Source organism: Athene noctua, chromosome 2, assembly GCF_965140245.1.
Source record: "Athene noctua chromosome 2, bAthNoc1.hap1.1, whole genome shotgun sequence".
Classification (NCBI taxonomy): domain Eukaryota; kingdom Metazoa; phylum Chordata; class Aves; order Strigiformes; family Strigidae; genus Athene; species Athene noctua.
In genome coordinates this window covers 136,040,023-137,170,754 of record NC_134038.1, presented here as the reverse complement: position 1 = coordinate 137,170,754, position 1,130,732 = coordinate 136,040,023, and the positions used below count along the sequence as shown (strand labels likewise).

The window sequence follows — 1,130,732 nt, the reverse complement described above, 5'->3', positions numbered from 1 at the left end:
GTAATCTCCACTTACTGCTGAGAGCCAATTTAGGTGCTAATCAAGTGACTGTGTTACACCTCATTTTTTTTCATTTTCTTCCTCAAAATTTAGTTTTCCCTCTTTTATTCATTGAAGACTGTTACTCCCATTCTGTCTTCCTCCTCACCTGTATTAAAATTACTTTTTTACTCTTTCTTCTCATGTTTTGTTTTGTTTTGTTTTGTTTTCCCCCAGTCACTTTGGATGGATAGTCAGCTACTTTACAGGCCTCTTGCTTTCCCTATCTTCCCCCCCTCTCTGCTTCTCTCACTTCCCTAATGGAGTCCCAAGGTCACAACTGCTGCTGCTGCAGCTATCTCAAGCAGCATTGCAATTTCTCCCTCATCCTCCTTCCATGATGATTTCACCCCTTCTCTGTCCCCAGGATCTAAGATATTGGGTTACCAAAGGGCGAGAGAAAATATTCCATAGTATTACAGCAGACCTGACAACGTTTTGGAAAGTTTTCAGAGAAAATTCCCAGGTAAGCCCCTGTCACCATTAGCTCACTCATATTTCCCAGAGGTTTCCTATGTAATGTTTTACAAGGAACTGGTAGAAAGAAAAAGGTAGAATATAGTGGAGAAATAGCAGGAAATATTTCTCGGGACTTCTGAAAGATTGAAGTTCCTCCTGAGAAACTATTGAGGAAATTAAGTGTTAGAGGTTGAAAGGGAAAGTTAAGTTGTGGTTTAGAAACAGCACTATTATTGTTTAACAGAAATTAAAGTTATTTTTTATCACAGTGTAGCCTCTATAAATCTGATTCAAAAGTATACCTGCAGTTAGAACACAGAAGTTTGTAACTGGGTGATTGATGGGTACAAATAATTTCTCCTGTCCATAGCTAAACTGCTCAATGTGGTGCATTGAGCAGTGGCCAGTGAGTGGAAAAATCCCACAGGCAAACTCTGTACGTGCATGGCAGAGGGGGGAAGTGAGAGGGGTGGGGAACAGGGACAGGGAGTGTGCATGTTTTCCAGAATTATCAAAGGTTTTGAGCCTCTCCTATAGGATTTCATCTGTTGTTGTCCTCAGTCTTGAAATGTGGTGTGCACATTAAAGCCAGAATGCTTTCTGTGGGCTATTTATCTGCATACTCCCTCCCCTCTCTCGCCAGATTGCTGCTCAAGACTCACTGCTGGTGTGACAACTAAAATAAATCAGGAAGTGTTTAATGGCAAAATCAAGAAAGGATGGAGGAAGATGGGCACATTTAGAAATACTAAAAAAACCTGTTACTTACTGATTTTTGTAATTGTTTCAAATATGTGTCTGTATATATGTCTTTTCACCTCTCGCATCCTGCTTATCTTTAGATTGTTATCATTCTGGCATAGGAGCATGTATGTTTGGGCAGCACCTCGTACAAGTTCATCCCTACTTCCGAAAGATATCCCTACTTATGAAATGTTTTTAGTCATATAAATAAATCTTCTCCTGTCTAATTCCAGCATCCAGTAGAGGTGTAGTTATTGGTTTTACTGTTTTTCCCTTATGCTGTAATAAATCTAAGATTCTTTAAAAAATAATATATAATTAACTTCTGAAATTCATTGGCTCCACATAAGAACTTTGTAGGATTTAAAAATAGATTAGATATTTATTATATGAATTTTATGTGACAGGATTTTACTAGCCAGGATAAAAGTTCATAACGAAGGAAAGCTTTCACGCTTCAGAACAAGAACCAACCACTGTCTGGGGCTGCAGAGAAATTTCCCCTGCAGCCATATAAGTGATGTGGTCCTTTAAAGATGATTTCTACCTTTGCTGAAGCATCTGGTACTGACTGTTACTGAAGTCAGGAAAAGGCATGAGAGGGACTATGGGATTCATGTATTGCTAAGGAACAGACACCACTTTGTTTGGAACAGACACTTCGAGCCCGAGTTCAGGCAGTCTAGGAGTAATTAAATTGTTCAACAATATTTAAAGAGTCAGTATAAACTGAGGATCAAAATTAAGGTCTTGCTGTTAGCATATACTTGATAAAAGTACACAGCTACCTTAGGATTTGCCAGACCTTACCTTTTTATCTCAAATGGAAAATATTTTACGTAATTAAGTTACAGCCAAAGTAGTAATTTGTTCCTTTAGAATTTAGTTAATGTGATACTGTACCAGCAAAGAATCCTCACGTGACATGAAACTAATGAACGCTGGAAAGTGAGGGGAAATAGAGGTTGCAACATAATTTAGTAAGACTAACTGTTTGAAGAAAAATATTTCTGATTAGACTTCTTTGGCACCATTTTCTATCATGGGTGGTCTTTAATTCAAGACCCAATGGTTGTACAAGAGGCAGACTATAGATCAAACGAAATGTTAAGTTTAATGGAGAAATTGCTAGATGAAGCTGTATAGCCTATATAATGTAGGAGGTGAGAAAATATGATCACTGTAATTCTTTCTCAATCTAAATTCTATCAGTCTTCTAAGTGTTTTCTACAGGTAATTAACAAAACCAGGTAATTAACAAAACTGCATGACTTGGACTTGGAAGAAAAGGGAACACAAAATGTTAACTTAAAGAAGATATGTCCTGACTCTGAAACAAGTAAGGTTTACATTACATCAAACTAAACTAAAATTTCACCACACTCAACAGAAAAATACAGGTGCAAAATTGAAGTAAAAAACAGCCAGCACCACAAACAGGCAAATACCAGTGACATGCAGCTTAACTATGCACAAACTATCATCATAATAACTGCCATGTAAGGTTATGATCTCAAGAGATGTGATCAAGATAGTAAACTCAAATATAACTGTGTGCCACAGAAGACATAGACACATGGACCACTCAAAAGGGCAGAAGAAAATTCCTAGATCTTTTGCTTTTAGCCATTAACTGTCTCCCAGGGAAGACACTATGATCACAGCTTGAAAATGTAGCTATGAATTTACTGATTATTTGTGGGTTTTCGTTTTTATAATGGGGGCCAAAATGATGCTGTCACTAAGCTTCTTCCCACGTGTGGGTGGAAACCACTAGTTCTCTGTAGACTCCTGGTTTATTTTTTAGTGCATCATTGTCAGTTGGTCAGTCCACTTCCCTATAAGAACATGAGAGGTGTCATTCCTGTAGGAGGAGAGGGTAGATGGAAAAAAACCCAGATCAGATCCTGTGGGGAGTCAAAATGGAGTTGGATGTGTAAATCAGGATTAAACTTCAAAATGAAAACTGGCAGAAATACAGTTTTTGTTGCCCAGAAATTCTTTGAGCCTATGATAGTATAGTGTGGGGTTTTTTTCTCTCTTGAAATATCTTCTACTTAATTTATTCTTTTGTTTGCTGTTTGTGCTCTAGGATATAAGACATATATGATGAACAAATCACAGATATTATAAAATAATGTGCATTAGTATTAATTACTCTAACACTAAAAAGTTGAGTACAACTTCATTTCAAACTATAGGTTGATTCTCTGGCAATTTTACATTTATACTGTGTGGTCACATTACTTCAGCCCCTCTTTCTCCTTATTGAGATCCTCTATATTTTGCATTCTGCCAAAAAGTTTTGATGAGATCCACTTACATAAGGAGCAAAACACTTCATTCACTGTATAATGTTATGAATCCTAGATACATAGATACATTAGAAAAAGGTTTCCTAACAGATGATTTCATTATGTAAAATTGATAGTTCACTGAAAATTTTGCCCACCTAGTACAGACACTGTGACTAAGAAACAATGATTTTCAGATAACTGATGAAAATTATAGGTGGTTTTGGCTAGACAGAGAGTTGAGGCAAGTTCTGCCAGTTGGTCAAAAAAGGACTCAGTGGCCAGCGTTTTCTTTTCCACCTAAGCTTCTGCTATTTTCAAGTGTCTTGAATTTCTAAAGACTCCCTAGAGAGAGAAATTTCTCCTCTGTGGAGGACATAAGACCTACACAACCTGCCTGTGGCCCCGATTGCGGTACCCAAATGGTGGCTAGTCACACTACTCCCTTTTGCTCTTGAGACATCAGTTGCTCAGTAGTTTATGCTTTCTTTTATATTGTTTCTTTGTTCTGGCTTTCTTCTTTTACCAAAACCAAATAATGTATACTTATTTTTTCCTCCTGATTTTTAGATTGGCTTTCAAATCCAAATAAGAAGAAATCATGCAGAGAGAAGAAATCATTCTTTCTGGAGCACTGTTGGACTAAGTTTTTTTTCTTGCTTTAGCTTTTTTTGTTGGTTTGTTTTTCATTTTTTCTTCCAGAGTAATTTTTTTTCCCCTTTACTCTCTTTCAGCAATAGCGACTGTAGAGACTGCCTGTAACAACAGTAGTCAAGCATTTTTCCATTTCAAACACAGGAATGGAATCTGATGGTATTCCTCTAAAGGAGTATATGAAACCTTTAGGTGGCAGCCAAGGGCTACAGTTTGAATCCCTATTTATTGGTTGTGTGGTTTATGGTCTCTGCTTCAGGTGGCAAAGAGGATATGATGAAGAATGAATTTCTAATCAATCCAAAAATAAAGCAGAAGAAATTTCACAGAGGTGAAAGAGTTTTCAAAAAGCTGGATATGTCTGCATATACAGGAATGCACCTGGGAGCTCCCTCTGGTCTATTGCCCTTCCACCATCCTCTGTCTCCTTCAAAATATTCTTAAAAGCACACCCTAAAGCCTAACATCTTACTGCTATTTTTAAGCTTGTTATAAAAATATCATTCAATGTAGTGCTTTTGTATTGTATTCATAACATGAATTGTAACGTGTCTGGACCTGGGAGGAGGTTGGAAGCACTTGGTGGTCCCCTGGCATGCACCTCCTCTGCCCCATGGCCCATCACAGCAGGGCGGTAGGGGCTGCCGGTCCCCTTGCCTCTCTGGCACAGTAGTGGCTCTGCAAGTCTCTCGGGCAATCTGGGGCATGCCTTGGGAAACGTCATCTCCAAAGGTGGTCATTCAAATGTTATCTTCGGGAATTATAATTCAGGCTTATTATCCCCATGCACTCTAAAACAGAGCTTTGTGAAAATGTTTGTTTTCATAAAAATGGACTTGTCAAAACCCTGAGGTTAGTTTGCTGCAGTTATGCAGTCGATGTGTTGAAATTCTGCTGAAATGTATTGTTATTAAGTCATTTAGAGATGTCAAAATGTTAATGAAGATAAAGCTTTTTGAAAGAAACTGTAGACTCCAGAGACTTTCTCTTAGGGAAGAAAATACATCTTTTTTTTTTTTTTTTTTTTATAAATAACTGCCCAATGATATGTTTTGATACAGAAATTATGTTTTTTTTTTTTAATTTAGTGTCATTGTCATGGAAGAAACCATGGCCATATTTGTATTATATATTTTGAGAGTTAAAACCCCCAAACAGAAACTGTTACCAACAGAAAATGAGAGATTTACAAATAACCTTATCTGTTGTACTGTTCCCAGAGTTTTTCTTTGTGTAATTAACAGTCACAAGCAGCTACAAATCACATTGTTTATCTCCGCAGTCTAATGCAGCACACATCATCTTACCATCCCACAGAGAGGCTGAAGTATTCAACATTGCAGTGCCAGAAACCTATATACGTGCAGAACAAATATCCAAATTCAGCAGTGAGACAAGTAATTGTACCCTGATTGCAAAGCAAATGTTAAAATCCAAGTAGTTTAACTAAAATGACTAGTGATTCAGTGACTAACAAGATTGGTTTACATCATGATTCGCATTAGAATATATAACTTTCTTTTAAACAGTCTGTGAATGTGTAAGGTCTGTCTGAGTATGCAGGTATTTATTAGGTAAGAAGATGTGGTTTTTCTCCCCTTTCCCTTCTCTCTTTTCTTCCCCCCCCCCCCCCCCCCAGCATTCTCTATTTTATGTCAACCCATATGAATGACTGGGGACATTTTTAAGCCTCATTTTCAGTATTTCTGAATCTTCAGGCACAAGCAAGGGTCTCCAGAAGACTTTCAGCTGTTTTAGCACATACCTGGACTGGGGCTGATACGTCTGCTTTCCTGCAGAGCCTGTTCACTGGTTTCTTTTTAGTTAGCTCTGAGTGGAAGCAGAGTGGAAGGAAAGAGGCAAGCGAGCTCGGCCTTCCCACCTCTGGAGAGGCACCATGCTTTTCTTATTATGGCTGTTAGGCCCTTACTCCCCTGTGTTGCTGCATACCACTTCACCTCCCATTGCATAAAAAGGGCAGGCATCAAGTTTTACAAATTCTTTGCAGTTTAATTGTTCACTCCCATTATCTGGCCAAAACTTCCTGTCATTCAAGTCCCTGCTTGACTGGCTACAAGATGTCTGCATTCACATCCATGAAGCAAAGAATAAATAAGGTGTCTAATTCACGTGGCTGAAATTATGTAGTAAACAGAATGGTCTGAGCTGATGTGGAATACAGCCAAGATACTAAAAAAGATGCCCTTGTTATTCAAGAGGCACCAATAGATGTTTACATGATAAAAAAAAGATACAGACAAAAGTTTTCCACCCAAAAAGACACCCACTCCTCTTGTGTGTATATTCCTTATTACTGGCATTTTATTTGGTCATATAACAAAACATTGGAGGCTGACTTACTAGAAGTAGAATTACTAAATGTACCACTTTTTAGTTAAATAATTTATTGCTGCGTAAATATTTTCTTCAATTAAAAAATGGCCATCCACCTCCTATTCAGCCATGCAGTCTCTCTTGGCATAAAATTTCTTTGGAGGCTCTGCCTCATAATAATGGTTTTCTAAGTGACAGCGTGAGCAGCTGGGTATTTATGCTCTGTCTCGTGTTGAGCTACACTACGACGTTTTGTGACACATTTGTCTGCCCAGGTAATATTTGGATTATGGGGGTGGTTTAAAATGTTTGTTTGGATGAGATGAAAAATGATCTCACAAGACACGGAAAAGAAGAGGCTTGGTGCAATGGGAGGTAAGAGAGGACGTGTCCAGTATGGTGAAGAAGGAATTACACATTAGCTCATATAAATAATAATAGCAGGTGTGGGTAATTGCACTTCAGTAAAACTGAATTTGAAAGCAGTTAAGTTGTAGTTTCTTAGCAACTGCTGCTGACAGCCACATTTTAAGTGGCCAAGGCTTTCAAATTAGGCAACACCCATAGCCTGCTATACAATAGCATTAAATGGAGAGAAACACTAATGTAGAAGTGTTTCTGCTCTCTAAACAGAAATACAACAGAGAGCCAGAGCCACAGAGGAGGTGACAAAGTAGAAAAAGCAGAAATTACATCTACATTTCTAGGTAAACCTTTTCAGGAAGAATTGCTTTGGAAGAACTGATACAGAAAAAAGCATGATCCATAGCCTACTCAAGGCAGTGGGTAGACTTCAGGGAATGTTGGCAGGGGAATAATTTGTATTTAGGTAACTTTGTTGTTTTGATAACACATTTTGTTATGTCTTTTTATGTATTTATCATGTAAAATCTATGTGTGCATATATAAGGGTGCATATAAAGGACTATTTTATGTGAATGAGCATATCTGTTTAGTGTGAAATGTAAATGTTGTAAGTAATGTTCATCACTTAAGCCCGTGCTGCCAACAAGATGATTTTGGATGCTGGATAAGAACATTTCATGGAAGATGACTGTGCTAAAGCCAGCCAAGAAGAGATGAAGGAACATTAAAGAGAAGAAGTCAGAAAGGTTAATCTTTTTGGTTAGTTGATGCAAATTTACTTTTGGCTAATTTGTCCTGCAGTGTCTGAGCTGTTTTCAGCTCCTTATGGATGCTCCATAGAAAGTACTATTTCTGATGGTTAATATTATTCTGAACTAGCTAGGTCCTATCCTAGCAGTCAATAACATGGTCTTAATTCATTATCTGTAGAGCCAGCAAAAAGGTCTTAACTATAATTATTTTTTCCTCTTTTGAAACCAGAATATTTTCCAGTAATACATAGGCTTGGACACACTGTCCTGGGGAAAAGTTCTCCAACCCAACATGGAAAAGCTAATGTATTAGTTAAAGCACTCCCTGGATTAACAAGCTTCAAATTCTGGGCAAGTGCCCTAACTTCTGGTTTACTGGTTTGGTGAGTGGGAATGTCAATCTGTCTTTTACATGAATATATTATGCCCTTATTCCAGCTCTGTAAAACTTTTCTTACTTTTTAAAAGTAAAAATTATGTATGCAAAAGAACAGTGACATTGCCTTCTACAGGTTTTAAACCACCTCAGATATTTCCATATTTTCTTCCAAGTGCAAAGCGTATTTCTCTGGCCTGCCTTTCTTTAACATAGATATATTGAAAAGACGTTTCTGGAAAGAACCTGTTCTAACATGACATGCCGCTGTGAACTTCATGAGAACAACGTAGTGTTCATTTAGAACAAGATGAGACTATATAAAATATACACAGTACCAAAGACTGGTAAATAGTACTATGGTTCATTTTGTTCAGTTCACTAGTTGTTTAACTTCTATCCTATGTATCCTCATACAACCTCTATTGTGACACAGATTCCAGTATAACCACAGTTAAAAGTCATTTAGTTGTTATGTGATCCAAAACACATACAGTATTCCCAGGGGCTTCCTATGATGTCTCCACACATTTAAAGACAGTCCTTGGATTTGAAGAGAAGAATTTATTTACCCGTGACTGTTTGCTATTAGATGGTGAAGTCTCCAAATATTCCTTTGTCGGGAAAAAACTTTTAGCCTTTTAATAACATCTTATTGAAGTATCTACCCACCAGCTTTTAAAAAACTGCACATGAGACTTTCTGATAATTTTAATTTATTGAAATGAGTCCGATGGTCTTTTTTCTTCTCATATTTCAGTGTTTTATTCCTGACTGCTCGTTAATTCTCCTATTTCTTCATGAGACATAAAAAACATCTTTCAGTACTTCACTGTCTTGTTTTTTGAATTTATATTCCACAGAGTTGATGAATGCCCATGATTTTCACTGTGGGATGGTACACAGATGTTACACTGCAGGGTATATTTATCAGCTTGAATTTTAGGACAGAAAATACTAAAACTGCAGGAACCTAAGTAATAATTTAAGTTGTCTTCAGTACCTTTAATTCTGATAAACATGGTCCTCTTTCTTTCTGCAGGTGTTCATAGATTTTTCAAGCAGAAGTACTGAATTACAAATATGAGTGGACTTTGCAAGTGAATATAGTCTGCTATACATTGAACCCAAATTTTGAAAAATGGCCTGGGATTCAAAGTACCTCAGAACCGAGCAACACAATTTGGATATGTCATTTAGGCAGGAGCTGATTTTCCCTCCAGTTTCCACCGAAATCAAGTGGATTGCCATTTGAAGTCTGAAGATGTTGACTACTTCAGTGTACACATTGCAATAATAAAAGCCACATGTGCCACATGGGACTTTTTCTTACAGAAATCTAATCTTGGTTCCAAAAAAAGCTGCCACCCTTTTCTATGTTCTTTTTTTTTTTTTCCTAGCTGAATTAGGAAAGGTTGGCTTAAATGATTATCAGCAAGTCATCACAAATACTGCCTAATTTTTTTTTTTTTTTTAAACTTTGTGTGATAGGAATGTATTTCTTTCAATACTTTTATTCAAAATGAGTGATACTTTATTTCTTTACTCAGTAGCCATTTCTCAGTTATTTTTGTAACATTCAAGTATATTGTTCTATGTGATATTCAGAAGCCACTTCCATAATTGTATGTCCTGTTTACTTACACCATGTAGATTTTTAAAGCTGTCTTCATTGGCTGACAGCAGGGCACCTATCCTGTAAATGAACATGGTTTTGTAGTTTAAAAGAGATAATGCTGTCTCTATACAGCCTTTCTCTACTCCTGCCAATTAAACCACTGACACTTATTTTCTCTTTTATTGTCTGTAGTCTATGATTGAAATGCAGCAGTGACTCACTATTACATAAAACAGGTCCATATTTTGCTTCTTAACTTTATGCTTCTTTTCAAAGTATGGGTGTGCCAGCTCTAATGTGTATGTGGCATCACTGGGAAAGAATTTGGAGGCAGAATAAAAGTATTCATTCCTTTCACCAGAATATTCCACCTATTTAAAGATCTTAAAGCAGGCAGATGGGAAATGCCTAAAAAAATACAAACCCAAGGGAAGCAGGAAAAGAACAGGTTGGAATGAACCATCTGTGAAAACTTTTTGAGTATCAAATACAAGACTTGAATAGCTGGCATAGAGAATGAAAGCCTCATTACCTCCAGATGATGTAGATGCTGGGTCTGCCTTAAAGTATTGCAGAATTGTTCAAACTTCACAGCAATAATTATGGTAAGTTGAATGAATGGCACTATCTGAGCTGGATTCAATAGGCTGACACCACCTAAGCAATTAAACAAAACAAGGGTCCTTCCTTTTATGCCAGTTTATATACAGGATTTTCAGTCCAGCTATATTGTGCAATGCAGGAAAGCTGACTTTGGTCAGACAAATTTGGCAATTCCATGAGAATTCCTGAAATTATTTGAGTGAAAATCTAGATGGATCATTTTACTATTAGACTTAGAAGACCTACTGGTCTATGAAAATTCATCATTAAAAATGTACTATATAATTAGGGATAATATTTTCTTCTTTTTTTCCTCTGATTTTTTAAGAATTTATTTTGTTTTCCAGTAGGTTCTGATGGAAATATCGTCCCTTTTTTTTAGATTTCTCTGGGTACATACATTTGAAGAAAAGAAGAAACAATCCTTTCATTAGCATTAAGGCTAAGGAACAGTAATCCTTTTCTTAAAACTACTTTTTAACACTGTTATAATTTAGCAATAAATAGTTCTCAGCCATAGAATCTCCCTGAGATGAAAGAGAACAGCTGCAAATATGAGCAGGAAGTGTTACTGACTATAATTTAAAGACCACCTCTAAAATTACTTATATTATTTTGAAAGTAATTTTAAAGTCATGTTACCCTGTTCTCTTCCCCTCCCCCCTCATGAGATTTTTGTTTGTTGGGTTTTTTTTTAAGTGAGGATCTCAGTTTCTGAGTAAAAACTTGGAATGTGTGTATATAACAACATAATTAGTGAATACAGTAAGTGAGCCATTCAAATTGGAATGAAAAATTCCCCACCAGACTTTCTAACAGCTGCTGAAGTCATGTGGATAAGCCTGCTCCCAGTCTGAACATCACGGGAAAGAAAGATCAAAGGATTGTTCAGAGCCAACCATGTCTAGAATAGGGTAAAAGAAACAAGGGCAAAATTATGTTTATTTTTTGAGGTTTTTAAAAATTGCTTTTGTCCGTAATTATTTTACAGAGAACAGAAACCTTGTCTTAAAAATTTCAGGCTCAATTTGAAATTATTCGCCCTGATTCTCCATAGGAACAAACATGTTGCTATGGAGATGGACCAGAGCAGAGACAAAATATAGATACAGATAGATTCCCCAGGGGAATGTAATTTGAGGCATAAGTACACTGCTTAAACAGTATAAACACTGTCCTGGTATGCCTTGTTTTCTCCATCAGAAGTACAATAAAATATCCCTAATCCTAAATGATCTGTTGTTGTTTTAGGAATAGCTTTTAAAAGATTAGTCATTCTTCTAATATTTCTTTTACTTTTTTTTTTTTTTTCCCATAAAGGACAATACAGAAACTTTTTTGTTATTGCCTAAGTGCTATTAAAAGAAAAGGGGAAATCAGCAATAAATGGATAAAGCTTTGCAGAAAAAGCAGTGGTGATGACTTTGCTGATGTAAAGAGATCTTGCTTGCTGTGAGTTCAGTATTCATAACAAATGTGTAAAAATGTATTCCTTCTTCTTCATTGCTATAAAATATGCTGAGCCCATGTAGAACTGAGAGGGAAAGGACGAGCGCTTCTGCTCTGAAACCCATGCATCTGCCACTTGGCATAAGCAAAAAAATTTTCTTTAAGTTTCTGGATAAGAGGACCTCTAAGCAGTAATTCACCAAAGTATCTCTAACCAGTAATTCACCAAAGGAAAAATGCATGCCAAGGTCAGCACTACATTTATTGAAGTGCACTATTTTACCTGCATATGCTGTCTCATCATAGCTTCTCTTTCAGATTAAATATCTCATTGTATTATCACTTTCTTCTAGCTCTCTGTGAAAACTGTAAGAATCCTAGCACATCATGTCAAAAAGGATAGGTTAAAACTGCTCTTGTATTTTCTTCTTATAAGCATTATTTTCATAGGTCTCTCATTTTCTGCAAGTAGCTTGTGGAATTCAATATACATGGCCTTTTATAGCATTGCATCACTGTGTAGTACCACAGCATGAAGAAGCAAATATTCAAGCTATAAATTAGATAGACCTCCTTCATGGATACCCCATTCTTAACATTACATCTGGAAGCTACAAAAGCAAGTGGACTTCTCTTCAGTCATATTTTAGAGACAATAAAGCACAGATTTTTAAATATTTCTCTACAGCTGTGACCACCAGCCAGGTTTTTGAGTGAATGTGACTGTGTTTTAGTGTAAGTCCTCTATATCATATGTATTACCTAATATAGATGTGTATCTATGCTCAGAATTCATCTCATTAGAGAACTAAAATATTTCCAAATAACTGCTAGATCAATGGGAAGTTGGCACCAAATTCTCTCCTCTAGAGTGCTTCTGTATATATGCAAATACCTCTTTTTTCACGAGTTCTAGTTCCTTGAAAACTTAATAGCTGAATGTGAGTTTTCTGGATCTCTTGCATTTTCCTTTCTAAAAATAAATTTTTGGAACACACATTTTTTTCAAAAATGGTCACTAATGTTTGATTAAGATAGACTGTCACTTTCTCATTCAGTTCTGGAGGTAGTTCATTAAAATAATGGTCTTAGAAGTTCAGAAATATTATTTGAGACTATTCTTGACCTAAACACTAGCTGGGCTATTATGGGCTCACTCTTAGTAACTGTCTCACTAGTAAGGTCAGGTTTAAAAGAAATACATGTATGCTTCTGCAGGTTAGCCATAGGGAAAGCTTAATTTCCAAGAACTGCAAGTGAAAGCTTAATTTCCAAGAACTTCCCAGTGCTGTCTGAAATAGGATAATTTATATGTGAAATAAATGGTTTTGTCCTTGGAAACAGAGGAGGAATTGACTGAAGTTTTTGTGAAGTTTAAAGGGCAACCAAGTTTCTGTAACCAGGGTATAAGTAAGAGCTTAAACAGGAAGGGAAAACGTGTAAAAGATAATTAGTTTGAAAGTTCTGCTTTTATTGAAAAAGGTACATATATGCCACAGACAGACAGGAGTAACAGACATCAAAAAGAAACATGGCCAATCTAACCTCTGGAAACTAGTAAGAGTCACAGCTATATTAAAATCCCACCAAGCAAAGAATGCATGCTCCACAGTATATAGATAACAAATCAGTGGACAGTAACAAGGTTCTTAGGGCAGAAGCAATGCATTAAAATTATTACACTCAGGCAAGCTGAGCTACTGTATTCAGAACAAATGCATTTCCAGTGTTAGCAAGAGAGACATTAAAACCAGATGCTTATTTCTGAATCAGCTGTGGCACCACCATGTATATTCTGGCTCATGCCAAATTTTTAGGTGGTGGTAGAGAAGTGCATGGAAGTGAGATATTTGGATACTGACAACATAGATGAATATAACTGGAAGCCCAAGAGCCAGGAATGGGGAGGTAAGAGGTAATGCTGGAACTTCTCTTGCATCCCACGGAGTGAGTTCCTCTTTTGGTTACTCTGCTGTCACTGGTGGCACTGGTCTCCCAGTCAGAGGTGAAGTCTTCAGGGCTGATCCTGGGTGCTGCCAAGGTGCATGAAGAGCCTGCCAGGTGTTTGTATAGTGGCACAGCTGGAATTCTTGGGCTGTTTCAGCAGGGCCCAGGATAGTTCCTTACCTTCCCTGGGCAGACTCAAGGTAGGGGCTTTTTGGAATATATAGCCCTCTGTGTCTCTTAGGCAGAGTGTAGAGACAACTGTAAGCTGGTGTACTGCCTTCAAAGCTAACTTCAGAACCCAATCTGGCTTTTGTTGAAAACTAGAACATGAGAAGCCTGCCTTCCTGCTCTTGCATATTCATTTTCTGTTGCTTCTAAAAAGTTTCAGCAAAATACGTAGTTTGGTACATATGAGACCTAAAAAAAGTTTCCTGGAAAGGCAGGTATGAATAGTCTCTTTACATATTCTCAACAAAGAGAGAGTTTTTAGTACTTTAGTTTAAAAAAGCACTTTAAGCTACCATAAATGGAGGTTCTTATGCTACTTGGAGTATGTGAAAACAGAATACTTTATAAAACCAAACCGACATGAAGGTTTTACCTGCCCCCACCCACAGTTACACGCAATGACCAGAAAATCTCCCCCGCACTGAAGCATACAGCACAATGGTTTGCACACAACGTAGGTGATAAGCAAAGCAACTGTAGAAGATGAAGTCCTATCTGCAGATGAAATCTAAACTAATTAAATATAAATATCTTACCAAATGGAAAACAATCAAGGTGAATCTTTGAAAAGGAAATGACGGTTTAGTGACATCTAGTGATATTCATGCTTGTCTAGATTTTTCCGTCAAAATATGACATCAAATATTGGTTTGGGGGAATCCATATTATGCTTTAAAGAAAAAGTTATTTTGTGCAGTTGTTCATATTTCCACTGGGAAAATCCAAATAATATATATAATTTTGGGGTCTGGCACTTCAAAACTTACTTAAAATTAGAAGAGAACTACGAGCAAATTTTGGTTCAGCTTGGAATAATGGAATTGAATAAAACTGAGCGAAGCAAGATGTAGGCAAATATAAAAAATGAAAAATGTAACTGGAGCATGATTTTACCATGAAATAAATCCCAAGGGGAACTTTCTACTCTTAAGCTTCTCGAAATTTGATTACTTTATCTGTTCAAATATTTTGTAAAAGCAAGTACACATGCTCTCTATTTTCTAGATGTAAATATGGAAGCCCTGAACTGACTATGGCACATTTTTATGTTAGTGACAGTCATGAAGCAAATACTAAGTATTTTTATTCTCTGTCTCCAGAGCCCCAAGGACTAAAGGCTATAATGAAAATTCTGAAGAAATTAAGTGGTATCAATTTTCTTTAAGACCAAGCTTTTGTTAGAGTCATAAAAATGATACAAGATGATTTAATCAAATTTTAAGAACCCCAGAACATTTTAAAAATATTGCTAAATAATTAAATTAGAAGACATTGTTTTCCTACAACCGCACTTTCACTTGCATGGTTTTCCTACAACTGCACTTCCTTTTGCATGGGAGCACTAGTGAAAAAAACCCACTGTAAAATATATGAAGCCATATAATGAAGTATTATTTCAAGGCAGGGGTCCAGTGTCAGAACAGATTTGACTCAAATCAAGCAGTATAACTTCCTATGTCATAAAAAGGGCATGAGTCTGAAGCCACTGAGAATATTGTTCCAGCCATATCACTACTAATCAAAGGACAATAAATATATTAACATGTATTTCACAATTAGAAGTCCTATATGCAAATGTCAGATTGGAGTGTAAAAATACAAGAATTAAGAGCAATAAAGTAGACTCTTTTCACATTATGCACACTTCTGACAGCATATGACTACTCATGAATAACCAGCTGGTCTCCTTAGAACTTTCACATCTCTCCCCCATCTTTGTATTCAGCTTTTTGATTCCCTGTCTACTTCAGTTATAACCCTTCCTTCTTGTCTCTTTTAGGTTTTAATGGTTTGATATGTTATGGTGTCCTTATCAGCCAAGTTCAGTACCATCTTGAAACTTTGACATCAACAAAAATCTTTTATTTTTTGCTAAAACAAGGGGAAAAACACAGTTCTTTAATATGAGGCCATAACTTCTCTATTCCAAGAGAAGACTCATTATTCTACTGCTGAGGAACAAACATATGATAACTACACAAGAAAACTGAACAATCCTTTTATAGTTCTTAAACTGCACTTTTTTGCTGTGTGTGGGGTAGTTATTGGGGTTTTTTGTCTTTCATTTTATCGAATACAAAACTGTCACCAAGTACCACTGGGCATGATATATTTGATGTGATATATAACATGAGCTAATGATGTCCTGCACAAAGAATTTTGGGAACAGCAAGCTGTCAATGTGATTACTGAATGACTGCTTCACAATGTTTTGACAGGGAAAATCTCGTGTTTTCTTACATTAGCACAAAACCCAAAGCATCTAGATCTAGGCCTATTGCAGAAATTGCAAGGGTTCAGATGTGCTACAATAAAATAGGCTTCCTAACTGTCTAGAAAGGTAAATGCAGATTTGGCATCGGCAAGAGGTCAGTGTATAATCACTGAAGTTGGAAGTTGGAGCCGTGATGAAATGCTGTATTTTGTATATAGAGGCCCATTGTGCAGAAATGAAAATAAGGTGAGAATGACAGCTGAACATTTTCTGGTGTGAAGTTTTTCCACTGGATAAAACTAATTTGCTGAAAATGGAGATATTCTGGGGGATATTGATCTCTGTACACACTTGTTTGGCTTCTTTACAAAGTGGTCTTTATACCTTGGCAGCCGACTTAGGGACCAGGATCATGGAGTTTTCATCAGCTGGTTCTTCAGAAGCTTGCTTCTTCCTGAGTCCCAAGAGCTGAGTCCTTCCAGGCCACTGCAGTGCAGCCTCTGAAAGGGCTGGGAAGCTCAGAGCCCCTGGGAACTTGCTGCCCAATTAAGGAGCCCAGGCAACATAGCTGGCTTCAGCAACATGGACTCAGCCCTTAGAAAGTTTTGCTTTTTTAAAAATCATAGCTTCTAGACTCCCATTAAAACAAAACAAAACAAAACAAAACAACCTTTCAGAATTTCATCTTGATTTGTGATTCTTAATAAGTAATAATCTTTTTTTTGTGTGTGGAAGCAGAACCATGCTTCCTGATCAGTTTCAAAGAGAAAAGTTGCCTTAAAAATGACCAGAGATGAATGATGGAAACACAAAATGGAAAAAAAAGCACCCAAATATATGAAGCAATATCTAAGAGAAAAGATGGGAAAGCTAAGTGGAGATGGAAGAGATGGAAATTATTATTACAATTGATCAGCTGTATATTAAATGTAAGAAAATGTATTAGTACTAGCATGACAATGCAACACTTCTGAAATACTTATAATAGCAGGTAAAATGGAGCAATTTCATATCTGTGTTTTCTCTTTGTCTTTTCCCTTTGTATCATCATCTCTTGCATTTGGCCTAGAGCTGCATGTTCACATAGCATTTATAACACCAAGGGCAGGACTACTCACAAAAGATAGTCCTCCTAGGGTGCATCTCAAGATTATCAGCTTTTTGGAACAAAAATCAGGGGTGAAATTATGGCTTGATTTATATCAGTAATGATTATTTTTAATAAGACTATTATTGCATTCTATTTTCTTTTTTCAAGTGTTATGCGGATCTATGAAATTTACTAGTCTTATTATCCTTTTTTTGGAGTCAGCAGATCTCATTCATTACCTTCAAGCTGACCACAGATTCTTTCAGCTCTTTCTGTTCTTCCCTGTATTTCTTTAAACTTTTATAAGTTTTTTTTTTTGGCCATGATGCAATTTTTTTATTCAACACAGCTTTTCTGCAAGAGGGGTTCCCTGACTGTGATTATAATTTCTCTGCACATCTGCCCTTTTATGCAGAACTCTTCCGAGAAATCGCATTTTCATTCTATGCCATAGTCATTCTTCTGCCCTCTTTGCTGGCCACCAATTTGATGTGTGCTTTGTGACTTGCTTAATTGTTGTCTAGTTCACTTGACATTGAAGTTTATTTAGCATATTCCTGTTGCAGGGATTTTCCAGCTTCTCATTCTATTAATCCTGACCACTAACACTTAAACTAACATTGTTATTCACAGTCATTACCATCAACTGAGATATTTCAATTTTTCTGTAATCTTTATACATCATCTGAGGTATCTGAACGCTTGTATGATCTTTATATAATTGAATTTCACTGGGCTTTTTTTGTTTGTCTCATCATAAGATATAATTCTTTTTCTGCCAATCAATTTTTAAATCATTTTTTTCTCATGTTGATTTCTGTCAGTCTAAATAATGTTTCAGTTATTTACTTTCACGGTATAATATAATCATAGATTCACAGAAAATTCTGCTGGAAAGAAACCTCAGGAGGCATCTAGTCCAACTTACTGCTCACAGCAGCTATGAGGGCAGACCAGATTGCTCTGGGCTTTATTGTGGTCTTGAAAACAAAGGATGAATACAGCACACCCTCCTCATAACCAGGCAACCTGCTTCAACTGTCCATCTGTCCTCGTGGTGAAAGTTTTTCCTTACACCTAGTCTGAACTTTTCTTGTTTCAATTTACACCCATTGTCTCTCATGCCCCCCCCCCCCCTTGCTATGAAGAGTCTGGCTCCACCTTCTCAATTATGCTATCTTCTCGTAGGTAGTCTCTTTGCCATCCTCTCAGCAGGATACTGTCCTTTTATTTAGCCACAAATGGCCACTGAACTGAAATCTTTGTGCTGTTTGGTCACTGACCATATTCTTAAAAACCTAAACTACTGCCACCATGTGTGATTTTTCTGCTTTACCCTATGCTGAAGTCACATTTTGTTCTTTGCTAGCCTTTTCACACAGAAGTTGATTAATTTACTCCAGTCAGCTCTCACAGGATTGCTTTGCCATGTTTTAGACCATTTTCTCTTATCAGGAGGTAGTTAGATTGGGAAATGATGGCATTGTTGCATTTAATTAAGTGATCACCTTCACCTTTCCAGTGTGTATTTTGGCAATAGTCAGGTACTGGACCCTGACTGACTTTCTCTGGGCAGCCTCCTTTCTGGTTCTGAAGCCAAGACATTCACTACAGACCTTGCTATGTTTTCCTGGGCAGCCAATTGAGATCTATCATCAGGTGCCGAACCTCTGGGATTTTATCACTCTTTTAGTCAGCTCTGTCTTCAGTTCTTACTCTTACTTTTTAATATTACATATTTTTGGCATTTTGTTTTGATTTTTCCCCCCAAATAACTGCAGATAAAGATTGAGTTATCATGTGTAATGTGAACTTCATCAACTAACCAAGCATAATATTTTTGTTTGGAAATCATAGTTCTTCTTTTAGGTAGATGATGTGCAGTACCTGATGTGTCACAGCTGCCCGAATCTGGTTATAGAGAACCACATTTTTATAGCTTCATCTTAGTTTAGAACATGTCCTATAACATGGAAAGTCATAGAAATATAGTTTCTATATGCAGTTTGCAACATTTTCTAGACATAAAATTATTCCTTGAACCTCCTTAGGCCAGCTTTTCGAGGCATTTCTAAGACACTAAATAGCCAAGAAAACTTAAAGCAATTTATAAAATTAATCTTCTCTGATGTGCCCAGCCAAGACAAAAGCCTGCCTTTCTTGGCCTGTGCTGTGAATCTCCCCACTTTAGGAATCCTGGAGTCAGCACTAGTGGAGTGGTAAGTGTGCACATTTAAAACACACTACTTGGAAAATTTTGATCCATCTCATCCATTGGCTATTCATAGTTATACGGTGAACCACAGAAAATTCTTTTAGGATGTTCAGGAGGACTCAGAAAATTTTGTTATTGACTCTGATATGTGTAGGTATAAGACCTTGTCAAGAGTGGATGGACAGTTCGTTCTTTTCCTTCGTGTATAAAGACAATGGTATTGCACCTTAGAATCAAACCCTAAGATCTGTGAGAGGTTTAGCAAGCAGGTAGGTTCTGCATGCTGGCTGTTGAAAAGCTTCATTACACATAAAGAGGCCAAGTTATGACCAGCTCTACAGATTTTTGACCAGTATGCCAGAATAAGATTACTAAAAGCAGTAGCAAGCTGGTCATGAAACTGTAGGGGAGCTACTTTAAGTGCAATTTGTCCTTCTCACTGAGTCTGATTAGTCGTTCCATTAATTTTAGGCCCTTGCTGTGTTTTTGCTCTGTAGAAATTCCTATTACAATTATCTTAAATCATAAACTAATGACTTAATTTCAAAAGGTCACCCAGTAGGTGGCACTGCCCATCTGACTTAAAACTGAACCAGGAGCCAAGAAGGGACAACCGATGGCACATACAGAACAGGGCAGACCTGTCAGGCCTGACATCCTGGCTGATACACCCGTGCATTCATCTCCGTCCCTACTTTCCCACACGTACAACATAAAGGCATCTTTAGTGCCCTTTCTGTTACCCCACTTGCAGAGGAATCTTTCCAGACTTCACACCCCTCTCTAGCAGTTTTACGCTGTTGTTTCTTCCTTATTGTACGGCCTGCTGTGTAGTCTAGAAAAAGGCTGAAAAGTCAGACTGGCACAAAGGAAACTGGAAGTAGCAATGACCAGAAAAGAGCCGGAGAACTTAGCTGAAGGGTGACGTGGAAGTCTGTAAAGTGCTTGCCTAAAGAAGGCTAAGATAAGCTTGGCATTTGAGTGAATGCAGACAGATTGGCTTGCATACATGTCTGTCCCAAGATGTATAATTTACATTTCACTCTTCTGTAGGTTGTTTGACCTTTTCAATATTTCAAGTTTTGCATAATTAACATATTTCTTCTGGTTAGAGAGGTTGAAAGGTGACAAAGGTTTAAATCAGAGATAAATGGATCTCTCCATTGAGTCAACTGATTAAAAAGGCACAGTGTGACACAAATTAAAATTATAATTAATGGAAAATATGAGACAGAAAAAAAGCATCAAATATGAAACAAAATGTCAAGTACGTAGAAAAGTTGACTCTGAGGTGGCTTCTGCTTAGCCCCAGAGTTTCTCTGTATTTTGGTGACTTTCCTCCTTCCACCTTTCATTTTTCCTATTGGGAAACACCTCAGATGTCTTTTACATTCTTACTCTCACTACAACTTCTATTCTCTCTGCATCTCCAACAGCTTTACTATTCTCAGGTTCCCAAATAAATTGTTGTGATGGAAGAATATGATGTCTGGCCAAGGTGACAAAAAGTTGTCTGACGTGGGAAAATGAAGTTCTGGCTTTTGGGAGACAGTAGCATGCAGTATACAATTAATATAATATAAAATTTCTATGTCAAGGCATATTTGAAGAAACAAGAAGTGATGCTTCAGTACAAGCTCCCATTTCTTCACAGCAAAACCCATCACAATAAGCTTGTCCTCAGCTCCCATGTACATGTTGTCCGAAGCCTCATCTGCTCTTTTCTTGCTTAATCTTACTGCCCTACTTCCTCCCACTATTTACCGTTCTGTAGTAATTTGCAGATGATCCCTGGAGAAATCATACTGGAGTTTTAAATTTAAGCTAGACTTTTAGATATTTATCTTGTACATCAGAACACACTAGGGGAAATTCTCTTTGATATACTGGAGTGAATATTTCTTACAGCCTAAATAGAAATACTATTTTGTTTTCCTAATTGAAGATATACTTCAGAATAAAAGGATATTATTCTTCATTCCTGAAGACGTATTTTAAACTCTGGTGACTAATTATGCAGCTGAATGTTCATATCATGATAGGTCATTCTACTGCTGTTTTTATTTTTTACATTGTTCTAGATAGTCTTCTTCCTCACCTGCATCTGTTCAATAAATTGGTGCCTGCCATTTTATTTTGCAGTTTATTTCATGCATAGAAAACCAGGCTTATGAAATAAATCCTCTATTTGATAAAGATGCATCAGAGATTGCCATATTAGAGACTTAGAACCACTCTCTAGAGTTAAAGGATTGACAATTTGAGGGGTACAACAGGATTTTATTTTCTTGTATAATGCTGGTGAAGTGCTGAAGTGGCGTGTGTATATGTAAGAGTATGTGTGTTGTGTTACTAGACTCAGAAATCCTTATTTTTACCCTTTTATCATCCAGGGGTGGGCTTTTAGAGCAAGATCATGTGTGTCCTTTATCACAGTCATGAAGAAAAATGAATAAACAATCTGCATTATGGCTCATAGCTGTTAAGTGGGAGATATTGCAGCACAGCTTCCAGTTGCTAAGTATTACATATATACATATGTCATATGTTTGTGCGTATGTACTGGCCCTGTTCTTTCAGTGTGTAAACTCTAAATGAATTCTAAATTTATGCTTAATAAAAATGAGAAAATGCTGCCACAAACTGTGGATTCCAGAATTATTCTGTCCTAGGCAATATTCAAAGAAACACAGAACTACTGATGTTATTTCTATTACAGAGTCATTACTGTCAAACTCAAGCCCTCAGAATAATAAGCTATAGCTCATTTTCCCAGAATTGTGAAATTATATCTTTTTTATTTGCCTGTCATTTTTTAATCTTTTACAGTTTGTTTTTTTTGTTTATTTGTTTTTGTTTTGTTTTGTATTGTTTTGGGGTTTTTTTAGCTTTTCTTAATCTATATAAGCTGGATACACATACCTACACGTACTTTTCTATATTCACATCTAAGTATGTGAAAGTCTGTGCATAGTTCTTACTTTTCCATATATATATTAATTCCAGAGGAAAATCACTCCCAGTTGCACACACCCAAAATGTCTGTTTTCCATAGCCTGTCTGGCAGAAAGACTTTATTCTGTTGGGACCATGATAACAAGGAACTACGTGAACTCTTTCATGTCTGCATGTATATTCTCAATCTTCCATTTACAATGACCTACAATGCATTTTAGATCTTTCAAAATGATCTGATTAAACAGGTTTGTCGTGACAATTAGAAGAAGCCTAATTTTTTAGTGCTTATCATATATTAAATTCCAAGTTACTATCTTAACTCAATTTATGGGCAGTGTCTTGCTTTCAAAGAGAGACAGACAAGTCTGTAATTATAGTTTGTATAATTTTGTCATTTTTCCCAGCAAGAACAAATATGCAGAGTACATGTATAATGCTTTATTAACAGTCTTATTAAAAAAACCCTTCAGTATCTGAGTACATTAAATTTTTAATTTTATTTTTTCTTACGGTCTGTAAGATAGAGAAGTGTTGTTATTTCCACTTTACATGGCAAAAAATGGTAGAGAAGATAGAGAGGATAGATTAAGGTTTGACCTTCAAAAGTTTTAGTTTCTTAAAAAAAATTTTAAAAAATCTGACTTGTTCAAGGTCATATGGGAAATCTGGAGAAAAGTAAGTAAGGTCTCAGATTCCAGGCTAGTGTCCTCCACACATTGTAGAATATGCTAGGTAATAACTGCTAGAAGAGATTATTGAAATCCCCTTAGGGAAGGGAAAAAAAAGAAAAAGGAATCATATCCTTTAGAAAAAAGTTGTTAGTTGTATAAAGGTTCAAACATGCATTCAGTTCCCACTAATTTTTTTTGAGAATTGAAAGCAGAGAGTATTTTGCAGGACTGTTCACCTGCAAGTGTTCTTCAATGTTTCACTCCTTGTGCTGGTCCTCAGAAATGTGTGAGTGCTTTTTATTCTGCCAAATAAATGCATGCTGCAGGGTGCAATCACTCTTCCAAGCATTCTTTATTGTAGGTTGTCACTCATGTTTTTGAATTGCACCTTTTCTTCTGAATAAACTGAGTTCTCTACCCAGATTTTTTCTAACCCCTTTCTGAGAATTTGACAAGTCACTTAAGATCAGTTTTTCAAAGCATTCCCATCTCAAAGCTTCCTCAGGTCTTAGACCCACCGTTTTTTCATATGTATGGGTTTGAATCTGTTCCCAACAAAGAAAAACAGACTTTGCATTTTTTTTCTTTCTGAAATTCAAATCAAACATGGGAAATAACAAATACAAATGCTGAATTCAAGGTTTTGCAAATACAAAAGCTTAAACCTAAAACTGCAGTAGAAGAAATTTTACAATAATCTTATGAACTATTCAGTAGGTTGCATTATTCCAGGGAATAAAGATCATCAAAACAAAAATTAAGTGTGTAAATCCTGTACATTCTTACTAGGAAGCTGGCTAAATGAGAAATATGCAGAACTACCACCAGACATTTATTTGACAAAGTTTCCTTCTCAGGACCATGACAACACTATTATTTGCTGTCTTTGTTTTTCTCTACTTGTTAAGAGAAATCAAAGCTTTCCATTACCCCCCCCCCCCCCAAAAAAAAAAAAAATAGTCTATCATTCCATTTCTTGCATGAGATGCTGATATACTGATAATGGGCAAAAGTACAAAATTTAATGTGCAGAGAGCCTGTAGTCTCTTGGTTGTTACTATTTCTAGGGATAAAAATTACACAACAGAGTGATATTCTGCACTTTACCTATATGGCAAACATAATTCACCGGGTGAATAGCACATTCACTTTCTATTCTGCTCTAAACTACTAAAATTCCCAATATATAAGATTATATTTCTAAGTGTATAGCTGTGGTTTTGTTATAAAACATGCTCCTTTAAATCCTGTGAGAGGTTATCACTTCTGAACCTGCTGAGCTCAGGGAGTAGTAGTGGTTGTATAATGTGCTCTGCAGTGTACAAATGACTGTGGCAGCTTTCACTTTCATTTTCTAGCTAGGCAGCTCTTTGGAGGGGCAGCCTATGACTTATACATTGCACTGACAGACACTCATTAGGTAGGCATGACTGTAAACTATTATTCCTATGTGTTCTTATGATTATAATGCAGTTTTCTCTTTGCCCTGTGTTGCAGGCTGAGTAGCCAGCAGGTGGCTGGGAATGGCTGCTCCTCTATGCCAGGGAGCATGAGCAGCAAAAATTTATTCCCAAGGTAAAGCTGCTCTGGATTATTTTGCACCCCTATGACATAAGTAAGATGGAATTTAATTTATTTTTAAAAACACCTTTTATATATTACTTACTTTGATGGAGTCTTGAAAAGGAAAATAAGAAACATTCAAAGTGGTTTTATAGCATGTGTACTTTATCCATGTTATGATCCTTTAACAGTAAGGAGCATAACAAAGAGTCCCTCTCATACAAAACAGTAGCAGTATACTTCAATGAGAGATCTGCCTTCAAAACCTGTAGCAACTCTAACTGACAACTGTGACTTTTTTTTTGGCACTGAGACCTCGAAAAAACGCGAGACAGTAGGATGAAAGACTGCAAAAGAAGACTAGGAGTGAAATCATTTTCCTGTGAACGGAGAAGTTTCCAAGTGCTAATCGTGCTGAAAAAGGGACATTTTAATGGAAAACCGATCTTGTTACAATCGGCTCTCAACACCAATACTTCCCATTTCTAAGTGACAAACGGTCCCTACTAAGCACACAGTAACGTGTTTTTTTTTTTTTTTTTTAAACACGTGTGGTTTTTTTACTGTCAATAATGGTTAGAGGCATTCCAAACATTTACAGTTCTGTTTAATTTAGCCAGTATTTTAAAGCACAGATTCTAGAACTGTGGTCTGCAGACCACTGGTGCTCAATGGCCAGTCATACTGAACACTGAAATATATACAGGAGTCAAAATTTGGTGCTAAGAGTGCTGTTTTTTCATGAGAAACTTGGAAGACTGATAATGGACACTTGTTCTGAGTGTCACGAGAGAGTCTTAGTCACCCAGAGTTACTGCATAAACAGGAACCAAACACACATAAGGCCACCTTAAGCATTTTCCGGAGCATTTACTTGTAGCCTAAAAGTGATAATTTCCTCCCAGCAGTCATTAGCACAAGGAAAAGGTGTTACAATTAACATTCCACAGAGGCCTGGCAAATATCCCATTAACCATGAGAAAATTGTGTTCCCTCCACAGTGTTCTCCCACACAATGGGGTCTGCGTGCCCACTCCTCTACCATTCCCTGCAACATTGAAAATGTGTGTTGCAGAATCAAGGGCTTAGAAATTAGGAAATATTGCAGCTAAGATTCTTTCTGTGCACAGTTATACGATTTCAGAATATTGTTACCTCTGTTCCAGGAGGCCATCTCTTTCCAGATCTTGATGACCCATGAGATTAACAGGTCTCAAATTCCTTCAAGATCCTGTTACCACTCCTCCAGTGAGAGGCATTTCAGTCAATCCCCAAAGTGTCCTAATTCTCCCCCTCTTTTCTGTGGGTTTCTTCTGGAGCATTATAATTACTAGACTGCAGAGCAGAAGCAGATCTGAAACAGGTATCCCCCGACTATTTGTAGGCTTTCTGGAACAACAATAGCACCTCTTTGCAGTGTATCTGGCAATGATCAAGTATGAACCCTTGAATTTTATCTCCAGTCAGTATTACAAAAAGAAAACACAAAAAAGCTGCTCTGGAACAAGAAGAAAGATTTTTTTCTCCCTTAAGACAACATGTGCAGTCTGAACATCAAACATGATGACTGAAAAAGAAGAAAAAGGATGCACAAACTCTTCTAACTTAAAAATGTTTAGCAACATTTCAGTTGGATAATTGGGCAATGTCATTTACGAAACCCACATGATCATTTCCAATTAATGAGAAGGGGGTACCATGGCAACGAAGACTTTGCTCTTGTCATCCTTGGCTCCCAAAGCTGGTGAGGTTACTTCAGCCAGCCAGTGCTGCTGCAAGCTCCTGGAGCATGCCGCTTTGCCCATGGCAATGTCACAACCTGTGCAGAAAGCTTCTCGTGTGCTTTCTGCATTCTCCCTGGTTTGTAAAGAATGATACTACAGGGAAGCTAGTGATAAATTATGCTCAACACAATACTGATGCAAAAAAATCACCCTTCAAGTATTTGTAAGAGTTGTGTATTGTTCTCTTCAGCCCAATGGGATTTAAAGTGGGTCCTGAGGTCTTAAAAAGGAAAAAAAATAATTAAAAGAATTCTCTTACTGTTAAGCGTAGCATGAAAATCGTGTTGTCAAGAGAAGTCTCCATAACAAACATTTTCTTGATGCATCTCACTCAAAGTTATCACATGGCCCTACCAAGCCGTTAGACATCTTTTAATCTTTTATCCCATTAAAATTCCTGAGTATTTATTTCAGTCCTTTCCTCAAACCCTTCATCTGTGTTAGCACAGTGTTCTCTGTACAAACCATCCCTGCCTGCTCTTTGTTGCTGTAGTGTATTAGACTAGCCTTGGCTCTATAAATTCTCTTCTTTACAGGCTTGGCTGTATCTTTGTCTCAGATACACTCTACTGGAGTTTATTGGATCCTTCATTTTTTACAGATCATAAAGGTAGAGGGGACTGTTGTGATGATCTGTTTTGTCCTCCCAGATAAAACACTCCACATAATTTCCCTGAAACAGATTGCACTTCAATAGATCTGCCCTAGGCCTCTCTCATAGCTCTTGGTACTCTTTCCATCCAGGAATGCCAGGCAAATATTTTGATATCATACTTTCCTCAATTTCTGGACTCCTGTCTGTTGGCACTGTTTCTGATAGAACCTCAGTAGTAAAGATCTGCATAGCAAGTTCTATGACTTATCAACGGTGGCAGGGTGCCAGGCCCCTTGAGTACTTTGAAGGTCATCACCTGTAAGCAATTGTAGTGTGCGGCACTCTCTGCTCTCTCTAAAAAGCTCTGTTCCTGGAAGAAATGCTGCAAGGTACAAACACACCTGATTTACATCTGCTCACTTAATTTTGTGTCTAGTTGGAATATGTAAGCAGTGAGACATTGACTCAATTTTTTTTAATATACTAATTAGTGATCTAGAATGTAAGTTTTTGAAGAATTTTATGTAAACTAAAACAAATCTTCATTATGTTTTGAAAATTCTGTTTTTAGAAAATGATTTGTAGAGTTCTTTTTCACTTCTGTTTTCCTCATCGATAATATTTAATTCTACATCTGATGATAAACATAAATTCTTCATTTAAATGTGAGTTCATTGACTGAAATATAAATAAAAGCAAAATATGCTTTTATTTTATCCTGTTACAAGGAGGGTCTATGAAAATGCACATGCTTTTCTGGTGATTGAGTACACTGTGTTTCCAGCCTTGTATTTCATGGGGAAAGATCTGCTGTTTCCATAGGAAAAAAAAGTTGGCAAAAAACCATGGTCTGGAATAGAATTATTCCACTATCAAACTAATGTGAGTTTCCAACCTTTTTTGTGTGTGCGTGTGGAATAGAGCCCTATTATAACAGCTTTTTTATTGCAAAGCTTTTAAAATATGACTCATGGGTGTTTCGTCAGTGGAAACGTTTGTAAAAGATGTTAGAGTATTTTTTGTTTTCAAGATGTCTGTTAACCCTGATTTCAAATGTTTATATACAGATCAGCTGCAATAATCTCATGATTCAAATCATCTGAAAGTAAGTTGGTGTGGTTAAAAATCACTTAATTACATTTTTTGTTCATCTTTCCATATGACGTGTTATAGAATAGTCCATTTTTTAAAATAATGCATGTTACTGTAGAAACTGAATTTGATGCACTTTTTTGTTTAAATATCTGACATCAGAAAAGCATGTAAATACACACTTCAATTAAATACAAACATTTCAAGTGAAATATATAACTAAAACCTTTTATGTCCCAGAGGTTAAATTAATAATAAAAATTATCAGTATCACTGTGAATTCAGTGACCAATGACTAATTGGGATAAAGTCTTCATAGCAAAAGTAGTAACAACAAAAGAAGATCATAATATTAAGAAAATGTTAACATATACATGAAGTATGCATGCTGAAATGACCATTCATTTTATTAAGAAACATGTCAGTAACATCCAAATACTCAAAATCAAAACCTAAAGCTCTATTAACTCCTAAACATATAGAACAATGTAAAGTTTTCTAACCTTTTATAAATGGGCTACTGCTGGCCTTCATGGTGAACACTGGTAGTTTAAAAAGAAATCAAAAGGGGAAGAAAAGGGACAGGGAGAAAAATACATCATGTTTCATGTACATACTTAATGTATCTGAAATGTAGCCAGATTTTCTATTTAGACCAAAAGATGTGAGATGAGATGAGGTGAGGTGAGATGAGATGAGATGTGGCTCCTGGCTTTTTACTTTTTAGACCCACAGTGTTCCTGGTGATGGAATGAAGAAAGGACGGTTCATTTCCGTTTGTTTAACAGAAACCTTTTCTCAGCCCTCCAATTTGGTAAAATAGTGCTTTATCTCCAACAAACTATTCAGTTAAAGAAATAAAAAAATATTCTGTTGAAATTATGATTTGGCAGCGTATGTCAGTATTTTGATGATGTTTAGAGCCATGAAGACATATTTCACTTCTGGTAATGTTGGTCTTTCTCATGAAAATGAACCTGAAGCATTTGGCAGGACATCTCCGGAAATAAATAAATAATAAGGTCTTTTCTTTTACCAGACATAACTCTTTTCCTGGTTTCCTGCTTTTCAAAAAAACAAAAAGCGAGAGCAAGTGGCAATTACATCAGGGCTGATACTTAGTGAAAGTTTTGCCTATGTTATTTGGGAACTTCACATGAGGCACTGAGATAAAGGTGGATCTTGTGGTGAGGTTAGACTATGGTTAAAAAATCTGCATTACTCTTTTGCAAAATTTATGTATGACTTTGGGATGATTCTTAAATAGGAGAAGAAATCAAAAGTTTTTAGTCAAAACCTCTGCTTAATTACTTTTTGCTATTGGAAGTATTTTAAAATAAAGAGTATTTTTATGAAGTTCCCAGACCTTTTTATGAAAAAAAAAGTCTGCAGGAAAAGTTTTAGACCTTTTTTTCACCTTCTTTTTCTTTTTAATTTTTCTTCTTTCCCTGAAATTCTATTTTAACAAACTCATTACTAGTTATCTAAGAATCAGGAAAATGTACTTCTTCTGTAGACAAGTATGAACCTAACTTTCTACATTTCCCTTCATCATTCTCCTCTATTTCAGATTACTTTATAAAGAACTGGTAACAAGTAAACTCAAATTCAACTAAACAGTTTCATTTGACAGGAGTCATATATATTTTAAGAAATGTAATAAGTAGTGATTGAACAAAACAATGAGAAAATGTAAATTTTTTTAAAGATAAAATATATTTTAAATTAAATACATTTTAAAAACTTTAATTAAAAAATTGAATTTTATTTCTAACAAAAAGTGAACCTTTTTTCTCAGTGTAGTAATGGCCTATACTTATAACACCTGAAACAAGAACAAACAGTGCTTTATCCCAGGAAAACAGTTAAAACATTTCATCAGAGGCCACTGAAAGCCTTTCCTTCTGTGCAGCTCTGAGAAATTAAACCCTTCCTCTTCTCACTGTAAATTGAAGATTTTCAGGATTTCTATTTTGAAGTCTGTGACAATGCACTCAATTTCTGTGGTCACGCAGCTTTTAATTGTGAGTAACTTCTGATTAACTACTCAGAAAAATAATTTACTTAGCCTGGGTCCCCTAATCAGAAAAGAAGTTTGAGGCATCAAAGCTCTTACTCTTGAAGCAATCACAAAGAATGCCAGTGACTTGTTAAGTTTTCAGTATTCACAGGAGAAGGAAGGAAAAAGGCAAATAAGAAAATTCTAAATTGTATTCATCATCTTGCAAGACAAAGATTTTCACCACAAGATCACTGTACTGAATAAGCTGAAGACGTGCCTGCCTCTCGGAAGTCGAGTGCAACTTGATTCAACAAGTTTTTGCAAGCAGATGTGATCCTGGTACTTTACAACAACTGGAAAAGGGTCAAAACAAATGCACAATTCCAGTTACTGAAAATGAGATAGCAGAAATCATGGATCTTAAGTCTGAGGGCTTTTTTCGCAATGGTTTCTTGTAAACAGTATCCAATTATGGTTGATGAAACAGCAAACTTCCCCATGAAAAAGCAACTGACTTTATGCAAGCGTACGTGGATAATGACAGAAGGTTCATATAGAGTCCACAAGATTACTCAATGTGGAGAAATAGTTGTAATGGTAAAGTTACAATATTTTATTTGGTCCTGAGGCTTAACAACTGTCATGGAAACTTCTGCAAGGATTTCAATACTATGGAAAGCTTAGTACCATATGTAGCAAAATGGAGTTGGCAAGGGCTCCCTTTACTCGTTACAATGCTTGGAATTTGGCATGACTTCAGACTGTAAAAATACTACTATTTTATGTGATATCTATATAGCTGTTTACAAAACTATTGAATTTAATTTACATGACACAAATGAGATGTTATTTTTCAGGCCAAATGAAGAGTCATGATGACATCATAAGGAATTTGACCAAAAGGATAGCATATGTGTGAAGAAGCACTGGTTTTAATTTCTGAACTGACTAGAACATGTTGCAATAGGAAAACTGAGAGACACGCAAAGAAAGAATTTTAAATGATCATTTGAATTGATTACAAAATATTGTGATTTTTAAAAATCACCCTCTTTCATACTAGTTAGCTGGAAAAATGTAGACCTATCCAATACAACTTGAAGCAAAAGAAGGTAAATCTCATTTCTGTCTACTCACATTGCTGATATCTAGAAATAAGATATCAAGCAAAGATTAGCACCTTGTAATTCAAATGACACAGCGGGGCTGCAGTAAGAGGTTTTTCATGGTACGGTTTCAGATTATGTATGCAATGTGAAGCGCTCACCTGATACGTTATGCTAGAAGAGCTCTAGCTACGGTATCCTTGGCAGAGAAGAAAGAATAAAAATCTGTGAAGGGTGTAATTTCTGAACTGCCACAGACATTTTGGCAGGAATGATTTGCCAAGAGTTATATTCTAGGACAAATCCACCAAAAAGATGTGAAATTAGAAATTCTTGGAGGTGCCTGAGATTCCAAGGAAGAGAAAAGTTCCAGAGAAAGTGTGGCTGACAAATAAAACTAGACACTCATGTTGATCAAAGTATTTTATGACTTTTTCATTGGCTCATAGGTACATCTCCTGATGTCCAGCACTCAATCACACTTTGAACAGAAGAGTCACCAATTACATAAGATCTGGATATTCATAATGATAGCAATCTTAATAGAAACATACATGCTTTGGATGAATGGCTCTAATTGCAACTATGATTGACTGATTTTCCAACTTTATTAGTATGTTTACTTTCAAGATTCGTCTGCTTCAATGCATGAGGGAGATGTTGGATGATGGAAAGGGGGATGTGAGGTTGAGACCTGAGTTGAAGGGGCTGGCATGGAAGTAGCACTGTTTAAACCAGAGAAATCAGTCCTGGAAGAAGTCCTTTCATGTGGGGCAACTATTAACTACCACTTGTCTTCTCATCATCTTTAGCACTCACCCAGCATACTCCCATACTCTGTAATTGAATGCTCCAGGTGCAGCTGGTCAGATAAACAGCAGTAAAGGATCCAGGGTGAAGGGGCTGTGTGGCCGGTGCATGAGATATGGCCCAAGATACAGAGGAGCAGGAGACCGGAGCCACACGCGTGAGCCTCCCTCTCAGTGTGTGAGACCTGACAGGTCATATCTATTGCAAGACAGTGTCAGCTCAAATAAGATTGGTCAAGTCAGATCAGAAATATGTTTATTTCTTCAACCAAACACCAATACTGTCTGTTTTCTAAAGCAGTGAACACAGTAACAACAGGCCCAGGGGCACTGATAATGAATGATGTTTGTGGATGTATTTAAGTACTCTCTTCATTATAATGAACTGTGGCTTTTATCCACAATTTAACAATCATTACTGAACTTGTATATGATTTCACGTGTTTATGAGGGGAAAAAAAGCATGACTTACAGCTTGCAGATGTTGCTGAAGAATTCATTTCAAGACAGTCATTGGAAATACCACTCTGGACTTTTTTCGGATTCAAAGTTGTTCTTTCCCCTCATATTTAAAAGATTAATGTTTTAATGAATAGTATTTTACTATGACTAAATTTGTCCACTATTAATAAAGTGAGATAATGAGCCCTATTCCAAAAAGTATTTCTTTATGTAGAAACAAAGTCCAAAATGCCAGTAAACTAAGCCAGTGAGAAGAGTAGCTAATAATATGGAAGCAAAAATACAGATTTTCATATGGGCAAGTATTTATGAGCCCTTCTTGTATGTTTTTGCATTTGCAGTACTACAGTCTAGAAGTTTTACTGTCCAATTTATGTATTTGAAGTTGGCTTGCAGCAAGAAATGCATGCAAAGGGAATCCTCACGAATCCTCTGCAATCCAAACTGTTATTCGAAACCATCTTACTCCATAGACCGATTAACTTTTTTGTGTGCGTTTACTGAAATGTATCTGGGTTTTTTTTGTTACATTTTGAGATGGCTTTACAGCCCTTTTAATTTGCAGTTCCTACTTGAACTTCCACCCCCAGGGCAGTGTCACTGCTGGTCTAAACCCAAAGTTGTCTGAAGTCAGCGAAGTCACAGCTGTTTTAACACCACAATCAGCTTTGGTGGAGAACTGCAATTTTGTGACCCCTGAATAATCCCAGCTTCCTCACTGCATTTGTTTTAAAAGCTGAAGAGAATTGTGTACAACACTTGAAGATGCCAGGTTAAATGCTGGTTGTATTATTTTGCTGGTAAATGTTTCCTGAAACCACCCATGGCATTTATGAAGTTTAAAGCAGTTTTTTATTTGATCTTATCCTGCTCCTGTAGGTGTCAACAAAGATAAATCATTAAATTCAAAATGAAGGCAACAGGAACAAACCTTGCAAGATTTCTGAGGGAGCACTCCCTTGAGCCAGTCAGCACTGAAGATATTCAGTGCATTGCAGGAACCTGCCTTCCAGAACAGGTCCCATAAAGGCCTTGAAAGCAAATAAGATCCTATTTCCACAGCTTTCAGTTAACAGGGTCATAGAGTGCTAAAGCGATGTTCCGTGTTTAACAGCTTTGGTGGTGAACATAGGAATCAGATCCTGAGAGGATGTAAACTGGAATTACTCCCTTCACTTCAGCAGAGTAATTCTGATTAACAGCAGCTGAAGATGTGGCATTATTTCTTTTTTATAACTGCATTCTCAGCATACGCTGTACTTAAATCATACTATTTATTACACCTTGCAGGTTTTCTCTAAGCTGGCAAATCATTTTTAGTTGGAATCTCAGAAAGCCTTAAAAGACAAAACTGAAAACAAAGAGAAACATGATATTAACGGAAAATGAGGTCAGAATATTGTTTTATACTGCTATTATTGCCTGATTACTAGCCACAATGCAAAAAATGCTGGCACATGCGGGAAGTGCTCAACTGCTGCTGCCTCGTACACTGCAGGGAACGGCCGGAGGTGCTGGCAGAGGGTGGAGGGCTGCTGTACAGTCGCACATTTGCTCTGGTAGCACAGGCATTAATTACACTCATTGCAGCAATCAGAGGCAATTGGTGGTATTACTGAATAAGAGGATCTCTTTTAAGTGCCATGGGCCTAGAGCTGACAGCAGCTGTTCCCAGAGCTGGCCAGGTCTGGGAGTGGTGCTTCAGCTGAAATGCTCTTGGGTTCCAGCCCTACTGCTCCTAAGGCAGACAGAAATGATCTTCCCGTTTGGTAGGCAACGTTAAAGACCATCTAAGAAGGTCTCAGGGCCACTATGTGTGCTTCAGATTGGCCATGTGAGGTCCTCTGGGAATTAAAGCCAGGTCCTGTGTTTCCTTTGCAAGGATGATAATGCCAGGCCTTTACTGAAAGAGTGGGACTGGTCTGCATATTAGGGGGAAGTGTGATGTGCTTATAGTGCACCAAAAATTTCTTGTTATAGAAAAAATATTTCAGTTCCGGAAAAAGTGTTTTGCAGATCAAGCGGTTGTTTGTAGAGCTTTTGGAAAAGTACATTTCGCTTATTATTAGGATGGTGACAGTGTCTAGTTAGTTACTTGTGGAGCTGAGAGATACGTACTCCAGAGCTTAGATTCCAGCTCAGAAAAAAACATATACATATGCAATGTAAGTATTATAATACTGTTCCTAAAGAGCAAAGCACCAAAATACAGAGTTAAATATGCATCTGAATTACACCAACAACAAGACTAACTGATGTTTTGCTTTCTCAGAAACCTAATTGAACACCTGAGTGATTACATAGCTGAATAGTTTCTTTATCAGTGGTGTGGTGTTTTTTCTTGGCATTGTTATAAGATAAGATGTTTCCCTTGCTTGATGTACTGGCAGTGAGAAACAGGGTGCCTTTTTCCCGGTAATGAGTACACAGAAAGTGAGAGTTCAAATCTACCGTTTTGTATGTCAAATCTGTGACAAAGGCATAGTAGAATTTAACTGATTAGAGTGGCTATAAAAATAAATATGATCAAAGTATCTAAGGGAAATAGATGAAAAATGCAACCAAAACCCATACCTTTTTAATCTACAAAAATTATGTACTAGTAATTGATGAATAAAATCTCATCAATCCAGGTCTCATACAATTCCATGGTAGTTTTACAGATAAATTGTTTTTCATGCTATAGACATTATCCAAACAATAACTCCTATTTCTAGTTGTACGCAACATTTGAGAGGAAATCTTTACTCTTTTTTATCTGATACACCACACAGTAAATATGACTAATGAATACTTAAGGTATTAGACAAGAAGTACGAGGTGTGATAGGTCAAAAATGCAGCAGACTATTGCTTCAGTTATTGAAGAAATATGCAGTCATCTGGTTTATTGAAATAGACTGCATTTCAAGGAAATGTCCCAGGGAGCAAAACCATGTTGTGATAAAGGATGCCATGTGATTGCGAGAAGGGACTAGAAGCCACCCTTTAGCTCCATTCACAGATTTGCTGCTGACTTGCTGTTTGGATACATTTTAGACCACAGTTCAGCAAATCAGTTATATTTGGGTTTATCATTAAATACAGGCTAAAGCATTATTAATATAGGAAGAATGTTTTCTACTAAACTGAGGAAATGTTCTCAACTGGAGGGAAAAAAACCAAACCCTCACTTTACAAAGAAGAAAACGCTGAATTTGTGGCCCTAGGTTTTCAGGGCTTATTAGGTCCTATGTTAAAGGAGATACAATCTGTGTTAAAGGAATGAACAGTTGCTTTATAGGTAAAAAGTTATAATTATGCTGTAATTGATGGATATTCAGCAAATAATTATTCGAGTTGGTAAGAAGGTATAACAAAAAATGTAACTTGTTTGAACCTTTCCAAAATTGCATTTTTATCAATCTGAAGTAAAAGGAAGAAACCACAGCTAGTAAATAGTTTCAGCTTTAAATGGCATAACATGAAACTCCTATTATTTATGCCAGTATTCAACCCCTATCTAACATGGAGACAAACAGTTTTAAGTTTGTAATGGTATTAGAATATATTTTTCAGGTCTTACCCTGGCAGCTCAGATCTGATTTTCAGAAGCACCTGCTTTCCATATAGGCACCCAAACAAAGACTTGACTTTCAAAAGTGTCTGTATCTCCTGACTCCCAGTGAGGCACCCATGGCCAGATTTTCAAGTTCTTAACATACTCATTGCAGAAAAACTGGTCCGTGTAGTCAACTTATATGGTCAAAGCTAGCCACCTACTACTTAATTCAGCAGAGCTTCTTGGGATCTACAATGAGATCAGATTCTGATTCGTAATGTCTATGTTGTATAAATGCACATAAAGTTTGGTTTTTTTTCATGTATGGAGATTGACTAACTAATAGAAAAATAAAAATGTATTCCTATGAGGAAGAGGAGATTCTGGAGCTGAATTTTTCATTAATTTATGTTTTGAACTGGATTTTTAACTGTCAAAAGAGGAAACCTTCTCTGGATTTTGTGCTTGGATAGCAGTTCCTCTTTCATTTGTTATTTCCTGTGTGATTCTCTGGGGTCTAATAATACAGTAACCTTTCCTCCACAGAGATCATTTGCTTTCTCTTTTACTTGGATGAGCCTTTTAATGAAACTTGCAGCATTCTACTGAATCTGAGATTTCTGTCCCTGCATTAAACTGAACTGGCTAGTGGTGAGGAGGATCTGTTGGAGTCTTAGACAGACACAGCATGATTGTATAGACGTTTCTTGAGGAAATCAGGCTAACAACAACATCAAAAAAACCTTATTTGCTTCATCTATATTAATCAATTATTTTCTACCCAAGTGTGTCTGAGTACAGTGTGTTAATAATTTCTGGAAAAACAATGTAAGAACATCTTCTGAGATGGATCAGTATTTTCCTTGCCTTGATGCTCATTACTCTTTAAGACACGAACTTTTTGGCCTGGACTCTGTTCTTTTGCATTGTTGCTCTTGCCTGTGAATTTTCTTTTAATGTCACGTGGAACATTTTCCTTAGTGACATGCAATGTAAGTGAAGTGATCCATCTTTAATGAGTTCATGGGATTTAATGGGGAACTAAGACGAAAATAGGGTTTTCCTAACCTGACAGATGTTATTCTTTTGCCCAGTCTATGCTGCAAAATAAAGTGCTGTGTGGTCCTGTTTGCTGCTGCTTCTGCCTCGTATCTGGAGGCATCCACTGCAATCACTTCTCTAGGATGGGTCTCTGCAAAACACTGCTTGGGCCATGGGCATCTTTGTCTGTCTCTTACTGACCAAGAGGGTAGGCTTGCATGCTCAAGCCAAGTTTGTTTTTCTTCTTTTGAGGTCACCTGGTGCCTTTTCTCTGTGGGAATGGAGTAAGCAAACCTTCCCTGTGGAGCGCAGTGGATTCAGCTGTGGGAGAGGTTTGCTAGCAACAGAGTGAAAATGGTGTAAACATAAAAAGAAAGTGTTTGTTTAATGAACACACTCTGCATAAAGTAATCTAGCAACTAATCAAGATAAACAGCTTTAGTTACAGAGAGGAAACAAATGCTTTCATGGCACAAAAGACATCTTGTGAGTTCTTCCCTAGGGCACAAGTTCCAACCTACTTGCTATTTCAAGGGAGAAAGACACCTTTACCACTTTCAGAGCTCTTCCTCCAAGTCCCTTTTGGCAACCGTATGTTCATCATTCATCATATGTTCTTGCCCTGATATTCTTCAGTCTAATTTGCTGCCTCCCTTTTGATATTAACATTTCAACTGAATAATTCTTTTTTTAAAGTTTTCTCTTCATTAAAAATAAAAAATTTCGGTTCTTGGTCCAGCTCACCATGGAGAACTGATTGTAATTTATTTTTTTCAGAGTTCAAGCAGATATACTAAATACAGATATAGCTTCTGCTGTTCAATGTAACATCTTCCTTACCAATTTTCATGCTGCACAGTGTGTATCACTTTGGTCTATTGCCTTCTGCAGTTTCAGTACATATTTTTGCTGCAGAATTTGGCTGTAGTTTCCCATAATGTGGTACTGTTGCCAGAAGTTCTATGTGTTCATTAAAATGCAGTGCCACAGATATTTTTTTAAACCAAGTCTTCACCTTGACTAAAGTCTAAGAGATAGCCTGCTGAGGATAAATATACTTTGAGAGTAGTTTTTCTGATGTTTAACATTGCCCAGAACTGTATCCTGCCATTCAGAAAGCAGGTAAAAACTTTCTGATTGCTTTGGTTCAGTATTTATTAAGAAAGGTGTTTTTGCCTGCCTGGCTGTAGTATTCATTAGTGTTTGTAAAGCCTGCTTTGTCTTAGAAATTTTTGTTAGCATAAGTAATGTCCCATAGGAATGTGATTTTTGGCGATGTTTGATACTGGCAACAGCCCTAATATGGACACAGAACTGGCAAAAGAAGTGCTTTTGCTGGTATAGCTTATACTCAGGGCTCTGAAATCAATAAATCCAGCCAAAACTGCTTTTGCCAGCATAACTATACTATTAAACATTTTCTAGTATAGACCTGACAGAAACCCAATTTTCACCCCCCCCAATTCTCTTGGTTATTAAATGTTATTTCATTGGGAGGTATATTCAGGATGCTACCCTATGTGTAAAAATCTTTGGCCAGAATATTCTTAGCCATGGAATTTTTTTTCCACTGTTGGGGAGTGAAGAGAAAAAAAATAAAATTGACCATGTCTGAGTGGCTTTTTATATCCAGAATGGCCTGACATTGTACCTTGGTTTCCCCTCGCACATGCATGCATAAACCATGGTGTAGTAGCCACAGCTAATTTTAATTGGAAATAATTGTACATGTAGCCTAGGGTTTATGGTGTCCTTCCACTAATGGTTTGATGGCCAGGGGTGTCATATGTGTTTTCTCATGAGCTTTAGGAACAACTGAACAAATAGGATGAAACAATATGTAATGTACAGTGAAGCCTTGGTGTTTTGTCATTCTTCTGATGAGAACTGCAGCAAAACTGAGATTGGGTCCAAAAAGATATACTACTTTGTGCCCCAGTTATTCAATCTGTTGCAGGCAAATAAAATATCTTTACAGACACAACCTAAGTGAGCCCTTTGACCCTGCAATCATAGCTAGGTTTAGCTGTCAAAATATGTAGTTATTTAAACAAACAAACAAAAAGGAAAAAAATCGGTGAAGTGGAAAACACATACTGTAATCAAATGAAAAGTGAAGAAGTGGCTGCCATTTCCTATATATTATGTTATGTCAAGCCAGAATGTGACTGTTTACACTCCCAAGATTTCCAGGATCTTGCTAACCACTACCAGTAAGGTTGAAAAAGCCAAAGGATGTGGCTTGGCAGCATTCACCCACTTCCAAAGTGAGGTTAGTATCCCATGATGTTGCTTGCGCCCTGGAGCTGGCAGCTCCGATTGCTACAGACCAGCTCTTCTGCTCTCACTACACCAGTTGCTGCATTCACGTGAACTGACCCATCATGTCCAGCTTTCACCTAGGGCTTCGTACATACACGTGGTCCCAGCTTCCAAAGTTGCCATCTCAAAATTTAACCTCATAGATCCTGCTTCTGTCCTCCCCAGATTCCATTGATTTCAAGGACAGAAATATATCTGAGAAGTGTATTGAGTTTAGCAAAAAATAATGTGAAAAAAATATTGCCAAATGAGCCTGTGAGCATCTGCTATTGCTTTTGTCTGTGTGTACAGTATGTGGGTTAACAGCGCAGTTAATTAAACACACAAAATTGCTTATTAACTGTCCACATACTACTTAGCATTTGTAAGGCCTAACAGTCTAAATTTGCTTTCTGGAAGACTCTGTTTTGAAAATTATTCAAACTGCAGAAAACCACAGTGTCTCATCAAATGATGTTCAAAGAAAAGTTGTTGCAGAGGATGGGTTTCAGCAGAGTCTGGATATAGGATCTCACTGATCGGATCTGTTTTTGTAGAGGTAGCAGAGTATGCAGCACTGTCTTTTAAACACCTGTTTTAGATGCCTTCAAGGTAAACTCCATTATGCAACAAGACAGAAGTGGCAGACTTTAATAAAAATGTGGGAAGTAATAATTGGTCACCCTTGTACAGAAACCCCAGACAGATTATGTTAATACTCAAGTCCTTTTCTGAGGCCCAGAGTTGAACCGAAAGCCTGTAGATGCTTTACGTGGGTCAGCAGGGTCCCACCTGCAGGGTCCCACAAAGCTATACGTACAAACATTCTCTATAGTGATTTGCTATCTGAGAAATAGTTGAGAAACATATTAGATTGATTGAGGTTTGATTCATCCCTATAAAAGAGGATGCTAAAAATCATCAGCCTATACTTAGTCTTTCTGCTTAAGGTAAAACACCACTACTATTTTTAAAAATTATTTGAATCTAAAGAATGGACTGTGAAAAACATCTGTCTCTGAAAATACTTCTACTGGGAATCAACATTTCTGCTATGAAGTAATGGTCCATTCAGAGAAATGAAGTCTGGGATTTTAATGGAAATTTTAAGTAGTCTGAGATAACAGAAAAAGGGGTTGATATTTAGAGTTTAAGATACCAAGTTCTTAGTTATTATTAAATTATATTAGTATAACAGTGAGTTTCAACTGGTTTAGGGTATCAACATTAGTATTAGAGACACATGATAGACTGTAACTACTTAAAAAAGAAAAGGAAAATGAAATATATAATGAAAATTAAATATTTACTTTCTTAATAGCTCCAAGTAAGTCACCATGTGTCTCTGGAAATGTTTCCTTTCTCCTCCTGGTATCTGTGATAGGGCTTTATCTATCCTACATTTTCTATTTCCAGATCTTTAATTTCTAAACTACACCTTTAGAGAGGCAGTGGGAGTAGAAGTTACTTAATTTTCCTCTGACAGGTAGTTTTGGTACAAAGTGAATAACCATGCTGTGTTACTCGAACCTCCTGCTTCTGACAGCAGGACTGAGGTCTCTCAACAATGTATCTGGTTGATTAAAGCATTTGTGGATGAGGCATCTCTTTTTTCATCTTTGTCACAGCCAGTGCCTTACTTTATTATATAAAATAGAAGAGATTCCCACCCCTGTGATCAAGTGGGAATGGCTGGGCTGTTTTCTGGATTATGGAAGGGGAGGGAAAGCATTCAGTTCTCTGAAGGAACTGAATGGTGATGCAATGGATTGACCATTTAGTTGAAATGGCATCGGCACCATTTCAACTTCATTTTTTGTCCATATGAAACTATTTGCCGTGTTTCACCCCATTTTACTACCAGCCCTGGTCAAACAAAACCACTTATTTTGGCAGATAGATTATTGGGGGGAAATTGCCCACCAATATTTTATACTATCTCCTCCATAAACAACCTGGATCCTGCTTTCCTCCCTTTTTTTAATCCTGTTTGATTTATACTTCACCCTTTTGGAGGAAGGCTTAGAAAGCCTGTGAAGCCTCTTTTCATCAAAGGGGAGCTTCAGCTATGAGTTTTAAATGCCACAAAACCACAGGTAGCAAATAACAACAGGACAGGCAAATCATCTCCAACTCCCCATGACATTCATGGTGTCAAGACCGTTTATCTTATCTCTCTGTGACTATAATCTTTGTCTCTCTAATCTTTATCAAGTTTATGCTACAAAATGCTGAAATCACTGAGAAAAACGCCTACAATATAACATCTGGGGAAACGTGCTATTTCCTCAGTCTCATCGGGCCAAAAAGGAACTCTTTCCCTGCCACCTTCCCAAATGTCTCTGCTTTCCCTCATCTGTAAACGTCTTCTCAGGCTGTTGCCACCCCTCCTTCACTTGCTTCCTCATACCCAGTTGTCTGATTCTCTCACTTGCACAGAGATGCCCAAACCGGTCATACAGGTTCATGAGATTCTTGTTGCTGTATTCGTTGGCTGTAAATCTAATTATTTCTAACCTTGACCTTTATCAGAAGGCCATCCTTTGTTCCCCTTCCAGGAATTCAATATATCTGCAACATGACGTGTGAAAGTAGAAAACCCTAACTCTTCCAGTGGTACACAAGGAGCACACACTTCTTTCTCTCCTCTGCATGCCTGTCTCTCCTCCCTAAGGCGAAACTCCTACACCACCTCTCCTGGTTTCAGGTGTAATCATAAACCAGCTGAAGTCAATTATGGGTAATGTAGTTCTCTCGCTCCCTCCTGTCTGTTTGAACAAGTGGTGCCAGGTACCTGCTAGACTGCACATTCCAGCAGGCATTGCTCAGCACCCCTCAGAGAGAGGCGCACCAGGTGTGCTCCCAGCACCTACCCGAATCCTAAGCACACTGAAGTTTTTCAAAGCTGGAGCAAGAATAAGGGCTTCTTCAGCAGTGCTGATGTTTCAAGCAACGATATAAGTTGGATCTAGGATAAAGTTCTCAGTTTCCAGAATGGTGAGTTTGCTTTTTTCTTTCAAGTATCTTTTGCTGATTTTGTTTAAAATACTTTGGAAAGGCTGAAATATGAGAGTAGTTTTTTACCTAGCACTAATGCTGCAGGCAGATGCTCTCTTTTTGGCCATAGCTAGTGCCAGGTGCCTCTGGAGAAAGTGCATGTACAATTTGAATTTCATGATATTGTACCCGAGAGTGGTTTGGCATGTGTGGAGAAAGGCACAGCGCTTGCTAAGTGCTGGTGATTGCCTTTCCTGAGAGCATAAATAATGAACCTCTTACAATTTTAAACCAACAACTTTTTTTTTTTTTTTTCTTTTGTGAAATAAGCCAATGTAGCTGTGTGTGTGCACACATTTGTGGAGTTTGGGGGGTTTTGTTGTTTGGTTGGCTTGGTTTTACTGAAGCACTATATGAATTGAAATGCTCCATGCGTACAGAAGTTGGACTGGCCCCTAGCTTTGTGAGCTGGGGATCAGGAGCATGCAATAGAATGCTGAACACTGCATAACAGTCCTCCCTAGTAACAAAGCAGCTATTAGAAGTTCAGAAATACAGAGTTTAAAAAGCAGATATACTCCTGAACTTTAAAATATTCATTCTCTATTAAAAGAATCCTTGAAAGGTATTATCTCTAGGCTAAATGGAGGTAAGACCTCTGTGGAGGCAAGACCCATCATGCTGACTGACCAGGAAGCACTTCCCTTTTTGGTTTAAAAATAGAAACATTTAAGTGAAAGACAAGAAAGAAACAGTTCTTGTTCTCTTCTCACCTGTTATTACCACTCAGCTAATAACACATCTTCTTTGATATAGATTTATTTTTTTAAGGAGAGAGGTCAACATCTTAACAGCTTGGAAAGAGTCTTTGACTGGCTTTACCATGGAATGGCAATAGGCATCCTCTTGAGTGAGAGAGAGAGAGGGAAGGAGGGAGGGGATCACTCGTACTAGGTACATCTTGGGAGGTGCAAATCTCCACACTGGCAACACTTTTCCTAGCCCAAAACCATGTATTTGACCATGGTTAATATGAAATACTCCCATGCTGAACTTACACATTGAAACCAGTTGCACAGTGTCTCTGTTGGGTGGGAGATATACAACAGGATTTACAACACAAGTGCAAGCTGGTTATTGTCATGCTAGAAGCCATAGAGTTTACCTTCGGTACATTAAAACCAAGGAATACCTACAGTCGTATTCACTAAACTATATAGTACAACAATATCCTGTGGGAATGTGTTCAACAGGCTAATTATATGTTGCAACAGAAGACTTATTGAGCTTCTAAATGTTTGGTTTAAAATATGTTGTCTCTCTTCCCCCTCTTTCTCCCCTTATTATGAGAATGGCTAATTGGGTTCAATTGCACATTTCTTTGTTATTCAACTTCCTTTTAACTCTTTACTGTAGTGATTTTCAGCCTGTGGCCAGGAATATTCGTGTTTGGTGGACAGTGTCTGAGAGATTTCTATGAAGGGTATCCAAGGGATCTAAAAACTTTGAAATTTGCTACTTCTGAAGTTGGATACCTTTTTTCTCTATTTTCCACAACAGATAAAATCAAGCTCCTTGAGAAACCACATATGTTTATGTTACTGTAAACTTTGGCATAAGTCCCTGCAGGGAAGTCCACCCTTGAAATATGAACATACAATGCAGAACGGTTGCAGAAATGCAGAACAGTTGACAAGAAGCTCAATATGACCTGGAAATGTGCATTTGCAGCCCAGAAAGCCAACTGTATCCTGTGCTGCATCAAAAGAATCATGATCAGCAGGTCAAAGGAGGTGATTCTCCCCCTCTACTCCATTCTTGTGAGACCCCACTGGAGTCCTGCATCCAGCTCTGGAAACATCAGCACAGGAAAGACATGGACTTACTGGAGCAGGTCCAGAGGAAGGCCACAAAAATGAACAGAAGGGTTGAACACCTCTCCTATGAGGAAAGGCTGAGTTGGGGTTGTTTAGTCTGGAGAAGAGAAGGCTCTGGGGAGACCTTATAGTGGCCTTCCAGTACTTAAAGGGGGGCTGCAGAGGAAAGATGGGGAGGGACTCTGCATCAGGGGGTGTGGTGATAGGATGAGGGGTAATGGTTTTAAACTGAAAGAGGGAAGATTTAGATTAGATGAAAGGAAGAAATTATTTACTGTGAGGGTGGTGAGACACTGGAACAGCTTGCCCAGAGGTTGTGGATGACTTGTCTGAAAGTGTTTAAGGCCAGGTTGGACAGGGCTTTGAGCAACCTGGGCTAGTGGAAGGTGTCCCTGCCCATGGCAGGGGGGCTGGAACTAGATGATCTTTAAGGCCCCTTCCAACCCAAACCATTCTGTGATATAAATCATGTTCCTGTAAAAGCCAAAAGACTGTATTTTTGGATAGACCAGCCAGTCTGTCAACCTAATCTGATGGTCTCTAAAGAATGTCCTCTTGTCTAAAGAGCTGACCTCTGTGGTGATGCCAACTGCAGTACATCAAACTTCTGCACCACAAAATATGGTGCGTACTTGCAAAAAAATTTGTAAAAGAATAAGCATGGGTCTGTCTGAACTATAGGCTCTCCCATCCCTTCTCCTACAAAATACTGCATAGGATTGTAAGTTATCTTACATGATTGAAGAGCTATTTCAATACTGTTACTTTCCTGACATTCCCATACTCTGCTGCTACCACAAAAAGTTTAGTCTAATTTGACCTTCTATCTTTTTAATCTCTTCTTCTATGGAAACCTTTTCCTCTCATCTCTTTTTCTCTTGAATTCTTTTCAGTTCATCTCCATCAACTGTGTATTTTCAGGAAGAGATAGGGTTTTCTTTCAGCAACTGAATTCCAGAATAAAGGTGAGGTCATATACTAATGGAAAATGTATATATGTATTGGCTCTGCAATATTTTACCATATTTTCATCTGCTTCTCAGTACAGACCGGTATCTTATTTACATTTCATCAGATTGAGCAAACATCCTTGTTAAACTGCTGATCATGCTTAAACATTTTCTAAGAAGCTACAACTAGCTTAGAAATCAATGTGTATGAGTAATTGTAAATTGCTCCTCTAAAAGCACCTCTTCATGTCCTTATCTACAGCAAACTTAATCTTATGCTGTCCATTTTATTAGGCTTTCTAGTAGTTCTTCACAGTCTGCCCTAGTGTTAATAACCTCAGTAATTTTGGTTTACGAGCAAAGACTGTCATACCACTTTCCACTGACCTTATTTTCCCACCCTCCAGAATTTACTCAAAGTGTCTATTCTATACTTCAATAAGCAGAGTCACTGGTGTACTTCGCTACCAAGGAGTAGTGGTGAAGTTGAATCAGGGCTTTGAATGACTGACAGCTTCAGAAAACTAAAACAAAATTTCATAGCTTGAAGCAAGTTTGGGCCTCTGGTTTGGTATCCTTGTGGAGATGAAAAGCTTTTAGGTATGGATGTATCCAGACATCCTTTTCAAGGGATTTTACAGGACGCATATACTGCTTAATTTCTGGTAACAGTAGGAGTCCTTTTCTTGTGTAGCTGAACTTCACCTTGGAAGCCAGTCTGCTCAGGAATAAGTTGGCCGATTATTTATCTGAAAGCTGTGTTATAAACCCCCAAAAGTTGCCTCCCCTTTGCTGTGTGGGTGACTCTGCAGGCTGAAATACTCTGGAAACGTAGTGAGTATTCTGGCAGCCCAGAATAGAGTCTTCTAGGTCTTATGCTTGGGATATGTATTTACAAAAGACTGATGACAATTTGAGTCCAAAATGTAAATAGTTGAATCACTTCGGCATTTTCTTCAACTTTCTCAATGGGGAAAAGATCTTTTTGAATTATTAGAGGGAGTCCGCCTTCACTAAAGACTCAGAGTATTTAATAATCTTTGTGTTCCATTTTACAGCATACCTGTGAGATGGGGAACTGCCATTCAACTTTGAGCAAGTTCTCACACTCCATTTAAGCTGCTGTAATGGCTACCTGATGCTGAACGGGGTAGTCCCATTTCTCATACATTGCCATTACTTCCCATAGGCCAGCACAGGTGAACACTGACTCATCGTGTCTGGGCCAGCTCCCTGTGAGACCAGATAAGCACCAGTGTTGATGCAAAGGAGAGGTAGGACTGCTGCTTTCTGGAGCAGCCAGCCAGCCACCCAGTCAGGTGGCATCCCAAAGAGCTGGCTTAGCTGCAAGCACAATGCCAGATGATCTTGTCTCTTGTCTAATATCTTAAAAACTTGGGGTGTTTGACCCTGATTGTATCCTAGGCTTGCTCTGAATTAATCCTTTAATCTCTGTCTCTCTTCATGGAGGCATATAATACATCCCTGCATTAAATGCAAGTTCATAAGTATTTAAATTCATTCTAAAATATATCGGTTCATACTTTAATCTGCACTGACCTCTAGTTAGATATGATGGTATTAATTCAGGTTGCATCTTTACTTAAAAAGGCAAACTGCCAGCAGCCTCTATTGTGCCAGTCATCTTGCAGTCATGCCAAAGGAAGCAGCTCCCTTCCTGCTGGTTGCAACAGGCTGTATCACAAAACAGTCGTGCAACAACTCGGCAAGGAGTTGAGTTCCCACCCAAGCCTAGGTCTGTAAAAAAAGCCAAAAGTTTTGCCAGTAGATTCATAAGCTCATGATACATCAGTGGCAAATCCTACAGCCTAATTTTTGTCCTATGATCTAATTGGGACCAAACTTTTGGTATGTATTTACATGGAGAATAAGCTGTATTTCTACATGTACTAAGCTGTGTAATTAAAAGGAAATGACTTTGAAATAACTGGGGGGAGGGGAGGGGCAGCTGGCAAGACTTTTACGTGGTTTGTTTTTATTCATACATGATCTCATGCAATACCAACCCTGAGCCCTGAAGAAAAGCCTATGATGTGATGATAACCTTTTTATTAGTTCACTCCCTCTGATCCCTTAGCCTTAATTTAACAGGATCTGTGTAAAGGTGGGAGGGGTGTGACGCAGCAGAGACAAGAATTCTCAATTTATTCATAGTACTGCCCTAATTCCTGCGGCACAAATTGTCACCTGTTCCTCCATGTGAAATTATAGTGCTACGAATATGAGTAATTCCAGTTTGTTCTTCTGCTCAGTGATTAAGTTGTTTTTTTTTTTCTTGCTTTGTTCTATTCAAAATTTGGTCTGTGGACAGTAGTTTTTCAGCTCTGGACTGAGACTGTTAATTTGCTTCCAGTAAGTTGTATACAACCATCAAGTGAAATGAATAACGTCACAGATATATTTGTAAAATCTCATTAGTTTACAAGGAAACATCTAACAGTTCTCAGCAGAAGCAGGTTCTGACTGAAGTCTTTATAATATCTGTCTTAAGGGGTGAGAAGAGGAAAGCTAAACTCAAACCTGTCTCCTCACTTTCCATATATAAGACAAACTGGCAAGGAGCAAAGTTGTCTAGTTGTACAGCTAGATGGTACAGAGGACATGGGTTACACTAATTCAACCAAGCTTAAAAGCCTCCAAGCTAAACTCCATATAAGTTTGAGGAGAGTGTAGGAAGCTAGCATGTCTTCCCCTGTGAGATACTTTTTTTTTTGAGCACTCAGAAGTGTTTGGACTCTGAGATGTGTGTGATTCTAGTATGTGCTTAATGCATGCATCATCCTAACATAAATAACTTAATTTCTTTATCTCATCAGTGGAGAGCAAGAGGTGCATTTAATGGCTCTCAGGGTTACCTTTTTGTTTGCCACAGCACAGGTACTTATGCTCTGCCACCTGTATCCCACCCACAGTTACTTGCCTGGTTTGCACTCTCAGGTGGATACTAATATGATTGAGCAGAAAAGTACTACTAATCTGGAAAAAATGTAAGAGCCCTTTGCACCTTGGAATTCCCCAGTGTATTTTTACCGATGATGATTGTACTCCAGTCACAAAACACACAGGCAGGAGGTACTGTATGCACTATTGACATGCTCCCCAGCAAAGTAAGAATTTCCCATGACTTTTCCTCACCTCATGTAGTATATGGTAGCAGAAACAGAAAGACAATTTGCTTGAAGTCTGAACTTAATCAAAGTTGCATTCACCATCACTAATTTTTTTTAAAAAGCAATAAATTATCTCAGACTTCTAAATTTGGCTACTGGCCAATTGTTTTACCAGATATATGTATTCATGTTTTCATGTATCTCAATTTCCTGATACCTGTTATACATAGCTACACTTTACTTGTACCCGATTTTGATATGTAATTTCTGCCCATAGCTGGAAAGTGAGGCCAAACCTAGCAATGCCAAAGGCAGTCAGGAGGTGTTATGAATACCTGCCTTGCTCTCTAGTTAATTGCTTTTTCAGGGTGTGAACACTTTGTGACAGAGAAGGGCTCTTGTGATATTTATGCAGTTACTTTCAGAGCCCTGGTCTTGGTGGCAGTTTTATTCCCATGGCACTCACATGTCCTATGCTTTGTAACTGGTTTCCTGAGTGGTCTGGGACAAGTTGTTTGGAGGCAGATTTTTAAGGGGTTACCACATGTTTACATGGTTCTTCCGGCATGGCTGGAAGATGCTGGAATGTTGTTATCAGTCTCTTTGTGGTTTCGTCTTTCCATCTGTAAATTTGTCTAGCTCCATTTTCCCCCCATCCCCACCCTTCCTTGTCTTGTGCAGTAAACAATCAGTTCCTTGTGACCAGGCTGTGCTTGCTATGTATTTGTACAAAGCTTAGCAAAGAGATGCTATTCCAGCTAGTTCTACCAGGATATAAATGAAAAAGTAAAAGAAAACCCTGATTTGGCTCCAAATGGAATACAAACATCAGCTTGGGCTCAAACCTGGAAATATATATATTTTTAAATGGTTTCAGTTCAATTAAAAGTATTCAATCTGGCACAAGAACAGCTACATAAAAGTTTGTGGCCTTGATTCTGCATAGAAAGAGTAAAGATGATTTCTTTGTTTCTTTTGGCTTTGAAATATGTGAATAAATCAAATTCAGCGATTCTGAAATGGTCTGACAACTATAAGAGCTGCCAGGTTTTGCACTTTTATGCCTGTGGTGCCAAAATCTGTGTGCCTCAAGCCCTGTTCCTCTTGAGAGGCAGATTGGGGAGGCTGAAAAACCTACACATTTCTTAGGAGGCAAATCATCTCTTTCCTAATATGGAGAAAGTGGAGCAAAAGCTCATTCTCTTTTCCTCCCGACAAAAAATTCACATATGGATTACGGGTTAAACCTCAGGGTTTTTTTAATGCAAATTTCTAAAAAAGCTTTAAACTAAATTACCTGTGTGGATGCTAGGGATTCAGCATAATGAATGATGCCATACATTGATTTACTATTGTAAAATCTTGATAAAATCAGCAATGTTAGATGAATTTTCACTGTAAAATAAAATGATCTGAACTAACTTTCACAACAGAACAAACTGTTTAGCTACATTTTTCAAGACTGTCTGGGCATACTGTCATTTCTGCTTGGTGTGAAGTTGAGTGAAATCTCCTGAAATTCTGAAGATCAGAACTTGCACCAAGTTAGACAGATATCTTTATATGTTCTTACTGATGATCTGCTGACTGATACTTCTCATTTCTGGTGGATGAGACATAGCTATACAATACCAAACAGAAAAACACTAAGTTATAGAAGATTTTTTTAGATCACGATGATTCAAGTTTTGAGCAAAGTTGTACACATTTCTGTTTATTACAGACAAAGCAATCTATACAAATATAACCCTGGACTGTGATCTGTCAGGAGTTGACCTAAACTAACTTCATGCTGAACATTTGGACCATGCACCTCTAAGAATACTTGCCAAATTAAAGTTTGGATGAGGCTTTGGAAGCAGAACATATTTGAGTTTTAATTTTTATATGTTATGCTTTTCTTTCCCTTTCTGTACTAGACAGCTCTTTGTTGGAAATCCCATGTTCTGCAAATGTCTGCTTGTCAGCATCAATGACCTGAAATGTAGAAGAATTATTGCCATAGAAGGGAGACTGAAAATCTTATGCAATAAATTGCACAGCCAGGATTACATGTGTCTGTAGCAAACAGATATAACAGGAGTCTCCTGTCTCACTACAGCCAAGGAAAAATGTCTTAAGCAAAGTAACTTGCCATCACACATCAAGGTATGTGTTTGATTTGACATTTTTAAGTTAGATGTTAAAATTATATCTACACATTATTACACTTGTATACTTCAGTCAAGTAAACCCTGACAGTGATGGCAAGTATACATGTGTAACAGTAGGAGTGAGCTGCTTGATCTAAACAGTCTTTCAGCTGTGCTGTAAACATGTATTTGTTTTGCCAATTATTAGGCCTAGCATAAAGATGAACCAATAAACAAATTGTATTAGATACAAAAGGGTCAGTACATGGGTGAATGCTGGGGGTACAAACAAATCAGATTATACATAATTGACATCAATCCCACTGACCTCAACAATGACACCACACAACCAACAATGGGTGGAATAAATGGTGAAATGCAGTCTCCCATAGAAGGGACAGGAGACAATCAAGTCAACAAACCAAATACATAAGACCAAGGAAGCCACATACTGGATCTCTACACAACCCACATTTACAAAAGCCAGACCTGACTGGAGCCCAGTCCCAGGGAGGCGGGAGGTCCTTCCCCAACAGGAAACTCTGCAGAGTGCATCCACCTCACAGACAGACACTGCCCCTTCCTGCAAGTGGTCCCAGCTTTTATCCCTCAGTGGGACACCTGACCCTTGTTTACTTAATGTGGGACACGTGGGGCTCATTTACCCAATGGCTCTCCCTGCCAGGCCGCTGCACCCTGGAGGGAAGCCTAAAGGCAAACTCACCCCCCCCTTTGTGAAGGGCTGTGGGAATCACCCATATGTCAACCTTAATTTGGGGCTTGGGGTTGAAACCCCAGCATTTCAGTATTGTATGATGGTCTCTACAGAAAACCCATAAAATAACGAATTTGGTTAGGAAAAACCCAAACAATATAGTTTTACATGTATGGTTCTGCAGTATTTCACGCCAACACAACACACATTTTGAACCCTTATTATCTCGAGAAGTAGGAGCTAATTAAATATGCAAAACTTGAGACTTGTGGCCAAGGACATGAGATGGGTAGGGAAATGCTTTGATCATCAAAGTCTGTGACCTTTTGGAAAGGCTGTGAATACTTCCTCCCACGTTTCATTACAAATGGAGCAAGGGCAGTAAACTTACGAAGATGAAACCCAAAATGTGTCTTCAGGGTTGGCATTTAGAAAGTGTTGCAGAATAGGCTAAATTCTCTGAGCTAACACATGGCAGGTGATTTCAGGTTCCTAACTAGGAAAGTCAAAGTACTAAGAAGCTGTTATAAGTGCGGTCTGGATTTCAGCTTATTTCACTTGTAACCGTGTACTTGGTTTCCTTCTGTCTGAAGCAAAGGTTACTCTGCTATTACTGATCAGATTGAACCTGGCCAGCTAGAGGAACTCCAGCTTCATAGAAGAAGTAATCCCAAATTAAATGGCCTATCCTGGTACCTGTAGGAACTTTGTGCCCTGGGCTATTTAGTGATATTTGAGATGGTTGTCTGTTCCTTTTGATCTGCTGTAGCCAGTGTATGGGACACTGCTGGTAGTTCCCTTCAGCAAGGAGAGATTAGCCTCCCCTCTTGCAAGACTGGCTGTCAGATAAACCTCAACTCTAGGCAGTGCATGAAAATTTCCTTCCAAAGAAATAGTTGTGAAATTAATGTGGTTTTCCATGGTGTTTAAATATCATAGTGGTCTCAAATCAATTTTCTGTAACTTACTTCTGTAGTCTGACAATAGCTAATACAGCAGTTTCACTTCATGTACCAGGAGATTATTTCTAGTGAAAAGAGCATCATATGGCCACAGAGGTGGTTTTGGATGATAAATGATACCCAGTGTTTTTCTGTGCATGATGCCAGTGAGGTCAAAGAACTGCAGCCTTTTTGGAGACTTAATAGTATAAAATACTGAGCTTGCTCAGTCTATATGAAATTGGAAGGTAGGCATGCTCAGTGTCTGTGAAGGATGAGGCAAAACAAATGATTTGCACCAGGATCTTCACAAGGCTGGACAGTGTCCAGGTCTTGTAGAGACTGCCATATCAGTGAAAATGAATTTACTGTATAAAAGTTCTTGAAGGAGTGTAGGAATGACGGGTTGTGGTGGCTTTTTTTTGGTGTGTGTGGGAGAGACAGGGACAGACAAAGGGAAAGCTGGAGATAACATATTGAAATGCTGTGATTATATCTAAGAGTTACTGATCTTCAGCCCTCCACTTCTGCTTGAAAGGCAATAACTTCAGCTGTGGTGAAAAATAGTAAAGCTTGCTGAGGCAGAATAAATGAAATAAGAAACTGGGCACACATTTTGAACTGATGGAGTACAATCCACAGATTTTCTGAATAGTTTTCTTGAAGATTTTCTGCAGGGTTATCTGAGAATCGCTGTTTGAGAATTTGATGAGTTTGGGTTTAGTCCAACTTTCTGAACAATTTGTAACTGCATCACTCCAGCCATTATTTTTATTTGAGGGTATTAGCCAGATTTGTTGGAGCTGTTAAAAATTTTTCTTCAACTAAACTATTTTTTGAGTAAAAAAGGATGAAATTTATGATAATTTAGGAGTTGGTTTTGGGTTTTTTTCCCCCTTTGAAATGTGACTGGCATGGAGAGTCTTCTCTATTATAGAGTTTGAGCCACTGACCACCTAATTTTCTGTCCTATGCTACTTCCCTCCACATCTCTAACACAGTGTCGTAGTCAGTGCACCTGTGTCGTGTTAGGGAAGGAAATAAGATGGGAGGAAACAACCCATTTATGCCTTCTTTATTTTCTTGCCACTGTCACATTAAATACAAAGAAGAAATAACATTAAGTGATTTCTTTATGGCAAATGGCATGAGAAGATTTCTTGAATGCGTAGGCACTCATCTGTGTTTAGTGCCTGCTCATGCTATTCCTGTGCAATTGCAGCTGTCTCAGCTGCTTCATCAAATTTTGCCCTCAAAAGTCAGTGATGTTGGCTCAGAAGGCAGAGCTGGAACCAGTGTGCAGACGGGGTACCTGTGGCAGCCTGAGGGGTAGGGCTGTTAGGAAGAGCAAGGTGGAGCTGCACTGTTGCTTTTGAAGGTGAACAGAGACAGTGGGAGATTAAAGTCAGCATACGCTGGGCTAACACAGGGGCTTCTCTGATTTGTTGTACAAGCAGTTCATTGATCGATTTTGGAGGTCAGCCAACTGCCTGGTGAGAACCTCAGGAATGGGTTCTGTCTCTGAGCCCTCCAGGGAGACAGGACAAGGGAATACACAGCCTTAAAATCACAACATAATAATAGTGTGGTTTTCCTGGATGGGAAAACTAGATTATCACTGAGGTGTTGCATCCAGGCTAATGTTATGCATCACCAGAGGGAGAACTGCTGCTGGAAAGACAGTTGGACACTGTGGTGCAATGGAAAGAACAAAGAGAGTTAAAGAATATAGGGACTGGAGCAAGAGGAGACCTGGAACAACTATCTCACACAATTCTTCCTTTCATTTCTGGAAAAAAAAAGAAGAGAAAAGAAAATCTTTGAAGAGTGACTTTGTCACTGCTGCATAAAAATGGATGTGATTGGACATGTTATTCTGCTTATTGTACCAAACAGTAAGGAACAAAAGTATAGATGCCCTCTTCTTGACAGGTAGGAATAGACAGCTCGATCAATGAGCCTGTAAGACGGCTAGATTTAAGAATTAAATTTAGACACATAAGGTCATAAAATTTGTTGGAAACCTATTGCCTCAAATTTTCTTGAACTTGGCTATTTGTTTGGAAGACGATCCACGGTGATACTGTAGACTGACGTATTTAATTTTTTTCAAAAAGACAGAAACACTCTTATTTCAGTTATAAAACTACCAGCAATACTGGAAACAGCTCTTCCTTGTTTTTATAAGTAAGACTTCTCACTTCTTCCTCTGCAGTTACGTAGTCTTCTGTGATCAGAGATGGATTATTAAATGGGATCTGATATTGCATGGTAGTTTATCTTCTTCTGACTTCATTTTTGTAGCTAGATCATTACCATTTCAGAGTCAATCTGGCAGTCATATTATTTCAGTAAAAGTATTCTGTTAATGATGCTATTAATAAGCAGAGTACAATTCAGAGATTCAAATGTCCTTCATTAGTAGAGAAACTATCCATTTAAACATGAATCCCATTTGAAAGAAATAAGAGTTTTTTGCTTGTCAAGAGCATGTGTAATTGCTATGTGAAGGTAGGGTCTGCAGTACAATGAGAGGTACTGGGTTTGGCTTTTAGAGAACAAAATACATTTTTATGAATTCCCCTCCCTTCTTCCCTTCAAAATTACAGTCTCAAAAATAACTTTAAGATATTAGCAGGTGTAGCTTAATGGACAGCTCAGCCTATTATTAACAACACAGGCACAAATGTTTTAAATGTGATGACATCTCACTGCTGGAGAAGAGTTCCGACCAAACTTTGGGGACTATAATTGCCATAAGAAGTGCACTTTCTGCAGTATACATTGGAAAGTGTGCCTGTGATTAAGGCTCCCTTTTTGATGCTCTCTTCACTGTGTTCCTAAATTGCCAAAGGCTATTAAACAAGTTCTTCAGTTAAAACAGATCAATACACACAAAAAAAGGTATCAGTCTTTCCTTGTAAATATTATCACAATCTATCAAACATACTATTTTGTGCTGTTATGTATTCCCTGTGTCTGTTATGTGGTCAGTCAAGCAGAACAAAATGTAATTTGTGGATGCACTGAAAAATGATTATGCTTACAGTTACTAACTCTCTAAACTAACCTCTAGTGACAACCAGAGGAGTCCTTGCCAAATGGATTTACTTTCTTCTATCATATTTAGTGGAATTATTTTCCCAACACAGGTGTTGAGCTGGTCACGTGTCCATTGTTTCTGCCCTCTCAGTGTTGATCTCCTTTTATATTTCCCAAGAGAAATGGAAGAAGTGACTGATGTGAGTCCTCCCTCTCCATTCCGCCACTCATGCCCTATACAGCTGGGATTTTGTCTTGGCTAGTTTATACATTTTGAATGCTTGCCTGACATAGTTTAAACATCACAAAGTAAACTCCCTGAATGTGTTGTCATTGTAACTTATTTTTTGTGGTGTGTGTGTTTTGTGGGTTTGTTGAGGATTTTTTTGTCTCCTCCAAGTTAACCAACACCAAATCAAAGTGGTTCCATATAAAAAGGTCCACCTGACAGGGCGGGCTTTCTGATGTGTTTTTCCTTTTTAATGGAGCAGAAGTCTGTCATGCTTATGGAAAGAGCCCTTTCTAGTCCCCTATCTCATCAAAAGCACAACACACTGCAGTGTCCCCCAGTATGGATATCAGGTTCAATTTTCTTCAAGGTTCTTATTGCATGTTTTGCCAATACATCTTCAGTCTACATCTGTACAAAGTAAAGTGTTGGTATCCAGGCAGCATACTGACAGGCAATTTAGTTCCACAGTTGGATGTTCAATACTGGGTCCTGAAGTAGTGTCAACCACATCATTTTGTTTTTTAGCCTGGAATAGCAGAAAAAACATCCTACATATTTGCATATTCAGTTGATACAGGTGCTTAAAATCTGTTGTTAATATTAATTACAATTTTAAGAACTTTAAGAGCCGTGAGCAAATAAAACACTATCCCTTCTCTGTAGATGTGTTCCTCGGTGTGTTCTGCTTTGCCCTGATGCTGTGAAGAAAGCACAGCTCTTGTAGGATTTTTGTTATCACATCACTGGACCAGATGAGACATTTAAATGTTGAAAGTCAAGAGAGGTTTTCCCTCTGCCTGTGCTCAGCCCTTAAATTTAAAAGTAATTCTTTCTGTGAAACATACAACTCATAAGGGCCTGATTGTCAGTTCCTAATGAAGAACTACTTCACCTGGGTTTGAATGTCTGGAAACTGTATCATTTACTTGCTTTCTGGGTGGATAGTAGATGTGAAATTTTCTATATATAACTGGAAGAGTGCTATACGGTAAGATGTTGCCAAAATGAAGTCTTTGGGACAGAGGAAGCCTCTTCTCTTCTTGGTTGGTTTTTTGGTGTTTGGTTTTTTTTTTTTTTTTTTTTTTTTTTTGTGGTCATGCCCCTGTGACTCTGTGGCATGCAAAGGATTTCTGGTTTTTAAGAAAAGAAATTTCTTTTATTATCCTTAAAGTTAGCTCTAGATTGTAAATCATTCACTACTGTTAATACTACTGCTACTTCAGTCCCCCACCACTGCTTCCTTTACAAAACTACAAAGTTGGATCCTTTCATTCGTCAGTGACATCTTTACTTTCCATTTCCTGTTCTTTAAAAAGTTACTTAGTAATGTAAGTAGAAGGCAAAATATTTTTTCCTGAGGCCAAAGAGAAACCATGGAGTATTTCAGAGTGGTAGCTGAAACCCAAAAGACAACATCAAAACTTAACTGCACATTCTTGAGGCTTCTGGAAAGCAATATTCCCAAATGCAGAGTTTCTAATTGAAGATAAATGCTCTAGCCCTTATGCTTACAACAAGTAATTTTAGAAGCATAGATGTGTGGGATGGAAGGAAGGATACTTGCCTTGTAGAGGGAGTCTATGGTATAGTCATTTTTTCTTGCACACTGTTCCACAACCAGTCTGTAAAGCAGTCAGTTCTGGGTCATGCAGAGCTGAGCAGAGGCTGTAAAACCCCACTTGTGAGCTTGTGGAAATCTACTGAGAGGATGACCCACTAGCTGTACCCTTTAGTGCTGCCTCAGATGAAGTATTATGAGCAGCAATCACGTCAGTTACAAGCAGTAGTGTAGACATATGTTGGGTCTGCAGAAAGCTTAAAAGCTGGGTTCAGGAAGGAGTGTGAGTGGCTCTGCAGTGCCCATGGTGTGATAAATCTTCAGAACTTTGAAAAACTTGGCAACTATTTAACCACGGAGTAAACTACTAGATATATCAACTGAAAATGCTTTTCCATCATTTTAGGCAAAGTGCTAAGTAACAGGGTCATACTAAAGCATTAAGATTGATGCCAGCTGTTAGTAAAGTAGGTAATATAGGGTTGAGTGCTCATGAGGTTAAACATTAAAAAACATTTCTGTCTATGTTCAAAATGAGATACAGCTGCATTTTCTTGTTGCTTCACATGCACCAGGCTAAAAGAATAAGTCAAAGAGTACAACTGAAGGTTTTGTTTGCTATCCTGTACTACCATTAGCTACAGTACCACAGTTCAGCCCTGTAATCAAAGATTGGTAAATTTGGGTCTAACTGCCTCTCACCAAACTGAGCAACGTAAAGCTGTTCCAGGCCACAAGTACTGAGAGACTGTTAAAATATGACCTATTACTGTAACTAATGTTTAGCTAGAAACATGTTAATCTGTTGAGAACAGGCAGTGTTTTAGATTTGACAGTGATGTGTAGTGCCTTCTGAAAACGTTTCTCTTCTTCATAGTGCTTTCTCGTTAGAATTTCTTCTCTTTATTTAATAGAGTTTAAATAATTCAGTATACTCAGTATTTGGTCAGATCAGGGACACTGTATTTAACATTCTGATGAATATACCTTGCTCCTTTTTCAGAAATAAAACCCAACCTATATAACTAGCAAGTCATTTTTCCCTATGACAGCTAAAAGTGAGCCCAAGGAATAAGGCACATCTCCACCTCTGGCTTGTGTTGCTTGTCCTGTCTTTGCAAATGCATAAATTTAATCCTCTGGATACAAAAGCCATGAATCACTGTGAAAAATGGTATGGCTGAGTAGCACTATCTGTGTAAGGGGCATGTAGGAGTCTGTGGGGAGACATTGCCACAGGAGAGCTCTGCTTTTAATACAACCTGCTTTTGAAGAAGGCTGAACAGGGTTAAGGTTGAATGAAAGGCAAATTGCTAGTGTTTTGCTCTGGGATGTTGATACTTTAAAAACACAAAGGAATGCATCCTCTCTCATTTTTGAGGGCAAAGGCAGTGGGGAAGTGTTTGCTTTTGGGCTTTTTTAATTTTCTTCCTTACCACTATTTTAAGCGCAGCAGGACATGTTTTCTTTGGTAGAGAGACTGGAAAGAAAAAAAAAAAAGTGCACTTGGATTTTAAAAGACCTGGAAGAGATTTCTAGAGGCATCACATGCAGCAAAAATGCTGTTTGCAGCAAATCTGTCTCCTGACTTCTGTGAAACTAAACTTTCTACCTGAGACTTTCTTCTAATACATGTTTTTTTCCCTCTGTAACAGTGCTGCAATGTGCCTGCCAGCAGCACTCTGGGTCCTGAGTCCCCTGCTCTTACGGGTCAAGCAGTGCAGTCCAGGCTTGAAGAGCAGAGTGCAGCTGGAAAACTGTTTCTTGCCCTCATACAGAAAAATGCCACATCTCTCAGCAGTCACACATGTTCACGCACTGGTCACCTCCATAGCTGATGTCTTCACAAACTCTTTTTCATTCACACGTTCACACTTCACACTGTGAGCTGACATACCATCAGTCACTTCTTTGCACCATTAAGCACTTGTAAGTTTACATCTTTCTTACTAAGTAGTACAGCAAATGAAAAGCTTAGCTTCTGATTCTCCCTATACATAATTCCCTCTTTTTGCAGCAAAAGGGTTTCATACCTTTCCCCTTTGCCACTGATCAGGATGGCTTTATATCGCACATGCATTGATCTCTCTTCTCTTGCGGATGATCATTCTTCTGGATTTGTCCAGGTAAATTCCTAATTAATAGGGCTGTCCTATCAGAAACTTCGTTTGGGATGCTGTTTCATCACAGAATGTACCTATGGAAAAGGGGGAGCATTAGGTTTTCTTATATTCCTAGTCTCATAGAAAGGCACTGGGGATTTATGCATTCCCAACACTAAGGCTAGAGCACAGGAGAGATGAGACCAAACCCTGGTGTCAGATCATGCAACTGTTCAAGAGGCACACTGCCTGGTATCCGATGGTGTGTGTACAGCTTGTCCCCAGCGTTTCCCACATCCCTTGACATGCTGACCAAAGGTGGTCATCTTTTTCCCAGGAATGTTTATATCTCCCCCCTTCTCTCTTCTTGGCTGGCCTGAAGACATGCCTAAGTCACAAGGGCTCCCTCATCATGCTTTCATACCAAGTAATGCTTTTGGGGGTTGGGGGGCAGGACTTATTTTTGAAAGTGGTTTTCCTTTTCAGTATATGCCTTTTTTGTCTTTGTGCCAGAGTAGTGTTGAAGGTTTTAAGGAGTTCCCAGAGGGAACTTTTAGGAAATGGCTTATTCTGTTTGCAGAGATTCTTAGCCTTTATATGACTTCTATATGCGGTCTTGTTGTCATGTCTCTGTCAATATGCTCCCACAGTGTCGAGAAATTGTTTCTCTTTCTCTCTGCCTCTCCCTTCTCCCAGGCTTTCATATTTCAGTTCCTGTGCATCAACTTGCACTCCTGTACTCTTTCCTCATCCTTACTTACTGCCTTCCACTTTATACAGCTACTGAAATTGTGGGGTTTTTTTAACTGTTTAAAGAACTGTTCTTAGATTAATATGTCACTTGATCAATAAGTCATCAGAAATTAGTGCTGGTAACAAATACACAGGTATTGTAAAAAGTAGACTTTATTTTTGTACATTTATTGGAATTTTAGACTATGGATGGATGCCTTACACTGGTGATAAACCTCCCCAATCCCTGAAGTAGAAGCCCAAGATAAAAATTTTGCATGTTTACACAGTGTGTTCAGTTTTTCAACATTTTGAGATGCAGCATGAAAGAAAAAACTTGTTTCCTTTGAGGCAGTCAGTACACATTATCAAAGATACTGTCTCTTATTAGAGATGGGAGGAACAGTGATATTTTTATACAGGTGTGGGATGTCAGATCTTGGAACTACAGTGTTGGGATTAAGTATGTGTTTTACTTTTCTATATTGATTCTGGAGGGGCATTAATAGTAGAAACCACAAAGTGTGGGTCTTGGAGGCTAGCTTTCACTGCCATCTGAAATCAAGACTTCTACATCCAACACCAGAGATTTCTGGTAACAGAGGAACCTGAAAGTCTGTCCCGTCCTGTAACAGCAGCGCAGCTGGGTGGCTGTCAGGCTTAGCCTGACCTCAGCCTTCCGTCCTGCCTGAGTGCAAATCAGCAGCTGAACAGATTGCCATTAGCTGAAGGCTCTTGTGGGAAGAACAAAAAGTACCAATTTACATTTGCAGTGGAAAAAAAGATGTCTTAAACCATTGCATTGTGCAATGTCAGATGACTTCCAGTTTCTATTCTGTAATGCTTTGATACAAGGTATGCTTCCTTTTTCCCATAACTCACCTACCAGAACTGTAACTGAAAATTCCTTTTTCTTCCAGCCACAGAAAAAAACAGGCCCCAGGTATCTTTTTTTCCCTGCATTTTAAACATCATAAAATGAGATCTGCTTAGGCTGCAATATTTCATATTCCTGGACAATTGTATCCTGTGGATGGACCCAAAAAAACTCCTGGCGTTCTTACGTTTTCTGTTCACTCCCCCTTTTTTTTGAGTGTGTGTATGTTTGTTTTATTTTCTTTTTAACCATATGTCTTGATGCATCTATTGTCTATCAGCATTTATACCCCACTACATGTAGGATCAGTGAGAGGATTCTGGAAAACTCACCAAACGATCTCTTGGTTTATAGCATTAATTTAATGAGCTCTCCTGCAGAAAAATATCTAGAATATTTTATTTCCTTCAGCTTATGTTTCTGGGATGCAGTAACTTCAGCATGTAAGACACCAGACATTCCTTTGAAGGCCTGCAACTCCTCTTTCTGAGCAGCTGAAAACGGCATTCGGCAATGGTACCTTGCCCATCCTGCTCTTCCCTTGCGATAGGTTTGCTGTTGACTGTCTCTCTTTCAACCACAGGATCTAGTTTACAGCTTTTGTGTGGCACAATCCATGTTCAAACTGCATCAAAACCAAACAGAACTTCTTGTAGCCAGGACAAGGAAGAGGAGAGACCTGAATGTCCTCTCTTGGGCTGTTGCTGTGCTGGTGTGGGCTCCCAAGGAAGGGTACTTTAAACCATTCTTGTAGATACTAAAAGGAAAGTCTGACCTGATGTTTTCTCAGGGAAGAGCAATGCCGAAAATGTTGGAAATACTTTAGATTAATTGTTAAAGGAAGGAACAGATCTAGCTCTTACCCTTTAATGATTCTAGTCAAACTTGTCTGAAAACAGGCTTTTTTTTTTTTAAAAAAAGTTTTTATTCCAGACCTTCTGAATGGAACTTACTGTACAATTGGCTCAGTTCCAACTGCAAGACATTTAATTATGTGAGTTATTGGATTTCACTATGGTCTGGGGCACTGTATTTTACTGCAACTGTAGCATCTGGTGGTTTTCCTGCAAATCAGATAGTAAGACTCACTCAGGATTGTGATGATCTTGGCAGACTCCATAAATTTACTCATAAACCATAGCTTCACTTTTTTTTTTTAATTTGTGCCACATCACAGGAGAAAATTATTAATCAATTATTCTTCAATGTTTGCCTTTTTTCAAACTGCATACTTGCTGATGTTTCATATGTTTAACTGTTTCCTAGGAGGGAAACACTTCCAGTAGTGGAACAGATTCCCTAACCAGCAGAGAGATTCCACGGAGCAGGTCAGAGGGGACTTTGATTGATGTGGATGAGCAGACACCTTCAGCCAGCTACAGTATGTCTCTTTTGTTGTTTTCTATACTAAGGCTCCGCACCTACAGTCTTTATTTCTGCAAAACTCTCAATAGTGTCAAGAGCTATAGCTACTCTGTAAACCCCTGTACACCATTTATTTTTACTTATTTTCTTATTGTTTGTGTTTTGCACTACTCTCAGGTCATCATAGATATCCCTGGAATCAGAACACAAGGGGTTGTCACAAGGTGCCCTGGGACAAACTTGCTGGCATATAAGAGAAGCCCTCTGTCCCTTGCCATAGCAAATGTGGGTCAGGCAGGTTGGAAGAGCTGGAATCATTAACCTTGCATGAATAAATACTACTGAATGTTTACTGGGTGTTGAGATGGGCAAGAGAAGAGACAAACTACATTAGCAGATGTGAGTAACAGTGAGCCTGGTGCTTGCTGTGTGAGGTGGGGAGCAGGAATTGTTTCCTTGGTAACCTCCAGCACCCCAGTAATATGTGCTATTACCTTGGCATGAGAAAGTGTCCAGCCTAATGATTCAGGCTCTGTCAGAGTTTTCTGCTCAGACTCTTCCTGTAGAAACATGAGGAAAAAAACAAACAAAAGCCCTAACATTCCTTTTGGGATCAGTTAATTTATTTTTTAATAGATGATAACAATCTGACTGTCATAGTGTCACAGTGCAAGGAAAGCTTCTGGCCTGTGGGCAAAACCAAAAGGACTTTCCAGCTGGAGCTTGAGCAGCCCAGCCCCATCTGGTGCCTCTGACCGAGGCTGGGTGGCTGCGGGGGAGGGGACTGCCCTGGGCTCACTGCCCTCAGCAGGTCACCTGGAAGGCTCTTGTCAAGACAATGCAAGAGCCTTGCAGATGGGTGCCTGGGAAGCAGGTAAATTCCACTTTGGTTCTTCCAAACTGGAACTTTTCTGGAATTGTGGAAAAACTTCATGGTTTTGGCTTTTTATCACATTTCATGACAAATGAAACAAAAAGAAAAGTAGTAGCAATTAATTTTTTTTTTTTTTTCTTTTGGGGGTGAATGCACTGTCATTCTTAAAACTGGTCAATAATTAGTAACCCTGGAGACGGAAGGTACCATGGAAAGTGTAATAATTAAGGATATATATATGCTGAAAGGATGGAAATGCTGAATTTTCCCTCTAAAATTGTCATGCATTACAAGGGTGTACAATGAAGGATGATGTCACGTCTGCATATAGAAAAATAATGGCAAACAAGTAATAGAAACCGTTAGCACAAAAAGTTGCAGATACTCTATTCGTTGCCAGAAGCCTAAGTCTTAACCACACTCTAAAACAGCTTCTGTGAACAGTTATTAATATAAAATATAAGGACATCTTGTCTTCAGAACAAATAGACATCACTGTTAATAATGAGTATTTTTATTAAAAAGCATATTTAAATATCACTTATACAGCCCTATTTGTCTATTTAAGTGCAGTCTCAGAAAAATTAGTAGCCACAAAAACATTTCTCTCCAAATTTCAAATTGTGCAAGACCTCATAAATTATACAAATGAACTTTTTAAATGGAAAGCTAGTATAACAAATTCCACACACACTGAGATAAATTGTAAAAGCGTGCTGTTATCAGTTAAATGCATGTGCACTAGCATGAAAAGGAATCCTGAATAATACATTTATCCGTACTGTCTACAGTGTTTGAAAAATGAAACAGTAGTTGTTTAATCCTTACAGCGAGGTAGACACAAAGGAAAGAAATCCATGGCATTTTATAAGAGGCCAAAGATTACCGGAATATCGGGGTTTAAATTCTACAGGATCTCGGCATACTCAATGCCAATTAGTTGTCATATGAATTGATAATGATCAGCACCTTGCAGAGTACGCTTTATATTCCTCAGTACTAATTTGTTACCACTCTTTCTATTAACAAAGATTCTTAATGCTACTTAGAAATCAATATTGATACTCTTTAAAAACCTGCAGAAGAAATATACAAATGATCTCTATGTATTTTAGGAGGATAGATTTAGTCACCTGTTATCTTAACAGACTGCCAGTTGGAAATGAATGGAATGTCTCAAGTCTCTGTGTTTTAGGAAATGCTTCTGTTTTTTCTTTTAAACAGATGTCAAGGAAAGTAAACTGCGTTTGGATATTGACTGGTCTGATGTATTCAAACACGCCCATGCTGCTTCCAGGACTAATCCTTTCTGGAATGAACTGTCAGCCTCCAACCCTTTTGTACATGACATAGCTGCTTCAAATAGAAATGAAAATAACAGATACCTTTCAAACTTGAAAGAAAAACCCCATTTGTTCTCTAAAGTTTCTAGCAACAGGGATTCTCTGGCTTCCTCAGGCGATGAGCTAGATATTGATTGTCTTCTAAGAAAGACTTCATCAAGAAGATCTGGACGATCCAGGAGTGTCTCTGACTTCCTGGACATTGTTGATAACCAAAGATTACATCCTCGCAAGACGATGCCTCAAAAACCTATAGTTTCAGACATGACACAGCTTCAAAATGACCGTGAAGCCTACAAGATGGCTTGGTTGAGTCAACGGCAACTCACTCGATCTTGTCTAGATTTAGAAGCCATGAGCCATAGTCCTGGATGGGCACAAACGCAAGCTACAGACATTCATGTAGTTTGTAAACTGAATTATGAAGGGGGTTCGGTACAGCTACCTGACTCAGATATCAACATTCATGTCCCTGTGGGTCATGTGCTGCCTGGGGAATTCCAAGAAGTTGGTTTAAAGGCTATCCTTAATCCTCCATCATCATTTAACAATGAGCTGTCTAGCACCCTAAGTCCTCTGATAGAACTTACGCTGAGCAACCTCAACACGAGGGAAGCCATTTTCCTAGAGGTGAAAGTTGCAGCTAAAGTGAAGAATGACCCACTTAGTCAAGTTATGAGTGATATTGTGTGTTTTTATAGTTTCAGTAAAGAAGGGCCTTTTAAGAAGCTAGAAAATTGCTACACTTATCAAGATACCATACAAGTGAAGCTAACGGACCTCAGTCACGTGATGTATGCAGTGATTGCTGTACAAGCTAACAAAATCCAGCCTCCAGCAACTAATGTCTGGGATTATGTTCATAGAATGGTCTCAGTTGGAATTTATGGCCCCAAGTATATTCATCCATCTTTTACAGCAGTTTTTACAGTCTTTGGTCATAACTACATTCCAGGAAAACTCACAATTTGTGATATAAAAAAGGGGGGAAAAAATATGCCTCCCGTTGTGTTTCAGCTGTGGGGAAAACATACATTTCTGCTTGAAAAGCCACAAGATCTAAACATTTCTTTGGTATCCTGTGATCCAGATTTTGAAGTGAAGATAGAAGACCAAAGCAAAAATATTAAAGAGGAGGATCTGAAAACTGGTGAAATGGTCCGCCAACAGTTCCTGTTTTCCATGCTTGGATGCAGGGAGATGCATTTCTTTGTTTTCCTTGTTCAGATTAAAGTCTTAAAAAGTAACCAAGTAACACAGTTCCATGTTACAACTCCTGATCCAGCTCCAAAATTATGTGGAATTATCAGTAGGCCAAAGCGCTTACAAAACCGCAAAGAAATCAAGTCTGCACCTTTGCTTTTAATACCAACAGTTAAATATCCAAAGTTTCAAGATAACACTTTGAGTGTTAATACTTACGGAGTGGCTTTGAAAACTGTGTTACGTCAAAATAAGATTGACTATTTGCTAGAATATTTTAAAGGGGACACAATAGCACTTCTTGGTGAAGATAAAGTAAAAGCCATTGGGCAAACTAAAATAAAAGAGTGGTATGTAGGCATTCTCAGAAAAAAGATCGGTCTCGTACGTTGCAAAAACATAAAAGTGATTTCCAAAGAACAAGCTATGGACACTGCAGACAGTGAACTAACAACCAGGAATCTTGCTGAACAAATTGCATTGCCATTCAAAAAACTGACTTACATCTACTCGGTTGTTCTGTCTGCAGTATCAGAGAGTGTTTGTGACTGGAGAGCTTTGGCTGAGGTGCTAGGATATTCACATATGTCTTTGGATGACTTTAATGAGGCACATGCTGATAAAGAATCAGAGAGAGTTGCGCACGTTGTGAAGAGGATGAAGGAAGACTGCCATGCTAACAGAAAAAAAAGGCTATTTCTTTATGAGCTCATTGTTGTAAGTATTGCAAGAATTAACTTGGTTATTGGGAATGCATTGCCAAGAAACTACTCAATAGTAATGTGTGAATAAGAAAACATGGTCCTGCACCCTGTGAGAATCTTTACAAACCTGAACATATAACTAAAACCGTAGACATCTGTAGATGCAAAATACATCCAGACTCTCATGAAGAATAATACTTTGATGAAACAACTCTAAACAGCATTCTGTAAATGTTCCAAGAGCTTTCTCATTTAGTAGGTTGACTCAGCTGACTTTTTTTTTTTTTTTGTTTTCAAACAGCCATGACTGAAATAGTTTTGTCTTCTGTCATGCAAGTCATCATGGTAAATTGCATTCATATTCCCACTGTGAAGTATTTAGTAACCTTACAGTGTGGAAACTTAATTATTTATATGTATTTGTGTACTCTAAGGTGCATGACTAAGTTAGCTTGATATATTTAAAGTAAGGAAATCCTGACCCACATGTTGAAGACAAGACTTTCTATCCACACATGACAACTTCACAGTCAATACTGTTGAGACCCAAGGACAATCTTGAAAGTATTTCAGTGCATAATTTCATGGGCCTTATTTGTAAGCCACTGGACAGCTTCAAAGTGATTCAATACTGCTACATGTGAATCAAAAGTGGGTTTATTCTAAATGCTTCCAGGTAATTGGTTGCATTGTTAATCATCTTAATTTACTTATAGATCTGTGTGCAAAATAATTTGGAATTAATGATTACTCAATGCTGTCTGTGGCACTGACTGAAAAGTCTACCAGCTCATTTAGGGACAGAAGAGAATTAAATTTCTGATATGAAAATAAAGTACTATAAAAATGGGTGTATAAAAATTCACATTGTAGCCTTTCATCTAAAGCCTTTTTACTATCCTTAATTGTAAACCTTAACAGGATTTACTTCTCAGAACTTGTCTATCCGCTTTGAAGTGCTGACAGCAATTTCAGCAGGATTCAGAAATTTTTGGTAGCAGTGGCCACTTCCAGCCCTTAAGACAGCATTAAATTCTATGGAATAAAACTGTGCAAGTATGAAGTACAGTTTAGTCTGCCATGTCTCTGTACAAAAAGGGGAGGGGATAGTTAAAGTGAAAATGATCCAAACTTTTAATTGAATACAGTGAAACAGAGTTCATTACAGAACAGGCAAAAGGTGGGGCATAATTAGATTAACAAGATGTCCCGTTTTGTTGAGACGTATATGATTTTGAGCTATGAAGTGCCGATGCAGGTCCCTGTCTTTGTAAAGCTAGACTTAAAGCTAGATATCACCCATGTCACTTTTGGGTAGAATTTATGGGATTTTTCCTTTAATTAATCTCCTATTTTTATGTTAATAGGGTTCTCGATTACCAGAGCGAAGGCAAACCGAACTTTGTCTCCAGTTTACCAAAGTATAGGAAGATTTGCTACTGTACACTATAGTCTGTTTCTCACTACTGTGCCTATCAAAAGTTCTACTGTTTGCAGTGAGAGTTTTTATGGAAAAATGTTTTACAATTAAATCACACTAATGTCTGATTTATGCAGAAATGCTTGATATTTTATTAAAAATCAGTATCTAAGACCCAAGGAAAATATGGATTTTATTCTTGATTTTTTTCACTGGAAAAGTCAACGTTTTCAGTGGAACATTTTGCTGTTAATTTGACGAGAAGAAAAAACCACCACCTATTTTTCTCATTAAATCTTATCCAAACAAACACAGAAAGGAGAAAGCAACATACTTACATTTCAGGGTTTCACTTCTGGAACCATTTTAATTTGTTTGTTATTAAAAGCTCATTTGGCATGGGGAAGGGAAGAGTTTTATGCTTGCACTTCTGCTTAATGGTCAGCAAACTATCAGTTCTGTGGGAGGAGTAAATCAAAAGGTGCTGGCCAATGTAATCACTGATTTTCCAGAAAAGCAGGAGACAAATGACCACACCTTAGTATAATAGTGCTCTAACTTAAAAATTAAGTTTAATGTCATACTTTTAAGAGGCTAAATTTGATGTCCCAAATATTTTTGTTGGAGAAGCATATTTTTTCTTCAGGATCTGTAAGCTTGGCAGGATCAATTTGATACTGGAATGCTGAAGCAGCTGAATGCCAGCTTAATTTTTCCTTAAGCTCGTGGGCAGTTTTCCTGTGAAACTGTTGGCAATACCTTTTTGTAGGAAAAAAAGTTACATATTTGTAAGAACACAGACAAAAAGCCTTCCTGTCTGCTAAGAAATACAGACTAGTGTTATAAAAACAAATTATAATGCTCTGTAATTAATGGTGAAGGCACACTAATGAAAATTATTGTTGCAGGCACTTTTGAAAATAGATTGCCAGGGTTTAGTGGCGCGTCTTACCCAGGACACCATCATTTTGACTTCAGCTGTCAAGCTTGGCAAATACTGGCGGGAGCTTGCGGAGAAGCTAGCCCGACTCACGAAGCAGCAAATTGAGGCTTATGAAATACCTCACCAAGGGAAAAATGGAGCAGTAGCGCTGGAGGTAAGGCTCTGCTATAATGCTATGTGAATACTGGCTCCTCTGCACAAACACAGCCAGGGATCCTTCTTCCTTGCTTTGTATGCTTCTTTATTTTTGCCGTTCGGCCTCCTTATTTCATTTGTCAGCCCTTCAAATTCTCACCAGCTTTTGTTTTCAGTCATCTAGATGTTCCTTTGAGGCCAGTTTTTCGGTGTTATTGTGCCAAATTAATTTGCTGCGGAGGTCCTGATCTCTGTCTTGAGTTTCAGCTCTTTACTCTCACTTCAAGGGCTGCTTCAGTCCCTTCTCTTTGTCCCGTCCAGTTGTTAATCTTACCCATTCCTCTGCCCATCTCTTTCATAACTGCTGTTATTTTAGACACAGGGAGGTTGACTGACCATCCAGTCCTTGCAAGAGCCACTTCAAATCACCTTCAGTGCAGCTTTTGCTCTTTGTGCTGAAAGAAAGCTCACCTCCACCACTAACACTTTTCACTTCTGCGCCTGTGTCAGATTTGTTATCATTTATCTTAAGTGGTATGACAAGAGTTTAGAAACTCTGACACCAATTCCCCTCTGTCTTATTGTATGAACATGGCAAATCCATGTTTTAATTTCATAGTTTTTCATTATATTTATCCTCCTTTGTAAAGCATTCTGCTTATGCATAAGTATTGAGTTCTAAATAAAGGTCAGGTTGTCCCCTCACATGTGTTTTAGTGTGTACACATCTAAGGAGTAATTTAGGTACCTAATCTCTAGGGCCATTTGAGGTGCCCAGAGGTACCCATGGCATTCATGCAATGTGATATGTGTCACAAGACTTAGGGTAGGTCCTTGTCCATGTCTCCAAGCTCCTCGCACACCTTTGCCTGGGCAGCCAAGTTGCTTCCTGTGTTTCTCAGTTCTTTAACACCAAAGCATGCCTAGAACCGCTGTTCCCCACAGTTATGTGCCGATGGCTTCTAGGTCCCAGGCTGGATTTTACCCTGAGCATCCTCTTTTATGATGCTCAGGCTGACCTTTCTGCCTTGCGTGCTTACGTTCAGGCACGACTCTCCCTCTGCCTGTATTATCCATCCCTTGCTTATTTCAGGTAATGCACATGGTCTAGCTTGAATTCCTCCCCTCTCCCCTCTCAGTACCAAAGGAATTTTTATTTCCCATTCAGAAGTTCACAACTACTCAAGATAAATTTTTTTCTTTCTTTTTCTTTCCCTGTTGCTGATTCTTCCTGTTCCCTGCCAAACGCATGCTTCATTCCACAGTCTGAATCTAGGGAGTGAGTCTTTCACCTCAGTTTTATCTCACTTGTGATGACTATCAGGAGATTTCTGCTCTTATTGTGAACGACCACCTCTTACTGTGTTTGAATGCTATCCCCTCCCCCCTGCCCTGATCAATATTTGACCAAAACTCCACACATTCACTTACAAAGTTCTGAACTTTCCTGCAAAATTATCTCGTTGCTGTTTGCAAACACTCCCTCTTCCTCTGATCTTGCTTTTCTCTTTGAGCTATTTTGTGGTTTGTTTTTTTTTTTTTTTTGAGTTGTTCTGGACACATGTGCCTGGATGTACCTTCCTCCTTAAATTTCTTTCTCATCAAACTCTAAGCTCTACCAATCCATGTTATACTACTCTCTTTTCAGTGAAGAAAAAAAAATAAAATCCCCCTGTTACTGGCTCTGGTTTTGCGCTAGCTTATTCTAAAATACTAAAATCAAACAGAACGTGAGTGCTTTCTGGTTTTTATTTTCCCTCTTATGTATTGCTTTGTCTAACTTCCTAGACTTTTGTTTTACTTACTAAGCTTTCTGTGTTTGTCTGACAAAACCCCAGCTTTCTACAGAAGGAATTATAAACCTAATTATAGCTGAACAATGTGCAACTCTACTGGTCTCCATGGTATTTGGAAATGTTTTCTCCTTAGCTAACAGGCAGCAGAACCAAAACAATCTCAAGCTCTTTTTCCTGCACTATACCTATTTATTTTTATATTAAATATATATATAAATATATACTTGTTGTGTTTTAAATGGGTGTCTATTTCCATGTAATCCATCTTCTGCCTCATACATCTTATTTTTTTTGCTTTCCAGTGTTTTTTACATTATTTCTATGATAAACCATGTACAAGATTCTCCGCCTTTCAGTTACAGTGTCTGCTGCCAGAAGATAGTACAGTCAAATTCGTCACAAAAGCCAATAATAAAGCATGTTCTATTTTTCAAGAGAATATTCAACAAGCAAAGAAAGATCAAAATTCAACTTTATTTTTATGTTGTTTCTCAAGTTTTAGGATGGGCCCATGGGGAATTTATTGGTTTAGTGTGAGTCTTATAACAGTGCTCGTCAATACAGGTGTGAATTCAAAGCACACCAGGATTCTCGCACTGGTATCTCATGTGAACACTCAGCATCCTTTAACCTTAAATTTCAGTACTTTCTACTGAATTTCAGTGCTTCCTTCTGACCTTTGAACTTCTCACTGCTCTGGTGAGTTGAACCTCTACATACAGAAAGCAATATTCTGTTTATAAATTTTTGTGTGTATCGTTCAGCAGGGATGTAAAACTAATGTAGCTAATGCAGTGTAAATTCATGACTGTGTGTAGATGCCCCCAGCATTGCTACAAGGTTAGCATTAGTCTGACTGATTTCAGAATGATTGCTGATGATCACATTTACTTAGCAGGCATAAAAGAACTCTGATTAAAGCCATTTTATCCCATCCTGGAGTTTTCTGATGGAAAAACTTTCACATTGATAGAAGTGTGAAAACAGGAAACCAAGAAAAGATGGGGGTAATAGGTTTTGACTAATTATTGATGATCTGAAAACATTAACCAATTTGTTACCCATCAAGGACTGTTCTACTGTCAAGAGGATTGACTGATTGAAATATGTTTCTGCTTTTAAACTTAATATTTTTCTCCCCAGATGATCACAGAGACGACCTGAGGTACATACAATTGGTGCCTAGATTCTGAAGTGCTTTTCATCAGTAAATTCCAAAGCACTTTACAGAGGATGTAGGTATAATTATTACATACTCAGCAGAGGCAATGGGAGCAGAGGGAAAACTTATGCATGCAGCTGAGATGAGACTTGCCCAGGATGTTGCAGTGATTTAATATTTTGCCTGAAAATCTGCTTTGATATAATTCAGGAATGTCAAATACAATTCAATTCACTCATTGCATTAGAGTATGTGGATGTGGAGAAAGGCCTTCCTTAGAAGCCTGGTTTGTGGTGTTACTTCAGTGCGCTGAGTGTGTAGGTTATTGATGAATTAATCAAGCATCACTGATGACCAGTTTATAAAGCTTTTCATCTCCTCATCCCCCCTCCCCCTCTTTTTCTTTCCTTTGTCCTAGGGGAAAAAACAAAAACAACAAACCAGTCATGACAGAGTAGAGGAAAACAGGGTTTGTATTTTAGGCATATTTCAGCCAGTTCTCTGATTGCACAGTGTCAGACTGACCTTCAGCATGTCAAAGCATAGCGTCTTTTCATACTCACTGTCTTTTCCCATTCTTGTGAAGACAGAAGGCTGTACTCCAACTCTTCAAGTATCTTGGTCTAACAGCAATATAAGTAAAGGAAGCAGGAGACAGAGAAAAGGCATAGCCAGCAGCAGAATATCAAGAAATCCCAGCTTGTCTTTTGGCTACCTTGGTTATCAAGCTAAAATTAGGAATAGAGAAAATTTTGGTCTCAGCATAAATACAGCCATGGACAACTGCTTTAGTTCATTAAAATTTGTAATATCTAAGCTTTACATAGTACATTAAAAACTTCTTTTGCAACATAGCCTGTCTAATAAAAGGAAAGAATTCATCACTCTCCTTCCCACCTACCACCAAGTTCCTTTTCTTTCCTCCTTTTATAACCTTAATGTTATGTCTTAAGACAGACATGCTTAAAGCGAGAAGTAGGCACCATTCATTATGGGTAAATGATGATACCCTTGCCTGCTATAGACCTGAAATGAGAAACTTCACTGAAAACACAGGCACTTTTTTAATGGCTTAAACTGAAGGCAGAAGCCAGGCTAGTCAGACTGTGAGACACATCACTGAGAATATGAGTATGACTGGTTTTCCCCTTTGAATATGGGGGAGTAAGGCAACAGAAGTTGAGGGAGATGTTTACAGATACTACAATAGGATAAATCTTGGGGTAAATTGAAGTTCTTAGCCCAAATATAGAGAAAAGCTCAGAATTATGAGGAAAGAAATTCTCCTACTACTCAGTTCTTAAAGGGATCAAGTAAATAAAGCTTAAATCAAGGAAATAGAGCTTTATGGTGTGTATTATTTGTAAATTAATAGGATTATATTGAGGAAATAACCAATTTCCTCCTGAATTATGCTCTGGAACCATGAAAACTGCTTTTCCACTAAAAGAGAAAAAGTTGTTAAAAAAATCTGGACTTCCTGATCACTTCTGTGTATATATATATACATAAATATGCACGTATCAGTCCATATGCTTTTATTACTATGCATAAGTATCTTTGATTTAAAACAGCAAATGCCAGAAGCATTTAGGAAAGTGATGGGTTTCTTTGTGGCTTTGTTTAGCATCCCTGCAATTGCTAACTCAATTTCTGTTTGCAAAACCTTTATTGCCAATGAGATGTGGGAAACTGGGAAGTGGATAACCCAGGTTAAATTTGGAAAATCAGCAGCTGGGAAAATGATCAGTTTGTAAACTGAGAAAACTTCTTCTGGACATCAGCACTTTCAGAGATATAGCTTGGTATCTGAATTATGCTGTCATACTTTAATTAATGTTACTAGACCAATGACAAATTACACCTGCTAAGGATATATTTGTTTGGCATAAAATAAACACACCCTAGTTTGAAATAAGGAGCACTGGTAACCTATCTTTTAATTTCCTTTGCTTTTTGCAGGACACTTTTTAAATTGCATGTCCTGATTTAAAAGATTTAACTATAAAAGCTTTTGACTCTCCTGCTTTTGGAGTGTTTGGTTCTATTTTCTTTTTTTTAAACAGATATTTTATAGATTTTATATCTTCATGCTGCTGTTATTAGAAAATATATTTGCAAAGATAAGAAGCATGTTTAATAGTTCCAGGCTAAGTAGAAGGACAGTAGGATGTTGATTAATGAGACAAAGGGAGTCATTAACCATCAAAACCACAGCCAAACTCCAAATAGGGAAACTGCCGCGGGGTGTATGCATTGCAAAAATGATGACGGGGAAAAAGTGTTTTCCTTCCACCCCTGTTCTTTGAATTATACTTTCAGACAGGGATGTATTTTGACTTAGTGATAATCATATGAATGAAGAATTTATCTTTCCATTATTTACCCCTCTAAGAATTTGAGAATTTCATATAAATGAAATACATAAGGTTACTGGAATTTTTCATACCAACACGCATGGCTAGGGATCAAACACTTTTTTTCTCTTTTGATTACTTTTCTACCACTGGAAAGATTTAGCTATTTTTTTTTCTCAATAATTCTGTTTCTAAAACTAAAGGGTTTTATTTTTTTCCCTTTATTTTCAGATGATGTGGAAACCTGCATATGACTTTCTCTACACGTGGGCTGCCCATTATGGAGACAGTTACAGGGATGTCTTACAAGACCTGCAATCAGCCTTGGATAAAATGAAAAACCCAGTAACAAAACATTGGCGAGAGTTAACTGGAACGTTGATTCTTGTGAACTGCATGGATGTGTTAAGGGCAAGTGCCTTCTCCAAAATGGAGGAGGGAGAATAGACCACCAAGATATGTTGTTGGAAAAATCTCTTTGGAAACTACTGCTGATACTTGTATTTCAATGATGCTTGCAGAACAGGACAGAATGCAGTTTGTTTTACCTGCATTGAAGTTGTGTCTAGCCCCACAGTTCTCAGCTATAGATTGCCAGAGATTCTTAATGGCTACTGAGTAAATAAGAAAAGAGTGGGGGATTAAACTACCGAGGTCAGCAAAAATGACTTGAATTCTATAGGGTCGTTTCTAAAACGTTTCTATTTCTGACTGCACTGACTTCTAGGTGGAGAACAGAACTATGCATGGATGAGTTCACCCTGTGGGGCCTAGGTTTACATGGTTTTCAGTGAGGTATTAAAATATAAATATTTAATACATTATTTTAATTGGTACCCAAAACACTCAACTCTAAGTCAGTGGGTGCAGGTTAGCCTAGAGAAAAACTTTAGGATTCTTTTCTCCTCAACTGGGATAAAATTAATCTAATCTTATCACAAAATAGGAATTCAACTGTTATTTGCACCTGGAAAAATAGGTGTATGCTGCTCAGCTCAGTACTTCCAAAAGAACTTCTGGTGTCTTTTTTGAAGACTGGAAGAGAGACACCCAATTTAATGGTCAAAGGTGATTGATTGATTTGTTGATGTAACTCAAGAGGGTTTGTGTCTCTTTCTTTCTTTCTTTCTTTCTTTCTTTCTTTCTTTCTTTCTTTCTTTCTTTCTTTCTTTCTTTCTTTCTTTCTTTCTTTCTTTCTTTCTTTCTTTCTTTCTTTCTTTCTTTCTTTCTTTCTTTCTTTCTTTCTTTCTTTCTTTCTTTCTTTTTCTTTTTTTTAAATTCCAGAAAATTTGTCTAGATTCTGCTGAGTGGAAATTCAGAAAGCCTTCTTGGTGTGCACTGTCCATGCCTCCATTCCTATGCTGCTGTTATGAAATAGGTAAATAGGGAAGACTGGCTTTGTAGGTACAAGGGCAGTAGACAGTTGATACACGCTTCTGTTGATCATTGTCTTCTCCCTTACTGTATGAAGAATATGGGTGATGGCTATTATTTTCTCAAAAAAGAAAAAGTTAACAGTGGGGTGTGCTTTAGATTAATTTATTTATGGAGCAGTTAAATATCATTAGTCAAATGTTCTAAAAAGACCCCTGCTTAAATGCTACCAATAAAAATCTTCCAATTACTGAGTAGCTTAATATAAATACAGAAAATACAGGCTGAATAATAGCTACAGGCTAACTAGCTTCACTTTTTAAACATAAGATGTTAAATATGTTTCTAGTTAAGAGGTAGATCTAAAAGGTTAAAGCCATTTGGAGCACCTTTGATCAATATTCAGTCAGAATCAACATACACTCATGACAACTAGTTGAAAAGAAAATTGGCATTCTGCCATCACCTGCTGTTGACAAGACAAAGCCAAATTCTTACAGGAGTACCACAAAGGAGTAGCATTTCAGTCCAGAACCTGTGATTCCACTGCTGTCTTAGCTGATCTCTACTAATAAGGGAGGTTTTGTGATTCTAAATCAAACCAGTATATTTAAACTTTATTCTTCCCTTCCCCTTTCTTCGAACCTGCTTTCTTCTTTCATTAAGCTTTTCCAAAGCATGCATAGCTCAGGAAGGAGGCTGAGGAAAGAGCACTGGTTCCAGTGATAGGAAAGCTCACTCGCCAAAAGAACCTTTAGCATCAGGGCATAACCGAATTAACATGCATACAAGTTATCTAGCTTCAGTGGACTTGCTCCTGATTTGCAACAGAATGAGTAATTCAGCTCACAGAACAGGAATTGTTTTTGCTGATCAAGGAAAGGTGGAGAAAAAGGAGTCATTATCAGAGTTTCCTGTTGTTTCAGGTGCTAGCACCTATTTTATATCTCGCCCCATGCAGTTTTAAAAAAGAGTTGCAGAGATACATAACATTCTCTTGTTATCTGTATGCAGTGTGCAGACCAGCTGTTCCTTCCTTCTTGCAGGTAGTGAAGCACCTAAAAAGGGAGAAAGTATCTGTTGTCTTTCTCTTTTGGGTTGCTGGGTAAGGAAAAGGTGCATACTGGTTCTTTTTAAAATAGGCTTCTTAAAAGGTAAAATGATAAAATCAAATATTAAAATTATAAACAATAAAAATAGACATTAAATTAAATTCTTTAAAATCTTACTTACATGTACCACTGCATACTCCCAGGGAAAATTCTTGGTAGGTTTCCCAGACTGCTGCTGCTTTCACCTTAGACTCTGCTCATAGCAGAGACTGTGAAACCTGAACAGGATTTTGCAGGGATGCAAAAGGTCACACAACATCTCCCTGCTTAAAACTGCAGGGAAATACTTCTTTTGCTCCCTAAGAGATGAAATACCAGAGGAGGTGACAGAGCAAATCTTTCAGCTTCACTATGTTCTCTAAACAGATAATCTTCATGCATCCCAGCAGGCCATGCTTCCTTACTTAAAGCTGTTAAGATAGATCTTTCTTGCTTTCTTGCTTTCTTGCTTTCTTGCTTTCTTGCTTTCTTGCTTTCTTGCTTTCTTGCTTTCTTTGCTTTCTTTGCTTTCTTTGCTTTCTTTCCTCAGCTTACTCCTGCTTTTGAAGACAGGTCCCTGTTTTCATCCTGTCTTTGCACATCTTAATTTCTTACCTTCAGTAAATGTGTGTTTACTACATGCCCTATTGAAAAAAAAAAAAAAAAAAAAAAAGTCTTCGTTCAGGCCTATATTCTCCTTTTATTACTGCTAGTCAGAAAAGGGGGAAAAGCTACCAGATGCACCCATAGTTGTGTGATTCTACCAAACATTAAGGATAAGCTGCCCAAAGCTTTCAAGGCAGAAAGACAATCCATCTTGAGAAGGTGGTCAGTGATCAGGCACTTAGGAAAAGAAGTGCTCAGGGAGCAGAGGCAGCTGCCTGTTATTCTCACGAGCAGGCCCCTTCATTGCTGTGAAACAACAGCAAAGTTGTTTCTGTCTTGAACGAGAGTTGAATTTGGCCCAACAGATTTAGCAAATATTGACTTAGTGAGTCAGTGTTCTCCTTAGCTTGTAGAATTATGCAACTGGTCCTCCAAGTATATTTCTTTAAAAGGGAATTTTTAGCTGTCTGTAGTTGTGCCGTACTCCAGGGCCTTTGACTGTGGTCTTTGGTTGATAATTGCACTCCCTGTTTTTGCTTTAAGCTTCTGTTCATATAAATGAAATGTGCACTCGTGCAATATTCTGTTTACTTTAGCAGCCTACACTGACTATATTAAAAGAAAAGGTATTAACCCCCCATATTTTATTTAGTGCTCTAGTATTCAAAGCCACAAAATGCCAGCTGAGAGTGGAAGCAGCTGCACTCAGAAGCAACACAAAGCTAGGAGCACATGGCTTTGGTAAACACACTGTTTTTGACCTTTTCTCCTTTCTTCCCACCCTGTCAAGAGAGAACAGCTTTCCCATGAGCCAGCACACATACCTTCTTGGGTTTCTTCAAAGTGGGATGTGATTAACAACTCCTTGGGAGGAGACAAGGAAAAATACCAGCCTGTGGTCCTTGCCTTAAATGACCCTCTGTTTCCAGGTTTCCCAATTTCTTTGTGTAGCCCGGGGAAAAGAGCTCTGTCAGCCAGTTCCATTTCCCTTTGTATGTGTAGGCAGAAAAAAAATAACCAACCTTTCATTATCTTTCTAACCTCTGAATAGGTATGTTTCTTAAGCAAACGAAAAACTTGTGAGCGCACTGATTGCTTTATGATTCCACCTACCCATGAAGGCTGGAAAAATGGTCCCCTGGGGTGTAGCAGCAACTGAATGGGGCAGACACCTTCCACAGTGGATTGCAGTAAAGAAAATCTAGCTGTCACTCATGCTAGAAATGCTGTTTTTTAAATGAAGCCATTCCTGTTGTGACAGTGCAGAGGCATCTGAGCTCCATGCCATTTAATGGCACAGTTCAATGACATATTTCTGAATTAATCAGAGTCAAGACAGGCGAGAAGAGGCAAATTATTCCCCACATAAGTTCCAGTCCTCCAGCTGGGTTTGGGGAATGAATCAATTCCTTAAATTTCACTTGCTTTTTTTGGAAAGCAGAGGTTTAGAGAAGGAAAAGGAAGTTTCTTTTAAAATGTAAGTGAAGGGCTACTCCCTGAACCATTCTCCAGGCAGCAGGTGGGATGCCAAGAACAAGCTGCAGGTTGAGGGGCATTCTCTGGGGAATTGTCCAAGGAAGAAAAGAATGGGAGACATCAGCCATTCTTCTTCCTACTGAGGCCAGAAAAATTAGGAGGAGTGGGCAAGTGTCTCTTAAGTTTTTTGTTTGTTTGTTTGTTTGTTTTTTTGTGAAAATGACTGATTTTTGAAATTCTTGCTGTAAACTTAAACTGTGTGAAAAGCAAGCACTAAGCAGCTCCAAAGGAGCAACTCTGTTTTCTTGTGTTGAGTTGACTCTAAAGACTTATTCCTAAAGTATTTCTGGACTCAGTAAATGATCCAGCTGACAATGACCTACTAAATAATAAAGGCTATTGTTTAGAACTGCAGACGGCAATACCATGTTCCCAGCTAAACCCAGTGATCCTGCTTTTTCATCAGCTAATAGCTTGTTCAGCTATGGATAGCTGAACCAAATAAGAATATAAAGCTTTGCTGTTTTGTTTTGTTTGTGTCATAGCTATGAAAATTGACTGTGAAAAGACCATTAAATGGAGAGTAAGGGTGTTGGATTTTGTGCCCCTTCTGGAAGAGGATGTAGCAAATGGTATTCTGCACATTAGTGTGAGACTCTGACCAGTCCATTAAATTCCTCTGCGTTGGTCCTAGTACAATTGGAGCTATGTAAAGAAAATGTTAATCCGGTGTGAGTGATAACCATTGTTCTTGATAGTTCTGCTACCAATAAATGTCTGCAGACAGTATGGGATATAGTTCTTCAAATAACCTGTGATTATTCTTAGTACAGAAAGTGCCATTTTATATTTGTTGCCAATGTATATATATATATTATCTATTTTTTTTAACTTACAGTATATATTTTTAAACAAAATAAACAAAAGAAAATGATATAGTCCGCTGGAATTTTACATGGATTTTATTTTGCTTTTGTAAGACAAAAAGAGAAGAGGAAGATGGCCACAGGGTGAAAAACTGTGGTTCTGTTAATACCAGGGAAATGAACAATGCATTTATGCACATTTTTCTTCATTTAAAAATTCTGTGTGTTAAAAAGATGAATGTACACTCCTTTTAGTATGTTCATAAGCAAAAGTAATCTGCTTGCATTGCTTCCAGAAACAGAATTAACTCTCTTGAGAAGAAGGCTGTGTGTGGAAGCTAGACCTCCTCAAAAGAATATGCTCTTGAATTTTCTCTTTTGTTGGAGAATCATGAAAGTAAGTTTGAAAAGGTGAATCTTTGAAGGTCAGTCAAAACTAACACAAGCTTCTGAACTTTCAGTAGAAAGAAATAACATCATTAATTGGTTTTAATTGAACATTTATTTCAGTTTTCTCAAATCAAATTTTTACATATAAACCTTTCAGTACAAATTGGTCAGGAATACAGCCTATATCTTAAATCCTAGATTTATGATTAGGATTTTAAATTAAAACTAAGTAGCAGGAGCTACTCTACCAACCGGAAGGTCAATTTACATATCCATTCTAAATCCCAGGGTTTAAAATGTAAATGAACTGGCCTGCCAGGAATAGGGATGGCAGCACAATACTCCCAAGAGAGCAGAAAAAGACAAAGTGCATTTGGCTCCACTCCACAACTTCAGAGCTTTAAACATTACGTTTGTGGTAAATTCAGAACAAGATCTAAAATACAGCCTTGTCAAATACAATACCCTGAGAACAAAGGAAATCAGGAGTGAAAGGAGGAAGTGAATAAGCAATGACTGCTCAGTATGTCTCATAACAATGAAGTTATCAGGCAATGGGTTTAAATATTAAGTGAAAATACTTTTTCATACAGTGAGGAATTGGGGAATGTGTTGCTACAGGATATGGTCAAAGACAAAAGTGTAAATGGGTGCAAAAGTCAATTAGTCAAATTTATGGAAAAAAACACCTTGTGGATGTGATGGTTTGTGTATAGCCACCAGCTTCGTACAACACAGAGTTGGATACTGAAAATGCAGCAGGGACAAATCTTATCCTGTGCTCACTCTGTTTCTCACACTATTCTGGAGATGCGGGGCTGGGGTGGGCAGGTGCCTGCTCTTACCCTGACTTTCCCAGCACTTTTATAAACAAGAGACTTGCCCAATCTTCACACATCATGGTAGGCTCCCTTCTAGCACCCCGCCTCCGTTCTGCCCCAGCCAAGGCGGTAGCTCGTCAATTTATTCAGCAACAACCATAGCCTCTCTCCTGGTCCGTGGCCTCAAGTGCTAAGAGTAGCTGGTTGGTCTGAGCCATGATCCTCCAACTGGCTTGCTCTGGCAGTGGGGTCACTGATGGGGGAGCATTTCAGGCAGGGGGACAGCAACCTAGATAGACTCCTCAGGACTGGCCCTGCCCCATGATATTTCTTCCTTCTCAGGATTCAGCATAGCCCTATTGAGTGCATCTGAGGGGAAAATAGGAAGGGGAGGAAGGATGAGGAAGGAAAGGAGTGGCCGATTTTAAACAAAATCTCAGACATGAAAGCTACTTTCTTAATTCTACTCACAAGCAGGAAATGTTATTATTAGAATCTGAAACGATTTCATATATTGCTACCTTCTATTCTTCATACAAAAGCCTCTATTGCTATTAATAAAGGAGTTTTTTAAAAAAATAGCTAATGGATGGTTTAATAATACTGCTTATAAAACTAATTGTGTGTAACTGAAAAGCTCTCCCTGGGGTCCCATTTGCAGGAGGGTTAAATAGGATTATCAAGTCTAAAAAAAGAATAAAAAATCCCAAAGCCCTGAAGCCCCAGCAAGAAGACGTCACAAAGCAAGAAGGAGTTGGGACATTTTGATGAATAAATTACAGACCTTAGTCATTAGTGCCAGGGGATTATCTCGCAGAAACGGAAATCTGAATTGTCTCCATATGCCTGCAAGCATCATTAAAGATTTTAGGTCAGAAGCTCCATTTTCATACACACAAACAAGTCTCTTTACCTGTAGGCCTCCAGCCAGCAAGATTACTTCAGTGGCAGAGCATATACCCTGCACATCAGGGTATCAAACATCAAACTACTGTAGAAAAACTAAATGGACCTTGCCCTTTCCTCATTTTTTATTTGGCTGTAAAAGGCCTATATTGCTCCATAAAGCAAAAATAATGGTGAGCTGAGATGGGGAGAATGAGAGTGAGCTGTGAAGACTTGTGTGGGAGCTGTCTCGTGCACATTTCCTACTGCAGATACTGGTTAGAAGAATTCACATCAGCGCCTTGGTTGCACAAATCCCTTTGCCACCCATTCTGCCAGCCTGTCTTCTCAGGCTTGCTCACCCCTTCAAAACCTCTTGCCCTCTTCCCAGAGGTGTCCTCTCCTTGACCTGGCTGGCAGCCATTCAGCATGGACTCTCACTGCACCTCATATCTCAGATGCCCTCTCTTGCCCACCACTCTGGGTCCTGGTATTTTCTGAGACCCTCATTTCCTCTGCCACCCAACCCTCTGCATTTTCTCCCTCCTCCAAAACTCCTTCTAAACTGGACCCTCACCTCCAACATCCTTGGCTCCCCAGGATTTCTATCACCTTCTGTCCAGCTCTCAACTGCCCCATGCCCAGCGCCTCACAGCCCATGGGGTCCTTGCTGAGTTTTTATAAACCCTGGTGTTATCTCTTGCTAGCCCCCTGGTCAGCCATGTGTGATGCTCTCCCTTTAGCACCACAGTGGCTGAGCCCAGCCCTTCATTTGGCTCTCTACTCAGGAATAGATTCCAGGATCTGGCCACTGATGAGATTGAAAACAACCTGGACACAGGCTGCCCCAGCCAAAAAATCTGCCCACACATAACTTTGAAGGCAGGAGAGAAAAATATATCCAGATAAAGATCAAAAGAAAACACAGAAACGCGATAGTTCTGTCTGTTAATAGACAGGAGTCCAAGATGCAGGATCATTTCTGACCCTAGACAAAAGATGTATTCTCACAGGTTCCTGGTTTCTTGCTATTTTATACATTCTTTTAATGAACTACGCTAAAAAATTTCACAGCAGCACAGAAGTTGAGGCCAGTCTCCTGTTTTTAACACTGCTTTTAACCTCACATGGCTTTTGTTCTTTTGAAAGACTTTTTACAAGTAAGATTATGCTTTGGAGATTGGGTTGCATAAAAGTAAGCACTGCTGGCACAGAAACTTGGCGTGTTAGAATCTAGGAGAAATGTTGATGGATATTATATGGGTCTATTGCACTCCTACTGAAATTCATATCATGATACTTCACCAGGGAAGGAAAATATAACATAATACAGTATGTGGAAGATACAGTAATTAAAACCACTACAAGATATTAACAGCCAATCAACACATTTCAAGCCCTCTTCACAGTTTATTTTTGTCTACTCTAAAGTACGTCTGGAGAGGAGGAGAAAGTAAAAGAGGAGAGAGGAGAAAAAAAGAGGTTATTATTACCTGAATGATTATTACTTGGACGGTTATTATTGTTATCTATTTCTACTATATCAATGGCTTGTTTGATACTGAAGTTCTATTGTGCAGTGATCTCCAATAATGAAAAGTGAGGAAAAGCACAAGAAGCAAAGCGAAGGTAGGTAACCTTTTTTTCAAGATCACCCCAAGATTACCTCCAGGATTTTTCCATACTCTAGTTCAGGCCTTATCCATTAGTCATTGCTTATCATGAAGCAGTATGTTAAGAAATACTGGTATTTTGGCTACAGCAAGGTTCACAGCTTTTTCACAAGAAGCATTTACAGGCTGTATACAGTGAACACTTTTTCTGTCATGTAACCGGACATACTCATCACCTAATCAAACTGTGGGCACCCTACATACATGGGATCTATGCATCTCACTGGACACAGAGAAAGTCCACATGGGAATGTGTGAGCAACTGACGTCATCTGCCTGGACTTGTGCAAAGAATTTGACACTGTCCCACATGACATCATTGTCTCTAAGTTGGAAAGACCACTCAGGGGCTAAGAAATTGACTGGATGATTGCTCTCAAAGAGTTGCCGTCAACAGCTCGATATCCAAGTGAAGAGCAGTGATGAATGGAATTCCTTAGGTGTTGGGATTGTCACTGTCTAATGTCTTTGTTGGCAACATGAACAGTGGGATTGAGTGCACCCTCAGCGAGTTTGCTGACAACACCAAGCTGTGTGGTGCGGTCGACACGCTGGAGGGAAGGGATGTGCCATCCAGAGGGACCTGGACAGGCTGGAGAGGTGGGACCGTGTGAACCTCATGAAGTTCAACAAGGCCAAGTGCAAGGTCCTGCACATGGGTCAGGGCAATCCCATACACAAATACAGGCTGGGTGGTGAGTGGATTGGGAGCAGCCCTGCGGAGAAGGACTTGGAGTTATTAATGGATGGAAAACTATGAGCCACCAATGTGCACTCACAGCCCAGAAAGCCAACTGTATCCTGGCTGCATCAAGAGAAGTGTGGCCAGCAGGTTGAAGGAGGTGATTCTCTCCCTCTACACCCTTGTGAGACTCCACCTGGAGTCCTGTGCCAGCTTTGGGCTCCCAGTGTCACCAAAACAGGATAAAAGAATTTATCGACACCAATTTGATGTAGATAAGCAGACACTCCTTTATTAACAGCCGGGTGTGCATGGGAGTCTCACCAACAACGCACACCTAACTCATGTAACATGCTGGTTATATAGGATACAGTAATATATATTAATCGAGTTGTCATGCATAAAGATGATAATTCCTGTAACTCATTTTCTTATTCCCACCTCTTTACTGTCATACACACTTGAGTCCTGAAACGAGTCAGGGAGCTACTTTTGCGACCACCACAGACTACTGACTCAAAAGAAAGACCCCCCCCAATGTCCTTGACTCAAAGACTTTGGCTCACATTGCAGTTTTAACATGCTTTGAGGCCTTTTCACAATACAACTTTTAAAGCACCTGGTCTACAGGTCTAGAAACGATCCTTATGAAACCGTCTAACAATGGTACCTCATCTAGCAGCACAACTAGTTGTATGGTTACTTTAAACTATATACAACATCTCTATGACTGCTTAAAACATTACACCACTATCTTTTATAAAACCTGATATTTCTGTGAGATTCCATTTAATTGATTAGTCCTAATAATTTCTTATCAAAATCACCAAAAATCATCAACTCAAATTAATAACAAATCAGTAACAATCAGTAACACCAGCATAAGAATGACATGGACCTACTCTAGTGGGTCCAGATGAGGCCACGAAGATGATGAGGGGGCTGGAGCACCTCCCTTACGAGGACAGGCTGAGAGAGTTGGGGTTGTTCAGCATGGAGAAGGGAAGGCTTTGGGGAAGCTTGACAGGAGCTTTCCAGTACTTAAAGATGCCCCACAGGAAAGAAGGGGAGGGACTCTTTATCAGGGAGTGTAGTGATAGGATGAGGGGTAATGGTTTTAAACTGAAAGAGGGAAGATTTAGATTAGATATAAGGAAGAAATTATTTCCTGTGAGGGTGGTGAGACACTGGAACAGGTTGCCCAGAGAGGTTCTGGGTGGCCCCTCCCTGGCAGTGTTCAAGGCCAGGTTGGACGGGGCTTTGAGCAACCTGGGCTAGCGGAAGGTGTCTCTGCCCAGGGCAGGGGGGCTGGAACTGGATGGTCTTTAAGGTCCCTTCTGACCCAAACCATTCTGTGATTCTATGAAAGTACACTCCTCACTGGTGGTGCACTCATGTGAGGAGTTGGTGATACCCTCACCACATGTGCAGTTATGGGATGGAACTTAACGAGAGAAGAGCCATAGGCCATAAGCATAAGGAGCTACAAGATCAGCTATGTATGATTTTATTCAATTACCAGTGCACCTCTGAGACAGGATGTTTTTGTAGAAAACCTGACTGCTGTAATTCTTTCATTTCAGCCTTGGCAATGTACATATAGACAATAAATATAAAAGCTTGGAAATATCTTTAGCAGACAAAGACATTGATACAGGAGTCCCTCTGCCTTTCTACGTAATATCCAACTGCAAGTAAGACCCAAGACTGTGTAACTTGTGATAAAAAAATTTGTCTTGACAAAAGACAACATTTAAATCATCCAAGAGTCTTTTCTAGGTAATGTCAAGTGCATTCCAGAATGTACAGCAATGAGAATTTTGATCACTTTTCATTAATTGAAATATTATTTCATATTTCACTATCTAACTGGATCATTCCCAAAGTGAACAGTTTTCTTGTAACTGTATAATTTCAGATTAACTCTAGCAATCTTGTTCGGTTCTTTCAAAATGGATATCACGGAGTATAGGAAAATAGCATTCCAGGCTAGTTAATCTAAATGAGAAATCTTGAACCTGGGCCCACCTACAAGCTTCCATATAAGGTACTGACTTTGCATACATTTTTTACCCTCAAGTCCAATTATTCTTGTGCTCAGAGATGCCCATTAACTTAGAATAGTGCTGCTGCTAGCTCTCTCTTTTTCTCATTAAGGCAGAAGGGACTTATTAAAAGGTGTGTATAAGCTGAGGATGCTCTGGCCCTTCATTATGTGAGTAATAATAGTTTCCACTGTACCTAGTAAAATATCTTAGTTATGTAGCCACATTCACCTGTATTCTACTGCTTTTGTGTCACCATGTGTTACACTTTTAGGAAGGTAGTCTTGCAAATGCTGACAAAATACACCCCCAAACCCCACACAATTTCCCTATATTTACCTATACTAAATTGCCTATACCATTTTTTTTTTCTTTTTCTCTTTTTTAGAAAAGGAACTTAAAATTCCAGATAGCGTCTCCTCCTTTTCTGTGATCCGGAAGGATGCAGCATTTGGTATATGGTACACAGGAACATTTTTGTAGGAGGTACTTATTGAAATACTGGCAGCACGTGTCTAAGATTACAATGAGCACAAAAGTGCTTGCACAAGTTCTAAGAGGAAGCCAGCACAGTACAGAGTAACATGAAGAAGATTATTGCTGACCTTAATTATAGAGTTCCTGTATGATGTTATTAGTTATGGCCCACCAAAATTTTGCAAAACAACTTGACTTAAAAAAAATAAACACTAATGTCAGACATTGTATCAAGTTACAGACTAATAAAAACCAGAATGATTCTTCATCATTCTGAAGTTATTTCTTTTTCCTGTGTTTCATTTAGTGAAAGATGCCTCACAGTTTCCATGCATGAATGCAATAATAAGAAAATATGGATTTCTTTTTCTAGCCTTGTTTGTTTCATATACAATTCTGGAAAATATTCCTCTGTGGCTCGTACTCCCCTCAAGAAAATCAATCATTTCTGAACACAATACAGTAATCAAAGTCTAGCTTGCATAAACTTGCCTGTGGTCCTATTTGTAATTAGCTTAATTAGTGAAGGAGAGGATCATTGGAAAGTTTAAAAGATTTAAGTACCTACAAATTACCTACAGACACTGAAGTGATGGCATCCAAAAATCTCAGTCTTCAAAACTCTTTCCTTTTTTTCTGTTCCAATCATTGGGTGTTTTGGCTTTGTTTTGGTTTTTACTTTTTTGAAGACTGGTTAACTGTTTCCCCCTTTACTGTCACATTAACATCAAGACACATTAAGATTACTTTAAAAGCAACACGTAACACTATAACCCTGTCTTTGTCTTTCATTACTCTTCTATTACACCTGCAACTCCTTCCACCTCTTTGCACATCTTGGATATTGATGTAAACAGTGAAAAAGCTGTACTGTGGAGATTTTTATTCTGATGCAGCTGAAGGTCAGGAGATAATTTAGGTCAATATATGTAAAGGGATTTATTACTGTGCTATTTGTAGTAACTGATCCAGAAACAGGCAGCATCAGTACTGTTGTGCTAAGCGTTGCATAAAGTCAGAGCAAAAACCAGTTGTCAAGATCTCCTTGAAGAAACTACAGAATTCCACTGTAAAGGGCACAGAGATACTTTTCATCTATGCAGAAAGGTCACAGACATCCACTAATTTATGACTGTCATAGTCTCTTTGATCATTACTATTTTAATACTATTAGCCGTCTGATTCTGCAACAGCAGTTTGAATACCATGGACCTAGTTCTCCCTCAAACAAGGGCTGTACACACATGAATAATCATGATCCACTGTAGAGGTCAAGTCAAAGTGATTGGCATGAAGTAAGAAACAGAAATTAATGTGTTCTAGTTCCAGTCATTGTCCCAGCCATTTCTTACATTGTCTCCTCCTGTGATGTTGAACACACAATGGTCAATATTTTCCTAAGCTGAGGGTTCAGACTGACCCAACTACCTGGTTTTGAGCACTATCAGTTTGTCTGCTCCCATTACTCACTTGTCAGAGCTCACATAACTGTCAGTATAAATTATCAGGAACAACAAATGTAAACTCTTTCCAGAACTGTCTGCTTCACTAATTACTGTGAGATACTTCAGAGGAAACCTGGAGTCTAAACATGCATCTCACTATCTTGCTACAAGTTGAATTATTTCATGGTCACCACCTTCTATTGGAAGAAACTTCTTTCAGACAACTGTGATACCAGATCTTTAACTGGTCCATGCAGCTGGAATAGTGCTCTCACTTTACCGATCCTCTGGAGGGACCCAGAGTGCTCCAGCACAGAGATTTGTCACACTGTTATATAAGTAATGCCCTCCTGCTGTTTACTTACCATGAAGTTGCACTTCATTCAAGGCAAGTCAAGGTAAAATTCAAATGAAAGCACATGTTCACATTCATTTAACTCCAAAGCAGGAAACACAGTTGTGTGTATTTATACAAGACAACTGCAAATTTGAAACAAAACCCCAGTGTGCTTAACAAATCAGAAATGTTTCTCTTTCTATACCCCTCATAAAACTGCTCTGCTGTCATATTTTACCATGGTGATGTAGCCCCAACTTACTACTATTAGGGAGTTGATTACTAGATCGATCTCATCAGAAAGGACACCTGGGTCAGTGGGGCATGTTGACTTTTATAGACAGTGTCCTCTTCAATGCCTTTCAATGGATTTGGATAGATTTAACTTTACTCTTTAAAACTCAAGGAGGAGATTACCAGCTAACCAGCTAAATGAGTCATTCCTCCTTAAAGGGTCAGTGCTCACAAGGTATATGGCCCTTCTTTCTCCTTTGCAATTCTCTGACAAGTATCTGAAGTTTACTAACCTGAAAGAAAACCAAACCCTTGTTTTCCTAAATTAGATTTCTACTGATTGAGGGAGTTGAACTGGCTGCCTTGAGTGTCAGAGCACAGCTCAGCTGTCTTGTGAAATCCCACCTTGAATTATTTTCTTGGCCAGGAGATGTCTGACCATTCTGGATTAAAATAAGCATGGTGTCTTTTTCTTGGAGAAAATGACAAGAAAATAAGAAGAGGGGCTAGGGTGGTCTACAGTCTCTTTCAAGGATGGCACAACAAATGTTAATACAGGTATTGTGGCATGTCATAATAAGCACTCAACTGGAAAACCTTAGTTTGGCTGCCTACAGCTGAGCACCCTGCCACTGTTTCAGGGTTTGAAGCAGTAGCTGCCCAGACAAAACAGGAGAAGCAATGCTACACCCAGCACCTCATCATCGCAAGACACAAAGTGAGCACACCAAATTGGGAAGGTTAAGGAAGGAGCTACAGCCCTTCTAGAACAGTGCCATAAATCTGTGGCTTATTCATTCGATACCAGAGGCTACCTTCAAAATTTTCCACTTCAACTTTCTGCCTATAAACCACATATAAAGGTCTGATTATCAAACTCAAATGACTAGCAATTATATGTTAGATGCACAGCATCTGTGTATATCAGCCCAGCATCACTGATTTTAACATACACTAAATGACGCTTGGATCCAATGTTTTTAAAGTGGTAATAAATATATGCATATATATACAGATGCATATATATCATTACCCCCCCCCCCCCCCCCCACTTTTAAAGTCTTGTTGCAGGTGTGCTTCAGTTTTACATCAGCGACAAAAAAGGAGCTAGAGTTACACATCCCCTTCACCATCCAAAACAGAAGCAGGCTCTGCAGCACTCTGGAAGCTGTGGTGACTGCCATTGGAATTTTATTGCAAAAGCCAGCAGGTATTTGGAGACACATTATAAACGACTTGCTGGTTTTGCTAAGCTGCTTTTATATGGTTAGCTTCCTCTGGGACACATACATCTATGACACAGACTAGGTAACTAACTGCAAAATGTTCATTTGATGTCAGCAGCAGAATGCCAAGAGCAGGGTAAACTGGATAAGATTTAAAAGCAATGCCCCTGAGGGCAAAGCACACTAATTATTTTCAGTATTTGTTTGACTATGAGTTCTGCGCTTTCCAAAATATTCACTGGTCATAAACTTAAAGTGCTGGGATCTTTTTCACTCCTCTTACTTTTATATTGTAAAATTAGCTGAAAATATGTTTAAAATGGTAATGAAAAAATTTACTCAGCTGCCTGAACTGTATACAGTATGGTTCTCATGAAGGATAAAACAAAGTCCAGTGTGGAGTATGTGCAGAAAATATTGGCACCACTTGTTGTGCCCTTGACACCTGGGCCTCAGACAGAGCCTTGTGCATACAGCTGGATTATACCTTGGATGCTCACCATCTTTAGACGTTTAATTCACTTTTTGTGATGGCATTTGCGAGGCACTGAATAAAAGGAAGAAATGCTTCTCTCTCTCTTAAAACAGGTGCCTTTGCAGAGGTAAAAACCCTTAGGAAATACAGAACAGTTTTCAGACATGTCCAGTTTGGCATAATTTTAACATTCTGGTTTAGGAAGAGATATCGCCTACGCCTTTATGGACTTTGAATGATAGTTTAGTTTTACACCTTAACAGTAACAGTTCATTCTCAAGTCAACTGAGGGATGCCCAACTGTGCACACACCAGATGGCCCCAGTAAGATTTCCAGCCTAATTAAAATGGAAAGCAGGAGATAACATATTTTTTGTATACTCTTTATTCTAAATATGGATGTAAAGTTTAGACACAGATTAGAAATTTTCAAGGCACTGGAGGCTATGTTGTTTTATGTTGTAACTAAGCCAGATGACCTCACTAGAGTTTTCAGTGTTCATACCTGCAATGAGTTTGACTCTCTCAGGCAAATATAATTTTCATTCTTTTAATGCAAACCACAAGTAACCTGAGTCAAATGACCGAGCCAGATTCCACCTCTTAGAGTGCTGATTTATAATTTACTGGTGTTAACTGAGAAACACAGATACAAAATGCTACAAGCTCATAATATTAGTATTTTGTGCTCAGAGACTATTCTACAAGTTTTAAGACACCTAAAACTACACCTACATCACCTGTGGTGGTTAAACCTTCCAGATACCTCCTGTTTAGTTCTCAGTAGCAGCTCAGCACAACCTCAGCCCTTTAAGCTTTGCCATGTTAAAAGTGTCTCCATCATTCTTCTGTTTCTAAAAATAATTCTGCTTTGCTCTATAAGCAAAGTAGGGCAGGAAACCTCTCCTGTACTATGAAGATCTTCATACCCACCTTCAAAACACATGATGAGAAATGCTTAATTAAGAAGATGAATACCACAGACTTCTATAGTGAGGAGGCAGAACCATAGCAGGAGATCTAGATTCAGTTGAAACAATTCAGAATTCCAGTAACAATTACTCAGTTGAACATGTTGTTGTCTTTTTCAGAAAGAACCATGGGCCATGCATTTACTTATGGACAAGTTTATTTTTCTTTTCTTTCCATGCAAAAAAGGTGGTCATCCCAAGTATCATGAACTTGTTTAGAGGGGGGTGAAGTATAAAACTATCCAACACTTCAAAATAGCCACAGATCTTTTGAATACTGCTGTTAACTCTCTTAAGCTTTTTAATTTAGACTGCTTAGGTCAAATATACATCTCATTGTCACGTTACTGTCTGACAATTTATTTCCTTACATAAAGAACTATTTACTCCATTATAATTTTTTTAAATAACTTTTACAGTTTTTCTTAATTTTAACAAGGGTTTTCATTATATTTCACTTATACTGATGTATTTATTATACAAACCAAGGTGACAAATAACTTTTTATTTACATGACTAAGCGTAAATGATGCTTTGGTAAAAACAGGATCTGAAAAAAATTGATGAACTGGTTGAATGTGCATTATTTGTAAGAAATACATAGTTTTAGTAATGATCAATACACTCTTTAATCTCAACTTTTACACATTATGGGGAAGAAAGTAAAGAAACTGAAATTCAAGGTGATTAAGGGATGATGGAATTATGATGGAAATTTTTCTGTCTTGTATTGTCTGTTAGTCTAATTTAATAAGATGACTAAAAAATCCTTATCAACAACATATAGCTGGATTTTTTTTGTACCTCTAGTGAATGAAACATGTCACATCAAATTAAATTCTGTGAAAGGTGTTAATACAATAATACTAGCTAGGAGTCATTGCAGCTACATTGTTACTAAAATAGTCTCGCTATTTTAGTCAGATTGCTTTTAGATCTAACTTGTAGTCATTAAACATAAATAGAAAAGTAAGTCTCTTTCTGCACTTTCTCTTTTGAAAAATGTAGTACCAGATCTGAGAAACATCACAAAACTTGAACCAAACTTAGAATGACCAGAAGTGCCTGAATATATGTTCAGTGGTTTTAAAATATGGTTGGTAGTCTCTGGTCAGATGAAATGAGAGCAGCAGAGGCAACTGAAATACATTTCAGAACTGACGGACTTGATTAGCATGTTTTTCAATGGTAGTTCATTCAGTATCTTTCTTATTCTTTTAGGATTTTTGCATTGTGTTGTCATGGAGTCTTTGGCTGCAAGTACAGGTTACAAGATACATGATTTGTAGATGTACAGCACTTTATCAGACTCAGTGAATGGAAGAGTCACTATTAGTATGTTAAGTGATAACGCAAACTTGGTACTGATATTCTGCTGCATCTGGAAGCAAAGCCTAGCCTTTTACTGTGTGGTAAATTCCTCAGTTGCTAGGAGCCTCGTCTTCTTTCTGTGATATAAAATACGTCCAAACTACAGTTGTATCCTCCTAAGTGCTCTGAGCCACAAATGTTTTATGGGACCTCTCAAAGAGGAGACAGTATGAGAATATATTTTATTTATTCATGTTGAAATGAAAACATACACTTCTGGCACCATCAGAGACAAAATGCCAAGTCCTGCTGCTCAGTGCGTCCACTTTGTGCTGCACTCCTCATCACCTTCTTATTTCAGAGGAATTAATAAACACAGCTTAGGCATTAAAACATTAGGCATACTTAACACCTTATTTCTTATATACAATTCTACACAACTAAATTCACTCCAGAATCTTTTAGTTTTGATAGGAAAAAATCTATAATTTCAAATATAACAGTACTTCAGAGGAAACTACTTTGAAAGCTTTCTATGTATCTATTGCAACATAGCTTGCAACATCTGTTATGATTGAGAAGTCTGGAAGACGAATGTGATTTTTAGAGGGCTAATCAATGCCTCATATTCAATGTACATATATATGCGTATGTGTGTGTATATAATTTGAATGTTACTGGATAAATAATCCAAAACAGGTATTGAAAAAGTACTTATAGTTTGGATCAGACTCATTGGGACCATCACCAGGAAAACTTTTTATATGCTTCCACAACAACAACCTGCTTCTAAAGACATGGAGAAATACTTTCTATAACAAAAGCAAATGAAAAGAAGACATTCCCAGTGTGTAAGAAACAGCTGCCCTAAGTCCTTAACAAAATCCAGAATTTAAGGTAGTTATAGTGCTGCTACAAACAATGGATCAACCATTCCGATTTCAAAGAATTTATGTTGACTCTCAACAAGTGAAACTTAGATTTGCTTCTCCATAGGAATTTTTCCTTTTCTTTCCTTCTTTAAGAAATCCCAATGTTTTTTTATAATTCTCAACAAGGAGGCCATGGCTTTGGAGCAACCTTGTCCCCAGGCTACTATGGAAATGCAAAGCCATAAGGTCTTGCTTTGTTTTATACTGCAAGTGAGCTCAGACTAACAGGGGCTCTTGAACTCTAACCAGTGTGATGAATTCTGCTGCCTCCTCCATCAGCTTTGGTGCCGTGTCTAAAGAGAGATACTGGAAGAAGAGGCAGGAGGAGAGGGACAGAGGTGACCCCCCTATACTGTACGTGATTTGCCTGACACCACATGTATGTGTGGCAGGAATCAGAGTGGCCATGTGCCAGCAAGAAACCACAGTCATTAATCTTTATTTTCACAAATGTGTGATGCAAACATGTTTGGTTTTGGATTTCTTTTTTTTTTTTTTTTTTTTTTTTTCTGTCCCACACTGACTTTGAGCCGTATCATTCTTTTTTTGGCTAACAGTTGGCAAAGGGCAGAGACTTAAACAAGATGTTGCACAGAGGTAACAACGTTATCATATCATCTGCTGGACGACAGCACTGACTAAGTTTCTGACAGTGCTACGATCTGAGTACCCTCACTCTCAAACCTGCTCTTTTTGCTGAAGGAAAACAAACAGATGACTAATGAGACTTATTGCACTGTGTGTTAAATAATGTAATAAAATTATTGCGACCCTGCTGGAACGTGAGGTCACACAACAATGAGCTAAGGTGTCTGATGGGAACTAGAAGGACCATGCAAACTATTCAATAGCAAAGATACTGTGTGAGCACAAAAACATATTATTCAGTTGCTCTAATATACAAACTGTAAGTGCATAAGAAACAAAACCGCATGTGCTTCATTAGAGTTATATATGGGAGTCAATGCTAAAGTAGAATTACAACATCTAGAGAGCAGAACAGGTAAATTAAGTCTAACAATCATGAACAGAGTAATTGGGAAGTAGTTTTAGGATGCACCTGGGTAATTGCATCAGTAATAGCAGAATAGGCTGAGTTTGCCTAAGTAAACGTGTTGGAAACACTGTATTTAGGTGTGCATGTAGCAGAACTGGGACTAATGAGGAAAATATATCTAGCAGAAAGATGGTAGGTAGGGTGATGAAAAAAGATAATAAAGAATAAGTTGTAGTTTTGAGTAGAAAATAGAAAGGTGTTGTATCTTCTGAGAGTGGGAGAGCAGACGACTCTGGTGGTGGTCAAGATGACCTGCACACTCAAGTCCCATGGGATGCTAGGGAGAACCCCCCAGACAACCTACTCAGCTCCTCATCAAGAGTATGCCCAAAAGACCTGGCACGACAGGGAGGAGTAAGCAGGAACAAACTTACACCCTAATACTAAATGGAGAAGGGAAAAGACTAGTGCTTGTGTGCGTTTTGAAAGGATTCTCCTTAGCAGTGCAATTGTAACTTAACAGTCCTAGTAATATAGGTGTGTTTTGCAGATAGTGAAAGAATTAGCAGTTTCTTGGTGGTGTATTAAAAGCATTATAACCATCTAAATCGGTTACCTCTCAAATCTCCAGTCTAAAGTGTTATAGTCAGATCTTGGCAGTAACAGTTGCTTTCCATATTAATTGGGGAGAGTCTAAGGCGCAGTTATCAACTCTCACAATCTTAATGTTCTTTAAACCTCCAGTTTATAGAAGTTTATGATTAAGAAAATCTCAGTTTACATTCTTTGTTCCAAAATTTCTGTTCAAGTGGTTGCAAAGGAAAGGGTACAAAATATATCTGAGAAGCCAGAGGGTAAATATAAAGCATTTAAAATGTATTTTACAACTTGTTTTTTTTTCCAGATAACCTCAGTTATGAAACTCTTGTGATAGAAATGTGTTAGTACAGAAAATACTTGACACTTCTGATATAATCTTAAATATGTTTCTGCTGCATGCTGAGAAAAGATAATGAAAAAGACACATAATTGTTAAGTAATTTTGGTGAACTTTCAGATCCCTGTTTAGAATCGGTGAAGCAACATGGGTGACACTCGCCTAGAAGTAACTGAAAATAATTTCTCAAGTGGAGAATATTAATCACTACAAGAAATGAAAAAAAAGAGTTGTAAGACACAAGAACGATATCTGATAAATCAGAATATAATTGCAAATGAGAGATTTGTATCTAACAAAAAAAAAGCCACCATGGCAGCTATGTAGAAAGATAGATTTGAATTCAGCATTGAATTACTGGAGTGGATCAGTTCAAGCAGCAGAAGTGAATGTGTAAGCAGAGAGACGAAGAGTTTTAATAAACTAATCCTTATAATAACAGGGAAATTTTCTTTAATAAGATTAAAGACAGAAGAGAGAATGATACATGTGGTCAAAAATAGAAATTTAATTTTAGAATCCTAAATCCATATTAAAGGTTCCCATGGGTGGAATTCTCAAAAATGACAATAAAATTTTTAAAAAAAAGCAACATCTACTGAAGTTTATTACTTTTGTTTTCTTCTAAGGTTACAGTGATTTAAAATAGGGCTTCTTAATTTTTACTGATACTGTTTTATTAGATCAATACTATTTCCTTAATAATATTTTAAAATATTTGGTTACAGTATATTAAGCTTTTAGTTACCTTTAGAAAAATAATTCTGACTGGGTGAACTGGAAATCAGCATAATGATTTCCATAGTTCTCAGAGTTTTGATTCAAATCTTTAAAAAAATGGATCATCTTATATAGTCTCATTATGACAATTAAAATCACCAGGTTGCCATGTAATACATGTCTATGTTTTAATGAAATTAAATGGAAAATAACACAGTAGGCTCATGTGACAAAAGAAAAAGCTCTTCTTTAGCATCCTTCATCCTCTGCAGTCTCCTTCTGATGAGCTAAACTTTACAGATGAGAAAGGAGCCCATTCCAAATGCCTAATTAGCCCCACAGTCCACTCAGTCTTTGAGCTGTTCAGCAAAAGTACCAATAATGGAATCAGTTTTGACAGTGATTTTTTGCTTAACAGTGATGTTGAGCTGATTATAATGCTAAAGACTGGACTGAGCACACACATGCATTTTAAACAGACCGTTGAGTAGAGCTAGGCACAGCTTTTTTATTTAATAAAACCTCTTTTATATAGAAATCTTCCCCTCTTCCAATTACTTAAAATTTTGTAATGTAATTAGAAAAAAATTAGGAGAAGTTTAAGAAAAACAATAATTGTGGGTAAGAAAACACCTCCTGAAGTATCAGAATATTTTTTGACAGTTTCTAAACAGAAATGAATTAGCTAATTTAGACTTTCATTAGAGAAATATGACTTGCAAAAGTAGAAAATAAGTGAAAATGGAATGCAGGGGTTTGGGTGTGGTGTGGTTTTTTTTTGTTTTTTTTTTTTTTTAGGGGAGAAGTTATTAGTTTTAGCTAGAAAAAAAATAATTTTTGAGTCTACCCGATGATTCTATTTGATCAGTCACTGAACCACAATAAACCAGCCACAGAATGATTTGTACAACTTCACTGGAAAAATTCTGGGATCACAGAGCCAGAAGGCACTCTTATTGCACTGTGAATCAAGGATGCAGGTCTGGTCCTACTTCATGGCTTTTAAACTTGCCAGGAGATTGCAAAAGTGAGTTTTACCAGTACAGTCTCAGAATATAGCTTGCATAGCTAATGCAAGATATTTCTCTCACACAATGCATTTAGAAGGAAAGGATAAGATTTTTCTCTAATGTCTGTCACATCCTCCCTTTCCAAAAATGAGCCCCAAGATAACCACTACACCTCATTTCTATTTTTAAATCATTTCCTGTAATTGTAAAGGAAGCATTTACACAATGCACTGCAGCATGCAGTAAGTAGGGGTGATCAGGAAGGGTGATGCTGTCTCAGCTCGAGGGTCTGTATTACAGTATTGATTTAACTGCACAAGGTTAACAGAGCCAGCCCTTCTGTTCTGTACTCATTTTTCAGATCTTTAACTGTACCAGAATTTGTGTCTAAGCTGAAACCTATCCCCATCACTTATGCTGTAAAAATTGCTTACATTAACTATCATGCTCCACACTTCCGAAGGAGAGTTTATAAAGAACAATCTGAATGCAAGGGATTCATCAAAATATAGTGATCCGTTACAAATTGAAGATCAAAATTTTCAAGATGGAGTAATGACTTGAACTAGACAGTTTTGAATCACCAATGAGACAAATTTAAAGGATTGTGTTTTTGAAAGTGGTCTTTTAAAATTAGGCAATTTAAGTTTTCAGTCTGCTAAAAAGCTTGATCAGGATCAGCAATTTGGGCCACACTGAATTTTATATTGGTGACATGAAGTCATTTACTGTTCTTCAGTGGCTTAAGCTACAATGAAAATCTAACTACTCTTCTTTCAAGTTTTAACATATTCCTTCCCTTAAAAATCTAACCAATAAAGAGTTTTAATAATGTTTTCAAGATAGGTTAAATTATCACCCTGTTTAAGTTTCTAGAAGGTATCATACTGACCATCTTTTGAAACCACTAGTATCCTTGTTCTTGAGTATCTGATACATAATACATCTTTTCACAACACTTCAAGGAATGGGGAGTTAGATTTACCCTTATTTTACAGTTGGAGAACTGACTTACTTGAGGCTGACAGGAAGCCTGGAGCAGAGGAGTGCATGGAAGTTGTCTCTCCTATTTGTCAGCCTAAAGCCTGGGATAGCCTTCATTTCACTATTCTGCTCTTACAGTACTAGAAAGAGAACGGCACTGTCTGTTTCATTATTTCAGCAGTTATCACATATACAGACTGAATAGCTAGTGTTTGACAGTTAGGGTGTAGTGGATTTTTTCTCCCTTTGGCAGATTTTTCTTTTATTGTAGGAAAATAGCATGGTAATGGTAGAAATATGCAGGAGAAAAATTATTTACCTCTGCTCTTGACAAACTCTGTGAGTTAGGTGGCAGTTTTTATTTTCCTCACTGCAAAATGGGTATTAACTAATTTACAGAAGATTTAAGAAGATTCAGATTTCAATTCAGCCTAACTTCCAGTGAAGTAGATTTTATGCTCATCCTTAAAGTGCTTTGCTAAATTGACCCTTTACCATCACATCTGTAGTATTCACTACAATGGTGGAGTATTTATATAGTACTGTATATCAACCTCATATTGTCATGTTTTTAAGTATGTACTTTAACGTAAAATTAATTTGTAACACCAAAATAGACATGTAAATAACCAACTCTTGCAGATGCATTTATATTTGGTTCAGAAAAAGAATCACAAATGAAATATTTGGGCATTATATAAAAGCCTTTTTTGCCTGATAAAATCACTAGCTGTCAAACTAGTATGTTCCATTAAGTTTCTTAGCCTTCACTCTACACAAAATTCTGTAGAGTGGTTGTCAACTATATGAAAAAACAAATCTGTCTAGTTTGATTTGATGTGATTCTAATTGGATAAGTATACATTAAAGCTACTGTTTTTAGGGAAGATATGACCACTGCCAATTACAATTATTTTGGAAAACTTTGCTTCTGCTTGATTACTTTAAAAGAATGCAATTAGAGTATTGCAATTATCCTAGGCATCACAGTAACAACAGAAACCATTAAGTACTACATTTTCTTTTTCCCTGATCTATTTTAATTATTCTGTTGCAACTCAATTAAAAAAATATCTTAATTTAAAGGATAGTCAGTCTCCTCACTTTCTACTTGCATCAGTGTTCCTACCATCAAAATACTCAACTGTGTTAAAAGGAACATAATTAAAAAGCTGAGGAATCTCCTACTGATAATTGCACATTTTTAATGTAATACAGTGTGTTGGAATATATTGCCATGGCAGGTGCATTCAGAACCCCTCGGTGAACTTGACTTGCAGGAGAAAATGTGCAGGTTGGTTGTCAGGAACAACCTACCAGTAAGCATGACCCCACTGCTGAGGAGGCTGTGCGATCTCCGCTTCTAAAATGCCACAGATCTGATTGGTCCCACCGTTGAGCAGGAGAAAGGGATAGATGACATTTTCAGATCTCTTCCAATCCTGTTTTTCCATAAGCCTATCATTTCTTGACATAGGAATCTATAAAATGTATTGACTGGCCTTTTAGATTTTAAGACAAGCAAAACCACTCTGGAGTAAACATCCACTTGCCTCTAATCCAAGAAATAAATTTTTGTTTTCCAAAACTATCCAATAGGTATTCACACAATTAGAGTGGTTTGGAAAAGGCTGAAGTCCAAAGCATTTTCACAGCTAACTCAAGAGACACAGTAGTTTAGACAAGGGAGCTGAAAGATGGTTTCTGTAACATCATTTCAAAATAACTTTATGGCAGTTTGTTCTTCTGGTTTTCCAGAATAGATATGAAGAAAAAGGAGTCAGGTGCTCTCTTTTTCTTGCACATTGGCTGGTACTTTTGAAGTGTGAGGGGTTACATCTAACTGTTCCCTTGGACTACTCTCTCTATACCTTAACATCTGCTGTCTCTTAGATGTCTAACTACTACATTGCTAGCTCCTCTGGGACAGGAATATATTTCTGTTATAAATATGAAATATCTAGTACAGTATTTGATTGCCTTGATAAATTCATAACTGGATTTCCTAGATGCTACAGTAACACAAAGAACAGCAACAATAAGATAAAAGGAAGACTAGTTCCTTAGTAATGCAGCTGATAATTAAGTGAAGTTTGTACATTTTAAGAAAGCTCTTTGATCATTTTATTACACATCATTCTTCATCTTATTATAGATAAAATAATCTTTATGTAGTGAAACTCCTTTAACAGTGCTAGCACGTCATGGTATGGTTACAAGGTGGGTTGTGATTAGAACGCGGAGGCGTGGACATGAGCATGGACTAGAATATGGACAAACAAGCATGAAGAACTTTAAAAGCTCTATTGATTTCTTTACTGATATTTTTTTCTCGTGTTAGATTTCTTATATATGAAGCTTCCTACCATTTCTAATCAGTTAGTTGGCTTCTTCTCACTGGAAGATGACGAGATAGTCTCAATTATACATGCATAATGGCAGTCCATAGACATGCAATGAGTACAGAAAGTTGCATTGCATTCCCCAGGAACACAGGTTCCTGCAGACACATTATACTCATTCTCCATACTGGTCTGAACAGTCTACCAGTAAGTTCTGGAAGACAGATCAAAGCTGAGGTCTCAGAACCATAGTAAACCGCTTGTTTCTCCAACATGATGGACACCTGTACAACAATGGAAGAGCCCATCTGTTCAAGAAACACAGATTTATGGGATAGTTCTATCTTTTCCATAATGCCTATGCATAAGACCAAAAATAAAATAAAATAAAAACTGAATCTAAAACTCAAAAGAAACCCCACTCCTTCAATGCCCCTAAAATAAATACAGAAAACAAATCCACCAAAACCTAACTGTATAGCATTTGAGTCTTTCTATGCAGAAAATGAAACAGAAGAACAAACTGCAGATATGTTACTTAATACTAAAGACTTCATGTACCAACCTCAGTGCAACTTTCCTTAGGAAATGTTTATCAAGTTGCAGAAAACTTTTTTGTTCAAAACAACTGATCTATCACAGAAAGACACTATTTGGCTTGAAGCTTGGACATTTGGGTGAGAAGCAAGAAACCCTGGGTTCAAAGCCAGAGGTGTCATAATTCAGACCAGGAAATCTGATTCATATTGGCTGTTCCATGCTTTCATGACCCATGTATAACACAAGTTTCCTTACAACCAAAGTCTTTTGTACTCTGGGTTAGATTTCATAATCCAGTATTTCAGAAGTGGGAGAGAATCCTTAGGAAGGTTTTGGTTTCATCTTGTTGCTGATTGATACATTTTTTTGTAGTTCTACAAGGCAGAAATGGTATTTTACTAGTAGCAGCAGTAAAAGCAAGGATGGGAACATGAACAAATCAGCAGTGCAAGATTTAGATCTGGGTGATGTACCCGCCCATCACGTGTGTGTGATATAGAAGAGCCTGAACAAAAGTTTTTAATGAAAACCCTAACTGCAACGTTTGCCTCTGGCGTATCACATAAAAACCCTAACTGCAGCATGGCCTCTGGCATACCATATAATAACAATTCTGCTTTTTTGTGCAAAATGCCAAATTCATCCCTGTTTTTCAGGTTTGCTGCTTGTGGCACATTTTCTTTCCAGTTAGATTACCAAAGATGCTGCACAAAGCAATATATCTTTTTAATGGATTCTGCAACACATTAGTGATAGCTCTTAGCTACATATAGAAGTTACTCTGCCCATGCTCTACTTTTTTAAATTTGTCATTTTATAACCATAATAAACCACAAAGGCATTCTTTTTATTTTCATCCTTTCAGATGCTTGTGTAACCAGGTACTATGTTACCCGGAGTAAATTGCTTCCAGCATAGTGTTTTTGCAGTGGTGAAATTAAAGCCCTCACTGTTTTTAGCATGTAGCTTGGTTTCTGAGAGTACCAGCAATGACTGCAGACTCCAGATGAAATACTTCAGTAATTCAAAGTCATGTTGCTATGTTGCATCTCATGCTCAGAAAGAAGATGAATGCTTTGAAGCCAATGTTTTGCCTTGGAAATCACACTGACATAGCTTATCTCAAATTTTCATGGCTTTCTAGCCATTAGACCAAAAAAGAAAATTGATACAGAGAAAATAATTCCCCCTTTTCCATCTACATTTAAATGTTAGAACATAAGCCCATAATCATAGGTCACCCAGCAGTGAAAAATCAATACAGTGCTAACTAAGCAAAATTTGAACACCTAAACTCTGAAAAACAAATCAGAATAAACTACACTATTCCCAGCATCCTAACATCATTGAATCTGTGGGAAATCAGGACCTTCTCCGTGCTTGAAATTCAATGATGTGGTACGTTAACTTGAACAATAGCATAGAATCAACTTGAAAGAAATGTCAGTAATATAAAGAGACAGTTATTAATTATTTCTACCACTCAGGTGAATAAATCCTAACAAATTTCTATGGTGAAGTATTCAGAAATATATATTGCCGCGATAAAAGACATCAGACTGATCACAAGTGACTGTAAGTGTGCAAGGTGAAGAAACAGTGGATTTTATTTCCTCATTTTGCTTCCTTGGCTTTTTCAGCAAAACTGGAAAAGTTTATCTCTTCAGGAATGATAAGAAACCAGATAAACAACAAGGTGACCCTGTATGAACACTCTTTTCATCTACTTAGTGCTACAATGAAAGACATCCTTTGACAGGACAGTCTTTCTGTCAATAGCCAGGAACTGACTCAAAGCATAGCAAACACTTCACAGAAGTCTAAATAGATATAAGGTTATATTACACTCCTAGAGAAAGAAATTATTATCTTACATAATTAAGTGGAGCATTTTGGTACTGATTTAAAGAAAAAAATTCTGAAATTAATAAAACAATGGTTCTGCTAAAACAGTGGAAACTTTTGTGTAGGGAATTCTGTTCTGACTCTAAACTCTTCTCTAGATTCAGGTATTTTGAATCCCCATATTTGATAAAGTAGTAACAGCAAAAATAAACTTTACCAAAGATAAGTAGATGAAAAAAATCTCACCAGAAAACCCATCCATGCAAGTTTTTTTAGAAAGACTGCAGGGAAACTTGTAAATGAAGCCTTACAATAAGAATTCGTCAGAGTTGGGGTTATTTCTCATTTTATATAGGTATTAGCAAAAACCTCTGAAACCAAGTCTAAAATCTTGAACGCAACTTGAATTGATGTTAATATGATTTTTTCCTGTAGCTAGTGAACAATACAGTAACTGTGTTTAGTTTGGCCATAAACTGGGTATGTTAGGTGTTTCATTGATCCTATCATTGAACAGCATATCTTGCACTGCATCTCAAAAATTCGCCATTGTAGATGAGAATAAACCTTAGAATTTATAATTCCCATTAGAAATTGTTTTAGAGGGACACCCCCTTTGTACCTACCATTCTGCCTGAATTACTCCATATTTATCCACACAACTGCTCATTAGTACATCATGAACACAAAAGCAAGTTGCCCTTTATGAGCATGGAACATAAACCACATTGAATCTCCTTTTTCTTTTGCTGCTTTTTGATTTGCATCTCTTTTATTATTATTTCATTATTTTATCATGGCAATGAAATGCAATAAAATCTCCCCAAAGCATTCCTTATGACTTGTTTTCACCACCACCTGCTTGTTAATGGCATGTGAGGAAGAGAAACTAAACTTTCACCTTCTCAGTGTTACATAGTGACTCTAAATACTATCATGAAACCCCTGGAGGATTAACAGCAAGTGTCTATTGCTGCTCTTAAAGTTTCAGTTAAAGACAATCAATTCTGTTCATACAAGTCCTTGAGACTTAAAGAAGGGACTGTGCTCAGAGGCTTGTTTTCCCTCCCATCAAATGCATGTCTGAAAATATCTAGACATTTTGCCCTTGGTAAACCAATTAGTTCCTAGATTAATCTCAATTTATTTTGAGCACTACATTTCTTGCTGTACATTCTGAGAGACAGCCAGTTAGCTGCATATCACAATTTCCCTGCTTGCAAAATAAGCCTGATATAACCTGCCTGATGGAGGTGTTCCAAGGCTGGTACAGTGGCCACAAGTTACAAGGCACTGTAGAAGAACTACAGGTCCGTGCTTTGCAGGAGACCAAAATCATTATTCCTCTTGACTTAAAAGCAATTCCATGAATCAAAGTGCTTTGTGCAATCCTGAAATGAAAAATGCTATATAAAAAAAGTTATTATTATGAGTTTCGCCTCAAAGCTGTTAAAAGCTCATATTTCTTTTGGATAGGGGTGGTTATGAGATTTTAGCTGTAATGCAAAAGAAAGTGCCTTGCACTCTGTTGAAGTTAATATGTGTTGGGTGGAATTGGTATAGCTTCCTCATAAAGCACTTACCTCCAGAAAAGTTATTTGGTCAGTGAAAAATTTGGAAGATATGTGTAATGACATAAGTGGACCCATATATACCACACTGGGACTTCAGCAACATATACCAACGTTTTCCATAGAAAACAAGATGGAATAGGGGCATATAAGAGTTTGACCTTTACCAATACTTCTGAAATATTATTTCAAGTACTGGTCATTAATCACATGCATTTTTATATTACCAAGTTTATCTATAGGCTCCAAAACCATGTAACTTGACAAGGCTCCATATCCTATAAATGTCTGCCAGTGTACAGACCCAAAGGAAAACAAGCAACCATCACACTGATATTAAGCACGCATTGATTTTGACATGTTATTTTAGTCCCATTAATTTTGGCCACAAAATTTATTGGAACAGGCTTTTTTTGTTTAGACAAAACAATAATGTGCACATTTTCCTTCTGGGCCAATTGATATATGAAGGCTCTGAAGTGCTGCTGAGCAAAGTAAAGGTATATTTTCTAGAAGGCTATAAAACTGTCAGTTCTGGCCGAGATGTTTCTGAAACAGTCTCACTACCTGATGTTAACCTTTCACATACCATCACTATATTCTGTATGATCTGACTTGCTTTAATTATCTCACTCTCCAAAGAGTGTTTTGGTTAAGCATTACCAATCAAGGTCTAAATAGTCAATTCTTTGCTTTTTTAATGCAGCACCTCCACATACGTCAATACTTCACCTAGAAAACATCTGTGAACCTTTATGAATAATTTATGGTGAATAACTCCAGTAGCTGCAGTTTTAAATTTCAGAGTTACAGAAATAAATTTAATCCCACACCCTGGCTCTGAAGGGTTACTGCGAGATGCCCAAGTGCCTGGGCATGAGCTGGGATCCAGGCACCATGGATCACCGAGCCCTTGCTTTGCCATCACACTGGCCTCCCAGACCAGCTGCTGTGGAGCCAAAGGGCTTGTGACCCACACCATTAGCCCTCTTCTATCAAGGTAAACATAAAGCCACTTTTTTTTCAAAAAAATGAAAACACAAGCTTGAAAAGGTACCTATTTTTCTTCTAGCAGCTACCCGAAAGCCTGGCTATTCTGCAAAGGGATTTCACTACAAGAAGGAGGTTAAGTTCTTGATAACAAGTTGTGTACTCATATTGCAACTTTCCTGCTCCAAAACCTGCTTTATTTCACAAGAGCTCTTCCTGCAAACATTAGTTCAAAGATAGTCAGACAGACTGCATGCTACGTTAATATCAGCATAGCAGACTAAGCTCCATGAGTCAAGACATGCAGAAATTGCTGCCCCATTCCTCAGACACTGTCTCACTGATAAATGGACAACCAGCATGCTCCAGCATTAATCCATGAAGAAAAAAACTCTGGAGGTAGGGGGAACCTGGAAGTCCTGCAGAAAAAGCACTTCTCGTATTGTTTGTGAAATGTCAAAAATAAGCAAATGTGTCACTTGCTGATATCATCCTGGGCTAACTGAAATCAATGACAGGGTTCTTGTGTAAGCACCACATGGCTTGGCACTGGTCCCTCATTCCTGTGTAATGGCCTTTGCCTTAAGCAGAGCTTTCACAGACCATTCAGAGCATCAGAAAGCATCAGTCACAAAGAAATACCACTAATTAAAAACCTGTCCTAGAGCGCTAATTCATGTGGAAATGTTCTTTTCTGAGGGGAGCTCCAGGCTGGGTGACATGGTGCCAGTGTAGGCCACCCCAGGGTGGTCCTGGGCAGCAGCAGGTTGTGGGCACTGGGAAGGACCAGCCACTGCCTTGGTGGAAAGTGGGGAGCAACCTAAAAACTATTGCCAGCCTGGGACCCCCCGTGCCAAATCATCCTCCGGTTATTGTTTCTGCTGCAGCATGTTTGGATTATCTAAAAATGAGGGGGTTGAAATTATGTTCTCAAAACCAGTAATACCACAGTCAATGTAACCAGAAGCCTTTTGGAGCATTTCTGTGTGCCTACTTTATTCATGTCAAGCTAGAGCACTATGATCTATAGGCTATAAACTTCCCCTACCCTTCCTGTGCCACTGCTTCTGCAGTAAGCTAGGCTTTCTGAGGACTCAATTTATATGTAAGATAAGGTAGCAGCTGAGACTGAAATTTCACTTATGTTTTATTATTCAAAAAATTCCATAATTGATCTCTTAGGGGGTTGGGAAAGCATAGAGTACCTATTTCTGAGGCGATGCAGGCTCTGCTGAAGTCCTAGAAATCTCTCCCTGCTGTAGCTTTGTTTTGCTACTTCTTTATAAGGTGGTGCAAAGCTTTTGGATACCAGTCCCTGCATAATGATCTCCCTGGTGACAGTGTCTCTCCCAGGTTACAAAGACAATGCTGGCACTGCTGCAGGGTCTTCTGCAGGCTGTTCTCTTTTCCACTCCTTGTCAACACTTTGTATTTTAGTCACCTTTGCTCCTCACTTCCTCCCAGAGTTTTAAAAATTATCTCACAATGAAGATTTACACAGATTCAGCACCAGGTCTAAGTAACACACAGCAACCGCCTCTGTGAAGGAAAATAGCACCTTTCGGTACCAATGTGTTTTTGCAAATAGTAAGACTAGTGGCTGCTTGCTGCAGAATTTAGTATTTATAACTTTTCTTGGATAAACACTTAATTTTCCTATAGCACTCATCCATTCATGCAAAGCACATTAAGATCTCTTTTGAAAATAAAGGAGTAAATAAACCAAACATTTATAATACACTAAAAATACTCTTTTCTGGTTATAGTGCAGGGATCATTCGAGACAAAGTTGATCACAGGGATCACTCAAGACACAGAAAGTAGGACACTTTCTCCACTTACCAAAGCCACCCTCTTTTTTATGCAAATGGTGAAACAAGACTTCATTGTATGTGTGGCAGGATTAGCAGCGTATTTTAAAGGTAGGTGTAGTTTCACACATATCAGTCAATTTCCATCTGTAAAAGTGACTTTTAAAAAAATAGCTGTCTTAAACCTCAACTGTTGGTCACTATTCATTAACAATAAGGAATGCTGATTTTCCTATCCCTTTTGCATCTCACTTCCTTTTGTATCACCATCTTCTCTTTTCTTTTCCTCCCTCACAAGTTTCCCTTGAATTTCGGCTCAACCTCTTGTTCTGTCATGATGAGCATGTTTTACTTCTTATTTCTCCACGATACTACACTGAATGTCATCCAGACTGAGCAAGGAAAAGGTGACTAAGGGAAAGAGGATGAAAGTGGGATGTTGGTAAGATGCTCCAAGTGCAGACAAGCAGGCCTGCCTGTGAGCACCAACTGACCTGGCAAGAGTGGAAAGTGACAGATGTGTCTTTCTCTCAATGGAAATTTGAGTTTTTTTCCTGAAGCATGACAACATTCTCTCTTCTCCCCCTCCTTACATTTCCACCAATATAATCCTTAAATTTACTTTTTAATTCATAAAATATTTCCTTTCCCCTGGTCAATGTTTCTTGAAAGTTAACATTTCAATATTGTCTTAGCTGTGCAGTGAGAGATTTCCTTAGACATGGTCTTTTAGCACCCCCTGCAAGGATACTCTGGAGTGTCCTGTCTCCAGAGTTACATCTATTACCATTTAAATTATTTTCTGGTCACAGGTACTGTCCATGTTTCCTGGCCATTCTCTATTTCTGAGCCATGAGCAAACCTCTTTCTTCAATTCCATCTTAACTCCACTTTCAGGATAAGTTTTATTAGATAATCAAATCTTGAACTGCCCAGGAAAAGGTGAAAAAACCCCAAGGTGAATAGATGAAGGGGAAAAACACTCAGGAAGTAAGAGGAAAAAAAGTTATGAAATAAAAAAATGAGAAAAAGTATGAAATGGAAAGGTGAAAATCTCTATTACCTTTTGATTTTTAATGGAATAAGAATATAAGGTCTGACCTACAAAGCCTACTGACACATCCCATCCAAATGTCAGACCCTCTACACTCCAAAACAGGAGGCATGTGGAAAACCCATTTCTAAGTGATTTGCTAGTACGTGACAAATGCTGTTACAGTTATGCTACAAAATCAGTCTGCAGGTACTTCTGCTGCTTCAACAAACAACTACTAACCAGAGTTCAAGAGTGGTGATTGGGCAGTCAATGAAGATTTAAACTTCATGAGGAAGAAATGTTTAGATTATATTGTATTGCATCGTATACTTCCTTAACGATTGTTAAAAAAATATAATGTCTGGCAAGATGAAAGATTGAACTATGAAGCATTAAGTCCCGTTGTCTCTTCTTCATTAACATAGCTTGGTTACTGTTCAGCTACTGGCTAGCTGTAATTGCATACTGGTTTTGTACTTGCTGACCATACTGTTTGAACATCCTCTTGATATTGTGAAATGTCAGCCAGCTACTGGTGCGGCTGAGAAACTCTGCTGTTCCTAGTGCCTGCAGAAATTTGGGGGAAGCTTAGGATAACAGTGGTTGAAACAGAATAGTCCCCTTGCTACCCTTTAGTGGTGTGGACTTGTTGCCAATACAAGGAAAGTTTTGCCATGACATTCTGACTAGAGCTGGGACAAGACAGTGAAGGAGATAAAGCCTCAGCTTTGGTTTTAAACACAAGGAGTATTATAAATTCAAATGTAAGGTTCTGACACAAGAAAATCTGAGTTATATTCTAAAAATGCAATGGTCAGAAGCCTAGAAAGACACCAGAGAAGAAATACCCCAGCCTTATAGCCTAGGAACTAAGGAACTCATATGAGAAGGAAAAACCTACTTGTGTTTGTTTTGGTGGTTTTAATTTCTTTTTTTTTAAATTCAGTGATGGCATCATACATTCATGTATCCCCATGAGGCAGGCATCTTAAACAAGGGCTTTTCCCTACTAGGTAAGTGCCCTAAGGGTCAGCCTGTAGAGTCAAACACACAGGCATTCTCCAACACTAACTTCATGCTGGTTTATAATTGTGATAGAGAAGATCCCCTTCAAACTTGGGCTGTTCCCTCTCTGACCTCTTTAAAGCAGGCTGGGGCCCTTTCACCACCCAGGAGGCTGTTGCCAGCTACTTGCAGCATTCAAAGTTTGGTGATTAGGAAGAGGGAAAGTGTAGCAAATTATTATTATGTATCTGTCAGAATTTAGTATAACCAGAGACTGTATATATAGTGCAGCATCCTGCATAACCCACTGCTTTATTTCTGTGAAGCAGTAAAACACCTCCAGCTACAAAAAAAAAAAAAAAAAAAAATCAGTTTTTCTTGGAGCATAAAACTATTTTATTACAATGTGGCAGCCTCTATTTGTGTCAGGGTAGGGTGCCAGCACCAAGAGTTCCGGTTTCTCAGTGCTAATCAGCCCCTCTGAAATTGATACTGCTTGAAAAAAACTACTCAGATTTTCTCAGTTTTCCTTTCCTTCTAACACCTTGCTGTGTTTTTTCCTGTCAGGCATCTGTACTCTAGTTTCTTTATGCTTAAAACTACTTACATTATTCTAGATAGGATATCTTTGGTCAAGAGTAAAGAGCTCATTTGACAAACCCAATACATTTTCATTTCGTTCCATTTCTGAAAAATCTAATGGCATTGATTTTCACATAGGGATCCCTGGGTCAGCTGGCTAATCAATACATTCTGTTAACTGATCATTTACAGCTGACTTAAGTAGTAATCTGAAAGATCTTCAAAACAATTTTCAAGAGTTAATAACCAACAAAAATGACTGAGGCTGTTTTGCCAAGTGCAAAAGAGTTAAGAAAATGTGGTACATTCCAAAATGATAATAAGAAATCCATAACCTCAAGAGACCCCTGAACTCCACAAGACAGAAAGCAATCCTATTTAAAAAAGAAAAATTCTAAATTTTTTTTAATTGAAAGGATTCTGTCTTTGTTTCTGAAAATGTAAGATGAACTCAGAGTAAGTTTTCAAACTTTTCATGCAGTTACAGGCCTAGAGATTTTACCTAAATGAAAGCAGACAGTCTTACAATCACCAGTCTTCAAGAGACAGGTCATTAACTTAAACAGCAAATGTCAGGAGACTTCAGCTTAAAATCACAAAGTTGGCAGTGCAGAAAGGCATGTTCCTTGCAAATCAAACCTATAGAGTTCAGGCACATTTGGGTTCAATGGTCCTTATTTTTAGCACAAATCCATCTCAAGAAATAGCTTTAAGTGTATTGGGATAAAAGTCACACATCAAAAGGATAAGAGTGGTGTAGAGAAACCCTTAAAGGCCTCTGGTAAGCTTCAAAACTTCACTCGCTATCAGTCTTGGGTAGCAGCATGGAACAAAGCTACAGCTGTGTCATTGGAGGTTATCACTGCAGCTCCTCATGTGGGGTGATGGTGGGAGGGACAGGATGTCTCACTAGTACACAGAACTTTTGGAGAGTGCTGAAGAAGCAGTTTTGTTTTTTTCAAAACTTTAAAATTGTTGAAGAGCTCTCCAAACACTGTAACTGTCTGAGACTGGAAATTCCCTAAGAGTGAGTTGAAGGTAGGCAGTAATGATTACATAATGAATAATCTTGAGCATGACTGGGAGAATGTCAGTGAACTTAGTGTTCAAAAGGAGGTACTAAACCAGAAAAGAGCAGAAAAAAATATTAATGCTCAATCGTGTAATAAATTTCCCAGACATTAGATTTCCCTAAATCAAATTGCATAGAAAATTACTACTATATTACTTCAGTTACAGTAGCCATTCCAGTTTTACAAGTGCATAAAACACAATAAAAAGCTACAGTCATTTGTAAATTCCAACCAAGTCCCTTGCATGCAATTTATAGTACTGCACACTGGGAAGAAATAAAAATCTTTACAGAAGGAAAATCTATTTTCCCTTGAGAGAAAAATGAGCTTATTAACTGACAGCCAATACTTACTGCAGAAATGTCCACTTTTTCATGATCTTACAGTATTTGGCAGATTCCTTTGTACTGCAGCTCCCAAATTTCTGTAGTAGGGTACAATCACAAACAACAGTTTATGCTTCCATTGCACCTTGTCTTCTGTTGCAATTTGTCTATGATTTGCATTAATTAAAATGCCAGAGCTTTGCCATGAGGTATGCAAGCACTGTGGTCTGGATTCAAAAACTCACTAAATGCCAAAACAAAAGGCCTTACTGGTTTACTTTATTAGAGCTTTTTATATCTGTGCCATAGACAGCAAGGATGATTCTCCAGGTTGGTCTGTACATCTCAGGCCTGGTAAACATGAAATTTAGGCACAGTAACTTATATTTTTTTGTACTTTGGAAAAAGTATATTCTCTTCAGGGTTTATTTATTTATTTATTTTAAAGCAGGATATACCAATACAAGTCAGTCATTTTTCTGTGAAGACTACATCTTGGAGAATCAGCAACTTCTCCTAGAACCTATGTGTGCTATCTTGATATCTGCTAGAAACTAGCCAATGAGTTTCTACAGGTGACATGAGTTACCCAGCTGGCTTAATGTTAAAAGAAATGTCCTTGTTCCTTTAGCATATAATCATAGTACTACTCCCACAAAATTAAGACAAATTAATAACTATTTGGACACTTTGCACTTGTTAGAATGCTGCTGATGTCGCTTTACTCCTGATGAATGAATATGGGTTTAGTTTAGTGCCTCTAGTGTGGTAACAACATATGTTGTTCTAATTAGTATTTACTAGGTTTTGGTGTCTGTTCAGACTTCTTAATAAGTTTCTTGCCAGAACGATGCTAGATACTACAGTCTTTTGTAACAGTAGTGTTCAAGACAAATAAATACTCAGAATCTGGAAGACACAATATATTCGCTTGCATGTAGCAGAGATGGAAGATTATGTGGAGCATCAGTCTTTTGTAAATGTCACTTTTACTTCATGAACTGGAAGGACCTCTGCTCTAGAGAGTTGATTAGAAAAGATATAACCACTGTTTCTTCCATTGCTTTAGCAGTTATTCTGAAAAGGTCTTGAAAGATTTCAAAGCCATCCATCATAAAGCATACTGGTGATATGCAGTCAAAGAATAAGAAACGTAAGGGACTTTATGCCACTGTTTGATAAATACCTTTTTGCCTACATTAGATGCTGGCTCCAGGGTGCTCCAGGTGCCCTTGTGATCAAGACTCTTAAGTTTATGCTGGTTATTTTACTGTTGATTGCCAATCGTTTCTATTCTTTCAAAACTTTGCTGTGGTAGGATCAGGATGTCCATTATAGCAAGTCTTGGAAGCAACAGTGAGAGTCTAACATGTCAGAGAGCAGAAGGAACACTCGGCTTGCCAATCCTGGCCATAAGGTGACTTGCTTTCCATTGTACATTATTCCCAGGACACTGGCTAAAAGAATTAAACCTAGAGTGTTTGGTCAGAGTCCAACATCCTCTATATGGATCCCGAAATGTCAGGGTTTTGAGGAACACCTATCCTCATCCTAATCTGGTTAGAAAGTTTAGTAATTCTCCATACTGTTAAGGGTTTAGGAGCTTTGGGGAAAAAAATAAAATAAAAAGTAAAAAATTAAATAGTCAGTCAGCAGCAACAGCAAACACTCCAAACTAAACTGCCAACCAAGTTTTCTTTGAAAGTTAGGGTCTGAGTTAAACAAGCTGCCCTAGAATTTTCATTGAATAGTGCAGATCACAGGTTTTATTTTCTTCACATTATCTTGTAACACAATACTGTTCCTGGAATTCCAAAACTGTCAAACCTAAAAGTAAAAATTGCTCTGAGATGATTGGGACACACTGATAGTACTCTGTTGAAATTAGCAGTTTCTTATTCTTCTCACTGTCTGACTCTAAGAGCCATCATAATTTCATCCAGATGCTTGTATTTACTAAAGTACACCACTATTCTCAGCTCACAAAAGGACAAATTAAAAGCCTAAAATCTGGAGAAAACGTACCATTTTCCTCGTGAATATATGTGGGTGTCTCCTCTCCTTTCTTGACACATCTGCTTCCCTCCAAGAGGGTGATGCTCCCACCAGGGAGGTTTGCTCACCCAGCTGAGCAGCACCCTTGCCCAGCCAGAGATGACTCATCATGTGCCCTGAACAAGCCCCAGCTCAACACCTCCATGCAGATGTCCGAGCAAGCAAACATTAGTGTTTCACACTCTTTGCAGCTCTTGAAGTTGACACCCAAGCTAAAAAACCCCTTTTGTGATCATGCTTACCGTCAAGTGCATACATACTGAATTCTCCTAATTAGAGGATGAATGGGTAGAAATCAGCTAGTGACCTTTTGTAGTCTTCTGGGGGCATTGCTACAGCAAAAGGTACTATATAAACCTAGAAATATATTTCTATTCTAAATATATATTGTTTCTCTGACCTCTCCTAAACCTGCTTTCCAGATAAAATAAAAAGCTGTCAACTATTTTTACTTAATTTCCCTGGAAGGGTTAGATTTGACATCATACAGAGAAGGAATTTGAAGTGCTCTCAAATTCTGAATAAGATTTAAATCATTGCAGCAGAGGCAGATTATTGCTCATATCCTTTTATGAACAGGCAGAGCATGAAAAGACATTTCTATACAGCAAATCCACATAATAAACTATTCCTTTTGACAACTCACACGGCTTCAGCCGCTTGGATTACTTGCTTGTGTGACCTCAGCCACACACACATACGACAGAGCCCAAAATAGATCTGGAAGATGAGTCATGATGTTCAGGAAAGATTTCAAAACAAATGGACCTATTTACTCTTGCAGCTGTCTCCTGAAGCTTATACTATTTTACAATGGTGTTATTGATTTGTTCTCATTATCTGCATCTGAGAAGTTCATTTGGCTTTGTTTTGGGTTGGAGGGGGTTGTATCAGATAATTAAAACAGAAGTTTAGTTCTTCAGAGAAAACATCTCAGGAATAAACACGCCACATGCATTCTGGATGATCTAAAATGGGAACGTCAAAACTAAGATCCCTGACATAGCAGGGTTTTTAGTTCTTGCTTGCCAAACACCATGCAGTTGCACAGCCATTTACTTCATCACTGGGGAAGATATTAAATATAATGTTCTTCTGTCACTGCAGTAGTAATGCTCCATGCTTTCACCCAATCTCCTACGCAATATGCATGCTAACATGTTATTATCATTGTTTATATCTACTTAATATGGTGGTAGTACTGCATGACTAAAAGAAAAGTTCCAGTCACAAAGTGTGACTATAAGAGTCTGTATAGAAGTGTTTTTCAGGTAGACACAGCTCTGTTTCAGCACAAATCCCAATGCCTTACTAAAGGTAACAAAAATTTAAGTTAGCAAAACTCTTAACTTGATCTTTTGGCCTAACACTATTTTGACTAACAACAATCCTTTTAAATAGAATTCTCATGCTAAAACGGTTCTCACATTTGACCGCCAAACTCAAAGTTTCAGCAAGTATAATTACCTCCTTAATATCATACCACTTTAATCCAAAAGATAATTCTTAATTTTTTAAAATTATTATTATTTTTAATAATTTCCCCCCTAAAGGCCTAAGCCAACTGCTATTGGCATGATAAAATATACATTATCTTCAGTGAAAGCTAGATCAGACCCTAACAACAAAAGATAATTACTACATAAGTCTTAGGACCTCATATACTTCCAGTGTAGCTAACATAAATGGCAAAATCTCTGCAAGAAGATTATGGACCTAATTATTTACTATGGTTTCATTTTAGCATGGCTCTGTATTAAAAAACTCACCATTTATATCATGGAAAGTGAGAGGCAAATAAACCCCTAGCTGGTAAAGCAGTAAGTGTTAACACTTATGACTGAAATGATGATGTTTATCACATGTGATGCTTGTTGCCAATCAGCAGGTTGAAATGAAAATAGAGCATAAATGATTTGCTTTACTTCAGTAATGCAAAGAAGGGGTGAGGGAAGTCTTATCCTGGTCTTGCTTGTACCAGGGATTACCTGTTTGCTTCACAGACAAAGACATGAGAGAAGGGCCATTTCACACAAAATTTCATGATGAGGCCTTCATTCAATAAGGCACATAAGATGAATTTACCTTTAAGGTGTAACAATGCCACAAAAAATACTGGCCAGCAGGTTACAGAGGTGACTTAAGGACTGTGATTCACTGAAATGAAACTGAATTTTATTAATCACCTCCTATAGCTTATTCTTATAGAATTTAGCATTTGGATTAATTCTGTTTAATTTACTAAAAAGAATTTATATTTCTGAATGCTGCTTACTAAGAATGAAGTCTTGTACAATGTCTGCATGAGCTAATTCCCTTAAGGTATTTCAGACTCCAGGCAGGCATTAAAAATAGCATCATAAATAATATAAAAGCATGAATTCACACTCAGTAAAAAAAAAATCAATAAATGAATGTTGATGTTAAATATGCAAGCAAATATATCACTGATTATAACAAAATAATAAAAACTTTTGTTTATTTTTTCAAGAAGCAATTCTATCCTTTACTAAAGATCAGTTGTTTCCACTCTTGAATTGGGTTTTCCTATTTTTTAAACAAAACCAAGTATTACTGGTATAAATGAAGATTAATAAACAAAGTGTTAAAAGCATCATTCATATTTGTAGATGTACTCAAAAATCATCATCTGTTTTTGGCTTTTGTCAGGCTAGATAATGTTTTGGTTTAACCAGTGAAGTCATAGATGAGCTCGCAGAATACAGTGATCATTATCGGAGTAAATCCTATTTTCAGAAAGACAGCTTTGTCTCACTCAGGAGACTGCGTCTGTTACTAAGCAAAATTATTAACAGGTATAATTTTGAACTCCTCCCTTGCTTTCTTTGCCTCTAGAAATTTATACTGCTTATCTTTATAGTTGCAGCATTTAAAAATTGCTATTGCATTTTATTGATTTTTTTTATAGCCGACTAGGTGACTTTATGATGTTTTTAAGAATATTTTACTGCCTTATATATGGAACAACTGCTTACTTTCCCTTTTCCTTTGAGTAAATTTCCATGGAAACTGAACACGTTGTGTTCTCCTTCTAGCTTCATTTCTTGTCTACCTGAGATAGCACTTTGATTAAATGTACCTTCATAGTTAAGTAATTAAAACCATTATGAGGGTTCTCCAAAGTCTCTGCTAATGTTTTAATGTTTTAAATTTAGTTTAGCATACTTGCAAGAAAAACACGAAATAGTATTTTCTGATTTAGCTAGATGCTGATACTGCTCAACTGTTTCAGTGTAATCACAGAACTTCAACAATATGTGATGAACTGAGTTCTATCATCAGCTCTCGATTCATGACTGGCTATAGACCCTTCAGTATGCCATTAGTTCTCCACTTCACTGACTGTGCCTTTTTTAGTGCCAGCTGTTTCCACAGCATAATTTCCCAGTCCCCATTCTCTAAGTCATTGTCCTCTAACTTGTAGGCATCACAAAAAAACACAGTACACAGTAGTTCTTCCAAATCATAACGGGCTGTGACATTTTCCTAGAAATGTTCCCTTTTAGCATATACAGGTCCTGCTAAGGAAGGAGTAACAGTTCTGGTGACTCACTGCAAAGACCATTTCATTGTATCTACCCATTTTAGGAAAGATAAAAATGGTTTGGGAATGGAACCTGTGTTATGGGATGAGTAGACTTATGATAAGAACCCCAGGAACTAAATTTAATGCTGATAGCTCTTTATTTTCTTTGCAAATGAAGCCAATCACCTTTCTCCAAAAAGGTAAATTGATTATATTCCCAGACAGCAGTTTTTAAAGAAATCTGTGACAGGTATCTCACACAATACATTTCTGCCTGTGAGGAGGTAGACTAGGATGAAAAAGAACTTTAATTGTAGACTTCCCTGGAGAATTGGGGCATGGGGGTGTCGTAAGGATTGAGGAAGCAACAACTTGTTCTTATGCATGACTGTGGAATGAAACACAATAAAGTATCTCTTACAAGTACTAAGCAACCATATAAAGGGACTGAAAGTAAGCCAAAAATATGTATATGAGAAGGCAAAAGAACTGAACTGTTATAAGCCACACATATTTAGGACTTCAGCAGTGATAAACTGCAGAAAGTTCAGTGTTTCATTTGACCTGCAAGAGCACATACCACAAGTACAGGGAAGAAAATAAGGACACTGTCTTGCAAATGCAAATAATACCTGATTCTGACACATGAGAACTAATATTCAACTGTTTTGATTTAACTCAGGCTTGACAGATTAATGACAAAACTTCAGGATGACACCCAAAGGGAATAGTGTTTTGGTAGATAAAAAAACATGTCTTGATGTTCTCTTAATTAAATTGTATAGTGAGAAGAAGGAACTAGAGAAAACTTTGCAAGTGGTCTGCACGAAAACCAAATCTAATGATTTCAAATTCTGGGTTGAGTAAAAGAAGAACCAAATTCAGTCAGGAGATTACAGATGATTAAGTGAATCTGGAATAGTTGCAGAGACAATAGTAAGACTCAGAACAATGAGAATTTTCCAAGCCAAAGAAGTCACCTTGCTCAGACTAAATCAGGGTATGTTTTTTAATAGACATATTAGAGGGTTTTTCACACTCCTATGGGCCAAATAATGTGGACAGGTGTTCCTCTGTATTGTTAAAGCCTCCATTTTGCTTGAATCAGGGAGGTCACGGCCATGCTGCACGTTGGCAGGAGCATATGGCAACAGAACTACCTTGTCACATTACATACCTCAGCAATACTTGTAACATCCTGACTTCATGTGTGCTCCTTGAGCATGTCATGTCATGCCATGAATCAACAAGATTCAGGAAAGGGACTATGCACTTCATTTCCACTCAGCTTCTTCCCACTTGCTGCTCAGCTATGCTGCCTCTTGCTACTGAATGGGCAAAGGACCAGAGAAAATGACCCAGGGTCATCCATGGCCTACTAGAAACAATCAGAAAAATCTCAGAGAGCAGAGCTTTCCATCGTAGTCTTCTCCCTAGTTTTTAAACCTGCAGTAAGAATGAGGCCCTTCCAGTTTGGATACTACTCAGTGAAGCTGGGATATTTAGCAAGAAGCATGAACTTCAAGATAAAAAAAGCTGCATTAAATGTCCTGGTGAGGAGCTGGTACCTGCACTATAGCATGAGCTCTCCCACCACACACTTATGGTTTCACTCTCCAGTGCAGTGGCAGTGCCTGCATGAAGCCTGGCTCCCCTAATGCTATGGAACCAGTTTGGAGTTACAAATCTGCTGTTGGATTTGTCATGTAGAAGGCAGATGATGCCATTTTACAGGCTATCTATCCTTTCATGCTACTCATTACTAGCATATGTGTGGCTTTCAGACATTCTGCTTCGTAGGCATTTTACTACTGTGTAGTCAATGTACATTCACATATGCTACATGCTACAGCAAACCCTCAGTTATATGAATGGGAAATCTTGATCCTGCAGATCACTGTCAGCCACTGGAGATGAATAATAGAGACTATGAGGAGCAATAAAGGCCAGTAAACTATGTCTGAATTTTTACAACCTACATGTCCCCTCTGGGTACACAGGGACAGTCTTTCTCCCTAACTGTCAAGGAGCATCAAGGGAAGGTGCTGCTCCATGACTGGAGGGAGCAGGGATCGAGGAACAGCTCCACAGTGCCTGAGCAAGGAGATCAGATCTGGAACGATAAACAAGGTCATCCAAGAGTCAAGTCATCACCCAGAAAATCCACAGTGATGAAGCAGGTCTGAGGTCAAGCCAGGAAGTCAAGTCAGTGAATGAGAGTCAGAGCAAGGGAGATAAGAGAATAGCCACAGATAAGGCTGCAACATAGCTTAAAAGCAGTTCCTGAGGCACACTGGGTCGTGGGTGATAGCAGGGAGAAAAAACTCCCATTAAGGCTTCTTGGCAGAGTGATCTCAAGGAGTTCAAGGCTGGACACCAGCACCATTACCTACATGCATGCTGAGTCCAGGCAGCCAAACCCCAGAGGTAACCTGATGCTCTTAGTACTCTGACGTTAGTGACAGACATTAACTGAGCAAGACTTCTGTATTTATTTTAAGGATGGTGGAAAAGGACAGCTAGACACTTGGTGATTATCATCTCAAAGATGTTTCAGATTCTGGAAGCTATAGGAACTAGCCTCTGAATAAAAGCTTTTGTCCTAGACTTCAGATTCATACATTCCAGTTTTTGAAATTTGGTTTTTCCTAGAAACCAGCCTGTCCCTGCCTTGTTAACTGTCTCCTCAAATTCCAGTAGTAAGTCTTCCTGCAGCAAAGCCACAAGTACAGGCCTGATACAGAAATATATGTTTCTGCACTGTCCCTCTAAGACTATAACAATTTGTGCAATGTTATATGGATCTATGAAGGGGATGTCTTACATTAAATAGAGGAGAAGCATGCAATCACTCGAGTCCATACAAACCTGCGAGGTCCGTTACTGCCCTAGTATAGCGAGGGGTGGGACCTCGAGGAGCACTAACCTCTTGGCCAGGCTTCTTCAGAAAAGGAGCTGTTTGGTTCATCCCTGGGTGAATCCCAAGTATGCATTAACATCCACTGAGCAGATAATCTGGGCCCTAGAATCTCAGTGCAAAACATGCATAGAAGCTTGGATAAACACATCCTATATAGTAAGTGGGCAGTGCTCTGGTAGAGAATGAAAGTGACAGAAGAATAGAAATCTTAAATAGAAAGAATGCAGAGTCAGAGTCTGATCCATATTTAGCATGATTTTATTAGAAAATAACACTTATTGTTTCCTGTTTAAAAGAAATCTGCTGTAAGGATCTCTGAGCTGTTAAAATAGTCATGCTCTTGGTTAGTAAGGATAAAGAGAATAAAAAGACAAAAAAGGCAAGACAAAGACAATTTGCTATGATTTGATGTCCTAAAAGCATGAAACTCATACTATGCTTCTCTTGGAAACAACCCAAAAACATGCAAAACAAAAACCCCCACATTTGCAAACAGGAGTGAGTCACAATGGGTTGTCCCATGGTCCCGCAGGGTTGTCACTCCAAACAAACAATGTTACCAGAAATAAATTACATAGTCTTCAAATCTGACACACCATAGAGAGAATAGAGCCTGTGTCTTTGCTCAAGAGAGTTCCTGATAGCAACAGGCAGAGGCACCAGACCAGAGCAGAAATATGTGAACTTTTCGTCTCCTAATGGAGACGCTGAATGCCTAACATATGGTCCCTCAGAAGATAATTGAATATTATAGACAATTGTGGTAAGAACTAAAATTAATTAAATATAATTTCTAAAGCTGGGGTTTGAGTCATAATACAATGCCCTCGAAGGAAATGTATAGCATCAGAGTTTGCACCAACATGGTATAAAGTGCTCCTGTACCAAGTGTGGTGCAGCACTTGTTTTTATGGACAGTCAGGAGCAATATAAAGCAACTTTCTTTTAAATGCTGATATAATAAATGATCATTAATCAATTCCCATTAAACTACACATCCCACTGTCTTCCACCAACAATTAACCTTCCAAGTGCTTAAGTCACTTTTATGAAAATCTAACAGTAACTGTAATTATTTCAGGTTACGCTAGAAAACTGTGTCTGGATGATGGTAAAAGATAATCTTCAGACTTTGTGTCTGGGCAATGTTTGGTCTCTCTCAACTGGAAAAGTGCCAGCAGGAAAGGCAAGTGTCTTTTAAAAGATATACTTTTCTTAAGGGCTGACACTGGTCACATTAGACATTTACATCCCCTAACTCCTGTTATTCTTCATCATTTTCACTCACGAGGAATCTGAACCCTACGAAGGGTCCAATACGCTACCAAGTCTTTCACATGTGCTATATAAAATCTTTAGTCTAGTTTTCATACTTGTGGTGTGTTTTTTTCTTAAAAGTTCATGTGCAGGCACCACCCAGTGGAGCCCAGCATTTGTTTCATGCATATTTTTATATCATTTCTACTTGTCCTGCAAAATTTGATAAATGAGTTGTGGAGTAGCCTTGGGAAAATGAGTATGCAGAATTAAATTGTCAGGCTCATTAATTATTCCAACTGAACACACAAAGCCAAACAAAGGGATTTTTGTGCCCCCTACAATGAATTGCACACCGGCAATCTGCAGGCATTTACATTTTCATAAACACATCTTAAAATGTAAACGTAATCACTCACAGAAACTGAGCTGAAGTTCGGCTCACAAGGGGGATGCATGTAGAAACCTCTCCCATTGCAATACTGATATTTGCATTGGTTTTTGACTTAGCCTAGCAAGTCCACAAGCCACCCTAATGTGCGTATGGAGCCCTGTGCACTGCTGTGATTGCTTTCCCTTCACATTCAGTCTGTCTTTATTTATACTTCATTATGGAAATATGCAAATAATTTTTTTACCATTATGAACAATTAACTTACAAGGGATGATTGAAAAAATATTTTGTCTTGTGTTCATCCATAATTATTCTGGCATGTTAAAGGGAACTGGTGAGAGGAGGAGCCTGCAATTTAATTCTAACAAAAATACCTATCACACAAATAAGAAGCATTCTATCAGCTATGTTTTCTTCTGAAGACACTGACACATTTGCCATTTTTTAATTGCAAATCTTACATTGTGGGCAGCCACTAAAAATGAAACCATGAGTTAATAATAATTAGGTAACAACAGTATAGCAATAATGATTACAACCAAAAGGCTGTCACTCTGTCAGATGTCCAGAGAAGATAGAAGATTCTTCCTTTGTAGTTGAGAAAATGACTGATACATGAAGGAACCAAATTAACCGTCTGATGGACTCTCATTACCATTGCTATTTGCCAACAACCACCCCAGTAAGGGGGGAAATAAAAGAATCATAAAGTGTTGGGGAAACTGCTCTACATTTTTGCTTCCATAACAAAGAGGCTGAATCTTTCCTTGAGGAACAAACTCTTCCTTGTCTGAACTTTGAAACTGCCAGATGTACTCCCCCAGTAATGTCAAAAGAAGGTCCAGGAAGAGAAAGAAAACAAACCAAGCAGCTCAGAAATACTACAGATGACAAGAAATACAGTCCTGAGTTGAATATTAAAAGTTTCTTAAACTTCTGGTAAGAAGTTTTCTTTAGCACTGTATTCATAACTTTCCCTGAAGGTCAGTCTAATAGCTTGATAAATAATACTGGGAAGAAACAAATCTTTCAGATCTGACTTTCCACCAAGCAGTATGTCACTTAAGTATATTTAGCTATCTAAGATATAGAACTTCCCCTACTTTGTCACCTGAAGAGACTTCAGTTATTTGTTTCTACTATTATTTCCTTACTTTTCATACTCCAGTTCTATAAAGGAGTTAGACTACTTTGTTTACGCATCCGCATATAAAGAGGACTGCAAAAAAGTCATACTCAGGTTTTGTGCTGAGCCCTGACATTTCTAATAATTTTCACCTCTATTATTTAAATCAGTAAATCCCAACCCTTTTGGTTAATGGACAATGATAAACTCTCAGAATTTTCTGTGGACTAGCATATACCTTTACCCAATTTCTGACTTAGAAATGCTGCTAAAACTATCAATCAGACCTATTTATCTGGTTGCCGAAAGGAGGTTTTAAAGCTCCCCAGAGCCTGTGCCCATGTCAGAAAGGTCTGAGAGGAGGGACAAAAGAAAAGGGTGATAAGTTCTTTCATTCAGAACAAATATAAAAAGTGGTTTTGAAACAGCAGAAATCCTGACTTGGACTCTATAAGCAAGAAGGAAACCAAACCAGAGAGAGGTCCAGGCTCATGTGTTAGCTTAGAGCTCTTTCAGTCCACAGAACTCAGTTTTACATTGGTATTTAACAGCAAGGGGAACAAGCACCATTGGAATTCACCAAGAGAAATCCCAGCTCAAGTTTAAGCTTCTTATTTCAGAGTTTTGACAACTGGTAAGAAACGTGGCTCAATTCTACATTGCAGCTGAGCTTGAACATTTTGGGAAATGTTTATATATGGCCTCTGCAGTTCTCTTGACCCTGTATCCATAAAGTAGAATAACCTAATTTCTTCCAAGAATACAAATGCTGGTCATCTTCAAAGAACCTTTCTATCTCACCATTTTATAAGGCTCTCTGGCATGGAGTTACTTGCTGCAGTTTCAGTCTGGTTGGAAAGCTCTGCATAGGAATCTCCTGAGATCCTGGCTCTCCTAATGCAGGGTAATACATGTCTCTAACTCTGTCCATCTTCCTCTGGGAGAAATCCTCCACCTGATTACTTCAAAAAATGCCTGGGGACTTTTTCAGTTCTCACTGGTGCTTTTGACAGTAACTGGAATCAAAATAAGGACTCTTGCCAGAAAGGCTTTAAAGGAGTTTTTGTTTGAGCGTCACTGTCTGCACTCTGACTGCTGACATGAGCCCTTCACTAGCCTGCGGGGAGAAGTGATTAAGACTCACCAACAGATAAATCCCACAAGGATTACACTCATCTTCCTGTCACTAACAATGACATGAACACAGCCTTATTGTAAGGATGAATCAAAGGTTATGCAAGAAGGCTTTTTCCAAATCCCATTTACCCATTTGCCCAGTGCTGCCTCCTCTTACTTAACACTTGCTAGATACAAAACCAAAACCTGGAAGTCTGAGAGCCCACCACATACACTTCTCATAGCAGTGTTTGGGCTGGCTTCCATATATATTTTTCTTTCAAGTAGTGCTGGTATCTACACTGAATAAAGTGTTAAAATCAATTCACCATTTCTGTGCTATTGCCTAGGGCCAGGTTGGTAATGCAGGACTGGTCCCCTGTAGCAAAGCTTTAGCTACCAGTTCAGAAGTGATGACTTCCAAGGGTCCGATTCTCCCCAGGTGCTCAGTGTAGTTTCTTTGGACTCAAACATCAGGGCCCTTTACACCAAGCAAAGATCTGTGCAATGCAGTACAATTGGAAGGATGGCATAACGATCTGAAATTAAGATTCCTGATGTTGAGTGTAGTAAAACTACCCCCCTCCATTAAATCTCTTAACTGCAAAAGAGAAACATATTTTAACTCTTTCTGTTTACTATCTTACAAGCCAATGTTCACATTTATTTTACATGCACTCACTTTCATGCTTCATATCCATTAAAAATGAATATGTAGCAGTATGTGTTTTCTTTCCCTCCTATATCATTTATACTTTGTTGCTTCCCATTTCAAAGTATATATTGAGCAGACCAGATGATGAATTTTTGATGAATTTTTGAAACAGAAGCCAGACACAGAAGCACTGGTTAAGTAAATTGCGCCTATAAATAACTTCATAACAAGTCCAAATATACAGTAAAATCAAGTCTGCATAAATAGCTCTTGATCCAATGCCTGTGTTTCCTCCCACTAACATAAATCTCATTAGTCGACTCACTGGGTATGGTATTTTCAAAGTCTTTGCTGCTTGGGCAGTAAATGTTTCCCACATGGTTGTGATATTTCTTGTACAAACAGAGGATTAATGTCAATTGTTACACGTGTGAAGTGTTCCAGGACTTTTTAAAGGGCAAGACTGTTGCTGGCCTTCATCCATGCGCTAGCTCTGTGAAAAGGGATGGTGGTCTCCAATGACACATACCTTCTGAGAAGTTACAGGTAATCACAGGTCCTTAGTTATGAATTTATAAATTTCAGTGTTTATATTTCAAGAAATTCTGTGTAACCCTAGGTAGGCAGGGAAGAGGTGAACAGTTCCCCATTTCCTATAAAATCTCTGACCATCAATGCTTTTAGAGAGAGAAACTCAGAACTGAGAGAAGTGATGGATCCTTTAAGTTTCCCTATATATTAAAATCTGGTTGGAAAAAGAGAACTGATTTTTTCTTTTCTTTTTGCTATGTCTTCCCTGTTTTTATAGCTTGAATATACATAAAAATCTCTGAAAGAGCTGGTTTAGCTCTCCAGCTTCAAATAAATCTTACAGTTCTAGGGTTTGCTCAGAGTGCCAATTTCTTTAAGAAAAAGCTGAAAATACATCTGGCAGAAATAGAAAGAACAAAAAAAAATATCTGAAGGAATCAGTTCAGTTGAACTCTTATTTTCCTTCTGTTTAATTTTGTCTAATTTTAAATCCAACCTTTTGGTAAGTGGAGATTTGCCTGAGTAAGTTTCCTCACAGTATAAAGCTTGACCAGAATGATGCACATAATACCTAGAACTTGCTGCTGTAAGTGATCTTTGCATTCTCATCATGTTGCTGTTTAATTGTTTGTTTTGTTTTCAAGAGTCAACAATGCAGTCTGCAAAAGTGGCAGGAAATTGTTTAGCTCTGTGATGGTTTGATATGTCGCAATTCATGGTACTCCATAGAGTTCACAAAAAGAAAACAGTATTTGTGCAGTATGCGTCTTTCTTACCCTATACATGTTCCTTTCCCTCAAATTCTTAATCCTGCATGAAAGGAAAAGCATGAAAAAATACTAAAAGGAAACACTGGTAATAAATTGCATTAGATTTAATGATTTAGGCCATTTTATGACCTTCAAATTCTTGTTCCCCTTTCAGAAAGATATCTGCTGCTTTGAGGCTTATGGTGTCAAAAGAGATGTTGCTCTGTTGCTCTCTCTGTTCTGAGTTCTCCTCTGTCACCATGATTTTCTTTATCATCTTCTTTCAATATGATTTTCAAACATAATTCATATATTTTCCTGTGTGAATGAAAAAGCATCCCAGAATTATCCCAAGTTCCTTACTGGATATATTAAAATCCTCCAGTTTTTTTTCCATTTTGGTGTCTGCACCTAAAATTCAGAATCTTAGCAGTTCTTATGGTCATAATTTGAAATACATTGATTTCCCTGAAAGTCATTAACTTTGTTCTTAATTGTTCACTAACTTGAAGGGGTTCCTGATCTTCATGCAGATTGTATGGTCCTTCCTGTAGAGGGACTATTGGCAGATTAACAATATTTATGTTAACTGTCTCTCCTGTGTTTGGGTTGTCCTGTTCTGCACATCTATAAATAAAGACATTCAGTGGCATATGAGACATCTGCCACCTCAAAGGTGCTGACTACATGTGGTGAGAAAGCACATTAAGGAAAATACATTTTTCAGCTCCTCAGTTTTTTTTTTTCTTTTTCTTATTTTATAGAACATAATTGGGATGCACAATCCATGTTCCCCATTCTGTGTGCATCATCTGTGTTCATTTAAACTTTGTGGTTATCAGGGGACTGAGACAAGGACAGCTGGACCATTTATGGGATAAGATGCAGAACTTACATGAACATGTAAAATCTAGAACAAGTGTTTCAGTAGCTATTCTTGCTGCAATTTCTTCACCAGTCTCACTATACCATTCAAACCTTTTACCTTTTGCGCACACTGTTGCTAAGCTTTTAGGAAAACCATAACATAATGGTCCCACTGGAGGGTGAGGTTATCAAAAAGGCTCTAAAAAAATTGAGCTAAAATCTTGGTGTTGCATTTAGCTAATGGTGATAAGTACCCTGTTTTAATTTGCAAGCATATGAACAAAAGCCTGAATTCCAATCAAATTAGAAGAAAAAACGAATGAGTTTAATACTCTGATATTTTTAAAATCACAGAATCACTAGGTTGGAAAAGACCTTGAAGATCATCCAGTCCAACCATTAACATAACATTAACAGTTCCCAACTACACCATATTCCTCAGTGCTATGTCAGCCCGACTCAAACACCTCCAGGGATGGGGACTCCACCACCTCCCTGGGCAGCCCATTCCAATGCCTAACAACCCATTCTGTAAGGAAATGCTTCCTAATATCCAGTCTAAACCTTCCCTGGGGCAACTTAAGGCCATTCCCTCTTGTCCTATCACTTATTACTTGGTTAAAGAGGCTCATCCCCAGCTCTCTGCACCCTCCTTTCAGGGAGCTGTAGAGGGTGATGAGGTCTCCCCTCAGCCTCCTCTTCTCCAGACTAAACCCCCCCCAGTTCCCTCAGCCACTCCCCGTACGACCTGTGCTCCAGACCCTGCATCAGCTCCGTTGCCCTTCTCTGGACACGCTCGAGTCATTCAATGTCCTTTTTGTAGTGAGGGGCCCAAAACTGAACACAGGAATCGAGGTGCGGCCTCACCAGTGCCGAGTACAGGGGTAAGATCCCTTCCCTGTCCCTGCTGGCCACAAGCCAGGATGACATTGGCCTTCTTGGCCCCCTGGGCACACTGCTGGCTCCTGTTCAGCCGGCTGTCAATCAACACCCCCAGGTCCCTCTCTGACTGGCAGCTCTCCAGCCACTCCTCCCCAAGCCTGTAGCGCTGCTGGGGGTTGTTGTGGCCCAAGGCAGCCCCCGGCATTTGACCTTATGGAAACTCCTCCAGTTGGCCTCAGCCCATGGCTCCAGCCTGTCCAGGTCTCTCTGCAGAGCCTCCCCACCCCCGAGCAGATCAACACTCCCTCCCAACTTGGGGTCATCTGCAAACTGACTGAGGGTGCACTCGATCCCCTCGTCTAGATGATCAATAAAGATGTTAAACAGGAGTGGCCCCAACACCGAGCCCTGGGGGACACCACTCATGACCGGCCTCCAGCTGGATTTAACTCTGTTCACCACAACTCTCTGGGCCCGACCATCCAGACAGTTTTTTACCCAGCAAAGCGTGTGCCCATCCAAGCTGCCAGCCGCCAATTTTGCCAGGAGAATGCTGTGGGAAACAGTGTCAAAGGCCTTACTAAAGTCAAGGTAGACAACATCCACAGCCTTTCCCTCATACAATGTTTTCATATTCAAATTGGAAAAATAGAAGGCACAAGAACAGAAAGAATACTGCAAGTCAATTGGAAATTATTTTTTTCATTCTTAAGCATCAAAAGTTAAAAAAAGAGAGGATTTCTTAAACTGTCCAAAGCCACATGTTTCTTGATCAATTAAAAACAAATTAAATCTATTTTTTCTTCCAGATTTGCCTGAATTTTACAAAAGATATACATATATGTTTCATTTCAACAGCACTCTGTAATTCTGTCACTTTAACTGGAGAGCACCACTACGTAAACTGTTAAATGTATGCTGAAATCCTTGTACAGGTGTCTATAAATAGGCTCCCTTGGACAAGAAAGACTTTACTTGAGAGTAATTGAATGTTTACAGAGAACTACTGTGTCTCATATCATTTATGAAAATCGATGTTCACTAGCTATTGCCTCTTTCCCAAAAAACCTTAGCATTTGCAGATACTCCGATTAGGAAATGACTTCTGTCACAGACCTCACAGTGAAGTAACAACTAGTAAAAATTTCTTTCAAATGCTGACCTTTCAATTTGTCTATACAGACATAGCCGGGATGTTATGAACTCCAGCTAGAAATTAATGAAAGGGTATTGACAACAATCTTTATCTTATTTCTTATCCAAGAGTTCAGGCCTTGATCCAGAATCCATTTGAATCAACAGAATAAAATTCTATAACTTCAGCTGCCTACAGATTGTACTCTAACTGAAAATGACACCCATATTGTTAAGTATATTGAGTATATAATCTCTATAGTTACTAGAAATCCTAAATTGTCTTAGAATATTTTAGCTTACAATACTAGAACACAGAATATATGTTACCAGGGGGAAAAGAAAAAAAAAACAAAAAACAATCTGTATCAATTTAAGTGGAGTAAAATATAAATATTGTAAGAAGATTGATTTTCTAACAAAAAAGCACTTATTTGGTTCAGTAGTATAAGAAAATAACAGGCTGCATGGGATAAGTGCTACAAGCTACTTTTTGGTTTTCACATTCGTAATTCTGTTGCCACGCTATACCTTTTAAGTACCATAGGCTTAAATATGCTCTCACTGAATTTACAGATGTAATTTCTACTGATGCCAAAGGGATGGATATGGTGTGAAATAGATCACAGTAACATTAATAACTCAGGAAAAAAAAAAAAGTAGTGTAGTCAATTTTGGGGTATGCTAAAGAAATCACAAGTTTTAGGTCAAATCCCTCTTCTTTATGAGGTTTTGTAAGGCATGTAACATTAATGTTGGAATTCATGTGAAACACATGGATCAATGAAATATTAAATACCCAGATATAATCTGTGTCTGGATAGGCAGATAGTTGCCTGCACACATGAACCCACACAAAATATGAGCAATATACAATGTAGGGTGAAGATATTTGGGAGATGCTTTAAACACCAAGCATTTTCTCATCAGGGAATCAGTTTCTACTAATTGAAGAACATGCTTGGCATTGTATTCCTTCAAAGTTACAATAAAATCCAGAATTAAGGTGGGCATTACTGTTATAATTAAAAAGTAACACTTTTATTTAAGCTTGTATTATTTTTAAATAACTCATGTTAAGAAAATATAAGCCTATAGCACTTTGAATATTTACTACAATACTTCTTTTAATATATGAGTAGGCAAGATTATGGCCAAAGCTGTCAGTGATCTGTTTCTCTTCCATCTACTCCTTTCAGTATGATTTTTCCTTATCAATTGATTGCACCTGTTTCCTCAAAAGTTAGATATTCCTGAGTTTGGAACAAGGGATGCAAAGAAAAACAAGAGATGGTTTCTTGTATTCTGTTGAATTTCCTGTGCATTTATGTACCAAGCATTGATTGTGGAGTTTGATAAAATTTTAGTAAGAAAATCACAACCAAAAATGGCAGGGATTTCTATTAGCTGAACGAAAGAGAACAGCCCTAGAAAACAATGGAGGTTTCTGATCCAGGACAAAAAACCCCACCCAAACTAAACAAACAACAACAAAATAATCTATTGGCATTTTAAGTATGTTATTGAACCATAAATAAATTAAGTGAATGCTAAACACTGCTGCTGCCCATTGGTTCATTTTCCCATCAGCAACAAATTTATTTTTCCAAACGCAATCTCAGAAATGCTAAGCAATAATTACCTTTGACTGCATGGCCTAAAAAACTGTAGAACTCCCTCCAATCCCCAGAAAACCCAAAACAAAACAAAACCAAACCAGATTTGACTGGAGAAACTACAAATGTAGCACCTGTAATATTGTGAGTATTCCACTGTGAAAGTCAAATTTTTACTCTGAGACAATTGAAGTAATTCATTTTCCAGACCCTCATCTCTACTTCTTTCCCATCCCATTTCATCTAGAAATGGGAAAATAGAAGCAGAAATTTTCATTTATAGTAGGTCCCTTCTCATGGTGTCCGATAGGTAGACTAAAATAGAGAATTAATTATATTTTGGCCTGTTTTAAAAATCTTGTAGTGGTTAGATCAAACAGTACAGACACTGTAATTTAAACAGAAGCTGAACAATTAAACTACCTAAGATTCCACAAACAGCCATATCTTGAGCAAGAAATATATTCAAGACTTCCTAATCTTGTCTTTGAAACCATCTTCCTTATAAAATATTATCTCTGAAGGTTTCTTTTCTTTTCACACAGTATCCAAGACTTCCCCCCCCCCCCCCGGCTTGCTTGGCATTCTGCTGGAGTTATAAATCACCTAACATACTCAAATGAGACAGTAAAATATGTCCTCTCTCTAACTTTATCTAGCTTCTTTACAGCACAGTTTAATGTTCTTTTAAGTTCAGAGAGAGACAATTTATATCACAGCCACATGTTCAGTCACAGCAAAGGCAAAAGCCATGAAGAATGCCATAAAACTAGTACAATTGATTTCTAGGGATAATTAGTTCAAATTAAAATCAATTATGCATTTTCTGGAAGGCTCTGAATTCTGATTTTATTGTTTTCTTTTTATTACATGCTATCCAGAGAAACAGTTTTCCTCAAGATAGCTCTTACTGTACAGAGAGACATAAGAAATAAGTGATAATGAGCAATCTGCTTTAGCTTTGAGAGTACAAAAGGTTGAGGGAGAGATATTTTCAATAGATACAGGAAACTGATTAAATGAAGTTAGAGTCAAACCTCCATATATGAATCTAATTTTAGATCCTACAAGAAACATTGAGTTTTTCCAGGCATATATTTCAGGAAAGCTTGCCATATGTGTGGTCTACTTCATACAAATAATAGTAAATGCTGTATTTAAATGCCCAGTTCTTTAGATACTAAAATCTAGGTTTTAGAAAATCAAGGACTATATTAAAATATAGAAGAGCATAGAAATAGCATATCAAGGTAATTTATGCTCATTAGTAACAGCTAGTGAAACTAATCAAGGTAAAACTGCTTTGACTAGGGGAATTTAGAAGTCCAGTAAAATAGACATCTAAAAAGAAGGACACCATACCCACCCCAGTTTCTAAATACACATGCATAACACCAAGTTGTATTAGATACCTAGAACAAGAGAGGTTTCCCAGGAAAACATTGTTCAGAGCTGTCGTGAGGGCAGCCAAGAGAGACCCAGCCCTTTTCTGCTATGCGAGCAGCCTTCCTCTGTGGGGAGAAAAAGTTCCCCATCTGGCAACAATCTGCCAGATTATGATTCTATCTAACCTGTGGGCAAGGGGGAGACCCATTGACTAGTTTTAGCCATGCAGATAGACGCTGGGCAGCTTGTTTCCTCTGGGAGGAGACAGCAGTTCTGTTCCTGTATGGCTTCTCAGAAAAGAGAATGAGCGTGTTAGCAGAAGTGCTGCTTCATCAACTGACTACAGTTCTCAACCAAAGGACAGCCACTTTGGAGCTCTTGCTAATGTAGCAAAAGAACTCCATCTGACCTAACATCCACATAGCTCATTCTACACTTGTATTGATTATGTCATACAGATTATCAAATGGACGTAGTTAAAATAATAGACATTAATACAAAACATGCCAAGCAAAGTATAGGAATTGTTCTCTTCTAAATACCAAACTGGAGCTTTTAGTTAGCACTTAGATTTGGTTTTTTCTTCAGAATGGGCTGAAAGCTACGTTGTGAAATATTTACATTTTACACAAGCTGATCTTTAATCAGCTTTGAGCTGAGCACTTGCAATCCCAACTGCCTTCCGCAAGAGCTGTGATTGCCAACACATCTGAAAGTCATTTTAGGACCATAAAAGAAAACAAAGAGAACTGTAGCTTGATAGTCTATAGAGTTCACTTGCGGTTCACAGCAGCGCTACAGCTGATGTGGTCCAGTGGGCTGTAATTCCCGGGCACCCTTGCCCTATGGTGGCACGCTGAGCAATGTGGCCAGCCTCCAGCCAACTGCTTGGGCACAGCTCTGGGGCGCAAGCTGGTACACCTCCACGCCACAGGATTTAAAATTAGTGAAAAGCCTTTTCTTCTGCTGTGGACATGCCAGCACCACTGAGCAGGCAGCCATCAGCCTAAGTTAACTGTGCAAGACCTCTCAGTGTTTGGTTTGACCCAAAGGGCACAGTTTAAATCCCTGCCCCAAGAGTTTAATTGCTGAGCTCCAATATGGGTTGAAGAGGTCTGTGAGGCATATGCAGCAGTAGCATATACACAACACATCCTCATCAGAAGATGTATATGTTGCAGGAATAATGATGACTTCTAGGAATTTGAGAACTTGGAAAACAAATATCATTCAGAAAGTCATGAAGGCAAAATACAACAGTTTAATAAAAGAATCATCTTTAGTGTTGAAGTGTAAATATTTTTATAGACATGCAGGTTACATGTACTAAAGATATTAACTGAATTATTTTATTAATTTCATCCTGTGCTTTTATTTATTCAATGCATTTCATTAATTTAGATGTAAAGACAGTACTATAAGAACCTGCATACATTCACTAAAATTCTGATTTCTATAACAAAAAAAAAAAAATTTTTGTGGAAATGCTTTACCCCTTTATGCCCCTTGTGAAAGAAGATTATTTTCTTTTTAAAAAACAGTTGGTTTACTTACATCAAACAATAAATCAGGAAATAAATGTTTTGAATACAAAAGTGAAACATAAAATAAAGAGGAATACTTTTCATTGATGATGCAAAACAGGGTGCAACCTTTATGTGACATGTGCTGGTTTGACTCAAAGCAGAGCTAGAAATCTTCTGAGGGCTGAGAGTCAGACACTGGGACATGCAGTCAGTCAGCCCTGCAGTGGGAATTCCCCTTTTGCACCATGCCAGGAACACTGAGTTATGAATCTCAGGGGTATACCACAAATAAATACCACTAAGAGAAAGCCTACTAGCCAGTAAAACATTCCACATGGTAGACATCCATGGTAGACAGGTAAATGTATACTTTATATAGCATTTGCTTAATCAATCTGAGGGTGTAGGTAGCTAGTCAAGTAGACCTGAAACAAACCTCACATGAGGCTGTTGAGCTCTGTCCCAAATAAAATTGATTGGGTGGATCAGCTCAAGAGATAAAGGAAATCGAGAAAGTTGGCAGTGGACCAAATAATAGGGGACAGGTCTTTAGGTTAATGTTTTGTTTAGGGAAAACATTTTGGGGTTTGTTGTTTTTTGGTGGTGTGGGTTGTTTTTGGGTTTTTTTTCTCTCTCTGTTTTCTCCCCTTAAATGGACACTTGGATGTAGCTTGATGCAAGATTGTGAACAAATAGGTCTGGAGTATAAACACTTATATCACTGGTGGTGCACATGGATATAACCCAGATTCTCATTGCACAGCTGTGCTGGGTAAAGATCATGCTACTGACAGATCTCTCTTTTATAGGAGGAATTTGTAGAACTCTGGGGAAAAAAAAAAAAAAAAAAAAAAGAAAAAAGAAATGGTAAGTTCAGGATGACTTAAGAGGAAAAGTTAATGAAAAAGAATTATTGGTGTTCAGCGTAGCCAAAAAGTCAATAAAACAGAATGATGTATATTAAATTACAATGTTTTATTCTGCCAGAGTCGAGTGGCCTAGACACTTTCTACACTTCTCTCTAAGTCCCCAACTTCTTTAAAAAACATACCCTAACATCTCTTTGTTTGGGTCATCTTCTTGTTTACAATTTTTCAAACATAAAGTTTCTTTGTATATGAAGAAATGGGTGTCAGATAAGAGTAAAATAACATTTAATAATGAAAGAGCTTATGCAAACTGGCATTTTTATGTAGATCTGAAAACTAAAGGTCTACATTTACCAGGATTATAAATTGCGTCTTCTTCCTAGTAGGTCTCCATAGAAACACATTTAGAAATTTTTGTCTAACAGTTAGTAAACCAGGGCTTTAAACTGTGGAGTCTGAATATTACTATTCTGCAAAGAACCTGTCTTAGTGAAAACATTTCTACATTTCTAATTCTGTGGAATAATGAAGTAGTATTGCTTGATTAAAAGCAATGTTAAGATTTCAGTCCCTCGAGAAATAGCAGGCTTCAGGGGACAGTTCAGAAATTAAAAGTGATAATGAACTCAAGGGATGTCAATAACGTCATTTCCAAACTATTTGTTGTCTTAATACATTTGGTGTAGGATATGTATGAATACATGCATATTCACATGAATACATGTGAAAGACTCTAAATTGTGGTGAGAGGGGAATCAAGTAAGGTTGTGGTGCTGTAGCACACAGGAAGATCCAAGTAACTATTTAATGTTACTGTTACTAATATTAATATTATGACATTGCCAGAGGTTGCAACTTTGCATGCAGAGCTACCACATTTTCCCTACCACCTCCCTGGCAGGTACAGCAGTGGAGGAAGCAGTGGCTGTCTTTACTTGTAAAGGCAGAATAAATTTGAAACAAGGATGGTACCACTCTGACGGTTACATAGAAGAAACAGTCTGGGTGAAAAATTTTCAAGTTCCAACTGACCACTCCCCCAAATTAATGGATATAAGTATAACATAAGTTTGTGCCCTTGCATGAGGTATAAACAATATAATATTCTGGGTATACCAAAGGAGTATACAGATTGAAAATCCTCAGAAATTTAAGCTTCTGCCCCTGCCAGTAGATGCAGTGTGTTTAACAACTTCTGATCCTGCACACTTCATATAGGCACTGCATCATGGGTTAACACACCCATACAGGTTTGGAGGCTTATTAAGATCTCCAAGACAATAAGCTTCCAAATCCCCAACCCTCTTTAAGGAGTCTGTGGTATTTGATGCTGAAAAAATACAGAAGTCAGTGAATTCTGGATGTACCATAGTGGTGTACTGGGTTTAGGAGAAGCATTAAGCTTCTGGAATCATTAGCTATCTTATAGTGTGTAAACAGTAAACTGCACCTCTCTTTTAGCTGCAGAAAGACAATTTTCTTTCTTTCATTCTGCTTTTAAATTCATCCATAAAATGCAGCACCATGGATGTGCTGCACAGTTACATTAATACACAGAAATTTCATTTTTGTGCAGACATATTTTTTTTTATATATATATACAGCATTCTTCAGTACCTTATCCCTGATTTTCTCTATTACCTTACTATTTTAAGAGCAATTTAGGTGAAAAGTGGACTAAGATTAAAGTGTTTAATGTGAGAATTTTGCCATTAAAATCCAAGGTTACAAGCAAGATGAATGTAATAATAGATGAGGACTAAGCTTAATAAAACTCTGGTTTCACATCTAAAATAAACTGTTATGTCACAAGGCACTATACCTGTAATGTAGCAAGTTGCACTTGATTCTGTAGAGGCCAGATCCAGCACTTACTGAATGCATCTCCACTGGCTTCAATGAACTCCACAATAGTTCCTGACTTTCAAATTCTATTTGGGTGGTATAATAGTACTTCTAAAGGTGGCTGAAATAATACCTAAATATGAGTTCTCTAAGTTTTTTCCTTCTAAAATCAACATCCTTTATGTAAGCTGACCATTGTGTCCCATCTGCTAAAATTAAAAGAATTAAACTACCACAATCACAGTACAACTGAAAGATAGGTGTATAAGACATACATATGACTCACTGATATCTCATAGCAGTGATTTTATTGCAGTATTGCTATACGAAGCATTTTTCTTGAAAACTGACTTTGGAACATTTTACTTTAAGCCTCAGTTCAGTGTGATCGTTATCACAGTGTACCTCTTGGGGCCATATATTTCAGTGGACGTTGGGCAGATCATCATCTAAATTTTTCTGAAATTTACAGTCTTAAAACTAAATATAACTTTCCTTGTCCAACCTTTGCCAGATGTAAATGGCACATTATGCCTTCAACCTTATGGCACTTGCCTATCCATTCTCTGATCCTTCTTTCTTTCTCTTTAACCATGCATGGTGGTGTATTTTGGAAGCAATTTTGCATAATGAAAAATGGAAACTGTAGCTCCAGGCACTCCTTTAGAACAGAAATGTTGGGAAAGCATGAGAAATAGTTCGTTCATGTGTTAAGTAGGGAGCATGTCCTGCAACACAGTGTTTACCCTAGAGTCTGAGCTTGCAACTGGAATTTGCCTGATGCTGGGTGGCCGTAACAGGTGAGGGAGTGCTACAGTAATATATGGTATAAATTCTCCCTTGCTGGAAAAAGGCAGATTGTGGGCTTGGTTTTAAGTGATTTGCCTCAAAAGAGAGCAGGAGGGGAAAGCTTCCAGATATCAACAGAAAAAAAATGTGGGAATTCCTTTCTCCATATTTACTTACAATGACACTGGTGTACTACAATTAAGGTGGTCAGACAAGGATGTGTGTTTTGCTTAGTGTTTTATATTGATCTAGTTATAAAAATGTGTAAAATAAGACTTTAGCATCAGTGCTTCAAGTAAAAAAAAAGTGGCAAGTAAAAGATGACAGTATCAACCATTTAATTTCTCTGTTCCCTCAGGACTCCGGGATACTTACTCTCTGGGCCAAAGTCACAGTGATGGTGAGTACAGTTCCAGTAATATCCATCCAGTAACATGATTGCTCCAAGCAAGCCAACATTTAGTCTACAAACAGGGTTTCCTTTCAGAGTTTATCCTGATTATTTATACCTTTTATTGCTACATGTACTCTGTTCAACTTTTATTTTAAACTATACATTCTTTTTTCTGTTCTGTTTTGTTCTGTAGTCATTAAAGGGGGCTGTAAATGGACACATTACTGGGAAAATATGCCAACAGAAAAGAAATAGGAACAAGTCTGTGCATTCAGTCATGTTACGGATATGGTCTTATTACCAAAAAGTGTCACTAGGAAGCACTGGGAAAGGTGCATCATGCTTCACAAATTCTGAGCTGCAACACAGCTTTTGAGCTTAATTTTTGTTTCTGATGCACAGTAAGTGATCTGAGCTGACTGCTGACTACCTGCAATGTGCTATACTTCCTCTGCACTGATTATATTACAGGTTTTATTCACTAAGAAGTAGGCTGAGCAATCAGCATGACTGCAGCAAAAGATATTATCAGGTACTGGGGACTACTGAGAACAGCTGAGAAGAACCAGTCAGAAATCAACTGTGTGAAAGTATGTGCAGGATATCCATTGGTTCAATTACACACACATAGCTATATTAGAATAACACTACTATAACTATAGGGTCAAACATTTGCCAGTGTCATAATTAAGGATGCCTCATCACCCATAATTAATTTCCTTTCACATATACATTAGGACATGTTCACATGCTGGTTTTTCCCCAGAACACCTGCTTCCTCCTGTGTGCAAAATTAGTAATGCTCATTTAATGACCAGTTATGAAATATTTTTACATTCACCACATCATTTCTAGAGCTTACATATTTTTCATTGTATTTTGAAGACATAATTATAAATTGAACTGTGTTTGTCCTTAGCAAACATCACTTAAGGATCATGGTGTGCAAACCTCAGGAGCTGTGGAGATCAGAGCCTGCTCTGAAGACCTTCAGTTTAGTTGAAGTCAGCATGTCAGTAGTAGTTAGGAATGGATCTTATTCATAAGCTCTTACCTGGGCCTCACTCACTCCAGGCACTACCAGGTATGTATTAGTAAATGAATCTTTTCAGAATCCTTCTGAGATGATAGAGTGTTGTTACTGTTCTACATGTAGATGGAAGATAGTTAAACTACAGAAGTCAAAATTATCTTGGATAATTTTGAAACATAATTGACCCAAATATTTTCCCTTTAAATAAGCAGGAAGAATCCATACTTTCAAAATATGAAGCACAGCTTCCATTGGCATGAATGGGAAGTCACACATGCTAAGCAATTCTGCAGTTCAGACTCCAGGCAGAAGAATTTTAAAGTGCAATTTTTCCATTTGTAACTGGTACAGTATAGAGATCACTTACAGCATCTGCAAGAAATGAAATATGAATATGATATGAGATTATAATTATAATCACCTTAATTATAAAACTCCAATTTAACCCCAGAACAGATATTTCACATATACTGAATAAGATGAACATTCTATGGGTTATTCTTTTATATATTTTCCTTGAAGAGCTCTTTGCAAAGCCTTTGTACAAGTAGATTCAGCTGTGATTGGAGAGGGGTTAAATACTCAAGGTAGGTGTGCTTTCACCTGGTGTTTCATCTGCCTGCATCACTCTGCTTTTCTACTTTACCCATTTCCCTGAAGAGATATATTTCTTCTGGCTTAAATTTTCTCTGTAGACAAACTCGCTTCTGGTGATTCCTAAGCAGACTGTAAAAATAAAAGTGTCGTCTTATGTTAATTCTGAATGTCACGTATTTTATCGGCAGAGTTGTAGTCTTTAGATTCATTTAAATTTCTGCCACTTGAGAAATTGAAGTAACTGATAAAAACAGTAGTTTATCACCAAAAGACCAAATTGGTGTTTAATGGCAGACAAAATAGTGACAATTAGGAATCATGGTTTCCATATCAAACTCCAGAGAGTATGCACTCTGGTAGGTACAAATTATTTGCTTCTTTCTGTTAGCATTGATAAATGATACCTTTACATTCTCTATCCTCTTGTGTCCTTTGTCCAGTCTCATTTCTACCTGCTTATCCTGTCCAATTCTTCTCAAGCTTTCTAGTTCAGTCCCAATTTCAGGATGTTGCAGAAATCAAAATGCAAGATGATGAATTACTGGATGAACGTTTGCATCTTGGTAGATGTGTCTTTACTAATATTAGTTGAAAGGTATCAGGAAGACTTAATTATAAACTTCTGTAAGGCTTCACAGGCATACTAAATCAAAGTCAATACCTAACTATAAACTGGTATAGAAAACAGCATAGTGCTTATCAAAAAGCAAAGTAGCAGAGAAAACTTAGAAAATAAAACATAAACCATCTGCTTTGGATGTGTTGAACTGGCAGAAATGGGGATAGAAAACAAAAGAGATTGACATTTTTATTTGGATAGAAGGATTCTACATAGGGTGTATCAGCATCAGGATTTGTATTCATAGAATTGGGTCTAGAGGGAAAATAAAACGTGTCAAAGACCTTTGGACATATTGAAGGCCTGACAGAAGGAGAACAGATGAAAATTATGGAGAAGGAGAGCAGAAAAAGATCAGCTGGAGCCAGGGAAGCCACGTGCCAGATGTGGGGGAGTTCAAAGTATGGCCAGTAGTCCTTTCAGAGTGGGCAGTTCTGCATTTTGCCTGTGAAGAAGCCATAACAGATGTTGCCAATTTGAAGGTGGGCAAGAAAGTCAACAGTGAAGTTGACTTTGCTCTGAAGAGTCAGATCTCTGTAGGTTGATGAACAGGAGTTACCAGGAGAGGGGCTGCCAGAAACTTGAGAAGAGAGAAGAAAGCAGTATTGTTGGGTGCTGTTCAGAAGACATTAGGGAAGTAGAATAGAAACAAATATATTCAGTGTCCTCCCAGCTGGTGAGCTGGGATCAGAGGGAATGGAGAAAATTTTCTGTAAGAGAAGGAAGTTGTAATGTTTCTTTTTTGAAATGGCTGCTCTGTATTGCCTAAAGGTTACTCCAATGTGAAGAGTACTGAATTGTCCCATTTTGACATTTATGGGAGTTTTGATTTGTTTACTTCCAAACTCAATTTTAAAATAGCTTCTATTTTAATATAGATCATATTTTTAATGTTTTAATACTAAAATGTTTACACTTTATTGTTAGAAAAGAATATGATTCCCCCAAATGTTTTTAATGAAGTTTTTGAAAGGGTGTTTTATAGGTCATTTTAATTCCATTTCATAATGGAAAAAAAAAATCCAAATTTCAGCATTTCCTGAAGAATGGAATTATTCCCGCCTGACTTATTTCTTTGCTACTTCAAAAGGCATTGTGCAACTTGGACTGGAAAGAGGAACACTGAACTAATTAAAGATAAAATGAGAACAGCAAGAATTAAACAAACAAAACCAAAGCAAATGCATATAGAAAACAGTCCAGGAAAAGCCCAAAGGAATTATTAATGCCATCATTCATTCAAGCACTCAAGATAAATGACGTCAAGGTTTCAGAGTGCTGCTTGGGAAAAACAGCAAATGTAAAATACAAATGTCATGTTCCACCCAATACAGAAACAACTGTATTTATAGTTCTCTCAAAACTAACAATAATATTTCCACCTCTTCTATCCCTCTGCTTTCTATATATTTCCTTACTGTATCCTCATTACTATTTCAGTCACAACCATTCTGATTACATAATATTGGTAGAAAAGCAAATTATAAAATGCTGTTGCTATTTAGTGATAAATACCAATAACTTCAGAAATAAAATAATCCCACACTTTTGAGTGTTGTTTCTGAAAGTTACTTCTGAAATAGTAATTTCTGAGTGAAATGAGAGAAGGCTTAGGGAGAACTAAAAAAATGTAGAATGTTTTAGTTAATTGTGCTACAGATGCCATATTCACTCATCTCAAGAAAGGAACTTGGTAAATAACTTCAACCACAGATGGACCAGTTTCAGTAAATATATCCCATAAAAAGGTATAGAAGTTGCCAAAAACAATGGGATTTAAACGACTAAACCATCTTTGTTAGACTCTTTATGAAGAACACATACAAAGAAAAGCATAGTTTAATGTGAAAAGGCAACACAAAACATCAGGCATAAATCCATTAAGGCAGAAAGAAATGTGAAGTACAGATTGATATATTTTTACTGTATTCTATACATTTTTCATGTAATTCTTCGTACAGTGCCTATGAACATCCCAGAAAAATGGATCAAGGAAAAGTATTACTAAAGTCATTATTTTGACTACATGTCTTTAGGACTAATACACAGAGGTACCACTAATTACAGTGTGTCTAAGAGGAAGAGGGCACAGAGATGGGAAAGAAGACATGGCATGTTACAAGCAGGAAATACAGAAAGGAACAGCTGCAAAAGAGAAGTTAAACTGGTGAAGGGCAGAGCTTAGAAATTTTAATGCAAAGATCAAGGATGGCAATTTTACCCTGGAGTTAGTGTAGAGCTAGTGAGGATTTAATTAAGGACACTAGCACTGAAGGAAATGATTCAGGAGGGACCACAAAACCATTCCAGAAGTTTACCATTGAATTTTCTTTTCTCATTTAATCTTCCAAAATTGTAAGATTGTCTATTCAGTATTATTTCTGTTTATTTCCTATAACTCTATAGGGTATGTGAGCAAAGGATGAATGTTGCTAACATTTCCACAATGAGACTGCAGATATCTGGAGTGCTAACTTGGCAACTCAGCATCTATCAGGTGCCAATTCATTTATCTCAGCTTCTATAGCAGTATGTATTTGATGTAATGTATTTTCTACATAGCAATTTAGAGATTTAGAGAGGAAGGAAATTAAGCTGTGTGAAGAGAAAATGAAATACGTATCTCAGGCCAAATATCAGAAAAGCAGAAACTGAGTAATTATGATAAAACAAAACACTGATAGATGGATAGCACACATAGATGAAGGAAGCAGGGATAAAAAATGGTTGCAAAATAAACAGTGAGCAGCATAATTAGAAAAATACTAGCAAAATAAAATATTAGAACTGAAGGTTACCACTGTGGCAGGCTCCAGTGTAGCCTTGATGTGCTCATCCTGGGAGGTTGTATTCAGGGAATTACTTTATTTTTCTAATCCATACTTTTTAGCTCCAATACAATGATTTGGGCACGTACAGCTCAGCTCTAGAGCAGCACATGGTGTTGCTGACCAAGAACCAAAGCCACAACATGATCCTTCACTTCCACTCACCTCTGGCTGTAAAATAACCACATAGCTGTGGAAAAAGTGGGCTCGGGGGTCTGTTCTCTTCCCTACCTCTGGAAGGAAGTAAGTGGAGGCTAGCAAGTAGATTCAAGTAGAGACTAGCAGCCATTCAGAAGTTCCTTTTTCATTCTTCATCTCTTATTCTGTCAGTCAAGGGACAGACACTCTACTAAGGCTTTTGCAAAGACTATTATTTTCATGAGTAAGTGTAAAGCCAAAGCCCTTCTCTCCCAGGGCTTTGATCTACATCAAATGAACTTCACCTATAGCTACCATGAGGATTGTTAAGGGTTTTTTTAGCATTCTGGTATTCTCCTCAAAGACCCTTGGTGCGATACAGACATTTTTGTTATCAACTCCTCAGTTCTAGCTTCAGGGATGGGATTTCTGCCAGAGCAGGATGCCACAATATGAGAAGTTCTTGTCTGAGGGATCTTACCCCATTGATTTACATCCTGGCAAAGAGCTGTCCAGTTCTCCTATTATCTGCTGTTCAGTGAGACATCCTTCAGCACCTGGGATTGGATTCACTCTTTTCTCTCTTCCCTGAGCAATAAAGGCTCCTCTTCTTTGCCCAGCCATGGTTTCTCTTCTGCCTTTGGTCTGAGATGCTCTGCTGCTTTAGGAGAAGATGCTGAAGGACCTTATGATGCAGTTTGGCTGGGAGATTAATTGCTGATTTAGGGACTGATATATGTGGATGGCAAGTTTCTGCAGAACTAGGGACCTAAAATCATCTTGCTCCAATTGCTTCCAGAAATGGACTCTTATTAAATGCAACTCACTGTGGCAATTAGTAAGGGAAAACTAAATACTAGCTGAGAGATTATAATGCCATAATCTTAATTTGAAATATCTAATGATTTGGAAATCAGAGGTAATCCTGCACTTCTGTTTGCTTTTTTTTTCCTCTTTCATAGTCTGACTCATACTAGTTTGCTTATTGAGACTGGAAAGATGAAGATGCATAAAATAAAAAAGACATGATGATATTTAAAAGGGCTGATCTCCTTAGCACACAATTCATTTACAGTGAATGGAGAGAGAAGGAATTTGTCCTTCATAGACTGACTCAGAGGACGCGCTTTAGAGGAGTATCTCTCTCTGTTCCCAAAAGAACAATCAATCTATATAAAAACTTAGAAAATGTAAATGAAGAAGGTAGTGTATAGGCACAAAATAACAGATAGAAAAGAAAAACAGTTATGAGAGTCTTGTGTATTCCAGTATAATTTTTGATGCAAATAGCAACTTCTGGATTGAGGAAAAGTAAAAAGCAGGTAAAATCCTGCTAGACTCCACCCTTTTAGGAAATATCTTTTTATAAATGTGCTCTAGTGACTACAACAACCTAACAGTAAAACTGCCTGCTAAAACTCAACATCAAGAATTTGCCACACAGTGAGAATATTATTTTGTCTCACGTTTTTCTACTTATCAAAATAATATTATTTTAGAAAAAAAAAGTAACAAAAAATTTACTTCTGTAATAAAGCTGTTCTTAAGAAACACTACAGCTGCAAAAAACAATTTAGAGGAAAGAATGAACAGGTTATTAAGATAATTAATAAATCTGAGAAAGCCTGTCTGCCTGAGTCCTGTACAAAACTAAATGCCGTACTAACCTGATCTGCACATCTAGCTCTCATCAAAAGGGGTAATTCTGTGAGCAGAATATAAATTCAGATATATCAGATTGTATTTGTTAATTTAATTAGTAAGTTAGTTCTAGACATCTGTACTCACTGAAATTATACTGAGTGATGAACAAGGTATCTGAACTCGTGACAGAACATGTGGTGCAACAGATAGGAAAAGACACAATCTGTGACTGGATATTCTGTGTGAACTCCATGTGAATGCCACATGTCCCTGCCAAGATGATACCACAGAAAGCTGCATAGAAATTTTGTTTTGGGACTTTATGTACTGTATTTCCCTTCACACTATTCCACATGGGAGGATGGAGCTTCTAAGTAGCTCTAGGAGTGTTCAAATAGCAAAGTGAAGAGTGAATCTTACACCTTTTCTGGCCAGGTAGGTTGGACTGTGGTGTAGCCCTTAGTAAACATTACACTTTACAGTCATTAAGCTATAAAGACTATTTGTATACAGTCTACATAAAGCATCAGTTTCTTGATTCACAGCAGAGCTGAGTCAGACCAGAAATCACTGTGCTTCCTTGCAGACCTCAGCACTGTGAGTTGCCTGAACGTCAGCTCCACTGGATACACCAGAGCAGGAAGCAAAACCAGGTTAATGCTTTTATTGAAATCAAGCTGACCTGAAACTAAATTATAGCTCTTGTTCTGCTTATAGAATATATTCTGGCAAAATGTGAAGCCTGTTTTATTTTTAAAAGGAGCTGAAAAATTTTGGCTAATCCTCCTTAGTTATGAATAACAAACAGGATTATCTTAAGGAAAACATTTTTCCTATTTAATTTGTTCGCTCTCTCTGTTTAAATTTTTATATAATTGCTCTCACTATGTCTCTTGATAAATTTGTCTGATCGCAGTTATTGAGTGAAGCAGTAATACTTATGCTACATCATTTATAGTCCTTATATGAGTAAAATAAAGCATGTGCCAGGCAGAGGTCATAATTTCTCCCTTGAAGTGGAAACTTTTCTAAATAAGTAGAGGAGAAGGGAAAAAAATACCCTTCAGGGGAACTACAGCTCTACAACATCCCAGTTAAGGGGCTTTGAATCATAGGCCAATCCTATTTCTTTCAGAACTGAGTAGCAGCCACAGAACTTCTTTTTCCTATCATTCATACATTCATTTTATTTATTAGAAGCAATTTGGAGGAAAATGTGGTAAATATCTGGAGCCAAAGATCTATGGATTAGTTTCCCTAGAATTTGTTTTCCATGCATTACCCCATCCTTCATAAGATTTAGGACACCATTTTGTTAAGAGACAGCTTTTAAAGCTCTGCTAACTTTAGCTACTCTGACAGCTGTATTATTAAACTCTTAGTTCAGCATGATGGAAACTCATACATAAAACCTGATGTAGGTAGACTTTAACTGGCAGTACTTCATAAATTACCCTGTTTGCATTAATAATTCATTTAAAAAAGAGAATGCAACTTTTCTAAAACACCACCACTGACAAAAAAACCCCACTGTACTCATCCAGTGATATTTTGTAGTGTTTTGGAAACTGAGGTGCATTGGGATATGTTGCTTTCTTGTTAAACTTGCAGGCTGAGAAACACCTGCTGTGGTGGGATAGCAGAGTCTGAAACAATAGTCATGAAGGTGGGTTAAAAGAAAATGGTGAGTTAAAAGAATTGGGGGTTTTGAGAGCTCTGTCTTCACTTCCTTGCTTTTTCTTATCATGTGAAGTCATTTCACTGACTGCTACCAAACAATTGCCCTCTGCACTGGTCGTCTCAGGGTTGAGCTCATAAATTATCCTGTTTGCAAACTCTTTGTGATACATGGAGTCTGGCCGTGTGAAAGTATGAAGAGATTCAGATCTTCTTCCTGAACAGAAACGCTGTCAAGTGATTACTTATGCTGGAATGAAAATGTTGTATACAGCAGAGTGTCTTCCAGTAAATCATCTAATGTGCATCTTCTGCTTTCAAGTAGGTCTACTTCTGTATCCACTAGCATATAGTAGTATGGAACAACATAGAGTCAGTTAGCTCTAAGAGACCAGTTTCCTTTTAATAGAAAAAAAGAGCAGAAAAGAAAATATATATTGAAACTTTGTATTGTGTGATTTCAGAAAACTTTGTACAGGAGTCAATAACAGATTATTTTATTGTCTGGTTCTTTACATGTCTTCTAAGACTGTACTCAAATTGCAGCTCTGTTGATTTTAAATAGTCATGTTCTAGCATACTATATTAATGTCAATTATCATCAGCATTTTATTTATTTCAATTATTTGTCTCCCTTTATTTCTTATACATAGTCAGTCTTGTACTCATGGGAATAATTCTACTGTCTTTAAGAATGTGTTTTGTATTAAAAAGACCTGTAAAAATGATTGTAATATTCACAGGATGTCAAAAAATGGTCTTAATGTACTCTCATTTGTGATAGTATGACTCTAGCAGAGTCAGTGGGTTCGTCACAAGTGTGGTAGAAACGTTCTGGAATATCAGGCTACTGTTTTATCTCCTCTGGGGAATTTGTACCCACATTTAATTTATTTTAACTCTGTCTTATAGAGTTATATCCTTGAAACACTAGCATATCACAGAGTAGGAAAAAAGAAGGCTCCAAATCAGCTGAGATCACTTATAATTTAAATAAAAAGTAGCAAATTTGAGGGATAAGAAAATTTACTGAGTGTGAAGAAGGATTTTTGTGTCACATACAGGCTGCAGGAAAATTAAGTACTGAATCAAGAGTGGGAAGAAGGCACAACAATGAAGGAAAGCACGGTGTATGGCAGTCAGTCAGAGTCAAGGTGCCCAGCATATCTATTTGTTTCTGTCTCAGTTCTTTTGTTTCACATACAACTCCTAGCAAGTGAATGCTGAAATATTTATCTTTTATCCTGATATGTGTGCCTGTAAGATGCAACAGGACCTCCTGTTCTTGCAAACACGGGAACCCATATAATGATCATTTAGTCTTCAGTGGTCTACAGAAAGAGGTCCACAAGACTTGACTGACCCACCCTGTAAAACAATTTCTAAAAACCTTCTAATAAACACTACAAACAAGGATTAAAAATTGCACCAAAAGGTATCAGAGGAAAAGGAGTTGGGGGTGAGAAGGAAGGGAAAAAAAATATCAAGGGCACTACTGTAAATTAGTTAGTAGTAACCCAGATCCCTTAATATGCTCCAGAGCATCTGGGTTGTTCTTTGGGGCTGAAAACAGTGGACTGATAAGGCCCTGCCAGCTTTCTGTATCGTTTGAAAAAAAAAAAAAATTAATTTCTTTCCTACATTTTGATAGTTCTTTCCAGTTAGTCTCACTAAAGTCAATAGAAACTAATGATTTCTGACAAGTTCTCATTTAATTTATTCCCAGTTTGGGAATTATGAAAAAGGTTTGGGGAGGGATTGGGTTTTTTGTTGTTGTTTTTTAATAGATTGACTTCACCCTTAGTTGTTCCAGTTTTCAATTGCAGGAATTTGGGAGATGAGAGCCTTCTGGATAAAATAATCTTTAAGAAATATATTGCCTTTTACTGTCAAGATTACTTCCAGTAGTTGATGCTAGATTTTACATCCCTCACACCTTCCAAGCTCTTGTTAGTATGATGGCATTTTTTGCTTTGCTAATAATGCCAAACTGTAACTTTATTGCGTATTTTTCCCCTTGCTAAATGCCCTCCTCCAACCCTTACAAGTGAAAATGCAAGATTTAGTAGGCTACTTCCTAGTAAGAGAAAATAGGGTCTCCGGGGGTGGCAGGTCAGGGAGAAGGTTATTTTAATTGTTTTCCAAGACTTCTCCTATAAAGGTGGAGGTGGAGGTCTTTGTAAGAGGTGTATTGGTCATTGTCTCATCTATTTATTCCAGCTCTTTGATATCCTTCTTAATATTAGGTTTTATTAATTAAAAAAATATGCCATGATGATAACCTTAGTATGCAAGAGGAGAGGAAAAATTAACTTCTTTATTTTACTTTTATTCAAAGTAAAGCTTGAACTTGACTGTATTAGCTAACTTTCTAGAAAAAATTACCAATGTTTTTACCAGTACAGTTCCTGACACTAATCCTGTCTCTTAGTCTCAAATTTAGAGAAGGTGGGACTTCAAAAACTGTAAAGATGAGATTGTTTAAAATATGAAATGTGTCCTTCTTCTAAACGATTGAGCTGCCTTTGTGGTTGGTGACTACATAAAGCTACAAACACAGTGCCACCCACAAATACAGAAGCTATATACTGTACCTTTCCATATTCTAGTAATTTGGCCAGAGGGAATAACATCAGGGAGATACAGAGTAGAGATGTCCTTCTAATAAGATATCAATTCTTCTTGGAGACTAATAGCCAGCTAATGGAATTTTATCAGGGAAATGAAATAAGAGTATGACTAAGGAATCTTGTCAGGGTTTTGAAGTCCTGCCATAGATTAACATTTTTCTGGGCTGTCTCTACAGAGACTGAAGTGAAATGAGTAGTAATATAGAAGATCCTTTTATTTTCAGACTTGCTGTAAGGAGCAAATATTGACAATGAAGAAAAATCTGTACTGCCTTTAATTTTTTTTTTTCACTTCTGAAGTGACTTCAGTTTTCTAGACAATGCTGTTAATTCAGCAACTTTGGCAAGTGCTAAATTTGCCATTAAAGCTAAATAGAAAATCAATGGCTAACAGTCAACAACAATACGATCTACTGTGACTAATTATGTACTTTCAGCTAATCTGTGAATGCTGAAGGTCTCAGGGCCCTTACTGATGTCAACAGGAATTGGTGGTGGTGTTTGTACTGGGGCAAGTATTTCTGTTTCTTGTTTGTCAGGCAAAAGTCACTCAATGGGATGGCACATTAGCAAAATTCTGTGCCCTCGTGAAATGTCAGTGTTATCTGAGAAACTATTTGCAAGTTTTTTGTTGCTAACTGCAGGAGATGCACTAAGTTGGGTCTTGCTGTCAAGCCTGCTTCTGACGTGGTGAAATGAAATATATGCTCTGTGTTCCCAGACAGAGCTTTTATGACAAATGGCAGAATAACAGCCCTTGCTAATTTGTATTGAGGTATACACGCTGCTGGCTTGGTGGCATCACTGCAGCAAACTGTGAATCATGTACAAAATGGAAAAATCCCTGGGTTTTCTGTACTGGGAGTGAATACAGAAGAGGCTGTTGTCTGCTCCAGATTTTGGGCACTGATGCTCCAGCTTTGGCTTTTCTTTTCTAATAAAAGAATGTAAGAAACCAAAACTGCCTTGAAGAATAAGAATAAAAGTAAAAGAAAATCTGTTCCAAATACTGTTCTTTATCTGTTACTATATTAATATATTCAAATACTGTCCTTATTTTTCCAAGTTTAAAAATCAATTATTCCAATTTCAAGCACCTTAGATGTTTTAAATAAATGTTCAATATGTGGATTCAGCTTTTTGTCTGCTCCTCTCTTCCTTTCCCATCCAGGTTTATGAAGTGTGAGTTCATAATTCATAAACCTGTTATGGAGGATCAACTGTGTGACTGTAACTTTCAGAAACTTTCTTCAGTAACTTTCAGAAACTTTCACAGTAACTTTCAGAAACTTTCTTCAGCTTTCTCCAGTACCCGTAAGCCCTTTAACCACTTTCCTGGCATATAAATCTTCTGTAACTTTTAATATAAGAATATTTATTTCCAGATCAATATAGAAGTTCAGTGCATTTTGTGTCCTTCAGGCGCTGGCCATTGGACAAGCTGAAAGGCTCTTGAATAACTTGAATGAAGCACTATGCAAAAGCACCCTACTTTGCAGCAAGGACATTTGCTGCACAGGGCTGTGCATGTTTCTTAAGTGAGATCAACAGTTTGGCTCATGAAAAGCAGGCCTGGAATAGTCAGCATGAGATGGACTGCACAGGCACTAAGTGTTTGTGGGACATTGTTTCCATAAGATCAGCACAATTAGAGTCAGGCCTGGAATGTTCCAGCAATTTTCCTCTCAAATTGTATTCTTGTTTTGACATGAAAGCATTAGGTATGTAATATGCAAATTCTGGGGAATAGCTGTTTTGATGCCAGCTTGGTTAGGTGAAAAAAAAAGCTGCTGCATTTAAGCTTGGCATATGAGGAAAAGGAAAATTATGTGGGAGTTGTGAGTAGTGATGTATTTTTTCAAGAAAGGGGTTTCACACTGCTGAAGGAGTACTTCTCTAGAGTAGGCTTCATCCCTGGCCAATTCACAGCATTGCGAAAGCAGTTCCTGTGAGTAAATCTATCGTGTTCCCTTTGACTGGTAGGAGGGAAGCAAGTGAGATGGAACCATGGTTTCCACTAAAACCCTAGTATGAATTACAAGGAGAGTCTGTGGCTTTTAAGTATAATATCTTCTGATTTCATGTTGGCACTCATTTTTTGTTGTAGGAGGAGAAGAAAGTCGGGATGTCATTAAATGTTACAGATACTGTGAATGTAACTTCTTTTTTTTTCTTTTTTTTAAAGTTCTCCTTAGAAGTTAGAGGATCACCTTGGGACTTTCAGCTTTCTTTTTTTTTTTCAAAATTACATTTACTATTTTGTGGTTACTCAACAAAAAGCTTCAAAATGTGATCTGAGTGCTCCTTAAAGAATTTATTTCTAAATAAGATTGTCACAAATATTAGATGTCTTTCAAAAAATCTTGACATGGTTTTAAAATAGTACTATTTTTACATCTCTAGTTAATATTTTTTTCTGTAAACCATGTAGAATAGACACATGAATTTATTGCAATTCATCTTTTTCTGTAATAGCTTTCTTTGATAGCTTCTTCAGCCTTTCATTTGGACTCATTTTTCGTGAAATTTCTTTCCTAAAGCATTTTCCTCCTCCAAATTCCCCAAAGGAGAAAGAATATAAATTATCTTTTCTATAGTATGTCTAAATACTACATTCATAGGTATACAAAATGCTGCCTTTCTAAAATGTGAGTAAAAAATTATCTTTTCCCCATTACATTTATGGAGAATTCCTAGGCAAAAAATCAAATAAAGAGCAAATCTATGGTTATTTCTTCCTCATCAGCCTGTTACTGGGCACAGTTTTATAAGTATATTGAGTATCTCCATCTTTTGGTTTGATCAATACCGGCTATCCTGTTATCTTTTCTATCTTTCATTTTGTTTCCAACAGGAATAAAAGAAAAAGTAGTCAAATACAAATTTTCAGGTTGCTTGAAGGTATCTCCTCTTTAAAAGACCCATTTTTTCAGTTGATGTGCATGGGAGCATATTTCTGATCGTTAGAACGGAAATTCTACAGATACAGTCCAGTGTATTCTCCTCATCAGTTTATGGATTTTTTTTTCTTACTTTAGTATTTACATACTCAAGGCAAGTTTCTGCTGCACATCTTAGACATAAGCCTGGTAAGTTCAAGAATTTGACTCTAGTCTAGAGGACTATAGAACTTTACAGAGAGAATTCATAGAATTTAATTTATAAAAAGATCTTGCTACAGGATGAAAATATGAAGTAATTAAAGAACATATTTGCTTCATTTATACTATTTTTTAATACTAAAATTATAATAAAATAATTAATGAACACTATTGTTTTAAATTTACTAGGTTGGTCTGAGAAGGAAAAGATTTGGGAATTGTGCATACACACACAGCTGAGAAATGGTCAGCCACTATTAGGAAAATATTTTTCGCAGTCCACTGTAAAACATTTCTTTCCTGGTAAAATTATTCATGATGTTTAGGAGTACCTGTGTTCTGTACCTTGAAAGAGGAACAAAATTTTCTGAAAAGATAGACAATACTTGGGCAGAATATATATTTTTATAGCTATTCCTCCGTTCCCTTTTCTTTTTTCAGGTTGTTCTTTAATTTTTGCATAGAACTACTAAAAATGTTCATCCACTGTGCCTCACTGAAGAAGTTATTTAGTAGGGTCCTTGCCAAGGTGCTACAGAATCATTCTTTGTGGGCAGAATACTTAAAGAGTTTCCTGGTGGCCTTTTGTAAACTACTTTTTTTTTTTTTTTTTTCCCCCCGTTCTTACATGAGGACACTGCTTATCTTCAGAGTTTCTCTCTGTGTCAGTGGTTGACTCATACCCTGTGTACTAGCTGGTGTAACAGCTCTTTGACCTGAACTAACCCTTTTCCAACTATTATTCACTTGCATCTTGGCTACTCTGACTCCTCATCCAAGTGATGATTGTTCTTCTTTATGTTCCATGTAGTGAAATATGATGCAGTGCCAGTGTGCTGTATTTTAAATGATTTACAGAGGAGCCTGTAAATGAAACAAGAATCATATGAGAGCTGCACTCTGAACTCAGCTTGTCTAACCATAGACTGACCAAAGTCTTGTTTAAAACTTAAAACTTGCTGCTTATTGCAAATAGTGTATATGTTGTTTCCCATGGATTTGCGTTTTGAATCTAAAGCTCAAATAAATGGAATGGGGGAAAAAAAATAGTGTTGTCAAATATCTTTACAGGCACAAGATAACATGCCAAAAAGCCAAAAAGGGATGTCAGCTGACTGGGGAGCAGAGACAGCACAGCTGGAGTTATTTTCTAAATTAACTGCTGCTTGCTAGGCATAGAGAAATTTTTTTTCCTTGAAGGTGGTATTAAGTATTTTGCCTTTTCAGCACAGAGGGAAGATTTTTTTTTCATAATAAAAAGACTGCACAGTATTATCACATCTTACTTAAAGCAGAAACATTTGCATTAACTCAATGAATGTTTTGTCATGGGCTTTGTGGGAGCTAAACAAATTGCTGATTCCATAGCTTAATGACTACAGCCCATTTCCACATCCATCCCACTCCATTACATACCCAAAAGGCTGGTTGCAAGTCAGAAAATGAATCTCCTTTTGTTTATCCTTTCCTTGTCTCATTGTGCTATGTGCTATAAAAACAGGTGCTATAAAAACAGTACAAAGGATAAGCTCATTAGGAGGGTTGGCCTGCGCATTGCCTGGTTAAGATGATAGTCTGAGGCATTAAAAAACAGAGGTCCTTTCTCTGCCACAATAGTAGCTGCATCTGTAGAGCCACATCCACAAGAGGAATTTGGTCTCATGGTATCCAAAGCCCTCAGTTAGATACATAGGCTCTGTAAACTGGTATACATAGGTATATCTGATCTGAACTCCTAAAACTCACCAAAGTGGCTGCCAAGATTTGATAGCTCACAGTGAGAAATCCTGAGGAGAATGTGTATTTTCAGCATATGTCCTGACTCCATGGAGTCCACCCACTGCCTTTTATTCCACAAAACATCCCACCATGTGGGACGGTAGAAGCTATCCAGTGTCCAGGTAAATTGAGCCTGTATATCATTTGGCTCTGATGACTTTGTTAACAAGCATGCCTGGAGGTGTTAAAGGCCATCATGGCTTCTCCTGCTGAAGATGTTCTCCTTGTGAAAACTGAAGCTCATTGGAGACTTGTCTTAGGGGTTATGTCACTTACCCCAACTTCAGGGGAGGCTTTAATTTCATCCCCTCCTACAGTCAATGCCTGAAGTAAAACATTTCATTACTTAAAACTGATTCCCAGGTGAACATGCTAGTTATAAGGCAGCAACATCATGCTTCTGCCTGACTGAATGGATATTTAACTAGTCTGAGGGGATTAGTTTTAACAGGAGGTAGTCAGGCAACATACTCTAGAGTGAGGTATAACCGAGTATGTAGAACATTCCCCAGGGAAATGCGAGTTCACATGTCTTCAAAGGGGAAGAAAAATATATGTGCATTACCAATACCTTGATACAAATACCTCAAAACACTATGCTTCTGGATAGGAGGATAAAAGTGTATGATATCTTAGTTTTGGTTGTTTGTTTTGTTTTAATGTGGGGTTCAACTCTCCTGGTAAGCTCTTAGGGTGCCAGTTTGATTGAAATCTGAAAAGCATAAGGGCAGAAAAAAATATTTCCTTTACCCAGACTTTAAGATGTCTGTCAAGAATGAGGTGATCTTTCTCCATGTGTTATTCTTACTCTGATAAAAGAACTGAGGCATATGGTCTTGGCTGCTAAGCAATAATCCAGCAGGGTTTTTGAAGATGTTATTCATAGGACCAGGTGGACTCCAGGCACCGTGCATGTGTGGTTTAACACAACTGCAAGACTGGAGTCAGATTCTAAGCTGGGACATGCATGTTGCACTGGTAATATTAAGAGTTGTAATGTCTTTGGCCACCCTGTCCCCCTAGAACTGTACCTGGGAAAGTCTGAAGATGACTATTGCTTTCTTTAGGAGGCCCAGGTAAAATGAAAAGTAAGACACATGAAAATAGGAGAGGAGAAAAAATGAGATATTTATTATGTACAGAAAAAAACCACAAAGATGTTAACCACTGCATCTTTAGAAAAAATGAATATTTTAGAAAATTATTTTATCTGTATTGAATTGATGTGTTATTCTCTTTTACCTTTAAACTTCTGCAATTTGGACAACTAGTTAAAATCAACAGTTTCACCTGGACCTGGATTTTAATCTGTATATATAGGTGCAACAAAAATACAAAAAACCTGTCCCATACAAGTGCAAGGGAAATGAGGGGTTCCAGCCTATGTGTTCCAATTTTGCTTTACTTGCATTTCCAGGTGGATAGTGGTATCTGCTAGTAATTGGGAACCCATTTCCAGTAAGGTTAGCAGCTGCGGTTGGAACAAGGCTGCTTTCCTTGTAAGCATCTGCCCAGACCATTATTTCCCAAGACATTTTGAAAGGATTTTGGCTTTTCTAGGTTTAGATAAGATCTAAGCAGCTCTGGAATAATGCTGATACCATGTATGCAAATACACAAATGTCCTGAAACAATTTTCCTCCATTGTTCTGATGTTTATTGAAAAAATCCTTTTCTTCCACCCTTCTTTTTTTTTTTTTTTTCCTGGAACTAACAAGTACCTATTGTTCTCTGTGACTGAGAACAGAGAGGAGTAGAGTACTCTGCCTTCTATTATTTTGTTCATGTGGCTAAAATTTGATATTAGATTTTACTCATACAGAAGTACAGAAGCAAGTGGCAATGTAAATGTTTCTTGTAATGATTCCAGGCAGATGGCTTGTCCCCCCAAAGTAGATATCCACTAAAATTCCCTCCAAAAATAAGCTTTTTGTCTGTAAAGAGGGAAGTCATTGGTTCAAACTTTTCTTCTGCTATGGAACTTTGAAATCAGTTGCAGCAGAGATAAGAGCTGTACCCATTAATTTGCTAGCTCTGTTAGGATAGACTAGGTATAACTATACTTAAAATGTGTTTCCAAAAAGCAAGAATTTTTTTGGTGTTTTTTTTTTTTATTAACACACTGCAGTATTAGAAAGTGTTAGTCCAATGTAAGATACACAATACTCCAGGTTTTGAGATCGTCATCCTGGTATGGATGGAATGCCATTTAATTCAGTAGTTCCCAGCACTCACTTCCAAAATCAGACGACTGTCTAATGCAAAATAAATATTTATTTTCTGTAATACCAATATCAACACAGTTACCAAATTTAGAAACAGATAATTTATAAAGGATCAGTACCACTTTTTAACTTCCTGAGTTCTGGATACTGCTCACAGTTTTAAGTGACTTGGATCTGGAGACAAACCTCTCTGTATATTCATGTTTTCCTTCAGATTGCATTACATTCACATCTTCTCTGCAAGATGTCTCATCATTTATAACTTAATGATAATATAACATTGCACTTAAGATATGCTGGTGTCCCTTGGGTATGGCTAGCTGGAGCCATCTCCTGTTCAGACAGTAAACAGACTGTGTTTAATGACCATCCTTTCTAACTTAAACTTGGGGTTTATTTGTTGCTTTGGAGTTGTTACCTTCTAGCTTTCCAGGTGGGGATCTAAACCTGAATGTATAGTCTTTTGTATAGTCTTTTGTATATGAAACTGTTACTAAATTAGTGAATAAGACCTTTTTTACACTTATGAGAGTGAAGAAATACTTCACAAATCTGAGCTAAGTAAACGTTGATTCAAAGAAAGTGACAGAGAGAAGAAGTATAGATGTTGTCATGGAATCCTGATGCAAAAAATGAACTTCAAGTTCATTATTTAACACTGAGAATAAGAAAATTCCCTCTGTCCAGAATCCTTGTCCTTCTAGGTTGTTTCTTAACCACCTAACCTTACCTTGGAGCAAAAAGAGGTTTTTTATTGCTTATAAGTGATAAAATTTCTTAGGTAGATAGGAAGTCCATGCAAGCCAGAAGTACAGAAAATGCAACAAACCACATATTTGCACAAAGGTGGAAGAAAAGAAAATCAAAATAGAAAAAAATACATGTTTATTGGGAAACCTTAAAGTAATTTAAAAGCTAACTTTATATAACACAGGATTTGGTGACTTCAGCTGTATTTTAGGGATCCATTCTGTCATACACAAAATCAATCTCTAAGCACTGGGAATAGTTTTAAGGAATTAGATTTTTATATTGGATTTGAATTGCTTATGTTTACCAGCTAACAATACAGTGGGTATAATAGCTATGCAAATAAGTTTGATGGATCCAAACCTCTTTAAATCATAAAATTTTTAGTAGAAATGTCACATCATCACTGCAAATAACATTCTGACTTGAGACTCGCTAGGAAACAGCGCTCCTACACCGCATACAGCTAGGGACAACTGGAGGAATAGAATACACAATGATCCTTCTGATTATATTATTTATGAATTGTGTTTATGAATGAATCTTCAACTTGGATCAAGACAGCTGGAGTTCAGAATTTTAATACTTTTGTATGGTTCTGGCTTCCATCCCTTAATGCAAATAACTATTTTAAATTCACACTTTCATCTTCCTCCTTGGCTGTGAGAGTTAAGTAATCGTGACTCCAACAGCATATACAGGGGGCACATAGCTGACATTTGAGGGGAAAGTTACTGTTTAAGGACCAGCCACCTATGAAGTATACTCTTAGAAGTATAAAGGAAACCCTACACATGGCAGATTTTTTTTTTTTTTTCCATTTTGCTTGAATGGTCAGATATCCATTGAATTTTTCATTTTAAAATGTGATTTGGGGGTTGAGTCCATGTGTGTAAAGTTTGATACTAAATATATTTTTGTTCATAGTAAAATGTGATGGAGATCTTGCACCTCTATAAAGCACCTACTGTTAGAAATAATACATGCACACATTCGAAAGATTCACTGCTAGTAATTGACAAAAAATTACATTAATTTGTGAGATCATGGAAAAAATTACTTTAAAGCTTTCTTACTATAAGTCATTTCAGTTACATTCTTGTGAAAAGTGCCTTGTCTGTATTTCTTTATTGCACTCTTAATATAAGGGAAGTTGAAATCCAGAATGTCTAATTGGATCAGTAGGATATCCTTGTGTATGAAATAAGCAGTGCACCTAACTGATAGATACAAATGGTGTACAAAGGATGTACCCTCCTGAAACAGATTCCTGGCTGTCTTCCTGGTGTCAAGAACAAGGTAGCCCTTGTAGTAGCTCTGTCCATACTGCTGCAGGGATCTAAAATTAGCTATGTAGGATCTCTTTCTGGAAAATAGTTGTTGTGGACTAGTTAAGGAATTTTTCTGCTAATATTTGGGGGACTGGTTCACTAGATGCCTGAAACAATAGACACCAGTTGGATTGCATCTCCACATCTTTATATAACCCAGGGAGGCCACATCAAAGCAGCCTAAGCCTCGCACTTTATGGATCAGCATCTGAACACTTTCTTATTAACTCCCTGTTTTCCTGTCCTCTCCTTGCATTGTGCAGCATATTTTTGCTCTGCTTTTTGAAGGCATTATTGATACTGATTTTCATTTTCTCCTTGAAGAGGCTGCAAAATACATGGTTCCATCTGAGGAGGATTGCTCCTGGGTTGAAATGAGACCTGGACCCTATCTTTCTTTCAAGAAGAGACAAGTAGAGATGATGATAACACAGGATTTTCGTAAACAAGATCCTGTGTCTGGTTTAACTTTTGTCTGGTGGCTGTTGGTGAAAACATCCCAAGCGCCACCCTGCTAACCACCCTGTAATGAAAGCCCGTGCTCATTGAGAGGTGAAAAAGAAAAGAAATTTTAAAAATTATGCTGAGGATTTGCATAGCATTTTCACAGGAATGTTACAAGGGAGCACATAAGCCATTTTGACTCTCTCACATGGCCACCCTTGCATCTGCACAGCTATATATTTGCTAGAAAATGAAGTGCAGTTAAGAGACTACCGGCACTTTGCAGCTCTTCTATTTTGCTCAAATATTTATGCATTGTTAATTTGGAAACAAAGCTATTATACTTCAGATGGTGTTATGCATTTGATAAAGGAAGCAACATGATAGATTCAAATACCCTCCTTTCAGGCACTGCAAATTGCCAAAGCAGTTGCATTTAGGCTCAGTGGGTCATTTATCTTCAAAACTACACAGCTGACTCGGCACTTGGGTGGGTTGAGAAGTAAGTGATTCTGACATTTAGCAGCCCAAGGCTTCTTTTCTCCTTGAGAGACTTGCATGTCAGCTATGTTAGGTTTTGTCTGCTGCTACTCTTTTGAAGCAGATGGTAAAACTTCACCTCAGCTGGGTGGTTGGGACCCTTGCAGCATTTAGCAAGGCTAACCAGTTGAATTATAACTGATTGTGTCTGCGGGTGTCAAGTAGAATACGATTTATGATTATGGTGTTTTAAATATAGTCTGTGGAAGGTACCAGAACGTAGCACTGAATATATTTTGAAAAATCCAGAGAAAAACCACTCACTCAGAGAAAACCAAACAGAATAGTTTAGAATGAGATAAGGTCCCTTCTGCTGCGAACAGCTCCACCATAAGCATTTTGTCTATTGTAGATGTGCTCCTGCATATTGTTAGTCTGCATGTTTAGCCTTCGTTATATCTTGAAGTTATTTAAACATAAAATTTGCACAGAATGTAGCTCTTTGCTGTAATACATGCAGTTTAGGAAATGCAGATTTCAAAGCTGGAGTCTGTATAGATGTTGAAGCGATAAGCCCGAAATAGCAGAGTACATTCAATGAGGTTATTGCATCGGCACCTCAGCAAGCACTTCTGTTCAGTTAGGCATAAAGCCTGAGGGTAAAGTAACGACCATTGTGGGATCAGCAGTTCTATTTTTAGACAGCTCTTTTCCAAACCCTATCCTCTTACAACACAGTATTTGCTAAACTGGAAATAATACATCCCAAACAATCTGAATAACTAGAGATCATGAGTATTTATGCTGCAGTGTAACAATATATATGCATCTTTCTTAAAATTAAGCTAAAATGTGTTTATTCATAATGAATTTCTCCAGATAAACGTCTAGCACGGGATATCTTATTTTCAGCTGTTTAGTAATCCTGCTTAATTATGCCCCTGCTGAAACTAGGAAATGTTGTAGAGAAAAGTGATTAGGAGAAGCTGAACATTTGCTGCAAGATACTATTGTGAATACAGTAAAAAAGCTGCCAGTCCTTCAATCAAGCCTGTTTAGTAATATACAAAGTCTAAACAAGGGTGTACCTTGCGAATGACATTTTTAGTTGCATGATCTACATTTCCTTTGCACTGGCAGAAGACAGATGAGGTCTGCAACCTTACAAGAAGAATATAGTGAATGTTATACTGAAAATAACAGAGAGGACAAGTGTAGCCATTTTTAGTTCAGAAAGCTTCGGTGAATGTGTTGAAATATGTGTTCACTTTTTCTGAACACTCTGATGAAATGTTCTTGTTAGGTAGTGAACTGCTCAGGAGGGGAGAAAGCTCTACATGCTCACATAGCCTACCTACAATGGGCATTACGAGGAGGTAAAAATTTGTTTGCAATCCAGTACGTACTATATGTTATTCATGACCATTCACTATTGGCACCATGGGTTTAATCATGTATGTTATCTTATTGTTTCCTTCTGGGATAACCGAAGCTTCATACCTCTGAAACTCCTCAGAATGTTTTGGGAACACAGAGTTCTTTAACTGTATTTCATGAAGTCTGCTATCAATTTAGATTAATTCTTGAATATTTTATCACATTAACATTTGTGAGTAAGCATGCAACCAAGTGTTAAGAAAACTGTATGGTTTGCAGGTGTAACTAAAGCAAATGGAATAAAATATCAGCGGTATTTTTGGCAATACTTTCCCTTATTTCCTACATGTATTCAGCTTTGACAACCTGCTCGAATGTGTTTTGTTTTCCTGAGGGTAAAGAAGGCAGGCAAATACACATACCTTGCTCAGCATGCTATTCACACTCTCTGAACACATATACATACATTATGGGGGCACTTATATTTCTTTTCGTGGAACAGCAAAATTGTCACTTTTGAAAATGAGGTCTCAAAAACTGTAATGTACCACGAGCAGAGCAGAACAAAGGAGAGAACAGAAAGGCAGCCTTTGCTCCCCCATCACTCTTTTCAAAATTCTGTCCATCTGACCAAGCAAAAACTCCTTTCTGACCACAGCTTAGCACTCAGTTTGACTCTCAATGTGTGAGGAACATGCTCCACCAGGCAACCAATTTCTTCCACCTATACTGGAAGAAGTATAGGTGCCTCTGTCCAAAATCTCATCTGTGCCTATGTCCTGCCCACAGTGCTTTGCATCAGGAGCTGACCTGAAATGCATATACAGGCCTGGAGCGCTCATAACGGTGATCGCAGTTCAGTTTTTGGTTTTGATTTTCCAGGAATGTTAGAGAAAACTCAGACAGAAAGATTCCCAAAGACTATGATGCACTAGAGCATCTTACTACTTATGCTAAAGCTTAAATCACACTGTATAAACAAAAGTCAGTTATTTACAGTGATCAACGAAACACATTTTGTGGTTGCATATAACCAAATGTTTTCTCTAAAAGGCAAGCAGTTTGACTGTTAAAGGACATAATCAGAGACTATTTAAATGAATCAGAACATGCTCATGTTTCTAGAGTGCTAAACAGCTTTTCATGTGAACTGTGAAGTGCCATTTGAGAACTGAGATATTGAACTGTTATTATTTCTCCAAGTTGTTGGTTTCAGAGCAACGTTACAAATGCCATGGCAAGGGATAATTTTAAAAATAAAAAATTATGAGGCAGCCCCACATCAGTATTTTAGAGAAGCTAAAGAACCACTGAAACTCAGAATTTGCCTGAGTTTTCACCTCATGGGGACATACAAGACTTCAGAGGTCCTTAGGTAGAATCCAACAGTGACACATCTTACAAGAGAATCACAGAATATTCTGAATTTAAGAAGGGGTCTTAAAGAGATAGATTTATGCAGGTGACAAGTCATGGGTGTTATGGGCCTCTGGAAGACAGAGAATTTGTTATGTTGTGCCCCTGTACTCTTCATCAAGGATGACATTACACTACGGTAATGCTAGAAAGGTAAATTTTAATTACTACTTCTTGGCATTTCTGATTTTTTTGTTTTTTTACTCAGTTAAGTAAATCTGAATTTAGTGCCAACTTCCACAGGCATTAAAAAGAACTACCGGGAATGCACAGAGGCTATAGGTACACTGCCCTTTGTAGGGTCTTGTCTGTGATGTCAAACCCTCAAGCTGTTTGAGGTACACAAGTCATGTTTTTCCTGCAGGTGGTGGTGAAGGTGTCTGCTGTATGGTGTGTCCATTGTCCCATAACTATCTTCACCTTGACCCATAACAATATTATATCCTACATGCAACCCTTCTGCCTCCCTGCTAGTGGGTGCCCACAACAGCATACTGTAAGGTCCAAGCCTGAGCTAAGCCCTCTTGCAGCCATGCTGCTCATGGCTCTGATGGAAGATTAGAACAAATAAACTCTCATGGCCATCATCACCCCATGGGATGGGGCAAGGCTGGGCAGATCTTGAGCTCCACATCACCCTCAGGGATGGAGAGGGAGGGGATGTCCTCCTGTGACCTGCTGCTTTTAACCTCTTGCAAATGTAACTGAAAATTTGACTCATTGCAGTCTCTCTTTCACTGAACTGTGGTTTTGACAGGGTGAGAAGACTACCTGCTGCATCCATGGAGAGCAAAATAGGGTGGCTGTGACATTTATAGGAGATGTCCAGAAAGGTTATTGAACAATGATTGACACCTCTTCTAGTGCTAGATGAGGGTCTGCAGGAAAAAACAAACAACAACTGAAAACCCCTATTCATTTCAGAAGGGAGAGAAGCATGTCTCAAGATAACAGGGAAAATGGTTCTTGCAAGCAGAATTTGACCATTGAAACTAAAACCAGATCATTTAGGAAATTATTCCTGCTAACTGTTCTTTCCTATGTACATTACACCAGAGTACAGCCTACAAGAAAGAAATAACACTTCTATTAATTTCAAGAAAGTGTGCAATCAGGTAATGCTTTATGTAATAGTTATAATGTTAAGTGCTAAAGCACATAATTTCTTATAAATCATCTAGAGATTTACATTTTTTTTTCTCCTTCAGCTCCTAAAATACCTTTTAAACTATCTGTGTTTTGTAACTCTTTCTTCTGTGTTACTCTCTTCTATCATGTTTATCCACATTTTACTGGTACATGTTCATGCTGTTTGCCACTCCTGATCAGATGCTGGGTTTGACAAAACAGACTTGCTTATGTGTAACTTAAAGGGCTTGACTGGGGTCTGTAAAATTTTCTGAAGTATACTGTGACCAAAGTGTCATTTTAGTGTGACAATAGAATAATAAAGATATTTGTATTTTAATTGAAACACACATTTCTCATTTAAAGAATGTGAACAAATAGATGTGAATATCCTTAAGAATAGAAGTGCATCAGAGTTGTTATGCTAGTGGTGGTACAGATTTTGTCCCTTTAAAGCAATTAGTAATTTGAGCCTGACTGGTATCTAATTAAGGCAAGGCATAGACTCAAAATCAAGATGCAGTGAAGAAATATCAGAATCATTTTGTTCTTGATACTTAAAAAGAAACAGCGCTACTTACTGCAGGAGAACAGAGATGGCCTCCTCCTCAGTCTTGTAGGGAAGACAGGTTTATGTTTAGCTATAGTAGTCCTCTCTTGTATTACCTATGTCATGTAGAAACAAATCACAGGAAACAAAGTTAAGAGGGACTATGAGACCTCCTCTTCATGAGCAAGACCATGTCTATTGTTTTCCTGCATAGCCTCTTGCCACTTTTTTCCTCCACCAGTAAAAGAGAGACAAGAGCATCATCCCAAGAATCTGTGTCGGTAATTAGCTGTTCAAACCAATGAAAAGTTTTTACAGTGTCTAACCTAAAGCTTCCTTGCTACACTTGAATCCAGTGATTATTTGTTTTATTTGTAGCTTATTGCTTTTGTTTGTGGGTTTTTTTTTTTTCTTTTTACAGCTCCCTTCTATTCTTTGGAAAACTGTTACCTTGCTAATAGAGACGTGGCAGATAAGGGAGGTAAAGTAAGGTATTCTCCACATGCAGACAGGATAAGAGAGAGAAAGGACAAACAGAATACAAGGGGGAGCTCCTGTGATACATGTAGCCAGTTTATATCTTTAAACCTTTTCTTGATAGAAGTGGTATATGCTAGTACATGACAGCTGCTCTCATTTCGCAGCAGGGTTATCTGAAGGGTCTGGACAGGTACTGCTAGGAGCTAGCACATTATACTTAGCATTCTGCTTGAAGGAATATCTTGCTAAAAGCAAGCCTCTTCTCTTTACTTGAGTTTGTTGGTAGAGATAAACATAACTTTTTTATGTTTATCTCTACCAACATTTAGGATTAGGGTTAGGTCTAGAATTAGGGTTTGCCTTGGAATACCCGGAAATATGAGCTGCAGTTACTGCTAGTTTTCCGTCAGTTTTCTTCCCTAATATTACTGCTGGTTCAGCAAGGGAACAGGCAGACCTGACACATTTTGTTTGGGAAAGACCAAGAGCTCTTGGTTAGGAATAAAGTAGTGTTTGAAAGTAAAGGGAGGGTTAAACTATAGTGTAGTTAGGTTTGCTAACCTGTCTTAAAGGACCTAAAACTTGATGGATTTGATTTATTTCTCTAGAATTAAGTCAAATACTATCATTATAATCCTAGATTAGGATATAAATGACCAGCATACTGCTTTGAAAGTTAATGATGTGCAGCAATCTTTTACTCTAGAGTTAGTTATTTCCAGTTAAGGGCTAGAAAGAAAGTTTAAATAAAGGTAACAAAAATCAAAGAGGTGCTGAGCTGCAATTATTGCTGTGTTTGGAAAGGTTTGGAAGGTAGTGACAGTCTTTGGCCACTGGTATTTCAAAAAATAGAGCCTATTCTTGAATGTAAAGCCTTGACTTTACATGAGAAAAGCTCACTATCAGAGACCACAACATGGTATGTTCCCCAGTGTCCTGAAGCAATCAGACAGGGCCAATCTAAAGATCAGTTAACTTAGCTAAAGCTAGCATTAATTAGTTAGGCCTTCCTGCATTTCTGAGTCCTAACCCTGACTTTAGCCATGAATTTATACTAGGACAAGTGATGGCCATTGCATGAAACTCAGTATAGAATCCTAGCTCTTTACATATGTGTACATTATTCTGAAAATGGAATCTGAGCAGCTCCTATTATTGTGGGACATGTTAACTGACCTAAGTTTTTGACTTAGTTTCTTTAGGATCTAGAGGACTGTAATAAATTCTGGATATTTCCAGGGTACTTGGAATTGGATTCCAACATGTATCCAAGATAAGGTTTCTAATGGTGGTGTAGTTGTAAGGGTTAGAATTTGGTTAGGATTCTGAAATGTAGAATATTCTGAGCTGTAGTCAATTCTGGGTTTAGAAATGTTCACTAACATAACCTTTAGGGCTTGTACATGAAAGGAAGTAATATGCTAAGTGACTTTCCATCACTTCCATTATATTGCACCTGAATTGAATCTGGAGTTTGGAATAAAGAATGCTAAGATATCAGGATTCATTTTAGTATTTGGGTTAGAAAACATATCTGGGCTAAATTTTGGGCAGTATTATTTGGGCCTAAGAGATTTTGTGGAGTCTTTGAGCTACCTTGCAGTCCTTGGCATGAGTGAGGATTGGATATAAGAAAATGTCATATTGGTTACATGCTGTCAATTTGGAACCACTGCTTTTGAGAGAGACTAAGTGGATAGTCCATATAAATTATTTGAGGTGGGACTGAGTTTGAGATTAAAGTGCTTAAATTTAGGCATTTAAGTGTACATGACTAATTGTCAGTAAGATGCATAACCTCCTTTTGTAGTCAGTAGAGATCCAGTTAAGAAGTGATTAATCTGAGACTGAATCCACAGTGAGTAGTCTCAGAAGTGACTATAAATCCTAGGAGCAAGAGACCCCTTGGTTCCGTTAGGTTTAGTATTTGATTTGGGTATGACTAGGGATGGGGTCCAACCATGCAGTAAGTAGTTTAATCTGTTTGTTCCCCTAGTTCAAAATTGAGCTGCTGCTTTAGTTGATCACCAGAATTTTTTTTTTTTTTTTTTTGCATTTTCTAAACCTATAACGTATGCTCAAAGTTAAGATGAAATTCAGTGTGTTCCTCAGTGTCATGGTTTGAGCTCAGAGGGCAACTGATCACCATGCAGCTGCTCAATGAACCCTCCCACCCCAGCACTGGGAAGGAGCAAAGCAAAAGATCCAGGAAATTGAGATAAAGACAGGGAGGGTTGAGCTCATCCTTTAAGGCACAGGCAAAAACCATACTCATTAGGGGAAGAAAAAAAAGAACATAAATTTAATACAGACACAAACAAGAACACCACCTAACAGAGTAGGACAGTGAAAGGCATTATGACATCTTATAAACACCTTCCCCTATCCCTCCCTTCTTCCTGGGCTCAGCTTTACTCCTGATATCTCTACCTCCTCCCCACCAGCAGTGCAGAGGGCAGGGAACAGGAGTGTGTGGTCAGTCCTGATGCTTCTTTCACTTCAGAGGGGGAACTTCTGGCATTCCTGCCCTGTTCCAGCGCAGTCCCCCTCTCACAGGAGACCGTCCTCCACAAACCAGCTCCAACATGAATCCCTGCTACAGGTGTGTGGATCCCCCCTGCATGTTGCATCCTCCCAGTGCTGAACTACAACAGTGGGGGCTTCTTCCCATGGGGTCCTGGCCTTCTTCAGGTGCAGGCACCTGTCCCGGTGTGGGGCCCCCCATAGGCCCCAAATTGGTATCTGCTCCACCATGGCTCCCCATGGGTGGCAGGGTGGGGCGGCCCTGCCATCTCACCACAGGGTACAGTGGAGCCGTGTGACTTTTTCCCCTCTCCTCTTTTCTTCCACTGACCTCGGTGTTCACACAGATGTTCTCCTCGCAACTTCTCTTCACAACTCCCTCTCCTCCTCCTAGGTTCCCCTTCTTAAATACATTATCGCAGAGGTGCAGTGAATTAGCCCGGCCTCAGTGCAAAGGTGGGTCCAACTTGGAGCCGGGGGAGCTTTGAGAAGCTTCTCACAGGGACCACCGCTGTAGCCTCCTCCCCTGATAACAAAAGACTCCCACCACTCACTCAAACCATGACAATTGGGCACCTAATGCAAATAGCACAAGAACTAGGAATATTAGCAATATTTTTCAAATCACAGGCTGACTACTCTTCATCTTTTCTTGTATGTATGAACCAATTCCAGTAATTAACATTGGGTTGCAAGAGGTAGACATTCATTATGTTTTTATAGACCCTAACAGAGGCAATGCTAAAAATAGGTTGACAAACTTATTTACACTAAGAATTAATCTCAGCTTTGTCCTCTCTGAAATTCTAATCCTGAGACTCCGATCCCAGTCCTCTGGTTGACAGCGATAGACTATCACTACTGAATCTTCCCATGCTCTCCTAGATCCTAACAGGACCACTCCTAAAAATAACAGAGCAGGTGAGCCCTCCATTGACTCCCAAAGCTTAATTCTTATCTCCAAGTTTGCCTCTTAAGCGTTATTGATTGTTAATATAGGATCTTGAGAGTATATGAATCTTTGCAGTCTAAACCAGTAGACTTTTACAGCAGAAAATATAACATAATGTAACATAATTCCAAGGTTATGATCAGAGAGTCTGTAACACGAGGTTGGCCAAAATTTCATGAGTTTATATACCCTAAACTTAACAGAAGCTGAAACTCTGAGACATCAGTCTGTTAGAGACCAAAGTTCAATCTATTCACTTAAACCCCAGTGGAACCAAACACATGTCAAGTTACCATAGCCCTTCTGATCTCAGTATTGCCCACAAGTCCTAACTCATTATTTCCAAGCACCCACCTATCCCTAGTTTGTACCTTAAAGAATATAACACTGACTAAAACTCAGCATTTTCCTCTAGTTCTGTAAGGAATTGGGTTTGACTCTGGACTGGTAAATCTGCTTAAAATTAGCTTCTTTATTAACTTTATTTCACAAGCCTGTTTCAAACTCAAACCTTAACCTTCATATTAACCTCAACCCCAATCTTATGTTTAACTGTGGAGCACTGACTCAGCATGTTCCTTATAAATTTAGGTCAGCTAACTTTTCCCAAATCACTACTAAGCATCATCCCTCTATTCAAACTCTGACAACATTTATAACCCTACTTTCCACTATACACTCCAGCCAAAAGTCTTTCTTTTCTAAAAAATGTTAGTTTCAGAACCCAAAAATAAATGCTGTACATAAAAACCTTATTCTGTTTCCAGTCCTATACACGTGCTCTTCACACACTTCATGATCAAGATATTCCTCTGGTCCCTTGTAAAGCTAGGCTACACTTTGTGGATCACTATTTGGACTTGTGCCTATTTGCATAAGTACTGTTTCAGATCTGAAGGAATTGTGTTTCCCATTAAGAAGAGAGGAGGAGCATCAGTCCCAGTCAGACAGTGGGAGCTGCAGATCTTTGTGCCCTTTGACTGCATCCCATGCTTGAGTTCCACTGCACTGGCCAATGGTCAAAGTGGAAAAAATGTCAGATTGACATTTTTATTTCTGCTAGTAAATTTGCACCTGGGGGCTTACCCTTAACTGTATGGAGCATTTCTGCATGCATAGCAAGGGAGATAATAATAAGCCTGTGCTAGAAAATAGTTGCATTTATAATGAACAGGGAGTCCCTCTTTCTCTCCATGCTCAAAACAGACCATGTTCAAAAACAGAACCATAAGATAATAAAAGTTTAAACCATGCTATAGTTCTCTGTATAGAACACAATTGACAAACCAGTAAATAAAGGCTTCTTCCAAAACCATACTGATTTCTCTCTGATTGTGGTTCTTAATAGAAAAAAAAGGTAACCTGTATGTGTACTGGCAAAGATAGAGTTGATTTTCTTCATAGCAGCCCACATGGTGCTATGTTTTGGAGTTGTGGCTAAAATTATATTAATAACACAGCAATATTTTGGCTGCTGCTCAACAGTGCTTGCATGGCATCAAGGCTGACTTTTTTTATGGCTTTATGCTCCTTTCCTCCCTCACTCCAAGCAAGTAGGCTGGGGTGGGCAAGATGGTGAGAGGGAACATAACCAGGACAGCTTACCCAAATTGGCCAAAGGGTTAATCTATATCATATAGCATCATGAACAGCCATAAAACTGAGGTAGAGGAAGAAAGGAGGCCGTTGCCTTCCAGCATGGTCATTGCTCATGGCTGGATATCAGTCTGACTGTGAAAGATGGTGATTGCTTTTGCAGACCTCTTCCCCCCCAACCTCCCTCTGCTTTCCTTCACCTATTGAACTTTCTTTATCTTAACCCACATGTTTTCTTTTGGGTTTCTTATTTTCTCCCCTGTCCTGTTGGAGGAGGGAGGAATGAATGAATGGGCACTTGGCTGATGGCCGTGAACAACTCACCACAGTATGGTCAGGGGAGACTGATAATATGATCAGCTGAGCATGAAATAATGACTCCTTATATCAGCAATTGAAAGTATTGTCATTTCAGATTACCCTGGTACACCTACACTGTGGCTTGCTTGTATTTCACAAACCTCTTAATGAATGCAGGGGTAGCCTGTCTCTGGCATTATCATCTTTTGCAAAACATATATCCTAGCATGAATATTTCTATCAAACATCATATGGCAGCTGGATAACTCTTGCAGTCTAGGAGACTAAGCCATGTAGAGCATGAAGTATAACTAGTTTTCATAGTAGTATTTGGTATGGATTCTTACTCACTGGATCTGTTTATCATATGTATTTAATTATATATGCTTATTTTAGAGCTGCAGATGAAGTTTTACTGGTTAACCTTCAGAGCTATGCAAAAACCAAACGTGTATTATATATGCATAAAACATGTGGGTATTATATGTATATATAGCTCAGGATCTCAGATGGAAGAGTTTAGAATTAGACTCATTCCACAATGTTTCGATGACATTCATTCCTAATGACAGTGAAACTGAGAAACAGGTGGATAGTAACCATAAGGATCAAAAATATTGTTAATGCTTTATTAATTTTCATTTCAGCATTCAGTGCTTTATCACTAAGCCTCCCCTTTTCTTCCTTCACTCCTCTTAGGTTACTTGATAAAAAAAGATGAGGAATATTAATGGCATCTACCATGTCTTATTATTCCAGTCAAACCATGGTTTCTGTTAAGTCATTAATACAATAGGTATATGATGGATTTCATAACTTTACATAAGGGGAATATCATAATAACCTAAGAATGATTTTGGAATAAACTCTACAGAATGAGTTATTAGTACATTAATGACTCAATTTTGACATTTAACATTATTGCTTGTTAAAGAATGAATGATTCTGAGGTTTTGGTTTTTGTTTTTTTTTTTTTTTTTTTAATTTCTTAGGAATAGATGGCTGGGCTATAGTCTCACACTGAATCCTATGAAATTGTTCAGCAATTATGGTCATAGGATTGCAGCTCTGAACTCACTTTCTGAATGGTAGTTAATGCTCCATAAAATTTGCAAAAATGCCAACCTTGTAATTACGAACATTTCAGCACAGAAACAAAAGGTAGCATTTACAGATAGCTTCACTGCATCACTGAAAAGTGCAGAAGGAGTTGCAGTTCTAACAGCTTTTCTTTTATCTTTAAATGCAACTAATCCTTTAAATTATGCTTTCAGGAAAGGAAGTTTGCAAACTGTTAAAGACAGGGTAACATCATCATAGATACAATAAGACATAATCAGGTAGTGAAGGGACAGTGCTGTTCCTGAAAATACAAATACTTGGTAATGAAAAGCCTGTTGCATGATTTCAAGCTGAGTAGACATACTGTAAAATTAACTTGCCCTCATAATGAAAGAACTGCAATCATGAAAGCATTATAGGTGTATCTTTGATTCATCATTTGTCAGGGTGAAACAACATACTCTTCTCTGAGCTTTGGGTGAAAGATATTCCTGTGCTATGACATTGCTATCAAAGTCACATCTAAGAGCCAGCTGCAGTTTTAACTACTGTGCAGCTCTGCATTTAAACATGCAGTCAACACTGAGGCATGCTTTCATGGCTCAGTCTTTCCACCTGCATAGTTAGACTACTTAGATGAGCTTTTGTACAAACTAGAAATTGATGTCCTCATTGCTGTAAAAGACTTCCCTAATACATAGCAAAGCATCAACATGCTTCAATTTGAAACACTGATTATGGAAGGGCCAATTCCACTCAAAACACAGATTACCAGCAGATGAAATGAAATGAAGTGTGACAACCACATACAACATCTTGGTTTGGTTCTGGGTCACTGCCCCAGATACCTACCACACCTGATGTCAGTAAGATGAAAGTTAGGAACAATAATAGTTCAAAATGAAGCTGAGGCAGGTGCTCTCTCTTTGTGGGTAGTAGCTACCATGACCCTCATTTTCTCAACAGTTCCGTACAGCACATGAGCATGGGCGGGTAATATGTATACAGAATGTATCAACACTCATTTGGCCAGGGGTACAAAAATAGTTTCAGGAGCACTGAAGTTAGCGCCAAATGTCTGGCTTCCAGTCTTCATACATCACACCATCATCTCTGCTTAGAAAAGCTGCAATGTTGTGAAAATACAAGCATGTGGTAATTTTTTGCATGCATCAAGATTTCCAAAATCTATTGAGAGGCCAACTCTGAGGCAATATGAACTATTTAGGGAGAGCATGCGAGCCTAAAGAGATCATCACAGACCTGACAATATAAACCTTGAAAGATTAAGCCACTGTGATTTATGAATTGCCCTAAATTGTATGAAAACATGACATAGGCACTGCAGTCACGTCCTACGTAAAGCAGAATGAAAGACAACTTCAAAACAACACTGATATGAAAGACTGTGTAAGTAAACCAAAGCTCCTAAACCCAGTTGTGCGTAATTGTATCAAACAGTAAATTGCAAACCCACTTTTTTGCCACATTTCTCTTAAGAAGCATATCCTTTAATTTTTGTTATTCTTCTACTCTTAGCTCCTTTATTAAATGAGGATCAGGAAGAAAATTACAATGTTTCATCGCACTGCTGACTGTGTGCTCTTGTCCAGTTCATCTATTCATGCCTGCATATAAAAGAGAGCAAAACAACAGACAAGTAGGTATTAACAAAACCAGAAAAAGTACTCAGTTGATATCTCCTCAAATGTCTGTAAAGAGAATTTGCATGCAAGGTAATTTGATGACTATCTCTTCTAAAAGGCAAGAGAATTCCGTGTTTACAGAAGTGAAATCTGTCTTTCAAAAGGCTGACCGTGAACTCAGATCCAGAGAAAGTAAGTAACCTGTGAGATCATATGTCTATTGGTCCTAAGATACCTGCTCTCTAATCTTTTATTTCTGACCTTATCTTGTATAGACACTATGATCCATCCCAGGTTGTCTTATTTTTAAGTTGCATGCACAGGAACTGGAACACTATCAGTCTCATGAAAATTTAAAATTTGAAATAGATTTTACAGAAGATACTGGAAAAGTGTACCCAAAGTTGCAACATGCAGATCATCACACATATTCAAAGTGATTGACCATGAAGTTTTCTGATGTTTTGGCACAAATGAGTGAATTTTTTCTGGAGCATTTTTCTGCAAGTGCATACATTTCTTGGGGCAGACCCTGGTTCAAGTTGCTCTCAGAAATCCGTATCACCTGCTTTCAGCCAGTTTATTTCCCTCTTTTTCTGAGACAAGTCCATGGGCTTTGTGAATTATGTGGAGAAGTAACCTCTGCTATTGCCCTTACAGAATGCTGGCAAACATTTCTATGAAAGGTTTGTTTTGACATATGGAAAGAGCTCTTCATTAGATATTCATCATTAATCATCTTCTCTCTTTGTGTGAAATTTCTTGCTAGGCTCAAAGCAAGTATATACTCAAAATATGTCTGTTGCACTGACTTAATTTTTATATATTCTGTAGTAAAGTTCAAGTGCCCAAGATATATAGTCTTCTTTTAAATTTTAACAAATTCTCTTTGTGTTTGCTCCCTTTTTTCCTCCACAGATTTACAGACTTTTGTCACTTTTAACTGGCAAATTGAAGAAATCATGAAGTTCCTAATTTTTTTTTTTTTAAATAAGTCAAGCTTCTCATGAAAGCTGTGAGGCAAAAATACACTTACATTTGAATCCTGGCTTCACAAGAGCAAGTAGTGAAACTGATACAAATCCAAAACCACAGGTATTCAAATACTTCATTGGAATTGCATGTCTCATGCTTGTCTTCAATTTTTTTTTTTTTTCCTTTTTTTTTTTTTTTCGGTATCATAGCATTATAGATGGAATAATTCATAGTGATAGTATTCCTGTCAGAGCTGTAACCTGTTTGCAAATGCTTATAGTTATGCTGGGCTCATTGTGATGAAATGTCAAACAAATCTCAGTGATAGTTCTCACAATGGAGAAGCATCTCTCACCCAAGCTTTTAGGCAAATATTCTCTCAGTATTTCCTGAATCTTCATTGCTTAAGAGCCTGTGTCATTTTGAAGCTTGCTCTGCAATGTGTCACTTTGTTTTAAAGAGTTTATTCTTTGAGATATGCATTGGGTGAAAACTTGCTTGCATCTGTGGAAATGTAAAACCAAAGTAACCAACCTTTTTTATTCACAGTTTTCACTGAATTTAATTGGAAAATCATGTCATTTTCTCAATTGGAAATGGTAATATAAAACTTATAGAGGCAATCCAAAGGAATTAGGCACAAAATCACCACATTAAAATGCTAGCTTGTAGGTGTACTGTTAGCTGCCCTACTACCATGGAAATTAATGTAGTAGACCTAAATACAAAGATAGCTAACTTTCTACCTTGTATAATTTAGAATTTAAATAAATTCTATTGGCCAAAATCCATTATCGCATAAGCCATTTTATATGAAGATAGAGGGAAAATTTCAATTGCACACCACACATTTAGCAGGTCAACATCTAGCTGTGTTGATTCCTAAACATCTTGCCACAGACAGCTTATTTAAAACTTAGAATATCTTCCCTTGTCTTCTCTCTTTTTCACCTTTCATATCCTCTCCATCACTCAGCACAGTGTCACACATTTACCTTTTCGGTGCCTCTTTCTTGAAAGAACTTCTTTTTTATCACATGTTTCTCACATGACTCTTTTTCCAGACTTGAATTTGCAATTTGCTTCACCGGCTCTCAAAGTTCCCTTAATTTGGTTGAATCAAGAATTTAGGACAAAAATGAAATACAAAAGGGAAAAGGACTTAAAAAATTTTCAAGGTCAAATGGCAGCTTGTGCTGCTTCGCAGGAAGTTTTTCTTCTGAATGGCTAAGAGCGATTCTGGTGGAACTGCAGATTAATTTTTGAAATGTGATGTCACTTTTATATTTTATATTTCTTTTGGTTTTCCACTTCTACTGTCATGTAATTTTAATGAAATTGCTGATAGAACTGCTTGAAAGCTAGTTCTTTTGCCACTTCTCTGCAAGCCTACACATATGCTTCTGTAACTCAGTATTTCTATCACAATATCAGACTAATACATTAAACTCCATCCTGCATAATTCCTAGGTATATGAAGCAAATTTCTGGGGGGTCAGTAATAGAGGTGTTGATAGAAAGTTTCTGTTTTTCCATTCTTTTATGTATACAGAGAACCAAATTCCACTGGAGTTCATTAGTGAACTGTTAATGTAAGTGATTATGCAGAGTAACAGAAGAAATATCTGCTCCTCATTGAACAGAAAAACTAACTACATCCTAGATAGGAGACCCAAGTATGCAATTATTTACCACCCCAATATGTACATTCGTTAAGAAAATAACAATATAAAATTGGGTTTTTTGTGCTATGCTGAAGGCTTTAGTCACTCACAAATCCTTGCTTAGCAGGAGGTCCTTCTCTAGAGGCCCATATCTGTTGGCTGCAAGCAGCAATCTGGCTGCCTCCAAAATTTTGCTAGTCTCAAATAAAAGCATTTAAAGAAAATCTACACTTTGGCGTTAAATAAGTAGAGCTAGGCAGATATCTCAGGATGAAGGTATTAGTTGAACAGAAGAAAAATGGGCATGTCTACATGGCATTTAAAATAAACAACAGAAGGTTTTGGCAATTGTCTAACTACAATACTAGCCAGACCTAAAAACACAATAGTGAGAGAATATTAGCTGTAGATTATAATTTAATTCAGAACCTCAGTAATTTTCCAGAAACCTTCCACAAATCAGAAGCTGGATAACTGTTTACATCATTACAGGAGTTGTATTTATTTCAAGAATACTTTTTTTTGCGTAAAAAGAATAAATCTGGGCAAAGCTGGAGCCTATTTTCCTTTAATGGTGCAAGCCACTGAGAAATCAAATGTTTCCAATTGTAGTCTGAAAATGAAAGTTCCCCATAAGTCCAAAATAATTACTGAGAGGGTAGTGTAGTTACACAATGAGGAGTATGGGGTAAGGAAAACAGTTTACTGTAATCCACATGGCTGATTCTACTGCAGGTACAAAAGATGTAGTAACGTATAAGATATTTAAGAAGAAATATAATTAATTATTCTACCTGAAGGTTGGGTTATCCATAAATTCTGCTCTCTGTAGCTATTTGTCCCCATGAAGAGGGATTGTCTGATGGAATTTGTGATGACAGAGGACAGCAGATGTTAATTTAATTACATTTTGCATTTACTGTGCATAGGAAACACATATTTACTGACAATTCAGTGAAGTTGTTCTTGATTTCTGTCCAAAAATCAAGACATCATGATGGCAATTGTTCTTGTTTTTTTCAGGATTTTATTTCTGACTTTCCCTAGTAAAGGCTGGGGACTGGGTTTTCATTCTGTTTTAGGAGCGGACAAGAAAGTAGGACTCAACTTTCATCTTAAAATGATTCCCTGCTTTCCTGAGAAAAAGCCAAAATTATCAGGCTCTTTTGAACTGCCTTGTCATATTGATCCAATTATCACTTCCTGGGCCATGCTGTGAGCTGAACAATGGGGCTATACAGTTTTGATTTTCACCAGCTCAGCTGGCTGAATGTTTTCGGTCACTTTAGCACTGGGATGAACAAGCCCCCAAGTAAATTGAAGTGTTGTTCTAGCTCTCCTAGGAATGTTCTTCTGCCCAGAACTATTGCAGTATGTTGTGCAAAAGCTTTGTCCTTTCTTATGCCATCTGGGGATTCCCAAATGCTAACTAAACTGGCAGCTGCCTACATGCAGCAGACATAAAATCTTCCTATATCAGTCTAGGAGGAAAAGGGAATTTAACTGGAACCAAGATTTTATGGTTTTTATTTGTTTGTTCTTGCAAATATTGACTGAATGGTTCAGCTAAGGTCGTGCTTTGGACAAACAGACCAAACTTCCTGGGTTATATGCAGGTCACATTTGTACTTTGGATATTTTGAACTGCTGTTTTTCTGTTTCTTGGGCCAGATTGTCTGACCACTTCCCAACAAAACAGCCAATTTGCACTGGCCCTGTTGATATGGACATTAGCCCAGAAAAGTTTGTTTTCTTTCCTTTGGCTGAGTACAACTAGTTAAACTATACTTATAGCTGACAAAGATGTAAAGCAGAAGGGAGCTCTAATACACTATATTAGGGTCTTGAGAAATCATTTTATATTAGAGTAGCCCTAAGGCTGCCCTCAGTTATGTTCAGGCCAGCTTTAAGCAGCAAACTAAACTACATGTAATATAACACTTACACCCTTCACTTTCACTTATCATTGATTTCTTCTGCAACAACTGGATTTACACTGAGGACAGAATCTGACTCAGTGTATTGTACGTTATAGGAGCCAACCATGGAATGAATTCTGCTGGGTAGCAACAGCACTTCAAGCCCTTTACCTTTCGTGTCTTTGATGTCTGACTTTTATATTGAATTGCGGCAATGTCGGTGGGTTGCATTTCCTCACTCTGACAGATCTGATTTTGCAGTCAAATGCTTTGTCCTCATTTTGTTCCTTTTAAAAATGAGAAACTGTTTTTCTTAATTTGTGGACAGTAATCAGTTTCTAAACAGCCCCACCACACTATAAAAATCTGCTGAGGATTTGGCATCTGGGTCAAGTGTCAATGAAGATGCAGAATTAGCAGTTGAGGACTCGGTCAGTAACCATGCTGATCTGTCCCTGACCGACTTGTTCCTCTGATCCTTCCCTATCTTTTTATATACTTAGTAAACTCATTACGCCACTTCTGCCATATTTTAACTCCTCTTTCTCTCCCCTCCATGTCTCCTCTTTTATTTTATAGTTGGAACATCTGTTTTCATGTTTCCTGTTCTTTTCAGATCATCTTCTGTGTTTTGAGTGTAATGGCAAACAGGTTACTGGCAAGAGGAAAGCCCCCAAACCCTGGAACTTCCACAGCTGGGCACAGGAAAGAGTGACTTTGACACTGGTAATTTAGGCTAACTGAAGCTTTATAAATGGTATATGAATCTTTTACAACTGTAGCCTTAAATCTCCACTTTGAAATATTCATTGCAATGGATTACTTTCTTCCATATGAAATTCTCTGGAGTAGCCCCTCACATTTTCGAGGTATACTTAAATTACACTACTTTGAAATTAGTAATACTTTTATTTCCCTGTGGTAACAGTTTCTAGATATTCAATAACCTTAAGAGGAAATGATTATAGGAAAATTACATAAGCATATACCCTTGAGAGCTTAAAAAGACTGGGATGATTATAACGGAGAGAAGGATATATAAGAAACCTGAAAAGAATAGCTGATACTTATAAGGGGTTTCTACATAAATTATTTGAATTTAATCTTATCCAGAGATGTTTTTAACAGTTAACATAGTTAAAAGACTAAGCCATTTATGATGAGTTCTGTGTTTGTTTTTCTTCTGATGAGATATATATATATATATAGTTATAAGGCAAATAAAAGTAGGCTACTACTATATTTGTCTTCATAGTTCCCTCCTTGTCTGTACCATGATTTTCAGAGCTAGATGAGCAATGAGCTTTCACTCTCCTGCCATGTGTACCAGTTAGCAGTCATTGAAAAATAGATAGGACTTTAAGAAACATTCCAACTACAGTGTTTACATTTGTGTCACTTTTTTGCAAGTGTTCTCATAAATGAATCCAGTTTCAGGAAAATTTGCCAGAACAGTGACTTCTAAGAAAGACTCAGAAAATATTTTTTAAAAGGAAGTTTATCCTTCATTACTCTAAATATTCATGCCTGACTAAGATGAATATACTCATCCAGGAATGGGGCAGAATCATACCATGTGATCTTTTTATTGAATCTTCTCAGATTTGACCATTCCATGGTGAATATTTGTATAATCATATAAGATATTGACTCAGGTCCATTTAAAATACTAAATGAATAATTTCTAATGCAGTCTGAGGAACTCATGAAGTATGCTTGAGTTTGCCAGTTTTATTACTTTGGTTTGCTTCCTGAATGGCAGACGTTCCTCAGGAAAAATGCATCAGGACAGACCAGGAGCCAAGCAAGAGTCTGGAAAGAGAAATATTGGCTTACTCATATTCCCATGAACACATGGTGAGCACTGTCCTAGAATCATAGGGCAATACAGCTGGGACGAGACTTCAGGAGGTCTCTTGTCCAGCCTCCTAGTCAGAGATGGCCCAGCTCAGAGACAAGATCATGTTGTTCCAGGGCTTTGTCCAGCCTGGTATTGAAATATTCCAGGGGCATACACAGCACAATCTCTCTAGGCACTCACTCAACTGTTTTCATGATCAATCTTTTTTTGTGTGCGTTATATCCAGTCTGAATATCTCTCCGAAGTCTCACATTTTATGTCCTTTGCCTCTCAGCCTTCCACCATACACAACTGTATGCACAACTGTGAAGAGCCCTATTCTGTCTTCTCAATAACTTCTCTGTAGGCCCTATCAGGCTGCTGCCAGGCCCTCTGGAGCCATCTTGTCTCCAAGTTGTACAAGGCCCGTTCTGTCAGTCTCTCCTCACAGGACAAATGCTGCAGCCCGCAAGCATCTTGGTGGCCCTCCATTGACCTCACTCCAATTTATCAACATCTTTCTTGTAGTGAGGACCCCAACACTGGATGCAATATCTAAATGTGGTCTAATGAGTGCCAAGTAAAGGGGAATAATCACTTCCCTCCATCCACTGACTCTGCTCCTGTTAATACAGCCCTGGATGCTGCTGAATTTCTTTGCTGCCAAGGGAAAACTCCTGGCTCATGTTCACTGTCTACCAATTTCCCTGGAGTTGCTCTGCAGCCTGGCAGTCCCCAGCCATGATTGGTGCAAGGGGCTAATCCAACCCAGTACAGGACTTGGCATTTGCCCTTGCTGAATTTCATGATATTCATGTCAGCCTGTTCTTCCAGTCCATGTAGATCCCTCTGGATGGCAGTCCGGCCCTCCAGCATGCCAATTGCATCCCTCAACCTGGTCTCATCTGCAAACCTCATCAGCATGTAGCACCCTGTCACCTTCTCCAGGTCACTAATAGGGATGTTAAACCAGACTAGTTTCAGTACAGATGGCTGCAATACTCCACTTAACAGCCTCCAGGTAGTGTGTGGCTCATTAACCGCTGTGTTGGGAGCCCAGCTATGCAACCAGTTTTTCACCCACTTAGTTTCCACCCATCTGTACTGAAGTGTCCTCACTTGGATACGGGAATATTGTATCCAAGAGTCAATGCTCTTGTATTGAGAGACAGTGACAAAAGCCTTGCTGAAGTTGAGGTAAGAGACATCCATTGCTCTTCCTTCAACCACAGATCCAGTCATATGTGCTCAAAGATGTACATTTTACTTCAGTTCTGTGACATGCCTTAATAAAGACCAGAGCAGAATCAATCTTATACACTTAAATTAGAAATAAATCTGTCGAAATATTCTTGAACATCAGTGATAAATAAAAATGCAGGTCCTTATGTGGTGTAAATTGATACTTATGTCAGCTGAAGCATGAGTTCAAAATATTTAGCATTCCGTTGCTAGCTATAGGCATTTATAGGATATTGGTTTCGTCTTCTCTTTCTCTATTAGTCTGTTTTAATTAGATACATACACGTTTAACATATCTGCACATTTTGTTCTTAGGCTCTCAGTGAATTAGACATTGTGTTGTATTAATCTCTCCTGTAACTAAATTGAGATAAATATCACAAAGTGGTATAATTTAAGAAAATAATGGAGTTATATTAACTCTGAATTTGATGCATGTTTTTTCCCTCACCTCATTTTACTATGTTAGATATAATTCTTGTCAGTATTTTTATGTGTGCTACATGTAAAAGACTTACTGTGCACAAATATATGTATGTGCACATACATACAAGGAACACCTCTCCAGAGAGAAGCTATATTGTAGAACTTGATCTGGAGTTCAGCCTTGGGTCAGATGAAGCTACTACATATACAAGACTGCAGAAAAATGTATGTAATGGTTTTGGGTTGTGACCTTTGGAAAGATGCTTTATGAAGTGTTCTCTGCTGTAGGTCAGGATTGATGCATTTAAATATTATTTTACTAGATAGTATTTTCTTCATAGACTTGTTCTCCTCTTCAGACTTTTGCATTCATCAGTAAATTCCTTATGCTACCAGGAATTCTGCTAGAGACCACAACCTCCTTCTTTCTCCCTCTCTTGTAAAATTAGGAGCTTTCCATTGTTTTATTTTTCTTCCCCAAACTGTAAAGTCCTGTGTTTTGTAGCTTTGTTGACAGATTTATTGAGCTGAAGGACATCCTTGGTGATCAAAGTAATGCTGCAAGTTTTTCACTTTAACAATTATTTTATAGTTTTGGAAATCATAACACAGCTCATACTGTATATCCAGTGATCTTCACCTGGGTTATCTATTGATTCTTTTGTGGTACCAACCAAAGTAAAAATGAAGATGATGTTGACTGCTCTAGGCTGAACATTTATTATTATTATTAATCTTGAAATGGAAAGATTTCTTAATTCTTTTTTTCTTCTTAGATATGTTACTCCTTCTCTTTAGGAGATTATGCTACTAACAAATATTTTCTCCCCATTTTTAAACTTGATTAGGACTTCTCAAGACAAAGACTTTAAAAACAGAGGTTGGTATGTTCCATGACATGGTCATATGGCCTTGTCCACACCATCTAAAGAATCTTCCTAGCCAGGATGTGTTTGAGAGAGAGAAGTTGAGGAAATTCCCATCAGTCAGCATTTTATTCTTTCTTCATCATCAAGAAAATGTGCTGACTTTAAAAGATCATTCAAAATCCATCCTTTTGCAAGTCTGTTGTGGTGGGTGGAATTGCCCAGCTGGATTGATGTGGTAGGATATTAAGAATGAAAATTCAAATATTTTCTTAAGGATTGGATTTTAGGAGGTATCTACTATTAATTTTTTAGGAGCTGATGTGACTATTAGAGTTATTCTTTCTGTATAGACAGTTATTAACTTGTAGTGCTACTTTGGCTCATAATAGATGACCATTATTTTGACCATAATATATTATGACCTCACTGAGGATTTGTTGCAGACCTCACAGTAGATTCTCATTGTGTTTTGCTTAAGCTGCACCTCTGCTTTACATAGTCACTCCTGGGATATCAATAAATACCATGATGATCCGCAAAGGAAGAAGGAGCTAGTAGGAAAGTTCCAGCAAAGTAGCTTTATTTCTCTAGCATTTGAGAGAGCTGTCTACTTCAGAATAAGAAAAGGTTTACAGAATAAATTTTGTTAGCTTTCTTTGAACCATCACAGAGAACTGATGGTTTCTCAGGCCAGCCTACAATAGCCAATCCTTCTGGCTTGTCTCCAATATTATCTAGAAAAATTTCTTCCTCAGGCAAGAAGACTTCCCAATGTGATTTACAGCCCAATCTGGCTATCCAGACAGATATTCAGTCTCCTGAGTAATACAGAAAAAAAAACCCAAACCTGTCTCGTTTATTCAACCTAACTTCCTTTTTTGCAGAAGGAACTTTTGTAGGAGTACTATGAGACTCTGTCTAAAACTTTTTAGCTGGCTTCCTCAGCTGGGGATGCCAAAACACTCAGCATTGATTCAGTTCTCCCACCAAGGCCAAGAGGATCACAGTGAGCCTCTGAAAGAAGAGCTCCTGAAAAATCACATATCCTGTTAGACATCTGAGCGCTCTGGGCTATAACAGCAGGTACTGTAGACAGCTATCAATGTTTATTATTGGCATTCTGATAGCATCCAAAACATGTACTGCTGTGTCCACACCCCCATATAGTCAGGGCTGAAGTACTTCTTTCCCATTTTGACATTGTCTTATTGCCATCAGAATTCACACTGAGTCCTTGACTCAAAGCTTTTACTTATGCTACAACAGTAGATTTGCTTGTGCTCAGTATCTATAAAAAAACCTATCTTGGGTTGACATCTTCTATTGTGAATGTCATTTGTCCCTTTTTTTTTTAATAATCATTTTATAGTCTGACAAAGTTGTTAAAGCTCTATTGTTTGTGAATTGTAATGAATGAAGAACTGGAAGTCTGACAATAAACCTCCATTATTAAGAGGTAGAGATACCATCTACCCCCACAACCACATTGGACTAACACTGTGAATGTTTTTCTTCTTGGATAAAAGTAAACAGAAGAAAGGTCTACAAAATTATGTGGCCAGACAAACAAAGAAGTGATTTACTGTATTTGTTCTTGCTGATTTCATTTATTTTTAATGTGCATTTAGTAGAAAATATTTCATGAACAATTCCCAACTATTCCCAAACCTATTGTATGACAAGGATGGTAATAAATGCAATTAGTTAAGTGGACTTGTATTTAAATTAAAAATTGACCATGTGAAAATACTTTTTTTTCTTATTCTGTCACCTGGTAGAAAAATGAATTTCACCATTGATATTGTTCATTAACCTAGAAAAAGTAAGCAGGTAATGGGAGGTTGGTGTTTAGCAACTTCAGCAAAATAAACAGTGAAGAAGATAGTCAGAGCAACTTGCAAAGCCAAGCAAATATCTAGAGAAGAACAGAGGATGAGCTTTCCTGAAGAGGAGAGCATGAAAGTGCTCATACCTCAGCACAGCACCAAGTGACCACTTTATTACTTGATGACATCAAGACTTAATATGTTGCACCCTATTTGAATCAGCAGAAAACATCCCACCTTCTCTTACTATGCACACTTTGGATGCTTTGAGCTGAAACACCCTGTCCTAAGACACTGAGGAGAAAAAAATTACTGAAGTACTCATTCTTGGTGTGCTTAACCTTATGTAGTTTTTAACCTTATGAACTGTATGTAGTTTCTAATTTACTTGGAGTTTATTTAAGGTTTTCCAATAGTAACATTGTGAAATACCAGTGCAGGATGTTTCATTACACATAAAGCAAACCACTTTATCATCATCATCATCATCATCATCACCATCATCATCATCATGATAAGGTGCCTGAAGCCATTTTGTATTAAGACAGATTTAATTATGATAAGGAAGAACTAGTTACTAACAGAAACAAACAAAACTTTAAACTCTTCAGGTACTTTTCCCTTTTTAACAAAGGTAAGGCAAAGTAATTTCTTACTGTCTCCAAACCTCTCTTTTTGTCATGTACTTTTTAGGTTTAACACTCTTTTCAGCAGAGATTTTTATAGTGGGATGGCTCTTCCCTCTATTTTTAGATTTGTCGCCCACCAGCTCATCTGTATGGGTTCTTGCTGATGTGGAACATTCTCTGAAATACATGTAGGGCTTTATTTTTAAAGGTACTTCTTTGTACTTCAGAGCATGGCAATGTCTCCAGTTGGACAATCACTCATGGAAGACTCATATTCTTGTGCTTACTTCTGTAAAAAAAGAAAATTGAAACTGAAAATTAAAAACTGAAGTGAGTCTTCTTAAACAAGTTGTAAAGGACATGACATCACAATTGTAAGTTCCATTATTTTTGCTCAACACTCCTCTGGTCAGCCTTTATTTTTGGTGAGGTCAGTAACTATTATACTTGTATTTAGCAAACAATTGTATTTAATAATATTGCCATTATTACCTTCAGAAAACCTCTCCCTAAATGATAAAGATGCCATGAAAAAGGAATCTTCAGAATAAGCAAAGTGCAATTAAAGAGTGAAATAACTAAAAGGTGGGGATGCAGAGGGCACACTAGAGAGAAAAGAAAGAACATTTCTAATCATATCTGAAATGGGACAAAGAAGTAGAGAAATATAAAACATTCATCTGGATGACCGAGCAGATGAGCTGCAGCAGTTTTGTCTATGCTGAATTTTGTCTGAGCTGACATAGAAAGAGGCTACCTACTGCATATACTTGGGCATGTGCAGTGTTCAGATAAAAATGACCAATATCTCACAACTTGTGTTTGGAGGAATTCAGCTAATAATTTTTAATGGAGAAGAGGAAGGTATGGACACATTTAGACATGGACTGAAACATGAATATTTGATCCTGACATTGATAGCTGTCTTCCTGCACATTTGCATGTCTAGTAATGTCTTCTTCAACACTTGGAAGAAACTAACCCCACTAGGTAACTGTGAACTGAAATGAAAACTATATGTAACCTGTAAAAGCTCAAATATATGAAAACAGATAAAGAAACATATGAATATTGCTATCAGGCAAATAATATTTATGCTACTGTCAGTAAACCTTATCTGTATGGATGCATCATTAAATGGTTAAATTTTCTCTCAGAGTTTAAGGACCCCATATACATCTTCATAACTTGTATGATGCCTGTCATTAAGTCCACCCATACACCTGGTGGTATTTAGAGCTAGCAAACTATTTTCCCTCTCCCTGTTTCAGTCATGAATTGCTGTCAGGTCTAGTTTCTTGTATTTTAAAATGAGTTAAAATACACACAAAGTAGAGGAAATATTTAGGAGAAAAACAGTCCTTAGAAAAAAAATGAGCATTACATGGTGGGTTGGTCCTCAGTAGCAGCCAAGCACCCACACAACCAGTCACTCACTCCCCACCTTCCAGCAGAACAGAGGAGAAAATAAGAAGAACAAGAGAAAACTCATAGGTCAAAACAAAGACAGGGAAATCACTCAGCAGTTACCATCATGGGCAAAACAGACTTGACTTGGGGGATTTAACTTAATTTACAGTATTTAATTACTGGTTCGGGTATTGGGAAACAAAAATTACAAACATGTAAAAACAATAGGCTGAAGTTCCTTTGTGGGTGTCTCTGCTCCAGCATGGAGCATCTCCTGCTCCTCTGGCCTTTTCCTTTTCTCTAATTTCTGAAATATGTTTTCACTGAGTCACCACAAACTCCTCTGACTGGGTCAGAGGCAACACCAACTCCACTGTTGGGCTCAGCTGTGTCCTGTGGTGGGTCCATCGTGGAAGTGAGAGGAACTGGCTGTGTCTGGCCCAGGGCAGTCCCTGACCCCCTCCCATAGAGGCTGGTCATTAGGGCCCAACCTTGCCATTTATACCCACACATTAGCAACATTACTGCAGAACATGAGTTCTGTTGCTATGAATGAAGTCATGCTTTTGGAAACCAATTTACCTGCTTGTGAAAAGTGCATGGCAGCAGTTGCCCAACTGATGTTCTCCTCAGGAATAAAGCTCAACATACAGGGCACATCTTGCCAGAACGTGAGTCCTGGCTGATTTGGTATCTAACCAGGCTTTATGCAGGGTACTAATCTTCAGCGTTGGCCCTATAGTCCATGAGGGCCTGAACTTGACCAGTGGAGCTGAGTGTTAATGAAACTGGAGACACAACATGCTCTGCAGAGGTCAAGAGCTGACTCACCTGCCAGACAGACCTGGTTAGCCTGACTGGCACCAGTGGTAGATGGCTTTTGTTCCCCTCTAGTATTAAAACAATCTACAGCAGTGTTAAATCTGCCATTGATCTGAAGGCTGCAAAGTTCAGTGCCTAAGCTGTAGGTAGAGTTTGAAGAGTGTTACTGACCACAATCAAATATTCACTCAAGCCTTGAGAATCCACCAAGTCAGTGTAGCTAAGGCAGAGCAGACTGTGTAATGAGCAACTCATGGGGAGCTGGGTCAGCCACTTCTTGCTCCTGGACTCAGAAGGATCAGTGGAGTAATGGTGAGCAGCCTTTTGGTATGGGTTCAGACCAGTGTGTGCTATTGACAGACACTTTTGCTTCTCTGTCCCACAGGTTAATGCAGAAAAGACTAAGAAGCAGTTCCTTGGAAAATTATCTTCAGAGTAGCTAAATTTAGGGAAATTAATTTCATGGAAGTGATGAGAAGGAAACAACTTGCTGCTTTTTTTTTTTTTTTTTTTTTTTTCTTAGAATGGGTTTCTTTCTTAAGTTCCAGCTACTCAGTTTGTTAGAGGAGATGAGGTCTCACCCTAACAGCCAGTGCATGGAGCAGCAAAGTGCTGCTGAACTCAGAGGCCTCCACAAGTTGAAGGAAACTGGAGTGACCTGTCTGCATCACTGTGATGGAGAGCAGAACTGGCCTCTGCGCTTTCTTTCCTTTTCTGAAAGATGTTTTATATTCTAAGAGATAAAAAGAAAACTGCAGCCAGCAAGACATCTCCCAGTACCAAGTAGTCCTGTGGTGGCATCAAGAAAAAAAAAAAGTTGAATGTGAAATTAAACTAACCTTGTTTGTGAAAGATTCTTCCTTCCAAAGGTATATTAAAAATAAGGATCGAAAAGTACTCTGATTCCATCACAATGCAAATTTTTAAGTAGTTGTTTCTGGATCTGTGTTGAACTTTATTATCTTTCTGTGAAGCTTTAGATCAAGGGATTCTCCACCTAAATCTTCCCCCTCAAAATAAATGAAAAGTCTCCTCTACTGTGCAGAATCAACATAAAACAGTTTAAAAAAGGAGGTGACATGTTGATAAATAAATGTATGTGAGCCAAATTCTACACATACTTCGCTAAAGTTTTTCTTAATAAATACTTTTCTATAGAATGGAAACCTTTAGACAAAGAATAATCAGGAAGACTGTGGAATAAAAATTGATTATATTGGTCTAAATCATTTATTACAGTGAGGAAAAACCTGGCTTAAGATTTAGAGGATCAATACAGATTTACCTTGCATTTACCTTGCATATGATGTCTCCTATTATTACTTGTCATGTCTCCTATTATTACCTGTCATAAAGAATCCACTATTAGGGTTTAGCTGGCAATTCTGTTGCTGATATACAAGGCAGATGAAAATCCAGATTGTTCTTCCAAATCTGTTTTAGCTGTATGTTGCTGATATAAAAGAATAAATAGAAAATAGGAATAACAATACTATGTATCAGAAAGCAGAATTTGGTCCACAGCACCCCTTCCTGTTAGCTTGTTTTGTCCATGACACGTATTCTTGAGGTGAGAGGACTTTATTCCTATTTTGTGACATTTTAGAATCACTTCATACTTTCTCTGAGCATGAGCTTGGTGGGTGCAAAGCAGGAAAGAATGAGCTCAAAGACCTATTCTCTACTGCCAGGCATGAGACTTTGCAAGAGACACCAGACTTAGCAATGTCAGATGTCTATCTAAATAATTGACAACTACAATGAAGTGAGGGCAAAAGTCATTCCCAACCAGACTATATTTAAAACTGCTAACCTGAGCAGGCTTCATATTCTAGGAAACGTGTCTGAGATTCATCTTAAAATCTCTGCTGTGTGTTTCCAAGTTCAGTCACATAGCTCCAGTACATTTTTAAATGAGAGATTTACTGAGTTAGTTACTGCACAAAACTAGCTATAGGGAAAGTTACATGTACTGATGAAAACAAAATATCCTATGCTACATTACAGCAAAGTTAACTTGGAACCGTCGGCTGTCTCAAAACTTCGAGCTGGGCTTAATGCATTGAAAATAATTGGTTTCATTTTTGATCTGAGGTTGTGCCTTGCTCAGAGACGTTTCAAGAGCTCAGAGACATATCAAGATTAGCTGTGGATGTAATGTTAAATTCCAGTCAATGCACAGACAGAAGTAACAAGACCACTATCCAAAGGGTCTGGTGGATGCATGCCAAACCACTGAGCAGGCACCAAGACCAGGGGCCAAATTCTTCACCACATGAGTATGCCCCTCTCCTGCCAAAGTCAGTGGGAGCAGCATGCCTACATTGCAAGGCAGAGCATTTGACAAAGAAACAAAAATCTATTTCTGCAGAAAAATCTTTCTTGTGTTCTTTGCGAGTATTGTTTGGGGTTTTATTTTATAAGCCTGCAAAGCTGCAGGATATTGAGAAAATAGATATTGGATGAAATCCCGGTTCCACTAAAGTCATTGGGAAAATTCGTACTGACTTCCCCAGGGTCAGCTTCCATCTACCGTACAGTCCCTTGTGTATTCTTTCTTGGTGACACCCAAATAAAATGTGCTTTGCTTACAAATCAAAACATGGTGGTTTTGTTGGGTTTCGTTTGTTTTGTTTTGTTTTTTAAAGTTGCTAGCTCTTTCAGCTCAGCATGGTAGCTGAAATACAAGCTGTGCTCTTCTCTGCATCTCCTATTATTACCTGTCATAAAGAATCCACTCTTAGGGTTTAGTTGGCAATTCTGTTGCTGATACACAAAGCAGATGAAAATCCAGATTGTTCTTCCAAACCTGTTTTAGCTGTATGTTGCTGATATAATAGCTTTTGTGTTGGTGTTGGAATAGTAAGCAAATATCTACCTCCATCAACACTGCCCGATCAGAAGCCCAATGAAATTAGTGGGATGGACTCCCACCTAGTAGAAAAATTAATATACTCCATGTTGCTATAATTTAATTTCTACATTCCTACAGCTGAGATTACCGCAGCAGCTATTCCAGTGTACCTGATCTCTGCTGGAGTTTTTTGAATGACTTCAGTGACAGCAGGACCAAGCCTTTAACAGTTGACACCAGTATCTGCAGACACACACAGGAAGAAGCTTGAAAATATTTTTTCAAACAAATGTGACTTTAAAGAAGTCAAAGTAGAAGACAAATATTCATGGATATGAGCATTTCTACAATACCACAGTAATTGAGAGAATTCTGTTTTACCTACTGGGAGTGAGAAATAGAAGATGAGAGAGGATGGGTAGGGAACAAGACAGGTTTTTCTGAGTATGAAGAGAAACTATTTTTCTTTTGCAGATTGACTAGTGGAGCAGAAAATGTCTCATATCTGACTGAAGAGTTTAACTCAGGCAATTTCTTTATACATGGAAAACATTAGTTTTCAAGTTATATGCAGGGCAGACAAACGACCTACATCTAAATCTTTATAGCTGTTGAAGAGGACCAGTACAATAGCTTGTGGAGGGTGTCAGAAACCTTACATTTCTTTCTGTGAGAAATGCTTCTAACTTGATTTCTGTCCTGCTGGAACATAGTCAAGCTAAAATATTTTCTTTTGCCACAAAATGTCAACATCAAGTTATTAGTTGTTATTATTATATATAAAATAATTTCACCTCAATCCACAAAAATTTGAAAACAAAATGACTAAGAGGAAATAAAGCAATTCTTTCACATTTTTTTAAATTAAAAATGTTACTGAAATCAAGTCATTCCCATGTAATTTATATTTTCTTGAAAGCACTGTTCTCTTAAAATTGTTTGACCCTATCTATTTATAGATATGGTTTGTTCTGCTCTTATTTGTTTCTTTTTGCATTACTGCTCAAATCATTTCAAATAGTGATTTATGCTTATATGGCAACACAAAGGATTGAAGACAGTGACATCTATTAAAATAGCCTGTGTCAGAGATTATGCTGTATTTACCTCATCCTGAGGCATTTTCCTGTGATCTCTTTGAATTGATCTAATTTGAAAAATGTTGTTCTGGAGTTAAAGTACACTGAATAATAGTCAGTTGTTTTGGAAACTGAATAACAAGAAATAGCTTCAGCCCTTTTTGTCAAGCTACTAATTGTTTTGTTTATTTAAATTAAGAAAATTGTATGCCTACAGACATGTTATGAATTCTCAAGACGATACAGCATTCTCTCTGCAGCAGCAAGGATTTTTTAAAAAAAGTTCTGTAATTAATGTTTCTTTTCATCTACTTTTGTAAATGGAAAGCTAAAAAAATTAAACCAAAAATCACTCATTATTTCAAAAAAAGGAAAGGCTGGTTTAGTGGCTCTCAATTAATTGGAGGCCTTTATCCTGCCTGAAACAAGAGTGGAAGTCAGGGACATGGCTTGTCCTCAGGAGCTGGGGTGGTTATCATGAACCACCTCACAAGGAAACCTTAAACAGTTGAGGACTTTCCTTTTAATGAGGATACTCTCTTGCTGACAGGCTCTGACTTGGAGCATCATCATGTCTGTCCAAAACCACAGAATATTATGCCTTGAGCTGGCATCACAACAAACCGCTGCTGATTCAGACCTGGAGTGACAACACTTACTGCTTTCTTCTATGTGAACAAATGATACTGGAGTAGGCGCAGTGCTGGCATGTAACAAGAACCAGCTGCTGAGAAGGGCATGCTCTAAATTGAATCAGACAAAAAGGAAAGCACAAAGAATATTTCTATTTTACAAATACAGAAGGTAAATAAGAGCCTTGTGAGAAGACTCACATGGTCTCAATGAGCATGAATACCTGAAGGGAGGATGCAAAGACGAGAGAGCCAGACCTTTACAGTGGTGCCCAGTGGCAAGACAAGAGGTGATGGACACAAACTGAAACATAGACAGCTTTGTCTAAACACCAGGAAACACTTTTTTACACAGGGTGACTGACCACTGGCACAGGTTGCCCAGGGAGGTTGTGGACTCCCCATCCTTGGAGATATTCAAAAGCTGTTTGGACATGGTCCTGGGCAACTGTCTCTAGGTGTCCCTGCTTGAGTAGAATGGTTGGACAAAATGATCTCCAGAGGTACATTCCAACCTCAGCCATCCTGTCATTTTGTGATTCTGTCCATCAACAAATCTGGAAACTGACCCTGCCGCTACTCACCCTCAATCCAATAGTGCAGGAATCTCTGACTCTGATCTTAAGTTATTTGTAGAATAGTTTATTTGCTCATTTTTATGTTATTTTCAGGGAACAACAGGTTCTTATTTAATAGACTCCATGACTTAATGAGAAGCAAATATTCTGATTCTTATATATATACTTAGATCTCTTTATGCTACTCTGGAAATGCAGGGGTTTTACAGGAGCATGTGGTATAGAAACAACTTACCTTGTCGTGGAAGTGTTCCCTCTTATTTTTACATCTTCTGATGGCACACTAGTTTCAGTTGTGTATTCCTGGTTTATAGTGGTACAAGAGAATAGAGATGGTATATATAGATGGGCTTTTTTAAATTGAAATTTAAATGTGACTGTGAATTTGACTTAGTAAATTTGTGTTGTATTTCACTAGCTTTGCAGATTTTACTCTGGTGAATGTTTTCTGTTGGTTTTTTTTTTTTTTTTTCAAGTTGTGATGTCCTGTTTTCTTCTTCATCAATGTTATTTACATAGAGCCATATACAAATATGTGTCTGTCTTTGCATTCTAGGAAAATTTCACAAAAGGCTTTGTTTAGATCCTAAACAAGTAAGAATATCTTTTGGTTGACATATTTAAATTATTTGAATGCTTAACTGGGGCAATTGCATTCTTTGAAAGTGAAAATATTCCTTCTAAATCAATAACCAGAAGGAGGAACATTAAATAATTTGAAGCAATTCTAAAACAGATATAATATGAAAATATAGTCTCCTGTAAAAAACATGGGTTTTTTTCTATATTCTTCAAATTCCATATAATGTATTTCTACAGTGAGGGAAGCCATAAATGAATTATAAACGACAAGACAATCTTCCAGAGTGATGGTCTTCCCTGAGGTACTACAGCTCTGAGAAATAGCTGATGAAAAAAAAAGGTGTATGTGATGTTGTAGGAGTAGGCAAAGTTAAAACCCATAATTATTCTGTAGTTAAATATGGGTGCAGGAGGCTTTTATTCATATCCATTCCCACAGGGTAGATTCCTGTGTGATAGATAACTCATTGGTTCAGCTCTATCAGATTTAAAATAGATTAATGCACTCAATGCTTAATTTTAAGTATATTGAAGTCTGTAAATGACAGAAATGTATTTGTATGATCTATGTTGAATTGCATTTGACCACATTAGATAGGAACCAATTAAAATATTATTTCAGTGATTTTTTTTTTCCCAATTCCCAAATATCATTGAACAGTAAGCAGAAATCTATGCTGTTATTTCTAGAGTGCTGTTGAAGGGAGATGAGGTACCATGGCCAGAAGGAAAATTTTCTGTTTGTTATGTTTAAGTGACCTCTCTTTTTCTCTCCAAAATATTTTTTTTTTTAAATAAAAGTATCTATTTCTAAACTGTCACAATTTTTCACGTAAGCATCTTGCAAGCATGATACAATTTACCTTATATTTTAATTTCATTTAAAAAATAAATTTAAATTATTTTTTTTAATTATATGTACATTTAGCATTTCATTTTTCAAAAGGAAAATACTGTTTTGGTGGCATTTAATTTAGATTAAAAGTTACTTTTTTGGGAAAATATACAGTTCAACTGCATTAACAATTATTCCTAATACACTTGGGAGAAAGGCTCATATTAAATGTACTAGAAGGGAAGCATCCTGAAATGGCTAGCTGGCCATAAAAATAGTTTCCACGTATTTTTTTTTGTTCATGGTAGTGTTAAAGTAGTCAAAGGATGCAAAGCATAATCAGTGACTGTGTGTATGGTTTAAATCGAGAGCTTGGAACAATGGTGAGGGAAAACAGACTCAGTGAAACAAGAAATATCAAAAGGAAATGGAAATGAAGCCTCCTAGAGATGGCTGCTCTGTCTCCCCTACCAAAGGTCTGGTGAAGGCTCTCTCACTTGCTCTCAGAGTGGCACAGTCCCAGCTCTGAAAAAAAATGTCAGTCCCATGAAGACAACCTTCTCCATTCCATCAGAGGCTGCAGTGCTTGCAGATGTATTTTAAGGAAGGCATGAGAGAGTCTATGAAAGCTTTTAAAATACGCATTTCTTAGACTACTATTGTTTTATTTTAAGATGCTTTGATTTTCTCTCTACTCACAAAACAACCTCCAACCCTCAAAATAGTTATGCAGTAATAAGCAGTTTTTAAAGTAATTTAATGTAATTACCATATCGAGATATAACAAACAATGTCAAAAAATGTATCAGGGACGCATGTTGGGGAATGAGCTTTGAAACAAAGCCCAAAACACAGCTCTGTGATCACCTTTTCAAGATGGAAAACTCTAAGCAGAAGTGAAAATACCATTGGAATATGACTGTTAGAAATTATTACAAAATCAGTCTTTGCTATTAGCTAGTACTCACTGTTCTGCTTGTTGGGAAGGTATGGGATTTTTTTGGATGGCTCAACTACAGTAATTGCTGCCAGATGGATGCAATTTTAAGATCATTATTTGTAATCCTTCCTGTGCCCTCAGTATTTTATCTTGAAACAATTGCAATTAAGATGTTCCTCAGCAGTTTTTTGCTGAGACACATTGTTTTCTTGCGCACCCAGGTTAAAACGCTACTAAATTAATCATTGTACAATTTAGCTAAGGAATACAGCTTTGTTGATACACTGTTATTTTTAACGTTTAATTAGAAGGAGTCAGAGAGCTGATTAGCAGTGCAGTATGATGGCACAGATCATTAAAACTCAGACGCAAACCTGAGTGCGCTGTCTTGTTCCACTAAGTGCAGGTGGCAATTACCTGAGTAAGCAGAGCTGGTCTGGCACAAAACACGGCAGTACCTAAGTGAGGGAAGATTTTGACAATGGGACCTGGTTTCTTTGTCAGATGTGTGTAAACTGATTTCACTGAAACCCATGGGAACCACAAGCTCCAAGGGCAACCAGAAGTCCAGAGGACTCAAGGTGTGTCTCTAGGGATGGTTGTTTCAGATACACTTGCTCTTCAGAGCTGTAAGGCCAGAATTCTAACTTATAATATTACATCTATAGCATATATTCATATAAAGTCCAGATGTGATTTTATTAGGTGAAAAATGAGCCAGGGTATCTTTGGCTTCCTTCTGCTGTTAATACCGGCCATTTTTACATAAACTCCCTAGTCCCATGACAGTGATGTTACTGGACAACTTTCCCAGCCCGACAGCAGATCTAGCTGCTACTGCTAAACTGTCATCAATATACAGAAATTACTGACCAAAAATTATTTCCATTTTATAGATGGATGTACTAGAATTTTAGTCTAGCAATATACCCTGTGTTGTTTCAGCTGTAAAAACTAATTGTAAATGTTGACCAACTAACAGCCATTACACAGCTATACTAAATTCAACTTACATTTCATTCAGTAGAAAGATTTCTACCAACTATACAAGGAATTGGATCAGACTATAGATCTTTAATAAAATTGTGTTACAGAAACTAACAATTTGCTGGATGTAGTCCAAGAAAAACTATTATTTCCAGGCATGTTGACAAATCACTCCATGCCCCCTGAGCTTTCCATTTTGGACTTCTTTCTTACTTTCTCCATACAGTGTGTTTCTTATAAAAGTGATTATTATAGTTTGGCAGAGAAAAGGAGTTGATGGAGGCACATTCAGTTGAAGGAAAACCTTTTTTGTTAACCATTTTCCCTAACATTGAAAAAATGGGAATAATTAAAGTTTAGTCCCAAAATACTTACATTTTTGTTTTGAAATGTTTATGATTTTTTTCTGTACTCTACCTTGGGCATAAAAGTTTAACAATTGTCTTGCAAAAGTATAATGTAACAAAAGAAAACCCATTTCTAAATCTTCTCAAGTAACAGTCCAGAAGCCCCATGCTAAAGACTTTGCTAGACACAGTGCATGTCCTCAGTGGAAAAAACTATTCAGTGGGAGATGGATTCTGATCTAATTAAAAGAGCTGGTAAATGGGAAATAACCATGCTCCTTATTCATCTGCAAAACTATCCTAACAGGATTCAGGTTAGGGCTTTTAACAGGGTTCAGCCCCGCTGTTTTCTCTTTCATGAGTCATCCAAAGAATAGGAGCGGGCAACATCTGGAGCCTGGACTCTACCTACAGTACAGTGTATCAGATGCCAAAAATGGGAGCAGATACTAGTCCTGAGGTTCTTGAGTACTATTTTCTGGGTTGACACTATTCCTAGTTAGTGTAGAAGCATAAATCCCTATCATGCATGAGTTATACAGTCTGTCAGGCCACTTAACATGTGCCAGTTTGTTCTAAACCCTGTTCAGGCCATGCTCCCTTTTAGGAAAATGTGAGCATTGTGAATCTACATGTTGGAGGCTGTAATGACTCTGTTTCAGAAAAAGCCCTTTACCGCATACTTACAGTATATGTAACAGTACATTTAACCTGTACATGTGTTAGGTTCATTCTCATTCAGAAGGGTGTTATTCATAAGGTGAAATTTGAACATGCACTTGAGTGCTGTACTGTACGAACACTGATATTACTAAGACACCTTCTAACCTTTATTACTTGAATGTGCTGCAAGATTCTAAAATTTATGGCAGATCTATAACATACTGATGCATTTTAGGTTTGAGAATGCTTGAGAATGCCTGTACTGTAAGAAAATATTTTGACTGCATTCAGGTTGGAAGGGTTTAATTGAATCTTGATGTAATAGACTTCTGTGGAATATGAAACTTACCCTACAATGAGAAGGCCAGAGACTGAAAGATGGCAGAATGTCAGATAGGTTATGTAAGTCATGCAATTCAAAGAGCACTTTAATTTACTATCCTGCAGAGACTGTTTATACATTCTGTTTATATAGTAAGACAGTAATGATGTTATCTCACTTTTGCTTTGTTTTGAACATCCAAGGTTAATGTATTAAACCAAAAAAGGTGACTAAGTCGGGATTTTTCCTGAGCATTACATTGAATGAATTATTGGAATAGAGATTCATGTTCCTCTTTTTTTTTTTTTTTTTTTTTGATCAGTATGCTTAGTGTTCATCCCAACCAGCAGAGTAAATCGGTGGAGACTTCTTGCAATCAGAAACAACATAAATGTCATTTGAAAACTGCTTAGTTTATTGAAGAGGACAAGATGAAAATGAGATGTGTTCAGAAGATGTCAGTGAGATCCTTGTGGCATAGCTGGTGCTAGGAACTGTATCTGGTAACTTCTGCGTGCTCACACCTAGTATGGTAGTCCGTTATTTAAGTGCAATAGCTTCAAGACAATAGGTAGGTTTTGGAAATGCCCAAACAAAATGCTCACTGTCTCATTAGGTTTAAGGATTACTGGGCATAAGAAAGCACTGAATAGATTTTTTTTTTTTAATTTGTAGAGCTTCTGTAAGCATGCTATATACCTCTATAACACATCTCCATAACTTCACAGCTTCAGAAGTGGAGCTATGAGATGTATTATAGAGCTATGGCATAAATTCTCTCCTGGTTCAAAATGAGAGTGAAAAATTCAAAGTGCATCTATTTAGTGTATTACTGCAGATCATCTTCTTGGAAGTCATCTAGGCAAAGGTACTAGATAGAGCCTTTCTTTCTGACTGAGATCCAGAGGTGCTGTGAAAATCCTCCTTTCCTGTCCCGATTTTTTCAGAGCATCCTCTCCTACTAAGAAACCTGAAGAGATGCTAAGATATGAGGTTGTAATACACACATCAGGCAGAAAGAAGCTAGAGAGTTTAGCAGGAACTCACTTCTTCAGCATAAGATCCTGTTCCTGCCTCAGTTTCTCATAAACAACATACACAATAATTTAAGTAATCAGGTTGCTGGGGGGAACACATTATTTGGTCAGACATAAGTCAGATGAAACAGGGACTTAATGGATCAACACAGATCTCTGTTTCTGCTGATGCAGAGGTTAGAGTACATAAGGCAGTGTTTGCCCCAACACTTTTTAACTCACAGACCTTTGGCATCAAAATGAAAAGATCTCAGCAAGGTTTTTCTGAGTTTTCTATACCACGCTATTTCTTCTTTTCCCTTCTTTTGGAAAGGATGGTGTTATGTGATCCTTCTCGTCCCCTCACATATTCAAAATATTCACGTGTTAAGGGCTTTAGTTTGTAGCAAGTCCATGCATATTTGCAAGGATAAGCAAGAGACAAAAAGACCCTGCATTACTTTCCAAACTCTCTCATTTGCCATCCCCTTCATGCCTTACTGAACTGTCCCATCTTCTCACAGCCCCAGCCCACCAAAATAAGCACTGATTCCTCCTAAACGCCTTTAACCGCATGAGCACTTCTGACGCTTCCCAGCCCTGTCAGTCCCCAGAAATCCCTCTCTGGTCTCCTATTCACCCTTTTCCAACAAGTTATGCTGTCATCATCAGAAAATTACATTTGCATTAGGACAAAAGTGGGTAGAAAAATGTAACACTTGTGTACATTGTTAAGAAGACTAGTATTGGTTTTGTTTTCCTTCCTCATGGAAACAAATACAACAGGTTCCATTAAAATGTTCCCACTCTCTGGCTTTTAACATAAAACAATATCTTAGCCCAGAATGATAAGTTGTTGGCCTCCAGCCTTGTCAGTCCCCAGCCCTCTTTGTTTCCGCCCTCCAAAAGCAGATAGCTCCAAGCCTTTTTTTCTCCATGGTAAGGAGAACTTCATTCTTCTTTAATCCTGAATCCCATGGAAACCCCATGTCAAGATCATTTTCCTTATGTCTAGATCTTACTCAGCAGGGTACAGTCCTAGACAGATACCATCTCCAGAAAACCCTCCTTTAACAGCTTAAATTACTTCCTTCTCCTAAGCAGGGAGAGCTCCTTCTCAAAGGAAACTTTGCTGACAGGCCACCACTCCCCTCAAACACTTTGGAAAGTGTGTACAGCTGAACTCTCTTATGTCCCTAGTAAAGACCCTGTCCATCCTGTGAAAGGAGGTAAACATTTTAATGACTGTCTGATACACATATAATTACTGCTTACACACAGTGTTTGACCATACAATTCAAAACGGTTCCTACAGTAACCAGTTTTCCATTCTTCCCCAGATTCCCCAGTGGTTGACATCTCCTTTTAGTGAATCAGGGGTGATGGATCTCCAAAATTCAACCTCTGTTTCCCAATGTCATTTCATCTGATTTATGTTCCCCAGATCTCTATGACAGCCCGTTTAGCACAGTGCTACTACACCAAGGAATGCAAAGAATCTGTTTTAAAACTATTAAATTCATGTGTAACAGAAGAGTACTTGTTTTAGTCAGGCATTTCAGTGCTGTATATTATACTCATGAACAGAGCTGCTGGGAGAATATGGGTCTGCAGATGTGTCCAAGGGTTTTCACTGGCAGGGAATTATCTGCTGCAGAGCCAGGGCATCACAGTTCCTGGGAAAACTTAGCCTTTTCTGATGATTATCTTTTCCTGCAATTTCCACAGAAACCATATTTAATGCAGAAAGAATGATTATATTAAAGGACATTGATGTTGGATTAAAGAGAGAATCTTGGTTCAGTTACAGAGTGTATGTACAATGTCAGGCAAGTCACATTAAAGATCCTGTGACTCATATCCTTGTATGTAACATGGAGGTAAGTAGTTTCACATGCACTCTTAATCAATGTTTTGGTGAGTAGTAGAAGCCTTCGAATTTGTGCACAGATTTCTGATTTCTTCTACAGAAGAAGAATCTTTCTTCCATCTAATCAAGCTAGTAAAATGTGCCTTGAGGGGAACAGACTTTCTTACAGTTGTAGACAGAGAGGGTAGTTAAGAATAAATCCAAGAAAAAGTATTTTACACCCACTTTTAATTTGGGCTATATGGAGTTAATTCAATTTTCATTACCCAAACAAAATCTGAAAAGTGAAATTTGCCACCCAACATCAATGACCATCACAAATCCTCTATCTTCTCTTGAATGAAAACATGTGCCAAAAAGTTTTAGAATATGTCATCAGATTTTTTGTGTGTTATAAACCAGTACCTTAATGACTTGACCCAAGAAAAGCAACTGTGACCTAACAACCTTAACAGCCACATAAGTGCCACAGATACTAGCTTTGCTGGGGCTGAGCTACCCATTCAGCAGAAAGTTTGTCTGAGTATTGAATTTTAAACAGACAAAATCAATGACAGTCCCTTATCTTCTCCCATACAAGATTCTGATGGGTTTTGCTTCCCATTTTAGAACATCAGTGCTTGCTAATTTAGAGTATGAACAAACTAAGGAGTAAAATGTACTGAGTTATTTTGCACAGAAAAGAGGGAATGTTCTAAAGGCTGTTTTGTACACATTTCTATAGACAGGATGCAATTGATACAGCTGGTTTTAGAATGAAATCAATGGTCATCTCTTTGTAGAACCCATGGCACTGTATCACCTCGAACACTTAAAAGGCATTTGTTAGAGTGCTGCTCTCCATTGCTTTTGCTTCAGTCAAACTTAATTGAAGAGAGCCAGGTGACAAAACAGAGATGGAATCCACAAAGTCAGGTGAAAGCAGAAGGTGTCTGGGAAAAGGAGAGGATTTGCAAGCTGCCTTTGAGGCTGAATTTTCCCAGTTCCTAAAGGATGTCCTGGTAGAAGACATTTACTCTATGTCATTTATTCCAAGACAGCTCAACAGATATTCCTTGGGACTGGCTAGAAAATAAATCCACAATGTACGAGTAATCCATTTTCCAAAATCATTCAAACTTCTGTTTATTTACCCAAGACTGCTACCTTATACCTGCATATTAGTAACACCAATGTTTAGGGAGTTAGTACCTCCCCTCCTGGAACTGCACCAACTTATTTCTCATCTTCTGAGCAGACATAGGATGGCTGTACAGTTTCAGGTTTATTCACTAGTTTTATTACCTAGGCTGAATTAGATTTAATGGCCTGAATTCTGATTTAATGCTATAGGTCCAGTTCTTATTCACAATAAAGCTCTTCGAAGAATTGTTTTAGAGACACGTGCTAATTTGCTAAACAAATTCAACCACTTTAACAGTATGTATCCAGCTATGAATACATGCTTCAAAGAGTTACATAAAACTGGTCATTTCCAGTGGGGAAGACATAACAATATTAGTGTCTATCCTTTAGGTCATCAGAGCCGTATGAAAGGGACTTAGCACAGACAAATCTTTGTAGAATTTATATTTCTTCGTTGCTAGTACTATGTCATCCAATTACCCTTCATCCTGCTGTGTGACTAGAATTTTTTTGTCATGAACCATTTTTAAAGTCTCTGATGATAAGAAAGAGGAAAAAAAAAAAGTTTTCCTTCAAAGAAGTCAAGAAGAATAAGATTGATGACTTTTTTTATGAATCCAACAGTTTAAATTAAAAAGTCCAAAGCCCTCATGATTCTAATTAATTGTATTTGGAGATGGGATTTCAGTACTTAACTTTCTGCAGTTATAATGAAAATTTGCCTGCACATTGAATTATTTTCAATTTTTTTCCCTAGGATTTCATCATAATCTTTTTATTATGGGAATCACAAATACAGAAAATATTTCAAAACCAGCCAGTTGAGACAGCAAGCAGTTAAATTACTCTGGAAAAGAGTGCCTTAATGCTGCAAAGATGTAAGCATGTGCTAAATGTATGCATGAATAATCCCATGTGTAAAGTTAATTGCCTAGATCAGCACGTAATGATGATGCAGCACCATAGTACAAATAAACTAAAGTGATTAAATGGACAAAGACTGTATCTTTTCATTTTAAAAAGATAATGATTAGAATATTACATTTCCTTCCTGTCTTCGTTTGAAAGGGTGCAAAACAGAGATAACTCACGCAGCTCCTCCTGGGCAGTCTTATTAACTCTGACTGAGGTCTTGCTTACCTCTTCACCTCTGCTGTCTGCAGATTAGAAAGCAGGCACCCAGAGCACTTCCCCTCCTGCCATTGGACTCCAGTTTTATACCCCTGTTTTAATAACTGTCGCATGAAACGATCTCCATCTAGGACACAGTTTTCACAAGGTCTCCCCCCCCCCCCCCCCCCCCCCCCATCTTTCTGACAGCTTATTATGACTGAAGTGGAAATGTTACATAAAACAAGCTGTTTATGGAAATCTTATTTCTGTCACATGAGCTCTAGCCTGATATGGGCAGACACTATCTGGATGCAGGCATTAAACATATTAATTATATCCGTTATTATGCAATTCCCTTCTTATCACCACTGGTTTTTATAGTCCTGGTAAAATATACTCTGAGCGGTAAAATCATTGCACCTTAGCACACTTTAACGTTTATAACAATCTGACATAATAAGGATACTGTCATTGCAGAAACACCTTCCTACACCCATGTGGGTACTTGAAAATCTGTGCTTTCTCCATCCTCCTACATAAAGATAGTAGCTTAGGAACTTTTATGCTGTGCCTTGATTTTTAATGATAAGAGATGTCAGGTACCATTTAAAACATGAGATGAAAAGGGGACCATTCAGCTTTAACTGTAATGCAGCTTTCCTTTAGATGTAGTCTCTTGTTCTGCTTCTGTGAACTGGGAAAAGTGTGAGAAAACATGAAACAGCTGAAGTTTTAAACTAGAAAGCATTAAGATACTATCTTAGGACCCCTTTCTCTCACTCTCAGATACCTAAAGAACATGAACAGCTTAAGGTGACAGACTTTGATGCCAGTCTCACTCCACTCACAGCAATTAAGTATGCAAGAATTCTACAAATGAGAACTAAACTCTGGCCTGTAATGGTGGATCTAATCTTCTCAAGTGTATATAATTCCTATATATAGCTTGTTCTCTTGCACTTTAGCAAATGTTCATTACAGTGCTTCAGTGGCAGTCTTCACAAAAACACAGGAGACAGGTTTTGGAACCCAAAGAAATGAGTTCAATCCGGACCTTGCTAACCTTTTGCACTTGCCTCCAAATTGCACCACCAAAATAACGGATAAGTCTAGACTGACTCCCTGGATTCTGACGCCTGAGTGTAGGATTTCCAGACAGGCGCAGGATTCTAGATTTTTGCATACAAGGAAAAATTCCATATATGTTTTGTTTATAATAAAATAATAGCACGTATATAGAGAAAATTAGCTAAATCCTGCAGGATGCTGATGGTTTTGAATCTTGATCTAGATTTGGGGGATGTAATAGTTTAAGTAGCACTTTTGCCCTGTTGTTGTTGGTATCCAAAGGTTGGTGATCCATATTTAGGAGAGTCGAGGTGCTAGATTCAGTGTTTATGTGCTACCATGCTGTGCAGCACATCTGGACAGTAAAACTGCAGTCAGAGTGGTGAGGCATTTTGAGTTGACATAGCGCTGAGGAAAATGGTGTATTTGAGAACTGTCAATGTTAGGTTAAGGGTTGGACTGGATGATCTTCAAGGTCTATTCCAACCTAGATGATTCTTCTGCATTCCCTTTATCTGAGCCAGAGGAACAAAGATCGGTACCAAGCAGGCAATCCAGTATGGCTCAAGCAGCAGCTCTGGATCTCCTGTTACATTTTGCTTTGTCGCTCCTTTGCTTTAGGACTGACACAGTTCTGGCCGTTGTCAGAGTGACAAGAATGGCTACAGCAGCTGCCAATTTTGGCAAGGGCGTTTTGGAAGAGACGGGAGAGTTTTGCAGTGGTGAGACATGACAGACTCCAGCCCTTTTACTAATACAAGAGGATGATGGACTTCCTCCTGGGTTTTGACAGCAGCACCTGGGAGGAGGGAGGCCTGCGCGCACCCCACCAAGGAAGGGGTCTCGCCTTCCAGGGAGGCGTTTCGCGGCGGCAGCCCGCCGCGGGCATGGCCACGGCTCTGGGCGCCCTGCCGCCAGCCCCGCCGGCCGCGGGACGGAGGAGGTGTGCGAGCCGGGGTGCCGGGGGGGCGGAGGACGGTGCCGCGCCTTGTGGCCCCGGGGCGGGGCTGCCGTAGCGCCTCGCCGTGCATTGGGTCTCGATGCATACAAATACAGCCGGGGTGGGCTCGACACACTCCTCTCCCCCCCACCCCCAACCCAGGAAGAGAAGGGGGGGAGAGAAATAGATGGGGGGTGGGGGGGAGAATAACCGAGCCCCCCCCAGTGAGGTCATTTCAATGAGAGCGCAGGAGGCGATCACACAAGGTCGACTTCGGCAGAGGAGCCGCAGCCCCTGAGGAGCGTGGTGCTGCATACCGACGGCCGCGCTGCCCGCGCCGCCCGGCCCCGGCCCGGCCCCGGCCCCGGCCCGGCCCCGGCCCCTGCCCCGCCGCAGCCGCCGCGCCGGCACCTTGGAGAGCGCCGCGGCGCCGGGGCCGCGCTCGCTGCCGGCGCGGCGCTGCGCGGCGCTACGCGGCTCTGCGCGGGGCCCGGGGCCGCCCCGCCGCCCCTCGGCAGCGCCCGCCGGCCGCGGATGCGCCGCTCCGCCCCGGCTGCCGGCGAAGGAAGAAAAGTTTGGGGGCGACTTAGGGCGGCGGGAGCGGCGGCGGCGGCGAAGGAGGATGCGCGGTTTCCCCGGCTGAGCGGGAAGGAAGGATGACCGAGGGAGGATGTGCACCAGCAGCCAGATCATCGGGAGCCTCCTGGTGCTCTCCGTGCTGGAGATAGGGTTAGGGGTGTCCAGCGTGGCCGTGGGGGCGGTCAGTTTCAGCCTGGTCCTCACAGAGCATAAACCTCAGCTGGGAGACTCTTCTCCGGTATGGAGCGGGGTGTGTGTACGTTAGCCATTTCACTCTCTCTTTAACTCTTTATGGTGATGATCAGACCGTGCGAAGGCATCCCCCTCCCTTCCCACCCCTTCCCTTCCTTTCCCTTCCCCTCCGCGTGTGCATGCTGCGCCGAGAGCCCCGCCGGGTCCATTTCCGATGTGCATGGGGTACGGTCTGCATACGCGTGGGGCGAGGGGGGAGGCGGGGGTAGAGATGTGTATGTGTGTGTTGCGGGGGGGGGAAGAGACCCCTTCTTTCTCGCTCCTTTTCATTTTTCGATTTTGCTCTGAACAATTGAACTTTCTGTGAACCCATTCTCACACCTGGGAAAGCCCGATGCCTCGAGTGTAACACGGAGCATGGCTTACAATCTTTAAATTGACTGTGAGTTTTGCTTTTTTGAAAAGAACAGCCCTGTCCCTTACGACAAGACTGTCAAAAGGTGTTTGAAAATCATGTCAAGGGTATGTCAGATGAGTTCTGAGCTTTTGGAGGAGAAAGAGGAAACGGGAAGGAAAAGAAAAGATGCCCATGATCTGGGTACCTTGAGCTTCTTGTAAAAGTCAAACACCAATAATGGGTTAATAGAAGCAGCATGTTCATACCACAAAGCATTTCCCACTTCTCCAAAACGTTTCTTTTTCTTTTTTTTTTTTTTTTTTTTTTTCAGTTTGAGATATGCATGTTTCTAGGAAAAATTTTCCTCCAAATGGTTATTTATATTTATGAAACAAAGAGTAGGAAACATTGAGCATTCAGCCTAAACATGAGTGGGCATTTTTGAACTCCAAAGCTGGTTTTGGCCAGCTTGGATTGTACAGCAGTATTTCTAAAAGGATTGTTTGCTTTGCTTGACATAAGATGATAAATGCAAAACACTCTTGGTTATTTATCAGCATAACCTCCTGAAATTTATAGGTTCATTCTGACAAAGTGCTTCATGTAATATTCTCACTGTCAATGATTATTAATTATTGACAACAGTCATAAATATTTTTGGCAGTATATAAACACACACGTAATTCTGCACTGCAGAACGGGTAGGTGAGAAGTGAGAATGAAGACCAGATAAGATGAGACAGTGGCCAACAGGTAATGATATTATCAAAATCACTTCAAAGAAGGAGGTTTCTGATCATTGCTGATGAAGAAAAAAGATTACTCAAAAACATGTGTCTCTCTGAAGATTTAATGACAGAGGGCAATATCCTGGGTTTTATTGAAGTCAAAGAGTTTTCACCAGTCAGAGAGATCAGTATTTTATGCAGTGATTGCATTTTGTGATAACACTATCACAGCTCATACCATTTCATGACAATGCACATTTCCTGCTCAACTGTCTCATTCATTTTTATGGTTTCTGTTACCCCAGAGTTTGTACTAGCCATATTACATTAGATGTTGTCTATGAGGACCTTAAAATCAAAGCAAGAGACAGATGTAGGATAAAAAATTCTAAGCGTGTATAAAGAAACAACAAACCAAAGCTGACTGGTATAACAGGTGGTTGCATGAACACAACAGCAGTCTGCTGATTTCAAGCTCTTCATCGGTAGAGTTTTAGAGAGGAATTAGATAGAGGACAATGAAGTGATTTTGCAGATGTTTACGTGAAATTCTCCCCATATGTGGGTGCAGCAGCATGGAAGAGAACCCAAAGGGACTTGTTTGAAAATGTAACAAGTGGGTGAAGGATGCCCCACAACCACAGTCAGCAGAGGCAGGCATCAACTGCTAGGAACTGAGCAAACAGCTGCAGGCTGGGCAGGCAGAGAGAGGCCACAAAAAAATTGTGAAGCTTATGCTTCATGTAGAAGAAATGAGAAATCACAGAGGTTTGCAGAGTTGGGTGACATGGTTATAAAGGCTTACTTACTTTGCCTTGAACTAAAGATCTTTGGCGTGCATTGTCACCATTATGGCACTGTCTTTGTACCACACCAGCAATTCGTCCTCTAGGTTGTGTTCTTCTGACTGGAGTAGTAGCAAGAGAGACAGGACAAGAAAGGGGCCAGAGATCTACTGTTCTCCAGGGACGTGTAGGGCCATGAATAACTAGGTCCAAATTGAAACAACTGGGGAAAGGTTTGTTTGCACAATCCTCAGAATTGTCCTGCTGCAGAAATGACATAAGCTGCCTTTCTGCTCAATGGATTGGGTTTATGTTGCCTGTATTAAAGAATGTCTTGCATAAAAGCTGTTCTATTTTTCCAATTCACACTTCAGAATCAAAGTTTTCCTTTGCACCATGAACATTAAGGTAAAGAAAGGGACATTAAAGGGAAAACTAATCATTTGACATGTTAGGATGCAAAACACTGGAGTTACGTTGAACAGTGTCATCTCTCCTATTGTAACTACCTGGAAATACACTGAAAACTTTTGACCCTGTTCTATCCTTCTGTGTGCGTGGCAGTCATCAGAGGACCAAGTTCATAAGAAAGTAGATGAAGATAGCATCACCATGGAAACCTTAACATGAATTCCTAAAATTTGGGCATCTTAAAATCATACACGTTCTATCTCCCATACTTGCCTCCCTATGATGCTTTGCATTTGATGCACATTAGCTTTCTTCTTAAAGGAGTTGTTCTTATTGTTCATTGTCTTCATTCAGCCAAATAATTTACTAATGTACCTAACTTTAACATGTGAATACCACCCATAGGATTATCCCACCCATAGATACAAGTGAGGGTAAGCACGGGCTCAAGTGCTCTGATCACTGCATGTCCTGTGCTATGCATAAGCAAGCCAGAGAAAGTAGACAAGAATGGAGTAGACAAGAAGGAAGAAATGGAAAGCCTAGACAATGTCTACATCAAAAATGCTTGAAAATGGGAAAGCAGTTTCTAAATTTGTTGTTTTCATTGGAGTTCAGATGGATTAAGATAGCAAGAGTTGCTTAAAAAGTAGCCAAAAGGAAACAACTGAAGGTGTGACTGACTTATCACATTATTTGAAGCATGTGGAGATGACTATCCAAGTAATATTACAACCTATCCAATCTGGTTTTTTTTTTTTTATTTTTTTAAGAATAGGCCATGGTTGCTAATTTAAAAAACAAAACAAAAAAAAAAAAAAACCCCAAACAACAAAACAATCCAACATAACCTAAGGTGAATGTGTTGTTAGTTTCTGGATTTTCTTCCTGTTTGTTCTGATTGTATTGGTATAATCTACTCCACAGGCTGTACTCAGTGCCTCCCAGATTTCTTTTTTCCAGAAACTGAGGTATAGTTCTGAAATCCACCATTCCAATTCAGTTATATCACATACTATAGAAATGATCCAACCAATGAGCATTCTGAACCGCTAACATTAACATATCAAGAATGACAGCATCCGTAGCAAAGGATTTTGCACCAACAACCCCCCCCCCAGAATATAATAATTCAAAAAGTATTCACAGGCATTTTTTAAATGATCACATACTTTACCATCTATATTTAGAACATAATGTTTGTATCAGTATCACAATGAGTACTGACTATATAACCACACACACACTCATATGTATATGGCACTAATTCTCATTCTGCAGTGGTGAAAACATTCTTGCCATAAATGAGATTCTTTCACAAAGAAAGAGAGATAATGAGAGATGAAAGCCACATATTTAGTCAAATATGCCATCCATCTTTATATGCAAGAGAGATACCTGATGATTCACTTATGGCTATGCTCCTCAAGTGTAATAGTTTTTTCCCTTATAAAGACAAATATCTAAATGTATTTGAGAGATATGCATTCTCTGGATGTTGATCAGTCTCTTTGTCTGTCTGTAGGAGCAGAGATATTGTTTCTATGATTTGTGATTTTAGCACAGTGGAAGTCTGCCTGCCCATTAAAAATCTGCATTTATAGTTTGGCTGCAGAAATTTGCTCCAAACTGGCACTTGAAACATTTGATGGCAATGACTGGTTTTTACTTAGAATCTGAAGGAAAAGAAAAAGGGTCAGACGGTATGAAACTCTCACAGAGCAAGAACATCATTTTAGACTTAAATCAATGTTGGTGGCCTAAAATTTTAAAACATTAAATGTTGCATCTAGTTTTTACTGCTGCCAAGTTTCCTTTGGAAAGAACAGTCAAACTACTATTTTTTTTTTCTTTTTTCAAAAGAACGCTAAAAGATTCACATTATTGTTTAGCATGCAGACAAAATGCAGATGTGATCCTACTTTATTTTAACATGTGCATTGCATTTTCATCAAACTGACCATATTTCTGGCTGGCTCCTGCTCCTGATGAAATGAATTTCAGTACTGTCAGTGAGCTCAAGTGGAAGATGGGGAGAGTTCTGTATCTATAGATGAGGGAGGATGTACCAGCGGTGGGAGCTTCTTGCCTTGTATGGAACCAGGACAATTCACTCCAGCTGAGAAGTCTTTCAATAGGTTTTCTTTATCACCCAGATACTCCAGAAACAGAAACCAATCTGGAAGACAGTCTGTCCAAGGGGACTTGTAGTTCCTGGGTTGTATTTAAGAGGATCTGTTGAATATATTATAGACTGACATAAGAATATACTTAAATGTTTTTCTGAGATAAGACTTTAGTTCACCTGCAAGGAATCATCTTTAATTTATTACTTTTTGAGACAAAAGCAGTCATACTCTGAAATAAATATTTGATGCAAAAAACAACAAAAAGCATGATTTACTATTTGTTAGTCTGTTAGGACCTAAACAAGTAAATAAGTATTATTTTGTGCTGTGAATGTGAGTGTTTTTCCAGATGACCAGAGGTTCTTTGAATTACTGATGGCAGGTAGAGTTTCATGTTCAAGTGCAAGGAGCTGCACATGGGTCAGGGCAGTCCCAAGCACAAATACAGGCTGGGCAATGAGTGGATTGGGAGCAGCCCTGCAGAGAAGGACTTGGGAGTATTAGTGGATGGAAAACTGACTATGAGCCAGAAATGTGCGCTTGTAGCCCAGAAAGCCAACTGTATCCTGGGCTGCATCAAGAGAAGTGTGGCCAGCAGGTCAAGGGAGGGGATTCTCCGGCTTTGCTCCTCTCTTGTGAGACCCCACCTGGAGTGCTGTGTCCAGCTCTGGGGCTTCCAACATAAGAAGGTCATGGACCTATTAGAGCAAGTCCAGAGGAGGCCACGAAGATGATCAGGGGGCTGGAGCACCTCCCCTGTGAGGACAGGCTGAGAGAGTTGGGGTTGTTCAGCCTGGAGAAGAGAAAGGTCCAGAGAGACCATAGAGCAGCCTTCCAGTACTTCAAGGGGGCTACAAGAAAGATGGGGAGGGACTCTGTATCAGGGATAATGTAGTAATAGGACGAGGAGTAATGGTTTTAAGCTGAAAGAGGGTAGATTTAGATTAGCTATAAAGTAGAAATTCTTCACTATGTGGGTGGTGAGATGGTGGAACAAGTTGCCCAGAGAAGCTGTGGCTGCCCCCTCCCTGGCAGTGCTCAAGGCCAGGCTGGACGGGGATTTGAGCAACCTGGGCTAGTGGAAGGTGTCCCTGGCGATGGCAGGGGGCTGGAACTGGATGATCTTTAAGGTCCCTTCCAACCCAAACCATTCCATGATTCTACGATTCAGAGACCTTCTTCTAAATTCTCTTGAGTGTTTCTACAAACTATTTCCCATTTTCAAAGAATCTCTGCAGGCCTAGAACTAGATGAATGGAAACACTAATCACAGGGACTGGGATGGAATTTAAACTGCTTGAATATGTCTTGAATCAGTGGGAATTGTAGCACCACCTGAGCTGATATGACCAAACAGCACACTGTCAGGTCAAGGTGTTAGCTCAGATTAGACATGTTTTAACACTGCTTCACTTCAAATAGCAGAGCCCCCCATCTCAGCATGACAGATTTGGTGGGACACAGGGTTGGGTTGTGGCAATGCTGTTGCTTATGTGTCTGGGCCTGGATGACTTGCAGCCAGCTAGACATACCCGTCGCCACAACCCCTTGCATGGGACACCACCACCATTAGAAATTTCCATCCTGCTTTTGCAAAGATTATTGTGTTTGTCTATGGAGGTAACAGGCAAGCCTACCACCCATGCTTGCTCTTTTTGACCGCTGCCATTTTTATCTGGTTTGATGCCTTTGTTTTCATGAGTGGATTCTGTGCCCTTTATGCCTTCACTAAGAAAACTTAATCCTGTTCTGAAATACTGCTTTGAAAAAGAGTTACAATTAGAGATACCTTCTCTGCTCAATTTATCCATTAGGGATTTCAGCTTTTTTTTTCTCATTTGGATGGAGTTGAAACAACAAAATTGTTAAATAGAATGGTCCTTTCTAGACACTACTAATTTCAGTTTTCTGGGTATTTTCATGGCAATCATATGTTTATACAGTTTTAGTGTAAAACACAGATTTTCTAGTTTACCACCTGACAAGAGTAGATAGAAGTGGAGCTGTTGATTCTGTCTTGATGGTTTATTCTTCCCAAGTAGGGGATTATTTGAATAGGTATGATGTGCTTGCATTTTTACTGTTATATTCAAATTTGGAATAATTTCCCTTCCTCTGTTTCATCAGATACATATGGATGACCCAGAACGCTGGAGGGCTTTTCACAGAGTGTATGTAGTTTGGGCTGCTTCTTTGTCATGAACAATAACTAGGGATCAAGCAGTCCTTATATTCAACAGATTTTCTCTACTATTTTCTTCAGCCTCTCTCTAGAAATATTTTCCATAGACAGTCTTCATTTTCTCAGGGGAATTACACTCACCATTGTTTTTGCCTCCTCAAAACCGAAGGTTTCTTCGCTTCAATATATAAAATAAAAATAGTTCCTTTTCTTCTGCATGATGGAAACCAACAAATCTTTGGCTCTCTGCAGGTATAATTAAAACTGAATCTTTTTTTTTCAGACTACCAGTAAAATAGCCTCCTTTTTCCAGGAGAAAGTGAAAGAGGCCAAGTCTTTTGTTCCACAAAATATGAAATAGGGATGGCTCCAAACCACAGAACTTGAATCTAAATTGAGAATTGAAATTTCTGAGTATTGGTTGTGAGGTTTCGTTTCAAGCCCATATTTAATATAAAGTAAATTAAAGCAGGCTCAAAATAAACATTTTCCTTTTCTGGGAGGTCTTTGGTTCTTTATTCCAAAGTTCAACAGACCCAAAGAGAGATTTTCAAATATGCACCTTGAACATAAACAGGGACAGCTGTAGTGCGAATGGCAAAGACTCCACAGACAAACAGACACTACTGCATCTCCTCACAATCACACTAGCGCTATCAGAGGGATCCTGACTCTGCTAGGTCTCTGGCAACTAGCAAAACTTCACTGAAAAGGGGGACTGAGGCACTCACAGCTCACTGAGTGAGTAGCTTTTGTGCTTTGTTCTTTGGATTTTTTAGCAATCACCCAAAAGTGGTTCTGCCTTTATCTATTATTAGATGATGTATTCAATCCCTGCCTCCTCTGCCAGTCTTGACATGAACATCATGTATCATAGGAGGTATGAGTAAGTCTGCAACCAAAAGTAATCCCAGAGCAATGGGAAATGGTTGTAAATAGTGAACTATGTAGGTTTTTAAGTGAGATTTTGGATCTTTTAGCCTTTTATGATTTTTCTGACAAATAATAATTAAAACAAAAGTACAACAGTAAAACATCTATCTCAACAAGTCCCAGCTGAAGGTCCCTCTCTGGCTCACAGGGCATTTTGGAGGAGTTATTATTTTAGCTTATCTTTCATGAAATGTTTTAGCCTTATTCTCAGCATGAGTTGTGAACACTTCAACAATTGTTTATTCTTTATAAGGAGGTTATCTTCAGTGATATATTTCTTTTCCACTCCTGATTTACTGTATTTTCAGCAGAAGTGTGTTTGCCTTAACTTACTTCAGGTTTGACATGGTTATAAAATGTAACTACATTTAATGAGTCCAAGAGGTTGGTAAAAATTGACTAAGGAAAATCAGTGATCAAGTAGAAAGGAGCAAGTTTTCACCATGACAGTATTAGTTAGTCATGGGTAAACTGTAGTCCAGAGTAGCTCAACAGTTACATGCCAAGTTTAACTGGTATGATACATGACATCAAAATGAAGTATTTAAAGAGTAGCCAAGAACAAACAGAGAGTGGCAAGATAACAGAGCTCCTGGTGTCTATATTCCAGTTGTCAATATTATAAAATAGAAGAGTTCAAAATTAAAAGACAAACAGGAACAAACATAGGAAATTCATTTTGAGTCTGATTTGTACTCGCATCCTTTTTCTGGTACAAAGAGCTAGCATAGTTTCTCCTATCTGCTTTTCACTACTGCTGATCACAATACTGAAACATCAAAAATTTTACAGAAAATTACTACAGCATCTACAAAACAATTTCAAAGTCCCTAGCTGTTCTGTCAAAAAGCAATGACGAGTCAATCACATATGTCCTACTGACTTCCTAACCTTTCTAGACGTCTTCATATTGAGAAGCCTGGCCAAGGTAACTGCATGAGACCTGGGTATTGCTAATATTCTCTCTGTAAATCAGGTTTCCACTGCTTCCAGTGAATCAGATACCTCTGCAGCCTCAGAGGAGAGTGGTAAACTGGGCTCATCATTTTCAAAGCTTTACATGAGGTTTAACTGCCTGACATTGTGGCTCAAATTCATCCATCGGTTTTAACAGCAAAATGCCTGCTGTCATAAATAAATAACCATATTGATTTTTGAGCGAGCCTGTTCTCTGTGAATCTAACACACTATCATCTAAAAAACCTCAAATAATATTAATCCTTTGCTACTGCCTAAGTGCTTTTCTTCAAAGGTTTTTAACATGTTCAGGCACACTAGTGCAGTTTCACAACTTACTCATCTTGTAGTCATACAGATTATTAAACTTTGGCATGATCTTCTCTAGCTCACACAGAAGAACGTGGAAGAACCAGAAATACCCAACTCCTCGAGTAGAATAGAATAGAATAGAATAGAATAGAATAGAATAGAATAGAATAGAATAATTTCATCCGGTTTTCTGTTGAGTTCTTTAACTACAGGAGACCTTATTCCTTGTGTATATGTATAAATAATATACAGAAAGAAAATACAGAGTATACATAAAGACCCTGACACAATAAAATATCATGGGATCATAGAATATCTCAAGTTGCAAGGGAACCATAAGGATCATTGAGTCCAACTCCCTGCCCATGACAGCACTACCTAAAACTTATTCATATGACTAAAAGCATCATCCAGATGCTCCTTGAACTCTGACAGGCTTGGTGCCATTACCACTTGCCTGGGGAGCCTGTTCCAGTGACCGAACGCTCTGTCAGAACCCTTTCCTAATGTCCAGTCTGAACTTCCCCTGATGCGGCTTCATTCTATTTCTTTGTGTGTTATTGCTGGTCACCAGAGAAAGGAGATCAGCACCTCCCCCTTCACTACCCACCTTGAGGAAGGTGTAGACTGTGGTGAGGTCACCCCTCAGCCTTCTCTACACCAAGCTGAACAAATGAAGTGACCGCAGCCACTACTTGCAAGTCTTGTCCCCAAAGCTCTTCACCAGCTTGGTTGCCCTCCTGATTTCTATGTCCTTCTTATACTGAGGCACCCAAAAAGTACTTGAGGTGGGGGCGCACTGGTGCAGTGTAGAACGGGACAATAGCCTCCCTTGACTGGCTAGCTGTGCTGTGCTGGATGCACCCCTGGACACAGTTGGCCCTTTTGGCTGCCAGAGCACACTGTTGGCTCATATTCAACTTGCCATCAGCCCAAACTCCAGATCTCTTTTTGTGGTCCCAGGGCTCTGGGAATCTCCAGCCTCTTGTCCCCCAGCATTTATGTATAATCAGGATTAACCCATCCTAGGTGTAGAATTCGGCACTTGCTCTCGTTAAACTTCATGTGGCTGGTGATTTCCCAGCTCTCTAGTCTATCCAGATCACTCTGCAAGGCCTCTCTACCCTCGAGGGAGTCCACAGCTCCTCCTAACTAGTATCACTGACAAACTTCATGTACATTCAGCTCCTGCAGTCAGATCTTTACTCCAGGTACCCTCAGATACTTTAACAGCTATGGAATACAGTAATCACCCTTTAGTTTTGAGAAGCAAATACCTTAGGGCTTGCAGATTAGGTCATGCACTATTCTTTGGGTTTCAACTAGGAAATACCTTAGGTAATATATATGTATATGGCACTGCGTAAAGGTGATTTGGAAGGACGAGTGTCCTGTCCTTGAAAACAGTAAAGAATAGAAGAACTGCCCAAACTGGTGGGTTTTAATGCTGAAGGAATCTGTCGTTTGCTTGTTGCTTCTATGCAAGGCTAATATAACTTGTTCATTGCATTCCCTTCTGGCTAGGAAAGACTGCACAGTGGAAAGAGAAAGTCTTCTTCAATTGAAGTCAATGGTAAAAAAATCCATTGACCCTAATAGGAGCAGAATTAGAGCATTCTTGAAAAAATGGGTGATCTATTCTTCCAGCTTTGAAGGTAAATTACGAACCTCCCAGCTTTTAAACTAGTTCTCATACACTTGTTACAAGTTGAAACTAACTCTGATGATATCTTCCAGATCCTTTCTGTAAGCTTTCCAGAACTCACTGAAATTTTCCCTTCAGTCCCATTCAATCACTACAGAAAAAAAAAAAAAAAAAAAAAAAAAATTATTAATCCACTTTATCAAGTCTGACTGAATAGAACTTAATTACAGTGATGTCTTCAACATTTTTTTTTTTTTAGGTTTCTGCATTAATGTTGAGAAATACAAAACTCTACATATGAAAACCTGAAGCATGCCTTCAACTGAAGGCAAGATGCAATAACAGAACTGGGTGTGAAACTCCAAAACTTCACAGAAAGCCTGAGTTAAAATTTTCAAGGCAGGTGTGTCAGGTTTCTGAGTTGAAATCTCCTCTGCCTATGGGAAAGGGACAGAGGGAGACCTACCCATCAGTTTTTCAAATGTTATTTCAATGGGTGAGCTCTAGTAACAATTATCAGGTCCTGGCATGTCCTGAGCCATTCAAACCCATGGTCTACAAGACCCAGCCCACTTCATAATCAGATTGGTATTAAGTCCACATCCTATTCTTAATGTAGAGGTAAATAATATACAAAATTTAACCGTATTCATTGTGGGGAATGGATTCAGTGGGCCTAACTCAGAGTAAAAATACATCTCAAGGCTTATGCTTAGCTATATGCATGAACGGCTTTAGTTGGAGGGAGGTATACTATATATTAAAGCATCTCCTCAACTTAGATGCTGAAGTTGCAAAATTTTGGAGGGTAAATGAGATGTACATGCAATATATTACATGGACCCTGAATGCTGTATAGAAACTGCTTTTTTTTTTTTTTTTTTTTTTCATTTCTTATGTTACAGCCAGGTCTTTTCTGTGTTTTAATCTTAAATCAAGGTCAAGCAGAGCCTTTTGGTGGAAATACCATCTCAGTGCAAAAAGGATGTGGAAAAAGCTAGTTTTAAAACTATAAAATTACTTCCCAATAGGGGTGCAGAGTTTGCTTTACTGAAAATAAGTAGCATAGATTTCTTAATAAATGAGTTTATGAGGTATCAAAGAAACTTTTTGACAGTATTGCAAGTACCTGGAGAAGGCCTTATTGCTTTCATACAACTACTGTAGTTCCTACCAAGACTGCTCCCTCAGGGACTATTCACTGTTTCCCTCAATAAACTTTTTTGTGGGAGGAAAAAGAGACATCAGAAAACATCATCAGTCTTTGGTGGAGGTCACTAAAAAGCATTAATATCTATTCATATCAGCTGGTAGGGGGTGTTTCAGGTTTTGTGAATTAGTTTTTGCCTAATGCTTGAAGCAACAATTAGTAGATCAATGCGTGAAAGGGAACTACATGAAAAAAGTAAATACCTTCAAGCCATCTCTTGCAAAGTGGGCTATCTAGAGTCTGAAACAGATTCTCCTGCATGGTAAGTGTAGGCACACCAACAGATGTACTCTTATTTACACCTGCACCCACGGAGGTGACTGAATTGCATTCTTGCCCAGTGTTCCCCTGTCTTGGGGACAACAGTCCATGTATGATGCCTCAGTGGTTCAGATGGCAGGAACAGGGCATTAAGTACCTCAGCTATGCTTGAAAGTACATGATTTGGATCACTGACTATTACCTTGCTAAACCTTTCTGAGAAAAAAATAGAGTAAAAAGACATCTTTTCCTTGCAACATTGTGTTTGGTGGGTTTTTTGTGTTTTGTTTACCCAAGCAGTTTAAAAGTAGGATTTTTTTTTTCCTGTTTTACGAGTAATCATCCTCAGTCTGACTTCTCATTCCATTTTTTTTCTCCTTGTATAAGTGTGTTTATGGTTGAGTTATAACTTCCTGAAACATAAAGTTTGTGACAAAAATGCTGACAACTGTAACCATCGCCTTACCTACGGTTGTGGCCACCACTACAGCAACACAGCAGGATTTAAACTTGAGACCTTAAATGATGAAATAATTGTTGTTTTATTTTTTCTTTGCAGTTTCTTCTTTGTGGAATATGTGGAATATTGTGCGCTAAAAAAAAATCTGGACTTGTTGTAAGTTTTTCTGCCGCATATATAATGCATAAGTATTTGAAAGGCATACTTATCTAACTTGAACTCCTTACCGGGGGCTTTCTGTGTCCAAGTCAGTAAAAACTGCAAGTCAGCAGTCCAAAAAAGCAATCAGCACTTTGGGTTAATCAAGCAAAACAAAGCAGTTCTGAAATGGCCTATTTAGGTCATGCCTATTTAAGCCATGCATCCCTATTTATCCCTGTCTAGATAAATTTGGACAAAAAACCTCCTGACACAAATTTATGCCAAGTCAATAAAACGTTCCCCAATAATGTCATTGGATTGTATCTTCTCTCCTTCAAAAACCAACACTGGGTTGCCACCTCAGTGAGGCTGCTGATCAAGTTTGATTCTAGATATTGTAGCTGTTCACTGTTTAAATAAGTTCTTTTTGCAATCAGAATAATGTATAAGCCAGTTTCAAAGTGATGGCGGATGTTTTCCATCTCTTCTAAGAATCAGAAGTACAGTAATTTTTCTGACTGCAGAAAAATGGTGTTATTACTACACAAGGCACAGCAGAAGCACATGTTAAAGACATGATCCTATTGTAAGTGATAATGTCTGGGTTAATTTCCTGTCAGCCTGATTATTCTGCCGTATATGGATGGAAGTCACATAAAAGCAGCTTAAGTGTGAAGGGAATCAAGATCTCTTTCAAATTATTTTTGAGTATCAATGCATTATCCTAAACCCTGTTACAATGACAGCCTCATTTCTTAAAGCATGCAGACCGTAAACAGTTTCTAAAAACTGTCTGTTCTGGTGGTCTCTCATGGAACAGTCACTTCCCAGTGGGCTGCAGCATACAGCTGAATGCCACATTCCTGACGAAATTCTCATCCCAGTTGTGTACAGAAGTGGTCTGTAAAGGTCCATAAATTGTTTCTATCACAGTAGATAAATACATATACAAAGCCATATTGGGCAACATGAAAGGCCCATCTAGATCAACATCTGACAGGCCAGCAGTATCAAGGGAAGTGAAAAAGACATTAAATTAGCAGTGTCTCCATAATAAGGTCTTTTGCCCTCGAGTCATTTGTGGATCAAGAACATCCTGAATCACGGTGGCATCTTTGTGATTAAAGTGATAGGAGGTCTTCAAACATGTCTCATTAATCGTAGACTGTTTCACATCTTTCTGAAGTTCCCAGAAACGTTCTAAGCAAGTTGAAAACAAACACATAGGCACCACACTGACCTTCTGTAGAGCTACAACACAGGTTTCTTTGTTGTTTCTCTTGCTTCTTTGTCCAGCACATTTACCTTGAACACTTCTGAAGTCCCCACAGAAGCTGTAGAAAACCTCCAAACTGCTGTCTGACTGAACAAATTAGGATTGAACAGGAGGCAGAGTCAGATGGCACAGAAAGCAAGAGAGATTCACAGCAAATACATAAGGCATTCACTCCTGAGGAGTGGTGAGAAACTGCACAATAGAAAATTATGACACATTCTGTCATGTTACCATTTTGAATGAAACACTGGAAATCAGAAGATTTGTGTCCTAGTAGACCTTCTATTGAGTAGCTTTTAACACGATCAACTCATTCTACCCAACTTTATCTTACATGCAACATCAATCTTAACTATTTTACAGCAGAAAGTATTGTATTCCCTTGGAGCTTTGTAGGAGCTGAGGGAGTTAGAAATGAGTCTGTGCAGTGTTTTGCAGTCCGTGATGCTATTGAAGCACTGAATTATGGTTAGTCTCATTTTTTATATGAATGAATCTGTCTCTGAAAATGTTACTGTGACATAACTCTCTTGTCTTTCCTGACAGATGATACTTTTTTCTGCCTGTTGCATCTGTGGACTAATCGGAGGAATCTTAAATTTTCAATTTCTTCGTGCTCTGACAAAGAAGTCGTCTGCTCTCTATTCTTTGCATCTTGCCTCCATGTCTCTTGCATGCATTGGAATTGGGGGTTGCACCCTTTCTTCATGGCTCACTTGTCGGCTAGCCAGCTATGAACAAAGGCGAATGTTCTCAGAAAGAGAACATTCATTGCATCACTCCCATGAAATGGCAGAAAAAGTGAGTTGGGTGTCCTGCCTTATTTGTTCTGCTTCTCCTAAAATGCTACTGTATGTGTTAACGTTTACAATTGGCAATAGATGTATTCAGTTTTCAGTTTTATATGAGAAAGAGCTTCTGGGAAATGAAATGCTGCCATTCTGTCTAAGCTTTCTTATGTTGCATTATATGGAGCTATTTTTAGGTACTGTATATTTGCAGTACATCCATTTCAATGAAGTACATCCATTTTCAACATAATTCCATTTTATAGCTATTCAAGGGCTTAGTTGCTAAATATAGCACTTCATAAATAATTGGAAGCCTTATTAATATGGATTATCATGTATTGTACTGTGAACAAGCACAGAATGCTTTCTGTAACCACATCATTGCATGCTTCCAGGATTTAATCAATTTCTTCCTCTCCCAAGTACTCAGCTTATAAAGTAGGTTATTTAAACACAAAAGCCACAGTTCACAGACCTAGATGACTAAACCTAAGCACCTAAGGGCATATTTAGACACCTAAATGAAACTGCGCTGATGTGCAGCAGCACTAAGCATTTACTGCCCTTTGCTGTCAAAAGAAAGTTTACCAGGGTGTCTAGGTCTATGTTTAGGTGCTGAAACTTAAGCTCCCAAATTTGAGCACGTAGGGCCAAAATTTACATATCTGATTAATATTTGAGGACTAAAATGTTCACTGACACTCCGTGCTTTATGTTTGGACTTTGTATCCAATGCCTTTCATTTAAGAAATGAGTAGGAAGGAACAAAAGAAATGAGTAGTTAGTGGACCACCCATCTAGACCTCCACAGTCAAGTTTGCATTACAGTTAAGTTCAACAGTCTGTAATCATATCTACTGAGACCTCTGAAGAGCAGAGCGAGGATTAATTCACTCAGACTGTAGAATGTTTTCTGATTCCCTGACAAAACATGATATAGCAGTTAATTGTGTATTGAGTAAAAATTATTTGTTACTATTCTTTGTTTTCTGAACTGAAATGAGACTCCAAGTAGAAATATGGACTGAATTCACCTTAGGTGTTTTAAGCATGTATTAAAAGGTTAAATAGTACAAGTTTCAACAGTAACATAAATCAGGGTGATAAAATCAAGAGAAGAGATACATTTCTTCCTCTCATTTTAAAATGAAGCAGAATTCTGATAAGCTATGTAGACAAGTATGACCATGGTCTTGCAGATGGTAGACTAGATCTTGCCTCAACAGGGACAAAGGTTAAGCCCATTTGAGAGAAAAAGAGAGGGAAAGAAAAAAGAAATGGCCTGAGAAGAAAAACCTTTCAAGATACAAACATCTGACAACCCCATCAATTTGGGCTGAAGATAACCACGTATAGCAATAGATCACTGCCTCCCTTCCTGGCCTGTTGACCCACTGAGCTTTTAGACACTTTAGCAGTGAGGACTGCCAGGTACCCACTTATCTTGGGTGAATGGCCATGATGCATGTGCAGAGCAACCCCACTGCACATGCTCAGTGAACGTGCAACGTGACCCACTGATGGTGGACACCCTGCATGTGTGTTGTAGAATGAAGTAAGCATGTGTAGATGGTCTGATCTGGGACTTAGACCTACAGCCTGGGGGCTACCTGCTGCCAGCAGGTTTGAGTACATTAGCTCAAGGTACCGCCCTAAAAAATAATGAAAGCTGCTTAAAAACTTACATTAAATTAGGCCCTGATTTAGAAAACAGCTTTAAAGTGTTTTATCTGTAAGACTATTTTGCATATTTATACTGATATACAGTAATATAGACATGTACTGCATGTGCATTTGTTTTTGCTATATTTATTGTATGATTGTTATATTTATATTAGAGATTGAGGGGTATTGAAATAACCGACCTGCCCAGCTGCCCGGTGGTTCCCCCGACACCAGAGTTACCTCCAAGGTACGCTGAACATTAGGGAGCTACCATGTTGTTATGTCACTTCAGGAAGGGCCACCTCTAAGAGGAAGTCATAGTTTCAGCTAAAAGTTGGCTGAGGCTGTGATGTCACTCTAAGTCAGGAATGGTGCTTCCAGGTAGTGACATAACTCTACGTGGTGAATGCTGCAATCTGGAAGTAAGTTGAGTATTTATTCACCCTAGTTATAGACATCCAAATGCTCCTATTTGGATGTTGCCACCATTGACTCACTCTGCTTCTAATCTGTGTGCTCCTTCATTTCTTGAATTCAGCACTGTTTTTTAATTTATTAATACTTTTATTTCTGACAACAGAAATATTGGGGAAAATAAATGGTTTTCAGTATTTTCTGAAATTATGATGATATTCTAACAGCTGATGTCTGCACAGGATTCAAGTGATAAAGCTGACAAAAGGAAACTTACACTCATCCATGAGTAGCCTTCTGACAGATCACTACTATCAGCCTGCAGCTGACTGATAGTTAAATGGCTTTGGCATTCTTGGTCCCTTTCCCAGCTGACTAATATCCTCAGTGTAGATCCAACAGAGGGTTTAGGCACCTAAAACCAGGCAAAATGTAGTGCCTTGTTTCAGAGCAGACAACCCCCAAGCTGGGATCCAGAGTCCAGTATTAGGCATGCCCGATCCTCTTCAGTATATCAGGACAATAAGGCACCATACAAAACCATCCAACACCATCACCTACTGAATGGAGAGATGGGTGTTAGAAAATGTTCAGAATTCACTAAGTTTACATACCTTATTTTCTCTGAAGGTTACACTTCATTCAGGAGTATTAATTGGCAAGGCTACTTGGTTTGATGGCCCTAAATTTACTTTGTAGAGAGGAATGGATCATCCTTTCAAAAACTGTTCAGGGAACAATTAAGTCTTGTGATCTACACTAAAATTTAGCTGATAACACCAGAGAGAGGAGGCATCAGTGCTTCCACTTTATTTTAAACTCCTGAGTTCTGGTCTCTGCTTCTCAAACTATTTATAAAACAATATTATGGATTAAAAGAAGAAAGAGAAATAGTCAGACCAGGAATAAAGACCAGATCCCAGAATTTTCTTCTCTTTACAAGAATCTCAGCTACTATGCTATAGAGTCAGACTCACTCAGTCTGTTTGTCTGTCTCTCTGTTTAGCCCAATGAAACTTGCTTGACATTCTTCAGAGAAACTTCCACAAGAAGGGGGACAAACAAACCACTTCTCTTCCACATTTTCTTCAAGAGTACCTAGGAGGTAGAAGAGGTGAATTTAATCTTTCCATGCAGAGAAGAGCTTCTGGTTCTCAGGCAAATATTTTAGAATTAGCCCAATGGTGGCACCTCCGCCTCATCTACCTGAATTTTAAAAAGAATAACCCAAATTGCATTTTTATGTGTGCCTGTTCCTCTTGGCATAGTTGAATATTCTCTAGCATAAACTCTATGTGGCTTTGCAGACTTGAAGGTCAGAGAACTGCTTAATTAATGTAGTCATCTCCAGGCTTAGACAGCTAATAAGTAGGTATTGTTTGGATTGCAATTTGAGAAATAGAAAATCTAACTCCAAACAAATCTTGGTTCAGGTGCTTTAGGATTCTGACTCATGATCAGGTCAGTTTACTCCAGGATGACTCATCTGCCACTTGAGCAGCAATTGCTGAACTGCTAAAAATTGTCTGGCATATTAAGGGAAAACAAAAATCAGCCCCATCCCAAGTCAAGCAGTCAAAACCCTTAGACCCTGTTTGGATCTAGACCTACTTCCAAAATGTCTATCCCAGGTAGCATTGAATAGCATCTCTTTGTAGCATGTCAGCACAGAAAAAGGTTTGAATGGAAATGAAGACTTAATTACCATCTTGCTCCTTTGTAGATTACCACACACACTTGAATTGATGCACTTTCAAAGGACAACGTCACAAAACTTCCATGGATGCCATCAATGCTGTACATGTGGTCTGAGAGTAATGTTCAATTCAATTAGTATCAATGAGTCTATCAGCTTTCAAATGTACTTGATTTATGTAGGAAGAAATGTGATTTCTTTTTTTTACAGTGAGGTTTATCAGATCAAATAAAAAATGTAAATTTTTTCTGAACGAAATTCAGAGTTTGTTAAATTTTTATTACAACCTTAGCTAACAGAATTTCAACCATATACCAATTGTAATTTTAATCAGTGTTTTCTATTCTTGTTCCAGGAAATGACAGACAACCTAAGTAATGGTGGCCCACATCTGATTTATAATGGAAGCGTATATTAAGAGATTTTAAAAAGTTCCATGGAAAGAAGTGGTTTTAGAATTTTCTTCAGGAAAAAAATAGACTCCAAGAAATTGAGAAAATGGAACTATCTTAGCTTTTATGGCTCAAATATCACAACTGCAGAACAGCACAGTTGCATTTCTCTTTTAGAAACATGTTCAAAATTTGTCTCCTTAACATTTTGCGGATATACAATATTTATTCACTTCCTAGCTACTCTCTTTTGGTTTTTTGTCTGAATAACTTTTCAGAATTGTGATAGTATTTGAAATAGACTTCTCAAGACTCTTCTTCTCATGAAATCTCAAAAACCAGAAAAAATAATTAAACTGGACCACATTTAGCCTGGTCACAGGATTCCTAAAGAGAAGAGAAGAGGGCAGAAGAAGGATGGCTCAGGGGAATCTTTTCTCCTCTCCACTTAGGAGCATCTGGTGTGATATGATGGCTTCAGATCATGTGGCATGGTAACCAGCAACGCATCTGCACAGTCCCCCTTCCCACACTGCAAATGCATTCAGCCTCAGTTTTCCCAGTAGATCATATCAAAAGAGAGTGCAAATTACTCTTCCAAAAGGCTCCCATTTCACATTCAGAGTGTAAATGAACAGTGTGCTGAAAAAACCACCGATGTCTTTGTTTTGAAAGACAGAATGCTCTAAGAACGCCATAAATCAAAACCTCAACAATGCCTTGTTGTAAAGAAATTGTAAATATTTCCAATTTGTGAATGAAGTATATTTCGTAATTTGTTCATAAAAGATGACAAATAAAATGAAATTGAAACCAGAGATTTTAGAGATCTTTTCTGTTTGTTTGTTTTTTTTTTTTTTTCTTGTTAGAATAATCTTGCAAAGCTGAACTGTCATGCTTGCAGTTTTGCACAACACACTGAAAGGTTCCTAAAGGGGGGAAGCAAGCTCAGAAAGGAGAAAAACAAAGGCTGAACAGAGGCATGGTCAAGGTTAGAACACACTGGCAATTCTGCACACCCACAATAGAGTTTGAGGTCTGTTAAAGCAGTGTATATGCTAAGGCAGCAGCTTTAACTGACCCCAAACTTTATTGTAGGACCTACTAGCTCATATAGCCATGAAAAATGGAAGATGCAATCTGTAAGAGAACATATACGGCATAATATTAATATAAAATCAATCATGTTACATAGTGAGTCTATGACTGTGGTGTAAAGCCAAGCACTAAGAAACCTCTAGAAATTATATTAAAATATTTTGTGAATCTATATGGTATAAAATAATCTTTATTTCAATTATTTTTGGATTTTCTAAGTCTCTAAGGGAGTTTCCAATCTAATTACAACATAGGAAACACCTTCACTGTGATTTAAATCTCTCACTTAGACTTCACGCATATTAGTTGATGCCTAAGCTTGTGAGTCAAAAACTGACCCACCTCATAAGGCTTCTCTTCACTTACCTACTGTCTTAAAGGGCTTTTGAATCTTCTTGAAGTCCCTGATATACTACTATGTATTATGTACATTAGTAATTGCTAATGAGATAGTTCAAGTTGATGAAGAATATAGATATTGTCATAGCAAAAGAATTAAATGTTAAGGTATCTCTGCTCAAGGAAAGCGCTCCCCTTACCAAGTCCTACCAGCCTTTAGACTGTCTCCCCTACTGCATTCCAGCTTGTTTGGACTCTTTGTAGGTGTCATTGCCTCTTCAGCTTGATGATCCTCCTCCTCCTCAGCAGCAGGAAACATGGGGTATTATCTGTTGCCAGTATGTGCCCCTTCTAGGAGCAATTTTGCTGTACCTCTGGACACAACCTGTAAAGGCAGGACTACTGTCAAAGTGGACTGCAGAGTTTCATACAGGTTGAAGAAATCCACACAGGACATAGAACAAGAGGAAGTGGTTCTGTAAGATCCCATTCCTCATTGCATCAGTACAAAGTCTGTAAAACGGCTTTATCAAAGAAAAGCAAGAGTAAAATAAAAAATTACTCAAAAACGCACCTCAGAACAACCTGGATGACGTTCATCACTAGCTCTGTAGGTTAACTGCAAAATCACAGTTCATACACATATCTTGCAACACCTCAGGACTGAATGTAACTTCAGATCCTAGAGAGTGGTTTGGAATTGCAGTTCAGAATCTGCTCAGGAATGACATGAAAGAACAGATCGTAATACCACCCATTCACAAACACTTCATTACCCAGCATGGTAATAAGAGTATGGGATGGTACAGGAGAATAGGTAATATCCAACACAGTAGTCCAGTGCAACAGTCACTTTCTCATGCTTTGGAAAGGGAAAGAGGATATGTTCTCCAAGCTCACAATGTTTGAAGCCTTACTGTAATTTATGAAACACAACCACAGCACTTCTGCTGCTTTTCAGGAGGTGCTCAAAGGAGACAGAAGAAAGAGGTCTGGGCCCCACAGAACAAAAGATTCAAATGTTCAGGGTTTTTTTTTACTTCTTTTGCTGCCAAGCCTGTAGAATGCGGAAAAACTGGCTGGTCTCTGCATTAATAAAAGCCTTGAAAATGCAAAGCTGGAATTAAAAAGACTTAGGAACAAATGTGACAAAGAAGATGGCTCCTACCTGAGGCGTACAAAGAGGATCAGAATTCTTAAATTCGAAGTAAATTACCATAATACATGGATGTGGTAGGGGAATTCTAGGAAATTTTTCACTTTGTTTAATGAAGTTTTGTTCCATAACTGTATACAGAGTTCAATGTAATGGAAACATTTTCTGTGTGTTTTCACTACTGGTACAGTTGAAAGGACACACATACCACTTATGCAACTGTTTGGAAAACAAAACTTTCAGTTTTCATAATGTGACCAGCCAACATATCTATATCAATAGCTTGAAGGCCGGGCACCAAAATCCATGTTAATCTAAATAAGATGAAACATGTATTGTCCTTGATGCAGTTATTTCTGATTAATGCTGCTGTAAAAGCAGATGCTGGCTCAGATTCTTTCAGAGATATTCAGCTGTTATTTACTAGGTCAAGCAACACTTCCTGAAGGGGCTTACTTATTGAACTTTGTGCATAGGACTTAGCTGGTAAGTCCTTAATGTATGCTTTAATATTTTAGGTTATAATTTAGGCTATGCTTGCCATTTCATAGAACCCCAGCCTAAGAGAAACACACACATGCTTTGAATTTACAACAACCAACACTTCTTATTTCAAACTGTGCAGAGAAGTTCATATAATATGTTTTAAATCTTTGTTTTGCACAATCTTCAATATATATTTGTTCCATTAGGACATAAAAATTGCCCTTCAGATGGTCTGGGGAGGTATGAAGGACAGCAGAGCAGGTCAGATTCAGTAAGAAATTTATATGCAGTAAGCCATAATCACACATAGTCATATTTATACCAAAATGTTCCTTGAGAGTATGGTTTTGAAGATTGAGAGAAAAGAGAGCACAACGGTTTAAGACTTTTTTAATCCTTTCAGATCCCAGTCCCAGGCAGGTTAAGGAGCTAAAATGAGCCTATTATAATTAAAAGCTTAGAAATATCTAAAAGCAGACTGGTATTAGACTACCATATCATTGTAGATATTACTCCATAATTCCACGTAAAACCATCCTAGCTACCTTTCACTTCCTGTATCAAAGTGACGTCTTTAGCTCCACTATAAGCCTCCAACAAGTTCCACAGGGTTGTTGTACATGCATCTGGAGAGAGATTTTGAAGAATATTTTTAGAACTTGTACAAGGGCTAGGCAGACAGACTCACAATCTCCAAAGGAAAAAAAAAAAAAAAAAAAAAAAAAAGGGCGGGGGGGGGCAAAATAAAGAGCAAAAAAAGAATTTTTTGGTAAAACATAATTTTATTGGAATGAAGATACTAAACTCACCTAATTTAATATCATCAGTCTGAGGAACTCTGAATGAACTTGGGAAGCTTGTTCAGATAGGCCATTTTACCCCTAATTATAGTGTTATGAAAATGTGATTCAGTGTTTTGAAGAGTGAATGGGGTGGGAGGAATCACTAGCTGGAATTTCAGTAGGAGGTTATGTGCCTGGAGAGATTTGTTTGGCTGTGGTACTGTTGTTCTGCTTCAGAAAGAAGCAGCTTTGATTTGGAGCAAAAAGTCCAGAGGGCTGCACCAAGGTCTCTCTTATCATCTCTCTGCAAAGCAGTCAAAGAAACATGGAAGACACATCTACCTCTGCCAGGGAACTAACAATAAACTGTGCAGAGCAGCCTCACAATTCCTCTGTGGTTCCCTCAAATGAGCCCTGAGCATATACAGAAGTGGCAGTTTGGTTTTTCCCCCTTGCATTACATTTGATTTTCTGTAAGGTACCTTTTATGTCCTTTAACCACCGAGTCACAGCAGGCTGCTTTAATGATTTCCACATCAGTGTAATTTTGCTTTGCAATCGGTAGAAGGTTTTTTTTCCCAGAGATCCTTTCTGAAATCCAGTTTTAATCCTCCCATAACCTGCAAAATGTGTCTTTCTAAAAATATATGCATGTTGAACAGGTTGACCACGTACATTAATTAAAAATAAAATAGCCATTTTGATGAACTGGCATAATGTGCAATGAGAACATGCCCTAAGGAAGGGAGACAGCAAGAGGGACCACAAGCACAACTGATAGTGCTTTGCATGCAAACTGTCACTACAGTGCTGCATACAATTCCATGGATATAAACCAGGTATATAAGTCAACACAACTTCTCTTCGTACCCTTGAGAAAGCAGACACAGATTTATAGGGAGCTCAGCACCGTTAAGATTTCCTGCCCTCTTTCTCACATCCTGTTACTAGTAGCTAGTGTGAGACAAATCAAATTATGTAACTAGGACCACAAACTTGTGGAGCTCCTCTCCCACATCACTAGGTGATCACTTTTTTCTCTCCCTCCCACTTCTTACTGGTTCAAGCTAGGTTATGTCTTATATCTTCCCTTACACTTTTCTTCTGATAAAATACAGCTGTATCCTTTAAAGTGTTAAGTATTGAATAAATTCTACCTTCCCTGCCTAGAGAAAGCAAATACAGATCATTGCCTTCATTTTACAGAGAGACTGCAAACAAGGCAAATCTAAATCTAAACCATCAAGTCCAAACACCCAGACTGACAGTATTAAATTCCTGTGGTTTGCTGCACTTACTGATATCATTGCTGTCTTCTTCCCTAAATTCAGGCATAAACTCCAGGAATGCTGACAGCTAATATTTTTCTGAGGACTATTTATGAACTGTGTAGCACCCTGGAAAAATATATGTGTCAGAGCTCCTTTGGTAACCATTACACATAAAGGACAGTATGTTAATATTGATACCCACACTGGTGGCAGCAGCAGAGATCTTGAAATGGCCCAAGAGATCTGGATCTAAATGCTACAAAAGGCATGGGATTCTGTAAGATTGTATTTATGCAAGGGATTGTTTTGTTTATATTTTATGCTTGCTAAAAATATTGTATAAAACCAAAACCATGAAACTGTTACATTTGTGAATGACATTCAATCATGAAGAAACACCTGAATGGATTTTAAGACTGGATAGCACCTTATGATCAGCTAGTTTTTCCTTCTGTATAGCACCAGACATGATACTTCACCTGACAACTCTTGTATCAATCACATAACATCTGGGCAAGAAATATATATTTTTAGAATTAAATCTGATCTATATTTAAAGACTTCAAAAGATGTAATCGAACACTTCCCTTATTCCGAAACTTTCCCGCTTTAAAGTGATTTGTTTCTATGCAGACTTTTTTGCTTTATTTCCCTGACACTGGCTCTAACTATGCTATTATCTGCTAAACCAAGGAGCCTTAGAGAAACTGGGATTGTCATGTCTTAACCTTCTCTTGGGTGAGCTTCTTAAATTCCCTCACTGTGGAGCAGATTTCCAGACTTCAAATCTCTCTCTATATATATTACTTCTTTCCTAAACACTTTCCAATTTTTCCATGTAAATTTATTCTTTCTTTCCTGTGCATAGGAATTATGACACTGTCATTAACTACTTATCCCATTCATCCCTGCCTTACCAAAGTTACATTGGACTGACAGCCAGCAAGCTAAGAGTTCTCATCTCATGTCTTCCCCTGATTGCTTTGAACTAATCTTTAAGGATTTTAAAATTGAATAAAATTTTATACTCTCCCTGATTTCTTTCTCCAGTTTCTTTTCAGACAAACGGCCTCTTTTACCCCTAGGAGTAATAAGGAAAATAAGGAATTCTTTTTTTTAGAATCTGTCTCCTTCCCTGGTTTCCATTAAAGGATAGCCAGATCTTTAGTGTGAATTTATTTCAGGCTGGTAAATTTACTTTAACACTGACACCTATACACCAAGGATCTTAAAATTTTTACACCACACAATAAGAAATTCTACAGCACCCCCATAATCCTCAGACACAGATCTAGTTACAAGTGTAACTGTACTAATGAGACACTCCTAACCTGATCTAATTAGACATGCTGAGATGTAGAACTGACTAACCTGAACAGAGAACCACACACATACGAAAACATTGCTTCTGCACATTACAGATCATGTACTGTAATGCACTGTGTAGCACAGGTGCACCTATACTGCTTCAAACCCATGCCTAGCGCTGCACAGAGAGAGCTCTGCTCTTGCTAGCTTTCAAAGCCAACTGTCAAACAAAGCTGAAAGACTGCATGGAGATTACATTTCCATCAGTCAAAAGAAAGACGTTTGCCTTATGTTAAATGGCTTGCTCAAGAGGGAATGACCTTTCTTCCCCCCCCTCTTATGATATACATTAGCTTTTTCAGAGTCTATGCTATGGACTTGGGTCATAACAGTCTCTTGGCAAGTAATGCAGCCAGAATGAGCATCCAACAAAACAGCTTCAAGGATATATAAGTACTAATTTGTTGCAATTTGCTATTCAAGAAAGTGTTGCAACATTCTTAACTCTGTAGTAATTCTATAGCTGCAGAGATGAGCTTGTGTAGGCACAAAGGAAACAATTGTGTCCCTGTTGCAAGACTGGAATATTTGGAAAAAAAAAAACCAATTCTGAGGAATAAGGTTTAATGATGTATTGGCATATCATAGATCTAATGACAGTTAAAAAAAAAAAAAGAAAAAAGAAAAACAAGGTTTGTTCAATGTATCTGTAAATTCTTCATTTTCATTTTATCAATTTTGTTTGTGCTCAATTTATTCTTTTATGTCATTTTGGGACTCCCCTATGCTGTATAGTATTATATTCAATATTTGGTTTGAAAATAATAACACATGAAAAATATTTAAAATTAATTGTTCATGCTTTATGTACAAGGGGTAGTATGTATGTGTACCACAGTGCCCAACTTCTCAAATAATTAATGTCCCTTTCCAGGAATATATGTAAATATGTGCTTAATGAACTGCTTCCACTGAGAGCATTGGGACTAAGATTTATGTTTAGAGTTAAACCTGGACAACTGCCTCAAACAAGGATTCTTTTGTGAATGACAGCCTAACACTGAAATGAGTCCAATGACTAGTAACTACTCTTGGTTTGCAGTGGTGTCAATATGAGAATCAGGCCCTTAATCTGCATCACCCTGAACTCTGCAAAAATAGCAACTGGATGTGCAGACCAAAGGCACAGAACTGATCAATCAGAATAGATTAATTTTCTAAGTACAGATTTGCTGGAGGGGAAAAAAAAAAAAAAAAAAAAGGAAAGGGAAAAACAAAGGGATTTATTTTGCTTTCTCCCTACCTTTCCATTAGCACCCAACAGTGATAAATACCCATTTCTATAAGTGCCTTGCCTGCACAGTACCCTGAGGGAGACTGCACCATCCTTCACTCTTCACAGTACCAACATTTCTAGTCTGCAACACTTGCAAGACTTTAAAATGACTCTTTAATGCTTCCCCCAAAATGCACTAGTCTTAACCCCCACAAAGGGTTCATGCTTGAACTCTGAAGGTTTGTTTGGAAGGATTTACTTTTGATTCCAAATAAATGTACATTCTGGGGACTTCCAGGATATTCACTGGGTCTGTCAAGGAACAGAAACATAACAGATGCCCACCAGCTTACTGGCAAAGAGAAGAGGCTCTGCCAAAACAGCATATTTATTTGGAATTAAGAATCTGATTTTAAATCTCCTTCTTTGGCAACACTCATATCTTTGGCTTTTACATTTCCAATGTTTATACTACGGTCTTAAGAACACTTAAGTAGAACCTTTATTTCCAAATAAAGTTTCATAACTTGGCAGGCTCATGTTAACTTTAGATATATAAGAATTTTAAATCCTTTTCCATATAAACATGTGTAATATTTCCTACCAAAAGTGTATGGCAGCCAAAAAGTTCAATTATTCTCAATTTATAAATCTGTGCAAGACAGTTCATCCAAAAGAAAGCATCAGCCCAGGCACAATTACAAATATACACATCCAGTAGCAGCGACCTGCCAGGAAAATTATACTGTATGTTAGATTATCCCATAGGTTCACTGGAATACATTTGTGAAAAATGACAGGAAACTTTTTCCTCCTAAGAGTGTTCACAGTTCTCTGCTGAGTTTGAAATTAGCAAAAAGTGAGGAAGAGAAAGACACCCCAAGCTGTCCTCTTCACTGGTATGCTCGCTTCCTAGCAGGGAGAAGACTTCCAGGGAGAGCTGCTTAGTTCCTCCTATCAGCAAGCATCTGTGGAGATGGCTTAAAGATGCACAACACTAATGTAGGCACTGGCCTTCTGCTCCGAGACACAGAATGAAAACAGAATGAAAAAAGTGTATTTTTCCAACTGACACCCTCAATACACAGTACCACGTGAGCAGTCCCACTGATTGCACGGGGGGTGATTACAGAAGCAGACACTACTCACTGAGAATGAGCATAGTGCTGTTTTAACCCAGATTGTTTACATTTTCGGTTAGGTCAGCAACAAGAGATTAGGAGCAGTCCTGAGCATGGGTTCAAGCTCTGTGCCCTTCACTATTGCTAGCTCCCACTAGCTGTCAGCCTAGCTGCTGCAGTCACGCTGAGTTGGAAGATGACCCTTGGCTGCCTGTGGGCAAACCGGCTGCATGCACTCCACCGCACTTGACTCATCTTCCTATGAAGAAGTTGTGAGTATACTAAAGCATGCAATGTCTTCTCACCACTCTTCTCTGGAGTTTGGCTTAAGACTGGCTGTGATGGTGAACCTGAGTTTCAGGACAGGTCTGGATTTTCTTAGAAAGCCTCCAATGGAAATGGAATGTAACATGGACTCAAACCGAGTCTAGCATAATTTAGGACCATGTACGGTTAAATTCCATTGATGAGTCTAGTACAGCGCTAAAAGGCATTAGATTCTGTTAAACGTTTTGGGTAGGTTCAAGCTAGGCCTTGCAAGCCTGATATTTTATGTACCTCACTCTCGCAGTGGAATATCCGAAGTGTCTTTAGATCTTTGGCCAATCAGGGAGAAGGGGGTGAGCTGTGCCTCTCATAAGGCAATATTTTCTGCTCTTAGGATCCAGAGCTCTGACTCTTTACCGTACAGGGACCTGTGAAGGAATTGGGCACTTAAAAACTCAGGCTGCCTTGAGAAGACTTAATGGTTCTACCTCTTAAATCACATCTGAACAGCAAGAGTCTTTTGCTCAGCCTGAATGTACTCAAGCTCCTATCCCCATTTCTCAGGAGTATTCACCAAATGTCTTGCTAAAGGTTAAGCTGGGAGGCCCTCTTCTGTCGAAATGAAGCATGCATGATTTACTGCAAAAAGAACACACAAAGCAGCACAGCTCTGGGAATTACTGGTTAGGACAGCCAGCTACAACTCTGAATTTTGCTGTCAGCTTGTCGCAGCATTTCTTTCAGGGTTGGGTGTTGGGGGTGGTCGTTGAAGTGATTCTTTCCTCCACGACTACCTAAGCAAACATGAAAGCAGAAGCAGACTGCCGAAAAAATCCAGCGTTACCCAATACCACCTCCATCTCCAGCAGCTGCAGGACAGCTGTCTTAACCCTGCTCTTTTTTTCTGTTCTCTCTCAGCCGTACATTTGGGTTGTTAAAGCACTCCCTGATACTGAAGGTCTGCACCTCCTCCAGCTGGGAAGGGAATCAAAGCCACGTTCTGGCTCACTCTTCTAGCCACTGCATAAAATAAGGGCTTGTCATCCGCCTTCATTTGAAGAAAAAGACTACAAATGGGGGTCGGGGGGGGAGCAGACAGTTGATGCTATCCATGTATTTTACAAGTATTCTCTTCATGTCACAGATTAGGGCTCTACAGACATCTTCTGCTTAGAGGTTGACTCCTGCAAGCTTTAGGATGGAGTTGGAGAAGGAGCTTTTTGAAGTGTGGCAGGTCAGCCCAGTGCACCACAATGAGCTTCAGGCGACACAGAACAACTCATGCTGAGTTTTGTCCCAGGATAAAAATAGAATTTCTGAATTGGCACCTGAAATCCACCTCAGTCCCATTTTAGCTGCTGAAGTATTTAATAGGATATGATTCTTTCTGTACAACAGTTCAGATACTTATTCCATCAACACAATGCAGCCTAACAACATTTCCCACACTGGTATATCCATGTATGAACCTGTAGAACATCACTGATCCTTTCTCCTTGCTATAAGCAATGCAGTTAAAAAAAAAAAAAAAAAAAAAGGAAAAAAACCCACATTAGGTGAAACTTTCATTTGAGACTTAATTAGCACACTTTTTTTTTTCACTCTCAGAAGTAAAGATTTAAACCAAAACACTCAGATTTTTTATTTCCTCTTCCTTACCCTGGCTGAAAATCATCATTACCTCCATTTAAGTCAGCAAGGTTAAAAGCAGATATGGGAGAAGAATCAGTTCTGACCAGCTAACACTGAAACCTTTTCAAAACCATCCAAACCTATAGTACATGAATAAAATTAACTAGTGAGGTGTAGAAGCTGCAACTGAAGGCATGAATAACTTGTGCAAGTCAGTGTTTTTGAGGTTGTTCCTTCCTACTATTTTCTAAAACAACTGTGTCCAATATTTCTGTATTCCTTTCTTCATTATAGCATTGCCCAAAGGAATGATGATAACCCACTAGCATGATCAGATCACCTGAGAGACTTTTTCTCTACAAACAATTTTTCATTGGAATTATTTTAAAGATGACAAATAGCTGCTTCTTCTACATGTGATAAAAATAAAACAATTTAAAAATACTTTACATGAAAGAAAATACTTTGATTTTTGACAATGTATTGCTATAAACCTGAGGTACATCACTAACCTAAAGCTTTTGTACAAAGTTGTTCTTCATGGAAAGCAATTCAAGGTTCAAAGGCTTCATTTATTTATTTTTATCCTTCCTTGCTGAAAAGGGACCAGATAGATATTTTTACCCCATTGTTGTAGTGATAAGCTAGTTTTCCCCAAGATTTTGTGTCCTATTATTGCGTGGAACTATCTGATTCTTTGTATGCTGACAAAAGTATGAATCCTTATACTGACTATAGTAGGCAGTTTTAAGTCTGAGGTTCTCCTTAGCTATATGTAATTGTGTCCCATGGTTTGAACTACTCATTGTATAGACTTAAAAACAGCACAGATACTGTGACATGGCAAAGTATGACTATTTTGGTTACTCATATGATCTTTTCATTGTGAGATAAACTACCTTTGTTTAATAAAAATAATACAGCTGTAGTTCAGTCTGATGAGTACATGTGTAATCACCTGCAAATGATGCAAAGGAAGCCATGACTGCACAAAATCATTGCTTCTCTGTGAAGAACACTGAAAGATGGTGTTTAAATTCTATTTAAAGAATTAAATATACCTGCCATATTACTTGCTGAAATAACACCATGTAAAAATAATAATAAGTCCAAATAAGTAAAAAACCATAATTCATCTAATAAAGTCAAAGTACTTAATGAGCATGAATTAAGACTTACATCATCTTTGTGAGGTTGATATTATTGTACTAAGTGGATAAGTAGTCTGAAGTCAAGATAAATACCGTCAAGATGATAGGCCCAAAGTCTCAAACTTAATCATTGTCAGGGCCCTGAGCACATTCCCTCCCTCCTGGGGATTTGGCTGCTTGGGCTAAGACCCAAGCTTGACAAGCAGCTGTCAGGCCTTGAAACAGTTATGAAGAAAGAGCTGCTCTCTGTAAAAAAAAGACGGAAGAAGCCTCAGCACTAGCTCTCCCCTTTTCTTCAGAAATGCCTTTAAGTGAAGGATCAGCCTTAGTCCCTGTTGCAGGTCCACATGTGCTTGGTCTCGAATCTCTCTGATTCTGAACCTGACTCTGACCCAGCGACTTGACTTGAAGACTTGACCTCAGACTTGCCTCCTCTCTAAACACCTGTTGGGCTTGTGGTTGACCCCAGCTGACCCCAGTTACCATCAGGACATGTTCTGCTCTTTTAGCTCAGGTCCTGTGGGACAGTGCCCTTACTGCACTCTGGCAGTTGCTAGCAGGGCCAACTGAATTAACCAAAAATCTAATTATAACTGTTACGCAACATGTCTTACAGACATATGTACAGACATTTCAATATAAACACAAAGTTAGACTTACAAAAATGGTATAGGAAACCACCAATCACATGATCATAATTTTAAAAGAAAAATGTGTTCTATTTCCAGTGTTAGGTGTCTGAGAAACTCTTTTATGTCAACAGCAGAAAGAACTGTTTTAACAGCAGCAATATATGGTTTCTTGTCACTACCAGTAAGAACTTCCAGTGTGCTTTGCCTCACCAGTTCAACAGTGCTATTATACCTGTTAGCTACTTATTAACCTAACCAGTAGTGACAAAAAAAAAAAAAAGAAATTGCACACCATGAACCTCTTATTAATTTCAAATAATGCCATAATAATAGTAGCCAGCCCCAAGAGGAATGCTTTTTAGATGATTTTTCAGATAGAATACTCAAACAGCTAAGCTGCATGTTTAACTGATGCATTTCAGGAAATCGGATCATTTTCTTTCAGCATATTTGAGTTCCTTTATTGATGGGAACACTTGCAAGCACCACAAAGAGCTGGAGATATTTATAATAAATTAATTTAATTAAAGAAAACAAAAGCAAATATTTTTAAAGCCATGGAAAACACTCTAATATAAATGTTTACAGAGTATAAATCATGAATAATGTCTGCGTGGTAAGTGCAAATTATTCTAATTGCACGATTCAATCAAGCTGTCCGTAGATTCAAATTCCTCCTTAAAACATATATGTATTCTTTAAATTCTTTCACTATTAGCTCATTAAGCTCCATATATAAACTTCTATAAATAAACATACTTAGCATTTCAGCTTCCCACTCACGTCTCTCATCTTTCACGTCTATCTAATATGCACAGTCCTTATCCTTGCAATAATGCAAGCAATGAAGAAATACCCTGTGGGAAGTTACTCTGATTTCAATAAAAGTTCCAATTTATATGTCTTCAAAGACTTATAAGAATATATAAGGGGAATACAGGGTGTGTATATAGATTATATGCAAGATCAGCATTACGTAGTTAAAATGACTGCTCTGTGCCCTGCTGTCCTGGTCTAGATTCCTCTCCTCCCAACACGCTCCACAGTAACTGCTGTTACAGGGAGACTGTAGAGTGCTGGATGAACCAAGGAGACTGGTTCACTAGTGTGAGAACAATTTAACCTCTTAATTCAAAATCTTTCTGGATTGCCCTCTTTGTCAAAGGCCAGTTTAGCCCAGGCAGTTACATCGCCTGTGGAAATACCTAAGACTCCAGCACTTGCCAGCCCTTTGACATATGATAATGTGTTAGCATAGGCAGTTTCACTGAAGCCCATTTTCAGAGAAAAGTGATCTGTTGAACAGCTGAGATTTAAAATGTTGTGCAACCGGGGGCTGGCAATGTGACATTTCCGAATTTCCTTCAGCACCTGATCATTAGCAAATATCAGCAATGTCACAATACTAAACAGCGCTGAGAGTTGCAGTTGGAGGCTCACATTATTTCTGGAGCAGAGAGTGCTTTGAAAAAGCCTATTTCAGTTTGCGAAGTACGCTGATGCAATACACTGTTGTTGTGCTGAGTAAGCATGTTGGTTACGCTTTGCCTCATCCACCATATACTACGCAATCTGAAATATCTGCTGAGCAGCAGTACAACAAACGTCATTAATTAAATGTCAGTGAACCAACAGTAACCACACAGTGGCATCTAGGACACTTATTTCATGATTCAAGTTGAGATGAATACTGCAGAACTCAGCAACTGAAGTGCTGTAATTTTTCTGAAAGGTGATTGCTATTTTATGGATAACAATGACAATGGCACTACTGCTTAACATCTGTTTAATGGAACAGTGGCTGACATGCCAGAGGGTTGTGCTGCCATCCAGAGGGACCTTGACAATCTGGAGAAATGGGCTGACAGGAATCTCATGAAGTTTAGCACAGAGAAGTGCAAAGTCCTGCATCTGTGGAGAAACAATCCCATGCGCCAGTATGTGCTGGGGGCAACCCAGCTGGAAAGCAGCTTGGCACAAAGTGACCTGGTGGTCCTGGTGGACAAGTTGAACATGAGCTAGCAATGTTCCCATGCACCAAGAAGGCAAATAGTATCCTTGGCTACATTAGATAACATACTGTTAGCAGGTTGAGAGAGGTGATCCATCTCTTCTACTCACCCCTGGTGAGGCCACAGCTGAAGTACAGCTAACAACCACCAGGGTCTCTGGAGAAGTCTCTGTCCATGACAAATTGACACAATGGAGCTATGGCCTCTATTTGTTCCCGGAGCGGGACGAGTATAGGGATGTATATCGTATACTATCACATCTTGCAACTAGAGAGTACTTTCTAAGCATTTCCTGAGACATCTAGAACGCTTTTGCTGATGTCTGCCTTGTAGATGTCTAAATAAAGAGTTTCACAGACCACAGGACAGATTGAGGGCTGCTGCAGGGCACAGCCATATCTGTTCCGCTTCCTCAGCTTTTGCTAGTATCAACTTTGATTTAAAAGACTGGCATGGCCCTGTTTGAGTCACTGCAAAATATTTATTTTTCTATAATGAAGATGTAATTTAATCTAGAATCATAGAATAATTTAAGTCAGATGGACTTTGGAGGCCACCTGGTCCAAAGCATTCTTTTAGTATTTCAAAGAACCGGGATCCCACAGCTTCTTCAGGCAACCTGTTCCAGTGTTTGATCACCCTAACTGTAAAGAATCCTTTCCTTGTACTTAGTAAGAATTTCCCCTGCTATGACTTGCACCCGTTGCTTCTCATGCTTTCACTGTGCTCTGTCAGGAAGACTATGGGTCCATCTCGTCCATAGCTAATCATTAGGTTGTTGAAGACAGAAAATTAATTCCCCTGCTGGCCTTCTCTTCTCCAGACCAAACCAGCCCAACTCTCTCAGCCTCTCTGTTATATAGTCATTGTGCTATTGTTTCCCTGTGTCAGATATGGCACAGCAGTCTATGTCCTTTACTCATTGAAGATATTAGTAATATTTAATTAACCATATTTACTGATGACGTAAACCTGGCTAAGTGGGACTGAACTGTCTGTGTCTTGCGTAGCCAGAGTGCTTAAGGATGGCTACCTTAATGTTAATCCTGTGTAGCAGAGACAGAAATAATTTCTAAATGCTCAATCCAGAATGTACTGAAATCAAAGTAAAAACCCGGTCAAGACACTTCAGTTTTCAGACCCTTTACATCTCTTTTCACAGAAAAAGAAGAGCTCTCTCCACTCAGTTGTCTTGGTATTTTTGAACAGGTCCAGCAAAAACTTGAAGAGTCCCACTGCATTATGCAAAAATGAGAATTAGAGACAAAGTAGGTTATTCCTCGTATACATAACAGATGAACTTTTACAACGTATTCTTCAGTCTTCAGACCCCTCTGTAGATTTCTAAGGCCCAAACAGAAGCCAATCCACTACATCATTATATTTCATTACTCTACATGATGCTAATAACTACACCCATTTTCCTGATTGCCATTGTTTCATGAATATGCCACTCATATTTCCTGCCTTTTGTGCATTTTAAAATGACAGCAATAATTGCTGACTATACGCATTAATATAGGTCAACTCATTGGGTCCACCTCTAGAGCAAACGGAAGCGCGGCAGGCATTACACCCTTCCTCCATCACACAAATGGGACATTCTCTCCAGCTACTTGGTGCATAAATAACTGTCAACCCTGTGTGCAAGGTAGTGCTGGCAGAACTGGCCCAGTACTACCTGTTGGACCAGAGGAGAAACGCAGAGCACTGCATTGTCCAGATGGCAACCAATGGCTACACTTCTATCAAACAGACCTTGGAGAATGAGTGTCATGTTGAAGGCCGTACTGGGGTACCTGTCCAATGGAGCAAGCACGCCATGCTGGTCTTCACTCAGACAAATTCCTTCGGCTTCAGTAGTAATTTGCTTGAGTGAAGACTAACAAATACCTTGGGATCTGACTATTGCATTTCATTTGCTTCCAGGAAGATGGTGATAGTAAAAATAATGAAGAGAACCTTGTGATTAATGTCACATTTAAATTTACATAAAGGACAATGCTGCACTTGAGAAATTTCTCATGCTCTTAAGGGATTTGAGTAAGTGAAAAGAGAATCTGAAACAAGAGCAGGATTTTGCCTACACTGCATTATTTTTTTTTACTACTTTCACCAGTCTAGGGAACATTAAAATTGTACATTTGTCATGACTCTCACAGAAGAGACCCTGATTCTCATGTTTTGTTTTGGTTGATGTGTGATTTTTTGTTTTGTTTTGGTTTTTTTTTACTATAACCATGACTTCCGTCATCTTGGGATTTTTGCATGTGGGTGGATGGATGTGATGGTAAGCAGTTGAATCAGTTCAATGAGAACTCTGTGAGCTGCCAAACTAAACCATGAACTCAGCAGGAAGTTAAGCGAGAACAGAAAATTTCCTCTTTGAACTAGGACAATCTGGCAATTGCATAAAAATTATGCTAGGTCTGTTCTTAAGCCCTACCATTCAGAGATATCATGCACACATCAAGCGATACCTAGCACTGAATCACTCAGAGGTGACACTCAAATAGTTTTCAAGATAAGCTACTACAGGCACAGTACATTGGACATTATCTAAACTACTGCAGGTGCATTTGCTTCAGCACCTAGAGCTGCAGTATTCAAACGCAAATGGTGATATCGAGCTCTTCAGTATCCACTCAGAATAATTACTACTACCCTTTATTTACCTGAAGGTAGATAATGCTGCTATTGATAGTCAAAGGCTCAGCTCTCCTAAGAAAATCAATTACATTAAAGATTTTCTGAAGTAGTATACACTGCCTGAGAAGGGCAGCAGAAAAATAATAAATCTGCAATTTACACTGATGTCATTATGCTCATCTTCAAGCAGGGATTGAGGAAGAATTTCTTGATCATTTAGACAGATTTTTATATACCATACAGTGATTAAAAATAATTAAAAGCTTATCTTTGAGTTAACAAAGGATATTCCTGGAAAAGGTATCCCAGCATTTCCTGAGAAAAAAACAGAACAGCCAAATGTTATGATGCTTACTCAGCCTCTTTGGTCTACAATATGAGAACAGAATTCCCATCAGATTTGAGGGTTTGTTTTGGTGTTTTTTTTTTTTTTTTTCATTCTTGTAGACTGGAAATATAACAAGAGCAACCTTTTGATGATATTCAAACAAGTCCATATTTGATCCAAACCAAAACCATACAGTCACAACACAAAAACTAATCACATTTTTGAACTTCAGAATAGAATTGTCTCTCATTTCCATTACATTTGGGGTAAAGGCTTCAATTTTCTGGTCTTTCAATAGAAAAGTATATATCTTTAACCGCAGAAGAAAATACAGATAAAAGAAAATAGAATAATTTGTTACCAAAAATACAGGTGATAATCTACCTGTTAAAATCTGTAGATGAAAAGAAAAAAAAAAATCCACATAACTGAATTCCTCATCCTCGTTTTTAATACTTCTCAAGTGTCAACCCTTCTGAAACTCCCTTGCAAAAATCAGATTGCAGGACTGGGGCTTTCATTTGAAAGCAGCCTAGAAGATATAGTCAAGTATTTTTCATTCAAATGTGTGGTAACTTTGGATCTCTCTTAAATGGCAAACTCTTCAGATTAGGGACCTGGTCTCCAGGCCAGCAGGATTGACAGTTTCCCATTTAATAAAATAAATATGGTAAGAGATTTAAAATTGGGAATAGCACTGTAAATTAAAAATTTCTGTGACTCAGCAAAGACTATATAATTATTATAATAATTGTCTGAGCAAGGATTTAGGTCTAAATGTCTGCATGTTCTTAATTTCTTTGTGTTCACAATTCTAAAGAATGATTTAACAGGATATGAACATTAAAAAGCCAAAGAATTAGTAGAATCAGAAGATTATTTTGTCTTCTGTAGTATCTTGAAGAAGTACAGGAGTCAAAAAGCAGCATGGCAAAAAGACATTTTCTATTCTTAAAATTAATAGCAGCAGGCGTTTCTGGAGGCAGTCCCCTGTGGATCCTTAATTCCTATCTTTCCTCACAATTTTAAAAAAAGCTGGAGTAAAGGGTTGATTGAAGTTTCTCAGAGTATGAACTGCAAAATAACACAGCCAGATTGTTAAGTGACACCTCCTTTACCCCACTTCCAACCTGTGCATCCATCTCATTTGTTAGCACAATTCATCAGAAGCATTTATAATGCTGTAGAAAAGCCTTACTGTTCTTTATGTTGGCATAGGCTGCTTCCCTTCCTTGTTTCTGTGGCAACATCGACTCTTGTATACATGGAAAATGTCACGTTCTCACATATTTGCTGTACTTTCAGCTAGTATCTGAACACACTTCACTTACTGGATGGAAACGTGGAGGACACTTGGCATCAGATCTGCAGCTAGATCTCCACAGGTCAGGATGGCTCTACCATTGAATCCACACCCTCAAACACCAGCAAAGCTGGAGAGGGGCACCACAGCCAGCACCAGCCATCCTACAGCAGGTTCTCTTATTTCCACAGATGTAAGGCCAGGGAGCTACTTGGATACAGTTCTTTCAGTAATATATTTATAGACGAGATGTTTTAACTCCAGAAGAGCGATTCACAGTGTAGGCAATACTGATCGCCAGCCATATCAGCCATTTCCTGGCAGGCAACAACCTACTTGGAGAATCAAGGGTCCAAAGGCAAATGTAGCCAGTCCCCAGCTGTTAGGAGATGTCCATCCCAGACATCATAAATGTCACTACAAATCAAGACAAATTATCAGCTGAAAAAAGAAATAACATAATTGCTGTCTTATCCCATTTCTTTCCCTTAATGTTTCTCTAAGTAATTTCCTAGCTATTAAAGATTGTTCTAGTAATTGCTCACAAAACAAAGCACAGTCTGCATATTGTAACACGGATTAAATTTTCAGCCTGACATGCAGTTACTATCGTCCTCTTGGATGACCGCACTTTTCAGTATCAAGGCTTTAGTGTGCCATCTGGTGGATTTTCAGCATTTCATGCACTTTGTTTAAGTACAAACCCAATGATACAGAGATGCCTGGCACACTGACAGGAATATCTACCTTCTTTGGCCAATGACAGTATTCATCTTACCATCCTGTATTTGCTCAAATGAGATTTTTGCCAGAAGTAATCATTTCTCTCACATTTCCCATCAAATGAATTTTTACAACTGTAAATATTATAACTGTAGCTAATCCCTTACACTGATTGTGGTCCTCTCAAAGAAACTTCCACAAATCTATCCTAATACAATTCCATATTCAGGGCCACAAGTTGAGAACCTCAGTGACATTTAGATGTTTAATTCTCACTGACCAAACATTCTAGGATAATCTCTATTTGGAATGAGGGTCAGAGATATCGAAGCAAACCTATTACCATACAACTTCAAACAAAACTGAGATTTTGAGTACTGATTCTTCATTCCAAGTACCACAGCAACAACTGCCATTAAAAATACAGTAGGTTTTTATGATACTACATAAAAAATGTGAAGCCAGCTAAAATATTTGACAAAAAATTCTGAGCATGAGTTTTCTACTGTATCCACCCTTTCTTTGTAACTCTGAGGCATTTCTTCATTTCTCTTTTTTATAAAGCATGAGTTGTGTGATGAGGAACCTGGGATGGATTCACTTTCAAAACACACCGAGTCCTTTGAGCACACAGCCCTAAGAGGGAGTGTATCTTCTACTCTAGCCACAGACACTTCCACTCTGCATGAGACGCAGTATATTCCATCACAGCTAAGATTAGCAGGATTTTAATGCTAGATGGAGGCTGCCCTCTGAATGAATGAGCTGCAGCTGCCACAAAAGAGCATGAATGGGCAGTTGGAGGGGGCTTCTACCCAACATATGATGTCAATCCAGAAACCTGGATTGAAGATGGCAATGACTGTACGAGAAAAAAAGACAAGACAGCTGAGAGGTACTGGATATGTGGCTGTTAATGAATATCCTTACTGGAGGCTGGCCTTCTTTCCATAAAGAGAAAACAAGACAAACACAGAAAGGAAAAGAACAGCAGTGATTGAAAATGCAGCTTTTGTTTTTGGTCCTGATTGTTACTGGCAACCTGAATACTAAAGAAAAACAGGCTCAGCACAGTTTTATCAGCCACTGCAAGACTTGGCAAACATATCAACACCGTGCTGTTTTAAACATTGATTTTAGCTGCCTTTTTGGACACAGGCTCACTGCAGTGCTGCTAAAAGGTCAGCTGAGACAGACTGTTTTTAAACTGAAAGCTAATGTCATGAAGTGAAGATATATAGCTAGGGAAGGAAAAGAAGATGAGAAGTGAATGTGGGGGATATCAGGATTTAAGTGGTTAATGTCATGAAGTGAAAAGAAGATATACAACTAAGGAAGAAAAAGAAGACAAGAAATGAACATGGAGATATCGGGATTTAAGTGGCCCACATGGTTTTCTGAACCGTGACTGGGGGAGGTGACAGTAGCATTGAGATTCCTTCCTCTCTTTGGTCGGGACATCCTTTACAATCAGGTAATGAAAGCTGAAGTCATGTGATGAGTCTGAAGTCTCTAGGAGACTGCAAGACAACACTGCTTTTGGTCCAGATATGCTATGTTGCATCAGCAAGCAGCATGACCTGACACGTGTGGGTTTGCAGAGAAAAACAGCTGGTGCCAGGACCAGGTATCTGTACTAAAAGTTTCAAGGAGGTTATTTTGAATTAGCTCCAGCCTGACCCCATAGACTTAATGACTGTTAGGATTTAGAGTTCACCATCCAGATTACTTTAGCCTGAAAGGAAATCTGGAGGTCCCAAGAGCATTTTGCAATGAAAACCAAAGCACAGTAGCAGGGGTAAATGAAGATTCAATTAGAAGGTGCAGACCTGATCTCTGTAGGAATTTTCTGGGCACAGAAGTCCACAGGAATAACCCTGGATCGCTGCAGGAGCAGAGAGAGGAAGCCCTTCTGGCACCATCTTGTCCAGTCTGACTCCAGGGACAAATACAAAAATCCACATTTTTGTTCATATTGCCTTTCCATCTTATTCTGAATTTCTATTTAAGGAGCAGAGTTAGGTTTTTATTATCCCGGATAAAGTCGAGTGTAGCCCTCAGTGTATTACATGTTCTCACTGCAAACTAAATCCACTCATAAATAAGAGTTATAAAACATATATTTCATTTAGGAATAGAAGTGCATACAGTTATTGTATAAAGTCTTTAACCAAGATTGAAAGCACATTGCAAGGTTTAAATATGATCTGAATAGATGAAATAAAAAAATACAGATATTTCTTCCAGAAAGCTGAAAGCATATAACATACAATTAATTTCAACAGACATTAAATACCTCTGAGGATTAAAGCCACGAGAGAATACAGATTTCAGTAGTTCAAGACTTTTTCTCTTTCAATTTTCAAGTTCAGTACCACATCTGAAAGCCATTTTTATGTCAGTTCTTTCACAGTAATCCAACTTTACTCGCAGTAAAGTACTGCAAATTATACCATTTGTTTTACCTGTGAAATCAACAATGTCCTGTCTTCACAGTATATTCAGTTAAAGAAAACCTTCTGGCGATGTAGTATTTGAGTAGTTTCAAAGGCTTCTGCAACACTTAACATTTTACTGGGAGTTCAAGGATTTCTGATACCTGACGTAAGGCTGCTTTTACAGAACAACAGTTCTGAGGCCTCCACAGTGTAAAAGGAATTTTAACACCTTTAATAAAATTGATATAACAAAAATTTGAAACTCCCCATGCAGATTCAATCAGTGTAGAAGTGTACATTAAAACAAGTTAAGTTGATATAAATTAGATTTAAATCAAAGAAAGAATACCTTTTCAAGGTTTTGCACTAGTTCAGTTAAAACAATTTGAAACAAAATCTAAGGCAATGCTGTGCAACTTTGCCTCATACAATGACTGACTTCTCTGGACAAAGTCTTGACTAATCAGCCACAAGTTCCATCAGTTACCACCGTACAAGCTTTGTTTTTGCTGTTACCGTGGCTCACTTTGCCTGTCATTGCAGTGTACAGCACACCAGCATCCCTCTCTGTGACTTTTGTAAGCTTTTTCCTATCTTCTAGCATGTGGTTAATAAAAGTGTTACAGAAGTCCTCATTATAGGCACAAACTAGATCCAGGTCCTAACAGAAAACAAAGCCTGTATTCTTAAAATTGCCATATACGAAGAACATCATTTAACAACAACATTGACATCATGTCTTTTGTCTAAATTACCAAATGTCCGATTTAAATTTAACAGTCTTCTGTCTAAACTACCAGATAACTTGGTTTAGGTTCATGGGGCAATTGGATGCGAGGGGGTGGTGGTGGTGGTGTGTGTGTCAGGAGATGCAAACTTAGTTGAAGAGAGAATTAAAAGCTGCTGACCACGGAGTCACAGTCTGAAGAGGCCCGAAGCGGTGTGTCCCAGAGCGCAGAGGCGGAGATAAGGGAGGTAACGGAGATACACCCCTGTTTCGAGGCGTCACCACGGAGCACCCCACCTGCTCGGGACGGCGGCACGGCGAGGGGAGCCGGGGGCCGCAACCCGGCACGGCCACACGCCCCCGAGTACCCCCATATTGAAACAACCACTGGGACGAGCCTCCCAGCCCGCCTGCCGCGCCCGGCCCGCACCGCGGGACCGCTCCGCTCCCCGCCGACCGCGCTCGGAAGCGCGTCACTCCCCGCGGCCGGGACCCCGCCGCACCGGATGGTGCCGTGACGCCATCGCGGCGCGCCGTGGCGTGTCCCGCCGCCTGCGCAGCCCCGCTGGCGGCCGCCCGCAGCATGGCCGTGGCGGGGAGGCCGCTGCCCGCCGCCGCCGCCGCCATCCCGTCCATCCCCTCCTTCGCCGCGGCCCGCGGCCTGGTGGGGCGCCGCTACTCGTGCCTGGTGGTGGCGCCGCGCCGCAGGCACGTCGCGCTGGCGCCGCGCTACCTGAGCCGCAAGCGCACCGGCATCCGCGCCGAGCTCGATGCCGAGCTCCTGCGCTACTCGGAGAGGTGCGGCCGGGGAGGGGGCTCGGCTCGGGCCCCGCCGGGCGGGGAGAGGGCTCCGCGCCCCCGTGGTGGCTGGCTGCGGCCTAACAGCTAACGGTGCCCCCTCCCTTCTCCTTCCAGCCTTCAGGGCGTGCCGGTGGCTTACGACAACGTCAGAGTGGTGGGGGAGCTCGGGGACATTTACGACGACCAAGGATTCATCCACCTGAACATCGAGGCCGACTTCATCATCTTCAGCCCCAAGAAAGGGAAAAAACTGGTGGTAGGTAAACGCGTTGACATCCTACGGGGCATTTTTTTATTAAGCAACCGAAGCTTGGCTTATCCCCATCATCATGATCAGAGGTCTTGTGTTGTAGTTTAAATTAGTAGCTAATTCGTGTACGAATAGTTTACAGTTGTTTATTAACAGTTTGTAGTAGTTTTTATTATCATCTGCCTGTACTGTCAGTTCCTATAGTTTTTAAATTTATATACAATTAAAATATTGTCTCAGATTTCATATTATTAAATACTATATCATAATTTCATATATCATTTATATGGATGCTTCTTTCTGAAGAGCAGGTACTTCTCAAACAGATGTGTTTGTTCTTATTTAATAGTGGCAGGAATGTTTAGGATGTTCTCACGAGTTTTCTTTCAAGTGCGAGAGCAGTACGTCGGGTTGAAGCCTGCCTTTCAGTAAAAGGAAATGTATAGCTCACAGAATAGCTTTAAGTTTTTTAGCACCCTTGCTACAGTACTTGTGGGAAAAGTAAGTTGAGAGTTGGCTTACACTAGTTGTTGTGCCACACCTTCTGCAGCATAGCTTTGTGTCTTTCTGAATGTGGTAAGAAATATATGTATCCTTTTGCTAGGAAGATAATGAAAAAACTCATTGTGGGGAAACAAAGGTGAATAATGTTTGACATGCAAATGTGACGGAAACCCACTGAATGGAGACTTGAAAGCTTTTTATGTGTTGTCTGTGTCTTTACCTGTTAAGTAGTGCTGTGTCAGCATGAAGGCCGTTTTTAGGCAAGCAAATCAAACTTGAAATGGCTTTAAAGCAAAGCTGATGGCTGTAGTGTGAGGAAGGAGTTACCTGTTCTATTCAAGTACTCACTGTGGCTAAACCCCATGGTTTGACTTTCTTTCTTTTGCAGATACAGGTTCAGTCCCGGAGAGCGTATAGGAATAGCTTTGATTTTGGTGAGGAAGAGTTAGCTTCTTTGCTAGATAAATTGGCTTCATAACTTGTGCATGAAGTTGAAAAGTGGCCATATAGGAAGCTAAATATATATTGTGTGCATTTAAAGGGTTGATCTTTCTGTAACTTCATAGGACATTTTTCTTTTTTAGGGTGTAATTAATAAAGTGGCCCCTAGTCACATTGGCTGCCTGATACATGGATGCTTCAATGCTTCTATCCCTAAACCTGAACAAATGTCGATTGTACAGTGGCAAGAGCTGGGGTTAAAAATAGGGGATGAACTGAAATTTCAAGTGTTGCACTTGGATTCTGATGCAGCTGGGGTGTTCTTCATTCGAGGAGGACTCACCAAAAGCAGGTAATTGTGCCCTACTAGAGAATATTTTTAACTGTTTTAATGGCTTTGTTAAAAGCTAAATTATTTGACTTAACATCTTACTCTTTAAAGCTTTCTTATTTTGTCCCAAACCCATGTCTGTACGTAGTCCTTGTTAGTTCTCTTCAACTAAACTTCCTGTTGTTGAGGACTTGCATGGAAGTTTTCTCTGGAGAAATGGATTGGGGTTTTTTTGGGCTTTAAAAGTTTGAGTGTGCTGACCTGTGAACTGTCAATTGCATAAATAATACATGTTCAGAATAGCACACCCAAATGTCTAGAGCAGCTGTGTTTATGAATGTGCATAGTCTTTTCAGGTGAACAAGTGTCCAGTTCCTGAACACAGTGTGTGTTTACACACACATGCACACATAACCACAAATAGTTATATGTGGATGGCTTAAATGCTTGCTGAAACATAACTATCAAAGATGATAGAAAAAAAGGCATCGCCGTTCTCCTTTCACTTAAGCCTCTGTGAATTTTTAGAGCAGCTTGCTAAAAATCTTAATAGTGGTGTCTTTAAAAGAGTTCAGATTTTTTCTTTTCAGATGGTCATTTGCTGAGCAGATTTTTTTTACCAGCATGGTTATGGTTTTAATTAAATGTATAATATGACTACTACTGACAAAATCATAACATTTTTTTGTTTGGTTTTTCTTTTTTAATCTGGAAGGATGCTCTGAATTGTATTCTGTGAAATTACAGTGAAAACTTCACAGTTTTCCTCTGAGACTCAGAGCCTCTGGGGACATCTCCTCCTCCATGGTTTTTAAATGCATTCTTTCCATATTTGTCTTTATAGGCATTTTCTCCAGTGTTCTCAGTTGCAAGGTACCTGTTGGGTTTTTTAATTTTGTTTCAGTTTTTTTTTTTCTTTTTTTGACTTGTCTGGCATCACCTTTGTTTTAAGTGTATAGCCTTCAGCAAGGTAATCACTTGGTAAAACTGGCAGCGTGTCTTGTATGATTGAACAGGCTATTGGCTGTGCGTGTTCGTGAATAACTTAAAGCTTTACTACACAATATATAATTATGAATTAGCAGAAAGAGTACAAGAAAAGAGGGAATATCAAGATGGTCTGTACAGCATTTTAGAGAAGAAATTTAGGCTAAGATTTGAAAGAGAATATTGATTGTGTGGTAGGAGGGAAGCTAGTTGGGTATTATCCTGAAAGTATTATGCTGGCTTTATAATTTTCTGTAACTAGAGTATCGTGTTCTCCATTTGTTGTTTTTAGCAAATGCTTCTTTTATCTACTTGGTGTAAATACCATGTTTTAGCAATTTTTGACATTTCATTGTGTGAGGTGCACTTAGATGTCTCTACTTCACCTTATTTTGTATGTTTCTTTACAGCATGAAGCCCAAACAATCTAAGACTGTCACTGACAGTACAAATGGAGATGAAATTCAAAAGCTTGACCACCAGGAAAATGGCTTGAATGACTCTGGGGGAGATAATGTCACAGAGGAGCCTCTAGGTGAGATGGGTAACACTGGGACAGAAGATGCAGAAGAGCAAAGTGTTGATGCTGTGGATGGATTATGTGATGATAAAAACAAAAAGAAGAAGAAAAAGAAAAAGCAGAAGCAAGAAGAACAGGAACATATATTGCCTACCAGTGACTCCAGTGGTTACCAAAGTGACCATAAAAAGTCAAAGAAAAAGAAAAGAAAGCATTGCGATGGAGCTGAGGAAAGTGAATTATCTCAGCTGTCACAAGAACCCAAAGCTAAAAAGAAAAGGGACTAAATTCTGAAGTGCCTTTCCTGAATAAGATTTCAGATGTCTTTCATGAGCTTTCAATAAAATCCTGTTTTAAAAATGCATATGTATATTTCTTTACTAAACAATCTACTCTGCTAGGTGGGATGTTTGTGTTCATATGTGCACCAAGAGGTTTAAAGGCAGGAGCTTTTAAAGAAGTGATAGAAGAAATGGGATAGAAACAATATCTGCCTGCTTTATTTACTGGAAAGGCACAGAACAGTGGAACATAATTTCAAGAACACATGCATCACCTCTGTGTCTGCTTCCCAGTTCCATGCATTAACCGGTAGCTAGTTACAATCTTTGCTATTCTAATGCTGCTCTTTGTCTTGATTTTTTGAGAGTGGATTAGGTTTATCTTTGTGGTTCTGGAAAATACACCTGAATTTCCAGGGGCTGAGATTTTTTTTTTAATTGTAGTAAGGGGCCATCGATGCCTGTGAATGCTTAACATTTAAGTCAGGCTGCAGAGTTTCAAACTCGAGTGTCTTGGTTCTTTCAAAACACCTATGGCAGTAGTCTAGGAAAATAGTGTGGTCACTTGAGTCAGAGCCAGTAGGGAAGACAGGAGATTAATGTGATTAGTGTACTGAAGTACACCTTATGGGTTAGAATACCACTGAGATATATGCTGATAAAGCGGTTGGCAATGGAGCATACTTTGATAAAGCTCATTTCTATGCATCAAGTTCATTGTCTTCACAGTCTTCTTTTAAAAAAAAACAAACCCACACTAATGTGCTACTCACAACTTTTTGTACTAGCTGTAACTTTCAAACACTGCTGTCTAGAATAGCAGGTACCTACTGTCAGTATTTTCCAAACTGTTGGAATTAGTGAAAATTTTGACAATGGGAGTATGACAGTCAAACATTAACAAATGTGCCTTTATTAAGAACTAATTTTCCTGGTGTACCTCTATGATAAGTTTTTGAATATCAATACTTGTGGTTGCAGCTCTTTTCTGTTGTGAAAAGTTATGGGGAGAACTGTGGTGTAATATGGTCTAGGGTCAGTCTTTAATAGGTAGGGGACAATGATTACTTTGGTATTGATTTACATATTGCAAGATGACCAGGTCTTTGGAAACCTTGTAAGTAAACAGCATGTATGTGGAAACTTGCTGTTCATCTGTCCTTAGGTGACAAAAACATTTTGCTCTAGTAATTAGGCTGATGCTATTAGCTCACTTTACTAGATTTATATCCATTTACACTGAACATGTTCTGAGTTTAAAGTGCGATAATACTTGTTTTAGGACTCACCTCGTGCTAGTTTTTTGTGTATCTAAAGCTCTAAACTTAACCAAGACAAATCTCGGTTTTGGTCTCCCAGACTTGATGGCATGGCAGTATATTACAGGCATATTAAAGTTATAATACCACAAGGAACTAAGTTAAGAGTTGTTGAAGACCTATAAGGTGAGCTTAAATAGCTGTTTAAGGGCAGCAGAACCTTCAGTATATTGTCTTCTGCTTGCTCTTAAGCGTACTTGATCTTGAAACCAGTTTCTGGACAGTCCTGAAATGAATATGAATTGTTCCCGTTTTGTTTTGTGTGCTGGTTTTGGCTGATATGTAGTTAATTTTCTTCATAGTAGCCAGTATGGGGCTATGCTTTGGATATGTACTGAAAACAGTGTTGATAATACAGAGATGTTTTCATTGTTGCTGAGCAGTGCTGTCACAGAGCCCAGGCCTTTTCTGCTCCTCACACCACCCCATCAGTGAGAAGGCTGGGAGGGCACAAGAAGTTGGGAGGGGACACAGGACAGCTGACCCCACCTGACCAAAGGGACATCCCATACCATATGACATCATGCTCAGCAATAAAAAGCTGGGGGAAGAAGGAGGAAGCAGAGGGGGACATTTGGAGTGATGGCGTTTGTTTTCCAAAGTGTCACTGTTGCCCGTGATGGAGCCCTGCTCTCCTGGAGATGGCTGAGCACCTGCCTACCCATGAGGAGTGGTGAATGAATTCCTTGTTTTGCTTTGCTTGCATGTGCAGCTTTTGCTTTGCTTATTAAACTGTCATTATCTCAACCCATGAATTTTCTCACTTTTACCCTTCCAATTCTCTCCTCCGTCCCAGGGCGGGTGGGGGAAAGTGAGCAAGCAGCTGTAGGTGACTCAGTTACTGGCTGGAGTTAAACCATGATGTTCTACATGTAACAGTGCTGAAACCTGAAGTACATGCAATGTCATGAATACTGTCTTGTCTGTCTATTCTTCCTGTACTGTGACAAAACCTGAGAAGTCAGATAATCTTTGTAATGTGTTTGTTACAGCACACTACAAGGTCAGCTGAGAGCAGTATCTGGTATGTTAATTGTTGCAGAGAGTAAAACAAAAAGTCCTACTCTAACTTGCTTACAATTTAAATGCATGGGACAGGTGGAAAGTTGGGACAATTTACAATCAGAAATTCTCTCTCCCCCCCCCCTTTTATTTTAAATGGATTTGATATACAGGGAAGAAGTTAGATGGATAGGTATAGAGGATGTATCAGAGAGGAGGACTGCAAGTGCAGATATTTTTTTTGTTGATGCCTACGGGAAGAGAAGGATGGAGGCAGTAGCTATTGCAAATGAACCAAGGAGTCATGTTACTTCATCTATTAGTCCTTAATAATCATTATAGCTCACTTTCCCTTTTAGGAAAGGGAAAAAATCTGCAGCAGACCCAGTGCTGGTGACTGTGGCATGAGCCAAGCCCCACCAGTTCACAGAAGCAGCCTATAGCACTAAGAGTTTGTCTTGATTTGTTCCAGCTTTTCATCAGCCTGGAGAGAAGGGAGACTGGGGGAGGAGGAGAACAATCAATCAAGTAACATAGCACAAATACTTTCAGCACTTTAAATGCTATTTTTCCATTTTTGTTTCATTGCCATTCTCTTACTGAAAGAGAATTGCCTACTGTAATTTAACAAACAGCAAACTCGCTTTTTGAGGGTATTAAGCAACTTTTGTGAAAGCTTAATATAATCTGTCTGTTTTGGGCCTTATTTAAAAGCAGGAATTTTTTGGCACACAACTGTGGCCAGCACCCTCTTGTATCATGTTTTGGTTTTCTTTCTTGGCTTTACAGCAGAAGAAAGCATTAAAAATTAAATTAAATGCAGGAGCTGGCAATTCACAATTGTTGAACAAATTGTGGCTCCAATGTTGCAAATACCATAGCATGTTGCACTAAATTCTTGATAGGTTAATATGCAAATAGCAGCTGTGCTACAAAATAAAATTGTAGATTCCTTTGTCTGACAAATCCTTTGTCTGACAGTTGTACAAAGCAGTTGGCTGTTTTCTGATGTTTTGTGTCTTTGGAAGGGAAGAAGTGAAGAAAATACTTAAAAAAAGTACTTTCCACAGTTGGAGCGAATATTGGCAGCCTCACAGCTGCACTGTTGATGTTGCTGTAGACACTGTTTCGGCATTAGCTAAATATGGCAAGAAAACTTGGATTTTCAAACGTGAATTGCCACTCTATTCATGACTTTAAATCACTTCTCTTTGGTTTTTTTCCCCTTAAAAAAAAATAAAAATAAAAAAATTCCAATGCTTGAAATTAACAAAGGAAAGAAGCTAAACTTGACACTTTCCATAAAAGTTTCTATGAAGTTTGATCATTATAAATGTTTAGCTTTCTGTGTTCCCCTGGACTACAAATGAAGAGTTGTACTGAATTTTGAGTTGAGCTGAGATTTTTGAGTGTAGAGAACAAACAAAGCCTCCAGTGAGGCCACGTGACATCATACTTCCTTGAACGGCCCTTCTGGTTTTTTTTTCAGAGTGCGTTCTAGTATAACTCACTTCTGTCACATAGCAAAGATAAGGTTAGAAAGTAAAAATGTGTTTTGTCCTATAACTATATAGATAGTTACAACAAGGGAACTATCAGGTGATCTAGAGAAAATGTATGCTGGGTTTTTTTCCTATTTTAACATTAAGTAGGCAACAAAGCCAATATTCGCTTCTGTCTGTGGTTGACAATCCTTTGTCTGTGTTATGAAAAATGTAGTTCCAACTTAACCAGCTATAATAAGTTTCTAAAGCAGGGACTGCTTCTTAGTAGTATTATAAATATTTTGATTCTGCGAACATGTTTCTCAGTGTATGCATGCCTTTGGCAGAAGAGCAAGTGCTCTTAGAGGAAAGTATTTTTAGCTCTCATTAAAACAATTGTTTTGTACTCTCTGAAGCTTACAGTGATCTGCAATGTTAACTTTTGCTCTCATCTTTTCCTTAATTCTCTTAAAAAGAACTTGTTTGCTTTTGAATTGGCGCTTTTTTTTTCTGATTAAAATATGCAGCTCAAACAGCCCAGTGGATGAGCTCTAGGGAAAGGATTCTTTAAAGGCCCTTAGGTAGCTGTCTTGAAAAACATGAGCCTTGACCAAATCTTCCTCTGAATAAGCAGTTTGCCTTTGGAAGTATCCCAATCTTTGATAGCCCTCAGACAGTACAGAGCTTTTCTGTAAAAAGGATGGGGGGGGGGGTGTGTGTAACTGTTGGAGTTGTATTTTTTTCCATATACCTATGAAGAGATTATGTATCGTGTGATGCTTTCAGGATTGTTAAGGCTGGCTATGAAAGGACTGAAATAGTTTAATTCAAATAAGGCATATATTTTTCTTACTATAATGTTGATTCTCTTCTGCTATTTACATTTCAGAAATTCTGTCATTTCAATAAAGCCTGAAGGACTTCAGTATCCAGTAGACTTAGTTTATTGATAGGGAGAAGATACTTTGTCTTCTGGATTCATGTAAACAAAAATAAGACTCTGAAAATCAAACTTCACGATTCTCCAATATTGCCAGTAAATAAGTCTTTTACAGACACAGGTCATGATTTTTATGTCCTTCATCATGACTTTACACATAACTAAGTTGGAGCTGGGTTAAATTCGGCTGTATCAAGGTATTCAATTGACCCGATGTTAAGCAATTAGGAGCAACTGCAGCCTGACAATGGATTCAAGTTCCTTTGGAGCCAACTGTCCCAGGTAAAGATGGGTAAGGAGGAATGAGCTTTAGTTTTCCAACTTTACCCTGTCCTCAAGAACTAAAGGACCCTTGCTCTGAGATACTGAACACATAGATGATCTCCTCCCATATCCCAGACTGATCTATCTACAGTGTATTATTGCTGCTGGAACATTTCTGTTTCGGCCAGAGACACTTCAACTCTACAAAGACTTCTTTAGGAAATCTATCTACAGAAACAGCTAAAATGAAATTTCTGTAGAGGTGAGTGAACTGTAGAAGTTCTTAATAGAGGAAAGAATTTTGGTACAAAACTCATTATCAATACCTTCCTCTTCTATGGGTTATTTTAGTGTATTTCATATGACTAGAAGGTTGAGCTGTGACCTTTGGTGTCTAAAGCTGTATGATGCTTAGTAATAAGTGCAGATACCAAGATATGTCTGACTTGCTCCTTATCCTCTGTGTTCTTTCTTCCCTTATCCTTTCTTTCACTGGTGCCTTTGGTGTATGGGGACTTATCTAGGAATATTCTTACTACACCTGAAACATGGGGCCTTTGTGGTGCACAAATAGATTGAGGAGAACTGTGTGGTTAAGAAGCTCTGGTAAGAGCCAGTCTGTCAGTGTGTTGTTTAGAAGCTCACATTTGCTCACATTTGGCATGGTTGATCCACTAGAAGTTTAGACACTGACAGAAGCGGTTCTTTGTCAAATACCTTGACTGAGTTGCAATTAAGGTTGCATTCAGAAATAATATTGCAGTTCTATCTGGAAAGCCATGATGTGCAGGCTTGGCCTCATTGCAATATGTATTTGAACAGCACACACAATTTCTGCTGAAGACTCAGGAGCACAGTAGTTAGTGGAATTCAGGCTGTGCAAGTACAGTCCCAGATCTGATTGAAAGCATTTTGTCAAAACGAGTGTGGAATAGCTCATTCATGAAGCTGGCTGAAGCCAGAGTTGTCTTGTTTTCAAGGACAGTTGGACTGGGCTACAGTTGGCCTTGATAAAGTTGACAGTTTAGGCTTGTTTGTTACAGTGCATAATGACACAGTCTGTGCTTTTATTTCTCGTAATAAAAGTGGATCTGTCAAACTAACGTTTAAAAGCTGGACTAAAAAGAAAGGCTATATTTGTGCTGCATCAGTAATCATTAATATTAACATAAGGAGAAATAAGATGTGGTATAGGAGCACTATTAAATTTTTGCATCACTTCATTTTTTGTTTCAGATAAACCAGTGAAATCTGACCCTTTTTCATGGGATAATGCTGGTTTATTAAAGTCGTGCTTGAAGACTCATTTTTTTTTCTCCAGAGATTTGGTCAGCTCTCCATGGACTCAAAAATGACTTCTGTGTTCTGAAGCACTTCCCTAGAAGGACAGCTATTTTTCTCCCTGCTGAAAAAAATGCCAACTCCCAAACCCCCAAAACAAAGAGATGGTGTAGGTATTTGTAGTTTCTTTATGGAGCCTGCCGATATTAGCTTGTGTCTTTGTGAAGAGGGGCACACCTCTGGTGTATCTGCATCCTACACAGAGAAGCAGTTGAGGACCTCTGCCTTTCAAAGAAATTCCATATACTGTGGCTAAAAATAAGTACATGGAATAGCCTGCACTAATGATGAACGGGATACACTGACAACTTGTTTTGATACGGTTTTCTTGATGTTAAACTGAATTTAGAATAAGCAACCTACTTTGTCTGTTATTACTAAATTCCATGTTTTTCTAGTTTCCTCAGAGAGAGGATAATTCCTGTTCCATATGTATGATTTAAAAATTCATCTTTTCATTTAGGATAGACATTAGTTAAACTTGAACTCTTAGTTTCCTTGGGCCAAGTGAGTGACACGAGTAGTTGTAAGGTTTGTGAAATAGCAAAAAGTGTGCATGTGTTAGAGATTCAAGGGTATTCGCAAATTTGTATTTTTACCTGGGTCGTCTTTATAAAGTACTTACCAAAATATGTAGATGCTCATAGATCAATTCTGTAGTAATTTCTATTGTGGTTATTTGCATCTCGCTTCAATGCCTGGTTTGCAAAAACACTGTCAGAAGTGATCCCAGAATAGAGCCCAGCATCATCTTACTCATTCCTGATTTATATTTATCCTGTAAATCTGTGGTTGTACAATATTATGATGACGAATGTGAGGACAAGCTGTTGCAAATAACTTTATATCTTCCTGTTAATTAAGTGCAGCAAATGTCTTTACTCGGGCAAAACAAATTCCCCAAAGGCTGTTTTCTCATTTCATGAACAAGTCTTAGAAATAGAAGGGTAATTACTGTATTTGTGAGACAGGCATTTGAATTTCTGGATTACACTTGAAAGAAAAGATAGTTGAATGATGTTGACTAAATGGATAGAATTCAAATACCAATAACAGCAATAATAGAGAGCTCTTTCATGAAGGAAGTATAAAAAGATTGCCAATTTTTAGCTAAATAGTAGTTGTGGTGGTAAAGTGGAAAAAAAAAAAAAAAGAGTATCTCTGCCTTGCTATGAGAGTTCTCACTAGGCCTGAGGTAGGTTGCAGTCTTAAACACTTTCAGGTTGCAATGCAATAAGGCACTTCAACATCACCAGCGAGGGACTGTAAGAAGCAAGCATCACTTCATATCATAAAGATTATGTGAAAATTTGGCGAAGAATTCTTTGTCTCAACATTTTTCTGTTTAACTCTTTTAATTCTATAATGATAAATGTAACAAAGGAAGAAGCATATATTTTCATTTTCTGCAGCATTTTTAGTTTGGGTTTTTGTTCTTTTCTTGCCTCTGAGCAAAAGCTATCCTGTAAATAATATTTCTAATAGTTAGGAAAACTTGAGTACAGACATCCTGATACTTCAGGTTTTGGTGGGATTTTTTGTTTTTATTATTGCAATTATTTATGGTTAGACTTTCTTTGTTTCTTTACTGGAGCACGCTTTGGAAAAAGGTCTAAGAAAATTCAATGAATTTATGGAAAACTGACTAGGAGAGAGTAATTTAAAAAAAAAAAAAAACCAGAAAGAGGTGGGGAGTTCTTCATAAACACAGAGTACAAAGGGTAAAATGATGGTTTAAGGAAGTTTTTGAAATTTCAAAATGTTTCCTGAGAATAGACTTGAAGACATTTCTTTAAAGGCATTTCTCTCTTCTCTTCACTAAGCATTCTTCAGTCCATTCAGAATGCTTCTCTAGGTTTTTGGAAGTGTGAAATAACATATTTAAAATGTGCAAATAATAATTTTGAAAAGAGAATTATTCCATCCTGGATATCTCAATTACATTGTTAGGTAAGGAATGTAAAGGGTTTTTTACTCCCAATTCATGTTCTGGTGAAATTGACTGATTTTGTATTGTGGGGTGGTTTTTTTTTGTTTTTGTTTTGGTTTAGTGTTTTTTTTGTTGTTGTTGTTTTGTTTTTGTTTTTTTTAATTTATTTTTTATTTAAGTGTCAGAATATGATGCCAAGAAAAACTACTCTGGTCCACAATGAATTTGCACTTTATATGTCAAATCACTGTAGGACTTGGAAAAGCCTGGCTTGCAAAAAGGTTTTGCCTGTTCTCATATGATGCCACATGGTGGAGTATTGCTTTTTCCGTCAGGCTTTTTCTGCAGATCTGTCATCTAAAAGAACTCAAAACTTGTGTGAACTGTTATTTGATGAGAGGAAGTTTCTGGTAAGCATAAGGATTTCAGCTCCAGAGCATTACTTTCTATTAGCGCTGTGCTACTGGAGCAGTTACAAAGTCCCTTGTCAAAACCACAAAAGGTTTGGAGTGACAAAGGACACTTCTGCACTTTGTTGTACTTTTTGATTGCTGCAGTACTGCTCTTGGACTACATTCATAAAGACTCTTTTAAATTAATAAAGTCATTGAGAAGCTGCAGACTTATTTCATTCCTTCCTTTACAGTATAGCAGGGTACTTCTTGGCGGTACTTCTATACAGCTGAGTATAAAGAAAATTTGTTTATTCAGGTGGAAAATGAAATAATATGCAAAGCTACATTTAAAAAATCTAAGTAATATTTTAGCAGGGTGAAGTATTATACAGCCAAAAATGAGAGGGCTGGACAGATAACTGAAATAAGATTGGAAGAGACAAACAGAATGATATGTGCTCTGTATTTCAGCATCAAAACTTTTGTATCTACCCTAGCTGCTGCGACTATTTTATTTTAGTTTATTTTCTAGTTTTCATATATCTCAATGTGCAGTTAATACATGTGTTCATCCAGTTTTTCACTGTTCGTATTTCAAATACAAATTTGGTTGTATAGGAAAAGAGATTTATGGGGCCATGATGTGAATACAAGCTCATGCTAATGCTGTGATGTGCAGGTGCATTTGTTTGTCCTTCCTTGGCAAATTTTTAGTTATTGGCCAGTTTGTGGACTTCTGTATGCTTAACTGAAATACTGAAATTCTATAAGTTTCATAGAAATGAGTCACTGGGCAGAGGAGAGAAATTATGTTAGTTCCTCTGGTTGAAGAAAAAGTCACCCAAGTTCAGCTGTGGTGAGCACCAATTCTGTGGGCTTCATGGCAGTGGGAAAAGCTTCAGGCAGAACTTTGCACCTTATTAGGCCTGAGGGGATGGGAAGGGAGTCATCCTTAGATCTGGTGCTAAGGGAACAACTTGGTTTTGTCTTTACTGCACATGGGGGGTTTTTACGATGTGTAATTATTCTGTGTTTATTTACATCTCTGTTTTTTCTGCATTTGCTGTATACTAATCTGTCCTTTGCTTACATGGGACAAAGAGGCTGTAAAGTCCGTGTTAGTCTTCAGCTCAACAAGGCATTTTAGTTTTCACATAAGGCCACTTTCACATAAGGCCATCAGCTCGATATTGATCATGTCAAGTCTCAACAGTTGATGTAAGACCTGGAATTAGAATTTTAAGGAGCAAATCGAAGGTGGGAGAATTTATCTGAGAACAGCCAACCTGCATAGGCTGCTGTGCTATAACAACACCACCCGTAGACACATTTGAATTATTTTAATGTAAAACGGGTAACATCAGATTACACTTTTAGCCCTCTGCACTATATCAGGCACAAAGTAGAATACAGAAACTATCCTAGCAGTTGAGACTGTAATCCACCTGACTGCATTGAACTACAGTCATGTGCTCAATTATGCTTGTCCTTGTCCTGGATAAGGGTGCCTTAAGTGCTTGTCTGTAGATCTGCAATGGAAAGGTTAAAAGGTGTCTTAATCTTACTTAGCATGTTGAGTGTGTTCTCACCTGAACATAAATCCATGTGTTATACATATAAGCAATGTAACCATTAGAATCTCGAAGAAAAGGTGAATAACAAAATCTTTACTTCTAGTAATGAGCTACATTCTGAGAACAAACTGAGCTCTGCTTATGGAATGGTTGTGGGGATTTGTCTTTAAGAGTGATTTCAGGCTTGTGTGTGGGGGGGCTCAAACATCAGTAAGACTGCTGTGTGTGTGAATATTGGTGACAGAATATGCAACTATGCTTGTGGTATGTCTGTTCTCAGGAGTGGGTGTGGATTTGGCTCAGATTATTGCTTCAGGCTTAGTCATGAAAGTACCCATTGACTTTGTTTAGTAATTGCATGATTTTTTAAGGTTAACTAGAGAGTGCAATTAAGGCGATTCTCTGAAATCTCAAATATAAAAAGAATAACTCATAACTTTAGAGGCAACATTGAATAAATCTGCTATGAAAGAGAGCTAATGGGGATATAATGGAACTGTGCACTAAATGTAGAAGATGTTCACGCTGCTTTCTAGTGGGATGCGATATTAAAATGAGTGTAGGACCCTATAAAAAAAAAAAAAACAGTCTATGTGGGACTAGTGTTCATGCAACTCTGGTTATTAAAGCTCTAGAAACGGAAGTTTCTCTTTGGCAGATACAATCCATGCTTAAAGACTTTTATTCTGTCAGTCTTACACCACTGAGCTGTTTCATCTGCTCTTAGCCTTGAAACACCAACAATATGTTTTGAAAAATAACTTTTAAAAATGTATTTTTGTAAAAAGTCTTTAGCATATTGACAGTGTTTATTTGTGTTCAAGTACAAAATTTTTCCCTCAGAGTTGGCAGATTTTGTAATTGAAAAAGCTTTGCACGTGAATTATAAGGAGCGTAGTATTCTCACTAGTTCAATATAAAACTAACAGACTGTGAGATCACTACTAAAATATTGTTTAAGTGACAAATAAAGTACATTCTTAGTTTTACGTGTCTGTGCAATTTATGTAGCATGATTCACAGTACTATGCAGCAAGGCCAAGATAGGGAGTAGCAGGACTTCTGCTGAAGGCCTGAAGCTAAGACAGTTTAGGAGGGTATGGTTAGGAGGTTACAGGAGAGTAAAACTTTGATCTCAGTCTGCTTCTCATAACACAACATATCAATCTGATCAGTATCAGAAGAAAAAGAAATGGTGTTATCTTAATATTTTATGCTAATTTAGACTGAACGTCTTACAGTATTATTTTGGCACTGTGATAGTGGTGTGTCAACTGTCTCCAGGGGCCCCCGTCAAAAGCAGAGGAAAGTCTCCTGCTGTGCCAATACTGTAAAATAAATAACATTCTCAGAAGATTAATACAGAGCTGGAGCACAGAGTGTTACTAGTTGTCATAAAACAGAGAGAAAAAGGTTGCATTCTAGAAGGCAAGACTTAGGAAATGACTGATCCCAGGGAAGGATAAGTCTGTTGATCTGGAAACATCATTTGAGAAAGAAATGATGAGCAAGTGTCCAGCAATTTGGAAGTTATGAAGGAACACGTGTACAAAATGCAGATCTATAGCTGAACTTCTTCCAAGCACATTTAACCTTGTTTGGTCTGGAAATCTCATGAATCTGAGTTGTGTCTTGAACTTTTTTGCTTAGGCTGTATAGTAAATAAATGCGATGTGGAGAGCTTTTTTCCCTCTATATTGATGCTCTCATTTCTAGCTGAAACTAGTAAGAGAAATAGTGCATTAATTACTTTAAAAAATGTATATAAATAAAAGGCAAGACCCAAATGTATGTACTGTGGGGTGAAAACTAAATTCCTGTCTAGTTTCTCTATGACTTAAATTTTGCTACCCATTTCTGAACTGCAGTGAGAGTAACAAGACTCTTGTCTCTCTTCATCCCTGTCTACCACCCCTCGTAAATCAGAGTGCAATTAGCAATTCCAAACTGCTTACTGTGTGCCTACAGATATTGTAAGCGTTGCTTAACAAGAAGTCAAACAGCTAATCATAGTCACACATGGTGTATGTAATTTATGGCTATGCCAGGGGCTCTGCCACGTGCTCCACCAGCTGGATCCTGTTGTGGAGGATCAGGGGACTGTTGGGGAGTGCTGCTGCCCCCATTCAGCTTGAACCTCAGCTTTCCTCTCCATGGGCTAGATGTATGCATGTAAGCCCCATCACAATGCAAAGCATGGTTGTAGCTGGAGGAATGTACACTACCCAAGAACTGACTATATTCCTGATTAATTAAAATTCTGGAATAATTAAAAAAAACAAAGAAAGAAAAACTTAGAACTGTCATGAATTGGGAGGAGAGCTGGCCCTTTGATGTCCTCCTTCATATCACCCTAAACATGTATGTCTCAGTAACATAAATGGTATTTCATCATGTTTCAGTCATTAGCAGTTATTCCTGAGACAGCATTGGACTGTTGGATGAGATTAAAATAATTTTTAAGAATTTTTAGAATTGTAAGGAAGGTTATTATCTAGACCAGGCCAAGGGTAGGTTTCAGGGCAAGTCAGAGGGTAGCACACATGCAAACATACTGTGTGTAAGGAGACTACACCTTGGACACTGCCCCACTTTTGTGAGTCTCATGCAGGTTTTGGTCAGTGAGTGTTACCTGTATCAGGATTTGACAGTGACAACAGCGCTATACTTTTTTCATACTCTTATTCAGTTTCAAAAATGTTTAGAGCACGCTATATTATAACTGATTTATTTTATTAGTATAATGGCTTTCTTCTAGAACTGTTTCTCCACTTTCTATTTATTGGTTCATCTGTGCTTCAGGAGTCAGCACCATCCCCAACTCTCGTTTCTGGTCCCATTCACTAGGTGCTCTTTCTGTCACTCTATTTTTCTCAACATGACCCCAACAAATTAATTCTATTCCTTGCAGTCTTCAAAGAATCACAGATTTACTTTACTATTCTAATCACGAACGCCTGGTTTCTGCAGCTGAAGCAGAAGTTAAATGGGAATCCCCATCTGTATTTAATGTGCACTTGGCACAATGCCTCTGTTATTTCTTTAAAATTATTTCTCCCTTTTAAAAGCCAAGGTTGAAAGTCTAGCCTTGATCAGGTCAATAGGATTTTTGCCACAGAGTAGTGGGGCTGCTGAAATCAACCCCAGAAGCTCAGCAGGTACATTCTTATTGTTTATTTTTATCTGTGAACATCAGGTTGTCTCTTCTTAAATCCTTCATTACTGTCTCCTTAACAGTACTGAATTTCAATATTAGAAAACAGGCTTAAGGTGTTCAGTCAGTTACCAGAGGTGGAAATAAAGCTCATGGAATCCAGCTTATTTTCATTTATTCTTTTTAGGTTTAAGGAATTTTTTATCTTTTTTCATAACTGAGAAATGTCTCTTCTAAATCCTCCAAGTTTTTTCTCTGGTCTAAGTACCAACTTTTTTGTAAGAAGAGAAGCCTTTCCAATTTTCTCTATTTACAGTGTAAGTCTACCAATCTCTTTCTTTGCATGTTTTGCCGTTCCTTTTCATAATTAACAGAAGTATTTACATAAGAAAACTGTTTTTACATTCTTCAATGCTTCTAACTGATCGTGCGTGAATAACAGTGGTGCTGTCTGAGATCAAGAGAACCTAAATAGCAAAGCCTGAGGTCAAGAACCAGATTATGTACCTGAGGATACAGCAAATAGGGAAAACCATCCATGATCTTCACTAGAAAGTACCAATAGATTCAACTGCCCTGTGACAGGGAGTGTAATTCTTATTGTGGCCAGATAAGAGATAGTAAAAGGTCAGTTTGTTATAGTTTGTTGTTTGAAGATGTTGGCTGGGTAGCAGAATGAAATCAACTCTTTTCTTTTTCCTGAATACTAGAAAATATCTCTGTTCCCCTTTATGAACATGTAATAAGTAGCATCAAGGCATTAAAAGAAGCTCAGCACAAAAAAGTCTTTGCAGTCCCTGTTCTGATGTTACATGATGTCCTTTATTCCTACACAGTAACAGGTGGCATATTACTTTTCTTTTGCTGAAATGCTTACTCTTAGAGAAAGTTGGACATTGGTAACGGGAACTTTCTTTCCATAAAATGATGTAATTTTTTAGAAAAATTACTTCAAGTAAACACCAGAAAAAAGATGCATGGTTTTCCTGTCTGTGTCACCAAGTGGTACTCTTTGACAGACATTTCTGATGCTTGGCTTTCTCTCAGAATGACTTTCTGATTATTTGCATGTACTGAGTGCAAAGGAAGTTATGGTTTAATCTCTGGCTGACTTCTCAACATCATGTCTTGTACAGCTTTCCCATTTCCAGGGATCTGTCTTAACCAGAACGTAATTGCTCTAATTAAAACAAAGCTTTCCCTTCCTCCTTGTTCTGGTTTCGATTTTTCATTCATATTTAAGTTGGGTGTTATTTTGACCCTCCAGGATCAAGCCAGGTTTTTTGTGCATCATGCAATAAAACCCACTGAGCTCTGCATCTTTGTTTAACACTAGCTGCTATGAAGGAAGGACTAACAATGGAAATAATCCATATTGGATGTCAGCTCAGTTCAAAGAGGGCAGGTGCCAGCAATGGTGACTGTGAAGGTGAGAGGCTATAGCAGACTCCTGTGCTATAGCCTTGTCTGTAAGGCAGTCTGAGCATCTTGGAAAGTTTGCTGAGAAACCTGCCAGTCCTGCTGTGAGGTTAACAAGAAGGTCAAAGTGAAGACACCAGTTCTGTTTTATAAAAAACTAAGTCAAATGCCCAAGAGCTCAGTTGCACAAGTTAGAGGAGCATGGGATAAGACAAGAAAAACAGAAGAATGTAAAGAGCTCAACCTACAAAAAAACCCTGACACTGAACTCTTTCACCTTCAATATTTTTTCCTTACAGTTTGATTAGTTATATTTTTCTTTTATCAGATTGCTCTTTTAATTCCATTTTCCCCTACATATTTTGAGGTTTGTTCCTTATTTTCGATAATATTTTTCCTTTCTTTTTTCCTTTTTTTTTTTTTTTAATTCTAATTTTCTGTCTTTCTTGAGACTTGTACAAAGTAAGTTGTGAATACCTACAGGGCTCCTAGGTATGATGGTGACTTAAATTAGTACTGAGTTGAGGAGGAAGCTTAACAACACTTGTGGGATGCCAGCTACTGTAGCAGAGAGGGGTTCATATGGTGTACTGGCCTCTCTCTTATATCAGCCTCTGTTTTGCCCATACATGTTGTTTAGGAGGCCACTGCAATATCAAAAGTTCTTTTAAGTGTGACGTTTTATGTCTCAAACAAAAAAGCTTCTGGAAGCAAAATGTAGTAGAGGAAGAAGTAAGAGAAAAAGGATTTCATTGCAGACATCTTTACGCGTAACATTTCCATTCCATGTTCCTAAAGAACAGGTAAATAACAATATCTGCAAGCTTTATGTGAAAACTTTATGTAGAAATACTGTGAGCTTTGACCAGCTCTTGAATTTGTTCCACAGCAGATATTTGGTACCCATATACTGGTAAAATGCTAGTGTTTTTTAACCCTCCTTCAGGCTGCCTCTTGTACCTGCACAGCCTTTGTGTTTGAATTTGACCCAGAAAACCAGCATCTTCTTGTCACCGAGTTCTCCAAAATGTAAAGCAAAGAGAGGAATTCCCAAGTGATTATGACTGAAATATTTTTTACTAAATGTCAGCATGATCTCCCACGAAACCAACAATTTTATGTGTTTTATTATACTTTCAGGCTTCAGCCATTTGGTGTTGTAATAAACATCCCCAAATCTTATGTCATTGATTGCTTGGCTTCAGGGATGATGAAATATGGAAAAAAAAAAAAGAAAGAGCATAAACCTTGTCTGAGATTTATTTGGAGACCATGTGTGAAGAATACCTGTCTTTTCATACTTATCATAGCACCTGACAGAAGGGACACATTCAGCCTTAGACATGTCTAGTCTATCTTGTCAGTGTCTGAAACAGACAGGGGAAACCTTTCAATGCTGTACTTCATAAAATTGTAACCAGACTGATAAGTCTGTTTATTTTTCCTTTAAATGTGCCCTGGTTTCTGTAACAGAGGCAGCTTGCATGTATGCTGATGAATGGTTACTCTCCCATCACAGACCTTTATGGACACTTTTCCAAGAAACTTGTTTTGTGAATTCCTCAGCTTCTTTTTTTTTTTTTTCTCTAACACCCCCCCCCCCCCCCCCCCCCCCCCCCCAGCTTCCACCACCTGAAAACTTGCAACTGGCTTGGCTTGAAAGCTGCCTTGGCAATTTTACTAAAGCACTTACTTTGATAGCTAAAAATGACCTTGAAGAATGATTAATACTGTGTGTGGGTTGATGACATAAATCTGTTAAAATGTGCCTGATGTACAGCTTCACATGCAAGAATGTTATAGCCATATTTCTGTACTAACACAGTGACATTGAACAGACTGTAGCATATATAAAATCTACCAAAAAAACAAAAAAAAAGGAACTCTCCAAAAGGGTTTTAATTATTTTTATGAATTTGTTACCAACCAAATTCTTCTGGTAAGAGAATACAAATTTAATGAAAAATAACAGTTGTCTTGAGGTACATTGGGATGTATTCTCTAACTCACATAATTCTAGTGGTTGATACTGAGACTTCAGGTACTTGCCCCAGGAATGATAGAGTGAACTCTTTCTGTACTGTACTGTTTGTAATGCAAACCAGCAACAAGATACAGTTATAAATGGAATAAAAGCCCAATTCAGCAGCCCAAGAAATATGTCCATCCTTTGCCTTCAATATGTCTGTGCAAATCTGTCAGTTGCTAGTCATTTTGGACGTAAATATTTAGAAGACAGGTTAATTCCTTCTTACCCTGGAAAAAAAATTAATTAAAATCATAAGGAGATAGAAAGAGGAAGGATGAACTTTGTACTAGATTGACAAAAAATGAACTGAAGCAGCTATCCCTAAACAGAGAAATGCATGTCTTACTATTTTGCCTTTGTGACTATGGGAAATTAGGTGAATAATTAGATTTGCAGAAGAGCAACCGGGGACAGTTTCTAGCTAAGGGGTCTCAACAGTAGCTTGCACTGTGCTTAATCATGGGAAATTACGTTGATAATCCTTTTGCTGTGTATTGGCAATGAGGCTCTATCAAACACTGTTTTATGCCAGTATGATTTCCTTTGCCTCCAGTAAAATTTTGGATAGGCTGGAGAGGAGGAGATGAGTATCCTAGAAGCACTTAAAATACAGTGCTTTGTGCCAGGTCATCTTCTCTGTTGCATAGATCAACGAGCACATTTCCATTTACAGCCTCATCCCTTTCACCAGCTCCTGTGTCTGCCAGTGTTACAGGTCTTCATGGCTGCACAAAGCTGGAGAAGCCTCCAACTGCAATTTTAACAATAAAATAAAATAAACATTCTCAGCACAAATAGACTATTTTAGTTTCCATGTCTGACAGTTTGGCACCTTTCACAGCACTAAATTAACTTAAAGCATTCATCACTACACATGCTTTGAGAGAAGCAAAACAAGTTCTAAGTAGGATTTGAGACTTGGTAAACTTTCTGTTTAAGATGAAACAATCATTTAAACTGACAAGAAAAGGCTGTGAAAACAACTCAGAAGAATAACATTTCTATTTAAGACTCAGCAAATATTAAGAGAACAAGAAATGGTACTAAAACGGGTGTTGCACTCTTCTGTAAAAATAATAAAAAAATGACAAGACTGATTTACATGAAACTCTGTAAAATCATTCTGCATCCCAGCCTTTCCCAAACTAGAGCTTTGTATGCCAAGTTTCACCTTGAACGATTTTTTAAGGAAATCGTTCCTTAAAGTATGAGAATTATATAATGAAGTAGTCATATCTTAATCCTAAGTACAGTTTCATATGTGTCATTTTTTAATATTATACTTATTTTATAAGTATAATATAAAAAACATTTGAGTGCAGAAAGAATGTACACATTCTATTAAAATTGCAGTGTGTGCAGAAACTTAGAGAACCCTAATATGGTGAAGCTTTAAATCATGCTACTGTATCTATATCCCAGGAGATAGATTCCTACAATACAAAACTAACATTAACGTTTTTGCTAATGCTTTCTAGCCTGGCAAAAAGCTTTGTATGGTTTTATTGGAGGAGAAGGTAAAAAGCCATTTGTCATATGTTTTTGTGAGAAGTAATAGTTCATAAATTAAAAGGAAACTTAGCAATTGCTCTTAAAAGATGAATTTGCATGGCTCATGACAATCCACACACATTTTGTCCCTGTTTAAGATTTTCCAAGCGATTCAGACTAGGTGGAGATGCTCCAATAATTTTGGTTTTAGTCCATCAATATCAATTCTTTGAAACCTTGTTGGCTTTTCATGACCTGAGAGTCTCTGCTCAGTTACACCTTGCTGAAACTGTGTAATGGTTTTCCTCTGCAGGATAGACAAATATCATAACTTGTCTGACTATAAAGCAAAAAAACAAAAAAATATACCCCCAAACCAGAACACCTTTTATTTGTTTTATAACACAGGAGGGTTTGCAAAGGGGAAACTTCTAATGATCCCATCTATATATCACAGAAGTTAGTACTCTGAAGTTTGAAAACAATTTGTCATATTTATGTTCATGAAAAGACAGAAGTTGGTTGCTACGACTTTTTCTTTTTTCTGTCTTCTTGATCTCTATGCTTTATTAGAAAATAACATGAAGGTAACTAGAAATACTTTTATTTAGCCTAGAATTCTTTAGAGCTACATTACAATGAGCAGTGGGTTTGGATCTTATTCTAAACTCTGGAATGTGACAAACACACTTGGAAGAAAGAGCTAAAAATCTGCTGTAAAAATGTCTGGTTTGATTTTCCAAGTTTAGATATGAAAGAAGCAGGCAAACAGGATGAACAGGGAAAAATGTAGCTGACCGAATTGTTTCTTCAGCATTAGTAATTTAATGTGTTACAAACAGTTCAGACAAAGTAGCCTTCTCTTCAACAATATAAATGTCTTTTATACTGTCAGTTGCACAGAAATATGTGGAATGGCCCTGTTTTTATGACATGACCTTTGCTTTTGACATCTCTGAATCCTTACTTGCCTTTCCTATTATTCATGTTTTAGCCATCGTAAAATAGCCAAATATGTGGATGATCTGGTTCATCCATGCCAGAATATAAAAATCAATTCAAGGACCAGATAGAAAACCATCTCAGATTTTTTTCCAAACTGTGTCTAAAGAATCTGACAGACTCACTCATTTAAAGCACCACATTCTCACAGTAGCTTTAATTCCACCTTGGAGTAATGTTGAATAGAGGATTTAGGTGGGGTTATATTCTTTTTTATCTGATGCTTCTGTCTGACCTTGTTGTAATCCCCTTCTTCCTTAATCATTGCAAAAGAAGAGATAATTTATTATAATCATAAAAAGAGAGAAATAAAAATAAACAGCAACATCTGTTGTTAAGTTTTCCCTTTCTCTGAATTTCTCTAAATTTCTCTATTACTTCACTTTCCTGTGTGTTTCAGACTAAAAGAAATACAAGACTCCTTTTTCCTCTTTCTATATAATTTTTTATTTTTGGAACCAAGAAACAGAAATATATGTTGGTACTATTTTTTCAAGAAAATAAAGTAATAAAACTGTGTGGTGCTTATGCAAGATAGACTGACCACCCGTTGTTTTTTGATTACATCACTGCAACTTCTTGTGTGTTTATAACATCTACCTAAAATGCTGTGCAATCTCAATTTTGTGTCATTTCTTTCAATATCACCTCTCTTTAGGCTCCCTGGGAAATAAGTATTCAGTTTATCTTGCCAAATTTATGCTAAATGAGTGCTCTTAGATACTTTGTGAGGTCATCAAGATTATCCAGATCCAAATAGGATACGTGAGTCAAAAAAATCTATCTTTAAAGCCACACTTATTTTGAATCAGAGTTTTGGGTCTGATCCTCTCACTTTCGGCTGTGTATCCTCATGATGTTACATTTAGTAATGTCATCTACAAACCGAAGATCCTCTGCAGCCTTTGCATTCTTTGGTGTTAACTGTTGGGAAGCCTGCTTGAGCACAAAACCTCTACTTTGTAGAAATATTTGTGTTTCCCACCTGTCAGTACACTGTGTTGTGCCACTATGATCTAGGCCACTCTTGACCTAGACTTCGACCCCATCAAAAAGTGTCTTTCGTCCACTGTAGATCAGTAAGAGAAAGCAATAGCTGGTAGGAGCCAAACAACAACAAACCCCATCCCTCAGCTGAGAGTAGATTCTGCTCTCGGTAGGAGACAGCACTAATACCAGTATAATATAAATTAACCATAAAGAACTATTCTATAGTTTTGCCAAATGTGTTAAACAGGCCCTTATAAATCAAAAACAATGATAAAAAACCAGCCTGGAGTGGGACTTCTGAACGATTTTGTACAAGGCATCTCTTATCACAGTGGCAGAATAAGAGAACGGGCACCACCTGAGAGCTATTTTTAATTATAAAGGCTCGGTTTTGTGAGCACTTGGAGAGATGGGGTTAACAACACAGGTTGGGAAGAAGACTCCAGCAGCAGAGATTTTTAAATTATAATCTTGTTATGTAAACGTCATGTTCAAAGTGATTGTCGTGCAGTGAGTGTCTACTGCACACTGTTCAATCAAATTAATTGTATCAAACTGGGACATTAACTTCTACCAGCACTCTTAGGAACAGCGGGAGCCTTTCAGTATTGTCCTTTTTATGGCTTTACATTGGTAATCATCTTGTCAAAGTTTGGTTTGCTCTGGAGTTTCCATCTTTTTTAATACTGTTAAACTCTACTGCACCCCAGTATGTGTTTCAGCACCACAGCTGTGAAATTAGAGAAGGACTTCCAGATGCAGGTTTAAATAGTTAGGGAGCAAAAATGGACTAAGTCAATTACAACTATCCTGTCAGTCCATCTTGGAGGCCTACTACTGTTATCCACACAAGTAGCATTCGGCAAACTAGACACTTAACTGGCTATAATTTTAAAATCTCCTTCCCTGTGAGACTAGCTGTAAAATCAACATGTCCCAAAGCACCAGGATTTAGTTCCAAAAGTACATGAGAACGTCAATGAAAATATTACCTCTAAGCTTGATTTTGAATAGAAATATCAAGAACTTCTGCTTCATCATTATCACAATGCCTTGGTAGTGATTAGTTTTGTACATTATGTGCGATCTGGAAGCATGGCTGTATTCACATACCATGAACAAGCGACTGTAGACCTAAATTCCACACCTTGTCCCTGGGCAGCGTAGCAGCAGCCAGCTTTGCATGTCCTTCCATGCCAGGCACTTGTAGATGTAGCAGACAGAGTTTTCTCATTGCTCTCTTTTCCATTCCTATTTTTTAAAGAAAAACTATTGCTTTAGTAAAGCAAAGTTGCCATTTTTCTGGACAATACTGGCTTCCTAATTGCTTAAACACATGCAGTCCTGCAGGTCTCTGACCAATATAACTGACAAGCAACTTTACGCATATATATAACAAACTCACCAGGTTTTAAGTTAAAGTAAAGTGAGAAAAACTAATTGGCTGAAGGGTAAGCATAATAAATTCTGGGGAAAAAGTGTAGCTGATCCCATCATAAAACAACCAGAATGAGAATGTGCTACATAATAAACTAAGTGTTACTGTTTTCTACAATCACTCAAGCCCTGCATTTTGATTAATTGCAGATTCTGAATTACTGGGAAAATGGCAGTTAATTACCCCTAACACCTTTGCAGGAACAGCTTGGAGGGGACTATGAAATTAGCACTCTGAAGTCGGAGTTAAATATATCATTTTAGCTTAATGGAATTTAATAATATCGAAATTCAAACGTATGTTGCACAAAATTAATAGTTTTTAATACTGAAATACCTTTATTTGATCTGTCCCATATTTTATGCACACTGACATTTATTGATTTCTTCTGAAATAACCATCACTTCCAGAAACTGGAGGAGAAACAGGAGTACATATTTCAGGTGGGGTATTATTCCGAAGCCAGCAGTCATGACAGAGGTTTGATGTGCTTATCCTGATAGCTTGGTTGACTTTTTCTGCCCTGTCTTTAAACTCTTCCAGGTTGATTGTATCCAGTTACGAATCCAAAGGGCTGAGCTGTGGTTTTCCATCAGAGCCCTTGGTGGAGGGCACACAGTGGGACCCCAGCAGGAGGCCTGAGCCAGCCGGCTGCTCAGCTAGAGTTCTGCCACAGCCACACCAGTTCCCATTAGCTTTGCTGGTAGAGCAGGCAGTGCAACCATCTCATCTCATGATGCCACAAGCAGCCTGAGAGTTGCTACATAATTCAAAATGGTGAGCTGTTTAGACAGTAAATAGAAATCCTCCAGAGATTAAGAGAAGGAGGCTGTGGTAATCCCACTCATTCCACAGCTGTATCTGTGATGGTCTTGGAATCACAGCTGGCCATGGGAAGTTTTATGGAGGTTTTTGGAAATGTGGGATGTGCTGAAATTTCATCTTTTTAATAAAACCCACTGGGTGGCGCTAGCCCATGTTTACCGCAGCTGTAAAATCTGATCTTCAGTTCTTCTCCGGTCAGATTAAAACCCGCACTTTATTCATTAAATTATAATTTGTTTGGATTTATGGGAATAGAAAAATAATACATGATGTCTATTTACAGTTTGATAGACTCTATGAAAATTAGAAATGAGTAACTATGCTAATAGAAAACATATGCCCAAGAATTATCAAATATGTCAATTTAAATAACAAAAACTCTGAAGGTAGTCAGGTTGTCTGAAAAATATTGAACTAGATTTTACACTTAGAAAAATCCATTTACATACTAAGGACAAAAATAGCAAACTGTGCTACAGTACATGCCCACATCCAAATCAGAATCACATTCACACAGTATTGGATGCTTTTCAAATTCAGAAGATACATGATTCCTGCTTACATCATGGCAGCAGAACCTTTGCAGTCATCTCAAACCCAGATCCACATCATTTATGAGTCCTATGTTGTCCTTTCAGTTCTGAATTCAAGAACAATTTTCAAGTCTTTAAACCAAAATCTCTTCCATGTCTGAAATATCCAAACATATAAAATATTGGATGAAGCCTGGAAGTACAGAAATAAATCTGTAGTATGTAATCCATTCAAGGAAATAAAGGATTATTGATTAATTTAGAAATAAATAAAACAGTGTGTTCACAGTGCAAAATCGGTCTACAACTTTCAGCAGGGACAATGGGACAGTATGAGCAATCATCTAAGCCCAAACTGGAGGTAGTAAAAAAAATCACTGAAGGCTGAAAGAGGACCAAGGAGTGTTTAGGAATATTTTATAGCTGAAAGCAAGCACATACACAGAAATATGAAAAAGTTTAAGATTACTTGTCAGGAGTTAGAGGGTCTCAGAAAGGTATTAAAAAAGATAATTGCACAAAGGATATCAGATACAGAGGCTGTATGTTACAGATTTTGACATTTACAGAAAAATGTGAAGACAAAACATGGGGATGACCAAATATATTCATTTTCATTTCCTATGCAGAATTGTGTTAATGGAAGAAAACTTACCATCTGTGTGCCCGAACTCACAGGACCACATCAGACTCCCTTGATTTCATAATTATCTTAGGTTTGGTCAACAATAATAGTCTTGTCTACAAATAAGTGAAAACTTCCCAAGGGAAAACCCACTCCCTGAATAGAAGACTTGAATAAATCTTATCAACACTTTCTTCTTGCATTGACACCTGACTATGCTATTGTTTTGTCTTCAAATTGAACTGGGTGGTTTACACAGTATTACATGAAAGGCAGAACAAACGTAAGACAAGTAAACCCAATTTATATTGTAGTGTCATAAAACATTAAAGGTCCACTATTTGGGAATCTGTAATATCTACTGCAGATGACAACCATTTTTCACTGACATTTTTTTATATGCATTGCATTGTGACATAATTTGCACAACTGGGACATGATGCTTTCCAAATTCTTACTAAGTGCAACAAAAGTTATTGTTTAAAATACAGTATGCATGATTACCCAGACCTGCCTGCAATTCAGTGGGAGAGATTCACATATTGCTACATCTCTGATCACCTGAGGGAATTTCTGTGCTCCAGCCCTGATCAGAGGAATGGTCCCATCCAGGTCGGTGATGCTAACACAGAGACGGACATCTGTCCTGAGGACTGATCCTGCCCTGGGCCTGGCTATGGTCTCTCTCCTCCTGCTTTTCCAGTGCCATTTATCAGTTCAAGCCAATAACATTTTGATCCACTATTTATCTATTGCTCTGTTTTGCTGAGCTGCTCTCTCAACAGAAACTGTTCTTGAAAATTTTGTCCAAGTTTTTACTTTCCTCTCAAAAAATTAATCCATAATGCTCCCTGTAAGAATGGGAATTGTGCCCAGCTGGAACAGAAACCTTAAAAGAAAAACACCAAAGAAATACATGTTTTTCTATTGATTATGCTGAATCTTTGCTGTGCACTTTATCCTTTGCAAGTACTTTTCCTGAATTGTTTTATGTTTCTGAATTTGTACATATTATATTCAAGCTAGATGCTACCTTACATGTCAGGTAAGGATACAAATGAAAATCTTGGACCAAGAAACAGAGTATGCCTTAGCAAGTTATAAAAACAACATCAATGAGCAGTTGGTAAAGCAATCAGGGTCCCAAGATGAAGTGTACAGCAAACACAGTGACCTTAGACTTTCTCTTTTGATTTACAGCAGTGTTAGAAAGTAACTTAACTAGGTGCCATGGGGCTCCAAGAACAGTTGAGTCAATGTATTGTTTAAAATGTTACGGATGTTAATTAGATTAGCAATTTGATGTTGAGACCTGCAGAGAGAAATGGGTATGCTCTTTGAAACTCATTCTTCAGGTCTGAAAATTCAGGAAAGACGAAGCCCTACACTGGAGAAATTGGTGAGGTCCTACCGAGTCCCAGAATCCTTTATCACAACAGCTTTGAAACAGCAAAGGAATTATCTGGTTTTAGAGGTAACAGGCATGATCATTAATGAACTGATCAGTATAGGCACAACAACTGGAGTATGAATGTCATACACAGTGGTGTATTCCAGTATCAGGTCTCTTATCAGGTGCTAATCATTTTCTACTGATGGAATGGTATCAAATTAGAATGCTCATTAGAAAAATGGAGTTGCTATTACATTCCTATCTACCTACTGTTCATTACCATAGTAGCTGAGCATCTTCCATATAAATTAGGACAATTAGTGACAGCTTTAGAAGATTTCAATGAGTCCCTGACATCCTGACATATTCTAGGATGAAAAGCAAGAAAATAAGCACAAAAAATCATGTAAGAAGTTTTTTTAAATCCTGTGGAACCACAGTTCTCTTGTGTTTTGGGGAAACAATACAACTGACTAATAATATAATGGTGAGGTATTAGGCTTTCTCTTTGTAATCCAGTTTATATATATATTTTTTAAAAATCAAAGCAATTATACTCCTAAAATCTTCCATCAAATCTATAATTTTGTCGTTCATTATCCACAAATTACTGTTTGAAATGCTCATATATACAGTTATTTTGCTGAACTAGAGATACAGAAAGGAGAGAGAGATCTGCTGAATCTGCTCTTCTTATTGCCACATGGGTTTCTGCAAAGGTCTGGCAAGCCTGATCTTGTTAAATCTTCCAGAGGACGGAGTAGGTTTCCTACATGACACTACTGCAATCATAAAACAGGCCATCAAATCAAGCTGAATCTTTAAACCTATTCAGCAGCTGGTACTTCAGACTTGCTATTTTTTTTAATGGAAAAAATAAATGGAATTCTAAATTATGGAGGACCTTAGTGAAACCTCCCTGAGTTCACAGCAGAGAAAAGCATTGTGAATCCCCTGATATCACTGCACCAGTGTCCTCTCAGGCCAGCCAAGTGTCTGGTAGGAAATTCCCTGGTGTCAAAAAACTCAACTTTTGAAGAAAGGAGGATGATATGGTAAATTCTGGTTCCAGATAAATTCTGCTTCCAGAAGAGCCTTGCTAATAAGCTATTCAGACACTTCTGTTTCTTACTTATGCATCCCAGATGAGTTCCCTGACTTTGAGACTCACAGCTGTTTTGGAAGTAAAAGGGTTTTGTTCTGGTTTTTAGCAGGGGTGGGAACCAAAAAACCCCACAACTGTTAGAAGTTTCTATTCTTCAAATAGAGCAGAACAGGAAAGCTTCTTTCCCCATTCCTGTGCTCCCGTGTGCTCACAATGCACTATGGATCCCCCATGTTTATATGGGTGTTACAAAAGTTTGTAATTTTATCCCAGTGACTTCCATCAAACAGGTGAAAACGATACATTTACATCTCATTCCCGCTTCTCATCCACAGGCTCTTTCATGCACATCTCTGACTCTCATTACCATCCTGAATGTCCTGAGCTATCTGTATCTGTAGAAGGCTCATGGACATTTTTTAATATGTGCCCCGCTTAGGAAACTCTGCTGAAAAAAAACCCCAATGCCCTAAACTGTTTTCTGAGAAGATTAGCAAGTGCAAAATACTGAAATGAGAAACAGTCACATCAATACCATCAGGATTAGTCCCAAGAGCAAAAAAATAGTGTTACTGCATGTGTGCCAGATTTAATTGCTATGAAGACTGCGAATGGCTTAGCTTTGGCATTCTCTCATCAAACCAGAATAGAGAAGGCTCTATCCATGGCATCTCAGTCTGCCTCTGTATCTGTGAAAAAATATTCCTACAATTAAAAATTAACACATTTCAGGGAACCCGTTTTAATGCATTGAGAATACAAAGGTCAGTTACAGTTAGTACTGCCAAAAAATGTGGTGGCCCATTATAGCTCCTATATCCGCACAGCCTTCAGTGTGGTGGACATAATGCCAAATGTACATATAGAGGGAAAGGCAACGTGTGGCATTTTTTTGTAACTGCATTTATAAGCTTTAGGACAAATTCTGCGCTTCCTGAACCTCAATCCTATTGAAGTTCTTGGAGTTTTGGGCTATATCTGAGGCAAAGTTACATTTTTAGAGATTATTCACACAAAATTTGCAATTTAGAAGATCTTCTGTTCTGAAACATAACCCAGAACATGAAGGATGAACCGTCAGCCACCCAGGCACTGAGGAACTGCAAATGCCACAGTGACATACATCACTGTTTAATATTATTTCCTTTGAAACAACTGGTGGCTGTTTCTCCTCCTCCCAAACAGTCTGCTAGCTAATGATTACATGACAGAATAACTGCCTCACACACATACAGATGTATAATGTCATTAATCTACCTAAGAGCTTCTACACCTGGTATGGTTAGGAATCCTTATTTTCTTTGACTATTTCCATCTTCCTATTTTGTACTTTTACTACTTTTACCTCCTTGTTCTCAACTCCTGTACATACACACCCCTTTATAATAACTGCTGATTAAAGAATAGTTAGTGTAATCTCAAGATTCTTTTCCTGAGAGCCTCACATCTCATGAACAGTGTTTCTGGTACATGTGGGTAATGTTGCTATGTAGGTACATATGGGTAATGTCACAATGTAACCAGTAAAAGGTGTAAGAATGTGTGCGAACGTGTCCATGACTGCATACGGTTAGCACTAAATCCTGACTGGTGTCTCTCTTACCACAGAGTAATTATTGTAGTTTACACCAGCCAGAAATCTCTCTTTTATGCACTGCTCATTTTAACACTTCTCAAAGCAGCTGGACTAGCATTCACATTTTAATATATCTTTTCTGTCCAGGCAGCACTCAAAAACAATAAAAAAACAGCCCTGGTTTGAAAAAAGAGACATTATGACCACTGTAAAAAAAAAAGTTCCATTAATATAATTCCTATATTTATAAATTTATACACTGATACCTATTAATGGAAAGCCATTTTTGAAATGTTAAGCAACAGTGATTGTAGATCATATATATATTAAGTACTTTGTGTTACTGTCTGCTGAGACCTGTGGTGCCTAGAAGGCAAAGAGAATCTCAAGGATTAGTTACCAATAGTTAAAAATAGGTTTTGCTTTGAATTTTTATGTTGTGTGCAAGGACACGTTCAACAGAGGTTTACTTCATTAATGTTTTACTTGGTAGCAATCACTCCTACATGTAATTATTTCTTAAATGCAAAAATTGAATTTCTTGTCATCAGGAAACTACATCATTTTGATGGGCTGTACATCAAAATTGACAATCTGAGTGAGTGTTACGAAGTGAGCATCCAGGAGCTCCACAACATCCCCCCAGGGCAAGCTGAGCCTTAAAGCTAGCTCATGGACAGGGAAGTATCCAGGAGGAGATACTGAGTGTCCAGGAGGAGACAGTCAGTGACCTGTTGCATCACAGACACAGACAAGTCTGTGGGGCCGGATGGGATACACCCGAGGGTGCTGAAGGAGCTGGCTGGGGTGCTCACCAAGCCGCTTTCCGTCATTTACCAGCAGTCCTGGCTGACGGGGGAGGTCCCGACAGACTGGAGATTGGCCAATGTGACACCCATACAAAAGAAGAGTCAGAAGGATGATCCGGGAAATTACAGGCCTGTCAGCTTGACTTCATTGCCTGGGAAGCTGATGGAGGAGTTCATCCTGAGTGCCATCACACAACTCATGGGGGACAACCAGATGCTCAGGCCCAGTCAGCATGGGTTTATGAAAGGCAGGTCCTGCTTCACTAACCTGATCTCCTTCTGCAAAAGGGCGACCTGCTTATTGGATGAGGGAGAGGCTGTGGATGTTGTTTACCTGTTGTTTACCTTTAGCAAGGCCTTTGACACCATTTCCCACAGCATTCTCCTGGCGAAACTGGCTGCTCACAGCTTGGATGGGCACACGCTTTTCTGGGTGAAAACTGTCTGGATGGCCGGGCCCGAAGGGTTGTGGTGAATGGAGTTAAATCCAGTTGGCGGCCGGTCACGAGTGGTGTCCCCCAGGGCTGGGTTTTGGGGCCACTCCTGTTTAACATCTTTATTGATGATCTAGACGAGGGGATCGAGTGCACCCTCAGTCAGTTTGCAGATGACACCAGGTTGGGTGGGAGTGTTGATGTGCTCGAGGGTAGGGAGGCTCTGCAGAGAGACCTGGACAGGCTGGAGCCATGGGCTGAGGCCAACTGGAGGAGTTTCCATGAGGCCAAATGCCGGGGGCTGCCCTTGGGCCACAACAACCCCCAGCAGCGCTACAGGCTTGGGGAGGAGTGGCTGGAGAGCTGCCAGTCAGAGAGGGACCTGGGGGTGCTGATTGACAGCTGGCTGAACAGGAGCCAGCAGTGTGCCCAGGTGGCCAAGAAGGCCAATGGCATCCTGGCTTGTGTCAGCAACAGCGTGGCCAGCAGGGACAGGGAAGGGATCTTACCCCTGTACTCGGCACTGGTGAGGCCGCCCCTCGATTCCTGTGCTCAGTTTTGGGCCCCTCACTACAAAAAGGACATTGAATGACTCAAGCGTGTCCAGAGAAGGGCAACGAAGCTGGTGCAGGGTCTGGAGCACAGGTCGTACGGAGAGCGGCTGAGGGAACTGGGGGTGTTTAGTCTGGAGAAGAGGAGGCTGAGGGAAGACCTCATCGCCCTCTACAGCTCCCTGAAAGGAGGGTGCAGAGAGCTGGGGATGAGTCTCTTTAACCAAGTAACAAGCGATAGGACAAGAGGGAATGACCTCAGGTTGCCCCAGGGAAGGTTTAGACCAGATATTAGGAAGTATTTCTTTACAGAACGGGTTGTTAGATGTTGGAATGGGCTGCCCAGGGAGGTGGTGGAGTCCCCATCCCTGGAGGTGTTTAAGAGTAGAGTCGACATAGCGCTGAGGGATATGGTGTAGTTGAGAATCGTCAGTGTTAAGTTAATGGTTGGACTGGATGATCTTCAAGGTCTTTTCCAACCTAGATGATTCTGTGATTCTGTCGAGTATCCGAGATTTAAAATTGGTTCTCTGTTTGAACTGTGAATAAAGTTTGAAAATTCTTACATGATATTGCACCACTAGAAAAATCATGAATAATGTAATTACCTAAGGCACATCCAGAACCTATCAGCTCCTTAATGTGGAGAGAAGTTACCTGCCTGGGGGCTAGGGAGCACAGAACGTTCTGGTGCACAACCCCAGCAGGGAGCTAAGGGTTGACAACCCACAGTCTAAGGAAAAGTGGACTGAGAGGGTGATGCATGCTTACTACCCCACAACTTTGGCTGGGGAAGATAAGGTGGGTGCAATGGCATTGGTCAGATGGGGATTTTTCCTTTCCTTTGCCTGGTTTTAGATTTTTAAATATGCCTTGGCTAGGCTTTTCTCCTCACTTTCTGTGACTGCCCAGTAGAAGAAGAAGTGATTTAGTGACAGGGAAAAAGCACTCATTTCCTACCACAGGACTTATACCTCCTGCACATTATTCCATGTATACCAGGCAGGCACAAGACCATAATCCTGAAAGAGTGCCAAGTGCATGGTGTTTTGAAGGCTGCTTGCCACAAAGAAAGCTGAAGCCTCTGAAGCCTTACCCAAGTGGATGAAGAGGGTAAGAGGGGTGTATAGGGAGTTAAACCTCTTTCACAGAGTTGTTTAACATTTCAGAATACAGTACTGGATTTGCAATCAGTTTGGCAGTGGAGTCTAACAACCAAACAGACGTCTCTTTTAAGAAAACCTTTGTATGCCTGAACAGAAAGAGGTTTGTCCTCAAACAGGAAGCCTAACGCAGAGCTTACACAGCGATATATTTTCAGTCATGTGGCCAAGACAATAAACATGCATCTTTTGATCTGTGTGGCAACAGCGTACAAGTCGTAGTTTATGCTGGTATAGAATGAGACGCCAATCTGCCAGGAGTGAGTCAGTGCTCTGGCGTGTTTCTGCACATCCTAAATTTCACCAGGCTGAGACTAGGGGACTTTAGATAAATGTCTAAAGAACTCATAAAAGTATTCCAGTAAGCGTGATGGTTTAAGCCCTAGTGTCAAAACACCAGAACGTATGGTCTATTTTGTGTAAAATATTTTTAGGTATTCTAACTGTAAATTAAATCTCTTTAAAATGTGTGCTTTTCTAGACATACATTTACCAGCAGTCTTTTCCTCTTTATATGATGCAAAGAGGGGCAGTGATATCTCTCCTGGGACGACAGAAGGCATGGGTAGAATTTTAAACTACTATTAAAAATTATCTCTTATTAATTGCTGTCACGTTCAAATTTGAGCAATATCCTCTGACCATTTAATAGCAGCACTGCCATTAAACCTTGTTGTCTTTCGACGTTATATGGCTAACCACACTGGTACATTATTTCCTAGACCGCCTCTGTTTACAAATCAAAGTGCCTCGCTTAAGCACAGCCTGCTGAAATGCAGTGCTGTTATTAGGAAATGTGAGTGGGCTGAAGTGGGGATCCCTGTAGAGTTAACTTGGCAGCCTTCGAGATCCTGGCTCAACCTGATATTAAAAGTGAGTCATCAGTTTACCCACACAGCAGGCCCTCACTTTGTACTTTTCACTGCGAGCAGCTCAGCAGAGGGCCAGGAGATCCAGTGTTTGCTTCTCCAATTAATAACCAGCTGAAAGGAACTCCTTGTTTAAGGAAGACTTGGAGGGGGTTTTTGTTGTTTGGTTAGTTTGTTTTGTTTTGGTTTTTGTTCTTCAGTGTTAAACGCTGATAAATAACAAAAGCACAACTCAGGTCTACCATCTGAAAGGCTAGTGGGCAGTGTGTGTTAGTTGCCCAATACAGGCTGCTTTGTTTCTGCTTCAGGTCTAGGGCTCTGCAACTGCCTCAGCTCCCTCAAAGCTATTTTTGCATCTGCTAGGAACTATTTGCAGCTCAAATCTTTTGTTCACATTAATTTGGGACTAGACTCTTTTCTCAAGAAGATCCACAAACTTGTTTTCTCAAGAAGATCCAAGGCTCCCTGAGGGCCTCGGGCAGACAGTATGCCAGTGCTCACACCTCTTTAAGAGGCAGAGGAATCACAGTAACATGAAGGCTGCAGGGTGAACATGCCTTCCAAGTTAATTGATTAAGGTCAGATTTTTCATCTGGTATACATGTTACATATCTAACTGGTCTTTCATGCAGTGTTTTCTTGTTCTAGCAGTTTTGTAGCAGCACCAGCTGGCATGAAAATGTTGCATGAGGAGTTAGGATGGGCAGACTGTTTCCCGCACTCTGAAGCTGTCTTGATAACAGATCTTACTTTTCTCTTGCCTTTACTCCAGCTATCAATCACTTTTGTATTCTTCTCTGTAACTGAGGTAACTTCTGTCTCTCTTACACCCTAAACTAAAAGTTCATGATTTACAAGTCCACTTCCCTGATTTATAGGTACATTTTACTAAAAGGTGTCTCCTTCAGATTGTACTTTTTGTTCTTCTTTTTGCCCCCAACTTGAGGCAACATCTATATGAGCTGAAGTTAAAGCATATGGATTTCGGTGGAACTTGGGCATCTGAATATAGATGCTTTCCTGAAGCAGAGCCAGTGTTCTTTTTTGCCAGTTTTTTCTGGTTCTGAAGAGAACAGAAATCAGTATAATATTTCACTAGGGGTCCTAGTATAGTTTCACAGTCATGTGGGGAAAAAAAGATGTAACAAGTAAAAAAAACCCAAAAAACAGTCAATACCACAGTTATTTTGACTGCGGAATTTACATTTACCAAATTTTATGTTCCCTAAATACACATTTTTCCAGTGCCTCTTTATTTTCTTTTGATTTAATTCAAGATACACTAGTTTTATGTACTTTTCTCAGTCTGGCCTCTTCCCATTTAAGCCTGTAACAGACAGAATCATTATTATTAATTTCATGATATAAATTTCATGACAATGCTACAGTTGTATTATGCAACTGCAGACTCACTAAATGCAAAAGTATTCTTTATTTTTGCTGCTATTCAGTTTTGCTGATACTCAGACCAAATTTATTTTACTATTTGTTTAGACCCTCCCAAAAGCAAGGCGCTAGAATATGAGGAAAATATAAATTATGTTATATATGAAACTGGTAGAAGGGAAGGAAAAAGTCTGATGAAATGTAAATCTTCCTAAACAACCAAATACTCTGGATTATGAAAATGAGAGTGTCTTATGTCAAGTGCCTCTTCACCCTCTAAGTGTGCTATGAAATATGATCACTTGTCCTGAATACACTCTGTCCTAAGAGCAACATTCTTGAACTTATAAACACTATTAATTGTGTCAAACTTGGAATATGAATCCTGCAAACCCTTCCGATGTTAAACTGAATGAGCCTCATTCATAGCTGGGGTAGGTTTGAATGAGGTCAGCATGGTTATGCTAGGCAGGAAATTTTTTTCATGAAAACTTCAGCAATCTTTTCTCAACAAATCTTTGACTTAGATACTCTGAAATAGTCTGGATGGCAACAGGACTCCTTTATTATATACCACAGTTAGGCTGAGAAAGTCACGTATCATTAGAGATCACCAATGATACTGAATTTTCCAAAAAGAAGAGCAATAAGTTATGTGAAGTTAGAATCCTTTCCAGGCACCATTCTCCATTTGCACTTCAGGTAGAGCCTCTGTTGTTAGGTGAGATATAGCTTTTATTCTTGAAGATTATATCAGTATCTCTTTTACATCTTCATTTAAGTATATTTAAAATATGGTTGGTTTACATGAAATTTTAATTATAGGAATAGGAGGAATACAGTGAAAATGGCTTTCCTCTGAGTTTGCTTTCAATGAACAAGATAACATATAAATAGCAGTCAAACCAGAACAAAAGGGCCGTTCCACACTGCAGTACAGGTACTGCTTCTTAAACTGGTCACTCAGCTTTGCTGGCTCAGATATCCCACACCACAGTTGTCCATAGCAGCACACTGACAGTGTGAATTTTGGTTCAGCCTGAGACAAAGGGGGACAGCCTGGGAAATGACCAGGATGGACAGCTAAGAATGAAACAAATTTTAGACAGAGTTTTATGTTGCATTTTATACTTTTATTTTTGTTTCTGGAGTTTTAATAAATTACTTAACCTTTTGAATTCATGTCAGTGTCTGTAAAATTTTTCTGGTTCCGGTAGCCTGGTTTCCATAGGCAGAAAGATGCTACACAAAGGCACAGACTGACATTCCTCAGAGATGCCATTATTCAGGACCTCATTTGGGGTTTGGATGGATAACAGCGTAATGGCCTGATAAAGCTACATGTTATACAAGAAGGAAATGTTTCCTTTATCTGGTGAACAGTGCTGTGTTTGAAAATATACCTGCTTTTTTTTCCCCTTAAATATACAAATGGACATTGACCACCCAGACTGAGTCATTCAGTATATGATGCCAAGAAATCCTACTTAAGTTGCGATGTGAGTCTATGTGTGATGTATGTGTGAGGGCAGTGAAGCTTGTAAGGAGATGCCAAACCCACCTTGCTGTTTTGCTCAGGAGGAGAGGAAACATAATGGGAAAGCATTTACTGAGATCCTGGATCGTGAAGAGCAGAGAGGGTGGGCTGAAGGTGCACCAGGGCTCTCCCTAAGGAGAGTGGGGAAGAGGGAAAGGCTGTCCTCTGCAGTAACACACTGCGTTCGTGTGTCCTCTGAGTAAGAGGGCCCCAGGGACTGCTAAGATCTCTGTCCAAGCAGCAGAAGGTTTGTGCCATCATTAGTCAGCTCTCTTCTTCTTCCTTTGGGCTATGAAGTCCCTGCCCACGGACTTGCCAAGAACACAGTACAGTCAGTACTGTCTCCAGAAAGCTCTGCAACAAACCTCACCAGGATGATCAATAACAGCACATCTCAGAAAAACTATAAATCGGTATTTATGTACTGCTTTACATTTGTAAAGTGCTTCTCAAGCATGTATTAATGAATACACAAAACCATTTCTATCAGAGTAGGTGGTTCACAGTCTGTAATGATGATGAACAGGAATGTTTAATCCAAACCACATTGTTCAAAATCAGCACTTGGTGCAAGATTACTTCTAAAACTCAAGGGTAAATCAGCGCTCAGCCGAAAGCAGATAAATAATGCTAAATGGTGAGTTAAGAGGAATTTCCTAGACTTTGGGTGGCAAACAAAAGGCTGCAGAACACACAGGAGAAGTCTGGCTCTCCAGTCACTTTTAGCAGTCACTTTCATCCAGGCATCTTAAAGTAGTATCACTGACACAACAAGGTGTTAATAAATTAGCACAATTTCCTCCCTTTGCTCTTAGGACATGGTATATAAGGTCTCCTTTATATGGGACAACAAGGACTCAAAGTTCATTACAGAAAGTAAGATGGAGTAAAACTTCTAGAAAATGGGAAGAATGTGAACATGTGGCACTAAATGGGAAAAGGATCACTCCAGGCACTTGCCTAGCACAAAAGATAAGAAGAGGAAAAGATGAAACTAAGTGAAGCTCTGCCAGAACCACAGAGCAGCCAGAGGAAAAGTGATCCCTGGATCCAGGAGTAGGAGAGGCTTTGGCCAGTTTTGGCCCTGATTGTGTCCAGATTCAGTAAGTGCACTTTCTGCAGGACAGGACCATTAAAGCTTATTCCTAAAGTTTAATGTTTAAATGCTAAGTGGATTGTTGCGTTGCAGCCATCTAAGGGAACTGCAAGGAGTGTGAGTCAGGACTGCTGTATCAAAAGCCTGGCTAAAGAATAGCAGCATTGGAGTAGGTGAAATAAAGTGCTGAAGTAGTTTAATAGACTAACCTGAACACCAGGCTGTGACAGAACAAAAACCAGATCACTTTGATATTTCTGAATTAGCAATTCTGTTTCACATAAGAAGGAATATTCAATCATCATTTTTCTTGAAAAGTATAACCAGATGGGCAGCCACCCTAACAGCCAAAAAACATGTCTTTTGAGAGTCATTCTGGGGCATTCCATAGAATAAAACACCCTTTTCTGTTTGTTTCTAGCAGCTTTAGTTTCAGGTTCTGACAAAGGCATACAGGACTAACTGTTACACATGGAAAATGGTGCAACGGGAATACTAGCATAGTGAACCAGCTCCTGTAAGCAGCTGGGTTACTCTGTTCTTACTCAGGCACAGATCCTGTTAACAGGGTTTTGACCCAAGTAAGGATTTTAGAATCAGGGAATCAATATCATTAGGGGGAAATAATATTTTCTGGGTTTTTTCCTCCACTCACAGTGTAGTTTAGGGCAAAGAACAGTTCTACTATCAGGGAAAAAACAGAGGATATAATTCTTCCTCCCTCCACTTGTTCTTCCCCTCAGGCTACCCTGTACATGTTTTTTCAGGTGATACTGGTGTTTAAATGTATGAAGTCTGTTTCAGAGAGGTGGAATAGATCACTCTTACCTCCCTGTTCTCAGTCCTTGCGTTGAGTTTAGAACATGCCCTCCATTTCATGAGCCTCAGACATCCCTAGCCCTGCCCTGGACAAGTTTGTATAAATTTTTCATGGAGATGTAGGAATTGTTCTGTTTCACCATCACTGAATCTCTCCTGTTTCAAGTCCTGCAGGATTAGGGGAATGACATGCAAATGAATGCAAATGATATGAAGAACCAAAGTGCTTGTCCTTCATGAGGCACGGTTTTATCAAGGCAGGTCCAATCCTAAAGTTTACTCTAAGTACTAAGTAATTATTCTTAAGAAATATACAGCTACTGGAGAGGTAAATCACTTCTAGAGAGACATTTTCCAGATTTTAATAGAACACTGAGAAAAGAAAGCAACAGAAAAGCTTTATAAAATGAAAGCAAATTCTCACATAAAAATCACAAAATGACAGGACAGACGCAGAAGTGTCTTTGAGAAGGCAGGTAGTCTCTATTTGTACAGTTAGAGAAACAGTAAAAATACTTGTCTTCTTTCCTTTATTCCTGTAGCGTAACAGTGAAAAGAATTTATTCCTATGACCGTAACAATCACTCTGGGGAAACCCCTGACAAAGGGAACAGATCAATAGTAGAAATATTTACTAGTAAACTGTACAGTGAAAAAATTGTTCTAATCATGGCAAAACCTGAGATATCTGCAACTTAGAAAGTTGTGCTAAAACTAGCACTCTGATATTCACTGACAGAAAATTATATGTTATGTCTCTCTAATATACATTTATTCACACACATTCATGAATACATATTGCACAACAAATACTGCATGCATATGTGTGCTGGACAGTTAATGAGAAAAGCTTTTCTGGTGCAGTGCCTGACACAATATTTTGGGATGTTTTTGATGAAGAAAATGATTGAAGGAGCACCAACCCCCTGTGTGGATCTCTTGGAATTCCCCAGCTGCATGTTAAGAGGGTGGGTTTGCCTAGGACAGCATTTATATGACACAATTATTTATATAATTTAACTGTCACTTTACTCATTATGAAAGAGTGCCTCTAACTCTAGATAGCAGATGCAAGTCTGTAAGTTAAAATTGAGGATTTGCTTTTAAATAATCTGAAATGCATAAAAGAAAAATATCTCAGGAGTGCATGTGTTCACACTCCTGTGTATGTTTGGGGAGGGATAGATGTAGATGCTATATGTAATAAGGAATCCTTTTCTATACAAGAGCAATTCTGTAATGGATAAGCCACCATCTGTCCCTGCATCAATGAGAATCTACACGTCATGAGCACATTTCCTACTCTGTTGGATGATTTCTTCCTGAAGTCTTGTGTGTAGAAGACAATGCTACATTATTTTCCTTCCACTTTCCAGGTTCAACACATAGTAAAATCCTTGTCTGCAGATTTCAGGCTTTTTTTTTTTTTTTTTTTCATGGTTAAGTTATCAGCTTTCTGTCAGGGTTGCATTATGTTTTTTGAAGGAGGTGGAGGAGGTGGGGGAGAAGGTTTGTTTTACAAGCTGCCAGTTAAGATGTGTCCTAATGAATCAAATCTGGCTAACTCTCTGTCCTCTATCAAGCTTTCCAGACTTGCAAAGCTTTGAACCTTGCACATGAAAGGGGGAGGTATTTATTGGAATCTGCTATGACTGAATCTTTGCCGCTCATCTGAAGGTATCATTTGTATTTCACTTCATAAAATAATGAACACTGGAGCTGTCCCTTGTGAACTAGACCAGTGGTCTTGTCCAATTTTAGTGGTAAAGGTCATAAAAGTTAAGTGTTCCATCAGTGAGACCAGCTCTATGGTAGTCTTCAAAAGATATGCTTCTGTCCTGGCTAGAAACTAGGGTATAAACATATCAAAGACCTAATATCTAAGAAGTTCTAATTTTAACTGCATTTTCATGTTATAGATGTCAGCTGAATCTTTATCCAGTATTTAGAGTGACATTATCGTAATAGGAATGAAAGGGTATGAAAATAGTTTGTCAAACAGATTTAGACAACTTTTTTTTTTTTTTTTTTTTTTTTTTTCATTTTAACAATTTAACTTCCTGCATTTTCATTTTGGGTGAGTTTTTCCTTTCTTTAATGAAACCAATCTGACTTCATCTGCAAACTATACAATGTTTAAAATGCATTTGATGAAACCATTTAAAATAAATGTCACAGAAAAGGTCTATGCTCAAATCAAGTAGCATTTTTATATTGACTGCTGGTTCAAATAGGAGAGCCAGGTGTTTTCTCCCATGAACTACTTTCCTCTCATTTAGTTTTTGCTGTTGTTCTTTCAGCATCCTGCCCCAATCTTAGCAGCTCTCACAAAATGAACGGTCTGCTATGTATTTCAAACAAGGAAAATTCTCCAAAAAGAAATCCATATCCACGGATGAAGTAGAGCTGGTCTTTCATTTGGTAGCAAGCCTGTGCCACAAGAAGATTTAATGAATATTTAGTTTACATCTACAAAGTGTTTTTTTGAGAAGACAGTGGTATTAACTCCACTGCCAGACCTGATACAAATTTCAGTAACAATCAATGATACATAAATGGTTTGCATTAAATGGTTTGTTTTCATTATTGTTTTCTTCTTTACGCTGCACACATATTTATCAACTTTTTAAAATCTGATTTTTAAAAACAGTTGAAAATTTATCATCTACTTGTAGGCCATTTCTCAAAATATATATTTGACTGAAGTAACCTGTGATTGGTTATTTGGTTGTTTCTAAAGGACATACATGTATTAATATGTCTGACACATAAAAATCCATTTTAAGGCAAGTTGTTTAATACTCAGTGCAAAATACTTGTGCCACTTGAACAAATTTGTTCAAAAAGCTTTAAAGTATAAAAACTGCCATATTAACTGAAGCCTGAAATAGCTCCATATGTTGGAAGAAATCAAATAGTACATGATCCTGCAGCAGGTGTATCACCCTAGCATCCAGCAATTAACAGTTCAGGGTTTTCTTCAGTAAAGAAACAGGTTTTGTGAACACTGATATAGATAATTTTAAAGAGAATTCAGGCAATACTTGCTGCACTTATCGTTCCTGGTCTCTTTGCCAGTAGATACAGTAATGCATAGTGGCTGTGCAGACCTGCTGTGGATGGTTAAAAACATGCCAAGTCCCACCCCAAAACTGCCTGTATCTCACCAGCAGAAGGGATTTCTCCCCCATTTGCCCTGAGAGACCAGGCAATGGAGGAACTGGTGGGGATGCTGTGACACTGCTCAGCACTTTCTGTGTCAATTCCCCCTTTGACTAACAAGTCACTGTTAAATAAAACCCAAAATTCTAAAAGAAATAAGTTAATGAAACACCATCAACTATATGGTCTCTGTTAGAGTTGCCAGGACCTTACAAGCTGGGCATTGGAGTCTGGGGAGAGTGTTGGAGCCCAGGGAGAGTGTTGGAGCCCAACAAGAGATCTGATAGAGACATTTGATGCAAATCTGAGCACCATGAAGTTCCTAGCAGAGATTAAAAGCTGATGTGGAATTTTTGTTACTCTAATAACAATCTAGTTCCTATGGAAAATGAATATTAGACCAATATGATGACAAATACTGATGCACATTTTCCACTGTCCTGAGAGTTAATTCTCGTTTCTCACATTCACTTTGGTTTAATCATATGATTTAAGAAAATAGTAGTTAACTTTCAAAAACATCAGGCAAATATTCAAAGCAGTATGCAACCCACAGCACAGCATATCTTTCCATAGTTTCAATAAGTCCTATGCAATCCTACAATTAATGTCAGATTTGATTTCTCTTGTGCTTTCCTGTCCTTATTACAGCAATCATTTATTTTTTTGCTCTCTCTAGCCTTTTCTCAGGCTTTCACAGTGGTATTTTTCATGATCACTTCACTTTTGTATATTATTCTAGTTTTCACTTCACTTTGGTATTATTGTTTCAATATTACATTAAATTGATTTTTTTCCTCTGTTCTACCTCCCACACTCCCATATTGATATCACTTATTCCACCCTCATTTCCTCAATATTCTTGGATAGTGGTTTATGGATAGAGTCTTCAGCTGAGTGGTGTTTGAACATGGTCATTGGTTTGTTTGTGAGGTGTCTACACCATGTCTGCTTCAACCACTTGATAGAGATTTTTTATAGCCATGTTGGTTTGGCAGAACCCCTACATATTTCAGCATCATTTTTACATGGAATGTTGATCTGCTTTTTCTAGTTTGTTCCTAATACTCAAAGTGGACTAAAGAGTTCATTGATCATTGAATAATCCTGAGAAAGGTGATTTTAAGCAAGTCTTAACACCAAAAGTTAGTACCTTGGGATACATATAAAACAAATAGAAATGAAATAAAAATATTTTCAGTTCCTGAGTCTATTTGGGGTACTGAAATGAAGATTCTTTGAATTCTGTTATAAGCTAATTATTTCTTGTTCTGATCTCAGGATATTTTTTTTCCCAGACCTTTTTGGCTATATTGGCTTTTCCCCAAAAACTAGAAAATATTTTTGAATGAGCATTTTATCCTAAATTATTCCAAATATTTTCAGTTTATTATTATGGCCAATATTTTTTTTCTCACGTTGGCATTCTCTCTCTCCCCAGATACATTTGTTTTTTCTTCCCACTGAAAAACCAATATAATAATTTAAGAGCTTAATAACTGTTCAGTAGACTTGTCACTGATGTTCAGATTACAGTTTTACTGCTACGTAAACATAAACCCGCATTTAAAGTGCTGCGTGGAGGCAGCGTAGGTGCTGTTACAAAAGCTGGTGGCTAGAGGGAACTCTTTTTCCTTGTTGGAGAGAGGGGCTCTAACAAGGCAATGAATTTTTTGCTGCAGCAAAGCAGTCCATTAAAAAGAAAAGATAGGAAAATCCTTGAAACAAAAACATTAGCCTGAATTGAGCAGTGCTCCCAGTCGAGCATAGGAATCAGGAGATGTGTCAATGAAATTTATCGTTTCTACAGCAAGAAAGAGAGCCTTTAGATGCCCCGCTCCAGGGACAGTCGTAGGTTGTGCATAGTTAAATGCCCTCCCGGTAGCCAGCTCCTTGGAAGCTGTTAAACTAGTTATGGTAGCCTGGGTTACCTTGGCTGCAGGGGTGGATGTTTTGGTTTCATGCATGGGGGAAGAGAAGACCCAGACCACAAAAAAGAGCAGGGAGTTCAGAGAGCAGCAGTAGGTAGGGCTTTTAGGTAACGACTACTGTACTTTTAGGCCTCTAGCCAGCAAATTAATTAAGCACATGCTTAACTTTAAACATGTAAGTCATAGCTGTAGCTGAGCTATTTGGACTTTTAAAGTTGAGCAGCTTTAAAGCATACAGGCATCAGGTTGCTTAAGCTTTGGTGTGTTGGCTCCAGCTATACCCCTGGGTACTGCCTGTGAGGGGGGCATAGGCTGGGTGGGGAGAACTTTTGTTTGGAGAGCGTGTTGGGGTGGTGCTTGGCAAAAGCTGAGGCGTGGGGAAGCCTGACATGTGCACAGCCTCACTCTCGTATGAAACTGGGCTTTGGCCAGTTTGTGTACCTTACCTAGGAATTTGGAAGCACTCCTGTCACTGTAGTGTGGTCTCAAAGATATATTTTTCTCTTGCCTGTTATTCACAACCTCAGATAACTGCCTGAAAGACCATGTAGTAAAGCAAATCATGTGAAGGGGAGAAAAGTAAGGATGGAAGATTTGGAGAGAGATTCTATTGATTAATGCTGATCATTAGCATAACCTCAACATCTGGCTTAATGCTATCTTACTCAGTTCTGTTTGATTCCACTGAGATCAATGAGGATAGTAAAAAAAGTGGTATAAATCTTAGCATAGTCCTCCTTGTTAATTGAGTAAATCTGAAGTCCTGGATACCCCACAAGCCTCAACTATCCTTATATGGACTAGCTACTAGAAGCCAAAGCCCACAGCCTTTTTATGGGGTCACTGTTACAAACACAGTAGGACCCAGGTGTAAGTGTTTCAGCAAATGTTCTTACAGATGCGCTCCAAATGTTCTCAGCTGTGCTCCAACAGCACAATTTGCCAAGAGCTGTTGAATGTCTCTTGCATTTGGCAGCTGTGGCTATATTGCTCAAAAAACATTGTATTTGACAGCTCCTGCTTGCCCTCTGTCTACATAGCCAGTTGGCCTGGGCATACTTGGCCCTGAGATAATGTGCAGCATGTATTCAGGCAGGTGTGGTCCAAGACCTCTGTCCTGTGTGATTGTGCCAGGGCTGTGTCTGCTGACTGCACAGCATGGAGAGCTGATCCTGACTGTGATCTCTGTTCTGTCCATGGCATGCTATTTAAGTACTGAATAGCTCAGAACTCTTCAGTTGCATCAAATCAGACCAAAAGTCCATCTAAACCCAGCATCTTGCCTCTGGCAAAGGCAAGTAGAAGTTGGTAGTGGAGAGTATAGTACTTCTTCCCAAAAATACTTTCACATCCTGCAGCAATTCATGCTTCGCAACTTAGCCAGATGTGATTTCTTTTCATTGAAAGTATTTGTCCTGTCATATCCACATCACCCTGCAGCAGGAAGCTCCACAACATCCATCTTGTACTTTTCAAAACTGCTGCTGGTTGGTTCCTTTTGATGTCCTTTGGTCCATTCGCAGAGACCACATGTTCCCTGTGTGACCACTCTGCCCTGTGCATGATTTTGTAGATCTCTGTAAAGTATCTGTCCTCAGATATCTCTCTAGAAGTTAGAGTCCTAGTGCAGTTAATTATTCTTCACCTGGAAGTTGTTCCATACCTTTGATCAGCCCCGTCACTCCCCTCTCTACCTTTTTTTCAGTTCTACTATGTCTTTTTTAAGATGTGTGTGCCTGGGGAGGGAGCCATAACTTCTGAACTAGGTCACATAAAACCTTGGACAAATTCCTGGGTTTCTATTTTAATGTCTCCAAAGCCTTGGCAAAGGTTCAGAACTGTTCAGTTTTCTTCCTCTCTCTTTTCAGTAGAGTTACTCCTATGATTAAGGCAAACCTCCCAACCTCCCAGCTCACCAGTGCAAAGCTGGAAGAGAGCGGTGCAGCTAGAAACACATTGCTGGAAGGATCACTACATTTGGTCCTCTTCAATCTTGGGCATCCTTACCATATAATCTCACTCACAAACTGATCAAATCCCATTGAAAATAAGCTAGTGTTTTTGCCCCCGCTACTGCTACCAGAAGGCTGTTCCAGAATCTCACACTCTTGACCATAGGAAACCTCATTTCTCCGTGGTTGCTTTATACACATTTATTTTTATTCCTCTTCTCTCTTTCATTAATGTTTATTTTCCTGATACATTTATGGACGGCAGCCATGCTCAGGATCATTATGTCAGGGTATCCAAACCAGATCCTTCCAGTATCTTCTTGCATGATAGAGCTTCTATTTCTTTCTTCTAACTTTTGCCTGCATCTGCCCTAGTTTAACATTGGCTTTTCTGAACACTCACAGCCAAAGCTGCACACAATCTTCTGGATGAGGACTCACCAGTGCCTTGTCTAACTGCATGCTCCTGGAAATACTGCACTTGATTAATCCTAACATGACATCTGCATTTTTCATATTGGTAATTGCCATGGTCCTGATGTGATCAGTTAATGAATCCAAATACTTCACCTTGTCTGTAGATATTCTTCAGTTTATGCAAAGATTCCTGTTAATAATTCCCATGTACATGGCCTTTCATTTATGCTGTTGAAAATTATCCCACTTCTATTGCTCCAACTCTCTGTTCTGCCTCTATGATGCTCTGAATTTCCTCTGTGCTGATGGAAATATTGATGACTGGTCCCGAGGCTAGTCCTTGAGGAATTCAACTAGGAGTCTCTCGCCAGCACACCACCTCCCCTTTGAGAGCAATCTGACCTCATTTCTCTTTCTGCCAGTCCTTTATCTATACCATGCTTCTTCAGTGTTTATCCCCCCTTCTCCAGGTGAATTAACACTTTAGTGGTGTAGTACAAAGTACTTGACTGAAATTGAATTATTCTTGTTTGTAAAATGTGGTAATTATATAAAATACTGTTATCAGATTAGACTGATATGATTACCCTAACTGAAGCTATATTGCCTTTTATACCACTTTTTGAGTATGTCCATGAATTTAAATATTTTGTCCTTTAAACTGTTCTACAGCTCTCCATGCCTCTTGAGCTCCAACTGATAGGTCTAGCCAGATTTTCCTCTTTCTTCAATCCTGGTCAAAGAAGAGAATGTAAGCACCTAACTGCCACTGCCAAATGACATATACTGTTAAAAGTCCTTGCCGCAGGATTTATATTTTCATGCATGAGTTCTTTCACTATTCTGAGACAGATATCTACATTTTAAGTTCATTTGAATGTGATCATTTCTATTTATATCCCCCCAACTCTCTTCAGCTCTTCTGCCTTATGCCCTCAATCCCAAAGAATTTAGAATTGTTTAATTTGAGGGTAACCCTGGAATACTTTTTATGTTGCCCTTTCTTCACTGTATCCTTGCATCTTTCTTTGTTCTTTATTTTTATGGCCAATAGAGTGTTTATTGTGTAAATTCTTTTGCAAGCCCTAATTCAAGTTGTCTTTCACCAAAATGTGAGTCAAATAATGGAAATGTTGAACATCAGTGCTTTGTGGGACTTGTTGCCATAATGGTCACATTATTTAGACTTTCTGATTACAAAATTACTCTGAGGACGTGTTATTAGTTAAGCAAGCTAACTTTTTGTTCTGATTTTGTTTTCTCTCTTGATTTGAACTTGATCTCTGCTGATTCCCAGTGCAGATAATGATCATTGAGTGAAAAGAAAATCCAGCTCTTCTTACAGTGTTTTATAGTGTCATAGCTGCAAGATGGAGAAAAGTGACACATGCATTTCTACTGATGTCTTTAACAAACCTTACAGCAGAGAGACCATTGGAGGTGGCAATACCTTTGCCTTCTGCATACTGGACAGTAGGGTAGAGTAACATTAGAGCAGCCCTGGGGTTTAAAATAGGATTTGTGCCAAATATTGGCATGAATATTCTGAGTAGCAAGGCAACCCAGTAAAGGTGTCTTACTTCTGTTTAAATAACAACCTTACCTTCATCCCTGGGTTTGCAGAACTTCTGCATTAAGACATTTTTAAAACATGGGCATGCAGAAATGCCTCTTGGCTTCAGCAAAGAGCCTGTGTTCACTGAGGGCTTTGAGGCACCCAGATTTATAGACAGGAGAGTTGAAGACAGATTTAATAATAACCTGAATCCTACCCTAGAGCACAGAGGCAGGAGTCTCTGTTTCATTCACAACTAGAGCAATGTTAATTTGGAGCATTTGGTGGAACAGAATTGGTCATCATGAAGCGGAGGCCGAGGCTGTAAAATCTGACACGGTTGAGACCTCTGGCTTACAAGGTTTTAGGTTAAGCACATGTGTCAGTATTTGCATGCTCTGCACCTAAATTCTGTAGCTGCTTTTAGAGCTCATGAATTACAAAAGCTAAGTTATCAAAGTGCTGAGTTGCTGGGACAAGTCCTACCATCAGCTTTTTTTTTTTTTACAGCATTTAGCTCCATCACCCTAGCTTATTCCTGAGTTTATTAGTACAACACAGCCTTGCTTGAGATAAATACCAAAATAGATCTTTCTTTATTAACACTAAATATGTCATTTTCATTTAATATGCATCATTTTCTTTTATTCTCCATTGTGGCTACCTTAAAGATGCCTAGACATTTGCTTAAACTATGTTTCAGACAATAAGAAAGCAATCAAATTTAGCTGTGTGCATAGACCAGTCTCTATCCCCAGGAACCAAGTGACATTTACAACTTCTTGCCTTCCAAGGAGTGATCTTTGGGTATTTTTATACTCCATAAAATTCTTTTAAATATTTTTAGTTTCAGGATTGTAGAAGGGGATTTAAATATTTCATGCCAAGTTTTTCAGAAGGTGTATTGACAAAAATGTGTAGGAAGAGGAGCAAGTACTTAAAATATAAAGATATTCAGTTCTTTTAACACAAATTTCAACTCTTACATGCACACTCTCCTTCATTCACAGAAAAAAAGTCACGTACCAACACACACACTTTGTAATTTTCCTGATCCAGATACTTTTCCAAATAGATGGCTGTTGACAGTAAAAATTTAGAGAGAACTCTTACCAAATCTGCTTTTTCTCTACTTGCTTTTCCTTTATACTCTTTTTTTCCCATTGAAAACTATGACAGGCATTTATAGAGGTGTATTTCAGAAAATAATTTCCCAAACTTTCTCACCTCTTAGCCTTCTCATCACCTGCAATTATTCAAAACGATAAAACCATGGATTCCTTTTCTCAGGAAAAAAAAAAAAAAAAAAAGCTACATTAAGTGAAATATTTGTGACTATGATTGATTACAGACTACAGAAGAACAGGATTATTCTGAAGGAAAAGTCTTACAGATAAAGGGATTATAGTTACTTAAACTTGCTGACATGGGATTGAAATATTCCATTTCTGCTTTTGTGACCACTGGATTCACTTGTGAGAGCTGAGTGAAGCTGGGTAGAAATGGATTAGAAACACAGATTTTCCATTTTCCACTGTCCAAAGAGTACATGTACAACACAAAAGGAAAAATTAAATGAGATATTAAAATATCTTTCTGGTTTTGAACTTGACCCTTCATTCCCTTATTCCGTTACACTGGTGTTAATGGGGCTACTCTACTCCCACAAGGACAGTTTAAGCTATTATTAGTAAGAAACAGTTCTTTTCCTTACATGCTGTTCATCTGAGGAGTGCAGAGAAAGGCACGCAGAGGAAAACTCCTGAGGACTGTGCAGCTGGGCTCGGCGTGCCCGCAGCACCGGCGTGATGCTGGAGCCCCTCGCTGTGCCCTGGGCACACCCTGCACACCTCACCCCAGGGCCACGCTGGTGTGGGCAGCTGGAAGTGCACACTGCCTTTGTGGGAAGGAGGATACAAGACGGCTCTTCCCAGCAGAATCGTGCTTCCAGGTCATGCACTTGGATGCCCCCAGGGAAGGGTTCAGAGTTGACCCACTGAAGTCTCTTGCCTGAAGGATAACCATTCCTCACTTTCCAGGGTTGGGAGAGATATGACTTTGCTAGAAATCGGCAGCTCTAATGTTTAATGTTTTTTTAGTTTCAGAGCTTTTCTTATTTTTCTAAGCCTTTCCCCTTTCCCTCTGCAATAAAGTGGGCGTTATATTTACTCGTGCTGTGCTGGAATGTTTTTTTATTTATAATGAAATACACATTATGCTAAACCTTTCAATGTTAGTTTATTACCTTTATTTTCCACCACTTTTTGTTTGTTTGCTTTTGTGCACCTAATATTTGGTTTTGTTCTGTTCTAATTTGTTTGCAGTCATTCTGCAGAAAAACATCTGATGTAGTCTGGACCACACATGGCTCACAGGTCACAGTCTGAGTAACAAACTTTTAGTGATGCTCATACTCTTTTGGTAGATTTTTACTTCTTCTGTATTTCACTTAAGACTTACACTGGGCATCTGCACATCTTGAAGAAAAGGCAAAGATAAAAGAGCCTCTATTTTGATTTACATTATTTAGCATTTGTTCTCACAAAGAAAAAAAATTGAGAAAGAAAAAATCCTACTTCATTAATATAGGGATTTTAAAAATTATACCACTTATTTCAGGTCCCACTTCAACTGAAGATGTGAGTAATTAAATCTTGGTGAACTTTTTTATATTCAAATAGGTGGATAGTCAGTCTGCTGTTAACATGGTGTGTGTGTGAGAGGATGTATGTGTGAACTGATCTTCAATGTAACTGAACAGCTAGAAAACACAGATTCCAATAGCTAAAGAGCTTAGGACTCAACTCCCAAACAGCCATACTCTATTCCTAAAGATTGGGGTGAAAAAAAACAATTATTTAGAAAATATACCTCATTGGAGAAAGAGATTTATATTGCATCAGTGACTTATTTTTAAATTAAATGGCAGGCATCTTTAAACTGTAATTTACTGGCACAGCTGAATTCCCCAAGGTAGCAAAACAAACTCCAGGGCTGCACTGAGGAATGCTCAGTAACCCTCCACCACCGGACAGCAACAAGCCTGCAGTGTCTGCAGCATGGGCAGGCGCGGGAGCTCAGACCAGCAGCAAATTGCTTGTTGGAGCTGCCGACCGAGAGATAATAAAACCCCCTTTTCTCCTCAGCTTACTGATATTTGGAGAAGGTCACTCCTGACATACACTGAGTTTTCATGACATTGTGATATCTTTTCTCCTCATGAAGCTGATAGAGAAAAAAAATAACACTGTAATTTAAAGCCCTGGAAGAGCTGGGCAGGGGAGGCCATGAAATCTTCAGCTTTTGTTTGGCCTCTGCAATAAATTTGGTTGCACCAAAGGGCAGGTGGTTCTGTGGTTTTTCCTTCCATTTCTGATGGTGCTGGGCTCTTTGCAGGAACTTTTACCTTTCTGCAGAAATGTTTGCTTTTATTAAGGCCCTGGTTTAGCAAGGTACCTGGGAACACTTTTAATTTCAGATCAACAGTAATGTCATTGATCAGAAGTTTAGTATCTGCTCTACTGAGTCAAAGATGCAGCTACCCGATTCACTTAAGCACTGTGAGGAAAATAGATCAGCATTTTTCCCTCCATTTTAAAATGTATGAACCTGCTATATTTTCCACATGCTATCAATGTCCCTTTCAGTAAATCTGAAATATTCCTACCACATTAATGAAAATTTATCTTTTTTGTATAATCTCATTTTCTCTTTAAGTCTCATTAAGTGCTTCATCCCCACCCCTACCTCAAGTCAAAGCTTTTCTTGTCTTCAGGGCTCCCTGCTGCTCCTGACAGTACCTTGCTCTCAGTTCTTCATCATTACTGTTAATGATCTGTGGACAATACCACCAGGTTTTTGCAGCAGACTCGCATACTGTGGTGAAGATACCAGATTTGGCATATGAGGTTTGACGAGGTGAATCCTCACTCTTCTTGTCCTCCCATCCCTGATTACAGTTACTATTTCTCCAGGAACAATAGAGAAATAATTTTCCTTCTATCATCGATTACTATCATTATTTCTCTAGGAGTTTCATTAATTTGATGAGACTGCCTCCTAAGCCATGTACAGTTGTTGCTTCTCCTTTGGCTGACCTAGGATTTTTAGGCACTATGGGGTAGCTTATGTGATTATAAACTGCATTTCTTTCAGCATTTATATGACTCTACGCTGTAAAATCCAGAGTTTGCTTTTGCATATACCTGTGAGAAAACTGAATGAAATGGGAGCATGTGCACAAATTAGGTTTAGAAGTCACAAAAAAGATTTTTCTTCACTATTCATTCTGTCCTAAAAAAATGGTAAGATGACTTCAAGACAATGAGAAAGTGTGAGGGCCAAATTCAACACTTGCTTAAGAGACTACTGAGCCTATATATGAAGGGTGATAAAAAATAAAGGTGGGATATTTATCACATGGACAACATGTGATTCTCATTTTCATGCTTAGAAAGCTCATTATACCCACTCAGAGTCTGTTTGCACTGCCAAAGCATTATTAAGAGACTGAAATGCAGACGAAAAGTGGCCCCAAATTAAGGCAAGACAGAGCAGCAAGGAGCTCTACAGCTTTGTGCTATACTTTATTTCAAGCATCTCCAGATAAAAAGTTCAGGGACAGAAGGCTGGTGCAAAGCATGGACTAACATATTCATAATGAAAACCTCAGAACCACAAATAACTTATTATTTCATAATTTGATTTCTTTGAGTGCTGTTAGCCCCAAAAGGCCAGCTCTTAACTGCTCAATTTTCTCCATTGACTTTAATTAAGGTTTTCCTTGGCTCATGATCCTAGTGAACTTGGAGAACTTTAATTATTTTATTATTTTAAATCTGCTTTTCTCACCAGGTGGAGCGTTCCCTACAAACCCTGAAACTTACGAACCTTCCAGTATATTTTACAAGATACTTCTGTCTACACATTTGACTGAAGATGGAGGCATTCCGCAAATCCCCAAGTGGAAATAATTTTATTAGCCAGTTTGTGCACTGTATGCAGGAGAATATGGGATTATTTTTTAAGGAATTTATTGCCAAAAAATTTATGGCAGTAATATAAACTCACAAGTGTCCCTTTCTGCTGAGGGGGAGTTGACTTCAGTAGCTGTATGACTGATGATGTGACAAAGTGTGATAGGGAATGCAGCTGCTGGACCAGAAAAAAATAGTTCCTAAAAACCAGAGATAGAACAGAGAAATGCCTTTAAAAGGAAATAATTTATTATTATTATTGTACTAATTAACAATCCCTTCAAAATGCCTGAAGATGGCTTGTTTTTCTTGTCTATAGTAATTTAGAACAGATAAAACCATGGAAGTGTTTTTAACTATTGTTTTAATTATCTCTACCTCTGAAAATTATTTTTACAAAATATTATTTCTTTTTACACTGTGGCTATATTTAATTAATTTAACTGGTCCTTAATTAAAAATCATACCCTCCTATGCATTTTCCAAGGCACTGGCATGATGCTTTTGTGTTTGAAATTCTGTGTTTGACAATATAAATTTTATCAGTGATTTCTACTATCCACATAAGGTAATGTTAAGGAAATTCTGTGCTGATATGTTTCTCCTTTAAATCAGACTGGTTATTTTTGGCTTTTACTCTTTGTCATTTTTAGTTTTTTCCAGCACCTTCTCTCCCCCTTGCTTCCTCCTGTCTTCTCTTCCCCTACTCCCCAAAGCATGGAGAATTTCCAGTTTGGATTTGAACTCTGCAGCTGGCTGTTCTGTCCAAAACCAGCTGAACCAAAACTCCAGATTAAGGTTGAGTGAATAGTTAATGGATGTTTCTTTTCTTTTTTGATCTGAAAAGCCAGCCCCCGCTCCCAGAACTTTATCTGAAGTCAAATGAACCTTTCCATTCAGTCTCAAAAAAAATGTTTTAGTTTAGAGTCTGTTAATTTTGTTTTGTTTTTGTTGTATTTTTGTATTCAATTTAGGCAACTTTGATCTCAAATCACTGTTTTGAAACAAAACATTCTGTTCTGAAATAAACTGAAATGAAGTATTGTAACATAAAAAGAAAAATCCTACACCTTTTTTGGCCAAAACTATTCACTGCACTTGGCAAAAGTTCGTGAATAGTTTTGGTCAGCCGAGAACCAATTTTCTCTGGGAAATAAACAAAACCAAGAAATATCCCTATGCACTCCATATATAATATGCAAATATTAGAATATTTGAATAATGGTTATCTCTTAAGTGTAAGCCTACCACAATGTAATTCCCTTTGAATTCAATTATTCTAGTCCAACTGCCACCCATAAGATACAAATGCTCCTGTTTCCCTGTTTAATGAAGAGAACACTCAAGGATCAGAGTGGTGCAAGCAGAACTGAACATGCGTGCATATCTGCCTGATCCTCCCTGTCCCTGGAGGAAAGGAGACTCAAGTTAACTGCTAATGGTGGGGCAGGTTTCTTCTTCCCCAGTACCTCTCCTGAGACCAAAAACCAGCCCGGTTTTTGACAGCTTAAGCAAAGCAGGCAGGTGGGGCATTTTTGCTTCCTCCATCATTTTGCTGAGCGGAGGCAGCTGCCTGTCCTTGCCAGGAGTGGAGCGGGTCCAAAGTGTGACCGCGGAAGTGTGACCTGACCGCATGCTCAGGAGAAGGTGGCTGTGCGAGGGGCACTCAGCTCCCCCAGCTGCGGCAACCTACCATCAGCGGCCAGCCCAAGCTCTCCTCGATGCCACTGAAGAGAAACAGACCCTGTTATGGAGCCAGTCGGGGGACAAATTTCAAAAGGCTTTTGGATGAGATGACCTCCTTCTCCACTGACTATAAAGGGTTGAACTAGTCTTTGAGTGCTATAAAATGACCTACTTTTTGTCTGTGAAAAAGGAAGCCAAGAATCTACCATTCACCTTTCTTCTTCTAATAGCTGTGCTAAAGTAAACTCTCCCTAGTTGTGACTGATAGCACAGAAATGCTTCAGTTTAAACTGGGCAATGCTCTAAGGAGCTGGGGTGATGGCTGGGTTTGCAATACACCAACAGCCTGTTCGTCACCCGACACACTCTAAGGCAGCTCTCCTAACATCTGTACAAAGAAAAATACCACTTATCGTATCTTTCAGCATTTATATTTCTTCTCAAAGGTAAATTAAGATGTTGCTTTTAGAGTTAGTTCTGTTTAATGTTATTCAGATTTCAGTTTCAGCTATTTCACACCTTTCAAATTCATAAACATGCGAACATTTTGAAGGATGTTGTTTGACTTCCTTTTGGCTTTGTGGTATCTGGCTCTGTTTTTGTTTATGGCTTAGGTTCTATGTTTTTGAATTTGACTCCTGATTTCTTTTATAATATTTGCCTTTATTTTTACCCTCCATATTCTCTAGCTGAAAACCAGGTGCATCAGAAACACTTTGTAAAGGATATATGCCATTCTGTAGCTGTGGTTGGGAGTTATGCAAGCTTGAAGATAAAAAAAAGAAAACACAGAGGATTTTATATAAGCATGCATATAAACCAAAAAAAATTTCTTTGATTTCGTTCTATATTGCAGAGAAGAAAAAGATTTCCTGCAAACTACTGTGGAGTAAATTACTCCATAGTAATAATGGTTTGAGTTTCCAGTCACTGAAGTTTGTATCAAATAAAGCAGGGTATTGGCTCTGTGTTTCCTCATCCAGGTCGTCTTCTCACAGGACACTGGAAAGAGAGAAGCCATGTTATTTTTTTTTTGTGAGAAATCTCATTTTTGACATCAAATCTCTTTTAGGATGTGAGGTTCTCATCCAAGCTGCTGCTGTTACTATCCTTGCTGCTGTGGCTCCATTGTGACTATGTTGAATGCCAGGCCATTTTTTTTGAGAAGAGGAAGTTTAGACCACAATCTTTAGACCAGATTTGCTTATGACTTAACGAGTAAATACCATCAATAGTTAACATTTGGAATTCACAGATGGAGAAGATAAAAGCGCAGAAAAATTAAATGGCTTGCTAAAAGATGAAGAGTGAGCCAATGGCAGAGCCAAGAAAGGCACCTTATACTCTCATTTTAGTGTATAACTCTGGCCAAGGCAATTCAGCCTTCAAAAGGGAAAACTGTAAAGCTGATTATTATTTTGAAGATTGTGGCTAAAGTATGATGCTCTTTTTGTCAAATTTTGGAATAACCTGTAGTTCCTTATCAAGACAGCCCTGTTTTGAATCACCTCTGGGGACTGATATATTTCAACCCTGGGGATAAAAATGTTACAGACTTTGGAAGTACGTGCCAGACATAGAATCACAAAAATGTGAAAGCTGGGTCCTGTTTCCAGTCAGAAAGGCTAGATATGGGAAGTCTTTGCTTGTCTACTCTTGAAAAAGAGAAGTATGTTTTTATTGGAATCCAGTGGCCCCTTTACATTTGGTTTAAACTCTTTCCACTATCTGCATGTCAACTGTAAAATATAGTACTCACATTTCAGGGATTCAACATGGTAAATACTCATGTAAGTAGAAAGACAGAGGGCTATGGCTCCCAAACTTTCTCAATATACATCTCCACTTAGCAATATTCCTGCAAAGGTACAGACACCAGTATAGAGACTTTTGGCTTACTGACAAAAGTCTTTCTTTTCATGGTCACTTCACCTCTTCAGATGTACCTCTGTGACCGCTGGTTGTCTGCATACCACAGGCTAAAGGCACAGGGCTAAGGCAGGTAAAGTTTACACACTGGTAGCAATGTTATTTCTAGGACAGGATTTCTTTCCTTATCACAGAGAAATCGGATCCAAAAGAAGGTGGACTGAGATGCAGATTTTTTGGTGAGATTATATCTAATTAACCATTGCCTAAATTAGTCCATTACTATTTGGTGCCTTTAAATCACATGGGGTGCCCTTGTCCTAAACCAACTTTTTTTAGAAAATTTCTCATTAAAACACAGAAGACGTTTAGTTGAACCCAAATAACATTCACTGAAATTAAAGAGGAAAATCATCTTTTCAGCAGGAGGAACAGCAGATGAGGCCAGGCCAGTGGCCAGAGAGCTTCATTGTAGTCTGGGGGACATAGGCATCTCTGCATGAGTTGGGCTTATGCGGCACCTCAGACCTGCTGCAGCACACCCTTCCATGGCTAAAGTGGAGATACCATCTCCCAGTTCTTGTTTCAGTCTCCATAGATAGCTCTGGGAGAATTCTTCCAGGTTTGTTAGTCTCACAAGCAACATGAGAAATAATTGTCCATGCCTTTGTTTTTAAAGTGGAGTACTTTATCAAGTGCTCACTGATAAGAAACTGCAGCTGTCCTGCAAACAGTGCTGTGTTAGGGGTGCTGTGTGACTTCAGTGCTAGCACAAATGGACACTCACAGCAACCTCTACACATCTCACAGGAGTAGTCGTACACTGGGATGGCTGCCAAAGAAGGAGAGAACAGGGTGTAAAGAGAAATTTAATGCAAAGCAACAGCAGAAATAGGTACAAGACTCAGAAAATAGAACAGAAAGCAAGATAGCTGATGAGTTGCTTTTATTTTTATTTTAAGAAAATGTTTATACATTTAAATCCTTCAACAATTTCTCTAATGTTATTTCTCCAAATGAGTGTAGTTTCTTTGGCTTTGTATACAAAAATAAATTAAATAGTCCTAGCATCATAATGGATTCCCAACTATGTTTCACAGGGCTTGATAGTTCTTCAGAATATCATGGTAATCAGTGAGGGAAGAAGGGCTCCTCCAAGAAAAAGACTGAGATCATCCAGATTCATCTCTTTGGGACTTTGTGAGAAGAACTTTTTCTCACCAAAAGCAAAGACTGGCCTTAAAAGTAAGTAACCAAGTTCCTGAAGTTAAGCAGTGTAAATATCCCCCTAACCGAATGCAAACATGGCATTTCTACTTCCACTCAGAAGCTGCTTTGACTGACTTCTTGTGGCTTTACAGCACTGAAGAACAGTGAACCCTGGTAGAAGAATTACATTAGCTTGGCCCTAGATCCAATATGAAACTGTTGTGCAGATGTCAGAAAAGCACTCTTTGGTCACAAATGAACACAAAAACAGTAGAGGGTTTATTTCTTTATTAAAAAACAAACTACAATGTTTTTACAGTTAGAGAGCCTGCTTTGTATAACGCATAATTAAGTATAATACTGACAGTTCCTTTTGCCATATAGAGCACTCTAAACATATTGCACTTTTGTTTTTCTGTGTCACCCCTGCTCATTCTTGCATGGATAAGTATGACCAGATATGTCAACCCACACTTGAGGTACTTAAGGTATTGCCCTGTCTTTTTTAGGAACTCTCCTTCCTAAGCCACCAGTAACATGGCAGGTTGTATTGTTTGTTCTGCAGTTGCACTGAAGACATGAGATGAATCATTTGCTACTGGCCTGACCAATACCATCCTGTAGGCATGCAGCACCTGATTTTGGCATAATGAAGATGTTCCTGTAGGTGTTTTGTTGGTGCACTGGAGCCTCCTGCTCCTCAGCCTTGAATCTCAGAAAGTGTCACCAGAGCGCCATGCCACAGGTATGTCCCAGACAAATCACACTTTCCACTTTGTCCATAGCCCTCAAAAATCTTTGCTTCCTTCACCATTCGGGTCCTTTTGCTCTGTGACCTCCTAATTAACCATTACCTTTTGGGAGATTGATTCATTAGGTGCGAAGCAAAACAGCGATCATGAGTCTGCTAGGGAGAAGGTGGATTTGGTTTTGGCAAATATGATTTTTTTTTATTTTCTCTTGGTTTATGTTTATCTGTGTCTGATGGGGCTCTTAGTTGCCTTCAATGTGAGCTATACTGAGAGAAGTCCTGCTGCAGGCATTCAGGTTTTTCACATTGAGCAAGAGGAAGCATAGTTTTGGGGATGATTTCTGTACACTGCAGAAAGGGAGTGCCTTTCTGTAACTACAGAACAAGCTCTTGCCTTCACTATGGCATTGCTGTGCCTTGACTGTGTTCCTACACTCTATACAATTTATCATTCACTATGCCACGCATTAACACACATACTGCTCTTTTACATTTCCAGTTCTGTCCATCTCTAAGCAGGGTCCTTGCTACAGCTGATGTTATCAGACAAACCCACTTTTAGGGCAGCTAAGGTGCTTGGCAGTTAGTTGTGCACTTGGTGTAGTTTCTGCTTTTTTCTGTTATTTTCTCTTTTTTTCTTTTTTTTTTTTTTTTTTTTTTTTAACAAGAATCGTTTAAGGATTACTTTATGTATAGAACCATTGCCAATATTTTCTATAACCATCATCTAAGAGCAAGTATTTTCCACATGCCTAGAACTGAAGCCTTTTTTTTTTTTTTTTTAGGAACTAAAGAGTCACTGGAGTGAAATTTAAGAACATTATCTATGACTTGGAAGCTCATTTAAAAATTCATTTTCAAGGCAGCATTAAAGAGAAATCTCTGTGGATATATTCACATTTTCATTAAGCATGCTCCCTTGCTACACTGTTGGTTAACAGTTATTACACTGTCAAGTTGTTATTTTAAGAATCCATTCAGGGATCTTGAGCTCCAGTACAAAACCATATGGTCTATCAACACATGGTTTTACACTCCTCCACAAACTATGTCTTTACCAGCAAAGCACCTCAAAATATAACAACTATACGTTGGTGCAAGCCATACCTCCAGTCCTTGAGTATTACTGAATGTTGTTGATGGTATAAGAGGGTACTTGGGTGGCATGAGTGAACAATTAATTCAGTAGCAGTTATGGTGCCCTGATTGTTTTGTCTTTCCACTGAGATAGAAAAAAGATCTTTTGAACATTTTACAAGAACAAACCTGTGTATGTTTATGCTGTAGCTGAGGGGGTAGGTCACCAGTTTAGGTTGTGGGGCACAGATATTCAAGTATCTGCTCTATGTTATTTAAGGCACAGCTTTTTGGGTCCCTTCTTCCTCCTTCAGGAAATGGAAGGCTTTTTTTTTTTTTTTTTTTTTTATGGTTACACTGCAAACAGCAATTCTGCATAGCTCTTAAGCTTTACAGTGTGTGTGTAAGTGGCTGCAGTGTGCTTTTTTATCTTCTGGTTCATAACCAGCCAGCATTTCTGACAAAGGCTTTCTCCAAACACAAAATATTTAAAAAAAAATAAAAATTCTACTAAACATATTTTGCCAAAGCTAGATCTCATTAAAGCTAGTCTGACTGATCTTATTTAGCACTGTAAAGCAGTGACCATCTTACAGGGTCCACTCCAGGTTTTCACTGTTTACACAGTATACGGATCCCTGGAAGAAGTGGGCAAATATTTCTTTGGAATCTCTGTTTTCAAACACAGGAAGTCCATAAAGTGAATGAGTCCAATTTTTGTTAATTTGATGTGTGGAAACTATGGTTCAATATTTTACTGCGCAACACTTTCACATCAGCTTGGCTTTGAGCAGGATAGTTAATGTAAGGTTTTTATGAGTGAATACTAATGTTTGATTCTATGTTTAGAGAATAAAACTACAGTAAGATCTATTTTCTGATCTGAGTGGAAGAAACTTGCTCCATCCTTATTTCTCAAAATGGATGGGTAAATTAAAATTTGTTTTGTGTGATCTGTACCTATTGGATCAGCCAACTATTACATTTTTTAATATGAGAAGAATTTTACATTGCTATTCACGTGGCCCCATGTCTCTTCATCTGTCTTGAAATACACACTTCAAATCCTAATTCTTCAAAAGCTTATGTGTGTGAATAGTTCCACAGAGGTTGATTCATATGATGTTAGTAAAGTACATAGAATTCTTTGCAGAGTCATTACTTTAGTTGATGCTGCATGGCAAACATAATTCTTAAGTAATAAGGGACTAAAGCAAAATCTAGTGCAATCTAGACACATATTAAAATACTTGTAGGGCCTTTGAATGAAAGAATACTATTCCTGTCCGTGTTTTCACAATATTTTCATAATGGAACTTTGCATAGTTAGCCCACTGGAAACACCTGTGAATTGTATCTGACCACCATGGCTGCTTTTTTAAAAAACAGATATTGGAGAACTGACTAGCCCTGAAGTGCAGGTGGAATAGTAATAGAAGTGGGGAAAAAAAGAGAATAAAAATGGCTAGAAATGCTCAGAAATCTATGGGCTATTTTTCTGGACATGCTTAAGCATAATATTACAATGCATTTCACAGCCAGCCAGTGATTGCCTGCACTATTTGTAGTCTCTAGGCAGAGATTACTCATTTCATACATCATTTAGAATTAATTGTAGTGATTCTGCAAAGTCAGTACATACCCTGGATGCAAGATTAAGGGAAACTGTTTTTGTTTCAAAGCCTTTTAAGTTTCTGTTTTGAAGTATTTTATTTTTCCTTAGACAGCACACAGACCGGCCAATGATATGCAATACACTCTCTTTAAGAAAATAGAACTTTGTCAAATGAAACTAAATCTTTGACAGTCTCATGACAATACAGACACATGCCTATCCACTTCATACTGGAAGGCTAAGTAAAGTTCAGGTTTTGTAGGCACCATTAAATCAGACTTGCAGAGGAGGGCAACCATATACATTTGAAGTGTGAGTATTCAGAACTCTCAGAGATACAACAGCCATTTATGTTTGGAGAGGGTTACATATATGTGTGTGTATCCTCACAGAGAAGTTTTCCTCATCTCCTGGCTAGTGAGAAACTTTGTATGATCCCTGAGTAGAAAGCGGTAACTAAAAGTCTCTCATGTGTCCCTCTCAGGTGGGCATCCAAACTGCCACATAAGGCACGAGCACAGCAGTAAGGTCTGGTTTCTTACACACTCTGAATGAAGCTAAAACTTGTTATTTGAAGAACATTTACAATATTTTGGAGGAGTCTAAGACAGGCTTGTAACAGGAGTTTGACAATTATAGGGAAATTTGCACATAGGTCAATTTCGACTAACTGCTTATGACTTTTCAAAATATTTATGAGCAATTAAATGTTATTTTCAATAAAAATATCAGTATTATTTTCGGAATCATTGTTTAAGACTTTATAATTACATATTACATAGTAATGGTTTTTTAGTACCGGGGAAAAGTCTTTAAATTGCTTTATCAGTGTTTAATTGAACTAAAGTAATCTTATGCTTTCCATTTGCCTCTCAACACTTTTCAGACTTAAGGTAATTTCATATCACATTAAACTGTTCATTAAAGTCTAACACAATTTTGAAGGATCTGATTACAATAACTTTCCATTTGTTTCTGGCATGTTCTGGTAGCATAATTGGAAATACTAACATATGGATTGTCCCCAAAATATAGTCCGTGATTTATAGTTCATGATTTATTAAGTGAGCCAATCAGAATATTTTGATAACACTCATTATGTCAATGAAATATGTCATTATTATTTTCAATGGAAAATAACTGTATAAAACTTTGAAATTTAGAGAGAAAAATAATTAATATGCACGGAATTTTCTCTGAGCATAGATTTTTTGGTTTTTTGTTTGTATCTCTGACATGCATTTAAGTAGTCCATCAGTTAATCCTGTTATTGTTTCAAACCACATTATTTCAGTCTTTCGTGCAATATTTAGTTCATTAAAGCCAAACATGTATGTAGCCTTTAGAGTATCTTCTTTTATGACTGTGTCTAAGGAACTTTTCAAATGATATATTACTCTCCTCATGAAGGAACTTTTCCAACGATATGTTACTCTCCTCATGTTAGAAATGGGAAAACTAAGAGAAATGAAATGGCTTGTTCAGAGACACCCATCAGGACCAGGGCAGAACTAAGACTGGACATCAGGCCTCCTGCATTTCATCACATCAGTGCTGCAGCACTAGAGAAAAGTCTCTGTGCTTCCATATGCATTCCTGGGCAGCAGATGAGTAAAGGGAGACTCAAACACAAGTAGAATTTCATTAGCAAACTCCCCCTCCCTTGCATATCTTAGCAAAGTTTTTGTCAAAATAAAGTCCAGTTCCTGCATTTTCACTGGGTTGTCATGAGCCAGGACATACACACCCAAAGATACAGTATGTACTCTGTCATGCATCAGGTTAAGGGAGTTTGCCTACACACTCCTCTAGTTACATTTAAAGCTGCTCTACCTTTATCAATTCAGGTATCAATGAAGCTGGCACTTAGAAATATGAGAGAAATATCAGTACTTTAATTTTTAACCCCTTGCTCCCTCTTTCTCCTCACCTTTAGATATGTGATAGGAAATAGTCTTCTAAGGCACGATAATTCCTTTTGCTTTACAACCATTCTTTTTGAGTTACAGATGATGAATGATGTTCAGGAAACCAGTCATGGGTTTTATGGTTAGTACAGATGTTTGCAAGACCTTCCTTTCAGACAGTTAAAGTTGCAAGTGAAGGAGCTGATTAAAAGTAGATACACACAACAGCAGTCCAATGTGTCTCTTAGTAGCTGCAAGGGTATTTTGGAGGGAAGGAAGGATCCTTTGGCTCTGCATCTGAAAGAGATGATATGTGTGGGTTGTTGACAGATTTTGAGAAGGCTACTGGGTGCCAGGGAGTGTTGAGCAATTTGAGCATAGCCCAAGGACACTAGAGATTTCCAGTGCTCAGAACTCAGACCAGCCTAGCATCTTGTGGCAATCTCAGCCCTAGCAAAATGCAGGCTGCAGCCCCAGACTCAGCTCTGCCAAGTTTCAAAGACTAGTTGCCGGTTACTGAAACATGGGAAATACTTAAATCATTGGCCATATCCTTCCTCATTACCTATCTCCATTTAGTGATCAGCTACAACCTTACTGCTTTTAAAGCAATCCTAATGTGTAGTCCAAGGTACTGACTTATGAACTGTATTTAGTTCATGCGTTTGCACTCTCACTGCCTATGCTATTGAAGATACAGAACTTCTTTTTTTGTTATGGCTACCATATTTCCATTGTGATTGCAATAACATGTATTTCTGTAGGGTTTTTCTACATTTAATTCTCTTAGACTCTCAGACTTCAGCTTTTTCTATTAATAGGAGGGAGAGAGAGTTTTGAAAGGTTAGAATTTGTGTTTGTGTGTTTGTGTGTATATGGGCAGGGAACATGAGTTAAAATTTACAGGTAGTTAACAGGGAAAGGGTTTGTAACAATCTGTACTAACCAACTTCTGGTTGTACTCTGCACTTACGGCTTAACACTACATATATCATTCTCTTTCTTATACTTTACTGTGCACTTTCATATGTGGTAACTGCAGGATGGTCTGTATAAAAATGCTAAGTATGTTTTGTATGATTCCTAAAGTAGCTGTCACCCATCAGGACATGTACCTGAGCCACAAACTGTTGGAAGCTGTGAACAGGTCCTGGTGAATAGGTTTTCTTTCCTCTTACATGCTTTATTAATTATACACTTCTAGATACTGTGAAAGACTGGCCACTGAACTAAATGGACCCATAGCCTGATCAAATATGGCTGGTCTTATATTCTTAGGAATACATGTCAGAAGAACTTGAAGTTTTCGTTTAAAGGGTTTGAAATGTACTGCCCAGAAAGGACAAACAGCCCAACAATTGTGTAAATTGCTCAGAAAAAAGCTCCCAACAACCCCATTAGGATATCTATGATCTGCTCACACGGACAAGTTGTGGGAATTAAAATAAAATGTTATGCCACATAGAAATTATTCATTATAAATTATTCACTTATGCTAAGAGTGCATTTTCTACCTTGAGAAGAATACAGCAAATTGCTGAGCTCCTTCAAAACCAAGGATTCTCTAAAGAGCAAAGAAATTTTTTTTCCCTCTTTTGTTGTGGTATGTTTCCTGGAGGTGATGAAATCCATCTTCCTTCTTGTTAATAATTCTAATAATTGTAAAATGAACAGCAAAAATAAATTAATGGAACGGGAAAAATACTAATTACAATTGTCTTAATTACAGATATTATCCAATAGATGATCACCAGACTCTTGAAGAGTGGAGAGATAATATTAATTTCATTTTATCGAGGTAAAATTATTTTCCAAGACCACACAGCAAGTTAGTGGCAGATATGAGACAATATCTGTGAGTGTTGGCTCCTAGCTGTGTTCAGACTAAGATGTTTGACTTGCCTTTACCTTAACAGTGGCAGGACATTACTGTTCCAGCCACAGAGAACTATTGCATCTTCTCTACAGGATCCCAGTATATTTTTCTCACCTTTGGCACTACAGTAACAAACAGATTTGTTAAACTGAACACAGCAAAGTTCAACAGTGACCAGAGTTACTGGCAGGAGATCACAATGTAAGCATCTGATTTATAAATAGCTGAGAAAGTTTATCTCTTTGGATTTACAAAAACATGCTGTCATAAAAACAGATTGCTGCTATTGTAAATACCATGGAGCACAACATACATGAAGTTAAAGCTGAATTCATCTTGTGATTATCTATCTACTTGCAGGCTCCCCTTTCCAAAGCCTATGTGTCTGAACAGCACCCAGGATTTATAAAACAAAATAACAAAAGGTCCTGAGAACAATTGTGCAGAGATATACTGTAGGCTTTCACTAGACCCAGTGGAGTAACAAATGTCTCTGCATCCTGCTTTATTGTCATGAATCCTTTCGTATCTATTTTCCTTCCCCTCTGGCTGTTGCATGCAATTAGTTCATCTGAAATTGCATGCCAAAAGGCCTTGTTTAATGGCTTGCAGTATATAATCTTATATTGTTCTGGCTTTGAAATTTCTCCTTCACATATGAAGCATAGGGTAATGGAGATTGTATTATTCTTTGTCATCTGATAAGCCTCAGAATCTGTATATAAGGATTTTTAAGTCATAGACATAATTCTATCTAGAGAAACGCAACCACAAAGCTGTCTTTCTTTTTTCCTATGCACAAAAGATGCATTTTGCTTTAGGAATCACTTGTTACAACATAACAGAGAGGTTGTTTTCCTGCTATCCAACCTTTCACCTTTAATTAACAGGACAAAGATGATTGGGAACCTGCAATTCCAATTCCAGTAAACTTTCAGCTCTTATAACCAATAAAATCTAGAAACATAGAGATTATTAAATCCAGTGCTTTGAATGTTTTTTACAAACACTCCAGGCAAAATGAGGATGTGAAAAAAATTAAAACATTAAATGGCACAGGAATAGAGAATGGTGGTCCTTTACCTTGCTCTCTTTGCTCTGCTTCAAGTCATTTCCTTCCCTGAAAATTTGCAGTCTTAAATTCTGATCAGTCTTGGCTGAAATATAAAGTAAGAACTTCATGCTATATTTTGAAAATCAGACTTCTTTATTCTTTTAGGACTCAGGAAAACTGAGTAATATCTTCCTTCTTTGATCACAGCCATGTCCAGGAAAAAGACAAGACCAGAAGGTTTCCTCTTCCTCCTAAGCCCGAGGCAAGAACAAATAGTTCTGCTTTGCTAGTAACCGATATTCTGATTGGAGCGCAATTTCAGGACTTCATGTCTTTTTGATAGTTTTTTCATTGATTAAAGAGGTTTAGAATGTGGTTTTAGTCTCTTCTGTTATCTAACAGGTGCTGGCTAGAATTCAAATTAAAAAAAAAAAAAAAAAAAAAAAAAAAAATTACTGAAAGCCTTTGGCCAAAATCAGAGCTTAATTAGAAACAGAATCCCTTCTGACTCCGCCACTGCTGACTCATACAGTAGTAAAGGATACTGCCTTCAATTAGCTGCAATCATCATTTATATCATATAATTTACAATTGACTTAACTCATTAGAAGTAATGGATTACAGCACAAACTTCACAACAGGATAAATACCTCATCTCATATAAAAATGCAGAGGTGAAGTCAAAGCCTTTGGTTCAACAATGCAGATGCCAAACAGCTAACTGTGTGAAGGAGACGTGCACTGCACATACCCATTCATGGTCTCCATGAAACGTGTTTCTCTAAGAGCAATCAAAGCATGGGGATGTCCTAGGGGATGTCTTTTCACAACCACAGCACCTTGTGTGGCTCTGCTCAACATTGCCCAACATCATCTCAGGAAAGGAAATTGCCTGAACTTTTTTGAGTCTGTTGATTGAGCTGTTTATTTCCTAAACATTATCAGATTTTGAAAGATTTGTTTTGGCAAATAATGACTTTTCCTGTTTTCCTGCTGAGTAAAGTTATGCTGGCTCAAATTACTTGTCAAAGATTTATTTTTCAGTAGATGTTAACTATCAAGTCTTTTTTTCCTTTTTCTTTCACTATGCATTCAACAAAATCAGCTGACACTGAAGGTTTACACTGGCTCTGCAGTATCATGTTTCTAATTTATTTTCAAAACTCCTTTGTGTAGGTCTTATTGAAGAATAGAGGCAGTCTTCTTTGGAATTAGTTCCCTGCTACAAGCGTCCTGGCAGGCAGCACTAAATCCCCTTCCCTGGAGTAAGTCCACCCAATACCTTGATTCAGCATCCATCTGGTCTGTTAGCTGCCTCCTTCCCATCCCTTTCCTACAGCATATACCTTCCAGAGGCAAAGCCGGCAAGGGCATCTGTGTCTCATATGGGTCAAGTAGGGTGTAAAATCACCAGCTGTGGTAATACCACTAACTTCAGATGAACATAGAGAACACAAGAATTTCAGGACACATGCAAAACTAACTGCTTCCTCATAAATTTGAGCTATGGGCTCTTCGCACTGCCCTGCAATAATAAATTGAGAGGTCCAACAAGACCGAGCCAGTAAATTACTTAACTGAGTCACCTCAGCAGTTAGAAGATAGGTAACTCTAGAAGCTACAGTATTTCTGAAGTGGTGGCCAAATGGAGCTGTAGTGTAGTTGCTCTCCCACCATGCTTTCTGGAGGGTGACAATCATGACCACAATTGCAATAATTCAAATATGTTTCACCTCGCCACTAATGTTAGGGGTGGGAAGAAGCTCTTTAATCTTTGTTTGCTTGCATCATATAGTGTGATCTTGTTTGAACTGCACCTTTTTCCCATGGGAAACATTGTGTTGATCTTCATTATCTTGGTATGTTACTTCTTAGAAATTCTTTCCACACCCTTGTCATTCTAAGGACTATGGAGCTTGCTTCCATGCTTCCATGCTTCCATGAAGTACTGGAAGTACATACTCGTTTCTACCTGAGACTGGGAGATGTCAGGAACTCAGAAGCAAACTCCTCAACTACTATGAGCTGATATAGCACACTTAGAGACACTTTGATCCTATTTTCTACTTCCAGTTTTTGTCTGAATGAAGTATCAAAATCTTCATTCTCACTAGTCTCCAAACCATTTGGATCACAGAAGAGGGACATGAAATCTTGAGTTTTCTTATGTCATAATTGTTATTCACTTCTAATCTGTGTAACTGGATAAACATCCAGAGGATGGATTCTCTAACTGCACCTTGTGTCCAGTGATGACAGTAGAGCAAGAAACACTCTTCCAAAGTCCAAGCAGTTGTAGTTCAAAAAGACCAGATAGGAAATGAAAAAAAAAGTATAGCTGACATCTTTTTCCCATGAGGATGAAGTTAAATTTGTCCAGTTACAGGAAGAAGAAACAAGAGTGTATTTACATGAAGAGATAACAAAATCTGTGATTAACATTTGTTTGTGTGTGTGCATTCGAGTAAAGTATGAACATGTCCATAATTGTACAACACTAAAAAGTAGAGACCAACTCCTTAGTCTGTTGCTTTAGATGTACTGTTCTCTCTATGGCCACTGCTATGGTACAATCTTATCTGGAGCACATGTCAAGTGGTCTCCAGTTCATTAATCTGACCAAATTAGGCAGTGTGTTCCACTGACTGTGTATGGTTGGCATGTCAGTCGTCTCTTCAATTCAGCATACCTTTCTGAAAAGGCATTTCCTAATCCCCAGGCTATAATGTCATTAGAACTGCCCATTTCTAACCAAATAAATAGAAGTAAAGACTGATTGCCTGGTCAAAGCACTGCAGCTCAACTCATGATCTAAGGATTTCAATTATTAATTTACCTCAGTGGAACGTTTTACATCGGCTGGAAACAGGTCACAGAAATTTTTATAATCTAAGGTCTATACCACATTACACCAGATCTGGCTCAAGTATTAGTAGCAGTGGAACACTGCATGGGTTATTTTATGCAGGAAAAGCCAAGTCTGATAACTAAGGGACACCAAGTTCTGTTTGTGTACCCAAGTAAGCTCATTAAAATTGAGCTTCTGTGTTTTGGTGCAACATTGCAGTGTAGTCCAATTTTGCTTTGGTAAGTGTGAATATAGTTCTCTTGAAAGTAAGAAGTTAATCACACTGGCAGGAAAACCATGCAATACCCAACCTCCCTAATGTCTAGACCTCCACTCTGAATCTCAAGTACACTGAAGTACCTTTGTGCTTCTCTATCCTTCCAGAGCTATGCTAATTCCTGCTTGGCAAGTCACTGGAGGAGTGAGTAGAGGAATCCTTAATTTTTTAAACCATTATGGAAGAAACCGTTCCAAATGCTACAGTGCTACTGTATTCATGATGTAATAGAGTGGTTTTAAAGCTACCTCTTGCAACTGAAGGATAGAGTGTGCCTCGGGTTTTCTCAAGCACAATTCATCCTTGGGCTATGGCTTGTCTTCCTAGGGCTGTTGACCCCACAGAGTATTTTAAATTATACCAAGTGGGAAATTTAGAGAGGGGTCTCCTAAGTATTAGTGGAGGGGGAGTGCAGACCTGGCTTAAAAGTGCCTTTGTGCCCTGCAGATAGAATGGCACTGAGTGGTCCTGAGCTACAGCCAATGATCTGGCCCTCGAATCATTACTGATATGCAATATGCCTGACAGTCTCAAAAGCAGAACAGCACATTTTGTTGAGCTGTATAGTGGTTTCATGGTAAATTCCCCCCTCCTTTTTTTTTTTTTTTTTCCCTTCCAAGATTGTGTTGGGGCCACCAGACTCATTTATATTTTTAGTCTACTCAGGACTGGGGTTTGTGTCATCAAAATGGGTAGTTTTTTACATATGCTTGCTGCATGATGAAATTGTAGACAAACAGTCAAAGAAAATAGGTGAAGATCAGGAAAATGAGTTAATTTCTTTTGTAAAGAATACATACTGCAGTACATCTTGGACTGAATCCTCATTCATGGCTCATCCCTTTAAACCACTCTAGCAACATAAAACAATCCTTATGCAGTTTAACTGCCAGTACAGTTGTATTTGCCTTCACCACGGGTTTCTGTTACAAGGTTTTCCATTGAGCTGAAAAACGTAACCACAATTTTTACCACATCACTTCTTCAATTGATCTATCTTCTCCCAAAGTTTACCATCTGAAGCTGTTACCAGTTCCAGTACAATGCCTCAGCATAAGTAGAGGGAATATTTGCAAAAAACAAATCTTTCTATTAATAAGAAGTTAAAATAAAAAGACAAAATTGTTTCCTTATACTTGCTTTTGATAAGGACATTCTAAAACCCACCAGCATACAATGTTTTAGTAATAATTGCTTAAAATAAGAAGCAGTTAAATGAAAGTAATCCACCTCTTCCAGTTAACATTATACCATTTCATTTATTAAACAGACCAGGTTTGTTATATTTATTCTCCACTACTACATGGAAGTTGTGGTTTTAACATTTACACATTTCAGAATATTACTTTTTAATGTTTAAACATGTCAAGTGACTTTGACCAGACCAAAATTCTGAATCCTGTAACAGGTTCATATTTGCATTTTCTGGGCGCTGCAAGGAAGTGTTGAAAAGATCAGGTAATCAATGGTGCAGAATACTGATGGTTTATTCTACCTTTTTATTACAGAATTAGGTAATAAATCTCTCAAGAGTGGGTATTTCCATTACTTAAAGCTAAAATAAGGCAAACCAAGACCTTCATTTAACAGGAGAATAATCTCTGAAAGAATGGTAGGAAATGTCTATCAGTCATCAGTCCGTTCTCCATCTAACACTGCATTTCTTCTAGAAGTACCTATGCGTCCTCCATCACTTCCTCTGGCTCTGTTTCTAAACAAAGATGACAGATGGGATTTCTAAAACGTTTGCTAGAAAGAGCTCAATACAGTAGAAGTTAATTGCCATACAAAGAGGCTGTACTGCCTTTCATGCAGGTATAATTGAGAAGAAACTGCACTGTAGCTAGTAGATGGTAAAGGAGGTAAAAGAGAGGTTAATCAGATCCTCAGTCTACATATTTGGTCCCAAAGGGGTGAAGATTAGAACATGAAAGTATAGATCATTCTCCTACACCAGGGCACAGAAGCATGAATATCTGGTGGATGTCTTTTTCCTTCCTGCTCTCCCTCCTTGCCCCTTTCCTTCATTCCTCCTTTCCTAGTGATTCTGTGACATCTAACTGCCAGTTTTTTAAGTGCAATCTTTCTTAGCATCTGCATTTCTATTAGAAATGTTTACTTCCTTTTATATTTATTTTTTTCTTTAAACATATGAAACATTTGATCTATCAATTAATAAGTCTTTAACCAAACACGGTAAAGAAGGAAACAATTGGACAAGTCCTTGTATTTGGCAGGAATCTTTAAGACTTGCTTTGAACAGCTGGACTCTTTACAATCCTTGTGATGCAGATTAAATGGAAATAATACATGGCAGAAAACAGCTAAATCATTTGAACTTCGCAAGTTATAGCCTAGAGCCATTTCACTACAGCTCATTAGGGAGTTTATGTTTATAATGTAATGCCTTTAAATAGATTTGATTTTTCTAAACAGGGTTTTGTAAATTAGAACTTTCCCAGGGGACTAACCCAGCGCAAGCTGTTCCAGTTGTGGAGCACATCCTGATTGAAGAGGCAGGACAGGACTACAGAAGAAAGAGTTTGCTTAAAAATGTAGAGTCCTGTGTATTGTAATTACTTGATGGTTTAGGACTATCACAGTCATGTGATCTATGAATGGTACCCAACAGTCCTGGGATGCATCACAGGGTTGCCAGCCTCTCGTATCTGGAAACAAGCGTGGTCCCCTCCCTGCCTACCAATATTGAGATAGCTTTAAAAATCACGAGTCATTAGTGGTGTTAGCTTGTTTTTCAGCTATTCATTCTCTAGCTGTTATGCTTCTTAGTCTTCTAATTTTGCTTCTGTAATAAGGAAATCTTGTAGCTCTTTTCCTCATAAGAAACAGTGATTTCCTTGTACTCTTCTGATTCTAATTAGCAGGGCCCAAAGAAACTCTATGCTCATTTTGATACACAGACTTTTCTAGTGTTACTTTTCAGAATTCCTTCCTTCCTTCCTTCCTTCCTTCCTTCCTTCCTTCCTTCCTTCCTTCCTTCCTTCCTTCCTTCCTTCCTTCCTTCCTTCCTTCCTTCCTTCCTTCCTTCCTTCCTTCCTTCCTTCCTTCCTCATATATGCTTCCAGCTATGACCAAAAAACGGGTCTGGTACTGTTCCCCTTGCTATCATTCAAAGCTGAAGACTATGCAACAGTTTTGGAATATTTTCACAGTACTTGAAGAACATAGTTCAGGATTCCCTATGCAAGGGAACTTCATCTGCTGCATCAACATCTGAAGATTTAGAAAGGGCAAATCTTAGACTCATGTGGCATGCACTTTTTACATAGCATCCCAAATCATACTTATTTTCTGAGATCTGTTTGCGGAAAACAGATGGATGCTACCTGAAGGCCTTGACAAATGTATCATATTTAGAGATGCAGTGAAGAGGATGTACTCAGCTGTGAAAATCTCCACAGGCAGATTGCTAAACTGATAACTTTAAAAATGCATTTACTGAAGAAGTCCAAGGGTCTCTTATGTCACTGGGGTTTTATTTCTTCTTTCTTTCTCTTTTGCATCCACTACTCCTTTTAAGTGCAGTCAGTGGGGAGTCTGCCAAAGCACAGAATATGGAATACATACGTGGCAACTTACTCCACGTATCTCACCACTGCCCAAGATGCTGCTGACAAGCCCTCGGACTAAGTTAAAGTTAGAAGTATTATACACTATCATTCTAAATTGTTTAGACTTTTTCTTTTGATTCATGCCGTTGCTGTATTTTGTACATCCTCCTGACCACTCTTAGCAGCTGTAACAACACTTGTGGTATTACCAGTAATTTGCAACTTATCAAACATGATTGAACCTTGTTCTTTTGTGTAAACGAAACAGAACTCTCTGGTTAGCTTTCTTTATACTTTGGAAATAGTGCAAAGGAAACCAAGTCTATATTTGCATGCCAGACAATGAAACATAACACACAGTGTATACATGCCTTTGACACTGTAATTACTAGCTGTTGTTTAGATTCCATGTATGGTCACTGGCTTTGGCTGTGTTGGAATCAGCTGTATCAACATTTAATCAAAGTCTTATAGATTTTGGTTGTATATTTTTCTAATGTCAAAATGGAAATGCTGAGACTAAAAAATAAGTTCTTGGGTAAGAAAATGCATGCCCACTGCACTGCAAAAATAATGAACCTTTGTGGTATAATGAACAAAACCCATTGGAGGTTTTGTCTGTAATGAAGCACAACAGGACAGGCAATTTTTAATTTGATTTACTTTTTCAGGATTTGAGCAACATTTGATGAATGCTTCTCGAAATTGTACTTGAAACTGTGTTAAAGTTGTCTTGTTTATCAGACAGTTAGGCTTAGCTTTCCTAACTTATCTTAGAAATGAATCTTGCTAGGAGCTATTAAGCCTCTGTCATACCTTGGTCTGAACCGTATCTGATCTCTGAAAAAATCTGCTGGTAAAGCAAACTCAGTGTCCACTACCTCAGATTGCCATACAGAGCCCCAGTAAAGGGCACAGAGCACAAGTGTAAGCTCGTAAAACTATTGCCTGTGCTGCAGAGTACCCACAGACAACATAGCTGAGCTCTGGTTGCTGAGCACACAGCAGTGAACCCCCAGAGAGTATTCCCTGTGTGGTCCATGCAGCTTTGTACCATGCTCAATAAGGTGAAAGAACATACTGAGCACTTTGGGGGAAGAGTTAAAGTGAGAATCATAAAACAGAATGTGCATTTTGAGTCAGTCTCTGTTGCTCTTTTAGTCTTACAGTCCAGCTCACTTTTAAAAAAGTTTGAATAAAAGGAAGCAGTCAATGCTTTGCCAAACACCTTACAGCTAAATTCATGGTCCCACTGAAATGCTCCTCCTGCTATGAAACAAACCCTTTAAAGGTGTCCGTGTCCTCTCTGGTATTTATATAGGAATAATTGCTTTTGAAGTCTCATTTTTCTGTTGCTTGTCTCTTGTAGGACTGGGGAACCAGTGGGATTAGTGCATCTCAGGAACATGATGGAAACAAGGCTTTATTTCTTAAGTAAATACTTACTTAATTTAAATCCAAATGAGTAGAGATGAAGTCTTTTTTTCTGAATGTTTCAATACATTCAAGCCCGCAGCAGAAAAATCTTGCAGTTGTTAGCCATTAGACAAGTTCTTTAGCATTCCCAAGGAAAGGAGATCACAGAGTCATGAGACAGCAAAGATGAAAAAGCAAGCTGAAAATGTTTAATGAAAAAGTGGGGGTGCTGGTAGAAATGAAATAATGAGTAAATACAAACTGTTCCAGACCTTCAGGCCATATAAGTTAGTAAACTTCATTGCTCACAGCAGAAGTGGTAAACTCTTAACCTGCCTTTCCCCTTGAATCTATGACCAGGAAAGAAACCTCAGTCATTTTTCTGCTTTGGAAAGAAAAAGAAGGAAGGGAAGGGAAGGGAAGGGAAGGGAAGGGAAGGGAAGGGAAGGGAAGGGAAGGGAAGGGAAGGGAAGGGAAGGGAAGGGAAGGGAAGGGAAGGGAAGGGAAGGGAAGGGAAGGGAAGGGAAGGGAAGGGAAGGGAAGGGAAGGGAAGGGAAGGGAAGGGAAGGGAAGGGAAGGGAAGGGGAGGGGAGGGGAGGGGAGGGGAGGGGAGGGGAAGGGAGGAAGGGAGGGAGGGAGGGAGGGAGGGAGGGAGGGAGGAAGGGAGGAAGGGAGGGAGGGAGGAAGGGAGGAAGGGAGGAAGGGAGGAAGGGAGGAAGGGAGGAAGGGAGGAAGGGAGGAAGGGAGGAAGGGAGGAAGGGAGGAAGGGAGGAAGGGAGGAAGGGAGGAAGGGAGGAAGGGAGGAAGGGAGGAAGGGAGGAAGGGAGGAAGGGAGGAAGGGAGGAAGGGAGGAAGGGAGGAAGGGAGGAAGGGAGGAAGGGAGGAAGGGAGGAAGGGAGGAAGGGAGGAAGGGAGGAAGGGAGGAAGGGAGGAAGGGAGGAAGGGAGGAAGGGAGGAAGGGAGGAAGGAAGGAAGGAAGGAAGGAAGGAAGGAAGGAAGGAAGGAAGGAAGGAAGGAAGGAAGGAAGGAAGGAAGGAAGGAAGGAAGGAAGGAAGGAAGGAAGGAAGGAAGGAAGGAAGGAAGGAAGGAAGGAAGGAAGGAAGGAAGGAAGGAAGGAAGGAAGGAAGGAAGGAAGGAAGGAAGGAAGGAAGGAAGGATTGGATTGCTCCAGCTAATTAATGTGTTTTCTACATTCTAACAAGCTACAAATGAAAGTTAGCTACCTACTTTTACATCTGGAAAGTCTCATGAGTGACAGATTACCTTTTCTTTTTCATGTTTTTTTTTTTTCACTAGGATCATAAAAAAGTGTAAGTCTTGATAATTTCATTCACAGGACCAAGAGTGAAATTTCCAGAGTAATTAATAATATTACTGGTAAAAATATTAACTTCATGATTATAGCATTATGATACTCACTGGTCAGAGAAGATGACAGTGCAGAAGAGTTAGAGAGCTACTGAGAAATATAGAAATGGATTAAATGACGCCAGCTACACACTTCTTTAAAGTTTCTTTTAGGAATATTTATTTAGTTAGTTAACTTTCAGTGTTTCATCCTTATGTCATTTATCTCAAGAATAATTTAAAAATCCTTGGAGAATTTAAATTCACTCTTTTTCTACATGGAGTTTTAGATATGTCTTTAGTTCAGATGAACCTACAGGTGGGGCTGTGGCTTCTGTTGAATGAGATGACTTGCTGTGAGAAAATAGGGTAAGAAAATTTGCTGCAACAAAATCATAGAAGGGCTTTGGATAAAGGGGAGAAATTTTATCAGTATGAAAACACTGCAATATGATTAAAGGAACAGTGAATACTGACAATGTAATAATGGTAGTAAATCTGTTCATAAATGACTAAACAATAACAAGAAAAACAACTCTTCTTGAGGAATGGTGTTAAATGTCAAAACAGCCTTCACCTAGTCCTCTTGGAGAGACATCTCTAGTCTCTGGAGTTGGCCTTCATGTGGCTGACATTAACACAGTAATTCTGGATTCAAACCTTCATGACTGAGAGCAGCATTTGGCCTGATAGCATGTAGAGAAAACACATGAAAATGTAAAAAGTTTAAATAAACAGCCAAAAACACTTCTAAGACATTTCCTTGTGGATAGATTTAATTATACAAAACCAGTTGGGGGTAAAAGGAATCTCAATAAAACAAGGTTGTTTTTTTTCTTGGCTGAAACATTTTCATGTTTGAACATGGTTAATTACTCCTAAAGGATTTTATTATTAGGGGAGCAACATAAGTAACAGCTGCTGTTGTTGTTACTTACAAAATTATTTCCATTATAAACCCCAATTTTCCCATGGACAAAATTTGCTAGAAATTCACTTTTTGGGCTATAGAGTTCCACTCTGACTTTCTGAAAGTCTGAATGTAAATGATTAGGACAGTTTTGTATACAAGAAATCTGTATTATTTTTGTAATTACACTTGTGCAATTTTTTCCCCCTCCAGACTGACCAACCACTGAATGGCTGTAGATTGTGTTTTGAACTGGAATTACTTTTCACTGAGAGGCACTGTACAGCTTTGCTCTGGATAAAGCAGATTTTGGGTTGAGCAAATGTTAAGCAAAAATTTGAAATTTGAGTAGATGGTACAGAAGAAAAGACTCTTCCTCAGACCATTAAGCAGCTAGTCAAAAAACCATTAGAAGAAATGCAAAGTCTTTAGCTGTTTTTGGTGGGCACTGGCTTGAGGTTTAAATGTTCCACTCAGAAATAATAAGTAGTCTGTGAGTTTAGCAAGGACCAAGGTAACCCTTAGAAAAACCTCCAAATTATTATATGCAACTGAGGCACGGGAGAGAAAAGACAGTCTTTTCCTGGCTCCAATGACTTTCTTTCCAAAACAATCAATTCCTGAAACCAAAACATAATGCAAGAAATCCTAAGGTCCTAATTTTTCTGCATAAGTTTTCCACTGATTGTCCTTACCTGCTTTCTCATAGTGCTTAAGTAGCTGAAATAGTTGAGTTGGAAACCTGTAATATAAGGTATTTGTTAATGGCCAAACCCATTCCCATAAAGGGTTTTCTTGCACAAAAATTAATGGTCTGTTGAATGAAAGGGAAGTCCAGGATTTAGAGAAGAGCACCATTTTGTGGGGGTTCCTCACATACCAGAAGGCAGGACGTAATTAGGGCAATGTTCTTGTGGGAGGATCAGCCACCCACAGAACCTCTGCATTTTGTCTGAGAAAAAGATGTGCTAAAAATTGGTTGAAAGAAGCAACTGCCTGGAACAACTATGCAACTGGGCTCAGGAGATTTCTCCTACACTGCTCCCATCTCAATATGTCTGTCCAATGCCCTGCCCCGCTTCTCATTTTGGACAGTATTTACCTGAAATAGGCTGTATTGCATACGGGCATGTAAGTGTTTATAGGCATGGCAACCTTCCCAGTGCCCCCAGCTGGCAGATATATTTGGAAATATTTTGAAACATTTTTGAAATATTTGGAGAGCTTAAGGATATGGTAAAATGCCACTTCTGCTCTGAAAACCATAGGATTACAGCAGCTTCTACCAGGGAACAGGACCTCCAGATGGTGTCTGGACAATTAGTTCCAGATTGTGGAACTTGCACGTTTTTATCTGGAAGAGGGCCGGTGGGTTGTTTCAGTCCAAAAGAGCTTCAGAGACTGAGTTTCAAAATAAAATAAGACAATTACATGCAAAAATGTTCACTAATGCGCTCAAGCCCTCAAAAGTGGAGGAATAACCTGATTACAGTTAACATATAATTTAATAGACATATACCTGATTTTGAGCTAAATTGCAAAGAGTAACTTGCAGCTATAAATGATTCCCTTGGTCTTTAGGCACGTGTATCATATTTAGGGCCAAAAAAGACAGATTCCATAAGTGTCATTGATATGAGTAAAGGCAACAAAAGCTCTACTTAGCATGCTGTAGCTCAGACAGAGAAAGCAGAAATAGTGAAAATATGTTGGCTTGGACAGCAATAAAAACAACTTTTTATCAATAATTATTGATGTATCACTTATGTCTTATTACTCTATTTTTATTCAGAATATCCTTCACTAATTAATACAGTTGAAATTCTCACACTTGTATGTGTACATCAGCATATGGAAAATACCGATTTTCAATATATTCCTGTTGTGAAAAATTAGAAAATTATTGACACTATGTTATTAAATTACCTTATTACACAGAAGAAAACTTCTATAAACCCCATAAAGTAAATAAAATATGTCTATCACTATCCAATCACCCCCAAAGTATATTAAAATAGAAAGGAAAAATATGAAACATTATAATGTATGTTTCTCTTTTGTCCTCCCCAACAGGCCCATATGTTACATGGGTGTGTTTTGCATCTGTATATTTAGTTATATAAAATAAGAATTCAAGATGCTGGCAAAAAAGATCCTGGAAAAAGTAATTAAACACTTGAGTGGCATGTTTGAATTAAAGATGTATATTTTTAAACAGTTTTGGCCATAATTTTCAATAGTTCAAGCCAAATTATTCAACACTTTGTGCAATCCAAACTTTACTGAGCAAAACTACATCACACATATATTTTTTGGATTTTATTCTGAATCGTCCTTTTTTTCCCCCTAGCATTTGCATTCAAACACCTCTCTGGAATGTGCACAATTTAATTCTTCCAGAAAAACATAGCTGTTGGTGGGAAGTCCTGTTCTCAAGGGAAGTGTTGATTCGTCATCTAACTGTAGCCAGATTCATACTGGGCTTTGAGTATCGAAATAGTAACATTGATCTGGACATTCTATGCTGTAGAAGGGAATTCAGTGTGGGGGTAAGCCACCTGTGTTGCTAAGCTCTTGGCGTGCTGAATTTTGAAATGTGTAGAGCTTTTTCAGTGTGATTGACTTTCTCAATATTTTGAGCAGCTGCAGGTAAAAAAATAAGTACCTATGAATGAATGAAGATGCCCACAACAGATTCATATTCATTAAAATAAGATGCAGTATTCTGATTCATCATAGAAAGAAATTACGATTTTTATCCCAAGTTTACTTAGGCTGAAGAGACACCAAAGTTACAGTTGCTCTTAAAATGTCCCCCACAGTAGCAGTACGTTAGGTGGTGAAGATCACACTGGAAAGTATTGCAATCTTTCTGCTGTCCACATTCATCTTTGTTCATGTACGCTTCTTCTAAGTGATGGGTTGATGATCTGCACTGGACACGAAGTCTAGACTAAGGTATGTGAATGCTACTGTCTATTCAGCTTAAGCTTGTTCAACAGTTTGCCCAAGATACATATGGCCTAAAAGTTGTGAAGCTATTGTAGATTTTTTTTAAAAGATCTACAATACTTCTTTTTATTCTAGATGGATATTTGAAATCTAGGAATGCAAGATATATAACTGTCACTGTAGAGATGGACAAAGCAACATATACCCTGGTTGCCAGCAAATGAAGCTGAATGTCTGTGGCATTTGTTAATTAGCAAATAATTTAGGAAGTAGCTCGTGTAAAATTAAAGAGAAGAGGGTACAGAGTGTGTTTACTTTGCTGGCCTTCCATCTCTGCCTGTTACTCCAGTGTCTGTTAAGAGATGAAGACCAAAAGTTCCTAGAAAATGAAATATTAAAAAATTTGTGCATAATGATGGTTTCGTTTCAGATTAGAACTGGCTGAAAACTAGACAAAAATATTTTATATCTACCACTATTGAAAAGAAATATATTTAATAGGCTTTATTTCTTCCCCCCAAATAAATCAAGAGTAACTCAAGTAAAATCTGAGCTTTAGTAGTCACAGCTAGTATAAACATGAGGAGAACTGCTTCCTCGGAATGAAAAAGAGAAGTGAATGTAGTGTATCTGGCTTAATCATTGAGTCTGGTATGGAAATTATATTGTCAGTGCCAATGATCACAGAGAACTGTGTTTCTCTGAAATGTTTGTAAATGATCCATTGAAAAATCTAGCTGTGGAAGGATAGTAAAATACCTGTACATCAAATATTCATAGCTGTGTGTGAGGCATGTTAGACTTCCATATGACTGAATGATAGGACAACTCATCTGTATGATGTCAGTAAAACAATAAAACATTTTCTCTTTTTTGTCTGCTTTTATTATTTTTTGTCTTCTTATTTTGTTCCACCTCTCCCAATTTCCTATTGAATTAAATTAAAATTCAGAAGCGTGCCAAACCTGGGTAGATTTTTTTTCTTTTAATAAACAAGTTTGCTGGCCTGGCAGCTCTTCCCAGACTTTCACTGTATTTTTGATTCCTTCTTTCAGCAAATCAAACAGTTGACATGAAAGGACATCAATCATAGCTATTTCTTGGGATGTATAAAATATGTACATTCCAAGCCTCTTAAACAGTATTAAGCAGCTGTGGTTAACATTCAAACTACAAATATGTTAAATATATTTCGAATTTTGCAACATTTGCTATTCCAGTCGTTAAATGAACTTTGCAGGTGTTCAAATACACTGTTAATCCCAGGATTTTTACTAAGACTGTTAACAATATTAAACTGAAACTCTGAAACCCAGGCACACTAAATAAGCTAAAAAAAATGTGTTGATAAGTGAGTTGAGTTATGCTACAACGAGAATGTTTGCTGAAGAGGAAAAAATAAAGTCACTTAAAAATCTCAGCAGCCTAATTTTAAGTGTAGTACCAGATTCAACCACTTTATGGGTCTTCCCCTTTCCCTTTCATGTAGACACATTTCTTAAAGAAATACAAATCCCTGAATATGTTTCTCATCGTTATGTTTTTTACTGAAGCTCTTTTGTTAGTGCTAAACTCTAATATTTTCATTGTCATAATCCATATGCAATGCAAAAGTGACAGGGAAAAGCAGAGGTTCCCATCAAGGGAAATGCCAGGGTTTCATTTGCTTTAGGAGTATGCTACAGAGTTATTCTCAATGTTAAAAACATTCTGCACTTACACAGCCTTTACTTTGTAGCCTCTCGCCCTAAAAAAAAAGGCAATCCATAAACAGCAACAAAAACTTCCTTAAACAGAATCATGTGCTCATTTAAGTAGGGACAATTAATTTTGTAGACTGGGACTCCTAAGCAACAGGTAAATCCTAAGGGGATAGTTTAGTAATTTTGAAATGCAGCCATTTCTGGTAGGAAACATAACAGGAGCAGCATTCTAATGAACACAGAAAAAATTCTTTTGGTAGGCAAGTTTTTACGGTACAGGAGATAAAGAGTGAAAGGTGTCTGTTGTTATTCCCCTGAGGTATAGCAAACTGCAGCGCAAGCACCAGTCAGGGAGCCAAGGTCTTAAGTATAATTTTTCTTCTCCCACGGAATTCCCTCGTTTCTGGTCTGTCTTCCCTATCTTATGCTGTAGTCTCTGTGCAGTGGGAAGAGAAGAGGTGACAGGACAGAGGGGTTGCACCTGGCTAAGTGAGGCACAGACACCCCACAGTGGGCAGCAGAAGCTGGGGGAGAGCATTAGCATCCAGACGGATGAGAAGTCTCACTTCCCACCTCGCACCAGGCCAGCCCTGCCAAGCAACCATTGCCACCGTAACAGCCAGACTCCTGCTTCCTTGTCCAGTTAGATGGCAAAATCCCCCTTCCTGGGTTTATTTTTCATATTACGTGAGTTGCCAAATCTTTACTAGAGCTGTTTACCAACTGCAGCACAAATGGGCACTAGATGACAGGTGAGTATGAGAGTTTTATGGAGAACAATGCTTAGGACCACTTCAGGCACAATTTTTCTCCTGAAAGAGAAGACAGTGTTGCTCGAGGAATACTCCTCCTTACTATAGGGTTTTGCTCCTTCACATTTGCTGGCTCAAGTTCTGATGTGACCTGACATTGCTTAGGTTGTGAATGCATGTAATTTTAAGTCATTTGAAGAAAAAGTTAGAGGACTGAAAACACATGGAACTATATCTTTTTAAACCAATTGATTACTAAAGACATAACTTCATACCCAGAATAGCCTTCCCAGTTTTTTGTCTTTTTAGCACAAATAACAAAACAGTACTACAATAAATTTAGGATTTATTGCTGCTGCTTTATAGTCAGCCTTTAAGTACCAGTTTTGTTTATGGTTTTAATAAGGTCATTTAGTTGAAAAAGAAGTTCAAACTTGTATGCAGTAGCCATGTGACTTGTTTAGTCAATCACAGCACAGGATATTTTAAACCCATTTTACAATGGTGTATAAAAGCTTGTCTCAATAACCATCTGGAGAATATTGGGTTTCATAACTGGTAGGAATTATTCAATATCCTCCTCCCCATAGGAATAACAATTTCAAAATCTTCAAAGACTGATATCTAACTGGAGAAAAGGTATTTAATGTGTTAAAACTGGAAATTGTGTAGAACAAAATAACTCTTTTTGATCTACCTGAAAAACGACTTTGTAGGCCAGGGAAATAGTTTCCCCAACTGTCAAGTTTTATATATAATCAACATTTCTTTCTCTTTTCATCATTGAATTATTTATTCTTCAGCAACCCCAAAAATGTCCTTTTCTGACTGGTGCTTAGGATACCAAGTTGATTAAATTAATGGGAAAGCTTTTGTTTTCCTTTTCAAAACTCGTAAAAAGAACTTTTGTTCTCCCATTTGGGACTAGCTTGCTGGCAGTCTTGTGCATATTCGCAGGATCATGATGGTAAAAAGGAAACTTTCCTCCTAATGCTAAGGACCACTTCTGAGTGAGGAAGCAGAATTGTGCTTTTCAAGGCAGGAGGTGCAGCTGTGCTGAGGTCAGCAGAGACATCTGGATCCTACTGAAGAACACTGTGGGCAGCTGGAGGTCAAGGGCGGCAGCCACTGACACCCTGGTGCTGGTGGGTGTCTCCTCTGCCAGCATGGGGGAGGGCTATAAACTTCAGACTGCTGAATCCCACCCTGTTCCTCAAAGACTACTGAAATCACTATTTGTATATATGAGGTATGCCTTTTCTAGATACCAGTGCATACATGGCATGTCCCACATCCAAACCTGCCCATACTCTTATTCCTTTGCAAGCTTGCTTGGTGCTTACCAGCTACAAAGTCCTGTCCTGCTGAACTCAGCCAGCAAAGTGTCACGTAGTAATCTGTATTTCTGAAGCAAAAAACCTCCCATAATACACAATGCATTAGAGAGGTAAGTTACATTTTTCCCATTTATGCGGAGGAAATGGAACACTCCAAATTTGAAAAGGATAACCACCCCTTAAAAAATCAGACTCCTGAAGAACAATATCATGTAAAGATTACACCTTGTAGAGGGGTTTAAAAATGAAATGACATGTTAATAACTGGGCCACACACAAAAACTGCTTAAGATTTTCACCTCTCAGTGTAATCCCTTCTCTTCCCCAAATGAATTACCAATGCTCTCTTGGAGTCCAGAGCAAAAGCCATCTCTCTGAAAACACGCTAGTGCATGAACTTTTTTTTCCTTTTTTAATTTGAGTGAAGACTTTTTATCAATATGAAAGGATGGTAACCCCCAGAGTAAACACTTATCTGTAAAATAGAGATTATGCGCTTAATAACATTTAATATTTTGGCATCTCAAACCTCCTGTGTAGATCAGTCTGGGAGAATGGTGTTTATTTTCTTGCTACATGTGAAAGTTCATTCTCAGTATCAAGTTTGTTTGGTCCACTAACTTTGTTAACCTTTGCATTTACTTCTGTATTTGATGGCCTTTCATGAGCAGCCACTTTAGTAGCTAGGATAGAAACAGTTACATCAGGGTTAGAGGTCATAGCCATTATGGGATTTCAACTTAAAACAGTCACTGCTTTAGGGGGATCACAGTATGCTTATGATTAATTATTTTCTTTGTGAGAGTTTCTATGAACAAGATTATTATAGTAATATATAAACCATCTGGGTAACCTTTAATATCTACCTACTTACTTGATGAAATAATAATCAAGACTTTGTGAAAAATCGCTCCCTAACAAGACGCTACAAGAGCAACAGTGCTTTCCTCTGCCTCTCCCAAGAAATTCCAAGGAAGGATAAGTGGGAAAAATCTACGCCAAGTGCAAGTACGTTTTTAACAGAACACAATTCTTTGCAATTTGATGCGATTTTAAGAGCTATATAGTTTTTTAATGACATATTTCTAGCTTTTTACATATTTTAAAAAACACACGTGCAGATGACATTCTTTGTGTAAGTTGATTTTTAAACACCAGTCCAGAATGTAATTTATTGAAGTCAAAACACCAAATAACATTTTAAAAAAACTAATAAAATTATATTTATATCTTTAAGAAATACATTCCCAGTTGCTCGGTTCAGATTCACAGTGCTCAAGAGACACTGAAATCATTGCTTAGAAACAGTATTTGCTGACTTCACCAGGGTAACAGTTTAATCCTTAAAGTAATCAACTTTCACCCTCTTCTTGGGTCTTTTGACTTTTAAGTTCTCACTAGTCTTTTTGAGAAAAACAGCTCTAGGAGACAGCTATTATTCTCCTCCATGGGATAGTCCACTTCATTCAGACAAGTAATATCATCTTCTGTTTACACTCATCAGAAACAAGTGCACAGGGTCACCCTCTAGACTCTGATGTTTTACCAAAGCAAAAGGAAAGACTCTGCAGCAGGACACAGCAGAGCTCCGAGACCTGAATAACCTGGAAAGCAGACTTTGCATGCCTATTTATCTCTTGCACTTGATCCTCTTGAACAAAAAAAAAAAAAAATCCCAATATCATGTCCTCAAAGCATTTCACATAGGCTGAAGCACTGTAATAGAGAAGTCAGATTTGGAGGGTATTTCCTTTTGTCTGTTTTTAAGTCAGGGGCCAGATCCTCAGCTGGTGCAAACTCCACTGACCACATCTTGTCCTTTGACTTAAGGAGCTGAACACCATATTTAGTAAGTACATATTAACGTTTTCAGGAGGAAAAAATATTGAAGCAGTTTAGAAGAAAAAAACAAAACAAAACTAAACCCACAACGGTTTTCTTAGCATAGTCCTAGCAGGATTGCAACCAAATTATAGGAATAAACCACAATACGGATGCAAAACAAAAGTCCTCCACAATTAAATCACTAGCCCTAAAATCTACTGGCTAAACAGTAAGGAAGTCGAGAGCTACACAAATTACCCTGACCATGAGTCTGAAGTAATGATTCTTTCTGCAGCCTGCAACTCAGAAAAACCTACAAAAACTCTGCATTATATTCTGCTGCTTTCCAAAGCGTGACTTTGGCTCCTGTGAAAAAGTATCTATGCAAAGAATTTCTTGAGCTCCAATAACTTGTCAGGCTCAAAATAACAGTTGCAAACCACCATTTTGGAACAACTAAAATTCTTTGCCTTCGAGGAAGAAATGTACATTTTGACTCCTTGTGACCCACTCATTGACTGACTTGTCTGCTCTGTTCAGCCTCTGTTGAGTGATGTGGCCATCCGAAATAAGCAGGGAGCTGGCTGCCCATGCCAGCAGCCTGTAATGAGACCTCTGAAAGCAAGAAAGAGAATCACAGTTTGGTTACAAACCCCTCGGCACATGGCTAGCCCTGAAAGATATATTGAGGAGCACATACTTCAAAACAAAAGCCCTCAGTAATTTAATCACTGGCCCTAAATCTGCTGGCTGCATGGTAGTTGACCAAAAAGTTTCCAAAGTATGTGTCCAGAGGATCATCTTACCAGTCACTCACCCCAGCTACAACCAATGAGGCTGTCAAAAGAAGATTTTAGCTGTACACTATCACATCATCTGACACCTTCCCCTTTTACTAATGCTGTACAGAAAGCCTTGAACATACATGTAGAGAGTGTTTCTTTTTGATAACTGTAAATCCCTGTTGGACAGAAATATAGCAGTTTTGGAGAATATTTCCACCACAGAATAGCTACTCAGGTGCTTCTCTATGCTGAAGAAACAACATAACTTCTTCACCCAGATAGACAGGTGACCTTTGCTACCTGACCTAAATATCTCCTCTCCTTGGCTAAATAACACAGAGTGCAGAATATACTTGTATAACTGTTTTCTGACTCATACATGGGGTATGTCTGACAGCTCCAGGGATCACTCTGCAGTTTCTAGGACCACACCCAGAAGGAAAACCCTTTTTTTTATTTTATTTTTTTTTTCTACAGGCATGTTTGAATTAGAATTGCAGTTTATCACTCTTTCTCTAAACTGCTTTTAGGTATTTGAATTCAAATTGGCATCAAATCCCCATGTGCCTGTTTTCTCTATGGGATGTAACAGTATTTTCCTAAATCCTTTTGATATTGCAATGACACTTTAACTGTAGGAACTCTCTGCCTATTGAAGTAACACACTGAAGTCCAGCTACTCAGTCAGAACTGTACTATACTTTGATAGCTTGGAGTTTCTGAAAGCACTTGGTAGGGGTGTATACTACATCACTGATTAAACATTCTTGTTCAGTCTCTCTTTTTTCCTCTAAGATTGTCTTTTAATGAATTTATAGCTAATAAAGTTTCATGTGGGACTGCAGTGTTAGGAACAGGCTATCCATCCTGAGCTAGCTCATTACGATCTCAACCCATACACTGACACACTCCTGTTGATCACAGCAAATACATTTTGAAAGAAAAGAGTGGGATTCTTCTCATGGGGACAGGTGTTACCACTTTATTTTTATTTCTGTTGGGTAAATTGCTACAATTTAGCTGGAATCACTGGGAGTTTGACTAAGTCCACCAGCTGAGGATTTGTCTTAGCTTGTGAGGCTGCTCCAGCCCATTTCTCTATTTGGTTCTAAACTAAAGGATGAAACCAGCAAATCCCTTTTTTTTTTTTCCTATGTTTCTATGGAGGGAGTGTTGCTCCATCCCAGGAATTGTCCTTCCTCTCGCAGAAAGACCTGGTACAGGGGAGGTAGAAAGCTGCATGCAGGACTCATATCCACCCCTGTGTGTGGTGAGTAGCTATGCCACCCTTACGAGCATATCTTAAAACCATGATGCAACTTGCTGTTTGGCGCAGGAGCCAAATTTGCTTCTTTGTGTTAGTCGGGATTGGGCTTGTTACAGGGAGTTAAAACATAATCTATTACTGTGGTAGTACACTAATACACAACCAGCAGCTGCCCCATCAGACTTCATAAACCACAAACGCCCCTCAAAGTGGTACTGTAAACGCTCTGCTCTGTACCAAGCACTCATGGCTTTTCTCTTCCCACTCCTCCTCAGGGTTTTCAATCACACAGTCGTGCCCCTCTCTGATCATATCCACCCTCTTGCTCATATCCTGGTTGTGAGGCACTCTACCTTCTGCAAAGCTTGTTTTAGAAATCCTGTCACATCCTGCCCACTCTATTTTTTATCTGGCAGAGGAAGACTTGACACTTCAGTTTCTAGTAAAGCAGCGGGGGAGACCATTTGTTTCTTACCACTATATTTATTATGTTCAGTCTGCTGAGGGACGTAAAAGGAGCGAGCAAAAGCAATGCTTGCTCCTGTTCCCAAGCGATGGCAACTGCTCCTACTTGGCAGCTGCTAAGCCATCCTCTCACTGGATATTAAAAGATCCTGCCACTTTTCTGCTGTCTTAGAAACCCTGACAAGGACTTAAAAGGTGAATATGTGTTCCTACCCTGAAGTCAGAAACAGTTTCTCATGGTGGCAGCATTAATATGAACCTCTAAGAAACTTTCCCAAAACTAGAAGGAGAGCTGTGCTCAGAGATCTCTCTCCAGCAGTTGAGACAGTCACCTCCTAACACAAAGCAGGCCCGACCGTGAGGGGCTGTCACTGGAGAAACAGCTTCTCAGGTGGTGCAAATTTGACAGATCTCTGCTGACTGGACTGCAGCAAGGCTGACAATTTACACCAGATGGGGGCCTGCCCTAGAGCCTCCAAGAGCGTATCCTGGAAAACCTCGGCTGCTGTGAGAGCTCTCCCCTTGCTGGCTGATGATGAGGTAACTGCCTTCCTACACTGTCAACTGAAAGCAGCTTAGTAAATCTGTGAGCCCAAAGGCAGCAAAGCCCCAGGAGCACACAGGGAGGGCTGGAGGTCCCTGCACCTGGGAACAGGTAGGAAGGATCAGTGCATGCTGCAGCAGCACCCATCTGGGGAGCTGCGCTTCCGAGAGATGAGGAACCCCCTCCTGCTGCCACCCCATCAGCTTGGCTCACATTGGGCACATGCTATTTTGTCAAGTGTGGCATGAGGTGTGGTGCCATCACACCGGTTTTCCAGCCTTCGTGCAACCGGGGAAGGAGCTGCTGCTTTTTTGGCTCAGGTGACCAAAGACCATTTAAGGCCTTGCTGGGCTGTGTTTGTTCAGAGAACAAACTGACAAGGTGAGCCATTTATTTATTTGGTGCCTTTCTCTCCTGCCATGAAAAATGGATAATATTCTATTTCTCTGCACTCTGCAGAAGCTAATAGGAGCAACAAGCTTTCTTGCGCAGAAATCTACCTCTGACTTGACAACAAATGCAGTGCCCAAAAGAAGTTATTTTTCTTGACTTCATTCCAATGAAATGCTCACTGCTGCTTCCCTTGCCTTCATCCACCTTTCTGCACCTTGCAGTCAGGCACATATCTGCTTAATGACGTGCAGTTTACACCAGGCTTAGGGCTGCAGTGTGCCTTAACTTCTGGTTAGCCTTGCCTTTGGGCCCAGTGCTTTGGTGGCAACTTCTCTTGCTTTTGTCTAAAACTGGAGAAAACTAGAAGAGGCTGCTTTTGCTTATTTCTCATCATAGCAGCTTAGTGCAAATTAAATACAGCCATCAAGAAAGAGAAAGAATGGGTGAGGAGAAGGAAATATCCCAAATCTTCACTGACCATGGAGGGGAGGTTGATTTGAATGTTGAAACTGATTTGATAGTATTTTCACAACAGAAATATAAGACTTGCATTTTTCAGTTTTAATCAATATACTTCCTAGGTACTGGAAGATATCTATTTTAATTTTGTAATCCATCAGTCACTCTTCAATAACTGCCATTATAAAAGGAGGATTTGTTATGTTTCATATTTTCAAGGTGGCATGTCTGGCTCACAGTGATAAGTGATGCTCATTTATTGTGAATGTGAACATCCTGAACTTTTTTCTGTTATGATTTCTTGCACTATAATTTTTTTCATCGCAGTAAAAGTGATCAAAATTACTTCACAACTGCTTGTCTGATTTTTTCATTCTATGTTTTCACTTATTTCTCTATTTAAATAAGAATTAATGTAGAGCCTAGGAATACATTCGATTCAAGTTCAGCAAAAGCTTTCTGGTTAGTCACTATGAGGTCAGACAGTTTTACTGTTTGTACTCTGAATTGTTTAAGGGGACTCCATGGCCTGAGATGGTGTAGTGCCAGCCTCGAGACAGACTAGACACCTGTATCATAAAGAGCTGATGCTCCAGACAGAAAATCCATGCATGTGCACCATGGATTAAATAATAATATAAATTAGTAAAAGATCATCAATTAATTTTAAAACTGAAGTTTTTTTTTTCAAAAAAAGTTCTTAAACTTATAGATGCATATTATGCTATGAAACCTGCAAATTGAAAAGTAGGCTCAGTTCTTCAAAGGCTGTGAGCTAAGACATATTCAAGATATATTAACTAACGTTATACTCAGCTGCCTGATAACTTTATTCTCACTTAGGCTCATAACCACAGCAGCAACCAGCAGGGAATGGCAGCTTTCCAGGCACTGACTAGAGGCAGCTTAAGTACCCAGCAGCAATGTTGGGTTTCAAGAACTAAGAAACTTCATAAAGGATGCATTCATTCTACTAAACCACAGTTTACAGTCATTTGCCTGTCAAAATTTGTGGCATCTATCACTTGAATAAATAGGAAAGAAAACATGACAAAAATTCAAAAAGAAATAAATTATGAGAAATACCCCTTCTAAGAATTTCTAAGGTTACTCTTTCAGTTTAGCTTTGTACTGTGCTAAAAAAAACCCAAAACAAAAACCAACTAACCAAAAAAGACAAAATAACTTAAAATCTAAAAATAGAAGAGCATGGGGAGGATAAGAAGACCTGTCAACTCAGTCATTATTGAATGCTCACAGTAACAAAACAACCTACCTGATGATTTTCTTATGTTCCTCTAGATCTAAGGCTTTTCAGAATCTACTTACAGCTTTGCCAGACTTCAGCCCATTAGGATGAAATTCTCTGTGTTGGGACTCTGCCTCAGGTTGAACTTATTTTGAAAGTTTCAGCTGAAATGGGTTGGTGATTTGTTTGAACAACCTGATTGAAAGTATAACCTAGTCAGGAGGCAGGGTAATGATCCAGCTCCCTCCTCTCCCTGCCTACAGAGGCTAACAAATGGTGAGCAGGAGCTGGTGGAAGGGCTTTCACTGCAGCTTAATAGTACTCCAGCTTCCTCAGGACAGTGCAGTGCTGCACTGGTCCTTCCAAAAGGGGAAAAACAAAATTACCATCATTAATACATCATAAAGTACACATCTATACCTCTGTATGTTTATTTATAACAAAATACACTTGGAATCCCACCTGGAAACAAGTCAATTCTAATGGTCATTCTAGAGCAAGGTCTGTTCACAGGCTTTATAAAAAGCAAGAAGTATCTTAGATTTCTGGATTAGGAAAGCAATAGCTTATGAAAAATGTGCAGTTATAGTAGCTGTGGAGTCAGAATGGTTGGAATAAGACACCAAAGTTTGTTAGCTTCAATCTCGGCAGACAGAGAATAGGACAAAATCTGACAAGATAATGAAAATGTAGATATTAACATAGATTTCTAAGACTTTTTGAATTATCTTGTTCACATTCTGGTTTTATACCTTTACTGTGTGGATCTATGTAAGCACATTTTACAAACTCAAGCATTTGTAATCTGGCATTTACAAGATATAAAATCTAAAATTTACAGAATGTAAAAGATTCTAAAAGATTACATTAAACTGATTCAAGATGTAACTTTTATGATCATTCATATTAGTGAACTAATAAAAGGTCTGTTTTTTTAATGTAAGGGTAGGAAATGGATCATGGAGACAATACCAGAGCAAGCTATAGAATGTCAAACAAAAACATATAGTGAAAGAAATCTACAAAATCCTTGGTGGAAAAACACACCAAAAAATCTTTTTATAGTAGATATGCCGTAAAAGAAAATTGTATCTTATTATTAAACTGTTATAATGCAATTACAGATTAATATTAGGCATGTTAATTAGAACCATTATTTTCTTATAACAAGTCACAGTAAGCTTCTTAATTAATATGCTCTATGTCTACCTATGCCAGTCAAACATGACAAATAACATAAACAATGAGTGGAAAGAAGCAGTCACCATTTATAAAACTGTAACTATTGTAGTACAGCAATTTTTGTTTCTTACTCAGAAGTGTCTGACACTTAACATGAGAAGTATTAACTAAAAGACTTTTGCTTTGAAAATTCCAAATATATAAGCAGTATCACACTAGTCATGATCTATTTAAAGCAAAATAACAATGTGATTATTGTGGTATGGCCAAAATTTACAAAGTGAAATCATGACATTTCTCCAGACTTCTCTGTGAATCAATTTAGGATCTTGTATTTACCCAGTATAACCTTTCAGCCCATTAGTTCAGCTGCAAAAGTCACACGAGAGCTAATTGAATTCCAGCACAGTCTCTAACAGGTGCATTTTATAACATGTCAGATCCCACAGTTAAATGATTAAAGGACAGCTCTCTACTGAGTTTCTAAGTAATAAACACCTATTTTTGATACAGAAAGCATAGAGAGGCAATACCAGCTGAAATAACCTACAAACCAGCTCTACTTGTGCTTATGTATCTCGATGGAAAGCCCACAAACCAAGCAGTTCAATCTCTTCCTACTAGTAGAAATTCAGTGGAGACCAAAAGTCTCATTTCTAAGATGTTACATCCAAAACATGAAAGAATGATCTGCTAATCAGGTTAGTCTATCGGCAAGACAAAAGCCGTTTGTGCACAGTCTTACCTTTGAAACGTTTTCTCTCACCACCTTGCAGCTAAACTGTTGTGATCTGTTGTGGACAAAGCTCTGATCAAGATATATTTGACCCTCTTATTTCCATGTCTGTTGCGTGCACTTTCTTAAAAGCAAAATAGATGTTGGTACAAGCTCTTTCACGATCTCATCAGATCTCACAATCCCAGAAATGCTTGTTGAATGCTATATGGAAAAATTACATCATGAAAACCCATTAATATACTCTGTGTGAAATTATGATGATTCTTCATGGATTAAGAAAACTTTGGGGGAAAAAATTCAGTTTTGCAAAAAGTAAACAAACATTTTTTTACCTGTTCTCTTGTTTGTCTGTTTGCCTGAAACCTTGCTCATTTTATGACCATCTCTGATCTGGCCTGCCTTTACTAGCAATGCTGAGTCTGCATCCTCATTACATGCTTGGGTTGGGAAAAGCACTCTAATTTTTCACATAAATACATTTTGCTGGCCTAAAGTTTTCATTATTTACTTTTTCTGCCTCGTTTTGTTGTCACTCTGAGGATGAATAACATATCAGTACCCTTATTTGCTCCATTTTTTCCAATGACATTGCATACAAACAGATTCATACTTACATGAACTCTTTCTCTTCTGTGAAGTAACTATATGTCTATATTGTCTTATCCTATTGTGGAAAAAAAAAAAAAAAAAAGAAAAAGGAGAATTACATTAGAACTCTAGTTTAATTATGCCAGCTTAAACAAATTCTAGTTTAATTATGCCCCTTTTTCCCAATGGTCAACCCAGTAGCATACCTAAAAGCACACACATATAGCTGTGCCTCAGCTGCTTCTAGCTCCTTAATCTTAACTGTCAGTGAAGGTGGAGTTACTCAAAGAAACCAGACTGAACGGGAACAACAGAGTTCCAGCTGTGTCCACCCAGCAGCTGTCCCATACTACCACAGAGCCGTGACCTCTGGTAGAAGGGCAAAATAGATAGATGGATGAGAGAGGTAACATCTTGAATGGAACAGCAGCATTTACCAGACAAGCTTATAAATTCTGTGAAGGTGGAAGAAGTGATTGCACTGTCTTGGCTTCAGTATCACCTGAAAAAAGTCTTATGCAATAATAGTCAAGAAGAGAAAGGTGTCTTAAAAAAGAAGGTCTCTTAAAGAAAAGCACTTCACCAAAGCATACAGATGGGAAACACAGTTAAGAACCAGATAATTATGAAGCGCACAGGATAATCTGACTGTTTTCAGGATAGACTGCGCACCCAGATTTAAATGAGATCTTACAGGATTGCTGGAATTCCCAGGTATTTTCTTCTAGTGCACCTGCTGATTACATTCTGGCCATCTTCAGATGTGTAACATAGCACAGCCACGGTCAATTCACAGTTGCATTTTCAGTTTCACGTTTCTAACTAGATACATACCTTTATATCCATGTTTTACTGACGTTTCTTCTCTGAATTTAGTAGGTGCCATCTGTAGACTTTATAAAGGCACCTATAGCTTAAAAGAACGAGTAAAAAATTTGCTGTGTGTGGGCAGTATGACCCAGGCTCTGCTATATAAATGCCATGGATGGATGATATATGGTCTCGGAATATCTAACAGGTTATATGGCTGTACATACCCACAACTAGAATTCACTAGCTGTGCTAAGGGGGTCCTGTCAGGAGAATTCTCCCACATCCCTTGCGGAACAGTGATCCAATGTTCACATTTGTCTCCTACAACATTCAGGACAGGCATTTGGACTGGTGAAATGAAGGTAGGATCTAATTATTTTTCACAGTGAAATTGATTTCTACTAAGATGAGTTGCTGTATAAAGCTGTTTCAAACTCCTGTCTGTCCTTCAGCGAAAGCAATGTTTCTTCACCCTTCACTTGACTCTGATGGCTCATGTCCATGTTTCTCTCATGCACCTACCTCTGTACCTCATCTCATGTTTGAATAAAGAATATGTACCTAACCAATCCAGTATGCCCAAGGAGTTATAAACCAAAACCAAATACCCTAAAAGTATATTCCAGTCATTCCTGGGCTGATCAGATTCTGCAAAACTGTTAATTATCAGAGGTGTACTCTCTGCATTAATTTTTACAGCTCCTGACCTTGCAGTATGTCATAGAGGCTCCTTGTGTGGCAGGCTTTTGGTGTGAATCATAGCCTCCACAGTCCTTCTGATTTGCAATAAAAATCACACTTTTTAGTGGAAAAAAAAAAAAATAACCTCCTCTCCGCATTGACAGTGCTGTATACAATGAGTTCCTTTGAAGAAAAAGAAAGAATTTTCTTCACTGAATTTTTGGGGTTTTGATGCAGTGGTTAGGATATCAAATAATGAAGGTTATGTTGGGTGCTGCCAGAAATTTAAAAACCCTATTTTTTTTTTATATATATACTGGAAAAATCAGCTTTTTGTATGAGAGAATGGGAAAGCCTATTTTTCTTTGTCAAGCAGGGCAGTCTTTTTTCTTTTTCCCTCTCCCTCCACCCCCTTTGAGGTTCTTCCAGCCAGTTTGCTGTTATCCTTCACACAAAACAGCATCAAAAGTAGAATTCAAAGAAAGGAAGCAGCAAAAGATAAATTGCTGGAAAAAAAGCCTGCTACTGGAAAATGTGCTTTCAAAGTTTCTGCAAGACTGTAAAGTCTATTTTTCCCCAGTGATGCTAGGTTGTGAGAAAAACAGTATGGACAAACCTGTATAGAGATTAAACTTTTTCAAAGCTATTGCATACAAAGGTATTTTTACGTAAATGTCATTCATGCTTAAAAAGGTAATCCTTTTAGGATCGCTATGTAGATGAGAGTGGTATTTTCTTAATTAAGATCTAATTGCAATTTATGTTTATATGTATATACACACAAATATTACTTCAAATAATTGTCTAATTAGCAAATAGTCCCAATTTTGTTTATTTCCTTAAAAAAAAGAGTATTTATTCCACAGGAATAGCAATACCCCTTGAACTTCTTTCTTTTTTTGTCTTTTGTATGGTACAGTATCCTTGAATTTCATTCTGATGTTAATTTATTTCTTTATGAATACTGAAATTGCACTGCCACCCTAGAGCTCTTTGTATACACCCTGTCACTACTAATAAGGTACATCTGGGAATACTATTGTATTCTAGCAGAATTACACTGTCATTTAAGGTGGATGGTAACACAATTTGTGTTGCAAGCACAGTCTGTGGATATGAAGGAATGCTAATCTCAGCCTGGTATTTTCAGCAGACAAAACTGAATTGACAAAAGATTTTCAAACAGCCATAGTTCATATTTTCTCTTTGAGTGGGAATGTGCATTTTTTAAATGAAAGAAAGGATAAAAAGACTGAAAATAAACTTCCTTCTCATGTCAGTTAACATGTCTGCATTTTTTACTCTATGTTACACGGTTGAATGGAAGGAAAAATGAATTGCTTCTTTCAGAGGTTTTCTCCCAGCGCTTCGTCTTGCGTGGTGCTAATTGTACTATCTGGGGTGTTGCATTTGCAGGGCTGGGCTCTTGGTGGCCTTGCTGCATTTGTGTTTTCATCTCTCCTGTGACCGGTCAGAGGCCTGAGCCAGGGCATTTCAGCTCCTTTCAAAACCAGTCCTGGTGGAGTTTAACCAAACCCTGCGTCACTGAGATCGGTTACTCCCAGGAGTCGATCCTGCTCAATTTCTACCTTCCACTGACATTTTGACATAAATAGGCAAGCAGCCCTTCACTGGTCTGGAGATAGGAGGGCTGAAAAAAGTGTGAATTCAAATGGCTGTTGATAAATTGCTGTACAAGGCCTTCACTATTAATTTCTGTCAGTAGACAGTAAAATGGCAATGGCTGCTCAACATTGTTCCAAAAACAACACTTCCTGCAACAGGGCAGACCACACTATGCTGACAGATTGGAATCGGTCTTGCTCAATTGGCTATTGAGTGCTATCTAAAATTATACAGCTGGTGTTGAACGGGGGTATTGTTCTCACTCTACGTTATGAAGCTAAGCCCCACATAAATAACAAAGAGGGGATCATGCCCACATATCTGCTCACCAGAGCAGATGGGCTTTTGTAGCCTCCCTCTGGTAGGATTTGTCTTTTGTGAAAGAATTTCCATACATTTCCTTCTCTGAGCTCTTCCCATTGGTTTCAGCTCTTGGAGTGGGTGACACGACCTATAGATCTGATTTTGTACATGAGATTGACTTGGAAGCTGACAAATGGAGATGACTGGAAGTACTTTTGGGATAGTAGTGCCAAATTATTTTTATCATTTTCTGCAGACTTTGGATTTGCAAAAAGAACATGTATGAAGTAGGGCCTGAGGACAGAAAATAGCTTGGTTTAAAAAGTGATAGACAAACAAGGGCCATTCACATAGCTGGTAGATGCAGACATAGCTGTCATCCTCCCCATCACAGATTTTAAACAGAAATCAAGATAATGAAGACAAGATTGTCCAAGTTTTATGTAGAGAGAAGACCCACCTTGCAAACTGACAGGCAGACAACTGGCAGTGGGTTTAGGATGTATATCGAAATGTGCAAGACTAATGCTGCATAGTAACAAGAAGTACTAATTCACTAAACTATTAAAGTAGTGCTTATCATCAAAGCGCTTATTAAATAGACAGGATTACAGAAGTTAAGAATCAAAGTACACGTGATCAAAAGTTCACTTGATAAGTCCAAGGATGATCATTAGACAAAATGGCTACTTTATGTGCAGCAAGGCACTTACCTTGGGATCATGAAGGAATCCATGAAGCACCCCAATTAACCTACCTGTACATTAATTATAGTAAAGTACTGTAATCCATCATTAGTGTTTGCAAAATGAGCCTTCAGATTGAATATGTAAGATACTAGTATCAAATGTAGCATTAATACGCATTCACTGTGGTCGCTTAACTTCTGCTAATAAGAGCTGAGATGTCTGTGAAGCCCTTGGAGGCAGGCACAGCCCCACAACACAAGTGCTGTACTGTGACTCAGGAAATCCACTCTGATGAGGAGTCATGTGTTAGAAAAACATCTCAGCAGGATTAATCCCTCAGATAACTTGGGAGCAGCAGTGCTGTGTTACTTGTTTGGGTCTATAATGCAGTGTGTCTATAGGTTTACTCACTTGTGTGGCACTACCTTGAGAAGCTCTCTCTTGTGCTGCACCAGATTGTGTAGACAGGATCTTAATGATCTTCTTCTAAGGCTAGGTTAGCATCGTGCATCATTTTCAAGCAACAGGCTTTGAATTAGATCATAATTTTGGACATGTGCCCATCCAGACCATGAAAACGGGTGTTTTATAGAGGATTTGTTCTCTCTAAAATTCCAGCAGTCAGTAGGTTGCTAATTATAAAGGAAGCAAATGACCTTCCCTCTTAGCGTAGGATTGCTTTGTGGGAGTGTAAGAGGAAAAAAGAACTTGTGCCAGGTGGTGAAAGTACAGTCAGTCAATTAAACAGGCCCATTCTCAACTCTTTCTGTGGAGAAGTTGGCTTACCCTTGGAGAAGGCCAAAGCCAGGTGATGCAAGTGGAGAAATACAATGGCTGGAAATGTTTGTTAGATTGAAGCATTAGATTAATAGTTGCAAACTGGAACTGACATTCACATGACTTGTCTTTAATATCTATGGGTTTTTAGCAGACTTGCCCGTAAGGGCTCTTTCATACTGATTCCTGCAGCAATGCCATTTGGCAATTGCTGTTTAAAAATGTTGTGACACGTGAAAATCTTCCAATAATATTCTTGGGAGACATGATTTTGTTTCTTTTCCACATACCTCTCCCAACTTGTTTCAGGGTTAGAGACATTTGTATGGAAATTCTTTAGGGCTCTATTTTCTTAAATGTTTTGCCCCACAATGAATTCCCTAATTTGAAAATGCAGAGGCCACTGTCACACATGCAAATGAGGTGACTTCACAGGCAAATAGCTACAGCAATTACCAGCATGTACAATTACATAATTTTCACCTACAATTGCTGTGATTATACAGCTCAGCTGGGCATGTAATTGTTCACATATAGTGAATATGCAATTACGTTCTTGAGTGATATAGGATTCTCCCTTTGGAGTTAATCTTTTCCTGCTGCTTATTCTGCATATAAATTAATACATGTATATATTCCTGGTGACAAAAGAATGTAGTGAGTGCTTATACTCTCACGGTTAGTTCCTATAAAAATTATGAAGTGGTTGAAAATCACATAATATGGGCCAAATGTATCATATCCTGGATCAATTAAGTTCTGTGATTTCAGGTGAAAACCAGCTAGTGGTAACTTAGAATCTCAAACAATAATTGCCTTAACTTCATATATGTACTTCAAAAATAAAAAATATTAAAAATGACAAAGGTAGATACAGAAAATATACCAATGGGTTTCATGTGTTTTAAATAATACAGTACAGCAAACTAAAACTTTGGGAACCGTAGTTAGAAAATGTTATTTATATGAAATAGAAATGTCTGTCACAGCAGCAGTTATTTAAAAAATAAGGTGATAGCAATGAATTGTACCTTTTTAAAAGGCACATGAGAGTTCTGTTGAAGCTTCCAGTGCCCAAATATCAGCCCTGCATTTTACATTTTCAGTTATAATTGCAAAGGTTTTTTGCAGTTATAGGATGATGCAAAAGAATCATATGTCCAGAAAGCATAGCAAGGATATAATGTTTGATTTTATAAGATATCTCCCTTTTGCTCCTGGAAAACAGGAAACGTGGAGCAGGCTCTTACTGCTAAGCTACTGTTCCCTATTGCATTACTTAAATGTACTAACTAGTGAGGACAACAAAGACTCTTTTGTTACAAATTGACTAGACAGAATATGAATTAGATATAAGAAAATGAAAAGAGCTTAGTTTGAAGACATAAAGAGATTCAGTCTTGCTGTTTATTCCAGCTTCTGAAAAATAAAGGAACCAGATAGCATTGCATTTCTCATGCTGTCTATAGATAGAAGTATGATGTTACCTTTGGATATAAGAATTAGAGAGTGGATATGCTTACAGATCCTTAAATATCCAGTCTGAATTTATACCTCTGTGACATATAAGTATATCCAGGTGAGCAGCTGATATTTGCTACAAACTTCTGTAAGAAAATGAAATTTTAAATGTTCATTGTGGCCATGATCATGGCAAGTTTATTGAAAGAAGAAACTATGGCTAATATCGCTAAATCACCAGTTAAAAGGTGTTGTCTAGTCTCGACTGACAGGCATTCACATTGTTTATTCAGATGCTTAGTCCTAACTTTGAGCACTTGGTTTAAAAATTCTTGACTTTAACTGACTTTCAGGAAGACAGCTGTCTTGCTGGACCTGGAGAATGACATCATATTCTGCTTATCTTGCAAGCTTTGTCATTACACCAGGTCTCTCAGCCCTCTTGGAGGATGGAAGAACATTCCTCAGCTTTGGTGAGCCCTGCTCTTTGTTATGCAGTAGTCTGCATGAAACACAATGAGATAAATAGTTACTATCCTAAAAAGCAGTCTTGTAAGAGAAAGGAAGACTCCGTGTGGAGAGCCAACAAGACCATGAGTTCTCAGTTCAATTTTTTAATTTCTGTGCTCCTCCTAATTCCTTATGGTAAAGCAAATCTCCATCAGTTTTTCCCTCCAGTGCACCCTTACTCATTGTGAAATTTGCCTGAGAATGCACTGGATCAGCTCTCACTTTTGATACAACTCAGACCAAAATCAATTGTCAGAGGAACTGAACAGTTATTTTTTAACAACTATTTCAGGATTTAATCTCTCTGTATAGAAAAAAAGAGGCACAGAAATCGTAATTTCTAACATCCTATTTCATGACCCCCAGCAAAATATGTGATGCTTTTTGGCGTGAATTGTAACAGCAAAGAGTCTGGTGGGAAGAGGTTCATCGCTTCATATCATTCATAACCGTCTATGCTCTTCCCCACTCCCAAAATATAAAACAACCCAGGAGTCATTTCAGTCCTTAGAACTAATCTGAACTAGATCCAAATAAGCAAACAGAGGTCTTGGATATTACATGCTGTAAAAAAGCCATCAGGTTTGCCACCATTTTTAGAGCTGAAAGTTCAGTTTCTGCAATGAGATGTTACTGTGAGTAAGAAAACCATAATGGGCATATTGGCACAACTCTGCTACTGCTGTAATTAGGCCAATCACAATAAATACTTGCCGAGTGTTTATCTGTTTAAAAAAATGTCATTACACTGAACCTTCTACTGGCTTTTAGGCTTTTCATCATGCTGAAAGAAGGTTAGACTGGAAACAGGCTACTTAGGCTAACAGTGGTGCTGCTTTCAAGGATGCAGAGGATGAGGAGGAAGGAAGTCACCTGTGCACCTACAGAACCGGCTGAATGACAAATCCTCCTTGAACCATTTCATACATTGCAATCCTGATGAAAATGAAAGGAAAGCTAACTCATGCTGCTTTTAAAGAATATTTGAATGTACTATTCTACATAACCTTCTATAAATCCATATACATGTATATACACCCCTTAAATATAAATATATACAATAGAAAATGTTCAATTATAATTTAGTGTCTTGTATTCTGTTTCAGGTTCACAAGTGAAAATAGTTTCAATAAGCCTTCATAGAAAATAACTATGCTTTACACAGTTCAATTCTATAGAACTTTCTAATTGTTTATGATATACTTACAAATTCTAACTTTGCAGCTTTTAAAATGAAAGCTGAGGAATAAAAACCTGATTGAATTTTACAGGAGTCTGGCAAGGACAAAGATTGCCCCTTATGACTAGTTCTTCAGCTGAAGAAATGAAAGTTACTGCACAGTATTATTCAATATGAGATGCAGTTTTCTGTGTTAGAGACAATGATCAAAAAACCCACAAACCAATCTTGCATTAAGAGATTTTGAACACTGCATTGTTGTGCATAAACATCTATGCTTTATTTTCAACTTTATTTTATTATTGTACCTAAAGCGATGCTCACCTTTGCTATTTTTATGTTTGTAGGATTCTACAAGTATATTCACAAGCACAGTGCTGAGATGAAAGACTGTCATTCATAAGACCCAAACATGGGAAATGATATCCAGTTTATCTCCCACATGCAATGGACAAACTTCCCCTTCAACAGACCTTGCTGGGAGCTACCGAGTTGCCCACTCCAGTGGTGATAGCTGTGTAGAGCAAAGTGAGGTTTGGTGAGCCCTTGAGCCATTAAAATCACAACCTGAACTCTTGGTGCATTTAATTTCTTTCCTGTCCTTTTCCTCTCTACAGATTTCCACTGAATTCTTCCCCTCTTCTCCTCCTCCCCTCTTTCCTTCTGTCATCTGTTCATCTGAACACCAATAGCTGTTTCTGGAAAATGTGTTTTCAGTACCTATAGGGAGAAACCTCTGGTGTCCCAGAGGGAATCTCTATTACATTACAGAGTCTCCTGTAAGAATTTGCCTCTGTGTTTTTCAATACCAGCTTCTTCTCTCTATGCTTCTCTTGCTTCTCTTTGATTAGGTTTTCCAATATTCCTAAATCCTTCCTGCCCAGCAACCCATCATACTCACCAGCAAGCTATATTTTCTGCAGTATTTCCAGGTCAAGGTTTAAATGGCAATGGATTAGCAGGAGTAGGCTTAAATGCCACAATGTCAGTGAGAACCACAGAAGGAAACAGGGTGAAAGAGCACTAAGTGAAGCACTATCCTTCTTGAAAAAAAGAAAGATTAAACACAATTTTTATCTAAATGCTGCCAGCATGATAATGTTGTCACTAATTATAAAATTTCTCCAGAGTGCTCTACAAATCTTCAGACCTCACAAAGGCTAGGTATAAGCCTTAAAGCTTGTTAGTCCTTGGTTTCTCTGCCAGGATTGATATCAACCATTGTGTCCATTGTAATGTGCCCCTCTACTTAGAAAAATGTGGGCTGATACCATCCAATTGCATTATACAGATCTACTAAATAATGAATACTTGCATCACCTAAAGGCAGAAATTTTATCCCAAGATAGCAGTATGACAAAAGGATTATCATTCAGTCACATCAGATTTTCTCTTTGGAAGTTGCATATCTCTAATCATACTAGAAGCCTGTAATTGGTGATGACCTATGGAGTTGGGATTGTATGCATAACACCTTAGAAGTGTAAGGAAAACATGCAGATTGTTATTAAGACTCTCCATTGTACTCTGAAAGCTATTAACATGTTGTGTGTAGGTTTTTATTTATTGTGTGTAGTATTTGATTTATTATCTGTTGCAAGCAGACAAAATGGGGTACTTGTCATAGTCAGTATAAACAAGCATTTGGCATGAAGTGGTGAAAAAAATACCACATACTTGGATTTTCCTCTAATTTTAGGCTCAGTGAGGACAAAGGAGGTAAGGAAGTGGCAGCGGCATATTTACTTTGTTCTAATTCCTTTGTTTATAATGGTTTTATCTTTATTATTTAGGTGAGGTATGTCTAAAATTCACTGTTACCTGGAAAATTAATAAAAGCAAATGAAAGTTTCCTGGCCTAAGTTATGGACTAATCTCCTATAGTTCTTCAGAAATATGTGTAGCTTTTAGGTTAATAGTCTTGAGGATAACTTTTCTTACTTGGATGCACAGCACATCATGAATTTTGCATGTATGGCAAGAGGAGGCTTCAAACATGTTCATCCACTCCCAGATAGATTTGTGTTTCATCCCTGTTCACTGCATAGTTCCATTCCAGATTTTTGCAATAATCTCTCCTTGCCATATTGTACAAATTCTTGCAGTTAAATACCTATCTTCACTTGTTTTGATTAATATGGGAGGTGAATCTTCCGTAACACTGGAGAGATTTGTATTATACCCACGTCCTTTTTCTGTTTTGCAGTATAACAAACCAAACAAACGGAAAGTCAAACAAAAACTCCTTCAGCTCTCCCACAGATCTTTTCCAAATGTATCTCAGGGGAAGGGCTTGAGTCTTTCAGTCCCTCACCCCCTTCCTGCTTATAATCTAACTTTCTTCATTAGCTGGAAAAGAAAATTATCTGCTTCTTCAGCTATTCATACTTTCAGAAGTGAACACAGTTTATCTTACTTCCTTAGTGAAAATGTACAGAATTTGTCAATCTGTACTGTTATTTGAATACTATTCCCCTCTCAATTTATCCTGAGCTTTGACAATGGAAGTCCTATTGTCTTATCTCTGCAATGCCTCAGCAGTTATTTCCACAGAGTCAAGAGGCAGGATTGTGAAAAACAGAGATCTCTTGAAGGTCTCTTGTGCATATGACAGTGGAAGGAAACAAAGTGTGTAGGCACCTGCTAAGACCTTTCATTCAGTGTGGCTTGGAGCTCTTCCTTCCAGTCCTCCAATATCCTAAAGCCAGGACTCTGTGCGATGACAAAATCATTTCAGATCTTAATTAAAAAACAACAACAACAACAAAAATGTTTCGACCACCGAAACTGGACAGAAATCATGAAAATATGAGCCTGAAAAGGTGTCAAAATCCAAAAGGCAACTCCTCTCTTCTCCCCCAAAAAACCTTCAATGTGTCTTATCTAACCTCAGGCTTTTAAGCCAATTGCAAGATTTTTGAAAGCTTTGGTATAGCAGTAGTATGGGTAATTGTCTGGAAGAATACTGTGTTTGAAGATTTCTTACCCTTAATTACATTTCTTAGTGCAGTGTTTATGATACTTCCCTGGGGCATCTCACTGAGATTGGCCATGCAAAGCTTTAAAATGGTCATTCTGTAAGTGACAGTTTCTTGCATATCCATACACTTCCTCCTCTTTTCACTTCATTTCAACTAGTGAGAAACTTACCTGATATGTAAAGTGTGGGTTAGTCTGTGAAAAACAAACTAAAACAGAATGAGATTAGAACACCCCAGAAAAAGATACAGCAACTGGGATCTTTTATTTCACATTTTCATACATGTCAGATTTTCCCATACAATTCTGAGCGCTGCAACAGAACCTGCAGCCTGACTTTTTTTGTCTTTAAATCAGAAATACCAGTGATTTTTCAAAGAGGGACATGATCTTTAGTCCTCAACCAGTGCCTGAATCCTCTTTACGAGTGACGAGTTCTCTTTCTAAACAGGTGTCAATGGAAACAACATTTGAGGTTCTCTCCTCTTTCCTTTCTGTGTCTACATAATTATAAAATGGGAAAAAGGAGGGGGTATCAAAACAGTGAAGAACTGAAATGTCACTTTGCTTTGTCTCCACAAGCTGTCCATGTCAGAGTTTCTCCACCTTCTGCCCCACTCCCTCTGTTCAAATTTCTGCCTTTCAAGTCAGTCTGAATGTGGACGTGAGCCTTCCCTTAGCTCACTGCAGAACAGAGGCCCAAACGCCTGAGAGAGAAAAGGAAAAATCTTGGCAGATTGCTAACATATCAAGTGTTAATGAATACAGTTCTCTAATTAGAAATGTCTGCAAGAACTGAGTAACAGGATCCTTTGAAAATGTGACAGTTTTTAATTTCTTTTGTTAGTACAGTTTATACTTTTCTGAATTAGAGCTTTTATCAAACTGGCATCAGACTTCAGGAATGACAATAATACTTGAAACACAAATAGAGTTTCTTTTGAAATCACTAGCTAAGCTAATATTTTATTGAAATTCTGAGTTTCTGGACTTTATTAGGTTAATAGATATAATTTAAGAATCTTTTTTTTTCCCTCCTTGTTTTCTTTCGCTGTTTAAAAAAAATCCTAATGAATGTAGGATTGGCTGGAATTTGCTAGCTAATTTTCAGAAACATCTTGACTTTTTTTTATTTAATTTCAAATGTAATACCTCCCCAGATGTCAGACTTTGTAATTCATGGCACCAGTTCAAAAAGGTATATTAACTGCCTCTAAACTGCTCAGCATCAAGCTTTTACTGGACTTAATCGTGAATTGGCTTAACATTAATTAAAATAAGTCCCTTCCTCAGTATGAAGTTTCAGGAGATGCAGATGGTTTTACTTCTCTATGCCCACCTCCATTTTATACCAACACCCCCCCTCTAAAATCAGAACAAAACACTGAAGGCCCAGAGCAGCACATAAACACTGTATGTCCCTTGAAGTCCTCTAAAGGAGCCTAAAAGGGACGGTTTCTTTCATTCTTGGCCAAACAGTGATAGACAAACAGGTAAAAAGGCAAGGAGAAAAATACCATTTACTCACTGCAGCAGCAGGAAATCAAGCAAAGAAAATAAACAGGGTTTGAATTCTGGGCCTTTAACCTGCTAGTCGACAGTTTTCTACAGTTTCATTCTGTGCACATTTGTGTGCTGGTAAATGATGAAGGGGAGGTAGAGGAACTGAAGGCTTGTGGGATCCCTGGGACTCCCACAGCTACGAGCACAGCTGTACAAACACATGCAAGCTTTGTTAAGGTAGGGTGGGCAATAGGCTGAAACTGCTGAGCCGATCTGACCTATAAATCCCTTGCAAAAGCTCTGCCTGAGAGAAAGCCAGAAGTTATGTGTAAATGTTTTACCCAGCCAATTGTTTTTGGTCCTCTTCCGTATATACATAAAGCCTCTAACATCCTCCTTGCTAGATAATTTTGTAAGTAGGTGCTTTGAATGTCCTGCTGAATTGCTGATTACCTGGGGTGGGAGGAGGGAAGGGGAGGGATCAGTGGGTGGATGGAGGAACTAATAACTCAGAAACTCGTTCAAATGAATGTAGAGTTTTGAAGGATACATGATATATCACATATGCTGACGTAGGGCTAATGGCTACAGGAAGTCTATAAAAAAGAGAATACGACATCCAGCAGTTTGTTTTGAGGGGAAGGATGATATGAATTGGTCAGATTAGTAGTAGGAAGATTAATTATTTTGAACTGGACTGATACAGACTCTCTCCCCTTCCTCCCCTCAGCCTCCCCCAGTAGATCTCCTGTTGCTCATTTGCAGATACAACCTCATGCAAGGACGCGGCATTGCAACCCTGCACTGTCCTGAGTGCATATGGACAAGCCATACCAGAGCTAGTCCCCAGTAACACTTACCATGCAAATCACAAAGGCATCAACACCCTTCACGAAGAAAAGAAAAATAGGGGATCTTTCTCAGACCTTTTTGTTCCCTTTCCAAACATATCTGAACTCTGTGTGACCTCCTTTTCAACTGAATCTAGGCACCTTTAAATACGTAGCAAATTTAGACAGTAGAAAGCAGGATAACACATCGCAAACTGAAGGAAGCTAAGGGAAGTAATGAGAAGTGAAACAAACAAAGATGAAGAAGAAAATTAGGCAGCCAAAACCAGAGAAAGTTGAAATAAAACATATGCATATACCCCCCATTTTCTTCCCCTTTGCCATCCTTCCCACCACCTAAAAAGCAGTTAAACTACAGGGGAATAATATCACACTTGGGATTTATGAAACAAAATCAATGAGCGCAATGGGAGTAACGTCACTCCTGTAAATGATCAAAATCCACCAATTACAGGGAGGTGTTAATCCTCATCAGACCTGTTTGTTGCTGTGGTGGCATTTGAAGTAAAGCTGCTCTGGAAGTGTTAGGGGACCAGGTATTCTCACAGCATTTGGAAGAGTAAAGGTATTTCCACCCAGACTTCTTTAAAAGAAGTTTGAAGTGTAGGAGAGAAAGAATAGACTAGGAGTGAAGAAGGGGTCAAGCATCATATATTGCTTCATTTGTTGGGTGGGAACAGAAAAAATCTAGCAAATAGTGGGTGACGGGCCCAAAATTCCCGGCATAAGTGCTGCTGCTAGAGCTTTTCTCCCATGCCTTTTAACACCTCTAGACCTCCTCAGTGATCTGATAACTCAGTAATTGGAATTGACTGCCTTTTATGCTGCATATTTTTATGTTTTATATCAGACGAAATCAGAGCTAAAATGTTGCTGCATCCATACTTGCTTTAGCTTGTAACTGCACTGTGTTACTAGATGAGTAGAGGTCCACATCGTCTAAGCTGATGCTGCCAGGAAGGATCACAAGTGCTTGCAGGATCAAGGCCTAGAACACAAAAAATCAGTAGCAAGTCAACAGCGCAGGTGTTTTAGAGTTGCTTTGTTTTACCCTTTATCTTTTCTATAGAAATATAATTTGTGCTGCTAAATATGGGTAAATGACTTATGGTTTAATGTGGCATTTCTCCTTGAGGTGAAACTAGTTAGGCTAGTTATGCAGCGATTTATAGATACGGATTATGCATTGAACGGGCATTGAACAGGCATTTTCATTGAATCATAGCATCATAGAATGGTTTGCGCTGGAAGGGACCTTAACTAGTTCAAACCCCCCTGCTCTGGGCAGGGACACCTTCCACTGAGAAAAGACAGAGGCAAGAGATGGGACACAACAGGGGCTGACCCTGTCAGGGCTGCCAGCAGAACTTGGACCAGCTGCATGGGCTCTTGCTTAGCCAAAGAAGGCAGCAAGGCTGTGGTCATTTTACCATCACACCCTGTCTCTGGCTAAAGGCTAGAACCTGTGCCCTGGGTTAGTCCTGCAGAGATCACTGTCCTCTAGAACCGTCTACAGTTAAACAGAAAGTGAAAGGCAGCATTGTCTCTGCAGAAACTGCTGAAAGGTGCCTTTTGGAGTTTCTGCAAAGAAAAAGGACTCTTGGGTTTTGCACGTACAATGTACAAATTAACAACAGGCTGCTCAGAGAGGCTGTGGAGTTCCATGCTTGGACATATTCAAAACACACCTGGATGCAGACCCGAGCAGGCTGCTGTAGCTGGCCTTGCTTTGTGCAGGGGGCTGGACGAGGCCATCTCCAGAGGTACCAGCCAGCATCAGCACTGCTGTGAGCCTGTCACTCTGTGAACAGCAAACTCTATTTGCTTGGGCTTGACATCCTGCGGCATGAGTGACTGAGCTTCAAAAGAAAAAAAGAGTACAAAAATAGGGCCACTCTTTCTCACTACAATGGCAAGGTTTCTTTTCTGCACCTGAAGATGGTTCTGCCCAGCATTGCTGTTTGCCTGGGGCCAGCAGGAGTTGTGGGGTCAGTCCAAACAGGCAACACCAAGGAAGCCTGAGACATCACCAGCTATGGCATGGCCTTTTGTTTGCTTGTTTGTTTTGCTGTAGAATGGTCATGATATGGTCATAAAGAACAGCAAAATGATAGCAATATCTAAATATTCATAGGTTTTAAAATTATTTTTCTTTTTGGTCACACAGAAAGTGTCCTTTTCGGGAGAACAAAAAATGGAAATTTCTGTAGCATGGAGAGCAAATCATGAGGTGCCAACTGCCCTCAGATCCTGATTGTACAAGGAATTTTGTTTTATTGAAATACCTTCCTGACTCTGGGCTCTGACCTGTGAGCACTGTAGCAGATGGCATCTGGGCAATTACAGCTGAAACTCTCCAACAATACTAGTAAATATTGTACTGCTAATTCCTTTCAAAATGTGCCAGGGCACAGGAGGCAAGAAATTAATGACATATTGCAAATTTCCAGTATAATCTCTTTATGCTGTGTATAATGTTTTAGTGAAGTCTTAGCTTTCTGCTGTACTAGCAAAGTGAAAACATGTGAGGAGGTGTAACATCATGATAACATTAGAATATAGGACCAGTATAAAATTGTCAGCTGAAATTTCAGTTTCAGCCCTATAATGATGCTTATACTACCATGACTTCCATTCATCTCTGAAAAGTGTTACCAAATGCTGCCTGACAAAGACATGTTACTTACTGATGGCCATCAGTACTTATTCCTAATCTGAAAAAACATAAGCCAAATTAAAGTGGATTATATTCTTTCCCCATTTACCTTTCTCTGTTTCACTAGAGGTTCAAAAAGTCTGTTTATAATACAAAATAATTTACAGCTGGAAAATCTGAACTTGCATTTCATACCCAAGCCAATGAACTTCCAGAAGATAAATCTGCTTTCTCAGTCAGAGAAAACAAAGGGTGAAATTTCGGTCCACCAAAAGCTAATGCAAAAGTCAAATTGACTTCTCTGGAGCTAGGTTTTCATCTAGTATATAGCTGTAGCTCTGTTTTAAACTATGATCAGTAGAGATGCAATGGTCTTACTTGTAGCCACTGAATATCCTCACAACATGGGAAATAGATTAGTTGCATATTTCATAGTCTTGGTACAGAATATTTAGCTTACAATTTGTGGTGCATAGTTCATGCCTAGTGGAAACTACTCTAGGTTGAGGAATCAGAGCCTTCCTACAGAAAAAAAATCACATATTGGTTCCAAATATGGACCCTGAGATCTTAAGTGGAAAAATTTTGTTTTGTAGCCATGAATAGTCTTGTGCCTTGATCAGTTCTTGTCATTTGGGAGCTTCCTTGTGGAGGAAAAAGCACTCATATGAATATTCGTAGCAAACCTAACTGAAACAGATTGTAGATCCCATCAAATGAAAAATTTTATTTTTTATCCCAAATGAAAACCTGAAAATATGTTTTTTGTCAGATTTTATTCAGTTGTTGTGGAAAGACAGCTTTTTCTTTTTTTATCTCTTTTTTTTTTTTTTTTTTAGCCTCAAGCTATCTATAGCACTATAAATCCTACTGATAAGGAATTTAAAATAGAGATTCTTCTTTCTAAATCCTGAAAGGATTTCTTACAAATGAACAACTGAAAATCATCACTGTCTTGTAGCATGTCTTTGAGTGAGGATTTTCTCCTGTTCCTTAATGCTCTTCCTCTGCTACTCTGCTACAATCCGATCTATCAGCTGGCATGCTTCATTCTTCTTAAGCAAATTGACTGAAGACAGGAAGTCACTTTGTTTATAGAAATGATGAGTTAGACCTCTGGAAATGCTATAAAACAACAGATAGTGAGGTGATCATGTTAAAAATATTTTACCATTTTGCAAGGGTCAAGTTTCATATAAGAACTGTGGTGTTTTCCTTGGGGAACTTTAGCTGAACCAAATCACTCAAATTGTTTGAAGTTCTTTCTGAGATCCTTGTGCTTGTCTATACTGTTAATCTCCTGTCTACTTTGATGTTTTACCATGACTAAGCTATATGAGGTCCCCAAGCATTTTTTAGATGAGTCTGAATACTAGTAAAAGATGGGAATGTAAAATGATGCTTTCAACTGGTAACTTGTTCAGAAAATGTGCTGAGAGTATAAGTGATCACAGTATAGGGTATTGGTGTATTTACACAAGTCTTACCTAAGACTGCCTTTTTCCAAGTCAGAGGCACGAGTAGCCTGTGTGGCTCTCCTGTAGGTCCCCATGTTGTTTTGTCCATATTATTTTATAAATATTTTTCCAGGACATTAAAAAAAAGAAAATCAGAATGTTTCAGTTTAACTGTTAAAGCTTATAAACTGTGTAATGCATGTCAAAATTCATGTCAAATTCTGCATCTGACTAGAAATGGAAGGGATGTGAATATGCTTATTTAATGCTTCTGCTCAGAGATTAACCAGGACCTGTTTTTGGAGCACACTACTGCCGACTGAGATGAAAGATAGAGAAAGCTCTATTGCAGACATCTCTTTACCAGCTTATCACACCTATACCTCAAAGGGAAAAAAGCAGAGAAAAACAACACGTGAAGCATTAGACACTTCATTCCCCCTCACTGGGACATGTGAAGTCAAACAAACTCCACTGATTTAATACTGTGAAGAGATGAGGGAGAGGTTGAGGTCTCCCAGTTCCACACAAAGGAACGACTGACCACCTTTTCATAGATCTGACTGGTTGGAAACATGGCACTAATGCAGGCTTAGCACCAAACCCTGCTACCGGCACTGTACCTGCTTGATACTTAACTCATTTTGAGACCTGCAGCTCTGAAGAAGCATCTGCAAGAAAGTTGGTTTTCTGGACTGTGAAAATAGGGAGTCTTCCTTAAAGTTTGACTTCCAGGAGTATGTGTTAAAAGATGGTGCACTTATTCATCAGAAGGCAAAAATGGCAGTTAAAGTTACCACTCACCCAAGATAGCCAAAATGTGTTGTTATGAACTCTAAATATTCTAAGTTTATATTTGGAATAGAACAAATACTTCCTGAAAGATAACACAGATGTTATGAATTATCACTTATATCATTTTAGCACTGAGTGATTCCAGTCATCAGTTGGGACCTCACTGCTCCACATGTGTGCACTGACAAGGCGGATTCCCTGTCCCAGGCTCCAGATAGCTTGTAATCCATAGTTTAAAGAAATGTAATGAAGAAAATGAATAGAATAAATTTATGAAAGCATTTCACAATTAGCTCCCATTTTGTCTCTGAAGACTGAAGTTCTGGGCTGACACTCATGTCAAAGGGATGGAATTAGTTTGAGTATCCTTGGTTATGACACTAGCGTTAGTCCAAAGTAAAATAAGGATATGCCAGTTGATTTCTGATTGACTGTTAGTGGTAAAATTAGTAAGCTCAGAATTATTTCAGAAAGAAACCTTTGACCAACTGGCTCACAGTATTTCCAATTGCTGCTCCAAGATATTTTTAATTGGCTTTTCCACTGTGTTTCAAAGTGTTAAGCTATCTGTTACGATTTATTGGCAGCTTTTAAAAGTGCTCCACATACATAGGCAAAGCTTACAGCATAAATTAATATTTCTTATGTATTTACTCTTCTGTTTAAATGGTACAAGCTTTATGTCAGCCAGACTATTTATGAAGTACTTTGCTCAGAATGTTTTAGGGATAATAGCTTATATTACTATGTCATGAGTTAAGGACTTAAAAACTGACAGAAACGGCAACTAGTCTCTTCAGTTCTTTAGACTGTAGACATGGTGATCTCACGGTCTTCCCCGTGAAGCAGAAGGTTTTGAATATCTGGATAAGAGATAAAATATTTGAAAAGTTGAACTAAGCATAGGGGAAGAAATCAGGAAGATAAAGTATAAATTTAACATCTGGACTCCTCGTTTGGAATAATGCTTTCTGATGCAGCAGTGGATAGAGTAATCTTTCCTGGAACTGCTGGTAGCATGAGTGCCAAGAAGCAATTCCCCTGTGTTTAATTTTTTAGTACAGTCATTCATTATTAAAAAACACACGCTGATCAATTGCCTAAAATTAAGTGTGAAGACTCAAATCCAGAGCATCTAAGCAGGAGCAGTCGTTTCACATCAAATAGGAGACGTGCAAAACGGCTGATGGGGCAGTGGGGTCCTCCTGGAGCCCAGCATCAGTGCGGTTTTGCAGCACAGACCTCACGGGGCTGAGCCTTGCTCTGGGCTGCCCTGGTTGGAGCTGCAGTGGCTTGCTCTCACCGTTAGAGTTCACCTGAGAGTAAGGATGGCTCCAGATGCAGATACATGCATGAGTTACAAGATTTAACATTTCTTTGCCCAAATTCTCACCTGGTTTTGGGGCAGAGGTTGGCTCTATTTGTTGTTTGGGTTTTTTTTCTCCTTGGGAAGGGGAAGGGGTGGTCCCTCTTGATGGGATGAAATGGATTTTACAGAATTTAAGCAAAACTCTTTCAGTATAGTCAAAAATCTGGCCAGTCTTGCCCAAGTGTAGGTATCTCTGAGCCAAAACTCCACTGAGCAGACACAAGGAGGAGTGCAAGTCGTTGTTTCCAATGCTTGTTCCAGAAAGGATGGGATAATTGCATGTTCTTTCTAAACTGCAGCAAGATATTTTTCAACTCTAGTATTTTGATTTATTCTACAGCATTCAGAATGGTTATGTTGCAGCACTCTTGCTGCAGTGCCCGGCTACTCTGTCATCACTTAAGGGTCAGTAATTCAGTTGCATTCATTCATTTACACTTGTTTCACTTGTCTGTTTAAACACAGTCAGAACTGTACCTATGACCCAAGGATATTAGTAAACAAAATATTATGGGCAATTCGTTTCATTGCCATTTATCTATATACACAGCTCAAAGATTTTACAAGTGAAAGTGCAAGTTTTCATGAGTTTTGATTCTGCAAAGTACAAGTTCTTGAAAAAGAGTGGAATTGCATGTTCTTGCATTTTCAGCAAAACATGTAGGACACATTTATTCCAGGACAAACTTTTAGTTTACTTTTATTTTGTGTACTTCTGCACCTCTGCCTGCCTAATCCCCACCTTGTATTTCCAGCACTCTAAGAAATATAAGAATTTTGTTACAAAAAATCAAAAGGTTCAATATCTGCACTATGCTACAGAACAGCAAGAAAAATCTAAGTCACCATCATTAGCATGCCAGACTTGTAAAATAGCAGGGCATAAGTGCTCAGAGGATGGGATGAAATAGCTATGTGCTGCATCAAAGAGGAAGAACAAGGCTTTTAGCTAATTGTGTTTTCCTTGGTGGAGTTAGTCATGTCATACACCCACTCCTGGAGATACTCACCCACACCTTGCCTACGTGCTGAGCTCTGCTCCTGCCCTGGAGTGCTGTTTCAGCCGCTGGAGTGTGAACGGCAGGACTGGTACCAAAGATCTGCTTGACCCAGGAGTGGGTATCCACTCAGGGACCATAAAGAGTCAACGAGGGAAGAGAAACTCTTCCAGATCAGAACTATTTTCAGCTCAGGGGATTTTCTGAGGACAATTCAGTTTGTCTTTTTGGAATCCTCCTGTGCATGCAAGTGATCTAAACCTTACAAAGACATCTTGTTGGTTGTGGATACAGCAGTAAAATACACTTCAAATTCCAATATCAATGTTAAGACAATGTCTCCCTTGGAAATTCTGCTGAGTTAAAATCAAGAAAAGACAACTCTAGAAAACACAGTTTAAAGGTACCTTTGAAGGTCATGTACTCCACTCTCTTATTTTACAGCAACTGTCTGGAATCCAGTGCTCATTCTGACAGCAGTCTGTAGCCATAGATCTACTGAAACACCAGATGAGCATGGTTTCTGAATGATATTGGGTTAAATAATAAATCTAAAACTCTACCAAAACTCAGGAATAATTGTGATGTGAAAGAAAAGAATGTTCAAAAAAATGGAACAAGTTCTTCATTTTCCATATCTGAGACCAGTAATACTGGAACATCATCTAAAATGACACCTGTGGATGTTGGCCATTGTTGGGATTCTTGCAAAAGAATCTGATCCTATAACACCATAAATAAAAAGTAATCATAACGGTGGTAACATGAACAGGGATTTACTGTGGGAAGGAACAACTAAACTGGCTACTGGCATTCCCTTATAGCATCTGGCTTTCCAGGCCCACACTTAGGCCAGCTATATGGATATATGTCTGCAATGTTTCTAGGTATTCATCTTCAAACTCCGAGATTCATCCAGTTTGGTTTTTCATTTTAATTATAGTGGATCAAATTTCTCTCAATCAAAATAGTTGGTTCCTTAATAACAGTAGTTAATCTAACTATTTGGGGTGACACGCTGCATCATAGCTCTGACAGCTTTTGTGCCCTCTTCACTGAGCTGCTGAAGACTACAGCATAACCTTGGCCTATCTCCAGTACAGTAATGTTTCTAAGGCATTGTGATGCTTTGCGTGGCAAGATCATAGGACCTCCACAAAGGTTAATAGGCTCACTCCTTGAAAAACATCCTCTTGTCTTATTTCCTGTGGCAGTGAGTTTGTGGACCAGTCTAAAACAAGCTTTATTTTAATAAGGCTGAAGAGAAGGCAAGGGCTCATCTTCTTGGCTGATGTAATCTGTCCATCATCTGAGGGGTTTGTAACAAAGTGTGTGGATTCATCTTTTCAAGAATATTTTCAATTTATAATTGCAATTTATAATTGCTTAATGATGTTATCACCTAGGAAGAATGGAATCTCTCACATAGGTGTTAGATGATCAAGATATTAAAAGGAAGGTATATACAGTGGTTTTCTGCTTTCCACCACTGATATTTTGATTGCATACAGTGTACCTATATATCAAGATTGCTTTTCTACTACATTAAATTCAAAGTAATTAATATTTATTGGAATAAAAAAATCAGCATAGTGTGTGTTTTTAAATTAGACATGCTTCCAACCTACCTTCCATGCTTCATCATGGTGCTGATAAATGTTTTAAGACAAATATTACTAACAGTTTGATTTCGGTTACACAAACACTTCACTTGTTTAGATTTTACAACATTTTATAAAGTGTTTGCCTGCCTAAAATATTGAACTCTTTCATTATTCCAGCTTGTGGCCATCTCTGATGTCTTTTAAACAAATTACATTTCTGAATGAAGCTTCATTTGTTTTGCCATTGCACTATTCTGCCTGAACCTTAAACTAAGCAAAGGGATCTCTGCTTTTCCATGCACATTTTACCTCTGACTCTTCCGGTCATGTCGAGATTTTCTGGAAGTATTCCATAATTACAGTTTCAAAATATGCCAAGTGTAGTAACAAACTGTCTGTAGGCTGTTGAAACACCTCTTAAACTCTTTGAAACTGGTACATTTGTGATTCTTCATCACTGTTCATTGGGAAGGAAGAAATAATGAAGGAAATTCCGATTCAGTGGAATGGGCTTCCTTAATGTCATCGTGGATGCATCTGCCCACAACATGACAGGCTCATGAATGTGGATGACCTGTGCCTACTTTTGAATTCCTGCAAAGTTATGTTGGCTGCATTGACGAAGATTTAAAAATAGTCAACAGTGCATATGTAAAATCGCTATGGCACTTCACACAAGGTAAAGCAAAGCAGGATAAAATAGGGATGAGGTGGATAAATATGATGGTAAAATGTCTGCTACCACAGAGAAAAGCAGTAATACTTTTTGTCTGATGTAACTACATAGTGAATTTAACATATCTATGCTGCCAAGAAGAACAGCCTTACTGACAGAACAGACTGCAGCACCAGCTTGTAGAGCATCTCAGTGTCCCTCACATAACGGGACCATAGCATGAGCCAGCAGGGCTCAGTCACGGAGCCCTGTGCTTCCTTAATCTAATCAGTGCCAAGACTGAAGCTGATGATGTTGAAAATACACTTAGTAATCATAATAATAATTTTTATTTATGTGTGTTTCTACAGTCCACACAAACCTTCTACTTCTTAAAGAAAAAAAGACCTCAATCATATTATATGACCATATCCATCAGCCTTTTTTTTTTCCCTTTTTTTTGAGATAGATCATTTCCTTCAGATCCAATTGCCAAAAAAAATCTGTAGGCATACAACAGAACTGTTGCTGGTTTAAATCTCCTATATTTTTTCAACTGCTAAATGTAAGAATTTATGCCTTAGATTTTCATACTGAAAATATACAAGAGCTTTGTGGAAAATGTGTTGGGCATGCAGTAAAGTATGCTATGCCAAAAGTATGATATGTTTCTTCAGATAGTCTTCCTCAGCGATTTTATTTGTGTTGGTTCTGGGCTCTATTAACATTGCTTTGTTAAAATATTTCCTTTTCCACTGTCACTTGGCCATTTGTAGAAATGCTTCTTATTGGCTATCATCTTTTTTTATTATCACCTTCACTTGAAGGTCCTGTTCCAGCTAACATAGTAATAGCATATAGTGTCAAGAGATTCATAAACCATAAGACCACTAATTCTAACACACTGCAGGTAAGTTATATATATGCAACATAAACCAGAGTGACATGCAGTATTGCAAAAGATGTCATAGAACAGGGGAATGTGTATATCATGCTACTCACTAATTGTCCAGATATGACAAAAATCATCCTGGGAGATGTATATGAAGCATGAAAAAACGGCTTAAAGCACCTTCAGAAATAAATCCTGGCCTCAGTGCAATTGTTTAATTTAACATTCTGAAGATGTGATATCATTTTTACCTAACTGTAAAAGAGTGAGCTTTGAAGTAAGACTTCAGAAAATACTGAGTCATTTCCTGATTCAAATATAAATTGACTTCCAAAGTTGTCATTGCCTAAATCAGCTCTGGGTGCCACTAATCTGCAAGAGAAACTCCTTATTTTAATAGATTCACAGTGGAAACAGATACAGCTATAGGGTCAAAGTATTTATTTTCCATCATAATATTTTTCAAGATCTTTGACATCAAAGCAAGAAACTGTTAATGCGTTTTTGGTTGAGTTGCCTTGACACAGTGCAAATTTCTTTACACCAACTTAATCATTTGGAGCAACATGTACAATTTTTTACTTCACAATAATAATAATACTTCGCCATTTTATAATAACTTTTGCTTAATGAACACAAGTCACTATACACACAATATATATACAATCACAGAACACACTTTGAAGGACAATGCTTTTGTCTTACAGCTTAGGCTCTTTTCCATTTTAAAGAATGAAAAAGCAAACACGAAAGAACAGCTCTACAACACTATCTCCTCCTACAGAAGTGTGATGCTACTTGCTGAATAGGTATTAATTTTTAACAGAAGACAAAGATTAAAACTGGTTAATGTTAACAGAAGGCATTAAGAAGAAAGTGTTAAGGTTGTGATTGTCCGGGCAAATATACTTGAATACAGTTATTAATAAAATGTTTTTGTGGCTGCAATGTCTGCACACAAATTCTACCAAGCTTAGGATGCCTTAGCGAAAGCAAGCACTTGTCTTATTTCATCAGCATTCTTTATGCAGTCTAATAAATACAACAGTCCCTATTGTCTTATTGTCAGCCCCTCTCTGTCCTTATTTTTTTATTTTTACTTTTCTGAAATATCCTTTGAATTAACTAGCTCAGGCCTAGGTCCCCAAAACAGCCAGAGGAGTATGCCAGGGAAGAAGCACAACAGCTGTGTTGCCCTTACAGCCTTCCCCATATTTCTGCCCTTGGCTGCTGTCAGAAGCAGGACACTGGTTGGAATGGACTTTTGCTCTGCCCCCAAATGGCTATTTTTAAGAAGTGCTCTGCTACTAAATGCAGTATTCTTAATTCACTGAGCCTATCTCTGCACTATTTACTATCTGAAGGTAAACATACATATAATTATTTTCAGAAAAGTGGGGACAACTTCCATAACTTTTTCTTCAGTCTCATAAAATATGGTGCTTACACTAACCCCAATATCTTGAGTCAGATTATGTGACAGTTTTGGCTGGAATTTAAAAAAAAAAAAGAAAAGAAAACTTTTTGCTCACAAGACTATGAAGGAAAGTTTGAAAGTAGGTATCCCCCGGGTTCAAAAAGGAAAGTCGAGTCACAAGAAGAGCCTGCATTTCTTAGTATTTTCAAATTCTTCTGTAGTTTTTTTAGTCACTTATGATTTTGGCAATCTCATTTATCGCACTAATTTTAAATACAGAAAAACCAAAACACTGTCTGGAGCTCCAGATGGCAGATTTTCATTGACCCAGTTGGTATTTGACCAATTCTGGGAGGACCTCTGGATCAAGGGTTCCCAAACTGTAGAGGTTTATGAGGCCACAGTAAGTGATCTGGTGTTCATTCTCAGCAACAACTGCGGCAGAGCTTTCAATGAAATTCTTGACAGTAGATGTGTTTAGTGTGACACGACAAACCAGGCACTTTGAGAACTAGCTCTTTAGATATTTTAAGCCAGTCTTTATGTTTGCTGTTGACAACAACTGGCAGAAGGCTTACAATATTATCGTAAAACAGTGCTACATTCTATGCTATAATCTCTTTTAAGGGTTTGCTCTAACATCTTTCATCATAGTAAAATCCCTGATTCCTGCCTCTTGCAGTTTGCCGGGTTATATATAAATAGCATCTTCCCATAGAGATCAGGAACTTACAGCATTATGCTTCGTCTTATCTCTTAGGATAGCAAAAAGAAAAGTGGAAAAAGGCAGGAAATAAAACCCCAATTATATGCTGATTTGCTAATGTTATTTTTCAGATTAAATGCCACTTTCTGTTACAAAAACTGCAGCACTTCAAGCTGTCAGTTTTCTGAATGCTTTCACATGAAGCCTTGTCATAGCAAACAGAACGCTGGATAGTCAGGATCCTTAGGGGGCCAGAAAAACTTTGACAGAGGTTTAACAGCCCTTGAAATTATATCCCCAAACCTTGGAAAGCCTGCTGGTTCAGTGGGAAAAGACATAAGCTGACTAAGTTATAAATAAACTCTTTTATCACAGGCAATGGTGTCTTGGTGACTTCAAAGGCCAAGTAAGAAGACTGATTTCTCTGAAGTCCCGTAGACAGTAAGAACTTTATTGTGCTGGACAGGCAAATCCTGGTCCAGAGCTGCAATTTGATAATACAAAACTTTTTTCTTTATTTCCCCTTTCTTGTCCTGTTTTGATATCATCATCTGAATTTCTGGTAAACTGAGATCAGAAAACTTTCACTCTACATTTGATGTCATATCAAAAGGTGTATATTTAACGCTTTGATTTCCTGTGCAGACTTTCTCTAATCTTGGAGCCAACACTGTAAGATTTTAAATGTAATGGAAAACAAATCTACAATTACATACAGAGCTACTCACTGTCACCACTCCTTCTGCAGGTGAAAATGAAAGGATGTTCCTGAGTGTACAGTAAAGGTTGTCTTTTTCCATCTGTTCCAATGTAGATCAGTGTTACATATTAAAACAAAAAAATGAAAGGCTGGAGTATATTTTAACACAAGGTTTATAAAAAAATATTACAATTCTGCAAACATAAGATAGTGTTTGAAACTATCATGGACCCCTTATTTTAAATATTACCTAATATGTGATCCAAGCAGGATGCAACCTGAAGTGCTTCGGAGTGACAAAATATCAGAGGCCCCAAAATCACATAATTTTCTGTAAATCTTATCTCTACTGACAGTGGATTGCTCATGCTAAAAAATATGACAATGTGGACATTTGCCTTTTAAAGACCTAAAGATACAGTTGCTTTTTCTTTCCAGAAAGATTCCACTAGTCATAAGCAATGCATTCATGAGACAACAGTAAGAATGGGAAAAGTCAATCCAGTTTCAATGTGCATATACATTGCCTTGTTTCGCGGAGGAACTGGTGTTTGGTAACTAGATGGGGAGGGGAGACACAGATAGATAGAGTAGGACAAATAGGGCAGAATCAGCATTTGAAGTTATTTGCATTGTGGTTTTACATAAGCATCTAAACAGAATGGGACCATATCAGCCTTCTTCCTCCCTTTTTCCCCCAGAACCAAAATTCCAGCTACTGGGATAAGGAAAGACCCATATTTTTATGAGCCCATTTCAAAGCAAATTTTATATTTAGGTTTATTTGTGGACTTCTCACCATTACCCATTGCAAAATTAGTTTGTGTAAAGTCTGCAGGCAACTTGTTTTACTTACACTACTGAAACCAAAATACTGTATGCTTCTCTCTGTATGCAAGGAAAATCATGTCAGACACAGATACACAAAGGAAACACTGAAGCACAGAATATTGTCATTGGCAAAGCCAAGGAAAGAAGTTGACTAGCTGCCAATATTTGAGGGGAACCAGCGGAAGGGGCATTACTCCAAAGGACACATGCCTTAAAGTTCAGAGATGCAACAATCTTTCATGCTGGACAAAGACAAAGAAGAAATGTTCCACCTGTTTCATGTGCCAAAGAAGCAGCCTCAGTTTTGTTTTTGTTTTGTATCTTGATGGTAGATAAGTATTAAAGGGGCTAGACTGTATGATATTTTCTTTAGAAAACACTCCTGCCAGTTGAGAAAAACCTAGAACAGAAGTCTTCCAGCAGAAGGTATCTCAGTGACAGACTTCCATGTAATATGTAAAATTACACAATAACTTCTATACTTTTTTATTTAAAAGACATGTTGCTTTTACTACCTGATCACTTCTTTCTGGTCCTGATGTTTGAAATTTCTGTATATAGCACCACAAAGTGTCACAGGGAAGGACTGCATTAAACTCAAATATCACAGCTGAGTTGTGTCATTGGTACCGTAGAACTGTGCAGGAGAATTTGTTTAAAAACAAATCTGTCAAACTCTTATAAAGCAACTAATGGATTTAATTTTTTTTCTGAGACACATTAGAACGTAATGATTTTCTGAAACTCTGCCCTCTCATATTGCATACCCAGAAGCACCAATTACTTCTGAAAATCATAATGAAATGGATTGAACCAGGAAAATGGTGTTCAGATAATATCTCATTAATGGTAAAATGCATACTTGAGTTGTATGATGTATTAGTGACAAGTTTATTCACAATATAAAACATCTGACTGCAAAATTCTGTGTATTAACATTTTCAGAACAGATTCTTCTTTAATTTTGTGTGCAGCTTTTCAGGAGCAGAAAAGAAATACATCAAGAATTTCTTTGAACAATTCTTTCTTCTTGTTCTTCTCTTGACAAGGATATCCCATGATCATCCTTTTGTCATTCCATCACCATCTTGACAGTTCCTGAGCCACAGTGCATCTTTGCTCCTTTCATCACCCTGCTAACTTTGTGTTTTCCTTCCAGATACAGTGAGTTATTTTTCCTCACACCCCCTCAAAGATCACACAAGCCAAAGTCTGTTTGGGATCAGTTTATTACATTTCTCAGCCACATTGCTGTAGATGAACATAGCTGATCTGTGTGTGACCATGTTCAGGATATGGACTCTGACCATGCATCATCCATCATGTGTTCCTGCTGCTGAACATGATATTCCCTTGCTAGACCACAGACATTAAATTACTCAAAGATAGCTCAGGGACGGTCCATAACACATTATTTCATGGAGTCAGTCAACAAATGGTGGTATCCTAAACATGATCACTAGGCAGTCACAATGAAAATGTATTTAGAGGGTATTACAGGAATATTTCTTTTTATTCAGAGGTTATTGTGCTGAACTCCAGTTCTGGATACTCACCTCCTACTCTGCAGTATACTAAGTCCTTCTCATATGCTTAATAAGTACTTTATATGCTCTGGAGCTTGCTTTGGTCACCATGGTACTTATTATTTTACAACTTTAATATTGTTATAACCCTCAGCCTACCCTTCTGCAGTGACCCTTCCTTACCTTTCAAAACTGACCTGCTTGATATACATGTGTATTTATACAAATATATAAACATATTTTATTTCCAATAAATTAATATTTTCTTTTAAAATATAGTCATGACAATCACATTTCATTATTCTGTTTGTATTCCTTAATTTTATACTAATTTAATCTCAAGATAAGCAAGAATCTGTAATAAAATACAAAAAAAAGCCTACCCTGCCTCTCCCCAAAATATCCTGAATTACCATGCTAATGTTTCAAATTCTTCTTCTCAGATTATAAATCCTCCTTCAGCACTAAAAAAGTAGCTTAAGTACAAAGACATTTTTTTTGCTATTTCAAGCCCTTATGCTGAACTCCTGCTGACTACCTCCTGGCCCTATGTATTCAATGTATATTAAGGGAGAAGAAAAAAATTTCAGCTGCCCACTTTCTTACTTGTTGTTCAGTCAAAACAGTACTTCACTGTCTTATCACTTTTCAACCCAATTCTGTATCCTGGACAACAGTCCCATATCAGCCTACCACCTATTATTCTAGCTTTTTATGTGTTTGTCTTGAATTTGGAAGATAACATATGATATCTTTAAGTCTATTAATGCCATTAATGTCTCCTCATATCATCCTGCAAAGATCTGCAAATATAATCAAATTTAATCACTACTAATTTAAAAAAGCCTGCCCTGAATTATCTATGCAAGCAGCTATCTGCAAATAAGAAAAATACTTTAGTGGGAGATTATCATAGTCTTCACATCATCCTATTTCAATGATTGAATTTCCTACTCTTAAACTTACTCTTCTGAGACTTTTATTTGAGAATCATTAGTTCAGCGTTGGACAGTCGAACTGGAAATGTTATCAAAAGTGGTAATGAAAGAACTGCCCGAAGAGTACTATGAAAGTGCTTCAGTGTTTTTTTTATTAGTTGGGAGTTCCAAAAAAAAAAAAAAAAAAAAAAAAAGGAAGCAAATGTACTTACTTAACCCATGAATGTACATTTGTCTTGTGTACTCTGATGGCCACCTTAATCACTATGTCATTGTGAATGGTAACAAATAGTATTTATTCTAAATGCTATTAGTACATTATCTAACACAAACTAATTTTTTAGATTGGTATCTGGTCCTAAACCAAAGGCTTCCATGAGATTTCATCATGTCATTTAGTGAAAGTGGTGCTGTGACTCACAAACTGAAACTATAATTAGATCCTGGTCCAGACCCTGGAGGTCTTTGACTTCTACAGACTCTGAAACAGACAGTTGATTGCATTAGTGTTAAGCTGTATTGGAACTGGAATTTTCCTGCTACAAGTACCTTTTGCCTGCAGATTTACCTTTAGTTAAGCTATTGCTAAATAATGTCACATTATAAAAAATAATTACATTATAATAAATCACCGTGAAGCCTAGCAAAAAAAAGAAGGACCACAGAGGAGCCCACAGTCAGGTTTCTGACACAGTAATAGATTCCTTCCTTCCTCTTTCAGCCCACCATCAGCACTGTAGCTGCCAGTTCTTTGTCACCAAGATGGTCACCAAGGGGGAGGTGTTTCCAGACATAGGAGATTCAGAACTCAAAATAAACTCGGGGTAAATTCCAAATGCATCATTCCCCCTTGTACGTCTTTTGGTAACTACTTGTTTTGCAGCACCAAGTGCCTGGAGGTTGTTTGCACTGTCTGTTGGGAATGGTCCCAGGCCCATACTAACTTCCAGACTGGAACCTAGAACATGTTCAAGTTGGGTCTCAGGTAATATGCACCTTCCCAAAGTAGAAGACTTCAACCTGTCATACAGGGATACTGCTTTATCCTTCTAGCTTGAGCCAGAATGTGTACAGCTTGGCTCTGTCATAACCCATTGACAAATCAATAGTGAAAAATAGCATACATCTTGAGAGGAGGTCTTCTGGCCTTGGAGAAACCTTGGAGAAACAGAAAGCATACTTGCCTCTGATCTGCTGAGTGACCATGGGCAAGTCACTTTGCTGCTATGTGCATCAGTTTCTTGTCTTTCAACTAAGTATAGTAATGATGTCTACAGCACCCTGCTTAGAAAGTGCTTTAAGATTTATTCTGTGTTATTCGTAATCCCTGTTTCATTATTAAATTGTGCTACGTTAAATTTATGGATATATTATTTTATTATCTTCCCAGTACTAAAGAGATCTATCAAAGCGGAGAATAAAATACTAATGTATTTTTATACAACTCATGAACCTTTGGTCCATGCACAGAAAGACAGGAAGTAAAGGCAGAAGTCCTAAAACTAAGCTGACATGGATATGTAGCAAGATCTCACTTCATGGGCTGCCACCCTGTCTCGAGAGCCATGAAGAGATGAGGGATCAAGTGCAGGGCTGGTGCTCCACAGGTTCCTGGCAGCAATTGGTTTCCAGGCTTTGCTGGCCCACTGTACAAAGGAATGAATATGCTGGAGGAATCATCATATTTCACTCCCTGACAGTCTTACTTAGACAATGTCCCTCTGCTGTGAACTGGAAATAGAGTCTAGTATGCAGCATTATCTTTCAAGCCATGGGTTGTTAAAGGCAGTGGGGTTGCTTTTTCATGGCACAGTTTCTATCACGTATACCTTTAAGATCTGTACCTTTCACAGGCTTCAACATTTTTGTCCTCACAGTGCGGTAGCTATCGCTATCATCCTATAAAGGGGTGGAGGAGAAGAGGGAGGCTCTAGGCCCAGAGAGTGTAAACAACTTGTTGAAAGCCACAAAATAGGTGTGGCAGAATGAGATCTGAATGTAAGTCTCCTAAGGGTGAAGCAAGGGCATTAATCATCAGCTTTCCTAACCTCACCCACCCCTCTTGTGTGTCGAATTATCTTTTGCTTCCTCACCGTTCCTGTTTTCACTTAAATTGTGAGCGTGCTTGGACCTTGCTTGTTTGTTTCTAGAAAGCTACTTTTCTGTTAGGGAAGTTCTTAAAAGGCTTCACAGCACACTTTCCCCCAACCCTCCCAAATTCTGCAGGGCTGTTTTGTCTCTCAGTTCTTTTGGGAGATGGGGTGCACTGGCTGGAAAAGGGCCGAGGGCTGAGGCGGGGGCGCTCCTGGGCACGCATGCAACTCTGCTTCAGGGAACACTCTGCTTCTCAGGCAATTCCTTTGATGTTTGACGATATATTTTATTCAGGGAGTCACATTTCAGCTCTAATATATTTAAGTTTTGTCTGTGGTTCAAGAATCACCATTAGAGTTGTTGCTTTTTCTGTGTTTTGGTCTTGGAGACCTAACAAAGCTGCAGCCAATAAAAACTCATTTTTTCTGTTGTATGCCCAAAAAATATCATCATGTAACTTACAAATATCATATTTTGGTTACAATATCAGATGGGCAGAGCTTGTTACCTCCCAGCAGATTAACCTTTGAATCTTTACCGATTCATTAACTGTTCACATCAGTCACCAGATTTCAGTAAAATTTATTGCAATTAAGTATTGCAGTGCTGTGGAGGCTGAATAGGATTCTCCGTTATCAGTACCATTAATGGCTTTCTGAACTGTTGCCAGTTCATTCACCCCACCCAGCTTTCAATAATAAAATAATTTTGACAGAGAGCCCATGTTTCAACATTTTTAATAAAAACAAAATAAAAAAACCATCAGTAACAGAGCAGTAAAGTTTTCCCTCTCTTTCCTCTTTGCCAAAACTAACAGAAAGGAAAATGTCAGCCTGGCTTGGGTCCAAAGAAGGAGGAAATTGAATGGTCTTAGTTCTTATTCTTAGACTAGTAGCATTGTGTACATAGAAGACTTGACTCTTGGGCTCATTTTGACGGATCTGAAACACAGATAAGAATGTAGAAGACTAGATTCTGTAATTTATAGCCAATGATTCTGTTTAAGATCTTTCAGTACCACATAACAAATCAATGTGATTTAGAAAATAACATGGTTTCTGCCATTGACATAAGCCATATGTGAACTGCTAAGCTACTATGTAAGCCACAGCTATAAATTTTAGTCAGTAGGAGGAGATTCTTTATGCTTTTCTACTCAAAACTATTTAATCCATTATCAACATTTTGAATGAGTCCTTGCTAAATTGCAGTCTGATAATGTGCTGGAATGTCTCTCATGCCAAGGGAAGATAGAAGGCTGTCTTCTATGCAGTTTTCTATGTAACTCACTCTCTTGAACAGTTTAAAATAGGACAAAATTATATCTTACAGTCTTTTTAATATGCTGCAGTCATGTACTGATAGCAGATTAAAACGTCACTGATTATATTGCATATGATCTGTCCAAATAATAATGAATAGTCAGCAATGCAAACCCCAGTGACTAGAAGAGCTAAGCAGCTGTAACAAGACTGAAACAGCAAATAAATGGCCAGAGTCTTCCCCAAAAAATGTTTGAGGTTTCAAATTCAGTCTGAACCTCCTTGTGAACTTCATACTTGCTTGTGCTTCCCTTGTACATCTGAGACTTGTGACATTTTGATAACATAACGTGGAAGATTAAACATTTGTATAACAAAAGTGTATACTATCTCTAAGATAGGCTTCTTTGGGCCAGAACAGTCCCATCTGACATGTGTGAGGCCAAATGTTCAAGTATGTCATTACCCACCAAGAGACAAAATCCTGCACTTCCACAAGTGCTTGTTTGCTCATGCAGGGTTTCAGCTGATATATGCAAACATTACAGGCTAGTGGGGTTTTTCTCTCACTGAGACCAGAGTATGAGGGAGCTTTGTGAGATTTCCCAGCAGAAGGACAAAATGTGGGATGGGCTTCTCCCAATGTTAGACACTGTTCTGGGTTGCTCTACCCAGCCTCTGCAGTTATTGATGAGAAACAGGGCTCTTGGAGAGTGATTCAGGTCTCAGTTTGCTCAATTACTACCTAGAAGCATGTCTCAGGGCAAAGAATTCTCTGTTAAAGCTGCCTCAGGTAACTTCTGTAGAGTGGGAGAAATCTGTGCCTGCAAATCTCCATACTGCTCCCCCAAACTGCAAGCATTTAAAACAGCATAACTAGTCAGAGTGGGAAGGAGAGAATAGGATTTATCTCCCCTAAATTTATAAACATATGTTGTGGGATGAGTCCCTCCTGAGGGATACTCCTCACTCCCTACTGTCTAGACACAATGGCAGGTAAATCCTACCCAAGGCTTTGGAGCCCAGTACTCACTGGATCCACATCCTTAAAGTGGTGCTTGATGGGAAGTGGGTGGAATAATCAGTTTCTTTGTCCCAGAAGCACTGAGTTCCTGGAGCTGTGATTGCTCTTTACCTCCTGCATCTTGGTGCACCTCCTCATTGCACTGTGGTTTCATGCCAAAGAAAAATGAGGCAAATCTATTCTCCTTTCTGCCATGCCTAATTTCGAAGGAAAAAAAAATCCAGGGTCATGAGGTGAAGGGAGCTATGACACACTCTGCCCTGGTCTCCTGCCTGGATGAATGGTGTTCTCCAGCTCTGCCATTTAAAAGCAATCCATGCACTTTAAACTCAAAGTTGATTGCCTTATCAGGGTCATGTGTTGCTTCTGGTGCAGAATTACCATAGCACCCTGTCTTGAAATAGGAGAGCCCAAGGGAATTGTGGTACAAGTTCAGCCACGATTTCTTGAATCCTAGTTCAGCAGTCACTCAGCCTGGTTTCAGCATCCCTGGTGCAGAAATCCAGCTGCATGCAGCTTTGAAAAGGTGCGCTGCAAATCTCTTTGTGATGTGAATAAAATAAATAGCTAGCACAAACTCAGAGTGTTTCTGGTGTGTACATTTATTTTGTTTATTAAAAAATCCTGTGCTCTTGTAACAAAGCACAGTGTTTGGAAGCAGATCTGGTGTAAGGAAATGAGAACAGATTTCTGAAGGTGAAGGGATGCTAGGAGAGGACCTGTTATAACTCTTAAACAAACAATACCAGAGGTCAAACATTTCTTTCTCATCACTGGTCCATGAAAAAGTTTTAGGAAATGTACTGATTTGGAAAGTATTTGGTCTGGCCCTGTAAAAGTGTTACTGACCCTGGCCGTTAGCAGAAAACTGGCTCTTACAGTGTGGATGTCACTTTAGCTATTAAAATATTGGTATGAGCTATTGAGTGTTAATACTGTACAACTTCAATAGCTTGTGAAGATTAAAGGAAAATTAACATTTGTGTCATTTCCATAGGCCAGGCTTTCATGAGAAGTCATTCCAGTCACATGGCATAATCAGCTCCTGGTTTTGTACACCCAAAAAAAAGGAGGAGAGAGATTTCAATAGATTAATTAAGTGAAGAAAATATTAGTCTCTCAAAGCAATTAATTTTAGAATATCTAATGCCCTGCAAAAATGACTTTCACATTTAGGAAAAGATATCAGGAGGCTTAAAGTTGCAAATAGACCTGTAGAGAGATTTTATAAAATGGCTAACCTGCCTAAGAACTTCTGAAAATCTTACTAGCTGCTAGTTTATGTAGGTCTAAATCCCATTCATTTCAGCAGAATTGGCACTGACCAGAAGCTGAAGCCACAATAGATTATTGGAATTATACCTGGAGGAAGAGGAAGAAAAAGAAAAAAAAAAAAAAATAAAGAGAAAAATAATTTTGTGCATTCCAGGGCTTATACATGAGTTTTTACAGTACAGCACAGACATAAAGAAAAGAAAAGAAAATTTCTGATGTTGATACTTTTTTTTTTCTAATTTACCCTAATGTGTCTTTGCAGCTCCTGCTCAGAATGAACACAGGAACTGCTCATGAAGACAGCAGTACTCTAAATAGTATCTCAGCCTTGGCTGAGAAATCAGGGGACAAAGAAAAACACTCTTTCTTGTAAAAAAAAATTGTAAAATTTCCAATTTAAAACAGTAAGGGATATAAGTTTTCTATAATAGTTCAATAGATTTTTCTTAAATAAAATTTACCCTGCTGGAGCAAACACAGAACAGCCCCCTGTAATAAGAGCTAAATATTCAAGAACAAACCAGTTCATATCTCAAATCTCCAGGTCCTCTGAACTGCTTGAATCTTTGCCCTCTACATGGTATTTACTACAAGTTTTGGTTCAGAGCAAAGAAGATAAATGGTTCCTCTTATTGAGTATTCCATGGTCTTTTTGTGATGTAACACCTGTCAGAAAGTTATAGATTGATGTTTCATTTTTATGCAGTACTGTGGTCTTTGGCCTCAGAACTAAAACCAAAATAAATGTGAGCATTTTTGGACCTTTTGCTAAAACTACGCTATGCATTCCTTTAATCTTTCTTTCTAGAGACACTGTACAATAGTTTCCTTGTTTTAGACCTTCAGCATTGCTGACATTAATGCAATTATTTTTGACAAGTTGAAAATCTTCCTGTAATTGAGTTTCTATTTGACTTTAATGTGTGCCCCATTTGGAAGGCCCTGTTAACAGATTTCAAGCTGTGATAATAATATTTCCTTCCTCTATTATCAAACGTTCTAATCTGTTTTCTTTCCAGATCACCATTGCTCAAAACAGCCATAAGATATTTTTCAAAAGGTGGAAAAGGTCCTCTTTTCAAAAGCTTAAGGTTTGGGGATTTTTTTTTAATTTTTTTTTTAAACATATATCCAAATGACACAGTGAGTCTCAAACAAAACAATTCAGAGACACTGGAAGCACTAAGTTAGAATTTAACATAACAATGTTTACTTAGCACCTTTGACAAAACAGTAATATTTTTTAAAAATAACCTCTCTAATTAATGTGTCATGTATTAACTGATATAGATACAATGAAATATAGGTTTGTTGAAAGTATTTTTCTCAGCTGAGGTGCTATAAAAGCCATATAACAGTTAAATTTAAAATAACTTTCCCCCCTAAGTTCTCTTCCTTGAAATATTTTCCTTTGCTTGTACGATGTTTCTCATTTCTACACTCAAGGACACATTAAAGAATGCAAAACTTAAAGACTTCAGTCTTTACCAGTACAAATTTCCTGAACTGTCACTCACAGAAGTTATTGCCACAGACTTTCTCTTTTAAAGCACACTGACAATGAAGTTATCATTTTGGTTTCAACATAATTTTCCTTTTTTCCTGGCAGGGTTGCTTCAAGTAATTTATTGTGAGTTATCCATGCCAGCTTATAGCCATGTTGCTCTAACAAATAGACTCTGGGGCCTTTGTGACTATCTGATAGTTTGAGTTTAAAAGAAAAATGTCAGCCTTCAATTCCGGCTGTAACCCTCTGCTTTTGGAAAGTGCCGCTAGGGAAACAGCGTATAGATATTAGAGGCAAATTTGGCTTTCCCTCTGCTCACTAGTCCAACTGATATTTAAGGGATAAAAGATAAAGCAAGTTGTTAGTAGAAATCTCTGCCAAATCAGCCAAACAACGGGCTGTTCAATAGACAAGGAAGATCCTTTTTAAGTACTGTCTACTCCAGATCTTTGTTCTTGGGCTACATCAACTGGTGGTAACCTAGACCAGCAGGTTTGGCAAGGATGTATAGTACAATTCAAGTATCGCCCAAAATGTGCATATCAGCACTCATTTAAAGTATTAGATTTATTATGCACTTCTAAGGGTGTATGGAAGTTGGAATCAGATGAGAGAGGCGGTAACGTATGATCTCAGATATTCTTTCATTGATGTAATTATTGGAAATGGCTCTGATGCCCCTTCTTCGTAAAATTCAAAAGTGAATCTCTTCATCGCCAATGTAGAAAGCCATAGACATAACTGTAAGGACACAATAATTATGTTCACACTCTATGGGAGAATGGCTACACTATACTTTGCCCCTGTATGTTTTCTTTGCTTTGTATACACAGCTTTTATTAAGAAGGGGAAAGATCCTCTTGGAATAGAGCTGGCCCATATTTCTGCCATGGATATATAGCAGTGATGAAGAATATTAAAACCTAAGGCCACAATAATAATTGGGAACTGCTCTCATGCTGCTTCTGAGGACTGTGCATAAACAGTCCTCTTTCCCATCTCTCAGTTTCCCTTGGTTCCTCAACATGTTGCACTGGGCTGAAGCCATACACCAGAGAGGATGGTTGCCTTTGCAGAGTTATAGTCAATATTACAGAAAAGCCATCAACTTTCCCCATGTTGGAGAGAAATGTAGCCGTGAGACTTTGGATGAAAGGTGGAATTAATGGTACATCACAAACCTCTTAAGCAAATGACAAAATAGTAATGTACTGTGTTTCATTGCCATCTGGGTTTCATTAATTGATTATGTTATAGATCATGTTTCCATTAACAAATAAAGAAATGCTTGCTTGTTACATCTCATCAGCCATCATAAAAACAGATTTGCAAATACATGCACAACTAAATGACTCAAATTCAGTTTGGCATTATTCATGGATTCATGATCCTGCTTATCACCAGATAATCTATTTCATGCTGGTATTCATGAAAATGCCCACCAACCACCCCAGATTTTCGAGTGTATGTTAGAAATGTGCTGTTATTCATTCCTTGTTCCTTCGCTCTCATTAAAGAGGGCAATTCTTCTGATGGGGGAGCAGGAAGCATGACCCATTCCATGCTGCGACTGGAGAGCTTGAGACTTTTCAGGTCTGAAACCTGAGCAGGGAAGAGAAGGTGCAAACCCGCTCACAGCAAAATGAACCCTGTGTGACACAAGAATGTTGAGTTTCACACAGGGCTGGTACTAGTATTTTAAGTGTGTGATGAATGTAGGGGAAAAAACACAACTTGCAATGTTGGTGTGAAAGATCTTGTAGTTGGTATTTTGTCCCGCAAATCTACAGCTTATACCTTTGCTCTAACTGGTGTCTCAGCGCCACATTTATGCAAAAAAAATCTGATGTTGAAGCTTTCTTTACCACTGAACCCCAGAAATCTCAACTTATTTTTAAACATTAAAATTGTTTCTAAATATCATATCCATTTCCAGGAGGTTCTGCTACGTAACCAGAAATGTGCAGAAACAGCTTTTCACGGAAGAAAAGCAACTGGCAGAACCGATAGCCCCACAGACAGCTATGCTCCCCATTACCTGCTTTTCCTATTAATGGAGCAATGCTGCCTATAATAGCACCAGATAAAGCGGAATGTATCTTGAGTAAATAAGCATATACATGAAGACTATCTGGGTACAAAGTTTTCAAACACCTAGTAATTTCTGGGCTGTGTTGTTAATGTATGCAGTAAGCTGCTGAAATGTTTACTATACTGCTCTTTGTAACATGGCATTGTGAAGCAATTAACACTTTTTCACATTATTGCTTTTTATTTTTCTATTTATACATTTGACAATGCAGATTTCAGTTAATGAAGGCATTCTGTACATGTTTTTTTTAACCTTACACATTTAACAATGCAGATTTCTGTTAATGAAGGCATTCTGTACTTGATTTTTTTAAACCTGCTGTTACTATATAAATTGCCCCTCAATGTCATTAGCTTTCATTGGCACCTTCTAAAATACCCAGGCTTGAAATTTTTGTAATTTAGGATTCCCTGGAGAAGAGTCTGTCTCTGAAGAACATTTATTTTAGCATTAGGAAAGATGAAAGCTACAAAGTTATTACAAGGCCTTAGCAATAGGAAATATAACTTGTTGATTTTAAAAGACGGAATAGGAAGCTGAAATACCAAAAATGGTTGGGGAAATCTGTTTAATGCACCATCAAGCCAAAGAGAGAGCAACTCATCAAGCAGACTGTTGAGCAAATCTGGCCACCAAAAATGGCATGATATGGAAATGACCTTGTCTGAACAAATTTATATGCTGTTTTAGCTGAATGAATGAGTATAACATGAATCTAAACAGTGCTGTTATTGCTAAATAATGCAGATATTTCTGCACATTCTGTTGCATTACATGTTAGGCAACACTGCACTGGATAGAGGTTATAGAGATAATATAAAGTTTATCATTTGTATTATACTACTCTCCATTCCCTTATTCTCCTGCAAGAGTGTGCAAGACAATCTTGTCTATAGTTGCCTTGTGGGTTTTTTTGATTCCAGTGCCCTCATATTAGCTAACTGATCTGTGATTTGAAATCTTGATTGCACATGAATGATCAGTAGGGTTACAACCATTATATCATTCAGAAAACAGGATAACAGATAACATAGAAAGCTTCATAAATGGAGATTTTCTGTAGATGAAAGTGGTTTGTCATTTTTGCCAGACTAGCACATTTTATTCTGGGTTCCTTTGTTTTTTCTTTCTTTTCTTTTCACATGACAGCATAGGTTTAATGTTTGTGGGTAGGGATGGAACTGCTCCTATTACTGAGTTTTGCCACTGTATTGTGACTCATACCTGCATGTGCTGCTTTCCCTGTATAAATAGATATTTCAGTCTCTGTCTTAATCATGTTTCATCCTCTGTGAACTGAACATGCTGAATATGCAGACCTATAAATATGCTTGTGATAGCCTTAAACATACTATTATGTTATGTTAGCTGTGCAAAAGCTGTACTTTTTTACACAGTTACCTACAAAAGATCTTCAGATTCGTATCAAGGACTTGGGATCTAATTCAAGAAATTTTGTCCCCAGTAGCAAGGTATCTTCTCTAAAGTAATTGCCTAGGCTCCGTCTATAGCCGGTGGAGAGGGATAGCCACATCTAGGAGGTGATCTATCTACATAGATGTCTTAGGTTATAGCTAGGTTTCAGACAGCATATTTTGTTATGTCCATAGACAGCGTTTAAGGGTCCTGTGACACAGCAGAGATTAGAAGGTTAGGAAAGTACAAAATCAGTGGAGTCAGCATTTCACTCTTCATTAAAGCCATGTGATTGTTTAACTGAAATGATTACTGGAGTTTTAAATATTCTTTATTATCCCTCTCTTATTCTATTGGTGTGACTGTCAGCAGCCAGATTTTCTACATGATATCTAAGACAGATGAGCAAAACTTAGCTCACAAAAGATAATGCCTCAGAAGAAATGATTCTGTTTGCTTCTTCCATGAAGCTCACAAATGAAAGCAGTGACTGACTGACGAATGTAATTTGTGGACTTGTCTCTCTCATCTTGGCTGGCTTGCTGGTGAACAGCTGTTGTCTCTACAAATACCAGTAATTTTTCCTCCATATTTTCACATCTTCTTTCTTTTTAAAAACTTTTCCTCAAAAAAGTAAGATTTCATCTGATCTTATTTTATTTCATTTTAAACTACCCAAGTAGGAGTGACATACAAGATGCAGGTCCAGTTATATCAGAAAGTCATGCACAAATTATTTGGGCTGCAATGTTCATGACATGAAAACATAAAGCAAAATGGAAATCAAACAATTATTCTCTCAGATGTTGTCTTTAATAAATGCATTGGCAGTTGTTTGGAGATACTAGATTAACCAGAACCAGGATCTGACTGCCTAAATCCATGTAACTGCGGTTCATCTACTGATCCGGACTGCTTGCTCACCAGCCTACCTTATCGCTGGTCTAAGAGTTCACCAAGGACTTTAAGTCAAGCATTACATACCTCATCCTGAAGGGTAAAAGGAGAATATGATACCTACCTTTTACAGGACATTTTAGTGGTTACATTCTTTACCTACAAGGTCTGAGATCTAGGTGTTAGCTCTCATCCAATTGCTCAGGCTTGAAAGCACAACTGTGTTCACTCAGCATGGAAGGATAACACTCTCCATGTCTTCTGTTAAAGCTGTGTCCCAGTGAAGCAAGGAGAGGGAGAGCCATAGGGCTGGAGGAGAATAAAACAAAAGGAAAATTCCAGTAGCTCACTGAACAGAGGATGAACTACTCCTGACTTATTGTCACTGTTGTTTTGCTTTGCTTTCGTCCCAGGACACTCTAATGTAAATTACATTAATACTTGAAAGACAAGGGCTCGTGGACTCCAGACTAGCTTCTCTCTAAAGTACTGTCTTCACTCTAGTATGGTCACCACGAGGCTCAAGTTGTGCATCTGCTGCTGGCTCATTTCCTGGTGTTGTATACCCTGATGCAATAGTATACAAAGTTTAAATAATAAAGGAACATGGTCAAAGGAAGGGAGGGAAGGAAGGAAGGAAGGAAGGAAGGAAGGAAGGAAGGAAGGAAGGAAGGAAGGAAGGAAGGAAGGGAAATTCACTACACAACTTCATATCCTTTTAATATTTACAAAAGTTCAGTGTGTTATGCCTCTAAAGCCTCTGATGCTGCCTTTTGAATGCCTCTTCAGTAGCACATTCTTTAAATCTGAGACAGATGATCAAGTGCAATAAGTGAAACGGCCATTTTGTCTCTAGCTCTGATGCCCATTTCAGAGCTCTCTTTTCCATAGTTTTACTATGTTGAACAGCCATCTCTAGTTGCTAGACTGCAGCAGTCAGGCAAAGTTGAAATAACACTCTGGTGAAATGAGTAAGGCCCAGGTTAGCTGACACAGGCATTTTGGTTTAGGGCTATGAGATGATTATGTCTGTGAAGCATCTTTAGGAGTCTCTGAGAAATGCAGTCTCCTATTAACTGTTAAATGTAAATGTGTTAAGTTTGGCTCTGTTGTTTGTCTCTGGCATGAGATATTTCATAACAATATAATTCTTTGTAGCACAACTATTTTGTAACAACCCGGATGTGTGTAATTCCAAGTGTGAATTTCTCAAAGTATTAATGATAATACAAATGTAATAAACATCTATATCCTGAGAGTAGACAAAGGTAATGCTCTAAAGACCTTCCTGCCCTTTAGTCTGTACTTCTTTGTCTTAGTGCCTAGAAAATCAATGCAGTTATTTCGATTTATATGCACTGTCTCTGACCTAAAATATTTTAAGTGTGGATGGGAATGAACTTGATCCTTGCAATTAATTATATACAGATTTATTAGACAGAAATGCAAGGATTTCAAATGTTGATTTCTATGACAATGGTAACTTTTAACTTCAAAAATCAAAAAGGGAGGGGTGCTTTCAGAGTCAAGGTTCCCTCTTTGTTTGAAAGACCAAACATGACTCAGAACAATTAATTTATTTTTGTTTATGAGGTGACCAAGAACACATGGAGGGGGTAATGGGGATGTCTCATGTTAGACAGTGGAATGCACACTGTGAAACTGTAGCATTAAAGATTAATTTACATGAAATACGTTTTAAATATGCAGTTCTTATGCTGTCTCTAGTCATCTCATCACATCACCATCATGACTACAAGTCCAAGCAGTGCTAAGGGATTATTTTTAGCAAGCAGCTGACAATGACTCACAGACTCAGAGGGAATTCTAGCAGTGAAGCACAAAGGAGGACATTGCTAATCTTCATGTGTTCCCACAGATAAACTCAACATCTTGCACAGTGATAGACTGCATACGAGGATGCCTCATAGACGGGTGCTGAGGTGGTTTTCCTGCAAAACAAAGACTGGTTAAAACACTACGCAGATCCTTAAAAATCAAAGGCCTCTGACTTTATAAGTCCACTTTACAGCCTGATTTTGAAGTTTTTGTTTTCAAGGCCAGACAGGTTCAAAAAGAATGTCTGTTTTCATTTCAGCTGGGCTAATCCATACACAACATCCTTTCCCACTATTTACTAGACTGCAGCTATCAAATGAAGATATGATGTCTGTGTTTGGGTTAGTTGGTTTAAATTCTAATGACCATGATGTAACCACTATAATCAAGCAAAGCTTGTCTGTCTTTGGATTTGGGTCTCTTTGCCATAGGTCCAGTGTTTCTAGCCTTGCCATTAAAGTAACCACAACACTGCCTAATTTTCAATTAGCAGCAAGCTTGCTATACAGAGTTGTGTGGCCCTAATTTAAAGCTTGCTTCACAAGGTTCTTTGTTCTTTTTTAACAGTTTACTAATATTTAGATAAGCAACCTCAATTGGCAGTAGATGCTTTATTAGACTGAACTTTCCCTGGATTTTTTTGGTGGTTGTCATGAGGTTTTTTTCCAAAAGCACTCATTAACTCTCTTCACATCCAGTGCAGGCAAGACTTTTAGGGAAGGTTACTCAGAAAGAGCTTAATTTAAATCAGTGCTGAAAATATCTAAGAAAAAATAAATGAAATTAAGTTCTTTCAATGTCCTTATTCCTCTGTGTATTTCCCTGTGTTCAGGGAAAATTTTAGATTCTATATGTCATGCTTTTATTAGGAGAAAAGATGGGCCTCTGGATAAATTTCAGTTTGGAAGTAATGAAGGGAAGAAAAAGAAACAGGATTCAGACTATTGTTTTGTTTAGTTTCTTTTGCCATCATCTACTCTCTGTCTGAATGTTTGGTTCCTTGCCTTTGAAAGTAGAATGTCTGCATTTTTTACATCATTTCTCTGTGGCTGGTCAAATTGAAAACAAGAAAAAGCTCACTCAACACAACTTTTACATCATTCCTGCAAAGTTCACTAGGTTTTAGTGCAAAAAACTGATCTAAGAATAGTGACAGAAATGTTCACTATGTGAAGACTTAATCTAAGAAAATATTAACAACTAAATGCATGTACTTCAACAGAACTGCACTTACAAGAAGAGCTTAAAGATAACTGAAGATGAAAAGAATGAGGAAGGAAAGTGTCCCATTTGCAATGCATATAGACAAAATAAGCACTAATTAGGTAGGACTAAGATATGAATTTATGCTAAGTATCAGAAATAAATTCCTGCCAATGAGATATTTTCAAAGAATAATCATCTCAAGGAACCATTTATTTGGGAATTTAAGACTCCACAGAAAATAAATTCCACAGAACAATTCTTCACTGGCATCAGATGGGCTGATGCACTATGTGACTCTCATTGAAAACCTCAGATGCATTTTATTCTCTTACTATTAGCGCATAGGACTTCTGTATTAGCTTATCCCCAAGGTATGTCTAGCCCTGTACCCTATTTTTGACAGGAAGCCATTGTGGGTGCCCAGGAGACTATGTAAAAAGAAAGCATGTTTAAAAAAATAGATTGAGTTAACAAAATTAAATAAATATAAATAGTGAGAAAATTAAATGTGATTTCTTTTTATTGCCACTTGTTTAGGAAATCCTGACTGAAGTGTTAACACAATCATTAAATATTCTTCATTTCATCTTAATGCAGCATGGATTCGTTTTTTGAAATAGAGGCTATTTTTTCTGACTCAAATCAGACAAGCTGCTGCTCAGTCTGTAGAGGGATTATTTGCTTAGGACCATCCTCGACAAAAGGCTTACTGCAGGTTTGATTGTTACATTGTCTGAGTGTTCTACAACTGCTTGCAGGCATGTAATGGTCTTTCCTGGTATTGTAAGATTGCTCAGCCTCTGATACTCACTTGATATTTATAATTTTAGTAAAGTCTATCTCATTTCTTACTACAAACGTTCTACTAGGCCTTGCCTAGCAAGTTACAGCCAAAATTAAATTTCTGAACAACTATACTGAAATTTTAGTTCCATACAAATGTATGCAGCGAACATAATATCACTTATATCAGAAATTGCTTATTTCTGATTCTGTTACTTTGTGGACCACTGCTCAAAAAGGATCACCATTAGTCTAAGACTGGGCCAAGATACGTTGAATTGAAGTGTGAAGAGCTCTGCTTGTTGCACTTCTGTGGTGAAAGAGTTTTCTGATTTTGAGACTACTTAAACATCAAGGCCCATTCTGCAGAGCCAAATAAAATCTTTGCACAGACAGGCAGGAACTTACCCAGCTCTGCATATATAGTGATGGAAAAGGGCAGAAGAAACTAAACTGAAAGAAATAAAAAAGGAGAAGGCACTCGCCCAGTCAAGTTCTGCTCATTGACACGGTGCAGCCATGCCTCACTGAGCTGCACACACTTAACTGCAACTCCCAATGAACAGAGGCTTTGTAATGTCCCCAAGGGTCACACTGAACTTGTCACTGACTTCTCTATTTCCAGGCCCAGAGCAAAGTGTGAAGCTACCAGTCAGCCAGCCAACAAAGAAAGCCTGCCTTCCAAATTTCCTCATGCCCAGATCACACTGAAAATGCCAGCCCAGCCAGCAGTAAATCCCTCTTTCCTGGTCCTCCCATCTGGAAAGCAGTGAACATAGATGCTTTGCAGGCCAGCCAAATTTGAAGTGGCTGCACTAGCTGAAAAATAACTTTCCAAGCTGTTCAAACCCCTCTGAAATCATCAGGCTAACTTCTCTGACTATCTTAATCCTAATTTTCTAGAGTTTCCAGAGACCCGGGGGATGATCACAGATATTTATGATCTCCCCTGTGTAACGCAGGAGCAGAGCTGGCTGCGCACCAGCTAAGTCCTCAGTTTGACTGTTGCTTCCCGTATACTGGCTTATGTTAAATTCTGTCCTGCTGGCACATTTCCAAAAACTCTTCCCTCATGGCATGTGGCAATGTTTTATTTTTAACCTCCCATCATGCCTTTGTTGCTGGACCAGCCTGGAACTGATCACACCTCATTTTAGGCACCAAAAAGTTAGCTGTCAAATCAGATGGTCTCTCAGCTCCCTTCTTCATCCATGAGAGTAAGTAGACACATGAATGGGAATTTACCCCACCTGTCTTCAAACAACTTTCTTAAAATGGGACAAATTGTTTTCAGGAGGTGCTTATGACTCTCTACCAACTGTGAGAGAAGCTTAGATGACTGATTTAGACTAGCTGCCAAAATTTATCTGACAAAATTAGAAGATAAGAATCCAGCTCTGATCAAGAGTTGAGGAGCAAACAGCAGAACAGCTGAAACAGTGTGTTCTCTGTCATGTAAACAGACTTAACCAGCTGACAACTTCTGGCCCCAAAAGCTGCCAGTTGGTGGTTGTTGCAGTTTTAGAGGAAGAGAAATAATGCACAATGGCCAAGTGCCTGAGACAAGAGTAACAGGCAGCAAGAGTAACAGAAGGAAATGGGAATTTGTTTTGCTTACCATGAGGATGGTAGCAATTGCAAGAGTTACTACTTGACAGAGTTTAGAGGTTCAGGAAGTATTTGGAACATTAGCAGACTACTCTGCTGTGTAAATCTTCAAATGTGGCTGAAATACAGCCCCTGACATTTTTCAGATAAGGATATCTTTATGAATTAATTTAATGTTTTGTAAAATACATATATGTGTACATGTATATAAAGACACATAAATATCTAGAGCATATCCCTCTCTTTTTAAATTTACTTTACTGATTATCTACGTACCTGCCCTAAGAGGCTATGATAGCTTGGTTGCACTGCCTCTGAGGACATAGGCATGCCCCTTTTAAAACAGAGCGGTGTTTGGCACAATCCCAGACTCAAGTAACCAGTCCCAGTCACCTCCCAGGGAGGCAGGAGGAATCTTGCTCTAGGCAGGTATGGAACCACTGGCCTATAAAGGATGATGAGGTGTTTTTCATTTCTTACCTTAACACCTGTTAATTAGAGCTGAACTTATCTCTGTTGCAGTCTCACTGTTTTCCCTCTGCCAGCCCTCATGAGACATGACCTTTTGCTGCTGCTGCAGCTTTTAGAGATTCATAAATGTTTTTATTCTTCCAGCTCCATGAGTCGGAGTGCTAACCTGAGTAGCCTTCCAAGAAAATGAAATAATTTAACAGGAATGATGTAATGCTTTATAAGTGTGTTCAGGCACTTACATGCCAGTGTCCTGCAAAAGCCTTTCCTCCTAAAGAATAAATTAGAGATGATGAAGTCTGCTGCAAACCACCCACCCACACTCAGCTTTTCTATCCTCTCCCACACCTACTTGTCAACAAAATGGATCAGAAAATAGCCCATGTTTTCATTGCTTCAGTCAACAACAGTGTCTGCTTTATTACTACGCATCTGAAAAGTAGGGGACATTGCAAGCAGAAAAACATAGAACTTCTAAGACCAAATATTTGTGCATTGCTTTAGGGTTACTTTTACCTATAAAATGACATGCTAAATGTGGTTTACTTAATGTGTTTTACTCAAACTTCATTCACCTATAAACATCTGTGTTATATGGCACAGTATAACTGTAAGCAAAATCAAGATGAGGAAGTGGAACATACTCATTCAAGTAAGTCTTTCTTTTTCTTTTTGGAAGAAGCAAGGAAATACTTACAATTTTTCTCAGTATTAAAGCCAACAGTTTAAAAACCCCAAACATACAGATGTTGAAACAAAAACTGTGATGTTTATGAAGAATAGTAACTATTGAATGAAGGTAAAAATAGAAGAGAACAACGTTTAAAACTTTTTCTGGTTCTTATTTTAGAAGATGACTACACAAAGCAAACCTAAAGAGTGGGATAGGATTTCACGTTTTATTGGCATTTGGGGAAACTTTATACTCTGTCTCTGGAAAATCAGAAAGGGAAGTGGTTGCAAGGAATCCACATAATAATGTATGGGAAAGCCAGCTAGAATTTACAAGGGAGTGGACGGTGCTGGTAAATCAAAAGGTTGCCAGATCACATGGTTCACAATTAATAATAGTGGGGTGTTCCACCAGCAAGCAGTTTCTCCATTTTCTTTTTCTTTATTACCATTTTATTCCCACTAAGCCACTAAATTATTTTTCTTAAATACTGGTGCAAAATACATGTTATTAGTAAAAACATATCAGGTATATAATGAGAAGAAAATAAGCCTATTGCAGTTTCATAAAAACCCAGGAAAGTTCCAAACTCTAGGGTGTTTTGTTTTTTTCTTGCTGAGAAATAAGATTTTATGACCAAATGTTATGAGAACCAAGTATTCACAAGAACCAGAGTTTCAGTGCTCAGTTTGGAGGCTCATTTTTAGCTACATATTACAATTTCGCAGTCTGTGCTCTTGACTTAATGCCTGTTCTCCAGCTATAGTCCCAGAAAAGGATGTTTAGGGACAGCTACTGAGAGGATCTTACTAAAATTTTGAAATATTTTTGGTTCTATTCCACAACACCAAATATCACAAATGTCACCCTTATGTCCCACTACATGATTCTCAAGGAACTAACCAAGCAGTATCATTAAATAAAACACATTGCCTTATAAAGTGAAAAGGAATGCCAGCTTCCTATGTGATCCTAGTTCCCCAAACAGTTTTGGCCTAAAACTAAACTGTTTTGCGGTATTAATTCCATCTCATATTTATTTACAGTATCAATATCCAGAGGATTTTTTAAGCAGACAACAATGTGAAGAGCACTTTGCAAAGATTGCTCTGGAGTACAGGAGAAGGAAACACTCACAAGAAACTGGGTATCCCAGGAATCATCCTTAGAAACAGAAATCCTCCCCACAACTGGAATTTTTCTGTCACAGGACTGAGTTTTACATGGTTCAAAGTGCCTTCTTATTGATCACAGGTAGTGGCTGTTTTGCCTTAATTTTAGGAAGTGAGCTCTAATGAAGCTGTTAGATTCTGGTTCCAGAGTTCCTGATATAAAGGACCAACAAATATTCCTGGCAATACTAGCAATAAAAACTTCAAAGCGTGCATCAGCAGCAATAGCATTTTGTCTGTGCTGGACTCTGTGTTCCCAGCTCAGCTCTACAATGGTTTGATTGTTTGCTCTCAGAAAGAAAATTATAATTTGTCAAAACTCATCCCGGTTTTACCAAAAGAAAAGGTCCTTAAAGTTTAAGAAGTGCAATAGGCCAAATTAATTCTGAATATATTTCTAGTCAAAACTGAGCTAAATCATTCTTAGAGTTTGAGGAGAGAAGTATTTCCCCAAAGCTCTCAGGTCTGCCCATAAAGACAAAACTCCCATTGAATTCAGTGGAGGGGAGGTTGACACTAGACATTTCTGTAAAGATTTATACATACCTTCATTTCTCTAAAACTTGTTATATGTTGTATGAAAATGCAGCATGACATATGGCATAAGTAATTTCAGTGTACATTTTCAGTGAGACATGGCAGTGGTGCTTTATACATAATTCAAAACCACCAACAAGATTTATTAAAAGACCTCTCCCCGAAGTCCTTATAGCTCTAGAACCAACCCTGCTGTCTTCCTTTCCACATAATTCCAGTCCTCCCTACTATGCATGTTTTTAGCAAGCTCAGTCATAGCAAACTTCAGTAAGAGAAGAGGTAAGGTAAATACTAATGATTATATGGACAAAGATTTGGTTTGAAAGTGGGAAATGTACACAAGAACTTTTAAGTTAACTTTTAAGAGAAGGTTTATTGATATCCTGATTAATATTTCTGGATAAAGAAGAAACTCAACACTGTTTCATCAAAGACAGTGTGGTCCAAAGAATGAACTTGCATGTTCAGACCAGAAGAGAGAGACAGATAATTCCTCATATAACTTTATAGGTGGGTGTTGTTTATAATCCAAAACCAAATATGCTAGTACCTTTTAAACCTACAGCACCTTTTTTTTCCACGGAATTTTAATGTGCTTTTTCCACTCATTAATTTTATTCTTTCTGGAAGGCTGCTTCATTAAGCATAGCATACAAGACATGGTTAACACCGTGTACAACATGTACAAGAAACTTTGTTACTTCTGTTGCTCTAAAGCATACCAGATATGCTTGGACATCTCACAATTTATATGCAAGAATATTTAAGAGTTACCTTTAATTTTCACTTAGAGTTCAATGGGATTTGCATATGTAAGAATAAATGAAAGAAACCGTATTGTACAAATTTAATTATATGTCAGTGCACTGTGGAGAAAAAATAAAAATATTTTAATACGGATCACAAGCTCACCATGCGTATACACAAAGAATAATTGACTGAAACTGGTATGGAGAAGTTAATACTAACATGTTTAAAGAAAACTTCAAAATTTAGGGGCAGAAGCTTAATATGTTAGGAGTCAAGGAAGGCTTGGAACAGAAATATTCAAATAAGACTAAACTTATGGAATATGTTGGAAATCATGAAGAAATTTGAGACAGCTAGATGCTTTTATGGAGAGAGAGATAAGAATGAAGGGTTCAGTGACAAAGTAGAAAGTTAAAGATAATATTCAGTAAAAAGATACAAGGTTCTTATACATCTCCCTTCCTACTGAAATCTCCAAACTGTAGTGTAATTATGGTATTCAGTTTTGAGAATCTAATCTAAGAAATTATAGTATCTGTAATGACACAGGAATATTTCTGACTGTATGTGAAGTGTCTTGTCAAAATATGTTAAGGGCGGGATTTGCAAAAGAGCTCAGTAATGAACTATGTTCTTACTGATGATAGTGAAGCAGAGTTAAGTTGATGCTTTGTTCAATCCTAAATCTAATGCTCATACTGTATCACTGCAACCTCTTCCTATTCGCCAGAAAACTAACCCTTACCTCTGTTAGCATCACATCTAAACCTAGACAAAGGGTCCTCAGGTCATCAAGCAGAAAACCAGTTTGTCATCCTGTTCCAGACCCAGCCTTAGCCACTAGACATTGACAATAAAAACACGATCCTTACTCTAACCTTGATCTTGGCCATTTTTCACACCTCTGTTCATTAAACATCTGTGGTGGATCCCATAAATCGAGCTTGAGAACCAAATCTGATCCAAACTCAAAACTAATTGTCTTTCAAGGTCAAAGATCTGTAACACAGTCTTTCATAGGTCTCAGGCCTCCACCTTAGTCCAGCAGAGAGTTGCTTCCCAGCTCCAGATCCAAACTGAAGCAGCTTCTCCCTGCTAGCACCCTTTGCCATTGGTGTCTTTTTACTAGACCTGGAGCTTTAATCTTGGTATTGACTGTAGCCACATCCCTTAGCTTAAGGACTGTAGGCAAGTCTAACCAAGTGACTTCTGACAAGACTAGACCAAAAGTTAATAACGTCTCTCCCTAGCCCCATCTCCAGTAATAATTTAACACCCATTTCTCTTCCAACAGTTGCTAAACCTGGCAGTATAACTCCTCCACAAACTCACTGAGTCCATAACCCCAACTCCTCAGTCCTAGTATTGGTGCTAACCTAATACATATTGACAGCTTCAAAACTAACTCAAACAGACTAATGCCTGCCAGTATGGTCACTAAACTCAGATTTTGATGGATAATTAAGCCCTAGATTTTGGAATTAAATTATAGTTGTGCCAACTACTCTTGATCTTACATATATTATGTTTACAGCTAGAGTTGGGTGGAATGTACTGAGCTGATGTGAAGGCTCGGTTTGGGCTTCAGCATGGATCAATGAGGTATCTTGCTTCATAGAGAGCTGCTAGATTTGTTTTGAAATTAGCACTGGAAAGAAAGAAGGAACTAAGTTTTGATCTGCCAGGACTGAGGAGAGACTAAAATCTGCAGTTTGAGATGATTTTCTGGTTTTAGCCAGAAAGTCTGTTCAGCTAAATTTTTATCCAGTTAACACCTGAACAGGCACTTGTAACCCACCTGCATAGACACAGGCCTGAGATGTCCAGAATTGCCATGGGGTAAAGCAGGTTAAGGATTAAGGCATAAACCACATTAGGGGATATGGCATTTGACTTTGTAAGAATACTTCTTGTCACATCATGGAAATATTTAATGAGGGCAAGCAGATTTCTCAGAGAGATAGCTGCAGAGAGAGGGACAACCTGTGTTCATTACTTCTCTTTGAGCCTTTCAAAACTTCCTCCAAGACAAGATAGGCTCTTAATCTTTTCTCTCCAGGCAGAGGTGATAACAACTTTAATTCACCAAAACAGGAGATAAAACTGGAACACTTCGTATTTCTCCTCCTGACAGATACATCTCAGTTGTCTGCAGTGGAAATGACAATGGCAACATTCATTTAAAACAAGTGCAAGAAAAGGAAGCCCAAATTCAGAAGCTTTTCAGAAACCAAAGGGAACCAAATATAGCCTTTCATTCCTAGGCTAGCCAGAAGTTGGCTTTTTCTAAGCAAATATATTTTGTGATTGCATCATCACTTCTTCCATAATAGGCTTTTGATTGACAGATGATTGCGGGAATATCCAAGAATATGATTGCTAACACACAGCTTCGTAATAGCAGGCTGTAATCAGAGCCTGAGCTCAGCTTGAGTCATTATTGTTTATGAATGTAAACCAGAAACACTGGAATCCTTATTTAAGAAGAGCTGAAGATTTTGCGGCATCCTTCTGGCAACAATAGCACACCAGAGGTATATCTTCAAAACCATGTTGGCAAACATGTTGTAACATTTGTGGTAGCCACTTGACAATGGAAAACCTTAGGACGAATTTTCAGCTCATAAATAAAACAAGAAGGGCTCATGCTTACACGATCATGACTGTTGAACCTGGCCATCTGTATAATGTTCCCACTTGCAATGACATTCCTTAGGATGAGCAGTCCATCATTATAGAGCAAACACATAATTATGGTTACAGACTTGTTTTGACAGTATTTCCAACATTACTGCAACCTGCTCCAGAATTTCTTTGTATCAGCTGATCACAGGCATTTCACAAGTGACATGTTTTCTAAACACATTCAGTAGCTACCTTATCTCAAAAATAATGGTGGTCCATTTACCAGAGTTACTAGAAATGGATTTAAAACTGATTTTGTTGTACGCTATCAGCAATGTTAGTGGCTGACTTCTAGTGGAGAGATTTCCAGTCTCAGTCATTTTGTGAATATAGACAAATCAATGAAAGACATCAATATTCTAATACAGTCACTCAGCATTATACCCTGTTATTCAGGGTACTCAGTTCACTACTTGCCCTAGAAAGAGACCATGCATAATTTAGTTCAATATATATAGAAAGACACCCTTTTGAAGTGCAATGTTTTGTTGCCTTGTAGGAATAGAAATAAACCTTTAAATTGGTATGAGGGGAAAATTCTCATTCCCCATAAAATGCAGTACATACTTCAGTTCTGGAATGAAAAAATGCATTTTAAAACCTTATGAAGACCTTTATAAATTTGTATGACATCATAAAATTTCTTTATAATGTCTTACAGTAATTAAGACACATTTCAGTAGAAAAATAGCCCCAAGTACGTTTTAAGAGATGCTTACATATTTGCAAAGTATTTTTTCTCTAGTGCAAGTGACATGTAGAGAGTATTTCACAATGTGTTATGGTTTAAAGATATTGTTGGTATTTACTAAGGGTGAGTCAGTCCTGATTTTATTACCCATGAAACCATTCCAGATTTACTCAGCCATTCCAAACTCTATTATTTAAATTAATAATATTTTTCTGCCATCTATTACAATATGTATTTCGTATACTATTTTCTCATTGGTAGTCTCTTGCTCTTTTCATTATGTCTGTGAACATCTATGTACAAGACAGGTGTGCCTGAGAGATATACATACTTTATATAAATATGTATATGTCTGTAATCCCTTTCTTGTATCTGAAGATCTGTTTATTTAACAATTTTACTCTTTTTTAAAGTTAGCTTTTAATATCGAAAATTGCAGGCCCAGGGCATTAAATATTTAAGACAATCTAAAAGACCAATACTTGAAGGTAATACACATGAATACAGTCCAGGTAATTTAAATGTCAGTGTGGTAACCATTAGTAAGTATTGGCTTTCTTATAGTAATCAGAAATGTATCTGTTTTATTTGTAGTTGTTCCTGTTGTAATCTTACAGCTTCCATCCATGAACTTCTGGATTGTAACACTTTAAGTCATTTCCTTATCGTACACTGGGCCTCCAAACTTATTTCCTGACATAAAATTCTTGGTGTATTCTTATTATTTTTTGATTAAGTAGCCTTAGCAGTCACCAAAGTTTTGGACAACAGTCCAGGGAGTGTGAAATTCCAAATTTAAGCACCTCCTGGGTAGAACCAGGAACCATTTGCCAATTGTAATGGCATTTTTCATAACGGGATCCTTTTTTTTCCAGCAGAAAGTAAAGCTGCCAACTCTGTTTAGACCTGATTGTAGCTCACAGACAGTGATGTGGTTATATCAACTTGCCAAGCCATCACTTGACCTTCTGTCTGTTTCCAAGTTAAATTCCAGCTTTTATTGTTAACAAGCTACTCTCCTTTAATTAAAGATGGCCTCGCAAGCAGCCTTTATGAAAGAGAGGGTTATCCATTTGGCTGGCTGAAGTTTCTGCTAGCAAAATATTCTTACTTTTTGGCCTCTTTCCTGAGGAGTCTCACACTACTATTAAACTGACATAAGCAGAGCTGCTAGGAATGTTATTGTTGAGGAAACACCACAATTTTAAATATCATATAGTTTTGAACATGATTTTGTTCAAATCAGACAATGTTGAATACTGGCCACCTGGAGTTTCTTTATTCTTAATCTTTCAACTAGTCACTTCATCAGAAGCAGTGATCTGGGGTAAGTCAAGGTCTTGGAATGGATCTTCCACACAAGTAGAAATTTATTTATTAACTTATTGCATACTCCCTTGAAAAATCCATTATTTTAAAAGTAACTCAATAGAATGCCTCTATCATGAACTGATGAGTAAGCCTATGACTGGTGCATTAAAACGTGTCATTCAGATCATGACATGTGGGAATCCATGGGCCCTTCTAATAGAAAATATAAAGTATTTTAAGGACATTTAATTTTTAAAAAAGATTCATTTACAACTCAAGACATTTTAAGACATTGCAGATACTTTTAAGTAGAAAATAATACTGTTTTCATGCAGCATTTCCTGAGCTAGACATATCTCTTCCATATCTTTGCCAAAGCGATTTGCTAGTTTATTGTTTGACACACAAGAATACAGTCATACGAAGCTTTCAGTCATGATATGGCTTCAGTCATGCCACCTGAGCTTATTGCTTCGGTACCAAAGCTGGAAACTATATAGTTATTACTTTGTACTTATCTTGGGAGAGCTTTGTGAAGATCTGTGTACTGTCTGTTGAGTTTTAAGAACATACAATCCCATTATGATTTCACCTAAGTGGCCGATAATTTGTTATTGTTGCTAATATAGAGTTGGTCATTTATCAACTGTTTTGATGACAGTCTTGCTTCTACGTGCTCTGAATGATGTAGCACAGCTTTCCATGCTCATTAAAATGTTATAAGAGGTTATATACTATATAGAGGCATAGCTCTTCTCTACGGCAAGACCACATAAAGAACTTTCTATTTTTCACCTTCTCTTGGCCATTTACTCAATCCCCTTTTGACAGTTTGCTACTCCTCCGCACCTATGCTATGTTTTTAGATGTAAACTGGATTGTAAACTGCATCAGTTTATACTCCTGCTTTTTTAAACCTGGGTCATGTCCTATCCACCTTACAGTGCAGCTCCACAAGACACTGAATTAGCAGAGTCAAATGGGCAGTAAACCAAGGGTGTGAGAGAAGGGTATGGGAGAGGATCAGGGAAGAAGCCTCTTAAACTGACTTATGTGCAAGAGAAAAAGCTAGCAGAGCTAAATCACAAGATTTTAAATTTTCCTTGTCAACCTGCAGGGAAACTGTTGTAATAGGATAACTGTTTGTACTTAACTTGGTTAGAAGGTTTTGCATTCACTTTTAAATACAGATTTTAGAGATAAACCCTCAAAAAATATCTGAAGAACTTCAGCTTTCCAAAAGTATCTTTAAAATCAAGAAAATGTTAAACGACATCAAGGAACAGTCCTGGGGGTGGGTGGGGGTGGGGGTGTGATTTTTTGAGGTCTGATTTCTGAGGTACTATATTAGTAACTTGCAGAGCTCTTTTGCAGAGTAGGACTTCAGTTCAAAGTCAGAAAGGAACCTTACAAGATAACACGAATAAAAGGCAAGCTTGCCGTCGGACTGATGTCCTGTGCAGGAGAGAGAAAAACATCGAAATAGGAATCTCACTTAAGGTTTGGATCCCAGACTATGGGTGACAGCCTACCAGTTTTTTAACTGAATGAAACTGAGTGTTTCCTTGGAACTCATGAACAGGTGTGGCTCAAGTTTGGCTTTTCAGGTATTTGTTTCAGAATGTAAGAACAATGTTTACACTTTGCAGGTTATAAAATTTTTTTTTTTCCTTCTTTCTGTGCTCCTGCCCATTATGTCTTCCATTTCATATTATTTTTTATTCACTGTACTACTTGAAGGTCACCCAAGGTGAAAAGAATTGAATGTGCAAGTTTAGGAGTATGTTGGATCGTTGAAGGAAAAGATGCAGAACAGCACATGTTGCACTGAAAGTTACAATGGAGATGGTGAGAAAATATATACTATGAATGCCACCCATTAATCAGGAGAAGGTGTACGAATATTTTAAGGGACAGATAGGAAGGAATATAAATAAGAAAAGGAAATGGTGAGGCAGTTGTAAAGTGGCATGTTGAGGTTCAGTGAACATGCGCCTGGCCGAAACAGATGGCAGAGTAGTAATTTCTGAAGTGTTTCCTTAACATGTGGTATTTTTCTGACTAGGACATTATCAGAAGCATGACATAACATAATGCAGTCCTGTATAGTCCTGGGGAGGAAAAGGAGCTTGCTCAGCCTTGGTACCATTACGCTCTGCCTCACAGTGTTCCATTACAAGAAAGAGTGGAAATTCATTAAAATACATGGTGGTCCAAAATGTGCACAGAAGGCAGTCACAGAAGGAGTTACTTTTATTAGGAGTAAAATTTTCTGTGTAATATAATATTTCCCAGGCTCACTACCAAAAGGGCAAGAAGAATCTAAATGGAAAATGTAACTGCATTCAGTGTGCCACATTTGTGTGCACATGCACACACACTCACTCATTACATACACAGAAAATGGAGGAAAGAGGTTAACATATGGGAAATATACCGTATAAAAAGTTTATTAGCAAGGGCTAGTCAACATCTGTGGAAAAGTTGACAAATTCTCTAATAATGGTTCTATTTTATTAAAAGATTGTTTGTTTTTTGGTTGTTTGTTTGTGGTTTTTTTTTTTTTTTTAATTTGCACACAGCTCCTTGGGATTATTTAACAGCATAAAGAGCCATTGCATTGGAGAGTATAAATATTTCAAATCAGGGACTATAATAGAAGATAAAGGATATAAAGGGTTACATCCTGGTGCTACTCATTTTAGTATACACATTCTTACTAGTTTCAGCAACAGGAGTTTTGACTCACAGACATCCATTCCTCACACTGAATCAGTAAGTCCTTTTCCGTCTCTAGTTCCTTTTACCTCCATGTTGACAAAAACAGATCAGGAATGTCAGGTTATGGGACTACAGCCATGGTAAACTCCATACAGTTCCCTGCTGTTGCCTACAATGTTTCATCTGCAGCATTGTTTAAAATGTCCATAAACTCCTGCTTGCCCATCACAACCCATTTTTACCATTTCTGTATCACTTTTCTAAGTTCAGCAGCTGCATCATTCCACCAGAGATTCTCTGAGCTCTGGAAATAACTCATCCATCTTTTTAGTTAATAGGGTGTATATTGCATGAAAATAATTTGGATGGAAAAGTGACAGTGGAATTTGTGATAATCAGAGCTTATAAGGACGTGGAAGAGACTGTTAATCATGTTTTTCAGTACGTGCTTGCTTCTTTTTATCTTTTTGTTTTACAAGTGAGTAGTACATATACTGACAATTAAAAATCCTGTGTAGTTAGATTGCTTGGCATTCATTTGCTTTCCAATATAACCCACAACCTCAAAGGCAAATAAATACCCTGAGCAGCAAACCACATAGTTTTAACGCAACTCTGGCATTGCTGGAAAGCAAATTTGGCAGTGAACTGATTTACTGTTCATAAAGTCCCAGAAGATTCCCAGGTATATGTGTGCTTCATTATTCAGAGAATTTTTCCTTTGACAGATTTGAATGGTAATGCAGTTTTCTGTAGGTTCAGGGTTGCTTTTGAGTTCATGTTTGCAAATCTGCAGTCTGGCCTTTGTTAGTAGATTTATGATAAGCTTTTTGTCCAGAATAAATATGATATTTGGTGTGCACATTTTTATATACCAATAACTGTACTATTTTAGCAGATATATTTTCTTTAGATTTTCTCTCTCATTCACCCATGTACCTCATAACGCTCTACTTTCCACCAAAACCATGTTTAATGTTTCATTGAGATACCTCTATGGGTTTAAATTTTTGTTGCACAGGGAATTTTCAGACCAGTCATTAATTAAAACCCTGCAGAAATATTGCCTGTGTGTAGGGCATGTTTCAAGTTCCTTATCTATAGTGATCTGTTAGTGAAAGTGATCCTATCTCCTCATGGTTATGTTCCTGTTTTGCTATCTTCCTGAGGAAGGGATTAACTTATTTTATATTTGCTGGTGGCAAAGACAGTGAAGAGGTTGAATGACTGCAAAATATATTAGTTCAATTTTCATCAATACAGAGATGTGGTGTTTCTGAATTAGCAGAGGGCAGAAGCCTGAAATCTTATCTTTCAGGGTCCACTGCAGTAGCTGGAAGAAAACTAAAATGTGTGTTTTCCCTCATCAAAGTCAAAAGACCATTTACTTGTAAAGCTCTTTGTTATAAGACCGTTATCCCATCTGACTGTTTACCCTAAGACAGTGAAATAGAGACTCTCCTGTCAAGAGTATTTGAAATACGAATAGACCTCCTGGCTGTCTTTACAAATAAAGGAAGTAATTTTTGTGTGCTAGCAGAAGTAATACTGTGACCATCAAAAATTGTAGGATGAACTCTAGACAGGGGTGTCAAACTTCTCTCTATTCAAGATGAGATCTTTGCAATCCAGTTCAGGGGGACAGGCAATTACTTTTCAGCCATTGAGATTATTATTTCACAGACTCTATCATTTTCATAAAACAATATTAAAAAAAAAAAAAAAAAGGCTTTAATCTAGCAGAGAACTTCAGTTTATGTTTTTGAAGTGTCTTGTTGATTTGAAGACAGTGGATGAAATAGATACCAGTGATGTCAATAACAAATATTGTCTCATGCTAGAAGTGTTGGACTGAGCCTTCTGTTGGTGAGGTGTTTGCCAAGAACAATTGAAGCAATTGATACCAAAAAGCTTTTTTGACGTACTAGATAGTCTTCCTGAATTGATGATATTTTTAAACTTTCTTCCAGGATTCAGTTTTCAAGCTACAGGGCATATAAAACATCTAAATGCACAATTAATCAGCAAATGACATATTCATTCCCCACCCACTACCAGAGGAACTTTTATTGATATATTCATTAGTAGCATTTCTTTGTTGCATTTCTTTGCCATCAGTTAGCTTCCCTAACTTCAAAGACAGAGGGGTAGAAGGGTTTTCATCATTCTTTTCTCAGAACTGTGCACAAGAAATGGGGGATCTGTGCATTTTATCAACTTGGTGTCTGTGTCCCTATGGCACTGTGGGAGGAAAAAATGTCATGATATCTAAAACTGAAAGTCCTAAACAAATAGATGAGCCAAGAAAGGATAACTAAGAATTCATCCTAAAATGAAAGTTTTCTCTTCATTATGATTGAGTTGGGGAGAGGGGAAGAACTGAAGTTTGGTATGAAACTTCAGGCTAAAAACTTTTACAGGTGTGTCTCTGATTCAGCTCCCACTGAAAACAGTGAAAGGAGTCTTGACATTGGCTTTACTGGGCACATGTTCTTCATGTTCCTCATTGATAATGTCTATCCCACTAAACCCACTAATCCTGCTTGAATTAATTAATTAAAACTATAAGGGATGATGAGACTAATTTAGCTTTTGTGATTTTACTATGTTTCTGAATCATAATATATATATATATATGATCATATTGCATTCACACCATTTGGTTCTTGATACCAACATTCTCTAAAGTACTGCTATTTTTTAGAAGCCCATATCCCATCTTCTTGTCTAAGACTGTAGGTACTTAGACAAGTACCTAACTATGAAAAATTAAGTCAAGATACCTCCATTATTTGAGTGACTCAGAGCATACTTCTGTAATTTTTACTCTCTTAGTTGCTATCAGTCTCATCTCACCACGCTTCATTTTGTTTTTTTAGTCTAAACCAAAATTAATTGTCTAGTGTCCCACAGTAGTAAATGAAGAAAGACAAGAAAATCCATGGGCATAAAATAGGCATTTAATATCAGAGAGGAAAATCTTCTTCTGGAAAGAGCTATCTTTCTCTTCTAATGACTGAGGAGGATCTGATGACTACCTTCAACCAGACAGTTAACCTCTAGACAGCTAAAATTAGAGGACATGAAACTAAACCTTAGTATATATGAGATGACATAATTCAGAGTTGAGTTTACCCATTTCCTGTTTTTCAAGTGATTTATATCACCTGCCTAATGCACCTTCAGCTGTGTTTGACTAGAGCAATATATTTGCCTAAAGAGGCAAGCAAGAATATTACAAAATATATCCTGAATAGTGTTTTGCACAAAGTCCTTATTTCCTACTGTAAAATCCTATATTTCTATATGAATTCTAAATTTGATTAGCTCTGTTTCAATACCTTTATTCTTGTAAGACATTTATTAAGTCAATTTATTACCTTAAAATTTTACAAAACTTGTTTGTAGATTTTTTTTAGATACTTAAGGGATGAAATGAAGTAAGAGGAATCTACTTTTTTCTTTAGGTCACACCTCAGCAGGGGGATAAAAGCAGGTATGGCTAATGCACATATAATAGTTTTTGCTTTCTTATAAACACTTTTTGTCAGATTCCTCTACACATTCCTGAAAGAAATACAAAGAACTCCTTTCATATTTAAATTCAGTTTGCAGATTAATAGAGGTCAATTTTTAGCTAACCATTCATTTAATGAAAAATATATAAATATCCTGAGACAGTCATCTGATATACCATCTTTTACATTGGATTGCTTATATTCTTTTCTTCACCTGAGACACTCCAAATATGAATGTCTAATTTCCATAAATAATTTCCTTCTTTTTCATGTACTCTTCAATAATTTATTTCATCATATATATTAGGCCAAGACTTTTTAACGACACTCAGTTTTTCCACCCTCAATACTGCCCTCCAACATTGCATTTCCAAGAATCTTTCTACCAGTAATTTTTTATAGATAAACTTATGAACTTTTCATTCTTTGGACTTATGATTCTCAACATCATCCCTCAGAGACTCTTTAAAAGGTCTGACTATTACATATAAATCTAAATAAGTAATTTGCTTAATATTAAGGTTCCATAGTCAAATGTTAGATTTTGGTCAGAAAATAGATTTCTTATTGTGATGAATTTTGCTATTGTTCAAGTTTGTTCTGAAGAATTATGAAAATTTGAAGAAATTCTCCATGAAAGATGATGTCATCTCAGTTAAGGGTGGTCTGTCTGCACACTGCTCCAGAGCTACACACTCGTTGCTCCTTAAAGTCGACCTAATATAATGAACTGAGTAAGAGTGAAAACACAAACAAGAAGAGTATCGTTATGCCTGGTCATCAAAGATATTTAAAGACTGGTGGAGAGAGAAATGTTAGAAGAAACCACCCTTCTCCAGTGAAGTTTGTTACTTCAAATTATTTGTATTTAAGAATGAGATGTCTGTTCATATTCTAGTTTATGTGGGCTTAAGCCCGAAGAGATTCAAACACATATTTCACACTTAACTATCAGGGTCCTGCGAGCAGGGTTGATCAGCCACCCTTCCTACAGGAAGTATTCCGTTATAGAATTCAAGTCAGGATCCACAGGACCACTGGGAAGGAGTGTGACTGAGTAGTTGAATTTTTAAGGTTATTTTCTGGTAGGCAGTCTTAGGCTTGGTGCTTTCTCTCAGCATTATATATATTGTGCAATGATCATTTCATGTAAAAAACAACGGCATCTCTCCTATTACCACTCAGATACAACTGCATTTTCCCAGGCAATGGATGAGAAGGGTAATGCTAAGCTCTGGCTTCTTGATTCCACTATGGAAATTGCCTAGTTATGAGCATCAGCCTCTACCATATAATGCCAAAGGCCTTTAACTGGATTTAACCCTGGATTAGGTATTAGCCACCCCACAGAAATCATCTCAGAGTGATGATAAATGATGAATTCCATGAATGTTCAAGAAGTGTTTTGACATGAAGGGTGGGCTGGATCTCACACTGCTGTAGGAGACAACACATAGTGCCATATCCACAGCGACTGAATCCACTTGTCCCTCAGCAGTGCAAGGTTGGATGGGAAGGGGCAAGGCAGCCTCCTCTCTCCCCTTTTGGACAACCTCATTCAGAGGTGGGGTGAACTAGCAGGGGGAGGATGCCGCCACAAAAGGAGCACCAGCTCCTCTCCTCCCCAGCATCCCCAGGGGATCTTGGGGTTCTGAGGCTCCCACAGTTGGGTTAGTCCTGCTCTCCCTTGTGCAGGCTGTGTCTTCCCTGCTGGCCCTAGCCTTAATTCTTTGACTCTGGACAGAAACTTCAATGTAGAAAGGTCAGGACTAAGCCAATTTGAACATGAAACCAAGTATTTAAATCCTGAGGGGATGCGGGGGGGGGGGGGGGGGGGGGGGGGGGGGGGGGGGGCAGGGGGTTGAAATGACTGCTGTCATATAAATACATGAAACCCCATAAAAATATTTACAAGACACAGCTAATCTCAAGATAACATTTTTTGGCCATTGTAAAACTGGCTCATCAATATAATGGAGTATATTTTTGGTTACTTTATTTTAACTTTCTATTTTACAGTTAACATTTACCAAGTCTCTGGGGCCTAAATTACCTCACCCTTTTGCTTCAGGTCTACAGCTGCAGTTTCTTGCCTCACCATAGAAACGCCTGGAATGCAGCATTGTGTTTCCTTTTCTGTTAGGAAAATAAGGGAAGCTGAAGTAGCAACTACCACCAAGAGACAGATAAATGCCTTTATAAATGACTAATTAAAAACTTAAACCTACGTTACTGGATGGAATGTAGGTGACTTTTAGAAACTCTGATACTCCAGCAGGCAATAAGTCAGCTTGTGTATCTTTTTTGTGTCTTCAGAATACATGTGCATTTGGGTTTATTAGATCAACAGCTAAAATTCATTTTTCATAGTTAGTCTGGAGAACTGTTTGGCTTTTCAAGGAGGCCAGTGATTATAGGGTTTTCTTTATTTGAAAGTTCAACATAAAACCTACAGGAGATATGAATTTTAACTAGTCAAGTTGAGCCCCCAGATACTAAGGCTCTGAAAATCTTGAGTTCTGTTAGAAAATCTTGGCCTTTTTTTATTTAAAGAATTCTTAAGCAGAGCGAAAGCTGCATCTCTCTGAGCCAAGAATTATATCTTTTGAGCCACGCCAAGAAATGAGGTAGAAACAGATGAAAAACCTTGTACTCCCAGAGTTGATAGGACTTGGCTTTGAAATGGCTTCTGTGATCCTTCCTATTACAGTGCCATATGACTGGAAGGAACTATAAATACTGATATCTTTCAATAGCACACAATGACATCTTTTTGTTGCTTCTGTTACCATACATGAAAATCACAGTAACCGTAATGTCATATTCTGTATTTCTGGGAGAGAAATTATTTTTATACTTTTCATCTGAATGCACAAGTGTTACTAACTGCTATTTGTCTTTTGGCAACGTTGTTATAATTTAAGCCTGACAAAGTTATTACTCAGTTATGAAGACAAGACTTGGAAACATAGTGAGTGCTGATATCAGAGCATAGTACCATGGAAAATGAGTTTCCTAGGAACATAAACCACTGCTCATTATTAACCTAGTCTCAGCGTTTAATATAGGGCCATGGCATATATTACCATATTAGATTATCTGTAACTGTTATAATAGATTATTCTTATGAGGGTTGTTTGAAGAAAAAGATGGTAAAATAATACTTTCTACCTGTGACATTATTTCACCCTAGTTAGAACTGGGTCTATGCTTCTCTCCTAAGCATAAAACCTACAGCCCTCAAAGCTAGAAAGGGTCAGTGTCAGATTGAAGAAGCGCTGCCAATGACATATGCATTTAGAGCTGTATAGCTTTAATCATAGCGGGGTCAACTCCTTCAGTGTGCAATGTGACAAAGTGAAGTCATGCAGCTAAAATTCTCCTGCTGTTTTCCTTACCTGTTGGATGGACATTGCTGTCAATGAACAAAAAACATATGCTCTTCTTGTAATTCCACTTTTGAACCGTTGGAAATTTCCAAATCAGTATATAAACTAAAACTGAAGTCAGACTGAGCTGAAAATTGCAGGAGTCCAAGAGCTGATTCTCATTTTTGTCTCAGAAGGAGCAACATTTGTCAAAGGAGCAAGACAGACAGCTGCAGGCAGCAAAAGATTCTAAATTTAATCTCCTATCTCATGCCTGTTAGAGTTTTTTCCTTCTTTTTTTTTTTTTTTTTTTTTTTCTGGACAGAGTCTGTCTTTGGCTTTGCCTTTGGTTTGTCTTAATTAAACTCAATTCCAAAATTGCAAATTCCTCTTTGTTATAGTGACAGCAACTGTGGAGTAGTGGAGAAATGCATAATGGCTTGTTATGAAAACTCTGCACGCTGGAAACATTCAAGGTCAGGTTGGACGAGTCTCTGAGCAACCTCATCTAGTTGAAGATGTCCCTGCTCATTGCAGGGGCAGTGGGACTAGATGACCTTTAGAGGTCCCTTCCAACCCAAACTAGTCTATGTTTCTATGAATATTAGAAAAGCTCTTTTCAATAAATATGGAACCCTGAGCCATGAATGTCAATGGAAGAATACTATTGGTCATCTTCATTTTTACTCACCACGAAAGCTAGCATGGGACAGACATTTCACAGGACAGTTGTCTAGATCTCAACAATTAATTGACAGTAAGAATGAAAAAGGAGTTACTTTAACACATCACTTTACTTAACATGTTATAACTTTATTCAGGTGGCTGGGCATGTAGGAGAGGAAGGAAAAACCAAGGCTAATATACTTACGCTACCAAACCAGGACCTCACACATAATCCCAATAGAGTAGCTTTAGGCTTGCAAAACAGATCAGAAGAGAGGGGGAGTGTGTGTGTGTGTGTGTGTGTGTGTGTAATTAATAATTTAATGATAAGAAATGTCTCATTTCATAAAGGCAATATTAAAAAAATATAGAATCAACAAGATGGAAGATAATTTACTGTCCCTACTGCTCAAAGCATCAAAGATTTACATACACATGCCAACAAATAAAGAGGTGAAGCAAGCACTGGTATCAACTTCTAAGTCATCTGGATCAGATCACTGTTTTCACTCTCTAACAAACATCTCATATTGAACATAATTACCTATGATGCCTACAGTACTGCCAGCTACACTGTAACTCAAGTCAATCCATAGCTTGCTTGCCAAAACTGTTAAAGCATTTCTTTTGTAATGTACCATATTTTAGCCCAGGGGAGGGGGTAAAGAAATAACATTATATGAAATAATGTATCTTATTTTAACACAGTCCTGGACTGGAACATTATTTTGGACATAAAGCATATGATCTTATTTCCACTGGAGCTGAAAGCAAAAACAAAACAAACCCATTCTGATTTAAATTCAAGCAGAACCTAGTTCATACTTAGTGGACATGTCTATAAATAGGTATCAGCAGACTGAAGATCTGCCACATGTTATTATTCACCAGCTAATCTTCATCTTCAAAATTCCATGCAATCATTTATCCCCATCACACATCTCTGTGGGGTTTTTTGTCTAATTACTTTAGATAAAACACAAGGCAGATAAGAAAAAAGTATCCAAATAACTCAGAGGAAACAGAAAAAACAAACACTGGAATAATATGGAAGTGGGTGAAGCCACCATGTTTCTTGAGACTTGCACTGGACTGTGGTTTCTTCTCATCACCAGACACAAAGTGAAAGCATCACCTGTTTCTTAACTCCTGTGTTGCTGTTTGGAAAGCTCAACACTAACTAATCTTAGACAAGATCCTAGAATACATCCTCAATCCCAGAATGGATTCTTACATGTATTTTGGTTTGCTTACTAATAATTGATAGATAGGCAACTCCTTCCTTGTGCAGACCCTTCTTTTTACTGACATGCTTAGCTCATAAAAATGCACTGGTGGAATAGGTCTGTGATGCAAAAAGACTAACCCTGTTTCTCTCTCTGGTCTATTTTACATTGGACCCTTATCTTTGTCCCTTGTGTCTAAGAATTATGATAGAGGCTTTGATTACATGACCATTTTGCACTGGGCAATGGCCAATATTTATCTTACAGATATGAGTTAATTAGGCCAGGAGCACAGACAGTTTTCCTACACTGATTTCAGTAAATTATCAGATTGCACAGGTAAATTGACATCCAGGAATTTCCCTATCAGAAAGTCCTATCTTAATTCATTTTCACAAGGGACCCAAGATAAGGGTATTATGGGAAAAAAGGTGCGAGAACACTGTTGAGAGGAGATCAAGGAAGGGGCCCAAGACTGAAGAAATCTTATCTCTGAATTTCTTAACCTCTTTTGGCTTAGATTCCATTCTGAATATTTCAGATTTGTAGCATCTGAGGCTCAACTTCCTCCTTTGTGCTTTCTTTTCAAGAAAGTAAAATAAAATTTTTAGAGGAAAAAGGAAAGGAGACAAGTTAAGCAAGGAAGAGGAAGTAGAAAGGTTGTAACTTTCTCCAGGTCCATCTCTAATAGAACTATGAGTTTCCTATTTAACTTTCAGTCTCTTTTTTTTCTTTTCTCCTCTTCAAGAGTTATTAAGTACATATGTAGATAGTTGCATAATCAGGATAAAGGAATAAATGTAAGTCCTGCTGGACAGGATGGCCAAGCTGTAACTGATTTGAATAAGTGCAGCAATGAATTTATCTAACATGACACTAAACAAGCCATCCTTTAAAAGTGCAAGTTTCATGCATTTGTCTAGCTACCATTTCAAAAACAATACATCAAACACATAACAACGTGAAAAACTACATTATTATAAAATCACTGAGGTGAATTATAATAGTCTGTAGAAGACACAGGACCATGCTGGTTGGTCCTTTCCCTGGGACTGGCTGGCAGGTCTCCTGCAGGTGAAGCTTAGATGCTGTAGCTTCACCTCTACCCACGCTCCTTTGCTACAGTTTCAGAGAAGCTCATTCCAAAAGCTGACACAAGTAAACATCAAATCCAGGGTTATGCTTCATAGTCAGATCAGTATTGTTATGTCTGCAACTACCAAACATGAGATTCTTCATGGTCCTTGTGTCACCTGGTGTCTTGAGACCAAGGAACACCACCAAGTAACAGCCAGCAAGCAGTATCAGGGCACACTGTCAGTTCCCCTTGTGGATCTTTTTCTAGAGAATTCCACAGATCTACAACATTTCTACTGTTAGCCGTGTGGCCAATATAACTATAACCTAGTGTACTCATTAGCTTTGGGAAGATGAGGGTTATAATCTGAAATGCTTTGATACAGCACAAGGAAATCTTTAATGTGAATACAGTCAATAGCTGGCTGCCAACAGTCAAGCATGAGACTTTATAAAGTAATATTTTATCAGGAAGTAGGAAACATATAGCTCTTTCGGCCTTATTGAAGTTTGTAGGAGCATCTCAAACCCATGAAACAAGTGAATGAAAAATCTTTATAGAGATCTTATGTATTTTTTGAGTTACTGAGTTGCTTTGTGATCCAGTGCCCACTTTATCTCTGCCTGTTGAGCTAAAGGATAAGCTTGTAGTTTTTTAACAATCGTGACCTGCAGGCCAAAGGTTTTAGCCTTGTGCCTTAAAAATAGAAAGCTAAAATTTTGCTGAACACAGCTTAAGATAACACAGAAAGCAGTAAAGCTAATTTAACACAGCAAAGCATCCTTCCTCAAGAGAAGTAGAAAAGGGTTTAAAACTTTTGTGATACAAAGGAATTCAAGGGTAACTAATTACTTTATATCAGTAGAGAATATGGTCCTGTTAAAGTCAACCAGACAGAACCTGATATGGAGAAAAAACACTATACTCACATACAGTTGATTGTCCAAGAAAAAGCTATTACAGAAAAGGCAGTAAAAGTCCAGCTGATGCAACAAGCAAGAAACACTGGGTAGCAGAAGGTTGATTAAGTCCATGCCAACTGGAAGACCTTTCCTCAGGCATTCAATCACACAAAGAATCCTGGGGAAAGTCCAGAACAAGAGCTCTTCATGTGAACTGTCAGAAAAGGGGAAAACGTACCCCTTCCTGGAAGGCATACTGTTGAAGAGGGGCAAAAGTACTAGAAAAAGTAATAAAAAGGAGAAAGATAAAGAAGGAGCGGAAAAAAACTCCACCAAACAAACATAAAAAAACCCAAACAAATAAATTATAGAGCATTTTGAATGACTAGGTATATAGAACAGTTGAAGAATGATACAGGTGTAGCAGGCCTTTACAAACCATTTATAAAGAGACAAATAAATAGGGCCAGGAAAGTTCATCTGAGTGTGAAATGACATAAGGTACACTATTTCTACACTGGTGTTTAATTCAAATTAAACAATCCACTCGAATGAAATATGAATTTAAGCTAGCGTTCTTTAAAGGTGTTATGGGGGCAAGCCCTAACATAAGCACACCAAAAAAAAGCCATGAGGAGACCGACAGCATTAGTGTAGTGAAAGACACTATTGAGTCAGTTGGTTGCAGGCCAGAAATTTGTATTACAGAAGGCCAATCCTGAAATAGTGAAAAAGTAGTAGTTCGTAGACAGCAGTTCTGGAAGTGACGGGATCCCGTTGCTTAATGAGCACAAACATCGCATGTATCATTCACCAATCAGAGCAAATGGGATCTCCACGTATGCTTTTTGCTGTCTGTGAAGTGCAAGTACATGACAGCTTACAGGCATGCACAGCAATCAGACAGCACACAGCTGCCACAGAGATGTTGAAAGAACAGCTACTTTCCATAAAGCAGAGAGTATCTGATTTCCATATTGTGCACTTCAGCACTGTGCATTTCAGTCAAAAGTAGATGATCTAGTACATATGTCAGTGGATATCTATTTATTTTGCATCCTCTACAGTGCTAATCATCAAGGGGCACATTCACTACTAATACTTTCTGCTAATGTATTAGGCATTCAAATTCTTTAAGACTGTCTTAACTAAGAAGGCATAACCTGGATTTCCTGGTTAAATCAGCTAACCACTGAGATTGTCTCTTGGGTCTCAAAATGTGTACTAGTTTTGTACTGGCAATACATGAGAAAGTGAGAATTTCAGTCTGCTCGTTTGTGGATCTAAAAAAAAAAAGTTGAGTATCAGACACAAATAAGTTGTGAAGAGTCCGGTATACAGAGGCAAATTAAGGAAAACCCAAAATGCACTACAATACTTCAAGTCTCAGAATTGTGAGGGGCTGATATGGAAACCAGTAACAAGCTTGTCATCTCCAGAAAAGTAAACAAAAGTGTACTGAGGCAAAACAGAATTAAAAGCTTGTGGATTTTACTGACAACCTATAATTTATCTTGGGAAAAATAAGTTTCACACTACTTCTACTTATGATTTAGATAAAAGATTTTATAACTTTATTAACAGGAAGCTGTGAATATTCAGGCAAGTATTTGGTCTTTTTAGGTGCCTCTTTCCACCTATGTTATTGACATTATTATCTATTCCTTAGAACAGCCCAGTTTTGGGGACTTTACCTCTCATATTTATGATGAAGAAGAAAACACTCTTAAGCTGTGAAACAGGCAAAGCAACAATTATCATCCTTAATAATTTCCTGTCCTTTCCCTCAGACTCCTGACTAGTAGGTTCACACTTAGAACCTTCTAAAGAATTCAATGAAAGCTTTCAGTGTTGATATGAAAATAATAATGATGATTCATTAATAATAATGATTAAAGGTGAATGGATTGACATTTTTCTATTACATGTTATTGTCAAGCAGTGGCTGAATATTTGGAGATTGTTCCTATACCTCTCAATTTTGCAAAAACCTTGTCATGAATGACTTTGAAAAAAAGAAATGTGCCCCTACATAGATAATTTATACTTTCCTTTCTGAAAGCATACTGCTCAAAATATTTCAGTCATCTATTCAGAGAGTAGCGACTGCTATTAACCCATCCAGCTTGTCAAATATGTAGTACACTGTATGTAAAGATGTCCCATTATCGATTAGTCCATTATTACCCCAAATATCTGTTCTGATATGTAGTCTACCTGAAATTATATTAGTTATTGATTTTTTTTTTTCCTTCTGGTAAAGAATGGAGTAAAAAAGAAGGGAATCAAAGAAATAGTGTCTGTGCTTCAGTGTCACAAAGAAGAGATTCTGTGTAAGAACTGATTGTAGATGGCGAATTGGCATCTACCTGGGCCTAGAGTCAGACCTAACAGAAATGGCAAAATGAGAAGTTGTATCATCAGTTCTTGAGTTCCATTTCCAATTTGTTAATGATTTTTTAAATTGTATCAGTGTTTTTCATTTTAGTAAAAAGAATAAAATGTTGAGTAAGTGCTAACTTGAGAGAAAGAAGATTGTGAGGCAGGAAGAATATACGTAAGGAAGAACAGATAATAAAATAGATATCTTATTTTTCAGAATAAAGCAAAATGTAAGGCATCAAAATTTTGTGGGGGATGGCAGAATTCCTGTCTTCAATGAGCATGCAGTCTAGAAGAACCTGGTGCCACCAACATTCCCATGGATTTCTGGTCAAATCACACTATTCATAAATGTAAGCCCCACACTAATTTTACAATCCACTCTAATTAGAATAGTCTTAATTTACAAGGGCACTTCAAAAATTTAGGACCAAATTAACTTGAGACAAAGTAAGTGCCATTCCCTGAAGTCACTGGAAGTGTGCCTGGTCCTAATAATGGTGAATATGATTCACCATGTTTAAACCTTTATAAATGACAGTCTAGTGAATCTGTCCTTAAGCCATGACTCAGCAAACACTGGCCTTCATATATACTAAAAGCCAGGCATCACTTCATCAATAATGACAATGGATGAGTTAAATATTCCACAGCTTGTTCATGCTGAAGGAAAGCCTCAAAGGATTTAGTACAAATTATAGCTACAGATTCCCATGGCTCACTCTCTCCTAGTGCTTACCAACAAAAATATGGTACTCTGCATAGTTGCAGGGCCACTGTGCCAACATACATAAAGAATAAGGGGTGGGAGGGTTAAAGGAAGGATGTCAGTCATATTTTGGGGAAAAAATGACAGCAGTGGCTGACCAGAAAGTGTTATGGTTGACAGTCTCCATCATTATCTTATTTCTTAGTATCATAGTCTGTAATTAGAGCGCAGCTGATGTGCTGAGAAATATCTTTTTCACTATTTACAGAAAAGAGGGAAGCACTCAAAACCTAGTCAGGTTTCCAAATGGTGTAAGTCCCAATGCTAATTTCCCCAGATATTTTATATTAAGAAAGATGGATAGGCTTCTACACCAATATTGTTTCTATGTCAAGAACACATTTCTGTTTCCATTTATCAGTCTGAAAAAAATCATATAGGTGTCACTTGACGAGAAATATCATGCTTGTCTTCTGAAATCCTGAAACTGTCGAGGTATAACAATAAATTTATTTTATGTTGTACACTATTAAAAATTACTTTACTTAGAATTATAAACATATATTTTATGTTACAGATAGCTAGATTACGTCTTAGTTGTGGTCTTTCTTCATCCATTTGCAGACATCAGTTTTGCTAGCGAACAGTTTTTATGTATATGGATATAATGTCACAACTGAAGCAGCAGAAAAAGCTAGCCCAAAACACCTCAAAACCTCCTCCATTACAAGAGATGAGATTTATAGTTCCAGGCTGAGCTCACATAAACACAATTACCATATGAACTCTCTGAGACGTAGATAGCATTGCCTAGGGCAATTATCAAGGGCCTCCTTACCTTTTTTTTGTCATGTCCCATACTGTATCATGTCTCACAAATAATGAGACCGCAGCAATCCCTGCAGAGCCATTGAGACAAGAAAATAATAGAAGCAGAAAGGATTGGTTAATCCTTTCTGTAAGTTAAAAGTTTTGCAATTTGGCACAGACTTTACAGGCAATGATATAATGAATTTTGTACTTACATGATACATGATCTAAAAGGAAGTCCAAAAGTTAAGAGCATACATCTTTTGGGGGTCAGGTTTAAATTCCCAGGACTTTCAAGACATGAGGAGTGAGCAGCCTGACTACTGAAATATGAAACTTAGCATTATCATCATACATATCCATCACTTCTGTTTGTTAACCTATCTGGAATTAGAGAAATTAGAGGAAGAGCCATGGTGAGCATCTGGCATGTACTAGAGCAGCCAAGGCATCTTCAAAAGGACCATATTTTAAATAGTTGATAGCAACAAAGATGAACTAGAATGAACTCCTTTAAAATATAATTCAATCATTAAGTGACTAATTTAACAAAACATGTGAGTCTGTTTATGCCCTTAAGAAGAACGGATTTTATTATTCTAGGATTTACACATAGAACTGAGCCATGAGGACTCAATATATCAGACCAACCATTCAACAGCTGGAAGTTGGTACATGCAAATTTTTACCAGCTGGAGTTTTTCTAGCAGATTTAGGCTTAGATCCACAAGTTGCTCTTCATCTCTCAAGTGACAGTTAATGATCACAGAAGTCACTAGAGACAGAGAACACACATACCATGCAGGACCTCACTACTGCTCAGTAACTCACCATCCCAGTGATACTGTTCATATACACAACAATACTGTTTGAACATCTGCATAAGTCGTTTAATCAACAGGGTGGAAATCACTTTATATTGTAAAGGATCATCTTACAGATGAGTTCAGCCCCAATTAAACAAAGCCCACAGAGTTCAACTGCCCAGATGATCTTCTCAATAAATGGCCAAAGTCCACATTTTTAAACTGGACTAAATAGCTGCATAGGAAAAAGGGAAACTTTGACATAGAACAGTCTCATGCCTTCAGCCCCCAGGGTTTCAGACCTGCCATTCAATTAGAGAGATGTCATGTTGCACATGTCTGCTCAGTATATGGCTCTCCTCTTGGGGTCAGCCTTTGAGTAGCATGAGAGCTCATGGAGCCATCCACACAGGAGCCATTTTTAGAGATTTTTCTATGTCCTTTTCCACAAAGATATCATGAAATGTTCAAACAGCCATGTCAGCAATTCACATGTCAAAACTCTTCTCATAGTCTCTTGGAATAAATCTCCCGAAGGCACTATCCATGGATTATGTATACTGCTGTTATTAGTGAACTTTCATAAACTGCTTATTCCAGATGACACAATTTGTGTGTAGTCTTTTATAAATAACAGTTTTTCTTCTTTAGCCTGCAGTCTAGGGACCCACAAAAAATTAGTATGGGGGATTTAAGTTAACTCCAAACCAAAATTTTGCAACATTTTGTGTCTGATCAGACAAATGAAAATATTTAATATGGGGTTAAAAAAAAAAACAACCACTAAATCATATGGCCAAGTTCAGCTCAACCCCAAATTCTCGTTGAATCCAAACCTCTTTAAATAAAAATGTCTGATTGGATTCATTTTTAGCACTAAGGAAGTCATTGCTGTTCTGCTTACTCAGTGAAACAGTAATAATGTGATACCACACTCTTGGAAGACTCACCACCTGTGCAATTAATAGGAAGGGACACAACACAGATGAGAACATCTGCTGTTTCTGAATTCTTCAAGTTGGTAAAAAATAACTGGAGCTGCTAACATTTAAAATTATAAATACTTCAGGTATGAACATACTTAACTCTATTCACTTTTAAGGCAAGTAATATCAAATTGAGGTTTTAATATTTTACATTCTCCAAATACAACATTTTATTAGTGCCATCAATATTATTAGGCAAAACCAGCTGCTTGCCAGTGCCTGCTGATCAGACTGATAAGGAATGTCACTGCATCTGAATCTGACAACAAATTAAAATCTAAAATAAAAAGAAATCTTGCAGAATACATTAGTGAGCGTTCATAAATGGTCACTTGGACAAAAGTATACAGTAAATCATTGTCCGTGTGCCCATGAGGGGTGAATGAAATCACTGATACTGAAGGAAAAGCACCCCCAGGGCAAGGAGTAGTGTGCAAATACAGTAACAAACAGAACCAGAGGGAAAGGGTAGAGACGCCAAGTACACCTGAACAAGGTTGGCTGGTGCTACTTTAGGGCATATAGGGAATATATGGGAGCAGGTGTCAGCTGTAGAGAACTTAAAGAAAGGAGGGATGCCTACAAGTTAGGGGGTGGGGGGAGTGCTGCAGGTGTTTAAGTGCTACGGCTCTTCTGGGGATGCTACAGGGTGATAGAAACATTTGGCTGTTAATCCTAAAATAATACTTCTCTTATTCACTGCAGTGGGGCAAATATGATATAATTTTTAATGTAACATTTTTATTTTAACAATGCCTGAAGGCAGAACTTGAGCCGGACTGCATAGAGGCACTGAAAAAAACGCATTAAAAATGGCCGCATATCAGGAAACATAAAGCCTCTTAAAGCTTCCTGTTCTCCATGGATAATATTCTGAGGAATGACAAATAGCAATGTGATCAAAATGTTGTTTATTTAAAAGTCTGTATGTCCTTTCTGAGTCCAGCCAAAATTTTTACAAAATTCTAGTCTACCACAATTATAACCCCGTTTTCAAAGAATCCTCACAGAACCACAACCCTTTCAGCAGATACACAACTGATCCAAATACATGCAAACAGAGATGTGTACTGGAACAGAATAAATCCCTCAGTAAAGCTCCCTGTATTAACACTGGGACAAGAACTTATTCAAATGCTAGGAGATTGTAATCCTACCTCTACAATTTTCTTAACTAAATTACATATCAAAGTCTCTAGCTTCTCTCTAACAGTTATGTGGTAGCAATGAAAGGAAAATCCCAGCCCCTACTTAAGCTAAAATTCATCTTCAAAAGCCTGCTAAAATTAAGCTTTTGTTCGTAGGCTTCCTCTTTGGCTGCTCCTTGTATTCAGCCCTGAAAGTTTCTAGAGCCCTGGTTGTCTTTCCTGGGTTTAATCCAATCCTGATGGAGGCTGAGGGGAGCCTTTGTCCCCTTCCTCCCCTCCCCTCCTCTCTCAAGAGACTCTTCTAACCCAGACTTGAGCTAAACTACACAAAATGCAAACCATAGACAAAATTCCTTTTATACCTGATATAAATTACCTGTTCTGCATAGTGCATCATGATGGGCACCTTGCAAATATGTTAAGGGACCACAGACACAGCAATTCCCAGTCTAAAAATGTTAATTATATTGTCTCAGATGGATTAACTGTACAGAGGAGGATATAGCTGTCTCTCTCTTGCATACCAGTCTTGTTTTCTTTCTTCTCTGAGTGTATGTGACTATAAAATGATGGTGTCATGGTTTGAGCTTAGAGGGGAACTAAGCACCACGCAGTTGCTCACTCTCCTCTTGCCCCTCAGTGATGGGAAGGATAAAACAAAGCAAAAGACTCTGGAATCAAGTTAGGAACAGGGAGGGATGACTCATCCATTACAGTCATGGACAAAAGACAGGCTTATTAGGGGAAGAAAAAAAAGAACATAAATTTGATTCAGACACTAACAACAACATCTAACAGACATAGTAGGACAGTGAGAAGCATTGCTTCATCTTAAAAACACCTTCCCCCAGCCCTCCCTTCTTCCTAGGTTCATTTTTCCTCACGACCTCTCTACGTCCTCTCCCCCAGTGGCACGAGGACAGAGAATGGGGGTGTGGTCAGTCCCGCCGCTTCTTCCTTCTTGGATGAGTGGAAAACTCCTCGCATTTTTTTCCTACTCCAGTGTGGTTCCCTTCTCACTGGAGACAGTCCTCCATGAAATTTCTCCGATGTGAGTCCTTCCCACGGGCTGCAGCCATTGCCATGCTGCTCCAGTGTGGGTCACCCCCACATGCTGCAGTCCTCCCAGCACCGAACTACAACAGGGGCTTCTTCCCGTAGAGTCCTGGCCTTCTCTGGGGGCAGCTGCCTGCTGCAGTGTGGGGTTCTCCACAGGCCAGCATCTGCTCCAGCGGGGACCCCCATGGGTAGCAGGGGGGGGGTTGGCCCTGCCATCTCACCATGGGATACAGGGGGACTCTGCACTAGCACACCTCCCCCCCTTCACCTCCTTACTTCCACTGACCACGGTGTTCGCACAGGCGTCCTCCTCACGACTCCTCCACAAACTTCCACAACTCCTCCCAGGTTCCCCTTCTTAAATACATTATCGCAGATGCACAGCTAATTGGCCTGGCCTCGGTGCAAAGGCAGGTCCAACTTGGAGCCAGGGGAGCTTTGAGAAGCTTCTCACAGGGGCCACTGCTGTAACCCCATCCGCTGCTACCAAAACCTCCTGTCACATAAACAAACCCAGCACAGCTGTCTACAAATAAGAACTGATGTGCAGGTTGTCCTTCATGCTGGTAGCAGGGATATATTAGTATGGTATATGTTTACCCTTCTTCTCACATCCTTGTCCAAGACCAGCAGAATTTTTTAAAAACTATTTATATAAAATAAAGCTCCATGCTTATCAGCAAAAAGAATGATATAATTGAGCTCCAGTGGTTATACACAGCCATGCAATTTAGAATTTTGCACTGAAATATCTGAAAGATTAAAATCTTGGTAAAAAGTCAAGTGTTTGTTCCTGTTTATTGAATAATTTTTGCCTGGAGGTTTATCTTGAACAATAATTCTGTATTCAAGGTCTGATGTGACTGTTCCACAAGTAATCTCATTATCTTCCTAACAGAGAGAATAGGAATGTAAATATAAAAGAACTATGTTTTTTCCTTAGAAACCATGCATTTTGTTGCTTGTGTTTCTGAACTGTTTTGAAGCTAACCCAGCCTGTTGTGAATGCTAGAATAGAAATCCATGTGGGCAAAACATTTTTGGACAGTAACATGAGATCCGGTTCCCAGAAACTCAGTGCCTCTAGTCAGTAGGCTACTTTTGAAAGGGTGGTAATGTGTCTTTCAAAGATAATGATTTATAAGTCTATTTCGTCTCGGAACAGGCTCTGTAGAGAGCTGGTACTTCATGTAGCTGTTCTCCCTGGCAGGAGCCTCCTTGATATTTGGTATTTCTACCTACCTTGCTTACTTGAAGGCAATCCCTTATATCCTGTTTTTCTTAGGTGGATAGTGGATGAAACTATATTTGCTTATATTCTTGTTTGTGCACAGAAAAACCTTATGTGTCCCTGTTGATAAATTTCTTGACTAGATCAATTTACATCGTTTGTGCTTTCTAAATTCTCTGGCTGAGATTTGGCATGTGTGCCAGCAGCATGCAATGCCCAGCATCAGTATGACTGGCTTCTGTGGTGTCACCCTGCTGCAAATCATGGAAATAATAGAAAGCATTTCTGAATTACACCCTTAGCCAATACTAGAAATTTGGTCTACTGTTTTTGATAAACTCTAATATGAAAAATTATTCCTTCTGTGAAGAATTCATTTCATTCTTGATTCGTCTCACTTTTCCCCAGAATATTCTTATTAAATTCATATAAGCATCCCTCTGTAACGGGCTGATTGCAAGGGAAGAAGTGTATTTCATCCTGAACTCATGTGCAAATATTTCCTCAGTTAACACATCTCTCCATTCCCAGTAGAATTAGATTATTACACCTCTAATATTTCACAAGAATTTGCTTCTGGTTTGATAAATTGAAAAGATGGCATCTTTGCTACCACAAAGTCCTTTACCCCACAGAAAAAGCCATACTGTAATAAATAATAAATATACAGTACAGCTTCCTTAGACAGATTCCAAGAATTTTATATGCTGTAATTTAATCCTTGGAAAACCAGAGGATATTAAATGAACTAAACTGTCTTAGCCAGAAATCTCTGATTTGGGCTGCTCTTTGATGTTTATATCTGAAAGTCTTTGATGTCTTAAAATTGTTGCAGAAATTAGAAAAAAATCTTGACTTTGTAAATCATTTTGTGATTACATAAATGACAATATGATGATGAATGGCACAGAGTTTACAAAAATGAATCATTTCTCTGAATATTAAGTTAATCAAAAAGCCAAGACTGTCTAGTATGAGCTCCTAGTGCCTTAAAGATCCTTTGGCATTCCAGATGCACAATGAAACAAAAATAGTGTAGCCTTATTATGAGCACCTTTCCACATCTGCAATCCTGTTATACAATAAACTCTTGTTCTTTTGTAGCAAGATTGCACTGGTTCTTTTTTCCTTTCTTTTTTATTATTAATTTGAAACATGTGGGGAAAGGGTAATCCAGTAAGCCAGAGGCATTTCATATCAGAGCTTTCATGCAATCACATGTAACGTCAACCATCTGGGTGGATGGGTGGATAGAACTTGTTTTATATCAGTAGACTGTGAATGATAGCAAGGAGCAGAAACAGTGGAGCTCAGATGAATATTATATATATTCACATCTATGAATATAATATTAGTAGTATTCACTTGAACATAGGCCCACTGATGGAGTAAACTGGTTTTGCTACTAAGTAACAAGCACTATACAATAAGAATGTTTGTTTTATTTATAACACTTTGAATCTGTAGCATTGTTTGTAAGTGGATGCAAATGATGCATGTGAACCGTAAAAGAGAACAAGTTGGATGCATATGCACGTGCAAAAAGAGAGATCTCTGTCAGCAACATATTTTTCTGATTGGTAAATAAATGCCATTTTGAAATTCCACATAACTAGTGATTAGGTAGACAATTAAAAGATAATAATTTAGAAACCAGATGTCTCGTTTTATTTTGAGCAAAAAGAAAGCATTAACTCTGAAAACACATTCATTTATTGTTTATTTTCAAAGTGAACTTTAAAATTAAATTACAGTGTTTGGAAGTAAAAAAAGTAAAGTAGACATCTGAAAGAAATAGAATCCATTTATAATTTTACGTTTTTGATGTCAAAAGATACCCTAGAGGAAAGCCTTAGGGATATAAATTTTTCTCAGACTTACAGTAAGGGCATGCAATTTTTTTAAGATGCATAATCCTGTATCAAAGTTTTGTGAAAACCTGATAAAAATTCAAGAGAGCATGCATCTAAAAGATTAGAACCAACAACCAATGCAAGGACTTAAAGTTATTTACAGTCCTGTGAAATCCAAACTGCATGCATGTGGGCTACTCTGTGTATTGTAAAAACTGCAGTTCAGTCTGGAATCCTGTACAATAGAAGCAGGGGGGAAAATATGTGACACAGTATCTTCACCTGTACAGTACAAATTAGTGAGTTTCCAGTTTATGTTTAGCTCACATATCACTTAATCATTAAGACATTCTATCCTGATGCTTTCTTTATATTCCCGATGTTCTCTATAAGTGACCAAATAGTAGCAAATTGCAAGGTGAGAATCTGAACACTAAAATTATGTTCTAGTTGGTTGAATAGTTTTGTAAATAAGCCATTAAAAGAGGTGCTATCTTCCAGGTTAGTTTTTTAGATAGTTAATAGTTTGACTGATTGGTTAGGGGATTTTTTTGTTGCTTGCTTGTGAGTAGTGAGCATTCTACACAGTCCCCTGCCTTTTACATTCATTATTTCATTTTAAAGAAGAATCAAAACCACAAGCCAGCAAATCACTTAAGCACTTGCTAACCAAGCTCTCATCACACTTGAAATGGATGGATCTACTTCCGTATGGATGTCTATGAACAAAAATAAGTGTTTTGCCTTTTTGGGGCCTAATCATTGACTTAAAAATCTCAGACCTTTTGAATCAAAATATTCTACTGTATTTCACATATATTTTCTCAGATGCCATAACCATAAATACAATCAAGAGCTTTTATTGGCCAACTATCCTAAATAAACTCTCGGTGGAAACTTTTTCAGAACCTGGGGACAAGGGGACATGCTTTCCCTCCTGTTGGGAGGAAAAATGCTCTTTCAAAGGAAGAAAGCCCAAGATTCCAAGAGGATAGTAGAAATGCCGTTTATACCAGACTTTGGGAGGTCTCTCCCACAGAGTTTACTTTTGCTGTCACTAGATAAAGTCAGACATAGTGCTGCTCTGTCTAGAAAACTTTCAAGGACAAGGATTCCCCATCCTCTCTGGGCAGCCTCTTCCAGTGCTTCTTAACCTTTCTGCCACAGTTAAGACGGTTTTGTCATCTTTGTATCTCCCCTTCTAGTAGTTGCAGGTTGCTAGGTTGCTAATAGATCATTCCTTAGCCTCGTCTTTGTCAGACTAAACAAGCCAGCTCCCTCAATCTCTCTTCATGATCATCTTCAGAGTTCATCACTGCAATCTCTCATTTCTCAGTATCTCTCAGGTACTAGGGGGATCCAAATTAGGGTTTGTTTTCATTATACAGCTTCATCACTGCCAAGCAGAGGACAATAATAACTTCATTTAATCTGCTCCCATGGTCCCCCACATAGTCTAATATAGGATTTACTTTATTTGCAGTTCACACTGCTGGTTTATATTCTACCTGTCATCCGTCACAACCCTGTTCTTTTAGGTAACTTTAGTTATTTCCCAGTCTGTACATGAGGTTGTTCTGTCCCAAGGTCAGGATTCTCATGAGGCTTATGTTGGCCCAGTTCTCAAGAACCCTCTGAATTAAAGTTTTCCCATTCTTCATTCCTCTGAATTAGTATTATCTGCAGATTTGCCTAAAGACATATTCTGTATCACCATCTAAGTTGTTGCTGGAAATACTGAACAAGACCCAGTACCAAACCATAGGGCACTTTGCTCATTACCAACTGGAATACAAATATTTGATTTTACCACATTTTACTGTTTTGGTAAAGTAAACTTTAAATGCATCTGAGAAACTATTCTTCTAGTCCATACTTCCTCAGCTTCCAGAGGGAATCTTTTGGGGACAGTGTCAAAAGACATTCTGAAGACCAGGTATCCATTGCTTTCCTCCTGCCTACTCAACAGGCTATCTCACAGTAGCAGGCAATCAAGCTGCCTTAAGCATGATTCCAAAGCCAGTGCTGGCTATTCCTGATTGTTTTCATGTGTTTGGAGATTAATTCCAAGGGGACATGCTTTATGGTCTTTACAGAGATTAATATGGCCTATGATTCCCCAAATCTTCCTATCACTTTTCTTAAAGATAGGCGTAGTGTTACCCTTTTTTGATTGTAAGGGATCTTCCCTGATAACCAGTTTTCTTCAGAGACAGCAACCTCACAATCACTGCAACCAGCTCTTTCAGCGGTCTTGGGGGAATTCCATCCAGCTCCAGCATTCTTAAACTTCCCTCAGTAAACTTACCCGGTTTCTACTGCAGTATTGACTTTCCCTCTTTACCAAACTGCACTGGTCCACACAGAGGTGTGAAATCAGGTTTTGCCTGTTAAAAAAAAAAAAAAAAAAAAAAAAGAGAGACAAAAAAGGTGAAGCCTACTTTATCTTTTCTATATCATGACTCACTAATCTACTGCACCAAGCTCACATTTTTCCTGAACATTAATTTGCAACTAAGATATCTGCAGAGTCTTCTCTCATAACCCTTTATTTCCCTAACTACTACTATCTCTCACTAGATATTGGTCTTCAAATTCTTGCCCCTAAATACCAAAGAAAAGGACTATAACCATGCTTTTTCAACTGTTTTCTTTCCATTTCCTGCATGTCCCCTTTGTGGTTTAATTCATCAGGTAGGTTCCTGTTTAGCCAAAAGGAGAGCTAGTGAGAGGTGTTAGACTGGTTGAGTGGATGCATAAGGTTACACTGGTCCTTGATATTCCAGTCATCACTTTCTGACTTGTGAAGCTGAAATGAGGAAGGATTTCCATAGGCTGATTGAACAAAAAGTGTTCCGTTGGCTTCATGTTGTTTTTTTATAAGCGGTCTGCTTAGGAAACATGAAAAATAAAATGTGAAAGAGTGGCAGATAAAACCTGAAATGTCCAAGTTCTGGAAAGGACCCAGTGGACCTTCTTGTCATCTTTTCTGAGTGACCATTTGAGAAATTTTCACTACTGGGAAAAAAGAATATTTATTTTAAAATTTTTGATTCTTGCCCTCTTAAATTCCTTTATTTTTCCCATATTTTGCTGTCAAGCTTAAGATTGGCCATGTATCAATGTTATGTCAACTGAAAATGTAACCCCTGTGGTTTTAGCTGCAGAATGGTATTGTAAGTTTTTCCTTCATTTTCACCCCTCTGAGCAAAACTGTTTTGTAAAAGGCCTAATACGCATAACATATGGCCAGTGGGAAATTTTCCTGAATCCATCGTAATTGGAAAGAGCATTGGATTAAATATTCCTTTTAGTAACTTTATGCAACTACTAGAGCTACAGTTGTTTTTATTCAATAATTAATTTTAGTTTAATTATTGATAAGATAATGATTTTGAATGTTAAAGGGCTAAATATTAGCTAGAACTTCCTGTTCCCCCAGCTTCTATAAAACATCCTTATATGTTTGTTGAATAATAAATCCAACAACATTAATACTTTCAAAAATACATGATGCAGTTAAAACAGATGTGTTTTAAAATATTCTGAAGAAATTAACTCTAGTATTAAACAGTAAGGGAAAAAAGAAATTACAAATGATGTGACTGCTTCAGAATGCATTAAGAAACTCCCTTTCAACACAGGCTTAGAGGAATGAGTCAAGAAATCCTGGAAAAAAACCTCTCATAGCAATAAAGACTAAACCAAAACCACCATGGCTAATCTTTGACATCCTAGGACATTCACTCTGAATGAATACTGTGTACTACTGTATATCAAAGTTTTAATTCACAATTCTGATTTTCTACCAGAGTTAAGTAAAATTAGATTTATATATGTCCTTTGTTCTTTCTGAAAAGTAGAAAAGAAAATAGATTTGCCCAAGTATTCAGTCTTTCTGGAGCTAAAGTTAAAATGGATTGTTCCATTCCTAACTTATTTTCTCTGGATCTGGTCTGACAAATGAGATAATCCCAGAGAGGTTTAGCTTTGAAAGCAAAAGTGAGTGATTTGAATTTCCCTGAGTTTGTGAGCAAGGATTATCTAGCAATTAAAGAATTAAACTAGTAGACCAGAGATAATGGTTTGTTCCTAGCTTTGCAACTAATATATTTTGGTAATTCAATGCAAATAATTGAACCTACTTCTTTTCAGTTTACCGCTTGACAAGGTGATACACGTTTTGCAGGTGCATAATCTACATACCTCTACTTGCAGTTTAGACCATTCTATGTGATGTTTGAATGGAAGTCAATATGAAAAGACAGAGTAACAGAACAATATTACTCTCTACGACTCACTTATTCTAGTGTTAGCAAAACATGCCATAGCCAGAACCCTGTATCTACGTGCATAGCAGTAAATAATTGCAGGTCCTTTTTTAAGTGCTTACATAATTACATCTGAGGTCTCGGGTTATTTTAAATTCAAGGATGAAGTTGCCTGTGATTCACGATGTCCTTTGTGCAAATGAACTGAAACTGTTGTTTCTCATTGCTAGCCTGTGGAAAATCCCTAAAGGGGGATGAGACTGTGTTCTTCAGAAATTCTCTGAAGTTGGGCAAATCTGGAGCAAAGATAACCTGGAGTAGAGGACATGAAGAAACTCTGTTAAGAGCAGTGAGTTTACAGGATAGATGAAGTATGTGTCCTCATTCCTCACTCCCTAGCCTTGACCATTCACTTGGGTGCATATTTTTATTTACTATTTACTTTTAAAATTTACTATTTAAATATGGGTTTATAGTGCCCTCAAACCACTGTGTCCATGAGTAGCACAATAGTTGGTACAACTTTAAGGTTCAGCCTATGTTATATTTTCCCTACACTGGACAGAATTTGGAATTTGAAGAATTAAAACCATTTTCAATCCCAAGAGATCTGGGATTCACCTGTGTGTGATAACCTTCCCAGAACTTGCTCTAGCTCCCTTCTAAATCTCCAGCCCTACTGGTGCAGCAGAAAAGGGTTTACCTTCCTTTCACACCAGCACCACCATCAAGGCAGTGTGTACTCACAGCTTCTGCTGCCCCTTCTCTATCTAGGCTATAACTGTATTTAACTCTTCCTCCCTTTAAAATAGACTTTTTTGTTATGAACAGCATGAAGGACAATCTTTGCTTCATATTCTGGTAATGCTTAAAGAGCCCAGTAAAGTCTGGGCATCCCTCCCTTACGAGTCACAGCAGAAATATAAATGAAAAATCAGTCTCTACCTGGAAGGCCTTCTAATCTAATCTGTGATCTGTAGCAACATGCTTGGGATAAATCAGAAGGCATAACAGGAGAAAGTCTCCCATTCTTCTTGTTGGGGAGGGGATGGGATAAACACTTCACGTCCATAGGAGTAATGTCTGGCCACCTTCTTTGATAGTCAGGACCTGGCCAGCACTTCCCAGCTATTAGCATACTCAACTGCTCCTTATTTAGTTCTAAACACCTTCTACACATTCATGATAATTTCTACATTATAACTACTACTAAGCACCAAACTCTGCAGTATATCAAGATTTCAGTGTTGTCACAACCTAAGATACATAGAAAATAGGAGGAAGTATAACAAGCAATGCAATGAGCTGCCTACAAGTGAGGAGGAGAAACTGCTTTCTTGTGGCTGTCAAAAAAAAAAAAAAAAAGTCAAGAATTCTGAATCATTGTTTGTTTCTAATAACCTAGAAAGATTAATATGTTATTTTATTTTTACCCAAAACAAATAAAATTAGTGTCATATAAGCTATGTTGTACAAGCTAGCATCTATGACACAAATGCATGTGAGTTATTTTGTTGAATGAACAACATGACCAGGTATCTGAAAACATTATATTTTCTTGAATTTTAAGTGAAATAAACTAGGGGAGCCTATATGTAAATTCTCCAGTATGTAGGGAATCCTGCAATTGGAAAAGACAATCTTATACAAGATTTTGAAATGCTTTCCTTCTCCAAGTTTTTTCTAACAGAAAGACAAATTCTGTCATCTAAATTGGCAGTGAGCTAAACCTTCCATCATCTTTGAAAGAGTTTCTAAAGAAAATGCAGATTCAGGAGCATTTAAAACATTCAATCTCATACTTACCAAAATTATGAAAAGGAAAAACAAGACAGATGGCTGTTATTGATGGCACAAATGATTAGAGATATATTACACTGGCAATGTTTCTCCTGGGAGTTTAGCATGAAACATATTATAAAAATTCTCAGGTTAGTCTTCTTCCCTGAACACATACACATATGAATCAAATAAATGGGTTTAAAAACTTCGCACTGGTGAGGCCACACCTCGATTCCTGTGTTCAGTTTTGGGCCCCTCACTACAAAAAGGACATTGAATGACTCGAGCGTGTCCAGAGAAGGGCAACGGAGCTGGTGCAGGGTCTGGAGCACAGGTCGTACGGGGAGCGGCTGAGGGAACTGGGGGTGTTTAGTCTGGAGAAGAGGAGGCTGAGGGGAGACCTCATCGCCCTCTACAGCTCCCTGAAAGGAGGGTGCAGAGAGCTGGGGATGAGTCTCTTTATCCTAGTAGAAAGCGACAGGACAAGAGGGAATGGCCTCAAGTTGCGCCCAGGAAAGTTTAGACTAGATATTAGGAAGCATTTCTTTACAGAAGGAGGTGGAGGAGTCCCCATCCCTGCAGGTGTTCAAGAGTCGGGTCGATTTAGAGCTTAAGGATATGCTGTAGGTGGGAACTGTGCTAGGTGAACGGTTGGACTAGATGATCTCCAGGGTCCTTTCCAACCTAGATGATTCTGTGATTCTGTAGTACATAATTACATAATAATAAAATTAATTAATTGTAATAAAGACTTAGGAAAAACTCTAGACTACTAGGTAAACAATACACATTTTTACTGCATTCCATTTTCTACAAACAATATTTATATAACAAAATCAAGATGAAAGAAACTATTTTAAAATAACATTACATTTTTTCATGAACACTGATAAAAAGCCAGGAAATTCAAAGTTAACTTTGACATTCCAACCTTAATACATGTCCTGCCTGTTCTCAATCCCTCCCACCCCTAAGGTTATGATTAAGGGAAAAAAAAAGTATCATTCATAAAACTTTGCAAGCATGATGAATCACATCACACTCTAACCACAGCTATTCATTTCATTTGTCCATGATTTACCCAAAACTGTACTTTCAAACTTTTTCTTTGTCATTTGGTCCTGTATAGGAAAATATCAACAGTTACTTCTTTAAACTCTACAAATGGTGTGTAATAGAGCTGTAAATAGAAATGAATTGCACTTTACTGGCAGAACATACCTAGTTTTACTAGGTTTTGCCCAAATTCCTGAGTTTTGCTAATGATTTCCTGTGTTAGGGAACAATGATATTACTGAATGTTACATTTTTGTCAGGGAGAATCACATTGTGAAACCTGATCTTTGTAAGTAGCTGTTTATATTCAAATTGAAGTCTATTAAAGACAGACTGTGACACCAGGATGCGTTTGCAGTCAGATGCACATAAGATCCATGCCTGGAATTACTTCTGGGACCAGCCTGTAATGCTCTGGCTTCATTGGATATAATCTAGTTTTAAGAATAGAACTGATGCCAACACCAGGCTGGTATGCTGGACTTCACCTGCTTTGTTAGCAGAGGGTACTCACATTATCATCAACATAAGGAACAAAGTTAATTTTTATACTGCCTATACAGGTAAAGTCTTTGGGGAAAAAGAAAGGTTGCAGAGAATTCTTACAGACTCAGATTCCAGCCACTGCACCCAAATATATCCAGTGATTTCTACCCACATACTCTGGCCATATAACTTACTGGATCTTTTTTAGTGTTTATTCATAAATTGCTAATTCTAGAACCAAGATTCATCCCACAGGATTGGAGTTACCTGAATTAGAAGCCAGTATCCCCAAGTTCCTTAAATAGTCTGTCAGGGAAGACAGACTTCAAGTGGACTGCAGAGTCCACTACAGGTGCTCACATCTCTGCAGGACTCGGAGTATCTCCATGATAACTTGATACTTGGAAAAGAGCCAGTGGTTAGATAATATGAACCCATTTCTGGTATCCATTTTATTTTTGCTAACTGATGGAGTCAATCAATTCTTTCAGCACACGAGACCTGCAGAAGTCAAAGTGAAATTACCTTGTCCTCATCTCCATACACTTCTCCTATCTTCCAACATACCAAAGGCTTTCCCAGCTGTTTCAGCCAGCAAAAAACTGCTTTCTCTGGTCTACATTAGCTTTGAATTTAAATTCAACAGTGTCCTCCTTTCTGGTTTCACTGCAAGCCACTTGTAACGGTACTGACCAGTTCATCTAATATTTTTATTTTGGCCTCCTTCAGCTTCACAAATGACTCAGACATAAACTCTTTGAATGGAACTCACGGTTCAATGTTCCCTGCCTATATGATCTCATAATGCATTGAGACATCAGAGGTCTCCGTTACCATTCCCGTGATACCACATTCTATCACATTTTGCTCTGCTTTCATCTGAAAACACCTACACTCTTCTAGTATCAAAATCACGAACCTTCAGCTAGCTTTGCTTAAATACTTCATTTTTATATTGTTTCATCAGTGGTGCCCATAGTCCCTTCCTCTCCACCACTGATTGAGCAACTGTCAAGCTAAGATATTGTCCAAACTCTGTCCGATCCCTTGCCAGCTCACCCTATCTCCACATATATACTGCACTGATCTGATCCAGTCTGTCAGGAATGGAAACTGCAAGCTCAGTAGGGCAGTAGGAGCTGCTCTGTGTTTTGAGGTAATGAGGTCCTGACCCATGGACATTACTGTAATTTTAAGGTTTAACAAGAAGATCAGACAGCTGCAATGTCAGTAAGTTGAGAGAGACAGCATTAGTCTGCTACACACTACATCTGTTTTTGTTATTCATGCCAGAGTTTGAGAATGAAGTGACCCTCTAGTTGTTCATGAATCAACTGAAGGAGAGAAGATTTTCCTATTTTACAAGAAAAGTGTGTAATTTTTTTTTCAGTTGCCTATTTAACTTTTTATGGTTTCTAGAATAGACAGCAACTTTCAACTCCTTGCTTACAGTCATGATTGATAGACAGTGCCCCCTTATTTCAGCATCCCAGGATCACCACCGACTTCCAGCGAATTTTTCAGTAAAGTACAGGTCCCTGTTAAAATCTATAACTTCTCAATCAGTAATGCTAAGTCATCGGAGTGGCTGCCTTTTGCTGTGTGGTAATGTAGAAAATTACCAGCACAGGGACTCAGGACACCAGATTATAAAAGGAGTAAAACTATTTCCACAGAAATACAGTGAATTAAAATGTATATTCTCCTCGTACCTACTAGCACAAAGGACATTGGATTTGTTAAGAGACATTGACTTTCAAAACTATCAAGAATCATATCATAGAAATTTCTGAAAAAAAAATAATATGCAAATAGTTGCAGAATAGCTTGGAGATGTAGCCATCAGTACTCAGCATCTGTAAGCATCTTGTGAGAAAACTTTTTGTGGTAAGCAAGTGAAATGAACAGGTAGGATAAGAAGTGGGTGAAGGAAGGTAAACAACCATAGAGAAAACTGAACAGTATTTGTAGCTAAAACAAATCTAGAGCACACTTAGTTTGAGCACCTAATCTAGTCTGAGAAGATTTCAGAGTATAAAGCAGCCTCTCATGAGAGTTGTTCCTGCTTTCCCCGCATCGTTGCATTTTCTGTGCACTGAGAACTTGTCCCCTGCAGCATGGGTATTCATTATGCACTTCCTCCGCTCCACACTTTCCCCAATGTGATAAAAATCACCAAATAAGAAAAAAGTGTTCAAAAGCATACCTCAGATCACAGTTCATCGAACTTATTATATACAATTTAAAATAATTATTATAAGAGAAAAATCAGTATTTTAGCAAAAATAAGAGGGGGGGGAGAAAAACAAACAAACAAACCAAACCAAACAAACAAACAAAAAAACCCACCACAAACACAAAACCAACCACAGGAAACAAAGCAGCAATAAAAAAAATAAAATTAAAAAAAAAAAAATCAGTTTAACAGGAAGATTCACCTTGGCTACAAGTCTTAATTTTCTGCTAGGACCTCCCAGTTCTGGCTTAGTCCTGGCTTTGATGCTTCCTTTAAGGATTCAGTGACTGGCACACCTGCATTAATCTTTTATGTTGCATGCTATCTTGCTTTGTGGTGCAATACTGACTCAACAGCCTTCTCCCTTTACATTCTTGCAATACAAAACGCTTCTGCTTCCGGTTGTCTTTGTAGTTTGTGTCCTGCAAAAATCTGAAACTAGAGATGTGAGCAAGAGTTTCTTTCTGAAGAGCCCGTGGTGAAGGGCTGGCTCTATCCCCTTCTAAACGCCGGTTTCCCCCACGACGGGAAATCCGCGTAAAGACTGACACTGAACTGAGGAATTTACATTTTTCCACTCGTTTCCTTCATTACCTGAAGTATTTGTATTTCCACGATAATTTCGCACCCTGGGGTGACACATCTTTGCTGACATTTGTCCTTAATTTATACCTCCACGACTTTAAACGAAATACTTGCCACTTGGCCTAAAAGGAGCTCAAATAAGCTGCGTTCCTTTGCGGATCGATCATAGTTATCTGATCTTTCGTCCACCGAGCGTTTTTATGTAACATTTGACATTTAGAGCTCTTCAACTTACTGTTACTTTTGGAGGGTCTCTGGTCAGCACTTCTCTTAACGGATGTTTTACACTCCTCTTTGCCTTATTAGTTCATTCCCCGGGCGTTTTAATGAACCATACTGTCATAAATAAGCACGTCTCTGAGCGATGCTCTCCCTGTTCGCTAAGAAACTTGTTCGCTAAGGCGGAATGAAAGCCGCCTCCCCGCTCCCTGCTCTTTCTTTGGCCTCGGGCGTGACATTAAATCGCTAGGGCGGGCACAGCCCCGCCGGGCACAGCTCCGCCGATGCCGCAGCCGCGGCCGCGGCCGGTCGGGCCCGGTGGTGGTGGGCGCGGAGGGGAGGTGGGGAGGGAAGGTGCCCCCGGCTGCGGAGCTGTCCAATGTAGCTCCGCGCCCGCTCACCTTCCGCCACCCGCCGCGCAGGCAGCGCCCTGCCCTGCGCTGCGCTGCCCTGCCCTGCCCGCCGCCTCTGCCAGCCGCGAGGGGCAGGGGGGGCAGCTGGGAGGGAAAGTGTCTCTCCCGAGGCGTCTCTCCCAGGAAAAGGGGATGCCTGGCTCGCTCGCTGTGTTGGAAACGACGGCAGATCCCGGGTTTGCTGTCCTGGCGGCACACAGGAAGGATTTTCGCGGAGAGGGGTCTTTCCCGCCTCCCCCTCCCCCCCGCCTCCTTTGATCCCCTTAGAAATTAGAGACTAATTAGCCCCAAAGCGAGAGTGACAACAACGCATGACAAAGGCGAAGATTAGGCTTTAAGGAAGCGGCGCAAGAGTAATGGGCAGCCGCTCCTAAACTAGCCGTGGTCGCAAATCAGGTGCCAAAGAAAAACGATCCCGTTCAACCCGGGCGTGTCTGCCACGGCCACGGGCTGCCTGGCCCAGTTTACAGAGAGACGGTCTGTAGTGTGGGAGGGTGAAGACACAACCCCTAAACCCTTCCAGTCCCCCAAGACAAAAGCAAAACAATCCCTAACGCCCGTCCCCAAGGAAACCTTGATCAAAGAAAGGTATTCAGCGGTGTCGGGTGTGCGGGTGTGTTTACACGCATTTCACGGTATTTTGCTCTATGTATCCAGCGTTATCGGTGCGTGCAGTCGGGTTGATTCCCCTGTGCACCGCCGGTGACCGGGGCGTCTCTACCAAAGGTGTAAGAGCAACCACTGCCCTGATTAGCACCGGTTTATCCTCGTATCACAGGCAGGAGGAAGGAGTTTCGAAGCAAAGTGCTTTGAGATTGCCTGGACCGAAGCGAGCTTTACGAAGCAGCCTTTTGCTGCAAAGATGTTTGAATTCTAGTCGAAGGCGATTTAGGGGGAACGGAGAGACGATTCCAACAGTTACTACTGGGAATGCAATATCGGGTCCCCTGCAATGCTTACTTAGGCTAATGGAGGTCCTGTCATTCAGCTCTCATTGCGCTGGGATACAGGGTAAACATTCCTCGGTGACCCTCGGCGTGCAGGTCCCCTCTTCAGGACATCATTAAAAGCATACATGCACTTGCCTGACATCAATTGTCAGGCTGGCTCTCAGGGTTCAGAGATCCCGAAAGAAAGCAGGAAAGCAAGCCCAGTGGAGACCCGGCTCTGCGGTTGCGGGCTTAAAAGGGGCTGAAAATCGTTTGGTTGCGGGTGTGTAAGAAGAGACAAAAGTGCTCAGCAGGTAAGAGCGGAGGGTTTTGCCAAGAAGGAACTGTCCTTGATCGCTGTGACAGGATTGACTCGCTGGGGACTCCTCTCTCGGGAGCATCCACGCGTCCCCGAGGGGGCTGCCTGTCTCCTCTCATCAGCATCACGACGCGAAATTTTACGGCCGCTCTTTCTAGTCCTGCTAATCCTGTTATCCGGGGGGTTATAAATATTAACGCCGCTGGGGCTGGGGATGGGGGACCAGATTAAGCCCTCTCTGAAGTAAGATGTCAGCCAGCCTCTTCTCAGCCCACCAGTTCCCGGGGCTGCTGGATGAGCTGCACGGCAGAGCCCCGCAAGTGCCCTGCCCAGAGGGGCTGCTGGGCGCCTCGGTGCTGGATTTCGTGGCCGACCTCTCCCTGGGCGCCCCCCAGGGCTCCCCCCACTGCGGGCCGAGCCTGGGGCTCTGCGAGGTCACCTCCGGGCCTCCCTTCGGGGACAGAGCCCTGTCGCTGCGGGAAGGGATGGCCCGGGGACTGCCCCTGGCTACCTTGGGAGATGGAGATCCCGAGGAAGAGGAGGAGGAGGAGGAGGAGGAGGAAGAGGAGGAAGAGGAGAGGATGCGCAGCGCTTCTCTCCTGGACAGACCCAGGAGAAAGCGGGTTATCACCTACGCCCAGCGCCAGGCTGCCAACATCCGGGAGAGGAAGAGGATGTTCAACCTCAACGAGGCGTTCGACCAGCTGAGGAAGAAAGTGCCCACCTTCGCCTACGAGAAGAGGCTCTCCCGAATAGAGACGCTGCGCCTGGCCATAGTGTACATCTCCTTCATGACCGAGCTCCTGGACGGCTGCGGCAGGCGGGAGGCGAGCTAGGGGGGCCCGGGGCCCGGCGGGACGGGGCTGGGGGCCGGCCACCACCAACGGCACCACGGCGCAGGTGGCCTCCCCGGGGCGCTGAGCCCTGGCTCCGGCCTTGGGCTTCTCACGCCGCAGCCAGGAGCGTGGGGGTGCGGGACGCGAAACGAGGAGCGCTTCGGGAATCGTGTGCGGGGGGCGGAGAGGGGCGCGGAGGGGTGGAGAGGCTCAGTACGTGTCGATTTGCTAATATATATCATTTCTGTAAAGGGAACGGGGGGAAATGAAGGTCTGAGGCCCCTTGCTTGGTGTTCCGTCGCCTGCTTGCTTTACACTCGGCGATTTGCTGCTTCCGAGAAAGGCTCGGCCGGGCAGCAGAGCCGTTCCAGCTCGCGGGGTGGCTTTCCAGCCGAGGCAGTCGCCGGCCCAGCTGCCTGCCAGGGACTAGTAAAATCTCGGCGTGTGCATTTTAACCTAGCGCTTTCTGCTTCTTTACAAAACCCAAACAACAACTCCCTTTCCTTTGAAATCCAGCCTGCCAAGTCCACGCCGCGTGTCACGGAGCCAGTAAAGCGGAACATCTGGACACAACCGTTTGTTGTCACGATTCTCTTTCCGGGACCAGCTCTGGACTTGCGTGGGGGCGGCCAGCTCCGTCGCTCGCACGGGCAGGGCCTGGCCGAGGGGGGGCCGGCGCTGCCGGGGCCGTGCGGAGCGCTGCGGAGCGGAGCGGCGGGGGCCAGGAGCGGCCGCTGGCCCGATCGCCCCGCAGCCTCCCCGGCACCGGCGGGGCCAGGCTGGGAAGCCGTCTGCGCCCTTCTGAGAGAGAAAACTTCTCCGCTTGCGAGCTTCGATTTTGGGGAGGTCACGGAAAGCCCTTTTCTCTCTCGCCGGTTTTGGGGGCGTTTTTCGTCTCCCGCCCTGTATGTTTTACTGTTGCAAGGAAAGAAAATAAATAAATAAACTCTGGAAAGCCGGAGCGGGAGGGCAGGGGAAAGCCCGGGTCGGCCGTACCCTGGGGATGAGACCGGGCCGGGCTGAGAGCGGGGCAAGGGGCAGTGGCTCTCCCCTAGAAGCCTCTCCGGCCCTTCCTGACATGTCTCTGACCTCCCACTCCCCCCTGGCTCTCCCTGCTGCTGGCACCTTCCCTCGCCGCTGCCCGGGAAAGACCTGGATTCCTCCCCGTATTTGCGGCGGGCCGGCAGCACCCAGTCTGTGCAGGGCCCGGGCCAGCTGCCTTCAACTCAGGGGCAAATGTCCCACCCGGGGCAGTGGTTCTGCATCACTTCACAGGACAGCTTTTATTGCCACTACATAAAACTGTCGTAATATTAGTGAAATCAAGATTTACCCCGGATTTAGGCTAGTATGGCTGGATCTAAATCCCACCCTAATATCTCTTTGATTTCTTTCTCATGTTTTGTCATCTCCTGCGGTGATTCTTTTTTTTTTTTTTTTTTCTCATTCCATTCACTTTAATATTATCATGAGTGATCTAATATCCTGTGTTAATACTCTGATATTCTTTCTCTTTTCACTTGTTTCCTTGGTTTCTTTTTCCACTTGTTTTTGTTGACCTCCCTGACTCCACACATTGCATCTGCTCTCCAGTTGTCAGAATGCTTTTTTTTCCAAAAGGCGGTTGGATAGTTAATGCAGCTGGATCATCTCTAGAAACTGGGGTGTTTCACCTCTTCAGATGGTTTTGTGTTGGGTTTTTTTTGTTTGTTTTTTTTGGTTTTGTGTGTGTTTGTTGGGTTTTTTTTGTTGGTTTGTTTTTTTTTTTTTTTTTCTAAAAATAAAATGAGAAAAGGAACTAAGAATGACCAAGGTTCCAAAACCAACAACTGTTCACATGACCCAGATGCATTTTGCTGTTACCACTGTCTCAAGAAAAAGGATGAAGACAAATTCTTTAAGGATAATGAAATAGACAATTCAATATTCACTTCTTAGCACTATTTCTCTATGATTGCTATACAACTATGCTTTCCACAGCGTGATTATATATCTTTTCCTATTTTCTCTTGTTCACGTCAATGGATAAAATTAGAACTCTATAGCACATAGAGTCTTAAGAGATTCATAATGTAAACATGTCTGTAACAGATAATTCAAAAATTATTGGTTTTCTCTTCTTGTTTTAATAACAAAACATTGGAATTTGTTCAAGGACCAAGGTTTGTCCATATTTGTGTTATAGACGAAAGAAAAGCAGAAAGAAAATGTTGCATTTTGTATTTAAATACAAATCTGGATCTTGCATTATGATTTTAAATGGATCACTGGAAATTTTGCAGCAGCAATACAGAATAGTGGTAACATTTTTATATGAACTGCTGATTCTAAAAATAACATTAGAAATTAAAAATGAAGTTGCAGTATAAGCCAATAAACACAATATGCTAACAGCACAGGTAGAGTATCGAGATGTATCTTGTGTTGATTCAAAGAATTTGGAGGAGCCTCTCAGCCGCACACTGATTTATATGAGCTGAGAACCTGATGAAGGGAGCTTTATTTTTTTATGTTGCATGCTTTTCCGAAACTGGCAAACATTTGCCAGAATAGTTAGTCTACATGCAATCTTTTCTTAGACACCTCTGTTAAAACTAAAGCATGCTCTTACGCCCATGAAGAGCTCAGGGAAACAGCGAGATCCCATATTGATCCACCACTTGGCCCATGTGGATGTGCTGAAGTCCTGGAAGCTCAGTCTGCTAAGAATATAAACAAATTATGGAAACATTGCAGACAAGCTTCTTGCTGGAGTGCAAACACATCTCCCTGAAATAACAAGACTGTGGGGTCCCTTCTCAATCCAAGATAGCTGCATCCTAGTCTGTGGAGTCTCAGCGCAATAAAACATCATGTCAGGCTTGGGAAGCCAATGAAACCCTGGCCCTAATGTGTGCAAAACTGCTGCTAACTTCGGTAAGGCTAGGATTTCACCCGCAGTAGGGAAAGGCCTTCTCCTTGTGCAGAAACCCTGCTGCCTGCCGCCAAGGCTGAGGCCAGTCCCCATCCCTGGGCTCCCCAAAGCACCATGCCATTATCACCGCATTAAGAACAAAAACTGACAGTGTCAATTACTTCTGGGAAAAGATAATAAGGGGGTTTTTAAAGCCTTAGAGCTGTTTGATCATAGCCCATTTTTAGATCCTGGTCTGAGGCGGGTTTGTTTATATTCTCTTTGCCCACTGAAGGCTGCCTTTTGGTAGAAAGTTGAGTTCCCTTGAAGCTATCATGTTACAATTAGTATTCAGACATGTAAACCAAAGAATAAGTCTAAATGAATTCATATTTGAGAGACATTTCCAAGCTTTCTAAGAGAAGTATAAATAATCAAATGATTTTGCAATCTATAGTCAGGCTGATCTTGTTTTACAGCTGCTCAATCTGAAAGCAGGTTTAAGCAAATTAGTGCTGGAAACAGAACAAAATATTATGATAGCACTGCAAACTCCTGCATCCACATTCTGACCAGCTACTACGGCCCCATGATTGGTGTTTATTATCGCATTTGTCAGCGTTTCCATTATAAACACTCTAGTGTGGAGGGTTTATAACTCAGCTATAAAAATTCCCTCCAGGATGAAACTTGATAAGTGAAGTCTTAGTCCAACAACACTTTTTTTTTTTTTTCTTTTACAAACTTTAAAATAAATTAGTTTTTGAAGTCATGGGGGTACTAAGCAAAAGTGATGGAAAAGAGTTTTGATTTATTTTTATTCTCCTTCAGATCAGCGGTGCTTCTCAAAGAGATTTTCTGCGTAGCCTTTTTGGTCCGTTCAATGAACTTGGACCTTTTGGGGGGGTTTAAAATTAAAAAATAGCCAAAATACTGAGGCTTAAAATGTGACTGCTGTGCATGCTGAGTCCCCGTTTTCATAAGAATTTGGGTTTTTTGCTAGGCTTGAATACTATCAATCTGCAACAATGACAGCCAAGCTTTTACTACAACTTATACAACCGAACAGTTGACAAGGACAGTTAGGCATGCTGGTTATAGTCTTTTTGTAGCACAGTAAAAATTGTCTTTTCTAAAAAATTGCTCAATATAATCAGTTCAGATTATTTTCTCTTAAACTTTACTTCAAAAAGCATACTTGTTTCAGATATTGAAATGAAGATTCATCACAGTGCTATACCCAGAATAAAAGAATTGAATAAAAATATTCAGTTGCAATTACCTTAAAAATTTTGGTTTTTAAGAACTGCAGCTCAGATGTTATTTTAAAATTTGCCTGTATTTCATCCAGATTTTACTTTTTTCCTCCTCTATCTTAGTTTCAAGGGTAACCTTTGGTCTGATTGGCACTAAATTGTAAGCCCCTGAAATTGTTCACAGACACCACTCCACTGATCACCAGTCACGGTCCAGTTCAGAGGTCCTTACACACCTGAAATCCCTATTCCTTCAAAGAAGTCAAAGTAAGAGAACAATCCTGTAATCTCTATTTTTGTATCATCAATTTTCACATGAATATATACTTGTAAGGACTCTAATGTATTCAAATTGTTCCATGCATTATATTATCTTAGTGTGGCTTACGCTGCTCTCAAAGGCTTCAGTGCTGTAACTGTGACTCAGACCATCTCCTCCTACACTGAGGGATTTTGAATGGTTCCCACACAGAGTTATTGTAGCGCAAAAGGACAGGCTTCACAATTGTCACACGGAGCTTTATTTCAAACCAAAGTAATCAGGCACCCTGAGATGCTAGGTCTATTTGTGCTTTTGTCATACCTCTGCCATAATTTCAGAAAGAGAGATAAAGAGCCTCCTGTTGGCTTAACTGTCTCTCTTTAGCTCCAAAACCAGAAGAAAGATAATAATAGTCCATGTTACTTCCAGTTCCATCTTGTCTTGCTCCAAGTCTTACAGGGATTCAAGGGAAATTTTATGATATTCATAAATTCAAGGCATTTTATGATATTGACACAACAAAGAGGAAATCTCTGCATGGAGAGTCTTCACCATAAATAAATGAACGGAGAGAAAGAGGAGAAGTTAATTCAGATGTTGATATTTCTTTTTTTTTTTTTTTCCTAGCATTGTTTACTTACTACACAGTCTAACTTTGTTAATGAATTCTGACCTTTGAAACTTGCCGTTATCAGAGGAAAGAGTGGTGACTATAGCACAAAGAACACAGCAATAAATATACCACAGCAAATACCATCAGTGCTTGAACATTTCCAGATCATGTGGCATAGATGATGTCTCTGATCTGGATAAAAGGTAGCTTAGCAAAGACTTTCAAAACAACCAGTGCTTTAGGATCATTCACTTTTTGTGTGACCAAGATGAGATGTTATATAAAGATCCTGATTTTTTGGAGGTCACTGCTGAAACAAATGACACTGAAAAGTTGGGGCCTGAAGCCACAGCCATTATTTTGACCTTTGATGGTGAAATGAACGTGTGCAGCTTCACTAGCCTTTTTCTCTTCAGTTGTGAGTAGTGATTACAGTGCACTTGCTGCTGATATCCAGTATTGCTGGAAAACTATATTGCATTTTACTGTGTCCTGGGATTCCTACTCAAGCTCTTAGGTGCTTGGGAGGGCTGCTTCTCTGTGAAAATCTGGGTGCAGAGGAGGCACTGGGCCTTGCTCCCAGAGCCCTGCAGCAGGAAGGGGCCATGCTGTCTCCACAGGGTGTTTCTGCATAAAAATCCAGTTGCAGAAAGCACCCACCCTAATAAATATGAGAGATTAAAAATACAAAGAACAGTCGCAATACACAAAAAATACACAGAAACTTTTGCAAGTGTAAGAGAAGACCCAACAAAGCCTTGACACCCCACTCCAACCCCTAGAGCTGGTGGCTCTTCAAATTCTCCTTTTATGCCTCCACTGCTCTGCTCCTCTCTCTCCTGATGAACAGAGGGCCCTTGCAATAGAAAGAATGTCTCCTTTAAAACACATACGTTTGAAAAATGAATGCAAAACCCGGTAGAGCTAGATCCAGCCACAGCACATCAGATTTCATGTTGCAACAGTGTGCTACATTTTCTATTAAAGCTGGCGCCAGTGATCACATTCTGCCATTCAGTCCACTTTGTGTGGTTGTATATTTTCTTAATGAGGATCTGAAATCAGCCCCCTTCACTTAACTGACAGTCTGCCAGAATTATGCCATCTTTCCAAATGCAGAGATCATATGATCCATCTGTTGTCTGCAGCCATGCAGGGGGAACATTTTCCAAAGAGAAATGTGGGTTGGCCCCAAAAGTATGTAATTATCCAAATGCTGAAGTGTTTCAGATGTTTCAAGGTGCTCTTGGACCTGATCTTGGCCATCTAAGCTCCTATGAAGTCTTTCAGAATAATGTACATAACTAAGCTATTGAGTTGGCAGGAAATTTTTAAGTACAGGAATAATTTAAAAATTATTCTTAAATAACTTTGAGCTGAATCAGAGATTTAGGACTCAGCACTATCATCTGGGACATTTGGGGGTGCTTCCACTTTTAAGTAGTTCACATTTTTGTTGTTAATACTATCACATATAAAAACAAAACAAAACAAAAACTAAAGAGGATTAAGTGAATATTCAGAAAGATGTTTTAATCTATTTTAAATCCTATTTTAGCAATATGCTAGAGCACTGCAGTAACTGCAGCATCTTTGGCTCTCATAAATCTGCAAACTACCAGATGCAAGAGAAGTTGTAGGATGATGAATAATAGTCATGGAAGGAAGAAGAAAAAAAAAAAAAAAAAAAGGAAAAGAAAAAGGAAAAAGATGATTGAGAGACTGTGAAATGAAGGGCTATCTCAGATCTTTCCCTGTCTTACTTGAAGACGCGTGGAATTCATTTCATATTACATCTGAGCCAGTTTAAATTTTCTTTGCAGATATCTTGAATGTTGCCAAATATGATTAAACTGATAGTTTAGGTCCTCATCAGGTGTCACCTCCTTGACATACAGAACCTAAATTTTAATCATGAGCAAATGGAGCTTTCACTGAAGTACTGATAACTGTGCTTGAACTACTAAACCAAGCCTTGGTAAGATGGAGTTCAAGTCCTATTGCTGAAAACACCTTTACCATCCCCAGTGCATTGGAGCCATACACATGTCCATTACTTTATCCTGACAACCACATGTGGGTTGACAACAGCATAAGTCAATTCTCACAGTTACATGTTCCACACATCCAGGAACTGGATGACTGCAATATCCCCTCTCAGATCACAACTGCCATACCTATAGACTGAACCACGTTATATTGAGGAAGTTCTGTGATGTTAATATCATGGGGTTTGCCCTTGGAGAGAAATGAGTTCTACAAAAGCTATGATGAGAACATATGGTACTTGTCATATCTAAAATATACAAGAACATTTCCAGGGGAAAAAAACCAAACCAAACCAAAACAAAACAAAACAAAAAAAAAAACCAAACAAACAAAAAAAAACAACTCCCAAACAAACAAACAAAAACAAAACCACCAAACCCAGAGATTTGTCATATTCTCTTTGAGAGAAGTAAAAGCATGAATCTTCAGTGTCCCATTGGCCAAATCTTTTGGAGGATCCAGTGCATAAGCCAAGTCTTTGACTGGAGAGGATTTTGGATTAAGGTCAGTGTTTTTTGCCGCTAAGCTTAAAAGACGTACTAGGTAGCTGAGAATGGCATAGAAAAGTGAAAAGGTCTAATGATGCCTCCTTCAACTCTGCTTCCCTGCTTCCTCTCCCAAAACACAGTCCCCGTGAAGCTATGGCATTAGCATTATTTATTGGGAGGGTTTCTGAATCACTCACATACCATAAAAACACTCAATATCACCCCAAAGATGCAGTGTGACCTCAGAAGTGAAAAGGCTTTATGCCCAAAGTCATCTTCTGCTGAAAACATCCAATGACACATTGTCAAATGACAGGAAGTCCGCGTGGAGACTGGTAATCTTTGCCTTGCAGCAGCATGGTGGCATCATGGAGGTTTCCTAGTCAGTGAAAATCTAGGGAAAACACAAGCCACATCTGCTGTGGTTTCTTTTCAGTCTATGTACAGTTCCTGTACCTGTACCTGTACTGTTCTCCCACATCTGCACTGCAAACAGGGTGATGTTACCTGCATCATTTGTGGTGTCACAGCTGTTACTGGGGAGCTGCTAATCCATTCCCTTCAGTTTTGGTGTCCTTGCAGTAGTACCCATTCCAGCGTGGATTTCAGATACCATTTTCAAATACTCTTGAGCAAAGTTCAACAGCAACTTTTTGTCATGTAATATTTTGCTAACCTCTATGACTTAAGGAGCAGTGGAAATCAATTTTTTGCCTCAATGAACAGTTTGGGAGGGGTATGTGTGAAGAAATGCTATGGCTCCTATGACCACAAGGAATGAAAAAGCATCTTTTATCTCTTTGTATCAGTATAGCTTGCTCACTAGGTCTGTGAGAATAGGAAGGGCTGTTTCTTGTAGTGATACCTGAGTGACAGTATCTCTTTTTTCCCTCCTGTCTATAAGCCTTTGGCTTGGCCCCTTACTCTTGATGTGAGCAATTATGATGTACCTCCTATTACACATCTGATTTAGCATTAAGAACTTAATTTCCCAGCAGTGCATCTAATCTTTAAACATAGTTATTTTTCTTCTTTTTTTGGATGAAATTTACTACCCGCAGTGAATTCTGTGCGGAACTGGTAAGACTTAGACAGTTAACCTGCCAGCTGCACTAACAAATCAGATAGTTTGACATCTAGTCCAGACTATTAGTTCCTGCAATGAACTGACAACATGAAACCACAGATGGAAGGATTTGGTGTTGAAAAATTTTACCTGCCAAATTGGAGGCTATGTTGTCCTCTCAGAAGAGACAGCCCGTTCTGGGATGCCTCTTTGAGAAGCAGAATGTGGCAGCTGTTTCACTTTGTACAGCAACATGACACAGTGTTATAGGAAAGAAAATACAGAAAATTATCTTAGTTGATTGAAATTAAGCCAGATGACAGTGTGCCATACCACAGCCACTCAATTACATACATTGAATGTAGATAAAGTTGTAGTTACCCATAATGGAATCTGGCCAGAAGACAACATCATGAGTTTTTCCAAGACACTAAAGGATTTCCACTGACCAAAAGTTTAACATGTTGGCAGATAATAGCTAGGTTGAAGGCCGTTTGGGGATAATGAAAATAGATCATAAATGTCACTGTAGATAGCATATGGCAGTAAGCCACTGCAATATAATTGATCAAACTTCTATCTCTTTGAAAGGAATGACGACCATTTCACTGTCAAATAATCCCCATTCAGCAAAAATTCCTGCAGACATACGTCATTCAAATTACCCAAACCTCTGATACGATGACTACAAGGAAGCTGTGCAGTGAACTTTGTGAGGCTGTAGTTTGTTTTTATATTGCCTTCTTTTTTATTAAAAGGTATGCTCTTAAATACTATGCATTGTTGTAGAGAAAATGATTACCAACTGAAGGTGTAAACTTCACTGGTTTGTAATAAAGCCCTTGCTATATTCCACCCCACATCCTCTGCCTTTAAATCAATTACATCTGCTGTCAAGAGCTGCATTAGCCCTTTTGCAAACTGTGTAACAGCAAAGAATAACATTCAATCAGACGTTAGAAAATTTCATAAACTTCTCAAATATTGAGACATGAACCTGAACATATTCTAGAGTCAAGAGAGTATTCTGAAGTGAAGACTGTGCTCTGACTTTGAAAATCTGGGCCATATCTTACTGCTTAGGGTCCAGCCCATATACGTACCACTGAGCTAAAAATTGTCTTTGCACTTACTAGGTCAACAACAACATTTTTACTGTGCAGCAAAATATGGATGTTTTGGAGACTGAAAGCAAATTAAAACCTTCATGCAAAGGATTATTTTTAATCATGGAAAATTTCACAAATTCAGCTAAATATTAAGGAACAGTGACTGACCCTTTATTCCAAAGGCAGCCTCTCTTAAATATTTCTTTTTATTCAACAATACTCTCAGGCTGGACCTGTTTTCATTTTTATTTTATTTAAGGTTTAATTGACCCTCTTTAGGGCTTGATCCAAAGCCCACTGAAACACTCCCCTTGACATCAAAGGATTTTGGACCAAGTCCTTAATGAATGCAAGCACAAATGTTCTAAAATGAGAAACGAATATTTCTCTGCTTCTGACATGAACTATTTTTAGCGCTGCGAGGTCAGATAGTGGATTTTGGCATAAGAATAAGTTTGATATAGATACTTCTCTAGGCAGAAGCAGAAGCAGTATTGTATTTTACAATACAGCATAAATACAAATACAGATGCTTGTCTGGGGATCAGAGTACATAGACAGACACATACATGCATAGATCCATTAATAGTGAATGTGTGTTAATTTACTTTAACATATTAATAAACCACTGCTTCTTCTTGAAAATTGTCTTTGGAGTTTGGTAACCAAGATTTGTGCTCTAGATCAGCTTCATTGTGTGACCTACTATATGACCTTTGATCAGAATTTAAAACCGGGGTGTGCACCTATGGACAGATCAATATCTAGTGAGCAAGGTGCCCTGACAAATCACTTTCCTGTATTCTAGAGGCTGGTAAATGAGATTGGGGCTGTAAAATGTGGGGTAATGGTATACAGTAGATTTTTAGGCATCATAGCTGATAGCCCATAGCACAAAATAATGATAACCTCCCCACTTGGAAAGAAATACGTAAGCTTTGATCCCACTCTGACTGCCTTTTCTGAAAGGAAATATAATCTGGCAGATACAGAAATAAACTCTTGCTTCCCGAAAAGGTCTTCTAGGTGTCCTTAGAAGTATGATAACTGTGGAAAGAATGAGATGGGTTCTCATTTCTGTGAACCTTTCACCTCCAGGCTCCCCTCTTCTGCATGGCTACAGTCAGCCTCTGTGTGGTCTCAGGGTGGGAGGAGGAGGAGGTGGATGGGTTCCAACTTGCAAACCTGGCATTCAATCAGACTACCAATCAAAAAAACATTTCCATTTGCTTAGGAGAGCGTATGTGTATGTTAGAACGACCTTCCAGGCCCTTTCCCTCACGCAAGGCTTTGCTGCCTGCCTCAGAGGTAAGAAGAGAGCCTATTACCCTGTCTAATGAACTCCTATGGGGCTCTTGTGAGTCATGGTTGTTTCTTCCACGACCCTTTTTTTCATCTGCATCTGTGAGATCCCAGTAGTCTAAAGGAGACCACACTGAGTAGGAAGTACAGGGGGTTTTTCCCCAGGGTAGAGACATGTCTATCGAGGGAAAAGCCCACTTCCATGCTGAAATTCTGGCTCTAGGACTCTGACTCGAATTGCATGAGCTGTGGAGACAGTTTGAGTTCACCCCGAAGAAGAAGGTTTTGTGGAATGCTTTATCCATCATCTGTGCCCGAAATGCACCCTCCCCCACCTTGGAAGAAAAAGCAGAATTTGTGGCTAAAAAGGCCTGAAGTTTTATGGAGTTTCCATGGGCCAAGTGTACTGAAAGATTGAATATATAGATTTGAGTAATGTGTGGGAGCAGGAAGAATACAAAAAAAGATATATTTACATAGTTCAGGAAAGATGGAAGAGATGGAAAAGCAAAAAAAAAAAAAAAAAAATCAAAAGAGCTGAAATAGCAAATAAGCTCCATTATTAATATAAGCAACTACTATCCCCTGGAGTGTAGATAAGCTTGTTGTACTAAGCAGTCTTTTCAGATTTAGACACGAAACCACATAAACAAAACCCAGAGCCATAATTAGGGGCAGAGCTCCACCACAGCATTAGATATGTTGATCTCTTGGAATGGGAAGGACTGGTCTTCTCTGGGGTAGAGGATACCACTCAGGCTTCCCCCAAGGTAGTCGTGCTCTGCTTAAAAAGCCCCATCCACTGCCACGAATTATTTCTGGAGCTGAATAAAACATATGTAAGTAAAATACGTTATATGAAAACACGTGTTGCAAATCATTTCAGACCTTAGTTTATTAGGGCACCTGCCTCCTCTGTGGGATCGTTAGTTTGATAATGGGACGTAGGTATTTCTTGGCCTTGCACTGAGGCAAAAATTGGGAAGAAGGGAGGCTGCGGCCCCAGGCAAAGGTCAGAGCCCCGCGCAGGGCGGCGGAGCGCTCCCAGCCGCCGGCGGAACCCGCGCCCGGGCGGGCGGAGGAGGGGGCCGGGGCGCGGGGCGGGGCGGGCACCAGGGGCGCTGGCAGCACTGGGAGCACTGGAGGAGGCCGCCCTCCAGGGAAAATTAAAAAAAGCCACTGTTACATCGTCCGGTGCCAGCGAGCCGTTAGGACTTTTAGACAGCCACCACATCGCAACGAGCTTAGAAAACAAAATAAAAATCACTGTAGTCATTTTGACAGTGGGACGGATTCCTTGAAGGGCTCCCGTGTTATCCTTGTGTTTCCCAGAGCTTCCAAACGAAGCCAGTGGCGAAGCGCCGTGGGCTAGAGGCGCACCAGCGGGAAGCGTCCGCGTGTCCGCGGAGGATCCGTGTGCCGGTGTCCCCCCGGCCCCGGCCCCGCTGCCCCGCGGCGAGAAAAAAAAACACTCGAGGGCGAGAAAAAACCACTGAGACACGGCGCCTTTGAAGGAATCCCTGCAAGCAGAGCCGGGAGCGGGCGGGCAGCGCCTCAGGCCCGTGAAACCCGGGTGGCGCAGCCTGAAGAAGGCAGCGCGGCAGGCGCAGAAGCGCGGCGGATGCCCGCTCCCAGGTGAGGCGCTCCCCCCCGCCGCCGCCGCCGGCCGGAGCGGAGCGGGGACCGGCGGGGAATCGTGCCCTCCGGTGGCCGCCGGCCGCACAGCCCGCCGGGCGCGCTCCCCCGCAGGCGCGGCCCCGCCGGGCGCGCTGCCCCGCGGCCCCGGCCCCGCCAGCCGCACGGAGCCAGGCTCCGCTCCCCCGGGTGCTCGGCAGCTCCTCCGCGGCCTGGGGTGTATGAGCTGCCGCAGTGAACAGGGGGAACGGAAAAAGGAGAAAGAAACCGAAAACGGGTCCCCGCTCTCAGAGCCCCGATAGGTTTCTTTCCGCGCGTGTGCTGTGGCGCAAGTCTGGAGCAGGGCGCAGGCACAGTTCTCATCCCGTCTCCCGGTGTGCTTCGAATAATTACAGCATAAATGTCTGTGTGGGAAGTTGCTGGGTCATTTCTTGCCCCTTTTGAAGGGATCTGGGGCTCGGCCAAGCTTTCACCTGGCATCTGTCAGAATTAGAATACCTGGCCATGGAAATTAGTGAGGAAACTTCAAGTGATTCCAGTTGAAACAGATCTTAAAGGTACAGCCTCTGAGGAAACTCCATGCTGAAGGCTTCTACCTCGAAAATACTCGGGCAGCCTGTCTCCAAGCGTGCACATACGTAATAGTTACAGTGCTGAATAACCCAAGAAAATCCCACCAGTGAGGCAGTTTGGTATTTTACCGCAGTGAATAGTCTTTGAGAAGCTAAATTACAATGTGTGTGTGTGTGAGAGAGAGATCTTTTGCACATTAGTTCTTAAATTGCACTGATTTATAAACAGGCAGACAAAATCAGACCTTTCATTCTTAAAGAAAAATCAAAGAAAGAATCAAACTGCAGGCCTACTCCCCTCACAAGCTGATGTTTCTGCCTGGCTTGTCCCAGCCTAAGTGTCTCTGCGGCTGACGGGTGCCTGCATGAGGACCAACATATAGCTGGGGGGATCCCTTCTGGTTGTTTCCCTGTGATCAGCCCTGACCACAGTGATCATCACAGCCCAGTTTGTTCTGTCATTCTAGTAAGCTTATTCCTCTTTTCGTCTTCAGAGGAGCTTGTCTTTTATTTACCTCCATGTTCACACCCACACCTGTAATCTAGGTGGTGACTTTACCAGTGTTATACATTACTGCACAGATGACAAAATGTTGGGGTTCTCCATGTCCTGACAGTGCCCCATGTAAGGGCTGATCCCACAGCATGCATTTTCCTGAGCTGGGGACCAGGAAAGCCTGTAGGAATAGACCTGGAAATATCCCCGGAAAGGCCCTGGAGCTGCTTGTAGCTTTGCTTGCCACCTCCAAGGAGCAAAGCAGGGTTGAAAGCCTGCCCAAGGAGCCAGGGGAATCTTCACCCAAGCCATGCCTCTGCACAGAAGAGAATGGGACATGGCATCCTTCATCCTGTGCTCTGGAGTGGTCTTTGGGTCCACGTTACTGGCTTTTGGAGGTTCAAAACAGATGGTTTAACACTCTATGAACTACATGCTGATAACTGTTTTAGTGTGGAATGCAAAGCCTCCACCTCCATCCCCACTAGAACTCTGTATTTCAAAATAAACGAGAGTTGAACTGATTTTCTTTAAACTCTGCAGTCCCTGCTCCCCTTCCCTCCCAACACACACATATGCATACACACTGCAAAAGACCAACTGTACATCCGCCCCACACACACACACGGAAACACACCTCACACATAACCACACTCATGTGTCTTTCTCTCTCACACAGAGGCCCAGACATGACTCTTTGACACATCCACCCTCCTCCACACACATACCTCTACACCCCAGCACAAGGCAGGGTTGCTGCCCACCATCAGGCCTGGGAGATCCAGGCGGGCTCCCACAGCCAGCCCAGTAACAGTTCTCCCGGGCCGGACTGCTCCCACCACAGCTCACCTGGCCCCTGCACTGCTGTGATGGGTCTTGGCAGTAACAACATGGGCTTACTGTCCTTTGCACCAGAGAACATGAGTTATGAGTTGAAAATAAATCAAAGAACAAAACAAAAATGATGGGTTTTTCTGCATAGTCATGGCTCATAGAGCAGCGTGCAGGTCCCAGGTAGCACTACATGTGTCTGCTAGCTACTGCTGGTTGCTTTTGCTGCAGTTTCCGTGAAGCATAACTGATGCTAAACCCAGCCCTCTATCATGGACAACCCCTCTCCTCTCTCCTCAGGGTCAACCCCTCCCTACATTTCTCTGTGTTTTCTGGTTTTCCAGACCACGTATCACTCCCTCAACACCTATGTACTTACCTTTCTCACACACCCTCCCCTGCACACCCTCCTCCTGCCTCATGGCAAGCAGAAGATGTCTTGTGTCCCACTCAAAGTTCAGCTGACCCAGACAAGCTGTGCCACCTGCTGAAGCACTTCGGAAGACACTGTCCCTCCCTCCTTTCAGGCAGTGGATCCCTTCCAGTGAGTTTGCTAATGCAGTGCTCCACTGTCTGGGCATGGCCCCAGCATCCTGTTCCCAGCAAGGTAATGATTACCCAGGTTTGGTTTTGCACTTTGATTTTTTTTTTCTATAAGAATGGGAGAGAGAGGAAAAAGGGGAAGGAGGGAAGGAAGGAAGGAAGGAAGGAAGGAAGGAAGGAAGGAAGGAAGGAAGGAAGGAAGGAAGGAAGGCCCTCAGATCTGCCTACAGATGCTCACCACTCCTGTTTCCAACCTTTACTTTGTAATGACACTGCTCAACACTCCAGAGAAGCACCAGGGTCTGGGCAAAATTATTGATGAGAGGGAGATGGAAGGAGAGCCAGCTCTTCTTACCTTGGGGACAGCAGTTGCTGCCACACAGGGGAACCCCCGAAGCTCCCCAGACGAGCCATGGTATCAAGGTGAGTGGAGAGGCCTGTGGGTCGCAGCACACCCAGCAGGGACAAGCCAAAAGCCGGGGCAGCCAAGCTCGCTCGCCGTGGGTCGGTGTGCCTTCCCTTGGCGGGTAAGCGCCCCTGTTTCCTCCCCTGGTCCTGCTCCTGGCTGCTTCCCGAAAGCGAGGGTTTAGGGCGAAGCTTTAGGGCAGGCTGCTGTTTGCTCGCATCGCGGCGTGGAAGACCCAGGGAGGAAAGCTCACCCAGGGGGCAGCGGGGGAGCGGCGGGGCAGCTCTGCCCGCGGCCGTGCCCGACGGCGCTGCGGCGGGGAGCGGGGCCACTGCCCGCGCCAGGCCGGGCCCGCTGCCCCTCGGCGGCGGCTGCGCCGGGGTCCCGGCCCCTGGCAGCGCCCGGGACGGGAGGCCTCTACCCGGAGGCCAGGGAGCCCCCAGGCAGAGGGGAGAGACGGCGCTTTCCGCCGGAGCAGATGACAGCGCTCTTCCAGAAGCCTCGCCTTTTTCGTCCCTGGGATTTATCGCTCCTCTGGTATTCCGTCGGCCCTCTCCGCCCTCCCACCTCAGACCCAGCTGGGGGGGCGCGGCGCTGCCCCGGCGCTGCCCGCTCTGCCCCCAGCCCGGGGTGCCCCGTCTAAGCGGTCTCCCCGAGGCCGGCAGCGGCGGCGTGCGGTCCCCTCGCTGGGAGCAGCAAAAGTGCATCGCCCCAGTTTATTTGACGGGTGGCAATTTCTCGCTTTCCCTCCCCGTTTGAATCTGAACTGTTGTTAAAAAGACACACCACCTGCTCTGTGCTGCCAGCGAGCGGGGAAGGAGGCACAAAGGCGGGGGATGGGGAGAAATAGCTTTGGCTGCAAGCATGAAACAGAATTTAAAATAAATAAGCTCGGCTCCCAGGAAGTGCCGGACTCGGGCGCCTTCGGGGAGGGCGAACTGAAGCGAGCGCTCAGCAGGCACAAGAGCGCGGGCAGGGAGGGGCTGCACTCCCTCCCGCCTCCCGCTATGCCAGGTTGGGGGCTGCAGGGGCGCGGATCCTCCCGGGTTTCTCTTAAAACGAGCTGGAGGACCGGTGCTTATTTACCGAGCCAGTGCTTAGTTTCCCCGCCGCTTCCACCTCTGAAGATGGCTTTCTCCGAGCGCGGTCCTCCAGCCTGACGGGACAAGGCTGTGTCATCCCCCCTCCCCAGCCCAGAAATGCGCGGCTCCCTCGGAAAGACAGACCCCGGGGGCGCTCGGTGATGGGAGCGCGGTGCCTGCGGGAGCGGGACACGAGTAGGATGTGCCTGGATGCTGCCCCGCGGGTAATTTCCCCTTCCTCTCTGTCGCTGCAAGCCGTGCCCGCCGCGGCGGGGGAAGCCCGAGAGATGCGGGCTGACCCCCGGCTGCTCCGAGGCAGCCGCCCCCCAGTGCAGGCACGCAGCGGCCCGCTGTCCCCTCCGCAGCAGCGCAGGGGGTGCACGGGCACCCCCATAACTTTCCGCCCCGGCCCCCCAGCACCACCCCAAAGCCGAGTGCGAACCGAAGGAGCCTGAGGGAGAAACCGCACAGAGGGAAGCCGAGAAAGGGGTTGGGGTAAGGATGTATGTGTGTGCGTGGGGGGGAGGCCAGATCACTTGTGAATGGCCTGAAAAAAATAATTGGGGGAGGGCGTGGAGGGGGGGAAGCGGAAACTTTCCTATAAAACTCAGCAAAAGTCCCTCCTCTCCACGTCAGGCCAATGACACTGCTGCCCCCAAACTTTCCGCCAGCAGGAGCTATAAGAACCTCCAAGTCTTCAACTTTCTCCCAATCCCAGACACCTCGAAGGGGCTCCAAGGAGGGATCGGGAGGGAGGTTTTTTTTTTTTGGTTGGCTTTTTTTTTTTTTTTCCTCTTGGATCCTGATGCCATCCCCCCTCCCCCCAAAGTGAGGTCCTCCCTCCCTCCCTCCCTCCTCCTCCTCCTTCTCCTCGCAGGCCAGCGAAGCAGCCGATCAAGGGGGGAGCTGGCGGGTTAGGTGCCCCCCTCTTCTCCCTGCCCTCCCCCCCCTTCCCGGCCCGCTTCTCGCGTCTCCCCCCAGAGATGATGCAGCAGGACGAGTCAAACTCGCCAGTCTCCCCCGCCGACGACAGCTTGAGCAACAGCGAAGAGGAGCCGGACCGGCAGCAGCTGCCCAACAACAAGAGAGGGGGGCGCAAGCGCCGCTCCAGCCGCCGCAGCGCCGGCGGCGCCGTCGGGGCGGCGGACGAGCCCTGCAGCCCGGCCCAGGGCAAGCGGGGCAAGAAGTGCGGGGCGGGGGGGGGCGGCGGGGGCGGCGGCAGCAGCAGCGGCGGCGGCAGCCCCCAGTCCTACGAGGAGCTGCAGACCCAGCGGGTCATGGCCAACGTGCGGGAGCGGCAGCGCACGCAGTCGCTGAACGAAGCCTTCGCCGCCCTGCGGAAGATCATCCCCACGCTGCCCTCGGACAAGCTGAGCAAGATCCAGACCCTCAAGCTGGCGGCCAGGTACATCGACTTCCTCTACCAGGTCTTACAGAGCGACGAGCTGGACTCCAAGATGGCAAGCTGCAGCTATGTGGCCCACGAGCGGCTCAGCTACGCCTTCTCGGTCTGGAGAATGGAGGGCGCCTGGTCCATGTCCGCATCCCACTAGCAGGCGGCGTCCCCCACCCGCATCCCCCCGGCAGGAGCCCTAGGTAAGGCAGGGACCCCGAAACCGGCGCGGGGAGGGAGGGAGGGAGGGAGGGAGGGAGGGACGGGGGGGGAAGCTGAGGGGCCGCCGGCTGCGCCGTGGGCCGGGCACGCGTGGCCCTGGGGCGAGAGGGGCCCTCCCGGCCCGGCGGGGCCTGGCTTCCAGGGCCGGCCGGAGAGCAGGGCGGCCGGAGGTGTCCCCCCCCGCTGCCCCCCCCCCCCCCCCGCTGCGTCCCTCCCCCTGCGCGGCCCGAGGTGCGCCCCCGGCCCCGCGGGGCCCACGCGTGGCGGGGGTGGGCTGCGGGCGGGGAGGCGGCGGCGGCGCGGGTGTGCCCCGGCCAGACGGGGCCGGCCCGAGATCCCTTTTTCACCGAGCGCTGCGAAGCCAGCGGGGCTGCTGGGATGGCCCCTGCCGCCGCCGCCGGTGGTGTTTTGAAGATAAGTCGTGACCGCCCGTGTGCTTCCCGATGAGCCTTTCCCACCGCCCCAGTAGCCCCCGTCCCTCGGCCGCCGGGCCGGGGCGTCACACGGCCACCGCACGGCCACCGCACGGCAAGGACACGCGTCTGTCCCGCCTCTGTTCGTGCCCCACGTGTGCGTTTGCAGAGACAGGGAGGTGTAGGGAGGTGTATGTATACCTTGCATTTCAGTAACGAGTTTTCCGCCCTCTCTGGGTTTTTGCAGATGACATTGTTCCCACAGAAGGAGAAAATGGACAATCTAGAGACTCTGAAGTTGGATACGATTTTTTTGGTCTTGTCTTAAAAAAACAAAACAAAACAAAACTACCAAGGATTTCTTGGAAATTAGAAGAGCAATATCCAAATTCAAAGCAGGGCGTGGGGAGCACTTAAGGAAAGAGAAAGAGACAAGGGCTTTGGACAGTGACTACCCTTTGGGCGTCGGTACAATCCACACATCTCTGCATTCTGATAGAAGTCTGAATCGTTCGATTTTTTTTTTTTTTAATTTTGACGAAGAATGTTGGAATTTAACTCTTTTTTTTTTTTTTTTTGATTTGCGCTTTTTTTTTTTTTTTTTTTTTTTTGCATGCATTCCCAAGAGGTCGTGCCTATGAGCCACTGATGAAAGGAAATACGTTATTGTGGACTTTCTTCATTCTTGAATGAAACCAACCAACCAACCAAAAAATATCCCTGTAGAGATGAAAACTTTTTTTTTTTTTTTTTTTTTTTTTAGGGGGGAATAAGCTGGGCTCAAGCCGTTATATACCCGGTTCCTAACTTTTTTATTATTATTATTTTTCCTCTGAGAAAAAAATAAACATTTTATTTATTTATTGATGACCCATGTTAAAATGCAAATAGATCCGGTGTCTAAATGCATTCCTATTTTTATGATTGTTTTGTAAATATCATTGTATATTATTTTTCTGCAATAAATAAATATGATTGAAATTTTAATAACCTTAAAGTTTGGTCTCTCTGAGAACTCAGGTTTTGAACGGGAGATAAATACCTGCTTGTTGAGCTGTAAAGACACCCAAGAGAGAGGGGGCACTAGTATAAACAAACCAGGCGAAAAACGCAAATAAACTAGCTACTGACAGACACAGGCACGTTATTTATTGAGACAGCTTTATTATTCTGAGCTGAAGCTCAGTGCATTGGGGGGCGGGGGGAAGATATTCTCTCTTCTCCCTTTCTCTCCCTCTCTCCTTTTAATCTTAACGCCAAGCGCCGCAGAGTTGCGCGGGGAGCAGAGTTTTCGCCTCAGAGTTCCGGCGCTGCCTCTGCACTTTACCCCCCCCCCCCCCCCCATATATAAGGCAGGAGGAGCAGGGCCCGTTCTCTAGCCCCTGGCTCAGGTATTTTTGCTGATATCCCTGAAGGAAGAGGCATCGGTTTTAAACAGGGATTCCTCCATCTGCAGGCAAAGTGAGCGAAAGTGAGACTGAAATAGGGAAGTGTCTAGCGAGTGGGGTTTTCCGGTGGAAGTGATGTTTGACTGCTCTGCTCTCTGGGGTTTTATATAATATATAGAGTAGCGATCACATTTGCGTTGTACGAAGCCCGGAGGGACATGCTAATCCGCCCTCTTCTCCTTTTCTACGTGTAGGGCGCATGTTGCCTGTTTCTCCTCACCGTACCCTCCGCGGGGTCCCAAGTATGCAGCGAGACCCCAGTTGTAAGAGAGAGGAAACCTCCAGATCTGAGGGCTCAGAAGGAAGGAAGGTGAAAAGGGAAGTTGTTCCAGCCCCCCCCAAAAACCCTCGAACCCAACCCAAACCCCAACGCCAACCCTTCTAACCGGACAGCTGATTCCACCTCTGCTGTCATTTGGTCATCGCCCCACGCGTCGCAGCCTGTCCGCGGCTGCGGAGAGTGCACGGGTGAGCAGGGGCGGCCGCCGCGGAGCGCCCGCCCCGGCCCTGGGAGCCGAGCAGTGTCCCCCGCGGAGACAGGGACTCTGCCGCCGGGATTCAGCCAGTGCCTAGGGTAAATAGGATGGGGTGTTTTTTCAAAACAGAGTCTGTTTGCATAGCCCAGGTTGAGTTGACTTTATTGCCTGAATGTTTTTGTTTCCATATCCACATATTACCGTCTGTTATGCTGACATAACAACATTATGAATTTAATATCGTGCATATTTTAGGCCAGTGCGCAATGTTTACAGTAGAGAGCCCGCAGTGCTTGTTTGCACTGCCGGATTAGCGAGGACTTGGAAATTGGATGGGGGCTCTGGTGGTCGCGGCCCTCCGTGTTGGAGAGGAGGAGAGGCCGCTGCGAGCTCCCGGGGGGCCGCTGCCTCCTCCCGGCACCCCTAGCTTCCCGCTCAGCGACTGGTACCTCTCGAAAAACCCCGCTCCGATGCGACCCGGCTACCGCGGCGGAGGTAATGGCTCTCCCGCGTAACTTCGGCTGCAGCTCAAGTCAGGGGCGGGGGGAGCCGGCGCGGGGCTTTGGCCGTGGGGCGGGGGGGACTTGAGGGCTTGGGAGCCGTGTCGGTTCTGCCTCTTGGGGGAGAAATCACGCAGGGGAAAGGGGGGGAAAGGCCCCACGCTTAGGAAGAGAACAGGTTGGGAAAAAAACCGAGATGAGCTGCTGGGTGCTGAGGGGAAGGCGCGTTTCGAGGACGGGGATACCTGCGAATTATAAACAAGGAATCAAGTGCATTTTAAAAAACACGGGCCAAGCTGTGCTCGCCCTCAGAGCAACGCCGCGTGATGGACTTAAACCCGGTTGACTCCGTCGCAAACAGCGACAGGCCTCTGGCCCAGGCTGTGCGAGCCCTTCCCAGCAAAGCTGGAGCACTCGGGGGAGAAAAATCCCCAATTCCTGTCCGTGGGGCTCATGCCACCGTCGGGTCTCCCCACCTCACCCCTGGGTCCCTCCAGCCGGGTCCCTGTGGCCACCGCAGCCCTCCCCAAGCACTCGGGTGCGCAGCCGCTGCTCTTTCCCGGCTTTGCTTCATTTTTTTTCTTTTTTTTTTAAAAAAAGCATAAAGAGGACATAATCCCGATTTAAAAATACAAACGCGCCCTTTCCTGGGTTGGAATTGGGGGCTGCAGAGGCCTGGCTCTCCTAGAGTCAGAGCCAAAAGCGATTAAGTCAGACTCAGGCTTACTGAAGGGATTAAAAAAAAAAAAAAAAAAAAAAAAAGATGTATATTAGTTTGTCTTGTGGGAATTTTAAACACTCTTGCAATCAGAAAATGAACTCTGCCTTGGGAAGTCCTGACTGATTTTGCTTCTTTCTCCGAGGCATCGGTATGTCCCGTTTACTCGCAGACAAGCAAACCCGAGCGGAGAAGAGGTCCGGCTCCCCGCAGCTGCCCCGTCTCGTCGCCACGGACCGGCTGCGCCGCCGGGCCCCGCGGAGCGCGGAGCCGGAGGGCGCGGAGGCGGCGGGTGTCGGCGCTGCGCGGGCGCGGCGGGTGCGCGGCGCTGCGCCTCCTGCGGGGCGGCGGGCGGGGGGCGCCGGCCGCGGGCCCTCGCACATTCCTGGGTTTGGCAGGGGCCGCCCCGCTGCTCTCTCCAGGCCGGTGTCGGATTCCTCCCAGGCGTATGATTTCACTTGAAGTCCTGCCCAGGAGCCCTTCAAAGTGCGCGCTGGTCCCGCTCCCATGATGTCAGGCGGTTTTCCCTGCATCTGTAATTTTAAGCAAAACAAACAAACGCGCGGTGGGGGGGGAGAAAGTCGCGGGGGCGGGGGTGGACCGGGACGAGACACAGAAGTCACAGGGGGGAGAGAGGCTCACCTGCGGTGCCGGCGGCGCGGGCACCTGCCGCCCGGGGATGCCACGGCGGGGCTCGGCGGCTCCGGGAGCGACTCCCGGGAAGGGGCTCAGCTCCCGGCGCCGGTACACCCCTCCTTTGCCCCCGGCCCCCCCCGCCCCCTCCCTCGGCCCGCCGCTGCTCCCAGCCGCCCTCGGTGCCTGCTGCCGCCCGGTTCACACGGCGCTGCCTCCACCTGCCCCGCTCCGGCAGGCAGCGGGCCCGCCGCGGGGAGCGGGAGCGCCCCACCGTGAATTAGCGCCTTCGGGAAGAGGGTGGTGGTGGTGACGGAGGGTTCGGTCCACCCCGTAGAGGGATGCGGGAGGCTAAGGCGGGAAAAACGAGGCGCACACATCCACATCCCACCAGGATTTGTTTTATTTGCTGCACACATAACCTGCCCGCAGTAAACATGGCACAGGATGTATTTTACATTAACTTCTGCACCAGCTTCTTTCGACTTCAGTCCACTTAATGTTCTTGGCAAATCAAAGCACGTTGTCCTTTGAAGAAGGTGTGTAATTGGAGTTTAAGGCATGTATGGAATTCCCAGATGTCTATAAAGTAAGAAGGAGCATTTGGCAGGTCACTTGAAGGTGGAGCAGGTTAAAATCACTTGTACAAAAGTCCCCCTTTTCTTTTTTAAAAGCAAACAGCCGGCCATTTATAAGGACCAAGTGATCGAGATTGCGGGAGGCTCAGAGTGGTTTTACAGAGCAGGAACAATAAAGCTCCGGAAACATAATGATGATGATAACACCCGCCTAAAAATCTGAAATAAAACGCAAAACAAAACCAAATATTCAGATCGGGGGAAAAGCTGTCCGTTCTTCCAGTAATTAATTCCCTGTCTCCTTCGTCCGCTCAGGAGCACTTGCACCCCTCTTATTTAGCTAGTCTTCTCGTCTTGGGTAGCCGACACTTCCCCACTCTGTTCATAAAGAGGTGGCTTGAAATTTGCAGGCACTTTACGAAAATTCCCTTGTTCACTGCGTGGACACGGGCAAAAGAGGACGCGTCTCGCCCCAAAATAATCCCGACGAACCACACTGAAATAGACACGGCTACAGTGTTAACAGCAACACTTAATAATAGCTTAAATAATAACGCAATCGGTTTGGGACAATTAGGTGCTCATCATCTGGCTTTGGGAGCTTTACCAGTGTTCGTCCAAAAGAACAGCCCGAGCAGGAGTGCGACTTTGCTGGAGGGGTGCAGGAATCCCGCCGCGCAATAATGCGGCGGGACGGGGACCCGCTCTGCTCTCCTAATGCGGCGAAATCTGGAGGTGGGAGGGGGCGCGGGGGGGGCGCCGAGGATGCTCTTGGGAAGGGTCGGGATCGCCCCCTCATGTTTAGGGTTGCTTTGTTCTGTTTGGGACGAGGCAGAGTCGTTAAACAAGCGGTCAAAAAAAGGAGCAAATACACAAGGCTGCAGCCGTGGGGGAAAGGGGAGCTTCAGAGGAGAAGGGATTTTGACATGTGAAAAGTTAAGCAGGTACCTGAAGGAGGTTTATTTTGACCAGATGTTAGAGCTTTTATGAAAATGTCACGTGAAGCGAACAGATGTACAACTTGCAAATGGAGCCCCGCCTTGTAAATACTGGGAAGAGAAAGGCTCACAGAAAATTAAGTGTAAATCATTCCCGCTATTTTCTATATGTGTGTATTTGTACGTAGATACACAGTGTGTAGATTCTACTTAAATACCGCTTTTTGTTTGTTTGTTTGTTCGTTTGCTTGCGAAAAAGAAAACGCAGCTGTTCGGTCCAAACTTGCTATCCTCTTCCAGTGTGCCGAGCCAAAGTCACTTTTTCTCTTCCTCCTTTTTCTTTTTCCTTTCCTTTCCTTTCCTTTCCTTTCCTTTCCTTTCCTTTCCTTTCCTTTCCTTTCCTTTCCTTTCCTTTCCTTTCCTTTCCTTTCCTTTCCTTTCCTTTCCTTTCCTTTCCTTTCCTTTCCTTTCCTTTCCTTTCCTTTCCTTTCCTTTCCTTTCCTTTCCTTTCCTTTCCTTTCTCTCTCCTTTCTTCCTTCCTTTTTTCTTTATTTTTTTCTTAGTTTTTACCTCCCTTTCCTTTCTCCCTCTCACCCCTCGTCTCTTGCTCTCGTTCTTGTTTTCGCCCTCTTTCTCTCCCGTTTTCTCTCGCTCTCTCTCCTTCACTCTGCCTCTCTCCCTTTTCTTTCTTTTTTCTCTTCTTTCTTTCCTGTCCGTCGACCCCCTCCTTTAGTCTCGGGTCCGTTTGATCCCAAGGAAAGTATCGGATCTCTGCTGGGAGGAGAAACTGAGACTAATCAATTGCCTTCTGTTTGAAGGTGGGTAGAGACTGCTAAGAGGAGCGAAGGAGCGCCTGGGCTGGCAGCCCCGAGCCCTCCGGCCGCCGTGAAAGCAGCCGGCCCTGCCCGGCCCTGCCCGGCCCTGCCCGGCGCTGCGCGGCCCCGCGCCTGCCGCCGCGGAGCGGGGCGGGGGGCGGAGGGCCCCCCTGCCCGGCGCTGCCCGGGCGGCGGGGCTTGGGGCAGCGCGGCGGCTCTCGGGGAACGGCGAAGCTGCCCCGGTTTGACGTCCTGAGAAGGGCGCAGGCAGTGCCCCGCTCGCTGCGAGCCCCGCGGTCTCCTCGCCCGGTCGCTGGCGTGCGTGTGCGTGCGTGTATTCTTTTTTTGTGCCGTTATTGCTATTTTCCAGGACGTCCTCTGGTATTTTAAAACTGCGGCTCGCGTCACGTCCGCGATGCCCGTGGTGGTCACCGGGGGGGGGGGGGGGGGGGATGTGCGGGAGGTGGCCCCTCGCAAAGCCCACCCGCCCGGAGTCACACCGCGGGGCAGCGGGACGCGGCCATCGCCAAGGAAAAGACCCACGCTGGAGCCGGGGGAGGGCTGGGGGGGTGGGTGGTGTCGGACTTGTGCAGACACCTGCCTGCCTTCTGGAGGTTTCGTTCACGAACCATTTCGATGAGCTGTAAATGTACCTCGCTTATTTCTGCAGATCTGCTTACGCAAGGGGGTTTGATATATTAATTTGGAACGGTGGTGGAGGCTTTTATAATGGGTAGTCAGTAATAAAAGAGTTTCTCGCTGAACTTCGCCAGACAAAAATTAATTCAGTCTTTATTTTTCTTTTTAGGCAAATGTTTTCAAAGACAAAAAGGCTGGTGTTAAGCACATCAGCTTTGAGAATGACAATGCAGGCGTATATAATACAGATAAATAGACGGAGGTGCTACCCATAATCTATAGCATCAGTCTAAAAATCCCTAGGGATTCTTAATCTAGATTTATTGCCTTTGAGTCCCAATCACATCATCTTGTAAAAACGTTTAAAGTGATTGCAAATGGAAGGGGTTTTTTAAAAAAATAAGACTAACTGAAGTCCTTTTTTTCCTTTCTTATCCATTGATGCTATAAAATACTGACTCGGAATATTCAGCTGATATAATAATTTTCAGGAAAAGACGATTTGTCTTGTATTCTTTAATGCAATTTAGAAAACAACAGAAGAATGTTTTTCACATTTGTCTCAGAATTTGAAAAGGAGTAAAGCTTTCCTTGGCGTGTGAAAGTGTGCATGTTCCGGACACACAGGCACAAACACACACATAGGCACACTCGTTTCTGAACCCTGGAGCTATCAAACATGTTTAGTGACTGAGTGAGATGCTGTCTACGAAGAGGTTGTTGATGTAGGAGCCAAATTAGTGTTAATTTCAAACAGGCGGCTAATTCCTCCACGGAACCTCAGCACTTTCAAAGTGCTTTGCTGTGCTTCATATTTAATTACTTGCGATGGAAAATGTATCCATTTCCCACGTAGAAAGATTAGCTAATTAATTAGGTCTTTCTTTCTTTCTTTCTTTCTTTCTTTCTTTCTTTCTTTCTTTCTTTCTTTCTTTCTTTCTTTCTTTCTTTCTTTTCCTTCCTTCCTTCCTTCCTTCCTTCCTTCCTTCCTTCCTTCCTTCCTTCCTTCCTTCCTTCCTTCCTTCCTTCCTTCCTTCCTTCCTTCCTTCCTTCCTTCCTTCCTTCCCTTTCTTTCCTTTCTTTTCTTCCTTTCTCCTTCTCCAAGCACCCTGGAACACCTTTCAACTTCAAGGTTTTTACACCAATATAAACCAGATCCAGAACAGACTCCCTTCCCCCTTCCCCTCGGTCCTCAGATCTGAACTTAAAACATATATCATAGATCAGTTTTCATCCAGCGAATTTAGGCATAGTCCTCGACCTGTACTTTCAAAGAGATTCTGGGCTGGAGTCTGCAATATTTAATCCAGTCAGCTATTAAATGTCCTCCGGCTTGAATCAAGAATTTAAACAGGCATCTGTGTTGGGGATAATGACAGTTAAAGCAGTTTGGGGTATAGTGTGTGTGGCAGAGAGGGGGGGAAACGGACAGAAGGACAACGATTATGTCTTTGATTTGGAAAATTCCTGAGCTTTAGGAGTTCTGTCAGAGTATTGGTGGGGGAGAACATGAAAGAAACCCCTTTGCTCAAAGGCATGGCTTTAATGGGGAGAAATAGTCCCGTTAATACCTGACAGTGCCTGACACTCGCCTTTCTTCTGCCTGCCCAGCAGTAACGTGATACCGCCCCCCCCGCCCCGTGATGGCCGGGCCGGTGCGGACAGCCCGCTCCCCGCGGACGGGGCGCTCCGCCGGCGGGAGGGGATCCCCGGAGCCTGTCCCCACGGGGAGGGGTCCCCCGGGGCCTGTCCCCACGGGGAGGGGTCCCCTGCCCTTTCCCTTGCCGGGGCCTCTTCTTGAGCCCTCGGGGCGGAGGGACTGAGGAACCCGATGGTGTTACAGGCACAGAAGTGTTTGTTTTGGTTTGGTTTGGTTTGTTTTCTACGTTCTTTCTTTTTTCCTCTGTCAACCGTTGAGCCGATGGCTAGTTATACCGAAAGACGGGGTTAGGGACTGGGTGGATTCCTAAAATCCTACAGAACTTGAATCCAAAGAAGAGAAAAGAAGAGCAGGGCGCGGGGAAGACGCTCGGCTTTTGACTTGATGAAGCACGTGTCAGATTCTGCAGTTCAGGCAATTAAAATTCGCTTCTGATCAAAGGGCTTCATAAATCATCAGGAGAAGTGAACCGGTCAGAGACAGCTGTCTGTGTGAGCAAGCAGGGGGGCAGCTGCCTATCTCCACCTTTCGGACACTGTCATCCACTCCCACTGCCTCAGAGGAGTCTCGCCGGGAGTGGATTTTTCCTGCTGTTTTATGAAGGCTGTTTTATTTATGGAGGCATTTCAGCAGAAAAAAAAAAAAAAAAACATATATGAAGGGAGTTCACGACCATTGGTGACTATCCCAAGGGCAGAGGTGCCACAGTATTTTCTTATCTGTTCAGAGAAAAGATGCTGGATGCTGAGGAAATAGTGACAAAATAATTTCCTTTATGCTTAAGAATGAAGAGGGAGATGTCTGATTTTCTGTGATGGGCTCAGCCCCAAGACATCCCTGAGCACAGAGAAGGGGAGTCATGCCCAAGAGCATCTGGCTTTGCCCTCAGCTGGCTCCATTGCTAGGACCTGGGCAAGGGATTGTGCAGCTAAGTGAAGGCAAAGCCTCTTCATTCCTGGAGTAGGGCACCAAAGCCAAGGAGTTCATGCACCTCTGTGTGTGCCAGCCCCTGCCTATGAATTCTGGGGTGTCAGCAATAGTTCCACCATTCAACTCACCAGTAATGCATCTTCTCATGTCGGACCTGGTGTATTATAGGGGTTTACAGCTCGAGAGGCTGCTCTTTGATATTGGAATTTAGGGGTGAACCTGTAAGTGGTCTCAAGGCGCTTGTCAAATTTGAGGGCTTTTTGGTGTGATTTATGGCAAAAGGCTCCTTTCTGACACTTCCAGATGCCAAACCTTTCACCTTGCAGAAAACGTGCTTGCAATAGCCAGGGTGAGTTTATGCCTGCTCTTAAAAAACAGCTGCTCTGGGCTAATAAGATGGCATGCAAACCCAGTAAGAAACCTTTTTATAAGAGTTGTCAATAGTTTCACATGGTTTCTACCTCCTTCCAACATCCAGGCTATTCTCGGACATGCACATTGAACCTGTTTTGCCCATCCAGAGGAATGCAGGGCACCCTTTCTCCTCTCATATCCTTCCTCCAGATTGACTTCTTTAATTACAGTTCAGTCAGCTCGTCAAATTTTTCTCTGCCCTGTTTGTCATTTGGCCAGCTGAGTCATCAGTAGTCTCTGGAGATCCTTTTAAATACAAGACTTTTCAGAGATTTCTGTGGACAGAGGGCAACTATGGAGTGAGAATTTGAGACAGGAAAACAAGGGGCATTCATTTTCAGAGCACATCAATCAACATGAACTCTCCCAGGCTACTCCAACAAGCTTGGGATTCCCTTGCCAGAGATGAATCACAGATGAATTACCAATGGCCCACAGAGAACAAAAGGTTTGGCCAAAAACTGCAAGGGGATGGGTGTTCTCCAAGAAGTAGCGGAAGTCTTGCTAACACATGCCTCTCTATGGATGGTGGAGCCTGGTCTGCATTCCTTGTTCTCATGAACAGCAGGAAATAAAAACAAAAATAGATCAAAATTCACTATGTGGTGACTTCTTCCTTGCATTTCTTGGCAGGTGGACTCAGATGTTTGATCTTGCTAAGAGACAGTTTTCCATCTGAAATTGAAATAGCCCCTCCTCCCAAACTGAATACACCAGCAAAACCAATTAACATTGAGCTTGGGTAATACTAGGTGGGGGAAGGACTATCACCACATTAGAGTTATCATTGCAACAGCAGTTAACTGTCATCAGATCACTTCTTCTATGGAATGTCAGTATGATCCAGTAAGGCAGATTTTCTAAGATTCTTCATTGCCAGATGGAATAAAAAATACAAAAGAGGAATAGAGAGATAAAAGGGGAGGGGGGAGAGAGGGGAAAGAAAGGAAAGAAAGGAAAGAAAGGAAAGGGAAGGAAGGAAGGAAGGAAGGAAGGAAGGAAGGAAGGAAGGAAGGAAGGAAGGAAGGAAGGAAGGAAGGGAGGAAGGGGAAAAGGAGAGAGAAAGAAAGACAGAAAGGAAGAGAAAGAAGGAAAGAGAAAACAAGCAAGCAAACTTCTAAGAGATTTTCCTGAATATACAATTAGCAGTGTCTGGTGCACGGTTGTCAGCATTTATCGGAAAATTCCCAGATAATACTTGTTGCTTATGTGTAAGGTCAATGGGAAGGAGAAAATAGACCTGTCTGCTTGTGTCCACATTATTTCAATTTACCAGTGTATCTGTTTCCTGTGGATGATAAATGGGTCAAACTTATTTTTCATTGTTTTGTGGAGAACTGATTCTGTTTCTTTGAACCTTAATCATACTCCCAACGAAAAAAGTTAATATATATAAGACTGGCAGTTTGACAATCTACTCTTTTAATGAAAGACAACCTTGCTCCTCTCCCTTATCCTCCGTTGGCCAACCATATCGAAAGACTTAAGATTGCCTTCGTCCTGCTGCATACATAGTTTCCATGGAATGAAAAGAAACTTCCCCAAACTTCAAACCTATCAAATGTTTAGCATCTGAAGGATATTCATCTTCAGGAGCCAGGCCAAAAAGTCAATAAAAATTTAATTATTTCTGTAACATATGGGAGCACTTACAAGACCAAAAATGTGATACTGTGTATTGGTATTGGGAAGAAACTCAAAAATGTACTTTCATATTTGCTGGTCAACACAGTGTCCCCATCAAGAGGCAACATAAGCCCCTGAAGCTACAATTAATCCTGACAGAGTTTCTAAAACTAGTATATAACAGGTTAATGATCAAGGAAGTGATTACCTGCACCCCACTTAATGATAGAATGGTGCTGAACATCTATATGCAGGGAAAAACATGTGTTTATAATTTATTGATATGGTCAAAAGGAAAAAGAATATTTGTATTGGTAAGATTCTTGTCTGTCTGAAATGACTTATCTTCCCTTGTGAATGTGGGTATGGGAAGAGAGAAAAAAAATCCCAAATATTTTCCTGAAGAAACAGAAGGGAAATCCCCAATTCTAAAGTTAAAAATAGCTTCAATAAATCAATTATTACCAATATCAGGCAGAGGAATGCTCCTTGTAGGGCCTGATCTAATGGGATGAATTCTGTGGGGGACTTACAATTCAATTCTTGGGGAAATGAAGCAGGCTACTACAGAGTTATTTTAGCATATCTCAAACTAACTGTTAGATAAAGGGAAATTCAATCTGACAGAGGTAGGGGACTGACATGGATCAGCCTGAAAAGGCCTTTTTGTTATTGTCACACGTGACTCCTTTAGCAAGACTTGTCGTCAATCCAGATCTAGGCAGTGACAATTTTAAATATAAGAACCACTGTTTCAGGTGATACATACCAGAATCTACTGAAATAAAACCACACATCCATGAGATCACTTTCATTATTTTAATTAAGAAGAATAACTATATAAGGTAGCTAAATCATTATACATTTAAGTTACAGCCTACTTGTCTATCTAACCTGGAAACATTAATATATTCAAGCACTCAGCCTTTGTTCATTTCCTTTGTTGGGCTTGGCAACTCTTTCGTCACCAATCTATTTCCTCTAGGATGCCTTCATATGTGAAATAAATTTCTTCTGCCTTCCCTTTGTCTTCTATCTCAACACAGAACAGGACATGAAGCAAAGTTCTAAAAAAATAATTCTGCAACAGAGCTAGGTTTAGGTCAGATGAGAGTAAAAAATAGTTTTCCATTTTTTGTCCAAATACACCACCTACTTCTAGTATTCACAGGTCCTGAACAGCAGGTGTTTGAACAGTGATATCTATCTGGAAAGAACATTGACTACTGTCTGGTTACTAAGTGGTCGTCAACTTTCCATTCCATGGATACTTGTGCAATTGGAGGTAGGGCAACTAGAATATTTTGGCTTTATACGGGCTTTGTTAGTTTCTTAGGTTTAAAAAAATAAACTCCAAACCCCCACCCCCCACCCTCCCCACCCCCCCACACTGTTAATCCCTTCCTTTCCTCCACCTCAAATTTTCTTGGTGGCAGAATGTAGTGTAAAGGATTTATTGGTATTAATCTGTGACCTTTTAGCTTGTTAATTCACAATTTCACCATTGCTGAGTAATGCAGATATCCCAGATGAATGCCAGTACCATCACTATACCATAAGTTCATGTGTGTTTTATGCCCTATAATGGCAGAGAAAACAATTAACATCAGCCAGGAAAATGAGGCAGCCCAACCTCTTTCGAAGTTGTGTCCTATACATCCTGCAGAATACAAGCAAGTTCTTACACATTAATAATACTTGCCTACTTCACAGGATTGTGGGAGGCTCACTTCATTAACATCTAAATATTCTGAGTATATTAAATGGAAGGTGTTACCTACATACAATGTATTTAATTCTTTATTTCTATGTATAGCATTATATATACCATATAGTTTAACTGAATGTAATTGCAGCTCTATAGAATACAAGTACACCTACACTATTGGCTATATTCCCTCTGGTGTGGTATATGAAGATGACTTAAACCAGGCAGTTTTAATAGATGGTCATAGCAGACCATGGACAAGAGCATGACTGCCATTCTGAATATTTGCTTCTAATTCCCCATCATTATAACTAGACACCTAGAGGTATACTAGGCACCTCTATATTAATGTTACATTAAACATAAATGACATTACATTAATTACAAGTAAACATGTTGCCCACTTAAAATCTGTGATATTTAATTCTTTATTTTCTCTCAAAACAAAATGAAAGCTAGTTCAGTCTGAACCAAGTGAAGTCTGTTAAGGTTACCTTTATCTATATTGCTTGTAAGCTAAATTTAACTTAATGCTCCCAAGAACGTATGGACTATTATGACTAGATTTTATGGGAACAGTCGAGCTGCATGCTACACTTACTGGGTCAAGCACTGACCCTTTTACTCACATCAAGTAGCATTTCACTCTATAAACAGTCCACCGAAGCCAATGGAGCCATTAATGAAGTAAGGAGTTACTCACTGTGATCAGAAATGCCCATAGTAATTCTTGTTCTAAAAAAAGGTATTAATATCTGCAAGTAATGGTAGGCTTTAGACAAGGAAGAATAGAATTTCAATTTCACTGAGGAAAAAGGATTCACAAAGTAGAATGTGGTTTGTTGAATGAATTTTGTACCACATGCTGTCAGTAATAATCTGTCTTCCAGTCATAGCATGAAATGAATAATTTTTGCAAACCATGATGTAGCAAGGGAGACTGTGACCTTTTTAACTTATTTCCAGCAAAAGAAGAATATAGTCAGTCAGTTAGCAACATTGAAGCTAATTGTCCATGAAATTAATTTTAAATTAAGTGTTAATTTTTAATGAATTTCGTAATTTCTCTTGGGAAATATTCAATAATTCATTGAAGTAACATTTATGTAGCTTTCTAGACTGGACATTTTGCAGTCTCATCAAATATAGTGATTTTGCCTTTTCCAATGCAGATTATAGATCTCATAGCTGTATTATCAGAAGAAGATCGCTCTCAAAAGCTGTAGCTGAGAGATATAAGCTAGTATTTATTTGAGACTCCATCCACGTTTTTTCTATTTTAAACCTCTTCTTCCCATTGCTACTGTTAGGGCCAAGAATAGTTCTATTTTGAAAAGAAGGATCACAATCTCAAGGCACTGTGCTGTTTTCTTATTTTTTTTATACACAGCACATCTTTATTTTGTTCAGCTCCAGCAGAATGCTTGGGAGAACAGCACAATTTCTTGCTCCATTCTTATATCTCCTTTAATTTATAGTAACATTTCTGGAATGGGTAGCCTACAGAATTGCTCCTGAAGATGTCATTGAACTAGTAGCGTTCCCTCCTGTACTATCCCAGGAGCTACCTTGAAAATGTTATGAGAAAACCAAGCAAATTAATTTTCAGTCCTGCAGTTTGATGCTAGTGCACTTGGTCCCTCTGGGCATCAGACAAGGCAACATGCCAACAGAAATCCTCTCTTTCCCAAGATAGAAGCAAACAATTGCTTCTGGAAATCTGCTCTGTGGGTGATGCAACCAGAGCTTTAAAATGGTACTGAGAACAAAGCTCGTATGATCAAACCTCAATATATCTGTTGATAGCCTCAAAAGATCTTGCCTTCCAAAAATAGTCTTCTTTTCTCAACACATACTCTTTTTTACCCAAATGTTCACAAGTAAGGAAACAGAGACTTTGCAAAATATGCTCTTCCCTGGCACTGTGATGAACAAATGATAATTTCTTTTCGTTGCACGAGCCTGGCTTAGAGACATGGGCAGGAGGTTTGCCAAGGCCACTTGCCCCAAGTCAGCTAGCCAAGCTTTGGGGACCTGCAGAGGAATGACCTGCTGTCTGTGTGTGGGGCTCACACTAGGCATCAGTGGGCACACTACAGCTGTAGGAGGGACTCCACAGGTCCAGTAGTCCTAATGCCCGTGTGGTCGTCTGTCCCACAGGGTCTGTAAGTGATGCTTTCAAGTCATGTAGACAAAACAGTTACTTGAGGAGACTGGTCTGGGATAACGAAGCTAGCTATTGTCCAGCCACACAGACTGTGACTTCCTAAGCTTTATGGGTTTTATCAGTATCAGTCTGCTCTTCACAACCACTCTCCACTCAACTGTAGTAACAACTCTACTGCTATTTCAGGCATCAGCTCACCTCTCTTTCCACTCCATGGGAAAGAGTTAAGTAAGTTAAGTAAGAATAATAATTCACTAGTGGAAACAAACTATTCTTTGATGCAGCATTTTCTTCAGTGCTTGCCAGTTTGGGACCTCTCCTCACAAGTTGGGATACATTTATTAGTCAGCAGCTCATTTTTACAGGATGCATATAAGGGAGCAGGGGCATTGTTTCGAAGTATTTGCTCATGCAGCAGACAAAAAGTTTTTTGTACTGATACATAGAGATGATGGACACAGGTTGCATTTATTTGCTACTATGCTTTGTAAAGGTATTAATCATCAGCCTTGTACTGAACTTTCTTTTCCGTGTGTAACATCAAAAGGGAGGTTTAAAGCTCTATAACCTTTTCTCGAGAACCCTACTCTTGAGTATTTCTGTTTCTTGTTTTGCTTTGTGGTCACTAACCACAGGAGAAATTTGTCTTTTTTACATATGCTGGAAATAATTTACTGCCCTTAGAAATATTAAACCACAAGAAACCCCCTACATTAAAGTAACATTAAGGGTCTGCCTAAACCCCACAAAAAGCCAGGAAATTGAGAGTTAAAGCTGAAATTCCTGATACTCCAGCCTTAATTTACCTCATAGGGTATAGGTACGGCTGGTGTCTCCACTGAGGGAGTGAATGTCACTGGGTGGAATATGAAACATTTTCTGTAGCACCTAGCTGCAATAGCCTAAGTGAAATACAAATGTGCTAAGGCTGAATTTGCTAAGGGTGACCCCTTTTTATACTATGGTTAATTTAGTAGGATGAATGGCCACATGGAGCCTCTCCACTGCTAACTTTGCCTCCATAGTTTGTTGGCTAAATCTGCTCCTTTAGCCTGACACAAACAGCTTTTGGTCAGGCCATTCTCCTAACTTTAGACATGTTTTGCTGGGCAAATGATGAGCTACTCCTCAGGTTTGCTTTGTTGCTTGCAAGAAGATCTCAGCAATCATTCAGTTAGGTTTGCTTGTACCCCTCTTTCCTCTACTGGTTCCACTGTACTTTGTATGTTCCACAAGACTTTACCTGCCTGAAACACTGTTCCATCAACAAATGCAATAGAATCTTCTGGACCAACAACAAAAGACTGAAAGAAAAGGATGCCGAAAACACCCAGAACATCTATCCACACATTGTATATGCAGATTTAATAGGAATAATCAAAGCATAGAGCTGTAAACCATAAGATTAGGGTCTAGGGAACTGTTGGAGTGACACATGGTGAAATTGTGGAAGTTAATGCAGGGCAGTGAGTACCAGTGAGTACCAGGTGGTATTTTTAGGCACATCCTTAACTTTCTAGCAGGACAGATGATTATTGTTAAAAAGGAGGGAAAAAGCTCAAGGTCATTTCTCACTTGAGAATTTTTCAACCTCATAAAGGGTTTTTTGTCCCTACAGCCTAACTTGCCTTCTGAAGTTTCCTGGCACAGGAGGCTCTGGAAGCAGACAGTATCAGTAAGTTCAAAAGGATTAGACAAATTCATGAACAATATGTCGTTAAACCTCTAAGATCTCTAATAACAGCTGAGGATGCTGAAGATGTACAAGGCATATGTATACCAGACTCAGTTCTGTTGTCTCTGACATCAAAAGTGGGCTGAATGGACCACTGCTCTGACACAACAGGGCTTAACTCATGTTCTTATTATTTAACTGTCCAAAATGGTAACAAATGACAGTTTCATCCTTAACATTCATTTATTCTTCTAATTTCCCTTTGTGAAAGACTTTTTCTTTTTGATAGATCAAACCTCAGGCAAAACTATTGAGTAAGAGCTGTCATAGCACTTCTCTGCCTCAGCAGTTGTGCCATGAGGAAAAGAGCAAATGGTCTGTTCTTCTCTTATTTTGCTGAAGAAACACTACTCTGATCAATCTATTTTGTATTAAGATCTAGGTATAATACGGTCCTGTCCTGCTACATACACCAGCTTTTCTTCTGTACCAGAAAGTAGATAAGGAGAGGGGAGAGGCAGTGATAAAGCGGAGCTTTTCTTCTTCTCTTTCTTTGACAGTCAGCCAGAGGAAAACTGAACTAATCTGGGAACCACTATGGACTACTTGAGACAGCTGTTTTAGAAAAACAGCTTGTCTGGACCTGATAATAAGATAATGCTGCTCATATTCCTTTTTTTCAAGATTAAAACCACCATTTCAATAGGTGATTCAAATGAGTTGGGTAGGTTCATCTAAAGATGATGAGATGGTTAGGGGTGTCTTGAATGGATATCGAACTGTAGCTTCCTTTCCTTATCTGTGTTGCTAACTGAGAGTAAAGTTTCAACTAGATAGAAAGCTTCTTCTAAGAAATATGGATATATGAAAGGAAATGTCGCTGTGAAGCCAACTGACACTCGCTGCATTTTTTTTTTAGTATCAACAAAAGCTGTTAAATGACATATGTATCTATTTAGACCTATAGCCCCCTATTAAGTCGGGGACAAAAGTTATGCTGTGAACATAGCCTGTATCCGTGGAATTATTATAACTGTAGTATTCTACCCGTGGCTCAATTTGCAGTGAAGGATGATTTTATTAGTGAAGTGAGAAGTGTGGGAGAATTAGTAGAGAGCTGAAAATTACTAACAAAAATTCCAGTATTTTACAGCATTTATCTTCTATAATACATTTGTCATTATGTCTCAGCAATTTATCTGTGCAAATTGACTTGCATGAAGCTTTTTCACCATAATAGTGTAAATTTGCCAGATGTTTGACAATAATTGGCTTGTGCTTGAAGACTGCAAATATTCCAGGGCTGAGATGATTTAGGTGCCGAGATCAGATGAGATTGGTGCATAGTATGTAGCCAGGCCGGCAGAATTTGTAATATCTTATGCTATCCATGATATAACCTCTGTGCTCTCTCAGACTAGCAGGCTACCTAGGGTAAAGGTATTCACATCATTAATTTGAGGCTTACACATTTTGCCATGCACTGATAATGGAGAACATGGTCGTACCAGTGCTTTAACTCTTCTTCTTGGCATTATCTTCAGCTGGGTTTTTTTTAAGGCTTTCAAGAGTCAATAATCCTAAATACCGTGCATGGAAATGATAAACGGCTTGTTGTGACTTTACTTTGAACAAGTTCTCCTGCAGAGTATCATATTTAAGTAAATTGCCATCAAGTACAACGAGCAACAAAATCATTCACATTCAGAGTCTTTTGATCATATTCTACAATGCAATCAAGAATCACATGAGAATTCAAATACGCACCGACCTCATTCAATGCTAACTAGGTGAGAGAGAAAGGAGGATTAATTGTGGATGTCGACTAATTGGCTGATCCATTAACATATAGAATCTTGCACTAGTTATATATAATAACTGTATATAATTGTAAAAGTCTCATGTTCACAGTGTTCTGCAAATGTATGTTTGGTTGCAGCTGAAGGATTATTAGCATTGTTTCATGTGGATACATGCCCCCCCCCATTTTTCTCAGATCAGAAAAAGATTTGGAGCTTTTTATCCACAAGGCACATTAGGGTCACCAATTGGGAACTGCTAACTGACGGGTTAATTGGGGAAACTTATAGACTCTGTTGAACCTCAGTCAATAATTTAGCTGATAGATTTAAGCAGGGCAACAGTTATGGAGGTGGAACCTCTGAAGGAACGTACGGCACTGGCAGAGCACTATCTCTGTCCCTATTTAAATTACAAGTGGAAGAGCAATATGACAAGGAGGTGAGAACTGACACTGCCTGAAAATACCTCTCGGTTGGAAAAAAAAAGGTGCACACTGGAAAATAAATTTTTCTCAGAGAGAATATTCATCCTGAATTCACACAGACAAGAGAACAGAATGCACTGTTAGGGCCACTCATTAGTTAATAGCTTTGTACACTCTTCCACGATGTTCTTTCTTCAAGTCTTTTCTCTGAACTCCCCTGGAAGGTAATTCTGTCTTTCCTTCCAAACCCAATATCCAACTTGTCTTTTTCAAGTTTGGTTGTTGGAGATTAGCCACTTAATTCTGATTTGTCAAAGTGCATTTCAAAAAACCAGTTGTGTCTAATGTTTAAAGTAAATTCTTTGTGACTATGTGGTTTTATTTTCCTCACTTTTTACTTGACATCTCAATTTCTACAGACATGGATAAAATTCTGAACTAATGAGACTCACTACTAGGACTCCCATCAACTCCCACAGCTGGTAGAGTTTGGACAGAATGAAGCATTAATGAATATTCTAGCGCAAGGAAATATTATTGCTGGGTTCTTTTCTCCCATCTTTTTCTTACTCTTTGATATTGTTTGTGCCAGTTTGGGAACACTTGTTTTGAGCTTCATCCTTCGAGAGAGGAAAACAGTTTCTGCCACCCTGAATCCTGACTTAAAATGAAGTGAGGAATATATTTCACAAAGTACTCTCCTTCTACTGGGCAGTGAAATAAAGTTTGTAAAGGAAACTGTTCGTCTAAGAAGTCTGGGCTGAACTGTATCATCCCCTGAAATCTGCTGGAACAGCCAGTTGCTATGATTTAGTGTGTTACCTGAAAGAGACACATATCCACCAGTGCTCTCCTCGCTAGTTCTTTGTTTGTTGATGTACTAGTTCTGTTTAAAAATCCTTACAGTGTAATATGTCTAGAGGGACAAGTAATCATTGCCTGAAAACACCACAAACTTTATTTGTTACTTCCCACTCTTGCTGAGAGAAGGAGAAATTGAGGTGGCGTGAACCTCCCCTACTAGCCTGGCTCTTGTTTTCCATCCCTAAATAAGATTGGCCACAGTGAGTCTGGGCATAAAGGGGATGGCTTCTTAAAAGTGATTCCAGGACTCCCTCCCAGCAATGTATAATTAGCTCTAGCTGTGGGGACAGCAATGTCTCTGCTTTTGCAGAATCCATATATAATAATTTTTTAGGATCAGCATATATCCCCTTACCATTTAAGGATGAGAAGCATGGTGTGGAAAGATTTTCCACTTTTCCAGTAGTTTAAATCTCTAGCTCAGCTTGGGGTTCTTCTTGGCTTTACTTTGTTATGTTTGATACAGGCATTTTTGGGTAGGCAAGGAATGAAGGGACCTGTATTCAGGCTGCAGTCAGATAGGCAGTTCTAACTGCAGCTGAGCTCGGTCATAGGCTGCCTCTTTGTGTTCATCTTTGTCCACTTCCCTCTATCCTTATGCTATTCTCCTTTGTTTCTTTACACTCACTGTGATTGGAGAAGGAAAAAAATGTCTGGGGTTAAGAAAATAAATGGATCAATGTGTCTACGTGAATAAATATTTTTTTATAGCTACATCAGAAAGACTATATACATAGTTGTGCAGGTAGATTTTAAGGATCAGTAACTTCTGAGGAAGGGGAGGAAGAGAAGCTGGGCATAGGGTCAGGAACAGTTGTAGTAGCACACTTGACTATGGCTTCCTTTCCATCCTCTGGTTCAATGGGTGGTAGAAGGCACATCACATCTACATGCTGGCACTTCATATTAAACCATGTTCTTGAAAGCTAGGGCAAACCATCTGTTTTCATGGAAATAAATGCAAATGTGAATTTGTCTGAGATTTCAAAACTGATCAGTGATGAGAACTTGTGAACCAACAAAATGTCATGTTTCACATCAGAACTGAAGTGTATGAGTGTATATAACAGCTTAAGGAAAAGGAGGCATAATTGTGCCTATTGGATGTTGCAGAAGGAGAAAAATATCTTGATTGTTCTGTTATTTTTTGGCAATTTTAAATGTTGCCACCCCTGATGTGTCCTTGGCTCCCACTCTTCACACTTACATTTGATTTTGAGATTAGATACATTTGAAATTTTAATCACCTTTCCTTGGTTGTGCTTAGAAGTTTTTAACAATTTTTGAACATTTTGTTCCTTCTTTCCAAGAGAAACACCATTTTCTTTTTAACTGCTACTTAATTTTTAAAATTTCAACTCTATTCTTTCTGTTCTGATGCAAAAGTTTTTTTATTTATCCTGAACTGAATGTCACTTAAAGCAGACCAGTTATGAATAGTCTATGTATTCTGCTCCTGTTATTGGTGAGCATCCCAAATCCTTTCTGGTTTTGATGCCTGCTTTTCCTTATGAGGAAATTGTATCAGAAAAGCTATTAGACATCAAAAGAGATACCTAGAAAGATCTGTAAAACACCTCATATCCAGAGTCTGTCATCTGCAGGTAAGAGCAGTGACCTGGCTTTAGAGATTTAACCATAAGATACCTGTCTAAACAGTAGCAAATCTGTGACAGAGAAAGAAGTGAAACACAGCTCAGTGCAGTGCTTGAGACACTCACTGTCTGAAGGCAAGATGGTGTAACTTTGACTCCACTTTGCAAATAGTGGTTTGGATGCAAACTCTTGCATGCAGATGCTCTTTAGGTACACAATAGGTATCCTTTGTATCGGTGGCCAATCTGTGGCACCATCACTGGCTTTTCACTGCCTATAGAAGGGGAGTAAATTCTGGGTATGCCAGAGCCAGGGTAGAGGACTGGGTATATTTTAAAGTGGTAGAACGAGCTGCTGAAAATACTAGAAATACCTGTTACCTGTCTTTCTCCAGCCTGGCTGATAAAGGGTTCAACATCCCAGATATCAAGTATTAGACTTCTGTCTTTCTTAGAACTTACTTTTTCAAGAATCCCATGTTCAGTTGTGTTTCCCCAAAGGGTAGCACTAGCTATGCAAGAGCCAGCATTTAGTTGCCTGGATCTATAAAAAAGAAACTTCAAGAAATGAATGAGATTTCTTGACTTCCCTTGGTTTTGATTGGTTTGGTTTCATTTGGTTTTGAGAATGTTTTCCTGAAGAGTTGTATTTGCATTACTGTGGCTTAAATGCTGGCACATTTTGATCATTAACCCTATTCTGAACCCCTGTAAGCATCTTGGATATCAAAGAAACCTGCCCAAAATATACTTAATTTAAACATATAGAAGAGTCACACTTTCAATAAAAAAGAAAAATTACATAGACAAGAAAGAGATTATTCATTCTAGTGGGTGTTTGAATTCCTTGGCACTAGCACCAATACTTTAGAGTATCTACCATGTACTGAGGATGCTTTTCCTCATTTTCTTTCGTAGAAGGAATACGTTATAACCTAGCTCTAGTGAGTGGTTAAAGACTATGAATAGTTTCTCCCTGCAGTTGCTTTCTCCCTGCAGTCTCAGTCCTAGCTTCAGAGGCAGACAGAGGCATAGAAAGAATGATTAAACTCCTCTTCAGGTCTAAGAGACTACATGAGATGGCAGAAACAAAGAACACTTTGCTGAGCAGGGCCCTAGAACTCATATGAGATGGAGTACATAGAGCATCCTAAATAGCCACTGGAACAGGGGCTTCCCTTCCCTTCCCTTCCCTTCCCTTCCCTTCCCTTCCCTTCCCTTCCCTTCCCTTCCCTTCCCTTCCCTTCCCTTCCCTTCCCTTCCCTTCCCTTCCCTTCCCTTCCCTTCCCTTCCCTTCCCTTCCCTTCCCTTCCCTTCCCTTCCCTTCCCTTCCCTTCCCTTCCCTTCCCCACTTAAGGAGCAGGGGAGCAAGAAGTGGAGCATGGACCTTTCACACTTTCCGTAACCAGATGGAGCAGAGCATGAAAGAGATTAAGTGCCCTTAGGAAGGGAAGAATGTAGGGCTGACAGCTATCAGACCTCATAAATCCCTTCTTCATTGACTGTTGAACCCTGACATCCTCCAAGTTTTCTCTCACATGTCCTTCACCCTTAATTCTCTCTGCCATGCCTTCGGTTGTCACAAGTCCTCTTCATGTCCCATTTATCCTGCTTGCTCTGTGTTGCAAGTCCTTCTCCTTTCAACTTTGAACTTGCTGAAGAGCAGACACGTGCATAATTTTTCTTTTCATTCTCTGAGATTTTGTTGAGTTTAGATTATTTTACTATCGTAACTAATGCCTTCTTTTGTTCAGATTTCTCCCAATACTCAAAGAGACCCTGAAGAGGTAGCATCTGTAAGCACTGTGTATTAGCTAACTCTCTGTGATGCACAGGACCTATGGATGCACAAAGACAACAGCTTGTTGCTTACTCAGTTTATACAGGCACAAAGTAAGCCTCCCAACTCACTCCACAGTAAGACCCATTTTTTCTGGAATATATTTTCTATTTCTTTCCCCAAGTAGACTACAAGACCATGGCATTAAATAACATAAGCAGTGGCTGACCCCAGATATTTTCAGGGTAGTCCATGTGACTCTCTTCTCTCACTCACCTTAGCCTAAGAAATCGAGAGGTGATTTGGTGTAAGAGCTTCCTGTTACTATTTTTTTTCCTTAAATGTCTGCAGACCCCACCTAAGAACTCTTTGGGTTCACACTAGATGTCACAGTGATCAGAGATGGATGTAAAAACTGTAAGGGAAATAGAAATAATTTCCTAACTCTGGAACACTGCTGTAATATCCCTAGTCAATGTTCTGCATTGTTTTCTTTGTGGTATGGAAAATTTCTTGGAGAGGAAAAAGCCAAGCATGCGCTGAAGTGTTCACTCGAAATATTTATGTTCCAAATCCAGGATATCACTGGTGGTCAGCTGTGATATTATACGTAAATCTACTGCAGATGAAACTGAGAAAAGCCTCTTCAATATTATTTTCAGCTAAAGCGGTGACAGAAAACATGATGAATGCAATGAACAGAAAGAGAGGGAAATGCAAGCTTATACAGTGAGGCAGATTTACATTTTCTCTAGCTCTTCACCAGCAAACAAAAGTATATCTCTGACTCTGGGGTCCATCTTTATTTGAGGTTGCTGGAGCAACGTCACTCATACATCTGGCTAAATTTGGAGGTTGCAATAAACTTCCTTTCCCCCTTGATATTAGAGATGCTAGAAACATTCTGGAGGCTTACTTTAAGCAAAGGAATCCTTCAAATGAAACAGGTGTTGAAGATGAATCATTTTACTTGACAGCTTGTATCCCTGTAGCTCTGACTGGAAAAGCTGTATTCAACTGAAGAATAATAAAATTTTACATTCTTTTTATCATATTATTTTATTGATCACTGTCTTGTAGGATTATTAGTTAGTAAATCTTAGTGTTCCCCTATCAAATGAGGATGCTGTGAGAAAACATTTTCTGTTTATTTTTAGGTACTGGAAATCCTGATTCAAACTCTGTTCTTTAAAGTTCTCATCTCTTCATGTCTGACCTTTCTCAAGTACCCATCTCCTTGGTCTGCTCAGAGCTGCTGCCAATGCTTTAATCTCCTCTCACTACTGTAAATACATACCCAGAGTAGAAGGTTGCAATTTCCCTTGACTTTAAAGTCACATTCTAGCATTTTACCAAAAGCAGCTTAGTGGCTTTAAGGCAGACCAGCCAAGGAAAGATCATGGTCTTACCCTGTGAGGCTATCCAGTAATGAAGGACAAGTGTGCTTCTGAACAACTGAACAGCTCTCACCCCAGCATGTGAGCAGTCCAGGCACTGAGCTGGGAATAAAGGGAAAGTCAAGATGGGTTCTGATGAAGAAGTTAGTTAGGAGCATCATTACTACTGCTGATCCCCCTCCATCTCTGCATCATGTAACTGATGTGAGGGAGTGTAGACCAAAGCACAAAAATATGACACACAGAAGCTGTGTTCAGTCATAGGGAACAGCTTGATGAAGCAGCCACCATGATCTAACTCCTAAATGTGAGCTAGGCATATGTGTGTTTAGGAGGGTTGCAAACTTCTCACAGTATTTCCTTCCACAGTTCTTCTGAAGAAGCCAATGCTTTTCTAACTAGCCAAGGGCTGTGACCTTCTGTGAGATTCCACCCAAAATTGCTTTCATTTGGCCTGTGTCATGAGCCTGATGACTCTGTGTAGTGCGGCAGAGCAGCAAAAGCTTTGATCCATGGCTTGCATGGGAAAGAATTTGAATGCATTGAACTCTTTGTAGAAATGAAGTTTTCTTGGACCAGCCTGAAGGTTTGCTGGGCATAGCTCCTTCCCAGGGGGTTTTCTCTGATGTGAACCAGAACCATCCCAGCTCTAGCGCTAATAACTTAGTATATTTGACTTCCTTCTGCACTTTGACTTTTCACACAATCACCTTTTTAGGTCTCAAAGCTGCAGTTGTACCACTGCTTACTAACCATGGAGCATCTTCAGTAGATGAGGTACCCTTGAGGAAGAGCAGATCATACTATTGTCCCCTGGGGTATTTCTAATCTGGAAAAACTTTACATACCAGTTCTGAAGTTCTTTTGCTTGGTTAGCTTTGTAGGGTGCTGAGACCATCTCACAGATAACTGCTGCTACAAGTATTCATGCCAATTTTGACCTATTGTCATCTACAGTGTCCTAGAAAGAAAAAAAAAAAAAAAAAAAAAAAAGTACTTTTCATACAAGAGAACACAAAAGAAATACATAAACCAGATTTGTGTAAGTGGGATAGATATAGTATGGAAACTACAGACTTTATCAACTCTTCATCATTGTGGTTTTAGGTGTCTTATATAACAAATATAACTCATGGAATGGACTCAGGATATTATGGCTGATTTTAAAACTTTATTTTTCAAATTCAATGTTAATCTTTTTAAAGATTAAAGGCTACTTTCAGTTTGTGCTTTCTTTCTTTTGAAGGGTTTGAGGGATGTCCAGGGATTCTTCTAAAAGTAAAGAAGTACAGAGAGCATGAGAATGACTAAATTAAGGCTACTTCTGCTACGGTGAAGTACAAGAAGGAAAGATTGTTCCAGCTTCTGCAATAAGTAAGGGGTTTTCTGTGAGATGTAGGATAGAGTTTCTCTAAAGTTCTTGCATTTGGAACTAAACTTTGACTGGAGAAGAAATCAAAGAATTAATCAACATTTTTTTTCCTGTACCAAAGGTAGTCCAAAAATTTGAGATGTCTGTGTCAATGTTTAACCTAACAATAACAATATTTTATTATTTTCAGAGGGGCCGGGGATGGCTGGAGGCAGATGGGGAAAGAAGTGGGTTTGGCTCTTAGGTTTTCACGTGATTCAGATGAAAAAGAACCTGGACCATTTCTCTGTATGAAGTAAAACCTATTTCTTCCTTTTACTGTGCGGCACACATCCCGAGCTGCTTAGAAGGCATGGCAGATAGTGTAGAGAGGTCAGGAAAGGCCTCTAAAGGGATGGAAGCTGTCAAGTGAACAAATGGCATGTATTTTCCTGTATGCATTATGTGCATAGGCTAAGAAACCAAGAAAAGAAAGAAAATCTTCCAGCATTGCTTTGTTTCTCATATCTGGCTTCAAAGCCAGATTCAAATGTTGGCCAAACAAAGTATATAAATTCTGGGGCCTGTTCAATGGGAGGTAGTGATCCTTTTCAAATTCATAACTTCATAACAGAAAACCATCACTCATGGAATGCACTCCATTTGGTGAAAAACATTCTTTCCAGCTCTACTGAAAAAAAGAAGACACAAAGAGAGCGAGCTAAACCACATTGTACTAACATGCAGATGAAGCCATACCAGAAGTGAAACTAACAGGAGCTTCATAGCTAAGGGGTAACATAGTAACTAAGGTTATCTTGATTTGGGTTATTGCTTGGCTAGCATGCCCTGATGGATCCACATAAGTAAATTTAAAATATTGTGTTATATTTATTTTGGAAACCGATGTTGAAGAGAATTAATTTCTTTAAAAGGAGTGCATTTTGGGAACTATTGTTTTCATCAGATAAGATTTTTCTTGGCTAAACCAATGTAACACAATAAGTCACAATGGTCACAATGGTCACAATGACTATGACTACCTAACCAGGTTAGCACCACTGTCTCTCTGTATTTATTTAATTATTATTGCTACATTATGGACTTTTCATTAATGTTAGCAGTAAGAAAAATCACCACCCTGTTGCTGGGGTCAACAGACATTTATGAGAATCTGGTCATCTTCCATGAGCTAATGTTTTGCACACATTTAAGAGTGTTTTCCCCCTTTAGTTTTCTCTCTTTTTTTTGACAATTTTATTGCAATTTTCTTCTAACCACTCCCCCTCACACCCCCCCCCCCCCCTTTCTCACATATCAGAAAATAGCCTGAAATGGAAAGTTTTAAAGAGCTGTGTGAAATGCAGGTTAGTCAACTGTGCTGTGAAGATGGACCAGAAGTTAACTATAAGAAAAGGTATGAAGAATTAACAAGTCTTTACAGCCAGTTCACACATGTTCAAGAAACATAAATCCCTTTGTAATTTTGGAATGTTTCACTTCATAGAACAAGGGGATTAGAGACTGAAATAAAAAATGAAATGCTGAAGTGTGAAGTCATGGCCTCTGTGCTGATGCCTATTTGCTGAAAAGTCTGTAGGGACCATAAGACTGCCATTCTTCCCACCTGCTTGCTTCTGAATGGTCTCACGTGTACTTGGTGACCATGCTAAACTGCTGGGAGCACTTGAGCAAAGACATTTCTTTATGGTCTAGACACATCACGGTCGCCCTTCAGCTGAAGCTTGCTGCATCTAGCTGCATACCCAAAGAGTGTGGCTAGACTCTCCTAGGGCTGGTGCATGCAATTGCTGAAGCCTAACTTCAGGGAGGCCAGGATTTTCCCTGGAGGAAAATCATCATCAGACTTTACATTCAGTGGAGCTAAAATACTATATACAGCTAAGAATCAGCTCCCCTATTGTTTCAGTTCCATGATGGTACATAGATTCATAGCCGTGGTATGTGCAGAGCTAGAGATAGACATATATGGTGCATTATAGTACTCTATGCTCATATAATTTGGCATCTGGATGGGTAGCTAACCTAAATACAGCCATGGTAGTTTGGCAGATATCCATCTAATCTAATTTATCTCAAAATGCAGTTCTGCTTCTTAAAATTACTTCATTAATGTAGCATCCTCTGACTCAACAAGCTCATCTTCTGTGGGTATTCGGTTGCTTAGCTGTTTACTGTAACAACTGAAGTTCATTTCTGTCAATCATGCTCTTGACACTCCTGCACTCAGAGGAAGAAATGGTTTTGTAGAAGTAGCATTCTGGGAAGATCTCTGCAGCTCAGTAATTCCCAGGTTAATTCACAAGTGATTGGAAACCCCTCCACACACCTTATTACCCCTGCAGGTTCAGCTTTTTAATACGAAAACTAAAGATGTTGTTTCTTGTGCATGGATCATATGTAGGAGAAAAGTCAATTCAGAACAAAAAATGTTGCAATAAATTACTCACACAAGCAGATTACTCACACTCTTACTCTCTTCAATAAAATCTTTTATTTGAGAAACTACTCCCTGGCAGGAATGGCGTGATCATAGTCTATCCTTTGGCTAAAACACCTATAGGGCTGCATTCTGCTCTGCTCTGAGCACCATGAACAACATTTTAAACAATGCTCAAAGGAGTGGAGAATGCTGCTCTGTAAGTCATAGTTGTGCTTGTCACAAGTGACAGTAAATAACTTAGTAAAATTCTGCTTCAAACCCAATTACCAATCACCATGTGCCTGCAGAACTGTATAAATTGGTTCAATGATTAGAAAGGACAAAGACAATAATCTGTCTTCTTTTAAAGCACAGGACATTTTCCAGAACATCTCTGTGAGTTACCATTCTATTATACCTGAACTCTCCCCTGACCTGACAGTATGCTTTTAATTCCTGCCTTTATTTTACATGTTCAAAACAATTTCAATTGAAAAAGAACATTGGATCAAAATTTAAAGTGGCTGAAGTCTACTCTTCACATTTACTGCAATAAAATGCTGAAGACATCCTAAATACATTTTTCGGAAAAATTATGTACAGAGATATAAACAAGCAAAACCACAGGTCTAGCTTATATTGGAATATTTTTTCATGAAGGGCACACTCTAATTAGATCAGATGAAGAAAGCAGACAGAAAAGTGGACCAATAATGATCCTAATAATGCAACTGAGTGTATAGTTCAAGTGATAGCGTGACAGAAATGGACCAAGAGACAGATACGTATATAGAAATACAAGCAGCACTGTTGCTTAGCCAGGTTTGTTACATTCCCGTGGAGACTTGTGTTTCACATGCCAAGAGTCACTATTCACTCCTCTCCTACACACATTAAAACCAGTTATTGCAGACACATATACAAACTGCAAAACTAACACCTTTGGAAATAAGTCAAGCATATTAACATGTCAGTGATACCTGTCTTCAGTAGTGCATTTTTGTTTCAATAATAAATCCCTGTGGGAGAGACAGGCATCCTCAGAGTTTGGACATTCAAAGTCTGAGTCCTCTGGAAGCCTTACAGCTGACTGTCATAGCTAGAGTATTATTCTATCTCAGTAGGTTTTGGTCAGGCTTATGACACATTGCATACATGAACAATAATTCTAACTAAAACTAATGGACATTAATTCTAACTAAAGCTTTGCTCCTTTATAACGTATTTTCAGGCAAGCTACACTATGGAATGTAACGGAGCTGTTTGGGTAGGAACCTCCCAAACCTTATAGAAGAGCTAAGGGAATTTTGTTGATCATTGTAAAAGCACTCAAGAACTGGATGTATGCAGAGAGGATGGGATTCTGTGCTCTACCAGTACTGCAGAAAGGAGCAGTTTGAATAAGATCCTTTTCCAGATGCTTTCATTCTGCTCTGCTTGATTGACTTCTCTTGTCTGTGTGTTGCCACACACCATTTTGAAGATGAGTTTGCAGAGCTGCTTTCTTCCTGTTCCCTATTATTGCTCACCCTATTTTTCATGAGCTTTGAGGTAACTGTCTTTCCTCCTTGGCATTAATTGATTAATTAGAGTTCTTTAAGGATCTATTTCCCTATCCAAACTTGGAACAAACTATGAGTTGGGAGACAGAATAAATAGCACCTTCTGCAATTACAGAAACGGTAGCAATGGACAAAGCTGACCTGATAGAAACAGAGATTATGGACTCAGGTTCTTTTAACTGCTATTTCATGGTCTAAGCAAATGTTTGATTCTCTCCTTTTCTGATGTATATCAAAACAGAATAGAGGTATGAAAAACTAATTTGTTCCAGGACTGTTTAAGTTGACAGAAGATCTTTCTACAAGCAGATTGTTTTTGTAGGTAAAATACAGATAAGCTCTTCAACTTATATTCACAAGATCTGCTTATTGCTTTAAGCCTCAATTTGCATTAGGTACCATGGGTGCAAGGTGTCTAGAGAGAAAATGCAACTTTCCCCTCATGATTCTTATAGGGGCAGGATGACAGACTAGGAACAAACCACTCCACCTCTCTTCCCACAGATTCTGGGTTTTTGGAGGAATAACTTCGGAGCAGCTAACATACTCATCTACAGTGGAAAAAGAAACATACTCATAAACCCAAAAAAACACTGCAGCTCTCCTAGTCTCAATGGGTGGTAGCAAGAGGTGGCTCTAAAAGGAAGTCAAATACTTTAGTTTATTGCAAGAAGTCCTTTTAATTTCATGCTAAACTGGGATGGAGGCATATACCTATCTGAAGCTGCAGGGCTGTACATTTAGAACAATCTTTGATGAAAGGAAACCAAATCCCAAGCTCGTTGAAGTCAATGGCACCATTCCCACTGACTTCAATGGGAACAGGAGGTAGCCCACAGTCGTTACAAGAAGCTAAGTTTGTTTTAATCCAGATATGACAAACTTCTGTTTGTGATGGCTTCTCATAGAAGAGATTCTGGTAGTAGTAAGAGCTGACTTTGGTATTTCCATTCTAGCAAAAGTATTAGACTAGTCTACTTAGCTTAAAATGTGCTTTAGTCATTAAAAAAACCCAGGATACCACACCCACTTTATGAAGCATAGATTCTTAATGAAGGCACTCTTGAAAGAACTTGAACAGATTTTCACAGAGAGTACTGTTTGCTAGAAAGCACAGGCATAAATCTAGAGTGGTTTTTGTTGCAAAATGTATAATATTTAAGAACGTCAACACAGTAGTTTGTTGTTGCTATTTTCACACAACTTTGTTGCTGCTTTGTTGTTGCTGCTGGCTTTGAAAAAGGCATGTAAACAATGGGAAAAGATTCACAAATTCTATTTAAGAGACTTTTGCTAAGATTAAAAGCAGCAAAAGTTCAGCATTCAATGTGCCTGAAAGGATGGACACCCTAGTCCCCCTTACTTTGCACAGGCAGTAAAAGGCACAGTATGTGATGTAGCTTGCCTAGAGCACCCATTTCTAGTTTGACACATAAGCAGCCTAGTGGCAAACCACCCCCAGTGATGATATGATAAAGAGTCCATAACAAGCTCAGAAGATAAGCTCTTGAAAAATTGTGACTCCTTTCTGAAAAGATGTCATGAGGACTTCTGTGCAACCTATAGAAACATCTCCTTTCTGGGTTTCCATTTTTTTTTCTGTGAGCTTTTAAATTTCTTGTACATTTCCCCAGCCAAAGTATAGATTAAAGTAATTTCAGTACTGCAATTTGAGGGATGCCATAACATTAAATTACACCCACTTAAATAATTACATCTCTTTAGGTACAAATGATAAAATAAACGTATCATGTTTAGTGTGTGTACTTTTCATGCAGTCATATAGCAGTTTACATGCAGAGCCTTTCCCAAAGCAACAGAGGGAAAAAGTCCTTCTGGAAATCTTTACCATTACACTAACATATTTGATTGTGGGAAACAACAATTCAAATGAGGCAAAGGTTATGGTAGAAAAATATATGAAATAAATGAAAACAAATGGGAATAAAAGCTATAGCTAGAAGGACAAGTTTCAATCAGTGTACTTTATTCTCATTCTTAACCTCGATTAATTGTTAGAGGAACATGATTGTTAAATTATATCTTCTCTTGGCTTGTTGAACTTCTCTTGCATGCTTGCCCTTGGAGCATATACAGCTAATGGAGCTTTATTTTTAGTATCTTTATTTGAGTGGGCTATAACATACACAGAAAATGTGTGAGATAAGGGGGAAGAAGATGCTGTAGCAGGGGACAAGGAAGAGAATAATTCTGCAGACACAAATTCCCAACCCTACAACAGGCAGTGAGGACTTTTCATCACATTTTATTATTTGGCCCAGGGAAAGTAAAGAATGTCTTTAGTCTTTTAAGATTTAACCAAAACACCACCAGGAACTCCACCTGTTTTAATCCACAGCACAGGGTATATTTGTCCCTGGCCTTCCAGGGTGTCCAGTTCATGGGAGATACCAGCTGTATTTGCCTTTACCTCAGAAACCAGGGTTCTGTCCAGCTTGCTGTTGCTCATGCTTTGTGAGTTGCAGCCTGCCCAGAAGGTTGTTACGCACATCTTCACAAATAACTCTCCTGTTCCTCTCTGGATGCTTCATGCCTGGTTGTTTTGTAAAATGTATTTGAAGATGTATTGGAAAAGAAAAGAAAGAGACCACTGGAATGGTGGTAATTGTTTGGTCCTTGGGGGCAGTTCACTCCCCTTGCATATAGCAGTGTTAGAGATACATTATAGTCTAATAGCAGCTCTGAATTTGGATCTGAATTCTAATAAGGCCAAAATCTATTTTACATAAATATTTGTGCTTGGCTCATTTCAGAGATAGACCTTGCTGCTGAAACCTAGGAAGAAAATGAGTCTATTTCCTCAAAACTGCCTTTGGCTTTTGCCATTTCAGTCTGGGACAACACCCTCTTTTAGGAACCACAGACCAGGAAGCTCACCCAAATCTATGCCATCCACAGGGCCCATTCTGTCAAGCACACCTCCAGGATTAGGCCATGCATTAAACCAGATGGGACGACATGCTTCTGCCTTTTCTCCCATGTTTAGATCAGCAAGGCTTTGAGAAAGACACGGCTTTGGTCCTTGCCCAGAAGGGGATGACAACTCAAAGCAGCCACAAGGGAAATGAAACTGGGGACACTGAAGGCAGCTTCAACTTATGTGTTAGTTAAATGCATGCTAGTTAAATATCCATTGGGAGAATGAGAGAGAGAGCAGGCATGACTGTGTAGCTTGACGGTTAGAAACTGCCCTGGGAGGTTGGGATGCAGTCCCACAGCAAGCAGGGTATGGCTATTAACAGCATCTGTGAAGCTGACAGGACTATCAGACGTAGTCAGCAGCTGACAGGGTACTGGGGAACATATTTCATCCTGGAAATAACCACATGGTCATGCTTCCAAAACTGACTGAAAAATCATTAACAACAGAAAAAGGCTGAATATTTCTCTTTGTTCCCTTTCCCCAAGGTTTTGATCTCATGGGATTATAAAAGAAAAGATAAAGTGATTTGTTCTGAAGACAAATGAAAACAGCATTTGAAAAGCTGGCTTATCCTGTCTCATGAAGTCTTCCCAGTTCTGCTCTATGTCCCAGACACTAGGGTTCTCTGCAGGAATGGGAGTGACTGGGCAGGAGAAGAATGGACACATCTACCAAATCAAGCAGACTGGTGATGAACATGTCTAAAATTGCCAGTGGCGTGTCTTCCCTGGAAAATGGTGGAATGCTTAAACTGTGGGTGCAGAGGGGAGGGAAGGTGCCTCATCACAAATGCCTCCCTACGTGGGGCATGAGCAAGGTGACATCCTCTGATAATACCTACCCTGAGGATCGTAACAGAGCTTGGACAGGAAAGGATGCCAGGAGCTGGCAGCCAGAAGGGCTCAGGCAATGCCCGTGCTCACAGCACTGACAAGAAGCCCAGCAGCAGCTCTGGGGATGCCAGTGGACACTACCCTCTGGATTGAAGAAGTCAGGAATTTGAAAGCCTAGCACTGATGTTTTGTGACCAATGAAAACATCAACTAAGAGAATGATCTTAAAGAAAATGTTGCAAATATCTGTAGTATAGTTAATTTAAGATTTTAAAGAAGGCAGTGTTGTGGATATAAAACCCTATTTTTTTTCACAGAATTCAGTGTCTTTTGTCTGGTGTCCTCAGTGCACTTCACAGGGTCATTGTCTGCTTCACAGCATATCTACATACAGGTTAATGATTACTATATTTTTTGACTGGTGAATTAAGGAGCAGAGAAATGCTCATCACAAAATTTTTGCCGCTCAGCACCAGCATCAGGACATACTGATCCCTTATTTTAACAATAGTCTGACTTTGCTTCTACAGGTAGCATTCCTCAATAATCATAATTAGCAACATTTTTAGGATTGTGACTTCAGACAGCCTCATACCATTATATTGTAAAAAAGTATCTTGGATTTGTATGATTTACATAGGCACACACCAGACTTCACACTAGATTGTTCCTGCTATAAGCCAGGGATATAGATACTAGATGCAGATACCATAGGCATGGACACAAATAAATGTTGAAGCCTGGAGAAATATAATCAGAAAACATACTGCATGTGTCTCAAATCTCATCTTTCTTGGGCAGTCAGTTCAGTATCCCTCATGTACACATCAAATTTGGTCTAAAAGCCTGCAAAGCAAACAGATGTGCTCTTGCCAGCACTCCTGCCAGGGTCCCAGCCACATCAGGATTGCCTGACTCCACCACATACAATAACTCTCCCAGGTTACTGCCAGGAAGCTCGGCATTAGCATACCACTATGGAGAATTTATATGGTTATTACTCTGTGGAGAAGAAATGGGAGATCCAATGTGATCAATGTGTGTTCCCCTCTGACATGTTTGTGTGACCTATCACACTCCATTTAGCAAAGCTTGTGCCACTTGTGAGTTTAATCATGGAATTACATAACATACAGTGTAGTCTCTCCCTGGAGTATATTTTCCTTTCAATTTCTAGACATAGTTCACCCTGTCCTTAAAATTTCTTTCATAAAGACAAGTAGATAACATGAGGAGGTGATAAATATTACATAGTTGGGATAATTCCTCCTATATCAGGCCTTGCTTCTTCACTCTTTTTGAACCAAAGATAGGTACATGAGATTGGAAGTCAGCAGACACTTTTTACTGTGATCTCATTGTAACTTTCTTCTGAGCTGCTCAGATACCAGTTGGTGTCCCTATCACAGTTAATGATTTGTTTACAGGTGCAACTGTGGAGGTTTCTCATCCTTTTCCATTCACCTCTGTGATTCACAGTGTGCGAAGCAGGGTTTAGACCTTCTGTGGGCTCCCACTGGGTTCTCTCCAGAAGCTTATTCCAATTCTGCAATGCGATGAAGGACGTCCCAGACCTTTTGAATCATGTTGTTGTGCTCTACACTGTGAACGTCCCATCACCATGGATACTGTGGGTACATAGTGCATAGTACCCACACAGGTCTCACTCATTATGCTTGAAATATGCACATACTTGACTCCAGCTTCTTGGTTGCCTATAGTCAAGAGCAGCCTAAGAGAGTCTTACAAGAAGATGCCCTCCAAAGGTACATCTTAACAAGTGTTTTCCCATGACATGTACCATCCTGCTTCCTTCATTCAAGAAGATGCTTAGACAACTGTGTATAGGAAGATCTGACAAAATGTGTCTTGAAAAGCCATTAACATTGTTCAAATGAAGTCTAAATAGGCAGGAAAAAGAAGCAGATTTAAGAAATTACCTGTTCAGCAAGAAGCAGATTTTTCCAAAATTCCTGCCTCAACTTGCAATGTGAGTTAGGGTTTTGCTTTACATTCATTTGTGAGGGCTTGGTGCATTCAGCCTATGACTGTTCTACCTGTCTATTCATTGACCCCTAAGGTTAATACGGGCATAAGGACTGGGCTGATGTTTCTTTTCTTGGTAATAAGAACCACAACCTTATTCTTATAAGCAGTGAGAGTCTTGAGATAACTTCCTTCCAAATACCATAAAGCCTCATCTGAAATGGTTCAGTTGTTATCCTTTACACAAGTGCAGTATTTATTGATATTTTTGTGTTCTTTTCAACCTATATTCAAATCACAGCAGCCAACACATCTACCAGGGTAAAGGAAGGGACTAGTTTCTGTGCATGGATTTTTACACAAGCCAAACAGTTCTTTGTTTTGTGAAGGTCATTGAAAAACAAGGAGCGAGTAAGAAAAAAGAAAGAAAGAAAACTACAGGATATGATTCATAAAAATCCCACGTCTCCTCTATATGCTCATACAGTCCTCTTTGAAAAAATAAATAAAAGTTTTTGTTCTTTAGCAATGTTCCAGTAAGTAAGACACATGCCAGAGAACAAGCAAGCTCAAAACAATGAGCTAAAATTAGAAGAGGCAGATTCAACATCTAAAGTCACAAATACACATACACTTACTTTATAGTGTGAAGGCATCTGGAAGAAATATAGTCACATGGACTGTCTGGATGCTGGCATTAGGACTGTAGCTCAGGATATTCTTCTGTTAGCTACAAGCTCTTTGGATCCTAGAACAACTTTTTTAATCCTACCTGTGAAAAGAGGCAACAACTGGCCTGTTTTTGTGGCTGTTGTGAGGATGAAACCCTGGGTGTTTACAAGGATCTTGGATTTTCATGTTGAGTGCCATTGAAACAAAATTATTTCCTCGATTCATTCAGTTTTAAAAAGTGCTAGAAAAGTAATTCAGTTTGAGCCATTTTGCTATTCAGACCAAGTCCACTTCTTACTGAAATAGAAGAGAAAGAAAGACATGGTGTGCACTAGTACTGACCGTTAATCAGCACTTCAGTATTAATACCAATAAAATTTTTTCTGGCATATTTTTCTCCTACCCAAAAAAAAAAAAAAGTTCCGATACTTGCTGCCCATGATCAGTTCTCGGTAGCCCTAATCAGCTCAACCAATAAACCACTTACATTCCCATGGGGGACGTGTTCAGTAACAGCAAGAAGCAGCAAGATCTACATAAGGGCCTGGGGAATCATGACTTGTGACCAGGACCACTCTTTCCATATTGTGCCATCAACCAGTAATCAAAGAAAGAGTTACTTACACCTACAGAGGAGAAAAGGACAGCAATCATGAGTACATGCAAACTTTAACATTACAAAGAGGATTCAGGAGGACCTATATAATACCCCTCTAGGTTTACATCCCCAGTGTAGATACAGGCTCTAAAGGAGACAACATGAGCTATTGTAGGTCAGTGAAGATTAAGAGATTTTTCAGCATTCAGTATTCCTAAAAATATCAGAGATCTCTTTGCAAGACAACACTACACTGTGATGATGCTTCTCATGAAACATTATTTTTGGACATTTTGAAGGATAACTGGAGTCCACATATTAATTTTTAAAGTTTTTCTGTTCTTTTTGCTGTTTACAGATGTTGTCGCAGCTGCTCTTAGACTATGTACACAACCTTCAGTATGAGCCCAAACACACACTGCAGGCAGTAGCTCAGGAGAGGGGATGGGTTCCTTCTGGCTAAGGTGGCAGAGACAGAACAGCTACACATCAGATCTAGTGACAGACAATACACATTTTATGTTGGCTAACATCATGCATATTTATATAAGATGATTTTGAAGGGAGAAGGAGAGGTGGCTGAAAATGAGAGAAATAAATCACAGAATTAATTTTGGTTTTGTTTCCTAAGAATCAGATGTTATTTTTCCTGCTGCATTTGGTAGATAGAACAAGGAATCATCTAATTTATCCCTGCTCATAGACAAAATTAAGTATAACAAGACTAGATTAGAGTCTATACTAGATTAAATATAGATGGTCCAATAAGATTTTCAAGAGTAGATTATCTAAAATACTGAGAAAAATGTTAGACATTTACTGGTTGTGTTTCCTGACATAGCCAAAGTTGAAGAGCAGAACTTAGACAATGAAAGGCAAGAAAAGCTAAGAAGAAATTATTAACCCCAGTTCTGTTCATACCCTTTGTTACTGTGTAGAGTCTGGTAGAATTGTATGTAGTTAGGCTGGGCCTCTGTCACGACTAAGATCAGGTACTGTGAATATAGAAAATAAGCCTGTACTGATTTGCGGGAACATAAATAATTGTAATGCATGTTTTTACTTTGATGGATTGATTGATGGATATTTTGCTTTCATAACACAATAACTGTAGTACAGATTAATATTTAATTAGATTAGACAGTTAAGGAACAATGCATTCAAATAATAAGAATGTTGTAAAATGATGTTGTTTGTACATAAAATATACCACAAAAGATGTAATTTGGGATTTTACCACCAATGCTCTATTTAGTTATTAATAATCTATGAAGACATTAGTGTGGCAGTCATAACAGGCTGGGTATTTTTCAGTGATATGTGGACAGAGAAGTTCAGCCTAAAGCAGCATACAAGCTAAGAGTAGTAAATAAGCTAAAGTTTGCACAAAATCCTCAGGTTCTAGTAAAGTACAGAACTTCATTTTGGGCTTTCACTGAACCTGCTCCCTTTTATAGGCAAGCCCAGAAAAGGATGTGACAAGAATTCTGAAACTCTCTTTTCCAAGTCTCCAGGAGGCCTCTGAATGAATGAAGTACTGTACCTGGGCCACTGTGATAACAAAGGGAAAAATAAAACCCTTCCCTTAAAAAAAAAAAAAAAAAAAAAAGAAAAAACGTATCTCAATAACATGTTGACATGGTAATTTTAACATCATCTTCCTCTCATTTGGCAGGGAAAAGAGGCAGAAATGAAGAAGCAGAGCAATGGTTCAACACATATTTGTTCAGCTTTTATCTTGTTATTTACTCTTTCTGGGGTAAACTTTTGCTACTCCTTCCAAAGCTGCCAGTGGAAAGAAACATTTTTCCTGGAGAGGAGGATCGCCAAGGGAAGCAGTGAAAAAGCAAAAAAGCATGAGAGAAAGAGTCTGGAAGAATTCACTCCCACCCACCTACAGGAGATTCCTAGAAGTATTGTTAGCCTGAAGGTTTCCAAAACTCCACTCCACTTCTCAAAAGCAGGGTCAATTCTGTGGCAGGTTGATTTTAAAGCAGCAAGAGTGTCTAGCTGGAACCTCTCACAAGGTTGGAATGATAGAAGTAGTCCCAGGAGAGAGGGTTTTATGTACAAAATGCAGGTGAGGCAGCCAGAAAGACATGATGAATGCAATTTATCACAGGGCTCTGCAATTTATCACAATGGAATCACAGGAAACAAGCAAAGCAGAGAAGCAGATAGATAGACTGGATAGATTAAGCTCCTCTGGGCATGGAACTTCTTTGAAATATGCCAAGGAAATTGCATGTCACACGTCCAAATTTTCAAACAATATTTTATTGATTGGAATGGAGCTCTGTGTTTCTGGGGCTGGGGTCCTTTTCCCCAGAAAGGAAAAAGATGTGTTATTCTGAAGAATGAAATAAAGCTAAAATTATAGGATGCTGTTCTGCTTCATTTTGGTTTTAATCCAGCTCTGGAGACACTCTGGATATGTGCCAAGAGGTAAGGATTTGCATGTGCAAATCAAGTGCCTGTACCTCCCAGCTACCCTTTTGCCCCCTCAGTTTTCAAGTTTAGGTGCATGAAGCTCCACACGCAGGAGCAATTTCAATCTGTGAGCTACTTTTGATGATGTGTAAGTGATCAAAGTGTGTTCATAGCAAACACACTCCTTCCTCATATCACTGCTTTTGTGGGGTGCCATTCTCAAGACAGGTCTGTTCTATCAGTGTAACAACTCTTGAGTTTTACAGCAGCAGGGCTGGCGCAATGCTGTGGTACAGAGTATTGCTGCAGCATGCTGGATATTCCCCACCTCCCACCAAGTAAGGGTCTTACAGCCTTCAAAACAGTGCATGCACTATTTAAATTGTTTCACTGGGAGGAGAATTATGTGTTCTGCAATGCCTCAGGACAATGAGCCAAAGGAACTATAGAATATGAGCTTGGTGTTAAAGCCGGAGCTCTGCAATGCTCTGCTTTGTGTGCATTTTAGCCTGCTATGTAACATTATTTTTACAGTAACATTTGTGGTTCCTTTTTTATGCACTCCAGCTTCACCATGCTCCACCCTTTATATTTTAACAGTCAGATTCCTATGATCCAACCAGGGTGGCATGTTCAAAGCTCCACTTCTTTTTAGCACCAATTTAAAAAAAAAAAAAAAAGCTCAGAGTATCGAACATGTTTACTTCAAATAGCTTTTATTCACGCTAGGACAAGACTATAGCCAAAGAATTATACAAAACACGAAACAAAAGGGATTTTAACAACTTGGTTGAAGACTATTTCACGCCAATCCAATGCTTGTATACCTATAATCAACAAAGTTTTGGAGCACAATATTACTTAACATCACTCATTGGATGCTTTCAGATACAAAAATGTATCAGGAATAATAACAATAATCCACAGGTTCCTTTTACTCTTATGGAAATATTACTATTGACCTTTAAAAATGTTGCCCTTTGGGTCAGTCCCACTGATGCTTTATCCCTTAGAATCTGATCTTCCTGGAAAGACAAATTACAGATAAACTTTTAGTGTTCTGAGCAAAAGGACTGTTTTTTATCATAGAAACAGATAGCAACATCAATTTCCCAAGAAAAAAATAGACATTTCAGCTGTGCATCCCTAGACCAAAAAGTCAGTGTTGTAAAAACCCACGGCAATAAGTTTGCTTTGAAAGCTTTAGTTATGACTTCAACAGGTATTGCTTTATGCTTTCCTACTGCATCCTAGCTCGGAATATTAAGCCAATCAAGAAATTTAAAAGAGCAGTAAACTAAGCAGCAAGAGACATGAATATGAACCTGTTCCTGTTACACATGACATATACACCCTCCTGAAGCCAATAGGATATATCCACTACTGTCAATGCTCTTTCAGACAGACTTTTCTAGAAGCAGAACTGGCACTTCATATCAGAAACCGGAATGTGTGGCCAAGTTCAGATCTTTATCTGAGTTTTTTTTACAGTTTGTATGTGGCTGAGTGCAAAGTTAAGGTTTCTTCTCTAGTTGCATCACAGATCTTACCCAAGGCCTGCTATAGAAGGGATTTCAGTGGTCTTTGAATCAGGGCATCCTATGGCTCTGCTATTGCAAATGTGTCTCTGGCTATGCAGGAGTACCATTGGGAAGGGAATAATGCATGGAGATCTTAGCACAGAATCACTCTTACTGTACAGTGCCATTGCTTTCACGTGTCACTTGCCTTTAGACCATCCACACAGGAGTATGTCTTCCTTATACTTTACAGCCCAACTCATGGTGTGATAATTAACATCCAAGTGGTAGTATCTTTGATGGCAAAGAACAACTTATATTTTGCTATAAACTGTTCTAATATGCTGAATACCAAGCATGGGATTAGAGCAGGATGAAGGACTGTGCAGAAGAGTTATAATTAACAGTTGCTGGAATGTCCTTTTTGGTCTTCACTCTCTGTGGTGTGTTATTTGCTAGAGACTAAAACTGAGTTAGTAACAAGATGTCATGGGACAAAAACCTTTTGGATCAAGTGAAAATATTACATTGTTAAAATCAAAATGGGTCCCTTTTGAGGTTAGAGAGGAATGTGAGTTTCACAATTTCTTTTTTTAACAACCAGCAGACAGCCAGCTAAATCGTACTCATAAAATACCACTCCAGTTTGGATCTGTCACAAAAATGAAGCATTTAATTGGTGCTAGAAGTGGCAAAGATAAGCTATTCTCATTCCCACACCAAAGGCAGAGGCATCTGTCAGAAAAAGCACTTTTTTGATGGTTTTCTATGTGCTACAAGGGTGAATTCAATTATAGGTAAAAAGACAAAGCAAATGACATGACAAAAGCTTAAAAGCTTAAATGATAATTAAAAACCCAAACTCCTCTAAATCCAGCATGAAAAGCAGGTAGCAGAAGCTTGATCTAAGAGAAATTCTTTCCCATCAGGTTTCCCCCCCATGGATATATTCTATTTTACTTCCATACGGAGTCTGTAAAAAAAAAAAAAAAAAGTACAATTCTTCACAAAACTCTATTGTGACCTTTTAAAATAAAACAACCATGCACTGCTACACTTCTGGAAAGGCAACTATTGGAAAAAAAAAAAAAATAGAAAAATCTCCCCTATCAGTCACGTTATGAAGTGTCTGATGGGGACTGATAGTTTCTCGGGCAAATGCACAGCATACACGTCAGGGCAGCACACCTGGGTGCTGCTGCTTAGGACACAAAATTGTACAGCAAGGTTCATGTCTGCATGCTGTGAGCATGCTTGTGGAACAGAGGGGACATTTCCCAAAGAATAAATGCTCCTTGCCCCTGCAAACTAATAGAAGTTAGTTGCCTCACAGCCATCAGTGCCTTTGGAAAAGTTCCCTCTCATTCTTCGTCCCAGACACATTGCCCTAAAAGTGTCCTGCTGTCTGTCTACACAAATTAGTCAGTCTCTACATTCTTGTTCTCTACAGGACCTCTGGTGTTGGCTGCAGCAAAATCTTTCTAATATTTCATCTCTGGTTATGACTCTCAGCTTTTTAGGGAGGCTGCATTTAGATAAGACACCAACTCAAATACCCCATACTCTAGAGAGGGATCCATTTTGCCACTTTCTTGCAGCTGGCAGCATGTTGTTGACTTTTTTGCAAAGTAAAGAAATAGCCATCTTTGTTTGCATAATAGCTGTTTATATTTTCTTTTTCTTTTATGATGTTTATTTAAGATAGCTTAATAATTTTACTTTCCCCAGATTCACTTGCCTGGAATTAGTTACTTCATTTTTACTGAAAGTAAAATTAAAAAGGTACATAATTAAAAAAGGGACTAATTCTGTCATCTTTACACTGGCAAAATTCCCATGAACTTTGATTACTCGCTAGGAATTTTGCCTGAGAAAACATCATATAATCAATCACTTCATTGCTGCAGATTACATTAAAGAAAAAATGAGCACATACAGAATTCCTGAACACAGAGTCCAAAAATGAAGTGCAAGACACTTTTAGGTTTTAGCAGTTCTGGGATTTAATGTTCATCATTTTTCCCACTCCAGCCCAGGTAAAAGCATTAAGCTGGATAAAAATAATTATTTTCTTGATATCCTAGTCATATCTCTTCTTAGTTTTCATTTTCTACTATGAATTTAAGGACCTAAGAATATGACAAAAGTATTCAATGACCCAAGAACACAAGAAAAATACAAGAAAAGCCCCACTGACCTTTTATTTGGTCCCTAACACTAGGACAGAGTATGAACTGGAGCAAGCATTTTACTGGCACTTGCTACTGAGGCATCTCTCATTCTGGAGGTTGTGGCTTAGGGACATGTGGATCCAGAGGCAGAGTGCAAATTCCTGCATGCTTCCCTTGCAAGACAAAGATTTACTGCCAACAGCACTGGCAGCCTGGGGTGGCGGTGCTGTGGGATGCCCTCCCGCCTGTATGCAGAGCTTGTGCCACCAGCACCAGGCAGAGCGACACCCTGGCTCCAAGGGCTCTCTGCCACATCCTCAGCTTCACCTTCTTCATGGAATCACTCAGAGAAACCACCACTAACCCCTTGCATTTATGCATTTCAGCTCATTTTTAGAAGTAATCTAAGCTCGATGTAGATAGTTTTGGCAGCCAGCTTGAAATATCTGGGACTTAATTTTCAGAAGTGTCAATCTCCCTAGCCTAAGCTGAGGTCCATGGGAGATGTTAGACTGTGACATCTCTTCAAAAACAGCTCCCAAGCCTCTGAATTTGGACATTAGAAATGGAGAAACATACAATTCATGCATCTTTCTGAAATTCTTGGAATTTGTTGTTGAATCCAGCTAAAACCGGGCATTTTTAAGAGCATCTATGTGAATATTTCCCTGGAAGTATGTCTAAAATTGCTGGGAGATATTTTAACTATAACCCATGGGGAGCTATTGATGGTAATAAAAAATACTGTGAGAAGAAAACAGCAGCAAGTGAAACTGCCCTCTCAGAAAGCCCAGGTCTGCTTTGAAGGAAGTGTTGATATTCACCATAAGCCTCAATCATTTCCCAGAGGGCTGTACGGTGCCTTGTAATGACATAATCAAAAAGTAATGGTGTTTTGGACTTAGAGGGAAAAAGAAAGCAGGGCCCGATCCATCTCTCATTGAAATCAAAGCAGACTTTGCTCTTGACTTCAGTGAGAACAGAGTTCTGGACATAATCTGTGTGCATTTTATTTGCACATTTGCTTATCCAGATGATCTTAACTTAACCAATAGCATGTCTAGATGTCTGTCTGGGAGTATGCCTGTAGAAATGCCTAAGTGTGAGTTTATAATGTGGTTTAATTCAAATTATTCTGGCATTTTAAAAACATTTCCAGCTACAAAGGACAGCTTTAGCTGATTTCCACCCCAGAACATACACTTAATTGGTAAAGTTTGTAACTCACATTTCAGGCTGCAATTCATATTCAATTTCATGCAAGCTAGGGACACAGCAGATTTTGCATTTGGGGGGTTAATTTTAAAATGATCTTACTATGCACTCAATTAAAATTTTGCAGCCTTTATTTCAAAATGTGAAAAGCTCTACAAATTACCCAACTCACCAGCTATGGTCCTTGGTTTCCTTGAAGGGAAATTTCTTTGATGACCACAAGAAAATTGCAGTAAATGGCAGGTAAGATTGCCACCACAAGTCTGCTGAAAATACAGGATGAACTCCTGATTGCTTTCGTCATGTGAACAACCCCTTCAGAACAGCCCAAAGTCAGGCAAGGTGGCTTACACCAGGAGTTAATTTAGCCTGCTGGGACTCTTTGCATTACTAAAATGAGCATGATTTTGGCTTGTAAATGGGGGGTAGAATTTTATTTCACTTTCTGAGGGGCATACATCCATTTTAGAGTAAGCCTTTCAGAATAAAAGTTTTCTTCACGTTATAGGAAATGACATTCCTCTTTTAGATTTCCCCTTTCAAAGCATGCCTCAGATTTCTAACTTGTAGCAGAGAGCTTTTGTATAAGTAATAAAAGTCTTTAAAATTAAAATGCTAATCGTAAACAAACCCAAATGCATGAAAGATATAGTCTGACTGCATAACAAAAGAGAATTATATAATTCTATTTGAGTGAAATCTTTCATCTTTGATTTACAGGTTTGAGTCTGCCTATAACTGAAACCATATTGTTCCATATCTTTCATATCATAGCCTTCCCCAAAATCTTGTTTTAATTAAGGTTCCTTTCAGATTTCAGAATAAAAAGCATGACAGTCTTCACTTATGGCTTTAATATATCTTTTGAGTTTGGAAAATATATAAAAATGAACATCACTCACTTTTAAAAGCTGAGCGAGCTATCTAATACTGTAAGTTGAATACTTCAAGGTATCTCCCAGGGTTCATTAGGTGAGAAAGTTGTAAACAAAATAAAAGTTGCTGTAGCAGAGTTTTGTTCATTTGAAGTAGTCTTACATACATGCCCTATCTCTTTCTCTGATGGTAAGGCAACACGTGTAACAGTTTAAGCGTTCATTATCAGCTAAAGGCACAACTCTATGTTACGTTCTCAAACATGGAATTAAACAGCTAAAGTCACATTGCAGGGAGATCTTGCTGCACTTTGGGGATCTAAAATAAAGCCTAAACCCTTTGAAGCTTCTTAAGCAACATCAGTTCTCTTGGTGCAGGACTACATAAAAGAATCAGTTCATATTCACATGACGACCTGTAAAAAACACCTCCAACACAACCTCCACAGAAACACCTGAGCTTCAAATGAGCTGCACACAGTTACTGAAGATCGCTGCTCTTAGAGTCAGGACGCAGAAACATTTCAGAACAAACTAAAAACACGTTTGAAAAGCCATCCATTTTTCAGAGACTACTTGATCTCTGCTGCACATATGGTGAGAGCTACTGTCAGCTACGGAGGGTACAGCACTTTTTTTTAAAGGCAGAGGATCGCTCGTTTTAGAGAATTGTGAATGTGTTTTTATGATAGAAAAGATTACATGAAATGGGGAGGGATGGCCAGGAAAAGGGAAAAGAAAATAAAGCACCACCAAGCACAGTACTTCAGGGATTTATAGTACAAGAAGAAGTGCTTTCCCTTTAGCTAAAATCCCTCATTGTAATTTACACACCTTTCACTTATTCAGCTAAGAACTCGTTACAGGGAGTTAAAAAACGGCATGTAAAGTAAAGGTGGTGTTTTGTTTTTTTCCATTACACAGAGCAAAGAAAACAAATTCTGTTAACAATTTAACACAGTATGAAAAAAAATTACCCAGTAAAAAGTGTCAGAAAGTGATTCATGGAGTTTACCGAGTATTCTGCTGGCTGTTGCAATTCTCATATCTATAATCTATCATGTAGAATTTTGTAATACTCTACTTCACAATTTATGTTGGTGAGTGGGTCAAACAGCATATGAAAAGCATGCTCTAGGCTCTTTCTCCCAAGCCCATTTTACTGTAACTCTAGAATTGTAGCGGTTACATTTAAGAAATCTTTAGGGCTCTTTCAAGTCCATCCAAAGAACAAGTGAAGCTGCTATTCAGAGTTTTGTGCCCAGTGTTTATGTTCCATCTGATCTGTGCCACCCAAGCAGCAGACAAGACATGTCTGAGGGTGCTTTGGGGGGATACACAATGATGTCACCCACAGGAAATATCAGGGAGGACTTGGCACTTCACAAGGCTGGCTCTTCTTCCATGGGCTCGCCAGCAGCTCTGTAAAAATAAACAGGCAATCAGAATACAGCACAAGAGTACACAATGACATTGTAGATTTTCATGCATAATCAAAGCTGATTTTTCAGCTCTCTGATGTTTATTTGTGTTATTCAGCTATCCACAAATAGAGTTTCTTTCCTAGGAAGTATAAACAAATGTCAAGTGGAAAAACATTTTAGATCCAAGCAATCACTGAAAATGTTCCTGTTTATATTAGAATATGTCAGAATATTTTATAACTTTTTGTCCAGAAATGTACATGCTTTGTGTCAACAGTCAAATAATTTCATGAAAAAAATAGCTGTGATACTTTTATTTTACAAGCTTTTGCAACAAAAAATACATGCATTTATTTTTTTAAGTGGGCCCATACCATTAAAACAAAATAGTTCACCAGTAGCCAAGTAGTTAGCAGTGTTTCTTCTGGGGTTCTTCAGTGCTCTGATTTTTGATTCTGTGCTTTCACAAATGCATTGCCTGTCTGCCTGCCTGGGAATTCTCAGAACAAATTCTGGACATGGTCAGCAGATCATCATCATAGAGAAGGTATCAGTAATACCAAAACAGATTATACACATATTTTTTATTTGAAAGCCTCCGGAAAATATGCGGCTTAGGCAGGATGAGCTCTTTAAAACAACCAATAAGAAAATAATCAGGACATATGCTGAGCTGGTGTAAAGTGTCATAATTTCTTGTATCTGACAAGTTACTGCACCTGAGGATTACGCTGGCAATTATAAAATGGGAAGCTTCTGAGATCATGGTGAGACCTCAATATTGAAGGGCATAAAATTTGGACATAAACCATTTTTCACCTCAGTCTGTCAGAATGCCATATGACAAATGAGCTTAAGAACATAAAAATAGTCACTTCAAGCAATTTTGAAATGACGGGATAGTAAAAAGTAAATGCAAATTAATAAATAAGACATTTACCAGTTAAATCTTGTAAGCCAGAATAATAACTGGCTTCAGTAAAACATCCCTCAGAAAGTACAAACTCATGAGATCCCATGGAAAAAAACCGTAATTAATGGGGGCTTGCATGGGCTTTAGTAGTTTATTCAGCAAGGAAGCCAGAGAATTTTAAATGAATCTGGAGTTTATTAAAGTCTTTCCCGATGAGAAATTCAGCAGTGTGTCTTTAAATTATTTTATACAGGTTACTCCTTTATGATTTGGAATGATCACAGAGAGTATGTTGAAAAATATGTCAGATGAATGATATATGAAAAAGAAGATGCTTTTCAGACTAATCATTTCCAAAAGAGTTATTGACCCTAAAAGATTATTAATCTATAAATCTCAAATCTTTTGTTCCTCACCACATGGTGGAGAATGTTTCCCATGTACAGCAACCACTGCAGCTCCCTTGTTCCTGAGAAATTAGATGAAGCCATTTACACTCCCTCCTTTTCCCCTCTTGCATTGTTCTGGCTTGCAGCAGAGACTGCACAGTGGCAGTCAGGGTGGGATGGAGCCCAGTCTGCTGCTGAGATCCTCAAGTGTGATAAAGGATCATGTACCATGTGAGGAATTCATACTGATGGTGTATGATGCTGATGAGCCGACCACAAGCTTCAACTTTCTCCAGCCACTTTCGGAAGACCTGCATGTCCTCTGGCATGACACAAAAGTGCAATAAACCATTGTTAAACATCCAGGACCTTATGGGGCTCTCTGGAAAGAGGATCATTTGGAAGCAGATAACAGTTCAGTTTTTAAGTTCTGCTCTGAGTAAGCAAATGAGGAGATAGTTGTCAATAGATTCCAAATGGATATTGGCAGAGCAGGAAGGAGTGGAGCTCTGGAAGACCTCTGGAAGTTGGGATCTGGGTTATTTATAAGAATCTAGGGAAGCAGTAGGTGCAACAGTCTGTTCACATGTATTTGGCTTCTGGGACTGACTTCTCATGACCATAGCACAACTGAGAGATGATCTCATTCAGGGTTTTAGTCCTGGGCAACTTTTCCCTGACAAGGATGCTTTTGAGTGCCAGGACTGGCCTTGAGTGCTCTATTCTAACATACTCCAATATATTGCTACAATATGCCATTACTGTGCATCAGCCAGAGCCTAAGCACCAATTGAATTTTTTGTATGCAGGTGCCAGACACAAGGTCCTGTTTGGCAAAGGAGAGGAGGTTGGGGTGTCCTGGCAAATCCAGCTGTTTTCTCTCAGTGTGGGTACTCTCACAGCCTTCTTGTCTCCTTTGGAAGACTTATGTGTATGCTTTAACTTAATTTTATTATTGTCAGAGAAGTCACTGGATCTAGCCAACGGCTTATCATTAAAAACATATATTTTTAAGGGGTAATGGCTTAGGCCAGAGTTTTGTGTGAGAGCTAGTAAAGTTTTAAGGCCCTCAGTACATAGAGAAAAATGCTATAGTCCCATAACACTGAGCGGTGAATCAGTATATACCCGTTCTGCTGAAATCAAAAGTTCTCCAACAAAAATCAAGGGGGCAGAGTCTGACAAGCCACATTTATGTTCCTTCAGTTATGTCACTGTTAGTTACATCAGCTCAGTCATTCTTCCTGTAGCTGTCAAGAAGCTGGCATAAAAACATAAAACAGGCAAAAACCCCTTTCCTGTACTGTATGCACTGACTGGTTCCTCAGAGATGCAGCTGTGAGCTTGGGTCTGATCTGGACTGATTCCATGCAGTCAGCAGATTCAGAAAGACACCAGTTGGGACTGTAATGATTGTAGAACTACAACTGTGATTTTTCATTAAGGCTTCGATGTGGCTTGCTTAAACTGCAAGTTCCTAGGAACAGAGCCCTTGTGCATTAACTCTGCTTTGGTGTGCTGGAAAGAGTGCTCACCTATAGCTCTCGATATGTGCAATTCACACTATGGCAGAATGAAATAGTCTCTCTGCAGTTAATGCTAAACAAAACGATTCCCTTTAAGCCTTAAAACAAAAGAAATAGATGAGGCAAAAATCCTAACATATGGATAGAATCTGGCAAAATGGGTGACATCTTAAGTATTGTTCTGTGGCAGTTGAGAATCAATAGCAAACATATTATTTATGGGAATATTATTTAAAATAGTTCATATCTACAGTTTAAAAAAACTTAATATTTAGGAATATAGATAAACCCTGTACAACATCCAAAAAAAAAAAATAGTTTCTCTTACCTTATTTTTTGAATTAGAATTACAGAGATTCCTCATAGCTACATCATCACACACATAAAAATAAAAATTCAAGGTATGTTTCCAAGTCACAGAAACTGCTGAACAAAAGATAGATTTTCTGGCATGGTATGGCTGTTTTATGCCATAATCTGTTCCTAATTTAACTCAGCTGTCTCAGAGAAGATCATTGTAATTGAAAAGTGATCCTCTGGTAGCAGAGAGCTGGGGAAAAAGAGGTACATTTCTATACCATGGAGATGATTCAGAGAGTGTCTAAAGACATCATATAAGAGATCCTGAGTAAGTATATATCCTAGTAAAAATAGACTTTGTATGGATTAAAGAAAAAGGAACTAAAAGTAAAAATCATCATAGTTTAAGAGCAGAATAACTAACAATGCGTATACTCTCAACAGAGGATGTAATGTCCAAATAAGGCAAATTAATAAAGTATTAACTCTGGAAAGTTAAATATAAACCCTCAATGAGGCAGGTCAAAGGAAAGTCTAAAGAGCAACATGTTAAAGGCATGAAAACTAATAATAGAAAGGTCTTTCAAAATACATCAGAAGAAATGATCAAAGCATAAACAGAGCATCAAGGAAGGTAGACCGCAAAAGCAAAATTAACTATTTATAACTGTGTTCACTAGAGAAGTGTCAGGGAGATTTTATTATTTGCAGATGAACTATCTTAAACTGAATCAGCACTAGAACAAACTGATATATCAAACATTGTCAAATTGCTAAAAGCAGAAGATATTTGTCCACTGAGTTCTAGGGGAATGCAATTCTGATGTTGCTAAAGAAGTAATTATTGAGCATATTCTACTGCTTAATTCAGCATCCATGCAAGAGGTAGAGATGATAAGAAATGCAATTACCCTTTTGGAAACTACAGGAGATACAGTAAGCCTGCATGGGGAAATTGAAAGCAGCTACAATTACTGATAGAATTAGTAGGCATTTAGGTAATAGTAATGTGGGTAGGAGTTATGCTTTAACACTTACAGAGAAAGCAAGTCTTACAAATTTATTAGAAGTTTCTGAAGGAAACAAAGAAGAGGAATCAAGAGATATTCCTGTGCAAAGAAAGTCTTCCAACAATTTTATCCATCAAAAGTAGGAAACGGATAATAATACTTGTGAATTTTCACCATGGGGGGATTCTCCAGAGCATCTCAAAAAGACTTGACAGGCTACCAGTAGATTTAGGTGATAATGTTTGTTGATGATGTCCAGTTATCCATACTAGTCAGTTCTAAAGCCCATACCACCATTTCTGAGTGAAAAAGCAGGTAAACAAACACAAATTACACAAAAGAGGGGGGATGACAGATTTAACTGTTTATACATAGTGATGACTATGACTGAGAACCTGGAGTTAATGGTAGAGGAGCAGAGAGCAACAGAAACAAGAAAAAAGTCCCCATCATTAAGCTACTGTGCAAATCCACAGTGTACCCAACACCTGGAGTTATGCATGCTGTTCTTATTCCACCTTAAAGAAAACTATAAAAGGCACAGACAGGGGCAAGAATCATCAGAGCTAAGAAATTATTTTCATACCGGAAGGAATACAGAGTCTTGAGACAGCTGAAGCCTATAAAGACAGAAACAGGCCAGAGACTATAAAAAGAGCTGCTTTTATTTCTCACAGTGCAAGAACTAGGGGTTCCCCGGTGATTTTACCAGTTTATTAACCTATTAGAGCAAAAATAAAGATGTACAATGCCTGATGAGTCTGTGGGATTCACCACCTGAGTGCCAAAGGAGTAACATGGTTCAAAAAAAGCTTGGAAAAGTTTATGCCTGGGTTGCTATCGTGGAGGCTTTTACACAGGATGGGTCAGATACATCTGTTGAGATCTACTGACTCACCAGGGTAAGGCTGGGTCTCAAACTCCTCTGCTCCTCATTCTCTTCCTTATGTGCCCACCACTGGGGGATGAGAGGAAGGTGGGCAAGATAAGGCTGCAGCCTGACCTGGGAAAGCTGTTCTTCAGCTCATGAGCCTGGTTATGACTGCAGATTCTGTGGAGTATGGCCAGGTAGGTTCAGGTTACTCAGCAAAGCTGAGGTGGATACCCAAATAGTGAAGCTTTATGAGCTGATACAGAAACACAGCAAGTCATCCTAGATGGCAGCTAGTTGTACTCTATGATCCAACCAGTTGCTCTAGTATATAATATGATGTATGTAATATAATGTGACATGACTAAAACAGCAACTGGTAGTGCTGTAACGCTAAGAGTAATATCTAAAAATTGCACTTTGTTTTCATTTCCATTTGAATAAAACCTATGCTCAGCTGACTGAGGGCCATAAAGTCAAATTCTGATAAATGTCATTCTCAAGATTTGCTGTTTACTGTAAAAATAGTAAGTGCAAAAGATATCCCCCCACACCCTTTCATTTTTCCATTTTAAGAAGAAACATACAGAAGCTCCAATGTATCAGGGACAGCACTGTACTGAATATTTTCGTAGCACAATTTCTGAAACAGATGTCTGGCCAAAGCAAAATTCTAATCAGCTAAATGTGTATCTCACATAGGGAATAAGTGGTTATCAACACACAAAAGTTATGGTAGTTAGAAATGTTTTATAGGGCATGCTTGTTCCTTTAATTGCATCTGTATTTAAATCTGTGTTAGAGTCATGCATGTTTTCTTTCCTATCCACAAACTCTTTTTCTATATCTGTTCTCTTCTGAAGTCTATAATCAAGTTTCAATTGGATCTTAAAATGCGGAGTTGTGCTTTGGTAAAATAAAACACCAAAAGCATAGCAGCTTTTCACGGTTTTTTCAATTGGACTGCCAGAGAAAATCAAATAAAAAAATAATCAGCACTGTCATTTGAAGAAAAGAAAGAACAAGAGAAGAAAGAAAGAGAAATACTTAAGATGGGCCTTAGCCAGGAGCATTTTATCCTTTATTCATCAGTGGTAAATGAGTCAGATATGAGTTGGCCAGGAAAAGAGCTGCTTTACCCAAAATCTGAGTTTAAAGTGAGTCATCTCGCTCCAAACACCAGTATATCCGCCAACATAACTGGCAAGAATTTCCTGCAAAGAGACTCTTGCTGCTGCTCTCTTAATCTGGAGGCCTGACCATCCAAAGCTGAAGTCAACAGGACCTCTACCATCAATTCAGTGAGAGGCTGAGAGATTCAGGCCAGAATTATCAGACTGGCTGACCATGGTGGGAGCTAAGAGAAACTAAAATCAGCTCCTGACATAATGAAGACACTCTCCAGGCTGCCCTGTCAGCCAGGGCACTTTCTGCTCTGATCCCACCCTACCTGTCACAACTTAAATTTCCCAGACAAATATTCAATGAAAAAAGGCTTGCAACAGGTCTTCAGAAGGTGGCTCCTATCTACAATGCGGGGAGGAGGGACACATCTACAGTGGCCTTATCAAGACAGCTTGAGAGCCCAAACGACTCCTCATGTCCCTGCAGCTCTGTCAAGTGCCACAGAAAGGGTCTGGAGAAGGAGCATTGAATATTTGGTCCTTGATTACAACAAATGTAACAAGTTGGACTCCTCGCTACATTACTGCAGTTTGTGTTGGCATGTATCTGCGAAATGAACGGCATGTTTTCATGAAATAAATGAAATGATACTGGCATGAAACCAGAGTGTGCAGTGTCTAATCAGTCCCTGGATTTATGATCCTGTGCTGGACTTCCATTCATTCTCAAAATGCAGCCAGGTCCTCTCAGGTGTCCCTTCAGCTCAGAGGACCCTCAAAATCAGACCTTTGGGGTGACCATTTTTGATTCCATATTCCTCCTTATATTCTGCAGGAAGAAAACAAAGTAAATGATGTCCCAAAGCTTCAGAAAACCTAACTATCAATTTTCGCCTGGTGGGACAGCACTTATATTGTCCTGTCACTCTTTGATGGCAATCTGGTTTCTGATGACTTCTTTGTGGGTTATGAATGTGGAAAGAGACTTAGGAGCGCACGCGTGCAGATGTTTTTTTTCTGCGCTGCTGAAAAATCTCTGCAGCACCACAGAAGATATTTCAAACGAAGCCGTTTTTTCCACAGAACAATTCATCACAATGGATTTGTCCCTATAAGAGTCCAGAACTGATGAAGTGTAATGAATCTGGCAGCCACATGAATTCCACTTGTGTACATTTCAGCACATCCATTTTTTTTCCAATTCTCTCAGCTCCGCCCTGAAATTCTGTTTTCAAAATGGGTAGAAACTGTCACAGGTTATCAGTAAGTAGGTAATAAATACAATAATTAAGTGCAGCGTTAGTCAAAGGGTTATTTTGTACAAATCACGTAGGATCAGCAATTGCTCTCACTGGTTGTAGTTTGAGTGGAGGAGCATAGCAAACACAATTCTTGGTTATTCTAAGCAATGTAAAAATACACAAAATTAACCACACCCTTTTTCAGACAATTTAAAGCTTTGCTTTGTTTGACTGCATTAGTTCCAATATTGTAGCTACATTTCTTTATATTTCAGAGCTATACACACACGAGCAGGCATGATTCTGTCCCTGGATAGCAGAAGTGTGTCATAACTGTCACAAATTTATATGACAAACCTTACATTATTCTTTAGCTGAGCACTGATTAGCACTCTCACAAACCTCAGATATGTCTCCTGTACATCATGGACTCTTCCCTAAGCTTTTACGGATTTGTTTGCAATAATACTAGCACAAGAATACCCATAGCATATTAAAATATAATTACAATCAGAAAGGTAATTATGTAAATACTGTGAACTTTACTAGCTAGCTCTGCTCCCTGTGTGTCTCTGAGCCATGTCTGTTAACTCATTGACAGATGAGCGCTCCCACTGTTGTGAGAGACGTTCACTCCCAATTGCATCCACAACTTTTATCACTGTGCTATTCCCCCACAGGGCTATCAGTTTAGTTCTGATTAAAAGAGCCAATGCAGGAGGCAAGAACCAAATCAGACAAGTAGCTGTCATGACATTGGAGCCATGGATCCTTCTGGCTTCACTCCCACCACCGCTCTGCCTACCCACAGCTCCCTCCTTTCTCTCCTGTTGTTACACAGCTCTGCTCCACAGCTTGCAGGGAGCTGATGAGTCTCCTTATAAGGCTTTTTTCTCCTTTCCTCTTTCCTCCCCTGTTTTCTCTGTGTGATGGAAACTGAATGGTTCCACTGCATTTTGGGTCTTCCTCTAGTGGTGAAGGCCAGGAAAATTTGTCCCTAAAATGAGTAAATAGGAAACTCCAAGAACTTCTGCAGTGGCTTTTCTGATTCCTAACAACTCTTTGAAGAAATAGATGACAGGGTATTCAGTGACTATCAATTGTTTTCATCTCTAATTGCCAAAAAAACACAACAGCAGTTACTGTATCATTTCCTCAATTTGTGAAATTGAAAGCAATCTTTATTAACGTAAAAAGTAGCTGACAAGCTGGAAAAAACAGTGTTCTCATTCTTTACTGGTATACCTTCATCCTGGTACACAGAAAATGTTGGCCCTAATCCTGGTCAGGATTTCTTTAAGTTTTATGCTGGCACCGTTCCATTGCTTCCAGGGAAGTAACTTTTAATGCCTGTCTAATATCATTTAATAATGATCTAAGTCCATCCTTATTAAATTTCTCTGACTGTGTGTTAAATGCCTTCTAAACTAAAACTACAGCAAGTTTGAGTAGCTTCCAATGAGAAGAATATGGTTGATTACACTCGATCACGTCTATTTTCCTCATATGGATATTGCACTTTTTGTGTAGTAAAGAAGAATTAGACATGAGGAAAAAACAAGGTTCTTTACTAATTGTGAACTTACATCCACCAAAAAAATACCTGCTGGCATAGAATAGCTCAGCTTCCACTGGTCAAGTGAGAGAATTCACATCCAGGTATGAAAAATTCTAGGTACCTCAATTAGCAGATAATTTTGAAACAACCCTCAGGCTAGCTGTCTTTTTCATCTCACTTGACTGGAGCAAAAGCCTTCTTCTCTATAATAATTGCATACACTTACCTGCTACCTTCCTGAGGGATACACTGCTCAACATCCACTGAAAGAGAGGCCATAGCAGATACTGTTTCTGTCTCCTCCCTCTCTTGTTTCTGAGACTCGGCCAGAGCACAATCCACTGGCACAGAATATGGCTCCACTGATTTCCAGTACTTGCCTAAGGAAAACACACATAATAATTTATGGGAATTTTAGCTAGCACGGTGGTACAAGCATAGTAATCACTTAGTTCAACACTGAATGATTATAATTTAAAATCACTGTGGTGTAAGCAGCACAGTTGAAATTTCAGACTGCAGTGAAGAGGTATATTTCTGAATCTAAGAATGCCAAGTTGGAAAGTGCTTTCATTCCAAGGGCTGTGACACACCCTTCCCCAGAAGGTAATAAACTGGAGGAGTAACGCACAGACTAATGAACGCATACTGTCAGACAGTAAAGCTATTGGCTTTATCTGTGCAAGGTGAAGGGAGTTCAGGGCAGAGTTAATACCTAGAAGCTCCAGTATGGTGGACTGTTGATGCATATACAGCAAATAAGGACTAGAAATATGAACATTGTTGTACAAAGTGCTCACACAGCACTGTCTTGAAAAGGAAAAATGTCAGAAATGCCAGCTCGGACTAAAGTGATGTTGCCAGAACAATCAGGTTTGTTAGTCCTGGATGTTCTTTCCCCTCCAACCTCAGGGCGTATACTAGAACAATAATTTATTTAAAACTTTCATATATGAACTGGCTGTTGCTGGAAAGCTGCCAGATACCATAAGGAATAGAGCTTTCTGGTCTGCTGTATAAAAAAAAAAAAAAAAAAAAAAAAAAAAAAGCAGTGGATTAAAAGCATGAGTATTCTCAGCTTTCTGCCTGCAACAGAAGAGACAATAAGAAGCTTCTCAAGCAATGCACGCAATAATGGCAGGTGGCTCATCATCAACGTATAAAATGGTCTGCTACTGCAGTGCTATTGAGAAACAGAGGTAGCTTAGTGGTAACCAGGTGAACAAGTAAGAATTTACATATGTATTTCTTACAGTTCAGTAATCCACCGAGCACTCACTAATTGCCAGGTGGATGACACCTGGAAATTAGGAGCTTTGGGAAGGCTGGGAGTTCTGGACCAGAGCTTACTCAGTGTTTAGCAAGAAGCTTCCAGCAGCTGCTGCAGAGGTTGGATCAGGGTACTTATATGGGAATTAGATGGAGGGTTTCAACAGCTGTGAAAGAGAAGGGATCAAGTAGGGGACTTTTCCAAGGGCTAAAAGGAGGATTTTGGCAGCTGGGCAGTGGGTTGAGCTGAGGTGCTTATCCAGAGGGTAGCTGGAGGCTTTGACAGCTGGGAGGCCAGGCCAGCGGTGGTAATGCCTGTGCTACACAAAGGCTGCTGAAACCTCCCTCTTTGGTAACACAGCTTTCAACATAGTTTCAGGCTTTTCGAAAGATGAACTTTTCCCTCCAGTGAGAAAGCAGCTGTCAATAAAGCCTGAAAATGTCTTTATTCAAAAACATCATTGCAAGATGAAAGCCCAAGTCAATCTGCAAGAACAACCAGCGAGCATGGCCAGCGTGTTTCTTTGAACTCTAATAGTGTGCACGTTTGAGTAGTTAGCAGAATCTTTAAATAACAGGGACCTTCTGGGGATAAAATGTAAAGTGTATTAAGTATCCTACAAAGTTGAGATTAAGTGTTAGGAGGCTGGCTTTGCTCCAAAAGCATGAAAGACACAGCTAAAAAGTTATGTACATAGCAGTAGGCTCAATGATTGGAGCCTGGCAAATTTTATAAAAACAAGACAAAAATATTCTCTATTATTACTGTGCTAAGAGACCATATTCTCTATTCATTAAAAAATACACTAAAAACAAACAAAAAAGTTATATGAGCATTCCACAATGTTCTCACAGATCATATGTGCAAAAGTCAGTCTTTGCAATATACACCCAATTCAAACCCTATAATTTATGAGCTAAATGTTCACAGAGTGGGTGGGGTTTTCTTTTTCAGTAACAGATGTGCAAGAAAATCAAATCTGTTGGCATGGGAATAATACCCCCTCTTGCCTATAAAAGAAATGAACCCATGTTCACTGCTGGAGTTTTCAAGGGCTCTTATTCATAAAATAAAATATTAGTACCCAGCTACCACTGTGTTGCTCTCCTGCAGCAACAATAAAACAGCATCAGTGAGGATTGCTACATCGCATTCATTCATTCACACACAGGCTCGCACACCAGCTGCCCCCTGAATTCTGACTTTCTTGTAACACTAAAACTCAGGGCCAATTCAAGCGTATTAGTGGGCTCTCTGTGCCCATTTAACTGCCCTTCGCTCCCAGGTGATCCGTGATTTTCCTTGTTTCTCTGCACTGAGAATTGTATTATAAGAGGGGCTTCAGTGATAAAGAGGGAGAGTAGAGTCAGGCCAGGAAGCAGGTGGCAGCACCTATGCTGCAGTGGAGGGTCCTGGAGAAGGGGAGTGCATGGCAAGGTGTTTGTGATTTGTGGGAGGAAATTTTAAGGCAGTTCCAATTAGGAAGAGCATCCAGGCAGCAGTGGGTACATCATGCAAAGAGGGCTTTCTGATGCTTGTGAAAAAGCAGTGGTAGTTTTTTCTTTAAAATCAGAAGGCTGTGCCTTGCAAACACCTATGGTAAGCAGAAAAGCTTTGCAAGCTTCCTTTTATAAAAAACACCATTTCTATGTTGTGCAGAAAACATACAGGGATTGCTTATATTCTCAACCAAAAGATTTGCAGGCAAGGTCTTGTGGAATGGAGAGGCAATCACAGCATGCAGCTGAAAAGGAGCTTTGTTAGAAACCCTAGGTATGCTGTGGATTGACAATTAAATGAGCTCAAAAAGCATCTGTCTCAAACTGCTTACACCTCTGAAAATGTCATTTCTACCGTGCTATACTGGAATGTGAAATTCTACCAGTCCTGTTACATTCATTGAGAAGAACTTGGTGAAGCTCAGGGGAAAGAATGAAGCATACTGCTGGTTTCATTCATACAAAACTTGAAGAGCAATCGTGGCTTGCAAGAACAAACAATGAAACCAAATCAGTCTTCTAGGTATGCTTTGGCTTTCACCATGAAAATATGCGTAAGTCTTCCTTAAAGATTTGTGGGAGCACTGATTATTACCAGGAAATAATAAAAATAAATGTTTTTGTCACTGTTACAGGCCTTTCACAACTAGATTTGGACATGCTGTACCATGGCATGCTTGAAAAAAACATTTTGGGGGTGGTATTCCAGCCAGTGAACAGGATTGTTTAGAAATTGCATATTACATGGGTGTGGGAACTACTACTTCCAAATGTATTACATTTCCAAAGGAGCTTTGGATCACTGTCACAAACAAAACATTTATACAAATTCCATTCTAGTTAGAAAAAAGTTGTTTCCTCTTATTGTCTAACTAAATATTGTATCTTCAGTTTTTTGCAACAAACACAGAGGAGGGACTTTTTTTGTCTAAAATATTGCTAATATTCTTTATCAAAGTTGGATCACAGAAACACAGACTCAATGTACACGCAAGCAATCACCCAAACAAATCAGGCTTTCTCAGTATCTCTTGAGGTGCTACGCCACAGCCTAATGCTTTTCAGCCTATATAACGCCCTATAATATTCAACAGGTACTTGCTTCTTTTAATTCCATTTAAATACGCGTTCTCTGTAAAGCTGCACTAAGCTTCCTCAATGCTCCTTTACTTGGTCTCTCTCCAGACAAAATTATGTCTGCTTTGCCTTTCAGGTAATAGCTGCAAGAAAAGACAGAATATTGTGCATAAAAAACTCCACACCCTAAGCAGCCTGACTTTGGTTTCAGAACAGCCCACTGGACTGCCGTGACTACCAGCTCAGCTCAAACCTAAGCTTGTTCTTAACAAGCAAAGTCAAATCACGCTACAGGGCTCTGAACCATGTTTTTAGACACGCACTATGTATTTGTTCCTAAATCCATTCCTTCTTTCTGAACTGCCATCACTTGTGTTTATTTCTAGTAAGACACTATGCCTTTCTCGAGACAGTATTATTTTTTTCTAATTCACCCTTTTTTTGTTTCAGATCCATTTTCATTAAATAATGTGTCTTATTTCAAATAGAATTGCATATCTTCATGCCTGTGGCCTGTGTGCAACTTTCCGTCCTTATTATAACTTACAAACCTGCTCTATCTTGCATAGTACATGAATCTCCTTAATTTACTGATTCCTTCTAGATTATTAACAGGGAATTTTAAGGAAGATACTAACTCATGAGCTACCCTAGGACATACCACCCAGCAAAAATGACTTGCTGGAATTTATCATATACAGCTGATCTACTTAGAGCATTTGCATATCTGGGTGACTGGACATGAGGGACGAATTATATACCTACAATGAATTTTAATTGTCACTTTAAAATTAAAATCACATTGATAATTACTGCATGATCAATGGATAATGCATGGAGTCCCTTTTAAAAACTGCATTTATTTTATGCAGATGGATCCTAATTATTTGTGATTCATCTAACATGAAGCAAAACATTTGTTATCCATTTGTTATTGTTAAAGAGCCAGCAAACAGTACAAGTCAGGAAGCTCTCACTGCCTTGGCAAAATGGCAGAGAGCAGAAGATTAAAGAATTTAGGTGTAGTTTGCTCAGTTAGATTAAGGCAACTGATGGCAAAGAGAAAATTTTTCAGTGAGACCAGAGCAAATGCCCTAAAGCATCTGGGTAATAAAGGATAAGGTTCAGGGCACAAAAGTGAAACAATCAAGTACCCTCTACACCAGAAACAGATTCAGATCATGTATTTGTTAGCATTTTTCCATGGACCAATGTCCATTTTGAGCTTTTAAACTTTATCTCAAACTCCTATACATCTCAAAGTGAGTAACTTGTAAAGGGCTGCACAAACAGAATCTGAAGAAACTATTTGTTAGAGCTCTAATTTAGGTGTCTGTTCCTGTTCTCACTGACAACCATCTATTTCAGCCAAAGTGCTATGGAATAGAAAGATTTGGGAACATCCAGGAATCAGTAAGCTCTAAATAATTTCAATGGATTAGTTTTTCAGGGCTAAATACATAGCAGAAACAAAGAGATGTCAAAAAACCCACAAAAAATAAAACCATATATATATATATATATATATTAGACACAACATGTTGGTTAATACATAAAACATTTGTGTGTTCTTTTCTCTGAAACAATATTTTAATGCCTATGACATTAATTAATAATAAAAAAATACCCCAAACCCACGATCCCAAACTGAGAAACATACTTTGAATTTCAGTGGTCTTTTTTAAAGAAGCTATTGCATTCATATTGGGGATTTGGTGCACAATATCTTCTGGGAGAGGCTCCAGCTGCAAGAATAGAATAGAATAATATAAATTTTCAATAAGCCACAGGGAAGTAAAACAAACTGAAACAATCTAATCCTCAGGAAAAGCTCTGCCCAAGAACTGGTTAACATTTTGCTGGTATCAGTTCTAAAAGTATAGCCATGATTTTGTTTTCTGTTTTCCAGCCATGTAATTGAATTCCAAGGGGCTTTTCTATTGGCTGCAAGACTAATCTATGGACTATCTGAAGCAGGTGCATGTCTGTGTATTATTCATTAAAAAAATGCTAGTTATTTGTGTAATTTTTGTAGGTTCCTCACAAACCAAATTCCACTGCGTCTGTATATGCAGCTGGACACTCCAAACAAAACCTTGCTGAAGCCACACTGGAACTGAAGTGTGCACTCTATTATCTTTATTTTTCTGGTGTTATTGCATCTAACCATCTTACACATTTTAAGATTTATGAGGGAAAACCAGAAAACACAGATGTTTTTACTAGCTTTGCATTAATTTCAGATAAAATAGTAGATAAGAAATAGTTATGCAGATCAGCAGTAAGAGTTCTCTTAAGTTTTTTATAGTTAGCTGTATTTTAGTGAGCCAGTTTTAACTGTATATTCTTTGAGTAGGACTGCATCCTAGTAAATTAGCAGACGGAAACATTCAGTTACTGGACAGTTACTTTTGCCCTGATATGGATACATATACCAAGCAAACTGTATTTTGAAATTCATCCACATGAGCTTTTTTGTCCACACATTTTCTCCTATAAAAAGGGTAAAAGATTGTTTGGGCTAAATGTGTCTTCTTGTACTGAAATAACTATAGTCTTCTTGAACTATGCTTAGAGTCCAGCCAGTTTTTCTGCTGCCCATGTAGGCTGCTAAGGCTGGGTGTGGAGGCGTGCTTCCTGCGGAGCCAGGAGCAGCAACCCTGGCAAGGGGGACGAGGAAGAGCGATATCAGTACCAGTCTTCCCTCTCTAAAGCTAAAGAAGTTTGACCACCGTTGACAGGAGACATCTGTACTGCAGACAAAACTCTTTCTTAATCATGTCTGGGTCTACTTTAAACTAGGTCAAGTGAAGCCCGCCCAAGGAGCTTCCTCTGTGAAGTTAACAGTTCAGTAGCCATCATATATTGTCCTCTGGGTTGCTACCACTGCATTGCTACCCACCAACTAGATAAAATCAGCTTTGATCCAAGTACAGAAACTGGGAAGTAACTGCAGTGTAGATACTCCCTTAGTAGTGCTATTGTAAGCAAGCTCAGATACAAATACGAGAACTTCTGGGATCCTACCATTACAATCAGCAGTCCTTTCGAGTTTTGGTAACTAAATGAATAGGGCTGTTCATGTCATTATTTCCCTAGAATCCCATATGGGATCGCATCTGGAAGATTTCGTTGTGGCTAGAAACAATAGCACTATGTTTTATTTTGAAATCACTCTATTCTGTGCAGTGAGCAAGTGTGCAGGGAAGCGCTGGCAGGACCTGACTGGGTCCCAACTCTACTTGGTTACTGAGGAGACCAAACTGCAAAAGAGGACTGTAGCTATCTAATACGTATCATGGTTTAGAACAAAGAGAGCAATTACAATAAAAATAATATTTACAGATACATTTTCAATTCTTAAACCACATTTACTTCATGATCTTCATAGGTTATTCTATTTGGTAAGTCTTGCAGGTACCTGGGGGAAAACTGTGTGTTTATGAAAATGCCCACCAATAGATCAAGCTTTGCAGATTTTAGAACAATAGTCTATATAATAAGATTAATTATTGGGGTTATGTAGATAAATAGCACTTGCCCTTATCATGTGTTATTTTCCATTTGGCCAGGAAGAGGACAAATCCTGAAGTTCTGTTTGGTCATACTGGGTGCAGGAACACAGAACGGGAAGCAAACAGCAGTGTAAGGATTCTGTTTTGACAATTTCCTAATTCCTAAGGTTTTGACGACCAATTCACTCCCTGAAGTAGGACAAAATAGCTCCAGTATATGACAGTAGGAGTAATATTATCAGGTATGGAATTGCCAGACTGTAAGATGTGAGAGCTGTGTCTTGCTTTGTCCTCTTATTACCTTGAGATTCTTTCTGCAGACCTCTTGTACTAATTATTAAGGTGGAAACAACTAATGTAGAGATAGATAGAGTTCCTATTAAAAGCTGAATATTTTGTTGCCTTCTTCAGAGCTGAATTTTTGCAAGTACAGAAATATTTTTTTAAGTAGGCTGCATTTGAATATCTAGACATAACAGATTAATATTTGGAAATGGTAGCTGTGTTTTTAGAAATCAGGATAAGTTGATGAATCACTAAAGATGAAAGAGGGTCAAACATCCAACAATTATCCCAATCATTACTCCGTTAGCTCTACTAACAGATTTGTAGGTGATGTGAATATAGTAGTCATGTTTGATCGTTTCCTTAACTCTTTTTTTCCACAAAACTTGCATTTCATATCTCAAGCTTAGCTTCTGCTCTGGAGCTATTTTGCCTCCTCACTCTTCAGGATAGCCAGACAGACCTTGGATCCTCTTCCATATCAGGGAAACCTTATCAGGCTCCAGAATTCATTACATCATATACCCTGCTCAGCCCAAAATTCAGTACCATTACAAAAACCCTGTAGAAATAGTCAGTGGGTTATAGCAGCTATTTCTATACACTTTGAAATGAGACTGTCTGCCTTTGAAAGAATGATTTCTGTTGGCAGCTATCCACTGGTTGGATACAACTATACAGATGTAGGGGTGTCCCTGGAAAATATCAGCAGTTAGACCCAAAAGTGAACAAAAGAAATTACTCTACACCTGGCATATATGGCATCATCACCTTCCCTCCTACACTTATTGGCACTCAGATCATGATGTCTATTAAAGCTAGAGGCTAACAGAAAGGAAGCTGAAAAGAGCACTGGAAATACACTGTCAGGAAAGAAATCTTACAACGAAGAACAGCTCAAGTTTGCAGAAATAACCAAACCACTGGAGAGACAGTTTGGACCAGACACAAAGGGTCATATTTTCAAAGTTTTTACATGGCTGAATTGGACTTTTGTGCAATATAGTAGAAGATGAAAGTAGAAACTGCATCCACTAATCATTTTTAAAGTAGGAAAACCAATGTAAATGGACAAAAATCACTTGGGCTGCCAACGTCTGCCAGAGGTATATCAACAAATATTTGAAGAAGGAATTAATGATGGAAATTTCATGTGCCCAGAAAGTGATCTGAATTGATCCTTGAGAATGTGGAGAGAATCTGAAACTACGGGAGCTCTTTACTGAGCTGGGAATTCTAGCAATATTTTGCATTGTCCTTAGCAATGTCATGTTTTAAAACACCAAGTTTAGCTTCAGTGAAGATTATTGTGGAGTGTAGCTAGAGATAACTGACAAGTGAAACTATTGCTAGCATAAGGTAAGGAGCATGAAGTGTCCTGACAGAAGGAGGGAAAAGGGAGGAGGCAGGCAGGCACCTCAGGGATACCTAGGCTGTAGGGGAAAGCATTACAAACTCCCTTTCTTGGATACACAGTGCAAGAAGCATATTAGCACCAAGACTGGGCTTTGTTGCTCTTAGGGTTGCCTATGGTTACAGAGAACTAAGTTTGAATATCTCACAGGTCCTCTGCGTTTGTATATTAACAATCTCAAAGATTCTGCAGTTTCTGTTTATATACAAGTACTTTTGGCAGGTGTTTTTGTGATCCACTGATAAATGAGTCATTTTTCAGTAAGGAATAGGTTCAAAGGCACAAAGGGTCATTAGCACCTACCAGTCCCCGAAAACCAAGGGATGCCTTGGAATTATGTAACATTTATGTAATTTATGTAACAATTATGTAATATTCACTGTTTCCTTGTTCAAATCACTTCCTGACTAGCACTGCCCACTTTGGGGACTTCAGTAAGTAACATGAGCACATACTTTGCTCCAGTTTCCTAGCCTATCTGATTCTCTATTTCTGGGCCAGTTTCTGGATTCTGGATTTATGCAAGCAGCAGTTGACAGGTGGTTTAGACTCAGTGTTAATTATTTTATAATTATTAGACTCAGTTTAACAAAGAGGATGTGAGATTGTGACCAAGTTTACCATGCAATTTAAAATTGATCTCATGCCATATTCACTTCCACGAGTATTTCCATTTTGGAGAGAGAAATGCTTACCTGTTCTGGTAAATAACCCCTTTTAATGCAGTCCAGGCCTTCTTGGCAGAGCTCATTGCCTAGCTGGCAAGCAGCCCCAGATTCACACTGAATTCCACAAAGGAGAAAATGCCAACTTTTCATCATCAGCAGGAAAGCTGCAGAGTATGAGCTTTCCACTTAAATTACCATCCCCTCCTAAATGCCAGCTCAACAGATTGCAAGAAAGAAGCACATACTTCACACTCTGCAAGAAAATTGTCCAGTATAAGTTTTCAAGCATGCTTGGGAGCCAACCAATCACAATGTTTTGTCAAATTCTGCTTCAGACTGAAATTCAAGCCAGAAGAATATTTACTAGAAGATGTTAAATTTAGTCACTTGAAAATGTTTTTGCACTTAGGGCCAAACTCAGCCTTGGCTGACACAGTCAATGGGAGCAGGCATGCATTCTCTTTGTGCCTTTGTTGCAGGGTCCCGCTGGGCAGAGCACACTGTGGACTGCACTACTCTGTTTCCTCTACTCAAAGAAGAGCATGACCCTGTCTGTGACTAATTATCACTTGTTATAGACCATGGCAAACTGCTGTACCATGTAGAACTAAGAGACATGGCCCTAACCTGTAAACAGATCAAAGGGACCATGATGTCAGACTGACTTCTATGTCCCATAGAAATATCCCACCTGGCTGCTTGAAAAGGGATGGGATGAAGGAAGAACTAAATCCTTAGTTTTTCACTCATAGAGTTTTGTGCTTGAAGGAATCCTTCCTTACTCTCTGTGGCTGCAGAAGAACCCCTAACTGAATGCAGTTATGCTGGAAATAAGATGCAGGATTTAGGAAACTGAAGTCAAGGAAAGCTTATCCCTGAGGGCTTTTTAAATCTAGGTAGTGATTCTTCAGAATTAATGTGGAGGAAAGAAACCAGAACCTACCCTTGCATGTATAGATCAGCCTTACTCACCACCACCTGGCACCAAAAGGCATAGCATAGGTCTTTATAGTACTGAAGCTAGGACAGACAAAATAGTGTGGAATTTCCATCCTGCATGACAAAGATTTTGTGGAAAAATCTCAATATTCAACCCAATTTTCACACACTTCTTGAAATAACATAAAGATCTTACCATTTAATGCTTTCTTAATTGAAGTATTATGTCTATCTATCTGCGCTTTAAAAATAAGTATTTGAAACTATACAACCAATCTGTGAAAAACTGTAGAATCATTTAAAGGGTATCACAATAAATGAAATAATTGAATTTTAAGCACAAAAGTATATCAGTATCTCAGAAATGCTTAGGTTTAAATGCAATGTCTCTTTTCTAATTATCCGAATCCATCATTTCCTTTGTTTTTACAGATGCTCTTTTAATGGACAAGCTCTCAAATCAAGTTGAGAAAATTCATAGATATTTTAAATCAACTGATGTTCATCCTGCCTTTTTGCCTTCCTGAAGGATTTCCATGTTTTCCTTTTGGATTTCAAGGGAGTCCAGCTGCTTAATCTCTTCTCACCTCTTAGGAAGATTTCCTTCCAAAGAGATAACCTACAGGGTTCCTAATTAGCTCTGCAAATGGTCAAATGGATTCTTCTCAAAGTGACATGGAAAATTTCTGCATGTACACATAAGCATGAACAAGAAAACCTAAGACCCTGAAATATTTTGTAAAGTATTTTTACATGTAAACTTCCTAATTAATGATTTTATCTTTATAACATTCATCCTTACCTTTATTTCTATAGTTTCAGTTTTAGTTTTCTCATCATTTAAGGAGGGATTCACACAACCAAAGCAGACTGAGCCATTTCGGATACTATAGGGTGTCTTGCCTGATTTTCAGTTGCCTCTCAGAAAGGATGTGGATCTCCTCTGTGTTAGGTCTGCCAACCCTGTATTGATGTCCTGGATATCTAAGGTATCTAAAAAGGCACGGGGCACCTCTGTTTAGGGAATTGGGTCTTGGCAATTAATAAGTACCTCCAATCAGAGAAAACCAACAATTATTATGCCATTTGCGTTTCTGTCAAAGTGTGAAATTATTGTTCAAAAGTAATTCTGCCGAGAATTTCAGAAGTATCGACCACATGTAGGTGGGGCTGATAGCTCATTTAAATATTGAGCTCTTCTAAGAAAAAGAAACCTTTTTAATAGTTTTTTGGTTAGTCTTTAAATCCACAACTGTATGCAGGAATTTCCTGTGCTGTGCTCAAATTATTTAAAGATTAACTTGATAGTGTATTCTTTTCCTAGTGGCTCCACTTGCATCTATTAAGAGTAAAAAGTTATCTTGCTAAACAGATCACTGTGCTACAAGTCATATGTAACTAAACGCAAAATATATCCATTTTGGATAGCAACCTGTTTTCCTTCTTGGTGTTCAGAGACAAATTAAGAAAAGCATTTTTTACTTATAAGTTTGATGTTACCTCTACATATCAGACCAACTCTCCGTGTAAGTTGGAAGTTGTGGCTAGTTTTACAATTCCTCTTTTTTTAAAATGTTATTCTGCTGGTAATAGAACATATGAAACAGTGAATTTCTGTATTGACAAGTCCTGGCCAAAAACAACAAAAGAAAATAAAAAGTTTTCACAAAACTGCGCAAAATGTTTATGAATTCTAATCCTCAGCACATGAATAAATACATCTGACAAACTGCAGAGTATTTTACAAAGGCCTTTCCCAACCTTTCTAATTTGAGTTCAATTATATGTGTAGTGTTTAGAAACTGAAGTTCACCTTGCCAATATTTTTAAACTACGGTTGCACTGCATACGATTATTTGTAAAAGTGAAGGGCAGATAATAAGTTGTAATTATCCTATTAATCACCTGTAAAGAATTGCATTCAAGGAAGAATGCATCCTCAAATTACAATAATTGGTTGTTTGAAGAGAAACATTTTTTTCTGTGCCTGGCAGGAACACACTTGGAGTTTGCTGTGCAAGTTCATGAATATTATGATGAAATCAAGCGATGTATATGCTATGGGCCATGTGGTGTAGATTGACATAAATCTATAGATGTCAACAAATGTGATGATTTCTAACTGCTAACTAGGTATCAGACTTCCTCATTAGTGTCTACTCCTCAGCAACACCTTTACTTAGTCTTTTAAGGAAACATCAGTTTCTTATAGTAGTGTTGGTAACAACATGCTCTCTGGAGTATTTTTCTCTTCTTAGGAAGAACAGCGTATTTTCTCTTTGAAATTCTGCTGCACCAGACCATTTAATGCACATCCCTGAAGACAAAGCTGTAAGAGCATGTGAAAATAATGCTTATTGCATGAGATGTTTCAGGTTATTACTGTTCATATATTTTTACAAGTTAATTAAAAATGCCTGCATGGTTATGTTTTTCTTCATTCCCAGTTACTCAATTTTTGTGTCTCCTGAAATTTGCTTTGATATATTTTGAAACAGATAGACTCACAATTTATCTAATTTCCTGGCTTCTAGTTACGCTAAAATAAAATGGAAGAAAATCTCTACTCCAGTACGCTTATTCCATTCCTTTTTCTCACAGTTGGTATTTTTTCTCAGCTAATGCCTAGTCAGTGACAGCAGAAATAGTAGTTGGGTGTGATATAGTGTTAAAACAATACAAGACTGTTTTCATAAATGGGTAGCACCACCAAATGGTCATAACTGGATAGAGGGACCCAGGCACCTACACAGAGGAAGACACATCACATCATCAGCATTGTACCATTTGCATTAGTCCCACAAGGGTGCAAATTTCAGAGAATGGGTTTAGAAGGGCAATGAAAAGCCACTGATGCCATAAGATACTACCACAGGGAAGATGATATCAGAAGTGGCCTGGAATGGCAGTTGATCAGGAAGGCAATACTTCATTCACTAAGATTGTCAAATGACTTAAGATAGGTTTTATAATCTATATTTCAGCACATAAATAAAAGGACCAACACTGAGCTGAGCATCTTTTTCAATAGTGCATGAGACCATGCTGGAAAAGTCTCCTTATGGGACTTGTAGAAGGTGATAGTAGATAAAACCCAGTGATAGCTTTTTGTGGACATGTCTATTTCTTTACATTTCTGGGCATATTTTTTGAAAGAGCTATTGCTTTATTTATTGCATGTATAATGTAAAAAAAAAAAAGCATAAAAATATGTTTCTTGATGGGTCATAAAGATAAAAAAAAAGATTTAAAAGAACAGTTAGAAAATTCTTCTAATCAGTATCTATCAGAAGACACATTGCTTTACATTATTCACATAGGTATGAAGTCTTGAAGTGTAAGGGAACTGGCAGACTAGTTTGCAGTTTGGCACTAATACATTTGATTGGAGAGATTATATAGCGGTTGCCACTTCCCCTGGGGGAAAAAAAAAAAGTAACACACTGCACTTTATAACAAGATCTTGCAAAATTCACAATTTATGGTAAAGGCTTTTGTGTTTTCATAAATTATTTTGGCTGCACCTTCAGTAAGCTTATTTTCCTTCTCACCATATTTATAGGAGAAAAAGATATTTTCTAGTGGACAACAGAACAATTTTCACTAATTTGAATGTTTATCTTGTGTTTGTGTACATAAATAGCACATACTCATATTTACTTAGTCTGATAGCCCACTCTCAAAAGTTTTAAAATGATATATACAGCGTTTGATAAATCTTGGACAGTCCATTTAAATTACATACAGATCAACCTGAATCTTCATTTATCCATTTAAAAAAAAAAAAATTTTGAAGTCTTGGACACATTTTTATTAATGTTCAATTTCAAAAGCCTCTGAAATATGTTCTTTCACATGACAGTTGAAGTGTCAAAATACTGCAAAAAATGTGTCCTTGCAATATCCACATCCTAAGATTACTAGATACCTTGTAAAAGCCTTTTTTTTTTTTTTTTTTCCATGATAGTTGGCCGGAAGGTCTGATCCTTATAGATGATATGCACACCAATGACTAACAATGATGTCGTCTGTATTTCACAAAACATCACCAAAAGCAATTTTGAGGTATTAAACCTTATTCAGAACTGAGAAACCCTAAAGGATTTATATAGTCATCTAATTTAGATGTATTTATCCAAACCAGCTCATCCAAGGTCTGATCATTTCTAAGATATATTCAAATTACATGGTTTTTATACCAAATGAAAAAAGGACTGGTGCCATTGTTACTGAAAGAAAATCAAAGATAGAAGTTTCATCAAACTCGGATCATTCTCTCCACCTATTATGATTTATGTTTTACCTCATTTCCTAAAAGGGCGTTTATACAGGCTTCAGATGCATCACAGATGGCAGTAAGGTCATGTCCTCCCTCCAGTGCCAGCACAACACGGCCATCCGCTAGCTTCAGCAATTGCTTGGTTAGGTGACCAAAACCTAGTGTTCAAATACAGTAGTGCAAATAATTAAAGCAGAACAGATATTACTGGCATATTTCACATCTGCTGCAAGAGAATGTAGAAAGCTCATGGATATATTTAGTCCAGTGTCCTGTTTCTGACTATGGCCCACACCAGATGCTTTGGAGTTAGGTCTCTGGAATTTTGTATGAGGCAGATGTGAGACAATGTCTCTCATACTGATCCCAAATAGCTGGAGATTAGTTGAAACATGACGTTGTCTCTCTTCTTACCTCTGTTAAGCATTATCACCCTGGATTCTCTTCCTATTTGCACATCAATGTGACATATATCCATGTTATTTAGAGCGATGTTACATAATCCTGGTCACTTATGGCATTGATACGACAAATAATATTTGTAGTTAAACTATGATACTATAATTAAAAATATTTGTATTTTTCAAATGAGATTATGATTTTTTTATTTACAAATTGGTGCTTCTTTTGTATTTGGTGTTTGAGTGTAATATACAACCATGGACTGAAAAATAGTAGAAACATATGTTACCTCTTAGATACATTTTGAAGTGTTTTTGGAAGCAGCACTAACAACTACACCAGTTATTTTGATTCAGTGTTTTGGTATAAGTTTAAACTGTCCAGAACCTCATAGAGATCTCTACTAGTATGGCTCACTTCTGACCAACGATGTTCTAAGAAATTCTGTACCACAGCCAAAAATGATGGTGATTCACTTTATGTAGTGATCTATAACTACATAAACACTACAACAAAGATTTCACCTGTGATTAAAGTAAAATTAATTTATTTCTTTTTTTAACAGTAAGAAAAATTGCATGAAAAATGTTAATTTGGAGAGAAGATTTTGGAGAGAAATTTTGTGGTAGTTTCCTAGGACAGCTATTGTTTTTGGTTAATCTCCTTTAAGTGAGTAATGATAAGTAAAGCTTTGAAACTATTGAAGTTAAATACCCATCACATCTTGTTCTTAACTTTTCCAGTTGGTCTATTCTAGTTGCTCTACTGATGGTCACCACTACTCATTCCAGTGCATTTAATAGCCTTAAATAAAGCATTTAGAAGGTACCTGCTAAAGCCTGGAGCTCTATAAAGACAGGAAGATATTTTTATTATGTGAAGAAAGTAATAAAAAATTAAAAACTACAAAAATTAAAAAATTAAAAGCATATTTTCTAGAGAAATTTTCCAACACACAGACTCAAGGCTTGATCTGGCAAACAAGCAATCTCACAGTTCTGTTTACATCTTAGGACTTTTCAAAGCACATGGCCAACTGTTTGTAGAACAGGGACTTTAATGATACTGGATTTGGTTTAGCTGCGCAGACAAAAAAAAAATCCAACAAAAAAAAGACCCTCTACTTCCCACTTAATCTATAGATGATCACAGAACACTTGAAGTGAAATATTGTTTCCTTAAGCCACTCCACAATCTTCTGTACCCTCTGAGAACTGCAGTTTTGATTCTAGCAAATTAACTACATTGTGGTTCAAATTACATAAAGGGTTGAAAAACAAATAAAACCTTAAACTCTCATTTAAGCACAACCTTTCCTCATGAAAAAAAAAAAAAAAAACAAAAAACAAACAAAAACCACCCAATCCTCTCTACAAAAGTTCAAATTTAGACAGGATAATAAAAATGAAGGAAGGAGTGGAATGAGGATAACCTTTGATCTTTAGCCAATTTCTACTTTCTTTTACCTACAGGATTTATTTCTGTCTGCATGTTACACGTGCAGTCTTTGGATTCATAAGAAGAGAGTGCCAACAGCATAAACTGAGTTATACATATAGCATTTAAAGGAAATGAAGAAGAATGAACAGGCGCAGACTCCCCACATCTACAACTCACCCTTTGGGTCTGTGAGAAATTCAACAGCACTTTTAAGACACCATTTTCCTTTGTGTTATACAGCTTCTGTGAAGAAGGGAAAGCTCTATCATGTTTCCCCACATTTTGAAAATTTTGGATGACCACAAATATTGTTACTGCTACATCATAATTTTCTGAGGTGTGCATGGCAATAAATGTAAAGACTGGCAACGCCTTTCTCTTCTTTTAGGCAACCATCCATAATATAACTCGTAGACGTTGTTACAATGTTAGTTTGCCTGCTAGGTTTCCTAATGATTTTCCTAGTATCAATGTTATAATAATCATCCCTGTCTGAGTCAGGATGCAATGAGCCATACAGAAAGCATCTTTCCCAACAGAGATCACGGTAACAAGATAAAGTGTGCCAAACAAAATCAACATGATGGGGACTTTTCTTCAGAGTAATTACCCTGAGAAAGTAAAGGTGACTTGCTAGAAAGGGAGGAAATAACTTTAGCCAACAATACCAACATTGCCAGTGACTGAGTGAGTTATGGAAATTCTTAACAAAGAAACTTGGATCCTGTCACTGCAGCAAGCTAGGAAAGATATTAGCTTCCTCTAGGAAATCCCCTGGAGTGCTGAAGTAACAAAATGGAAAGAAAGGAGTCCCAGTCAAGTAATGGTTTTAAGATGGGCTGTAGTTCATGCCAAATAATTAAGAAAAAACAAGAAGAAAATAGTAACGAGCACCATTAAAAGATTCAGTCATCTCTCCTGATATAAGGAGATCAAGCATATATTTAATGTTCTCCTGACTAACTCTAAGGTGAGAAAGGAGTCAGACAGCATTTTGAATCCTGAATCTTCCAATTCATATGAATCTCTAGAAATCAGCAGCAGTTCTTGGCCCTTCTACTGTGCCTGCTGTCATACAGCGATTCTAAAACTGTGTGCTTTCTCGGTGGTATATAACCATTATAGATTAATGGCATTTCATAGAAAAATTTCAGTGATAAAACATAAAGTCATGTCAAAACATCAGTGCTGGATTTGCAGTCCAGCCTTAAATGAGCATTACTTCTTTGAGGGTGCAGGTGCCTTCAGGCCATTGAGAGTTTGAGGACCTGACTCAATGACAGGCATCTATTAATCAGGGCTTGAAATAGTCTTGGCAATATCCACATTTGTGTCCATAAACATGAGCAAAAATGTCACATATTAATAATAATAGAAAAGAAATATTATTTCAAAATCCAATCATTTTAGTCAATAAGTGAGAAAAGATTATACATACAGGGGTATTTCTTAGATCTTCTAAATGTACTCGGTGAATTTATACTTCAGAGAAGTAGTAGTATTTTTAAAAAATAGGTTCAATGCAGTGTGATAGGAAAATCTGAGCGTGGTTTTGTGCCAACTATTATTTTCATAATTTCTGTAATTTAAATGTTAAAAGTACCTCTTTCCTTTACAGATCCAATATTTAGACACCCGTTAGAATTTACAAGAGCACTAAATATTCATTTGCTATAAACCTATTACAGACAATGATAAACCTTTGATTTACACAAGAAACAACATTAAAACACTACTAAGTAGTTCTGAAAATCCTGCTCACCAATTGGTTTACATTGTCCTGACAAAAAAACTGTGGCTGATCGATTGTACATCTAAACAAAGAAGACTAGATTAAACTTGAAACCATAATAAACCATGTTATGTATTGGAGAAATATATAGTATATGAGTTGTTATTTGCCAACCTTTGAAGTAAAAATAACTTCTAAAATTAAACCATAACATGTACTTTTTAATTATACCCTTTCCCCTCCTACAGTGCTAGGAGTGGAGGAGATACAATATTCAGCTTTATGTAAGAAAATATCCTATTGTGGGAAGGCAGAAAGAGAGAAAGTTAATACTGTATTATACTAATGAGTAAGCTGCCAGGCTGTTATTGAAGGACGCAGTGTGCTGATCACTTGAATTACCATCTAAGCAACTAATTCACCTTTTAGTGGACTGATGTCCCAGTAAGGGCACTGTTGGTTTTTCATTTAATTTGTTGTGTTTTGTTTTCTTTTGTAACAGACAAGCTCCTCATGCACTTCTCTTAGTTCTGCCAAACATCAAGGAATGACATAGGTGAGGCTTCTGCCTCATTTGACCAAAGTTTGCTGGAGCAACTATACTCTACCTGGACTTACTGAAAACGAAGAAAAAACTGTTAAACCCTATAACAAAGAGAATCCAGAGTTATTTCAGTTTTCTATTTTTGTTTTTGAGGTATCCTTACTCTGACAACCTGAAATGGAAAGTGGCAAACAGAGAGCAGGTAAAACACCTCTTAACCAGGCCAGTTCCCCTCCAATGGACTCATCACACAACTGTGTTGTGTATTATGGCTAGACAAAGTAAAACTAACAAGTCAGTTTGTGTGTACAGCCTCCCATTTTGAGAAAGAAATATTTTAGAACAAAGACAATTTGTGGATGTTATTCTTTTCACATCCTTTCCTCAGCAGACAGGGAAGGGAACCTCATGGATGGGATATACTCCCAGACAGCGCTGCAGCACTCCTTGTTTGCATAAACACTCATATATGCAACCCAATTTCCTTGCCAGCAAATGTGCAAACACGCAGTTAGTGGGGACTAAACCTGCCTCAGAAGAAGACAGACTCCTTTCCTCTCCCCCACTGTGCATAAGGAGAGCAGATGTCTCCTGCACAGTGAATTTTTGGGTTGAGAGCAGGCTGAACAGAGCTGTGGCGCTGGCCCTTGCTCAGGGGAGGCAGCTGGTGGAGGAACAAGGACACATTAACAACTGAAAGGCTGGCGAAACTTTGGAGTTATGGAGAAAGCCTCCACTTTCTCAGGTTCAGCAGTGGGGCCCCAACAGCTCTTTCGGCTTCAGCGTCTTAAAAGCAACAATCCTACCCTAAATTAAAGGCAGAGTTCTGGTGAGCTCCTCTGGCTACTCAGAGCAGCCTGGAGAGGAATACACGCAAAACAGAAAATCTCCACAGTCTCTGTCATGGACCTCCAAGCATGTACTTAACTATTATTTACCATTTAATCATGTCATTACTCTCTAATTTACTTGAGAATGTGTTTTCCTCTCATTAAAACTGTTGCAATGATTGCTGCCAAAAGTCTACCCACCAGTGTTCTGTACTCCTTCCCTGTGGTTCTTTCGTGACTATTTGATTAATTTTCATTGATATTCTTCCAACAATAGCATCTAAAATTAACTGGGTCAGTTTTTACATAACTTCCTGAGTCACCAGGCTATGTGTCCTAAATAAATATGTCCATAAAGGAGTCAAATGATAGTTTACCCTCCCAGCACTGACAGGAGTTAGAACATTTTGTATAGCTTGTGTTCTATGATAAGAGAACACATTTTCTTCTTGGGTCTTAATTCAGGACCTTTCATTTGGATTAAGTCAGAAGCAAAACTTCATTTGGATTAAGTCAGAAGTTTGACTCAGTTGGCAGGATGTGGCCCTGAGTGAGGGGGAAAGGGAGATCTTAATGCCAAATACATTCTTATGAAAAACATTTTCCAAATGGCTGAAATTACAAAAGTTAGTGTTGAGGTACCTGAATTTAAATGGTAGAGAGCTGGCCTCCAGGCATTAGCTGCTGATTTCTTGCTTTTAATACCAGAGAAGGAAGCTCAATAACACTTCAAATTACATGTCTCAAGCAGGCATTTAATTTAGATTAAATTAGACAGTAATTGGATGTTAAATAAATACCAACGGTCTCAGGAACACATTTTTTATAGATTAACAATTTATGTAATAGATGTTTTTATTATATGCCTGTTAGTTCTACAGTAATATGTTTTTCATAATTAGCTGCTCTTTAGCCGCTACACTGAACAAAACTTATTAAATCTCTATCAAGTACATATTCAACAATACATAGGATACCTCTTCAAAAGCCAAATAATACAAACATATCTCACTACAGGAAAAGGCCACCTTGACAATGCTCAGTAGGACGGTCTGGGCATCTTCACCTCTCTTGAGATATATACGGATGCAAGCGGGTCATATAGTCCGTTGCATTTGCTTAGTCATGTGGGAAGGAGGAAATTGTACACCTCCACCACACGACAGCACCATTGACCACCTGACAAAATGTTCCTCAGAGAAAACATGTGGAGGAAGAAGACTCCCCCAAACTCTCTTCCCAACTAATTTATACTAAAAAAAAAGGAAGGGACTTCTTTTGTACCTTGTATTATCAAGCAGTAGAGATTCTGCATTCTCCATGAAAGGTCACAGAGATGTACAAAATAACATTGATTATTTTAGAGCTGTTACAGTGCTGTCACGTGGATTCAGAGGGAAAATATTCAACCACAGATTTCAGCTGCCAGAGTCAAAGCAGGAACCTTTGGATATTTCCAAAACAGGCTGGATAGTTTTAGCCCTGTTTTTACGAGCTATCTGCTCTGTGCCTTCCTTTCTCCTTGGTTTCCTCACATTCTCTTCATCTCTACCTCATCTCACACCTCGTCCAAATAATAAGTTCTCCACTGTCCTGCCATCCTCCCCCTCTTTTTTATTTTTCTTCCTATTTAGTAAATCTGCTACCAAGTAAAGCTGGCCAGGAAGAAAGATTATCCATCCCACAGAGTTCTTAAATGTTTTTTTTTAAGAAATGTAGCTGTTCTGCATCAGATAGCAGAAGATAAGAGAGGAAATGTAGAACTGTAAACAGCAAGGTGACATTTCAGAATCTTGGATCCAGATCTCTCTAAAAAAGGCTGTTGCTTCATCTGGGTGGTGAGGAGATTCTCCATGGAGTTTGAGGGGCTTTTTTTTTTTTTTTTCATTTTCTTTCTTTCTTTTCCCCCCATCTCCCTGGAGATTAAAAATCCCTCTGAAGAGATTCTTTGGGGATAGTCTAATCAGACTGGTAATTATCTACTGAAAATCTGTCCCATGTATTGTGTAATCTGCCAACCTGATAGTACAAGTGGTAGTACTGTTATGATAACTTCTTCCAAATATGATCAAGTTGCCTGTTTTAAACTGATATGCAATATATGCATCTGATGTTACAAATTACAGATGATTTTATCTCCAGATCTGAGTCTAGACTCAGTAAGGGGTTGGCTAGAAAACAAGACATCTGATTAAAAAAAAATAATTCAAAGTATGAGGAATTTGTTTCTAATCCACGCTGGAATGAAAATCAGATACTACTATTGACTATCCAAATAAATCAGTAAGCTTGATTAAGTTTGGAGAAGTTTATTATAATGCTACTGCCTATAAAATCAACTTGACACATTTTTAAAATATGTGGGGCAAAGTTTCTGCTGTTATAAATGAGTATAGCTGAAGTGTGGGCACTGAGTTATGACTGAAAACAATCTGATCGGAAGATCAAGCCTTATTTCTTTTTTTAACTGATGAAAAGCCACGTCAGTTAATTTTGAATTGACCCAAGAGACTAACAAAAGGATCTGATTTAAAGCCCATCACTCAGAAGCTGAGAACTGACTGCCATTTTCTGAAGATGGTCCACAAAATTCTGCCAAGAAAAGCAGCACGGACTAAATGATCTTTCCAACATATACAGTTTCTCAGTCTACAAATTAAGGCTCTCACTTTATTTGCAGTCATTTATTGACCCTGCCACATCAACATATCACGTTAAATTAAGGGCTAGTTCCTTAGCCAGTGTTAATCAGCATGTACCATTATCTAAAGAGCTGGCCTCCAGATGTGGATCATTCATCATTCCAAGACTAGAGACACAGATACAATAAGCATATCAGGGATGGGTTCTTGTAGGTGGATAGACTTGAGGTATATACTCTATTTCCTGACCAATTTGGCATCAAGTCTCCTGGTGAACTCAGTATTAGTATCAGAGGTCTAGTGCCCCTTAGGATTTGGATCACGTTGTTTAATAAACATAATTTTATAATATCAGGAGGGAATAAGGCAGTGCATTTCTAAGGGATTACTGTACATCTCAAGGAGTTACTCACTTTCCCTCTGGCCTTGTGCCCGTTAACCCCACCTGACATATGCTATAATCACCCAGAAATGCACTGCCTGTCACCACTTATTGAAAAGGTAATGTGTAAAACTCACTAAAGGAAATGGTATTGAAACTAGGTTTGGGGTCTGACTCCTTACAGTCTTCTGATTAATTCCAATTTCCAAGTAAAATACATTGAGCAACTTTCTATTATGCTGTTCTATTACAAAAACGTGTAAGAATTAAGGATGTGATTTCAACCCATACAACAGCCCCTTTGTCCCTTTTCATACTATTAAAAGGACACACAGATGTCTTGGAATGGCAGGTAAAACCCCACAGAGTAAAAGAAACTGTAGCTACCATTTGAATGACATAGGTGACTCTATCCAACCTTCTTCCCAAACAGAGAAGTCATGTCAGAACCTTGTCACTAGTGTTATTACACAGCAGGATTTGCAAAAGCCTTAACCTGCTGGGAGCACAGAAAAAGGTGGCAGGGATTTTCATGGGCCTCTGGTGAAGGCAGGACTGATGCCACTTTGTTCTCATGCACAAGAGGTGGAAATATGTAGAACATTTTTATTTGCTGTTCCCCAGAATGAAACATATGACTCATCCTCATCACAGATATGTAAATTTTTTAATAAATGAGAATAGAGATGTTCCATCTTTGTTTTCTTTTTGTAGACATTAGGGTCAGGTTCGGCTGCTGGGTGAATGTGAGGGTTTCATGTGCAACACAACTTGTGATCTGGAACAAGTTAACTGGAATAGGAATGGCCTCTTTTTTTCCCCAGAAATTCTTCCCCCTGGAAACATGTATGAGAATAAAATGTTTTCTTAGAATATAGAACATCTCATCTCTGTCTTTCCAGTCTTCTGACATACATCCAGTCTTCTGACATACAGTTCTCAGAAAGAGCCCTTCAATGAGCATCTGCAGCCACGTGGCAACCCACTAACTACCACTTGAGAACTAGTGTTCCAAAAACCCTCATGGAATTCTTCACCCACTGTTTTGCTACCTTTTCTTAGAGAAACTTAAACCAATTATGATAACAAGGCTTTTGTGAAAAATGCCTTCAGATGGCTGAGCAGCCATGGAGTACTTCTTTCTGGATTTTCTGAGAGTGAGGAGCGGAGTCACTCAAGAATGACCTGATTCTGCAGGATCTGTAAGTAAGCAGACTGCTATCTGCTATCTCTACTGTTACCATAGCATGACTGCAGTATTCAGGGAAGCTGACAGACCTAAAATAATTGGTAATCTTCATTGAATAATAGAAACATCAAGACAAACAATGACATTTCTGTGCTACATTCAGACCTAAATCCAGCTAACTAGTGTCAAGGTAATTTGAGGACTCCAGATGTTGTTGCAGCTGCATTACCACAGTCATCTTAGTCATTCTCCTTAAAAGTGGAAAGTTCATAACAGGGCAAAAATCATTCATTCATTGTTAAGATACTGTTTCTTGAGCAACATCAGTAATTTCTTCTTCAAGTGAAAACAGTACATTGACTTTTCTAGATGGATACACTGAAAATCTACTACCAGAAGAGCTACTGTTTCTCCCTCCAGAGCTTTAACAGCTAAAAGTAAAATAACCTGTGGCCAGAGCTCAAAGGTCCCTAGCCACTCCAAAAACCTAGCAAACAACATATACCAAACTGCAACATCAGGATTGCATTTATTCGTCCTTCTGACAAAGCTAAAGAGCCACAGCAGCTGAAAGCTTGGGCAAAAATTATCCAAACTGCGTAGCAAAGCCACTTAGAAACCCTTCACAACCAAGGTGTTTGACTGTCTCACTACGGATAAGTAGAGAAGATCAACAGGGAAAAACATCAAATTCAGAATAGCTCCCTTCATCAGAGCATGCATTGGTCTCTCCAGCCAAGAAGGATGCACTTTTTAGTCATTCTCAGTTTTGGACAAAATGCTGATTTTATTTCATAAAATAAATGGTCATTGATCAAAATTGTAGCATCTCCTCACTGGTTTTGCCTAAATTTTGTAGCTGGACACTATGTTGGAGGGAAATGATTAATTAATTAATATTAACTACACATGAGAGAGAAAGATGAAAGGAAACAAAAATGAGATATGACAGAATGTGGAAAAGGATAAAAGTGTGTGTCAGTTTAATAAAAGAGACTGCTATTAATAAGATGACAAATACATTTGTGACTGAAAGACAATAAAGACATGTAAGTGAAATTACTGGATGACTGAGTGGATAAGCAAGAACAAAAATGAATGTGAATATGAAACAATATTTTCAAGGAATTAGATTTTCTTATAACCATCAGGAATAGTCAGAAAGTTAAGAGAGCAGTGAAGACTTATGATCTCATTTCTGCAAAGGGATGCAGAGCATTTCTGAATTCTTCACCAGGGATATACTTTTGTATCCTTTACATACAGAGAAAGGTGAGGCAGTCCCACAGCTATACTGACAAGAAAATTATTCAGATTTTGTCTGCAGTGAACTCTGGTTTCCTCAGTGACCAGTTACTAATTCAAACAAAGTCTAAACATAGGCAGTTGTCACTGAATTGAAAATACATTGTGTTTCAGATGACAGGTTTTTATGTGTAGGCTAAAATGTTAGTGATAACACTCAAAGCAAATAAGGTATTTAAATAAGCAGGTACTTGACAATAAGCCTGTCTCCCTGGGAGCGATCACATCACTTGCCACTTATTCAGAATTACTACCATATTGTCACAGAGACAAAATCTGAAGTAATCCCATATCTGCAGTGGGTTTATACCTCTGGAACTGTGAGCTAAATTTGGCCAAGTGCAAACATTTTTCTTATTTTAACCATAGTAAAATAACTTCAGAAACTGTGAATGAACTCCACATTAAAGTTCAAATGCATATTTGGAGATCCACATTTTATCAACCAGAACAGAAATTTTACAGTGAATGCAGAAGTTTCCTGAACTCATCTGGATGTAGGTTGCCAACAGCAGTTGCTCCTTCTAACCGTTTAGCTACTCATATGTCTTAGCAGACCATGCCTTATTCTAACGGGTCATCACAAATAAACTCAAACTACATTTTCATATATACAAATCCTTAGTGGCAGTGGAAAAGGCAGCTTCTGTCTCCCTCCCAGGTGATATGTGACTCCATCTCAAGCTCATGAGCCCTGGCATACACCTGGCCCAAGCTGGAACAGCTCAAAGAGTGCCTGGAAGTCTTTTTAACAAAGACCACAAACTAAAAGCTTTCATTTTCTTCTCCTCATACCCTTTGTGAACTCAAACAGTAAATCTATGTATTTACTATAACACTTGCAAGGACTGAGTGCTCATATCCAAGTAGAAAACATGTCTGAGGACAAGGCCTTGCAGGTAACTAAAGAAAAAAGTAATTTCCAAACTGTAGATTATTTTTGCTGGTGGTAGCTATTAATAAAATGCATTTCTTTAGTGCTAAAATCCATACAAATCAGAGTAAGACGTGGATGTTGTTGCCTATTCAAGAGGTGTGAAATCCAGCATATGCAGCTGGCAGTGCTGATATGAGTGGGTGTAGGTGTCTAGTTACAGGCAGAGGGCGTGGTAAAAAAACAGGTTGGTTTTTTTCCTCCTATCCTGTTTCAGTTGCCCAAGAAACAGGCAGGAGTAGTCTTTGTGACCCCTTCAGACTAGGATATTTTTACTTCTTGTACATGCTGTCCTGGGTCTTCCTGCATCCTCACTGTGTCTGAAAATGCTCAAGAGAAATTTGTTTCAACATGATTACTATCTGTTCTATGGGACTGCTATACAGTGCATGCAATTTAATGTTTGGATCAGAGGTCTGTCTGAATTTCTGACTGTGGCTTTTTATGGCCAGTTGTAACGCATAAGTGATCTGCTGGTTGACGTTACAAATTGGACAATTAGAAAAATAAAACATTTCTATTTTATCTGAATTTAAGATTAAAGAAACAAGAAATCTAGGGCTCCATGGTGCCATTTTTCTATCACCCACTTTAACCAACAGAGCTTGTGGTGTTTAAGCTTGCTTTTCATTAGAGAAAAGAGGATAACAGAAAAATCTGATATACAGAAGAAAGGTAGAGGAAAATTTATTTCCTCAATTTTTTAGATTTAGGCAGAAACTTTGAAGTTAGCATTTATTGATGGTTTGCAGTTGCCATCTGAACCTGGAACTCTCTACACTGAGAAAAGCAAAGGTCCAGAATAGTAGATGTTCATTTAATTAACAACTCTATCTTAAAGCATATGCAAAAGGGGGGTTCATTGTGCAAGCAAGCATAAATCTCACTTGGCATAAATTCAGAGCAATTGACCTTACAACCCAAGTAATGTTCTTTTGTGCACAGTTTTTATAAGCAATTTCTAGATTTACTGTTTCAAAGAAAGAGCGTGTAAACAATTTCAGCTGAGCCTCAAGTGAGGAACTCATTCATCCTACAGCTGGGTGAAAGTTTGTGCCAAACTGGAAAACTTGTTCTGGAAAGAGTCTCTATTGATACTACTTTCAGTGGATCCAGATTCAAATTTTTCATTGATTTATTTTCACATGCTGCTGATATCTTAATTAGGGACGAAATTAGAAGAGAAATGACAAGTTTTAGCAGTTTGTTGGACATCAGAGAATATAAGAGGAAAAGGTAATGACATTTTGCCAGCCCAACAATGTTCCCTTGTCAGTCATTAAAGGACAGGTACAAATGATGAGGCCTTCTCCAAGAAAAAGCCAGAAGAGAAAACATAGGCAACATAAATATAACTTCTACTTGCTCCCAGTCTAACTATCCAGCATCTTAAAGTTTTATTTCTTTTTTCTATAAACAAAATTTCAGGCCATATTTTAAAAGGTTCAATATGCAAAGCACACATATCACTTCCATACGTGTGTTCTAGGTGACATCTATATGGAAACAGTGACAAACCCTTTCCTTGATTAAACACTGAAAAGCCTTTATTAGAAAATCTACCAAAAATGAAAATGTCAGTAATGCACATTAAAAATCTCAAAGTAACCGGCTCCAAGATGAATCTTGGCAGACTAAAGTCCATACGTGAGAGAGGCAACTTTAGCACTTAGCAAATATCCAAAAATCTGCAATTAACCCTGAGAGATTCTTCAAATCTCTTGTGGTCTGACCAGCTTTTTTGGTTGGCCAGTTCCAGAAAGCTCTGGTTCTCTTGAGTCAGCCTCTGGGGGCTCCACTGGCCATCTAAAGGGTCAGACACCAAGGTTGGGTGGTTAAATTGGGGCAGACCAGAATATCTCAAACTCACTAGGAAGTTATCCTTATCCTTATATTATATGTAAGTATGACTTATATATCTTTTATACATTATCAGAACTAATTAAAGAATTAATTACAAATAAATAATTCAGACAATGTAGCCCTTCTTCATGTTCATAACATTTATAAATATATGTTAGTAATTGCCAAATGTTATGTTCAGCTTTGAGGCTCCCTGCACACTGTTTTCTTTGTCTTCCTAACCTTAATTATCCATTTATTACTAGTACTCATAAAATGACATTCGATAGTATCTGCTCTCTTAGTGTGTAATTGAAACTTTACATAGAACAGAATAAGGATTAATTAAGATAAAGTGATAACTAGTAAATAACCAGTTCGCTTGATCACACAAATATCCAGCAATATTTGCAATGAAATACCACTCCTCAGACTTAAATGAGAACATAAATTAGAGCCTGTGACTATTTCATAATAGGAAATGAAAAAGGAACACAAGCAGGGATAGGACAAATGAGTTTTAAAAGTCAAAGAAATGTTTACTAAAAAGAACAGCATGCATATGCATTCCTATTTGACTGGGCCACTTGTCCCTTTTGCAACCTGATAAAACAAATGAGGCAATACAAATCAAGACGAATTAGCAGAACAGCAAATGGCCATTGTAAAAGTAAAGACCAGAGGAAAATGGATGCCACAAAGGCTCCAGTACTGCAAGTTTTTTTGCAAGCAGATTTAACTGGTGTACTGTGGCCAGACACCTTTAGTCAGACATGCTATTTCACTTAAGGAGAGAAAACAGCAAGATCATGTCCAAAGACAGTAAAGTAAAATGGAATAATAACTTGACCCATTACAAAGTTCATATTTTGGAAAGAAAATAGTAGAAAACTTGCACAAACAATTTTTCATGAGAATCTGTCCATTCTTCAACCATTTTTTGTGATAAACCAGGAATGTTATTCTTTCCTTCAAAGACATACTGCCTTGTTTTCACCGATTTACCAACTGTCAAGGAGCCTTCCAGAAAACAGTGGATAAGCTGAGAATTTATGCAGTCCATATCCACTATCAGACAAATCACTGCAAAGTTTCATTTTCCCCCTTGCCTGTCTGACAAAACTGCAAGACAGCCAAATACAGGTGTTCAGATATATTCAGACAACACTCTTTTTTCTTTCTTTTTAATATAATATTTTGTCATTTACTCTGGTGAAAACATTATGGTTGGTAAAGTAAGATCAAGCAATAATTCTAATTTTTTAAAGCCTTTAAAGCAATTTTTTGAGAAATATGGGAGTTTAGACAGCACATTTATTTAGTTTTAATTTTTGTGCTGTCATACATCAGCGCTGAAGTCCTGATTTAGAACACATGCAGTTTGCCTTTGAAGTTTTGGCTGTTTTTTAACAATGGCAAAAAAAGATATAAAGAAATTAAACAGCACTAAAAAATCATAAAAGAGGGCTTTTGTGCTCTTGATTTATATATTGTTTTTATGTTTGTTTAAAAAAAAGCTTTATTCTCAATAATCTTTCATGGGAAGCTTTGCTCTGACATACCTTTATTCATCTAAGCCTTTTTTTCTGCGTTGACCTTTCTTTTCTCCTTCCTATCCACCCAAGTCTCTGAACAGTGCTTTCTAATATTGTTCCCATTCAGTAGCAAGATGAGTTTATTGGAATTCGTCTGAAAATTGAGAGTGGAAAATGCGCAGTGATATGTTAAACTGAAATTTTTTTGGATTAAAGCAATAAATATTCCAAATAAACAGGACCTCAGCATGAAACTGCTTTTTTCTCATAGTGCTTGCTGGACTCCTGGGTTGCGCATGTGCAGTGGCATATGTGGTCCTTTTGGTCAAGTTACACAACACTGGCATTTTCCAAGGAAGTTCATGAAAGCTGATAGTTGCTGTTCATTTTTGTCTAATGTGTTGTAATGAATATAAGCTAATGTCATATTTATTTGTTCTGTGGCCAGCTTTTTCCTTATTCTCTCCCCCTTTCAGCTCAAGGACTAAATTGTTGAAACAAAAACAAAACCACTACAACTGGCTTTATAGTTTTTCTCCTCCTTAGGGTCTTCCATTCCCCAGAAAATTTTAGTGCATACTAGTGTATCTAAAGGTACTAACACCATGTGTTGCTAAGACCTTTCTTAATTGCAGTCTACCTTCAAAACATATTGAAAGTAATTTCTAGACAGACCAAGTCCTGAAAGTGTCCAGATGTTTCAAGCGGAACATTAAAAAACCCCATAATTCTTAATTGTCAGGCCAAATATATACGTATACAGTACCACTGTGTATGTGTAGGAGGATATGTGCAGGGCATTTATGATAGCTGAGGGAGCTGGAGAAGCAGGAGCTGACAAGGGAGCTGGACTTTGAGGCATTGCAGGAAGGTTAACAGCTGTGTATCGGGAATTTACTGGGGACCTCCTCACTTGCTGTATCTCTTCCCTTGCCTTCATCATCTCATATCCATATGATTCTATGCACCCCTTCTAAAATACTGCTTACTCTTCTTAACAGTGAAATAATGACAGCTGCATCTGAGGAGAAAGTGCTTTTTGTATTCCAGCTCATTCATGGGTTAGTGCAAATTAACAGAACCAATAGAATCACCGACACCTGGATTTATGTCAAAATAGGTTTTCCCAGTGAAGATTAGTAGTAAGCTTGTTGCAAAGGTACCTCCTCGTTCCACAATACATACATCTCTTAAAATCCATATGAAGAAATTGTGTAACATTTTGACTCAACATAGAAGATTCTGCAGTTTATTTTATTTTTATGGAATTTAACTATCGATTATGGCAACTCAGTCTGTGTTAAGAGAAAACCTTCTTACAGGCTAATTTAATTTCATGTTTAAGCCATGACCTTTCTACATCTTGAAGCAAATACTGCTGGATGGAAAAAAATGCTTTGATTTTGGCATTCATCAGGATTCTTCTCCCCTACCTTTACCCAATGAAAAGTTAGCTGTCTTGCCTCTGCTACTCCAGAAGAAATCCACCCAGGAAGATCTCTTGCACCAATTTTTGGAATTAAAACACCTCTTTATATTGACTGACTGTCAGGGACAAATCTGAACTGATTAAGATGTACAATGTTCAGAAAGCCAGACTTAGAGAGGAGAAGCGTATCTATGGCTCTGAAGGCCAGGTAAATCAAGGCAGGTAAAATTTGCTTTCATCTACCAAGGTCATGCTTGGTATTGTAAACACAGCATGTTCAGTGAGAAGATTCTTAGGTAAATATGAAATTAGAGATGAATGCATTTAGATTAAGTAGGCTATGCCTCTGAAAATACCGCAATAAAAATTACTCTTGCTAGAGATTTTGTAGGTTACAGACCCCTGCTTTCAAATTCCTATTTGAGAATTTTCAAATTATTATTTAGGAAGTTATAATACTAATATAATCATACAATATTAGTATATTAATTATACAGTAACTAGAAACTATTTATAAAAATATTTTCTATATAATAATACTATCCAGTGTATTTATAATAATAATTCAAATCTCAAGTTAGCAGCGGTATTTTTGTACAGAAATCACGGAAATGATGTAGAAATTACAGTTGTTCTACTTGTAACATGGAAGAAATCATATTAGCATGTCATAATAATAATCTTTTTAGCTATGAATATCTTGTAGAATATTTCCAGATTCATAAACTTTGAAAATAATTATATGCAGACAGAGGATTTCTATGCCAAAGTTGTTCCTTTAGTCCTAGTAATAATTCTTCAGACTACACTTCTGACTCAAAATATTTTTTATCCTATCAAGCCACTTTGCACTTTGCTTTCTTTGGCTAAGACATACATCATCAGATCTTTTAAGCTATTCTCAGTATTTAGCTCAATCTCTCTTAACACATTTTTATTCCACTGTTCTTTTCCCTTGAATATACTGGCACTTCTCTGCTAATAATGTCATAAAAACTTGGTAAGTGGTATGCATTCACCAGGGGGGATTTTAGATATCCCAGAAAAACAGTAACAACTATTTGTTGTGGTGTTCTGGAAGTTAAGCAACCCAGTCAAAAGAACGGTTCCAGGTTGGACGTCTGATGTCCAGCCTCGCCACCCTCACACCTGGGATTTCCCAGGCTGAAACACAGGAAAATGTCCATCATTAATTAATTTGCTACTCTCAAGCCCTTTCTTTCAGATTAGCAGTTGATGTAACTCTAAACAGTGCCACCATAAATAGCTATTTCACTTCAAAAAGGAGACATTTGAAAGAGGGGAATGATTGCTTACTTTAGAAAGATAAAGTGAAGGGAATGAAAACTGAATCTCTAGGGACACGCTCCAGGAGTGAAATCTACACAGATCAATCTCCCAAAGGTAGTAAGTAGTACAAGTAATTGATCTGAAACTAACACAGAAGGTACAGTTCAGTAATATAGTGATATAATAATAATAATAATAATAAAATAAAATAGACTAGGGAATATTCCTGTAGTAGTGAGAGGCCTTTTCTCTGATCTTTTTTGATTGTATGCTTATTTTTGATGTCTGTCTGAAGCAGAGTCTACTAACTGTGCATTAGTTTTCTTAAAAGTTAAGGAAACATTCAGAGCAAACCAATGCATTTCCCAGATGCACCACCTTTCACTAGAGTTTTAATAAAATAAAAATATAAACATGTACTGAGTAAGGACCGTGTTATCCAATGGACTCTCTTAGGTAGTTGAGTCACAATGACAAGAATGGTGGGTGGATTTTGAAGAAAAAAAGCAGGTTACTCAAGATATAGTGTTTGACATCTGGTTTACGATACTCTAATTGTCAGTAGTCAGCCAAAGCCAAAAGACCGCTATTGTCTTTCAGATTAAATGCATCTAGAACAGTACTACTCACTCAAATATACCCTCTCAGTTTCTGTTTGAAGTGTATGTCGTACCTTGGAATAGAAGACATTTTCCACTTCCTCTCTTAAAAACACTGGGTTTAAGTGTGACAAGTTCTGATGGTCAGTGTACACTGTGCAAGAAGGGGCTGTATGAGTAAAGTGGTTATACCATAGGTACCCTTGTTATAAGACGGTCCGTTCCATTAAAATAAGTTACAAAATTCTCTTTGAATGTAATGAAACATAATAAAAAATCAGACCAATTATCTATAAGTCTGTTTGAAAATCTTATGCAAAAAATGAAAATTAGTAGTAGCTTTCTTACTTTTCTCTTTTAACCATGAAATTCAGATCGCAATAAGGAAACTTATTTAGTCTGAATGGAAAACAGTCTTCTTATGTTCTAAAATTTTTCCTTTCTCCTTTCCCTTTCCCTTTCCCTTTCCTTTCCTTTTTCCTAATTCAATTTTAATTTTTAATTTAAATTTTTCATTTTCTATTTTTCTTTTCCTTTTCCATTTTATCTTTTCCCTTTTCCTTTCCTTTTCTCTCCATTTCCCAACTTTATTATGTCTGTGATAAAATACTAAATTTGGTCAGGCAGATTCAATTTCCCATTCTTTTTTGAAAGCACTGTGTAAACACTTATCTTCATTAAGTGCCACTGGGAGCCCAGCACCACATAACTAATAAGAGAATTCAGTAGCTTCATGTCCATGTGATGCCTCAAGTTCAAAGGGGACAAAGACATCCTGTTTAGTACTTTGTTTCACTCAAGCTATTAAAACTGCACAGACCCCTTTAAATGTTTCTTAAAACAATCTTCTGTATTCCCTATCAGTAACCTAAAGCTTTATAAAAACCAGTGCCAGTTTAAATAATTTTCAAATTTGTAACATGGTTTGGAAAAAATCAGTGATTCTCAATGAAGTGGAAGGACTGGAACTCGTGGTGGATGTAAACATTTCAGATCTACTACTTTTTTCCATATCCCTTAAAAATCTTGGCTTAGTAATTCTGTTCAACTTTGGTGACCTTAATGTTTTTCCTCAAAAGGCATGCTGGGAAATTCCCAGAGGTGTGCACTGTGTGTGGGAATGTATACACCCAAAACGGGTCAAAAGAAAAAAATTTCATGGTTCAGAACGTATGCACTGTCTTCATGTATATTCTACAAAGCTACAGTTGATGCAGTTGGCACCACTAGAAAAATAAAGTTTTGTTCACAAGGTCATATAAACATCACAATTTTTTTGATAACTCCTTTGATGTAGCATATTTGTTAATTAAATTACAAGTTTTGAAATAACATCTTATCACTTGATCAGTAGATTTTTCTTACTGTTTTTCCCAGGGCTTGATGAAGGTTTAAGAAGTTTTCTTACTTGAATGTTTGGGTGAATGAAAAATTACTTTTAACCTGTTTAGGCTGGCTTCTTAAGTTTCAATACTAGGTTCCACATTACCACTTTTACTTGTGTACTAAGATGCTTGGAAGCATTGGACATAAATATGCAACTATTCTAAAGCTTTAAAAATTGCTTCCAAGTACAGAATAAATAAATTTATTTAAAATCCTGATAAATTTATTAGTACACAGATCAGTCATACTCAAACATGATTTTACTCAAAGCTGTTCCTCCAGTGCAGGCACCATAAAAGATGCTTTCTGTACTTGGAAGCAACTTTCTGCTGAAAATAAAGGATTTATTTGCAATAGTCATATATGATACTACAGATACTGTATTCTTTAAGAAAAATAAAATAGATACAAATAATAACGACTGGATTTGATTTGTTACTAGTCAACATGTCTTTTTCTACAAAAAAATTTAAAATATTCTTGTTCAATTTTTTCTATGTTTTTTTGTAGAATTGACACATTTTTAACAGAAAGAAACAATAATGACTTTTTTTAAATTTAAAAAATAAACTAATATGAAAGTTTTAAAAATAAAACATATTTGTGAAAATATATCTATTTTAGTATATATAAAATAATATATATATGAGATATATATCAATTTAAAAATTTTCTTTCAGCAGCATAAAAATGTTATGCAAGAAAATTGTAAGTTATTCTTTGCAAACCTTGAACATTGTTTAATAATAAGAAAAAGATGCAGAAGAACATAAACAATAAGTCTAAACTGCAATCATAAATGAAAACATAAATTATGTGGCAATACGTGTGAGTGATCATCTTTCCATACAACACAATCACTGAGGAAAATAATTTTGAGGCTAGCACATTTAAAACCCAGACATTGAAGGATACATTCCACTATTAAATGGAACAGCTTTATTTTGTTTTGCTTTTAAGGATTGCTAACCCATTTTAAGTAAGTACAAAACATATTTAGAAATCAGCCTGAAAACGAAATTGCACCTAAATGGATGCAATGCCAGACACCAAAAAGGTTTTCGTCACCATATAGCTAGAGAACCAGTCTTTTTTACAGAGAGGAATTTAAGGAAAAGGGATAAGACTATGGATCAAAGGAAAAGATTTAATTCATGGTAACAGTGACTGTCATAAACAGAAACCAGGCAGTAACTGAATTTTGATTAACTAGTAATGTTTTGTTGTTCTAGATGGATACTTATTTTTAGTTTCTTCTTCCAAAGAAGATCTTCCAAGATCTGTCCTAGTCCATTTTAGTGTATATGAATCATAATCAATGATGAGGAGAAAAGGAGGAATCTGAAGTAAATAAGTTACTACAAAATGAATTTCAAATGGATTTATTTTACAGCAGAAGTACTCCATTTTCCTTCCAAGTTAATTCTATAAACCGTCAGGAAGTATTTAAGTAACAGCTTTCTCATGTGAATATGCTTTTGAAGAGTTTTTAGCATGTGTTTTTGTACCATATTAATACTTACAATGCAAGGTCTGTCCCTGTAAACTTTACTTATTTTAGTAAATCTTAATCAGGTTGGTGGAGTGGTCTCAATCAACAGGAGTGCTCAAAGTGGGTAAAAACTGGTGGGATTAGGTCCTACATTCTTGCATTTCCAGCAATTTTATGGCAATTAGTTGGTATAAGCAAGAACAATTTCCTTAGAAAAACTCACCACCACCCTGAAAACAACAAACAAAGGTAATTAAAATGCTGAAAAAAAAGGAGGGATTTTTTTTTTTTTTCATGTGTTGGCAACTTGCACCGTTTTATTGCATATTTCATGGTATTCAGTGTTTGCATTAAAGCTATTATAGTCAGGAGACTGCAATGAAATCTAACTGTTCAGTTGATAAAGAAATGGCTGCAGGGAAAAGCTTTAAATATGAAGGAGTTGTATCCAAAACCAAATCTGAGTAGTATTTTAATAACTCATACAATATATTTGAGGTCTGAAGCAGTGGCTTTTAACTTCTAGAATTAGTAGTACTGATATTCTATTTAAGGTGCAAACATCCTGAATGGTGCTGCATATGTGAAATTTTGAATCTACTGCCATGAATTTATGTTTTCAGTTTAATCATATGAATAAGCCTAATTTGCCTTTACCCACAAATAACTGTCATCCCTTTTATAAGTCCTATTTTAGTAATTTCTTTTCTTTGAGCCAATAGTACCTTTAACTTAATTTTTAAAATTGTATATGTTTGCTTGGGTGAAAAAAACCCCCACAACAGTAACTAAGATAATTGCCTGGGATCAAAGCTAAAAATACCAAGAAAATCTCTTCAGATCAGTGAAGAATTGCTGGTGCTGATACCATTCAGACCTAAAGTGTACTTGATACTGGGATAGTGTGAAAAAGATGAGTTTGCAGACCAAAAAAACAGATGGCCTCTTATCACCCCATGGGGCTAAACACACAAGAACAAACTTCAGAGACGCCTTACCTTTACCTTGTCTGTCCCTATCAGGACAGACTGTTATATTAGGGGTTATTGCCTCTCTAGACCTCCCTGTGATCAGCTTTTGAAGTCCATGGCCAAGAGGCCAGTGTGAGAATATCACCACAGATAAGAGGTGTTTGCTCTGTGAAATATTCAGGACAGGAATCCATGGACCCTGTGATAGTTCAGCAGGGAACCACAAACTCCAGCTAATATCTTCTAATCCCCTGTTGGTTTGAAAACTACCCACCATAAAAAGCATAACTGGCTGTTTATTTGCACAGGCAAGAGATAACATCTTAAAGTTACAGTCTGCCTTAAGTAGTAGGGATGTGAAGCCCAAAGAAATGAACCATCCAAGCTCATAATCAAAATTGTGTGTGCTCCCTCCTTCTCTGCCTAATGAGATGTAAACATTTTGGCTGGTGTCTCTTTTGAAAGATATTAATCAAATATATTGGTTAGAAATCATAAAGGATAGTCCGGTCTGCAAATTACATCTCTTCTTTTATAGCATTCTAAAGCTGTGAACAATATGTTAAAAATTTTCCCATGGCGCAACCAAGTAAATACTTGTGGCACATTTCTATTTATTACAGAGAATAGTTAAATTCTAAGACATAAATCATGCTCTTCTACTAAAGGCTTCACAAATTCCCAAAGACAAGGCTAATTCCCAATGCAACGATGCTATAAAAGATCAGACACTTTGTTATGGAGAAATCCAGATTTGGAGATGTCTTTCAACAATTTTCTCTCAGGACCCAATCCTGTGAAAGGCACATGCAAGTTACTGAACATTGTGTCAAGCTCCATTAGTTTCAAAATGGCCCTAAAAACTTATATTTAATTTACTGTATTTAAATTGTAATCTGACAAGTTTAATACTGCCTAAGCAAAAAAAAAAAAAAAAATCTTTTTCTTTCTTCTATTAAATGACAGTCTTTTGGTTTCAGTAAAGAAAAAGATTTCATAGGTTTAAATTTCAAAATTGAGAGAAGTTGTCACCAATTTTACCTTTTTGCATGCCTTACATCAGTCATTAGCCAATGTCACTACTGTAGCATGAAAGAAAAAATAACGAGGTAGGTGAAGAGATAAGGGAAGACGACTGAAAAGGGAAAATCATTCTTAATAGTCCTGTAGATCCTCTTTTTTTCCCATTGTAATCTATCCTCTGCCCTGTCCCCAGCAACTGCCCTAAATCAAGAAACTGGCACCTGATGCATTCTGCAGATGGATCAGCACTGCATATCTGGAACATAGTACACAGGTGGTTTTTCACTTGTATGAGTTAGTTAACTAGCCAGCAGACAGATCTTCTGTTTGTGGGGCAGAAGCGGGAGTGGAAAATGAAAATCTCTCCTGGCTGATTTACAGAAAGAAAGGCTAAGTGAAAGAGCAGGTCAAATCAGCCCTTATTTATTAATATTTCTAATTGTTCTTACTTCCTGCTTAAGTAGACCCTTTCTGGAAAGCACACCAGTTAACCAGACAGTCATTGAAAACACTGGGCAATAACTAAATCAGTGCTAAGATTCCCAAATCCTTCAGATGTATTTTAAATACATATCCAGTTAGACATTAGTGCCCCAAAGACTGAAGACAAAGATTTCTCTGGCCTCAGTAAATGAGGTAAATTGTTAACCAATCTGTTTCTCTTGGTTCAAAACCATAGTTCAAGACATTGACACATGCTTACTTGACAGCATGTGAAGGCAGATTCCTTGAGCCAGCATTAGAATTGTCCATTCATATTTTTTTTTTCTGTATTTCTGCAAACAAGCATTAATCTCTTCTTTAAATGTAAATCTTAAAAAAAAAAAAAACAAACACCCAAAACCCAAACTTATCCTCTTCACCTTTACCTTTTACTATGCTATGTTCTAGAGAGGACACTGATTTTAGACAGTGAATTCCAATGTTTGCTCAATTTCTACAGCAGCCAATAGACTACTCTTCTTCACAGAACAGAATTTCTGGACTTTTCTACATTTGATATTCATAAACATAAATGTAGTGTAAATGTCAATAATGTGCCAGATCCTGGAACCACTGGCAAATAATTCACTGATATTTGCAGTGCAAGAGCAAGTTTAAGGACTACCAATGCAGGAGCAAATGCAGCATAATCTGAGTTGGAAGGCTGGGCAATAACAGTGGCCATGCCCAAGCCATAGGAAATGTTACTATTCCTCAGCCTAGTAGGAAAAAGGAATAAAAATGCTTTCCTTCTCCCAGTAAATCCTATGAAAATACTCATGTCTGAGGTGGGTCACCAATGAACTTGTCATCTATTTTGATGCTTTTTGTATTGTACTAAGCAACCATTCAATTAGTACTCAAGAAATCACCCTAGAGAAAACCCAAACTTTGCTTTCCAAAACGGACAACTGGAAGCAAAGTCTTAATGTTATGTTTTCCTGCTGCTAGTCACTGGGTACCCTATAGCTTCCAAGAGAGAAAAGGAACAAAAGGAAAATTTCTGATATGAATCAGGAGACTTCCCCATGAAAAACTACATGAATGATCATTGCTCCACCCCACCTTCAGTGCTTTTATTTCTGAGTCAAAAACTATCCTGCTTGTTAGCCATCTTATCACCTCCAGTACCGCAAAGATAACCAAATTATGTTAACCAAAATCAAATCTTTGAACTCAGAAGAATTCAGACAAGAAGGCACTGTGGCAACTGAGTTAATTTTACAGCTTTCTGCTACCAAAAGGTATCCTACTCCATCCCTCTCTTTCTCTAGTGCCCCTGCCCAATTTCCACTAGCTGTGGCACACATTGGTTCCTCCATAACCTGATTCATCTTCGTAGCCCAATAGAAATATCTCAATTTTTTTTGTTGATTAACTTTTCTGATGTGTAGATGAGTTACTGCTGCATGTGTTTACAGAGAGATCTGACAAGAACCAGAGCCAGTGCAAGGTAAGTAATGGGCAATTCAGAAGGGGAAGGGGCATGCAACAAGTTGTTTCTATGGCAATGAACTGGTAGAGCTGCTCGCACTGTCTACTGGAACTGCGCTCTGAAGCAGTTAGTGCCAGACTTTCCAAGGTCATAGCTTCTAGTGCTGATAGTTGATTGAGAAAGATTTTCTTGCTTGTGAAGAAATTTGACATGGCATCATAAAAGCTTGCAATGTTATTTTTAGACACTTGAATTGTGTTTAAACAGCTCTCAAGTCAAAACTACTATTCTGTTCAGTCAACTGTCAATTTGCATGGACCCTTTTTGCCTGCTTTCCTTTAACATTTACCTATTACATTAGCCCCAGTAGTCCCAGTCAGAGCTCTTTTTCAGAGTCAAGTGTCAGGGAAGTCTTTCAGACAATCACAAGAAAGTGTAGTCCCTCCCCAAAGACATTACAATCACTGTATCCTAAACAACTCACAGTCAGTCCAAGGTACTGTCCAGTCGTTATAATATTATCTGGGGACTCCTTTAGAAATTAAGTGCTTCCAGAAAAAAAAAGCAACAAACATATATGTCATTTGTAGTACTTGAAATACTCAGATTAGTAACACAGAATAAGGAATAGTGAGGCTGGCACATAGGAAACCTTTCTCTGAAATATATCTGAAGTACCAGACTTAGACCCAGATCAATTTTACATTCAAATTCAGTAATATACAGTTATAACATTTTCTTTTGGTCTGTTTCTAACATATACTATACATGACATGTAGTGGGAAACTGGAAAGAATTCCAAGATACAGTAGGACAATTGTGAAGACTCAAGAAAACACTGGTCATTGAAGTGAAATTTCATTAAGTGATTTTTGCATGAAGCCTCTAATATCACACAATGAATGTGCAATAAGCTTTGTAAGGATGCTGTAAGCCATGTCTTTATAATTCTCATTTAAAGTCTTCCAGTGATGGCAAATACACCATGCTAGATCATTTGTTTCAGTGCTCAGTAATCTCATTATTAAAACCATGCACATTACTTCTGAATTTGCTTGTCCCCAGATGCTAGGCATTTTATTTTTCTATAGCATAGTATGCTACATTCAGGGACCTTGTTATCAAAAATCATTACTTTCTGTGGGAAGTAGAAACTGAAATGTGAAGAGCAAAGCAGAAACCAACAGGGCAGGCACCCAAGTTCAACCTGGTTGCTCTTACTTTTATTCTGAGAAGTACCAATTCTAGCCATGAGAAGTGATTCCTTGACAGAATACTTTTGTAGGCTATATACAAGTCAGCAGCCCTTTTTACATATTAATTTCTACCACCTAGGCTGACATATCCTTTGGAAACAAACTGTTCAGAGCATTAATTATTTCCTCTGCTGTGATTAATCAGACAGACTGTGCACTGCTACAGTGAGGTCCTCTAAGCCCTACCTGCCGAGGGAGGGCTCATGAGGAGGAAAAATGTTCATAGCTTTAACACTTTTTTCACTGGTCCCACTTGAATGGAGTGCATCATAGCATAATGCAGTTTTTGATAAGTTTAAGGGAGTTATTTCAGTTTTCACAAATAAAAACTTCAAAGGTTGCAAATCAGCTTAGTTAGAGTCAGTTATATTCTAGACACTTGATCAACCTTACATCACAAATTGACATAACAGTAGACAGGTATTCAAACTGACAAAATATAATTTACTCTTTAAATGCCTGCAGGAGTATGTTTTCCTACTGCTAATTGCTAATCTTATTTTGCACTCTGGTGGCAAATAGCATCTCTGGAATAAGAGTGTAAAACAACAGGAAAGCCTCAGTAAATCACCATAGACCTTAACAAATGTAGTGCTTCAGGAAGATAAGTACCCTGAAAAAAATCTTCATTCTTACTTGACATTTCTCTATTCTTTTTATGGAATGGTCACCACTTAATGAGAAAATATATACAATATTTACTTGAACGGTAAAGTGATCTCAGTGACATTAATGCAAGCATTATTCTAAGGGATGCTCTATAAAACAAAGCACTTCACCTCAGGATAATGTTACTGGGAGAACTTCAGTCAGCAGAGCTAAATTCAAAAATATTTCTCTTACAAGATCTAACAACTTGAAAATTTATGATCACATCTGGCAGCTGTTTTTCAGACCTGTTCACTGTACAGAATTCAAATGGCGTGATAACAAAATACATTTTAGCAGAGGTTGTAAAAATTAACTATAAAATAAAGTGCAGAATATGTCAGCTCTATCTTCAGTAGTTCCACCTATGCATCATCAGGATAAGATGGAAGAGTAGATTCATACTCTCTAGGCATTTCCTTACTATTCTAAATAGGAAACTCCTTTATCCCCTTTAATTCTTGCTTTGATCTATCTTCTATTCAATCTATCTTCTATTTGATACAACTATGTCTTTATAATATATAATATATTGTGCTGATATTTTATCTGTTACTTTATTGAAAAAATAATACATTCCTAGTAATAAAATTTTAAGCTAGTCAGGAACTGAGGACTGTTTTCTGCTTATTATAGTTTACAGTGAAATTAAAGCACTTTTATAGTCCCTGATCCAAACAAAGGGATCCCAATGACATCAATAGTTAGTCTGCATGAGAAAGTTGTGCATGAGAGAGCTCCTGCTGCTGCACCCACCTTCACCACACAGCTTGGAGAACTCGTTTAACCAAGCAACGTTGACAGAGCTATGTTAATACTAAAGATGGACTTGATAATACAAAAGATACTTCACTATTTCAGCTAATGAAGTTAAGTTTGAGTCATAAGAGGGGTCATAGAAAGTAAAATCTGAGATAAATTGCTTCAATATCCCTGACAATCTGAGCCAGAAGTTAGAGAAGTTCTTGAGCAGAAGCTGGCAACTGTAACTGATGTAAGACATTGGGCCAAGAGGACTACAGAAACATTTAACATGCCAAGTTACTTGCTTTCTTTTCTTTGCTTTTTGATGTTAAACTTGCTGCAGTCATCACAGCATAAGGACACAGGCAGGGCAGAGTTTGTGAGGAGAGATAATATCTTTATCAGAAAAAAAAAAGGTATATTTGGAAAAGAAACTCCTTTTTTTTGGGAAAGACCTTCAGGACAAAGTAAGTGTGCATTCAAAAGTATACCTACTGTTTCTAATGATGTTAGGTGGTCTTATAAATGGTGTTGTCGATAAAGCTTGCCTTTTCTTACCAAGATATTATGTTTTTTCTTACTAAGATATTAGGAATATGTCTGGTACCAAAGGCCTGAGAACTTTATGCCACCAGTCATCTCAAGTCTTTGAAACCTCTTTTTCTTCTTAACAGAATATAAAATCCATCACAAAGCACGAGCTGAATATATGTTTCAAGACGTGTATGTGTACCTAGGTATATAAAAGCACCTTTTGAAATGGTAGCACTTCATTGAGAGAGAGGATCAAAACAAAGGATAGAAAGAGCCAACACAAAGAAAAATGTGAAAACCTCAAAGTTGGCTTGAAACATGTTTTAGTTAATACTCATTCTCAATTCTACATTGCACCAAGCAAAATCTGTTTTGGGGCCAGGTAAAAGTTAGCTAAATATTCATTAGGTTAATGAAAACTTTTATCCTTAAAAAATCAGCAGACAAGGACTAATTGCACAGACAGTTGGAGAAAAAGATATATTTAAGGAAAGTGATTTGAAAAGTGCAATATGAAAGATTCAAATTTCCAAAATGTTTTAAATACTATCTCTTTGCTCAGTGGAAAGAGACTGTTAATGATTTCATTACTTAATGGGACTGGAGATAAAGTAGGCAAGTGAGATATCTCGTAGCTCTGTAACCATCACTGATCTCACTCGTCCTTCTTCCATCTTACACCTTTTAGAGGCTTGACACACACATGAGACCCATGCATTTAAAATCATCTTCAGAAATATCTATGTCTATTTTGTTGCTGCTGTGTTTGTTTAATAGTCAGAAATGGCAGCTTCTCAGTAAATCAGGTTGTATATTGATATAGCAAAAAAGTAAAGTACTGAGTTAAAGCAGGTTATAACTTACACCTCTCAAGCTGCGTAGGTTTAGTAAATTTTATCTGTATGTAATTGCCTGCTATATGGTTACTCCAAGGCTGCAATTAGTCCGATCTGTTATCTTCATCCTATGCTTTTTATTTTATCACCTGGGAATGCTGTTTGGTTAATACATTTTATTTTTTATTCTTTGACTGTACTCTGAAGGAAAGACATAAGTAATTCCTCATCAAGAATCTAGTCTCCCTAACTCCCCTTAACAGCCAAGTCAGCAGCTAATGACCTATCATCGCTCCTTTGATGTCAATCTCTTTCTAATTTATATGTGTAAAATTTGTATTTGATCATAGTAATCAGAAAATTCAATGCATTAAGTGTACACAAAGTGCTAAAGATTTATAAAGAAAGGATATCTACAGGTTAAACTTTGCATTTACTTGTTTGGGTCATAATTTTTAATTATTACAAATCAATTATATTAAAAATTTGCATGGATATCTATTTTTAGTCTTTAATATGAATGTTTCTCTTTGCACTTTATTTTCTTTTAATAGGCTGTTCATTTTTCTACATACCACATATAGTATGCTATGTTCTAAAATGGTATGGTGGAATGTAGAGAATTTTGTTTTGGGGAAATAATAAATTCCTTTGGCTCTGTACAAAAGGCTTTATTCATCCCTCAGGTGCATGATCATTATCTGGGTCTATCTTGGCCTTTCCCTTAATTTAAACAAGAGCCACCTACTGTAAATCACCTTTTTTTTTCATACAGACACATGTGCAACTTGTAGATGTGCAGCCTCTTATATTAAAAACCATACTAAGATTTCAGTTTCTAAAAAAAGTTGTGAAAAAAGTTATGAAGTGTGAAGTAATTAATTCATGAATTAAAATTAACACCCATGCCAATATCAAACAGTTTTTCTTTGCTGCCAGGGTGAAATGCAGCCTAATCTGAGAGAAAAGTATGAATCTTATTGTAATTTCTGGTTAAGTTGTTGAAGCTGCTATGCCAGAACATGATGTATGCCAAAGCATCTTGCTGAAGCATCATGCATGCTTAAGGGCCATGTAGCATTCATTCTCAGCAGCTAAAGACAGATAATTATAAAATGCTTCTTAAAAAGACATCTATTTTGTGCAGGTTGGAAGCTCATCTTCCTTGCACATAAGTTCATTGAATGGTGCCTCTGACTCGGAACCATACTTATGGAAAAAACCCAGTAATTAAGCCTCTTACAAAGGGCTTTTTCATGTACAGTGTTTTACTAAAAATCATAATACACAGATAAGTAATAAACATGCATACAGACTGCTGTATGTCTTTCCTCTCTAGTTCAATCAGTACATTAACCTGAAAAGCTGTGCTAATACTCAATACACCTTTCTTGCAGCCACAGGGATGTTCCTTTTCCAATCCACTTGTGCATTAGCACCTGTGTGAGTGTCTTTCAGTAGGCCCTTGCACTGCTCTCTGCATTTTTGCTTTCCACACCACACCACTATGGACAGTCACTCTAACTCTCCATCTATCCCTTTGTTCTTGGTATTCAGGGGATCCTATGCAGCATGCAGTTGAAGTGAAAATAAAAAATATGTCTCTTCCCTGTTCCTCCTGAGGTAAACACCAACTGACCTGTGACAAAAGGTAGACGTCAGAAGGACAAAATTCGCTGAGCTGAAGTCCATTTGTGCAGTGTGTTAAATACAACTAGGTATCATTGACTTCTCCAAACTTTTCTCAAGGCATTTGTCATTAGCAGCATAGATCCATATTTAATAACTAAGTGTTATTACGGTATTTCTTAAGATATAGAAGATAAGAACTGAAGAAAAGTAGATGTACTGAAGAAAATTATTCACAGCATTGCATTAGGAAAACATTTTGTGTTGTCTCATGTAAAGCAATTTATATATAGTGATGTTACAGTGCAAATTACTGTACAGAGCATTACTACATTATCCAGCCTTGCTTAACATCCCAGGCTCAGAATCAGCTTGGCCACAATATCCTGTAAGAGCTAGTGACTTTGAAATGCTACATATGAGACACCTCAGACAGACCTGCCTTTCAGAAAGGTTAAATCTCTGCCATGAGCACACATTTTAGAGGACTGAAACGGACATCCAAACACTGAGACCCAACAGAGTAGCCTTTTAGAAAACTTTGGCCTTCATGAACACTGATGTAATTCAGGATTAATGCCATCGAATTGAAAAGATTACAATAACAAAAGAGCAATATGAGATTGGATTTAGGTCTCCAAAGTCTAAAAATCTTCAATATATATTTAAAGAGAAATAACTTACTCCAGCATTTGGAAAATGGGACCTATTGAAAAGCATGAAACCTCTAAAATGTTATTTGAATGCCAGAAAAGTAATACTTTAAAAAGCCAAGACAAAAATGCCAAGAGGAACAGAAAGGAGTGAGCCAGAAACACTAACATGTTCATTTCCACCCTGTCCACAAGCTGGGCAAGACCTGCAGCTCCACGGGCATCTCTGGGTATTAACTGAGGACAGTCCCTGCCCTCAGTGACACAGATGTCATCTCACAAAATAAAAATATGGATGTAAACTGGACTTAAAACGTGGTTCCTAACTAGAAAAGATACCAACCCAGAAATATGTGCCTTATGACAATACCTACATTTAGCTGTGACTTTATACCCGCCCAGCGGAGGGTCGTGGCCTTCCACAGCATCAAATCCCGCTGACACCAGGACAATCTCTGGATCAAACTCATTGGCAGCTGGCATAATCACAGTCCTGTACAGTGGAAAAAAACAACCTGTTAAAAGACCTATCTTCATGATCTAAATTACCACAACCTTAAATATCCACAAAATATTTTCTTTTAATTAAACCAGTCTTCATGGTACCTGTGCAAAACCAATCAAAGTCCAAGGTTTTGATTCATTTATTTCTATAGTGACTCTTTTTGTAGAAAAAAAAAAAAAAAGCAGGTACATGTGAAAGCCTCTAATATTACACACACATCTGTGCCTGTTTTATCCTGCTGCCTATAAAAAGCTGCCTCTTCCAGGGAAGTGACTAATGGTTTACAGAGAGCACTCAAAGCCTGAGTGGAAACCCGGACTGCTCCAGTTAGTGCGAACTTGGTGTAAATTTGAACTATAAATTTCTTTTGGGAAAATGTTTGCTTTCCAAACTTTTTTTTTTTTTTTCTTCTTAACATTTTTAAATGTTTGTCGAGGTGGGGGGTGACTCTAGCAAAGGAAAAACATGAAATTCCCTTAATCAAATCCAGACTATGTTGTCAAGCCTTTCCAAGGTCAAGCATAACAGGAATGTGACAACCACAAACTAGTGACAGCAACCCCTGCTGGTGTCAGAAAGATAATTCAGCCCTTCACATTCACAAAGTTTCTACTTTTTTAACCCCTTCCTTGACAAACTTCCATTGGGATATTTTGTCTCCTTGTTTTTGCTCTTCTCCAAACTCAAAGCATTAAAGATGTGTTGAAGGAGAAGATAAAACCCTGCATTCTGGACTCACAAATTCTTCTTTCAGGCTGACTTTCCAAAGTGAAGGTATCCGGATGGATTTTACACTAGTGTGACAAACGTTGAGCCTGTAATGAGTGTGCTAATTCAGGGGGACATCACTAACATTAAAAGACAAATACACAGATGAATGTTCGATTTCAAATATATTGACTCAAAGAAATCCCAGTTGGTCTATGTTGGTCAGAATCTGAAGATTAATTTTGCACATGTGTAATAAATATTACTTGTCTTAGTTCAATATTTATTATTATTTTATCAACTTAGGCCAAAGAGATCATGTTTTTGATGAAAGATAGTTTTCTGTAGGGAAAAAAGCATATTAATAACATTTTAACAGATTTTAGGTTTTTCTTTAGTTTTTGATCTGTGTTTTATTAACTTTATTTTGTTCTGATTTCCTCAAAGGTCATTTTAATATTAGGAAAGTGTTCCTTTTACTTGTTAGTTAGAGAAAAGGAGAATTCAGACTAAGTAAAAAGTTCATGTCAAGGAATACAGCATTTGAATGAATATCATTTTACACCAGAAAAAAAGGATAGAGGAAACTTCATTTTTCTGATGATTTCACTGAAATTGAACCATGAATGTCTGCAGGTAAAGTGATATAATTTGTTAAATACTCCTTTTTTCACGTCATTAGTAGGCCTCCGCTGAAGTATGGATTTCAGAATTGAACATAGCACTTCAAGAAGGACCTAGATCAACTTGAGAGAACAAAAGGAAAAAAAAAAAAATTCTAAAAAGTGTGACCTGAGTGGATAAACATATAGAAATATAATTATTTGATTCATATAACATGAGACTAAATATGATAAAAGTCTACAAATATGTAAGTGGTTGTTGCAAGAGGAAATAACCTGTTCTGCATTTCCACTGTGGACATGAAGTAGTTGGCAGCAGGAAAGCTGTAGTTCAGACACTGAAAAAAGCTTTCTAATAGTAAGGATAGAAAAATAATTTAAATAAAATATATTAAAAAATTGAAGAGTCTCCATCTCTTTGAGTTTTATATAATAGGTAAAACAAATATCCATCAAGCTTGCTGCGGGTTCAAGATGACATGGCCTTGAGGCAGAAGGTCACATAACTTCTTTTCAAGGTCTTTTTCCTATAGTTCCATGATGGATAACTATATAACACACAAAGTACATATACAAATAATTACATTAGATACTACAGTGACTGAACATTTTTGCAGGCTAATCTCCACGAAGTTAGGGAACACTATCAGGAAAAAAGATCTCCCTTGCAACCACATCTTATCTTTCTTATGTACATACCTTCTGATACTCTAATTATATGTTCATTGTCTGAAGCAACAAATACTTCCCAAACTTCCCCACGTCTGCAACACATGTGGTACGGATCCCGATTAGTAATGAGGACTGTGGCTGATATGCAATCTTGATCTGTCCCCATAGCACCATATATCTTACACTGAAAGAAGGAGGGATCCTATGGAGAACCCTCCCTATCTACAGCCACTTGAGCTTTTGCCCTCCTCCTCTCCATTCACACTTCCTCGAATTCAAGTCAGGCTCTGTTTTTTATTTCTTCATGTCAAATAAAGTGGCAGCATCATGAGGTACAGCATAGACAATGCTCAGGAGTCAGAGGATGGAGTGTGTTCGGTGCAGACAGAAACTCTGGAAACGCAAGTTGCTGAGCACTAATAAACCTAACCAGGCTAACACAGAATGAGATTTTTGAGAGTCTTATAGTTTGGAACATTGGGAAAATCTACCACACTTCTACCACATTTCAAGACCTTGCTCAAAAGCGTAAAGATGTCAGCACATTTTTTTATAACTTGAGCAAAACAATGCATATGACCCTTAATCTCATTCTTAGAAGCAGCAAAAATTGTTTAGTCACAGTTTATTCAATTTTTTTTGTCAGATATATATATGTCTGACACGAAAACTGCCAGCCACACTGGGTAACATTAGTAAAATTATTAAACAGTGAAAGTAAGGTCTTTCAACACAAAACACCAGGAATAGCTATTAACACCAGCTTTAACAGTACTGAACAGGAAATAGTACCACATTCATAAATCTCTACAGAAATGATATATAGGAGTCTCAGCATGTCCATGGTCCTGTTACAGCAGCCAAGACTATTTGGTCTATCAATAACTATTTTGTCTTTCAAAAAGATGACAGCTGGAAGTCTCTCAGTTGCAGAGAGGACCATATAGACATCTACACCCTACATATAGACATCAGTTCCTACATCTCTAATCCAGTCTTCCTTTACATTGATCAACAGGCATTTAAGGTTGCTACTCTTCTGAATAACTACCATGAGATCGTTGCTGAGAGAAGAGCAGCTTAATGTCTGAAAAACATCATAGCATTTTGTGTAGGTAGGACCTCTGTAACCTTTGTCTCACCTTGGCAGGAACTCCTTTGTGGCACAAAATGCATGCGTAAATTCCTTCACAAAACTGATAGATACTTTCTTATCTTATAAGTGTTATAAGGAATAATATACATACATTTTAAAATATGGCCTAAATTTCACCAGGACATAAATAAAACCCTTCAGCATTTGCCACCTCTCAGGCTTCAGCACCTTCATTATCCCTGAATAACTGTCTTTAGAAAAATGTTTTGAGGTTAGCAGCTGTAAAGAAAGCCTACACAAAGCACTAGATTTCATCCCTTTTTTACCCAAAAGCACCAAAAGCACACTTCTCCCTCATGAAGTCTTCTCCTATCTCAAGAGACTGAGAACTGTTGGACAGGTAGCTCCTGACTCTTCACTGTCTCTTGGGAGTAGAGAATCATCAGACCTTGTATCTTGCTCCTTTCCCATCTCACACATTCTGGAGGGCATAGCAAGGTGTAAGAAAGGGAAATTATCCATTGACTGTCTCCTCAGGAGCTCCATAACCATAGCACTTCCCTTCTCAATTACCTAAAACTCAATCTTCTGAATCAGATCATAACAGAAAATACGCGCTTTTTTTTTTTTTTCCTTTTTTTTTTTTAAAGCGTACAGCTAGCATTGGTCATGCACTAATAGATATTCATGTTAACTCTCCCCAATTCCTCAGACCAACCCTATACTCAGAAGTCAGGCTGCAGCTGGCAGAATTTGTCGTGCTGCGAAGGGTCAAAACCCTGCTCATCAGAAATCCTTTGCAAGGCTGCATAGGGCAGCCTGCACTCAGACCTAGGTAGGAACAGTTATTATCTTACCCAGAGCAGGAGTCAGAAATATGATTTGGCTTCTGGCCACAGGTTACCAGACAGGTAGGGACTGGGGACTGGCAGGCTGTCAGCTTCCTGCTTGAAGCCAGCTGGGCTGCAGGGTTTATCAGCAATCAGCAGTTAATGCTAGGATCCTTCTCCAACGAAATGAGTAGTTTTTGTCAGAAGAGAAGTTAATTTTATTCTTTCACTATGACTCACACTCTCCTCTACTCCCTTCTCCAAAGAAAATAAAACACATAAAAGAGATATTTATTTTCTGTGATCCTGAATCATATAGAAGCATAAATATTTGGTATACCATATTCACCTAATGATGACAGCAGAGTTACAGGGCCATATTGCCTGTCTGACTGTTTCTTTCTTTTCTCTCCCATTTTCATTAATAAACATGTCAAAGCCTGAAAGCTTGAGCAGCTGGATCACAGGAGTTATTTATCCGTGCTAAACCTTGAAGTGACAATGAAACTGTGTCCTCCAGCTCAAGGTAGTGCAGATTCTCCTTTAAGTCTGATGATACTGGGAACAGAGCATGTGCCTGGGAAGCTGAAAAGATTCGTTTTTGTCCCACTAAGGAGATTTCCCCAAAGTATTAATATGTTCCATTTGGGTATGCTGCTGTTTGCAGAGAAGCCAAGGGATGGCTTCCAGTTGGGTGTAGTCCTAGAGAAAACATCAGGCATGTGATCCTCCCCTCCCCACCAATCTGAACATCAGATGCAAGACATTAAAGAGATTCTACCAAGGGACTCCGGTCCTTTTATTCTTCCATTCTATTTTTGTACATTTAAAGCACATGGTCAGGATGCTCCCAAACATTTGATCTCCCAGAAGAGATTGCAGAGAAGCACCCAACTCAAAAATGACTCTGCAAGTACCATGACACAGAGCTGGAAATCTCGGAAGAAAGTTAAGCTGATGCAAATAGCTACAATTCTTTTGCTGTGTTGGTAATTTGAAAAGGAAACGAGCAGGAATACCAGCCCAGGACAGTAATTTATGTAACCAAGAAAAGAAATCTACACTGTTCTAAAACTGCAGATTGGAATGGCTTAGAAACATAAATTATTTGCTCTTTCTCTAAAATCCTCCAGTGTTTTCATCCAGTAATCTCAAAGTACTTTCAGAACATTAATAAATGGAAAGGCTCATATCTTCAGCTGTTATAAATCAGTATAGCTGTTTCTGATTGCATAGTCCTCTAAAGCAAGCATTTCTTGTACCCACTTCACAGATGAATCAACTAAAACTAAAAGCTGGTAAAAGACTTGCATAAATTACTTAGTTGTCCCTGGAAAAAACTTGAAACAAAATGCAGAAGTCTCTAAGTCCAGCACTTGAACTCGAGAAAACACTGTAAAAGCACTATTATTCATTCAGTTATACCAGACCTGTATTTTGCAAGAAATATGCTCACAATGCATTAGTGCTATTTGAGTGGGGGTTCTGCCACCAAATGGAGACCCAGTCTGTTGCTTGAAGGAATGTAGGTCTGCCTACAGTTTCTCAGTTTCACATCCTGCAGATAGAACATTGTTCCAAACAATCACTATGCTGTTCTACCTTAAAATTACACAAGTATGTTGTTGAATGCACCCTAATAAGAATAGATCAAAAAGTATTTAAAAGATTGTCCTGATAGGTATGTGGAACTTATGGTATCTATTATATTTATGTGTTGTTTGCACATATGCTTTAATGTAACACAATATCAAGTAATGTCTATCCTGACAGAAAGCTACATAACATTTCTGTACAGCTATTGGATAATTTTTTTCTCTCCCAATTAATTGAGATTATACTAGCGTCTTTCACTACAATTTTGGTTTACCTTCATGACATTTCTTTATGCCAGTTCTAGAGTCAGCCCAAGTCCACTAAGGCCAAACCTGAGTACTTTCCCCCAAAACTCCTTGCTGCCTGTCATCTGATCATCATCTTTGTTCTGGACTTATCCCCTAAGATCTGACAAAATTCTGCAGATTTTACCTGTATTAGTTTCTAACTTATATCTTTATATACGTTTTATCTTTATAGCCTCTATTTTTATATCTTTTATTTTATCCTTATAGGTTTTCTTTTTATATCTTTTTAATAATCTTATTTCTTCTCTACTTTTTATAAGCACAGTCAATATTCTTCTCCTTACTTTTATTTTATAGTTACCTTATTTGCTTTCTGGAGATACAAAATATATTTTTCTTTTATTCTTCAAGGGACAAAAGGTATCACATCAATACAAAATCCTCACTACTGTAAATCATGGTAATTTCACTGGGGTTCACACATGGTATTAAATTTAAGCACATGCCAAAGTGTTTAAGGGTTCATGGTCTTCCATGGATGCACCCAAGTTAGTAATTTCAAATGTTACAATTGTAGGAGTATCTAAGTGCCACTGAATGAAAAGTTTTAGAAACACTAACAGCTTTGCATTTTGTTTTGGCTTTTGAAGACATTTTCAGAGCCTAAGGCTATTATTTGTGGGTTCCTTTTAAAATGAATAATTTTTTTGGCATTCTGCATTCAAGTTTCCTGAATCCTATTACAGCTGGAATTGCAACATCTTAAGCGCTCAAAAAGCGTAAGAAATATTGACTAAATATCTGCTGATCCTTCCATTTTTATTACTATTTAGAAAGGTGGTTTCAATGTAATTATAAGGACTGTTCTACATTTGATCTACAGTATGCCTCAAAGTCTCTGAACTAGTACAAAATAACCAAAATATGAAAAAGTTAACAGACAGGAGAAGTATGAGAAAAATATTACTTTGTGGTTTTCAGAATTGACTTAAAAATTAATAGCATATCAAATAAAATCAACAAACTTCTAGAAACATGGGCAAATGCATATACACACATACAATACACATTCACATCCATATTCAGAACTGAGTAAAATTCAAAGTTCAGTGGTATTAGGTAAATGGATTGGCTAAAAACAATGGTGAGTAAGCTTGCTCAAAGCCTGCGGGTCTAACTATCTCTCAAGTGATTATATGTTGAAAGAAGAGGTTACCTCGGAAGGATCAAAAACTTCCAGCTGTCCATATGCAAATATAAAGCCTTCTATGGAAATATAGGCTGAGATAGCACATGCAATAGCAGGATATCTCCTTACAGAACACTTTTACACTGAAAAGGACCGAGCAAAAAATTCTGCACTTTCTCTTAAATGTTCCTCTGTCTTTTTAGAGCTGTGTGGAAGGACTGGCATGATGAAAGAAAAATTTACTATCATTTTACCTTTTGTTTATTTCTCAGATCTCAAATAAAGCTGGCTGGTACCATGCCATCTTGTGCAACATAATTAAAATTTATTTACTAAGTCCCAGATGGTAGCTAAAGGACTGCTGTGGCTTCCGAGAGCTATACAACTGAAGATGATATATGAAGAGGAAACAGAAGTTTAATTTGCAAAGATGTGGCTTAAAATAAAACACAGCATGCCTTAAAATAGCATCACCAACACTGAGAAAGTGAAATACAGTAAATATGGAATCCCACCATTTTAAGTCAATTATTTTTCTATCAAAGCCATTCTAACACGTATGGGAAATGGTACTGACACATGCATGTATGCTGCCAAATTTTACCCTCAAGTATTATTTAAGATAGCATTTAGCTTTCATGGTGTAAAATGTTCCTATCAGAAAAATTAATTTGGTGCTCATTCTTTGATATTACTTTATTGGGGGTGGGGGGTGGGGGGGGAAGTAAATCTTTAGAAGGTTTTCTGCCATAAATATAATAATCACATTTGGGGGTATTTTAATTTTTCTGTTTTAATATTTGCATGACATCTTACAAAACATATTACTTTTCTATCAAGCCCGAATACACTATAGTATTTTCTATAAAAAAATAACTATCATTTTGCCTTTCTACTAAGTAATTTCTTTCAACAGCATTTTATCGTAACTCAGTGGATTTGGCCTAAAATGTTAACATAATAAACCAATACTACTAAAATAGTCCACTGCTCCCAGTAAAGCTTATTACACAGTAGTAGGATTGCTCCTAAGAAGACAAAAGTAAGCGTTATAATATCAGAAATAGTTAAATACAGGGATGAAAACTCGCCACAATGTTTTGTATTTACAGAGTTCAGAAAATGAATGATAACATGGTGTGATCTCTGAGGAACTTCATATATCTATGAAAAAGCATATTATTTTGAGACTATTTTACATTTCAGTGTATTTTTAGAGTACTTGACACTTTTAAAATTACTTAGCAATCTACAAACAGTGTAAGATAAAGGAGAGGATAGTACCTATTTTACTTACACTCCACAGGAATGGTGGAATTGGGAAAAAGAAGGAAATTGTAGTGTTCTGAATAAATTAAAAAGAGGTCTTTGGAGTATGATGATCATCTCTAGGTCCAAAATCTACCCTTCTCCTTTCCAAAAAATCTTTAGAAAAGCTTTCCAGTTTGGGCATATAGCATACAGTTTGACAAAGAGCAGGAATGAGGAAAACATGCTACCTAAAATTTACTGACATTAAAAAATTATTATTTACTGACATACTGATTGTATGACAACTCAGTTTGCAATGTTAACAATTTGATTATGTCACCAAGGAAGTGATTACTAGAGAAGTTTAAAGTAGTTTTCAATTCTTTCAAAAGTGAGATGTGGGGAAGAATGGAGGGTAAATCTTGTTAAGAAATGCTGGGGGATATGAACTGGAGGAGTTGCATTTTTCATGGGAGCAATAGGTTGAGTGGATAAAAGATACAGAAATACCTTGGAAAAAATACTTTTACCACAAAATTTGCTAAATTTCTGAAAAGCGCATTTGCCCAGAAGGTTTTTTTTCTTTCCTTTTAAAAGAAAAGAAAACAAACATTTTCTAGAAATTAAATTATTCATCAAGGTCACGGCCATTTGCAAAAGCATAATTTTTCACATGCTGTATTCATCAACATGGTTGTGAATGCAAAGTACATGAAGTTGTCTTTATTTTGTTCTCAGAGGTCTCTACATATTCTATCTTGCAAATGCTTTCTTGCTTTGTCTTATATTTCCTTTCATATACTCATAACTAGTTTTAAAGGTATTTTCTGTGTGTGTGGTTTTCTGGCTTATCATGAAACAGAAATTTCACAAGTTTCTGGATAGCCACTATTACTTTCTTATATTCCTTTGAAGTAACGCTATTCAGAAAATTGCTCATATGGCTAATCTTGTTTTTCAGCTCTTATAAGGTATTCTTCCAGAGGAAAGATACAGACATATACCACTTCCTCTTGTTTTATTGCTGAGGAACAACATATACCAGTAGAAAAAGAACATATGGGCATTTTACACCCAAACCAAATTAACCAAGAGGAAGTGTCTCTGATCTCAAGCAGGAAGATACTGATGCTACAGGCAGCAACAGTATCCAACACTTCTGTATTAGTAAATACAGACCTATTTGTCTGATGCTTGGCAGAGCTTTGTCATTGGAATTGGGGCCACTTTAGACCACCCCATTACTCTAGCGTGTATTTAAGCAGATCAGCTGTGCTTCATTCTGATAACCAAAAGTACAGCATCCTTCATATAACAAGGGTTTATACAGTACAGAAACATCAAATCTTCTCACTTCACCTAAATTGAATGCCACTTAATGAACTCCATAGTGATATAATTTCAGCGGGGGTTTAGAGGAAATTTTTGCAGATAATGTAAGGTAACCCAGAAAAACACTTTTCAATTCCTTCCCTTCCCAACGCCCTGGCAAAATTCTCAGAGAGAAAGAGAGAAGATATCTGTGGGACTAAAGCACACTAAAGCACTAATCCCTAGGTACCACATAGGGCTAGAAACTACAAGTTTTTTCTGGTGCAGTTTCAGCTACTGTTTGGTTAGAAATGTGATCTGATATTGGCTCTGGGTAGTTTGGAAAAATCCTGTCTCTTTTTATATTATCCTACCACCTCTTTTCCCTTAGACTCACTTTGCTCAACAAAACAGAGGAAATATGATAGACTCCAAAGACAGAGAAAATTGGATGTCAACACTTACAAGTTAACTGAATTGAATGCGACTAGAAGGACTCAACTCACGAGGAAAAGTACCATACTTGTTCAAGGAGTAACACCAGGTAGGCTAATGTTCTAAAATATGGAACACTCCCCTGCAAGTGAGCTACATCTACAACTCAAAGAGTGAAGTCAAGGAAAGGATTGGAGGAAACTAAGGCTTAGGGAAATATGAAGACAAATATGACATGTTGAGGACAATGGGAATTTTGTTTCTGATTTCAGTAGTATGAAAAATATAGGGTTGTATACCTGAAATTCAAAGGGAAGCATTTTCACACAGGAGAGAACTTTAAATATTAAGGAACCAGTGTCACAAATAGGAAGTTTAATAAAATATGGAAGTAGTAAAGTAATTTTCATTAACACAATATCTGAAACAAAACCCAAGGTGGTCAGGAGATACTATATCAGCTTCAGATAAACTTATATAATAGAAAAAAGGATATATATTCCCATTCACAGACACAATGAGGGAAACAAAAGTTTTTTCTTAAACACATCTGGAAGGAGAAGAAAAGGAAAAACAAAGAGACCCGAAAAATAAGGATTGAAGACAACACTGCAAAATTCAGGAATAACATGACTCTTGCATAATTGTTTCACAGCTTGCTGCTTTTTTTTTTTTTTTTTTTTTTAACAAGGAAGGAATAGTGAACAGCAAACACTTGAAATCTCAGCCCAAGAAACAAAGATGCAGAAATACTGCAATGTGATTTAATATTTTACTTAAGCTTCCACTGGCTTCATGGAGCCAACATTTCTCCTAATAGATTTTTTGTGACGTCTGCAAAAGAACTGTAGAAAGTCTTGTGGTCCTAGATCAATCATAACTCTTTCAGTGGTGCACATGGAAGAAGCCTTTTATTTGTGCCAGGCATTTTACAGCAGAAAGGCAATTCCAGTCACCCCAAGAGAGTCATACTGATACAATGCTAATCCATTTGCCAATACAATCACTTGCACCAACTCTTCATGTTGCCGGGACCCCTGAAGAAGGTCAGAGGAAAAATGAAGGTGAATTTTTGGATTTAACTGAATAGCATCTAAAAATTACATTTTGATGTTTCTGAATTTGCCTTTCCCCCATGAACTTATGTCTCTGCACTTCTGTTACAAAACCGAACTGCTCACACTTCTTTTAATCATTTTTGGATCCTATTTGAAGTGATAAATTGGATAGTCTCTGCAACAGCATGAAACAAAAAAGACTTTTTCTACCATATGTTACAGTAATAAAAGAGAAAGCTGTTTCCCATTATTGGCTGGTCCATCCTCATGTAGTCAGTTGCCTTGGAAACTGAGATTGATTATAATTTCAAGAAAATGTAAGAATGAACTGAATCACACAGTTCCTTTTTCAAAGTCTGTCTCAATTTACAACGTTAAAGCTAGCAACAAAAACATCCCTAAGCATGATTTCCACTTCTAGCTTTATTTTTGTTGCACTTACCTATCAGACTGACAGTCAAAATAATATAATGAATTAGATCGGAAAGATCAGTAAAATAACTGCAAAGTTTCAGAAAACATTGTAAGAAAAGTAAGTCAAATGTACATTCAAATCAACTTCATTATAAAAAAAAAAAAAAGTTGTTCTTCCAGATTTGATATCTAAGTATCATGTAATTCAAATTCGTCACTCTGTCCAAAACCAAGAACTTTTACTGAAGCCAAAATATCTTTGATAAAACTTTCATTTTCCAAGTATTTCACAGACCCCTTCAGGAGTTCACAATCATTTGTCTCCTAAAAATTGGAATAATCTTTAGTATGCTTACTGAAAACAAGTTACCATTTATTTATTAAATACTTTTGTCATTTTTAATTCCTTACTTAAAATTGACAACAGAGCCTGTAAACTGTACAAAGGACTAGTTCAAAAGCAACACTTCTCATGCTGCTATCTTTGGGTTACGAACAGTCCCAAAAACTCTGCAAAGACCTTTTTTCTGTGAGTTCTACAATTCCAGTTGACAACCTATATTTAAAAACAAGGAATTTTACACCAGCTGAGAAATTTGGCACATCTTTCTATCTACTCTTCATTAAAATTACTCTTCCAACATAAAATTGCCAAACCTGTCATAGGGAGTTGTTCAATTACAGTGAACAGGAGGAAGATTTTATCATTGCTAATACATGGGAGGTGAGCCAACAGATTTTTAAATTGTGGCCCATTGAAGAAAGGTTAGAAGACTCTTGGCACCTAAGCGAAAAGAATTTGTCAGCCCTTCAGTATGAACAGCTAAGGAAAAAATTACTTATTAAAATCTGTAATCTTTGTTTTGTTTTTCTGTAAAATAGTTCAGTCTTTGGAAGAAAAAACAGAACCCTAAGTTAGTATAATGGTAAGGATAAATACAGAAGGGCTATATACATAATCATCTAAGCTGATTTTGATTTTGAAGTCCTCATTTCAACATCTGAATTTTGTGAATTCATAACATTAATCAAATAATATAGAATATTTTTTTTCTCACTTATTGGACAATTCATGTCTTTCTCTTTTTTATCCAGCTCTGCACACTTGATGGACATTGTTAATCCAGTAGTTTGCAATTATTTTTCTTATTTAGTGCCAAATAAGTGATTTGTATTTTTTATATTATTTACCCAGTATAGCTTTAAAAATATATTGCAGTAGCATGAATATAATTTTAAATTTCATGTCATTGCCTTTAAATAGTTAATAGATTCTTTATTTTATTTTATACCTTGAATTCTAGTAAAAATTTAAATTTTTAATCTTGACATTTAATTCCAGTCTCAAATAGCAATTGGTGCCTTGAAACTGGGAATCCTGGCAACCCATCAAGTGGAAACCCCCAGTCAGGAAGGAAGTAGTTATCTCTGAAGAGACTTGACGGTGGAACGAGAACTGGTAGAGTCTTGCTTGCTATGACACAAAGCAAGCCAGCTTTCCCACTACCTCGTTGCACTGCTTTCTCCACCAAAAAATGATAGAGATTAAGAGTATCAGAGCAAAGAGTACTTAAAAATAAGATGATCCTGCCAAGGCTGATATTTTCATCTTCCCTCTGGCTCTGCTCCATTCTCTTTAAATTCCATTGAATCACCAAAGGAGAACACTGGCCTGATCATGGAAAAAAATAATAACAAAAAAATCAGTGACTAAACCAACAAATGAGAAGTACTCTAGTTTGTAATCTAGGAAGAACTCCTTTTAACTGGATTGCTAACTATTGGTGGATACTACTCAAAAATGGCTTAAAGAACCTGCTGCAGTTGTAGAATACTCAGTATTTCTATAATTCATGCAGATGCCATACATATAGAAAACATTTACAATTGAAAAAGGCGTATGTTGTTTCAACAGCTACAGGGTACACATGCATCTTATAATTTGGCTCTGTTTCTAATTGCAAGTGAAGCCAAATCCTGATACACATTTCCTTCAGACTTGTGCTCTCTTTAACAGTTCCTATATTCTCCTTCCATAAGTTAAAAAATTAAATTAGATATTTTTTTTAAAATTCATAATGCCATATAAATGTAAATAATAATTTATTATTAAGGGAATGAAGATTATCATTAGACCAGGCTAATGTGAGGAAAATGGTGTTCTAGGATATATGTTAAAAAACATGGGTTTTGCTTTATTTTGTTACCCATGCATTCAGTTTTAGGCTCTGTACAGCTTTAAAAGGAAGTATATATTAGCAAAAAATAGGCCTCAAGGGGTTTGAAGTTTGGTTCATATAAATATGTAAATTTTCCGATGTTTATTTCAATCTTATCTATGCAAGGTCATCAATACTATCAGAATATCCTGCTGTAGAAACTCTGTTTCTAATTCCAGGATGAAAAGATTCACAATGTTTTGCCTTAACCTTTTAAAAATCCTGTTAAAGATTTGTTTTATTCTGAAGCTGGACTGAGGGTATAAGTTTCTTTTTTTATTTTATCCAGACTAGTTCTACCATGTCTTGTGTAAATCATTATAGTCTTGTCTCTCTCACTTCATTGGCTTTTTGTCTTCCATCTGTTTTCTCTCATCTTTTCCTCTACTCTGTCTCATCTACATTTTCCTTATACTCTGTTTTCTCTCATCTGCTTGCTCATTACTATTAGTCCAGACCTGTGTTTTCTCCTTTACTTCCCAATTATCTCACAGAGGTGGGGAATGCATAAGACCTGAGAGCTCCATCCTGAGAGATGCTGACCACTTTAACTTCTTTTTTTGACCCGTAAACTTTAACTTATTTTATTTATTTTTTAAGAAAGTCCCGGATGTCTTCACTGACCTAAGCATGCTATTTCTATGCATGTTGTCTAAGGCACATTGTGTTCATATTCCTGTAAGCACTAACTTCATGACCCATTTGTACTTTTCATAGAGAAGTGTAACTCCCTAGTGTGCTACCTGCAGACAGGTTAGCACAATATCATGGTATGTACTTTATTAATCTCTGAAGGGAAGTTGTAAATATTTTATTGTTGCAGGTTATTGTACCTGTTGAGGAACATTCAGGAGTGTGTTCATTTTATTGTCAATGCAATTAATTTAGTGATGATGCTGTAATACAAACAAAAAATGTCAGTATGTCAAATTTTTTAGAAAAATAAATATATGCATTTAAAGATTGTTAGGATCAGGACCCAAATATATACATTATTCTATCACTGAAAATGGCTTAACATGCAGGCTTAGAGCTCTACAGATACCTTCACAGGACATCACAGATGTCATAACTCCCTATTCTAAAGCTGTAACCCAGCCATTGATGATTGGTGTGAGCATCAATCCTTATATTGAATTCAGTCAGAAACTTCCAGCTTGAAACTATTTATTTTCTTTCTTAATAAAGAAAAACTCTTCACAAATGTCCAAAACTGTACAGTAAAGTATTACCTTCTAGAAGTGTGCATACGATCTCACTCTTGGGGCCTTCACTAGTTCTCATGTTTGTGCATTTGTGCACTTGTGGTCTTTCCAGTGCAGTCCCCTGTGACAGAAGTCTGGAGATGCAATGCCAAAGGCACTTAGAAAAGGTCATCGCTTCAGCATAAGGTAGGGTGAACTGATGCGTAATTCACAGAATTACCCATACATTTCTGTGTCTTAGGCTTGGGAACACTGGCTGGACACTGAACTATCAGCTTCAGTGAAGTCCAGCTGTGCTATGTGTCCCTTTTCCTTGGGACAGTTCCCATTTACAGTAAAAGGCACATCCTCCAACACCCCTGAAGTGGGAAAGCCTTATTTATCTTCTGGGACTTATCACCTCTGCCCTCGTGCCATCAGAGTTTCTGTATCAGTCAAAGATTTCATTCCTCAAACTCCACGCTTCTCATGCTGTTCAAGGGAGTATTTTCAAGCACTCCCTCTAAGAGGGACAAATAGTAAGGTTCTTGCTCTTCCTCGTGTCAGCAGAGGAGGAAAATCACTACAAATTAGTGCCCTGCTGTGGAGGAAATGTCTGGAAACTCCAGAGACTTCTACAACTTTCCAGAGGTTACAAATGAGGTTTAGAGAGGTAGTTTGCATGTTGCCTTAATTACAGAGTCCTTATTTCTTTTCCATGATTGTGAGAACTGAAAATTTTAAAATAAAGTCTGGAGAAAGGATTGTCTCTGTTGACAGCACTGTCCTCCAATGAATGGCAAAAGGCAAGTGACAGAAGATGGCCAATTTGGATTTTATCACATAAAAGTATCAGTGTTACTCCATGTCAATCCACACTCCATGACATATCATACTCATTTCTTAAAGGCTATGCAAATTTTTAAAGCTGAGGTGCTAACATGGAGCCTTGTCAGAGTAAGGGTTGTTACTGAAGGAGGTAACCAGTCTTTCACACTTTCAGAGAGGCTCTATTCTGAAAGCTGGCATCTGCGCCACAAGCAAACAAGTATTTATCTCTCAATGAAATGCTGGAGTCATGAACCTGAGTGATTTGAAGCTGCTCTATTTATAAGCAGATATTTGAGACAGCATTTTTGGAAGGCAGCCACTGGAGTGTACTGTATTACAGAATAAATCACACTGAAAAGATGGTCCTTGTCAAGTTGGAGATACTTTTAAAAACCATCAATTACAGAAACCATCACATTTATGTGACTTTCTACCTTTGTTAGTGGCACAAGCTTATTTCATACACACTGTAAGATCCCAGATGAGTTCCCCTTAGATTTCACACAGATCGCAATACCACAAGCTCTTAAATCTAGTGGAGAGGTCTCATTTTTTATAGTACAGTGAAGTACAATTAAAGCATGATCTTCCTCTTGACAGGTCTGAAATGATCTCCACCTCAGCTCCTTAGGGAGTGTGTTGAAATTTAGCCATTTTAAAGATCTCTAGCCAATGTTTCAGCTGCTCTGAACTCCTATAAATATTATCAGCTGAAAATTTCTGGAAAGGGTCACTGTTGAGAGGTAGTCCCTTCAGGAGTATACAGTACAACCTGACTAAAATACAACCTCATCCCAGGTTATTGTTCTCATGTATTTTGGTCTAAATGCAGCCAACGATATTGGCTATGGAAGGTGCAGTACAAGGATATAACAAAAAGTGTACAACCAAAGTGGCAAACCTCCCTCTTACTTCATCAACAAACTGAAGTGGATAACTTGCCTAGGGATATGACTACAATACTCACTACAGCAAGATGTAAAGCTTTAAAATAAGTCAGTGGATACTGAAAAACTTTTGCCAGGGGAACTTGGATTTGTACAGGCTATTTCATATTGCTAAGAAAATGTAATATATCTCAGCACAGTATATTAGAACATTTAAAGTTTCTTCCAGCCTGAAAGATTAGTTTGGAGACAGACACAAACTACTTACAGAGTGCGCGTTTATGTTCTGACACTGTGCAGTAAGCACAAAATCAATTACCATGGGTGGTTCATGAGAATTCTTCAGACATTTCACAGGTATCTTAAAGCTGGATTGAAAATGTCTACACTTTCTTTACAGGTATAGAAGTACAGTCATACTCTGAGACATTGGCTTAGAACAATATCCCTAACCATATATGGATGTAATCAGTTAACGGAACTTTTGCAGAAGTATGTAAATAACCACTACTTAGAACAGAGATGAATTTAACCAGGAATGGCATCCAAATCCACATACAGGCATCTAACTGCATAGTGTATGAGAGCTGAGGGTCTAAACTGTCATTATATTTCACGGAGACAGAAGATTCAGTTCAGTTACCTACATGAAGACATCCAGTGGCTTTTGGGATGCAGGGGGACCAGTCCTGGCCATCTGATGACTCTCCAGAAGGGCACAATCTCCCAGAGATCCTGTGTTACAGCTGTCAGCCACAGCAGTAAACCTCAGCTCCTCCAGTGTATCTCATGTGGCACTGGACTAATGTTTTTGAGAAATGAATCAAGGTCCTAGCAGTGAAATCTAGAAAGTTATTCAAACAACCAGTGTGTATCCCTGCTTGAGGGTGAGTCACGCAGCAGTCTTGATTCAGTTGACTGTATCGCCCAGAGCTCCACAATGGGAAAGTAAACACCTTGCTCAACATGCAGATGCCTGCATTGCAGGGACATGGCTGGATTTCTGAATTTGACCCTGAATTCATCTCTGTTTGTATGCTACTTTTAACCATAACCTAGTGTGCAATAGGAAGCCAAAAATCACAACTTCTTCAATATTATTGAATCAGTCCAGCTAAAAGTTCTAGCAGAGAAACCATTCTAGGAAGCCTTCCATTAAGGCTATTCTCCATCTAGTTTTAAGGTACTGGGGCAAAGAAGGTCTCCTGGGTAGAGAGCAGAGGAACTCAAGCTTCTTTTTCCAAGTATAAAGTCATCTCTCTTCATGTTCAAAGCAGAAAGGACATAAGGAAGTGAATCACATCTGTATAATCACATTTTTCAACTCAGATCTGAAAACATATGGCTGCTTTCCACATTTTCCTTTAGGGTACTAATACAAATTGTTTCTACACAGCAGGCTGAACCTTCTGCTTCCTCTCAACGACTTGTACATTGATGCTTTTTCAGGGAAAAAATCATAGTCTGATCTGGGCAGCTAATACTGTTATAATAACTTCTAATAATAATTACCTAGATTTTACTCAGAATAATAGTATTCATAAGCAGCACGGGCAATTCAGGACTTAGCACTTTGTTAATTCCACAATCCTTACACAAGCTAATATGTCACAAATAGTATGGAGCTGCAGTTACACAATAGTTTCCATTAAATAAAAAATTACTTGTTTTTTAACTTAAAATATGTCACAACTTAGTCCATTCTTTGAAGACATCTAGGAATGATTGACTGGAAATTCGAAGTAATGCTTCATGTTACTGGTAGAATAGATTTTCACTTCTGCTAAAAACATTTTAAGCACAATAATAAATAGAATACAATGGGAAGTATGTCAATTTTCAAAGAAACATTGAATTTGTATGTATTTTCCTATGTTTTATTACAGTACTATCAATCACTGTAGTTATTTTGGAATACTGTACATATGAATTAAATTAAAGCAACAGAGCTATTAGGAGAAAATATGCAACTAAAAGCACTCCCTGTTTTTTCTTAATCCTAAATTTGACCTTGTTAACAAGCAGGTGCAAGACTTCACACTACAACCAAGAACAATAAAGAAGCATGCTGTCCCCATTTTTCCTCTAATTGTTCTTTTCTCCAAATTGTATTAGCTCCCATTTGTTTTATGCGATATTCATCATTATTCCATTTTATTCTTTTCAAGTTTATTGTAGTCATGGAAATAAGAGTACAGTCCTTTGATCTCCCACATCACACAAAAGTAATCTATGAGAATATAGCATATGCTGTGACATGAGAAATGTATCCCAGTTGAATTCCTCAGTCAAAAGTATTACATACCTATGGCATCCTCTGTGAGAGTTCTCTGAAGTGAATTATTCCCACTGTTGTTCCTGAGTACAGCAATGAAAAGTCACAGCCAAAAAACCACATGTATATACCTTAGGTACGTAATGTCCTTATTAACTCTTTCTCTATTCTTTACCAGGGTAAAGGATGCCTGAAAGCAATCTGTAATTATATAAACAGGTGAAGCATCCAGCATCCAATTAAATGTTCTTTATGGAATTTATCTTCTAGTTACCCTCTTGTTATCAAAAAGTGTAAGAAAACATGTAATGAACAACAGAATGAAGTACTGCCAAAACATATGTTGTGGTTGTTGCATCTAAAAGTGACTTACTAAGAACAAGTGGTTCAATTTACCTCTTTACACCTTCTAAAATGATACAAAGCAATAATAATGAAAAGCAGAATCAAAATCTACCTTCAAATTTTAACAGTAAGGCAGATGGATTTTCTACCTGAAAATTTTAACAGGAGAGCAGACAGATACATAGAAAGATGACATCTAATGGTCTTTTTTTTAGATCTGTCATTTTAAAGATGCACGAATTTCACCGAATTAGTGAAAGTAATGAAACCCAACATTTATTCCTGGCTCAGCCAGTGATTTGCTGTGTGGTCTCTGTAGTGTTTTGAAAATACACAACACCATTACATCAGATAATAGCTACTTTACGGATATTTTTGTTAGACTTCCTTTTATTAAATTGCAGATTTACAAGAAATTCTAAGGTGGAAATTATGAAATTGTGTAGCCCTCAGCTTCCCACTTTTTAGTAATAAGCTTTGTTCTATCTTAAAAACATTGTTGGAAACCTTGGAAATAAGTGATTTAAGCATCCAGGGAATTTTTTTCCTGCAATAAAATGCTTCTTCAGTCACTATCCCCTGCTTGACTTACACCACCCACCTAAGCTTATATAAAGTTTGTAGACAGATGTGCAAAGGTCAAATTAAATCAGCAGTAGATTTTATAATACTATTCCTTCTGTTGAAGAGATAATTAGGCATATGTGCAAGGTATGAATTAATCATTAATAGATTATATAATCTCAGTTCTCCTAGTCAATAAATCTTTTCCAATATACTACAATATTATTATAACATCATATATGCTCCTCTAAATCACATTAGCCTCTACAAAATGTGTATGTAGCTGAAAGTACAGTTAGACAAGGATTATGATTTACAACATTAACAGCCCAAACTACTTCTTAGGAAACATGGTATCAAAAAGGAAGTTTGTATCAAGTTATTTAGTTATAAAAAAAAGAAGAGCAAACAAAATCTTCCATTTAATAAAGAGCAGAACATCTGCCCATCTGGAAATACTGCTTATAGGAACTCTCACGCTATGACACCTACACTGGTATTTTCTCACAAAACAACCTTTTGTATTAGAAGGGAAATGACTGTTTTCTGATAATTGTTATGAATTATGATGATTTGAAACGAGATTTCTCGGATCAGGGAGAGATTCATTAGTGTTAATAAAATACACGTCAAAATATAACCAGCTTCCTGTGATGCTGGCTATGAGTTTAACAGGTTAAAATTTCACAAAACGTTGATAATAATATTAAAACCTGCTGCCTCTCTTTAAAGCATATAACCAATTTGACATTCTACTAACATAAAACATGTTAAAATGACAGGCCATATGAAAGGGAAGAAAACCAAGAAGCCTTCAGGTTTCTTAAATAGGAGTCCTGTGTGACAAAAAATCTTCAGCTATACATACATAAAATTTGCATTATAGCATATATATTTTTTATAAAATAACATAAGGTAGAACTATATCAAATTACAGAATCTTTCTTTGTGAAAGAGTGTTGCCTTAAGGAAAGGGCTGAATACTCTGCAGAATGTATCTTTGTGACATTTCTGATTTTTATGAAGGAATCCAAGACATTTTCAAGCTTTTAAGAAAAATAAAAATATTAGCCCTAAGAAAAAAACACACAAAGGAAATAAAAAATAAAATAAAATGCTCACAGAATAGACAGCAACGGAACTGATTTTTCAGTCCTTTCTAATTTGCCTCCCGAGCCCATGGAAAAAATGTTTGTGTATCTTGATCTGAATTTCACAGTTTCGGTCCCACTAGAAAGTAATATTCATCAATATTTCTTTTATTATGTGCTAGTGTTGGTAATATGGGATCTGGCCCAAACTGGCCAATATTATACACTTTCATTAGTCTCGGGAGGCCCAATCCTGTGAATTTAAATGCACATGTGTAACTTCACTCAGGCTAGTAGCCTGATTGACTTAATAGTGAGTTAACATGTAAATATATTCAGCCACATGTCTAAGCATTTGCAGGATCTGTCCCAGGTTTCCTGACAGCAGTCTTCCCAGGGACCTCGGTGGCCCCAGTCACTGGATCCTGAGGCCTGAGAGATGTCTCCCCTGCTATATAGAGTGTCTAGATCTGAAAACCCATTCATGCACACAGGTTCAGCTTCTTTTTTTTCCAGCAGCACCACCAGCTGGAGCAGCTAAAGAGATTAGGACCAAACTCTGAAAGTAATTATCCTGAAGAGAATAACTCACAGCTAACATTTCTAAAATACCTCAATTGTTGCTTGCCCTTACAGTATTTCACAGGAGCCTTTCTGGTTTTGGAGAGCACATTACAAGTTACCCTCAAGATATCAGGCTGGCTGTAAGGAGTCAGTTCTGTAGGGTGTCAGGTCTGCAAACACACCATAGGGGTTTCCTCACTTATTCCCACTTCAAAGAAGCATTAAGAACAATTTCTCTTTATTACAGATTTTAACTAGATTTCTTTCCCCTGTGATGATTAATTAGGCGTTTGTTACAATTTGCCTTCTTTCCACCTCTAAGAATAAATGTCCCCTTCTGCTAATCAGACACAAACAAAATGTTTTGAAAAGTAATCACTTGCTAAAAAAAAAAAATGGAAATTGGGCTTCTGTGTTGTGAGGAATGTACACACATAGCACAGTGAAATTTAACACGGGTAAATGATCTGACTACCTCAAAGTGAAGTTTTTGCCTTCCTACAGTGGCCTTTCACCCTGCCCTTTCCTCCAATCTGAGGAGAGCTGATGTTGATGGAACATATAATGGCTCCTTTCCTGTGTAGTAAAGTCAGCAATAAAGCTCAGTAATTAAGGTGACCGGGGAGGCCCAGCCCAGCAGGCTAGTGGTGTGGCGAACACTTTCAGAACTTCAAACAATATCAAAGTCACTGAAAAACGGGCCTAGTTCAGGACTGGTTTGAATTAAGCCTCACTTCCACACGCACTTTTCAAATCCAAGCTCAAACAAGAAAGCCAAGGCCTTCTGGATTTCATTAGAGCCAATTATCTTATCTGTTTCATCTCAGGCCTGACCCTAAGGCTGGCAAACAGCTATTCAGTGTGTTTGTGTGGTTGTTTGAGAAAGCCTCCAGCCAGCCAATGGCCTGAGGAACTGCTAATTAAAACACAGTTGCCCCCTGCCTCTAGTGATTAAATATTTTCAAGCTTTTGTAAATAATTTTTCCATTCTTTGCCCCAAGCCTCAGAGGTCCAATACATGCAGTAATTTATTTAGTTTGTCAAAGAATACTGCTGGAAATAAAACTATAATAGAAACTTAGGAAACTCTTATATCTTGCTTAACTTCTGCAAGTGACATTCTACAAGCTTGCAAAACATGTATACTGTTTCTTATGTAATTAAGCCTTAATAACCTCGTGTTTGAAGTGATACAGTGTATAACAGGCCCTATATTTTGTTGATAATCATCATGTTTCCTCAGATGTCAACAAGATACGTATGCTCATGGGTTTAATGAGATCACAGACACGGTGGAAGTGATACTGAGCAGTATTCACGCTGCTGAGATGGCTGGACAGAGGGTGGATCGCACTTCCAAAGGCTGTTTGGGGAAGGACTGACTGAATCCTACCAGTAGCATACTTATGTCTCAGCTGACAAAGAACAGTTCCACAATACAGGTCTGTGTCACCACGTCCCAAATAAATTCTAGTCATTAAAATCTGCAGAAAAGACAAAGAACTCCATGTCTTTCATCTGGGCTAGAGGACTCAATCTCTTCAAGTCCCTCTTTGAAGCCCTGGGAAGACAACCTCTTTTGCATCAGATCAGAGGACCTGATTCTAGGCTGGTTTGAGCCTTGATCCCAGTCAGTGCACCAGCTTGTGTGACCCCATGTCTTGCATGCAGCCACTGTCACCAGTGATTTGGGGGTATGTACCTCTCACGCAACATGATGGGGAGAGGAACAATTGACAGCTTCTCCCAAATTAACCTTTTAACTTTTTACATCTTACTATTATCCTTAATAATAACAAACACATTTATATTAGTATAATGCATTGGAGGTACTGTCATGAACTAAAACCTCATTGCATAAGTTACTGCAAAGAAGGAATAAAAAGATGCCTCCTGTCTATATATTCTATGGGGACTTGGGGAATGACAGTCAGAAGACGTACAAGTTACAAAATTAGAAGACATCTTAGCAGTATAGGAATTTAACTACTGTCCAGTTTTGTGGGAGGCAATTCTGAGAATGACATTGCAATAATAAACAAAATGGGAGAAGCTTAGAAATCAGTTTAGCTGATTGGAATGGTAGTATATTCTGTATTTCACAGACATGCTACAAAAAGAATTCAGATACTGCTGGGTTGTGACTTCCATCAGAGAAGGTCAAAGGTAATACAAGAACTTGTCTGACTGACAGATAGAAAGATGCTTTTACCTATAGAGAGTGGCAGTAGGAATGGCTCAGGAGTAAAAGTTTGGTAAGGTTGACCATGAACTAAAGGCAGGTTTCCTCAATTAGTATACCATAGTTACTATAAATTTTCATGATGCACAGAGGAGGCATACTTAGAACAGAGAAGTAATTGGCTGACAAACAATAACTGGATTTGTATCGTCGATGAACTGTCCTCTAGATAGACACAAGACCAAGAACAAAAGTAGAATGTCATGGAATCACTGAAGAAAGATCAAGGAGAAAAATATCGATTCTTCCAAAACAGAAGTTAAAGGAGCTATCTGAAATGTTGGGTGGAGACCAGGGACTACCAAGCATGGAAGCCAGGAAAAGATGAATTTTCAAGACAAAGATCATCAGGGTCAGTAAAAATGGATGACACACAGGTTAAGGGAAATGTAGCTGAAATATAGACTCTGAACTATGGTCTAGGAGGCATTTGTGCTCAGAATGGTTTCAGAGGAAAGGAAGGCTGAGATGTTAATTTGGAGAAGGTCTAGAATTGAACCAGAGGACAGAGATCAATCTGTATACTGAATGGTCTTGAGGACAGAGAGAGAGAAACAAGACAGGATAATATATAGAGAGCTTTACAGCACTTTTTCTTTTCAATGAAACATGGCTATCACAAGAGCCTCTTGTGAGTAGAATGAGAGGTTAAATAGATGAAGAAAGGAAGAGACCTTGTGTCGCAGGTAGATCAGAAGATGAACAAGTATAAGGCCCTGGTACCAAACAAAGAAGTGTGACAAGAAGAACAGATGAAGAGCAACTTCATGATCAGAGGCATTGGAGAGATCTGTCAGAGGAAAGGGGGAGTTAGAGTAGTGTGAAGAATTTGGTGAGTGTTCAAACTATGACTCTAAGAGAGAAATGTGAGGGGAGTAGTATTTTCAATATTGGAAAATTATTTCTATTGTTTGGTACTGTTGGAAATTTTTTTTGCAAGGCCACAAAAGACAACATAAAAATTTCTGGGTTTCTTCAGTGATATTTTACATAGGGGTCAATGATGGAACTTAACACAGAGCATCAAAATTAACTCAAGAACGCTCATCCACTGCATGTTTTCACTTTCAGGGGCAGCTACTGACTCTTAGCAGTGGCCCATCTGATGACACAGAGTGAGAATGAAATCACTACCATCTTGATCAGTTGGAAAGCACAGGGTCTTTAAGCTGTTGCATTTCTTTTGCTGGCTTTGTTTGCAGTTCCTAAGAAGAATTATATTGAAAATGATGCACAACATTTTGAAACACTTTTCTTTGTAGAACAACATGAGATAAATAAGCATATAATAAATGGCCATTTTCAGATCCAAAAGGAACCAGTTTCCACAGAGAGTTTATCACATAGTGAAGCAGATGTTAATAAAGCATAGGGAGTGAGAAGTCCCTGTGACACAGGAATTGAAGCATTTACAGAAGTTTAACAACAATACTTTCTTAATCTGTAAACATCTTGATTGGAGAGGTAGGAAGGTTGGATTGGATAGGGAGTTAATTATCCCCACTCTCCTGTCAGCCTAATAATGTAGGATTAATCTGTAACTTTTTTGAGAACTCTTCTACTAAAACATAATGTACATTTGTAGATGTACATCACTGATATTTTTCAGAGGGAGACAACTTTTAAGAGTGAGGGGAAAAAAAAACCACTCCAAATGGTCTGACATTAAAGCCATTAAGTTCAGATGTGATAAGGTCAGGTTCAAGTTCCTGATTTGTCAGAATGGGGGACAAGAAACTGTTTTCAATCATCCAGGGATAAGATTTTTCACTTAAGGTTTTTCTGCTTCCTAGAGTGATGTCCTCGCCATGAGGACATGAAAGGGTTTGAAACACACACTTAGTTGTTTTCTTGGAAACTTTCAAATAGTTTTGGTTTTGTTCCAGTGTAGAAGAAAATCACATGTCAAAACCACGGACAGTTGCTACTTACTGGAACTGCTGTCTTTAGTCATCTCTACATAGTAATGCACACCCTGCACAGGAGGAAGAAAGCAGTAGAGACCAGTCAATTTAGTGACAGGGAGAAAAGAATCAAATAAGATGCATCTTCCCTTCAGCCCTCCACCTTATATCATCTGATAAGTATGTACACTCCTGTGCATGTCATCGGAGAAATGCATCCCAGACATAGCTATTCTGAACCTGGTTTATACTGTGCTGCAATTTGTTTGGTTTAATTTTTCATTAATTTTTATAAATTAATAATTTTGGTAACTTTAACAGCTGATATAAATATGACTAGAACACTTGTGGTAGTTAAACATGAATTAACTAATGAAATACTTCAAAAGCTTATTTTGTTTCAAGGCATAACAACTCATGAGAGTGCTTGTATAAAGATTTGATTACTTACGTTAAATGTAGTCACAGTATCTAAGATAAGATCCTGCCACATTTACTTGGTGAAGAGCCTCTGCTTTCACAAACTCTTTTAACAATGATTTGCAAGAAGCTACTATTTCATGTAAGTAACAACACTGTATCTTAAGACGTGAATTATGTTGGTGTGCAGAATTGAGACCTGCATTAGCTAATGATACACATGATCGAAATCCTGACCTGAGTATATGTGATCACTGAACAAAGACCCCACTTTGCATGAAAAAAATATACAAATAGGCCAAACATGGTAAGTCACTCTACGACTGAGCATTTTTCTTATATTGCCTGTAAGAAACAATTAATGTTTAGAAGCTTGAAGTCTGATGGATTCCCTCACACTGGGTAACAACTTATTTTTCATGAAGCTGCATTGATTTAATGGGATTACTGGTGGCCCAAGCAGTACTGCTAATACCACATAATCATGAGTCATAGACCTCCCTGAACTTTTTAATTAGATATCTATTTTTGAGACATTTATGTTTTCATAGTTTCAAACATTTCTCCACAAGAATAAAAGCTGACTTTAAAAAGTAATAAAATACTCAGAGTTGGGGCTCCAACAACATCCAGTAACAAGAAACCTCATAAGATCTTGCAGCACTGAGCACAGTGCTATTCAGCATAATTCAAGATTTCAAAATCTGACTCTTGCCAGATTTTTCTATTTTGCTTCAGAATTACTGGAGCTTTATTTGCTAGAATATATTTTCTATGAAAAATACATATTCCTTTCATTCAATTACTTTATGGCCAAGGTGTAGCACAGGTACACAAAATCATTAGGATTAAAAAACATCTCCAAGGAGTTATTGCTGTAAAAGCATGAGAACATCTATAAGCACAGGCATGCCCTGGAGGTACCCACACAAACTTACACTGAGACACAGGTGTGTGAGCACACACAGAACCTCATAATACTTCTTTGCAATCCTGCTTATGCTTGAAAGGGGCAAAATAAAAATTCCCATTTCTTTCTCTTCTTTAAGTATTAAAAGAAGAATAGTGGAGGTCTCACTAGCTAAGTTGGCTAAAGAAAGCATGAATAAGAACTCTGTGGCTGAAAGGCCTCTGTTTCTGCTGTTCTTGAAACAGCACTTCTGTCTGATTCTGGATAATGGGCTTTTAATAAAAATATCCACCAAAGGAAAACAATTAAACAATACATAAAGCACCAGGGTGCAATCTAGTGGTTCTGTTACAGTCTGGAGTTGTTCCAGTAGAGAACATGTGGGTATTTTTTACAGGCTACAGTGTACTTCTCAAAAGTTATTATAAAGCAACAAAATTTAAATTGGGGCTGGACATCTATACAATCACTCAGTGTTTTAATTCAGACCTGAAATTTATCTCCATCTAAATGCTGTACATATTTTGACTTTTAGGATAAAAATATCTTCTGTAGTCTTTCTTCTGTTTAATTTCTTCCAGGACGTCTCTGGTGATATTTCTCACCTTTCCATCAAAGTATTTGACAATATGGTAATTCTTTATCCATACACCTCTATTCTTTCATCTTTCTGGCTTGACAAAAATTGCAAAACAGTTATATTGGAAAAGAGCTCAGGTACTTTTCAGTACTTTGAAAGTACAGACCATGTATGGCTTGGGGTTTTAATCAAATAGTTTTAACCTGAACCACATAAACCTGACACATGCCATATTTTATTATCCTTTCTCCTCCACCCCCTACTCTGCAATGTCAATAAAAGAAACTGTGCATCTGTAGAAAAGTAAGCCGACACTAATTAATTTCTTTAATGAAAGGTTTCATTTCTGTAATTCCAGTGAATGAAAGGAGCGACATATACAGTTTTAGAAATCCTGGTACAGTAAAGGTGAAAATTTAGGGTACTTTGGTGAGCAGGAGTTAGATTTTCCAAATAAAAATAAACAAGTAGGAAGAACAAGAGGTCGCGGGTTATAAACAGTGTTGCCAGTTTTAGTTTTATGGTGAACTTTGAAGTATAACAAAATGTTGAAAAGCTGTTTATACCAGTGTTTCAAATGCTTTTAACTCTGCTTCTCCATTTCCTAAGGACTCTGTCCTTATCCCCACGATACTAATCATCTGAATGCTCAGAACATTTGTCAAGAAATAAGAAAAAAGCATGAAAATTTACCATTACTATAAAACCTCTCCTACCACACTCAAAAAAAAACAATTAAAAAGTCACAAATCCTCAGGACTATTGAATATTTACATATGAAACTTATACTCTAAGCAGATTTAAAGAACATTATTCCAAAAAAACCTTCTACCTTCTTCAAACCTGTTCAAAAGGAACTGCTCAGGCACTCTTTAAGTCATTTTTTTATAGCTGTTTGGTGTACCTTTCTTTGAATTCTCTTAAGACTTTTTCTACGCAGAGGAAAAAGAAACATCTCTGGTTGAAATGCTCATCTTTTAAAGACACTTGGAAGTGGACGAAATCAGAAATGAAAAACTGATTGAAACTGTAATTTATGACTGCAGAATGCTGTGGGTGACTAAAAGCATATATATCCATACAGAAACCGTTGTATAGGTTTTCTAGAGTTTCCATGACTGTGTTCTGTTGAGTTATATTTTTCTTCATAAAAGCAGTACTATGTCCACAACAATGCAGAAGGATTGCAGATAATAGCACTCTCAATAATGTCAATCTACATTTGCATAACTCATTATCTGCCTGTCATACATATGATCAGAGATTCTGCCTTCCTCTTCCCGCAGTGAAATCCTGAACATATTGCTGTCAGCAGATAGACAAGAGAGATAACAATAGCTGAGATAATCTTTACCAGTTATTGTAAAGTAAAATATCGAGAAATAACTTATTTATTTCCATTGATAAACAGAAACATGGCATTTTGCTGCTCTGAGGCTATTGCCAATGGAGTTCACCAATAATGCAATAAATTAAAGTTCTGAAGACATTAGTTCTGACTACATCTACTTCTTTTATTGACTCATGAGGCTGAGCAGCTAACTTGCTTTTTTATTTCCTCTCCCATTTGAATCAGGCACTGAGTCTTATCATATTATTTAGATCCAGATAATATAGCCTCAGCAGCAACCTCTGAACATTGCAGCCATAAAAAAATAATAGCATTAAGTTATGGGTATTTAGGTTTATTGTTTAAAAGAACTTTTTTATCAAAAGCTATTCTTGGTAGAATTCATTAAACATTATCAAAATACACCGTTGTTCTATGACTCACTGTAAATAGTTAGGTACAGCTAGGAGAAATGTTGATTGTTGTCTTCTACATTCTTTTGCTATGTTTATCAGAAACCAAGGTTCCTACTCAGAGAGCTATACAATATAGCAGAACAGTGATGTCAAAGGAAGCCATAATAATATTCAAAATAATATAAATCGATGGTTCGCCCTCATGTGGTGTATTTAGCTCATTTCTAGAAAACAGCAAAGCCTCAGAGATGAGCAGTAAAATGACGTGGCAACTGGATACTAAATGAAGAGAGATTTAAAGGATTAGAAATACTGTATTTTGAGAGAAGAAAATAAGAAAGGACATGACACAGATAAAGCAAATGTATTTAAAATTATGAATAGGCAAGAATGTGCACTTCATCTTCACCTGTAGTACAGGAATAAATGGACATTTAACAACAGTGGAAGACTCGTGATTTGAGCTAAAACAAAGAATTTTTGTTTTTCAGACATTCTCACATTCTTACGACCATGAAACTCAATACCAGCAGGATACACAAACCTTATTAAAGTTATCTCCAATTTCTTAGTGAACAAAAAGTTATAAAATTAAAATTTACAAGAAAATCAAATTGATATATACAAATCTATACTATCGATGTGTACTTATATGAGCAAACATAGGGAAAACACAGCAATATTTTCTCTGAGTGTTCTTTTTAGGGTTTATGTATGAAATTGTAACTTAAAAAGTCAAAAATATTCATAGTCAGGACCTATGCTGAAACAGAGTTAACAAGGAGCATATATTTGAAAAATAACAAAAATACATTTCCAAAGTTTTCCATTTGAAATTAAATGTCATCAGATCAGGAAACACAAAAATAAGACAAAGAAAAGGGTTGGTATATAACAATGCAATCTCTCAAATAATCTTAACTATTCACTGTAATGCCACAAGACTACAAAGAATATTTCTTAATATTTTTCATCAGAGATTAGAATACAGAGAGTTTTAAACATATTTATTTTCTCCCAAAACAAGCACTGAGAACTGTAAGACAGTGAAGATTTTCTGCACACCTTCATTTTCTTTCATTTGACTTTTTAATGTATCTGGTTTCAAATATGATTTTAATTTTGAATTCTCTTGTTTAAAATTATTATTTTAGGGCAATTATAAATTTTGTGATGTATTTTCAATTAAATCCCGAATATAGTTCATCCTTCACTCTGCCTTAATGTCACCTATGTCTTTTGAATTTGCTCACCTTCTTAAATTAAAATCATACATGTGACTGCTAAAAACTGAACTCAAAGATAATATTATCATGAGCTATTTCTAATCATTCCAAGAAACACATACACACACGTTTCATTTTATGTAAGCTTTTATGGCCAGGTTCATTGATATGCTGTGGCTGTTTTATGCTACTCTGGAGTAGAGCAAAGCAGCCAGAGCATTCTGGCTGGTCAAGCTAAATTTACAGCTCCTTTGTTGAATAAAAGCAGTGCAAAGCAGTTGGAAGGCACACCCCAGTTTCCTTCTGTCTCTTGCTTCTCCCTCCCTCTTCTGAACACTCACATTTGTTTCCACTGCCTCCTGTGTCTTTTATATTCTGCTCTACAGAAACATATCTCTCCTGTTCTCTGTAAACTCCAAGTATATACATATACATATACACGTGTGCATGTACAACACAGACTTGAGCCTCTGTCTGCTGCCTTCTTTACTGAGTACATCTAGCTTAATGTGGAGCTTATGAAAAGAATTATTTGAACATTAGTAGTTGACCATTGTTCTTATTTTTTCTATAACTGTTGACAGAAGAGAGTGGACTACATCCTCATAAAATCCAGTGTAGGATCCTCCTCTTAGAAAACAGCCACCATTCACTATTTCTTTCAAAGAGACTAAAGCAAATTTAACCTGAAAAGGTGGAAGTAAATGGTGAAACAAAAATCTCTAGATGGAAAGATGCATCAGGTCTTGAAAATAATGGAAAAGAACTGTGTTTTTTTATTATCATAGGGGAAAAGAAAAGGTGCCTGCCCTTTAGGAAAAGGACATTATATCAAAGATTTTTTTAGCTAGACCAGTTGCTTAATTACAGTAAACATCAAACAAAACTTTTCTGGCAAAATTAAAAGATACAGTGATTTGATTACTGAATTTTTTTCCATTCTACAGAAACTTCTCTCTTCTACATTTTCTACTACCTCCTTGTAATTAACATAAGCAAACATATTTTCTTAGTAGAAATGGGAAATAAATGGAAAGGAAAACATATTATTTTATATATGTCTTCATCTTCAAACTGGCTACAGCATTTAAATTTGATTTTCACTAGAAAGAGTGCAAAATGGCAGACACAAAGCAGCACCATAATTTTTCCTGTTTCCCACTACAGTCCCACTGGAGCCACTCACTCAGTATGCCTTTGAAGTGATTGTTCTGTGTTATGCCTCTAACTCATCTTCAGATTTTCTGCATTTTTGCAGATGAAAGTTGCTCTTTCCTGAAGAAACAGAAATATTTTCTCAGACAGTTTGGAGGAAGAATGAGGTGGTATCTCATTCAGTCCCAACAAGACTTACTTAAAATAGATTTACCTAGTGATTTATGCAATGGAAAATAACTAATAATCAGCTACCTGCATGTATATATATCTCTGTGTGTAAAACCTTATGCTGTTTTACAAATAGATTCTAATATCAAATACATCATCATATATAATACCTGATTATGGGCAAAATCTAGAGGCAGAAAAAAGCCTTGGTCCAGTGGACATTATCATTCAGAAGGATCTCTGCTGTGAAATTTGACAATCAATCAAGCAGTTATGGGCTTCTTAGTGTCATGGCCACTGACACTTCAAATATGTGCTTGGTGCAATTCTAGGAAGAAACTAGGGTTCTGCTGGTGAGAACATGAAGGTTATGTTTACCCCCTAGGGAGCTTTAGATGATTTTAATGCAAATTTCTCAGCTCCTAAGAACTCAAAGGATTAGAACCTTGAGGCAGCCAGAAAGCAGGAGGCCTCATCTTCTCTCCAAAGAGGCTCCATCTGCCTGCAAACTTATTCACACCTTGGTTATTTTGGAGAGGGCCTTCACCAACAACCTCTCCTGTCATTGCTAGGGATCGAATAGCGCATAACCTCTCTATCTACTGGGAAGCAGGTATGAAGAAAAAATCTCTCAGTTGAGGATGTCCAGTGCTTTCCCCACCCCTTAGTTAGGATCTTCTCTGTAACTCTGTCTCTAAAGTCAATTTATTTGAAAAAAAAAAAAAAAATCAAGCCTATTTTCCTATCTACAAATCTTACTGTTTATTTTTTTAAAAACTGGTCTATTGCAGGTCAAAACTCCAGAACAACAGCTGACTTGCTGGGTGTTTTTAGCAAGTCTTCTATTGATCTTTCTCCAAGACTGTACCTTCCTTTCTATCTATGGCTAAAGGATTGAACTCTGGATCTCTCTTTCCTGTCTACTGTCTCACAGTTCTGTCCTGGCCAAACTGTGAACACAGGCTACATCATGTGTAGCATTTTGAATAATAGCAGGGATAGATTCTGGTCCACAGATTAAGTGTCTTTTACTAGGAGTTGTAAATTTACCTACTGTTCAGACCGGATCCATAGAAAAAGGTTACCTGGTCTATCCTATGTAATTTACAGATTTTTGCATTTACCCCTCAAAGTTCTATGCTGTTTGCTTCATTGATCCCCACTCAAAACTGTCATGCCAGTCATGCCAAATCCATATCAATAAGTCCTACAGAGGGCACAAAGACTGTGCCCAGGCAAAAGGGGCTTAGGGTGAAGGGAAACATCTCCTGTTATTCTTACTCTTTTGGAGAAAAACAAAACAGTAGTATCTATTGCAATCAGTCAACAGCATTATAGTTCTAAAAAAAAAAAAAAGCAATTAACTATTAAATCAATGCACAACCTTCACATTAATTACAACATTAATTGTAAGATTAAATGGATTAATTTAAAATAGCATCATTAAATTTTGCACCATCAGCAATTCTTTTAAGGGAAATCCCAAACTTTACTTTGAATTTATCTGCACTTAAAAAAAATTATATATATTTAAGCATTTATTTTAGTGGTATGTCTGCGAATGATTAGTCAGTGTGTACCAGCTTACATGAATTTTACTTTCCTGAATAGGGCTGCTTTGCTGAGATTGAAATTAACTCTGAAGCAGAGTAATAGGTACAGCAGCTATATGAGCTGCTCTAAAATATTTACTAGTGTGCCTTAAACTAGAACTGCAAAGTACATGTTTGAAAATATATATTAAGCTGAGGTATTTGATGTCAGGATAACAAGGGTACTTATTATGGTTGCAGTCTCAGTTACATGAGAGTAAACTGTTCAATAAGCTGGGACCACCATTCTCTGTAGTGTTAGATGGCCACATTACCTGTATCATTAATGGGACAGGTTGGATCCAATCCTAGAACTTTGGTGTCATAATACCAGATATATTAATATCAGACACAAATACCAGTGATTTAAACCACCCAGTCCCCTAACTTCTGTAAAATCTCATCAAAGAATAAGACAAACTTGGAAAGAGCTTGAGGCAATACCGAGGTGTAGAAAATTTGGAGACTGCCACTATTTGTTTAGACCTTTTTAAATACAGGGAAATGTAAATAAAATTAAAGCCTTTTCCATAATAACTGTGATACTGTGAATATGTAAGGCTATTTCTGTGTCTAGGGCTTATACTTTGAATTCAGGTGTGTTTATCAGATCCTATGCATATTATTTCATGGACTGCAGTGGAGTGCTTCAGAAAAAAAAAAAGAAAAAAAAAAAGATTAGTTTTATAATTTTTGTGATGTATTTTCAATAGAATATAGTAAAAGGCCATATAAGGTAAATGCAGTACTTCAAACTAAAATGCTTGAAAGTGATTGGAGATACATGTTAGTTGTCTCATTGCCTTTCTTGCATACCATTTTCCACTAAATTAAACCTCTTTTCAAACATGTAGCGTTTGCCCAATCTTGTGAGGTGAGTGCCCACTAAACCCTTCCACTGGACTACTTTACAATGGAAGGAAAAGGTGTATGAAAGACAGGACTACTGTAAGCCTAAAAGAATATGTTTAAAACTGGTTTTATCTCCTTTGGTCCCATGAAAATAAGACTAAAGATTGTGACGCATCACCTATGAAAGAATAAAATTTCGTTTAGAATGAGCTATTGAAAGCAAAGAGAAACACAGCATGCAACCTTTCCTATCATTACTACTGAGACATTTCACAATTGTTTGCTTTTAAGTAAATAACACTTTACTGCAATTCATAGAAAAAGCCAATTGGTCAAATCTGTGAGCATGATGATGAGGCTTCTAAGTGAATGAGGAACGCTGGCTTTGGACCATGCTTCTTACTGCTTTCTATCTGCTCAACTTGCAAGTAATTGCCATCAAAGTGAACGTGAACAGCAGTTTTCTTCTGCTGGTATAAATGCTTACATTTAAATTTTGTGGGTAGAGAAGTGAGCAAGCTCAAAGTCATTTTACTGGTCGATACAATGATGATAAAATGAGTGACCTATTAAATCATTAGATTTTTTTTGGTAAATTCTTAGTGGATGATCACAACAATTAAATTATTCGGTTTTATTATTTACTAAGCTTTTGTATACTGGTATACCAATATTAAGTTAGTTTCACCATGGGTCATTCTCCTGTATTTCAAGATTACATTAACTCTTATTCATGTGCTTATGTTCTACAACCAGTTTTAATAACTTTAAAAGAAAAAGGTACCAACCTGAATGCTGTGAGATACTCAACATCACCCATAGGAGGATCTAAGCCACCTGTCCAAGCAATATTTATGTTATACCCTTCACCAGGGCCACTTCCAACCTGAAAAATAAGAATAAAATGCCAAAAGGAGTGAAGAGGAGGAAAAAGGAGGAGGAAAAGAAAGAGAGAAAGGCAAAAAAAATTCTCAAGTGGGCTTTAGAAACAAACATCAAACAACATGTCAGATCAGCCCAGCCTTGTTTGACAAGGACTGCTCTGGGTTATGCACTTGTTCTCCACTGGTCCCCTGCTCCCAGTGGACAATTTGGTAATCTGGTGTAATTTAGAGAACCAGAGAAGGACAAGAAAATTAGGGGTAATCATGCAACGCAATTACCTGAAAGATACAAATAAAAATGGGACTCTAAAGAAATAAACCTAACCTCATTTGGGGCTCCACTGCCGGGGAAGAAGTTGCCTTCATCATAGCGATGGAGGGAAACATACAGGATGCTGGGGTCAGCATAAAAAGCCTGCTGTGTACCGTTGCCATGGTGAACATCCTAAAGGAGAAAGAAAACAGATGACAAATGTAATAATGTCCAACTCAGTGTAGAGAGCTCAGTTCTGCTTTCTTTTACCCCCCCCCCCCCCCCACTTTTTCTCTGCCTCTCCCTTGCCCTCCTTTTGTCTTTCCCTTTCCCCCTCCCTTCACCACCCCATACTTCCTGAACTTTCAGGCAAATTACTCTTTAATGCACTCATTTTTTAAACTGGCTTCTAAAAATCAGGAAACCATAGCGAGCGTGCCCTGGAGACTCCAGATGAGCAGTCATTGAGAAATCCCAGTCCTTTTGTACAATTAGATATTTATACACCGGCTCTTTGTACTCCTTGCCTCAGTGATGGAATCTAGCATCCTGTTTTATGGAGGAATTTTATGACTTATTAACTGCCAACAGTTCATAACCCCTCAGGCTTAATTAACTAGCCTCATTGGCCTCTGAAGAAAGACTAATGTTTAAACTACAAACTAGTATTTTGCAGAAGGATCTATGGTTTACAGAGCTTTTTCACAATTCTTGACAGAACACTAAACATAAGTGTATTCATTGATTTGCCAAGTTCCACTATTGAGGTCAAAGGCTCTGCGACCAGCTGAGTAAATTGGCTTTCTTGAAACATTCAGTTCAGTTAGCAGTCCCTCAGCAGTTAGATCCACATCAAAAGAGATGCCAGATGCGGAAAGGACTTCATACTTCATTTTTGCAAAATCATGACGGCAACGGTTGAAGACATAGGAATATGATCTCATTAGCTATTAAATCATCTGGCAGATAGGATGGTGCCTTCCACAATCAAGGAGTGACCTTGGCCAGTCTCCATATTTCAAACATTATATAACGCCAGTGAAAAGAAATTCTGTCATTAAATAACATACTGAAAAAGAAATGCTGGCAGTATATCTGTATAACAAAGGCTGATGATGTGGACTTTTCCTCCTTTTTAGCTTCATTTTCACAGTTCTGCTATTGTAGTATGTGGTTAGACACACAAATTTTGCCAGTGAAAATGGAAAATCCACTTGCCCTTCAGTAAAAGAAAACAGTCCTTTTTATAACTGTCTCGACTGGCATTTGTAAGAAGCTGAAAAATTACACATAGTATTGATTCTCCTCCTTTAATCCATCCCTTTGAAATTTCTTATTTAAAGAGAGAATTTAGAAGGAGGACAAAATACTCTGAATGGCAACACTATCACCCAGACTGTATTTATTTTACAAAAGCTATGAGGTCTGAACCAAATTTAGTATCAGAGAAACAATGGTCACATTTTCCTCAGGATGCCTGGACTCCAGGAAGGTTCAAGTTAGGTGTGCATTGCCAACATCACAGCAAGCACTGCTCATTGCTTGCGCTCTTTGCTAGCTATGTAGCCCATGACTTTCACCCACATTGTTCAGGACTCTCTACATTGATTGAGTCTTACTTGTACTGCATTGTGCTTGACTTGGACCTCCTCTGGGACCTCTGTGGGGTAATATTATAATGGTTAATTTTCTTTTCTCAGTTGAAAGTACTTGAAACAACATGAGGATGAAGTTACAGCCCAACTGTGACTTAATGCCAAGGTTAAATGTAACACATGTTGGAGGTGCAAGGGAGCACACACTGGTGTGAGGGTGTTGGAGATTTGAAGGCAGCCAGTGTGGCGTTAGAGGGCTCTGACTGGCAAATGAAGTAAAATCTGGCATGCAGACTAACCGCAGAATCCCAGTCTACAACTGTGACAGAATTGATTAGTTTACTCCAAACAGACTCAGATCATGCTAACATGCATGCAAATCTGGATGATCTTGGAACAACCATTGCAAGAACAACCTGAGAAGCTATGTTGGATATATAGATAGACCTGAAAAGACTATGACTAAAAGCATAAGACAACTTCATTTTGGGATTTTAATTAGTTTTTCTTTTCCATGCATATTTTGTGCTTTAAATATATTCTTGCTGTAACAGTTTTCAAATAAGAAGAAAAAATATTAAATGGGCAGAGACCTCTTTTTTTAAAAAATATTCAAATCTCAAAGCTAGCTTTCTTGTGTAAACTTTAATTCCACCAAGGATTACTCTGTTTTGAAGAGCAGTAATTTATCTGGTTAGACAAAGGAATGTGTTGTTTAAGACTGTGGATGTTACCATGTGAGAAATGTGTTCATATTCTGCCCTTAGCAGATCAAATGTATTCAGGGTATATAAGTCAGTTCAAAAATGGAGATTTATTCAAATGGTGGAATGAGGAAAGAAGAGTTGACAGAGAGGTCTTTTATTTTAGTGTAAAAATAAATGAGTGAAAGATTAAAAATGAAAAAGTTAAGAAATTGTATATGAACACATGTAGCAACTATGAAGACTACACATAATTTGTAACTAGAATACAGTTTAATGTGTGGGATTGAATATTACTTTTTAGTATTTACATTGTAGTAACATGTATAGCTGCCAACCTGCATGAGGTCCTGCTGTGCTAGTCACTATCAAAATATAGTCTTAAAGGTTAATTTCAAATCTAACATCTGTAATTCCATTCTTTTCTTCAGATGCCCAAAACTCTGTTGGTGGGCATAAAGACACCACTATTAACTTGTTCATTTATTCAGTTTGGATTGTGATTTATCCATAGTTCACATACATAAGAAATTTTCCATATCAATTTTTGTATATCATTTCACTGACCATGGAGCAGACTACTGGACCCCAACTGTTCCGGGAATTAAGTAATCTGTGTCAGCCATGTATTTCTCCCTTTTCACCAGTTCAGTTATTCTGGCCAATGGGATAGAGTTAGAGAGAGGCTGAGCTTTCTACATCTACTTTCCTGGGTAAGGGTAGGCAGCTTCACAGGTAATCATTTGCACAGGTAATGATGTGCACATTTAACCTTGCCTCAAAAAAATGGAAGCTGAATTCCTAAGTGCTTATTGGCTAAGTAGGTCAAATGGAAGTAATTTCTTTTCCCAACAAAGTGAATATAACACTTACAGTCAAAAAGACTTAAAAACATTCACAAAACTTTGAATAGTCTTTTCTTATTAAAAAACAAGAATAAACTTAAAGTTCACTTTTGGCCAGCATTTAGAGCAGTAAAACTCAATGAACTGTAAGATTCAAGTCAGCAAACAGATACAACATATAGTGAAAGTGAATTTTTCAAAAATACTGGTTTCTTGCAATTTATAATTATGTTTCTAAGTGATAGTAGTACACTGAGAAATATCTGAAAAACATTCTAAGAATATTTAACCTACCCAAATACTTATTCTACCACTCATTTTTCACTTGCCATTCCTTCTGCCACACTCCCCCTTTCTCTGCTTCTCTTCAACAGCCAGTAAGCATGTTTAACTGAACAAAAGTGCTAGATGGTAAGGCCATGACTTCACAATAAGATTTAATTATGAGTGCAGATATGAACAAGATTTAGACTATTAAGCCCTGCACTTCAAAAACCCTTTAACATATTTTGTCCTTAAATCTTTTATCACCTGCAAAAATTAATTAAGTGCAGATGTAACAGGTTAGGTTTTGATGCCAGGGTTCATTTCCTGTCTATGCTTTGTCAGACACCCTATTACACCTCCTCATGAACTGTAGGAAAACAAAAATGGTGCTCATAAATCAGCATTCAACTTTCCTTGGGCTGTGTATTGGACTGATCCTTTAAGTGCAAGGTAGAGCTCCAATTCATTATTCATGAAAATAATATAGACAACATGCCAAATGTCACCTGCATTTAAATAATCCATTTGTTAAACATATTAAGTATTGTGTAAGAATGCTTTCTATTAAAATACAAGACTAATCCAATGAAGTGGATTTTTAATCATGTAGCTTTCCTTCAGGGAACCATCAAAAGCTAGCATACATGACTTGAGAACTTCTTAGAGGGAATGACCTGTTGATTTGTTTAATAATATCGAAGTTACACAACAAGTTGAATCATTGCTAGCTGGGGGGAAGTAGCCAATTTGGTTACCAAAGCAACAACATTCTTTAAAGCACATCTGACTATTTAAAGTTTGTATTCTGTAGGGAAAACTTGGGTTCTGTAGGGTTATTTTAACGGTGGAAGTATCAATTCATTTAAGGACCATAAAAGTTGCCCTGATCTGTGCCTTCTTCTCATTAAATTGCAGTTAACACCATTAAAGTGAAACATAGATGTTTATGGCTTCAGTACAGCCATCCTGGCTTTAATGAGTTCTCAAAATCAGAGGAAATGCACACCTTTATTACTTGTAGGCATTAAAAGCAGGAAAGTCTGACATATAAATACAAATTCATTATCTTTTATCTAGATGCACTGAAAGTGTGATGCTTGCCAAGAATACATACCAGATCTACAATCAATATCTTGCCTATATTTAGCTTGTCTCTTAAGTATTTGGCAGTAATTGCAATCGAATTAAAAAAGCAGAACCCCCTGTAGAATAGAGAAGAACAGAAACAAGAAAGCAAATCAGTCAGGAAAACAGCTATAAATAATGTTCAGAGCATTTTAAAAAATGCTATATGATCTCTGAGGCCATAAATCTGCTTCTGGGAGTACCTAGAAAGCCTTTTCAGTCATCTGCTAACAATTACAGTTCTTCGGAGACATGCACAACACAGGTGATTGCCAGTAACCTTAGTGCTCCAAGATGGGCAATATTCCCTGGTACTTACATGGCTGTTGATTCTTCAGCATGATGGCCTGGGGGCCTTACAACAGCAAAGCCATTCTGTAAGAACAAGATAGGTTTTCAATTATCAGCTTAAAAAAATACTTGACTCAGTGCAAAACAGAGCACCAGGCAGACTGGATTGAAATCTATTTGAGGCTCTTGAGCACTTTTTCTGCCCAATCACCCTTTCATAGTACTGCCAGAAATAATATATTTGAGAACAGTGGCATATAAACTTACATAAATACACACATGCACATGCATACATACACACACAACGATCTAAAGAGAAGGGAAAAAGCAAGATAAGAAAGCTGTTGTTATCGATTCTGCTGTCTAGAATTCAAATTTAAAAGGAAGCAGAAACCACTGATCCATTCTTGATCTAAATTCATGTAATCTTACATTGCTCCAGCTTTAGATGCTTCAAAATAAAAGTAGCTTGAAAGTATATATTTTATATGATTAATCAGTGTTGACCCTACCTTCTGTATGGTCTAAATGATAAATTCACACACACATACACACACACGTAACGCCTAACAGTAGAAAAAGGACAACAATGAATATCCCATATTTCTGCAAACCATAAATTAAACTTGAGAATCTGCCATGCTCACAAGTTTAATAGATTCCTTGAAGTCAATTTCTAACACACCTTCTGGAATTGTGTATAAATTTCATAAAGTACAGTAGTAGACTCAGTGTCAGTCAAGGAATTTTTTGCCTCTAGAGTCACTGAAGATAAAAGAAAAATGAAATTTCCCTATTTCCAGGGTGAATAAGGTAAAGGGAAAATGTAGTACTGGCAAAGTAGCTCTGTTCAGAAAGCCAGATTATGTATTCAAGAAGCAGTGTCTCATAAGGGTGTGCATCATATCAAATTTCTCTCACAACAGTCCGATTCAGGAGTAACTCCATTACTTCATCAAATTTTATTTTAACTGTTCAGGATAGTCTCTTCTATTCAGCTCTATATTTGACATCATGTTAATGACAACACATACATAAAAATAAGAAATTATAATCAGTGCATAAGTATATGAGCCAAACTTGTGTTTTCAAGCAGCCTCACACAAATACTGTGTGTATATGTATGGCTGCAAGATCAAGCAAGCATTGTATTTTCAGAGAATTTGCTGCTAAATGTAATTCAAGCAGCCAGCTGCAAAGTTTTGTAGAGCATGGCCAAAGTTCTATCAGAGTACAGCAAACTTAAACTATAGTGCAAATGGCGTACATCTGTAAGAGTGGTTCCTCTGGCCACCATTAAAAGAATCTGGGGCATTTGACATCATGCCTTATTTTGCATTAAATGTCCACATTGAAAAAAAAAAAAAAAGAAGACATAACAAATATATATGTTCGTATTTAGGCAGGCGTTCCTGGGGGTAGAATATAAATTGCCTATAGATAAAACACGCCACCAAAAAAAAAAAAAGCCTTTGGACTGCACTAATCTTCAGAACCAAACCAGCTTCACACTTTTAGCTAAAATGGTATTCCTTATCCTTCTGAGGAATTTTTAACATTTTGTCTTCACACAAAACATGACTTAGAGAAGAATTCTGTGAAGAATTCTTTTGTAGTATTTATGAAAAAACAAAGTATGTGTATGCTGAGGAATGTACAGATAATGAAGTGAAAAAAGACTTAGAGAAGAGGGCATTAATAGAGAGAGAGAGAGCATCATGCTACCTGCATTTGATTCTCTTGATATTTCTAACAATTTGGAAAAAGTCCATGCAAGGCTTACAGCTGCCCCTGCTCAGCTCACAGCTCATTATCATCTAACTTTATCAGCATTCCCCAAAGATCAATATAATTAAGATGATTATCTCTAGGAGGATTTCATGGGGCAATACAGACAGAAAAAATCAACACTGCTAGTTTTGACAACATGACAGTTACAGTATAGGCTTTTCTTTTTTGCTCCCTTACATTGAGGAGGCAGTTTGGAAGCCCTGTTTTATTACAGCTAGCTAAGTTAATTCTTACAGGTCCCCATGAGTATGCAAGACATTCACATAAGTGTTGTGACCATTTTTAATGTGCTTTTACATTACAAGAAGTTCAGTATTCACATGGGATTTCTTTTTTTTTTTTTTTTAAATAGCATGTATATATTGATGATAAAGCATATAATATAATCAAATTTTACCAAACACTGAAAACTAGTTACCATACAATATGAACAGCAACTTTTGTGTAATTGATAAAACACTTCATCTCTCCTACTTTCAAACTTTGAATGAACACAGTGTACACTAGCACAATGGAACATGAATTAATTTATTTAGGCAATATTTAAATACCAGACAGTGAGCTCAGAACAGTAGACAGAACGGCAAAAATCCGCTTTAAAGACAGAAAGACTAACACAGAGCAATATGTTAAAAATGAAGCCAACACACATAAATTCAAAGCATTTTTTTACAGAGCCTTATTTATACTAGGATACAGACACCTTTATATGTAGACAGAACACTAAACTGACTGACAGACATGGACATTAGAAAATGGGTTCATGTCTGTGTCATTATGATCACCTTTAGTTAAATTTGAGATAGAGAGTAAAGTCTGCATAGAGATATTTTAAAATCTGTGCATATTTGAACAGCAGAGAAGTCTGACCAAACTCAGTTTATAAAGAAGTTTCATTGTAGACAGACCCATGCAGTTGGATCTTTACTGAAAGCTAGGGAAAAATGTTTGTCTTTAGTAAGCTGAGCATTTTCTTCTTTCATGACTCCAAATAGGTAGTTGGATGCTTGATTTCCAAAGAACAGAGGTGTACATCCTACTGTGACCTTCCTGTCTTTAGTGGTACAGTTGAGTATTTTTTTCAGTGTGCTGTTGGGCTACATTACACTTGGGCATCTACTATACCTCTCCCTGAACCCTTCCAAGATGAGCATGCAAGACAATGCCATAACACAGGTGGTCACTCCAGGGCTTGGGACTGACCATCTATAGCAGAGTTCCACTGGTGTTTCTATTATGCAAGGAGGTAAAAGTAGACAACTTAAGACAGTTTTTCCCTAGGGCAATATGTGGTGATTGTGGCAAGGTGTGAACCACGCTTCCCTTCTCTTGACAGTGAGGAGCTTACTCGGTCTAGACTACAAGTGGACCAAAAGCGACCCAGCCAGTCTGGCTCTCCAGGTACACTGAGAAGCCTGAGAAGCTGTGCATACTAACTTTGGCCTGGTACTACTCTAGTAAAATCACCTGGCTTTTTGTTGACCCCAAGAAAAGCCAATGCCATGCAAGAAATAGCAATTAACCTCAGCAGGCACTCCAAGAGCACTTACTGAAGCTGTAGAAGACTCAGGTTCAACTCCTTCTTGAACATGGGGATGAATTTGTAAATATTCTTCCCATACCTGTTTGTATATTTAGATTATGTGGTCAGTAAAGTGAGACGCACCTTTTCAGTCTAAGTGAATTTTCTAACAATGTCTAGAAACAATCTCTACCTCAGCTCTTATTCAAATTTATGATCTTTAATTATTTCCTGCAGAGTAGCAGTCCTCCTATAGAGGACAAAACACCACCACTGAATCTCAAATTTAAGAGAAGACAGTTTTATATGGAGTTTAAATACTGATTCCTTCCAGCTGAAAAGATAATAAATTGACTTTCTTCTTGTATTTTAAACTGTAAACCCCTTTATGAAAGTGCAATGCCATCTATCACAAATATTCAAGAGGCAACGAGCACAACTTAAAACAGCAGATGTTCCATCTGAAATTTTTTTACTGTGAGGGTGACCGAGCAATAGAACAGGTTGCCCAAAGAGGTTGTGGAGTCTCCGCCCCTGGAGACATACAAAAGCCATCTGGACATAGTCCTGGGCAACTAGCTCTAGGTCGCCCTGCTTGAGCAGGGAGGGTGGACCCCATGACCTCCTGAGGTCACTTCCAACCTCAGCTGTTCTGTGATTCTATTCAGAAGTTCATAATCTTTGAAAAAAGGCTTTTAGGAAAATGGGTGTAATCCCTAAGGATCAGCAAATTTCTTGGCAGAACTTTGTCCTGTGCAGTAGCTAATTGCAGCTACACACATTGTTAAGGACAGCTTTCTCAGGAACCTCTGTGTATTTCATAGGGAAAACAGGTACTAACTCAGGGTTTGAATTCCACACTTGAAGCTCAACATCTCCCTAAAGTTAAGTGTTAAAGTTTCTATCTTCTACATGTCTGAATCCCTTAACCTATCTAGCCCTTAGCTCTTAAAATTAGCAGTGCTTAAACATGGCATTCTTGGACATTCACTTGTTTTTAATGGAAAGGTTTTATTTTTGCTTCAGTGTGGACAGGCTTCAGAATAAGAAGCAAATCACTGAAGCTAATAATTCAGTTCTTTGCAGAAACTTCTTTAGTTATTATACAGAAATGTATCCATCCCTCCTGTCAGAATTGATATTCCTTATGTTTTTTATATATACAACTTTGTATCTTTATAAAGTTATATAAAACCCTATTTCTCTAAATTTAAAAGGTGCTCCATACAGTGCATCTGACAGGGTATAACCCCTCAAGCGGCCTTAGTGCCATCTTTAACCCTGCTATCTCTGGCTTAGTTAACTCCTGCAATAACAAACATCAGGGCTGCTTTAAGTCTTGGCTGTCTACAAGAATCCCTTTGCAACTGGTACCCTGAGGAAGATAACCATATTCTTACCAGTGTCACTTATGCTGTAACATGATCCCAAGCTGTGCCATCCAGCAGGGAGGGCAAGCATGAGAGTGAGTGGAGTAAGGCCAAGGTAATCCTCAGGTACCTGTTTAGGACAATTTTACAAGCTATTCATACTGCCAGAGCAGGAGCCAGTATCTGGCCCTGGGGGTCTACGAATCCAGTGAACAAGAACCCATGATTTAACAGAGCAGTATTAGCAGCATGTAGATTTGCCAAGAAAACAATAATGGACATGAGGGAATACCATTTTGTCTTGCAGAGGAAGCTAGCAGAGGCCAAAAACACAGAAATGGACAATAAACATTTAACTCTGTGATGGAAACAAAGAGTTCCCTGTCTGCTTTCCTGAAGGTTTAAAGAGGATAGCACCAGAAAATAAACATGGTAAGTTGGTGCTTGCAGGCTAACTTATATACAGCCATGATGGCCTGTTTAGCCACAACTAATGGTAACTATACAGGGAAAGAAAGCAGACAAAGAGCTTGAACAGAGTGGTCATAAAGATAAGCTATGTACCACACATATAATTAAAGTTGTACTACTGTATGAAATAATAACAGTCATCCAGCTGTAAATATAACCATAATTGTTGGGATAAAGTATCTAAGGGATGGTTCCATATGAAATTTTGTAATTTTGTAACTTTGTAAAAGCAAAGAATACAAACTACTATCTAAAAGTCATCACTGGTAACTTTGATTGATGTTTTTTATCCGTCCTGTCTTTAAGACTAGTAAAATAAGCATTCATTTGTTACTGTTTCTTACACAGTATGCATTGTTAAAAATGCTGTGCCTGAGTGTGGAAAAAATGCCTCTTTTTGTGCCTGCCACGCTCTGCTCAGAAAGACAGAGGGAGAGTGTTATGGGGCCGAGGGTGAGACATGGAGATAGAAACAAGGGTAGGGCCGAGGCTGCAAGAGCAATGCTGTCCAGGAGGCATCTAAGCACAGAGCACTTCCCAGGAAGGGAGGTTTTTGTACATAACCAGAGTAGCTGTGTGGGGGTTTGTGTTGTTCAGGCAGGCATGAACATTTACTGGCCTGAAGCTTTACTGGAGAGAGGACACCGGGACTAGGGAAACATTTCAGCTTTTTATTTATTATGCCTTTAGAAAGATACTTCATTTTAATTTTTGTTCTAAGAAAACATAGCAGTAGAGCTGTGAAAGATGACCGAGTGATTTTTATATAGAATATTTTTAAGACTAGAAAACTAAGAGCTTGGGGAGTGAGGTGGTTGATTAAACTAATTCTGCTTACTCGCTAGATTAGTACAATTTACCATATGATGATTCCTCCATAGCTGTGTGTGACAAAGGCTTTAAGAACAGTAATAACCAAGCTCAGTTGGAATGAGAGTTTCAAGTTCAATTTAAGTTATCTGCAGATTATACAAAGACAACAGAGTAGCAATGACCAAACGCAGGAGGTTTACTTTGGTATTGATTCAACCTGACATATCAGAAAGAACCATCCCAGGAACGTATCAGATTCTGGTTTGGAGGAAACTAATTTCAATTGCTTTCATTCCGTTAAATGACCCCTAACTACCAGCAGGAAAACTTTACACATGTGTGTGCGTGTGCACACACGTACATACAATAAGGCAGAGAAAGGGTTTATGCTTCACTTGATTCAGCTGAAGTGGATGTTCAAGACAGTCTCAGACCACATTTTTAACTGATGTGCCTTTTTTCTTCAGTGTTCTTTTTCAGAATTGCTTCTTAATTCATTCCAACGTTTTTAAAAATAGGGAATAACCACACAAATCCTACCAGCTCTTATTAGTTTATTGTGTAGTTTTCTTCTGTTTCAGATTTGTCAAATTAAAAATATATAGCACGTATGTGTTTCTATCACAGAAAAGAGTGCTGCCATTGCCAATGTTAACATATTTAAAGGATATGCAAAGTAAACTAGACAGTAGTCCTTATCATGGGTACCGAAAATAATTAATTCCAACTTATAATAGTACCGAGTGGGGTGTCTGAGGCTGAAGAAAACCGTTTCAGAAATGTCCCTTTGGGATTTCAGTAGTTTCATGGTATGCTCTATCACTGAGTTGCCCACGACAACATAAAGTCATCTCACATTGCAAAAAAAGGTTCTTATTGGGTATGCTCTTTTTCAATTATATTTTTCTTTCCTGCCAGTCAATTGTATGATATTAAGGGAGAAGCAGAGAAATGTACAATTTGTTATCAGAAAATAAGTTAAGACACATTTAATGTTCACAAAGCAGCACACAATAAAACAACCATTACAAGAACAAATAATATTTTGAAGGACATTATTCAACAAAGTATAATTAAAAATTATCATGCTAACATAATCAACTATCTGAATTCCAACGTCTAACGTAGTATTAATCATTTAATACACACCTAATATAGGGCAGCCAAAGAGGTGGCAGCATCAGCATGAATAATTTGGTTGACAAAATGTAAATATCAGCAACATAAACTCTTTCAGAAAAAGCACTAATTTTGTAAACTGGGTCCTAAAGGTGAAATTCTCTGCAAGTTCTAGGAGTTATGAATGAAATCTGAAACTCAGGAGAGACCACAGAAGCAGAAACCCTCCTTATTTTCCTCTGATACTTGACTGATGTGGGGTTTGGACAACCTCTGTACTTGTCCACTGGAGCAGCAGGAGGGAAGTGCCTGCTGCGCAGGATAGCCGGGTGCAGGCAAGGGGAGAGTCGCTTTGTGCCTCGCTGCCTGGGAGTGAAGTAGCTCACAGAAGGGAGGGGAGGTGAACTGAGCTAAGCATCAGAGTGGATGTAAGGGAAGCAGGCAGGCCGAGCTGAGAAATAAATGGGAAGGCAGGGCAGGACAGCACCTCCCAGTGCCACCAAGCCATTAGAACACACAAGGAGATTCTTAGGAGACACTTCCAGCAAAGAAATCTCTCTCTGCACATGCAGATCTTTTAGGGCCCTCTTTCTGAAGTTGCGGTCATTAAGTAGAGGCTAGTGACAATGATTTCCAAGTTCACGAGATACACTGCATGCAAGAAATCATATGCAAGGCACTACCTGTATTTCTTCCCCAAGCCCCAAGGAATATATCATAAAACTGCTCTTATCTGTTAAAATTATTTATTGGATAAGGCTAATGACTGTGGTGGAATGATATTCATTCACTTCCACATACTTCACTCTTCTAAAGATCTGTGGTCGGCCAGCAGATTATTAAAAGCCATCTACATAAATCTGTTGGGGAAATGAGAAAGGAGCAAAGGTAGGTGCAGAAAAACAGCTGGACAAGAGAGCAGTGGCACCAGTTCCATACAACATAAATACTTCATCATTCATCAGCTGGTTTCCTAAATTATAAAAAGCTCAAAAAAGTGTGACCTTAATGCAGTATTTAAGCTCATCTCCTACTGTAATATTGCCAAGATTACTTTCATCATACATGTAAATAAATTCATGAAAAAAAGGAAAAGCATAGCATTCAACTCAGTATAACATCACATTTATCATACTATTTATTTCAGTGGTGTGATTCTTTATTCTCTATTCAATATTATCTCAAAAGTGTATCAAATGGATCTATATCAGTGCTCATTATATTAATAAACAAACCTTAAAAATCCTGCATTCTGATTAATATAATCAAATAATAAACATCCAGATTCAGACTCCCAGAGAAGGGACAATTTGTCCCGATCTTAAAAAAAAAACCACCACCACAGTAATTTACTATTATGGCAGCAGTAGAATTTCAGTAAACCCTATTGTTTTACATCCTTAGCACTGTCATATTGATGCTTTCCCCATTAGTCAAGGAGATCAAAGAAATCTGATGTCTCACAAGGGGTTTGAACTACAGTGAAGAGAACTCTTAACTCCTGGTCAGTTTTTGAACACTGTCCAAATCAGATGAACAAAATGTTGCTGTTCTCAGACGAGACCTGTGTGGAATGGGACTGATAGTCTCAGGAAATTCAGAATAAAGTAAAGAACTTTTCTTCTTGCATACAAGTTTGACTCATGCCCAGCTCTGTAGTGAATCTCTCAATTGTTCTTCAGACTTTCATAATTTATTTTGTAATCTCAACCCTTTTTTTAGCAGCATGTACCTATAGTTCCAACCTATAACTATCACTCTATGCAATAGCAAGAGATATCAGTAGAGACCATGGCTAAGCATATAAATTGAAGTGTCCTGTCCTTCCTGAAATGGACTTTAAATGTCAGATGCCAGTCAATACAGGGCAGTTTATGTCTGTTAGTTTCTATGCTCTAGCTAGGCAGTGAAGACATTTATCTGCAGTATTGAATTTATTGAATAGATGTCCATAAAATATTATATTAATTTTGATTTTAGGAAAACCATGTTAGACTTTTTAAAAACATGTATTGATTCATCAATCTATAAGAAATATTGGGTTGCTCATACTCAACTACACTGACAAACTTGATCATTCTCATGCCAGAAAAGCACTTGTTAAATGAATTACTTCATTTTCTCATTCCCGAGGCTTCTCATCTCAGACTGTGTCTATGCTAGATAGTTTTACTCAGAGGTTATCCTAATGTTGCTGTGGCTGTTACAGAAAAATGCATCTGTGATTCGCTAGTGCAGTGGGTAGATAATCCACTGTCTCCTCTGATGCAACCTGGAACACTGCTCTGTGAGAAGTCCTTGCTGTGTATTGTGAGTCTACCCCTGTAAACTTCAGGACATGCAGCTCTTCTCAGAAAACTATGGGATTTCAGGACAAATCAGTATGCCCTGTCTCATAATTTACTTTTTTTTCTTAAGATGACACCAAACTGACTGTACCATCTGATAGCAATCCATGGTGGTAAACTTCCAGGGAAAAACTACAGCATGTTTCTCTACTGCTCCCATCCTTCTGTTTACATGTTGCAGAGCTGTTTTAGCTTACACACAATTCTTGGAAGGCACTTTTTTGTCATCCAAAGATTCTCAAGCTGCAGCAGATCATTCCAGATTCCTATCAGAGCTTAATCCTCCCACTCAGTGCTCACAGAAGAGGCCCCAAATGGTTGCTTCACAGGCATATTTGCTCAGTGAATGTATATGGACATGGTCAGCTTCACACTTCCCCTCAGATCTTCACTACAGAATTGGCATTTTCCCTATACTAGAAAGAGCTGATCAATGCAAGATGTATGTTTGGAAAAACAACATGTAAAGTCATAAAGGTTGGAACATACAGATCTGTGGAATTAAACTCTTACAGTTACCTACAACCTCATCCTGAACACCATGTAAATACACTGCAAAATCCCCCTAATGTCATTTGCAATATGAGGGTATTGGGAGCAATCTGACAGCAAAGCCCAGGTTTGTATGGATGCAGCGACAAAGCAAACACAGGAGGACTCTGCCAAAATAGCTTAATGTCAGGATCAGTGCATTTCCAGAACTTCTGCTAGCATGCTTTTCTTCTGCCAGTCAGGCCTTAATAACCTTTCCATAACCTTAAATTATAAATATGACATGCAGATTGCTAGTTCATACAGTTGGCACAGTGGCAAGTCATTAGGCTTCATGCTGGAAGTATAGGAGCACGTTAGATAAACACCTATCAGGAATGGCGTGAGAAGTCTCGATCCTCTTTCACAGCAAATCCTTTCCATTCCTATTTTCTTGATGATTTGGTATAAACCAACTACTTCACATGTCTATTGAACAATTACGTTTCCTATGTCTCAACTGCAGGTTGCATGAGGCTGCTTCAATTCTCTGCACTGTAGACAAAGATTCTATTTAGGATCAACAATAATTTTACAGTAAACTACAAACTAGTACTTAATTTAAAATATTTGTTTACAGACTGTTGCAATGCCAGCAGCAACCAAGGTCTCACAGTGGCTGATGTTTGATTCTTTTCAGCTGTCCATCCCGCACACATAAACAACCAAGAGCATTCACACTGTGGAAAGACACCACAAATGTACAGAGGTAAGCAATAGATTCTGCAGTGGATCCTGCTCATGTCAACTGCACACAGGACATACGTCATTTTCTTATCAAAACTTGCTTTTAGATTGCCTTAGAGACCAGCATATGTCTTATAGTCGCCAAAGGTTAAAACCAGATAAAAAAATCCTTCTTCACTTTCATTAGTCCTGTTAGGTGGGAGTAATGAGCTGTGCATTGAAACATACTGTGCCAAAGAGGCTTAATGGGGATGAAGTACCCATCAGAAAGGATGCACAACAGGATCGCATATGATGTGCTCTGTCCTTGATCTGAGATTTCAAAATGCGTACATTTTGAGTAGTACCTGGCTAATGATTTTGGTGTCTGAATATGTAAGTTTAGTAACTGCATTCGATTGGGTCAGAGCTCTAGTAGTCCGTTTCACCTGAGCATGCTGTCATTTATGTACCTATGTATTCTATATCTACGTATTTATACCCATAAACATGTGTCCTTCCCTATGTATGTAGCTAATGCATTTTGACTGAAATAAGACAGACACACAGGAATAAAATTCTCAAGGTCAAATACAATTTGGAATTTTAAAGATGATTGTACAATGCTAATTCTAAAATATTTGTTTCTATCTTGATTTTGGGAACAGGACTGACTCCGTTAGTATTTGGACTGGAAAGCGAATAAACAGTTTCCTTAAGGAGACATGTTAGCTCCAGCAGTGTTTATTGGGGCAAGCCTGCACTCTGACTGCATATGGTGTACCTTTAAATAGGGCTGTTAAAATACCAAATAAAACGTCAAAGTCCGTCAGGTCTGGAGCTTTTATAAATTGTTTAGACTGGGGATCATTTGGGTTTGCAGATCGCGCCGCACGGAGATGGGAAAAGCAAAGGGGCCATGGCGAAGAACGCGGGGCCGTCAGCCCGGCGGAAAGGCACCTCCCGGGCCATCCATCGCTCTCCTCACCAGCCGCCTCCCTCTGCCCCCCGGCCTGCACGCCCGCTGTTTGCCTCCCCTCTCTCTGGGTGCTCTCCTGAGGTTACGCACGTGACTAAACAACCATACTAAGTAAAAAAGAGTTTAAAAATTTCACTTCAAAAGGCAGTTGCCCAGCCGCTTGCCAGAGGTGCGCCCGCCACGAGTAACTGCACCTCGGGCCGTGGCAACCCTGCGCTGTAAGCGCCCACCGCCTCTTCAGCAGATCGACGGCCAGGCCCTCCCCGGGCAGGCCTGGAAGAGCCGCCCGGGCCGCCACACCTTCGTGGCCGTCCCCCCGGCCCTCCTCCCACCACCCTCCCCGGGGCAGAGCGGCTGAACAAGGCCGGCCTTCAGCCCCTCCCGCGCCGCCGCCCCGGCTCTCCCACCCACGGCGCGGCCCGGACCTCACCTTCAGCTCCCGGGAGGCCACGCGGGCCGCCAGCTCGATGACACAGCCCACCGCCATGCGTGCCGCCCCGGCCGAGTGCAGCTCGTTCCAAACGGTGTCACTGTCCACCTGAGCAAACAGCCGGCCCCGGGAGGAAGGCAGGGGAGAGAGGAGAGGGAGAGGGAGAGGGAGAGCATGAGAGAAAACAAACCCGTGAGGGAGGGCTGGCAGCGTGACAGCCCGTGTACAATAACATCAGTCTTCCGTCCTGGCCAGCTGAAAGGCCTTCTGGACATGGCTCTGCTTATGCTTTCTCTCTGCACGGGCTTCTCCAATGGAAACACATTCCTGTCATGCCTCGCTGCCATTCCCTGTTTAGATTTCTCATTACAAACAGTGTTACATCGGCCAGACCGGGCCTGCTCGCCAGCCGCCAGCCGCCCTCACGCCGGCGGGGGGACGGGGACCTGACAGTGCCGGGACGAAGCGTCCGGCGGGGACGGCCACCGCTGGCTCCGGCAGCCGTCACCGGCAGCCCGTGCCACTAAAACTCACCAGCAGCTCAGGGCATTACCCCTTCTTTAAAAAAACGAAAGAGCGGTAGGCACGCTTCTGTCCTACACGGGCAGCAGTCGTTCTTAAGTGACTGGAATCAGAACAATTAACTGTTTGGATTAATTTCATTAGTCACTGTTGACACTGACAGAAAATAACATAACATGCGACCCTTGCTGTAGCTTCACTTTTGACAAACTGATATGTTTTGGCTGAAGAGCTTTAGGTCCCACTTCATAACAGAAGAATGTCGTTATTTAAGGCAGAGAAAATGATCTTTTACGCCTTCTAAATGAACAAGTGTGACATGTAAAACATTACATGAATATTATATAATATAGAAGATAAAATACTATAAAATATTATAAAGGACATACCATAAAAATGGCTAAGCAGCACTGCTCAACAGCTTCAAATGGAATGCAAAGATTTTACTTTTAAAATCTATTTTTAGTAACTAGTTATTTGCAGAAACATAGCCAAAAATATAGGTGAAATGTTGTATATCCCTTATATGACATTATGCCAAGCAGACATGATGGTGTGAAATAGTCTGAAAAAGTCTTCCAGAGAGACAGCCAGACTTCCTTGATGCTCCATGGGAAGTGCATTTAATTGTATCATACCGTACAAATTTATCATGAAAAGAAAAACGTTTAGGGATAGACAAAATACTGTGGCAGATGCTATTTGGATAACTTCCAAGCACACTGAGACATATTTTCAGTTGAACTAGAAGCTTCTGTTCCTAATTTCTTTCTTTTTTTAAATAAGAGACAGAAAAAAAGAGAGAAATCAAGTAATTGAAAATGGATGCAACTGCTACTCAACTCTGGAGGTTCTGAGGAATTTCTCTGATTAGTCATTTGAAACAGAAAGAAGCTTGATCTTCTCTACACCTGTCAAATGTCTTCACCATTACTGTTACAATAATATTATATTTCAAGCTACTAAAGTCATATTATTTTTCAGTGTACTGGACCTAAATTTTCTATCATTTTGATTAGTTTTGTGTGCATGCAGCAGAACTAATGAAAATAGTTCATATTCACAGTAGACCTGAACAAGAAGCCTGGATTTTGCTTGCAAACTTTAAAATAACAGTAATAACAGCACACTGCATTTTCATCTGAGAAACTCCAAGTATTGTACAAACACAATTAAGTATCATCAGCTTGATATGGGATGATTTATTGCATTTGTTTTGCAGATTGGTAGCTTGAGATTTAAAGAAATTAAGTAGCTTTTCCAAAGATGCACACAAATCAGAAGGTAACTAAGAAAATTACGGCAAGAAATAAGAAAGAAACCAAGTAGTAAAAGAAGTAATGACATATTTAACATTAGGCAGACCTTCGGGTTGTCTCTCTATTGCTTTAAAGCAACTGTGAATCAATTTTCATTTTTAAAACAAGTAAGGAGATAAATAAGTAGAGGTCATTGGTTAAATCAATTTAATCAAACCATAATAAAGTTTGAAAAATACTGTGCAGTACTTTAAATAAAGAAGTATCAACAAGAGGGCTGGGAGGGAGCACTTTCTTGCCATTTTTATGGCTAGCAAATTAAGGTTAACATGAAGGAGTGGCTGATGAAAATGATTCAATGGCAGCTGCTCAGTACACCAGGGCACGAGCAGGAGCCTGCGTCCTCAAAGGGACTATGATTCATTTTCAGGAAGGCCGATTAAGTCAAAATTGTAACCACAGCTTGAGAGTACCCACCCTTCAAGACAGTTGTCTGCTCTGACACATGAGACAGCAGTCTCTCCAACCACCAAACGCCAAGTATTGGCCAGGATATGGCATTTATCATTTTATGCTTTCAACTGAGTGTGAGGAGACTAAACTGGAACAATAAGACTAAATATCTTCCACTGAAAAATTTCCCTCAGACCGCTTGAATGACTGCCGCTTAATTTTACCTGGACTGGACGTAAAAATGTGCAGTCAGGAAACAAAACAGCTTTTCGTGAGGAATTTTCAAAAATTACCGTCTAAATGTGCACAGGAAATTCATATTTTAGCTGATCTCTTGAGTATGGTACATGTAACAAATGGTAAACTCTCAAAGACAGGGGTAACCAACTGAAGCTGCATACCTTAATGCACAGATATAATACAAGAAAACTAATACAAATGTATGAATAATTACCCTGAAAAAGTATTACAAACTTAGATGTCAAACTCTATTTCATATTCATGAAACATTAAGACTGAATTTCTGATGAACATCTCATGAAGAACAACCTAGAAAGACTTTCATCACACAACCAATGCTTTAGTTGTAGTGACTGGAAAATGCCATCTCACTCTGCGTTATATCTCTATTAGTTCTATGTATTGCCTTAAATGTTTCAGGTGTTCAAACAGAGATTTTCTTTTAGTGTTAGTCAATGTTTACTTTCTAAATTGCTGTTGAAATACCGTGATATAAATGGCAAGCCCATTAAAATTACAGCTACTACCTGGCCCAGTTGTCAAGCTGTATATGAAATGCAGCTATGTAAAATCATACTGTATATGCCTTTCTATATTCCTGTGAGATTAAATGGTTGGATTTTATACAAGTAGAGGGATTAGGATTAAACACTGTGGTTTCTGGTTCTAGTTCAGGTGTATATCACATATATCTGACAGACAATCTAGATGCTCAGTATGCATGAATTTGTGACAAATGCAATACTTTCTGAATCACAGACCATTAAAAAGTCAGATGGAATTTTATAAGAGGTTATTTTGGTTCTGTGAGTGCTTTGGAGCAGCTAAAGAATTCAGTACAAACCCTATCTTGATTAGGATTTTTTTTAGAAAATATTAAACAAAATTTACAGAAAATACGGCATTTGTAGCTTAATTCTATTTTTTTCCTGCTTAATTATGATATTATTATTGTCATTTAAGAGTCCGTTAAGAGAATTGTCAGGGTTGGAAAATGTTCTAAATGTCTAACCAAATGAAAAAGAACATTTTTCTAAAAGTAACAAAATGTCAGTGTTAAACTATGAGCATACTACACATTTTGTTATCAAAAATTCTATCACTGCTGCAACTCTTCAAAGAAGGATTGTGCATGATAGCGCCAAGAGCCAGAAAACATGAGCCCTATCTGAACGCTGACTTTCTAACACACATATGGATTTACTTCACTCCGAGTTTCCTGAATGAGCACTGTAAGTTGTAGGCTTTTTCAAGCATATCTAGTATAGCTCAATCATTGGCATGTGTAGCAAAGCTAATACTCTGTAAAGCTACAGATGATAGAAATTAAGCTACCTGTCCCTGAAGTGGATGTGGAGGCATTAAAGAGGAAGGGAATGACTTAAGTGAAAAGAAATGTAGGTAACTTTTCCTGACTGAATGCAACTAATGTTTCAAGTCCTGTGTGCAGAAATTCCCTGCTTTGCACTACAAAAAGAACTTGATATGAATGCTTCCTGCAAGAAATATCTATGTGATAACTTGACTTCCACAACAAAGACCTGAAGCATACTGAAACCAAGCTAAGAAACAAGAAGCCTTGCAGGAGAGATGTTTCAGCAGATAGAAAGCTTGTACTGTAACCCATCATGGCTGGAATATATTTCACATTAAGGAAGACTGACTATAAAGTTTGAAAGGTACCAGCTCGTACCGTGCTCAGGTTGTTGCACGTGTATGTGAAGGTGGAGAGGAAGGATATGGAAATATATCTGTGAAGGAGATTGTTTACTTAGAGGCCTTTTTGAAATCACGGCAGTTGCTGAAACTGGAAATGTTACTTATCCTCCTATTTACATTTATCTGGAACCTACCTCAGAGAGGCAAAAACCAGCATGAATAATAATTCTAAAGTATTTTTAGAAGATATTTATAACTGCCCTTTGCTTTACCTGTCCCTTCCCCTACTAGAGAACTTCTTCAACTCCTCATCCTCTGTTTCAGTCCTTCTTCTGGAAACCTCCTGGGATCTGCCTAATGGTCACTGGATCACAGTTCTGCTGACCAGAGATGCTGCTCACAGTCCAATGCACCCTTCCATTTTTCACATCCTGCATAGCGTATTCATCTGTGTAAGTTATTTCTCATCCTCAGACTCTGAAGTTGCCTTAAGTACACATCCACTGATAACTGTACGGCAATATAGAAGAGCCCAAGCTATTGCTTTGGGATCGATTCTGACAAATCATCCGAGAGCTTGCCATCACTTGCTCTCCCTCTCTCTCTCTCACACACAGACATACACACAATTTGCGATTTAACATTAATCCTGCTTCTGCAGTGGAATTCTGATTTTACTCCTAAAAGGAATTAAAAATATACTGAATTGCTCATCCTGCTCTGGATTCTGTGCACAACTGTTGCCATCAAAAAAATAAAGACCAGTCCTCTTAGCGTTACCACATGTCCCCAGCAGAGATACTCTACTTATTCTCTGAGAATTGTTGAAAAATCTAGTGTCATCATTCATGGAAATGTTGATATCTGATGATACTTTGATAGCAGTGTTCGCATTCTATGTGTCCAATGTCCTGGACAACAAGCTAAAAAGTAGCAGTTCTTTACAGTAATTTAAAAGGATTCCTTGCCCTTTCTTTAAAGAGCAGAGATTGGGATCAACTGTTCTTGGATGGAAGTTAATCCAGTATATATTTTAGATGGATACATTTCAAAACAAATGTGGAAAAACTACTACATTAAAAAAAAAAAAAAAAAAAAAGCTGTCCTTTCATATAAGTGGTTGTAAAACTGAGAAGTAAACAAAATCTAATCAGTTAACAACAGTGTAGCTATATGCAGTAACCAAACTGATTAAGAAATCTGTGAGAAATAATATAGGAGAGTACAAACCTCCTCAGTGATACTGCAATTTAATAAAACTTGTGTATTGCAGAGTGAATTCCTCTGCTCTAGCTTTAAAAGTGTTCAGAGTCTCACCCTCTTCCACTTATGCCAGAGCAAACATGTTTCCATCACCGAGTTTTTAGTTCCCTGGCATGAAAAAAGAAATTATATATTTTCCTGAAGTTTTGCAACCTCTAAAAATTGTGTGTGGCATTTTGCTATCGCTTCCAGCAAGGAATCTGTCATTCTTGGATACACTGGTGCCAGCAAACGTTAGTGCATAAGTTTGTAATACTTTGCTCCTCACCATGAGCAGTGCATCTTCCCAGGTGCCGTGCTCATAGCTCTCACCTCTGACTCCTGCAGATGTCCCGGTGATCATTCATCACCTCCGTGATTTCCACTAAGAAGCAAAAGGTCTTCAGAGTGCTTCTCAGCTGCTGTTTCATCTCACCATGACTAAAGAAGCGAAGGTGTGCACATCATCTCCAAGGAACAACCTCTAATGAATGACCTGTCAGCCTTGTCTCTCGTTAAGGAATAAAGGTGAAAAAGTTTGCATGGCTGACGTCTCTTCCATAAATCCCACATACAGGAAGTATGTAAAAGTGGGCTACTTTAGGAAAAATATGTACAGTGCGCTTCCTTTATTTTTATTGCTGTTTTACAGCTGTATCAGAGATTTGTTCTGTCAAAGGCATTTCCAGCTGCTTTAATCTAAAATGCCTGCCATAGAGAGTACCTAGAATATCAGCTTTTCATATTTTCTTGCCTGCCAGTGTGGTTTACAAATAAATTGTGAAGGGGATGTAATCTTTAGGCTCCAGTGGGATGAATAGTTCAAAGGATGATCACAAATCATTGCTTAAACAAAAAACGTGGTATTCACTTAGATTTGCACTGGCTTCTCTGGTGTGTTTGAATAATTCCAGTAGGAGAATTTATCAGCAATAATATTCATGGAAATAGACTTCTAAAAAGAATTTTAGAGTCTATTAATTCTGACCCCAAAAGCCTCTTTGCAGGCACGAACACAAAATCTGGACAGTATATGTACCCACCATATGTGGAATTTTTAACGTCTTTCAAGTTTTACCTGCCAATAGTGATCTAACTTGTAAAGCTATTATAAATCAAAGCAAATTTTCAGAAAACACTTAGTAAAAAAATTCTAAGTAAAAATTAATAATTGAATACCTAGCAGAGTTATTGATGGTGGTAGTCAGCCACTGATAAAAATGCAGCACCCCTACTTTAGTACAAAGATAATTCACCTTAAGGTTTGTAAAAAAGCAAGTAAATATGTGACGTCTTTATTAAAAAATAAATAGTTTTGCATTCAAAATGGGAATTAGAACAGCATCAGGCTAAGTCAAGCTGAAGCATGAATAGAATAATATCTTCAGAAGAAAAGAGTTTGATTCGGTTACTCTAACTTTTATGAGAGGCATTCAGAATCTCTGGGTCTCATAAAGCATACATCAGACACCCTAATGAATCTCAAAATCTTAGTGAAACAGTGATGTGTGGATCATTGGTAGGGGGAATGGAGGGAGGATAGCATGGATTAGATGGGGATTAGAACTTGTTTTTAGAAAAAACTCATAAATAAAACACTTAGGCCCAGATTCAAGTCTCAGATATGTGGCATATATCACCAGATGCTTGTAAAAAATGTTACTGCACTTTCAGTCCTAGCCCTGAGTACTCTATTAATTTAACTTGACATTTGTTTTAGTATTTAATGGATTACTGTGTGAAAATGCTTGTGCAACTGCCTTCTTATGTTTGATCATGCAGTTTCCAGGAGTTCAGGGGCAAATAGATAGAACAATGTGTAGTTGGTTGTAAGGCATACAGTTACAGAAAATACAACTTTTATGTGCAGAATTCAAGCCTTATTTTTTAAAAGTTTTATCATTTGTTGCTGAACACTTTTTAGCAATACATATAATTTCAGCTTTCTTCTTGGATGTAGATGATCTTTACGTTAGAGGCCACCATGAAGCTATGCTAGAACCTGGTGTTTATTCAGACAATCAACACATGAACAATTCTTCTTCAGAGAGCTGTTCTGTCCATCTTGGGGGCTAAATTCTATCAATAAACACATGACGTGTTTTAAAAGTGCAAATGTGAATTCTGTCCTAGTTACAGAATTACCATCAAATCCATATGTGTGTGTGTGGTTAAGTCTGGGGAGAGTGAATAGTATTAGTAAATTGTATATGATACTATTCCACTATTTACATTTAACATATGTGTGTATATACATATATATGTTTCATATTCTGGCAAATAAGAAGGCTTGTTTGCATGGTGCTGGCCTTTGGCAACTCAATAGTTTTTAGGAAGTGCATAAAATGAGGTAAGACAATTAAAGATTTGACTTTATGGTAGCTGATTAAGTTCACAATAATTTTCTATGTTCCACATGCTGTATCTCTGTTTACAATTTTAATCTGCTCCAGTACCAAGGAAAAAAGGTCATCTGTTAAAAAGGGCAAAAAATATTATCTGAGGGATGAAATTCTGTTATTTGGTGACTTGGTGGATTACCACTTCTGAGCTTTCTATCCTTGCCTGCTGCAAGTAAAAGGAGTCTGGGACTATTCTAAAATACCCTGTTGTGCTTGCAGTGATGTCAAGGAACTATATCTCTCAGTTGAACAGTTTTGCTTCTTGCTGGTCTAAACATCAAGCTCTGTGGTGGATGGCACAGGGCCATCTCAGTGCCGTGAAAAGGCAAGAATGGGACAAAATATCTGCCCTTTAGTGTGAAGAGATTTTTTCCTTTATTTTGTGACCGTGGTACTGATATGCTAAATGCAGCGTCGCCTCCCTGCCCAGAGATGAGACACCATTGCAGTTTCCAGATCCAGAGATGAAGTCTCTGTACCTCAGTAAAGGAAGAGTATCTTTTACCTGCTCTGTTCATCCAGATTCATGTTACCACACTTGTTAACTTTTTTTTCCTAAAATGAATGTGCCTAAAATTAGGAACTTTGTTCATTCAATTCCCCATCAGTGAAGTAAATCAAGCACCTCCAATCAGTTCTTCTGATCTTAGGTGGACTGAGTCCTGGTCTAATGATGCACATAGCTCTCTAATGGTTATACAGGCAAGCAAGGGTGGTCAGGGTCCTGCTTTGGCTGTTGCAGTAATTTGTCTAAAAGTAGGTACATGAAGCTGGACAAGTGAGTCTTCAGAGAACTGTTGTTCTGAACTGAAAGTAAGTAAATGTGCAGTTTTTATCTTATTTCCCTATTTCTTCTTTAGTGTGCCCGCTCAGGGGAGCTATGAGCTTTTCTGCTAGAAAGCCTACAATTCTCTATGCATAAGAGAGCTTGACTAAAGTGTAATGTCAATTGGTCCATCCCTACAAAACACAGACCACTGAAACAGCTGGCTCTCATGAAATTCGCATGAATTCAAATACCCATGAATTTTTAGGGGTATACCACCTAAAAAGTACGCTCACTAGTGCAGATGAAAGTAGATTACACCCTCATTCCCTCACCCTGTGGATAGCCTAAATAGGTTTATCTGGAACTGCACTAAGTGGCTGAACATGTAGAACTTCAAATGCTCTGGAATGACAAACGTCCAGCCCTCACTCCAGCCCTGTCCCCACTGGCCTTAAGTTGTGACTTGTAGTGGTACCAGGATGTCCTTTTCGATCACATATTTTGATGACCTCTGCAGAAAATATGACACAGTCAGTGCCATGTAACTGTGAGTCCTAAACAGTCATGCAAAATATATCACTTAAAGTATAATGTGCCTGTGAGGTTGCTTTGATTAAATCTTGGAATTTCCTTAGGGATGGTGTAGCTGCCAGAGAGGTTTAGGAGGTAAACAAGTCCTTTGTTCCGCGAAGTCCCGCCCCAATCTGCTCCAAAATGTTATAACCGGCAAATTTCAGTAGGTTAATAAGGTGAATCAGGTAAGTGGTTTAAATTAATAGGTGAATATATTGGCAGCATGGTATATTAATGGTTTCCCAGTGTAATACATCATATTGAGTAAATGAGCTTCTAAGAAGAAGAGATTGCTTTCCCTGAATACGAAACAGACCTATTTTTGGTTGATATTATGAAAGGACTATACCCATTTTGGTACAGCCTGGGATATAGGGGAAGGACACAAGTTAGTCCTAATATCTGTGTGGAGGTGATGTTTAATTTGAGTGCCCAAACCAAAGGCACTCTGATTTCTCTACAGCCAGATTTGCATGCAGATGTAAGGAGAGACCCCTAAGTAGCCTGGAGCCTAAAATCTGCTACGAGGAGACGATGCAATACTTTTAATTTTTGCACCTTTGTACCATGGTAATGGAATCAGGTTGGTACCATTAGTTCTCCCACAAATAAGAGGAATGAAGAGTCGTAATGTGTAAAGGCAGAAAATTCTTCCTGGGCCCAGACTGAGAAGATCAAGGGAAGAATGAGAAGCAGCAGAAAAAAAAATTGTTGCCTGGATAACTTACCAAAGATGTATACTAGTGAAATCTTGCCTTTCTTACTGCTTTTCTTCCTGTGTGGTCAGGACAAAGAGTAGTACCGTCCAGCTACCACAGCCACAGATGCCAGGAAAAAATTCAGCATTCAGAAAATATTAATATTTTGTAAGTTTTGTAAAAATGTAGAGATTTTTATAGCTCTACATTTCTTTTTTGATACTTACAGACTAAGTCCTCTTCTGATAGAAAAGATCTAAGTTACACTTCAGTTAATGAAACAAGGCCAGCAGTTAATGAAACAAGACCATCTTATCCCAGCAGAAAATCTCATCTCTGTTTTACAGCAAAACTAGAGGAAATGCAGCAAACTTTCTATAATATGTACAAGCCATTCTTAGCCATTCAGATGGCTCAATATTTACCCTATGAGCCACTCTCTTCAGCTCACTAAACATTTATTCTGCTAAAGTCTGTTTTCTTGCAGTGTGATGTTCTCCCACAGCTCCTCCTCTTGCAATTTAAAGATCTGACTTTACACATTACAGGTTTGGAGCAGTGTCTTTTGAGGGTGGGGGGAGAGCAGGGGGGATTGGATAACTGCCCAATTTCATATGATAAAAGTGAAATTCTCTTCTGTCTGCAGAACAATCCCCAGGGAACAACGTATGAAACCCAAACTTAAATAAAATCATATCCTGTTTGCAAACATCATATTCCCTTTGCTTCTCAGTAATCTGGACCCATAAACCCCAGCACAGCTTGAGAGCCCATTCCTCATCTAAACAAATGCCATAAGCCCCTTTATACTTTTACAACCATGTCAGAAAATAATATTGACTGCCAATAGTGATGTGATTGGAGTTGCCTCCTCTGAGCCATAAAAGAAGCAGTCTGTTATCAATTTCTCTAAATGCATCAAGGGAATTATGGGTCGGTTCAGTTCCAAGTTATAAATGACAATTCAAAAGCCGCAGAAGTGTTTGAAGCTGGGAGCCGATGATGACATTATCATAAAAGCCTGCTCTTCTTTGCTTTTGTGGGTTTTTTTGCCTATCAACTAGACAAAAAAATATGGCTGAGAAATGACTTCAAGATTTCTTCACACAGCAGCAGGTCAAACAGACAGGAAAACAATCACTATTTTTAGTGACAGACTGAAGCAAGGAGATGAAACTTGCTCCCATTAAAAGTAGATTTCTGCTTCTCTTATTGTCATTTTCACAGTACAACAGAAGGGGAGGAATTGAAATAGATGGATGCGTTGACCAAATGGTCAGTTATAGCTCTTGTGGCTGTTTACAGATGAAAAATCGTGGAATGGTCTGATAATCTTCAGAAACAAAAAGTAATTTGTGATTATTCTCCCCTTTTGGCCACTTCACCTGCAATCTACCCACCTCTCCTGGAAAACTTTTCACATTCCAAACCTCTGACCAGCTGCAAGAAACCATCTCTTGTTATTAAAACTGCTGGCCGTAGAGCTGCTAGTCTCTCTCCAACACAAGGAATTTCATCCCCCTGGTATTAGAATTCTTTAACAACAGTTGGTTCTGGAACAATGTTAAGCTTGAAAAAAGAATAAAAAGCATTATTGCAAGAGGGAGGTCCCATACTTCAGTGGATGTTACACTCCTGATGCTGGATAAAAAATTAACCATCATTGAAAGAAAGCGTGTTATGGTCAAATTTAGGTTAGATTTAGACAACTTTTTTTTCTCTCTGTGAGATCTGTTCAGTTTAGCTGTCAGTATGAAACAGCTTTGTGCTCTTATCTAAGACCTAATTATTACTTATATGATTTCTTATAAAACTGTAAAGTTTATTATTTGATTTCTTCTGAAAGCCTAACATATACCAAATGAAATTCACCTGTGTCCCTGACACAATCAGTCCCTATCACTACTTGAAATAAAACTTAAATGGATGAAAAATGTTTACAAAATCAGTAAGTGACAGCTTTACATGCATTTTGCGCTAGTGTTAAAGATTTAGCGCCATGATGGAACAAGGTCGGCAAATATTAGTTATGGACACGGTCTCTTTTTTGCTTTTCAAAATTCTTGAAAAAAACTTTGTACATTTAAGTAATGTCCAGAAAAGAGAATCCCTGATCTTGACTGCAGTTTTTCATCTGTTAGAACAGAGATAAAAACTAAATAAATAATATAGTAGAATTCAGGGTTATGGAGGTTCGTTGGACTTTTGTTTGTGAGCAATGCAAGCCACCCCAAATTCATGCCAATATAGTCTGTATAGCCCATAAGCTGATCATGTCTTCAATGTCTGTGAAGTTCTAGTTTCCAGTCCTTGCTCCAAGACCAGTTTCCATTTTGTCCAGTGATTCTTTCAGGTGAAATATATAAGCTGTTTGTGGAGCAGGGGCTCAGAGCTAGTACTTCACATTATTTATAAACGTATGATAGGGAGATAGTAGCCAACATGGGCTTCATCCTACTTATGCTCTTACTAGTCCAGTGCTCTTTCCAGCAGTGGCACAGCTTCAGTGTGTGGTGTGAGGGTCCCCAACTAGAAACAATCTATGTTCTCCTCAGTGGTAACAACATCTGCTAAGAGATGGAGGCTCTGGTATTAAATCCAGCCTGACGCTGGAGAGAAATGAGCCTAGGTTTCCCATCCCCTGTGTGAGTAGTCTAACCACTGATTTAATAATAGAAGAGCTTCATAATAACAGCCAGCAAGGTCCCCATATGGTTAGAAGACAATAGGATCAAAGAGCTCTGAAAACCATCGTTCAAGAGGCAGCCATAATGTCTCCTGCAAGAAAGGAGTTCTTTTTTTCTTAATACTTTCTCACTGTATTCTTTAGCAAACAAGTAAGCAAGCAAGCAAGCAAGAAAAATGAAAAAAATGTTTTTAAATTGTCTTCTATCCCTCCCTAAAATCTTTGCATGAATTACTTACTACTTTACATTGATTACTGCTTTGTAACACCCAGTTAAGTTGAAAGTTACTAAGTAGAATGCTTCTTTCTTTCCACCATCATTTTTGAAAAGTAAACTTAAGAATTGCTTTCCACACAGTTTGAAGCAACTCCATTTCCCAGAGCTCATCTTAACCAACAGACAGCTAAATATCACTGAAAGAGAGCTCATAATCTGATTATTTACCTTGAAAAAGGTCATAACCCATTCCTTTAAAAGAGCCCCACAGCAAGTCTGACAATAATAATATGTAGAAAGGCAAACCAACTAGAAAAAAAATAAATAAAAGATCCATTTCTACGACATGTTCTTTAATCTGATTTCCATGATTTTAAATAAGAAATAAAGCAAACAGGCTCAAAAAAAAAAAAAAAAAAAAAAGTGTAGATAAATGCTTAAAAAAATGAAGTTATACTGAGCATTTTTTACTTGCATTAGCTTTAGAATGGACAATATATTTTCATAACTAGAAGGATTTCAAAGCACTCCTCTTTCACAATTTTTTAATACCACAATAACTTGCTTCATAGAAAAAACTTGTATTTTAATTTTCAAAGCATACCACAGTCCTACTTACTTTCCAAAGCCCTCAAAAAGTTTTGTTCAAGAAATTTTATATCACCTCCTCTTTACTTAGAAGCCTGAACAACATCCTTTCTCAACTTTATTCATCTCTTGTTCAACTTTTTCTAAGCTTCTTAATAACTTCAACAGTGTGAATTTTTTTTTTTTTTTTTTTTTTTAATGCATGAGTGTGCATATGTGCACACAGTAGTGTACAGAGGTGCATGTGCATGTCTATGTGTCAGTGTGTAATGTTAGCTGATCCACATACAGATATCACCCCCAGGTTTCAAAATTAGCAAGTTGCTAGTCACCAAATTCTGAATTTTAGGCAGAATCCTCAGCAAGCTAAGTCCACAGTGGAGGAGCTGGAATGATTACCACTTCCTGATTCTTTATTGCTTAACTCATAGTTGAGGAATCCTCAAAAATCATTAAATACTGAAAGTTAAAATGGATTTTTTCTTTTTCCTGTGTTAAAACCTTACAGTATAAGTATTTCTTGTCAAGTATCTAATAATAAGAAACCCCACTATAAATGAGACTAATAATGGCATGGAATTTATCCTTTGTGAAGGACAAAAGTAAAAACTTTTGAAGGTTGAATTGGAAGTTGACCTCCAGAGATTGTGACTTTATTCCTGCAGACGCAGAAACAGTGAAAGGAAACTAAAATATATATGCATCATCCAGCCAGTCCATCAATATCTAGTGATGGATATTGATATTGCTGACATCAGGAAATAATAGGCCCAGCTGGATCAAAATTGTAGAGTAATTTCATATGAAAAACCCCTGTATGTGAAAAATTATTTCTCCCTGGTATTATCTTCAGTAGGATTTAATAGGAGCATGATACCAACATCAGTAGAAATTCTCCATTCTACATGTTTTCCAATAATTTAGATTAATTCTTTCATCTAGTGTTGCAACTGATTTTTGTCTAGTGTGCCCTAATACTCACAAGCTTATATTTCAGAATGAATCCATTTCAAAACAGGACATAAAAATGCTCAAAAAATTTGTTAGTTGAACACTCAAGTTATTAGCTAGCAGCTAGTGAGCACTTCTCATGTTAAATATTAGCTCTGGTAGCTTTTTTGTCTTTTCTGAGAAATGTGAAGCTGTATTTACTTTTCAACAGTACACAAAACAGCTTCTCTAATGCTTATTCTATAGATTTGAATTGCTTTAAAATTGCACCTACGTTACTTTCCTTAAAAATAGAGCTCATGTGAAAAACCCAGAGAGGGACAACTAAGAAATGTGCACATTATCACAAAGTATGTTCCTATCTAACTGTTCCATATGCTTATTGTAATGTAATGTCTTCTGTGTCTTTGAAAACACAGTATGATAATGGCTCAGGTTTCATCTCTACATTTTTATCAGCTTCTGAGGACTTTGAACTGACAATGCAATAGTGCTATAGAATTCATGAATGAATATATATGTTGCATATTGTCCCGCTTGTGAAAAAAACAAGCAGCTACTTACCCCAAGTCCCCCACAAGGCAACAAGGAAAAGAGTTTTTGAGACACGTTTCCTATATATTAAAGAAAAAAAGAAACAATAAGCATCATTTATCAAAAAGACATTTAAATACTGGAACAGTGATCACTTTTCTGTAATTCAGATTTTGGTCTCACACAATGAAAGTGTCATGTATTAGAATAAAAAATATTAATAGTACTTAGAAAACAAATCAGCCATGGGACATCTAAGGTACTCTTTTGCAACAGTGATAAATCTTAAGATTGGTAAGCAGTAGTTTCAAAGGAGTATAATGGTCGAATATCCACAGAAATTCTCTCTGAACTAGGGTGACTAATCATCCTGATATCGGTAGCTGATAAGCAGCTTGTCTAAGCTGGTCATCTCAGCTTCTTCTACAGCCAGTGGAGTGAGGTAGGCACCTCTACCCAGCCTAGATGACTGATGGGATAAATTATACTTGAGAAGTGCCTGTTTCTTTTCACTGACAACAGAGGGAACTTCATTAAGCTTACATGAAACTGAAAACTAATTTTTTAAATTCATCTCTCCAGAAAAGTTTCTCCTTTGAAAATCTGTCTTAGTCTTCCTATCTATGCAGAAATACTGTTCTTTTCGTTTACATACCACCAATGAATACATTAATATTTTAAAAACATAAAATGAAAAACTCCTTGTTTCAGTATTACTCAGTCAATACATTCTACTAAAAGGAACAGAAACTTGATAGGCTCTAGAATCTAATTTCTTACTCTGCTCTATATATTAGATAATGTGATAGGGTTTATCTTAATATTTATACTCACTTTTTATTAATTCATGTTTTCTTTTTTTGTACCACTAAACTCACTGCTTGTCTTGATAAGGACAATATGAAAACTGTGTAAGGATCTCAGGATTTGATGCAGTTCCTATCCCGGTATGTAATCTGATCCTAAGGCAGCTGTGGAAGAGAACATAAGCTTTTCCCCTGCCGTATCACAGAACTGGCTTTGTAACTTTGCCATCTGGAGGAAATGTTAGATAGTGAATCACTCAAGTTACCTAGAGGAGCTACCCATTGTTATGGAAGGGGCGAATGCTGCAGTTACTCATGTTTAGCAGGTGCCAATGAAATGCATAAAGACAATTATAAGCCATCATCTTTGAAGTACGAGAGACCAGACTGCAAGGTCTGAGATGAAGAAAATGCTTTACACTTCGAGTAAAATCCAAGATGCATTTTTAACCGAATAGAGGCCTTTGATCAGTTTGCACAGTGTGTGAGAAAAGGCAAACAAAACCTCCTGTGGAGCTACCAGGGGAAATGCAGGTGCAGCAGCTATGCAGAGTATCCTCATACTGTGAGTCCTAATGGCACCAGACATGCAAGGAAATGTTGGCTGCAGGAGACTGCCATAGTAGAGATACGGGAGGAGTTTCCAGATCTCTCGCTAAGCAGATCCAGGGACCAATGTGAACAGCAATTTTTCATTTTTTACTATGGGGAAGATCAAAAAGTCCTGAGCAGATAACTAGAAAATTAGTGCTGTTAAAGTGCCAGGAGAATGGAAACATAAGCTGTAATTTGAGATAAAAGAAGGCATTTTTAGAATATTGAATGAATAGATCTTTTTTTCTTAAATTCCATTGGAGAGTTGGGACATAAGAGAGAACAGATGAATTCTCATTTATCTTCCTGCAGCCGGGCACGTTGTGCATGGTAAACACTATTAAAACCAACAAACACAAAGTAAAAACAGAAAAGCAGATGGTGAGGAAGGACACTAAAATCAATCAACAGCTAGTACTAAAATGGGGGGAAACAAGCAACGAAGCCTTTTCAGTGTATCAAGAAACTTGCCAGGTTACTCACTTCTTATTGCATGATAATAAAAAAGAGCAGGTAACAGACTTAGCAGAACAAGAAAAACATTGAGATTTCATTAAAAGAACAGTGGGGAAAATTTCTACTAAGAGAGAGTGAGACCATCACTTAGATGGTCTCACAAAAAGAAAAGAGTTCACAACACTCTTTGTCATAAATGTAAATCAGTAGCAAAAAGTAAACCCTGAAAATGAATGAAAGTGAGAATTTGCCATGAGGTTTGGAGTTGATTTCACAGCAGAACTTGGTAAATAGCAGTCATTTTCCGGTAACAACCTTCCACACCCCAGGATACCTCCAGAATAATAATAAAGATACTGGGATACTTCAAGTAAGATAGAAGAAAAATTTTAAGTAGAGTCATAAATTTTTTGGCTTTGCATTCATGACAGAGTTTGCAGTCACCAGCAAATCATTTGAGAAAAATCTTTCAGTTAATAGTACAAGTCAGTACAACAATTTACTGGTAGAGCTAGAAAAATTATCTAGATCTACCTTCTATCATCTACCTTTTAAGTGGTCAGTCAATTCAAGTGCTGAGGCCCCCCATCACTGACTGAGGTTGGGGCCCCTACAGAAGTCAAGGAAGCTGCTTAGGAGGTTGACAGTTGGGGACTGAGAGTCTGATGACCAGGAAAAGTGATGGGCAAAAATTCTCCTTCACAAAAATAAACAAATGAAAAAGTGTGTTCACTTGTGAAAAGGCACAGTTTGAGGAACCTGATTGTTTTCAGTATCATCCCTCAAGAATGAAGCCATTTCTGCTAAGTGGTCATTTTTTCACTAACTTGAAATTGCAATTGCACAGATGCTCTGAGAGTGCATCTTTCAGTTGTACTCTAAATACTGTCTCACTGACAGGGGTGTGTCAACAGTATATTTACACTTTTTACAAACTTGTAATCATTGAAAACTTGATTTTTAGAAACAATTTATTCTGGTTGGAGGGGGGAAAAGCAAACAAATTTGTAAGATCTGTTTGATAACTGTTCTGCCCTTGACCTTATTCAAAGAGATTTGAAAGGTGGTATTCTGTCACATGAAACCATAACGTGATATGACACAGTCTGCATATTAGTTTCCTTCATGTCAAGACAATGTAGTGCAACATAACATGTTGCGTAACACACCTAACTGAAATAAAATCAGTCAAAAGCCTAACTACACAATAGTGCAGAAGTTGAAGTAATCATTTGCAAGAGCTGCATTTAAGAATATTCTTAATTCCATTAAGAATATGTGAACGGTAACTGTGTGCCTAAGCGCGCTGTCTCACTGATTTCAGTAGTTTACAGCCATTTTGCTTTGCAGTCTTCCAGAACAGACTTTTTTTCCCAAACAGGGACACTGAAATAAGCATGTGTTCACAAGTAGCACATTTCTCATCCTAGTTGTACTTATATTTAATTCCTTCAAGTGTTTCTCTTCTGTTTGAAAGGTACAGAAGCTGCTTGTTAGTAAAAAAAAAAAAAAAAAAAAAAAGTTTCAGACAAAGCAGATGTACTTTTCTGAACAGGGAGAGGGAACAAATACTTTTCTGGAGCACAAGTGAGCAAACAGTGTATCTGTCTTTTTGGGTGGACAGAGTAGTAAGGAAAGGAATGGTTAGGTCCTCCATTTCATTAGGATGCAAACCCATAATTTGATGGAACAATTTCTGTAGAAAAAAAAATGCATTTTCATTGAAATAAAAATATTTTATGAGATGATGTTGTTACTGATGACATTTTTGATGAGAAACATTTCCGTTAGATTTTTTGCCTTTGCTACACATCATTTTGAATTTTTATAATATACCAAGATGTTAATTTTAATTTTGGGATTGGTTAGGTTCAACCTCACTGAACTGGGAATTATGAAAGGTGGAACAGTCACACTGTATTTTGGAAAAGTGTAAGAGAAACTTAAGTTCCTTTATACAAGAGTCTGGAAGCCCAAATGATTAGAGCTTTGAGCCAAAAAAAGAGGCACATGCTAAAGCATGTGGGAAGAGTGTTTCATTGACTGTTGTCTTGGTAAAAGGCCATGTGAGATATGGCAAGAAAGCATCCTAGAAACAGAGACAGAAAAGGGCATTTAACAAAGGGTAAACTCAGAATATATGCTAGAAGTGTGATCTTGATATAAATTTAGAGAATAAGTATTTTGGAGTAAGTGTCAAATAAAAAAGCCAAAGAGCATCAAGTAAAGACCTGTAGGCAAAGAAATGGTTTTCTGAGATTGGGTAAACAAAGCCTTCTGCATTCTCTATACATAGACAGAAACACAGTGAGGATAGTAGGTCCATTCCTTTTTTCACCTCATAGCTGCAACTACACACTGTTGATCAACCACTGAGATCCACAATGGGAGCAATATTTTGTATCAATGCATGTTGTACTAAATATTGTGAAAATTAAAATGAAATTAATCAAACCCAACAAAATTTAAATGAAACACTTGACTTTATCAAAATGGAACCTTTTGACAATGTTGAACTCAAATCAAAATGTTTCCAAATTTTCATTTTGCAGGAATTTAAAGTTTTTTTCTTGGAAACACTTTTTAAAAATTTTTATTATTTTTTTAAGGGGGTCTTCCTATCTTGGAAATTCAATCTCCCGAGAATCTATCATACTGTAAGTATTTTTCAGTTTTGATGTTGCCTTGACTAAGAAGATATATAAACTTAGATAACACTGTGATCAAGACTTTTTAAAATCTACTCTTATGACTCACTGAAGCAATAGTCTGCCTTACAGAAGAAACTCTTACCATTAGTTTCCAAAGAAAAATAATTGCTATGTATTACTAGAACTGTGACAGCAATTTCTTTTGATGGCAAGTATTGTTTTTGTTTGGGTTGGGTTTCATTACATTTAGGAAAAGCTCCACATCTTAGACTAAGTCTTATAAAAATAGCTGAGAATTAGAGTGTTGCATCCAGTCTGCTGGGACATAAAGGGCAGTATTTCACTCACAGATTATTTCCAAAATGCACTACTCTATTGTATTTCTTTTCACATTCTCTGTATCAGGTCTGACAAGTAGATCTGCTTCATGCTACACTCATGGAGAGCTCAATTTAACACTAATTTTCTATTATAAAAAGTATACACTGATCATTGGCTGTGCATGGATATTTGATGTGAAAATCCTGACCGTTTTCTGTTATTCTATACATCTATGGATCCATATAATATTTTAATGTGTTGTTTCCCCCTGTTATTCAGATAGGTATCATATTCTGCATAATGGGAAGTCATGAAAATAAAGTTCACTTATTATCAAGACTTAGGCATGGTATCTGCACTCAGCATGGCTGAAATAATTGAAATAAAGCAAATGAGAACAGCAAACAAGCAATTCTGACAAGCAAGTGTATCTTAAACTCTCGTTTTCAAATTAAAGAACACAAGGAGATAGAAGACCAACCATGTTCAAAATTGCCATTGACCTCTGATGGAGAACAAATTACAGTGAAGGGTTAACACTTCAATGATTTTTGAAGCAAATGAGGAGAACCTTCTATTGCTGCTTTCCAGCCTGTGCATTTTGCTAATCTATATTTGGCTTCCATTGTAACATTCTCCTTCCACATAGCAATGCATTTGGAAAAAGTGAATTTTTGTCACACTGCTTGCCAAGTATTTTAAACTGACACCAGCTATGACTAATGACAGTGCTGGAATGTGCTGTTCTCAGTAGAATAGAGGCCTGTACAGACCTAGGAGTTTCCTGGGGTCCAGCTTCTGTCTGTTCAGGGGGCTGGTGCCATACAGCAGTGAATGATGTTCAGAGTGAACCAGCTGTATTTCCTCCAGACTGGCTTTTCGACCTCGAATTCGCTGAAAGAAAACAGCAGAGGCCTACAATATTCCACTGACAATATTTAGGGAGGGAAAAAAAAAAAAAAAGTAAAGGTCCGAAATAACATTTAGTATGATTAATAATGGGTTGAAATTGCGTCATGCAGGAATGTGACACTGATTTGTTTATTAAAGTAATGCTATATGAAAAACAAATGTGTGCGTGGTTTATCACAAATGCTTCACTTAAGTCTTAGCAGAGTTAACAATACAAGATTTCACATACAAGAAAAATAAAAGATTCTGCCTCTTTTCTACATTTTATTAAGAGATACAAGCCAAAAGGTGAAATATTTAATTAAGAAATCTGCCTAGAAAAATTCTAGTTTACAGACCAAAAAATTACTCACACCTGTAAGCTGCAGATGTGTTCTGAATGAGGATTAATGTTTTTTGCATCACTACTAGTACTTGTGATTTATGCTGCTAGGAAGAACATGATCACAGTGAAGGAGAGCCAGGGAGAAGAAGAAAATTAAAGGTTAAATGCTTTAATAAAATATTACTGTATATTTTTATTTTTTTAATGTATGTTCTGTATCCCAGGATCATTTTTGCTGTTACACATGCTGACTCACTTGATTCATTACACTTCTGTAGTTGGAGTTTGTCTTTTTAACTGTTTCTCCAGCCTGTAGCCTCCCCACTTAAATCAGTGTTAAAAAATCTGGGTTGTCTTTCTATAAATCTATTGAAATTTAAACAGTTTAGGAAGGAAGGAAGATAGGAATGAAGGAAGAGAAGAAAACTAACACTTCCTTATTCAGCAGATCTATTCCCTGTAAGTATCTGGAGTTACAGCTTGTCATAAAAAATATTTACTTCTCTGCTTGTCCTAGTGCTGCACAGCCTTTGCAGATACAGCAACATGAAGCAGATTTTGTTCAGGTTTGGGCATAATAAACAGCACTGTCAACAAAGTTCTGGTCCCAGGCTCATCTTTCCTGTTGATATTGGATAACATGGAGAGAGAACAGTCTATTCTTAAGGTCTTGGACTCTGTATGGAGATCTGGTCCTTATGAACACTTGGGAAAAACCTCTCACAACTTAAACTGTGTATCTGTCCAACTGTCAACATCTACAGATAAAAAGGTACATAAGTTATTTAAATAGACCATCCTATTTTTAATAGACTGATTAACCTGTTACAGAAATGCCACTCAATTCTAGTTTTCTTAGAGGTTGGTAGTTTTTACTATATCCATCACCTACTCATGCACATCAGAAAGCACCAACCTCTCCACCAGCAGAAGGAAGCAATATTATAAATATTAAAGAGAATTTGCACTATAGAAGAAAGGAGCTGCCTAGAGGGCGTCACAAGAATCATGCACAATTTATATTGAGTTAAGCAGTGGCAATTTTTTCTGACTAATCAGGAAAAATATCCTAAGAGTTAGATCTAGATGCCTGTGGAACAAGCTCCCCCTCAGGGATATGGTGGAAGCCCTATTTCTTGCAGTGTTTAAAACTTGACTGGACACAGCAGTGGAAAAAACATTTTAGGGAGTGATCCAGGAACTAAATGACTTAATAAACCCTTTTTCATCTCTAATTTCTTCAAGCCTCTCCCAGTCTCACATGAGAATTTGCAGCAGTGCACTCACATCCTTTTAACACACAGTTGCACAATCAAAATCAGCACACTATGTTACTTCATGGAGTCAGTAAACTCTGTAATGGTTCTTCTGGGTCAGATAAAATGTTTTTCTTCACAAGTGAGATGACTGGTAACATTTATTCGTTCATCCATTCTCATTACGGTCTATGTTTCTAATAAGCTGCTTTAAAATCTATATATCCAATTCTCCACAGCAAAACTGAGACTTTTAGGACAGCTAAGCCAAATGTATAAGAAAAGAGGTATTTATGAAGGTCACATCAAAGAACCTTGAATAAAATACTCACTTTCTGGTCATATATTTTCTACAAGTTATACAAAAACTCTTTAAGAGATGTTTAAGAGAGTTAATTGTCTAGCTCTTTTTAAAGTGCTGTTAAAAGCCATCTCCCTTTAACTATAAAAAGACCCACAGCTAGCCATTATTCCTACAATGGGGAGCTCTGTGATATGTGTTCTGGCAGTGGCCTCCCCAAAACGTTTTGCCAACGAGCCACCTACTACCCACTATTGCCAGACAGATTCTCTAGGGCAGAAATGGATTGTGCAGAAACAGGTTTGGTGCAGAAATCATGTAGCACTGAACAGGATGCCCCACTCCAGGCTGCTCCCAGCAGTGAGGTCCTCAGAGTGCAGCCAACAGCTGAGCTGCCAGGACAGGCACAGCCCAGAGCTACTTTTTCTCCACAGCTTTTCCAGCTTTAACCTTGAGCATCAGCAAGCATATTAACACAGTAAATGGTAGGAGGAAAAGGAAGGGTAAGCAGTGCATGTGTCTGTGCTGTTTCTGCATTCCCATCTCCTCTTTTCATCCTACCCTTGCAGTATCTTTGCCTGTCAAGCCATTTTCAATAACACTAAAATCCCAAATATCTAAGGCTCAACACAGAGGAAAAAACAATTCATATTAAAATTTACCTGTAATAATTGCTAAGAACAGTTCTTCTTACACAATAATGGCAGGATTTAGCAGTTCTACAAAAGCACACGTCATAGTGTGTTGCCAGAATCAGGAACCATGTAACTTCAGTTATACAAAGCAATAGTTTCTGGCTGTCACTGGCATGTGTTATCAGACAAATAACATTTACATTTGTGTAACTGTACACATATACTTTTATCCACATCTTCTCTATTTTAAAGTGTCTTCCTTAATTTTCATTGGCCATGGTAGTATTAAAAGCCTAAAATGTAGCAGAAAGCAGAAAATTGGCATAAAGCCAATGAAAAAGGAGAAATAGCATCAGAGAACTTATGAAAAGTATTTCTTTCATTCAGGGGTATTTGAATACTATGACCATTCATCTACTACAATCTTATTAGAAAGCAAGTTATCCTTTTCTGATGTGCATGGCAATTTGTGTGTTGGCTTTCTCCTCTGACATACTAATTTTCCTCATCAACAGTGACATTTATACATCTCAGGAGAGCAAAATATTGCATGAGTGTTTCAAAAAATCATTCTAGAACTAGAAAGTTATTCTCTCCACAGTGGGAAAATGCTTTCACCTTTCGCAGAGTTTAAGGTCAAAGAGGACTGTGTAGTCTGGTCTTCTGTTTAAAATAAAGCCTTAAAGTTTCACACAGATAACCTCTGTTAACCTGAAGATTTTGGTTAGAATTTCAGCAGACTAAACTCTTGCACAGTTAGCGATTCAAAAAGACAAAGGTGACACTGCCTGTTTCTTTCTACTAAACTAACAGGAATTATTGACATAGCTTAACGAGTATTTCTCACTCAGCCCCTCAGTGTAAGGTATCCATTGCCTTCACTGCAGTTATTTGTATGCAGGTAGTATCTCTGAAATTCCCTTAGCCTATCTAGTTTGTAAACGAGGTCTTCAGAGTTTTTCCTGCTTATCTGAGATTTCTAAAAGTTGTTAAATTTGCTCTTGTTTTTAAAAATACACCCAGACAGCACTGATCTTTTTCCAGGCAGTACACCCACATTGCTTGTTCTCTCTCCATTGTGTGGGAATAGCAAGCAAGCATACCTCTGACATGCATGCACCCATGTAGAGATGCATTTACTCTCTTTATGTGTTTTGGTGATTCAGTGCCTAACCTGAATATGTTAAACGCTATAAAGATTGTTGCTCTTAAAGACTAACTTTCCCTGTATTATTTCTTCTTCAGTGGTAAACTGAGGTTCAGAGGATGGAATATTTTCATGTATTTCTATCTATGTGATCTGGCAGACTCAAAGGTTTTTAGATCTTTAAATTCTTTCCTTCTCTCCCCTTTAGTCCATGAGATGTAGACAGCAGGAGGTGTAAAATATCTCCTTACTCCAGAAAACTACCAAACTTCAGATCAAATTCCAGGCTGCCCTACATGAAGTAGAGGTGGGGGCACAAAATGGGACTGTGTCTACATCTCTTTTCTAAAACTGTGCTGATCAGTGTAGCCTAATGTCAGTCATTGTGCATAAATTATGGCCTTAAAGGAGTTATGTAAATACTTCCTCTCACTAGAACAAGTAGAAAGCAGACACCACTACCAAAATACAATTCAGTTCTTTTTTGGTCTCAGAGGTAGGGCAGCTATGCATTGCTCTTTAACCAGAAGAAAATGCAAAAAAAGATAATGGATGACAATCTGCATCTTTTAGCTTCTCTATTCTGGTGCTGCATTTGATAACTCTGTTCTATGTCTGTCAGCCTTTAACAAACACAGAATAGGCATTTCAGTAAACATACCCAAAATTTTTAAACTAATGCAAAAATATTGTGTCTGAATCGTATTTTTCCAATACATATAAGCTATGACTATCCAAAAATCCCCTGTGGGTAGAAATTACTCCACTCTCTTGGCCTGGACTCAGTCAGGGACTGGTCTCTCAAATCTGGCTCTCCAGGGCTGGCCATGGTCTGAACGTGTTTCTCCTTTGTCTTGGGAAAGCAAATGGGGGAAGTAATCTATCTATTTGGAAGAATTATATGATTAAGAAAAATTCTGAAAGCTATAACTGGTTTCTCAATTTAGAAAAAAATCCTCTAAACCCTTGTTTGAGTATCTGTAGAGCTCAAATATCTATGGCGAGAAAGACAAAATTCAGTCTAGAGAAGCAAGTCCTTTTGGCTGTGTCTGCAGAAGTAAATTAAGCAGTGCCAGGAAACATTCCCAGGCAGAGGAACACAATCATCTGTACTATTAAATTGCTAAAGTGGTCCTTCACACCGTTTTGGCTGAGCAACAACTAGCACTCTCCCAAACAACTCCCAGACATGGTTTGGTCACTGGCATGGGCCAGGAAGCATTCCTGGTAGTAAGAACATGGGTTTTTCCATGCCAGTTGGCAGCAGTGATGGAGAACAGTCCCGGGTACATTTTATTTTGTAGTGAAGACACAGCTTTGAGTACCCCAGTCAAACCTCATTATGATTTTACCAAGTTATATTTTTAAAATGCTCTATATGGGGGCAATATGAGCAATATTTACAAGTAAAAGATTAAGTCTAGATTAATCTATTAACTGCATTAGGCATGGTGTCACCCCAGTATATATGACTGCCATCATCCCATGCCTAGTTAGAAATGACGGTTCTCTGTGCACTTGGCCAGTCATCTCTCCAGAGCCATAGACCTGAGCTGCATGATAGGGCTTAATCCACACCACATGCTTTAGGAACCACATTTTGCTCTCTGCTATAGATATCAAAGATCATAGAGATACAGATTGTTCATTTTCATAAGGGCTTCTTGTTAGATTAAGAAAATAGGGAGTGTTCCCTGGCACAAGCCTGTGGCTAAGGATACACGCATTGCAAGGTAACAAAATCTGAGCTACCTCCAACTGAACTAGCTTTGATCCTGACACGCTCATTAGACAAAGAGTGGGACTGCAGCCTTCTTGTGGGACTATTGTTTTAGTAAAGGAGGAAAAAAAAGAAGGTTCACAGTTACTGCAGAGGATTTCCTAAGTGGCTGCTGCAGATCGCTGTTCCTAAACCGCCCTTCAGACTTGGTACATGAGGCAGTGCACATGGCAAAACCTGACCAGAGATGTCCCCACTCCTTCTGACAGAAACTGTGGGAAATTATATTGAGAAATTACGTTAAGAAATACTGATGTCCACGAGGGAGCATTCAGAAGTTAGTAAAAGAGACAGTGCAGTTGCCCATGATGCTTTGACTCTGTATCTTCAGTGTGGTATATTCCAGAATGCAGCTTAATGGCGGCCTATTATTTCTTGAATAATGCAATAACCACTTCTTTAGTGACACGAGTCATATATTCAGCTGAATAAATTTTCTAAAGAATCAGAGTACCAATTAAGTGGATCACCACAGCCAATCTTATTTGGAAAAGTGAGCAGATTTAAGGATGTGTTTGATGTCAAGCAAGTGCTAGAGAATTCAGTGAAGCAAAGGACAGATTGCATCATCAAATATAATCCTACATAAGAGGATCAAGATAAACACCAAATCTACACACCAGCTTCATGCTGAGGTTCCTCAAAGTTTTATCATCAGAGTTTACATTTTGACAGCTTGTTTCACATTACAGCCTCATTTCAAAGCACGCAATGGGAGCCAGAATTAACTCAATGCCATTCAACATGAAGTGACTTATTTCCTCTGCCCACTCACTGGATTTTGCAAGACCTAATAGGCTATATTTCAGTTTTTGAAATTGCAGAGTTGTAAAAGGAAACTTCAAATCTTCCAGGAAACTATTGGACTGTGTGTACCTCAGACTAACCTATACCACTTTCCCTATTTACACCTTTTGCATATCCACAGAATTTACTATTGAGAAATATCGGTTTACTACTGAAGAAAGGAATACATAGTAGCACACTGTGTTTTACTTATTTTGTTTCTTTTTGTTTTTTCCTTTTTAATACAGATACTGAGTCAAGAAGGTAACTAGGCCTTATTTTAATAAAGCACTTTACTTGTTTAACTTATTCCTTAAATATGTATCCCACTGGTGAAACAACTCGTGATCTGTGGCCTTAAGGACTTTGCTGAAAGAAAGTATTTTTGAAAGTAAAAAAAATTATCTAAGCTTAAAAAAAAAAATTAGCCTGTTAGAGCATCTAGTTAGATGAGTGTATACAACATACCCATTTGCAGTGCTTACAATGTCTCAATCACAGTACACTAGACTACCTGCAGAAAATATTCATGGACAATCACTAACAGCTAATCAAAGGGACCTATTGTACCAGTTCCCTTGGGTTTGTAAAAACCTAAGTATATAAAGAAAAGTAATTAAAGAAAACAGAGCATAAGAGCCCTGTCAATTTTGGGATCCTGAAAAGCATAAGCAAATTTGTGCTGAACTTTGTTAACTTGTGCTGCAACACAGTAAGCCCCCTCAATTGCCACAGCTTTTGACAGTGCTGCACAACTCATGGGAAGCAGTGAATGGTAGAAAAAGGCTGTTTTTCAGTAACCCAAGTCATATATGAACCTCAGAACCCATATCTGATTTAAGCATGATGTTTTAATATGCAATTTTGTGAGGGAGATCACTAAAAGATTGCGCTTGAATGTTTCAGGATTTGACATAGTACCTATTATACACCATGCAAATGAAAATGCTATGAAAACAGACTTTAAAGTCTGAAATAAAACAAGATGCAATGTACTTATGGAGTGATACACACTACATTTAAAAAAAAGTGGTGTTCTGTGCTACTACAGATGTGAAATCCTTAGCTGCTTGAAAAAGTTAAGAACTGTGCTACTAAAAGGACTGCACTTGCCATTTGACTACGGCTTGTCTATCTTCCTATATCAAGGTGAGGAACACAGTCATGTCTGGATTTTATTTTCTGATGAATGTGGATGAATTGATTGTGTAGATTCTTTGTCTTCTGATTGGGAAGTGTGCTTTCCTAAAATGCATTATTTTAATATTGTCAGTTAAGTCTAAATAATTCCTAATACAAATTACTTTCTTATTGCAGAAGTAAGACAGATTTAGGATGTAACAAATTGTCATTTTCTTTAACAGGTCAAGTATCTGGTCTTTATTTTCCATTACCTCGCACTTGTTTAGCAACCCAGTTTCTTGCAGCCTTGACCAGATGCTTTGGATCCTTCCAGCATGTTCAGGGTGATTAGCGTAGTTGCCACACATACACTGGTGCTTCAGCATCAGACTGTCATACACAACACCTTCAGCACAAAGACAACACAATAAGAAGCAGTTAGTGAAACAAATGCAAGTTATACATTTCATGTCATGCATACTATAGCACAACTAGATTTTATTTGACAGCTAGAGCAAGATGAAGATTCTGAAGCTTAAAACTCCTTTCCTCTAGGAGACTCTGAATTTTGACTTACAAGGTACATCTTGTAATATTGATAAGGCAAAAATGAAATCTCAAGAAATTATACTAATAAATACATTTAACTGTAAAGAACAAATTAAATTGGGTGGTGTCTTGTTAAAGCTTTTATGGGTAGAAATAATTCAGTCTTATTACCGAGTCCCTTGTTTTCTCTTTCTCTAGTGTGTAAGATCAGTGAAGGCTGTTAACTTGTATATAACAAGAAAAGGTTATATATTTATAGCAGTGTAAAGAAGATAATCCAGAATAACATTTTAAAATAAAGTTTGAAATGGCAGTGCCACTCTGTATTTGTACTGCTTAACTAATACTATATTAATTCCAGAACTCAAAGTGTATCAGATGAAAGTTTCAGCTGGTTGCAGCAGTGGCAGCCAGAGTCCTCTTTCATTAAAAAGAAAAGTTCCACCCACTACTCAATTAGGACCAAATCCTGTTGTTAGACTGCAATGCAAGGTTCCTTTTAAATTTTCTACGCTCATTTATTCAAGGACAGAACAACTTTATATGGAACAGCTATCAATATCACATTTCTCTGTAACTGTGTATTGGGAGAAGAAGAGAAATGTTAGCAAGGAGACCCAAGCTAAACTCAATTTTCAAGGCTTTCAAACCAAGTCTGAAACCCCGAAAAACTATTTTATTTATTTACTTGTTGTTTGTATTTCTACAGAAATGCCTGGAACAAAAAATATTTTCCTTACCCCTGTGAACCATTTTCATTTGGGAAACATTTTGATTTTTCTTCCCTTTAGAGTTGAAAGGGACTCAAATTAACAGTTTCTTCAAGCTGCAAAACTTGGCATTCAAAATCTCTTTCTTTATGTGCCACCACTACTGGGGATGCCAACACAGTTCTGGGAAAATTGTGCTAGCCTGCTACTGAAAAGACAGCCAGTGAAGAAAATACAAAATTAAAGTCCAGATTCAACAACATGTTCAATACCACCCTTATTTAGTAAATTCTTGAATGGATATTGAATTTAAGAAAGTGTTTAAAAACTCTACTGAATAAGAGTCTGTATACATTGTGGGCCATGCAAAGTTAAGGTTGAGATAATTCAGTTAGAAGTCAGCCAGAAATTATGCTGTTCTAGAAATATTTATGCTGCCATATTTCCTAGCTCATGCACTTTAGAACTGATCCTTTGGGATTTTGCTATTTAAGCCAAACTGATAATCTACCAATTATGTTTAGCATAAAGAGAACACAAACATAATACCTATGTGCAGCATGACTAAGCTTATGCTAAACGATTATCTAACGAACAAAATAGTTCATTAGCAATAAATTCTTTTATTTACTTTCTTGGTTTGTTTTCTTTTAAAGAAGAAGAAGAAAAAAAAAGAACCAGTGAAAATCTGGAGCTAATAAACTAATGCAGTTTAAAATCTCTGCTGGCACTGTCAAAGCAGTTAATGATTTCCTTTCTCTGCATTATTTTGCTCTGTACTGTCTATAAGCTTTGCTGCTCTATTGTCATGTTTTATAAGATATTTGAAATAGCAAGTATGTGCACAAATATGTGTGTGCTCACATACCTTGCTTTCTTTTTCCTGGCACCCAAAGTTTTAATTTCTAGTCTGTTACACATCCAGATTGTACAGTTTGCCAGTGGTCATATCATTAGATAAGAAAACTCTTCCTCTCATCCCCTTGTTTAACAGAGAAGGTGTTTAGATGCTAAATGTATGTACATCAGGACTTTCAGAAGCTCTTAGGTAGAGTAAGCAGTTGGATATCCAATGGATCTGAATGGAAACACTTGTTAAATGTTAATAAAATAGGCTGAAATTTGAAAGTATGCCACTCTTTCAATGAAGGTTTTATTGTAATTATCAGGTCAATGCTACCTAAAGGTTTAGGTTTGCACAGTCCAAACTGCAGTTAATAGAAACTATATATATATATATATATATATATATATAATACTATGTTGTTACTATACAGAATCAAGACGGTATGTAATAATGACACTTTTTGATGTCCTGTATCAGGGTTGCAACTAAAGAGTGATTTTGAAGTGAAATGCTGAAGCTGGGTGTTTAGGATACCTCCTCTGTTTGCCATAGATATAAACATCCTTTTCTTAGTCCATTAGTATTATTTCTAAAATAGGATATAACTAAAACCATAATTTTATTGTATGTGAATTATTTTGTCTGAATCAAAAATCAGTTTAATTGGATCAGGTCAGTATTGCATGGCAGAAGTATCTGCCTCAAAATTTTAAATGCTACAATATTCACAGCACTGAGTGCAAAAATTATTTCTAAGCAGGATTAACTGATTTAAGAAAAGACTGAAGTATACGCTTTCATTTATTCAAGCACCTAAATTGGTTTAGGATGTGCAAGTAATTCAGATGTGTGGCTGCTGGTCATACAGCACATGTGCTTGGTACAATATCACAATGCAGCAGTAGATCTTACTGCTAAAAATAGCCTGTAGGATTTCCCTAACAGGATTCAGCCAATAATCTCCCCACCCCCACAAAAAAAAAAAAAAAAAAAAAAAAAAAGAGGGAGACAACTGTTTTCAATTGCAGACTGCTGTGAAATATTAATAAAAGATGGTTATTCTGTCTCTCCAGAACAAATGCCTACAGCCAGATTCTGCTCTCAGATTCCTTGTGTAAATCTGAGCAGCTCCACTGAGGCTGGTGGCTTTATTCTGGATTTACACCAATATTACTGAGGTCAGAATGTGGCCCTGGTGACAGACTGGAATGGTGACACCACTGAACCATATAATGATAGAGGACACAGGACCAAAAAAACTGAATTTGCATTAAGTCAAAAAAACAAGGTCTTCCTGGTGAGGACTCCCTAACACTCATTCTTTTCAAAATAATTTATTTGGGTCAGCTTCTTTTAATATTTTAAACAGAGGGGAGAGCAAGAGACTTAAAAATTATTGGCTAACAGCATGCTTTGAAGAAGGTGAAATGCCCTGGACAACAACAGTACCAATAAGAAAACCCAAGGGAAGAAAATCTAATAAATTATTCAGAAGAAAAATCTGAATGAAATAATGTCAAATGTGCTGTAAATTGTCTAAATGAACAACGAGTAGACTTTATAATTTTTTCCATCTTTAACTCAGATATTGTGCATATACTGTGTATATATTGCATAGCTCTCTCATAATCATCACCGTTCTGATTCCCTTCAGATATTTGTCTAAGATCATTTTCTCACATGACACACAAAAATATAAGCTCATTTTGATCCCCATCTGCCACAAGTTTTCCTTCTACCTTTTTTCTCTTCCAAGAATATATTGTCTTTAAATAGGAAAAAAACACACAACAGTAAGAAATAATTTAAGTCAGGTAGATGTTCTTGCATTAATTTCTGAAGTCTGAATTATATCTCACTTCATGTTGTACTAAATTTTTCTCCCTTTCCACCCACCCATTCCCTCCTTCCATGCTTTTAAAACGGTAGTGTTGCAACTGCCTGTGGGCAATGGCTTGTTGCATCTAGTGCTCTCTTAAGGGAGAAAATCATTGAACCACAGGATATCTCAGGTTGGCAGGGGCCTCCAGAGGTCTGTAGCCCAATCCTCTGCTCAGAGCAAGTCAGCATTGTGATCAGACCAAGCTGTTCAGCACTTTCATCCAAAAGGATTTTAGAAAGGCTGTATAAGAATAGGTAAAAGCTGGATCCAGGTTTCTTTCTTTCCACTGACCAATGAATAGGGCACCATCCAGACCCAGGAAATACTATACACAAATAAAGCCATTCTGTACCATACTGTACTGTACCGTACCATACCATACCATATGTTAATAATACATATATAGATCTAGTTCTAGTTTCTATTCACAGAAACTGTATTAGAACTGTTGATGTTGCCAAGTCTCTGTTCATTGTCGCTCCAGAGGTGTTAATCTCATAATACAGAAAATAGCTCTGTTTTCAATGTACTCACAAACTGCACCGATAAAGATTATATATGTAAGATTATAAGTCTAGAGGCATCTCAGGGAAAAGAATTTCTTCAAGCAGAAAGGAAAGGCTTCATTGTGAATGCAGAGGTGTGTGCTCTGTTGGACCTGCACACTGGTCAATCAGCCAGGGGGTACTAGCTGTTTGCATAGATACAGCTGCAGCACTGCACTATGCCTTCAGCCAGTACCTAGAGATGTAGGTACACAGTAGAAGTGGAGAGCCAGAAGCATAGAGTTGTAGAGAAAGTGAAAATAGGATTTATTTCTTTAATGCATAGAGATGCTTATCTTGAAAGAGCTGTAGAAGGGGAAAAATAAGATTCAACAAAAGAAGAAACAAGATTCAAGAAAAAGATGTTTTGGATTTGAAGAAAGGAGTTCAGCAAAGGATTGAGAATCTCAGTTGGAATAAGACTCATATTTTCTCTCTTTCCTTCTCTCTCTCTTTCCATTGCTGTTGTTCATGTAGCAGTGCTTTACTAAAGGGGTAAGGTTAAACTGTCTGCCCAATCTTAATACACCCTGAATCTGTATATTGTACCATATGCATTTCCACTGCAGAACCTATCAGGCTTCCTTGAGTCAGATCTCAAGCTCTTTATGCCTGGTATGTCCAATTTCCTGGCAGCATCTCTGTTCAGAGTTTGTCCTACAGCATTTAATTCCTTCTCTTACTCTGTCATCTCAACTTCATAATGTCTTTTTTTTGATCAGTTCCACTAATGCCACAAGTCCCCAAATACATGTAACCCCATTGACCCTAATCTCCTTTCTGGGGACTTATAAAGGAAGGTGTCAGCAAACCTTAGCAATCAAACTGAAATAACAGTCATTACTTTTGTAAATCATTCAGCTTTTCCAGTGGAACTGCAGAATTTTGAACAGGACATGGAGGCCTACACACAGTGATCTCACTTTTGGTGTTCTCTGTGAATCTTTCAGAATGAATTTACAATGTTTTGGGGACTCTATGAACCACAAGTAGAAAAACAGTGGCCTGGTTTAATAATCCTGTCTATACACAGCTGGTCTTTTTGCAGAAACTCATGGAAAGTGAATTAGCATGTTTCTTTCTGTACAATCCAAATGTTTCTTACCCAGCAAGTGAAATTCCTAAATCTAAAGAAGAAGAAAATCCGTCTTTCACTTCGATTGTCACCTTGCATCCATTTACCCACTTACTTGCAGTGTTCTAAAGATATCTTTTTTGCAGTTTTTTTCTTTAAAATAAGAAATTTTTGCTTTCCAAGTTCACATTCTAATTAAAAAGATACAAGGGCATGCTGTCTCACAAAGTCACATACAGCACCCATTAAGGACTCCATACTACATCAATCCGTGTTCGCGACTTGAAGAGTTGTAAACTTTCAGGGGCATAGCAAGTTCTGCCAAATGATGTGAAAGAATTAATACATCTGGCAGAAACCTGAATAAACAGTATCTCCAAGTTCTGGAGGTCCAAGTTTTGGGTGTTCTAGTCATTCTGCCTTGGGCAGCCCAGGCCTTACCAATAGGAGATGCTCCCTGAGTGACTGGACTGCCCAGGGCCCGACCATAAAGCCTCTCTCTGTAGACTCCACACAGGTGGAGTGAAAGACACCCAATTTGTAGCCAAAATCATCTTTCAGTCATGGCTACAGTTTTGCTCCTTCTGTAGGGAAAGTAATCTTGTAGCACAGACTGACTTGTCAAATTAAGATCTTGAGAATTATACTGCAGCTTTCCTACTTACTGGTCGTCTTTCTTCAACTTATTGGTGGCCTCTTCACTAAACAGGCAACAAAACACAGAGAAAAGAACCAAAGGATAGGGAAATGAAAGAAAAGCTATAAATGACTTAAAGGCACCAAAAATGCACCTGTTGCTATATTGCCAGAGCCAGTGAATGATAATAATTTATGACTGTGTGAATATTAACCCTGTGATTTATCAGTTGCACTGGTTGACTTGATGCCAGTACAGCATCATAAAGCTGAGGAACAGTAAGGCTAAAACTGAATGCATTGCAGCAGGAGGTATTTGAGGCATTTAAATCTGTTGATCCTACATGAACAAACGCATTTGCCCTGCCTATTAAAAGCAGTCTTTAGGGAGTCCTACCAGTTGTGTAGACATGCTGGCTGGGCTGGTCCACGTCTGGGAGAGGTAATGTGGAATCAGTGGGGGAAGACGGGGTCCTGGACACCGACCGATGTTTATCTAATCCCGCCATGCCAACTGTAGCCATCTGAGCCTGGTAGATTTGCAACTGGTGGACACGCCGATGTGCCAGGAACTCCTGTTTCCAAGAAAACAGCACAGTAGAAAGAAATGTGAGACGGGATCAAGTAAGACACTGAGGGAAACATGTCAACAAATTAAGTTCATTAGGTCAGGGCTGTAATAAACAGTGTGGAAAAAAGCCCCCACCAACTCGCACCTAAGACCTAGTCAATAAATCCATTCAACAGATGTTTTTCACACTGACAGTGTGGGCTGCTGACTTTGCTGGAGAATAGGTGATGGCAGGCAACCTGTCAGTTCTCCCTGACAGAGGAAAAGACAGCTACAATGCAGAGGCTTATAAAAGACAAAAGTTTTTATAATACATAGAATACACAATATGATGTTAGAATATATATTTTATGAGTCTACACAAATAAAAACAAAATCTTCCTACAGCACTGAAAGCGAAAAGCAGTGTCCTTATTAGTACCAAATTTGCTGAGCAACCGTGAGTCAAGTTTCTACAGAGGACTGAGTTGCCTGAGTGCCCTGGAAAACAGGAACAATTTGCACATAGGATTTCACGAATCATTTAGAAATTCAGGAATTGTTACATGAGATCCCACTTTGGGACCATCTTTTTTTGTCATAACTGCTGCCAACTGTAGGCAGTACCAAACCCTTCAGGAAAGGTAGGCAGGTAAAGACTGAGACAGAGCAGAAAGGAAGATTTCCTCCTCCGTTTTGTTTGTCAAGAGATGGTGACTTTTGCTGACATGACAAAGGCGGAAACCCCGCTGAAGTTGGAAACCCTGAAGTCGGTCAAAACCTTGGCATTCACTCACTCCATACAGTAGGATTTCTTCACAAGCCCTTTTCTTTCTGTTGGTTGGGTTTTTTGTTTGGTTTTTTCTGGGTTGGTTTTTTTTTTTTTTTGTGTGTGTGTGCATATAGTCCTTGGACCTCAACAGAAAGTTAATGTAAGAAATAGATTTCCAAACCACATTACAATATAAATTCAGTTGAAATTCACACTTCTGTTTTAGAACTACAGACTCTCTTTATCCTCACCTGGCCTCAGTATACATATATGCAGGTATATGCATGGTGTACATATGGCCTTTTTTGTTGTTTAAACCCCATAACAATTAACAGTGCTGTATGCTGTTGCCTGGGACAGCAGCAGGAGGGATTGCTGGGTGCTCGGAGGTGAAACCGAGTTCAGGCTGTGTGGGAAGGCAGGTGGGAGTAGCCGAGAGTACCCCAGCCCCTCACGTGCTGCAAAATGAATCCACAGCTCATGGGAAGTGAGAATGTCTACCCTGCATGTAAAGAAAGAGGCCTTTACCAGAATGAGTGCTCATCAATAACAACTGAAATGAGAACAAATGCCTTTAAAAGGCAGCTTCAAAACCCACATTAATATCTAGGGTCACCACTTCAGTGAAAAGACATAAGGTCATGGGAAGGGTAAATCACTTGGGACCCTGTCTTAAGTGACTAAATAAATAAAGAAAATGAGTAAGCAAAAAGAGGTTTTACAAGAAGTGTCTTGGTTTGGGGTCATTGAACTATTTCTCTTTCTTTAAATATAATCCCCAACTTTTCCTATTGCTTTTTTAATATATGATGACAAGATGGTGTTATATATTCCAGGAAATATCTTGTGGCATCTGAAGAAGTTTATGTATTCCATTTCCTTATGAACATAACATTCAGGAATCCTTTCCTGAAATGCTTAAGTGGCTTGGTTTTACTTCACTAATTATCTTAATTGTGATAAATTTTCAGAGGAGATATTTTCTATGCTCCTAGGCATACACATCTTTTGTAACCTTTGCTGGAAGTGTGTGTGATTGGAAAGAAGTGAAGAATTCATGGATGCGATTGTATTTCCATATTTTCCTTAAGGAGAACAGAAGTAGATAAATTCCTCTGTGGGGATTTAGCATTCACTTTTGTCAGTGCTGGCTTAGTGCTCAATAAAGAAGGCACAGGAGGTATTTTGCTGTCTGTGGCACAATTGCTCCCTGCATGCTAGGGTCAAGTGGTGACAGCAGCACTGTCTGTCTGATGCTAGTGTATTCACCATCTCCTGCCTACTATTCCAAAGCATGAGAGCTAGCTGAGCAGTATGGAAGAAGCCAAACTCCTACCTGCAGGAGCCCTTCCTCACAGAGAGCTTTATTGCCATACATGAAATCAGCAGAATGGCTGTTATTTCTGCTACTCTCCTCAACCTCATAGGTTGCATTCATTGTGTTAATTAAATAGCTGGTATCTGTGTAGTTCTTCAATCAAGGGGATTTTTGATACTAATTAATGATAATTCATTAATTGAAAGAACTTTTCTGATAATTTCTAGAGTGCAGAAGACAAAAGGATTTGTTCCCTATTGCAATGCTCTTCAAGCTAATAAGGGTACATCAGTGTACTCTGGCAGTCTGTATTAAACGGTATTACTCAAGAATACTGCTTAAGGAAAACTTGGAAAGTCAGTTACCAGTGAGGGGGAATTCACGCTTTACACAAATGTTTCTGTTTGGACTTTCCTCAGTACCAGGCAACTCTGAGGTCTTATCCTTTAGAACTGCCTTGTCTGCCTTTCTTTTACTTTCAGACCCAAAATTCACTTGTGCAATACCTGCACAACCTTTTTCAGTGACGCTGTAAGTTTTGCATTCAATCAATATCTAATCTATCCAGGTCTCTGACCCGAAAAAGTCAATTTAAGTGGGTTTGGGGTTTTTTTAAATGGCGTCTCGAAGAAGAAAAAAGCAAAGTCTGGAATACGACAAAACAGATATTTTGGGAAGGTATTCCTACCTTTGCTTATAAAAAGATTAGGTGTTTGTGTCTATGTAAGGAATAGAAATAGTACTTTTTTTCAGGCATATGAACAAAACATGTTACATTTTTTTAATGCTAATCAACCTGTGTGAACATCACCTAAGAGCCAGCCAGCTACATATTTCAGCAATTTGTCGAAGACCAAGAGAGAGCCTGTTCTTGCTCTCCTATATTTTGCTGCTAAACTGTGTTTTGTTTATATCATTCTTCCCTCCTCAAATGAAACCAGACACATACTTAGAATTTGACACATGTTTATCAGCATAATCAGTCCAGGGAAGGAGAAGAAATTTGTGGATGGTTAGATGGAAAGCTGCACGACACCTGTTTTAATTTCTGAGGTCACGGAAAAATGTCTGCCTGTGAAAACCTTTTAAAATTTGTTAAAAGTGCAGTAGTTTGTCTCACAAGCCTTACACTGAGGTTTGCTTATATGCTCTGGTGACTTCCAGATCCTTTAGCTGTAATTTTAAAAACTCTAGGCATCAGCAAAGTTTGGACTTGTTTAGGTTTTAGTCAAAGTTTTAGTCTAACTTCCTGATGAGGTTTCATTTTACAGACAACAGGCACTCATGAAATACATATATTTTTTCCAGCCACCTACATATTTATGCTGTGAGCATTTGAGATACTTCGTGTCACACAGACAAGTGGATTAATGCAATGAGTAATGTGGATAATCAACACATTTATCTGGCTCCCCAAATGCCCACCTGGCCTCTGGAAGGGATTAAAGAAACACAATGAATTCATCTTCAGGTTTTATGTGCTACAGCACTGCAAACACATGTCCATCTCTCCAGCAATATGACAAAAGCAGTATTTGCACATCTGCAGGGTTAGTGATTTGTGTGAATATATCTGGAGCATTTCTTAGGTAACCTGAGCCCTGCCTGCCCGGCATGGAGCCTGCTAGTTCCAGGTGCCTGAGATTAGTTCATTAGTAGAGGCAAGCAATTAGGGCCTCTGCCAGAAGGAGTGGAGGGTCATTCATCGTCTTCTCCAGAAACTGTCTCAGGCCCTCAGTAATTATTTTGAGGATTTTTTTTAGAATCAGTATCTAAAGAGAAGATGACCCTTTTAGAGGCACAGGAGGTAAATATTTGTTATTCTCCTAGTATTACTGTAAGGTTTGTTGTTTAGAAGGAGCTGCAATTAATTTGGATTCTGAGGATTTTAGTGAGAATTACTTCCTTATTTCTACTGGCTGTGAGAACTGGTCACCCACAAGTGTATTCAATTGGTTTGTTAGATGGTCTGTATGAGATGACAAAGCAAAGGTGAATTGTCTATGAATTAATGCTCCTTCAAGCTCTTAAGTTTTGTGAAGAGAAAAAAAATATGTGGGGTTCACTCATAAAAACTTTTCTTGCCTCTCAGCACTCTGCTTCTTAATTTTGTTTGATATGTTTACATTTAGTTTAATCACAACTAAGTAAATCTTAAAATTGATATGTCTGCACCATAATCCTAAGTGGGTAGGGGCATATGCACACTTCTCTTCATGGTTTATGCTTTGGCTTTTTTTTCCTTGTCGTAGAAGACATTTTTCTCCTAATAAATTCAAAATTTGCTATTCCTAATGTGAGATTGCTGCTTATAGTCTCTCATACATCTGTAGCCCTCTGTTGTTGTGCCTCTACTGCATTCTGCTACAGTATGAAATGTGTGCTATGCCTATTAACTGTTAAAAATCATTCATGTATCACCCATTCTCCCCCAAAGACCTTTAGTGCTACTATCCTTACAAGGTTTTTCCACTCAAAACATTTTTTGTGATCTGTTCACTATTTTTTTTTTCTTATAATGTTCACATTGTTTTCTGAAAACTATCCAAAGGACCAGTTATTACCGACAAGGAAAAATACATACATGCTGCACATGTATTTTTCCTCACTTTTGCCCTAAGTGAGGATGAAAACAAAACCTGCCCAGTAGGAAGTCCTGCTCCTTCCAAGTATTTCCTCTGAAGTATATTGCTGCCTTGTCTCACTCCATGGCTGCTGTTGGATGCCCTACTCCTTAGCCTCTTCCAGACCCCCCCATAGCAACATGGGAACAGAGTAACTTCAGGTCCTGCCATTTGCTTTCCCTACCACCTTCCTACTTTCCCACTGCAGTTGTAGCTGAATGCATCCAAGGGGTGTCCAGGCCAGCCAGTGACTGCATCTAGCAAAATGGCCTCTCCTTGCAGCAAACAGAGCTCAGTCCTGCTTTTAAGGTCCTCATGATGGCCGCCTTGGCCCAAACCAAGACAGCATCATCCAAAGTCTCATTCAGAAATCCTGGGCACCCAGAAACTTCTCATACAGATCAGATGTAGCTAGGTAACAGTGCTTCAGAAATCATGGACCTCATGGAAAATAGTAAGATTGACCATGGTTATCCTCAGAAGTCACAGGACAAAAAACAGAGCGCAATGAATTTCTAAACAAGGAGTATTGGTACAAAAAGAGCTGTAGGTAAGCAGAAGTTCTATCACTTTTGAACCAGAAGTTTTGTGAACTACTGTTCTGCCTACTGTCCTCAAATAAAACCATAACTAGTTGCCCTCAAGAACTGAGCAAAAATAGTCATGAGGTCTTCTCAAAATACTTGTGTGAACAAATGTGAAAGTGTAGGAATGGCTTATCTCTGTCAATCTATACAACCTAAAATAGAAATTAGTCTGAGATATCCTTGAAAATGAGTATGTTGAGAGATCTGTTAACTGCTCTGTCACTTGGAGAAAACACATGTTTAGGAAACCCTACCAACACTATTTTTGACAAAACCACATGTAAAGCCACAAACTTCCATGGTCATCACTTTCAAAAAAATCATTATCACCATCTGAAATACAGTCAGCCACAAATTCAGAATCAGCATTTTTATGAAAAGTAAATAAATAGCAAGTATGCATACAGACACATGGATTGAATAGGTAGAAATGGGTTTAGAGAAAGCAAAAGCATAGACAGGAAGAAACAAGGCAGCTAGCTTTGAGGCATCTGGGTATATTAGGTCACATATTATCAGGATGTTTATAGAATTTGGTTTTCTCTTGTAGTAATCCGAGGAACCCAATCTTGACTAGAAAATGGGTAAACAGAAGTGAAGTCTTATCAACTGAATGTTGAGCGCAGATGCAGAATGATGGGATGAAAGCCATAGCCCAGAACTGCCTAGAATCCTAGGCAGAGAAAACTTGACTTGGGCAGCAACCTGTTGGCCACAGCAAGACAATCCTGTGCCCTTTGCCCTCTGGAAGACTGTGGAAAAGCTTATTTCAGCTACTACCAAGGTAGATCTTAGTACTTGGGGTTGCCCTGCTGCAGTGACTGCCCAGAGCATGGTGTTTTGTTTTTCCCCCTCTGCAGAGGTCTCTGCCCCTCTCCTGCCACCCTTCCTAGGGTCCTTCTAAGGTGGGAGCACCTTTAGGATGGCAAAACATGTTATTAAAATGACAACATTTTTGTTTAGTGGGCCAAGAAATAGGGGAAGAGCAAAGACTCTTAATGGGGTGACAAGACTGTTCTCTTTTGTCATGTAGGGGAGGATGCATTCCCTGCCTTGGGTGGCATGACCAAATGTGTGGGTCAGGGCTGGAGTCACACCCCTTGACTCTTGTTGTAGGACATAGCAGCAGGGTCAGGACCCTACCTTTTACCCCTACTGTTGCACGGGGAGGTGGGTGGGTTGCTGACCTTCAGTTTCAAAGGGAGAGATGGTAAAAGTTACCTCCCTTGGATGGAGAATTTCCAAAACCCTGAGCATCTAAACATGAGCCATCCTGGTCCAGTGTAGGTGAGGAATCAAGATGGCCGCATAGGTCGAGAATTTTTCAACTACCTTTGTGAAGAAATATGAGCCAGGCAGTCATTAAGTTGAAGACTGGCATGTTTAATAAGAAAGGAGTGATGGGAAATGGTGTCTGGGAGTGAGAGCAAGGAGGGCCCTAAATAAAGAGCACTTTCTACTGCAGTGAAATTCCAGGAGTTCAGCTGAACTGCTGTTTTCACTCCCCATTCCTGCTCCTGCAAGGCCTGCCTTCTCTGCTCCTGACATTGGCAGGTACTCGACTTCTGTCACTTCTGCTAAAGTGCTGACTCCGCAGTGTGTGAAGCACGCATCCAAAGAAAATGCAGCACCTCCTCAAAAGCTCGCACTCCCAGCTGAATCTTTTCCTCACTTTCTGACTCTCTTGAAGATTTATTATAAATATATAAATAATTGGGAGTACAAGGAAGGGGAGAAGGGACCATCAGAACAACTTGTGCATTGTTTTGTCAGGTTTTTTATATAAAACCTCTTTAGAAGATTCTTGTTACGTTATGGCTCTTACTAGAAATACCACAAGACTTTCCTGAAGTCATCTGGTGCTTTCCAAAACCAGAATACAGAGAAGTGCAGAAATGAATACCAATGGTAAAATACAGTTGTCCGCATGTCTTGCTCTAACTTTCAGTATTAACAAGTGTTTGCTTCTTTTACTTGGATGGGAAGAATAAATAGGCTTTATAATAGCATTTAATGGTTGCAACCATCTAATCCTAGCAGCTTTCCAGCAGTCATTCAGCTAAACTGTTAGTTGGACAAAACTAATTAATGAAAAATCACCTGTCCCACCTGTTTCATTGTTCTGGGAAATATCACCCAACTGTCTTCAACAGTATTGGCAAATCATTTTGGTGTTACTTTATGCTGATCATTTCAACAACTTCTATTTTTTTGCTGTTCACTGGAACTATTTTTCTTAGTAGACTTATATGGGATTTTTTGAAGTGAAGAATCATGAGTTTGGCCTTCACACAGAGAAGTAATAGTCTCCAGGCTAAATTCAGCAGCAGCCTGGCTAAGTTCTGTGTTTTCTGCGTACTTCAACAAATTCTGATTTAGTTTTATAGGCAACTCTACCGAGTTTGGGATTTATTGTAGAATTAATGGAAATTACTTGTGTCTGACATAAAAAGAAAAAACCTTGAAAAACCCCAGTCTTCAATATAGAGTCCACACACACTAACAGATCAGTGTCTAAGTACAAAATCATAAGGATGTATAGAAGCCCTCTGCGGATGCCTTCTCTCTCATATGGAGGTACATGAGGTCAGAATGGGGAGCATCAATGGACCATATGGCCAGCCAATATGAGAGCCATAATCAAGATGTTTCACCAACTCTGTTCTCTTTAGATGACCTCCATAGAACACTGTATCTAATGCACAAACTCCAACGGGTATGTGTACTGCTATTGCCTGCACCAGAGCTCTTCTTGCACAAACCATCCATTTCTGTTGTTGCCTGTGTGACAGCAGAGTTGTAACCTGATGGATACCAGGTTCCAGTCTTTTGCTGGAGGACTTCTGCCCCTCTGAAGGTTTCAGAGAGATATATTACCAAATCTCACATCTTACATCATTGTGGTTAAAATATCAACACACTTCCTTTCTGTGGATGGAAAAAAGGAGAAAGTATCACGAAATAAATCTTTTCAGATCTGTTCTATACACCTATAAATTATTTTATATATTTGAAGAATGCTGTATATATTTATAAAATAAACATATTTCTGCAACAAACAAGTACAGATTGTTGTACTTATTTTTAATTTTATTTGGAATAAAATCAAATTATTTGTAATTTGAACAAAATTTAGCTGAACACTTGAAGATTGCTTTTAAATATTTCTTGAAACCAGAAACGCTCCTACTATATGCTTCTCAGCATAGGGTTTGCTGCTTTTAACATGTGGGAGAACTGCAGGAATGGGAAAACTGAAAATGGCAGGGAAAACCCTTACATTTGCTGACTTAGGAATGACTAGAGGGTTAAAAAGAAACATGGAAAATAGTATGTGCTAGCTTAGCACTAGGTATATAATGCAGACTGCAAAATAAATTCTCCAATTTCTCATTCCTTGAGCAAATCTTGGCCCTCAAAATGCAGAGTACAGTTCAGAAGAGACCATTGTACTTGTTGTATTTCATGGGAAGGATGAATGAATTTATCTGAACTTGTTTCATCTCAGCGTTCTTCAAATACCCCCTCTAAAAAGTAAAAAAGGGGCTAGATAGCTGTCACAAGGAGGGATGTGGATGACTGAAAGGGACCAAAATGAAGAGAAGAGAGGGAGCAGTATTTCAAAATCCAAACAGCTGAATATTGTAAGCTCCAACCTCTTCCCTTCTCACCCTCTCTCTTCTTTATGGTAATGCTCTCAATTTTCTTTCTGTTTTTAAAATTTGAAAGCTGTTTTGCTTGTATGTTCAACTATCTCCCAGTCCTTTCTTCCCTTTATTCTTTTTCCAACAAAAGCTGAGTCTTCCATGTATTCACATCTTCAGAATCCTCAAATATCATAAGATATTACAACAATTACAAGAAATGGAAACAATAAGAAGTAAAAAGTATACTAGCTGAGGAGAAGTGAGGGCAATAAGAACACTTGTTCCAGTGTAGCACTTCTGGAAGGTGGTTCATTGATTTGATCACACTACATTAGCCGACATGAAGTTTTTTTCTATCTAGAAGACATCTCTAGCTGAAGTATATAGGACTAACTTACAGGAAAAGAAGTCTGAATTACAGGAAAAGAAGTCTGAGATCAAAGGACACAAAATTAGAGATCCTAGTCTATATTCCTCATCTGGGTTCTGTTACTCCTTACTGTGATCAATGTCCATTCTGAAACAAAAGAAAACACAATCTTAGGTATATTAATTAAAGTTTTGAAAACTGCCTAAATATAGAACAAAGATAACTTTCTACTTTAGAAAATGGCTATATTTTTTTTTTCAGAGAATGGCTGCATAGTACTCAGTCTCTTTGTTTTAAAGGTCAGCTGAGATAGTGGTGTCTTAATCTGTATATTGGGGAAGGCAGCCCTGAAGATCAGCTCCATTGCTGGTGCAGTCCCTTAAAGCACACCCTGAGTGTAGCCTGATGACACCCTGGGAGAGCATCCACATGCTATAGGTTGTTTTGGAGTCGGTGCCTGAGCAGAAAGACCACAAGTGGTTAGGAGGAGGCAGATGAGCCAGCTGGGAAGCACAAATCCAGCATCCCAAGAGCTGTGCAGCCAAAGAGCAGAGGACTTCCAGTAATTCTCAGAAGAAAGGACCTGATAGTCAGTGGAGAAGGTAATCTCCTCCAATGATAAATTATAATTTATAACACATTGTAGCTCTGTTTTGAGGTCAGACTGGATTATTTACACAGATCTAAATCTAGATGGACTAGAGTGGAACGAAGAGTTTTATTCTGGATTTTCACTGGGATATCTGAAAGGAGGGTCTGGCACTTCAATAGCTGTTTTTTAAAGCAATGCCCACAAAGAAGAGAGATAGTCTTCTTGCAGCCACTCAACACTGGGAAAAATATATATACTGGAAAATATTGCACCAAATCAATAGCCACAACTTTAACTACATCTAGTGAAACTTGGAAGGAGGGAGAGAGGGAATCCTGGGAAGAAGTCAAAGGAAAATGTTAAATCTAATTGTTGTATTTAGTTGGCCTTGTCTTGTGACAAGTTTGTTATTATGCAGATTTCCTACCTGCCACCTTCCATGGGAGGATTTTACAAAGTGAAGTTATGCAGGCAATTCCCCTTGCTTCTTACCTCTTTATTCCTAATTACGTTGGCCCTGTGTTCACTCAAGATAACATTATAGCTGTCCCCAAACGCTCTAGATTAGGGGCCTGTGACAAATGAAATCTTTTACTGCTTGGAATTTTTTTTTTTCCAATGTTTCCAGAAGTGTAGTTACTAACATGCTGAAAACAAGGCTGTGCTTGCTTATTGCCTGACAACAGATTATTAGTTTTTAAATATTTTCATGGGCATAATTTCTTAGATGTCCTTTTTGTCTTCACATAGATATATAAAGTAATGTCACACAGGATGGTTTGGGGTTTGGCCTTTTTTTGAAAATATGTGCATTTACATAGAGTAATCCACTTACTGCTTTTTTTTTTTTTTTTTTGCTTGGAATGTCTTTTTTCTTCCTCCGTAATAACTTTTATGTATATGATGCATACACATACCCCTTGCATATATATATATATATATATCTCCCTTGCATGATGCCATCCTATTAAAGGTTATAATGAAAATAATCTGTAATTTATCTGCTACGTAGAGAGTATTTTTGTGTGGAGAGACCGAGGTGTAGAAATTATGAATCCAAAGTGAACAGGGATTAGAAAGCCTGATTTCTAAATCCTTCCTTTAAGCACTGAATCAGCAATATATCTGTTGCATCAGTAATATTCTCCACTTATGGCTTGTTAATTACAAAATAATGCATCACTGTGGCTTTCAGTGTTTCTTATTACAACAGATAGTAGTAGAGGTACAGTCTGAAGTTGTTTTGGTTTGTTTGTGCTGGATCTGGAAAAGCGTAGGAGAAAGAAGTCAGACCAACGGGCACTATAAACTATCACAGCTTTTAGGCGTTAAAGCATCCACACTCAAGAGCTTTAAGCTGGATACAAAAGGGCTCTGGACAGACTGGCTGAGTAAAGGAGGGCTGATCATCCCTGCGACCCACACAGAGCCATTGTGGTGAAATGGCCCCAGAAACTTCTCAGCTGTTGTGTCTTTGGGGTCATTGTTGTCCTCAGTCTTGTTGGGAATATCCAATCTGTTTTCCTTCCAGCCTCTGAAAGGATTAAACCTACTCAGAGATACCAGGAGGAAAGGTGGTCCCGTAACAAGGTGCCACAGCCAACCCTCAGGGCCACTGTGAGTCCCACGAGCATGACAGCAGCGCTCCAAGCCAGACAGTGCCAAAGCGCTCCCAATAGCTGGCACCCCGCATCCATGCCACCACCATCGGGGGTGGCCTGCAAACCCTGTCAGCTACAAGGGACCTTTTGAAAAAGAATCAATATTGTTAAACATACCTTAGACCCTTGGCAGAGCTGCAAAAGTGAGATGAATGCTTGGGGCTGTGTTCAAAGCATTGGGTCCTGCCAGCACAGCAAAGTGCGTTCCTGTCAGAACCCTATGAGACAGGACACATTTGAAGGTTTCTTCCTGGGAACCACAGGGGATTAAACCAGATCTGATTGTAATATCAGTAGATATGCTAAAACACTGCAGATTTAGCCCTGAGACCAACCAGAGAGCTAACACCGCCCAGAGGCCTAACCTCAGGCAATGGCTCCTTCACTCTGCTTTTCCAAATCCTCCTCTGACTATGTGTGTTAGGGTTTCTCTTTGCTACTTTGCTCTTACTTTCAGTATGCAAACCTAATTAAAAGCATTTAAACACTTAATAGTGACATTCCAAAAAGGGAAAAATATGTGAGATTGTGGTTGAGCTTCTGACTTTTACAGACAATTTTATAAAGATCCACGGTTTTCATCATAAAAGTTCAGATCCACACATCTAGGTGGCTCTTTGGACATTGAAATGTGCTATACGTGTGGATAGAATTTATTTCAAAAGAAACTAATTGCTGTTACCTGGCATTTTTTACGTATTTTTAGTCAGTCTGTAGAGAATTTAGAAGCCTTTTACCACACAGTTGGAAGTAAGAGACAGGACTGTTTTTCAGTTTTCTTCATGTGTGTTGTGATGTTGTGAGTTATCAATCTAAGCTATGACTAGCCTTTTTTTCCTTTTTTGTTTTAAACCTGGATTTAAGCCCTGATCATTTTTGCTGTCATACAGCAATATTCTCCGATGTTGTAATACAGTACATCCTAAAGAAGTTCTGGGGATTTATTCTTTTTGGGGGAGGGATCATGAAGTTGCAAGACTGCTAGTAAATTTTATATAAACTTGTTAATTAGCTGGAGAATTCTCCTGATTTTAGGTATATCCAGGAATTGGTCCTGATACAAACCCCCAGAAAATGCTTTGAAATTTGGATTCAGTATAACTTCAGGTGGAAGCATCTGCTACCTTGTCTAATCTGTAGCATTTTTGTGTGTGAGAGTAAACAGTTACTGGAGCTCCATTTTAAAGCTGTCTATATTTCTGGGGTAAAATCTGTAATACATGGAGATTCAACATATTATTTCAGTACAAAAAGTGTTACATGAAATTACCCAAGCTTATAAGGCCAAACTCTTTTGAAAACCAGTTTTACTAAGAACAAAATTCATCTTGCTATAATGGAAATAACACACTCCAACTTTACATGGCAGGAGGAAAAATACTGTGCTAATTTATGAGTAGGTGCCATCTGAAGGCACTGAGATTTCAGGTCTATTGAATCCTAACCAAAAAGACCTGGGCAATATCCGAGACAGAAGCTAGTTGGTAAATTAATCTCTGCTGTTATTAGGCATTCACATCAGAGGCATTTATTTGTGTCTACGTTAACCCCTGGCAAGAGAGGGAATACAGGCTGTGAGTGCTATTGTAGGCAATGCATTCCCATGGAGGAAGCTTGGGGTGCCCTGTGCATGTACTTGCTGTCTAAACCAGAGGTGTGAGTCTTCTCACCCAGTCTTTGCATTTTAATGAGAAAGGAGAGAGCAAGAAGCCCTGAGCAGGCGGCCATGGCTGGCTCCCTCTGGCTGTGAAGTGTTTGCACCCCTGGTGTTTGTCTTCTCAGGGGCAGAGTGGGTGTAAGAGTTTCTCCTTTTCATTTAAGAAAGGGTTACAGGGCCATGCTGCCGAAAGAGCTACACCAGAGGCTGGAAGCCCCAAGAGAGTTTTGGGTCAAGTTAGGTTGCTTTAGGAGGATTTGGATCTCTGAAGATGTTTTGTTTTCATTCTTTGAATTAAAATTTAATTTAAGTCATTGAAATACATAATCCGTCTCTGAGGAATGATGTCTTATTCTTGTCTCTTAGAAGAAAAAGCAGGATTTTCAAATTTTATCTGTTACTGATCAGCTGAATGAGCTTATACCAGTCTCATAACCTCTCTGAGCCTTTGTGTTACCTTATCTCATCCTGGCTTTATCTATCCTAACTATGGATATTTCAAGCAGTTTGTCCTTTGCAACTTGACAGTTTAGTGTTCAGCACTAAGGGTGCTTGACTGCGGTTATGGAGCTAAGGCAGTAATACACTTAAAATAATTAAAAGCTATCTTGAAAATCCTCTTCCTTACTACCCGCTTTCCCACCCCCCCCCCCCAAAAAAAAAAAAAAAAAAAAAAAAAAAAGGAAAAAGCTATGAGTTTCATTTAGTTTGTTTCAGTATAGTAATTATTCAGACGTCCAGTTACATTTCATATTGAAAAAAAAAAATAAATAAAAGCAAATATAAGGAACTACAGCAAAAGGTCAAAAAGTGAGAAAAGAGAAATTAGATGGGAGCAGAGTGGAAAGAACAAGGATCCAGCTTTAACAGAAATAAATCATAAATAACTGAGACTCTAGATCCAGGCACAAACTTTCTCATCGTCTGGAAACGGTCAGAGCATCACAACTGTGATTTTTGGACATTCATACAGTATGAGGTTCTGTTGAGTGAACCCTGATCCCTTAAGTCCTCCTGCAATGATTACTTTAAAAGCTTTTAAACTTAGGACTTCACCTTTGATGTAATATGAAGGCTTTTGAAATCTGTGGTTATTTGGAAGGGTTTTCATTTATTTCTCTTTTCTACGATAAAACAGTATATACCTTATTTATTTGATGCCTTCCAAAAACCCACAGTAATTAATTGCTGTCGTGTATGGTTGTGGTGGCCTAATGGTCGGACAAAATCAGCTGAGAAAGCAGGGCTGGTTACGCACCAACTGCAGCACCCGCCCACTGCTGACCACAATAACCTTTTTGGGAAAAGTCACTTCCATCAGTCAGGCCACTACAGGGCAGTGGCCGCAAGGCAGCAAAACACTGCTTAGAATAATTCTTTGCAGATGCCAGGAACCGGAAGTTTCAGGGAGAAAAATGAAAGCCATTCACTCTTCCAATGACACAAGCCTTTGATACTGCAAAGTCATTTGGACAGAGAGCTCCAAGGTCAGGAAGGCACGTAAAGATTGGTGATTAGAGAAATACTATATCAGCAAAGTGTGGCAAGCTATTAAAAGAAACTGTAGCTTTTATGATTGTGTTGCTGGAGCTTCCCCAGGGCTATTTGTATTAGATATTGAGTTAAGCATAACTTACTTAGTCCCAGCATTCCAGAAAACATTTTGATGTCAGCTACTGAAGGAAAGTAAACACAAGGAGGAGGAAACAGTACTGATCCCAAACAGATAAAAATATTGTAATTTAATTTGGTGAACCCATGCATGTTAGAAAATTAAGAAAGAGGAATTTTTAAAAGGTTGATTTGACTTAGAAGACTTGGTTGATAGAGGTATTTAGTCACTGCGCAGCTGGGGGAGGGAGGGTGGAGAAACGGAGATGATTTATCACCTTGAATATATGCTACACCCTGACAAAGCATGAATGCAGTTTTCTGTAGACAACATTTTCGTCTAGAGCAGATTTTATGCACATGTGTGATTCTCATCTAATGCTGTCGGCTTGTGTGTATGTTGGGCCAAACTATTTGCTTAGCTGGGCTCTTTGCCCAGTGGATGTTCTGATGGCTGGTGACAGGGATTTTTCTGCCTTGTAGTGAGCAATTAAGAGTCTTTGGGACTATAATTTAGGAATAGCTCCATGGGTCTGGATTTTTGGTCACTAAGTGAAGAGTTCAAAATCTGATCTGGAGGCTGATAATATCTGCACAGATATCTCACAACTCAGCAGTTCCAGTGCAGGAGACATGCTTGTTTATTTCTATAAGAAGCAGCCGATAAATCCATTGGGGAATTCTGCTCATAGGTTCTCTATTCTCTCAGAATAACACGGAGGACCTGAGGAAATCACAGGTATAAATGTAAGGTCAGGTGTGGTTTTCTTTGATTTGCCAGAAATTACTGTTTATTTAAGAGTGAGGAAGTTCGAGACCTGAAACCTCAAAGTCAAGTACAGCTCAACCCCCTTAACACAGAGAGGCACCTCAACAACAGCTCCTTGCAGAGGGTTTTTCCATGCCATTTTGACTGTGCTTTGATTCTTAGATTTTTTATTTAAAGGTGTTTTTAGGTGGGAGGTTAGCACTTATAGGTTGGCTGGTTTAAGTACTGCAGAAAAAAGGGTCAAGGAATATAGCAGCACTAGCGTAACGTTACAGATATCATTCGGAGACATTATCTGTCCAGAGATATTGTCCAAGAAACAGTTTGTACTTTCTGCTACCTTGCTCTGACCAAGTGTATTAATGTCACTTCACTTTGAACAAAGAGCCAGCCCTTCTGTTTCCTTTTATCTCAATAGAAGACAAGGTATATAAGATTGTGAAGACCATAATTTGGTGCTTCTCTTGATTAGCATAGTTACAGTTCACTGACCTCATATTGCTGATAAAATAAAGTTTTTCACTCAGATTGTGAAATTCTAAATTTCTGTGTTCTGAGTGGGAAAGATTTTTAGCATGAGATGAAGAGGAAGAAAACTTTCTCTCCCTACTCTCCTTGCTGTATATTTTTGGTGTTTTCATTGCAAAGAAATTATTCATTACCACAGGAATATCCCAGCTCTGCAGGTTACATATTAATGACCAGTTCTCCCAGACAGAGGATCATATTCCATTTAGAAGTGCAAATGTTATGTCTGCTAGTTACCAAACGTGCCATATAGGACTTAGCAACTAAGAATTTATTTGCATGTCCTCTGCCTAAAAACGTACCAGTGAATACAAAGGCTTCCCACAGATGTTTATTTTTTTACCTTAATTACTCAGCCTTACATACTTGTCCTAATTATTGATCTATTTAATTAGATGATTCTGGACTATAAATTCTCTACCTCATAATTTGTAAGTTACCACTTTATTTCACTTTTAGTCTGTCTTTAACAATAGTTAGTCTTTTACTCAGAAATACAACTACTGCATTTTGCATTTTGTGAAGACAGATTGGAAGCTTTTTGGGACCCATGGCTAAAGAGGAAAAAGGCTTATGTTGCTGACCACTTGTCTTGTGGAGAATAATTCGTGCCTTAAGAAATTAAAGCAGAAATGTGCTTTACCCTGAAGCTAGACAAAAAGAATACATAAATATAAATTTATGTATTTAAGAATCTAAGTTTGGCTATGACTGAAGGACTAGACAAAGCCAAACCAGATTTAAGAAGATAAGAAATGCCTTACTGCATCAGGTCAGTCTATTGTGCCTGATACCGTCTTGGACAAGAGGAGATGCTATTTAGTGAGAGCACATGACCACAGCTACTCTCTGCAATTCATTCTTCTAATACTCTCCCAGCATCCAGAATTTTTGCATTATAGAGATAGCATCCCTGTCTCTTTCTTTTAATATCTGCTTATGATCCTGCTGTCCATGATTTTGTCTAATCCTGTTTTGAACTGTCAGTTCTACAGTCTCCTGTGGCAACAGATTCCAGAATTTCACTACTCGTGGTGTAAAAAAAAGGTCTTGCATATTTTAAACTGATATCCTCATAATTTCAGCAAAAGCTCCCAAATCTAATATTGCAGGATCTGGTGAATAACAGTTCGTCATCCACTTTACCTGCTGCCCTCATGATTTGGTAAATGTCTCTCTTAGGGAAAGTATTCTGTAGCAGAATTAGAGATGTTTACCCGGGAGAGTCTGTGTACTTTTTCAGCCTTCCATGGGTGATAACGTGGCCCTGCTTTTCAGTTGTACAAATTACCTTTCTGCTCAGCATTGTTGAAAATGCTGGTTTAATTGATGTTTGTCTGCAGCTGGCCTGGTGGGTCACCCGCTGAGCAGAATGAGGATACTGCCGGCTCCCGCCAGGCTCCCTCCTGGCCCCAGCGTGCCCCGAATCTGCCCCCTGTTCTCCGGGCCAAGGAGAGCCTGGCAGCCAGCCGGGGAAATCTTATTATGTAGGTGATATTCACTAGGGGAGCATTTGAGAGGTGCATTTTAGTTTTATTTAAATGTTCTGGTTTCTACTGCCATGGATTTACATGTGTAAAAGCCCCACGTTTAATACAGAGTAATGTATGAGCTTTCCAAATGTTTTCTCTACGCTTCTGCTTCTACTCTCTAAATTCTTCGTTTTGTCTTTCTCTCTCTCTTCTTCCCTCCTCTTTCCACTGGAAGTGGGAAGAATATCTTTGCACAAGATACTAGTGTGTCTGCATTAGTCTTCTAGACTGTCTGCAAGAAGTATGCAGTAAAACTCTTAGCTATAATGCAGCTTAGCTAAGAAAGAAGAGACAAAATCCAAAGACTGAGACCAGCACCAAAGCTAGAGGTTTGATATCAAATGTATTGCAACTTTTTCTTTCTAATATTCTCAAGTAGGAAATAAATCTCCTTTCTGTTGAAAGATAGTTCTGCCTTTGAAGATAGAATAACGTTTACATAAATGTTAAGGTCTTCTTTAATGTAGCTTTCATTATCTCCTACGTTCCCCATTTCTCTGAAAGCCCAAGTGACTGATGTCAAGATCAAGGGAGTCAATCAATGTAGATACACTCCAGGACCCAGATAGGATATAAATCACCCTTACTCCTAACCACAGTAGACACCTAACTGAAGGACAGAAGTTTACATATTCGCTGTCCTTGTGGGGGAGGCTAAACTTCCCAGCCACTTACCTCACGAGAACCCCTCATTCATTAACCAATTGGGGTGCTTAGTATCACTTATCAAATAGGCTAATCAAAGTTTGAGAGAAACCAGCTCTTGACCACTTCTTGCCCTTTGAGCACTCCAGGGCCACCTCCCGCCCCTAGACTTTTATCTAATTAAAGTTAAAGAGGGGAAAATTAATCCGTGGAAGAAAATGAGATAACAGCCACCATAGCAGACCATCCCAGAATCTGGTTTGACTTTCATCTATTGCTACCTGACAATTAACTCTTCAGTGACACAGGAACCCCATTTTATAGGAGTAGGATCTGTCCCTTCACACAATGATGGGCGTTGTATTTCCATCTTTCACTGCTCCATGTTGCAGTTCCTTTACTTGTAATGGGTGCGGGTGAATTAAAAAGGTCATCCTTTACTCTCCCTCTCTCAAGCTTGACTTAGTGCTGTTTTCACTTGCAGAATACAAAAGTGAAAACTGTAATTTATTACAGTACTAGCAATTCAAGATGTTTTGCTTGGATCCTGCGCTTGTAATTGGTTACCAACATTCCAGCCTTTCTTGCTTTTGTTGGCTACTAGTTTATAACCCTCAATTTCATTCTCTAAATCTGTGTTTAAAAAGACATTTCACAACACAGGGTTGTAGGTTTTTTACCTTGGAAAAAAAGCGTGGAGTGTCCCCTTTGCAGATTCACTGCAATTTTTTGTACTACTTGCATTCCTGTTTGGTGTTCTTTTGTTTTAAATATTTCCTTCTTTTTTTAAACCACCTGATTGTAATATTTCTGAAGCCCAAAGGATCCTCCTTTATGATTGCTTGAATTTTTCAACAGCTGAAACTTTGGCACTGTGAATATCAGAAATAAGTTAACTCTGGTAACACAGCAGTTGTTAGCTGCACTGCGAATGAAGAAATTTACATTTTATGGGGTACTTGGGAGTCCTGGGCTGTGGCTGTGCAGCAGCAAGCTCTGTTCCTCTAGCAGCACCTGCCAGCAGCGAGCCAGGGTGCATGGGGCAGCTCTGACACGACACCCTCACTGGCATTTCAGGTTTTAGTGCACGGGGAGAGCAACAGCAACATAGTTCAGTTTTCTTTCTAAAAATACTCTGATATTTTGAAGGCTGCATTTATACTTCTAGCATTTTTAGCAGGAAGCATTGGATTATAAAGTCTGTGGGACAGGCACATATGGCCAAAATTAGAAGTGCTGAGGAAATCCCACTTATACTCTACACTGTCCCAGTGCTGTAACTTGCACCTTGAGGCACTCAAAGGTGGGTAAGTTAAAGTAGCCCCACTTGGACTCCTTTGTAGAGAATGAGAACTGTTTTAATTATTACATGCTTATATTACTTTGGAATGGGCCACTGTTACTGGTTTGGTGTTTGGTGGTGTGGGTTTTTTTGTTATATTCTTCTTAAGCCTACAAAGCCCATGCATATCTATAGCACTATAGCCAGCAGTAGTCAAAAAATACCTTACAAGACTAACTTTAATATTGTCAGTATGCAGTTCCTAGCACTTAATAGTGGGCATTCTGCATCACAATTACTTGCAAATGGAAGTTGTAAAAGATAATAGAGTTCAAACCTTTCCATTTAAATCAAAAAGAAGCCCCAAGCAAGCTTCCAAATCTCTTCCAAGCTTTGGGAAAATTTTAGTCCATATCAATGTCTGAACTATCTGGCCTTCCCTTTAGCTACCTGAACTAATCCATCAGACCTACAATTTAGAACTATGACCTGCAGCTGTTTGGTTATGGAAGAGACATTGGTAGGACTTTAAAGGAGGGTAAGTGAGGCAGTGAAAATAAGATTCACTAATCCCCCTGTATTATAAGGTATTTTGCACAGGGTGGGAAGGAGCTGGGACTTTTGCTTGCTCCCCCATCCCAGGCAGCAGTGGGGGGCTATGGGTGCTTAGTGGGCTGCTGCCCACTCAGTGCCCCCCTCAGAGGCAAGAAGTGGAGAGGTGTCTGCTGAACCCCTCCTACTGCTCCAGTGCCAGCACAGGGAATTCACCAGGACCCAGTTAAAATCAGGTATCAGTTAATACCAGCTGCTTTGCTCTGCAGGGTGGACAGGACCTACTAGGAACTGGAAACCTGTAACTGGCAAACACACTAGAGAGAACAATTCCTTACTGGTAGGAGGAAAGGCTGCAAACTGTAACAGGTCTTCTCCATCTCTAATTTCTACATATTTAATTTATATAGGGCACTGAAAACTTAAATTGTAGCAAAATTTGGTCACTATCCACAAGAGATGGATTTGATCCAATGACCCAAAGGCGAAAGGCTCTGTATTCCATTAGCAACCCCCTACAAACGAAGTCCCTCACCGAGGTTTTTATATCAATAACTAAATACCACTAACCTGTACAAGCTACGTGTTAACATTTTTCAGTCTTCTGACTAATTTCACAAGCAAAGGGAAACTCAAGTTTGTCTTAGAGATAAAAATGGAACTTCTTCAACATTTTATTGTTAGATATTTAGGAATACAATTATTTTTGAAAGAGGAAGAGAAGAAAAGCAGATTGGATTATGACTCGGTGTGTTTAGCAGTGTCTAAAAGGCATTGCCCTAGGACAACATACTAGACACCACTCCTACACTGCTTTTCCCACCCTCTCCTGTGACTGCAAGAGAAAATTCTTCTCTTCCCCTTACTGGCAATTTTACATCTTCTACTCTATTACCCACTGGAATGTCCCTTGGAATTCCACCCAGGATCCAGAAGTTAAGAGTCTTGATCTTGATACTGGTGAAACTAGTAAGCAAGATAAAAGTATTTCTGCACATATTTTTTGAGCATTCACAAAAATATACAGACTAAGAATATTTAATGTTATTTAATTTCTATTAAAGGTAAAAATATGGAAATAACCAAAAATAAGTTACATAAAATAGCAGTTGGAGGTCAGTATTTATGTCAGAGGTGGTCTTGTTCTATTTTTTTATTCTTTTTTCCTTTACCTACAAGCCAAACACCACTAAGCCAGAAACCACCAACTAGTACAGTCTCACAGTAACAAGATATTAATAGCCCATGGAAAAATCAACATATAATTTTATATTATGGTACTTACTACAGTCCCTGTATTTTTTTTTAGTTCTGACCTAACTGTAATATGAGAAAAGGCAGTGGAGTGACATGCAAAAGTGTGTGCACATTTTAATTCATAATATATTCAGAATATTGTTGGTAATTTTTCATATGATGTTTTTAAGGAACCTTCAAACTTTTATTACAGAAAGCTAGTAATTTTGCATACAATTTTTTTTTTTTTAAACAAACCTATCATCCTTTAACACACAGAAAAGAATATAATAATAATGAGAGTCTATAAAGTGACTTTGAGATTGTGACACATCTCCTACCTCCTGAGGGGGCTGTCTATGGGCCTGCTGTCTCCACCACTAGTTATATAGGCTTCTCTCACACATGAGCTCTTTGCTGTTGTTGTTTTTGCATCTATAAGTAAATACACAAATGTTTGCATTAGATAGCAGAGAACACATTTGCATTACTTGCACGGACCTTTGAGGAAGTCATCCACATACTCTACAGGCAGGTAGGCATCTTCAGAATAGGTGCCTAAGCACTTTATTGGTTTTACTTAAAATGACTTCACAGAAGTTCCTGTATGTTGTAGTGGTCAATGACCTGAACTGGGTTGAAGCATGCCTGATACCTAACTTGTCCTTCTTCATTTCTACACGTGCTTTATTGTTCCCTGCCACATCTTTTACCATTGTTCTTTCTTGTGCAGATTCCCTCTGGCATCAGTGACTTGGAATCACTTACTGCTACATTTCATGATTCTTTTTATATCTCCTAATCCTCATACATGGGCCACAGATTTTATTTTTTAATTATATTGATCAATCTCTTGATGTCAAAGTGCCAAATCCAGAAAAAATAAAGACATTTTCTGCTTAACAACTTGAAAAGACCCTTAATCTGTATTTGACTAGCTCAGTCTCATTGTAGAGGTATGCAAACAGCTTAGCAAACTTTGAATCGGTGTCTCTCAGCCGCTGCCTCTTGGAAGGACTGAAGCTGGTTCAAAAGTGCAAAGCTCTTCCCTGATTTCAGGAGTGTTAAAATAGCAGAAAAAAGATCAAGCAAAAGAGAATGAATGCAGACACAGCTCCTCTAAAAACTTCCCTCTAGCAATAAAAAGTGAGCTTGAAAGGAAGAATCCACTCAGCAGGCAGGATTTAGAGGATAATATGTTATATATATAACACCATTCTGGAAGGCAAGCCAAGAGCTGCACTCAGCATGCAAAGGTAGAGCTTAAGGTCAGAGCAGAAAAGTCAGAACTTTTGGAGAATTCTGGGTGCTCCAGGTGATGCCATGGAGCCTGAGGTAACGTGAATGCTGACTGGACTGAATTGCAGGCTTGCTCCTAGGACTCCTTGGGTCTTAGGGATGCTTTGCTGTTGTTTGCATTCTGATCCTAAAACGAGATTAGACACTTGGGAAAACACTGTGTTAATCTACTCCACAGTGATTCATGCTGGTCACCAGACTGTAGTGAAGTCCTGCTGAAAAGCTTTAAAACTAGGCAACAATATTGGAAGCAGAGCCAAACCAGCAGTGTTATTTCTAAGGCTGAGGGCTCTGTTCCAAAACTACTGTCTCCTCTTCTCAAGCAGCTTAGTCTTCAAAAGAGGTCCATTTAATACTAAAAATTACCATGATTTGGGGTCAATAAATCTTTTTTTTTTTTTTTTTTTTTTTAAGTGATAAACCACAAAGTGCCCCATGAATTGATCTACTTCATGTTGGCATGGAGTTTGACATCTTCTTTTTTTTCCACATACTCAAGTATTTCATTCTGCTCTCTCCTTGAAACTTGCAGGATTTGGGCTTCTCCATCTCCCAAGGTAGTTATCATTGGCCAGTGCATCAAACAACTTTTTCAAGTGAACTCCAGCCACAGAACAAATACACCACCTACCAAACCAAAGGCGCCCTCTTCAAATCACAGTCCCTTTTGGCAGCCAGTTCCTCTCATACCATTATACCCAGAGCAAACTATAAATCTTTTGCCTTGGACACTACTCACTACCTCAAGTGCGTAAAACTAGCTATTACAATGATTTTAGTAAAATGATCAGCTGCTAGAGAGGGATTTTGCTGTAGGTGTAACACATTTGATGGAGATACTTTCATATAGCCCCATCTTTTAATTTTCAGATTTCAAGAGCTTCCCCCTAACAAGCTTGAAGCCATTTCTTTTTTTTTGTATCTGCTGATGCTTTTTTCTGTCTCGTGTTTTTTCTTTTTTCTTTTCTTTGCTTGTTGGGCTGGTTTTGGGTTTATTGGTGTGGATTGTTTTTTTTTGTTGTTGTTGGTTTTGGTTTTTGGTTGTTTTTTTTTTTCTTTCCTGTGTGGTCTCTTGCATTCCTTGTGAGCTAGGAAATGTATCTTATCATTACAGGAAACTTCACCACTCATGATTCTATGTAAGAAAGAACCTCACCATTGCTGCCTTAGGTAAAAGGTAGATTTGAAAATGACAGACCAAATTAATATCTATCAAGATCAAAATCTCACTGAATTGTCACAGGACTTTGTTTAACCCTGAATGGTTTTGTCTTTACCTTAGTTTAAAAGGAATTCTTGATGCCATTGAAGGTGTGGGGAAGTAATAACTTCTCATAACAACTCCTCACTATAAACTGCCTGAAGAGCTATGCATGAAAGGGTAATATTTTTTTCTCCTTATAGAAAATAAAATTTTCTTCTACTCTACTGGCATAGGTTCAGTTTAAAACATGTTTTGAACTGCATTGCCCCATATTATGTGTTGAAATTGAGAGTTTGATATAGTCTGTAACATGGTAGATCATTCTAATCCAAATCCCAGTTTAGTACAGAAGCAAAAGTTTCAGCAAGGCAGTTAAAATGATAATCCAAATGCAGTGACTGGATTATATGGACAGAGCTTTCACAGTAGTTGTCAAAAGGCACATGTGTCCCCAGCAGACACGAATGCAGCTTCACCCCGAAGGCTGTATTTGGCTGTTTGTTACCTCAGTCACCATTTGCACTGCTCCAAAATGCTTGCTTGCTCCGACTGCTTCAGTAATAACATGGAAGTGAGAGGGGAGGGACAACTTTGAAGTATTCACTCATAAATACTTCATTACCAGAGCTGTGCAAAGCTGCATAGGTTACTTTCCACTTTCTGAATTTGGTTCACATCCATTTGATTGCTCACACACTTCTTTGTACTTTGAGGTAGTTTTGCTGCCTTTCAAGTTACTTGGGGAAAGTTTTTTTTTTCCTGCTGCCATCTCAGATCCAGTTAACAAGAAGTCCTTTGCTACAGGGCAGAAGTGAAACATCATTAAGTCATAATTTCTTTTCCACAAGTCTAACAGGTATAACCAAGCTGCTTTCTTCCTAAGGCTCTCAGCCCTGAGAAAGGGAAGAGGCTAGCCCCAAAGGACTGAATTTCTTGGGTCACTACTACTTGAAGTTCTTTCATCAGAAGGAGAGACTAGAAGTGACTTAAAACTTTTTTTTAAATCTCTCCTGCTTCAAAAGCAATACAAAAGCTCATACTGTGTGATTTTACAACCACACTGAGCAGGGAACTTGTCCCTGCACAGGTAGCGTATGCACAAATGGGATATTTTTACTGCATAAAGTCCCAGATTCAGTTCTGAAGATAAGATGCTTTCTTGTCTTGCCTACTTTTGTATACTCTAGCTAACCTTCCTGGAGTTTGTGCTTAGCCACAAATAGAGTGGAGAGCTTTTTCCCTTCCTGAGGAGTCTTTGGAGGGAGGTTCAAGCATGTTCACTGACAAATTTAAGAAACTGTAGGAAATTGGTCAAAAAGAAGCAGTTCACGTAAATGTCCAGTCTAAACGAAATATAATAGCACAAGATTTGCAGAGGAAATCAAAGTCTGAAAAAGTAATTACTCTTGTTTGGATTAAATATAAGACAGCATTTTAATAAACAAGAAAAATCCCTGGCTAAAATGTTACTTCTCAGCCTTTCTCTTATTTTACGTTTAAAATTAAATGTATTTTCTCCTCAGATCTATAATCCCCAATAAATTAACCTATCCAAATAATACATGCACAGGATGAAAGTATATCTTTGATTTTGATTACACTGCTTGGGGTTGCAATATAGGTAGCCTTGATTCCAGCCATTGTTCCTGAGGACTTGGGCACCCTTAAGTTGCTGAGAAAATCTCAGTTCTTGCATGGATCTAGTTAAGTTGCTGGTTGCAAAAAGATAGACATATCTCTTTTTGTTGAAAAATGACTTAAAAACATAATTTTGGTACTATGTCTGTGGTATATCATTGCTCTTTTACAGGGACCAAGACTTACACTGTTGTAAGTTGGAAGAATTTAGCTGTGAATAGGATAGGTTTTATTTGTAAATACAATTCCTAAACATCCAACAGAGCTACAGGAAACATTTTTAACTGAACTTTTGCATAGATACAGCAAAACCGACACTGCTAAGGCAGTGTAATTTCTTGAAGTCCTACAAATCAGCAGCTGAGCTTGTATCTCTTATGATAAACTTGACGTGACAAAAATAGCTTATTAGCAGAAATATTGTGCTCACTAATATAATGCTAGATAAACACTCCATGGACTTCATATTACATGTCTGTGAAGTTTTACTACACTTTAGTAGCAGCTCTTTGCATTAGAACAGAAGAAATAATGATAAAGTAACGGCTTGCAATAGCATGTGAAATGTAGACAGAGCAGAGTACCCTTTCAAGGCAAGGAGGCTCACCCTCCCTGCTTGAAGGTTCCCTTCAACAGGAGTACGGAAGTACTTGGCTAATGTTATAGGGGATAAGGATGTACCCAACCCATATTGCCACAGTCGTGGGGGATCAGGATTCAAATAGGTGCAAAATGAAGATTTTTAATATTTCAAATTTAGTTTACTAAACCAAAAAATAATTCTTACTTTTGCTTTGACTATGGGTAGTACATTGTCAAACTAGTAGATGACAGGCAGATTTTAAAGACATGTTTTAGTATGGCCATTTAAAGTATGCTTTAAATTAAATATATCATATTTATCATATCACATGTATACACTTATAGCACATGTAGAGCAAATTCATCATTGAGATGAATCTTAGCAAAGCAAGATGCTTGTTGACATAGGCAAAAATAAAAGTGTATCAGAAGGTGCTGTTACTCCACTTCCATATCCTCATGCCCTTCTGAATGCAATTTATTATAGTAGCATAAATGTAACTTTGGAGGAGCTGTTTTTCAAGTAATCTGGAGCTTCTGGATTTCTGAAAATCAGATTTTTAGAAATGTGGGATTCTTTCCACACATCCTTCTGGAAAGGTCATTCTTCCTAATTTAAAAACCACAGCAGCAGCCTCCTTATGGATATGTATGATGGCCCTTCTGTGTCCTTCTCCTCACAGTTTGTCATTTTTGGTTTTGAACAGTGCAGCCTGCTCTTGCCTGACTCCTCAGCATATTTTTTTTTTTCCCTATGCCCAGTCTTTCCAGAATCACACTACAGAAGCCAATATAGTAACCCTATAAAGGGGTGGGGGTGGGGGGTGGGGGGGGTGGTATAGGGGGCAAGGGGAATATTCTCCACAAACTCCAGCCTATTAAGTTTTTCTTGGTTTCTTTAAAGTAGAGCTTTCATTGACACTTGCTAAGTTATAACACCCTAAAGACTCACATATTGAGTTACAATACATGTTTTCTATAAATCATGCAAAGACATATGCACAGTGCTTGTAATGCTTGTGTACACCTTCAGGCACACACCTAAATACCTGGGTGTATATACACAAAATTCATCAAAATGTATAGTGGTGAAGATAATTAATGGTAATTTTGAAGTTGTTTGATCAATAAGCATGAAAATATGTGAACGGGTATATAGGAAGATGGGAGCATATGCCCACACCTGTTAAGTAAGTGGGAAGTAGTGTCATCTAGTGGTTAGCTCAAAGCGAAGTGGGACGGGAGCTGTAACTCAGTATACAGTAACAAAATACTTAATTCTAGCATTGCTGTAGTGTGCAATTTAGAAGAAAGAATTTTTATTTATTGGATCTATTGATTCAGCTAGAAAACAGGGGGGAAAGAAAAGCCAGTTGGATAACCATACACTGAAATATCAGAAATATGTAAGGTCTGCTCAGATGGACACTCCTTTTTGCATCCCATCCCATCCAATGATTCCCTCTGATGATGCAGAGTTCTTGAGAGCATATTCATAGACCTTCTGCCCACCCTCTTTCATACAATATAGTTTGAAAACTGGCAGGATACTAGCACACTACCGTATAAAGAGGTAGATTATTTAACTGTTGAAATTTACAGTAACTGAAGCTCATTAGGTTTCCAAAAGCGTAAGAATAGACAAGTCTTTCTATGTGTAGTAATTCCTTATAAGACGGAACTAATTTTATTAAAAGCTGGTTCTTATTCTTTCCTCTTCTGACAGCGTGATTGTTAGAAATTATATCCTCATATAGTCTAAAGTACTCTTTAGTATCACTTCTGGATGCAGAAAAACGTGGACTTGAGCATTTGCTTACAAGTGAAGGAAGTGGTGGTGTTAAGCACATACTTAAAGCTAAGTATGTGATTAATTTCTCTGTAGAGTTGGGGTTTATGATATGAATGGAGTACTGTAATCTGTCTGCTCTTAAATTTTTGTCAAAAGACTTAAAGATGCAATTTGCAGATATTTTTTATATAAAAATAACTGTAGAATGTTAACATAAAAGCTAACATACCTAGATGCAACATTACTGGTATGATTATTTGCTATGGAATCTTAATTAGTTTCACCCATTACTGTTTCACTTATTAAAATGGAAGAAACAAAAATCTACTGAAACTGTTGAATGAAGGGCTAACCATATTAGAAAGGAGCAGTTATAAACAGGGCTTTTCCAGCTGCCCTTGCTAACAGGCAACTCTAAAATAACAGTGATGCACGTCTTAAGTTTCTGCTAACAAAGCCGATTTCTGACCAGAAGGCTAGAGTATTCTTTTTCATCTATGAAGCCCCAAAAGTGACAGTTCTTCTTCATATCCCTAATATTTCCTTTTCAGCTCACCAAGGCCAAAATGTCATCTTTTCTTGTAAAACAAAAAATCAAAGCCAAATGGTTAAAATGCAAAGTTTTGGTTAAACAAACAGTCAGTATTTCAGTGGTTTTATCTGCAGCCTGCAGAGCAACTAAACAAAGCCAAGATATTGTCCATCTCTTTGACAGACAAAGAGCCTCAGAGGTCCAGAATGACATGCCCGGGGCTGGCACGTGATTAGAGTAATTAAATTAAATAGCAGGAAACATGTTTTCCATATGCCATTGCCTGGCCACACACAAACTGTAACAGTAAATCTTTTATATTACACTGGTTCAGGGAAATGTATAACCATTTTAAAAATGCATGATGCCCACAAAAATAAAGTTAAAGGGAATATAGTAGCATACTCACCAGGCTCCCTGGCTTTGGTCACTGGCCTGAAATGCCAAACAAGTTCATTCCTTATTTATTTATTTTTAAAGGTGCAGCTCAAAATGCCCTGAGCATGTGAACATTCAGGAAGCATTACTGAGTTTACACTGGAGGGTGGTGCTGATGCTCTGATTCAGAGGTAAAAAATGAAATCCTCCCAATAAAGTTAAGAGAAACATCTTGGGTATCTTACAAACTGAGATCCTAATATATTTACCATAGCCAGGCCCTACAAACATGTATTAAAAAGGAATTTCTGTTTCAGTTCTGTTTTCCACAGGAATATGAATTCAAATTTCTGTTTTCATGGCCAGTTAGAAAAGACAGCACATTTATCCATGTCGTAATACAGTCAGAAGAATTGCTAGTCAGTGGGATCATCTGTCATCCTTGAATTTACTTGTCACTGCAGTATTAAGATCAACTAGAATGCTTGCTAATCTATTTCTGACTCATCTTTCAGTGGTTGATGATGCCAAATTAAATCACTGGTATTTCTGTTTTGTTCTGGTTTTACACAATAGGGAAAAGGCTGCAAATCACTTTAGAAGGAACTATTAATCAGTGAGGTCACTGATTTATAAATGTCCAGTCCTTGAGGTATATTATGACATGCAGGAACATTTCCTATAAATGATAAATTCTGAAGACCACAAAATGCTCATAAGGTAAAGAGATTTAAAAATTTTGGGAAAACTATATCAGCACATGAAAACCGGTCTATGAAAGTAAGTTAAAAATGTATCTCACTGTTTTCTGGTGAAATATATACTGGATAATTTCATAAGCATTTTGGACATTCCATTTTCTCTTTATCTGTCTCTTTGACCCAGAATGCTCAGATAAGAAATAACAGTGCTTCGAATTTCAGGTCCAGCCCTGAACTACAATATTAAGTTTAATAACGGATTCAATTCAATAAAATCAAGGTACAAGCTTCCAGCTGGAAAAATAAATGTCAATTTATCTTTAAAAGGTAACGTAACAAAGATGATAGAACATTGATACTCTTGGCTCAGTCTTTAGCAGTTATAGTATTTCTCAGGTTATTGAAGTGAGATTCAAGATGTAGTCAGCATGAGAATTAGGAATTGGGACTTTTTTACTCTACTCTTTTGAATGCTTTCTTTACTAACTAATATCCATTATTTGATCAGCAAAAATTTTATTTAACAGTGAATCTCAAATAATTAAAGGAGACAACAACGACACAAAAGTGAAAACCAATGACTCATGTTGACAGTAGCTGGCAGAGCTCTTTTTATTTTTAAACAACATTAACTCTCTGAACTCTCCTATTCCCTGAAAGGATTAGTGCATTTCAACTTAAATTATTTAGCCTGAATTTTCTATGAAATGGGTTAAAACGATTGGTTAAAAGGCAAAGCAGTTAATCCCTCATTACCATCTTGTCTTCTGAGAACAAAGACAATAGAGAAAGTTTTTTGCAGCAGAGAAAGTTCTTTGCACTGGAGCCTCTTGCTGAAGTAATGTTGTCATCCTCAGGAGGGGATGGAGCTGCTCTGATGCTAAGGAGGGCTCTCAGGCCTAACTATAAGGTGTCCTGTAAGAAGCTTTACGTTATGTTCCACAGCAGTGCTGGAGTGAGGAAGATGCCTCTCCATCTGCTCCTCCTGCTTCCCAGCTGGCCTTGGCCTCCAGTCACTGTCCCTTCCCTGTCAGGAGCCAACCCCGCCATGGGGTGGACAAGTACATGTGTGAAGCAATTGCTAACGATCACAGCCCTTCCAAAGAGGATCTCTTATGCCTTCTGACCATCAGAAATAGGGCAGATCTGGAGAGCTTGGCTGAGGGGCTGGGAAACCAGGGGACACCTGGCAGGATGCCCACAGGAGGGGGAAAGGGCTAGGGAAGTTTCTGGTGATGAGTTATTCACTGAAGGGGAGAAACACAGTGGTAGCTTTGGGTATAATTGTTCTGATGTTGAAAAAAATGTTATTGGAAAGCAGATCTTTCACCTTTTGGTGCTTCTCCAGCATTGCCTATTTTAGGGACACAAGTTATGTGCTGTGAGGAGCCTCCATCTCTGTGAACGACCTCAGCTGCTTCAGTGGTACAGAGGAGATTTAGCCTATAGGGAGAACTTGGTAGCATTTCTTTGCTCTTACAATGCTGTCCTGTACTTATGAAATCATGTGAAATTCAGTCCAGTGGTTTCTGCCAGTGTTAAAGAAAGTAATTCAGTTTTGCCCTCAGTGATGCTTTGGTGAATTACTCAGACCAAAGGACTTGGACAGTTTTGTTTTTCCTGTCCTGGTTCCTATTCTTCATTCCAAAGACCTGCTACAAGCCCTGAGGACCTCCTCCAGCACAACACTTCTCCTAAACTATACAACACAGGGATTGAGTACAGTGGTAGTAGTGACTGGTAGTTGTTCATTGTTGATGCAAGAGCACTGTAAGAGTAAGCTGTGGAGAAGGCAATAGCTGAGGAGTGGGTCTGGGGTTTGGTAGGGGTCAAGTTGTGAGACAGTATTTTCCAGCTTCTCATTTTGCATAGAATATCTCAGCTGTGTAGTCAGCTGCAGGGCTTGAATCTCCTTGTTTTGTTAGGCTCAAGCTCTTCACAAAATGGATGAACTTTGTAACACAGAAGAGAAAAATATGTATATATTGGTTCTTCTTAACATAAATTACAGGATTCTGCAGGTTGAATGCAACTAATGTCAGTGGGATTGTGTCCCTCCTTTCCAACCTCCTCCACTTCTAAACCCCTCACTTGAAAATTACTTTTTTTCAATACTTAGCATCCATATTAAATCAGAATGAAAAAATAGGAAATAGCAGCACTACATAAATAATAACTTGCTATGCATCAAGCATAAATTGCCCCATCTCGTGATTTCCTTAATTACTAGCTGAACTAATCATGCAGAAGAGCATGTAGACACCATAGAGCTGATCCAGGTAGGAAGATGTAAACAGCCTTCAAAACTTTTTCTTCTCTAATGTACCTAACCCACTTTGAGTTATCTGTCTATAAATTAGTGTTCATCCTTTTGCAATGATGTTGAATGTGCAGGTGGCCATGACTGAAGAAAGAGAACCAAACACTGACTTTTTCTATCATTGACCAGCTAAGTTCACAGTATCCTTTCAGGCTTAAATGATCCACTTTGTCATGGCCTCTAGGACTGGATACTGAAAACCAAATCTGTGAAGGAAACTGTTATGAAGCTGATTCTCTGTGGTGACCACCTGCAGCTCACCTTTGTGACAGCATCTTCCCAAACACTGTACTCCTGTTGGTCTGGCATCCCACCACACTGAACCCACTGCCTCTTCTCTGACTGAATGTGTTTTATGCCAAGAAATTTCACAGCCTAAAAGCATCTTGGTCATCAATGGCTGTGGGAACCGCTTGTGGATGAAACAGTGCAAGGCTTGAGAGTGCAGCTACTGGATCACTCACAGAGCTGGAACCAGGTGGAGCTGGGAATGAGCATCAGCCTCATCATGCCGACTGCAAAACTCCCCCATGTCAGCTCATCCCTGATGTAGCTTCTTAGCAAATTACATTCTTGCATGAAAGCAGAACTTGAAAATGAAACTGAGTTAATATGCTTTGAGTCTTTTTCCTTCATTAAAAGCTGGAGGGAAAGGGCCAGATAGATGAAAGAAAGGATTACTTCTTTTACAGGAGGGTCCAAGCTACTATAATAGTGACATATAATAGTATCTAACTTGAACACAGTCAATTGACTTGGGAAAATGAGCATCCTACTCAGTGCATTATCAATCAACACAGATAAGTAACAGTCCCCATGCTCATTCTCAGTCTCTTTCTGTGGGAATGAATCTTGTTCCTGTTCCCTTTTTATTGCTGATCCTGTGCTGCCTGCATTTCTGTTCTCAGAGCCTGCCTGAGGAGGGATGGAGACTCTTATGAAAAAATTTACCCACACAGCACAAAGGGTAATGTTGCATGTATTTTAACTGAAACTTAGTGAGACTTAATTACCTGCAGGAATGGCCAAATAAGAGCTATTGAAGTCAGGTGTCCCTGGGCTGAGCCTGTCGTGATGGCACCAATATTCAGCACTGCCATTTTTATTTTTCTGTCTGAAACATCAACAGAGGAGCTTTGAAGCTCTTTGTATAAAGTTAGTAGCTTCAGAAAACTGAAATCTGTGTAGAAACTAATGGAAAACGATGACAAAAGACCTGTACAAATTTACGTAAATAGTGAGAACAAAAAAGAAAGGAAGATGTCAAGGGATGTACTGTTGGGCTTGGGAGCTTTTGATGCCCTAAGGCAAGTTATCAAAATGGATCAAAATGGACAAGAAATACAGGAAATCTGATCACCATCTGTTCCTTTGTGCAGTCAGGTAGCCGAGTGATGGAGCCATGCTCTCTGATGTGTAGTAGCTCTTAAACTTGTATTTTCAGCAGAGGAAGATCTAGGAGAGCAAGCCTTAGAAGCGGCTTGTCTCAGTAGCTATCCCTCTGTGCACAGGGGGAGATCATTTCCCGACAGCACTTCTGCCCTGTGCTCCTTCTGGGTCTGTTGAATAACGGAGATCTGCTTTAAAAATCTGAAAGCTGCCACCTAAAAACTATCACGGTGCTCTTCTTGATGAGAGCAAAAGGAAAGCCTAAGGAAGGGGTTGGAGACTGAATCCTCCCTGCTTCACTAGCTGCTTTACAGAGAACCTGAGCTAAGCCTTCTTAAGCCCTTGCCATCGCTGTGTTGCTGCATTCTCATAGCTGTAATTTTCACAAAACCCATTGTTGAGGAAATACAGGCAGTATGAACAGAAAGACCTCCTTGGTCTCCTGGGGATCCAAAGGTCACAGGCCAGAACATGAGAGGAGACAGATTATGCACTGCTTTCTGCATTAGAGCACCTATGTCTCAAGGGCATTCAGGCCAAGCTGCTCTTCCAGGACATTAAACAACGGAGCTTTATGAAGATTTAGCCAGCAAAATACTGAGGCATGCATTTATTCACTCTCATATTTTAAGGGAAGGATGAAAATGAAAACGTGTGTGTGTGTGTGCATATGTCAGAGAGAAAGACATTTAGAGGTCACATCAGAATTCTTCAAAAAATGGAGCGTTTAAAGAAGCAGCTTTCCAAGAACACATAATCCTCTTCAATGACAATAATAATAAAACCCTGTGCTGTCTGATACAGGAAATTATAAATTGCCCAATGGTATGAAAGTATCATCTGACTGTCAAAATGTGAAGTGATAATTACTGGGATGTGGGCTTACAGACTTTTGATTCATGCTAGTTATGTACCCCTGATTAAGTAATTTTGCCTAGTGTTGTCCCAGCAGTCTCCTTTACATGCCACTTTCTCTGACAAAAGGGAGCAGTAACGAAAGTATCAAGGTGTTATACTGTAAGTATCTGAAGGAGGAAAAGAATCATAAAAAGTCTTGGATCAAAAAATAAAAGCGGTATCAACATTATTCTGTGCAGGTACCAGTGAAATGAAGTAGTATTTTTCTGTTGTAGTGACACATGGTTGATCAGTTCTTGATTTAATTATGTGACAAAATGGCTTATTGCCTTCTATAACTGAAAGTTTACAATAGGAGACACAAACAAAAATAATAATCTACTTGGTGATCATTAAAAAAGTAGATTTGATACTTTCGGAAAAAATTGATTATTTTCAACTGGGAAATAATAATTACTTGTAATTATTCTCATTATTATGCATTATTCACATAGAATTGGCATTAAAAAACCAAATATTCTTCTTCCTGTAGCATAATTTTTAAAGACCACAGTTAGAAACTTGATAGAGATGGACAGGACCTTAACAGTAAACATGACAGAAAGCCAGCTAAATATTCAGATGAGGCTTCCCCTCATGTAGATGAATTACAGATTTTCACAAAACAAATTCAACTGCACAGCCCTCTGTGCCCTCACTCCATCCAGACAGTCTATGGCTCAAGTCTGATCCCAGAAACCATAGTGCCATCTTATGCTATGTAAAGGTTGTACTGGGACTATGCACTCACAGACTTGAGGAATGGCAGAAAGGTACAAGGTTAGTGCTTCTCTTACTGGTTGCACAGTTAAAGGGGACAACTAAAATAGCCTACAAAAAACCCAAAGAAACAGTGAATTGAACTAGTACCTGTAAGACTGCAGTTGCAACCTCATCTAGAAGGGAGGAGAAGAGAGGGAAGTTTTATTTGAAAGTCTGACATTGTTCAAAACTTACATTTCCATTTACCCTGCCCTTCACAGCACTTCTCAAGGTCAAAAATGTTGCAACATGCTACCACCTTGGAAGGACCAAGTGTGCAGAGGGGTACTTCTAACAGCGTAGCCTCCAGCCAACTCCCTTACATTTCTGAGCTGTGTACTGCTGTCAATACAGTTACTTCAAGGCAACTATGGAAAGAAAGGTAAAATAAATGCAACAAAGGTTCCACAGCCTGATTCAAAACATCTCATTTAATCAGCTAATCAAAGCCCTGAATCATTTACAAATAAGTATCTGGTCTAAGTGACTCTAGTGACTAAGGCCCCATGTAGTCATCATCAGACATTGCTGAATGATTTCAAATCACTAAGCTAGTACCCTTTTAACTCTCAGCTGCTGATGAAATCACCCTTGGGGAGTCTCCAGTAGCTGTGCATGTCCACAGGTAGACAGAGAAGTTATCCTCTGATAAGAAGATATCCTCTGAGAGTTACAGGGCCAGAATTCAAAATAAGCAAAAGGAGTGTGACGCTTGAGCTCAGCAAATGGGGACCAGAAACCAGAACACACCTAAAGGATGCCCCTTTCCAGTCCCATTTGTGTGTGTGTGTGAGAGTGAGCATGGCCGTGAAACCCAGATTTTCTGCTGGCTATGCAGTTTGAACTAATTGTGTTTTTTGCCTTTAAATCTAATTCCAAATTAGGCTGAATTAGAAGAGGGAAAAAAAAAAAAAAAAGGCACATCACAGAGTCTACCAAATAGAGTGGTAAAATTGCACAAAAAACACTGAGATTATTGCTCTAGCTCAGAGAAGATAATTTTATCCAGGATGCTCTTCTGTTTGCCTGAACAGCAATTCAACATATGGTGTTCTAAGCTATATTCCTCCACCGAGAAAGGAGGTACAGAAGCCCCACTACCACCCAGATGATGGGAACCGTGTAAGGAAATCAGAAACTAAACAAATAAATGAAAAGCAAACAAACATTTCTTAAGTGGATAAGTAGGACATGCTGCTAGTGGGACAGAATACAGTAAGGAAATTAACTTGGCTTAGCTAATTTTGGCTGCAAATTGTGAAGTGTTCATAAGGGGGAGAAATAAGTAAACATTTTAGATTGGTGCTTGTTCATAGATTTTTACCTCAGAATGCCAGTGAAGATAAAAACAGGGTCGAGTTGGCTTAAGTAACATGGAGTATCTTAGTGATCCTGATGAAAATGAAGATGGAATGAAGATAGTGCATAAATGAATTGCTGAATAGAAAGGATGAGTGGTGGTAGTGTCTGGAGTGCTTCTGCTTTGCTAAAGTGATCAGCTTTTAATCCTACTCTGTTAATGCCACAAAATGAAAAAAAGTCTAATGTTACAGTATCTGCATTCCAGTAATACATGTCTGTTGAGTATTTAAATAATATGAAGCATTCTCCCTCATTTAGTAGTAATTACTTCTAAATTGGCAGCTATACTGCATTTATTTTTTGGACAACAGGACGGAATAAACATTTGTTATTCAAAAAAAACAAAAAAAAAAAAAGAAAAGATATGAACATAATTCCTGGAAAAAGATAAGGCTGATTTATTAAATTTTGATTATTTTCTTCATTATGGGTGCTTTGATGCATGGTAAACATAATTTAGAAAAAAAAAAAAAAAAATAGGTGTAGACTCCCAAACAGGAATGTTGTAAATTGAATACATTTGTGGTTGCTCTTCTAATTCTGACATGAGTATTTAAACAAAAGGCATCTCAATAAAACCCCCATTGAAACCATGATTTACATATAGACGTGAGATTCTAAATACATAATAAAAAATAAGGCAAGCAGTATAATGCTATGCTGTTAATGCTAGTTTTAAGCTTTCCTAAGCTAAAACTTGACTTTTTATCTGATTTTCTAGGTTGTATTACTGATTAAGTATTACTTTGCTGTTACATCAGTGAAAATAATTGAATTTTATTTATGTAAATATTTATTCTTACAAACTTCTGTTGTTGAAAGCTTTTTATTTCAGTCAAAACTATACCAGAATCAAAGCTGTTAACAGCTGCTGCAATTTAAATGAACAGTTAGAAGAGCTAGAATGCAATAATTTTATGAAATCTTTTGGTAGTAATAATTCACGTCCTGTATCAACAGGGATTGTTATGCAGTACAAACTATTTCTCTCTGTAATCTGAAGCAAAGTTCAGGAAATATCACAAAGCATTTAACGACTTCATGGAAGTGCTTAGGTGTTTCTCTAAAGTCAGACTTCACTGTCTCTTACAATTGCTTTAATGCCTGCGAAGTTCGTGGATTTCCTCCTCCCCAACATATTTACAGGTGGACTCTAGTTTTGCAGAGGTCTCAAGGAATATCAAAGAGGTTATTAAAGCTCAGTTTCAGATCAGCATTTCTGGCGTTCTAGGCAGGTTTTAGAAATGTCGTGAAAATTATTTCAGTTCATCTGAATTTTGGATAATTAGGAGCCAATAAACTGGGATTCACCTTTACTTTTCCTGTATGGTACAATACATGATCACATGTTCAAGACAGATGCCATGATGGGAAAATGAGCATGCATCAATACTACTCCACATTCACTAAAACTTATAATGACTGATGTAGGATAAAACAAGAGACCAAAAAAAGACTTTGTGTAATTATTGTAAGAATAGTGTAATAAAAACCTTGCTCCTGAAAGCTTGAATTGTTTCAACAATGTGTAGCAAACATATTTGATTATACAAAGCAAAAGCACAACTAAGTTATCAAATTTACACAAAGTCAGATATCTGAAAGGGGATCTTTTAAAAAAAAACTTTATTTGAGAAAGGAAGAGACTTATATCAGAAGGCAAAAAAAGGGAACATACAAACAGAATATATTTACAACACAAAACAAGAGATCACCTCTAAGGGTGTAAATTATAATAAATACAGTAGATTTAAAATGTAAGAGACAATAATCAATTAGAAATGTGGTTGTTTAAACCCAGTTTTCCTTTTCACTGGTTCCAGGTAGTTTCTCTATTTTAATTTTATCCAAATTTGGAAGATTGTGAAATTAAAGTCCACTAATGTATTGGGGTTTCTCACCTGAATGACATTATAAAAATATCTTTTGTGAATACATCTTTGAAGTGATATTGTACAAAAGTCTTCTCATTTGCAAGTTTCTCCCCAAATAAAATGTATTTTAAAAGATGCACTATCCCTTTTTGATGAGGTTGAAGTTAGGTTTCAAAGAAAATTAAAATTATACAGAATGGGAAAAGACATGTAATTTCATTTTTCTATGCTTCACTTTTTGAATGTGAATGTATTTTTTTTCATCCAAGATGGAGTAATATTTCTGTTCAAATATGAAACACACATAAAAATCACCTGTGTTTTTCTCAATTAATAAATCTTTCCTATCTAGGAGGCCTTTCATATCAACAGCAGCTATTTAGTCATTTGTTTGGAGACCTTCTAGGAAAAAGGATAATGTATCTTTAGAAGTCGCAACATTTTATAAGAGATTTAATAGTATTAGAGCATAATGTAAACAACACATGCTAATAACATTTTAGAACAATTTCTATATTTGGCAAAACAGCTATCTCTTTTGAAACAGGATACTGCACCTTAAAATACCTCAGCTTTAGAAATATAAATATTTTTAATAGAAAAAAAACCTGACAAGGATTCCAGGTCAGTTTGGGATTATCCATATTAAAGGGGATCTTAATACAATGAATCTTTAACTAGCTTAAGAAAAGTAAACCTATAAAACAAGGTAAACATATCAAAAGGGAATATGAAGGAAATGTTTCACTGGAAAGCTTCCTTAACAATTTCCCTACTCGCTTTGTTATTTTCTTTGACAATAAATCAATTCATAGAGTGCCTTTAAAAACAGAGGGAGCGCTGCCCCGTCCCCCCCCTGCCCTGCATTCCTCAGCACATGAATCACTTGGGCTTCCTGTTTCCATAAGGCATTTCCTGCACCCCCTCCCAAAATCACTTTTCTGCAGGAGAACAGCGGGGACCTGACAAAGTATCGACTTAAATAAACAGGGCCTTCCACCGCATCCAGCCTTGCTCTGCCTGATCTTACAGCAACAGAAAAGGACGCCAGCTCGCTGGCTGCACGCGTGCACTGCACTTTTCAGCTCTGGTGAAACGCTCGCCGACAATCTCGTTTCCTTTTGCCAAGTTGGCATTTTATGCACAGGCGTTATTTTAGTACTTGTCCATGAGACCGAACAGTAAAAGTTATGCGATATCGTATGATTAGTCTTTATTTAAAGAAAATAAACAGGTGATTGGATATCAGATGGTAACGATAACAGGTCTGTGCTTTTCCTGCAATATCCTAATAACTAATTGGAACCTAATGCTGCATTTTGCTTCTCACCAGTACTTGCATCTGTTGCATTTAAAGACGTCTCTGCAGACAGTATCATCAAATAAGACAGAATGAAAAATTAACTAAGCAGTGCAAAAAAGAAAACAACACAATTTTTAAACAGTGCCTTGCCTCTTTACATCCACCTTGTATTCTTCTCTAAATTATACTTTATACACCAGCCTGGGACCACTGATATAGCAGTCAGTACCTGTCTACTGGGGAAAAAAATACCCTAACGTTAACAGTGTTCAAGACTACAGTATGATACAGTATATACAGAGAGCTGAAAGCAAAAGTCAAAGGATTCAAAATCAGAGAAGAAGAATGTTTCATCAATCAGGTCTGGAAGCTAATTCCAGCAATTGCTGATCTCAACAAGCTAGGCAATATGGCTTCTCTTTCACTAGAACTAAGCGGTGTAATGTAATCCTGGGCTAATACAAAGTCTATCAGCTATTACGCAAAGATGTATGTAGAGTAATTGACTGCAACAGGTATTTTCTCAATTAGTGGCCATAAGGATGAGCTTCACTATGTTTTCAAGTGTGCATACAACACTTCTGCCTTTGTTAGATTCTTTGAACAGTAAATCAGGATTTGCTAGATCAGTGAATCAAAACACAATTGCTTATCAAAGCCTAGAAAATGCACGTGATGTTCAGATAATAACCTTAATTACAAATCCTGGAGCTAAATCTTTGCCTATTACCTGTTGCATAAAAGCAGCTTGCTCCCCAGATTCCATTTGCTGGGTTTGAACATCCTCATCACTGTCCGGTGGCTCCTCTTTGACTTTCACAGCCCCCACCTGCTGTCCTATTCTGTCATCCGCACCAGCACTGCTGCTCTCAGCCCTAACGCTGGCACCGCTGGTGGGAGCTCGCTCTTCTGGCATTGAGGGATCTCCGTGAAGCTCTTCTTCAGCCTCCTCCAGGTGACTGCCAGGCTGCTTGAGCTGCTCAATGGACTTAGATAGCATCTGGAAAGAGAAGGGGGGGAGCAGTTATTGACTCCTTTCACTGATGCCAAACACCGAGAAGTACTAGATTTGCACTGACAAAATTAAAGCTTCCGCAGCAAAACCGGGTAGCTATTCATTGCTAAAATATTAATATACCGGGAAAAAAGAACCAAATTTTCTGAGGCCGCTTGTTATTCTGCAGTAGAAAATACCATGTATGTAGGGAACGCCACACAGAAAAATAAGGCAGAATGAGGAAAACATTACATACACCTCTGTTACACTGTTACAGCTGCTGGTCAAGAGAAATTAGTCTCCCTTCATACTCTTCAAACATAAATGAAGACATTTATTTAACTACATTACAGATTGTTTTCCACAACACAAAATAATAAAAGAACTCTAAGAAGTAAGAAAATTATTAATCCTGTTAATATTTTACTACAAGCGTATTAGGAAATATTCACACAAGCTTCTCTATTATGTACCTACTATGAAGGCACTAAAAGCTGACAAAGAGCAGTGACAAAGACCTGCTGTCAGGCACCTCTTCTGTGGCACAAAGAGACTACAAACATGTCTGTCTGTGACTGGAAAGACGATAACTTTTGTCATGCACATACATGTATCCCTGTTTCAGAGGTGATGATATAACACAACTACCCAGACAACACTGGTTTTGTACCATTAGCTGCTATTGTAAAGCTCTGCTGAGGTGCCGGATGCCTGTCTGTTGCAATGAAGTACAGTTTACGTTTCACTATTTAAATATAGCAAATATATTCCAAAATAGTTCAAATGTGATGCAAAAAGCCAAACCTGAAAAAAAAATCGCTGCGTTGTCTAAAGAGGCAACAAATCATACATGTAAGTAAGCATCTGCAGGGTCAAGTGAGTAATTATCATTTATCCAGCTGGCCCACTTGATTTCAAGCAAATACTGATTTGTATCACCAAGGTCAAATACACTGAAAGGGGAAAAAACCCACATTTTACTATTACTCCTACATACTTTCCTCTTCCCATCTGCCTACCCCAACACCTACCAAGTCTTTCAAACTGAGTTTTAGCTAGTGCTGTATGCTGAGTTACTGGATGGCTTCACTATAGCTATTTTTGTCCCAATCCATGGACCATCTAGTTTCATTCTGCTTGCTAATGCATACAGAAAAATGCCACCCTAGTGAAGGGCAGGGTTGTCATGTTAACTATGACCCAGAAGCGACAGCTGGATTCAGGAACTCCCACAAAGTCAACAAGAAGAGTTGAAAGAGCTGTTTGTGCAGTTCCAGTGGATGCTCTGATGCATATGCCTCACATCAGTGGAGAAACAAATTCCACAGTGGAAGTCTACAGGCTTCAGTCACAGCAAAACTTCATTTTTGGGGTGTAATGGGAGTTTAATGGCTTACTAAAAAGCAACAAACAAAAAATCCCTTTCAATTACTGTAGTAACTGGCAAATCACAACACATGTGTCCTGCATGCTGCAGGTGGCATGCTCTAAGCTGGGGAATCCTTACTACTGCAACTAATACAGTGTCTCCTTTTATTAAGCATCTGGAAAATTTCTCAGATCAAACCTATAAATCTTTTCCAGTTTTTTCTCAGGGGATGACGCTGATCAAGAAGGCACTAAAGCTAACTACGTGTATTCAGTTCGGGTACACTCCTCTCTGTCACTTACTTAAACCTCTGTGGGCAAGCCCTCTCCACTCCTCAAGCAAGAAAAAAAAGGCAGGGCTGGCTGCTTGGCCGGCTGCTAGAAAGCAAATACAAGCTGAAACATCTGTGTGACAGATAATCATATACAGCTACAAGAGTCACTGATGCTGATCCATCTGTAAACCATTCCATGTGCCAGTTACTTGACATCAGGTGGGTTATTCTGGAGGGGAAGCCAAGAGAAAATGTGTGCTTGTCCACAGCAAAGTTAAGACGCATATTTAGCTCATTAATGCTCTCCTTTCTTTTATGCTTTTTCACTTTTATGTCAGGCTCTTTCTTCTTCATGCTGCTGTACAGAACAGATCTGCTGCTGAACTTTCTGAGGCCATATATGATGGCCTGCAGTATATAATCTATATGTGAAACACCTTCAAATGCTTTTTGCATGTCATCAGTGGAGCGATACAAGCACATGTAAGAGGGCTGTGGAGACTATAGTGGTATTTGTGTGCACTTCAGTTTGCAGTTCCTGTTTTGGGGCCTGCTCCACGCCATGGCAGTCAGAAGGCGATTTGCTCCAGAGTTTGGTAACAGGAGGAGCTAAACAAATAGAATATTCTAAAACTCTGAAATGAAAGTCTTGATATAGTTACACAGTAGATTTTACAAAGTGCATTCATATTATCATCTTTACTGCAAATCTTATCAAAAAACATCCTTTACACTTTAACTAAGCCTGAGGCAAGGGGCTATGAGGCACTATAGTCATGTCCTCTCATATGATGGAGCACGATAAAAAGAAGTGGATGGCATGTGTGGGGACACCCAACACCTGAAAATAACTCCTGCTGCTCAGTCTGCTAAGCCACAGCTGACTGTTTTATATCACCACCATGCTTTCATATTTGTTAAAGTAGTTTTTAAAGGCAGTTTGGCCCCATCTTATTCCAGTAATTACATTAGCAGCATTACCAGGAGACTGTTCGGTTCTCCTAAGTCAGAAACATGTTATTTTATATGTTATCTCCTGGTATTGCCGTGGAAAATTAAGTATCTAGAGACATATGAAGATACCAGTTTAGAGTCAATATTTCTATCTTATCTCTCTATCTAAAGCTGGATTATGTAGCAGAAAATGAGTCCTGAATGAAACACTCCTAAAGTCCTTTCACTATGCAGTTGGATACTTCTGCTTACACTTAATGTTTAAATCTTTCACTTCAAACCCCCACTTACCATTTTTTTCTGAATTTATCTGTGGGTAAATGCAGAACTTTTTCCTCATTTTAATTCATATTTTTGATTTTGAAAAAATGATTGCTTCTTCTGAGTTTTAGTAAGACTACATTTAAAAATAATAATAAACCCACAGTCTCTTTCACTAATAAATTAGAGTTGTACATATTGGTCTTCTTTAAGCAGTATACTTTACTGTTACCACTATTTCAACAAAAGGAGTCACTACAAAAAAATGGTTTCATGCTAATGGAACCTATATTTTTTTTTCCTTTTATTCTCAGGAAATTAAACTGTAAGGGATATGCATGAGCCAAAGTAAATAGTGGCAGCAGGAGAGGAAGTATTTACAGACGACAACTCCGTTGCAGAACGGCAAGAGTCCAACCCAAAAAGGCATCACAATCTAATCTGCTTGCTTGTACAGAAAAATGGAAGACTAAGTATAAAGAATCTAGACATTGCAACAGACTATTTTATAGGTCCTTCAGCCACAGCCCCTGCCTTTGTTTCTCCTTTGTAATAAGGTCTTGTAAAATACTGTATTTTAAATAAAATGTCATTAAAAGCAGACAAAGTACAAAATCCTGCAACAGCCACACCACACATTTCTTTCCTTAATTAAAAATTTGTTTTAAATACATGGCAGTCATTTCTAAGAACTCATGTATATACTTATGGAACATACCTTTTCTCCATCTCTCCTGTGGATATCAGATTACTTTGACCAGCTATGTTTGTTGTTAGCTGTACTGAAACAACTTGGCACCTGCTTACTGTTGTCTCTGTTACTTATGTAGTACGGTGTTTCTAAGGGATGTATTTATCTTTCAAAATCATTCCTCTGCATTATGGCTTAAACATTAGTTGTCAATAAAGGAGGAGATGCTCTGGGCATTTTTCAGTTCCGAACACAGTCAACAGTTGCTATAGTTTTGTTCAAATAATCCCCTGCTATAAGGAATATTTGAAAGAAGAAATGTGCTACCTCTCACCTTCAGAAGGTGCTAGTCAGATGTGTAAGTTGGAAATCAAAACTTCAGTTGTAATATGTTTAATGACATTAGATTCATTTACTCCAGCTGAACCTGATCCATATTTCATTAAAGATCATTTAGAGAAGTGAATGATTAATCTGGGGTTAATGGTATTTTTTCAATATTCCTATTGACAATAAATAGTATTCCTATTTTTTCCCACCAATAAATCAACAGAAACTTCCATATTACTTTTCATTTTTAATGAACAGATATTGGTCAATTATGATGGTAATCCAAAGCACTAACAAATTTTCACTTCCTCTATATTTTTTGTCATGAATTTTTTTACCTCACAGTCTTTCCCAGTCACTGGTTCCCTATACAAAGATGCTTTAAACCAATTAACATCCTGGAATGAAAACTGAAATTCAGGTACTCCTTATCTAAGCTTTAGCATTATCCATACTGCTCCCATACTTTAATGCATACTGCCAACTGCCCCATTATTTTAAGCTTTATTACTCCAATGCAGAGGAGGATTTTACCATTGAAAATAAATTGTTAAATTGCTCTAAATACATTAAGAACACATGTAGGGTTCCCACACTATCAAATAAAATCTTGGTGCCAGTGAAGACAGTGATAACTTAGCTTCAGCAGAGGCAGGCCTTTATTCATCACAAGTGACAAAAAATAACCTTTAAAGACAGAGGGCTTTGTTCACGTACTCTTCACATTATGATTTCTGAGATTTTCTTGAATGAAGACTTCTGTAAGGGCTTTGCACTTACATCAAAGTCACCCTTTTTTTCTGCAAGTGGCAGGGTCAATACTTTCTAGATACAGAGATACACAAATAACATCAAGATTTTAAGGTTTTTATTGTAGTACCGGTCTTTCGGTACCTGATTACAATAATTTTAACTGGGGATTTCAGACTCTGGACTCCCTTTATTGAGCAGAATGAAGATCTGCAATGGTGATCAAAGGGTCTTATAAGGAAATAAGCTGTCATTTGGACAGAAGTATATTAAAGCTGACAACGGTAAAGCCGATCTTCCCTAAGACAAGCAGAGTTCAGGTTACTTCACATTTATTATTATTTTTTTCCCCAGAAAGCTGGGACGCGAGTTTCTACCTACTTTTGGATGGGATGTCAACATTTGCAGAATGTTTTCACAAGGTCAGCATACTAGATCCCGCAGGTATAAATGTCAGACTTCAGTGGAGACATATACCGTTTCCCACATCAAAAGCCTGGCATCTGACAGCTGACCAGAAATAATCCATAGGGGATCTTCTCTTTGTTATTAAGGACAGAGGCACACCTCTTGGCAATGATTTGTTTCTTTTCAGAATGGAAATGATCCAGGGGAATTCTTTACCTCTGACCTATGTTAGATTTTGCTTGTTATCACCCTCACAGCAGCACTGGCTTGCTGCTGATGTATATTCTTTTCTAAAATAAAAGAAATGGCTGTTAATACAAGATAAATACAAGATCAATGGTGTGGGGAGAAACTTGCTCTCTTCCTCTTTGTGTTGTTACAGCAAGATTTGCCTATATGTCCGCCAAAAAGATCTGACCCAAAACAGTTTTCAGGAAGGGCTGACAGATGCCATATCATCTTAGGTTAGGGCAGACATTCAAATACTGGGTTCAAGCGAAATATATTAAAGTTTTAAGTACTTAAAGTCCTAAACATAAGGAAAAAAGGAAAGAGAAATGGAAAACCAGAAGAAATTAACATGTTCTAAGCTCTTGATCAACTGGCATTTCATAGTCTTGTCATCTTAAAATGGTTTTGATCTTTCTCACCAAAACTTTTAAGAGAATGTTTAAATATTCCTTATTAAAAAAACCTCTACATTTTTCATGACTGAAAAGGAGGGAATTAAACCTCTGTGCAGTTTTCATTATACAGCCTATGAACAAAAGAGTAAGGGACAGAACAACGGAAAATAACAAGTGTATGTATTCACTTGCTAGATGCCCAAACTTGTCCTAAAAAATGAGAAGATATTGGGTTGCTTTGCTACATGGTCTAGACCAGCAGTTCTCAACCTGTGGTTCGCAGACCCCTGGGGATCCACAGTGTCATCACAGGGCATCCGTGAAAGCTTAAAGCAGGGGTGAGGAATGTCCAGCCCAGAAACATTTGCTCTGGCCTGCAGCAAGCACTGCACATCCTTTGCCCACAGCCCCCTCCCCTCAGTCCTCCTCTCCTACTCAAGCCCCAGCCCTGCCTGCCCTGACACACTACTATATTTGGTGCTAGTGTGGTTGGTGGGACCCACTTTAACTAGACATGTTTTCTCATAAAGACATTTTCTTAACCCAACAGCTCTCTTTAGGGTCACAACGGGGTTGAAGTCTGTTCCTCCAAGTGGTGGCCCTGGACCCATAAACAAAAATATATGGTGACTGAACACAGAGAAACAAGGGGGGAAGTGAGAAGAACTGTAAAAACTTTTCATCAAATTTTAATGCAAAAATTGGCATCAAATTTAGAATTAGCATGTTAAAATACCATAAAATGGGCTATTTGGGCAAGAAGAGTGTTGATGCTATTATTTTAAATTCATATGGAATCATTGCAATAAAGATATTATAATAGGAGTGTGTGCATCAACAGATTATTTCCCCTTCTCTCCAAATCTGAAGACACTTCATGAGAAAATTGAAATAAATATTTGATGCAGTCTAGTGCTTTAAATCTTGAATTAAATCCTGGTGGTCTGCGGCCACAAAAGGTTTTTAAAGAGAGCCCATGGTGAAGGAAAGGTTGAAAACCTGTGGTCTAGAATATCTATTGTCTAAAGGTTCAAATAACTCTGCTTTGTAGAGTTTAAGTTTATAAAGCCACTCAAATTATATAATGAACAAATAACTTCAACTGCAAATAGAGGCAAGTTTTAAGATTGATCAAAGTATATTCCACCATGCTAGCAGAGTTCAAAAACCTTATGTAGGCACGGGTGTTCAACGTGAACCTTTAAGTTAAAGGGTAAAGAATGCAGTTTTAAATTCAGTACTTAAAAGCCACTCCATGATTTGATCTTTTCTCACACTCTTGTGTATGGGCTACCCTTAAATTCCAGTTTTTAAAAATCAGCTTTCTTCTTTTAAGTATGTAATAAAGTTCCCCTGGCTTTGTGTATACTTGCAAAAGACAGATACATGATTAGAGCACTGACATTTTTCAATACTATTCATCAGAATGGTTCTTCTGAGAATCATGCTGTAGAACCTAGATGCTGTAAACTGTAAAGTCTGATAAACCACCTGTATCCTCAGATAACCCACTGCTTTTGTGACTGCAGCATGATCCTATTCTTCCTTAAGTGTTTGCTACTCTGATGAGTTACTGTGCATCTGATGAAGGCTAGTTGCTTTGGGACTGGGGATAAAGGAGACTGAGAAGCTATTGGGTCAAAAGAGGTAGGTTATGGAGGTTCAAGGCAGTGAAAAAGTTTAGGTTAAACTGTAATTTCTACTATCTGCATATGTGTATAACCTATGCTGTAATGAATAAAAGCTAGGTTCACTAGGTCTTAAAAGAAGGAATTGTTTTATCTCTTTATTACAAATATCCATGTGAGAATGAAAGTGTATTTCAAGTATGAGAGGGAATTAATCTTCTCAACATTTATTTTCATTGCAGTTTAACTCTGAAAAAAAATGTTACTGAAACAAACATTATCCAAACCAACAGGAATCTTTTTACTTCCTTATCCAGACTAGCTCTTGTGAGGTGCAATGCATTCCTAGTTCTATGTGGCTAGGAATATGTGCATGCGACTTAAATTTAATTTTCATATCCAGGACAAATGTACCTATATGCCACAGCACATATCCCCAAATGCTATGGTAGAATTTATGTCAATAAGCATATGGTCTAACAAAAACATGTCAGTGGGGTTCTTTGCTTTGTGAGGAATGCATGAACTGATAGGTTTGTAGTGAATACTCACAAACAGCACAAAGACTCAGTACTTAACTGGTAAAAATTCTTTTCTCCTTGGACAATTGAGGGCAGGTGAAATATTTTCAAAACCTGAGGCTACGAGATATACATATGCCATCTTGATTAAACATATGGAATGCATACTCAAAGAAAAGCCAACTGGAGTCCTAGTTGAGTAATCAAAACACCCAAGCTGAGAGGGGTTAACATGCAAGGATCAGCTCTGAACTTTGAAGTTTTCTGGTCTTCATTTTTCCTAATTAAGACAAGATTTAATAACCAAACCACTGTACAAACTATGTACTTAAACTCTAGGTTTGTTTCTAATTTTGTTGGGAATTCTTTGTAGATTCCAAAGAATCAGTACCCCCTGGGAAGTTCACCCAGTAAGGTGGATTGATTTTTTTTTTCTTTTCTCTTACGTACAAGGGCTGCATGCCCGCTTTTAATCTTCTTTCCCTTGCCATTGCCTCTTATATATATAGTTATTAAGTAACCCTTAAACAAAGGAAGACAACTAAAGGTGTATGATTAGCATCTTTGAATTACTAAAAAATCTCTGGCAAACAACTTTTGGAAAGCTATGTAGTAAGTACAGGAAAAAACATTCTCCAGATAAAAGGATTTAATTGAATATTTTCATTTTAGAGCAGGGAACAGCATCAAATTAATTGTAGAAGCATTAGCTCCTGATAAATCTATTTAGATGCTGCTACGCTGTTTATTAATGGATGGGTCCTTTTCTTCTTTTTCCCCTTCAGAATAAGGTGTTACTCTACAGGGAAAGAGGGGCACAATTCAACTCTGTATCTGATGTTATCAGTAGCACGTTCATCTTTCTCCTTATATGGTAATTTTTTATCACCATATAAATAAACTTTAATGTTACTAATTGACTTACAGAGAAAAATTTGGTTTTGTAAGCGGATTAAAAATTTCTCCAGATGTTTAATAAGTTCCTTAGACAAAAAAGATAAATTTAATCAGCTGATTGAATTTAAATGAGTTATATATCTACTCTGCATACTAGTCCACAATAAGAAAGCTTAAAATACAATTCAAGGGCAGCTGAATTCAATGATTGGTGAAGCTCAAAAGTACACATTAAAAAGTTGGATAGAAATCTAGCAATATTTAAGGCATCTTTTACTGTTCAACAGGAAACCACCTGTAATTTAAACCCATAAGATGCTTTGAACCCTGTTTTGTTGAACTGTATTCTTACTGATGTCAAGAAGGACAAATTACTTTTGTAGAGTATTTCAGAAGCTGAAAATTAAGATCTATATAAATGCATACACCAGCTATGCATAAACAAGTTGCTCATGAAAGAACCTGCCTACTGTCCATGACCACATGGCACCAATACCTAAACTTCCTTATTAGTTTTCAACATTTATGTTTATTGGAAATTCCTTAGTTTGGGAACTCACCTTATTCATGTGGATCTGCTGCTGGTACTGTTTCTGCTTCTCCAAAAATTGTTGATGTTGCTGCTGAATGACCAGCTGAGCCAAAGTACTCTGAGGAAGAGGAGCTGACTGGGTTCGATTCAGTGGCCTGTGACGAGGCAGTTTGTGGGCAGCTCTTATGCCAGGTGAGACTCTCTCCTTTGCTGCTAAAGGAGACTGTGGATGAAGAGGAACCGCTCCTGCAAAACAGGGACATTTCACTCCCATGTGAAGAACAGCAAACTAATAGTTCTAATAGGAGACAAAGCTTTCAGGGAGAAGAGGTGTGTATATTGCAGAACTTTGCATCAGCGCTGATGCAGTGGGACATGTACCACGTGCCTCGCCACACTGGGAAGTTCAGCAGCTGCAAAAGAATGTGATGAAGTAATCATTTTCTCTTTTCTGTAATCACTGAATTCTTTCAGGCTAACAGACTGGAGCAGAATCACTAAAAGGGGAAAACAAAGATGCTGTCCTTTTTTATCCCACCCTTCCACTTTTCCCAACTGTTAGGATGAATAGTATCTGTATTACCACATATAGTTTAATGTGAATACAAATGTCATTAAAAACATCTTAAATTATTATCGTGTTGAAGTCTTGATCATTACCAGTCACAAGAAGTTTTTGCTGTCTCATTTGTTCTTTCAGTAACAGATGCTGCAAGAGAGCTTGGTGGCTGCTATTTGGCTTTCCCTCCAAAGCAATGTGAGGATGAGTTGATGACGGAGGAATGTTTCCCCCATACTGTCCAGCCAAGGCCACTCCTTGTCTGAGCGACTGGTTCTCCCCCTTCTGCTTTTCTTTGAATGACGACGAAGCCTGTCAAAGAACAATGGCACTGGTAACTGCTTTTCATAGACCTGTCCGTTTACATCTCCGCTTGATTAGATGATCTTATGTCATATTTATGAATATATACAGAAGAAAATGTTAACATCCCCATCTTACACTGTGAGATGAAAAGGGAGGAAGAACATGCCAGTTAAATGTAACACTGTGAGAAACTGAGTAATGAAACCGCTTGAAAAAAATCAGTAATAAAAGCCAAAGCATAAGGAACTACTAGTTAGAACATTATTAATGAAAAGACAGGACCTATCCTTAAAATTCCTAAAGACCTTCCCACAGCCTCCTACACAAGAAAATAGGGGATCAGAGGAAATAGTTCCCATTGAGTTTGGAAGAGGCAAGGCTTGGTTTTTCACATAACTTTCCATCAGACAGCAAGCCAATCAGCAAAACAAAATAATTACCTGTAGTAGTGGGAAGCTATTACTTTTCCTGGAGCACTCCCTTACTCCCTGAAGGACAGCACAAATATAAGTTTTACCCTTTGCGAAGTAAATTTGTATAGTTAAACTCTCATCTACAGAATCAAAAAGAGCTGTTGTCTGTATGTGGCATTTTAAAGTGCCGTTATAAATGGCGCAGTTACTGATTTAAAGCTTTTGGAAGTTTTGGCTCTTCAGCATTGCAGATGTACTTTATATTTCTTTGGTTTCTGTCTAATTAAAAAAAAAAAAGTTCTTAACAGAGCAGTTAAAGCACAATAACATTTTTTACAGCAAGAATAATAACCTAACAGAAATAAGCATATTGAGATTTGCAGATAACCTGTTATGGTATGTCATGGTGAAAACAGTATCCATGATAATCTAAATTCCATGAATTCTAATGAGGCAAACCAAGGTTTTCACTAATATTCCTTGAGTGTACACTTAATTCACACCCTGCTATCACCCTTCCCTGAAAAACAAACACCAAAGTAAACTTCACATTGAATTTGCAACTGCTTATTCTGGTAACAGAAATAAACATTACTTGCACAAATCAACCCCTTTGTTTTTTCTAATGCCAAAAGTAATATTTGGTGTTAGCTAGCCACATCAAAAGCTCATATGATTGGACTGAGAAAACTAAACGTATTTTCATTTCCATTTTAATGTTATAAAATTACTTTGAAGCTAGTTATATTTTTTTTGTGAATTAGCTAAGAAATTTTTGATTATATCATCTGGAAAAGTAAGCACTACTTTTTATGCTCAGTTCAATTTTTCCATCCCTTAAAAACAAAATTTTCTTATAAATATCTCATGAAAGGCTTCTAGAGGACTGATTTAAAGCTTACAAAATTTTCTTTGTAGAGTTCTATATCTGATGTTCAAATGTTGGATTGCAGCAATGTATTATTGGTGAGAACAATACATGTATTGAAAAAGCCATAAAATAGCATGAAACGTTAAATTGAATCTATGTTTAGCACTGGAATTAAGTAGCACTTCTTACAAACCATAATGGATTGTAAACATTTACTTTTTTTTTTTTTACACCATAGAAAGCTCCACACCTAGAATTTTTATAGCAGTTACCAATTCACATTCTAAGAAACTTAAATTACTAAAATGTCTTCATGATTTATTTGCTATTGTATAGAACTACCATATAACCTATATTAGTATTTTTACTTTTTTTTTCCTGGAAATCAGAAAAGGTAAATTTTGACCAGTAGCAAAATTTTCAGATATTTTACTGAGCCTCAGATTTCACACCTACATTACTGTAACTTGCTCTGGATCTAAAGATCTTTATCCATCAGCATGGATTTCCATACATACCATGTCTCTGTTTACATACATTTCACATATGAATTTAACATTTAGCTCTAAATAAAGGTGATTGCTGCAGACTGAACAAAGCGCATATAAATATAACTCGTCATTAAAATATTAAGCATTGATCACATATCACTGATTTTATTTCTCTGACTGATAGCACACCTCTCAAATAACAAACCTAGCTCCAGCAATATTAGATTCTTCCCCTACTGTGCTCCAGCCCAGCTTAGGTTGCTACTAGAATCTCATAAAAGTTACGGGTGCAGTACTTTACCGTGTAAGGGTGATCCTATAATTTGAACTTTTATACTAAATGATCTCCTCATATACTTTTCACCATGTCTGAAATCTGTTATGTGGTTTGTAGACATAAATGCAATGCATGTGGCCCATACTTAGCTAAACTCCACACTGACAATTGTTTATTTGTGATTAAGACTGATTATTGCTTTCAAGTTGTGCTCTTAAATGTTCAGATCTTGCCCACTGCAAAGAAAGGTCTGGTTCCTACTCTGAATTGATTACGTTCCAAAATGCTATAAAAAGAGAATAGTCAGAAAGTAGGTTTTCTGGAAGCAAAAGTAGACAGGAAGGCTTGAAACTGCTCACTTACACTGATTTGAGGTTGTACTGCTGGAAGTCCCAAGGTAATGTTGGGCAGAGAAGGGGATGTGTACAGACTCAACAAGTTCACTGATTCATCCTGTATCAAAAGGCGTTGCTGTGAAACCAGATGCTGGAATAAATGAGAACAACATAAGTATATTCTCCAAGCTTTTTATCTTGGTTACTTTATCCTCATTATCCTGCTACATTAAAAGCCAGTTTTGTATCATGCATTGGTTTGTATCCCAATGGGGTTCCAGATAAGGAAAAGTACTGTTCCTGTGAAAAAGCTGTTGATATTTTCTTAAAAAAACATCTGATATATGTCTGGGACTATTCCTTAGAGAGTAAATCAAATTTCCATGCAAAACCAAGGATTTGAGGATTCCTAGACGATCTCTTCTTATCAGCTCAACATCAGTTCTTCTCATCAGCTGCACTTTCACTACTAGAAACTCAGTGGAAATTCCGTCAATGAATTAAGGCATATATCTAGCCGAATCGAAGGTGTCAAGAATGTGGATGTACTAGACCTTTACCATGGTTATTATAATTTTTATTTTAAGGTATGAAACGCGTTTTCTACATAGTCCATATATTTTCTTACCCAGATAGTGACATGGGGATGTTTTAGGCACATCATTTGCTTCCATTGACATGGGAATTTTGGGTAGAAAGTGAGACAGATTGCCACATCTGCCATTTAAAAAAATATACTGTCTCTCTCTATATGCATATATACAAAACCAGCATCCAATCATTCTCTGATGGTGGGATACTCCTCACAGCCTTCCTAATTCCCTTCCAGTTAAAATCTTTACCACTTCTTTTGAAGCCTTGTGATATAATTTTCAAGGACATGAAACTCCTAATATATTTTTAATTACTGTCAAGTAAATCCAGACATTCTACAAAGATCACCCTCTGTCTTTCCATTCTAGATCCATTGGGAAGAAATGTAAAAAGTTACATTACCACAACAGGAATCTTTTTGAAGCCTTTGCCTTTCTGCTTTAACAGTCATGTTTTTCAACATGTGGTCTAGTATAGTTGCTTGAATTACATTTTCTGTTTAACTCTTGCTTCCCTCCCAGAACTTTAACACAATAAGAGCTACAAAGGTCTTATTAGACTTAGGAACTCTGGCATGATATGGTCCCCAAGGGAACAACATCCTTGAAAAAGAATACCCTGTGTAACAGTATGACACAGTGACTGCTTTCTTCCCAAACAAAAAGCATATGGGACTCCAATAATAGACCACCTCCAAGAGGGATACTGCACACTCGGGCTTTGACTAAAGTAAATATAATAACTTGTCAAGCATGTTGTGGGGAGCTGTAGATTTTCCCCTGGACAAACCTGGAATATCAATTAACTCTGTAAAATACTTTGTGCTAATACAATGCAACTTCAGACCATCAATGAAAAGTGGTTAAGCACAAAAACACAGGATGTTATTCCAAAACATAACCTTCCTCATAGAGTTTGTTTGGAGATACGACCTATCACTGAGACAATAACAGTAAAGTCTATCTCTGTAATTTTCTTTTGGTACCTAGGGAATGTCAATAGATAGCATACGAAACAAAGAAACTTCACTTGTATATTACATTAATTTTTGGCTAACAGTGTCTTGCCTTGATAACATCCACCTTTGACCATGAATAAAACCAAGTATGTCAAGACTATGGAGATATTATTGAGGGAGACTACAAAGATTTAACTGAAAAAGGACACTGCAGCAGCTTTAATGTGCCTCATAGAATACAGTCGAATTAATAGCAACTGCAGCATCTATACAAAGCCACTTCAAAAATGCACATTTCCTTTCTGGTTTTCAGGATGATACTATTACTTCCTAAGATTTGAATTAACAAACATAACAGCGACAGGGTGTATAGAAGTAAAACATGTTCCCACATTAAGGTCAGACATGATTGTTTCATGAGGCAGAATCGATCACGTTATGTACCATGGGAATTTAATGCTGAAAACAGGAGTTTTTAGTAAGAGCATTTCAGCACAACTTCTAATACCTCTAATAATCAGTCATTTTCATTTTGGTAAGTAACTGATTTTTTAAAATGTTTTCAGGCAGTATTAGCCTAAGCATCAGTCAAACCTCATCTCCCAAAATAAGTTTAGTAGCTCACCTGCGTAGATTAGGGTCCTGTGTATGCTGAAGCAGAACTGCTTTGACCCCAGCTGCAACTTTGCTTTTTATGCAGTCGACAGTACCTTGAAATGGTGGCACAAGCTGGAGTTGCCAGCAGTGTCATTTGGCAGCACAATGGATAAGCCATGATCCTCATCCTACATGCAGGCGTGATGGTTTGGACTGACAACTCAACCACCCTGAAGAGCAACTTGTCCTACTTGCTCCTCTATATACTTACTCACTGGGTCCATGGATCCTGCTTCCTGATGCTTAAAATAGCCTATCAGCAGTTACCCTCTTTCTTAAAATAGAGTACAATAACTAAATGTAACACTGCACAATGATCAGCATGTTACCATCACTAGTTATTGTACTTCTGTTGTGCTACTGGGACCTTTTGAGAAGCAGGAACAACTATTTCATGTGTGCATGTTTATACGCACACACATTAAGAGGGGAAGAGGAAATGGTTTGGCTTTAAAACTTCTCAATTGTGGATCTACAGTAAGGTTGTAATAGTTTTGAATATTCACAATCACTTACACCCTTATTTAAGGCTTTTGGGGTGTGGTTTTTTGTAATTAGACTCACTTCACATATACTTGAAGCCAACCTCACCAGCTGGACAGAAACCTGCACATTTTTCCACCAGCCACCTGCAAAGAGCACTTCAAGGAGCTGAGTATTAGAAACATAGTACTGTGGGGCTGCACAAATCAAGTATGTATTATCTGCCATGCATGTCATTTATGTCTCCTGTATAATCAGGTGATATTCTAGGAAATGCTGCTCTCCAAAGTGCAAAGGAAAGAAAATTATCTGAAGCCCACTTACACCAACTGGAAACTTTCCATTGTCTTCAATGGCTTTTGACCCTGACATGAATCCCTAAAAGTAATAATTTCACATGACTAAGGCAGGTTGTCCCTCTGAACCCAAGGGACATGCTTTGCAGGGGCTCAATGCTGCTTGCATTTCTCATGCAAGTAAGATTTAGACCCAGCACAGGAGGTGACCTGAAAGTGTACAGCATGCTACAAGAGACAAATAGCTACTGTGGTGAACCTTGATGATACTGGAGACAACTGGGCCTAATAAAAACAGCATTTTATTTATAAGGTGTAATTAAAATCTTGAGTTTAACTTTCAAGTTTCATATAATGAGACCAGTGTTTTAACAAATGGTACTGAAAGTACCATTAAGGGAACTGTGATAGCAAAAATTATCTGCAAATATGTAGCATTTGCAGCGCACTTTGTTCATTCAAAAAAATGTTAATGTCTATCCACCAGACTGTCTGCTCTGGAGGGTAAACCCCTTAAGTCTTGCTATTCAAATGGATATGGCAAAAATACTTTAAAAATCTGTTTCATTACTGATAATGCTCAAATTCTGTCTATGCACTAGAGTGTAATCATTTATGGTCTTGACTCATGTTTTACTGGTAAATGGCTCTCTGTCATAGCAACCTGTTTTCCCTGAGTAAAAAGTGGTTTATTTGCTGCCATGAAAACCACGGCTATCCACCCACTCAGTTATGAGCACAACACTTACTGCAAATGTCACAACAACGATTATGAAACAACAGCAATGTGAGTCATGCGAGATTACAGCAAAACAAGTGGTATTTTGGGTGATTTTGGAACACTTATCCTATTATTAGGAACTTCTGTACTTCGTGTATCTGATGAAAAATTGATTAGATATATAGCCTTTGAGAGCTGGCAGCTAATGCTAAACTAGAAAAGAGATATGTAGGAGTTTAGCTGCTGTTAAACTACCAAATAAAATCCCACTGAAATCAAAATTCACTGAAGCTGAGATTTATGGAAAAATGTCTGAGCCCACAGGACCACAGTATTAAGAGTCAAGTAACCAGGGTAAAGAAACCCCCAACTGTATCTAGAAATGGAAGTCTGTAGTTTCAGCTTCTTAGCATGCTTCCAGCAAGGAAAGTGACTGACTTCAGCACACAGAGCTCAGCTTCTAAAGGAACTTTTTAGGCTCGTTTGAGCATCTGTCATTGTATGGTGGGGCTCTAACTTCTGATGTCTGTAATGGCACAGTAATGGTAAATGATATGCAGTGCAGTATTCTGTTAATAAATAGAATATAACTCTGCTGGTTGTTGCTACAACCTTTCCAAATCTCCCCAAACAGAGACTGTCAGCCTGACCAGATGTATTTCTGATGGTGGTTCAACACTGTGGGTAAATGTCCAGAAACTATAACATGCAAAGTAACAAGCACCACGTATCAGTCTGAGACATTATTTCCTCTGCATTTTGTAGTATCCTCAAGTCAATAAAAGATCCAATTGGACAAATTTTGCCATTTAATACAGCACTACCACTCACATATTACAAACTTCTAAAACATTCACAATATTAAAATATACCATTTAATTCCACTGAACTAGGATCTGATTTAATCTGAATGATGGATCTTACTCTGCATCATTTACATTTCCTTGCAATCACATACAGGGGGACTATGAGGAAGGACCACATGTTAGCCATCAATGCAATTTTTTTTTCTTTTTGGTTATGGGCCAGAGAGAGGCTACTAATCAGTGTGCAGAGGTCACCCACCTGCCCCCTGGATCATAGTTCACACACACAATTAATTCATTATGGGGAAAAGTCACTGCTGGAGGTTGAACTGCCCATTCCAGGTTTTTTTGAGGTGAATGTCCTGCCACTGACCTGAAGAAATAGCTCCATTAGCTAAAACTCTGTTAAATCACATTTTCTTATGCAACTTTTCTAACACTAACAGTATAAACCAACAATTAATAGAAAACTTTGCCACCAAAGCAGGAATTGCTGTAAGTATAGTCACTGGATACAGGATACTGTGGAATTTGATTCTTTCTTAGATGCATTATTTTATTGTCCCTTTAAAATATTGCAAAGGGACGTGCATGTCATCTGTGCTAAATGAGGTTTATCACAACTGATTTACCATCTGCATTCCTGTTGTTATAGGCACATAGGTAAGAAGCAGAATAAGGAGTAGTTAAGACTCCTTCTGCGTACAGTCTCGCTTTAAAAAACTCCTGGAATGTCAGTATGGCCTTGATAAGGAAACTGAGGTACAGTAAAATAAAAGGCAGATGTGAAAAAGGATTTAGTCACCTAAATACTGTAATTAAACAAATCTACTTCAGCAACCATCTGAACCTGGGACTACCTTAATTCAGATGTGTTAAGGTCACCAATGTCTAAATCACTCTTTTGTATGTGAAAATTCTTCGTCAGTGGTTCAGCACTGAGCACCTCTCCACGTTACCCCAGAAGGTAATGGTCTGCAATACAGATGCTTCCAAGTTCCTTCAACAGCTCCCTCCCACTCTTCCAGTAGCATTACCACTGCTTTTGTTTGGCCTTTTGTTACCAAAGTGTCTCTTGAACTTGCGTCTCGTATATGCGGGTTTATTGAACATGCATCTCATGTATGAAGTTGGATCTCATATATAACATGCTCTGGTGTCAGCCTGCAGTGTCATGGTATCCCTGATAATTGTATCTTCTGCAATTACTCTGCTGGTGAGTATGATCCAGTTGAAGTTTCAAATATCTCCAGTCTAGATATCTGAAAATTATCTACCCAATGAAGATTCTTACCTCAGCTTGAATGTTAGATGGCAAAACTGAGGTTTCATTTTCTGTTATACTGCTGGTTGGACCGTTGCTTGGGGAACTGGGACCTGATCCAGGGGAGCTGCTACTGACTGAGGATTCTGAAAAACAGATTAAGCACATGAATTTCACACTGGAAAAGAACACATGATCTTGATCGACTATATACTCTTTATGGCACAGGGTCTTCTTTCTGTTGAAAAGTGTCTATTGGTTATGCTATTTACTTACATTGCAGTTTTTTAATTCATCCTCCATTTCTTTTGGTTTTACTTTTACAGTGCTAATGAGGAAAGATACTCTTGGTCTTTCTCCTTCTGATCTGCCTGCTTCACAAAGGAAGAATTTAATATTTATTTTTCCCACAAAGATGGTATGATACTCAATATCAGGCAGAGATACAGACTTAGAACTTGTAAAGAGTAAAAAGAAAAGGAAGTCTTGTCTTTTTAATTGCAAAAAGTCCTGCCTCTGTAAGAGATCAAAATGACAGAGATAGCAGGCTTGCAAAGGTCATGATAACATGTTGTCAATTCATGAGGCTACTGCCATCCCCCTTCTGTTTAGAAAGGGGATGAGCCCACTGTGGACTAATCGTTACATACACAAGTAATAATGGCAGAATATACACCACTTTCACTACATCTTTGGCACAAATATGAAGGGATTTGTACTGCACACAAATCGTTAAATAACATTTGAAAGGCTATATGCTATCTTGATTTAAAATTTTCTGAGTTCTGTCTAAGATAAAGGGGATGATCTCACTGTGTGTATTGAGTTACTCTAATCCTACATTAATAGAAATTAAATTTATGTAATGAAAGCAGTTAACAAGGTTAAAGATGGAAGAGTGCAGCATTAATAGGGGTAAGCCTATATCATGGGATAGCTTTCAAATTAAAGTACTCAAGAAGTTAAAATAATTAATACGTGGCAGTTAATATTCTATAGCCACTTTGCTTCTTCACTCTTTCTGTCTCAGTTCATATGCAAAAATATATCCTCACTTTGACTGAAATTACTGAGATATTTCCTAGCTGTTTCTTGGACCTCTTACTCTTTCCTACTAGAGCTGACTTAAATTTACAGGAGTGAATCCACACCCAGTTATACTAACTGGTCAGGTAAAGTTCCTGCATTGTAGTCTCCCTAGTTTTCATGGAACAGCAGAAATGCAAACTTACTATTTTTCTCTGTTTTTAAAAAATTGCAATAGCATTTTTCATATTAAAAGGCATTTAAATAAAGGGCTATTTTCAGTTAAAAGAATTTAAAAAAAAAGAGAAAAAGGCTTCAGCCAGAAATGTTTGATCAAGGAAGTTTTGATTATGGCATATAGCTGATATTAATAATTATAATGGCAAACTGTAAAGCTCCTAATTATTGTCAGAGCTAGGAAGAGAACACATTTATTTTCAGGTTTCTGCTCTCTCAATGGCTGCCAGAAATGCTCCTGGGAGAAGTATTTCATGTTATACCTTACCTATGAATGTACAAAATATAAAGAAATGAGCTATAACTTCGGGTAGAGATCAAGAATCTCATAAGAGCTTCAGCAAACAGAAATAATAATTTAGCTGTAAAACATTCTAATCTGGAAATAATTTATAGGGAAAATACCTTATTTAGTTACTTTCACTATTAGATTCTCATCTATATCCCAGTTTTACACATGGCATACTGTGAAAAGTTGTCATGAGAATTACATGTATGGGGCTGCTGATGTGAATTTCTTCATGTTGTGTTATATTTCTATCTTAGCGTGATGTAATTCTGATATACCAAGTGAATTCAGATACATGTCTGACAGACTAGTAACAGTTGGTTGCATAAACATATGGCCTGATTGTAACATCATTTGAATAAGCCATGAAGCTACCAAGTATCGATGCAAAGTCAAAGCAAGAAATGTCAGAATGAGGCCAAATGCTGCAAATGCTCTTTTCTTTCAAATCAACAGATAAGGCCTTGGCAGCATACTAATCCTAAGGACTGAAAATGGAAGGACTTTAGCCTGTTTGGGAACTTGGGTGCAATTCTGCAAAATAATATACCTGACAAAATTTACCCCTCTGCAATACCAAACACATGAAAGAAAGTCTCAGCATCCATTCAGGGCCAGGAAAATTATTTAAAATAAATAGTACTTGATGCCAAATTTTTACTTGGTTTTTTTCCCCTTTTAATCTCCCTCACATGTATAATTCTGTATTTTTACCTGCTAAAAGTTCCCATTCAATTACTAAGAATACTTACTATCTACTATGACCAACAATATGCCACTGATTTTTTTTTTTTTTTTTTTTTTCTCAGAAAACAGCTTAGTGAGCCCCTACATCAAAACTAACTAGTCAACATTTTCAAAAAAGAGAAACCAGAGGGATAGGGCCAAACACAGGATTCCAAAATGTCCTTGATTAACCTGCGTAATACCACATAGGTGTTTTTGCACCTGCTATTAGCATCTGCATTTTTCTGTGGGAGATGCAAGATCTGAAACATTGTTCATGTACAGAAAACACAGATTAAGAGAAGAGACTATTCTTGCTTTCTCCTTTGACGTCCCTTGCCACCAAGGGGTCTACCATTTCTTTGTTCTTGTACTTGCTGTTGTAAAGTACTGGTTTCCAAGTTGGTTTGAAAGTATGGCTTTCAAATTCACAATTACTTTTTGGTAAGTGATAGAAAGCTGCAGATTACAAGCTATAAATACAACCAATTATTTAATACAGTTTTCTTTTCAGCAGCAGTAAAAAAAAGACACATTCCTTTGTTTAGCGAACAGTTTCAATTGCAAAATACCACCACTACTCTGTGAGCAGGCACAGTGATATAGAATTTCTCCATTCTTAATTACCTGTCACCTCGAAGAGTCTCTTCTTGAATGAACTGACGGTTCCATCCTTCCTCCTGAGTAAAGGACTGCTTCTCCTTTCTGTCACCTTTTGTTTTAACCTGGAACGTACCTTCAAATTGGGCTCTGAAGCTGGAAATGAAGAGAAGAAAATAAATTATTACAAATCAAATTGCTGCTTTGTGTCAGATATCACAGACCTGAACTGATCCAAGGAGGGCTTGGAGGCAGAGATTTTACAGCCCATTCTCCCCAGCCATCCTGCTGCTTCCATACAACTCCATTTTAGGTTGGAGATCAGGAAAGAGAGGAAGAGAGCTGAAAAGTTTCGTATCCCAGTATTTTTCTCATCCCATTTGAACCCGTTTGAAAAAGTTACCCATTAATTATTGTTAAAATATAAATATTAATTAGAGATGAATGAAACTTTTATTCCACATCATTGTTATCTCTCTTGTAAGTGAAAACTTGAATGGAAATACAGCTTGGAAACAGGAACCTTATAATTGGATTATGGTCTGATGACAGAAATAGAGAGAAAACTCCACTGGTGCCTTTTGATTTCTCTTAGAAATATAAATTATGACAAGCCTTGCTGGCAGAACATTTCTTGGTCAGCAATTTTAGGCCCAGAACTTCAGTGTTTTCTGAGTAACACACCAAACAACTAGATTTATGACAGTCTCATAAGAACATTTACACAGAAAAATATATGCTCTGAAAATGAAGAAGTAGGATTGATTCCCAGAAAATTTGGGATTATATTTAATGCACCTTGGGCAAGTTCCACCTTTGTTTCCTAAATGGACACAGTCTTTTCATATGAAGGCCAGAGATGAAGCTCTGCTGTGTTTTTTATTTTGTGGTATTTTTAGCATGCTAAAATGTTTCATGCACTCATTTATCTGTTCTTCTAAGTAAACCCTCTATCAAATAGACTGCTAAGAGCTAGTGAAAGACAATTGTGGAATAAAATTTGGTTTTATTTCCCTTCCCGGAACTAAGGTTTGGCTAAGCAGTATCTCAAAATAGGGAGAGCTGAAAACTGGGATCAGTTCTCTCTCCTATGCACAGACATAAGCCCAGCCCCAAAGAAGGAGTAAGAGTAGAAAAACAAAATAAATGAAATCTTCATTCAGTTGAGCACTATAACATTTGTCACTTCAGGGCAGGAACTCAATCCTACACTTGTAATATTGCACATCTTTTTCCCGCTGTCCCACTTGTTACCTCAGAGATGGGGATGTTAGAAATGCTCACGTGAGAGCAAAGGGGCCGCAGCTCTGCCGGAGTGCTGCTGTAACCCGCAGTACCTGCAGTCACACGCCAGCCTTTGTCACATACCACATTGCTCGTGGCAAGCGCTCCCTTCTAAGCGGCCTGTGCCTTAAGTACATTTCAGACCAAGATACATAGGCTAGCACAACAGCAGAAATCTTTAATAATAAAAATGGTAGAAATACATTTATTTTTTATCACTTACTACCATTGTGAATACCAATGGTTCTAGGGATGGAGTACAGATGACTTATTTGCTGTCTAAGAAACCATTTGCTATAAAACTTTAAATATAAAATATAACAATGGGCTAAGACTACACTATGTGCTTTCACCACAGATCTGACCAGGTATGATGACATTTGGAAGAAAAGGTGCTCACCCCTTCGGCACTTAGGGTTATTTCCATTTAGACTATTCTGTACTCTTAAGATTTAGGAGAGTATTTCCATATTTGTACAGACTAATGTGATACAAATCCTCTGCAACACTCACTGGAGAAATGCTCCACTTCTATATGAATGTTTCATGCTCAGTCACAGCGATTGCCTTTCTATTTTTACCACATTCCCATCATATTCTGCATCTGAATCAATCATATAAGCAGAGAGAGCAGACTTTGATGTCAGTGTCTGAATTTATGAGCTGTCTGAGAAGACAGCCCTTGCATGAAAGACGAAAATCATTTTTAAACAGACATAATCAATTTTAAATGAAAAGGCATGGAGAAGACTGTTTTTTAAACGATATAATAAACCTCCCAATAAAAAACAAAGCCAAGGTTTGAAGAGTGTTTTCTTCAGATGCTGGCTTTCTTGAATGTCTCCCATGAGACACTGCCAGCTCCTAACATGGTACTAGTAGGACTTGATGGCTGGCAACAAGAATTCATGTTTCAGTGCACTAATCATATAAATCTAACCAATTTGAGGATGTCTGCTCCAATGGACAAAATGCAGAAATGGGAAGTGGTTTCTTGATACCTGTCTGTGGCTGAGGAATTGACTTAGTGTGTGACTGTAGAGGTCATTGTACCATCCTGCCCCACCAAAGCTGATGCAGAATTATTGTTGACTGCAACAGGTATGGATCACAAGAGCAATCCTATGTGCTTCAATACACTCCTACATGAAGGCAGTAATAACACATCTATAATTGTCAACTCTCTTCTGATAGTCAAAAAGGCAAAATTAAGAATTTTATGCTTCAAGGATAGAGCTGTGGATTAGAACTATAAATGTATATACATATATACATATATACATATATACATATATATATACACACAGACTTCCCCAATGCAAGATCATGTAGGAATTATTTTAATCCTTTAAACTCTGAAATGCAAACAAGTGAGCAAAAAGCGAACATAAATTTTTCAAACTTTTTTTTTTTTTTTTTTTTAAATTAAACTGTTCCCCTAGTATTTGCGAGGCACTTAGAAAGCCTTAGTGGAAAATGGTGACGATTTATTATAATAAATCTGCCTTATGTTTCAAATGAGCATTTGGTTCAATACTTAAACTAGTGGTTCTTAGAAGTGGCCTATAGAGGGATAATGCTCAAAAGAATGGTTTTTCATTAGTCACCCCTGTATTTCTGCTGCACATTATTAACACCTTTGCTGAGCGTAATTAATCCACTGCCAAGGCTGACTATGTTCATCCCTCAAAGGCATTCTCTATGTGGAAGTGTCACATGAGGAGCCAGTGCCAAATAATGTCTGAGGTTAAAGCTTTACTCATGACCTTGTTGCAGAATAGCTTCCCCATGCAGATACAAGCCCCTAAAAGTGAACCTTTTTTTGCTCTGTTAATACCACAAAATCATTGAAAAGACCTTCACATAGACTATTACTTTATGTAGTGATTCAACCATAAACCAAGACACTGACTCAGCAAAATAATTAATGCACATGGCTAACTTTCTGTAGACCAAGCATTCCACTGTGGTCCAGGACTAAAACCTAGATTAATTTTACCTCACATAGGATATGCCCTGTATCTCACTTTCCTGAGGAAATAGGGACTCTCTAAAGTGCTACAGGTGCCGAATGAGGTGGGGTTTGCTGGCTTAGATGCCTGCAACTCCTCTGACCAAGGAGCCAGAATGCCAGAGACAAGAGAAAAAGAGCACCTGGCCAGGAGTGTAGCAGATGAAAACAGGACTGCACGTTTTCATGGCATCAGGCTGGTACGGTGGTCTATTCATCTAAAATCCTGCTAAAAAGCAGTATACAACTGATACTGGTCTAACTGGTCACTATTAGCCTAGCCTCTTTGCTCTGCAAATCTTTGTACTTCTACTACATTTAGCACTTTGGAACAATAATCAGTTCCTACTTGTAGAAAGGGAAAGTATATTATTTGAGAGTATTTTATTGCAAAGAAAACAAAAAGACACAGCTATTTTCTCTGAAAGCCATCAAAGCCCATGTCATTGATTTTGATGGGAATCAGCTGATACCCATTTCAGCAATTCACTTGAGTGGATTTCAGGAAAGACTAGCCTGAAAATGACTTTGTTTCTGTAACTGCAGCATAATTTGGAATAATGAGATGTTGCAGTAGTATGGCTTGTTCAGTCTTATTGCTATTACCTGGCTTATTCTCTTTTTAGTGCTGGTAATAATATACTGGTATTACTTTTTACATGACTGTAAGCGGGAACCAGGTGTGAAAGATACAGAAAGTACTAGTTTAAACAACAGATGTCACAGACAACCCAAGGATTGGTTACCTAACTCCTTGGTATAACTTGTCATTATCTCCACAGAGAACTGAGAACTTTGATCTAGGTGAAGAAGAAAGATAGCATCTCAATTATTTTTCTCATCTCTTATGGTGGCTTCATATAGCAGGAAAGAAGTAAGTAACTGTACTGTTAAAAGTAGAAAATATACAGGCTTCTCTGTAGGTAGACATTAATTTCATCACAACAACTGTCACTGCTCAGGTGAAAGAAAATTATTTTCTCCTGAGAAACTTGATACTGAAACACAAGCATGAGAGATAGGAAAATGATTTGGTGAAGTCATTATGTCCTATACTCCACTTTGCTTAATATTAGCAATTTGCAGATACTAGCATTAAAGAATATAGCCTGGAGCCAGATTGCTCCCAAATGAGCTGAGGTTTTTTTGACAGGGCTTTGCTTCACTGTTTCTTTTTATTAAACACACAGAGATATTTAAGAAGAAGGGATAAAAATCCTTTCTACACATGGGGAGAGGACATATATATGAAGGGAATGTAAAAGATAATAATATACTACTTTCAGATGGTTCCTGGAACACAGTACTACTTTTGTATCAGAAGAGCGTGTGCCAACTTCAAATCAGCATTTAATGAACCCAGGCAGGAAATGGGGGATGGGAGAGGGTGCAGAGCGAGCAGGTCTTCATCTCGAGACTAAAGCCATATATAGGAAACCTGAAGAACAGAAAGTGAGCTTTTGTCCAGACTTCGAAAGGCTCTAAAGTGAAAGCATTTCCTTTTCCTTGCTGGAAGGCTGGTTTAGAAAAACGGTAGGACAGCTGAGGTAAATGATGATAAATTTGGCTACAAAGATTTCAACAACAGCACAAGTGATAGAGGCAAAATTCACATCTTACTTGATAAAGATAAAATTGCTCGCTATTGCCCATCCTCCAGCTTAGTTATCACTAAGATCATTTTGAAACGATAACCTGGACTTCATAACTTTAGTTATGTTACTAACATAACTAAATCAACTGAAACAATTAAGAAGGAAAGACTTCGTGATCCTGAAGTAAATCTTCCCTGGTATCATCTATTTCTTTAGCTTTCATTTCTTTTAAGTGGTGAAGGGTCATATATTGTACTAATTTGAATATATTCTATGCTGTACTACATGCAGGAGTTATTGTTTTTTCCTGCCTTATATCTAATAAAGGAATATATAGTCAAGGAATCTTTCTATTTTTCACACCACATACATAGGTTGTTATTTTTTATACTATTGTACTAGAGACCCATGCACAGATAAGCATTACGTGCTTTACAACACACAACCATGAGAGTCCATGACTGAGACAGCATAAGTGTAAGTTACAGGACAAAAGGATGATGTATGGCTATAGACTGCCAGAGGTACAAGAGAAAATAATGAGACGGTACTGATTAGCATGATGGTGGCATTGCCAACATACCAATGGCTTATCATTTGTCAAGTTTCTTTCTAGCACTGTGGCAATTTAGAATTTTCAAGAAGATACTGAATGTGGATAATGAAGTAACTTTGAGATCTCTGTCGTGATTTCACTTGAAGGAGGAAGGGCAGAATGGGATAAAACATACTGTGAAGAGATCATTTTGCTGGGTCCATTGCATAGCACAACAGGTTCCTGGCCCATGCTGTGGGCTCCCAGTCACTGTGGTAATATACATAAGATAAGCCTACTATATGCATAAGTACGTAATACTTATACATAAGTAACGTAAGGAATATGCATAAGTAATGTAAACCTGCCTGGCTATGCCATGCCAGGACCTGGAGATCAAGGAGAACATCAAATCCCAGTTTACTACTACATCAATGAAAATACCCAAGAGGCATATGTAAGGTTCCTAAGAAGCTAGTCTGAGGGTAATGGGCTAGGGAGAAGCTTCCCAGTTTCCCCCACAATGATGTAGGCAGAATGAAAGGCACAAGACAACCCTATGCACCATCAGAAAGGATAAATAAGATAATCTGGGCTTCCTCATCAAAACTGTGAATGCAACCAAAGCTAGGCAGAAAGCTAGAGAGACAGAGAACTCGGGTCAGGGACCAAAACTGCTTCCAGTTTCCCCAGTTGCTTTGTGGAGAGCTGCAAATGAGTTTGTCCCTGAGAGACCTGATGGTCTCACAGCCTTTCCTCTGCCACACATGGTTCTGGCAGACATGTAAATAGTCTCTGCTCTGCATGGAGTTTCTGACTTCTGCTCTGGCTTCCTGTAGGCAGCCACAGACTGTTTCAGCCACCTCCACATAGCTGAATATATTAGGCATAGGAAAGATGAGCAGTGACTTTTTGTTTTCATACACGACTGACTGACATTTGCCATAGAAGGCCACATCCCAAGATGTGGCCACAAGACAGTATCAGAAAATGAACATGTGGACATCCTCCCCACTGGCTGACAGACTGGGAGATACCAGCATGTAGTACAAATCTGTAGGTTCAACGTTTTCTAAATTTTGGTGATTTAAAGTGCTGTTTCTGGAAGGGTTTTAAATTAGATTCATGAGACTGAAAGCTATTTACAGATACCCTCTAAAGCTCTTCCAAGAACTACATAGATCTGACCACTGGGTGGTCCCAACAAGGCGGGAGCACCACATACAGCAGTACAGGATGGAGACACTTTGTTTTTCTGGCCTGCATCACCTAATGTGTTTTCAGCATATACCAAAATTGTTTCCTGTACAACCATTTGCTTTAAGGGGAGTGCTGGTCATATGTGAAACCCTTCAGTCCTTTGCTTTGTTTTACTTTTGTAAAAGGTAGAATGCTTTATTTATTCAGACTAAGATAAATATCCATTCCCTAAATAAAAAAACGGGTTTAGTGAAACACATGGTGAAAGAGCTAATTAGATTAGAGGGGATCTTGCAGCCCTTCAGCTCTCTTCAGGCTAAGGAAGCCAATTTAACAAGATTAGCAAAATTTTATTGATTTTCTAAAGAAAGTTCAGAAATGAAATATTCCCTGAAGCTGTTTTAAATATCTAACTTTTCCTCATACACCAGTCTGTATGAAACATAAAATTTCTGGTTTATCAGCCATGCAAAAAAGTGTTATCTTTCTAGGAACGATTTCTCGAGTTAGATGTAGGAATTGCTTAGTGTACTGTTTGCATTTAGCCAGAATTAGAGATCTTTATATTTTTCAGGAAAAGCTGATCAGTGTGAAGTATTTCCTGTTGATATTTGTTCTGCATGTAATCTGTGAGACAAAAGAACAGGTCTCGATAGAATTCTTAATAATTTCTATTCCTTAGCACAGAAACACCATCTCCTTGCATTTTCACCACTGGGCTATATACCAGTTTCAGTGAGGCCATGGTTTCACTGGGCCTCTTCAGTTAATTACATGTCAAGTCTGCTGAATCCATGGCATATTATTGCTATGTCAGGTCTATCTTAAATCTTCTGCCATGTAAAATAATGCTATTTTCCAATAATAAACAGGGGATCAAAAAGCAAATAATACTATACTGTCTTGAGATATAGAATAAAAGAACAAGGGTATTTTAAAATTAATTCTCATCTTCCCTGCACATCTCCAAATTCTGTAACTTTTTTTTCACTTTTATAGCACTTATGGAAGCCAAACCGCATCTGAGTTCTCAGGAGGTATAGAGGAGGAAGAAGAAGATGAAACAGGCCATTTAATAGAGGGCATCCCTCATTTGAATGGTAATAACCAAATTTAGGTACGCATGGCTGGCAGTCCTTCTAGTTAGGTCTCCACTGGTTATTCTCGCCCCCACTTCTGACCATATGCGCCTGTTGGTTCTAGCAAGGAAGAAGCAATGGGAATATAATACCATACTTTCTGCAAATATAGCAAATCCCACTCTTCAGCCTAAATCCTCCTCTGACATCCATTGAATCACTAGTTTTACACAAGAAAAAATACTTTCTTTGGCAAAGTGCAGGAGATAATCCCCTAGCACCAAAAGTCAAGGCTTCTGCGTGGTCACAGTTTGATCCCTTTAGACATGATTTATTTTTTATAGAATAATCATGTTCATGATTATGTTGTTCCCCAAGACCCATACAAGATGTAGTTAGTTAACAGGATGACTAAATCCCACAGATTTTAATCTAGCAAAATATCCAGCAGTGATAACTCATTGATGACAGCCAAAAAGTATTATCTAATATTTCATCAGTCTTCAGACATTCATGATGAAACACCATCACCTTCTCCCCCAGTTTAATGGGGCATCGATGTCATCAGTAGATGAGAACTGGGCAGGTCTGGATTTCTGAAGCATACTCTTTTAGAGTTGTCCAAAGGCAACATGGAGTACAGGATGCCAAGAAAACAAAAGCAACCAAAACGCAGTATATTTTGCTTTCCTAGCAGATAAGAACTATAGGCCAAATGCAGCTCAAGACTAGAAAGGCACTTCAGCTTCACTCAAGACAAATGAAGATAAAATTGTCCCCAGAGTTGTCTGGGCTTTCAAAACATGTTTGCCTGACTTCTGCAGGCAAGGTTGACTTTGTGAAAGGATCTCTCCATGTTAAGCGAAGTAAGGAGAAAAACCCCACCTGTTTAAAATCTTAATTAGACGTTGACACTGCACCTTCCCAACAAAACTGAATTAAAACAAGTTTACTTTTAGATAGGCTCTTTATGTTCTGGGATATAATTCCAGTCCCCTACAACTTAATTAGCTAAATATACAATGTAACCTTCCATCTGGTAGAGTAATTTAACAGGAATAATTGTGCACCACCATAACTCAACGAGACACTGAGGAAAACCATTGAAATGCTATTTCCTTTCCTTTGGAAGAGAATTATGTACAATTTCAGCATGCTTTGCATTTCTAACAGTTAAAGCCAACAGGGAGGTATCACTCTCATTTATATTACTTTCCCATGAGAAAATCAAAAGCAAAGTACAAAGCTTATGCCGTTGTTCATGAATGGCTTTGTAATGCTTACTTGGCTTTAGCCAGAACATGTTATTTGGCAGCTAAAACCCTTCATTAGAGTTGTGGGCTTGAAACAGATTTTTCAGTGAAACTATGTTTTGCAGGAGTTTGGAGAAGTGCAATCTTTACTAACCAATGTGTTCTATTTTGGATGATCTGATACCATGTGATTTCCACTTTTCACTTCTCTGTTTCTCTCTTTTTGCCATCTTTTAGATGTTCTTGTTTACTTTCCTAAAAGTTTTCAACTGTCCCTGCCCTAGGTAGCATGGAAGAAAAATCCCACTGAAATCAAACAGGACAGTTTCTACTGACTTCAGAGTCTCAGATTTTATATGCAAGGTTTTGCAACTTATTTATCTAGAGGGAACAGACATTGAAATGACCATCAAAACAATTCCACTTCATTTTCAATGGGCATTATGCTCTTAAAAATGCTTTAGATTTTAGGACTGTTCCCTGCTCCTTATTTAAGCTGTTTCCTCTAGGTTCAAAAGTCAAAAAGTTGTCTAGTATCTGATTACCTACTTATCAGAATGTTACACAAGCTGCCTGTTAATGCTAATTTTTAAAACATTTCTGAAAACACACAGTTTGTGTAAGAAAACCTTTATGTAACCATATGAAGCAGAACTTCAGAATTCAATTTTTGCTATGCATTTGCCAGTAAAAGGAGAACTAAGTATTTAAACCAAGATTTAATAATTAGTCTAGTCATCAAGAAGGTTCAGTATCTAGTACAATAGAATAATTACCAGCAAGACAGAAAGTGATGTATATGCAAGTAGTGGGATTTTTGCTAAAACAGAAATACAATGAAAGACCTTTATCCATATCATTTTGAAACTCATTCCTGTAACACCTTCACTTCCTGCAATAAAAAGTAAGCGTTAAATAAAATATATTAGAAGAACAATCTTGCAGTGATGGGAAGACTATGATAGTCTTTAAGAAACTCATCCTGGCGATGACTCCTGTTGAATCCTGGTGCAGGGCCTGGCAACTTTCATGATATGAAAGCATACCTACACAGGTTCTTCTCCCTCTGGCAGTGTCAATAAGCCTACCCTAAAATTCATTTTTATTTAGTTTTAAGCTATGTTAAAAAATTCCCCTCTAACTTGAGCTAAATTAGAGTGACAGGGCACCCCTCCTCACCCCCAGCTTAAGATGCTGCAGAACCCTGATGGACCTGAGATGACTGCAGCCCAGCACAGTAGTTACAATGGTATTACATTTCCTTAGAGCTGCTGGCTCCTGGGGGCTGAACTCTGTTTTGGCCTGTTCATTACATGAATCTGGAAGAAGCTGTTAACAACAGTTTGCTTTAGATTCACTCTTCAATTGCAAGTGAAAGTTTTTTTTCTTTCTAAAACCTCTTACTACTAATTATGACTCAAGTTATTGATAGTGAATTTAGGAAGGCTTAAAAATTCTGGTAATTAATGGAAAGACAAATCAAGAAAAAAGGGCTGGGAATCAGAATACTTTTTCCCCCCCCCTCTCTCTGTAATAAGCACCGGTGATTTCCATTGGGCACATCACCTAGTCCAAATTTATCAAGACTGTTCATTAACCCAGGTAAACAGGGACTCTGAGAGGCAGGAATGCTTAGCACCCCTGAAAAATGGAATAAAATGAGGAGAATTATATTAAGTTTGCCTTGTTTCCCTGCTTCAATAAACAAAGTGCCTCTCCCATTTATTGCTCACTCATAAACTCAGAGAAAAATAATGCTTCTCACTACTGAGCTTGACGTCTTCCTTTTGGCAGACATGGTAATTGAGGGTTTGTGATCCTCTAAGCCTTTTTTTTTTTTTTTTTTTTTTTACCAAAGGCCAAAAGAAATCCAGCTTTTTCATATACTGTTACTTCACAGGAGAGTGTTTTCCTAGAAAATGCAAACAGAAATGGAATTTGGTGGCATGAAAGGGAAAAAAAACTTTCACACACGAAATGTTTTTCTTCTCAGTTTCAACTGCTCCAGTAAATTACTGAGTCACTAAATGCAGAAAGAATAATGTTAAGGAAATATTCTAATTAATTTCTTTTTAAAAAAGATTACATCTGCTGACTTCTCATTCAGGAATCTTTCACTCTCATTACACGAGAGTCTACTGCCTAATCAGGTTAACTTAATATGTTTTTTACAAAGTGATCTTCATGACTGTGCAGCACAGCCTTCTTCCTCTCTTTCATCACAATATTAAACAATCCTTCATGTCCTCTTTTTTCCTCTATGAAATTACATAATTCCCTGCTCCAAGCAAGAACCTTGTATTATTTGCTATTTAAAAAAAACCATGCTGTATTTCCATTGATCACACTTCCAATTTTTGGAAAGCGAGCTACAAACATCTTCTCAAATAGTACCATTGTGAGGGATCTTCAGATCCCTAAGCAAAATGTAAGTTGTAAGCTTACAAATCCATCAGTGAGAAGAGATTCAACTGGTGTAAAACCAAAACAAATGAAAGTATTGATTGACATTCCCATTCTGTCATGATTGTGCTAAACTCAGGAAAGAAAAAAGTTTATACTTGATGTGATGATGTCCCCAGGAATTTCTTCCAACAAAAGCCAAAACATGAGGCAAAATGCAGAAATTCCATCTATAGCAATATTTTTAAAAAGCATGAAGCATTGGTTAGAAAGCTAACCTTTATTGGAATTTACTGGCTTTTGCTGGTTTGCATCAACAGTTGCACACAGAAAATGAAATGTTACAGATTGAAGAACATGCAAATGTTATGGCCATTTGCCAGAATTTCTGCATTTAGTTCAAGAAGGTAAAAAATAAAACCCAAAAACTTCATGTGAAAAGAACTTCTACCCCATCAAACCCATGTTGTTTACTACATTTTCTTAGTTTTATGGTAAACTCATCAAGCAGATATTTTCCCGGATAGATAGACATAGAATTATGGAGATCAACAATCAAAAGTTCCCCATATTAAATGATCAGGTCTTCAAAAGTGTATAGCTCCCGTCAGAGCTCTTACAACAGTCAGTACGAATTTCAAAATTGTTCAGTAATAGGGAGGAATTTTCAAACCTCTCTGGGTAATTTAGATGCATTAGTCTCATTGAAAGTTAATGAGCCATGTGCTGCTCAGGCTTTTGGGTGCTTTGCAGAAAACACACATTACAACTGGTATCCATGGTGAAAGTCATGGGCATTTTAAAAATTTGATCTTATACTGTTTAGGCTAAATTCTGCTCTTAGCTACAGATGTGTAGCTTCTCCTTATGGTACATTTATCTGTCCAGTGAAGCAATAGCTCCCCTTGCTCTGCTCTTTAGAAAGTCTGTCAACACAGAGCATCTGAATACAGCTGTGCAAAGAGCTGCATATCCTGGCCTCTAGCCCCTAGGACAGTCCCAATCCTCCATGCAGCTAAGCTGTGGGAAGCCCACTGCTGACAAGTTCTGCTGCATCTTGTACAGAAAGGAATAATCCATGTGGTTAAGAGAGTTATTGAGTAACCATAGTCACTGCACTAGGATGTTAGCTCTGGTACCTAACCGTGAACATATAAACAGCAAGACTCTTAAGTCTTACCCTAGTTATCTATGCATCCCATCGTTTTAGATGCTAGAGGAGTAAAAGCTGCACAGGATATTTTCCTCTTTACCACAGACTCTCTGAATTAATTTTAAAAAGATTAAAAAGAAGATGACACTTCAGGACTAATGAAGCAAAGGTTAAATAGATTACTGAACAAGAAAGTGAGCAAGGAAGACTCATAATTTACAATGCCTGTGCGACACTCAGTCTTTCCTTAGCACTGAAAAACACATTAGGATGTCAGGAGAGAATCATTCAGCTTTGCTGCCCATTAAATCTGATCTTCAATCAGCATTATCTTCCAAGAGCATTATATTAAAGTTGGAGAAGAAAAAGATACCTCTGTATTTCATGCTATGAATATGGAAAATAAAATTGGGAAGCAAAACAAAGCTGTGATTAAAACCCACAACAGGTATTCCTTTCTTAAAGCTGAAAGGAATGTGAGGTCTGCTTTCATATGAATTGCTGACTTCATGCAGGTTCAGCACCACAGAGGGTTTACCAGGAGCCAGTGGCAATAAGTGTTCATAGCCTAAAGGAAAGGAAAAGAGGTTCACCCCTCATGGCAAAGGTCATATTTCTGCAGGCTTATAGCCTGTTCATATACATGACTGTTCGTGGGACATCTTTGTCTAGTAAGGTCCCATGAGGATGACACAGGCTCCACAATGTCCCCTCTGCCTGGAGGATGGCCCTATAACCACCCAGATCAGTTTAGGGTCATTTGACTTGTGTCGATCTAGTTCCTGTTGCTTTTACTCTCAACCTGATGAACAATCACTACAAACTTTGTGAGGATGTTGCTGAAGGCTGGAATTAAACAACTCTAGTACACAGAGAGATTGGATGTGTACACAGGATATTTAACAGTTGCTATTTTCACGGATGTGGAAAGCTATCAAATATACTCCCTTGCTAACATACAACATGCTGTACACTTCATTTATATTTGCTTATCGGAATCACTATGTAAATGTCATAGAAACAGTTATGCTAATGATTATATTAGTATTTGTCTATTTATTCTGTGGATATTTTTTCAGAGAGTCATCATGTCCTTTGTTCAATTTTGGAACTGATGCATTGCATGCCCAAATATTTGGAATAACATATAGAAAACATCTGGATTTAATTATATTATAGTCCTCTTATGCAGACAATGGGAATTGAATTAAGGAATATTTTGAAACCCCCACTGAGATATAAAAGTATTAGCAGCTGCACGAGAACTTTACTGTTACAATGTTTGAAAATGTTTTGTTTTACAGATCAACAGTCTGACACATCATAAATATCAATCATAACATTTAAGATATATAAACACAGAAGAAAAATTAAAACTTGAATTTGAAAAACTTGCATTTCAAAATTCACAGCATTTAGAAGATGTAGAGTGTATCCTTTTGTTTAAAAAACGAAAATGTATATTCTATTGGCACAGAAAATATGTGTTGGTATGAAGCAGAGAACCACATAAGGGCTTATTGTGACTGAATAGCCTGAGCAAGATTTTATAGGACCTTGTTATATTGCCACCATATTGTACAAAGAGTAATTCAGCTAGAATAAATTAGCATTTTGCTTTTCATGCTTTCATTCCTTTGAAAATATTTGGGGATATAATATGAGCTCAGAGAGTCTGCCCTAAAGTATTAGATACAGACTGGATTTTCTTTCTGAATGTATCCTGGTTCCAAATGCCACATCTTTTCAAGTCAGTACCAGTTTTGCAGTTAGTTTTCAATCTCTCAGTGGCTAAATCACATTCAAAGGCTGTTAGCACAGTAGGGGGTCAGACTTTCTCTCTGAATGTAACTATATCACTCAACAGCAGACTCATGCAATAAGCGATCTAATGTTTTCTTTTCTTTTTTTTCCCCCTTCTCTTAGTGTCTCCCTGCATTCCTGGATACCGGTCACTGCACCAAGGACCTGAGGCAACAGTTACATGGACTCTACCACCATCCTTCTACCCTTCTTTATGGTGCAGAAAAAGTCAAGTCTACAGTTCACCTGCTGTCAAGACAAAAGGTTCAGTTGCTAAATCCTCTGAAACATTCTGAAACTCTCAAATGAACATTTTCTTGTACAATATTACACATTCCTATATGTAACAAGCACACACAAATACAAACTTTGACAACCAATGACACAGAATGCAATATTAATCCAATTCCTCCTCTTTCCATGAATTTCCCTCAAAATGTCCTGAAAAACATTGTCTAAAGGCAGCATACCATTTAAAGATAGATACTGTATCTACCATGCAAAAGAGAGCTATTAAACCCAGAAGTAATAGAGACAAAGAAAATAATGCCATAAAAGATCTGTGAAATGATGCTCTGTTTAGAAACTAGATTTATCAAAACTGAAGCTTGCGCTAGCTGTTAGCATTGGGAAACACTGACTTTTGGTACCATGTGACCTGGTAAAGATGCAGTCAGGATCTTTGAACTTACCCACAGTATCATCCTGAACAGGCTTTGTGGGTTATGATATATGCCTTGCTGATGGACAGCCTGCTTAAAATAAAGGGTGGGAGAATTGCTGGGTAAGGGGCTCGAATAAACTATGCTAACTCACCCGTTTTACGAAGTGGAAAATCATCCTTGGCATCCTGTGCTCCTGGTAAAGTGTACTTGTACGGTGGCGAGGCCCCGCTCAGGGGTGGAGAGCTTTGATCCAGTGAGGTATGGTGGGCAGCCCTGCAGCAGACACAGAGAGGTCACAAATTAGCAGTCACTGAGGTGACCAGCAGTAACTATCTACACATGTTGTACACATGTCTCAGCTGTGTTTATGTTCTTGTTCCTCTAAGTGTGCACAAACCACAGGCTCATGTAACCATTTTCACTTTTACAGTAAGTTATGGAACTCCTCGGGATTCCCAAGAACGCGCTTTTTGCACTCATTATAAAAGTCTCATAGGATAAGAGTCATGTTGACCTACAGACAGGATCTGTCACCAGTTTGGGGGATTGACCATTTTAGATTGCTGCATTTTAATATGAACCAGCTGAGGCACAGCAAAAGCCATTTAAGTCTTGTTTATTATGTACAAATAGATGTACATTGATCCAGACTCTTCTATCAAAATGTGGGGGATTTTCAGGGCAGGGGGGCTTGTATAAAACTAACAAAAAATATTGAGTTACTATTATCTGTCCAAAAAAAAAAAAAAAAAGCAAACTGTTTAGTTATTTAGTGAACAAAGTAGATAAAACCTTGCATTTAAGTTCAGTTTGTAAGTTTTGTGAGTACACCACTCTGCAGCACATCGCATTCATGTCAGCAGAGAAGCCCTGAGCTGAAGAGTGCTTTCTGACAACTGCTGGATGAAAGAATTAGTGTGGGCAGCTCTTTCTGAACACGGAAACTGCAAATTGTAAAGAAATTGCATCATTTGGCCCAGAGACAAGGGTTTTTTTGTTTGGTTGACTTTTCTATTTAGAGTGGGACAGAGGGAAGCTTTCCAATGTTGTGTTTATCTAAACATAATTTTACTTGGCCTTTTACAGAGTCTCTGCCTATCTTTCCAATGTAGGGTGGGTAATCAATAATATGTCTCCGTCAAAAGGGGCACTACCATAAGAGGAAGTACTACTTTCCCTAGTGTAGAAGACATCCCTCTGAAGAGCTCCTCATTCCCACTTGTCTGAAGACAGAACTAAGCTTGGATTATTAGTCCAGAAATCTTACATACTCAAGAGAATTTTACACATTATTTGGAAAAAAAAATCTCCACCAGAAACAATGTAACTATATATTAAATCACATTACTACAATGCTCTCATTAGCTCAGAATGGAAAATCCAAAGAAGGCCTTCAGTGAGTCTTTTTATAAAGAACAAGAACTACATGAAAATTTAGTGTACCACATGCATTTCTGTTTGTCCTATTGAAGCTCAATTTGCAGATAACATTGAAATCTTTCAGAAATGCATCCAGTGTTCATTTTGTTGAATTGACTTACATGTGTGTTTTAATAAGAAAGTGAAAAAGGAATTAATTATTAAAAAAAAAAAAAAAAAAGAGGGGAAAAAGTGTAAACTCTTAAAATGTTAATATGCTCAGTACAGGACTCAACAAAATCACTTGATTCAATGGTCTAAGCAGATTCTCATCAGGGACAGGGGATCATCAGAACATGCAGTTTAGGATACCAAAATCCAGGAGGGTAAAAAAAGTTAAACAACCACTATCCTTCCCCAAATCCTTCAGAATTACTTACACCATCCAAACTTGCTGAAAAACAGCATCTCTTCAAAAAGAAACAAATTTTATGATTGATTCAAAAACCAAGTAAAACAAACACAAAGCTGTTCTAAGTGCAAAAATTGGAGAGCTGGAAATATGACAGATGAAGTTGAAAAATTTGTGACAGTATCAAGAGATGAAGCAGTTGAAATCAAGGGTTTATGCAAATCTTGACACCATCTTGTTCTGTACAGCTCGCACGTTATCATCAACCACCAAGTACTCTTCAATTCAATCAGAAATACTACACTTCTGGCTTTTTGCTAACTTTTTGGTTAAACTTCTATCTTATTCTGGAGGTAGACTCCCAATATCCCTGCTGGAGAAGCATTCTGGCAAGTTTTAGCAGATACCTTGATGAGGCAAGGAAACAGCTTATTATTGAACATACGTGTACCAGAGCTTGGGGTGGCGGCTCATGGAATGATTCTTCCCGTTCGCTGGGGAGTCTTTTGTTGCTGATTTACTCAACAGGAACTCTTGAAGTTTCTGCTTCACTTCTGTACTGGCCACTGCCCCTAAAACACACAGAATTAAACGTATCTTATCTTTACTTAAAAAATTATATTTTAAAAGTAAATGAAAGCTGAAATACAAAAAAGACCCTGTGTCTTGCTGCTGGAAGTGTTGCAAACTATAAAAAATATTGGTGGAAATCAGTCAAAATGAGATAACATTCAGATTAAATGTTTGTCTGTAGAAGACTGAAGTTGGCCATAACCCAGAAATCCAGTGAAGTCATAAGGAATACTTTAACAGCAGATGAGGCCATTTATCCATGGCCAGATGTATCTAAAGAATTTAAATTATTTCCTAATAATTCCCAAATATAAAACCAAGGATAGAACTAAAAAGATAGTGATAAAAGGTCACTTTGAGTTTGCAGTAAAGAATGTTTTTTTCCTTCAGTAAAGTAATAGTAATAGCACAGCAAAACTGCTCTCTGAACACTGTCTTGGTTAAGAGTAGAATGCAGCAGAAAGAGCCAGCAGTGAGCCTTTTTATTCAAGCCTCTTAACAGCCTATACCTGTGATGTCTGGAAGATGGAACACAGCCTGAAATATGAGTCATAGTTGATTATTCTTACAATACAAAACAGATAGAAAGACCAAAATGCCAGGAAGACACAGTGTGTTTTGACCTCTGTTGGTGGCTAGCTCAATAGAGTACCATAAGTAAGCATGTCAGTGTCAGGTTAAACTGCCAATTCCTACTTCCACCATGGGACATGCTTTTTTACTCACAGCTGTAATACTCTTCATTCAAAAAAAAAAAAAAAAAAAAGAAAGAAAGAAAAGAAAATCTTCTTTCAGGTTTTGATAAACAGTGATAAAAAAGGGAAGAAAAGCCATTTCCTTTAAAGTAGCAGCACTAAGGCATACTAATACTCATAAGTATTTGGTTACCCAAGCCTGACATGGTACAGCCAGCTGGTGAGCACGTCCCCCTATGACCCAGTTCCCATAAAATACCTCTACTATTCCTCAGCTTCAGACCCTAGTTCCCCTCCCCACACCTTCCTTCTTTCCTCTACTCATCAAGTAGATCATCACCAGCAAATGCTGGGGCCAGGCCCAGAGGGGTCACAAGTGCTACTTGGCTGGCTGCTACATACTGAACAGCCATGCAGCAAACCAAACTGAGAAGGGAACCACTGAGTTCACATGGCTGCTCTTCCTTTGGTGGGATTACTAATAGAGCCCAATTGTTTACATGGAAACTGATTTTTCATACCACTTATAGGAACCTTTTGTTTCTGTGGCTTCTGCCACACTCTCTCTGCTGGGTCAATCGGCTGGTGATGATTTCATGGATTCATCATTCAAGGTACCAGAAGCACCATGGATGCCTTGACTTCTAAAGTCTACAATACGGTACACCTACAACTGTTTAACTGATAAATTTTTCCACCAAGAAAAAAGGCAGGAGCATATGATCCCCATGAGCATAATGTACAGGTCTTTTCTGCTTCAGTCTTTGTCAGTTAATTCTTGTGCTCATTCAACAGGGCAACTACTCATGGCAGCTGCATTTTGAATACCTTCACAATGTACTTCTACAACCTGATTTTTAAACTGACCTCACTGAAGAGAATTATTTGTATCTGTCTCCCTCTAGTGAGCACTAAATTCCAACAGTAACCTTTGTATCTGTCATTAGCCTTAGAGCTATGTACGAGCTCGAAATAACTCTTGGTTGGGCCTCATGAAATGGTATCAAGAACAAACAAAAGACAGTTTGAAAAAGTACTAGCAAAAATATACAGAAGTCTCAGGCAAGATATTCTTAAATATGTTGTTATATTTTCAATCTTGAAACAGTGATCAAACTAGTTAATCAGCAAGTTGACTTTTTGCTGTTTTGTAGTGCTTGCTGTATTGGCAACTAACCTCTTCAGAAAGAAGCTCTCGAGTGAAGGTTTAGACTTTCAAATTCCCTCCCTTTTTATAAAAAGAGTAAGATTCTTAAGAGGCATGTACACAGGTCTGTCAAAATGTGCTTTTCTACAGTCCTCCAAGTCTGCACACAAACCAGCAATGTGTTTCTGTGGGTGCAGCAGGTGGTCCTGCCTTTCTGCAAGCACATCCTTGACTTCTCTAGTTGCATATTTCACACAGTAATAGCCTTGCTTCAGGTTCCTGTTCATTGTCTATTTCGGCTGGGAGAGGGCAAAAGGGAATAGATTAATTTCTTATTAGGATTCATGGTACATTGACTCTTACTTTCTCGGCCTCTTTCTTTGCCTCGGAGGGGAGGAAGCTGTTGTTCCCTGCGATGCCTCTCCAGTTCCTGCTCTTGTCTCTGCTGCTCCAGTTTCTGCTCTTTTTCAATGAGTTCTTGCTGTTGTTTAATGGCTAGGAGTTCCTGTTGTAACTTGCACAGAACAAAAAGACATGAGAAAGTGCAGTTTGCACTGTTTTCTAGGTCAGTCTCGGCTAAAACAACCCCCTTGAATAACTGAGTATCAGTGCTTTCTTTTGTGCTTACACTTCTTTTCACCTCTTAACCAACTTTCCCCAGTCTTTTAAGCTGGATAGTGCATTACTGGCTGTCACTAAAATGAACTCTAATGTCAGGTAGCAGCCTGCTGCTCTGGTTTCACTTCAAAAATGGCTGGAAAGTGCACAGGGTTCTTTGCCAGTGCACCACCCAACTCTGGCTGCTGTGGTCCGCTGTATTTGTCAGCTCCATCAAGCAGATGCTTAGCACAGAAGCATAATAGCAAGTAGATCAGAAGGAAAAATAAAAAGATCATGAATTCCTGGTCAAAATCCATTATAACAATCCTTTCATAGTGCACGTAATCCCCTAAATAATTTTCTTTTTACATTACATAAGGCAGCTCAGAGAAGGATGAACATAACACTTTCAGGGCCTGCCTCCATTTTACAAATGCAAATATTATGCACTTGCCTATCAGCTTGGTTTGCAGGCATCAAACAGTAGCCCACAAAAGCAGTCTTCTAAGATACTCAAAACTGCACATACAGAAAAGACAGCCATATTGAAGTCTAGCTGAAAATCCAGCTTTGTAAAATAGGTAGTTTGATTTTCTGTGGATGTGGTGGCTTCGTGAGCTTGATGATTCTCATAGTACTGTCTCATAGTACTGAGCAAGCCACTGGTAGGTGCTAGCAGTTTTGCTTGAAAAGGCTTTTATCACACAAATACAGAGAAATAAGCACTCAAACACCATCTCTCAGTCACAGCAAACCTTTCAGGCATGTTTCCTTTTCATGTTTGCCTAAGCATATTCAGTTTGCAGATAAAGTGAGGGATAAATGAAAAATGTTGCTACCTTTATGTGCTCCTGGAGCTGGGCCTGATGCTGGCGGGTCAGGTTTTCATGCTGCTTCTGAAACTCTGCAATCAGCAGTTGTTTCTGAATTTGCTGCTGCTGCTGGATCAGAAGTAGTTCCTGCTGTAGTTGCTTTTCACGCATAATTGGGTCCACCATGGGAACCATCATCCTGAGATCAGTTCGCAAGTCTAATGGTGAGATAGGCTCTAATCCCACGGGAACCTCTGACTTTACATCCACTGTGGGAAGAAAACAACAAAACGTATATATATATTAAATATAACTGCAGAAGAAGAATACAGATCATTCCTACTGGGGAAAAGACCAGTTTCACTCAGAGACTTCTTCGATGTACAGATCTAACAAAACACTCGTGTAATCCACGCAGTATGCAAACTTCAGACATTCCTACTTATAACTGGAGATTTCATAAATTTTTTTATCACTTTCCATTCTCTGCAGAAAAACTCTGAGATTAATATTCTGCTAAACAGACTAACAAGCAACCCACTCCTAAAACCCCATCATAGCCTAATGGAGCAATATTTAGGAAGAATCTCTGGGACTCTACTAATGCTTCACAATAAACATTCAGGGCACTTCTTCAGTGTAAAAAGAAGGCCGGCCAGTTCTCACTGCATTGCAAGAGATTTTCCAAAGCTAGCACGTAGATTTTCTGAGGATGGTGTTACACATGAACAGCTACCTGATGCTACATAGCTACTGCATGTAAATATACCTGGAAAACACATAGGAATAACAAAAATACAAAATTATAGGAAAATAATTTGACACACAAACCAAGACTTTTTAATACAGTTTTTCTGAAAAGTGACCACCATGCTTGGAGTGGATTAGACATAATACACTATATATGCCATGAAAGAAAATTCAGACATCTTGCATTATTCCAATTTGTGGCAGCAATGATATATATTGTTAATCCAGCATTAAAGTACTTAATGAAGAATCCTGTGGTTTTCTATCTCCTTATTTAAATTGAAGGGACCAAAAAGCAGCAGAAGAGAGAGATTTGATGATTTCCACTACAATACAGGTAAAGCTCAGATTTTCACATTAAGTGAAGAGACAGAGTGTACCTTTATCTGTTTCAAAAGAACAAAAAACTAGCAAGTAACGTTTCTACAAGAAGAAAATAAATAGCAGCTGAAGCTTTCTGCTAAAGCTCAGCAGTTCTGATTCCATCCACGAGAGGGCAGTGGAACACAAACACATTCACTCCGGTTCCTACTGCTCTACTACCTTCACTGGAAAATAAGATTATTAACTGAAAACAAACACGCTGTCGGAAGTGACTAGGGAACAAGATTTTAAGTGTATTTTCTCCTTTTGCTCTGCTACGGCTGTATTTGTTTTCAAGGAGAAAATGAATGAAACAATGTTTCTGAAGAAGCAGAATGAAACAGAAATGTTGAAGCAAGCAGGAGCAGTAAAACTGAAGCAGCAAAAGTTGAAACTGCAGCAAATGGAAATAATGAATTCTAACTATATGATCAAATCTATTAGTAAAAAGTTTTATAAAAAGAAGAGATGTAGCACCAAACCTCTTCTATTGATCATAGTCTTCTCAAAATTCTGGAAACATACAATTTTCCAGGCCTTTTCCTTTTCTTTAAATCCTAGTATCTGATTGTAAACCTGAGAGAATAATTTGCCTTCTTAACCCACTGTCCCAACAGAATGATTGTGTCTAAGTGCTTACTTTTGTTCTGGGACTAATCACTAAATTATAAAAAATCACCTTTAACTTACAAAAACTACTCTTGATTATAAATAATTGCCACAGACCAAGAGAAATGGACAGGCAAACCTCCAGCCTTTCATCCCATTTATTCAGCAGCAATCCACATTCCATTTGTCTAGACTAAATATAGCCACGTTTATACAAGAAATCAATAGTGCTTGCGGAGAGCAGAGCAAAACCATGAATATTTCATCAAACTCAGAGAGAAATGGCAATCAGCAAACTGACAGCAAACCATATAGGCTGACTGGCCCTCCAGAGAAGTCTCCAGTACTTGGACAATGGCTCATTGCCTGCAAGTCACAATCTTATCATCAGCGCTCTTCTATTTTTAACATTAATTGCATTGTAGGTGACAAAGGCTTATCATGTTTAAAGTGAAGAGATGGATTTTCTTACATCTTCTGTGACAGGATAATAAGCCTTACTAGGAGCAATAATAGTAACCGGAGCTCGGCAAACCCTGCAGGCTCTGGTTCGCAATAGTGTTTGCAAACTGAGCCCCGCAGGGTTTGGTTCACAATAGTGTTTGCAAACTGAACCCTGCAGTTTATTTTGCAGATACTGGCTACAAATCAACCCCTACAGGTTCGCATGGTGATTCAGGCTGACTATGCTTCCTATCTCTGACAAGCACCCCACTTCTTCATTTTCAGAGCACTTCTCATGAGGGGAGACCTCCAGATCTTTCTAACAATGGAAATTTCCTTCCAGTATTAGTAAAATGTACAACTGAAATCAGGCTCAGTTTGGTAAAATACACATTTTCAATAATTTTCACACACTCAAATAATGTCTAGTGCTGGAATATCTACTTCACCAAGTATAACTTTAACTCATCCCTTAACGTGGGGGAAAATAAACATCAAGGTAGTTCTAGAGAATTAAATCCATAGAAATCAATACAGAATCTTTCATGTCATTTAAATGTCAGTGTTTACTGACAGAAAAGGACAAGTATTTATATCCTGGCATAAGTATTGCTAACACTAGGGTTACTTCCAATACTACTAATAACTGCTGACATAGCAAATAGTTACTCTTTTGGGGCTAATAACTGTCTTAAAACTAATAGATAACCATATAGTTACTATATAGTTACTAATAGTTATATATAGTTATAATATCTATAATAATAATAATATTAGTTATAATAGTTACTAATAGTTAGCTGGGTAATAGTCAACCACATCAACAAAATTATTCTAAACAAGTGACTACAAAATCACCAATCAAACTGATGTCTGTTAGGCGGTCCTAATGCCACAGGCCATTTACATTCTCCTGACTTATTACCAGCTGACAAGAAAGAGACAAAGCAGCCCTGTGCAGCTACATCAGTGTGAAAAATGTGTAATGGAGCAGAGAATCAGAATCAGTGTCTTTAAAAGCTCTGACTTTCAGCTGAAGCATCTTCCCCCCTGCCATCCCAGCACAATTTTAAGTCTCAAAAGAGCAAAGGTGATACAGGATGTTTATTCTCACTGGGGCTTTTCATGTTTTTCCACCCCCTCTACACAAGAATATACGTAGAAAAGGAATGTCCTAATCAGTGCCCCCAACTTCCAAACATCACAAGAAGCAGGGCTTTAACAAGAAGATTCATCAAGATATAAACCAAAGAAGGAAAAGGATGGCTAATGAAAGAAAGTATTAATCAGAGCTTGACAAAGGGCAACTTCACTTTTTGGGAGACTTGTTTTGCAGGATTTCCAGTATCACCAACGAAGCAATGTTGTGGCAGGCATGATTCAGAGCAGGACCCTGCCCACACTCTCTCCACTGTGGTCTGGAGCAGATCCTTCCCAACAACTTTGCCGACTACAGAGCACGCCTGGGATTCCTCTCTAAGGTTAAATAAAGACAAACTCTCTGAGCTCATGTCAGCTGTGGTGAATACAACAGTAGGCTGCAGAATATTAACTAGAAATGTTACTGAAAGCTCGGTGATTCCAGGAAATATGCCAAAATTTGAGTGGAAAAATATTTAATTTTCAGCTACAACACACTGCAAAAGGCATATGTATTTATTTTTCCTATAAATACATGATTGCCTTTATCTTGAAACATAACAACAAAAATAATTTCAGAAGAGCATCCATATCAATTATATTGCATACATGGCACTTCCCGCAGTGTTTTTGACATTCTGTGGAAAGAAAATAAGAAACTTGCAAAACAGCATGCTTGTTGAGTAGATTCAGATGTTTGAAGCGTATGTAAAAAGAAGTAAAAGAGTTTGTTTTAACCCTGAGGCTTTGCTTTTTTAAACCATTCCTTAAAATGGGAATCACTGAAAAACTCTAAGTCTTTCACTAAGACATTTCAAGCTTTGTTTCTTGTGACTAGTTTCAATTCCTGGTGTATTAGAATACACAAATCTTCCGAATCACAAGTGATAAAGGAAAATATCAGAAAATAAACCATCGCGCTTTCTTACCATCATCTCCCAAGAGAGACAATCTTCTTTTTGTGTTGGCAGTTACCTTTCTTGGCAGACATTTAAGTCAGCTTTAAGAACAGGAACTTAAACAAGGTATGATGCCATCAGCTGAACAGTTGCTATTCTTTATTTGAGGTGCAATGAATAACAACTCTAAGTAGACTCGGTTACAAGAACATCTCATCTAGTACATTTATGTACGTTCTTACATTAGAGAAACCATGTGAATTTGCTGGGACTGCAGGGATTCAAGCTAACCCTTTTCCAAAGGAATTTCTCAGTTGTGCTGTTGGGCTGGGCCAGGACGGAGGGCTGGAGAGAATAGGGCATGAAGCTGATGAGGCTCTTTCTCCTGCCTTGATCATCCAAGGCAGCCTTTTACTGGAGGAGCAGTTAAGGTTTATGAAGTGAGCGAGCAGGACTACAAAAGCTGGAATGCTAAATTAAAATTACGTGTGACAAGAGACAGATGACAAGCTCCTCCAACTAGCAATTTCAGTATTAGGCAATAAAAGCGTACTCCTGAAGATACACCAAAACAAGTAAAATCTAGAAGAATCATTCTGCCAAGAAATGGTCACACCTCGCCCCAGACATCAACTCAGTGAAGTATTACTAAGAGAGAATGGGAGAGCCATTTATACTAGTGGTACTCTTTTGGACTCTGCCTTACAAAACAGAGCCCACATAAGTTATTATTAATTTCTCCAGTACTTTTCATAGTTTTGATATGCTTTTCATAAAATGAAAACTAACCAGAACAGTTTTGCACATTGCAGTGTAAAAGAAACTCCCTCCATTTGTCCTCTTTATTCAAATAAAGTGAAAAACCTTCCTTTTTGCAGGATTAGCCATCAGTCAGACATGACGTAGTCAGAGCAGACAGAATTTACAAAAAAGAGCTCTAAATGGTGGAAAGAGTGGAGGATATCCCCCACCCCAATAAAGATAATACTTTGCATTTACTCTCCAGTTTAAACCTAGAATTCTCCAGATTTATGTGCCATCTTATTCAGGACTTGAAAAGCACCAGCACCTGAAAAGCCATGGCAGTGTCTTTGAACATAGACTGAAAAAGTCTTTGAAAAGACTGAAGAAAAGAAATATCACAGGAAGCTGAAAGTTGCAGGAATAAGGAACAGCGGGTAGGAGGGAAACTTTGGCAGGCAGGTGAGACAGAAAGTAACTGGCAGGAGATTGAGCAGAAAATGACTGGCCAGGCATGAGCAGCTGACCAGAGATGTAGCACAGGAAAAGGAGTTAAAATTCCTTAGTTTTCTGTGCTGAGAATCAGCATTACAGGAGCACTGCTCACTTTGTAATCCAAGAGCAGCCCTGGCACACTGATAAGGTGGCAGTAGAGGCCACAGTGGGAAGCAAGAGCTAACAGGGGAGTAATGTGTTTATTGTGAGGATGCTGTGAAATTAGGCGAGCAACGTGGTTTTGAATAGCCATGACTAAAGAAGGCAGAGTCTGGCATGAAAACTACTAAGGCAATTGTTCAGTGTTCAAATTTGCAGAAAATTGTCCTAATCTGAGGCCTGTTCCCCAGAAGAGAGGTGGCTCGCGGCTTTCTGGGGGAAGCTGTGACACTCAAGACCTGCGCAGCAGACTGCAGGAGTAAGAAGATGAAATTTTAAAATTCAGCTGGTGACATCAGAAGTACAAGTCGGATGATCAATGAGCTGTGAAAGGTTAAGTTATCTCCCATGGGATGTTTTTATCATCCCAGCTCTGGTGGCTAAAATCTTGTACCTCAATTCTCAGCTGGCATAATCTGTCATTCCTCCGTTAACTTCAATATAGGCAAAGCTTCTTTATGTCACCTGAGAAGCTTGATGGTAGAATCTCTCTCATGAGTAGAGGGGTGAAAGAAGACAGCCTTGAGAGCACCTCATTTTAATACGGGGACAAAAGCACCCAGATTTATGATGACACTGGCAAAACTTTTTTCCAGTCTTTAAAATCAGCAGAACTTTTTCTCCACTCTCACAATTATGCTAAAGGATGCATCCAAGCTGAAGAAAGCATCACTTAGATTTCACTGAATGTTATTAAATATTTTTTATTAATTATATATCCTCAATTATATTCTCGATTTTTGTGGTCACAAGCAGGAAAGCAGAAAGAAGACAGCAAAGATTTTTTTCAAAGGCAACACGATGACTTTTTATGGCAGTTAAGTACTTGACTGCAATTTGTACTTTTAAAACCTCCTTGCTTGGAAAGGAAAAGCACAAGAAATTAAGACACATTTCAGATCATAAAAAATACTTTCTAGTTACTTTCTGGGATTATCCTCCAAGAGTCAGTAATTATTTTAAACAGTACTATCATCGAATTAGAAATATAAGTGAACTGTCAAACCTGATGAGGCACTCAATTGAGTTTATAGTATTAACGAGAAGTGTAATAAATTACACCAGAAATGTATTCCCCTTTGTTCTATAAAAGGGATCTTATCATGATTATACCTTTTCCCTATTTCTTTTAAGTGTTTGCATACATGTCATAATGAGAAGTAAAATAAATGCAAACAGCGATCTGGGCTTTGATTTACCATTCTCTTATTTCCCCAGGGCCTGGATAGGAAGCTGAAACAACCACAAACTTCTAAAATATCAGTGAGAGGCCTTGAAATACCAACACTGAAGTTACAGCTAGCTGGCTTTTGTAAAAAATCAAAGGCTTTATTATATTGATTTCTAAAATCAGATTCCTTCTCTGTAAATAGGCTTTTGAGACAGTCATAACAAACACAAACATAAATGCCATCTAATTTGTTATAGCAAAGAAGTTCTTAAATGTTACTGTGTTCACTGTTTCTTCTCTACTGAATACATGTGCAAAAGTCCCACATATGAGCCTCCCAGAGTTCATGCAAGTATCAGGCCAACCACTTTTGTCACAGGAATAAAGGCAAATGCGCCCAGTAAATCACATCAGAATGTGAAATGCTTCTAAACTCAAACCTGGATGATCTGTTGTCAAGAAATCCAAGCTGAGCTATATTTGGGTTTCTGAGTTACTTTATTTATATTTCAGCTAGGAGAACTCTTACATACATGTTCTCTAACTCCTCAGCACACAGGCATATTTTCACATTCTAGAAAATGTCCTTTGGATATCAGGAATCTAAATATCCTAAATTCTAGATATTACTGCTGCAGGGAAGATAAAAACAGGACAAAGATAAATGCATGTATAGTCAAAGATGTAGAATTTCTACGTAACTTTCTTCTCAGTTCAAAAGTCTATGGCATACTGGTGATAGTATTAAATAATGATAACGTATCAGTGTTAATTATGCTGTTGAAAGCTGTTGATACCATGGTTATCAGGTTAGCCTATTTGACCATAATGTGCCCACCCCATATCATGCACACACAAAAAATGGCAGGGAAGAATGTAAAATAATATCCTTTTGGCTGCATATCTTCTGTGCACAGGTAAGTACCAGTGTCAGCGAGATCGTATTGAAGATGCCAAGTAGGGTTTGATTTGGTGGCAGCACCACTTAGTGGTTGCAGAATTAAGTAGGTATAATGTCTCCAAATCAGTTGGTGCCAGCTTATCATTATGTGTCAGTCACTTCATTAAAGCCTTAAAACTAATTAATTAAAATGAAAGCACATGTGATATAAATCTATGTGCATGCACTTGCATAGATACATAATTCTTGCATCATACCCTGAAATGTTACGAAAAACAGAGAGCAGACATGATACAACAGATTTCTCTCACCTCCCATTTTAAAACAAGTATAATGATAGATGCTACAAACACATAAGAAAGGCAATAGGCTTTTAATTGTGTCACCATTTTTATGCATTAAGACAGTGTACAAAGTCCCCTGGATTGACTGAGAGGGGACCATGAGGGGTTCTAGAGATCTGCTACAGTCTTTGCCTCATCCCCCATCCAGAGGCAACATGATGCTGCTACAAGTGTTATCAAATACATCCAGAACATATGGTTTTCACTTTTCTTTCATCTGCTCCACTTGCGAATGCTGCAGGCATGTTGGTGGCAATATCGAGGTTATACCTACTGAGTAATTCCCAACAGTGGGGATACCACTCCCAAATGACAAAGGGGAGAGGGGAAAAATCTCTTCCTTAAGTGCGGATATCAAAGGTAAAGAACTACCATTTGGGCATGTCAGGAGGTATATCCTCAAGTATCACAGGGCAGCATGCTCCTGGCAAACTAGACAGTGGGTGGAGGTTTGCTGAACACGTATCCCCAAATAGCTTTGCTATTTCAGGGGCGTGACAGCCACTGCTCCAAATGAAACCCTTGGAAGGCAAGATGCAGTACAAATCTCTCAGGGAATTGCTTTGTGTTTTAGGGAAAATGATGACTGACCCCCAAAATTATTTGAATAGAATATTTTCCAGTTCCTGATTTCTTTTGTTTTTGCAGCTGTATGTGCTCCCCAAGATGCTACAATATTTAGGGTTTTCTTGTTTCTTCTTTTTTACTGCATAGTGAAAACTATCACGTACATGCAACCTACTAAGCTCACAACTTCTCTATTATACCCAAGAAATCAAGAAAGACCTTCTATTATTCCAACGTTTTTAATAAATATTTATGGAAGGTCCTGATCTTTGACAAACATGGGGCTAAAAATAGTTTTGATCCCAAGCACAGAAAAAGGAAGGATTGCACTGAAATCTCCCATAGAAGAGGGAAAAAATCTAACAGAATAATTCCTTTTAAAGAATCTTTCTAATGAGAGAGTAAATGAGATGCCAGTCAGAGACTGACAACACAATACTACCTACTATGTTAGCTCAGAAATAAAACTCTTACATATCGTATGCAAAATTAACAATTGCAGATATTTATTAGAAATTTGTTTGTATTAAATATTTTTTTCCTGTTCTGCTCTCCTTTGTACCACATTGCCTTGGACTGCAGCATACTGAGGGGACTCTGTCTTCCTCTACTCACATAAAACACCTAGTATATTTGCATAGTGACTGAAATAAAGTTAATAAATAATACTAGATCACTGGCTTGCCATTTTTCAGAAGCCCACCTGTTGGATTACTGATATGTAGCAGCAGAAAGATTAAAGCATACCTAGAGAAAACACAATGGGTAAAATAGGGAAAATGAAAGGGAAAGATATGGTCCTAATGATGATGCAAAGCAAAGGAAAGAAGGTAGAGTTAATTAGAATTCATAATTGAATTAGTAGTGGCAGAATATGAAAAGGGACAAACAATTGAAATACAGCTGATAGGAATATTATGCAGCAGTCAAGCCTCAAAGTTGGATGGATAACGACCTCAACAGGCAGAGAAGATGGGCTACTCTAAAGAAACTAAGGAGGAATTTCTGGGGAAGATCCCTCTCAGCTTTGATGAAAGGGTTGGGAAGGTTTTAAAGGCCTTGATTTAATCTATTTTCTGCTGCAGACAAAGCATGTCTTTCAGGGAACAACCTTGACTACCATGCAGATGGCCTAATTTCCATTACTAAGACATTACATAAGGCAGGCACTCCAGCAAAAGAGATTACATAAAATACACAAAAAGCGTTATAAACTCACAAGCAAGGAAATGCCAGTCTTCCAGGATTCTTATATTTTTGTCTCATTAATGTGAAGACAGTTGTGTTTTTATAGTGTATAGATCCAAACCATAAGCATTTGCAGGAAGTGATCACAAAAAGTCCTTCTCTCATATTCTGCCATTTGGGATTTGGGGGAATTACTTGAAAAAAGGAGACAGCTGCAATCTAAATATTGCAGAACTCTTCCATTTTATAACAAAAAGGTGTCTTGGCAAAGGCAAAATTTTAGATGTTTACTTCTAAAATCAAGTAATGTTCTTGATCTGAAAAAAATCCCAAACTAGGCATATAACATCTGGTTCATGTAATTCTGTGACATACTTAGCATCATCACTATTACACTACTTATCTAAACTTCTCCTTTCCCGTTTTTTCTCTTCTCACTACAGTAAATGATGTCAATCCTATTGTGCCCATACCTGTGTTTATTTTGACTATCTACTTTGATTCCTTGAAAACATCTGCTGTAAAATACCTGCCGTAAATTCAAAAGATTTTAGATAGAAAAAGCAACTTACCACTAGCATTGCGCTCTGTATGACAGAACGAGAAGCTATTGCTATTTTTTTTATAACTATGTACCACTAAACTTACTTTGAAAATATTATTAATGATTTGTGCTCTCTAGACTAAAGAGATCTCTGAAACGCTCCCTCTGGAATGCAGAGATATGATTTCAACCACCAGAGGGAGTCAATCTGGTTTTTCAGGTCAACTAAAAAATGAGGCTGAACAGAAAAAGCACTGAGAAGGGAATAAATCACTAACAAATAACATAGTTTATATCCAGATATATGTGGATACCACACAGAATGAAAACAAAGTATAATTTGTAATCTGTTCATTGAGATAAGATAATCACCTTTTTTGCTTTAAGTGTTCATTAACAAAATTTCTATTATATTCTTTTCCTGTACGACTTCAGATTAGTAAGATCTTAAGGAATCAAAAATTAATAATTGACATAATCAGAACGATGTTCATATTTCTGTCCAACTTAATTTTCTTTATTTGAGTTCAAGTCACAACCATACTCATAAATCTGTTTCAAACATATGCTGGCATAACTAAGAACTGTAAATACAGCAGGTTTTCTTCAGTTTATTTATGATTTAATCACCTTAATCGGCAAGTAGAGTTATGGACTTATGGTGATGAGTATAGGAAAGAAACTGATATTTTTACTCATTTTGCCAAACACTTTCCTTTGTAATTTTTCAGCATCGGAAAAGCAAACTATAGGAATTATGAAGATGATGGCAACTTTCTTGTACATTAGCTGGAGATATTTTTCATGATAGTTATTCTAAATAAATACTGCAAAATGGTTCTGCATTCTGTAATATTCCAGAAACTAACAAAATGAAACATTTATAAGAAATTAATCTGTTATGTCAAAAGAAACAACAGCCACAGAAAAATTCTACACAATTCTGATGCCACTTATCAAGCAGAATTCAGAAAACTGGAAATCCAAAAGTTATTACCCATTTTTGCTTTTCTGCATTTCAGTAGGTCCATTTCTTACTAGTGGGTTGATTGTTTCTCTCTTAATCTCATCTGACATGCAGAAAGTCAGTCAAACCGATGGGCATTTCTTCAGTCTCAAATGAGAGATTCTTTCTCAAGTAAGCTTTTCCAGAAATTAAATTTCCTATTAAGAAGTCTACAAAAATAAGTTGCAACTCTTCTCAAATTTCAAACTCGAGTTTTAGAAATCTGCAGATCAGACCTGGAACCTGCAAACTAGATTGACTGCTTGACTGGAGTCAAGCACTCTTCAAGAAACTCTTTGGGTCCTTTGAGAATCTCAGCTTAATCATTTAAATAAACCCTAGTCATATTGAAATCCCCACCCCCACTTAACACATGCATCATTCACAGTAGAAGTACCCTATCATCAGACCGAAGATGAACAATTCTTAGCACACTGCAATAAGCACATTTAGTCCTGTTGACTAAGCTTTTGAACGTCTGGAAACGTCATCACAAATTAAATTCTGCAATACAAGAGGCAACATGAAAGAAAGTGCTCAGTTTCTGCACTTTAAGAAGAACTTTTGTGATAATGCTATCAAAGAGATAGCATTAACAATATGTTATGGAATTATTGCATCAGGCATTGCATATTAAGGACTGGGAGAAGAATGCAGTGCAACTAATTTAAGGTTTACCATGGAAAGGCTCTAATATCGATTTTAAGGTAAACACTGAGAGAGCTTGGTACCATACAGAAAACATTGATATGTTTGCTTTAACAAGAGACAAACTAGAATCTAGCCTGAAACCCCCTCATCAACCCATTGCAGAAGGCTAGATGCTGAGATTTTCAACAGCATCTTAGTTGCAGCATCAGCATCCATTAACGTGTTCTTCTCTTCAGTATAATTTGTTTTCTTTCTCAGAAATTGAAACATTCTTCCTGACTGAAGTAATCTGAGTAATTGTGAGTTTTCCTCTTTCTTACTCAAAGGATTTCAATAGCTACCAGGAAGTGATATTCAATAGTTTTAGTTTATTGAAAATATTATAATGAAGCATATTAAAACAATTAAGAACAAAATGCAAATATGTCCAGAAAGTATAGCTTTACTTTATACGGCTTTTTATATTTGTGCCATGCACATTTATATTTCTTAGAGTTATGCTGCTAAGAAACAGTAACTTATTTTGGCTAATGAGGTTATTTACACTAATTTATAGATATCTTTATGCTTGGTTTTCTTCCCTTAATTAGGATCTGATAGTGAATACCTGAACTGGAATTTCTACACTGTTACGGGTTTCCCTGTAGCCAACCCTGGCTCAGCACTCTCTCAGCTGACTGTAAAGTTTAAATAATTAAATGAATGCTGAGACCATGGTAGTATATCCATAAAGCACGTTTCATGGAATGTCTTAGGAACTGAAGGTGATGAATATACCACAGGAAGCTGACATCCCCCTACTCACCAACACAAACCACAATTTCCTAGAACTACCACAAAATCGACACAACCACTAGCTACTTATCATTGTGGACAGAAGCACTCTGCAGAAAGTACAGGAGTAGTAGGGTCTGGACATAGCATCAATATGGAGAGAATGACCAAGAGTCAGTCTATCCAAACGAAAGGAGATCTGGAACTACAGACAATAAAGATGTCATTGATTTCCCTCATTGCAAGTATGTGAATACTCTTCTGTCATTTGAGAGCTATGCACCTGATGAAACACCACAAAGGAAAGATGATACCCAATACTACTACATTTCACTTTCTCCACAACTCAGAGTCCCAAAGTGACAAACTGACTAGCTTTCGGTTCAGAAAGAGCTTGCTTACACAACCATAACATTCCATTTCATTTCCAATCACACCTACACCTGCCAGAGAAAAAAAGAAAAATGAAATTGGTAGTCAACACACATGCAAAAGGGCTTCTCAAGGATTTACCTTAAATGCCTTTTGAATACCGGTAAAGTGAATGGCTCAATTTATGATCTTTCTCAAAAAATGGGAAATGACCAAATGTCCACTAAATCCTCTTAATTCATCCATTTCCAGAACTTGCACCATCTTTTATCGAGCTTGCTTCACCTCATATTAGAGGACATTCTGACAAAGAGGAGACTAGCTGCAGACTGGGATGAAGTTGCTGAGATCTCCCCTCTAATTACAAGGAGGCTGCCTTCAGACAGTGTCATGCTATATTTATCACCCACCTCTAAAAATGTATGGAAATCAAATGCCATAAAGCTGCATAACTCAGGGTCACAAGGCTGAACAACTGTAGATCCTGCACTCCTTGGAACAAGGAGACCAAGGATACTTTTAGTCAACAGTGACATCTATATAACTGTATGTTATATAAAACACAATTTTGTGCAAATACATTTATACTGACAGCATGTTATTGTGGCATATTGTGAATCTTGACATTGCTACTTGGTGGAACCATCCTTTCTGTTGAGAAGGGCAAACTTTTACAATGAACAGTTAACAACAAAATCATTAGAAATCATTTGAAATCCCTTCTTTTGAACCATCTGCCACCCACTTGAAAAATAGCTTATAAAAAAAGTGCAATTTTTGACTGGAAATTATGTCTGGCAACAGGATATTCAGTACACCAACCAAAGGACATAACAAGCATATCCAGGTACCAGTTTAATACCACAATAAATTATTTTTTTAAAAAAATCAATGAACTTTTTTCCTTCTGCCATTCAAACCCTCAATAAAACCCACTGAAACAACACCTTATGACTTTGATCCAATGATGGCCATTCACAACCATCTGAAGACACACACGAAATCTTGCCAATCACTCAGAAATCTGGCTAAAGGCCCCAAACATCCAGAACTAAGTGAAAATCCTGCAGCTCAATATAGAGTTATCTGTTACAGTCCAAATGTCCTAAGAAAGCAGCTGTGTGCAAACTACACAAAAGATATTAAAAATTCAGTCAGTTAATGAAAAATGGTTGCCCACATGGAACTACTCCAGAGCATGGCAGGTAGAGAAACTAGTGCTCACTTCAATTATTTCTGAGATCTTACAGTGACATTAATGCTCTTCAGAGCTATCTTTGGCCTTTCCAGTGTGGACCTGCTGATCAACTTTCCCTCAAATGAAAGAGGGAGACTAGATGGAAAATTACCCACTAAACTTTCCAGGCCTTTAAATAAAGCACTCTGCTGAGACCTTACAGGGCATGTTCTCCTCATGTGTGTGTTCAGTTCCACGTGTTTCCAAGTTCAAAACATTGCTACAGCAATGAGATTATCCTGATAATGCCAGGCAGGCTCATATGACACAAGCTTCAATGCAGTGCCCACCTAGGCTTAAAACGCTGCTGGCTTTTCCAATTTTGATATCAAGCTTGTAGATAACACTCACATAGCTACCTTCTGCAACCTCCCATCCACAGAAAAGGCCATCACAAATTTCCCCATTACCATTATCACAAAGAGAGAGAAAAAGTAACTTACTTGTAAAGCAAAAGCCATTCTGACCTGAGAAGTATGTATTTTTTCTCAAATAAACGTTACTCAGTTCTAAGAATTCTCACAATTCACTTCCTCTGCTCTTCCTTGACAATGTCTATTTAAAAGAGATCTATTTATTCATCAGCGCATTTCACAGTTCCTGTTTCTAAATGAGAACCATATTAACAAAGGGTAGAAAGATACAAACATGTCTCAAGAAAGCAAGACTGCTTTCTATAATGTATGTAGTGTTGTTTCCAGAAGGGAAAAAAAAAAAACCAAAACCTTCAAAGACAGGCATCAATGTCATTAGACTTTCAAGACCTACTAATCCTACCATGAACTTGCTGAAAAGGAGAGAAGAAAGTATAAAAGTGTTTAAGATAAAATGAGTAACTGAACATAACTGTATTACAGTATAAAGTTTCTAATTTACCATTCATAAATAAATGTCAAAACTGACATTCTTCCAAGAAACAGATCTGCAATTAATTCATTATGTTTGTCCGTTCACCTATTATTGTCACATTGGATTACAAGCACTTCTTCCTTCCTGTAATACAGTGGACTCCATGTTAAAGTAATTTCAAGATGATATATTGTATTTTTCAAAAAAATCCAGCAGAGTAAAGGGAATCCACTTCCCACAAATTCACTCCATGCTTAGTTATTACTCTAATCTCATTACTTTTCTGCTCAAACTAAACCACCTATGTCCTATTTCATACTGCAATACTTCCAGGAAAAAAAAAAAAAAAGTTCAAACACATATAAACGATCTGAAAGAATACAAGGGACCAGACCACAGCACAAACAGCAAAAAGAACAAAGGAACTATGGCAAAACTCCCTCCAAACAACCATATTTAAGGAGATTTTTAGTGAAACTCATATTTTTTGTGTGTTTTGTACAGATACTATGTATTTCAATCCCTTCCCATGCTTTTTAAAAGCTCTTTGCCATCACCTCCAGTTACTACTCTTGACTATGCAGCATTCACTACTACCTCCTCCCACTGTGAAACTTTACTGGTAAGGTCATCGAACCAGTGGTATATGTTGGCATGGGCACGCAGAGCTGTTTTCATCCCTTCCCTGCGGTTTCCTTTTCACAGTAGGCTACCCAGTATTCCAAGGCACCATCTGAATCAGTATAAACTTCCTGCTAAATGACTGCGGTTCCAGTCCTCAGCCCAACCTTGGGCACCAAGGGACTGACCACAGTCTCTTGAGTACAGAAGGATCAACATGCTACTGGAATTGCTGAGTAAAATGATTAATGCATCGAAATACCTGTATTTGCTAGCACAGTATGTTCTTAACCATTTTCTTGGGCTTTTTGGAATGTCAAGCACCATCATAAAAGAATAGAATAAAAAGACAAACTCATGAAGGTTTCTTCTCAAAACACCTTTTTAGCTGTAACATAAACTCTACCACGTCTCTGTGCACCATTTAAATTAGTAATCTACTTGAAAGTAATATGATTTGAAAAGTATCCTTAAAAGCAAAATTATTGAAATTTTGTTACATCTATATTTTTATAAATCGACATATCTTTATATTCATGTTAATGCTAATATTTTTCATTTTATTTTACTATTAGAACATGCTATAAGCAATCCAGTTGAAAGCTGCAGAAGCACTGGGGTCTGCTATCATAAAACAATCAAGCAAAAAAGGAACTAAAAAAAAAAGTAACATCAACTTTATTTGAAGTTTACATTGGAACTTTATATACATATAGAGGGAGCTGGATTAAGAAACGGACACTGTAAGGCTATGCAAAACAGAGAACTATTTGATCATACTAGAATAGAATATTTCTTCTTACGTAATGTTCCAGTTAATGGTTAGTATGGAAAGTTAGAGAAAAATGGCTCAAGTATAACCATTATTCTTAAATCTGAGAAGAGCTTAAAATTACACCTCGGGGAGCTAAGCTGCTTCATGCAGTGCATAAGCTGCACATCTCTCACAGCAGTTCTCACCAAGCAGGGTGCAGACCATAACAGATCTGCTGTCATAATCCTCACCCCAGAGAAAAGGAGGAGCTCCCTGGTCTTGTTTTACAAAAGGAGGTGAGACACAGGCTAAAGACACTCTGAGTATGTGTATTGTAAGTCTTAATGACAGCCACAAGAAATACAGCCAGTGATAGCCCTGATTGCCTTAATAAACCAATATGTATTATCAGAGCCCCTAAAAAGTGAGTGTGAGTACTGTGAAACAAGCAGGAGATGTGTAATCAGCAAGTGCAAGGAATTATTTCTTCAGGGATGAATATGAATCCTACATCCCACACTTAGCTAGTAGAACATAATCCTGTATTTAATACAATTAAGCCAATTAACACCATATGAACACTATTTTAAAACTCATCAAGTTGGGTAGCCTAGTGCCTTGGGAACAGCCTCCATTCAGCAATGATAAAACCTAAATGCTCTTACATTAAGCAGAATTCTTACAGCACAGGAGCACCACTTGAGATCAAAAACCAGCCCATGATAACCGATATTGACAACTCCCAGTAGCAACCTCCCAGTCATTTCAGTGACTGTTCTTGCAGCCTGTGAAAGACAGAGCCACCAATATGAAGCTAATAGTCTTTAGCTAGTTTCAGTCTAAGTAAAGAAAACCATCTGGCAAGAAATCTCAGCCAGCCAGCCACAGGGCTGTGAAACTGCTTTGCTGAAGCTGGCTGACACTGGGGTTGCATACTAGGGGCAATGTGGTGAGGAGGGGGTCTGCATTCCTAGACAAAGTTCTGCTCCTCCACCAACACAACGATTTTCCTGTTGTACCTTCTTTTCTGCCATTCCCTGCTGGATGAGTCGGCACAGTATGGAGCAGGAACAGTCAAGTAAGGACAGAGCAGTGGAAGTCATGCTGTTGGTCTTTCTAAGACTCTGCTTGGAGTCCTCTTTCCTGCTTACAACTAGCTTCATGGCACCAGCACACATGGTGAAACGGGAGTAACAAATAATTTCTTCCTTCGTGATCCATAAGGAGCACATAGTAGAAGTGGTTCCCATAAGTGAGCTGGAGAAGAAGAGACAGAGCATGAGAACTTCCTAGAATTTGTTAAGACGGGGCAATGGAAAAGGACTACAAACTGCTTGTGTAAGGCTGATGGCTCTAATGAACCACTGCATTATGATAGACTTTGAAGTCTGGGTAGATGGGACTGAAATAATCCATGTCTGCCAACTGTTTATCTCTACTAATGTGCCAGTTGCCAGTGTCCTTCTGATGTCATGGTTATACATCTTAAAGGACACTGAGTTTAAAGTCTTCAGCCTAGAAATGTAAATACTGACCACAAGTTAGTATCTATTGCTTTCACTTGAAATTCCTACAGATTTTGCTCACATCTTTTGGCTAACTTCAGCTGGCTGTTAACCCTTACCAGAGTACTCACCAGTACAATACCTCTCTTAGCCCCAGTCATTTCACACAATTTTGCTGATCTATGACTCTACTGTGAGAAGCGTATTTTCATAAAGCAGATAATTTCTTCAGAGAGAAAAGTTTAAATGGGTGAAAAGACACTGAGGGAAGTCAAGTGCTTAGCCCCATCTCATGTAAAAATGGGGTGGGTCTTCAGTCAAACTGATGTACAAAGATCTGCAAGTTTTTATTGTATTTATGAAGATAAAAGGCATTTGAAAGAAAATTTGTGCCTTTCATGTTAATTCCTAACCTTTCTCCTGCTCCCTTTGACCCATGCTCTCAGCATAGCCCTGCTTAGAGTCAGTCTACCAATACTTTCCAAGCTATGGCAGTCCACTAAAAGTAACGTTACTCGGCATGTTCAGAAAAGGGGGACTGACGCATACCACACTGCCGAGCTGGAGCTTCTTTTCCTCTCTCCTTCTCTCTGCAGGGACAGAGCAGAGCAATGGCAGTGACAAATCTACTGGCAGATGCCATATTTATTCACACCAAGAATGCAACTTCCCTCACATGGACATTCTGCAAACTCTCTTATCTGGACACATATTTGAGCATATACATGCTAAAACCTGATTGATAATACTGGACATTTGCCTGCTGCTACATCTTAATATTTGGATTCATAAATAAGAATTTGAAAACAATCTTATGAAATGTCTGTCTGGGTTTTAAACTGCACCTTTCAATGACCAGTTTAACCTATTAATGTGATACCTCAGCAGTTTTTGTGACCGCTGCATAATCCTTTAGTCATAAATGCTACAGTGCAAGTGTTATATATATAAAAGTCTTCTCTAATGCCAGTTTCCCTTCTGAAAATCACAGTATGATTTGTTTTTCAGATCATATTAATTAATCCCTCATTGGATTAAACTGCTATGGTTTGTCATTTGTTATGCTGTTAGCAAACAGCTGGGTCTTACTAACTTCAGTGTAGTTTGTGTGCAACTTAATATCATCTCCAATACGAAATCTCCTTTTAAAGCTAAAAAAATGGTCTGTAATCTGAACGTCCTGTTGCATGGCATGTTTAATTTATAAGCACTTTCATCTGTAGACAGAATTTTCCCACCACATTTTTGTTTGCAGTTTTGATGGCAAACTACAGATAACAGAGCAGTCAGCTCTACTGTGAAGCATAAAGATACAGAGCAGGTATCATTTGATGTAGAAGCTATGTAAAATTTAGAGCACAACAGCTCTTTGTACATAAACGATGAAAGATACGATTTCTTCTAGTGAATAGTAAGTATGCACAACAAATAGCTGTACCACTGTTCATTTTAAGAATATACTACAAAATGGGGTGAGCTACATGGCTGTTATCTGCACTTCTGTTACTGATCATTTCAGTGGTGTTTCTATAAATATTGCACATAAGCAGCTATAAAGACCAAGATTTAAAAACAGGTCAAAAGCATTAGGAACAGATTATACTGTATAGGTGGGAAACAATGATTTCTGGCACAAGTACAGATTATGTCTGTGTTCAACATGTGGGAAGTCTCCATCAGTACAAATCAGCTGCCACCATTGCTGAATGAGCTCATGTCATTGCAGAGCACAGCATGAATCTTTGACACAACTCTATTGCCTTCTGTGAGATATTTCTGTATCTCAAGGGAGTAAAAAGTCAGAAAACAGAGACATTTTTAATGTGGGTTGTGTGAATAGTCTTATGATGTGTGCCTATAATAAAACAAAATTGCATATTCCTGATTGCTACTGGTACTGGGTGAGAGACTACAGAGAATTACACAGAAAAGAGAGACTTGCCATTCCTAGAAAACATGATCACAGCAAGGGCAATTCAGGTATACAATGCCTCTAAGGCTAATTTCCCCAGGGTAACCTTGTTTATGAACAGCAAAGAGCACAGTATGGTTGGGTACTCTTGAGAACCCCAGCTGCACACCTTTCTCTCATCTATCTGGAGTCAGAAGCATACCATATAGGTTATGGCCATCTCACTATCCACCACAGAATCCTAACTGCTTTCCTAAAAGGCACAAAATAACTTAAATAAAATCTTACCATCTTATAAAGTTCAGTATATTTATTATCATGGAAAATATGACATATATCAAACCCTTGCTCCTCTCAGTCATATAGTTTCAAAATAGCAGCTTTTCCTTTGCAGCTAGCAACTTACTCCTCATTCCTTCTGCTTTTGATTTCTGTCCTGCCCATATGGCAGAAAGAAAGAGAGAAGAGTGGAAAACCTGTCCAAACAGCACTTGCCACCATTGTAGTATGTCTAGTATGAGCATCCATAGACAGATTTACAGAGGAGAAACTGAAGCTCAAATTAGGACTCAAAGCATAACATAACTTAATTCCCTCTGTTTTTTGTCAGGAAGAAAATACAGAGAGAATATGCAGAACATCAATAAATTTGTTCTGTGGAAAACTAAATCTTGCACTAACTTCTAATTTACTGCCCCAATTGTTAACGAACAGTTGAAATGAGTTCAAGATTCATTGCTATACCTAAAGATTCATGCAGATTCATAGAAATGTCCCCATCAGACACACCTCTTAAAGGAGTAAAAAGATTCCCCATGTGGTTTTCAGCCAGTCACTGGCCAGGATGACAAAGCCATGTTCTTTGGCAGGAAACCATGCAGTGGAATGTAGAAACCATAAAGATTACCACAAATCAACTGTCAGTTGAAAACTGTTGCACAGACAATCTATTCCTTCAAAAATGTTTGTTCATTCACACAGAATCCTACTGATGTGCTTTAAAAGCCTCTTTCTCAACAGAATTATTAGACTTCTATAATAATTCCATTTAATGCAATATATTGGCTTTTTGGCTATTGTGACTAAGGACTCAACTCTGCTAATCATCTTAAACTTTTATTTCATAAGAAGTGAACTGGTCTACAGAATTTAAGAGAAAGTGTTAATCAACTGCATAGATGTATATTTAAATAGAATACAGTTATTAAATTAGATTTTAAATTGTCACAAACTTCAAGTAGACACTCAAGAATAGGAAAAAGTAGTTTTAACGACTGTTAGTCTACCTCACACATTGAATCAGAAATGCTTGTGTTTTCCAACGGGCTATTTCCTCTCAGCTCTCCACCACATTCCCTGTGCTCAGCTTTTAATTCTCAGTTCCTAGATGTCAACACAAGCTCAGCATTCCAGTTTATCCTCTCAGGTTTTTCTCTTTCCTACTCAGGGAAAGCAGGAAGAGTAACTGCGCACAGGAGTGACAGATGTCCTTTTGGTACTTGAATCCAGGTTCAGATTCAACCTATGGCAGCCAAGAACTAAAACAGCTGAGCTTTGAAATGCAGCACATTCACTGCAGATGAAATTTTTAGGTTATTTACACAGTTCTACAACTTTTATCTCACAGAAACTATGGTCTTCTCAAAGGCTTTATATGGGCCAGATGCTTACAAAAAAAAGTAAATAAATTTTTCTAGTATGACAGTATTTTTCCCTGCCATGACAAGTTCCAAAACTTTTGCTCCTGAATATGTACACACCACAGACTCTTAAAGATCAGCAGAAAATATCATGCGAGCACTGTATATGAACCACAACAGATAAAGCAGGTAAGGTGACTTGTGACAGGCACAAGACTTGCTGAGCGTGCCTTGCTGCAAGCTTATCATGCCTGTAGTTGAGTAGCTGTAAAGCAGTCATTCAGGATCAGGTACCCAATGCCCATGAGACTATGTGCAAAACTCCACTGACTGTCAGTAACCAAGTAGGCCTGACATTAGAATTAGTGTTGCCTTTTTTCTGGTTTTGTTATGTATGTCTGAAATTTATCAGAAACTCAAATAAAACTCATCATCTTTGAAAAGCTACTCACCCTCGAAAACTTCAGCTGGAAAGAAAAATACCTGGTAAGATCTACCATTACATCTTGTGTCTACAGGCAAAGAAGCACAAGTCACACATCTGTGAACATTGAATTTAGAAATTTGTGGGGAAATTCTGACTATACTGAAGTGATTAAATCTTACATGTACTTCACTAAGGATGAATTTCAGGCACACTTTTAAGAACTCAATAATTTTTCAGATTTATCTTGTTATCCATGGCCCTCTCTTCTGATTGAAGTCAATTACCAAACTTTCCTTAACTTCTACTTTAACAGTCAAATGGAGGAATAATTTCAACATTCAGGATGGAAGGTGATTTGCTACTGAGAGCTCCATGAGTTACAAGTAATTACTTTATACAAGTCTTAAAATTTTCAGTGCACTTACATGTATTGAAGCAGAATATAAATAAGACTACCTTTTCTTATCTTCTCATTTTTTTAAATACACAGGAGATTTTTCATTTTCTAATTTTTTTTTTTTTCCTGAACTAAAAGAAAAAAAGGTAAAATGTTAAAGCCCTGGAAAACCCTTATAGGTTTGTTTATTCTTCCCTGGCAATGTAATATCACCAGCCTCTAGTAGCTGCTTATCATAATTTATTTAGCTCCATACTCATCTTTGGTTTGTACTATTCCTGAAGGGTGGGAGTGAGCTACTGTAAATAAGTCTTTAACTAAGCAGATGATCTGAAAGCAAGGAATAGTGTACAAGAACTTGGAAGGCTCAGAATAACTGAGCAGAGAATGTAATTCATACGCCACAGAGATTTTAGTTTGGCAAGAACGCAGTTTATGACACTCACACTTCACTGAATTCAGTGAAATCCCTTCACTGGGGGAAACTAATTTCGTAGTAGGATTAGATGAGAAAACCCAAGAAGATACATTTGAAATTTTTTTCAGAATTTGGTAATTGTTATATGGAGGTAGATGTGCAAATCAGATGAAAATCTGATTTACATGATTCCTGAAAGTGTCTTGAAATGTACACTAATATATTCCTTTGGGCAAGTGTTTGACAATGGTTAAAAAAAATACTAATTCCTGTGTGATCCAGAGCAACACAATCCAATATGTTTAAAATCTCAATGTATATTCTCCCTTATTATTATATTTTATATTGGAACTAATTTAGAATGTAATTAAATCCTTCAAAGATCCTCAGCTGAAAAACTAAGCGTTTTTTCCCACGGCAAATATTAACACTAAAAAAAATTAGAAGAGATGGCCTCTATTGTTAACACAACTGATGCAATGCTGCTATTAAGAAACATTTATAGGATCTCTGTGGATATAACAGTGGATACCTGGCATTAAGTTACAAAATCTTCTCACACACAATCTTGTTTCTAAGAATGAAATGTTTGGCAGTGTACGATGCCAAAGTTCTAATTTTTTCTAGTGAGAATGTAGCTGGCATGTATCTTTGGCATTAGCTTCTATGAGATGAAACTTGAAAGTTCACAACATCAGTGCTTTTCATCACAAGATATTGATAGTAAGAGGCTGCATTTTCAGCAGATATGGGTAATCCCCTCATCTTCCTATTGAAAGAGGAAGTCCTGCACTTTTGAAAACCAGGGATTGAGTGAAAAACAGAATTTTGGGATAAATCTTTTACTCTTCAATCCAGTAAAATCAATTTAAGATTACTGTTTTATTTGGAATAAGTAATTCTACAGACAAAATTTATCTGGGGGAGTTTCCTTACCAAGGAGAAACACAATGTTAGTTTCCCTTTGTGATACTATGATAGGAATATACTTTCAAAATTTGTCCTGAGCAAATTTTTTTAAAATTTAGTCACATTAAACTGTTTTAACAGAAATTCTAAGTGTTTTACCTTTCCTGATAGAGATTTAATTTGATCTTGGCTCATTCTTCCCTGGAGTGAAACCCTACCTTACTCAGTTACTAAACACACAGAAAATTTACTGCATATTTACTATGTGTCTGAACTAATGACATCCGTGAATATCTGGCTGCCTAGAGCCAGATGACAGGGTAGCTCCACAGACTGAAATGGAAACTTTGCTAATCTGTGCCACCTTTAATATTTTGTTAGATAAAGCAATACAAACCGGACTCCACAATCCCTCTGCTTTCCAGTGCTATTAAAAGGATTGTGAAAACACTAGTGCTGGTGCATAATTTCTTAACAGAATGAAATAAATAAAAAGCTTGAATGCTACAGTCCTCTTTTTCACTTGACTGTATGCCATCCTTTCTTCTGCTTTCTGAATCAAGAGTTCTTCTTGTTCTTTGGACCTTCTGGGTTATAGTAACCAAGGAAAATAAATCTCGTTCTTTGTCTTTCATATCTACATTTACCACAAGCAAACACCTTTAAATCATGAAAAATTAGCTGTCTTCTTATGAAAGGTATATGACAGTCCAATACCAATATACTTAGTATACTAAGTATTAATGCCACTTGAAGCCAAGGAATCCTGTTTTAATTTTCATATCTCTGATATGAAAAGGGATGGAGTCCCCCAGAGTCTAAAATCTGTAGATGCTTTCAAGGGGATTTTGAAAAGTCACTTAAAGACAAATCCAGCCACAGTGGGAAAGGTAGTTCCACTGGTTCTCTGTGCGTATCATCTATGTTTTCTGAGTAGGATACTTCATTAAGTCTCATCACGTCTATTGCCTATGGGGAGTAAATAACTGTGCACATAGACGGGATTGCTAAAATGGAGATTGTGCAAATAATGTGGCTGGGATGATGATGACATCCTTTCAATCTCATGGAGGCATATCCCAGCCATTTTATTCTTCAGGAACTTGGCCTTGTAAGGTAAGTTTTTATCCTGAAATGATCAAATCCAGTGCATAGAGAAATGTAACAAAGTTTCACACTTCTTGATGACTCTACATACTCTAATAATGACAAAACATACCAGCTACTCTTCTCATTCATTTTCCTTTATTTTTAATGGAGAGCTCAACTGTTACTTCACTCTACTGTCACATTACAGCTTGAAAACTTATGCTAATTGAGAGAGCCAAGGAACATGATATTCCCCATGCTCTCTGCCAGCATCCCTGTAAAGAAGTCCAGCTGAGCCAGTCTGCAGAAGGTAAGTAGTAAGTTAATCACCACGCTCATTCAATTCTTTTATGTCAATTATTTTTATGCCAAATTCTTTTGTATCTTTTTATTTTAATTGCCAACTGCAGGTTCTGGATTTTCTTTCAAGGACTTAGAAAGTAATTTCACAGAGATCAATAACAAGGACAATGTATTTTGACTGGCTTCAACAACCAGGTTAAATTCAAACTGGTGCTCAAGATTACTACCAATTCCCTGAGCTAACCATGCATTCCTCTAAAATGAACTTGCTAATTCTGCCTAAAACTCATTTGCATTGCTCACTTTTCCACTGTTTTCAGCAGAGGGCTTTACATTATGAGCAACCTCTTCTACAGAAATTCTTCCTGGATGAAAAGAAACAATTCTTATTGACTAGACAGCACACCTGTATAAATTCAATCCATGTCTTTACATTAGTTATGATCTTAAACTTCTGACTGGCAGAGATCCCATTGCTTTCCTTTGAGAGTGCTGTATGCAGGGTACCTCTTTAAGTTCTATTTAGCCTCCTTTCTTTTAAGCTATGTAGGCTGTTCATATCCTTTGTACTACAAATAGAACAGATATAGTTAATTGAAGGCATCCCTGCTGCTGAATTTAGCCTGCTAGTCTGGTAGTCTGAAACTTCAGAGGAAGTTCCTATAACACAGAATGAAAGACTACTTTAATTTCCTCTGACCCCGTTACAGACCAAAACTTTTTGATAGAAAGGATTTTTTTGATACAATAGGAAGAAGCAGTTTTACCCTTCCAGCAATATGCTTCTAGCGCTCACATAGAGCAGAAGCTTTTTACCTTACTGGTATACAAACACCAGCATACAGGAATCTTATCAGGATACAAAAAACTAGTGGGTAAAGTTTGATTCTCCAAAGTGAGACTTTTAACTCACTCGCAGCATCACAGGGAAAATATATTAGAATTTGGGGAAAGTTTTAAAAACATTCAGTCCCTTAAGAAAGGCCTTAGATGCCAAGTGTCAGGTCTCAACAGCCACTGGCCTTCCAAGTGCTTTTGAGAATCATAAATTCCTTCTTGCACAAATTCCTTCATGCCTAAATAATTCTGAAATGTCCATCTTAAGTAATGGATAAACTGCAGAGTTTAAGTGCTATTTTACCTCAATAAGATCAGCTGTTCACTTGCCTATACATCTAGAGGAGGTATTACTATAACCTTCAATTTCCATAGGGACTGTTAAAAGGTGGTATAGGTAGAGTTCTTCTATGAGTGCCCAGATTACACTGGAAACATTCAGGCACAACCCTAGTTCCGAAACTGGAAAAATGTCAGTGGTTTCTTTGCTACTGCTTCATTTTGCTTCATTGTTTACCAGATTGAACTACACTATCATATACAGTTTACTTTTTCCTGAGGAAACAGTAGTTAGTGAACCTGCTAGCATTCATACTGATCAAATCACTTAAAAGCCTGCAGAAGCAGAAGAAATTTACCTTAACATGACTGATACTTATTTTCTTGAAAAGTGTATTTTAATACTACTTTTAAGTACTTCAATACATTTTTAAGTAGGAGGGCATTCAGAAGACTGATTCTGATAACATCGTTTCCATTTTAAACTCTACCCTATTTAGAATTTCCATTGCTGTAATGTTTTGTTCTTAAATAAGACTGAGTTTGGAGGTCTTGACCCCATTTTCTCAATTGCTTTTGCTAATTTAACAGAAAAGGTTTTGAGGTTGGGACTGGAAATACCTAGCTGTTTCATGATTCTGTATTATTTTCTTTTGCTCCTATCATTTAATATGGCCATGCTTCTGGAAATATTTTTTTTTCAAGTCATTAAACTGTAAATTGTAGTGGTGGCTTTCACAAATTGGGGGACACGGTGGGACAAATTATAATTGACCATGTTTCATTTAGAAATACACTTTCTCTGAATGACTATTAAATACTTCCCACATAAATTTCCTATGAATTATATCTACACCACATCTGTATGAGTGAGTCTGAGCAAAGTTGATGAATTTGAGGCAATTTATTGAAACAGAACTCAAAAAGGTTTTATGCTAAACACCGCAGGGTCTTTTCCAATGCAAGCTTGTCTCTGCAGTGGCAAGTCGTGGAAATTTTTGAGAAGAGGGGAAAACCAAACACCTGCAGCACATCAGAAGCAAACAAGATCAGAGCAGTTGCCATACACTATGCTCTTTTTCTGTTGGTTCCTTAAAAAACCTGGGTCCTGGTTCAAGGACTTAAAAAAAAGTAGTTAGTTATCTCACTCCACCCAGCAATGTGCAGAGGAGGGGTCTCCAATTAAGGTCTCTAAAGCAAAGACTTTAATTTCAGAAGAGATACATATTTCTGTGAGTTCTTTCTTTATGGATAACCAGATACATGTACCTGCATAATGCCTTGAATACAATCTGGGGGGGGATTTGTTCTCTGTTGCTCTCCGGCACCGTGGTGTGAGCCTTGGATGTCTCAGGCTAAGGGAAGCCAGTCTCAGAAACCCACCAAAGCAAAGACAACCAAGACACTCCAGAAAACTTCCAACTGTGCCGTGACTCTGGGATGGGGTGGGGGTGGATATGTTTTCTTTTAATGAAGGCTGAATATTAGTCACATCTTTGCATGTTGTTCAACACTGCAGATAATGTTGATAAAACAGGATGATTGCTGCACTAAAAGGACATTCATAAGAAAAATAGCACAGATGGGGTGAAATTACAAATATGTTGTCTGGACATCTGTGTCATTTATACAGAAAAACCTAAAATGAGTGATAATTATCCACATTTAGTGGAGTAAATGAGGAAAGCTTATTCACTGTGTAAATAATACTTTATGCTTTTGGCCCCCCTCCAGCAAAACTATATAGGCAACAAACCTTTAGGCTCACACTGGATACACTCTGATTCTTATATAGACACAAAGTAGCACTGGCTTTCTCCCATGGTGAATCTATAATAAGAATGGTGTCAACGGACGAGTTCATTGGCTTGCTTCTCCATATTACATATACTCATTCATAAATTCAACATGCTAAATGACAAAGCCTTTAAATACCACCAATAAGTTATAAAAATGTATCAAAATTATAGCATGCAAAAAGAAACCCCAGAGAAGAGCTGAAGGACCTTTAATAATATTAGCTAAACTGTCTTAATTCAAAATTATACATTGTTTATCAGTTCCCTAGTTGTGCTCTCAAATCTGCACTTTTTATGAGGATGACCATACTTTCTTCTAGTGTTATTTACTTTCCTAAAGTGTTTTCTGCTGCTGTAAAGTTACATAATACGCAGAAGATGATAGAAAAACTTCCTTAGGACTTTTAAATTACTGTCTATCATGCATTGGTTATGAATGAACAGTCAGTCAAAATCATTTTATTTATCCTTTAGGGTGATGTGTCCTTTGAGCACAATTGTTTATTTCAGAACTGGTAATAAGAAAAACGAGAGGTGGAGTCCATTTCAAACATAGCTCTCTCCCCCAAGACATCAGCTTTCCTATGGATCCAGTGTGGCATCCATTATATTTAAAATGGCTTGTTCTCCTCTAATGGGATTCCAGATGATTATTTTTGCCAAAAACAAAGGTTTTCTGTGTTCTTAAAATAATTAGGCCTGATTGCAAATCAAATTATCCAATTTCAAAAGCTTGCTTCCCTTTCTGAAATGCCCGTTACAGACAGACTACAGATGACTAAGTCTTGTGTCATCCTGTGGCTTTATTAGGAGAATGTTCTAAGTCCTTCACTTTCCCTGTAATCAGAACTATAATTTCTTCAGGTTATTTTAAGACCAAGCTACAGCTAAAGTAGGAAACTCAATTTTATTCTGAGCTCCAGACATGTCGACACAGCAAAGCAGGGCTCCAGTTTTATAGGCTATCTTCTTACAGAAAGCCTAACACTGGTATTAAATTCAAGTTCTCTACGAGATGCACCATGCTGACTACTATCAGATAGCTCTCTATTCGTGGAATGAAGAGTGGCACAAATGTTTGTTTTGATAATCTGTTTATAAGCTACCCTTGTAGAAACAATATAGGCTCAGTATGGCCACTGCCTTGTCTCTCCTCATTCATTTTTAAATGAGTAAGAAAAACAATCCCTGTACCCAACTAAAAGAAAAGAGATAAAGTAACAGCAGAGATATGCCCTCAAACTACCTAACAGCAAGCTCAGAGCATGTGTTTCCATTTAGCTCTTCAGCTTTGTTAGAGGCATTTATTTCAGTAAAATTCCAGTAAGTTATAGAATTAATTCTACAGAGGCAGACTATTTACTCTTAATTCTGCTAAGACACTTAATCATGACGTAAACTGTTACACTAATAGTATAAAGAAGGTGCGGTCATCCTTCACATCTACCTTTAAAATGTAAAAAAGGTCTAACAAAAGCTTTGAGAAGACATACGATGAACTTTAGAAAACTAACGTGTGATGAAATGTAAAAGGCAAATTAGCAGCGACACTGCAGCCATGAGGTTTTCTTGAGGCTGTGGAAAAAATAGAACATGGTTAGTACTCCACTACTTTTCAACAGCCTAAAGTGGGCCTCACAGCTAAAATGTCATCTCACATTTGACTTTCTATTGCCAGGATATAACTTAATTAACTCTTTTTTGCCAGTTTGCTGTTTGTAACTCAATAGAATATCATTCCTGCTCTTCTTTAATGTCTTCTCATCCACCTCAGAAGAGACTGAGGTTGCTCGCAGTATTAACCATTTACCTCCACCTACACGACATTATTTTCTGCACTGTTCTTTTCTTTTCTCATTTTTCCCCACTAATGAAACCTGTCTCCCAACTCTTGTTTTATCTTTTTACCTTTAATATCTTTCAAGCTTCCTTTCCATTCTGCACTGTGTACCAAGAAGTACACAAAAAGGAACTAATGCTAACAAAAGAACTGCTTACTGCTCTGGGAATAAAATACTGCTCTTCCCAGTAAGAATCCACCCATGCTTTTCTCCTGCCTTTCTATCTAGCTTTTATGCCTGTGGCTTATTACCACTGTGAGAAGCAACAAAGTAGAAATTTATTATTACTTTTATTACTCTTACTATGTTGGCTATTAATATTGTTATTACTATAAAAACCAGTTGCTTATTCATAAAGCTTTATAAACTAATAACTATATTGTGCCCCTGGTGGGAGTTAGATGAATGTAAAAGGGAGGGAATGAAGAAAATGGAGCTTCCTTCTCTCCATACCACTTGCCACTCCTTTGCAGCTCAGAAGCTGTAGGTATCAAGGAATCATGACTGTTGTTTACGTGATGAATTCAAATTGGTGCCCACATTTTAAAAACTTCCTTTAAAACTACAAAATCAATGACTTAAAAAATAAAAAAAATATTAAATCTAATGAGCTGGGGTATAAAGGTATGAATGTATTCCTCAAGTAATGAATGATTCCAACTCCAGCTTACACAAAGGATCTATAGCAGTATGATTGCTTTACTTTAAAAGTGTAGCGTGCTCCATAAATGACGCTGGCCTATGTAAGGCTATGAGATATCCTGCAAAAGACAGTCCAAGTGTCAGGAAGACACTTTAGTATATGGACTGCAAAATTGCTTATTTGTGCACTTAAGTTAGATGGAGACAAATATTTTATGGATTCCAGGCTTGTTATCTGGAATAGTCATTCTTATGTCACTCCCATTACAAGAATCCCTGCGTCAGTGCAAACATTTTAATGACAAACAAGTGCAAAAAGTGAGCCAAGACTCTTTCACATATCAGCAAATTATATACTTGGTTAATCAGAGGCATTATTTTCACTACATGTGCTTGATGCTTTTAGTAAGTGAGCAGAGAATTTAAGAGGGGTGAATTTAATCAGGTAACTTCACTGCATGGCTTATGTTAATTCAGAAAGCAAAGCAGCTCTGAACAGTGTATACAACAGAGAAACTGTGACTATAAAGCAAATGGATTTCTTATTCCTGATCTAAGCATTACCAATAATAAACACTTCACTGAGTTTCCACTCACTCAAGCCCATTCAAAATGGTATATTCCTGGCTCTAGGTAAACCATGTATAAGGCCAAAACTTCAATGTTCTGCATGACAAGATAATTGCTGAAGGCAATGAGAAATTGGTCAGTTCTGCTTCCTAGACAGAAACTAAGGAGACAGAGCGTAAGTATTTAAAAAGAAACAGCTAAGAAAAAACCTCTCTTTATCCTTACCCCTCCTTAATACATTAACATTTATACACGCAAGACTAAATGTATCTACTGTTTGGCTGTGAGAAAGCCTCATCTTGCCACAGCCCTCAGGAAGAGATGCACAGCGAGGTGTCAGCTTGGCGCGTTCAGGAGGAGCACTGAAGCACTCCAAGTTCCTCCAGTGAAGCACTCCAAGTTCCTCCACTCTGCCTCGCTGTAAAATTGGCTGCAGAGCATCAGAGGAAGATCTCAAGAGGGTCCAACTTCCATTAATTAGGGTTTCTAATTAAGATGTACAAACAGAATCTACATCTTTATAATGCATACAACTGACAACTAATGTATTAAAGAAGAAAAAAATCCTTCTACCTGTCAGAATTGCACATATAAGAAGCACCGCTTCTCAGTTTTCTTGACTATGAGTGATATGAACTGCATATGGTTGCAAACACTGAAAACCGAGCTGATTAACTGGAGAGGGGCGGACAGTAAATAATTTCCTCATGACTGTTTGGAAGTTTTTGTCAAAGACTCCCAGGAAATGCACTAGAGCTTCCTCCTCCATCTTTCCTCCCTTCCTCAGCCATCCCACTTCTACAGTACACTGTTCAATACAGCTCTGTCCAGGCTGTCAGCTGGTAAGATCTTGCACTTAAGCAGGTGCTTTTCCTTCCTGTCCTAACTGAAGAAGCCACCAAGAAGTGCCACTGAGAGACTGGAGTTCTGTAATTCCCAGGTTCTTGCAGAAAGATTTGAGATACAGTGTCACCCCAAAAACCAAAGGGACAGCTTTTGTTATCCTGAGGTAGCAGGTTTGTAATAAGCCTGTGGCCCTTGTAATCAAAGTCCAAAGTGTTCCCCAAACCGCATACCATAGTAAATGCTTTGTCTCCTTCATACAAACTCTAGATGTTCCCTAGAACAAGTGTATGATTTATAAACACCTGCACAAGTAGCTGAATTCTGATATACCCTGAGGTCCCAATTTTGCAATCTTCATAAGCTTGAAGAACACTTTTTTATTGATATTGTCACCTAATTATGGATTCAAAGGTAAAATATCTAGACATTTTGGTAATATATCCAAAGTTAATCTAAAACAATGGACGACATTCTAATTAATACAGAGGGATGCTATTTGTTTCCAGTATTTTTCTGAAGTCGTAACAGTGAGTCAGCAAAATAACGGCTTGCACGTTGTAGAAAAGCCACCGGGAACAAAGATGAACCACTAAATATAGTTGACAAGAACTGACAGCATTTCTTAGAAATATTGTATTATGCACTTATTTTGTATCAGTCACTCACTCTCAGCAATTCTTATCTATACAGGATTTAGCAAAATCCAAATCAACGATATGTTGGCAGAAAATGTTATGACTGAGAACTCATATATAACACTTTCATGAAGCAGGGCAGAAGGCTCAGTTAATTATTCCTTGCCTGTAGTGAAGCTCACTTCACCCTGGATAAAGATAAATCATCTTCTGCCTCACAAAAATGTTTGGCTTTTTAAAGATGAATAAGATGAATTTTTTATATTAACTATGTTAATAGAACTCTATTCAGATTGCAACATTAAGCCCCCAAACTCTGCCTTAAATAACAGTACTATATAAAGTAAGCATGCTGAAACCTCAAGCCCTTATGTTTAATGAGTGCACCATGAAATCATAGTTATTTGGTATGTTGGTATTTTAAAAGCTCTGTGTTTTAGTTCCCATCCATAACACAGCAACAACAACCTCCTACATTTCATGAAAGGTGTTGTGAGAATATATGAATATTTAGGAAAGTTGCAAAAGGTGAGCTCATGAAGAAATTAATAAATTTTGCATAACCAAGTAGAGTACAAACGGGGTGAAGTTAATAATGCCAGCACCCAGGCATGGAACAATGAATTTATAGATAGAAACATTTTCATCTTTCAACCACTTGGACATGGATATGGCTGAAGTCCTATAGGAAGAAAATGCAATGTGATTACACAGTTCCTATTCCTACTGGCTTCTTGCTCTTTTACCTTCTCAGGTTCTTCATTCATTCTGAGTTGCTTCCACCCAAGCTGCTCCTGGCTCCTACCATTCAACCATTCTCATCCTTCTCACCATGTCCTAGCTTCTCAGTAGTCCTCAACCAGACCCAGTCTCCTTGGTCAACCAGTTGGTTCCCTCCCCATTCAGTTTTCTTTTTTCCCCTTCTTTCCTTCATGCTTCAGGTTTCTAACTGGCCTTTCATCAAAGTCTACTCCATACCATGCTTGGTGATGGAGGTAGAGATGTCTGCAAGACAGCTGAGGATACAACAGGCTCCTGACTTCAATTCAGGCACCTGGAATTGAACCAGGGCTGCTTTTGGCTGCCCTGCCTTGAAAAACAAGACTGCTAAAAAGGACAAGAATACAACATGCTAATTGTAGATAGAATACCTTGACATTTTATCAGCCACACAATAGCAAAACTTGATCTGCAATTTAAATTTGGCCAACAAAAATAGATTTGCACAGAGAAAGTGAAGTCTTTCAGCCACAAATATCACATGCCAAGTTCCTGATCTAAAGCACAGAAAGCACCAGAGTTTCATGCTCTAGAATAAGGCAGACTGATGGAACTTTTCAAGGACAGAACAGTTTATTTTTGTCTAGCTCCTTTCTCAAAAACGGTTGAAATGTTTTGGCCAAAAATAACAGGGAAAAAAAAGCAGCCACATTTTAGCAGACAGCTGAATGGCACCTTCACAAGCCTCACAAATATTTAGTGTAATTTCCTTCTAAAACATAAATGTTAGTAGCACATCACACTACTCTGAAAATCTAAGTAAAAAGTAAACCTCATAATTTCTGACCACTACTACAGTGAAGATTCTGTTCTGATCTGTTACAAAACTGTGTCTTTAATAGTCAAAAAAAAACCCCAATACACTGAGAAGCTGAATGAAACAGTTATTGGCAATGAAAGAAAAGACTCACTAGTTCTTTCCTGTTAACAGATGTTTAAAAGTAAAGGATAACATATAACTTATGGGATTTGATAATCATTCCACCTTGCTATCCTAAAATGCATTTTCCCTTGCTTGTTGAAAAGCTTGAGTGATACAATTCCAGGTAACTGACAATTAGCCTAGCCAGTGTAAGGCCTCATATAAACTTCTGAGTCCTTTTGTTTCCTAAACATGCAAATAATGGCCCCAAGTTCTTTGTAAAGAACAAAACCAGAAATTCATTACCCCTCCTCCCCTCAAAGCATTTGCCCCTGTTTTAAGGAACAAAATTTTTATAAAGCACTTGCAAAGGCTCAATCAAGTTTAAAATGGCAATGAACATCCAACCAAGTTAGTAATGCCACTGGAAAAAGTCCTTACGAATTTGAAGTCTTGCATACTTACGACCAGACAAAACTTTTCTATCTGCTGAGTCAAAGATCTGGTGGCATTTATTACAAGAGCAGAAAGTGTAGAACTTCATTTTACTATAGCAATTGTAAACATTCTTAGAAAGTAATAATTAAAAAATGATTATATAGTCTTTTAATTTTATCTCACTCTTTAAACATAAGGAACATTTTATTGACCTGACAGTCTGAGAATTTGTCAACAAAAGTTCTTCTGTATAGTAGATCTATGGAGTGAAGTCCAGGTATAATACATACCATTTCAGACTGATGAAATGTTTATGAGTTTCTAAACATTAGAGCTTTAAACACAGGGTACTTGTCGTCTTGGATCAGAACCAGAATATTCACAGCTTGCAGGAGAAAGTCCATACAGTGCTAAATAGGCATAACACATTATTTTATGTGTAACTTTATTTATCGAGAATTTATTTCCAGACTTAGAAAACTGAATAAACTATGGCCCTTTCCCCACAATTACCTCTGTGCATATCCCAGGGATCTTACCAATGGCATGATCACAGTGCAGTAATAAAACCAGGATAACAGCTTTCATTTACTTCTCTGCTTACTTACAGCAAAGTAGCTTCAGCAGTAGAGAATTCAGCATAGCCTAACCTCTTGTATCATTTTCTCACTTCTCAAGCAACAACGGCAGTGTAGGCTCAGGTGCCAGAAGAAATGTATGAGAATATGTAGTTTTGCAGAGGCTTCAGGCTCGGCTGTGCACAGCAGCCTTGAGGCCTCCATTCTAAAGATAAAATATTTCCTGAAAGACTGAAGAACATCAGCACGTGATTTTGTTCTTTCTATAATAAGTAAGAATAATACTTAACTTCATGCTTCCCTTTTCAAGTTTGTAGAAGTATGTAAGCCTTTACACATGCACAACATTTGCTTTTGGCCCAAGTACAAGAAAATGAAATTTCGAATCAGAGGGTAACTTTTTCTGAATATTTTTCCATATATAAAGACAAGTGATTGAAACAAAATGGCAATTTAATCCCAGACTTTACCAGCTGGCATCAAACATAAATTAAGATCATTAATTTTGGAACAGCAATAAATTTTTAGATTTTGGACAAGTTGGATATCTATTCATATCACTTTGAATAACTGATCAACATTCTGGATTATTTAGGAGACAAAGTCACAACATGAAGTGCACAGGAACTGGCATCCACCTACTAGACAGACAGTTTTTATATACGTTTTATCAAGTAAGCAAACATGCCCTAAGGAACACTGCGAGAAAGTGACTGTTACCAGTATAACTGAGAGCTATTACTATTTTGTGATAAATTATGCAAGTAATTTGAATGTTAAAATCTGCATAGATTAAATGCAATTTTTTAAAATTATACATTATTTTCTAGTCTTTGGATTTTCTTATTTAGTGATTTCTCTCTTCACAAGCACAGGCTTCACCACACCAAGGGAGAGTCCAAGAATTCCAATGGTTTTACAATTAAATCCATAGCTTTGAATGAATTGAGAAAGAACAAGGGGAAGATGCCAGTAAATAATAATTTAAGAAAAAACTTGACTCGCTCTTTAGTTTTGGAAAACGTGAATATGAAACAAGGATACTGTAAGTCAAGAAGGTGAAATAAATAAAGAGATAAGAAATTTTACAGTATAAGACATGCTCTTGACAGAAAAAAGTATTAAAGTATTTATGGACAGTTCATTCAAACTATAACAAACATTAAACACTGAAATGTGTCACTATACATGGCAAATAACTAGACTTTTCATGTTAGTGCCATTTCCACTCATTGGAAATCTGATGGGCTGCGGGTTGTTTCTTTTACTCTTTGATTTAGAAAGTCATAGTACACATGCAAGTGGCATCTTAATAATCCTGGGAAATTAACAGGGTTTTTTTAAATTTTCAACACTCACCAAGGTTCTTTATTCTTCTAATGCATAGGGGCCTTACAACTAACATAAACAAATCTTACACATCTAAAACATCCTTCAGGCCAAAGAATCCCAAAACAGTCAGACTATATACACTTTCACCTTATTTTCTTCATGATGGGAGAAGTATATTTGTGTGTACAAGTACCACTGTGTAGCTACTATGATGTCCCAACACCCTTGAAGTTTTTTGCCAGTGTAAAGCAGCGCAATTCTGGGAAGTCCAAGAAGAGCCATCAGCAAGCTCTGCTGTATGGGTCATCCCAAAAAGAAACCCATGAGAAACACCTTTTATGGTACATGAGATACAACCTTCACAGCTTAAAGGAAAACAGACTCACAGGTAACAGAGGAAAAGATTATGGCAAGCCCTGTGAAGAAATTAAAATTAAGAAATACCACATTTTATATAGGCTGCAAACATATAGCTGTATACTAAAGTTTTCAAAAAGTAAACCAGATCTCTCATTTCCTAGCAGTCTAATCTCTTAAAGGCTGGAGCTTTCCAAAAGTGCATTTATTTCATGAAAGTAAACTTAGCAGTACCCAGAACAACAACATGTAAGATCTGAAGTGGAGTGAAATGAAGCAAATTACTCTAGGAGGTAGCCAGTGCCTGCTCTGCAGAGAGAGACAAGAGGCAATTACCACTGATTTCCAAGGCTACAACCAGCACCCTCTTAAAAACTCTCTTAAAAACTTATCTCAAATCCAGGAGGACCAGAGATATCCAGTCTACCTAACAGCACCATACCACCAGAGCCACCTTGTATGTGGGGCACTCCCTATTTCAAAGGGTGGCCATGGAGTGGGAAGAAGTTATTCTTCCAGTGTTGTCATCTGGCCAAAGAGGAAATGTGGTTTTGAGTGCAGCCAAAAAGGGTTGACACATAGAAGTGAGAAGTATAAAATCAAATTCTTACCACTGCTGCCCTCTGCCATACAGGACTTTATTTCTTTCTTGTTGTCCTGGTTTGAGTGAGTGATGGGGGTTTTTTGTTAGCAGGGGAGGGGGTTACAGCTGTGGTCCCTGTGAAAAGCTTCTCGAAGCTCCCCCAGCTCCAAGTCAGACCCACTGCTGCACCAAGGCCAGGCTAATTTGCTGCATCTCAGTGATAAGGTATTTAAGAAGGGGAACCTGGGAGGAGGAGAGGGAGTTGTGAGGAGGAGTTGTGAGAAGAACATCTGTGTGAACACCGAGGTCAGTGGAAGAAAGGAGGAGGGGCGTGCCAGAGCAGACACTCCCCTGTACCCTGTGGTGAGATGGCAAGGCTGCCCCCGCCCCCATCCCCCGCCACCCATGGGTGTCTACAGTGGAGCAGATACCGATTTGCAGTCTGTGAGGGGCCCCACGCCGGGACAGGTGCCTGCACCTGAAGAAGGCCAGGACCCCATGGGAAGAAGCCCCGACTCTTGTAGTTCGGCGCTGGGAGGACTGCAACATGCAGGGGTGACCCACACGCCCGTGGCAGGGATTCATGTTGGAGCTGGTTTGTGGAGGACGGTCTCCTGTGAGAGGGGGACTGCGCTGGAACAGGGCAGGAATGCCAGAAGTTCCCTCTCCCCAAGGGGGAAGAAGTGGCAGGGCTGACCACAGCCCCCATTGCCTACCCTCTGCACCACTGGGGAGGAGGAGGAGGTAGAGATACTGGGAGCAAAGCTGAGCCCACGAAGAAGGGAGGGCTGGGGGAAGGTGTTTTCAAGATGTGGTAATGCTTCTCACAGACCTACTCTGTCTGTTAAGGGTTGCTATTGTTAGTGTCTGTATTAATAATGTTATTTTTTTCTTCCCCTAATGAGTCTGATTTTTGCCCGTGCCTTAAAGGATGAGATCATCCCTCTTTGTCCTTACCTTCCTGAGTCTTTTGTTTCCCTTCTTCTCAGTGCTGGGGGTGAAGGAGAAGTGAGCAGCGGCGTGGTGCTCAGTTGCCCTCTGAGCTCAAACAAAACGGTCTATTATCCACATGAAATAATATCATTAAATTTCTTATTAAGACAGAGATTTTTGAAAGCTGAGGAAATTAACAGCTAAGAGGTACAGAGGAAAGACAGAGAAAAGAGCTAAGCATTAACTAAATGCCTGAGAGATTAAAGGTCCATGTTCTGAGCTATTATACAGTGAATTCAATCCACTCCTGGTTAAAAAATCTCAGGTTCAGGTGTGCCCAAAAGCCTCTAATTCAGGAGCAGACCCTGACTGATTTAACAGCAGCAGATATGTCTGATGGTGCTAACAGCTCAAGCGTATAAGGCTACTGAGCATGAAATCTTGGGCAGAAATGAGCAGAAATTATATTCTGCTTCTTGTACAAATACGCATACTTCTTGAAGCTATGCAAGACAAACACTTCTACATGATCTGATCAATGTTAACTCAAACAATATTTACAAAGGATATTTCATGTAACAGTTAGAGCCATAAATCCCTCAAAACTGTTACTGCCTAATGGATTACATGTTAGACAAGCAAAGACAAAAGCAGTTATCATATTAATTTAACAGCAGATTTGCACACTGTCATATTGCAATATTTTGTCGTAGTGCTTTCACGATATATAAAAAGCCCATGAGTACTGGAGAAGTCATACAGCTGCTGAATGATCAAGTAAGTGGTGAGTCATTTGTTGAGGTCCAAATATATCTGTGCAGTTTTTCACCTTTACTCAGTTGATTTCTCCCTCTCTCTCTCACACACACCCTCAAACATATTTGACACCACCTTGATAGAACTCTGGTCTTTCAAACCTTCTCTGTTGTTCTTGATGGCCTGGTATGATGTGACTTCTCAGAGCTGCGTTACAGTGAAAGCATCTTGTCTAAAAATTTTAAACTGCAAGACAGAATTTCCAGCATTAAGAAGCCACCCAGAAGCCACATGCTGAACTAAAGGAGGGACAAAGCAAAACATTTACAAGCAATGACCTCGACTAGAACCGTATTGTTTTGAGAGGTCTACAGATGGAGGCAATAGGATTGTTACAACACTCCAATTCATTCTGGGGTTCATGCCCTTTCTCCTCTCTTTTCCTTCTGTCATGGCTGTATCAGGGTTCACTCTGAAGCAGGCCAGCACCCAACCTACATAAGTCATTTCATTCTAGTGGAGTCAGCAGTACCCAGCAAATGGCCAGTGTTCTGACATCACCACGAACGATTCATACAAGCTATTTCACTTGCCAGCAATTTAAAGTTATGGTGTTCAAAAGCCACCATCTCATCTAAGGACTGATGAGAACAGAGGACTTCTTTCCCACCAGAACAAATAATAGAAGGAGACTCCACCACTATAAAATAATACAACTTTATAATCCCACTACTAAATGAGATTGCAATTAACTAATAATGTTATTTTTTTACCCTTAATCTGGTTAAAACTGCACAATAATCTTGGAAGGAATGCTGTATCCACATAGTCTTCATAGGAAACAAATGTATACCACGAAACATGGGCATTATAAAATGTAACAGGTAAGAAAATATAAAAAATGTTTTATCACTAAGTCTAGCCCTGTGAAATTTGTAACACAACTCCATGCAATTGTAATCTTTAGCCAGATAGCTGTGGCTAGTGCTTTAGGTACTGTTTCAGCCTCCTACCTTATTTATGTCTCTGCTCTCCACAGCTCTTATTGCTAGAAAAAAGTTCTAACATCTAACCTAAACTTTTCTTTTCTTTGCTTCAGGCTATTATTCTATGCTTCACCATCTTTTGAGAACAAATAATTCCCTTCCTTCATTTATATTGTTACCTTGAAGTTATTTATAGCCTGTGCCCATGTCCCTCGAGCTCTCTGTTATAGACTATAAATATAGCTCCCTTAATCCCTCTTCATATGTTTTATCCTCTAGTATTTATATCAGAATTGTAATCTTTATATTTTCTTTTCATTTTAAACTCTTTGGACCACAACTACAGACTGTATTGCAAATGAGTGGAAAAGCAAAAATACTTTGTTCATTTTAAATATGATCTGTTTATATCGCTATAATTGCAAACACACTAGTCAAGGTCAAAATGCATAAAGTACTATAATTGCTTTAATCTCCTGCTATTTTAAAAACAAGTTGTTTTGAATTTAAAATTTCTAATGTTTTGTCTGAGCTTACAGATTAATCTTACAAAAGGTTTAGTAGAAATTATTTTAGCCAAATAAGAGCCATGTATGTAATTTTAAAAGAAGAAAGAGAAAGAGATATTCTTTCCCCATATGTTCTCTCAGAAACTATATCCGCCGTTAACAGCCACAACTGAGCCAATTTCTGTTTAAATTTGACTTGGTTTAATCTCACAGACAGTTAGGGAACAAATCAAGTTTGATGCAAACTGACTTTGTAGGATGCAGTTATGAGCTTTGAATTGTAATTGCATGCATATTTTAAGACACAAAATCACAACAAATTCTTTCAAAGGGTTAACAAAATGGTAACTAAAAAGGGTCTGGATTTCAGTAGGGCTGTGACACTTGGTACCAGTTAAAGATCCGGTCCACAGACTTATTGGGATATGCAAAATGTCCCTCAGAAGGTGTCTCACTGGAGTTTGTGTTTTGCTCTGACCCTTACAGGAAGTTACAGGAATGCTATCACTGATCAGAAACAGTTTTAAAGATAAAAAGCAGAAGGAAAATAAATGTTCGTTTTGAATTTAAGTGAAGGTTGATAGTACAATGAGGCAACAGTAATTGCTATTTTAACAGAGGTCTGGAAAGAAGAATAATGGAAAAAAGATTGATTGGGTTAAAAACACAGATGAAACAAATCTCTTCAGGATATTTCATGGAAGGCTCTGAGGAATGCCAGAGGTCCTCATAAAGCTTTGTGACTGGGAAACAAAATAGAAGAGTTCACTCATTTTTTGTATGTGCACAGTAATTTCTATTGGGAAAAATGAGTGGAATATACCTTACTGTGCTTCATTAACCTTAAAATAACCTTAAAAACAGATGGCTGTCATTGCAGACGGCTTAGTGACAACGCGTGGTCAATGTACAGCAAGATTCAAAATTGAAAATAGGAAGTACAAAAAGCAGGATAAAAGTAAGTTTTCATATTCATCAATGAGGCTTTGTTATCAGGAATATTCCAGTACAGTTACCCTATCTCAAAGGGAGCCATGTCAGAAACAGGAAAAGGCTAATTGCATTTAAGATGATTAAGAGCTTGGAAAGACTTCCTATAAGTAGAGAGTCTGATTTTCATTTGCACTACTACACTTTTTCTGCATGGAACATACTATTTATATCCACCTAAACATCCATCCATCTACACTGGAAAAGGAAAAGCATATTATAAATGAGAATTATTTGCATAACTACAGGTCTTCTGGGGGGTGCAAGTAAGGGTTATATAACAACAAGGTAGATTTAGTGCAGAAATACAAGATTAATCAATACAGCCTTTCTCTTTTGCAGAAAGCAACTACTGTATTCATGTAGAGTTTATGATTGCATTCATAAACTGAGTTTTTTTCTCTCCTCTAAGGGTTTGGACAGTTAGTCAAACACCAAGTCCTTACAGCTGGACACAACACATTATTTCCTACATAAATGTTACTAACTAACGCTTCTTGTTTTCCATTCTGTCTCACTAGGGACATAGTCTGTGGCTGTCCCCAGTTCAGATGTACAGACTTGCACAGCAATGTAAAATCTCTCTCCTGTAAAACAGCAATGAAAATCTCTCTCCTTTCAGATCTGGCATCTTCTACTTACTTGGGGTATAACTGTGGAGAGCACAGTCATTTTGAAAGATTCTGACCCAAAAAGCATCTGCACTTTGTGTCACTAGGCTCAGCACAGCCCAGTGTCAGACACGAGAGTCCAACTGTGCCTTCAACTTGAAACTCCTCTCAGTAAGAAATGAACAGCAACAACTGTGACAACTATATGGTCCTTTTGAGCTGTGTTTGCTAGCATGTCAGCATCAGTTAGAGTTATTTTATGGTTTTGGTTTACACAGGGAAGTATTTGGTACCAGTACCTAAGTAGCAACCAGGGAACAGCATCTTCCTCGCATAACTTTAATACTACTGATTTCCAGGTTGTCTAGGAAGGATGAGGGCATTCCAAAGCACTTTTAGGTTACAAAAATAAAGGAGGATAAGAGAGATTACAGTGGGAGAATGTCTGGCAAAACATGTTCTCCACAAAGAAAGGTTAAAAAAAGAACGAAGCAGAAACTGAATGCAAGAGCCATGAAAGCTTTCCTGGAGCAGACATCATATGGCACTGCACCAGGACTGATACGGTTCAGAGCTGCAGATGGCTACTGCTTCCAGTACATTCAGTTTTGGTACAGGTTGTTGAAGCCAACACAGATACAATTTTCTACTTAATAAGAAACAGCGTATATTTGTAGGGTAAGTTCTTTCTGTACTAACAGATGAAATGTGCCCTGTGGATGACAAAAGGTAGTATTGACAGCTTCATAGGGATAGTATTAGCATAAATTCTACTTAAAGGTGAGGTGCTATGTAGTTAACTAGAGTTTAACAAGGTGCTAATTGAGTGTGAAATTTTAGGCTCTGTCCTTTAAATGTTAAGAGGAGCAAGGGGTGTATGGTGTATTCTCCTGACATAGAAGATGTCCCAGGCAGCAGCTCGACAAGTATTTGGGGCCACCATATGCCATAGCTGAAGTTGAGAAAAACCGTTGTGCCTCCCTTCCCTGCTCCCTCCAACCCAGAGGATGACGTCCTCCTACCCCCCCCCCCCCCCCGCCAGCACACACACACAGTGGCACAGGGAACCAGGGGGACACATTTTAACTGGGGTCAGCTGTTCAACCCATCAGTCTCGATGGGCACATGAATACCTGTGTCAGTACAAGGGATGTGACTGTTCAGTGAATGAATGAGCGCCCAGGACCAGGGAGAGGATGGGACCACTGCTCTTCCTTCCCAGTAACACCAGCTGCCATCTCTACAGATCTTCCTATGTCCTAAGGCCTTACATCTATATAAACACATACACAGGATTCACAGATAACAAAAATTTCAAAAATTAAAAAACCAAAACAAAACAAGAAAGAGGAAAATGAAGAAAGCAATAGTCCAGATTTCTACACTCACTGCTTTCTGAATCTGCAGAACAGTAAAGCCTATTTGGCTGCTAAATGTTTTATAACCTGCCCTGCACCTGGAGCTCCCTGTCACTACCAGAACAGACTTAACAGCAGTATTCCCCAGAAGGAATAACAAAAAAAGGTCTTAAGCATGAGTTCCTGAGGTCTTCAGGAATAAACGTGTGCTGCTGCAGACCTCTGGATATCTGCAGATGAAGAATGGTGGACAGACAGAGAGGTTAGCGAGATGCACGTCTACCTCCTGTGGGCTGCCAGGCCTGCAGGAGGAGAAAAATCACTTCGCCTTAGGCACTCATTCGAGCTTACCTGAACTAATGTGTGAAACCGAGTCGCTAAAATTTTTGACAGGTTTTAATATAGCCATACAAAAATGTCCCCAGTGAGAGGGGACAGAGTGAGATTGGTGATAAATCCATGTATATACATCTTCTGTAATCGTATATGCATAGTAGTAGCAAGTATATACACATGACCAGTGACCAGAGAGAGGGACTCACTCTTGGACAAGGTTTGAGAATTTTAGCCCAAGGGTAATGTTTTCTAAATATTCCCATTTTTAACCATCTATTTTCTAAAGAAAATAGCTGTGTCAGTATTAGTATCCTTAATCATCCAGAGCATCACCATTACTTAATTCAGCTGCATTAGCATTCCTTCTTTATTTCTTTGCCTATAGACCTTTGATGTTGTCATTTGTAATTTCCCTTCTTTACCCAGTAAGTTCTCCAGCTGCCCCATTATCACACTGGCACAAGAGGGAAAAAAAATCCCCACCAGAAAATAAGCACAGAGCTCAGAAAACTGCCTACTAGGCCAAGTAGAAAAGGCAAGAATAGGGATGGTGCAGATGGCACAGTGATGGGAATTTATGGCAAAGCTCTGGTGAGATTGCTCTGCAGGTTCTTCAGGACAGCTGAGCTACATGGGGGTGGGGGGGTGGGGGGGTGAGGTGAGGAGTTCAGGATGGTGAGATGCAACAGAATTTGTAGTGTGTGCATGAACAGACTTAGTGTTCTACACCTCTCCCTCTCCCAAACAAATCACACATCCTCAGAAAAAAAAAAAAAAAAAAAGTCTGTACAATGGCAAGGGAAATCCCTGAATGCTATCATACTGTATGATTACAAGAGTAACACTGGTGATTCTAAAATATTCCTATTTCCCTATGTATTCTTCATTATGGCTTTGCAGGTTTTTTTGACAGAAACTTCTCTCATCTCAGTTGAAATTGATTGTTTTCATAACAGTTTTCACTTATATTTTTCCTCCGTTCATGGACAGTTAGAACTGTACTTCAAACTCCCCTGGTTTCCACCTCCCACATAGTTCTCTTGCATTTTCAGTGTCTTCCCCACCCTCACTCACAACAGCATTTCAACATAGGAAGTTCTTGTAGAGCTTGTCTCTTCACTACTACTTCATTTATAAAATTCTCTTTCTTCAAGCCTCTTTCTCTCCTGCCAGCCCTTCCCTCATACTTCTTGAAGAAACCTAGGCAAGACTTACTATTTCCTATGAAATTCCTTCTATGATAACTATTGCCAATTCTTAAATGAAACAATAGATTAAAACTTTTCTTCTTCTGAAACAGATCCTGTAGGAAAAACAGTGATGGCAAACAAAAGGATGCCAGCTCTCTGACATATGAGCGGGAATGAGTGGATCTGTCTTTGGAGCCTGGAACAGTTGAGAGCATCAGCATGATACAGGCTGGAAAGCATTTACTGGACTCCCAAGGTAAAGCACTCTCCTGAATTTAGGTCCCACTAGATTTCAGCAGCTCCCGTGCAAGGATTTTTATGTTAAGCATTTTGAGGCATCTAAGTAATTTCTATATACTTCTTTTACAGTATATATCTATATGTAAAAGTAGATATGTTAATATAAAGATTCATACTGATCATTTCCCTTTTGCTATTTCTTACATCATTCTGGGCCTCATACTAATTCCATCACTATTCATGTCAGCATGACATCTCAAAAAATCTAAGTGTTTTCTTTTATGTTTCTTGATGACTTTGTAATATTCTTTTATGCATTTTAAAACTTCAAGGCCAGACTCAAATTAGAATATCAAAAACTTGAACAGTCCAGGAGTTTTACTTCTTTTGTATCTACAGGAAAAAGACAAGGCCTAGGAAAAATACAAAAATACAAGTAGATGAAGAGAACTAAGAACTTACTGAATCTGCACAAGAAAAGGACTTGTGAACAGGTGAAGAAGAGGCCATCACTATCATTTTACTAAATGCAAACAGGAGTAGCAAACACCAGAAAGAATAAGATTAAGCACTAACGTCTATTTTCCCTACTTCTTCTCATACTGCTACTGCACAACTCCAACAAGGTGGTGGCCTTGGGCACCAAGAAAGAAAAAGGAAACTTGGATTAAGAACAGAACAATTGGTCAAAATTATTAAATTAACATTAAGCGTCCTCATTATTCCGTTCCAGACTTCACTGAAATTGAAAAGCTGTGGTTCCTCCCTGTGGCATGCATACCTTCAACCAGAGGGATCACGAAAGAGAACAATAGACTTTGATTGTAAAAACATGATTTATAAATTTGGCATTTTCAAAGAATTCATTCTGTTCCTTCTCTTGTCTCCCTTTGATGATACTTAGTTTCATTATATAAATGAATGTGTTATCATTAGAAGAAAGCACCCTGCATCTCAAGCACATTCATCCACAAAGGGCTTGAATTCTTGGAGTTCTTGTCATGTTTGTATACTCCACAAACTGGAAGGAGTTTACAACTGGGAGACACAAAACAAATAAAATAGATGTGTTGGCTACGCTCAGATTATACGAAATGCCAAAGTACCTTTACAGTCATGCATAGAACTGCCAGCCTGACAAAAAGACATGAGCTGCTTAAAATGGAAATTAGACCAGCTCCATATCAACCAACCATGCAAAGGCTTCCACTGATTTTCCCAGCATTTTTACACTTGTAACTGTTTAAAGTAGAAAATCAGGTGCCCCCTGATTACACCCAGAATGTCCACAAAGATAGAAACATGCCATTTATTTAGAGGAGAAAGGTAAAAAAGAAAAGATGGAGTTAATTAGACAACTATAATCCATTAATATTTCACTATTTTGTAAATTGCCAGCCTCCTGAGCAACAACTACAGTCAGAGGCTGCACTGACACCCAGCCGAAGATCTGCCACTTTACTATTTTTGCTGCTCTTTACTAAACTGTCACTAAAAGCTTGCTCCTAGTTAAACACATGCAAGCAGAAATATTCCAGTGAACTTCCTGAGGCAGAACTGCCTCACTGTGTTTTTGAATGACAACACTGCTTTAGGATTCAAGTTCTTCTAGTGAGCAGAAATGTTTGCGAAGCAGCCATAAAGAATGGTTTGCTAAAAATGTGTCAATTTGCTGAAGCTTCCTGTTATGTCTGTGAAAAGCACCTAGAAGGCTAATTGAACAGCAGACATCACTTTTATGTAACAAAACTAGAGGGGTCCATTTTGGAGGAGCTGTGTGCATATGTGGCATGTTAACACTGAACATGGAGCTTGACAGCGCCAGGCCCTAAAAATAGCACCTGGATATCCTCGTTCTCATCAGCAACCACAACCCTATCTTCTCTGTCATTCAGTGCATCACTCTGGCACCTTTCTCCTTCCTCCAGAAGAGACAGGAGCAGTGGTACCCTGAGGTACCTCATTTTAGTAGAACTGAGGGAGATAAAGAGGATGTTTGCATCTGGTACAAGCACACATTTTAAACAATATCCCTGCCCCTCAGCAGGCAGTTATCATGTTGTTTTGGCAGCAGGAAGGAATCTGTGGTTTTTCTTGAATGTTGCTCTTCTTTATTTAAACTACCAGAAATAAAGCAAAAATGACAGAATGCTCTGTCTATAAATAATCATTCCGGTGTACAGTTATATTAGGAGGTAACTCAGATGGCATGATAACGCCTAACAGGCTAATCTTAGACCTGTAATGCCATAAGATGAAAATAACTGGGCTAAGAATAACTGACCCAGAGGAGTCAGCCTGTTAAAGAGATCCACAGAACTGGGCATTTTAGATTTTCATGTGTTTAACAATAATATTTGCCCATTAGTTTCTCTACAATATTTTGGATTGTACCCACCATATAAGAACCCCACCCACACCAGTACTTGGGACATGTTAAAATGCAATGACACCTGAAACCTGCCCTGTCATCTATACAAAACCCTGAAATTAATGCGCATATAGACATATGTTTGCAGGCTATCTATCTATTCTGCTTTTTCACAGCTTCTGCTTGCTCTGAAAAGACTGTGCAGAGGAAGAGGGTCAGGCAGTTGGTACAGAGGTCTGATTACAGAGCTCTGTTAGTAGGGGTTACAAGTGTTTCTCAAATCCAACACAAACCTTAATGAACTAAATGTATTCTATACATAGTTTTACAGGAGGGAAGACTCTGGCTGAAACTGTGTGTGTTTGAGTGCATTTGAGTGTATTTAATGGTATCAGAAAAGATGATCAAAGAGGTTTTGAAATTATGTTCTGCATTCTTTTCCAGCTTTTGTAGCTTGCTATTCTTGTCAATCTTTATTTTGAAATTCTTATTCCAGGCTCTTCCCACAACCTATAAATACATATTCTAATACAAAGTAAGACTGTCCAGTAATCATATGGCTCCAGAAGCTGGGACTTAAATTAAGAAAAAAAACAAAGAAAGAAAAATCAATGCTACACCATTAGAGGCCACATGAAGTTGGCAACATCTGTCTGTACTCAATGTCTTCTCAATAACGTAAAACAGAAAGAGCAGCTTCATTGCTTTTTACCACATTTTTGTTCAACTGAATTGGTAAACAATGTCTTGTCCCGCATACATTACTGGGCAAAGCCTCTACTCAAAATCAGTGACATTTTAACTACATAAGACCTTTGGGTCTCTGTTGCTTGTCTCTTCTCATTGTATTAATTATTAAGCCTAAGGTCTTACTCTTCCGTAACAACTAATTCAAATACTTCAATTACTACTATGAAGCACCTAGCCTTTATGGCAGGCATTGAAAAAGCCTCTCCGGCTGTTATCCAGAACTTCCCTAAACTGAATTTTCACACTTAGTTTTTTTCTTTACTCTGAGGAGAATCACAAAGTAAAAGCTCAGCACATCTATTCTCGCTCTCTGAAGAGTTATTGCCTGAGATACCACAGACGCAACATTCATATCTGTAAGAAGTTTACGTTACCTGATTCGGATATACAAATACGTCGAGTTTTTTATGACTATGAGAGCAAACGTTTAAATGAATTTGCTTTGTGCAGTCTTTCCACAGGAACAGCTGAGCAGGTGAAAGTTTTGTTTGGCCAGAAAAAAGCAGGAGAGCAAATACCAGAGAATCTTCCCTGAAAGCAATATAAGTGCATGTGTACAAACATGTATACATGATCATGCGGCCACACAACAGATACAACATATGAGACAAATTTTGTACATTGGGGTTTACTGAGGGAAGATAGCTCACAAGGACTCATCAACCCATGTACACCATGATGCATGCAGCATTGATTCTGTCATTTGTATTCAAATGACACAGCTTGAATTTCCTGACAGATGAAGAGAATAAAATACTGCAACTACATTCACTTACTACATTTGTGAAACTGCAAGTGTTTTGGAAGCCTGTAAGTAGATGTAATCAAATAAATTAATAATTCCAAATCATTATATTGCCTTTAGAATAGTTTTGCTTTATAGATTCCTGAGCCTGACAGGAAATCATTTTCCATATTTCATAGAAAGGTTAGCTGACCTTAGCAGGATTGCGTAACTTGCTCAGGTCACCTGTCAACTCGATGATGAACCAAGGCTTTAAGATCTCCTTGAACTCTTGATTTTTCAGCACAACAGCTTTGGGCAGGAAGCAGAGGATGCCTTATCCAATAAAAGCCAAGGTGGAATTTAGGCAGGTCAGTGCAAGGCTGTACAACAAAATATAGCCAGTGAAGCAAACACAGCAACCTTACCATCTGGAAACACAGCACAGTATATTAAGTCACCAGAATTAATGAACTTGGCATTACTTCTTAAAGTCCCACACCTACAGATAACACGGCTGGGTACGTTCTTTCTTCTACACACAATTGATGTCTATTTGAGTAAGGTAGCACTGCATTAGTTATTTACTGACTACATTTTAATGAACGCTCTTACCATGGACTGTGCTGCACCAAATGCTTATTTTCAAGGACTTACAGTTTATTACTTATATTGTGGTAAGATAAGAGGTCACTGAATGCTAAGGTCCACTGTGGCATTGTACACACATGAAAGTTGAGAGGTTTTGGGTAAAATAAAAGCAACTGCATAGTTAAATAGTAATTCCTGCTAAATAAGAGACTTTAGACTCCAGGTCTATTTTTTAAAATTGTGAAACTAAATAATTATGGTATCAAATAAGAATACATCAGCATAATTTTTTAAAATAAAGATGCACAGCACTTACTGCTGCATTTTAGAGCAACAGTACCATATGGGAGAATCTAGTTCAGTCTTCTCAAGATAGCTAAAACTGCTCTGTGCAGTAAGGTGTAGGTGTCTGCAAATTACACAGCTTCTTGAGTCAGTGCCGATCTAGATTGCTCCATTCATAATTAGACTTTTGATTGGTACCTATCCAGATCATCTCATTCATAGTATGATTTACAAGCAGGGATGGAGACAGACAGGCAAAGCAGCAATTGAGGGAACACCAGAAGATCTGTTTCACATGATAGAAGCATTTCCTATGCCTGCTATTGTCAGAAATTCCTTAGACAGTTTGGTTTGCAAGTACATGTCCATTGGCCATTGAATATGTGCTCTTTGGGGATGGCTCCAGCCCAGTTTAAAATCAGCATTGCATAACACATGCCCATTCCATCTGGAAACTCACAAACCTAAAATCCCATTGAGTTTTTAAGTTGTGCTTGCTTCAAAGACTTCGAGAATATCAAGGGTACAAAGTGTAAATGTTCACAGATCTGCTCTTTTCTTACATATGTGCAACTTTTTAACCTGAGCAAAAGTCACAAACAGGCAAGTGAAGGTAACTTTAAAGTAAGACACTGATAAGCAAAATTCAAATGACTTGATTCTAGCTACTCCTAATCCACTAGATCACATCATCATACCCTGGCTATTTCTTTTTCCCCGATGTGCAGCACTGAGGGAAACAATTCCTTGAAAGTTACCAGGCCTGATCCTGCAAGACCCTGAACTAAAAGGAACTGAAGGTAATCGATAGCAGTACCAGGCTTTGTGGTTTCATGTGACATGAATTAAACAGCAGACTACGTACAATGTCAACTATATGCAGTCTAGTGTTTTTTCAAAAATACAGTGAGGAATATTTTGTGCTCTACAGAATATATGTTTAAACATCTTTTATCTATATAATTTTCTTGACTAAGGTTTGTGTGGTTTTTTTAAAGTCTAAAACCCCCCTCTATTTTACTTGGTACTACAGGGGAAATTGTATATGTTATGTGGACCTAATGTCATCAGATAAAAATCAACTGCTACATGATATTCTTGTCTCCAGTGAAGAAAAGGAGAGCTATAAGCTTACAGAAAATTACCTCAGTTTCTTGGTTTTAAATGAGAAAAATGCTGTTACTCAAGCAACATTAGTTGGCAGTTACAAGGTTAGCATAGTGAGCTAAAAAAAGATTTTCACTTGTGTACGTCTAACTTCAACTTGACATAGTATTAAAAAAAAAAAAAAGAGGCGGGAGGGAAAGCAGTCTTATCTTTTTGACCAATACAAAAGCACTGGACACCTGCTGAGCTGTTCAGGAAAACCAAAGAAAAGCAATAATTCTTGAACAAGAGATTGACACTTTAGATGGCTTTGCAGAACTGTAACACTGTCAGAGAAACTTCTGCTTTTACCCACTGTCTTTGCTAGAGCTTCATTGTTCATATTTGTAAACAAGACTTTCACTTGATTTCTGTCCTTGACAACTGTAATTGGTGATGAACATCTCTTCTAAGAAGTTAGAGAAATAGTGAATTCTTTGACAGATCCAAAAAACACCCCAAAACAGCTCAGGAGCTTTATAAAGGAATAGAAAATTTGCCAATCTTAAACATTACCAGTTGGAAGTTGCCATTCCCCTTAGGTATTCTCATTATTTTAACCTGCACATAATAGTTTTTCAATCTCTCATTTCCTCCTTCAGTCTATAATCACTGTGAGGTAGCCTTGGCTTTCTGTATTGAAAAACACTAATCATGACGTTAAGACATATCTAAGTTTTTTCTAACAGGAAATGTATTACCATTTGACAAGATCTCTCGCAATTTTTCTTCATATCTGAAACTAAAAGTCTGCTCTAAAATTGTATATAAGAAAGAAACACAAGTAAAACTTTAAGATCTTTTTCTATAAAGCAGGAAAAGAAACAGTGTTGGGTTTTTTTTAAAAAAATAAACAAACAGTCTTGGGCTCCACAGGTGTACCAAAACAGGCCATACATGAAGAGAACTGTGGTCTACACACATAATATTAAAAACTGAGAAATATTCCCAAGCCTTGCAAAAGAAAAAGGAAAAGAAAAAAAAAGAAAAAGAAAAAGAAAAAGAAAAAGAAAAAGAAAAAGAAAAAGAAAAAGAAAAAGAAAAAGAAAAAGAAAAAGAAAAAGAAAAAGAAAAAGAAAAAGAAAAAGAAAAAGAAAAAGAAAAAGAAAAAGAAAAAGAAAAAGAAAAAGAAAAAGGAAAAAGAGGACAAAGGAAAAAGAGGAAAAAGAGGAAAAAGAGGAAAAAGAGGAAAAAGAGGAAAAAGAGGAAAAAGAGGAAAAAGAGGAAAAAGAAAAAGAATCACCCTGCATTCCACATATAGGTCCTCTATAAAGCCAACTTTATGAAAAACAAAGTGAGAAACCTGGGATTTAAAAGATACAGAACAGATAAAATTAAGCCTCACAAGACAAGAGTTTCAGCGCCCCCCCCCCCCCCCCCCCCCCAACCCAGAACCGGAATTCCCAAAGTTTCAGAGAGAATGGGCAAGAGTAACGTGAAATTTTTACTTTTTTATCCTCTCTAAACTGACATTTTATCTGAATAGCAACAATTCTTCCAACTTAATTCATTCTCAGTACATCATTTGTAGTTCTCAAACACGGCTAACAAAGAAACTAGAAAATACAAGGACAGCTTCAAATACATGAGGAAATGTCCAGTGTTCTTTCAGAGCAGCTCTGAAATACCTTAATTAAAAAACACATCCAATTTACATCTCAGTGAGTCACTACATACGACTACCATTGCCAGGTCCACAAATAGTTTTAAAGTAACAAAATAAGCCATGCACATTAAAGACATTTTAAAGTAACACTGTAATGAAAAGAGAAAGGGATTAGTGTTCAACTCGCTATGTACGCAAACTGGAGAAAAGGAAACTCACAGAAATACCAAATCCTGTTTACAATAGACATATGACCAGAATCGCCTATGAGGAGCATTAACTGCAGCCTCCTGACAATGTCTGTCTGAGGAAGCCTCTCTGTGTATAACCCTGTACCATGAGCCCCATTTTGCAACCACGCAACAAAACAAACAAGGAATCACAAACTAGATTTCAGTTGTGAGCATTTTAAAAGCTCTGGCTGGAAAGCAGCAGACTGAAGGAGACAAACTCCCTGTAAAAGCAGCAGCTGCTATCTAAAATACTCCCATAATTATTTAACAACAACTTACAAAGCCCACAAAAATAAAGTCACTTCTTTAAAGGAAGGGTGTTTCCTTGTCGTGCCAGGCTGTATTTTCCTGGCCAGCCACTGAAGTCTGAGGTACGGAGCTGTCTCTTACCTGAGCTGATCATACTGTGCATTCTTTGCTGAGCCAAGAGCTGTTCACGTCCAGAAACCCCATCTGAGGAAAAACACGATTCACTCTCGTAAATTGTCTGCAGCATATTCCACCGGTCTGCACTTCAGCTACATGAGAGATTCATCACTGCACTTGCACAGGGGTGTCAGGCACGACCCTCTGTGGTCCTACCTCCTCCAGCGAGGGCTGTAAGATAATACGCTTCGGCAATTAGCAATGTTTAAGCGTTTGCACAAGTATCTATCGGGAGAGGGGAAAAAACCCAAATCCACTCTCGGCAGCCCCCGCCTGCTGGAAGGGAGCCGTGAGCGCGCAGGGGGCTGTGCGCCGCCGACTTTGAGCAGTTGCGTTCGGGCAGCCAACGGCAGGTGGAAGAAGAAATGAAGAAATATCTCTGCGCTTTGGGCTTTCTGGTGGGGCGGGGGGGAAACAGAGCCTCTTACAAACCATCAAACCGAATAAGCCACCTTTCCAGGGACCGGTAGCCCCTGAGGGTTTAGTCTGAATTACCCCAGCCCGGACCAGTGCTGCTGTCCCCGCGCCCCTCTCCTCTCCCTGGCCGGCTCTCCCTTGGCCGGGCGGCTGGGCGAAGTTGGCGGGAGCAGCAGCGATAACTCATTTGCATTTGAATTGACACCCGCATGGCCCAGCAGCGGCAGAAATAGAACAATGGCTGGCCTGAGCCAAAAATAGGTCAAGCATGGCCGGGTGATTGGAGCCTGCATTAATGCGTTTAAAAATACCACAGCAAACACAGCTGTCCAGTCTCTGTCTTTCAAACCGCCGGTCTCGTCCTCCCTCCACTGCTCGGCCTCGAGCGCGATTAACCCCTTCCCCCTGCCAAGCCCGCTGCGGTGGGGAGAAGGCAGGGAAGGAGGAAGCGAAGGGAAGGCAGGGAGCGGGACAGAAATGCTCCTGGCCCGGGACTCAGGCCCCTCTCCCTCCCTGCCCTCCCCTGGGGAGTATTTTGTGAAAAGTGAGCAAAACGCCACGGCCTCTGTATCGGTCCTAAAATAACGGCGGGAGGTTTTGCTGGCGATGTGGTTTCTGCCTCGCCCACGCGCAGCCATCCTGCTGTTCTATTTTTGCTGCCTGTTTCTCTGGCTACGCCGCAGTTGGCTTTGGCAGGGGAGCCAGGCTGCTGCCTGCTCCCTGCAGGACCTGCAGCCGCCTCGGGAGAGGCGATTTCTGAAGCTAATCGGGTTGTAGGGAAGCAGAAGGTGGGGGCAGATGTTAACGAGGGAATGGATTTTGTGCGTGCAGTTGCAAGCAGCCTTTCCGTATTTAGCATGCTTGATAGAATTCTTATAGTAAGTCACCACTTGTGGCACAGCACGTTAGACACACTTACCGACTATGCACTGTTCGGTTGACTTGCTAAGATTTGGAGAGGGGCTGAGCAGCTCACACTTATTTTTAGAAGCATTAGGCAATTTGCGCGGCGTCTCTCTCAGTTTTACACGATGATGTGGTTTCAGAAGAACAGCGTTTGACAGCGTATCAGACAAGAGCACCATGCTTCTCTGTGTCTTGGCAGGTTTCACGCGTGCCATGTGAAGTTTATTTTTCATAAAGCTATTTCAAAAGTTACGTATCTTGTTTGCTGATTAATATACCTACAGGTAGGTAAGCTTAATTTCACTGTTACAGATGGTACTTTACTTCTCTGAGTCCTGCTCTGCCTTGTTACTTGTTACGCAGGTGACCAAAGCCTGTCACTACTGACATATGTGATACAGCAGCCTGACCACTCACATACCAAAATTACAAGTCACCTTCCATGTCCCTGCTCTGAGGGAGCAACAGTGGCCAGAGGGACACAGTTCCTCACTGTAATCAAGAAGCCAACACAGAGGTTGTCTTGGAGCTTTCTAGAAATCCACCAAATTCTCAACTATCTCCAGCATTTTTTGCTCCTGAAGACACAAGAATTTGCCCAATACTTGAGGCTTGGTTTTCTGCCTTTCAGCAAAGGATTGTCTGTCTGCTCTTCAACTAACATGATAGATCATAGCCGAGGGCAATATTACGGGTTTTTTAAGCTTCTCACAATTGTGTTAGCAAAGAGATTCACAATAACGAAGTACTGTGACACTTCTGTGACGTTTGGATACTCAGTGGCACCTGGGAGGTCTGTGGCTCCATCATCCCAAACCTTTGCTTCCTTCATATGCCAAAGGACCTGGTCCTGCCGAGAGTGAGGATCTATCTCAGACAGACGGAGACCACAGCAGCTGACAACGGGGTTTTCCCTACAGGATCCTCAAGTTAGCACCTATTGCTGCTGGACATGCTCCTCCCCTTGCCTTCTCTCTTCCCTCCCCCTGCAATTTTCCCCAGGAGCACTCCTCCTGGGGAAGTGGTGAAGCTCTGCAGATGGCATACACCCAGCTCTGCAAAGGGGCACGGACACGGGCAGTGGCTGCACAGCGACAGGTTGGGTGTTATGATGCAAGACAGGGGATGAGCATCACAAATGCCATCAAACATTTTCTCTTGGAAATAAAGAAAAAAACCCCAAATGTTTTGTGGGAAATACATGGCACTTTCAGAGTACAGGGCAGAGGATGTTTAACATGAGTGCAATGGGAACCACCAGTAGCAACAGAAATCTTTAACACAGAAAAAGCTTTCTTATAGACATGAGTAAATAAAAAAGTGGAATTGCTTATGCCCTTGAGCCAACCAGTACATGATCCTGTTTAGTGATTCAGCACCTCAAAATAATTAAGTCTCATATTACAAGGAAACACTGGAGGAACAAGTTAAAAACAGGTCAAAACATGGAAAATTGTGGAATTTGGGATTGTGGTATTAGGTACCCATATGTGTTTATAACTTCTTATATATGCAGCTGCATTTTTAAAGATAGCATTTACAGCTCTAACTGACTTCAAATAATTCAGTAACTAAATAAAAGCAAATTATATTCAAGAGGAGAAAATGTACATTCAGATATTTAGCTGCAAGAATTCTTAATTTTGGTGTATGTATTTTAAACTGATGGACACATAAACTATCCTATGTTAGCTAATTCACACACCATAATAACTACAGAATTGTGCTTTATATTTTAGATTACATATAAAAATTATATCAAAATATTTTACTTATTAAGTCAGTCACCCCAAAGGTAGGGACTTTTACAACCTGAATTCTTCTGACATGCTTTGACGTATTACAGGCCTACTTTGGTACATGCTTAGCTTTAAAACACATGTGTAAATCCATCCCTTTTCAACATCATATTTAAGCACATGCTCAAATTCTATTGGTCGCAATAGAATTTAAGCACATAGTTAAACACTTTGCTGAGTCAGCCCAGCCTTTAACTACATGATCACATGAGTTTAAATAGTTCCTTTAGAGTCCCAAAGGGGAAGGATAAAGGGCTCACGCCTGAAGAAAATCTGGTTTTTATTTTTAAAGCTATGGATGTTATAAGGTGACATTTTCATACAGGAACATGAGGTTTTTTGCTGTTTTTTCAAGTGCATTTCCTAAACTTGGAGAAGTATAATGACACTGGAGGTAAGAGTAAACTGTTGAAAGGATTTAGTGCCACTGAGGTGACTCTAAATCCAATGAGCAACTTTATAGAAAGCGTAAGGCATGTTAGTAGCACTAAGATCTCATTACAGGGGTTTCACAATGTGTTTCCCTTATTTTCCTTCTGAGTTGTTAAAAACAAATAAATATAAGGAAATTAAATCTGGAAACCACATTACTGCAACATTAAGACTGAGAAATTAAGCACTCAAATTAGAAAGAGCTAAGATTTCTACTGCATTATTAACTCTGCAGCATTATAATTAAGTAGAACTTTTCTCTTCTTACTTTCCTTTTTAAATACAAACAGTATATTACTGGTTGCTTTTAGCATATCCCATTTCTCACTTACAATATTCTGGAGCATAGCCTTCATTAATATTAATAGCTTAGCTTCAACTTTTGCAGTTTTCTTACTTGTAAATGAATTCTTGCATAGATTTTTCTACCATATTGCTCAGTTGTATTACATAAATATTACATACAAAATTAAACAAAGAGATGTTCTCTAGCTTCTAGTCACATGCTTAAATGAGGATACCACGGTCTTACAAGTGCCCCATTCAGCCTTACTTCAGTCCCTTTTTCATCTGACAAGTGAAAATGCAGCAAGTACTAACATGCAGCAATATCAAACAGTGCATAAACAAGTGGGAACTAAATTAAGGTTGCATGGATAGTATTAAATCCGGCCTATTTCAGTACTGAAGGTTTAAATTCTAATCTTTGCATCCTAAAGAGCTCCCAACTATTTGTATATCTAATCACCAGGATTAAAAAAAAGAAAAAAATTAACTATTGTATACAACAGATGTTTCTATAGCCACAGTTCATTAGATACTAATAGTACCACATGAAACCCAAACATCCAGCATAAATTACTACAGTTTATACTAAAGGATTAACTAGGTTAACAAACAGAAGAAGAATATTACCACAAAGAAGCAGATGGTTTGAGAGCCGAAAGAAATCAGGGGAGATGCTCAAGTGGTCTGGTCCTGCTCCCTCCTGGAACTAAGGGACTGTATTACAAGCCTCTGGGGGAGTTAAAACGGATCACTTAATCCACGTGCTCTGGATGGGAAGATGTAGTGTGGGAAACGTCTCTGATCAGTTTTCTGTGTAGCAAGCCTTTGGTGTTGCCTGTGCAGGAATATGTGTTGCTTTTTCTTTGCAGTGCTGTGAAACCACGTGATGGGCATTTTTCAAGTGAGGAGAAAAAGGCGATTCTAAATGTGTTTAAGCTCAATTCAAGCTTCAAAGGAATTTTCTGGGACAAAGAAAGGCATATCTGTAGCTTTAGGGGATTTTCTGACAAACAATGGGAGAATAAAACTTTACAAATTTTTGAGGATAAGGAGTGCTATGCTAGATAAATGTATGGGTCTCTATCATCACTCACACAACAATACAGAGAGCCTCACATTTTTCTCATGCAAATTAGCTCAGGGGTTTTAGAACTAGCTGATGACTTATCACTTCTTTCTCCTCTTAAAATATGACTTTCTGTGCACGTAAATAAATCTACTAGAAATTAAGTCCTAGATTCAGGACAAAACCTCAACAACACATACTTGATTATAAGCACGAGGCTTAAATTAAGCATATGCTCTGCTTCATAAATTCAAAGGTACCTTCCTGAATCGCAAAGTTTAAATAATTTAAAAAATCGAGAGAGCTAGCAAATAAATAAATAATATTTAGCTTAGGAAATACATACACAATCCAATTATTCTGCTGACACCTTTATTTATCAGGTTGGAACTAAAATCCCCATAGTTTGCGGCACGGCTGAGGTAAACTGAATACAAACAATACAAGCCATGTAGTGAAAAGCAAGGTCAGATATTAACAAATAAAAGTCTCAGACTTTGCACCTTTTGTGCTGTTAATGAGGCAAGTAGAGATATGAGCAATATGAGATTTATCGGGTCTTCCATGGTTACGCCCAGCTTTCTTGGAGAGACGTTAGTGCATATGTGCACTGCGTTTGCCATGTCTAGCTCCACCAGAATCACTTGGATTGACATACAAAAAGGAACCCTAGAGCACATGACCTATGAGAGCTTGCAATACATTACCTGTGACAGCTTGCAATACATTCAGAGTACTTCAGGCATTTCAAGCTTGTTGCACATCTACTGAGCGGATAATCTGTACCTCCATACAGGATTTTGCCCAGGATTTCCTGATGCCAGATAGTCTGGCCAGTCAGATCAACCAACCTGGACACTGAGAATTCCTGGACAACGGACTACTAAGTGACTATGTCTGGAGAACCAAGAGAAACATCATATCTTGCTTGTAATACATGCCTGGGTTTAAGTGCTTTTTGGGATTTAAGTCAAGAAACGCAGACCACACTTGCTGTCTGCAGAACTGCATTGTGAAAACCAATGGCTATGCAAAGGATTTAAGATCACAGCAGAAGATGGCCAACTAAATATGACCTCTTAGGATTACACCAGGACCAAAAAAGCCTAATAAAATCCTTGGATATGTAAACGAGGTTATATGAAGTAACAGTAGTGAAGTGATATGCATATACCAAAGAATATTCTTGGGACACTGTACCTTGTTCCAATACAGATACCTGAAAAAGAATGCTGAAAAACTGAGGATGGATAGACATGCCACAAACATAAAATAGGTCTGGAAAACCATTGAAAATTAGAAACTCAAAGACCTGAGATACTAAGTATAGTGAAGAAGTTCAGGGGTGGCTTGGCACTGTCTATATGTATACAGTGAAAGATGACCAGTAGTGTAGTAAAATAGTCTTTATTTTAAGAAACAGGCTTTAAGAAAAATCCATGGATTAGAAAAATTCAAGCCAGAAGTGGGAACACATTTTAGACACATTTTAACCACTGTAGCAACTTACAAATGAGCTTTAGATCAATAGTGGCTGTGTCTCTGGAAGGAAAGCTCTAACACTTCTATAGGGCAAAATTAAGACAGGTTTTGTTGCAGGACTCCAAGTTAGCCAGGTCAGACCTGGTGATCTTAGGAGTACCTCCAAAGCTACTAAGAGCTATGAAGAATTATTGTTTAACTGATTGAAATAATATGAACTAAATATAATAATTATTCCTACATCAGAAATAGTTTTCTTCTTTTAAATCACCCTCTCCTGAAAAGCAGAGGTGTGGTTTTTGTTTGTCTGGTGGGTTTTTTTAATGTAAAATATGTTTATTTTCCTATGAGATTTGATAATTTTTACAAGAGTAGCACAATGAGGTGCACTGTAGGCATCTTGGGAAAAAAGTCTTTGTGGAAAAAATAACACCATGAAGTGTTTGCTTTGTTTTGCTATTCAAAGCTGTCCTTTTAAGTCAAATAATTAGATCTCGAAAGTAGGGTCTTTTTAAATCCAGGCTTTGATTCATGGAGGGACAAGGTGGCTTTACGTAACATGCCTCAACCACACTATAAAGCTATAGTAGATTTATAGTAGATAGATACCCATCTGGATTGGGACAATTGCTCTGTTAAATTTTGAAGCAAGCAAGATGTCTTCTTAAAGATCAAACAATATATAGAGAACTGTCACTACAAGCCATTGAAAGCTTGGGCAAGAAGAAATATTTTACATAAAGCACTAAAAAGGGCCTTCTTTAATGTGTGGGCCAAGAAACGGACCTGAGATGCTCAGGCTACGTGCTGAGCTGTGGGCACGCACCAGTCTCTCCCATGGCGCTGCCTGCTGGGATCTCCCTCCTCTCCCAGTTCCTCCACCCCTCACTGCATTCAAGCACATGGAGAAACCATTACATGCACAAACACGCCTCTGAAAGCAGTAACAAATTGACTGCTACCGTGCTATGAAAAGGTCACATCTCATGCCAGTCAATAACATTGTTATGAAATCACACGAACCCTCCTGGCTAGCTGGACCAGGATGGTAACAAAGTTCACTTCCAGAGCTCTCCTGTTTTTTTCAAAATGCTTCAGTGAACCTAGATCCAGTTTTCATCTAAATTTCTTCCTCATCTTAAACTCTGAAAAGGAACAGATACACAAACCAAAATGTTATCGATACACCAGCTTGGGAGCTGTTTTTACTGTGCTGGTGAATTTGAAGCAATGTTAAAAGGATGAAACCGTTTCAGTGGGTGAACTGTAATCATTTTGCCTGACTTCAGTAGAAACAGGATTTCTCCCGAGGAGAATTATGATCTTAATTTTCCTTGTGGAAGCAACAAATTTATAGACGGAGAAAGAGGCAAAAATCAAAATACAACTGAAAGCAAGGTTTTGTAATTCTGAAAGGAAAATTACAACACATTACAACTAAATATAACCTCTCCCTTTAGCTAAGTAAACCACCTTGAAAGTCTTAATACAGCTACTTACTGTAACTGAAAATACGTTTAAAATATACTATGATACTGCCAAAATGTGTCACAAACTTGACTTTTGTAAGCACAGGCATCCAACTGGTACTCCTAAGGCCAGGATTAGCCCCAAGAAGGCTTTTATCTATACCTCCAAGCTCATTTAGTGAAATCATGCAACATTCAGTTTGCTAGGCAGTCTGTCCCATAGCAGGGATGAAACAAATGGATAAGGAGGCTACAGCAAGTGCCCAGCAAAGTCACACCTCAGCAAGCAGATGTGGGCAACTGCAGCTGCTGCTTCCACGCGTCCCTCATCTGCCCCATCTCTGGCTCTCACTAGGAAGAGGCAAGTGCTCAAGCTCTCTAAGACAAAGGGGCAAGACTGGCCCCAACTGTTCACAAAAAAAGCTGTCAAATTGTTTTGAGCCTCAAGCCACTATGCAATGGCTTAAAAAATGCACAAGACAGATTTGATAATTTGTATTGAAAGCATGGGAAACCAGGAAGAACATACATTAAATCCATGTTCAGATGACACTCCCATTCTAATCAGCTCTAATCAGATATATTTATACCTTGCATAGAGTCTGGGAGGGGAAGGCTCTTATATTTGCTTCAATCTGAAGAGCTTCTGGGAAAGGGCAGTCCAAAAATGAATCAATAAGTGAAAAGTAACTTGCAAATGCTGGAATCGCAATGTCACAAGCAGAGATGACAGACTATTTTAGATAAGCTTAAGCTACTGAACGGTCAAAATGTAAGATCAAACTTGGGCTCAGGGCCTGTTCTAAAAATAGTATAGCTCTATAGCAGTCATCTATGCACTTCATATTCTGTCGATTGGTAGTCGAGACAACAGGAAGGCAGGATAGGTGGTAATGGTAGGAAAACAAAACCCTTCAGCCAACAAATCAGAGGTTCTACACTATCATATCAGGTCTCATGTAAGTCATCAGTCATGGATACACTGGCCTGTGTATGTTATGACTGCACTTCTCCAGTGTTTCCAGCCCCTTCTGCTTGTTAAAGCAGTTGCCAATCAAATAAACAGCTAAGAGTTTTTTCTTGAAGTTTGGAATATATTTTTGTCATTTTAAATCTGAAATTAATTCAATTAAAGTGTTATTAAATTAAAGTGTTCTATGTGAAACTGAGGGCATTTTCAGCAGCCCACAAAATAATGCTGTGCATGTTAAGTGACAAAAGCTAGACTGTTCAAGTTAGCAGGTATCACCTGTGGACTGTGTCCCCAGGAATGAATAGATAAATCACAACCTAGATTATCTAAAACCTTAATTGTATTCTCCATTCCAGCAAAAATTCCAGAAAAAAAAGAAAAGCTGGAGACAGAAAACTTGGGACAACCAAAAAGTGCCCATATGGTTTGCAAATGGTTTATCTGCCATGACTAGGGAAGCTTTCTATGTCTCAGAAGACAGAGGAAGATAACTAAAGCTAGGAGTCTGGTTTTGTGTTATCTGATAAAGGGGTGGAGCAAAACTTGGCACCAACTTAACTGAAAATAGATGTACTGTAATAATAAGGCTGAAAAACCCCCACATAAGTAAATTACAAGTGTGATGAAACAGGTTTAAGTTTGGTCACTTCTCTTTTTTCTTTTTAATTGCCAGTAAGAATGCTTCCAAAAAAAGCATCCTGATGCTTTACAATATTAATTTTCTTACTATTCTAAACAAATGCTTATCTCCATTTTACAATTATACACAAACGTGGCAACCTTGCATTTAAGGAGTAATTTACTTGAAGTAACATAACAGAGCTGATTTTATTTAGACAACTTCAAAGAAAATGCTACTGTGAGATATCTAATCACGGTATTCTCTTTTGGTCACTATTTACAGACATACAAAGTATATCTCTCTTAGACACCTTACACATATAAGAATCGTGTGTGTGTGTGTGTGTGTGTGTGTGTGTGTATAAAAATATAAACAGATAAACAACACAATTTCAGCTACTGGTATCACATACCGCAGCTGAAATACTAAAGTGCCTATAGATTGACGTAAACAAAAAAGATAGCTGAAAGGTACATAAGCAAGTGTGTATCTTAAAACATGAGATGACTATTTTATTGACTTGGGGCCTATATCTTTACATTCACTTTTGTACACTTTGTGTCCTCTGAGATGTAGCAGAAAGCCTCCAGCACTTCAGAGAGGCATTATGCTATTCTGGGACCCATCAAAAAATGAATGAGTTGAGAAGTTGAGCAACTAACTATATTTGCAAAGGGAAATCTCCAAGGCATACCTACCAACAAGAATTTCAGGCTAGAAATACACTAGGATGGTTGCCAACAGAAATATTTCATCAGTCAGTCTTTTACAGTACTGTGGCTCCCATCTCGTTTTTTGCCAAGATATTTAGCACTGCAGACACCAGCAACCAACAAGTTTGGTAACTGCTTTCATTTCTCACACTTTTTCTGGCACTCAGCTGTTTTGTGATACTTTATCTTCTGATCCAAAGACCATAAGGTTGTCACAGGATGCTAAGGGGGTTTGTGTGTACTGTTGCGGTGCAAGGAGAGAAAAAAGGTATAGAGATGTGACCCTTAGTGGCTACATATCCCCCCCAGAGTGACTTGCAACTGTGGAGGGCTGGACTGAATGATCATGGTAACTCCTTCAGCCATTTCTTCTCAAGTGGCATTAGGAAATACTGTGTTTCTAGACAGTGCATGAATTGGAGGACAGCTGTTTCTCCAGCACAAACACTCTTATTTAGGACATGTATAAATAAATAAAACCGTGTGTACTAAACAACACATTTATGGAACATCTAAACCAAACCACCTCCTGTAGCAATCTTGACACTGCTGAACAGCTGATCAGTAGAATGATGGGATGCAGGGTCTTCACTGGCAACATCATGTTAATGAGTTCCCTATGTGCTACTGCTCCTCTCCTGTCCTTATCCAGCACAGAAAGGTTTTACATCTATTTATTCATTCATTCTAAAGGGAGTCAGATTAGTTTTCCAATGCAGCTCAAAAAGCACAAGCAACAAAAGCAAGTCCACAAAAGCACAAGCAAGAAAACCAAGAACTTTTTACCATAACAAGGTCCTCTGCCTCATCAAGCCACAAGCACAGTGACAGGAGTTCAAACTACTTCTGACAGGGCTATACTACCCCAGAACTCTATTCACCAGTGGCATGACAGGTATTCAAGAGGACCTGCATCTTCAAGAGACTGATAAATTACAGAAAATCTATACAGCCAAGCCAATATATGTAGTCAACATAACTGACTACACAAACCAGCCAACATCATTTAAAGATACACACAAAGTCAACAGCAGGTGTACTTTGAACACTAAGGGGAAAAAAAAAAATAAAAATCTTAGAGCTCCATAAATGAAGCTTTTTTTAAAAAAGCTCAAGTTTCTCATAATTTGTAGTCATGATGGTATAGATCTAAATTGCATTAGTTAGAAAAACAATGACAATCTTTGAAAAGGAGAACAGTATTCTTCAATTGGTTTCTATACTGTGCAAATTCTGCATTTTCTAATGATGCAGAAAATGGAATATTGGGTTAATAACTTTTACAAGACTTTGGCTGATGCCTTTACTTTTCATAAAATTTCAGTCTCAATTTAGGCTACCTTAAGACTTAACTAACAGACTCTGTTTCCTCCACATCTTTCAATGCTCATGTGCAAAATTCCCCACCAGCACATAATTTTCCTGTCCTAGAGGAGGCAACAATCAGTGTGGGCTGTTTGTGCACTGAGAGGGCAAAGGGACATTCCCAACTCTGCTGGCGTCACAGGAGAGGCTGATAAACAGTCCATATCATTTGGCCACCCTATTTGATAAGCTTTATGTTTATTTTTATCGTCTGTGCAAGAGAAAAACGATACACGGTAAAGCTATGTTATTCTGTTCAACACACAGACTTGAAGAGAACTAATTCTGCCCATCGTTACAATTAATAATACAGTTTTCAAATTTTAGTTTTGGAAACACAATATGATAATATCCTATCCAATCTGAAAAAAAGATTGAATTCTTGTCCTCTTGGAAAGTACAGCCTCATTACATGATTTCACACACAACAGAGCAAACCAGTCTGAGCACATCTCATGCCATTCACTGTCATGTGGAGCCAATAATCTATTTCTGACTTGCACGGATGGCCTGTTCCCATATTTGACAAGGTAACATTCGTTCCTTTACCTGAAGCAATGTAATTCTTCTCTGGCAGAGTGTGAGACCTGCAGCACTCTTAGTCTGGCAGTACCAAGAAGAAAATTTGCATTTCATTCACATACAGAAAGGAAGTGCCCTCCAGTTACATTCAAAACCCTGGTGGACTTTTTCTGTTTGTTTTTTTTTTTTTTTTTTCTTTTTGCTCATAGGTTTCTACTTTTCCTGTGGTAACACTTAAAAAGATTATGTGAAGTTTTTTACATCTATCTATTTATCATATATTTCTTAAAAGTACCTGTGAGGGATGGTCAATGAATGTTTAAAAAAAAAAAAAAATAAAATAAAAGCTTTAGTTGGTTGTTAGGGCACTCAGGATTTTGCACTCTTGAGTTGGTCACCAATCACAGATTTCCAGTGATCAGAGACCCCAAAACACTCTGTGTTCCAGGTCCCTATTTGTCAAACAGGATTGAACAGCAGCATATTTCACATTACCATTTAGAGCACAAGTGCTTTAAGGGTGCTCAAACATTATGGATGTGGAGAACGCACACTTTCTTTAGGCCAAAATGCTTTTGCTAAACTATTTCTAGAATGCAGTCAGTTAGGAACTGGTAATCTGCATCCTTCCACAGGGAACTGGCAATGCTCCAATTACTATCCACGACTGTCAATGCTTTTTGAAGCTTGTATTATTTCAGATAGCTGATTATTACCAAAATAAAATTGCAGATTAATTCCCTGAACCAAAAGACTAGCTTGTTTTTTCTCAAAAGTTAGAGACAAGCACAAATAGCCTGTGCTTTTTTTTCATATTTCAAAAGCTTTTTTTTTACCTGTGTTCCCTTAACCTGTCCTTCTCTTCAGAACATTTTCTCTGAATGAAACATGCCACTTACAAAAAGAAACAACTAAAATTTTTTTTAATGTCTCTCTCTAGGTTCCCAGGCTTACAACTTAGAGATATTTCCATTCACAAGGAGAAACACGACAGCTTAGCAACAGTTGTGGCAAGCAGTGAATCTCACTCACATACACACTAAACGTTTGATGTTAAAGAAAAAAAATGTCTACTTTAGCTCAACATAATGCAGTAAAAAAAAAAACAAAACCCGAAAAACCAAATGCACGCCTTTGGGCAAACATTTCTGTCTCTGAATCTGTTGTACACTGATTAAGTAATGAGATCAACTGAAAGAGTTTTTTCCCCATTCAGCTGAAGCTGTGGTCATACACACCTGCTCCCTTTATTTCATCTCCAGCACAGACCTGGCATGATCAGTTAGTTTTCGGTCTATTTTTGGCATAAGGATATTTGGACAATGATTGACTACGATAAACTGCCTCTGCTCTAGTCAACATTAAACTAGCCAGTTCTCTTTATATCCTTTCCATGAGTCTGGAAACCTTACTTGCAAATAGGGGTAAATATTTCTGTAGGATTTTTCTTTTTAAACTTACTGGAAGAACAGTCTTTGTATTGCTGTGGGGCCTGTGTTTAAAAAACTCATCCCTTCCTTCTTTGTTTACTACTCTCACCAAAAAGGATGGTGTTTTCCATGAGAAAATAAGTAACTGATGACCATTTTTCCTGTATTTCCTTTCTTGCAGTTAGTGTCCAGCTATTGCAGACACACGACCATATGTGCTGCTCTCCTCCTTTTAACGCCATCTTTCATTCACTACTGAAACATTGACTCCCTCCATGTTTCACTTACTAAAATCTCAGACAAAACACACTTCTGAGTTTTCTCCCATGCTGGCCTCTTGTTTGAGAAGAATTCTCCAAATACCTGGCCGTTCTTCCACCAGCTGACTTAAAACTCTTCTCCTCAGGTCAATACAAGGAATTGAGTTCCTTTGCTCAGAAAACCACTGACATCACCAGGCAATATGGTTCTTTTCTTCCATATCTGAATAGGTATGGAGATTATACATACAGCCAAAATATTTCCATCCAGGCTGAAACAATTATTTGGAAGAGGTCTTGTTGTGACGATGAACTTAAAGTGCCCCCCTCCATCAGACAGAAGAAGAGGTTGTGGCTTTGTACTGTAATTGTACTACCATTGCCATTGTTACTTTCCTATTCTTCCAGGGGCTTGGAGGCCCTCCACAGAGTTTCCAACTGCCTGCTTCTGCAAGCAAAGCTCTTCCACTGACCTCTTACCAGCTAAGAAAACACCCTGCAATCATTAGAAGTTTTATTTATTCCAAACCCATTAATTCAAACTTCATTTCACAGGGTTTTAACTGGCATAATCTCTGCTGAATGTTGGATTCAAAAAGCAGATGCAAAGCAATTCTCAAAGAACAGCTCACGTCAAACATTTATCAGGTCTCCCATTCTTTTAGTGCATAAATAAATGCCTCTCTCTTTTACTGTTTTCACTTTGGTATTTGCTTTCTATAGTTTCTACAGTACTCCACAATCTCTCCTCCCAGCAGCTTCTGATCACTAATTCTCTGTTTTAATCTTCTTCTGTCTATATTTATCACTATATTTCACAACTTAGTCTCTTACTCTTTGATCCTTTAATACACATTGTACACTGCAATTTCTTTATTCTTATTAAAAACCTGAACATTCTTCATCAAATACAACTCAGAATTTGTTCCTTACCACTTGTTTTCTTATTGTACTTGCAAACTTTCATATTTTCTCTCGCTACAGAGAGGCTGCAGAAATTGTTTTCTCCACTACTGAAATTCTTCCTCTGAGTCCTCAAATTCAAAGAAAACTTCAAAGACAGACAATTTTGTCATGTCTCATTCCATTTTTTTTTGGAGAAGACTATGGTGGTTACAACATTCAGAAAACATCCCACATCATGTTTTAAGTTTTGTTGCTGCTACCATTGTCTCTTTTCTCCTGAAAATGTCTAGTTCTTTAAAAGCCAATGAAAGGGGAGAGACCTCTCCTGTTTGTCACCTATTCAAATAACAGAGGCAACTCTTGGCTTCAACATTTTCATGTTATAAATTGGAGTAATACCAATGGATAGGCAAGTGAAATGGGAAGAATCCAAAAAGCATCATTTCCTTTTGATTATAAAGACTTACCATGTCAAAACTGATGCAAGGACACTGACAACATACAATGAGGCTTTTATACTTAATATTCATAATTCGTAATCATCTCCCCAGAGCCAGTTTCATCCTTTGTTATATGGAAAACAGAGAGGTATAAAGCCCTATTTTTGGCCAACATGAAACAAAGGTAGGATTTTTACTCCATGAGAGAAAACACTGTTTTCCCACACTGCACAGAAATGGAGTTACATCCTGAATAGAAAAGGAGGAGGAGTGGGGAGGTAGTTGCAGAAGTAGGATACTTACTATGCAACTTGGAAGACTGCTAGAAAAACAAACACAGAGAAAAAGCAGTTTGGGAAAAAACACACTGTTTATCAGTCTGAGACCAATCAAGATAAAATGGCTTAGAAGCATATGTTCAATGTCAATAGGACAAGCTTGCAAAGCACAGAGCAAAGCTTTGCAAATATATCTGGATCTATTTAAAAAAAAAAAAAAAATTAGAGATGTTCAAATTTCTAGTATTTCTTCAGCTCTCTGTGGATACTTTCCTATGCCTGGATTAAACCATGCCTAAGGCAAGCAAATAAATCTGGCGTACAGTAACACTGTTTATTTAGCCAATTCAGTATGTCTTTTGATTATCACCAGGATAGTGTCTGCAAATTCACTATCATGCTTTCACTACTCCTCTCTTTCCCCTCAGTCTGCATCATGTTGTACAGACCACATACATTTCAGTCCTGTCTTGACAGTCTTATGTGCTAAATCTGATAAGGAACTACTAAATCCTTACATTTTCCTTTCAAAAGTGTTCTCATGGCAGGGAAGGGGGGTGCTTCATATTTTTTACTTTAAGACCAATGCACATGAATGGTACTACAGAATCAATAGGAGGCTTTATTTTCAAGCACCTTACAGCCTTGCATTTACACTCACATAGGACTGAACAGAGCTCACAAAATTCATCACCTGCATCTGCAAGACTGGCACTAGTCCTCCTTTATTAGTTGAATATTGATAAATATGATCAAACATTCTACCAAACAGTAGAACACTGAGTGACTCACAAAGAAGATGCAAATTTTATAAAAAGCTCATCTGAGTGACTCAGTCTGTTTTCATGATAAAACAAACTTTCTAGAAGTAACAATAACAAAATGGAGTGAGGTCTATCATTCTACCAAGACATTCAACCCTGGTGTTTACAGGTGCTTTATACCAACAAAGCAAAAAAATAGCAAAGAAATTACTAGGTTATATTAAAAGAAAAGCTTAAAATAAACACTGTGAGCTAATGTTAGAGGTATGCAATGAACTTGGTTAGGTCACACCTACAACTTATTATTGCCTTCAGCTCTGAGATCTCCTTTATGAGCTCTACAAATACACCAGCAGAGCTGTTGAGAAGAGCATCATCAGTAAACTTTGCATCAAGGTTCCCTTGTTTTACATATTTGATAAATATTAATAAATATTATGTCAATTTTCCATTCCATCCTTAAGAAAATCCTGACAATTTAGTTGCAAAAGTTCTTGATTCATTTAATATTTTTTTATTTATATTAGTGAGAAGGCAGCAGTCCAGTGAAACCATCTCCTCGAGATTTCCTCATCTTTGTTGCTTTTATATTAAATACATGCCTAAAGCTATGACTGTTGCTGTCCTAACCCCTTCCTCACAGACATGGTCACATCATGTCACAAAAGATAGTGTCACATCCAAAATTAGAAACAAATCTCAATCGTGACGATTTTAACAATAAGGCTAACCTTGAGAAATGTTAAGTGCCTTCCAAGAGGTACAGGAAAATGGATTAGAGGGTTCTCAGCAATACACAAGATTTTGATTGCAGAATAGCAAATCAAAAGACAATAGTAAAATGAAAGAAAAACAAACAAACAAACAAAAAAAGAAATAGAGATAGATTTGGAATAGGTACTGCAGGAAAACAGTAGATAGATTACTTCTATCCATTTATATTTAATAGTTGGGGAATGTTTTTATGCTCTTAATTTTTAAAGTTCAATTTAAAATCTACGCCAGTAGTTGACAGGACTAAACCTGCTTCAAATTATATTAAACCCTGCAGGTTTGTGGGCCATTTGACCCACAGAAAAAATAATGACATTGCATATTAAAGATAAGACTTAAATGACCTTATTTACTTCAGTATACCACCTGACAGGATCAATGAATTCACTAGCTATTTCTAAATTACTCCAGTGCACAAAAGCATGTGGGGGAAAAAAATAAAAGACATTGGAATATGAAAAAATAACAAAGCCAAGACTATGAAGCTAACAAGACACTTCCTAATTCCTGCTACTATGCAATTTATTGAATTACACTTCACATTCTTTTCTGTGGTCTTGCCACTTCAAGTGCAAACTTTCCGCACAGCTCAGTAACAAACTCCATTTGTAAATTACACAGTATGGTCAATATACCAGATCAAAAACTACTATAACCATTTATAACATCATGAATCAAGGAAGACTGGTATGTCATTCTAATTTAAATCATTAACAGTACGCATTTTTATACAAGTTAGCTTGTCTACAGCTATTTGGAACACAATTTGGTTTATTTCCATTTAAATTGGGAAATGTAGCAAAGATACATGGTTGCATGAAGTACAAAATTTCTTTTAGAAACATATCACATCAATGGAGCAATTATGACAGGCAACATTTCTACCATATAAGATGTGCAACATATGCTTTACCACCTCTCTTTTATAATAGCTTGCTTTCTTCAGATTACACTGCATCAGAACCTTTCAAATGTAATTATTAGGGACTTTCTGACAAGGCGCTGAACATCAGATGTCTAAAGCTCAGAATGTCTGACTTCCAAGAGGGACCGTGAAAGCTATAAATGTATATCATACTTTGCAATAAAGTGCATGGGCTGTTTTCCGTGGTGGAGTCAATGGGATTTTCTACCACTGGCCCAAGCAGCTCTGGAGTCCACCCCTGCATCCCACCCAAAAGAGCATGTAGAAAATACAGCCAAGTGAATTATATATGTCTGCCTCACAGCATAAGGTACAGTGAAAATATCAGTTGATCTTTTCCTTATTTTATTTTACTTTAGCGAGTCATTTAAGATAACAGTTATCATAGTGAACAGAGACAAGTGCCTGAAAGTTGGTGCAATGACCACACAAAGTATGAAAACTTTAAAAATTCACAAACTTACTTATCAGAATACATATTTCATATAGATATGTTATATGAAATATATTCTCTAAAGAATCTGGCTCCCAGCTATGGTAAGATCTGAGCTTTCTTTCAAACTATTAAGCTTCTGGTACTACAGTCAGGAAGTTCACTCCTGGTGTTCACTGCTACAGAAGAACAACCTACAGGAGAGAAGGTTTGGCAGAGAAGTCTCTGTTCCAGCTTAGAAGTGGCACAGACAAGACTGAGTGACAAACTTCAAGAACCAGAGCTTTCCCAAGGAAAAGGTGAAGGTGCAAATTCTTGAGTCTCCTCCCCTCATCTGCAATCTGACTTGAAGGATAAAGACTTTATTTTGCATCTGTCCAATCCATGGACAATTGCCTGCTATCACCTACAACTGATAAACTCCAAAACAAGAGTAAAATTGATGTCAAAGGGGAAAACGGATTGATTGGGGGGAGGGGGGGGGGGGGGATTATTAAACAGAAAGGGAAGAAAAGTTATTTACTTCCTTTGAAAGGTTACAAATTAAAATTCCCATATCACTTAGCAATGAAATATGTGTTCAGTACAAATGTTCTTTGTTTTCCCACCTGGAGATAAGAGTTGACAGTACAATTTTTAGCAGAATTACTGCTTCAATAAAAATCTGCCACCATAAACAGTTAAGTTATAAATAAAAAAAGATGCATTGTCTATTACTGTCTCAAAAGCTTATCAAAACCACTAAAAACTAATTTAATCGTACTAAATTAAGTGCTGCAGCTTGGCAACTTATTATCATAAATAATTGGAAAGCATATATGAGCCTGGCTTTACCACACTATGACATGTCAAAATCTCACAACGGACTCCATGGGGAAAGTATGCATCTGGGTAGAAACAGCTGTTTGTGTCAGATATAATCGCTTTCTTACTATAACACAAACACGAAGCACAGTGCTTCTTTGTTATGTGAAACAAATATATTCCCAAATATATATTATTTTCTTAAAACAATATTCATAATTCTCTGCAGTATTGCCTCAAGCCATAGAGAAACATGAACATCTATATCAGTGTCTCAGAAAATAGTTTTTATTATTAGGCAGAGAATTTGTACTGAACTTATGATTTCAGTCTTTATATCCCAGCTATAATCAGTTACTTATGCAATCTAAAATTAACCTAACGAGTATGATCTCATCTTCTAACCTAACAGATTTTTATTTCTGTTTCTATTTGGTATAACATGTCTTTACACTGTTTTTGTAATTGAAACTGTACTGTTCTACAAGCTGTAAGTTATTTAATTTTGTATTTTTTTTCTTAGTGCTAATAGCGATGCAATAGCAGTCTGATTTTACTTTAATGGAGAAAACATATGAAGGTGTCACACCCCTTGAGTGCTCGCAATGCATCTGTGCAGCAGCGCTACCATGCAGGAGTGCCAGGCTGGCCCTTGCAAGGAGCACACCGAGCTCTGTTATCAAGTGGCCAAAGTGACCGTGCACCTAGTGTCACACTGCTGGGAGCTGTGACACCTGCTCAGGTAAAAAGCCCTGCAGCCTTGAATTCAAGGCCGGCTACACAGCTGGATAGACGTAGGCCCAATGTGTGCTGAAAGCCAAGAAAGTCACCTACAGCCAGTGACCAAACCTTAATACCACAAGTTCGGTACCAGGCGGATCCCCGAAGCTGGGAAAAGGAGATAAAGACCTACCGTACCTGCCAAACTGCAGAACTAGATCTTCTTCATATTTTTACAATGCAGTCCCTAATTTCACAAAAGGCTTTCAGTATTTCCCAACCATGTATAAGAAAAGCACCTCTAAAGCCAAGCAGTGGATGCACAGATTGCTCACCATTTGACCCATCTGTTGAAATTCATGCCTTCCCTTATCCCTAATGATAACAGGAATCAAATATTCTATTTCTAGTATTCCTTGTATGCACTGTTTATTTTCTCAGTCCTGTGTAACAAGCAGCTTAGCTGCAAATGTCAGGTAGGAGCTGGCATTGCACCATTTTAACGGATGTTACAAAAAAACCCCCACCTTTCACTCAAGTAATCTAAGAGGTTACCTCTCATAAAAACATCCCAGTGGAACTTACACATATGAACTGTTTCATTGCAGGGAAATCCCTTATTGAAGAACACCATGTAAGATTATTATGAACTCTTAAATATAAAAAGTTGTGGCTTTTGCAAACACAGAAACATAAAGTCTGATACCCCATAACTTCACAAAAGTGGATGTAACTACAAACAGTAATTGTCTGACCTGAGCAGCCAGGTCCTGGCTGGACCTGATCCAGTGAGACTACTGCCAAAGGCAACAAGGTGGATTTCTTTTTTTCTCACCCTTCCTTTGTTTACTTTCAAAGTTGTATTTAAGTTAAAGGATGAGAACAACTGAAACAGGACACTAAAAAGTACTAAATCCTCAGAGGCTGCAGAGAGATTACATGGAAAAACACCCAACCGAAAACACAGTACTAATGAATCTCACCTAGTAAGGAGATCTTGAGAATGAGATGTTACTCAAAAAGCTGAAGTTGTGCCCCAATGAAAATCATAGAGAGGAATAAATTAAATACAGAAATACAATAACTCCCCCATCCCACCCTAAAAAGTACAAGGATCAGCTAGCAAACTGAGCAATAATTCTTCAAACACATGAAGTGCAAAAAGGCTGTCAGAGAGGCTCTGTAGACCCAGTTAATGTTCGGGATGTGGTTACAGCATCCAGAGAAGACAAGACCATTGCAGTGAGGCTAAATAAATACTGTGCATACATAGTAAACAGTGGCTCAATCAGAAATGGGTAAACAGTGAAATGGTAAGTCTGCCATAGCAAAGGCAAGAGCTGACCATGCTGGACTGCAAAAGAGATTTCTGAAACTTACTGGCCAACAAAATGGAAAATGAATTCAAGGAAGGTAAGGTGATGTGCAGAAGTACAGCAAACTTAGCTTCACATATAAAATTACATTTTACAACCACACAGGAGTGAAATACTATATTTGTAAATAGTTCCACAAGAAGACATCTGCTGAGTGCTCAGTAGAAGTCAGAAAAGGGGTATTAAATAATTGAAAATTATATTAGGAAAGTAATTGGGAATAAAATTGAAAGCATCATCACACCACTGAATAAATCCCCAGTTTACACTGACACCTGGTATGGTTTGGGTCCCCTCATTTCAGAAAGCATATAGTAGAATTGGGAAAGGTTCAGAAAATGAGAGCAAGGATACAAAATGACTTCTGGATGAGGAACTACTAAATAAGTTAGAACTCTTCAGTCTGGATAAAAAGGATATCATATCCTAGGAAGGATACGATAAAGGTCAGCAAATTCATGAGTAGTATAGAGATGGTGGATAGGGACCAATTGTTCAGTGTCTTTAAGTACAAGAACTGAATGTCATCAAAAAGAAACTCATAGAAAGTCACTTGAAATGAAGCAAAACAATTCAGTTTTTTACAGGCTGGATAATAGACCTATGGAACTCCCTGAAAAAGGATGTTATGGATGCCAAAATGAGTCCCCTGAGATGAAAACAGCTGGAGATTGTGAAATTACTGAAGAGAAATATCATACAAGTTCATTCCAGACATTTGTTTACAGCCAGTCTTGGAGAGAGGATACCTAGTTCTTCATGGTGGTGTACCACCACAACATAGTACGGAAGTTTATGTATGACACTAGCAGGACATTTTCCAACACCATTCTGGAAAGTATTGTCTCAGTTAGATGGGTGCCATAAATCAGGTAAGTATATTAGGCATTAAAGACCTTCAGACAAGGCCACCTTCTATCTATTAAAAGAATCTTGTTGAAACAGAGGTGGAGTTTACTGGTTTTGTATTTAGCCAAAAATAAACAGATATCTTACTTTCCTTATGACTCTTATTTTTCGGGTGTCTGCTTCAGTGCCTCAGAAAAACTGAAGAAAGCAAAGACACGGATACAATGCAGCTCAAGTCAGATGTGCTCAGCCTCCCTCCACCGCAGGGGCTATTTGCAGCATCTCTCAATAGTTAACTTACTCCATAAGAGACTGCCCACTCCCACCTGCTGCATTTTCTTGTTCCCAGGTAGGCAGTGGGCTCTCGACAGGTCTACATGCAGCAATATCTAGTAGAGACAAGAAAATGAACCTACAGCACATGAGTGTTAAAGCTGAAATGCCCAATCATTGCAAAAAACACTTCATGGAGGTGCCAGCCTAATGCACAGGACAAGACTGTGCAGGCACTCTTACTCAGGCCATAGGGCAGAAAGGAAGACACTTGCTGCTGGAAAAAAAAAAAAAAAAAAATCTGGGCTGATGACCTAATATTTACAGTGTGATAAAAAAATGCAAACACTTAACTATATTGTATACCAAGAAAAAAAGGAGTATGCTTTTTTTTTTCTGAAATTAATCTATATTTGACATTGTTCAACTTATTTGTAAATATGTGTAAATCTTCAAGAGATTCAAATCCTCATTAATACAATAAATCTAACGAAATCTGAATAAAATGCCTGCAATATCATCTTTCAGACAAGCTATGCCTTAAGACACAGTGAGCTAACAGTTAACAAGTTTTGCTAAGCAAGCCATCTCCATTCATTTAATAGCATCTCCAGCCAGCTAAAGGAAAAATATGTCCCCATAACATTATACTAATAATTAACTGTGATGCCATTAAAGGCCTATGCTTAGGGCTCCACAGGGACAATGAATCATGTATTTACATTTTAGCCAGGAAAGTAGTTGCCTGGTAGCAAGGATGCTCACACCTGATGCAAAATAATTACAGTGGAAATATTAAAGACCAGATAAAAATAAAATGACCTGCCCCCCCTTTGTAATCCTTTAAATGTAATTTAGGAACTTGTTGGATTTCTACAGGGTGGTAGTAAATAACTACCTGCCTTTCTTTGTTATAAAGTATTAGTGTGCCTTCTTATATTCTGAGGTGAGATAAGGAGATATGAGTGCAGATTATGACAGAGAAACCATTTCTTTTTATTCTGCTCAGAGTTGTACTAGTGAATTTGGAGGGATGAATTATGCCTCATATAAAACTGTAAATAATCAAATATAAGAAACATGGAAGTAAACAAAGCTACTCTCAAAGACTGAGTTCCACAAAATTGTACTTGGTGCATTACTGAATCCATAGAGGAGACAAAGAAAATTTCCACAGAATGTCCCATCACAAATAATCTCCAAGCAAAATAATTACATCTGGCTATTGTCTTTTGGCTGATGGAATTGTACCCATTGTGCAGTACTTAATATTTCATACAAGCTTACCACAGATCCCTTGTATACTACCTTTGCTTTTCTCTAAATATCTGAATTCAACAGCTAGGACTTTAGTTAAGAATTTACCTTTTCATATGCACATACATAAGTACATACAAATATATATTAAAAAAAGGAAACACTCATAAAACTTGTTTTTATATATATACATATTTTTATCCCACAAGGTTCAAATGAGAGCTTGAGAACGTGACATGAATCTCCAGACTAAAAAAGAACCAAACAGGAGGCAAACATAAGACTCTCCAGTCCTAAAGATACTTATACAATATATAATTATTCAGTAAACAGCTTCTGAGCTTACTGGTTTTTGAGGACTGACTCATGACTTTTATTCTGGGTTGGCAATATAGCCTCACTGTCTCTCATGCATTTCCTTAATTGGACTATGAAGTCATAGTTGAGCAACATAAGATACTCTCATACTTTTCCAGGAATGAAGGATGAGAGCTAGCAAAAGAGCACAATTTCCTGCCATGTAGTGCAGATTTTTACCAACAGGTAAAGCTAGATGAAATCATAAATTTTAAAAAAGAGAACAAAACTAAACCAAAAGAAACCTTGACAGAAATAATAGCACAGAGACTCTGTTTTCTGCTCTTCAAAGAATGTGAATTATTTCGGCTAAATTAAATACTTTTAAATAGCAAGCCCTTGTCCTCTAAGCAGAGTTGAGATAAAACCATATTGGCCTGCTTAATTACCTAGTAGCTGATTAAAAGGGACCGCCTGCTATCCGCAAGTAGATTTTGGGTCACATAGTGAAGCATCTGTCACCCAAGGAGAGGCTGAGAGAGCTGGGAATGTTCTGCCTGGAGAAAAAGAAGTCTTAGAGGGATCTTATGAATGTGTATAAATACCTGATAGTAAAGAAGGAGATACAGGTCTTCTCAGTGGTGCACAGTGAAAGGACAAGAGGCAATGCACACAAATTGAACTACATGCAATTCTGCCTAGAAATAAGAAAAAAAAAATCCCTCATTTACTGTGAGGGTTATAAAACACTGGGGCAGTTTGGCAAGAGAGCTTGTGGACTCTCCCCCTGTGGAGATATTTAAAACCTGACTGCTCAGACTCCTGGGAAACCTGCTGTAGCTGACAATTTTTTTTCCAAAAATGGAAAAAATAAGACTTCTTTGAAGACATCAGAACTTACTGAGACCAAGCCCAGCAATGTGCCATGCATGAATGACCCTTTGTTCTCGCAGAGAGATCCTCCAACGTTTGTGGTGCCCCACATGAGTGAGAAGACCACACCTGAACACCTTTCAGTGCAAGACTTATGGCTTAGATCTACACTTACAGGTTCATGGGGTTTATCCTTTATTTATTTATTCTGTAAGCAATTTACAATGGGGAGTCAAGCATAAACAGGTTTACTTAACCAGCCTATTTTGGTTAACTTAAACAAATAGCTAATAAATTCAAGCCATGAATAGACTATCTGCCCCGGATCTAGCCCTGCTGGTTTAATGCTAGTGTTCCCATTGCAATCCAGCAGCTGGAGTCCACTGCCTGCAAAGCTCTGCTAGCAGAAGGTATTTTCACTCGAAGAGACCACTAGTCAGATGACCTATCGGGATGTCTTAGATGGTTTTGCCTTCAGTAAAGAAGTTGCACAAGCCCTTATTCTGGCAAATTTTTGGAAATATTAAGTCCCAGATGGAAAGTAACAAGCCACTGGCACAGATAATAAGGCGTTCAACCAGCACAGCCACTCATAGAGCAGACACGGCCATCAGCTAAACCAAAACAATTTCAATTCAAACTGAACAGTCTCTCAGAGGTTTAAATTCAGGCTAAGATCAGGTTTAAAGACAAGCCTAGATCTACTGACTTAAAAACAGAGCCATAGCACTTCAGTGCAAAGAGTCTCACTTTCCGTGAGTAGGGTGGAAGCATGCTTTTATAAACTACGTATGGCTATCAGAGCTCGCTATCTTAACTGACCAGTGTACAACTGCATAAAAACTGGAGGAAAAAAAGCTTGGTGTTTTTCTGAACTGATGGGGGAAATCTGCTCTCACAATTCACATACAATATTAGCTCTCATTTATAGAAGTACTGGCACCAATAGTTTTCAAATGTAAAGTGGAAATTGCGTTTTGGAAAAAAACCAAAACCACGAAACAAAACCCAACACATTTCAGTGAAATACTTGGGAAAATTTTTAAAATTGGTTTGGAATTTCTACACATCATCCCCTTTTGGAGAAAGAAAATTAGGTCTTTAAGAATTTACCTTACTTGTAAATATTTACTATAGTCATCCTAAGAGCCAGAAAATTGATTTATTTACTTTAGAGCATTTTGCCATCTAGGGATAAATTATGCACTTGCTGTCAGGACTACAAATCCATATTGTGTTATTTTAAAGGGACATAGATGAGATGAAAGTTGGGAGAAGACTGTAAACCTCAGCAATGCAGTCATGCCCCTTGGCCCTACCACCACCCTTCAGTGTCAGAATTGGATGTGTTCACTGTGTCCGAATGTGTCAGGAGCAGAGTTATGCAAGGTGCTGGCTCTGCTACACATCAGAGATCTTGACTTTGCTCCAGAGCCACCATGGCTGACAGGCCCAGAGCTGCTCTCCATCCCCAACATAGACCTGGCAGTGGATGCATCTCTTTGGATTCCACTCCCTGCGATTACAGGCTTTGGATGACACTTGGAGTCCAACACACATGCTGCAGCGCCCAAGATAGCAAAGCTGCCTTCGTTACTACAGCTGACTGTGAGATACTGGCAGGGCTAGCATAACCCCAGCCCAGGCCCTTTCAGGCTGCTTCGCCAACTCCACACTGCAGCCTCCATACTGCAGATGTGGTGGCTTCTCCAGGCCAGAGCAAACCACCCATCCTGAAGGCTGTGTGTGTGGTGGAGATCAGCAGCTGCATCAGCCAACCACTTGTTGGGGCCTCAGACGCTCCCATGTAAAAAGTTAAAGGCATCCAGCAATGAGTTCATGTTCATGTGTATGACCTCATCACATGAATGAACTCATAAGATGGCACATGTATTTTTAGGACAGAATTTTTGGAAGCCTTCAGCATTGGTCTAATTCTGTTCCCACTGATTTCAGTTCTACTATTCTAAAGACTCTACAGCATACTATTATTTAAGTCAACGGGAACCTGGTAAAAAACAATGCACTCTCTTATGCTGTGCCACCTTGTTTTTTTAAAAATTAACCGCATTGTTAAAATTCAATTGGTTTATACTTTATTAAAACTTACTTTGAGAATCTAGTTTTCCTCCCTTTTCTCTTAACCTTCTTTTCCTACAAAAGCAGATATGAGTTTCACTGAATTTGGAAGATCATGAAGTCATGCAAGTTTACACAAATTTGAAATCAGCTTCAAAATACATCATATGATTAATCAAGATACTAGACTTTGCTCTAATGAGAGTCATAAACTTTTCAGCAGCAAAATCAGTATCTGAATTAGTATCTGATCATTCCACATCAATTGTACAAATAAACTGAAGAAAAAGATAGCACATCATCAACTCAGCTATAAATAGCTTCTGGTTCACCAAAACCTTTGTGGACAACAATAAACTATTAAGTGGAAAGTAAAGTAACTTACAGTAATTAGATCTAGACTGCTACTTAAAGAAAGTTGTGACTCAACACTAATAACTAATTTTACCTTCCGTGATTAGCAAAAGCTGATTAGAATTAAGTATGTTATCTGCTGGCTCTGACATGATTATTGTCTTAGAAAAAATGCCTTATTAGTTTTGCTGCAGCTACAAATTTCTCTTTAACAGGTATGCTCAGCAACACTGTAAGTATTCCACTTACTCATATGTTATTAAGCTCTCCTACAATGTGCAAAACTCTTGTACAGAATTCAGGAGCTTTTGTCATTGTTCAGTATGGACCAAATTCTGTGAGGGACTGATAAACCACTGGTTTAGAATCGACATTCTCAGAGGTAAGAGAGATGTAACCATAAAGTGAACTCGGGTTTCTCACAGTCCCAGTCACTAATGCTACCCAAAAGCAAAAAAATAAATCGAAGTTAAAACTTTCACAGGCTTCAGCTAATACTGAGACACTGTGAAAGAGGTACGTAATGGTGAAATTATCTAGCCACAATTCCCATTTAATTTCCTTTACTCATGACAAATTATTTGATTGCTCAGACTGAAACATAAATAAAGACTAGATGTAGCAGAAAGATACAGAAGAAGGGTATTTACAGCAGTTCAGGTGGTATTGACAAGACACCTACTGTCTAATGGATCTTAAGAAACATCTGGCATCCCACAGTGGTCAGACAGCAATTCCCTCTTCAAGAATGTGTAATGAAGTGCCTCACAAATGGTCTCTCTAACTGGATATGAACTATAAAGTGTGTGGTAAAAGAACTACAACATGACCTGAAACATGTATTTTAATATTGTGATGTGTCAAGTAGTGCCACTGATAATGGATAAATGTTAGTGATGGGTACTATTATTTCAAGAGAAGAGAGGCAGATTTCACCCTGCATTCCAGTGTTAAAGGGGATATTTAACAATACTTCATTCATTTATTGGAATCAGTGCTTTGTTTGAAACTCAGAATCTAGAACTGAAGACACAAGAACAGATTAGGAAATAATTGTGTAGATACACACCTCCTTCTCCACATCTTTAAACCTTCTCTGTGTCTTTAAATATGAAGGTTAAACCTCTCAGAGAAATAATAAATGAAGCCTCATATAAAAATGTGAAATATATCCTGCCATCACAAAGGGTAGATGAAAAAAATATTTTCATATACACTTCATAAATTTAGCAAAACAGTACTTGTCCTTGCTTGTTTGACCAGAAGAGAAAAAAAGAGTTAAAAGAGAAAAGACAAACTTGAAATAAACACTTTAAAACCTAAGGTGTTATGTTCCTGATGAAAAAAGAGGCAGTAGCTGTTGTTCTTTTGATTAAATTCCTCACTTATGCACATGTTTTTTCACTGTATCGTGACCAGCAGCACATCTATTTCTTCAGATAAAAATTCCCAGTAATTATCATTAAGGTAGGTTTAGTATTAGCAACCTCTGCCTTGTTTGTGCAACATGCACCAGAAAAACATAGTCCCCTGTTTGCTCATTTAGAGTTAACTTATTTATAGAGACCCTAGCAGTAACGTAAAATCATAAAATTCATTTCAGTTCTTGACATGTGTGTGAAATTCCATTCTCTTCAGTGGAGCTTCCTATTTAATCACAGTTGTTCATGGTCTCCAAAAGAATTCAGTGGACAATGTTGCTCTGGTATCTCTTCTGAAGCGCCTGCCAGAGAAACACTGCTGCAGTCTGAGAGGTTGCTTTGCAAAATGAATCACAGGAGATCCAGAATCAGTTAGATTTAGTTTGGAGGAAGTCCAACAAGAAAGGGGAGGTACATCAGGGGAACACTGAGGTTGTAAATTCCCACATCAGCATGTCCTAATATAGGTCCTCTTACCAACTCATGTTCATGTCCCTTCCAAAAAAATGATTAAAGTAATCGTTGCAATATTGTTCCTCTTCCCTCAGTGTGTTCCTCTTTTTCATGTCTCCTCATGTTAAGTTTCAGTGAATTTAGACCACAGTTCACAACCTGTATGTTCACTTACACCTATGCTGTTCTTTGTACAGCTGAGAGGTCTGTAGTTCTCAGGTGAGCAGAGAGCATAGAGCAAAACCATTTTGGAAGAGGAATTATACAGCTGTTTCAGCATGCTTTGCTGGGCTTTACCTAGGGATGTGCACGGCTTATTAGTTTATGTGGCATTTTCTTACTTACCTAGAGATTCCTACAGCTCTTTATTGAACATTCTGTGGGATCACACAAGTGATTTTGAGTCAATCTGAGTCTCTCAGTAATGCATATGGACTATGTCAGTTTTGTTATTTGGGGTTTACTGTGATGTAAATGAGAACAGAGACAGACCTCACCTCCTACATACAAACATCAGAGCCCTTTATGTTTGTGCCTCCTATGAAATATTTTTAAGTTAGAGTGCAAGACTGTCCCCATAGGTTGCTTTCCCCTCAGGCACTGATTCTAAAATCAGTGACTGAATTTACTGGAGAAAAAGACCTGTGTAACCTTTTCAGATCCCAAATGGGCAACCTCTATTACAGCATGTTTTATTTTCATAAACTAAGGCCCAACAACCATGAAAGGCATGTGAGCCCCCATAAACCCTACACACTGGTTCCACTTCAATGAAACCGAGTGAAGTGAAACTGGCAGGTTTGCTGAAGCTCAAATAAAACTTATTTTTATTAATTTAATGGAGTACCTGAAAGCTTCACCTACTCAAAGCCTGTCTCCTCTGCCATCTGCTGGAGCCCTACAATATAAACCCTGACATACCATGCTATAACAGCTGAAATCTACCACAAGGAAAACATTATTATTACATAAAATGAATTAGATATATAATCAGATAATCGTGAAGAATACTGTATACTTATCAGGTTGATCTAGCACAGCAAGCAAGCTTTGATCTTGGATATAGCAGTTAGGTCAGCATCCTATATCAAATAAATAAAATTCTTCCAGGCCCTTCAATATATGAGCATTAAACTAAAAGTTATTGGTCCAAACGCTAGCCTGTCTCACAATATATAGCCAGTTACTCCAGTGTCATTCATAAAGTTACTCGAGATATATCTATTTGTAATGGAGTCCAGACTGTTATGTTCTTTTCCTCTGTGTTTTTAAAACAAGTGTCAAAAACAAATTTCAGAATATGAGGGTTGCATACTACCCATATGCCTTGCAGCATCTTATGAAAAGAGTCTGTATGCACTGGTGTGATGTGAAAATGCAATTTGAGCCCTACATGTCAGGATCATTTTTACAGGCAGGATGCAGATTGTGTTAAACCAAAACAGACCTCTCCTTTACCAAATATGCCAAGTGTCACTCCTGGTGCCCAGCCAGGCTCACTGCTGAATTGTCACTGACAGGACTAGAAAAGGCAAAAATGGACAAAACTTATGCATGGGCAGCTTGACTTCCTCAACCTCAGCACATCAGACGCTCCGGAGCAAAGTTATATGGAGGAGGCCAAGATGAGGGGAGGCAATTCTTTGTCCACAGCTGAGACTACTACTTCCACCACAGCACAAGAGAAGCTTCCTAATGCTGTTGGTCTTATCTGAGAAACGGGGTGACAGATTTTTTATTTTTTTTTTAAACATTTCAGAAATTATTCCATATCAACAAAGAGGGGCTTCAGCCCTTACAGCTCCCAGTGACTTTACTGGACACTGACTAAATCTCCAATTAAACCATAATTTTCGACATTTCAGAATAGGGACAGAGGAACTAAAGAAACAATCATTCAGTTTGCCCATTGGTTTCATTATATTATCCTGTACTTGGCTTCTTATAGTTGCAAAATAACCTCATAATTTCCTTAGCTGGGCTGTTTGTCTCCCATCATTTTAAATGTATGAGGGAGCAAAATTGCAGGTAAGAAAACTGAGCCAGGTAAGACAGCTCTTTTGGAGAGAAAATCTAGGTGGAGGGAAAAACTGTTTTGTCCACACAAAATTCCTGTCACTAATACCTTCCAGTATCTTAGAATCCACACTCCCACAGTCTTAGAAATAGGTTTCAAAATTTACCAGAGAAGATATTACTTGACCAGAGAGGTCCCTCTTACTGTTCCCACCTAATAAATCTTTTGCTGAGTTACAGATCTGACCAGCACCATTTAAATATGGTGCAAGAAAAACTTTTTCTGGGGACTAATACAAAAATTCTTTGTTGATCATATACTAACGTAGACCTCCTTTAAGCAGGGTATTGGCCCAGAAGGACTCTAGAAGTCCCTTCGAACCTGTATTTTTCACTGTTTGTTATCTGAAAAAGGCCACTCCAGCCCACAACTAACTGAGACTCCACTTTGGCTTACTATTTGGCAGTTCCAGAAATTTCTGCCAGAAATGTGAAGTAGACCATGAGAATGCCTACTGGTTGTCAACTGGTGGAAGTGAGCATGGGTAATTTAATGCAGTTAAGGGAATTGACCATGGCAGGGTCTAGGCAGTCTAAAGCAAATGCATTGTGCCAGACGGTATTTTTCTTTTCCAAATTCAACATTATGCTTGCTCAGCTCAGAGACTGTCACACACAGGAATACTTTCCTGGGCTTTTACAGGGTTAGGAAGTTTTGTGTGAATGAGGAAAAGAAACCTGTAAGCAGAGAAAAGTCTTCCTCTGGATCACAGAAGCTGAATGCTCCCTGAGACATGAATTCTCTCCTTGCCCTGGCATATGGTTCCTGTCTGTCCATGGGCCAGTCCCATGGGTCAGTTCCTTAGTGTGCTGGCCAGCCAAAAGTGACTACACACTAAATTTGGACTGGAACTGACAGGACATCAGGATAGTAGAAGCAATAAACCAGCAATACTTATCTACTGTTTCATTCTTCTATGTAGCTAAAGTGATTGACCAGTGATTCCTGAAGTCTCTGGGAAGATGAGACCTGTGGGTCACAGCCTTCACATGAGACATTTTCCCTTTGTGTCAAAGGCTAAAGGCACATTCATACCACTCATTTAGCCCAAGTCTACCCCAGGGGTTGGTGAGGCTCTCCTCTGCTGCATACGTGCAGCCTTTCAGCTAAGAGCAGGCTGTGAGAATTTCCCTCTCTAGAGGGCAGAGGAAACCAAATTAGCCGTCAGTTCTCTTTACGCTGGCATGACACCGAGTGGAGTGAAAACCTAATGCAACCTACAATAGTCTCTAGCTAAGAAGTGACAACCAACAACCCAGCTATCCTCCGTTGCCAGCTGTCTCTCAGGTGGTGGCACCACCAGTACCTCTTCTCCACCCTAACATGGAGAGGATGTTTACCCTTAGAAGAAATTACAGGTAGTTTAAGCTAGCTGTTTGCACCACCATTAACAGGCAGCAAGAAGGGAGTACCTAGTAGCGCTACCTCGAGCTGTTGATTGTAGTTGTGTTTGGTTTATTATCCACATTGCTTGCAGGAACAGAGCTAATGTTTCCCCAGGAAAGCTGTCACTCCATTATGTAAAACATCAACGTTTTCCCATGGCCATGCTTTGAAAGAATAACAGTTTCTCCTCAGCTGTGTGAAGGGCAGAGCCTGGACATATACCTCAGCACCACGGATGCCCAGGGGATAGAGGTAGGCTCTTGAAACCCGAGTTAAGGTGCTAATGCAGCAGAGAGGAACAGGGTTTTGCACATAATTCTGTCCTCAGTATTTCTTACTGGGTAGCTGGGAGGAGCCTATCACAAAGATCTCTGCTCCCCAGGAACCCGCGCTGGGACTCCTGCCTCTCCCCAGGACAGCAGAGTCCATGTGCCCTGGATGCTGCTGCAGGACCCCAACAGTTAGTGCAGTAATCAGCTTTAACTTCACGGGACCTTTCTGGGATATGGTGTTTAAGCCAAATTTATCCCTAGTGGCACGTGTGTTTTTGCTGTTTTGTAACTGAATGATCTGGTATGATTGGCCTGGGGTTCAGTGTTGATTTTCTGCTGAAATAATTATATTTGCAATTGAAGTTGAATGGATCTCACCTGATACACAGCAATAATATAACTAACTACTTTAAGAAACAGAATTTTTGAAGTTGGGTAGCTATATTGCTATTTTAGATAACCTCTGAGGATATGTCTAAACAGCAGAATGCTCTGCAAGTCAGAGATATCCTGTCTTAATATAGCACAACCACAGTGCTTCACTCAGGCTAATTTGGGAAGCACAATGCAGAACATCTTATTATGCAGCTTCTGGTAGACTACCTAGCTCAAGCAGAACTAGCCAAAGTAACTCAGCAGTGCTCTGAGTTTGAGTTGTCTACTTATAAAATAAAAATAACACCATTTCATCTTTTAAGGACATTATGAGAAAAAATAATCTGTGAAACAAATAAATTAGTCAATAACCACTATCAAAAATCCTATGGGGCACAAAAAATTTTGGATCCAGTGAAGGGTTGGAAAGGAGGTGGTAAATAAAGCTTTACTGAAAAGAGAAAGAATAAGATATCTTTACAGAGCAACCTACACGGCTAAACCATCTATCATTATTACCAAACAAGTCAGATTTTTTAGGTAAAAAAAAAAATAATTGCAATAATGAAAACTAAATGTGTATGTATAAGAGGAAAGGAGGAAAATTAAGGGTATATGGACAATCTATTTGAAGTTTAACTCTTCTGTTTTAGCATTCCACTAATTTACTTCTCTCTCTCCCTTTTTTTTTCCCATTTCACATGTGTATCTCACACACACACACACACACACACTTTAAATACAGAAATAGATGTAATATGTTTTCTAATTAAGAATATCCCTTTCCACCTGACCAGAAAATAAAAGGTGGCCGACTTCCCTCGGATTTTATAGTGCACTCTTCTTTTAAATCTATGTGGATACACTAGGTTTCTAAAATCAAGCTAAAAAACCCATAATCCCCAATTCCTTTGTTGGGATATTACAGTCCTATTTATATATAGGAGTAGTGCTTTATTCCTTTACAACATGACATCTGGTTCTGCAATGGTTACACAAAGATGGTTATTTATAGACCGGGGAAGTACAAACGTCCCTCCCATCTCCCCCAGTATGAGGATCATAGAGCCCTCACCTGGTACTAGATTTAACATGACAGGTGATAACATAGAAGTAAAAATAACTTGTCAGTATTCCCTTCAAACTCAGACAATTACAAGTTTAAACACAGGGATGATCTGTTTTTAATTACAGAAGATTTAAATACAACAGAATATAAACACATGCACAGGTACACTCCAACAGATACATGTGTGTGTACACATGGACATACACACACATGCATTACTTACAAACGATTATTTCGGTCAGATACCCATATGAAGTTCAGGCTAACATCAGCTTTAATTAAAATCAGCTCAGTAAACCTGATACTGGATTTCCAGTACTAAATGGAGGTTTACAGGGCTTTAATTAGGATATAAAGGCTCTGTTCCCAGTGGAACAGATCCTCAGTAAACCCCTCTGCTAACCCATTATCCCCAGCCCAGCATGCGTCATTAGGTGCCCCTGTCTATTTTAGCCTTATTAATGTGTTTAGGCACATACATCAGTGAATTAGTGCAAACTGGTCTAAGGTTTCAGGATGAGGGAGCCAGTCATTCCCATCACATCAGCTTTACCTTTCAGCTTCCAGAAAAATAAATACTGCAAACCCACCCTGCTAGTTTCCCAAGTAAACTGCTCTGCATATATAGCAGGATTCATAATAACATACTGCATTTCAACAAGTTTATACAGCAAACAGGAAGAGTTTTTTAGACATCCATAGACCAAACTCAACCACTTAAGTTTTGAATTACAAGACAGACCTACTCTCAGGACTGAGGATACCTCACCCTTGCAAACATAAAGAAATTTTTAAAAATAATTTACTTTTCAAGTTTCTGGTACTCTTGCTCCTATAATTTTATAGGCAAATTACAAAGATAAACGCAGACAGGGGAATCCTTTAAAGAACTAAGGTTTTTTAATATTTTTTCTTCCTCAGTGTCCTTCTAAACAGGCATTATTAAGTTTTATTACTGCTTTAGTTACCTACTGCTACTCAGAGAACATTATTTTGACAGTATCCTAAATCAGAAAATGTTTCATCACCAAGTATTGTTATTTCTATGTTTCTATGCCAGATGACTATCAAACTTCACTAAATACTTCAAAACCACTTGGAATTTGTAACAGCCCTACTCATATTAGTAATCGGGACAAAACTGACTTGAGCTGCGCTCCAAGTGTTCATTTTTAAATTTGTAAAATACAGGAAAGGAATAATTGTAATGTAGATATCGATCATCAAATCTGAACACATTAAATTTTATATGGCATGTCACAGTGTTACTGTCAGGGAATTTTACACAACTCGGTCATCCCACACAGTCATACTACATGGAAAAAACTTGACTGAGAAATTGCTTAAATCTGTTTGTAACCATAGAAAATCAACACCTTAAAATCAAAGCCAACAGGAAGAGGAAACTGTGATAGCTTGAGCCCATTACGTATGCCCTGAGGTTCTACAGGTGATCAGAGGCTAGGTGCCACCAACTCAGGGCATCCATACCTGGTAGGCTCTGCTGTAACCCCTGTACAATACAGCATTAAAGTCACTGATTTAGGTACTGTCAGAAACCAGCTTTAAAGCTACCTAGGTTTAAATGGTTGATTAGCCACTTAACTAATTCGCCTGAGTCCACATCTTCTTGTGCCTTTTGAGATCTCCATTATATCCATTAACATGGAGTGATGCTCCTCACTTGCCAAAATGGAGGTCACCAGTATGGCTAGAGGTGCTGATGCATCCCACTGTTAGGACAGGTAGAGAAACTGCTCTAAGCGGCCTTTTTTCATCTTTTGTACTTCCACTCTCATAATCAGGCAAACATTCTCTATATAATCAAAACACAAAGAAACCTGCCAGTATGCAATCTCTTTCTTTAATCTGGGAGAAAGGAATTTGTATTGGTGCTAATATGCCTTCCTTGAATATGTTATTGTCAACTGATCAAAAAAATCTTGACTGAATAAAACATATGGAATATTACTCAGTCTTGGTTTATCTTGGTTTAGCTTTTTAATAGAAAGAGTATCTTTTTAATACAGACAGATATATATTACTTTTAATTTTTTTTTCTCCCAAGAGCTATGATAATCATGCTGGGATGATTTGGAAAACACAGAGAAGTGCAGCCTATCAGACTACCAGTTAACCCTGAAAATTAAAACCATCTGCAGAGAAGGTTATTCCAGTGAGGCCTGCTGAACCTGGAAACAAGAAAGGGTTGTGTGTTTAGGATGATATGAAAACCTACGGTGACAAAGGTATTTGTTTGCATTTCTACTTATGGCACAAGTTATAACTTGTGGCATAAATTCTAGCACCTTATTCTGTATGATGTTACATAATGTTGCATTTATTTGGTAGATAGGAACATTTTAGCTCATGTCCATGTTTTTACACTATCCAATTAAGGGCTGGTAATAGAAATGAAAATCATTACAACTTTTTAACACATTCTGGGATGTAAAGCTGTATTTTAAAAAAATACTGCATGTTGACTATAGTCTGACTGCTGTAACCTGTACTTCTCCTACTCATGATAGGTGATCTACCTTTCACACATAAAATGTCAGACCCTAAATCTAATAAGAAAAGATAGAAGAGTAAAGAGAAAAACTTAAAGCACTTATGCGTAGAGTCACTTTTTCAATGCCACTTAGGAGAAGAGGAGGAAATGCAAATGAAATCAGGTCACTTTGATTTCCAGTTTCCTGTTCTAATCACTAGATAATAGCATCTTCCCCAGATCCCTTTCAGAAAGCTACCCATAGAATATTCCTACACATAATTAGCTGAAATATCGGGTAGAATCTTGAAGGATCATTAAGGAATAAACGAATAACAAAAAAGAAAATAAGCAATGTTATTTCACATGACTATCATATTTGCAACTTTTAAATTGTGTTAGTACTTTATATGAAGTCCATTCTAATGTTAAGAATCCAAAGTGAGTACAAATTTAAGCATTCATCAGGAGGCTGTGGGGCTTTCTGTCAGTCAAGCTTTCCAATTTTATGAATTCAGAGAATAATACTCAACAAAGTATTCAAGCAGGAAAAAGGAACAACAACTAAAATGTTGCTCTAGCTACAGCTAATGCTCAGAAGCATTGTTGAAGTGTTTGTTAGATCAAATGAATGTATATACTTTATTTAGTGCTGTGAAGTAGTCAAGAAAAAATGCCGTGAACATTTAATTATTACCAAGAATCCAGAGAATCTAAGACATTAATTTTAAATATTCAATTACCTATTGAACAAAAATCTATTAGGATGCTGTCGTGAGTGTAGCGGCTGCTTGTTAACTCTCTGGCATGGCAATAAAACTTGGGCAATGAATGTAATTGTACTAGGGATCAAAGAGCTGAGCTCCTACTGAGAAGCAAGTGTATACACTGCCAATATTTCATCATTCAGAGTCACTTTCCCTCCTCTGCCTAATATGAAAGCTATAAAAGCAAAACAAAAAAAACCCTCGAACTGTTATTGTTAAAGCCAAAAACTAATTAGTCATTGCTTCCCAAAGTGTTATGTGAAAAGTCTCTAGAAATAATGGGCTGCATTCTCAAATTTTATAGGTTTATTGAGTCTAGTGTTCTCTGGTATTTCCTGTTTCCCTTGCTAGGAAAGATTGAGTTGAGTTTACAAGTCATCTTGAATAACACACAAACTTTTCAATAAAGGCAATAATTTGTAGATTCATAAAGTACACGCTTGAAATAAAGACGAGAGTGGTAAACAAAGGGAATAGCAAAATTTTTTTAAATTGTTTTTAGAACTAAAATTCCCAGCATCTTAATCCTTCTAGCAGCGTATGATTTGCCATTTCGGTAGGGTTTGGTGATGCACTCTTATTATTCCATTTAAAATATCTAAATATCTGAGCTCGAAAACAGTATCACATGAGATTGGGGGATTGGGGGGGGGGGGGGACACACACACACACACAGACGACGGACGGGACGGGACGGACAGACAACCACCACATCCACTGAAGTCTAAAATAATCTTTCTGCACGTTAATACATACATATCAAAGCAGTTATAGGCTGCTAACAATATGGGGAACAATGAACAGCTTTCTGTCATCTTAGTGGAAGATCTCAAAACATGAGGACATATATAAAGACTTGAATGCAATCCTTGAAACACCTCCATATGTTACTTTTCCAAGCTATGAGCATTTGAACAGTGCTCCAAACAATTAATGACAAGGAATCACCTTCTTTTTTGGTAGCTCTACCTACTATGAAACAGGGTTAAATGGCATGACTCTTGATCAAAGCCCTGAGATGATGATTCAGACCCCTGGCCCCATTACAACTAACAGGAGTTCTGCTATTGACTTTATTATGTCAGGATTTCAACTCCTGAGATCATTTAATTGTCCCAAACATTTATCACCTCGTTTCTGTTTTACAGCACAGCTAAAAGCACGTCCAGAAGAACTGCAGCCATAATGCTATGACCAGACACTGCTTTAATGAGGTCTCAGAAGAGAAAATATCATCTTCCAGAAATACAGTTCCTAGATCAGCCCCCGAATTTGTGCACAATCCCAAGCCATATTCACTTAAAACACCTAACAGCATCACAGCCCAAGTATGCACTGCTGCATTTAGTTTACTTATATTTTACACTGTCATTATGAATATACACTGGTCAAGAAAATGCTCTTCCAACACACAAGATATGTTAAAGACCTGTCTATATCCATGTGCAGGTATATCTGCCACCTTTGCAGTATTGTTCTGTTTTTCATTACATTAGCAAAAGGACACAAATTCTCCAAGGACTGTGTTCAAGGAGAAAATGCCTTTGATTTACTTAATAAAGAAAACAAGTGCACCTGTATGCTTAACTAAAATCCATATAGTAAAGTTGATAAAAATAATAACAATATGCACAGATTTTTTTTTTTTCTTAATTTTGTTGTGTATTCAACTCACGTAGGCACAAATCTGAACCCAGCTCCACTGAAGTCTAGAAGACTCTACTGCCTCTTACGGCAACATGACAAAGTAGCAGGAATGGTACTGAAGAAAAAACCTTAGATTAAAGAGGACAGAAAGAAGGACCAGTTGTGCTGATCAAAAACCCAAAAGCTATTTGTATTTTGTATTTGCTATTAAACTGCACAAAAAGTACTTGGAGATGTAGTAAACTTATAATACTTGGGTTAAAAACAGGTTTTCTACAGTAAACCTCTGCATTGCAAAGATGCCTCTATCCTCGAACTTAAGTTCCCGTGACATTTTTAACAAATTAATCTTGGCCTTTAACACACCATCAGAACATTCTTAGTCTCACCATATTATATCTAATGTGTTTTACATTCATGACACTCTTCAATAAGTTCACAAATGCAAGAACTCTAAATTTGTCTCTGGCTGATATTCATTTCTTAAGAAACGTACATATCTGCATGCAAATGAGGGACATCAGTTGAGTTCCTCACATCTTGTATGTGGTCCTGCAAAGAGAACTTCCCACAGATGAAGAAGCACTTGGTCTCTCAGCTCCTAGTCATAGCTGCCTCCATTCAGTGATCTAGCACAATACTCACAATCTTATAATAGGTGACAAAAAGCAAGAAAGCCATAAAATGTCTGTGTTTTGCTTTTAGCACACAGAGCCTCTGGGTTTTAAATGTTCATAAAAATATCAAAATATTTTTAGAAATTAAATCCAAGATACCTGTTTTGAATAAACTGCTGAGTTCTGAGGTGAATGGATTGTAAAAACAAATAGGAGTATTAATAAAAATGTTCCAGCAGCTTAAATCTGTTGTAATTTAGTAAATTACTGTACACCCACCCAGTAGTCCCACACTATAAAGTTACTTTTTACTTTATACCAACGTATTTCTAGCAGCAAATCTCCAATGCAGACCATTTATTTGACCTCTTTCTAGCAGAGATCACGTTATAATACTGAAATTCTTCATGCTCCTAAAAATAGCAATGCAGAGATTCTGAAATGATTAATGACAGTTAGGACTGTTGAGCTTGATGTAGAAAAATAAAATAGGGTATACATCCATCCATCTACTGAAACCTGCAAGATTATTTTTCCTGTTCTGAGGTGAGGATATTAAATTTTATGAGAGCTCTCCTCTTCCAAGATTGTCAGAATGTCAGTGGCTTTATCCAACACTTGTTCTAACATTTAATATAATACGTAACTGCCTAGAGGTACCAAAATACAGGCAGCAATTGAAGGGTGGTTTTCTAAAGATATAAACAGGAATGTTAGACATGAGTTTATCATGAAAAATCTTGAGACTCCCGAGACTCAGGACTGTGATCTCTGTCACAGCCATGTCCTTGCAACATGTTCTTCTGTTCAAAGTACTCCCTAACAAACATACCTATGATGCAGAGATCCTTTGCATTTTCTCGGCAGACCACAGTCCAATCTGTCAGAAAAACTTTAGAGGAAGATCTCAAAACATGAGGACATATATAAGGACCTAGTACTGCTACAGTGAATGTGTGGAATTTATTTTCTTCACAGAAGTGCCAGTGTATATTAATGAATTGCTTAGAATTAAAACACTGATCTCTCAGAGTTGGTATCTGAGTAATCTCTTGTGCTGGTAACAAAGAACCAGATACTGTCATAAAACTAAGGGGGTGAAAACATATCATAGGACATATTACCAGAGAATTACACATACCCTTTATATTTTAAAAGGGTGGCCATAAACCTGACTGCATGCCTCCGCAAATTAGCAGAAAGGCAGCTGAGGTGGGCACCCTCAGAGTGTGATCCAGACCACCAATTTCAACTCAGTAGTGAAGGAAAACATAGTGGACTGTCCTGGAGCACATGCCTAATTTTTAGATGGTTAAAGTAATGTGAGATGTTTTGTGCTCCGTGTATCTTAATACCTCTTTTTTTAACTCATTCTTCTGACTCAAGAGACAAAGTTCTCACTGGCCAGGCATATTCTGCTTTCTAACCACATTAAAACCAAAACTGACCAATGTTAAAAACGTTACACATGATGAATGCATGTTCAACTCACTCTGACCCTACCCCAGTGACATGAGCTGCATGTCAGCTGTCCTACGTGTCTACTTATTCTAGCTTTTCTCAAAGAACAGGAGATTCACTACCCTCCGTTTTCAACACTTAAGCAGCAGGCACTTAACACTTAAGCAGAGGATGGTATAGCAGGCAGCATGGAGATAAGGTCTCAGCAAAAATTTTGCATATTCCTTGGATGAATCAGCAGATGTACAAGTGAGACACACACCCTGTTGTACACACAACTCTCACATATTTCAGGACAAAACAGAGGAGATAGAAAACCCTGATGACTCTCATTATTTTTTCCCTAGTCTCCCAGTATTACAGTCCAACACGTAGAAATGGCATTGTTCATAATGAGCAAGATGGAATAACCTGACTAAGGAGCTAGGAACTTAGTTCACAGCCTGTTTAAATTCACAGTATTGAGATCTGAAACAACAACAGTCATTTCTGTATGGGTATGAGGAAACAAGAGCGTTAAGGATTCAATGCTGAAAATTTAAACAGCAAAACAAAGCAGAGAAACAAGCCAGGATCACTGATGTGTGGTAGCACATGAAGTTCTTCATTACAAATTTACTTGGTGTTCATTGCTGGTAATGTGCAGATGTCATTGCACTCGCCTAAGAGCTTTCTTGTAATGAAGGACTGATTTTACATACTATTAAAATTATAATACTGCTGCTGAAGGGAACCTGAAGAACAACAAGCTGAAAGCTATTATTGAAAGAACAAGATGCATTCATTCTTCATATTCTATGCAGCCATTTATCATTCAAGGAGCAAATTTTACTGCTCAAATAATAGCATTTATAAGAATCCTAGATCTTTAACTGCCATTTCAACACCAGTCATATCTGATTTTCTCAGCATTTCTTTTACAGGCTGTATAATTTCAATATATATTAAGGCAAAGTGAGTGTACATGGAATACATGTTTCCTTTAGTAGATCTTGGATTTTATAAGATATAACTAGTTATAAAAGAGAAAAAAAAAAAAAAGTCTTTTAAATTAAATCTAGTGAAACTCATGCAAATAACAAAGATAACACATTCTCACTTAATACTTGTTTAATAATTACTTAAATTGTTTAAATAAAATATTAATTTAAGCTCATTTAAAAGTTCTTTTATAACAAAATTGCATTGATAATTATTTAATTAAGCTAAGCAGGCTTTAGGTACATTTGCACAGCTTTTATAACAGCAATTTAAAACTGAATAAATTAAACTTTTGCAACTTTTCAAATACAGAATAGCAAATACAGTTCTTCTTGGAAACACTCTCACCCATAAGCACCTTCATGCATATAAGCAGTGCCTTTGAGTTCTATTCATGGAAGTGTTTTCTGGAATGAGGCCCTATGGAATAAATGTAAAAGTTGTACTCTATTTTCTAGTATTAAATATAGCTGAGGAGCATGCAGGTTTTGAATAGCCATTTTATTCCTTCTGTGTCTGAAAGCCAGTGCTTCGTTGGTGGCACACTTTGAAACTCTGGAACCCATTCATGTAATATTGGGAGTTGTTCTTATTTCTATGCCATGAAAAGTATAAAATTTCTTATTGAATGAAAAACAATATACTCAAATTTCTATTTGCATGAAGAAACACGTACCTTGGGGGCCATCCTTGCAACTAACCTCTTTGTTTCCAGGTGATAATTCTGTATATTTTTATATCTTTAGAGTCATTCAGAAGCACATTATTCTGTACTGAGATGTTGCTTTTCTACCTTAAATCTTTGTATTTTTTTGTGTTCCTTGCACTTGCTTTTCTGAAGTTCTATGAAGATCACAGAGCAAGAAATAATACGTAGCTAAGTTTTCTATAAATTCTTTGTACTAGTGCATGAGAACTCATTTTTTCTTCCAGCACAGTGACAGCTCACAGATATGTTTCAAGAATCTTTTGCTTTTTGGCTTGTGGCCATTGAATTTTAAATTACTAAGTAACATTAAAATGATGAATGCAAAGTACTAATCTTGCATTTTAATTGTATGAGAGATAAAACTATGCTTTATAAATAAAGCTATTTGTTAAATGTAAATGATCTATCTTTTTTGTTTTTGAAGGGTATTTGAAGACATACAGTTTAAATCCTTGTTGTATTTGCAATAATAAAAAGTTTGAAAAGGAGAGAAAAATCTGATCTTTCCAATAACAAAAATATCCTGATATTTCTATCAAAATATTTTTATTTCATTCTTGAATTGCCATGCTTCACATTCCAGGTTCCTGCCTAGTTGTTTCCAATATTCATAATTACAATTTCAGTACAGACAAGAAAGAACGAACTGAATTTCATAGCTGCCCAGTGATGTGAAAAGTCTTCCCAGTAAGAAACTTCCACTGACACTATTCTAGGGTGATCAGAAAAGTGAATTTATTCATAGAAATTATGACAGAGTGATGTGTACAAAAAACAACCAGAATTTCAAGTTTTCATGCTAGGATTTTGGATGCTTATTTCAATGTCATTAGGGAGGGAAGAAAGAAATACATGTACAAATCTCACAAATTTTTTTTAAAAAGGGCTGTTCTGATGAGTAAGTATGCATATCTATACACATATGTATGAAACACTTCTCCCGATTTTGAAGACATCTTCTCTGTAAAATGAGACAAAGCCAAACACACTTCTCTAGAATGCTTTTCATTCAGCCATTCTAGAGAACCTGGGGTACTTCTGCACCCAAAAAGCCCTGAAGAGGTGCCAAGAAGATCAAAGCATTTCAGTGAAAAAGTTTAGGGAGGTCCTGCCCTGGGTTTGAGAAATATATAAAGTTAGATGAGCAGGACTCAGCATAGCCCTGACCAGGCTAGATTGCTTTGAGTTTCAAAGCTCTGTGTTGTGTTTCACATCCTAGTACACTTTCTTCACAAGCAGAAACATCCTGTGTTCTGCAAAAGAGGCTGTGCAGCCCCAGGACTAAGACAACAGAACAAGAACGTGCTAAAAATCCAACAACCATAAATCTCTTTGGCCTTTGCTAGTAACCACCTACATTTCCTCTGAAGTCTAACTAATATTAGAAAGACCATTCTGGCCTTCGTGGACTATTCTAAACAAGATTCCACATGTCATTCTGCTGGTTTTCGTACCAGGAACAAAATGATTATTAGAAAATAATAAAATCAAGTCTCTCAAAGAAATGTGTAGGATATTTCTCACTGAGTATCTATGATACACAATACACAAAATTTTTCTAAGGATATTTACTTAGATGAGAATGAAACCTACTACTCACATACTACATAAGATGGAATCATCAGTGGAAAAATCCTCACATTTTTTTTAACTACTTGAATGCCTATCTTTGTTCTATCTTAATTAAAATCAATAGACCTGATTGAATGTCATTATTTTGTTACTAATAAAGTACATACTAAACGAATTAAACACCATGCAACAGTCATGAAACTATTAATGGGAAACCATCGTTACCAGACAGTATTAAGAAACAACATTCTATTTGGAAGAGGATCCAGTAAGATCATTCCAAATACTATTCAATATTTTTATTCTTCACTTAACACTGTAAAATCTGAATGACAGATCAAGTTGAATGAAGCATTAAGGCTCTGTCCTTTTCAAGCAGAACAAAACAGGTTCAAAAAGCATTAGTTGAAGAAGTAGATAAGGCCTTCTTTGGACAGCTGAAGAAGCGTCAAATTCACATGCTCTGATCCTTAATGGGGAGGACTTCAACCACTTGTTATCTGCTGGAAGAACAACACAGCAGAACACAAAAAATTCGGGAGGTTTCTGGAGAGCATCAGTGGTCACTTCCTGACACAGGCAATTGAGGAATGGAAAAAAGCAGGTGTTCTGTTGGACCTCATACTTACAAGAAGGAACTGGTCAGGAGAGTGAAGGCCATGGGCAGCCTTGGCTGCAGTGACCATGACATTGTGGAGTTCAGGATCCTGAGAGGACTGAACAAGGCAAATAAGCAGAATCACAACCTTGGACTTCAGGAGAAGAGACTCTGGTCTGTTCAGGGGGTTGCCTGGAAGAATCCCATGGGACACGGTCTTGAAGAGAAAAGGGGTCCAAGAGAGCTGTTTGATTTTCAACTCTCAAGGCCTCCACGCTCAGAAACAGTCCAGCTGATGGGCAGGAGGCCAAGCAAAGGCAGGAGGTGGCCTACATGGATGAACAGGGAGCTCCTGACAAAACTCAGACGTAAAAAGGAAGCATAACGGAGGTGGAAGCAGAGACAGGAGACTGTAGGAATACAGAGACACTACCCAAGCATGCGCAGATGGGGTTAAGAAAGCCAAAGCCCATCTGGAGGTGAATCTGACATGGCACATGAAAGGCACAAGACCACCTACTGAGATATCAGCCACAAAAGGAAGATTTGGGAAGATGTGGGCACACAGCTGAATGGGTCAGGGGACTGATACCAAAAGACATAGAAAAGGCCAAGGTACTCAATGCCTTCTTCACCTCTGTCTTCACTGCTAGGATCTGTCTGCAAGAATCCCAGGCCACAGAGACCAGTGGGAAAGTCTGGAGCACTGAAGACTAACCATCCATAGAGGAGGATCAGGTTAGGGAAAGGTTAATGATAACCGTAAGACCTGATGGGATGTACCCAGGAGTGCTGAGGGAGCTGGACAATGTTGATAGAGGCAATCCTCTCATTCTGCTTCATGCTGGTGGGGCACATCTGGAAGACTGGGTCCAGTTCTGGGGATAAAGATCCTCAGCACAGGAGAGACATGGACATATTGGAGTAAGTCCAGCAAAGGTCTACAAAAGACAGTGAAGGGACAGGAGCCTCTCATATGAGATGATGAGAGAGCTGGGACTGTTCAACCTGGAGATGTCTCAGGCTAATCTTATCAATGTGTACAAATGTCTGACTGGGGATGGTGTTGTAAAGAAGATGGAGACAGACTCTTCTTAGTATCCAGTGAAAGGACAAGAGGCAATGGGCACAAACTGACATACAGGAAGTTCTTTAAACATAAGAAAAGACTTTTTTCACTGTGAGGGTGGTCAAACACTGGAACATGGTGCCCACAGAGGTTGTGAAGTCCCCATCTCTGGACATACTCAAAACCTGATCGGACTTGGCCCAGACCAACCTGCAGTAGCTAACCCTGCTTTGAGCAAGGAGGTGAGAGTATATGATCTCCAGAGGTTCTTTCCAAACTCAACAATTCCATGATTTTGTGACTGTGAAACACATTGTAGTATTTTATTGTAGTTGGAGCATGCAACAATCGTATCCTTTCACTTCCTATGCCCGATCATGCCAGAATTAAGGAAAATGGCCAAATCGTCGACAGAATTTTGTGCAAAAGGACAAACAAGCTCACAGCAAATAAGCACATTTGATACCACACTGCTTTTGTTAAACCAAAGGAGGCACCACAGAGGCTAATTTTTTTTTTTGTGGTTCTTATCCATAAGCATTACATTTTTCAGCATTCACAGAGAAAAACTTCAGTTAATGAGATCCATAAAGATTCTTTAATCAGCTTATATTGTGAAAAAGTATTAAAGTCTCCACTTTCACAACAGGCACATGAAATATATAGTTTTATGATATATTACTAGCACAGGAACTCACCTCCCCCTTTCCCCTGAACCACCTGCAATTTTTAATAGTCATGTATCGCCAGGGTACCAGAAACCTATAAAAGTTTAACCTGCCAATTAACAACTAGGTAAAGTTCCAGCCTTGTACAATATTTTGATTGCTTCCAAGAGCTTTTCAGAAAAATATTTCCACCAAATTGCTAGCCAGAATTTTGATCTGATCTATTACAAGTTGAATAGTAGGAGAAAAATATAAATGTATTATGGATGAAAAAAATTAATCAATTTTTATACATGACAGTAGACCTGCTAAAGCCAACTCTGGACAAAAGCACTTATTTGTTAAGGGAAGAGGGAAAAGGAAAAAAAAAAAAAAAAAGAAAAAAAAAAGAAAAGGCTTTCATTCTAGTATTTCCGCTCAAAGAGGCCATAGAAAGTAAGGGCAGAGTTCAGCTATTCAATACAGGTTAATGTATGAAGGACAGCGTGATAGTTTCCAATTTATTTCACGATAATGCATCAAAGAAATAATTAGGTCAAATAACATTATCTTCCTTTTCAGTAGTTCTTTAAAAACTAGGCAAGAATGTATCAGCTTTCAAATCATTTTCAGGAATACAAAAATTGAAGTGCATAATAGTTACATTTATGTAGATCTGGACTGGGAGGTACACACCAAAGTATAAATTTTCTTGGCATTACCATGATAATCATGGATCTTAAGCACTGACCAATACTCCTATTAAGGCTTGAACAAAAAAACCCACCACAATAAAAACATATCCACCTCTGAGAGCTAAGATTTAATTATATAGCAAGAAAGTCTAATGTATATTGTCAAGAAAGAAATAATAGACAATATGGATCACCAACTGTAACAGGCACCAACTCATATCCATCAAACTAACCAGTGCTGAGTTTTTGCAGGCACCACACAGTTTTGCAGGTGAATATGAGATCTCTTAAATATGAGAAAGCATAAAGATGTCCATCTCAAAGTGTGACAAGGTGTTAAAGCAAGCTGTTGAGCAAAGTGAGAATACGTTTTCGCTACTGGATAGCAGATACCATGAAAAAGTGGTAGAAAATAGAAGGAGAAAGTCAAAGTTAGTGGGATGTGGCTGGAACTGCAAGCCTGGAGCTTCATGGAATTAAAGCAAACAAATTATTTGGAGATATCCAGTCTGAAGACTATGAGAGCAAATGAGAAAAAGGGAGCTAAGAGACAGAAAAGAAGTGATAAATTGTTTAGGGTATAAGTGGAAGGACTTGGAAAAAAAAAAAGAGAGCCTACAGGCAATGGGATGAAACTGAATGATAGATGGAAAAGAGCTGGGGTCTTACATGATGTCTTTCTGCCACAGGGATACAGGTGCTGCAGAATAACCTAATCCCTGGCACTACAGGGTTACGATTGAGCACATGGCTGCATTCACAGGGGACATTCAAGGCACAGCGCAGTTCGACTACTGCAGTTACACTTTGCCTTCAGGTCAAAAATTATTTGAGCCAGGGGTGTCAAAAAATGCTGATACTATGCAAAATGAGTGTACACAATTTACAGGAGCTAATTAATAGCCCTAGACAAGTCCTGGAAACAGCCTGAATACAGGTTCAGGTAATTTCTAATGCTCCAGTCCACTCAGTTAAGAGAAGGTGCACTGATATCAGAGAGAATAGTTTTTATTTTATATAAACATTATTGATCAAAAAATACCACATTTTTTATGACAAACAAAGAACAAATTTATGTACCACAAAGTGCAATATCAGGACAAGGGTAAGCAGTTTTCACAGCTTTTCATAGCTTTGAACTGATTCTACTGTACAGGAATCTCAACTTGTTTTGTTCTTTCTCTTTCTATCCCTTTTCTCATCTTTCTGCCTTTACAAACTGTAATGCAAACTAAAACTTCATAAGCATTATGCAATGATGAACTATCAAGCAATTTCAAAGAATCATTATTAGCATTTTTCAAACTGTTGTGATTTTTGTCAGGCCAAGTTACCATTTAGGTCTGCAGGTTTACTATGCACTGTCTTCTAAAAGATCGCTTTTCAGGAGACCACTATCCATTACCACTGAAAATATTAACTGAAATATTGCCCAGCAACTCATTTGTGCTTCCTTATCTGATCACAAACTGACTGAAGAAACAGATGTGGGCTTTATGGCCCACTCAAAGCATCTTCCAGCATATCTAGCTTCTGCCTAGACACTCAGTTTTCTTAATAAATTATTTGTGTCTCTGTTCGTGAGAATTGCAATAAAATCAATATTTGTAGGAATCGAGGGACAAAGGAAGTGATTACCATACTGAAAAAAAAAAAAAAATCCAAACCAAAACAAACCAGAAAACCACTATGAAAACCCATAGGCCAAATGTTTTCAGACATAGGCTATAAAACCTAATTGGAAACATTCTGACTTCATGTTATTTGTATCTACTATAATGTTCATTTCATTATTATAGAGTAAAAGGAATCAAAATAATTTACAAGTGCAGACTAAACAATATTTCACAACAAAAATGTAAAGATGTGACATTCTGGTAATATCTAATTTATCATTCACAAGGTTCTAGATCTACACTACAACATCAACCACATACTCCATTATTAGTCATCAGTCCAATTCACATTCCAGGAAAAACAATAAAAATCAGTTTGCATTCAGATTTTGTAGGAATGGCATTTTAAGAATCTCTTGGAGAGATTCCTGGCTTCTCAGGAAAGGGGTCTCAGAAGAATGGCTGAAAAGGAACAAGCAACACTATTTATTTCTGGTTCTCTAGAAGTTCAGTAGGAGTTTTAATTCAGAACTATTGTGTTTATTCAAGCCATTTTAGATAACTTGTTCCAAGTTTTAAGGGCTTGGCATATAGTATTAAGTTCCATCTAAAAGCACCATAACTTTACAATACAAAGCATTTATTATTATCATCAGTATACAGTGTCAGTGTACAACATATCCTTCCCAGTTTAACTGAAACAATCGTAGTGGTTCCCAAACAAAAAAATTGCTTAAAATAACTTTTTTTCCTCTAAATTATTATAACTTAGATAAGACAAACATAATTGTGAAACAAAATGATGTACAGTAAATAAAAACCTAACTTCTACTTCTCAATTTTTAATTTATAAATTATACAGGATGGGAAGATTAACAAAGCTGAAAATTCAATCATCCTTATTTCCTTAGTAAGGTATCACAAGTGTTAGATTAGTTACTGGGCAAGGAAACTGTTTACATGAATTCTGCTTTGATTTGTGGCAGTTCTTGATGACACTTCAATTAAGGCAGAGTATGGCCAAGAAACAGCTCTTACCATACCACTGCAAACTAAGAAAATAAGACCGACCTATCCCTGGTCTGCAGCTCTCCCGGTGACCAATCTGCCCAAAAGGTAGCACAGGTGACATTTATGTGTTCCTTCTGCTTTGCAGAAGATGGAAATTTTCCTGGGTTTCTTATACACATCATTTATTGCATTTCATGTTCATGAAGGAAAATGGATTATTTAGCTTAACCATAATGTTAATATTACTCACTGCCAGTTGAAGAACTGTAGAAATTAGCTCTGCCACACACCAGTGAGGTGGCTAGTCATTTTTCAGCTTCATAAACAAGTCAAAGGGAAAGGAAATCTATTTTTTATTAGCCAGCTTCCAAAACTAAGTCATTTATGCTTCACTCTGACGAGACCTCTAGTCAAAGGAAAATAAAGCCAACTGCAATAAGTTTACCAGTGGGTTGCTTTATTAAAATCTATAAGGTGAAATTTTTCAACACAATCAAATCATCATAAAATATGTTATGTATTTATGATAAATTAAACTGCTATTGCAGTCCTTTTCACTATAATACCACCCTTGGGACCAAGGGATTTTGTAGGTTCCAAATATGTGTTATTGTAAGGTGCTGTTCTACTTAAGGTTAAGTTGCATATTCCATTATAAAACCCCATTTCCAGGGGTTTATTACTCAGCCGTAAAAATCTGCTTGGGGCTGAAATACAGCATGTAAAGACTCGGTTCAGCAGCAATTTTTTCAATGAATATTTAAGGAAAAAAAGAGAAACAAGCCCTCAGTTTAGCTATTTTTAAATTAGTAAAGTGCCAAACTTTCAAAGAAATTCCACACCTGCAAAGATTTGAGTCTGGATCTGAAGTACTGACGCCAAAAATCAAAAATAATCTCTTCAATGACCATCTGCCTGCTTGAGTCCATTATTCTCCCATGGCAAAGCAGAGACAGCAATACCAAAAGGGCAGCCTAAGCATTGCAACACTTCAAAGACTGCTCTTTCCAGACCCTTTCATGAGTATTTGAATGCTTTCTTAAATCTTCCTCCTTTTAGGGGTATATTTTTCGGAAGTACAATTAAATTAAAACATAATTTTCACATTTGATTCCTGAAAAATAAATTCAAGATGCTTCACTTAACTTTTACAAGTATAAATAATTATTTTATCGGGGCTTTTTTTTTAAGGTATCAGTAGTGCTGGCATTAAAACTTCAGAAATATATCCGTGAATTTGCTTTTATTTACTTTGGACTATGAAGTTGTGGTGACATAGGAATGGATGTTCTGGGTCAGAGTACAGGTGGTTCATTTAGCTCTGTACCTGATCCAGTGATTCATGCACAGGTACCTAGGAAAGAATAAAAACAGAACAAACATACTGTTTTCCCAGCCGCCAACTATTTTCAGCTCAACAACATCTTGAGCCACACTCATCTTCTGATATATTTAAACCATAGCAAGGGTAAAAATTTCATGTAAAAAATCTGCAATTTTCTCTGGAGATTTTGAGTCTGTGAATATTCTTTGGTTTTAGCACATAAAATGCTAATGATTTACAGTGTTTCAATACAGATATAGTGATAGAACGACACATGCCTGAGCACCAGTATTTGACCACACATACACGGCAATTCAAACTTTAAAAGCTCTGATTGAAAAGGCAGGAAACACCAGATTAATCTCGACAGCACAACTTTCATTTTAATACCCTTGAGCATGGGTGCTGTAACTGAATCTCTAACCACACCTCTCTGTGCTGTTTTATTCTACAGAATTTATGACACATTTGCTCACAGCAGTCATTGCTCTGTTACATGTTTTACTCTCTCCTCTTTGATCACACCTTATTCTTTGCATGGAATAGCAATGCAGATATAAAGACATTTATTTCAAAGCTCCTGGCATGTCCTTACACGTTTTCCTCTGATTCACGTGCTCAATTTTGAGTTTTGCAGTCTGGTAAGATGTGCAGCAGGTTAGTGATCCACCAAAGCAGAAGTGCAGTGCTAGAAGACTGAAAGTAAAGAAGAGCCACTCGCAGTTGCTGATCTGGGACATTACCCATGATGTTACCTTCGTCCTTTTAGCAGTGGTTAGCACACCACAGCGCTCTCAGGTATCTAAGTAGAGCTACTCTAAGCTTCACCTGCAGTGAAGTGTTGCAGTGGATTTCTTTCCTGTCCCAGTCTCTGCATCTAGCCAGCCCCAAGCTGCAATCCTACAGCTTCCAGTCACAGTGCCAGTGTCCCTGTCCAGGAGATCACTGTGATGCCTCCACCACACAGGTCCCCTCCTTCAAATGTCTTGCTACTTCTGTCTCTGGGTTTCTCATTGTGCAATGTGAGGCCTGTTAACATTCCCTGATCCGGGCTGTTTTCCTAAGAAGTCCCAGCATGCTCAGAAACCCACCATGTACAGGTTTTTCTACCTGTAAACCTTTAGTGTCAGTTTTGATCCAGATGTCCCAGAGCGGCCACAACAGGCAGCAAAAGCACAATGGCAGGAGAGTCCTGCCCATCCCTGGGGTTCAGAGAACAGAGCAGTGCAAAGCTGTAAGGCACAGGGGTCATGTACATCTTCTCTACACCAATGTTTGCAATGCCTTTACAAAAGTTAACTTTGTAATACAGGCAAATTGTAAAGGTACAGTTTACTCCACTTCAAACCCATATTTAACTAGTCAGCGCATCTGTTACAAGTTTCATATTAACTGAAGTGTTAGCATAGACAAAACCTTTCCATCACTATTATAAAATGTACATATTGCACATAGTGCCAGTGGCATACAGTACATGCTGGTGATTTACCTGCAGCTGTATTTCAGTGAGCAAAACCTTTCCACCCTGGAACACCCAAGCATATTGCCATCATACCGGGCCAAAAGGCAACAGCAATGTAAATCCTTAGAGATCACATGGCCCTTCATGAATGGTTAAGTGGAGATTATTTAAAAGACTTAATTACACAGAAACGTGACACACTCCTTTTTAATGGGCAGGCAGACTGTTGTTTATTTAGCTTTTGAAATCTAGTCTAAATTGGGCCTTGAGAAAAAAAAAAAGTAGTCTAGGTTTCAATTAACAGATTGTCTTCCACTAGTCAAGGGATAATCTGAGCTGTAGAGAAACACGTGTAAGAAGTAAAAATAAAGTGTAAGTACTTCCTCATACTGTATATTGTTTGCATCAGTCTAGTTATCTTGTAGTTCATCACTGGTATTACAAATTTACATGCATAATCTAGTTTAAGGTATATTAACGAAAAGTACTATTGTATGTTACTATATATTGGTTATTAAATCTTTCATTACTGTCTGGTTATCAGCAACAGTTGAGAAAAATCATCATAGAATTAAGAATAGGATAGATGGAAGCTTCCACAAGGAAACTGTGCAGCAAAAAGAGTATGTCAGTTGACAGCCACAAAATATTTTTGTAAGAGAAAATGATATGCTTAGCAATATCAGTACCGAATTTGGAAATGTTTTGGCTGCAACTATGCAAATCAGTGACTGGGACTGTGTGTTTAGATGTATTTGGATATACTTATGACACAAACGTTGTATGGAATGTCTATTGTGTTAAAAAAAATACTTTTTTAAAATAAAAAAAGCAAATTCTTAAAATCTGAGAATAATATTTCAAAACCTGTTTCATAGTTTTTATTCGTAACGACATTAAAATTAACACATTAACTCAGACTTAGGTACTGCACTACATCAGAAAAAACACCTAAGCAATGCTCTTCAAGAAAAAAAAAGAAGTATTATGCATGAGAATGAGGAACACTTAAAATCTGAGTTATGAACTAGGCATACAATAGTGATTTGCTATTCAAATTGACTAACGCCTGGGTCAGAAGAAATGAAGCATATTATTTTCTTTTTAATGATTAGCTTGAAAGAACATCTGCACACTGCTTTTGGCAGCAGAAAGTAGCAGGAGGGAACTTACATAGGCAAGCAAGATTAATTCAGGTTGTTAACTCATGTGAATTTCTGAGTTTGCAATGTACTTCAGAGTCAACAGAGGGCAGGATGATTCTCTACCAAAGATTCGAGAAAACAAATTGAGATAATTAATACTTTCTTCATACATATGACTCCTCAGGATATTTCTTTAGCTTTTAAAATATACATATTCCAATACTGTGAGCAAACACGAACACAGGTCCCCACTCACAAGAAAATATACTTTTTTTTTTTTTTCTTTTCAAGGTTAGTTTCTATTCTAATTGTACCAAACAATATTGGCCTGTGTGTACCTAAGTACTTTAACAAAGTGCAGGGAAAATGAATTTCTGTTTGAAAAATGAACACAAATTGAAATCATATAGCAAAATTAACACTTAATAGCCTTACAAATGCTAATGCTTTCAATAAGCAATTAGCATGCCAAGCTATTACACAGTCACTGCCAGCACTGCAGACTTTCTGTCATGAATTCCAGACTTCTGCTCTTCTGCTAAATCTGGCTGAAATTTCCCAATGTGTTTTAAAGCTTGAGGGGGAAAAGCAGAGGGTGTTATCATTTTAGCCTCGTTGCCTCATGAATGAAGCCCAAAAGTTCAGAATTTAAAACAGTAGTTTGGTTGACCTACAAATCTTGACAATGAAGGAATACAGGTTTTTAAGCATCGTGATACATTTTTGCCACCATTTACGAAAGTGGCTGTTTTAAAGAAGTTTTATACAAAATGTGTGCTCGACTTACTAGTTTTCTTAATTTTTATATTTCGATTCATTAAAAGCCTCACTCCTTCAGTTCTCTAAGGTGTCTTCCATCCCCATTGTTCTTGTGAAATGACATTATTTGACCTAAGAAGGAAAGCAAATATCTAAGAAGGAAAGCAAATAGCTATGGCTCATACAGTATTTTCACTAAATTAGTGTAAGTTTCACTGATGTCAGTGGAAACCAGAATTCATCTACTCTACAGATTGCATATGCATGTCACTAGGGTTAAACAACAAATGAAAAGGCAGTTAGATTTATTGGTTAATCAAGCCTGGGGGGAAAAAAAAAATCATTATTCATTTAAAAAAAAATAATTGTTTGGCTGTTCTTTCATGTATTTAGTGATAATAACAAATAAGCCTTGATGATGCTGTCATACTATTTTTACCACTCAACCCTTAGAAGGCTGCACTAAACATGATTTGCACTGGTAAAAATGCAACTCGCCATTGTGATGGTGCTGTGAAAGGAATAAACACTGAACAACTAATACCAGAGAAGCAAATTTTTTAAAAATTGGCATGCACAGAATTGCTTCAGTAGAATTGTCCACCCCATCATGCTGCAAGTCCAAGTACCACTACAGGGAGCAGATGAAACACTACTCCCTGGTTCGAGCTCAAGAGGAACAAAACCACCTTTGGTGGCTAGAGGACAGGGAGTCTCTAGGATACCTTCAGAGTCCTGAAAACATGTATCTTTTGGACCAACAAAGAATCCTGAATCTACACAAGGTACCCAGCTTGATCCAGCACTCTCCTGAGGTTGAGCAGGAGTCACATGAATGACAACCAGCTTAGGGAAAGAAAATGCCTTCCTTCTCCATGGGAAGGCAAAGCTCATCTATCTGCTATACTTCAGCTCCTGCATTCACTTGTGCAGTGTGGCGGTCTCCTCTGGGGAAAGCCCTGCCGGTGGGTTGACACATCACTCCATGCAGAGTTCAACCAAAAACCTAAATATTTTTAACTTGCTGACTTGCCCCACCTATTCAAACCTTGCTGGAAATCCCCCAGCAGGTTCTTGAGCATGTGAGCTGCCCCAGGCAGCTGCTGTTGTTTGCAACACTGACAGCACATGCCTTCAGTGACCACTGAGGCAGATGTGGTGTCCCACCCTGCTAGGGGCCAGCAGCAATAAACCTGCCCACCTTGTGTCGCTTCATTGAACACGCTCAGGCCTCAGTCACAGTACCTGATCAGGTACTGGCCCATTGCTGAAAGCTTTGTCAACAACATCAAAGTACCCAGCCTCCCAGCAACACGTCTGAAGTACTTACACAGAATCACAGAAAAGACTGACAAACCGGGAACAGAAACTGCACAGCTAGTAAAAAAAAAAAAACAAAAAAACAAACACAAAACAAAACAAAAAATAAACTGAATATAATATGTTTAACATATTCTATTTCATATTGAATTTAAACCCTCCATTTTTAAAGAACATAAAACTTCTGCAACATGTACACTGAAATACAACTGAACTGAATGAATTCACAGCAGAAAAGTCTCAGACAACATCAGGGTTATGGTTATTGCCATAAATTTTGATTAAATGTTTATGAGTCAGTTGAAATATTGCAGGCAGGATCTTTTTTTCACTATAGGGTGCACAGATACAGTGTAAAATCCTCTAGAAATATAGGGTATTGTGGGTTTAAAATATGATTATTTATTGTCAGATTGATTTATTATGGCAATGGTTAGGGGCCCCACCTGAAATGGGAATACCACCAAGCAAGGCTCTTTTGAAAGCAGAACGGGGGAAAAAGATCAATTCAGGGCTCTGTTGGGTGGAGATAAAACAGATGTGAAAGCCAAAGAAGGGGAGAAGCAGCATATTAGCTCTGTAATACAAATAAAGAACTGAAACACTGAGATGAGGGCAACTTGTCTGAAATAGTACAGTGGGCAGAGGGGCACTTACACCAAGAGCCAGTCCAAGTTTTCAACTGATGCCAGGCAAAGAAGCTGGAAGCAGAAGTGGACTAGACTGTGCTCCTGTTTTAATTAGAATATCACACTCAAAATCTTAAACTGAAAATCCTCTTTAACCAAACGTCATATCACAGTGTTACAGGAAGATGCTGCTTCAGTAAAAGCACCTTTTACAGCTGTGTAAAAACTTCCCTACGGGTAAAGTTTTCTGATTGTTCTGGGTACATGAAGTCCCAAATCCAGATACAAGCTACTATGAAAACAAAAACTGCAGTAAATTTAAGATTTTTTTTTTCCCCAGCCTCTGTTGCACACGACTATGTGCTCTTTGAATCAAAACTTCCTACAAGTATGGTTCTGATCTGATGAACTCATGACTGATTCAACTAACTAGTTATCCTTCAAATCCCATCTTGCTGAAACAAACTTTCACAGGGATATTCCTCCTTCCTGTAATTCCCAATTGTGCACATACCATATAGTGGTTAAATTAAATGCACATTTAGTAAGTTTGCTCTGCAATTATTTACTTGTGCAGGAACAGCTTACACACTCTGGAAAGTTTAGCTTGTTAGATATGAGTCCATTGCTCGATATTTATGCAACTGACATTACCAGGACATGCAAAGATGCGCAACAGCTATGTACATTCCTCTGTGCCCTGAGAAGAGCAGAATTCCTTTGGAAATCTTAGTGCATATTTATGCATTTAAAGACCAATCTAATACATATAAATATATATATATATATAAGGTTCTGCAAGCTCCTGAAAACTTGCATAAGCTGAATTTGCATGCATGAGGTCACACTGCAAACACCATTTTAAAGCAGAAAAATGAATAATGTGTTTAAATAAACAAAAGGATAAATAAATCCTGGTTTATACATCCATGCTAGCCCCTCCCCATCAAATAGCACCACAGCTGAATGAAGAACCATTAGTCAGCCCTTCACTGCATTGCCAAGCAGCAACACTGCTGCTGAACACAAAACTGGCCTGCAACCGAAAACTGTTCCTTGATAGGGCTGAGAGGATGCACCACATCTGTCACTTACTGAATTTGAAGGGACATTTAGCAGAAAGCCTATTACGGCTTTCTGTTCACATCACAGAAATCAGAATTCATGCCCCAAGTGGTCCTCTCTAAGAAGCAGCAAGATCTCTGATATACTCAGGTATTGAGGGTGGTCACAGAAGTGGGCTGCCCAGCTGTCTTTCTTTTTCCTCAAGCATTTCTTCTACTCTAAGCTCCTATTTATTTCCCATGTTGCCTTCCTATTGCTCTTTCTGCTGCTGCTTGAGCAGTTTGGGCTTCAGCTCCTGGAATGCTCACATGCAATTATCATTTAATCAATCACCCACAGTTTTCCCCAACATTACAGCTGGCATAAAGCAAGTGGTAAATTTTAATACTTTATAGTTCCAATGATGCTAAAGAAAAACAAGAATCTTTGTGTCTGGCACAGTTTAAAGCACATTACAATCAAAGGAAGTTTATGAGCTTCTCAAAGCAAAATATAACTGTGGAATTGTATACAACAGGAAGAGTATGGCAACCTAAAACAGAGATTACAATCAGTTCACTCCAGAATTACACATCTAAACCCATGTGCGTCCATTCAGGTATATGCAGAGAAATGTGTTATCATTATTATAATTTTTTTTTTATGTCTACCTGTTGCCAAATTAAAAAGAAACAGTCCCTGGCAAATAAATCACCACTAATTAGCGGAGTCTCATCAGCAGAGTGCCTGTCAAATCCTTTTAAGTGACTGAAATTAATTTCAAATACTTTATTGGGTCTTTTTAAACAGTGGGGAAAAAGAAATCATTTAGCAAATACCACCTGGATCACATGAGCTCTTCAATAATACTATGCCTTTATTAAAAATGTTTTTGGAAATCCTTGAGTGCATTTCCAGTATACTGGAAATAAAGACGACTGTCAGATACTCTTATTAGTCACTTGGAAAAGCCAAAGCAGCCTAGTGGGAGGGAGAAATGTTATACTGATATGATAATGAGTCATTGCAGTTTTGATTGAATCGGGGCCATTTATCTGAAAATCTATTGCCCCAAAATGTTCCCTAATTTGCAAAACTCTTCTTTTTTTCTTTTTTCTTTTTCTAACTGGATATCTTATATATAATTTTTTTTCCATCACTTTATGCTCAGGAATTTTCTGTTGGCCCTTGTGTAGCATGATGCCTATAACATCCAAAACAGAGGGCTCCAGGATGTCTGCCATAAGAAAATATACTGGCTTGCTTTATTTTTAAACATTAATACAGTTGGCAGCCATGAGGACATGAATGACATGATTTACAAGTTTGTGGGCCAGACAAAGAAGGATCAAAAGATTATCTGCAAGCAAAGAGTAAACATTTCAAACCGAGGAAATAGGAACAGAAAAGGCTCATCTGTACGCAGACGAAATTTTTCCAGCAGCCCGAGGTATTGGGGAAGAGTGCGGGAACTCCTCTGCACCAGCTCCCTCTGCAGGGGTCAAGCCGCAATCCTGGAGAGCAGATTTCATCCTTAGAGTTTATAATTGCATGTAATTTCTGTGTCTGAGTAGGAAACAAATGCACAAGTAGGCACACCACTTCCAATGGCTGGAAAAGAAGCCTAAGAAAAATGTCATGGGATTTGGGGTTTTTTTAAAACCTAGGTATAATATCTGAGCTCAAGTGCCTACACTTTTGAGTGTCTTACTGTGGCTGCAGTTTGGATCCCTGCCATAAAGAAGACACAGTACATTAAGAAGTATCTGCACTCTGAAAGAAAGATTGGTGGTTTTATTATGGCACATGTAGTTTGCAGATGAATAAGCTAAACTACCGTCAGCAGCGCCCCTGAAAATCAGTTGTTCCCTCTTCACACTGCAGCGCAAGCCTGATGAGGTACATCTCACATGTTTAATGCTTTCCTCAGGTATTGCTCTCAGGCTTCTCCCAGACCTGCCTTTAAATCATGAGAGACACCAGAAGTAGCACCAGAACAGGAGCAGAATGAGAGTTTTATATTACGAGTTCAGAATACTGACACTACTTGGCCGCCTTCTCCTGGTTTCCAGGTCTTCATAAAAGACATCAGACTCTTCTTGGTGGTGAAGATCATACAAACTCCTAGAAACTGCCAGGAACAAGCAGATGGGGACAAAACCACATAACATGTCTACTGGTAAGCTACAGCCCACAGTCTGGAGAATTCAAAAAGCATCAATTACTCCTAACTTTGAAAGACTCTTTGAAAGACATTTCTGACTCCTTCCCACACCAGCCCCCAGGGAAGAAATGACTCTTGTCATTTTGCTCTTAGCCCAGCATAAAAAGCAAAGGACTGCTTCAGCTGCACCGTACAGCACAGAAAAGGAAAAGAGAAATGCACAATCTGAAGCAGGGTGGGGGCCGGGAAGGATACTGCAGCCAAATCAAACACTTTCCAAATGCTGGAACAGAGCACAATCCTAAATACAAATGAACCCTGCTGGGTTTATGATCTGCACAATGAAGTGTATCAAGGTATCACTTCAAGGCTACATCCTATTTACAAATACAGCACTCAAGCCTTTCAAGAGCTGTGGCAGTACTAGGTAAATACATGCTACTAATTACTTCTTCCCAAGGATTGAGTTGCTGCAGTTTGGAGCTCAACGTCAGAGAGTCTTGTTCATGCTTCTTTTTTCTCCTTTCCCAAACGAATATTTTCTGAACACAGTAACTGGAAAAAATGGTCTTCTCGCTCAAGCATTTAAACAGTCAGTCCTCTAGTGAATAATAATAAAAAAGAAAAACAGTGTTAACCGGATGGACTGAACTCCAACCAACAGCTCCCCCTACCAGCCAATTCAAAGAGGATCAAGAGAAGCAAAAAGTGAAGTTTAGAATTCGAAGGCACTGTGAACTAAAAGGTAAGTTTTCCAGTAATAGCAGGAAAATTTTAACACGCAGAGGCTCATGCTCAGAGTTTTGTGATGACAAGGAACCTTATACCACAGACAATGTCTCAACAGAGTGCATCTTACATGTCACTGAAAAAACACTGTACTTAACTGTAATGCTATGTTTAAACCTAAAAGATAAAGGGTTTCTATTTTGTTTCATAAAATGAGAGGTAAATTTTAAGCTGTGTTGGAAGGACAGTCATCAACTTCTACTGTAGGAAATGGCATACGTTTCGAGGCAGAATTTGACCAAGTTCACTGCAAGCATTGCAGACTCACAGAAGCACTCGGGTTCAAAAGCACCTTGGGACATGTCCAGTTCAACCTCCTGCTCTGCCAAATCAACACTGAATTTGGATCACATTGTTTAGGGCTTTATCCCATCGGGCACTGAAAACCTTCAAGGAGGTAGGCTCTACAACCTCCCAGAGTAACCTGTTTGCTTAATCATCCTCATACCGATTTTTTTCCCCTTTTATTTCCAATTTATGACAACTGTTTCTTGTTATCTTGCTGGGCATTTCCGCAACAAGCCTCGCTCCACCTTCATGGCAACGTCCTCTTAGATACACCGGAAGGCTGCTATTCCTACTTTATTCATACCTTTGTGAAAAACATTTAACTAAAAGTAAGTCTCAAGGGCAACTTACAATGTTTTTTTTGACACACAACACACACACACGATTTGTGTTCAGCTACACAGAGAGAATTAACTCATTCATCATGAGGCTATGTGATTCATCACATAGACATCCAAGTTGGCTTATGCACGTTACACAGACCATAGATAAATCTACCTGTCTTGTGGACACATACCTAACCAGCATACCAATAGGGCATTTTGTATTTTGAAAGCATTTAAGCTGTGATTTCTGCACTGATTTTCAGTTCTGAAACAGTTTTCAACATTCTCAGCAGCTTCAAATAGCTGTTTGCTTTCCTTCCTTAAAAAAACCCAACAACAATAAAACACAAAACAACAAAAAAATCAAGAAAAAGCCCACAAAACAGTAAAATGTTTAATCAAAAGGTTTTCCTCCGCTTTCCACCTACTATATCCCGTATCCACCCACATATGTTTATATGCCCTGACTCTGAAGGATACATTAATAGTACAGTGTAACAGCAGCAGGCCTAGAACATGAATTTCACATCTGAAAATGTGAGATTCCCAAAATTCCCGGTGAAACATGTACATACATATTTTGAATACTTAAGAAGATCCACTATGTTGAACCTAAAAGTTGTGATATACTTATGAGTCAGAAATCTATTTTAGTTCATTTAGGATTATGTTTATGACACTCTCTAAGCCCTACCTTTGAACTAAGGTACTTATACCTTATATAAGCACAAAAAATAATACCTCTAATACCATTTAAAGCCCTCTAAAATGTTTATTGGTTTCCCTAATACTTGTCGAGTATATAAAATACTCAATTATGAAACTGAGTGATTTAAAGCTTTTAATAGGTCTCTAGAAGGAAAAAAAACTGTATAATTTGTTTGTTGCTTTTCCTCTTGTAAAAAGCACACCTATACCTGAAACCTGTGCTCCAAAACAACTCTTGTATATACTGTGTGCAGATTCTGGATTTAGATTTACTGCCACGTGACATTTATACAACATAGCCTGATGCATAGTTATAGTCCCAGTTCGGTTCCCATGTATGTGCACAAGGCACCACTGCCTTCACAAGCACATCACTGCAAAAGCACAAGTACAGTGTTCAATGTTGCAATCTCAGAGAGAACGGAATAGATCTCATTTTTACTTTTTTTTTTTTTTTCTTTTCTCTGAATAGCAACATACTACAACGCATTCATGGAGCTGCATGTTAGAAACTTCCTGTAAGTGTAATTTACATTTCTCATTCAACTCACATGACATTTTTGGTTGATGCTATGTGGCTAAAACCGTATTGTTTGAAATTCACTTTAAGTGCAGTTAAGAAACAACCTTTTCCTCATTGACATAAGTGAGTCACTGATAAAAGTTACAGTTCAACTCTTCCGGGCACAAAAGACACCTGACAACAACCTACTGCACTTTGACTTGTGCTCCTAAACTGGTCAAACACAGTGCCTCAGAAAAACATTTCTAATCACTATGAGAACCTTTATCAATGTATTAGTTGTTAACAGTGTAAAGAAAATATTATCTACAGTTACTTGATCATCTGTAGATAGACACAATTTATCTTTTAGCAAACTCCAGTGTGAGGAGAAACCATCAACAAATTTCTCCTGATTTATCTTCTACCTTTTTTCTTCTGCTCCTCTTGCTTTTAAAATCTTTCACCAAAAAGCAAAGTTCTCCACCTGTGTTTGAATTATGTAACATTTGTCTTTCACAAAATCCATGCAGAATTAAACTGAAAAAAATAATATTCTTATATACACATATATTACTGTATGTGCACTATTATTTATATAAGAGAGTCCACATGCTTACTCAGGCATCTCAGGAATGCTGTACAAAACCCTGTGTGCAGTCTCAAGCACCAAGTCTACAAGAGAGGAAATCTGTGTTTGCTTTCACAATAGTAAATCAACTTAATGTGAGGGACAGAACAAAATTCTTTCTTACTAGTCACCTGCTAGTTACTTTGATATATTAAACATGCAGAAAATAAAATAAAATACGGTCTTTAACCATATTTATTTGTAATCCCTGACTTCCAAACACTAAACACAGCCACAGCACAAACATTCCAAGTCCTGAGACGAGCAGCAGGCATACCGGCCCAGATGCTCAGTGGGTCCAGCAGCTGCCCCTCGGAGCCCGGTTCTGCCATCCCCTGCACCTTGGAGCCCCCAGGTCCGCAGCCTCACGCGCCAGTGGCTGGCATTTAGGCCTGCCAGCCCACCTCCAAGTTTCTTAGAGTTCATACAGGCAGGCTCAGGGAAGAGGGATTACACAGGGGATGGTTGGAATTAGGTTATAGGAATATCGACTGCAACAATCAGGTGTAACACTCATGACTGTAATGACCAGCAACCTGCTGGTAAGTGACAAGCTGCGTCTACACCCTTTTCCCTCCATCTTCCCATGCTTTCTGCTTCTTGACCCACCTTCATCAACTTTTGATCCTCCCCCCAAATATCCCATACCAAATCTTTCACAGTCTTACAATTCCATTAAAATATCCCCTAATAAGTTTTATACCATCCCAAAATACTCTGGCTGCAGAACTCCCATAAAGTCCTATAACCCTTCAGTCAATAACCTTGTTAAGATCTCATGGCATCCTAGGGAGAGGTTTCTTTGGTGGCTTTCACACCAGGGAAATTAGCACGTTAGGCACAGGCATTGGCAGCACTTGGGTTACTGCTCCTACCACTGGACAGTGCAACTGCCGGTCCTCCAACTCTGCTGTACCTTCGTGTTCCCCTTGCTCCGTCCCTGCTCATCACACCCAACAGGTACCTGTGTAATGATCCTTTTCAAAAGTGATTTTATTTCATTAACAAAATCATTAAAAAACTTGAAATTCATTTCAGATGGTATGATCTGTTGTCCAGTAATAAAATATAAACTAAATGGAATGTTCACGTTTTTGTTGAATATAATTATATTTTTGAAAACTTCATGACTAATTACGTAAGCGTGCTTAGTCTAGGTCGACAATGGGACAGCTTTTAAATTGGCAGGATTGTGAATAGTAAAGGTAGGTATCTATTCACTGTAAATGCACTCCCAAACACACAGCAGCTCCCCGTCCAAGAGTCAGTGAAGTCACCAGTGCCAGGCAAGGGTGTAGCAAAGCCAGTGCCATTGACCTGTTAAAAACAGGCTTCATTTTATTAATAATCTAGCTTTCAACAGAACTGTTTCCCTGTACAAGAGCTATTTTAATAAGGAAGCATCACGGACTTAGCACTTCCATCATATGCTACTCATGACAGAGACTTGGCACTTGTCACCACCTTATTTACTATGGTTATATCACAAATAAATGGACTAAAATAGAAAGGAAAAAAACTAATAACTCTAAGAAGTACTCAAAATACAGGCCTTTATTTTAACGAAGGAAGGATTTCAGCTTAATTGCTTAATTGCCTAGGGGAAAGTCTAGTCTAATAAACACTGAATTCAGTGCTATGTTGAGGATCTAATTTGGTATGCTACAGCAGCTGAGAGAAGGATTTCAGTGATAAGAGCTGCAACACGCAGACAGAACAGAGGAGAATTCTGCAGCATGAAGTCTGCCAAAGCCTTCCATTTTTTTAATTCTAAGGTTTTGATTTATACCAGATTTGCAACTATTTAGCATGATTTTCATACTAAGAGAGGAGCTGATAAGTGTCAAATTCCAGGAAGTTCTTCATACTTTTTGAAACAAAAAATTCCATTCCAAAATGTAGCCCAGTGGATCTCACAGAAAACAGCAACAGTAGCAATAAATCTTTTAACAATTTTAAGAAGTTTATTTGCAAGTTCCATGGTCCTAAAATAGAAACAATGTATATTCTCACCCAGAGATAACTGGAATTTCAAGGAACAGCTGAGGAATGTTAATGATCAATAAGAGATACTTACTTGAACAGTTCAAAGTTTGGGAGCGGTTCCGAATATATCCCTTTCAGAGCTAATTTTGTGTAAGTGACCTAGATTATCGACATGTAATTTATGGCACCCTAGTTCTCTCCTACTTTTCACTTATGAGAGGCCTAGTGCAACACAAAACTGACATTTCAAATACTATAGCAGCAGTTTATTTCCTAAGCAATTATACGATGCACTGATTTCCCCAAAGAAGTAAGCAAACAAAAATAATTACATAGCACAGGACAAAGATCTACAAACTTTGGTAGGAATTCAATCTTGTTACAAAGTCTCTTGTCAAATACTGGCACCTGAGCATCATATAAATCATCCGTTCCTTCCCTTCCATGTTCCTAAAGAAGTCACCTATTAGCATCTGTACACACTCAAAACTTCCAAACTGTTACACCATTATCCTTCCTAAACAGATCTAGATATTGGCAATGCTGTTGTTAGATATCATATTAACTAATCTCTATTACAGACAACCATTCTGGTTCTGTCTTCCTTAATCCTCTTCCTTTGACAAAAAGAGGTGTAATTATTTGTGTCTTCCACTGCTGTTTATGCAGTTTAGTTATATATAAAGAGGAAGTTGTTTTATAACAGTTGGTTCTCCTCCACACTCTGAATAAATATAAACTATAATAAATATAATACATGCGGACATTTCAAACCTACAGATCTCTTACTCAATTCTTTTTGCTTATACTTACTTTTAATGAGGATTCGTAAGACCTTGACATTACTTTTAGAGTAGGTGCATTACCCACACACACTCTGCTCAACTCAATATTGGACCCTAAAGAAAACCAATCCTCAGTTCAAATACAAGGTGACAATTCCAGGCTTAACAGGATTGCAAGAATTTTATTTGAAAGCAGAAATCAACTAGATTTTAACTGAATTTAAACTGGAAGTACTGTTTCAATTACAGAAATTAATTTCACCATGTCTAGCTGCATTACTGAGTACTACCTGCATTTCCAAATTCACCTTAGTATTGACATAAGCCATTCAGAAATCCTTAATCCACAGGTAAAATAACAATGTGCTATAAAAAGAAGTGTGGGGAAAAGAAGTGGAGGATTGCTTACTGGGTTACAGAACACTTTGTAGTCTCTAGTGAGAATGGTGCATAGACATAGTTTCAGTTTTGAGCATGAGTAATCTTATTGATTCATACAGAAGTACTCATATTCTTAAGGTTTAGTATATACCTCCATAAATTGCTGAAAAGCGAACAGCAAAGATCCTAAGTGGAGAAGCAGCATCCTCCCTTCTAAGAAAGCAAAGTAGTCAGATGTATTTAATAAACCTGTTCTCTTTTATTTATTTCTGCATGTGAAATTAAGGAAAACAAAGCTTGAGAACCCCAACAGCCTCCTGAACATTACTGCTTTCTTAAAAATGTACTTAGCTTGTTCATTCCCCCTAACAAATTTTCTAGGCATCTTAATACAAAATATATATAAAAAGACACAGAACTATAGCTAATACTGATTTTTTTAAAAAATCTTAAATTCGGAAAAACAAGCATCACATAAGAATAGGCACAACTGGCTAGAGGAATAGAGTTGGAATACTGTGTATAAGTTGAAGAAATCCATCAGAGACCAGCTTTTACTAAAGGGTAAGGAAAAGATCACAGCTTGAATTAAAGATAGCCATTGGAAAAAGAGAAGCAGAGAGGCTGAAGTGAAATCATTTCATTCCACAGCAGTGAGCTGCTTTTGACTCAGAGACTCTCTGCAGTTCCTAGTGTAATGTTTTCTGTGCCTTAAGCTCCGGCGGGTCCCTGAGCCTTCACATTGCACTCTCCACTTCCCCACGTACGTATGTCCCGCAAGTGTTTGTACAGCAACACAAAACCAGCATTAGCCCAATACAAAAACATCCAAGTAGTAAAGTGTTTAAAGCTTGTGCTGTATTAAGTTAAAATGTAATACAAGTAAATGTTTCAGCTAATAAAAAGTCTCTGTAATAACTGTTAATCACTGTGCATTAAGATAACATTTATCATAATAATATTCATTACAATGAATAAGCTGATTTGTTAATAATGCGGATTTCACATGCACTTCAACGAGATCCCTTTATTCACCAACACCACAGCCATTATTTTAAAGTGCTTCCAAAAACAGTAATGCACAATGTTAATCTGAAATCCATACCTCAGTTATTTTCTCAAAGCAATGGGCAAGGTTTGTTTAGGAAATTTCATGCCAAGCTTCAGAAGTGTGCACTCTAACCTTCTGCAACACATAATTCAAGATAAACACTTTCTTCATGACAGACATTTCAAGAGATGAAGGAGTGGAACAAAGGCAGAGAGTGACACGAAACACAAGTTCTGCACCATTAAGATGAATGGACAGATTAGCTGGAAAATCCATAATGACACGTTGGGCTGGGTGAAGTGGTTCTGTTTATGTAATTACAGCTTTGTTGCTTAAACGATAGGAAGCTCTGAACAAGACCTTTACCTTAGTACCCCTTTTGCAGGATGAGGCCAGAGTCAAGACACACACCAATATGGTTAACAATCATGCTCCCAACTTTATTAGAAAGCAAATCCTTATATATTCTTGTGCATGCTAAAAATAGCAGCAAGTCCTTATATACTTACGCATTCTAAAAATAGCAGCAAACCCTTATATACTTGCTGTGCATTCTAAAAATAACAGCAAATCCTTACATTACTCTTGCACATGCTCATTTCAAAAAAATAGCTCCTCTCAGCATTTTCAACAAATATTGCTAACCGCACGCAGCCAGTAGATAAGCTCCTGCTTTTGTAATTTTAAAGTTTCCCTTCTTATCAGTTTCTTCCCTAACAAGCACAAATTTTTTGCTTTTAGAGGTTGTTAATCTAGATGTCGTTAATCTTCTAACCCGAATGCTGATTATACTTTTACATTGTCGGTGTATGCAGAAAGTTCACAACCCGGCATACGCACCCACAGTACCCCTGCACCAGCACTTCAGCAGTGCTTTGGTTTCCCCGTCCATCAGTGCCAACCACTGCAATTCACCTGACATCTCATTAAAGGTTTTAAAAGAGTCACCTTCTAGAGGACAAGTGGTTCATTAGGCAAACTGTTACGGGCTAAATACAATCTTTATGCAAAATGTGCCAAGCAACATTCAGGTATATTGTCAGCAAGGGCTAAATAAAAGTCAAGTAACACACTCCCATCCAGCACAGCCACGCTTGACCCATGTCTCTTGCTTACCAACAGACTGCAAGACAATGTCTTCTACTTGCTTTAAAAAAGAGCTCTATCCAGCCTATCTTAGATGCAAAAACTGAGAGTGCAAGTCTGGGTGTGCTTCACTCTAGAAAGAAAAATCAAAGCAAAAGCAACTTTGCATGCAAGAAAGCCCACTGCAGTCAAGCATGCCTTCTCAATTCATGTCTACAGCAACATTAAAGACCACAATAAGACCACAATGAAGAGGTGTGCCAGGTATTAAAATCTGACCAAGGTTTTTCTTTAAGTAGTGACTTACCATGTCCTAACTGGCATGATGCACACTTACTTACTTATAGATTACAGCAGGAAAATTATCTATATGAGTTTGGCAAAACTGCCTCTCCTGGAATACCAGAGTCAAGGAAAAGGAAAACAGCTTGAATTTGTGCATGAGTGCTCTGCATTGATCACTAGGAAATCATGTGAAGGCTGCTTAGAAAAACTGAAATATTTTTCTGAAGTTGCGAATACCCTAGTCCAAAGTTTGCTGAGCACAGATTGCTGCAGGACTGCTGTGTGTAGTGTAGAATAAGATGGAATTACTCACTGTTCTTCCATGTTCTCCTCCTAAAAAGGTGACTCTTATACTGACAGAGACCATCCTATGAAACACACCACCTGTCCTCAACCTAACGATTACCTCTGTTTCTATTTCAGAGTCACATAATTTCCTTACAGCAAAACCAGCATTAGCTCATGATGAAAGGTAATATGTGCACAATATGTGCCAAAAATGACAGGAATGCTGGAGAAAATGCTTTAGAGCAACATGTATTGACTCTCATATTCCTGTAGTTGAATGTGATGATCAGTTTTCCCCTTCCAGTCTTAAACTCCATGAATCCATAGAAAATGAGGAATGGAACAAATATACCCCCAATATTAGCATTAATCAAAACTGCAGCAATCGTATAACATATTCAGGTCTGCTTCAGAAAGCCACTACCATGGCACAGCACAACATCTGAACTCAGTAGTCACAGCTGTGTAGATGATATCGTTGTAAAGGACATTAGGTCATGAAGAGACAGCAATTATAGCCACTCATGCCCAGGTTGATATACCAGCTACTTAAGAGTTAAGGGAGTATACAGTGCTTCAGGAAATACTTCCATGAGTAATTCTCCTGCACAACACAGGGAATCCAATACTCAGTCATATCACAGACCAGATCCAAAGCAGAATATAAATAACTACAATTTTCCAAGCTCCAAATCTCAAAAAAAAGTTTTCCTGACATCCCATACAAACTAAGCAGCACCAAAACTCACCAAATGCTTTCCTTTGGGCCTGAAGATGCTAAAGATAAGTCAGTCCTTTGTAAACCACAACTTCTTTGGTCCAAGCTATGCAGCGCTTCAGCTGAGCCTGACCTCTGACTAGCCTAAAAACTAGGCAGTTTGGCACCCTAATAACCCTAATGGTAGCTGTGCTCTGTACATAACTATCATGTACCAATGAAATTAGGTTTCTCTCAAAATTGCAGTCATAGCAGCATTCTTTTTAAAGCATAGCTGTCCCAGAAAAGTAGTAGTGCTTCAAGCGCCCAGCCAACTTGAAAGCCTGGTTTAGCAGGAAATGGGAGACCTAGATCCAGTTTGCTTCTCAGCTGGAGGAGGTCCCAAGCGTAACTTTTGCTTTCCAAGAAGGTACCTGAATTCAGACAGTTGGACAGTCGGGGTGGCACAAGGTAAAAAGCAAGCAAAAAACATACCTCGCTCTGGCTGAGTGGTGAGGGAAGTTCTAGGTCCTGATGCCTACCCTCAAGATTATTTTTATTGTTTCATAGGAAGTTCAAAACCAGAGTCACGGCCCTATTACTGGTTTTCGGGTTTCTTTTTTTTTTTTTTTTAAATAAATTGCAACACAAATTTAAACTCTTCATTTGTACCATACATCTTCTGAGCATGTGTTAGGATTCTGGGCAGGGAAACTATGATTGCTATAAAATCTCAACAGTCAAAGAAGCTGATAAATATAGCTTGCAATGTGATTATACTGAAACAGTTTGTTCCAGTCATACGGGACTCTTGACTTGACATTCCAATTAAAAAAAGAAGTGACAGAAAAAACATTTCAGAGCCATACTTTGGTATTAAGTCAAGGATGTGCAGAATTTTCTTCTTCTAAGATGAAGTAATTGGAACAACCCCCATTTTAGTTATGGCAGTTCCTTATATTTTCTATAATTTCCTTTCATTTCTAGATTAAATTAGATAAAAATTTCCCAAATTCATAAAAGGAAACTCTTTGTCATTTCAATGACTACATCTCCTTATCTCCAGCATTAATTTCAAGGTATTTCATGGTGGTGTTTTAAAAAGGAGAAAAACCCACGAAATCTCAAATTTGTAAAAGATCAGCACTTCAGCACTTCTCACCCAAAAAAATAGCAGCTCCTGAAGAGAGATTGATAAAACTCAGGTTTATGCATACCAATACCAAATTACTTCTCATAGCAAATTTTTCTGTAACTGTCAATTTTTTTCTGACAGGAAAAATCCTTCTTTGTTGGTCAGGGTCTTGAGAAACAGGTATTTAGCCTGGCAAACACTGGGCCATGCAGTCCAGACTACGACCTGATCATCTAGACAGTTTAACAAAGCAGACTACTTTCTCACCATCAAAGTGCATCCCACTGAAAGAGCTATAGATCCTCCGGGACTTGCCCGGAGCGCCAGTTGCTCTCCCGGTGTCAAATCCTGCAAAGGAAGGAATGCATTCCCGCTAAGGGGAGGCTGCCAGCGCTGAGTTAGCATTTGCACTCAGACCCAAGCAGCTGGGGAGGGGAATCAGTCTTTCGAGAATAAAGAAAAGTTGGCTAGGAGTTCTCCCAGTAAAGGACTATTACAGATGAAAAAATCCTCTTACTCTGCATAGTAAAGGAAATGGCACATTAAAATGCCCATGTGAAATACAGATAACTAAAAATCCTTAGGGCAGTATTGCTTTTAGTAGCTTGAGTAAATTCTTTTGCTCTATTAACAATCAAAACTCAGCTAAAAAGCAAAAAGCGGGTATCAACTACTTAAAAAACATCTATTATTATAAATGTTGAGTTCTCTGACCTCATTTTGATTGCTGCCATGTAGGCCAGGCCAGAAACAACATGCGATATCCTTTCCCTAGTTCAAAGGAATCTGAGTTAAGAGTCTGCAAAAGTTGCAGCAGGAAGAATCTCATGCTTGAGCATCTTGAACTTAAAGATGCTGTTTAAATTTGCTTCTGTTACCAAAACCAAAAATTAAAAAAAAAAAAAAAAAAGGTAGCTGTAAGGCATAAATTCAATATTCAGCGAATCTGGCCAAGCATTCAACAGTGCCAGGTTCTGTCGTGACAGCCCGCCAGCTCCCAGGCCACTTGTGCAGCCAACCGAGGAAGAGTCTAGCTTGTTAAACTTTCCATTAGGTTTCGAACAATCTGCTCTCCAAATCACATGGGTACTCTAAATGATGCCATCAATTCAGTTCTCTGTGTATTTATTTGCTTTTAATTAGGGGAGTCTACTGTGTATCACTGCTATAAGAACTTATTGAAAAGAAAGCAATAATAGGGCTAATTCTCCTTAGTTTGTCATTTACACCATTTGAGAGTGAAAAGACAGCCATCCACGTTTCTATGATTTTGTACTGAGGTAAATGAATGAAAATGTTTCAGGTTAAACAGGCTTTTAAAGACACTATAAAGATTCTTCTGAAAGCATATGATGCTGAGCACTTACTTCCACTCCTCCACACACCCCCAAAATCTATTATACCCATTCAAAGAGATAGGAATTGATACAAACTTTTCAAGAAATTGTTTTTATCATCTTTAATCTCAACGAGCAACTGTACCCACAACAACATCTATGTTCAGTTCTGCCCCCGAGAGGCAATGACCATTACTTGTTGAATTTAGTTACAAAGTAACTTTTTATCTCTTTACCACCTACCCAATATACTGGACTGCATGTGGAAGGGTTTTTTGTCATATCTTTCACAGTTGCTTCCTTAGAGGACCAAATTGTGAGAATGCTACCAAGGACAAGACATGTGGTTTAACCATCTGCTGCAGCTACTGCTGACCTCTTTACCTTAGCTTTTCTTCATTACCAGAAGCATAGTACCACCAAATGGCTGGAAAAATCAATCAGAAGAATGCCAGCAGGTAGACAGTGCCATCAACACCTGTTTATACTGTATTATACTGTAAATGACCCTTCGGACACGTTTAAAATTTACTTTTTTACATAAACTATTTTCTACATGTCTGGATGAGGCCCTCCAAAATGCCTTAAAAATGTAACAAGGAGCCAGAAATACTTGTGGTTTCATTCCAGTTCTGCTACCGACTTGTTGTGTGGTCTTGGAAAAGGCACTTATCCTTTCCCTGGGTTTTATTTCTCACATATGGTGATATTAATATGCAGTAGAAACTAAGGCACTATCATGTGTGAAACTGACGAAAAAAGTTGACATACACAGCAAAAATACCAACCAAACAAAACCCCTCATCTATATTCATCATCATAAACCTCATGTTAAACGCTGAGAATATTGCTCCTTGGCAGATGAAAACATTACTGTGAAGAACATAGGGCATGAGAGCAAAACCCAACAGCTACTATGTGTTATTCACCTGTGTGCACATTCTTACTCAGTGGTGTCTTGACATGAACTTTCTTGCCTTTCCCATCCAGGGGAAGTATACACCACTATAATTTACCTTGGAGTAGATGACGCATTGCAAGATGATGCCTCATTCAGCCTATGGTATCTTCTTCACATGCCATTCATAATCATAAATCCCACTGCCAAGCACCTTTTTCTAAGAGGCAGCACTCTGAATAAGGAATAGTAGGTTGCATTTCATTATCATTATGCTCAACAAACTGACAGAGTTACCCCCAGGGCCAGCAAAGATTTTTCTGAAATTGTGAAGACAAGGTTGCAGCATTCTCATCAAAAGTATACATGCAACAGCTCCTGATCTCTGCATTTTACTACAGATAGTAATAACTTAAAATATTAGTCCAAGCCATGCATCAATTTTTCTATATTAGTAAAACTCAGTACAACATACTGACATCATGTCTAAGTTTCCCACTCTCAACTTTGAAAAAATGCAACGTGTTCTGGAGAGCCAGTACAGTAAGTAACCTAAAGATTTAGGGGCAAGAAACATCAAATACATGCAGTGCACTATTAATTTCTGAGACTGCCTTAAAGAGCATGGGTGATGCAAAACAGGACCAAGTCTCAGCAAAATGGCCTCTGAACCTTCTGAAGTTTACCAGGTGCTGCTGAGCAAAGGGCTCTGGGGTCCTCTCTGAAAGACAGTTTCTTTCCAAACAAGAAGAGCCTTGAAGACCTTCTGCTGGGGAAAAAGACTTTTTTTGCCATACTGCCAAACAATTAGACTTCAACAAATCTCTCACTTTGTTCCGGTGATGAAATAGATGCATGCAAAACAAGGAAGACACTCAGCTTCAGACTGTTGAGTAGCTGCACAGCTGGACACTCGTTTCAGCCCCAGATGTAACCAGGGCCAAAGCTGAGTCAGGGAAAGATGGGATACTGAGTGCTCCAGGAGATGTCAGTTCTCCTATAGGCTACACAAAACTTTCCACTTGAAGTTTTGTTTTGTGTTAGTTAAATTAAGGGTTTCTGCAATAAAAAGTTTCTTTATTGGATCCACAGAGAGCACCTTCTGAAGTTCTGGAAGAAAGTTTCCTATCAGATCTCCCAAATGAGAAAGCAGGTAGAAAGTAATGAAGACCATGCAGTAAATCACCACAGCATTTAGATACCTATTACATAATGAGGAAATAATTTCCTAGGTACCTCAGTATAGCAAAATTGACACACAGGGCTTAATTTAAAGCATGCCAGTTGCAATGTGAGGAGTCTCTTTAACCTGCAAAGGTCAGGGATGGTCTCTTAGCTCATTAGAATACGCTGCAATGTGAGCCACACGGAAAAAGCTTCTCTTTTTTTCCCATTGGAAATTCTTCCATGCATAGATAACTGGCTATTTTTATAGAAACTGTGAAAAAGAATCATATCTGAGATGTCATAATTTACCTTAAGGTCCATGAAGCCTAGAACAGCAGTGTAACAAATTTTTAAGGTAGCAAGAAGGACAAACTGTATTTCACACTGGCAGTACTGAAGACATCGATTTCATTTTGCCTAAAAAACCCCATCTAGTTCCCAAGAAAGCCAGATGGACAAAGGAACTCATTTTATTATAATTTCCAAAGGAAGAATAGCATTCACTTCTAATTTTGGAGAAAATATAAACTTACAGGGCTTCATTAGAGGATTTTGCAGCCATTAGAAATTTCTCTGCTAAATATGAAAGAAAATGTTTTCTGATGCTTTTAGGGAAGTTTGTCACCAATATGTATTATGCCCAAGAGAGTTTACAGCATCTATAACAATTAGTTCTCAAAGGAAAATATGCCTTGTTTTCACATGATATTCATATTAATTATGTCATGAAAAAGCATTCACAGAACAATTTTATCATTAGCTAACATTTTAAGGGTAATTTGATGATGCAGTTTTAATATAAAGGAAATATGCCCATGTATTTAAATACTTGGATTTAAATGTTTCCAGAGTTGGGGTATCTGCATTTGGTCTGTTTCTTCTACAGCTAAAGCATCTGTTTGGGAAAGACATAGCAACCTAATACCTGCTGTCAAGGCCATGCCCTGGCACAACAGAGAGTACATTTGATTTTGCTTGAGAGGAACAGACCTTAAGGTTCCAAGGCCTTTTATCTTAAAAATACTCTCCAAATATCAGCATCTTCACTAAACACATCTGTGAGGTAAGTAGATATAAATATCACTGTGCACCACATGTAGACACTGTTACTTGTATCAAGGTCTTACGAGGATGAAAAAAAGTAGGAAAATCAAAACTACCCCTTCATCAGTCCTCTCATGAAAAAGCAGGTGGTTGTGGCCAATGCAAAGAGTAAATAAGATCCAGGGGATGCTTCATTTATTGCCAAAAGTAGTGACCTGCATGTATGTCACGAACTGCCTGTGTTCCTTCGAGATTTCGTGTCACTAGAAGGCATGAACAACAAAAAAATAGTCTTCTAAAACTATACATGTATATCTGGGTGCCTCTACTTTCAAAATGTCATTATGCACTGGAATTTATTGTCTATTGCATCATTTAGTGGAACGCAAGGAAAATGCAATAGATTTTAGGCTTTGTTTGGTTGGTTATTTTTCTTTTTAAGCAGGCAAATCTTTTGTTTACAGAAGGATGAGAAATGGAGATATCAATTTAAATTATAAGGGATACCTGTGATCACTGTCCAAATTACAGTTTAAACACATTATTTCTTACATTTTATTTCTGTCTTCAGGAAAAGACCTGTAACATAGCAAATGCAATACTGTCACTTTACTACCTCATGAAGGTTAAAATTTGATGACACCTTGTAGAGACTGTAACACATGATAAAAATTAATAAAACCAAGACCATGACAAGGCCACTTTATTTGGAGTGAGTGCTTTAGATGACAAACGTACATTCTGCCCCCCTTGAAAGTTTATATCGCAACTGAGATTTTTCAGCATTAAATCTCTGACTGAAGACATTCACTGGGCAAACTTGTTTAGTTCAGAAATGGTACAAAGAAGGAGCTGGTAACTTCTGCTGTAGAACTGACCTATCATGATGCATTTGTCACCCTCCTACGCTTGCCCCCCACTTCGTTCCGAGATTTCTGCACATTAGCTACCGGCAGTCCTTTCTCCCTGCTTCCTAATACGTCAAAGTTAAGTTTCATAAACAGTGAAGTGTGTTAATTCAAACAAAACACAGGACAGCAGTTCTTTTTTAAGCAGTAAAGTCCTGTCTGCATATTTCAGCTGTTGCATAATTGTTACCTTTAGCTCATAAACTTCAAGGTCAATTCAATGTCAAGACTAGGTGTTTAGCACATGAAACTCAAGAATGCTGCTATAGGAAGCATATTTTATAAACCACAATATTTTGTTCCTATTTGGTTGCGTGCATTCAGGTTTTTTTCTTACTATCTGGTAGTTTTTCATAACATATATTTATACAGTACTTTTAACTTAGAAGTATAATTTATATACTTGGAATGCAGGCTAATGTTTTTGTATATTCCAAATTTGACTATTTCCATTCTAACATCCACATCAAATATTATAACTTTGTTGAAGAGCAGAACTCGGCCACTAAAATAAGCAGTATTTATTCAGAGTTGGTATCAAACATTTGAAGAAATTTATGCAAGAGAGAAAACTTCAGCTACACAGATTATTACTAATAGTTCTCTCATATTGAAAGCCATGATAAAGTTTAAGCTAATATTCAGTGAAATACAACAGAATTCATATCACTCTGACTCACTTCTACATGTTAACTGTATCACAGCACTAACAACAGTAACTGCTAGGATAACTTTTCCTCATCACAGATATTTTACTCCGTGTAGGACAGAAGCACACTGTATAATGTTAAGAAAAACATACAAAGACAATTAGAAGAATACTAAAAAAGTGCAAGGGAATTCACAAACTAAAATTTTAAATCTTTCCTGACCTGAGCCTTCACACAATGGTAGTTCAGAGTGGTGACTAGTTCAGCACTCCCTCCTGTTTGCATGCTCTCGATACCCAACATAGAGCAAATAATGTCATTGATTTCTTTCAATTACATTACAAAGGATTAATTTGCACCCAGGGAATAAAAGGTTGCAACAGTAGCTTTTGCATCACTCAACAACAGAATCTCGCATTTACAACATGACTCAGGAGCACACAGGAGGGAAAAGGTAATTTACTTAGCATTCTTGAATTCTTTGTGGTACAATGAGAGTACATCATGATTTATGGCTAAATAAGACATATATTTTTCTCGGGAGAAAAGCCTTTCATAACCTGCTCATTTCTGTGGCACTCAGGAGTTACAAGATCCAAGTCTACTCATAAGTGTTGTGTCCTGCTGAAAGCAGTTTGATAGCATTTTGATTAAAAATAGTTCTATGTGCTGCTGTGTTTTCAAAACATGGGTTAAAAACGCTAAACTACCAGAGTTTTAAAAAAGTAAGCTTTAATGATGGTGCACAAAATTAGTTACTTGTTGGGTTTTTTTTAAAATGGGATCATTTATTGTTAATTAAGTATTCTTTTCCTGATTTGATTACATAAAGAGTTAGTTTGCCACACAATAGCATATGAAGGTCAGTACAGCTACAGGAGAAACCCTATATGCTGTGACAAATCCAATAACCACCAGGGTATTTGGTTCATAGAAGTAAAGCGTTTCTTAAAATATTTTGGTGATTCGCTAAGGTATTGGGAGACATTTTGCTGAGTGCGTAGCATGACATTCCCAGAAGGAGATATATTTTATAGTGAAGTTGTCAACAAATTTGCTCGTTGGATAAAAGGTTGGCACTTACAAAGCGAGGGGTGTATGAACAGGTTGCAGAGATTGGGGTGCTAAGGCTAGAAAAGGAAGGGTGCAGGGGAGTAGAACGATGAAACTGCTTTCTCAACCTCTGTTTCTACTTAGAGGGAAAAAAGGTGGAAAGTAGGAATTTTCTTTATCTGCTGGACTAAACAGAAAATATAAACATTCACAAACTGTAGTATCTTTAGTTTTTGAAAAGAAGTAAGGCATCACAGAGATTGTTAATGCTGTATTTCAAAACTGAAACAGATATGACTTGTGGTAGGGAGGGGAACATCTCCTCATACCCCTGAGCACTGCCCAAAGCATGGCACACACACACACGTCCCAAACTACTGTGCCAGCATAGCAGGACACAGCCCCCTCCATCACCATCACTGCACACTCCCCTCCTTGAAACATCATGGTCAATAGCTGTGAAGCTCAACATGTACATTGTGAAAGACATTTTCGAGTAGTACAGATGACAGTAAGTTTAAACCTCAAACTAAAGAAGTAGGAATTAATACTGTGTCAGAAGGAAAAAAGAGTAATTTACACTAACAAACAGTTTCAACTCCATGTCAAAGTTTGCCATTGCAGTTTTAAGGAAGACTTCTGGCTCCCTCTAGGGGTTTCCACCTGCCCCTTTACAAAATGTATTTTTTTAACATACTCTATAAAAATATTTTTCTCTCTTATATCCTGGCAAGAGAGAAGAACTATATGCTTCTGATATAACTAGACATGCCAATAATAAATTTTACAATTTGGGGGGAAAAATTCTTTTTTTTTGGCTCTGTGTGGAAAAGGTAATAGGTATAATAATCCCCTCCTTTTCTTTACCCTAAGAGCAAAAATTCTGTGTTCATTTGTTCTTAAATAGCCACAATCTCCTAACTGTTTGTGAGAAAATATTTCAAACCAAAGCAATTAGGTCCCCATCTTTACAGTTAGTAACGTCACAGCCAAATTCTGATGTGAACCATTACTAAATCTTTTTAATTCAAGTACAATCATCTGTCATATTTGTGCACTTCATCACACCCAAGTTTTGTTCTTACTATTATTCTGAATAGTTTTAAGACACCATTAATTATTTATTTTATTTATTTAACATTTCAGCCTATATTTGTATTTGGAACCTATCACACAACATCAAGCAAAGGAATGAACGACTTTGTTGTAAATCCTATTCTAAAGATTGTTATCTAGTTACATCTCAGCTGGTGCTTACACACCGCTAGTGCACAAGGAATAATCTCACTTCTTCAAATTAAGCCAAACAGTAATAGAAGAAAAAAAATCACAAGACAGAGAAGCAATGAGATTGCTGTTCATAATCTGTTATAAAACACTTCTGCTCTCTACACATAATGCAAAACAAGGTAACAAGGCCTAAAAACCAGCGTGCCTCTTTCCATTGCCTTTACTGGGCAGGTCATCCATATTTTGCCTCTCACAGAATGCAGGTAAAACAGGGCAACGATGCATCATTAAAAGAAACTAGGAAGATGCATTCTTAGGGCCTTTTTAACAAGATCTCGGAAATATCAGCACTGGCTCATTTCCCTGAAGAGTGTGTGTGGACCAAGCCTGGCCCATCTGTACGAATCCCTTGCAGAATCAATCACTTCAGTTCTGGGTGTTTAGCATGCTTTCCACTGCCTGATGGCCGAGAGGCTAGGAAGTACTTCCAGCAAAAGCTTAATAATACAAAACTAGGGCAAAACCAGCATCAAAGCCAAGCAAGCTAACACATGCAATAAGAATAAAAGCAACTCCAGGTATCAGTAATTCTGTCCAAATGCATTGCCCAAATGTCAGTAACTTGCTTAATTTGAATCTAATCAGAAGTTTGGAAGCCCGTCCAGGGAAACGCAGCCTCACCTCTCAAACCACTGCACAAAGCGAGTCAAGAAGCAGCACGGCAACAACAAAGCTATTGCATGCATGCCCACTGCACTTAGGGGGATTAACTGGGGGTCAGGCTCCCATGGCCGCACCTGCAAAGCTCAACACTATGACATTAGCTAATATCCTGCATAAATCATATTCCTTCTGTTTTAAAAGCAAATAAATAGCTGTGCATGTGTCCTTTGACCTTCATTGCTGGGAAACCTATGCAGTTCATCTTTATGGCAATAGACTACGCTCAGTGAACCACTGCTGGCAGGGCGTCTCTCCAGTGTTTTAAGTAGAAATGAAATTCAAAGCGGCTATAGCAATAAAGATTTGGAGTTTTTTAATCCTTAAGAAGTGGAAGGGACTTTGAGAAGTGTGAAATAAGGAAATTTTTAAAAAGTATAGTAGACCATGTATATGGACTATACAGTAAAAACCACAGTAAGAAACCCCTCATAAGACATGTATGGTATTATATCAAAAAAGAAAACATCCAAATCATGTCTGATTCAGAAAGCAAATAAGCTTTTGATCTTATTTCATAATATCAGGACAGAGATGAATGAATTTTTGCCTGCCACAACTTCTGTACTCTAATTAACATTTAATTTAAATTTAGGCTCAGATCCCAATTGTAGGTTCAGTCTATATGCAAAACACTGTAAAAACAGTTATTTATTCATTACCAGAAACTTGCAAATACCAAATATATAGACATGTTTGCATAATAATAATCTTTTTAATATACAGAATAATATTAACCAGATAGAACTGTTACTAGAACTATTATTATTTACCAGACCTTAAAATGGCGATAGTTTCTTAAATAGCTTCTCTCCTTAGAGGGTATTGTTAAGAAGTTAAGAAATACTTAATCTTCATGGGGAGAGTATAGAACAAACACATCATATTGAAATAATCTGGTTTTGTTGAACTCTAATTTTACAATCAGTGTAAGTCAGTAACTTGTGAACTATGCATCTAGAAAAATAGCTTGTTGGGTTGGTAGGGGGTATATTTTTTTTGCTTTTTCAAGAAACCACACAAAAATTTGGTATATGCACACAAAATAACTATTCTGTTATTTGCACTGTAGTGTACTGTGGGGACACTGTGTAGTGTCCTAGCTAATCACTGAATCCTTTTATGACATCTAAGAGATTTTAAACAATCTCAGATACTAAGAGATTCTGACAATCTAGCCAGGAAGGAACAGAAAAAAATCCATTGATTGTAATAATAAATTCTATTGATGTGTAATAAGCACACAATATGTTTTAATGAAATTCTGTTTCTCACATACCCAGAATATTTACAGCAATACAATATAAATAATAGAAAATTATTAAGTAGCAGAATAACATTATTCAAGAATAAGCAATAAAACTAAAAGACTACTTTAAAACTTTAATTCTAGCTTCTCTTCAAACTGGCAAAAATCGCTATTATTTCTACATAATGAAGCTGTAAAAATTAGATATTGAATATACTATGAAATTACATAAATGAAAGTGCATAAACTGCATAAAGTACCACCACGGTGAGTATAACATTACTATAATTTCAAAACCAATGCATTTGAATGCCCATACTAACCAATGAGAATTCAGCTTTCTTACAAAATTAAAGCTGTGAAACAAGACTGGAATAAAATATATCCAGGTTTCTTTTGCGCATGGGATTTAATTCCACTTTGAAGTTTAGTAATCCACACTGTATGCCAGGACTATCAATGCTCCCTTGCACAATGCCTCAGTTTAGTGTGTGTATAGCTTATAGGAAGGGACCAGTCCCTCTCCACTCTGCAAGCAGAACAAAAAAGGGGAGTACAAACCTGAGTGGGATGCAGAATCCTGAGAGGTTTGGTATGAAGAGGTAAAATGACTTGTCTGAGATACTACTGGACTGCAGCATTCATGGGAACATAAATCTTTGGTATTTAAACACAAGGCTGCATTTTTTTCTATTTTATTGGATAAATAAACAGTACATGTAAAATATGACCTTTCATTGGACCACTAAACCTACTTTGCTCAGTCAAAATCAACTTAATGTCACAGGCTTTTTTCTATCTACTTTTCTGCTTTCCCTCTACATAATTTTCTCTAAATTAGATTGAAAGCAAAGACTTGATACAAAAATCTGGTTTAGCACAATAAAAAGCACAAAGATATCTGATAACCTGAAAATCTCAAACTAGCTTCAGGCATGAGTGGGTTTTAATCAGAATTTGGCAACTTAAATGTATCTGCAACAGTCTATATGAATCAGCTCAGATGGTGGTTTTACTGATAAAAATGAAAAGAGCAATAGAAACTCAAAAGGCTTTCTAAGGTAAAAGTAGAGGGACTGAGTACTGGATTTTTCCCAATACTCTTACTTGAAAATAAATCTGACACAATTCCCTTACCCCAGTTTTATAGAAGAAAAAAACAAAACAAAACAAAACAAAACACCACCACACAAAAAAAGAACCCAAAACCAAATAAACCCCACCAATACTATTTCTGGCAGGAGTTTCTTCTTTAGAACTTAGTTTGCTAAGTCCATTCTCATATAAGCTAAATATAGGTAACTAACCTAGAAGATGAGCAGAAAATCTGAGATGACTTCTTGTCCCATAAATATAAATGAATTTTAATTCAGAATTGTTTAGGAATATAGTTTATATGAGCTCAGTTGGTTCAAGACTATATTTTTGATGGATATGGCCTTCTGTTTGTTCAGCTGTAGGAAAGAGGAATGCAATCCAGGTTGATGGTGAAAAAGAGTAAACAAAATGCCATAAACTGAAGATTCTGGAATTTATGACACCCGCTTTAGATACAAACTTGCAAAAAAAAATAATTAAGAAGCATTACAACTCCTGAACTCCTGAACTGAGATGCAAAGCCAATAAATAATCATCAATATAAAAGAACAGAAGGAAATAAAACAAAGAAAGAACTGAAAAACCCCACCCCAAACCTACCAGAAACACTACAGATTGTGTACTGCATTTTTTAATCTTCAGAATTTAATTAGCCCAGAAAGAGTATTTCCATCACTCTGACACACACATTGTCTGTGCATTCACATAGATATGTATTTGGCAAACATGATAAGCTTAAACTATAATAAACAATAACTCGAATGTATTTCACATTTTTTTCTAAATAGTAGATAAACTCATTTCAACTGCTTTGAGAAAACTGTATCTTCCTCCTGGCCTAACACGCAGAAGTACTCAAATAAAGCCTCATGTGTTTTAGTTAGTTACCTCCACCACTTAACCACTGACCAGTTCAGACCTGCTCTTTCCTCCCTGGTTCCAAAAGGCTCTGCGGCACTACCAGGGACCCCAGCCTGGAGAACAGACTGGAGAGCTGCAAGCTGGGTTTTGTTCACACCATGTCTGCAGCACTAATGATGAAAATACTGAAAAACAGAAGGCTAAACTGGAACTTTATTTGAAAATAATCAAGCAATACGGCCAGCAGAGGGAGCCATAAGGCAGAAACGATCATGAAGCTATGAAATCACAAGAAATTTCTATTCAGAGGGTAGTTTGGGGATGGTTATGGAGTTTTGCATTGTGTGTCCCCTTCCCAAGGGCCTTCCTACAAACTATGTGCAGATCTTCAAGTGCTCTGCCTAGTAGAGAGATCTCCTTGTGCTGTATTTTCTGAACAGAGTTGGGTTTTTGTTTTTTTTTTTTTTTCATTCTTCTCTCTCACTGCTGCCATTCCCACTTAACCAGCCAGCCTGGGTAGCAGGCTGACTGAGGAGGGTCGGAGGGTGAGCTTGCCAACCCCTGGCAGTTTTGGCAGCAGGATGAAGCACCTGTCCCCCCACAGACTGGCTTCTAAGAGATGAGCAGTCAGGCAGTCGGTCACCCACTCTGAACTGGCTCCATTCAAACTGCTTTTGAAAGGATGACAAAACTTAACTAGTGTTATCTCTGTTGATCAGTCCCGGTGTTCCTCAACCACAGGTTAATGTGGGAGAGCATCTGAGTAACATCAGTCCCACAGGCAGCAGCCTTCTCCTGATGCATTCGCAGTAGCATCGCAGGAAATGAGAAGGCAAAAACACAGCAGAAAGATTCAACAAGCCTCTCAAGCCAAAGCACCAACTAATCAGATAAAGCTATTATGACATCCTGGCAAGCATGAGGAAGACCTATCTCAATACTCCTTACTTTATGACAACAAAGGGCAATAATCTGCTGTTGTAGCTACACTGTTAGACCTGTCTCCTCGCTGAGATAAATTCAGTGCAAGACATTAGGTAACATTTGTTGCTTCCGTTCTTAGCTTGCACCACTTAATATTATTAACGTGACTTAATTTTAAAGTCTGTACCACTACCTTTCATAAATCAGGATCTATACTTCCTCCTTTATTCAGAAAAAAACCCACCCCCCAAAAAAAACCAAACACACACCCCCCCAAAAAAAAAAAAAAAACAAACAAACAAAACATAAATATGCAGTTCATTATCTAGCAACTATAACCACAATTTCACAGGCCTGCAAAACAGTATTCCTTAGTATCTGTCAATCTTCTATTCGACAGAATTATCGGGAAAGTATAGAAACCATCTTGCCACCAAAATAAAACACTTGAATCCTGAGACACTCACTAAATATGGTGTTTTCTTGATATTTCAATGTTATTCACAAAATCACAGCTAGGGAAAAAAAAAATCCATGCACTTCACAGAGAGTACCAATAATTACTGTCCTCCCTCTTTGGCATGATATTCAATTCATAACACTCTTGACTTAGAACACTGTTGAAAAGTAATAGAAAAAATGTTTAATAATCACTATCCAAGCCAAATTATATTTATAGATATTTATGCCAAATGGGAACCAAATATTAGGCTTATAACAAGCTAGTTGATAAAACTATGAAAACACTGCATGAGTTGTTTAAGGAAAGGAGTCTTACAAAGGCAGAATAGACTTTTTAGCTGCTTGCTTGCAAGCACAACCCAGAACATGCTCCTCCTCTTTTGAAACAATGACATTTTCACAGTATTAAAAAAGCCCCACCTTTTAATCTCAGGAAAATACCACTTCTTAGAAGCTTTGGTATAAATAACCAGTACCAACCACCAACAACACCCTGCACTGGAATTTACCTGGACACTGGAATTTACCCAGACACTGGAATTTACCCAGACAGCCACGCACAAAGTGCTTCAGATAGTGTCTCCAAATACTAGGACACCTGACAGTGAGTTCAAAGTAATTTTGACATACTCACTACAGAAAACTCTGCAATTTTGTGCAAAGGAGGGATAAATGACAAAGAGAGGGCAGCAATGATGTACCGGCTACTTTGTGATTTTAACCTATTGTAGCTGACTTGTAATTTGCTCTTACCACTTTTACTGTCTCAAGCACTACTGAAGTTTAATATTAAACACTCCCTGGTTCAACCCTTAGATAATATATTTATATTATTATAATATTTTATAATATTATAATAATATAATATAATATAATATAATATAATAATATTATATTATTATAATATCTTTATTTCTTTTTAAAGCAACACTTACAGTTTGGAAATTAATTTGTAGCTTTTCTGTAACACCTAGGTGGCTGCCTTAAATCACCATAGTGATCCCATGACTACCATCCATCAGAAACTTCCCATAGTAATGCCACAGTGAGTTCTAGCAACTAACCACTTCTGACCAGCTCCGTGCTCAATGTAAATTGGATAGAGCAAATTTAGACGAGATATGAGCCATGTGTCTTTGACATAAAACTAAAGAAAGTTCCAGACATCTGCCTCAACAGGATTTTGTTCAAAAAAAAAGACTCCTACATACCAGTTATAAATATACAGAAGGTTATATATATTTATTCTAGAAACGTATATTTGATAAAGATGACCTTCTCTGCAGAATGAATTGGAAAAGTTTGTTGGTGAGAATATGAACCATGGAAATTAAAAAGGGTGCAGACAGCATTCTGTTAGATCAGGGCTTGTGTTCAAAGACAAGACTACAGCAGGGCAAATAAATTGGAAGGATCTGTCTTTTTTTTTTTTTTTTAATGTCGATATTTAATAAAATACAGAGTTGTGCCGTCTGTATGTAAAGCAACGTAATTTAACTATCTGTGGCTGTACTTACACCATGATCATCAACTGCCCACATACATATGGTATGGAAATACTGTACATCCTTTAGTTCCTCAACACATGGGTCTGTTCTGTCTGAGCTCTCTCTCACTCCAGAAGGAAAAGCAACCTGTCCATACATGGGGTCGGTTCCAGCCGGGAGATGGCAGCAGTAGGCAGAATGACTGCAATGGTTCCCTCATTTATTTTGTGTATGTGCTCTTATAGTCCTAAGGTCAACCTTAAAAAAAATATAAAAATATGGGGGGGAGGGGCACAGAAAAAAAGAAGCATTTTTCAAGGTCACAATATTTGCAGTTACACTGAAGTAATATGTTTGTGGTTTCTGATACTCACCGTTAATTCAACACTATGAATGGCAATTAAAATTAACAGAAGAGATGATACACTCATGGTTCCTATGGCAATCTATGTCTACTAGACAGGAACTGTGGCTGCCGTTTAACTAGTTGCCTTCATGCTGATTACTGCACAAGAAAGGAATTTTTATATTTTTATTTTAAAGAACAGTACAGTCCCTTTCATCCATCCTCCTTTCCTTCTTTATTGATAGGTCCCTCTGAAGTCTATCATGCAACTCTTCAGATGGGCTAAACAGTACAGGGACTCCTCATGGAGCTGTGTTAACTCTTCTCTGGAGTAAGTACTGCAAACTATTCATCTGGCAGTGCCATCACCACACCTACGGCTGCTGCCACTTCACTTAAACCTGCTGTCAGGGTGGCAGAGGGGACCGGTCTGTATTGAAAATGCGCTACCTGAAGAGGGTTGTCACCAGTCAAACTTTTCCATCCAAAGCTACCTACACCATTTTCTCAGACTTGTGGCTGCATCTAATCCATTTTCTTTTGGAGGAAACACAGGTATAATTATTAAATGTAAATAAAATGTAAATATTCAGTGACTATTCAATGACATTTTACAAAATGAAAGGAGAAAAACTAAAACCATTGTATACACACATATTAGAATGAATTCCAAAAGAGTAAAGACAACATCAAAAAGCAGGCAGAATAGTGAACAAGTGAAAGACTTCTGGCACTATTAAGAGACCTTCCTTCAAAGAATCTATGGCATGGATAGAGTCTGTATCAGGAGAGATTTTGAAGATACTAGGGGGAAAAAAGCCCACATTATGGTATTTGCCATAGGTCTACTGAAACAAATTACAAGCAAAGGAAGGTGTAAAACAGGATGGTGTTTGACCATTGCCATAATGGAGAAGTCTTTCAATGGAGGCAGTATTTTTTAATATACAGAAATCTTGAGTAATACTTATATATACATTGAAAAATGCCTCAACACAGGAAAAAGCTAAGAAGAGAGAGGCAGTTTAGGTCAGGCTATAAAGAGGCAGAACCGGAGATGTTTGGACAACAGGGGCATGGCTGGAAATCAGTTTAGGAACAATGTTCCAAAGTGACTGGAAAGAAGAGATAGGTGGAAAGGAAAACATAGGAGGGATGAAAAGAGAAGACTGCATCCCATCTGTCTCCTAGGATGTTAAGATCTTGTCAGAGGATGAAAACTTAACAATGGAAATAAAAACAGGGAATAAACAGTCAGCTGCAAGGCCTGGCAAATTCTTCTCCCGCAAATATTTTCCAAAATTAACAGGAAGACATCAAAAACTCTGTGACCATCATATCTCTGCTTTACTTGAAACAGCGCCTATCCCTGTGGCAGTGCAATGCTACCTCTTGTCTTACCGCTGGCCCAAGCAGCCAGAGCCCTGGAAGCAAAAGCTAGCACAGGTTCTTCTCAGCAGAGGGGGTCTTAAACATGTAATGTAACAACCAGAGAGCATAAGGCCTGACAGTAACTATCTATCCTAAAAGCCACAGAGATGAAACTACTAAATAAACAAACAAACAAATATCTTGGTATTAGCAGCAATAGGTTTCAGTGAGTTGATCTTAAAAAACAGCTGGGGAACTAACTTTACTTTCAATGGCATATTAATGCTGCAAACATTTTTCTAATATAAATATGCTGAAACATACAGTCACATAAAGGACAGGCATTTTCTTTATTTATTACTACCATATTATAACTTTATTTTGAAAAGGGATTTAAAACTTAATTAAAAAGTCTTCAGAAATCCTCAGGACTTCTTCCTTCCTTTTCCGTACATTAAGCTCTTTCAAACAAAGCAAGATGCTAAGAATTAATCTCCATGGTAGTCATTTCAGGGAGAATCAGAATTTCAATAGGACATGAAAAGCTGCTTAAAAAGCGAAAAGTGTTTGTGAATTCTTTCAGGAGGGGGAAAAATAAGATGGTTGTTTAGTTTACCATGTAAGAAAAAGAAACTGTATCTTTGATTAAGGTGCACTGTGGGCTTAGAGCTAAGCAGGAGAGATCCTAGTTAGTAAACATCATCTCACTCATTCTTAAGAAGCTTAAGAAATTCCATCACCAAAATACTTGGCTTGGTCTATCAGAATAACTGAAGTAACACATACAACTCATGTTGTAAGGAGGACTAATCCAAAACCTGATTTCAAACATTTAACATCAAAGCATCCTACTGGGATGGATATTTCATAGAATCATAAAATCGGTAGGTTGAAAAAGACCTTTAAGATCACCAAGTACAACCATTAACCTAGCACTGCCAAGTCTACCACTAAACCATGTCCCTAAGTGCCACATCTACATTTTAAACACCTCCAGGTATGGTGACTTAACCATTTCCCTGGGCAGCCCATTCCAATGCTTGACAACCCCTTCAGTGAAGATATTTTTCTTGATATCTAGTCAAAACATTCCCTGGTGCAACTTGAGGCCATTTCCTCTCATCCTATCACTTGTTACTTGGGAGAAGAGATCAACACCCACCTCCCTGCACCCTCCTCTCAGGTAGCTGTAAGAGGGCGATGAGGTCTCCCCTCAGCCTCCTCTTCTCCAGGCTAAACAACCCCAGTTCCCTCAGCTGCTCCTTATTAGACTTGAGCTCTAGACCCTTCCCCAGCTTCACTGCTTTTCTTTGGACACGCTCCAGCACCTCAATGTCTTTCTTGTAGTGAGGGGTACAAATCCAAACACAGTAATCAAAGTGTGGCCTTACCAGGGCCAAGTAGGGGGAGTACACTTCCCTAGTCCTGCTGGCCACACTATTTCTGATACACGCCAGGATGCTCCTGGCCTTCTTGCCCACCTGGGCACTAAGTTGCACCTTTAGATCATCTGTGTAGATGTTGTTATAAAGAGAAAAAAGAAAAGGAAAGTATCTTTTTGCAATCTTGCAGATTTTAGGTGATAATGAGGAGCCTCAAAAATAATCTCAGTGCTCCATATTTTTTTTTCAGTATCATATCAATACTAATTTAAAGCACCATCTGTAGGTTTCTCTCTGTTATTTGGCAATTTTGCTGATGGCTGAAGAAGCATTAATTCCCAATCAGTCATCTACACGACTATGTCCAACATGATGTAACAGTTCAACACAGTCAATGGTCAGAGATTTGGGATAAAATGCTAATTTGTCAGACTAGATATTTCATTGGCCATTTTGGGTCCATTGCTCTGGCTATGCTCCCTCCTAGCTTCCTGCACACTTGCACATTAGTAGGACATGGGAAGTTGGAAAGTCCTTGATTTCTTAGCAACAACTGAAAACATCAGTGTATTACCAACATCCTTCTCATACCAGATCCCACACTGAATCCAAAACACAGCATTATTCTAGCTACTAAGAAGAAAAATTAGCTCTATCTCAGCTGAAACCAGGACACCAACATACTCTAAAAAAGGAATCAAGAGGCAGAGCTTCTTTGACATCTCACGTAGTTCAGTGAGAGTTTGACATATCACAGGAAACAAAAATCAAAGAAAATAAGGATGGGAAAGAGAAAGGTGGTCAAAAGATGTAGCTGAGTGTAGAAACGTGAGGAGTTTCCCTTTAAAAGGTATTACACCCAAAAGGATAGTCCACTTGCGTGACCAGAACACTTAGGCAGAAAGATAAAGTCTCAGCCACTTTTATATAACTAAAGCCCATAGAACGCCTTAAGTAAGAAGCAATATAACAAAGCACAACTTCGCTTTCCCTTGGATGATACAGTTACTCAGACTGGCATAGCTTTACAGTATACTGAAACACTGAATTAGATAATATCTGTTCTTCTATGTACTTTTTTTTAGAAATAAATATGGTTTTGTAATGCATTCAGCTGAATATAAAAGGAACTGTCAGAGACCAGAAAGGCTAGAATGGTTAGAAGCAGCAAAAAATTGTACCAAGTTGGTTTTGGTCATTTTCATTGGCACCCACCAGCAAAGGAACAAGTGAAGAACAATTTTATAAATATATTACAGAAATATGAAAAAGAGGACACTTGAAAGCTGGCTGTGTTAACTGTTTCTCTTCAGAATTTGCACAACGTCATCTGGAAAAATATCTGAGGCTTTTTCAGGGCCAGTGTAACTCTAGTCTAGACTTAAATGATTTATTCCCCAAGTTCCATTTTGATGTTAATCCTCTGCACCTTCAAATGATGTTAAATTGAAAAGGATGAGGTGAGATTTCTATTTTAAAAAACACTTAATTGCAATGGATATTCTGATTAACAGCTTGGAAGTATCAAAGGTTATTGCTTCTCAACAGGAGAGCACGCCCAGCTTTGTGTTGCCACACAGGAATGCGGCTGGCACCCAGATGCAGCTTGGACAGTTTGCAACCCTGTATCTGTCCTCATTGCTGAGAAGTCATTTCTGAGTGGACCGTGATACAGATAGATCCACTCCTTTAACACACTGTTTAGCACATGTCTTTTCATCCACAGGTCTCTGTATGCGTACAAAATGTAAGTAAGAATTTTTAGACTCATTGTAAGAGAAGTTCATCTATGACCATAAAATCCGCAACCAGCAAAGGTTCAACAGTGCTTTTCTACATCACACACACACACTAATATACCCTGAAAGACTTTTCATTTGTCTATCCTGGCACCTATGTAATCTTTAAAAAAAAAGGATAAGTATCATCAGAAGCAAAAGTTTCTGGATGCTTATAGGTCAAGGCATGACAATCAACTATTTTGCATTTCTGAAAGACAGATTGTTTCATTTAAAACAGTTAATTTCTTATGTGAATCTCTCTGAAGACCTGTTTGGAGCAAGCGAAACACCCTTTTAAACTTGCAGGTGCATTTTTCATGACAAACAATAATTCATCCGCAAGTATAAATGGCATTCTGCACAAAAGAGGTGGCTTCAATACACATTGTGCAAATACAGTACATCTTAAGGCTAAATGCCAATTTTTCAAAACGTGGCCTGTAACATTTCTCAGAGTATAACCGCATACTTCAGCATCACTTTTATTCTTGATGAACAAAATCTGTTCATCGCCTGTTGTAGTTAGTCTGTACTCAGCAGGTTTCATTGTTAGAAAATAGCTCACCGAAAAGATGGAGCTTCGTTTATTTTGAGCTGTGGAATTTAAGCTATAATTGCCTAATTAGATTTCAAAGCCCACTGACAAGCACGATCAAACTCCATTTCAATATCTTCTGATACAAGAGTGACCCCTACAAGATGTGGGAACCTCATTAGTGATGAACAATTAGAAAATATAAAACTAAAAAAGTTTTAATAAACACAGAGTGAACATTACGGTCAACTACAACAGCTGTTGTGATTTTAGGATTTATAACAGATTGATGACTTGGTGTATGTTACAGTACATTTCCTACATACTCACAAGCAACTCCTACAACATACACCAGATTTTTTAAATTGAAAAAAAAAAAAAAAGGGGGTGTGGGGGGGTGGGGAATATAACCCTTGCATTCCTTTTTGAAACTAAATCTTCAAAATCAAAAACCTTCAATTTCTCATATGTGATGTAGCAGCCTCTCTGAGATTTTATTTTATACATGCACTTCAGAAAACACAAGTAAATTCAAGGATTAACCCAATAAAGGAAACTAATGTTGTAACAGCTAAATTTTGTGTGGTGAACAGACTCAAATGCAAAAGTACCTCCGCTCCCATTATAGGGCATTCCAGGTCATGGAAAAATTAGTCACCTCAGAGGACAAAAACAAAACTGGTGCAGCAAGCAAGAAACAGCCTAAAAGTAGCTAACAGCAATCCAAGATAAACAGACACTGCCTGGGCCATTTGGGTCAATTCTTCACAATTAAAAAAATCAACTTAATGGAAGTTTAATCCCAGGTAGGTGCACACCTAAACTGTTACCAGCACTTCAAAACGTCAAAAGCCAAAACCAAAAAGTAATTTCTTCTAAAGTTTTCCAGAATATTCCTCAAAATATTTAGAACAAGTGTCTGACTTTTCACTTTACAGACCATGGGCCTCAAAAGCAGCAGTACACTAAAAGGAAGAAAGTGGGAGAAAGAGATAAGGTGAGAGTGAGAACAAGAAGAGAGGATGGGAGGGGAAACCAAAGGTGTTGCAGTAGCCTTGAAGAAATTTTATTAGGTGAAATGTGTCCAGTGATCTTTGCAAATGAACAAGGCTCTGTGCTGCAAAGGAAGAAAAAAGAACCGCATTCGTTCCTGCCAATATGACTCAGAGGAAAATTCCTTCCTATCCTAAAACTCAAACCATTAGTCTAACCTGAACGTGCATGCACAACGTGCCACTCGGCCAAGTCTCTTCAGATCCTGGCACGTCCTCCACTCCCCTGCTTTAGCAAAGCACCTCAGAGCATCTGCTTCACTGTGTCTCAAACCACTGCCACGTTTCTGAATCTCACATGATTTATAGCATCAGTTCCCATCTAGTGAAACACAGCACAGCTTCTAGGTATTAAGATAACCAGTTCTGACACCACACGGTGTGCCAGCTAAGCTAGGCTTTCTGACAGGCTAACCAGCAGTGCCACTGGTGGTGCAACGACTTAAGGTCAGAGCAAGGAAAGGAAGTCAGGGGAAAGGTATGCAAAGAAGCAATAGACCTTGGACATAAAGGTGTGCAAGGAAGAGACATGGGGAGAGGCAATGGCAGGATGGGGAGAGGCACGAAGAAGGAAACATCAGCAGCAAGGCTGCACTTCAAGATGACATCCAGTTTCACCTACAGAACTTTTACATGACAAAGGAGTGGCCTTATATCATTCTCTGAACCACGGACACTTATAGTTTACCCTTTTTCTCCCTTCCTCTCCTTTGCTTTTAATTTCAGGGAGGGCAGAAAAGCCAGCCTGTAGCCTAGCAAGAAGGGCAAAAATAAAACAAAAATACCTTTCCAATTACCTTGACCTGAAGACACTCGTACAATTAGATTTTCCTTCCTTACACCTCTTACTTGAAAAACTAAGCCACAGGGCAACTCAGTATATTCATTGTAAAGATGAAATAGAACATTCTTGTCCACTATTCATCCTTCCCTGCTGCTATGGAAATCAACACAACCGTTTATAACTGGGTGCAACTCCACACATTTCATTCAAAAACCCATACTGACCTTACTGTCCTGCATGAAAGGACACCGCTGCCATCCACTCAACAGCATAGTTTCCTACATCTTTCTTTTAGTGAAATATCTTCTGAGAAAGAAAAGAGCAATACTGCGAAAACAACCATGTGCTGGTTTTGGATGGGGTAGAGTTAATTTTCTCCACAGTCGCTAGTACGGGGCTATGTTTTGGATATGTGCTGGAAACAGTTTTGATGATTCAGGGATGTTTTAGCAACTGCTGAGCAGTGTTTACACAGAGCCAAGGCCTTTTCTGCTCCTCCAGCAGGGGAGGCTGGTGGGGCACAAGTTGGGAGGGGACAGAGCTGGGACAGCTGCCCCCAACTGACCAAAGGGACATCCCATACCGTATGATGTCATGCTCAGCACATAAAGATGGGGGAAGAAGGAGGAAGCAGAGGGAGATGTTTGGAGTGATGGCGTTTGTCTTCCAAAGTCACCATTACCCTGCTCTCCTGGAGATGGCTGAGCTCTTTCCTGCCCATGAGAAGTGATGAATGAATTCCTTGTTTTGCTTTCTTGTGCGCATGGCTGTTGCTTGACTTAAACTGTCTTTGTCTCAACCCATGAGTTTTCTCACTTTTATTATTCTGATTCTCTCCCCATCCCACCAGACGGGGAGTGAGCGTGTGGCTCTGGGGGCTTCATTGCCAGATGGGGTTAAACCATGACAAACTGTCATTTACTACTTGCATTTACCAGCATCAGTTTACAGAAGCAAACAGGAAAAAGTCTGTGCTCTGCTGAGACTGGGATTTCCAGCAGTACTGTGCTATTCTTCAGCAATTTAGAGAATCTGACGAAACTCAGAAAAGGAAAAGCTCAATATCCTACAAAGTGGCAAACAATGCCGTAAGACAGTTCCAACTACAGAGAGGGAACAGGAAATACAGTATTAGATCATTGCTTTTTCATCTCATTCCTACTAAGAACCTTTACAGATTATTTAAAGTTATAATTAAGTGTGTTTGGTGTGTCAGTAATTCTACTAACAATTTAATTACTAAAAACTCTTTTTGCCATTAGGCTGTTAACATCTGAGATTGATAACAAAAACACAGGATAATTAGATGGGGATATTTAAACCAAATGGAATTCATGCATTTATTACACACTTGGTTGCTCATCTAAAATTAGGTAACTAATCTGGATATGAATGATGAAAAATAACAATGATAAAAAAAACAATTAAAAAACAATACAGAGATAAATGCAATGAGTTTTTCTCTTTTTAACCGTTAAGTGCCATTTCTATTCCCGATTATAAAAGCAGCCTGATGTGATTTCCTATTTGGTTTATGACTGCAGACTGACAGCAAAGCACATCGTTAATTGATCAGCAGAAAATACTTCATTTCTTTTATAGTTTATGTTTAGGCTTTGATCTTAATTTCTCTTGTGATTTCTGCCAGGATTGTTTGTCATACTTAAAGAAAATCCATGAACCACATAGGAGATGCTAAGCTTATATCTAGGCATTTGTTTATGAATAATCTTCCTATAGTCCAATTTACATAATTTTATTGTTTAGTGGATTCTTCCCATGCAGATATATGACTGCTAGTGCAACTGTACTTAAAGTGGTGTCAATGAAGTGTGCTTCTGAGAGTTATGGTTTGCATATAAAAACTACTCTGAGCTAAAATATAGCATATATCACGAAACAAGGCCTCAGAGGAACGTCAGGAAGAAAATCAGTTTGACTATAGTAACCTATAGGAATGCAAAACACAAATAGAAGATAGAGATTTTTTGAGCATTTTGTAGAGCTTAAGAATCTGTTGGTTTGTTTCGTTTATTTTTAGGGTGATAATGCATGTAGAATTCTGTCTTTGGATTTAAGATACTTAAGAATTAAAAACTGAAAATTATAATTAATATTGTCTTTAGAAGAGTTAGTTTTCCATGTCAAACCAAACATATTGGGAAAAGACAGCATCAGTATTTTTTTTAAAATAACTGAGCTATTTTATATGGTTTTGTCCATTCAAAAAACTTGCAAGTTTTCACAGATGCTAGCACAAGGATCACCTGCTAATTAGACTATAAAATCTAAAATATCATCAGTGTCACAAGAATACTTTCTGACGTCATTGCCCAATGATATTCCTTAGCAAGGACTTATAGACTGTTTATCTTTTATTATATGTTGCTCCTTTCTGAATTAACTTTATGCCCCACAATCTTAAAAGTGTTACTTCAATCACAGGGAAACTGAGACTCAATACACAGGGCAACTCACTCCTGCTGATGAAAATGCCAAAACCCTTTTGTTGCCCAGGTTTAAGTGATCTGGTCCTCTTAATTCTCAATCAGCCCCCAAAAGGTCTTCTGCACCCTGAGAAACTTGTCCATGCTGATCCCAGCTGTCCCAAGTCCCAGACACTGAAAGAGGTGGGCATTAACAAAGAGGACTGATGCCCAGAAAGACTCCTTGTGAACCAACCAACCAGCCTCACCTCTTCCTGCATCTTAGCGAGGCTTCCAGCTTCACTAACACTTCTCAAGACTGGACAACACCATTATCAAAACTGGCACTGACCCAGGCAGGCAGAGCCTAGAAGACGGCAATGAGCTCTGGGCCTTGACATTTTCTGTCACTAAGAAAGACTATATATAACGCTTACTGTCCATTAACCTTGAGGGTTCAAAGTTAAATTTTGTTTATGGTTTACATAGGCTTTGATCTAGCTCTGTATCAAAGGCAAAGCAGAAAATAAGTGTGTTTTAACTACTAATTTTGTTGCATATAAAGGGAAAAAGTGGGAAAGCTGAAAGAAATGTGGTGTAAATAATTCAGATATGGCTGCAATTTGCACATTTAGAATGTGTAATTAAAATATTACAAAGATACAACTGTTTCCATTACAATCTTAGGCTACATTCACATGGTATAACATGGACACGCTTCCTTCTTGCCCTGCTTCTGAACAATGTCAATGTGATGTCAAGCCTGTGTTAATAACTGACTTTTCAAAGCAAGAAAGTTCGCCAACTCTGAAATTTTCAATATAATTCCCACATCCTTTGCTAATAGACTTCTCACTAGCAACACCTCTGTAAAGATGTTTTAAATGTAACCTAATGCTGAAAGTATGAAAAACACAGCACAAAGTTATGTAACAGCAAGAGTTTAGCATATCAAACATAACAAAGGAAGTGCTGTAAAGAATGAGACTCACCACCCCATCACACTGAGAACAGTTAATGGAATATATATGATTCTTTGATGTGCAGGTAAGTCTATGTAATTTAGCAGCATAATATACTAAGAAAAAGCTTTCAGTACTAAATACCTTTTCTGGCTGTTCACAGTTGAAACCAAACCTTAAAATGAGTATTGTACAACTCTCTACATGCTTCCTACTGCATGTATAATTTTCTAATGTTTGTTTCCATGTTTTGGTGTATTCCATCTCTGTTGACAAGTTTTTCCTTGCAAAGGAGTCATTCTTCCTTTTCTTTGTACAAGGAAACCTCTTGGTAGGATTTCCACAGTGATGGAGGTTCTCTGTTTTGAGAGCAGGAAGACAACAATTCATTTTGTTCAAACAATTTTGATTCTTCACACCAAATACCACCTTTGCTGGAAACAAACAAACAAAAATAAAACAATATTTTATAACACCTACATGGGTCTCAAGAGATATCTCTCTATGTAATGAGAACAAGACTATATAGTAGCTTCATACAAAACAACCGTATGTCTCCTAAATTAATCTAATATTACAACAGATATCCAGACAACTGAAGACTAAATTTTATGCTTTTACTACTTTGATATTAAATCAAAATATTCCTAGCTCACATGGAGTGCAAAACATCCTCAAAATAAATGTTTACATGCCAACTACCTACTTACCTATTGGTATTTCTACAGTTGTGCTTAGGCCAAGGAGGCAAGTGAAAAGCTCATGCTGATTTCAGTTATGTATTTTCTGGAAAGCTAACAGAACATGGGAAAGCCTCAGGCAAGAAAAATTAAAATCAAATACCCAGGGGAAAATTCTCAAGTATTTAATGGCACAAAGCAACCGCCAGTTTCTAGGCAGTCAGATATATGTGCACACCACAGCAGGGTAAACTAGACTGCAGATTTACAGATATCTGAATATCCACTGGTATTGTAATAATTAGGACACAAAAGTTCCCCTGAGTCTTTTAAAAAATGCAGGACTGAGGTCTTTGCACAGACACATGAATGCCTTTTTCTACTCATGTAAAAATTGGATGTATAAAACAAATTTCTGATAACAGACTTAAACTGACAAAGTCTACAAGGTTTGAATATTAAAATAAGTTTCAGGGAGTTGTGATACAGACTACTTTGCAAGATGAACTCAAGTGAAGTTTTAGCCACTGATCTGAAAACCATTTAAAACTAAAAACTAAAATGCAAGCAAGGCATAACCTCTCTAAGTATGGCAGTACATCTGGGCATAATTTTAATAAACAAAGAAATAACCTTGTAAACATCTACTACTGCTCCTACTACCACACTGGTTCATCTCAGCTAGTGAAAAATGTTTTTGCCATTCTCAGCAACCAAGGCTTAATGTAGCTGCACAAAACCCATCTGTGTTCATTTTGTGTGACAGATCTTCCTCACCAGCCAGATAAAATGACAAAATCAAGCCACTGAGGCTCTCCAGTGTTTACTTTTATGTAAGAGTTAACTGGTATTAGAAGCAAGGGTCCAAGCAAATGTAAGAAATTAGATGCTAAGTGTACAATAACATTTAGGCCCAGTTTCCCAGTATGGCTTCAGGAAGAGAGTTTTAGTTCTGGGAGGAAGCAATCTGGTACACTCTTAGTCTCATGTTAAAATGCATCAAGACAGAGCATACAATGTGAGTGTTACTAATACTATATACCATATGTTAGTTTAATTTTCTCTCTTATTATTGCAAATGCTCAGGCTAAGTTATGAAATTTCACTATTATTGATATTCTTATCATTAGAAATATCTTTAAAACAAAGCTTGAAAATGTTTCTTTTATCAATGAATTTGTTTGTTGCTGTATTTTAATCTGACAGAATTATTCTTTTCTTAGTGCTCCAAATGAAGCACAGTATTTTATTATTTTTAAAATAATATTTATTATAGTTTTTTGCCTTGTCCTTAACCCTAATTTCAAAAAGAATTTCAAATGAAAAATTCAAATTAGGTAAAATTATCCTACTATTAACAGCAAACTACAGAAACTGTCTTTTTGGTTTGGATTTCACCTGAGCACATAGAATCTTTGTCCTACAAGCAATGTGCTTTGATAGAATGATAATGCAAAAATGTATTATGGGTTTCTAGTCTAAAGCTGCAACAGCCTGAAGATGATTAATTTTGCCAAGTTATTTTAATCTGGATGAAATTTACAGCAGTTAAAGGAAAAAATTAAATGACCTCTTTGAGAAAGCTGAAAGCAAAAGTTGACAGCTGTCGGTGTGTTTTGGGGTTTTTTTCTTCAGTTTTCTGGGGTTAGTGAATGATTATAAGCTATGGTAAATTGTTTCTGCATAATGCAGAAATAAATATAGAAACTTGATGTCACTTCATCACACATACAATACAGTACATTTATGTTAAATTGTACCCTTCGATAAAACACTGCTGAAGGAAACTGAATATAATCCAGTCTAAGACTAAGAACCTTACGAAACACAGTAAAAAAAAGCACACCATGATGATTTCCCAGTCTTTATTTCCTAAACTGAGTTTGATTTTCTATTCTAACATTCTACTCTCTCAGTTAACAGATCGCACTATCATCTCCTGTCTCCCTCCCAAAACTCATAATCCACTTTCTTTTTCTATTATCATATAGACTCCTATGACTACAACATATTTCTACAGCACCCATTAGAGGCAGAGACACATTCAGTAGTATTCATTCTTCCTAGAACATGCACGTCTTTTGACAGCACTGAATGCTTATGAATTATGACTTCTAAATCCAGAAAATAAATTTAAGAAAATTCTAGTCTGCTTTTTGCTAAAAAAACATTCAAACAGATCTGGAACAAAAATGTGATTTTTTTTTTTCTTTTTTTTAAGAAAAAAAACAACGCTTCTTTAATATAGTACAACACAAATGGAGTCTGTCACATTACAAGTCTCAAGGCACTTCACAATTTTCAGCTAAAGCTGACAAAACTCTGTCTAGTTAGATATGACATAGAAAACAGATTTTTCAACTATTATCTTGTGTCTTAACATAGTAGCTGAATCTCAAAACAAAGAACAGAACAAATTCAAGAACACAGTAGCTATTAGAACTGAGATTCAAAGGACTCTTGAATTCAGGGTTAGAAGTGGGCAAAGTCTCTCTTCAGGGTAACAGGAATTTACTCAAAGACAGTATTCCAATCTGTCTTTTGTTATACGAGCTGAATGCTTAGTGTTAAAATCCACGTGCTACATAAAAAGACAGCTCTAATAATAGAAGCAGTGTACCAAATACATGAAAAAATAACACAATTTCCATAGCGATACCTGTGTGAAGAGCAGCAGAGGAATTTTTTTCTATCTGGTCTATACATGTGTCCACAACTTGCAATATTATCTGTAACATCTACAGTCTATATTTCATCTTTTTGTTTCAACATTCCGTGCAGAATCAGAACATCACCAAAAAAATGCTGACATTTTTAATAGTCTCTTCATTATTACTATTATTTTGCAAACATTTGGGACATGAAGGTTGACAGTAAAACAGCCAACAGATTCAGAGAAATTACAAGGAGAAATAGTCACTAGTCTCAAATATTCTGAGGTCAGTCTGTCTCTCCCTCTGTAATACAGAGCAAGTCAGTATAATGCTAGGTCCCAGAGGGCTAAAAATTCATATATATAAATCTCATAGCTCCAAATATTTTACAAGCTGATATGCACAGGAGTTTCTTCACATAACAATGGTTCCTCTAAAAAAGTAGTGCTGGACATACCAGTATAAAAATGAAAATGTCTGTATGTCTGAGAAGTCATTATTAAGTAGCTGATTGTCTGACATATATATGATACTACTAGAGAAAAAAATGTTTTGAGTAACACTGAAGTTAGACATACAGGCATGTTCGTGTATTGCACAGCATATCCACTGTTGACATCTGAAACAATATGCTTTTACTGTCTTTGTTCTGCAAGTTCAAGTGCAAATTGTTTTGTTACATCTGCAAGAAATACATCAAATACTTTTATCGAAGAGCAGTAGTACATGTACACCACTTTCAGATTCCTTATTCTACACTATAGCAAATATTAGTAAATAGAAACATTGGCAACATGGCAATTCCAGCCATCCCTTACAGAACTATGTAGCCCAGAGGTGCTTAGAAAACTCACTGTTTGGAAACCATTCATTTCTAAACTCACCTAACACCGTGCATAATACTATAACATCCTGGCTTGCAACTGAAACCTTTAGGTGCAACTGAAATACAGCTAACCACCACCACCTTCATACTTGTTTAATTATACTAAGCTAGAATTAGGGAGAAAAGTGGCTGAAGAATTACTACTGTGCCAGATCTTAAGATGCTGAGTCTGTTGGGTTTTATTTTTAATCTTCTTGCTGCAAGGAAAGCATGTCTTTGTTTAATGAAAGTTAATCATTTTGGTAATTAAAACCAAGTAGGTGTCTTACAATTCTCAGACATTGCACAAAGCCAAAAGTTAAATGCTGTTTTCAAACAAAAACTTCAAGAGAAATTGTATCCTCTTGACAAGGTGTAAAGACACACACATGCTAATCTTACCAGCTGAAATTAAATTCCTCTTTAGAAACTAGGCTAATGCCCCTTGGAAATGGAAGTGTTTACATATATACCCTACTTTTTAATGAACCCTACATAAAAGGAGATTCAAAGCACTAAAAAATGCATTCACTATTTTTTCTTTATACTAACAAACTTCCAAATAGAAAAACTATGGTCTTTAAGGGAAAAAAAAAAAAAAAAAAAAAAAAAGGTCAAGGGGTTTTGCAGGCAGATTCCTTTTCTTGTGTTCATAGTTTTAAAATCATGTAAGTTTAACAAACTTAAATTACTCAATTTCCACATATGGTCCCTGAAACACTTTAATTCATCATTTAAAATATGTCTTCCCCAGCCACATGTACAATATGGGACCATTTCCAATCAGGACTTACTCTAGGAGTAGCTGAATAGGTTGGTTCTACAAGCACACATTTGCACGCTTCAGATAACAGACTCAGCTGTGCAAATCTAACAGATATAGGGAGAGGATGCTCACAACGAGGTTTATACATCTCCAGAGCAGAACTGCTGTCTGCGCCAGCATCTACAACATGGCCCCTCTGCTGGCCAGTTACCATATGGCAGTATCTCTCATTGACAGAGAGACTGAACATTTCACTGCAAGCTTGTACCTTCCCTTGGATCCATGCAGCTAAAGTCGGGTAAAGTTTCTAAAGTTTCCTATTATGACAAATTCTGATAGCTCCACATGGCAGGGGGCTTAAAAAAAAAAAAAAAAAGTATATGATGAATACAAATCCAATTACTGCACTGCATAATCTAATGCATGAATAAAACAGTTCAAAAAAATTCAAAAATAAGTATTTTGAGCTGGTTTCCTCAGAATTTCTTTCTTATTCAATTACTATTACTGGTATTTGTTCAGCATGTTCTCACAACTATGACATTTTCAGCATAAGTTTTCTAGCAAACAGGAAGTAACATTCCCAAGTTAGAACACACAGAGGCATTTACTGTGTTGCTACTTCAGCAGGAGTGGTCATTTTTTTTTATGAAGTAAGCAAAGATCAGCTCAGGTAGGAAGAAAGAAGTCTCAACACTTACAAAGCAATAAACTCTTTCTCCTTCTTCTGCTTCTCCCATGCCAGCCTTTCACCTTAATGATAAAACATGCAAAAAGAGATCTATTTGGGGATTTTTTCTGCTAGTTCAGCACACCCATGCAGAACAGCATGCTGGTATGACTCCAGTGCTCTCAATGTACAGCAGCATTAAGTGAATAGAGTTAGACTAGAGACTCTCCTTGTACGTATACAAGGGTGTCAGGGTGGCACACTTCAGAGCAGAAAGACAGCCAGATGAAGGGAATTACTGTCAGATCAAATAAGGGAGACTCAAGAGGACAGGGCAAGGATCCAACACCCTTCATCAAGCTGAACTGCATACTGGTGTGTAACTAACTTCACTACGGTCAAAGGACTGCAGACTGCACCAGAGCAAGGCACTACTCAGTAAAAACAAAATCCAAATTAGGAGGAAAAAAAGTCTCGTTTTCTTACTCTTTAGATTATGCAGGAAAGTAAATTGTAATAGGTCATATCTTCTTGTTGTTCACAGTTAAAAGTAGCAGCAGCTAATCATATAAAAAGTCATTAGACCTTCTATTCTAGTCAGAAGTGCATGAACGATTTATTTCTCTCCTTAATCTGATTTTGTACATTCTGTCTGAGGTGTCAGTGTGCTGAGATGAAATTTAAGTGGCATTAACATTTTAAGTTTGCATATTTATACTTGGGGCTTGGCAACAGGAACATGCTTCACCAGGGTATTCATTCCAATGACAAATGAAGTATGAATACAATTTGCACACACAAGCCTGAGGTAGATTCAGGCTACTTACTCATTTTGTAGTTTAGGAATAGAAAGCTCAGAAGAATTTAGGTCTGCACCTACACTGTGAGGAGCTCTGCTCTGCAGCAGCTGCTGTTCATGACCAGCCTTCCCCCACGGCTGCCCCACGGCTCAGGACCCTGTGTCAGCCCCCCAGGGCCATCAGTCCCTGCCCCAGCCATGGGGCCACTGCAGCAGAAATGGCCCCCAGCTCCCCACAGCCCTGCAGCAGCCTGGAGCCCATGGCATTTACAGAGCATCAGGTCTCTGAAGGGATGTTCCCATAACTGTGACAGGGACCCATCCCTACAGCCCTGCCCGCCTGTTCTGGGGCTGTGTCTGATGTCTCTGCCCCTTGTGGGCCTGATCCTGACCCTCACACACACACACACACACATCCCCTCCAGCTGACACACAGCCAGGCCAAGGTTGTGGCAAGTCTACTCACCCCAACAAAGATGGGGCTTCCTGGCTGTTGAGACATAGTGGCTGCAAATTCTTTTTTTCGTGCCCTTGTTCTCAGGTCTTCATGGTAATTGGGGCCCTCAGCCAGTAAGAGCTGATACTGATCAGAGATCAGGTTCAGCTCAGGTATAAATGGCATCCCCTTGAAGAGCCTTTTTGAGCTAGTCCCCTCTGGAGCACCATGGCTGTGGTCAAGAACTCTCCCCTTGGTTTGGGATGACACCAAAGAAAACTCCTTCAGGTTTTGAGCCCCACTCTTTCCATGTGAGTGATTGAGCATTTTGGATTGTTATTAAATCCTAGGAAATTCTTGAATTGACTGTACGGTAATAGTTTTTCCTCTCACATACATTTGGATCTGTTGTTTATTAATGATTGCTGGAGTGCCAATTGCTTGTGCCTAAAATAAACTTTATTTTAAGTATGTCCTGTTTATTTTGAGAGCCTCCACAACAAAGGCCCAGCCCTGTCTTCTACCCCAGCTTTCAAACCTGCCTTTCAAAAATTATTATTTATTATTATCATTATTCTGGACTGTCCCAATCAGGCCCCTTTTCCTGGCATTTAGCTAATGCCTCTCTTCACTCAATCCATGGAATTAACACTTGTGAATACTGCATCACGTATGGGTTGTTGCTACACGGCACGGTCACAGACCAGTAACGGATTCAACAGCACCCAGAAAGCCACTGGCCACTCCGGTGAAAGCTAACAGCTGTTCAGTACAGGCTGAACTTCAAAATAAACTGTGTTATATTTTAAAAGAAACTTCATTTTGTCTTAAAAGGAACCAGAGTTTTCCCATTATGGAGTTGGACACAAAATGGCATCATATAAACCACAGCAGCACTGAACAACCTTACTACAGGCACCCACTCATGGCTCCAAATCAAAAAATTCTGCAAAAAATCTGCAGAAGAACTGTTGCTGGAGAATAGCATTACAGATTAAGGAAGCAGTGACAGACCTAGTTCAGGTTTGGCTGTTTCCTTATAACTTTTACAGTAGGCCTCAAACATTTGTTAAATTGCAAAAATACCTAATTCTGTCTAAAGTCACAGAATGTGAAGGGGGCGGGGAAGTTGTTAGAGAGGAAAGCAGTCTGCTTAAAGTGGATGACTTTTTAATTACTTTTTGGTGTAATACAGTGTACAAACCAGATGTTACAAAAACATCTTCACTGCTGAAGATGACTGAGGAGTGGTAATGTGAGAACCTAAACATCTCAGAAGACTTCTACAGTAACATCTTGCCTAGCTTTGCTCTCCTGACCCAGTGAAAGAATGCCCTCTGGAGGGCTGGTTCCACTTCAGCTCCTACATTGTTTATCAGAGCCACTGAAAAGCCTCCTGGTAATCATAACCCACACACATTAGAAATACACTGGTTCTGATTCTGAACCAAATTTTAAAATAAAGAAATATTTGCTCTTGAAAAAGGTGAGGCTACATTTTATTACCTTCTGTACTGCTTAGGAGAGATTTCTTCTCTTCATCAGCTCCCAGGTGGAACTGGTCATTTTAAAATGCTTAATTTTAGTGCCTTGCAAAACAAGCTGTGAAGTGAAAACAAGGCAACAATGTGGCCCTGAGATAAACAGAGATATTTACTTAGCAGAGTCTCATACCTATCTTTCACAAGCAGGAAGCCTGCTCTGTCAGCAATGGCAGTTCCACAAATAGACATAGGCTTCTTGCCTCTTCTGACCTTGTTTTCATTGTGGTTTAATACAGCTACAACCTGAGAAAAGATCTCTAATTCTCACAGCCACTAGCAAAATGTCCCAAACACAGTGGGCTTCGCTTCAGGAAATGCTAAAGCAAATATAAGTTTATGTAGCCCACAGCATGTTTTCCCCTAAACTTGTCATATTGTACACATTTCTAAGTATTAGTCACAAAAAGTAAATCAGAAGCTTTGTTCACCTGAGGAGACTTCAAGATCATCCTTTCAGATTCTTCTATAACAACATAAGATCAGACCTTTTTGACACACCCAACAACAGCACTGGCTACCAGTTTGGGACTCAATCCACTGCATGGAGAGCTTCCTTACATTAGATGACTGTCCCTTGAGTCCACTATATCAAACTATTTCCTCTGGTGTTTGCTGAAGATATTTCATTCTTCGAGACCAACTCCAACCTCCTGTCTGCCCTTTCTCCATTAGTTTTGCTAAAAACACCCATGTCAAACACATTTCAGGCTTTAAAGAGTATCAATATAAACTACAAGTTTTAAGGCAAGTATATCTGGTTTCATTCATAGTTAATGGTGGGACCACCATTTTCCTTAGGCATAGTATGCACCTGGGGAAAGAACTCTCATAAGGCCAAGACAGAGCTTTTTGTTTGTTCAGCTGACTTGCTCTGTTTTTCCTGTAACCAGGGAAAGGTAACCCGGTTAAAAGGCTGTCACTGAAGTGGCAGTGGTACTCACTGTCCAGAGCTAGGATGCAGCACGGCCCTACCTTTTTCAAGAACTACTTACATTATACAGTCTTTGTAGATATTAAATTGAACAAGATGATCAGCTGTGTCTGTTACAAGCCAACAAAAATGTGATAAATAAATATCATCATTGTTTACTGTTCAGTAATTTTTTCTTTTTTACATGTAGATGCAGAGAAGACTGCATGATACATCTCATCTTCCCACACATTCATACTAAGGAATTGTATTCAAAATGGACATGGCTTGTGGCACAAGTTCTGGCACTGACAAGAAAACCTGAAGGAAGGTTATAGGATTGAAAACTTGCATTTACATACACTTAGCATAGACAACTGTTTTCTGCAACATAAAAACAGACACAGCTGAAAGATGAAAGATAAAAGCAGCAATATTTAATTCATATTTCTCTGGTTTTGGATATAAATTAATATTTAAGAAGAATCTGTTTCCATAATTAGTATCTGAAAAGCATAGAAAAAATATGTACACTAGAACCAACAGAGTCTTTTGAAGCCATTGCATTTTTTAAAGAAAAGTAGAAATTTCTATTAAAATAGTTTCATTTGATTCAGACAAACCTAAAATTAGTGTTTCACTGCTTTGGAGAAAGCTAATTAACTTTAGGCACTGCTTAATGTTTGGAAGAAAAATTGCAGAAAGCACAAGAAAATGTGCTTGCTCTAAACAAATATTGTTGCTATATTATAAATGTGTAGGCACATGTGTGTGCACATACATAAACACAAAGAGAAATCACTCTTATTTCCATGACTGTCGTCTTCCAGTGATGATATGCATCTTATATATGTTATCACTTGGGCTTTGAAATACAACTGTTTAAAAGATCTGTGTTTCTTCATATTCAAAAATCTATCTTGATCAGAAAGGAGCAAATGTTAAAAGCTTTTGATTCTACTGCAAGGTCCTTTAGCAAACATCTTTTCCATAGGGTAAATTTATGTGTACAATACTTCCAATTAAACTAATAGGTTGGAGTTAAGACCAATTTTATTCTATTCTTTCTATAGGTAAACTGGTATATTTTGTATGCAAAGTGTATTATCTTTAATGCACTTAAATATGTTTTCCATCCGTGAAATAATTCAACTGCAGACAACAAAACATGTCATGAACATGACAAGTCTGAATACATTGCTTATTTCTGTTTGTGCAGGCTACTCCCTACAGTTCCTCAAATGTCTTTGTAAGTGTCCCAAGAACTGATCAGAATTCAGAAAACCAACCAACCAAAAAAATGTCTACAGATGGTGTTTCAGACATCTTTACAGAACTTTTAGGCACAAATTCAGTATAGCTTTCAATAGTGGTGTATTCTTTAATAAAAAAAATTGAAATTATGTCATCTATAATTAATACGTGCATGAGAACAGGGATTCTAGGGTAATATTTCACTATCCAGCTCAAGTAACGTAAAAGCAGATACAAAGACCTAAACCAACAAGTGTAGTGGATTTTATAAATCCTGAAGTTGTTCACATAGATATAAGGTTTTTAAAATATTTTTTCATTCTCTCTTTTTAAATTATCCTGACTAAATGAAATATGCCTACAACACAACGAGCTCATTGAGTCCTAGTTCCAGTTCATTCCAGTATTAGAGAAGACTGAAAGTGGTATTTTCAAAGATGTTACCTCTAAGTCTTTCTAATTTTTTTAATTACCTTAAAATACTTTTCTGAGATTGAAACATTTTCTCCCATCTGTCAAAATATTGCTAGCAGAATAAAGCTGGTAGTAATTTGTCAAAATATTTAATTGCAAAAACTATCTTAAAATCAAGCCCAACTCCTTGAGCTGCTTAGAATAAGCTGTCAGAGAGACAAAACGTTTATAGAAGAGTTTGAAGGGTTTTGCTATATTCATGATAAAAGCGTTTAAGCAAAACACTAATGCAAGTAGTAAAATAGACAATGAAAACTGAGTTTCCATTTTTTGTCTAAAGCTACAGTTTACTGTATATAACTTAGATAATGAAAATTACAATAGGTGCTCCAGAGAAACTATATACACCACTAGACAGGCTTCCTGTCTTCATTTACATCTCCTTAGGAAAAAAAATACAAACAGAAAAAAAAAAAAAAAAAAAAGGAAACAACAAAACCCATCAAAAAATCACAACAAAACAAACAAAAAGCTCCAGAAAACAAGACAAATAAAAACATCCATTAAGATTTTCAACAACTATCCACAAAAAAAATGGAAAAATAAGAAATACACTCTTTCATTACTATTTTCGTGCTTTTAATATACATATTTTACAAACATAAAACTCTTGCAAAATATTAATTCTACAAAGTTAGCACTCTGAAATAATAAAATTTGGGATTAGGATTGTCTTTGACATTTTAATTTGGTTGCTCTTCTTATATGCAGTACGGCAAAAATTTTAATTAAGTATCCATATGGTACTTAGGATCCTTGTATCAGGGATGACTTAGGATCCTTGTATCAGGGATGAATAAAAAGCTTAATAAGATAAAAGATTAACAAAAAGCTTTTATGATTTTTTTTTCCCCTATTCAGTGATTAAGGTTCCAAACTCAGTTTATGGAACATTATCTACAGCCTCCTCTGAAAACAAAATTATTCATTTATTCAGTGAGCTCCCTAAAATGTTCAAGAAAATCACTTTGAAACACATTTTACCTTTTCAATATCACTCCAGTACAAGAGAATCCTCTACACTACAGACCTTCAGTGGAGTCACAAGCTTCCTATGCAGACCAGTCTTCTCCCAGTCTGGCCTTTTGAACATAAACTCCCCTCATCCCTGGCCCCAGTTTCATCACATTGCTCCCCTGTGCCAATCTCCTTGCATAGCCAGCACCTCTACCAGCCCAACTCTCAAACATAACACCCCTACTAATCTCTCTGGTATTGCTTCAGTTCTCTGTGGATGCTCTATTAGTGTGTGAAGCTAATAAACCATGTCTTTATCTGCCAGTCTTTCAACTAAAATTTTACTCAGCTTAGTCTATTGCTTCTCCAAATAGTGAGAAATTTCTGAGCTGGGAAAAAATATCCATTATAAAAAAGAAAAACAGAAGCCCTAAAACTAGGACATATCTTATCACCATGATACTGCTTTATGAACTCTTGGTTGGATCTGTCCCCCACTTCAGAGTCTCCCCAGCTGGCCTAAGGTGGGTGCTATGTGCACTCTGGGGTCCTGCAGGAACTCTTCCATTTCTGTGCAATGCTGAAGGGTTGGGAGTTATTCCATGAAATTTCAAGGAGTCTCAAGAGCCTGTCCAAGTCATAGAAACCTCCCCAGTTTGTTTCATGTATCTTAGAATTCTATGAAAGTCCTGTATCAGATCCCTCTTGAAACACTTTTCCATCTGTATGCCTCATCTGAGTTCACCTCAGAACCAAACTGGAGCTTGAAAAAGTCCTTAAAGAACTACTTTTTGGCTTTGTAAAAGACAAAAAAATCCTCAGCCATTCCTTCAAATTTGGGCTTTGCAAAAGCTTCCACTGTGTGTCAAGAGGGGCAGTGCAGGGTAGATATGTCATTCCTTGTACCTCCACACAGAGGGCTCACAGCTATTTCACACAATGTGAGATTTCCCACATAATCTTTTTCTTCTTTTTAAAAGCATAGGGGTTTTTTAACTTTCCCTCTATTTTCCTGCTATAGTTACACCCTCAGCCTCTCTAACAAGCTCCTGCGCAAGCACCTGAAGGGTAAAGAAACACCTGCCAACAAAAAAGGCTGGACTCTCAGGTTTGGGTTTAAGAAACACTAGTGAGAAGAAATCCTCTCTTTAATTGAACTATCAAAAAAAGGTTCTGGGATGATACAACTTACACACTACCCTTCTTCAGAAATACATCTAATGGTGTGTGACTCCACAGGCACTGTTCCATAAAATCTCTGTGCCCTGGGTGTGGGTTGGTTGAGGTTTCTTTCATTTGGGGGGGTGGGGGAGGGATGTTAAGAGAGCCAAAACAAGGCTTAGGTTATTCACATGAAATAGGCATTCTGAGAACCCCACAGTGAAAGCAGTACATGCCCAACAGTGTTTTAATTTTCAATAACTGTAGAAAGACACAATCTACTACACACCGTAAGGTCCATGGAACTAAGATCTGACCTTCGAGCTATGGAAGCTATATTTTAGATGAGCCTTTTTTCAATATATCACTATAATAGACAGTACAAAAAATGACATGGATTTTGCTATTGAACTGTAACTTGTCTAATACAGCAGATTTTGAAAGACACGCTTAATAAAGCTAATCTGTTTTTGCAGCTTCCAACAAATACTGTTTTTCTGTTAAACCTATTCATTCTTACACATTGATTTCTGAGAACCACATCTGAGGGGAGAAGAGAAATGGGAAATATAACTGACTGAATCAAAAAGCTTAATTTCCCTGAAAGCGGTCAGATTTTTAAGCTCTTGGAAAAGCTATGTATTTCATTTAAATATTAAAAAAAAATTAAAAGGCAGCTAAGGGGACTAAAACAACATACAGACCAGCACATTTGTGTCTCAGCTATATATTAAAAAAAATCTGCTTATGTAGATATTTAAATTTCTTTCAGAATAGCATATATTAAACTATTCTCAAAAGGGAGCCACATATCTGAACACTGAACTGCATAATGCAACTTAAGAGGTTGTTGGTGTTCCTTGCTGCAATGGCACATTGCTGGCTCCTCTTCCAACTTGTCCACCAGGACCCCAGGTCCTTTTCTGCAAAGCTGCTTTTCAGCCAGTTGGTCCCCAGACAGCATTGGTGTGTGTGGTCATTCCTCCCCAGGTTGAAGTTCAACAACGAGAAATGAAAAGTCCTGCATGAGATACCTGTTCATCCATTTCTCCAACCTGTCAAGGTCCTTAACAAAGGTGTTAAGCACTGCTGGCACCAGTTATCAACAACTGGGAGACTCTACTCGTTACCGGTTGTCCTGGTTTCGACCAGGATAGAATTAATTTTCACTGGAGTATTTCATACCATGTGATGTCATGCCCAGGGATTTAGGTGGGTGGGCTCTCTCGCTCTTGTGGGGCTCTTCACTTGGGGCTTGGATGCGCACCGTCTGATCATCAGGCTGTGTTGCTGCTGGGGGGGGTGGGGGGGTGGTTGCCACACTCAGCAAGCCACTGCTGCATCTTACCTGTTTTCTTTTTGGACTCACTATTGTTACTGTTGTTCTCTTGTTATATTTAGTAAATTCTTTTTATTCAACCTACGAATTCTCTTCTTTTTGTCCCTCCCCTGTTTTAGCAGAGGGGGGAGAGGGCGGTGAACGGCCAGCCACGTGGCATCTGGCTGCCGCCTGAGTTCAAACCTTCACACTGGCCTCCAGCTGGACCTTGGGCTGCAGAATACAACCCTGTGAGCCTAGCAGCTCAGCCTGTCTTTAGTCCACCTTCCTGTTCACTTATCTATCCATAGTTCATCAGTTCAGCCATGGGAATATTAGAGGAGACTGTGCCGAAAGCCTTACTGCAGTATAGATAAACAACATCCACTGCTCTCCCCTCATCCACTTTGCTAGTTATTTACTGCAGAAGGCTATCAGGTTGGTGAAACATGATGCTCCTTCATAAGTCAATGCTGACTTCTCCCAATCACCTTCTTTTCCTTCATATGTTTGGAAGTGATTTCCATGAATATTTAGTCCATCACCTTCCCAGGGAACGAGTTAAAGTTGACCAGCCTCTAGTTCTCTATATTCTCCTCCTTGCCCTTCATGAAGACAAAAATGACATTTGCTTTCTCCCAAATACCACAATCTTTCAAGGATAACCAAGAGCAGCCTTCACAATTGCATTGGTCAGCTCTCTTAACACACAGGGGTGCATCTCATCAGCTCCCATGGACTTGTATGTGTTCAGTTTGTTTTCCCCAATCTTCCTATGACCTGACGGTCAGTCTTCTGTGCTCCAGCCCTTCCTACTGGTCTCACAGGCCTGGGATTCCTGAAGGTCAGTCTTATCAATAAAGACAGAGATGAAGAAGGTATTGAGTATCTCAGCCTCCTCTATGTTCCCTGTCACCAGATCCCCTGTGTCATTCAGTAGTGATCTCACACTTCCACAGACTTCCTTCTCTGGCTGATATACCTGCAGAAGCCCTTCTTCCTTGCTCTTATTCTTAACACCCCTTGCCAGATTCAAATCCAAGTGAGCTTTGGCTTTCCTAATCTAGTATCTCCCTATTCCTCCTGAGTCACCTGTCCCTGCCACAATTTCCTGTATGCTTCCTTTTTATGTCAGATTTTTGTTAGGAGCTCCTTTTCATCCATGTAGGACTCGCAGTACTTTTGCTTGACTGACTACACATCAGGATGGACTGTTCTGAGCTTGGATGAGGAGATCCTTGAGAAATCAACCAGCTCTTCTTGATCCCTCTTCTTTCCAGGACTATATCTATAGCTTGGTATCAGGGCTGTGCCTGCATGCATACCCAGTGCACGTAAATCATTAATTCTCTGGGTGTCCTAGGAACTGCCCAGGTAGTTCTATACAGAGATGAGATAAAAGGACTTATTTGCAACTCTTGTTGCAAATACATAAGTATTTATCTAATTGTTACAGGAGCTTTCTTCCCATGTGGGAATTTAAGGATTCCCCCAGGCAGGTCCTGCTGTGTCTTGACAAAGTCATCTGCTTCAACGTGCTGATTAACATCTCAAATGAAGTCTCTGGCCATTTCAGAGAGACACTCAGGCATTTTCTGCAGCAGAATTAACTAAACTGTACATACATAATACACTTGAAAATAGTTAGTAAACTGTTCCTCCAGATGCAGAAATGGACACATACAACAGTCTTTGTAGTTAAGATTACTTAGGAGATGATTTGTACATAGTTAAAGATACTATAGCAATGGATCACGCATGTGCTAGGGAGGTCACACAAGACCGTGAGTCACCTGGGTTATAAGAGTTTGGTAGAACCGTGGTTTGGGAGGTCTCACACAATCCAGATGAAGACACTGTTGCAAGGACCCACCATTCAGACCAGCAACCGATCGCTTTGTTCAAAAGATTTGATTGTTGTAGGAATCTGTACAACATACTCTACTACAGGACACAGCAATAGTGTACTTCTTTCTTTTCACTGTGAGAATCCATGGCTTGAAAAGCCATCATCAATCACACACCCTTCATAATTTATGATTTCTGTGTATTTACCAGTATCGGTACTTTGTAGGCACCTGAAACGTCAACAAACAAAATACAGCCACTTGATATAGGAACTGCCACTGTTGGCATACACAACAGGTGCAGTCAGTAAGTCAGACCAAAAAATTAATGTGATCAAAATTTGCATCTATTATGAATTAATAACGTTCCTGCTTCTAAAGTAACATTTCTTTCTGCATTACACATTTATACTACTACGCTTTTATGATGATCTGAAAAATGAGTACGACGAGATATGCATAGAAAGTAATTTAAGCATACATTTAAAAGGTGTACACTTGCAATCAAATACTTCAAACCTCATTTTGTCATAAAGGGACAGATGCTGATCATTGCCTTTATAAAAAGCCTCACAGATAGCCACTAACTTGTCATCTGTGTTGAGACAGGAATAATGATAGATACATGACTACATGAAGAAAATAGCTAACTAGAGGAACACTACAATTATTACACAAATATGTACATAAAATATACATAGTTCTGCAAACAGTGCCATTTCTTTCATGAACACAACATTTCAGCCTTTTCTTTTCTCTACTACTGACAAGGCTGACATGGAAAAAAAGTTGTATAACAAATAATTCCGTAAACATTCCACATGTATTTTTAAGAGATAAGAGAGTACATAAACAGATTTCCACATGGGTTGCCATTGGTGGTCTTTTCCAGCTGATTTATTTCACTTTTAATAAGTTTTAAGTTATTGAAAAGCCTTCCATAGAAAGTTCAGGTCTCCATTTTTGACAAATAAATATCTGAGTAGTACATTAGTTTACAAAAGAATTGAGAAGAATGTTACTGTAGTAATCTATTTTTGCTAATGTTAGTATATTAAAAGAAATAATTCAGTCTCAATTTAACATTTCTTTTACAACTCAGAAGAAATTACAGACAAAAAAACTATATAAAAAAAGTACAACTAGCTGTATTGGGAAATACTGTAGGGAATAAAAATGACTGTTCATACACACTGAACCCATAGATGCGCAAATTTGATACAGTCAATGTAAAGGAAACCTTTATGTGAATTACAATTATTTTATCTGCTTCCACCAGCCCCAATAAATCAAAAATAAGTGGGAGATGGTTCTTACAATGTTTCAACTCTTCTTCGGTTATGAAAATTGCTTCATGAAATTGCAACTCTGAATGTTGAAATGGCATTAAAATAAATAATTATGGAATCTGTATGCTAATTTTTGGTTGTTTTGTTTTGGGTTTAGTTTTTTAAACCACTGCAATAGCTGCATAGATCTACATTTAGAAAAATCTCTACATACAGCATGAAAACAAAAATTTTCAGTGAAAAAAAAAATCCTTTGATAAAGTCTGACACTTAGACATTTATTACTGAAGATGATTTTACAAGAGTCAAGATTTAATTTGCTAGTCCTTCAGATGTACTTCAAGGCCTGGACACCAATTCATGTATTTCACTGCTATTGGCTTGGACTTATTTGATCTACTGGGGAAAATGCAGTTTTACTAATGACAAATTATTTTGCCAAAGTAACCATCTTGGAAAATCCAGGAAATAGTTGCATTGTTCAGAACTTCTGTAATATAAATATGAAGCAAGTAAAATTATTTTATATGCTTTGGCACTGTGCTCATTTACTTCTCCAAATCAGATAAGATTTTTTATTGCTCACTGTTAAGTTTATGAACAAATGACAGTCATTTACAATATGAATTCCCATTAAAGGCAATTAGACTAGAGTAGAAAACATAAGTAGTTATGCCCAAAGTGGTATTTTTAAGTATGGTAAATATGATTAAGACAAAGTGAAATGACAGAATGGCCCTATTTAGGGAAAACTATTCCATTTTTTGTCATTACAAACAGGGAATGGGTCTATGGTGTGAATGACCAAATTCATAATATTGTTCAGAGATTTCAGAGCAGATAGAATGCAGTGCAGGCAAGTATCTGTCAAACACGGATGTCACATATTAAGATGTATGAGTAACTGTAATCCAGTATTGCATTCCTTATCTACATTAATACGTGAAGAGGAATGAAGGAGAAAAAGGGCAAACAAAAAAATAAAAACCCCTCTCCACAGGCTTCTGGTCATTTGGTGAGATTAAGTTAGCTCTCATAAAGACCGATAATATGCATCCCAAACATTTACCATCTGATTCCATTCACAATAGTGCAAGATATAACTTTGAGGAAAAAATGCAAAATATATCTATGTGTGATTGCTATCAACCATCTTTAAAAAACATGAAAAATGGTACTCTTAGAAATATCATATAAGGGGAGCATATAAGAAAGCTTTAATCATATAAGAAAGCTTTAAAAGTATTTCTTCATCACACACAAATATACAGTTATACCAAAAGTAAAATAAATCAACTTTGAATTCTCTGACTCAATAATAAAAAAATCTTTTGTATGTAATACTGGAAAAGACTTTTTTTGACTGTTACAAATTAGAATTAATGTCTCATTAAAAAGGTATTTATCAGTAAAATATTTATGGAAACAGTTTGTAGGCACCACACTGAATATGTAAAAATATATATTTAAGCTGATGCTGCAAAGAAAAGAAATAGACTTCAGTCAGCAGGACACAAACTCAAGACCTGTGGGTGCCTAGGGGAAATGGTGAAGTTACACACCAGTTTACCACAGAGGACAAAGCACAGGGCTGCCCACAATGCTTTATTCATTCAGAATTGTTATTCATGATTCAGGGAAAATTGGGAACCATTACTCTATACAGACCAAAGACTGAAATGTTAGTATTGTTCTGTAAGGACAGCATTTTATTTTACTTCATTAACTTTGCCTTATTCAATTTTGTCAAGCCTTCAGTCCAACTTTAGTATTAAACATAATTTACCACACTTACATCACATTGCTATAAGCAAGCCTGGCACCTGAATTCAGAAAGGGGTTGGGCAGAATCCCAAACCATTCAAAATTAGTTTGTACTTTTGTAACTTCTTAAGCCTCTAAATCCACGAAGCCATGAAGGTTACTTTTAATTACAAAAGGCACCATCAAGAATTTATTACAAAAATCTTCATGACTTTTTACATGATCTACGCACCAACTGGGATTTATCCATCCTCACATCTCAGGCAATTAATAGACAGGTCTCACCCACCAATGCCAGTCTGTAAGTCTGTAAGTCTCAGCTGAAGCAGTGCAGAAGATTTTCTTTTTTTTTTTTACATTTTTAATTCTTTTAAGACATTAGTTATTCCTCTTGTCAGCCCTGAAATTCAAGGCAAGAAATGGAATAACTGTCAACCTTTGCTGAAGAAATTTATCTTCAGGGAAGCACTGTCTTTCCTGCAGCTATTGACTACTTGGAATGAGAAATATTTAGGAACTTCCTCAACAATTCCCAGATGAATGCACATTATCTTGTTAACAAATGCACCACTTCATGGGAAGGCAGGTGAAGAAACGAATGGGAATTGCCGAGTCCTTTCCAAACTATCTGGCTCCCACTGCAGTCAGTATGGAAGGCTACTGCTTATTTGCGTTCTGCTTGCCCATCGGTTTTCCCTAACTAAAATGATAACCCATAGTAATCAGTCACCTTTGCTTTTGGGGGACACATCTGTTTAGATCCTGCTAACTATGAAATGCTTTACAGAAGTCAGAAAATGACTAATATCCAAGAGCCTAATGAACAACTTGTTAGGCTCTGTTTGTGCTACCTGACTTCAAAGGGAGGGATTCTTATCAGCCAAGGAAGAAAAGAATTTGTATGCAAACAGAATTAAGCTATCAGTAAAGCACGACAGTTGAATGTGGACTCATTAAACAGGGCTGTATCTGCGGACTAAATTAGGCATAGGGAATAGAAGGGGGGAAAAAATCTATATCTTAAAATGTGATAGGGTCCATTTACGCTCCTAGATGAGATTACTTTTCTCTACAATATGTTACCCAAAGGCACTTCCAAAACTGAGAGAGTATATCACATGGCGCTAATCAGAACTTTTTCCTAAGTAGGTCAAATGTTGAAACAAAATCTTGAAATCTTATGCACTGTTAAAAAAAAAAAAAAACAGCTCCTGAACACAGTACAGCCAAGGTGCTAATCACTTCCTAAAATATAAAAAACTTCTGCATAAACATTAAATGTAGCACTTTAAAATGCACAGTCATACACCTGAGGCTATTCTTCCACTGTCTATTTTAATTCGGTTTTTAATAACCAACTGAATTTTAATTAGATGAATGACTGTATTTGCATATATAGTTGTTTAACTTTACAAGGATTGACTTGTTCAACATTTAATTTTTTCTGAAATCAAAACATCCCCAGTTCCAAATGGTCAGGCTTACTTAGACTTTAAGAATATGTTCTTTGTTTAGAAGAAAATGAGTACAGCGAGATAGGGGGTTTTTCTGGTTTTATTTATAACAGGTATATTATATCTTTGAATAGCTTTGAGAATGAGGCATCATGGGGAAAGACAGTGAGGGTACTAGCAAAACTGAAGGAGAAAAAGCTTTGCTGACAAACTTCAGAACAGACAAACTGCCGAACTGCTTTACCACCGATCTTCAAGTTCCAGGCAAACACCAGTTACACATTGTCCTATATGTACTGTCTTGTACTGCACATAACAGCAAATTCACAAACTAAAAATGTCTTTAGTAGAGTATCTTTTCTACCATTATTTTAAAGCCTAACTGAAGATTATCCATTATTATCTTCATGCCTTCTGTCAAAATTTAGAATCAAAGTACATACAAGTTCTTGGATGGATATGGAAGGGAGGAGTTGCCATGGGTTTAAATGGAAAATCCCATTAACCTCCTTGAAGGAATATGCAATAAAGCTCTGCCTGCCTCCTGGGCTAAGTGAAGGCTGTTTTAATTGTAATTAGGACAGCACAGAACCCTTGCTGTTAGGAAATAGGCTCAATTAGCTTGGGCATAGTACCAGCACAGCTTTCTGTAATCTCAGGATGGAAACAGAGCCATCTTCCAGCTGTTTGCAGCATGGAACCAGTAAACTCGCATCTGTCTAAGAAGGACATATTGACTTAATGATGTTACAGATGTAAGTGCAGAATTAGGATTATAAATTTTGCTGAAGTATAACTGATCTGGGAGTGATGACTGGAAGCAGCTGAATCAAATCTGAAAACAGATTAAATATGTGAAATATTACTTATTTTCCTTAAATTGGGATGGAAAGAAGTGGGTAACTTGCTGGGGAGTACAGTATGGTACTTTAGTCTTGAAAACAGAGCCAAAGCAGCTTCCTGAACCAGGTAAGATTTAGAAAGGCCCAAGGAGAAGTTGAAGCTTTACCGCCCAAAAAAGCAGTTTAGTAATTCACTATATCCAAACTGCTGCAAACTGTGCTTCAGTAAGACCTTCACATAAATTAAAGGTATTTTTTAAATGGTTCATGGGTTTGGAGGGTTTTCTTGGTCTATAATTTGGAGAATTCGGTCTATAACATTGGAGGGGGGGGTGGTATTTATATGGGAATAAAGAGAAATCCTGCACAAGAAAATAGCTTGTCAAATAAGCTACCATGTCTTATGGAAAAATGTAATAAAAATACTATATTTGCATGCATATAGCCTGCATCTCTGTTACTGTAATTCCTTGAAAGTAAAACAGTAGATAACCAAGATTCTCATATAATCACATAAAACCAAAGACAGTCTATGACGATATCTTGCAGAAATAACAGATTACCACAGTGAAGAGTACTTGAAGGAAAAGGGCTCTTTGAAAATGAGAGGATCCTACCTACGTACACAACACAAGATTACTGTCCAGGTGAAGGTTTAGTTTGTTTATTTTCTTCACGTACATAACCTGTAGGCTATACCTGACTATTGGTTATCTGTCTAAGAGTCACATAGTAGCAGCATAAAATGTCATTTTTAAACCTTAGTCAAATCCTGGAATGATTCCATATTTCCCCCCTCAATTTAACTTACTGTGAGTTTAATTCAAGGCACCAAACATGGTTTTGTAAAATATTATGTAGGCTTCCACACATTTGTTCTGGTCTATAAGTATGTGTTCAAGCATGAAAAATAACCTAAGTTAATTAGCAAATAACGAACTTGAGGAAGAACAGTCTTCAGCAGACATACTGCCAGTTTTGTCATGCCTTCACGGAAAATAAAGTAGCTCTCCTAATTCAATCTCCACACAAAGTATTCTTAGTAGATGTGTATGACACTAGAGAAAGACTGTTTTGGTTGTAAACCATATTCATTAAGGAACTATTGCATGGCCTTTTCAGACAAATACATGTTTGAGAAAAGATTATATTCTTCAGAATTTTTGCCAATATATTATTAAACAGCATTTCACTGTATGTAACATTTCTAAATGCAGCAATTCAGAGTGAGTACATAAAAGGATAGATCTGGTTCACACAGTCTAAAATCTTCTTCACAGTCTGGGAAAACACTACAACAGGGAAAAAATTCACAAGAAAAATCTTCATCTGTCAGTCAAAGATTCTCCTGGCATAACTTCAAAACTTTACTCCCACTTTGCTATACGTTTTGATATAAAAGTTCATCCTTTCAAATCATCATGTTAGACTAAGCTAGCAATCTTGCTAGAATATCTGCAAACAGAAATCTGTAAGAGAGTAAAAAATGGTTGCAATCTCCAAAACATACTTATGACCTCACACCTTAAAATTCAGGGGTTTGTTTATTCTTAAATACTGTGTTCATCTGCCTAAAATAGTTTGCTTATGGACCTTTTCTCTTCACTCCTCTCCCTATGAAGACAGTTCCTCCTATGAAAGGAACTGGAATCATAATACCAAACATAAAATGAATAATGCTGTTCACAATTATTCTACAAAATGTACTATTTGCTTCTAAATTATTTATCCAGTTAATATTTTCTGCTGTAAGAAAACAATGTATTAAGTCCTGCAATCTTTGTTTCTTATTGGTACAAAATGCATAGAATTTGCAAATAGATCCCATGTGAAAAAGAAAAAGAAACCTCTCAAGTCGTACACCCATTTCTTAAACAAACTGCAGCAATAACAATCTTTTGCACAACAAAGATTTGACAAATAATAAGTTAATGAAAATCTACATATACCAAGATTATAAATTACAGAATCAGCAGCAGTACTCTTTTCATTACAAAGCCAAAAGTAATTATAAATAATTAAATAAGAGAGCTCTAGTAACAGCCTTGGTTAAGAGTATCAAATTAGTGAGCTGAGCATAATTTGGAAAATGTAACAGCACTAAAGAGCGGTCATAGTGATAATAATTGTCAGCATCTGCTATTTCACTAAAGTCCATCTGTAAATACAGGGCTTTTTAAGCTTTCTCATCAAGTTGTAGATTCTCCTGCTTCCTCTACTTTCAAATATAGATGTCCAACGATCATACAAGGATAGTTGATGAAAAAATTATGATTGAGAATAAAATGACTTATCAATATTTATGACACAAGAGGTGCCATTCTAGACAGAAACTCAAATAGGACAAATGTTTTCCAGCCTCTACTAAAATATTCTCAAGTCATTATTTGACAATTTTAACTCTGTTCCTACAGAATTCCTGCATACTATTAAATTGATTCTGTTCCCTTCCGTCTTCCACCAACACTGGGTGGAAAACTGGATCAACAAAATCAATCATGCTACCCAGTGAATTGTATTATTCAAAATTGTCTATTAATTCTTGAAAATTATACTGCCAGAATGATGTGCTGACATTATCTAAGATATAAGGGCAGCAACTTCGAAGGTTCAGAGAAACTTTAAAATATTACTACTTCCTACAAGCTACAAACCCTCCAAATCTGACTAATCTGCCCTTCATAACCACAGTCTTCCTTTTGGATTAAAAGAAGTGCTGGGCAATATCAAACCCCACCTTTATTCTAAACACGACTGAAGTTACATTTCCTATAAATGCTCAGACACTGAAGGTGGGAGTGCACCATGGAAATTATAAAATTCTAATCATGGCCCACATGTCATTTGCTCCCCACAGTAACTACAGAAGAACTACAAGAAAAACACAGGCTGGACCTTCCAAATACCTATTATGATGGGGAGGCAGATTACAGACAGATGAAGCAAAGGAATGTGCAATTGCCACAGAGACATTCCAACAGACCTCCGAAGTATCTTCTCCTATAGACTGTGAAATCCTAGATAGCTTCATTTCTTCCACGTGCCTCCAGAAACAACTACATAGACAGAGCAACATTAAAGACACCCCCCCTCACCATTCTTCCTTCTGACCTCCTCCCACCTACAGAAGTATTAAGTGATCAGATTTTAGAAGTGTTATTTAAAATATCCTACATACCCTCCCACTCAGAGGCATGGTCATATACAGTATGCTGACTTACATTAAATTTAATGTATAAAATAAACCCCAGTAACTGAAGACTACTTTGAGTGCTACATATTTGCTAGTCAGAAGTTTGATTTTCAGACCTAACCTGCCTTTCTGTAACATTATTTATTTTGCCTACATTATGGACACAGAAACGGTACTGTTTTAAACTGGGAAAATGTATTTGGTAAGGGGGTGTGCAGCAACCTCTTCCGTAACATTAACACCACATAGCATAGAAATGGCACAGAAAAAGTCACCCTGGAATTATTTTACATTTGCCTGCACACCCTTTCCACTTAAAACTAACTGCAAGAAATTAACTAACTGCAGGAAAATAAACTAGAGGATGAAAACTGTCTAGCAGCAAGCTGTACTTGGAGACAGGTCTCACAAAAGTAGGTTTCTTGACTTGAAAGAACTCCCCCCCCCCGCCCGCCCCGGTATTCACAATCCAATTAAGTTCATTAATTTCAGTGATAGTCAACAGAACAGTTAATACGAACAGTAAGTCAACACTTGTTATGTTTATTAACACCACAAATTTTGGAATGGATAATATAACAATTGCTTTGAGTTGAAATACTAGATTGGAAACATTGGTCTGAAACACTGGACAGCTTTGGGGTCTCAGAAGTTAGGCTTTGATAACGCAGGTAATTAAATTTTAAGACTTCTAAACCATAATAACTATTTCTAAGACCAAAAAAAGATGGCCTCCGGAACAGCACTAAGCATATCTGAGTGCCAGAGAGAAGAGGAAAAAGCCCAACACCTTAAAAATTAAACAACAGGTCCCCCACACTATTTGGCTAAAATGTCATATTTTTAAAACAATCACTTTTGCCTCCTGTTTTGCAACAAATTGGGTACTAATATTTATAAAATCTTCCTCTGCACAGAGAATAGCTAAAAACTTATTTTTAGCCCAGTTTCCTAAGGAAATGAAACTTATCCGTTAGGCCCTCATCACAACTACTTTTGAATTCATAGAATGATTTCTGCCAGGTCTGACAGGGTATAAAACACATTAGGTTCCCAAAAATGGCAGCTGGGAGAGAAAGAAAAAACCTGTGGGGTTGCCTTCGCTAGGCATCAGGGAGAACACCTGGGAGCTTCTCCCTGCCATCCCTGAGACCAGGCTGCTGTAGCTGCATTGCTCAAGGGTGGAGGTGGAGGGGGTAAAGGATAAGGCTGGGTTTGTTTCCTTGGCTTATTTGCTTTAATGAAAGCTGGGATGATCAAATATACTCGCAAAATTCATTTACGTAGTTGCAAATGAAAGTAGCATTGACCAAATCCCTCACTTGTATATCTTGTCACCGGTCCACCAAAGCTTTTAAGAACAGTGTAGATTTCCTGAGGAGCCAGCATCAGACACTGCAATGCAGTGAAGACTGAAGTGGTGAAATTTGTTACTGACGTGAATGAGGGAAAAAAATGAAGAATTCCAAGAGGATCTCCTGTAGCTAGAGAACAGGGTAAAAGAAGAAGAAGAATAAACTTTGGTGCAAAGAAGCAGAGAGTAGTATTAAGGGTTGAGATGTCTGCAATACAAGCTTATTTTGTCACTTCTGTAAGAAGAAATTACTTGCTAATTACCTTCATGTTGCTCAGATGAGGGATATGGACAGCCTCAAAAAGCAACATGTTCTACAGCTATTACTACTCTGTAAATTTTTCACTACTGTTAGATTTTATTTTATTTTTTTTACAGGACTTAGTGGATATTTTCTTTGCTGGCTCTCCAAAAATATTGATATTAAAGATAAGTTATATGAAAGCCTTTTCATTACAGTACACCTATATTTTAGGGTAAGAGTGGCTGGCAAGCACAAAGGCTCTCCTAGCTGAACCTGCCACGGTCCACCACGTCTTCTTGTGCTAAATTCAACTGGAATTATTTCCACTGTTTTTCAGTACAACAATATAAATAAAACTATAATAATTTTGAAACCTTATTTTTATCAACCTCATTAATCCCCTGAAACATTTGGCTTAATATTTTTTGTCTTCCAAAAATAAATATCCAAATATGAGCAGAAAACACAGAAGTCACTTTGCAATACATGTTGTAGAAACTATAAAGTATCAATGTGAATAGCTTGCAATAAAATAACATGAATTAAGGTACCAACAACATGTCTTGAATGAAGAACCTAAAACATACTGTCAACTTCTTAATGACGCCTTCCCTAGGAAAAACCCCCATTACTGGGGTTTTTTGTTTGTTTGTTTTGTGTTTCCTTTTTTTTTTTTTCTAGGAAAAGTATCATTAAAAAGCTGCTAGTGTATTTCAAGTAAAGCTATTAAGGAAAGAAATATACTGAGAACAGAAGTTAGTGCATCTCACTAAATAAACAATGCTATAAACCAGATTCTGAACTGATGTGCCCTTCCCTAGTTTTTGGGTACATTTAGCCACTTTACAGACACTCTATCGGTAAGACAAAAAGAAATAGCTGTAATAGCTTAAACCTCTATTACAACTTTCATCTGCATACTAAGAATCCAATCTAACTCCCATTCAGACCAGTAAAAACAGGCTAGAGCCTTCAACTGTACTGCTGACGACACACCAGGTTTGAATTTCATACAGGCTTTATGGTTAATTGACAGGTTTTTTGAACACAGCAAGCCTAAAACCAGACTTAACTATACATTTCCACTGTAATACTACTTCACTTCAAGTTATCTAGTGTATTTAGAACTGATACTACTGAAAAATATTTGCTTGTTTATTTAGCCTATTATTTTGAACTATAATAATTATTACTAACAGCACCTGCAACAGAAACTATGAAACAAAAATTTTCCAACCACCAAGTAGTAATAGCAACCAACATAGATGACTTCAGCTTGTGAAGGACAGCACAGCATAAAATACAGTACTTGGGAGAGTTCATTTTTCAACTCATTCAAAAAACATTAATTAATTAAACCACCTTTCAGACCTTACAGGCTTGCATTGGTTTTTCAACTGTTATTATTATTTTGGTAGCTAGCTTGTAATTTGTCAAGGGAATACACCCTTCTGACCCTTCACGAAGTTTGCTGCTAAAGCAGTAATGTGTCTAGATTTGTTTACTATGAACAACACATAGGATCATATTTTTTTATCATTATGAAAAAATAACACAAAGCAATACACCTTATTTAAATATTAATTTCTGAGGATCACTTCCAACTCAGTTTAGATCTTAAGTGAAAGGAACTTACCAGTTAGAGCGTACATGGTCTCGTTTATGTAACTCATAGTGGTTTAGAAAGCTAGCAAGGCTGTTCTGATATTAAAAGCAACAATGAAGGGAAGTGGTTAGTCAACTAGCTGGTTCTGTTATTCCCTCCCACTTCTTAGAGCAGTGCCTAACTCTGTGGGCTCCTAATTCAGCTTACTATCCCAGTTCTTCCTTTTGTTTGTTTTAAAAAAAAAAAAAATAGTAAAAGAAGCACCACACCAGTTTTGCAGGATTATTACAGTATTTCAAACAAGATGTTCAATACTTATAGCCATAATGAGATACTAGATACAACCTCCAAGCAGTAATAATCTCTGCTTACTTGGAGAAAAAAATAAAAAAACACAAAACCAAAAGGAAACAAAAACCTACCTAAGAATAGTTTTTCTCATTGCTGCTTTGAACTGAAGCTAATGAAATGCAAACCATTCTGCATTAGTGGGGATGGAAGATAAATTAGCCGTATATATCATTAGTCAAGTTACCTAACAGACTTGATCTATCTGACTTCGGAGCCAGGACAGGAATTTTTATGCAGGCATTTATTCATCTGTATATGAATAGGGGATGCTATCTAACAAATATTATTATTTTATAGTCTCTCCATACAGGTCAAAGTGATGAAGGGTAATGAGAGACAGAAATGGACTAAAATAACATAATTATTTCTTAATGAATGTGTTTCATTTTTGCCTTAAAGCCACACTTCTAAGTGTATTTTCACACATGTACTACATGCTTCTTCACTTCGGGTAACAATTTGATTCTCTGGAATTTATTTCAAATTACAATTTCACTACTGAGCCATGATTTTTTTCTAATATACAATGTTTAACACCACATGTAAAAGGAACTCTGAAAGAATTAACACAATCTCAGTGTCCTGATTTAGTAAGCTTTAAACACTAAGAGCAACACTTTTAGCAACAGTATTTGGAAAAAAACAAGACATGTCCCCTTGGTTTTGTGCATTAAAATAATACAAGACAGATTAAGACAAGTTGGTTAAAGCTAAGCCACAGAAACAGCCCAAGTTTATCTTTATATTTGTGGTCTCATGGTCTACTCAATGCTTTCCTTTGGCATTTGTAAAGTACATCAAAGATTTAGTGCCTAAACAATCCAGGGGTTTGGGTGTTTTGAGTACTTGAAATAAATCATAAACTAGATCAATGTTCAACTTCTCTTCCTACCAAAAAAAAACTCACACTAAAAAAACACTTGGCTGAGGCCACAAAGAACTCTCTGCACTCTCTTTGTCCCTCCCTCTGCAAACACATGACACACACACTGCCCAAGCCAGCAGCCTACAGAACCTAGCTCTCTCGCTTTCATGAAAGAATGACCTTGCCACCACCCAGCAGAGACACAGTCCTGCTTCACCTTCTCTCACATTTGCTTCTTTCTTTCTTCCATCCATAGGGATTGCCCATCTAACATGATGAAGAAGCTACATTATGTAAGAATTTTCAACGTACCCAAAAAAAGTCTCTCACGCATACATCACCATCCTTTTTCATATGAGGACCATTCTAATAGCATTCTTCATCCATCTTTTGAGTAACTTAGCATTCATCTGGATATTGCCAAGCCCCATTTCCTGCAGCTTGACAGTGTTAAAGACCTTACAATAGTACTATTAATTTCTTAAATATTTACTTATTGAACAGCCTCTGCGGAATCATTTCCCTTCTCCTGGGAGGAAAAGAAGACAGGATCTGGAGAGGAAGAGACCCTCCAGAACCTGGTGAAAATGCAACTTGTGGAGTTTATGAAAAAGGACTTTACTCAATAGGAACAGAACTGTGGACTAGGTGGTGCTACCTGGTTTTGAAGCAATTTCCTGGTATAGTAAGCAAATATCTCATGTTCATGAACACATCACACTACATCTGCTGTTTCCCCTATCTCCCTACTAAAATACTGTCCCATAGTTTCATCTCCTTGACGGTTAAAACATTTATGGGATTTCCAACAGATTTGTACTCATAGTTGGTCTGTAACCTTTGCTTCTTAACACTAAAGCTGTTCTTTAGATTAAGGAAAAGATTTTTCCTCCCTTGTAATGGCTGCACTGGTACAAAGAAATCTGAGCCTCATAGATCTAGAGAAGTTCTGACTACTTTCCACTAGACATATTCAGGGAAATTGGGGGTGGGCAGGTGGGTGTGTCTTTAGCACTGTTGCATGTAGCAAATAAATGTGTTCTTTAAAGGCTTTCTAATTTTTCCTTTTCACTTCTGAAGGAATTACTACACTGGCTTATCCAAAATCAAAGTTATGCCCATACTGTTAACGTGCACTGCAATATCTGTGTGCCATACACACACAGTGAGATGATTATTATCCATGCAGACAATTTTCTCTTTATAGCCTAAGATATTTATAGTTCTTGCATGTCCACTGAAGAAGAGAATTTTCTTCTTTCTCCACACTTTACAGAATTTCCCCAAACCTAGTTCTTTAAAATATATAAATATATATTTGAATTAGCAGTTACTGAATACAAGTAATTCCTAGCATAGATTTTCATCATCATTTAAACATCATCATTTAAAAGTATATTCAAATTTTTTTTATTCCTTGCTATGCATAACGTCATATTCTGCTTATTATTTGTAAAATGAATGGCACTTTCTTTATGCTATTCCAATAGAGAATTAAGTTGTTTTTCTTCCGTATCTCCTCTATCCAGGATGCACTGCCTTGCTATCTTCCAAAAGTTTGTCATGCTTACTGCGCAGACACTTGTCTTCAAGTCAAATATTCCAGCAATGGTGCTTCAATGATCACCTCCTCAGGAGGGATACATCCTCACAAAGAGGAAGTCAGGTAAGGCCTGCATGGATGAACAAGGAGCTCCTGGACAAACTCAAACACAAAAAGAAAGCCTACAGCAGGTGGAAGCAGAGACCCTGGGAGGAATACAGAGAAACTGTTTGAGCATCCAGGGATCAGCTTAGGAAAGCCAAAGCCCTGATAGAATTAAATCTGGCCAGAGACATCAAGGACAACAAGAAAAGCTTCTATAAGTACATTGGTGATAAAAAGATGAGGGAAAATGTGGGCCCTCTCTGGATGGAAATGGGAGACCTGGTTACCCAGGATATGGAGAAGGCTGAGGTACTGAACCACTTTTTTGCCTCAGTCTTCACTGGCCAGGGCTCCAGACACACCGCCCAAGACACAGAAGGCAAAGACAGGGACTGGAGAATGAATAATAACCCACTGTAGGAGAGGATCAGGTTTGAGACCATCTAAGGAACACAAAGGTGCACAAGTCCATGGGACCTGATGAGATGCATCCACAGGTCCTAAAAGAATTGGCAGATGAGGTGGCTAAGCCACTATCCATCATATTCGAGAAATCGTGGCAGTCCAGTGGAGTTTCCACTGGCTGGAAAAGAGGAAATATAACCCCCATTTTTTAAAAAGAAAAAAAAAACAGGAGATCCAGGGAACTACAGGCCAGTCAGTCTCACCTCTGTGCCTGTCAAGACTATGAGCAGATCCTCCTGGAAACTCTGCTAGGGCACATAGAAAATAAGGAGGTGACTGGTGATGGTTAACATGGCTTCACTAAGGGCAAATAGTGCCTGACAAATTTAGTGGCCTTCTACAATGGGGTTACAGAATTCGTGGATAAGGGAAGAACAACTGATATCATCTACCTGGACTTGTGCAAAACACTTGACACTGTCCTGCACAACATCTTTGTTTCTGAATTGGAGAGACAGAAATTTGATGGATGGACTACTCGGTGGATAAGGAATTGGCTGGATGGTCACACTCAGAGAGTTGTGGTCAATGGCTCTATGTCCAGGTGGAGAGCAGTGACGAGTGGCGTTCCTCAGGGGTCAGTACTGGGACCAGCGCTGTTTAACGTCTTTGTTGGCACCATGGGCAGTGGGATTGAGTGCACCCTCAGCAAGTTTGCTGACAACACCAAGCTGTGTGGAGTGGTCGACACGGTGGAGGGAAGGGACGTGCCATCCAGAGGGCCCTGGACAGGCTGGAGAGGTGGGACCGTGTTAACCTCATGAAGTTCAACAAGGCCAAGTGCAAGGTCCTGCACATGGGTCGGGGCAATCCCAAGCACAAATACAGGCTGGGTGGTGAGTGGATTGGGAGCAGCCCTGCAGAGGACTTGAGGTTATTAGTTGATGGAAAACTGACTATGAGCCAGCAATGTGCGCTTGCAGCCCAGAAAGCCCAACTGTATCCTGGGCTGCATCAAGAGAAGTGTGGCCAGCAGGCCAAGGGAGGGGATTCTGCCCCTCTACTCCACTCTTGTGAGACCCACCCAGAGTCCTGTGTCCAGCTTTGGGGCTCCCAACATAAGACACAGGCCTGTTAGAGCAAGTCCAGAGGAGGCCATGAAGATGATGAGGGGGCTGGAGCACCTCCCTTATGAGGACAGGCTGAGAGAGTTGGGGTTGTTCAGCCTGGAGAAGAGAAGGCTCCAAGGAGACCTTATAGCAGCCTTCCAGTACTTCAAGAGAGCTACAGGAAAGATGGGGAGGGTCTCTTTGTCAAGGAGGTAGTGATAGGATGAGGGGTAATGGTTTTAAACCCAAAGAGGGCAGATTTAGAATAAATAAGGAAGAAATCCTTTCCTGTGAGGGTGGTGAGACACTAGCACAGGTTGCCCAGAGAAGCTGTGGCTGCCCCCTCCCTGGCAGTGTTCAAGGCCAGGTTGGACGGGGCTTTGAGCAACCTGGGCTAGTGGAAGGTGTCCCTGCCCAGGGCAGGGGGGCTGGAACTGGATGATCTTTAAGGTCCCTTCCAATCCAAACCATTCTGTGATTCTATGATTTACCTCAAAGGTTTAAAAAGCAAGATCATTATGCAAGCTGCCAACTGGACAAGCAGGTATTCAGAATATAGTTTTAAAAAGGCCAAGGTAACCGAGTGCTAGATGTGATAACACAGCCCCAAGAATTCTACACTTGGACTTTCTACCACTGGCTAAATCATGGTGCACTGCTATTATGAACATTATATATAAAAAGAGTCAAGCAAATCAAAAGTTTTCTACTTCAGAAGATCATCTAGGCATCTTTACAGTCTTCCCTGGACTTCCAGCTGTGGATGATCCAGAAATTTCATCTGTAATGGATCACAGAAAGTTGTCTATAGTAAAACCTGAACAGAATTCAGTTTAACTAAAAGATAAGAGCCTTAGCTGGAGCAGATGTATACACCTCTACTGACTTCAGTAGAACCGTGCTGATTCAGTCTTATTGGTGAAGGACAGGAAAGATGAGATCTTGTAGTACTTTCACCTACTCACTAGTTAGTGTAATATTCTGTAGCTTTTAGAACCAGACATTAAGCCACCCAATTAGGTGTTAAGTGGAGAAAACAAAGGAATCATCACAGATATCCACGTAAGTGCTTACCTATATTAACATCACCACCTGCGCACTTTCAAGATACTTTTACTCAAATAAACCAGAGTCAACAGAAACATTCCCATAAACAAAAAAGGGGAGCAGTGCTTTATGCATGCTAACTATATCCCAAAAGAAAAAAAAAACTACACTAGAACTGCCTCCCAAAAAGTAGCTCTCAGATTATCTCTTGTTACTATATAACCAAACTATTATTCAAACCACCATGAAAAGCTTTCACCATTTTTCCTGATGATCCACAAATCTGGGGGCTCTGGAACTTACCAGAGAAATAAAGTTGGAGATCCTATTAGTATGCCCTGCGTGTGACTCTGTATCTGCTTGTGCCTTTCTACAGATTATGAGAAAGCATGAGATAAAGCAGTTACTTAAATAACAAGAACAGAGCCATATTATCAGTGCTAGGGATTGCATCATATAAAGAGGATATTATCTTCTGTTCTAGAAGAAACAATTAAAAATCCTTTCAATATCTGCTGAAATCTCAGCATTCATTTGTACAGTGGCTTATCAAGAAATAGCAAACTTTAAAAATTAATAGCAGATATAAGTTACTGTACTGGAGATAGTCACAATATACTTAACTAATATGTATGCCACATGGCAAACATGCCAGACATCAGAACACCCCACACATTTTGGTATAGTTACCTATAATGTCTACTACACTACCCATTTACTTCTACATGTGTAAACGCAGCTGTGTTTGCTCAGATATTTCTAGCAGGTTAACACCACCACAGCAGAAAAAAACAGCTGTGGTTCATTTTGAAAGACAAAACATGATAAAGTAGGAAAACTTTTGTTTTATATATTAAATATCTGGTTTTCTTCCAGTGTAACTCTTATCAAGCCAATTTCTAAAGACCGTCCTTGCCCTCTTGAGAAATCATTATGGTTCTTCTTCTTATTTAAAATTAAAAACAAAAAACCCAACAAATTTCTAAACTGTTCCAATCCCCATTTAGACCAGTTGTTATGCATTACTGAAATTCCTTGAGGAAGTGCAACTTTTACATTTTTGGACAGCTTGTTTCATTTCCTGAAGCTGTTTCTTTATAATATCTTTGTCTAAAGGGTGGGGAAAAAAACCCAGCAGAATCTAAAAAAAATGTGTTCGTATGGACAACAGAAATGGGGTCTTTTTAAAATTGAACTTTTATTACTAGTTTTGGTCTATCCAATGGACTGAAAAAACTCCTCAATTAATTTTACAATGCCAGGGCTTCACATCCCAGTGTGTGTAGCATATGCTACAGTGTAGCTGTCAGCTAGTCAGAGGACTTCGGTTTTATGGAAGTTTTTTTGAATAGAAAAACTCTTCCAGTCTTCCTGTTCCCAGAGTCCAGGCAGTGCTGCCTGCAGTAGCTCTTCCTGAGGCCAAGAGCTCTGTCAGAGGAAAGCTTGAGAATTATTCACATTGCAGCAGAATCAACCCCAGCTGTCTTTTTTTGGACTACCTTGAAGCTTTTCTAACACACAAACCCTCTGGGATTAAACAAGCACTAAATTAAATGAGAACCCTCTTTAGCCTGTTTCAGGTTACACAAGGAACAAATTTACTTTACAAGGATGAGCATTTTCAGAGTCTAGAAGACAAATGTAACTTGTGTCTGGATCACTGCTGGTACGGGTCCCTCAAGCTGTTCCTGGATGGAGTCACTCCAGGAAGGTTCAGCACTGCCTCCTCCATGAGCGATAGTCACAAACTAACGTCTCTCCATGTTCTTATGTTACTCATGTTCCACAGCCAGAAAAGAAACTGTAGATATTTGTTCTTATATCATGGATCCTCGCTCTGTGAAAAGACTGAGCATGCTGGAACATCCAAAGCTATTTCAGGTCACTTTCTGAGATAATGTCTTCTCTTATGATTCAACATTCTGTTACCTTTGATCATGTAATTTGGGTCATTGACTTAAAAAAACAGATGACCAAAGCAAGACATGTGAAGCTGTTGCGAAGGATAGCATACCTAAAGTAAAACTGTTAAGTATTTTTTACCATTTGTTTTAAAACATACCTTTTTTGAAAATTTTCTTACATACATCTTTGTCAAAACCCAGAGAGATCAGCATCTTACGCACAAGACCAAACCACTGATAACAAAAGCATAATAGTTTTCTAACATGCCGTGATATTTCATTTGTAAAATGCTTACACAATGAAAATCATGAGTTTCGCATTTGTCCACGGGCAAATTTTCATTGATATCACCTTTTGCAGACCTTTTGTAACATCGATACATGATTTGTAACATTGATACATGATTTTCATCTATACCACCTTTTGTAGACCTTTTGTAACACTGATATCACCTTTTGTAACATTTTTTTCTAACAGCTCTCTGTTTCCATGCTTACACACACACATTGTACTTCATAATACATGCTAGACGCTTCCTTTACTCTCTGTGAAAGACAAATCAAGCATTAAAGACTGTTTATGATCCCACCTCTAAAAATGACTGTCACAGGATACTAGGAGTGAAAAAACTTTAAACAAGATTACATCAGACAGGATGAGATCTTTAGCCATCTCACTCTACACATTTCAGAGTATGCAGCAGCTATGGAAATAAGCTGAAATATTAGCATGTACAAGTCAAATGGAGCATAATTTCTCATTGAGAACTACACGTTTCAAATGAGTTCAAAAATACTAAAGTTCATTTCCAAAACCCTTTTAAAATTTTCTTTAGATCTTCTAGATGACACACTGAAAATATGAAAAATGGCATAAAACATTATAAATTTGGTGCTTACAACAGTACTTCAAGAAACTCTCAGCAATTTTTTTTTAATCCACCTCTAGTTGCTTTTAAGGTTCCAAATTTTAGCTTATGTATTCCAGATGCACCAGTCCAGTGTTTTAAAGAACCTAAAAATAGACCCTCAAAATGTGAATCTGAAAAATAATAAAAAAAAAAAAAGAAGAAGAAAGGTCAATTTGAAGAACATTGACCTGGTATAGCTGGAAAATTACATTTGCAGGAGGAAAAAATGGTGCAGAGGATAACAGACTCCAAGTCTGTTATTTCAGTGTGGGTGGGGAGGGAGATAAAGGACAAGTGTTGCTGCATGAATTCTACAACTACTCTTCATCATGTTTTTAACATATGGCATGGATGCACAAAGCTCCAAATGAGAAGCATTTTGGATAGAGCTTTTTTTAAAATCACAAGAATAAACAAGTAAAATAGAGTACTAGGAGCATCTCCACAAAGGGAACACCATAAAAAACACTTTGCTCCCCATTATGAAGGAAAAGTGTCTTCTACTTTCTCTCCAAACCCAGTATCAGAATGGTCAGAGAGCATATTCTAACCGTTGATTCCTGGCCAGAACAGGATTACTCCCAAACTGCCCAGATTTCACAGCTGTGGCTAGTGACGGTTTTGTATTCTCCTGCCTTTTTGACAATAATTTACCTACCATTTAAGTTTCCAGGCTACATCTGAAATACTAGGATGAGATCTGGACATGTATCAGCTATTCCTCTGCATACTTGTTTTCACAGAAAATAAAACTGGGTATGTAGCCCAGCCAGGAACTACAACACATACCAATAAGTACCCATGAAACAGATCCCAGATATACAGAAAGATCATTAAATTCACTAGGACCTTTTTTTATTATTATTATTTTTACTTTATCTTATTTTTACTAGAAGCCAACTCTAAACACCAAATACACACTTGTGCATTAAAGTTTAACAGGAAGACTATCTGACCTCCTATACTTCCCTTTTTTGGCTCTACTTTAAATACAGAGATGACTGCTGGCTCAGAGGAAAGTGACCTCCCTTGTTAAGGGAATCATAAATGAAAGAGCTAAAGTCCTTTTTCTATACTTTGAGCATTACAGCGAAAATATCTCAAAAAACCGAGGAGGAAAACCCATAAGGATTCTTTCTTTCCTCTTCTCCTAATTTCTCAATAATTTTCTATCTCAGTTTTGGAACCTTCCTTTTCTCCTTGTTTCTTCCCAGTGGTAGCAACACAGGTAGTTTATAATACAGACACTAATGAGATCAGACTGGTTGTTCAATGATTGAGAGGGAGAGAGAGAGAGAGAGAGAGGAGAATGAGCATAAAAATGTATCTATTGAGTGATTATGTGTCTAATGCCAGCTGAATTCTTTAACCTCTCCGTGCTTTTCCCCTCTAAATTCTGTATGTCTCTCCTTGGCCAGTATTTCCTCCTTCTGTAAAAGTCCTGCATGATCACGTCTTTCTTATAGACAGAAAATGACCACAAATGGCATGTAGATTTTTGAAGTTCAAGTGGTTCATAAAAGAAGAAAAATCTTTACTCACAAATCAAATGAGAACTGATTTTTGCTTTGCCAAGACTGTCCTAAGGTCTAATATTTTCAAACTGGTACCTCCTGAAAAGTAAACTTTTAACAATAGAGATTTTACTTTACATAATTACTCTTGAATCTCTCAAAGCTCAGTCAGCTTTACACTGACTACGGAGAGCTTGATGAGCAGAGCAGCTCTATGTGGATTTTATTCGGTAATGCCTTAGGTTCTAGTTATTCCACATCTAACTGCATCTTAATCTTCTAATCTCTTGTTCTGCTCATCAGTATGACTTTTACACATGCCAATCTCTAATTGTGTAAGGAGAAGCTTAAAAAAAAAATTTAAAAAGCAGAAAGAGAAACATTTAAAGGTAGAGATTTTCAGGGACTTTGTGCCAACTTGCACTCTTCACTTTTTTTGTAAAGAAACGAATCTCTGCCATGAAATAGAGTAACTTCTATGGAGGAAAGTTTTAATCCTCAAAGCAGTACTTCATACTTTCTTTTTTTTTTCAAGCAAAATAAACTTTGCTATTATCTGCTGAAGCATGGAGAATTTTGAATAATGTTGCACAAGTGATTGTATAGGAAATGTTCTCCAGTGTCTAAGCACATATATCTAACTGCTTTCTCACATAACCTGAGAATCTGTTCCAATGTTGTCTTCATTCTTAATTCTAAAAGGAGATAGCTGCATTTGGCTGTCAGTGTCTTTAAATGCTAAGCAAAGAGTATGGCTCTGCAATGTACCTTTCTAGTAAGAAAAAAAAAAAAAAAGCCTGCAATTATCACTGTATGGTACCCTGTATATCAGCATGCACTCGATAAGAAGTTACTATTATCTGTATTGTTACAGACTACAAAATATGCACCTTTAAGGCAGTACATCAATATACCAATGATGGTGCTTTAAATAACTATGTTAGAAGAATAAGCTTTAAACAACTTCTAATGACTACATCTACAGAAGACTTTGTGGCACTAAGCCACAGATCTTTCTCATCTGAAATTTATATTTAGATCTGTAATTTCTTTTATCTGTATACCAATTTCTCATTGTTACAGAACATATGCTCTTCCTCAAAATAACTTGCTATTTTTGTACTATTACTCAGCTGCATACTTCCACAAAGCTGCAAGTGTTACTTCAGATAAACTTAGCGGCTTTTTGGCTAGTTTCCATGTTACTTTAATGATAGAGAAAAGACTACCTAATGAAGCATGCTCCTGTACCCCCTCCATCAAACTTGAGTTTGCTTTGAGTGAGGGTAATGAAAGCAGTTGTTTTATCAGTCCCCACTCAACTGATGGGGATGGAGGGGAGGAAAAAGAACAAGTTCTTGCACATTTCCCCTCTGGTATAAGTCCTTCAAACAGGAACAGTATCATATCCTATCTCTTAGTAATTCTGAGGACTTCTTCTGCTATTTTAAGTGTTTCTGAATGGAAAATAGTAGTGGTCCAAATTGTAAGATTATCTCATTAAAGGGTGCATGAAAGAGAATGTTAAACATCCACAAGATTTAACAAAACTCTTCACATATCTGATAAGCATCTTTCTAAATCTTTGTTTTGATACATTCAGTTACAGCAACTTAAATGAGATAAATTACCATTGCCTCATTAATTGCTATTCAGATGTTATGCAATATTTGAATTTAACAGCCACACTGCATACTATCTCTTCTGGGACATTTTTGCATCAGCTATCTTCATTAGCACACCATCGCCATTTTGCCCCCCAGACTGTGCAAGACATATATTTCAACAACTAAAAGTCTTATTTTATTGTTAGAAGTATTTTATTGCAATCACAGAGATATGTGGGTTTTCTACATATTTTTTAAAATATTGACACCCCACACTTCATACAGAAATAAAGTATTTCAGTATTCTTCAAAAGGAAGTAGCTGCTTGTTTCCTATTGGATTTCAAAAGCAAACCAACAGTCTTCCTCTCCAGTTTAAACATCATGATAGATTCAAGTTTGTACAGATACGGAAAAAAATAAGAATTTAGCATGACATAATACTACTAGCTAAAACATATGGGTTTTATTCAAAGTGTGCATACATTTCCTACCAACTATATGCTTTCTTTTCTGTCTTATGTAACTATTTTAGACCACATTATGTGGACTTTAGTCATATAATGTAATACATACTCATGCAAAAGTCTCATTTGTTCAGTCACATAATTCTTATATATTCTACCCAATATCACTAAAGTCTACAGAACCAGAAATATATTGTACAGTCATGCAAATAGTTTATAATCTAAAAAAAAAAAAAATTATATTCTAGAACTTCAAATAATTTTGACTCAACTAATTTACTGATTTTAGAATGTTAAGTTTAAAAGGGCTTTGCTGAACTTAGTGACTTTAGGCCACTGACCTCTCCCTGTAGCTCCTCCCTGTGGAAGCTATTAAATCTGTGTCCTGATAGATCACCATGTTTTGAAGAACTAGCATTTAAATAACCAGAAAGTTTCAATTTGTTTGGGGATGTTCTGAGAGGAAACACATTGCTTTCAAGAACTGCTTAAAGCTACAGGAAAAAAAAATGTTTTGGACAGAAAAATTCTGACAACTAAGTGTAAAGTAAATTCCTTCATTTGTGATATAGTGATTGTATCATATGCTCCTTGCACAGTTCCAGTCCAGTAGAGCCCCAGTTCATTGGGTAGTTTCTGGATATCCAACATGAATAAATAATCTACAAAAGTTCATAAACTTACTTTCCCTTACATGAATCTTACCACTCTTAAATTTCAGTGGTTTTTAATCTATTTTCCCCACAGTCCTCAGAGCTGACAATTATTTCCTTTAAAAAAATTACCCTAAGCTGTTTGCTATCATAAGTAAAACTGCCAAGACATGAATGAGTTGTGAGGGACGCAACCTCCAGATGGGGAGCACTGAAAGAACCAAGAAGAGGAATACATCATCAGAGGGTCTGACTAGTTTAGGGTGTTAACCCCACATTTAGCTAACAGAAATGAAACAATTCTTTTATAAATATATTTCTACCAGCATTGCCCTATAAACATTAACTATCCCATAAGCTACTTCTGTGGTTTTCCGTATCTGTTGCACGACTCTTGCTAAGGACTACTTTACGTTACCCAACTCAGCAGGATGCAAAAAGCTCTCGGAGGAAGTTGAGGCTGTTCACTGAGAAGCAGGAAGGGGACATTAGTAATGTACTGACCTTTTGTTTTCACTTTTCCATATTCTGCTGCATTCCACATGCTACTGGTAAGTGAATTACTCAGTTTATTTAAACTAGCAAAACAAAAGCAAAAAGTGTAATTGCTATGCTGGTTTAGTCATCAGAAATCCATCAGATTACCAAATTATCCCCACAGTTTATCTGCTTGGGAGTGAGATAACTGCCTCACAGCACAGCACTGCAGGACCATTGTCACTTAATCATTATCATTAACCCACCTGCAGCCACGTGGGCATGGCTAATATGGAGTATTCTTTGCTTGTCTGTATGACTCTATTTCATGTTGGGAAACTAGCACGTTCTATTTTCACAGAAGCATAATATAATCACAAATTGCAAACTAAAGTCAAGTCTGCAAAAGACGTTTTTGCTGCTAGAGTTCTGGCTAGCAGAAGCATTCTTTTCAATATTAGACATTAATGGATAGTTAAGAAAAAACATCTTTAGTACTGTAGTGTCTCTTGGGCATATTCTGATGAAGAAATACTTTACCAACCAAAAGGGAACTCCACAAAATTACAATGAGCAGAAAGACAAGAGCGCAATGTTTGTCTACATATATGTGAAAGATCTTGTAGATTGAAAACTGTAAATTAATAAATAACAGAAGAAAAAGTAATAGGCAAAATGATTAAGCAGTCTGACTTCTGTATACATCAGACATGCTTGGTTCAAAGATCAGTTTGAATTTAGTGCATTTGATTAAAAAAATCAAAACACAATCAACAGAAATTCTGGACTGAAATTTTAGACTGCATGTTGTTTAAAAGTCCACAGTTTGAAAGAGCTAACATTCAGTTATTAAAAGTATTCATTATTCAGAAGTAATACAGCTGTGTATTAAAGAGAGCCTTCAAATTTCTCAATACTAATTTGTCAGTTTCTTTCCATTAAGTGATGATGAGCTGAGCTCAGACTGTATTTTTTTTTTCGTTTTAAATGGGAATGAACTACAAAATCTTTTAATTTAAGAATTAAGAAGACAACAAAGATGACATGTAACAACTTCAACTGATTGTTAGAGAAAGTATAAGATAAGACCAATACCTTGTCTTTGTCAATACTCACAAGCAGATGTTTAGGAAAAAGTAAGAATAGGACATACATGATACTCCCCTGAATACTATTCCAGACTCCAAACCCTTTTCACTCAAGGAACTTTCCGAGGCAGATATGATCACTGTATACTAAGAAACCTTCATGCATTTCTCCCCATGTACTTGTCCAGACTCCTCTTAGGTCCAGATTTAAAAAAAATTAGCACCAGCAATATCCTCAGTGAGGCTTGTCACCACTGTTGCTAGGAAAAGGAAATGTTTCTTTGTTTTGAACCTCTCTCCTACTACTTTCATTTGATACCCTTTAGTTCTTCCAGAAGAAACAGAGAACAAGTAATCCATATCAACCTTCTTCCATGCTATTTATGATTTTGCAGAATTCTGTCAAGTCCTACTAAATTCTTTCTTCCCTGGCATAGAAGCTCTTCAACAACACAGATCATGGTCTTGCCCTACTTAAATTCTCCCAATTTTTGCAAAAACTTTTCTGAGATTTCAGAATTCTTTCTGAAAGAAACAAAGCCACCGACTGTATCAAGGGGTAAAAAACCTTATATTTATATACTGACATAACAATGTCTTCAGGTTTATTTTCTAATTCTTTCCTAATAGTTCCAAACACTTAACTGACTTTAGTGAGTGCTACTCATTTGGTATTTGCATGGGAATATTAAAAGCTCAAGATCTCACTCCTGAGTGACGGCATCATTTTGGAGCCTAGCACATCCTATATGAAGTTACAATTGCTGTTTCTTCACATCACATCTACCTCTGCTGAATTTTATTTACCACTTTATTGCTCAAAGTCAAAAGGTCTTTGTCCAATTCTTTAAAGCTGTCTCTCATCCTTGCTAACTTAAACGCTTAGTATTACCAGCAAATTTTCCTACCTTACAGTTCATCCCCTATCAGGGTTAATTATAAAATGTTGAACAGCACAGGTCCCAGCAAAGCTCTCTGAAGAACTCCTAACCTTCAGCATCAACTGCAGCTGAACATTTATTTCTGCCTATTTTCCTACCTTTATTCAGTTTCTTTCCCTACCTATCTCACTCACAAAGAATTTTCCCTCCTATACCACTTCAGCCTTAGTTTCCTTAAAAACTTTCACTCTTGTCTTTCACAAAGGCCTACTGAAAATACAAACAGACCATGGTGCCCAAACTACTATCCTTCACATGACTGTTGAAAAGTTCAAAAAGGCTTAAGCCCTTAATAAAGTCATGCTATCTTTCCCCTAAAAGCACTTCTTTTAGCTAGGTGTCTTCTATTCTGTTCTTCATTGTAGCCTCTTGACCAGGAGAGGGAGGATTATTTTCTACTACTTTCCCTGGAGTCCATTTCTTCAATGAGCTGAAGCTGCATCATTTTATTGATGTGTAGGGTTTGCACATCAAGGTTTTGGTAGTGGGGGGAGTACAGGGTGGCTTCTGTGAGAAGCTGCTAGAAGCTTCCCCTGTGCCTGACAGAGCCAATGGCAGCCAGCTCCAAAACAGACCCACTGCTGGCCAAGGCTGAGCCCATCAACCACAGTGGTAGCACCTCTGAAGTGACATATTTAAGAAAGGGAAAAAAACCTGCTGTGCAAAAGCAGCTGGAGAGACAAGTGAGAATATGTGAGAGCAGCAGCCCTGCAGACACCAAGGTCGGTGAAGAAGGAGGGGAGGAGGTGCTCTGGGTGCTGGAGCAGAGACTCCCCTGCAGCCCATGATGAAGACCCTGGCGAGGCAGCTGTGCCCTGCACCCATGGAGGGTAACGGTGGAGCAGATCTCCACCTGCAGCCCGGGGAGGGCCCCACGCTGGAGCAGGGGGGTGAGCCCAAAGGGGGCTGGGACCCCGTGGAGAGCCCACGCTGGAGCAGGCTCCTGGCTGGACCTGTGGCCCCGTGGAGAGAGGAGCCCACGCTGGGGCAGGTTTGCTGGCAGGACTTGGGACCTGCGGGGGACCCACGCTGGAGCAGCCTGTTCCTGAGGGACTGCACCCTGTGAGAAGGACTCATGTTGGAGAAGTTTGTGGAGGACTGTCTCCCGTGGGAAGGTCCTCACGTTCGAGCAGGGGTAGAGTGTGAGCAGTTCTCCCCCTGAGGAGGAAGGAGCAGAAGAGACAACAGGGTGATGAACTGACCGCAACCCCCATTGCCCGTCTTCCTGTGCTGGGCAGAGGGAGGAGGCAGAGAAATTGGGAGTAAACTTAAGCCCAGGAAGAAGGGAGGGGTGGGGGGAAGGTGTTTGTAGGATTTGGTTTTACTTCTCATTATCCTACTCTGACCTGATTGATAACAGATTATATTAATTTTCCCCACGTAGAGTCTGGTTTGCCTGTTACGGTAATTGGTGAGTGTTCTCCCTGTCCTTTTCTCAACCCACAGCCCTTCATTATATTTTTTCTCCTCATCCATTTGAGGAGTGGGAGTGATAGAGCAGCTTTGATGGCCACTTGGCATCCAGCCAGGGTCAACCCACCATAACTGGCAAACAACATGGATATGCTTACATGTGCCAGTCAAAAAACTGAAATTGTCACCTGAACCATTAATATGGCCAACACCATATTGCACAATACCTCCAGATCTAACTCCATGTATTTGAATTACCAAAAAAAAAGCCCTTACTAGAATATTTGAATCATTATTCAACTTAAATGTCTGGGACTGCACTCTCCTGGTTTCCTAGAGCCAATTCCCAGTGAATATGTTGTCCAGCTCTGCTGGACCTTTCAAATTGTGAAAATACAGACAAAGTTCTGGCTTCTTTCGAAACACCGCTTTGGGCTCATTGAGTTTACTTAAACTTTGACCCACTATGAAAAGGAGCCATTCTTTGGATAACAGATTTATATTGTTACCTGTCTAAAATACGTGTTCTTTAATTCCTATGTCACATGTTATTGCAAAGAAAACCTACCCCAAAATCCAGCATATTTTACATTACTTAAATATATTTTAGCAGAGTATATAATTTAAAAGAAATGCTTCAGGAAATTATTATTGCTTATTAAGGAAAGCATCTTTCTCACAGTCCTATATTCACATTGAAATAACCCAAGAATTTGTCAATCACAAACTATTCAGCAGATACCAGAAAGATAATTTGACATGAAAAGAAGTATTAAGAGTTTGAATGACACATTTTTTGGTAAAATGTGAATATCTTCATTTTAAGTGCATATTTCTACATCACAAACCAGATTTAACTTTCCAGCTACAAGAAAACTAACTTTTTGTAAGTTCATTTTCAGCCAACTGTTATAAAACCCTGATCAATATTGTTAACTCCTGCCAGTCTTGCATTTTTTGGTAAAGAAATCTTCTATCAATAAAAATAAGGTATGGTAGTGAACCGAAATCCACAATTTTCAGCTGTGATAAGGAATATTAGTAACTTCTTTGAATTTTTAAAGTACTTTTATCTCTTCAAGCATCCAGAAGACATGCTGGATGCATGTATAAGTATTTGCATTTCTTTTACCTTTAAATTGTTAGCTTTTTCAGTAGATTAGTATATCAGTATGCAGAAACTGAAATATATGGAAACTCAAGCCCTGTGAAGCCATTTTCAATAAAATTATTTTAATTTATTCAGGATAGAAATGCAAATAGATCTTTTGAACACATACTGAGCACAGAATATTGCAATGAGACTTCAATATAATTATTATACCATGGGGGGGAAACGGAGAGAAGCATTAGTGTGGCAGCTTAGAAAAGAGACTTTCTAAGGATACAGCCATCAGAGAAGCACTAACAGGGTTCAGAGTGCCTTTCAATCAATGACTAGCAACAATAATTTTCAAACTAATATTTATTGGGTTTGCATGTGAAGGTTTTGATAGCGGGGGGAGTATCAGGGTGGCTTCTGTGAGAAGCTGCTAGAAGCTTCCCCTGTGCCTGACAGAGCCAATGGCAGCCACCTCCAAAACAGACCCACTGCTGGCCAAGGCTGAGCCCATCAACCACAATGGTAGCACCTCTGGGGTAACATATGTAAGAAAGGGAAAAAAACCTGAGAGAGAACAATTGCAGCTGGAGAGACAAGTGAGAATATGTGAGAGCAGCAGCCCTGCAGACACCAAGGTCGGTGAAGAAGGAGGGGAGGAGGTGCTCTGGGTGCTGGAGCAGAGACTCCCCTGCAGCCCATGATGAAGACCCTGGCGAGGCAGCTGTGCCCTGCACCCATGGAGGGTAACGGTGGAGCAGATCTCCACCTGCAGCAGGGGGGTGAGCCCAAAGGGGGCTGGGACCCCGTGGAGAGCCCACGCTGGAGCAGGCTCCTGGCTGGACCTGTGGCCCCGTGGAGAGAGGAGCCCACGCTGGGGCAGGTTTGCTGGCAGGACTTGGGACCTGCGGGGGACCCACGCTGGAGCAGCCTGTTCCTGAGGGACTGCACCCTGTGAGAAGGACTCATGTTGAAGTTGTTTGTGGAGGACTGTCTCCCGTGGGAGGGACCTCATGTTCGAGCAGGGGTAGAGTGTGAGCAGTCCTCCCCCTGAGGAGGAAGGAGCGGAAGAGACAACAGGGTGACGAACTGACCGCAACCCCCATTGCCCGTCTTCCTGTGCTGGTCAGAGGGAGGAGGTAAAGAAATCGGGAGTAAACTTAAGCCCAGGAAGAAGGGAGGGGTGAGGGGAAAGTGTTGGTAGGATTTGGTTTTACTTCTCGTTATCCTACTCTGGCATCCAGCCAGGGTCAACCCACCACATAATATCAGAAAATCCATAAAATAATACGACTCTTACATCGAAAAGCCCAATATAAATAACATAGTTATGTTATGTAGTTAGTAAAAAAAAAATCATATAATTTTAATGTAAGAATGAGAGCCACTAATTTGTCTTATTGTTACTTGACTCTGAGAAGACCTTGTGTGGGGTATAACTGTTTGATCGACCTCTCTCTCTCTTATGGACCCCTCTTTTGCTTCTTTCTCTTTCCTCCCAAAGATATTTTATGTAAATACAGGAAAGAAGTCAATCAGAAGCATCAGGCATTTTACTTCTGTCTGGGAGGAAATGTGACAACAAATACTTATTTATTCAAACATGTTAAGCTTTACATATGGATGGTGGAAGAGCACACAGTTATAATCAGATATAGCATTAATAACTATTGCAGAGTACACACAGAATGAATATGTTCACAGAGATCATCACAGTGAATGAGATTAGCTAGATATCCACCAGAATAAAACTACTGAAAATTTAACTCTTAGCATGTATAACAAAAGACTGGAAAAGAGATGACCCTTTGCTCTTCCATTTCTGTTGTCATCATAATCCCTTGGTTCTCAGAGGTAACCAAGAAATAATCAGCACTTATTTCTTGTGGCATTTAAATATTTAACACTATTAAATAAGTACGGAGAAAATTAATTTTATTGCTTAAAAATGTGTATTTGAAGAAAACACAGATTACATTAAAAATAATTGCAATGTTGAATAGTTCAGATACTAATTAATAGCTCTACATCCACCCTAATTAATATTAAAATGGTTTCATTTACTGAACTCCATGGACCTTTTTTCTTCTTTTCCTTAATTTTAAATTCTTGTGTGATATGGAAATCCTTCAGCAAACTCCTCCATAAGATCAACACCCTTTCAAATACAAAAAAGGGACATGTATCACTTTAAAGGTTGTAAGAAAAGCTAGCAAAAAGCAACCAGATAACAGTATGCTTCAAAAGATATACTGCACAGAAGGGAATATATTACAAAATAGAATAAAAATCTCAGCTCTTTTCTAAGAACTATCCTGTGAGTAACTCACTTCATCTGGCTTCTGGTCACTAACCATGAATAGATATAATGGGTCCTCTCCTTTACATATATTGACATACTTTAAATCAGAAAAGCATGCCAAAGAGAACACCATATTTGACTTTTTACCATCTTCTAAAGCCAAAATGGCTTTAAGTCATGTTTACTCTAGAATGCAGTATGATTGCGTGTGACATGACAGTACTCTTTTGAAAAGCCTCATATAGCAGTTCATCATGAAAGGAATCTAAGGGAACATGTTAAAATTGTGTCACAGTACTCTGTTTGTACAACAGGCCAGACCAAATCTGATGAGAGAAAACAGGCCTGTATGGAACATAAATCCTGCCAGTCACATCTGACTAAAACTGTAGGAAAAGATTAAAGTTCAAATTTACTATTCCATCAATGGTGGATCTAATGAGAGATTTACTTCTCCCCAAACACTCCCAATGACTTGTCTAATGGTGGTTGGGGGAGCAACACTTCCCCTCCATCACTTGTTCTGGCTCATCCTGCCTCCTTATGGTCAATGAAATGCTCAGGGTTTTGGAAACAAACAAACCCGACATAGCTCACAAATCTAGCTTAAAATACAGCTATCTAAAAAATTAAATATATCTAAGAAGGGACAACTTCCAAGAGGGGAAGATCCTCTTTTACCACATCCTCTTCTTTTGGACCTTCTTCTACCACTTCTAATACCAAAAAGAATAGTAATATGGAAAGCCTGCAATGCCCACACTTCTCAAGGCATGAGTGGCACAAACCACTCAAGTAACTCTAAAGCATAGCTGACATTCAGGAAGAGAGTGGTATAAAGGTCTGAAAGTGCTTTTCAAATTGAAAAATCAGCTTTAGAGAGGTTATGAAAATGCTCTGTGTTCAGCTGCAAGGGTAGAGGAAAAACAGGAGGATTCAGCTCTTCAGTTTCACAAATAATAATAGTTGCGGGAAAATAGAAGTCACTTTAAAGGAACTCAGAAATCATGTTCAATAAAAGCACGTAGGGGAAAACTGTGCCATTCAAATGAGGCCCTTTTTAAGAAATTGAAAAGAAGGAGCCAAATCTCACATAGTCCCAATCAAACAAGTACCTCAGGCAGGACCTGATATTCCCAGTCATCTGACAGGTCTATTAAGACAGTGAAAAAGGCTTTTTCTTGGAGCACTTCAGCTTGACTTCCTATTGCCAGAAGATAGACAGACATGTGAGGTTTTAACTGTACTTACAGACTGTTCTACAATTTATTGAGATTACGAATTACAAATAATCAGTTCAAGTGGTTTAGGATGATTTTGTAGTGGTTACAATGGGGTAATTTTACTGGTTTCAGTCAGTGTGGATTTCCTGGGACATGAGTAAGAGCCAAATTTGGGTAAGCAAATGGTTTTGCTTACAGTAACAGTGAGTTTAAAACAACCAAAAAACCCCAAACAACCCAAATCTAAAACCCCCCACATATAATAGCATTTTTAGAAATCTTACCTTGAAGAAATTCAGAGGAAAAATCAAAATATATGAAAACAATCCAGATTTACTTTTGAAGAAGAGTGGTTACTAGTTCAACTCTATTATGGATACTCATTCAGGATTAAATTAATTCCATGTAGTTTAGTTCACTTCCAAAATAAATTAATACAAACTAGATTAATTTTGAAAGCATTCTGAGCAAGGATTTAATGTAATTTAACTTGTTCAAGTCCAGTTAGTGCAGGTTAATTTTTTGAGTGTCCTTGTGTAAACAAACCCAAAGATCTTGGAAATACCATCATGCAGAAAGACTTGGATAGTTTTAAAAGCACACACTATAATGGATGTAAGATCCTGTATACAAAGAATTGGCTTTTATTATAGCTTTCTCTTTTCTCCTGCTTGGTTTAAAAGGGGACATTTGCATTTCAATTATTAAATGTGGATTATTTGTTTGTCTTTTATAAATCAATTTCTCTTCTGGTGGTGGTGGTGGTAAAATGGGGACAAGGCTGTACTTTTAGACTAATATTAAAAGTAATCACAGAGGGAGATTTCCAGCTAAGTCTAGAAACAGTCATAATAACCAGGCATTTCTGCATATGTGAGTATTTATTTATATAGAAAATAAATTCAGCATTTTCCAGAACAGCACACGGGTTTATTCTTAAAATCTATGCACTATGTGAAATCTATGGTCATTTTTTCTATTTTCAGTGTTTAACATTTATCTATATGTAGGCATAAAACAATCTTCCTATTACAGACATGCACAAACTCAAGCAGGTAGTAAAATACTCTAAAACCAGTTACAGGAAACACCGAGACCACCTTGCTTACAATAATTCTCAGGCTATGCACAGCAAGAAGGAAAGGAGGAACAGAAGTATGATCTAAACATGGAGTTCTATGGACATGACCTGACTGCTGGACAACTAAGGCCCAGCTCTCTTGGCTTCAGATGCCTTTACTCTGTTGAAGCCATGTCTGAAAAACACTCTACTTAAAAACACTAAGAAAGGTTGGCCTATGCTACAATGGAACAAGGAAAAATCCTGAATGGATAATGGATAACTAAATACTTGGGTTTTTTAAGTGTTTTTCAGTAAGCAAGTCTGTAATTCCTTAAATTCTTAATTTCTTAAATTTGGAATGAGAAATTCCTTCCTGTGATGACTTTTAAGTGAAACATTCAGATACTTCATGTGGCATTTGAGGACGAATTTACTTCAATTTTTAAAAGTTCAATCACTAAATTCAGAAATCAATTATTTGTCTAAATCCGGTCAAAATCATCCCTTCTTGCTTTTGCTTCCCTTGAAAGTAACCAGCTCCTCTGGCACAAATAATTTACTGCAGATATCTCTATTGGTACAGCATACTTCTTTGCTTGTAGCCATTCAAATCGCTGAACAGCACAATCAATGTAAAGCTAATTCTATGTCCAATATTAATCTCCTAATCAGATAAATGGGAAAGGGAAATAAGTAGTAGATACACAAAGCATTATTTCTCTCCTCTACCAGATTCTTAATAAAGGAAATGCTGAAATCTCAACCAAAGACCTCAAGGGATCTCAGTTCCCCTTCCTTTCTTGCTCTCCTGTTAAGGAGTGGGTCATAATTATCCTACAGTAAATAGACTGGGAACCATTTTTAGGTCACTGACAAAATATTTAAGTGAGAAAGCCTGGAGTAATCAAATCATCACAGAGCTTTTCCTACAGCTGGGATGATCTAAATTCAGACACTGATCAGTTTAAGACTGCATGTCATGTATACAGCTACTTAAAAATTCATCTGCACAGCTTTATCACTTCTGCTGTCAAAAACTAGTAAATTCTTATAATTTGATTTCAACCTAAACCATCTTAGAACCTGACTACAAGTGTTACTATTTTAAGATCCACTTGTAAATTGAACCTGCAATCATGTTCAGGCAAGGACAGATTTGCAAGTTCTTAAATCACTAGTTGTTTTAGCCAATAATCAAACAGACCAAACAAATGCAATTTTAAAAAAAGTAAATTAACGCATTTTCAAAGCACTTCTGAAAGTTATTTTCATACTGAAATACTTCCAAAAAAAGCTTGCAACCTAAAACTCTGCTTGGCATCAATTAGTATAAAAAACGACAGGCCATGAGAAGACTGATTAATCTACTTCCTGCAGTTCAAAAAAATCTCATGACTCATGAGCATGACAGGTGCAAAAGAATTAAAGTTGAGGAGAGAATGCCACACCACCAATTTCAGACAGCTTTATAATGTAGATACATTTAAATATAAGCATTTAGGAATAAATAAATAAAATACATATCTTACCCACCCATCACTGAGCTAGTTCAGGTAGCTAGTGCTACCTTCAGAGACAGGTTGGAATTTTTTTCTGATTTCTCATAGGAGGCTTAAATTTATAAGATGATGACAATTTTCATGGTAGACATTGAAGTTGAGGAATTCTGGGAGATTAGATGAAACAGACAAAGAAAAATCCTTATTGAATGTAAAGAAAAATTTATGGAGAAAAAGTCATTTCAGTCAGAAAATGTAATTATTCATTTACTTAAAGCAAATAGTGCTAAGGATAAAAAAAGGCTAAAACATCAATAAAACATCAAGATCCTATTTAAATCCAGTTATCATAGAAAACATGGGAGAAGGATGAGGAGACATGTAATCACTGAATATGACTGCTTCATGGCAGCTGTATGTAATTTGTATTATCAGCCTATAAAGTAGGCACATGAAGCAATCCTGATTTTCAAAAGCCTTTGCTTAAACCAAAACTCATTTCTGAATCTTCTACACAACAGTCTTCATCTGACATCATTGCTTAAAAACACGATCACCGCTTTTCAGGTTTGTACCGCTTGGCTTTTGGTACAATACCTAAAAGAGGCTACTTCCTCAAATACACTGCACCTCCTTCCCCCAGGTTTTCCTATAATCATAACACAAGTCTAGTAGTAGATTGAACAGCAATTTCTATGCGCACAGCTGGAATGATGTGGAGTCCGTACAATTTCATACTATGCTCCCCCAGATGCAGAGCAGTAGACCTTGTAAACAGAGTTAGGATGACACTGCAGGTTGAGATATTCACCTTCAAGCCTCTCAACCAATGCAGAACTCCCTGTCCCTGGTGGTTCCAAATCAAATAAAGTAGACTTGAGCATCAGTTTCTCACTTCCTAGACTAGTCACTGAGACTCCTAAATACAGTCTGAACACAGGTCCTCGATAGCAGGCTGGTGAATTGTGGAAACTCCCAAGCCTCGGAAAAGGTTTGGTTTTTAATAGCATCAGTTAAGGAAAAGTGCTGCAAGGAACACTTCCTGAAATCATATGGGCTGTTGTTTTGATATACACGTGCCAGGTATCATTCTGACACATTCCTATATTTTGTGTAATGCTTTCCCTGCAAATTTACTCCACACAAGCCCCACTGATGATTATGCCATTAATTTCATTTAAATCATTCTTCCTTTGCTTTCAGTGGGATTGTTCCCAGAGTAAGAGCCCTGTGGTACAAAGATGCATAGTCATAATCTAGTTCCTACCAAATACAGCTGTGAGCAGTTGTTGTGCATGCCTTTGACTTTAGTATTATGTAACCTTCCTTTGGCTTACCCACGTGGAGAAATATTAAAATAAATTAACATTTTACTGGTTCTCTAATTGGAAGTGTCTGTTCAAAACAAATATGTTTATCAAACAGTTTGACTGGGAAAATACATTACTGTAGCTGTAGTTACCCAAATTACATGCTGTCTAAAGCAAAAAGGGCAAAAGCCATCTGGCTCCATATAACTTACATTTTCTAGACAGCTTGCAGCTGGTTCTGATTAAGCAGCATCTCAGTACTCCCAGAGATCTATTTTTAACTCTGCAAATTTATTTTTAGGGTTCACACATCCAAGGCACATGGTGTTTACATTAATAAATGAACAACCGCCTACAGTTAAGAAAAGCTTTGTGCAATTCTTGTAGCACAGTCACTGCACAACATAGATGGATGGTTAAATAACACAACATGTGTACTAATTAAAGAGACCTTGCCCACCTCCTGGCTCTTTACAAGACTGCAAGAAAGCATCTCTGGAGAGCTTCAACAGCAGGAAGAAGAAGGTGCTAAACAACAGGATGATTTAACTTCGGTTAAAGTAACATTGGGTGACATGTCCTAGGAAAATAGTACACATCTGGCCCAACCCCTCCCCAAAAAATCTTTTTTTTTTTTTAATAAGGAATCTACAGATTGCTTAGATAGCTTATCCCTGTATGTTATGCAGCCACATGTATATGGTAGTGGAAATACTGTCCTTGACATCTAAGAACATTAATGCTGAACAGAAAAACAATGTACAATTTAGAATTACTGAAATCTGCTACTAAAGCCCTGAAATTGTCAGAACAGTGAATGTTGTAAGTCCAGGAAGTATTAGCAGACCTATTTGCATATTTATTTTTTTATAGACAGGCAGATCCACACACAGAGTTTACACACGATTTTTGATTGCGAAATACCAGCTCATCCCTGTACCATCAAAACGTTCCTTTCACAAGGATATCAAATACATGCACCAGAAAGGTTAAAGGTGGAACATGTTTTGAGTTTGGTTCGTTCAGGGTTTGGGTTTTTTTGGGGGGAGGGGGGGTCAGGGAGTGGTCTTCTGGGTTTTTGTAGTGTCTGTATTTTTTCATTCCGTGGTACAACTGAACTGCAACATCATATTTGGGGAAAAAAAATGAGACCAGTAACCACCTATAATGAAGTTGAACCTATTTAAACTAAAGCTAATCCCTACTATAATTCTATAATATTAATTCCATTTTGCATGGACTCATAACCTATTCTATTGCATAGACTACTGTGCACAGTACATGTACTTCTTCCACCTCTGTTTCCTCAGTCTTGCAAACCAAAGCAGGCAGCTGCATCAGGCAGAGTGAGCTGTCAAAGGGAGCTGCTAGCGCTCTTCAAGAGGGTATGCTGCTAGAGTTTGGTTCTGGATAAAGTTATACGGAAGGGACTAACAATCCTGAAAGTAAAAGGCTTTTACTGCTTCCAGAAACACTTCCCAGAGATAAGAAAATATAAAACTTAACAAAAGTAATCCAGATACCCGTTTAACGAGCAATTAAAGGAATTTGCTCTTCCAGCCCATATCCACTGAGCTACCTCAGTAATGTGACAGACTTTGAAACTAGTGGCAGCTAAATACCTTAGAATCCCATCAGCAGAAATGTTTTAAGCACCATAAAGTACTGACTAGCTGTAAAGAGTTAGTCAACTTTGAAACAAATCTCCATTTCAGCAGCTAGGCATGCACAGCACCAGAGAAGCTGGTCCCAGTTCCCTCGTGACATTGAGGACCAGTGCCAAGCGGAAGGGAGGCTATTTCCCCAGGAAGTTCTTTTAAAAAATTTCTTTTCCTTACTCACACTTTAGACACACTTATTCTCATGCATTCCTATGTTTCGGCATATGTCTTCTCTCCATACTTTTTTTTTTTTTTATGTCCTTGTTCCTTATTTTTTTTAAGACAAGTTCAGTATTAACCACTCCCGGCCTCCACAGCTTTTGAGGTCTCCACTCTATCACATTTTCCCTTTTCTATGTTGCTTTCAAGTCACTGTGTCAGTGTCATTCTTCCTAAATCTCCTCTACATGCAGATGCTGGTTTTGTTTCTTTATTCAGCTGACTGGTTGGGGAGTTCATTCCTATTACTGAAAGAACTATGCTATTAAATTCCCTCATATAGACATATCTGCACCCCAAAGAGAGCTACTGCAGTCATTTGTTAGTGTCTCACTGAGAGAAATGAATGGTGCCTCTGCAAGTCGATAGGTACTTCTAATCAACTACTCAAAATCAAAACATTATTTGTCATCTATCACAGATTCCTTGGCTGGTAATGGATTAAAGAAGCACTAACAGGAGTAACTTTCCTTCATGCTTTGTGAGGGAGGGCGACTAGACCCCTCAAGTGTGTCCCAGGACACGGTGTAAAAGGCATGTTTTAATATACCAGTCCAGAAGGGTAAAACATTGATGAAGTCACAGAAATAACACAGGGGAAAGATGATGTAGTATTTCATATAGCAGCACTATGTTTTGAGTTCCCCTCTCTTCTTCTACACTTTAGAAAACAGCTGAACAGAAAAGACAAAACACTTAGTGGCTATTTCAGGATTTTCCTGTCTTAGCTTACACTTGTGAATTTGTCCACAAAGATATTGTCTAGGGCAACTGCTGAACGTTTTGATACAGAAAAAGGATTTTCATCAGGATCTGAGACAGCTTTTGAGTAATATGAGTCCTCTCTGCACCCACAGCAACTACCAAAAGTTGAGTTGGGGATATCTAAATGAGCTGTATTCACTTGAGGTCACTAAAGACATACTTCAAGGCTAGAGGAACAGCTGGGGAAGCTGTGAAAGACATCTGATGTCTGTGTTCTTCATGCAGCTTAAAGTGTGTGTGTTGGGCACTGGCCTTTATTACAGGGTACTGCCTCAAAATAGTACTGTCTCAAAATACAGAGTAGCTGTATTTTTTTATACTGGTTTATGCTTTTTTCTTTCTTTTTTTTTTTTTTTTTTTTTTTTTTTTTAAGCAGGGGTTCTGTTATGCCTCTTCCTTTAATGACCATCTCTAGAAATACAGTGCTGGTATCAGTACTGAGACTCAACTCCCTCTGTCCTTAACAAGGAGATCTGGTTAAATGCAGACAGCATATGGGCTGTATGTTCTAGCAAGACAAAAGTTTGCTAATGCAGTTCCTGGGTCAGAGCTGACTATTTTCTGAAATGGTTAACATATCTTTTTCCCCACTCTGATTAGCAAGTGATGCGAGTCACACAACATGGAGCACACACAATAACTCACAGGTCTCCATACTTACAGAAAATATCTCGTTCCTCTACCCTACCCCAGATTAGTAACCCTTCAGTGAATCTCCCACTCATGTCAGATCATTCTCTATTACCCAATGTAGAAACAATCAAGAATGACACCAACATTCAGTTCTGAAAAACCTTTAAACTCATTTCTGCACAGCATGGGTGCAGCCTTTAACAGCAGTACATAGAGGAAGCCCTGTGTGAGCAGCTGTCATCAACATCACTCATGCCATGGCAACGTCCACTAGTCAGGTATTGAGGGGCACAGAACCTGATTAATCCATAATCCAGACACTTGAGAGTGACTGTCTGTAAACTGAGGGTTATTAAGCAATGAAGAGTGTAATAAACAATAACTACTCACATAATTTTACTTTTATACAACAGAAATTTTCCTGTCGCTTCCAGGTAGCACCTTAAGAATCTAAGACAAAACCAAAAATATTAAAAAATTTAAAAGCGTGATGAAAAGGTTCAAGAAATGGATTTTTACCATCTAGTAAAGAGAAGACTGGAAAGAAACACTAGCAAACTCTATCCTAGGAGAAGAATAATGAATAAGGGAGGGAGGAATATAGCATGGCAGCGGTCACTAGTTGTCATGTCTTCAGATCAAACAGTAACTACAAGTAACTACAGTAACAAAGGGCACTTTGGGCAGGAATCCAGAAATACTAAAATAGCTCAGTGTTTTGTTTTGGCAGAAACTGCCAAAGTGTTAAACCAAAAAATTTAAACTCAAAATAGCCCACGTTTAATAGCTGGGAATTTTGTCAAACTATCTGAGGTTGCCTTCCTTTCTGCAGAATTCCCAACCAGAGGCCAGCACCTGTAAGGAGACTCAACCCTGGAAGAGACACTGAGGTTGACAACGGTGACACCACACATCACAGCCCCAAGAACTACAGTCCTCACCAAAATCAGGCATTACCTCAGGACCCCTGACAGCCTTTCAGCTTTGTTCTAAGAATTTTTATTAAAAAAAAAAAAAAAATCTAGTTATTATATGATTTCAAAATCTTCCCCTGCAGTGAGCTACAGTCCAGAATAAGATCTTTTGTGTTAATCTGTTTCAGACCACATTAAACTTTGAAAAAAATTCTCAGAGTTTATGTCTTGTATATCTAAACTACAATGTTAAACAAACAGATATAACTAGTAGAAATGGAAAGAATAGGAACCTTATGTTTCTAGTCACACATGGAAACAGGTCACCAAGGGGGACTGTGGAATTCATTGTGCTGTTTGCTTTTAAAACAGGCATTTGTCTAGTCTTTTTAGAGATTATAATTTCTTTCTAAAATTATGCCCTGAGGCAGGTTCAAACCATCAGTTTTGTTGGTTCAGCAGAACTTAGATCCACCCCACAACATGCACATCATCACCTGAAATCTGACACACACACACACACACCCATTTTAAATCATACCTTGAGGTCCCTTTAGACCTTCATTTGCTAAATGCTATAAAGCAGTATGTCATTTCTAGACTAAGATATTACACAGACTATAACATTTCAGATTTTGTAATGAAGTTTTGAATTTGTCACCAGCTTCAAAATTAAGGTGCTACAAAATAGTCCTGCTTTTTCTGAGTTACCTAATCTGCAAATTCTGTTATAAGTGTTACAATTATCACTGCAAAAACACTTCTTCTGCAGAAACACATCTGGGCTGTTAGCAACAAAATTAGGAGGCAGTGTGTGGGTGGGGAAAAAAGTTGGCAAACACACCTCTTTTAGGGTTTTCAATATAATCAACATTCATGCATCCGATCTAATGAATGAAGAAACTAAAATAAAGGTTTTATTCATTGTGTCTCATTTAACTTCCTGTATAATGTATCATTTCAGAAACAATCGCTACAAAAAATGTAGATGTTATAAATTCACATAGGAAAATATTAATTGCATGATCTTTCACAAAGCATATTTCACATCCTTCTAACTGCTTTGTGCTGCACATATCTTAATGAATATAAAAGAATTCCCAGTAGTCAGATGCTAAAATATCACTTTAAAAGTGGTATGCCATATGACAGATGATATGACCTTGTTGGTCATTTCTTTCAGCTACAATTCTGAAAACGAAAAATGTTTACTGAGCCTTCAAATTCTGCACGGACAGTACTGGGAACTCAATATCTGGAAACCAGAAGTGACCAGTAAAGTGAAGATGTGTGAAGAAGTCCTTAGTATTTCTCTCCAGCTTTAGCTAGGGCTAGGTAATCCCACAGTTCTGGAGGCTGCCCATGCTTCTGCTGCTCAAGGATCACTCATGATCGTTTCTTTCAGAGGTAGTACATGAGTTAAACACTCTTTTCTCTTCCCTCTTCCTTCCTCACCTTGCCAATACCATTGATTGTGTGGCTATGTAGCAAACCACAGTGAGGAACCAATCCAGGCTAAAAGCAACTCTTTTTTTCTTAGGAACGGAAAAGCCTGGATCAGTTCCCAAATCTGTTTCATCCTGTGGCCACACAAATAAATATACCTGACATGAACAAGCAGTCACTGCCATTGAAAAAAGTCGTTTCTCAAAATGTGACTTCCCCTGGGTGGCTTTCTGAATCATGCTGCTCCCCTACCCCAGAGGTGACTGTGTCCTGTCTCCTCCCCCCACTAAGACAGACACACAGCAATGAATCTTGACACCAATTCATTTAGTGAGTAATTAAACAGCTATGTGATGAGTAAAATCATTCAGGAGGTAAAGTGAGTTTGCAACGATTCAGGGAACAACGAGCATCTTCCATCTACTTGTTTTCGGACGCAAAGAACCCTGATAATAATGACATCAGAAAAGGATTTTTTGTTGTTGTTTATCTGGATACCAAAAAAGCAATTCTCCTAACCAAAATGTGAAGATTGACAGAACCAGAAATTATATAAGCAACTGACCTGCCAAATAGAATATGGCAATGAAAGAAACACTTGGAGAGACTAAACTTTACTTTATAACCTCTGAGAGATATTAATTAGGTCTTTTTGAAAAAGCAACACCGCAAACAACATGCTGTATTGTAGACAGTACACTGAAGCAAACAGTAACTGTAGAAGATCAAACAGATTACTGGGTATGCCAAGACTAAGAATGAAATTCATATGCTGGGGGGGAGGAGGAGAAGAAAAAGAAAAAAAAAAAAAGGAACATCAAGAGTAGATGCACAGATCCAGGATTGGTCTCACCCACCAAGACATTAGGATTTCTCATCCTTGGCACAGTCCAAAGAATACTCTGTATATGTGACAGTCCAGCTGCATAGGAAGGAAGTTCAAAGATGGTAGCGAGCCCCACCATCCCCCAATAATATAAAAATGTAGGCCCTAGGCCATGTGGAATTGGAGCACAGGATAACACATAGCAATTGCTGAAATTAGATGGGGCAGGGACATTTTAGCAGTTGAGCTGCTTCAGATCCTGACTTGATTTAGAATTACTCAATTATTTTTGCTCCCAGAGCAAATTTGTATACTTAGGGAAGGCTTTACAAGTTATGCTAAAGTGTTTGAATCAGGTGAAGCCAAGCCTTTCTAAGGCAACGCAGGATGCTCCCATTGAGTAAGCTTCCAGCAAACACAGTGACTTTAGGATTACAGGCAGTAAAGTAGTTACAAGCAGAGTTGGTTAAATATTTCCTGGGAGACTTGAATCCAAACTTCTAAGTCTGGAGGCTTTCCAAACTCAGAGTGATGGCAGACTTCTATTCACTAAAAACACATGAATATTTTGTCATGCATTTAGTGACAACTGAAGCAACTTCTAGGTGGCTGTTGGGATTTGTAGCCTATAAAGATGAGCCATATGAAGAACCAGCCCCCCCATCATTATCCAGCATATTCCAATGGTTATTTACCAACACTATTGAAAAAAGAAGCCCCATTTCTAATTTGAATTTGTCTAGCTTCAACTTCCAGCCACAAGATATCATTAAATCTTCCTGTTAGGAGTAAGCACCTTATACACCAGAATTCTTTTGCACATTGGCGCTCATATATATAACAAGAATCATCAATCACATTGTTTCTTAACCTTCAGCAAAGAAATCAGACCAAATAACTGAATTCCTGAAGCTCCTTTCAATAAGCTCTATTTTCCAGGCCTTATATTATTTCTGTAAACTCTTCTTCAAAGCCCCTTCTGAACTATCTCTTATCAGAATTGGAACCAGTACTCCAAGAACAGTTTTGTTCACTTAATCTAAATGAAAACCAAAGGAAAAGTTTTGCTTGACTCAAACTTTTCTGTGTTGAAAAGGAAACTAAGATATATCCATTCCTGACTAATCCAAAGCTTCTCTCTATTCCACCCTCAACACTAGATCTGGCCACTGAAGCAGAAGCATTGCTCTCAGCATTCAGCTCCCATGTCATAATGAAGCCGTGAGCTTTATTAGCTACCGCAGGGCACTAGCTTCCCTTTTCATGATTCAGGGTATTTATCATGACTTAGAAGTCATAATCAAACATTCCTGTGTACAGATGGGTAGTGAAATACTGATAGCGGAGAGCTGTCAAGAGAGGACTATGATGCCAGGGCCCTTAGAGCACATGGCCTACAAGGAGAAGCTGAGGAAGCAGACCTCATTTAGTTCAGTGAGAAGATGACTAAGCTTGCAGTTTAAGAGCAGCCTACAACTGCTTGGAGGGGAGTTACAACCATCATGCAGGCATGTTTTTCTCAGCAACGTTAAATGACAGCGAAAGGCTCAACGGCTACAAATTCTAACTTGGAGGCTCAGGCTTCTCACCAGGAAGAAAGGATGGTACTCCAGCAAGATGCTTCGGGAAGCTCTGCAAATCTCCAGCCCTCGAGGGTTTCCAGACTCATCTAGAGAACATCACACCTAACCTGATCTCGTTTTGGCAATGGCACTACAGGACCTCTAGAGGTCTCTTCTAATCAATATTCTATGAGCCTCTGCTTAAGTGCTACATTCTTTGTTACTTTTATTTGATTAAAATGCATATTTTTCAAAAGAATTTACTTTATCAAGTGGGATTATATAACCTTATATAACCAATTTATTCCAGTACAACTGGTTTTAGCTTTACCGGAATTAATATTTCTTCTCCTCTGGATAACTGATAAAAATACAAAGTAATGTTAAATTAATAATAAATTCCTACTAGGACAACTTCCAGGGGATAACAATTTTCGCTATGTACAATGCTTTCTGAAACCTGTTAAGCCAGTTTTTATTTCATTTAAGGCTGTAATGATTTTGGATAGTGTTATTTTTAACAGATTGTCACATACCACAGAAGTCTAATTATATTCCTCAACAATTATCTTTATCAAGCAAGCCTTCTATCATCAAAATCATGAACCATTTGTCTGAATACTTTTCTTAGAACCATGTTAGCTGACATGAGTTATGATACCATATTTTCACTCTATACAGAATGGTCTTCTGATTTGACTTTCCTAAGACCACTCAAAATATAAACATAAATATTTACCTATTTAAAATATATGTATAGCGACATAAAACACAAAATAGCATTACAGCTAAAAGGCATTAGCTTTATTTTACAGCATTCTTAAATCTGGTTTAGAACATTTAAAAATCTGGTTATCCAGTTATATTAATATTCTTGTATGCAAGATATCCATGTCTATGTTTAGCATTACACCTGATGTTTAATATTTAATAAGGTGTTAATAAATACCTGATGTTTAAAATTTGGGTATCAGTGAAGTAAACCTTGTTGTTGTTGTTGCTCTGAGATGCAAAATGAAAAACTTAACTTCCCCACCAGCTAACAGAGAAGCATTTATTGCCCCTTCCACACTGTTACCACCTTTATGCACACTAAACACCACAAGTCTGCTGCTCAAAAAGTAAGTCTGGCTACACAAACCAACAAAACAGTTATTTTGAAAGACAAATTCCCAGACAAAAGCTTCTGGTGGACAATATTAACAAGTGATTCCTGAAAGGAAAAAGTAATACAACTGTAATCTTCAAGCACAGTATCTGTTTGAAGAGATAGGAATTATTTATGTATTCAATAGGTTAAAGTTTGTATGTATATCTCATGTTAAAGCAATGAAAAGTTTCAACAAAAAATACTCTCCAGACTCGTTTTCTTCTGTTAACCTGAATCTGCAGAAAGGAGTAACTAATCCCACAACACACTGGCTAGGTGACTTGTGTTGTCCTTATTTAGTTAAAACTTGAAGCGTTAGCACACAAAATGATAGACCTCCATAAACATGCACACGTGTAAATGCACAAATGAGAGCAGGACCATGACACTTCAATGCTTTATCAATTTTAATGGTAAATGGTGTAAATTGCTTCTAAGAAGAAAAATAATAAGTGGCAGTTCAATGTATTTCGAAACTTTAATAACGAGCAAATGAGCGAGATGATGCTTTCTTATCTAATGCATGCACAGAGTATTTTATTCATTATTGCACTGTCTTATCTATTAAATCCCCAGTCGCAGAACACATTTTGAATCCAAATTTTTCATTCATGCTTGTGAATTACTGTGATTTTACCTGGAAACACTTAAGCAAGGATGTCAGGCCCCAATCTTTATGAGAAAAGTAGGGAAACAAAAAGAGATTCTATAAACAGCATTTCCTTTTACATTTCATAACCGCAAAACTAAGATTTATATCAGACTGAGGCTATTTTGGACTTCTGTAAGGAGATTCAAGAGTTCAAAATCTGAGCTGCACATCTGAGTCATGTTTTGCATTGAAAGTTAAAAAAGCAGGGAGTGCAGTGGGGGAAGAATCCTTCTTTTACACATTTTATTAAGGCTGAGCTTACAGATTTTATTTTCTCCTTTTTTGACATCTTAAAAGAGCTGCAGTACTCTGTCACACATAGATAGATATAGATAACATATCTATTAATCCTGAAAGTTATTGGGCCATATTCAGTGAATTCACCAAATATATCTAATCCAGCCTTTCTGTAAGTGATTTTATTTTCTTTAATCAAAGGAAAAGTTATCACAAAGTCATCACAGGGAACAAATGCATATGATTGTTTCAGTCTACAGTCAGAGGTCCAAAAAACATCCATGCACTCAGCTACAATGGAACTTAAACACCTGCCAAAACATATCTTTTTCTATATCAAGAAGAGATTTTAGCCTTCTGGTATTTCATTTACTATTTTGTTTTGGACTCAAAGTTCTTTTACATCTTTTTACAAAAACAGCGATAAAATATATTTTAGAGTAACTACATACACAATCATTCATCAAAATATTCATCTCTTCACGGCATCTACTGCTGGTGCAGAGATGGTTACTGGACTGCAACATAACCTTTCACTGCATCTTAATTTTAAGAGTAGTAGAAATACCATCATGGAGCATTTTCTATACTTTGTCTTTATTAATATAAGGAAAATGATTTATGAAAAAGCAGAGCAAAGCAGAACAAGAAAACAAGGGGAGTCAGTTTGGCAGAGAGGAAGAACAAACTGGGAACTGTCAGAATTCAGCACACTGCTCCTCTCTCTTCCCACTCAGTTTATTAAGAAAAGAAAAAGCACCTTCTGATTGATTATAGCAACAGGCAGCTCTTACAAGATACTAAAGACCTGGAAAAATAAGCAATGTTGTTAAAGAGGAAAGAAGTTTGAGCAGTGATTTCCAAAATATTATATATCATACTGTGATTTTAATTCAGTAATTACAGATACATAAAAGAGCTGATTTCACCTAGGTGCAAGTAAACTGTACACATTTTGAACTTGTTCTCTTCAGCGAAAGGCACATGTTGATAAGATTTTGAAAGCCAGGAGAGTCAAAAGCTCCCTCATCCTAATCAGTGACCAGCTTTCCACAGTAGCATTTCCCCTGTTTTCAACGTTAAAAGGAAGAAACAGAATAAACTGAATGTGTAGTTTACCACTGGAAGACTGTGATACCAAACACTGCTAATTTAGCAATAGTTTGCAGCATCTAGAAACCTGCTGGACAGATCAGAGTTCCAGGTATCTTCCTTTCTTCATCATCTACTAGTATCTATTAATATTACTTGTTCCTCTTCCCTAACAGAAATTATTCTACCCCAAGTGATTCCATGAACAACTTTAGGGTGTTTAGTGTTTCATTTTGTTTTTGTAATAGAACTGATTTCATTTAACTATTCCAACGTTACTTTTAATTTCAAGGTGAAAAGCAAAACACAAAATCTGAAAGATCTGGGTGACAGGAGAGACAAAGGGGAGAAGATATGAGATCCCTCTGGACTTACTCCCCTTCTCAGGTTACAAAACAAAAAACTAGGGTCTTCACGCCTCTGTGATCTTTATCTTTACTGAAATATTTATAGCTCACCCTTCCCCATAGGTGCTGGTTTTCTTTGAAAAAATCTGGGTAAAGAATACGGTATTAAATCAACACATGCTTAAAAACTAAGTGGTCTCCTGTTCAGAAGAGTAACATCCTTTGCAAGGGTTGGAATCCTTAGAAACCAAGCTGGTAGGCACAGAACAGACACAATCACCAACCACACCACCATGTTAACAGAAGATACATTTCAAAGTATTAGACAGTTAGAGACAAATAACTCCAAAACACATCTGTATTAATTCACCACTGGGTATTATTTAGTATTAAAAAAAGTCAGTCTCTCTCAAAACAGTCAGCTAACTATTCCCTATAAGAACAAATAATTTTTTTTCTGTTCAATGCTTTTTATGCACACAGATCAGTTCAGAACATGTAATGGCAAAAGGATGCAAACATTTCCTTAATGATCTTACAATTTATAACAAGCAAAGCAAACAACCAAACATCAGCACCTTCCCCTGTTGGGATTCAGCATTTACTTTATAGCTCCACAGATTAGCAAGAGCCTGATCCCATAAGGTTCAAACAGTTGAGATCAATTTAATACGTGTTGTTGGAAGTAAATGTTGCTACGCTGGAGATCTTTTCATTGCATCATACAATGTAAGGAAACACTTATGTGCATAGCTGCTGCAAGCAAACCCTATCCAAAAAAGTTCCTCAGATAGTATTTGAATAAAACATGCATAATTTTTGCTTGTTCCACATAAGGTCTTTCAAAGGACTTTCTGACAATTTAGGTATGAAGGGAAAGCAATTCTAAAGAAGTGAGTATTTTCCTCCACTTAGCATATCACATTGTAAAAATACAGAGAAATTTAGCATAGCACACAATACTTGAAGCTTTCAACAGCATTTCAGAATTTTTTCATTGACAGAACAAGCCATCCATGAAGTGGGCTGGCCTATACCATTCACCTACAGAGTCACACTGTAGGTTACCAGTTTGTCCCTTGTTGTTTTTCTTCTCTTTTTTTAAAGTATACTTATCTTCTGTGTAAACAGCATGTACGTACACACACAAACTATATATATGTATGGGCTAGATAAATTGTAAAATGAAAAAGTGCATCTACCATTCTGTTGCAATTTACAGCCATAATCTAAAATATTGGCATTTACAATGTATTTTGGAAATTTTCACAGGTCTTATACATAAGACCCACGGTTTGGTATTCAGATGAGGTAGCATCCTGGTATTACACAACAGAAGAAGTGTTTTTACATACTGTCTGTATTACACAGGAATGCTTAAAGTTTCCTGCTTAGAAATTATTTTAAACTGCCCTGACCACTGGCTGTAACTGAATATAGCAACCTATTCCCTGAAGAAGCACAAGATTCTCAGCAGTAAAAAAAGCAAGGGAACAAAACCCCATACTATAACGCTCATCTCCAGATAACAGATCTCCATTAGGCTTTTGTGATTTAAACTATGTGCCATAGAAGCAAGACCTGCCTTCCACAGGCTCATCATCACAGGAACAAGCTGCTCATGGCAGCGTCAATCCAATTAATTTCTCTTTTGGAGTACTAGGAATACTTTCTCAACTACTACAGTGTCTCACAAGTGAAACAAGTACACCTTGGTATCTATTTCTAACCTCAAGTTAGAGGTTGAATCATGGAATCATAAAATAGTTTGGGTTGGAAGGGACCTTTCAAGTTGGATGGAAGCACCCTTCCATCTCTTCATCTCATAAGGTTCACCTTCATAAAAACAAACTCCAGGAGAAAGAAAAAGATGCAGTAAAAATTGCAATGGAATAAAGACATACTGGCCACATGTGAATAAGTATGCACACTTGAAAAGGACTGGAAAGGTGGAACCCAGTTACTATGGATGTAATAAGAAAATTAAGCCATTTTTCTAAAATATTCTAATAATCAAGTGTTAATGGCTCACAGAAGTGGGAGGCCTTTCCTACCACCCTATTCCCCACTAGTTTATTACAGTGACTGCACTGAACACAGAAGTTTGAGAGACTATCAAAAGGTGACAGAACACTACACAAAACACATCTCAGACTCCCTCAATCAGGTGACAGAAGAGATGCCACAAGGAGACACTCATCCTCCTTTAGTCCACAGCACTGACTTTAAGCAGGATGTGAGACTGAAGTCCAAACAAATCCTGCCTCATTCCCCTTTCACTGAGGGAAAGAAAAACAAGGATCCCATGGGTGATGTTGCCCTTGAATACTGTAACTGTGTACATGCCACAGGTGTTTTAATATGGCTGGTGAAGCAATTCTGAGTTTTCACAGGCAAACTATTGATAGGGGACACTAAGGACTAAATGTAAAGATATTTAAGCACCTAACTCCTACTGAAAGCAATGTTTCTAAAGTGTCAGAATACCTTTACAGGTAAATCTGATTATATTGAATGTTCATCCTTTATTGGATTTGGAAAGACAGCAAACATGAATCCATATTTACAATCTGTTTCTTCACAGCAATAAGAGTATTGGAAAATTTATTTTCTTTTTGTGAAAGCCAATTTCAGTTTTAGCTATTTCCACAGACTATGCCTAATGCAAGGTAAGAAACATTACAAAGATACCCAATCAACTAGAGTATCTTGCAATTTGAACTACATGCTTAGGAAGGTACAAGATTATTTTGTATTAGTCATCACCATGATACAAATAAAACAAAGACATGTCCCATCATGCTTTCTGTGGATAATTCACTGCATGCACCAAACTGCACTGTAAGAAAAAAGCCAAGTATGAAACTAAGCTATGCTTGACTCCATTTAATGTAAAAGCCGTTATTGCCAATTTTCAACGCTACAACCAACAATTCTCAAAAAATCCTCACTGGATTACATTTCTATGAGATAAGGCATCTAGCAGATAAGTACAGCTCACTATTAGAGTGTTTTCCCTGATGCTTTTATAGGCTGTTTGCACAAAACCAACGCAGTCATAAAATAAGCCACCTGTAAAGGGTTATTTTATCAACAATACTAGAAATAGATACTTCAAGTGTGGGTGAACAAAGTGCGAACCATATGGGACGTTACACAGATTTGAATTGGGGACTCTCACTCCTCAAAAGAACTGAAGTCAAGGCATGTTCCATATGCAGCATTCTGTTTTCTTGGAAGTTTGAACATTGGGTACAGCTACTAATAGTTCCCCTTCTATCAGGTGAAGCTGCAGGAACTCATTTTGCAGGCACTGGATAAAGTAGGTTCAGAGACCGTTGTTAATTATGCATTCTTAAAGAAGGAAGAGAATGCCCAATGTGGGCAAATATGACCTTAGAGCTAAAAAGAAAAACAATACCATCTGCAGTCTTCCTTTAAATGAAACAATTTTGCAAAGGTAGAAAATACATTAATGACTAAATACAAATATTAAGAATTATAATGCTTTAAGATGCCTATTCATGTCCAATCATGATTATTCAGTTTCTTAAACTCTACAAAAATGTTTTAAGAGCACTGTAGGATTATACAGGCTTTATAATTCAACTGAGATAATGTATTTCCAAAATAGCCTTTTCTGCCTATATAGCCATTATTCTGTTTTATACCACAGTCATAACTCATGAAGTGCAGCTGGCATATCGGTCACACACAAAATTGCTTACATCCTAATACAGGACAGTGCTGTGCAGGAGTGAGGTATAAACAAACTGACCTGGTGTTGTGGAGCTCATTGTTCTTGATGGAATGATAACCTGTTGACAGTGTAAAGCTAAACTGTGGCAGAAGTTGTTCAGATTTTGAGGTTCTTTCAGAAGTGAGGTGAATCTGAATAAAATAAAGAAAAACAAACACCTTTGACTACATGTTAACAACATACGGGTTTTGACAATAATTATGTTAAACACACTTAAAGAGAACATTTGAAATCTCTCACACTAAAGATTATTTATTTCACGTACATTTTTGCTGTAAATTCAAGAGCTGATGACCACTGAAAACAAGACTAAAATTAAAAAATCCTCAAGCTCCAGAGCAGTCCAGATTCAGACACAAATTTGCATTACAGCCTATCTATATTCACAGAATCATCTAGGTTGGGAAAGACCTTGAAGATCACCTAGTTCAACCATTAACCTAACACTGACAGTTCCCAACTACACCATATCTCTCAGCTCTATGTCAATCCAACTCTTAAACACCTCCAGGGATGAGGACTCCACCACCTCCCTGGGCAGCCCATTCCAACACCTAACAACCCGTTCTGGAAAGAAATGCTTCCTAATATCCAGTCTAAACCTTCCCTGGGGCAACCTGAGGCCATTCCCTCTTGTCCTATCACTTATTACTTGGTTAAAGAGGCTCATCCCCAGCTCTCTGCACCCTCCTTTCAGGTAGCTGTAGAGGGTGATGAGGTCTCCCCTCAGCCTCCTCTTCTCCAGACTAAACACCCCCAGTTCCCTCAGCCGCTCCCCGTACGACCTGTGCTCCAGACCCTGCACCAGCTCCGTTGCCCTTCTCTGGACACGCTCGAGTCATTCAATGTCCTTTTTGTAGTGAGGGGCCCAAAACTGAACACAGGAATCGAGGGGCGGCCTCACCAGTGCCGAGTACAGGGGTCAGATCCCTTCCCTGTCCCTGCTGGCCACGCTATTGCTGACACAAGCCAGGATGCCATTGGCCTTCTTGGCCACCTGGGCACACTGCTGGCTCCTGTTCAGCTGTCAATCCACACCCCCAGGTCCCTCTCTGACTGGCAGCTCTCCAGCCACTCCTCCCCAAGCCTGTAGAGCTGCTGGGGGTTGTTGTGGCCCAAGGGCACCCCCCGGCATTTGGCCTTCTTGAAGCTCATGCAGTTGGCCTCAGCCCATCGCTCCAACCTGTCCAGGTCTCTTTGCCCTTGAGCCAATCAACACTCCCACCCAACTTGGTGTCGTCTGCAAACTGACTGAGGGTGCAATCGATCCCCTCGTCTAGATCACCAAAAAAGATGTTAAACAGGAGTGGCCATCACATAACATCACATAACAATATCAGAATGTAAAGGATGAACTGGTCCTTTTTCTTTCCACTAAGAACATGGAATTATTATATGAACTAGAGATTGAAAAACTTGAAGAAATAGGTGGATTATGTTCTTATGGCTAAGTAGTGGCCAATTCATAGTTTTATTCTTAATGTAGACATTTGCAGTCAGCATTGAAACATGAATGTGCAGAAAGAGATCTGCATTCAAAATCCTTTCTGGAATAGCTGTATCTTCTTTAATCTCCAATGTTTACACAGTTCATGAAGAGAATTTGTTGAAATAATTAGCGTAGTTGAATGGGTCTCCCACAAGTAGCTAATGACATCTCTGACACCATGTTAATAGCATGGGCCGCTCAGGAGTAGGGCAAGGAAGATTCTACAGTTTGGCTGAATCCTTTCACATTCCTGTGGCATTCTCAGTTCAATGCAGAAGCAGAGGCAAAAATGTTCCCCTAATACTCCCATCTGCTGAAAGTTTAAAGATGCAGAGAAGAGGCTTTCAGGGAACTAAAATATATTTTCATTCAAGCATGATATAAACAGCATAATGGGAGAGAGAAGGTTGTAGTGCATTACAACGACTGTGACTATCCTATTCAGCCACTGCTCCTGAAACATCTAAGTAGTCAAAGATATTCTTAGTGCTGAATATTTTAGCAGCTTTTGTCACTTTTTTTAAAACACCAACTGCACATTTAGTTTCAAGCTGAGCTCAGCCAAATTTCAGATAGTAAATTACATTTTAACCAAGTATAATCACTTAAGTTTAGCACCATTATGATTCAAGAAAGGGGAATCACACATTTAGATAAGTAACTTCTGCTTTTATGCCCACTAAAGTAGCCTGCTTGAACAGGTGTAATATTTGGACACAGCCAGTACTCCAGCAGACAGCATCTGTAAAACCAAAATTCATGATACCTCATGAAAATCCTAATTACTGTCCCTTGCTGACCTCATGCATCAAATTTCATCAAATATCAGATGGAACCGCTATTAAACTGAACAGCCTCTACTGTTAATCTAAACAAAAACCTCTATTTGGACACATCTTTACCCTGAGGCAGGCAAGTTACTTTCCCATATAGCTCCAAGATTCACCAATATAACTAATGCACAATTCAGGCTAGATGACTTTCAAGATTTTACTTCATTTCAGAAAGCTCATTATTATCATCTCAGCAGCACCTGAGCATCTCATTATCATGTGAACACAGATCATGAAGAACATTTTCCAGTGAATCCAACATCCATTCATTCAGTATCCAGTCTCAGCTATGACAGTATCTCACAGAAAGTGAAAAAATGGATATTAATGCTTAACTATGGAGTTTACCAGAGTGAATTTTCGGTAGAGATTTAAATTAAATATAACAAAATTCTAGTCATTAGCATTTGACAATATTCTAAGGAAAACACTTATGATCATCATAGCTAAAACTATAGTTTAATCTCATTTCATTTTGTGTAGACCCTCCCATCTAAGTAGATATCTGAAGCTAGTATGACCAGAGAACATGCAGTCAGTTCAGATTGCATGCTCAAATGGATAAGCTTTCACCTCACAAACAAATCTTCACTTTTTTCCCCTGATAAAGATAATTGCAAGTAATTGGGATAGTTGTGTGTGAGAGAGACAGATCAGCAGATATGACTGGCATGCTCCTGTCAGTGCTAATACTGACATTGCACACTCCATCAAAATAATTGTTCCACCAGTCCTGAACTACTGGGTTACAGATACAGCTTTGCTGAAACAGCTGCTTCACAGCTCTTCCATGCTCTTCTGGAGCAAGGAACGCTTAACCCTGGAGGAGGATCAGGTTAATGAAAACTTAAACAAGCTAGACATACACAAGTCCATGTGACCTGATAGGAGGGATGCTCCTATGAGTGCTGAAGGAGCTGGACAGTATCATTGCAGGGCCACTCTCAGATTACCTTTGAACAGTCACGACCATCAAGGGAGGTTCACAAAGACTGTAAGAAAGCAAATACTACTCCTGTCTTCAGGAAGGACAAGAAAGAGAATACAGAGAACTACAGGATAGTCAGTCTCACCTTAATTTCTAGGAAGGCAATTCAGCAAATAATCCTGGAAACAACTTCCATGTCTGTGAAGTACAGGAAGGTGATAGAAAAATGTCAGCATATATTTATGAGGAAGAATCATGCTTGGCCAACCCGACAGCCTTCTACAATGAAAAAACTAGCAACAGAGATGAGGGGACAGGAGGGAATGTTGTTTATCTTGACTTTATCAAGACTTTCAGCACCGTCTCCTATAACATCTTCACAGACAAATTGTGAAATATAGATAGATAGGTAGACAGCAGGGTGGCTGAAAAATGGCTGAGCTGCCAGGCTCAAAGGGCTGTAAGCTGCAGCTCAAAGTCCAGCTAGGAGCCAGACACTTTAATGGAGCACCCAGGGGTAAATATTGTTGCCAGTACTGCTTTTCATTAAGGATCTGGCTGATGGTACAGAACATATCCTCAGCAATTCTACAAATAATTCAGAATTGGGAAGAATGTTTGACAGTGCTGAAGGTTGTGCTCTCATTCTGAGAGACTTCAACGAGCTAGTGAAAATGGGGCTACTGAATGTATGTGGCAAGGTTGGAAGGGTGGAGGGGTGGCACTGCAAAGGTGGCCTCTGTGGGAGAAGGTAAAGGTCTGCCATGTGCCAGTCACAGGTGACCCAGCCAGCCCTGCAACAGCCCCACCACAGACCAGAGCTTATTGGCCCATCACCAAAGTTCATGGAGCCTCTGTGAAAACATACTTAGGGGCAGAAAACACTAGACAGGGAGAGGAGAAGGCAGAGGAAGAAAAGTAAGAAATATCAAGGTCAGAGGAAAAGGAGGTTCTCCCTCACAGAGCAGCTAGGTAAAGAGTAGTGAAGAAGACAGAGCCAGACTCTTCTCAGTGATGCCTAGCGGCAGAAAAATAGGCAATGTGCACAAACTGAAATATGGCAAATTCCATTTAAACATTAGAAGGCACTTTTTCACTGACATTGAGGCCAAACATCTCAGGAACAGGCTCCCCAGAAAGTTTATTGAGTCTTTGTCCTTGGAGATTGTACACCATCTTGGCAACCTGCTGTAGTTGACCCAGTCTTGAAGAGGGGCATGGATTAGGTATCTCCAGAGGTCCCTTCCAACCTCAGCTATTCTCTGATTACATGACATGGAAGTTAAGGATTTTTCACTTTCAAGATCACCATAGACAGTACTGAATATTCATTGTTGTTAAACCTACTGAGAATAACTCTTGTATAAGAAAGCATTCTGCTGGGATCCCCATAAAAAGACTTCTCTTAAGGAATTTTGTAAATTCAACTGCACTAGTAGTCTTATATTTTATGAAGTGGCAGTTGGCATCCTGCCTGATACTCTATTTTCATATATTTCTTGTAAATGCAAAGCTTTCTCTAAGCTGAATGTTGTTGTTCAGGTTCAGTTTTAACAACTCCTTGAAAATACGATACAAGGCTCATATTGTCAAAGCTCACATTTAGAACCATGAAAAATTCCACATCACCACATACAGAATTATGTTCACAACAAAGACACTCTCATTCAAATACACTTCCACTGATAAGCTGACATGCTTCATTTCTCTCCTTTTACTGAAGGAATGTCATAGTGTAAATTACAGTGCCACATATTTTATAATGTTAGCAGTGAACCAAAGGAAAAAAATCATAATGCTGGCCACAATACATTATAATTTAATGTGGGGTACTACAGTGCTTGGGAGATGTATTTGTACTCCACCTCCACCCACAAAAGTCAGCACACAGTTCTTGATCAGTCAAATCTTGAAGATACTAAATACAGCAAGTGGCTCCAGGATTTAGTACAGACTACCTGCAATTCCTAAGGTATTCCATTTTAACTCGAAAATTTTGCGTTCAGATGTATCACTGGAGGTGATGCTACACTGCGGTGACTTGCAGTTGCTCACCCAAGAACAATGAACCTTCTCCTTTATCTTCAAAGGGAATTCAATAGTTGATGTGCTCCAAGAACTGATGCATCTTTGAAACTGCTACAGAACAGTGCAAGATGCACTGTAGGTCTTTGTGCTCACTGGCCACCATAAAGCTTACATTTCTCATTACTATAAATAGGTACAACATTTTCAAACACAAGTAAGCATTTCAAGTTAATACCCTTCTCTTAAACTGTTATCTCTCACTGTGCTGTCCCAAGACTACATTCACTGACTACCTTCTTTTCTATCCTGTGCCTATACTTCAAAATTCTTTTGGGAACTGAGTTTCTGAACTAGGATGCAATGAGTACAAATTAACAGAATTCAGATAAAACAGATATTTCTACTTCTATTTCCCCCTTTCCTAAGATGAATTTTTCATGAGAACTTCTGAAATGAATCCATAGGCACACATTTTTCAAAACTACATCCTGGAGGTATCTTCCAGATCTTTCTCTTCCAGGAGGATTTTCTACCCAACTCCAAAATGCGTAAAGGGGTTTATAAAATCATTATGCAAAGATTTTGCAGATAAAAATATAGAATGATACACTTCATTAAATTCTGAACATGACAGGTTGGCACCCCTAATAACATATCTAGTCAATTCTCTGCTGCATACATTGTTTTAAAACAACTTGCAGTTAAACAAAATTGTTGTTTGGAATTGAGATGAAAAATGCTGGACGCCATTCACCTCAAGTCTCACAAGAAAGGCACAGTAATCACTTCTCACAATGGCTTGTGTGTTAAAAAACTAAGCATCTAAAACAGCTGTCAGAAGTGGTACAAATTCTGTTGTCCGACAAGCATTTTAGCAAAGACCAGAATTAAAAGAAATCTGAAAGGTTAAAGAAAATAAAAATAAGTAAGACAAAGCAACAACTATTGTTCTCTACAGGACATGAAAAATGTGATGGTTAAAAAGGAGTATCTCTTTCAAACGAAAGATATTTTACCAAAAAATATCTTGAATAGGTATTCATACTGTATATAATGAAAAAATAGATCAAGCTATTGATCTTAAAAACAGTAATACAGGACAACACAAAGACTGGAAGACAAATTACAGTGAACTTTTACTAAAGTGAATTTCGCCCACGTAAGCCAAATCCAGAGTGCCAAATCCAACCCTTCTAACCTTATATGAACCTTCAAAATCTGATTAGGAAGAGAACTGGCATCTGGAAAAGGAGAAAAATAAGATCACACATGTTAAGTAATGGTAATGTGAATTCTAAACACAAAGGACTTAGACATCAGCTCAAAGAGCAAATGGCTATATGCTCTTTTATTCCATTTCTATTATATTTTGTTTACAAATGTAAAATAAGAGTAAGCTAGACTACACCCAGAACATTAGGCTGCATAATGCTATTATACAGTGATCTTTATATGCAAGTACAGTGCAGGTTTACTAGCAGCATTATCAAAGTCTACTCCAAATAGATATTGGGGTATGTAACTGCTTTCAGTGAGAATTTAGCAGTTCCACAGCAAAGCCTTCAGTATCCAGAGCTCAGTGCAGAATGAAGTATTTACAATAAGGTATTCAGGAATCTTATTCTTAATTAGGTATCTACTTCAAAACTTTTTGAAGTCTATAATAATTTTGCAGTACATAACTTCAAAGGTTTGGTGTTAAAGAACTACTCTAGCAGCAAACTCTGGACTGCCATACTCCTTATACTTCCCCACCAAAGTATTTTTGACACAGTGCCTAACAGAAAAGTGTATCTTACAGATTCTGTAAGGAATCCTCAGCTATACAGCTATTTTTTTGAACTTTTCCAATTACTCACATGCAACATTAAGCAGATTTATACCTCACACACGTTGTGAGCATACTGTTGCAAGTGGGAAGGCTCATATTTCTGTCCAGTAAGACAAATCCACCTTTCTGAATCTCTCTTAAGCTATCAAAAGAGCCATACAGCACTTTTGGTCAATCGCTTTTGCACTCAACATCTACTACAGAGATGAAGCAATCAAGATTTATAAAATGACAGTTGAGATGATGCCTTCCATCAAAAAATGAGTCTTAGGCCTCAATCATCAGGATTAAATAATGTGGTGCTAAGCAGCTGGCTGGACTTCTGCTATGCCAATTACAACAAATTGGCACAAGCTTCTGCTCTGTTTCCCCGTGAAGTCAGTTGGAAATATGATCTAGCTAAAAACAATCTTTTTTTTCAGCCTCATCAGGTTTTTGAACTTGTTCACTACACAGCTGCAGAAATACTTCTGCTGCAGTTTAAGGTGTTCTGTCTCCCTCCTCCACACTAGCCCCTTGGCTGGGCCAAGAGGAGTGTACATTAAGCTGTGCCCTCTCCAAGTAGAGCTGAGGTACAAGATTCAACCTGCATCCAGTACTACCAGGCAGTAGCAGGGACCTCACCAGGTGAGGAACTGGCCTGTATGATGCTTTCACAGCAGAAATAGAAAATACAAGACAGGCTAGCCTCTTTATTTCCATATTGATTTTTTTTTTAATTATATTGGATTTTAATCAGCACTGCTTAAAAACTTTTAAGAAACAAAAAGAACTTCTGCTAGGGAAAAACAAATCAAAATTAGAACATCACTGAAGCACAAATTTGACTTCTATCTCTTCTGCTACATGAAGCATTGTAAAACATAACTACTACCTAGACTGATCAACATATGCAGGCATTTCCAGAGAGGAAGAGTTCTCTCCCACATTCCGAGAGTCCTGCCAATGGACTCTGCTAGAGCCAGGGAAACATAATGGACTTCTTATATTCTTCACAGCATGATGAAAAGAGGGATGGAAGTATCAGAAGTTAATGCTTCTCTATGCCCTAACGACAGCTCACAAGGAAAGATGCTACTTCTAAACTGAAGTTTGGCAGCTAGCAACAACAACAACAAAAATATTATCAGACCCCTGAAGAAATCCAAGGAAAGAAACAACCAAACAAAGGACCAGGTTGCCCAGCATGGCTGTGTCATCTCCATCCCGGAAGATATCCAAAACCCAAGTGGTCAGGGCCTTGACCAGCCCACTCTAGCTGACTGTGCTTTGTCCATTGGGATTGAATTGGACAATCTCTAGCCTCAGCCATCCTGCTCCAGGACACATGAAGAACAGCCCTTCAGCCCTTGTAGGTCAAATGTGGATATAGTACTCTCCCCACACAAAAGGGCATGGAGAAACTTCCACCAGATGAATATAAATGAAGGCAGGTATACGTCTCTTACAAATTTTTCTTTTTCTCAAAAAGCCAGACAAAGCGAACCACTACAAGAAATTATAGCACCCAGATTATTTTTAAGAAAATTCTAAGTTTCTTTTATTTTGCCTCTTTCCCAGCAATTTGTGGGAAGCAAGCCTCAGAGAGAACTCAAGCACCTAATTTAGAAATGCTTGCTAAATTCTTAAATTTACCTTTGAAAAATTTAAGCAGTCTTCTGTGGAGAGCAAAGGCCAACTTAAATGATAGCAGGAATACAAGGAAGGAAGGGAGGGAAGATGATGTACGATGTACTGTTTACATATGCATACACATAGCATGAAAACCCACCACTCCAACACACATTCTTAATAAATGGTCTTACACAAGAAGAAAAAAGTAAACATGTAAACTTTTACCATTCATGTCATTAAAATATTACTTTTCCCATGGGTTCAGATAACCCAACCTAGTACACAGTATCAGAACAAGAAACAATCTTTCAAAAGAACAAGGAATAGACAGTAAATAGAGCACTTCTGAAGCCCTTTGAGCCTATAACATGTAGTCCACAGTATTTCAAAATGCTTTGGTTTATATTTGTCTTTTCACCAGCTGAAAACTAAATTGCTCTCAATGACTCCCCCTCCTTTTCTCTTAAACTGAATCCAGTTTCAGCTGCTATTGAACCTTGTTGCACAGTGTGGTAAGTAACATATAGCTATCAATAAAGAACTTTAGATAGTGACACAATTATCCCCTATTCTTTATTTCCTTTATCTTTTTCAGTGAAGGACAGCATAACAACTAGTTTATTATGTTTTAAATTTAATCGGATACACACAGCACCTGAACATTTATGGCAGGGGGACTTTGTAATTAGAATGTATCAGAACATCAAAGCTTCATACCGAAATGCACTTCTGCATTTCTGCAACATCACACTTATTTAGAATAACAGAATGCATCTCATGAAACAAGAATTATTAGCTTCCTTATGGGAGTCCATCTGACTTAGACAGACTCTACAGAAAGACTACTTATCCAGAAGAGAAAGCCTCCAAAGGGAATTTCAGATGGCTGACCTGGGTTCTGAACAACCCTCTGAAGGAAACAGTCTTGCTTTCCTTCTCAGCTCTTAAAGGAAGCATGAGGGTATGTGCAGGTTAAGTTACAAGGGGAAAATAAATAAAATAAATTTTTAAAAAAGCAGCTTCATGTATAAACTCTTTCAGATGTTATAAAAATTTTATTTGGAACCACCAAAAATTTACTTTCAGTTTGATTGTTTGGATTCATTTCACTTAGACATATTGCAATAAAACCAGAAGAATTTTAAGATAAAAGGACATTCTCTCCCTCACTGAGGCCCTCCTCTGTATGTAACAATGAAACACTTTGATGTGATCATAAATATAAACACTTGGGATTACCACCACTGCCTTCAAAAAGGCTAGAATGATGTTACAGCTAAATACCCTTGAAAAATCCAAATTCATTTTAGATATGTTTATATATAGATATTAGCACAGATAATTACATGCAGCAGAACCTGATTTGCAAACCGTTCATATTTTTAGAGTACAATATGTCTCTTTAAGCTTTGCTTTGACACTTGCTTTGGATGAATCCAGACAAACCTCGAGGTGAATCATCGTAATATTCTACTTCTTTTCAGCCCTTCCACAGAGGCTACAAAGCTATCCATGGTATCTCCAGAACTACTGTTGCAGCTACTATTAAATCAGGATCTAGATGTCCCATCCAGGATTCATACCACTTACTAAGACATTCAGTACTCTGTTATTTAATAGACCTTTAAAAGTTATTAAAACCTTTACGAAGTGTCAAGAGATGGAAAAGAGCTCTTCCACCATTCCTCAATGGTCTTGAATTAGTATATTCACATGAACTGTGGAACACAGGTCTCAATCATAACCTTCTGACGTTTCATTGTGTACTGCCTTCCCCCCTAAAAAAACAGTATCCAGCCTCAGATGCATTCCTTCAGTGACACAGGCATATTCAAAAAGCTGTAGCAGTATTTCATTTATAGTTAAATTATTGTCCTCTTCTATACATACATGTATTTTTGATTTTGAGAATGTCTAAGACACTTATGATACAGGATCGCATTTTAGAAAAAAAAAAATTAAATAGTTTCTGAATTTTATTGCTTATTAGCCTTAAAATATTAACCCAAGAAATGAGTATTTGAAAAAAATACAAAGCAGAGAACTTCAAATCCACAGGCATATTTATAGATCTTTGGTCATTCAGACTGCCATTAGACAGCAAATTTTCCAGAAAAATAAATATGACATAGGAGTAAGGCATGCAAAATAAAAACTCAAGACAACTTCACTGTAAGTCAAGAGTCCCAAAAATACAAAGAGCAGCATCTCCAAATAGGTAAAACACAAGCCAAGAACCATGGTAATCACCTCCAGAAAGCAGTCAGCTGTTTCCATTACTTCGAACACAGAGGCCCTGGGTGTGATCAAGACCATCTTGTGTTTATGTAGCACCTAAAGGAGTTCCTCCTGCAAGGAACTTGTCCCCCTCTGCCTGGTTCACTGGCACAGGTTCCAACAGGGCTTAATACAGGCACCAAGCAGAATGATGAGTGGCGACTGACGCCTTTAAGAAAGATTTTTATAAAATGATAAAGTCAGATTAAGGAGAGAAACAACACAGGAGAGGGGCTATAGGTACATAAAATTTGTAAGCAAGTTCAGCAGGAAGTAGAGGCAACCTCTACATGGCAGTTTTTCATAGTTGTGATGCACTGTATGAGATGTTGCCCAATGTTATTTCATGCATTAAAAGCAGCTGAGTCAAAATTTTCCATTTAAATCTATGATGGAAAAGTAGGTTTATCTGCTTGGCAGCAAAAGGATTTTACCATAAAAATCCTCTAGCTTTTGTTGCTTAATTAACAGCTAAGTATTTTTCTTTTAATTGAAAACAAGTTTCAGTCAAATTTTCTTCAGGAAAAGCATAGGGATGTCCAGAGAACATAAGCTGAGTTTTTGTATAATAAATTTACCATTAAAAAAAAATTGTATTTGATGACATTGATTTTATCACAGCTTGGACAATTTTTTTTATGCTAGCTTCTACATATATTAGGCTTGAATTTTGGCTTTTCAATGTCTGAAGAACTATTACCACAAAGGTTTTAATTGTTTAAGCAGTTCTCATTGTTCGATGAGTACGAAATTTTGTAGAGCTTGTATTACAAAAATATAAACCTTTAACTAAAGGTGATGGTTTGAAGAACATTTACATTGTATGTTCTTTGATGGTGGATTTCTTTAAAGTAGCTCTTTAGTTTTAGGACTAAAACTGACATCTGTTAAGTGTATGGTTCACCAGGGACTAAATGATACATGGAAGTTTGATTAATACTTTGGCATTTTCAGCAGTGGAATATAAACAAAGCAAACAGACTTCCTGTATCAGGCAGTTAAACCAGATCACAGGTAGAAGTCTCAAATTTATTTTCACACACAATTAGTTTTCTGTGATTTCACCAATGTCACTGGGGAAAAAAAAAAAAATAAATGTTCTCTTTGAGAATTTATAAGTTCGCATTATAACACATCCTTCATACAAGAACTTGCCAGTCACAATACAAAAGACTTACTAATGCACCTGGCTGATGAATTGAACTCAAAGCAGAATTTAGGAGAAAATTCTGACCTCTGCTGCAAGTGCACATTGTCATTTAGCAATAGCACTAAGGCAAAATAATGGGAAAAGCTAACAACATTCATAAAAGCCATGGAAAGCAAGTCTTGTGCAGGAGGAGTTGGAGGTGAAAAAAAAACCTACAACCCACATTCTGACCAAGTTCTTGTCCACTCTCAACGCAGCATCTGAAGGTTGAGCAAAAAAAATAAAAGAAGACCCATCAAATCAACTGGTTGGTTTTGCCCCGATCAGATTCTGTGGATATACATATACTTGCAATTATTTTTAATGCAAACATTTTTGTACATCAACTTAATTACAAGGAAGCTTACACATTTGTAAATCTTGGATATAAATATCAGCTCAGATATCATTTCCAAGAAAAAGGTTTAAAAATTTGATCTAGCAACAAGATACAGGTAAATCTTCTCATTTAATAAAATGAATTCTGTATCCACATACTTTTGCATCTAGTTATATGCATACAAAAAATAACGGGCTTCTTACCAAGTGACTCAGTTTCCCTTCTTAGGATTACGACTGTGGCAAGGACTCTAATTTGAAAGATTTCACATGCACAGTCATTTCAGTTTCAATTGTGTGGGCTTGTTCTTTCAACACTAGAATTCAGTTTTGAATTGCATATTTAATATACTTAAAACCTCAAGAAAAATCACAGCTAAAACCACCAAGTTTCATGAAGTCTTAAAAGAAAAAAAAAACCCACACACACATAACAAAAAAAAAAACAAAACCATGCCTATGCACATGCAAGAAAATCTCACTTGATTCAGGTGAAAACAGAAGCACAGCAAGCAAAACCGGGGCTAAACTCAACACTTGTTCTCACCCAAACAAGCAATCTTGACCAAATGAAAACAGTTTGAATTAAAGATCGATGGTTTTGGCAAACACTTGAGAAGGAACACTGCAGAACATTGCACCTGCTATTATAAAAAAACATATTAAAATGCATCAAAAGCTTGATTTTTTTCTTCGTATTCTTTCATAATCAACAACCTGAATATCCATGGAAGAGACTGCATCTGTAAACAGAGATGTTACATTCAGTTAGTGCCCCTCAGTTTGTTAAGGATATGAACTTGGAATGCTCAGATGTGAAAAAAAGGTTTTGGTTGGGGTTTTTTGTTCTGTAGGAGAGAACAGGTATGCAGATGTCAACCAGTCAAACAGAATCACAGAATTCATTTTATGCTTCGGTGAGACTGTATTCCTGTTGCTGTTGCCTCTAAAATAGGTAAAAGAACAGCAAAAGCTATTTTCTTACACCAAAAAAATGAGTATTCATCCCTGTCTTAGCTGGTAGGTAATGTAGCACTTAGCCCGTGATTTACCCAAATCTATCATATGTTAACGACAAACATTAGATAATGCAATTTTAATTGCTGCTGCATAAATTTAAGAGGCCAGTAGAATTTGAAACTGAAAGGGAAATATGTCATCGTTAAAAAAAGACTTTCAGGTTGCGGAAGCAATCCTAAATTAAACCATCACCTGTCAGACTAAAGTAAAAAAAAAACTAGTGTCAAACAAATAGGACATTTCTTAAGCCTTTGGCACTCAAAAGTGCACAGATGGATTAGCAAAGGCAAAGAGGCAGGAAGGGACACAATAAATGGGGGAGGTGAAACAGAACCAGATTTCCAGCATACTTCTGGGGAGGGGGAGCAACGTGACAAGCAACTTTTCTATGTAACTTTCAGCAACATAGATCTTACGGTAGCAAGAAAAAAAAAAAAATCCAAACCCAGAGTTTCAACTTGTAATTCCTAACACGTATATTGGTACATTCTGAACAAACTGGAATTAAGATAAAAGCACAGATGCAGGGTTTCTGAGTACACCAGAAAGGAAAACAGGTTTAGAAGTTCACAAGATATTCAATACAGAATTTAACAGTCCACTTTTAGGAAACCTCAGGTTTTAAACTGATAGAAATGTTTCGTCTTTTTTTTTTCCTGTATAAAAATTACATAAGTATCCAAATTAAGTGTCACCTGCCCTTCAAGCATGTCACTTCAGTAACTGTATGTCTATAGAAAAAGAGAAGTTAATGAAAGCAGTCCTAGATTTTTTTCCCCCACAACAGACAAGCAGCATAAGAGAACCTAACTCTAGTGTTACATTTGGGTTTACTACTAAACCCCTGTAGCAAGTAAACCCAGATGCACAAACAGGAATTTAATGTTATTGGTACTGGCAGAGTCTCAACAACCTGTCTGCAGTCCATGACAGCTCATACAGCTGCAGATTCCTGCTGCAGACTCCTCAACTCCTTTTGTTTCACTACAACACCAACCATATTGCAAATTTGACTAGAAACAAGTTTCAACAGAAGCTGCATCACTATGTTCAAAGATACTATGCATGCCATACCACAGACTAGTAAATAAACATCACTAAAATATTTTCCAGTATGTCCAGGGTTTTTCGATTTAGTGTAAAGATGCTAATATATTTTTTATTTTATTTTTAAACTTTAATAGCATGGTAATCGAATTCCTCTTGCCTTTAGGACACATGGACAATTTCATGGTTAGATTTGTCTAAACAGAGTTACAGCAAAGTAAAACCTAACACAAAATTTGAAAGCAAGCAGAACAGCAAAAAAATATGCCCTACATAGTGGAAAATGCCTAATAATTAATTACTAAATAATTAAAGTTATTTAATAAATACATAGACACCTTAAATAGAGGCACAGACATTCACATTGAGAAAGTTCTTTGTCTGACTTCAACTATGCTTTATTGGCAATAGAAAATTCAAACTTAAAACTAGCAATTATAGAACTACATTGTCCCACAGCTGGAAGAAGCTACTTTCCTCATGAACATAAACATCCCTAACCATAAACCTGTGGCTAAAATAGCCTGTGTAAAACCGGATGAGGTCTCCCGAGAAATGAGTGTAGTGACATCATCTCCTTTCAAAACCCACTCAAATTTCAAGTGAGCCAAATCTCAGGTCATTTCAGGCTCAAAAAACAGCAACCAGGCAAATCCAGCACAAGCCTTCTTTTCAGGGATGGATCACCAGTCTAGCTAAAGATTGGGTAAAACGAAGAAGTAGTATCCAAGATTTGTGACTAAAGACTTTTCTGATTAATGTCTATTACAAAATTTAAGAAAATAAGTGATGTAGGTAACTGATTGAAAACAAAATAATAAAAGGTAACCTTCTACTTGACCACAGAAAGAGTTATTGTATATTCAGGTATTTCAGCACTAGTCCACAACCTGACTCCCCAGTAAAATGAAGAATTGGTTTCATGGAATTGATATCCTATACAAGTAAGTTGAGAGACCTTATTGCTGCCCTCCAATATATATAAGGAATGCTTATAATAAAGATGAGAGGGGCTTTCTACCAAGACCTATAGTGACAGTACAAGGGCCAATGGTTTTAAACTGAAAGAGGGTGGGTTTAGATGGGGAATAAGGAAGACATTTTTTATGATGAGTGTGTGAGACACTGGTACAGGTTGTCCAGAGAAGCTGCAGATGCCCCATCATTGGGAGTGTTCAAATTCAGGTTGGATGGCACTTCAAGCAATCTGATCTAGTGAAAAATGTCCCTGCCCATGGCATGAGGGTTGGAACTAGATGAATTGTAAAGGCCCTTTCCGACAAAAACAAAAGCCCCGATCCCGAAACAATGATTCTAAATTCACATTTACCTTTTTTTTTTTTTTTAAATTTGAGCATGCTAAAAGAAAGATTAGTTGATGCTTCTGCTAAAAATTTGAAGTTGTTATAGATGTTGGGTGTGAGGTTTAATACTGATGAAAAAGCTACCAGTATGAACCGAAGAAAAGCCTTATCAGTAACTTATAGTATTTCAAACACTACTACAAAAAACCCCTTCCATTAATAACACAGTAAGCACACAACTGAACCTGTGCTGATGAAAGTTAACAGCACACAGCCTTTTGACTTCTCAGGGATAAGAAACAGCTCCGCAGGTGCTGCAACTACACATGTATTGCATTAGTCCATTAACATTATTTGGTTAATCAACTTACAAAGCTTTCTCTTTTTTTAATGCCTAGAACAATCAAAAAGATGCATCTTTCTCATTACCACTGACAAAGTCTTATAAAGCTGGCATGTTACATTTTCAACCCCTCTTTTTCTGTTTTGGTTCAACTAGGAAGAAACCCAATTTCTTACAGGCACGTAAAAAGACCCAGTTGCAGCCAGTCTAGAAAAAATAGCCCCAAAGATGAGAAACAGAACAGGAGACAGTGAGGACATGGAAAAGGTTAAGAGAATTTGCTAGGCTGCCAGAAGATGATCTAAGAAACTGAGCTTTATCCCAAGATATGCCTTCAGCTAAAATAGTCAATCATTATGATAAAGAGACAAGAAAAAGAAGCAGTAAGTAGAAGTTATAATGGTGTTCAGAAATGCAAAATTTCCATTCAGAAATCAATGGAAGTATGACAGCATCAGCTGGGGTGGGGGGTGAGGAATGCATGGGACACACGACACAGGAAAAAAAAAAGTTAAAAAGAGGTGCAAGGCAACTCATGCAGCAGGCAAATCAAAGAACCCACAGTTTAATGTACCTTTTTTGATGTTTAAATAGAGCAAGACAACAAACATCTCCATTTCAACTGGAGGAAAGCATTTTCAGGAGAACTGGAAAATACATATATTAATGCAATAATAAAAATTCGATCCTGCTGAAATCCACAGCAATGTTCTGAAATGCTACTACTTCAGTTTCATAATACTTAAAATATATATTTACATGGATCAAGTTCTGGACAATAAAGAAAAAGTGGTATCTATTGCCTTTTTCAGTTTCATGCTTTTATTCCTTACCTTAACAAAAATAAAAGATCTTCACATGCAGACAAAAAAGTCAATGTACCAAGACCCAGGAAAAAGTTCTCTCTGGTTTTGTTCTTTTTCTAGTCTTATGACTAACTGTAGTAGGGAAAATTAATAGATACTGGTAACTCAGAAACATGGGGGTTTTTCATGATGCACTTCATACAGCAAGAGAATTAGGTAAGACGTTCAGAAAGAAAAATTATAGGCTTTTCTCGAATAATACAATACCTTTTTCAAGTCAGTAATATCTGCTAATACTGTCAGTGAGAGAGACACCTTTTCCTCAGGATGGAGAGGCTTTCGTTGTCTATATTTAGGCATAGAAGTTACAATTAAATGCAGGCATCTGCCAAAGAAAATGCATTACAGACTACAGCAGTTGCTTTGATGAAAAATATGTACTATTACTGTTTCCCTGCCACAGCAAAACCTCAGTTAAGAAAGAGAGGCATTTAAAGCTACAGCTCTGCTTTCTCAAAATGCCATCAGTCAGTCCCATAATAAACACAGTATAGAATTCCACAGCTTATTTCACTAGTGGAAATCTTATTTTCACCATTAATGTTTAGGATAAAGAAAAAACCTCCTTCTGATTCTATTACATTATATACTATTGAAAGGCCTGGATAGTCTTTGTTATCTCTGGATTGCTACCTCACTCTAAAAACCACATTGTTCAGAGGGCATTTGCATCTTCCTTAGATCAAACTGTAGGTCTTGAATACATGCAGCCACTCTGTGTACTCAGGACAGAAAAGTAAAATTGACACCAGATTTCAGATCAATCTACAACTTCATAGATTCTCAGCAAGTTCTTAATTCTAAATCATTCTGTATACAATGGAAAACGCTGTGGGTCTATCTCAGCCAGAACTGCATCTCCCACAACATCTGATGCTTAAAATGTACAAAAACACAGAAAGTGCACACTGACATCTCCCAAGGTTACTCTTGCAGTGATTTAGTTTATGGATTTCCCAATCCAGAAAGAAGTCTCGTGCACTAAGTAGACTTTAAAGATTTTCTTCTGGTTATAACCTTTATTACTGAATGACAACACTAAAAAAAGTAAAAAAAAAAAAAAAAAGAAAGAAAAAAAAAGCCACTTTAAGATGTAAGATGTGTGTAAATCCCTCCTCTTTCTGCAACTGAGGTTATTAAACTTCAGTCAGAGATGCATGCTTCTCAACCTCACCTCAACACTTGTGTTTAATATGTGCTAGTGGATGTACATCTGTCTGCATCCTACTTCAGATTTCCAGAGTGCAAGACTTGAACCCTATCAATACACACTGACATAAACTAATCACCACAAAAGACTTCTTACTGTTAATAATTTTGATGGACAAAACTCTGTATTGTCTTTTCACTCAGTAAAAGAAAGATCAGAGAGCAAATGCTATCTTTCTGCTTACCAAGACAAGAGACTCCTTTCGGTGCCTGTACAAATGTAGAAGGGACTACGACAGCAATTCTGGCAGGCAGCTAAGCTTTGTCTAATGTATGTTTGCACCAATCTACTTTCATATGCTTGCTTGATTTTTTTACTTTTTTTCTCCTCACTGTTTTCTCAGGGATAATAGAGTATGCGGGTACTAGCAGTAAAACCAAAAAGCTTTTAGGTGCAATCGGCAAAACAGCAAAAATAAGAATTAAGGTTGTACACTAAAACCACACAATTCCAAAGGCTATAGTGTTGGGGGTGGAGGTTCGCTCTATATTGGAAATCACTATGTCAGAACTGATCTGCAATCTCTCTTATTGACTGCACAAGGAAAAAAATTGTACAGTAACATGTAAGAGAGAAGGGAGTTAAGGATTCCTCATGATAAAAGATATAAAATACAACCTGCAAACACAGCTTCTGTAAAATTAATCTGTAAAATGCTAAGACAAAAAAAAAAAAAAAAAAAGGGAAACTTTCATTAATTAACAACATGACTTACATCAAACCAAGGTTTCACTGACACTACTCAAGACCTTGGGTTCCCACTGTGAAAAAGTTGGGGGGAGGGGAGGAAAGAAAGAAATTCTGATATTTTCTAGAAGTCCTTGTGCCCACAAGCAGAATCCTCTAGCTACAGAAAAAAGCAGAACAGCAGTCTGCTGACAGAGAGCTTGCAGTCCAGCTGCACACCCTCTCCAAACCAGACACATCCTATAGTGAAGTGGTAGGTGGGAGCCAACAGAACCAGCATTGTCTCCTGCCTGCAAACCACTCCTGGAGTGCTTCTGGCCTAGATCACATGCTTGTTAGACACATTAATATTTCAGTGCACAGCCCATAGCATGAGGAAGGTTGGTCACCTAATTTTGGTCAGGTGAAAGACGCAGGTCTCGATAATTAAACTGAGAAGTAGAAGAATGCAATAGGACACACAAAGAAAATCAACCTTCAGCACTTGCCTGATAGACTTCTATCTTCCATCTAGAAAAACACATTAAGAGATGCCAAAAAGAAAGATTATTCTCCTTCTGGTTTGCACATCATTCCTGAATAATGTGGTCCAGAAAAAACAAGCATTTAGATTTTTACTTTCCAGGTTAATCTAGATACTGTGTGGCTCCATTCCTCCAACTGTGCTACAACCTACTCCCTCCCTCCATCCCTTTAAATACACAAGCAGCACTGAGCAAGTAGAATTTACATCAGTAAAGCTATCTTGTTCAGACACGTTAACCACTAAAACTGGTCTTATACACACCAAAAGAGTTAAATTTTACTATCAGTATTTTGGAAAGGGTCTTGTGGTTTGGGTCAACTATCTGAAATCCTAAATTTCTTAGACTATCATTGCATCAAGTCAATACCTAATTAACTTGGGGAGTGGAAGAGGAACTCAAGTCTTCAAGGGAAATGAGTGTCCTGCACAGGTTTCATAAAAAAAAAAAAAAAAAAAAGTTACATTACTTTTGGGTATCCACTAGCAATCCATTTATTTTGAAACCAAAAATAGCTCTAATGCCATTTCAAGTTTTCTACATGAAAGGTCTCTTGAAATTAAGACACAACAGAATACTGGTCATATTTAGGCCTGCTTTCAGGGAGTTTTTCTTAACCATGTCTTCTTCTATAACATTGTCTCCTCTCCAGTTCACCTAGAGCAAAATCATAGTCGCTTTTTGATCCCCAGTCCTCTTCATTTATCCCGTATCTCCTAGTCTCTTGTTTACATGACAACCTGCTGCACTCACAGACCTCTTCCAACTTCCAATTCTTTTGAAAATACTATTAGGAATATTTAGTGGAGTATCTGCACAAATATGACTAAAGAATAGCTTATAGAGATCCCTGAGGTCCTTTCACTGGCCACAAGTACTCCAGAAGTCAGAGCTATGACTAATGCTCTGAGATGTAGCTAGTACTCAGAGACTACTACCAACAGTTCCAGTGTGCCTGGAATTGCCACATCACTCAACTGAACACTGGGTCAGTCATACAGGTTGTTTTGCTTATGGTAGAAGAGGAGATAGATTAAAATTGTGCCAAAAGCACAAATAGTGCACCAGCTTAGAATAAAAAAAATTTACTCTGGTTCCCCTGTTCAAACACACTAAATCCATTTCTCATACATTACTGGTAAATTACATTACTCTGACAAGCTCCAATCATTTGCAGCATGGTAAATTAAACGTAATCTCTTCATTTTTATGTTCCACTGTCCTGTATCTCCCACATCTTCTTCCATACTACACATACTGACTGTTACGTTGACTTACTTTAGCCCTTCAAAGGAGCTGGCCTAGTATTAATTCAAACTTAACTAATATTTTGAAAGGGTCAGTGTGCTCATTACAGGTTATTCTATTCACAACGCTGTGGTTTTTATCTGCCTCTTGGGACTCATTAGCTACATTTATGCAACTATGAACACATTTACTATGCATGTTCTTTGTAAGATTTATAGACCTGATCTAGCAAGGGCAAACTTTGTTCCAAGTCATCCAGAAAACAATCAATGAAACTAATCATGAACGGGAAGCTAGGCACATACCTTACTCTTCACAAAAAAAAAAAAAAAAAAAAAAAAAAGCACCATAATCACAGAAAAGAAAAAAAGCCAGACTCCTAATTACAGTGCAACATTCGATTCCCATTTTTCCCCTAAGTCCTTCTAAAAAGAAACAGAAAAGTAATTGATGACACACCTGTATTACATAAGAAAAGGAAGGATAAGTTTAATATCTGAAATGCCCTGGCTAACAACACCAAAAAAGGAACTGAGTCAGTCTCAAAAAAAAAAAAACAAAACCAAACCAAGTCAAACCCATGCTTAAACAAAATTACATCTTGCTGGTACTTAAAAACACAGTTTGTAAACTGACTATTACAAATAATCCGATTAGGTTAATAATAAATACTTGAAGGATATATCCAAAACATAAAATAAACCTAAGCCTGTTACTATCAAGGTCATTAAAGACCTAATCAGTATATCAGGGTTTTATCAAGCTCAGAAACTTTTATGTTAACACTATGATTAAAAATAAGAGAAAAAAACAAAACAATTTGAGCTGTCAACATACTGAAATACTCAAGATCAGGTCCTGCCTACACTTTAGTATGTATTTCAAACATACAAAAGGCTAAATTTTCAAATAAGGGCTAGCTTGAACCGGTAACATCTCCAAGTTCAATAGTTGCTCTGTACACTCTATCTTACACCAACGTAGGTCTCCAACTAAGCACCTGTACTAAGTCTTGACACGTAAAACAGATTCTTCCAGCGTGTCACAGCTTAGCATCCCCACAACAACATCTATCAGAGAATTCTTCATAATTAAGGAAAACATTAGCCTATCTCTTAAAACCTATATTTTCATGCGTATGTTAGACCCATCCTTTCAAGACAGCCCCCAGGCCAGCTACTATTAACTCAGCCCTTCTTCTATACAAGTCATCATCCTCCTACTACTCAGATGATACCTCTCATCACCTTCATTTTCCCATCTACTCATCATGCCTTTCTCCCCAGGTGCTAGTATTACCACCAATCTTGTGTGTCAGCTTTCCCTCTAAATTTACAGATTTTCCCATATCTTGACCATTTTCTCTGATCTCTTTACAGAGCCTCAGCAAATATCTTATCAGTGTACATCTTTGTTTACACAAATTTAGTGTAACCCAGAATTAATTAAATTTTATATTTTTCTTCCTCAGATCAAGCTTTAACAACTTTCTATAATTCCCTTCTTTACTGGCACGTTCCCACTCCCAGATGATATGCACCAAACTGGTTGAGTGTGTCCCAGGTGCTCATCCAGCATCACTTTCAACCTGGGCTTGGATCAAGATAATATTTTGCCTGGTTATATATGTCAACCTATGGCATAGGAATATATCTGTACATTCCTGTTACTTCTTTTCAGATGTCTGTCTATATACTTATTTTTATTTGCTAATAATATAAAAAAGATGGTCCTGTTTAGATGTGCTCCCCAAACATCAATCCAATTATTCTGATTTTTAAAAACTCTCTCTTTTCAACACTCCTCACTGATGTCACCAAATTCTGATTTGCCTTCCCGATCTATGTTTTTTTTCTTTGACTACAGCACTTCCACTGTTGCTCAAACACAGGAATGACAAAGGGTTCCTTCATCTCCTATAAGTCATATTCATCACTAAAACTCAAAGAAAAGACATAAAAGAAAACTGAAACTCATAAAATAAATCTAAAAGCTTTGCCATCTAGGTAATGTGTCATCATTGTTTTCTTCAACAGATCTTTGTGGACTGAAAACACAGACAAAATTCTCAATCTGTGCAAACTTTGCTTTGAGCTAAAACCCTAGCTTGCTACCAAGATTATTAGAGAAAACATATTTAAGCTCTCTACATTAAAAAAAAACACTGAGTAAGTTTTCAAAGAATACTACTATAATCAAACTGACAGGAAAAGATCAAAAACAACAGGGTAAGCATCTTTAAATTTAGGCAGGTACAGTACTACTTCTATAGAGCACTGAAGTCTAGTATCCATCACGGATACTTTGAAAAGTATTAGTCCTTGATTTCACCTGCAGTACTTCCATGTATGTTTTGCAGGACCAAGTTCTAAATTATGAAATCAAATATGAAAGGAAAAAACTTCAAAGTACAAGAACAGATTTAACAGACACGTGTTATTTCGGATAACATCAACTCACAGTATGGATTTATATATATGAAATTTAGTTACTGACTATAACTTGCTTACTGCATTCCATTTGCTGGTGTCAGGTTTGTGAGACCTTTCCTCTATGCTTGTCAGCATATAAAATAAATGTGAAAATAAATTAAAAATAAATTGTACACACTACATTTTTATACATATAAATGTATGCCTATAAATGTATGTATGTACAAATATATTATATCCAATAATATTGCATGTATGTATTGTAATAATGTATTTCTTTTCACAAAATTGTCACACAACATGCTTTAATAAATAGCAGCTTAAAAGTTTTATTTGGCAAAAGTGACTTTGCTAAACTCTGTTTTAAGTATACTTAACTACTGAGTCCATTACTTTCAACAATATTAATTTGATTTTAAAAGGGTATGACATGTATTTTAGAAAGAAATAAGCTCATTTTAAAGCCGTGTGAAAGAATTCAAGTGAAAAAGGTTCAATATTCAAAATTGAAGGTATTTAAACATTTCTACAGAAAATACTGTGTTTAAGAATTCTAAGATAAAAAATGTGAACGTCTCATAGAAGCACGTGGAGCAAAAAGTGAAATCTCTATGAGAATGTAAGCCACAAACACTGAAAAAGTAATCCCACTCAGCATGGTGAGGAATCATCTGAGGTACAACTGTGATATAAAGGCAAAATGCTGTGAAAACTACTCTAGGGAAGAGCGACCATAACATGAGTGGTTTCAGAATCCATTCAAGAAACTACACAGCAGGAAAGAGAAATGAGTTGGGAGAAAAAGCAGAATTTCTAAAACATGTAGTTTGAAAGAGGAATTTGAAAGACAAAGTTTTATTTTTGAAAAAGCATTCATCAGGAAACTAAAAGCTCACTTGGAGGAAAGAGGTAAAGAAACACTTCTTTTCTTTCATCTAGTTGTTTGCATACTGTTAATTTCATAACAACTATATGTGAATTTTCCCTCATGAATGTATAAACACAGTTAAGAATAACCATGAATTACTGTTTATTTTAAGTCTTAAATGATTTAGATGCATAAACCTGACTTAAGCTCAGAAAGCTTTGGGCTGTCACTTATCTATGCCAATTTTAAAAGCTGAACTGAGGTCTTTTTTCACATTATAACCCATCTTCATATCTACATTTGATGGTGTATCTAATCCAAATGAGATCTGACAGAAGGGATCCATAAATGCCACAGAAGGAAGGACAAATTGTTATGATCCCTCTAAACAGAGAAAAGAAGTGACCTCTTCAAGCGATAGCAGTGTACTTCCCCTTAGAGCTGCAGAGAAGCAGCAGTGCTATTAACAAGTTCTCCACTAAGGTCTTTATGGATGTGAGACTTTCTGTAGCACTCGCTGAAACTCAGTGTTCACCTACTTCCTCAAATGTTCAATTCAGGAAGAAATATGTTGGTATCATTTAAAAGACAACTTTCTAGGAAAAACATTCAAGGAACAAGCTAAAAAAAGTTTGTTGCCACATTGCCAAGCCGCCATATCTCACCCTCCTCCCCTTAGCAAGCCTCTACCAAAGCTTGTGTGTGAAAATGAGGAAACAGCCATCTCATTTCTAAAGGAAATCCCTTGGCACGAGTCAGAGTGGTACAGATTGTATAGCAATGGGGAGATCTGGGAGGCCTATGTGACCACATTTGGAAGGCCTCCTGGGGATGTATAACTGCACTACCAGTAAAATCTCGTGGTCATATGTCAGGACCATAAATTATGTCAGGTACTCCAGGAGAAGGAAACATTCTAAGCTGAAGTTTTAAAAAGTTCAGTATCCAGAAATTGTGAGCACTAAACTGGGCTTCATCCAACATTTGCCCCTTCCATAAAGCTCTATATAAAGCATTTAGAGGCTGCCACCAACCCTGGTACTGTATCCTAGGAGCACCTTAGTGAAGCACCAGAATAATGTCCAGACAACCTCTCCTGCCTCAGGACCTTCTCCCAGACCCATACCAGAGGCGCAGCCCAGAAACAAATCCTCAGATCCCTCAGACAAGTTTCCTGGATCTCACTGACTTTCCCTAAGGTACTAAGGAAGAACTAGATTAAGTTTGTGTGTACAGCTACTAATTTTGCCAGTTGGACAGAAAAGAAGTTCAAAGATAATGATATATAGGTTCTGCCTAGAGGACACATGCTCTTTTAGACATTTTCCAGACAACCTGCCCAAGCAGTAAAATCATGGAAGCTGACACCTGAAGAAGTCAGAACTGTCCCTTCCCACTCATCACCCCAAAACTTGATCTTCCATGAAAATCACCTCAGAGAAGCTGAAGTTCTAGGCTAGATACATGTACAGATAACTTAATATGATTCAGCAGAAGAGAAAGCCAAATGTGATAGGTTATAATCCTACCCATTTGCCAGCGCCAGAATTGGGGGAATTCAGACTTATCTTACCACCCATATCTGACTGGAGGAGAAGATGTGAGCTTTTACATACAACATCCCCCAGTTGCAGAACAAGAAGGAAACAAGGATTTGTAACTCCACCATGCAAGGCAGCCAACAAAGCCCTGCACTGAAGCATCACCATGACCTCTTGAGTACAGCTCTAAAGACTCCAGTTCTCCCAGCATTCTTGTCCTCTACTGGAACTGCCTGCTTGCAGCTCAGTAGACACCTAACTACTTAAGAAATGCAAAGCAGGAAAACTTTTCACACAGCAGGACCTCCAGGCTTGATTTCAGACCAAACACAGCTGTCCCACTTCCAGCATTGCTATATCCAGCTCTCTCCTGGATATGACTGAGACAGATCATTAAGTGAAGCAGTGTTGTCATAAATAAAGATAACACATGACTGCTAGTTTCAAGTGTCCACTCCAGTTTCAAGGAGGGAGACTTGAATCAAAAGTGTCTTGATCCACTTATTCATCTCAGTCTAGAAACACACAAAATAAAAATGGAGCATGACCAAGTTGCTTTAAACCATTTTTTTCTCTATTTGTCCTATCCAAGATGTATTTCACAGTCTGCAAATCCAAAGACAACAATTACCGTCTCCAGACAGCTGCTCACTCCCCTGTATCAAGCACACCAGATACTGTTTAGACCTGTTTTCCTGGTCATGGGCAGGCAAAGGATCAGAATCATGTGGGAAGTTACTGACCTGGAGAACCAGAGACTTGAGGAATAAATATTAAATCTAAGCTAAGTACTGAATGTGTAACATGGGTGGGACCCCTCCAAAACTGCTGATTCTCCATGCTAGGAGCATACACTTACACTGCTTAAGTCCGCTGATATCTCTAGTTAGGCTTGGAGCACCAAGTCTGAAGACATTTGAGAAGGCACAGATGCCTCTCTATTGTCTCCAAGTTTTGTACTCGACTCATCCAGAATTGTGTGCTCTGAGCTAGTAATCACCCATACACTAAACAATGGTGGGATGCTGCTTGAGCTTCCCTGTTTTCAGTCTGTCAAGCCTGTGTTGCTTTGGTTGTCCTCTCCTTCGGGCCACCAAAGGTTAGCTACACGCAGACATTCTCCTGGCTTATACCTGGAGTTTCATGAAAGCTGGACAAGAAGCATTAGAAGCGGTAGGCAGAGCTGAACAGTGACTGTTGCATGTCTTGTGACTTGGAAGAATCCACTCAGTATCCAGAAGGTTTCTGTGATTTGGATGCTGAGCATGGCAGGACTCATCTCAGAAAAAGATGAGATCTTTTTCCTTCTCCTCCCACAGCAAATTGCCCATCTTGATTCTGAGTCACTAAGAGGCCTGTAATCCAAAACTCTGCATTGCTGCAGGCCAGAAAGAGGGAAAAAATTTGGATAAGATTTGTCCATGCTGGTTGCCTATAGTTGGTATAGAGCCTTCTGTTTAGAGCTGAGAGACAGACTAGGACTCAGGCTGCCATGGAGACTGGGAAAAAGCTGTGGGGAAAAATATAGGGAAAGAAAACATCCTCACTCATGAGAGGAGGCACAATCATGTTTAAGAAGGCCTTGTACCAACACAGAATGTATCAATATTGGCTCGGTGTGTGTCTTTTAGTGTGTATAGGTAATACCATTGTGATTACCTATGACTACATAGCCACTAGACCAATATACCAGCCAGCTGTTTTCCCTGGCTAACATGCTTCCTCTCATCATTGTTTTAACTAGCTAGTCTATGATGGGTTTGAGAAGAGACAATGCACACAAGCACCTTGAAATATTCCTGCAGTCCAGACCCTTCTCTACAAGACATGGTGCACTCCAGACCCTTCTCTACAGGACAGTAGTCAGAAGATGGAAGAAAAAAAGTAGAAAATTAATTGGATTGCTGGACAATATTGCCAGCACCTTGCATGCTTAAGAAGGGTTAGACATCTACATGAGCCTACAGAGAGATGTGATGGCTTGGGATGTAGGCCTGAACATCTAGAGGATATAAAGTTGTACACATGGAGAAATTAGTCAAGAGCAATTAATCAAGAGCATTTTCACCACAACTAAATTCAGATTCATAGTTTCAGAGCGGCATCTAACATTTCACTGTGCAGGAAGATGAAGCCCAGCCTCATGAGCAATCATGGATAAAACTCTATGTGCTTAGACAGAGTCACAAGATTCCACTTTTATCTAAATAGTATTTATGCCTACTGGACCCAGTAGTTAGAGGGTTACTGAAATTTGAATAAGGTTATAAAGAAACAAACATTATTTCTGCATAAATCAAGAAGAAAATGTTTACTTTTTCTTTACTACTGAAACAGCAGATGGAAATTGACTGCATTTAACCTTATTGTAGAGAGGAATGTAGAGTTTAGTTCTTTTTCTTATAGGTGAGGCCAGAGTTTCTTCATAGCTCATTATCCTAAAAAAATGAGGTGCTGAAAGTGCCTTCCTTCCTTCAGCTTCTTTATTTCAGTTATTCAATTTACTACAAATTGTCTCCAGTGCTTATATACAAAGCTGTAATTACCTTCTGTGTGTCAGTAATAAGAAAAAAGGGAAAATACAGCCCATTCTATAATAAAATGACAGATTTTACAACCTTATACAGAATGGAGGGATTGCTTGTTGATCCTTTTTTGTTCCAGGAATTATGCATTGAATAGTGAATTTATCTATTATATTATTAAATCTAGTTTATTTTAGGACATGAAAGATGACTCCTAATCAGGAACTGAGCACCAAAATAGAGTGGGCCTTCAAAAAAATCAGGAAACAATCAGGCTTCACTATGATTTTATGCTATTGCCTATCCAGTCATGAATTATTCAACTCCAAACATCATATACATTTCCAGAAAAATGGGAATATGTATATTTGAATTACAGAAATGTGGTGAATTTAAAAAAAAATTTTTTTTTTTACTTTGAGACTGTCTTCATAGGCTCTTTCAATATTTATCTGACTTATGATATATCTTACAGCTATGTGAAAGGGATGTTTTCCTTCCATAGTATGTAAGGTGTTGGTATGACCCTTCCTATGACTCTTGATCAAATAAGAAAGAGAAAAAAAATTAAATTCTCTGGAATAGATCCAAGATAGTATGCCATGGAGAACAGTTTTGTAGTGACCTCTTCTTGCAGCTTCCAGGGAGAGGTTAGAAGCAGGGTGGAGATGAAGAGTTCTTTGATTACATATTCCCTTCCTATTGCTCCAAGTGATACTTCTCTGCCAGCAACTTTGGTTGCCTCTGAGTATTTTCTAGCTGTCATCAGCCCATATGATCTTGACTAATCCAGTTGCCTGTGTTAGCCTTTTATAACCAAGTCCAAAGCCTCCATTTGCTTCCCAGAAATATTCACTTCCATTTAAATCGTTAAGATTTTACTGGCTTTATTCTCACATGTCATTTTATGATGAAAGTTTTTTTTTTTTTTCTTTGACTACAGAACTGCAATAAAATAGACAAAGCTTCTATTAATTTTCAGATGCATTGCAAGAGAAAAAAATCAATGTGAAGTGAAACGTCCGAATTCCAATTTATTACTCTTAGGAAGTGGGAATCACAGTAACCTTGCAGTTACTAAACCAAAGAGCTTCCTCATCTAATCCAGATTTAAAAAAATACCTTTTAACTCCCTTAAAATTCCCTTTATTTCCTCTGGCAGCACTGTTCTTAGTGTCTAATCAATACATTTTTAAAAGACAGATGCAGAATGAAACATAACTGGTTTCAAGTATCATTTTCTATGTAGCATCAATGCTTATTGCCCATATGCACAGCATTACTTTGAATTTAAACAATTAACCAGCTGGAAAATGATTAGAACCATATAAATTCCTGATTTAGGGACAACTATTTATTCAGCTATCTTCTACACAAAAATTATATCTACATTTGTAGTTCTAGTGACGCCACAGCCAACACTGTTCTACACCAGGATAAACCTAGAGAATTCAGATGCAGCAGTCATTTTTCAAAACAGAAATATTATTATTAGTACCTTCTTTTCATAACAAAATATGAAAATTCTGTAATTCTGTATTACGTAATAAATTATTGTAATTTATACTCAAATAAAACAGGTGAAAAACCTATTTATACACTGAGTTTTCACATTAATCCTATGTCTTTATTAGTAGTTTCTGACAAAAGCTTCCTGACCAAAATGGGCAATTTTCTTTAGTGCTTAGTTTTTCCAGAAACTTAAATTTTACAGAAAATGTTCCACAGAACTTATATTATGCTTATGATTTTTAAAAATCACCCAAATTATGAGAATCCAATTACAATTAAAATTCTGGGGATTGGATGACAATATGCACTTAGATTTAATTCAATATAATTAGACTGAATCACTAGCTAACACATTTTCAACCTGATGCAAGTCAGATTCTCATTTTATTTACCTTGATATGTGTCAGTAATATCAGCTCTGTTAATATCAGCATAGTTAATTATTCCTTCCCCTAACTGCAGCAGCAACGTTAGTGGAAAAGTCTTCGGGTAAGAGAATAATAGCCTGCATAACAAAATCTGACGGAGCATTGCACTGATGTTCAGTAACTGCTTAAGGATGAGAAGTCATTGCCTTTGATTTGATTTGTGTGCTTAGCACATACTCCGCATCCCTTTGCAATGTATAACTTAAAAAAAAAAAAAAAAGAACAAAACAAGATAAATAGTTTAGACCCCACTTCTGGCACTGGCAATCTATGGAGACCTCACTGACTTTAGAATATAACTACATACCAAAAATGATAGATTTTGGTCTTTTCATTACCTGGATTTTAACATACCTGGAGCAGGAAGCTATATACTCTTTTTCACAAAGAAGAATAATATAAAATCACCATATACATACCACAGCAATAGGGATCTGAAAAAGAAGCAATCATACGATGCTTTAAGAGAAATACTTTAGCTTACATATCACATAGTTAAGCAAGCAGAATTTAAAGTATTTTTTTAATCTAGCTTACTTTTCATTTCTTTTGGTTATACTTCTGTGGCCTTAAAATATGAAAAATATGTCTTTTCATTCTCTCTCCTGAAGCACTTAGGCTGAAATCACTGCCAAGAATACATATCTTTTTTTATGATGGATTTATTATGTTGCTTCATTATCTATACAGCAGTGTATTTTGATCTTTCTGACATTTCTATGCATAAAAGCTAAGTTATGGTCCAAATGTCACCTGAAGAAGACAAACTCTCAGTTTAGTCTCCTGTCCTCTCTCCCTGCCCAATCTCTTCTTACAAAGACAGCAATACAAGCACTCCACAGCAATGAAAGGAGTGAGGAGAAATGAGGCATACAGACTTCACAAGGGACAAACATCTCAGCAGCTCTCTCCAAAAGTACGGATGACCATTCTGAGGATAAGTAAATGGGAAGCAGGGTCAGAAGTTATACTTGAAATGTCACTGCCAAGTCAATCAGCACTTCCACGTTTCTCATTTGCAATGTATACATACTCTCCATAAAAACTGCAGTTACACTGTTTAAGCAGTTCTGTTGCTACTTTGTGGCCTAGAGAAAAAGGATTTTGTTTGCCAGACACTCAGAAAAATCTCCTACGCATACCAGCACGCTCTGTTTGCATGTAATCAGAATACACTGATGAAGCTACAAACTTGTATTTAGGCATCATTAAGGAAAACTAGTGATGAAAGGGACAAAAGCATGTTAGATGTTTTGATGCAGGAAAAATGTACCTATAGTGCATGCCAGAATCTGTTAAAATCAACTAAAGGTAATTAACAAAAGATGATGCTGTGGTTTAACCCCAGCTGGCCACTAAGCCACACAGCCGCTCGCTCACTGTCCCCTGGTGGGATGGGGGAGAGAACTGAAAAGAGTAAAAATGAGAAAACTCATGGGTTGAGAGAAAGACAGTTTCATAAGTAAAGCAAAAGCTGTGCATGCAAGGAAAGTAAAATCAAGGAATTGGTTCACCACTCCCCATGGGTAGGCAGGTGCTCAGCTGTCTCCAGGAGAGCAGGGCTCCATCACGGGTAACGGTGACTTGGGAAGACAAACGCCATCACTCCAAACATCCTCCACTTCCTTCTTCTTCCCCCAGTTTTATTGCTGAGCATGACATTATACGGCATGATCCTTTGGTCAGGTGGGATCAGCTGTCCTGGCTGTGTCCTCCTCCCAACTTCTGGTCCCCCAGCCTCCTCACTGGCTGAGTGGTGTGAGAAACAAAAGGCCTTGGCTCTGTGTAAACACTGCTTGCAATCTCTAAAACATCCCTGAATTAGCAACACTGTTTCCAGCACAAACACAAAACATAGCCCCATGGTAGCTACTACTAAGAAAATTAACTCTCCCCCCACCAAAACCAGCACAAATGGCAAAGAAGAATCATCAAGAATTGTTTTTAATACATTTTTTTACCTATTCCGCTACTTTGATATCTGTCTAAATTCTATCAGTCTCTCGGGGTTGCCCCAATGACTAATGAGCAGTTAACTGCTGCTAGCTGCAATCCCAACTTCCATGCTCCCTTGCCATTACTGCTCCTGGATGGGAAAGAGGACAACACTACACTCTTCCACAGTGCGTCCCAGATCTGAACTGTGAACAGGGCTTTCACAAGCTCTCCTTGTAATCTTATCTGTTTCTTCCAATACAAATAGCTCATCAAGAGGTGAAAATTTCACGTGCAAAGGTGACATCCTGACCTCATTAAAGTCAATGGCAAAACTCCTCATAGGTAAGTAACATCCTTGACCTTTTCAGTGATGTTCCTAACACTGTTAATATCAGTGTCCTCAGCAAATTGTTTCAAAGATGCCCATTCCTATCACCTTCTTTTGAAATCTGCATTTTCTTCACACTGAATCAGTATCAATGACATGCATTAGCACGAGGAAAAAGAATGGTTTGTCAGTTCTAGCAGTCCTAAAAGACGTCTCATCACATTAATAGGTTGTTATTGCTCCAGTCATATGTATCTCACTGACAGGAAGTAAAAACCTGGTTACACACCCATTAATCACATTAATCCTTTATCTTTTTCACTAGTTTCTGATGAAAGCTTCTGAACCAAAAAAAAGCACTTACTAACTTCATTATGTGATCAAAGGGAAGCTTTGAACTCTTTTGTTCCAAATGATTAAAATATAACAATATTCCATATAATATTCAATAACATTTTCATATCAGGACTCTTAACTTCGGGGGGGGGGGGGGAGCGGAGGGGAGGCGAAGAGTGTAACCAGATGGAGTGGAAGACAAGGTGTACGTGACAGAATAAAATAAATATATATAATTCACATTCTTCTGAGACACTTTTTGTAAGAAATCTGGATTTATTGAGAACAACTGACTATTCTCTTTGATGCTTACTTCATTCACAGATCTTCATAAGACTAATATGTTCAAAATAGGAGAACGAGCACCTCTTCAAGGTTTTACTCGGCTTTTCTTTGTTATGTTATGTTCAACAGCGCTCTGTGTTCACTGCAAATCATCCACCTTCAAGCAAGGAATGTATACATGCAAGAGGAATGGATTGCTAGGCTGCTACCACAGATGGCGTCCATAAATTAAACCTAGACATATAATTTATAAATTAAAATACCTTTCTTTGACTTGTATCTTCATTTGGATTTCCCTCCAAACTATTCACTCTTGTCAGTTCTGTGGCCCTGATTGCCACAGGATCACATCTTGACCATGTCTTCACTCCGTTGCTGTTGATGAGATTGAACTTCAGTTCCCCGCTACTCTCTACTTTGATGTTTATGGAAGGAAAACTGAGTACACAGAGGCCAAAAACTACCCTAGGGCAACCTCCAGCTAGATCCCTGGTGCGAATGATGGAGGTCAGTGGGGTAGACCTAACTCACATCGTAAGACTCTCTATGATCTGTTTCAGCTGTTAAATACTATTTTCCATTTCAACTCACTGATCTTCCAATTTATAATATGTTTTCAGAGACTATACAGAGTATTTATATCCCAAATAAAACAGTTTCAGCTCCAATATGAAATATCAAAATTCCACTTGATTAATAGTATGGTCTATTAATCCATGTTGGTTATATTGTCTAGCAAATGAGGAAACAGAAAAGATTAAAGTGGTAATTGTATCTATTGTATATTGTCAGCATATTCTTCTAGTTTTAAGCTACATATGAACAATTGGATAGCTATCTATCTATGAATCAGGCAAAATGCCAATAATTTATACATTTTACACACTAAAGCAGTTACTATGTGCATGTTTCTTATATTCCATTTGGAATTTAGCGTTTCAATTTTTTTTCCTTGGAAATCTTACATTCACATCTGCAGTTCAACCACCTCTTGTAAAGCAATGTTTCAGTTCAATAGCTAGGCATCCTGAAGGCTTAATGATAACAGTCAAAAACTTGAATAATTACAAGTTTTGTATAAATAAAAGCCTAAACATACAGAATGTCTGTGACATGTCATTTTCATCATATGCTTCTATAAAGGAGATATTTTAATGCCTGTAAAGTATTTTAAAATAAAATTTCAATGTCACATTGCCTCCCTACTCCAAAATAACATGATTCAAGAACTTTTTGGATAAGAACTATCAAATAAGTTGTCTTTCTGTGTAAGCTGCAATAACAAATTCTTAAAAGCACATAATAGCTTGTATTAATTTTACAGTCTCAAGACAGTACAGTTCTGCCCAATGCCTTATTCATGAATTTTCAGAATCTTGCACTATTTACTATTTGGTAGATTCACCAATATGAAGTTTTAGGGTTCCCTGTTACTCAAGCACTCGACCTCATGTGGAATACTGCATGCAGTTTTGGTGGTCCCAGTACCTGAAGGATGCCTCCTCCTGAGTCCATCAAGACCCTCAGGGGCTGGAGCACTTGCCTTACAAGGAGAAGCTGAGAGAGCTAAGCTTGTTCAGCCTGGAGATGAGGTGGCTTTAGCAGGGACCTAACATCAGCCTGCCAGTGCCTATGAGGAGGTTATCAACAAGATGGAGCCAGGCTCTTCACAGATGTGCATGTCACAAGAACAAGAGACAACAGTCATGAATTGAAACTTCAGGAGATTACAACTCAACATAAAGAAGAAAAAATGCTATGAGGATAATTAAGTATTGGGTCTGATTCTCCAGTGAGGTTGTGGAATCTCTTTGATTGGAGGTTTTCCAGACAGAATTGGACAAATCCCTAAGCAACACAGTCTGAATTCTATGTTGAGTTTGCTTTGATCAAGATGTTAGTCTACAGACCTCCTAAGGTCCCTTCCAACTTGAATCCTTCTGTGATTTAGTGTGATCATGAGCATTACAAAAAGTAAGAGGAAATTAATCTTCCAGTTTGACCTGAACACATCATAAGACACATCAGTCAAGCTTTTTAAACAAGACAAAATTACCACCATCAGACAAGTAAGATTTCTGTGGGCACAGACTACCATTCTGGTCAGATTTGCTGATGGGCACAGACTACGATTCTGGTCAGATTTGCTGAAGAAATATAAATTCAGCTTGAAAATGCTATAGAGAAGGGCACAAAGAATTCTGGAGGAACAGAGATATTCTTACATGAAAATAAAACAGAAGGGTAAAAGGCTGACAAAATGAAGGCTCCATGGATGCATGATTTCCGTTTGATCAAAAAGTAAAACCAGGAAAGTTCTTAGATAATTTATATTTAAACAGGTAAAAATTGACCATGTACCAATCTATTAGCACACTTACCTAAGACTTCTCATTACAAGTCTGTAAACATCTTTACATCCCTTCTTGATTTACTTGCACAGTTTATAGCTTACAACATGCATCAACTCCAATTTAAAAAGGATTTGTTTGGGGTTTTTTTTGGGGGGAGGAGCAGATAAAAAGAGAGAAACACACAAAAAAGGAAAGGGAACTGGAAAAGCAAAAGGAGAAAATGGAAAGGGGAAAGGCAAAACTCCCTTCAGTGGCTAGTCAAAAAGAGAATTGACAGGGTCTCCCCAGTAAGCATCCTCTCCCAGGTGTCCTCTCCAGTAGGGTGGTGGTCCACCATACTACTTTTCCCATAGAAACTGTACAGATTACCTCATGATCTCTTCAAATTCCCTATTGCCTGTCCCCACTTAAAACACTATTAGCAATGAGACACTAGTCTCTGATCAGAGGCTGGTGTTGCAAGCTTACTGGCTTTGTGTGTATTATTGGATAATGCTTATCAGATACTTGTCTTTCTCCTAATGCAAACTAAAAGCTGCAAGAAGTGGTGCAAGAAAAGGATGGTGAAAAAGAGTGACTCTTACACCAGTGGCAATCACTTCTCACTGGAAACATGACACAACAGTAGTATGAGCATATATAGGTGTAAGGCCATGAGAACAACAGTATGAGACCAACAGCACAAGGACAGCAAGGGAAACACTGCCCCAGCAGCTCTGGGAAAAGGTACAGAGCTGCAAGGGAAAGGCAGAGTGCAGAGTTGCAAATGGAAGACACTGGCATTGCAAAAGGTTGAAGCACCAGAGACACTGTACAGCACACTGTGAGAGACTGAAATGTCATATGACTCTCTCAAAGCTTGCTCGTGTCTGTGCAAACCTCCAAAGAAGCTGCTGCAGCCTGTGAATTGGTCTGGAGGATGTCACCCAGGGAAGCAGGAGTGTATTGAAGGATGCACCCCACTCACACTTCTTTGCAGCTGCATTATCAAACTCCTTAAAGGGGCAGACTTGTACTGACCTGGCCCCATCATGTAGCCATTTGTGGCTCTACTGTGTAGGCCAGACCCCATGCATGCATTGTTAGTGAACTGATAAGAGGCAAATGGTTCTGCCCAGAAGCCGGATGCAGCAAAACCCATAGGGCCAGAGAGAAAAAAAAAAAAAAAAACTAAAGGTGGGCAGATATGCTAATCAGCAGATACGATGAACTTAAAATGGCAGCAGAAAATTTTGCTCAGTCTGCATCTACCATCAAAGCCAGATCCGTGTGCACCCACCACCGAAGAACTGAAGACTGAGGACCAAGGGGATGCCGCTGGATCCACAGTGGTGACTATCCTTGCAGCCCTACCCTGCATCCTTGCATTATTTCTGTCTTTTCCTTTCTTTCTGTCTTACAGCTACTCCTCTTCACTTTTAATAATAAAAACCTGTTCTGGGTATATGGCATTTGACGTCGTTAATGTCTTAATCTCGCTCTTGGGATCATATTGAAACCTCCCCTGACATTGGATCAGGACACACACCACCTTCTTTATGAACAAGTTCAGGCTCAAGTCTTCTCATATCCTGCATGCACACAAGACTGACTTATCCTTCAGGGCTGCCAATTTCTCTAGTGGACCGGGCACCATCGTTTCAAGACACTCATTAGACAAGGCCTTCTTTTCTCTTGCAGGTTAAAACAGCATGGCAACAGAAGCTGGACTCAGTGAACATAATGGTAGAAACTCACATGTGCTCAGCCTGAGCCACATAAAGGACTCGAGTCTGAACAAAGCCCCAAGAGTGACAGTCATCCATTCTAGAGAAAGAGCACTCATATCTTGAAAAGAAATGAACTTAAAACAAAGACTGAGAGTCTCAGAGCAGAAATTGAACGAAGAGATACAGAATCCAGCATCTTCTACTCCAAGACTGAAGAACTAGGGACAAATAAAAGATGTACTGTAAGTAGTCATCTTACGGGCATGTCTGAGCTACCTTCACTGAAGACCATTTCATTTCCTTAAACAAAAATAGTTTACATTTATGCAATAGCTTTAAAACCAAATTATCCTGATAGTTATTAGACATTATAAAGAAACTTTGTGAGTGACATTAACATTTATACTGAAGAACACCATTAATAAGAAAGTACTAGAAAATAAGAACAAATATATGCTTCCTACTACCTTCCCAGCTCATACTCTACATAACACATTGAATTAATTCTAAAGGCAAGTAAATATCTGATCTCGGAGGCTGTGTAACAAAAGTTTTCAATTACTTTTTCGCAAAATGGAATTTCTGAATTGCATAATTCCACCTTGCTGATCTTGACTGTGTAAAGAATGTATGGACAGTAAAACCTGATAATCAAACCAAAGATCTGTTTAGCCCAATATTTTGTCCTCAGATGCCCCACAGCAGATGAGTAAGGAAAGAGAGGAAGCACAATGCAACCATGTAATGGAACCTCCTTGGAATACTCTGAAGTCTTCAGAATATGCAGGTTGGGACATTTTGATCCAGAAATTTCTCCACTTTCTGGCCTTTGATAATTCATGCTAACTTTTTGCATTAACAAACTTCTTTGGCAAAAAGTTACATAATTGTATATTGTATATATTGTATAAAAATGGAGAATCATGGAGAAGTTTGGGTATGTCCTCGCAGGAAATTTAGATCATACCTTGTAGGTGAAAGGATTTTAAGATGGCCTCAAAGTAGTGAAACATTATTTCTGAAGAGCAGTTAAGCGCTGATGTGCTGTAATTTTTAAGCTGCATGAAGCTATGGATTAGCATGTACAAATAAACTTTTATATTATAAAAGCTGCGATAATAAAGTCAACACTAGTGCAGTCTTATCCAGCATGCACTGGCATTCACAATATAATGCATTCATTCCAAGTAAGTAACATCAAATAAGGGATAAATTCTTTGGTCATGTATGATCATCCTAATCTAAAAACTCAGAATCAAAAAGGGCAAATGAAAGGTGATTTCATCAAGTAATGTTAGCTCTAAAATGCCTTACATGTCAGTTTCGGTAAACAATCTAACCTTAAGTGATTCAGCAACACAACTTTCTCTGAAAAAAAATGCTTACTTCTCTGAAAATCACTGCTGAAACCTTGAAACAGGACAAATATCTTTTATCATGGAATAGTCCATGAGAGTGAGAGTTACCTTTAATTTAACCCATCAAACATACTATGTACTTCCCTACTTAAATACAGCAACAGAAAGAACATCATCTTACACACTTTTGAAGATACTGGAAAAGTCTGATAAATATTCATTCTTTTAACTTGAATTTCTGTAGAAAGTTAATTTCACATAAAGAGTGCGCATATAGGACATACCATACAAACCTCAGCAAATCTGGCCCAAACCTCTTCTGTAAAAGAGAAAAAACCCTCACTCCTGAGATATACTGAGCTCTCAGCTCCATGATTCAGCTGTGACCATGCTGTAAACCAGAAGTACTTTCTATTGCAGTTTGTATACACATACCCTAAATAGCTTTAAATTAGCTAATCTGAACACTGATGAATATAAAACGACAATAGTACATGCAGTCTGGTAAATATGTGTTTACCATTTTGGAGATGACTAGGCTACATCCCAACTTTTTTTTGTCAGTTTTCATTGGTTATAGTTGTTCATACACAACAGGAATTGATTATTTTCAAAACTACGTTTCTCCTACTAAGCACTACTTGAATACTAAGAAACTAACTAGTCCAACCTCATTTAGTCAATGTCAGTATTCATGGTAATTCTTACTGGGTTTCACATAACTTTCATAATGGGCAAGCATGACTTTGATCAATATTTTCAGTATGCAAACTACATTTTTAACAGCGACTTCTATGGGCTTATCTCAGGTAGTGAGATGAACAATGGAAAATTATTTTCCACTTTAAATGCTTTTTAGAAGTACATTGGTTTTATAACTTAATCTCCTTTTAATGTTAGCTTCTATTAAGAAATTAGAAAAAAATATATGCTATTCAATCACAACATTATCTTTTTTTCCCAGAAAAATTCTTATAGGAACAACTGCGCCAAATGAAGCATGCATGTATTGGGACTTTCAGTAGGGAAGACACTATTTCACTTTTGTTTTTAAATTTCTCTGGGCACAGAAGGATGATGGTAAACAGAAGATAAACAACAGCTTACAAATGACTATTCCAGTTTCATCCTGCAGACCCATATGTGGAAAAGCAGGTTAAGAAAACCAAACAGTACTGTTTTCAAAACTGGCATTTTAATGTTAGGTTGAAAATACTGGGGTGTGTTACATATTCACACAGACTTTGATACCAAAATACAAAGGAATCTGACACCAAGAACAGTGTTTTGGGTAGGCTTAACTAACTGTGATGTTGCACTTGCATCAACTTGGTCACCAAAAAGTATAACGCTGTTTTTTTCAGAATTTTGAACTGACAATGACATTTTCATACAAAAGAGAGCTATTTCAACATTTATATGAAGAAGCCGGCACCAGCGGTAGGCAAATACATACGACTGACTGCAGCTTTTCCCTGGGGCCATGGCATGTTTTTTCCCCAATGTTTTGGATCACATCTCTACCATCATAATGAAACAGAGGTGTTAAATAGTGTATTATTTACATCATTGTTGGTGGAAAGTTGTATATAGTTGAGACCTATATATTTTATACAAATAATGATGAAACTTAAATGTATGAAGGGATGGAATTTCCTTTCAAGGCTCCTCCGGTATTATGACAGAGAACGAGCCTGCATTTCTCTCTGAAAAAAGTAGGCGTGCTGGGTACAAAACATACGTGGGCTGGGGCCACTGATACAGGAATGCATTGGATATGAGAGAAAATTTATAATCATTCAATAAAACAATAATTTTAAATATATCTAGGGAAGCTGTTGGGGAGGCAGGGAAGGGGGGGGGGGCAGAGAGATGAGAGCGGGGAGATAGGCGAGGGAGAGGGCATTTGAAAAACCTTAATGTGAAATACCTTCCTTTTTTGTTCATGAACTCTCAGCAGAGCTTACAGGCCTTTGTGAGCTTGTAAATTAAATCCTGAATAATTGTCACAAAACTATTCTTCTGTCACAGAAAACAAAATGTCAAAGAACTAAAGCTGACAACGCTGAAAGACAAATATGTTTAAAATTCCTCGGTTTCTGTGTCGGTGCTTGTTCTGTGCTGTTTGTGACAGAGATTCTCAACAGCTTTTGCATCAGAAAAGAACATTCATGCATTTTTGTATGTCAAAAGGTCTCCACAATTCGCTTCGCTACTTCTTTCTCAATGTTCAGCTTGTTTTAAACATTTCTCCCCTCTGAAATTCTCACGTAGTTTAACAGCGGGTTTAGTCCTCTCGGAGCACTTAAAAATACAAACCACCGTGGGCTCAATGAAAATCTTTCGAAGACAAAACCGCATTTTGTGCGTTACAAGTGATACCTGCTTTTTTTTTTTTTTTTTTCTGTAATAGTGATAGGCGCGAGGGATTACTGATTGTTACTATATTCCGTTTCAGATCAAAATCCAGACGTTTTACTCAAGACGGAACAACTGTAGCCTTCTTGGAAACTACCCGTCCGACGCCCGTCGCCTTCCCGGGACGCATACACCGCTTGGCCACCGAAAAAAACCCAGTGACACAAAACTGGCCACGCACCCGGGTCGGGATGCCCAGTACCTGCCCCCGGCCACCGCCTGCTCCGCTCCGGGCGGCCCCGGCCCGGCCCGCCGGGGCCTGAGGGGAGCTCCCCGCCGCCCGCCCCCACCTGTTCGGCGCTCAGGGGGGGCAGCTCCCCCGCGCCCCCTCCAGCTCCCCGCTCCCCAGCCGGCCGGGGGGAGCTCGCTCGCACCGGCCCCTCCGCCCGCTGAGGTTCCAGCGACCAGCCCCTGAGCTGCCGTGGGTGCCCCCGGCACCCCGCGACACGGCCCCACGGGAGGAAGAGGGTGGCAAGGGGACCCCCCACTCCCGGACCAAGTGAAACACACCCGTACGCCAGGCGGGGCAGACGCGCCGAAAACTCCTCTTCCACTCACGCTCCCGCGAAACAAAACTTGCCGGAGGGCGGCCGCCCCCCACCCACCGCCGCCTTGCCCGCCCCGACACGGCCCAACTTCCCAAAACCTTCCCAAAGGTCCCAAAAAACCCCACCCCGGCACGTCAAGGACAACGGCCGTGCGGCGGGACCGGCCGGCCCCCGCGGCCCCACGCTGCCCGCCGGCTGCGGCCGGGCGGAGCGGGGCGGAGCGGAGCGGAGCGGCAGCCGGCCGGTGCCACTCACCTTCCCGCGCCTCCGCCTTATCTCTTCGCTCGCGGGCTGCAACTCCCAGTCCTGCCCCCAACTGCCATCTTCCACCGGGGCGGCGGGGGAAGGAGCGGAGCGGGGAGGGGAGGAAAAGTTGCGGCGGGGATTAGGTGGCCATAGCGCCGGCGGGCGGCAGAGCCGGCGGCGGGGCGAGCCTGTGCCCGGCGCGGCGCGGCGGGGCGGGGCGGCGGCAGCTGGCGAGGGGCTGCGCGCTGCGATCGCAGCCCGTGGCGACGCGGGGAGGATTTACTAAAAATAGCCGCTCGGCGCGGCGCGGCGCGGCGCGGGGGGGGCGGCGGGGGGAGGCGGCCGGGGGAGGCCGTCGGGCTGCGCCGCGCTCCCCGCCGCGGCCGCTGGGGGCCGAGCGGGCCGGGCCGGGCCGCGCCGCGGTGGGGGCAGCGGCGAGAGGGGCGCCTCGCCCGGGCAGAGGGGCAGGGAGCGTCCCCCAGAGAAAGCCGAGGGACCGGGGCGGGCACCGGTGCGGCGGCAGCGGCCCCGCCGGCGGGGAGTGTCGGCGCTGCCCGGAGCCCGCCGGAGCGCTGCCTCCCCGCGCCGCCCCGGGCCTCTGCGGGTGCTGGCGGCCGCGGCCGGAAGGGCTTCGCCGCGGGCCTGGGAAGGCCGGGCCCGCACGCCGCCTCCCCCGGGCCGGGCCGGGCCTAGGCCCCGCGGGGCTCCACCGCCTCCCCGCGGGGCCTGGCTGACGGCCGGTGGCGGAGGAGCCGCTCGGCTCTTTGGCGCGCCTTGCCACTGGTGACCTCTGTCAGGCCTCGGCGGAGACGGCACCTGCCCGTCACCCCCTCCCCTGTGAGCGAAGGGGACGGGACCTGTGCCGGGCCCGGCCGTGCGGCCCCGAGGAGGCCGGCGGGGCGCGGTGAGGACGCGGGTGCGGGACGGCGCCCGCCGACGCTGCCCCCGGGCCTCGAGCGGTCGGCACGGAGGAAAGTGTACGGGGTGCTGGGTGAGCCTCGGGGGTGGGTGCCGGTGTGCCCTGGCGCTGTCGCTCCCTGAGATGATTGCCGCATTTCTCCAGCGCTGCTCTCCCCTCGTGGTCTTTTCATCAGCCTTGATATTTCTTGGTATCTTCAACTGGAGATGCCCGTCTTCCTGAACACACGTCAGGCCGCTTTGGTCTCCAGGATTCCCTTTTCCTGATGCTGTTTTATACGGCATATGAACCACTTTAGTCTACGGATCCTGTCTTAACCACATTTATTTCTAATCTAAATTTATGGATAGATTCCTTCATTACTCAGGAGAGAAGGGAGCACCTCCTTTTATTTGTCCGTTTCCAAGTAAAGGTTAGCCCCAAAGCAGTTCAGTTCTTGGAAATCTAAGCAACCAAAAGAAGTCATTAGCTATCTTCCACCTAGAGGCTTTGGAACTTGTATTTATATATATTCCACATATTAGCATAGAAGTTTCACACTGTGTGTTATTCTTTTTTTAACTTTTTATGTTTGATTGCACTTATTCTTTCCACTGTATTGTTTTCAGATGTTAGCTTTTCTGAAACAAACGTTTAAAATTGTTGTTTCCAAGGCTGGTGAAGAACTAGTTAAGAGTAAAGGGTAAAGCTGGTGGCTAAAGGAAAAGGTTTGGAATTTAGGCCTGAATGTCATTGATTGCTCAAGGGATACAACAGATGAAAACTCAACTGTGGTAAGCGGTGTTTTTTGTGACCCTCAAAATAAATGTCAGTTCTCAGAAGTAAAACTGTCTGTGTATGTTTCAACTTGGAGAGGAATCTCATTAGTTTGTTTTGGTTTGTGTTTTAGTTTGGCATTTGATTTCAGTGGTATTGCTACATGTTAAGTCATGGAGTGCCATGTCACAGATCTAAGTCTAAGTTGGCTAATGAAATCACACAGCACCGTTTCCCTCTCAGATCAATACACTTTAAACCAATACATACTTCTGTTTCATTATGTACTCCCATCCTCTGTCTACTCAAAGGAAGCATCAGGATTATAATTATAATCTAAGACTAGTCACTGTTCTAATGCTATGTTGAGAATCCTGAATTTATACTGGAAAATAACGGGCAGGTCTGAGACACCTCTGTGCTTGCCCGACTCATTTCCACTCAGTGCTAATAAATATACTGAAGTGTGCATGGTGGTAATATTCAAGCAGCCTTTATCTTGCTTTTGCTCGATCTACTATTGCTATTCCATTACTATGATAACTACTCATAATCCTACTGACCAAAAAATAATTTATAGAACTGACTGATTTGCTGGAGTGACTATGTGTAGCTCTGCTTTCAAATGTAGCGTTCCCTGTTTTAGCACTGTCTTTCTGAGTTATTACAAACATTTACTGAAAGTCATGCGGGTGAGAAAAGAATGTGGTATGCCTGCATTATAATTTGTAAATTTAATTTATAAAGCCTGAGATGAAGTGCTGAAATCCTTAAAACATTTTTATCCCTAAAAGGAGACTTGCATCATCCTTGCAGCTTCATCTCTGCCACATTGTGAATCGGTGTCTGCTGACCATTAGGACTATGATGCCTTTCACATACACACTAGAGTAACTGGATTTCTGAATGGAAAAAGCTTGCATATTTATCACACAGAAGATCAGTAAGGTCATTTTGTGGAAGGCCACAAAAGGTTTTGGAAACTACACTGGAACAGAAAAATTGTCTTCCCCATAGTTCCTCACTTAAGGTAGTGCCTAGTGAAAGCACGGGGAGAAAAAACATACACACCTATTCTTTTTTTCCCCCAGTCAAATAAAAACACTAAAAATATTAAAAACACTGAAAAAAACCTCATACAAACCTGTATAGGATTCAGTAAATCATTTCTCACTTTGACAGCTATTTTAGTATTAACTCTGTGGAAAAATAGCTTTCAGAAATTCCATGTCTTCACTGGAAATTTCCTTAGGTATTAAAGAGGCACTGAGGCAGAACAGCTCATAGAGCAGTGAGCAGTTCCCTTACTATGATGCCAAAAAGAAACGTGTAGGATGTTCTGTACTGTGTGACCATTAAAATGAGGATGATACTCAGCTATGTCCCTTTCCAATCCAGTTCATAAACCATCGTCTCACAAAAAGTGAAACCCACTGAGATGAACAGCAAAAATCTGTTAACATTTAACAAGACCAAACTGTACTTCCATCATACACATGCTTGTTAACTTGTGGATGTGAATAAGATGGAAGTAACGCTTGTCCGTGTAAACCGTTGAGGAATGAACAAAAGCTAAGTCTGCCCCATTAGTTGATGTTATATGCCAGCTCTTTGCTGAAACGATTGGTCCTTTTTGGATGTATTTCTGTTCCTCAACCGCCAGACTGCAGATCCTTTTCATTATCTCTGGCAGTCAAGAGGCTTCAATTATTCTTCTCGGGTGTAATCTTGCCACACACCTATGCTTCTAGTCACATCCAGAGCAGACTGACAAGATGTACTTTACAGAGATGATTCTTGAAGTTCAAGGAGGCAGACACCTACTTGCCAAGTAAGATGAATAAACACCCCAAAACTTAGCTGGTGTCTGTTCCTTAAGTTCCTGTCCAGTTTTCAATTAAATTCATGGCTCTGCTTTTTATCTTCGAAGTTCAGAGAAGCTCAAGTCATGCTGTACTCCTCTGTAGAAATTGACACCAGCTGCCGCTCATCTGTCACCTTCTAGGGCTGGATCCTTCTGATGCTTCAGATCCCTTTTTTTTTTTTAAAGAAATTAATAGACTGATATCTAGCATGTTGCATAGATCATCCATGCACCGTCTACCTAAAAAATGTGGCCCTTCTAACCAACGTTGTACAGTTCTCTATGTATGCTTCACATATGTATCATGCTCTAAAGAGTATCTGCTGTCGCAATTATTTGTATTTTACTAACAATGTTTGCATTAAGTCCTTCTCTAACATTCCAATGTTTGTCTTCTCTAAGAAAAAAAAATAAAATGTTGGGGAGAAGGGGTGTAACTTATTTGTGACGTCCGTTAGGCTGAGAATTAGTTAAAATGTCTTCTTTTGAGTAAGAATGCTAAGCCTTTTAGTAAGTATCTTGCTCAGTGGCTTATAAACATTAAAATTTTACACGTTTCAGATTGGGTATAATTGTTGATTTTGTTTACAGAAAGTGTTTGCTTTTTTCCTGAAAAAAGATCAGCAGTTTAGCTGATCAGACAGTTTTATGCAATTTGTAAATAACCACTTAACTGCTGCAGAAGTAGGCAATCTAAATAAATCAACACAGTTGCCAACATTTTAAAGGTAATAGGGATTTTTGTACTAACATTTAAAAAAAGAATAATTTTCTATGTACTTAAATGTCTTAGGAAAATGTATTTCTCATACACTGGACATAATTTAATGTGTGATTAGCTGTTTCAGTGCCTGGCCTTTCAGGAATGTGTACGCATACCTACATTTGATAGGACTATTCAGGTGGTTAAAATTAAACATGTTATTACCCTTTTTCTTTTTAGTGCCAGTGGTTAGCCAATATTTGGAAATTTGTGGGCTATTTCTCCGAAACATGAGAGAGTCAAGTGTTTTTTGATCCCGACCTATTTGTATGGAGAATATAAACAGATCTTGTTTCCTTGAACACAGTAAGTTGTGAAATGAGTGACCAGACTGGGCTGTTTGCCCATAACACCACGCCTACACACAGCACTGTGCCCCCAAGGTGGTTCTTTCGCACTCACAAAGCAAAGGTTTCTAAGTGCCCCCTAATGCTGTGCTGAACTGTGCCAAACTTGCAATCCTTCATATAAAAAGGGGATCTAACTACAAGGCTTGGATGTCTATTGGAAGGTTCCCCGTTAGCTTTGGACTAACTGGAGCTGAAGCTGAGCCCTGTCCTTGCTTTCCTATACTGCCCTTCACTCTTGATACCTGCAACGTCCTCTATCCTGATCCGAAACACCTCTGACTGTTGCAGTCTTGCCTGCTTTTTGTCCGGATCCTTTTTTCACATTTTTTGTGCTGCTGAGGTGCCAAATTTTCTAAATACTGTGTTGAAGGCATTTGTATGTCCCATTACACTGGTGCAAGTGACCTCTCAGGTGTCCTAACCCTGCTCTCATCTCTGAACCAGCTGTCTTTTCCCAAAGTAATCTGATGATAGACTCCAGTGATTGTCTTATCCAGAATCTTGTCTAGGCCGAGCAGCAAGTTCTGTCACTCTGTGCCCTGTTTACATATTCCTGGTGCTTCCTTGCTGTCTTCTTGATTTTCTGATGTCCTCGTTTCTTCCGGGCATACAACATACAGTTCCACCAAAGGAGTGCATTCGTATTCGTAGCTCATTGTACAGATCTCGGTTTACAGGACTGAGCACCTTTTTCAGCCTTGTCATGCTGATACACGGTTTGGGAGGTAGTTTCTATTCTTTGCCATTACAACGTTAGCAGGCATTAAAGTATTCCTTCACTTACCCTGAATAGAAGATGGATTTTATCCAAGCAAGGATAGATCATAACTATATCAAGAACTGCCCACAGATCATAAATATACCTAGCTTACAAAATTTCAGATGCATTAGTCTTTGTCAAAGTGCTTAATAATTACAAAAATAAAGTGCCTGCCCTTTGCACTTGGTGTGTCTTCTTTGTTGCTCATAATCATTGTTAAATGGTAAAGAAGGTTACAGGTAAATTTCTTTAGTTCCTAACTGAACTACTGTTTTAAAAACAAGCTGTGTTTAAGATGAGAAGAGGAACTCTCCATGGAACACTTTGTCATTAAACCTTGACCAGATCGTGCTTGTTCGGGTGGACGATTGCATCTGGTTTTTGTCATGCGCTTGTTACAATTAACTGCATTACCAGATAGTATGTGATTCTGAATGAAAGAGTGAGTCTGAAATTACACAAATCTCTCACTATAATGATTCATCAGGTAGGATTTGTTTCAGCTTTCTGCTTGCTTTTTTTTTTTTTTTTTTTTATTATCCCACGCTCTGTAGTGATGACAGAGTTGTGATGGAGAACAGGCAGAAGTTACTGCTGGAAGCCTCTGTCAGTAAGCTTCATGCAGGCAGCTTGGGCCTGATGATGATTCACTGATGATCAAGTGCAACGAACAGCTCCACATGAGTAGATGAGAAAGTAATTTTCTGGGGGACAAAACAATTTGGTGACATTATTCCTTCCTGTAATTTCTTACTTCTTGATCTGAAATGTCAATATCTAGTAGTTTTTCTTGCCTGAGATCCCACAGCTTAGTACCAGGGCAGTATGAACCATGATGTCCATGGAAAGAGAGCTTTTCCTGCACAGTTCTCAGCCATGAGGAAAGGTTATCATTGACTTGGTCTTGGATTTTCCAGCTGGGGTAGATGAGCTGTGTTGTAGCTGTTTCTGTTGTCTTGGTTGACTTAAAGACAGATTGCATTGTCATGGCCGCTCCGCTGTTAAACAAGTAATTACACAGACGTAGGATAGTTTTGTGATAACATTTGATATTAACATTAAAATATGTATTTCATATTATTGATTGACTTCTATGACTATTGAAGGCTATTGGTGAAATAAAAATTGACATATAACTCCTAGGCAGGTGGTGATGGAAAAGAGGGGCTTAGTCCCTCTTGTCTTTTATGAACTTCTGCAAATTCAGGGTGAACTCCCTGCTCACAGATATTACTGTCAGGCTGCGAAGCTCCTCTTTCAATTTAAGGTAGGGCTGCAGGCAGCCTGCTATTATCAGTTTCTACTTGGCGATAACCTTGTCAACTCCCATTTGGTATTCACTTATTATCAATGAAATAACACTAGTTTCTGAAAATGACCAGTTCCATTTACATTTCATAATCTGTTGAAAGGAAAAACGTTTGTGACTGAGTAAGAGAAGGAAGGAGCTGTCAACCCTGTTTTGTGATTACTGCCCACAAATGTTCTCACATTTTGCTTTAAAAAAGTGTTCTGACAAAAATATTAGCACTAATAGTACAGTATGCATATGTTCTCAGAGTATAAATAGTGCAACTTCATCTCATGAGATAGCTCAGGGCTCTATCCAACGACTTTAATGAGGTTTGAGGTTGCTCAGCACCTCACAGCAGGTGCTCAGCACGCAGAAGGAAGGCGACATCTAAACTTGTAATCACGTGGGGTACGAAGCACCATCAGTACTTGGCCAAGCCAACAGGAGTCACAGAGCCTCGGTGCCTGCAGCATCAAGCCTTTCTTCTCCAATGAATGTCAAAAACTGTTTCTTTATCACACTGTATCAGCATCCTCCAACAGATGCATCCTGCAAACAGCAATATGTATCGGCATCCTGCTTTCACAAAAGCGAAACCCATTTGCCCTAACTTAGGTGACTGCATTACCCTCGGCTCCCTGTTCAGGCAATAGAGAGAAATACCTCTAGAGGAAAACTCTTCATTCAAATGTGGATGCCAAAAATTGGGTGGGATGAATCCCACTCGAGGTGTCCGTTGCCTTTTATTCATTCTTTACAAGGTTTCTTTTTATTACATGAAGTTTTACAGGGGAATTTTTATCAGTCAAGTTGACAGAAAAAAAGCCCATCTCATTTACAGACCACTAAGGAGAGACATGTCTACTCTTACATAAATTCTGGATTTGTAAAGTTAATATTCATTTACAAATGCATATGCCACCAAGGCGGTGTATTATGTTCAAAATTATCAAATGGATACTCCTTCTAAAATTGCAGTGTTTTGCAATTTTAGCACTACAGGATGAAGTGGATACTGACAATACTAATGCATTTGATTTAGAGACATTGATAGGTTCTTGACAAATCTGAGAGTGGCCAAAATGATTTCAGGGGAAAGTCAGATATAGGAATTAACAAGGGGTGTCTTTTACATACCAAAAATTCCATTAGTAATTAGCCTATTTTAAATATTCCACTCAATTTTTTTGTGTCCTCTAGAGTGTTTCATTCTTATATTTTTGATTGTTTGCCACAATTATTATCTCTCAGCTAAAGAAATTCAGGAAATATTGCTAACAAGAGGCCCACATTTCACCTTTATCAGCCAACCATTTCTTTTGCACATAACAGAATAACTTTGTAGAGCTCACACGAACTCGCTGTACTACATGAATGCCCAGTTTCTGGAAGCTTCCATGCAATGTGTTGTACCCTGAAGAGAAAAACGTACTTGCTCACTGAATATCACTTATTAGGTAGGAGTAAAATATTCTAGGCTTTGGAGGTTTATGTATTTTTTGTGCTAATGATTATTTAAGAATTATGCAGTACAACATAAAATGTTACATACACAAGATTTATAATACATATTATATACATGCAAGCATATATGATGCATCATATATATTGATCTCTATCACATAGGTATATCATATATATGTATATACATCATATTTATACATAAGTATATATAAATGTATTTATAATATTTAAGCATCCACATACAGACATATTCCAGGTTATAGCTGAGAGCTGGAGAGAAAGCTTCTCTCTCCCCTCCTCCCCCAGCACGGCATGAAGTAAGAAATTTTATCTCAACTTCCTGCAGTCTTTTTCCTGGAAAAAAAGAATTCAGAAGTATAAAAAAATTCACCTGTACATAACCTTGGAAACTCCTCCTATTCTACCGAGTAACACCACTAGAATTACATAAGAAGAAAAACAGACAAAGCCTGATCTTCCTCTATTTCTGTCCATATGTAAGGCAGAGGAACTATGATCTCTGCCCTAAATCTTTTCTGCATACCATATAGCTACTAGACAATATTCAGGTCTTTTAAAAATTAAGTCTAGTGAAATAGCAGTAGCATTATTTGTTACAGAATTCATTTAACACATGCATTTATATGTGTAAGCCTGTTCAAATGAAATAAGTGTTATATATATTTTTCTTGAGGAAAACAACCATGCAACTTAAGTCATCACTGCAAAACTCCAGAAAATCACCTGTAAAGTTTCACATTAAGCAAGGATTTATTGATTTGAAAGTTTCTATTAATTTACTGCGATTTGTAAAATCCCAATACATAATTTTTCTGTGTGAGTGTTCAGCCTGTATATCACATAAACTGTCAAAGCTACAGCTAAATATAACAATTATAATCTTACTTATTTGCCAGTGACATATATATAAGAGAAAATCAAAGTATTCCAGCCCTCAGTTCTTCTCTCCACACCTTCCCAAATAAATCTGAATTTGTACAGTTTCTTTACTAGGATATAAGAAAGAACAGTTGTCCATTCTCTAGCAAGCCACATTTTGGGCAATTGTAAAGCCTTACAAAGGTATTTGCACATTTGTTTTATAGTTGTTTTATTTTTATATTCTCATAATATGATACCATTAAAATTTTAGAGGACAGTCCTTGGCATAATAAAAGAATCTATGAAGAAACTACTTCATCATGATGTTGATGATGATGACGATGATGACTCAAACCCATTTTGTTTTCAAAGGTGGTGTGGATTGCTGTACAAGTCAGTGATGACCGAACATTTGGTAATCTTGAATGAAATTTTTTCAGTATTATATCATATAAAAATTGTCATGGTCTTACACTTCTGTGCCTGCACCCATGGCTGATGTCTGTCAGGCTCTAGTACAAAGCTAAATATTGTCAGCACTGCTGAAACAGAATGATGAAGCGTTATTCCTTATTGGATGATAAAAAATAGAAAATCCTTATTATCAGTCCATGGAAAAATAATTTCCTTTAGAACCCCATCAGAATCCCAGTGCCTCTGAATGAGGATTAATTTGGTCCATGCACTGGGATTCTGAAAACAGAAAAGTACTGTTTTCTAGTAGAAACTGAGGGCTGGTATCAAGTTTAGCATCTCAGTGCTTCTTCATAATATTGACTGGTGGCTACCTCTGATTATTAATGAAAAAGTGATCAATAATAGTCCTTGTAAAAATATCCAGAGTATGTCAGATCTGGTTATGACTCCCCAGACAATGACTGAACAGAACAGTTCAAACATGGTCATCTGTGACAATCATTAGGCCAAATTAATTTGTTTTTTTCCTGTTGTTCTCTCTAAAAACAAACTTCCCAAATATATTTTTCCAGTGTTTTCTTTATTGCTCTTTACCTTTTCACTGAGATCACCTACCATCACATTAAGTTTAAATTGTCAACCTGTCCCACTCCACTGCTCAAATAGGGAATGGCTGTTATATTTTTGCCCAGATCGTGAAGAAAACTAACAAGCAACTCATCAGGATTTGACTGCACACAGGCATGAATATCTTACAGCCATCCCATGGGTTTTTTGGTCGGTCAGCCCTTTGGACAGTGAGGTAGAAGCAGATTATCAGCAACTGCAGGTAGTTATTAACGGTAGGCAGAGAAGCTGAAATACAAGGCAACCTCCAAACCCCAGCTGTGAGTAGTTGGAGGCTGAAGAGTTATGCAGTCATTCCTTCAATATGGAGTGCTAGTCTTGTGTTTTATACCAAATCCTTTCAAATACAGGTACATAGAATTAAGCACCCAAATCTACAGTTACATGTTTTTCTGACTTCAATGAAATACAACTTTAGATCAGATCCTTTTTGCTCTAGTTTCACAATGCAATTCATGTAGAGTTTGTCAGAGAGCAGATGTGATTCCTCCATGCTGCTGGTTCTTAACCTTTCAGATTTCTTCACCTAATGGAGGGCACCTCCCAGATGTATGGGCCAGGATCTCCCTGGGGTTGGGACTGCAGGTGCTCCCCAGGAGGGTGGCAGGGCTGGGCCGTGGCAGCACTGCATCCTACCTCCTTGCTGGGGCAAGGACTGACAGCCCCAAGGGGGGGTAAACTGGGGTTCTGCTCAGGCTGGCGTCAGCCCCGGGGTGAGGCAGACAGGGTTGGTAAAGGTTGGCAGTGCCCCCAGTGCGCTGAAAATGTAACAGAGCTTCCACATATCTATCTGTCTTCACTTGATTTAATTCTAACTTCAAGGAACTTCGACCCACATGGGTTAAATTTCTCCTTCTCATTGAAGAGTACTGTTTTGATCCAGATGGCCTCTCTCACCACTGTGACACTAAGAGCAGAAATAGCGACAGAATGGCATGAGAGCCTTTCCCCTCCCCAGCATCAAAGGCAGTGTCATTATCTAGGACATATAGGTCTCTAATGTAAGAATCTGAAGGTCAGGATTTTGAACAGCTATAGTTTAGAAATATCCCTGGGCATTGAAAGACCTATTTGACCCAAAGGAAAGCCATTTATTGAAAGGAGACTTAAAGTGCTTCCATTTAAACATGGATGTTTTGCTATTGCATTTTAATTTTTCTCAAGTTTGGCCAATGTCTCCCTTACAAATGTTATCTGAGAATATGTTGCTTATTTTATTCTTATGGGGGGTATTTTTCCTTTTTTTCCTGTAATTAGAAATATGTGAATACAAATAGGAGAACAAGTCTGACAAAGCCTCAAGCAATTATAATCCTAAAGATTGGTTTTATGACACTAAAAAGGGCTGAAATTGTTGGCGCTTCTAATTTTCTGATAGGCTCCATCACAATCAGAGTTATTGCCTAAAGCTGTAAATTAGATGCCATACTCCCATAACAAAGTAATAACATGCAGATTACTTCCAAAGTAGCTGATTCTTTTTTTATTCTGAATGCATACATGCAAATATGACATTTCTTTAAAGTGAAAAGTGCTCAAAAATACTTCCCAAATAGACAAACATTTTGCAATATTTTATTACCAACAATGTTTCGTTGGTTAAATGATTGAGAAGGAGACACACTGTCAGGTAGAATTTATTCAATACATATCAACCTCTAAAGTCAAGAAAAGACATAAAAACTCAGGTCGGGGAGGAACTAAGCAAATGATAAAAAATTGTCAATATGTTATATTTTATTCGTTTATGGGCAAATTAATTACGCATACCTGAGACACACTGTAATCTCTTACCCCTCAAGATTTTTTCATCCAAGTGAATAGAAGGAAAGATGCCTGGGAATATATAGCCCTGTTCATGAAGAACTCCAAGACGCAAGATGCTGGTCCCTGTTCTCAAAACAGTATTTGAATGGAGTATAAATGAACCAGATAAGTCTGTTGTTTTCCCAAATGAGGCAGTAAATGCTGATGTCTTGGAGCATAGAAACAGTACATTTATTTTCACATTTGTGAAATAGCAAGCATTTATTTGGATGCATGTCATTAGGGCTAAGTGAATGGTCTGTAACCAGACAGAAACAGGAGAGCTACCCATTCAGAATTCAAGGTCTTAAGCTGTATTACTCAAGATAGAATTTCACAAATATTTCTGAGTATTTTATGATCTTTAGGAATGAACACAAGTTCATCTATCTGCTAGTTATGCAACACTGTCACTCTTACAAAAATAGAAAGTACAAAAACTTCAGCTCTGCAAAAGGTATAGCTGCCCACAGTGTTCCAGTTTATGGGTTCAGTCCTCCAACGCAACGAGCACTTTGGTCTGAGTCCAGCAAACTACTCAAATATCTGCTTAACGGTATGCACGTGAATAACTCTGTTATGCTAAACTGCTACTATAGCTAAATAGAAGAGTCACAAGGTCCTGATATCATAGATGACATCTCTTCATCACTATCTCTATGAAATGTTAGCATTACACTTACCTAATTCACTGGGGTTTTATACACACCATTCATAAAAGTTAGACTATAATGTGCCATATTCAAGTGTGAGAGGACTACAAAATGAGTAAACAGGTTTTTTTTCCTCTACCAGTTTCTTCCAGAAGCTTGAAGGGATTATTAGAATTTGGAGCAGGGGCTAAAGGAGCTCTGGCTCCTCTCTCTCCATTAGCTGTATATAACCTAATGTATGCTGGACATCGCGTAACAAGGGAGATGCTGCCTCTCCCTTACCCACCTCCTAATTGACCTTTGCAGAAAGGCTGAATGCAAAGCCTATCACGATCTATGCTGGTTAGCAGATTGAGGCTGTTGCATTGAAAAAGGCTTATACTGCACTCATCAAATGGGATACTGTGGCAGCTCCAACATGCTTGCCCTTAGAGCTTCCAAAAAAAGTTTGGTCTGACCCAGCCCAGAGGCTTGCCCATAGTAGCATGATTCCTCTTCTCTCTCTTCTCTCTTTGCCATTTGACCTCTTAACTTCAGAAACAGTTTGAAATCCATGTCAGGTTTGGCCTTTAATGACACCTGAGTAGTTCATTATCACATGAATTGTGTTTTGTGATTCACGTTATTATTACTGACACTTCATCAACATTTTGCATGCCTCACATGATGAATGTGGGCTAGTGCATTATCCCATTTTCTGTGTGCCTCATGAAGCTGCTCCCTTAAATCAGCATTGTTGCAGTCTCTGTTATTTGCTTTCTTGCTGTCTATCCATCCATGTATAATATGACACATTTCCTGCTCTAATCTCAGTACGAAAACACCAAGAGCTTTAAAAATTTCATACATCTCCAGAGCACCGTAGGTTACTTTTTACCTAAAACAATGTTCAGATGGCTGTCACAAAGAAAGTTAAAGTGAAATGTCAAAAGCTGTAAGAATGAAAAGCCGCACATGGTAGATACAAGATTCAGTGCACGGTAACTCCCTCTTAATAAACAAGCAAAGATCTATTGGAAGGAAAATTTCCCTGCATTTGAAATTTAACTGCCAACCATCCACATCCTACACATAACTGTCAGAAAGGATGTCTAAATCTGTCCTCATTTATAACATGTGTTGTGACAAGATTTGACAGTCTCTGAAAGAGCTATAATTGCCACCTAAACATCCAGCATTTTGTCAACTGCGATCATGTTTAGGGAAAGCATTTATTTCACTTAAAAAAACCTAACATTTTTTCTTTCTTCTGAATGAGATGACAGATTTAATTTTTTTCTTTTCTCATTAGGGGTTGCAAGTCAGATTTAAGGATTTTTTTTTTGTTCCTTTTTTCTTGTCAGTATTTTTCCAGTGACAGAAGTTGGAACTTTTCAGATTAAAAGAATGATTAGCTTTAGGAAACCAATAGCAAATTAACAGAAATACCACAAGGGCATCTACCAAGATACTGACACCACTGAAAATTTCTGACTGTCGAGATGGTTTTCATAGGTGCTCTGCTGAATATCACAACAGGAACCAAGGTGAAAAGGGGGGAAGAGTATCCCAGTATTTGTCATTTTGTCACTCTGAATAAATGTTATATAGTTTTAGCGTGCTGCATATAGTTATCCTAACGCAACCATAAACGTTGCTGCAGGAAGATGGGAGCTGTTGGTGATATGCTTATATCCCATGATGGGAGCTGTTGGCGTGAGAGCAAAAGGAACATTTTGGATGACAAAAATGAGACCTGTCTCTTGAGCATTAACAGTCTGTATAGCTGGGACTGCAACTAATGCATAACTGATTAACTCTTCTGATGGGTCAAAAGTACAGAAACTCTAACCAGGCCACAAAGTTTATGTCTTAATTGTTTTCTTGAAGTACTGAGCACTAAAAGTCATCACTACCACAGCAAACGTGCCCTAGCAGTATTGCCTTAATTCACTTGCAGTGTTCACAGTTCTTCTGTGTTCACTTACCAAAAACCATCCAGCAATCAAATTTTATTCACAGGAATGTTCAAAAAATTAAACAACAGTCTGCACTTTGGAGAGCACTGGTACTAGAACTGGTACTTTTTCATATGTGATGGGTACAGCAGGGACATGGAAGCAGGACTGCATGCAAAGAATAGGTGTCCTCAGATCCAGATCTACTCATGCTTGCCTGGCCTGCCCTTACTAAGTGAACTGTTGGTGAGAAGTGTTTGTCCCCTAGCATGTCTGTACTGTGGCACCATTGGGCATTTTAGGAAGAACATGGCAAACTCTTCATCTGTTAGCTAGAGGGGTCAGCAAAGGTACTAACTATTTCCTCCTGACTGTAATTTGACTGGGAAGCCAAAAGAAAAAGATTTGCTGTACAAGCGAGAGCACAAGTTTGCATTAAGTAATGTTCTCCACCTGTTCAGTCCTAATTGCAAGAGTCCTGTACACCATATTCTATAACTGCCAGTTAAGGCACTCTTACACTCATAACACAATCATTATCGATTCCTTCTCACACACAGTTGTCCATAGTGGGTGTCCACAGTGATGCCATACTACAAACCTGGGTGTCAGATAGGATGGCCACACTGGGTAGTCGGTACAAAGCTCTGTTTCAGTTCAAACAATGTCATAAAATAAGTCCGACAGCCACCAAATAGCCAGTTTAAAAACAGGAAGAAAGAGTCTCACAAACTAATAACTGCTATTAGGCAAATACATTTCCGTAACTGAAAAGGACAGTCCAACATCCATGAATGTTGCATGGCATTCAGTAAGATATCAGAAAGATGCTTAAAGGAATATAACCAATTCATATATCTGTCTGCTTTTACATGTTTACACTGAGATACTGGCAACCAGTACATTTTGTTAGAAGCATCCTTAAACGATAGAAAACTTATTTCAAGAAGCAAGTAAATAGGTGGATCATAGACCTGGATTAGTTATCTGAATGTACAAAATTAATACTACCAGTCCATTTAGATTTGCTTAACGTTAATATCTGCCCATAAATCAGTCAGTTGGAACAACTAATAATGAGGGGGTTGGGTGGGTTTTTTTTTTTTCATCTGTCTCAGATTATATATCCTTTACCTGTTAATAACTTTCCAACATTCTTGTGTTTCAGTGATGTTGCTTCCTTAGCAAAGCTGGTCTCGTACCTAGATGAGCTTATTCCTCTGTTGTATATAATGCAACAGAACTTTTGAATTCTACCCCTAATCAGCTGCTGGGCTCAATGGAAGCTGGAAGAGAAAATATTATAAATACAGGGCAATGTAGATGTTGACATTGTGGTCAGATACCCAGCAGATTCAGGTGCCTTTGTAACTGAAGACGGATGGATGTCTCAGGTTTTGCCAGATAGTAACACCTTCCAGAGAAACAACAGTTTTATCATGTCTCTATTGATCTGCACTATGCAGTTGTTAAACATTAGCATTCTGAATGTCCTAAAAAATAATTATGGTAGAGGGAAATTGGAAAAGAGAAATGCTAACACAAGAGGAGGGAATGGAAGTACTTTCTGTGGGAGTGAGGGTAAGAAAGAACCACCTAGAACACGTGCAGAAATCTTAGCAAGGGAAAAAAAAAAAAAGGATACTGGGCCGGTATTCTAGGAAAAACGGCAGGGAATTCTTGGCAGAGAAATGGACAGGAGGCAGGAAATTTCAGGAAATTTTTTTAATGGATGGGAACGGAAAATGGCATGCTGGGACCTCAAGAAGTCTCTGAAAAATGCAACACTTGGCACCTTCAGCAACTGCAAAATCCCAAATGTCATGTTTCAAAACCTCAGAATTTAACAGATATCTATAAGGCGAATTTAAAGAAAAAAAGATATTTTACAAATTCTAAGTAGGTTGCCTTTCTTTTGAAAGGAAGAAAAGTTAGCTCTGCTCTTTACTGGTAAACAATGAGCAATTTAAAAATTTGACTGAAGTTTACCTTTCTAACCAACCGTAACAACTGTGCAGTATAGTACTTAAACAAAGCATTGGTTTTTCCCTCTGTCTTTTCATTTTTATGATTCCTTGTATATATCTACTAATTCAGACAGAATCTCACCCTGCAGTGGGAATAAATCCAGGAGATGACAGCAAGCAGAAGGAGTTTTTGCAAGGTTCCTTCTGAGAACGTTTCCCCACATGACTCTGTTAAGGTATGCAATTAATATTAAACTGTAGATCATACTTCCAAGCCTTTCCAGATGCTCATTTGGCATTCCCCCTGGAGTACCTGTGTCTGGTTAGCTAAGTAGGGAGAAAGATAAATTATTTGGTGTGTGAACCTATGCAGCCAGGTCAAACAGCACAATTAGAAGAGATCCTGCCTATCCTTAAATATCATCCTAACTAGAGCTCAGTAAAGGGGTTTGAAATTGAATGGAATCTTCTGTTAAAATTTTAAATATGTAGATATGAAAAATTTAAAAGAACCCTTAAAAAAATACAGTGAAAATCTGAGTCCCTACTCCAGAAAATTTTTAATAGCTACAGCCATTAATGACACAGGGTAGCTGTGCTAATGTTTATGTGCTTATTACTCCAATGTCAGAGAATTCAGTAATCAGTATTTCCATTTAGCTTTTGAGATCAGAAATATATTATGCCATTTCTTCTGAGTGCACCTTTTTCCTAATACTGAACAGCAAGCACTTTGTTGTAAAAATAAGACAAAAATAGCTGTTTTGATGCTTAAATGGAGTTGTGCAGCTCTGAATGTTAATCAGCTGCAGGTAAAAAATGTTTCCTCTTGTGGGAGTTTGCTAAATGTGCTAGCTCAAGCTAAAAATAACCAGCTGACCTGCCCTCATCACAATAACATTGTGAAACTTGTTTCTCATTGCATGATTGAAGAGCAGGTGATATAGTCATACATTTTAAGACAGAACAAGGTCATTTTGCTCATCTAGAAATTGGCTTAATGCTAGAATACCATTATTTATGTATCTGATATGGGAAACCTGCTTCATGAATTTGCACATAAAGATCATTCAAACATAAGAGTCAATTCAGGAATTCTCCAATTGTTCTTTGTAACAAAACACTGCTGTATTATCCGTGCTTAGCATTCACTTGTGTTGCTATGATACAAAGATGCTAACTTTAAGTGAAATACTGCCAGCATGCTAATGGCCATCAGAGCAGTGCAGAGGGCCTGGCCTTAGCTATCTGTTAGGAGGACTATGGGAAGGTCTGTAAAAAAAAAAAGCTGATCTTAATGGAAAGGGAGCAAAAGACTTGCTCACTAGGCCTCACAAACATGCCGCAGAAGAGCAAAAGAACTGGAAAATTGATAAAAAGTACACCAATAAGATTTCCAGATTCAGAATGGGCCAATGACAGATTAACAAGTAAGAAACTGCATTTAAACTAGAACAAGTTTATCAGAAATATCTGTTTCTCAAATATGTTCGCCCTACATTAATTCCCTCCTTATAGGAGGACTTAGTTGCTGTCTGAAAAAAATTTCCCTTTCTGTTTATGCAGCTGTGGTTGTTCACTGTTCTTAAGTATAGTGATGATGGTATTCTGTGACTATACAAAGATGACTAAACAAATACACTGGCAACAAATTTGTATTGAATTCTGTTCTGTAGTTATTCTCTCTAAGGTGAAACTAATTGAAAAATAGTTTAATGGATACAAGAGTTCAGTTCATCTTTATCACATATTCAGGTTTTCATGTGAAATGAGGTAAACTGGAAATGAACATTTTGACACCACATGTCAACAATATTAAGTATAATGCAATTCTTTTCTGTGAAATGCTACGGGTGCTGGATTTTAGAAAGTAAAAAATGTATCATAGAAAAATAGATCAGCTGTGCCTTGTCATACTTGAGAGAGGTTTTGCTTTACCATAATCTGATGATTACACGACCTCCCATGACATCTATTCTAGTACTTAGTAATCCTTACCCCAAGAGTGGACTTGACTAATACAGACTTTCTCTGCTACTGCTTTGCAGAAGGGCAGAGGCAGTTTGGTGACTCACTGTCACCTACAAGAGATACACCTCCCTATGCCTAGCAAAAAACCCTCAAAGCCGCTATCTGACAACATAGCCTCCATGGTGAGCTTCTGGGAACTAATATCAGTGAACACTCTGCAGACCCTCAATTTATAAAGCATAACCCCTATGGATTAGTTGCTTCTAGATTGCCTGCACACCATTTATATACTACTTCTCTGTCTGACGAGACAGAACACAATGAGTTTACTGGTGGCAACATAACCCACCCACCATGTTACATGAAAATAGACAAAGCTGTTGGTAAAACAATGTAAAAAATTAAATACCTTTTTTTTTTTAAGCAATTGAGAGACTCATATTATGGTCTGAAGGACTGGAAATGAAAAATTGCATGTAAAGTAAAGAGAATGTCACCTACAATAATAATAGACTGTTCCTTTAGAAAGCTGCATATGGATTCAGTGCGTTCCTCAACTAACATAATCTTCTAGATTCTGTCTTTCTCTTTAGTGTTACTCCATATATTCACATACAGAATGGAGGCTCCCAATTCCCACTTTGCCTGAAATTTTAGATTCACTCAGCCTCTACCATCAATGCTCTAATACATTCTCTTTGAGGTATTTAATATTCCACATATTAAATATAACAGAAAATATTAATTATAGATAGATCGAATCAAGCTTGTCCTCTCCAGTATATTCTTTGCTGGAGAACAAACAAGTCTTGTTTGGATCCTCTGTGATGAAGATTATGAAAAAGAGATAGGCTTTGTCTTTTCCAGGAATAATTTGAAGAGAAGCTCCTCTTTCCCTTGTCCTCCAGGTATGTATACATTCATGTGAGCACTGTCTCTCATAGTTTAAGCTCCAGACTTCTTGTACAAACACCAGTGTGCATAGTGAATAATTAATATCTTTCCTCTTTGCAATAGTCTTCTACATTTGTCCAGTTGATAAGTGTCAGCGTATGAGCTTGTAGAGCACAATGACTTCTGAACTTTTCATACTCCTATGTGGGTTTTAACAAGTCTTCGATGTTTTTCCCCATAAGAGACTCTAAATCGTTCAGTTTAAGAAATCATATTCCCTAAAATCAATTATTTTGTACAGAGTAACTTCTGAGTCTTCAAATACAAATCCCATGTGAATATACATCTTTGTCCATCTCTTCTAGAATTTTACTTGCTTCACATAAAACTAACTGCAACTTTTGATTAAATATAGCGTATTTTCTTCAGGTTGAAATGTCTGTTTTCCCAAGAACATTCTGCACTCTTCTTTGAAGACTGGGATTAAATAAAATCACTGGCATTTTCATTTCTAAACTTAAAAAGGCAAATGATTATTCTAACCCCCCAGCAGTCATGCCCGGTACTCCTTGATCCATTCAAACTCAATAGCGATTGCCTGTTGCCAAAGTTATTTGAGCTTTCTTAGAAGGAATTTAGTATATAGATTTGTTCAAGTGTGAAGTCTCTGAGGAAAGAAATAACGTCACTCCCACACTCACTCCCACACTCAGAAAGGACCTTCCTGCAAACATGGCAATTATTAAAGGGATTGAATGGAAGAAGATAAAAGCTTGGAGATTTTGCCGTTCAGAGTATAATTTCTTGAAAGTGAAGGACTCACCTCAGAAGTTCTACAGTCAGATATGATAATGTTTCACATACAGTACCAAGTTTAACAGGCTTTGATTTATTTATATGAACAAAAACATTTTTTTAAAGCTGTAAACAAGTAAACTGATAGAGCAATTAGTCATGCAATACAGCATGGCTCTTCCACAGTTTATTTTCATCAGTCATTAATCACTGTAGAGCAGATGTATTAAGGGTGACCCAAGGTTAAAGCAAAGGATACAAAATAATGAACTGGTGCCGTAGCTGATAACCTGCAGAACTTCCTGATTTATAATTCTAAGAGAGTCTGTTTTGGGTTTCAGCATCAACTTCGTGCAAGACTATTTCCCTTTTAATCAGTCAGTCTCTGATCATGGTGATGTTTACTTTGCATTAATTTTATCTGCATTTGGAGGTAATGTAACTGTGATAAGAGCCAATTAGTTTTGCACCATCAAGAAGGACAATGAATTGTGACTTGGCAAAACAAAGACAAAATTAACCATTTGCCTAAATGGTGCCGTTCACTGTTTTTTTTCTCATAAGGCTGCTCCTGTAATGTTCAGCTCCATGAACAAAACACCTCAGGATATTCAAGTTTACCTGAAGTAAAACATGTTCTAAAATGAACACTACACTAATGTAGCAACACTGCCCAGTAATTCAATGCTCATTTTCCACAAGCCATTAGATCTGTCTAAAGATTGTATTTCACACACATGAATAAGTGATGCAGCGAGAAATAAGCTTTTGCTTCTTGTGGCTAAAGCTTTTTAAATAAAAAGTAAATTGAGTTGGGTAGGGAATGCTTTTTTGACACCTATATTACAGAACTATCTTTTAAAAAAATATTTCAAGTCTTTTGCTCAGAAGTCAAATTGCATGCTGGAGTGAAACAAAGCCAAATCACTTCACAGAAAAGTTTACAAACTTTTTTTTTTTTAAATTATAACACTTATCATAAAGGAATCTAACACACAACTAGCTTCACAGAAATATAACTATTGCTGTGATGCAGGTAACCTGTTATTCATATTCACAAGGAAGAACTAGACTGTGGGGATGGGTTCCTGTGCAGGTCACAGAGACAAGATGACAGACAATCAATATGATTGGAAGCCAAGCTCAAGCTTTTATTAGCAAGCAAGACCTTATATACTCTTGTGCCTTCTAAAAATCGCAGCAAGCCCTTATATACCGTTATGCATTCTAAAAATAGCAGCAAGAAAATATATACTGTTGTGCACACTTATTTCTAAAAATAGCAGCAAGCCCTTATATACTGTTTGGCTATCTTACGTTCTAAAAATAGCTCCCCTCAGTACTTTCCACAAACCTTGCTACCCGCACATAGCCAGTAGATAAATTCCTGCTTTTGCAATTCCAAAAAGTCCCTTCTTTATTAGTTTCTTCCTTAACAAGCACATTCCTTTCTTCTGGCCTTCTTGTAGCTATTTCTTGCTTTTAGACATTGTTAATCTTCTGACCCGAGTGCTGGCTGTACTTTTCCATTGTCAGTGTGGGCAGAAAGTTCAGCAACCCAGCATATGCACCCACACTAGAGATTTTAGAGGTAGTGCCACAGATCCAGAGATTTGGTTCATAAACTCATAATGACCTAAGGAAAACTAAGAAAAAAAAAATCAAGCTTAAAAAACCAGACTAATCTAAGATCAAAGAGAGAAACCAAAGGTAACAAGAAATAATTTTTTAAGCAATATTGAGGTGATAACTGAGCATTAGTCTGCTACTGAACAAAGGTCAGCAGGCTTTAAGTCTTTTTTAATCAACTGTCTTTACTAAGATCGACTGATAGCAAAGGCTAGAAAATTCATTCCAGTAACAGTGTTCAGTGTTAGAGTATGGAAAGAACAGGTAAGGAAGTACATAACATAAAAATTTTCAGATTAGCTCAGTCTGATGAACTTCTTCACATACATGAAGACCTAATCAACACAACTCCAAGACTCATGAAGGATAGAGTACTTTCTAGAAGACTTGAAAAAAAGGCATGTAAAACACCTATGGTTAAAAAATAATTAAATAAGGTCTGATAAACTCTAGAGCTGTTAATTTCAATATTCAGAGTAATTATGAAATAAGCCAAAAATGCAATCTTTAAGACCCAGAATTGTGTATTTAAAAAAAAAAAAAAATGCAGACAACTGACTTTTTTTCTTTTTTTTACAAATAAATTACTACTTCTTTTTTCCCCAACTATTGTTTTCCTTTAAAACAGGCTTTGCTCTTATAGGAAAGAAAACTAGTTTCCTAAATCTTGGTGTAATAAGGTAATCACACTGTCTAGTATACAGTTTTACGAAACCAGGGGAAACATGGTCCAGATGAAACAGTCAAAAGCTAGTGCAAACTCTTTGGGTAGCATACCTAAAAACATATTTGTCCCTGGGTCACTGGCAAAATGGACACAGTGGATGTAAACATGTCCTGTCTCATACTCAGGTCTGTCTTTCCCAGCCTGGATGGTGGAATAGAAACTACAGCTGTTGTATCTGATGAAAAGACAGACCTAGAAGGAACCGTAAGTACACTGGAGGAGATCAGAACTCAAAATTACACTGAGAGATTAGCAGGGGAACATGGGGGAAAAAAAAAAAAAAAGTATTAAAGACAATTACAGAGGTGAAAATACTATGCTTGGGCAAAAAGAATGCAGAAATATGCAATATTTAGGTGAAGTTATTTTGAAACAAGAGCTAAGAGGTATATCCTATTAGAAGGTGAGCATGAGTCAGCAGTTACATGCTGCTATGAAAAAGCCAAACATCACATTGGAATCAATTAACAGCAATAGAGACTGCAGGAAACCTAGCATAATATTCCTGCTCTGCTCAGATAGATTGATTAAATCACCTCCCAAGGTTCCCTCTATTCATCTTTATAATACTGCCAGGTCACTGTTACAATATTTGCTTTATTTCAGTAAAATAACATCCCTTTAAATCATTGAGATTTTCAGACAGGCCTAAGTACCCAACTACTACAGAATTCAAAAAGGTTGGGGTCCTGATGATTACTGAGCAGTTCCTGGGATGCTTGAGAACCTAGTGGGCACATAATTGCGGGAGGGGGGTGGGGGGGAGTCACTTTTTAAAGCAAAATATTTTAATAACTAATACTTGAATTAGATCAGAATTTTTTTTTTCCTTAATCATGTCTATTTGTGATATATTCCTGTAGCCCAATTCACAACCCATACTTTTCTCTTTTGCGAACCAACTTTTGCGTTTCTGTAAGAATAACAACTACTACATTTTGATCAAATTTTTCTTTGCTTGAAGCCCGTATTTCTCTGATAACTCCCACTGCTTCAGAGACACATTTCTTTCTCCCTTTATCTTCCGTATCTAAAACAAGTTTGGAAATGCACAGGTCCATCTTTATTGTAACAGATGATGTCTCTCATTTTTAGAATATGTCATTATTTATTGTTCATAAAGAATATTTTGGAATTAAACCTATTTTTCAAAAGCTCTTTAAAATTTTTATGTATCAGAAACTTCAAAATAGCCCTGAGACCAGTAAGAGCTTAAACTTATAAAGAAAATAGTCACATTCCATAGCAATTATTAAATACAGGTTATGAATTGATATTAGAAATAGTAACTAAAAAAAATGGAGAATCAATTCACAAAACTGTGACAAGCTTTATTTTGACAGAATATTTTCACCTAATAGGCAGATAAGGTCTATTATAGTTTCTTATTTTCATAATAGAGAACACAGGGTTACGTGCAACGGATAGCCTAATGCTAAGATCAGTGATCTGGACGCAAGATAACATCGCATAGTGTTTCTATACTGACTTTTAAAGAAGAGAGACCCATCTCGGATTATAAACTTTATTTTTTCTTTCAGAATACAGACCAATTTTTTCTAAATTTCATTCAGAACCATGGAAAATGAGTCTGCTCAAAGAATGAGGCTTCTTATTAGCACATCTGGAAATCTATCTGAGAATGTGCACCTCTGGAGGAATTCCACAACATGGGAAAAGGTACAACGGTAGCTGTAGTAAATGTGTTAAGCACAGGGGGAGAAAGAGAGAAAGACGGACACTCATTGTATTGATTTGAGCTGACTTTACCTTTTTGACTATTTATCTCTGAGTATTGATGACAAGTTCCTAACCTGTGCTTATATAGTAGCATGAAGTCGGGGAATTCTAATGTTGACAGAATATGAGATGTAGGGAAAAAGCAGGACAGTTTAAAATGTAGAAGAATATAAAAATAAGTACCAAGTTACTTTAAAAACAATTATCTTTTCCATGAAGATTTGTGCTTTTCCTAGCTAGCCTTTAAAAAAAACGAACCAAACCTTTAACTCCATTCTTCATGTAGTAATGGAAATACTGCAGTTTCAGCAGTTGAATCAGTAGAAATTGACATTGTTTTGATGAGTCATAGTAATAATAAAACAATAAAATAACTAATTAATATTAATGTTTATAATAGCTATTACCTATAAGTAAGTGCTTTAAAATGAGAGTACATTAAACAAAACCAGCTTTGGGCCCCTTAATGAAGATAATTGCAGGGAAATCCAGTCCATGGTAAATCATGCTTTACCATCATGCTTTCTGCTACAGGGATGAAGTTTGTAGCACATTCACATGTAGACACACATCTGCTAAAACTGAAAAAATACCACCTAGAGCTTGCCCTCAATAACCTAAATGGCCCATAGTCTTTTTTTCAGAACATGTCTTTTTGAGGAAAAGATTAGGTGAGAGTCTGTATACCCATACAAGAAGGCATTAATCTAAGGGAGTTAACTGAATTTCTGAAGATGGAAAAAGAGATAGAAAAAGCCCTAGCAACAAAGTCCTTTTGAGCCTGAAGCCTGGGAGTTCAGGATTTTTATATTTTCACAACAAAAATAAAAGAACAAAAAAGGAGCAGTCACTGAACCTCCAGAGAGCGCTATGCCACATGGAAAGCTTCTAAAAGCATTGGAACCAAACTGCCAACTTATTTTAATGATACCATTGTGAGAACCTATAGTGCTCTCAGTGCTCAGTAGGCATGAGAGCAGGCCTGCATGGCCACACTTACAGTTCCCAACATCTGATATTTCAGTCAGTTGTAATGAAAGAGAATGGAAATTTTGAAAAGAGAAAGAATGACTGCACATAAGGAGTTAATGATTAAAGTAGATTGTATTTCTTGCCTTGACTGAAATTGTGTTAAGTGGGAAAAAAAGATAGGAAAGCTTGTTATAGGCTTGTTAGATTTTGGTTGAGGCAGAATTGGTGGAAGACCCTCTCCCTCTTGGAGGATGTCTTTACACTTAACTGTCTTGTTTAAGATGAAGTCCAGTTACATGCATTCTTAAGAATGGGTATTTTCTTGTAAAGAATATAGGAAGACTTTTAAGATTCAGAGCTATAATTTAAATGGTGACACATTTTTGCTTAGCAAATGGCTGTGAAACTGGAGACATCACTGCTCCCTCAGGTGTTTGTTACAGCCTTGTGTCCTGCCACTCTACTCCCACAGTGGAAGCATTGGAGTGCAGCATATGCACATGGATCTCCGCTGCTTCTAGACAAAGCCCATCAACATAGCTTAAACTGTCACGGTCAGCAATGTTACATGCTTGGCTACCTGATGTATCCCATCTGCTGTGGGGGTAAGATCCTTCAGACAAAGAAGCTAATTAATGGGAACATTCTGTTAACATCTGAACTGGCTTTCTTAGGCTGTGTTAAAAGAATAAAGAACGTTTTGTAGATCTATCAGGATTCAGTTACCAAATCTCCACTGTCTGGACTTTGGTGACTGCATGCACCTAATCAAGAGTTACAGGAACACTGGAAATTAAGTTAGATTTTAGGTACCCAACATGTCAGTTTGGTGTCCATGTCTCTCTAGTTTATCTTGATTATGTACAGTCTAATATGCCTTCAAATAGAATAATATTTAAAATGAAAACACATATTACTTTACAAACTCAATAGAAAATTTTCTTATTTTATTTAGAGCACTTAGATTGTGTGCAAGGATTTCAACAGTCATTCATAGAGAGTTTCTGACTTGTAAAATGGAAAACAGACATGTAAATTACTGGGACTACTTCCCATATTCTCTTGCAGCAATTTATTATATTCCTTAATCATCACATTTATTAGACGAGGGTTTGGGTTGGATATCTATGAATATACAACACTGCATTTTGAACTGATAGAGACAGCTTCCCCAAATCTTAAATTATTTTCATAAAGCTATTTAAATTAAAAATTAGAAACTCTCAATCTTATCAGCAAAACCCATGTTATGTAACAGGATTAGATCAGCTGCAATGCAGACAGGGACACAGTTCCTTAGACTCTCTGCTAACCCCTAAATGTCTAGTCACTTTTGAAAGCAATATTTAGCTTTTGAATATTTAGCTAATTTTAGCAATACTGAACACCATCCAAAGTATATTAAGTCTGAATTACTGTCCCACAAGGAGTTTATGACAAGCAAGAAAATAACATTTCAGTCTAAGCTGGAGACTTTTCCCAATCAGCTCTAAACCAAACAGCTAGCATATGGTATCCTGCATATGGATTAGGTAAAGTATACACACATTTGTTCCAACCTTAGTAAAAGGTGCTGGAGTTAGTGAGACTAATCTGGCCACAGCTGACATCACTAAATGTTTTGTCACTGTCATCAATTACATCAAAATGGGTTGGTTTGCTATTGAATCAGTTAAAAGCAAAATTTAAAAATTTACACCATTTTCTTCTTGACATTTTTAATTCCTTCCCCAGCTTCTACTTTCAAAGTGTACCAAGTTAATACCCCTTAACTTTGAACATTTTCTTGTAATTCTACTTGCCTTCCTATTCATTCTTCTTTCTAAGGTCTATACTATGCACTCCCCCCCCCTCAGGTATCATCTATTTAGATTATTTCCTTTGGTGAACCACAACATAGCAAGTTTATTATTTATATAGTAATTTCTGTGAAAGCAGTGTTTAATAATCATCTATAGCTTTACACACAAAAAAAGAATTGAGCAGGCTGATCTATCTTTTCCAGTTACTGAATGCCTAGTGCTTGAGAATATATCATACTGTGTATTCGCTTCCCTCCCACAATGAGCAGATGAAATCTGAAGCATTCATTGATTTTTTTTTCTATACAGAAGGGAATATTAAATCATCTAGTCTGATCTTAGCTTTAGGTCACAAAACACACTTTCTGTGACCAGGTAGTCTCTTGGCCTAAATTTTAGTTTGGTTCATGTATTAAATAACTAGCTTAGTAGATAGACCAGAGTCTGATCCATCAGCAGTGACTGCTGGAGTTCTGTTTATGACAGCTTATGCCCTTCCTCTGTGCTTGCCTGTCTTTGTATTTTTTAATTGATATTGCCCACTGTAGCTGGTTTTGCAAGGAAGCTTTGTAGTGATGTTCCCAACTCATTTGGGTGTAAGTTTTAATTTTCCAGCTACAAATTATAATTCTTTTTCATTGCGGCCTTGTAAATGTCTACACCTGAAGTATCATGGTACGTCATTTGAGACTTATTAAATTCTTTATACAGTTCAGGTGTACATAGGAAGAAAAGGAAAATTTGTTAAGAGAGAAAGTTTTCCTTGTAAGTAACACTTAATAATATCCACTGACTCTCAATTATGAGTTACACTGTTGGTCTCGGAAATTACTTCCCGTTAGTATGAAGGATGTCCATTCCTCTCCCTTGACTTTCTTTGCATGTGTAACCGAACAGAGTCATGCTGCAAAATGACCCTCCTGACAAAGAGCAGAGTAAAGAGTAACCTGGTCTGATGCATGTCTAACCCTGCTTTGAGCAGAAAGTAGGACTAGAACCTTCCAGGGTTCTTCCCTTACAGCCTGAATTATATCATGGTCCTATCATTTCCTTTAATTTTATCAGGCCCATCTGAAACCACTTTGGTGGCAAATGTCTGAAAGAATGAGCTGAACTTAGCAATCATTTGAAGGGTTCTGGGATTCAGTAGAGAATATACTTTGTTTAGGATAAGCCTTAATTAAATTATGTAGCTCAGACAGGTTGTCTCCCCAAATATATAACTGCATTTAGTGGTATCTGCAGTAAACCCAACCTCTAGAAACTGGAGTATAGCTTGCATCTACTATGTCAGTGCAGTAGTATTGTTTATCTAATGGCATCATCTTTGGGGTACCCACCTATATGGGTATATGGGCTGTGAGGACTCTGTTACATGAGAAAAAGGCAAAGAGCAAAAGTGAAAGAGACAAAATGGTGCTGAAACCTCATTATCTTTTACAGTTCTAGCAAGGGAGAAATCTGGCAATAGCTTTCCATCATAGTGCCTATATAGTGGAACACTCCTAAAGGCTCCAAACTTTTTTTAAAATTTTGTTTTTGCTTCAAAATGTCAGCAGCCTGATCAGAGTCCCTCCAAAACTGTACTACTTAGATCTGGAACCAATGCAGTGTTATTACACCATCACTTAGTTGATTCTTCATTCCCCCTAAATTAATTGTTTTATAATTCCTGTGTCTTAAATAAGAAGCAGTTTTACAAATAGTTCAGCAAGCGTGTATTAGGTTTGCATGGTAAGTTTTTGGTAGCACAGGGACAACAGGGGTGGCTTCTGTGAGAAGCTGCTGGAAGCTTCCCCTGTGTCTTATAGCGCCAATGCCAGCCGGCTCCAAGACAGAGCCGCTGCTGGCCAAGGCCGAGCCCATCAGTGACAGTGGTAGCGCCTCTGGGGTAACATATGTAAGAAAGGGAAAAAAAACCTGAGAGAGAACAATTGCAGCTGGAGAGACAAGTGAGAATATGTGAGAGCAGCAGCCCTGCAAACACCAAGGTCGGTGAAGAAGGGGAGGGAGGAGGTGCTCTGGGTGCTGGAGCAGAGACTCCCCTGCAGCCCATGATGAAGACCCTGGCGAGGCAGCTGTGCCCTGCACCCATGGAGGGTAACGGTGGAGCAGATCTCCACCTGCAGCAGGGGGGTGAGCCCAAAGGGGGCTGGGACCCCGTGGGGAGCCCACGCTGGAGCAGGCTCCTGGCAGGACCTGTGGCCCCGTGGAGAGAGGAGCCCACGCTGGGGCAGGTTTACTGGCAGGACTTGGGACCTGCGGGGGACCCACGCTGGAACAGCCTGTTCCTGAGGGACTGCACCCTGTGGCAGGGACCCACGCTGGAGTGAGGAGAGAGTGTGAGTCGTCCTTCGCCTGAGGAGGAGGGAGCAGTGGAGGCAACATGTGATGAACTGACCATAACCCCCATTCCCCATACCCCTGTACTGCTGGGGCAGGGGAGGAGGTAGAGAAAATCAGGAGTAAAGTTAAGCCCAGGAAGAAGGGAGGGGTACAGGTAAGGTGTTTTAAGATTTAGGGTTTCTTCTCATAACCCTACTCTGATTTGATTGGTAATAAATGAAATTTCCCCCGAGTCTGAGATTGATCTCTCCCTGTCCTTATCTTCACCCACAAGCCTTTCCTTGTATTTCCTCTCCCCTGTCCAGCTGAGGAAGGGGAGTGATAGAGCAGCTGTGGTGGGCACTTTGCATCCATCCAGGGTCGACCCACCACAAAATACAACCAGACAAAACAGTTTGGTGTGAACCCAGTGTTCCTGCAAATGGCTTGCAGAAAGCCAGAACAAAAGGTCACATTGCAACAGTAAACACCCCAGCAAGGGCCTGCAAATACAAGTGCAGGCTGTTCAGGAGCAACCAACATCAAGTACTTGAACTAACAACAGCAAGAATAGAGACAATTTATTCAGCAGCTACTGACTGGTTAGACCCTAATTTGGTAAAAGAACTGGCAAAGGGTTTGGGGATTCAGGATCAGGCCTTTCCCAGCTATCTCAGATTTATAAAAAAAGACTAGTCTTCAGGAAAGTAAAATAAACCCATTTTCTCAGTGACCCAGCTATAGGAAAAATAGGTTTTTAAAAACATCAGAATAGCTATTATCACACCTGATTTGCCATCTCTTTCAGCATTTATAATGTCACATTTGCAAAGCATACTGATCAATATGCTGCTGCCAAGCCTGCATTTTTTAAAAAATGATGGAATAAACTGCCACCTAGAGTTAAGTCCTTGATGTTAATACTATTTATATTTATATTCAAGATAGACAGCTTTAGTATTTCAATATTCAGGAGCTAAGTATCACTAGTAAGCAATCTTTGTGAGTACAGGTTTGTCATAGGTTACAAATCAAATCTGATTATGTGCTTAATTTCTTGACAGATATCAATCTATTTAAAAATCACTAAGGAACCAGAGATCGTTTCTAGCATATTTTATTTTCGCCCTATTAGTTAGTAGTAATCAATATACTAAGCAAGTATTATTGAAAACAAGGTGCCTTTTTTTTCCTGACAATTCATTTCAGCCCATTGGTACTGGATATGTATTAGCAAGCCTCCACAAATTAATTAGCTGGTTCATTTCACAGTCACATTTTAAAGCCAATAAATGTCTACTGTTCTCTATACCTGCAGTAAGAATCCTGAATTTTATTTTCACATTTCAATTTAAACTAAAATATTGTAAATCATATAAGTGTGGTGGCTGCCAGGTGCCCACCAAGCTGTGCTCCCACTTTCCCTTCTCAACAGGACAGGGGGAGAAAAGATGATGAAAAATTGCTGGGTCAAGATAAAGGCATTTTAATGAAAGTAGTAAAGGATGCACATGGAAGCAAAGCAAAAAAAGATAATATTTCCCATTAGCAGGCGATGTCCAGCCACTTCCTGGGAAGTAGGGCCTCAGTATGTATAACAGTTGCTTCAGAAGACAAATACCTCAACAACAAGTGTCCTATTTCCACCTCCTCCACCCCTTAGCTTTTCTTGCTGAGCATGATGTCATATAGCATGGAATATCCCTTTGGTCATTTTGGGACAGCTGTCCCAGCCTCCCAACCCCTTGCTCACCCCCAGCCTGCTGGCCTTTTGGCAGGGTGGGCTTGAAGAGTCAGCCTTGATTCTGTGTAAGCCCTGCTCAGTGATAGCCAAAACATTGCTGTGTTATTAACACCCTTCTAGCTACAAATACGAAGCACAGCACTATAGGGGATGCTGCAGGGAAGTTCATTCCATCCTAGACAGAGACAGTACAACAAGTAACTTTAAAATTCTGAGAAATCCTGTGCTATCCTGTAGAAAACTAATCTCTGCATTAAGGCAGTCATGACAGTTGAGGGCAGCAGTTAATCCTGCAGGTGGTCATTGCCCAGAGCCCTCTGAATATGTGTCTTCTCCAGACACCGATGGTTTCTGTAATCTGACTTCCTATAGTAATTTACACAGGTTTTATATTAAAAAATTATCTCCTTATTAGAGATATAACAAGAAGTACATTACAGATGCATACAAGTTTATGGCAAAAAGGGAAATTAAACTTCAACCACTTTGATATACCTTCCCTTACACTACCATCTGTCTCATGTAGGACAGGCTTATTGCATACACTTTTTTAGTGAGTTTTCTGATACAATGGGGTTGACCAAATCACGCAGTATATTCACAAGTCTAGAAGTCTGTTCCCAAGAAGATTTTCATGCATTGACCCCTACAAACCAATCTGGAAAGAAGATTTCAATTCCTACAATCTTTGAAGAAATCTATGGTTGAGTAGAGTGGATAAACCTAAATTAACAGCCACCCATAAAGAAGGAAAGGTCAACAAAATTAAGCCATTTTACCTTCCCCTTTCCCCCTACTTTTGCAGCCAACTGATCAGCTTATGTATAACTGTTAGAAAAAAAAATACTAACTTTTGTCTGATTTACCATACGGAGGGTAAAGTTCAAAGAAATATCAGATTATAATTGGGGCTGTTGCAGTGGAGTGAGGCATTAGAAATAAAAGGCAAATCTATATGAGAGAACATTACTTCTGCTCTCAGTAGAAAGTTGTTTGCTAATTATTTCCTAATCCTTCCTTCTTTTCAATTAAGAGATTGTGACCACTCAAATGACCTATTAAAATGAAATCCAATCAAGAAAATACTCAGGTGTAAGTTTTAGAAAAATGTATGCACTTTGAAAAAATCCAGTGTGCATAATCTTTTTTGAAATGAATAAACATCTAACAAAAATAGTTATCTGTAAGAAATTCACTCCAATAGAGAAGAATCCAGAAACTTTGTACCAGGAAGCAGTAAATTTTAACTAGCAGAATCTGAAGTGCTCTTGGCAGCAAGCATGTAATCAAAGGCTAAAGAGACAGGAGTATTAACATCCTAGAGATCTCCTCTGAGAGTTCATTCCTAGCAAATAAAGGTGGGTATGCCCCCAGGTTTGGCATTCACACTGAACTACAGTTACTCATGTATGGGTCAACAACTAGTTGCACAGCTAGTGTTGATGACAGATTCAGCTTTTATGATGGGAGCTTCTCAAGGATTGCTACAAAGAAGTTGGATTCACCTGACCAGGTGGGGAAAAAAGCATCTTCATTAACAGGCTAGGCCAAACTGGTGAGGAGAGATTTAAATCGGGGAAGATGACAACCAACAATTGAGCGAGCAAACAGTGGACTACATTTGGTAAGCAAAGGTTGCAGGAAAACATGGATAACAGAGACCTTTGAAACAACAAAACAGGACAGAATAGGGAAACAAAGAACTGACAAGGGGGAAAGCATGACATTCTTCCACCTTCTCTTGGAAATCATTACAACTGGGCACCTTTCACTGTGCCTGAACACCCAGGCTAGTGCCTTTGCACTAGCACACACAGCACGGGGAATGAACAGGAGGAAGCAGAAGTCTGGGTACAGCTGCCAGACTAAAGTGTTACCAGGACCCTAGAGATATGGTAGGATAGCTCACCTGACTGGAGAGCTGTCATGGGTAGATGCAGACTGTTTAGGAAGGACAGGCCTAGGAAGGCAAGAAGAGGGAACCACCCTTCATGTGGGAGAGCAGGCAGGGATGCCCAGAGCTCTACTCTGTGATGGACAGAGAGTCAGCTGAAAGTTTATGGGCCAGGATGGGAGGGCAAACCAACATGGGCAGTGTTGCAGGAGTTGTCTGCTACAGACTGTCTGACCAGGAAGAAGTAGATGAGGCCTCTTCAGACAACTGAAGCAGCTTCATCTTAGCAGTCCCTGATGTTCATCAGGAAGAATTTGAACCACCTGTTATCTGCTGAACAGACAACACAGCAGAGCACAAGCAATCCAGGAGGTTTCTGGATGGCACTTGTGGTCACTTTATGACACAGGCAACTGAGGAATGAACAAAGGGAGGTGCTGTGCTGGATAAACAAGGAAGAACTAGGTGGGAATGTGAAGGTTGTGGGTAGCTTTGGCTGCAGTGACCATGATATTGGTGAGTTCAGGATCCAGAGAGGAGGGAACAAGGCAACTAAGCAGAATCACAGTCCTGTACTTCAGGAGAAAAGACTTTGGCCTCTTCATGGGGTTGCCTGGAAGAATCCCATGAGATAGTCCTAAAGGAAAGACAGATCCAAAATAGTTGGTTGATCTTCAAGGATCCCTCCATCTGAGAGGCAGAAGATCAAGCAAAGGCCTTCATGGATGAACAGGGAGTTCCTGACAAAACTCAGATATAAAAAGGAAGTAAAACAGACATGGAATCAGAAAGAGGAGACCCTGGAGGAATAGAGAGCCATTATCCAAGTATGCATAGATGGGGTTAAAAAAATCCAGAGCCCATCTAGAGGTAAATCTGACATGGCACATGAAGGGCAACCAAAAGACCTTCTACTGATATATCAGCCAAAAGGAAGATTTGAAAGTGTGGGCCTCTTGCTAAATGGAGTGGGGACGTAATAATCAAAGGACATTGAAAAGGTCAAGGTACTAAATGCCTCTTCACTGGTGAGACTTGTTCACAGAAATCCCTGGCCTCCTGAGGCAGTGGGAAAGTCTAGAGCAACAAGGACTCAACATCTGTAGAGGATCAGGTTAGAGAACATTTAAGCAGAGTGGACATACAGAAGTCCATGGGACCTGATGGGATGCACCCAGGAGTGCTGACTTAGCTGGACAACGTTGAGGGAGGTGATCCTTACCCTCTGCTCTCTACTGGTGAGGCAGACACATCTGATGTTCAGTTCTGAGAATAAAGCTCCCAGTAAAGGGGAGACATGGACACACTGGCACAAGTGCAGTGAAGGGCCACAAAAATGAAGGGACTGGAGATACAGAAATCTGTGACTGTTTAACCTGGAGAAGAGAAAGCTCAGGGGCATATTATCAGCAGGTACTCCTACTTAATGGAATAATGGGGAAACTACCATCCTAGTTAAACACATTTAACTCTTGATAAAGGTGGAGGTCTAAGGTGTTAATTGACATCTAAATGATTAGTGATGTGCAGAAGCAGGGCTTCTGTTGGGAAACAGTATAGAAATTTTAGCTTTGAAGACTTGGTCTATCTTACTGATAAAGACAAGCTGCTGCATTAATTTTAATAATAATCCCATTAATAAACCCCATAACAATCAGATACAGAGGATCCAAAATAATTATGACATTCTTTCCTAATTAGTAAGTTAGTTTTTTGCATTTTTCTCAGTGTTTGTCTTTGCGTCTCAAAAAAATGCATTTGAGCAAATTATGTTAAAATTGCATATCAGCAGGCTTACACATCAGACTGAAATAGAAGGGTTCAAGGTTTTCTTAGTTTCAGTAAGAATACTTAAGTTCTTCTGGAACTGACCTATCTGGAATTAATTTTATATTCAAACTTACCATCTTTGCAATTTGGTCTTGTAGTCCACCAACCAAAGAGAAATGCCAGAAACATTCATGTCAATGAAAACACTTTTTCCTTGTAGAAAAGTATGTCAGTCTCATATCACTGTAGAAGACTTTTTGCCTTAAAAAAAAAAAAAAAATCAGTAACATACATTAATGTAAAATCTTTCATGTTTGTATTGCAGAAGCACCTAGCAGCCTCACTCTAAATTGCTGCTAGGTATAGGATACATAGGATATAATCCTTTCTCAAATACATCAACATCTTTCTCCCATCTTCTTCTGAAGAATGCTAAATTCTGTTTGGCTCTCCTTAACACCTGCCTATCATCCTGACCAGAATTATAATTCCTACTGTTGTGAGGGGGAGTATAAGTCACAGGGAGTGATATCTGTAGTTGGACAGCAATAAAGTACTTAAAAGCTAAAGTAGGTTCTTTGTGCATATTCACTGTATTGTCACTGTTTTCTGGAAGCACAATCTCTCTCTCTTCTGTAATAGCATACAGCAAGCCTCAAATCCACGAGTAAATTCTATTTCAGACAGTAGCTGACATGTTATAGCCACATTGCTTCTCATTATGGAGCTGCTGGGCAGCATTAAGTCTGTCACTAGCACTTTAGAAGCATTTGTAGAAGTCATGCTGTTATTCTTGCTATATCATGATCATGGTTTACGCAGACTTGTCACATCACAAATATTAAAGTAATAAAAAAGTTTACACAAAGTTTATCACAGGCCATCAGATGTTAAAAAGTTGCATCTATTCTTGCAGTTGAAATACTGAGTTCTCACAATACAGGGAAACTGTGAAGTTCAGTTTATGTCAAATAACTGTTTATCAGGCTATAGTTATAGAGTAACAAATGACTGCTTCCTTACTTTTAAGTCCACTCTGCTTTTAAGCTTTTCCTGCCTCCTTCACACACAGCAATTCCTTTCCTTCCCATCCTCTTATTTTTGTGTAAGTCCAGTGACTTTGAAAAGAAGATTTGGACACATAGTAATGGCAGATAATCCATTTCACACATTTGGAAATGTTTGTTTAGGTTTATTATTTAAAGAATGCTAGTGATATAGAAGAGAAAGAGGCAATATTATAAGACATAATTCTCATATGCAGTAATTAAAGGATCTTGTTCTTTCGTCAGAGCCTATCTGGGATATTCAGAATCAGAGCATTATTCGGGATTATTTGAAAGGGACATGGCATGTGATATTTTCCAAAAAGTTAGAAATACATACTTTGTATTAAAAGTACATTTATCTTTGTAGTTGATCGACATAATGAGATTCAAGGCAATACCTTGCTTGATAACAAAAGTTATATTTATCATAGCACTCGGTCTTGAAGGCCTCAGCTAGGACAAGCAGTGTGAATACCTGGACTAGCCAGCCATAAATGCATGATTCTTCCCTAGAAGCAGGCCATCATAAGTTTTTTCAGCTGCAGAACTGCTTTTATCTACAGTATTTACAGACAGGTTTCTTGAAGTACTTGTACATTTCTGTACTTAAGTTCAATGATAGACAACTCTGAAAGTACTGAAAAGCATTATGGAAAACTGTACTTTTTTATCCTTCAGACAACTTCCTTCAAAATCTAAGTTTCTACCTGATCACTTCTTTTTTTGCAACTATGCAGACGCTGGTTTATAACTCCATAAGTAGCCCAGGCAGTCTTTGTTCAATAAGCAGCCTGAGTACTTGCAAGGTAAGAAATAGGAGGTATGAAATAAACTGTAATGACCCAGTTCTAATGTGAACAAACACAACCTATGACCACCACAGACTGGAATTTTGAACCTCGGTCCTGTCTTGGAAGACAAGAGAAGAAGTAAAATACCCAAGTCTCTACCTGCCAAACACTATCTGCTTTGCTACAGTTGAGTTGATTCACAAGTCACATACTTTGCCAACTTCATCTAGGACCACTGAAATCATGTGAGTGACACTGGAGATAGTGCTGTGCTGAAAAGAGATGTTGCTTCCCTCTGACTATCCTTTGGCTGTGAAAGCCCTCTGTATTGGAATTTGGAAGTGAAATTGCAGGGCTAAGCTAAAAGCAGTAGTTAATAACCTGTTCTTATTTCTGTTGTCACTGAATAGGCTAAGTGATAAAGATAAGTTTACAATGAACACACAGTACCCACGTACCAATTATTCCTTACAGTCCTGCAGAAATTCTAATACTTTTAATGAGTACACCAAGCACTAGTAGAAATACAGGACTGGTTTGGATAAAGTCCTTGCTTGAGGAAAGAAGTTCTTACGTCTAAATTTTACAAGAAAAATCAAGTCCTGTTTCTCCAAGCACTGATCAGTAAAGTGATATTAGTTAAGAGCAGATGTTTTTATTCAGTAAAAATTGTATCTTCTGAAAGAAATAAACTAATAAATAATCTTGATAAAGTGTGCCTGAGATAGAACTAAACTGGGGTAAAATAGGACTGGAAGGAGCAGGCCGAGTCACAGCCCTATTTCCCACTTCTGCAGCCATGTTCTGGCGCTGCTGGCCCTGCCGAGCATTACCACAGGGTGCTAGCAGAGACCACAGCACTGGCGTGTGTGTGGCAGTAGGGGAAACGACTTTTGTAAAGAGCCCTTAGCAATAATTTCAACTAGGTGTCTTGGAAACAGCAACCATTTTTTCCTGCACTTGTCTGGCATTTCATAGGTTCAGAATTGCTATGTACAACTGCCACAGAGCCAACAAAACCAATGCACTGATCTGGAGTTACATCTGTCAATGGAGAAGTGATGTATAAAATACATTATACTTCTTGGATATGCAGCTGCAGTTCTCAGCTACTCCCCATGAGAACCTTCCTTCCACACTGGTCTTGTAACCTTTAGGTTTCATGTTGAAATGATCCTTCACTGGCAGAAATTAATTTTGCTAACCAAAAATATCTTTGGCACACACAAAGCCCTTCTGCTGGAAGTAGAACCCTAATCTCAGAATAGATAATTAGGTTTGAACATTTGACTGGCTCTACTGCAGTGGAAATTCTTCTTATGTTCTAGCACATTCCAAAACAAAACATTGCACTACATATTCCAACACTTCTTGGAGAATTATACACGGTAAGCAGATTAGCATGACAATTCATAGCCCCAGTATAAAGCCAACATCATCTGTCATAGGAGTGAAAAAACACCCAAGACCATTTAAATTATAAGGAAACATCCAGTACCTTTGATTGTCCTAGCAAAGAATGTTCTTGCTTATTTTATTCACACTGCTTTCCTCACCTCTCCTTTATCTATTTTCTCACGTGCTACTGTGGAAACATAGATCGAGAAATAAATCAGTGGCAGACTTTTAGACATGGAACTTGTTTTATTAGTACTATTCTGAGGTGTCAGGCAAGAGGACTTCAGAAGAAATAGGTTGGTAGCATGTAGGGAAAACTGATAGTTAGGGCATAATTATGCATCCATTACAATCAATGGTAAGGTCTTAAGTTTCAAATAGGAGACAAGACAAGGTTACACCAAGTTTTTATTCAGAGTTCGAATCTTAATAAACTCAGCAGGCCAAACTGAACATTGGTTGTTTCTGGCATATAGAAATAGTACATTATGCAATCCTCCACTATAAAATATTTTCCAGTTTGTTTAATACATGGTAGTAGGCTTGAAAGTGCAACACTCAGTATATTAAGCTGACACTAAAGTAAATAAATGACTGTTACAGCCAGAAATGAAAAGTAATTGGCTAAATTTGCTAAGATTTCTGTGTGTATCAGCAAGTTTTCAGATTAGCAGAGATCTCCCAGTACTCTTCCAAAATTAGGAGCATGTCCCTCTTCCCATTTTTAATTGGTACAATGAAATCTAAAATGAAGACTCACCATGTTCTCCTTTTATAAATGGACTTTGTACCTGAAGAAATGAAATAAAATCCAAGCCGGAAAGTTAGGTAGCCTGCATACTGAGTCAGAGCTTGTGAAGGAGCAACACAAGCAGAACTGACCCCTGAGGAAAGGAGAACTGAGGATGAACACAGAATAAGTAGGACCTCACCAACAGTCCCAGCACACTACAACAGGAACAATGACGGCAACAGGCCCCATCAACCATCATCAGGCAAAGTAACAAATCCAAGTTTAATTCACAAAATTTAAACAAAACAACACCCCAACAAACAGCTGAGAAGTACACTTACAGCAGAGCACAAACAGATATTGATGGCCTGGGCCAGAACTTAAATGGATGTCTTGGGCCAGTGGCAGCAGGTGTGTGGGTGAAGGTCCCAGGTGAGGCCTCTCACAGCAATTCCAGCTTCTTCATGCACTCAGGGCTCTGACATGAACCATCTGTCTTCATTCACCAGGAAAGTTTCTCTGGTTACAGAATTACAGTTATCCTTCTGAAAAAAAAACAACTCAAAAATATTGCCTTGAACAGCTTAACTGATATAATTAAACAACCAGACAGCCTCTGACATCCTCTCAGAAAGAGAATTATCCTAAAAAGATAATTGAACATAGGTATACATTTATAAACATTAGCAACACCAGCTGGAATAAAGACTGTGGAAAAAATCATTTCCCATTAGTTATGATCTTCACTGCAGCAGAGAATACAATTTTTAGTCTTCAAGACTTTTTGCCAAGAAATTGTGGTGATGAATAAAAGACAGTAGTTCCTGAAAACTTTTTGTCACAAATTTTATACGTGTGGTTTTGGCATTGTTGTCTGTTTGACAGATAACAACTGTATTAGATATACTTTCTGACTTTTAAATAATTTTGTGAATTTTTACACCTATTAGTAGCTTCCTCATTTCATTGCAAAGGGTTTTATTTTTAATTTTTAGTCAGTTCTTCAGCTAAGTATAAAGGTAGAGTCATCACTGTGGAAGACACTGTACTAAATTAGGTCTCCTGGGGCTTATATGGGAAAAAGATAGAAGATAATGTGATTAAGAGGAAATTCAGACAGATTGTTATAAAGTTGGCAAAATAAAGAATCTTACGGTATTCCTGCACTAATGTTAGAAGCATGGGAGAGCATCAGAAACTACTACAGATTTTCATGAATAAACATAACTATAATTGGATTGACAGAGACAATGTAGAACGAGCCTCACAACTGAAATGCTCATCAGTAACACCCTGTACTCAAAATCTAGGGATGGGAAAACTACTGTGGAAATGGCAGGCCTAGTGTATTATATGTGTGGACCCATACATTAAAGGGTCATCCCTGAATAGATATCCAAGGAATATGATCCAACTTCACATGAGACATATTGATTCAAAGGCTCATTCTTCTTCAGCATTTGTTGGTCTTCCAATTTTGTAGTAGCTCATAATCATATAATTAACCCAATATCACTTTAGGAGCCAATGTGTTATGCTGAAATGCATGAGCTTCAAAAAGAACATGCTCAGAATTACTTGCATGTAATAATTGCTGAAGGTTTTTATATTAAAACCACTATGAAAAAATATGGAAAAGAGTCAGAAGGTAGTGTGACTTTTTTAAACTTGAATTTGGCTCTTCAGTCTGTGCTTTCCTGAGAAAATAAGGGTTATGAAATGGTTCTGCTGCTGCAAGTTCCCCTTCTGGTAACTTGGAACCTAGTAGCATCAGCAACAAAAGCACTGAGGTTTCACAGTTGGTATATGTCCTCAAGTTCAGTGAAAAAAATGACACCTAGGGAGAGAAGAAAGCTGCTAATAATGTTCATTAAAAGAAAGACATATACCATGTGCTTTGTCTTGCACAGCCAGCAGGTAAAATAAGATAGATTTAGGGTATGCTGAGTGCTGGGGTATTTGGGTTATGTTTGCAAATCATGGTAGACGTTGGAGATATTGCTAGAAGGAGGTCAGCAAAGGTCTTTGAGAAGACCAGAGTTCTGCAGTGGGTGTGCTATATGGATCTGGGGTTACATGGGATTATTGCAAGAGTATATGCAGAACTAGGTCATAAATTCACACAAAGTCAAACTTTAAAATTAATTTCCAGTTTTAAGGCAACTTATTTTGCTCCTTATCATTTATAACTGGGGTTTGACAGTGTTTTGTAACTTAAAATTATCAAGAATGTTAAATTCTGTAGTTCTAGGTTTTGTGGAAAGGCATTACAGGAACTTCAACCATTTTATTTTGAGATGTTACACCTTAACTGAAATAGCAAGAAACTGTATCTTTAATAAGATAAGTTTTCTACATTGTGCATTTTAGCCTTTGGATTTTAGTAAATATATATTTAGTTGTAAAGCAGCTTGGCTATAAATATGTTCTTGTGATTGAACTGTGGAATGCATTCACAGATAATTAAAGTTTTTAATTAGACTCTTTTATATATCATCAGTGGTCTTCCATATGAGTTTCTTTAGTAAAATATTTTAGAAATACCAACATTCCCAAAAAGCTTCGTAAAAGATCATAAACTCCATAAAAGCTTCTAAATTCTTACTATGTATGTACACTACTACACAAAAAAGATACATAATCCACTTGGTTTTGACTGCTGTTTGCCTTTAAAGCAATAGTTTCATGCAGGGAAGATGATTATTTCCCAAAATGTCCTCCATAATTAATTTAAAAGAGGTGAATAGTTGTCCTCATATTTTCTTAGCCTTTTAGAACCCGGAAAATGTATTGCCAAATCAAATGCCCATCAGTTTAAGAGTAACAATAAACCAGTTTCTTCTCCTCCCAGTTTCTATATTAAATTCAGCTTCACAGAGAAGAAAATTTTAGTTCTTCATCAAAAATTTGAATATATTTGCATATAGAATAACCAGAAAAGACCAAATTACAACACATTTTTATAGTAGAGTTATATCCTATGCCAAATGGAGAGTGCCTTTTCTATTATAGGCTACAGTGAACAAAAAAAATCTAAAAGCAGTATGTAACTGTAGTGCTGCTGTTGCTATGGGTGTTCTGCATTTGACTTCTTTGTCCAGTTAAGATACGCTATTAACATACAAGGACAATACAAGGACATTCAAAATCATGAATCAAAATCATGGGACCGGTCTACAAACAATCTGAGATTATTTCTCTAAGTGCGGGGTTGTGGGTTTTTTTTCATTTCTTTTATTTGCTTTTTCATCATTACAACCACAAAATTAAGAAACTTATGTTTTGTGTGTGATTTTTTTAAAAATGAAAATCAAGATCATGGAAGAATAAGTAAGTTTAAGAGCTTTGACAAAAGCACCTGAGAGACATGTGAGACTCATGAGAAAGGATAAACGTTTATACTGCCATATAGTTTTTTGCTTGTAAGTATCAGACAAACAAAAAACCCCAAAAAAACAGAGTTGTAAAATATGTAGTGAGGCACATCCTGCAAAGTTTCATGCACTTTCACTTCCTTTAGCCTGTGTGATCTAGCGCTCTTGAGACTTTTGAAGGTGGCTGGCAGCACTAAGTCTCTGCTAGACCATGGAGACTGGCCTATGACTTCACAGGTGAAAACAGCGTAAGACAGTTTTGCAAATCTATCATCAGACATTTCAGTTAGCTCTCTGATTGCAGAGTATTTCCACAAACCATAGGGGGATCCCAGAGAGTGGAAGACAATGTAACAGGTCTGGATGTATGTTCCTGTAGCAGGCTCTGCCTGCTTGGCGCTTCTGTCTGCAGGCAACAAACATCTACACAGGCTGGATGGAGGCAGCAGGTATGCTTTAAAACTCTTCAAGTAGTTTCATGAAGCTGGGTATTCTGGGGATTTATGTCTGTAACATCAAAGGCTACACATAAACAGAGAACTCTGAAACACTCCCAAGGTTGATAAAAGAAAGAAGACATAAAACTAGACAGCTATGCATGTTGAATGTATTGTAACATGAACCATCCAGTTTAGGCATAGGCCAAGAAAATACCTCTTTTCCATATCTGAGATATTTATACAGGTTGTCCTCAAGGTAGATTCTCTAGTATCTAATGTATGCACTTAAATGTTTTCTTTCAATCAGAACACTGATAAGATTTCCTTATTTTACTTGGCCATTTTCCCAAGACTTGTAGGAACATATTTATTTTTAGAACTCTGGTCCTAAGTTAATTTGGTTGGAATTAGCCAAAGGGCTCAAAGATATTAATGGAAAACAGAAAGATAAACATTCATGTGTGCATGCATGCACCCTCACACATATACATATGCACCCACACATGCAACCTTGTTATCTTATAAAAACCAGTCTGAAAATACAATGTAAAACAAGCCCTTCAGCAGTAATCTGCATGTTATACAACTATAAATACATGAAGAAAAGCAGACTATTTATTTAGTTTGGAGAATTTTTCTGTTACTCATGAAAATCAAAATTGAAATATAGCATTAAGCTTATATTGGAAAAAAATTATTTTTATAGTCCCAGCAAGATACTTCCAACGACGTGCAAGTCCTAGCATAATGAAAGATTCCCTATTTGTCAAGTAACAGAATGGTGGTCTGTAATAAACACTAATTTGATATAGCATGTCAGAGATCAAAGCCTCAGTCCCAAAAGACACTGAGTAACTCATGAAATCATAATTACTGTTTTGATATAATCCAGGCAGATTATTTAAAGCATTTTTTAAAGACATGCAAGCATTTTGAAGGAAACAATTTTCTGAAAGCAAAACAGGAAATAATCTGGTTCCCTGTCCTGCCTCTTTTTCCTTTGGGATACACCTATTCTTGATATTATATAAAAAGCACATATCCAACCTACTAATTCTCTCACCAGTTTTCCTTCAGTACTACTACCAGCTGTATCATCCTGAAATGGAAATAGATTTCTTTTCCATAGGTCTCCTGCTCTGTGCTTTATATCATATAAACTATAACATGATTAAAATGTGCAGTCATTTAAGATGCAAAACTTGAACTTACGGTTTTGCAGAATCAGGTCATGATTATACAGTCAGTTTAATGTGATTAAACCCTGCTGATTAAATGCTGGTTCCAAATGGGTGGCATGTGCTCCTTAACTTGTCTGATTGTGCCCACTCAAAAGCCTCAGTGGTTTTACCAGCATAAGGAAGATGATGGGAGTGAGCAACTGGGTGAATGGGGAATCAGAGTCAATTTGCGTCAAGTTAATGTGAGCATGTAGCCATTGCTGCAGGCCTCTTATTTGAAGTTAGCAGTAGAGATGTAGGTTTACTTATTTCTGTGAAGCATTTCATACACTTAGGGTACTTTTAAGAGGTGTTTTTTCTTTATAACTGTTGTCATTTTTAACAAAACAACTTACAGATATCTGTTATGAAGAAAGTAGATTTTATTAGTCTGATCATCGAATTTTAATGCAAAAACTGTCCAATCAATGTTAATGCCTACGCTCCTCAAAACTGACCTTAGGGCAATTTATGGTCTGTGTAACAAGCTGTGTTTTCCCTTGTTCTTCGTGAAAAGAAAGGCCTACACCAAATACTTGTGAAGACAGTAAGTACCTAAAACCTACAGCTTCCTTAATAATCTAGAAATATAACAAAACTGGAACCAAAAAGAAATTTGGGGTTGTATCTATCATTCACAATAGTAAGTATAGTTTTACACATTAAAACTGAGAGAACTGGGAAAAGAGAGCATGTGGCCTACTCTGTGTCTAAAATCCTGAAAATTACAGTCAGTAATTACAGTAGTAGACACACACACCTGAACCAACCAAACGTTATCTTAAAAGCAGCTCAACTCTTAAAATGAAATGTCATTCCTAATTGGAAAACAAATCACAAAGTGCCACTCAATTTCATTCTGTATGTTTAAAAGGATCTTTTTTCCACATCCCTTTTGCAATCTTTTAATCAGCAGCTGTGTACATTACATACATGGTGAGAATATTAACTACGAAGGGGAAAAAAAAGAAAATGTTCTGTGGAGATAGACATAATTTTGCTTTCTCTAGCTCCAGTGCAGCAATCCAATTCGTTCTAGATCCATTCCAACTCATTGTAATTCATTCCACAATTAACTTTCTCTAGACATAACCCAGAGATTTAAGAAGGAGTTTACAAAACTATGACCACCTCTGTGTAACTCGTCCAGATCTACGTATGTGCTTCCCAGTGCATTAATGCAATTAATTCACTTACCTAAGGTAAGAGAAGAAAGGTATTTTCTTATTATCCCAGAAATAAATGTCATTGGGGAACAAAGCTCTGTATCTTTATAGTTATTTTTGGGTACAGAATGCGAAAGTGATAAAGAGGTCTTCTAAATTCTGGAAATTTCCAGATTTCAGAGAAGAATAGTGATGATGTCCCTTGAAATACTAATCTGCTCATGGAGCACTGTTTGGAATATTGCTATGCAATCCCAATCAGTAGGCAGATGTCAGATGTCTAAATGTGTTTTGGTCACAATCCTATAGTCATTTTAATGTGTTTGCTTTAGTTCTGTGCATTGAGTGATTACAAAAGTTATACTAGTAACAAAGTTAACAGATGCAAAAGTTTTTGAAGGTTCAAAGCATTATGAGTAACAAAGATGGAGGGTTTTGAGTCAAGGGGTATCTGTATCACAAAACAGAAATGCATCTTCTGTACTTCCCTGGTTTTCCAAAGCTTTAGGATTCACAAACATAAGCAATTCTTTGTCAAGAGGAAGGATGAAAACTTGCTTATCTAGAGCAGAATCTTTCATCATCACGTGGCTCAGACACATGACTCTACAGACAGTAGCTTTAGGTGAAACAACAAAACCAACCACAGGACCTGCTATAATGATGAACTGTAACTGTATTCAATATGTCTGTTTAAAGCTATTTCATATTTATTGGAAAGCTATACAGTTTAAAGTTACAGAGCAGACATTTCCTTTCCCCATTAGTGAGAATGACTGATATATCAGATTCAGAAGTGCTTTTGGTAGCTACCATCAGTCTTATCCCAGAGGACCTTTCCTCTTGGAGACAGAAGCTCTTTGACTTGAGGGAGAGGCAGAGGATGGATGCAACCTGTCAGCTTGCTTACTCCTCTGAGATGGTACCATCCCCAGGTGCAAAGCAGACAATATCAGACCATATTCATGCTCAGCTGTGAGAAAGACGTATTTCTGTAAGGAATATGGAGATGTTGTCACAGTAGGGGCCTAGGAGCAGAAAGGAAGAGGGAAACATATTTCCCAGTATGAAAAAGGAGGAATAAAAGTAAAGAAGTATTAAGTCGAGATATTACAGGCTAAGGAACAAGATAAAAAATAGCACTGGGTAAGCAAAGAGAGTGTAGATGGGTGAAGGTGAATCCTAGGAGACTTTGTAGGGCAGATGTTTATTTTCATCAGTTGGATGTAGATGGGACTTGATTTTTTTTTAAATCTTAAAATTGTACAATAAGTATATTATTCTAACTTTTGCTTCTTTTCCCTGATATATTTTCTAACTGTATGCTCATTGGACTGCTCCGGAAAGGTGCAAAAAAAATTCAGTCGATTTATGTTTTGTAACTGGAAAGTCTCTGTTCCAGCCTTGTTCTTTGTCACTTTTCTCAGAAATATTTGGAGCTTAAATTGGAGAACTAGCTGCTGTTTGGGTTTTAACTATGGAAACAATTGGAGATATTGAATAAGTTTTTAACAGAATTTTGTATTAGGGAAGAACTTGATATAGCTAATATTGTTCTTAACTGGCAAGTTTTTAATTGAATAAATGAATAAAAATTCAAATTAACAACATTAAAAGCAGTCATGTATCAGAGTTGGACACAGCATATCTTTTCTCTTTTCCTTTTTCTCCTTCAAAGCACTGGTGAGCTTGGAGTAAATCAAGATTTTTCTGGCAGTTATTTTATATCTCAAAAGTGAAATGATGATCCTTGTGGGAATCTAGTAAGAACAGGTTTATAAAAGGCTATTAGTAAATCTGTGTAAATCCAAAATCTCTTATCAGTATGATGACTAAGCAGATCTGAATTTCATCTCAAAACTGCATTGCAGACTCTTGTGCATAGCTGTTTAAGACAATTTAGCTTAGTCTGTTATTTCAGTCTCAACTTTGACTTCAGAGTAGTCTGGGTCAAATGATGTTTATATTCAGTGTTTCCAAATAAAATCTATATGATTGTATCATTGTTTCAATGTGGGGATATAATTTGACTGCAGCATCTGTACCCCTTGTAATACAGGCATAAATAAGCCTGAAGCACTGTACACTTAGCATGAAGAAAAAGTGATACCATTTGTTAAACCCACTGACATCAAGGAGGAAGGGAAAGAAGAAAAATGCATTTTAGACTTACAAATCTTTTTTCAAGTTGACATTTCCAGAGGAACTAGTTCAAGAGAGAGTGGATTTTATCAGGAAATTTTGAGATTTAATATGGAGAATTTCACCATCCTACTTTAGGATATGCCTTTGCTGCAAGGATTAATACTCAGGTGTGTGAGTCACTCTGCAAAAAACTCTCTCAGATTATGCCTTCAATAATCCTTCATGACCTTAGACATGTTGCTGATGTCCTCACATCAGCAGCAGTGGCATACGTTGTTCCAATTATTTCCCAATAAACTGTGAAGAAACCTGTCTCTCTTTCTGAGAACTGGATGTAAATTATGAGAACAGGCAAGTGGCAATTAGTCCTCCTGTTAAAGTGGAGGAAGAACCCACACAGGAAAGCTCAGCTTCACCTCATACCTCCCTGTCTAGGTGGCTCAGGTTGATAGATGAGACGCTCTTTTGTGTTAAGGGAAAGGGTAGTAATGGCAACGTGTGAGTAGGAGTTGAAGTTAAGCGTGTAATGATCCTTAATATAATCTTAAATGGCTTGCAGTGGTCGTGCAGAAGGTCTCTTAACCTTGTAGAGGGAGTGTTACAATCAGAAAGAATAATTTTTTTCAAAATAACATTTAAAAAATCTGTGAAAAACTTGAGGAGAAAAACAGAATCTCAAAGATAAATCGAACAAATCACAGAAATAGTCAGAGGTAACAAATCTTTAGTAAAGGACATATTTTGTATATAAAATCCACCTGGTTAAAGATTCTTCATAATAGTCTCTCTGACTATGTGTCTAACTATGAGGAAGAGGAGTGCCTGAGGAACAGGTTTTTCTGGTGAAGGAGGGATCTGGTAGTCTTTGTACTACACAAAAAAACAATTTGGATTTGACATAGAACCAGTTTTTAACCCTCCTTCAAGGGAACAGCAACTGACTTGTGTTGTAAAGTACATAGTGGAGAGTGTTCTGGGTCTGGTTTTAACAAAACCAGGGAAAATATCATTCCAATAAGCAATGATTTCTGTATTCAATCTGCATTGTCCTCTTCCTAATTCATTAAAAGCAGCATTTCATTTTGAGAGTTTGGATTTCCTGTGGCTCTTTTCAAATATGAAATTAAATCTCTACATTTTGTAGTGTTTTTTTGCATCAGTCTTTACTATGAATAAACTGCTGTAGGTGGGCAGAATGAAGCCAATTTGCAGAGTGACCTTGAAGGTCTAAGCAGTGAGAGCTTCAGCTCTGAGAGCATATACAATACCAACAAACTCCTTCACCCAGTGCGAAGGTGCAAACATCAAATGACACACAACGGAAGAAAAGTATAATAAGACCTTCAGTATCCTCAGTTTTTGCCAAGTCCGACAAATTTATTATAACTTACAATATTTAGATTCTTTCTTTGTGGAACCACGTCATTCAGTGCAAGAAGAAACAAGTTTTTTAAAGAGTCTGTGTAGCCTTTATGTTTGCAAAACCTGAAAATGCGACTTGAGTGCTTCTTAGAGGTTCAGGAAACAGGGAAAATGTAAACAACTTTCATTTCAATGTCATGGTTCCTAGAGCTTGGCTAATGGCTCTGAACACCTGGGGTTGCTGATACTGCAGACAGAATATTTATTTTACTCTTAGCTATTCCATTCTTCTAATTTTCTCCTCCCTCATCCACCCCCCATAAGAAGATTAACTGTTTTAGAAAATTTGTTGATTGTGGATTAGGCATTTAGAACTCAGTGGAAAACATCATTTAAAGGGGAAAAAAAAAAAAGGAAAAATTTTTGGAATCACTTCTAATTTCCATGTGCTCAGCTTTTGGTTTTTAAATACATTTCCTTACTAAAGAACCTCTGATATCATGTGATAACTGCAGTACAGTTAGTGAGATTTCTCAGACTTCTCAGGATGATATCTTCATCTAGGTTTATGTAAAGAGGTCACCATTGATACCAATTTTGCAGAATACAAATACAAATTTTTACAGAATACAAATTTTTAATGCATAGTGAATAGATTTGCTTCCTGATTGTCTTTCTTTTGCTAGCTGTCAGTCTTATTTAAGTGTGCATTTTCTACCAAAATGTTTTAGATATAACCCACTTTGTGTGCGCCATGCCATTGAATATCTCCATTTTGGTCTTAAATCGGTGGTAAAGTTCAGTATCACTATAAGACTTTATTTCAGCATCAGTATCACTGTAATCACTATTGAAGCAGTATGTAATCTGAAATTCAGGCTGAAACTTCATCTGCTTGTGACATGCACCTAATGCCTGGAATGATAACCATAATATGATGACACAAACAAATTCTTACTAGTAAACAACTGATTCCACTGGGTCTTCATCATCAAACAAAATGAAAACCCACATACACAGATAGTTTGTATTATGTTCTAAACGTGGCCATATGCATGCTTGAGAAGATACCAAAAGGTACTTTTCAGACCTGTTGAGCCCATCACTTAGGCTGATCTACCTGTCAGACACATTCAGGAGTTCAAATCTCAGAAGAGAAGCCATCCAAATGCTTTTGCAACAGGTAGTTGATATCATCAGATCAAGCATGAGTAACAGCAAATACTCTGAAGAGCAACAGAAATATCTTCAAACTGCAGATATGTTCTCATGATTCCAGACCCACTTGAAAGGAGGGAATGGGATCATTTACCATACTGTAGAATAAAAATTCCATTTATCAGTTTTATCTTCAAATTAGTGTATCATTCAGATAAAGAATTGCACTGGTTGCTTCCAAAGGAATTTTAAGAATTAAGGTGGCTTTTCTAAACAGTTTTGTATCCTGTCTTGTTCCCCCCTGTAGCAGCGGTGTGCAAATAGCATAGGAAGCCTTCTGTTTGTGTGCATTATTTTTCACAGAAAATCCACAGCCAGAACCAAAGCAGCTGGTGACTTACATCTATGTTACAATTCTGACATGACTCTAGTCACATCATTATAGACTTCTGAAAGAGACACCACTTTAATTTTTAGAGAGTTTCCTTTGTATTAAGAAATATAGTTTATTCTGATACTTGCTTAGACAACTAGGATTGAGCTGCTAAGGCAAACAATGTCTGTCCTAGCTGGAGAGAGCTCTTTCAATAGCAGAAAGTTCACTACAGTGAAGACATGTAAGCTGGTAAAAGCTTTAAAAGAAATTTCAGCCTCCAATAAACAATTCTGAGAACATGAACATGGGGCAGATATTGCATCCTTACTGCAAAGTATGAAACAGGAATTACACCTGATGCTTCTTCAGTAATTATTTATCTAGTGCCCAATAATCACATCATATTATCTTGAGTAGCCCTTTCACATATACCTTTGAATTTTCTGTCTGTGCTGCATCTCAGATGAATGCTAAGAAAGCAGAAAGTGAATGAGATCTTTAATTAGAATTTATAGAGTTGTGATCCTGACCAGAAGCAAAACTTCTGAACAGACATCTCAGACCAAAGAGTTTACAATAGGCAACATCCTGAAATAACAGAACATTCAAATTTCACACACAAAAAATGCTCTGAGTTCCCCTTTCAGTCACAGTGCTGTGTAGTCTTTTGGGGTCATCTGATCCTACTTGAAATGTAATGGAATGCACAACTGTAAAGACAGAGAATTGGTTTTAAACAATAAGACTCAACACTTAGAATATTTAATTACTACAAATTCTTCAGACCTCCTCTACCTCACCTCTTCCCTCCCCCCCAAATGAATCCTAAACTAAACCCTAAGCAAACTCCAACCATACTGCCAGCCTGAGCTATGAACAACTTAAACAAGAGAACAGAAGCCAAACTGATTTACATTGGTTGGTTATGGACAGTCAGAGCTAACTTACAGTACGCAGAAATAATTCCATACAAGATCTCTTCTAGATATGGAGAGTGCACAAAAATTCAGGCTTGCTGATGAAGTTAGAAAAAAGTCTCATAGCAATTCTAATGAAACTGCTTCGTAAAACAAAACTGCTTTGTTGTTCATTCAGTCCATTCCTCCCCCCAACCCTTCCTGTAGTTTCCCCCTTTCCTTAGTCTCCACTTGTCTTCTTGTGTATGTCAAGAGAACATATCCTTTTGCTCTCCAAATGCAAGTTACTGCTGTTTCAGAGGTCATCTTCATGGCAATTAGGTCACTGATTTCATTTTTCATAAACTGGTGAGCTAACAGTTATTTAGGTTGTGGGACTGCCCTCCTTTCAGGGCTGGAAAATAATGTGCACTCTTTCGTGCTTCGCTACAACTTGGCACAGTTGCTCATTTATTGCTAAATCTTGCCTGTGCCCCTTCTTCTGTGTGTGCTGTGTCCGCCCCCTCACAACTATATTTTTGTCTCTGAGCCTGCCTCTTAGTGCACTCACTACGTTTCACTTTACAAAAATCTTTATAAACTTCTAGATGGAGAGTCTGCCAGTGCTATCCCTATCTCTTCCTGCTCTATTTCAGATTTTAATGCTGCATTCATCCATAATTTTGGTAGATACTCGCTGCAGCTTCCACTGTCTGCAGTGAGATTTCAAAATGTGAATCTATCAGGCAACTTTCTTTGCTTATAGTCAGTGAAAACTGTAATAAATGCAAAGAACATTAAGACATTTGGCAACAGGTAGTTGTCTTATAATTATGAAGGTATTTGCAGCCATCACCGTTAAGGTATTCCTTCTAGTTGAATTGTCTAGGCCTGTAAGAAAGAAAATTCTCTGAGTATTTTAAGTACTGGGTGCAAAACCTTTCTGCCAGGTTTGTATTTGTGTATATATGTATATATATAGATATACACACACACACACACATATATATATATATATATATATATATATATATATACTTGCCCCAAGACAGCTCTTTGCAGAGTGCTTGTGGGTTTGTGGAGGTGACAAGAAAATCACAAGCATGCTGCTCTGCCTGGATGAGCACGGCGCTCATGTGGCTGCACCGCTTCCGTTAGGTACACTAGCTCGTTGCACCGCCAGTCCCAAGCTGCATGTGTAACAACTACACAAGGATAAAATGTAAGGAATATGACTCTCTGATGGATGACTCAGTCTAATAGCATTGTTGTCACTTGAAGATGGGCTCAGGGAAACAAATATGTGTTCAACTGCTTCTGGCCTACCGTTGATAACCCTTTGTATTACAGCTGAAGCCTTGTTTCCAGACCTGCTCATACTAATTTAGAAACACCCTTCTCCACAGGAAAAAGAGTAATTTGTACCTACAGTTTTTCAGTTTATCCTGAGAACAGGAACAGGCAATATAACTGTTTAATTCCTCAGTGATGGACAGCTTTCTTTTCTCTTCCTCCTTTGTGCTACCCTCAGCAGACTAGTTTTTCAAGAAGTCCTTCATATCATCCTCTTTTCAAACTGCTGCTTCTTCTTGCCTCTCCTTTACAGTGCTGCCTCCTCTTCTGCCTTGAGCCTGCTTTTGTGTTTCAGTCCTTCCTCACAGCCTCATTCCTGCTGTTGCAATGATACTACCTTTCCCTTTTGAAGTTGAGATGGTATTAACCAAAAATTAGAACAATAAATTATGATATTAGTAACTATTTTGCAACAATATTAAGGCTATGCTGACAGGTTCTCAATCAGTTTTCAGTAGAAGTATTGATAGGTTTATTCCAGCAGTGAATAATGAGAATAAATACAGTGCCAAGAGTTTCTTTTTCTAGGCAATCATCTTGCTTCAACTGCAATAATTGATATATATTTATAAATATCATGAGACTTTTACCTCCTGTTTACCCCTTACATTTTATAAGCCGGGTAATTTATCTTATCAGTCCATGATACCGTGCCTTGCCGAGAGAATATATTTATGACTAATTGTCATGGCAAACAGTACATGTTTTAAGTATTTTGATTCTCTTTCCTACCTAGCTAAGTATGTGTCGATGTTTTTACGTAATTACACTACTGATAATTTACTGAGCACTTTGCTATGGGTCCCTTCAGGGTTTCTTCTACCACAGAGCTGAGCACAACTGAAGTTGGCTGAATTGAAGTTCAGTGAAAGTTACAAATAGAGAACTACAGCTGTCTTCTACATATAACTATCTTCCAAATAAGCATCTACAGAATGCTGTAAATAAATGTTAAGGGACCGAAGCAACACAATGGAATTGGTATTTCACAACTCCCATTGCTCAATGTTTTTGAATAATTTTTAATTTATCAAAATAGCGAAATAGCATGTGCAAGACCACTGCATCGTTCTGTGGTTGTTAAACCTATTGTTTAAAAAGAGAGTTGTGTGTGCTGTGAGATTTGGATTTCCTCTGAGGGCTCAGCTTGGAGGAAAGAGTAACGCTAACATGAAACATTCAAAAACACAGACTCTGAAGTACAAAGGTTACTAGATACTAAAAAAACGTAATATTTTGGATTGTTTAGAAAAGGCAAATAAACAATTATGAATATCGAGGGTCTGCTTTTTGAAAGGGCAAACAATGTGACTAACAGCTGGGTCTCTGACAGGGGAAAAACAGTTGTATGAGTAAAACTGAAACTCAGTAATACTCACAAACAAAACTAAGAAGTGGGCAACCTTGAAGTGCTAAGTATTTCACAGTCCCTGAGAAAATCAGAGAACTTATACAAAACCCAGCAGCCTTAAGGGCTGCCTAACACCCTTTGCACCTGCTTTTACTTGGGGAGAAATAACACTGTCATTGAAGAAGGTTGGGTTTCTTCACATTATAATAGTAGCGTTGCTTTTCCTCCATCTTCACTGCTAACCATTACTGCATTTTTGGTGTTAATTTTCTGTTATTTGCAATGCAGCAAAAATCCCATCTTGTTTCTCTCTGCTACTACACCTAAAGTTAACTTTGAAGTCTAGTTAGAAAGCAAGCCAGTAAACACCACCCCCTCCCAGAACAGTGTGTAAAAGAAAAGCACCAAGTTTCAGAGAAGAATCTGTCTGTGTATTCAAATATCGAACTGTGGGGGTACGTTGCCCCGTGAGCAGGGCTCGCTGCTCTGGTGCATACAGGCCTCTGCTTCTGAGATGTGTTTCGGTTCCACCACTTACACCACTGCTTAACAACACCGTGGGTAACAGACTTACTGATGTCTCTTTCTTGAGACCTAGGGCAGGGAAAAGACATGCAGTGCTGCATATGCTATTGGTAGATGATAGGCATCCTGCTTGGTCAGGAATTAAAAAAAATATTTCAATTAGCGTCCTCAGAACACTGCCTGGCATCGAAGAGCTCAGAGACAACGCACACCAGCGTCTCAAGGGAGACGGGGCAAAAAGTCCTCACAGCAAGGCAGCTTAGACTACAGCGTTTCAAGTTCTACCACAATGCTTCAAGTTCTCCCTTCGGGCTGTGCAGCGCTTCAGGGCCGCTGCGCCGCGGGGCGAGCTCCGGCAGTGCCCCCCAGAGCCATACCCGGTCCCAGACTGAGGGACCGCGGCGCCTTCCCGGCCGCAGCCCTGGGGCTAGACGCTGGCAGGGGGCCGCCCGCGCTGTTTATGCCCCCCCCCCCGGCCCGGGCAGGCGGCGGCGCGGTCTCGCGCAGCGGCGGGCCGGGCCGGGCCGGGCCGCGGCAGGGCGGGGGGTGGGCGGGGCGGCCCCGGCGGGGGCGGCCCCGCGTCCGGCAGCACCAATGGTCGGGCGCGCCGGGCGGGGAGCGGCGGCGGTGCACGTAGCTCTCCCAAGATGGCGGCCGCTCCGGACCGAGCTGCGAGGGCGGCTGCGGCGCTGGGGGTGGCGGGCGGCCGCTGAGCGGGGCGGCAGGGGGCTGGCGGCGCTCGCCTCGCCTTCCCTCCGCACAGGGTGAGGGGGAGCATTCCGCGTCGCCGCAAGGCTTCACCATGCTGCGGGGCTAGAGCCGCCGAGGCGCCGCAGCGCAGCGGGGTAATAATGTTAGCAGAGGTAAGAGACCTGCTGCAGCCGGCGGGGTGCGGGAGGGGAGGGAGCGGGCAGCCGCAGCCCGTGGTGGAGGAGGGCTCTGCCCTCCGCCGGGCCTCCGACCTGCACAGGTGGCGGGCAGCCTCTCCCTTGGCCGGGAGGGCAGAGGCGCCGGCCAGCCCGCCCAGGGCAGCGCCGGCCCCTCTTATCTCCCTTTCCTCCTCCCCGGCCGGGCGCTGTTCCTCCGGCAGGGCCCGGTAGGGCGGGACGGGAGGGGGACGCTTCGGCGCCGCGGCGGAGCCCGGCCCGCCGTGCCTGCTCCGGGCCGGGCGGGCCCGGCCTCCCCCGCCGGCCAACGCCGGTTGGGCTTTCCCGCCCGGCGAGAGGCCGCCGGGCCGCTCCTCCCGGCGGGCCCCGTTTCTGGAGGAGCGCACCTGGGGAGGAGGGGGCCTGCCGCGGCCCTAGGCCTCGCCGAAGAGGTGTCCCCGCCCGGGCCCCGGCCGCCGGCTCCGACTTCAGCCCCTCCGGCCTCCTCCTCCATGTAAAGGCTCCCTGTTCGCTGTCTCCTTGAACGGCTTAAACCGAACAGTTTTGCTGTTGCAGGAGTTTGTGGTTGTAGGTAATTGGTAGAAGTTAGGTGCCTCGGGTCGCCTCACCCGGGTAGGGGGTTTGTGTCCCAAAGCGGCTGAGCAGCCAAGCTGAGGCAAGCAGGTTATTTGAGGATCAGCATGGGCTAGAAATGGCTACTGTGTCCATAGGTGTTCCCAAAGGGAGAATCTGATGGTGTTTTCTGGTTGCTGGAAATGAGACTTTCCCCTGTACTCATTTTCTCCACCAAGACCGATTGATTTTCTATTTTTAATATGTCAGCAAGGTGTCTGGCGTACAGATACTTCTCCAATGTGATGATTGTCTTACTTGTGTTTTATAATTTGTCATTTTATCTCACAGTGAAGGTTATTTGTCCAAAACTGATTTGTCCTTAATCTTGAAGGGTGAACCCTTGCTTTCGGACACCTAAGTAATTTAGCTTTGCTTTCCGGCATGACAACTAAAAACGTATCCTGAAGCTTTCGGTCTCCATCAGTTCAAAGTTTCAGGGCATTAGGAAAGTGGTTCTGTAGTGCTCTCGGATTTCCTTGGGAAAGTAAAATTTGCTGAGTGAGTGAAACCTGTAAAAATACATGACCTATTTTTGCATGAAGGGTATTTAGTGGGTGGTCAGGGTTAATCATCTGTATTAAATAGTGTTGGCAAGTGTGATACATAAGCACTGACCATAGTAATTTAGATTATTTTAAGGGTGGCATAGAATGTTCTGGATCAGTGTCTCATACTGGACTGTTCGTTCTGTTTGATGATGGCTGCATGTGCCTATCCAAGGCACTTTATTGTCTTGAAATCGAAAATTTTTTTCTAATAGCACTGGTGTGGCAATGTGGATGACACTTGCTCCATTGGATTTTTGAGGTAAAACCCAGTGCTTACCTGTGTGATGACCAGTTATGATACTTGGCCTTGGTGTCTGAAGGACTGGTTTCTGATGTGCTTTACTTCTAGTTCCTATATTTAAAATATCTGTAGACAAGATGGTTCCAGGCTTAGTCTCTGCCAAGGAGATGACTTTAAGTTTTGGTGGGGAGTCTGGCAAAGTTGCAGGCTTTGCATGCCTGCCTGAAAAGCAGTGGTGGGGAGTTCTTCAAACAGCCAGACAGCTCTTGGCGGTCAGACCACCCACCTGATGTGAACTGGAGAGAGTCCTTTCCAGCCTGCCTTTTTTGGGTGTTCCAGTTGTGACTTGGTAGGTAAAACACCTTGTGAAACTGCATGAACCCTTTCCATGCTTTGCAGGAAGATGCAGATTGCTTCAAGCCTACTGATACATGTATATAGTATTCTATAAACACCTAAATATCACTCCTTTTTTCCTATATGTGAAAATTGAGGTGGAATGTATGGCAGATTGACGTTAGAGAAGGGCAACAGTGAAAACTGCTGATGTCTGTAGGGTGCCTAAATTTATCGTAATAACTTTGAGGAGGGAGAACACTGGACAGCCAGCAAGTCTTTTTTTTTTTTTTTTTCTTCTCGCAAAGTACCTATTTTATTTAAGAACATGTAGTGAAGTGATATAAAATTTGCTGGCTATCTACAGATGTGTAGTTTGCTACTGTCGAGAATGGCCAAGATCGCGGTCTTTTTTTTTTTTCCCAGCCATTAAAAGTTTAGAAACATTTCTCCCACTGTAACTGTTAGTTTTATAATTTAACACTGTAGACTATTTTTCTTAAATACATTTAAGCATGAAAGAAAGGCAGAATCTGGTTCTACGTTTGTTGTTATTATGCAGTTAGAACATAACTTATAGTTTCTTGAGATCAGTTTCCTATACCCTTTTACTGTATCCATATATGCAGACCCCAGCAGATTCAGTCCAGTTTTGTGTGGATGCAGTTAGGATTAAGACCTTGTAATCAGTAATTTCAGGGGAAGATTGCGCTTCCCGTCAGGAAAAAATACCGGCTGTGTTTTTTATTTGCCCTTACTGCAGGTGGTCTTATTTTAGTTGCATCAGAAATCATGTCTTTGGATGCCGAGCACATACACTTATTTACCTACTGAGCAAATGCTGTTCCACAGTTTTTCACCATCTTGGCCATTGGAACTTATTTCTGCAGTCATGTTGAATACATTCCGTCTGCATGCATTCAGAGTCCGGCTGCAGTGGTCATTTCCCTGGTCTGTTGGGTTGGCCTTTCTGTGTCCTTTCACTTGTTCCCCTTTTCTTATTCATCAGATGTCTCCTTTGCTTTTTAAGACCCAGTGTGGTCTGTTTCCATGTGACTTACTGTTTCAGCACTTTCTCATCTGTTGAAGCCATGATGGACACAAGTTGCAATGGTCTATCTCTTGTGTTTTCAGACAACTGTCTTTACTATTCTTGCCTCTTGTGCAGTAGCAACTGTACTGCCCCTACTACAGCAAGGCAGCAGGTGTTTTACAACTCTGGTTCTTGCTGGTCGATGGTGTCTTAAATTCTGATGAGAACAAATGTTAAATAGGATTTTGATGGCACTTAGTTTAGAAGAAGTTTTAGAATGTCTTTCAGATTGATGGCCTGTGCTGTCTGCATTTGCAACCCATGTTGCATCTAAAGGCGGCACTTTAGAAAAAGTGAGTAGATTTCTTTTTCCATTTTTTTTTTTTTCTCCAGTTGCTCATTAAACTGCTTTGAGGATCTTGGTGAAGACTTCCTTCTGAATTTATCAGCAGGTAAATTTTTGACATCTTAATTCTCAGCTTAGCAAGAGTACTTATTGCGGTACTAGTAACAGTTGAGAAGACTTTTCAAATTTCACAAAGCAGGAAAACTTTTTTTTTCTTGTCCACAACTAAAAGAGCCATACAAAATGAGCTCTGACATGTTGATATTTCTTGTTATTACAACTGGGCAAGATAACTCACTAACTACATGTAGTATTTCCTTCCTGTTAAACAATCTACTCTTTATTTATAAGAGATGTTTAAGAAACTTTTTTTACACTTTGATAGCTAGTAACCATTGAGAACTGTTTTTCAGCAAAACAAAAATTAGCCTGATTTTTAAGAATGAAGGTTGACTCAGCAGCTTGTTTTAACTTGCTTTAAAATAATAATGAATTAGCCTTACTGAAACAGTAGCATTTTGTAATGTGTATGTTAGTCTACCTCTGAAAGATGCAGAACAGTTAACTGCTTGACATACTATAGCATTGTTAAGTTTTGCTGTTCCTTGATATAGGGCTGTGGAAATTCGCTCTGATGCTTCATGTGACTGAACTATGTTGGTAGAGACAGCTTCAAACGTGTCGACAATTAGCAGGGTGTTGAAAGAAATTAGTTTTCTGTCCTTTTGTGGAATTTGTATTCTGGGGCTTTGGTTTGGTACCAGTGCTTTGCCAGATGAGGTCTAGCTGGACCATCAGTTACAGGGCCTTGGGAGGTAAAAGCTTCTCTTTCTCCTTTAATATATTCTGTAAACAAAGTCTACCCTATTGCTGGTCTGCTTTGTCCCTAATTGTTGCTATAAAAGCTCTTTTAATAACTCCATATTCTGTGGAGTGCCAGTTAAAATTACGTGAGGAATGGTAAAATTAGGAGAATTAACCTTTTACAAAGAATGGATATTATATTTTCCTAGTATTTATTTTTAAATATTTTTCTGGCTATTAGTAAAAGGTAGTGTCTAAATGCTCAGGGCTACTCCTAGAGTGTACAGTTGGGCCTAAACTCCTGAGACAGAATGCAGAGTTATGCAGCAACTCTAAAATGTCAGTCTGGACCTTTCTCCAAAACAGCGTGGAAGAAAAAAAAGTGTAAAGTTCCTCAGTTCAGTAAAAATAGCTTGTCTGGTTAGATAGCCAAAGGAGCTCCAAGTGATGATTGCCTCTGTCTGGCTGCACTCTAGGGAATTATCTCTGTTTTAAATATGTTTGTCCCTTTCTCCACACCCTCACAAAGATGACAAAGCATGTTTTCCTTTGAACTAGCATTAGGAGTGTTGATATTATTAGAAATAAGAAACCATTGGTGTTTTATATAAGTTATTGGCAACAATTAAAGAATTAATAATTTGAAGTCCCACTAGCACTTTTCAGCATTGCTTGACTGAGAGTACCAAGGCTGGAATAATAGAAAAATCAATTGCAATTGGCACTCACAGTTGCATGAGAGAGAAACTTCAAGAAGCACAAGGCATTGTGATCTTGGACTTAATTGCTTGTTCTCTTCCGTCCCTGTGGTGTCCATCCCCCCCGCCCCCCCAGCCCTTCTCTCCCCAAGTAATGTCTGATTTCTGAAATGAAAAAACTGAGGCATTATTTCATGATGTAAACATACTGCTTTTAACATGAGCACTCTAACCTTGTTTACATAATTTCTGTACTATTACACTTTAAAATGATGGCCGTGTAATTATGATTATAGGTATGAGGTGAAACGAGCATTTATTTTTAATGTGAGTAAACATAGATGATAGGTATGTTCAGCTAGGGGATTCCTTTTGTAACTGCCATTATTTTGGAAAAGAGGTCAATTCCTACCCTGTCAGAGTTTGGGAATACCTGTTAAAAGATTTTATTCTTGCTCTGAAGCAGAAGTAGCTGTAAAATCCTCAGAGAACGGAGGTGGTTTTGTGAAGTTAACGTGTCGATTGACTTTCCGTTTTCTATATGGAAGGGGATGTGATCTCAGTGTTATGGTTAAAAAGGTGTGAGTCAAGTTTATTCTTGTATTTTAACATTGGCATTTCTCAAACATTTAAAAAGCCCCACAAATTTTTAACTGTTTTGTTCAAGTGGGATTCTCTGAAAATTCAGGGATTTCCCAGGACAAAATACAGACTTTGGCCATAGCAGTTAGTTCAGTAGTTTAATTTTGAAGCTCTTTCACCAGTGGCCCTTAAACTTTTTCAGTCCTGCTGCTTTGCATATTTTTTTGGACAGTAAGCCCAAGACCAATTTAATTTGTACCCCACCAGTCAGTCCACTAGTTGTCAGCAGGAGATAATGGAAAGTAAGCAAGCAGAGATGAGTTTGTCCCTTCCTGTGTCAAATGGTCTGTATGATGTCCTTTCCAACCTTGACTGGGTTGGAAGAATTTTTGATAATCTGAAATGTTAAATATCCAGAATTGTTTTTTTATTTCACAGGTGGAAATAGCGCTGTGTTTATTCAAGTGAAGGGTAATATAGCCTAATTAAAAGTTCACAGGTACCTGTTGTCTGTAACATTGATGTCTGAAACGTTGATGTCTACTGCTTGATTCAGTATCCCACTGCAGTTGGAGTTTTGGGTAGGAAGATGAGCTTTATAAGTTTTCTTTCTAAGAATGTTCATGAATTTGGGGGCTTTGAAGAGTATTAGCTGTTTAAATGCAGCCATGCTTTTGTTACAGTGTGATTCTATTTTTATTTTTTGTTTTTTCCTCTGTCTTTCTTCCCTTAATCTCATGCTTCTGGGAGGAATGGGGTGATCCCGGTTCTATTTTAGTCAAATCTGTTTGTGTCAGAATGCTATTATTCATAAATATCACTATTTTAAGATCATGTATTCCCATTCTTCAGTATATTTCTTCAATTCTAAGAAATAACTGTACTCAACGCTTCTGGTGCCCCTGAGACAGTGTATGTTAGGCTATCTCTGGTGATGTAAGCGAACAAACGTGCTCAGGAAGTTTGAATTGCTACATATCCTGTAGGATGCTCTGCATTTCCACTCTTCCTGTTGGTGCTGTCAGACAAGGCCAAGTAGAAAATACTGTAGAAGTTCATCGTGAAATTCTTGCCACAGCTAACCAACTGAACATGAAACAGTTCCTCAGACTTGGGGTAACTTCTCTCATAGCTCTTAACTGGTCCTCAAAGCAGTGGTAAAGAACATGCCTGATGTTCTGGTCACCCTGTATTCAGCATTTGGCATTCCTGCTGCCAACTGCCTGACTGTGCAGATGGGCAAAAAGTCTGATGGTGTTATATGCTTTAGGAAGTAAGTATCCAACCTGTGTAACTGTAGAAAAAGTGATTCCTTTAAAGTTTTGCTGATTGTCAAAATGATCTTGCAACTGGCTTACTTAAAGATACGATGAAGCGTTGCTTGTTGCCATGCTGCTATTCTAACAGCTGCTGCTGCGGACTGAGGAGAGATGTCTGTGAGTCCTGGGTTCATCCTTCTGTGTGAGGCCTGGCACCTCTTCACTTAAACCTTTGAATTTCACATCCTTTATAATAACTCAAATCTTTGTTTATTTTCAGTTTTCCCAAATGGTGCAATATTTGATAACATGGTATCATCTTACTTTTCTGAAGCATATGAATGATTTTTTTGTTTTCTTGAAAGTAACAGTATCGGTAACGATATGTGTTCCTTGTCCACTGAATGAATTATTTGTGCTTGAAATTGAACCCGTATTTTGGTGTGCAATTCCACAACCCCCACCCATCCCCCAAAATGCTATGCTGGGTGGGTTCTCCTCCCTTCAGTATATCTTGGCATATTTGTTACTGATAGATATCTAATTTTTAATGAAATCTGTTTGAGATAGCTAACCTCTTTTAAAAGTGGAAGAAAAATACTTTTGTAGTTTATATACCCAAGTTAGTATTTCTGGTCACAATGATAACACATTGAAATTTGATTAACTTTGCAAAGTAAAATCATATACTATGGAAATCTTGAATCTTGTGATTTAATGGCTCAATTACAGATTTAATCTGATGGTACGTACAATAACATGGGAATTACTTATGGTTCATTTATTACTCATGAGTAATTTTAAAAATTCTTTTTGAAAACAAATTGGTATGAATATAATTTTCATTGTTTTGGTAAGAAGATATTTCTTTACAACTCTAAGCTAGGAGAATAAGATTTTATTTTAAAAATTCACTCTTACCACAGTTTTCCTTTGTTAAACATAATTCATTCTTAGTTTGTGTGTAGAAGCGTTTGGTACTAGCACCTTGCTTTATTGTCTTACAGCTATATCCTGTGTTCTCTCTCATGCTTCATGCTTGCATTCATTTGACTTGCACATGTGACTGAAACTTTGAAATAAGTGTTATTTATTTCTTTGTTGGTTTTAAGGTCTGGAGTTTAAATAATATTGGTCTTTTGTCTTTCAGTTGGCAGTTTCCCTACTCCAACTTCTTAAAGATGTCCAGCCCCGTGGCAGAGGGGTTGGAACAAGGTGATCTTTAAGGTCCCTTCCAATCCAAATCATTCTATGGGTTAGCAATAGTGAGACCAAAGGCAAACTTCATGTTTCTATGAGTGTTTCTAAGGTCTTCCATTACTTTATTGGATATTTTCATTTATTGAATTCTCCAGTTAATGGTGGTATGCTATTTTCCACTACTGTTTCTTTTAGTTGTGCTTTATTTTACTGATACCCTCTTTTCTATTTTGAAATATTTTTGTTTTAATAATTTCAATATAACATTATGCTTCTACTCTTAATTTTTCTCTCTGGATTTCTGGAGATTTGCCCATAACTGTTATTTCTCTTATCTATTTTTTGATGCATTTTTCTGTTTTCCAATGATGAAAATAACTGCGTTGCTGCTGTTTGGAATGGTATACCTGGGTTAGTCTATGAATGTTTCCACCTTGCTGTCTGTATGGTTCTTTTGTTTATTTCTTGGTGCTCTAGTATGTTTCCTTCCTCTTTCTTTTTCTTCCTTATATATTTATCTTTGTTTTCCTGCTGCTGCTGTCACTAGGTTGGCCATATATTTTTCTTTATCCTGCATGCGTAAAGGAATTCAGGATAACTGAGTGTCATTTCATGTTCAACTTAACTGGTTGTAGTTTGGACTGCTACTAAAGAGGTTTTCTCCCTCCCACCAGACAGAAGCTGGTGTTGCACTGCTTCTTGTATCGGGCAGCAACTGCATGGGGAATTGTTTCATTTTGGTGAACCAGCCTTCTGGAGAGGTATGAGGGTGGGAACACAGGGGAAGTTGCCAAAACAACAGCTGCATGGTCTGGTGTGAGGGAAGTGCATAGTGCTTCCCTGCATTTCCTTCTGTTTAGATCTAAAGTGAATCAATACCCAAAATAATTCTCATCGTTTTGAAAACAGGGGATGTCATTATTCCTTCTGTGACTTCTGAATGCATCTCTGCTTCCAGAAGAAGTTAGAAATAAGGTTGTCTAGTGACACTTTGGTTAGGTTTCTTTTTTCTTCTTGATGTTCTTGAGCCAAGTGGCAATGATTGAGATATTTAGGTATCTTCTGTAAACTTACCCCGAGAGCTGGATACTGAAATGACTTGGTTTAATCTATAATTAGTTTCAGTCTACAATCTTGAAGTATTAGTGGCAGGAGTTGATGCACTCTTCCTGTGCTTTCCTTTCCCTTCTCTCCCTCCAAATTAATTGAAATTTGTTGCAAATATTCCATGACCTGATGCTTGAGAATGAAGCATTACGTTGAATTCATAGAATTGTCTCTCTGTGTGAACTTTATTTGCAGATGTTTACTCTTACTTTCTCTCCTCAGTGTTGCAGTGGACAGGAGGTAGTATAGGCACCTGGAAGGTACCCAGGGAGTAGTTGACACAGTAACTCTGTGTCCTGATTTTTTGTGAGGAAGGAGAGGAATACTACTTGAGGCTAAAAGATTTCCTCTAGGATACTTCCATAGAGAGGCCAGATGGACAGACGTTATGAAGCAGAGTTTTGGAAGAAATTGTAGGAGGGCCCACTCTACTGAAGCATATCTGTTTGCTTCTGAGCTATACACTACAGCGCCTGTCAGCAGCATTACATAGCAAATCACTTGGATAAAACCTGTGAAGTTTCTTAGGCATTGCAGGCAGAATGGTGTTCTCAATAACAGGGTTTTTTTGTTGGCACTGTCCATTCTGCTGAGAGTTAGGCATCAACTGCTCGTTAAAGAAGTCGCAGTCGTCTTTGAGTGTTGTGGACTACTGAAAAACTTGGAGACACTGGAGTAATCTTCCTCTTACTTTATTTTATACAACTGGATGATACTCTGTTCAGAAAAATAGCTGCAAGGAACTGGAAGTTTTGAGGCTTACTCTAGCTTTGTAAAGGTTTTTGTCATTCTACATAACATCTGTTGCCACGGTTATTTTGTCTTCATTCAGTAAGCATGCTTCGTAGGAAATTTGGCCTTGTAGGAGTTCAGATGCACTCTGAGACTGGAAATCTTCAGAGGAAGGTGTTAGGATTCTGTGAGTGGATTTCTTAAATGCACTGTATTTGCAAATTGGGATCTATTTGTTATTTAGCTACTGAAAACTGCTTCTTTGTGGTGCATACTCTGATCTTTGAGGCTCCTCTGTTTTTACATCCATTTCATTTTGTAGTTTGTTAATTATGATGCTGGTTAAAAATCAATACCTACTTCTAAAAAGTGTTGGGGAACTATCAGTAAATTCTTGAGAAGAGAAATTAGATATAGTGAAGGGGTGATAATTGCAAGCAGGAATCCAAACTGGAATTAGATTCATGTTGCTGACACTGATGGAGATCTAGCAACTGAAAGAAGAAACACCACCCCCCCACCCCCACCCCCCCCGAGTTTATTAAATCCATGAATATAAGTTTGGTAGCTGTTTCTTAGGATTCCAGTGTTCAGGCAGTAGATGCCCTTTATTATGTTGGTGGTAGGTGTGTGGGAGACTACTGCTCTTGCTTATTTATTTTTGAAGATAAAGGTGAGTGTCATGGGGTAGGAGGGGGATAAAACTTTTAAAAATTATGTTACTTCCTAGTCACATAAGGGGTGTGTGTGTGAGAATATCAATTGGGAGCATCAATAAACTTTTTAAAACTACCATTCCCTTGGTGGCCCAGGTAGACAGTATGTGGTTTCAGTATATGTATGTGCTTTGTTTTGGCACAAAATCCCTTATGGTAGAATTGGGTATTGTATGTTGATTTCCACATGGATTTGTGTTGTAATGAGGAGACCAAAACTGGACACAGGACTTCAGGAGTGGTCTTGCATATCCAAATAGAGAAGAAGGATCACTTTGCTGAACCTGCTGGCAGTAGTTTTGCTGATACAGGGTAGAATGCTGTTGGCTGCCTTCGCTACAAGGGCTCGCTGCTGACTTCTGTTTGTCTTACTGCCCAACAGAACTGCTGGGTCCCTTTCTGTAGAGCTGCTTCCCAGAGAGTTGGCTCCCAGGTTGTATTGTGGCCTAGGGTTATTCCACCCCAGGTGCATGCTTGTTTTTTGTTGAACTTTGTGAGGTTCCTGTCAGCCCATTTCTCTAGCCTGTCGACATCTCTCTGAACAGTAGCTCTACCCTCCAGCATATTGAGCACTCACCCCAGCGTGGTATTCTGTGTAAACTTACTGAGAGAGTGCACTGTGTCCTATCATCCAGGTTGATAATGAAGACATTAAACAGCATTGGTTCCCACCTAGTTACTGGCTGCATGCTGAACTTTGCACCACTGATCATGTGTGTCTGCATCCAGCAATCCAGTCAGTTTTTCACTTACCTTATTTATTACCTCACCAATTTTGTGATAAAGAGACGGTGGGATATTGTGTTAATGGCCTTGCTAAAGGCAAGGTGCACAACACTTAAGCCCCCCTCCCTGTCCTCAACATCAGTCACCTCATCATAAAAAGCAGTTGGTCAGACATGTTTTGCACTTGATCCATTTTGGTTGCTCACAACCTTCTTTGGGCCTGAGGTGAGGCTGACTGGCATGTATTTTCCTTCCTTCCTGGCCTGGACCTTCCTTCTTGCAGATCTGCTGCTGCTGCCAGTAAATTTGAGAAATCATTTATGTTGGCTTTCTGTTGAGCTTTGGCTCTCTGGATTCCATAATACCGGTTGCAGTACTGCCTGTAGTCTAGGTGACATTTGACATTACAGCTGAGAAACTCAATGTGTTTTTTCTTTGAGTCCTACCTTATTATTTATAGTTCTTCTCCTCCTTTTTAATAAAGAAAAAAAGTCCCTTTTTTTCAGGGGTATCTTAACCACATTATTTCATTTACCAAAATAATTCCACAAAGATATGTGACGTGAATGACTGTAGTTAGAGACAGCAGCCTTGATCAGTAGGGACAATGTGTAAATTAATTTTTAGTCTTGTTGAGCATGTCTGTTACTGGAGGACTCCTTCTGGCAATTGTGATAGATAATGTGAATTAACTTCTTCCACTTGCATTCTTTCACATTTGTAACCTGACCTAATAAGGCAATTAGAGTCTCTCTTTATATTTAGTCTAGGCTCAGATAAAAATATTCTAAAGTTATGTTGCTAACATAATACTTTTAAAGTAACCTTTTTCCTCAGGTGAGGAGCATTGCTTATTTTGAAGCTTTCAGATTGTGGTATGTATTTTTAAAATAATAAAAACCCACAGTTAAATACTGTACTGCATCCAAAGCAGTTTCATCTTAAACTTGGTGGAGTAATGTTGTAGTTCAGAGGACTCTGAAAATTGTGCTGTGTAGCAAATAACAGATACAATATTACCAGTGGATTAAAGAATTAAACAAAACTCTCAGATGACTGATTTTATAGCCTGTGGAAGCCAGAGTACTAAAAGATTATTCAGAAGTCAATGACTAAACCTTTCTGCAGTAAACTTAGGCACTGGATTTTGTGTGTGTGTGTATATGTAATATTTATGTATATGTGAAATATATATAAACACATATAATTTTCTCAGTAAAAAAAAAAATACCACATGTCCTGCAGATATGTCTTTGAAGTATATGGTTTATCAGTCTTTTTAGAAGAAACTGATGGGTTTAAGGAGTTTGAGAATAATTATTTGCTTATAGATGCTTTTAGGGAAGTCATTAAGTCATAGAAAAACATTTTATTCTTGTTCAGTATAAAATTTGAAGGTAGTGTCTGTTGTTTCAATGAGATGAGTTGTTTAGGTGAAAGCAAAAAAAGGCACAATAACTGCTGCTGCAGTGTGCGGTTCCAAAATATTAATAATTTAATGGAATTTATCTTATGCTATACCTTCATGTCTTTGACAAATCCGTAGTTGCAAAACTAAGCACTTTCACTTTGTTTTACTTCCTATTTTTGTGGGGCTGTTATTGTTTGAAGTTTCTGAGATTTCTGAAAGTAGATAGTATATTGTTGTGTGCCTTTCTTAAGCTAGTTCTATCAGTTTAAGATTGTGCAAACTATTTTGCACATAGCAGCTGCTGTGAAATTGTGTGGTATCTTCGTAGAAAAAATGATGGATTTATTTCAAGAAAAGTAATCATTGTTCATCAGACCTCTTATAACCCATCTTTTTCCACTTTTTCCTTCCTCTAAAGATCATGGGCAAGAATGGATGGATTGCCTTTGAACAGAAAGCTGTGTCCCAAACCATTTATATATAAATAATCGTCATGTATATTTTCTTAGTATGAGCTGATATAGGTAATGGCATAAACTGGGCAGTGTGGTGGAGATTTGAGTTCAAGGAATAGGCAGCTGCTTATTGCTGGGTGGGAAGGATGCTCAGTTGAAGCTACCCCTACCATGTAACATGAGCTTAAAACTGAAGAAATTTCTATCTTCAAAAAGTGTAACTGTTAAGGTATGAAGAAACCTTTTTAAAATGTGTCTTACGCAACTGTTTCTGCGGTAGCCCAGGGCTCTGCCTGCAGGTTTTCAATTAGATAGAACATAAAGAGATAGTCTAGATCTGACTGTTACGGAGACAGATGGATTTAATGTACTTCTGCTAAGATAAATTTTGAGAATCTTAAGTGGTAGAGATTGTTCTAGAAGCAAAGTTGGTCATTTGTTAAATTTGCTTATTGGGGTCAGTTTAGCAGTGAAAGAAGGAAAACATGGGTGAAAGCAACTTCTAAATAACTCTTTGCTGCAGTTTTAGGCAAGAAAGTAAAAAGTTTGAAATGCTGCTTGAGCAGTAATCACAAATGAAATATTCAATAACCCTTTCTTGACTAAAGAACACATGACTTCATAATTTTTAGCCATTTACGAAAACAGACTTCTTTTTTTACTCGGTAAAGATTCTGGGAGCTTCCCCCTCTCTCCCTTTTGCCAGTGTTTTGCACTAGCAAAACTTGAAATAGATGTAATCTGTTTATCCAGAGACTGAACATAGAACAGTCCAGATTATCTCATTGGCATGAATTCAAGATAGAGTTAGAGAGATTACTTTATTTTCTCACTTTAGATCACCTTAGGTGATCCCGTCAGGCAATAAGCCTGGCCCTATTCTGGTCACCCAAGGTGATCCAAAATGCTTTGATCCTTTTTGTCTGTTTTCTGTCCACATGGCTAAACTAACTTAGATACAAGTCAATATGGATTCTTACAAAGGAAAAGGATCACTTCCTTTAAAATGATATTAAAAATGGCTTTGAACGTGTCACTTATATATTTAAGTAAGCCGTAGAAAGGGGGCTTGCATCTCCTATTTCCCATCACTATCCAAGATGCTGAAGTGCTTCTTTTAAACTTGACCAAAAATCTGTATTTTTTTAAACTAAAACCCACTCTGAATTGTATTCTAATACAAAGGTTATCAGAGTGTGTGTGTCTGAAGGTGGCCTCATGTTTTTCATAGTAAGTTAAATCCACTTTGAAAATAAGGTTACATGAAATGAGGCTTTCTGTCCCTTGCTGATAGTTCTTCTGTATAATAAAATACCTGTTAGTGCTGATAATAAATGTTAGTAAAATGAAGGTCGGTTTAAAATTAAAAAATCTGCTTCCTAATTTCATGTTCAGCAGTGATGGCAGAGCAGGTGTGAGAGAGGAAAAAAAATCTTGACTCTTGAGTCCAGGCTGAATTTTACTCTTTTTCTCTTGAAAAAAAGGTTGATGTTGAAAATATTTACCATTTCTGGTAGAACAATTATCAGTGTTAACCAGAGACTGTTCATTTTTATCACCGTTGTTACACAAACCAATTGTATCAAAATACGGAACATAATTTTTCTATTTTAATACTTATGTTCTGACTGTAGCAAACAGGTAGATTTTATTTCAGTAAGGGAATTTGTTGATCTCTGAAGAAATACTGAAATTGAAGTAACATGCACAATAGCTTTTAAACTTTTTAGTTACATACAGTACTTCAATGTTATGTACTTTAAGAAGATGTTAGCTTGCATTTTCATTGAAAGGTTTGCACTTCTTAAAATGAACTTCTTGAATAGTCAAAACAGAGCAGTAATTGTAGTTTTAGAATATAGATTAAAAATTAGCGCTTTTCTAGAAGAGCTTTGTTAGGCTACCTTCTATAACTGGGGGGGGGGGGCAGGAGAGGTTGAGAAAAATGATCCCAAAAGCTTTTCTGTCTCATGCATTGTGAGGAGCAGCAGGAAAATCCAAACTAAATACAGCTAGACATGATTGCACTTGAATTAATCCAACTGTTAAACAGTTAAGCCATTTGACATCCAAAGCATACATTAAGCAGAAGAGGAGGAGGTAAGGTAGAGGGGACAGATGGACTCTTAGCAGATGAGAGGAGAATTTCCAGCCTCTGTAACTGGGAGGGATCAGCAGGAATACTGCACTTACACAGAAGGAATTCCATTGGTCTAATGTCTTAATTCTTAACATTGATTGTGTAACTTTTTAAATTTAAAAGATAATTAGTGTATATTTATATACTTTATTTTAAGCTTGCTTTGGGAAAAAATAAATCTAAACTTAGAACAACAAAAGCAAAATAGATTATATTTTTTTTTTAAAAGGAATTTTATATATAAAAAAAATCCTGACTGTTCTTGTGAGTACTGCAGTAAATCGTGTGGATTCACTACAATTATTTTTCCATAGTCTGAAGTAGGAATGGAGTTTAGGGTTTTGTTTTGCCTTGCCTTTTTGGGTTAAGGATGGAAAAGAGCAAAAGTATAAGAAGGAAGAGGTTAAAAAGAAACCTCTACTGATGTTAGGCAATGAGGACACACCGAACTCTTCAAAACCCTGATTGTCATGTCTTTGACTTGATTGCTATAACTTTAGCAGATAGGAGAATATAACTACAAAGACCTTAATGGTTTACTTCACAATTGTTAAATATTTCTCCTTGTAGTGTAACATAACTCCCCACTCTAGTGAGATCCAAGGACTACTACCCTCTCTTAGTTTTTCAGGTAGGTAGCAATGACATTACCAGGAGAAGTCCTAAAGGAATGAAGAGAGATTTCAGGTCCTTGGGGAAACTGATTAAGGGGTCAGGGGCACAGATTGTGTTCTCCATCCCTTCAGTTGTGGGGACGGATGAAGGAGAATACAGGAGAACTAAACAGATGAACTTGTGGCTCCAAGACTGCTGTTACTGTCAGGGCATTGGATTTTTCAATCGTGGGTTGGTATACAGGATGCCAGACTCTTTGGCATCAGATGGGATGGACCTGTCCCAGAGGGGGAAAAGGATCTTGGGGAAGTAGTTAGCTAGGCTCATTGACAGAGCTTTAAACTTGATTTGAAGGGGGAAGGGGGTAAAACACCAGCCCATCTGAAGTGCATGTATACCAATGCACACAGCATGGGTAACAAACAGCAGGAGCTTGAAGCCATGATGAAACAGGAAAGTTATGATGTAGTGGCTATTACAGAAACATGGTGGGATGTCTCCCATGACTGGAGTGCGCCAGTTGATGGCTACAAGCTCTTTATGAGGGATAGACAAGGAAGGAGAGGCAGTGGGGTGGTGCTGTATGTTAGGGACTGTTATGATTGCTTTGAGTACAAGTGTAGTGAAGACAGGGTGGAGTGTCTCTGTGTTAGAATCAGGAGGAAGGCCAACAGGGCAGATGTTGTAGTAGGAGTCTACTATTGGCCACCCAGCCAGGACAGAGAGGTGGATGAAATATTCTATAGGTACTTAGGAGAAATCTTATGATTGCTTCCCTTGTTCTTGTGGGAGACTTTAACTTCCTAGACTTCTGCTGGAAATACAGCACAGCAGAGCGGGACCAGTCCTGGAGATTCCTGGAATGTGTGGGAGAGAACTTCCTGACACAGCTGGTGAGTGAACTGACCAGAGAAGGTGCCCTGCTGGATCTCCTCTTTGTGAACAGAGAAGGACTGGTGGATGAGGTGGTGGTTGGAAGCTGACTAGGTCACAGCGATCATGAAATAATGGAGTTCTCTATTCTTAGAGAGCTCAGAAGAGGGGGCAGCGGAACTGACATCCTGGACTTCAGAAGGACTGACTTTGTCTTGTTTAGGCACCTGCTTGACAGAATCCCTTGGGAGACAGTCCTGAAGGGTATAGGGGTCCAGGAAGGCTGGGCGCTCTTTAAGAAGGGAGTGTTTATGGCTCAGGAGCAGGCAGTCCCCAGGTGCTCTAAGAGAAGCCAGTGACAGAGAAGACCATCCTGGCTAAACAGGTAGCTTTGGCTGCAACTCAGGGAGAAATGGAGAGTTTACCGCTTTTGGAAGAAGAGGCTAGCCACTCACAGTGATTACAAAGTTGCTCTGAGGCTATGCAGGGTGGAAATCAGGAGGTGTAAAGCCCAGCTGGAAATTAATCTGGCTTCAGCAATCAAGGATAACAAGAAATGTTTCTATAAGTATGTGAGCAGCAAAAGAAAGACCAGAGGGAGCCTCCATCCCCTGCTAGATACAGGAGGAAACATGGTAACAAGAGATGAGGAGGAGGCTGAGGTCCTTAATGCCTTCTTTGCCTCAGTCTTTAATAGCAAGACGAGTTGTATTGAGGGAATCCAGCCTCCTCAGCCAGAAGACAGAGACGGGGAGAACGACCCCCCCGCATTCCAGGAGACAGTCAGTGACCTGCTGCATCACACAGACACACACAAGTCTGTGGGGCCGGATGGGATACACCCGAGGGTGCTGAAGGAGCTGGCTGGGGTGCTCACCAAGCCGCTTTCCATCATTTACCAGCAGTCCTGGCTGACCGGGGAGGTCCCAACAGATTGGAAATTGGCCAATGTGACACCCATCTATAAGAAGGGTTGGAAGGATGATCTGGGAAATTACAGACCTGTCAGCTTGACTTCAGTACCCGGGAAGCTGATGGAGCAGCTCATCCTGAGTGCCATCACACAACTCATGCGGGACAACCAGATGCTCAGGCCCAGTCAGCATGGGTTTATGAAAGGCAGGTCCAGCTTGACAAACCTGATCTCCTTCTACGACAGGGTGACCTGCTTATTGGATGAGGGAAAGGCTGTGGATGTTGTTTACCTTGACTTTAGCAAGGCCTTTGACACCATTTCCCACAGCATTCTCCTGGGGAAACTGGCTGCTCACGGCTTAGATGGGCACACGCTTTGCTGGGTAAAAAACTGTCTGGATGGCCGGGCCCGGAGAGTTGTGGGGAACGGAGTTAAATCCAGTTGGCGGCCAGTCATGAGTGGTGTCCCCCAGGGCTGGGTTTTGGGGCCACTCCTGTTTAACATCTTTATTGATGATCTAGACGAGGGGATCGAGTGCACCCTCAGTCAGTTTGCGGATGACCCCAAGTTGGGTGGGAGTGTTGATCTGCTCGAGGGTAGGGAGGCTCTGCAGAGAGACCTGGACGGGCTGGAGCCATGGGCTGAGGCCAACTGGAGGAGTTTCCATAAGGCCAAATGCCGGGGGCTGCCCTTGGGCCGCAACAACCCCCAGCAGTGCTACAGGCTTGGGGAGGAGTGGCTGGAGAGCTGCCAGTCAGAGAGGGACCTGGGGGTGTTGATTGACAGCCGGCTGAACAGGAGCCAGCAGTGTGCCCAGGTGGCCAAGAAGGCCAATGTCATCCTGGCTTGTGTCAGCAATAGCGTGGCCAGCAGGGACAGGGAAGGGATCTGACCCCTGTACTGGGCACTGGTGAGGCCGCACCTCGATTCCTGTGTTCAGTTTTGGGCCCCTCACTACAAAAAGGACATTGAATGACTCGAGTGTGTCCAGAGAAGGGCAGCGAAGCTGGTGCAGGGTCTGGAGCACAGGTCGTACGGGGAGCGGCTGAGGGAACTGGGGGTGTTTAGTCTGGAGAAGAGGAGGCTGAGGGGAGACCTCATCGCCCTCTACAGCTCCCTGAAAGGAGGGTGCAGAGAGCTGGGGATGAGCCTCTTTAACCAAGTAACAAGCGATAGGCCAAGAGGGAATGGCCTCAAGTTGTGCCAGGGAAGGTTCAGACTGGATATTAGGAAGTATTTCTTTACGGAACAGGTTGTTAGGCGTTGGAATGGGCTGCCCAGGGAGGTGGTGGAGTCCCCATCCCTGGGGGTGTTTTAAGAGTTGGGTTGACATAGCGCTGAGGGATATGGTGTAGTTGGGAACTGTCAGTGTTAGGTTAATGGTTGGACTGGATGATCTTCAAGGTCTTTTCCAACCTAGACGATTCTGTGATAACAATTTCACTGCAGATGAAATTGGCACTCCAGTTGATAGAGCTTTCCAGTTTTACTTGTCATGCTAGTGAAGTGACAGTAATTTGAATCCTAAAATAATGTTTTTAATCACTTGACAAGAATGACACCTTGATTATGGAAAGGTTTATACGTGAACATGTTCCGTTTACACTCAAAATGGAAGTCAAATTAAAAGGCAGATGTGTAGAATTAACAAAATTAAACTTGACATCTACTGTGTATCCAATCCTTGAAATTTTTTTTTTTTATGTGAGCCCAGAGGTGGTGGCATTAAATACATTTGGCAAAGCAGAATATTAAAAAACGATATGGCAAGGAATAATTTGCTTATCGATGTCTAGTTAGGGACAGGTCAGCTACTGTCACTTAAAATATTCATGAACAAATGTAATTGAATATACACAGTAAAATAATTATGTAGCAAAGAAGTGTGGTTTTATTTTTAAATTACACTGTTCTTTCAAAGCTCAGATGATTCTGTTGCTAATATTAAATTTGAAAATCACAAATGGCAGTCTTCAGGAGAGGTATGGGCCTTTTGGATCCTACAGCTGTCAGTCATACAGCTTCAGTAGAATACTACTGAAGTCTTCCAAGCAGCTAGTTCCAGAGCCCAGCCTTCCCGAATGGATGTTCTCTGTTTCCCCTCCTGCCCTATCTCCAAAACTGAAACCACAGTTACTCTGAGCATGTGGAGGAATCGTGAAGAAAGTTCAGAGCCTGGAACAGAAGCTCCCATCTGGAGTGGGAGGATGGTGGCACCCGGAGCCTGGGAGAAGCACGTGTCTCCTCTGTTTGGTGGCAAAGGGGAAGATAAGAAGAAAAGGACTACCTGTTGGCTGGACTTCTGGAGTAGCACTAAACTAGAAACATTTATGTATCTTACTGTCGGTTGCAAGATAAAATTGACAGCACCAGTTTAAATGCAGACAACCTATACTGACCCTGGTGAATCATTTTAGTGAAAGGTGTGTCAAGGCTGATGATTTTGCTTAAAGATGGGATAGAGACAAAGCTCTGAAAGCTTGTCAGATGGATTAAGCAAACAAGAAACCTATTGAAGCTACTTTCAAGTGTGGTAAGACATGGCTGTGTTTGTTACTGGAGTAAATTGTTGCTGTTGTGGTTGGTGCATTAAGTCCTTGCCATGCTCCCATGTATTTGCAAAATACTCTAGCTAATTCATAACTAGTAAATTACATTATGCATAACTGCATGCATACTAAATTACAGTGGGATTTTTAACACTTTCTGTGTTGCCTTAGTACACAGTTTCTAGGCAGTGAATCTTGTGGATTTACACAAGGTCCTGTGTGGACGGTCATGTTAAATTGCATAGTCAGTCTCAGCTCAGCACTGCTAGCCGTAACAGTATGCAACTGGGACCATCAAAATGCTTCATTAATTAGGAAGCAGAAGCCAAAGAAAGGAAGAGCAGATGCATATAAGAAAGCAAGTTCTTTATGTGCTACTTTTTGTATTTGGCTGTATAGTGTGGGAAAAATTGACAAAGCCTAGTCAAAAAAAAAAAGCAGGTGTCATTGAGAGGTGATAGTCTTGTTGTCTGCAACAGCTGAATCAAGTTCCTGAATATTCACTGTAGTGTGTCTCCTCTAACCTGATGAGGCTCTTCACTGTGTTGTTTGGACTCACACGCAGCCCTTTACTTTACTTGCAGTTTATTTTGCTGAAGCTATCTCATACTGTGGGAAGAAAATTGCTGTGAGTGACTATGATGATACATTAGCCCCTTGTGTATATGACCTTATTAATACACTGTAGAAGTCTTTCTAAGATCTTGGACATGAAAGATAGGAAGTGGCAATGGTGGGGCTAATAAATGGCATCTGTAGTGATGGTAAGCAAAAGTGGCTAAAACTGATGAACTGGAATGGTTGTTGATGGGAAATTAAGATCGTTTATCCATGCGCGTGTGTGTATGCATATGTATACCCATACATGCCTACCACAGGATTAAGGACTATATTCTTTAGCATTTAGGTAACTGACCCTAGTTACTTGAAATTCAGTACAGTATTATGACAGTTCAGCTTGGAAGTTTGCACTCTCAGCATGGGGAATGTCAGCTTCTTTTAAAGGGCCTGGATAGCTGTGGGTTAAACACCAGCATTATACCATTTCTTCAGAAGAGACTGGCTTGTTCTTTCTGTCAAGAGTGACAAGCATTCACCCTTCAGTTAACTTTAGTAAGGCTAGGCAGAGCTTCAGTAAATCTGTGAATTTTCCCAAACAATTAACATTATAAGTAAAACTTACTTGGAAGTAAGTTGTAAGTAGTGGGGTTTGAATTTAGTAATACCTGAGCTAGTTCCATACTGACGAGCTGTGTAGTCATGTTTATGTAATGTTTGGACTGGATCTTCTTTTAATAGTTGATTTTGATGTGTTAAAGGAACTTTGTTTTAAAGTTTTCATTTCTGACTGGGAGTCTTAAAGGTGCTGAAGTCCCTTTAAGAAGTGTGAAGTTAGGAGAAGTTTTATTTACAGTTGGCCTAGAGGGTTGCTGATGATTAGATTCCTTTGAATGTCTTGAGATCCATAAGACTATAAACCACTCATCTAAAGTATACAAGAACTGGGCCAGTATCTGTTGTACTTACTGCAGTGTACCAACTTGTACGAGTTTTAAGAAATCCTATTAAAATACCAAATGAGATTTGACTGTAGCCATATGCTAAATTGCAGAACTAGAGCATAGGGCAAAAGGTCACTGTTTTATTTGTTATAGAACTTTCTTTGTTAACTACACATTCATCCAACTCAATATCCATCCTGCTATCTAGTTTAATTAAGTTTTGTCAAGTCATTTAGAGTGCTTATCCCATATTTAGAACTCAGACATTTTTGAATAATGCTATTAAGTGTACAGATTTTTTGGCAAAAAAGAGACCACAATTAAATGTTATCTTCTATGTGTGTATCATCCTGTTGCTTGTAGTACTCTGCAGAAGTTTTGAAATGTATTTCTGAGGTTATGAACATGAAGAATCTTATTTGTGTCTTGAAATGTAGATGTATAATGAGAGCTCATGTCTTTTTTTTTTTTTAGTTAATTGTTGTATTTGCCAGATTTTTTGATTGGTGTCCCTCTCCTTGTCTCTCTCCTTTCTACTCTGCAAGCAGTTTATCTACTGTGTTTACTTGTTGTGAGTCAACAAAATCATCTACTTAGCTGTGGCCAAGATTTTCTTTTTATTTATTGTAGCACAGATCTTTAACATTTTAGCTGTGTGGATTGTATGGTCAATACAATTCAATAAATAACTTTTTTAGCTTAAAGAAAACTGAATAACTTGCAGTCCACTCTTATAATTGTAGCACGAGCACGTTTTATTAAACATTTAAGTATGTAGACAAATGTAATTTTTCCCATCCTTAAACACCAAGAAAAAAAGGCACTATAGCTTCTCCAGGTCTTTTTAAGAAGCTTTAACTAGGAAAAAAATAGAGTTTCATCTCAGCATTCCTTTAAACTTATAATAAATTAAGAAGAATTAAATTATACTGATGATTGCAATTTACGTCTGTGAAACTGTCTCTCTTTAGAGCTATGATTTTGTTTCTGGGCAGCCTCAGGAAAAGAACTCAAAACTCTTGCTTGCCAGAAAGAACTGAAGCTGCTTTATGTAGGAACCTTATTTGATATGATTTTTCATTGTTTATAAGATTTTTTTTTTTTCAAATTTTTTTGTGAGGAAGTTGATTTTTATAAATCCTATGCCTAAGCTGGAAAGATGAAATCTAAATAGTCCCTTCAGAGAAATTGGAGCTTTAGGCAAGCTTCCCCTGTCCTCCATATTAAAAGCTAAAAAAGGGCTCTCTGCAAATACAGTGTTCGATCTCTGCTTGTTTTCTAAATGTCAAACTGCAAGACAAGTTTATTTAAATACTTTCTTAGTGTTACTTGTTGACATAGCAGTTGTCTGAGTTCCTATGAGGGTGTCATTTGATCACTGGAAGAAAAGGCGTAAATTAGACAACAAAAAAAGAGAAGTTGAGAACCTTGGAGCTGGAACCGTTTTGGTGGCCTGTAAATACTTGCCGTCATTGGTTTCACGCTCTTGGGACTTGTCTGAAACATGCTTTCCATATTGAACTAGATTGAATTAAATTTATATAATCTTTGACTGCATTGCAGCATTGTGAAGGTCCGAAACTTTTTTAGCTCAGTTCAGTCAGGTTTTCCTTACCTTGCTTTTTAAATTACCCTCCATATATGTATATATACCTATACCTATGTCTAATATATATACCTATGTCTAATCTATCCAGATAGATCAAATATGTGTGTGTATATATATGTGTGTTTATGAATGCATGTATACTGTAACCTATATTGACAAAATAATCTGCATCTTGCTGCTTTTTTCATACTCCTGGTGAATCCACCAGTGCAGGTGAAGCTTTGCCTGCTGCGTTATGCAATACACCAGCCACAAAATCGCACCAGCCCCGCAAATGCTCTTGTGGCTATGGGCTTTCCAAATAACCCTTGTCTCCCCTCTCCCCCTGCTGAAGGATCAGTCCTGCCTGCTAAGCCATATCTCTTCTCACAACATGATAATGCCTATGTGGAGAAAATGTTAATCTGGGATCTCAATTTTTTTCATTTATTAAATTTCTTGGGTTGAAAACCAAATTGTGCTTAGATATTTCAAAGAATTGTTTGAATGCTCTTGACTTATGTGATAAAAGTTGCTAGAGGTAATAATCAGTATCTTAAGTTTCCCTCTTATTTAAAGGGAGGAGTAAAAGTAAACTTGCACCAAATATTTGGTGCACTTGTTGACCCCTTTGTGACTTGGCTGGAGAAAAGGATGGATTTGTTCTTGAAACTGCTTTGATCCAGGGAAGAAATAGTGTTGCTTGGTTGTGGAAAAATGACATGTTTAATTGTGTAAAACAAGGTTGTATTAATCTCTTCCTGTTCTGTTACAAAGTCTGCTTTTTTGGTGGAAGTAGTGGAGAATTTCACAGGGGAGAAAAAAGGGATCTCAAGAAATAAGTGCTCAAAATAAGAATAGAGAAGAAAAATAAATGGCACTCAAGGGTGATAGCTGCATCTGAAGTGAGATGAGTAACAATATATGAAAGAAAAATGCTCTAGTGTTGACTAAACTGGACTACTAGCCCACGGTATAACTTAATATCGTTATGCTTATAAAAAGTAAAGATAACTTTTATTTCATCAAGCAAAACTTATTTAATATTTCATATCTAGTTAAAATGTATCAAGTTTTGTGGAAATTAAAAATACTGCTTTAGAGACCTAAAGTTGTATGAATATCATTAATTATTCCTTTTCCATGTGTTTTTGTTTACAGACCAGTCTTTCCATATGGGGATGGGGAAGTCTTGGCCTTGTGCTTTTTCTAGTAACTTTTGGACCCTTCGCTATATTTTACTTTGCATTTTATATCCTCTGCTTTGTGGGTGGGTAAGTATACTAGTGTTTCATATAATTTACTATGAAAGGAAAGTTTTAGTGTGTATGTTAGCAAATAGTTTGCTCTGAAAATCTGAAGTGACTTCTGTGAAATTGGTATTTCCACATTTAAGCAGCTGTAAGCAAAAAATTTTTTTCTTGAGATCTCAATTTTATCAGAAGTAATTTTTTCTTCCACTGTTGAGTAGTTCTTACACTATCTTTGGCTATGCAAAAAATTTTTGATTTACAAGGGAAAAAAAAGGACCTATTTGTAACAGGTGTTAGAGGACAAATACATAAAACCAATGTTAACTTCATTTCATACTTTCTATTACTGTGTCAGTTCATTTCCAGATACTTACTAGGTGTCTGTGTCCCCTTTGTCACAATTTCATTTTCCTGCTAAGGGTACTTCATGAATGAGGAAAGTGTAGATTTTTCCTGGGTGTGTGGAAATGATGCTATATCTGGAACAAGTAGATCTGTTCACCAGCTGTAGACATTTTGTAGTTTATATATAAGAAGGGAGCAAATGTTATGTTTTTATAGCCTTTAGCACCTTTGTTACATTGTATATTATAAAGTTTGCCTTGTATAACCATTGAAATTTTTTTAATGACAAGTTTACATGTATTAGTGGGATATTCCTCCTTCCTCACTCAGAAGACTAATCTACAGGACAATAAGATTTCTAGGTTCTTTAAGACCTGCTTGAATTCTAATGGTGTGTTTGGGCTATTTTTAATATTTTCTTCCTTGAAAATACTCTTTTAACCTTCGTATTGGATACAGTACAGAATGTATGTATGTTCCTGTATGTCTCATCAAAAAATGTAATAGAGGTTAGAGGCTACAGTTAGATCTGCAACATGTTAAATATGGAAATCCATCTCTGAGAAATCAGAATAGTCATATACTAGAGCAAGGATGTAGCTAAAGTAAAACTAACTTTTAAGTAAATGCTTTTGTCTTGTTAGGTCTTGATATATGTATGATTGGCATATTTTCCTGGTGGTTTGTCTAGTGCAAAAAGCGAAGAGTTCATCCAGAGAGCGAGAGTTCATCCATTTACTGTTTTGTGTTACCACTTGCTTAGTATTTGGAGTATGAAAAATAATGTGGGATATAATAATTTCTTAAGAGCTTATATTTCCTTCTTGCTCAAATTCAGTTGCATGGTTTTTCAAAGCTTAAGAGTCAAAGCAGGCTCTCATGGAATATGTCTGAAGTCAGCTACAGTTTGCCACCGTGAGACTGCCTCTAGTGCCTGAGCTCGCTCATTCTCAAGTCATCTCTGATAACTCTTTGCTATGATTATTTTGTTGCTTTAGTTTGTTTTTGTAGCTAGTCAGTGGATAAATTCATCTCATGGTAGTGTATCTGTTAAAGCAGAATTTGTATTCATCTCCCTATTGCATGTTTACTTATAGCTAAAGATGAAGTCTCAGCCCTTCCAGTAGAACGTCATTACTTCATTACTTTAACATATACATCTTCTTGGCTAAGCCTGTGATCTGGCCCTTTTTTTAGACTGTTAATCTTTTTCAGTGACACACCTACTTTAAGTTTTAACATTGAGCATACAGAACCTTGAGTGCTAACTAGGTCAAACAGGTTTATATCTAAATTATTTTTGCCTGCTCTTTCAAATTAATTCCTGTGAAGTTACGCAAAATTCTTGGTCATATTTCCCTTAGAAACAAACAGAAATTCATGTTATGAAGCAACTTTTTTCACTTATAATTAGCAATTATATATCATAAAATCATTTATAGATTTTTATCTTATGGCTATAGTAATGTCCTTAATACTTACAATACCCTTACCTGGAGCAAAATAACAATTTTGGACATGGACTTTTATGGTAGAATTTTACGTTGAAACTTTAAGTTCTTACGCAATTTGTCATGCAGTTTTCTAACTTTTTATACTTGCTCAAAACCAGTGGCCTGTATCAAAGGTTTCTGACTCCCACTAGCTGGGAGTACATTTCTGCCCCATTTTGCATTTCAAACAAAAGAAATTGTTGAATCATAGCTGATTGCTTTCTTAGTATTGACCTAAGCATTTAAACTATACACCAGCAAGTTGTGAAGGAAAACCATGGTGATGGCATATCTGTATCAACATAATCTGTTTATACTGTTTCACTTGTTATGTGTTACCTAATTATTTCATTTTGATTTACACTCTGCACAGATAACTTGTAGTAGGTGTACTATAGCTATTTGTGTGCATGGAAGGGTACTGAAACCATTTGTGTATATGAATAAAAGCTCTAAATCTAAAGTTGTTGTTTCATTTTGTTTTGTTTCAAGACTGATTTATAACATGCTAGCTTTTTGGTCTTGGTACATCCCTTTTCAATTCCGGATCTGGTAACTCATTGCCTAGGGAACTGAGCTCTTTCCACCAAAAACAGTAGGCAAAAGGTAGATAGTTTCTTTAACCTGTGTAGCCAAGATTATTGTTATACATAAAATATTTTTTGTCTCTACTTCAAGTATTGGTGCAAACCCCTTAACCTGAGTGCTGGGCCTGTCTCTTACAATCTGCCTTTTCCTTGTGCTGTAAATGTTTCTTACCTTTCTCTCCTTCCCTCTTTCGGTCCCATGCAAGTAAAATATTGTGAATTGCGTCTCTGTCAACAGCCTTAGGCTTCTGATGTTGTGAGAACTGAAATTTCTTGAACCATCAATTGCTTTGCCGTTTAAAGGAATTTTCCCTGTTGTCAAAAACTATAATAATTGATACTTAATCGCCTATGTGTGACTGGCTGCCTACATTGATGATTCTAATTGCTGACCAAATTGAAAATGGTTCTGAAGCTGCTTTTTGACTTTCACAAAGGATTCAGCTGAGGCTGTTACTTTCAGACTTGAGGGAAAAATGATAAATCTGTAGTCTTAATTTTTCTATCTTTCACCTTTGTTCTGTTGTTAATAAGTCCCTGTGAAAAGCTGACCTTCCAATAATGTTTGGAAGAACTTAGAACAAAAATTTAGGTAAAATACAATCTTTTTCTGCTCTATTCATTTAGAGAAAAGACTAAAATTTCTCATTTACTGTATTGAATATCCTCTTGATGAATTAGATAAGCATTTACACTAGAAGTTTCTGGTTAGTGAACAGATACACTTGAATGGTCAGGCTGTGTATCCTCTAATGCGCACAAGATTTTAAATTAGGGAGTAAAATGTATTAATTTCTGCTGTAGAGGCTGAAGCTCCTAGCATTTCTAGCTTCAAAAGGAAAATAAGGCATTTAAGAAGATGAGCATGTATTTAAATTATAGTGGTGGCATATTAGTATTTTTGAATGAATTATTAACTTTAAAAGTGTTACAACATTTGAGAAAAAACAGGTGTATAATCTGTAGCTAGTTACTTCCAAGGCCTCAATCCTTTTGAATAAAAGACGAAAAGTACCTCTCCTCTTCTTGCCTTCACGCCATTGAGTTGCTGATACATATTTAAAGTTAAAATTGATTTTAGGGGAAAAAAAAAAGTATTTTGGGTATAGTGTTTTCTTTAAAAGAAAACAGATTTCTAATAGAAAGGTAGTAGATAATAAAAAGAACACCCAAACTTTTTAATAATTAAAAACACTAACAACCCCCTCCCAACCTAAAACTACTTTTAAGCACTGTGAAACTAATATTAAGATTTTTCTAAGCAAGCTTTTGTCCTTGAACTGAATTATGATGCTACTAGCAACATTGGTGTTACGATTTTCAAACTATCTGGAAGTATCTGGAGCAAAAGAGCAATTAGACCTGCTTTTATTTTTTGTCTTCATATGTAGAAAGTACACGTGGCTGACAGATAATGATGGCTGTAAGGGAATCAGTATCAAGTGAAATTTTCTTGTGCATTATCAAGTTACCAATAATAATTTTGTGCAGATTTTTTTTTTTTTTTTTTTTTTTCTGGTAATGGAGTTGTTCAGGTATAAATGACCACCCCCTTGTTTCTGGATTACTGAGCCTCTGGAGTACTTAAAAAGAAGGGTTCCAAGTTTGGGAATGAAAACCTCAGACTGGAATATTTTGCCGTGGCTAGGAATTTTATTGTAGTCATATGAGTATCATATATCAACAACAATCTATATTAAGATAATGTATTATTTCATCACGCTTCAAGCCTGGCATAACTTTGTGAGTTCCTGTGGTCATAAATATTGGTTAGTTGGCCTTTAAATTGAATGCTTTGAAATTTGTGTTAAAAGCTATGCATGTTTAGCCATACCAAGACTATCTGAGCAGCGGTATCTTCATATTCTTTTTATCCTTGACTTTTCAAAGTCTTTGACTATGCTATGGTATGGCTATGGTACAGCCTTTAGGTTTCAGGTATTTTTTTGGTAAAAACAGCTTTACGTGTTGCTGTGCCCCAGTGTCATAAGCTGTAAATTACTGCTGTTGTAGTAAGATTGGACTTTTTGTAATGGTTGCTTTTTCCCATATGACTCCACTATATCCTCCACAGTAATAAAATTGACCGCTGTCTTGCTTAACTATAAGTCATAATTTAAATATCATTGTAGAGTTGTGAGGGAAGAAGATAATGAATTTCTGATCTAACATTGTTTTAAAATATATGGGCCGGGAGTGCCTTTCTTTAAATTTTATATGCTGAATTAATTAAAAACCAAACAACAACAAAAAGCAAAAAAAATTCCAACATTCCCCAAAACTCGCAACCTCCAAAAAACACATTACCTTGTGTTTGACTCTATTCTCTAGATTTTTTCCTTGACTGTTCATATGCAGCCTGGCAGGACTACTGTTTTCGGTTTTGTTGTTGTTGCCTTTTTTTTTTTTTTAATTTGCAGCTTAAAATAAGTTCCCAGTTGAAAACTTTTTCTTTTTTTGTTTAAACACATTCAATCAGTAATTTCTTACTATGCTTACTACATAAGTTTCTTCCTGGTCTGTGTTTTTGTGGCTTATGCTACAGTGCGGTGGCCTGAATGTATCTTTTAAAGAGTTTATTTCTTCATAGGGTTGAAGTAAAAGAATCTTGTATAAATACAACCAGAGCAGCTTATGTGTGTACCCCTCCTTCTCTGTACTAATATTTGTCAGCATAGGTAGCATGCCATCACAGGTTCTTCTTACGCATCAGGCTGTGTAGTATAGATTGTGCCGCAGATCTGCTATGTGATAAGAATATATCAAGACTGGGAAACTTCATTCTTAGTATTGTGTCAGTTATTTTGAGCAGAACACTGCACATGAAAGAGCACTGTACTAGGAAAGTAAATGGTAAGAGTTGTCATATATTTCATTTTATAACTTTTGTGAAATATTTTCTAGATGGGGAAAAAATGTCGTTCTAGCTGTTTTTTTTTTATCCATTTTAGGGGCTTTGTGGTCACTCTTTTATTTGGAAAAAGCAACTCGGAAAAATACCTTGAGCAGTGTGAACATTCATTTCTTCCTTGTACATCAGTTGGGATCCCTAAGGTAAGTAGAGTTTACTGGTTTTACCTTCTAGATCAGATTTTTAACTTTGAAAATTAGGATGGTGCTAGTAATCAGTTTTAATCGAAGAACTGTACCCATTTCCCAAGGTAAAAGAGCCTTTTAATGTTTTTAGTCAGCTGCAATGTGCAGTTGAAATTTTCTTTTTTTGAAATACAAGCATTTTAAGCATTTATGTAAAGTTTGTTTTGGTTTTTTTTTTTTTTTTTTTTTCCCCAAGTACTGTTTCTGGCTTCATTATGAGAAATGAGTAAGATGTAACTGGCTGATACTATCTGTGAGGAAATTACTAAGTCATTCCTTTCTAAACTGTTTGTTTGTGTTGGGTTGGGTTTTTTTCTTCGCAGGAGTGGTAGCTGTATCTTGCAAGATTGTCAGGACTCTTTAGGATTCTTCCATCACTGGATCTGTAGTTTCTTCAGTTTTGATTTGATTATTTGTGGTCAGAAAGTTGCTTGCCTGACTAAGAAGGTTAAACTGTAATAAATTCTAGATTTACAGTACTCAAGGATTTACCAGTTTTTATCTTTGACTGTCTTTAAGGCCAAGATGAAATTTTGGAAATGCATAGATAAATGTGGAGCATCAATGATATCCTCTTTTCAATTGTTTTCTTTTTCACTTTTAACACACAATCATTTTGGTTGATGGACCTAAATTCAGGGTTCCTAATTGGATAAATTTGCATCTGCGTAGTGCAGAATAAATTCTTAATAGCCAAGAGGTGGAATTTCTGGAAGTTCCTGCTTTATGAACCAATATATCTTGGCAGCTCAGAAGTTTATATATATTTGGGCCTAATCTATTTGTGCTCATTAGAACAGGGAAAACACTTTAACCCAAAGATTGCTAGTTATGTTATATTTAATCTCACAAATGTTTTGACTGAAATGTCCTGCCCTTTCTTAGCTGGCAGCTCTCTACTCTTCATGTTGTCTGTGAAAGGGGTGTGTGTTCAACTTTCTTGTCAGTAGTACATAAATTTATTCTGTGATTCAGCAGTATATTTTCTAAGCATAGTTCGTAGCTCAGGTGTTAAGTGGCCTTGGTTTTTATGACTGGTTTGTAACTCAGGGGTTAAGTGGCCTTTTCACTTAAGTCTTTGTTGAGTTAAATCTGGAACTTAAAATATATTCTAAATGATAAAGTAACATCACTGGTGCAAATGAAAAGTATAAAGTTTAAGGCTGAAAAAGGGCAAGTCAGCAATCAAGTAACAATTCTGTTCCATTAATGAAACCTCCTTTTAGGGGACTGAGGTTCTTGGCACTATTTAGTAAGTTCAGTTTGTATATTATAATGGATTGTGGAGTGTTGCTTATGTCTCAAATTGAGAACAAATTTACAAGAAGATTCTGTCTTTTAAATTTCCTCTACATTGCTGAAACTTTCATTTACATTAATGTTACTTTTTTTGAGCTCAGTAGGTATGTGTTCTCTGTTTACTTTATCGTGTGGGTTTTTTTTTTGTGTAATCCTTGCAAAGTCAGTAGTTTGGCTTCTGATTTGAGTGTGGGTTATTGACACATCACTTTTCTCAACTGACCTGTCTTGACTAATCTCTGGATTTAAGTTTTGTAGTAAGAAAGTATTTATTCTTATCTGGTTTACTGAATGGTGTTTGAAGTTGTTCTCCAACTAAAATCTGTCTTCTACAAATAGTGTTTTGTATTTCTTTTTTTCCACTGTATTAAAATAGCATTAGCTAGTTTAGATGTGCTTTTCAGTACTAGTGCAAAAGATGAGTCCTAACCAAATCCAAATGTATGGTTTACTTGGGATTCCTATTTATCATTTCTGTATTAAATTTCTGCTGACTTTTCTTTATTGGAAAGCCTTCTTTTTAACTTGACATTGTTTTCATGTTTAAAACTGTTGTGGCCCTAAGTGGTCTTGAATAGTGCATATTCTTTCAAGTGGCTAGTGTATAGATTATGCTTCTTCCATGAACCAAGTACAAAATAAATTCACCTTGATATGAAATTATTTTGGGAAATAATCTGATTATGTAAATTCTTTATAAGAAGCTCTTTTCCCCAAAGGCAGTCAGAGTTTTATTGATTGTTTTGAGGGTTTTTTGTTATTTCAGGATTTTTTAGGCTAAGATGAATGTTCTAATGCTTGATTTTAAAGAAATCAGAATTCAGAGCACCAAAATTGTGGATCGAAATGCTGTGTAGAATGTACCAGACTCTCAAGTTACAACACAGGATTTGGTGCCAATATGTTTCCTTGGTTGCTGCTTATTAGTGAATATATAACAATGCCTCATGTTAAGGAGAAATAGTTATGTAAATTTGGAAGATTATATACCTTTCTGCTATTCTTTTTTTCATACATGCAGGGAGGTTTAAAAATTAGGATTAGACTTGCTTTTCTTTTTCCAAGTCTGTTTTGTGTAACTTCTGTGTCAGGAATGTACTCGATGCTGCCATAGTGTACTGGCTCTAAGATACACAGTTGTCTGCAGGTTTATATTAAAATAATCTTGAATGAAATACAAGTTTAGAGCTTTCTGAACTGTTAACTGGAATGCTATTTCCAGTAAAAATTATAGATTCAGTCCAACTTTAACAGAAGTGTGGAATGTTCAGTTATTATCATAATTGATGTCTCTTATGCTTCATCCAAAAGACAAGGAGTTCCTGTAGGCTGAGTATAATATTGCCAAATTACTATAACAGTGATAACTTTTAAGTGCTAGTTGCGTATTTGATCCCTGACTAGTCTCTGAATCTCTTCATTTTGAGTCAGTTGGTCATATGTTATGTTATGGGTTTGATGCAGACATGTAAATCCCCTGTGTCTTGCCCACTTATGATAAACCTGTGACAGTAAGCAAGCAATTTGGGAAATAGTGGCACAATCCGAATGAGGCATTTCTCATAGTTAACAGTTACCTAGCATAGTTTAAAAAAAAAAAGATTTAAAAAAATATCTATTAGTTTAGTGAAGCAGAAGTCTGAAGTCTACAAGCACGTAATTGCAGTGACTGAGTAGAGCCTGGCTTTCTTCACTCTGCGGCATCTTGCTTTGTGGAGTGTATGTCCCACATTCCTCTTAAATGCTTCCTACCTGCTTCAAATCAGTAGGTAGGTGTCAAATTTAGCAGTAACAAGTGATATTCAGTTTTCCTAAATAATGATTTAATACTGGTGGAGTATGTCAAACATACTGTCTATGAAGTGACAGTGAAATAAGATGGTTTGCTTCATGTGTGTTGGGTCCTAAGTCAGTGTCTGGAAGGCCAGGCTTAAAACTGGCAATGCTTTCCAAGTGGAAACTATGGTCAGCTGTTGTAAGTGCAATGAGATAAAAGCAGATATTGTAAATTTTAGGTGTCTTCAGACATACTAAAGCAAGTGAAATTATACTGCATGTATGTAAACATTTCATTGAAGAGAAAAAAATAAGAAAGAATGGTCTAACCTTGTAGCTGACTCGCTTTGAGCAGGCAGTTGGACAAGATGACTTCCTGAAGTCCAGACTGAAACGTGAATCAAGCCTATGAACATTCAGATTTTTACCAAGTCAACTTGCATAGTTTCTGTGTGCCCCTCTTTCTTCAGGCTGCTGCTTTTTCTTCTGTGTTTTCCAAATGTGATTTTATGCATGCTGTACTCACACTTCAAAACTATCTTTTAACAATGTTGTTTAGCAATTTGAACTATGCTGTGCTTAGTAATATTTAAGCATTCCATTCTGTATTGTTTTGTCTTGTCCCTGTCAAGACAAAAATATTTTGCAAATTTATTAGTATATAGCTGGAGTATTGTTTAAATATGAGTCAACTTAATTCACATTAAAGTAGTATTGAACTGTTCCCTTGTATTAAAAGATAAAAAATATGCAGGATTTTACAACAAAATACTCTTGTGTTGTGATACAGAGTTGGTTAAGTAGGAGGAGAAATGTTTTCTGGCCTCAGGTATTTCACTGCAAACTTCACTGTTAACTTGTTTGTATAAGAGATACTTAAGAGAGAGACACGTATTATAGAAACACTGGATATAGAGTTTATAATTTTTGCATTTACAATTTCTGGCAGTTTTGTGTTTCCAATACAGTAATAACTTTCTCTGTTGATCAAAGAATAAAATAACTTGATTTTGTTTGAACAATAGTGTATGTTGTTGGGTTATTTCTGTGAAAATAAAGGGGCTTATTACAGATTTCATCTTCAGTTCCTAGGAAGACACAGTATTAGTCCACTCAGAGAAACACTGATAAAGTGTGTTCTTTTTCAGTATGTCACTTGCCAAAAGTCAGTTCTGATGAAGTCGTTCTTGGAGTTAACTGCTCTGAGTTGCAAGTTCTTCTGTAAAATAATGTTTCACCCTCTTGTTAATTACTTTTTAGTTAGTGATTAGACAAGCAATGGTACAAAAGAGTAATTTATCTTCTGGCATATAAACTGAGATGGAAAAAGAAACTAAGAGGAAAAAACCCCAAAACCCCCCAAACAAACCACAAAACAACTGAGAAATTACCTGCCTGAGGTTGCATTGGATGTTCATAAAGTATGGAACTGGGGTCTTACCCACAAACTATCTTGTGCTGCTGTTGTGTGCTGCCCCTGCCTCTCTCCCCCAGTATCTATTTCAGTTTTATTTCCTTCTGATCTAGTATTTTAGCAAACTTGCTCCTTGACAGTAAGCAAGAAGTAGGTTTTCAGGTTAGTTCCTCACCATTATTTATTATATAGTGAAAAATATAGTTACATTCAGGGCCAGTTTGAATGGGGCTCTGAGCAACCTGATCTAGTTGAAGATGTCCCTACTCATTGCAGAGGATTTGGACTAGATGACCTTTAATGGTCCCTTCCAATCCAAACCATTCTATGATGCTATGAGTATATCTTATCTACTCAATAAATTATAATAATAGGGAAACTGTTGTATGAAGTCATTACTGCAAGTATGCATATATCATAAACAATACAGCTGATTTGTAATTATAGCTAAAACCTGCAAAGTTACGTTTCCTAATCTCTTTCAAGTGCATAGAAGAAATGAAACGTGAAGCCAGACCTATTAAGATTGACAGAAGACTGACAGGTGCGAATATAATTGATGAGCCTTTGCAACAGGTAGGTCCTAACCAGGACTATTTAACCTATTTTTAGTTTTGCAAGTATTGACTACGTAATATCTGAATAGTTGGGAGACAAATAGGAGTAGAGAAATTTCATTGTGTTTGAGAGTGGTGGGTGAAAAACCATTGAGGATGGGCCAGGATATTGGGGAATATTTGAGTCTCTTTTCTGTAATTATAGTTTCTCAATGTAGCGTGCATTGGTTGCATGCAAACCGATATGAAAAAGAGGTTTCAGTACGAGTTGTATTGTTTCACTCCCAATTCCATAATGGTAGGAGTATGGTTCACGATGTTAACGTTTTTAAGAAGACTGCTGTTGCATTATCAGGCACAAAAAGCTATTTTGTATTTTGTTGTCTTTTGTTCATTAGTTCATCTTTAGTTTTTTCCTTTCTGCTTTCAGGTAATCCAGTTTTCCCTGAGAGACTATGTGCAGTATTGGTATTACACGCTAAGTGATGATGAATCGTTTCTTCTGGAAATCAGGCAGGCTCTTCAGTATGCGCTTGTTCAGTTTTCTGCCAGGTAAGATTATTTGTATTTACATCAACATGCTGTATAAGCAACTGGACAAATATCTCTGTGGTTTGTATGGTAGTACATAAATGATTGAGTTTATCTATTAGCATAGTTCAGTGCATTTTACAGAAGGAACATGTAAAATGTTGAGATCATTATCTTAAGGGTTTAGCAAAAGGCTGTAGTTCTTAAGGAATGAATGGAAATTATGTTTGTAGTCATGGTCTTCTGCAAAATGGCCTTTTCACAATTTAGATTAGTTGTCTAAAATTATGGAATAGCTTTTTTCCTGCAACTTAAGATTGAGTTGCATGAATCATCACCTTTTTATATGCAGGTCTGTTTCATATAAACAGCAGAGCTATTCCCAAGGTAGGTCAATCTGAAAGCCAATTTTCCCAAGGTAAGTCAATCTGAATTCAAATGTCTGTATCAGCTCAGATAACTTTTAGAAGTGGTATTACTCTTCAATGTGTAAGAACGATGAGTATTTTTAAAAGAGTGGTTATCTGGGGAACAAAATGGTATGTCACATATGTAAATCCTTTTTAAAAATAGGGTTGATTCAGAACAAGCTAATAGTTTGTTAATTGTCCCATGTGGTGGTGTTTGAATTTGGCTGGCAGCAAACACCACACAGCCACTCACTTGCCCTTCCCCCACCCATGGGAATGAGAGAGAGAATTGGAGTGAAAAAGGGAGATTCACAGGTTGAGATGAAAAACAGTTTAGTAATTGGAATTACATAAAACAATAACAGTAATAAAAAGTACAAACAGGTAATGCACAATGCAACTGCTCACCACCCACTGACTGATACCCAGCCCATTCCTAGCTAGTGATCCCAAAGAGCAAAGATCCCTGCTGCCACAGTCCTGGAAGTGAGAGAGAACCAGCCTCCTTCCTGGCTGCCCCTCCTTTATAATACTGAACATGGTGTCATGTGATATGGAATGCTCCACTGGCCAATCTGGGTCTGGTGCTCCAGCTGTGCCCCCTCCCAGCTCAAGAAAATTAACTCTATCCCAGCTAAAACCAGGTCATGTGTGTTTTTTCTGTTGTTGTTCAGTCAAGTAGCAGGAATTCAGGGAACATGTCTGGGAACTTACTCTCTTCTTTAATATGGTTGATATCTCTGCTCAGGTACTGCATGCCTTTACATCCATCTACTTCTTTGTTAGGGAATGATTTCAGGTGTTCATTCCATTGTGCTGATTGTTACATGTTTTCTCTTCAGAAGAGGTTGTGGGTAACCTAAATATAATAAACTACTTAGCAGTTTTGAGATGTTGTTACACTCTCCCTCTGATTTGAAGATGTAAGTCAGTATTTTTTCTTACAAGAATGGTCAAAGATGGAAAGCTAGGTTTAATGATAGGAAAAAACCAGTTATAATACAATCTTACTCATTGAGAAATAATGGAAGTCCTAGGAATCGGTGTTGAAAATAGTGCAAACTAGGCTAAATAAACTGTATGTTACAGCAAGCAATCCTGTGCTTATGTGAAATGGACCTGGCTGCCCAGCTTCAATAGTTTTGTCTATTTGGTGAAGTTACTTCATTTAACAGTATCAAGCACTGGGTCTGTATCAAAGCAGGTTAAGTAATAGCAAATTAACTTCTTTTTTTCCCTATTGTACTACAGCTTTTCAAAAACAACCACTACTCCTGTGCAGTTGTGTTGTTCTGTACATATCAAATTGGTTTCAAAGGGCTGCAACAGTTGTTATAAAGAGAAAATAATCTAGTGTGTTTAGAATGGCTGTAACTGGCTATATCTGTAGCACTTGTAGGTTAGTGCCATCATCTCTAATTTCCTACACCCTGGGAGCTTCTGGACAGAATGAATACAGTGTTCGGGTGGGTTTTTTTTTTCCTTTGAGTTGCATATTTGGGAGACTGGTGTAAGGCTGCCACCTAGTGTTTTTGTTTGCTTTGTTTGTTGTGCGGATGGTGGATCTGGATTATTGATGGTTTAGATTGACTGTCCTTTGAGACAGCTCTGCTTTCTATTTCCACATCTAGATTTTGCAGTAGGCTTACCTCTCTTTCAGAGTCCTTTATCCCTTCCTCTTTCTTTGAGGGAAGAAAGAGCAAGTGAGGGAACAAATGAAAAAATTAGTGTGAAAGGATTCTGCTGTAACAAAGTCGGTATCTGAGAGAATTCAGGTAGTAGAATACTTAGTGCAGAGTAAAAGCTGTCACTAACATCTAGCTTCATTAAATCCATATAGCACAAGTGCTTTTTCAGTGTGGCTAGTAAGGCATGGACAATGTAAGAATATCTCTGTGTCTTTTTCATACCGATAAGGAAATAGTTTTATGCAGATCTAACAGTGACTGTTTTCTGATGCTAACCTATGTGCATTGTTGGAGATGCATGCTAATTAGGTTTCATATAAGCTGTGGAATCAGTTGTTGATAATACAAGGTTACTTGTGGTTTCAAGTGAAACGTGTGTTTTCTCACTCATTGCATATACTGCAAATTCAGAAGAAAATTATTTTGTTTAGGTGCCTTCCAAAGTGATAGAAACTTTGGCTGAAAAAGGCCTGGGGAGTATTTTAGTTTTAGATTATAGGCTCTTTATGTCAGGATTTTTCCCAGATATTTGACAATGTCATGAATCAGAACACTATTCCAGATACTAATGTTGACCTTAAAGTAGTTCAAGCATAAATATTAATGTGGTGCAGGAGTGGTATTTTACAATATTTGATTTGTTTTCATTGGATAGACAATTAGGAGACTGATTCATTTCTTTGCTTTTCCATGTTTACTATCAGTGAGGTTGTTGGCAGGGAGGAAGAAGAAGTAGAAAAGTATTACTGTTCTTTGTGTTAAGGATTAACATAATTCACTTTCATGGATGTTCTTTTCTGATAGGTCAAAGGAAACAGATTGGCAGCCTTATTTCACTACACGACTCGTTGATGACTTTGGCACTCATCTTCGAGTTTTCAGAAAAGCTCAGCAAAGAATAGCAGAGAAAGGTGATCAGATAAAAGGTAATGATTTAAATATTATTTGATTTGAGTCTGAGTAGGCAGGTATCTTACATGTGTGGAATATAGTGAACTTTATCTTATAATTCAGGTTAATTCTCGGGTTTCTAATCTTTACAAAAAAGTATTATTCTTTTTATTTTCTTCTTACAGACCAAGCTGAGGAACTTGTAGATACATTCTTTGAGGTTGAAGTTGAAATGGAAAAAGAAGTCTGTCGTGATCTAGTCTGCACTTCTCCCAAAGATGAAGAAGGTTTCTCAATATTATCTTCTGAAGTTATTTTAGTATAGCAAACTAAATTAAAGTACTAACAATTGTGTTCACAGTATGAAATATACAGAAATCTTAGCATGTGACTTTCAAAGCGTTATCTACTATAGATGTGTATTTCCTCTCATTTGTGCACATTAATGCTAGAATTATAATGAAGTATGGACATATATAGCTATTCCTCTTCATTGGAGGAATTTTAATATAAAAATATTTTTTTCTGGTAGGCAGGGGATGGTTTTGCAGATTCTTAACTTTTTGTTAGATCTGCCTTCCTTGTCACTACTTCATAGTCTTTATTTCAAAAGTCAGTTTATCTTTTTGGGCAAAGTCTCTGAAGGAGGGGGGGGGGGGAAAACCCTATATATGTTAAATAAGGAAAATACATTGGAGCTAGTTTTTTGCTTGTTGAAATTCGGCTTTTTCTTGTCTTGGTTCTGAGATGCTACATCTGTCTCAGGTTATCAATCAGTGCTGCTTATATTTGGTCTGAAAGGTGTTACTGTTATGCTTGAACTATAAGAATATATATGACTGTATATTTGAATTTCATTTTAAGGATTTGTTGATTTTTATGATATCAGGTAAGATGTGAAATAACATAATATAAAATTGTGCTGAGGGTTTTTTGTTCTCCCTCCCTAGGATTCCTAAGGGATCTTTGTGAGGTTTTACTGTATATATTGCTACCTCCTGGAGACTTCCAGAACAAGATCATGCGATACTTTGTCAGGGTAAGTATGGACTTTAAAAACCATCCCAATTCTTCAGTTTAATGCCATCAGAATTTTTAGATCTGAACTACTGCTCTTATTTTATTTTGTAAAATTGATCTAGTTTAATATTAGGGTATTTTAAAGCCAGTACAATCTTGATAAGTATTTAATAGCAGGGAACAGTTTGTGTGCAATTTTTTTGAAGTTTTTTATCTAACAGCATTAGAAAAGAGCGATGAAATGAATGTTGTTATTCTTTGGGTATTAATATCTACTGTTAATTGGAAGGGAGTGTGCTAATGTCTATTGAATGCTTTCTGTAATTACACATTTCTTTTATTTAGCTTCTACACAGTGGTTTTAAAACTGTTGCAGTTATATTAGCTTTATGAATAAATGTATAAAATGTTTTATTATATTTTGTTTTTCAGGAAATCCTCTCCCGAGGAATTCTTCTTCCATTAATTAACCAGCTCAGTGATCCTGATTATATTAATCAGTATGTCATATGGATGGTAAGATTTATAACGTTTAAAATTAATGATATTTCCAGAACATTTTCACGTGAAGCTTTGTGTTCCCTGTAATTATGGCAGATAGATAGCTGGTAGAAAAGTTATCAATGGATGTATTGGTAGATACGGTGAACTCCTGTCTGCTATATTAAATGTGTTGTGGTTGTTTAGCAAAAGTTGCCAGTCTGAGGATAAAAGTATGTCAAAACATAAAGTTGAGTCCTCTGACTGTTGTACTCAGCTGTTCAGGAGGTATGGCAGTAACCTTGGAAGATTTTTTCCTTGACTGTTTTTACATAATGTCCTTTAAGGCTTAAGAGGCCTCCAGAACAACAAGTAAATAGTAACTTTTTATTTTCTTTTCTGCTAAGGAATCTCAGGGTGATTTTTTTTTTTTTTTTTTTTTTTTTTTAATTAGGGATATTTGTAGTAACCCCTAATAATTTAGCTGAACAGGGAGAAACAAAGTCTTTGATCTCTCTCTAATGCACCTGGAAAAAAAACGCCAAAAACTTTTAAATGTAGTGATAAGGGGGTTCTCAACCTTTCCTTAACCACAGACACCCCTTAAATACCTTCTGTGGCCGTGGACTACCAAGACTTAATTGAAGATTTGAAGCACTCAGTTGCATCAAATATTTATTTCAGTTTTCTCCTGAAGGGTCTTCATATTTGGAGAGAAGGGGGAAATAAGTTAATCTGTTAATGCACACACTCCTATTATAATATCTTCATTGCAGCGATTACATATGAATTTAAAATAATAGCATCAACATTCTTCTTGCTCAAATGGCCCATTTTATGGTATTTAACATGCTAATTCCAAATTTGATGCCAATTTTTAAATTAAAATTTGATGACAAGTTTTTACAGTTCTTCTCACTTCCCCCCTTCTTTCTTTGTGTTCAGTCACCATATATATTTCAGAATCATCTAGGTTGGAAAAGACCTTGAAGATCATCCAGTCCAATCATTAGCCTAACACTGACAGTTCCCAACTACACCATATCCCTCAGTGCTAAGTTGACCTGACTCTTAAACACCTCCAGGGATGGGGACTCCACCACCTCCCTGGGCAGCCCATTCCAACGCCTAACAACCTGTTCCGTAAAGAAATGCTTCCTAATATCCAGTCTAAACCCTCCCTGTCACAACTTGAGGCCATTCCCTCCTGTCCTGTCACTTATTACTTGGTTAAAGAGGCTCATCCCCAGCTCTCTGCACCCTCCTTTCAGGGAGCTGTAGAGGGCGATGAGGTCTCCCCTCAGCCTCCTCTTCTCCAGACTAAACACCCCCAGTTCCCTCAGCCGCTCCCCATTCGACCTGTGCTCCAGACCCTGCACCAGCTCCGTTGCCCTTCTCTGGACACACTCGTCATTCAATGTCCTTTTTGTAGTGAGGGGCCCAAAACTGAACACAGGAATCGAGGTGCGGCCTCACCAGTGCCGAGTACAGGGGTCAGATTCCTTCCCTGTCCCTGCTGGCCACGCTATTGCTGACACAAACCAGGATGCCACTGGCCTTCTTGGCCACCTGGGCACGCTGCTGGCTCCTGTTTGGCCGGCTGTCAATCAGCACTCCCAGGTCCCTCTCTGACTGGCAGCTCTCCAGCCACTCCTCCCCAAGCCTGTAGCGCTGCTGGGGGTTGTTGTGGCCCAAGTGCAGCCCCCGGCATTTGGCCTTATGGAAACTCCTCCAGTTGGCCTCAGCCCATGGCTCCAGCCTGTCCAGGTCTCTCTGCAGAGCCTCCCTACCCTCGAGCAGATCAACATTGCCACCCAACTTGGGGTCATCTGCAAACTGACTGAGGGTGCACTCGATCGATCCCCTTGTCTAGTTCATCAATAAAGATGTTAAACAGCAGTGGCCCCAAAACCCGCCCTGGGGGAAACCACTTGTGACCGGCCGCCAACTGGATTTAGCTCTGTTCACCACAGATCTTCAGGCCCGGCCATCCAGCCAGTTTTTTACCCAGCAAAGCGTGTGCCCATCCAAGCCGTGAGCAGCCAGTTTCCCCAGGAGAATGCTGTGGGAAATGGTGTCAATGGCCTTAAATCGTCTCAAAGGCCTTTTATTTACGGGTCCAGGGCTACCACTTGGAGGAACAGACTTCAGCTTTGTTGTGATCCTGAAGAGGGCTATTGGGTTAAGAAAATGTCTTTATGAGAAAACATGTCTAGTTAAAGTGGGTCCCACCAACCACACTAGCACCAAATATAGTAGTGTGTCAGGGCAGGCAGGGCTGGGGCTTGAGTAGGAGAGAAGGATTGAGGGGAGGGGGCTGTGGGAAAAGGATGTGCAGTGCTTGCTGCCCGCCAGAGCAAATATGTCTGGGCTGGACATTCCTCACCCCTGCTTTAAGCTTTCACAGACCCCCTGTGATGACATTGTAGCCCTCCCAAGGTTCCACGGACCACAGGTTGAGAACCACTGTAGTAATATATAGTAAAATCAACATAAATAGAATATTCACACTATAATGTTACTGATTTTTTGCAAAGCAAGTTAAAACTTACTCTTATAGTGTATTATCCCTTATACATCATGTATCCAGTTTAATTTTTTTCCTTTCCCCAAGTTCTCTCTAATTCTATTCATATGTTAGTCTTATAGTGTGCATTCAAGTACTACACTGAAAACACCCTTGTATTTTGGAGTAAAAGTTCTTATGTATGGAATGAATTCAAGTGTAGATGTACTTTATTTCAGCTACATCCATTTCATGTAAAAGCTTGCGTGCTGCTTTCCTACAGGAACCTAACTTTAATAAGAAAAAATACTGCTGCTCATATGGACCAAGCTTTTCAATTTTTGTTTCCTTTTCCTCCTACGCATGTTCTTTATTTGTAACTTGGCCTCATTCTTTATTTACTGAGTGCTGCCCCCGGATGCATCCAAAGATAGAATTCTGAGGTTTTTATAAAGCTTTCTGTTATGATGGTGATGTCCCAAATATTAATTTTCATAATTACTTTTGGAGCCGAGGAAGTAAATGTGCTGGGGGAAAAATAAGGAAGAATAAATGCGTTCAAAAATGTAATATTTAATTAAGTATTTAATTAAGTCTTATGAAACAAAGTTTGTTGCAGAAATTAAGGTCAGAAGTAGAAATGACTGAAGTAAATTCTGGCTCCTTTTGGAACCTTGGATGTAAAATTTGAATTCAGTCTAATTTCTGAAAATGAGAAGTTTCATTCCATGTTTCCAGGCATACCACAGTTTGATACTAATTCTCTTGCAATAAAATACAAAGTTTCAATATAAAATCAGAGGTTAATTCAAACATTTCCATCTTCATTGTGATATGCACATTTTTCCAAAATATTTGAAATTCAAGTATTGCTTGTACTACTTCTTTTAACAGTGGATTTCTAGGAAAATTTTCCATTAAATTTGGTCAGAGGTATTCAGTCTTTATTCTCTCTGCTCTGTGCAACTCATGTTAGTGCACTCCTGCAGTACAGATGAAATATTACATTTCCAAATCGAAGTGAACTTTTATGGAAGATATGTGTGATGTTACTTTTTTTGGCTTCAGATGGTAAAGACAGCATTAGAACTCAACCCTCTGCACCTCCATGTGCATGCTGTAAAGCCGCCAACCTTTCACTGATCTCCATGCTGCATTCACAACACAGATTGCGGTGATCTCGGTCACGCAGCAGGCTTCCTTCACGTGCACAAATTCTTTTAAGTCCCTAGAGCAGGTTCATCCTATGTCAATACTAGGAAAATAGTATGTATTGAAATAGTTTAATAGTATTTACAAGTGTGTCTGAATTCGTGTTTCAGAGAGGAAATTAATTCAGTCACTTCCTTTTTTTTTTTCTTTTCCCCAGTAGGCTATGGTTACATTTTTAATTCTTTTTGCAATTCTGTATCTTAACAAGCCATTATATTGGGAGCATGTACACTTGCAGGGGACCTCGGAAAAGCTGAAACCTTTTCAGTGGTCTCATCAGTTTCTGCCTGCTTAGCTAAGGTAATAGCAGAAGAAGGTTGATTGGGTTTTGGACAGTATCTTCATTAAGTAGGTTGCCAGATTTTCCGTGTGTCTTTGTTGTGCTTTTTGAAAACAGAAAATGATGGTTTCAAATAGGTTTTGACTGTATGCATGTTTCTTTCTTGGTCCATATAGAACTTCAGTATCAAAAGGAAGGTTTAGAAGTGTCACAGTGTTTTTAAAATGCCACTTTGCAGTACTGTATAAAAATAATTCACCACAGAAAATCATGTCGTGTAAGTTTAGCTGTTTTGCATTATTCACACTGTAAAACTTTGTTTCAGATTCGTGATTCCAACTGTAACTATGAGGCCTTTATGAATATTATTAAATTAAGTGATAATATAGGAGAGTTGGAAGCAGTGAAAGATAAAGCAAGTGAAGAACTGCAATATCTTCGATCTCTAGATACAGCGGGAGATGGTTAGTGCTGTATTGTTTTATGAAATACGAAATTAATTTGCTAGCATGATCTCTAAAGAATATTTCAAAAATTTAGAAAATAAAGACTCTGATGCAGCGTAGTATAAAACATTTTGTTACTTAAACTAAAGAAATTATATGTGAAGGGTTAAAACTTGTATTTTCATAAGTGTTGGGGGGTTTTTAGATATAGAATAATTGGTTAGGTATGTATGCTTCCATTGAATTGAAACTTACCTGACTGGTGGTTCTGAATTCAGTAATACTTTAAATATTAATGGATAGTCAACTAACAGTTAATCTGAGAAAGGAAGGAGAAAAATAGTTGTTCTTATTTGCTTCTATCAGTAAGGTTTTTAAATTGGAAAAAAACCATTCTCTTCAAAGCTGATCTGTTTTGTATGTGATATGTCACTTTTTGTATGATACTGTAGAGCATTTCAGAACAAGAGTCTATTTACTTATTTACTGCCTTGCTTAATCCTCTTTGTTTTTGCTTTCAGATATCAACACTATAAAGAATCAAATAAACAGTTTATTATATGTTATTAAAGTATGTGATTCAAGAATTCAGAGGTTGCAGTCAGGAAAAGTAAGTAGTTTAGAATTTCTTTAGTTCTGAAAGAGTGAAGTTATAAATGACTTGTTTAGTCTAGCTTTTTAATTGTTGTGTTTTGAAACAGAAGCTTGAAGTATGCACTTATAGGAATACATTATACAACTGAAGTTAGTCTTGTATTTGTAATTTAAGTATGAAAAATGTTTCTAAGCCTTCGCATATTTAGAGTTTTTTGGATTCTGGCTTTAGCAGTTTAAGATATGTCAGCATATCTTAGAAAAATTCTTACCACCTTAGTACAGTGTTGCATAGATGCAAAGCATCTTTGTATTTATAAATCTAGATTCAGTTCTTTTTTGCTGCACCAATGCATATCTTGTGTGCTTCAAGTTTAGTCTTTGTCAAAGATCTCTCTGCTTGTTGATAAAGGTACTGCTTGTTGATTATTTTGCAATGCCTTGTAGACTCCATGTATTGCCTTTTGATAGACATATTTACGTCTTTAGTTCAACGAAAAGCATGTGACAAATTGGAAATTTGAGAACCTCCTGTTTCCCTGTTTGCTTGTTTTATATTTTGAATTATATTTTAAGGGTGACAGTCAGTGGGTTTGACTTTACATTATCTTGGAACCACATCTAAAAAGAGTCAAGGAATTAAGCAATCTTGTGCATATTGACTCTTAAAATGATTAAGTATTCTACAGCTGGACCTGGAAGCATTACTGCAATAACCAAGAAATGTCATATTCACAGAAGACAGTTGGGCAGAGACGAATTTAAGTTGTGGTGACCTGCATCCAAATGCTGAAATTCATTTTAACGCTACTGTCACTGTTGGTGGGGAGTTTGTGGTTAATTTGGCATGTATAGTATTATGTGAATGGCAGTGTTAAAGCCAGCTTTCCATGTAGCAGAAATCATCCGTGTTGAAGGCAAACAGTTATGGGAACATGACCTTATGATCTAGATATTCATTTATTAGTGACTATGAAAATAACTTACCATTGAGAGGTTGCTTTATTATCTATAATGTAAATTATTTTGCATTATGTCTGCTTTGTGGTAAAAAGTTTTAAAGCTAATTTAAGTAAGTAAAAGTTTTAAAGCTAATTTAAAAAATGTAAAACCTATTAAGACATTTAACTATGTCTTACAGGAAATAGATACTGTGAAACTGGCAGCAAACTTTGGAAAACTTTGCACAGTCCCTCTGGACCATATTCTGGTAGACAATGTTGCACTACAATTTTTTATGGGTAAGTTAATTTATCTGATCTTCTTTGTTTATAAAGAATATGCTAACTCACAGGACTGTACATTTGAAATTGCTAAATATAGGTGTCTGCTGAGAGCTGAATGTGTATAAGCCCCTTGCCAGAGGGAACCAAAACCTCTTTTTGCATGTCAGTCTGTCATTAATCGTTGAGAACACCATACTCACTCAGTACTTTCAAAAGCTTGTATCAAGCTTGTTTCAATACTGATCTCTCTGTTCTTGCAATGTTTCTTGGTCTGTCACTTAACAAGTTTGTTCTGTTTAGAACAGAACTATTGCAAGAATTGCTTAGAGGTTTATAATTGGAATAACTCTGAAACTTATCAGAGTTGTTAGTCTTACTTTTGCTGATCTCACTGAAGCTAATGGAACTAATGACTATAGAAGTTAGACTGAAGTTTAGAGGATTACAAAGTTACTGAAGTTTGTCTGTTTGAGAAACTAAAATACAGCAGTAACTCATGTACTATTTTTGGTTTATCATATAATCAAGAAATTGATAGATGGATTGAAGTTGTATAAGTTTTGATACTTTGTAACGTTTGATTCTCTTCTGTGACTTAATTGAGCTGCTGATGTGATTGGTAAGAATATCCATCAGTTTTGCTGGTGGTGATAGTCCTTTTAATGATGGAAATAAACAGTCCAGGAGGTTCCTGGAGTGTGTGGAAGGATAACTTCCTAAAACAGTTAGTGAGCCAACTAGGGAGGATGCTCCACAGGACCTTTTGTTTGTGAACAGAGAAGAACTTGTGGGCGATGTGATTGTTGGAGGCTGTCCTGGGCATAGCAATCATGAAATGATAAGAGGTTTTGATTCTTGGAGAAGTAAGGAGTAGAGTCAGCAGAAATACCATTACCTTGGACTTCTGGAGGCAGACTTTGGCATGTTTAGGGGCCTGGTTGACAGAGTCCCTTGGGAGGCAGTCCTGAAGGTCAGAGATGTCCAAGAAGGCTGGATATTCTTTCAGAAGGAGATCTTAAAGGTGCAGGAGCAGGCTGTCCCTATGTGCCAAAAGACAAGCCAGGGGGAAGAAGACTGGCCTGGCTGAACAGAGAGCTTTGGCTGGAACTCTGGGGGGCAAAAGAGTTTATGACCTTTGGAAGAAGGGACAGGCCACTCAGGAGGACTACAGAGATGTCATAAGCTTATGCAGGGAGAAAATGAGAAGGGCCAAAGCCCAGCTAGAGCTTAATCTGGCTACTGCCATAAAAGATAATAAAAAACGTTTCTATAAATACATTAGCAACAAAAGGAGTGCTAAGGAGAATCTCCATCCTTTATTGGATGTGGAGGAATTCATAGTGACGAAGGATGAGGAAAAGGCCAAGGTACTTAGTGCCTACTTTGCTTCAGTCCTTAACAGTAAGACCAGTTGTTCTCTGGGTACCCAGCCCCCTGAGCTGGAAGACGGGGAAGGGGAGCAGAATTAATCCCCCATAATCCAAGGGGAAGAAATGATTAGCCACCTGTTGCACGACTTAGACACACACAAGTCTATGGGGCCAGATGGAATCCACCCAAGAGTACTGAGGGAGCTGATGGAAGTGCTCACCAAGCCACTTTCCATCATTTATCAGCAGTCCTGGCTAACTGGGGACATCTCAGTTGACTGGAGGTTAACAAATATGGTGCCTATTTACAAGAAGGACTGGAAGGGAGGATCCGGGAACTTACAGGCCTGTCAGTCTGACCTTGGTGCCAGGGAAGGTTATGGAGCGGATCACCTTGAGTACCATCCCACAGCACGTACAGGACAACCAGGTGATCAGGCCTAGTCAGCATGAGTTTATGAAAGGCAGGTCCTTCTTGGCTAACCTGATCTCCTTCTATGACAACACAGCCTTCTTAGTGGATGACAGAAATGTTTACCTGGACTTCAGTAATGCATTTGACACCATTTCCCACAACATTCTCCTGGAGAAACTGGCTGCTCATGGCTTTGATGCCTGTACACTTTTCTGGTTAAAAAAACTGTCTGGATGGCTGAGCCCAGAGAGTTTTGGTGAATGGAGTTAAGTCCAGTTGGTGGCTGGTCACAAGTGGTGTTCCCTGGGGCTCAGTATCGGGGCCAGTTCTGTTTAGTATCTTTATCGATGATCTGGATGAGGGGGTGTTTTGCCAATTATTAGGCCTAGCATAAAGGACACAGCCAGCATAAAGATGAGCCAATAACCAAATTGTATTTGATACAAAAGGGGCAGTACACGGGTGAGCACTGGGGTTGCAAACAAGTCAATCAGATTGTACATAATTGACATCAATCCTACTGACCCCAACAATGACACCACACAACCAACAATGGGTGGAATAAATGGTGACATGCAGTCTCCCATAGAAGGGACAGGAGACAATCGAATCAACAAGCCAAATACATACGACCAAGGAAGCCACATACTGAATCTCTACACAGCCCACATTTACAAAAGCCAGGCCTGACTGGAGCCCAGTCCCAGGGAGGCGGGAGGTCCTTCCCCAACAGGAAACTCTGCAGAGTGCATCCACCTCACAGACAGACACTGCCCCTTCCTGCAAGTGGTCCCAGCTTTTATCCCTAAGTGGGACACCTGACCCTTGTTTACTTAATGTGGGACACGTGGGGCTCACTTACCCAATGGCTCTCCCTGCCAGGCTGGCCACACCCTGGAGGGAAGCCTAAAGGCAAACTCACCCCCCCCTTTGTGAAGGGCTGTGGGAATCACCCATATGTCAACCTTAATTTGGGGCTTGGGGTTGAAACCCCAGCATTTCAGGGGGTTGAGTGCACCCTCAATAAGTTTACAGATGAGACTAAGTTGAGTGGGAGTGTTGATCTGCTTGAGGGTTAGGAAGGTTCTGCAGAGAGACCTGGACAGGCTGGAGCGGTGGGCCAAGGCCAGTTGTATAAGATTTAACAAGGCTGAGTCTTGCATTTTAACAAGGTCTTGCACTTGGGTCACAACAACCCCATGCAACACTACAGACTTGGGGAAGAGTGGCTGGAAAGCTGCCCAGTGGAAAAGGACCTGGGTGTGTTGGTTGACAGCTGGCTGAATATGACCTGACAGTGTGCTCAGGTGGCCAAGAAGACCAGTGGCATTCTGGCTTATATCAGCAATAGCATGGTCACCAGGACTAGGGAAGGGATCTTACCTCTGTACTCGGCACTGGTGAGGCCGCATCTCGATTACCGTGTTCAGTTTTGGGCCCCTCTCTACAAGAAAGTCATTGAGGTGCTGGAGTGCGTCCCTTAAAGAAGAACAACAAAGCTGGTGAAGGGTGTAGAGCACAAGTCTTATGAGGATCAGCTGAGGGAACTGGGGTTGTTTAGTCTGGAGGAGGTTGAGGGGAGACCTTATCTTTCTCTACAACTACTTGAAAGAAGGTTGTAGCGAGGTGGATGTTGGTCTCTCCTCTCAAGTAATAAATGATAGGACAAGGGGAAATGGCCTCAAGTGTTTGAGTTGCCATTCCTGGAGGTATTTAAAAGACATGTAGATGTGGCACATAAGGACATGGTTGAGTGATGGACTTGGCAGTGTTAACAGTTGGACTTGATTTTAAAGGTTTTTCCCAACCTAAGTGAATCTGTGATTCTATGCATGTGATTTAGAATTCCAGTTTGAACTTCCTCTCAATTTGTATCATGCTGTACAAGCCTGTGACATCCACACAGTAATGACAGATTCACTTTTCGCATGTATTCTTTAGGATTCAGTGCTTCGTTCCTAGATTTTGCTCACAATTTCATTTACTGGTTATCACCAATATGTATACTTCTTATTTTTTGTCTCTAGATGACAATATTCCAGATGTATAACAAAATCCTGGAATTCCATATGTGGTTAAAATCATAAAGAATTCTTATTCTAAGATGCAGAACAGTAACAGTGATTGTGTTGTGGCTTTTTTCTGTAGATTATATGCAGCAGACTGGTGGCCAAGCACATCTGTTTTTCTGGATGACAGTGGAAGGATACCGGGTTACGGCACAGCAACAGCTGGAAGTACTTCAAAGCCGGCAGAAAGATGGAAAACATCAAACTAATCAAACCAAGGGTCTATTAAGAGCAGCTGCATTTGGAGTTTATGAGCAATATTTATCAGAAAAGGTAGGAATAACTTATTCCTGCATTGTTTGGAATTTATTCTTTGTACAGATGCTTCTTTCGTAGTTTTGACTACGTTAATGTGAAATGGCTGTGATGTGGCACAAGCTGTTTGCAAGTTGATGTTTAAGCTATTACTTGTATATCTTCTCTCTCCTTATGTCAGTAAGGAGAGAGAAGCGGTAAGAAAATGTCTTCCTCTTCCCCCACCATTTAAAAAGTCTCATACTGGCACTGACTATCGTGCCAAATGCACTGGAAGTGTTCCTTAGAAGCTGACTTTCTAGAATCAAGAAAAAATAGAGAAAAATTTGAAGACAGAATAAGAAATTCAGTCCCTTTGTGTATTCTGTCTTTTTCCTTTTCTCTTCCTTTTACTCTGCCCTACACCCTTGCCCCCCCTTAAGAAGAAATGTTTAAAAAATCCCAAAGCGCAACCCAATATTTGTACAAACTTGGATTAGGATTGGGTTTTCAAATAAAATAACTTCCTGTGCCTCTCTACAATTATCTGTGTAAATGTTTCAAATATCGCCATTGGGTATCTTTCAATAGGCTAAGGTTGGATGCTCCCAGTAGTTTTGTCATAGCAGAATCTTCTGTGAGAGAAAACACTTGTCAACTCGTGTTAACAAAGCATGTTTGGAATTTGTGTATGCATAAAAATCACCTCTCAACTCACTTAAAAGCTTCTCTCAACAAATTACCCTCAAATATCCCCTAATGTTTCTCTTTCCGCATCATTTCTTTCACTTTGGTTTTTCACCTCAATAGCCTATCATCATGGTGGCCTGTACAGAGCTTGCTCTGATGGGTTTTTGAGCTGACGTAATGCTCACCAGTTTGAAGTCAGAAGCCACCTAACACTAGATCTATTCTAGAGCTGATAAACTCAGCCTCCCAGCTGTGCTGTCAAGTGAGCTATGTTGTGTCTGGTTCCATGCTGGCTCCCTGTAATAGAAAATGGGGAAAGTGTGTGAATTTGGGCCTATCTATAATAAAAGAATGCTTAACAGGCAGTGGTTTGAAATATGTCATACCAAGTAATCACTGGGAATCTGATGGCTGATATAGGTAGTATGTTTGTAGCTGTAATAAAGTCTGCATAAAAAGCTACCGTGACTGCAGTTACTGGTAATCTCTCCAGAAATTGGCAGAGTTGACAAACTGTTAGCCTTTCCTCAGATGTTTCAGGACTTCATCTGTTTACTTTCTTGGTGGTTTGTTCTTAATTTCTGAATCTAGATCTTTCTATTCATAAATAAAATCTGTTTTTAAGTCTGAATAAATTTGGTTTAGAGACTGCTTCAGATTAATCTGCATAAATTGTTTTTGAGATAGTTCTTCATATTTAATACTGAAATGTCTGAGTTTGAATACAGACTCTGATCTTAATTTTGGGGGGAGGAGGGCATCTGACTCCTGCTGTGTGTTCTAGACTTTTGTAGAGGTGGTTATCAAGAAGAAATTTAGTGTACTTGGAGAACTGAAGAATTGTATTGGATTTTATTTGTGAGAATAGAAGCGTATTTTTATGCTGCAGAAGTTGATTTAGATCTGTGTGACAGGCATCTCCAAGAGTTAATATTGATGACAACTTAGTAGCAAAACTGGCAGAAACACTGAACCATGAGGATCCAACACCTGAAATCTTCGATGACATTCAGAGAAAGGTATACTGTATTTATCCTGTATTTCATAAGAACTGTTAATGCTACAGAGTATTAAAAGTCACTACAGCCATTGAAAAAGGACTAAAGATCTCAAATATCTGAAACCTAAAACCTATTTTAACATTTTCTTACTCTATGAAAATTATACTCTAAATTGACAACTTCTGATTAGCCATACATAGCCCATAGCTTTCAAAGGAATAGACTGAAAGAGCAGGTGTGCTGTATGAAATTAATTTTGAAGCACAGTTTAGAGTTATGGAATTATTAGTTGTGTTTATGCACCAGTTTAAGAAAAGTGCCTGTGTAGAATAACTAAGTGCTGCCATTTTGGTGCAGTTTTAGCCCTTTTTCAAAGGTGGATGTAAACACGTTACCATATTAAATTATATAATCTCTTTCTAGAAGTTAATTTAACTGTTCTGTTTCTGCAAGCCTGCACAGTGTTGCACTCAGAAGCAGCAATTACTGAAGATAAAACAGTCTTTTTACTACCTGCATATGTAGATTTTATCACTCAAGTCTAATTTATATATATTTTTTTAAAAAAAATGTGAATCCTTAATATTCTGGCAGTAAATTATATACCTAGTCTGAACGGTTTTTATTTTAGGTCATTAAGTTAATGTTCTCATTCATGCTAAAAATTAGTGATATGAACTGTAGAACTTAGAATCACTCTGTAGTACTTAAGGCCCACATTTAAAAATTATGAAAACAGCTTGTGAAATCTGTATTGCTCAAAGTACGTTACAAGGGTCTTATTTCTGCTGAAGAACAAATTTGTCATGTGTTAGAAGTGAAATTTACTTCCTCGGACATGCATGAAATCTTTTTGCATTATTACCAGGTGATAGCACTTGTACCATTATTAAAACATACTAGAGTTGACATGAATATCCAAACATTATTAATTCATTCCCACTACATATAGATACATGTGTGTGTATATGTATATATACTGTCACTGTACAGGCTATGTAGGTAACTTCTTGATATGGTGTGGTTAAAATTTTGTGAGGTAGGGTTGTATTGGCTGAACTGGAAACTTACAGGGAAAGTAGTATGCGGTGTCTTCCCTTCCTTCCTTTCCCTTTTCTTACCTCTTCCCTTAAGTGTTTGCAGGTCTATGTTTATAGTTTACCAACAGACAAGGACTTGGAGATAACCTGTTGTGAAATGGATAAAGACCTAATACATTTATAGTGCAATTGGAAGGGTTAAGAGGAGAGGAAGGAAACATTTACAGTTGATGTGCTACTTTCCTTCCTACACATGAATGTCTAACCAGAGAGATATTTTCTGAGACTGTATTATATTACTAGCACAATTAGTACTCATAACTTTTCTGTATAGAGTAAGCCTGAATTGAAATTTGATAAACATTCATTAGGGTTTTAAGGGAAACCCAGAGACACATAATAGAATGCAGAGATACAAATTGGTCAAGTAGAATTTATGAAAGCTTGTCTGATTAATTAAAAAATGTAATAAGTATTTCTAAGGTTGGCATTTTTATTTCAATAAGGTGTATGAATTGATGCTGCGAGATGAAAGATTCTATCCTTCATTCAAACAGAATGTGTTGTATGTGCGTATGTTAGCTGAGCTGGATATGCTGAAGGATCCGAGCTTCAGAGGATCAGATGATGGTGAAGGAGGTGAGCTCTATATCTAAGGGGGTTTCCTGGGACCATTCTTTTTTCTGCTTTAAAATAAAAATAAGAAAAGTTCCTGTATTATCTTGAATTTTGAATTAATGTTTCCTCCTTGTGCTTTTTTTGTAAATTGTTTCAGGAGTTAAATTTTTATTTTTCTGTAGTAATTTTATTAACCTCACGTAAATTTTTTTTGGTCAAGTCTGCAACTCTCATTCTCTTTTTTTACTAAAAAATACTTGAGGTTTTTCAACAAGTTGGGTTGTTTTAATATGTAACTATATTCTTCATCCAGAAATGGAAATTGAAAATACGTAGGAAATGTGGCTTTTCAAAGCAATTAAAATCATTCTTGTCCTTAACTGAAGTACAAATCTAATAGATATTCTTTACCTATTAAACTGACTCCTTTAATGAAGAATTTCACATGGTGATATAACCTTAAAAAGGAATGCATTTATTTTGTATCTATAGCTGTATAGGTTTACATACATTTTCCTTTAGGAGTCTTTATTGGAAACTTGAAGTTGGTTGCAACATTTTGTCCAATGCCACAGTTATCCATGATTTTCCAAAATGTTTTGTCTTTGCATTTTTATTTCTTGTGTGTGGCCCTACATTGGAGAAAATCTTCTAACCTGTTTTTTACTTTCCCCTTTCTCACTGCTCCCAGAATCTTTTAATGGGTCTCCTACCGGCAGCATTAATCTGGTAAGTGCTTGTATTTTTAAAAAAATATATTACTATTTCTTTTTTCCCCCAATAGTAGGGAAAGTGCTATAAAGCAGTTCAAATGATATACATTAGAGATTTTGCTTCACTGCAGTTTAATTTCTGAAAAAACTCTTGAATCAAATTGAATCCATTTATATATAAGGTATCAATTAATCTACAAGATTAAACTGTTTCTTTTGTACTTTCCTCCTTATTTAATGAAATTCTGCATTGTTTCTTACAGAAACAGTAATAACCTATATTTAGTTAATGCAAAAAATACTTTCTTTTATCTCTGTTTATTTTTTAAGTAGCCATAAATTTGGAGTTAGGTGATAATAGATGAAAACAAATCCGTTGAAACTGAAATCTCTTGAAATTCAAATAGACTGTAAAATGAGACATTTGATTTTTTTTTTTAATTGGTTGACTGTTGTTGATTTTTTTTGAGTTAGGTATTGATACGGAAACATAAAAGTATTTGGAGTTTAATCAGAATATGAAGGTTTTCTAATCTGACCAGTTTCAATTTCAGTCTTTGGTATTTTTTTTAAAGAAGTTCTTGATTAGGTCAGTTTGTCAGAACCTTTTCTTTGTTACATGAATGTACCTGAATATATGAAATATGCTTCTGCTTGTACTAATGGTTGCATAAGTATTAAGAGAACCGTGTATGTCTACCAGACTTTTTCCAGATAACCTGTCCCACATAAATCTTATTTAGGTTTAAAATGTATTAAACTGAAAATCAAATCACAGTTATTTAAAAAGGAAAAATCCTGAAATTGTTGATGTACTTTCTCCTCTCCCTCTTAATTGTTTCTTCAGACTATGTGTAGCTGAGCCACAAGGTATGCAAGGTTCAGTTGGGCATATGAGAATATTTTTCCAAATCTTTCCATTTTAGAAAGGTTTGCAATCTGCATGCAATTTCCTGGCTTATGTGATTCATAGGCCCTTCTAATTCATTCTTGGAAGATGTTGTAGCTCCTTAGAAGTTCCAGTGCATTGGTTAGATCATGCTCGCATGCAGAGGAGTAGAGTTCCTTTATTTTGTAAAGGAATACATTTAACATAAATGTAAACACGTTTCTCTGTGGGCATTGTTTGTTTGTATAGTTGGTTTGTTTAGGGTTTTTTGAAGCTAAGGTGGTTTTTTTTTTTTTTCCCCTATTGTCCTTTTGGTTTACATTTTGAAATATGAACAAAAGGGGATGTGGTCGGCTGATACAGTTTATGCAAGCTCCTGTTAGATGCAGAAGGAAGACTTAATGTAGCCATGTTTTTTATAAATTTATGTACAATCCTGGTAACATGTCACTAGAGATTCTTTTAATTGACTCATCTCTTAAGAAGATCTTTCAAATGTCTGAAGTACTTTTTCCAAGAATGTTCCGACCTATCAGAATCACATTTTATGGATGGGGATTGGTCATTGCAGTGGCTTACCTGGCTAGCAGTTACCTACTGCTTAGTTTCATGTGGTGTTTCCAAACTAAGCTTAGCAAATCTTAATGCCTTTATCAAGCACTGTTGTAATACAAATAGGTATTTGTGTGGGACACTTCAAAGTCTTGATTTTGTTTTTGTTGTGAAAAGGATGTTTGCAGAATACTACATTTTTTATTTCTATAAAAGGTGAAGAACATTCTAGCAGAAGTGTGTAATGAAGCTCTATTTATGCAGAAGAACTTTTGCTTTCTGTAGTCCATATTGTTTGAGGTTTTCAGTGCTTTTACAGGTGTTTGAATGCTGGTAGATTAGTTTTTCCTGGCTGAATTCCATGTCAAGAGTAAATTTCTGTACACATAGTTTAGCTCCCTTGTGTTAGTCAGTTACATGAAGAAAAATAGACCTTGGAAAGGTTACTTCAAAGGTCAGGGAGTTTCTGTACTTTAGCTAATGACAATGTATTAAATAAGATTGGGTTGTGGTGTGATTTTTTTTTTTTTTTTTTTAAATTAACTTATGTTCCTGTGAATATACCTAATGTCAAAGATACGAGGTCATAATACAAACTGTCTCTTCTGTTACCTGTTCAACTCTCAGCCATTTCATTTACTTGTATTAATTGTTGCTGTATAGTGCCTTGACACAGGATTTGAGTGTTTCCTAAGGCTTCTATTACAAAATACATCACCTGCAGTTTATACTTCCACTGTAGGAATATATTTTAAGACTTTGAAGAGAGGCTCAAAACTGTTTTAACGAAAAGTTACTTTACAAAAGTATCTTTTTAATTTCTGCCTTTTAATTTGACATGTTAATCTACCTTATTAAACCAGTAGGGCATATTTTGTGGGTATAAAACTACAGTGAATATTTATGGCCTTGCAGATTTCATCTAAACAGATCCATAATGTGAGCTTTATGTATTACTTCTGCGTTGAGTAAACAGAAGGAGTTACACAGGTGTTACATATTCAAGACCTTGAATGGCAGCAGAAATGGCCGAGTTGAACTTCTGGCAGTCATTAGTATATGTCAGCATGAACTGCATTCAGTTATCAAGAAGAAAACTGAACTGTCAAGAGTGGCAATGGAGGGGAGGAAGGAAAACAAGAAATAATGATGCCTTCTAAAAAGTCTGACAGCACCTTCATGTCAGTATTTCATAGCAAACAAATTGCTAGAGCAGTTGACTGGTAGTTGTCTTATTTACTAACATCCTTTCCATCTTACTGATAATAAAATCCTAGAGCTCTGAGTATCAGGCACTTAGCCAAGCTACCAAAAATGGCTGCTGTTCATCAGTCTCGGGTGATATCCTGCTCCTAAATCTGGACACTGCAGTATAGAGCACACCTTACAGGGTTATTGCCAAGTCCAAGGGTGACTTGCTTAAGAATGGATCAGGTCACAGAAAGTCTAGCCCTATATCTAGCAATGACCAAAAGCAAGTGTCTAATGAAGATTATAGGAACAGTCCACCTATGGTGATACTTTATGGTGATACTCTCCAGCATCCAGTAATGTATAGATTAGGAAACTCTTGAGGTAAAGATGATGTCTACCCTCCGAATATTTTTGCATGAATTCATCTGTTCTGCTATTGAACAGACATGAACTTTCAGCACTGTAGCATGCAGTGGCAAAATAGATTTTCCCAGACACAAAATTCTGTTTTCAATCTGGGACTTTTGTACTGTAAATCTGCAAGCTGTATCATAGGACTTTTAGGAGACTTCTTACATGTTAAAGTGTAGTTAATGTGTTCAGACCTTTTTAATGATGCCATCTCTTCAGTATCTAGACTTTATAACAGAAATAATATTTCCCTTGACTTCCATAGTGGATATTTAGGCAGAGACGAAGGTGGTTGAGACGTAGAAGAGCCATTCCCTCTAGAGAGCTTGAGAAGGAAGGAGTGGGGTATTATGTTGGGATATCATGGAGCCAATAAAGGTTTAGATGAAGGGGAAGACCAGAGTCTTTAAATAATTTACGTTTTCAAGTCCAACATATATTTTGATGGTAATAAGATTGGTTTATGTTTAAGAAAACAGTTTAGAAACTTGATTGATGTATATTGAGGTTTTAGTTTGACACATTTACAGCACTGCTACCTAGTAGGTCCCATTCTAGGTAAGTTTTTGTGGCAACTCCTAATAAACTGGCTTGGTTAAATTATAAAAGATAGCCAATAGCTGCATATTTATTCTGAATGTTTATTATCAAAGAATTTTGAAATTTGGGGGTAAAATATATAAAGTAGCTGGGATCTCAGTGCCTATGAGTACTGCTTGAGTAGTTCCATCCTTTTTTGTAACTGCGTAATTTAATATTAGGATCAAATGTGTAGTGGCCCATCCTCTATTTCTTTCAGTTGTATATCCAAGTTTTTCATCCAATAATCTTACAGAGCTTTATTATGTTACGTCCTAGTAATCAGATGTATTAATTTTGAATAATAGCAAAGCTTCTCTAAAGACCTATTAAGCTGCTTTTGATCCCAATAATTACTGAACAGGGAGACAGGGCATTAGCCAGCTGAGGATGTATATGTTCATTTTTTGACAGAAAACATTTCTGAGAAAAGTGCTTGCTGCTTCTTTCATACAGCAGAGAAATTATTCAGGTTTTACTGCACTGTAACTTTTGTGTAGTGCTTTGAGTCAGTTGAAAGGAAACAGAATGGTATAAAGATAAACCCAAAAGATCTGTTATACAACATCTGTATCCACAGTTGTCTGAAGGGTTTTTGTTTATTTGAAATGCACAGTAAAAGACTATTTGTAGCTGTACTTCTTTTAGAGCTGAGATATAAAATTAAAGCAGCAAATATGTTAGAGTGATTACAGAATTATGTGAAACTGGTAGGGGAAATGAAGGGCTCTGCACTCTGTGTAAAAGAAAGAAAGGCTTTAGTAACGAGTTAATACAAACACTTCTTGCATTGTTACGGTGCATTAGGCTATTCTACTACTGTAGTGAACTGAAAGTTTGAAAATGAAGTAGATAAATCAAAAAGAATCTCTCAGATGTATCTGTGGTCTTAGTCTCTCTTCCCCATTTCTTCCTTTTCCCCTCTCTCCCCTTCCCTGCAGTCCTTAGATGACCTTTCAAATGTCCCTTCTGATGAGACGGTTCAACTTCATGCATACATCTCGGATACTGGTAAGTGAATCTGTTATGATGGCTGCTTACTTGTTTTTCACCATTTATTTTGAATTTTTAATATTACAGGCCTTTGAAATCCTAGTACTTTTTAACCTCATAATACATTTTAATTCATATTTCCCATTAATTCCTTGTAATGGAAATCCCTACAGAATTGGTGCTGTGGGTCATAGGCTGTATATCTGTACTTAAAGTATTATTTCATTTTTGTTGTTGTTATTACTTTTTCTCTCTCTGGAAAATCATTCATTAAACTGAATGTTGAGTAGCATTTATTTTAATAACTATTTAAAGAACAAATTCTGAAAGCCATCTCTTTTTTTTTAATCACACAATTCTAATTCTTGACTGTTTACTTCTGTTACTACAGTATTTTCTCCTATATTTTGTACTTCCTTACTGACTTAGCTTAATTTAAGGTAGTGACTTCAGTATTTACAATGGTGGCTTTTTTGGTTATCTTTTAAAAAAATTTGCCTCGTGATAAATTTAATTTTTTGGGGGTGTAAAAGTAACAAAACTTCTCAGGTTCTATTTGCAAATATTCTAGTTAGATGAGATTGCACTGGGTGATTAAATTGTGAATTGATCTTCAGATATTTTTTTGGGTAGATTTTACTATGCAATAGACTTCTAAATCTATGTGTTTATATAGCAGACACATGAGCCGTGAGCAAGAATTCAGCTACTTTTTAATTAAACTCTGTTACTCCAATCCAGTAGGAGAGCGTGGTGCAATCCAAGTCTCGTGTAGTGAGTTCTCAGAGAAGGGGAAAAATTTAAAAGTTAAGAATCACAATTTTGCTTTTTTGTTAAAATGGCATGTGATACTTTTTTCTGAATTGAACTTAGAATTTTCATTGTTTTGATCTAAGAGAAAAGGTAAGAACCACAAATTATGTTAAATTTATAGTCTTGATATTAGTGTGTATTGATAACTGTCAGATTGACTCTGTGAATTCATAATCTCCAGTTGAACCAGGGGTTATATACAGGTTCATATTGTAAGATTAAACTGGATGTCTTCTTCCTCTTCACCTCATGTTTGAACAAGAAATACAAGTTGCTTCTTTCTGGATGTTACAGGCAGTAGGTGCATCTTGTATCTGTGTACAGGCTCCTTTCTTCTGCCGATTACTACCCCTTACTGTGCTTGTGGGGTGTATACAAGATTCCTTCATAATCTTTGAGAATTCACCTTGTATTGTGTTGAAAAATAATTTGGAAAATAATGACATAACTTAAATATTCAGTGGAGAACAAAAGTGTTTTTTTCTATTTAAGGTAATTATGTTATCTTTCATACGTGTTCCTTCCATTTATAAATTGACTTCATGAAACACACAGACTATATATATATGTGTATACACACATACGGAATACATACACGTGTGTATATATAGTTTCTGTTGACTTAAATAGCATGGATGATATTTTTTATCTTATAGTTACTGACAAACTGCTGATGTTAATAACAAAACAACAGTTACAGCTTGCTAGCACTGTCTTTTGTATTTGCAGATTTCTAGATGGACAAACTTTGCAATATGGTTAGAGTACTTTGCAGACTGGAATTTCTTCTGGTTTCACAGTTGTCTTTCACTCATATCCTGAGTTCTTTAGGTTAATTTTTTTTTTTACAATATTTACTCACTTAAGTTGAAGCCTTTTTTTTTTTTTTTTTTTTTTGGAATGTTGGTGAAACTTGTCTAACTTTAAGTCTGCTTAATCGCTATATTTAAGTTTACGTGGTAAGTTTCTGGAGGGTATCGGCTATATAGTGGTTTAGATAAAGGGATGGCTTACTCTTCTGTTTGCATGTCCATTTTTGTCTCTCAGGTCTGTCATTCCAGACATTTCTTCACTTCACGTTTGTGTCCTTTCGTCTTCCTTCTTTCTGTTTGTTCCTTTTTTATTTTTGTTTTTAAACTACTAGTCTATGCTGACTATGACCCATATGCTGTGGCAGGAGTGTGTAATGACCATGGCAAGACATACGCCCTGTATGCTATCACAGTCCATCGGCGAAGTCCAAACAGTGAAGAGACATGGAAGACATATAGACGCTACAGTGACTTCCATGACTTTCACATGAGGATCACTGAGCAGGTAATTAATCTCACAAAAATATTCTAAGGTTTCTTTGAAAGGTGCTTTTTCTCTGTGATGATACGGTATGAGCAGTGGCGTTCTCAAAGTGACTTAAGATGTGCAGTTACAACACTACATTATTTTCCATTAAGGTGTACTTTTTTAACCATTTATACATTATTTGTACTGAGCAGTTTACAGGTGCACATTTATATAGTTTAGTATCTGATGGCTATATAATTGCTCTAACAAAAGGAAATGGAACTTTAGAAAGCTTTTCCCCCTACCCTCCCCTTTGCTTAATTTTACTTTAAAATGTTTGTATGGAAGTGCTATTGGTCTCAAACAGTGGCATATTTCATTTGTTATCTTTGTCACAGAGATTAAGAAATAAAAACTGAACTTGGGAAATGGGTATTTAGGTTTTAAGTGAAATGTTAAGGATTGGTGGGGTCTCAGAAGGGACAGCTGTTGGCAGTTCAGTATATTGCTAGACAATCTGCCTTTTATTGCTGTTCTTGTGTTCTCAGACTCGTAAACCTCCTAAAATGAAAGAAGAAAAAATAGAGACTTGTAATTCACCAGCTGGTACAGAGTAGAACCTGCTGACATGAAAAAGTGTCGAAAACGCAGTGCTTTTAAAAGAGGAGGGTGAAACACTTTTAAACCCAAGCCTTTGGAGAAGTCTGATTTGACTGCATAACCTTTGAACTAGTCAGAAGTGTTGGATTACATCCCTTTACCCTGTTATTAATAGAGAGGCCTAGAGAATAAATTCTGTGCAAGTAGGTTAGCATCATAAAGTCACAGCAGTAATAAAAGTGGTAAAGGCTCTATTAAAAAAGCAAAGTTGAATATTTGTGTTAATTATAAGCAAATTTTGACTTTCCTGTGAATTTCTGATTATCTTAGCAAGCTGTCATTAAATTTGAAATACCAGTTTTTGAACTCCTCTTCAAATGGATTTTTTTTTAATTAATTCACTGTTTTGAAGAATCCCTGACCTGTTGAAACAGGTATAGGTTCCCTGACCTTATGATGAGTTAATATTCTGCTGATATGGGGCAGTCATTTAAAACTGACCTACTAGTAAATGACTAGAAAAAAAACAGCAGAAGCAGAAATTTTCAAAATATGAAAGCTCAGAAATTTCTTGCTAAATCTGAGTTCTTGAATTTGCAGAAGATGGAAATGTTGTCCTCCAACATTAAGACTGCAAAAAGTAAAGCAATTGCTGTGCTTCATTGTAGCATCTCAGAAACTCTCAACAATTTTGCTTTGACGATAAAATAGACATTCCTATAGAGTTTATGGGCATAGGAATGTCACTGATACACTGAGCACCCTTCTTGTGTGCTTGTCCGAGACCTTTTTGTTGACAAAACATGTTAAGAGTAAAAATTAGAATATTTTATTTAAAATTAATAGGAAGGTCAGAGTTTATTTTTTATCTTTTCACAGAAAATAGGTACTTGATCCAAAATGGAATTCAATTTAGCTGTGCATAATATCTGTATGCACTTTTTTCCTTAAAGTATTGAATAGATTCACACCAGTTTCCTTAGTCAGTAATTTAATAAATACTATTTGCACTAGTTATCTATATATAAAATACTGTTTTTTCATTACATCGTTTCTATTTAGATACAAGTATCACTTCTGCAGTAGGTTTGATCAGGAGAGGAAAGGGAAGATGTTTCAGAAAAATTCGCAAGTTCTCTTGTTGTAGTCGCATAACCCTACTAACGTTTGCACAAATAATAATTATAAATCTTGAGCCTAAACCTTTTTGAGCCATGCAATGACAGGAATAATTTGCACACTCTACTAGTCTGTATTCAGAAGTATCATGTGTTCAGAAATGAAATTTTGCTCTTGGCAGTCTCATGTGAATTTTTGTGCATTTGTTCTTGACAACCTACCTTTCATTTCAGTTTCTTCAAGGGATTTGAGTTCTGAGCTTGATGCAGAAATTATTTGTCAGGTGTTACATGGTAGATGAGAATAGGTGAATATAATGACCCCTATTATTTCTGAGCTTATATGGTGATTTGAAACTCTTTTGAAAACACACAAAAAATTTTCTTTCTTCTAGTTTGAAAACCTTGCAAATATACTGAAACTTCCTGGCAAAAAGACATTTAACAATATGGACAGAGAATTTTTGGAAAAGAGGAAAAAAGATTTAAATGCATATTTGCAGGTAAGCTGTTAGGTTTTTCTGATTGTGTTCTAGGTTGCAGTTCCTTTTTCTGAGGCAGAAATTTGTTAGCATGCTAGCAGCAAAAAAAAGTTGTTCTAGGTGGTGTATAGTCCTAAACAGTATACCCTAAGAACTTTCTATTATCTAATAAGTTTGCCTTTTCTTTGCTGTTTTGGTTTATTCTCAGCTGCTTCTGTCCCAGCTCCTCTCATCTGGTGAGGTTTCAGATGTGCTGGTTTTGAGCTCTATGCCACTTAATTTTCTTCTGTCACACTCATGTTTGTGGTAACTTTTTCTTATGCTGTTGCATAAGGATTAGTGTGACGCCTGCTCTAGTGGTGTAGCACAACCACACAGCTGCTCCACTCAGATATGGCCTCTATCAGCCGAAGTAAAGGAATTTAGTTGTCCTACTTCAAGGGATTTTTGGGTCATTTAACACTAAAATACATTGACCAAATCAATGGACATGTTAACAATAAATAATCAAGATTAATAAAACACAGTGCAATATGATTGTTCTATTTTAGAGCACTAATATTTTTCCTTTGTGAGATATATGCCCCATTTTTAGTAGTGGTATTTTTTTCAGTCACAGGTTTTTAGTTTTTTCTTGGAGATTTAGAAGCCATTTGAGTGGTCATAAAGTTGTGTATTTTTCTGTGAGATGCTATAATTAACATACTAGTCAAAATTATGGGAATTAACAAGAAGTATGTTGACTCCATCTTGAGAGGAGTAATATTAGAATAAAATTTAGAGAATGAATGAGAAAATACATTGCAAGTTGTAGTGTCTTGGTGCATAGTAAACTTCTACTCAGCTGAATGGTATGGCTTTTTCATTATCTATTAAAAAGCATCTTTTAAAAATTATTTTATTCAGCTCTTGTTAAATCCTGAAATGATGAAGGCTTCTCCAGCTTTAGCCCATTATGTGTATGACTTCCTGGAGAACAAAGCATACAGCAAAGGGAAGGGGGATTTTGCACGGAAGGTAAGAATATTTTGCGCTGTCGTGGAACTTCAGAGTGTTCATTAGTGAAATGATTTCATTAAACAGAGATGTTGAACTGATATTGAGCAGCTATATAGCACTTTCAAAACAACTTGCAAGTGAGTTGCTTTAATACTTTGAGTGGCAAAATATGCGGGGACATATAGAACCAAAAATTTACCATTTTTATAACGGGTACATTTATTTGTATGACAAAGAAATCAAATTTTGAAATCAGACACAGTGTATTGCACCAAGACTACTTGAAAAGTGTGTTCATTGAAAGTTACTTTGTCAGATATCTGTGACTTTTTTCGTAGTCTTATTCCTGCTAATTTCTTTTTTCAGTTCTTTACTCTGTATTTGCTACTGTTACCATGCTCTCCACTCTTCAGCCCAAAAGATGAAATGCATTTTCCTTCACAAGCAGCTGTTACGTATTTAGCTGTTGTAACCAGTCATTGGTCAAATTCAGAGCTCTGAGTTGTGAATTCTTTTTAAGCCACCAGAACTCTCTTCAGACAAGTGATTGTTCAGTTGACCAGTTTGTGTGGGCATCTGCTTTGCAAATATAGCTAATTCTAAACTTCTAGTGATTCTGATATAAAAAGCATCTTTAACTGTATTGTTACTTCAAGTTGTTGTTCTGCCTACATTCCTTAAATATTTAGTGGTGAAACAGTTAAGTATTTTTTTCAAGGTGTAAGATTTGATTTCCAGCTTATCAGGTGCTTCATGGGCATGACACTAGTATTTGTGCTGCTGTTTGGATGGAATTTACATACTGAAAGAAAAATTGTTACAATTCCTATGGAACTATTTTATGTTTTTAATTATACTTGCCTTGATATTAAAGCATATTGAAATATGCCTCTTTTAAACAGCACTAGAGCAAAGATGAAGAGTTGAAGGCAGAAGTGAAACATCTGGAATTAGGAAGCTTGGAAGGGAGAAATGGCATTGAATGGAGAGGAAAAGGAAAATAAATCCAGGCTAAGCAAATTTGAGGGCTGGGAAATGGAAATGACTCAGAAAAAAGATCTGCTGAAAGGTGTAAATAGTTACAGTAGGGCTGTAAGGAATGAGAAATATAAATGAAAGTGAAGCTAAAACTTTACTCTGCATTCTGTAATGAAGTTAAGCAATTTGAGTTTTTCTTTATATTACTGTCCACTGGAACAGTGTGATACCTCTCATAGTGTATTAACATACTGGTGTCCTCATAGATATTATACATTTCTGGTTAAACATCTTCCCCTTCAGATGGACACATTTGTAAACCCACTGCGTAACTCTATGAGAAATGTATCAAATGCAGTCAAGTCTCTCCCTGACAGCCTGGCAGAGGGAATGACTAAAATGTCAGACAACATGGGTAAAATGTCAGAGAGATTGGGACAAGACATAAAGCAATCATTTTTCAAGGTAAGAAAATACTTGGCAGTTAATGCATACTACTGAATTAATAGGAGATTAGCTATCAACTCACTTAAACTTATGTTGTATACTATAATGAAGAGTTAAGTCATTAGACAGGAAAGCAATCTGGTTTATACTTATACCCTTTTAAAACTGTTCAGTCATTATACCAGAAACATGGAGTTACCTTTGCTATTAAGTAACACATTAAGGTGACATCTACAGACTGCTACAGCAATCTTTCTTCGCTTAATTCAGTGTAGCCACTTGAGAAGAATGAGTCACTGACTTCCTTATTTTTTTTACCACTCATTCTCATAAAGATAGTTTGCTGCATCTGCTGCTTTCACTAGGGAAAAAAACCCCCATATATTATGAAACTTAGAATACGGAAATAGCTTCTCTTCTGCTTATTCCTTGCTGAATTCTGTTTTTAATCAAATTTTCTTTCTGTCTTTCCTGCCGTCTTTCCTCATCTCTTCTATTCCTAAAATGTAATACTTCGGAGGTGAGGAATGGTAGCAGGACGTACTATCTAGCAGTCCTATGAAAGTAGTAATCTTCCTGATATGTCCATTTTATCTTCCTTTCCCTTGCCCTCCTCTTTCTGTGTGTAGCTGTAAGGTCTGTGATCAAGGTTTGTTCTGTTTTGTGTTACCAAGACAGTTATATGTGGCAGATATAGAGCAGCAATCAAGATGAGTTAACACTTAAACCATGAAAGGGAATAATAAATCTGGGGGCAGAAGGGGTTTGTTTGTTTGGTTGGTTTTTTTCATGACTTGTGAGATAAAATGATTGGCTCTGAACTTTCTCATTGCTGGTGATTTCCCTGGTGTGTGACTAACAATGTATGTGCAGTTTATATTCTCAGGGAAGTCTGTGACTAGGCAGGACTTAAGATCAAGAGGTATTTTTCAGTTGAAGCATTAGGCACTTGAGCAAATATATGTGGATTATCTTAAAGGTGTTGATAACTTTGATAACTGTAGGAGGATACCTACAGGCTTGATATGTTGAAAGGTGAAAGGACTACTGTGTGTTTATCTGCAGTAGCATGGAACTGACTTGACCAAATGCTTGTTTTTCATTTTCATAACCAAATTGATAATGAAAATTGATATGATTTATTGGTATTATAAAGTATTTTTTACTTCATAAACATTACCTTTTTTCATTGTAGGTGCCTCCTCTGATCCAGAAAACCTATTCAGATCCTGACCATTGCCGTGTTGCAGCACCAATTGATGACAATGTGAGTCTGACATTTGTCCTTTCAAAGTGGACTCCTCTAAAACCAAATTAATGAGTTAGTTTATGCTAAACTACATATTTATTGTTTTCTGATATTATACCAGGCACTTAGAAAACATTCTTAACTTTTTTGAAAAAACCCATATGCTTCCTTCTAAAATTTAATCTTTGTTAGTACTAAAACGGTTTGCACAACAGTGGAATAACTTGAGTATATGTGGTACTGCTTCTGTGATTTGTGGGTGAGGGTTGGTTTATTGGGGTTTTTTCCCTCCTCCCTCCAATTTCTGTCTGTTTGAAGATAGTATGGGACCAGCCCACTAGCTTGACATGTCATGGATTCTGATTTCTAATGTGACCTTTTAAGGGGCATTTGTTTAATGGATCAGAAGTAGTGCTTGCTATGTTTTTATGGAAGAAAACCTTCAGAATGTTTTCCTAAATAATAAACTTTTAGCATGTGGATACTGAAAATGTATAAAGTAGTAATATTAGAAACTTGAAAGTGAAGTTTAAGCTGTTGATGTTATCATAACCTATGGTATTTTGCTATTGTTTTGATAGAAACATTGATCATATATGTGAAAACAATTGGAAAAAACCTTTTATCTCTAAGTAGGACAGAAAGGCCATAAGATTACCAGTGATTATATGCAATTTGCTATGGCCATAAATCTGCACCTGTTCTGCTCTTCATGTTTCGTGAATTTTGGTCACATCAAAGCATTCCAGTTTGTCTTCCTGTGCATAACTGCTATGATGGCTTGGTAGATGTATTTTTGCTCAAATAACATAGCCTTGAGTTCTTCTGGGTTTTCTTTTACACCATTATTTTTTGCTATATCAGACTATATCTGTAAATTTCTAAGTACAAATGTGTATCTGAGATTCCTGAGGCTTCTGTTTTGCCCAGGCAAACCAAAATCACATAATTTAAGTATATGAGCAGCTTCTCTGCAAATATTTTCATTGATCTTCTGTAAAATGAATAGAAGCTACAATTCTTGATCGCTTCTAAGTTAACATACCAGGTGTTTCTGAAAGACAAATTTAAGATGTTTTAAAACCTGTCAACTGCTCTTTTAAAATACATTGTTCACAACTTATAGTCACCCAGTCAGACAAAAAATAACAGCATTTTTTACAGAATTTTACGTGGAGAAGCAGTACTGTAAAAGTGAGGCATGAATCTATAGAATCTCCAGATGTATTATGAATCCACTGTCTGTGTTCCAGTTGTATGTGAAGATGTACTTGTGTAGTCCACCAAAAAAATGTCCACATAGCTGTGAGATATTGCTACTTCTTCCAGTGTAGGATCAACAAAATAGTGCGAACTATTGTTCTTTTAGGTAGAGCTGTATCACATATCAAATACAAAACAAAATTCTTAATGTTGTGCTTAGAATGTAAAAATCCTAATTAAAAAGAAAAAAACAACAAACCACAAACCAGAAGAGAAAGTCAATTCGGTCTTAAATTTTGCTGAGAAAATAGTAAAGTTTTAATTTTAGTTTCTTATTCTACGAAGTTTTAGTAACACAAAGTTTAAATAATGAATCAGTCAAAAAATCAAATTAACTTGTATTTGAGGTAAATATTTGTGGTCTCATGCAATACAACTGTAACTCTAAATGCTGTTTTTTTATGCAATAGCTTAACAATATGTAGGCTCGTATTGTCTCATATAAGCAGGCCATGACAAGCTGCTGTTGTTTCTCTAAGAAGAACATTAATAACAACTAACATTAAAATCTAATACTTTCATACTACAGAATTTAGTAAACTGTCCCTCAATTTTTATTTTTGAAAAAATATTGACAGTTACTGCAAGTGTACGCCATCCATCTTTAAAAAATTTACATAGCTATTGAATCCTCTATTTTAGGATTTCCATAAAAGATGTTTTTTGTAAGCCCATCTGTGTAACATCTATTAAATAATAAATTTATGATGCTTTTCTTAATCTACAATCATAAAAGCACTTAATAGCCATGCATGTTAGAATGGTATCTAAATAAAAGGCAGTTCATTGCAGTGAACTATTCTTAGAAGGTTCTGAAGTTGGTGCTATGCATCTTAACAAAAAGATGCTAAAGAAAAGCTCCTTCCAGAGTTTTCATCTCAGGCACTTGGAAGCACAGCTACCAAAGGGAGAGGTCAGGGACAAGCTCTCTCTTTAGGACATACTTACTTGTATTAGCTTTGTTCAACTTTGAAATAACTGTTTCTTTTTGTCTTCTTCTAAAAATTCGATGGATTGAAACCCAGCTTATCTTAATTTTCAGTCTGTCTTCACTGTTAGTGATGTTATAGAAGATTTAGAGAAGATTTTGTATTACAGTAAAGTACAGAGCAACACGTTTCTGTCATTGTTCTGCTTATACTGAAGCATTTAACCTGTGAAGTAGCTATTAAAACCGTAGCTTTCTTGAACTGAAATAAAAATTTACTGATTTATACTTCTTCTCACTTGGTCAGGTGGATGACAATATTCCGCTGAGAGTAATGCTCCTCCTTATGGATGAAGTCTTTGATTTAAAGGAAAGAAATCAGTGGTTAAGAAGAAATATAAAAAATTTGCTTCAGCAGCTTATTAGAGCAACATATGGTGACACAATAAATAGGTACTGCTTTCTTATATAGAGCGATCATGTGAGTGAGACTGTGTAGACTGTAAATCATTTTTTGTATTAGTAAATCATTGTGGTTTAGATCTGCATGCATTCTCCTTTGAAGAGGTTCGATAAACCAAGTACAAATGTGGTGTAAAATGGAGATAAACACAAAACATTACTGAAAGATAAATTCCAGTAACTCTTATATGCCAGAGAACTTCCAAAAGAGCTTTCAAATATCAACAAGAGTTCTAATTTCTGTGAATGTAACTTAATACTCATGGTGTCTATGCTTTTTGCCCTGTGTTTAACACTGTACTAACTTTTTGTTAATAGTATTTGTTACTTTCTGCACTATTTCTATCTCTTTGCCATAAATGATACCCTGACACTATCCAGTTATGTGAACTGTACCGAGTTGCTGTGTTAAGTTTTAGCTCTCGCACTTTAAAAGATGGAAACGAGTAGGAGGGAAAGGACTGTTCTGGGGTTTGTTCTGCCCTCCATGTTCTCTGTAATTCACATATACCCTTTTTCATGCAAATACAAAGCAAATTAATAGTGCTAAGTAATGTTCTTGCCCTCAGCTTAGAAATCTACTGTTTCCAGGCTTTCTCTTCTAATAATTTGTTTCTGAAATGTAAATAAAAATACAGAACAAAAACATTTCTAGAAACAGGATTGGCACTGAATTGTCACTTAGGTCTAGTGCTATGAATCAAAAACTTAATTTCTGACAGGTGAGAAGTAGTGTCCTATTAGTTTTTCAAGTCATTCCTCACTCTGTCATTACTTCTTACCCTTCTCAAGTGTATTTTTGATGTTTTCATCATCACTATTAAATGTATAGACAGTTCTTGTGGTACCAGTAGTGATGCAGTCATATAATAATAATGATAGCACTGGGCATTTTTTAGATAATTCCTTGTGGCCACCTGACACCTATTTTTGAGACCTGTGCTTCCAAAAACATGCTGCCCTTCTGAACAACTCTGACTACCTTTTGCTCTTTTCAGATTATAATATAACTATCTGAGTTTGTGCCCAGGCTGCTGTTTTCTTATTGCAGAGATGTGCACAGAACTACTTTGCTTCTGCATTTGGAACTATTCCAGATACTCACAGCCTCCTCTGGTTCAGCAGTTGTACCTCTCCTAGCAGATTCTTCGGGCTTAATGGCATTCTGCAGCCAAATTGTTTTCCTATTTCTTAGAAAACTAAGTACAAATTATGTCTAGGGAAATAATCTTGGGGTTATGTTGATACTCTGGTGCATATATAATTATTGTAAACATACTAAATTTGAATATTGACCTATGTGTATGTGTTGATGAATGAAGGTCAAAATTTATGATCAGTCTGTATCTTCTGTTAAAGATTATGAACAACTGCATACTTAAGTGTGGTAATTTGAGATTTTAAGTAGGTTCTTTGCTTACAGAAGCAGAACTTGAAGAGTGCTTCATGAAGATGAGAGCTCTACTAAGTAGAACACTTACCTAATGCTGATGGGAGATGCAACATCAGTTTTCCAGCCTGCTTAGTCATCATACATTTACTCTAAAAAGCCTTAGCTTTAAGAGTTATCAGTGAGCTTAGATTTTTATCTTGAGAATCACTGCTTGCCTTCCCAGTGTGCAGTTTTGTAGAAGCTACTGATGCAGTTGGAGAAAGGTGAAATTATAAGAGTGCTCTTTAAAATGCTATACTTACTTGTTCTCTGTTTTAAAAATTAAATGTTGCTTTGATTTTAGAAAAATAGTTGATCATGTTGATTGGATGACATCTCCTGAGCAAGTAGCAGATGCAGTGAAACGCTTCAGGTATGTCTTTTATCATAGATGTTAAATATGAAGTGCTTGCCAATTGATGTCTAATACCTGTGTATCCTTCCTATTCTTTTTATATGAGTTAATTATTACTGTACAGAATTCCGATTGGAGCGCACACTACTTTTTAGGTATGTTGAGGGGAAAAGTAATTGTCACATGAAGAAAATTTTTGAGTTTTCTCCTCTTCCTTAAAAAGTTCTTTGTTAACCAGCCTAGAAGAGTGAGAGTATGACTATACTTATGAATTTCATTCTATTACTGGATGAAATGTCTTGTTTACCTTGATGAAGACATATATGCCTTGCCTTAAAAGGCAAACAATTATTACTAAAGAAGACCCTAGCTCTAAGCTAATATGTTTTGCATGTGGACAGATCCAACAGAACTGAAGTCTTAGTTTGAAAGTATCAAAGGCTCTGTCATTCCATTTCCTAAAAGTCTTAATGGCTTCTGCAGTGCTATTGAGCAAGAGTTACCCCACTTGCCTTTTGTTTTGATTTGGGGTTTTTTTTGGATGGTGTGGAAGAGATACTGTAGGATAACCTATTAGCCAAAGGGTCATACTGCACAGATAGTCTGTTATCCTTTAATAAATCCAAGTAAGAATGTGTTCTTCTTACTCAGAAAACAAATATATTATTCACTGAGGCAAAATACCTTTTTAGGCAGTCTCTTGCATTGGGCTTTATACTACACTAACTACTTCATCTCAGCTTTAGTTTATTGATAGGTTAAGTACTGTCAGAGATCTAATGAAGCAATTAGTAGACCTAAGCCTAGAGTCTGTCAGTGGCAATAGAGCCTGGTAAAAATAAAATCTAGGTATATTTTATGTAACAGCTGTGTGGTATTTGAATGTTTTTGGTGTGTAATATTTTCTTTAATTTGATTCTTGTACTAAAAAAATATAGGGTAGATACTAATAGCTTGAATGTGTTGTACTTCTTGCTTTTGATTTCTTTTTTGCCTTTTCCCTTTTCTTATATTTGAAGTGTGTTACACTGTGTGCAAATTACTTTCTTGTATTTACTTTATGAGAAAGCTTTGAGGGATTAAAAAGAGCCTTTCACTTGATAAAATTTTAATGTATTTTGACAGACTTGCTTTTGTTACAGAGATGCTTTTTGGCCTAATGGCATTTTGGCAGAGACTGTTCCACGGAGGGATAAAGCTATTAGAATGAGAACAAGAGTGGCAGGGAAGACCAAATTACTGGAGGTAATGCCAGGTAAGTGAGTCTGGGTTTCAAGCCTAGTATTTCTTACTGTATATCGTTACTGGAATTAATGTCAGTATTCTTATTGGTTGTTGAGGTATTGAAATGAAATGTTGACATATGAACTGTATTTACATAAAAAAGGTTTTTAATATTAAAATGCTGAACACTTTCACTTGTATTGTGACTTTGCAACTATAATTCTCTTAGAATCAACATTATATTTAGTTTCACTAGAGAATTCAAGTTTATCTGCATTTTAGTACAGCATGATTTCATGTAAAATAACATGGATCCACATACGTAGTGTAAAAGTGAAGTAATTTTCAGAAATCCTTTGTGCTGTAAGAGAACTTTTAGTTGAATCGTGTTATGTATAATAAAGGCACTGTTACTTCAAATTCCAAGCTATGTGATTTGAAAGACTTAATATTCAGTTTAAGTTTATTGTGAACAGACAAGCAGAATTAAACTTCTGTGTAACTTTCATTTTTGTAGATGAACTGAAGCACATCATAGGTGCTGAGACAACACGGAAAGGCATTCTTCGGGTCTTCGAAATGTTCCAGCACACTCAACTGAATAAGAGAATGGTGTATGTGTTTCTGGAGAGATTCCTAGAAACCTTATTTCCACAAAATAAGTTCCATGAGCTCTTCAACAAACTGCATTCACGGTCAAAGCAGATGCAGAGGTATAAGCAGAGACTACATTCTACTCAAGCGCCTTCCTTGCAGAAAAGGTGACACTTCAAACGTATTAAGCTGGTGTATGTTTGTCCAAGACTAATTTCTTGGGCAGATTCTCTGGGGCTTCAAACTCACATGCTGTTATTTCTGCACCAGTCTTCTAGTGTCACATATTAGATTATTAATGCATCTGTAAGACCTGTGGATCTTCTCATCTTCACTTGTAATTCAACCACTACCAGAAGGGTTTGTGTGTCTTAAATGATTTGGTGCGTCTTCATGCAACATTGAGAAGAATACTGGCCCAATATATAAGAATGCTGATTCCTTCCATTCCTGAGTTGATGTTTTGCCAGCAATGAAAAGTGCCAGACTGTTCAAGTAAAGCACAACTGTGGTGATACAATGGAAGAAAAGGATGTTTTGGCACTGGGAGATAGTGCAATGTGTGAGAATCAGGTGGAATTGCTCTACGTTATGACTGTCGAGGCTGTAGGGCTCTTATAATGTTCCTGTAGGGGTTGAGATAACAGGAAAAGAAGTCTCTGGAATAGCAGGTTCATAGGAGAGGGGAGAAATGGTTATAGCCCCATCACAAAAGTACATTTATTAAAGCAAAATTGATGTTATGTGGCTTTTATGCCACATATACTTCAAGTTTTATGTTTTGAAAAATAAACTAACGCTAGATCTAATGGGAGTTTTAGTCAAGGCAGAGGTGCAGTAGAAATAAACCCTTTATTCTGATTATTCTGTAGCTTTAAGGGCCATATTCTGCTCTTATAGCACCTGGCATACATTTTTCATGTAACTTCAGTGGCGTAGGGGCATCACATTTATGATCAATTGGCCTGTTTGAACATATGTCAAGTTGATAGTTGTAGAAGGAAGGGGGTACATGTTTCAAAGAGGATAGACATCATGTAAGAAGATAAGGAAACTGCACTAAGACACAGTTTACACACAACTCCCCACTAAAATTTGAAACTTTTTTGGGTGTGAAAGACTGTCTTACTTAATTGAAAGATTCCTGACCTTTTTAGTGTGTAAGCCTCATGGAAGAATACTAGAATTAGTTGGATCCTCACAGGTAAAGGATTTCATTAGTCATATGCAAACACTTGGAAGTTCCTGAACGCATCTCAATGTATATATGAAAATAAAAAGGAGATAAAACTACAGTATTTTTTTAGAGATTTTTTTTATTTTTTGCATAGTGTAAAATTTTAATAAAAATTTGACGTCAAGGCCCCACATTCATCTGTTTAGTTTCATTTAAGAATTTCTGTCCAATTAAAATAAAGTTATAACTGAAAAATCCTGTTTGGCCACAGCATATCTCAGTTTGTGGGTTTTTTTTTCATAGTCCCCAACTGTTGGAGCACCACTATCCAGGTGAATAGAAAGTAATCCTAGAGTCTGTTTTTTGGGGTGGTTTTTTTTAATGCTAAACACAGGGTAAGATACAGCTGTTGATCAAGGATCCTTATAGTAATTTGTGTCTTAATGGGAACAAATGATCCTTTTATGTGAGGGAGGAACATAGACCTTTTATGAAAGCATTCTAAGAGAAGATAGAAGGCTCTCAAATGACCTAGTTAAATTGGTTGAAGCCTCTATATAGATCATTTTTTCTCATGGACTCTATTAATGCAATATAGCATTTTATCATACCACTTAATGATGATCATATTGTACTGTTAACATTCTCATACAGTATGCATGGGCTCAAGTGCACTTGTTTTTTTTTTTCTTTATTGCAGAACTAAATACTGTAAATTAAATCCCTTACTTTTATAATCCCTAAGAAGATAAGTTGGTAAATACATAAGAAACCTCCCCCCTTCCTCTCTGCAGGTTCTGTAGAAGTGTGATGATTAAGTGCTGTTTAATTTAACAAAATTGTTGAGTTCTATATGAAGTAATCAACATAGCCAGCTCCTATTGTTTACATGCCTCTATCTTCTTCTGATGTCAGGGTGCTCCAGCATACCTGACATCTGACTGATGAAAGATCGTTCAGCAGTTGTTCTTGGCGATACAGTAAATACACCATTGATCCTACCAAATTCAATTTAAGTCTTTTAAATCACTGAATTTGTTATGCAGTATGAAAGTGGGAAGTTGAAATACTGTTTTGTCAAATCTGTGGAACCTTTTATCTATCTGTAGGTACCATGAAAAATTTTGAGAATAGTGACCATGTGAAAATTTTGGATTTTTTAATTATCTGGTACATTTCTGTACAATAATAAAATAATATCTCTAGGAATGTGAACTGAACATAATATGCCATGTTTGTTAGTCATTTTACTTAATGAATATTACATATATATACCTATACACACATTTATATACGTGTGTGCATATGTTATATATGTATTGAAATTTTGTCTTCTGCATTTAATTACGAATGTGGCTTCCTAATTAAGTGTTGCCTGTTGGCTGGCAAGAATCATCAGAAATGAATACTTTTTGTTCAAAAGAGTTTGGATGTATCTTTATTTAAATGGTTTTGCTGTTGACAATTTAAAATATCTGCCCTGTCAACCCATGCAGCCTATCATCCTAGAAAGTCTCCAAAACTGAATGTTAATGTACAGCCCTTAAGTGTCGGGGTATATCTTCTGGCCTTTGGGTGCTGTGACTGGCTGCTGAAAATTGTGCCATTGTCAACAAATGCACTTGTTTTAGCCTTAATTATTTTTAAGAGAAAATGAGCAATTGAATTTTTCATTTGGTTCATCCTCAGGCTTGTGCTGCTGGTGTTTGCTAGAACTAAACGGTAAATTTTAAGTGCTACCAGAATGTGTACCAAAATAAAAATATATGAATTCCACAATCTAAATTTTAATTTTGTGCAATATTTTCATTTAATGCATGTGTATTTGAATAACTGTAAAATAAATGAACTTTTAATGTTTTGAAGTCTAGGTTAAAAATGTCTTCTCAGCTGAACAATTTTGCATTCTGTTGTTGCATTTATTTAAGGACTTGTTTTAAAAGTCTTATTTGTTACTCCTTTGTTAATTCCCTTGTTCTCAATGATCCTTGCTCAGCTGAGCAAAGCTCATATATTACAAGGGAAAAATCTGAAGAGCACATCTCATGAATATAGCTGTTATAAATTACTTGTGCATATCATTGTACAGTAAGTGTCAGCTGTGTGCCTAACTGTTCTTTTGATGCTTTTTTCCTCCCTTCCCTCTCCTCTCATTTCCATAACAAAGAATGAACATGAAACGGGCTGCCATGGTCACTTCTACTGAATGGCAGAGGACTCTAAAATTTTTGTTTTGGAGTTTGCATTTACGTTCTGTCCAATAGAAAGCTAAAAAATTACACTAATAAAGTATTAACAGGATTTTTCAGTGTCTGTTTATTTTTAAAATTTAAAATCACTGAGGGATATGAATGTTCCTCACGTCTGGAAAAAAAATCACTAAAGATAAAAATACTGCTGTTAAATAAAACCATCATTCCTTGATTTTTTTTTTTTAATCATTTTAAACTGGTTTTGCTTTTTAACATCAGTCTCTACATTCATTTCAACCAACATTTGCAGAGTATCCTGTATTTTAAAATTACTTATGCAGAAACAGTGTGATTGTATGCTGTAGGAGTATTTTTATGTTATGGTTTTTTTACTCTTTGGCTTTTTCCCCCGGGTTTATTCTTGCAGCAGCTGGATCTACCATGGGAGTACAATTTTTACCCTTGATATATTTTTTCCAGCTGTTTCACATTCATCAAAAAGATGTCCTGAGCTACAGAGATGTTAGTTCTTTGACCCTAGGGTAAAGCATTTACCACATTCACTAACTTACACACTTTTGCCACAGGATATAGACAGATCTCGGGAATTTCACTAGCTGATTGCAAGTTCTTATTTATTGAAGCTGTTTTCGTAGGATAATTTCATGGGAAGAAATTAACTCCATTATATACTTTAAAACTCCTAAAATTATCTACCATTTGATAAGTGAGTGCGATATGCATCTGTGGTTATTTAACTCTCCGGTCTATCACATTATCTGGTTTATTTTGGTTTTAATGTCTACTGAATGTGTGAGTTAAGTTTTTGTAAAGTTGAGTAATCAGCATCATTCTGCGTTGATTTATTTAACTGCAAATTTCATGATTCATCTCTTGGAAGAAAGGAAATTATATAATGAAAACAATGAGTTCACTTCTGTTACATATTTCAAAAGAAATTAAGCTTTATTTTCATGAAACACTTGAAACATCTATGCCACTGCGCTTGCCCCCCCATGCACACAGAAATATGTTTGAATAGTTTCATATTCAAATATCTCAAATAACTATTTCCCATGCTGTGTCCCTTTGAATTACTATGGCATGTTGGGGTTGGGATAATCTGCATGGGTCAGTTAAATTATCTGGTATCTGGTTCATCAAGGGCTAAATGGAATTCTCATTTGACACTTTACATTGGAATAGTGCATAAATTAAATCTGAGGTTGGCCTTAAGTAGAGAATGATTATATTGAATTTGTTGGCAATAAAAAGCTACTTACTGGGACTAAGGAACGTAGCTTTCAAAACCGGACTTGCTCTTTCTTACCATAACAGCTTTAAAAGCAAGTTTCAAGTCGTCTTTGAGTCTTTACACTGAATTTCCTCAGCTTGAGGTCTAGAAACATGCTAACTCTGAATTAAGTTGAGAGATACTGATGGAATTTTCTGTTACTGATTTACTAGAATTTTAGGGAAGAGATTCTCATAAAATGGTGAGAATTGGGAATGCTCTTCTTCATTTAGCACATACGTAGAAGGTGTTCTGTGGGTTACCAGGTTATTCCGTGCAAGGAATAGCCAGAACTGGAAAAAACTTTTACTGTTTTATGGTTGTTTTTCTTAAAATAGCCAGCCAGTATTAGGGTAAATACAAAATGTTCTTTGCAGAAGTCACCTCATGTTAGCAAGCTACAGATTTCTTTTCAGTTTGAAGGTGAACTTAAAATTTGTTTATCAAAGACAATGTTTTCGTTTATGTTTTCAATGACTTCATAGAAAACATTCCTTTCTAGTCTGTTTTAAAAATTGGTTTTACATCTTACTCGCTCAGTTTTACATTATCTATGTTGCTTTAAATCAGTGGCTTCCCAGTAATCCCTAACATCATTGTGGTGACCAAACAAGGCCTGCTTATACCTGATGTAAAAACAGAAGAGGTATTTTGAAGAGCAAAGGATAGCAGCTTCATTCAATATTCTGCTGTCTTGGGTCATCTTACCAGTGCAAAAGTTAAACCGGAATGTCATGCAATTGGAAAGTCACCCATTTTGTTGACTCTCTGCAGTGCCATGTAAAGAAAACATGGGCCCAGGGTATTTTTCTTCTGTGTAGGTTCTAAGTGGTGCTGAGGCTAGTTGTGCTAAATGTCTTTGTGTTACAGCCTAACCATTCTGCTAAGAAGATCAATGCAGCCTGCAAAAGTGTGTTACTGAGAAGGGTTCTTCAGAACCAAGATATGGGCTGTCACCAGTGAAAGACTTGCTGAAGTACCTGAGGGATTCCAAGTGATTCCACATAAATGCATTTGTGCCTTTTCACTTGTTACAGAATCCGTCCTATTTTTATTTACTATTTGTCAATAGTACTGATATTACTGAGAATATTGTGGTCTCTAGAGGGTGTGTCTTCTTGAGTCATAATAAGTGTAGTAACATTTGGTAGATGGCTGTTTGTGTAGGTAGACTCTTTTGGCTTGACGGTATTGGGGACAGGAGTAAAATTCATGGGCGATGATCTGTTCATATAGGATGATCTCCTGTAGAGGAAATTAAGTAGTATTCTGTCCAAATAAAGTGGTAATTTATGGAAGTGAGAGTACATAAACAGAATTACTTGACTGGTAATTTGATTTCTTCACCTAATACCAACAATTTTAAGTTATTTTTGTGACAAAGGCTATGCTATGATTCAAACACAATTGCATAGTAATCATAGCAGTTTTTCATAACAGATTATCACTAGTTTGTATGGTCTAGAGTACAAGTAGATACTGGACAGGAAAAAATTTGTAAATGTTTTTCTGACTGAGATGGGAGAGAGAAACTTCTGCATTCTCTGTCCATTCTGATGGTTTCTTTTATGCAAAAAGAGAAGACAGTAGTTAGACCCTTCACTCTAAATGGCATATGAAAATGTGTTACATTCTATATGCAGGTTCATCTACTAAATCCATCGTTAACAAAACTGGAGTGCTAATTCATTTCTAAACCAAATGACAGTCACAGCTTCAGCTATCCATGTTGAAAACAAACCGTTCATCTGGTTTTCTTCAATGCATAAAATAAAATTGTGCGCTTTTGTGGCCACCATAACACTTTTAGTATTGTGGACTAGAATTAATCTGCAAGAATCTCCCTTTTAATTTTAAAAATTATTTTAACTGGAAACTACTGTACTGATGATTTATTTTATGCTAAGTCCAGTGATGGTTTACTTGAACTTAGAGATGTGCTCTCATATTGGGTACATTAACCTGTTTCTTCAGAAAACAGTCAAAATTTGTACCTATCTAGTGACATCGTGTGAAGTACAATATCCTCACCGTTTCCATTAACTTAGAGACTTGAATATACTGAAAAGAAAGCACTGCAGATTACAAATTGAGATGCGTTAGAAATATCCCTCAATTTCAGAATTGTTTTGGAAATTTAAGTAAAAATCCCACCAACCTCCCTTCCCGCCCCAACACTGAGCTTTCACACAGCTTATACAAATTAGACTGTAAATAACTGAACTTTGCAGGTTGTGAAGGGCAGTTTATTTGATCAATTAAAATTTTTTGTTCATCTCTAGTATTGTGTGCATGTGTGGTTCAGAGACTTAAATATTTTGCATTAAGCATTTTATGTCAGAGAAATACTGTTTCACACAATACTTGTTTCCTTTCCCATAAACTATTTGTAGGCTTTATCACTGATTGAGAGAATTGCTCTCCAAATAAACTGCTTAGTCTTTGCAAACTGCTTTTGTTGGTCACACCAAAAATTAGTTAAATCTCTATTGGCCAGTCAGCTCAGCTAGAAAATATTTGTCTTTCTGTTAAATACTTAAAGGATTAAATTCCACTAGGAATTTGCAGAGGTAATGTACACTTTTTGTTTGATTACTTTTTTTCTTTAATCAATCAGCAAATCCTGTTTTTCTTCTTCCAAGGAAACCTAAAGTAAGGAAGTCCTAAAATTTACACTCATTACTACTTTCAATAATATTAGGTTACATATACCTATGTAAATGTATGTGTGTGTTCCAAAGCATAGTATTAAGTATAAACATACTTCTGTCCAGCTTTTGAGGAACTTACTTTAAATTTGAGGAACTTTACTTAAAATTGAATATGGGGAAACAAAGAACTATGAATTTGATTTCTTTCGTTTAAAAAATTTAAAATTATGATAATATTAGTCTGTTTTGAAGAATTTTTCATTGATTATTTTCTCGAGTTTTTTTAATCTAACCATAGTACTTTTAGATTTACAATTGCCCATGTCAGAAGTGGGGGAAAAAAAGAAAGACTGACATACATTTTCATGTCTCTTTCAGTGACATGGAGTGTTTTCAGCTACTTGATATGTTTTTCATGAAGTTGTTCTTGAAACGTGGACAGTGTAAACACCTTTATGGTGAGCGATGCAATGGATCCATGCATTCCTCAAACAGCACTGGGCTAGCTTAAAGGTAGAGGGTTTGTGTCTGTAAAGAAGGTGTGGGCAAAGAATTGTGTTTTGTGGGATTGTTGGATGTCCAGAGCATGGAAATACCTGAGTTGTTAAAGAATGCTTTTTCAGTATAAATGCAGGGCGGGACACAGATTCAAATCTTGGCTAACAGAAGCCAATTACAAAATAGTAATACAAATGCTACGTTCATGAGTTACTACTGTCTTTGAGCCTGATTTGACTATGTATGCTTTCACCTTCTTACATGGTGGCAGTTCCTTAAGATAACTGAGCAGGAAATCACTTCTATTTCTGGGCCTGCCTCTTGTGGGCCTGGAATAATTTCATATAAATTAATCTCTTTACTATTAACAATTCCACATGTAAGATAAATTCCATTGCTTAATACTAATAGCCTGCTGCATCTTTTAGGTCATTTCAATTCACAAGACCTAAGAAGAAAATCTTGCAAGGAGATTTTCAAAATTTGCATAGTGTAACATGTCAGGTTAACAAAAAAAACCTGCTTTTTTTTTTGTTTGTTTGTTTGTTTGTTTTAATTGTGCTTGAAGTAAACCAGACATTTCTAGTCTTGTTTGTGCTTAGCAGGTTTTGATGCAGCAGCTATTTTTTGCTCAGTGCAGGAATACATATGAGACTGGGTTTTGTTAAACTCACTAAATTTATAAAAATTTAAAATAGTTCCAAATACATTTAAACTGGATAAAACACTCTTTAACATATGCTCTGTTTCAATTATATAGTCAATATTTAACCATTTTTTTATTCATCAGACGATTGGTTCGTTGTAAGCACAACCAGGATAGTTTGTTTCTAAAAGTAAATTTATTTTGAAGGAAATTGCATTAGCGCACATTCAGAGGGTTGAATGATGCATGTGTCTAAGGTACTCATGGACAGGCAGTGAAGTTACTGAGTGCAATTAGGAAGAAGTTGGATAGAGAAGCTGAAACTCCAAATTTAACCCCCCTGAATTGTAGAGGTTAAAAAGAAGTCAAGCGGTGAAGTTCTTGGATCTACACCCTTTCCATCCATCCTTCCATCCATCCTTCCCACTCCCTGCAGAGTCTTTTGGTTATGGTTTATGGCTTCAAAATTCAAGGAGCTTGTCTCTTGGCTAGATTTGCTGCTGACATTTCATAAGAATAGCTGGTCATATGAGATGAAAACAAATACTTTGGAAATATTTATGAATTTTGATCTAAGACTTCTTGACAGCAAGTTCCAGACCTCTGTTCTCATTTAATCTAACCCTGAACCACGTTCCCGGTCTACATTCCTCTCTCTTTACAAAGCATTTTATGTGCTGTGTTTTATATCAGTGTGTGATAGGTCAATAGTGCCTAAGATCTGCTCAGTATAAAGAAAGTGATTGTATATGTCAGTATGAGCAGAGCGTGTGGTAATGGAGCTGCAGTGGGAGAAAACTGACACACAGCAGGTGTGCAAGGAATAAGCAAAAACATTTTATTATGATAATGATCATGAAACTGAAGGCCAGAGAATGTGAACTATTTCTAAGGCCCCTGATATTTTCATCAAGTGGCCTTATGGTACACGCTTGCCATCATCTGTTCAGCTGTGGAGAGTTTTGAGAAAAAAATACTGAGTTAATGCTGCTGCACTTAACAGAGTCCCAAAACTTCATGTTATCACATAAAGGCTTAAAAATCAGCAGAAGATGTAGCTTGAAGTATTTTTTCTTGAAGCACTTGGGTTCTGTGCATCATAGCATGTTTGGGATGGTTCATGTTTTGCAGTTAGGTTTGAGGGGGGAAGGAATGAATGTATTTGAGCCCCACAGGACAGGTCTGAGTATTTGCTGCAGCCAAGCATGATGCAGGATGGGTATGTCTTTACAGAGCTGGTGGTAAGCTCTACAAAAATTGCTTGCTCTGATAATTCTGTTGCTTTTGGAAAAGAGAGAAATGTCTGCTTTGAAAGTTGCTCTGTGGCCACAGACCCACTTAACAGAGCTGTTGTGCCTTTTGTTTCAAAGGAGACTTTTCTGAAATTAATGAGGCTGGGGTGTATGAGTAGGTTGTCCTGGATTTAGAAGGTAGACCTGGCACACTTACTTAATGTTATCCTATCAAGAGGGTTTTCTCGAATCAGGGATCTCCTTGGCATGTGTATCAGATCAAGAGAAATGACTGGTGTGTTTCCAGGTCTATTTACTGAAAATCTGCTGTAGCTTCCCTGCTTGGAGAGAAGCTCAGAGAAAGGGCCTGGTTGTGAGGAGCCTGCACTGAGCAGGAGAAGCCTGGGGAAACCTCCTGTGAGGCCTCCAGCCAAGAGTAGCAGAGCCTATGGGAGCCTCCATGATTGAACAAGGCAGTCTGCCCAGGCAGTGGAAGAAAAGTTGTTTCCCACCATGAGGTGTGACCAGCTATAGCACCTGTGGAGGTAAGATGTTCGTGTATAGTGGTATCGGGGTGATCTGTGCCCTCCCAGCTAAACCCTCTCTTTCAGGGATCCCTGAGGGGTGCTGGTACAGAATCACAGTCCTGCTTTCAGAGGCACAGAAACAGCATGAGGCTCTGTGGGGAACAACTGGGCCCGTTGTGTTTCAGTCCTTACCAGGAACTTCAAGAGAGTGTCCGTGGGTTTCAGCTTATTCTCTGAACAACAAATATTAAGACAGCCTTGAATGATGCAGATAACTAAATGCATTAGTTTGCCAGCCTGGTGCTACTTTGAAGCCCTGTGTTCAGTGCTATTTGTCAGACTAGTTAAAAAAAAAAAAAATCTGATTGCAGTCACCTGATATATACATATATTTTTGCCTTGGTATATCTGTCTGGCCAACCCAGCTCCACAGTATTTGGGCACTTTTACCCACTTGGAAAAAGCTTCTAGCTACAGGAGTTTTTCTTTTTCCGTAGGGGGTTCTAGAAGGTCACAGAAGCATGAAATCTATCCTAATTCAGCTTAGCTGCTAATCACAGAGAGAGAAAGGAAAGTGTGACTGAGTATTGAGTAAATGTCAGTTGGCACCTGTTTTCACAATCTCAATTTGTTTTTCTTCTCACACCATATTACACCTCTTAATTTAATTTGTGACTGGCCTTTTCTCCTCCCAGCTGTCCAGAGCTGCAGTGCACAAGTTCCAGCTGGTGTTAGTGGGGGCTTTGCTTGCCCGAGGACTGAACTGAGCAAATTACCCAAGTTCTGCAGCCGTCTGGGGTCTCAGTGCTCTATTGCTGCCTTATCTCACTTACAGGCTGGTAATTTGATTCCCCGGACCTGAAATGGAGTATGCATATTTCAAATACCTTTAAAAAGTCTTTCCCATCCTAACTATGTTGTTTTGGGATTAAAATGGACTTAAGGTAACAGAGTGACCCATTCAGCAGCTTTGCAATAATTACAGTGCTAATGTTGATTTAAGTTTGGTGTTTTGAACAGAAAAGTTCCTAATGGTATTTGCAGAAAGGTAGGGTTCCTGGCAGTTGTGCTGTGAGTGTGTCACATGTAAGGGCTGCACTCTCCTTCCCTCCCATGTGCAAGCACACAAAAAGCAGCAGAGCTGGAGAAATTCAACATCCCACCCCTGTGCCCCAGAAAAGTTTAAGGCAGTCCCAAAGTGACATTCAGAGAAGCAGCAAATTTTACTTCTTGGACCTCAGGCTATGATAGTTTAATCCTTCCTCTCTAGAACAGCTATCTTCAAAAGCAAGATGCATGCTATCTGGCAAAATTAACAGGCAGACTGAAAGATGATGAATTTGCAAGATACAGAAGCCAGTTTTATCTCCAGAGCTTCCCTTTGTAGAAGATCTCAGTGTTCCAGGTCAAGAAAGAAGAAAATTGCCCAGCCCTGTTCTCCCTGAGCAAATGTTTCTTGTGTTCTGTCAGCTCTGTGAATTTCTAAAAACTGCAGTGTTTGTATGTGGTGGTGCATATTATTAAATAGGCTGTTAATTTGCTCTACAGAAACTCGTCTAAGTTACCATCTCTGACTACCACTGAACCCTGTTAGCACAGGATACTTCCCTCCTGATAAGCTCATTGTCTGAGAAAACTAATTGTCATGATTACTAGTTTGCTGCTATTGTTGCAAGAATGGGACTGCTGTTATCAAGTTTTGCCGTTTTAATTTGGGAAAAGACCTGTATAGTAGTACATTCCCTATGTTAAATGATATTACTCCTTTTCCTCTCCGTAAATCGTTCCAGAGAGTGAATGTTAACAGTTGTCTTTGAATAATAGGTTAGATTGAAAACATATTTCTGAAAATGGGTCCTAAACTGAGCTGCATGAAGTTGGGGTTTTTGTGGCTTCATGGGAAAAATCTGAAAAACATTTAATTTAGAAGCAGTTTTGGTTAGTGCAGTCTGTGATTGCACGTGGTGTTGGCAGAGCAGGCATCAGACACATGATATTGTAGGTGGAAAAGGCAAAGACCTGGATGGAGGCTCTTGCTGAGGTGTCAGCCCTGCCAGCTTGCAGGGACTGTATAAGGAAGCTCTAGAAATTCTTTGTTTTCCCTAACTCCAAAGCAATTTTTTGTATTAAGAATGGCCTGATGTCCTACTTAGTCTCATCAGATCATTTTCTGTTGCCCTTCTTATCAGTCTCTTGCCTCCATGCATCTTAAAAGCTCCTAGTGGGCAAGAGACCCAAGGTCTGTTGAAATGTTACCCTTGTTCTGCATGTATTTCATGGATGTAGGATGGATATTTGAGAAGAAACAATCTTTTAGTCTTCAGGTTTTGATTTTTAATAAGTCTCTGCTTGCACATGATGACTAAAGAGGAATTTTTAGAAAAGTCACTCTTGTTGCAGCTGGTTACTGCTTGAAGCTTGAAACTTAACGCATGTCAAAGCTATCATCATACAGGTTATTGTAGCCTGCTTTTTATCCCTGGCCTTGGCAAATGCAATCTTATCTCTCCAGAGTACTATCACAAAAACTGTAGTTTTAACTTAGGCTTTTATAATTTTCTGCTTTTCTGCTGTAGCTGTTTTCAGAGTACATGGTCTTTTTACATATTTATTTTAACCCTTGTATTGAACCCTGCCCTTTCAAAAAGCTATCACAGGGCTGATATGGCAAATTATTTTAGTTGTGTGCCTATTGCTGATGACAGAAATGTCAGATAAAACTCCATCTTGTGCAGGTTGATCTGTGGAGGCTGCTGAATTTCTTTTCCATTCTCTCATGAAGGAAGGATGATGCTGCTTAAGATTGTCACACTGAGATAGAGAAAATAAAAGTGAAGATTGGAAGGGAAGTAAACCCTGGGGAAATGCTTTTGCCTAATTAGCACTGGTGAGAGCAGGCTGGATTGAACTTGTAAGATCCTTCTGCGTCCTGATGAACTTTTATTTTCCTAAGTGCAGAGGAACTCTGTAATAAAAAACAAAGATTAAGGCGCTTGACTCAAAAGTAGGATCACTTAAAAATAAGTCTTCTCCCTTTCGTACAGTAAAAGTTGCTATCCTGAGTATTACAGCCCCAGCACATCTTGAAAAGTCATGAGGAGTAACATCCAAACAAAGTCTGTAAGGAGAAGTGGTGCATCCTTTTCATGCAAGGGATGGTGAGGAAGAGGAATTTGGTGGAAAGCCTCTCTTGAGAGGAGCCATATGTTCAGTCAAGAGAAGCAAGAATGTTTCTTAGTTGATAGTACAGCAAGATTCTGTACAGAAGAAAATAGAGATTTACTTTATCAGATCTGAATAATTTACCCAGATGTATCAATAAAAAAAGCCTCTCAGTTCCCGAAAGTCCCTACTGCGTAAATACTGCAGTGTCTGTATGAGTTTTTTTGTCCAAGATGTTACTAAAATTGCTCATACACAGCTTTGCTGCCCACAGAAGAGCAAAAAAGCTGGTGAGGGGTCCAGTAAACAAGTCCTATGAGGAGCAGCTGAGAGAACTGGGTTTGTTCAGCCTGCAGAAAAGGAGGCTGAGGGGAGACCTTACCGCTCTCTACAACTACCTGAAAGGAGGTTGCAGAGAGGGGGATGTTGGGGTCTCTCTTTTTTTTTTTTTTTTTTTTCCAAGTAACAAGTGATAGGACAAGAGGAAATGTCCTTGAGTTGTACCAGAGGAGGTTTAGATTGGATATTAGGAAAAATTTATACACCAAAATATCAAGCATCAGAATGGGCTGCCCAGGGAAGTGGCTGAGTCACCATCCTTGGGAAGTATTTAAAAGACATGTAGATGTGGCACTTAGGGACATGGTTTAGTGATGGACTTGGCTAGGTTTACTGTTGGACTTGATGTGCTTAAAGGTCTTTTCTGTTATTTCTCTGCAAATTATCTGAAGCCTCTGCATCTGAAGGAGATGGCCTGGACAGTCTCTGGTTGTTCTTGCCTTGCTATCTCCCTTAAAGACATTATGGAGGACCCCAGTCATGTAATGCCCACGTTATTTCGTTGCCTCAATCATCTATGCCCACTTGGATCTTTCTGCATGGTTAAGCGTTAAAATTGGTGTTTGAGGTTTTGATGGCTGTACCTGATAACCGATAACTGCTGTTTGCTCAAGCTGTCTTTGTTAAACGTGCCCCCTATCTCTTACTGTTCAGGTTTTGTAAAAAAATATGTTTATAGATTAGACATGCTTCACTACCAAATCTACTTGTTAAAGGAAACTTTGCTGCCTCAAGTTTTTATGGCTGACTCCCTTAACTTAAACACAGACACAGGTTTCCCTGAAACAATGTGTTTTCTAGAACATTTGTGACTCTGTTTTTGGCTGCCAGCTCTTGCGCAACAGTATCATGGCATATTCCTAAGGTAGGAAATGCGTGATTGTAGTTGTTGTCTATTTTGTACTTGCCCTTGTTACTAGCAAAGCCTCAGGCAAATGAAATGTTCAGATAAGCACATTTCTCTCAATGTTCATTGCCAAATCAGAGATTTCAAGTAACTGATAATATTTGGGTGCCTTAAGACCGAAACCTCTTCTGTCCTTGTTCAGCTACAAGTGCTATTAATAACTGTAAATACATTTATTAATAACAATATTTTATGTAAAGAACCTCTTAATTATCTAGCATTTACTGAAAGATGTTTGAAAGTTTCCAGGTACAACCATACCTAATCTAAGAGCACCTGAAGTACCATATAACACTACTACTTTTTATGTTTGAAATGCTCAGATACGTTATGTATCCCAAAATGCAAGCTAGTCAAATTCCTTAATAATCATACATAATTCATTTTATAGATTAAATACTTGATTTTGCAAAGATTTGCCTGGCTGCTTAACTTGGTGTGTTGAAACTTTCACAGCGTAATATTGCCTTTCTTCTTGTTTGTCTCCACATTCCAGAGTTAAGGGAACTGAGAAGAAAGCAATGGTTACACAAAATTTTATAAGAAATATATGTTGTCACCATATATTATAGATCTCACTTTTCTCTTCTTGTTGATTTTTATAAGGCTCCACTGGGGGTTGGGTGTATTACTGATGGCATCCCAGCCTGTGCTGTGCCCCAGCAGGTCTCCCTTTCACACATGTAGCATAGTCCTGGGGTGAGATCAGCTGCCGGGGGTGACCCCAGCTTCAGGGTGTCCTTTTGATCCCCCACACTTGGGCTGATGGACAGCACAACTAGGTGCAGGGAGCGCTTTGAAGCAGGAGCTGGGTGGTGGCTCCCTGAGCAAAAGTAAGGGAGGGAGAAACTGTTTTCAGGTCTAGAAATGTGGTCTGTTTCCAACTCCTCTATAATTTGAGTTGTACTCAAATGTAAGTGTTCACTTTTGGGGACACACAGAAAACTTGGCAGAAATTTTTCTCCATCCCTTCCCTGTAGCCTGTGATGCTCTTCTAACAACGAGGAGAGAGACAGATTCTGTCACGCATTAATGTGCTGCACTGTTAGGGACATTCTCTTCTTGATTCCTCATTGGTACCTTGTTAGCTGAATGCTTTTAAAAAGTGCTTTTTTATTTAAGGTTCTATGTGATGTAATCTAAATTTAAGGGGATAATTTTTATTGCCTTTTTGGGAAGCTTAGCATGATGATGGTGCCCCCCAACATCTCCCCTCGTGGAGACGTGGTTGCAGGGCTTTCTGGCTGTGCAGAAGGAAGTATGCTGCTACTTTTTTTTCTTTCCTTGTGTTTACCAAGAAGGAGGGGTGCTAGCAGCAATGGTAACAAACCTCAGCAGAGGGCATTTCCCAATGAGCTGATGACTGACTGGTTTTAATGACCCTCAGTTTTTCTCTGGGTCATTAACTCTCCTAGGTAGTTATTAATCCCCAGGAAACATACTGGGTCTCAATGTTTAATGCTTAAAGACAAGACAGTCTCTTGCAGATATTTTTCCTACAAAGCATCCAAAACACACATTCGACTAAATCTTTTTTCTTCTTTCCAGATGTTCCAGTGTTTTTCAGTCTCCTGGAGAAATCTTCTCTTATCTTAGTGATTTATTTTGGCCTTATGTTGGGTTGGGTGGTTGCTGCTATGACATGTCTGCAGATCGAAGGTTTCCACACCCTTTGGTCTTGGGGCCTTCACTCTCACTTCATTAAGCTAACTGCAAATGTCTGTGCACAACGTAATGATTGTTGTGCTCTGGAATATACAATTTGCTGGCTTAATTCTTACTTTCTGTCCTTTACAGTTACTGTGCTGTACTGATGCCCAGAGCAACAGCCACTTGCAGAGGATGGAGGATTAATGCTCTTACAGATACTAACACAAATATGTCCTCTGCATGTCAACAATCAGCCCAGTATTTTCAGAGCCAAGGGATGAGGACCTCTGCTGTTCAGCAGCCACAGCATGGCTTGAATGAATGATGCCTCAAAGAACCAGAAATACTTCTATTTTACTTCTGTCTGCTCTTATTTCCTTTAAAATATGACTGCTTAAAGTATCAGGGAGGATCTTTGAAAAAATTTACATGACGATGAAAAAGCATCTGCCTCAAGGCGCAGCTGAGTCACAGAAAACAACTCATTTCTACTGCTGCATTTGAAGGTGCAGAAGTACATTAATGCATCAAAAGCCTGACTTGGCACATGTCTGAGATACAGTGGCAGGAAATTCTGACACTGGGCACATTATGGGAAGCTCCTGGGAAACAGCTTCTGGTGCTGTTTGTGGACAGGGTCTTCCTTTAATGTTAAATGTTTTGAAATCTTTAACATTGAAAATGGTTTATTACTGCCTGATTAGACCTATGCAGAGACTGATCTCTTGGTTTACACACAGCTTATAAGAGGGAGTTTTTTCAAGAGGTCCTTGGTCTGGAGAACTTTTCTGGGGTACAAAATATGAAATTATGTGAAGTATTGCATGTGCTACAGTAATCTCTCCAGAGAGTACACACGCTGACAAAAGTTATAATCAGGCTTGCGGCTGCAGTGTCTGTGGAAGTTCCCAGTAACACACTTTTCTGTGACACAGTTTTGTTTCTTGGCATATCTCTGTCTGCATCCAGGACTTTAGAAAGGCAAAATAGCCAAACTATCCCAAAATGCTCAGAAAAGATGTGGGATAAGGGTATATCTGAGGAGCAAAATGTCATCCCGGACTCGTGACTCTTCCATTTCAAGAGGGACTACAGATTTTGCTCTGGTAAATCTTCCATTTCCTTCAGTGAGGAAGGTGTTGCAGGTGGGATTAGGCACTGTACAAGAAATAGCTCCTTCCCCTTTATTTGTGGGAAAATATTTTAATTTTCTTTGCAAACCAGAACTGAATTGCTTTGTAGAGTGTTCATCTTTTTCAAATACCTGTTCAAATAACTATTTTGTATGTTGAGACATCTATTACTTTTGTATTACTCCAGGTTCTTCCAGGAAGAAAAACTGATGATGTCCTTCCCGTACAGAATTCGTCTGTGCTCATTTTGTGAGGTAAGCAAATTGTGCCTCTGGTAAAGAGCCAAAAGCCTTCTGTTGCACGTACTTCCACTTAAAAAGTTCTGCCTATAAAAATAGGTCTATGGTTAGTTTCTCAGTCCTAAATGTAATTAAAAATAAAAGGACAGTTGCAAAATAGTTCTACCTACCAAGAACAACTTTTAAAAATTATATTGTTTTCAGTCAAAATGCTCAACTTTATTATAGCCTTATCTCTAGAGATGAGATATTTTTCCCTTTTATTTTGTTTTTGTACGTGTAATAAGCCTGTAGCTGCTAGTTTAAGATCGAGTTGTTTTTTCTTTACTCTGGAGGTGCAGAGGTCGAGGTCCTGCAGAAGTCTGTCTAGAGAAGGCACAAATATGAAACAAGATTGCCACCTTCTGGAAAGACCTTGGAAAATGAGCTGAATGGGATGCATTACAATTTGGGATCTTTTTTTTTTTTTTCAAAACAGATTTAAGATGACAGTAAGTATTAATGTCTGTTTTTCTGGATATGTGCTAGCTATCTGTATGGCTGGGCAAAGACTGAACTCCCCCATCATGACAAGTCTGTGATACCCTGAGGAGAGGGGTATCATGTGGAGAAGCCACTACAATCACAGCAAGGACATTCACCAAAGAGGGCCAGATCTTTGGCCCCTTTTAAGCTCTAGAATACAGGGGGCCATACATAACAATTTAAAGATATTAAGTAATTATACGTATGGGAGCTGCCTTTGCTGCTTTAAAAGTGGAAAAAGTATTGTAACGCCTCAAATATTCCTGTGGAAATAAGAAAGGGCAAATATTTCATATCTGATCTCTTGAAACTATCTCTTGGGAAAAACAATGATAAGCTATGTGGATGCTTACCAGTAACGCTTTGTTTTCAGAATTTATTTTTAGTTCTACAATTTAATGACTGGAAATGAAGCTAGCAAACATTGTTTTAAGCACTGTGATAATATCTCAATATTCAGTGTATGGCTGTATGGGTAAACACTTGCAGTTTTATTCAGCTCCAGACCAAAGGTGACTTCCTTAAAAAGCAGAAACTGGAATATCAGAACCAAATCACTTCACTGATCAGGTAGTCAGTATTTTTACAGTGGAGCAAGCAATGCCACATTTACTTTCCTACTGCAGATATTGTTTTTAAAGACATATTTAACAGTTGGCATAAGTCAGTCTGAAGAAAGTGAAGCTACAGACCTTGTGACACAGTATTTTACAAGCAAATTATATCCCTCATAATTTTAAAGGGAGTATTTTTCAAAGCTGCCTGGCTGGGTGCAAATCCCTGCTGCAGGTCCTCTGCCTTGGTGGATGGATGCCCTTGCCTTGGCCGTGTGCACAGGTGACAGTGGCCAATCCTCTCCCCAGTTGCTGAATTATGTTTATCCTGTTTTTTGGCTGCTGGTTCTCATTGTGTCTGATTTCTCCCCGGGATGCTAATAACAGAGATAATAAACATGTTTGACTCTTTGCACAGTTTGCATAAAAACATAAATCAGTCTTCTTGACCTGTTGTCTTGAAGGGCCACACTTACTGTCAGATGTCTTCTGACATTCAAATGTCACCTGAAACAGCACTTTTGCTATGCCATCATAATGCAAAATTATTTATGAAGACTGAAGTTGCTTCCCTAACCTTTTTTTTCAACTGCAAGGGAAAAACAGACAGACTGTATGGAAGTTGTATAGACATATATCCAACTAATAAGGATAAACCCACTTATCCAAAGTATATGAGAAGTGGCTAAATTCTGTATCATCCAAATAAAACTAGGTAAACTCCATTTACCTTAACTGACCTCTGAATATGTGGTGGTGCAGTTCTCACCCCTCCTTGTTGGGCTGCTTGGTGCTAGGTGTGATTCCACCCACCTCCCCCAAGCTATACACCAGTCTGTGGAGATAAGGATTGCTAACACGCTAAGGTGCCCCTTAAACGAGCCTGGTTCCTGCCCTCTCGATTATAACAGCCCATCATCTCCTAACCTCTTGGCACACCTGTGCCTGGGATGTGGTCAAATGGGAACAATAATAGAGTTGCACATTCATCAAGTTCTTGTGCAACTGCTGGAGGACACCAGAATACTTCGTTGTTCGAGCTGGGCGTGAGCAAAACGTATCTGACAAAAGTCAATTATCTTGGAACCTATAAATTGCAAACGCAAGGGAGACCCTTTGAGTTCTCCAGGATCACAGCGGGCCTGTGACCAGCATCTCCCCTGAGCTGGGATGCTTAAGATGTCTTCTGCTGTCAGAGCTGACAGAAAGCCAGGGTCAAGTCAACCCGCTCAAATCTCAATTATCGCCCATTGAGGGATGCCAAGGAATTGTGAGTATTTTCTCTAGAGGAGGGAAATTTTACTTTGAGCTAGCTTCTCTTTCACCTGCTCTTTCTCTGCTTACTGGTGTGTGTGAGTACAGACTTCATTCTACTGAAACAAAGAGCTTCACTCAACAGTCAGAACTGTGTGTAACTGTTAAGCAAGTATTCTTTATTTGTAGCACTGGGCAGCACTGGGGATTGCTCCACCACAAGTGCCACATTTACTAATAAAACACTGACTAATATACACAAAAAACATACATATTCATCAGATTTCTTAAAAGAGGCAGTCTTATGCTAGTGGGTTCTCAGAATTCATTTACGTAGTCTGCGCATGTGTAGTAAAAAGAGTGAGGGTCTTCTCCTCTCCTTAGTGATCTACATAGCCTTTCTCACACTGTCTGTTAGTGAACTTTAGGTTTCTCGTGTCTATATGTGGTCATAGAGATACCTTATCCGTCCTTCAGCTCCTGTTTTTTTCCAAGGAGGTTAGTTTAGATCTGATTCCAGTCAATTATCTTGACACTCGCATCTTCTTAGACACTTGTTTTCTAGGTTCCTGTTATTAGGGGTGTACTTTTTCAGACTGTCCAAGGTCTGTCTTACCTTTACTAGGCAAGGAGTTAAAGATTTCAAAACATCTTCCAAGTGGGTAATGACTACAGAGGGTAGTTAGGAAAAAGTATAAATGAAATTACATACATTGCAGTAAAATACGGGAAAAATAAAAGCTAGTAAAACACAAGTGATGGTTAATGTTAAAACTAGATGTCCTGCTTTACAGGTCCCTGTACATTAGCAATTTCAAGTATACTTGTAGCAACTTCCCTTCACTACTGGCTCCGAATACTTTCGTCTCTGTGTGTGTTTGTACATTTTGTGTTTGTGTATGTGCATGTACATATATATAGATTTAAGATACCATAAAGTAAGTGTGAATCTTGTCATCTTAGAATCTGTAGATAAGTTGCTATTTTTATAACATTTTCTGAATTATTTTGTAATGATCAAGTGCTGTTAGTTAATAAATCTAGATTTCCTCTTAAATCATTACCCTGTTAATACTTTCATCCATAACAGAATATTTTAGTACATTGTATTTTATTTTTACCTCGTGCATTTATTTTGCACCATTACAAATAGTTATATATGACTATAGGTTACAATACATCATCTCTAGTGAACTGAGCTTGTGTCTATTACATACTGCTGACTGAAGTCCTCTTACAATGTTACCCTTCAGTGAGGAAAAGCTGCAGAAGAAAACCTACTCATGAAAGAAATTTTTTCAGTTTGTACTTTGTGAATGGAGTCCAGAAAATTCGTTAGAAATAACGCTGAGGGGGCTAATTACTTAGTGCTTATTGATGAAACAGAGAAAAAGAAATTTCCCAAGCTTTTGGAAACTGGACCTTTCCAGGGCCCAGAGGTGACTCTGGTTTTGTCTAATGTTGTTTCTGAAAACTGAGATAGGCTCCTGCAGTGCACGTAACATGGAAGGTGTTGGGTAACGCGCTGTCTGAAAGTACCCTCACTGCTGAGGAGACCGAGCATGATACTCTAAAGTGTTTTCAAACTAACTTAGTAAATGTACAAAATGAGTACTTATAAAATCTTGCTTTGAAAAGAATCGGTTGAGCTAACTGTTTATTGAAGATACTACTTTGAATTTTTAAAAAATAAAAATTATCCCTAGCTTACAGTTTTGGGTGATTATGCATTTGGCTGAAACTTTGCAATGAGCCACTGACCACAGCATGGAACAGAACAAAAAGTTGCCCAGGTTCAATGTTAATGAACTGATGCCATGTCA

The 1,130,732-nt window shown here is 38.3% G+C and overlaps 7 protein-coding genes across 30 annotated transcripts; 6 read left to right on the top strand and 1 right to left on the bottom strand.

Annotated features, from left to right (window-relative positions):
* The first annotated feature begins 58,939 nt into the window (after positions 1 to 58,939).
* On the top strand, positions 58,940 to 74,342 carry MACC1 (MET transcriptional regulator MACC1). The gene is made up of 5 exons (XM_074897499.1): positions 58,940 to 59,008; positions 61,860 to 61,974; positions 64,057 to 66,095; positions 68,411 to 68,599; positions 74,127 to 74,342. The coding sequence occupies exons 1-5, from the start codon at positions 58,940 to 58,942 to the stop codon at positions 74,340 to 74,342; spliced, it is 2,628 nt and encodes an 875-aa protein (XP_074753600.1).
* Positions 74,343 to 202,016: 127,674 nt separating this feature from the next.
* TMEM196 (transmembrane protein 196) lies at positions 202,017 to 221,881 on the top strand. Of its 5 annotated transcripts, none has more exons than XM_074898047.1 (5): positions 202,017 to 202,335; positions 214,799 to 214,855; positions 216,663 to 216,917; positions 218,746 to 218,819; positions 221,038 to 221,881. In XM_074898047.1, exons 1-5 carry the CDS (start codon positions 202,189 to 202,191, stop codon positions 221,042 to 221,044), a joined length of 540 nt encoding a protein of 179 aa, XP_074754148.1. In that variant the 5' UTR covers positions 202,017 to 202,188; the 3' UTR covers positions 221,045 to 221,881. The 5 variants fall into 5 exon arrangements, with proteins under 5 accessions (XP_074754148.1, XP_074754147.1, XP_074754145.1 ...); XM_074898046.1 differs by having other exon boundaries at positions 202,017 to 202,347; XM_074898044.1 differs by having other exon boundaries at positions 202,017 to 202,353.
* Positions 221,882 to 244,304: 22,423 nt separating this feature from the next.
* POLR1F (RNA polymerase I subunit F) lies at positions 244,305 to 247,967 on the top strand. The gene is made up of 4 exons (XM_074898043.1): positions 244,305 to 244,571; positions 244,689 to 244,830; positions 245,913 to 246,121; positions 247,498 to 247,967. Exons 1-4 carry the CDS (start codon positions 244,357 to 244,359, stop codon positions 247,892 to 247,894), a joined length of 963 nt encoding a protein of 320 aa, XP_074754144.1. The 5' UTR covers positions 244,305 to 244,356; the 3' UTR covers positions 247,895 to 247,967.
* Positions 247,968 to 430,244: 182,277 nt separating this feature from the next.
* Positions 430,245 to 430,832, top strand: FERD3L (Fer3 like bHLH transcription factor). The gene has a single exon (XM_074898042.1). The coding sequence runs from the start codon at positions 430,245 to 430,247 to the stop codon at positions 430,830 to 430,832; it is 588 nt and encodes a 195-aa protein (XP_074754143.1).
* A 17,438-nt stretch (positions 430,833 to 448,270) lies between these two features.
* On the top strand, positions 448,271 to 450,165 carry TWIST1 (twist family bHLH transcription factor 1). The gene is made up of 2 exons (XM_074898040.1): positions 448,271 to 449,031; positions 449,711 to 450,165. The coding sequence occupies exon 1, from the start codon at positions 448,419 to 448,421 to the stop codon at positions 448,986 to 448,988; it is 570 nt and encodes a 189-aa protein (XP_074754141.1). The 5' UTR covers positions 448,271 to 448,418; the 3' UTR covers positions 448,989 to 449,031; positions 449,711 to 450,165.
* A 41,448-nt stretch (positions 450,166 to 491,613) lies between these two features.
* On the bottom strand, positions 491,614 to 981,106 carry HDAC9 (histone deacetylase 9). 18 transcript variants are annotated; one of them, XM_074900381.1, is made up of 29 exons: positions 980,904 to 981,106; positions 942,687 to 942,739; positions 939,310 to 939,422; positions 774,421 to 774,483; positions 720,885 to 721,126; positions 719,809 to 719,959; positions 717,476 to 717,602; positions 715,411 to 715,532; positions 700,306 to 700,434; positions 697,431 to 697,546; positions 691,650 to 691,772; positions 689,675 to 689,722; positions 689,030 to 689,240; positions 688,398 to 688,615; positions 678,862 to 679,131; positions 638,563 to 638,740; positions 632,194 to 632,327; positions 624,431 to 624,551; positions 618,860 to 618,909; positions 604,037 to 604,144; positions 592,025 to 592,080; positions 591,695 to 591,782; positions 587,242 to 587,361; positions 586,821 to 586,918; positions 551,713 to 551,831; positions 520,178 to 520,311; positions 510,714 to 510,798; positions 505,434 to 505,587; positions 491,615 to 496,273 (listed from the first exon to the last, which is right to left on the bottom strand). In XM_074900381.1, exons 3-29 carry the CDS (start codon positions 939,326 to 939,328, stop codon positions 496,234 to 496,236), a joined length of 3,324 nt encoding a protein of 1,107 aa, XP_074756482.1. In that variant the 5' UTR covers positions 939,329 to 939,422; positions 942,687 to 942,739; positions 980,904 to 981,106; the 3' UTR covers positions 491,615 to 496,233. The 18 variants fall into 18 exon arrangements, 17 of the variants coding, with proteins under 17 accessions (XP_074756475.1, XP_074756476.1, XP_074756482.1 ...); XM_074900380.1 differs by lacking the exon at positions 942,687 to 942,739; XM_074900374.1 differs by lacking the exons at positions 939,310 to 939,422; positions 942,687 to 942,739; positions 980,904 to 981,106 and adding an exon at positions 774,952 to 775,113 and having other exon boundaries at positions 491,614 to 496,273; positions 717,482 to 717,602.
* Positions 981,107 to 1,035,593: 54,487 nt separating this feature from the next.
* On the top strand, positions 1,035,594 to 1,112,407 carry SNX13 (sorting nexin 13). 3 transcript variants are annotated; one of them, XM_074900371.1, is made up of 26 exons: positions 1,035,594 to 1,035,816; positions 1,059,994 to 1,060,106; positions 1,065,462 to 1,065,564; positions 1,070,582 to 1,070,671; positions 1,071,083 to 1,071,204; positions 1,074,086 to 1,074,207; positions 1,074,358 to 1,074,459; positions 1,075,123 to 1,075,211; positions 1,075,625 to 1,075,708; positions 1,079,996 to 1,080,134; positions 1,080,638 to 1,080,726; positions 1,081,852 to 1,081,951; positions 1,085,870 to 1,086,063; positions 1,087,629 to 1,087,733; positions 1,089,262 to 1,089,394; positions 1,090,065 to 1,090,102; positions 1,094,653 to 1,094,722; positions 1,096,695 to 1,096,834; positions 1,098,912 to 1,099,019; positions 1,099,905 to 1,100,015; positions 1,101,279 to 1,101,440; positions 1,102,618 to 1,102,689; positions 1,105,170 to 1,105,315; positions 1,107,061 to 1,107,129; positions 1,108,254 to 1,108,366; positions 1,108,853 to 1,112,407. In XM_074900371.1, exons 1-26 carry the CDS (start codon positions 1,035,805 to 1,035,807, stop codon positions 1,109,098 to 1,109,100), a joined length of 2,874 nt encoding a protein of 957 aa, XP_074756472.1. In that variant the 5' UTR covers positions 1,035,594 to 1,035,804; the 3' UTR covers positions 1,109,101 to 1,112,407. The 3 variants fall into 3 exon arrangements, with proteins under 3 accessions (XP_074756472.1, XP_074756471.1, XP_074756473.1); XM_074900370.1 differs by having other exon boundaries at positions 1,096,662 to 1,096,834; XM_074900372.1 differs by lacking the exon at positions 1,035,594 to 1,035,816 and adding an exon at positions 1,052,206 to 1,052,297 and having other exon boundaries at positions 1,096,662 to 1,096,834.
* Positions 1,112,408 to 1,130,732: the final 18,325 nt, after the last annotated feature.

Coding starts and splice junctions, on each gene's coding strand:
- MACC1 (XM_074897499.1), top strand. CDS start 58,940: ATGGCTTTATATCGCACATGCATTGATCTCTCTTCTCTTGCGGATGAT. Junction 66,096..68,410: donor TTCTTTATGAGCTCATTGTT/GTAAGTATTGCA, acceptor TTATTGTTGCAG/GCACTTTTGAAAATAGATTG. Junction 68,600..74,126: donor ATGGAGCAGTAGCGCTGGAG/GTAAGGCTCTGC, acceptor CTTTATTTTCAG/ATGATGTGGAAACCTGCATA.
- FERD3L (XM_074898042.1), top strand. CDS start 430,245: ATGTCAGCCAGCCTCTTCTCAGCCCACCAGTTCCCGGGGCTGCTGGAT.
- TWIST1 (XM_074898040.1), top strand. CDS start 448,419: ATGATGCAGCAGGACGAGTCAAACTCGCCAGTCTCCCCCGCCGACGAC.
- TMEM196 (XM_074898044.1), top strand. CDS start 202,189: ATGTGCACCAGCAGCCAGATCATCGGGAGCCTCCTGGTGCTCTCCGTG. Junction 214,856..216,662: donor AAAAAAAATCTGGACTTGTT/GTAAGTTTTTCT, acceptor CTTTCCTGACAG/ATGATACTTTTTTCTGCCTG. Junction 216,918..218,745: donor CCCATGAAATGGCAGAAAAA/GTGAGTTGGGTG, acceptor TATTTATATTAG/AGATTGAGGGGTATTGAAAT.
- HDAC9 (XM_074900373.1), bottom strand. CDS start 775,084: ATGCGGGTGTCAATTCAAATGCAAATGAGTTATCGCTGCTGCTCCCGC. Junction 689,241..689,674: donor ATAGCTTCCCACTACTACAG/GTAATTATTTTG, acceptor GTTCTTTGACAG/GCTTCGTCGTCATTCAAAGA. Junction 510,799..520,177: donor ACGCCCTTTTAGGAAATGAG/GTAAAACATAAA, acceptor CTATTCTTGCAG/CTGGAGCCTCTCCCAGAAGA.
- SNX13 (XM_074900370.1), top strand. Junction 1,060,107..1,065,461: donor ATCCTCTGCTTTGTGGGTGG/GTAAGTATACTA, acceptor TATCCATTTTAG/GGGCTTTGTGGTCACTCTTT. Junction 1,074,208..1,074,357: donor GAAAGGTGATCAGATAAAAG/GTAATGATTTAA, acceptor TTCTTCTTACAG/ACCAAGCTGAGGAACTTGTA.
- POLR1F (XM_074898043.1), top strand. CDS start 244,357: ATGGCCGTGGCGGGGAGGCCGCTGCCCGCCGCCGCCGCCGCCATCCCG. Junction 244,831..245,912: donor AGAAAGGGAAAAAACTGGTG/GTAGGTAAACGC, acceptor TTTCTTTTTTAG/GGTGTAATTAATAAAGTGGC. Junction 246,122..247,497: donor GGAGGACTCACCAAAAGCAG/GTAATTGTGCCC, acceptor GTTTCTTTACAG/CATGAAGCCCAAACAATCTA.